Below are 1,066,735 nucleotides of genomic sequence, written 5' to 3' on the forward strand. Positions count from 1 at the left end.
TGCTGTCCTGCCTTCTTCATTTCCTCTCAAAAAACTCATCTTCCTCTCTGCACCCTCATTCCATCTTTTCTCCCCATAATTTAGTACATATGTATATATCTTTTCCTACAAATTTGAGATAAGCCATTCTTTTTTTGTTTTAAATTTATTTTTATTTATTTATTTTTGGCCGCATTGGGCCTTAGTTGCTGTGCACAGGCTTTCTGTAGGTGTGGTGAGCGGGGGCTGCTCTTCATTGCGGTGCACAGGCTTCTCATTGTGGTGGCTTCTCTTGTTGCCAGCACGGGCCCTAGGCGCGTGGGCTTCAATAGTTGTGGCTCATGGGCTCAGTAGTTGCGGCGCCCGGGCTCTAGAGCACAGGCTCAGTAGTTGTGGTGCACTGGCTTAGTTGCTCCGCGGCATGTGGAATCTTCCCGGACCAGGGCTCAAACCCGTGTCCCCTGCATTGGCAGGTGGATTCTTAACCACTGTGCCACAAGGGAAGTCCCAGTACTTATATTTTGGGGGGGAGGAATTCACGGTGTGATGCAAATGACCGGGTTTGGAGTGGTGTGAAGGAGGTAGTGGGATGTCAGATAGGGAGGGAGCATCTGGTCATTGGAGGGAGAGGCTCACCCTCCTGGTTCTAAGCATTGCACAGAGACTGAATTTTCTTCCCCAAGAAATAGGAAATAATATTTTAATCTTCAGTTTACAATGAAGAGCATGGGGGCACAGAAAGAGAAAGACAGGTGTTTAGACTCTTTTGGAGTATTGAAATGATTGTGCATATTCACAAAGACAATAGTTACTGCTATTCACCATCTCTGCAAGTAGGGAAACCATTCTTTGGCTTCCTCATTAATTCATACATTCAGTTAGCGTTAATTACTTACTAGTGCCCAGCACTATTGTTAGGCCATGAAGGGCTTATGAAGAAATGTAAATTCTGTCCATTATAAGGCATTTACAGAAGGCAGTTATGGATAAGATAGCATCATGATCAGGTAATGAATTTTATAATACTATATGTAAGTGGCCAGTTTGGATATCAAATGAAACTGGAAACTGCCACAGGAAACTGGCTGCCTGTGGAACATTCTGTATATCTATGAATTTATTTTTATTTAGGTAAACTCGTTGGAGATATACCTTAGTAGTATGTCAAGAAATATCCTATAAACCTTTGTAGAATATTAGATGCATCTCAATTGGGTTTGTATAAAATAGGCGGAAAAATTTTACCGGTAATACAAGGTGGAGAGACATTGTATAGAGTAAAATATTTCGACATTGTATAGACTAAAATATTTCACATTTTGGTCAGTTGTTTGTGGAGTGATACATTTTAGACTCTGACTTATGGTTTTGGCCTTAGAAAGGAAAAGAGGCATGATACTATGAACGTAATGGGTATAAATAATAATTTTTAAAAATTGCATCACTGATGTGTAAGCAGGAGAGTCTGGGCTGACTGCACTTGTGGCAAAATTAGTAGAAAGATCAATTTAAAAGTTTTATTAGAGTATCACACACTGATAACATTCTATTATTTGTATTACTAACTTAGGAAGGTGAAATGGAAAATTTTCATCTTAAACATTTAGCTCCCCTCTTTAAGTTGGCAAACACTGACTTTTTCCACTGTATTTCTACATAACTGGACTCTTGCTAGCTCCTGGGTGTGTATGTGTATGTGTGTTGATAGTTAGGCATACTATCACTGATGCTGTTAGCTCAACTTATCTGCATTTTTGAGGTAAAACTCTCTATAGACACTTTACAGCAGTAGGAATCTGATCAAGGTTCTTTGCAAGTTTGTAAATGCTGTCAGATCACTCAGACTGACACAAGTAACAGTTCTCCTGAAGGTTTGCAGTTAGGATGTTCCCTCCAGGGTCTACTGTGTTCCACTGCTATAGGTCTGAGATTGTGAATTATCCTATTTCGTATTCTAGCTTTGTGTGAGCAGATACCCTAGAGTTAACGCTTTTTGTGCCCTTTCTGATGCTGATTCCTCCTCTTGAAATGTTCTCCTTTGTTTATCAAAGGAGAACCCACTTTTCTCTACCCACTCTTCGAAGCCCAGCTGAAACAGCCAAGCTACTTACTCCCTGTTCTGTAGTAGGAAATTATTCCTTCGTCCTCTACACTCAGTTGTGCTTGTCTGACATTAATTAGAAGATGCCTTTTACTTTATACCCTTGCAATGGTATTTTTACACACATTCAAAGAGCATGCATGGTTATTTTGTAGGATAGCAATGTTGAAAGGACTTGAGGCTTCTAGACTGGCAAACCTAGATCTGTCTCCTACTCTCCTTAACTGTTTACTGAGTTTCAAGCTTCCTTACTCCTAAATAGGAGACTGCCAGTGGCCATCTCATATGATTGCTTTGATGAGATAATATATGTAAAACACCACCATTTCTTGAGTGTTTGCTATATCCCAGGCCCTGGGCAAATGCTTTATGTAACATCCTCCCATGTACAATGCCTACATGTGTTGATTCCTTTGCCCCCAATCCTGGGACAGAGTAGGTATTCGCTGAATATTTCTCAAATGAATGAGAACTGGACTTGAGCTGGCAGCAGGGCCCTGTCTGCTGAGTCAGCTGCCGTGAGTCAGCCGTGGAGATGCATGCAACTAATGACTCCAGAGAGGAAAGATACAACTGGGTTGCAGTTCCCACCTATCTGGCTGAAAGGCTACCATGGCATTCCTAAGCACAATGGAAAGCTGGTGGAGAAAGGAGAGTGTCATTTCTGAACCGCACTATTTCCTTTTCCACCATCTCATTATTCTCCCCTCCCCAACTCATGCTGACCAGTTCAATCCAGAAGAGGTACAGAGCTCATTCTGAGTCATTCCATGGTTGTATTGAGAACACTGCATTTTAACTATATCCCATGGAATATAAGGACATTGCAGATCTACCTTCCTAGCAAAAAAAAAAAAAAAAAAAGAAAGAAAAAAGTCAACCAAAGCATTGTACCTGTTAAGTGGTAGGTAAATGTCTTCGGAATGTTAGAAGCTTGTGAAAATCCCACCTAAATAAAAAAATGGCATTCCCACCCTTGGGCTCTTATAAGTGAAGAGAATTTTGGGAATCCAGGTTGATGACTCATAATTTTCCCAGTGTTTTATTTCCATGAGCCATTGATTAAAGTAGGGTGTAACACTATATATTTCTCTTCCAGCTATTCCCGTCAAGTGGGAAGTTTTGGAAGCTTCTGTAAGCCCCTAGGATATAATTTCATGCATCGAAACCATTGTATTTGAAATGATATTTAAGGTACGTTGGAAAGGTTTTTTGCAACCTCCATTGAGGCTTGTCTTGTTCCTGGGGAGCAGTATGTACAACAAAAGAATCTGGATGAAGAGAATTTCCCGTGATGCATTGAAGGGTCAGTGTTCCCATCTTGCTCTGCTCCGGAAGGCTGGAGTTAATGAGGAAGAGTTTTTATGTGAACGTCAGGCCTGTTGCCATAACTAGCCACAGTGGAATAGTCATGGCAACTTCCATCACTTGGTTTCTTTGCTTTTGTGATACTGCTGCATGCTTCATTTTATGAGTATCTTCTTTTCTTGTGTGTGGTTGAACCCCCTTCTATTGCCATCTTGGGCTTTTGGATACTTCTGTTTAAAAAGAGAGGAAGAACAGAGGGAGAAACTGGAAAACTGACAGAATTACATATCTTAAGAACTTATTACTTTATTTCCCTCCCTCCACTTCTGCTGACAGATATTCTGGTGATTAATATTCTGATGAGTTTGTGTCTTTGGGAAAGGAAAAAAATGCCTTCCCTGAAGGGAATCTTGAAAAGCGGATCATAATGAGACAGAGGAAGTATTGTGAAAACTGGACTTTTTTGGTGATGGCATACCTTGGATACAGACCAACTCTAGTAATATTATTTCTGAAGTAAGATAAATGAAAATTGTCAACAATCTTTGGTGAGTCATTTGTGTACTTGAGGGCTTTTATCTTGATCACAGCATCTGCTACCTGAATGGTAATTTATAGTTCAGTGAGAGCCCTGGAATAGAATACAAGGACTGGTGAGAATCTAAGTGTCTTGAGATATCCTCATTCATTTCATTCATGAGGGTGAATAATATTCTCACTGTAGAAAGGTCTAACTGGAGAATACTGTGTGCTTTACTTACATTGACTCCCAAGGTGGAAGTCCACGCATCTGTGGCAGTACATGTAGGGAACCATTAACAGTTGGCTTTCTGGGGACAGCCTCTTGAGGTCTCTGACCAAACCAAGCAGAAGGACTGGGGTCACAGCTTAGGTGGGGTATGAAGTTGAGGATGTTGGATTCTTAAGAATGGTCCACTATATAGGTGCAACATATGCAGGGAATGTGCCTCCATTCCTAGCAGCCCGTGTTTAGAATTTTACATCTTGTAACACTTCCATCACCTTCCTCTCTTTTCTGCTTATTCTTTACTTTAAAAAGTTGCCAAAGGCATCTTCACCTATCCATTTTCCAAGTTATGTGCCTTCAATCCTGTATATTAGAAAGACCCTTTTGCCATTTTCCACTTTTTAATTTTTCTCTCCATTTTACTACTGCGTGTTTTTTTATTTAACTTGTTTATGCTTTGACATTAACTCTTGTCGAAATGCTGACGCTTTTGCATGTTAAAAAAAAAAACCCGTTCAATAAATAAGGCCCAAGAAGAAGGTGAAGTGTCTCCCGGCTGTTAGCCGGTTCTGGAGTTCTTTGACTCCCTGGCGCACGGGAAGGACTATGTGCTTGATCGCGTCGAGAGGGAGACACAAGCTCGGCCTTCGAATTGGCCAGCCTGGTGACCAGCGAGCCCGTCCCCCCTTCCCCCTCCCGCGCTCACACTCAGGAAGCAGCTGCCTACAGGCCGGCCCTCGGCGGCCGCACACACATCCACTCTCCTCCCAGGCCGCCTCCCTCCCTCACCCCCTCCCTCCCTCCCTCCCTCCCTCTTCCCCCTTCCCCTCTCCCTGCAGCCGCGTCCACACTGCGCCGCCAGGGCAGCCCAGAGCGTGGCGCGCACGGGCACTAGCGCTGGGGCCGCCACCACTGCCCCTCCCCGCAGCCCCGTTCGCTGCCCGCAGCCGTCTAGGCTCGCACCAGCGTCCTCCCGACGGAACCCGCCGAAAGCAGTTAGCCAGCATCCCGCGCCGGCCCCCAGACGCACCCCCAGGCCCAGGGCGAGGATGAACAGGACGCGCGAGGCACAAAGTCGAAACTCAACTTTTTAAAGATATTATTTGCTCCGTGTGTGTGTGTGTGTGTGTGTGTGTGTGTGTGTGTGTGTATGTATGCGCGCGGGGAGGGGGCGGCAGAATGAGCTGATGCCGAGGGTACAGCCACCCCACTTCTGCCCCCTCCTCCCCCTGCCGCCGCTGCCCTAGCACACGCGCGCGCACACACGGCACTTGGGCCGGGTTTCCGCGCTCTGTCCCCCTGCTTGGATGGGAGTTTTCATTTCCGAAGGAGGCAGAGCCGGGGGAGCGCGCTGAAGGGCTGGAGCCCCAAGTTTCTCCTCGCCAGCGCTGGCCGCCCGCTGTCACTCGCTCAGGCTGGCCGGGGGAAGGGACCCGCACGCCAGGCTTTGTTGTGGAAATCCCGGTTACCTGGTAAGTGGATGCCATAGGAACTTTGCTCGCAGGCGAGAGACGGGAGAAGCCGGGCGCTTGAGAATGTGGGGGAGTTGCAACGCTCAGAGATACAAACTAGGTATTAGAACTGTTTCCACGCTGAACGGGTGGCGTTCGCTCAGGTTTAAGAATACGTGCACTCCAACACCCAGATTCTCTAGAAGGTCTGTTTACTGAGATAGATAACAATTCTCAATTAGGAGTCAAGCCGTGTTCTTGTCAGTTGTCTAAAAGCGTCGACTGAAGAAGACGGAGAGGAAATCAACAAGGTTTTAAAGTTTTTCTAATGAGGAAGACTTTTTTTGTTTTTGGCTTTTCTTCTAAACTACAGGGTCCAGAAGGCTACAAAATCAGGGCAGGTTACGGAACGCAAGGGCATGGTTGTGCACGCCACCCATGAGTCCCCACTGAAGGGAAACTTTGGAGAAGTGGGAATTGATGGGTTGACATGAGGTCTCTCTCGCGCTCACGGGGCTTTAGTTGCCTTTGCCAGTTCCACGTGTTTGTGGAGCTCTAACGAAGGCTGTTTTCCATGTTGTGCCTCACCCAAGCCCATGTCCCTCCCCATTGCTCCGGAGGTCCTCCGGTAGGGGGTACATTAACTCCTCGTGGGGACGGGTCCAGCGACTCGCAGCCGCCAGGTCTTGTAACTATAACTATAAACCCACGCCGCAAAATGCACAGATTCAGACGCGCACACTCCCCACTAGGTTTGTCACCTCACATTTACATTTTTATAGGGCCCGACAAAATGTCAGCACTGTTTGGGAAATGTCTCAGTCTCGGGGACTTTGTCCTGCGCACAACTCCAGTCCCTATAAATGACCCTGTGTGTATTTTGAAGTCGCCCGAGGCCGCTTTCTGGAAAGCGTGAGTGAGCAGCCGGCTTTCTCCTAAACACACACCTTGCCCAGAGCGACACTTCCAAGTTACTCACTGGAGCTGACAAGTCACTTCGGTGATGAGGAAGTCACCCAAATGTCTGGAAAACTTGGCCCTGACGGATTTGTCATCCTATGGATGATTCAATTAGGTACCTGTAGGGAGAAACTTTCTGAAAGGTCATTTCTGGCTTCCCGAGTCGCACCCTCGACTTGGGGGTGTCTAAGAGGCAAGAAGTGAAAGAACAAGGATTAGGGCGATAGCTGGGTGGGGGCTTCGGGCCGGCGGGAGCGTGCGCTCCCGGGAGCGGCGAGCAGGCTGCGACTTCCTCGGGATCCGGGATTGGGCCGGGCAGCGCGCTGCTCCCTGCCTCTTGGACTTCCCAGCCGCGGGCCAGCCGCAGCGCTCATTCGGCCCCGACTTACTCAGGACTGGGTTGCACAACAGGAAGCCTGCACGAGTTTGTTTTGTTTTGCTGCGCTCGGTTGTGGACAAGGCCGAGGGTTAGGGGCAGAGGCGGCCAGGGAGTAACGGGGTCGCAGCAGCGCGTCCCCAGCAGGGCTTTGTCGCCTCTGCCTCCCCGGACCCGCCCCTCACTCCTTGCCAGAGAGCCCAGGGGCATGGGCCTCGGATCTCCGGTGGCCAAGATAGGGGGGTCATGAGCAGATAAGTGCTGCCCTTCTCCTGTCCTGCCCCACACGCTTCTCCTTCGCCCGGCGGGTCCCCGGCACCTCTCCCGATCTCTCCAGCCCTCCTCCTGGCTGGAGAGCCCCCCCACCTCGGTATTCCTCACCCCCTTACTAGGCTTTCCCGGACATCAGCTGGGCCCTCATCCCTGCAGCATCTAAACCCAGGGCAGGGGGTGGGGGTGGAGGGTACTTCCGGAAACGCAGGGACTTGATAGCAGGAATTGCGGCCCCTTCTTGCAGAGAAGAGGGCTTTGCACCCTCTCCCCACCTACTTGTAGGACATAGCGTCGCCCCAGAGTTTGGGCCCGGGGCTCTGGAGTTTGAGAAGAGGAATGTTCTGCAGCTCCCCCCAGTGGACCAGTTCCCTTTAGGTTGTGGAAAGAGGGAATCTCAAGTATGATGGGATCTTGGTTATCACCTACAGATGAGGAAGCTGAGACCCAGAGAGTTTTAGGAGTTTTGCCCAGGGCCTCAGAGCCAGTTGTCACAGTCGCAGGGCAGACAATCAAGTTTCCCAGTTCCCAGTTCAGAGAGCATTCCTTGGCCTGAAGGTGAACTCAAGACAAATGCAGAGTCTCATTCTGTCCCTTCTGAAAGCTTTGATGAGTCATGATTTCTGCCTTGGGAGTTAGCCAGACGTCTGTTTCCCTCTCTGTAGCATTTCTGACTGGACCTCCCTTTTTACATAAATGGGGACACTTTTTTTTTTTGTATAAAATTGATTTGTCTTGGTTTAAATTTTCCCATTCCTTCTTTTCTCCCTCCTTCAAGTTTGCTTACAGTGAAGTGTGAAACAGCTGCAACCAGCAAAAGTTTGTAGAAAAAGGATCTGCCACAATGACTGTTTGAAGCCACTTAGAGACAGGAGAGTGTGATGTTATTTTTGCAATTGGGAACTGTTGAAGTTTAATGATCGCCTTTGAATGCTTTACAGTTTTCATATGTTTTCACTAGTTGTCTATGCAGCCAGATTAGCCCTAACACTACCTTGGAAAGGAAGAGTGGGGATTTCTTTTCCAGTTACTTTCAAACACCTTTCCTTGTTGGTAGTTGAAGTCCTTTCCTTTGTTACCCAGAGGACTCAGTAATCCTGCAGTGTGAATAGTTAAATCTAATTGCTGCTGTAACTCCATCTCTCCTTGGTTCACATTAGGCCAGTTTGAGAGAGCATCTTTTCTCTGGTTCCCGATAACATACAAGTTCCTTAATAGTAAAGAGTCTGTCAGAAATTGAATACTTGGGGGGTCGGTTGGTTTGCTTGGGAGGAACTGATCATGTACCAGCCCTACCTTCATTTATATGGCAGAAAGTGGTCTTTCCATCATTTCAGAAGAGAGCTCAGTGTTCTTAGTCTTTTTTCTCTGAGTGTTCTTTCCTGCTAGTAAATTAATTTGAGGACATTCTTTCCGGTGTTGTCTCTCTCATATTGTAGTTATTGATCTCTGGAGTTGTAATGTTAATTTGTAGTTCTTCCAGAGTATAGAAGGAGTACTTCTTGAAGGAGATAATTCAGGAAATGGCATCCTGTGCACATTCTCTTCCTTGGAGAAGTCATTTTCTGTGTAATTATTTTCTGTAGAGGATATTATAAGGAAGATTGAAATACAAGACTTAACATTTAACTTTTCTTAAAGTTTGGTTGGCTCATAGACTCAATCAGGACTGAAAATAAATTTAAAACATAAATAAACGGCACATAGGAAATCTGTGCAATATAACCATGCTGCCTTACTCTTTCCAGGAGGATAAAACTTACAATAAAGTCTTTGAAATTACATTAACATGTAGCTTGATTAAAAGATGCTCAAATTCCAAGTTTTCCTAGTTTTCCACTTACTTGAGGCAGAGTTGACACAAAGTCCAAAATTTTTATTGAGATAAAATATTTTTATTGAGATAAAATAAAATATTGATAAAGTACATACATCTTAAGCTTGATGAATTTTCACAAACTGAACACAACTGAATAACTAGCATCTGGATTAAGAAATGGAACATTACCAACACCCCAGAAACATCACTCTTACTCTCTTCTCATCACTGTCTTCCCCCAGCCCTTCCAGTCACTGTGTTCTCCTCAAGAGTAATGACTGCCTTAACTTCTACGAGATGTAATAATGTTGCCCGTCTTTTTAATACCTTATGTAAATGGGATAATTCAATATGCACCCTTGGGTCTGGCTTCTTTTGCTGATATAACAACCTTTTAGTAGGTCAAATAATTTGGACTCCCCTTTAAAGTTTAGGGGAACATTTTGGCTTGCAGAAATTGGTTGGTCAGGCGTTACTTAATATGACAGAATTAAGGAAAAACGCTGACAGAAGCAGAAGCCCTATTCTCCATCCTAATGACTGTCTGATTAGGGAGACTGAACATGAGTGAAGCCAGCTTAGGGTGAGCAAGGAGAATGCTGAGGAGCAGCTACCACCGTGACAGCCCAGAATGCATTCGGCAGTCTCTCTGTTAGGGATAGCACACCCCCCCCCCCCACTCCCCCAACACGCAAAGAAGCGCCTGGGTGAAAGTACTGAAATGACTGTATTTGTTTTGTGACTTTTAGTTAGGATTTCTCATTGTTCACGAGTATGCCAAGGTAAAGACAAGAATAATATGCCGGCTCAGAAGAGTGAGATGGAGTTTTTATGCTGCTTTGTTCTAATAAAGAAAGGAATAGACTGGGAGGAATAGACCAGGAAGCACACAACTGTAATTAAACTGGTTCAACAAGGCACAGAGCGTAAGGTTCATGATTTTATGGTCACACCTTACTTAGACTATATTTATTCAGGCAATAAATGATAAATATAGGATATTAATGTATAAATATATAATTATATATTTCATTTATACTATGCTTTTCAGTATAAATAAGCAGTACAGTGTGATAACTATAAATATAATAAATATATGCATAAATGTATATGAAAAGTCAATATGTGTGACACAGGTAGTGTGAAAAATATAAATATAAAGGTATAGTATAAAATAATCTGTGTACCTATAAGGGCTGGGGAGAGTTCAGAGGTAATTTAGACACAGTCCTAAAACTTAATGAAATTAGAATTTAGACAGGAAGATGAAACATAGGCAAATAACTATAAGGCAATGCAGAAAGTTATGAATGTTAAAGGAGGTGTACATAGAGTGAAATAGTCAACATTTATTGGATCCTTCTATGTACCAGACAGTGTGCTAAACAAGTAACGTGCATTATCTCATTTAATATTCTGTAATGCTGTGAACTAGGTACAACAGTGTAATTCTCACCATTTTACAGATCAGAGACAGAGGGATTAAGAGAGGATCAGAGAAGGCCTAAGGTGGGGTGGGCCTGGAGGTTGAATAGAATCTGGATTTGGGGAAACAGAGGGCAAAAGAAGGGAGGAGGGGAAACACCACTCAGGTGGACTCAAAGGCAGTATGTAGGATGAACAGAAACAAGGATCTAATCATTTTCTACTGTGGGAACAAAATCAGGGGATTTATTTGTAAAACTGGAATCATGAAGGCTCTAAGTAGTTGAAAGCAGACTTGAAGTAAAGAAAGCTGGTGGGGGCCATTCTTGTCTGACATGATCTCTTCAGGCCAAGAATGGGAACAACTACACATTCCTTCAGGTGCAGCAAGCCTTGCTGAACTGCAGATGGGCAGATAGGATTATAGTGCAAGATCAGACCCCGTCCCAGGCTCCTTGATAAAAAAGGTCAGGCTTTCTCATTGTCAGTTATTTCAGAAGTTCTGAGCCAGATCTATGAAGTTTCATTTCTAGGCCTGCTGAATACTGTACACACAAAAGTAACCAGATGCCAGGCCTATATATGAATTCTTGTTATTCCTGTGTGTGAAGAAATGGATTAATGTTTTCTCAACCTTTGCAGCATGACCAATAGATTCCACTTCTGTCTGTAACTTGACTGAGTCATTCATGTAGGGTTTTTTTTTTTTTTTTAAATAAATATGTTGTCATGTTGGTTAAGGGCCTAGTCATTGTTGTGGACATTCATACTTCTGCAGTGATGTCAGTGAACATAATTTAACTTGTATAAAACTTCTGTCTACCAACAGCTAAAAATAGTTACATTGGTTACTTTTAAGGAATAACTAACTACACTGAAGGAAAGAAATCACTCAGTTACACAAGTGATAGGGATAATTTAATATATTTGAATATTTGGTTTAATGAGTGCTAAATTCAATTTATTTCTAGAATCTTCCATAGGTAGATGTTTATTATCCTTTTGAACATATAGTGAGTTTTAGCTTTGCAAATAGCTATTCATATGGGCTGAGTAGTTATTTATACATACTAGGTGACAAAGAATGCACTTTCATTTGCCGTATTTTACAACCTGTGTATCTCCTTGTGTGAGGATGGATTTTTTTTTTTTAAAGAAAATTCTCCAGCCAGTTACTTTTCTTTTATATTTCTGAAGAAGGCTTTGTGTCTCAAACCATGGCCATGTGGTGTTTGTTCACTCTTTGCAATTCAGGTAATTAATTCAGTGGTGACATCACTGGGAATGTGTTCGTTTTTCCATTTCAAATTCCTCTTCATAGGATCTGATGGTTAACTCGTATTAAGAACAGATTTCAAAAAAAAGTCAGTTCTCAAAGGCAGTTATGTGTTAATTTATACTTGCCCTCTTTATCACTGTAAAAGTGAAGTTTTATTCCAGGGAAGGTCATGTACCCTTTAGAACAAGGAAGATATAAAATTGTCAGTCATTTTGATCCTGATTCTGGTAGTCAGTTGGTTAATTGATATTTGTAGACCACAGTTGATCAGTTGATGTTAAATAAAAGATAAAGTGAAAGATAACAGTGGTAGGAGTGTAGCTTTGTGTGATTTAAGCCTTATTTTTCATAAAGCTAAAAATGTCAAACATTTAGATCTTTTCTTTATTACGGCTATATTATGGTATTTGTTTTACTTTGGTTGTTTAATTCTGTCTATGTCTACAGATACTCCTGTTAAGTACCTGGGCAGGCAGATAGTCCAAATGCTTCCATAACAGTAGCTTTTATGCTTTTTTGTCTGCAACCCACCAGAAAATATATTTTTCATCTTACCCAGAATACACTATATGCATATAGATATGCAGACATATACACCCACAAATCATTAAAAGGAAACAATTCTTAACCATTAATATATTTGATGCACATTGATAGCTTCTGTTTTATTCTAGTTGGTTCTATTTCATTAAAAAAATGTTTTGCCATTGAATAATTGATTTCAGGGCTCACCAATGGATTGCCGTCAATTTGAAAAACAGTGCTTTAGAAACATTACTTTGTTAAACATAGATCTAGGAACTTATGGCCCATATTCACCTTGGGCCAATGCATGGGCCAAGGCATGGTTACCTTTCTGAACTTACCTATGTTTGTCTCAAAAATCTTTTTGGTTTCAAGTTCGTTCTCATTGTGTGTGATTTCTTGCAGCTGACTAAGGGAATCCCTAACTATCCCCCTCTCTGTTGCCGTTTTTTGGTAGGGCCATATTTTTCTAGAACTTTCTGTACTCATTGATGAGTTCATGACTGAGGCAAAGTTGATGAAACACTTGTAGGTAATTGCTACTAAAAATAGTGACATTTAGTAAGTTAGGGGGATATGAGAGTTGCATAGATGCATTGAAGTGTGGAAAGTAGATTCTAAGAGAGGTTATTGAACTTCTAATAATGCCCTCCAGCAGTATTTTCTTGAAGGTTCTATATTTCTTCCAGATATCCGTAATCACTAGCATCGTGTGGAATGTTCTCAATGCTGCTTCTGATTTTTAAGTTAGGATTAACTAACTACAGAATAAATTCCTGCATTAGATTTGGTCATTTTTTAGCACTGCCTTCCCCTCCCCTTCCTTCTCTCTCCTTCTTTCTGTCCCTCTTCTCCCTTTCTCTTTCCTTCCTTTCCTCAGTGTCCTGTCCATAATGACTACCCACATTTTTAGTATCGTAGCCACTAAATTTGATTAAAAAGGCACTGCCAGATATTTTACTCTATAAATTTAGGGAAGATTATTTTTATTTTTAAGAAAATTTTATATAAAAAAGTTAAAATGTGTATATCTCTAATTCGATAGCAAAGAGTTGTAATCACAGATTAAAACAGAGTCAGGAATTCTATTAGATGGGATCCATAAGTTCATTATATAATCTTTTCTGAGTGGTCTTTGGTAGAATGGTCTTGAATTTCTGAAGGGAACACTGATTTGTCTTCATACTTTTAAGTAAAGTATGGTATAACTCAAAGCTAAACTTCTTTGATTTCATTTTATTGGTGATTATATTGCTTGAGTAATAGCTATAAACATCTTAGTATTCAAAATAAATATGTTAATATTCTCGAATTACATATATTAGACCTTGGGAGTGCCCAAGTGACTATACGGTCTATATGTACTAGTTACAAGGTGTAACCTCCCCAAGTTTCCACTCCACATCCCAAATGTGGAATTATTCCATCCCTGTTTCTGTGTGGCCTCTGTTGTAAAGTCTGTGAGAGTGTCAGTCTCACTGTATAAAGTTATGAAAACACGGAAATGATCAACTAAACTTTGTTGCTGGTTACTTAATATACTTTCAGTTTAGAGAAATGATATTGTATGCATCCAGTGCATTTCCTCTATAGTATCCTCCAGCTTCACAGGCACATGTTTGTACTTTCCTCTTGTTAAAATTGCAGACAAGAATAATTTTGATTTATTGGTGACATCTAATATAGCTGTGTTTATATTGTTGCCAATAAAATGACTTACACGATTGGTGTTTGTTTATACAATCTTTTCTGAGGAGTCAGTCACCTGTGTTAGGACAAGGTACATTCTGCTTATTAAAATGAACTCCTAGGATCTAAGAACATTCAGCTCTATCTGTCCTTGATTGAATTGCAAAACGTGCTTCACACTGCAGCAGTGCACGAGAATACCTTATATTATCTATCAATAGGCTTTTCATTTCTATATTCTTCTGGCTACAAAGCTGTAACTAGAGAAACCCATGGGAATAGCAGGGGCCTATTAGCGATCAAGGCAGTGATGTTGAAAAGGCAATGTTAATGAAATTATACAATCATTAACCCGAAGCGGGAAAAATAAAAAGAATCAATAAAAACTCTATTTTAGATGGTTTAGACGTATATATAAGAAACCAGCCCAGGAGCAGTTTGTTTGCTGACAGGCATTTTGTGTCTCATTATCAGGGTTTCTATGCAGGGTAAGAAATGCTTGTGGCATAAGGAATGGAAAATGTAACAAAGGCTAAATGTAGCCTAAGGAAATGAAATGATGTATGAAAATTAATAATTAACTGGCTCATCAGATGAATTATGACTCTAGATGAGTCTGTTAATAATATTAACTAAGAAAGGGCTTTTGGCTGTAAATAGACATTATAGAACTCGTGTTTTTGGAATTTTCTTGAAGGGATGAGTTAACATTGTTCTGTGTAATCTTTTAATCCACACGGCACAGTGCCTTGAGCTTTGGGTAGAAGGTAGAGTCATGATCTTGTATTTTGATTAAAGTCATAGCTTTTCCAGAAATCTAATGAAATTATCATTAAGTGATTTTGTGCCTTGGTTTTCTTAGGAGTTAAGTAACTTCCTCTCTGACTTGACTTACAGGAATGTGTTTTAAGAGTTTTCAAGTGGCCGAAAGGAAAGATTTATTAACTTATGTTGACTCATATAGCAGGATGAATGAACATTTTCATTGTTAGAACCAAAGGAGTATTAAAAATCTAAATGTATTAATATGTCAGATCCAAAGTACCCTAAATTTATACTTCCGGGGGTTCCACGCTTTTCCTTTTTCTTCTTTTTTTCTGTTGATGCTTAGGTTTAGAGTAGTTGGATGGAGGACAGAGGAGAAAGTAATGGTGGAGAACTTGATTAAGTTTTTAAATAGAAAGATGCTCTTCCAGTGGAATCCTACCAGTCAGGTTTTGATAGTGATTAGTTGTGATTTTACTTTCTGGCAAAGTGTAGGAAAATTTAACCCAATGTTCATTTTTCAAGGTGGGTGTTGTCTTTCAGCACATCTCTGATGTGATGGAGACAGTAGAGATTACTGTTATTTTTGCTTTCATATCCACCCAATCCCTTTGATTTAAGTGCCATAGGTATAAAAATCTACATATTTATCCTTCATCATAGTTAATGAGTATTTTCCATAATCTTCCTTTTCTTAATTATCTGGAAGAACAAAATTTCAAGTGATTATCACCAAATTCTTCATTTTGTGGATGAAAAACTGTCCAGAGATGTTGTAAATGATTTGCCACAATTAGAACAATTAGAATTAGAACACAATTAGTTAGGTGTCCTAACTTCTGGTTGAGTACTCTATTCACTCCGACTCAGTGAGGATGGGTCTTTCTTAAAAGTTAGCTGTTTATTCCTTTTTTGTTACCAAGTGGGCTTAGAATTATGATCATATGACCTGGCCAAAAAGCACGTAAAATATTATATAATATGAATAAACAAATTGATTTTTAAATTCCGGTGTCTAATGCTTAAAAAATTTGTTGGTGTAATTAATGTGAAAACTGGATTATTTGGCATATTTTCTCATACAGTTTATTTTATTTTTGTCTTGAGGCTGGTTTTTCTCAGCTCACACACCATTGACCTATTGGTTTTTCTTTATGGTATTAATCACTTTACTTTCTGGCTATTGCTTTTTTAGTAATAAAATTTAAGTACATTTTTGTTGTTGTTTTTACTTTCACCCTAAAGCTATTTAAAACAGGAGTGTGATTTATAAAAAATAAAAATAAAATAAATATCCGGGCAGGTATGAGTTCTGATAATTAAATTCTCAGTTCTTTAATTATTTTTCCTTCTTACAAACTCACCTTCTTAATGATCTAACCAAATGCTGAGTACTTACTTATATGTTTTTTTTTTTTTTTTTTTTCTGCGGTATGCGGGCCTCTCACTGTTGTGGCCTGTCCCGTTGCAGAGCACAGGCTCCGGACGTGCAGGCTCAGCGGCCATGGCTCACAGGCCCAGCCGCTCCGCGGCATGTGGGATCTTCCCGGACCGGGGCATGAACCCGTGTCCTCTGCATCGGCAGGCAGACTCTCAACCACTGCGCCACCAGGGAAGCCCTTACTTATATGTTTTTACCCAGATTTTTTATGAGAATTCCTGCTTATATATGATCTTGATGCCAAAATCGACTCCTTTATTTTTAAAAAACCTGGAAATGGGCATAGTCTGCAAATCTGCAGAAACTTGTCACTTGGCCCATGGTCTTAGTGACTCATATTTCCAGTCATGTTGGATAATTCCTCATTTTCAACAAATTGCCAATACAACATATTTATTTTGCCTTTTTTTTTTTTTTTGGTTGGTACTGAATAAGTGCTTTCTTTTGCAGGGTTCAAAGTGCCTCAGAAAACACTGTTTTATCAATGAATGGAGAATAGATGGCCAATATCATCTGGCAAAGCACAGAGACATTAAATGACTCTTGCCCACAATCAACCAGTGAATCAACAGACAGCTGGTAGTATACTTGAGTTCTTCTAAATGGATGCAGCAGAAAAGGCATTGGAATTTTTCCATAATTAAAAAAAAAACCTTACAACCAGTCTGGTACCAGGGTTCATTTCTTATTGTTCCATAAACAAACTTAAATGATGCAGTTTTGGATAATCTTCATTAGATTTATTTGTCCCTTCTTGGCAACTGTAGTGGAGGGAAGGACAGGAGTGAGACCTAGGATTTTTTCCGAGGAGGCATGTCAGTATTAAATGTGACAGACTGATAGAATTCTTAATAAAATGGAGACTTGATAAAGGTGAAGAAAACATTCCAGTTTTATATTGTTGGTAATTTTGGAAGTTCCTCAACATATGGGCATACACACTCAGCTTTGCAGAAGGCACAGTGAGTGCTTGGCTTGAAAATTAAATACTACAGGTTTCCCCTGCTATCTGAAAGTAGAGTGTTCCTATGAAATCTTTCATCAGCTGAAATGGCATAAAACGAAGAAGCAATTACCTTAGGACACATGTTGCTAAGGGATGCACAAAATAAAATGAGATAAAGCACAGATGTTCACAGACACAGTTCAATGCTCTGGAGGCTTGAAGTTGAGATGCTGAGCGTAGTTCCCAGCGAAGGAGCACTCTCACTGCTTGGGGTGAGTACTGCCTCTATAATGGCCCCCTGCAGAACAAATGCTAAAGCTGTTTTTGCTTTTCACCTTTTTTCATAAAAGTGAAAATCCTCCTCAAATTTCTTTTGGTTAGAGGTACTTAGGTAAGTTTTGTAAAAGCAAAGTGGCGTAAGGTGAAATTTTGAAACGCAAGGGATACCTGTATTTTTGATTTTCTAAAACAGTAAAAAAAAATTCTTCACAAAAGGTTTGCTGTTCTTGATATCTTGTACTTGATGATTTATGGAACATTCATTTGGGAGTTGAGTTGGAAATATTCGTCTAAGACATTGAGTGGATCATAGAGAAAAAATGGGAATCATCCAGTTGAGGATATCTGGCCATTACTACTTTGCACTCAGTCTGTATTTCTTGTGTTTGTTCAGCTTTGGCTTCTTTCCATGACTATCATGTCTGTATAAAAGAATACAGATTGTGACTATGTCGGTCATTCATTTGGAGTAGTGGCACTTAGTCATGTTATTACACACATTTTGGGGAACTGTGGATCAAGGGAGGAAAAGGCCTTTCCTAATGATTTATAACCAGGAAGTACTGACATTATTATATATGGATGGATGATGATGTCCTGTGGCCACGTCACTACTTTTGGTTCTCCCTCTGCCACTTGAGGAAGGGAGTGGTAAGATGGCAGATGGAAGCTTCATGGAACTACTGTCAGTTTACTGTGTGTGGTGCATGATGAACATACTCACCTTTAGAAGGGTTGTTTTGTCCTTATGCTTTCCATAAAGCATTTCACACAGCCTTTTCCTTTTCTAGGATCTTACTGGAAGATGAGAGTATTGTGATGTTGATTCTATTTCCTTCCCCATAACTCAGGATCAGTATAGAACCAAGACTCTAACGCTGCTGTGAATATTTGGATATATGGATATATGAAGCCTTTGTGAGATTCCCATGCCTATTTTTTTATCCTTTGTAAATCTAGGGACTGTGAAAAAGATTGCTCATAGAGTAAAAATCTGAGATGGTTTAATGTCCTCATAATCTCTTTTAGAGGTTATATCGGCTTTTTAAAAATTTTTCTTGATTTAGTTTTGGCTGCACTGGGTCTTTGTTGCTGTGCAGCTTTCTCTAGTTGCGGTGAGCGGGGGCTACTCTTCGTTGCGGTGTGCGGGCCTCTCATGGCGGTGGCTTCTTCTCTTGTGAAGCACGGGCTCTAGGCGTGCGGGCTCTAGAGCACAGGCTCAGTAGTTGTGGCGCACAGGCTTAGTTGCTCTGCGGCATGTGGGATCTTCCCGGACCAGGACTCAAACCCATGTCCCCTGCATTGGCAGGCAGATTCTTAACCACTGCGCCACCAGGGAAGCCCTGTATTGGCTTTTTGTTTGTTTACTGGAATCTTTGAAGCACTAGTCTCACAGTTCATGAAGGTGATGCTTTTGGGTTTCCCAGGATGCACTGTAGCAAATGTGAGCTAGTACCGACAAATCCACTACGGAGCAAAATAAGTTTCGTTTTGCAAGCTGGCACCAGTAGATTGGTTATAGTTGCCAAGAGCACTGTATTGAGAAGGGTTCATTGGCAAAAAAAACAGTGCAGTGATCCATAATCCATGTCTACAACGAGTGCAGGAGGGGAGAGTGCCTGACAATGAACCATGTATTAGATAACCCTGTTCTACATAAAAGACCGTTTTGCTGAGAGTGCTTCTTTTCTTCCTGATATGAATGCTACACAGGTTGAAAACTCGTTGTAATTTATTTTCGTTTTTACTTTTAAAAATGCCTGCATTTATTTTTTTAAACAGGCTAATAAACCACACCATGGATAACTTATTGGACTTTGCCTGAAAGGAATCATTAGTGTCATTGGATATTTGACCAACCTGGCTACAGGTTTTGTCAGAATGAATGGAAGGTCATGCAGCATGAATCTCCACCGGACATCAGGAACCCCACAGGGGCCCGGGATGGTCAGTGGCCAACATATTCCTCCCATTCGAGCCCACTCGGGGACTCCTGGCCCCTCATCCTGTGGCAGCACACCAAGCCCTGCCATTGGAAGCCTTGCTAACAGCCTCCATCTCAAGATGCCCTCAGGAGGAGGGATGGCTCCTCAGAGCAACATGAATGAGAGCCCCATCCATCTGCCTGCCTTGAGCCCCAGGAGACAAGTGCTCACCAGTGGGAAGCCACGTTTCCAGGTCACCCAGACTGGAGGCATGTCAGGGCCACACACTTTAAAGCCAAAGCAACAGGAGTTTGGAAGCCCCTTTCCTCCAAAATCTGGGAAAGGTAGGATTGTCTTTTTGGGATCTTTTAAAAGTGGACACTATTTTTTTTCTCCTCCTTGTCTCTTCTCTGCCAGCAAATCCAATGGAAAAATACATGATTCAGTGTCAGGGTCAAAGTTGTTAGTCTCATAATGATATGTAGCTTTCTAGGAAAGGATGTGGACGTGTACACGTGTACATACGTGTGAGGGTGAGGGCACCACAGTGGTAAATGTGTCATCTCATGGGACTGTGAAATAGAGTGGAAGATGAGATAGAAAGATTGGAAACAGGGAGGTAGGGTGGGTGGTGGCAGAGGAAGGGCAAGAGCAAGTTTAGTATGATCCTGCCCTCTGGATACACAGAGCTCTGCCTTGGCTTACCAGGGGCTGGATTCTGCAGGCCATGGAGGAGATGGGTGGCTGGAACTGTCATTATGTTAGTTGGATGCTAGAAGAAAGATGGTGTTTGGAAGGAAAAGGATTAAAAAGGGAGAAATTTTAACAGCCAATAAAATGAGGAACTAGTACATAAAATGATAAAAAATTATTCTAAGAGCAAAGCCTATAATTTTTAAAAATTTTATTTATTCATTTTTGGCTGCATTGGGTCTTTGTTGCTGTGCACAGGTTTTCTCTAGTTGCGTTGAGTGGGGGTGCTACTCTTTTTTTTTTTTTTTTTTTTTTTTTGCGCGTTACGCGGGCCTCTCACTGTCGTGGCCTCTCCCGTTGCGGAGCACAGGCTCTGGACGCACAGGCTCAGCGGCCATGGCTCACGGGCCCAGCCACTCTGCGGCATGTGGGATCTTCCCGGACCGGGGCACGAACCCACGTCCCCTGCATCAGCAGGCGGACTCTCAACCACTGCGCCACCAGGGAAGCCCGGGGGGTGCTACTCTTCGTTGTGGTGTGCATGCTTCTCCTTGTGGTGGCTTCTCTTGTTGCAGAGCACGGGCTCTAGGCATGCGGGCCTCAGTAATTGTGGCTCGCGGGCTGTAGAGCGCAGGCTCAGTAGTGGTGGCGCACGGGCTTAGTTGCTCTGTGGCATATGGGATCTTCCTGGACCAGGGACCGAACCCGTGTCCCCTGCATCGGCAGGCAGATTCTTAACCACTGCGCCACCAGGGAAGTCCCTAAACCTATAATTTTTATAATACAGCTAGTGACAAGAGAGTAGGCAGCTAGAAGAGTATAATGAAAAGATGTATTTTTGTGCTTGTTGAGAACTAGAAAAAACTTGTTAATTTGAAATGCAGAGAGAATGCTTTTAATTAAGCAGTGTTTGAATTACCATACATTTTAAATTAAGAATAATTTTTGGAGAATAACAAATTATGTGAGTGACATGCTCTCTCTAGAAACTGTTGTTGACTTAATGAGGTTATATTGCTAATGATATGTGTATTGGGGCTAGAAAAAGAAGGAGTATGTATCCCATGTAAAATATAGCTCTGTTATGTAAAATAGCATGATTATATATTCCTATAGGTATTTTTAGCATTTAGTTTTAAATGTTTATACTAAGTGTTTATACCACCAAATAAAATTACTAGCAGCCTTGTGAGTAGCCATTCACTCAGTTAACTCATAACTTATCCAATTATGATGAATAATGATTTATATCAGGCAAGTAACCCAAAAGTTTTTTGTTTTAGTGTCTGTGTATTTCTGTATATGGAGAAGTTGGTATAAATGGGTAGCTTAAAAAAAAAAAAAAGTAAACATGTGTAACTTTTTCTTTTCTTTTTTTACTTACTTTGGTGTAGGCTTGGTTTTGAGGTGTTTTATTTCTCAGAGCTACTGATATTTAGTGTAAGTGTAGGAAAAATTTTCCCTGGGGGCTGCATCTGAAATAGCTCCGTCATTGTCAGGTTGCTATGTTCATGACGTGGCGAGCTAAGGTTCTTAATGTCAAGTTCATGTGTTTGTATTTTCAGGGACTGAGGCCCAGTAAAATCTTTCAGCTCATGCTTGACTAGTGAACTGTAGCTTGCTTTTATATATACTTGTGTTTGAAATCCTGACTGGCAATAATAATGGTGATAATATTAATAACTTGCAGTTATTATATCATAACTTAGCATGTGTCAGGCACCATGTTAAGTGCTTTCCAGTACATAGTTATTCCTCACGACAGCCCTGAGTTGTATGCTATTGTTGATTAACTGATAAGGGAACTAAGGTCTAGAAAGAATAAGTAACATAAGCCCTGCCAGGCAATAAGGAGTTTGGGAATATTACTTTAATAGTGATTAGAAGTGGTTATAATTATAATTGTAGTTTATAAAAAATGCTTCAGGTACTTAAGGAATAACGAACTATCAGGGTTAATACATCTTGGAACTCATGTGAAAATTAGAACTGCTTCCTGATTCTCTTCTTTTCTGTTTTCTGGCTCCTTGCTCAGCTTAAAAGTTTGCAGTGCCTGTTCTGGATCTGCATGATTGGGGCATGCATGGGCATGGGTAAGGGGTTGAGGACAACTGTATTATTATTCCCCCTTGCCTTGCAGCTTGGATACCACTAGTGGTCTGGATGGTGCCAGGAGTGGCTGAATGTGTCCCTTTCACATCTTGGATAACAATTCCTAAACTAAGCCAGTAACTGTTTGAGAATGGTGATCTGGGACTGTTTGAGCTTCATCCAATCATTTGCTCTACAAATAATTATTGAGCATATGTTATGGGTGAGCCACTGTTTTGGGGATATAATAACCAATAAAACATAGTCCTGGCCCTCAAGGAGTTGAGAACTCAGAAAAAATAAATGGGCAGTTAGAATAAAGCATAGTTAAGGCTTTGGTAGAGATACACTCAGGGTGATATGGCAACATTGGGAGGGGTTCCCAGCCGGTGCTTGAAAAGTGGATCTGGGAGGAGAGTAGGGTATCTAGGCAGGCACCTGAAGAATGAGGAGCTAGCCTTACAATCATGGAAGAGTATGTCCTCTGTGTGTGTGTGAAGGGGCAGGGGCTGTCTGGAACTTACTCTGGGTAGGGAGAAAAGCACGCTCAAAACCTGGAGGGGAGAGATCATGGTGCATTTTCATGGACTTCTATCTGGTTTCACATTGAGGGGAGGTGTGGAGACTTTGGTAAGAGATGAGGCTGGAAAAGAATAAGCAGTAGCCAGATGAAGGGTCATGAGTGCCATACCAAGGAGTTTGGATCCATCTTGAGGACACTAACAAGCGGTGGAAGGATTTTAACCTTGGGAATGATGTGGATCCAAATAATCGTATGTGAATATCTTATTCTGTAACAGCCTTTCATAGCATTTTTAATTAATTATTTATTTTTTTGCGGTACTCGGGCCTCTACCGTTGCTGAGCACAGGCTCCGGACGTGCAGGCTCAGCGGCCATGGCTCACGGGCCTAGGCACTCCGTGGCATGTGGGATCTTCCTGGACCGGGGCACGAACCCGTGTCCCCTGCATCAGCAGGCGGACTCTCAACCGCTACGCCACCAGGGAAGCCCTCATAGCATTTATTGATGATCCTTGTATGAATCAGTTATGCTGCTGATTGCATAATAGTTATTTTCTGATTTTATCATTCCTTCTAGGTTTATTATCTGGTATTCTTCTAGAAGGGAGAGCTTCTTTCCCTTCTCTTTTAGAGTCATTGCAGATTCATGTATTCTTTTAAAAAATTCACTGTGCTATAATTCACTACCATCATTGTTTTTTCTGATGCTCAAACTGTCCCAGATTTGGCCAATGGGAGCCCCTTCCAGTCAGTTCTTATGTCCTTTTGACATGTTCCCATTAAGTACTTCCTTGGTTTGAGACAAAGCAAGATGTTCTAGGCTCATTTGTACTTCCCTGCCCCAGACCTGGAATCAGCTATTTTTCCAAAAAGTTCAGGTTCCTTTTAGTGGGAATTGTTACTTGGGAAACTGGATGAAAGGGTGTTCTTATTGGCTCTGGGGTGTCATTGCTTCTAGGTCCTTTCTGTGGACAGAGTGAGGAGATCCACCAGACCAAGATAATGAGTTCCAGTTAAAATACATCACAGAGTTCTTCCTCACACTTCCTCATTGTGAATTTGTCAGTGAGAGCCCTGGCTCTCAGGAACATGAGTGTATTTGTTTATTTGCTTTGTACTACAACAGAGAAAAAAGTTACTTGTAGCTTTATATTTCTAAGATATAGAAATTCGTTTTAAAAATGATTGCTTACCACATGTCAATTTTTAATGTGCTGAGATAAGAATTTTCATATTTATCTTTGCTGGTGAGTGACTGAGTTTGGAGGACTTTCTGCAGTTGGCAACTTTCTGGCCCTCCTAGAAATGGTGAGTACAGAATCTAAGTTAAATTGTACCACTAATGGCATTTCTCCCTACTTCCTGCTCAACAGTTACAGACTGTAATTAGACTGGGAGAAATGCATTTTTCAAAGCATCTGGGAAATCAGTTTTATGATCCTCACTATAAGCACGTTTGACATAGCTATTTAAATATTTAAGACAATTCCACATTCGCAGTACCCCTAGAACTATATAATTGGGAAGATTTTCATTGTAAAGGTTTTGTATTTTTTCTTCGGGGCCTATGACATTTCTTGTTGGGCTCTGCTGTCCTTGGAGACAAAGGGAGTTAGTTATTCATTAGTGCTTGTGGGTTATTCATTATTGTTGGTCAGAAAAAGCAGAATAATATCAACCAAGGACACTAAACTAATTGCGATTTAAAAACTCTTTTGTGTCACTTAAGGCTGGTGTCTCTTATAAAGACCTGGTCTAAGAAAATGTGTCGTGTGAGCCTGGGAGGTCTAAAAACTAGTGTACTTTAAATAATACATCAAGTTTTATTTTTATTCTTTACTGTTTGTGGTTTACTAATTTAATTGTTTATAACCTGGGGCTTAGGTTAGAGCTTGATTCGTTAGTGGGTCAACTAGCTTCATAGTTTTCCCCCACTGCTACATCAGAAAATTTAAAAATACTGCCACTGATTTAGAAAGTTACTTTCCTATATCATTCCTTTACTTATGTTGATCTCTGGTAAAACAACAGACAATAAAAAAAAATCTGCTAACACCAGTGAGTGAACCATGTTGAGTGTAGTCATGTTAGAAGTGGGGCAAGAATAGCAATTGGGGAATCCCACATTTTTGAAGAGATACAGTTGATATATTAGCTTAAGAAAGTTGGGGCAAAATATGTGGTTACTTTTTCCCCCCCTACTTCTGCTTTTTAATCATTTATATTTCCTTGCACTTCCAGTGTGGCTTCCTGCAGAATTAGAGCAAATAAAGTTAATATTCCATAAAAGGTTCCAAAAATAACCAAACCAGTGAGATACTAAAGGCTTTATTCCAGTTGAGGTAGCCAGAGTTTTCATTTCATCTTGCCGAACAAGACAGGTGAAACACAATGTTCACTATTGTTTACTCTTTGGTCTGCACAGGGTTCACTTTGTGAGATTTATTGATGCTGAGTATAAGTCATATTGGTGATGGATTTCCAAGTATTACTGAATGGCAGGCAGTTATGAAAGTGGTTTGTCAGTCTCATAACATTCCACCTTTAAAAGAATATATTCTGTTAACACCCCTATCTTCTATACACACCTCAAATGCTATGGGGCATGACCTTGAAATGTTACATCTGTTAGTAACCTATAGCATTTTCTAAGGCTGTTAAACAGCAACAACTTTGGATTTGTAAAGTACTTTGTAGTTCATAACCTTTCATAGTGACTGTTTCATATGATTTTATCAAAGGCATAATCCCATGAGCTAAGGCAAGTGTAATTGGCCCCATTTTAGGGATGAAGAGACTGAGGCTCAGTTTTCTAGAGATCTCATTTTTCATGTGCTGCATGGGTTGCCACTGAATAGGACTCCATAATCTGAGAGTTCCTGCTACAGGAATTCAGAGAAATCTTGCCCCCTCTCTTCAGTAGAGTCTAAGGTTGCTGCCATTCCTGAAAAAGTATATCTTTAAAAACTCAGAACCGTTCAGCCATCATTTCTATCCATGAGCAGAGGATATGGGCCCTTGCTCCTGTTTTAGAAAATTGTACTTGACACTTTTCAACAATAGGTCCTTCTGAGCAGGGAGGGCATTGTCTACCTGAGCAAGAATCAGGAAGCCTTTGTGTGATGGCCACCTGAGTGACATCGGTATATGTACAAGCATAAAGTTTTTAAACCCAGGCCGGAGGATATCATAAATGTATGGATAGATTTGCTACTTCTGACACATCAGATTTTAAGGATACAATGGATGGTGACACATATTTAATACCTATTTTCATGGCTGCATTATTTGAATAATGAAAGAAATAGAAGGTGTGTAATTGGCTCTGACATAATAAACTGGTTAAAAAATGAGACTTGTGGTGTAGAATCTTGATACTCAAGGATAGTCTGAGGCCAACAGTGTTAGCATCCTCTGGGAGCTGGTTAGAAATGCACAGTCCCAGGGCCACCCCAGATTTGCTGAGTCAGATCTTGCATTTTAAAAGATCCCAGGTGATTCTTGTGCTCAGGACTGGCTTAAGGGTGACTGCACAGTGCCCTGTCTCAGAAGGGGTGCCCTGTACTTGGGGTATAATGCTCTGGGGTCACTGACTTGACATTATTACTAATTTTATCTCTGAAATTGTGTTTTGTAAGTGAAGTCTGGTGGGACACTGGAGCTTGCGGGGGGAGGGGAGCTTCGAGTCTTAGTTCATACGTAGTTCCACATCTGGCCAGGATGGCCACTGGCTCCCTCGCCCCACCCAGTGTCCACTACTGCCTTCTGCCCTCAGCAGGGACCTGAGCATTGGTGTGGGGAAGTCAGGGTCAGATGTGTGTGCCCCACATGCCCAATCATGGGTGAAGATCTGGGCACCTTTGAAGGCCTGCATTCACTCTGTGAGTATCCCTGTTTGGAAGTAGCCCAGTGTTAAATAGCAAATAAAAAAATACCACGGCAAGTCAAGAGATGGGAGAAGAAAGGAAAATGCTATTTTCCTCCTTTTTGAACAAGGGATCCAGCATTTTCATTTTGGTCCCTGTAAATTATGCTGCTGACCTTGCAAGTGCACACTGAAATTTGAGAAGCATTAGTATAAGAGAAAGAGCATGGACACTAGAGTCAGAAGACCCACATCTGGTTCACACTTTGCTGGTATGTGACATTGGGCAAGCCACTTGATCTTCCTGACTCAGTTTTCTCATCTGTAAAATGGGAGTGATGTCTTGTGCTCCTTTCCCAATGGGCAGGGTCTAGGTAAAGGGCAGACCTGGCGACATGTCTTTGGTAGGAGTGTGTCCAGAACACCTTTCATCTTTGGCTTCGGTTTCATGAGGCTGGTAAACAAACCTGGACATCATGGCCTGAGGGTGGGATGGAGTTGGAGGGCAGGGTTCAGAATGGGAGAAGAAGGTCAAAAATGTGGGTTTCAAATTCTTGGGAGTGGATGGAAAGCAAGAGTCAAGGAACTGAGGAAGACAGGGACTGGGGATTGTGGGTAGGGAGAAGTGAGCATCAGAGAGCTTGTGAGCTGCACTCAGGTTTCCCAAGTGGTTACCCACTTGTGTGGAAATCTCAGGCACGCATGAAATTGTGGAACAGAAAATGCGTTTGCTCTTGAGAGTTAAATTTGATGATACATGTGAGAATGCGTTTTACACTGTAAACTGCCGGACGCATGTAAAGTGTTGTTCTTCCTAATTACAGGGGCAGTATGGCTCTCCATAATCCACAGCACCTGCTGCTGAATGGAATGGCCTCATCTCAATACCCTGTTCATTCATGGATTTGTCCTTTGAAGTAAAGGCCAGCTTAGTCATAACTCCCAAGTCTGGGCAGTTTGAAAAGCTACTTGTTGTGTGGATGTAGAACCCTAAATTCTGTTTTTACGGTTTGCCTCAAAAGCTAGAGAGAAAAAAATTAAAACATAATAAACAAGCCTTGAGATGAAATAACATCTTTTAAGCTTGTCTTCCATCTAAAGATTTTACTGTAGATAGGGTGATCATATAATTTATTATCCAAACCAGGACACTTTCAAAAGTGAAATGGGGCCCTATTAATAATTATGCCCAGGACTACCCAGGATGAGCTGGAATGAAGGCAGGGTTGCCCTACATTAAGGGGAAAGTTTAATTGTGTTTAAACTCGGCATCTTACTCAACTTCTTTAAGGTAAAGTAGTTCAACCTACTTGACAGGATTAGCCCCATGTAAGTTATTTCTTTCAAAATTATTTCTTGGGGCCATTGAGTGATTATTTGTATATTATTAGGTAGAATATATCAGTTTCTGGTTGTTCTACGGTTGGATATAAGTGAGCTAGCAATTATTTAGCACTTTATATTTTGTATAACTGTGCTTAGCTTTACATATTTTAATTTAATCCTTCCCAGCTCTGTGAAGTATCCCCACTGAAAACATGAGGAAAGAGAGGCTTGGAAAAATTAAGTAACTTGACCAAGAACACATGAGTATTTTAGCCCATGCCTCACTGACTTCGGAACCCTAAGTACTTTTATAGGATGCTGTTTTGGTTTTCTGGCACAGGGTTTGCCTCAGCAGGCTAGGTTCTTGGCAGTTGAGTACGATTTCCTGAAAGACATAATTATGTCTACCATAATTTCTACCATATAGTATTGTAGTGTCTGTATATATTTATTTTGAAGAGAACAGTGAGCTGAAGCAGAAAATCACTGTCAAGTAAATTGTTGCAGGTGTTTGTGTCAATTTGTTTTAAAAGTGTTCCTCCTTACTTGATTAAGATAGTGGTTTTGGTGGCAATCAGGTAGGCAATGTGATATAAAAAAGATACAGCTAATTTTTTTAAACCCTTACTCTGGGCTAGCTGCTGCACTGAGCAGAGCTGCTGGGCCATGCAACTAGAGAACAATTCAGAAGCCTAACGTGATGACCCTGGAGCTCAGTTCCTTTTAATCCTTGTAACAACCCTATATGTGACATTAGATCAAGAAAACTAAGGTTTGAAGAGGTGAGTAATTTAGCAGCAGTCATGTGGCTAGAATGTGGCAAAGCTGGGAATTGAATCCAGGTACTGTCTGAACCGAGTGCCTTGGGTCTTAACCATCCTACTGTCTTGTATTGGGGTGAGTCAGGTTATGGGGGCTGAGCTGGAGACCAGGGCCTTCTGTTGCATGTGTACTGATTCACCAAGTACCTTATTCAAGCCTCTTTTGGTTTCAAGTAACTTGAAATCCACTGGGCTAGCTTATGTAAAAGGGGATTTATTATAAGAAACCAAGGGTGTTTCATGGCACCCCAGAAGAGGATGGACCACAAGATCTTTTGAAGGACTATAAGAACAAGATACTTCTCCACACTGCTTCCCTCTAGGCAATGTGATTTTTTATCTCTGCTGCTTCTGTTTGCACATTACTTCATTCTTCTCCCTGCAGATTGATTTTCTGGTGTGTGTGTGTGTGTGTGTGTCTGTATTAGTCAAGGTTCTCCAGAGAAATAGAACCAATAGGATATATTTATTTTTCTGGTTATTTATTTATTATAAGGTATTGGCTCATGCAAGTATGTACACAGAAACGTACCAGAATCTGTAGTCGGCAAGCTGGGTACCCAGGAGGGCTGATGGTTTAGTTCTAGTCCGAGTATGAAGGCCTGAGAATGAGGAGAGCCTGTGGTGTAAGTGCCAGTCCAAAAGCAGGCAGCCTCAAGATTCAAGCAGAGTCAATGTTTCAGTTTGAGTCCGAAGGCTGGAAAAGACTGAGGTCCCAGCTCAAAGCTGTCAGGCAGGAAATGTTCCTCCTTGCTTGTGGGAGGATCCACCTTTTGTTCTATGTACACCTTCAACTGATCGGACTAGGCCCATCCACATTGGGGAGGGCAGTCTCCTTGACTCAGTCTACTATTTCAAATGTTAATCTCATCTAGAAACACTTCACAGACATACCCAGAATAATATTTGACCAAATATCTGTTCACCCCATGGCCCAATTAAATTGACCCATAAAATTAACCATCACAATATCTATGGCCTCAACATGGCTTTCTTCCCAGCCCTAAACAGGTAATGTACTCAGAACTTCTGTGTTATGAGTCAACTGGGTAGTGTCCCTCTATCCCAGTTTTAGGTTCCTTGGAAAGAAAAAAAGAGAGTCTGGTTGGTCCAGCTTGGGTCAGGTCTGGTTCATCCAGTTGGGTAGCGAGAGCCTCATGGAATAAACATGGGTCCCTCCTGCTCAGAAAAGGAGCATGTAGGTTGAGTGATACCTAGGACTTAGTCTCCTAAGTAAGCGTAGTTTGGGGATATGCTTCAAATAACGGTGACGTTTCCAAAGGTATCACAGAAATGGTGTTCTTTAGCTGGCAGGATTCCAAAGTAAGGGAGGAGATTGTGGAATAATGACCACCAGAAAAAGTTAATTCTACGAGAAGTTATTTTTTTAATTTATTTTTCTACTTAAAAGATAAACTACTAAATTGTGATTGTGATTGTGATACTTTGCATTGCTTTTCAGTAGTGACCACTACAGTTTATAAGGTAAACTATTTTTTAAATGGTACCAGATTTTCAGTCCTGGATGTGGGAATTAAGAAAGAGCATATAATAGTTGATCCATTAAGCATTTAGGTTTATGTTGTATGGAGAGTGTAGTGAAGGTGAGGGTTGCCAGGGTTCAGATATGCAGACAAATTATTTCTATTTGAAATCACCTTGAACAGCACAGCAATTTGAAGTAGTTTGGCTGTCAGTTTTGAAAAATTTCAGCATAGCTATTTCTTGTTGCCTTGGGTTATATAATCAGAGAGAATAATATAATTCATGATTTGAATGCTCTCGTAGTTTTAATTCATGATTTGAATGCTCTCGCAGTTTTAATAGGAATCTCTCAGGCATAAAACACATACAATTAATCAGTGAGTCAAATTTTTAAAACTTGGAGTATATGGATTGGGTGTTGAAAGCATATTTTCTTACATATTTGGCCCAGGTAATTTTCCCACATACATAGAAGCAAATTCTGTATAATTGCCTATACATTATTGTGACAGGCAGACTCTAAGATGGCCCTCAGTCTTTCGACATTCATGCCCTTGTGTAATAGCCACCACTTGAGTATAGGCTAGATGTAGGGACTTGCTTCTAACCATGACAAAGGTGATGAAATGTTACTTCCATCATTAGGTTACAAAAGGTTTCACTGTTGTCCTGCTTGCAGACTCTCTTTATTGTCCTCTTGGTTTGTATCTTTGATTAAGAATGCTGTGATTTTGGAAAGGCCCATGTGGGAAGTAACAGAGAGGGGACTCTGGCCAAAAAACAGTGAGGAACTGAGTCCTCAGTCCATCAACTGAAGTCCTCAGTCCTGAAACTGAATTCTGCAAACAACCATGTAAGATTTGAAGTAGAGCCTTCCACAGCTGAGCCTTCAGATGAGACTCTAGCTCTAGCTGACACTTTGATTGCAGGCTTGTGAGAGACCCTGAAGCAAAGGGCCCATCCCAGCCATATTCAGATTCCTGACCCACAGAAACTGAGATAATAATACACATGTATTGTTTTAAGCCACTAATTTGGTGGTAATTTATTATGTATATAGATAACTAATACAGTTGTTGTCTGGACTTCTCTCTCTTTCAGCAGGCACAAGAAATTAGGCAACATCTAGGAGCAGGTGGGTAGGAATTAACCTCTGGGGTTTTTTTTTTAGGTTTTGATTTTACTTTACTTTTTAAGATTATTTTTATTGAATTTTTTTTTTCTTCACTGTTATGTTTGCCTTCAACACTTTTTTTTAAACATCTTTATTGGAGTATAATTGCTTTACAGTGGTGTGTTAGTTTCCACTTTATAACAAAGTGAATCAATTATACATCTACATATGTCCCCATATCTCTTCCCTTTTGCATCTCCCTCCCTCCCAACCTCCCCATCCCACCCCTATAGGTGGTCACAAAACACCGAGGTGATCTCCCTGTGCTATGCGGCTGCTTCACACTAGCTGTCTATTTTACATTTGGTAGTGTATATATGTCCATGCCACTCTCTCACTTTGTCCCAGCTTACCCTTCCCCCTCCCCGTATCCTCAAGTCCATTCACTAGTAGGTCTGCATCTTTATTCCCGTCTTGCCCCTAGGTTCTTCTGACCAATTATTTTTTCTTCTTTTTTCTTAGATTCCATATATATGTGATAGCATAAGGTATTTGTTTTTCTCTTTCTTACTTCACCCTGTATGACAATCTCTAGGTCCATCCACCTCAGTACAAATAACTCAGTTTCGTTCCTTTTTATGGCTGAGTAATATTCCATTGTATATATGTGCCACATTTTCTTTATCCATTCATCTGTTGATGGACACTTAGATTGCTTCCATGTCCTGGCTATTGTAAATAGAGCTGCAATGAACATTTTGGTACATGACTCTTTTTGAATTAAGGTTTTCTCAGGGTATATGCCCAGTACTGGGATTGCTGGGTTGTATGGTAGTTCAATTTTTAGTTTTTTAAGGAACCTCCATACTGTTCTCCATAGTGGCTGCATCAATTTACATTCCCACCAACAGTGCAAGAGGGTTCCCTTTGCTCCACACCCTCTCCAGCATTTTTTTTTGTAGATTTTTTGATGATGGCCATTCTGACCAGTGTGAGATGATATCTCATTGTAGTTTTGATTTGCATTTCTCTAATGATTAATGATGTTGAGCATTCTTTCATGTGTTCATTGGCAGTCTGTATATCTTATTTGGAGAAATGTCTATTTAGGTCTTCTGCCTATTTTTGGATTGGGTTGTTCGTTTTTTTGATATTGAGTTGCATGAGTTGCTTGTATGTTTTGGACATTAATCCTTTGTCAGTTGCTTCATTTGCAAATATTTTCTCCCATTTTGAGGGTTGTCTTTTGGTCTTGTTTATGGTTTCCTTTGCTGTGCAAAAGCTTTTAAGTTTTATTAGGTCCCATTTGTTTATTTTTGTTTTTATTTCCATTTCTCTAGGAGGTGGGTCAAAAAGGATCTTGCTGTGATTTATGTCATACAGTGTTCTGCCTATGTTTTCCTCTAAGAGTTTGATGGTGTCTGGCCTTACATTTAGGTCTTTAATCCATTTTGAATTTATTTTTGTGTATGGTGTTAGGGAGTGTTCTAATTTCATTCTTTTACATGTAGCTGTCCAGTTTTCCCAGCACCACTTATTGAAGAGGCTGTCTTTTCTCAACTGTACATTCCTGCCTCCTTTATCAAAGATAAGGTCACCATATGTGCATGGGTTTATCTCTGGGCTTTCGACACTGTTCCATTGATCTATATTTCTGTTTTTGTGCCAGTACCATACTGCCTTGATTACTGTAGTTTTGTAGTACAGTCTGAAGTCAGGGAGCCTGATTCCTCCAGCTCCATTTTTTGTTCTCAAGATTGCTTTGGCTATTCGGGGTCTTTTGTATTTCCATACAAATTGTGAAATTTTTTGTTCTAGTTCTGTGAAAAATGCCAGTGGTAGTTTGATAGGGATTGCATTGAATCTGTAGATTGCTTTGGGTAGTAGAGTCATTTTAACATTGTTGATTCTTCCAATCCAAGAACGTGGTATATCTCTCCATCTATTTGTATCATCTTTAATTTCTTTCATCAGTGTCATAATTATTTGCATACAAGTCTTTTGTCTCCTTAGGTAGGTGTATTCCTAGATATTTTGTTCTTGTTGCAATGGTAAATGGGAGTGTTTTCTTAATTTCACTTTCAGATTTTTCATCATTAGTGTATAGGAATGCCAGAGATTTCTGTGCATTAATTTTGTATCCTGCTACTTTACCAAATTCATTGATTAGCTCTAGTAGTTTTCTGGTAGCATGTTTAGGATTCTCTACGTATAGTATCATGTCATCTGGAAACAGTGACAGCTTTACTTCTTCTTTTCCAATTTGGATTCCTTTTATTTCCTTTTCTTCTCTGATTGCTGTGGCTAAAACTTCCAAAACTATGTTGAATAAGAGTGGTGACAGTGGGCAACCTTGTCTTGTTCCTGATCTTAGTGGAAATGGTTTCAGTTTTTCACCATTGAGGACGATGTTGCCTGTGTGACTGTCATATATGGCCTTTAGTATGTTGAGGAAATTTCCCTCTATGCCTACTTTCTGGAGGGTTTTTATCATAAATAGATGTTGAATTTTATCGAAAGCTTTCTCTGCATCTGTTGAGATGATCATATGGTTTTTCTCCTTCAATCTGTTAATATGGTGTATCACGTTGATTGATTTGTGTATATTGAAGAATCCTTGCATTCCTGGGATAAACCCCACTTGATCATAGTGTATGATCTTTTTATTGGATTCTGTTTGCTAGTATGTTGGATTCTGTTTGCTAGTATTTTGTTGAGGATTTTTGCATCTATGTTCATCAGTGATATTGGCCTGTAGTTTTCTTACTTTGTGACATGTTTGTCTGGGTTTGGTATCAGAGTGATGGTGGCCTCGTAGAATGAGTTTGGGAGTGTTCCTCCCTCTGCTTTATTTTGGAAGAGTTTGAGAAGGATAGGTGTTAGCTCTTCTCTAAATGTTTTATAGAATTCACCTGTGAAGCCATCTGGTCCTGGACTTTTGTTTGTTGGAAGATTTTTGTTTTTGTTTTTGGTTTTGTTTTTTTTTGCTGTACGCGGGCCTCTCACTGTTGTGGCCTCTCCTTTTGTGGAGCACAGGCTCTGGACGCGCAGGCTTAGCAGCCATGGCTCACAGGCCCAGCCACTACATGGCATGTGGGATCTTCCCGGACCGGAGCACGAACCCATGTCCCCTGCATCGGCAGGCAGACTCTCAACCTCTGCGCCACCAGGGAAGCCCCGTTGGAAGTTTTATTAACAGTTTCAATTTCAGTGCCTGTGATTTGTGTGTTCATATTTTTTATTTCTTCCTGGTTCAGTCTCAGAAGGTTGTGCATTTCTAAGAATTTATCCATTTCTTCCAGGTTGTCCATTTTATTGGCATATAGTTGCTTTATTGGCATTTTATGGCATATAATCTCTCATGATCCTTTGTATTTCTGTAGTGTCAGTTGTTACTTCTCCTTTTTCATTTCTAATTCCATTGATTTGAGTCTTCTCCCTTTTTTTCTTGATCATTCTGGCTAATGGTTTATCAATTTTGTTTATCTTCTCAAAGAACCAGCTTTTAGTTTTATTGATCTTTCCTATCGTTTCCTTCATTTCTTTTTCATTTATTTCTGATCTGATCTTTATGATTCCTTTCCTTCTGCTAACTTTGGGGTTTTTTTTATTCTTCTTTCTCTAATTGCTTTAGGTGTAAGGTTAGGTTGTTTATTTGAGATGTTTCATGTTTCTTAAGGTAGGATTGTATTGTTGTAAACTTACCTCTTAGAACTGCTCTTGCTGCATCCCATAGGTTTTGGGTCGTTGTGTTTTAATTGTCATTTGCTTCTAGGTATTTTTTTGATTTCCTCTTTGATTGCTTCAGTGATCTCTTGGTTATTAAGTAGTGTGTTGTTTAGCCTCCATGTGTTTGTATTTCTTACAAATTTTTAACTGTAATTGATACCTAGTCTCATAGCGCTGTGGTCGGAAAAGATACTTGATACAATTTCAATTTTCTTAAATTTACTAAGGTTTGATTTGTGACCCAAGATATTATCTATCCTGGAGAATGTTCCGTGAGCACTTGAGAAGAATGTGTATTCTGTTGTTTTTGGATGGAATGTCCTATAAATATCTATTAAGTCCATATTGTTTAATGTATCATTTAAAGCTGTGTTTTCTTATTTATTTTCATTTTGGATGATCTGTCCATTGGTGAAAGTGGGGTGTTAAAGTCCCCTACTATGATTGTGTTACTGTTGATTTCCCTTTTAATGGCTGTTAGTATTTGCCTTATGTATTGAGGTGCTCCTATATTGGGTGCTTAAATATTTACAATTGTTATATCTTCTTGGATTGATCCCTTGATCATTATGTAGTGTCCTTCTTTGTCTCTTGTAATAGTCTTTGTTTTAAAGTCTCTTTTGTCTGGTATGAGAATTACTACTCCAGCTTTCTTTTGATATCCATTTGCATGGAATATCTTTTTCCATCCCCTCACTTTCAGTCTGTATGTGTCCCTAGGTCTGAAGTGGGTCTCTTGTAGACAGCATATATACGGGTCTTGTTTTTGTATCCATTCAGCCAGTCTATGTCTTTTGCTTGGAGCATTTAATCCATTTACATTTAAGGTAATTATCAATATGCATGTTATTACCATTTTCTTAATTGTTTTGGGTTTATTATTGTAGGCCTTTTCCTTCTCTTGTGTTTCCTGCCTAGAGAAGTTCCTTTAGCATTTTTTGTAAAGCTGGTTTGGTGATGCTGAATTCTCTTAGCTTTTGCTTGTCTGTAAAGCTTTTAATTTCTCCGTCATATCTTACTGGGTAGAGAATGAGGTCCTTACTGGGTAGAATAATCTTGGTTGTAGGTTTTTCTCCTTCATCTCTTTAAATATGTCCTTCCACTCCCTTCTGGCTTGCAGAGTTTCTGCTGAAAGATCAGCTGTTAACCTTATGGTGATTCCCTTTTGTGTTATTTGTTGTTTTTCCCTTGCTGCTTTTTTTTTTTTTTTTTTTTTTTTTTGTGGTACGCGGGCCTCTCACTGTTGTGGCCTCTCCCGTTGCCGAGCACAGGCTCCGGACGCGCAGGCTCAGCGGCCATGGCTCACGGGCCTGGCTGCTCCGCGGCATGTGGGATCTTCCCGGACCGGGGCACGAACCCGTGTCCCCTGCATTGGCAGGCGGACTCTCAACCACTGCGCCACCAGGGAAGCCCCCCTTGCTGCTTTTAATATTTGTTCTTTGTATTTAATTTTAGATAGTTTGATTAATATGGGTCTTGATGTGTTTCTTCTCAGACTTATCCTGTATGGGACTCTCTGTGCTTCCTGGACTTGATTAACTATTTCCTTTCCCATATTAGGGAAGTTATCAACAATAATCTCTTCAAATATTTTCTCAGTCCCTTTCTTTTTCTCTTCTTCTTCTGGGACTCCTATAATTCGAATATTGGTACATTTAATGGTGTCCCAGTGGTCTCTGAGACTGTCCTCAATTCTTTTCATTGTTTTTTCTTTATTCTGCTCTGCAGTAGTTATTTCCACTATTTTATCTTCCAGGTCACTTATCCGTTCTTCTGCCTCAGTTATTCTGCTATTGATCCCTTCCAGAGAATTTTTAATTTCATTTATTTTGTTGTTCATCACTGTTTGTTTGCTCTTTAGTTCTTCTAGGTCCTTGTTAAACGTTTCTTGTTTTTTCTCCATTCTATTTCCAAGATTTTGGATCATATTTATTATCATTATTCTGAATTCTTTTTCAGGTAGACTGCCTATTTCCTCTTCATTGTTAGGTCTGGTGGGTTATTGCCTTACTCCTTCATCTGCTGTTGTTTCTCTGTCTTCTCATTTTTCTTATCTTACTGTGTTTGGCGTCTCCTTTTCACAGGCTGCAGGTTCGTTGTTCCCGTTGTTTTTGGTGTCTGTCCCCAGTGGCTAAGGTTGGTTCAGTGGGTTGTGTAGGCTTCCTGGTGGAGGGGACTAGTGCCTGTGTTCTGGTGGATGAGGCTGGATCTTGTCTTTGTTGGGCAGGTCCACGTCTGGTCATGTGTTTTGGGGTGTCTGTGACCTTATTGTGATTTTAGGCAGCCTCTCTGCTAATGGATGGGGTTGTGTTCCTGTCTTGCTTGTTGTCTGGTGTAAGGTGTCCTGCACTGTAGCTTGCTGGTCGTTGAGTGGAGCTGGGTCTTGGCATTGAGATGGAGATCTCTGGGAGATTTTCGCCGTTTGATATTACGTGGAGCTGGGAGGTATCTTCTGGACCAGTGTCCTGAACTTGGCTTTCCCACCTCAGTGACACAGCCCTGATGCCTGGCTGGAGCACCGAGAGCCTGTCCTGCACACGGCTCAGAATAAAAGGGAGAAAAAAAAGAGAGAAAGAAAGAAGATAAAATAAAAGTCAAATAAAATAAAAAATAATTATTAAGAAAAAATTTTTTTTAAGTAATCATAAAAAAAAGAAAAAAAACGGACAGACAGAACCCTAGGACAAATGGTAAAAGCAAAGCTATACAGACAAAATCACACACAGAAGCATACACATACACACTCACAAAAAGAGAAACAGGCAAAAAGTATATATATATCATTGCTCCCAAAGTCCACCTCAATTTGGGATGATTCGTTGTGTATTCAGGTATTCCACAGATGCAGGGTCCATGAAGTTGATTGTGGAGATTTAATCCGCTGTTTTGAGGCTGCTGGGAGAGATTTCCCTTTCTCTTCTTTGTTCACACAGCTCCCGGGGTTCAGCTTTGGATTTGGACCCATCTCTGAGTGTAGGTCGCAGGAGGGCGTCTGTTCTTTGCTCAGACAGGACGGGGTTAAAGGAGCAGCTGATTCGGGGGCTCTGGCTCACTCAGGCCACGGGGAGGGAGGGGTACGGATGCGGGCCGAGCCTGCGGCGGCAGAGGCCAGCATGATGTTGCACCAGCCTAAGGCATGCTGTGCGTTCCCCCGGGGATGTTGTCCCTGTATCCCAGGACCCTGGCAGTGGCGGGCTGCACAGGCTCCCGGGAAGGGAGGTGTGGAGAGTGACCTGTGCTCGCACACAGGCTTCTTGGGGGCGGCAGCAGCAGCCTTAGCGTCCCATGCCCGTCTCTAGAGTCCGCGCTGATATAGCCACGGCTCGCGCCCGTAGCTGGAGCTCCTTTACGCGGCGCTCTTAATCCCGTCTCCTCGTGCACCAGGAAACAAAGAGGCAAGAAAAAGTCTCTTGCCTCTTCGGCAGGTCCAGACTTTTTCCCGGACTCCCTCTGGCTAGCTGTGGCGCACTAGCCCCCTTCAGTCTGTGTTCTCGCCGCCAACCCCAGTCCTCTCCCTGGGATCCGACCTACGAAGCCCGAGCTTCAGCTCCCAGACCCGCCCGCCCCAGCGGGTGAGCAGACAAGTCTCTCGGGCTGATGAGTGCTGGTCGGCACCGATCCTCTGCAAGATAATCTCTCGGCTTTGCCCTCCGCACCCCTGTTGCTGCGCTCTCCTGCTTGGCTCCGAAGCTCCCCGCCTCCGCTCCCCGCAGTCTCCGCCCACAGAGGGGCTTCCTAGTGGGTGGCAACCTTTCCTCCTTCACAGCTCCCTTCCACTGGTGCAGGTCCCGTCCCTATTCTTTTGTCTCTGTTTTTTCTTTTTTTTTTTTTTTGCCCTACCCAGGTTCGTGGGAGAGTTCTTGCCTTTTGGGAGGTCTGAGGTCTTCTGCCAGCATTCAGTAGGTGTTCCGTAGGAGTTATTACACATGTAGATGTATTTCTGATGTATTTGTGGGGAGGAAGGTGATCTCTGCATCTTAACTCTTCTGCCATGTTGAAGTTCCTCCCTTATTGAATTACAATGCTGTACAGCAAAGTGACTCAGTTATACATATATACATTCTTTTGCATATTCTTTTCCATTATGGTTTACCACAGGATATTGAATATAGTTCACTGTGCTATACAGTAGGACCTTTTTGTTTATCCATTCTATATATACCAGTTTGCATCTGCTAATCCCAAACTCCCAATCCACCTTTCCCCCACCCCCTCCCCCTTGGCAACCACCAGTCTATTATGTCCCTGATTCTGTTTCTGTTTCATAGACAGGTTCATTTGTGTCACATTTTAGATTCTACATATAATTGATATCATATGGCATTTGTCCTTGTCTTTCTCACTTACTTTACTTATGATAATCTCTGGTTGTATCTATGTTGCTGCAAATGGCATTATTTTATTCTTTTTTATAGCTGATTGGTGGAATTAACCTCTGTTGAGGGCCCATGATATGCCAGACATGGTGACAGGCTCTAAGATTCAGCAGAGCCAAATTGTAAGGCCTTTGTTATTACCTCCATTTTACAAAAGTGGAAATAGACATTCAGAGAAGTGGAATTATTTGCCCAAGTTTACATGACTTATAAGAGGCAGAACCAGTGTTTGAATGCAGGTCTGTCTTACTCCAGTGTCTCTGTTCCTTCCGTGCATCTGGCTAATTCCTTCAAGCTATGACAAACACTGGTGTGGCATTATTACCTAGAAAAAAAGGATTAAACAAAGACAGTTCATATTTAAGCATTCACCAAGTAGCCAAGTACCTTCTGTGGCTTGTTGTCAGGACTCACCCGCACCCCTCTGTCTTTCTTCTCAGTGTCATGTTCCCACCAGCTATTCTTTTGCTTCTCTCTTCCTGCCCTCCATCTCCATCTAAACCTGTGTTTCATAGCTCTACTTTTATTGCCCCCTTTATTATTCTCAAACAAAATTCATGGACAGTATTGTCTACCTACACATTTAATTTTTAAAAATGGATATAATTTCGTAACTGAAATACAAGAAAAATAATTTATAATAAAATAAAATGCATTTAAATATGAAAATGTTCCAGCACAACTATACTAGAAGACATAATGAAGTAGATAAGCTTGCACATAAAAGTGGAATTAGCTAAAATTCTGATGATTTAGAATTGTATTTGTTGTATTGGTGGCTCAGATATCTAGTTGTTTGCTTTCAGTGATAGGATTTCATGAAATGGTAGACAATACTTCATAGTATTTCTGTCAAAACAATAATGCACTTGATTTGCACTATAACTTCATTTTAGATAATTTAGTATAAATAAGAATTATGAAAATAAAATTGACTTCAGTTCTAAACTCAGATGATTATAAACAGGTTTTTACTATGTGAATGTCTGGTGAGACACTTGAAAATCATATGGGATAGTTTTTTATTGTGTGGGACTGTGTGGCATCCCTGCCTTCACCACTGAATGCTGATAATGATAACAGCCCAGAATGCCCCCAGAATTTCCAGATGATACATACCAATACATATAAGTATGAAGAAAATCAATATGAACACAATCAAATATGAAGAGAGAAGGAGAAACTTTAAAAAACAAGCGATTGTATGAATAATAGTTCATTAACAAGAATAAATGAATTTCACAGGCTTTATGTACTTATATGTAACTCATAACATGTAAGTATATAAAGCTTTGAAATGACATATATTATATGAACTGTATAATATACTATTTATATTATATATGCTAATATAACTATATTATTTATGTTACAATTTTTATAGAAAGTTTTTTATTAATAAGTAAAAGTTCCCAGAGACAACTTTTTCCTCCATTGTTTTTTTTTTTTTTTAAATAAATAATATTCTTTTTTCTTTAAAACCCACATTTGTTTATTTTTGGCTGTGTTGGGTCTTTGTTTCTGTGTGAGGGCTTTCTCTAGTTGTGGCAAGCGGGGACCACTCACTATCGCGGCCTCTCTTGTTGCAGAGCACAGGCTCCAGACGTGCAGGCTCAGTAGTTGTGGCTCACGGGTCTAGTTGCTCCGTGGCATGTGGGATCTTCCCAGACCAGGGCTCGAACCCGCGTCCCCTGCATTAGCAGGCAGATTCTCAACCACTGTGCCACCAGGGAAGCCCTCCTCCATTGTTTTATACAGTGGAAATATATCTTCATACATAGATACCTTTATATCCCAGGGAGTATATCTTTAGTTTACATTGACAAGAGGAGACGATAAGCTAAGAGGAGATCTCATATCTCAAGTGGATAAGTTGAAATTAGACATTAAGAAGAGCTCCCTTTGAGGGACACAGGGTGTTTTAACATGTTTCAGGTAAAGGATTGGTGTTGCGTTCTCTGTCGATTATAATGATAAGGGGTGATTTGTGTAGTGTGAGGAAGCTGGGCCTAAATGTCCATCCAATGATGTATCAGCCATGGCCCAGTCAGGAAAAGAGAAACCACTTCAGCTATTTGAACAGAGATAATCTAATATCAGAAATTAACAGGTTAAACAGATATTGAAGGACTGAAAAGGGGAAACAAACAGAACTCTGAGGTAACACATAGATAATAATTGTAGAAAGCAGCTACCATCTTAGGGCTGGAAGATCAAAAGGAAGAAATTCACAGTTACCAGAACCTAGAAATTCAGAGGAAGAGCCCACAGGGCTGGGACCCAGACCTCTGAGGAGGTGCTGCCCAGCTGGTGCTGGTACTTTGGAGAGCTGGGACACACTTCCCTTCCAGTGGCTCTTACAGAATCAAACCAACAAGTATGGACTCCTACACTCTGTGAAGCATCACTACAGACCCTGGAGTACTCTACAAAGATGTCAAATCAATAATGATTCTCAAAACAAAAGTCATGGATTAGATCTAAACACTGGTGGGACATTTCCTCCTTTTATTCTTGTCCTTAAATTACCTAGAATAATTACACTGGTTAGGTCTAGGCATAAGCCACTAAGCCATACTATTGCATTTCTTTCAAACTGTTTGTATCAAGACAAGCTTGCATATTTGACAGTGTTCAGAACAAGCCCAGAGAAATAAAGCAAAGTGAGACCTTAACCTCCTTTTCGTGATTTGTTTACAGTCTTAACAAGATTGGAAAGAATAATGATATCTAATACTTACATAACACTTATGATGTGGTAGATATTATATGTGCTTGATATCTGATTTTTAAAAAGTGTATTATTGGGACATATTTAAGTTGCCCCCAGACCCAGTGAGGTGGGGGCCATCATGCTAGTTGTTGTTATTATTATTCCTCGTATTTTATAGGTGAGGAAACTGAGGTATGGTTGAATAACTTGTCCAAGGTCACACAACTAGTAAGTGCAAAGTTAAGATGTAAACCAGCCAGTTTGACTCTAGAGTACATGATCTTAACTACTAAGCCATATTGGCAATTTATATCTATAAAACCTGTGTTCTTATTTGTCTATGGATGGATAGCAAATCAATTCATTTCTTCAGCAATGATGTAGTTTAGTAGGAATGCTGGCTTGGGGATTGGGAGAATGAGGTTCAAAACCTGGAATGCTGGCTTGGGGATTGGGAGAATGAGGTTCAAAACCTAAGTCTTCCAATAATTTTCTTAGAGATTTTATGAGAGTCATCCTAGCAATTTGGGCTCTTTGTAAAATGAAGAGGTCGAATAAAATTATTTTAGAGATTTTTTTCTACCTATCATTGTTTTATGATTTGTAAAAGTCGTTACTTTTTAGGAATTGGGAGCTAGAGGTGAAGCCTGGCTTGCAGGGTGAGTTAGCTGTCAGTTTCCTAATATGTGTCAGACATAAACTTGGTAGGGGTAGTGTGATTGATAGCTAAGTAGACAGAGATTGTCAAGTACAAATAGAGTAAGGACTCATTTTATTCAGACATTTGGGCAGTATGGGTTGACCGTTGTTTTAATTCCCATTTTTTGCTGAATTTCTATTTTTCTGCAGTAGAAGTCAGTCTTGCCGGGAACTTTCAAAACACTGCTTAGAAGTAATTTCATCTCTGGAGCTTTAGCCAAGAGAGGATGGTCTCTTCTGCTAGCTTCCCTTGCTCCTAAGGGACTGTCTACTTTCCCAGTTTCCCTGGTGGTGCAGTGGTTAAGAATCCGCAGTGGTTAAGCTATCTATCTATTTATAGATAGCTCATCTACAGACTTATCTTTGATCCAAACACTGGAGAGCTAGAGTCCAGAGACTGAAAAATGCCCACAAACTAGAAAAATCTAGCAAAAGTGTTCTCAGATTAGAAGATGGGCGATGAGGGGCTTCCCTGGTAGCGCGGTGGTTGAGAATCTGCGTGCCAATGCAGGGGACACAGGTTCGAGCCCTGGTCTGGGAAGATCCCACATGCTGAGGAGCAACTGGGCCCGTGAGCCACAATTGTTGAGCCTGCGCGTCTGGAGCATGTGCTCTGCAACAAGAGAGGCCGTGATAGTGAGAGGCCCGCGCACTGCGATGAAGAGTGGCCTCCACTTGCCACAGCTAGAGAAAGCCCTTGCACAGAAACGAAGACGCAACACAGCCAAAAATAAATAAATAAATAAATTTAAAAATATCTCCAACTCACGGTGACCTGTGAAAACCCGATGCTAAGTAAATGAAGCCAGACATAGAAGTTCACATGTGATGCATGATTCCATTTATAAAAAAAAAAAAAAGAAGATGGGAGATGAGTTGTGTTGGCTTAATAAACCTTATCCTAAGGTTATGGAGGGAACATGGGTGTGTGTAGAGTGGGTGTATATGTGTGGGGAAAGCTTTTCTCTTATTCTCCAAGCAGTGACATTCCCTTTTACCCTTAAGCATTCTCTTTTTTTTCCATTTCCTTCTCTCCCACCCACATTTTCCAAAGCCTTGATTTTTATGAAAGAGCTGAGTCTTCAAAGCCTTTACATAAATGGGTTGTATTGTAGCATGTAGCACTTATCAGCAGTTCTATAAAATTAATGGGTTTATTTAGAGTCAAAAGTGATTTCAAATTAGGTTCTAAGTGTTGCCAAGTGTCACAGTTGACGTTGTTTTGGTAAATTTAGAACAAAAGAATAATTTTGGCTCATATTTAGTAATAAAATTGAATACAGATACGTAGTTTGTTTTCCAAATAATTCTTTGTAATCTTTGAATTGTGTCAGGATATTTTTTTTACTATTTATAATGTTGCAGTGAAATATATTTTTTTACTATTTATAATGCAGTGAAATAAATGCATCATTATCATAATGGATGATGTCCATCCCATATACACTCAAGAACCACAAGGCTGATAAGGAGGGAGTGTGTGTGTGTGTGTGTGTGTATAAAATATATGCCTATAGTTGTAGATATGCTAGATAGCCTGGGCAGTGAGAATGAGTGGCCTCTTGATAGGGTACACATATGGGCTATTCCTAATTTATATTGCAGTAGAAGAAAGAAGCGAAGTCACTTTACTGCATCTCGAACTTGTGGTACCTGTTCTTAGGTCTTGTGCTCTTCTAGAATTGAGCTAGAGGATCCTAGAGAATTTTCCTGGAGCTCTGTCAAGCTGTAGGAGGGACCCATCTGAGGCACTCCATCCTGCACAGTCAGGAGTTAATGGAAGTTTGAGGCAAGAAGTTGGTTTGGTTCTTTCTGCATAAGCCAGGCAGCTGATTTTCCTGGTGACAGATGAAGAGCCAGGATGAATGTGTTTTACTGAAGTATTTGGCTTTGGTTTACTCCAGGCTGTGAACTTGTCACCTCTAGTTCTTATTTAAATTTATAATCTTTAGAGGAGAGGAATTCATAATGTGGGTAATATGGGTGATGAAGTAGTATGACAAATGTCTTATTTGATGCCTCATCACCATAACATGGCATGTGATCTCTGTATGTGCATGTCTCTGCATTTGCCTATGGTCAGTTTTCTTCAGTTAATTGTATTTGGGTAAATGAGTTCTTGTGATTTAACATAGAAATTAAATTTCAAGCAGTACAAGTGACAGCATTTTTTTTCTTGTGATAGGAGGTAGACTTGAAACATTAGAGGTCATTCTAGCTCAATCCCTCCATTTTACAGGTAATGACATATAGAAGCAGTACATAGCGTAGCATATTGGTTAAGGGTGTAGACCAGGAGTATGATAGACCTGAGATTGAATCTAAACTCTCCCTAGGATCACCTCTGGGACCTTGAGCAAGTGACAACATTTGTACGTACCTCATAGAAACTTAGAAAATTAAGATAATATATGTTCAGAATTTCACATAATTATTGATACATAAGACATGCTAATATGTTAAGTAGCATAGTGTGAAATTAGCACAGTAAACAACAGACTTTAGACCAAATAACCAGGTCTTTTGAGCTGAAAGTCTTTGCCTTGTCATCTTTCACCAGATATAAACTCTGTGAGGACAGAAGATTGTTTTTTCACTAAGAATTTGAGAGCCCATTGTATGCCCATGTGAACAAGAAAAAGTCTCACCTTATATTCTAATGGGAACAGCAATCAACAAGTAAATACCTAAGATATATTTTCATAGGGTGATAAGTACAATAGAGAGAAGCAAAGCAGAATAATGGGGCTCAGAGGGATGGGGATAATATTTTAGAATGGATGTCCAGAGAGAGCTTCTGATTTAAGTGGGGAGTAAGCCATCTGAAGATCTAAGGAAGAGTGTTCCTGGAAGAGATAAAAGCAAGTGTATCGGACTTGATGTGATTCTGGTTTAGCCAGATCATTTAGGTCCTTAGAGACTGAAATAGGGAGTTCAGAGATTTTAAGTGTGATGGGAACTCCTTTGAAGGGCTTTAAGTAGAGAACTGATATTATCTAACTTATAAAGAGGAGGTTCTGGTTACTGTGTTGAGAATAGACTGGGTGGGAGGGAAAGAGTGGAAACAGGAAAACCAGTTAGGTTATTGCAGCAGCCCCAGTGAAATGGATGGAGGGTTCAGATCTGAGATGGGTTTTGATGACAGGACTTGCTGAAGGATTGGATGTGATGATAAGAAAAGGAAGAATCAAGGAAGAACTCTAGGTGTTTTTCCTGAGCATGTAGTGAATGGCAGTACCATTACCCTATGTGGAAAAAAATTGAGTTTGAGGGTAGGAGATCAGGATTTTATTTTGAACATATTATATTTGTGATACCTGTTTAGTCCTTCAAGTGAGGATGTCAGGTACATAGTTGGATATATAAGTCTGGCTCTCTGGAGTGAAGTGGGAGCTAGAGATAGAAATGTGGGAGTTAACAGTATAGAGAAGATATTTGATGTCATGGGACTACAAGGGACTTCCCAGGAGGAGAGTGAGGATGGAGAAAACAGCCAAGAACTGAGCCTTGGGGCAACCAACATTGGAGGCTGAGAAGAGGGAGAAACTGATAAGTTACAATCAGTGGGGTAAGAGGAACACAAAGATAGAAGATGTCCTGGAAACCAAATGAACAAAATGTGTGAAGAAAGGAGTGATTAACTTGGTCACATGTTGCTAAGAGGTTGGGAAAGATGAAACCTGAAAATTCTCTATTGAATTGGAGAAGATGGAGGCCACTGTTGGCCTTGACAAGAGGACAAAGTCCACGTTGTTGTGTCTGGCTTTTTCACTGCTATGTTTCCTGTGAAATACATTGTGTCTGGAACATAATAGAAACTTAAAAACATCCGTAGAATGCTGGATGAATGAATGAATTGACAAGCCAGACTTTCCTCCTTTTTGTAGTCTCAGTGCAGTCTTTGCTTATTTTAGACTTTAGTTGTTTTTTTTTTAACATCTTTATTGGAGTATAATTGCTTTACAATGGTGTGTTAGTTTCTGCTGTATAACAAAGTGAATCAGCTATACGTATACATACATCCCCATAGCTCCTCCCTCTTGCGTCTTCCTCCCACTCTCCCTATCCCACCCCTCTAGAGGCTGCTTCCCACTAGCTATCTATTTTACATTTGGTAGTGTATATTGTCCATGCCACTCTCTCACTTCATCCCAGCTTACCCTTCCCCCTCCCCGGGTCCTCAAGTCCATTCTCTCTGTCTGCGTCTTTATTCCTGTCCTGCCCCTAGGTTCTTCAGAACCATTTTTTTTGTTTTTTAGATTGCATATATATGTGTTAGCATATGGTATTTGTTTTTCTCTTTCTGACTTACTTTACTCTGTATGACAGACTCTATGTCCATCCACCTCACTACAAATAACTCAATTTTGTTTCCTTTTATGGCTGAGTAATATTCCATTGTATATATATATGCCACATCTTCTTTATCCATTCATCAGTTGAAGGACACTTAGGTTGCTTCCATTAGACTTTAGTTTTTAGTTTTATCAGGGACAAAATCATATGATTATAATAAAACATGTACGTGGCTTTCTCTCAGCTAACAGTCTGTAATATTGACTGAACATTTACCTCACATGTTAATTAATGAAGTTTATAAAGCACCATAGTTCTAGACAATGTCCTACATTATACAGTAGAATGAAGTAGTTAAAGAAGTGATCGATCCATTAATACTGCACACCCTGTCCTCCCTGTTTCTGAGTCTGCAGAGTCTCTCTGAGTCACCCTGGGGTTTATCAGTTACCCAAAGGCTGCTGTGGCTTGAATGTAGAACACTTTTAATAGAACAGACCAGAGGTTACTTCAGGCCATTTCAGTCTGGGCCATACAGATCTTTTTCCCTTTCTTTGAGATGTTAACCAGCAAGGATACTCTCAGTTGGTTGCAGTAGGAAAAGCCCAGCCTTGCAGTTTCTCAAACAGTTCTCTGAGGTGCCCTGGGATGACACAGGGAATTCACTGGGAGGCTGTGGGATTAATTTTTTTTTTTTAAGGAAGACAGAAATAAACATCTGTCAGTTACTCTGTGAACTACTGGTTCAAGGTAGTTCATAGTTTCAATATTAGATCACTGCATTACTTTTTAATGATGTCATATCTTTGCAAAGCTGGGCTCCTGGGGTTCAGTGCCCTAAAAAAACAGTACTGTATAAAAATGTGGAGCAGGAAATGGGGTGGGGGGGTTCAAACTCATTTCAGAGTTTGAGAAGCTGTGCAGTGCCAGCAGCATACACATCTTATTAAAAATCGTGGTTATTTAAGAATGAAATAAAAACATTACTTTCATATCAATTTATTTCTAGTTTGTGAATGACTACCAAGTTGTTAGAACATAAGTACTTATTAAGTTGTTTGGAGCTACCTATTTAACAGATGGAACTGCTAGGTATCTCTCTTGGCTCAGGGGAGCCATGAAAAAAATTACCAAGACACCAGGAACTGATAGATTTTGAGAACCTCTGGTTTAGCCTTTTTGGCTTCTAGCAAGAAGAAAAGGAGAGAGGGAACCATTCTGCTGCCATCTCCAGCTTGGCCTGTTTGATTCCCAGCATCTCACCTAAGTCCACGCCGCTTAGCATTCTGTGAGGCATTCCTGTGAATGACTGGGTGAATTTGCAAAATTAACAGGTATTGATGAACATTCTTATATTACAGCTGTGCCAACAACCCTGCTTATGGGTGGCCAGTGTTACCTCTCACCCAGGAAAGAGTGACAGCATTTTCTGTCCCTTTTTCCTCTTTCTCCCCCTTGAGCTCTGTGCCACAGCTCCTAGAACCAGGTTCAGATTTATTGGTTAGAGAGACTTTTCAGACTAGCCTGGGTCTCTCCCCTAACCATTCATTTCTGTTTTATTTTCCTCTCCATGGCAATGTATTTTGAGCACTAGACAACTACCTTACATGTGAACTTTCAGAGCACAGCCCTTTATAACATGGGGATCAGCTGGATTGGTGGAGAGCCGTTTCTGGAGATAATATTAGAGGATACACTTAGTTATGATGTATTATATTTGGCCCTTAAAACCTTAAGAAATTCATATCTGTTCATAGGAGGAGCATGGTGCTTTTTGTGTGTGTGTGTGTGAGATTCAAGAGAAGAAAGTGAAAAAGATCCATTTCACAGGTTCATGAGCAGAGCCATGTGATTTAAAACTTTCTGAAATGGGAATTGCGCTTAGTGAAATTGTGGGTTTATGGTCATTGACAAAGGTGAAAGGCAGAGAAATGAGGGAATGTAATGTGTCTTTGTCCGTTTTGCTCAGGGGTATTCTAAGGGCTCAGAATGCCAGAGATGTATCTTTTACCTTCACTTTTGTGCCTTTTTTTGCTGAGTGGGTTGACCCTCTTGAATTATCTCCTTGGTTACTTGTCATTTTATTCTTGATACCAGCCTTCTCAGTTTTAGTCTTCAGAATTACTCTGAGTAGTGGGAAGGGTGTTTGGTTTTTTCCCACCATAGAGATATTCTTCCCTATCTCTTAATCTCCATCTTTTCATTTCACCATCTCCTCTGTTCTCTTTTCATCTCAATCTACCCCTCCTCCTTCTCTCTTCTTCCCCCTCCCGCCTCTCTTTCATCCCTTCTCCTCCATCCCCGTATCTCCTCTTCATTGCTTCCATCACAGCAGCGTCCTCAAGCCCCATGTCTCACTCTCACATATCCCCAAAGGAAAGAGGTACTCACATTGAATTGTGGGTATCTACCCCAGACCTGAATTGAGCATCAAAGCTTTTTGATATTTTCTGTGTTGAACTTGTGGATGGGACACAGATGATCTCTATAAATGAGTTTTACCCTGGGATGAGTTAACCAGGACTCAGTTCCCTCATCAGTTTTCTAGAATTCCATAAAATTCAGAAAACTTAGCCTGTGTTCGCTGCTTGGGTTTAAGTGTCTCTAATACTAGGACCACATTATCTCCAGAGCAGCACTGCTGTGTAGAAATAATGTGGTAGCCACAAACATGAGCCACAGAAGTAATTTAAAAATGTTTTAGTAGGCACATGAAAAAGTAAAAAATCAAATAGTGAAGGTAATTTTAATAATATATTTTAGTTAACCAGATATATTCAAAACATTATCATCCCAATATGTAATCAGAATAAAAAGAGATTAATGAGATATTTTACATTCTTTTTTTCTTACTAAGTCTTTGAAATCTGGTGTATATTTTATACTTAGAGCACATCTCAATTTGGACGAGCTCCATTTCATTGCTTAAGAACCACATGTACTAGTGGCTACTGTATTGGACATTGAAGCTCCACATAGAAGGACATGGAGAAAAAAAGATTGATTTTAGGCGATTAATGAACTGAAAGTATTTCTTGAGCTTCATGCTTCCAGAATGCTGAGTAAATGGAGCAGGTGCTCGACTAATAAGATGGGCTTGGAAAGCACCTTCAAGTTCAGTATCAGTCTTTTAATGGCCTTAATCAAATAGCTGGTTGGCTGTGGGGTCTGGGGACTTGACCTGAGGGATAGAAGGCTAGGGGTCACTGCCATTTTCTGTACAACCTCCCAGTTCCCCCTCTTCTATATTTCTACCCCCCCATGGAATTTTCCCACTTCTTGTAAATCTAGGACTTAAACAAATAAGGATTAGTCCTTCTGGTGAAAATAACTTAGCAGTTAAGAGCTCAAGTAGGTCCTTTAAGTTCTGATACACATTCTCTTCCTTTTTACACCTTGGTTTGCATGGCAAAGGAGGAGATTTACCTTTTTCCTTGAAATTAATAAATGACTTCTTATCCCAGAAAGGCTCAAAAGTCCGCAAATTTAAGTAATATATTTTCATAGTTTGCATGTCACAGTGACAGGAAGGTGCTGCTTACCTCCACCCCCCATTTTGAACAGAGACAAGTTTGAACAGGCCCTGCCCCTTTCACCTTGGTTAAGCATTATCTTGTGTTCTTTGGGTTACTCTTGCATAACACTATGCCCCCATTTAACTTTGGTCTGAATCTGCCCTAAGGATGAAGGGGTAGTGTTGTGGGGGTGAGGAGTTGGTGAGTTGTCAATAACTAGGTAAATAAAATGGGAATATGGTTAACTTTAACCCCTCCCACCTAAGTCTCCCCACACTTAACTTCCATTTATTTTCTTCCACATGAAATGAGGAGTTTGATTAGATGAGAAACTCCCAGCGTTTCTTCTGAAGAAGGTCTGTTTTCCATTCCTTATGTGCGAAGGGGAAGGTAGAGGGTGCTGCCTGTACTAGTGGGGATTGGGAACTCCTGGTTCTGCAACCAGTTATCTGGCTTTTCTTAGAAATGAGCAAACTGGAGACCCTTGGATCTCATGTAACCTAAGGTCCTTTGGTAGTTTCAGTTTTTAGGTTTCTGACTTTTGTAGAATCCTTGAAGTGTTGCTTACCTATGCTTTTGCAACAAAGAGGTATTGATAGGATCTGAGTGGTGGGGTCTTCATTAATGAAGTACCTGGAATGTTTGGTTGTGGGGAGGTGTTATGCAGGCAAGTAGGGAACAGGTAGGAGATGGAAAACCCATAAGGGCCCATTGGTGTTTACCAGAGTAAATTTGTTTGCTGGATGACATCTGGGGCTTTGTGATAGTAAGCTATGTTTAGAAATAGCATTGGAGAAATACAGAGGTTGAATGATTTCCACATGTTAGGAATGTGGAGCGTTGCTTGGATAAAAGAGAAAAGAATCCAAGCAATGTCATACTAGGGTAGTCCAGTATTTTGTTTTCAAGGGACTTCAAAAATTTAAATATATTTACATTTACTATTGTAGCAATAAAAAAAGAAACCAACACATGAAAACATAAAATCACCCCCATTTCTGCCACAGAAAACCAACTGGTCTAGTTTTCTGTTGTTTCTGAGAGTTCCAAGGGCTGATTTATAAGTGAACATGGCTCCCCTTGGTGACGATATCCTCAGAAGCAAAAGGCCATCTTCCAAATATGCTTCCTTTCTCCCTCCCTTCCTTCCTTCCTCCCTTCCTTTCTTTCTGTTGCGCCGGGTCTTAGTTGCGGCAGGCGGGCTCCTTAGTTGCAGCCGGCAGGCTCCTTAGTTATGGCACGCGAGCTCTTATTTGCAGCGTGCATGTGGGATCTAGTTCCCTGACCAGGGATCGAACCTGCGTCCCCTGCACTGGAAGGTGGATTCTTAACTTCTGCACCACCAGGGAAGTCCCCAAATATGCTCCTCCTTTACCCATTATGAGTCTGCCTTTTTTTTTTTCTTAAAGTAACCTTTTTATTTTGGAACAATTTTAGATTTACAGAAATATTGCAAAAATAATACAGAGATAAAACCCCAAAGACAAGCGCCTGATACTTCCCTGCAGGCCAACTATCTGACTAAGGTTATTTGAGGACTGACAATGAACTTTAAGGTTCATGAACTTTCCCAATTGCATCTTACTGGCCAATATTACCTAAATTACTTTTTATTACATTTGTCAAACCTAAAAACCAATATTGGTATACAGCTATTCACTAAACTCAAGCCTGTATATTCAGATTTCATGAATCATTGTGGATCTTTATTAGTTCATTTAAGTTATTTTTTGAAGTTTGGAATTGTCTGTGATACTACTTTATTTAAATAATGCTTTTTTCTCTCTGAAAACAATATATATACATATTTGTTTTCATTGTAGAAATTAGGAAAATACTGAAAAATACAAAGAATAAAATAAATTGTAACTCCATTCCTGCCCTAATTTTGTGTTGAATGTAAGTATGTATGCATTAGCAAATTAAGTTCATTATGTTTACAGCATAGTTTTGAATTGCATATTTTTCATGTAGTATTACTTTAGGAGAAATTTAATTAAAAATCTTCAAATCAAATGTGTGATTTTAAAAAATCATATTCCATTGTATAATTACTCATTTATTGATGAACAACCCTTAGGCTCATTCTAACTTTGGCTACTATAATTTTTTTTTATCACTTCCCTGATGATGTTCTCAGTGTAAATTTCTAGGAGTGGAATTACTGGATCAGTGGACCTGCCTTGGTGTTTGTTGACAAGCTACCATCCAGAAACATGGTACCAATTTATATTCCCAAAGTATTCTTTGAGATACCTTACTTCACCTTTACCAGCACTGAACGTCATAATTTTTAATCTTTCACAATTTGATAGGTGAAAAGTTGTATATCTTTTTTTTTTTTTTTTGGGGTACACGGGCCTCTCACTGTTGTGGCCTCTCCCGTTGCGGAGCACAGGCTCTGGACGCGCAGGCTCAGCGGCCATGGCTCACGGGCCCAGCCGCTCCGTGGCATGTGGGATCTTCCCGGACCAGGGCACGAACCCGTGTCCTCTGCATCGGCAGGCGGACTCTCAACCACTGCGCCACCAGGGAAGCCCTGTATATCTTTATTTTTTTAATTCTCATTTCTCTGTCACTAAAGTTGTCCTATATTTTCTTAGCTTATATAAATGACCATATTATGCTTAATGTTTTAAACCATCTCTGATTAAATATACATTTACTGAATGGTGTGATATTAATATAAAGGTCTAAAAGGCCTTTTTCTACATAGTTAATGTACCCCCGAACTAGCTCACGGGCCCAGCCGCTCCGCGGCATGTGGGATCTTCCCGGACCGGGGCGCGAACCCGCGTCCCCTGCATCGGCAGGCAGACTCTCAACTACTGTGCCACCAGGGAAGCCCGTTATGTTCTTTTTTATAGGAGTGTCTCCATCTGAGATCACTCATCTGTTCCAGTGATTTTTCTGTATCTTTGGCCAGTACCAATATTATTTTACCATTAGAACCATTTTTATTTAGGGCTTGGGCAAATTCCTTATCTTTTTATTCCAAAAATATTTTAGCTCTTCCAACCCTTCCCGATGAACTTTGGAACATTTTGCCAATTTTCAAAAAGCAGTCTGTACTGTCCAACTTCATTGGAATTGCTTTATAATTGCTAGTTTTCTTCATCAGTAATATGGCATGATTCTCTATTCAGTCTTTTAAAAAATTCTATTTCTCAAAGTGATTTGTAATTTTCCTCAAATTGATCTGATGCATTTCTTGTTAACATTACTTTATGTTTTGTTGTGGTTGATGTTATTGTTATTGTGAATGGAATCTTCATTTACACATATCTTCTAATTATTTTTTATTGGTAGAGTTAATTACATAGGGCTTGATTGAACCTTATTGATTTTTTTTACCCCTTATGCCTAGTGCATTACCTGACATGTAATAAGTGTCAATTAATTTTCAGTTCTTTATTTTGTATTTTCTCACTATACTGTCATATTCTATAAGTAATGATAGCTCTGTTTTAATATTTAAATGTTTTGTTTCATGTCTTATTGAATTGTCTGTATCTTCCCAAGAAATGCTAAATTATAATGGTGGTAGTAAGTATTCTTGTCCATGATTTAATAGGGATGCTTCTGGTGCAGGAATTCTTAACATCCTTAGAGATCTATAGATGGGCTTTGGGAGAGTCTATTAACCACCCACATATATGTGCAAATTTGATTTAATGAGAGAGATTGTGTGTGGGAGAGAGTATTTATATTTATATAGCTATTCTTATATATTTTATATTAAATTTATAATTTTAAATCATATAAACAATATATCTCTTTATTTCTGTACTTCTTTTTACCATGAGATTATTTTCCTTTGAGTTCTTCTTTTCTTTTATTTATTTTAAAACAACTGTCCTTTGAGCTTTTTTTTTTAATAATTTTTTCAGGGCTACTGATTTTTTTTTAATTTTTAATTTTATTTATTTATTTATTTATTTATTTATTTTTGGCTGCATTGGGTCTTCATTGCTGCGTGAGGGCTTTTCTCTAGTTGCGGTGAGTGGGGGCTACTCTTTGTTGTGGTGCACGGTTCTCTCATTGCGGTGGCTTCTCTTGTTGCAGAGCGCAGGCTCTAGGTGCGTGGGCTTCAGTAGTTGTGGCACACAGGCTCAGTAGTTGTGGCACACAGGCTTAGTTGCTCCGCAGCATGTGGGATCTTCCCGGACCAGGGCTCGAACCCGTGTCCCCTGCATTGGCAGGCAGATTCTTAACCACTGTGCCACCAGAGAAGCCCCTCCTTTGAGCTTTAAGGATATGTCCCCTTAAAATAGCTGGTTTTGACTGAAGATACTGTTAGCAGAGGGGAGAACAGCTATTGAGAAAATCCAGCCAATTGTGAGATCTAAGCTTTGTAGGAGGCTGGAGATACTTAAAAATGGCAGTGAGAGGCTATTTTAATAGCCTTTTTTGTACACATTGAACTCATGAAGACCAAGGCAAGGATGACTGACAAGGTGTTTTTAAAATCCAGTGTTTGAAACACTCAGATGTTTGAGCGACAAAACGTATTGAATAGAGACTATAACCCATCACAAATGTATTATCTTACGCTTAAACCAAACTAAATATGAGCTAGTTTATTTAGGGTAAAGCTTTTGCTCCCTTTGGTGTCAGAGTTTGGTTAAAGGATGTGAAAGAGCCTCAGGAAAATGACAGAGACTATCTCATTGGATGGACAGTAGTCATTAAAACAAATTAAATACAATTTACAGTTTCTGTCAGGAGTTAAAAGGAACAGAACTTGAAAAGCCCCTTTAAGAGCTCCAAATAAGTTCTACAATGGGCAAAATGCAGTTTTGTTTTAGGAAATGACAGGAGGAAAAGGATGAAACCAGTACTTTCCTTTAACCGTAACCAATTTCATATCAGGTGGATGCCTTTAGTCTGTAGCAGTTAGTGGGGATCCTGAAATCCAGTGTTAGTTTGGAAAATACATTACTACAGTGATGGCTGTAGCTTTCTCAGCGATTACTCATTACTTAAATTTTAGTGGGAGTCATTAGAAATCCTAAAACAACCAAAAGAGGCACTTAGAAAAAATGCATGTAAATTGTAGTCACACAGAGTCCCCTATGGAGTTGTAGAAATATTTTACCTTAAACAAGATCTTGAGAAGCCCATTTCCTATCTGTGTATCTGGGAACACAATGTGGTCTATTTCTTCCTGTAGGCAGTGACTGACTTCATCATCTACATTGTTCTGTGTGTGCAAAAGCACTCCAAATGCTGATCAGCAAAAGCATTACTAACCATTTAAAATAAAAGAAGTATTTTAAGAGGAATTTATTGCTTCTTAGACTCATAAATGATATGGGCCCTCCTTGAAATAGGGTGTTTCCTTTTCTAGCAGATAGGGGAGGTGGAAACACAGGCAAGGATTACTTTTCCCTGATTATTCTTTATGTAGTTTGCTAAGTCAAACTGGAAGAGGAAAAATAATTGCCAGAGTAAGGAACAGAAGATATGAGAGTGAACAAAACCCATGAGCTTTAACGACTTTGATAGTCAGTTGGAATTCTGCATTCCGACCTACCTTGCTTGGCACAGGGCACTTTGACATACTCTGTGCTGACTTAGAGCTGAAAAGAGAGGTTTCCGTCCTGGAGGCATTTAACAAGAAGGGAAGACTTAATTATAACATAAGGCAGATACTGGGTTATAATAAAAATATATAGTGTTGTGGGTACCTAGAGGAACTGGAGGAACAGAAAAGGTGGAGAGTTTTTGAGCTTTTCAACCCAGAGGTGGATTTCCTTAAGAAGTCCATTACAAGCCAGAGTTAAGAGTGGGGCAAATCCTGGGGCATGGAAGTGTTAAGGAAGAGTCTGCAGTCTGTTGTGATTCATGGTGAGAGAGACAAGACTGTGGAGCTGTATAATATGAAGTCCTTCAATGCAGAGTCCTTCAGTATGTTGGCAGAGGTAAGTTACTGAAGGATGTTGAGGAAAGAAATGACATGATTTGAACTGTGTTTTAAGAAGACAACTTTGGGGGTGTGGAGTCAAGATGGTGGTGTGGGAAGACGTGGAGTTTATGTCTCCCCACAACTAGGGCGCCTGCAGGATGTTGGTGGGGGACCTTGACACCCAAGGTGATGGGAGGAACCCACAAGTGCACTGCCGGGGGTCAGGCCAAAGCTCCTGCAGTGGGAGCTCTGTGTCCGAACCACTGGACTAACAGAGAACCTCAGACCCTAGGGAATATTCATCGGAGTGAGGTTTCCCAGAGGTCCTCATCTCAGCACCAAGACACAGCTCTACCCAACAGCCTACAAACTCCACTGTTGGGAGCCTAAGGCCAAACAATCAGCAAGACAGGAACACAATCCCACTCATCCAAAAAAAAAAAAAGAAAAAATGAGACTGCAAAAAAATATGTCACAGATGAAGGAGCAAGGTAAAAACCTGCAAGACCAAATAAATGAAGAGGGAATAGACAATCTACCTGAAAACGAATTCAGAGTAATGTTAGTAAAGATGATCCAGAATCTTGGAAATGGAATGGAGGCACTGATTGAGAAAATACAGGAAATCTTTAACAAAGATCTAGAAGAACTAAAGAACAAACAAACAGATGAACAACACAATAACTGAAATGAAAAACACACTAGAAGGCATCAGTAACAGAATAACTGAGGCAGAATAACGAATAAGTGAGCTGGAAGACAAAATGGTGGAAATAACTGCTGAGGAGCAGAATAAAGAAAAAAGGATGAAAAGAATTGAAGACAATCTCAGAGGTCTCTGGAACAACACTAAATGCACCAACATTCAAATTATAGGGGTCCCAGAAATAAAAAAGAAAAAGAAAGGGTCTGAGAAAATATTTGAAGAGATTATAGTGGAAAACTTCCCTAACATGGGAAAGGAAATAGTCACCCAAGTCCAGGAAGCACAGAGAGACCCACACAGGATAAACCCTAGGAGAAACACACCTAGCGTTAGACACATATTAATCAAACTAACAAAAATTAAATTCAGAGAAAAAATATTAAAAGCAGAAAGGGAAAAACAAAAAATAACATACAAAGGACACCCCATAAGATTATTAGCTGACTTTTCAGCAGAAACTCTGCAGACCAGAAGGGAGTGGCAGGATATACTTAAAGTGACGAGAGAAAAAAAAAAGTACAACCAAGAATACTCTACCCAGCAAGGATCTCATTCAGATTTGACGAAGAAATCATAAACTTTTCAGACAAGCAAAAGCTAAGAGAATTCAGCACCACCAAACCAGCTTTACAACAAATGCCAGAGAAACTTCCCTAGGTGGGAAACACAAGAGAAGAAAAAGACCCACAAAAACAAACCCAAAATAATTAAGAAAATGGTAATAGGAACATACATATTGATAATTACCTTAAATGTAAATGGAGGGCTTCCTTGGTGGCGCAGTTGTTGAGAGTCCGCCTGCCGATGCAAGGGACACGGGTTTGTGCCCTGGTCCAGGAAGATCCCACATGCCAAGGAGCGGCTGGGCCCGTGAGCCATGGCCACTGGGCCTGTGCGTCTGGAGCCTGTGCTCCACAACGGGAGAGGCTACAACAGTGAGAGGCCCGCGTACCACAAAAAAAAAAAAAATAAATAAATGGATTAAATGCTCCAACCAAAAGACATAGACTGGCTGAATAGATACAAAAACAAGACCCATATATATGCTATCTACAAGAGACCCACTTCAGACCTAGGGACACATACAGAATGAAAGTGAAGGGATGGAAAAAGATATTCCATGCAAATGGAAATCAAAAGACAGCTGAAGTAGCAATACTCATATCAGATAAAATAGTCTTTAAAATAAAGACTGTTAGAAGAGATAAAGAAGGACACTATTACATAACGAGCAAGGGATCAATCCAAGAAAAAGATATAACAATTGTAAATGTTTATGCACCCAACATAGGAGCACCTTAATACATAAGTCAAATGCTAACAACTATGAAAGGAGAAATTGACTGTAACACAATCATAGTAGGGGACTTTAACACCCCACTTACACCAATTGACAGATCATCCAAACAAAATAAATAAGGACACACAGCTTTAAATGACACAATAGACCAGATAGATTTAATTAATATTTATAGAACATTCCACCCAAAAGTGGCAGAATACACTTTCTTCTCAAGTGGGCATGAAACATTCTCCAGGATAGATCACATTTTGGGTCATAACTCAAGCCTCGGTAAATTTAAGAATATTGAAATCATGTCAAACATCTTTTCTGACCACAATACTATGAGACTGGAAATCGATTACAGGAAAAAAACTGTAAAAAACACAAATACATGGAGGCTAAACAGTGCGCTACTAAGTAACTGAGAGATCACTGAAGAAGTAAAAAATTACATAGAAAGAAATGACAGCAAAAACACAACAACCCAAAACCTATGGGACACGTCAAAGGCGGTTCTAAGGGAAGTTTATAGCAATTCAGTCTCACCTCAAGAAACAAGAAAAATCTCAAATAAACAAGCTAACCCTACACTTAAAACAACTAGAGAAAAGAACAAAGAGGACACAACATCAGTAGAAGGAAAGAAATCATAAAGATCAGAGCAGAAATAAATGAAATAGAGACAAAGAAAATAGCAAAGATCAATAAAACTAAAAGCTGGTTCTTTGAGAAGATAAACAAAATTGATAAACCCTTAGCCAGACTCATCAAGAAAAAAAGGGAAAGGATGCAAATCAATAAAATTAGAAATGGAAAAGAAATCACAACTGACACTGCAGAAATATGAAGGATTATAAGAGACTACTACAAACAACTATATGCCAATAAAATGGACAACCACAAAAAAATGGACAAATTCTTGGAAAGGTACACTTTTCCAAGACTGCACCAGGAAGAATTAGAAAATATAAACGGACCTATCAGAAGTAATGTAATTGAAACCATAATTAAAAATCTTCCAACAAACAAAAGTCCAGGACTAGATTGTTTCACAGGCAAATTCTACCAAACATTTAAAGAAGAAGTAACACTGATCCTTCTCAAAGTCTTCAAAAAAATTGCAGAGGGAGAAACACTCCCAAATTCATTCTACGAAGCCACCATCACCCTGATACCAAAATCAGAAAAAGATATCACAAAAAAAGAAAATTATACACCAATATCACTGACGAACATAGATGCAAAAATCCTGAACAAAATACTAGCAGAATCCAACAGCACATTAAAAGGATCATACACCATGATCAAGTGGAGTTTATCCCAGGAATGCAAGAATTTTTCAATATATGCAAATCAGTCAATGTGATACACCACATTAACAAATTAAGGAATAAAATCCATATGATCATCTCAATAGATGCAGAAAAAGCTTTTGACAAAATTCAATTCCGATTTATGATAAAAACTCTCCAGAAAATGGGCATACAGGGAACCTACCTCAACATAATAAAGGCCATATATGACAAACCGACAGCAAACACCATACTCAGTAGTGAAAAACTTAAAGCATTTCCACCTAAGATCAGGAACAAGACAAGGATGTCCACTTTCGCCACTCTTATTCAACATAGTTTTGGAAATCCTAACCATGGCAAGCAGAGAAGAAAAAGAAATAAAAGGAGTACAAATTGGAAAAAAAGAAATAAAACTGTCACTGTTTGCAGATGACATGATACTATACATAGAAAATCCTAAAGATGCCACCAGAAGACTACTAGAACTAATCAATGAATTGGGTAAGGTTGCAAGATACAAAATTGATACACAGAAATCTTTGGCCTTCCTATACACAACAATAAAAAATCAGAAAGAGAAATTAAGGAAACAATCCTATTTACCATTGCAACAAAAAGAATAAAATACCTAGGAATAAACCTACCTAAGGGAGTGAAAGACTTGTATTCAGTAAACTATAAAACACTGATGAAAGAAATCAAAGATGATGTAAACGCATGGATTCCATATTCTTGGATTGGAAGAATCAGTATTGTGAAAACGACTATACGACCCTAAGCAATCTACAGATTCAGTGCAATCCCTATCAAATTACCAATGGCATTCTTCACAGAATTAGAACAAAAAATTTTACAATTCATATGGAAACACAAAAGACTCCGAAGAGCCAAAGCAGTTTTGAGAAAGAAAAACGGAGCTGGAGGAATCAGGCTCCCTGACTTCAGACTATACTCCAAAGCTACAGTAATCAAGATAGTATGGTACTGGCACAAAAACAGAAATATAGATCAATGGAACAGGACAGAAAGCCCAGAGATAAACCCACGCACATATGTCACTTAATTTATGACAAAGGAGGCAAGAACATACAATGGAGGAAAGACAGCCTCTTCAATAAGTGGTGCTGGGAAAACTGGACAGCTACACGTAAAAGTATGAAATTAGAACACTCCCTAACACCATACAGAAAAATATACTCAAAATGGATTAAAGGCCTAAATGTAAGACCAGACACTATAAAACTCTTATAGGAAAAACACTCTTTGACATAAACCACAGCAAGATCTTTTTTCACCCACCTCCTAGAGTAATGAAAATAAAAACAAAAATAAACAAATGGAACTTAATGAAACTTAAAAGCATTTGCACAGCAAAGGGAACCATAAACAAGACAGAAAAGCAACCCTCACAATGGGAGAAAATATTTGCCAATGAAACAACGGACAAAGGATTAATCTCCAAAATATACAAACAGCTCATGGAGCTCAATATCAGAAAAACAAACAATCCAATCCAAAAATGGGCAGAAGACCTAAATAGACATTTCACCAAAGAAGACATACAGATGGCCAAGAGGCACATGAAAAGATGCTCAATATCATTAATTTTCAGAGAAATGCAAATCAAAACTACAATGAGGTATCACCTCATAGCAGTCAGAATGGCCATTATCAAAAAATCTAGAAACAATAAATGCTGGAAAGAGTGTGGTGGAAAAGGAGCCCTCCTGCACTGTTGGTGAGAATGTAAATTGATACACCCACTATGGAGAACAGTATGGAGGTTCCTTAGAAAACTAAAAATTGAACTACCATACGAGCCAGCAATCCCACTACTGGGCATATACCCTGAGAAAACCATAATTCAAAAAGAGCTATGTACCCCAATGTTCATTGCAGCACTATTTACAATAGCCAGGACATGGAAACAACCTAAATGTCCATTGACAGATGAATGGATAAAGAAGATGTGCCACATACATACAATGGAATATTACTCAGCCATAAAAAGAAACAAAATTGAGTTATTTGTAGTGAGGTGGATGGACCTGGAGTCTGTCATACAGAGTGAAGTAAGTCAGAAAGAGGAAAACAAATACCATATGCTAATGCATATATATGGAATCTAAAAAAAAAATTGGTACTGATGAACTTAGAGGCAGGGCAGGAATAAAGATGTAGACATAGAGAATGGACTTGAGGACACATGGGGTAGGGGGAAGCTGGGGTGAAGTCAGAGTAGCATCGACATATATACACTACCAAATGTAAAATCGTTAGGTAGTGGGAAGCAGCAGCATAGCACAGGAGATAAGCTCAGTGCTTTGGATGACCTAGAGGGATAAGGAGGATGGGAGGGAGGCTCAAGAGGGAGGGGATATTGGATGTATATGTGCATGTGGTTGATTCACTCTGTTGTGTGAGAGAGGCTAGTGCAGTATTGTGAAGCAGTTATACTCCAATAAAGATCTAGTAAAAAGAAAAGACAACTTTGGTAGAAAATAACCATACATTTGGGGGAAAGAATAACAACGTGTTTGGGTTGTGTTTAATCGTTGCAGCAATTTCTTAAACAGTGCTTTCTCAGGACCTCCCTGGTGCTCCAGTGGTTAAGACTCCATGCTCCCAATGCAGGGGGCCCAGTTTCGATCTCTGGTTGGGGAGCTAAGATCCTATACACCGCAACTAAGCCCTTGTGCCGCAACTCCTGAGCCTATGTGTGCTGCAACTACTGAGTCTGCGTGCTGTAGAGCCTGTACAGCACAACTAGAGAAGCCTGCACGCCTCAACTGGAGAGAGCCTGTGCACCGCAACGAAGACCCAGTGTAGCCAAAATAAATAAATTAATTAAACAAACAAAACCAAAAAACAGCCCTTTCTCCAGGTCATCAGGGTCTTAGGGAGTTGTTCGTTTATTTTCATCCTTCTTCCTCTGTATATTCATCTCTTTATTCATTCATTTAGGAAAAAAATGCTGAGCATTCATCATTACATCCTTTCATGTATATAGTTCCTTGTACTTTTCAAAGTACCTTTATAATATTGTCTGTCTTGCTTCCTGTAAATACCCTGTGAAGTAAGTAGGGATGATGTTATGGTTCTTATTTTATAGATAGAGCACCTGAAAATTGCTCCAAGTCAAGAGCCAGGAAGTAGTGAATTTGTATCAGAATTTGGGTTTTCTGATTCCTTAAACAAATATGACTTCTTCCTTTTGTACAACACTTAATTCTGCGTGGAATGCTGAGGACTCTGGGCCACGATAATCTTTTCTTTGAGAGAGGGACAATTTTTGTGGGGTCTGAGGTCACATACCGCCCAAGCAGTATAATCCCTCTTAGCCAGCATGATCTGGACTGGTTATTGTTCAGATAATTAAAAAAAATTGTTCATGTGGGAAATCAGAAAGCTGCTATACATTCATACCTTAAACATGTTACAGCAACTTAAAGCATCTAAATACGTATTTATTTACCAGACTTTTGATTTGGGACCAAGGTCCTTTTTTTTCATTAAATGTCTTCTTCTTGGAGTCCACTTCAATCATCTGTCTTGTATATATCTCTTCTATAATTTAAAAGTAGTGATTTATTTAATGTGGAGTGAGAAATTAAAACATTTGTGAAGCAATCTTGAGTATGGAATCATTTTAGATTTTAAAATTTCCCCCTAAGATCTTTTACAAATATCTACCCCACACCTAATTTAGCAATAGGTTTTTTTTTTTAAGTTGTTGACCTTTTTTTTTTTTTTGACTCTTTCCAATGTAGTTTTTATAGGAAAACCACCTGCCTTCTTTTTCTATTCACTTTATGTAATCTTTAACTAAAGTATATAAATATAACAGCATACAACTGTCATAAACATGTCTATCATAAATGGGTTTGGGAACAAACAAAACGACTCTTGGTAAATAACCTACTCAGTTAGTGGGGGCTGAAGTACACTGACATATTTGAAAGTAGCTTCCTAGCCAAGAGCATTCACTGTGCCATGGACAATAGTCAGTATATTTCACAGAGGGTATGGTGGACATTAGCCGTTTCAGTGAGTTGGTTAAAAGAGATTCAACTGCAATGTAATCTACAGCAGCATATAACACTAAAGAAGTTCAGAGTGTGGGTGGGTTGACCAGAAAGATTTGTGGATGGCTTGGAACATTAGTTGGGGCGGGAAAGATGGGTGGGCGTTAGGAAGGGAAGTTCTGGTTGTGTGGGTGCATGGGTTTGTGTGTGTGTACTCAGAGAGAAACAGAGAGATAGGGAGCAAGCACGGAATGGTCAGGTGTTCTCAGAAAAGGAAGGAAGTCCATTTCCTCAGAATACAAAAAAGTGGACAGTCAGACCAGCTATATCTATTCAAAATCCTGTTCTAAATTCTACCTCATGAAGGAAATCTTCTCATAATAGGTGGTTTTGTGAGGATTTCGACTTACTTCCTATTGTAAACAAAATAATTGTGGTTCCCATACAAATTAAAATGCTTTTGTTCTAGTTCTGTGAAAAAATGCCATTGGTAATTTAATAGGGATTGCATTGAATGTGTAGATTTCCTTGGGTAGTATGGTCATTTTAGGTATTTTATTCTTTTTGTTGCAATGGTAAGTGGGGTTGTTTCCTTAATTTCTCTTTCTGATATCTAGTTGTTAGTGTATAGAAATGCAACAGATTTTTGTATGTTAATTTTGTATCCTTCATCTTCGTTGAATTCATTGATGAGCTCTAGTAGTTTTCTGGTGGCATTTTTAGGATTTTCTATGTATAGCATCATGTCATCTGCAAACAGTGACAGTTTTACTTCTTCCTTTCCAATTTGGATTCCTTTTATTTGTTTTTCTTCTCTGATTGCTATGGCTAGGACTTCCAAAACTATGTTGAATAAAAGTGGCTAGAGTGGCATCCTTGTCTTGTTCCTGATCTTAGAGGAAATGCTTTCAGCCTTTCACCATTGAGTATGATGTTAGTTGTGAGTTTGTGAAAAATGGCCTTTATTATGTTGAGGTAAGTTCCCTCTATGCCCACTTCCTGGAGAATTTTTATCATAAATGGATGTTAAATTTTGTCAAAAGCTTTTTCTGCATCTATTGAGATGCTCGTATTGTTTTCATTCTACAAGTTGTTAATGTGGTGTATCACATTGATTTGCAGGTATTGAGAAATGCTTGCATCCCTGGGATAAATACCACTTGAAAGTGGTGTATTGACCCTTTTAATGTATTGTTGGATTCAGTTTGCTAGTATTTTGTTGAGGATTTTTGCATTTATGTTCATCAGTGATATTGGCTTATAATTTTCTTTTTTTGTCTGGTTTTGGTATCAGGGTGATGGTGGCCTCATAGAATGAGTTTGGAAGTGTTCCTTTCTCTGCAAATTTTTGGAATAGTTTCAGAAGGATGGGTGTTAACTCTTCCCTAAATGTTTGGTAGAATTCACCTATGAAACCCTCTGGTCCTGGACTTCTATTTGTTGAGAGTTTTAAAATTACTGTTTCAATTTCAGTACTGGTAATTGGTCTGTTCATATTTCCTATTTCTTCCTGGTTCAGTCTTGGGAGATTGTACCTTTCTAAGAATAAATAATGCCATTTGTAGTAACATGGACGGGCCTAGACATTAACATAGTAAGGGAAGTAAGACAGAGAAAGACAAATATCATATGATATCACTTATATGTGGAATCTAAAAAAATTATACAAGTGAACTTATTTACAAAACAAAAGATTCACAGACATAGAAAATAAATTTATGGTTACTAAAGGGGAAAGGAGGGGAGGGATAAGTTAGGAGTTTGGGATTAACAGATACACACTACTATATATAAAATAGATAAGGAACTAGGACTTACTATATCACACAGGGAACTATATTCAATATCTTGTAATAACCTATAACGGAAAAGAATCTGAAAATGGTATATGTGTGAATAACTCAATCACTTTGCTGTACATCTCAAACTAACACAACATTGTAAATCAACTATACTTCAATTTAAAAAATCATTGTGGTAGCTATTTAGTCTTCCATCTCCATTGTGGACTACACCTGATCCATCCCAGACAGATTAAGGGTTACCCAGTTTTAAGAAAGCTGCCAAAGAAGAATTTATGGTTTCCCTTAGTAATCCATTCTGATGTTCTGGCCCTCTGTAATAACCCTTCACATATTTAAAAATGATTATTAAATCTTTTTTCCAGTGCCTAGGCTGGATTATCCCAAAGTGATAGAACCATCATTTCATATATTCTTTATTCTAAATTTACTGAGTAGAAAGAAAGAGAAATTACAAAGCATAGATTTCCCATTCACAATTTCAAATCAGCCATGAAGGATGTTGGTACTACATGTATATATCTATGTTAGTACTATGTGTGTATGTGTCTGTCTGTATAGTTGTGTTTATATATATATATATATATGCACGTATGAACATACATATGTGTCTAAAACTGTGTGTAAATATAATATATATACACAAATGCATACATATACATACACACACACCATAGCTTTTGGAAACCAAAAGATAAAGGCGCCAAAGGCAGTCTTACAGGTGTAACTTGAAAGTCAGAATGTTGAGCTTCTGTCTGAGATCACCTGACAGGGAAAGTTGATTATTTGATACCCTTTTACCGTGATCATTTCTGGCTGTTCCTTTCTGGCCACTTCCTCCTCCTTTCTGTCTTCTGTACTCTGTCACAGGTTAAATAAGAGTTGACCCTCATATCAGTTTGCTGAGCTCCTCCTGATTATTAAGTGGGTCTGCTACTAAAAATGGATTAAGGTATCATTCTCCTTAAGGTTATTTGTTTCTTAAGGGAGGACTTTTGGAGACAGAAGTCTTTGAAGACATAGGTCTTGAAGACCCAAGGCCTGGAATCTCTAATGTGGGATCAAATGGTTGAAGGGTTAATCCCACTAGTTTGCCAGGCATACACTAAAATTTCATTGATGTACATACAAAGGTGGGCTTTTCTGTATGCATAGCTTATCTAGACCAGTGCTGTACAATAAAATACAATGTAAGCCACACATGAGCCATGTATGTAATTTAAAATTTCTTGTAGCCACAGCAAAAAAAAGTAAAAAGAAACAAGTGAAATTAATTTTGTTAATTAATTTATTTTTTTGTGGCTTAATCAGTCTCTTCTTTTTTTAAAAAATTCCTTTCCATTATGGGTTTATTATAGGATATTGAATATAGTTCCCTGTGCTATACAATAGGACCTGTTGTTTGTTGTTTATCCATTCTATATGTAATAGTTTGCATGTGCTAGTTCAAAACTCCCAATCCATCCCTTCCCCACCCCCTTCCCCCTTGGCGACCACAAGTCTGTTCTCTATGTCTCTGAGTCTGTTTCTGTTTTGTAGATAAGTTCATTTGTGTCATACTTTAGATTCCATATATAAGTGATATCATATGGTATTTGTCTTTCTCTTTCTGACTTACTTCGCTTAGTATGATAATCCGTAGGTCCATCCATGTAGCTGCAAACAACATTATTTCATTCTTTTTTATGGCTGAGTAGTATTCCATTGTGTGTGTGTGTGTGTGTGTGTGTGTGTGTGTGTGTGTGTACCATATCTTCTTTATCCATTCATCTGTCGATGGACATTTAGGTTGTTTCCATGTCAGCTATTGTAAATAGTGCTGCTATGAACATAGGGGCGCATATATCTTTTCGAATTAGAGTTTTGTCTGGACATATGCCCAGGAGTCTGAGTAGTAGAAGAAAGCCAGTTTGCTGCTATGGACCCTTCCTGATCCATCCCAGACCCCCGGAAACAACTTCTAACCTGGTCAGTTTCAGGTACACTGTGTCTTGTATAGTCCCTCACTGTAACACTTGGCTGTTTTTCATCTCTAACTCTCCAGCATCTCCAGGCCTAAAAAACTCCATTTTTAGTTTCTTGAGGAACCTCCATACTGTTCTCCATGGTGGCTATACCAATTTACATTCCCACCAACAGTATAGGAGGGTTCTCCTTTTCTCCACACCCTCTCTAGCATTTGTTATTTGTAGACTTTTTAATGGTGGTCATTCTGATCAGTGTGAGGTGGAATCTCATTGTAGTTTTGATTTGCATTTCTCTAATAATTAGCATTGCTGAGCATCGTTTCATGTGCCTGTTGGCCATCTGTATCTCTTCTTTGGAGAAATGTCTATTTAGGTTTTTGAAACTAATTTTAATAATAGGTTTTATTTAACATACGTATATAATCAATGAAAAATTTCATCAATGAGATATTTTAGTGTTTTTGTATTAAGTCTTCTGAATCTGGTGTGTATTTTGTGTAATGCATCTCTACTTGGATTAGCCACATTTTAAGCACTCAATAGCCACATCTGGCTGGTGGTTACTCATTTGAATAGTGCAGGTCTAGAGACCTGAGAGTGCCACACTGAGGACAGGGAGCCTGTCATTTTTAAGTGTTGGATCCCACTTAGTACAGGGAGCCTGTTGTTAGACAACCTCCATCTGCCAGGGCAGTTCCATGGTATGCATTGGTCATGCCCAGTAAGTAGAGGGAGTCAGAGTGTTTTGTTGAGCATGGGACTTTAGAATAGCACTTTGTGTTTGATTTCACCTCAGAAGGAACAGATTGATTCCTATACAGCTCTGAATAAAGTGAATTGTTCCTCAGAAAGAAAGTTGTTGAGCAACAAGTATAGGATTTCCTGGATAATAGCCAAGCGTGAGCAGGTTTTCTATGGATTAGCTGGCACACATTTTTTCCCACTTCCTGGAGATGCTGGAGAGTTAGAGATGAAAAACAGCCAAGTGTTACAGTGAGGGACTATACAAGACACAGTGTACCTGAAACTGACCAGGTTAGAAGTTGTTTCCGGTGGTCTGGGATGGATCAGGAAGGGTCCATAGCAGCAAACTGGCTTTCTTCTACTACTCAGACTCCTGAGGCACCCTGTGAGTTTCTTTTCATTGCTGAGGGCCTCAAAGCCACAAGATAAATATGGTATAATTTTACTCCAAGACTTAGAGAACAGCAGTGTTATTTTTGTATTAAAACAAATGTGACTATTTTATGAGTGTAATGCAAAATTCCCTTGCACCTTAAAACATAAAACACAAGTCTTGTAAAAACAGCAGGCAGTGAATTACTCTGGGACACACCATCTTTTTCCTTGAGCTTGGAGCTCATTTTCCTTTGCTTGTTGGGAATACTTGTAGAAGTGCTGCCTTTCCTATGTACCCCACCACACTTCTTCCAGTCTTAAGTTTAATGCACCTTCAGGTTGCAGAGCATGCACAAAAAGGCAAGGAAACTCGGGTAAGGTCATAATTATAAAGGGAGATTGTCCAGTGATGGGAGTAAAGTTATTTTGAAATCAATATTTTGAAAAAAAAAAGGATAACAAATTGCCTGTAAAGGTTAATTTCAGTAGAAATTAGTCTAAAAAATATACACATATACCCATACATATTTTCTTCCTCAGAGTAGCCATAGTTCTCTTTTCTTACCCTATGTCATTTATTTTCATTTGAATATTTCTTTTAGTGAAACTCAGTGAATAAGGATATGCTGTTTAGATAGTTGACTTATTCCCTTTAGCATTGTACCACTTATTTTATTTAACTAGTTAATTAATTTTATTGAGATGTAGTTGACACATAATATATTAGTTTGAGGTATGCAACATAATGATTCAATATTTGTATGTATCCAACTTACATTTTAAATCTTTTCTAACATTTTTGGTTTACTCAAATTATAAGACTAATGCATTCTGACTATATGAATAAGATAAAGTTATCTATTAGTTTTGTGATGTAGTGCTATCTTATACTCTTGTTTATGATTGTTGCTGTTTTTTTAAAAATTTATTTTTATTTATTTTTGGCTGTGTCGAGTCTTCATTGCTGTGTGTGGGCTCTCTCTAGTTGTGGTGAGCGGGGGCTACTCTTCGTTGTAGTGCTCAGACTTCTCATTGTGGTGGCTTCTCTTGTTGTGGAGCATGGGCTTTAGGTGCACGGGCTTCAGTAGTTGTGGCGTGTGGGCTCAGTAGTTGTGGCTCGCAGGCTCTAGAGCACAGGCTCAGTAGTTGTAGCACACGGGCTTAGTTGCTCTGCAGTATGTGGGATCTTCCCGGACCAGGGCTCTAACCTGTGTCCCCTGCATTGGCAGACGGATTCCTAACCACTGCGCCACCAGGGAAGTCCCTGATTGTTGCTGTTTTAAAAAAAATTTCTGAAGGGAAAACCTTAGGAACAGAGGGTCGAAGTTAGGCTTTAGGTGATGAAATAATCATGAGAAAGGTAAGATATATGTCCATCACTTACATATTATAATTTTATCTTTCAATTGCAATTGCATTTGTAAAAAGATCAAGTTAAATGGTTGAAGAAATAATTCAGCATGAAAAAACTAAAGTTAAAAAAGTAACTTAGTGTATAACATAATGCAGATGGGTGAGACAAGGTTTATCACCCTTTATTCTGATAAAGGTTGTATGATTCAGAGTGAGGAAATAGACACCATTTGCTAACACTCCTGAAATCTAGTGATTGTGGTAGGTGGTGCTCATTGTCCATGGTTGTCTTTTCTACTAGGCATAGGCTCACAGTACTTTTTAATCAGCTGTTGGCATAGTCAAGTAGAAACTATTTAATGTTTATATTTATTTAATATTCTAGGTGTAATGTAGTCAGAGAAGGGAAATAAGTGATGGAAAACCATAAAAAATTTTAGATCACTTTTTTAGTGAAAAAAAAAGGGGACCTAATGATGATGAGATCCCCTACAGCTCCCAGTGTCCAAGCCTTCTTTTATATTGAATTTAAGGAAAGATAGAGAGCATTAGTGTAGTAGTTCTCAACCTTGTTTTCTCATTAATGACGAAAGTACTAGAGTTGGCAGCCAGCTCTCTAGAAACGGTGCAGAGTCTGCAGCCCACACCTTATGTCTGCTCATGGGAATACAAAAGTATGAGAGGTCATCGTTCCCAGTCACAGAAGAAAAGAAGCTGTGACTGCTGTGGCTAGAGAGAACAGCTCTTTCATAATTTGTTTTAAACTGGTTTCCTCACGGTGAAGAAGTTACAGCAGCAGCAGCAGCTGCAGCTGAGTAGTTACAGTGGTTATGGCACGTCTCTTTGCTGGCCATTTCAAAAGTCTGAACTCCAGGGAAAGCCTGACTTACAGAATGCTTTAGCACATGAGGGCTTCAGGGTTTAATTAAAGAAAGCCAACTCTGGAAGAAAGATATCAGGTAGGCACACAATACAGTGATAGAAGGTGTCTGACCCACAAGGAATGACACACAGGGAGAACACTTGTTCAGAAAATTGTGCATTTTCCTGTTATCAGTAACTGAAAGAACATTGGTAGCACTTGTGTTATGCTGCCCATAAATGGTGATGGTTTCCTTGGTTGCTAAATAGAGGCCTTCTGAGTTCAAGTACCCACAGTGGTTTTAGTTTTAGCACTGCAGGGTGGGGGGATATTTGGCATTTTATTTTTTTAAAATTGTAAACTGGTAGGTCTAGGTATATTTCAGGAAGGAAGTTAGAATGTTGGGGGATGATTAATATCTTCTCTCATGCAGGAAGGCTCTCTCATTCTGGAACAAATAGTATATTCATATTTTATTCCTCTTCATAGCAAAGTAACAATTCCGTCTTCTGTATCACTTCTATTTTGGGCAGAGGTTAGGGATGGAGAGGGATAAATACTGATAAATACTGTCTACTAAGAGATCACATCTCTCCCTTCCCTCCCTTTTGGTCTCCCTTTTGGTCTCCCTTTTAGCTACATTGTTTTACACTGTCTCTTAGGAAGCTCTGTAGAGGAATCAACTTCACATGAAACAGGCTGAGAGGTCCTTTCTCAGGGGGTGGACCTAAAGGCCCTGACATTGTGCTCAGTGGTATGGAAACAAGACATACCAGTGACAACAGGAAATTGGCAACAGGAAATTTGGGAGACATTTTTTGTTCTAGAGCACTCCTAGGTAGAAATTCTGAGAAAGGAGATCTGGATAGTCACTGGTCAAAGGTAAGAATAAAGAGAACGTGTGGTGACTCATCCGGTCCATGTGAAACCTGCCGGGCTAGTGAATTAACTGAGGAAGGGAAAGTTATTTAAAGCCACATCAACTGGGTAAAGCCCTGAAGTAGCAGAGGACTAGAAGAGAGAAAATATGCTTCCAGTGTTTCCAAAAACAGGAAGACAGAAATGAAACTGTCAGTCGTTATGCTCTCAGTATAGAATTAATCTCAAGTGAAACAGTGGAAAAAACATTGCAAAACAAAAGGCATATTTTATGAGAGAGTTAATCAGGTCGTGAGAATCAACAGTTTGATAAACCATGTTAAAAAGTTTGAATTTATGAAATTGGGGGTAAAAAAGGTAATATAAATTGATAATGAAAGTGCTACACCAAAAACCTGGACCTGTGGTTTAAAAAAGTAATGATTCTGGAATGATAAAGATCCCACTTCTAGGTTTTCAGTCATGCCTCAAGGCTCACTGTTGACCCTGAAGTAGAGATTCCTTCTTGCTTTCACTGGAAACTACTATTTTTGCTTTTTTGCATATTTAAAAATATTTGTAGTCATAGTATAGACTTAATTTAATAATATGATTTTTTCTTAGTTAATGTAAAGTTGCTATGAGTGGTTAGTTCATGTTGTCATAATTTTTATGGCTGCATAATATTCTACTTAGAGACGGTGCTTAACCATGTCTTGGTGTTAGATATTTAGGTTATTTCAAAGGGCATTTTCGTTATTACAAATAACCCACTATGAACATCTTTGCTTAGTAAACCCTTTCCTGTTATTTTCGGATTATTTCCTTAAAATTATTTTTAAATAGGATGGGTGAAGGAAATGAGTGTCTTTATGACTATACTTACTGTCAAACTGCTTTCTAAAACATTTCTGTGATTTTCACAGGGTGGAGTTAGGAGTGGATGTGTCCACTTGTGCCTAATGAGATTATACTGCGTGAAGGATTCCCTAGATTTAATGCAGCTGGAAATGATTCTCCCTTGAGGTGATGTTGAGTCATCTCCCAAGGGAATCCTGGTCTCAAAATATTTCTAATGAATTGCTATGGACAAAAGAAAGAAAAGCATCTGCCAATCAGAAGTTTTAGATAGCCTTCAGAGGAGGGATTTTTATTTTGATTATTATTTTTTTGGTTTACATTATCTTATATAAGTGTTTTTGGCCTAGAATCTGGGAGTAAATACAACTTTAATAAATTGAATTTTGTTTTTTATAAGATAGCACCTAAAAATGCCTCATGCATAGTGGAGCTCCGTAATATTTGTGAGTAAATGAAATGCTGTGGGAAACTTGTCATTGAAAGTAACCCTGAAATGAATTTTTTTTTTGATCAACAGAACAGAAATTAGACTATTCTGCTTGAAACTTCAGATATTTTTCCATCTAGGTTTTCTTAAAATGAGGTATGCTTCTACAGTTCACTGCTACAGCCAATATTTGCAAATACGGTAACAAAAAACTGTTTAAACATAAAAACAAATATTCAGTTTGTCACATCCCAACCCATGTGGAAAAGGGAGATACTTTTTTAAAGTGGGAATTCTTAATATTATAAAGTGTTTGGTTGGAGCAGCAACTATTTAAAAACTCACAACTTTAATAAGTGAAGGAGACATACTGATGTAAACCACAAACATGTTTAGTGCATGAGATAGTTCAGACTCCTTCTCACCTTCAGCACAAAAGGTTTTCCTTCTTCTCTGTTTTTTTCTTTTTCCTTTCTTTCTTTCTCTTCTTTCTTTTTTCTTTTTTTCTTTTTTTTTTTTGACAACCACGTCAAGTTTTCCTGGCTGTAGCCAGGGAGCAGCACTCCAACTATTAAGCTGTGTGAGAACAGTGAACTTGGTCAGCAAGGATCATTTGTCTCCAGTTGTCAACAAAGGCTTGTTTTACTGGGAACAATGACTACGCAGGTTTGTGCAGAGTGTTGTGTGCAGAAACGTTAATCAGTAAGCAGCTTGAGCCATACTCAAAATCTCTTTTACATAGTTATTTTGCTTTTTAGGGGTGATTATTGTCTCTGTCAATTGGCACCATCTGAAAAAGAAGTTCATCAGTATGCCGAGATGCTCTCTACCGAGAAAGCTTGACTCAGTCCTCTGTTTCTTTCTTTTGGTTCTCTTTAATCAGTTTTCACCAGTGCGCAGCCCTGTTACTATTGATGTTTAAGTACAGCGAAGTGATTAAATGATAATGATCTTGGTTTCCATCCAAGATGACAGATTTTTCTAGCTTTGGGAATTCTTCAGTGCCCTGATGGAATGCATTTTTTACACACTCACTTGTTCATTCACATGCACACATACACTCACATGCTTCACACTCACAGAGGACCTTGATTCCAAGAAGTACAGAAAGGATGACTGTTGGCTATTAGAAAGGGTGCAGTCTAAAGCCAGTAGGAGTAACTGGGGGTGAATGAATTCTTCTGCTCTGTTTGGCACTTACCAAAAGGACTGAATCACTCCAAGAAACATTCTGAGCTTAATTCCAGCATGGCTGAATCACTGAGATCAAGTTGTTAGAAATTTGAAGCTGATAAAGTTTCACTTTGAATCCGAAGGAGTGGTACGTATGTGAGCCTTCTCTCTGTGTACATATTTCAGGAGATTCTTCCCAACATTTCCCACTCAGTGATTACCTCCCTGCCCATCACATTTTTATTAAGTTCAGTGGGGTGCAGCTTTCCATGACTGACTGAGGCAAGTGAGACTGGTGTCAGGGAGTACATAGAGTGGCATATTTTCAAGTCCTTCCACCTTCAGAGAGTGTTTGTGAGGGGGCAAAGAGTATAGTGTCTAAGAGCTTGGACTGTGGGGTCTAATGCAGATAGACCTATGTTATAATCTTGACACTGCCTCTCTTTTTTTAAAATTAATTAATTTGTGGCTGCACTGGGTCTTTGTTGCTGCACACGGGCTTTCTCTAGTTGCGGCAAGCGGGGGGCTAATCTTGGTTGTGGTGCACAGGCTTCTTATTGCGGTGGCTTCTCTTGTTGCGGAGCACGGGCTTTAGGTGCGCAGACTTCAGTAGTGGTGGTGCGTGGGCTCAGTAGTTGTTGACACTGTCTCTTAATAGCTGTGCGACCTTCAGCAAGTCACTTAACCTCTCAGTATTAAGAATCAACATACAAATAATGGATTAACATAATAATAGTTTAACACTAATTGAGCTTTCACTATATACTGGGTACTATGCTTAAGCATGTTACACATGCTGTCTCATTTAATCCTGTAACAGTGCATCCAGGTACGTCCTGTTATATATGTGAGGAAATTCAGACCCAGAGAGGTTAAAAATGAGCAGTCAACTGCATCTCTTGAGCCATATTCATATTCCACCATACCATCCTGCCTCTCCCTAAATGCCCTGGTGTGATTTCTTGTATACCAGGATTCCTGTTTCTGAAAGATTGAATAGATGAGATAGGGAGAAATGGTTGACCAAGGATCTCCCCAGATTCTAAACTGTGCTTGCTTTTAACTGCTAATGGTTGGGAAGCAGGCGATGGGGGGATAGACCTATAAGAACTAATATTCTAACTAATTGCTTGTCAAAGTTGTTTGCAGCAAGCAGCTTAGGGGTAGTGAGACATGGAAAGGGATACAAAAGGCTGAGGCATCCCATAGACACATGGTCCTGGGAGGGACCATGAAGTAGCAACATCAGTGACAATGCAGGAAAAACCCATGTGAGGGTCCAGTGACTCACTTTAGTCAAAGGTCTTTCACTCCTAAGGCCGAAGGTGTGAGGATTTTTGTAACTAGACCACAGTAGTTTTACCAAGTCTTGGAGTGTGAAATGCTCCTTGGTGCATCCCATAAGCCCTGTAGACTTCATTGTCGTTGAACAGAGTTTCCCCTAGCCAAAGGTGGACGGAGTTGAAGGAAGTTCTGGATTCCTCAAGATTAGCAAACCTGGGATAGTACCTGAGCAGGAGGGGTCAATACTGCTATAAAGTACAAGCCTTTCTGGAAGGACCTGGCTAGTCCCTAGATAAGGGGTTTCTGTGGTAATGGTGGCCAGCTCTAACTCCTGGGTGTTTGAATGGAGAGTGTCACAAGAGTAGCAGTAGTTAACCAAGAGCATCAAGAAATCACCTCGTCTGCCAGTCTTAAGGATTGAAGATAGTGTGGGAATACTCTCTGAAAAAGGGGTCACCAGTATATTTGTATCATTGGTACCAAAATTATGTGATTGGTCATCGGAACTCATCCTCTTTGTTAATATAGATATTACTCTCATGTGGTAGTCTTGGGAGCAGAGTTGTTGGTAATATTCTAGAGTAGAAAAGAAACAGGCCCAAACACAAAAACACTTTGCCTGAATACTGATTCCACTGGAGGTATTAGGATTAACATTCTACTCTTTGGAATGGCCAGTGTTTCCTGGGTAATTTTACCTATCACTTACTTAATATCTTCGATTTTGTTTTTCAGAAGTTTGCTGACCATCTAACTGTAGTTCCTTTAAGAGTTTTGCTTTTTTCTGATGTTTTTCTGTTTTACCTCAGTGTATTAGATGTAGATTTATTTTTACTTATCTTGTTTATGCTTTCAGTATAAGGACTTGTTTCTTTCTCCAATTATGGGAGATCTTTGTAATTCTCTCCATTCTTTTCTTCTGGAGTTGTTATTAGACGTGTAATGGAGCCTCTCAGTCTGCCTTCTGAATCTCTTAATTGAACTTTAATATTTAAGAAAAACCTTTTTTCCCCTTGTCTTCCTTTTGGATGAATAAAATAATACCTCCTTAGTATTATCTTCTAATTCACTGTTCCTTTTTGGACATGTAAAATATAGGTTTTACCTCATCTATTGAATTTTTCTGGTTCAGTTAGTATACTTCCTAAAATTTTAAAGTGTTTCTTTTTTGTGTCTACCTGTTTTTATTTTGCTTTTTTATTTTTATAAATCCATTCTTATTTTTAATGGCTATTGCTTCTTTATTTATCTTACTAACCATCCTAAACCTATGTACTTTAAACTCTTTGTCTGTTCTGTGAAATTAATTTCATTTGGGCTGAATTCATAACTTGATGGTTGATTTGAGTTTCTTAGAATTAGATCCTTTTATATGTTTGGAATTTTAGTTTGTGGTTTCATTTTGAATGTGAGGGATTTTTGCTTTCTTCTGTTGTTTCTTTCTCTCATTCTTCCTTCTTGACTAATGCTTTTGCGGTTTTGCATTTGCCTTTGTCTTTGCCTTTACCTGGCCCAGTCCATAACTGAGTATTATAACAGTGTTTATTATATCCTTGCTCTGTGATGATTTGGGGAACATCACAGATTCATGGAGCAAGCAGGCAATCTGACCCAATTCCTCTCTTAAGTCTTCTTTCCTCTTTCCCTATGCCCATAGCTGCTGGTAAAGCTTAGGAGTCTTAAGCAGTAGGTCCTCTGTTACTTCATCCAGGTTCCTTTCACAAATGTGTGGGTACTTGGACATTTGCAGAGGAGAGAGGGAGCCTCACTTCAGTCTCTGGCTTCAAGCAGTAAGTCAGGCTCCATCTCCACCTAGCACGTGACAGTTTAGGCTCTCATACCCCTCAGAAGTATACTTCTCTGCTGCTGCTGCCTGCTCCTGATTTGGGAGTCCTGCATTTCTTTAATCTCAGCCGTACTTGATTTCTGTTTCTTTTCTAGTTGATGGAGATTTATCTTGCCTTTGAGACTGATGATATCTTATTGATTTTCTCTTTTTTAAATTAAATTTTTAAATGTAAAATATATCTTTGGATCAGAGAAACTGTTTTGGAGTTTGGACTTACAGGGCTGACTTCACCTGAATTGTACCATTTTCACTTTGCCAGCCTGCCTGTTTTAAAAGTCATTTCCCCAGGAATGCCAAGGTACTATTGTATTGCTGTCTGCCTGGCCTTTTTTCCTCTCTTGTCGAATTGCTTCTGAAATTAAGGAACTTACTTTCTACCTGGTGTTATCTTGATTGGGTAATATTGAGAATAAATTTCAAGACTCCATCTTCACTGTAAATGTCAGTATTATCTCGAGTTAAGGAGGATAATATTTAAGAATAAGTAAGCTTACAGAAATTATTCTCCAGACCAAATTTCAGGAGATGTGACATTTGATGTGATGTGTACTCAAGTATAAACTTCCACTTGGCTTTCATGTGTGGTTATGAAATAGCTAAAAAAGCTTCATGAGTTGTTAGGGTTTTCTTTTCCTTTTAAATAAGAAATAATATGGTAGTAAAGACTTTATATCAAAGATTTTAAGAAGGTAAATTTAATAAAACTGCAAATATTTTCTTTATTTTTTTCACATCTCATTAAATTCAAAGAACCAAAAAATATCCATGTTTCAGGGCACTTTTAAACGTACCTTGAGTACTTCAAGTTTAAAGGTAACATTGTACTATAGACAACTTCTAGTCCTTCTTTAAAGTCTGTTGAAGACCTATTGTAACTTTCCTGTCATTCCAGTAGCTTGTGCTCTTATGCTCAGATTCTGAGCTCTGGGAACTGGTCATGGTAACCAACCTAAGTTAGATCTATTGAAATCCTTTCTGTATGTGCAATAATTTAATATCAGCTATTGTTTTCAAAATTGTTATTTATTTTAAATGATCCTTAAAAATCTTTCAAAAAGATAATATGTGTGCATGGTAAAGTTTTCACACAAAGCATATTCAGTAAAAGCAAGTCTCTAATTCTATCCCATTCCTGTAGGCCTCCTCCTAAGAGATGGCGAATGTTGGTGCTCTGTATTTCCTTCTTGAGATCTTCTAGGCACGTATGTGCATATTCCGTTTTTTCATAAATTGTAGCATATCGTACATACCATTCTGAACCTTGTTTTTTATATCTAACAACTTACTTTGGAGCTCATCCTCTAATGGTATATATAAAGCTACCTCATGATTTTTTAAATTAAAACTGTTAATTATTGCTAGAATCTTCTTGTATTCCATAAAGCATTATGTAACAGCTGTTAATATCCATCACAGGTTTATTTTAGAGTAGAGTGGACTCTCTTTATTCGGCTCTCCTGGACAGTAGGTTTTGAACTTAATATGTGAGTAGATAATAGAGCAGAGTTTCACTGTATGGAAGTCAGCTCCTAAGCTAGCCTTTCAGTTCTGTGTTTTCAACAATAGGTGGCACCAGCAATTTCTGTATTTGGGCTGTATGTAGATGGGAAGCACCATCATTTTGATAATTTTTCGTTTCATATCGTTGTGTTCACAGATTATTAATAGCAAAGATGTGTTTACCTCAAAGCCTAGAGGCTTGCAAAACATGCGTACATACATGGGGGATTAAGAAGCACTTTGTAGAAAGGTACCTGGAGTACTATGTTGCTTTCCTTCCCTTGCCCTGGATTTGTAGCAGTCATCTAATGAGACCAGACATTTATTTAATTATGAATATTATTTTATGTATACAAACAGATCTTTGCAGGTGAAACTTTTGAGATTGATTTTTGTGGAAATTTGTTCCTTGGCCACACACATGAGAATTTATCACTGCAGTGAGGAGTCATGCATTCTTAAGCTTAACCTGTCACATCTGTGCTGACAGTTCTTGTCTCTGTCTCAACCCCTCCTGCTACCCCATGATCCTTGTCAGCTGTGCCTAGAATGTCCCCTCAGCATTTAAAACACAGCATTTAAAAAACTAAATGCTTGGCTGCACAACGGCTTGAAGGTGCACCTGCAGGCCGGTTCCCTAGCAGTGCGCGTTTACTTTTGAGGGAGGAGCCACTACCCTGTGGTGCTGGGAGCTTCCTGTCACGTCATGTCAGGAGGAACGTCCTGTGTTCTTAGGTCATTGGGAAACAGACTGAGCCAGCATACTTTTTTCTCAACTGTTACCCATAATGTATTTGGAATCATTTAGCCTGCCATTGTTTCCAGAAATAATTACAGGTCCTTCCTGAGTGGGAAAGAAGTGGCCTGTGCAGCAGGACATCTAGAGCAAAGTCCCAGCTCTGCTGCTGTGTGGCTGTATGACCTCGGGCATGAGTGTCACCTCTCTCTGGGGGAATAACAGCACCTGTGTTAGCTGAAGTCTATCTCTTGGCCACCTCCTCATCCATCACCACGTCCCATCTCCTCTAGTCCATTTGGAGATGAACCCGACAGACTCTGCCCTGGAGTCCTTCAGAGACAAGAGTGGAGACGTGTGTGTGTGTATGTTTCCGTGTGTAATTTTTGTCTGTTTAGTTTCGCTTTTACCATTTGGTTTGGGGTTCTATCTGTTTTTTTTTTTTTTCTTTTTTTCTTCCTTTTCTTCTGAGCTGTGTGGCTGGCAGGGTCTTGGTGCTCTGGCCGGGTATCAGGCCTGAGCCTCCAAGGTGGGAGAGCCGAGACCAGGACATTGGACCACCAGAGACCTCCTGGTCCCACGAGAGCCCTCCCAGAGGTCTCCAATACCAGCTCCACCCAACGGCCTGCAAGCTCCAGTCCTGGACGCCTCATGCCAAACAACTAGCAAGACAGGAACACAACCCCACCCGTTAGCAGAGAAGCTGCCTAAAGACATTACTATGTTCACAGACACCCCAAAACACACCACCGGACATGGCCCTGCCAACCAGAAGAACAAGATCCAGCCCTACCCACTGGAACACAGGCATCAGTCCACTCCACCAGCAAGCCTACACAAGCCACTGAACCAACCTCCCCCACTGGCGCAGACACCAAAAACAATGGGAAATATGAACCTGCAGCCTGCGAAAAGGAGACCCAAGACAGAGCAAGTTAAACAAAATGAGGAGACAGAGAAATATGCAGCAGATGAAGGAGCAAGGTAAAAACCCACTAGACCAAACAGATGAAGAGGAAATAGGCAGTCTGTCTGAAAAAGAATTCAGAATAATGATAATAAAGATGATTCAAAATCTTGGATATAGAATGGAGAAAATATAAGAAACGTTTAACAAGGACCTATAAGAAGTAAAGAGCAAACAAACAATGATGAACAACACAATAAATGAAATTAAAAATTCTCTAGAAGGATTTAGCAGAATAACTGAGGCAGAAGAACGGATAAGTGACCTGGAAGATAAAATAGTGGAAATAACTGCCGCAGAGCAGAATAAAGAAAAAAGAATGAAAAGAATTGAGGACAGTCTCAGAGACCTCTGGGACAACATTAAACACACCAACATTCGAATTATAGAGGTCCCAGAAGAAGAGTAAAAGAAAGGGTCTGAGAAAATCTTTGAAGAGATTATAGTTGAAAACTTCCCTATCATGGGAAAGGAAATAGTCAATCAACTCCAGGGAGCGCAGAGAGTCCCAAACAGGATAAATCCAAGGAGAAACATGCCAAGACACATGTTAATCAAACTATCAAAAATTAAATAAAAAGAAAAAATATTAAAAGCAACAAGGGAAAAGGAACAAATAACATACAAGGACAACTCCATAAGGTTAACAGCTGATCTTTCAGCAGAAACTCTGCAAGCCAGAAAGGAGTAGTAGAAGATATTTAAAGTGATGGAAGGGAAAAACCTACAACCAAGATTACTCTACACAGCAAGGATCTTATTCAGATTCGACAGAAAAATTAAAACCTTTACAGACAAGCAAAAATTAAGAGAATTCAGCACCACCAAACCAGCTCTACAAGAAATGGTAAAGGAACTTCTCTAGGCAGGAAATACAAGAGAAGGAAAAGACCTACAAAAACAAACCCCAAACAATTAAGAAAACGGTAATAGGAACATACATATCAATAATTACTTTAAAGGTAAATGGATTAAATAAATGATCCAACCAAAAGACATAGACTGGCTGAATGGATACAAAAACAAGACCCATATATATGCTGTCTACAAGAGACCCACTTCAGACCTAGGGACACATACAAACTGAAAGTGAGGATATGGAAAAAGATATTCCATGCAAATGGAAATCAGAAGAAACCTGGAGTAGCAATGCTCATACCAGACAAAATAGACTTTAAAATCAACACTATTACAGGAGACAAAGAATGACACTACATGATGATCAAAGGATCAGTGCAAGAAGATATAACAATTGTAAATGATTATGCACCGAACATAGGAGCACCTCAATACATAAGGCAAATGCTAACAGCCATAGAAGGGGAAATTGACAGTAACACAATCATAGTAGGGGGCTTTAATACCCCACTTTCACCAATGGACAGATCATCTAAAATGAAAATAAATAAGAAAACACAAGCTTTAAATGACGCATTAGACCAGATGGACTTAATTGATATTTATAGAACATTCTATCCAAAAACAACAGAATACACTACTTCTCAAGTGCTCATGGAACATTCTCCAGGATAGATCATATCTTGGGTCACAAATCAAGCCTTGGTAAATTTAAGCAAATTGAAATCATATCAAGTATCTTTTCTGACCACAGCGCTGTGAGACTAGATATCAGTTACAGGAAAAAAAATATAAAAAATACAGACACATGGACACTAAACAGTACACTACTAAATAACCAACAGTCACTGAGTAAATCAAAGAGGAAATAAAAAAGACCTAGAAACAAATGACAATGAAAACACGATGACCCAAAACCTATGAGGTGCAGCGAAAGCAGTTCTAAGAGGGAAGTTTATAGCCATACAGTCCTACTTCAAGAAACAAGAAAAATCTCAAATAAACAACCTACCCTTACACCTAAATTAATTAAAGAAAGAAGAGCAAAAAACCCCCCAAAGTTAGCAGAAGGAAAGAAATCATAAAGATCAGATCAGAAATAAATGAAAAAGAAATGAAGGAAATGATAACAAAGATCAATAAAACTAAAAGCAGGTTCTTTGAGAAGGTAAACAAAATTGATACACCATTAGCCAGACTCATCAAGAAAAAAAGGGAGAAGGCTCAAATCAGCAGAATTAGAAATGAAAAAGGAGAAGTAACAACTGACACTGCAGAAATACAAAGGATCATGAGAGAGTACTACAGTCAACTATATGCCAATAAAATGGACAACCTGGAAGAAATGGACAAATGCTTAGAAAAGTACAACCTTCCAAGACTGAACCAAGAAGAAATAGAAGATTTGAACAGACCAATCACAAGCACTGAAATTGAAACTGTGAAAAGAAAATCTTCCAACAGTCAAAAGCCCAGGTACCAGATGGCTTCACAGGTGAATTCTATCAAACATTTAGAGAAGAGCTAACACCTATCTTTCTCAAACTCTTCCAGAATTTAGCAGAGGGAGGAACACTCCCAAGCTCATTCTACGAGGCCACCATCACCCTGATACCAAAACCACACAAAGATGTCACAAAAAAAGAAAACTACAGGCCAATATCACTGATGAACATAGATGGAAAAATCCTCAACAAAATACTAGCAAACAGAATCCAACAGCACATTAAAAGGATCATACAGGGCTTCCTTGGTGGTGCAGTGGTTGAGAGTCTGCCTGCCGATGCAGGGGACATGGGTTCATGCCCTGGTCTGGGAAGATCCCACATGCCGCAGAGCGGCTGAGCCCATGAGCCATGGCCCCTGAGCCTGCACGTCCGGAGCCTGTGCTCCACAATGGGAGAGGCCACAACAGTGAGAGGGCCGCATATCGCAAAAAAAAAGGATCATACACCATGATCAAGTGGGCTTTATCCTAGCAGTGCCAAGAATCTTCAATATATGCAAATCAATCAATGTGATACACCTTATTAACAAATTGAAGGATGAAAACCATATGATAATTTCAGTAGATGCAGAAAAAGCTTTCAACCAAATTCAACACCCTTTATGATAAAAACTCTCCAGAAGGTAGGCAAAGAGGGAACCTACCTCAACGTAATAAAAGCTATATATGATAAACCCACGGCCAACATTGTCCTCAGTGGTGAAAAAGTGAAGCCATTTCCTCTAAAATCAGGAAGATGACAAGGTTGCCCACTGTTACCACTATTCAACATAGTTTTGGAAGTTTTAGTCACACAATCAGAGAAGAAAAAGAAATAAAAGGAATCCAAATCAGCAAAGAAGAAGCAGAACTGTCACTGTTTGCAGGTGACATGATACTATACATAGAGTATCCTAAAGATGCTACCAGAAAACTGCTAGAGGTAATTGATGAATTTGGTAAAGTAGCAGGATACAAAATTAATGCACAGAAATCTCTGGCATTCCTACACAGTAACGACAAAAAATCTGAAAGAGAATTAAGGAAATACTCCCATTTACCATTGCAACAAAAAGAATAAAATATCTAGGAATAAACCAAACTAAGGAGACAAAAGACCTGTATGCAGAAAACTATAAGACACTGATGAAAGAAATTAAAGATGATATAAACACATGGACAGATATACCATGTTCTTGTACTGGAAGAATCAACATTGTGAAACTTACAACACTACTGAAAGCAATCTACAGATTCAGTACAATCCCGATCAAACTACCAATGGCATTTTTCACAGAACTAGAACAAAAAATTTCACAATTTGTATGGAAACACAAAAGACCCCCAATAACCAAAGCAATCTTGAGAAAGAAAAATGGAGCTGGAGGAATCAGGCTCCCTGACTTCAGACTATACTACAATAAATAAAGTAATCAAGACAGTATGGTACTGGCACAAAAACAGAAATATAGATCAATGGAATCGGATAGAAAGCCCAGAGATAAACCCACGCACATATGGTCACCTTACCTTTGATAAAAGAGGCAAGAATATACAATGGAGTAAAGACAGCCTTTTCAATAATTGGTGCTAGGAAAACTGGACAGCTACAGGTAAAAGAATGAAATTAGAACACTTCCTAACACCATGCACAAACATAAACTCAAAATGGATTAAAGACTTAAATGTAAAGCCAGACACTATAAAACTCTTAGAGGAAAACATAGGCAGAACACTCTGTGACATAAATCAGAGCAAGATCCTTTTTGACCCACCTCTTAGAGTAATGGAAATAAAAACAAAAATAAACAAATGAAACTTAAAAGCTTTTGCACAGGAAAGGAAACCATAAAGGAGACACAAAGACAACCCTCCGAATGGGAGAAAATATTTGCAAATGAAGCAACTGACAAAGGATTAATCTCCTAAATGTACAAGCAGCTCATGCGGCTCAATATCAAAAAAACAAACAACCCAATCCAAAAATGGGCAGAAGACCTAAATAGACTTTCCTCCAAAGAAGATATACTGATTGCCAACAAACGCATGAAAGAATGCTCAACATCACTAATCATTAAAGAAATGCAAATCAAAACTACCATGAGGTATCACCTCACACCAGTCAGAATGGCCATCATCAAAAAATCTAGAAACAATAAATGCTGGAGAGGGTGTGGAGAAAAGGGAACCCTTTTGCACTGTTGGTGGGAATGTAAATTGATACAGCCACTCTGGAGAACAGTACAGAGGTTCCTTAAAAAACTAAAAATTGAACTACCATACCACCCAGCAATCCCACTACTGGGTATATACCCTGAGAAAACCATAATTCAAAAAGAGTCATGTACCACAATGTTTCTTGCAGCACTATTTATAATAGCCAGGACATGGAAGCAACCTAAGTGTCCATCAACAGATGAATGGATAAAGAAGATGTGACTCATATATACAATGGAATATTACTCAGCCATAAAAAGAAATGAAATTGAGTTATTTGTAATGAGTTGGATAGACCTAGAGTCTGTCATACAGAGTGAAGTAAGTCAGAAAGAGAAAAACAAATACTGTATGCTAACACATATATATGGAATCTAAGAAAAAAGGAAAAAATGGTTCTGATGAACCTAGGGGCAGTACAGGAATAAAGATGCAGGTGTAGAGAATGGATTTGAGGACATGGGGAGGGGGAAATGTAAGCTGGGACAAAGTGAGAGAGTAGTATTTACATATATACACTACCAAATGTAAAATAGATAGCTAGTGGGAAGCAGCTGCATAGCACAGGGAGAACAGCTCCGTGCTTTGTGACCACCTAGCGGGGGTGGGATAGGGAGGGTGGGAGGGAGGCACAAGAGGAAGGGGATATGGGGATATATGTACACGTATAGCTGCTTCACTTTGTTATACAGCAGAAACTAACACACCATTGTAAAGCAATTATACTCCAATAAAGATGTTAAAAAAAGTAAAATGAAAGCGCACACACACACAGAAACGAAATTCATCATTATTCCCTTTTCTTTCTATTGCCACCTTAGAGTTCTGTCCACCAGTTTCTAATTTGCCCTTTTGTATTTCAAAAGATAGCCTTTATTTCTGTTTCCTGGCAGTCTAAGGCTTTGGTCAGTTTATAATTCTGTAATTCTCCTGCCCCACCCTGCTTATGTCCTTTTAAAGTATAGGGAGAAAAATCCTCCTGACCTGAGGATGGAAAATCAATAGAGGGGTCCTCAACAAGGTCCTCAACTTTTCAAAGTTAAACATGCACTGATTCCAACAAACTGTGTGATTCAATACAGGTGTGAACACACACATTTTGATGTCATCACCTTTTTGCCCACATCCCTTGGGTCCATGGGCAACCTTTGGAAAGGAGCAGATGAAGGGAGATTCTACGACCCTCAACAGTGTTGGCTTTCAGTTGAGTCAGCCTTGCTTCTTTTTTCCTTTCTGAAGGGAGTTCAGAACTCCTTGGTCTTCACCTGCTATCATGCTTTGGTTTCCTCCCATGATGATATTTGTGGGTTTCTGTCTTTATAGAAACTTTTTGATCTTGTAGAAGTCCCAGATAGGTCTGCTGTGTATCTTTAAGTCAAGACCTTGTATTTTCCAGAGTTCCTAAATCTTCCTTTGTGTTCTGTAATTCAGTACTTTACTCTTAGGCTTTTTCAGGTACTTCAGTGACTTATTCAAGTCACTCTGTCAGTAAATAGTCAGTTACACAGAAATACCAGATCACACATTCAGAATGACTGTTCTTTGTGCTCAAAGCTTCTGATTTATCAGCCCCGTATTTTGCCATTTTATTAGGACAAGGGTCTGTACCAAAGAGGCCAATATAGTCCTGGAGTCACTGCCTTTTCTACAGTTTTTGCTTGAAAACCTTCAGTAGCTTCTTCTCAACTTTCCATTCCAGACAGACCATCATTATGTGGACTTAATCTACTTTTTTGTGTGTGTGTAACATAACATGACCCAGAGCCATCTTTGGGAGTCTGCAAGCTCAGACCTGTCTTTCTGGGATCATGAAAGGTCACCTGGCTTAGAGAGGAATACCCAAGAGAGAGAGAAAGAGAAAAACAAGGGTGCTTGGTGAGGTTCCAGCTGCTGCAGAGCTGTCTCCTTCTGCACACTCTGTCAGCAAAGCGAAGGGACGCAACTGCCTATTATCTTTCTGCAGACCTCTCCCAACAGTAGGCTTCTTCCTTGTGTGCTAGGACTTCTGCTTTTTTTTTTTCCAAGGATGCTCCTAATGATTATTCTGACTGGATTTCTCATATATATATATATATATATATATATATATATATATATATATATATATATATATATATATATACACACATATGAATATGTATATATGATTAACTGGGCCCCTCTCAGAGATTCTTATTCTTTTAAAAACCTGGTGGAGTGATAGTCTAGAAATTTACTTCAAACTAATTAATTAATAATACTAGCCACTGCTTATTGAGGTCATGCTATAAGCTAGACATTTTACACCCATTGTCTTTTTAGTCCTCATCAACAACTCTATGCCATAAATACTGTTACCCCTGCCCCATTTTGCAGTGGAGGAAATCAAGGTTCAGGAAAGTTAAGTAACTTGCCTAAGGTAACATAGATAAGGAGTAGCCAGAAGGAGACTTGGCTCTTCGCTTCATACCTTGTTATCTCCATACTTTGAGGCAATGCTATAAAGTTCTACTTCAGTAAGAAGCAGGAAGCCATGCAGTTTTCTTATCCTTGCTTGGCTCTTTCTTACCATTCACTCTCCCTTAGGCATAGACGGGTCGTTATACAGGGTTTGAGCCTAGGCATAGCACCCTTTAACCTTCTCTAGGGAAGAGCCAGTATTTCTCTGTTTCAGTTTTGCAACTTGTCTTTGTTGATAATTTTTTTTTCATTTTTTTCTCCATATATATGTATTCTAATGACTGTGTGTCAAGCACTGAGCATACAGGTGTTCAACAGACATATATGGTCCTATCTTCATAGAGTTTTATAGATTAGTTGAGGAGAATACAGGCTATATGTATATAAAACGTTAATTAGCTAAGTAAGAGACCAGCTTACTGCTGTTCATCCTTACTGTCAAGATATTGGAAAGCAGAATTAACTTGAGCATCCAATGCACAGTCTGCTGAGAGAAGATACATACGAATACATTGTCTCGTGGGCAGGATCTAGTAATTCAAACCAGTAATGTTTGAAGTTGATTAAAGAAAAATAGTCAGATTCCTGAATAATGATTTAAATGTGCTGGAACATTACCCATTACCCACACATTATATAAATATATTTTAAAATTCTGGCCAGTTGTTGAAATGATAATATTTCAAGTAGGTGGCGCTAATAAGTATTCATGCAATCATAGAATGTTGTTAGAAAGTGTTGTTTGACCTTCCTGTTCCTTATTTTATCTGAAGAAATTAAAACTCAGAAAAATTTCCTGTGCAGTGTTCCCTTACTTTCCAAATTCATGACTTGTAGAATGAATAGACTCTGGTTTATTCAGGGTCTCAGGAGTTCAAGTTGTCAACATTTCATCCTCTCACACATTAGCAATGTCAATGACTTGGAAATGAATATGATTTGAACTTCGTGATTTTTTCTCTTAGATGTGGTTGAGCTCACTAGTGAGCTCATCATCAAGAAACAGTTAGTTAGATCTTCTCTTCAGCCTGCCTTGTCTAAATTTCATCTTCTACTACTAAATGGTTTTTACTAGTTCTAGTGACTCAAAAGGCAGTTTTACTCTGTGTGACTACTAGCAGACCACATTAAAGCATTTATGTTCCTTGTTAAGTTGCAGGAATGAGTTTTCTTAATGCCATCACTGAATTCCAATGGAGGAAATAAATTACTCATGCATTTTCTAATGGTTACAAAATTTTCCAGCGTCTTGGCTGTCTAGTTCTCATCATGCTGAGGTTCCATTACCAAAGAGTAATTGACATGATTTTGACTAGCAGTCTGATACTACTTAGAAAACCAACTAAATAAAACATCTGAGTCATGGATCCTAGGAGAAAATTTCAAAGAGTAAACTATATAAGAGACGAAAATTTGTAGTTATGGGGAAAAATACTAGACTTGGGAAAAAAGCGTGTGGTCTTGTCTTATTAACTTTGTCAGTGTGGGCAAGCTGTTTAACCTCTCCAAGCCTGTTTTCCTCATCTGTAAGCATGAAGATAATCATATTAATAACTGCTGCAACTATTTCATATGATTGTTGAGAAAATCAAATGAGATAACAAATGTGAAGGCTCACTAGAAAAATACTATGAAGATCTTTGTAAATGTAAGGGCTGATAAGTATTGTAGTAATGATAATGATACTCAAAGTGACAATTGTGATCTAAATCTTGGCATAGAATTATGTATAAGAGAACATTAAATGGGTGCTTGGATGCTCTTATGTGTTGGTATAGCGACAGTGTTTGAAAAATGCAAGTCACTAAAAGAACGATTTTGCTGTTTAGCATTGATGTCAGTAAATGAAAATAGCTTGAAATATCTCCTTTGTGTCAAAAAAGGTTAAAACTAGTTTTCAAAGATATAAACAATAGAAAAAGATGAAAAAAGGTAAGTGAGGAAATGGGGAGAAGGGAAAGTGGGATGAAACAAAGGGTTAAGTTAGGACCCCCCCCCCCCCAATGCATCTCATAGGGCCCTACACCATTTGTTAGAGGTGAGTCAAAGATTGGGTTCTCAGTTTTCCTGCAGCCAGTGCAAGGAGAGAAACATAATCAACTATGTGAATCATAGTGCCCTTAAGGTTCTGTAGTGAAGGAGGGCTGGCTATTCCTAATAATGAGACACAAGACAAAAGATTTTCCCAGGGAGTCATAAAAGAGGACAGTGTATGATGAACAGCATCCCACAGGACATCTTGATGATAAGTAGTCATACATTTTTTGACGTTATCGGTATGATTGCCAAATGAAAAACTGACAAATTCACTGTTAGCAAGTTTTTTAGTTGCTTGGCTATAATCATGATTGAATGTATGTTAGGACTAGAAATAATCTCTGAGATCACCTTGGTCCCTCCTTATGTCTTGTGGATTAGGGAATTGAGGCCTACAGGAGTTGAGTGAAGGCTCAGGGTTAGGTGGTGGGTTTATATCAGAGCGCAAGGGGCTTCAGTGAAGATAGTTTCCTCTGAGCCCAACCTGTGTGATTGCGGGAACTTTCCTTGTCTCGATATAAATACCATTTGGCACTTTCAACATGTTTCTAATTGTGAGTTTAGCAGTTTACTGTGGTGGGTTTTTCTGGCTGTTCGTTGTAGAGTATAGAAGCCGTTGACTATGATGGCATCTTCGTATCTTGTTTGTTTTGTTTTCATTGTAGAAGTTACTGATAAGCCTGCAAAACTGGATCCGAAATTTATAGAGAACAGGTCTCAAAATGCAAAATTTCCAAAATTTGTAATTATACTGCCTGCATTGCCCCTCCTCATAAACTTAACACTGTCATCAAAGACATAACTAGAAAATGCCCCTCCTCATAAACCTAACAGTATCATCAAAGACATAACTAGAAAATGTAGACATCAATATTTTAAGCCAATTAAAGAAAAAAACCCAAACCGTAATTTTGAAACATAGATGGAGTTTTAAAATATTGGCTAAAAGCCTAAGGGAATTTTAGGTTGGCTTCTGTAGTGAACTTATTTGCTCACATTCATGGAAGGTGGCTTCTAATGTAGGCAGCAATTGTTCAAGAGGTTCCTGTGGTGGTTTAGAGGCCGAGTAAAACAAACTTCTTTTATCAAGGAACCATGAGATCAGCTGTGAGAATAAAGAAGGGGGCCTAGGTTCTAGAGAAAATGAGAGTGGGTCTCCAAAAGGATCAGTCAGTGGGTTTGAGGGATTTTAGGGAAATTTGACTTTTTATGGTCAATTTGTGAGGCAATGTGTGTCTGAGAGAGGCACACTTAATGAACTTTTAACCTAGGAGTAGTGAATCATAGAATGTAAACATTGGAAGCAGTGGTTGTGAGAAGACGTCATGTCTGTCTCATCCACGAGTTTAAATGACTTGACCAAAGTCACAAAGTACAAAGGATTGAGACTTGAATATTTGCAGTCCAACTCTAAGATATGTGGGAATGTGCTGGAGTGGAGGGGAAGAAGAGGCAGTGCAGATGTTAACATCCTTTCCCCATCTGTCTTTTTCTTTACTAATTTGTAAAATTAAAAATCAGGGCCAGATTATCTCAAAGCAATTTCACAAATCTAAAAAGAATTCCTCTTGTGGAGTGTAGGTGTGGGAGATGTAAATACTTTAAAAGTAATCTTTCTCTTTCCTTAAAAAACCCCAGCCTACCTAAAAAGTATTTTTTTCTCTCATTCTGTAAGGAAGAGCAGTTAAAGGAGTTAACCTGAAGGCTACTGAGATGAACAGAGCGGAGCCATAATCTGTTATTCCCCTTCTGCTTGGTATAACCCTGTGAATGAACATGTTGGCTCAAGAAATGGCATGCTGCATCTTTTTCATCTTACTGACAGCAAAATGAGTTTGACACCTTTTATCTCAAACATAAGCACTTTAGGGGCTTCCCTGGTGGCGCAGTGGTTGAGAATCTGCCCGCCAGTGCAGGGGACATGGGTTCGAGCCCTGGTCTGGGAGGATCCCACATGCCGCGGAGCAACTGGGCCCATGAGCCACAATTACTGAGCCTGCGCACCTGCAGCCTGTGCTCCGCAACAAGGGAGGCCGCGATAGTGAGAGGCCCGCACACCGCAATGAAGAGTTGCTCCCGCTTGCTACAACTAGAGAAAGCCCTTGCACAGAAACGAACACCCAACACAGCCATAAATAAATAAATTAATAAAAAAAAAAAACATGAGCACTTTGTTAAGCCAATGTGTTAAGATGCAAAACATATACCACTTTTTTTACTCAAATTGCTTAGCCTGTAAAGTATAACACATTCCCCTGGACTTGGTACTGCCCAGACTTGGTTCAGGTGATGCCTTTATTCTTTCTTTTAAAGTACCACTGTCCTTTGACCCTTACATCCAAAAACTTGCCTACTGAATTAGTGATCTGTGCAAGCACTTGACACGAAATAGTGACATTGTGACTTGAAACATTGGGTGAGCTACAATGCTGTGGGGTTAAGTAAAGTCTTGGCTGGGTCTGTTTATGTTTGTTGTTAGTGATGAGTGTTAAGTGACTCATGGATGAAAAGGTTAAACACAAGGCTGGGCCCATTCTAAGCATCTCATTTCTGCGTGTCCATTTTCTAGGTTTTAAGGTGAGTCAGTGTAAGGCTTTCTGGAAGAATTGAGTCATGCAGAATCCAATGCAGAGAGGTTGTATTTTAGATAAGTGGATAGTGAGAGAAGCTGGGTAGATAGAATAATATTTTGCTTGGGAGTTGCAACAGGAGAAGAGAAAGAGGAAGGTGCACTTTGCTACAGTGTCTAGAGAAGTTGTGCTCCATAATGGTTTATGTTTATACAAAGCTTAGAGCTTTCAAAGCAGTGTCACATACCTGGTCTCACTGACTCTGGGTGGAGAGAAGGGAAGGAGGGAGAGGAGTCTGGAGGTGGCACCAGTGGCATGAATGTTAAAATACAGACATCTCGAGGGTCCTTTGGGTCTGTAGCAAAGCTCCAACTCCATCATCCCAAGAGCCTAAGTAGCTTCTTCCTCCTTCCCTTTCTGATCTGTCCAAGGGCGCTGATCTGGACACCTTCCCAGACCTGTATGGGTCCTCTTTACATTGGGAAATTTGCCCAGGTGGCCTCTGGGGTCCCTTTCAAGAGCTCTTAGAGATGATTCCTAGCGCTGGGACGTCTTGCTTAAAGACAGATGATACTGCCTTTTCAGACTGTCTGATTCCTATCATGAGGTTTGCCTTGGCCTCTTCTTTCTTGCATTGTCAGTACATGCAGTGCTTTTCTCAACTGTTTCTGCCTCTTGGTATTTCCGTATGTTATCTTTGCCCCTTTCTCTCATGGTATAATCACATGTTAGCCAAAGTCAAGTATTAGATTTTCCATTCTGTGTGTTGGTAGTTCTTTCTTTAGACGTTCTTTGATATCAAAAGAAGGTTTTGGAAAAAAATTAGGTCACTTGCCTGAATTAAATCTAGATAATTTTCAAAACCTCTTAGCTCACTAATTGATCTTTATGTTCTCATTCATCTAAGGAAAATGTGAGAAAAAAATTTTTCCAGCTAATTCATGGCCCCTGTATTATACATGTATTTTGTGCATGCTTGAGGGTTCCAAGAAAATGCCAAATAAAAAATTATTTATTTTTTACCTGTATATTTTTGGTTAACTTAAACATTTTTAAACAATGTCAAACTTCGAGAAAAAGTTGTAAGCCTGGTACAAAGATTCCCATATGCCCTTTACCCAGATTCACCAAATTTGAACATTTTACCTCATTTTTGCCTTATTATTCTTTCTCACCTCTTCAAAAATGTCAAGCTCTGACATATATCCATATATCTCTCTATATGTATTTTTTTCTGAATCATTTGAGAGTAAGTTGTAGACATGTTCCAATATCTTGAAATATTTCAGTGTATATTTCCTAGAAGAGAAAAAAAGAAAAAAAAAGAAAAAATCCTTCTTTTATTTTTCCCTTTCCTTTTTGCTCTGGGATCCAACTTAGAGTGTTACACATTGTTTTCGTCATGTCTCTTGGTCTCTTTTAGTTAGGAACAGTTCCTTAGTCTTTTTCAGTCTTTTTTTTTTTTTTTTTTAACTTTGATAAGCTGACATTTTTGAAGAACACCTGCCTCTTACATTGTCCATGTTGCTCACGATGAGGCGTTGTGCTTTGGGTCTGAAGACCTCAGATACAATGCTGTGTTCCTCTTGAGGAATCATATCAGGGCATCAACGTGTTCAGTGCTGGTGATGATAACTTCTGTCTCTTGGTCAAGAGAGTTGTGCCAGGTTTCTCCTCTCTAAATTATAATTAACTTTAACTCTAAAGTTAATTAATATTTTGTTTTCAGGAATTTATAAGTGACTTATAAGTTTGTGATATGGAAATACTTTGAGATTATCTAAATATCCAATTCTTCATCAGACTTTTACCCTCTGCTTTTAGTTACACAGATTATTTTCTAACCTCATCATTACTTCTAAATTTATTAATTTAATTCCACAGTAAAAAATTATTTATTTATACAGTATGTCATGGATTTTAATTTTCTCAGCATGTTTTAAACCATTGCTATCAATATTTATTTTGATGCCCAATATGTCCCAGATTTGTCCAGTGGGAGCCCTTTCAAACTGTCTCCCGAGTCCTTTTGAAATGTCTCTATCATTCCTTGAGCAATTTTTTACTTTCTGCTATGATTAGATGTTCTAGACTTGTCTAATACTTTCTTGCCCCTGCCCTGGAATCAGTCACTTCTCTAAAGAGCCCTGGTTCTTTTTGGTGGAGAGTGGTATTTTTAGAAACCAAGGTTCTGGGTGGTAGATGTGCTTATTGGTACTGAGGTATCATAGCTTCTAGGCCCTCTCAGTAGGAAGAACTGGGAAATATATAGGTATGTACACACATACTATATACACACAAACATCTGTATGTCTTTCTATATCTATCTAACTATAGATATTAAAAAGCTCGAGTTCGTACCAATACCTCTAATTTCTAGTTTAACACCACAAGGCTTATCCTAGTTGTATCCCTTTCCACATTTGTATCTCCTTCTGCAACAGTGAGAACCCTGCTCCTGTTATTCTTGTTTACTTATTTCCTCAATTTCCTGGCCACATGGGCTATCTCCTGAGTCCAGCCTCTTCAACCTAACAGTCATCTGGGACAAGCCCCTATCCCTGCTCTGCCCATTATGGGTCTGCTGCACATGCTGACTGTACCAGCCAAGGCCTCTCCCTTCCCTTAGCTCAGCTGCGTTATTTGTGAGTTTTAAAAAAAATTAGTGTTTTTCATTGAAAGATGCTTAGAATGGTGATTGCCATAACTAAAGTCAAATTTGTAACTGGTATATTTTCATCTTTCTCCCTGTTCACTATGGGTATGAGAGAAGTGACTGATTTCTAAATATTTGAATGATATTTTGAGGGTTTGTGGTTTGATCACATTTATTAAAGGGTGGGTTCAGTGGGTTAGCAGTGCTTCTCAACAAGTTTTGTATCTTGAGGCACGTAGAAAACGGTGATATTTGTTCAGCACACAGAGTTAAATGGATAAGATTTGTAGAGGATGCAGTCAACAGGCCTGGGGGCTGTGGGTATTCAGGTTCCCTCATCTTGTTATACCTGTCACCCAGTAAGGACATACTACTGTTTTAGAAGCTCTGGTTTAGACCTTGGTACTCCTAAGCTGCTCAGATAGTGCAAGGACCTAATTCCAGTGTCTGTAGCCTGTGTGCCTGATGTTCGTCAGTTCTCTGTCAGATTTGTGCCAGTGGTCACAAGGGGACTCTGTAAGAGGGCATGGATATACAGTGACAGCCCGCTGGCATGTTAGGTGCAAAAGCTCAAAGCACTTGTTATTTTAATGGATGGACTCACTAATCACCTCCATTAGTGGAGGATTGCTGTAAAGCAAAACATAGAAGATAAAATTAAAATTTAAAAAAATGTCTATTCCAAATTCATTGATTTATTACTTTAGCAATTACTTATTGAGCTCTACTTATGTGCCAGGCACTGCTTGAGTTAATAAGGATACAATACTGACCAATTTCGGCTCTCATAGGCCTTATATTTTAGAGGAAGAAACAGATAATAAAGAAGCAATTAATAAAGATTATTTCAGATATCTATGAGTGCCATGAAAAAAATAAACCCAGGGGAGTGTTTTAAGGTGATGATGGGGCATGGACTGATTTGGTACATTGTGATTTGTATTTTTAAAAGATCAATTTGACTGATATGTAGGGAATAAATTTTAGGGAGCAAAGTGTGAGTGTGGGAATCTAGGAGAAAGATGATGATGATTTACACTTGCCTCCAGTATGGTAGCCACTAGCCATATGTGGCAGTTTAAATTTAATTCAAACTTAATTAACATATCTGACACATGCTACAATATGGATGAGCCTGGAGGACATTATGCTAACAAACATGCCAGTCACAAAAAGATAAATACTATATGATTCCATTTACATGAGGTACGTAGAGTAGTCAAATTCATAGAGACAGAAAGTAGAATTGTGGTTGCTGGGTGCTGGGAGAGGGGAGTAGTAGTTTAATGGGTATAGTTTCAGTTTTGCAAGATGAAGATTTCTGGAGGATGGTTCTACAACAGTGTGAATGTACTTACCTCTTCTGAACTGTACACTTAAAATGATTAAAATGGTAGATTTTATGTGTATATTTTACTACAGTTTTTTAAAAAACAGTTAAAAGAACTAGCTAAAATCTTCTGCATGAGAACACCAGAGATAAGCAGAAGTTTGTGGAGTAAGAGAAGGATAAGAGGAGAAAGAAGGAAGAGTAGCAAGATGACATGAGGCTAGGGTCAAGAGAGGGGGAGAGAGCCAATCTAACATATCTCAAGAAATAGGGTGTGGAAAGACAATTAAAAACATTAATGTATCCCCTCCCCCACCCAAAATTTATTAACCTAAAGTCATTTTTTTCCAGTTACGCTAGCCACATTTCAGGTGCTCAATAGAAACATGTGGCTGGTGTCTGCCATATTAGACAGTACACATATAGAACATCTCCATCACTGCAGGAAGTTCTATCATACAGCTCTGGTTTAGACCATGGTGGTTGTAATGGAGGCGGGGAGAAAGAAGTAGATGGATTTGGGAAATATAATCAACAGAACTTGCTGATTGATAGGATATTGTAGTAAAATGGAAGCAACAAATAAGGGATGATGTGTGGCTTTTCTGCTTGAGCAACTGGGGTAGATTGATAAGACTGAGTAGGAACGGGCTCGAGCGCACAAATCAAGAGAGTTCTGCTTTAGGCACATTATGCCATCTCTTCTAGAGCAGAATCTAAATAACTCTTAATGGAAGTAGAGGGAGAAGGAAAAGTCCATTTTGATGAGTTTTTCAGTCTCATAACAGATGCTAAATAAGTCCCATATGTTTCTAAGTCCTCATCTTGCTTTAATTTTAGAGAGGCCATTATTGTCTGTTGGTTGTTTTATTAAAATACTATTTCATGCTGCTGCAAAATTTAATTCCACAGAAATCCTTTTGTTTATTTTAATTTTGTTTGAATTGTGATTTGGGATGCCAACTGAAAGTGACCAGAAAATGGGGGGTTTGCTCTTGATTCTTTGCTGAAGAGTTACTTATTAAGAGACCACAGATGGAGGACCCTGACTCAGGCTATGACAGGTAAATTAGATTATACTAGCTTTACCTTTTTGGAGCTTAACACTTTAAAACATATAAGCAAGGCATGTCTTCTAAAGAAGGAACTGTACGGGATGAGGATACTGCAAGTGGCCTGCCTTAGAACCAAATGACATTTCTTAGTCTCTTTAGAGAAGGGTGCTACTTTCAGACACAAGGACAGTCCATGCTGAGCACTGTTATGTGGGTGCGTACCCTTGAAGTTTTTCCCTCTTAGAAATTTCTGCCAATGTTGCCTCCTTTTTGGAAGGAGACACTTGCCTGTCCATGTTTAGGGTAAGAGGCCCTATATTGACAGTTGTCATGGGGGAGAAGGCTAAGTAATTTTTTTTAATATCACAATGCTTTTATGGCTAATGGCTTACAAACAGGTATCAGGTCTGAGCCAAGTGAATGAGTCACATCTATGCTTTGTGTGTTTCCCTGCACAATTTTTCTGAAGCATGAAAGTTCTCTTTGGCTTTTTGGGTTGACCACTTTTGTGCTTATGAACCAGTCACTCTAGTGCCCTGCTTCCCATTTCCAGACCCTCTTTATTCTTCTGTGAGAGTGGTAGAGATCACCTGACAAAAGCAAACTGGGGGACACTTGGGAAACATCACCCTCTCCTTTGTTTGCTTTAGTAGCACATTTTCCAGCGCCATGCCTCCTGGCAGCAGCAGTCCCCTGAGTGTGGCTCTGTTCCCCTTTGAATGTTCATTGTTTAATGTACTGAGGTCTCCATTCTCTTATGCTGTTGTGCGGATCAGATCGATTCCAATTTGCCATTCAAGAGAGGAGGAGTTTTGATTTTTAATACAATGCATCTGACATTCTTTGTCTGCTTCATCTCTTCTTGTTGTGACAGCCCCCTCCCCCACATCCTGCTCATCAGATAGAAAATGGATATTTACAGATCCATAGCTTTAGTAAGAATAAACTTAGCAGGAACATATAAAGAGTTTTGAAACCTAAGTCCTCGACCACATTGGACTGAGGGTATACTAGAAATCATAGAAATACTGAGATAGGACTAAAAACAAAGAACAACCAGGTATGCATCACAGTGAACTTATATGTGACAGCTGAACTTGGCTCTCTCTAGCCTTGCTTCAGAACCCTGGTGGGGCTCTCTAAGTCCAATGCATTTGCCAATTCAACCCACATTTTCTCCTTGCATGGAATTAATTTAGAACTAGGGAAGAAAAACTGCCCTGGCATCTGTCTATTTAAATAGAAGGAAAAGTCAAAAGCTTTTTTTAAAAAAAACAATCTTCTCTGAGCATATGTAATGAATTTATGTGGACATGATTTTCTCAAACATTAGGAAGGCTGCAATGGGACCATCACACCAAACAACATGGAGTGCAGCATCAGAATGAGAAATATATTTGGATTTAGAATTGCGTTAGAACCGTATTTTTGATTTTTTAATTCTCCTGTGTCTATCCCTATATTGCAGAACAGTTTTAAGAAAAGGATTTTGAAAACAGCTAAGTTCATCTTTCTTTTAAAGGCAAATACCAACTAAGTATTGTTATACTGTTGAAGAAAACAAACATTGAGAGCTGGAACATGACTTTGTAGTAACACAGTGTCATGAGGAAACTTTGAAGTAGTAACACAGACCTGTTTTCAGAGTCTAGAGCTTTCAGTAGGGATTGGAAATGGATGCTGATGACGGGAACATTCAGTGCATCAAAACTGAATCATAGAAAGATGATTCCATGGTATACACCCAGGCAATGGCATTATAGTGAAGCTTCAGGGTTTTTGATGCTTGGAAGATGAAAGTAGAGCATTGGAAAATCCAGGAATCTTTTCCTAATAGAGTGGTAATAAGACCAAACATACTTTTTCTTTTCTTTTTTTAATTAATTTTTAAAATTAATTAATTTTGTCTGCGTTGGGTCTTCATTGTTGCGCACAGGCTTTCTCTAGTTGCGGTGCACAGGCTTTCTCTAGCTGCAGCAAGCGGGGGCTACTCTTTGTTGCGGTGTGCAGGCTTCTCATTGCAGTGGCTTCTTTTGTTGCGGAGTGTGGCCTCTAAGTGCGCGGGCTTCAGTAGTTGTGGCAGGCGGGCTCAGTAGTTGTGGCTCGTGGGTTCTAGAGGGCAGGCTCAGTAGTTGTGGCACATGGGCTTAGTTGCTCAGCAGCATGTGGGATCTTCCTGGACCAGGGATTGAACCCATGTCCCCTGCATTGGCAGGCAGATTCCTAACCACTGTGCCACCAGAGAACTCCAAACATACTTTTTCTTCATCATAAATGGTAAGTGATGTGCCTACCTCCACAAAAGTGTGCCACCATAATTAACAAAAGAAGTGAACTCCCTTCCCACCTGAAAGTGAGTGTATATACAATATACGCGCACATATTTATTTATATGTGCACACACACACATGCATGTCTTTCCTGTCGCTTCACTGGCAAACGTATGACCAGTGACTGTGCATGCAGAAGTTTAGCTCAGTTCTAATTGGAGAATTTCAGAGGTGTGGTGGGAGGGTTTACACATAGATTTATTTGCTTGCATATTAATCCTCTCTTCCAACAAGGAGGCTAGAGGTCATCTCAGTGAAGTTTTGCCTCTATCTGCATGAGGCCAAGTTTTTAATGTCTTCTCCGTGTTTGAATATTGACTTACCTATGTACCAGTCAACTAGTGCTATGAGAGCAAGAATCATCATTTTTTTCTAATGACCATTTATACAGGGCTTTTAAAACTGCAGAGTGCTGTCCTGCCCTGTTTCACCTAGTTTTCACAACCAGGAGAGGTGGGCAAATATTTTTGAAGTCCAGATGATCCTGTTGGGGAATCTCCTCTTGGGTAAGTGATTAACATAAGTTACATGCTGTTGACCAGCCTTACAATCTTTTTCCCAGCATACGAAATGAACTTTATATTCTGACATGTTTCCCAGCTACATGATTTGTAATCCCAATGGTGTTACATGCTGCAGTAGCTAAGGGAAATTTCATTTTATGCAAGATGCTGAATTATGAAATAATCTTGGTTTTAGGAAAGGATACAGCATTCTTGGAGATTTTATGACCAGGATAAAGAACATTCAGAAGCTAAATGAAAACCAAAAGAAAGAAAATGGTGTAACATGCTCTGCTCAAGTTTTTTTTTTTTTTTTTTTTTTTTTTTTTTTTTTTTTTTTTTTAATGTGTGGTTTCTCTTGTTCTTCCTGGTGTGGGAGCTCTTGGAGCGCAGGCACTAGTAGGTTCCTGTCCCTCACACTTAGGGAGATGCTCAGTAAATGTGGAGTAAATTAAATTACAAAACAGAAGATACATGCTTCAGGTAGAGATTTTGATTGGCTGCTGGTTCTGACACATGTTGTGACACTGGGTAATTCAGAAGATGTTTCCCCCAGAGTTTGCAGAAATTCTCTGCCTGCTGGGGCTAACCATTTGACACATTAATAGCTCTGAAACAGAATATGGGTCAATTTTGCCACTGCCTTCTTTCCACAAAAATGCATACTTGAAAGCTTTTATGACAAGATGATCAGAGAGCAGAATTTATTTCTGAGCAATTATCTTACTTTCTGTTAAAGTTTGTTCCATTAACTTTCATCATGAGTTTTGTTTGATATGTGCTAGAATGCTAGGGCAGCAGAGGCTCTGGCAAATACTGTTAGTGAGATAAAGTATCATTAAAACCAGCACATACTCTCTCCATTACTCTCTATCCCTTTACTTTGCTTTATTTATTTATTTTTCATAACACCTCTCTCCGAAATTGTTTATTTTTGTTTTGCTTAATGTTTATTTTCTGTCTTCCCATTAAAGTGTAAGCGCCACAAAAGCAGGGTATTTGATCTGTAACGCTGGTATCTAGAACAGTGCTGGGAAATTTCTAGGTGCTTGATAAGTGTTTGTTGAATGAATGAATGCATGTAATTATGGCAGTCTGAGCCTGTCTGTATTACTTATTCATTATATAAATATTTGTATATTTATCAAGTTCCTATTATGTACCCCATGCTTTTATATATGCCAGAGTTTCAGCAGTGAAAAGATACAGTGCCTGTGTTTACAGATTATAATGTGTCGTGCTGTGCTTTCCAATATGATAGCCACATGTGGCTATGTAAATCTAAATGTAAATTAAGAAAATTAAATAAAATTAAACATTCTGTTCCTTAGTCACACTAGCTTACATGTAGCTGATGGCTACTATATGTGCTTACATGTAGCTGATGGCTACCATATTGGACAGCACAGATATGAAATATTGCCATTATCATAGAAAGTTCTATTGGATAACACACATTTAGTGATAAAACAGATCAATATTTGGGCATTTGCATTGCAGAGGGATATAATACATGCTGTGTAGAGAATAAGCACATGTTTCAAAGGGAGCATATAGGAGAGGCTTCTAGCCTAGAATGTGGCTGTCAGGGGTTGTCAGAGATGGCTTTCTGGAGGAATGGCTTCTAAACTGAGAAATCAAGAATGCATAGGGATTAGGCAGGCTAAGGGGAGTGTCTGAATCAAAGGAAACAGCTGGAGGAGAAGGGGCTAGAATATGTACCTCAATATGGTTAGCAGCAGGAGGACCTTGTACGTTATTCTGAAGCCTACCCGTGAGTGGACAGATCGCATGTCCATTCATAAGCCACCTCCCATGCAGGCAGATATTTTTGTCATGGCAGCTTCTGTCTCTTCTCAGGCCCAGCCCAGCATCAATCTATAGCAACCTCCTAAAGGAACTTCCTGCTTCTACTTTTGACTCCTCAACATTTTATCTCCAGCGAGATATTATTCACTTGCTGAAAACATTTTATTGCCTCCCCGTACCACTTAGGATAAAGCTCAAACTCCTTTACGTACCTGTGAGGGTCTTTATGATCTAACCCTTGTTTACCTTCCCCAAATTTATTTTCCTGCTCTTCACTTCTCACACTATGACTGAGTAGCATCACTTCTCCAAATGTTCCATTTCTCTGACCTCTAGGCCTTTGCACCTGCTGTTCCCTCTGCATGGAAAACTATTCCTCTTCCCTGGCTCATCTTTGTTTCCATACTTGCTTTTCAGACCTCACTTGAGAGTTTCTTCAGGATCCCCTGATATCGAAATCAAGGTGAGGTGCCCCACCGTATTCCCTGTCACACCTTTGTGTTCCCCTATTGTAGAATATATCACACTGTCTTATTTTGCCTGCTTTTGTGTCTGTAACTCTCAGCCCTGGGACTGCAGGAATCACATCTGCCTTGTTCCCTTTTTTGCCCCAAGTACCCAGTATAGTGCCTCAGTAAATATTTGCTTATGGAATGAATGAATAGATTTGATGATCCATCCTCCTTTCCAAGGTGTGATCAATAAGAAGTATGGTTCTGAAATGAAGGGGCCCATTAGAAGAAGCTCCTAAAATTCAGCCACTGGGGGGAGAAAAGAGAGAGAAGTCTGTTCGTGAAGAAAGCAGATCAGTGATCCTTATTATTTGTTTTTATGCTTAATTTTTTTATTGGGGTCTCTTTTCTTTTTCAACTCAACACCATGCACAGAATCATGCAGTCCAATGACTTAAGGTAAATTTGTAGAATTGTGCAACTATGACCATAATCCAGCCTTAGAACTTGTTCGTCACCCCAATAAAATTGCTCCTGTATGTTTACAGTTAATCCTTGTTCCTACTCCCAGTCTCAGGCAACCATTAATCTATTCTTTGTCTCTGTGGGTTTGTCTCTTCCGGGCATTTCATGCAAATGGAATCATATAATATGTGGTCTTTTGTGTCTGACTTCTTTTTCTTAGCAAAATGTTTCTAATATTCATCCTGTTGTAGGGAATATCAGTATTTAATTCTTTCTATATTCACTAATACTCCATTGTATGGATATACCACATTTTATTTATCCATTTATCAATTGGTGGATATTTGGGTTGTTTTCAGTTTTTGGCTGTTATGAATAACGTTGCTACGGGCATTCACATATGGATCTTTCTGTGGATGTATGCTTTCATTTCTCCTGGGTAGATATCTGAGAGTGGGATTGCTGGGTAAATTTATGTTTAAGTGTAAAAAATTTTTCTTAAAATTTTAATTATGGTAAAATGCACAGAACACAAAATTTACCATAATAACCATTAAGTGTACAGTTCAGTACTGTTAAATACATCCACATTGTTGTGCAACCAATACCCAGAACTCTTTTCTTCTTGCAAAACTAAAACTCTATACTCATTGAGTAACAACTCCCCATTCTCCCTCCCCCTCAGCCCCCAACAACCACCATTCTACTTTCTGTATCTATGAATTTGACTACTCTAGGTACCCATGTAAGTGGAAACATACAGTATTTGTCTTTTTGTGACTGACTGACTACACCTAGCATAATGTCCTCAAGGTTCACCCATGTTGTACTGTGTGTCAGAATTTCCTTTCTTTTTAAGGTTGAATAGTATTCTGTTGTATGTATATGACTCATTTTGTTTATCCATTCATCCATGGATGGATACTTAGGTTGCTTCCAACTTTTGACTGTTGTGGATGCTGCTATGAACATGGGTGTACAGATGTCTCTTTGAGACCCTGCCTTCAATTGTTTTGTGTAAATACCCAGAAATGGTTTTGCTGGATCATATGGTATTTCTATGTTTAATTTTTTGAGGAACCTCCATACTATTTTCCATAGTGCTGCACCAAGGTTTTAATTTCTCCACATCCTCCCCAAAGGTTGTTATTTTCTGTTAAAAAATCTTTTTTTTTTTATTAGAGCCATCCTAATGGGTGTGATGTTTAACTTTTTAATAAATTGCCAAATTGTTTTCCAAAGTTACTACACCATTTTACATTCCTACCAGCAGTGTATCTGGTGTGACCTTTGTTCTTAAGGGCTAACTTTAACCAAGGCAGCATACCCTTTTATCCCTCCACCTGGTGTTGTGAGCTGACAGTTAAGTGACACAATGTCTCTTTCCTTGAAGAATAAGGGATTGGCAGGATTGTGGCAAAGCTTGGTAGGTCTCTTTCTGCACCGAGTGTGAATGAAACCTCTTCAGGGAAACTCTGTCTTAGGAGTGTGCTGGAAAGCTCACTGCCCAAAGCCATCCCAATGAGAATTCATTTTGTGGGTTTTGTTAGAGTTGGGCCCAGTGGACCTTAAATTTACATAATTACATGGAATCCAGAAGAAATGTACATAAAGAACAGGGCGCAGATTCATACATTTAGCACAATCTGGAATAGCTCTGTAAACAAGTTTTTATTGAGCAGTCACTATGTGGCCGGGATTGAGCTAGATGCTGGTGGGATGTGGGTTTCGTAGATGCCCAGGGAATTTAGTTTTGTTGGGGAGATCAATTTAATCCAAAAGAAGCCACAGCTGAACCCTCTAAGATAGGATTTACTTAAGTGGGGAAATGTGTGGTACAGATTATAAGTATGGTAGCAACTCCAAGTAGAGGACTATCTATGAGTGCTGGAGGTGTTGGAGTTGGCTTCCTGGATGAGGGAAGGTAAGGGTATATGGAGTTTACCTTGAGAGAGGGAAATGGGGGACATTCCAGGTGGGGGCCAACACGACAAAAGGCCCGTAACTGAGATGACTCATGGCTTATTGGTGACACCATGAGGAGACTGCTTGACCAGAGCTGTGGAAAATAGGACTGGGCAATGAAGCTGCATCAAGACCTGGAGCCTGGTGTGGGCCTGTAGGAGCCCCTTCCTCCCCGGACTAGCAGGATAAGTGTTGTATTTCTTTCTGTATTTTGAGGCTTCCATTTTCTAGGGGGCCTTGCTTCTTTTTAAACTGAAGACTGAGGTTTTCTGGATTGTAGAATCCCAAGATAAGAAAAAAAAAATTCCCCAGGGCAGCTTACTAAAGTTTGCTCTTAAAAAAAATATTCCTGCCTAGCAGTCATAAATAGCTTGCTAGATATGAATTTAAGTAGGCCAACTTTGAAATTCTATTCTAATTCAAAGCATGTTGCAAAGCCCTGTTTTCAGATTGGCAATTCAAATGCTTTCCCAGATAATACAGAGGGATGTTAAGATAAACTAAGGCTACCACAAAATAGGAAAGGCAATTGGATGCCAAACTTCACTGATAACAACTGGCATGATAATCTGATGGTTACTTTCTGGTTGGGTTGCTCAAAGATGGAATGATTAACCACACCACAGATCTTTTATATATTACAAAGCTATCATAATAGGTGCTTTCTGATATTTTCTCAAGAAGGTCTTTGGGACTTCTGTTACTGGAATTAGGCTCATTTATTAAGGCTTGAGTTAACTAAGGTACGGATTGTTCTGAAGAAGGCTTCTTTCATTCAGTAAATACTTATGGTGCACCTGCTACGTGCCAGGCATTGTACTAACACTGGAGATACCAAGCTGTACAAAACATCATCCTTACATTCTGTGAATGGTGTACCCTAACTTCACACCAAGCCATAGACTGATATCGACAGAAAAAATTAGGGATGAGGTGATGGGATATCTCATCTCCTTATGCCTATGTAGATTTCTTATTTGCAGTTTTGGTCTAGAGTAGTGGTTCTCAACTGTGGGTGGTTTTGGCAATGCCTGCAGATATTCTGGTTGTCATACTGGGGAGATGTTACTGGATTCCGGTGGATGGGGTCAGGGATGCTGCTAAACATCTGAAATGCACAGGAGAACTCCCCACACAAAGAATTATCCAACCCCAAATGTCAGTAGTACCAAGGTTAAGGAACCCTTGCAGAGGGACTTCCCTGGTGGCGCAGTGGTTGAGAGTCTGCCTGCCAATGCAGGGGACATGGGTTTGCGCCCTGGTCCAGGAGGATCCCACATGCCGCGGAGCAACTAAGCCCATGCGCCACAACTACTGAGCCTGCGCTCTAGAGCCCACGAGCCACAACTGTTGAGCCCGTGTGCCACAACTACTGAAACCTGCATGCCTAGAGCCTGTGCTCTGCAACAAGAGAAGCTACTGCAATGAGAAGCCCACGCACCACAACTAGAGAAAGCCCTCACACAGCAATGAAGACCCAACACAGCCAAAAATAAATAAACAAATAAATAAAAAACCTGGCAGAGAGGTAGGAATTCTACAAAGGCTCTAGCAATGAGTCTTTCTGACAACTGTTATGATGAAGGTTGTAGAGAAAAGTGAAATGGAATAAATGTGACTTATAAGAATCCAAGAGCTGGTGCATTGAGAATAACAGAGACTCGTCACTGATGACGTTTCTATTGGGAAAAGGAAGTCCATCTTGTGAGGGTTGCTCCCAACAAGGGCCCTATTGCAATTTGGACTGGAGGATTCTTTGTGTGGAGGACTGTTCTCTGGACTGTAGGTGTTTAGCATCCCTGACCCACACTCATGTGTGCCAGTGCCACACCCAGGCATTATGACAAACCCAGAGACCTTATGTTCTTCCAAATGTCCTGAGGTGAGGTAGCACAGACCAATGTGGAGAACCTTCAAGGAGTACTGATCTAGGGTCAAGATGTGTGGGTTCTAGGTGAACTTGGTGATTCCCAGTAGAAGTAATTTTACCTCTTTGAGCTGAGTGTCTTCATCTATAAAATGAGAGGATTGGGTTAGATCGGGGACTCCAAGGTGGAGGATGGATATCCATTTTAGTGCAGGAAGAAAATCTATAATTTTGTCTAATTTTCTTGTGTTCTTTTAAAATGGCACTTTTATGTATGTTTTATAATGTACCTGGCATGGACAGTAGCATGGGTACATAAGTTATATAAACATGAATGTGCATTTATGGTGGGCATGCTCAGTGGTGTTCTACTGAAGGGGTGCAGCACCATCAGAGAAGTTGGGCACCGTATTCCTCTTCTGACAGCCTAAGTTTGGGGAAGGAATGTCACAGGAGCTGGAGACTTTCTAGCCATGGATTCATCTCTGCTGAAGGGCATACAAGGTGATGGATATCAGTTTTACCAAGAAGCAACCACCCACAGAGCTTCACTTCCTGGTGTGTGGAGATTGGCATAGGACTTTAGGCAAAAAAACTACATGTTCCCTCATCATATAGAGCCAGAATTTGTAAAAACTGGCAAGCCACTGGGGTATCTTAAATTATTCTCTACATGGGTGTGGAAAATACTATTCCCTGACAGAAAATTTGATTCACACTTTACAAAGAGTATGGATGGGGACACGGTTAAATTGTGTAATCACCACTCACAAAAGGGCCCTGAGTAGAACAGCCTCTTCCAACCCTGCTCACTTCAGCTGGAGCAGAATAGCACACTTGTTTTCAAACACTTATGCTACACCATGTTGAGCAACTTAGTAGATTTTGTATTCTTAAGACCACTCCTTTGGAAGCTGCTCAGAGGCACAGTTCTCACTCAGTCCCCTTTCCATTGACGTCAGGCTGAGCTGCAGGGAGATCAGAAGTTGTCCACAGCCATTGTAGTCTCAAGATCTAAAATAGAAATCTTTGCCGTCCCCCATTCCCAAGCATGTTAATTATCACTTCTCCTTTTGTCATTTATCTTGGGGGAATGTGTACTTGGTAGTCATATAAAGAAGCCATATTTTAGAAATCAGCTAGTTTCTTAGATTACTTATGTGCGGCAGGAATCTGTTTTGACAAATAAAAGTTTCTCCCCAGGGAGTGAACTAAAATGAAAACTGCAGGCCTGCTTAGGCCTGTACTTGGCAGAAAAGGAGGTTAATGTGACATTAGTAGAATAGAAGTAACTTTGCTGTTGGTGAACAGAATGGTTATTGAGTCACACACACTGACCATGCTGTTTTAAGCACCCTGTCATTGCCCCCAGCTTTGCTCCAGGGACGTATAGTATTTCTGTGGCTGTTAAGGTGGAAGTACTTTACTTTACCTAGGTAAAGCAAAGTTAGAATTGTAGAATCACTGTCCTAAAAGTGATCTTAACAAATCATTCCATTTGCTTCCCTGTCTCCTACCCTGCTCAGAGGCAGTATAGTACAATGGTTAAGGGCACGGACCCTGGGCCAGGCTGCTGGCTCTGAATGTCCCCTCTTCCACTCATGAGTTGTATGGCCTTAGGCAACCTATTTATGCCCCCTGTGCTGCTGCTTCCTCATCTGCAATGCAGGCACAATGAGAAAAATGATGCTTATGTCATAGCATTGCTGTGAAGATGAAATGAAATAATATCCATAAAGATCTTACTATGTGTAAAGCACATAGTAGTATGTTAGCTATTATTATTAGCTATTCTTAACTTTAAAAAGGAATAATCATTAATCCCAGATTTGTAACCCATCTCTAGATTACTCAGTAAGCATCATTTTGATGTAAAGGCATAATGGGAAAAATGCACATTTTATTCTGCATATGTTTCTTTTTCATTCTGAGTTTAGGTAAGGCTGGCAGAGGCAATTTCCCCTCCCTATAGTGGAGGAACTTGGGGGGCAGCTACGGTACGGGGCTGCTTTGTGTGAGGAGAGGATTTGGGGTTAGATCATAAAGTTGAACTGGGTTACAGAAAGAGGTTTTTGATTATTCTTCGCAAATCATTAGGAATTGGGAAGAGTGACTTGGAGGTAGGGAATGAATGTGATGACTTTCTAGGTGCCCTCTGGTCTAAGATTCTGTAATTTTCAAAGGGCAAGTTGTCTTCATCGGCTTCTAGCCCCTCTGGCTCCACACAAAAAATGTATTTGGTTTCTGTGGACATGAGTGTCCAAATAAGAATGTTAAAGTTGTTGTTTGTCAGTATCAAGGATTTAGTCCCTCCCTGCTTCCTCCCAGTGCAATATGCCAAGTATCTACTTTAAAATGTGAAAGCTATTTTAATCTCTCAATTGTACCCAGATTTGACAGGTCGAATTTCAATAGACTATTAAAACAGTTCAGCTTTGGTGTAAATTGACCCAATTTACGTTCATATCTATCAAAGATGTTCATTCATGCAGTTACCACAATTCTGCATTTTTCACAGATATATCATTTCATTTATGGATGGTTCAGACTCCTCATTAGACCTGAGGATTTGAGGTGTGAGACCCATGGTTCTTCCAGCCCAGCAACATGCTATGGGAGAGATTATAAAGTATTTTGTTATTTCAGTGAGCTCAAAGGTTAGGGAATATGGAGGTTTCTTTAAATGTCTAAAGTGCATATACTATTTGAGGTTTTCCTAAGCAGTTCATAAAGCTATGCCTGCATTTTCGACTGGTAGGCATTCTGAGTTTTACATTCTCATAGCTTTCCGATGGAAATAGTAATTTTCATATGTAAAAAATAAACCTCTTTCAAGGTTAGCGGATACCAGCTAGTCTTTGTGTACTGAAATCTAGTGAGTGATATCTTTTTTTAATTTGTTTTTTTGCTTGTTTGTTTGGTTGGTTAATAATGCTTTATTTGACAGTATCCAAAAATGCAAATGTACTCCTCTAGGTGGACATCTTACTTCCACTTTCATATGCATAAATTTTTCTCTTTAAATATCCTGCTTAAAAACACCAACTGGTGAATGAGACCTTAAGTCAGTCTTTTTGTAAATTTTTGGAAGACTATCATTATGGCCTCCCCAAACTTTCTTCTTAGAATAAAAACTTTGATTTTTTTTATGCCTTTGGTGAAAGTATAGGAAATAAAATGAATTTGCAAATCCCTTTGAACACTTTTAAGATCTTCTTTCCAGACAGTTCTGTTATAGATTTCCTTAGGTTTAGTGACAAGAAAGCAGATAGACTTTCCCTTCATAATTTTAGAGTGGAAGCATCTTGTACCAGTTATTCACTTTCTCTTCTATACCTTCAACTCTCCTTTGTTCTAAATCCTAACTATCAGTTTTCAAGTTAGATTCCGGTATCTTGCATATTGAAACAAACAAGCAAGCAAGCAAGCAAGCACACAAACAATGAGCATTAAAACAAAGCAAAGCAAAACAAAACCAACCAAACAGAAAACTAAAAAATCCTCTTTTGACCACAGCTGATCCTTCTGTGGGTGCTGCCTAAATTTTTTTCCTTTCATTCAAATTTCTTTAAGGAGAAATCAACCGCATTTAATGTATCTACCAATCAATTGAAACTGCTTTGCTTCAGGTCACTGGTGACCCCTTGTATCAGATGGGATTCTTTGTCTTGCTTTGTTGAACAAACTCCAACTGGCTTAAACATAATGGAGAATTCTTGGCTCATGTAAATTAAAATCCTGAAGTGAGTGGTGGCCTTAGGTGAGGCTTAATCTGGTGCCTGAAATGATTCACCAAGGACCTGGGTCCTCTCCATGTCCTTGCTTTGCCTTCCATGTTTCGTCTTCATTCTTTGGCTCTTCAGTGTCACTTACTTATCTTTCCACATCCCAGCCCTAGCCTTTCCCCTCTTATAGTGACATAAGTTGCAAGCAATTCCAGATATCCTATCCTCACATTAAAAACCTTACAGGAAAAAGACATAGGAAATGTCTTTTTTTCTCAGAAGCCCCAGCAAATAATCTCCTTGCACCCCATTATCTCTGCTTGGATTCCTGCCCATCCCTGAACCAATCAGTCACTCTGGCCAGGGGTTTTGAAATGGGGATTGACCGAAGCCAGTTATGGCTCGTCTTTGGAGCTAAGCATGGCACCAGTAAATCCAGATCACATGACTAAAAGTGGGGAAAGAGTGATTCCCAAGGCAAAATTGGGGTGCTTTTAACAAAATGAGAGAAGAGGGTTTTGGGCAGTGACAACAGGGGGTGCTATCTCTGAAATGTCATAACCTTCCTTCTTGAAACTCGACTCCCTTGGTATCAATTCTCTTCTATCATGATCTGGCTACTTTCTTGGTTCTCTTCACATTTCTTAGGCTTTCTTACTTAAGTTCTCTTTGATGGCTCCTCTTACTCTGCTCATCAGTAAACATTGGTTTCTTCAGGATTCAACCCTTTCTTTTTGCTCCTTTTGCTTTCATATTCTGTATCTTCTCAGCTTCTGCTCCCAGATTAATGCAAGGAGTCTCCTACTCTCAGATATAATGAGTTCCTGAAAATGTGTCAGATGGTTACACATACAAAAGTCAAATATATTCTAGAAGGCATTGGAATGTGTGTTGAAAAAATGGTAATAAAACACCTAATTATACTCCTCCTTTTAAACAGTATCATCAACCAGAAGATATTTCCAAAAATGTGTACCTATATTCTTTAATTTAGTGCTTTTCCTTCATAATGGATCATGCTTTCATCAACTTAGATCCAATGACTATCTGTACACAATAATTTCTGACTTTTCTATCAGTAGTGTCAGACTTCAATTTCCTTTTTACCTCTTTTTTTTGGATTAATTAAACAGTAAGCCCAAAATGTAATAAACCCCAGTAGCCAAAAAATTACACAAACATTGAGTGAAAACATTGTTGCTACTACCAGAACTGAACATCTGGCTGATAAGTATTGTCACCACATGATCGCTCAAAATATTTATTCTTCAGCTGAGGAAACAAAATCCATATTTGGCATATGAAAAGTGATTTACGGATTTTAGATTACAATGTACAGAGGTGAAATGGATGAGAGTTCATTGCAGCTTACATTTCTAGCTCATGTGTAGCCAATTGCCTCCAAGACAACTCCACAGAAATGTTTTCAAGGGCACCTCATCCTTCCAGCATCCCTCCTGCATTCTCTAGCTCAGGTGGAGACACCACCACCCTCCCTAGTTGTTCAAAACAGAAACCTGAGATTATCCCTGACGTGACCTTTCGTTGTTAGTGTATAGGAATGCAAGAGATTTCTGTGCGTTAATTTTGTATTCTGCTACTTTACCAAATTCGTTGATTAGCTCTAGTAGTTTTCTGGTAGCATCTTTAGGATTCTCTATGTATAGTATCTTGTCATCTGCAAACAGTGAAAGTTTTACTTCTTCTTTTCCAATTTGGATTCCTTTTATGTCTTTTTCTTCTCTGATTGCTGTGGCTAGAACTTCCAAAACTGTGCTGAATAATAGTGGTGAGAGTGGGCAACCTTGTCTTGTTCCTGATCTTAGTGGAAATGGTTTCAGTTTTTCACCATTGAGGACAATGTTGGCTGTGGGTTTGTCATATATGGCCTTTATTATGTTGAGGAAGGTTCCCTCTATGCCTACTTTCTGGATAGTTTTTATCATAAATGGGTGTTGAATTTTGTGAAAAGCTTTTTCTGCATCTACTGAGATTATGAGATCGTTTTTATCCTTCAATTTGTTAATATGGTGTATCACATTGATTTGCGTATATTGAAGAATCCTTGCATTCCTGGGATAAACCCCAGTTGATCATGGTGTATGATCCTTTTAATGTGCTGTTGGATTCTGTTTGTTAGTATTTTGTTGTGGATTTTTGCATCTGTGTTCATCAGTGATACCTGACATGACCTTTGATTTCATTCACACACTTTGCTGATTTGATACTATATGTCGTGAAATTGCCCTACCCTCTTTATCCCTATTACCACTTACCCTAATTTAACTCCATGTCATTTTTCAACTGGTCTTCCTTCTTTTACCCACGTTCTATACCAGGGGTCAGCAAACTTCTCTGTAAAGGGCCAGATAGTAAATATTATAGGCTTTTCAGGCCGTATGGTCTCTTCCAACTACTTAACTCATCTTTGCAATAACAGTCATTGATACAATGTAAATGGATGATTGTGGCTGTGTTCCAATAAAACTTTATTTATAGACACGGAAATTTGAATTTCATATAATTTTCATGTGTTACAGGATATTTTTCTTCTTTTGACTTTTTAAAAACCTTAAAAATGTAAAAACTCTTCTTAGCACACAGGTCATACAAAAGTCTTGCAGGCTGCAGTTTGCTGACCCAAGTTTTACAGGGTCACCAGAATGAGATTACCAAAATATAAATCTGAAAATTTCATTTGCACCCTTAAATCCATCATGGTTCTACCACCATGAGATAACAGAATAAGGTCTATCTTCCTTGAAATGGTCTGTTAATTCCTTCATGATCAGAGCTTCAGCCTTATATCTTGCCAGTTCTAGTCGTGGACTGCACAGTTCAGAATGCTGACTCCCTTGCAATTCCCTGCCCACACTGAACTTTTTTTTTTCTTAGGCCTTGACTGCTGTTCTTGGAAGGTCTTCCCTTCTTCCCTTCTCCCTTACTTCCTTCCTTCTTTCCTTCCTTTTTTCTTCACAATGTATTAGAATTGTTGCATTGTTTGCCCCGCTAACAGGTTTCCTGCTGGCAGGACCATTTATTACTCTACTTTGTGTCCCCATTATCTCACTTCTAGCCCAGTGCCCTGCTAAAGTAGGTACTCAGTAAATATTTGTTGAATGCATGCATGCATGAATGAATGGACAAATGAATAAGTGGAATGGAATAGTTAAATGAGGCAAATTTTCTGTTTTGCTAACAACCCTGACCAAAGTGTTGGTGAGTTCATAGGTTGAGACCAGTACAGGCAGTTCTTAACATAGGAATGGGTTGGGTTTCAAAAGCTTGTTTGTAAGTTGGTTGTTCAGAACTTGGAATGCATTTTCCCGTATAAATGATTTTGTAAATTATACCTAACTGTTAGCCCTACTCCACCGAGGATTATTTGATGCATCATGTCACTGAACTGTGGAGCTGAAATTTTAAAAACTTAGAATATAATAAGTGAGATGTCATGGTTTAAATTCTATTAAAATATTATAAGCCCACATTTCATCTCAAGAAATGTTAAAAGGTGGCATTTTGTAATACTATAAATAAAACAAAACTGAATGCCTGTAAAGGCTTAGTGTAGAAAAGATGGTAGGAAAATTCTGCCTCCTACCTTTTTCCCATAGAAAAATTCTATGGGATACAACGTTTTCAAGAACATCAGTTTTTTTACTCTTCTCATTATCACTTCAAAACTTACAGTTTTCTTTGCTATGATAAATGTTAATCATTAGAACTTCTTTTGGGTTCATCAGAAAAGGTTATGTTCAATTTTTGACTCAAATGTAAATGATACATAGACACACTTTAGAGGCCTAAAAAAAAAAAGTCTTCTTAACCATTTACTTCTAACCTCGTTCAGCAAAATTTCATGTTATTTTATCCTTGCTTTTTTTCTTGCTTTAGAATTATTGTTTCTCTTTTGTTCTCTTTTTCTTCTTGTTTTTCTCTCCGGCTTATCAGCATGTTACTTGTGGTGTTTGATTTCCTTGTATCTTGGCTAAGAGGTCAGGTAGGCACTTGTGGGATCAATGATAAGATCATTAGCTTCAAGTCACTTTCATTTATTAATTGAGTTGTTTACTAAATCTTTCCTCTATTTGATATGTATTTATCAAAATGCTTTCTAAATCTAAGGCAGAAGGCCAGCTCTGAATCAGTTAGGGAAAAGGGTTTGGAAGGACAAAGTGGAGTTAGTAGGAATGAAAGGAAGTTTGAAGAGCAAGAGCAAGGCTTGGTATTCAGAAGCCATGATGATCTAAGTCATGATCTAAGTCTAAGTAATAGAATACACTCATTGTAAAAAAATCCTGACATTACAGGAATTCTTAATTTAGACAAGTAAATTTACTCTTAAACTCCCCCATTGCAGATGAGGTATATACATCCAGATATTTCATGTGTATATGAACATATATTATTAAAAACGATTTTTACAAAATTGGGATCATATCTTATTTCATCAAATCTAAAATTCTCAATTAAAGATGTACCATTACTTTGTGTATCACTAAAAAAATAAAACTTTGCCAATTTAAACAATGCCAGATATATATATGTTGATTGCTCTTCCATATCCATTCTCCACCCTTCTCCACACTGTTCTCTGTTCTGGAAGACTGACTGATCTGTATGGGCCATGTCAATGGCCTCCCTTGCCCTCTGGCTTCCAGTTGGGTTTGGCCAATTGGGAACCTCTGCAGGAGATGAGAGGGAATGAGAAGAGTGAGGAAAGAGGATTTATTCCTAAAACTGTTCCAGGGGACCTTGTGCCAAGTGTGCTCCTTGATAGAAGGACACTTTCTTCTCAAGGTGGCACTTTCTTCTCTTATCTACTCCCCTGCCTCAGCCCTACCTTTGCCTTTATATTTAATTCCTTTATTATACCTTCCTCAAATTATCCTAATTTGAGCATGCCATCTGTTTCCTCTTGAGACTTTGATATATAAATGATTGATCCTAATTATTGAGATGTTAAAACGTGAAGCTCTTGGAAGTGATGCTATTCTACATCTCCCCCACTGCCCCCCACATAAAAGTCTATGTTGTTGTGTCAATGCACAGATTTGCATGTGAACATTCATAGAAGCATTATTCATAATAGCTGAAAAGTAGAAGCAACCCAAATGTCTATCAGCTGGAGACTAGATAAGCAATATGTGGTATATCCATAGAATGGAATATTATTAAGCAGTAAAAATGAGTGAATTCTGAAATGTGCTATGATACAGATAAACCTCAAAGACATTATTCTAAGTATAGGAAGTCAGGCACAAATGACCACACATTGTGATTCCAATTGAATTAAATGCTCAAAAAGTCAAGTCAGTAGAGGCAGAAAGTTGATTAGTGGTTGGCTAGGGTTGGGGGTGGGAACAGGGATTAACTGTATACAGGCACCGTGGATATTATTGGGATGATGGCAATGTTCTAATTCTAGATTACGATCATCATTATAAAACTTGGTAAATTTACTAAAATTCATTGAGTTGTACACTTAAAATGAGTACAGTTTTTAGTATGTAAACAATAAAGTTGTTTTGGAAAAAGTACACCTTGGATAACTTTTTATGTCAGTAGTTGTGGCTATAACTGTAACCCATATGTTTAATGCTTTTGTATATAATTCTATTTTTCTGCTGTGCAATATTGATGTACAACTTCAGTCCCTCCCACATTCCCTGCCACACCCCCAAATAATCCATTTTCTTAAAAGCATTGAAAGTGCTGTAGCCCCTATCAGAGATTCTACAGGGGAGTTAGTATCCACAACAGAGAGATCTGCTGTCCCAGGTCTCTCCAGTCTTCTCCTCCAACCAGGGGCTTGCCCATCCCTGGAAATTTTCCCCTGCGTGCAATGCCAACCTGGATTGTTCTTCTCCCCTCTTCTTCCCCGCCCTTCCCTTCCCCTTCTCCCCTCTCCTCCTTTGTCCTCCCCTCTTCTCTCTAGCAAATAAGTTATTGATCATACTTACTGGATAACTGTTCTATCTGTGTCTCTCAGTCCTAGATTCTAGTGGCCCCTCAGTTTCAGATACCCACCAAGGAGACTTATCCACCCAGCAAAAAAAGCAAGTCTCTGTCTTTGGGGTGGAGGTATTCTAATACAGCTGATAAGAAAAATAAGTTTATCTGTATAATATTACATCTGTTATTCTATTCAATTGCTGTGTAGTATTTCATTTTATTAATGAAATAAACTTTTTATCAAGTTTTCTCCTGAACAACATGCTTGTGCTATCTTCAGACAAGAATATAAGGACTCCCTACTGTTGAATTTAGATTAGATTTAGATTAGACAGTGTTTATCCACAAATTTGCTTTTAATCCATGCCCTCCCACATTGCCAAAGATAATCAAGCGTTGGCTGTAATCACTCATACTTTGATTTGGAATACGTGATTAATTATATGTAAATATTATATCCTGTTAATTGGTGTTTTCAATATAAACGGCCTGAGTTAAATTTTTTTCCAGGGCTTTTTTTTTTTTAATAACCAGAAAGTCAATTTTTTTGTGTTCCCCACTGATTTCCTGTGGCAATAAAAATAAAAGGTATTAAATTTTTTAATATGAAGTTAAATTTCACTGAATTTAACTATGTAGTTTAATTAAAGTGCTTACTATGCTAGGCAGCAGAAGTATGTTAGAAGAATTATCTGCAGTTCTCTGCCCTCAAGGACCTGAAGGGCTAATGGAAAGTAGGACATGTAAACAACTAACCTATAAAAGATCCGAAATAATTGTCAGGATCCTGACAAGGTAAGAAGAAATAGAAGGAATTCCTTAATCAGTTGGCATGTAAAGCTAGTCTAATTGAAAGTGATTTAGAAAGTGTTATTATTTAAAACATTTTTTTAAAAGATAACAATAAGAAAAAGTTGGATCTGAAAGAGACCTTAGAAATAAATCTAATTAGTGCTCTTATTGTACAAACAAAGAAACTGCCGTCTAACCTGGTAGAGGGGCTTTATAAAGTCACACAGCTTGGAGTAAAGGAGTCAGGAAGATGAAGATTCATAGAATTTTCTCCAGTACAGTGTGCTAGACCATGTAATGAAGCTAGATTAAGTTAATGAAAATGAGGCTAATTAAGTTAATAAAAAAGACATGGAATCTTTGCTTAGGAAATCTATCAAATCAACAGTGAGTGGCATGGTAACCTCTGGATGTAGAAATGTGGGCTCTTTGCAGAACTCCTGAGCTATATGGTTGGTGTTGCTTTCACAGAACCCTGGACTCTCCTGGTTGAAGTGACCCCCAACACTCACTGAATTTTTCCTTAAAGTTCTATGTTGAATTTAAATTTTTGTGCCTAAGACATCTACCACCTGGTTTCAGCTTCGTATCTCAGAAGTAACATGGAAGTCATGTACTAGTCTTTCACTTGGCAGTGCCTTAACAACCAAAAGATAGTCAGCTGTCTCTCCAAGCCTCTCCAGGCCAAATAGCACCATGGGAAATGCCTTCCAGACAGCACACTGGCCTGACCACTATCTTGTGTCAGCCACACATAACTGTCCCTCACTGGGATTGAGAAAGGGCATTAGAGTGAGAGAGACTGAGTGCCATTTACTAGCTCTTGTGTGGCGCTTGGTGAATTCATCTCTGCTGCTCATTTTCCTTATTTGTAAACTAGGAGTTGTTGGGAGAGTCAGATGAGATGACAGTTATAAAACATTTAGAATGATGCTTTTATATATAGTATGTGTTCAATAAATGGTGGCAATTTATTGAACACCCTTGAGTGATCCTGTTCATCATTACAATTGCTTTTTCAAGACACTAGTGGTGACCAGTCTTTGAGATAGCATCCAGTGATCCAGTTTCCAGCTGGTTATACCCTGTATAGTCCCCTCCCATATTGAATCAGGGCTGGCCTATGTGACGAATAAAATATTGCAGAAGGTATGTGACTTTTGAAGCGAGGTCATAAAAAAAGACCAAGAACCTTCTGTCTTGGTCTTTTGAATCACTCGCTCTGAGGGAAGCCATCATGTTGTAAGGACACTGAAGCAGCACTGTGGAGAACCTCACGTGGAGAACTGTGACCTCGGGACTTCCCTGGTGGCACAGTGGTTAAGAATCCGCCTGCCAATGCAGGGGACACGGGTTCGAGCCCTGGTCCAGGAAGATCCCACGTGCCGCGGAACAACTAAGCCCATGCACCACTACTACTAAGCCTGTGCTCTAGAGCCCGCGAACCACAACTACTGAGCCCGCGTACTGCAATTACTGAAGCCCACGCGCCTAGAGCCCGTGCTTCGCAGCAAGAGAAGCCACTGCAATGAGAAGCCCCGTGCACCGCAACGAAGAGTAGCCCCTGCTCGCCGCAACTAGGGAAAGCCCACATACAGCAGCGAAGATGCAGCCAAAAGTAAATAAATAAATAAAAATAAGTAAACAAAAACTGTGCCCTCTTCCTAACAGCCAGTGCTAGCTTGCCAGCCATGTGAGTGAGTCACCCTAGAAGCAGATACAGGTCAGATGAGTCTTTCAGTAATTGCAGCCCCAGTGACATATGACTGCAGCCTCATGAAAGACCTCAAATCAGAACTGCTTAGCTGAGATACTTCCAAATTTCTGACCCACACAAACTGAAAAATAATGAATGTTTATTGTGGTCTTAAGCTATTAAGTTTTGGAGTAATTTGTTATGCAGGAATAGATAAATGATTCAACGTATTTTCTTGTTTTTTATTTCTTCACTGGGGGAACCATGACTCATGGAAAATTTGCCCACATAAAAGATGAAGAGTGAGGTCTTGTATGTTGTGAACATTCTCCAAGATGATGTTGGTTCTACTCCCAAGCCTTTATGCCTTCTCATCACCTCCCCCAGTTTTAATCCACTTTTCAGTTCATATCTCTGCTTTGTCCTGTCACTGATAATAAAATATTCCTATCAGTAGAGGAGGTTCAAGTTTTCTATACCTGGTGCCCCATAAGTTAAAACTGCAAATGGTCAAAACTGGGGGGAAATCATATGTCTCTAGAGCCCGTCAGGTGAGTTAAATGGTTCTAGGAGGTGTAGACTTTATAAAGTGGTGAGAAATGTGGCTGAACTGAAGAGTACATGCCCCATGTAAAGGGACTCACATTTCAAAAAAATTTTCAACATTCTGTGCTCTTTGTCTACAGAATTCAGCCAGATGGTACCAATTTGATAACTCTGATCAAAATAAACAACCATATTAATAAACCTAAAGGGACAAAAGTTTCATCACTGGAAAATTTTTATTCCCTTTATATCTTCCCATTGGCACATAAAAGCTCACCATATACGTACTTAAAGAATGGATACATATGTATCTTGGAAGAGCTATACTTGCTTTCTCACTTACCTATTGCAACGTAACAAACCACTCTAAAATTTAGTTGCTTAAAACAATACATGTTTATTATGTCTCACAAGTCTGTGGATTGGCAGAGTGATTCTTCTAGTCTGGACTGGCTCAGCTGGGGCTCGATGACCTAGGATTCCTCACTCACTTATATGGGCCCTTAGCTGAGAATATTGGGACAGACTGTCTCTCCATGTGGCCTCTTGATCTCAAGGATGCTAGCCCAGACTTCTTCACACAGTGATCACAGGGTTCCCAGCAGCAATAAACTTCAGTGCTCAAGTACTTGTCAGGTCTCTGCTTGTGCCACATTTGTGAACGCATCATTGGCCAAAGCAAGTCACATAGCCAAGCACAGATTCAAGGAGTACATAGACTTCACCTCTTGGTGGGGGGAATGGCAAAGTTACCTCCATGTGCCTGGAAAACCGTATGGCACTTTTTGTTTCCATAGGTAAGGAAGGCTCTGCTTGGTGGGAAATTTTCCAGATAAAGGAAGGAGAGGTGTATGGTGGTTAGGCAAAAAGGACAAATGTCCACTACAGTTCTTCAGGCACAGCTTGGAAGTAGCAGCCTAGATGTCATGGAGCACAGACATGCTGGAGCACCTAGCTGTCATCCATCAGCGATCAGAGAGATAGGGAGGAGCAGGCAGAGTAATCAAATGGCTGGAGTGGGCCTGAGGATGGTGCCTGCAGGCCTCATGGATCATGGAGGACAAAGGAAAAAAGGGTGTCTGCGTAGAGTAAGTGCTGTCTATGGTTAGCCCCAGTGTCCAAGAGATAGACAGGGCCTGATCAGTACCCACAGATCCACAAGGGAACATTTCTGAATGATGCCTGTGGAGAGGAGCTATGCCTAAAGCCCTTCTCGTTTCAATCAGGCAAAAGTATGCCCAGAATGGGTGAATGCCAAGCATCTGCTCACCTTTCAGGACTGACTCCCACCTGTGCCTGGAGACTTTGCTCAGCTCATCTTTACCTACACGGGGTGAACACCTGCTTCAACATCCAAGGGTACTTGTAATTCTACCTCCAAAATAGAGAGTGGCATTCTGGACAGCCAGGCAGATGGTGGCAGACGCGGAGTAGAAGAGATGCCACCACTCCCCCCCTTCCCCCAGCACGTGTGCTTGGGTAAATCTGAAAAAAAAACAGTTTGAGATTTTGTTCACTAGCTCTTTACCTCCAGGCACCTGCCACCCCTAGGCTTTGCGTGAGAGACAGGAGGAATTTATGGCCTTTTTTTTTTTTAACAGTCTACTAACTTGCCTTAGGGAAAGGAGCGTAGGAAAAAGTTATGTAAGGTGGGGAGGGGACGTGTTCTCTGATGAAGCTGAAAAGAAAGTACCCCTGATGAAAATTGGAAACAGAAAGTTTCCAGAAAAACACAAAAAGATTTCTGATGACAGGCCTGACATTTGATGAGCACCAGCTATGTATGATACTGGGCAGTAAGTCACAAAGAATGTTTTCATTTGGTCCCAAAATAACCCTAAAAATTTATGTGAGAGTTTCCTCATTGTTGACGAGGAAACTGAGGCCAAGAGCAACTGAACATCCTGAGTGTGCCCACTGAGCTAGGAAGAGGCTGAACCTCATGTTGTTTCCTTGTGTCATACTGCTTCCTGTGACTATATGGGGGAGCAGGGTGGAGACAACTGGGTGGGGTGGGGTTATCACTGACCTAGGATTGAAGTAGCTTTGGGAATCATGATGATAGGAGACTCTGCCCCATAACTCTTTGCCCCTAATTCTCCCCAGACTCCATCCTCTCCTAGGTATTCCCCCTGCCCCTGATCCCCATCCTGTTCCCTGTTCCAGGATCTCTGTCTGTGCCCCTCACTGACCCTTTCCACCTCAGGTAATCATTGGTAACTTGGAGCTGGAGAAAACTCTAAATCAGGTATCTGTCAAGTGGCAAAAAGAATGTTGTTGCAGGTCCAAGTAGATGACACAGGCTCATGCAGAAATTCAAGTTTGAATTTCACATCTACTTTCTTATAAAAATTCTATTACACAGGTAGTTCATTCCTTTTGGTAGAAATTTATTTTATTTTTAAAATTATTTATTTATTTTTGGCTGCGTTGGGTCTTCATAGCTGTGTGCGGGCTTTCTCTAGTTGCGGTGAGCAGGGGCTCCTTGTCATTGGGGTGCGCGGGCTTCTCGTTGTAGTGGCTTCTCTTGTTGCGGATCATGGCCTCTAGGTGCACCGAGCTTCAGTAGTTATGACAGCTGGGCTCAGTAGTTGTGGCACGTGGGCTCAGTAGTTGTGGTTTGAGGGCTCTACAGCGCAGGCTCAGTAGTTGTGGCGCAGGGGCTTACTTGCTCTGCGGCATGTGGGATCTTCCCGGACCAGGGCTTGAACCCGTGTCCCCTGCATTCGCAGGCAGATTCTTAACCACTGCTCCACCAGGGAAGTCCCCTAGAAATTAATTTTAAACGAAGGATTTTAAAAGTGCTTATATTTCTTCTCTTTCTATGGGAGGTTGCATCCTGGGTTAAAAACTAGAGAGACAATAACTAGGGTTTTCAAATAATTTATCATCCAAACTGAGCACTTTTGAGAGCGGAAGGGGGCACTGTTAATAATACCCCAGGACTCTCCCATATAAACAGGGATGTATAGCTAAGGGAATTTTAGGATAGAACACCTTTGAAAGTTTGGGACTACCTGCACATATTTTATGATTTGACGATATGTTGTTTTAGGTAGTGTCTTAATAACTTTAAAGAAAATACATGCACGTCTCTGGGGCAGACTTCTAAGCAGTGAAAGGAAGAGTAACTTTTTGGCTTGCTCGTTATTAATAGCCCAGTGCTTTCAAATTGCCGTTAAGTTTCTCTTGTCTGGTTCACACATTTGGATTCTGTCTTTCATACTGAACATTTGCAAACTATCCAAATATAAACATCTTTAATGAAGCAGTAAGATACTGAGGTGAAACAATGTCCAAGGTGTGAATTATTGCACCATCCATAACTCAGATTGAAGTGTGACTTTTTGTGATTACAGAATAGCTGTTTGCCAAGTTGTATACCAAAAAAGCATGGTAATTACAACCCTAAATAATTCATAGTATATTTAAACTTTTTTTTTTTTTTTTTTTTTTTTTTGCGGTACAGGGGCCTCTCACTGCTGTGGCCTCTCTCGTTGCAGAGCACAGGCTCCGGCCACGCAGGCTTAGTGGCCATGGCTCACGGGCCCAGCCGCTCCACGGCATGTGGGATCTTCTCCGACCAGGGCACGAACCCATGTCCCCTGCATCAGCAGGTGGACTCTCAACCACTGCGCCAGCAGGGAAGCCCCTCTTAGTAACTTTTGAGAAGTATTATTTATAATTGATGGGGGTTAGATAAGGATAAAATGTCTTTGGTGAAAGACTTCCTATAAATCAATATACATCAGGCATAATTCTGTACACTAGAAAATGGTGTATCAGACCTTCTGAATTTCTTTAGGAAGTTTAGATTTTTATTTTCCTAATTTTATCATGGTTACACTGTGATTCCCTTGACATAAATTATATGCACGTACAAGTTTGGAATACGTAAGATATATGTAGGACAGACCCTAGGCAAAACCATATAACAGGCAAAATTCGACAACACTCAATAGCTTTTTGTTTGTTTTCAGTAATCTTGACACTGGATGTTCCTAGCTCCAGATTTTTTTATGTATTCCTCTCTGATCCCCAACTCTTCCTTATCCTGTGTCTTTGCCTTAAGATTCTCATCTCTACTCAACCTAAAGACTGTTTTTAAGTGATGATGATTCCTATTATCTCCTATGCCACCATTTTGTTGTTGTTGTTAGGATATCTTTTAGAAAAGTGACTTAGAAGAGTGAGTAGGTACTCAGGCACTGTGGCAAGTCAGTTGTGAGGACTGGAATTTGGGGGGTAGGGGTATATTTCTCAGCACCCCTTAGTGTTCAGTCCACCTAGCTTCTTTCATTATGCAACGAGACCATAATCATTCTCATTCACTTGGAAATAAGAATGTATCTTTAAGAATAAGAAAGTCCCATGGGAAGATGTACTGAAATGTGAGGCTTTTGAGAAAGGATGCAGTAATTGCTAGCTTTGCTCCATAAATCACTATATTTCCCTGAAGATAGAGATAATCAATGTTCTTTGACTCTCAGCTTCAGCTGGAAGAATCGAGGAAGAAATATTTCACATTGATTTGTCTCATCCAGGACCCAAGCTGTGATGGGAATTAGTGAATTCTGAAGAATGGCTGATACATCTGCTGGAAACATTCAGCATTTGGAATACTCCTGTTTTCCTGTCATATAGTTCATTCAGTATTGCTTTTTTCCCTCTGCACCAACTGCATTTTCAGAGAGAGAGAAAAAAACTCTTCAGATTCATCAGGAATACTTTCTATATGAAGGCTTGTTACTATGCCTCTGGGATGCTGGCTTTCTGAACTCACCAAATCTTACTGTGTTTTTTAAAGCTTTCTTTTGCATCCTAGGAATGACTGGTTTCGTAGAAGCTCAAAGAGATCTTAGAAATAAACATGCTCAGTAGTGTTTTATTTTATTCTTCAGAGCCCTAGGGTTCCTCCAAGGTGTTTCAGAAGCTATGAGGGGCCCATGCATAAGAAGGTAAGGTCCCTTGCTTCAGTCTCAGCACCTTCATTTTTTTTTTTTTTTTCGTTACGTGGGCCTCTCACTGTTGTGGCCTCTCCCGTTGCGGAGCACAGGCTCCGGACGGGCAGGCTCAGCGGCCATGGCTCACGGGCCCAGCCGCTCTGCGGCATGTGGGATCCTCCTGGACTGGGACACGAACCCGCGTCCCCTGCATCGGCAGGTGGACCCTCAACCACTCCCCACTGCGCTGGGAAGCCCAGCACCTTCATTTTTATCTGTTTTATACAATGGGCTCTGTGTAAAATTCTCTTGACCATGTCAACCAAACTTTGAAAGAGTTTGGTCTCTTTCAAGTGATTAGTCCCAAGTGTTCCAACTAGTTAATGGCAATGTCTAGGTCTAGAATATGCCTTCTGGTCTGTAGACCTCTTGTTTTGTTATATTGCTGTACCTCATGGAAAGGGAACCAAGGCCATAAACTGCCAACCAGTAGACAGAGTCATGAAAAGACCACTCATAAAGAGGAAATAAGCCTTTTTAGAAAATGCTCAACCTCACTGAATTTGGGAGTATAGATTAAAGCAGTGTTTGTTTTTTTTTGTGATTTTTTGCCCTTATCAAATTGGCGAAGGTGATACTTAGTGGATAAGCAGAACACATTGAGATTGGTGTTATCAATACCTGTTTTGGGTGTATAAATTTGGCGGGAGGCATATTTATGTAGAGAGCTTGAAAAATATTTAAGATACATTCACATTATAAGCTGGTGAACACTGGTGCAGCCCAGCAGATGTTCACAAGCCACATCCTTTCTGACTGGTCCGTGTATGTATTCTGACTGGGGGATAACCATGCTATACAGGGATTAAAGGTGTTGACTGTTGTTCCCCCATATAGCCCAATAACCTTACATTTTTAGAAATTGATGCTAACAAAATAATTTGAATTATAGTAGAAGAAGTGTGCATAGAAATGTTCTTTGCAACATTTTCACTATTTTTTAATAGTGAAAAATGATCTCCTCCCTAATGCACACAGTAAAGGAACAGTTAAGCAAACTCTTAATGTCTGGATGGTGAAATATTAAAACTAAGTTTACAAATAGTTTCTTGAGAAGTGTTAAAATAATTTTAGTATACAGTTAAGTGAATAGAACTTCATATAAAGTATAGACTGGAATAATTATCTCTGGGCAGTGAGATTACGAGTGATTATTCATTTCTTTATTGGCTTTTAAAATATTTTCCCAGTTTTCCGCGGTGTGTATGTGTTCCTTTTATAAAAGGAGAAGGAATTAGTTTTTTCTTTTCCTGATAATTCCACTGAAAGTGCCACCAAAATCTTAGTTTGGGCTATTTTCTGATATAACCCAGGAGTGAGGAGAAGGCGAGAGCCTGCCTTCCACTGTGCTGTTTTGGTTTTGTGAACAGAAGAGATTTTCACGTGTCATTTGTCATTTGGCACACTCATAGTTCTCTGCTGGCAACAGTTGCTCCCTGAGTCTTTTGAGTTAGCATCAGGGAATTCCGGGTTTATGTTTGGGAAAGTATAACAGCAATGTGGGGCTTCAGTTAGGGTTTAGCAACTTAAAGACACTTTCTTCTAGCTCACAAAAATGAGAAGCCCTGCGTTTCAGTTCTGGCTATGTCACTTCCTATCCATGTGACTTGACTGAATGTAGAAAGTCTCCGAGCCTCAGTTTTTTCATTTGTCAAATGAGAGTGATGCTACCTCTTTTATGGTGCTATTAAAACAAGAAAAGACAGGTAATGTGCCTAATGTAGTGCATGGCATTAATGTAAAAGAAACCTTCAATCTGTGTTTATTCCATTGCTTTATTTACTCTGGGCCTCCTTCCTTTATTATGCGAGTTATGTAAGGGGAAAAGTATTGTGCTTTGAAAATTTATTCCTTATCCAATACTGTGGAGACTTGGGTAGATATAATCCTAAGAATCGGAAGGGTAGTCCTAGATGGGTAGATCATTCTGGCAACTCCAACAGAACAACAAATGGCAGTTTCTGTTTTTCAGAACCTGTGGACTGACATGGTTAAGAACTTTTGTTTATGTGAGTGTCTCAGAGGATATATAAAAATTACAGTTCTTTGTCTTCAGTAGCCAGAGGTCTAGCTTTTTATTATTTGTGACTAGAGAAGGTGCCTAGCACAGAATGTGTTCTAAAACTCTGGAGGAGACATTTCTTTTCAGTCTCGTTAGTCCACCTACATCTACCCAGTACCCAGTACCTTAAATCTTTCTATCTGCCTTATTGCCCTTTCAGAAAACTGCAGTCAGATCCTTCATTCTGGGAAAATATATCAGTATTAACAGATTTTGCTGTTCCCTTTTTCTTTTTTTTTTTAAATTTAATTTTATTTTTTTTTTTACACTGCAGGTTCTTATTAGTCATCCATTTTATATAAATCAGTGTATACATGTCAATCCCAATTGCCCAATTCAGCACACCACCATCCCTACCCCACCACGGTTTTCCCCCCTTGGTGTCTATACGTTTGTTTTCTACTTCTGTGTCTCAATTTCTGCCCTGCAAACCGGTTCATCTGTACCATTTTTCTAGGTTCCACATATATGTGTTAATATACGATATTTGTTTTTCTCTTTCTGACTTACTTCACTCTGTATGACAGTCTCTAGATCCATCCACGTCTCTACAAATGACCCAATTTCGTTCCTTTTTATGGCTGAGTAATATTCCATTGTATACATGTGCCACATCTTCTTTATCCATTCGTCTGTCGATGGGCATTTAGGTTGCTTCCATGACCTGGCTATTGTAAATAGTGGTGCAATGAACATTGCGGTGCATGTGTCTTTTTGAATTGTGGTTTTCTCTGGGTATATGCCCAGTAGTGGGATTGCTGGATCATATGGTAATTTTCTTTTTAGTTTTTTAAGGAACCTCCATACTGTTCTCCATAGTGGCTGTATCAATTTACATTCCCACCAACAGTGCAAGAGGGTTCCCTTTTCTCCACACCCTCTCCAGCATTTGTTGTTTGTAGATTTTCTGATGATGCCCATTCTAACTGGTGTGAGGTGTTACCTCATTGTAGTTTTGATTTGCATTTCTCTAATAATTAGTGATGTTGAGCAGCTTTTCATGTGCCTCTTGGTCATCTGTATGTCTTCTTTGGAGAAATGTCTATTTAGGTCTTCTGGCCATTTTTGGATTGGGTTGTTTGTTTTTTCAATATTGAGCTGCATGAGCTGTTTATATATTTTGGAGATTAACCCTGTGTCCATTGATTCGTTTGCAAATATTTTATCCCATTCTGAGGGTTGTCTTTTCGTCTTGTTTATGGTTTCCTTTGCTGTGCAAAAGCTTTGAAGTTTCATTAGGTCCCATTTGTTTATTTTTGTTTTTATTTCCGTTACTCTAGGAGGTGGATCAAAAAAGATCTTGCTGTGATTTATGTAAAAGAGTGTTCTTCCTGTATTTTCCTCTAAGAGGTTTATAGTGTCCAGTCTTACATTTAGGTCTCTAATCCATTTTGGGTTTTTGTTCATGGTGTTAGGGAGTGTCCTAATTTCATTCTTTTACATGTAGCTGTCCAGTTTTCCCAGCGTCATTTATTGAAGAGACTGTCTTTTCTCCATTGTATATCCTTGACTCCTTTGTCATAGATTACTTGACCATAAGTGCGTGGGTTTATCTCTGGGCATTCTATCTTGTTCCATTGGCCTGTGTTTCTGTTTTTGTGTCAGTACCATATTGTCTTGATTACTGTAGCTTTGTAGTATAGCCTGAAGTCAGGGAGTCTGATTCCTCCAGCTCCGTTTTTTTCCCTCAAGACTGCTTTGGCTATTCGGGGTCTGTTGTGTCTCCATACAGATTTTTAAGATTTTTTTGTTCTAGTTCCATAGAAAATGCCATTGGTAATTTGGTAGGGATTGCATTGAATCTGTGGATTGCTTTGGATAGTATAGTCATTTTCAAATATTGATTCTTCCAATCCAAGAACATATCTCTCCATCTGTTGGAGAGATCTTTAAAATTAAAGAGATCATCTTTAATTTCTTTCATCAGTGTCTTATAGTTTTCTGCATACAGGTCTTTTTTCTCCCTAGGTAAGCTTTTTCCTAGGTATTTTATTCTTTTGGTTGCAGTGGTAAATGGGAGTGTTTCCTTAATTTCTCTTTCAGATTTTTCAACATTAGTGTATAGGAATGGAAGAGATTTCTGTGCATTACGTTTGTATCCTGCAACTTTACCCTATTCTTGATTAGCTCTAGTAGTTTTCTGGTGGCATCTTTAGGATTCTCTATGTATAGTATCACGTCATTTGCAAACAGTGACAGTTTTACTTCTTCTTTTCCAGTTTATATTCCTTTTATTTGTTTTCCTTCTCTGATTGTTGTGGCTAGGACTTCCAAAACTATGTTGAATAATAGTGGCTAGAGTGGACATCCTTGTCTTGTTCCTGATCTTAGAGGAAATGCTTTCAGTTTTTTACCATGAGAATGATGTTTACTTTGGGTTTGTCGTATATTGCCTTTATCATGTTGAGGTAGGTTCCCTCTATACCCACTTTCTGGAGAGTTTTTATCATAAATGAGTGTTGAAATTTGTCAGAAGCTTTTTCTGCATCTATTGAGATGATCATATGGTTTTTCTTCTTCAGTTTGTTAGTATGGTGTATCACATTGATTGATTTGTGTATATTGAAGAAACCTTGCATCCCTGGGATAAATCCCACTTGATCATGGTGTATGATCCTCTTCATGTGTTGTTGGATTCTGTTTGCTAGTATTTTGTTGAGGATTTTTGCATCTATATTCATCAGTGATATTGGTCTGTAATTTTCTTTTTTTGTAGTATCTTTGTCTGGTTTTGGTATCAGGGTGATGGTGGCCTCATAGAATGAGTTTGGGCGTGTTCCTTCCTCTGCAATTTTTGGAAGAGTTTGAGAAGGATGGGTGTTAGCTCTTCTCTAAATGCTTGGTAGAACTCACCTGTGAAGCCACCTGGTCCTGGACTGTTGTTTGTTGGAAGATTTTTAATCACAGTTTGAATTTCATTACTTGTGATTGGTCTGTTCATATTTTCTATTTCTTCCTGGTTCAGTCTTGGAAGGTTATACCTTTCTAAGAATTTGTCCATTTCTTCCCGGTTGTCCATTTTGTTGGCATAGAGTTGCTTGTAGTAGTCTCTTAGGATGCTTTGTATTTCTGTGGTGTCTGTTGTAACTTCTCCTTTTTCATTTCTGATTTTATTGATTTGAGTCCTCTCCCTCTATTTCTTGATCATTCTGGAAAATGGTTTATCAATTTTGTTTATCTTCTCAAAGAACCAGCTTTCAGTTTTATTGATCTTTGCTATTGTTTTCTTTGTTTCTATTTCATTCATTTCTGCTCTGATCTTTATGTTTTTTTTTCCTTCTGCTAACTTTGGGTTTTGTTTGTTCTTCTTTCTCTAGTTCCTTTAGGTGTAAGGTTAGATTGTTTATTTGAGATTTTTCTTGTTTCTTGAGGTAGGCTTGTATTGCTGTAAACTTCCCTGTTAGAACTGCTTTTGCTGCACACCATAGGTTTTGGATCGTTGTGTTTTCATTGTCATTTGTCTCTAAGTATTTTTTGATTTCCTCTTTGATTTCTTCAGTGATCTCTTGGTTATTTAGTAACATATTGTTTAGCCTCCATGTGTTTGTGTTTTTTACGTTTTTTTCCTGTAATTCATTTCTGATCTCATAGCATTGTGGTCAGAAAAGATGCTTGATATGATTTCAATTTTCTTCAGTTTACTGAGGCTTGATTTGTGACCCAAGATATGATCTATCCTGGAGAATGTTCCATGTGCATTTGAGAAGAAAGTGTAATCTGCTGTTTTTGGATGGAATGTCCTTTAAATATCAGTTAAATCTATCTGGCCTATTGTGTCATTTAAAGCTTCTGTTTCCTTATTTATTTTCATTTTGGATGATCTGTCCATTGGTATAAGTGAGGTGTTAAAGTCCCCCACTATGATTGTGTTACTGTCGATTTCCTCTTTTATAGCTGTTAGCAGTTGCCTTATGTATTGAGGTGCTCCTATGTTGGTGCATATATATTTATAATTGTTATATCTTCTTCTTGGATTGATCCCTTGATCATTATGTAGTGTCCTTCCTTGTCTCTTGTAACATTCTATATTTTAAAGTCTATTTTATCTGATATGAGTATTGCTACTCCAGCTTTCTTTTGATTTCCATTTGCATGGAATATCTTTTTCCATCTCCTAACTTTCAGTCTGTATGTGTCCCTAGGTCTGATGTGGGCCTCTAGTAGACAGCATATATATGGGTCTTGTTTTTGTATCCGTTCAGCAATCCTGTGTCTTTTGGTTGGAGCATTTGATCCATTCACGTTTAAGGCAATTATCTATATGTATGTTCCTATGACCATTTTCTTAATTGTTTTGGGTTTGTTTTTGTAGGTCCTTTTCTTCCCTTGTGTTTCCCACTTAGAGAAGTTCCTTTAGCATTTGTTGTAGAGCTGGTTTGGTGGTGCTGAATTCTCTTAGCTTTTGCTTGTCTGTAAAGCTTTTGATTTTTCCATGGAATCTGAATGAGATCCTTGCTGGGTAGAGTAAATTTTGGTTGTAGGTTCTTCCCTTTCATCACTTTAAGTATATCATACCACTCCCTTCTGGCTTGTAGAGTTTCTGCTGAGAAATCAGCTGTTAACCTTATGGGAGTTCCCTTTTATGTTATTTGTTGTTTTTTCCCTTGCTGCTTTCAATAATTTTTCTTTGTCTTTAATTTTTGCCAATTTGATTACTATGTGTCTTGGCATGTTTCTCCTGGGGTTTATCCTGTATGGGCCTCTCTGTGCTTCCTGGACTTGGGTGGCTATTTCCTTTCCCATGTTAGGGAAGTTTTCAACTCTAATCTCTTCAAATATGTTCTCGGGTCCTTTCTCTCTCTCTTCTCCTTCTGGGACCCCTGTAATGCGAATGTTGTTGCATTTAATGTTGTCCCAGAGATCTGTTAGGCTGTTTTCATTTATTTTCATTCTTTTTTCTTTATTCTTTTCCACATCAGTGAATTCCACTATTCTGTCTTCCAGGTCACTTATCCATTTTTCTGCCTCAGTTACTGTGCTATTGATTCATTCTAGTGTAGTTTTCATTTCATTTGTTGTATTGTTCATCTCTGTTTGTTTGTTCTTCAGTTCTTCTAGGTCTTTGTTAAATATTTCTTGCATCTTCTCAATCTTTGCCTCCATTCTTTCTCTGAGGTCCTGGATTATCTGCACTATCATTATTCTGAGTTCTCTTTCTGGAAGGTTGCCTATCTCCACTTTGTTTAGTTGTTTTTCTGGGGTTTTATCTTGTTCCTTCATCTGATACATAGCTCTCTGCCTTTTCATCTTGTCTGTCTTTCTGTGAATGTGGTTTTCATTCCACAGGCTGCAGGATTGTAGTTCTTCTTGCTTCTGCTGTCTGCCCTCTGGTGGATGAAGCTGTCTAAGAGGCTTGTGCAAGTTTCCTGATGGGAGGGACTGGTGGTGGGCAGAGCTGACTGTTGCTCTGGTGGGCAGAGCTCAGTAAAACTTTAATCCGTTTGACTGCTGATGGGTGGGGCTTGGTTCCCTCCCTGTTGGTTGTTTGGCCTGAGGCGACCCAACGCTGGAGCCTACCTGGGCTCTTTGGTGAGGCTGCTGGTGGACTCTGGGAGGTCCCATGCCAAGGAGTACTTCCCAGAACTTATGCTGCCAGTGTCCTTGTCCCCACGGTGAGCCACAGCCACACCCCACCTCTGCAGGAGACCCTCCAACACTATCAGGTAGGTCTGGTTCATTCTCCCCTGGGGTCACTGCTCCTTCCCCTGGGTCCCGATGCGCACACGACTTTGTTTGTGCCCTCCAAGAGTGAAGTCTCTGTTTACCCCATCCTGTCGAAGTCCTGCAGTCAAATCCTGCTAACCTTCAAAGTCTGATTCTCTAGGAATTCCTCCTTCCGTTGACAGACCCCCAGGTTGGGAAGCCTGATGTGAGGCTCAGAACCTTCACTCCAGTGGGTGGACTTCTGTGGTATAAGTGTTCTCCAGTCTGTGAGTCACCCACTCAGCAGTTATGGGATTTGATTTTACTGTGATTGCGCTCCTCCTACCATCTCATTTTGGCTTCTCCTTTGTATTTGAATATGGGGTATCTTTTTTGGTGAGTTCCAGTGTCCTCCTGTCAATGAGTGTCCAGCAACTAGTTGTGATTCTGGTGCTCTCGCAAGAGGGAGTGAGAGCACGTCCTTCTACTCTGCCATCTTGGTTCAGGGCCTGCTCTTCCCTTTCTTTGGTGTACTTGCTTTTAATGAGAAGCCTTGGAGCTAAGAGCATGGGTTTCTAAATGGAGGAATTCTAAGGTTCAGTTAGCAAGAGAGAATTTTGGATGTTAAGAGACCATCCAGAAAGGCCTTAAAGTAATTCCTGAAGAAACCTCCTGTTTGGACTATTTGATCTTTAAAAGAAGGAGGGCTGAGTTCAGAAGACCAGTTGTTTAGGGAGGGTCACCACTATTGATGCATTGTTCACTTATTCCTTTTCCTTTGTGTCCTTGGCCTGTTTCTGAGTCATCTCACTACTCCAAATGTCACCAGCCATATTTGCTGTGAAGATGGTTAGATCTAGATTGTTGCAGGTCTGAGGGATCATGTTGGAAGGACCTAAAATTAAACCAAGTCACATGCCAATATATAAGGAAAATGCAAATGAATCATTAAACAATTAAAAACTCTACTGATATTTACTGCTACCTGGAACATAGCCTGGGAACCTGTATGCAAGATAGGTACAAATCTCGAAAATAAAGCAACTGCACTATGGGATTTAAAAGCCAGTAATTCCAAAGGAATAATTAATTTAAAAAGGAGGTTAATTCACAGTTTACAGACTTAGCAGCTGCTTGTTTAGCATATGCAATAAAGAGCAAACCAGTGGTAGATTTATAAAAATGTCAGTTAAATGATTTATGATATATGCATGCTAATTGTTTTTGCATAATCCAGTTCCCTTTCCCCTCTCATGACCCTCACTGAGATATTGTTTTAGAACAGAATGTAGTGCTTATACTCTATGTCTTTTTATGATTTAAATATTCTAAGTTGAAAGAATTTATATATATTTTTTGTAAGCTGTTTGTCTTTCGAATTTCGGAACTTGGTTTTTGTTTATTTTTTTCTTTAAATCGGTGAATTGAAAATTATCTATTTGTGTATATTTTTTTCTTGGCATGTCCAAGTTATCTTTTTTAGCTGAAGTTCACAGGTTATCTAAGTATATGTAATAATAGGAGTCCTGTTTAATTTGCCGATAACAGGAACTTAAATGCATCTTATTGTAATATGAAGAAATTCACGTGTTATTGCTTTATCCTGGCATATATGTATTTACCTTTATTCTGTAGGAGCAAACTATTATTTTAATTGCTTCTTCTTCTAGAGAGAGGTTCCTACTGCAAAAGATTTTTATGGTCTCACCTACTTACGTAGAATTTCCTACAGAGGCCTAAACATACTGAAACATGAGGGTCAAAACTGAGATAAAGATGTGGAAATCTAAGGTTTTGGTGTTTTTTCAATTTATATTTTTCTATATGGAAATGCTTGAGAGAGAGAGAGAGAGAGAGAGAGAGAGAGAGTGTGTGTGTGTGTGTGTGTGTGTGTGTGTGTGTGTGTGTATTTTAACTCAGACTAGGATTCCTGTCTTACTTTGCGAAAGTCTGAAGAACATAAATCGTTTGAAATAAGGATCTTCCAGTTTATTCGAGTAAAAATTTTGGATATAGAATTTTCCAATAACATTTTTTGCTTCAGAAAAATCTCACCACTCAGGGATCACTTCTTGTGTTAAAAATATATTGCTCCTAAATATAGTAATACACTTGCCTGTAATTAGAATATCATGAACATCTGAAAGATAATTTTTTAACATCTTTATTAGAGTATAATTGCTTTAAAAGAGTGTGTTAGTTTCCGCTGTATAACAAAGTGAATCAGCTATACTTATACATATATACCCATATCCCCTCCATCTTGCGTCTCCCTCCCACACTCCCTATCCCACCCCTTTAGGTGGTCACAAAGCACCGAGCTGATATCCCCGTGCAATACAGCTGCTTCCCACTAGCTATCTGTTTTACATTTGGTAGTGTATATATGTCCAGGCCACTCTCTCACTTCGCCCCAGCTTACCCTTCCCCCACCCCGTGTCCACAAGTCCATTCTGTACGTCTGTGTCTTTATACCTGTCCTGCCCCTAGGTTCTTCAGAACCTGTTTTTTTTTTTTTTTTTTAGATTCCATAAGTACGTGTTAGTATGAGGTATTTGTTTTTCTCTTTCTGACTTACTTCACTCTGTATGACAGACTCTAGGTCCATCCACCTCACTACAAATAACTCAATTTCCCTTTTTTATGGCTGAGTAATATTCCATTGTATATATGTGCCACATCTTCTTTATCCATTCATCTGTCGATGGACACTTAGGTTGCTTCCATGTCCTGGCTATTGTAAATAGAGCTGCAATGAACATTGTGGTACATGACTCTTTTTGAATTATGGTTTCCTCAGGGTGTATGCCCAGTAGTGGGATTGCTGGGTCATATTGTAGTTCTATCTTCAGTTTTTTGAGGAACCTCCATACTGTTCTCTACAGTGGCTGTATCAATTTACATTCCCACCAAGAGTGCAAGAGGGTTCCCTTTTCTCCACACCCTCTCCAGCATTTATTGTTTGTAGATTTTTTGATGATGGCCATTCTGACTGGTGTGAGGTGATACCTCATTGTAATTTTGATTCGCATTTCTCTAATGATTAGTGATGTTGAGTATCCTTTCATGTGTTTGTTGGCAATCTGTATATCTTCTTTGGAGAAATGTCTATTTAGGTCTTCTGCCCATTTTTGGACTAGGTTGTTTGTTTTTTTTTGATTTTGAGCTGCATGAGCTGCTTGTATAGTTTAGAGATTAATCCTTTGTCAGTTGCTTTGTTTGCAAATATTATCTTGCATTCTAAAGGTTGCCTTTTCATCTTCCTTATGGTTTCCTTTGCTGTGCAAAAGCTTTGAAGTTTCATTAGGTCCTATTTGTTTATTTGTGTTTTTATTTCCATTTCTCTAGGAGGTGGGTCAAAAAGGATCTTGCTGTGATTTATGTCGTTGAGTGTTCTGCTTATATTTTCCTCTAAGAGTTTTATAGTGTCTGGCCTTACATTTCAATCCATTTTGAGTTTATTTTTGTGTATCGTGTTAGGGAATGTTCTAATTTCATTGTTTTACATGTAGCTGTTCAGTTTTCCCAGCACCACTTATTGAAAAGGCTGTCTTTTCTCCATTGTATATTCTTCCCTCCTTTATCAAAGATAGGGTGACCTTATGTGCATGGGTTTATTTCTGGGCTTTCTATCCTGTTCCATTGATCTATATTTCTGTTTTTGTGCCAGTACCATACTGTCTTGATTACTGTAGCTTTGTAGTAAAGTCTGAAGTCAGGGAGCCTGATTCCTCCAGCTCTGTTTTTCTTTCTCAAGATTGCTTTAGCTATTTACGGTCTTTTGTGTTTCCATATAAACTGTGAAATTTTTTGTTCCAGTTCTGTGAAAAATGCCATTGTAGTTTGATAGGGAGTGCATTGAATCTGCAGATTGCTTTGGGTAGTAGAGTCATTTTCACATTGTTGATTCTTCATTTCCAAGAACGTGGTATATCTCTCCATGTGTGTATCATCTTTAATTTCTTTCATCAGTGTCTTATAGTTTTCTGCATACAGGTCTTTTGTCTGCCTAGGTGGGTTTATTCCTACATATTTTATTAGTTTGTTGCAGTGGTAAATGGGAGTGTTTCCTTAATTTCTCTTTCAGATTTTTCATCATTAGTATATAGGAATGCAAGAGATTTCTGTGCATTAATTTTGTATCCTGCTGCTTTACCAGATTCATCAATTAGCTGTAGTAGATTTTTGGTAGCATCTTTAGGATTCTCTATGTATACTGTCGTGTCATCTGCAAACAGTGACAGCTTTACTTCTTCTTTTCCGATTTGGATTCCTTTTATTTCTCTTTCTTCTCTGAGTCCTGTGGCTAAAACTTCCACAACTATGTTGAATACTAGTGGTGAGAGTGGGCAACCTTGTCTTGTTCCTGATTTTAGAGGAAAAGGTTTCAGTTTTTCACCATTAGAACGATGTTGGCTATGGGTTTGTCATATATTGCCTTTATTATGTTGAGGTAGGTTCCCTCTATGCCTACTTTCTGGAGGGTTTTTGTCATAAATGGGTGTTGAATTTTGCAAAAAGCTTTTTTTACATCTATTGAGATTGTCATATTGTTTTTTTCCTTCAGTCTGTTAATATGGTTTATCATGTTGATTGATTTACATATATTGAAGAATCCTTGCATTCCTGGGATAAACCCCACTTGATCATGGTGTATAAATCCTTTTAATGTGCTGTTGGATTCTGTTTGCTAGTATTTTGTTGAGGATTTTTGCATCTATATTCATCAGTGATATTGGCCTGTAGTTTTCTTTTTTTGTCGCATCTTTGCTTTTGGTATCAGGGTGATGGTGGCCTTGTAGAATGAGTTTGAGAGTGTTCCTCCTTCTGCTGTATTTCGGAAGAGTTTGAGAAGGATAGGTGTTATCTCTTCTCTAAATGTTTGCTAGAATTTGCCTGTGAAGCCATCTGGTCCTGGGCTTTTGTTTGTTGGAAGATTTTTAATCACAGTTTCAATTTCACTGTTTGTGATTGGTCTGTTTCTATTTTCTATTTCTTCCTGGTTCAGTCTCAGAATGTTGTGCTTTTCTAAGAATTTGTCCATTTCTTCCAGGTTGTCCATTTTATTGGCATAGAGTTGCTTGTAGTAATCTCTCATGATCCTTTGTATTTCTGCAGTGTCAGTTGTTACTTCTTCTTTTTCATTTGTAATTCTATTGATTTGAGTCTTCTCCTTTTTTTTCTTGATGAGTCTGGCTAATGGTGTATCAATTTTGTTTATCTTCTCAAAGAATTAGCTTTTAGTTTTATTGATCTTGGCTATCGTTTCCTTCATTTCTTTTTCATTTATTTCTGATCTGATCTTTATGATTTCTTTCATTCTGCTAACTTTGGGGTTTTTTGTTCTTCTTTCTCTAATTGCTTTAGGTGTAAGGTTAGGTTGTTTATTTGAGATCTTTCTCATTTCTTGAGGTAGGATTGTATTGCTATAAACTTCCCTCTTAGACTGTTTTAGCTGGATCCCATAGGTTTTGGGTCGTCATGTTTTCATTGTCATTTGTCTCTAGGTATTTTTTGATTTCCTCTTTGATTTCTTCAGTGATCTCTTGGTTATTTAGTAGTGTATTGTTTAGCCTCCATGTGTTTGTATTTTTTACAGATTTTTTTCCTGTAATTGATACCTAGTCTCATAGCATTGTGGTCAGAAAAGATACTTGATACAATTTCAATTTTCTTAAATTTACCAACGCTTGATTTGTGACCCAAGAGATGATCTATCCTGGAGAATGTTCCATGAGCACTTGAGAAGAAAGTGTAATCTGCTGTTTTTGGATAGAAAGTGTAATCTGCTGTTTTTGGATAGAATGTCCTATAAATATCAATTAAGTCCATGTTGTTTAATGTATCATTTAAAGCTTGTATTTCCTTTTTTTTTTTCATTTTGGATGATCTGTTCATTGGTGAAAGTGGGCTGTTAAAGTCCCCTACTATGATTGTGTTACTGTTGATTTCCCCTTTTGTGGCTGTTAGCATTTGCCTTATGTATTGAGGTGCTCCTATGTTGGGTGCATAAATATTTACAATTGTTATATCTTCTTCTTGGATTGATCCCTTGATCATTATGTAGTGTCCTTCTTTGTCTCTTGTAATACTATTTATTTTAAAGTCTCTTTTGTCTGGTATGAGAATTGCTACTCCAGCTTTCTTTTGATTTCCATTTGCATGGAATATCTTTTTCCATCCCCTCCCTTTCAGTCTGTATGTGTCCCTAGGTCTGAAGTGGTCTCTTGTAGACAGCATATGTATGGGTCTTGTTTTGTATCCATTCAGCCAGTCTGTGTCTTTTGGTTGGAGCATTTAATGCATTTACATTTAAGGTAGTTATCTACATGTATGTTTGTATTACCATTTTCTTAATTGTTTTGGGTTTGTTATTGTAAGTCTTTTCCTCCTCTTGTGTTTCCTGCCTAGAGAAGTTCCTTTAGCATTTGTTGTAGAGCTGCTTTGGTGGTGTTGAATTCTCTTAGTTTTTGCTTGTCTGTAAAGATTTTATTTCTCCGTCGAATATTAATGAGATCCCTGCTGGGAAGAGTAATTTTGGTTGTAGGTTTTTGCCTTTCATCACTTTAAGTATGTCCTGCCACTCCCTTCTGGCTTGCAGAGTTTCTGCTGAAAGATCAGCTCTTAACCTTATGGGGATTCCATTGTATGTTGATTGTTGCTTTTAATATTTTTTCTTTGTGTTTAATTTTTGATAGTTTGATTAATATGTGTCTTTGCGTGTTTCTTCTTGCATTTATCCTGTATGGGACTCTCTGAGCTTTCTGGACTTGACTGACTATTTCCTTTCCCATGATAGGGAAGTTTTCAACTATAATCTCTTTTTTCTTCTTTTTTTCAACTATAATCTCTTGAAATATTTTCTCAGTCCCTTTTTTTTTTCTCTTCTTCTTCTGGGACCCCTATAATTCAAATGCTGGTGCGTTTAATGTTATCCCCAAGGTCTCTGAGATTGTCCTCAATTCTTTTCATTCTTTTTTCTTTATTCTGCTCTGCAGTAGTCATTTCCACTATTTTATCTTCCAGGTCACTTATCTGTTCTTCTGCCTCAGTTATTCTGCTCTTGATTCCTTCTAGAGAATTTTAAATTTTATTTTTTGTGTTGTTCATCATTGTTTGTTTGCTCTTTAGTTCTTCTAGATCTTTGTTAGACATTTCTTGTATTTTCTCCATTCTTTTCCAAGATTTTGGATCATCTTTACTCTCATTACTCTGAATTCTTTTTCAGGTAGGCTGCCTATTTCCTTTTCATTTGTTTGGTGCGTTTTTACCTTGCTCCTTCATCTGCTGTGTATTTGTCTGTCTTCTCATTTTGCTTAACTTACTGTGATTGGGGTCTCCTTTTCACACGCTGCAGGTTCATAGTTTCCATTGTTTTTGGTGTCTGCCCCCAGTGGGTAAGGTTGGTTCCATGGGTTTTGTAGGCCTCCTGTTGGAGGAGACTGGTGCTTGTGTTCTGTTGGATGAGGCTGGATCTTGTCTTTCTGGTGGGCAGTACCACGTCCTGGGGTGTGTTTTGGGGTGTCTCTGAACTTATTATGATTTTAGGCAGCCTCTCTGCTAATGGGTGAGTTTGTGTTCCTGTCTTTCTAGTTTTGTGGCTTAGGGTGTCCCTCACTGAAGCTTGCTGATCGTTGAGTGGAGCTGGGTCTTAGCGTTGTTATGGATATCTCTGGGAGAGCTTTTACCGTTTGACATTACATGGGGCCGAGAGGTCTCTGGTGGGCCAATGTCCTGAACTGGGCTCTCCCACCTCAGAGGCTCAGGCCTGACACCCGGCCAGTGCACCAAGACCCTGTCAGCCACATGGCCGTCCAAATATATCCTCCATACAGATCTCTTCCAACTGCACTCAGAGCTGGCAAACTCTAAGAGTACGCTGTCCCCGGGGCTCACTATACATCAGAAACCCTGGTCTTTTCTCCATCCCTCAAACAAAACATTATTCCTCTTTTGGCTGATTTCTTCAGTGGTATTGGTATGCTACTCCCACCTCCCATCCTTTGCCAGACTGGAAGATAAGGGAAAAATAAGCAGTGAGTTCTTATTGATATGTAGAAAAACTTAGGTAGGAGATTACTAATGGACAGTCAGTTTTCACTGGGAGAAACTACTTGCAGTGTATCTGTTATTTGGTTTGGGCACTGAATAACCTTGGTGGACTAGGCAGTCCTACACCCCTGTCAGTGCCCAGCTTACTCTTAGCTTAATATATACAGCTAAGAGGCTGTATATATTAAGGGTTGGAGCTGAGCCATTACTCCAGAAAAGAAAGCTCACTGATAGTAAGAAAGACAGATGCAAATACAAGACTTTCCAAGTAAATAAGAAAATATATATTCATATGGATTTATTCCAAGCCTGAATGTGATTCATTTTGGGTTCACATATATTTTTTTTTCGCAGATCCTAACATTTGGAGACAGAGCTAAACTTCAGTATTCAGAAACCCTTAAATACAAGGTACTTGATATAAAAGAAGCATTTTATGAAAAATAAATATTTAGCAAATCTGTTAATTTTTGGAATTTAAAAAAAACAACAAAAACTCTTTGGTCATTATTTCCTCAAATACAAGCAAAAGAAAGATTTCTCAACCTTTGATTGTTGACTTCTCTTTAAATGACTTATAAAATTTTATTCTTTAGAAGCCAGCCCTCTCCAGTCATTTAATCTTTCAGCCAATTGACATTTGGGCATTTGTTCTATGTGTGGTACTGTAGTTCCAAATTACACTTGTTGAAAATCTGCAGAGTCTAAACACTGTAGACCCAGTTTTAAGCTTAATCTATGTTAAAAGAAAAAGTTCAAACCATCTTAGTCAGATTCCTTCCATATGACTGCTTTTGTCATAAATTTTTATGTCATGTGATAACTTATCAATACATTAAAGGCCACACTGGATGATGTAAGCAGTTCTTGTCTCAGATAGCTAAAGATAAATTATTTAAAGCAATCAACCAGCAAGAATCTTTCCTTATTCCAAATTTTGAAGTCTGCATCTGATTTTCAAATTAAGTGGATGAGGTTTATTCCATCTGTGTTTCTTTCCTTTTCCTTTTTTTTAACACTAAAAATGGAAGCCTGAAGACAGCTTTTAAGGTGAAGAACAGAATGCAATAGGTTAAATTTTAACCTAATTTCTCTCTAAGCAGCTTCTATGGAATCTTTATTACTAGGCTTGGGCACAACACATTTCATTTTTGAAGGCTTAACTTAAGCTATTCCCGAAACTCTTTTAGTGAATAAAAAGAACTCTTTTATCTCCATACTGTTTTGGTGAATATTGTACATATATATATGTGTGTATATATACATATACATATACATATATATATACATATATATAGTCATGTTCATCCCTACAGAATTGAATTATAATAAATACCCCTTCGATGATGGAAAGTCATAGCATTTCAGGAGTGAATGTCTGGTATGCTAAATATGACTTACAGATGATGCTAATGTAAGTGTGTTCACCATGTACGTGGCGGTGATAAATCTTATTCTTAGATAAAAGCTTCATCACTCTCATATGACTCTGTGTGTGTGATCTGTATGTGCTAAGTATCATGAACACAGTTCTAGGTATGTGATTTCTTAAGTAATTATTAATTGATCAGCTCATTTTTCTACCTTATTGTGTTCCCTGCCTGACTCTGTGTGTGATCCCCAGTTATAAGAGGTTCATGGTTTTTACTTAGTGTTTATAGTGGAAGCCTTTGGAATGTTCCCGCTTATATGAATTTAGGTAGTTACTAGTAAAACACACACCCTGAACATACAGATGTTGGGTAGAACATAGGCACTTTTCTGAAGATTTTGCAGAGTGGGGAAAGGAGTTCCACTGTATGTTTTAGTCCTGAATGAGATTTTCCTGTGTTGTGGTTAGAGCATTGTGTTGACTGTATCCAGTGCTTGATATTTGGGATGTTGTATTGTGTATATACTTGGAGAACAAGACATGCATGCCCCTAGGTGATTATCTGAAAGACTTTAATACACTGTACATGGCATATTGAGTCAGAGGTTTCTTATCAGGCTGGGAGGGTCCTCTAACCCTGGCTCCCATGCCTTGGTTGCATCCTCACATGTGGTGTTGCAAAACTGATCTGTTGACTAGTCCAGTTTCCCTCAACCTAGCCAGACAAACTTACTTGGTCTTCCTGGCAGGAGACTCCCTCAGGCCTGCTGCCACCCCTCTGTTCAAAAGAGTGGCCCTTATAATAATTTCACTGTTGATCATCTTTACTACTTTTAGGATTCCACTTGAAACTCATATCTTCTAGAAAGTTTCTCCAGTTAGGTTTAACTCATCCTGAACACTTATCCTTATTTTATCATTTCAGCCTTTTTGAAGGCTAGAATCACATCCACTACTATTATTATTTTCTCCATGTGTTTCAGGAAAGTTACTATATCAGTGATTCACTGCTTTTTGTAGAATCAGAGCCACTTGGGGATAGCTGGATTTTAAAAAATCCTCTGGTTGTACATGTGAAGTTCTCTTTTGTCGTACGTATGAAGATACTGTTAAATTAGCATTCTGTGGATATTCACCAATTGCTGATTATATACCTAGGACTTATTTTAAGTTTTTATTTTGAAATAATTTAAGACTTAACAGAAAAGTTGCAAGAGCAGTACAAAGAATTTCCTTATATTCTTTACTCAGAATTCTCAAATGTTAACTTTTTACAGTATTTGCTCCATTATTCCCTCTCTGTTTTTTTTTTTCTGAACCATTTAGAGTACGTTGCAGACATGGTGCCCCTTTGCTCCTAAATTCTTTAATGTGTGCTTCCTAAAAAGAAGAAAATTCTTTTAGGTAATTGCAGTACAGTTATCAAAATCAGGAAATTAATATTGATCCATACTATTACCTAATATATAGACCTTAGTAATTTTGCCAATTAACCCAGTGTCCTTTATAGCAAAGGAAAATCCTGGATCACACATAAGTGGCATCCGTGAGACTAGCACCCAGATCTTTCAGCTCATTCTCCCATGTTCCTTTTGTCTCTTCTGAGGCCACCATGGAGTTATCTGAAAGCCTTGGTAAACTGCTTAGGGCTTTCAAAGCTGTTTAGTAACTTCCAGAATCTGGGGCTAGTAATGATGTTATTTTTTAAAGGTCAGTGAATGACAAGAAATCTTGTCATGCTTCCCTTGTGTATGCCAAGCTGTAGAGGTCTCATTTATGAGATTGAAACTCAGAGAACTACCAGTAGGCAATGTTTGACAGCAGCAGAACCTTGACCAACAATTAACTAGGGTTGGAATGTACAGACAGAACCATCAGCTTTCTCCTCCTTCCTCATTGAAGATGGTGGTGATGATCTTTGACCCCATAGGAAAAAATATCAGAATACCGTGAGGTTAAGTTTAAATAGCTCATCACTTATAAATTAAATAATGTATATCTTCCTACGTTGCTACCATGATTTTCATCTTCTAAATAAATTAAAATAAATAAATCTAATTAATCCAAATCTTATAAACCAGTGAGAGAATCTGTATTAAACAGAATGATGTTTCAGTGATTAGGCCTAACTAGGGTCCAAGGCTTATGTCTATTTCCATAGAGTTTCTTGCTTAATTTACCATAAGGCATCCCAACATGGTCTTCAGCATTAAAGAGAACATAGTAAAGCAGCATATGAGCTGGAAAGGAATTTGACACTGTTCAGAGGTTTGAAGGATAATTACAACACCCATAAAACCAGAAAATGATACATAAATCTTTTATAAAGTAAAAACGTTGGCTTATTTCTCAAAATGTTTCTATTACTTAATACTCTGAATATCAGATCCTTTGTTCAGTACATAATGTTCAGAATAAATTGGTAGACATGAACTAAAGATCCTTTAAACAACTCACTTTTTTCACATTTCAATTTTATTCCTCTATTCAGGCATGGTGACATTCATTTAGTGACTTTGTTGTGGGAACATTTCTTTGCATATAATATACAGAATTGTTCAAATGTAGTCTGTTTTGGGTCATTATCCATTTCTTCGAGTTTCTTGGATGGAACAAATAGAGTCCAGTTAACAGCCTCAAGTAAAAAATATCTGAAAGACATGACTTCTCTTATATATATATAATTAGGAAAGAAACCCTTCATTTTCAGATATACTTTAGACAGTCATTTACAACAGAGAGCTGGTCTGAAGCTTTGGCAAGGAAGAGAGGAGAAAGAAAAAGAGAGAGAGGGAGAGAGGAGAAAGAGAACAATTAGTCTGACTTGCTTGCTGTGTTTAACCTTTGCTATCAAGGAGGGAGGGAAAGATTACATTTAACCAGGCCAGTTATGTTATGTCTACAGAATAGGAACAGACTTCAAACTGGAGCCCAAGACCAACGTGCTCTTCCTGTTGTTCTGCGCCTCCTCGCTGCTGGCGCTTGAGAGTGTGTTCTCATCAGCACCCTTAGAGATAATGACCATGCTTGGCCATTGCAGAGGAGTAACCAGACCAAAAGTGGCATCTTGAAAAACAGCACTTTGAAAGCAACCTAGGACTTAAAGAAAAGGATAAAATAGCCATATGCGTGATAAAAATCAGCCACTGCATCTGTTAGAAAATAAGTGTTTTTCTTGGGATTGGAGAAAAGTATACGAAAGGTGGTCCATGCAGTGAAAGGAACACAAATGTACTATGGGCTCAGACAATCCCAACTTCAACTTCAGATTCCAGTGGTGCTACTTTTACTAGCAACATGACCCACCTTGAATACATAATCCCTCTGATCTTCACTTTATGCATCAGGAAAATCTTAACAATTCAGCAAGCATATATTGGGCACCTACTGTGTACCAGCACTTTGTCAAGCACTGAGGTTCATGGATGAATAAGATGCTGCTCCTCTCCTCAGGAAGCTCAGAACCTACGAGACTCACAGAGTCACGAGGTATATGAGAGCATACATGAAATAACTTAGCAGAATGTCTAGCACATAGTTAGGGCTTAACGTATTTTTTTTCCTTTCCAGTTTGTCCTCTCAGCTTTCCATGAAAATGGGGAAATCCAAAGATCTCCCAAGAATTTAGCAATTTTAGTCAATTATTCCCATTACCTCCCACATAAAACCTCTTATTAGCAGATGTCATAATTTGGAATTTGATGCATACCAGTTAGAGGCATATTTCCATGGAATGCATACTTTTGTGGTACTAAACTGAGCCAGCAAACAAGAGCTCCTATTCCAGCTTTGCATCACTGTTTGCTCTTGGGTGATTCACTTCACCTTGGGAGTCATTTGGTTCAGTGTTAAAATGAGTATTGTGAATTAGTTAAGCCTTGTCTTTTATTGATTGATTGATTGCTGCATTGGGTCTTCATTGCTGCGCGTGGGCTTGCTCTAGTTGCGGTGAGTGGGGGCTATTCGCTGTGGTGTGCCTGCTTCTTATTGTGGTGGCTTCTCTTGTTGTGGAGCATGGGCTTCAGTAGTTGTGGCATGTGGGCTCAGTAGTTGTGGCTTGCGGGCCTAGTTGCTCTGTGGCATGTGGGATCTTCCAAGACCAGGGATCAAACCCATATCCCCTGCACTGGCAGGCGGATTCTTAACCATTGCACCACCAGGGAAGTCCTAGGCCTGGTCTTTATCCTTTCAGATCCAACGTTAATAGGTTTACTTCTGATTTTCCACCTGAATCAATGTTACCTGCATTTTTGCCTTTCTTATATCCACCTTCCTCTTCCCCCACCCTCAAAGCCTTGTTGGAGTTGCTATGAACAGGAACGCTGCTTGGTTTCAACCTTTTTTGTTTGTAAATAAAGAAAGCACAGTTTTTAAATTCATTTTTCCTTTTTAAAAATATTTATTCATTGGCTGCATTGGGTCTTAGTTGTGGCACGCAGGGTCTTTTGTTGCAGTGTGCAGGCTCTTTGTTGTGGTGCACGGGCTTCTCTCTAGTTGTGGCATGCAGGCTCCAGTGTACACGGGCTCTCTAGTTGTGACGCCCCGGCTTAGTTGCCCTGCGGCATGTGGGATCTTAGTTCCCCAACCAGGGATCGAACCAGCGTCCCCTGCATTGTACGACAGATTCTCAACCACTGGACCGCCAGGGAAGTCCCTGGTTTCAACCTTGATTCAGTTGATTTTATCATTTCTTTCCTCTCATATCTGGTTTTGGGGCAAATTGAGGAGGAAAAAGAAGAGGAGGTAAGACATGGCTGTCTCCACTTCTTAAACTACAGGTAACTCTTGGGTTCTCTGTTTCATGCTGAGAACACAAGAGGCTAAAGTCCCTCTGATTCCCTAATGTCTTCACCAGTGTTACTGCTTTCACTTGTAGCCATTGAAACCCTTAGGCTAACTTGTAGAATACCAAAAATCATAAATGGTCAGAACTGGAAGAGGTTTTAGTTGGCTGTTTTTTTGTTGTTTTTTGTGGGGGGGGGTTTGTGGTACGCGGGCCTCTCACTGTTGTGGCCTCTCCTGCTGCGGGGCACAGGCTCCGGACGCGCAGACTCAGCGGCCATGGCTCACGGGCCCAGCCGCTCCGCGGCATGTGGGATCCTCCCGGACCGCGGCATGAACCCGTGTCCCCTGCATCGGCAGGCGGACTCTCAACCACTGCGCCACCAGGGAAGCCCTAGTTGACTGTTTTGCATGTATAAAACTGAAGTTCTGGAAGGAGAAGGAACCTTTTCAAGGATGTGCTGTTGGTTAGCACTCAGGTCAGAACTAGACCTCACATCTCTAGTGCAGCTCTCTTTCACTCTGCCATTGCTGTAAGAATAGTTATTTTTATGATTTATTCTCCACGTCACCTCTTAGGCAACGAAACATCACGAAGCTCTTTTTTGGTAAAGATTTTCTTGGGCCCCATCTTCATTCTACTGTGGTCTCTCTTTACCTTATGGGGTTCTCCCCACTGTCTCCTTGGCTGAAGCTTTCCTTTCTACTCTTTGATGTATTCAGAGCAGTTCTAGAAATAGATCTGAGATGCTCCTAGTCACCCATAACCTTCTGTATCTATTCCTATAAACATATTAATCATGGCTAACAGTTTTTGAATGCTTGATATGAACAACACACTGTGTCAAGTACTTTCCATTAGAACAACTTTGTGATGTGCTGTTGTTTTCTCCGTTTTCCAGAGGGGAAATGGAAGTATAGAGAAATTCCATATTTTATTTGGGGTTCCGAGTCTGTAAGCATTAGTTTCGGGATTTGAAGCCAAGTGGTTTCACTCCAGAGTCTGTGTCTTTAAATATTGTGGCTTCCCACCTTGCTTCTTCCTGCTCACCCCATCCCACCCCAAAGATACTTTATCTTCCACTTTTGCAGATTCCTTTTTGCCTACAGCCCTAAACATTGGAGATTCTCAGAGTTCTATTCTTTTTCCTATTCTCCATTCCCTATATATGTGATCCTTGGGCAATCTCACCTGCATTGAAGACTCTAGGCTTATTCATAGCCCCAGGACCTGATTCTGCCCCATTTCCAGGTTCTCCCTTACAAATGCCTATGTAGTTCTATCTGGATTTCTACACAGGCACCTCATACTCAACTTGTTCAAAACTGTGTGGCATCTTAGGTGACTGGAGTGATTGCCCTTCAGGCATCTGCCTGGAGGGGGAGATATTTTGAAAGCCTCCCAGGTTCTGCTGCAGTGAAACTCTAGGTGTAGCTCTATGTCATAATGTGTAGGTCTAGATGTTAGAAAATATTTTTTATAAACATTTACCTATAAACAAATAAATTAGAAAACCTTTTATTTTCCCTATGGAAAAGGATGTAGTTTTATAAAGCATAGGATGATTTTTTTTTTCTTTTTTGCCTTGGATATTCAAGTAGGTGTTTATATAAAAAGGAACTCTGCCGAGATGACGTTGGAAATGGCTTCCTCAACATGTTTGAGGACCCCCCCAGCCTCCATTGTCCTGTATCCATGGAGCCTCAAAGGCAGAGGTGCTCTGGAGCCTCTCACAGTGTGGATGAGACACAGCCCATGAGAGTTTCCACAAGTTCCAGTAACCCAGTGTATCAAACCATAGTGTGATACCTTGAAAGGGAAACCAAGAGCAAAATTCAGAATTAATCTGTCTTCACTCCCCTTCCCTACTTCTAGTCTCCAGCTGCTCTGCTATCTTTGGTTTAAGTGGCACTATTTTTTGCCAAGATTAAGCATCTTTTTATTTCTTTTAAGTCTGGTTTGTGCCTTGCTTGGGAGTGTTCATCTGGATTTTCCTCTCTTCCTCCCTGATCCATAAATTTTTGTTCTTAAATAGCCCTCTCACCTAATACAGTATTATTTGCCTCCCAATATTGTTTATTCCATGCTTATAGGATGTTCTTTGCCATCTAATTTTAGATCCTACGTAATGCCCTTCTTTGGATAAAAGCCATAGTTAAGATGTCACTTCCTATAAATCAGTTTTGGTGAAGATGAAGGCAGCTGTGGACAGGGGAGGAGGGCACAGGAACTCATGAAGTCTGACTCTTTCAAAGTCGACTTAATCCTCCCTCTTATCCCAGCTGTCTTTGTGCTGCTCTTTGGAGGGTGGATGGACCTCTTTAACAAGAAGGAATGAGATTTTGCATTGTTGGACTTTGTCACAACAACAAAAGCCCTGGAAAATTCCAATTAATTAGCAAGCCGTGGGCTAATGAAAGAATAAAACTGAAAGAGAAATGCTCTAAGCTTTCGAGAGGAGTGTGCATGTGAGGACAATGCTGATTTCAAATATTTGGGGCTGTTTGTATAATTTTCCCAAGGTTTACCTTCCTGAAATTGAAAGAGATAAGATGAGAGACAAGAGCAAGGATTTGTCAGAGTCAGGACGTAATAACACTGTTAGCTTTTCAGGACACTAAATGACCGACCATCATTTGAAGAAGTCAGTTAAATGTGGACTCACACAATCAGGGAAATTAAAACCAGAATATAGACCCTTTGTACGTTTGGGTTTAGAGGAAAACATGGCAACTGGCCTGGCATAAAGTAAATTATGAAGTAAGGTTGAAGTTAATTATTATGAAGGACCAGGAAATCACTGTATCATTGTGTCCTTGAATGAGGGAGTGCTTGCAACCAGTGTGGCTGCTAGAAATGTATAGTGATGGAAAACACTGAAGTTATTCATTTGTAGCTTTTTATTGAATGGTAATAATAATGATGATGATGATGATGCAGTAGTAGTAATAAAACTACAACAAAACTGCTACCACAGCTAACATATATTAAGCATTTAATGTGCACTAGGCACTATTCTAAGCATATTTAATCTTCTCAGCAAGCTTACTAGACAGTAGATATTATGTGACTCATGTCTTTATTACCTCCATTTTATACTTAAGAATATTGAGACTAAAATATTAAGTGGCTGACCCACATATATAAGTGACAAGCCAAGATCCGAATCTGTGCAGTCTAATAATTTTAGTGTCCATATTCGAAACCACCACTTCCACCTACCTGTGATATGGTTTTACTACATAGACCTACTAGATAGGCTAGATATTGCCAGGCTGGACGAGGAGGCAGAACCTCTGGGGCTCTATTTCCAGTTTGGTCACTAGTTTTTCCCAGGGACCAAGTCATTCAGTTATCATTTCTATTCTCCAGTGTGTTCATCTATAAAATGAAATTGTTGTAGTAGATGATAGCTGAGGTGTTTTCCACTTCTAAAATTCTGAGGATTAAGAAAATGATGTGTTTTAGATACAGGGTACATGAAATGGTCATTTCTGAAGTGTGTGTGTGTGTATGTGTGTGTATGTGTGTGTACGTGCTCAGACATAAAAAAATGAGATATCAGCTCTGGATTCAGGTAGATCTCTCTACTTGTGTGACTCTCCTGTATGACTTGGGACTGATTGCTTTATCTCTGTGAACTTTAGTTTCTTTTCTTCTGTTGGAGATGATGATACTATGTGTCCAGAGTGCCTAGAATAATGCCCAGGCATTGTTGGTACTTCTCCTGCCTGTCCTCATGTAGATGGTCTGAGGGTTGAGTAGAAGATACCCCACTTAGGGAGCTGGGTCCAGAGAAGTTGGTTCAGCCAAAAGGGTCATTTTCCTGAATAGGTGGCTGGGTAGGTATTTTTACATGATGGATCTGTTGGTAATTGACCTCATAGGTGAGAATAATTCAGACCTGGAATCACCAAGCTGTTGGCAGTTTCACTGTTAGACTTTTTTTTGTGAATTACATCACTTTCCTTTCACTGTTCTTCCTTGGGCAGTTATTTCATCTGCACATATTCTTCAGATAGCAGTGTTCTTCAGACTCCTTGAAAGGATGTTGCTTAGCAGTCATACTGGGTCGAATAGTGTCCCTCTCAAATTCATGCCTGCCTGGAATCTCAGAATGTGACCTCATTTAGAAATTGGGTTTTGTAGTTGTAATCAAGTTAAAAGATGATTTCATACTGGATTAGGGTGGACCCTAATCCAAAAACTGGATCTTTATAAAAAGAGGGAAATTTGGACATGGATACCAAGATGAGAATGCCATGTGAAAACAGAAGACACAGGGAGAACATGGTGTGATGACAAAGGTAGAGACTGGAGTGGTGTGTCTACAAGGCAAGGAATGTCAAGGATTGATTATTGGCAACCACCAGAATCTAGAAAGAAGAGAGATCCTCCAATAGAGCCTTCAGAGAGAGCATGACCCCATCAACACCTTGATTTAGGACTTTTAGTCTCCAGAGCTTTGAGAGAATACATTTCTGTCATTTAAAGCCACTCAGTTTGTGGTACATTTGTTATGGCAGCCCTAGGAAACTATTACAGCAAGTAAGGTACCTGTTACTACTAATAATCAGGGCTGCTTGAGAGGGAGAAAGACACATAGACACTGACTAAGTGGGGAAAGAAAATACAATGCATCCACAAAGGCGTGATTTGGAAGCCATTTATTGTCATCCTGGCTTCTCTGCACAGTGTAAGTAAAAGCTCTTTTTACTCTTATTGTCCAGGGTCAGAACAAGTGTCATGGAAATGACGAAACAAAACACTTGACAAAGATTGGATTTTTAGTAGGCTAACATTTTTTTTAATTTGACTTTCATAAAACCAATATACTATAAACTACAGTGATTACCAATGAGATACTGAAGTGTTGGCCACTCGGTGAATATTAAGAGAAGTGCTGCTACATGGTTTGTCAATTAATTTGAATATTTTTTGAAGTTACCTGCATGCTTCCAGAGGTTGAAAAATGGTTAGTATTTCAGAAACATTTACTTGGCTATAGAATAGATTGGAAAGTGCAGTGTTCCTTAGAATCAGGTTATCAGTTGTAATTTGGGAATCAATCTTGAAATTGTAATAAGAAAAATAAATCTTAGTTACCTAAAAGGCAAGGACTTTGCAGAAAACAACACGATAATAAGACAAAACTGTCAAATAGGCTGGGGCTATGTGGATTCAGTTTGTTTCCAAAACGCTCGTGAATTCTGTCATCAGGCAGTGAGGCCCGTATCACATGTCACTTTACTTTGTTTTTAACATGTGGCTAAAGCTATGCCAGACCTGCTGCTGTGTGGGAGATGTACTTTCTGACAAAATAAGGCATTTTCCTGGCATCAGGCCCCTTCGGAATTTTTACTGGTATGCATAAATCCAGCAAGTTTGCATTTCCCACACATATCCAATGTAGTCACACTTGGCTTTCTGGATTTGTGGTGGTCTCAAAGCCCGTCAGTGCCAACCTGGTCATTTCCTCATCACTATTGGGACTTACTCTGAAGAAATGAAACCAGGTGTTCATTCATCCATTATTCAAAAATTATCTCCCATCTTCCGTGCCTGATGTGAGGAAGAAATGGAGGAGGCAAAATAATCCAATTTTGAAAGAACTGAAAATGTTTTGTAGAGTAGAAATGAAAGTATTTCTAGTAGGCTATCTCCTTTTCCTCTTTCCCCTTATCCGTCCTGATAATAAAGTGCACTGGGAAAGTTCATTTATATTATTTCGTGTTCAAAGTGATGATGATGACAGTGATGACATTAATATTAATTCTTGGTTGTTCATTATCGGCTGAATTTAAGTACTATATAAATAAACAAATCTCAGGACATGAGTCTGAGCTTTTCTAAGCAACTTTTTAAAATAATTAATTAATTAATTTATGGCTGCATTGGGTCTTCGTTGCTGCACGTGGGCTTTCTCTAGTTGCAGTGTGCAGGCTTTTCATTGTGGTGGCTTCTCTTGTTGTGGAGCACGGGCTCTAGGTGCATGGGCTCAGCAGTTGTGGCTCGCGGGCTCTAGAGCACAGGCTCAATAGTTGTGGTGCATGGGCTTAGTTGCTCCACGGCATGTGGGATCTTCCCAGACCAGGACTTCAACCTGTGTCCCCTGCATTGGCAGGCAGATTCTTAACCACTGCACCACCAGGGAAGCCCTAAGCTACTTTTTGAAATCTTATTAGGTTGCCCTTTTAATTCCTGGTTCTCTTCTCCTGAACGTTTTGATATTTCATTCTCAATCACAAGAGCCATCCGCGAAACAATATGGACCTCCAAGCACAAATTCATTATCTCTGATGGAAAAGTAACTAAAAGAACCTTCTCCAGCATTAAGAGTCCATGATATGTTATCTTTGCATAGATAGGATAGAACATGATCATCCATGTTGAAAGAAGGGGCTGAAAGAAGGCAGATTGTACAAAGCAACAGAAAAATCCCCAGTGTTTCACATACAATCTTGGGAAATGCCTCATTTACTTTATTCATTCAACACACATTTGTTGACCATGTGTCATACATGAGACTAAGGACTAGAGCTGCCAACTCAAGTGAGACACAGGCCCTGTTTTCTAGGAGCTATAGTCTAAAGTCAAAAGATTGGCAAGTCATCTCCAAATTTGTCTGATGCCATGCTCCCCTTTGCAAAGTACATTTCATTCAGCCTGGTTTTCTTTTCCTTTCTCCAGCATGCCAAGCTGGATCCGCGTTTAGGTCTTTGTACTTGCAGCTTCCTCTGCCCAGGACTCTGCCCGTGTTGTTGTATGGCTAGTTTCACCATTTGTGTCTCAGCTTATGAGCCGTCTCTTTCACAGGCTTTCCTGCCATTCAGTCCAAAGTAACACCCTCACCCCCTGCCCATGCTTAAGTCCATCTACCTGTTTTCTGTGTTTCATGGCACTTATCCTTGTTTGAAATTATCTTGTTCATTTATTCATTCACTTGTTCTATTGTGTACCTCCTCACCAGTAGAATGTACACTTTATGAAAAAGCAGATCTTACTTGTCTCGTTTACCATTTTGTTGAATGAGTGGATGAATGAATGAATGGATAACTGTAATACACTATAATGCAGTCTGTAATGGAAGCATTAACAAAGTGCTATAGGAAATTAAGGAAAAGAGTGACAACTTCCATGTCTGAGCAGGTTGGGGATGGCTCCACAGAGAAGATATGTGAGCTGGACCAGGAAGGCAGGAGAGAGTGTATCAGAAGGCACTATTTCTCTTAGGTAGATGAAGCCCTTCCTTCCTCATCCTGACCCTCCTCAATTGATGATTCATTGATAGAGTTGACTTAATACCTGATGGGATAAGCCCAGTAATTGTGACCCTTGCCCTCTCTGGATGCATGTATCAGGGAAGTAAAGAACACGTTTCCTGAAAACTTCTCTTTCATGCTATGAGAAGTTGCTAAAAGCTTGTCTGTCCAATAAAGAGAACTTGGGATGTAATGGTTAAAAGGAGCTTATGAAACATAAGTAGGCATTCTTGACAAAATAAAAATAGAAGCTTAAAAGATGCATCATTTTTGGAAAGTTAAAAAAGAATTTTTTCCCCTACTGTAAGAAAATATGTGTGGATGAAGCATGTGTTTTAAACTATAGAATAACATTTGCATATTACTTCAGGGTACTGCAACCATGGCAATTCAGAGTTTTGTCGTTCCTGATAGACTGCTTGCAATATATACATCCATTAACAGGATTATCACTTGAAGAGACAATCGTATTTTTACTGAAAAGGTTTTTTGAGGATAAAATTTATTGATATTTAATGAAGCATGAAGCTTCTAAATGAACCATGAAAGCAATAGCTAAACTAATTAACTGCACACAAAGGCTCCCAGAATACATATGTGATGTGGGCTGTGTGCTTATCAATTGTGCCTGGTTACACTGACATCCTGGATAACATGCTCCTTATATGTGCTTTGTGGAGCAACAGTAAATCCTTCTGTAATGCATGCAATAAAAGAGGAAATAACTGTTTAGGTTTCCTGCAAATGCGGATGGGATATTTAAGTCAAGCATTGCAGGGTTTATAGGTTATAATTTAGCGGAGTTAAGACTAGTAATAACAACATATTATTTCCACACACTTGATTTAAGCCTCTATCTATGCTGTTTCATTGAATGATAAATTGTTCCCTGGTTCTAAAAATACACATCTTCCTCCCTCCCCTTTCCCCTCTAAAGAAAGACCAAGGATGCTAAATAACATGAGGTGAACATTTCATTGTGCAACAGGGATTCTTGTGGGCTTTTTTTCAACTGCATGTGAAAACATACCCTGTTGGAGGGCTCTAATTTTAAAAAGAGAGCAAACCACTCTGGCTTTGGCGGTCATTGCAAGTTGCACCAATTTGGGAGGCAAATGACTTACCCTAACGGAGCTGTTCACATTGACCTTTATCAGTGACCATCTTCCTTTTTAATCCAGTGGCTACCTACTCAGCCATAGACACCTACTCTCTGCCTCATTATCACAGAGTTTAGCTCTCAATGAGTACCTTATAATTTCCTCATGCACCTTTCTGAAAATGATATTCGCATACTAATAAAGGAGTCTGACAAATCATTAAGACCCATAATAATTGTGCATACTAATGCTATAGAGGCAGGCACTCTAAAGGACATTGGAGCATTGAACTTGAGTGTGCATCAGAATCCCCCAGAAGGCCTGTGAAAATGCCAGTAGCTAGGCCCTACTGATTCAGTAGGTATGGGGTGGGGCCTAGAACTTGCATTTCTAACAAGTCCTCAGGAGATGCTGATGCTGTTCGTTCAGGCACGACACTTTGAGAACCATTGCAGTACTACATGCAGACTAGGGTGGAAAAGGCCATTTCAGGGACACCTTTCAGGGAAGTCACAACCAGGGAAGGATATGGTTTGTCTCAAATAGCACCTAGACTCCCATCTAATATTCTTTTCTTTCTTAAAAAGTATTGCCATTTTTTCTCTAAGACATCCTGGGCCCTCTTCGCCAGACAAGGCTTCGAAATTTATTCAAACTTAGGTATAAGTGACCCTTGGCAGTTTAAAAGGCTGTCCTTAACAAGGATATGTACATTTTAATGGGGGTGAAATGAAAAGAATGAAGCTCTGAAGAAGATATTTCATATATCTGCTCTGCAAAGAAAACAAATGGGCTGAATATTGAAAGGGTAAAAATAAAGTTTATAATGCAGTCATACTGAACAATTACATGAGAATCTGTGTCATGGCCGGGTCATGAGCCTGGGAAAATGACTCGGTTGCAGATCAAATGGGCCGTGTAATGGGTCAGTGGTTCCAGGTGTAATTGTCCCTGATGTCACTGACTGCACAATCACGTTTATTCTCCTGCTTTTTACTGGCTTTTCAGTCTTTCAGCAGTAATTTAGTAACATGTGACCTTTTCAGTTTTTCACCCATTAGTACTAGTATTTTTTCTTTAAATAGCTTTTTTTTCTGAGTATAAAAATAATGCATGTTTACTGTAGAAAACAATTTTAAATACTGAAAAAAAGATAAAAGTAAAAGAATAATGTAAAATCACCTACCAGTACCAGTATTCCCCAAACACAGAGGTATCCAGTGTTAATATTTAGGAGATAAATATATGTGAATATCCTGTGATATGAGATAGTGGTAATAAATATCTTAATAAAGTTTTGTGTTTTCTTGTCTTTTCTTTCACTACCTTGTGTTATGAACTTTCCCCCATGTATTTCAGTATTCTTTGAAAGTACAGCAGACATTATTTTCAGTGTGTGAGAAGTATACTATATTTATTTAATTAAGTTTGGTTTCTTTTTTGTTAAAACTATATTATCACAAATATCTTTTCAAATGATGGTAGATTATTGGGTCAAATGAACATTTTTTTAAAATACCCTTGACTGTATTACCAAGTTGCTTCCCAGATGGGTTATGTCACATTTTATACTTTCTACTCGATCTACTAGCAGAAAATTGAGAGTGTCTATTTTATGTCTTGTCTACTGGATTCTTTTTTTTTGTGAACTGTGGAACATAGGAATGTTTGTCTTTATTATTGATTTGTAAGGCCTCTTTACATATTAAGCCCATAACCCTTTGTTATGTAGAATGCTGGTATTTTCCTAGTCTTTTGATTGCTTTTCAATTTTGTTTATGGTACTTTCTGTGCTAAAATATTTTTGCAGTTCTATCTATTTATCTTTGCCTTCTGGATCCTAAAATTTAAAAAGAATCTCAGATATTTTCTTTTAGTTGTTTTTTATTTTTGATAAATATTTATTAATAATATTTAGCTCTTAATTTCCCTGGAATTTATTTTGGTATGTTATGGCTGATTGTATTTTCGAATGATGACTGAAACCATCTCTCCCATTCCATGTGCTTTTCTGTAGTGTGACTTTGCTGGTTCCTTCTTTATTTTTTCCACTCCTTTGAATTTGAGGGAGTCCTGAGATTTCTTTGGCCAGCAATATATGGCAGAAGTAGTGCTGTGCCTGTGGTAGGCGTGGCCCTTAACTGGCCTGAAAGTCAGCCGCTATGCCGTGAGAAACCCAAGCCATATGCAGAGACCATGTTTAGATGTTCCCATTGACAGCCAGGATATGAGGGAACCACCTTAGAAGTCTACGCAGTTTACCCTTCAGGTAACTGCAGCTCTAGTTGACATCTGAGTGCCGTGCATGAGAGACCCTAAGTGAGAAGTGCCTTCCTGACCAGTCAACTCCCAGAACCACAACAGATAATAATAAGTTGTTGTTTTAAAGACTCTTAAGTTTTGGGGTGGTTTGTAGCAATAGATAATTGGAACATATCTAATGTGAATAGGATTTAGCTTTGATTTTTCCCCAAACAGTAAACAGTTGCCCCACTACCATTTAATGAAGGATCTCCTTTTTCCTACTCATTTGTAATGCCACCATATGCTAGTTGTTATTATATATCTGAGTTATCTGAGGTCATGATCTTTTGCTTCTGTTCTGTTTCTTTGTTCAGTTTAACTACTCTTCTATATTTCACAATTTTTACCTTCATAGCTCAATAATATATTTATTTTCTTTTTCAAAGTCTTCTTGACTATTAGTATAGTTTATTCTTCCATATGAACTTTAGAATTCATTGTCAAGGTACTGAGTGAATGAGGAAGGGCCTGTTAGGACTTTGCACTAAGTCAATGGTTCCCCACCTGAGCGTTGTTGTCCCCTGGGGATATTTGGCAATGTCTGGGCAGCATTTAGTTTTGGTTATCAACAACTTGGGGGAGTGCTACTGGCATCTAGTGGGTAGAGGCTAGAGATGCTGCTCAACATCCTACAATGCACAGGGTCCCCCCTCCGACCACCACCAAATAAAAGCCCAAAGAATTATTTGGCACAAACTGTCATTAATGCAGAGGCTGAGAAACCCTACATTAAGTCTATGAAAAAGTTTGGAAGAGTCAACACACTTACTATATTTAGTTTTCTCACCTGAGAATATGTATATATTTTTTCATGTGTTCAGAACAAAAAGTAGTTTTTTTCATATTACATGCTATTCCTAGGTATTTTTAATTAAACTTTTTTCCATTAAATTTTGAAACTCATAATTGATAGCATATAAGGAATCTATTGTTTTTGCCATATTTATGTTGTGTGTTGTCACCTTAATGAATTTTCTTTTCCTGTATAGTGATTTTTAGGGGATTCTGTTGAATTGTATGGGTAGGTAGAATTCCTAAATTTAATTTGGTAAAAAGGAGAGAGAGTAAACTCAGTGTTCACTCAGAAAATGTTTGAGCTGGAAGGGATTTGAGAGATTACTTAATCCCTGGCCTTCCTTTAAGTGATGATAAATCTGAGGCCTAGAGAAGTTAATTTACCTGCCTTGCATCACAGTAGAAGCCTAGAGTAGAAAGAAGCACACACACACACACATATACGCACACAAAAGCCTTTGAATGAGGGCATTGAAATTTCTCATAATTTACATAAAAATATGAAACTTGACACTGTGTTTTAAGCCTTTTGACGTGTTACATAGAGAGGGGAGTGACCTTAGAAATGTTCTCTTCTAGTTCCTTCTCCCTCTACACTCTCTGCAATATCCTGCCAGCCCTTCCGTGTATTCTTTCAGGGACAAGAACTCTGCCTCACCAAGAGTTCCCAAGTCACTTCTGCTTGCTAGAAGGTTCTTCCTTTGATTAAGCTGTATTCTGCCTTCTTGAGGCTCACACAGCCATTATAGTTGAATGGTGCTGGAGGAAGCAGAGCTTTTACCTGCTGCAGAAGTGGCAAGTAATAGATGTTTGAAGGGCAGTGGGAAAAATTGTGTTACTGGTCGGTTGACTAGGTGAGCTACGGGGTTGGGAGGGTTTAAAGTTCTGGTTTCCAACTGTACAAGACCCGTGTCAACTGGTCATCCCATAAATACTTGTTGAATAGAATGTAATTTTATATGATGATTTCGCTTTCTACTTCTTTCTCTTCTTTTTTTTTGAGAAGCCTCGAGATAAAAGTTTGGCCCAAGGCAAACTAAGGGTCTTAACCCCAAATGCCCCTTGTTCTGTCACCTTCCAAAGGCTCTCCTTTTGTTGGGGCCTCAGCCAGGGTTCCCCCCTCTGTGGAGGGTGTGAGCAGGTTTAACTAGGAACAGACAATTCTTTTTTTTATTTGGAACAGGCAATTCTTATGCTTCATTAGCAGGCTTCGTTACCAGGCAAGGTCGCTGTGCCATGGGGACTCCCTCCAAACTCTCATTGACATAATGAAGAACTCTTTCATTATTTTAGACTCCTGAAGGCAGAATTCTTCTTCAGAACAAAGACAAAGGCAGTAAGGCCACAATGCAAAGGAATTCCCTCAGTGCTTAACAGCTAATTGGACAATTTTCTGCAATTATTATTATGCCTGGAAATAATCTCCTTACAGCCTCACTCATTGCTTGTAAACTTTCTTTGAGATGGGAATCTTTTAAATTATGCTGTCAAGTTGATATGCTGAAATTAGATTTTTTCCTTTTCCTTAACAAGGTGCTTGCTGTCCCCAAGCAGCCTGAACATTGGTTCCATGGCAAACTTATATTTGGCAGGTAAATAAGCAGGCACTGGTTGCAGTAAAACCTGTAGTTCAGCAGTGATTCTACTGAAACCTAAGGTTTAAGAAGAGTTGAGCAAACTCAAACTGAACCTCTTTTTTAAACTATTGAAAAAGATGGTTAACCATCTCATTTCTCTTTTCTCCTGAAAATTCATGCATTTTGTCTGAGCCGGAAGAGTGGTAGATTTTGTATTCTCTAGGTTTGCAGATAAAAGGGAGGGAGAGGGCTTCCCTGGTGGCGCAGTGGTTGAGAGTCCGCCTGCCAATGCAGGGCACACGGGTTCCTGTCTTGATCCTCGCAGAGCGGCTGGGCCCGTGAGCCATGGCCGCTGAGCCTGTGCGTCCGGAGCCTGTGCTCCGCAACGGGAGAGGCCACAACAGTGAGAGGCCTGCGTACCGCAAAAAAAAAAAAAAAAAAAAGGAGGTAGAATCTGTCTGGGGGCAATTCCAGATTCAATTGGTGGACTGAAATGGAATTGATTTTTGGGCACAGTTGTAAAGTAGGGTGTCTCTGTGTCCCTTTTCACTCCTTATCCCCTCCTCTGTGCTTACCCCTTTTCTCCTCCAGCGTATCATCTCTTCATGAACATTCCTGTCCCAAACCCGACACTCATTGTGTAGAAGGAGTCTACCATCTGCCATTTTCATTCTATTTTGAAAGCCAAAGACACTTTTTTTAACATCTTTATTGGAGTATAATTGCTCCACAATGGTGTGTTAGTTTCTGCTTTATAACAAAGTGAACCAGCTATACACATACATATATCCCCATATCCCCTCCCTCTTGCGTCTCCCTCCCACCCTCCCTACCCCACCCCCTCTAGGTGGTCACAAAGCACCGACCTGATCTCCCTGTGCTATGCGGCTGCTTCCCACTAGCTATCTGTTTTACGTTTGGTAGTATATATAAGTCCATGTCACTCTCACAGTTCGTCCCAGTTTACCCTTACCCCTCCCCGTGTCCTCAAGTCCATTCCCTACGTCTGTGTCTTTATTCCTGTCCTACTCCTAGGTTCTTCAGAACCACTTTTTTGTGTTTTTTTTTTTTAGATTCCATATATATGTGTTAGCATATGGTATCTGTTTTTCTCTTTCTGACTTACTTCACTCTGTATGACAGACTCTAGGTCCATCCACCTCACTACAAATAACTCAATTTTGTTTCTTTTTATGACTGAGTAATATTCCATTGTATATATGTGCCACATCTTCTTCATCCATTCATCTGTTGATGGACACTTAGGTTGCTTCCATGTCCTGGCTATTGTAAATAGAACTGCAATGAATATTGTGGTACATGACTTTTTTTGAATTACGGTTTTCTCAGGGTGTATGACCAGTAGTGGGATTGCTGGGTCATATGACAGTTCTATTTTTAGTTTTTTAAGGACCCTCCATACTGTTCTCCATAGTGGCTGTATCAATTTACATTCCCACCAACAGTGCAAGAGGGTTTCCTTTTCTCCACACCCTCTTCAGCATTTATTGTTTGTAGATTTTTTGTTGATGGCCACTCTGACTGGTGTGAGGTAATACCTCATTGTGGTTTTGATTTGCATTTCTATAATGATTAGTGATGTTGAGCATTCTTTCATGTGTTTATTGGAGATCTGTGTATCTTCTTTGGAGAAATGCAAAAGACATTTTTTTTTTTTTTTTTTTTTGCGGTACATGGGCCTCTCACTGTTGCGGCCTCTCCCGTTGCGGAGCACAGGCTCTGGACGCGCAGGCTTAGTGGCCATGGCTCACGGGCCCAGCCGCTCCGCGGCATGTGGGATTTTCCCGGACCGGGGCACGAACCTGTGTCCCCTGCATCGGCAGGCGGACTCTCAACCACTGCGCCACCAGGGAAGCCCGCAAAAGACATTTTTGACTGCCTCAGAGGTATTTGCACTATTAAGCAAGTCCAATGAATGTAGTAGAATACAGTAGAAAGTAGGATTGGTTGGGTGCTGATTACCTGGATTTTTATCCTGACTTTGCAATTGAATAGCTGTGTGACCTGGGATAAGTCACTTTACCTCTCTGGACTTGAGTTTTACCATCTGTAAGGAAATTGGAAACATGATCTCTGTTATTCCTTCTCGACATATAAATCTGTGAATTCAAAGCATGGTGGAAGCATGGATCCATCATTTTCTCATGGGGGAAACTCTTGAAATGATTTCATCCTCTATTCTGGTTTGGGGGTAGTCTTTTATATTATGAGAGGTGAAAGGTTTTCAGATGTGATCTGGGTAGGAAGGGGAATTAACGCTTACTGAGTATTTGGTTTGTGCCAGCCAGGTGCTAGATAGTTCATTATATGTTCTCACTAAGCTAAGCTTGGCAGGGAGGTTTAGTCTAAGTGATTTGGTCAAGTTCACACAGCTACAAAGCCACAGACCAAACTTAGCCTCCTGGCCTTATGACTTGACTCCAGCAGGCATAGATCCTTTTCATCTCCATACTGCTGACCCCACCCACCGTACATCCACATTTTTCTTCTCCTTATGTCAATATTTTTATTTCATAGCGAAAACAGAGAGCAGCCACATGCCTGGGGACAGTTGGTGGCTGGTTAGACTCTGCTTTTAGGTCAGTGCAGTTTTGAAAGATGAAATTTTAAGGCAGAATTTTATAAAAGATTCCTTTAAAGGATTCATTTATATTGTTTTTAAGGTTGAGATTTCTGGTAGAAAGGGGCCCTATCGAACTGCATGGGAGGGTTGCCCTTCAAGCACCTCATGTTTATTTTTTGTTGAACCTGACACCCTGTGTAACTGTCTTTGTGCTCCTCTGTGTGTGTGTGTGTGTGTGCGTGTGCGTGCACGCGTGTGTGCACGCAAGTGCCTATCATGTTCTTAATCTCTAATATATATCCTGATGAATTGTGCAAACTTAAGACTATTAATCAACAGAAAAATCAATACCTTCTATAGTAAGATTCATGGAGATGCTTGTTTTCGTATTGTGTTCCTAAATATTGTCATCATTATCAGCATCATTGTCTCCTCAACGTTCCAACAGCTTTTTGATCGTCCCTTTTTTTTTAACAGATATCATTTTGTGTTGTAATTCTCTTGATCTCTGTTTTACCTTCTCTTTCTATGCAATTTAACCCCTGACTGAGTGAATGAAGAAATGAAGTTGATGTTATGTATCAAAAATTCCTGAAAGTGAGAGGGGTTATATAACGGACATTTATCTGCTACCATAAAGGTTAAAATAATGTCATCTATTTATACTTGCATGCATGACACCTTTTATGGCACCTACAGGGAACAAATTAAGGTATTGTTCCTCACTTTTGCTTATATATGGAAACCAAGATGTTGGAGGCTGTGGGTGCTGTTTGTTCTAGCTTTGGGAGAGAAGAATCAGTTTCCAATTGTCCTCTCTTCTCCCCATTTTGTACTATCTGTCTAGTCGTGTGGAGGGTGGTGGTCAAGGATGTATGAGCTCATGGACATCTGTGCATGTTTTTGGAGTGGGGCTACCTGAGTTTGAATCCTCACTCTGATGGAATTACTGTTTTCTGAATCTCAGGTTGTCTCCTCTGTGAAATGGGATGGTAATAATCAGGGTTGTTGTGTGAGCTGACTGGTTAATCCAAGTATAGAGCCAGGCATCCTCCCCTGGTACCAAGTAAATCTTCCACTAATGTCAGCTCTCTTTTTTTTTTTTTTTTGGCTGCGCGTTGCTGCATGCGGGCTTTCTCTAGTTGTGGCTAGAGGGGACTACTCTTCATTGCGGTGTGTGGGCTTCTCATTGTGGTGGCTTCTCTTGTTGTGGAGCATGAGCTCTAGGTGTGCAGGCTTCAGTAGTTGTGTCACATGGGCTCAGTAGTTGTGACTTGCAGGCTCAGTAGTTGTGGCGCACAGGCTTAGTTGCTCCACGGCATGTGGGATCTTCCTGGACCAGGGCTCGAATCCGTGTCCCCTGCATTAGCAGGCGGATTCTTAACCACTGCACCACCAGGGAAGTCCCTCTCATTTTGTTTTTAATGTATAGATGTATTATTAGTAGTAGTAGTAGTAGCAGTGGTAGTAGTAAAGTATAAGTTCTTGGTGAGGAAGTATGATCACCATGTTGATATCTATGTAACCTCTACGTTTCCTTTGTGATATTTATGAATAGCTAAGAAGAGGGAGAGGAGAGGAGTTTGTTATACTCCTGTTTCCAAGGAGGGCTTCACAGAAAAGGTGACAAGTCCCACAGTTTGGAAAGGGCTGTGTCCATGGGGAGGAACTGTGTGTGTAATGAGGTGTAGAGTCAGCCTGTGGGGAGTGAGAGAGGAGGACAGGTTAGGAATGGCAGGGGCAACAGAAAAGAGCCGCCCCCCCCCACCGCCCCAACACTGGGCATCCCAGCAATCTCCCTATTTTGAATAATAAAACACTTTTTTCCTTTTAGCCTTCCTGCCACCTACCTGTGGAAGGTGGCTCAGTGTTAACAATAAAAGGTATGGGCATTACCTGTCCATAGACATTTAGTGAGTGTCTGCCCTGAGCGCAACATCATTGTAGCCTGGTACTCTGGGGGTGAGGGGTTGGGGGTGAAGGTAGATAAGGTAAGTTCTCTATCCTCAGGTTCCTGCCAGTTATAAGGCGGAAAGGTAAGATATAGGTACAGGTAATATATAATGTAGAAGTGATCAGTAACACAAAAGATTCAAAAATAACATTACCTGGGATTTTAGAGGAGGGATAAAAGCACCTTAAACTTGGGATAGGAGACAGGAATCTGGAAGGTTTGTTTCAAGGAGGGGGTAGAATGTTAGCTGGTCTTTAATGGTGGGAGTTGGGAGTTGTGGGTCCTGAGGGGCAGTGGGCAGGGATTCCCAGCTGCCTGGAATGGAGTATGTATGAAGGAACTGGGGCCTCCTGTGAGTACAGCAAGGAAACTGATATAGCCAGATCTCATCTAGGGTCTGCGATAATTAGTAAGAGTTTTCCTGAACCTATTTTTGCTATAAAAAAAGGGGGGAGGGGTTGAGAGCTAAAGCATTCTCAGTATTCAGAGTTAAATGTTAACTCCTTTGTGTAGTTAACGACTAACTTATTCTTTCCTATGCAAAAGAAAAAAAAAAGAGAGGGAGAAAACAATGCATTAACCACCTAATTTTTTTAAAAAATTGCGGTTTACTTGTGTGGATGCTTATTTTCAAGGTAATACATATGTAGCGATTATAAAGATGTGTGCAAACTTGAACAACAGCAGACACACCTTCGTAAGTTCCCTGTGTGGCTTCTGCAGGGTTCTCAGAGAGTTAGCTATTTTCGAACACATTCCTAGTTTAGCCATTAGAAAATTATGGGTTTTATTTGTATAAACTCAGCAGTTAAAATAGCATTTCCAGAAAGGTGGGTGAGCTCATCGCCCTCTGAACCAGGCAGGTTAATGACCTGCCCAGTATTGTTCACGCGGGCCAGTGCTGGCTGACTTCACCAGCAGTTCCACTTGAAGGGAGACATTGTTTCTTAGGCTGCATTTGTTAGATGCTTTCCTCTCTGCACACCAGCCCTTGCTGAACGTGCTAGCAGTCTCTGAATGTACAAGCCCCGCGCATACTTTATGAAAGCAAAGAGCAGGTAGACCTGGAAATGTATGCAAAGTACTCTCTGCACAGCTGTCTGAGGCCCCCAGCCAAGAAAAAGATGTAAACACCTTTATCCCCACACTTTTACACAAACTGCCTATGGAAGCTCCCCAGTGAGAGAGCTTCTTACTTCTACCACTTTTAAATGTCAGTGACCAAACAGCCTGGGAACATGAATAACTTAAGCATGAGGTGCTTTTGCTGGTGGTTCTGACGACTTTTCAAGAAGCATAATGGTAAAGTATGGAATGGAGGTATGCAGGGGAAGGGGATTAGGGATTGTAGAATTTGTATTTGCTGTGAGAAATGAAAATATACCGTGGTGTTGAACTTTAAGAACTTAGGATATTACCTCCATAACGTTCAGTTTGGTGAAGGGATAAATGGCTGGATGAGATGTCGAGTGCTAGGGCAAGGTGGCTAGAAAAGTAAGCGGCAGATGGTGGGTGAAACACCTTTGATTATACCAATAACGGTGAATGGGTTTGACTCTGAAGATGCTATTCTGCATACAATCAATGGAGAAAGAAGAGCAATGTAGTTTTAAAAAGTCAAATTGAATGCTCTTCAGAATGAGTGCCAAATAGAATCCTGGTACATTGGTTCTGGCCTCTTTTAAATGAGTGTTTTTTGCATTATCCTCTCCTTCCACTATGCTTATCTAGAGTACTGTTTAATTTTTATTACTAGGTTAATCCCTGTATTAAAGACATAAGACCTTTCATCTGTAGGTAGGAGAATAGGTGTTTGAGGTGAACTTTCTTCAGGGTTCTGTCCTTACTGCAGAAAAACCTAATTCACTGTTGAGTGGATTGAAACTGCAGATGCTAATTTAGAAATCCGTTTGCCAGATTCAGGTGACTCTGATAAGACTTTTGTTCTTTACAATCTTATGTGTTTGTGCGTGCATTCTTGGGAAGATTGCTGCTGGGTAGTGTTGCATGTCAGAGATGAGGGAAGTTTAGTTATTAACCCCACGTAGAGGGTAAAGGGGGTGCAATAGGCAGACTGTGGAATGAGGAAAGGGCCAGGTTGAAACATTTCCAAAAGGTATTTTTGTTGTTTATACTTGTTAATTATTAATATTAATTATTGATGAAAAGCAGTTTTGAGTTACATGCCACACATTGTTTAGGAATAAATTATCACATTTCTTATCTGGAACTATAGTAGATATTAAACTGTTTCAAATAATCAATATGTATTAATTTAGCAAGATTTTCCCTCTCCTTCAACATTAAAGACAAAAATTCATTAATTTCTGACTCATAAAGAGTTTTTGTGAAAGTGTGCTCTTCCCTCAGCTTTGGGTGGCTTTTAACACTAAATGAGTATGTTAAGAACTTTAACCAAATTAGGTCAATAATTAAAAAGTATCTTTAGAACAAAGTATATATTTTATGAAAGACACATAGATAATACATAAGGCTTTGTAGGTTAAAATTGCCAAATTAGTTGTGAGTATCGTGCTTTGTCTCAAATATCTGAGCGTTTTCAGATATGCACTCTATGATCATCTTAGTTTCTTGGAAATGAGCTTTTTAGGCATTTCCATATTTTGTAGTTTATCATATAGGTTTAAGTGAAGTATATTTTGTTCAAATTCCAGTGGGCAGAGATGTACAGGATTGAAGACAGCTCTGCAAGTCAGAACTGGCTGATGATCATAGTCTGTGTATGTGTGTGTGGGTGGGGGGAATTGGGGGTAGAAGGAGAAGAGGGGAGGAGAGAGAGGAGAGAAAGAGAGGTTGAGATTGAAGGTCTCTCAGACAGAAAAGGAATTGATATTACTTGCAGACCTTGCTCTCACAGTCAGGCTATAAAAGTCAATGTTTAATTCTTAGGTATTACAGGCTTTTTGAATGTTATTAAGATTCATTTTAGCCTCAGTCTTAAGGACTGTGTGTTGGGCTTCCTGTGGCCTTTACTCATTCTGATCATTTGGTTCTACTATGTAATAGCATAGCAGTCACAGCATTGGCAACCCAAAGAGTTGTTTGATTGAGAAAATAGCACGCACAGTTGAACCATCTCTGGGGTTTGCTGGCAGTGTATTTTCCCAGTAAGGAGAAGTTGTAATAGTGGCTTGAAAACCTTACCTAAGGTGGAGTAAGTAGTCTGATCCTGGATCAGTTCATTCTCTCTGTCATCTGAAAAACTTGCCCACTGACCTCATCCATAGCTTGGTGTTTGATCTCTGTGAGAAATTGATTCACCACTTTTCACAGCCCCAATCTAAGATTCTCTGGGGGATCTGGAAAAGTCTGCCTTACCTTTATGAAGGTTATGGCCATTTAAACCTTGCTTTTGATGGGCTCACTTCATTTTGGGAAGAAAAATTTTGCATTTGTGAAAAATGAGAGACACTTGGCTTTTTCAAGGGAGCTGACAGCTATTGGTTTCTCCAGAGAGGATTACTGGTGAAGACAGTTATGAAGAGAACAAGTAACTCTTTTAAATGAACAGCATGTTCTTGCTTAAATATTTCCCAGAACAATTCTAAAGAAATATAATACAGGTAAGTTTTATGTTCTCATTGTGAATTATGTTTACAAGAAATAAAAATAGGATTAGAATCATAGAGGAGGAAAAGCTTTTTTGTACCGGTGTCTTATATTTTACATGTCATGAATTCTAACCATTTATAAAATTATCTGGTTTCTTGCCCCTACTCACGGTTGATGTTTTTCTTCCTCTTTTTCCATCTAGAGAACTTTGAATTATTTTTATTCGTAAGTGAAAAATGTATTACAGCTTTATTTCCTTTTATTAATAATTCCTTCTTGCCCTTAACTACATCTCTGACTTTTTGGCATGTTAAAGTCCAATGAGCTCATGCTTAATCATGTATAAACAACCATCTAATTATATGGTTTTGAATTTTCATTTGACCAACTAAACAAAATTGACACAGAAAAGAGAAACCTGACAACCTCCCTGTCTTTGGATACCTGGCCTTTCTCTCCCTCACTCTCTATTCTTGCATTTAGTAAAATGCGTGTTAAAACTTATCAAAAAATCAGTTTGCATTTGCCAAGTTTCTGAGGTAAAATTGTTCTTTTCAAGGCTACGTGTCAAAAAACAAGTCAGTTAAGCTGAATTATATGTCTTTTTTACATATTTTTTTCGGACTCCATTCTTTCCTCCTCTAGAGGGAGGTGTTACTAGAATTCCTTGTGCTACTGGTGTCAGATGACAGAGCATCCAGTATTCATGAGGCAAGATTTCTCAATCTTCATCCCCTTACTTTCTCTACTGAAGTACAATAACAAGGATGCCAGTTGCCACATCTTCCCACCCTCCCCCGGACCACTATGACTAACACATTTTTGAAAGAAGATAGTGGGAAAGTCTTTCCAAACAAAGGTGCTTACTGTGTTTAAAGAGGAAGGAAGTTGTCCATTCCCTTTTTTCTCATTGGCTTGGTCCTAGAATTAGAACATGGAGCAAAATCTCTTCTGAAATTTGCAATGGTTTTACCATAGCTAGCTTGCTGTGTTTGAAAGCAGAAGACCAAAGAAAAGATAACTCCCTTTATTATTATTTTTTCTGGATTCTTCACAAGATCAGTACCTAGGAGAGTAGGTTTGGTTATCTAGTACCTAATAGCTATAAGAGAGAAGAAAGGAAAGGGATACCTTTGAAATTTGGTGAAAGTGATTTATTTTCTCACTTTCTTCAGCCTTAAGATCTAACTTGATTTCTCAAAGTACTATGACTCTGAAGCATGCATATCTCTAAGTGCTAAAATTTATGTAATTTTATTAAACTTACTATCTAAGTAGGTTTATTTAGAAGCAAATTATAGACTCCATTTTGAAAATTTAGACTTAGAATGATCACACTAAGGTGATTGCCTAAACAATTTTCTTTATTGAAAATATTTTAGCAATACCTTTATAATTTTTCTGCTCATTGTAAGTAGCTAATATTACCCAGTGATTCACAGGTATTTATGTAATATTTTATTTCAAACTGTAGATTTGTATCAAGGTTCATGTTCCTCTCGTTGTGCAAGAAGATCATAGTGAGACTTCTGCCTTTCCTTGTTATTTTTGTTTTGTTACGGGTGTTTAGAACAAAGAGAAGAACAAATTCTGGCAGACTTTATACTTTGGTTCAGCTGGAGCAGTCAAAAGAGGAGGTATCTAACCACCAAATCAAGGCCTTTACTTAATTGACCTTTGGAGAATTGGGGAGGAATTTTATTTCTCTCCTTCCCATTTACATTTAAAGCCATAGGAATTTTTTATGTTGCTTATGATTTGTTATTAATTCTCTTCTAAGAATTTGTAAATTATTTAGGAAATGTTTTTGATTCAGTTAGCATTCAACTTTTTATTCACATTTATTTTCAGCTTTCATATTCAAATTCAGATAAATAATAATACTCCTTAAAAAAAGTATTACTTTAGGGAGAACATAAGCACCACTTTTTTTTTTAATTGAATGAAAGATTCTGTGAAGTCTATAGTGCTTTACAGTTTTCAAAAGTTGTTACATGATTTCATATAATCCCACAGTAACCTTTTTTCCCCTACCCCTATGTTGCTCCTCCCCGCTTCCCAGTTCCCACTGGTAACCACTAGTTTGTTCTCTATGTCTGTGAGTCTGCTTCTTTTTTGTTTTATTCACTAGTTTGTTGCACTTTTAGATTACACATGTAAGTAATATCATATAATATTTGTCTTTCTCTGTCTGACTTACTTCACTTAGCATAATGCCTTCCAAGTCCATCCATGTTGCTGCAAATGGTAAAATTTCATTCTTTTTTATGGCTGAGTAGTATTCCATTGTGTGTGTGTGTGTGTGTGTGTGTGTGTGTGTGTGTGTGTACCATATCTTCTTTATCCATTCACCTGATGATAGACACTTAGCTTGCTTCCATACCTTGGTAGTTGTAAATAGTGCTGCTGTGAACATTGGGGTGCGTGTATCTTTTCGAATTAGTGTTTTTTGTGGGGTTTTTTTGGATATATACCCAGGGAGTGGAATTGCTGGGTCATATGGTAGTTCTATTTTTAGTTTTTTGGGGGAACCTCCGTACTGTTTTCCACAGTGGCTGCACCAATTTACATTCCCACCAACAGTGTAGGAGGGCTCCCTTTTCTCCATATCCTCGCCAACATTTGTTATTTGTGTTCTTTTTGATGATAGTCATTCTGATAGGTGTGAGGTGATAGCTCATTGTGGTCTTGATTTGCATTTCCCTGATGATTAGTGATGTTGAGGGTCTTTTCATGTACCTGTTGGCCATCTACATTTCCTCTTTGGAAACATGTCTATTCAATTCTTCTGCCCAGTTTTTGATCAGGTTGTTTGTTTTTTTGATGTTGGGTTGTATGAGCTGTTTATATATGTTGAATATTAATCCCTTATCAGTCATATCATTTGCAAATATTTTCTCCCATTCAATATATTGTCTTTTCATTTTGGCGATGGTTTCCTTTGCTGTGCAAAAGCTTTTAAGTTTAATTAGGTCCCATTTGTTTATTTTTGCTTTTGTTACCTTTGCTTTAGGAGATGGACCCAAAAAGAATTATAAGCACTACTTTTAATTTAGATCTTTTTCATACTGGCATCAATCTGTATTATGATTGCTTTTTTGTTTTGATGAGAAAGAATTTGGGTTGGAATTGGTGTTCTTTTTTGTTTGACCTAATTTCATTATTATTAATTCAGTTATTGTTGATATAGTGTCTGAATTAGCACCTGTAGGATATAGAGATAAAACAGTCACAATTACTTTAATGCTAACTCATGCCCCAATTATATTTACAGAAGTGCTTAGATTACTCTAGTTCTCTTGTAAGTTCAAAAATGGCATTAAATAAAAGAAACACGGGGAACTTGCACTATGTAGGCCTTAGTCAGATTGTCTGTGTGTTGAGACTTGTGATGTTAAAAATTTTTTAAATATTTTGGTGGTTGGGGTAATGTTATATAATTTTACACAATGACAAGTTTCAAGTTGCTTGAGCCAAAGGGTAGATATTTCAGCTTTCCAGTCTCTCCAGTTTTAATTGAATCTGTAGTGGATGTGACTTACTCTACCAACTCAGGTATAAATGAAAGCGTTCTTTAAATTATTTCCTTTAATTGAAAACAAATCAGACTCCAGTACCCTGAAATTTAATATCAGTCATTGTCGGTTGGAGTACCTAATACCTTGCCAGAGAGACGAGATCCCAGGGTCTTTGTGCAGAGCAGAATATACCAAGAGCTTTTCTGGTTCTTGGTCCAGGTTGATGCTGAGGTGCCTGCTGACCAAGCCCACATGGCCTCTAGAAGTCTGCTCCTTGTGCATTGCTTGGGCACAGAAAGCTTTGCCAAGAGCTGAAGAGCTGGGAGCCCCTAGACCTAGAGCCTGGCCTTTGGACATTTGCCATTGCAGACATTCTCTTCACCCTCACTGCCTTCTCTGAGAGCTGCCTCACTATCTGGGGGACTGTCAAACTGATGTTCTTCTCAGACTTCGGGCAATCTCCCTTCTCCTGGCTTTCTCTTCATAGGTACTCAGAGCACTTGGGTAATCTCAGTGGATTTAGGCCTCCCCACAGGACTAGAAGAAAGGACGAAATCAAGCAGTGTCTACTTTTAGCCCTTTTATAATAACTACCCTGAGACAAAGGAGCACAAAATACAAATAGTAGCTCAACAAATTTTCTTGCATATACCTGGGCTGCTGAATGGACTTTGGAGCCCAGAGTCAAGAATCTAAAGCCTAGAAGCAAAAGATATCTGGTTGATGAGACAGTTGAACAACCTGTGTGACTTCTGGATGCAGGAAGCCAGGCATTTTCTGGTTCTTAGAAATATGGGTGACTTAATTTTTAGTATAAGAGAATGTAATCTCCATAACTGTCATTTCTTTGGGTCGGATGCTTCTGGGCATCTCATCTGAACTTGCAAGCCTGTGTAGAATATGTAACAGAAAAAAATTATGTATGTATCTCTTTGGACAGTTCTGCAGAATTACTGTTTGGTGGAAAACAAGTTAGTCTAGTAGCTTTTAGTGATGGCTGTGTAAGTTGTGACTTTTAGATACTAAGAAGTTATCTCTGTTATGAAGGATCGAATGGGATTTTCCCTTGGAACCAGCTCTTAGGTCCTAAAAAAAAGTTCCATTGGTTTGCATTGACTGCCTTAGACTACTCTCCATTCGTGTCAAGTCATGTGTATGTGCAGGGAGTAAGGAGAGATGCAGCAAACGAATAATATTTCCAGCTGTTCAGGAACTTAGAGATAAGGACGTATCAACAGTTGTGTTCACCAGGGATCTCTGTCTTTCTTTCTTATATATCACAACTCACACTTAAGAGGGAACTTCTCAATTTTATTTGTGTCCTTGAACTATATTTGCCTTAGAAGTCATATTCTTTATTCATTCACCCAACAAGTATTTGTTGAGCACCTCCTCTCTGACAGGGGTCCCAGTCATTGTTGCATACAATGAGAGGTCTTTCCAGTGGGCAGCTTTGCCATTTCTCTTACAGTCTCTGTTTTTAGTTGACCTAGAGGGGAAAAGCAGCTTAGGGAAAACACAATGTTAATTTATGGAGAAGGGTCTGGAATCTAGTACTTCTTACAGTTCCTTCAACAACCCTCTTATTTGTTTTCTTCATAAGATAATTTGGGGTTACTCTGTCCCTTTTATTCACCTCTGCTCAACCTGGTCCAGGCCTTGTCACTGCATCCTGAGCTCAAAGCAACATCTTCCTACCTTGCTCTGCTTTCTTATGTGCTGAAAATAGTGAAATTGTCTTCTTCATAGTCCCTCATCACGTCACACTCATGCTTAAAAGCCTACTATAGTTCTTTTGGAGGGCCTAGCCTTAGAGGGCCTGTGTAATCTAAGAATGCTTTAATAAGAGCATGAATACCTAAGGCTTATAGAGTACTTACTGTGTGCTGGACACTATTCTAAGTGCTTACATATTTTGACCTATTAGTTCTCCAAACAGCCTTATGAAGGTAGGTACAATGATCATCCCCATTTTCTAGGTGAGGAAACAGAGGCACAGAGAGGTTAAGGAACTTGCCCAAGGTCACAGAGCTGGTAAGTGAAGCCATTTTGGCTCTAGCAACTCCATCCTTTACCACTTCCCCATGCTGCCTCCATATGCCTTCATAGTACATTTCCTCACTTCACTTTGGCAAACCCCCTTTTTGTACCGTCCTCTGCCCTCTGGCCATTAAAAGGCTCAGATCAGGTTTCACCTCCTCCACCAAGCCTCCTCCAGTTTAACAGATCTTTTTCTTGTTTGATCTATCTCTTTGCTCAGCATATGGCAACTCAGTTTAAGATTGGGTGTTTCCTCCTGTCAGAATGGCCATCTTCAAAAAGAACACAAATAACAAGTGTTGGCGAGGATATGGAGAAAAGGGAACCCTCCTACACTGCAAATTGGGGCAGCCACTGTGGAAAACAGTATGGAGTTTCCCCAAAAAACTAAAAATAGAACTACCATATGACCCAGCAATTCCACTCCTGGGTATATATCCAAAAAACCCCCAAAAACACTTATTTGAAAAGATATATGCACCCCAGTGTTCACAGCAGCACTATTTACAACTGCCAAGGTATGGAAGCAACCTAAGTGTCTATCATCAGGTGAATGGATAAAGAAGATATGGTACACACAGACACACACACACAATGGAATATTACTCAGCCATAAAAAATTTTGCCATTTGCAGCAATGTGAATGGACTTGGGGGGCATTATGCTAAATGAAATAAGTGAGACAGAGAAAGACAAATATTGTATGATATCACTTATATGTGGAATATAAAAATACAACAAACTAGTGAATAAAACAAAAAAGAAGCAGGCTCACAGATATAGAGAACAAATTAGTGATTACCAGTGGGAAGAAGGAAGGGGGGGCAATATAGGGATAGGGGAAATAAGGTTGTTATGGGATTATATGAAATTATGTGTGTGAAACTTTTGAAAATTGTAAAACACTATAAATTTTAAAGAATCTTTCATTGAATTAAGAAAGAGATTGGGTGTTTCCTGATCTTTTCATGTGTTGATTAAAACTCTTTCCAACTGGTCGGAAGCTCTTTAGGGGAAAACCCAGTGGCCTAGGACTCCATTAGTACAGCACAGCACCAAGCTCACAGGTGGTGCTTAATAAATGTGACCTGTTCATGGGCTTTGGGAAACTCAGGTAGTTTTCTCCCATTAAGTATGCTTCCTTCCTCCTTTTTTTCCTCATCCTTTCTTATATTTGTGCAAGTCCTATTTTTATAGAGTAAGTATAATTTCACCTTGAATTCATATATTTTCACAGATTAATCCCATGTGTAAGCCTTGATGTAAGCCTACTAAATTAGATGGTAAGCAAGAATTGTTTAACCCATCTATGTATCCACACTCCCTAGAGTATATACTATAGCACAGAGCAGGGGCACAATAAAGGAATACCTGATCAGTGAGACAGAATTACTGAACTATGCCAGTACTGGTATTTCAGTTTTTCAGAGTAATGGTTTGCTTGTTTAACAAATATATCCACTCTCTTCTCATGGGATTGTTAGAAAATTTATCCAGGGAAAAGCAGTAAAATGTGCTTACATTTCCTCTTTGGTTTTCTAGGCTAATTGTTGGTGAACTTTATTTAACACTCTTGCTATACTAAGAGTCTCAATGGAGCAAAGCAGCTTTCAGTTAACTTGGCAAATCATTACAAGAGAGAACAGAAGGGTCAGCATAAGCACTCTGTACTAATTAGTTGATAATTGATGTACAATAGCTGACTGATGGGACTTTAGAATATAAACTTTGGGAATGCTGTTTAATATATCTTTACATCTTTATGAGGTGGTTTGGAGCTATGTGTTCTTAATAACATGTTATCAGGAGTGCCCAGTGGTGGGGAGCAAGACTGAGACTTCATGTCCAGGAATCCAGGGCACTGAGTGGTTCAGAAAGGAATATGATATTTTTTAATCTCTTGGAGTATAAATACGATTCCATTTAATGCAGGGATAAAATAAAAATGAGTAATGCTGGTGATTCCATACTTTGTGGCCAACATTCCTGAATACTGACTAAGGTTAGAAGAGTGTTAGTGTGAAAGTTATATTGTTTCTGGGATAAACTTGGTAGGTTTCCTGAGGGCAGAGTGGTGGGAGATTGCCCAATTCGTGGGAATCTTCATTAATCTGGGTTAGGATTTAATCTATTTATTATCTGGGATCAAGTAATTAATTTTAGATTGGAGTTACAAAAGTAGCCTTTATATGACCTCCTCCTCCTTTTTAAACTTGATCTTCTAAATCTTTATCAACCAATTATATAATCCATAAATTACTCTTAACTTGCTTCCCTAACCGTTGCCTTCTTACGCTGTCATTTACTACCCCATGGGCTTCTCCTCATTGTTTGTCTAGCTTCTGGTCATGTACTCCTCCATCCTTTCTCCCCATCTCCACCAGATTAATCTTGGGTGAACTTGGATTCTAGTGGGATGCACCACTATCTATAGCACAGGGTCCCAGGTGCATGTCAGCAGGCCAGTTACACCAGCATCATCTGGCTTAGTTGGTTTGAAGTGAAGCCTATGAATTTGCATTTTTGGAAAGCTTTCCTGGTGACCCTAATGTGCAGCCAGGTTTGGAGCCATTGGTGAATACATAATGTCCAGTTGTTAAATCAGGCCCACCAGGCTGACTAAACAAGTCCTCTAAGTCTGTCTCCTCCCTTTTTTTGGTCAAGCCCCCTCATGCAGGCAACCCTGACTTCTCTTCATTTCCCTAGCACATACCATGCCTCCTCCCTTCTGTTTCCGTGTCTACACCTTACTATTTCCTTCCCATTCGTGTGCTCGTTTTTCCTTCATGTTTTACCTCTTTGTTTTCTAAAGAGTGTTCTTTAGTATGCGAGTCTTGGTTGAGTCATAGGGGGAAAAAGTACCCTAAACAAATATATTTTGCATATTATTTGCTCCTCTGGGAGATTTATTATCAGCATTTGCAATTTTTAAAGGCTCTGAGAAGACCTGTAGTAAAGAGATATGTTTAACTTTGTTATATTAGAGTTTCCCAAAGCTATTTGACTATGGATCTCTCCATGACCCCACCTTATTTGTTATCACTGAACACCTTTGGACTTCCTGAGGACCTTTGGGAAATGCCTTTGTTCTTCTTCAGTGAATTATCTGGTAAACAGTGATTTCCACCTTTTCTGAACTCCTGTCTCTATGATTCAGTCTCATGCTTTATTCTGTACAGTCTAGTATCATTATCTGATTGTTCCTAGATGAGTGCATCTTATCTCTACGGAGCTGTAAGCTCCATGGAGGCAGGATGCTCTGCTCAGTAGTCCTTACCTCTCATAAGTTTTGTGCAGTTTCGAGCATTTGTAACATACACTGAATTTAAATGCTTTGCCCCTGAAGCCAGCTATTTCATTCTGATTCTCATCTTTTGGTGTTCTTAGTCATCTACCCTTGCCTTAACTGTATTTCAGAGTAACACACTACACAGTCACATATATTCATGAAGTTGTCACTACTGTATTTCAGCAGTAAAACATTACAAATTTGACAAAACACTGTATAGCAAGCCTAGTATGTCTAGTATGCAAGAATATCTTATTTCTAGTTCTAAGGAGGAATATGAATGAAAGCTGGGGAGAGTCTAAGAGTAAGATAAGATGGGAGTGAGGAAAGACCTGAAGTCTGGAGTCCATCGATGGGAGGATAAGTCTACTGTGTGTTGAGTGGAAGGCCTTGGGTCAGGAGGTATCAGCATGCCATCCTTGGTCACTCAGGAAAAGAGGTGCTAGAAATATCAGAAAGGTACCAGAAATGAGTTTATAATGTATTTATTAAGTGCCAGGCCCTAAATATATTACACATATGAGATCATTTAATCCTCAGAACAACTCAATGATGTAAGTACTAGTATTAACCCTATTTTAGAGATCAGAACATTGAGGTACAGAAAGCTTGAGTAATTTGCCCAAGCTCACGTGGCCATTCAGTGGTGGAGCTAGGGTACAAATCCATGCTTTTAGCTATTGTGCTGTGCGCTGTTACCTCTCACTTCTTTTCTTTCTCTGATTTTCTACTTTTCCATCAACCTTCAGTGCCTGGGTGTCCATTGATTTACTATTCCATTCTTGAAGTTCCATCTCAGCAAAACCTTTCCTTGAAATGCATGATCCTGGATTCGAAAACAGTTGCTCTAAAGGGTGTTATTGGGATAATTAGTAATATTTGACTATAAATTGTGTATTATGTACTAGTACTAAATCATTGCTAAATGTCTTGAATTTGATGATTGTGTTATGATTATGTATTTAGGGGTGAAGGGCATAAAATCTATGGCTTATTATTAAATAGTTCAACAAATTAATGATAATTAAAACAATAATCTTATATATACAGAGATGGATAGATGAATAGATAGATCAACAGATGGAATTTATCAATTGATAAATTAGATAAAGAGGATTCATGTACTACTTACAACTATTCTGTAGGTTTGAAATGTTTTAAAGTGAAAGATTGGGAAGAAAACCCTGATCCTTAGAGATGGTAAAGCATATAATAATATATACTAACCCTTTCAATCCTCATAACAACCCTGTATTAGGTACTATTAACTGTCCTGATTTTAGGGACAGGATACTGAGGCACAGAGACTTTTAAGGACCTTGCTCAGTGTTGCACAGCCAGTGGGTGGGTGAGACAGAACTCAAATCCTGATATGCGTTATTTCTGTTTCCAAAATACTCTGCATATGTGTTAGGTTGAACTATATAGAAACTGCTGTTATTTGATCATGTTTGACCTGTAAAGAAAGACATTTCATATGACCCAACCTAGGAGCAGGGATCTCTTTTATATAATGGTTGCTTTGGTATTCCTCTTCATGGGCAGACTGTGGGCTCTGTGGGGGGGTGGGACTCTGTCTATCTTGCTCACCATTGTCTCCAAGGACTGCCCAGCTCATGGTTGGCATTTGATTAGTGTCAGTTGATGAACAATACAATAAAAAAAAAGTTGATTACTTCTCCCTACCCCCCTGCCATATATATATATATATATATATATATATATATATATATATATGCTATTTCTGTTCCCCCAATATCTCTGTCATTTTTAGAGGAACCAGTGGATAAACATAAATCATTCTGAAAGTTGCAGCCTCAGCAGGGGTAATTGCAACATAGTCAACTATTTGACTTCAAGAGAACTCTTTCAACTAATGAAGATGTTAATTAAAAACATGCCCCTGCTAAGATGACCTCTCAGTTCAGGAAATGCAAAACGTTTGCGCTCCCCACCAGCATGCAGTGATTTTGGCTAGAATGTACGTAGTACTCAGAATGCCATCCACTCAAATCCTTATTTGAGCAGTAAACACATTTTTAAGAAACACTGTACAGTCTCTAAAAATAAGCAGTATTTCAAAATGAAAACCAGCATACAAGTAGTTGGCACATCTGGTAGTCAGAAAAGTTGTACAGTTTGTTTTCAGGGAATGACAAGCCAAGGAATGTTCAAACTTGGCCAGCTGAAAACTTTTCTTCTATCTGTGATGACACCTGGTTTTAAAAAAGTTGGCTCCAGGCTCAAAGCAGAAAGAAATGGGTAGAGAATTAAATAGTATCATTTACTTGTATCTTGTTTTGTGCAAGGAATTATAAAGAACTGTTTTCTTCTTACTTCAAGAAAGAGAATGTAGCAAAAAAAAAAAAAAAAGTGATGACAGGCATGAACAATAATAACAACAACTACAACAAAAATTGCAGCTAACATCTATCAAGTACCTACTATGCCCTAGGCAACATGTGAAGTCCTTTACATGTGTAATTAATACTAGATGCACAATAACACCTTATAAAGTGGTGTTATTTTTATTCCCATTTTACAGATGAGAACACATAGAGATAAACACAAATGTTTAAGTAATTTGCCCAAGTCACACGACCAACCTGGGTTGGGGGTTCCCAAGCAGGCTGTCTCCAGAGCCCATACTACAATGCACTACACAATTCTGAGCAGTCTGGAGGTGTTCATTCTGTCTGGCATTATGAAAAAAAATTGGAGTTAGATGGTTGCATTAAGCACAGTGGTTCTTGGTCAGACTGTTATTTGCCTCCCTGTGTGAGAGTGATGATGCCATTTTACAGAACATTCTTACAGCTGCTCCACAAACATAACGTGTTCCCAAGAAATTTACTGTATAGCTTCGTGCTAAACGTATGTGATAGTCAGAAGCTGTCACTCCTCTATGGTTAGATGAGGCTCAAGCTGACCAGTGAATTTGGGAGTAGAAGGTGTTATAGTGAAAATGATGGAGACACTGGGGAGGGGAAGATTAATGTTTCTTTATTACAGACGGAGAAAATACTGTGAATGTGAGGATCTAGGGTATAGGGTTACAAGGGCAGCCTTGACCAGTGTAAAATTCTAGTCCAGGGAGATAGATTTATAGTTACTACTCCCGCAGCTTCATCTTCCATTCAGACCTAGTTAGCCACACTGTGGAGAAACATCAAAGGATTGACTTAGTTTGAGTCTGTTTTTGAAAAATGGCACTGTTTTAGACAAGAAGACCAGGAGGGCTTCAGTGGAAATAATGTGTATTTAATATCATGTATAACTATCTTTTATTTTCATTCTTAGCTTCATTGACAGACTTTATTGTGTACTGTATAGGCCCTGGGCTAGGTGCTGAGGAAGCAGCGATATCTCAGACAAGAGCTTTGTCTTTAAAAAGCAATAAAGTATAAACGGATGACAGGCATGTAAACATTTCCGTTCCCTGAAGGTGCTGAGGCAAATGTGTTATGAAAGACTGTGGGGGAACGAAAAGAAGAATTGGTCAGATTTGCCCAGTTGGCAGTGGGGGAGAGGACGTCACAGAGAAGATGACCTTTGAATCAAGATCTTGAAGACAGAGGTGCTCCTAGGTAGACAAGTTAGAGTAAGGCTGTGCCAAGCAGAGAGAAAAGCAGGAACAAGAAAAGGGCTAAAATAATTTTTTCAGCAATCTTATTGGTATTTATTTATGCTAAGGTGTGCATTATTTTCACATCGATTATCTCTGAAATATTAACACCATGTACTAGTTTATTGTTCTTACTGGTATATAAAATAATGGTATGACATAATATATGGCATCTAAGATTTGATGAAATAATGTATTAATATGCTTTGACACCAAGTAGTATTTGTTGGGTGTGCTGTTCCAGCTGCTAATATGTCTTTGTTTTAGAGGTAGATATTAATACCATTTTATGGTGAAGGAAACAGGCATGAAATGAATGAGTTCTTTAGATGAATATGTGACACTGAATTTGACAGAATACCTGCCATCTAATGTTGCTTTTGTAGCAGTGGCTGGTAGGGATAGAATTCAAGTGTCTTATATACTGGGCTAGGGTATGAACCATTACACTGCCTTTATCCAAGGTAAAAAGGGGGTTTGAAAAGCAAATCACATGTAGCTTGTTGGAATTTATAAAGATATTAAGTCTATGATCATTGCACAAAAATGTACCCACTACTCTTAGTGTCAAGATGAAGCCCTGATGGTACAGTGTTATATGAGTTATGAAAACAGAGAGACTATCATCAATAACTGATCTTTCAAGGCACAAGAAGATGCATCAGATAGAAGCTGCAGGGAGAGGGGAAGGTTCCGGTTTGTGTATCTGAAAAAAAAAAATCAGACAGAAATTTCTTTTGGACCTTTCTTGGATCTTGGAAAGTATCCAAGGAGGAAACTAAGCATCCAGCACCTAAACTTAAGGACACAGGTGCCATGAAAATACACTCTTGTAGACTCCGTTTCTGCTCTGTCAGTAAATCCCTGTGTGATTTACTGACGCAAGTCAGTTACCACTTGGATTTTAGTTTCCCAGAGGGCTGGACTAGAGAAGGCTTCCTGCTAGCTAAAGATGCTGTGACTCTCCTAGCACTTTGGAGATGTGGTTTCATTGATGAGAGCATTGGTGATTACTCTAAGGTCTTGTTTATCCTTAGTTGTGGGCTCTTGGAAGAGAATGTTACAAAAGATGAAGAAGTCATTTTTTTGGCTATTAACCTAATTTTTGAGAAGACAAAATAAAAAATTATACTCCTTAGGGCTAAGGAAAGTTACCGTGATGCTTTTCTACTACTTTGATCCCAGATATATCAACGAGCAAGATGGGGAATTTGGTGAGAAAATTTTAGAGCCAATTTGCCAGAAAAACCTGAGATCATATTTATTTTGATTTATTTGAAATGGGAACTGAGACTGGACCAGGTAGTTTGCAAAAACTGTTTGAAAAAGTATATCCATGCAAAAAGAATGTCTAGAATGGTTCAACCACTATTATTATTTTTTATAAATGAGTCATGGCAGTGTTTACCTTTCTCCTCTTTGCTCTTCACGTTTCTGTAATGGCACAGATTCTTGAGGGTTTCTTTTTTTTCCTTTCCCTTCTGGGATATGTACCAAATTTTACTACGTTCGAAGATTGTTACTAATGAAATGAAAAATTTATGTCAAATTTGGTTAACATGCTACTTTTAGAATGAATGTTTTGTTTAGGGTTCTCTCATCTTGATTTTTTAAAAAATTGGGTGTATGTCCAATGAAAATATATTAGGATGAAGAGGAAAAATAAAGATTGGAGAGACACAGCCAGTCTATATCCTTTTAAAGAGGCATTTTGGAAGACCAGACTTGGAATGAAATGAACCAGTTAAACAAGTTTTTTTCAGGAGTGTCAACTTTCCTTGCTGGGTCATTCAAGATATTAGCTATTCTAGAAAAAAACATGGTTTGATACAAGTAATCCCATCTACTTACCACCTTAACCCTTTAGGTAAAGAGATGATAAAATATGATTCTTAATATAACTGGACACTTCTATATAGAAGAAGCCAAATGTAAGCATATTTTGTATGAGTGGTGATTATAGAAGGGTTTCTATTGTAGCATTATGGATTTTTCATCGGAATTAGAGAAAGCTTTTTTCTATCACTAATACTGAAAAAAAAAAAAAAAGGTGATCCAAGGACTGTCTCTAAAGATGAGTCCTGATATAAGTGTGCACATATGTGTATTTACTGATTTCTGATATAAGGGACATGAAAGCTAACCTGATTCGTTTGTTTTTAGGGGCTCTTGGCTTTGGGCCTCAGTGCAAGTCCATTGGAAAAGGCAGCTGCAACAATCTAGTGGTCACCAGCAGTCCCATGATGGTTCAGCGACTGGGACCCATTTCACCACCAGCAAGCCAGGTCTCTACAGCATGCAACCAGATCAGTCCTAGCTTACAGAGGGCAATGAATGCAGCCAACCTGAATATACCTCCTTCAGATACCAGGTCTCAAGTTACTTTTTTTTTCCCCCTTCTTACGGTATAATCACACCCATGACTGTTTTTCCTTTCCTTACTGAATGCATGCCCACACAACACACACACACACACACACACACACACACACACACACACACACACACTCAAGCAGCTCTTTTATTTTGAGCTTTGTAGGGGAATGTGTATAAAAACTGTGTGTGCCATAATATCATCTTAATTGGGAAGAATGGTTTAACACCTGCTGGCTTACAGTGTGAGTGAAATTAAGGCCCACTTTGAGATTTTGGGGCCTCTGTGACTAAATACCAGTGTGTTAATCTGTTGATTCCTGGTGAAGCAGGTCATATCATGGCCTAGAAAGATAAAGATGTTCCATGCACATCCATCTTAGCTGCTCATTTTTCAGTGTATGAGTTGCAGCATCCTAAGGCTGCTTTACAGTTGTTTTGTCTGTCCAGCCATACATTCACCCATCTAACCAAGTATCTTAAATATTTATGGTCCTGCATAATATAATAGTTGAAGTTTAGGGAGATAGTTGAAAAAGTAAAGATAGAAATCATGAACTTCAAGACTTTATGATGCGTCTAGGAAGACATACTTTCGTGTGTGAGTTACATAACATTTCAACACAATGTCTGATTAGGTGCTGGAATAAGTAGGTCCAATAAATGCTATACATCTATCTCCATGGGAGATAATTGAATAGGGAAATTACCTTCTCAAACAAATTTTTATATCTCTTAAGGTTGATATTACAGGGGACATAAAACCAAAATACTGTGCAAAGTATAAGGTCTATTTCTATGTTTGAAATGAATTATTTCATCTTCTGTAAGTAGTCTTCTTGGAGAAATACAATCCAAAGTTTTTTGCCTTAGTTCCAGATCTGTTGTAACTGTGATTTTGCAAAGGAATTGGACCTCTCTTCTGTGGACCTCTGTTCCTCTTCTTGGGGGACTGGAATCTGCTGAGATGCCTTGTAGTTCTGGGTTCTGTTTCTTCCTCTTCTTCCTCCCCTTCCTTTATCTTTTCCTCTTATCCCCCTTTCCCCTTCTTGTGTCTCTGCACTGTCCTCCTAGCTGCTATTCGAGACTCTGAAATCACAGTTCCTGGATCATTTTTTATGCCAATTTTTTCATGAGATGGAAACTTGTTTTTCACCTGAGATTTTTTTTGTGATGGGAAGCTGCTCCTGTCATTTTCCTATTGATGATTATGCCTTGAGGGACTCTTCATACTTGCTGAGTATTGCATGTAAAATTAACTGTACTCGTGGGGTAGATGTCATTGGGAAGCCTTCAGCTTCCTGTCTGTGGCAAGTCCAGCCCATGCCTTGAAGGCAGAGAGTCATAATTAATGGAGAAACTGAAGGTAGGCAGGGCACAGGCTGCTCCAGCCATGCATGTATCTAGTGCAGTCCCTTTCATGGGTCGGGCAGGGAAGGGTCATTATCTCAGTGTTTTCTGGCATATTTGATTCCTTAGCATAAATTTTTATCCTTAAAAGATAACATCTTAGAGATGCACTGATATATATGTTTTGATTATGTATTCTGTGAGTCCTTCTATGGAAATAATTTTGTGCAGGATGAGCAAAGAAACAGGAGTTGGGAACTGGCTTGGTGAAATATCGAATTTACTTTTAGCAATTTGGAAAGGTCACATTTATTTGTGATACTTAAATTGGTTTGTGTGTTCCATAAGAGGAGAGATAGGACAGGAGGCAACAGTTCAACTTGAAGGCATTTTGCTATCTAGAGATGAAGAGAAGATGGAGAGAGAATCAGCTTTGTGTATTGGGGGAATGCCCGGGGGGGAGGGATGGGGGGGTGGGGAGCTGGATGAGGACATAACTGTTCAGTCTGAGTGATGGCCACCCTATAAAAAGCTGTAAAATTTATTGTTTTTTCCTGATTATCTATGTAATTCTTACTCATTGTAGAAAATGTGGAAAATATGGACAAGCACAAGACAGTATATGATAGTCATCCCGAATCCTACCACTCACAGGCAACCATGGGTGGAATTTTGACATATATCCTTCTAGCTGTAGGCAAACATATACATCATAAGCATAGGTTTCCCTTTCCATCAAATTGATCTATAATGATCTACATAGTATTATATTTACTTTTTTTGTTAATATAAACACTTTCCTTTGTAATAATCTTTTGTGGTAAAAATATATTTAGCATCATATAATGACTTCTTCCTGCCCAAGATTCCATTTTATTAAAAAGTATATAAATAAAACTATAATTTTTATCAGTATCTTATTAATGGGCATTTGTTTCCCTTTATTTCATTATTATAAGTAATACTTCATTGGATCAATTCTGTAACTCTTGTTGCCCATCTCTTTTTCATGACATATATGCATATATATGTACACATATATATGTAGTCATTCTTTTAAGCATCATTTTGAGGAATTCCTTGTCATATATACGTTAGTATTTCTTTTGAGCTTGGCATTGAACCAAGCAGTTCAGCTTCGTTATTACACCTCTTACGGCCCCGTGAGAGTTACTGAGCTCTTGCTTCACCAGCTACCCTAACCTATTTCACTGTTGGTTTCTGAGTTTTTCATATTGCTTTTATTTTGTTTGAGTTATCTTTCTTTCACATATAGCTTCGAATTAACCAGTCACCAGAAATAATATGCTTAGGATTAGATGAACATATGGAAATGGAGATTTCTCTAAGTATGGTGATAGAACCACAGCTCTTTGTCACTTTCTTTCCCATAGGCTTGGTGTGGGTAGCAGCAGGGATTATAGGCAAGAGTTCTTTGCAATCTTTCACAGTCATTCAGCATATTGTTTCAGAAGGAGAACAGAAAATGTGTGCTCCAGTTGTAGCTCGTGTGACTTTAAGCCTCGTACACCAGGTCTTTTAATCAAGCAGAGCAGCATGGACCACATGTGGGGTATGTTGTGGGGAAAACAGTGGAGGATGTATGTGATCCAGCTAGGTGACTGCCTATCAAATGCTGCTCTATTTGTACTTCTTTAAGGAGTTTTGGTCCTTTTTCTGGTGTCACTGGGAGGAATTTCACAGAACCTTGGTTTTATTCTCTGTAAAACAGAGGTTATTTAAGCAATCCAATTTACTTACTTCACAGGCTGTATTAAATGAAATAATACAAAGGGAAAATACTTCATAAATTAAAAATGATGGTTATCATTATACTGATTGATTACTCACCTTAATCAATATTTTTTTGGAAAACTTAAACACTCTGGTGGGTACTGGCGGAGATAAAAATGACCCCTTTTTTTGGAGGACTTTGAATTTTATTGAGGAAGATAACACCCACAGATGCTTGAAGTTAGCTATGTTTAAGGCTCAGTACAGACAGTATATAATTTTTCTGGAAAGAGGACTTTTACTGAGAGCTACTATCTTTGGGGCAGGTTTCATGGATTAGAACTTTGAAATATTAAAAGATCTGGGGTAATTGCTTAGAAGGGAGGTAGGCTGCTAGGCAAAGGCCATTTGTTGGAAATTTTGTTCTTATTAGGTGTTTAAGATAGAAGAGAGAGTTCTCCATTCATATAACTGCCTTAGTGAATAGAACATAGAATTTGCTTTCTGAAAAATATATGATAACTGTCTTAGAAAACTGAGATGTCCAAGGAGTTAAGGAATGTGCCTGCATGGGGTTATGCTCAAATTTAAATCGAACGATACTTTAGGTGTATTTTGAGAAAAATAAGAAACATCTCTTGACAGTGGAACAAATGAACATGTCTCACTCACTATAGGCAGCCCTCAAACCAAATAATATAATTTCAAATGCAAAGTATATACAGATGGGTAAAATACTTTCTGCCTGCCATTCACTGCTTAAAAATCTGAAATCCTCCAGTATGACAGTGACCAGGCAAATGCACCATTTGAGAATGTTATATAAACCATCTAAACCTCAGGGTGTAAAGCAAAGTCAGTTGTCTTTGCCTCATATATGACACGACTACTGATTGGACTTGGCTTCAGAAAGCAATTCTGTTATCTCCCTGGGGAAGGGACCAAAAGGCCCTTGACATCCTATCACCAGGAGCCTTCAGCTGAGCTCTGCAGGGAGAGCTACAAGCTGCAGGTATGCTGGGAAAATAATTGGAAGTGTCCATGGGGAATTAAAAAACAGATGGTTCAGAAACCACTCTGGGGCTTGCAGGACTTCAGTCCAAATATAAGGATCTGGACAGAGGAAAAGAAATCTGTGTCAAGGGCAACTGGACGTAAATTCCTGCTGTGTTTGTCATCGGTAAACATTACTTCACTTGATGGAAACACCACATCGACAATGGTGTTATCTACCACCTTACACTGTGCATTTCGGAGCTGAGATGTTTTCTTGCTGATTTCTCATGCTTGTAGGAAAGTGTTTCTGGCTTCCATTTTGTGAAAAGAAGAGGAACAGATGGGATGAGAATGCTTCTATTTTTCCCTCAGTTCTTTTGCAACAGGTTGCTGTTTAACAGCTGGAAGTAGTAAATGGGTTCATTCTGGGAAGATAGACATTCTATACAATATTTTATTTTGAATTTTTTGTCAGAAAAAAGATCTCTGTAGAAAGCCAGTGCAAGTACATATAAAGAAGTCAGGTTTTTTGATACACTACAACTCAGAATACACTATTCTGAGTTGGGAGTACAGTGAATTATGAATTATGTCCAGCCTCTTTGTGACAAATTTTCCATCCAAAGGGCATAGCTTTTCTCTTCAATGATTTTTAAGGCAATGATGTCATAGTAAAGCAAAATGAATTTTAAAGTGGCCAGACTACATTACAAAGCATTCTGTTATTCAGCTAACTGTTGTGACATGTGAGGCATGTTTTGTAAAGGGTAAGAAGGACAGGAGAGGAATTGTTGCAAAAGTGAAGTACTTAAAGCAAATGCTTTGCTCTCAGTCCAAATCTGCTGTGATTCAAGGACAACAGTTCATGGAAGATACAAAACTAGCAGGTGTGATTAAACCCTGCACGGCCCAAATGCATAATTACAAATATGACTTGATTTCAGGCTGTCACTCCCATATATATTACAGCTGTATTTTATATATATTTTATTTCTGGGGCAATTTGATGTTGTGACTGAGTACTTACAGTGTGAATTGCTGTCTTTTATAGAAACATTTAAAATTCCTTAATGTCAGTGAAATAAACTTGTGAAATTATTATTAGGTCCCCTGGATGACTTTGAGGATTTACTTTTTTTTTCTTTTCAAATTAAGCATAGGTTTATGTTTTACCTCACCAAACAGATTTCACTCAAAGGCTGGGACTCTGTTTAGACCTGTGTTCTGCAATGCCTATTTGTAGTGTGCTGCACACAGTAGATGCTTAATAAATACTTGTTTATTTGGTTTGCCATAACAAACTTCAATAATTATTCCTAGGTCTCTAATTTTTTCCCTGTATTAAAAAAAGATATTTAAAAATAAAGCAAGGACGATTTATTATCACTTAAAGTATTAAGATTATTTATAACAGTAGATCTTTTTGTTTTATTATTCCAGTGAGCATTAGCTTGTATTGTTCTTCTTGGTAAAATGTTATTTACCTGGAACTAAAAGCCTTGGGTTTTATCTTAGCCAAAGAATGTGTGTTTAGCCGAGAATGTAATTAGGGGAAATACTTAAGGGATTGTCAATGCAATGTTCTTTTAGCTCTTAGGCAATCCATATCCTGCTAAAATGTTTGTCTTTTTTTTTCTCCCCGCCTTCTGGCTGCTGTTCCAGGTCCCTTATTTCGCGTGAGTCTTTGGCATCCTCAACTTTGAGTCTGACAGAAAGTCAGTCAGCCTTGAGCGTGAAACAAGAGTGGTCTCACGGCTACAGGGCTCTCCCTTCGCTCTCCTCCAACCACAGCTCTCAGAATGGCATTGATCTAGGGGACCTCCTCAGCCTTCCTCCTGGGACAGCCATGCCCAGCAACAGTGTCTCTAACTCATTGCCATCCTACCTGTTCGGGATGGAAAATAGCCACTCTCCTTACCCTAGTTCCCGGCACTCTTCGGCCAGGTCCCACTCGGCCCGCTCCAAGAAGAGAGCACTGTCCTTGTCCCCGTTGTCCGATGGCATTGGGATAGACTTCAATACCATCATCCGCACCTCGCCCACGTCCTTGGTCGCCTACATCAACGGGTCAAGGTCTTCCCCGGCCAACATGTCCCCACAGCCAGAGGTCTATGGGCATTTCCTGGGGGTGCGCGGCAGCTGTATTCCCCAGCCAGGCTCGGTGCCAAGCAGCCAGAAGGGCGTGCGGGTGGCCAGTGGTGGCCTGGCTCTTCCAGCCTACGACGAGGACAGCGTGCTGGAGTATGAGCGCATGCAGCAACTGGAGCACGGCGGCCTGCAGCCCGGCCTGGTCAACAACATGGTGGTGCAGCACGGCCTGCTGGACTCTGACGGCCAGCCGGCGGGCCTGCTAAAGACGGAGCGCCTGGATGACTTCCCGGGCGGCGCTCTGGACTTGCCCCCGGCACCCCCTCTGCCTCCTCTGCCACCTCCGCCCCAAGGCCCCCCGCCCCCCTACCACGCCCACCCGCACCTGCATCACCCAGAGCTCGTCCACCACACCCAACCGCTGGCCCTGCCTCAGGCTGCCCTGGAGGAGGATGGGGAGATGGAAGACGTTGGGGGCAAGCACTGCTGTCGCTGGATTGACTGCAGCGCCTTGTACGACCAGCAGGAGGAACTTGTGCGGCACATCGAGAAGGTTCACATAGATCAGCGCAAAGGGGAAGACTTCACTTGTTTCTGGGCCGGTTGTCCTCGAAGGTACAAGCCATTCAATGCCCGCTATAAACTGTTGATTCACATGAGAGTCCACTCGGGGGAGAAGCCCAACAAGTGTTCGGTGAGTCGCCTAAAGCCCACGGGAGTTCATTGAAGGTGTATGTGGTTTAACAAACGCTGCCACAAGTTAGGCGGCATTTTTTTCTTTTATGGAGTTTGGATGCTAGGGGTCTAGGTATCCATGGTACCTAGGTATCCTCTTCAGCCTGAGAAAGGGGAAGTTTTCTTTAATTATTAGTGGCTGGGGTATATCTCCACTTCTAGATTCTCTTCTGCAGATGTACATGATCGGGGAGGTTCACGCTGCCACACTGTCCAAAGTCTTGGAAAATTGATTCCCACCAGGCACCAGCTTGAAGTTGCTGAAATGTGCAGGGCAGAGGAACACACACTACACCACCAGCAAGCTTTAGCTATTTTCCAAATTAAATATTCAGTGATTTTCCCTTCCCTCCAATAACTGGGTGAGTGTTAGGGTTAGAGGGGTGGTTCTGATATTTAGAAAGGAACTCACACTTAGCAACTTGGCTAGTAAAAGTGTTGCTGCATACACCCACACACCTGCACACTGCACCCTCCAAGGTTGTAAGACTAGTTAATGATTTATAGCCAGCATGAAAACACTCAGGGTTACCACAGGAGCTGAGTCTTACTGGATCTCCCTGACTTTAAGGAGAGGGAGTTTGGTGGAAAATGTATAAGGAGAAAGAACCCAGAGGGGACTGTGTCTTTGGTGTTGAAGGAAGCGGGCATGGTGTCTCTTTCTCCCCACTTCCCCCTTTCACAACATCAATCCTGGAACTATCTCTGTTTCTTGGCAGAATTTACTGTTTTTGAATAATATGACTCTTAGATGGTTGCACAAACATTTCACACCTAACAGAAACCCTCAGGGTTTACAAGCAGGACATCACCCTTGGGATCCCAGGGTGGCTTTGCACAATCTCAGACAGCTCGCTTAACTCTTGGAAAAAGAAGAGCATGTGTTTTATATTAGTTTAGATGGACAGGAATATTTCTTTTACAGTTAACAATCTGAGAATTTTAGGTATTCCCTGGATATTGAATATGCTACAGGTCACTTAATGTGTGTAAAAAATATATATCATTTGGAAAAGGAACTTATTTAGATGGTGGTTCCCCCAGCCAGAGTCCCTCCTTTCTGTAGTATGTCTTGATAATAAAGAATCTGGGCCATGTTTACCATGTTTATGCTTGATTATAGATTGGCCAAGTTGTCAGATTCATGTAAAAGCAAACCAAACAGGTGATAGTTATAAGGCAAGTATTAGAAGCGCTTTTTCACCATCCAGTAGGTATTTTTGAAAGAGTTTTAATAATTTCTGGAGGAATGAAATTGCATTTCTTGTCCTTACATTATGCCCCATGTTATGATTCTTCTTAAGGAAAACTTGAAACTCATACATTGTAAGAATGCCAGGTTATATGACTGAAAAGAATAATTACATTCCAGCCAACAAAACCTTACTCTGTCAGTAAGGTTCTGCATTAAAAATGCCAGAAAGAGACAAGCAATTGAAGGCAATTCCGTTTACTCTGTTTGGAACACACCGGCCTATTGCAGGCAAGGAAGACATTCAGTCTCTGAAGGAAAACAGTCCAGCCTTTTAGTTCTGACTAATCCTGGCTGAAAATAGTTTGCTGGATTTGGCTTTACTGAAATAAACATATAGGCTTGAATTATCCAAAAAAATATTTTTTTTGCATTGCAAAATTAATTTTTGTGCAAAAGGATTTCCCTATTTTCCCACTATCCCCAGATTTTGAAAAGGCGTATAACTTTATAAAGTTGACTTTTGCTAAAGTGCATGATGACTATTAAAAATAGAAATACTTCAGTGAAAGAATAAATACTTCAGTGAAAGAATAAATACTTCAGTGAAAGAATAAGGTGAATGTTTGCAGGCGTCTGCATAGCTTTTCATGGTATTATTCAAGATGGGTATGGGAGGTGATTTTTCTCTTTCCCCTGGTCTGCCTACTCCCCATTTCTAGATGGAATCTTTGCAAAATTTAGATTGCTAGGTTTAATAACATATCAAATCTAGACCCACAAAGCATTAAATCACATGTTATAGTGCAAATGTATTGTACAAAACAGGGTTTCCTAGGGGCTGACTAATGCTGCAGTTCTTGCCTTGGGACTGTATATTTTTAGCAGGAATATAAGACGTACATATCATGAGCATCGTGTCTTGTGAAAACTGTTATGTTGCTGCCTGTCATCTGCTTGATTTGTAGGGTTGTAGCTAACTGGCAGCAAATAATTTTGCCCTGAAAGTTGAGCAGCCTCTCAAGTTGTAGCCCGTGGAGAGAAGACGTTGTGCTTAATGTGGATGCGCATCTGAAAAAGAGGCATTCTTCTGCCTCTTGCAAAACCAGTCTTTACACTCTTGGAATCCAGACACAGAACTCTTAAAACTGAACAGTTTCACCTCTCACTTTTTTAGAAACTGATGGTCGTTGATTCAAAGCTCAAGATCCTTGCCAAGTAAAATGACCACATTCTTCTTTTGGAGACATGAAGTGATCTTTGGGTTTTTGTGGCTGTGTCACATGCTGCAAAGGCTAGGAGCAGTTTAAATTATAAGACCCTGTCCACTTTTGTTTTACGTATGTTTAACTGCTGTTAATTTTCTGTGGACCATAGTTGGAGTTAGTCATCCTTTTCACTCACTTAGCTTATTGACCCAAGAAAGATGTGATGACCCAATTGTGTTTGGTGACCATGACTACAGGCAGCACAATGAGCTTCTGGAAGTCATGTGAAAAGGAGGATGTGTGAAAGGGCTATTCAGTGACAGCCTGCTTACAGTAAGAGGCTACCACTGGTGTCCTCCCTTGATGCCAAATTCCATCTCATGCATGGGAGAACACATTCTCAGAGTCTCTGACTGTAACTCCTCAGCCTTACCCAGAACTCTGGGATTCAGATCTCTCAGGACTTTAGGTGGCAGAACTGGGGGAGGATTGTTAATTTATTATTTGGTTAAACTTACTGGAAGGAGAGAATGGTTTCTTTTCCCTTTCCCACCCAAACAACTCCACCCTTCTGTAGATCTCATTCTTACTACTTCTGTGGAGAGCCAAACCAGCTGCTCTTTTCCCGCTCTTGGCCTTGATTACAGAGATATTCCCAGCCATCGGCAAAGGCCTTGAGAAGTAAAGGCCTCAGCAGGCAGACAGACGGACCTCAGTTAAATCAGAAACTGGAATATGGCAATATTATATTAAAAACACCTGAGTCCATTCACTTCTGTCTACTAATAAAGCGATTTATAGGTGCCAGATCATTCTATTTAGACCTTCCTGAGCTTAGACCAACCTCAACATTGATGAATCTCAGAATTATCAGAACTTTTGAACATTCCCAGGTATAACTTTGCTGAATTCTATTATGTTTTTCTGAGATGATAAGGTTTCAACTTCTCAAGTCAGAGCAAGTAATGGAGCCTTATAATTAGTTTCTTTCCCAACCCCGTGTTTCATGTTCCTAAAAGATGTAAAGAATAACCCCCAAACTATAGATGTACACTAACCATCCCTAACAGTAGCCATAGTAAGTGTTCCACTGAGTGCACACTGAGAATATTTTTACCGTAGTAGGTCTTTTTGCCATTAAGTTGAAGAGTATGCAACACCTCAGTAGCGTTCCCAGGAAGGTGTCCTTTGAATGAGATCAGACACACTTCTCATGAGAAAGCCTATCTGATCAGGGCAGAGTGAGCAGAGGGACAGGGTTCTGTTGCCAGGATTAGAAACACTGATCCTGGCCTTTGTGCACAAAAGAAAGCAGTTGGGCTGGGAGGTTAGGGAGTGTTAATGAGGGAATTAGGGGGAATGTGGGTCGCCACTTAAATTTTGCTTATTTTTCCTGGATGAATTTTATCCAATAGCAAAAAGGAATTTTGTAAAACTTTTACCCACCCACAGATTTTCACAAAAATGTCACTGACCAAAGACAGCTTTGAATCTTGTATGAATTGACTCATTTCTCCACAGACATTTTGCCTGGCAAAATGCAAAGTATTTGCTTTGGCTTGACTATTGGGCCGTTTGCTTTTTAAGTAACATTGGATTATGGAATACAAGAAAATAAATACAGAGCTGGGGCCATGTCCCCATTCCTCTTTTATGGCCTGATTTATGGGTTATGGGCCAGCCTTAGCCATGTAAGACATTTCTTGAGGAAAAGTAAATTCATTGTAAAATACGGAAGAAGGCTTTTTTTTTTCCACACCCTTTATTTTATTATTTTGATAAGACTTGGCATTGATGTGGTGACCACAATTACCTGACTAGAAGGGACCTCAGGAAAATATCTAGGCATAATTATTAATTATCACTCCACAATCTTCATATTGGCAACAATTAATAAATTCTCGGGCTTCCGTGGTGGCGCAGTGGTTGAGAGTCCGCCTGCCGATGCAGGGGACACGGGTTCGTGCCCCAGTCCGGGAAGATCCCACATGCCGTGGAGCGGCTAGGCCTGTGAGCCATGGCCGCTGAGCCTGCGCGTCCGGAGCATGTGCTCCGCAACGGGAGAGGCCACAACAGTGAGAGGCCCGCGTACCACAAAAAAAAAATAAATAAATTCTCATAATGTCAAGTATTGGAGGGTATGGAGAAGGGAATGTTTTAACATTGTTAGTGAGAGTAAACTAGTGTAACCACTTGGAAAAATTTTTGAGAATATCTAGCAAACGTGAAGATGAGCATATCCAACAAAACCATGTCTAAGTGTCTATCCTAGAGCAACTCTTGGTGGCAGGAAGACATGCCTTTGTTTTTTGTTATAAATTTATTTATTTTTGGCTGCGTTGGGTCTTCATTTGCTGCAAGCGGGGGCTACTCTTTGTTGCATCACGCAGGCTTCTCATTGTGGTGGCTTCTCTTGTTGTGGAGCACGGGCTCTAGGTATGCGGGCTTCAGTAGTGGCACCCGGGCTCAGTAGTTGTGACTTGTGGACTCTAGAGCCCAGACTCAGTAGTTGTGGCACATGGGTTTAGCTGCTCCGCAGCATGTGGGATCTTCCCGAACCAGGGCTCAAACCCATGTCCCCGGCATTGGGAGGCGGATTCTTAACCACTGCGCCACCAGGGAAGTCCCCATGCCTCTGTTTTTTAAAAAAAGTATAAATAACCTATCTGTCCATAGGTAAGGTGAGTCAACAAACTGTGGTTTATTCCTAATGAAATAATAAAGGAATTTAAAATTAAGAAGCTATATATAAATCGATATATCTATAGATTGATAGATAACAACATGGATAAATAGATAACAATGTTGAATGAAACAATTACATGCAAAAGGGTATATACAGTGTAATATAATTTATGTATATTTAAACACATGCTAAGCAGTATTATACAGTTGTTGTAGATACATAATTACTTGGTTAAACAATAAAATCATGTAGGCAGGATAACCTTAGGATAGTGGATACTTCTAGAGATGAAAGAAATAGGAAGACACGGGATGTATCTTTTATCCAAAGAGGGAGAGAAATGAAACAAATATGGCAGAATATTAAAATGTTTGGTGGTGGCAATACAGCTGTCATAGGTATCTTATAATATTTTCTGTGCTTTGCTGCCTGTTTGAAATATTTTATAAGTGTATATATATATTTTTATCTAAAAAGAAAAGAAAAGAAAATCAATGAGTATAATACTCTTAACTCCCTTCCACACATACCAGTTTTTCAGAGAGGAGAAAAAAGCCTAGGGAAATTAAGCGATTTTTCTAAGACTAGAAAGTTGTTTGGCCATTGCCTACTTACTCCAAGGAGGTGGTTTTCCACTTTGGCTGACATTGGAATTGCCTGAAAAGATTTATAAAATACCCATACCTGGGTCCTACCCCCAGAGTCTGTGATGTAATTGGTGGGGTGTGTAGCCTTCCAGGTGATTCTAAAGTGCAAAAGGGTGAGAACTAGTGCTCTAAAAGCTTCCACATTCTGACACTAAACTCTAGATAGATGAAAGCCTACCTTGTCATTTTAGTTAAGGCGTAGGGAGGCACTGTTTAGTAGCAAGTACATTTTCATTATCATCGGTGTCCTGACAATGATTAGGATAATTTCGTGTTCCCTTGGAATAAAATTCAAGACAAGGGATAAGAAGATAACAGAGCAGCGCTGGTCGTGGCAGAAGGCTTTCAACTGAGTGTCCATTTCATATGCAGAGTATTCTCTCTCTACAATTAATAGTCAGTTAAAGGTTGGGATGAATCTGTGCTGAGTAATGAATGTCATTGCCACCTCCTTGCCTCTTGAGTTAAAAGTGGAACTGACAAATCTGTCACATTGCTCCCATTTTTAAAGGTAAAATAGAGTCTTTCCCCTAACAACTACAATGCAGCCTTTCTGCTTTTAATATAAAATGATCTTCAAAACATTTTTGCTACTATGGATGTTTCTGAAGAGTTGGTAAATTGCTAAAATATTGAATTTTCCCTTTTATCAAATCTGCCTGATGTGATTAAATAAATAAAATTAACATTAATATCCTCTTTGTCTCTTGAGGCTGAAACACCACCAGTGAAACATCTGGTAAAGATCAGAGAGAGCGTAGCTTCCAAATTGTATCCCACAAGGCATCAGTCTGTCAAGTATTTAATGCAAACTCAGTGATTTAAAAAAGATACAACTAAATCACAAGATTTTTTCCCATTGATTTTACATAAGAAAGAGATGCCACCATATTTATCTGTGTATAGACATATCCAACATAGTGTAGACATATATGTGTCACTATAAATTACAAACCCGTTAGTATAGGTAAAAACAAAACCACAGAAATTCTCATCAGATGGAGCATTGGCCACAGTTTATAAGGCGTCTGTCAAATTGGATTTTACATCCCAAAACACAGTTTAGAAACCTTCCATTTGGTAGTGGTTTAATTTTATTTCCCTTTAGAAGGCATTTAATCCACTTTACCTGAGGAACTGGCCTTTCATGAACTTTGTCTTGAAAATAAATTCATAGCAGATTTGGGCAAACGTTTCATAGCAAATCGTGGTTTATGTTTCTTTGCCCGGCACTTCTAGGATTAATGAAAAACAATAGATAATGAGAGAAACTTTAAGAGGCTGAATACTTGAGACTTTATCCTCATTAAGCAAAATCATTAACTACATGACAGTTAATGTTCCTTTTAGTTCATATTTGTTTTGTGGTTTTTCTCTGATTTCACGCCCTGAAATAATGTTTTTAAAATTACAAAAAACTGTGGTAATCTTTTCCTAAAAGATCTGATTAAGGGGATATATTTTAGATCTCCTGAGGTTTGTTCATATGTAGATTTTATTTTATTTATTTTTTTATCTTTATTGGAATATAATTGCTTTACAATGGTGTGTTAGTTTCTACTGTATAACAAAGTGAATCAGCTATATGTATACATATATCCCCATACCCCCTCCCTCTTGCGTCTCCCTTGCACCCTCCCAAGCTGATCAAAGCACCGAGCTGATCTCGCTGTGCTATGCAGCTGCTTCCCACTAGCTATCTATTTTACATTTGGTAGTGTATATATGTCCATGCCACTCTCTCACTTCGTCCCAGCTTACCCTTCCCCCTCCCCATGTCCTCAAGTCCATTCTCTACGTCTACGTCTACGTCTTTATTTCTGTCCTGCCCCTAGTAGTTTCATCAGAACCTTTTTTTTATAGATTCCATATATACATATATATATATATATATATATGTTAGCATACGGTATTTGTTTTTCTCTTTCTGACTTACTTCACTCTGTATGACCGTCTCTAGGTCCATCCACCTCACTACAAGTAACTCAATTTTGTTTCTTTTTATGGCTAATATTCCATTGTATATATATATACCACATCTTCTTTATCCATTCATCTGTTGATGGACACTTAGGTTGCTTCCATGTCCTGGCTACTGTAAATAGTGCCGTAAGGAACATTGTGGTACATGACTCTTTTTGAATTATGGCTTTTTCAGGGTATATGCCCAGTAGTGGGATTGCTGGGTCATATGGTAGTTCTATCTTTAGTTTTTTAAGGAATCTCCATACTGTTCTCCATAGTGACTGTGTCAATTTCTATTCCCACCAACAGTGCAAGAGGGTTCCCTTTTCTCCACACCCTCTCCAGCATTTATTGTTTGTAGATTTTTTGATGATGGCCATTCTGACTGGTGTGAGGTGATGCCTCATTGTAGTTTTGATTTGCATTTCTCTAATAATTAGTGATGTTGAGCATCCTTCATATGTAGATTTTAAAATGTATTTTTCTTAGTTCATTCTCCATCAGTGTGGAAAATTAGTTTGGTGATTTATTAGAAATGTCTTTTGTGACCTTTGGAATATTTCTTGATTACGTTTGCTCTGAGTGGTCGTGTTGACATCTTTGAGTCCAAATGGAATTCAAGTATGTAGAGTGAAAGACCACATTTATTTTTCCATAAAAGAGGTAGTCTGATTCTCTTTGATCTTTCAGAAGTGTTTTCTTCAAGCTCTGGGTAGAATGATGTGGAAAAGAGATTTTTTTTTTTTCTGGGCAGATTTATTAGTTTCTACTGTAATTACTGAGTCAGGGCCTCTGGACTATCAATAAGACAATGAATGTTGTAACCCTGGGTGGTGGATGTGTGGCTGGCAAACACACAACCTGGGTGGGCAGGCTCGATTTCCCCTTGGCTTGAACTGTGGGCAGCCTCAACCAGAGGGGAGATTGGTTGGTTTAGTGGGTGTCATCGCTCATATGGGAGGTTGGTGTAGATAGGAATTTGATGAGAAAATGGAATGAAACCTGTGTGTTCTTATTTTGCAGCACAGTATTTATTTTTATTTTCTTGGTCCATGGATGCTGGATTTGAGTACAGAGAATAACTAATAATTTTGAATTTTGAAGACTTTAAAAAATAGTTAATTTGAAAAGTAACTGAGAAACTGGAAAATGAGATGACCTAGTTCTGGGCAGGCAGGGGCAATGTGCATGAGTAATTACACCATGCTCCAAACTTAAGGTGAGCGTATAGTTTATTGTTCAAATTGGTACAATTTTGAGAGTGAAAGGGGTTCTCTTTCCCTGGAATATCTGTGCAAAACAGGCTTGTCCTAGAAAAACCAGGATGTATAGTTGTCCTGCCCAAATAGTATATGCAGGGACTTCCCTGGCGGTCCAGCGGTTAAGACACCGTGCTTCCACTGCAGGGACCATGGGTTTGATCCCTGGTCGGGGAACTAAGGTCCCTCATGCTGCGTGGTGTGGCCAAAAAAATAGAAAAAAACAGAAAAAACCAAACAGTATTTGCACTGATGTGTTCAACCAATCAATGCATGCTCATTCATTTATTTGATCACTGAGTACAAGCCATGTGCCATGCCCTGTCCTGGAAGCTGGGGGTGAGTAGGTATGGAAATAAATGGGACATTCTTTTGAAGAGATCACAGTCTTCTAGCAGTGACAGCTGTGAAAATAGTTATTTACACAGTAGTGAAACAAGGGCTGTGATATAGGTCTGTGCAGATTGTTTTAATGGGAAAACAGGGGAAGAAGCTTCCAGCTCTGTAGAGTCTTAGAGGAGGCGACTGCATCTTGAAAGAAGACAGTGATTCTTGCAGAGAAAAGGAAGGAAGCCATTCAAATGGATCACCACAATATGTGATAACACAGGGGTGTGAAAGAGTCCAGGAAAGAAACAGTTCCTAGGTAGTTCGATGGTCCAAGACTAGGTAGGAGTGTGAAGGGAGGCTGGAAATTCACCTTGGGCCAATAACAAAGGACTTTTACTATCAAACAGGGATAATATTTTGAAAATTAGAAAGAATTACACACCTAGTTAATACAAATGCAAATTCAGTTAAAACAAAAAAAGTCTTAGGAGGCAGCATTATGAAGGAAGTAAGCACAGTGCTTTAGTGCATGTGAAATGAAACTCTGATGTCCCCCAAACCATCTCATTGTCTCTTAAAGTTTATAGTTTCATTCTTCATTGAAATGTATCTCTTGACAGCTATAATATGAAACACAAATTTTTCTTATGCCAAATGATAAGAAACACATAAATGGAGTGTTTATCTCCACATAAATGGAGACAAACGTAAAAGTATTTTCTGTGGTGGGCTTTAAAGAAAATTAAAAACCCGAGGAAGACTAGGGACCAAAGGCTATTTGAGCAGTTATGTGGAATGACTAAGAAGTGAACAGAGGCTGCATACATTATCCTGTGTATGAGTAGCCTTCTATTAGTTAAATATTTCCTTTTATAATCCGTAAAGTAGTGAAGTACTGTTAAGCAAAGGTTGGACTGGTACTCGTCATGTTGAGCTTGTCAGCCCTTTCCAGACTTCCTCCCACCCTCTGACTGCTAAGATTTACTGTGGAATTTTTTTCTTCTCAGACTGAATTAATACAGAGCAGAGCTAAATGTTTGAGATGGTTAGAGGAGTGCACATTAAGTAAATTCTCATCAAGATGGCACCCATTCCTGCTGATTCAATCTGGAGCACCTTAGGGCCTCATGCCTCTTTAGACAGGGGAAGGCAGAGTGAAAGCAGAGACTGGCCTTTTGTTACTTGAGCTTCCTGCTCTAGAGCGCTCACCTCACCTGGGGCTTGAACCTCCCAATGTTGGGCCATTTGCCTGTGTGACCAGAGAGCACAGCCTGGAGCCAACATCAGTAGACTTAGGTGTTCAGAGTGCTCCAGATAAGGCATCTGACCAGTCTTGTCCTTAAAATTTACGAGGCAGCATCTCAGGCTTGTATTTATAGAACAATTTCTTTTTTGTGTTTTCCCATGCTTATTTGAAAATGCTTTAAGTTTTAAGCTGGGAAAGCTCATCCTTTGATTAGAAATATTGCTACAAGTAAACTCTTTCTCTTCTGCCACTTCCATCTCCCATTCCCAGTCAGTTTCTAGCGTGAAACCACCAAATGGTGCTTTGTTAGCCAAGAGAATGGATTTGGAGGTGGAAGAGCAGTTGTAATGAAGGGAAAATGGGGGATCCCACCTTAAAAAAATTCTGAAATGGAAATTTGTCTTCCATTACATTTGTGGTGACTCTTATTGTCTCCTTCCCTCAGAATTTCCATGCTGCCTTAGGGCCCATGCTTTTGCTCCTTATTTTTTCCCGCCGTCTATTCAAGGCTTGCTTTTGGGAAAAAAGTTCAGCAAAGATAAAATTCATACATATAAATAAATGGTGAATGACTGAGAAAAGATTCAGTGCACTGGCCTTCCCAGGGGTAGTTGCTATTTTCACTAGGAAGAAAGTGTTAAACCTCTCGCTTAGACAGAAACTAGTTTAGGGAAATGAAAAGGGAAAGAAAATAATGGTCTTACAAATTCTGAGCTACTAGATTGCTTTAATCTTCACCATAGCCCTCAGAGTGAAGTAATTTGTGGAGCTTGAGATTCACATTCTCTTTTTTATAACTACATATTCCAACATCATTATTCATCTTTGAGTCCTACCCATGGCACCTGGCTCAATGATTAGAATAACGTATAGTATCTCTCAAATATATATACATACATCTCTATCTTTTTACTAACCAATCAACTGATCTATCTATATCTGTGTATATGTATATGTGTGTATGTGTATATATATATATATATATATATACACACACACACACATATGTGTGTGTATACATATATTCTTGGAGTCAGGATGGGTACATGGAGGTTATTATTATTCTATTGTTTCTACTTGTGAGAAGATTTGAAATTTTCCATAATAAAATGTTAAAAATAAGCAAATAAAGTTTTTGAGTTAACTTTTAGGAAGCAAAAGGACAGTTCGTTCATTCCCTCCAACACCTCAGAAAATGTTGCCAGCCATTTTTTTCCTTGGGTATCCTGTGTTCTGATCTGAAAGCAAATTAATTTTTTCCATTGCTCTTAAAGGTCTCTGAAATAATTTTGCTTAAAAATGAGATGAGAGATACTCTTAAGCAATAACATGATATTTGAAAAGGCAAACGATAACAAGGAAGCGTTATTGGAGTATGTTAAGATAATCTGACTTCTGTAATAGACAGCCCCAAATCTCAGTGGCTTGGTACAATAAAGGTTTGTTTCTTATTCATGTTGTAATACAGCTTGCTCCTTGTGATTGTACAGTGGCTCAGGAACCTTCAATCTAATAGCTCTGCAATCTGAGTCTAGGGTGAAAGAGCATGTTGAGGATTGTGCAGAAGGTTTGGAAGCTGGATCTGCAAATGACACGCTTCACTTCTTCCTGCATCCCATTGGCCCGAACTTAATCACATGACCCCAGCTAACTGCAAGGGGGGTTGGGAAATGTGGTCTTTATGTGTGCACAAGAGGACATTAAACACAGAATATTGTATCGTCAGCAAGCAACTAGACGTCCCTCTCCTGCTTCACCCCTGACCTATCCTGGTTCTCTGTATCCCCTTGAAAAGAAGAAACATTCAAATCTTGATCTTTGAGTTTTTCTTGAGTGGCCACCCTATATCATCAAAGTGGTTTTGTAAAAGACCATTTCTTTTTTCTTATCAGTGCTGGCTTCTATAACTTGCTTTTCAACTTACTAAATCTTTCCCAGCCCAACCATTTTTTTCTTATTTACTCTCCAAGGATTCCATTGCCTTACAGTCACCACTGTTGGGAAAACTCTTGTTATCTCAAGTGAATTACTCAGTTTTTCCCACCTTGTCCAAATTACATGTTCTTGGTGCATAATTCCCCACTGCTCATCATCTTTCTAAGTCATGAGGATGTGTGATGTCTTCATGTCCCACAGGCACTCACCCTTGAGGGAGATCTGCTCATTATCAAGGGCAAGGTCATAAATGAATCACAGAGAGATACACCATCGTGAACAGAAATGTGGTGTGAAGGGCTATTTTACTAAGACCCTGAAACACAATATTCCCCATCTGTTCATAAAGTAACTTATTTGATACACACAGTGTGGTCATAAGTGCTCTTCTGTTCTCTGAATGCTTGCTTTTGGTCATGAACTGGCACACACAAAAGGAAAAAATGACAGTGTGCCTCTATGGACACTTTTGGTCCGTTTCCATAAATATATTCAAACAAAATGAAATTGCCTGGCTCTATATAATATGTCCTTTAGTGTGTTTAAGCTTGCAAAATTACCCCCAAGGATGACAAATTGTAAACATCATGCAATACCACAGCCGTGGTTCAAGGCCTGTCTCAGTGTTCTGCCGACATTCACCCTTCCTAGAAACGTTTAAAGTGTTTTAGGAAAACGAAGCTAGGCAAACAAGCTTATCAGGAACGACAATAAAAAAATCATTGATTCTAATTAGGAGGCGTCACATATACAGAAACAAAGCTGCTTTTGTGTAGTGGAAAGTCTATCTGTTCTCTGAAACATGTGGAGTGTTTTCAAGTCACTTTAGATAATGAAGCTGACAAAGTTTCAGGGCCCTGACCTTTTGGCCCATCTCAAGCAATGCAGCTGCACTTGTCAAAACTTGTTGAAGGTGTTGGTGGGAGGTGTGCTGGGATACAAGTTGTTATAAAGGTGACAGTGAGACAGATGCTATTTTTTCTGAAAGCCCCAAACTACATGATAAATTGAGGTGCGGAGTATTTAGGTTCTTGAGGCAAGGACTGAGTTTATAGCAGTTACCTCTAGTTGTTCCTGTAGCAAGTACTTCCCCCAGCAGCCCAGTGCATTGACCCACCACTGGTGAGGACTCCAGCGACTCCGGCTGTCGGTCAGCCTGCTCCTGCTCCTTCGTGTGTCCTGGGGAGATCAGCTTTAGATTGTAACCCTGGTTTTGTTCCATGCTCATGGAATGGGGTCTTTATGGTGGAACCAGGCAAAAAGGAGCTGTATAATCTGAGCAAATAATGGAGAAATCACTCTAATTGCTTTACTCCATTGAGGTAGTAAATCAGAATCCACAGCTGTGTCACTGTCACTTCTCTTGAATTCAGAACTTCAGAAAAATGAATTTCACTAGGCCACAGGGTCAGGAACATAGATCATAGTAAATCAATGGACAGTTTAGTTCAATATTAAGAGTACATATTGACCATTTGCAGTGTCAATGATTTATTCTCAAGGAGGAGTTTCAAAGAAGACGTTTCTAGTTGCTTGATTGTACATTTCCTCGGAAGACTGGCTTGCTAATCACCATCAGTGAGTAATAGGGGTTGCTCCACCCTGAAAAATAAAGCCCGTTGTGTTCTGAAGGAATGATACTGCCAAGTGTCTTGACAGGCTCCTGCTGCACTTGTCAAACAGCTGTGCCTGGGTGTGAAATTTTGAAGTTGGATTCTCACTTAGCCAAGATTAGAATAGGTTTAATTGAAGGTGTCTGAAACGGGGGACAATTTAAAATTCTTAAACACAGAATTCACGCATTTCTAAAAAACATTGTACTGATCATTTCTAAATTATTTGGTTTCCGCCTTCATTTTTACTAACATAGATATTATATAAAATTCAAATGATCATAATATAAAAGAAAATTATCTTAATATGGAAAATGTTGTAAAGTTATTTGTATAATTTTTTTTCACTTAAAGATCTTTAAATATTTGGTTTATGTTTACATTTTAATACTGAGTCATTCCTCTATTTGCAGGTGTGCGTGCTCTCTGTGGTCTCTAAAAGTGATCCGCAGGTGTAAGACAAAAAGGTCTCTGATGACTATCTCTATTTCACTCATTCAACTATTGAGCAATTGAGCAACTATTTCATAACAACCACTCTTCTAGGCCCTGGGGATAAGCAGTGAAGAGATCAGACCCCAAACTCCCTGTCCTCTTGGAGCTCTAGAGGGAAGGATAGTAAATAATGCAGATGCTTGGGGGAAGAAGGTTTCAGACAGAGAGAACAGCAAGTGTAAAGGCCTTGAGGCAGTAGTGTTGGCCTGGTTTGTTCTAGAAACATCAAGGAGTCCAGGGTGGCTGGAGTAGAGTGAACAAGGGTGAAAGAGAAGAGGAATTCAGGGAAAAAATGTTTAGGGTCTAGATTGTTTAGGGCTGGTAGTCCGTGAAAGGATAGTTTTGAGTAGAGGGATGATATGATTTATATTATGTTTTTGTATAATTGTTGAATGCTGTATGGAGTGTACATTGAAGAGGAACTAGGAATAGAAGCAGGAAGACCAAGCCTCCATAACTGGGATCATTGCAGTAACCTTCTCTCTGGTCTTCCTGCTCATGTCCAGAGGTAGAAGTTAGGATAATCAATTGAGTTCTGGCTATATAAACATAGCCAGAACTCAGTTGACAGAATTTCTCAATGGATTGGATATGGGATGTGGGAGACAGAAGTGTCAGCTGTGACCCCAGGGTTTGGAGTCTGGGAGGATGGGAGTTACCTTTAACTGACTGTGGGAGGTTTGGGGAGAAAACAGAGAGTTTGGTTTTATTTTTTAAATTTTATTTATTTGACTTATTTATTTTTGGCTGCACTGGGTCTTTGTTGCTGTGCGCGTGCTTTCTCTAGCTGCGGAGAGCAGGGACCACTCCTCGCCGTGGTGCGCAGGCCTCCCTCTGTGGTGTCCTTCCCCGCTGCGGAGCACGGGATCCAGAGCACAGGCTCAGTAGCTGTGGCACATGGGCTCAGCAGTTGTGGCTCACAGGCTCTAGAGTGCAGGCTCAGCAATTGTGGCACATGGGCCCAGTTGCTCTGTGGCATGTGGGATCTTCTTGGACTAGGGCTCGAACCTGTGTCCCCTGCATTGGCAGGTGGACTCCCAACCACTGTGCCACCAGGGAAGCCCAGAGTTTGGTTTTAGGCTTGTTAAGTTTGAGGAGCCTGTGGTATGAGTCCCAGGGTGAGTCTGGAGATCAGGGAAGTCTAGACTGATACTATTTTGGGGTTACCTATGTATAGATAGTATTCAAGGTTATGAGATTGTCTGACCTGATTGAAAGTGAAATAAGTAGAGTCATGAAAAAATTGGTGTCTATACTCCTGAATTTCATGAGGGGTGGGTGAAAGGAGAGATGAGTTGTAGTAGTCAAGTCCTCTTTCCCAACAACTTGTATCTCCTTTGCCGTGCTTTGTTGTGTTGCCCTGACCTTACCTTCCGTATATCTAGGAGAATTTCAAGGTGCCATTGAAGAGAAAAAGATAGGGTTGAAGAGGTTGGTTCAAGTTGGACTGCCATTGACATACCTGTATTTCTGTTTCCAGATCAGAAGATAAGCAGACAGAAAACAAGGAGTACATGATTCAAGAGAATAAATAGGTTTCTACCGTCATAGTCTTATGCTCTTGAAATTGGGGGGTTGTTAATAATAGGATCCATATATCTTAGTTTATACAGAACTTAACAGTGTGTAAGCTCCAAGAAATAGTCTTAAGTCAGTTCTATCATTGAGGTGACATGGAGGTGACAAGGAATCCAGGAACAGATTGGATGACTTCTTGGTCAGTTTGTTGAGGGGATTCAAAAAATAGTGGGTAATTTTTTTCTCCTTTTCCAACAGTGAGATTCTGAGATTCTGTCTTTTAATAAATTAATCTCTCAGTGAATTTGATGGTAGCTTGTGTTCCAGAATTCATGTTCTCAATAGCCTGGCTGATTTCTGCTTAGACAGCCAGCTCCATGAATGTCTCCATAATGTTGATAGGGAGCAATATGAAAGAGCTGTGGGTTTGAGGTTTTCAGGGGTTGTACTTGGGTTCATGTTCTAGATGTGTACATTGTGTGAAAGGCTCAGGGATTCTGTTCTTGGCCATTGAAGCCCAGGGAGTCTGTGGAAGTAATTTTAATTTTAAGATCACACAATTATATTTCTTCCTACTCTAGAAACAGCTTAATGAAATACCTTTTGTGTGCCATGTATTGGGTTTGTTTACTGTAGATTGTGATAGCTAGGGAACAAAACCTTACATTTTAGCTTTTGGAAAATTTTATGATGTTCATGTCTTTGGCAATAAAACTTTGTTGGCTCCAACAAGATGCCTCTTTTGTTTGCCTGAAGTGTTATGTAGGTCTATATTCAGAGAAGGGATAGGGATTTTTTTACATTTATTTTTCCCTTCTGTTTCCTCTCTTCTCCCCCCATTTTCTAGCACCTACTCATTCACTTTATGTTTTCTTTCTACGCAGAGCTATTGAAGGTGAGTACAAAGAGAAAATGGAGGTTTTAACAGTGCTTAAAATCTGTGTGTGTGTGTGTATTTCCATCCAGTGACTGCGAAAGTATATTCAGTGCTTAAAAACAGTGATATTTAATATTTAAGTCTATATTTTATAGAGTTTATATCTGTTGTAGGGACTGTCTTATATTTTCTGGCAGGGTTTACTGTTCTACTAGTTAGGGCAGGGCTTCACAACCTTACGCTATTGATACTTTGGACCAGATAACTCTTTGTTGATGAGGGCCTCTCTTGAGCATTGTAGGATGTTTAGCTGCATTCCTGGCCTCTACACATTAGATGCTAGTAGCGCCCTCTTTATCCCTGGTAGTGACAAAAATATCTCTAGGCATTCTGTATGTCTCCTGGGGGGCAAAGTTGCTGCAGGTTGAGAACCGCTGAGCTAGGGGAGTCTGAATTTATCTGCCTTATTCATGTGGAGACAGGGCAGTTATTTTGAGATTGCAGTCAGTGCCTGAAATGCAAATATTTGGCTTAAAAAATCTTCACTTGGCATATCCAAGTGAGAGCTTATGGGAACCTTTTCTTCTCTGGCCTCACCAAGGACCCTGGCCATGACCTCTGCAACTTCTGATGACCAGTTGATGAAGAAGTAGTCCTTGATGCATTCCGGATTGTAGTAGGGAGGGATGTAAATTGTTCCAAGAACCTACTTGACCCGGAATTGCCTTTTCTTATAGAAATACTGATGTAAATGGAGGGTTGGTTCCCTGTTCCAGAAAAATGGCTGTATCTAGAATGTATCCTCTTCTGTTGGGGAAGTGGGGATTTATCTAGAGCAGAACTACTGTGATATTTTAAGCCAGAATCCCAGTCTTAGGTGAGAATAATCCCTATCAATATTCAACTTCTCAATTTCCGTATTAATAACGAAAGCATAGTACTGAAAATATACAGAAATTTAAAGACCCAAATTTGCAGTTTCACTGTGTTTGTCTTTGCAATGCTCTGCCTTTTGATTCTAGAAGTGAAGCCCATTTCACTCTCCCATTTAGAACAAGTCATTGAGAGGGTGCACTGTTGGTGCCCACGATGGCACTAGATATAAATGACTCATTAACAGGAAAGGGCTCTCTCCATCACTACTTGACTTCAATAAGGAAAGCCAGAGAACCTTTAGATCTACAACTGTATCAAGCCAGCAGTGCTTACAAGATTAAACTTTTTTGAAATCAGCTAATTAGAAGCAATTTTAAAACAAACAGCTTTCTGGAGCTTCATCAGGAAAATCATAGGTATAATTATCAGTAGTTACATGTATTATCCTAGAAGAATAATTTTCAAAATATAAGACACTGATTGTTTACCTAACCTGTTCCACCCAGGGGACTTTTTGAGTCAAGACTGGGTTTGGAAATATTTTACACAGAATGACTAGTGGCAGTAATAATAGACATTGACAAATGAAAGTGGCCTTGTATGGTTTATACAGAATAATAAAAATCACCCTATGCTTATGACAGAAGAAAATTAAGTAGAACAGCTGTATTTGGACATTTACTTTTGGACCCTGAGGGAAAAAAAAAAAGTTTTCACAGTTCGAGACAGACTGTTGGGAAGCTGAACTCTACCCAAGATAATAACATCTTCCATTTGTTAAGTCAGGTTTACAAAGCACTGTCCCATGCATAATCTCATTGGATTCTCACAATAATCCTTAGAGGTAGAAAAGGTAGTTGCAGTTTTCATTTCCATTTTAGAATAAGGGAGCAGCTCATGTGACTTTACTAAAGTTTTACAGCCAGTAAGTACTAGATTGTAAACCAAGACCCAGGTCTGTTGGACTCCTGGACCAGCATTTTTTTCCATTCCACCACAGCCTTCCATAAAGCTATTGTGAGTCATGTTTATTCCATTTCATACTCTGCTTTTTTCTGGGATCCCAATCCTAGTTCCTGCCCCTACTCCACTAGGACAGCTGCATTGCACAACCCGGGACACCATTCATTTTGCACACCCCCTGGTGTATTGCAACTAGAGGATCCCTGGAGAAGCACCGTGTACATAGGCCGCATGAAATTCCATCCATCAGTAGAGTTTCTACCTGTGTTCATTTACAACTGCACAGCAATACCGTGGGTGAGTAAAGTGGCTCTCTATGCCTAGGAACTTTAAAAGAACCATTTTTTGCCCTTCTTTTCTTCCCTCAGTGTTATACCACTTAAAACATCATATAACTCTATGGTACGACTTGTGGAAATGGCTACTTGGGTTCTGCAAAAAAAAGCCACCACTGTTTCTTTTTATTTGGTTAAAGAAACACCCTGGTATCTGACCCAGAATCATTTCATCTCGTTTAAGATGATGTAATTTTGTTCTTTTGAATTTGGTTATTCTGGAAAAGGCACATTTTTACTTGTTACAAAAGTATGTATCTCAGAACAAATGTATAGACACCAAGGGGGGGAAGCGGCGGGGGGCAGGGGTGGTGGTGTGATGAATTGGGAGATTGGGATTGACATGTACGCACTGATATGTATAAAATAGATAACTAATAAGAACCTGCTATATAAAAATAAAATAAAATTATGTCCAGCCACCAAAAAAAAAAAGTATGTATCTCTGAACCATATATTATCAAGGAGTATTAGAAGTAGGTTTTTATTTATTTATTTTTGTCTGCGTTGGGTCTTTGTTGCTGTGTGCGGGCTTTCTCTAGTTGCGGCGAGCGGGGGCTACTCTTCGTTACGGTGCGCGGGCTTCTCATTTTGGTGGCTTCTCTTGTTGCAGAGCACGGGCTCTAGGCGCATGGGCTTCAGTAGTTGTGGCACGTGGGCTCAGTAGTTGTGGCTCACAGGCTGTAGCGCGCAGGCTCAGTAGTTGTGGCGCACGGGCTTAGTTGCTCCGCGGCATGTGGGATCTTCCTGGACCAAGACTCGAACCCCTGTCCCCTGCATTGGCAGGTGGGTTCTTAACCACTTAACCGATTAGTCGGAACTAATCCTAACTCACAGCCCTTAGAAAAAACCAACCCTGCCAACACCCTGATTTTGGCCTTAGCCTCCAGAACTGTGAGACAAAAAAAGTTTTGTTATTTTAAGCCACCCTGTTTGTGGTACTTTGTTACAACAGCCCTAGGAAACGAATACAGACTTTCCTCTGTGCCTGCCTTTGACAAACTGCTGCAGGTGCCACTGCCACTGCTGCTTTTCCTCCTTTTTTTTTTTTTTTTTTTTTGGCTGTGTTAGGTCTTCGCTGCTGCGCGTGGACTTTCTCTAGTTGTAGTGAGCGGGGACTGCTCTTCGTTGCAGTGCACGGGCTTTTCATTGCGGTGGCTTCTCTTGTTGCAGAGCACGGGCTCTAGGCACGAGGGCTTCAGTAGTTGTGGCTTGCGGGCTCTAGAGAGTGTAGGCTTCAGCAGTTGTGGCACATGGGCTTAGTTGCCTTGTGGCATGTGGGATCTTCCAGGACCAGGGATCAAGCCCATGCCCCCTGCATTGGCAGGCAGATTCTTAACCACTGGGCCACCAGGGAAGTCCTGCTTTTCCTTCTTGGTGTCATAACTATAGAAAACCATACAGCAGAATGCTGGACTTCATCTTGAAGGCAGTGGGGAGCCACTGGAATGTTTTCAGAGGAGAAGGAAATGATCAAATCTGTGTTTTAAATGTTCACATTGGCTGCAGTGTGGAGAAATACATTTGAGAAGCATGATGGGAGCAAGACCATAGACCTGTAAGGAGGTTTTTATGCTAGTCGAGTTGAGAGATGAAGAAGGCATAAATTATAGTGAGGACCCACTGAAGTATCATCCATTCCTTAGGTTTCAGTACAGCCTCATCTGCACACATACTCTCTTAGCTTGTGGGCCAGAGCAGGATGGACCAGCTGTCTTGTGGTACATGTTCTAGTCTGCCATGCATCAGGGCTCCAAGCACACTTGTAGTTCATGTTTTCTGAAACCCAACTCATGGGAATTTGGGTATTATCACACCCTGCCCTGGACATAGGTATCCTTACTTTGAGCTCTGCATGCAGGTTTGTTTAATGTGTTTTGGAAGTGTGTGAGAGCTAACTTGGAGAGACAAATGAGTAAGTTTCTAGGAGGAATTAAATCATGAGTCTGTCTATATTTGAATTAAGATCCCTGGAATTTTATGTCTCAACTTTGATCATTTTTTTTTTCACTGTAAATAAAAAGCAAAAAGGTGAAGAAGAATGACACTGTAGCAAGGGATCAGAAGAATTTTTTAACAACTTAGAAATTAAGTTTAGAGCCATCCCGTTACTTTTTTTTTTTTTATACACGGGCCTCTCACTGTTGTGGCCTCTCCCGTTGCGGAGCACAGGCTCCAGACGCACAGGCTCAGCGGCCATGGCTCACGGGCCCAGCCGCTCCGCGGCATGTGGGATCTTCCCGGACCGGGGCACGAACCCGTGTCCCCTGCATCGGTAGGCGGACTCTCAACCACTGCGCCACCAGGGAATCCCCTGATACTTTTAAGGCACATTTGTACTGTATACAGTTGGACGAAGGAAATGTTACAGAGAGAGGCTTTAGTTCACATCCAGTTAATCTCTCAGGATAATTTGTTTACTGGATTCTGCTGCCAAACCTATGAGTTGCTTTCTTCAGGGGTGAGAGTTCGTCGATGAAGTGATTTATTATGTTTCTATTACACAGCATATTGATCATGCTCATGGAAAATGTTAACGGTGTCCCTTCTACATCATTCATCTTCCACTCTCTCCTTCATTATTCCCATCCCCCATCAGTAGTTCTTGTATCACAGAGGGACATCTCATTAGGAATATACCAAGGTTGGTGAATGACATGGCTCTGTGTGTTGCTGCAGGATTTTTAAAAGGCATTCATTACTTAGAATTGCAAGAGGGAATTAGCATTTAAGTAAGAAAGTGTTACAAAGTCTTGAAAGTGGGTCCTTCCATAGCTTCGGTGAGAAATTAAATTCTGAGAGACAGAAATTTGTTTTTATTTTCATATCTCTCAACTGTACCAGCTCTTCCTTCTTTAATCATCCAGTGTCCTGCTGTGTAGAAGAATCTGTGGACCTCTCCGTGTGATACTGAGACCCTGACTTTAAAAAGTTATGAACTAGTTCTGAATACGTAAGCCTGTAAGAATATTACAGTGAACACTCAAATAGACTGATGGAATAGAACAGATTCCAGAAATGACCCACAAATAAATGGAAGCTTAATTTTTCAGAATTCTGTGTTGTTTTGTTTTGCTGCTTTAACTGAATAGTGGGTCTTCCCGCTGCTTTTGGGGGTGATGCAGCCCCAGGACAGTTGGGTTCTTGAGACATCATCTCCCAGTAAACTCCCCATGTTGATCATAGTCAGGATATAATGAGGATATATTACTGACAATGCACAAAGTGCTTCACATTCTACAACAGCACAGCGCACTCCCATGATTATATTTTTAAAAAATATTTTATCCTGACGAAATATTTTGGTCACTGTGTGACGCTGTAAGAGTGACGTCCTGCATTGTAATACCTACTATGATATCTTCAGTTAAAAGCCCCAGAACAGGGAGGAAACTAGTGGAAGTGGTCATAGGAGATGCCGCCTCCCTCCATCTGCCTTCTTACTGAAGGCTGCATGGGTGTACCTCTAAGAGGAAGTGACAAGAGCATCAGGTGAGCCCACTCTTCTGCCCTGAGATGAGCCTTGAAGCCCAGGATTTAGGTGGGCCCCTGATTCTCCCTATTCCTTCTCATTGGGTAGACATCCTATTTGTGCTATAGGTTTTCACTCAGCAGAGACTCACTCAAACCTTTTTACTCTCAAACCTAGAAGAAACTTTTCCTTTTGTCTCAATTTACAGTAGAGGCAGTCTTGGTTCCAAGTGGCTTTGGATGGCAGTAAATCCTAGAAAGGATGCTCCTACCCTAACAGATTAGAGGTGTGCTGCTCTCCGAACCTGTAGGTCCTTCTTGGGAGAAAGATTCCTGCAAGCAGAACCCTCCCCGTGGAGTGAGGAGTGACTTTTTTCTAGTTTACTCCACCCTTTGTTTCCTTTATTCCACTAATTTATAAGGTGTCTTCCCCTGATGCCACCTCTGCCACTCCCCTCCCCTCTCTCTCTCGAGCCTTGTTTTGAAAAAGAGATTACATTTCAAATAGATTACATCTCAAATAACTTCTAAATTCAGAGAGGGAATAGTCTCCACTACAAATAACCTCAGATTAAAGATTCTCCACTATAATTTTTCGTTTAGTCCTTCAGCCACTAGATTTAAGTAAGTTGAGTAACAACTATACTCCCTTATCCTCCAACCCCAATTTTTATAAATTATAACTGATCACCAAATTAAAGAAAGGGCCATTGAGAGCTTAGAGTTCTGGAGTTATTCATAGGATGAATGCATTACTTTTGTTTTGGGTGTGAGTTAACAATACAAATGACCTTTCAGTTGAAACTATTCCTGGACTAGATGTAGGAATGATTCAGTCTATGTCTTTATAATGCAACTGGTAGAAAAAAAAGAACCATACACTCATATTTGCATTATTCTAAATACAGTCAATTAACAACAAATCATCTTGTTATTTTAGTACTATGTAGAAACAAATTTTAAGTCACTTTTGGTGATTCAGAATTTTTTTTTAAATTATCTATTTAATTCTTTGGTGAACAAACTTATCTTTTTTTCTTTTTCATTATTTTCCTTTAAAATATTTTCTCTTTTTTCTTTTGCATTCACATGTATTCCTATTATGACAAAATCTATGATAGAGAAATTTTTTTTCTTTAAGTCTGGATTACTGCATATAGAAAAAATACAGCAAAAAGCAAAGAACCCACATTTGGGGTTAAATTCAACTGGGTTTGAACCCTTGCTCTGCCACTTCCTTGTTCTGGAATCTGGAAAACTACGTAACTCCTCTGAGCTTCAACTTCCTAGCCTGTAGAAGGAAGATGATAATACTTACCTTGTAAGGTTGTTGGCAGGGTTAAGAAATGGAGAACTACAATGGCAAGCAATTAGTAGGAAATCACTTCTTGTTTTTGTTTTGTTTGTTAAATTTTTTTTTATTGAGGTGTAACTGATACATAACATTATATTTGTTTCAGGTGTACAGTATAACAATTCAATATTTGTATACACCTTGAAATGATCACCACAGTAAGTCTAGTTACCATCCATCCATCAGCATACAAAATTAACTTTTAGGATTTATTATCTTGACAACTTTCAAGTATGCTCTACAGTATTACTGACTATAGTCACCATGCTTTATATGGTGTATCCCCATGACTTAGTTACTTTATAACTAGAAGTCTGTACCTCTTGACCCTTTTCACCTGTTTTGAACACTCCCCAACCTCACTCCCTTCTGGCAACCACCATTCTCTTCTCTGTATCTATGATTTTTACTTTGTTTAGTTTGTTTTGTTTTTTTAGACTTCACATATAAGTGAAATCATACGGTATTTGTCTTTTTCTAGCTGACGTACTTAGCTTAGCATAATGCTCTCAGTGTCTATCCATGTTATCACAAATGGCAAGATTTCATTCTTTTATTTATGGTTGAGTAGTCATCTGTTGTATATATATACCACATCTTTATCCATTCATTCATTGATGGACACTTAGGTTGTTTCCATATCTTGGCTATTGTAAATATGCTGCAGTGAACAAGGAGGAACTTATATCTTTTCAAATTATTATTTTTGTTTTCTTCAGATAAATACGCAGAAGTAGAATTGCTGGATTACATGATAGTTCTCTTTTTAAGAGGAGCCTCCATACTGTTGTCTGTAGTAGCTGTACCAATTAACATTCCCACCAACAGTGCATGAAGGCCCCCTTTTCTCCACATCCTCACCAACACTTGTTATTTCTTGTCTTTTTGATAATAGCCAATCTAACAGGTATGAGGTAATATCTCATTGTGGTTTTGATGTGCATTTTCCTGATGATTAATGATGTTGAGCATCTTTTCATGTGCCAATTGGCCATCTGTATGTCTTCTTTGGAAAAATATCTATTCAGCTCCTCTGTTCAGTGTTTCATTGGATTGTTTTTAGTTAGGTTATTTTGTTTTTGTTTTGCTGTTGAGTTGTATGAGTTCTTTATATATTTTGGATATTAACCCTTTATCAGATATGATTTGCCAATATTTTCTCCCATTCATTCATCACCTTTTCATTTTGTTGTTGGTTTCCTTTGCTGTGCAGAAGCTTTTTGGTTTGATGCAATCCCACTTGTTTATTTTTGCATTTGCAGTCAGATCCAAAAATTCCTCACGGAGACCAGTGTCAGGTAGCTTACTGCATATATTTTCTTCTAGGAGTTTTATGGTTTCAGGTCTTACATTCAAGTCTTTAATCCATTTTGAATTAATTTTTGTGTATGGTGTAAGATAGTGGTCTAGTTTCATACTTGTTTGTGTGGCTGTCCAGTTTTCCCAACATCATTTATTGAAGAGACTATCTTTTCCCCATTGTATATTCTTGCCTCCTTTGTCATAAATTAATTGACTGTATACATGTGGGTTTATTTTTGGGTTCTCTATTTGTTCCATTAATCTATATGACTTGATATGATTCAAGTCTTCTTAAATTTATTGAGACTTCTTTTGTACCTAACATGTGATCTGTCCTGTTTTTATGCCAATACCATACTGTTTTGATAACTGTTGTTTTGTAATATAGTTTGAAATCAGGGACCATGTTGCCTCTAGCTTTGTTTTCCTTTCTCAAGGTCACTTTGGCTAATTGGGTTATTTTGTGGTTCTATATAAATTTTAGGATTGTTTGTTATGTTTTTGTGAGAAATGTCATTGGAATTTTAATTGCATTGAATTTGTATATTGCTCTGGGTAATATGGACATTTTAACCATATTAACTCTTCCAATCCATGAGTGTGGAATATCTTTCCACTTCTTTTGTGTGTGTCTTCTTCAGTTTCTTTCATTAGTAACTTATAGTTTTCAGCATACAGTTCTGTCACCTCTTTGGTTAAATTTATTCCTAGGTATTTTATTCTTTTTGATGCAGTTATAAGGGATTGTTTTCTTAATTTCTCTTTCTGATAGTTCATTGTTAGTGTCTAGAAACACAACAGATTTTTATGTGCTAATTTTGTATCTTACCACTTTACTGAATTTGTTTATTAGTTCTGACAGGTTTTTGTGGAGTCTTTAGGGTTTTCTATATATAAAATATGTCATCCACAAATAGTGACAGTTTTACTTCTTCCTTTCCAATTTGGATGCCTTTTATTTCTTTTTCTTGCCTAATTGCTCTGGCAAGGATTTTCAATACTATGTAGAATAAAAGTGGGGAGAAGGGGACATGCTTGTTTTGTTTCTGATCTTAGAGAAAATGCATTAAGCTTTTCACCATTTGAGTATGATGTTAGCTGTGGGCTTGTCAAATATGGCCTTTATTATGTTGAGGTACATTCCTTCTATACCCACTTGGTTGAGAGTTTTTATCGTAAATGGATGTTGAATTCTGTCAAATGCTTTTACTGCATCTATTGAGATGATTTTTACTTGTGATTTTTCCAGTTTTGTTCTTTTTTTTTTCCAGTTTTGTTCTTATAATTGATTCTAATTTCATACCATTGTGTTCAGAAAAGATGCTTGATATGATTCAAGTCTTAAATTTATTGAGACTTCTTTTGTGGCCTAACATGTGATCTATCCTGGAGAATGTTTCTTGTACACTTGAGAAGAATATGTATTCTGCTGCTTTGGGATGGAATGTTCTATATATGTCTATTAAGTTCATCTGATCTAATGTGTCATTTAAGGCTGATGTTTCTTTTTTTGGTTTTCTGTCAGGATAATCTCTCCACTGATGTAAGTAGGGTGTTAAAGTCCCCTACTATTATCGTATTACTGTCAGTTTCTCCCTTTAGGTATGTTAGTATTTCCTTTATGCATTTGGTGCTCTTATGTTGGGTGCATATTTATTTACAAATGTTGTACCTTCTTATTGGATTGACCCCTTTATTGTTATGTAATATCCTTCTTTGTCTTTTATTACAGTCTTTGTTTTGAAGTCTGTTTTGTCTTATATGAGTATAGCTACAGCAACTTTCTTTTCATTTCCATTTGCATGGACTCTCTCCTTCCCTTTACTTTTAGTATATATGTGTCCTTATTTCTGAAATAAGTCTCTTATAAGCAGCATATAGATTAATCTTGCTTTTTTTTAATCCATTCACCCTCTCTATGTCTTTTGATTGGAGAATTTAGTTCATTTACATTTAAAATAATTATTGATAGATCTATACTTATTGCCATTTTTTAATTGTTTTCTGGCTGTTTTTGTAGTTCTTCTCTGTTCCTTTCTTCTCTTGCTCTCTTCCCTTGTGGTTTGATGACTTTCTTTAGTGTTATGTTTAGATGCCTCTCTCAGTTTTTGGGGGAGGGGGTATCTGCTCTAGGTTTTTGCTTTGTGGTTACTGTAAGGTTCGTATGTAACATCTGATGTATATAGCAGTTTATTTTAAGTTGAAAGTAACTTAAATTTGAACTCACTCCAAAACCTTACATTTTTACTTTCCCCTCCACCATATTTTATGTTTTTGATATCACATTTTACATCTTTTAAAGTTTATGTATCCCTTAACTAATTATTATAGTTTTAGTTAATTTTACTGCTTTGTCTTTTAGTCTTCATACTAGCTTTACAAGTCATTAATTTACTACCATTACCTTATAACTACCTTTGCTAGTGAGATTTTTACTTTCATATGCTTTCTTGTTATTAATTAGTGCCATTGCTCAAAGAAGCACCTTTAAACATTTCTTGTAAGGATGTCTTAGTAGTGATGAACTTCTTTAGTTTTTGGTTGTCTGGAAAACTCTTTCTCTCTCCTTCCGTTCTGAATGATAACCTTGCCAGGTAGAGTAATATTGGTTGGAAGTTTTTTCCTTTGCACACTTTGAATATATTATGCCACTACCTTGTTGTCTGCAAAATTTCTGTGGAAAATTTGCTGATAGTTTATGTATGTAACAAGTTGTTTTTCTTTTGCTGCTTTCAAGACTTTTTCTTTATCTTAACTTTTGCCATTTTAATTATAATGCGTCTTGGTGTGAATCTCTTTGGGTTCATCTTATTTGGAGATTATTGGGCTTCCTGGACCTTGCTGCCTGTGTCTTACCTCAAGTTAGGGAAATTTTCAGCCATTATTTATTCAAATATTTTTTCTGCCCATTTCTCTCTTTTCTCCTTCTGGGACCCCTATGGTGTGAATGTTATTCTGCTTGACGTTGTTGCATATGTCCCTTAAGCTGTCTTCTTTTTTTTTTTAATTCTTTTTTTCTATTTACTGCCCTTTTTGGTTGAGTTCCATTGCCCTGTCTTCCAGATTACTGGTCCATTCTTCTGCTTCATCTAGTGTGCTGTTGAATCCCCTAGTATATTTTTCAGTTTAGTTATCATGTTCTTCATCTTTGTGACTTCTTTTTGGTACTTTCTTATATTTTCTATCTCTCTGTTGAAGTTCTCACTGTGTTCATTAATTTTTCTCCTTAGTTCAGTGAGCATATTTATGATCATTACTTTAAATTTTTTATCATTACTTTAAATTTTTTATCTCTGTTTCATTAAGGTCTTTCTCTGAGGTTTTACCTTGTTCTTTTGTTTGGAACATATTTCTCTGTTTTCTCATTTTGCTTGACTCTGTTTCTCTGTATTAGGCAAGATAGCTTCTTCTCTCAGTCTTGAAGGAGTGGCCTTGTGTAGGTGGTGAACCTTATCACTCAGCCTTGCCCTAGCTCTTGGTTGTCTCTTGAACCTTTATGATTGTCTAAGCAGCCTGATTTATTCTTGATATGTCCCTGTTGTTGAGGGTATGCCAAGACCTGTCAGTGTTCCAAGGGGAGGGATCTCATTTAGCACCTAGTTTCAGGCTGATTAGAAGCAGCAGCTTTTAAAGTGTGTAAATAAGTACAGCTCCATGGGACTGAAATCATAAACCCTGCTGATCTCCAGATCACCCCTGGGTGACAGTTGCAAAAATAAAGCTCCAGATGAGTATATAAACTCTTTTCTGGAAGGTGTCAGTGAGCTGGAGTGAGACCAGGGGAATGCTCAAGGATAGCTCCCTGCTTATGTTACCTGGGAGTGCCTCTGTAGCCTCTAGACGTATGGCAGACCTGAAGCTTGTCCCTTGTGCGGATCCAGGACAAGTAAATAGGCCTTTTTAGCAGGAAGACTGGGGATGTGTTTTAGTCTGCTGTCTGTGTGGTACCCTGAGAGTGGTAGCCTGCCAATAACTGTCTTTCTGATTGTTACAATCACATGGAGCCCAGGCATACAAGCCTCCTTGACTACCAGGGCCAGGTGATCTAGAGGTGTCCCCTGTGATGACTGTGCATGCCTGCTGGCTTTAACAAGGCAACTAAAGAGAAAAGGGGGCAGAGCATGCTTTAGTAAAGGAGCCAGAGAATGCCATGACTGCTCATGCTTGCTAGCCACAGCCTGGGAGCAGGGGAGTATGGCAACTGCCTGCCCTTGTTGGCTTCAGCAAGACAGCAGGATGGTGTTGCAACTTCTCGCCCCCACAGGCCTTAGCAAGGCAGCGGGAGGGTGTCATGTCCTCACGCACCCACTGTGCTAGCACGGTAGAGTGAGAGTGCAAAAATGGTATTTGCCAGTGTCTCCATCTCTGGAGAAAGTCCCAGCTGTCCCCCCTGCCCCTCCAGCAGATGCTGGAGTAGCAAATGAATCTCCTTCACATATAGTCCAGGCATTTTGCAAATTGCTGCTTTGGTGCGGGGTCCTGGGGCAAATGAGACTGCCTGTGAGCCCTTTAAAAGGAGAATCTCAGTTCCCTATAGCCCTTTAGGTCCATTGGACATAAGCCCCGTTGGTTTTCTAAGCCAGATGTTTTGAGGGCTCATCTCTCTGGTGTAAGTCCCAAGGGTTGAGGTACCCGATAAGGGGCGCAAACCCTTCATTCCTCTGAGAGAAGCTCCAGGCTTGTGAGATCCCTTCCTGTTGTGAGTCACCACACCAGGAATGGAGTTTTTGGTAAGACCAAATTTCTCCCTGTCTTACCTGACTACCTATGGTCCTTTTATCTTTTGTTGTGGAGGAGCAGTTCAGCTAGTTTTCAGTTCTTTTTCAGAGGGAATTATTCCATATGTAACTGTAGATTTGGTCCATCCAAGGGAAGAGGTGAGTTCAGGATCTTTCTACACTGCCATCTTGGTCTGCCAGGAACTCAGTTTTTAAGTGTTAGTTCCTTCTTCCTTTTGTGTCAGCACATTGAGATTCAGCTTAATTTAGCTGTTGTAGAGATGGATCATTAAAAGTGAAGCAAATTTGTAACTAATTCACATTTGTCATTCACGGATGAGGGAAATCAGAGGAGTGAAGTATCTTATTCAAGAAGGCAAAATTATTGGCAGAGGAGAGATTAGAACCCGCCTGTCCCCCTTTCTCAAACCCAGACCTTTCTCCTTACAATAAAGCTTGTCCGTTGATCCAATAAGCCTTACCCTTGAATGCTATAAAACATAGCATCCACCTAAACAAATCTCCCAATCTAATCACCAAAGGAATATGAGCGAAATATGATCTCTATCTGCTTGGACATCATATTTGTTATAACATAATTTGTTAATTAAGATGAAGTTAAGGACTTCCCTGGTGGCCCAGTGGTTAAGAATCTGCCTGCCAATGCAGGGGACACAGGTTCGAGCCCTGGTCCGGGAAGATCCCACATGCCACGGAGCAACTAAACCCGTGTGCCACAACTACTGAGCCTGCGCTCTAGAGCCCTCGAGCTGCAACTGTTGAGCCCACGTGCCACAACTACTGAAGCCTGCACGCCTAGAGCCTGTGCTCCACAACAAGAGAAGCCACCGCAATGAGAAGCCCGTGCACTGCAACGACGAGTAGCCCCCATTTGCCACAACTAGAGAAAGCCCACATGCAGCAACGAAGACCCAACACAGCCAAAAATAAATAAATAAAAATTGAAAAAGAAAAGACAAAGTTATACTATTAATTAAGATGAAGTTATACTACGAATAACTTTATGTCTGTGGTTATTGTGAACCCCGTTCATTAAAATCTCTCCTGAAATTTAGCAGTACTCAGAATTTGGATGTCTTTTTGGCATAGCATGAGATGGCACCCAGGTATAAGGTTAATATTCGGGGAATGGCTTATTCAAAGTGTGTGTGCATTTAAAATTGGACAAGTCTTGGCAGATTTTATCTCCATAGGCAGTTGTACTGATTTATACTCACTAGCCATATATGAGAGTGCCAGTTTCTCCTACTCCTAACTGCTATAGTATGTCAGCAAACTTTGATATTTGCTAATCTTGTAGATGAAAAATGTTCATCTTTTTAAGAATTCAGTGATCCATTTTGACTGTCTTTCTTGTTCCTCAGTCTCTCTGTCATCCCTGCCATGTTCCTTTCTTGTCTCTTTCTGTTCATCATCTGGTGGCTTCGGTTGAGATTTTAGATTACTTGAAGTCTTTTATGCATGGAAAAGGTGATCTAGAAAGGATCCAAAGTTAAGACATTTGCAGGAAGCTGAATTCAAAGAGGATGAAAAAAGCAACAAATTATTCCCAAGAATTAGTCAATAGCAAAATATTGATTCAACACACGATTGACCTAAAATTCCTTGGTTTTTGGAGTGGGATTTTATGAGATGAGGCCTCAGGGATATTGAAGAATTGATAAGGCCTTCTATTGAACTTGTCCTATTGTGACCAATGAATGTGTCTTTGGTCTCAAATGGCCTAAAATTCAAACGGGTGGGCAGTAACAGGTCCAGTATACCCACTGCAATCTAGGGAAGTTGTAAATGGACAAGTCAACCTCACTTCTGGGTTTGGAGGGAAGCTGAAGATACCTTGGCCTCCTATAAGATTCTTCAAGACCAATATCTAGTCTTCCAGTTATATGTAATCCCTCATGGTACCATAGAAGGCCAAGCTCATAATAAGCATTTGTTCCTTGTTAGTTTAAAACATGCTATAAACTAAATGACTTTGGATTCAGGGCCAAAACCCTGAGTTCCTTTTTGTGTCTTTAGGCTACCCTCCTGTTCTGACTTTGGCTGGAAAGCCTCTGCCAGGCAGCACTGAGTTGACCTCTCTCTGCCCTCCAAGTGCCTTTGTCTTCCCTTCCTGTGCACTTTGCAAGAACTGTCCACGCTTATTGAAAACAGCAGGGTCAAAGTGATTGACTCTTTTCAGTATTTTTCTAGCAGGAACATTCATTCATTGTTTTAACTTTTTATCAGGCAACAAAGCATAGTGATAAAGAGCATGGGCTCTGAAGCCAGACAGCCTGGGTTTAAATCATGACTCTCATGACTCTGCCACCCAACCTGTCACTTACACTGTGCCTCAGTTTTCTCATCTGTAAATGAGGATAATTAAATATACATACATATGTGGGTGTGTGTGTATGTGTGTGTAGCTTAACAAAGTGCCTACCTTATAAGTGATCTTGTATGCTTATTGTTACTAATAATATTATTTTTACTTCAGACACTGTAAGGATAAGTAGAAAAAATGCTTGCTATATACAACTCCTGCAAAACATTTTATACAAATAACTTCACTCACAATAACTCCATGGATGTTATCATCCTCTTTTTATATAAGGAAACTGAGGCACAGGGAGGTTAAATGAATTGTTCAAGGAACCTACCTAAGTCCGAAAATGGCCCAGCTGGGATTTGAAGTCAGACTCTAGAGCCTGCAGTTGTAAACACTGTGCTGCACATGAAACTCCTCTTCACAGAGCGCACAGTCTAGTGACTCTAGCTTGCTGGCAGTAGTAATAACAACAGTCCCAGCAATAGCAGTAGAAGTACTGGTACCAGCCTAGTGGTAAGAGGGTGTATTACCCTCTGCTTCACATACCTTATGAGGGAAGTACTATTAGAATCCCTGCCGATGAGGAAATAGAGGAACACAGCTACCATGGTGGCTACATATATCTGAGTCATAGTTTGAGCCTAAACCTGTCTGATTCTAGTGTCCTGGGCCTTAATACCACCCTGAATGTCTCCAGTTCAGATTCCATGTCCTGGGCCAGGTGGCCTGAGTATGTCAGGCAGGATATCAGTGTGGGTTCAGTGGACTTGAAAGCTTTCTTTTTTCCTTCCACCTTTAGCTCTCTCTTACCTGATCCTTCCTGGGATCCTTCCTTCATTTTTTTCTTGTTTTTTTTGAAGTCCCAAAGAAGGTTAAAATACAAATTCTCTTGTGACACACCAACAGGAGCTGTAATCAAGTCTTTTTTTGGTTTGGTTTGGTTTGGTTTTCATTGAGTGTCAGTTTAAGATCCTCAATGAATTTAAGAGGTTTCCTTAAACTTGAATCAAATATTGATTAAGCCAAGACCACAGTTTTGGATCTGTTGGAGTTTATAGGTAAGAAGCTAGTACTAAGAAATCTAGTGTTCTCTAGAAGATGATGAGGGCACTGGGCCTCTGTAGAAGTGAAGAGGCAGTGCAGATCATCTGTATCACAGCTCTGTCTAATACTATCTCTGGGACAAGTAAGCTGACCTAGATGGGATGAAAATGTGAGATACATACCCTGAAGTCCCTGGGAGCCCAGACAGGACAGCCCTCACTCACACGGAGCAGAAGGGATCCAACAAGGAGCAGAGTTCTTGGACATAACACACCTCTTATGCCAGGAACATGGTACATAGCGGGAGGTACCACTTCCTCTTTTTGATCACATGGAAATGTGGATTTCCCCTCTTCGCTACCTGATTAATGAAGACACCTGAGAATTTAATTTTTTAATGTTTTTAATATTTTTATATTTTGGCAATGTTCCTTCTCAGTAATTCCCCAATAACTTTGAAATAGTAATATATTTTCATCTCCCCTTTATTTTATATATTTAAATTTTAAAGCCATGTATATAAATACACAATTTTGCATTATCTTCAGTATTTTATATGTATATATAAATATATGTATATATTCATACAAACAAACGCATATACTTACATTTGTTTTCTCTTAAAACTTTTGTAAAGGGGAAAAACATATTATCAGCTGCATCCACTATTCAAGATTGGACTTTTCAGGAATTTTTATTTTTCATTTTTGCGATAAATTCATTACACCGAGTTATTTTATAGGTGATCAATGTCTCCTTTATATAATGGAGTGATGTATCCTCATAGAACCTGAGCTTAAATTGCCACACTGCAGTTGTGACAAGCATTAATATTTGGGTTATTAAGAGGCATGAAAAACTAGCCCAGATAGGAATATTTGTGACTAGTCCATAAAAATAAAGCCAACATTTACGTTTTGTTTGAAGAAAGTTGGGAGGGAGAGCCTTTCTACCAGCTTTGTTTTAACATAGACGCATTGATATAGATGTTTCTGTCAAAATTAAGTCACTGGTAACTCCATTTGAAGAGCTATTTCATTTTCTTTCTGAGGAATGACTACAGGCCTTGTGGGGTGAGGCCCTTTTGACTGGCAGGCTGCCGTGTAGGATTTGGCTGTGAAGTACGTGGGCTTTTTTTTGTTTGTTTGTTTCCGTGGGCTTTTTGAAAAGGAGTATTAGTATATCTCTTTTGGCCATGGTTTTAAAACATAGGACTTCATAAATACTGTGAAATGTCATCGTGTTTTTTGCATCATAGTAAAAGGCAGTGCACTTTACAAGGAACATGACACTAGATTGTAAGATCGTTGAGGGGAAGGACAAGGTCTTATTTATCTCTTTGCTCCCTAATATCAGAAACATACCCCACATATAGTTAGTGCTCAATAAATACTTATTGAAGTGAATTCAGTTTAAAATGGTGAGTATCCAGTTTTAAGAAGATAATTGCCATGTGAATTTTTACTTAAAGTATCCTTTCAAATTTGGCTTAAGGGACAGGCATCTTATTGAATAACTTTGGGACACCTTAGGACGGGGAAAATAAGGGAGGATTGTATTTCTCTTCTGTTGACCAACATTCATTTCTCATTTCAGTAGGTATTAATTAAGTGAGAACATTTCTTTTTCTTAACCCGTCTCTCCCCTTTGATTAACTAATTGATATACCAAATATTTATTAGGCATATATTTTATATCAAGGATTGGGCTAGGCTATGGGACTGCAAAGGTAAATAAAATGTAATACTTGCTTGCAAAAGGAGGCAGGTCAATAAATTAAATTAATGGTTGCAAGTTGCCTGGATAAGAAGCATTTATCTACATGGTACTAACCTCTGTTCTATCACATTTTCTTTCCCATCTTCTCTATTCTTTCTCCCTTTGAGAAGTAGAATTCTTGTAGGTTTTGTGGGCGTAGAGGAGAAATCCAGATCTACCATGCTGTGACGAGCAAACATTGTCTGGCCAGTCAGCTGTGTTCCACTGTGGCAAATGCATTAAGAGTTTATTATTTAATGAGATGTGAAGTCTATCTGCAAGTGATCTGAAGTTCATTGGTTGATCACATGGCTGTAACTAACTGTAATACAAAATAGATAATGGTAAATGGGATAATCAGGGATAGATAATCTCTTCATGTGTTTAGGGGCCCGAGAGAACACTTCTGTGTGTGGAGGCAGAGTGGGGAAGGGAGGATTGGTGGAAGAAAAGTGAAGACTTCGTGGAGAAAATGGTCAGGTTTGGGCTGGGTAATAAAATGGGTACCTTAGGGCTATCACGCCACATAGGAATATGGGTACTGCATATTTCCATATTAGGTGCTCAATGAATATTTATCTCACATATATGAATCTTACGTTGTTGCTTTTTTTTTTTTTTTTTTCCGGTACGCAGGCCTCTCACTGTTGTGGCCTCTCCCGTTGCGGAGCACAGGCTCCGGACGCGCAGACTCAGCGGCCATGGCTCACGGGCCCAGCCGCTCCGTGGCATGTGGGATCTTCCCGGACCGGGGCATGAACCCGTGTCCCCTGCATCGGCAGGCGGACTCTCAACCACTGCGCCACCAGGGAAGCCCTGTTGTTGCACTTTTTTTCCTTAAATCTCCTATTGTTTTCTAACTTTTAATGTGGTTGTCAATATAAGTGTATTTTCAGCTCTGTGAGGACAGAGTTCACATTCTGTACTTTTTGTTCTTTATAGCACAGAGCTTTCAAACTGTTTGAAAGGCACTGAAGGATTTAGTTGGAGTATTTTCACCAGAGGAGTTAGGTTTTAGATCTATCTGGAAACTGCTGATTGTTTTCCTATTTTGCTTGTAAGGATGTCATTTTGGAATCCATTTGCCTTTTCTTCTTTTATCTCAAAACTTTTTATCACCTTCACTCAGTAGTGGTTCTGTACAGTTTTGGCTGTGCATACATTCAAGGCTCTCACTTGAAAGTAAAATATGTGTTTTATCCACGACCTAAATAATGGATGAAAAAACAAACAGTTGATACGTTTTTACAGCTATTCTACCTCTGCACTCAGTCTGACCATAATAAACCTAAAATTTATTGCTATCACCTATTAGCAGTATTTTAGATTTTTCTCTTCCTTGCCTCCACTTAACATGAATTATTAGCTGCAAACTAGTATAATTATTGGTTTTTTAAATTTGAAACTTAGATATATTTTCTTGGTCAATCCAAGTTTATGAAACAATTGCAAGTTGACTGTCAAGGGTATGCAAAGCACTATACTAGAAGCTTGTAGATGCTGTGGAGGTGAGGAGGGGAGAGTCCTTGCCTTCTAGGAGCTCATTACCCAGCATGGAGGACATGTCTATAAATCATTCCATTATCAGTTAGACTGTGTAGAATGCCATAACTAAAGAACACCACGACTTTGTAGGAATTGAGGGGGAGAAAAGAATAATCTACACAGAGGTTATCCAAGATCATAGGTTTCTTTGGTTAATGAAGTTCCATGATGCCTAAAATCCCGACTGTGCACAGTGCCAGGTACATACTATAGTGCCTCCTCAGGCCATGTTGAAAGGTAGTACGCATGGGTGGTAAAAAAATCTAAAACTCTATAAAAGGGTATACAGTGGAAAGTAAGTCTGTCTCTTAACATATTCCATCATCTTTCCTCGCTATAGACACCCGCTTTTCACAATTTCCTGTTTCTGATTAATTGTTAAAGATTTATTTCTGGAAGATCCTTTTAAAAATGTCATTGAATTCAATCCAGCATAATAAACATTCTGCAAATGCGCCAGGTGCTGTATTAGGTACTGCCAATACAAGACTGGGATTCTGATTCCCGAGAGTTCACAGTATGATACAATAAAGATATGACTTGAAATATAACATGTTCAATGATTTGATAAAAGTTATGGGATAAGTGTTCTGATAACTCAGAGGAAGAAATGAATGACTCATTGCCCTAGAGTGGGGCTGGTACAGTTTTAAAGAGGTCATGATCTTTCATCTGGGACTTGGAGATGAGCATTTCGCTAGACTGAGGTAGAAAGAACCATATGTTCAAAGAAATAGAAGACAAAATACATGTTGAGTATATCAGTAAGGCTAGAGTGTAGGATGTGTGCAGCGGTAAGCATCTGGAGGTTGAGGCCAAATTGTTGGGGACATTGAATTTCTCATCTAATGAAGTGTGGATGTCATCCTGTATGAGGGTGAAAGGAAGTGGTTGAAGGTGTGTGAGAATGGTAGGGACACAAGGCATATCTGTCTTTTGGAAGGATGATTTTGGTGGTCCTCTGAAGGCTGTAATGGGCAGGGGAGAATGTGTAAGTTTGGGGATCAGTTAGGATTATAACTCTGGCTACTACCTGGACAGGATGACTTGAGATGGTGTCAGTGGAAATGAAGAGAAAAAAGATCTGAGAGATATCACAGAAGGAGAAATGACAGGCTCTGATGATAATAGGAACGTATTGGCCATGTTCCTATCTCAGGATTTGTACTCTTGCTAAGGGACACTCATGGATGAATTAGACATAGTTTTGTCTAACAGTCTAGTGAGAAGCAGAGCATTTTCAGGATTCAGAGCAAGAAATGAGAAGGGAATCCCTAGAAACAATCAACATTTAAATGGCGGGTGAATAAAGTCATCAGTGATAGAAGCAAATTGATTGATTATAAAGCAGAATGAGACAGTCTAGAATAGCAGTGGTGAGAGTTTGAGCAAGGAGAAAGTGTTCCATAGTGTCTGACCACTGATACTGAGAAGTCAGGTAGAGTGAAGACTGTGAGAGAGCTTAGGCAGTTAGGAAGTCAGTGTTGGCTTCTGAGGGAGAATATGACTTATTTGGCAAGGAAAGAAAGGTCAAGGCAGGGGGCCTTGAGGGGAGAGGAGATGAATTATGAACCGCTGGCTATGACGTGGGCATCATGAAAAGACGTAGGACTGGGCATACGATCTCTCCTTGTGCCATCTACTCAGTGAATTTTGCCCAGGGTGGTTGGTAAATATGAAACTAAATGTGGGAACTGGAGGAGACAGAGTTGATTGTCTATGGTGTGAAGGATGGCAGTTGTAAAAGATGGCGACCAAGGCAGGGAGAGGGTGAAGGTTCTGCAGAGCCGCCATGGGGCATCCGTTCTTGGCAGTGAGTCTGGGATGTGTCTGTCCACTGCCTTCACTGGCAAGCTCTTTTGTTGTTTCTGTTGAGTATCTAATTTTACGTATAAACTCAAACGAGATCATTTTCTCTGGGCTTTTTTTTTTTTTTTTTGCCCGGAAAATTTTCGCATTCTTTTGCTTGTAAAACTTGATAGTCGCTTTTCATCACAGATGGGACCAACTCTGTCTGCATTTTTCTGACCTGCATCAATGTGAATGCAGGAGGGTTCTTGGAAAAAAGCAGCGCGGGGCCAGATATTATAGAAGGCCCCTGTGTGTAGCTTGAGATGTACAGATTAATGGCCACAGTCCTGACGTGGTGTTCTGGAAACAGCGTCAATCTACACAAGGGGGAAGCTGAGGAGTTTGTTAGGTCACCAGAGCCTGGAGCTTGAAGCGCAGCTTTAGTGTACGGCATGCTTCTGTTGTTTATAACTTTCTGTAATGTGTGATAACAAAGAGCAGTGTGTGGTAACAAAGAACACTCTGTTACCACAAGTTATTTTAACCACCAGCCTTCGGCTGCTCATCCTTTCTTCCCCTTCTTCCTCACAGCTCTGTTTCTGGCTCCTTGTCTCTGTCACCCACTTCCACCTCCTCCCCAGCTGCTCCTCCTTGTCTCCTTGTGTGAAGTCCTTCCTCATGGCTGTTTCTCCTCCACCACAGCAAACCTGCTGGAGGCTTTTGGCTTCATAACATTAGCGGTTTGCCATGATTTTCCCCTCCCCTTGCACTAATATTTCTCTCAAGGGTTCTTCAAATTTAGAGAACCACAAGATGAAGGATATTATATGGGTCTTTTCAGTTTAACAGAAGTCTGGGAATTGTGTGTGTGTGTGTGTGTGTGTGTGAGAGAGAGAGAGAGAGAGAGAGAAAGAGAGAGAGAGAGATCAGAGGTTTTGAGGGCTTCATAGTCGTTTTCTCTCTTCCCAGAGGACTCCATGTCTTTTTAATGCTACTAAGCTAAAAATATAGAATAAGCTTTATTAAATGGACCTGGAGAAGTCAATGTGTTTTGTTCTTAAAAACCTGGCTTCAGACTCTGAATGGTATCCAAACCCTGGAATAACATGTGCCCCTGTGAAGAGAGGTGGGCAATCAGATGTGACCATGGTATAAATGGTGATGAACCCAGAATGATCAAACAGAGGCAGTTTCTTTCTCTAGAGATAATATCTACGTGTACTGCCTTTTTCTTTTTCTGACATGAAATAGCAAGTGAAATCAGAATTGTTGGTGTAAGCAAATGATACATGACGTAAGCTTTACTGATCATGTTGCATGAATTTAAAGGTAGAGAGTGATTTTTTATATTTTCCTTGTGCTTTTGGTGGTGGATTTTTTTTTTTTTGGCTTAGTTTATTGAACACACCTGAAATGTTTTTCTCGAACCCTTTTACTCTTAAATCTTGTTGTTCATGTTTTCAGTAGTATAAATCATACCTGGAAAGAATATAAAAAGCAATTCAAAGATTTCAATTTAAAAATCCCTGTGTATTGACTTTTTGACCTTTGAAAAGTCAATTAACACCTCCATTTCTTAGTTTCCTCATCTGTGGAATGGGGGAGTTGAACAACATAAACTCTAAAGTCTTGTCCATTTTAAACATACATTAATAATAGGACAAACTCAGGGCTGGATATACTGGATTTCACCTAGTATTTCAATTCCATGTGTCTGTTTGCAGCTGCCTAGAGGGCTATGTAAGGATTAGAGACTGCCAGGCTCAGTTGGAAAGAGGAAGGTATTGATCAGTGATGTCTGCCTTCAATGTAGTATTTAGTAGTGGTGGTATGTGTTTTGAGTTTTTACCATTTTTTCTCTAACCCTACTAAGAGGTACCACAGGGCAATTATGTTTTCATATTACACACACACACACAAATACACATCTCACTTGAACCAAATCATTGATGAGACCACAGGCATGGGTTCTATTCCTTTTTCTGATGATTTAGCTTCAGTTAAGTCAAATTTATGCTCCCTGACTCATGTCTTAAAACCAAGAGGAATAGAGAAAATGGTGTGTAAGTGACTTATTTTAAATATATCACTGCTTCAGACCCAGATGTTCTAAAAACTTGTTCACTTGCAGAGGACAAGGTGCTAAATTATAGCCAGTTACCACCTAATGTAGTATATCATTGAGCCCTAAAATGTTACTTTTTTTTAGTAGCCATGGGCTAGGTGTAGAGAAATATGTATGGGAAATTATGTACACTAAATCTTAAGTCAGTTTCAAAAGTTTAATTTTTATAATTATAATTAGTTATACTTTTATAACTAATATTTTTTATAACTTCTCTAGGAAGTTTGACAAAATTATGCTTTCAAAATATCCGAATGAAGAGTGGAAGAGCTACAAAACAGTATTTTTAGAATGCTAGGTAAAGATGGGTGACGTTCATCAGATTTCAAGGTTCATCTTGACCTGCTGCCTCTCGGGACACTGATCAAAGTTTCGTGAATCCTTCTGATGCGGAGTTATTCATTAGGGTTCTCAGCACATAATTATGGACTGTCAGAAGATTTCAGTTTTGTGTAATAAATGAGTAGCATGCCTGCAGCTTGCTGAGGTGCTAGCTTAATACCTCATAAGATAGGTTGTTTTTCTTATCTCTCAAGACCTGAGAAAACTGGGTTATATCTTGCCCACCCCATCTCAAATGAAGATGAAAAGTTGAAGACTTAGATTTCTTTAAAGGTTTCTTTCTTTTTTTTTTTTCAACATCTTTACTGGAGTATAATTGCTTTACAATGTTGTATTAGTTTCTCCTGTATAAGAAAGTGAATCAGCTATATGTATACATATATCCCCATATCCCCTCCCTCTTGCATCTCCCTCCTACCTTCCCTATCCCACCCCTCTAGGTGGTCACAAAGCACCTAGCTGTTCTCCCTGTGTGATGCAGCTGTTTCCCACTAGCTATCTGTTTTACATTTGGTAGTGTATATATGTCAGTGCTACTCTGTCACTTCATCCCAGCTTACCCTTCCCCCTCCCTGTGTCCTCAAGTCCAGTTTCTATGTCTGCGTCTTTATTCCTGTCCTGCCCCTAGGTTCATCAGAACCTTTTTTTTTTTTTTTTTTAGATTCCATATATATGTGTTAGCATACGGTATTTGTTTTTCTCTTTCTGACTTACTTCACTCTGTATGGCAGACTCTAGGTCCATCCACCTGACTACAAATAACTCAATTTCGTTTCTTTTTATGGCTGAGTAATATTCCATTGTATATATGTGCCACATCTTCTTTATCCATTCATCTGTCGATGGACACTTAGGTTGCTTCTATGTCCTGGCTATTGTAAATAGAGCTGCAGTGAACATTGTGGTACATGACTCTTTTTGAATTATGGTTTTCTCAGAGTGTATGGCCAGTAGTGGGATTGCTGGGTCATATGGTAGTTCTATTTTTAGTTTTTTAAGGAACCTCCATACTGTTCTCCATAGTGGCTGTATCAATTTACAGTGCAAGAGGGTTCCCTTTTCTCCACACCCTCTCCAGCATTTATTGTTTGTAGATTTTTTGATGATGGCCATTCTGACTGGGGTGAGGTGATACCTCATTGTAGTTTTCATTTGCATTTCTCTAATAATTAGTGATGTTGAGCATCCTTTCATGTGTTTGTTGGCAATCTGTGTATCTTCTTTGGAAGAATGTCTGTTTAGATCTTCTGCCCAGTTTTGGATTGGGCTCTTTGTTTTTTGATATTGAGCTGCATGAGCTGCTGTTATATTTTGGAGATTAATCCTTTGTCAGTTGCTTTGTTTGCAAATATTTTCTCCCATTCTGAGGGTTGTCTTTTTGCCTTGTTTATGGCTTCCTTTGCTGTGCAAAAGCTTTTAAGTTTCATTAAGTCCCATTTGTTTATTTTTGTTTTTATTTCCATTTCTCTAGGAGGTGGGTCAGAAAGGATCTTGCTGTGATTTATGTCAAAGAGTGTTCTTCCTATGTTTTCCTCTAACAGTTTGATACTGTCTGACCTTACATTTAGGTCTTTAATCCATTTTGAGTTTATTTTTGTGCATGGTGTTAGGGAGTGTTCTATTTTCATTCTTTTACATGTAGCTGTCCAGTTTTCCCAGCACCACTTATTGAAGAGGCTGTCTTTACTCCATTGTATATTCTTGCCTCCTTTGATCATATGTGATCATATGTGCATGGGTTTGTCTCTGGGCTTTCTATCCTGTTCCATTGATCTATATTTCTGTTTTTGTGCCAGTACCATACTGTCTTGATTACTGTGGCTTTGTACTATAGTCTGAAGCCAGGGAGCCTGATTCCTCCAGCTCCCTTTTTCTTTCTCAAGATTGCTTTGGCTTTTTGGGGTCTTCTGTGTTTCCATATAAATTGTGAATTTTTTTGTTCCAGTTCTGTGAAAAATGCCAGTGGTAGTTTCATAGGGATTGCATTGAATCTGTAGATTGCTTTGGGAAGTATAGTCATTTTCACAATGTTGATTCTTCCAATCTAAGAATGTGGTATATCTCTCCATCTGTTTGTATCATCTTTAATTTCTTTCATCAGTGTATTATAATTTTCTGCATGCAGGTCTTTTGTCTCCTTAGGTAGGTTTATTCCTCGGTATTTTATTCTTTTTCTTGCAGTGGTAAATGGGAGTGTTTCCTTAATTTCACTTTCAGATTTTTCGTTGTTAGTATATAGGAATGCAAGAGATTTCTGTGCATTACTTTCGTATCCTGCTACTTTACCAAATTGATTAGCTCTAGTAGTTTTCTGGTAGCATCTTTAGGATTTTCTATGTATACTACCATGTCATCTGCAAACAGTGACAGCTTTACTTCTTCTTTTCAGATTTGGATTCCTTTTATTTCTTTTTCTTCTCTGAGAGCTGTGGCTAATACTTCCACAACTATGTTGAATACTAGTGGTGAGAGTGGGCAACCTTGTCTTGTTCCTGATTTTAGGGGAAATGGTTTCAGTTTCTCACCAGTGAGAATGATGTTGGCTGTGGGTTTGTCATATATGGCCTTTATTATGTTGAGGTAAATTCCCTCTATGCTTACTTTCTGGAGAGTTTTTATCATAAATGCACTTTGAATTTTATCAAAAGCTTTTTCCGCATCTATTGAGATTATCATATGGTTTTTATCCTTCAGTTTGTTAATATGGTGTATCACATTTATTGATTTGCATATATTGAATAATCCTTGCATTCTTGGGATAAACCCCAGTTGATCATGGTGTATGATCCTTTTAATGTGCTGTTGGTTTCTGCTTGATAGTATTTTGTTGAGGTTTTTGCATCTATATTCATCAGTGATATCAGCCTGTAGTTTTCTTTTTTTGTGACTTCTTTGTCTGGTTTTGCTATCAGGGTGATGGTGGCCTCGTAGAATGAGTTTGGGGGTGTTCCTCCCTCTGCTGTATTTTGGAAGAGTTTGAGAAGGGTAGGTATTATCTCTTCTCTAAATGTTTGATAGAATTTGCCTGTGAAGCCATCTGGTCCTGGACTTTTGTTTGTTCGAAGATTTTTAATCACAGTTTCAATTTCACTGTTTGTGATTGGTCTGTTTATATTTTCTATTTCTTCCTGTTTCAGTCTTGGCAGGTTGTACTTTTCTAAGAATTTGTCCATTTCTTCCTAGTTGTCCATTTTATTGGCATAGAGTTGCTTGTAGTAATCTCTCATGATCCTTTGTATTTCTTCAGGTTTAGTTGTTACTTCTCCTTTTTCATTTCTAATTCTGTTGATTTGAGTCTTCTCCCTTTTTTCCTTGATGAGTCTGGCTAATGGTGTATCAATTTTATTTATCTCCTCAAAGAACCAGCTTTTAGTTCTTTTGACCTTTGCTATCATTTCCTTCATTTCTTTTTCATTTATTTCTGATCTGATCTTCATTTCTTTCTTTCTTTCTGCTAACTTTGGGTTTTTCTTTTTGTTCTTCTTTCTCTAATTGCTTTAGGTGTAAGGTTAGTTTGTTTATTTGAGATTTTTCTTTTTTCTTGATGTAGGATTATATTGCTATAAACTTTCCTCTTAGAACTGCTTTTGCTGCATCCCATAGGTTCTGGGTTGTCATGTTTTCATTGTCATTTTTTTCTAGGTATTTTTTTTTTTCCTCTTCGTTTTCTTCAGTGATCTCTTAGTTATTTAGTAGCGTATTGTTTAGCCTCCATGTGTTTGTATTTTTTACAGGTTTTTTCCTGTAATTGATCTCTAGTCTCATAGTGTTTTGGTCGGAAAAGACACTTGATAGGATTTCAGTTTTCTAAATTTACCAAGGCTTCATTTTTGACCCAATGTATGGTCTATCCGGGAGAATATTCCGTGACCACTTGAGAAGAAAGTGTATTCTGTTGTTTTACGATGGAATGTTCTATTAATATCAGTTAAGTCCATCTTTTCTAATGTGTTGTTTAAAGCTTGTGTGTTCTTATTTATTTTCATCTTGGGTGATCTGTCCATTGGTGAAAGTTGGGTGTTAAAGTCCCCTACTATTATTGTGTTACTGTCAATTTCCCCTTCTGTGGCTGTTAGCTTTTACCTTATGTATTGAGGTGCTCCTTTGTTGGGTGCATAAATATTTACACTTGTTATATCTTCTTCTTGGATTGATCCCTTGGTCATTGTATAGTGTCTTTCTTTGTCTCTTGTAATAGTCTTTATTTTAAAGTCTCTTTTGTCTGGTATGAGAATTGCTACTCCAGCTTTCTTTCAATTTCCATTTGCATGGAATATCTTTTTCTATCCCCTCACTTTCGGTCTGTATGTGTCCCTAAGTCTGAAGTGGGTCTCTTGTAGACAGCATATATATGGGTCTTGTTTTTGTATCCATTCAGCCAATCTTTTGGTTGGAGCACTTAATCCATTTACATTTAAGGTAATTATCGATATGTATGTTCTATTACTATTTTCTTAATTGTTTTGGGTTTGTTTTTGTAGGTCCTTTCCTTCTCTTGTGTTTCCTGCCTAGAGAAGTTCCTTTAGCGTTTATTGTAAAGCTGGTTTGGTAGTGCTGACTTCTCTTAGCTTTTGCTTGTCTGTAAAGGTTTTAATTTCTCCGTCGAATCTGAATGAGGTCCTTGCTGGGTAGAGTAATGTTGGTTGTAGGATTTTCCCTTTCATCACTTTAAATAGGTCCTGCCACTTCCTTCTGGCTTATAGAGTTTCTGCTGAAAGATCTGCTGTTAACCTTACAGGGATTCCCTTGTATATTGATTGTTGCTTTTTCCTTGCTGCTTTTAATATTTTTTCTTTGTATTTAATTTTTGATAGTTTGATTAATATGTGCCTTGGCGTGTTTCACCTTGGATTTTTCCTGTATGGGACTCTCTGCACTTCCTGGACTTGATTCACTATTTTCTTTCCCATGTTAGGGAAGTTTTCAACTATAATATCTTCAAATATTTTCTCAGACCCTTTCTTTTTCTCTTCTTCTTCTGGGACCTCTATAATTCGAATGTTGGTGCGTTTAATGTTATCCCTGAGGTTTCTGAGACTGTCCTCAATTCTTTTCATTCTGTTTTCTTTATTCTGCTCTGTGGTAGTTATTTCCACTGTTTTATCTTCCAGGTCACTTATCCGTTCTTATGCCTCAGTTATTCTGCTATTGATTCCTTCTAGACAATTTTTAATTTCATTTATTTTGTTGTTCATCATTGTTTGTTTGCTCTTTAGTTCTTCTAGATCCTTGTTAAATGCTTATTGTATTTTCTCCATTCTATTTCCAGGATTTTGGATCATCTTTACTATCATTACTCCGAATTCTTTTTCAGGTAGACTGCCTATTTCCTCTTCATTTGTTTGGTCTGGTGGGTTTTTACCTTTCTCCTTCATGTGCTGCGTATTTCTCTGTCTTCTCATTTTGCTTAACTTACTGTGTTTGTGGGTCTCCTTTTCGCAGGCTGCTGGTTTGTAGTTCCCATTGTTTTTGGTGTCTGCCCCCAGTGGGTAAGGTTGGTTCAGTGGCTTGTGTAGGCTTCCTGTTTGAGGGGACTAGTGCTTGTGTTCTGGTGGATGGTGCTGGATCTTGCCTTTCTGGTGGGCAGGGCTGTGTCTGATGGTGTGTTTTGGTGTGTCTGTGAACCTAGTATGATTTTAGGCAGCCTGTCTGCTGATGGGTGGGGTTGTGTTCCTGTCTTGCTAGTTGTGTGGCATGGCGTGTTCAGCACTGGAGCTTGCTGGCTGTTGGGTGGAGCTGGGTCTTAGCGTTGAGATGGAGATCTCTGGGAGAGCTCTCGCCGATTGATACTACGTGGGCCGGGTGGTCTCTGGTGGTCCAATGTCCTGAACTCGGCTCTCCCGCTTCAGAGGCTTAGGACTGACACCAGGCCAGAGCACCAAGACCCTGTCAGCCACATGGTTCAGAAGAAAAGGGAGAAAAAAAGAAAGAAAAAAAAAAAAATTAAATTAAATTAAATTAAATAATTAAAATAAAAAAGAATTATTAAAATAAAAAATCTTTACAGTAATAATAATAATTTTAAAAAGAGAGCAACAAAACCAAGAAACAAATCCACCAGTGATAATAAGTGCTAAATTCTATACTAAGATAAACAGAAAAATCAGAAACTAGTCAGTCGCATACAGCAAACCCCAAGTCTACAGTTGCTCCCAAAGTCCATCGCCTCAGTTTTGGAATGATTCATTGTCAATTCAGGTATTCCACAGATGCAGGGTACATCAATTTGATTATGGAGATTTAATCCATTGCTCCTGAGGCTGCACAGAGAAATTTCCCTGTCTCTTCTTTGTTTGCACAGCTCCGGGGGTTCAGCTTTGATTTTGGCCCCGCCTCTGCATGTAGGTCGCCCTCAGGCATCTGTTCCCACCCAGACAGGACGGGGTTAAAGCAGTGGCTGATTAGGGGGCTCTGACTCACTCAGGCTGCGGGGAGGGTGGGGTATGGTAGTTATAATTGGAATGTGGGGCTAGCCTGGTGATTGCAGAGGCCGGTGTGACGTTGCGACAGCCTGAGGAGCGCCATGTGTTCTTCTGGGGAAGTTGTCCCTGGATCTTGGGACCCTGGCAGTGGTGTGTTGCTCCCGGGGTGGGTGTGGATAGTGACCTGTGCTTGCACATAGGTTTCTTGGTGGCTGCAGCAGCAGTGTTAGCATTTCATGCCCGTCTCTGGTGTCCGAGCTGATAGCCGTGGCCCGCACCCATCTCTGGAGCTCGTTTAGGTGGTGCTCTGAATCCCCTCTCCTTGTGCACCCCGAAAGAATGGTCTGTTGCCTCTTAGACAGGTCCAGACTTTTTCCTGGACTCCCTCCCGGCTAGCTGTGGCTCACTAGCCCCCTTCAGGCTGTGTTCACACAGCCAACCCCAGTCCTCTCCCTGGGATCCGACCTCCGAAGCCTGAGCCTCAGCTCCTAGCCCCCATCTGCCCCGGCGGGTGAGCAGACAAGCCTCTCGGGCTGGTGAGTGCTGGTCGGCACTGATCCTCTGTGGGAATCTCTCTGCTTTTCCCTCTGCCCTCCTGTTGCTGTGCTCTCCTCCGTGGCTCCAAAGCTTCCCCCCTGCCCACCCCCTGTCCCCGCTAGTGAAGGGGCTTCCTAATGTTTGGAAACTTTTCCTCCTCCACAGCTCCCTCCTAGAGGTGCAGGTCCCATCCCTATTCTTTTGTCTCTGTTTTTTTCTTTTTCTCTTTTGCCCTACCCAGGTACGTGAGGATTTTCTTGCCTTTGGGGAAGTCTGAGGTCTTCTGCCAGCATTTAGTAGGTGTTCTGTAGGAGTTGTTCCACATGTAGGTATAGTTTTGATGTGTTTGTGGGGAAGGTGATCTCCACGTCTTACTCTTCCACCATCTTGAAGTTCCCCCCCCAAAAGTTTATTTCTAAAAGGAAGAAACACAGCTTCTCATTTTATCCCCCCTTCCTTTGTTCCATCTTCTTTTGAATTGGAAGCATAACAAATTTTGTTTTTATACTGGAATCTTGATTAGGACGTATACGTTTTTCTCCTATCACGCATAGTTATATACAGTAAGATGTTAGTAAATCAGTGCTGATAATCACTGCCATGCTTCAATTACTGCCTGCATGATACTCTTACTCAGGGATGCAATTATTTCCCTTGGTTTTGACAAAGATTTCAACTGTGATATTCACAGAGCACAAACATATCCTAAGACACTGTAGTGCATTAGAAATCTTTCCAGAGGAGGACTCAAGCTTCTGCCTGGGGCTCCCATTCTGACTCTCTCCTCTGTTTTTGGTTGTTTGTTTATATTTAGATATTAGCTGATTATGCACATGAAGTGGCATTTAAGAAGCATGAATCATTCTATCTAGTGATCATAATTAACAGGGATTTCTAGGAATATTTTTGCCTTCATTTTCAAGTTTGAGAGTATAAAGAAATGGAGGGCAATTCATCGTTAGTCATTTTATTGGTAATGGTGGTGGAGGCACTTGTTTATAATAGCTTCAAGAGGGAAATAGAGGTGGTTAATTTACTATAGAATTTTATTGCACACCTACTATGTTCAGCTCACTGCTGAGAATACAGAGATGCATCAGATACAGAGCCTGCCAGTGAGGGGTTTATAGTCTAGTTGAGGAAGTAGATCAGTCAGGATAGGCTGGCTGCTATACCAGACCCCGAAATACCTGTGGCTTATACACTGAGCTTATTTTATTGATATTTATTTCCAGTCAAAGTATATTTCCAAGTTTGGGGCTTTCCTGGCTTTCATCCAGAGACACTTGCTCTGTCTACCTTTGACTCCATTGTCTGGCAGATCTACAGTATTCTCTCCATTTAACTAGATAAGGAGCAAAGGAAAGGTAGATTATACATGGGAGGTCTGAAAATGGGTAAGTCCCTTCTATTCACGTCCCACTGGCTAGAAATGAGGCACATGGTCAAATGTTGGTGCAAGGGAGGCTGAGAAATGTAGCCCAATTTACTGAACAGCTGACAGCCTCTGCCACCAGAGATAAGAATGTGCAACAGAGGAGAAAGTGTTGGATGTGGTAAGGACAGAGTGGGAAAGCCCGGGAGAGAGGAACTCGATGCTTAAGAATATTTTGAAAAGAAATCAAGTGGGTCATTTTGTACCAGTTGTGTCTGGCAGTCACATTCCCACATAGCATGGTAATCCTCAGTGCCATGTTGGAATTTGAGAGCCTGGCCTGCATTGAATATGAAGCTTGTTGTATAACCCAAGAACAGCTAAGGGATCCATGGTGGCCAGTCAGTTCTGAAGCAGACTCTACTGTCCTGACCAAGAGCCAGCCAGGCAAATCTGGAAAAACGCCCTGTGGGGTGGAAACCCTGCCTATGGAAATACAGTTGCCCTATGGAGCTGCGTGTGTAAACAGACTGTGAAAGACAAACAGAGCCACCTCAAACAGCCTTTGTTCCATAGGCTGTTTCTTCAGAAATGAAAGGAGTATGAAGGTTGTATGATGTAGCATAGGAAGATCCAACAGAAGGACTTGTTGTAGGTATTGCTGCTAACCAGCCTTGTGTCATTTGCCCCTTGCTTTTTCTCAGCCTCGATATTTGCAATATATCCTAACGTCCCTAGATTTCCCCCCATTGGCAACTATGGAATTTCAGGTTTCAGCCAACTATGAGATATGTCTTATTCAGGGCCAGGATTAGAGTTAGAAATCTAAGGCGGTGCCAAAAGCTCATCAATCAAGATCAATAAAATTTTACTGTAAGATTTGAAGTAATCAATATTAATACAGAAAAATCCATAGTGGACAAAACATCAAAATTTTAAATAGAACAAGAACATTATTACTAATTTTTCTTTCTGCCTCAGCTCCTGCATGACTCAGCACTGTACTCTTTGTGATCTTGTCTTTATTTAAAATCTTAATATTTTATTCATAGTGGATTTTTTTGTAATGATATTGGTTACTGAATATATTGCAGCAAAGTATTACTTATCTTGATTACTGAGTTTTTGGAGCCCCGTTAAATTGTGTATCTAAGGCAGATGCCTCCCAGCTAACCTTAGTCTGAGCCCTGGCCTACTTACTTCTGTGTCCCCAGTGTATAGCACAATGCCTGAGATATAGTAGATACTCAGGAAGTGCTTACAAATGCAGGAATGCTGGAAAAAATAATGGATAAACTAACAGATGAGGTGTCTTGAAATTGGAATACAGGATAGTTTTGGAATTATAGTGCACCGTTTCCAGGCGAATCATAAGGCCAGTTTTCACAGATACCCAGTATGCTCAGAGTCCTTAGGTCTTAGTAGCAGGCAGATTCTTGCATGGACATTTTTACAACAGCATTTTTCCAAATGCATCCTTATTTGTAATCTTAAATGATTGTGCATATTTTTCATCTTTTAGGATGAGAGTATTCATAGTGTTCTGTATTTTATCAACAAATATCTGTGGAATACCTAGTTTTTCTTTTTTTCTTCTCTTTCATTATTAGTTGTTTTTTTTTTTTTTTTTTTTTTTGGTAGGGCAATGTTTATGTTTATGAGCAGCTATGAGTCATTGAATTTTCCTTGTGTGTTTGTTGCTTCTAATGATACCAGCAGTCTTTTGAGGTAGTGTCTTTTGTTTGTTTTTATTTTTTTAAATCCTCTTTCAAAGGCGGAAATAGAGGCTGATCTTGGTTTTGAGTGGTAAAGCTAGGGTTTCAATTTAGGTTTGTCCGGCTCCATAGCCCATGCTCTTCCCAGCACTGAGGACATGCCTGGGAATAAAGACACTTCCTTGGTTGTGACTTGAACTGTGTCCCAAAGGCAGAGGAACAGGGTGAGGACTTTGAAACTGCCCTGACCTCTGCTGATTGGAGAAACTTTCCTGGAGAGGCAGATAAGAAAATCCCATCAATGGAACAAGTTGCTCCAGGTCTGCAGAAGTTTCAGGATTGCTTGGTCTCCCTTTTTTGCTTTCTTCACTTTGGTTTGCAGATACTGCAGTTTAGGAAAGCAGCATACCTTTCAGAGCAAGCACAGGGCAAGCATCCAAGGAGTCTTTCTCCCAGTCAGGCTTTGACAGGGATTTTAAGCAAGTCAAACTCTCTGGGCTTCAATCTTTTCTTCTGTGAAGAGGGAATAATTCTAATACCTGCCACTTGCCACCTTTATTGACAATTGTTGAAAGATATAAAGAAAAAAGTATTTGCAAGTTATAAATGTTACCTATACAAAATTTGAATGTTTGGAATTTGTTCCAAAAGCAATATGACCCTATTTTGGGAGATCAAAGAAGGTAAAGACATAAGCTTAAACAAACTGCAGTGGGACATGGGTGCAGGAAAACCACCTTTAATATGAAATATATTGTTTGCATTAAACTGCTTTACATTTGAAGAGTCTGAGTATCACAAAGACTTGGTTCAATTTAACAATTTCCTAAAGAAACAAGACTACATTTTTAGCAAATGGCCTGGAATTTTTTTTTTTTTAAAGAAAGGAAAGCTTAATAGTTTTCTAGGGGGAAATGGAGGGTATTTCAAAGCACAGATTTCTCTTATTCAGGACTTTCAATGCCCTCTCTGAGCTCTAAAGTAGCTAAACACATTTTTAGTAGCTTCACTGAAAGAAAGTACAGCCTGGAGCCAAGAGCTTTCATGCCAAACTTTAAGCTAGAGCAGATTTTTTAAGTCATGTTAGAAACCTCCAAAAGAGGAGGGATTATAATGAAAAATGTTGACCTGTCCTTAACTTAACAGCAGGAATGGCAGCAGTACAATAATAATGATTTCTCTACTGTATTACTCCCAGCCTGGCTGAAAAGGATCTCTTGGTTTCCTTTTGTGGTCAAAAGATGGAGCTATAAATGGGACAGCTAGATGTATATCAGGCACCCTGTGGCAGGAGTCTTATGCACTGCTGGAGCTATTATTGGGGCTACATAGATCTCCAGAGAGTCCTGGGGCCATGCAAGAAGGATTACATGGTTACAGAATCATAAGATTTGGAAGGGAACTCAAGTTGTCTGGATCAGTGGTTGCTAGACTGGGTTCTACTGAACCCAAGAGTTCCACAGAAGGATGGGGCAGGGCAGGGCAGGTGGGAGCAGGCTCTGTAGAAGCTTCTGGTGGAGTGGAACCATGCAAGTAGGGGCAGGATGCTCCATACCTCTATTTTAGCCAAAGCAGATTTGCTTTTTATATGCTTTATATATAGTTTGGCATGAAATTATATTTGCAAAAAGGGTTGCATTGATAAAAATAATTTTAAGACTACTGATCTGGTATAACTTTCTCTTAGTCCAGGAATTTCCTTTACAATAACCTAGAACAGAAGTAATTCCTTCTCAATTTACCTAGCTCTAGTAATGGGGAACTGTATCAGTTAGTCAGGGCCCACTGAAAAGACCACAATCACACCAGTCATTTTAACAGAGAGAATTCAATGTAAAGAATTGTGATTCTTAATAATTCCAAACAATTTTTTTTTTTTTTTTTTTTTTGCGGTACGCGGACCTCTCACTGTTGTGGCCTCTCCCGTTGCGGAGCACAGGCTCCGGACGCGCAGGCTCAGCGGCCATGGCTCACGGGCCCAGCCACTCCACGGCATGTGGGATCTTCCCGGACTGGGGCATGAACCCGTGTCCCCTGCATCGGCAGGCAGACTCTCAACCACTGCACCACCAGGGAAGCCCCTAGTTATTTGTATTTTAAACTTATTTTCCAATTAAAATATATTTCCTTTTGTAATAAACCAAGAAGTAATCCGGTGCACAGATTGGAGTTTAAGACTTTATAGGTATCTTTTGACTAACACATAATGGAATTACAGTTTCCCTTCATCTGAAAAACATAGTTCTATTAAGACAACCTAAGATTGCACTCTTTTTTTTTTCTTTTTTGCAATTATATTACTTTGTTTCTCCATTGTAAGGTTTTAATCATTTAAAATTCAATATTTTTTTAATATGAGGATCATGGTTCTCATGGGATAGTAGGTAGAACCTATTAATCAAGCTTTCCTCACCCTCTACAGATCTAAAATGTATTTTTAATCAACTTTATTGGATTTTAATTTACATTCAGTAAAATGTACTCTTTTTTAAAATTTTTATTTATTATTTATTTTTGGCTGTGTTGGGTTTTCGTTTCTGTGCGAGGGCTTTCTCTAGCTGCGGCAAGTGGGGGCCACTCTTCATCGTGATGCGTGGGCCTCTCACTATTGCGTCCTCTCCCGCTGCGGAGCACAGGCTCCAGACGTGCAGGCTCAGCAGTTGTGGCTCACGGGCCCAGTTGCTCCGCAGCATGTGGGATCTTCCCAGACCAGTGCTCGAACCCGTGTCCCCTGCATTAGCAGGCAGATTCTCAACCACTGTGCCACCAGGGAAACCCTAAAATGTACTCATTTTTAAGTGTAAAGTTCCATGAAATTTGACTAATACATTCACCTGTGAAACCGCCACTCCAGTCAATATGTAGAATATTTCCATCACTCTGCTAAGTACCCTTGTGTCAGTTTGCAGCCAACGCCTCTGTCAACTTTGGATTGAGGTAACCACTTCTTTGCTTTCTGTTACTGTAGATTAGATTTGCCATTTTAATCATTTGACAGAAATGGAATCATCCAGTATGTACAATTTGCTCCTAGCTTCTTTTGTGCAGTATAATGTCCTTGAGATTCATTTATTATCATATATTGAAGTAGTTCATTCCTTTTTATTGCTGAGTAGTATTGCATTTATATAAATATATCATAGTTTGTCTGTCCATACACTTGATGGGCATTTCAGTTGGGGCTATTGTGAATAAAGCTTCTGTGAACATCCTAAAATCTTTTAAAAACCTATATCTAAGACTATGTTAGCTCCTATTTAATATCTTTTATTTGGTTTATTTCCATCATGTCAGCTCATGTCAGCCTTTTAAAAGCTAGTTCTATCATCTAATGTATTCGTCATTCTTCTCATCATGTGCCAACTACTTATTTGATGAATATGGCTTTTACATCTTCATTGTGAAATTGCATCAGTGGAAAGATTGCTGGAGCAGTCAGGAAGCTATAAACCTCCTCCTGTGTGTCTTTGAGAAAGTCTCTTAAACAAAAACTTAAGTGTCTGTGTCTGGAGAATCAAGAAGATTGCTGTAGATGATCCTCTTAGATTGGCTTTAGCTCCAGAATTCTGTGGTTTGGTGAAAATGCCTGATTACCAAATAGAGGCAAAATCACATTTACCAAGATTGTGTTTACTTTGTAGATGACACAGATGACTGAGACCAGGTGACTGAAATGTAACTAGATCCTATGTGTGATTCTATGTTGATGATTTTAACTAATGCTATCTAAGAAAATGTCTTGGTACAGGGATAGGGCCCTAAACATGGCTCTTCATGGTGATGGCATTTCCAAATCATTGGAATATGGAAAACAAATCTCCTATGATGTAATGAGGGATCAAGGTATAAAATATAGACCATAAGAGAATATAATCCAATTGGGTAACCTCCATATCTGACAAAGGAGGAAAGGAGTTTAGAGATTGACAGCTGATAAGAAATGGAGAACTGGGACTGAAATGTGGCCAAATCTCTCAAGGTTATGGGGTTTGGTAACACCAATCATCAAGAAAGAATTATTAGGAGTAGTTGAGTATACTTAGAGGTATATAAGCCACAAAAGGCTTAGAAAATAAGTGTTTAGAAAAGAAAACTAAATTCCTGGAATTTCTGTGACAAATCCTGGGTGATGAGGATGCCCAGTCATGGCTTAGTTGGAGCAGTTTCAACCTGAAACCACAGTATTTGGGGAGACCTATATTGAAATGGCTCTGCTCCTCTGGAGACTCCTGATTCAGGACATTGATTATCCCCAGTCTGGGGCTAGCTCAATGGTAAATTAGCAGAAGACTCTATTCCCTTGGATTGGGGAGGAAGGAGGAACCAGCCAGCTGGAAGGGAGATGGAGAGATAGAAATGCCAGAGAGTGGGGCAAAATGATTGTAGCATGCTCCTTATGCAAATTTGAGTGAATAAAACTGTAAACCTGCCCCGTGGCTCTCGGTTTGAATAATGGTATTCTGCAAGTTACTTCTTCAATGACTATTTTGTGTTCTGCATTTTAAGCAAGGGTTTATGTACTTACACACATCAGACACACACAGTTCAACCACTGAGCACCTCCTGTATGTCAGGTGCTGCTTCATATACCTTGCATGTTTTTGGTTTACTCAAACTTCCCATTAATTCTGTAAAGTAGATGCTCATTATTATTCCCATATCATGAATTAAGAAACTGAGGCAGAGAGAAGTTAATTCCTTTGAGGAGTAAGGATTTGAACCTTGGCAGTCTGACTCCAGGATTTACATTCTGAACCACCATGTTATGCTGCTCTATACCTTGTATGCCCTGGTCAGGATTGGGGAAGAGTGCTGTGTTACCCACTAGAGGCCATCCTGAGTTTCTGCTTTGTGGCTGTGAATTGTATTTCTCAGCCAGCTTTGCTCATGTTGTCATACCCTGAGAGTCTGTCTATCAGCTTTTTCAGCCTGGGAGTAGAGATGCAGTCTCCTCTTATGAGTGAGTCCCAAAGTGTGGTAGTTCATGATTTTTTTTGAATGACCTGGGTGCTCGTTCTTAGGCCTCACCTAAGATCTTCTGAATCTGAAACTTTCAAGGTGAAACCTGACAATTAGAAGGTGTAACACATTCTTGGGTGATTTGGGTGTACACAGAAGTTTGAGAACAGCTGTTTAAGCATCCTGTATTTAGATGATTTTTACATCAATTCTCTTTTGCATGATCACTCTTGTAAATCAGTCCAGATGGAATGTATCTCTATCTCCACTGTACTATAGAAATCTGGTGGTGAGGGCTTCCCTGGTGGCGCAGTGGTTGAAAGTCCGCCTGACGATGCAGGGGACACGGGTTCATGCCCCAGTCCGGGAGGATCCCACATGCTGCGGAGCGGCTAGGCCCGTGAGCCATGGGCGCTGAGCCTGCACGTCTGGAGCCTGTGCTCCGCAATGGGAGAGGCCACAACAGTGAGGCCCGTGTACTGCTAAAAAATAATAATAATAAGAAGAAGAAATCTGGTGGTAGGTTTTAGAGGAATAGGTGTGCAACACAAGTGTAGTGGTTGCAAGGTTATAAAGCTGGTTTCCAATTTGAGATTGGTAGCCATTTGAAAAAGAAAGAAAGATACTTAAGGGGCCGATATTTAAAAAACAAAGCAATAAACCCAAGTGGAAAACGATCATAAATACATGCATCATGCTTTATGGCTAAAGCATATAATTTTATTTGAGTTATTTTACTACTAATTTGGCCTTTCAGTTCTATTTGGGGCTGTATGTGAACTTTACACTGATGAGCAGGGCTTTGTTAGGCTGCCCATGTATATTACAAGGTTCTCTTTTAATTCACTCTACTCTTAGAGAAGAAACAAACTAAACAGTCACAACAGCAGCACAATAATATAACAACAAAAAAGCACAGTCCTTTCTAGAAAGCCAGTTCTCTTGTTATGTGCAGAAATCTCTGTAATAGGCAGGATGTCATTAAAAAAAGGTTCATGCTTGGCTAGACTTTTCAGTAAATTGTAAAGAGGAAGAAATGTCATGTTTTATTTACAGTGAATGTATTTCATACATAGGAACTAAATTTTGATAACTCAATAATGGCTATTTAAAATGTCCCTGGAAGTTTTACAGAAAACTCTTCTCCTCCCCTTCTGAAAATTAACTCAGTAGTGCCCAAAGGTTACTGGTGGATTGGAGACACTCTGACTCCATTGTCATGGAAGAGTGGACCTGCCATGAAAGTACCCACTCACCATGTTGGGAACATTGTACGATTTTCCTTGTGCACTTGTCAACTAAGGGCTTTACAACCTGGCCCTTTTCACAATAGTCCAAACTTTGCAATGGTTGTGAATAACACAGAAGGCCCATCTTTGAAGGATTTGAGTTGTGTGTGAGCACATGTTCTGAAATGGTCAAAACTAAATATTATTATCAAGATGAACTCTTCTCAAGAGAGAAGATGAGTAGCTTGAAAGCACTCTTTGGAGGAAAGAACCACTGAGAGAGGCACAGAACTGGAAATAAAGGATGAGGGGACTATTTCCATGATTAGAGAAAGCATCCCTCCACAGCTTTGCCTGGCCTTCTCTGGCATCTGAGACAATAGGATGACCCAGCAGGTGGGTATATATAGAGCTCCATCCTTTATGTTGTACAGAGCTGTGGGCTTCGTTCTCTGTCCAAAGGGGTGTTATCAAGGCAAGTAAATGCAACATGTTGCTTTTCTTCTTTGGGTGTGTTTCTTGATGTTGTGTTATCTCTTGCTTTGTGATGGATGAATTTTTGTGGCTTTTATGAAACTCTCAGGGTGACTTTTTAAAAGATATATTAAGAAAGTACTTTAAAATTATAAAGCCACCTTAGTAATTCTCCTCCCAAAGAATAAAAATGCCAAATTAGGAATTGTGGACTCCAGGGAGTATGACAAAGGGAAACTGAATTTTATCCTTTTCCCTCTGGTTGGTTCTAGCAGTCCTGGGAGCAGATACTAGTAGTAAGATCTCTTAAACGGTAACAGTGTTGGCAGCTGTCACTTAAGCTTTTTCATAGTTCTTTGTTCCTTAACACGTGCAGATATCCATATACTCCTTTTAAAAGTCAAAATCTGAGATCCAGGAAAGAAAAGGAAACATTGGTGGAGACTTCAAGGTCATGGGTGATTTAGAAATAGCTTATTTCGTACCCTGATTCTAATCCAACCCCAGCACACTCTGTTGGCAAAGCTAGTATCAAGTTTATTTTCGGGATAGTTATAACTGATATTACTTTCAATTTCCATAGAGTCATGTCTGGATTGTTTAAGGAGTTCCTCTGTACTTTGAAAAAAGAAAGAGAAAAACAGCAAGGTTTAGATTAAGGACATCTACTTGTGATTTTATTTTCCTTATTCATATTGGCCCAGTGGTTACATAACAGATTGCTGCTATGAATATTTCCCGTCACATTGTATCTTTGAAATGTACCTATAGGCATTTGAAGCCCATGCCTCCCAATGATGCATTGTCTCCTTATTTAAATTCAAGGAATGTTTTGTGACCATTGCTGATTCCTGAGTGGGAGCTTTTGGTGTATTAGCATGCTTTGCAGTTGAAAGGCCTTATAGATCTCTTTGCATAATATTGGTCAAATCATCATAAACCAATTTTAAAGGAAGAAAAAAGATCCCAGTGGTGAAAGGAAAAAATAATGACAAAGAAACCTGTTTCCTGTGAGTGTACATGTGCATATCTCTGAGTGCTAAAGTACAGATATATAAAGCAGGGGGTTTAACCTTGCCACCATGTTGTGAAGCTCTTTTCTATCTTAGCAGGGCTTTTCTAGCTGGCCCATAAAAGAACTCTAAAAAGTGTTCTCATAAATAATTGGAGGCTCACTGGCACTAGATTAATTAATTACTTAATTATTTGAATATTTGAGTGCTGATTACTTGCTTTGGTATATAAGAATTTGAATATGTGGGGCAGAGAAATAATTTTACCCATTCTCTTTCACCTGGGTGTGTGAGAGAGAATTACATAGAGCTTACACATAAACACACACACACAAACACGAGTTACCGCCGCCTATCACCTTCTTTGGCGTCTTTTTTGATACCAGAGGGTTTAGACAGTCAGTAGTCGTGTCTGGGGATATAGTCTTAGATAGCTGAGAGATCTTATTTAACAAACAAAATTTCCCAGGAAATAGCCCTTATTTGTCAGTTTTCTCATTATTCTTACTTGGTGCAAATCTGAACTTATGCTAAGTCATTATCCATTAAATCGTTATACTCAAGAGAGAGGAACTCAGTACAGAATGGATCTATATGGAACTGTCTTATAAGGAGGGGATTTGAAAATTGAAGAATCTGAAGAACTTTTCTATAAAGCTATCTCAACTATGAAATATCAACTTTAGCAGAGATAGTGAGGGCAGAATTAAGATCCAATATGTAAATTACCTTGAATGTAAATAGATTAAATGCTCCAACCAAAAGACACAGACTGGCTAAAAGGATACAAAAACAAACCCCGTATATATGCTGTCTACAAGAGACCCACTTCAGGCCTAGGGAAACATACAGACTGAAAGTGAGGGGATGGAAAAAGGTATTCCATGCAAATAGAAATCAAAAGAAAGCTGGAGTAGCAATACTCATATCAGATAAAATAGACTTTAAAATAAAGACTGTTACAAGAGATAAGGAAGGACACTACATACTGATCAAGGGATCAATCCAAGAAGAATATATAACAATTATAAATATTTATGCACCCAACATAGGAGCACTTCAGTACATAAGGCAGCTGCTAACAGCCATAAAACAGGAAAACGACAGCAACACAATAATAGTGGGGAACTTTAACACCCCACTTACACCAATGGACAGATCATCCAGACAGAAAATAAATAAGGAAACACAAGCTTTAAGTGACACAATAGACCAGATAGATTAAATTGATATTATAGGACATTCCATGCGAAAGCAGCAGAATACACTTTCTTCTCAATGCACATAGAACATTTTCCAGGATAGATCACGTCTTGGGGCACAAATCAAGCCTTGGAAAATTTAAGAAAATTGAAATCGAATCAAGCATCTTTCCTGACCACAACATTATGAGATTAGAAATCAATTACAGGAAAAAAACTGTAGAAAACACAAACACATGGAGGCTAGACAATATGCTACTAAATAACCAAGAGATCACTGGAGAAATCAAAGAGGAAATCAAAAAATACCTAGAAACAAATGACATTGAAAACATGACAGCCCAAAACCTACAGGACGCAACAAAAGCAATTCTAAGAGGGAAGTTTATATAAATTCAGTCTCACCTCAAGAAACAAGAAAAATTTCAAATAAACAATCTAATCTTACACCTAAAGCAACTATAGAAAGAAGAACAAAAAAACCCCAAAGTTAATAGAAGGAAAGAAATCATAAAGATTAGAGCAGAAATAAATGAAATAGAAGTGAAGAAAACAATAACAAAGGTCAATAAAACAAAAAGTTGGTTCTTTGAGAAGATAAACAAAATTGATAAACCTTTAATCCAACTCATCAAGAAAAAAAGGGAGAGGATTCAAATCAATAAAATTAGAAATGAAAAAGGAGAAATTACAACTGACACTGCAGAAATGCAAAGGATCGTTAGGAGACTATTACAAGCAACTATACACCAATAAAATGGACAACTTGGAAGAAATGGATAAATTCTTAGAAGGGTACAATCTCCCAAGACTGAACCAGGAAGAATTAGAAAATATAAACCGACCAATCACAAGTAATGAAATTGAAAATGTAAGTAAAAATCTTCCAACAAATAAAAGTCCAGGACCAGATGCCTTCACAGGTGAATTCTGTCAAACATTTAGAGAGCTAACACCTATCCTTCTCAAACTCTTCCAAAAAATTGCAGAGGCCACCCATCACACTGATACCAAAACCAGATAAAGATGTCACACACACACAAAAACCTACAGACCAATATAACTGATGAACATAGATGCAAAAATTCTCAACAAAATCTAGCAAACAGAATCCAACAACACATTAAAAGGATCATACACCATGATGAAGTGGGATTTATCCCAGGAATGCAAGGATTCTTCAATATATGCAAATAAATCAATGTGATACACCATATTAACAAATTAAAGAATAAAAACCATATGATCATCTCAATAGATGCAGAAAAAGCTTTTGACAAAATGCAACACCCATTTATGATAAAAACTTTCCAGAAACTGGGTATAGAGGGAACCTACCTCAGCATAATAAAGGCCATATAAAACAAACCCATAGCAAACATCATTCCATCATTCTCAGTGGTGAAAAACTGAAACAATTTCCTCTAAGATGAGAAACAAGGCAAGGATGTCCATTCTCACAACTATTATTCAACATAGTTTTGGAAGTTCTAGCCATGGCAGTCAGAGAGGGAAAAGAAATTAAAGGAATACAAATTGGAAAAGAAGAAGGAAAACTGTCACTGTTTGCAGATGACATGACACTATACATAGATAATCCTAAAGATGCCACCAGAAAACTACTAGAGCTAATCAATAAATTTGGTAAAGTTGCAGGATACAAAATTAATGCACAGAAATCTCTTCATTCCTATACACTAACAATGAAAGATCAGAAACAGAAATTAAGGAAACAATCCCATTTAGTGTCACAACAAAAAGAATAAAATACCTAGGAATAAACCTACTTAAGGAGGCTGAAGACCTGTACTCAGAAAACTATAAAACACTGATGAAAGAAATCAAAGATGACACAAATGGATGGAGAGATATACCATGTTCTTGGATTGGAAGAATCAACATTGTGAAAATGACTATACTACCCAAAGCAATCTACAGATTCAGTGCAATCCCTATTAAACTACCGATGGCATTTTTCACAGAATTAGAAAAACAATTTACAATTTATGTGGAAACACAAAAGACCCTGAATAGCCAAAGCAATCTTGAGAAAGAAAAACGGACCTGGAGGAATATGGCTCCCCGACTTCAGACTATGGTACAAAGCTACAGTAATCAAGACAGTATGGTACTGGTACAAAAAGAGAAATATAGATCAGTGATACAGGATAGAAAGCCCAGAGATAAACCCACACACCTATGGCCACCTAATCTATGACAAAGGAGGTAAGAATATACAATGGAGAAAAGACAACCTCTTCAATAAGTTGTGCTGGGAAAACTGGACAGCTACATGTGAAAAAATGAAATTAGAACACTACCTAACACCATACACAAAAATAAACTCAAAATGGATTAAAGACCTAAATGTAAGATTGGACACTCTAAAACTCTCAGAGGAACATAAGTATACTCTCTGACATAAATCGCAGCAAGATCTTTTTCAATCCACCTCCTGGAGTAAAGAAAATAAAAATAAACAAATGGGACCTAATTAAAAGCTTTTGCACAGTAAGCAAAGGAAACCATAAAGAAAGTGAAAAGACAGCCCTCAGAATAGGAGAAAATATTTGCAAATGAAATAACTGACAAGGGATTAATCTCCAAAATATACAAATAGCTCATGCAGCTCAATATCAAAAAAACAAATAACCCAATCAAAAAATGGGCAGAAGATCTAAATAGACATCTCTCCAAAGAAGACATACAGGTGGTTAAAAAGCACATGAAAAGATGTTCAACATCACTAATTATTAGAGAAATGCAAATCAAAACTACAGTGAGGTATCACCTCACACCAGTCAGAATGGCCATCATCAAAAAACTTACAAACAATAAGTGCTGGAGAGGGTGTGGAGAAAAGAGAACCTACTTGCACTGTTGGTGGGAATGTAAATTGATACAGCCACTGTGGAGAACAGTCTGGAGGTTCCTTCAAAAACTAAAAATAGAGCTACCATATGACCCAGCAATCTCACTACTGGGCATATACCCTGAGAAAACCATAATTCAAAAAGACACCTGTACCCCTGTGTTCACTGCAGCACTATTTACAGTAGCCAGGACACGGAAACAACCTAAATGTCCATCAACAGATGAATGGATAAAGAAGATGTGACACATGTATACAATGGAATATTACTCAGCCATAAAAAGGAATGAAATTGGGTCATATGTAGAGATGTGGATGGACATAGAGTCTGTCATACAGAGTGACATAAGTCAGAAAGAGGAAAACAAATACCATATGCTAACACATATATATGGAATCTAAGAAAAAAAAAAAAAGGTCATGAAGAACCTAGGGGTAAGATGGGAATAAAGACACAGACCTACTAGAGCATGGACTTGAGGACACAGGGAGGGGGAAGGGTAAGCTGGGACGAAGTGAGAGAGTGGCATGGACATATATACACTACCAAACGTAAAACAGATAGCTAGTGGGAAGCAGCCACATAGTACAGGGAGATCAGCTCGGTGCTTTGTGACCACCTAGAGGGGTGGGATAGGGAGGGTGGGAGGGAGGGAGACGCAAGAGGGAAGAAATATGGGAACATATGTATATGTATAACTGATTCACTTTGTTATAAAGCAGAAACTAACACACCATTGTAAAGCAATTATACTCCAATAAAGATGTTAAAAAAGAGAAAAACAAATATTGTATATTAATACATATATGTGGAATTTAGAAAAATGGTACAGATGAACCTATTTGCAGGGCAGGAATAGAGACACAGACGTAGAGAATGGTCCTGTGGACACAGAGGGGGAAGGGGATGGTGGGATGAATTGGGAAATTAGGATTGACATATGTACACTACCATGTGTAAAATAGATAGCTAGTGGGAACCTGCTGTTACCACTAGCACAGGGAGCTCAGCTCAGTGCTCTGTGATGACCTACATGGGTGGGTTGGGGGCTGGGCTGGGAGTGAGGTCCAAGAGGGAGGGGATATATGTATACATATAGCTGATTCACTTCATTGTACAACAGAAACTTAATACAACATTGTAAACTAACTATACTCCAGTAAAAAAAAAAGCCAACACGTAAATTATATATGTATATGATACAATACAATGTGTATTATATCTATGTGTATACATATATATAACGTTTTGAGTCAGAATCACTTGACTGTCTTATTACAGATACATGCAAATGTAAGCTGGACCGAGTAGAATGTGCATGAAATGGCTGCCTATGCACCTTGGTACCATGTTCTGTGGGTCTCTGCCTGGATCCGACAGTGATGACACAGATGGCTGGAGCATATTCAGAGCTTCTCTTCCTGTCACCCATAGGCTTCTCTTCCCAAATGGAAATTTTCAGTTACACTTCAAACTGGAGAAGGCAGAGTGTCCTTGGGGTTGGTTTTCTTTTAAAATCTACTGAGGTATTTTAGAATGATTCCCAAATCTTTCATAAAAGAGCTTTGGCAAAATAGCAAAACAGCTGTAAAACGCTCTTGACTAAATTTAATGGCTTAATTTCCCTGCAAGTATGCACTGTAGAGCAAAAAGCACCTCTCCACACACACTTTCATTTCAAGGTACTTTCTGCTTCAATCTGGAGGTAGGCATGCAGTTGGCAACAAACCTTTTGATGTTCTGGGGAAAAAATAGCCTACTTTTTGGCAGATAGTCTAAAAAGAAACTTCAGGTTTTTCAGATCGTAAGTATCTGTGAGAGCCACTGTGGGCTCTTACAGACCCGGACTGGACCTTTAGTAGGCTTGTAGGCCCATGCGCATTTACATCTATTAATGATTTTTATTTGTAAATATCTTATCTTTAATCCTGCTTTCTCCTGGGGATAGCAACTGGAATATTTATGAGCCTGAGGTTTGGAATGGCTGAGGCGCTATTCCAAGTTTAGCTGCCAGCTGGGCAGCCTCTGCAGTGGTTTTAGGCGCAGAGGCTGAAGAGGACCCAAAGGAGCAACCTCCAAGTCTTGAAATCTGGAAGACAAGGTAGCCAATTAATTTCCCAACCCTAAAGTTTTAGAGCTGGCTCGTATCTTAGGAATCTACTCTGCTCAGTAAGTTCCTATATATTCAACAGGGCATTTTAACTGAGCCTTATCCGAGGCGCTAAAGGCTTTGTAAAACTATGCGTTTGGGCTTCCCTGGTGGAGCAGTGGTTGAGAGTCTGCCTGCCAATGCAGGGGACACGGGTTCGTGCCCCGGTCCGGGGGGATCCCACGTGCCGCGGAGCGGCTGGGCCCGTGAGCCATGGCTACTGAGCCTGCACGTCCGGAGCCTGTGCTCTGCAATGGGAGAGGCCACAAAACGGTGAGAGGCCTGCGTACCATCAAAAAAAAAAAAAAAAAAAAAAAAAAAAAACTATGCGTTTTATAGTATTCTGCTAATCCCATGCATTTATTGGAGCTAATGCTATTGGCTGAATGTGTACAAGTTACTTACTTTTCTGTGCCTTAATTCTCAATGAGTGAGACCAGGGGGTTGGATTATAGATGATTTCTAAAAATCCCTTATTTTTCTGATATTCTTTAATTAATGATTAGACCTGGATTTATTGGTCAGGTCTCCATCGAGAAGTCAAATAGACCTGTTAAGTACACACATACTCACACACACAGAGCAAAACCCCCCCAAAACCTATAGTCAAGAAAGAAAAGACTCCCTTGACAGCACTCTCTTTCAACGTTTCATATTACGACTAGTCTTGTCTCCTTCTGCTGGTCTTATGGAGGCAGATATAGGACCACGTAGACTGACGTACTTTGCAGTTAATGACAGGGGGAATGTCTTCTCTGAAATTTTAGCTTTGAGTCCCAGGGTTTTGTCTAATATTTATTATTTTGTTTCTGATTATACAGATTATACTTCATCATTGTAAACAAATTGGAAAAGTACAGAAAAATATAAAGGAAGAAAAATAGTAAATCCATCACTCAAATACTTAACATGTTTTGGGGTATAATGGTGGCCTTTTTACTTTGCATACATATAATATTTCTTTGTCCTTTTCACCATTTGTGATTTGGAAGTTGTTACTTTTAGGTTAAAATTAATTTTATAATTAAATAGTGTGCAACTTTTTCTCTGGTTGTCAAAATCATGAATGAAATACTCTTTTGATTTTCCATTTGGACAACATAAGAAATATAGCATCTTTCGCCAACTTCCCTGAACTTTAGAATGAGATTATTATAATGATTTAAAATTTTTGGGGTTTTTTTTTTACATTTTGCTTTTAATACTTTTAATTCAAAAAATTTTTAGAATTTGCCTTTTTTATTATCTTATAAAATGTCATTTAATTTTAATTAGAAAATTTAGTTTCTGAACTCATGCTTACTACCAGCCTTTTCCTACTAATACTTCTCCATTTTTGAGCTCTTAATTTTGAGTCCTTTCTCTACCAGTTGGAAGTGGTTTGAGAACTCTTTTCAGGAAGGATATATAGTGTAATGCTTTCTGACTTTATACACCCTGAGAATTTTTTCTGTTATCTTTACCTAAGAATGATGACTACAGGATATTGAACAACTGTATCATAAGCTTTTTCTTTCAAAATTCAGTGGTTATTGCTTCATTTTATTTCTAATTATTGTGAAGGAGAAGTCTGGAATCCATCTATTCTTTGCTAGTGATCTTTTTCCCTTGCTTTGATGCTTAATTTTTTCTTGAAATGAGGCATTATTAATTTTTTTTCTCTCCTAGAATCCAGTCTGCTATACCCTATCTTAATTGTGGTTTTAAATTTGGCAAATCTGTTTTATCTCAATACTGTCCTTGCTCTAGTTTTGTATATAAAGTACCAACTTGAATCTAGTTGAAAAGACAAATTGGAAATTCTCAGAAATATTCTCTTGGTTCTTTAAGCAAAACTATTTCACAGGAATGCTTTTACTTTGATCCTTTGTGGCTGCTTGCTTCTTTTGGCAGCATCTTTTTACAGCACTTTCTAAACAGCATCTTTTCCTGTGTTCTTTGCTCTTACTCTCTCCTTTGTTCACTCCTATAAAGAAGCTTCTTTGTTTGTGCATTGTTAGAGTGTTGAGACAGGGCATCAGGCAGGGTCCAGTCAGGAGACAAACCTTGACAGTGTTTTGAAGAAGAACAATTTAATGTAAAGTATCATTAACCAATCAAAGGTGTTAAGTGCTAAAAAGGATAAGAGGATTCTGAGGAATACTTGAGTGGTAAATGCAGGGAACAGTTGCTTCCTCTAGGGCTGAAGGGGACTAAGCAAGCAAGAAACTAAGAATTTAGAAGCGAGATTCCCCTCTTGTCCAATCAAGGTTGAGAATTAGACCTCATTGGAAAGGGTGTGTTTGCAGCTGTGTGGTGGACAAGTTCACTGGGTGTTAGCTGACCAGAGCTGTTCCACATGAAGCCCCTGCCGGAGTGCCAGCTGACCACAGCTGTTGAACAGGAAGTCACCCACCATGATGCCAGTGGGCTGGGGCTGGTCCACGGGATGATGTGCACTGGGGTACTAGAGAAACTCCCTAGAAAATTAAGTACCACTGGCCCTCATACACACTGCTGCAGGAATGCAATAGAAGCAAGAAGAAAAGCACACCAGAACTAGAAAGAGAAGCCCCTTCTTCCACTATGCCTTGCAGTGGCCTTCCAGTTTCTTCTGTTGACAAAGCCTAATATTTTACCAGCTGGCAAAGAAGAAATGCTTACAGGGTTCAGCTTTAGTTTTACTAGGCAGAGCAAAGAAGGGTGAACTGGAGTTGACAGTCAATAAGCTGCTAACTGACACAGATGGTCTCTCTGAGGCACAGAGAGAGGAAAGAAGGAAGAGTTTTTAGTATTGTTTATATTATCTGGTAAGAAATCAAGCAGCCTGGAGTAGCAGGGAGAGAGCTGAAGCCATAGCATTGGCGATGAGGAGCATCAGCTTTGTGCTGTTGAGCTTCTTTGTCATTCTTTCTTGACCACCAAGAGGAGGCTGGGACCATGCTCTTGTTCTGCAGATGGTACAGGTATCAGCATCAAGGGCAAACTGGGAAACCAGAGGGTTTCCCACCGAGGGGGCCTCCCTGCCTGGATGCTTCTATAAACCCTGTTGGGGTTCAGATAAGTTCCCAACTGCCCCACAATAATGAGTGTTAATGAGTTTCTGCTGGAGCCTCTCCGACTTCTGGGCCAGAGAGTTGTATATAAGGTCAGCCTTCCCTGCAGACAAATACCATTTGCTCTTTTATTAAATAGAAATACCTTGAAATTTCTGGTGTGTGAATGTAACGCTTTCTAAATTCCTTAAAGGATGTAAATTTTCCCAGTTTTTTATATTCTTTGTGTCATTTTAATGAGATTATGGAAGGAGGCAGAGTTATATGTATACTTATACACCTGGAAGTCTTATATTTTTAATGTGCCGCAAATCTGTTTTCCTATACTTGTTTTAACCGTATATTAAAAAGTCCAGTCTTAGTCTGTATTTCTTATGCCCTTTCTAATTGAATTTAGAACTATGTGACATTATTTCAGGGCTAAAAATATATTGCATGCTTTAACATTTAATTTTTATGAGTGTCATCTCTACATACAGTGTAGCCAAATTCTAGCATCTTAAACAGACCTCTTCACCTGGAATATTCTGTGCTTGTCAGTTTAGTTAATTGGCATCACAGTGTTTTATGGGTTGAGAAACATTTGGGTTTTGCTACTTTTTTTGCTGGCTAGTAAGAAATTTATAAGGTTAATACAGAGAGTTCTATTTTAATAAACCTGTTTACTAATTGGTAGAACATGACATTTGTGTTACTTAATACATTAAGGCAGAGAGGTGGGAATTTATATAAAACAAACAAATTTGATATTAAAGTTTGAAAATGACAGAGAACGTCTCACCTGGGCTGTTGTGCAGTATTGGTATGAAAAAAGTAAAATAAAAAGTGAAGGGCTCTATATAGCATGTGGAAAAAAATCCCAAATATTGTAGTACTTAAAAAAAATAAGCCATTCCACTTGTCCTTGACTCATTCTTTGTTCAGTATCCCCTGATGCTCCTCTTTCTATCTGGTTTGTGTTGCTGGTGGCTCTTTACAAGAATGGCTCTGAGTCAGGGAAAACCTGAGAAGGGACCCAGAGGAGACTTTGTCCCAAGGAAGGGTCTGGTTTGCAAACTCCACAGCCTGAAGGAGTTCTGGGAAAAAACAGAAATTCAGACCTACAGAAGAAAAAATAGCCAGTTCTATATTCTTGATGGGACATGGGATTAAATGTATTGTTTTAAAATTAATTAATAATTTTAATTTGAAAATATTTTATTAATAAAAATAAATTATTTTATAATTTCCAGAATCAGACTTTTTTCCTTTTCTAAAAAATTAGGAACAGTGCCAGTTTTAATCTTCAGGTGTCTCTGCTCTACTCTTAGACACATTGATAGTGGAGCGCTACTCATGTCTACTAACAGCACCCTGGGGGATTAGGACCCATCAGCACCAGGACACTGGGACCCAGTTAACATGACCACATGTTCTCTTGCTAATTTTTTTTCATCTAATTCGTCTTAAATTTCAGTTTGTAGCCCATTTCCCTATATGAGAAAATGGAAATGAAATGGGAATTAAGTAGCTTCCTCTCTGACATTGGTTAATTTTATACATCTTCTCTGAGCAGAGGGTCTGAAATTGAGTGTGATAGGAAAGGGATGAACTAAATGGGGATGTGGATCTTGCATAACCAATGTTATAAATCCAGTATTTATATTTTATGGAATAAAAATTAGAAATGCAGAAAATATGACAGTCAAGGAAAACCTTGAACTAATGTATAGATTTTATGTAAGTAATATCTCTGTGCTTTGTTGTGTAAAAGCTTTACGTTTTTGTTAGTCACATCCTTCAATAGCTTCTATTATTTGTGGATTTTTATCTTATTTAAGAAGGTCCTTTTCTCCTAATATGAGAAAAAAATTCTCTGGTATTTACTTCTAATGCTTAAAATTTTTCTACTCACTTTTATCTCTTTATTCCTTGTAGAATTCATTTCTGTGTATGGTACAAGGTACAAATATAGGTTATTTTTTCCCCTCAATAAATGTAAGTTCTCCCGGCATCACTAAGGTCTATCTTTTTCTACTGAGATAATATGCTACCTTTAGCATAAACTATTCTAACTTTTGCCTTACTCTGTTACTTGGTTCTCTCATCTGTTTCAGTGGTCTAGTTGTCAGTTATTGTAGAGACATTTCAGAGTTTCCAAAAATGTCTTATAGCTTTAAAATATGTTTTGACATCCAGATAAGATGTTTCCTCTCATTATTAGACTTTTTCAAAATTTTGTTGACCTTACAGATTTTCCTTTCAATTTTAATGGGCCTCAGAATCAGGAATTTGATAAGTTCCATTAAAAATCTTGTGATTTTGACTGAAATTGCATTCAATTCACAGATAAATATTTAATCTCACTGTTCAGATTCTGATATTTTCCCTGTTTCTTCATGTCTTCCTTTATGTCCTGTAGTAAAGTCTTATGATTTTCTTCACATACATATTTTACTTCTATCAGTAGGTTTACTATTGGACACGCACACTGTCAAATATACACACACACACTCTGAATATCTTCACCTTTCAATTGGTTGGTTGTGTGTAGAAAAGTTATTTTTTTCTCTGATGACCTTGTGTATGACCAACCTATTAAACTCTTATTTGCCTTAATATTTCCTTTCAATTGATTTTCCTAGATCTTCTAGGTATTCCTTTCTAATATTTACATCTCATTTGTTTTCTTGTTTAATTGCCTAATTTAGGACCTTTGATACATAGTTGAGTTCTTAGTGGTGAGATGATAGCAAACCTGCTTGTCTTTCTTCGAATTTTAGTGAAGGTGCTTCTAATACAGTATCATTTTTAGAATTCTTATTTTTTTGTTTTTAAATCATGAATTGGGATTGAATCTTATCAAGAGCTTTTTAAAAAATCTATTGAGACAATCATCTGGTTGGATTTCTGGTTCTGTTAGTGTACTGATTTACATGAATAGATTTCCAGATGTTTATTCATTGTTCATTCCTGGAGTAAACAATTTGTTGTGGTAGGATTTGGTTTTCAATAATATTATTCTTTCCTGCACCAACATGCCAAATATATCACCCCACCTTCCAGGATAATTTGTTACATACCTCTAAAAGTCTCTTCCACACCATATGAGTTATCCATTGTATTATATGTTTTATAAGAGAATTTTACTAAGTGGGGAATAAAAAAGAAGAATAAGTAAGAAGAAAGGATAAGTCTCATACATTTTGCTCCTGGGAATATTGTAAAATGTACAAATCACATCCCTAGACAGACCTAAGATGGTGTTGGCTCAGAAACACGTTTTTCTTTTGTGCTTTGTTTTTTGCAGAAATGGAACTTAATTTATTAATCATCAGTATATTAGTCTGATGAGGGTAAAGATTCAAATGATGTAAATGACTTTAATCTGATGAGGGTAAATCTGATGAGGGTAAATCTGATGAGGGTAAAGGTTCAAGTGATGTAAATGAGTTTATTCCAAGTGCTTAGTCCACATAACAACAGTAAGAATTTGTGTCTCTTGTACACTGAAGTTACTGTATGCATAGCATTCTTGACATACAACATCTAAATTAATCTTCACTGCAATGATGGGGGCAGGCAGAAGAGTTATTATCACCCCGTTTTATAGGTACGAAACTGAGGTTTGGAGAAGATTAGTGACTCAACTGAGGTCACATAACAAAGGAGTGATACGGTTAAGACTAGACCCCCAAGTCTTCTTAATCCTAAATCAGTATTCATTCCATCTCTGTTTCGGACCTTTTGTATGATGAAAACTCTATGTGGCAGAAACTGGCACAGAAGTAAAGGAAGTTGAGAACCCATTCTTTCCCTTCCACCTCTGTCCCACTCCCTCCAGTAATTTCAACATGAGGAAATTAACAAGGAATCTTCAAGGAACATTTCTACAACATCATGAAGATTTTTATTTTGAACTGCCTTTTCTTCCTCTCCTAAATTAAGGAAGTCACTAAGCCACAGGGGCAGTGTATCATTTTAATATGACTGCATTTGTTGAGCTCCTTTGGGTCAAAGAATGCACAGTCCTGTATAGACATTAACTTTCACAACCTGGGTACTTAGTGTGGGTAGGCAAGGACGTAATTCAATCTCCATGTTGTGGGTAGTGAAGTCATGTCAGGGAGAGGTGCTGGGACAGCCCAAAACCTCAGAGCAAATGAAGTGAGAATGGAGAGGACCAACACACCTGCAGCCCCTCTCCACCTCCCATGCCCCCTTTTTACCACCTGACTTAAAGAAGCTCAGCTGTCCCAAAGAGAAGAAGCTGTCTCAGGATACCCTGATCACTGAAAAATCAAAGGAACAGAGTATTAAAATGTGCAGAGTCCTTACGAGTCACATGTGGCAGTCTAGCATAATTCTCCATGGAATATGCAAATATAAGCTTACAGAAAGAGTAGCATGTTGCTTTTTTCCACTATAAACACTTCAGAATATCATGATGTTGGCCTTCATGATGTTTTTGATAATTCAGATACTTTACTGGACTGTCATGCAAACATGAGACTAGAAAAACTTGTTAGCATCTCATTTTTATACTAAACTGTGATAGTATATACTCTGTGTAGTTCAGTCTTTACAAGTGTCCAATTAAACCATTCTGTGCCTAGTTACACAAGGTTCCAAGTCTAGAATAGAAAGCCCTCCCCCGGCCCCCCCCCCCATGTAGCATTGTAATGTTAACGATTGAGCAGCAGCCATCACAAAGCAGGCAAATAGTGGTGTGCAAGTCTATCTGAAAACCAGAGGATTGGGGTAGAAACTGGATCTGGAGCATAGAATGGATAGGCCAGAAAGTAAGGGCTGGAGGGCAGGCTCTGAGTGTAGAAAATCTATAGGTGGGGGTGGAGGGTGGTAGGGCATAAGAATGGTGCCAGTGAGCAGAGCTGAGACCTGCTTCTGGGGCAGAGCCTGGTTGACTTAGGGAGAAGAAAAGAGAATACCACTCCGAGCGCAACTCGTTGGTGAGCTGGCAGGGAGCACCTCCAGGTGAAAGAGACCAAGGATTATATTCAGTTGAGAGGAACCATTACCCAAGGTGGTAAACAGATTGGCTGAGAGGAGAATCCGATACCAGATTCGTGTTTAAAAAGACAATACTTGTTAAATTGGAAAGTTGAAGAGAAGACATAAATGGGAGACTCAGTAAAGGCAGTTAGTCCTGGAGAACTGAAAACAGAATGAAGTGAGGGGTAAAAATTCCATTAAGTGAGAAGTTCAGGGTAGGCTGGAATTCCAGACTGGGAGCTTGGCTGAGACATCTCTGAGTAAAGTGTCCGATACGTGCTGCGAGGCCTGAAAAATCGGCTCAAAGAAGCTGCCTGGGCTGGCCAGGAGCCTTAGGTTCCAGGAGGAAGGCTGCATGTAGAATTCAACATGGCCTTAAAAGTAGGAGTTGAGGACTTCCCTGGTGGCACAGTGGTTAAGAATCCTCCTGCCAGTGCAGGGGACACAGGTTCAAGCCCTTCTCTGGGCTTTCCCACATGCCGCGGAGCAACTAAGCCCGTGTACCACAACTACTGAGCCTGCACTCTAGAGCCTGTGAGCCACAACTACTGAGCCCATGTACCACAACTACTGAAGCCCACACGCCTGTGCTCCGCAACAAGAGAAGCCACTGCAATGAGAAGCCCGCACACTGCAACAAAGAGTAGCCCCCTACCCCGCTCACCGCAACTAGAGATAGCCCACGCAGCAATGAAGACCCACCACAGCCATAAACAAATAAATAAATAAAAGTAGGTGTTGAGTTCTAGTTCAGATGTAGAAAATTACAAGAGACCTTCACATCTACTCTAACAATGAGAATAAGCAATAGAATTACAGATGTTTTTAAACTAGTGATAGAGCCAAGGACACACTTCCTAGGAGAGAAGAAACCCAGGGCTGCTTTCAGTCCTGGAAGAGTGGTAGGAAGAGGAGGAATATGTTATAGGCAGAGTAAGAAGAAACTAGCCCAATTTTAACTAACTAACTTCTCTGTGGGCTTTTACCAAGTGCATAGGGGTGACAGGCAAAAGGCTGAGAGTAGGACAGAAAAGCGGATCGTTTCCTTTTAAGGCACATGTGGGCTTTCCCAAGAGTAAGACAGTGACTTGGTCAAGGCTGACTGAAGACAGGAGAGGAGAGCTGAGAGAAATTCTGTCACAGCACTCTGGAGTGTTCTGTAGTCACCATCCAAAGGTTGAGGGCACCCAAAAGTAGGGCAGAGAGAGCTTTCTAGAGATACAGAAAGCCAGGAGCTGTAATGGAGAATGAAGAGAATTTCTTAATGACCCCGAAATATGCCTGCTGGACTTCAAAGCTGAGAGAGATAACCACCAGTTTTGAAAGTTGATGGTTTACCTGTAAACCATAGGGAGATCTTCTGGAATCTTCTTAGTACTCAGATCTCAAGCCCTACTAAAAAAGAGTCCTGATCCCATCCTCTAAATATTAAAGCCAGTGGTGAATTGAATTTAACTACAGCTGCAGTAAATCCAGACACAGATCAACTATAGATTAAATGACACAGTGCTCCTTTCCCCCCACCAAAGAAGGATGAGGCCTTTTCTGTGGATAAATATTAACTTAGTCTCCATTGTTCTCCTACACAAAATGTCTGCAAAAAATAATTTATAGGCCTATGAAAAAACAAGTGAATGTGACTCTTGCCCAAGAGAGGAAATAGTCATAGACATAAAGATGGTCCAGTTTTGTAATTATTAGGCAGGATTTTAAATGATTATTCTAGGTATCTTCAAGGATCTAGTGGAAAAAATGGATAACATGCAAGAACGGATGTGGAATTTCAGCGGAGAGATGGCAATTTCTTTTTTAAAGTTGGGGCAGGAGAGTCTAGAGAGTCAAAGAGCCCAATAGGGAGAGAAAGGCCCTATTCAATAGGGATGTGATTCTGTACCCAGGGCAGTGACAACTTATCCTCTGCCATGCTCTTGTGCTCCCTATTATACATGTGTGTTCATAGTTGCTAATTGTGGAAAAAGAAAAATAAATTAAAACAAAAAAAAAGCAAAACAAGGAAAAGAAAGCAAAGGCCTACAAGCATTTCTTGGTCTGGAGAAATTAGTGGCACAAGAAGCCAGGCTCATAGCTAAATCCTGGATTCGCTTCCTTTTCCCTAGGAATAAGGTACATTTGTGATTCTGTACAATCCACACAATAAGTGATATTCTTTGTCTTTTTCCTTAGCTTTATTTGGAGAAATCACTCATCCAAAGGGGCAGATGCACCAGAAGAAAATGCCTGAGTTCCAAAGCCCAGAATAGCAATAAATACCTATATATAATTTTAGAACATATTTTTTTACAGTTAATTTTGTTTAACCTGTAAAGTAGATCAAAGTTCATAGCAAGGGGCCTGGGCTTTTTGCATAAGCCCATCATCAAAGCCTGTTTTCTGAGGTTTTTCTCAATGAAGACCACTTTTTCTTACAGCATTAAAAGTACTGTCATGTCTTTGCTGAGAATTGTCAAAGACTCCTTTTGATATCATGGAAAAAGTTGAGTAAACTGTTTTTGTTTTATGCTGCATTTTTCTGTTCCCTAGGAAGTTGGTTGACCTTTCTTTCTTACTTCTTTTTCAATTTTCTTTCATTTGAAGAAGAGTGAACTGGTTCACACAAAATGTGATTTTATGTTGTGCTTATTAATCGAGAACAAATAATGAGTCTGAAACAGACCCCAAGTGCCTGCCTTTTTCAGGAAATGAAAAAGTTCTTCTCTTTATTTATCTGTGATTATCCATTTTAAAATTGTTCTTTGTCACCTGTCTCTGTGCTTTCCTGTTCAGCTTTTTAGAATAAAATTTGTATCTTCATTAGATATTTTTCTTGGGTACAGACCCAACCAGAGAAAATTCAGTTTGAAATCAGTCAGAACCAGCTTCATAATTTGCAGGGCCCAGTGCAAAATGAAAATATGGGACTCCTTGTTCAAAAATCGTTAAGAATTTTAGGCTGTCACCATCCTAGGTGAAAGGCTCCAAGTGTGGAGCCTTTGTAAGGGTGAAGCCCTGTGCAACTACACAGCTTATATGCCCATAGAGCCAGCTCTGGAATTTGGATTATCTCAGCTTCTGGTTCCTTAGGACATCGTTGATCTCTCAAGAAGCTGCTCATCCAGATATTCTAGAGTCATGGTCTTGAATGAGATGAAATTTAGGAGCCTAGTTGTTATGAAGTCTGCATGGCCAGGATGTAAGGCTGTGCAGGTTGTGCACTGAACAATCCTAGGGAGCACCATTCACATTCTTAGTCATCATAGATTTAGATAATTAGTGGCATTTCTTCCTGGCATGTGGCAAAAAAGTGTCTTGGGGAAGAAGATCAGCCTTTTCTAATACACAAAGTTATTATTTGGGCAAGTAGTAGCTGCTTTTGCCAACTCCCTTTCCCCTATTCGTCAACATTTTCTCTTTCCCTGTCTCTTGACCTCACAGTTTGTGTGTGCTTGTCTATGTCTGTCTCTCTTTTCTTCTTTCTCTCCTCTCTCTCCTCTCCTCTGTTTTCTTCTCTTTGGTTTTTTTTTTTTTTTTTTTCCTCCTTTCTCCAGCCTTTACTTTGCTTCCAAAGCCTGGCTCCATAGAAAGTCTCCTGAGAAACTGGCATTCAATCTTAGGTTGAATTTCATTCAGTTTGTCCCATCTTTAAGGGAGTATTCCATTTAAAATCCTCAGTTCTAAATCCTCATTTTAAAGCACACATTCTCTATCTCATATTTATGTATTCTAAACTTTCATGTGTCTCAAGATTATAAGCCCTGAGAGGTAGCTACTCATCTACCTCATCTTAGAACCCCCATTTTCTTTGTATACGGAAGGTGCTCAAGTATAGGAGCTTTATGGTGATGCTGAGAGATATTAAAAAATAGGATCAGGAACCGGGATACACAGAGGAGCCCTTGATTTCATCTTACCTAGAATTTAGAATAATCTGAGGCCAGTCACACTCTGCCTAGTCAAACTCTACATCTGCAGCTACATGTCTCAGAATAGTCCAAGAAAGAGAAGACAGGGACTCTTGCCAAGTCTATTGATGTCAAGGATGACAGCTCCATATGCTAAGAAGAAGGAAGCCCCAGTTGCCCTGTTCATTCTTGGTCCAGGATGAAAAAGTAATGGAAAGGAGAAAGATGAAGCATATCTGGCATCATCTTTTCTTTTTTTCCCCTTACCCACAGACCCAGAAGAGAGGAGAATAGAATTTAAAAAATCAAGGTAGCATCATAATGATTTTTTAAAAGCCCTAGATATCAATGTTAGGGCAAACCTTGTTAAATCCCAGAAAGGTAAATTAGTAGCTCTTGTGGGAAAAGCCATGAGAGCACATTAATTGGACCAGTATCTTCATTTTTAAAAATAGAATCTTCTAAGCACTGAAAGCCCATAGTGGTCAAGTGTGCCAAGGAGCAAGATGTTGAAAACTGCTCGTTTCTCAGGTGATTTGGTCAAGAACACCACCACCACCACCCCCCTCCCACGGCAGCACACACCAAAATTTTTAAAAATTTACTCTGGTTTCAAAATGTTCCAGTTTGGCTATCCATGATGTGCTGCCATTATTATTATTATTATTTTAGCTGAGGAACAGCACAGGTCTATAGAGAAAATAAGTAAATAAGCCAAGGCCCAGGAAAAGTGATACTCATGTCTTCAAACTCTGAATTGCCATGGAGGCAGCTTTGTCACCAGTGTTCCCTGTGATCTGATTCTACCTGAAGCCCTGATCAGGCCTGCATTTACGTCCTTCTCCCATAGAAGGCCATTTCTGTACCTGTAGAACCCACAGGCTCTGACTGTTGAATTTACTCCAGAGCACATCCTCATGTGACTCTAACCAAGGTGTTTAATGTCAATCCTTAAATTCAGGTAGTTCTTCAGAGCTTGGGAAAACACATTTATTTGTTTTGTGCCTTTGAAATCTTGGAAACGTGGAGGTGCTGTGGAGCTGAGGGAACATCTATTGAGTATACTGCAGGCATTGCTCTATTCTGAAATCAAGCAGTGACCACGAAAGGCAAGGTCTCTGCCCTCATGGAGCTGATGTTCTGCTGGCGAGTGTAGATGGGCAGTGTGCCCTGCCACCAGGGAGCTCTGTCTTTGAATAAACAGTTTACTGCACGAAGCCATGGGGTCTTCATCTCCTAAAAGAAAGAGTGAGACCTTTAGAAGGCTTTGTGCTCAACTCAAACATTTTCTTTTTGTTCCTCTTTCTCTCTTATTCAAACAGCAGGAATCTGATTGTTGTGAAAAAGACCCAAGTTGGGTAAAAGCAAATGTGTACACATTGAGGGATCCTGCAAAGTAACTTGACTTTTTGCTTTGACTTTAAAGTGAGTTCTTGGAGGCTTCTATTTGATAAGCAGAACAGAACAAAATAAAATCAAAGCTTGAAGCAAACTTACCTTAAGCGCTAAGCTCTTTTGTCTTAACCTCAGGAACAAAACCAATCAATTGCAGTGACATCTGGTCTATGAAAGAAAGGCCGAGACTTAAATGCACAATTGAAACTAAGCAGTCTACAGTTAGTTGGTCAATGGTGTCACTAATTGGGTGGCCTTTGAGGCCACATTTGTTTCCTTTCTTTGGGCTTTAGAGCCTGTTGCCATCCAGAATTACTTTGTTTTGTTTTGTTTTTGAGAAGAAAGAAAATTAATAGGCACTGAGTCTGGCTCTTCCTCTGTCTTGTAGGAATTCTTTTTAGCTTCAAGCACTCTTCAGAGATTTATTCACTAAAGAAATGCCTACTGTGCCTGGTACTGTTCTAGGCACTGGGGATATAGTGGTGAACAAGACAAAAAGAGTGCTGCTCTCATGGAGCTTACATTCTAGAAGAGAGAGGTAGGCAATTAACAAGCAAATGAATAAATAAATAATTTCAGAGAATCTGAAAGTGCTGTGAAAAGAGTACAATAGGATAATAGCCTGGAAGTACCTGGGGATGGCGAGGAGGGGCTGTTTCAGTTTGAGTGACCAAAAGGTTCTGTGTGAGGAGGTGCCCAGTTAGCTGAATTGGGGCAACATGGAGAGGCCAGCATAATTGCTTGTTCCTGCACTGACTGTTCATGTTATTTAATAATAGTTATAAAATTAAACACAAATGGGGTAGCCCTGGAGAAACATGGTTTGGTGGTTCCTCAATAAGTTAAATGTAGAATTACCATATGACCCAGCAATTCTACTTCTAGGTGTATACCTAAAAGAATTGAAGACAGATGTTCAAACAGGAACTTGTACATGAATATTCATAGCAGCTTTACTCAGAGTAGCCAGAAGGTGTAAAAAAACCAAATGTCCATCAATGGTTGAATGGATAAACAAAATGTGTTATGTCTATACAGTGGACTATTATTCAGCCATAAAAAGGAATGAAGTACTGATAGATGCTACAACATGGATGAACCTTGAAAACACTGTGCTAAGTGAAAGAAGCTAGACAAAAAGGCTACATATTATGTGATTCAACTTATATGACATAGGTAGGTAAATCCACAGAGATAGATAGCAGGTTAGTAGTTGATTAGTTTATGGGAAGCAGGGAATGGGAAGTGACTGCTAATGGCTATGAGGTTTCCTTTCAGGATAATGAAAAGGTTCTGGAACTAGATAGGGGTAATGGTTGTACAACACTGTGAATGTACTTAATACCAATGAATTGCACACTTTAAAGTGGTTAAAATAGTATGTATATTTTACCACAATTAAAACAAATTAAACCCAACTGTGATTTTGACACTAGTCCATACCAAGAGACATTTACATACAGTTGGAAAAAATCCTGAAAAGTAATTGTGGATTGTCGGGCTTAGCCCTTTATTTTAGGGAGGAAGTTTAGTTTTGTATTTATTTAGGCCCATACCATCTGGATTGATCCCTTGATCATTATATAGTGTCCTTCTTTGTCTCTTGTAACGGTTCTTATTTTAAAGCCTATTTTGTCTGATATGAGTATTGCTTTCAGGGACTTATCAAGGTAAAATTGAACACAAATACAATTGTACAAATATGCAGATGCGCACATCTCTCTAATGATGAATCTATTCTTTAATGTCTTAAACCATTTAGAAGTGAATAGGATGTGTTTTATACACAGGCCTCCCCCGATGTACTTTAATGTCTAACTTTTTTATATGTGAGGAACATTCTCACCTGCAAGCTTGCTGACTGTTCCTGAGGTCTTAGTGAAAAGAGAAGGCTCTGCAGTTGAGGAGCGGGTGCAGGGGGAGGTGATACTCATTATTAAGAACACCAGACTTAGAAATAAAACAGGTGGAGGAGGTTTGGACAGGTCTCCCAAGACCAAGTTGAAGACATGGCCATAGATAGAGGTAGCATGGGGGAAGGAGGAAGGGCAGAACAGTGGCCTGGCATTCCCTAACCTGCCTTGTGCATCTAGGATGTTATTTCAATACATGTATATACGTATTATCTATAAAGTTTCATACCTTTCACAAGCCTAGCACCTAAAGTAAACACAAATGGGGAAAAATAAGCACCTTTGATCAAACTTCAGAATATTAGCCATAGCAGTAGTCCCGTATTTCTTCATTGAGTTTGGTGTGTCATCCATCTGACATTTCTTAGAATGAGAAACTGGTGAAAATTCTGTAGTCCCCCCAGATTATTGATGAAACATCTAAAGAGTTTTCAAACCTCTGGTAAGAATGATGGCTATGCTCTTTAAAAAAAAATTATATCTCAAGTAGTATTCATTTAGTGTCTCAAGTTGTTATGACCTTTTTCTTTCTTCAACTGACATAAATAAAATGCTACCGAGGCCTCCTTGTCTTTTCTACCACTTCCTCTGATCTACATAGTTATTGGGAGGTGGAGGTATATTTAGATATATTATTGAAGAGGTGGTTTTGATGTATTGAGGCTCAGGTATAAGGCATTCCACCATACTGTCTTAAGAAAATGTTAGGATTGTCACAATTTCCAACAATCCAGAATGTTCTGTCTACTTGTCAGTGGCAGCCTCTCACCCCCACATACACCTTTCCTTTTTCTTCACTTACTCTTCCTACTACACTCACCATTGGAAATAAGCAGTGCTATGTCTTGCTTAGGCAGTGTTTGAATTCCCTCATAAACACGTGAGAGAAGAGAAGTGCATTCTGTTCTGTTTGTCTGAGGCCCATTGTCTGCTTTCAATTTTGACCCAGTTTCTTTTGGGACTGGGAGTACAGGGAAAATTTAGGCCTTACAGGAGATTATCAATGGATGCTTTCAGGCAGTCCTCTGAGACGTTTGCCTGAGTGGTAATTACTTGTCTAGGATCCTACATTCACCAGAAGGAGTATATTGTTCTCAAACAGGAGGAAAAACAAATCTTTGTAGTTTATTGTGAAACTTTCTACTTCCCCCAACTACAAGGACCCAGAAGGCAGGTTTAGGGTTACACCTGCAGGTGTAAAGGCTTACTATCTTTTTTTTTTTTTAATAAATTTATTTGTTTATTTATTTTTGGCTGCATTGGGTCTTTGTTGCTGTGCATGGACTTTCTCTAGTTGCAGTGAGCAGGGGCTACTCTTCGTTGCGGTGCACGGGCTTCTCATGGCAGTGGCTTCTCTTGTTGCGGAGCATGGGCTCTAGGAATGCAGGCTTCAATAGTTGTGGCACACAGGCTCAGTAGTTGTGGCTCGCAGGCTCTAGGCGCAGGCTCAGTAGTTGTGGCGCACAGGCTTAGTTGCTCTGCGGCATGTGGGATCTTCCCAGACCAGGGCACGAACCTGTGTTCCCTTCATTGGGAGGCGGATTCTTAACCACTGCACCACCAGGGAAGTCCTAGGCTTACTCTCTTTATCCCCTCTTACATGAAGGCTTATCTCTGATGGGGGGGTTAGAGCCTAGCCAGACTAATAAAAGTGATGCCAGTGACTTTTGGGGGAAACCTAGTGTTGGAATATGGAAAAAAGTCACAACTAAAAGATTTGAATCCTGCTAAAAAAATGTATGAGAACAATAAAGACTCCTAACCTAGTATAGCTTCTTCTATATGAGATATATACTCTGTGATCTTAAGACATTCTCAGAGGATTCTTATGCAGAGAGAGAGCTTAATCCTATGTGTCCATATGTGTGTTGGAAGCAGGGAGATGTGTATAAAAGAGGATGAGGGAGAGAATCAGAATATTAATAGGCTCACAGGACACTCTCGCTAGCATCCCTGGGCTGTGGGCTTTGATGATAGTCACCGTCTTTAATAGCTGGTCTGGCATGGCACTGACCAGTTGGAATGGATGCCAACTATATTGCTGACGCAGAGTCCTGGACAGCCCATTTTGTGGCAGGCTTTCATCCTTTAGCTATCATGTTGTGGGGAAGGGATCCTATAAGAGGAATCCAGGTGGCCATGCTAGTGGCAGGGGGAAGTTAGGTATCACGGCAGTGGTTATTTACCAACCAGTATGAGTGCATTTGAATATTTCAACAACCAGTACACAAGCTGCGGGTCTGTGAATCTCTCTGTATCCTAGGCTTGTAAAGCAGTTCTTATCAACATGTAGCCTACTTGGTATCTAGGATGGCTGGTTGTTGTTGTCGTTGTTGTTATTGTTGTTGTTAGGTGTTTGTTTCTTGGCTAGTATGATTATGTGATAATTTGCTCATACATCCTTGGTGTTCATCTGAATTGCTACCTGGTTAAAACCCAGCCTTTTGTCCTCAGCAGTCTCTATGCCTATGACATTCAGTACAATAGAGGCCTGCTGACTACATCAGGAACCCAAAACTATTTTGAGTACTGGCTTGCTGTGAGTACTTGGGTACTCACCTTACTGCTTTGTGGTGACTATTTCAAAGTGATAGGATGCAGTAAAGTCACTGAGTCTCCAGAGATGGTTTTTTAGGAGAACTACATTGCCTATTTTCAGAAAAGGGCTAAAATATTGGAAGTCACAAAGTTGTTGGTAAGATGTTTGTTTAGGGGTCCTAATAGGTGTACACGCTAGGCCTGGTTGCATGATGGGTGGCTGGAAGGACAGTATTTGAGAGGGGTGAACGTATTAAGAAAGTTTGCAGCCGGGACATCTGATTTCCACAGAGAGGACTTCAGTGTTGGAAGAGATGCTGCCACCTTTCAATCCTGGTCTTAAATGGTGCTTTCATATGCTCCATGAAGAGATACTTCTCTCTTCATTAGGTCATTGCCTTCCAAGTGATTTAATGCGATGTAAAAATAAGCACACAGTTGAATACTATAATGTGGTTAAGCAAGCTGTTTCTGACTGTGCAAGCTAACTTTTTTTCTATTTATGAGAGTGGCTTATGTTATATTATGCGTATACTGAGCCATGGTGTGACTATATGATAGCCCTGTGTAACGTCAGCATTTAAGGTGGACTGTTGAAATAGATCCACAGGGAAATAAGTTTTCAGCAGGATCCCTTACAGTGCATGAACCATCTCACAGCTTGATTTGTACCTTTACATCTTCTGCTCAATATGTTTTCTTCTCTTGATCCTCATGAACGTCATTCAGTATTAAAAAATACTGTCAGCTTAAATGTTGCATTATGTTTAACTCTAACATGCCCTGTATGATAGAATCTGCTAGAGAGTCAGAGTAGGGTTCGATGCTCAAATGTTACCACTCACCCCTCTTCTTCAGGGTTTGGCTAAATTCGGTATGAACACACAGAACTGCAGTAAATAGGACAAAGTATGTTTTATTTAGGTTTCTCTGATCATGGGTTAGAGTGCAGCACACAGTGGTGCCCCTTACCTCACTGCCTGAATATTGAGTCTTACCCAGACTTCCCATCGGGAAAAATTGGAAAAATTCTGGAAAAATTGGAATTAGAGAACAAAGACCTTCCTGGGTCTACCAGATAGCAGCTGGTTGTGGAGGGTATAACTAACTCCCTGGTTAACTGGGCCCAGTGGATGTCAGAGTCTCCTTAGTATTAGTCACACTCTCCTTCCCTAGGGAATGGCTAGGAGGACCAGAAGCCTTATACAGAAAATCTCTCTCCTAAGGAGGGCCTTGGAAATCCATTCTTGGATGTGTGAGTTTGGTGATTCTGCTTGCACCCCTTCTATCCCAACAGAGTTTATCTCACAATAGTTCATTGGCCTTGTCTAAACTACTTTGAGTTACTTTTCTGTGTAACCGAGAGAGTATACAGAAAGGTCCAGGCTGTGGCTCTAGAGCCATAATGCCAGCTTAAGTCCTCCATAAGGTCTTCCCTGGCTTAGCTAGGGGGCCCCTCTTCTGTGCTATAATAATGTAGCACACTGAGCCCACTCCGTCTCTTTTCACTCTGACAGCATTATGTTAAAATTCTTTCTCCCCTTAGATTGTGAGCTCCTTGAGGCCAGGGACCATGCATTGGTGATATAAAATTAGCTCTTAGCATAGTGCCCAGATTATAGTAGGTACTCAATAAATATTTGTGAAACTAAAATGAAAGGCAAATGAAGCCATCTGGTAGAGGTATTTAAATGGTATGTCTAAGGGTGTGGATTTAAGCCTTTTTGTAATTGGGAGCAATAGCATATTTTGTGAAAAGACATGATTGGAACTGGAATATAAGACTAAAAAAGTAATATTTTTTTTAAAAGCATAGACTCTTAAGATTAAAAATGACCTTAAAAATTACCCAGTCCAGCTACACATTTTAAGGTAGCTATAACTTAGTGGTTATTGGGCCTTTGAACACCTGCCAAGGCAGCCTATTCTATTTCCAAATGAGCTAAAATATCTTCTATAGCTTCATCCCTAATTTTTCCTTTGGAGATACCTAGACAGTGTATTGCCTCTCTTCTATATGACAGCCCTTCATTTATTTCAAGAAAAATTGTCATGTCCCCCTGCCCACACTTGCTAAGTGAACACACCCAGTTTACCATTCCTCATATGATACAATTTAGGGTTCCTTCATTATCCTAGTAGCTATCCTCTAAATATTTTCCAGTGAATGAACACTGCTCAAAAATTGCATTACTAGAACTGAAGGGGATATTTCACGTATGGTCCAGAGTAGAAAGGATTTATTGCTTCTCTAATCCCAGAAGCCATATGCACATTAAACACAACTTACCTTATTAGCTTTATTGATGACCTGGTCCCATCGCTGAATCCCATTTGGCTTTCTGTTGATGAAAACGTAGTCTTTTCCTATGCTGCTGCTTAAACTGGGTATCTCAGCCTCTACTTATGTAATTGCTTATTTGGACCCAAGTAGAGAACGTTACATCCTGCTAGGTCTCTCACACCTGCCAACCCTCTCTGGCTCCGTACCGTGCCATTTGATATATCTGCTACCTTTCTCAGCACTGTGACCTCTCAGGATTTTATGGGCATCCCCGTATTATTACTATCTTCATTCAGCTTCATATGAAAATGTTCAGCTGGATGGGCCAAGGATAGGGTTCTGTGTCAAGCTGCTGGAAATCTCTCTGTGGTGGGTGTCGACTTTGGGAGTGGTTTATGTTTATAAGGTTTACATCCTCCCTCCCCCACACATAATTTGTAATATCATAAGAGACCTTGTAAAATGCATTGTTGAAGTCCACATTTTGGTATAATCGAAGGGAGATATGGCCAATTGTGGGTAAAATTTTGCTGCCTTCTGGTGATGGCAGTTTCTCTTTCTGGCTTCTCGTGAACAATCCCTTTAATAAACCATTTTGGATTTTTACCAAGGCGACCTGTATACAATTTTTTGAATCTGCCTTCTTCTTCAGATTGAAAACATGAATGACATTTGCCAGTTCCCCAGTTTTTGGCACATCTTCCATTTTCCACAGTTACTCAAGGCTTTCTGACAGGGCTGGAGCATTAGCGATCTCTTTTGTGAGGATTCATAATATCTAGGCTGTGATTCCAAGACTATGTTTAATTTCACCTGAAGCCTGTTGTCTGATTTTTTCCAGTCCTTGACTGTTGAGAACACAACTTTTCTTTTTGTGGAGTTGTTACATTGTATGTACAAAAGAAAAAAAATCATTTTTATAGCAAAAAATGTCCAGAACACTTCACCTTCGTGAGGCTTTCTAGTTACGTTAAATGCACAAGTCCCAGTGTGTGTGTAGGTTTCTTTCATAAGTGGGCTTCTTCAAGTAATAGAGCTTGTTGTAAGGCTGCAGGTGGCAATAATAGCAAAAATGGCTCTTTGGAAATGCAAAGTTGAATGAAGAAATGGCCAGGACCTGGAATTGGAAAATCAACATCAATTCTAGGGATTGTGCTATCTGGACCCTGCAGTAGCAGCAGTAGTTCACTGACTCCCCACCCCAGCACTATGCCAAGGACAGGCTCAACTCCCTTCTGCCCTCCTCCCTCCCACCTCCCCCCACCTGCCTCCCTCCCTTCCTTCCTTCCTTCCTTCCTCCCTCCCTCCCTTCCTTACTTCCTTTCTTCCTCCCTCCCTCCCTCCCTTCCTTTCCTAGAGCTGACCTCAGGCATAGTTTATTTCCTCAGCTCTTTTCTTTGCTTTATCTTTTACTTCTGTGCTATAATTTATTGACTCTTTACCTCAGAATTTACATTTACCCATATTTTTGGCTTGCTCAAAACTTTGCCTCCCCCATGGCATTTTGTGGGCTATTTCTTACCCATTCTCTTGTCCAGGGAGACTTTTAAGATGGTGTTTGGAATAATTTAGGAACAGATCTGCCCAAAGACTTCAAGACATTAAATAATCTGTACTTGTCCTAGTAGAACTGAATATTCCTCAGGTTTTTGCTTTTCTTTTCAAACAGGTATGCGAAAACTTGCTAATTGTCTAACTCTGTGACAATATCGTGAGCAGTAACTTGTCAGTCGTGCCCACAGTCTCTTTCTGAGGGTAACTGCTCACCTTCTGGACCACCGTGTTTTACTCCACTTGACCCTCGCTCAAATATGGCTGACTGTATTATGGGTACGCAACTGACCCAAAGACAGCAGTCCATGGGCTGGCCAGCAAAAAGCTCTTCCCACGCAAGGGTGAAATGGGCCAGTCAGACTCCTTCTATATGGAAAGGAATTCCATTTCTAACTGAAAAATGGGAATAGGAGCAGGCAAACAGGAGCTCAGAAGATGGAAACCCACAGAGAGACTGTGAAAGACAAGAGAAAGACTAGGTGCTGTTTTCCTAAGGGAAAGGGGCAAAGATTATTTAATGTCTCTCCCAGTCTTTGGGCTGATCCATGTAATCATATGCATAAATAAATACTTTATGGCCATTTTATAGAACTTGGCATGAGTGGATGGAGAGCGGGAGGTTGTAGGTAGAGTTAGGAGCCACACACACTCCTACTTCATTCTGTTGTAGGAGCTCCATTCTCCTCTTGAGTAGATCAGATTCTTCTCTCGTCTCCTTTCTGCTGGGCATCCCCAGGCAGTCTCCCAGCTTCTCTGGGATACTGAAGCATACCTGCCAGTTTCCTCTTCTGTGCCAGCCCCTATTGGTGATGTTTGTCTGCTTTGCCTCTTGGCCCTCACCTGTGCTCTTAACAGTGCCCAGCGTGCTGCCTTCCAGTATGGGTGACACCACCTTGCTGCGGTGCTGGCTGGTGCTCCATGTGCTAGGTTCTGCTGCTCCTGCAGCTGCTATACCTGGGAGCCGTGTCAGAGGGTACCAGATCCCGACATGAATTAAAGTGGTGAAGGCTGATTTTACTCAGTAACTATTGTAATAGAGGAAAAGAGACTCCGATATAGAACTGGGCACAATTCTAAATACGAAGACACATGGGACTTCATATACAAGGAGGAGGAGGAGCAGGTCAATGGATGGAAATTACTAAAAGGAGAGACAGACATCAAGGGTGGGGCGTTTCTTGCTTAAATGACTTAGCAGGATTCTTGCTACAACTGGACTAGACAAGCCGAAGACAGGACCCAAGGATGAAGCCTAGTTGAAGGAGGGCTCAGAGGAACCTTTGTAAGGTTTGGTTAAGGAGAGAGTCTTTGCCAGCCCTCAACCCACCACATTTTTATTGGATTTCTGGAACTACAGATGAACTGAAGCTTCATCTTATTTTTGTCTTGAATGAGATTCTCTTCTCCCTTTTGTGTTACTTGGTTACATTCTCCCAAAGAGGTACTGTGTCAGTTCCCAGCTCAAACATGGTGGGAAAACAGGTCTTTGCATTTGTTTCTTCAGGCTTCATTCACAGGCCCATGGCTGCCAGGACTTGCTGGGTGAGAAGTTTTTCCTGGGAGAAGTCTGAGTAATAGACAAAATGCTGTACTCAAAACCGTGTCTTCTCAGCCCTGTAACAGCTGAGGCATTGTTTGGGACTAAACTTGTCTCTACCCTTGAGATCTTCTGTGAGAGCCCCTCTCTAGCCCTTCCTGCAGACTGACCCTAGTGGACTTGTCAGCCTGACAGTCACCTCAGATCAGCCACACCCGAATACCACCTGGGCGTCCAACCAAGGCTAAGCCAGGACTGCTCCCCACCCTCTTTAGTACTTGGAAAAGAAGAAAATACATCGAAACCTAATGCACTTCACCCTGACACCTGCCTCTAAACTAAGAAAACTGCATTTACTTCTTAACACTCTCCAGTTTATACTTTAAAAAAATTCATTCTGACAGAACCACCTCAGGCCTGTTTCCAAAAGAAGTGAAGTTTTACTGAAAATGATTGGAAAGAAAGGCACAAATGAATGTTTAAAAGAATTAAAATGCAGGCGTTAAAGTAGGACCTTGAGTTGGGGCTGTGGGGAGTGGAGAGGGCTGAAGAGAGCCATAGCTGAGTGTATTGTGGCGCTGAAACTAGGGGAGAAAAACCATTTTTGGTTCTCAGTAGAAGAATGGCCATTTCTTTGGATATTTCCAAGATTGCCGCTCTTGAGGTTTGCACTGCCTTTTCACTGCACCTTTTTTCTTTTCAAGAAAAAATGATTTGGCATCCCGCACATAGCTGCATTCTCCTTATAACTATGTGTACTTTCAAGTCTTTACTCAAATTCAGTATAATTTATTTCAGAAAATCATCTTTCAGGAACATGGTATTAATTCAAGAAAGCTCTTGCTGCTTTTATTGTCACTAAGATCATATATTGTTTTTCACAGAATACCGTCATTTGTTTGTATTTCCCCACAGTTTTTATTTTTGGGAGTTTTGTTCTGTTCTAGTGGTACCTGAAGTGATTTTGAGTGTTTGCAGCATGATGTTAATTAACCAAATGTTTCAACCTGGAACTTTAAACACCTGGGCTGACATAAACTGCTTTGAATCAGTGTGGAAATCGTTGGAATGGTGGATGTTGAAGATTTGGGGTAAAACACAGTAGATGGTAAGAGATTTTATGCTCTAGTCATTTTTTAAGGCAGAATAAAAGCAGATGAATAAGTGTCGGGCTCGGTAGCAGAGTTTGTCCTCAGCAGCAGGCATGTCTTATATACTAATGGGTCAACCATCAGCAGCTCCCAGCATCTGTCTGGATGCAGAGAGCATAGGTCTAGTTTATGTTTGGCTGAAATATGACCCTGTTCCCATTTCACTTCTCTATTCTGCCTACCCTTCAGCTTGATAAGTTAAAAAACTTGGATAGTTGCAAATGAAGGGTCAAGGCTAGTCATGGGAATTGCTAGGGCAAAGGATTTGGGTACCTAAATCCTTCCACTTATCCTTTCTTCCCTCTGAGGAATTCTGGCCAACAGAACATATGCAATAAGAACCATATTTGAATGGAAAATGAAGCACCGTTTTATTAATAACTGAGCAGGCACCTGATAAGCTCACATAGACACCTGCACAAGAAAGGGGGCTCTGGTAAGGCTGAAGTGAACCAAAATGGCTGTGCCTGTGGGGCAAACCCACCCTTTCTTCCATCCAGTCTAAGGTACAAGAGCTAAAATGGATTGAGAATAGTTGATTTGTCTATCGCAGGGTTTCTCAGAAGCAGCTCTAATGGCATGTGGGATAGATAGTTCTTTGCTGTGGGAGCCGTCCTGTGCATTGTAGGAGGTTTGGCAGCATCCCTGGCCTCTCTCCTCAGTAGATTTCAGTAGCAAGCTTTCTGCACCCTTGTTGTGGCAACCAAAAAAGTCTCCAGACGCTGCCAGACATCCCCTGGGGGCAAAATTGCCTCTAGTTGAGAACTACTGGCCTATGGGAAGCAGACCCCCAACTGGTCTGGGTTTCCCAGTGATACGTAGGTTATAAAACACAAGCTTAACCATGGACCCATGAGGAGAGGGTCTAGAATAAGATTTTTTAAATTGAGTGCATAGTATGATTGAAGTGCTTTCAAACAGTGGTTTCCAAATGTTACCTATTAGAATCACCTGGGGAGCTTGTAAAAATCCTGATGCCTTGGCCACACTGCAGTGTCAATTAAGTCACAATCTCTGGGGTGGAGCCAGGCCCTCAGGGTTTTTTTAGAACTTCCAATGTGCAGCCAAATTTGAGAACCAGTGCTTTAAAGTACAGTCACTAGCAGGACATGGCCAAATTGCCTGACTTGCAAATATCCTGTGTAATGAACAGCTTCTTGCTGTTATTCATTCTACATAACTGGTGAGTAGTTCTCAAACTTTAGCTTGCATCACAATCAGCTGGAGGGCTAGATGTTGAGAAAGAAATCTTTCTGATTCATTTGGTCTGGGGTGGAGCCTGATGTTTTGCATTTTTGAAAAATTCCGAAGTGGTCTTGATGCTGCTGACCAGGAACCACCTTTGAGAACCACTGCTGATCACCATCACTACAACCCTTTTACCTGAGGAGCGGTGGTCCCACTGTCCCGAGTCAACAGCACCACCCAATGACAGACATGGAACTATCTACCCAACTTCACTAGTCTTCATCTCTCTTCATCTTATAGTTTTCTCCTTTTTCCATCTTTCCTAACTCACAGCCCACATCGTTCCACTGAAGGCACTCCGTGATTGTAGTCAACCTTAATAGTCCTCAGAAGTACTCAGAATTTCTATTCAGAAATTTCACATGCCTTCCATACGCTTAATTCGTTGAATCCGTTTTTCTTCCTTTGCTAGCATTTAAAAAGTTTAGGAAAAGGCCTCTTATTTAGTTTTACTGTTTTCAGATTGCCCTTATCTGGTGATACACTATCAGTGAGAATTTCTTCCATTTTCACTGTAGCATGTTGTAATACTTTGTTATTGAAATAGACTTTGAGGATTAACTTAGAAATCTAACCGTGATTTTAAAATGATGAATTAATTTTGACAAAATATCTTTGGAATTAGGAGACTATATATTCAGTGTAGCAGGTTGTGTTTTTTTTAACCTGTTAGATGCAAGGCTCCATAGTTCAAACATATTATTTAAAACACGATTGTCTTGCTTTAGAAGTATCAAACTCTTTGAAGACCAAGGCCATGACTAACATGTCCCTATTTATGTCTCCCATTAAAATGACTACCCATTCAGAAATAGAGATGGTGTTAATGGGTAGATATTTGGTCAGTTAAGTACCAGGGCTATGCCGGGGGCTTTTCTGCAGGATGACCAGAGGATGTCATTTTATTAAGGAGGAGGTCTCAATTACCAGCTGCTTAGAATCCTTTGAAGCAGGGCTGCCTGACCTTGTCTTGCCTCTTGACCCGCAGATTTTCCCAGACAGTTTGAGATGGACTGGCCCTGTGTTTGGTATTTGCCCATTGGCTTTGCAGAGTCAATTTCTCATAGGCATTTCTACAACCCTAGCAGAAGCCATTTGGATGGATTTCGAAAAGAAAACAAATATGTCTTAGGAAATACAGTAAGAATTAACATTGGACTGGGAAACCAGAACTGGGCTCTCTCTATTCCAGCCTCTGGTACTAACTAGTAGTGTCACCTTGGACAAATCACTTCACTTATCCTGCTTTCATCTTTCCGGTCAGGAAAATCGAGGGAATTAAAGCAGGCAGTCTGTAAGTTCTTCTCTAGTGCTGCTACCCTGTGATGATGTGAAGTTAGATATTCTGTAGGCTGGAGACCTATGGGAGCCTAACTGCTTCCGTGAAGTGTGGGCTTCTTTCCACAGTCAGTAACTCAGGGTAATACATTGTGTGGAGGAGGGAAAGACATGAACAGAGAGTGTTTACAGCTTCTCCTTGTTGCCTTTTAGTGCCTGAATAATACTACATTGAACAGCTAGGAAAAAGAAACTTTGTTTTTCAATCAACCTCTTGAATTTTAGTCCTCACAACCGAATTTAATATATGCAAAAATACCTTACTGAATGACAGTGCTGGAACCTCTCCAAAGGATAGCTAAGTGGCCTATTAAATTCCATGTTAAGCAGGTAGAGTGTGGAAGCACCCTAGGTGTGAAAAGGGTCCTTTAAAATGTTCCTTCTTAACTTCTCATCCCTTCTTAACTCCCCAGAAGTTAAGAAGGGATGAGAGTAAGGTCTGGTGCCCAAGCTTGTTACATTGGTTTTCTTTTTTCCCTGAGTTTGTAAGAGATGAATGGTTCCCAGTATTGTGGCAGGCTCTCCAGCTATGCTCTGGCTCACAGTGAAAGAAGACGTGGGGTTATCAGGCAGTTCGTCAATTGTGTAAATTAGTCTGCCTTGGAGATTAGTGGAGGAGAAAAGCAGGTGATCAGAGTTATGAGGGAGTCCGGTGTGTCCTCTTCCTGATTTTTCCCACAGATAAGAACACTTGTATGCATAGTATTTAATATATATAAAGGCTGGGTCCCATGCCTTTAAGAAATCAGGATTAAGGAAGCTGTACAAATGTAAACTTTGAAGAAAAAGAATGAACAAAAGAGTACTGGAAAGTTGAATACATATGGCCAAACTATGTCACAAGCCAAAGGGCCAGTCATCTTTATAACATGCTAGCACAGTGGCTTACAGAATGGATTCTCATGCATACTCCTAGGACAAAAACACTAAAGGGACATACCCAGGAAATTCCTTTTCCTTAAATCAGGTTGAAGCAGCATATTGAGACCTGGGGAATCGTATTAGATTTCACCTTTAATCTCCCAGACGTCAGTCTCTTTACAAGTGGTCATTCTCAGAAAGGTACAAGTCGGGAGTGCTGTGGCATTGAGTTCCAAAATGGCCTTTATCATCTTGATGACAATTTTTCCAATTTAGTTAACAGTTTATTCAGTTGTAAAACTGTAGTGACTCACGTAGAGGTTTCCCTCTGTGTCAACAGCGAGGATTTTCAGAGCTTGGTAATGAGTTGGACAACTTTTCTGCCTCACTTCAAAAGAAGTAGTCAATCATGGGATAATATTTGTAGAATGTCAGAACTGGAATATGGCCAGATGCTAATCATCCTCAAATAAAACCCTTGATTAATTACAAAATGAATTATCCAAAAGTGACAAAACTTACTTGGGCCTTATTGAAGTTTTACCAGGTTACCTGCTCCATGCCAGGTGAACAGGAAGTGGGAAAAGATGTTCTTCTCCTTCATTAATGTTCAACTTAAAACAAACATACAAACAAAAACAAAAAAGCTACAGAGCTCACAAAAGATGGATGAGAGACCCTGTAAAATTTCATCCAATGAAGTGATTTTTTTTGTACTTCCTGCATTTCATATCTTCCCTGAATGTGGGCAGCTGAAAGGTGTTTATAAAATATTTCTCAACACCAAAGTGAAATTTCTCCACAGCAGTCATAATAATAGTTCATTAAATAAATGGTATAAAAAACTGCTTGAACATTTCACAAGCATAAATGAATCACAGCAAGTCTTGGAGAGATACTACAAATTAATTAAGTGACCACAAGGACAGGATGAAAATCTGAAATTTGAAATTCAGATTTTGTAGGAGAATTGTAGGAGAATTGCAGCTATGAATCCCTTGTCAAGGTTGTCATCTGATTTTCTGCCCCGAGAGGTTTATTGTTTATTGTTTATCTCCTGTTGCTTGGGTCATAGGTTAAGTTACGCCTGGGCATGTGAAAGTTCTGACAGGATCCATTGTTATTGTGTGGGGGGGGGGCAGGGGTGCACCCTGCAGCACACAGCATAGTACCTGGCTTATGGGATAGTCACAATCCATGTATTTATGAAACATGTATAACATTACTTCTTTAGATAAAAAATTTACTCATTTATTCCTCATGATAACCCTATCAGATAGTCGCTCTTATAAATGGGAAAACTGAGCCTTGGAGAGGTTAGTAACATGCCTAAGGCCATAAAACTAGGAAATGACAGAACTGGAATTTAAATCCTGGGCCATATGGTTTTAGAGTCTGTGACCTGTGCTCCTATGCTGTGTTGCTTCTCTCAATAAATCTTCGTTGAAATAAAAATAAGTCTTGTCTATGAAGAGTTTATAAAGCAAATTCACATATCATTTCATTTGATTGTCAAAGTACCCAGTAAGGAAGGCATAGCTATTCCCATTTTTAGGATGGAGAAAACTGAGGCTTGGACAGGTGGATGATTTTTCGAAACTCACCTGGCTAGTAAGTTATGGGGGCAAAAGGTTGGAACTTGGATGGCCCATGGCTTGAGCTCTGGCTTTCTTTCGGCCTTAGCTGCAGTGGAGTAGTAACTGTTATGAACCAGAGTCCACTGCACTCTGCCTGTTTTATTTCTAGCCCCCTCCACTGGTTTTCACTTCTCCTTGAGGTCAGTAGTTACACTCAAATGAAATGAGTGGGGAGGGACTTTTGCATCAAAGCAGGTTTCTCCAAATACCAGCTTTTCTGCACTTTCTCTTGGTATGTCACCAATCTCTAGTATAGTTTTCTCCAACTCCTGCCCCATGCACAACTAGCAATCACTTATGGTGGGAATGGATTTGGGAAGTCAAAGTTAAGTAAACAATTCTTAAGTAGTGCTCTGTTTACCGGATACCTGGTTCATATCTGGACCTCAGTGCTTAAGGCTATAGCTTCAGAGTACTATAGCCCCCACCCGCATTTTTTACTGTGTCACCCTTTGAGTCTCAGGGAGCAAACTGCTTTCTTGTTTCAGTCCTGTATCCTTCCCTTTAGACTATGGACAGAAACTGTAACAAATTTTGGCTGAGTTCTCCACTTTTTTCCCCCATAGGAATCTTACTTTCAATGCAAATTGTCAATCATTTCTCAAAAACCTAATCTTTATTTATACGTCTATTTATTTATATGCCATCTTGTTCCATAGGAGTTGAGGTAAATTAAAGGAAACATAAAATAATAAAATACAAGGAGAAAGTAGAAAATAAAGATTGGAGAAGATAGAAATTAGAATAGGGCAGGAGTTGAGGATAAAGAGAGATTTGACTTCTAGCTTTTTAGCCAGAAAAAAACAAATAAGAACAAAAACAAAATGTGAAATGCAGTGAATTTCAGAATTCTTGTTGATGAAGAGGAGGATAAAACCCTTTAACTCTAAAGGAAAATTCTCACTTGAGGCTGCTTTCAGATGGTAATTCCCTATGAAAAGCATTGTAGGTACTGTGGTTATAAAGATGATCTTGAATCTTTCAGTCTAACAGGTGAGTCAGGCAAATTGAAACCTATGGAATAAAATAAATGCAGCTCAAGGGCAAGTCAGTGGGAGCGCCTAGGAAAGGAAGATCCATTTTGACAGGAGATTCCTGGTTGAGCTTTGAAGGAAGGATTTGATTTTGATTGAAGAGAATGAAAAGATGGGCATTCCAGCCCTAGGGAATGGAATGAGCCAAGATCAAGGTTATGGGCTTGTGTTTGGGGTGGAACAGAGAGACAGTCATTTGGGTCAAGTATAAGAAGACCGGTGTGGAAGGCAAGACAAGAAGAGAGCTTAGTATGAACCTGTGGCTTTTAGGAAGCTGGATGATTTCTGCGGAAGGGCTGTGTCCTGACCTTGCTTGGGGACGCTCATTCTGGCATCAAGGTGAAGATTGTGTCACAAAAGTGAGGGGCTGAATGAAGGGAGATCAGTTAGAGCACTGCTGCAGTAACAGAGAAGTGACCAGGTCCCAACTAGGCCAGTGGCAATGGAAATGAAAAGTAGAAAATGGAGAATCTATGGGAGCTAAAATTTAAAAGATTTGGCCAAATGTGGAGGTTAACTGGGAGACAGATAGGAAGGGCAACAGGAGAAAGTTAGGAGGTAGGTTTGGGGTATGCTGAGATAATCCAGCATGCAGAGATCTGACTGAATCTTCTGGAGTCTCTTCTACTTTCGTTACAGTATGATACACTGGTCAAGAACTTTGAGTTTGGTTGACTAAACCTGGTTTTGAATCATGTCTCACTAGCTATGTAATCTTCCATAAACAATCCAAGCCTTCATTTTGCCATTCGTAAAATGGGAATAAAATCTGCCATAAAATGGTGTGGTAAAGATTGAGGGAGAATGTGCACATTTGGAAAACACTTAGCACACCATGCAGCTGTAGTAAGCAGTCTTATTGAGATCATTTCTACTCCTGGTACTTTCAGGCTGGTCTTGGGCCTTCTCTTTGTACTTCTGCTTTGTTGTCTCATCTGCCATTCTATTGCAAACATACATTTCTCAAAACATATTCAGAGCCTCAGTGTCCTGGCTCACCTAGCAGTAATAGTACACACAGCAGCATGGTGAAGTCAAGCACAGTCTTGCTGCTGCTAGAGTATCTGAAGTGATGAAGACCCTCAACATTTGTGTTTTGGCCCTACCCACCACTAGGTGAAGAGGAGAGACATTCTAGGATACCAAGTGACATTCAGGTTCTGAAGGCAAGACTTTGCACTCTGTGATGTGAGGGTCTGCACTGCTAAAATCTTCAACCAAGAAGTGCTCTGGGTGAAGTTAAAGTGCCCCTAAGGACAGAGAAGCAGACACTATTGAAAACGGGAGTGCCAGGATTTCAGTGTCACTTGGTTTCCCAGACTACTTCTTGAAGACATGTAAATGTGACAGCCTGCAAAAGCAGCAGAAAAAGTGACAAGTGGTAGAAATTGTGATGTGGTCTTCTGTGAGTCCCTGAGGGCAGCTAACACTAGGAGAGTGTCTCTCATGGGTCAGTGATTTGTTATAACATTCCTAATTATCAGGCGTTGTCAGCTGAGCTTCTTATTGGGAAATTCTCTTTCTAATTAACATATCCCTGCTCTGAACATGCTCACAGGTCTCTGCTAATTCAAGGAACGGTGGAAGAATGTACTAGGAGCTCAGCTTTAATTGAAAATGTAATAATTAGATTGTGGAATCCTACTTTTAATTGATAGAGCCAGATGTTCCTTGGTGTCTAACTTATTTTCTGATGATACTATACCCTGACAGAACTAATAAAGTTTCTGGGAATCTGTTACAATTTTTAAAAAGTCTGTGACTCAGTCTCAGTCCAGAAGTGTAGATAGGACCCATATCATTCCACTTGTCTTGGATCCTTTGCTTGAGTTGTTGGAGAACTAAACAAGTCCCTGTGTTGTCATGCACGTGAATGGAATGTTATTTCATCTGAAATAGCCTACCTTCACTTTCAAAGTTGGTTAAGTAGTATATTAAAGGACTGACAACTGCCAGACACAACATCACCCTTCAATTTGGACAAAAGGGGCCCTGTGCCAATCCCATACTTGAACTTCAATGTGCATATGAATCACCTAGAGATTTTGATTGAGTGGGTCCAATCAAAATCCCAGTGGGGCCTTGGAACACCACCTGGGGCCTAGGCTCCCAGGTGGTGTTCACTCTCGTGTTGGTGGAGCACACTTTTGAGGAACATAGCTCTGAAGGACCCCACTCTGGCCCTTCTCCATCTTCTCCCTTCCCTGTGGGATAAGGAATCCACAGATCCAAGGAGATGTGCCTACCCACAGCCTGTGCCCCCTCCTTCTAGACCTTGCTTTAGGTACTTAGAGTGCTAGAATTCCCTGCCCAAATGGCCTAGCACCTTTTTCTAGAGTCTTCTCTGACCTCCTTCTCAGGTTCATTCACCTGAAGTGGGTGAACGCCAGGTCTGAGGGGTTGCTAAGGGGCAGCTGTTGTGGATGTGTGTTCAGCGCCCCTTGTGGTATAAGATAGAACTGAGGTGGAAAGAAGGGGAAAAAGTCAGGGTATGCGTGGCTCTCCTGGCACAGCTCTATTCTAGTGCAGAACCCTGAGAAGTTGAAGAAGTCTATGTTCAACCTGGATTCCAGCCTCAGGTTCTTTGAGGAACTTAAAAGGAGAATGCCATTATCAGTAGAGACTGGGGGCGTCTTGTGGACAGGAGTTGCCTATCTTGAATTGGATGGGGCGAGCAGATACTTCATGGCCTATGATATATGGGCCTCCATTTGTACTCTTGCTCCTGTCCTACAAATGTTGGGGTAGGTCTAACTGGAAGATGCCTTATGACCCCAACAGAGAGAGATCTTCACCCCTTCATCATTTGACATTTTGCATACATTTATTTTCCTTGATACACATTAGAAATATGCATATTTGTTATGTGCTCTATGGTATACAGTCCTACACCTTTGTTTTATGGGCCATTCTGCCATCCTTAAATATATTTATCAGCAGACAAATTCTTTTAAAAGTAAGATTTTTTTTAAAGTTATAAAAGTTAATACAAAATTTTTAAAAATTATTCTCTGAGGAAGAAAATAAGATGATATGCTTTTACATTTTATGATTTTGGTAGATTTCAGTAAAAGTTGGTTCTTTATGGTTAGACTAGTGAGGACCGAAGTTCCCAGCTACAGATACAGATTATAGGAGCGATGCTGAGTGAAAGGAGTGAAGGGCCTTCTGCTGAACCCAGCACCTTGTGTTCTGCTTTAAGTTTTCATCTGCACTTTTGAAACCTCCTTCTGTATGCAGTGAACATCTGTGTTAAAGGACCCTCAGGCCCAGCACAGCAGGCACTCTTAGCGGGGCTCAAGGCTAGGATCTAGCACTTCGGATGGGGATCTCCCTAGGTATCCCTTGCTGCTCAATGCTCCTGTGCTGCCTCTGTCTGAGCTTCTGAACACCGCACCCTTCCTGCCAAGGTTGAGAGGGCCTCCTGGGTTCTTTGGGTTTTGCTGAACTTAACCTTCTATCTATCTAGATTCGGTATCTGCCAGGCTTTTTAGGCTAGTTGAGTCTAGGCTTCTTGTCTCCTATATATTGGCATGAAAAATGAGAGTTTAAAGAGAATGATTTCAAACCTTTATTGGGTCACTGAAGAGAAAGAGACTGGAACCACTGGAGCAATTTCTAATTGATTTCTCAGTTGAATTGCTTATTTGTTTTCTTTTCACCTTTATACCTCTGGGGGTAGTTCTTTCTTTGGCACCTATGAGCAGTTTCTTTTTCCTTTTTTGCCCCCTCTTTTTTTTCCTTTTTTCTTTCTTTAATCTTTTTTTTTTTGACATTTAAAAATATTGAAGTGAGAGCTAACACCTATCCTTCTCAAACCCTTCCAAAATATAGCAGAGGGAGGAACACTCCCAAACTCATTCTACGAGGCCACCATCATCCTGATACCAAAACCAGACAAAGATGTCACAAAGAAAGAAAACTACAGGTCAATATCACTGATGAACATAGATGCAAATATCCTCAACAGGGCTTCCCTGCTGGCGCAGTGGTTGAGAGTCCGCCTGCCAATGCAGGGTACACGGGTTTGTGCCCCGGTCCGGGAAGATCCCACATGCCACGGAGCGGCTGGGCCCGTGAGCCGTGGCCGCTGAGCCTGCGCGTCCGGAGCCTGTGCTCCGCAACGGGAGGGGCCGCAACAGTGAGAGGCCTGCGTACCGCAAAAAAAAAAAAAAAAAAAAATCCTCAACAAAATACTCTCAAACAGAATCCAACTGCATATTAAAAGGATCATACACCATGATCAAGTGGAGTTTATTCCAGGAATGCAAGGATTCTTCAATATATACAAATCAATCAATGTGGTACACCATATTAACAAACTGAAGGAGAAAAACCATATGATCATCTCAATAGATGCAGAAAAAGCTTTCGACAAAATTCAACACCCATTTATGATAAAAACCCTGCAGAAAGTAGGCATAGAGGGAAATTTCCTCAACATAATAAAGGCCATATATGACAAACCCACAGCCAACATCATCCTCAATGGTGAAAAACTGAAACCATTTCCACTAAGATCAGGAACAAGAAAAGGTTGCCCACTCTCACCACTCTTATTCAAAATAGTTTTGGAAGTTTTAGCCACCCCAATCAGAGGAGAAAAAGGAATAAAAGGAATCCAAATTGGAAAAGAAGAAGTAAAGCTGTCACTGTTTGCAGATGACATAATACTATACATAGAGAATCGTAAAGATGCCACCAGAAAACTACTAGAGCTAATCAGTGAATTTGGTAAAGTAGCAGGATACAAAATTAATGCACAGAAATCTCTGGCATTCCTATACACTAATGATGAAAAATCTCATTTTTTCCATTTACCATTCCATTTACCATTGCAAGAAAAAGAATAAAATATCTAGGAATAAACCTACCTAAGGAGACAAAAGACCTGTATGCAGAAAATTATAAGACACTGATGAAAGAAATTAAAGATGTTACAAATAGATGGAGAGATATACCATGTTCTTGGATTGGAAGAATCAACATTGTGAAAATGACTATACTACCCAAAGCAATCTACGGATTCAATGCAATCCCTATCAAACTACCACTGGCATTTTCCACAGAACTAGAACAAAAAATTTCACAATTTGTATGGAAACACAAAAGACCCCGAATAGCCGAAGCAATCTTGAGAACGAAAAATGGAGCTGGAGGAATCAGGCTCCCTAACTTCAGACTATTCTACAAAGCTACAGTAATCAAGACAGTATGGTACTGGCACAAAAACAGAAATATAGATAAATGGAACAGGATGAAAGCCCAGAGATAAACCCACGCACATATGGTCACCTTATCTTTGATAAAGGAGGCAAGAATATACCGTGGAGAAAAGACAGCCGCTAAGTGGTGCTGGGAAAACTGGACAGGTACATGTAAAAAGTATGAAATTGGAACACTCCCTAACACCATACACAAAAATAAGCCCAAAATGGATTAAAGACCTAAATGTAAGGCCAGACAGTAACAAACTCTGAGAGGAAAACATAGACAGAACACTCTGTGACATAAATCACAGCAAGATCCTTTTTGACCCACCTCCTGGAGAAATGGAAATAAAAACGAAAATAAACAAATGGGACCTAATGAAACTTAAAAGCTTTTGCACAGCAAAGGAAACCATAAACAAGACCAAAAGACAACCCTCAAAATGGGAGAAAATATTTGCAAATGAAGCAACTGACAAAGGATTAATCTCCAAAATTTACAAGCAGCTCATGCAGCTCAATAACAAAAAACCAAACAACCCAACCCAAAAATTGTCAGAAGACCTAAATAGACATTTCTCCAAAGAAGATATACAGATTGCCAACAAACACATGAAAGAATGCTCAACATCATTAACCATTAGAGAAATGGAAATCAAAACTACAATGAGATATCATCTCACACCGATCAGAATGGCCATCATCAAAAAATCTACAAACAATAAATGCTGGAGAGGGTGTGGAGAAAAGGGAACCCTCTTGCACTGTTGGTAGGAATGTAAATTGATGCAGCCACTATGGAGAACAGTATGGAGGTTCCTCAAAAAACTACAGATAGAACTACCATACGCCCCAGCAATCCCACTACTGGGCATATACCCTGAGAAAACCATAATTCAAAGAGTCATGTACCAAAATGTTCATTGCAGCTCTATTTACAATAGCCAGGACATGGAAGCAACCTAAGTGTCTATCAACAGATGAATGGATAAAGAAGATGTGGCACATATATACAATGGAATATTACTCAGCCATAAAAAGAAACTAAACTGAGTTATTTGTAGTGAGGTGGATGGACCTAGAGTCTGTCATACACAGTGAATTAGGTCAGAAAGTGAAAAACAAATACCGTATGCTAACACACATATAAGGAATCTAAGAAAAAAAAAAAAAAAGGCATGAAGAACCTAGGGGTAAGACAGGAATAAAGACACAGACCTACTAGAGAATGGATTTGAGGATATGGGGAGGGGGAAGGGTAAGCTGTGATAAAGCGAGAGAGTGGCATGAACATATATACACTACCAAACATAAAATAGATAGCTAGTGGGAGCAGCCACATAGCACAGGGAGATCAGCTCAGTGCTTTGTGACCACCTAGAGGGGTGGGATAGGGATGGTGGGAGGGAGAGAGATGAAGAGGGAAGAGATATGGGGACATATGTATATGTATAACTGATTCACTTTGTAATAAAGCAGAAACTAACACAACATTGTAAAGCAATTATAGTCCAATAAAGATGTTTAAAAAATATTGAAGTGAAATTCACATAACATATAATTAACCATTCAGTGTGCAGTACGTTAACCTATTCTGGACATTTAATATAAGTGGAATCATGTAGTATGTGATCTTTGGCCTCTTTCACTAACCTTTTTGAGGTTCACCCACATTTAGCATGTGTCACTACTTCATTTCTTTTTATGGCTGAATAATAGTCCACTGTATGTATGTACTACATTTTGTTTATCCATTGATGGACTTTTGGGTTGTTTCCACCTTTTGGCTGTTGAGTAGTGAGTAGTGCTGCTATGAATGTATCTGTAGAAGTATTTGTTTGAATACCTGTTTTCACTTCTTTTGAGTGTATACCTAGGAGAGGAACTGCTGGGTCATATAGTAATTCTATGTATAACTTTCTTGAGGAACTGTCTTCCACAGGGGCTGCACCATTTTACGTTCCTATCAGTAATGCATGAGTGTTCCAGTTTCTCCGTACCATTCCCAGCACTTATTTTCCATTTTTATTATAACCATCCTGGTGGGTGTTTGAAGTGGTATCTCATTGTGGTTTTGACCTGCATTTCCTTAATGACGAATTATGTTGAACACCTTTATGAGCAGTTTCTTGATGTCGGTACATGATGTTATGATGTCAGTGAGTAAGATACAGTTCGTAGTGGAATATTTGAACGAAACAGACAGCTCAGCATTTCTTGCCTCATCCTAGCTTTCTGTATGGGCTGTTAACCTCTTGGTGAGTGCGAGTTACGTGAATTCTTACTGCCATGCCATCAAGAATGGTAGGGAGCCACCCATGTTGGTCCAGTGGGAAAAAAAGACCTGTTGGTCATTTCTAATTTCTATTCCTGAGGAGCAAATAGTATTAGAGTTGGCTAGATGAGAATTTTTAAAATTCATTTTCTGAGGATCCTAAGGGTTTCTGTGATCGTTTTTAAAGTACTGAGGAGGATATCAGTGCCGTTTAAGTTTTAGATGTATTTTTGGGAAATTACTGGTTTGTATTTTAAGTGTGAGTGATGGCAGTTACTTTCAGAGTTAAATAATTTTTCTTCTTACTACAAAATACACTTCTTCTTGATGTCCTCACAATCTAGTACCACACTAGAAAGCAGATATGATGAGTTTCATTCAGATACGAATGTGTAAATTTTCCCCTTTTTGTTCTAAAGTGTTTGGATAAAGAGTAAGAAGAAAAGAGAGCCCAACACAGTCCTAGCAACATATTGACATTGCTGTCAATGTATTTATTTTTATAACTTACTGTCCCTTTGGCTTAGCTGATTAGCTGCAGTATCCTGCATTCCCATTTGCCTTTTGCATGTGTCAACATTATTAAAAAGTTACTTGATTCAAAAGCAGGCAGATGTAATGTGTGGTGTTGGGATTCAGGAAACAGGTTATTGTTGCAGGAGAAATGGCTGGAATTGGGCCACGAGGGGGCTCCTGGAGGACTGGTTATAATCTTTTCTGATCTAGGTTACATGGGTGTGTCACTTTGTGTAAATTTAGGGAGTTGTTCCCTTATGATTTATGCTCTTTTCTGTATGTATGTTATACGTCAGTAAACGTTTTATTAAAAAACAAAAAGAGGGAAAGAGCCCTGCTTCTTCCTCAATGTGCTGTATGTTCTGGATTGTAATATAAAGACTGCATGATTTGAGAAAATGGGGAAATCTTTGGTCCTGATAAAGGGAGAAAAAAGGAAGGAAATTTATTTTGGGGAGTCATGCATTATATTACATAATGCATTATCTCATTTGGTCTTCACAGCAATCCTGTGGCATTGTATGTTATACCCATCTTGCAGATGGAGAAACTGAGACTTAGAAAATTTAAGAAATTTAGGGAGGCTCATATAGCTTTCTGTAATGGAGTCAGGAATTGGCCCTAGAGCTGATGTTGCAAAGTTCTCTACAGTACATGGTGTCTTTGTAATCTAGTCAGTGTTCAATTACTATCTCCTCCTTTGTAATCTAGTCAGTGTTCAATTACTATCTCCTTAATAGGTGAGGGAGTTAATTAGAAGGAAAGTGCCACGCTGCTCCACTAGTGTGGATCTGGTTTGTGCTGGTTTGGTCTGGTACAGTTTGCAGATGGGTCCTTAGAAATGGAATTGACAGGACCCCCACCCACTAGGTTCCCCTTTCTCTCAACTCTGAGCTGGTCTTCAGTTGGACAGAGCTGAGCAATATTGAGAGATACTGACAGATTGACGGCCTGTTAGCTGGAGTGTACCTGTCCTATGAGGGTTCCACCAGGGCTCTTCTCATTTAGAGCTGGGTGTCTGAATGCCTCGACCTTCTGGAAACTGGCAGGAATAATGGACTGGTTGGGACGCTGAATTGAACAGGATCCTAGTGAGCTGTCAAATGTGATTACTGAAATGGTTTCAGCATGAGCTTATCAGACTGTTTAGGAACAGAGAATAAGCACAGTACATGTTATTTATGGCATTCACACTTTTGCAGCTAGAAACAAAATATAGCATGTCCCAGGCTCAGATTTAAATTAGAATATTCTGGCGTGCACAGATTAACTGAACAATAGATTTGAAGGATAAGAAAGAGACTCAAATTTAGAGGAGAGAGGGAGAGACAAGCAAGAGCCAGAGTGAGAAAGAGAGATTGAGGAAATGTGTCTAATTTTACAGTGCAATTTGAAAATGTTTCAGTCCTCAAATGAACTGGTTGTCCTTTACCAACTGTGGGAATGGGAAAGGCATTCTAGTATATCCAATTGTGAACTATTTTAGTAAAACTCCTGCTGTGAACTACTGCTGAGTTACATTGTTTTCTTGTGGCTTACAGACCTGTTTAGGTAGATCTTTCAGTATCTTCTGTAGTTGTTTTAGTGACTTCGAAAGGACTAAGGTTTGTTCAATTAAATAGATGTGTCCTGTTAGCCAGGTTACTAAAACTGTATTCTGGTGGATTGTTAACTACCGTATCAGTGAAACTGATTAGAGTGTAGCAGGTGAGTGTGTGTTTGTGTCCTGAAGATTGGTTGACTTGTATTTATTGTTGAGAGAAAGATGGGGCAGGTTTGAGATTTGAAGTAGCCTCACTGCTGACCCCCGCCCCCTACCCTGCAGGCATCTGGCTGGTGTGACCCACCAACATATGTCCTCAAAGCCTGGGAACCCAAGGCATTTGGAGTCAGGTAGACCCAGCTTTGAATCCAGCCCCACCTTTTACCAGCTGTGTGATTTTTCTCTTTCTCTGATTCCCTCTTCTCATTTGCAAAATAGTGATAAAACCTAAGTTGAAGAGAGAGTGTGAGAATGAAATTAGATAATATTTACAATGCCTGATCAATAAATGTTAATTTTTTCACTCATCTCCTTTCACCCCTGGTAATTTGAATGGATGAAATAATACTGGTAAAAGTTTAGCACATATTTTAAAAATAGTCTAATAAGTATGCTTAAAGAAAATGGATGTTAAAATATCTTCTCGTTGGGAGGCTCTTAGGTTTGGAAGTTCATTACAAAATGATTAATATTTTACTGCGTTATTTTATGTAAACTGCATTGTATATACTGATGATTTTTTTATTTGCATGTTTGTCTTTGTGTATACATATATTTTATAGATACAAAATATATAATATACATTATAATTATATATTTTATATATGTAAATAATATGTGTGTGTCCTTTTTTGGGCCACCTCAAGTGTTTTTTAGAAAATGGAAGACAATAAAGAAATTTAAAATACATAGATTTTTATACTTTTGATGAGCTTTCACACTTAAATGCATATTAATAAAACTGACTGCAGTCATTGTTGCTTTAGGATTACAGAAAAGCATTTATTCACATACATAATGATAAAAGTAATTGTGTATTTGCTAGGAAAAATTAATGGACCTCTGTTTATGGGGCTTAATAATTGAGACTGTTTGACAGCGAATCTACCGGCTTATTGTTTCTCAATAAATACTAAATGGGTAAACCCTCTCTTTGCAACTAAAATAGTGATGTCCTAGCTATCCAGGGATGTTGTGGGCCTGCTTGGTGAAGTACTTGTGCATTTATAACCTTGATGTTGGAAGAAAGCCTTTTTGGCTGTGTTAGGCAGTTGGGCTACTGTGGTTATATACCAGAGACTGGGTAGATTATAAACAATATAAATTTATTTCTCATAGTTCTGGAGGCTGGGAAATCCAAGATCAAGATTCAGTGTCTGGTGAGGGCCCGATTCCTTGTTCATTGACGGCCGTCTTCTTACTGTGTCCTCACATTGTGGAAAGGGCACAGGAATTCTCTGGGGTCTCTTTTTAAAGGGCACTAATCCCATCCATGAAGGCTCCACTCTCATGACCTAATAAGATCCCAAGGGCCCCACCTCCAAATACTATGATAATTGGGGATTAGGTTTCAACATATGAATTTTGAGACGAACACAAACATTCAGTCTATAGCATAGGCTAACCATATTCTTGGTTTTTACTATCTGCAGTTGATAATGTTCTTGGGAACTGTGATTTGACCCAAAACATAAACAAGGGTATATTATATTAAAATTTATTCCTCTCTACCATGACTTTTGTTTTTAAAAATTATTTGCAACATTTTATCCTAATTGTAATACAGGATAACACAAGTCTTTTTCTCTATTGATTATTTCAAAAAAAGAAAACTGTTTCATTTACAAAACTCCCCATGGGCAAGAATCATGAATTATGTATTCACAGTATATTTCCTACCCCTGAATTCTTAGAAATTTTTATTTCCTTTTGAGCTGATAATAAGGCCTCCATGGGCTATTGAATCTTCTTTAAATTTTTAATTATATGAGACTCATGATTAATTTTATCTTTTTATCTAAAAACGTGGACCAAAGCATTGTATAGATGGTCTAATATGTGGAGACTTCATTTGTTCAGCCATTCATTCACTTATTCATTCATTTCTTCTTTCAGCAAACATTTGTTGAGTATATTCTGTTACTCATTGCTGTGTTTAAGTGCTAGGAATCCAGTGCTGAACAGGACAGGCATGGCTGCTGCCCTGTGGAGCTTACCAAACTGTAGGGGATGTGAACACCAGTCAGAAAATCACTGGACTAAATTTATCCTCTCTGTGATAAGCAGAAGGAAGCAATCTAATCAGGAAAGTTGAGGAAGGCCGTCTGAAAAAGTGACAGTTGACCTGAGATACGAAGGAAGAATAAACGTTAAGTAGTTTCTTGCCTATGAATTCAAAGTCCTGGCCTCCATTTTGCCCTTTTGAATCTGTACAGTCGCTGCAGCAATTATAAGGAGCACACCTCCTCCCCTGCACTCCTGTGTAGTATGAGTCAGGCTGTCTATACCATACACTCTGAGTTCCCCCACAACTAATCTTTGTGCGAAATATGAGAAGTGAGGAGACAGAGTTTTCTGGGCCAACGTTTAGTTCTACCCTAATTAAATGTAAGCAGTGGCCACATGGAGCAGCCCCATCTGTGCCTGCTACCTTTGCTGCTCCAAAACAAATGGGGCTGATTCAGGAATAAGTGTGTTCCTACAGGGATGAAAATAAATAAATAAATAAAGAGGAAAAGAAAGAAAGAAGAAAAGAAAATTAATTAATCCACTCCTCATAGTCACTATCATGACCTTCATTTTTTGTTTGTTTGGTTTTTTGTTTGTTTGTTTGTTTTTGCGGTACGCGGGCCTCTCACCGTTGTGGTCTCTCCCGTTGCGGAGCACAGGCTCCAGACGCGCAGGCTCAGCGGCCATGGCTCACGGGCCCAGCCGCTCTGTGGCATGTGGGATCTTCCCGGACCGGGGCATGAACCCGTGTCCCCTGCATCAGCAGGTGGACTCTCAACCACTGTGCCACCAGGGAAGCCCATGACCTTCATTTTGATTCTTGATGTGATGACAACCATATCTGCAGCTTATACAACCATGATACTAATTAGAATGGAAACATAGCACTTTTGATAAACTTTCTCTTTGAGAAGGTTTATTTAATTTCTCTTTACAATCTCAGTCTGAACAGCTACAGACAGGCTGGGGGGCTGCATGGATTTGACTGGATGAAAGCAAGTGACCTCTTTTTGGCTCTCGCCATCATCACTTTGGGAAAAATTAACCTTCACTGAGTAAGACGTACTATAAAACTGTGCTTCTTAAACCATGTGTAGAGGAGGATCAGTTTTTTCTTTTTGCATTTTAAGCCACTGTAAATGGAACGTGGCCCTCCTGTTCATGGCTGGATTTACCAGCTGTGTTTGACAACACTGGACCTGGTCTGTACCCTGCTCTATGAGCTTCTCAACACTCTTAATTTCTGTACTTATCTCACTGAGTGTCAGTAACAAATAGTTTGTGACCCAGCACTGGGTCACAAGCATAGTAATCCTAATGCTTCTGTATCAATGAGAGAGCAATGAGGTGGGAGCACATCCAGAGCTGAGAAAACTTTCTAGTTGCTGACCTCTTGTGGGCTAAACTCTATTTCATCTTCTTTGCCCTAATCCCTTGCCTTGTAGAAAACCTAAAGTTCAAGCTCAGGATTGCCATGGCTTTCAGAAGCAACACTACCTGTATGGCCCACACGACGTACCATGTTCCTCAGCACAAAGAGGGTTTTGGAGAAGTTCTGAGACTTAGAGTCCTGAGTTTTTGTCAGTCCTTACAGGCATACCTCATTTTATTGTGCTTTGCTTGATTGTACTGTGTATTGATACTATAATTTTCACAAACTGAAAGCTTGTGGCAACCCTCCACTGTCAGATGATGGCTAACATTTTTTAGCAAAAAAGTACTTTTCAGACTAAGGTATGTCGTGTTCTTTTAGACATAATGATATTGCACAGTTAGTAGACTACAGTATAGTGTAAACATAACTGTTATATGCACGAGAAACCAAAATATTCTTGTGACTTGCTTTATTGTGATATTTTGCTTTATTGCAGTTGGTCTGGAACTGAGCCCACAATATCTCTGAGGTGTGCCTGTATGTGTTTAGGAACAAATGCAAACATTTCCTTGGTGACACTTTTTTAGGGTCGGTTGGACAAGCTAGCAGGCTCACTCTAATCTGCTTCCAGGATGTCTTTGAAAAGCAATGAAAAATATCAGAATGGAGTTACATTTAGATACAATTCTCTGAAGAGTTGCAATGCCTAATGCTGTGCTCTGAACTGCACAGAATTTAAGCTAAAAATGAGAACTTACTGTTGACTATCAGGAGTTTAGAATCTAAAGTAAACAGTGTAGATAGCTCAAACTATAAATTGTGTCAGATAAGGGCCGGGCAGTTTCACAAAATTTTGAGTATGTTTTGAAAAAAGATTTGATAACTGGAGTTTAGTATGCACATTGTTTCCTTTAGAAACCCTTATAGTTTATTTTCAAATTTATTGAGGTATAATTTATGTATATAATAAATTATATCCTTTTAAAGAGAGAACGCAAGTTGTTTCACACCTGTATATGCCCATGAAATCATTGCTCTAAACAAGATACAGAGAGCATTTTCATCACCCCCAAAAGTTTCCTTATTCTGCTTTGCAATCTGTTCTTCTCTCAGTCTGCGATCCTAGGCAACCGCTGATCTGGGTTTTGTCACCATAGATTAGTTTACATTTTCTAGAATTTCAGATGAATGGTGTCTTACAGTATGTACTCTTTAGTGTCTGGCTTCTTTCTCTATACGTGTCTTGAGATTCATCCATGTTGTGCGTCTCAGTAGTTCATTCCTTTACAATGCTGAGTAGTATTTCATTTTATGGATACAACATATTTTGTTTATCCACTTTCCTGTTGAACTGTTACCAGTTATTGACTATTGTGAATAAAATAGCCATGAATATTTTTGTACAAGTCTTAATGTGGACATATGTTTGCATTTCTCTTGGGCACATACCTAGGAGTTAAATGTCTGGGTCATATGGTAGGTATACGTTTAACTTTTTAAGAAATCAGGACAGAGCATTTTTGGGTAAATTTAGCCACCAAGCAATGCATACACATTTGCATTTTAGAGAGTTTAATTTTTATACATGAATGGATAGAATCAGGTTGGGGGGGTAAGGATTTTCTGTAAAAATGCATGCTGAAATATGCTCTTATAAAATAGACTTTCAGAACAGGGAAAACTGAGATATGAATAGAGTGAATTCTAGTCATATAGTTATCAAACCAAGCACAGGACCTGGGGCTTGAATTCCTCCATTTCCTAGTTATGTGACACAGACCAGTTGCTCAACCTCTCTAAGGCCTCCATTTGCGTATCTGTGAAATGGGGATGATAGTAGTGGAGTGACAGTTCAGAATGTTGCTGTAAGAATTAAACGCAGAAGTCCAATGGTCTTACTAGCACAATGTCTAGGCATAGCAAGTCTTCAGATACTAAGTTGTTGACATCTCTGTTGTATTTAAGAAAGTATCTGAACAAAACCATCTGAGAAGTGCATAAGCTGCATTGGAGACAAAAAAAAAAAAAAACTGAACTGCAATTCAGCATGTTTTGCTTGTGATTATATGTATCTGATTTCTGCTCTTTGACTAAGCAGTGCACCAGAATTACTACTTTAGGAGCTTCAAATTGTAGAAACACGTTGCTCCAGATAAACAGAAAAGACCTGAGTTGCTTTGTGAATTATCCAAGTGATGCCCAGCTGGTCACATCTTGAGTTCAGGAAAAAGTACAGACAGCTTGGCAAGTGCTTCAGCAGCTTGCTTCTGACAGAAAACCAGAAGCTTCTTAGAGCTTGCTCAGGGAAAAATCTCTAGGCCCTCGGGTGTATTTTGTTAGGAACCTGGAAAGAACCTCTTTATGTTAAACGCAATGTTACATTATATTAATTAAAAATGAGATTCTAACTGTGTTAAATTGTTGAACAGGAAATTTGACTGGGATACAACTGAAGCTTGTATTTGTAAACCACAAATAAATAATGGGTAGCCATCCAAGGCGGAAGTTACCTCATGTCAGGCAGATCTGAAGCTACATATTGCCATAGCTGTCGTATTCTGTGAAGTTGTGCTGTGTAGAGGATGAAATCTTGTCTCTATCTGCTGGTGACATTAACTCATTAAACTAAGCATTAGTCAGATAAATTTGGCCAGGAGGGGTTTTGCAAAGAACAGAGATAAATTTCTTATTCAGTTGCATCAAAACCACCAAAAAAATGTTATAAATTATTTAAAAATGAATATGAATTACTAAGTTAGGTTTATTCTTTGAATTATCATTTTTTATTTCATTGCAAAAAGTTCAGAGTTAGATATATGAATTATAGTGCCTAACTTGGGCAGAAGTTAGAATTAGTAAGTCTAAAGATTTCCATGCAGTTACTCAATATATTTTCATATGTAAAAGTAAGATATATATATATTTTTTAATATCTTAACATACCTCTGGATCAGGAAGAGTATTTGCCTTCATCAGAAATGAGAGAGCAAAAAATAATTTGAGCCTTTGGAATATATAAAAAAAATTTTTTAAACCTCTTTATTGCCATATAATTGCTTTAAAATGGTGTGTTAGTTTGTGCTTTATAACAAAGTGAATCAGCTATACATATACATATATCCCCATATCTCTTCCCTCTTGCGTCACCCCCCTCCCACCCTCCCGATCCCACCCCTCTAGGTGGTCACAAAGCACCAAGCTGATCTTTCTGTGCTATGTGGCTGCTTCCCACTAGCTATCTATTTTACATTTAGTAGTGTATATATGTCCATGCCACTCTCTCACTTTGTCACAGCTTACCCTTCCCCCTCCCCATATCCTCAAGTCCATTCTCTACGTCTGCGTCTTTTTTCCCATCTTGCCCCTAGGTTCTTCATGCCCTTTTCTTTTTTTTTTGGATTCCATATATATGTGTTAGCATACAGTATTTGTTTTTCTCTTTCTGACTTACTTCACTCTGTATGACAGACTCTAGGTCCATCCAGCTCACTACAAATAAGTCAATTTCATTTCTTTTTATGGCTGAGTAATATTCCATTGTATATACGTGCCACATCTTCTTTATCCATTCATCTGTTGATGGACACTTAGGTTGCTTCCATGTCCTGGCTATTGTAAATAGAGCTGCAATGAACATTGGGGTACGTGACTCTTTTTGAATTATGGTTTTCTCAGGGTATATACCCAGTAGTGGGATTGCTGGCTCGTATGGCAGCTCTATTTGTAGTTTTTTAAGGAACCTCCATACTGTTCTCCATAGTGGCTGTATCAATTTACATTCCCACCAACAGTGCAAGAGGGTTCCCTTTTCTTCACACCCTCTCCAGCATTTGTTGTTTGTAGATTTTTTGATGATGGCCATTCCGACCAGTGTGAGATGATATCTCATTGCAGTTTTGATTTGCATTTCTCTAATGATTAATGATGTTGAGCATTCTTTCATGTGTTTCTTGGCAATCTGTATATCTTCTTTGGAGAAATGTCTATTTAGGTCTTCTGCCCATTTGTGGATTGGGTTGTTTACTTTTTTTGATATTGAGCTGCATGAGCTGCTTGTAAATTTTGAAGATTGATCCTTTGTCAGTTGCTTCATTTGCAAATATTTTCTCCCATCCTGAGGGTTGTCTTTTGGTCTTGTTTATGGTTTCCTTTGCTGTGCAGAAGATTTTAAGTTTCCTTAGGTCCCATTTGTTTATTTTTGTTTTTATTTCCATTTCTCTAGGAGGTGGGTCAAAAGGATCTTGCTGTGATTTATGTCATAGACTGTTCTGCCTATGTTTTCCGTTCAGAATTTGTTACTGTCTGGCCTTACATTTAGGTCTTTAATCCATTTTGAGTTTATTTTTGTGTATAGTGTTAGGGAGTGTTCTAATTTCATTCTATTGCATGTAACTGTCCAGTTTTCCCAGCACCACTTATCGAAGAGGCTGTCTTTTCTCCATTGTATATTCTTGCCTCCTTTATCAAAGATAAGGTGACCATAGGTACGTGGGTTTCTCTCTGGGCTTTCTGTCCTGTTCCATTGATCTATATTTCAGTTTCTGTGCCAGTACCATACTGTTTTCATTACTCTAGCCTTGTAGTAGTATAGTCTGAAGTCAGGGAGCCTGATTCCTCCAACTCCATTTTTCTTTCTCAAGATTGCTTTCGCTCTTCAGGGTCTTTTGTGTTTCCACAAAAATTGTGAATTTTTTTGTTCTAGTTCCGTGAAAAATGCCAGTGGTAGTTTGATAGGGATTGCATTGAATCTGTAGATTGCTTTGGGTAGTAGAGTCATTTTCACAATATTGATTCTTCCAATCCAAGAACATGGTATATCTCTCCATCTATTTGTATCATCTTTAATTTCTTTCATCAGTGTCTTATAATTTTCTGCATACAGGTCTTTTGTCTCCTTAGGTAGCTTTATTCCTAGATATTTTATTCTTTTTGTTGCAATGGTAAATGGGAGTGTTTTCTTGATTTCACTTTCAGATTTTTCATCCTTAGTGTATAGGAATGCCAGAGATTTCTGTGCATTAATTTTGTATCCTGCTACTTTACCAAATTCACTGGTTAGCTCTAGTAGTTTTCTGGTGGCATCTTTAGGATTCTTGATGTATACTATCATGTCATCTGCAAACAGTAACAGCTTTACTTCTTCTTTTCCGATATGGATTCCTTTTATTTCTTTTTCTTCTCTGATTGGTGTGGCTAAAACTTCCAAAACTATGTTGAATAACAGTGGTGAGAGTGGGCAATCTTGTCTTGTTCCCGATCTTAGTGGAAATGGTATCAGTTTTTCACCATTGAGGACGATGTTGGCTGTGGGTTTGTCATATATGGCCTTTATTATGTTGAGGTAACTTCCCTCTATGCCTACTTTCTGCAGGATTTTTATCATAAATGGGTGTTGAAATTTGTCAAAAGCTTTCTCTGCATCTATTGAGATGATCATGGTTTTTCTCCTTCAGTTTGTTAATATGGTGTATCACATTGATTGATTTGTGTATATTGAAGAATCCTTGCATTCCTGGGATAAACCCCACTTGATCATGGTGTATGATCCTTTTCATGTGCTATTGGATTCTTTTTCCTAGTACTTTGTTGAGGATTTTTGCATCTATGTTTATCAGTGATATTGTCCTGTAGTTTTCTTCTTTGTGACATCTCTGTCTGGTTTTCATATCAGGGTGATGTTGGCCTAGTAGAATGAGTTTGGGAGTGTTCCCCCCTCTGCTATATTATGGAAGAGTTTGAGAAGGATAGGTCTTAGCTCTTCTCTAAACGTTTGATAGAATTCACCTGTGAAGCCATCTGGTCCTGGGCTTTTGTTTGTTGGAAGATTTTTAATCACAGTTTCAATTTCAGTGCTTGTGATTGGTCTGTTCATAGTTTCTATTTCTTCCTGGTTCAGTCTCGGAAGGTTGTGCGTTTTTAAGCATTTGTCCATTTCTTCCAGGTCCATTTTATCGGCATAGAGTTGCTTGTGGTAATCTCTCATGATTCTTTGTATTTCTGCAGTGTCAGTTGTTACTTCTCCTTTTTAATTTCTAATATGTATTGATTTGAGTCTTCTCCCTTGTTTTCTTGATGAGTCTGGCTAATGGTTTATGAATTTTGTTTATCTTCTCAGAGAACTAGCTTTTAGTTTTATTGATCTTTGCTATCGTTTCCTTCATTTCTTTTTATTTCTGATCTGATCTTTATGATTTCTTTCCTTCTGCTAACTTTGGGGTTTTTTTGTTCTTTCTCTAATTGCTTTAGGTGTAAGGTTAAGTTGTTTATTTGATGTTTCTTGCTTCTTAAGGTAGGATTGTATTGCTATAAACTTCCTCTTAGAAGGATTTTGCTGCATCCCAGAGGTTTTGGATTGTCATGTTTTCATTGTCATTTGTTTGTACGTTTTTGTTTTGTTTTTTTTTTTGCGGTACGTGGGCCTCTCACTGTTGTGGCCTCTCCTGTTGTGGAGCACAGGGACACGCAGGCTCAGCCGCCATGGCTCACGGGCCCAGCCGCTCCGCGGCATGTGGAATCTTCCTGGACCGGGGCACGAACCCGTGTCCCCTGCATCGGCAGGCGGACTCTCAACCACTGCGCCACCAGGGAAGCCCTTGCAGGTATTTTTTGATTTCCTCTTTGATTTCTTCAGTGATCTCTTGGTTATTAAGTAGTGTATTGTTTAGCCTCCATGTGTTTGTATTTTTTACAGATTTTTTTCCTGTAATTGATATCTAGTCTCATAGCATTGTGGTCAGAAAAGATACTTGATACGATTTCAATTTTCTTAAATTTACCAAGGCTTGATTTGTGACCCAAGATATGATCTATCCTGGAGAATGTTCCTTGAGCACTTGTGAGGAATGTGTATTCTGTTTTATTTGGATGGAATGTCCTATAAATATCAATTAAGTCTATCTTGTTTAATGTATCATTTAAAGCTTGTGTTTCCTTATTTATTTTCATTTTGGATGATCTGTCCATTGGTGAAAGTGGGGTGTTAAAGTCCCCTACTATGATTGTGTTACGTCAACTTCCCCTTTTATGGCTGTTAGTATTTGCCTTATGTATTGAGGTGCTCCTATGCTGGGTGCATAAATATTTACAATTGCTATATCTTCTTCTTGGGTTGATCGCTTGATCATTATGTAGTGTCCTTCTTTATCTCTTGTAATAGTCTTTGTTTTAAAGTCTCGTTTGTCTGATATGAGAATTGCTACTCCAGCTTTCTTTTGATTTCCATTTGCATGGAATATCTTTTTCCATCTGCTCACTTTCAGTCTGTATGTGTCCCTAGGTCTGAAGTGGGTGTTTTGTAGACAGCATATATACGGGTCTTTTTCTTGTATTCATTCAGCCAGTCTTTGTCTTTTGGTTGGAGCATTTAATCCATTTACATTTAAGGTAATTATCGATATGTACGTTCCTATTACCATTTTATTAATTGTTTTGGTTTTGTTATTGTAGGTCTTTTCCTTCTCTTGTGTTTCCTGCCTAGAGAAGTTCCTTTAGCATTTGTTGTAAAGCTGGTTTGGTGTTGCCTGAATTCTCTTAGCTTTTGCTTGTCTGTAAAGGTTTTAATTTCTCTGTCAAATCTGAGTGAGATCCTTGCTGGGTAGAGTAATCTGGGTTGTAGGTTTTTCCCTTTCATCACTTTAAATATGTCCTGCCAGTCCCTTCTGGCTTGCAGAGTTTCTGCTGAAAGATCAGCTGTTAACCTTATGGGTATTCCCTTGTATGTTATTTGTTGTTTTTCCCTTGCTGCTTTTAATATTTTTTCTTTGTATTTAATTTTTGATAGTTTGATTAATATGTGCCGTGGCGTGTTTCTCCTTGGATTTATCCTGTATGGGACTCTCTGTGATTCCTGGACTTGATTAACTATTTCCTTTCCCATATTAGGGAAGTCTTCAAGTATAATCTCTTCAAATATTTTCTCAATCCCTTTCTTTTCCTCTTCTTCTTCTGGGACCCCTAAAATTCGAATGTTGGTGCGTTTAATGTTGTCCCAGAGGTCTCTGAGAGTGTCCTCAATTCTTTTCATTCTTTTTACTTTATTCTGCTCTGCAGTAGTTATTTCCACTATTTTATCTTGCAGGTCACTTATCCGTTGTTCTGCCTCAGTTATTCTGCTATTGATCCCTTCTAGACAATTTTTAATTTCATTTAGTGTGTTATTCATCATTGTTTGTTTGCTCTTTTTAGAAAAAATATTTATTTATTTCTGGCTGCATTGGGTCTTCATTGCTGTGCACAGGTTGTCTCTAGTTGTGGTGAGAGGGGGCTACTCTTTGTTGTGGTGTGCGGGCTTCTCACTGCAGTGGCTTCTCTTGTTGCAGAGCACGGGCTCTAGGCGCTTGGGCTTCAGTAGTTGTGGCACACAGGCTGAGTAGTTGTGGCTCGCAGGCTGTAGATCACAGGCTCTGTAGGTGTGGCTCACGGGCTTAGTTGCTCCGTGGCATGTGGGATCTTCCCGGACCAGGGCTCGAACCCATCTCCCTTGCACTTGCAGGTGGATTCTTAAGCACTGCGCCACCAGGGAAGCCCCTGTTTGTTTGCTCTTTAGTTCTTCTAGGTCCTTGTTAAACGTTTCTTGTATTTTCTCCCTTCTATTTCTAAGTTTTTGGATCATCTTTACTATCATTATTCTGAATTCTTTTTCAGGTAGACTGCCTATTTCCTCTTCATTTGTTAGGTCTGGTGGGTTTTTACCTTGCTCCTTCATCTGCCATGTGTTTCTCTGTCTTCTCATTTTGCTTAACTTACTGTGTTTGGGATCTCCTTTTCGCAGGCTGCAGGTTCGTAGTTCCCGTTGTTTTTGGTGTCTGCCCCCAGTGGCTAAGGTTGGTTCAGTGGGTTGTGTAGGTTTCCTGGTGGAGGGGACTAGTGCCTGTGTTCTGGTGGATGAGGCTGCATCTTGTCTTTCTGTTGGGCAGGTCCATGTCTGGTGGTGTGTTTTGGGGTGTCTGTGGCCTTTTTATGATTTTAGGCAGCCTCTCTGCTAATGGATGGGGTTGTGTTCCTGTCTTGCTAGTTGTTTGGCGGAGGGTGTCAAGTACTGTAGCTTGCTGGTTGTTGAGTGGAGCTGGTTCTTGGCGTTGAGATGGATATCTCTGGGAGATTTTCGCCATTTGATATTACATGGAGCTGGGAGGTCTCTGTGGACCAATGTCCTGAACTTGGCTCTTCCACCTCAGAGGCACAGCACTGATGCCTGGCTAGAGTACCAAGAGCCTGTCATCCACACGGCTCAGAATAAAAGGGAGAAAAAAAGAAAGAAAAAGATAAAATTAAATAAAGTTGTTAAAATAAAAAATAATTATTGAAAAAAATGTTTAAAGTAATAAAAAAAAGAAAAGGAAAGAAGAGAGCAACTAAACCAAAAAACAAATTCACCAATGATAACAAGCGCTAAAAACTATACTAAAAAAAGAAAGAAGAAAAAAGACGGAAAGACAGAGCCCTAGGACAAATGGTAAAAGCAAAGCTATATAGACAAAATCACACACAGAAGCATACACATGTACACTCACAAAAAGAGAAAAAGGGGAAAATATGTATATATCGTTGCTCCCTAAGTCCACCTCCTCAATTTGGGATGATTTATTGTCTATTCAGGTATTCCACAGATGCAGGGTACATGAAGTTGTGGAGATGTAATCCGCTGCTCCTGAGGCTGCTGGGAGAGATTTCACTTTCTCTTCTTTGTTCGCACAGCTCCTGGGGTTCAGCTTTGGATTTGGACCCGCCTCTTAATGTAGGCCGCCTGAGGCCATCTGTTCTTCGCTCAGACAGGACAGGGTTAAAGGAGTAGCTGATTAGGGGGCTCTGGCTCACTCAGGCCGGGGGAGGGAGGGATACGGATGTGGGGCGAGCCTGCAGCGGCAGAGGCCAGTGTGACGTTGCACCAGCCTGAGGCGCGCCGTGCGTTCTCCCGGGGAAGTTGTCCCTGGATCCCGGGACCCTGGCAGTGGCGGGCTGCACAGGCTCCCCGGAAGGGGGTTGTGGATAGTGACCTGTGCTCGCCCACAGGCTTCTTGGTGGCGGCAGCAGCAGCTTTAGCATCTCATGCCCGTCTCCGGGGTCCGTGCTGATAGCCTCGGCTCGCGCCCATCTCTGGAGCTCATTTAGGCTGCGCTCTTTATCCTCTCTCCTCGCTCACCGCGAGACAAAGAGGCCCAAAAAAGTCTCTTGCCTCTTCGGCAGGGCCAGCCTTTTTCCCGGACTCCCTCCCGGCTAGCTGTGGTGCACTAACCCCTTCAGTCTGTGTTCACGCAGCCAACCCCAGTCCTCTCCCTGGGATCTGACCTCTGAAGCCCGAGCCTCAGCGCCCAGCCCCGCCCGCCCCGGCGGGTGAGCAGACAAGCCTCTCGGGCTGGTGAGTGCTGGTCGGCACCGATCCTCTGTGCGGGAATCTCTCCGCTTTGCCCTCCTCACCCCTGTTGCTGCGCTCTCCTGCTTGGCTCTGAAGCTTCCCCCTTCCGCCCCCCGCAGTCTCCGCCTGTGAAGGGGCTTCCTAGTGTGCGGGAACCTTTCCTCCGTCACAGCTCCCTCCCACTGGTGCAGGTCCCGTCCCTATTCTTTTGTCTCTGTTTTTTATTTTTATTTTTTTTTTTGCCCTACCCAGGTTCGTGGGGGAGTTTCTTGCCTTTTGGGATGTCTAAGGTCTTCTGCCAGTGTTCAGTAGGTGTTCTGTAGGAGTTATTCCACATGTAGATGTATTTCTGATGTATCTGTGGGGAAGAAGGTGATCTCTGCATCTTACTCTTCCTCCATCTTGAAGCCCCCTCTCAGGTTTATTCTTTGATAGTCTACGTTATCCAGTTTGAACCAACCCCCCAACTTGATTTTTATTCTTACCATAGATAATACAGGATATATAGTCTAGTATAGCAAATTATGGTATATACACACACACACACACACACACACACACACACATATACACACACTATATATAATATAGTAAAATTGTTAGGTAGCAGTCTCAGCAACCTGCAAGTCCTTTCAGGGACTTATCCAAGAATTGCAGATGCTCAGTTCCTGTTACTCTTGAAAAAACTTTGCATCAGACCTGTGTCTTTTTTAATCCCTATGACCCACTGCTTTCTCTAGTGCACAGAAATCTCTGAGCTGCTGTATTTTTGGCACTGTGAGCAGGTGGAAGTTGATTTGTGGTGAGTGTTACTGTGGCTGTGATCAGGAGATGCGTGACCAGTATCATTTGCTTATATCAGGGTGACAGCAAGGAAGATTTTGAAATGAATCCACCATGTGTGCTGCTGCTAATTATTTACTTTGTTCAATGCAGCTTGGCACTAATTCTCACAATATCAGACATTTATAATCTGGTGCTATGTAAATGACTGGGGAGAAGTCTGAAAAGTGTCTCATAGCTGGAAGCTCAGGCTTATTGGAAAAGTTATTAAATCTCATGGTTAAAACCAAGGTGAAAAGCCTGGTATCAGAATCCATGTTACTAAATAAGTGTTTGGTGTGTGACTCTCTTCCTAAAGATCTTAGACTGCACATGAAGCCAACCTGATTGGTTTAAAGGGTGAAAAGTCCCAAAGACTTTTTTAAAAAATTATGTTTCTCTAATACTAAGAAAAGGATTTGGTGAAATTTCCCTTAAATTGACCAGATGTTTTGGTATGATATAAATGTAAGCAGACAATGGCATGCTTGGTTTGAGAGGGGCCTTGACAACTCAAGTCCTTGCGAGGAAGAACTGCAGTATACTCACGTACAAGCCTCTTTTATGCCAGTTCTAAAAGCAAATAAATGGACTTTCCCATCTGTTACCCACCTCTTCTCACCCCATGCTGGCCACAAGGGCCCCTGTTCCTCCTGCACACAAGACTCTCTCCTGACTTAGCATCCTTGCACTGGCTGCTCCCTCTATGTGGAAATGCCCTCTGCCCTCATCTACTAACTCTCACCTCCTTCAAGCCTTTGCTCAAATGTCACCTTCTCCATGAGGTATACCTTAGCACCTGATTTAAAATGGAAACCCACACTTTCCCTGCTCTAACTTTCCTTTTTTACTATAGTGTTTACCAACTTCCAGCATGCTGTAGAATTTACTTACTTACTGTGCTTCCTGCTTTTTATTGGCCTTTTCTCCCCATACCTCTCCCTGAGGGCAGAGTTCTTTGCTGTGTTGTTCACAGATGGGTCTAAGTGGCACATAATAGGCACTCAATAAATATTTGCTAAGTGAATAAATTTATGGTATGAGCACTGGGGAAAAAAATATCTTGGGTGGTAAGGTTGCCAGACCCTGAGCTGTCTGATGTAATCCCAGAGATGTGCAGGCAGAGTCTGTTCCTATCTTTGAATTTCTTTGCTAGATGCATGATGTCAGGCAAATGACTTGACCTCCTGGGCCACCATTACTTTCTGATAATCCCTGGGGATTCTTGTGAGGGGCAAAGAAGTCACAAGTATGAAAGCACTGTTTAAACATCCTGTATAAACTTTGATCCTGTGTTACGGAGTTTTAATGTTCCAAAGAATCAAGATTATTTCTGTTTTCACCAAATTCTTAACTATCATGTTTTATGTTGCATTGAATGAATCAAACTAGCATTTATTGACTGCCTGCTAGTTGACACTGTGCTGGGTACCTTCCACAAGTCACCTCATTGCTCCTCACCACCACTGCGTGAAGTACCTGCTCTTACCTCATCTGCAATAGGAATTAAAGGCCCAGAGGGGTACACACAGTAAGTAGGATGTCTTGAATTTGAACATCAGCCTGTGTCATTCACAGATTCTTCATGTTTGTTCCTCTAAGCAAGAATACATGATTCTTCTTTTCTAGTTAGGAAAAATTGGTCTCATTAGCTTACTGCCGTTTATATTCTGTCCCCCTATCATAGTGATTCCTGAGGGGCATGTATCAATATCACTGGGGACACTCTTTTTCCAAGTGTGTACACCTGCCTCCCTGGGGATTGGGCCTCATTGCCACAGCTATTACTGAGGGGACTATGGGTTTAGGTCGAAGATAGTTTGAGAGCTATTGCACTTTTGATTTGAAAGCTACTCTCTTAAGTCACCCTCCTTAGCTTCTCCCTTCTCTGAGCCCCCTAATCCCAGTCAAGTTCCCAATTATAGCTAAGAATCTGTGAAGGCCCTGATATTTTAGCCTGTTTTACAGGCTTAATTTAATTCAAAGATGATAAACTGTGACTTAGAAAGAACATCCCAAGTGTTCCTTTAATTCATGAAAAAACAACCAGCAAAAGAGGTGATTCATCTTATTTCCTTCCTCAGTGACTTCTCTTTCAACTGTGGGTTCTGGGAACAGGTCTGTGTATCCTCCCCAGGGCTTCCTGAGCCAGGTCTTCTGTTACTGGCGAGGGTGGATGAAGAAGTACAGCCAAGAACTTACCTCTAAACCTCAACCTAATTGTCCTATTTTTATATTCAACATCCCTCCTATTAAGACAGGACAAAGGTCACAAACAAGTAGCCAAGTTTATTTCAGTTTCATCCCTCCCTCTTCCCTCCCTTCCTTCCTTTCTGCCTTCCTGTCAGGATACACTTGAAATTTTTGATTACTTTATAGGAAGAGTTCTGCTTCTCTATCAGTCCAAGCATGCAAAAATCATGTGTTTATGAGGTTACCCACAGCCCTGACATGTAGCCATGTTTTCATATTAGAAGTAGGTTCCCTGGGAGTGAGGCTGGGCCCAGGGGACAAGGCCTGCCACATTGGTTGGTCGGGGAGCAGCCATGTTAAAAAAAGATGGTGTTTTCAGTCAGTTCGGTCAGTACATCACACAGTCCTACTGCTAATGTTCCAACTGCATATTGAACTGATTGACCTTTGCATTCACACAATTTCTGCTGAATATTTTTCATCAGTCTTAGCACCCATCCTTAAATATTGTTGCTAGCATGTATTTTGAGGAGGGTATGTATTTTCCTCCTGCAACTTCTCAGCCTTTTCCACTGACTCACTTTGTCACCAGGCTATTCATTCACAGAGTTCTGTCTTTGCTTGTGGTACTTCCCCTATTGGGAATCCACACACACTTCAGATCTTTGCATCTCAACCCTAGCCACCTTTCACAGCCTCTGTCTGATCATCTCTACTCTGGGAAGATTTCTGGGACCGCCTGAAAGCAGAGGAGGTTTCTACCTTCTCCAAACAGTTGTCCTCACTCTCTGTCCCTCATGTGATATTCGTATACTCCCCGTGTTACTTGTTTGTGTGTGTGCATGCATGTGCCCACAGATAGATTGCTGACTTCTTGAAGGTAAAGACAGCATATCTTCTGTTTATTTCATGGCATCCAGCACCCAAATTGCATCATCTGTTGTGTGAAGAAGTACATACCACCTGCTACTCCCTGCTGCAGAGTGAAGATTAGTCAAGGAATAAACAACTTCTTGAGCTGGTTATAGTTACTAACCTAGAACTAAACCAGCATCTCTTTTTATTTTTCCAAGCAAACGGCTGCCACTATTCAGAGACAAGCATAAGGCTAGCTTGTCTAGCCAGCTGGTCTTGGCAAATATCTAAGTGGTGGTGTGTTGGGAAGAAGACTGAAACAATTTAGTGGTTTCTGAAAGGTAAAAGGTTTTCAGAGGGGAAAAGGGGCCAAGCTGCCTTTTTCAGAAGCACTCAGGACCAGATGATAGGCACATGATGGCCGATTGAATGGTTGTTCCTCGATGTTGGAAGCATTTTGCAATGTGATTGTTCAGCTCATGGATCGGGTATCAGAAGATCTCTCGGGCTGCATTGCCCAAGAGTGAGACCTCAGCAGCTCCTTGTGCGGTTTAAGTGTTTGTGTTCCCTTTAGTTATCATCTGATCATATGCCAGCTTGTAATGAGATTGTAGTGGCTTTGCACAACAATGGAGTCCTCAAAAGGCTGAGAAAACATGACAGAAACGGTGAGTGGCAGAATCCTTAGATCTCTCATTTAATGCTGGGTGATTGAGTGCATCCATGTGGAGGAGTTCTTTCAAGTCAGCATCAGAGCAGAGCAATTTCAGAAAAACATCAGAGCCTTCCCCAAATGAGAAGGCATGGATGGGCAAAGGCACTTTTTTGCAAACAAGTTCAGAAATCTCAAGGCAGAGGAGTTGTATTGTTTTTCAGCATTAGGGAACCTTACTGTCATTTCACGTGAAATCTTCTAAAATGCCCCTTTGGTGTTTCTGGCCTGATGTATTATGGTGAGTTCATTCAGCCCCTTTGTTCTGTTTAGGAAGATATACTTCTTCATATTTATTTAGTGTAAAGTGGAAATGAGAAAATAAAGGAATCACAAAACTTAAGTTCCCAGAAAGAAAATGAGATAGTTTGACCAGGAGCTCTTTTTCAGTAACAATGGGAATTTCACTAGTTTCTGATACATCCTGACTTCATGGTTGACTCCATGTAAAATAGCTTCAGATGTGTGAAGCTTTTTATCGGATGACAGTGCTGCATGGCCACTGACTTTTTGGGTGACTAGTGGTTGGGGTTAGATAGTCATTCACTGCACTCAGTTTACTTTGTTTTTGTTTTGTTTTGTTTTGTTTTAATATTTATTTATTTATTTGGCTGCACCGGGTCTTAGTTGAGGCATGCGGGGTCTTTAGTTGCAGCATGCAGGCTCTTTTAGTTGTGGCAGTTCAGTGCATATAGCAAATGAGAGTTCCCTTTGTCTTTTTTAGGCTGTAAGTATTTTGTGGTTAACGTCTCATTAACATAGCTTGATAAGACAATGACGTTATCTTGCTTTTGTATGAGCTTCCAGGAAAAGCAGTGTGGTGGAAAGAAGATTGATGAAAAGGTCAGAATCTTTATCTGGAATTTTCTCTTCTAGTTCTTACTCCCTCAAAAACCCCATGTCTGCACACGTCACCCTTCCATGATGTGGTGAACTAACTTTAATTTATCCTTTGGATTTCCTCTCAAATATCACTTCCAGGGAGCCTTTGCCTGATTTCCAGGTTAGGTCAGAATCCCTATCATGTGCTCTCATCATCAGACACTGTGTTTCTCTTCTGTAGCTTTTGTCCCACTTGTAATAATTTAATAATTCTTTAAATAGTTGTTTATTATCAATCAAATCTATTAGAATGAAAGTTCCATGAAGGAGAGGTCTATCATTGTGTTTTCTAATGCATAGTGACCTCTTCTAAGTATAAAAGCAGTCCATGAGTATTTATTGAAGGAGTGAATGAACAGTGAGTGAATTGTCCCAGCTCTGCCATGATTCAGCCCTGTGATACTGGGTCAGTTATCCAAATCTTTCTTGGTCTCAGTGTGTACATCTGCCCTTCAAAGGCACTGGACTACATGATTTCTGTATTAGCTACCTGTGGCTGCCATAATGAAGGAACATAAACTGGGTGGCTTAAAAGGACAAAAATTTATTCTTTCACCATTCTGGAGGCTAGAAGTCTGAAATCAAGTCATTAGAAGGACCGTGCTCCCTCTGATGGTTCTAGGGGAAAGTCCTTCCTTGCCTCTTCCTAACTTCTAGGGATTGCTGGCAGTCTTTGGTGTTCCTTGGCTTGTAGCTACATCACCCTGATTTCTGCCTTCATTTTCACATGGCCTTCTTCCCTCTGTGTGTCTGTGTTGCTCTTCTTCTTATTAAGACACCAGTCATATTGTATTTAAGGCCTACCCTACTTCCAGTATTACCTCATCTTAACTAATTAAATCTGCAGAGACCCCATTTCCAAAATGAGGTCACATTCTGAGGCTCCGGGTAGACATGAACTTTGGGGAGACACTGTTCAATCCAGTACAACTTCTAAAGCCCCTTCCCAGTTTTTTGATTCTGTGACTTAGCTTTCTGTGATTCCATTCTCCCATCTTCACAGCTCCACTCTCCTCATGCTGGTTTTAGAAATGTTTCAGGCTCATTTGAGACAAAAGCCAGGAGTTGGTGTTGCCACCAGCAGGGCATGTATCAGAGCTTACTGTCTGGTAGGAAGTGTTTAGTCCCAATGGAGATCTTCTTCTTCTTCTTCTTTTTAAAATTTTATTTATTTATTTATTTGGTTGCACCAGGTCTTAGTTGTGGCAGATGGGCTCCTTCATTGCAGCTCACCTGCTCCTTAGTTGTGACATGTGTGCTTCTTAGGTGCAGCATGTTTGCTCCTTAGTTGCGGCAGGTGGCCTCCTTAGTTGCGGCTTGCTGGTTCCTTAGTTGCAGCTTGCTGGCTCCTTAGTTGTGGCTCGCCAGCTCCTTGGTTGTGGCATGCGAACTCTTAGTTGCAACATGCATGTGGGATCTAGTTCCATGACCAGGGATCGAACCCGGGCCCCCTGCATTGGGAGCGCAGAGTTTTAACCATTGTGCCACCAGGGAAGTCCCCAAATGGAGATCTTCTTGATTCTTGGGCCCCATGTCAATTCCTTCTTCAAGTTTGTCTGCATTTCATTGCCCTTGGCTCTCTCAGAATTGTAGTATGCCCATATGGTACTTTTGCATGAAAGAGTAAAAGATGCCCCCTATGTTTGGCATTTCAGCTCCCATCACCCCTTCGCTGGGCATACTTGTGCTGCCCAGTTGTGTGCTGAGGCCTTGGCCTCTCCATTTTTTGACAAATGCCTACCTGGACTTGTGTTCCTCTGCCTTGCCTTGCCTTGCCACTTCACACTTGAGTCATCCAGGTTTGCGTCTATCTATCTGGCCTGCCTGTGACTATACTAATCCTTGGAGTCTTTTTTGTCCTCACACAAGACATTTGCCACCAAGAGATCAAGCACTGACTAGAAAAGTGAAGGTAAAGGTGGCCTAATACTTAAACCCACAAAATAATAAGCTAGTAATAGTAGGTCTCGAGCCTGCCTATGTTCTCCGTTGGGTAGAGAAGCCAAATGAACATTTATTGAGGACCTGCTATATGTCAGGCCTTACATACCTGTTATAAATGTCTAAATTTGTATACAGAGTAGGCATCTTATCCCTATTTAATGTATTTAAATGCAGCAATCATATAGAAACAATGAATTTCTAAGGACAGAAAATTTATTATATAATGAGAAAGTGTGCTTTGACTCTTAACATAATTGTTACTGCTTCCTTTGATATTGGGAATAAATGTCACAACAATCATCAGAAGAGAAAATACATAAGGAAGAAATGGAGTTTGCTATGGAAGTGATTTTTAAACTTGTAGGGTATCTTAAAGTCTGTACTAGCTCATCCTCTGAGAAGTGTGTGCTCTGGTGTTTGGAAAATTGGGGACACGGGATATCATGGGCCACCAGAGATTATAAATCAGTTCACAGGCATCACCACACTGTGATCCCAGCTGCCACAGAGAGCTAAAGGTTCCCAAAGATAGTCACAGTTTTGCTCTATTCCTGTACAAGAAACCAGGGAGAGGTGAAGTTCCAACATGTGAAAAGGATTAGAAGAAAACAAAGTTCAAGAGAAATGGTGGCTGGGGCCCACCAGGTGCCCCCATTTCCTGACAGATCATAAAGGGACATGATAGTTTCCACAAAAATGTAAGGAAGAATGTTTTTACATAGTAGTTAAAGAAACAGGAATCTCGATGTCCTCAAGAAATTGTATAAATATATAAATAATAGCATCAAGAAGGGTTTTTTTGTTCAGTTCCTTTGGAGAATTATTGGAGGAGAGTTGGGAATGATCATCAACCTTTTTTTTCTTTTTGCTCATGACACAGGTGACAGAATAAATACAATAATTATCAAAAAGGATCTAGTTTGCCTAGATTTCTAGGCCCTGCTTTTGATCTCCATAATGTGCATTGACTGCTTTTATCTACACTCTTCTAATAATTATTAGTAACTCACTGATTCATTTATTTACGTGTATTTTTCAATGCTCCTATCTGCCAGACATTGCAGCGATTGCTGTGGAAAGATTGGAGTTGTAGAAAACATTGTTCATACTTAAGGGGTTTACAGCCTAATATTAGAGTACGTATGAACAGGTAATGGGACAGTGGTTTAGCCCCTATACTTACGAAATTGCTTTGAAATGACACAAACAGTGTTAGAAGGGTTTTTGTTGTACTTTAAAACTTTTTCTTTGTTCTCCCCATGATGTTTGCTTTACAGGCAGGCTTTCTTCAAATGGAAGCAAAAAAAATCTCAGTGCCTCTAGTACTTCCCTCTCTACTGTCACCTTTCCGACTTCTGCCAAAATTAATCATTTTTAATGAGAATTCTCAACCATAAAAATCTGACTGTGGAAATCAGTGCTGGAAAGAAAGACCAGTCTCTTGGTGGGTACGTCAAAACAATTTTTTAAAAATGTTAAAAGATTTGCCCAGTTTCCTGTGAATAGCTAGAGTTTTATGAAAGTCATAGCAAATGAAGTGAAGTATGGGGACAAGATATCTGTCCCACCCAAACCAAACTCACCAGATGAAAGCATTACCAAAATCAATTAGAAAAATAATGATCATACAGCAGCTCCCTCCTAATTGGTGAGGGCAACTGGACCAGAAACAGCAGGCTGGGAGCAGTTCAGTGCGTTATTCACCAGGTAGATGGGATGCCAGGTCTTTGGCCCCCTCCCCTGCTTGGGAAGCTTTATATTCTAGACCCTTTGTGAGTGGGCTACCTATCATATCTGTGAATCAGGGAGAGCACTTTGTGGTGCATAGCCCAGCGTCTGCTCTCTGAGGCCTTGCTCATAGCACCAAAGACACTTATAGACCACCCAATGCCATGTGCCTCTCACCAAGATGTGTCACCTTATTTTCTGTGTCTTCTGGGCCTTGCTTCTGTTTTCATCTGCCATTTGACTATGAAAATCTTGAGAACAGAGACCCTGATTCTTACGGAGCCCTTTCTTTCCCCAGGGCCGGGCACAGTGCACCTTACAAACCTGCTTCTCTAGAGCGATCAATCAACAGTTGTTTGCTACCTTCTCTGGCTCTGGGAGTACTTCCTCCAGACTTCCAGTTTAGCACTTTGTATGCATGGAACTGGTGTGTATTTTAGGATTCTTCTCTTAGTGCAGGGATTTGCAAACAAGGTGTTTCAGAGGCTTAGGATTCTGCAGGTGTGGGGAAGAAGTATGAGCAAGTGGTAAGCCACATGGGCACCCCCTTCACCCAACACCTATCTATCTTGAGAAGCTCCACTTTTACCTGTTTTGTACTTTGGGATTTTCTTTGCAAATAAAGGTTCTATATAGATACACGCATAAATACACAATCCATCCATCCATCCATCCATCCATACATGCATATCAGTGCATCACTATTCCCAGGAACACTTCTGATAGTAGGATTTTAGGAACTTGATCAAGTTAATGGGTTCATAGTTAGAGTCTGGTCTGGAAAACAGGACCCACCCACTCTAGGTACTTTAAGAAGGAGGGGATTTCGTACAGGAAATTATGCCTTATAGAACCATTGGACAGGCAAGTGGAGAAAGGCTCAGGGAAAACTGCATCTGGCTTTCCAAAAATTAAGAGGGTCCAGAAATCAAAAGAAAGAGTCACAGATGACCTCAGTCCTTTAGCGCACCACAGCAGGGACTTTGCAGGAGAAAGTCTGGAATCTGAGGCAAATTTCAAGTCTGTTCTTGTACGTGCCTCCATTTGCTATTCCTAGAGGGGAAAATGGCTTCTCCTTCTCTTCTGTTTCCAAATTTGCACAAGATGGCTCTCACTGGTAGGCTCTAAAGGTGGAGCCCTGCTGGTAGGGATTCTGGAAGAATGGAATATTTCCTGAGCTCCTCTGGAGGAGAGGAATGCTTACGATAGGCCAGACACCATTCTGAGTGTTTTCCACATATGAAATAAGTTAATATTGGAGCCACCTGATAAATGGGAGCCATCCTCCCATTTTACAGCTGAGGACACTGAAGCACAAAGATCAAGTGACATAGCTAAAGTTATCCATCTTGTAAGTGGCAGAGTTGGGGTTAAGAGCCCAGGCAGTCTGGGGCCTGAGTCTGTGCTCTTGACCTTGACACCAGTGGTTCTCAATTGGGAGCTGTGCTAGGGGACAGGGGACATGTCTGGAGATATTTTTGATTGCCACAACTGGAGAGAGGGGGTTGCTACTGGAGTTCAGTCAGGAGAAACCAGGGATGCTGCTGAACATCCTGCAATGCACAGGACAGCTTTACAGTGAAGAATGATCCATCCCAAAATGTCAATGGTGTGAGGTTGAGAACCCCTTCTATACACCATGCTGAGTGTGAGCAGAGGGGCTTCTCCCGTTCTTTGGTGTGTGCCACTTGAGAGCCTCTTTTGTGTCCTATGCCCTGGGTTGAGGTGGCCAGGCCCTTCCCCTTTCCCCAGCTCTACAAAGGACTGCTTCTCTCTTTGCAGTGAATCCAGGTGGACCTGGCTGAGGTCAGAGGATGGGAGGCCCTCCTGTTCCAGAGACTGCCAGGTCCCTTAGTGTTTGGCCCACACCTTTGGCGGTGCCTAGAGCGTTTTTCAGATACAACATTTTGTCTCTTCCTTCTCCTCCTTGCTCCTCTTGCTCCAGGATTGTCATTCTTCTGCCAAATACAGCACAGACCCACGGGGAGCCTTAGAGTAATCTTAGATTACTCTAAGGCTCCAGTCATGGCCCCAACAACCCAGGAAGCATGAGTGTGCTTCTACCCCTTCCCACAAATGGCCAGCATGAAGCCAGTCCCACTTCTGCTCTCTGCTGGGAAGTTTGTGGAGGGCTATGGGATCCAGGGCTTGGGCCATGGGCTGCACTTGCTGGCCCTCAAGAACACTACCCATCTTCTTGAGCGGCAGCTGGTGCCTGTCACACGTGTCCTGGTGGCATCTCTGTTGGAAGTGAGGAGTGATCCATGCCAGCTGGCTTGTCAGCTGTCAAAATAAACAGTGAGCATGAGCTACCTTGTGTCTGCAGCGCAGCTGAGGGGCTGTCTTTGCACACGGGCTGTGCGAGGGAGGTGGGCAGCCTCCTCACGCTCCATATGAGCAATTTCCATTCTGTTGTTTTCTCTCACACATGGTGTTCTGGAACGGCTCTGGAAGGAGAGAGAGGGAGAGAGACTGACTCAGTGTTTTAACTTAGATTCTGTGAGATTCATCTATGGATGCATCCATTTTCTTGTGAGTAACAGGAACGCCTCTTCTGTATCACAGAGTATCAACCCATGAAGAACTCTAATGCTGTGGTGGAAAGGGCACTGGGCTGTGAGTTATGACTCAACGGGGTCAAGTTCATGACCATGGTTTTCTCACCTCACTTCTCCTCATCACAATTTCCTCATCTGTAAAATGTAGATATTGGAACAATATCACCTTTAAACTTTCCTCCAACTTTAAACATCAGTGGCTTTAGAGTTCATTTCACAGCATTTAGACTAGGGTCAGAAGCTTCCAGATCTCCAGCCCGTAGCCTTTTTGACTATGTCACAGAATTCACATAAGCAACATGTGGAGCCAGTCCTCTGAATCGCTCTAGATGAAGAGATGAACGTGGAGTGCTCTGAGAGTCACCCCCGGCCACATACATCAGTCCTTACCCCCTGTGTTGAAAGATGTCAAGTTAAGGATAAAATAAGATAGTCTAACCCACGTAGAATTCTGCAGGCCCTGCCTGTTTTATCCAGGGAGGTACTGTGGGGGGCTAGGTTTGAAATACACTGGGAGCATTTTGGACAACTTCTGTCTGCCTCTTCACCTGGGAATAGAATGAGAGCAGGGAAAGGCACTGGCCGCTATAGCTGGGATCAGTGCTCATGTTGGAAGCTGATGACAACTTCTGAGCCCACATGAAAGGCTGGACTTGTCCTGGCTGAGCAGTTCAGAGCCACTAAACAAATGTAATATGAGGGCCTACTGTGAGCCAAGCGCCGTGTTCTGGGTCAGGCCTTTGGAAGTGATCCTGAGGAATCTCAGAGCATACCCTTCTGAGCCATGTAAAAATAAGGCCAAGCCTTCTCTCAGCCACTCCCAGGCCCTTTATAGTCAGCAGACTTTGCAGAGACTGGGAGGGTTTGTTGGATAGAGAGAATTTAAGAAACTGTGGAATTAAGGGCGTTCTTCGGGCAAGTGAGAGCTTAGGTGCAGAGGGATCAGGCACATGCAGCCCTGGTGTACACACAGAAGCATGCTGATGAAAGACTGGCCTTTGGTTCCAGAGCCTTGGCTGTCTCACAGAGGCCTGGGGCGATACCCCTAGGGACATTGGGTACATCGCGACATTTGGAGGTAGGCAATAGCCTTAGGAATGTCTGTGATTGCCACCGAAGTCTTTATCTCTCCAAAGTGAGAATATACATCGGTACTTCTTGATTTGTAGCTTATGGATATACTTAAAAAAAAATTATATATGTGTGTGGTCTTTCTTTTATATCTTTCTTATGTGTGTATGTCTGCCCACGTGTGCAGGTAAGAATTTGTGTATATCATCAGCTTTTCATAGTTTCTGAAATTCTACCACTAGATATTCATTTCCTTTAGTTTCTTTAGATTTTTTTCTTAAATTGTCAATAAATCCCCACTGAAATTCCAACTATCCCTGGGACTGTTAGCATCATATTTCTTTTATAATTGGCATTTTAGTAGGGATTGATCTACCTCTTAATTTTGGCAGGGGACTGAGAAGATGGCATCCGGGGAGAGGGGTGCAGCCGGCAGTGAGATGAGGGAGGTGTCCTTGAACCAGGAAGAGGAAGAGGGACATGGAGAGTGTTGGACTTTATTTTTCACATTAGCCTAAGTGGTGGGAAGTAGGGGTCATACCACCTAAAGCTCAGAGCTTGGCTATTTTCCTGTCCAATAAGCCTAAATCCTGGGTGTCCCCTGTCTTTTGGGGGCCCCTGAAGCAGGACAACACCCACCAGGCTCAAGCAGGGCTGAACGGAGCGCTGTGAGACCCTGTGGAGTGTTTGGATTAGCAGCTGGCTTCCTGTGCTCTTCTCCCAGTAGTCTGTCCCTCTAGGAAGATGAGGCAGATTCTTGGTCTCAAGGCTTGTGCCCCATAAACAAGAACCTCCAAGTGACTTCCCAGAATGCTGCGGGTTACCAATGTATTATCATTTCATTTTGGCCCACAAAGAAGTACATTAATGACATTGGGCCTTGGCTGTTAGCATTTGCCTCTTTCCGGGGCAGCTTGGATCCAGGACTTTCTGATCTGTCACCTCACAGTGTTTCTCTGGGTCAAAGAGCACCATTAAGAGTTTTTTATAGACCTTCTATCTATTCCTACGTTTTCCCTTAGCCTTCACTATTACTGAAATATAGTGTCCTACCCCAAAATGTTGGGCTTTAGAAGTGCGAGCACGGGTTTTAGAACCAGCCAACTTGGTTTTTAAATCTAAGCTCTGTCACGTTCCTGCTAAATAACCTCGAGCAAGTCTTTTAAGCTCTCCAGGCCTCAGTATTTTCATCTACAGTGTGGAGATGATGACTCTTAGTTCATAGGATTGGTCTGAGTACTTAAGGTATGTATAGTGCCAGGCATTTGTTAGTCAGGAACATGCCTTGGTTCCCCTTCCTTTCTCTGCTCCTCACCCACAATCCATCCTAGGTCTTCAAACCTTCCTCGTCTCACATATGCTGAAGGTATGACTTGAATTCAGTGATGACACATATTTTTTATAACCTAGCCTGCAACTAAGTTATATTCTCATCTACTGGTTTGCCCCTTTGTTCTATTTTCAAAATTTCCATACGGATGGTTAAATGTGGTTTAGAAACACTCCCGTTTTCTTGAATCACATGAGTAACTGTAGTTAAAACCAGTGCTCAGAAGAATCCATTAAGGGAGCGTTCATGCTATTTACCTGTCAGGCAAGGAGTGTGAAAGAGAGAATTTACAGCAAAGAGCCTAGCACTGTAGATCCAGGCAGGAAAACCTGCATTCTGCCCAATTATTTTGGCGGCTTTTGTGGAAAGTCTGTTGAAAGCAGGGATGAGAAGAAGGTAGTTCAAGTGTTTTCTTCCCATGATAGCTGCGACTTGAAGAAGTGAAGCAGCAGGAAGGAAGGACCTATGTGGGTCTGTAAAGATGTTATGTCCGTGTGCAGATACACATGACTTTAACCTTTGTATTGTCTCACATTTCCGCTCATCCTGAAGCACTGACCATAGCAGTACTAATTCAATAAATGGCTAAGAGACAACTGAGGGGGAAAAAACTCCACAGAGCCCCAGATAGAATTCTTTGCCTGACGCATGTGTATTCTTTCTCTCCTGGACAAGCAGCTGATACGATAGATTTCAGTACCTTCAGTGGTAATATCATTTTCTCTTATATGGATTCCATCATGCATTCAACCATCCTATTCTTGGCAGATGTTTTGGTTATTTTCAGATTATTTTGCTAATACAGTATTTGACTGAACATCATAATAATAGCAGCTAACATTTGTACAGTACTTTATACTTGTTGGCCTAAGCCCTTTACATGTATAGTTGATTTAATCCTTTCAACAAGTCTATGAGGTAGGTACTATCCTTTTTTTTTTTTTTTTTTTTTTGGCTGCATTGGGTCTTCATTGCTGCGCACGGGCTTTCTCTAGTTGCGGTGAGCGGGGGTTACTCTTTGTTGCGATGTGTGGGCTTCTCAATGCAGTGGCTTCTATTGTTGCAGAGCACTGGCTCTAGGCGCACAGACTTCAGTAGTTGCAGCACACAGGCTCAGTAGTTGTGGCTCACGGGCTCAGTAGTTGTGGCACGCGGGCTTTAGAGCGCAGGCTCAGTAGTTACGGCGCACAGGCTTAGTTGCTCTGCGGCATCTTCCCGGACCAGGGATCAAACCCGGGTCCCGTGCATTGGCAGGCGGACTCTTAACCACTGCGCCACCAGAGAAATCCCAGTAGGTACTCTTCATGTCCTAACTTTATAGATAAAAAAACTGAGGAATAGAGATCCAAGAGGCCTAATGTCACATTAGAAAATGGTAGAAGCAGAAAGAAGCATCATTTGAATTCATGAGGTTTAGCTCCTAAGGCCATACTCTTATTCACTACATTACTTTGTCTCCTATTATTAGCCTTTGTGTGTGTATGTGTGTATTTGTGGATGTATGCTATATACATCCTTACTTTTATGGCAGGACATACTTTTATTGTAGAGCAGTAAATTAAATTCTTAGCAGTGAGATTGTTATATAAAGGGTATGTACATTTGAAATTTTGATACGAATTGCCGAATTGCCTCCTCCACTCCCACCCCCCAAAATAGAATGCACCAATTTACTCTCTTACAACAGTTATTTCAAGATATATTTTCCACTGTTAGGTGCCACAGAGAATACTGAATGGAGAAATGACACCAAAACATGTGAAGGTAGACGCTGAAGTTTGAATATGTCTAATGACAGTTTAGAATAGACCAGAGAATTCACCACTGAGGGCATTGTAATTCAAGGGGTTAGACCACTGCCTGTAAATTGAGGAACTGCCAATTTTAATCCTACTTTGACTTTGCTTTGGGAGGGTTACTTCATTTCTTCATTCAGTCACATTTTAAATTTATGTCATCATAGATAAATAATACATGGTAGAGCCAGGACTCAAATCTAAGTATGTTTAAAATCCATATTCTAAGTCTAGTAGAATGGGATTACTAATTGGTATCTCACAGGGTTGTTGGAAGGATTAAATGAGTTAACGTGTAAGGACCACACAGTATCTGTTCAATAACTGTTAGTCTCCATCTCTTTCAGTGTTCTGTGAAACCATATAACTAATCCCAGTGCTCCCCTTTCCAGTATTCCCGCAAACCAGTAGACCCGCACAATGAACAGCAGCCGCTAGATGTGCCAAAGATGTGCTCAGTGATATTGAACTTCCCTGAACTGTACTTGTCCTGTGACCAACCTTCTCAGTCTTCCAACTATTCCAAGTAGTGTTCATACAACAGTATCTGGCTGGATCCTCATTTAATCCTTCATGTTTTGAATGACTTTGGAGAACGAGTTCACAGCTAGTACCAATCATGTCTCCAAAGACATTTTTGGTATTTGTGGAGGGATTTGAGTAATTTGTGTATTCAAGTCCTCCCACTGCCTCATCATTTCCATCTATTCTTTTATTTTCTTTACATGAAACAGTCCTGATATGTTGACCTATCAAATGTCAAGGAGTCTTTTTCTTGTTTACCACCCTTGCTCTGGTCTTCAATCAATCAATCAGTCAGTTAAAAGGTTTTTTTTATCCATTCCCTCATTCCACTCAAATAACTTGTAATTTCCCTTTTACAACTCATAACATATATTTACTTGTTAATGTCTGTCTCTTACTTAACCAGAAACTCAGCTTCACAAGGATAAGAATGATAATTTCTCTCTGTCTCCATTTCTAGCTCTGTGCCTGCCATTGAGTAGGTCATCCACATAGGTTGTTGACTTCAGCCTCTGAATGTGTCGGTGCACTGGGGCACCACAGTAATAGTCATTATAAATGGAATGTTCTAATGAAAAAGCCCATTTTAGATCTCTGACTTTGCCGTAAAAGATTTACCAAGGAACTTTAACAAATCTCAAATTTTGTAAGACAATTAATGGTATGAGCACCAAGGTGAAAATTTTAGAAAGTTGGTATAGTTTCATTCCCAGAATAATCTTCTGTCTTCTTTGGCACTGATTTCCTCTAGACAGTTCACTATAATTTTTATTATTACTCTGGGAATTTTATGTGTAGTCTCCAGCACACTGGTGTACTATATTTGGAACTGGCAAATTAAGCCACCTTTAGTAATATTTTGAGTTAATTTGGTTTTGGGTTTGCAGAATGGTGATGGAGAGACTTAGAGACACTCAGTACATTGATGTTAGAAGGAGTGATTGGGAGCTTGGAAGTCTCAGTTTGACTGTCATTGCAAGTTCTTCAATGTGTATTTATAACATGTAATTCTGCAAGGTTGAGCCAATGAAGGTGGATACATCTATTCTTCAGCATTTCTTTTTCAATTTGTAGTTTCATAGTAATGACTGAAGTTTCATTTTGCATTCCTTCCTTCCTTTCCTTCTTCCCTCCCTCTTCTGTCTCCCTTCCCTATCTCCCTCTTCTTTCCTTCTTCCCTTTCCTTTTCTCCCTCCCCCTCTCCCTCCCTCCCTTTCTCCCTCTCTCCCTTTCTTCCTTCCTTCCTTCCTTCCTTCCTCCCTCCCTTCTACCTTCCTCCCTTCCTTTCTTCCTCTCTTTCCTTTTCTCCCTCCCTCCCTTCCTTTCTCCCTTTCCTTTTCTCCCTTCCCCTCTCCCTCCTTCCCCTACCCCCCTTCCTCCCTTCCTTTCTTTTCTTTCTTTCCTTTCTATATATACCAGTGCACAAAACTATGTGCTAGAGAGGTTTCTGTTATACTTTCCAAAGCCTCAGTGATCTGGCTGCTTATGGTATTGCTGTACCATGGGGGCTACCAGAGAAAAGTAATACATTAGGAGTGCTTTCAAGCTGCAAGTAACACCAACCATACTACAGTGGCTTTAAAAAAAAGGAGCTATTATTCTCATAAAACCAGAAGTTTCCAGACATAGGCAACTATTGACTTCGGCTCCATGACTCAGCAATATCAGAGCCCATGTCTTTGTGGTTCTCTTTGCCTTTTGCTCACGACAGCAAGACAGCCACCGCAGCTCTAACCATCACACTCATATTCAAGGTAGGAAGAAAGGGAAATGGTCACACTGGTCCCACCTTTCCTTTTCATCAAAAAAGCAAAAGTTTTCCTCAAATTTTCTCTTTCTCCCAGCAGACATCCATATATGCATCACTTTTCAGAACTGGGTTATACTGTCATCCCTCTTTGCAAGAAAGGCTGGGAAGGAGTGTTTGACTTTCTAGCCAGTGCAGTATGAGGCAGCAAGGGAGAGTGAATTGGAAGTAGTTTCAGGGTAATTAATCAACAGTGTCTGCTACAGGCAACAAACAAGTATCTGGTTAATACAAATCATACCAGAGCACAAGGGGATAACCAGTAAGACATGATGATAGTTTCAGAAATGAGAGAATTGGGTATTATGTGGGGCCCAGGAAAATGTTAGGGCAAGAGAATGTATGCAGGGATACAGTCTAATTAGTGAGTGGATTCCTTTTCTATTGCTGTTGTAACATTTACTACAAATTTAGTGGCAAATCAAACAATACAAATTTATTATCTTACATTTCTGGAGGTCAGAAGCCCAAAATGAGTCTTCGTGGGCTTATTGGGTGAAAGTCAGCAGGGCTGGTTCCTCCTGGAGTCTCTGAAGGAAGAATCTGTTTCCGTACCTTTTTCAACTTGCAGAGGCCACTTGCATTCCTTGGCTTATGACACCTTCTTATCTTGATTCCATTGTCACATCTACTACTAATAACTCAGATCCTCCTGCCTTTCTCTTATAAGGACCCTGTGATTACATTAGGCCACTCAGAGAATCCAAGATAATCTCTCCATCTCAAGACCCTTAATTTAATCAATCTGCCAAATCCCTTTACCATGTAATGTAACATATCACAGATTCTGGGGATAGGACATGGACATTGCTGGAGGCGTCATTATTCTGTCTACCACAGTGAGACTAGCGAGAACCACCCCGGAGGGTCAGAATAAGATGTCTGTTGAGAATGATAATACATTTGTCCACCAAAGAATAGAGGCCAAGGAAGGGAGAAGGAAGCATTCAGATAGCATAGCCACATCATACAGATTATCCTTACTTGCTTTTCTGTGTTTGGTTTGTTGAAAGCTAGTATCTGAGAGATGCGTCATTTTCAGTATTCTTTGGCATATACTATTCATAAGTGACAGATCTGAAGACTGACTGGGTGCCTAAAGCTGCTTAGGAATTTTAAAACATTAAAGAAATGCTTGATTTGGACTCTTTCTTGGGAATTTTTTTCCTTTTAAAGAAAACGAACAGCAAGTTAACATGTTTACAAACAGAGGTTTACTTGGGAGAGACCAAAAAGGAATACTTTCACTGATATTTTCCAGTTCCACACACAACTTGTATTTTTGCTTGTTGGTATTGTGTTGTATAGTGAGTCTAACTTTTAATTGGTTGGTTCTGGAAATTCCATCGGAATAATTAATAATTAATAATCTCCTTTAAGATACACTTTTCGTATTTTTTTCCTTAGATAAACTTTAGTTTTTGACAGATATATACAATTTACAGCCTTAAAAAGTCATGGATTTGTAAAACCACTGAAAGCATGATTCATTGCCAAAAGGTTTGTTTGTTTATTTAAATAGGAAAAGAATAGTTCTGTTTGTCCCTTAGTTTGTTCATTCACTGAGTGATTCATTCATTGATTCATCAGACATAATTGAATAATCTGCAATATACCAGGCACTGCAATCAGCATAAAGAATATCGACATGAGTATAACTAAATTGCAAATTCTTTGAGGGTAGAAAATACGGCCTATTCCTGATAAATTCAATGTCTAGCACAGTCATAAAATTAACACGCAGGAAATGTTGGTTGAACTGAATTGAAAACATAGTCCCTGCCTACAAAGATCTCACAGGCAAGCAAGGAGGGACATATAAGCAGATAAATTGAAATATACCTTGTGAAAGCACAGAAGAAAATACGCATCAGAATTTTTCAGGGAAGACTCTACTAAGGATCTGGCATTTGCCTAGTTTGAAAACAGGAATTGGCTAAATTGAGACAGGAAGAGTGAATGTCAGGAGAGGGAGCTGCAGGTGCATAGCTTAGGTGTGTGCTTGGGGATCTGATAATTCAGGTGTCACTAGAATACAGGTAAGTCATGGGGGGGTGATTAGGGGGAAGATGGAGGGAGGCGAAGCTGCAAAGTTAGTTGGAGGCCTGATGGGGAAGAGCCTATAGTTTTTCTTGGTAGGAAGTTGGATTTTATCCCCTAGGCAACAGGAAGCCACTAGAAGCTTTTAGGTAAAGGACTAAGAAAATCATCTTTTCTTTCCTTCTGTTAGACTTTTTGAAATTGTGAAATGAATCTTACCTACCAAAGAGGGAATATAACATATATGTCTATTTTAAATGAAAACAGTAATAAAATAACACTGATGATTCTAATAAGAGGTGGATGATTTTCCTCTTAGAATCTCTCTGTCTCCTTTACCGATCATATCCCCTTTCTCCCCATCAGGGGAAATTACCATTTTAATATTGTATTAATAATTTTCTTGCTTTTACTTAAAGTTTTACCACATGTGTAAATATCCCTAAAAATATATTGTTTGGTCTTGCCTGCTTTTATATAACGTGTATAATAGAATCATACTGAATGCATTTCTTCTGAGATTTTCTTACTTGCTCCACGTTGCTTTTGATTATCCATGTTGATTTGTGGACCTATGGATCATTGATTTTCACAGCTATCTAATAGTTATTAAATGATTATACCAAATTTAATTATCCATTTACCATCATGGATATTTAAGTTATTTCAAGTTTTTATTATTATGAATAGTACCGTTTAAATTATTCTTGTACTTGTTTACTGGAGGCATGTATACGAGAGTTTCTCTCGGAGAGAAATCATGGGGTCATCGTGTATGTGCATGTTCACTTTTTCCACAATGAATCTACCAATTTATACTCCCACCAGTATATGAGTTCTTTCCTCAGATCCTTACTTGGTATCGTCAGACTTTTTAATCTTTGCCCCTTTTTTTGTATATAAAATATTCTCTCACTAGAATTTTAATTTGCATTTTCTACATACTAGTGAGATTGAGCCTCTTTTCATATGTTCATTGGTTGTTTGTATTTCTTCTGTGAAATACAAATTTTTCTGCCTATTTTAAATAAGGTTGTTTGGTTTTTACTTACTGATTTGTAGGAGTCTTCCATTTATTCTAGATACTATCCTTTGGTGGTTATCATCTAGTTTGTGACTTGGATTTTTATTACCTTTAAGATCTTTTGATGAGCATTCTTGATTTTAAGTCAAACATTAATTTTTTCATTATGGTTTATGTTTTTTTTTTGTTTTGTTTTTTTTGTTTTTTTTTGTTTTGTGGTACGTGGGCCTCTCACTGTTGTGGCCTCTTCCGTTGCGGAGCACAGGCTCTGGACGCGCAGGCTCAGTGGCCATGGCTCACGGGCCTAGCTGCTCTGCGGCATGTGGGATCTTCCCGGACCGGGACACGAACCCGTGTCCCCTGCATCGGCAGGCAGACTCTCAACCACTGTGCCACCAGGGAAGCCCGGTTTATGTTTTTTATGTTTTATCTAAGACACCTTTCCTACCTTATGATCTTCAAAGTATTATCCTATATTTTTTGCCTAAATATGTTAACCTTTTGTGTTTCACTTTTAAGTTCTTGATTTATTTGAGAGTTTTTTTAATGGTGAAATCTACTTTCAGTTTTTGCCTCTGGATGATCAGTTGTTCTGGAAGCATTTTTAAATAATCCATACTTACAGATCTGCAATGCCAGCTCTGTCATATATCAGGTTTCTATATATGTATGGGTCTGTGTATGGGATCTCTATTCTTTTCCATTGGTGTATTTTTCTGTCTCCATGATTAAATATTAAATTACATAATGACTAAGTCTTGTTTCTTGATAGAGCAAGTCCCCAAACCTAGTTCTTCTTTAAGCCTTTCTTAGCCTCTCTTTCTTGGCTGTTTGCTCTTCTGTATACAGTTTAGAATAAATTCATCAAGGTCCTTGAAAAATCCTATTGAGATTTTTAAAAAAATCTTTACTGAATATGTAGCTAAATTATTGGATCATTGACATATTTACAATAGTAAGTCTTTCGATCCATGAATATGTCATGTCTCTCAATTTATTTATATCTTCTTTAAAGTCTTTCAGTAAAGTTTAATACTTTGTTTACCTAAAAATCTCACACAATCCTTGTTTTTTTCCCCCACCATATATTATATATTTTTGTTGTTGATTTTGTAAATGATAACTTTAAAAATTTACAGTTTAAATTATTGATTGCTGGTGTTTAGAAATGCAGCCTTGCTCTTAAAAATACACTCTGTTGGAGAGTCTAGGAAAAAAAGCATTCTCATTCATTGCTAGTGAGAATGCAGAATGGTTACAACCTCCATTTTGGGGAATTTCATGGTATCTAACAAATCTGCATACCTGTTTACCCTTTGACCTAACAATCCCACTTCTAAAAATTTACCTTGATGAAACACCTCTATAAATATGAAGTAACATAAAGATAGTTATTTGTTGTAGTTTTCTTTGTAATGGCAAAATATTGGAAACCCAAATGTTCAATTACAAAGACTGGTTGAATAACCATGGCATATCCATACAACTGAGTAAGTACTATGAGCTGTAAAGTATCATGAGTAATATTTCTATAAACTGTTATGGTGTGATAGCCAGAATAATTGTTAAGTGAAAAAGCAAGGTACAAAAGAGTATGTATTGTATGCCACCTTTTGTTTAAGAAAGAAAGGGAGGGCTTCCCTGGTGGCGCAGTGGTTGAGAGTCCGCCTGCCGATGCAGGGGACACGGGTTCGTGCCCCGGTCCGGGAGGATCCCACATGCCGCGGAGCGACTAGGCCTGTGAGCCATGGCCGCTGAGCCTGCATGTCCGGAGCCTGTGCTCTGCAACGGGAGAGGCCACAACAGTGAGAGGCCCGTGTACTGCAAAAAAAAAAAAAAAAAAAGAAAGGGAAATAAATCTATATATGTGTGTATGTATGTAGGTATGGGTGTGTATTGCTTAATTTTGCAAAAAGAAATACAGGAATTATAAACCAAAAGGTAATTAAAATGATTGATAAGATGGGGTGAGTGGTAATTGGGTTGAAGGTGATAGGGGTTGGAGTATACCTATTTATATAGTTTTGACTTTTGAAATATATAATATTTTACCTAATAAAGGTAAAATTAAAATCATAAAGGATGAAAACATATCAAATCTTAAAATTGAATGGAAACAAAAAGAAAAGAATCCTAACTGTATATCAAATAGATAACATAACCACAGAACAAATAATGAATTCACAGTATTTTTAAACATAGTACTCAGGATATATATTTTCATGGGATGTATTCTAAGGAAAAAAAGAACTGCAAAGAAATCTTAAACTCTACTTAGTAGGTTTATTGTTAGTATAGTGTTTGTATTATAATTATGAAAAAATATTGTAGGATAAAATAGGTAAGTAAATATACTAATATAATTATAAACCACAATGTTTTACTGTAAGAGAAAAGAGATATATATACATATATAATAAAATAAGATTAAAAAGCTTCTGTGATATTAAATTTGAATTGGTTCTATCAGATGAATTTATTCTTTAAATCATATATTTCCTAGCTCTGTACATTAAAAGGACCTGGGAAATGACACACAATTAGCAATAAGCACACTCAGCACACAGATCTTGGTTTCTAAGTATCATTACTGACTAAAAGGAAACAGGACTTCTTATAGAAATAGCTAATTCCAGATCTGGAGCAGGGAAGGACCAAGGTGAGCCTGGATTATCTTTTCGGGCCAGAAGGCAAGGAAGCCCTCAAAGAGTAATCAGGATCATGTCAAAAGAACACAGGAGCTGGCCTCAACAAGTTTCCACAGGCATTTGGGTCAATTAAAGCATCAAAAAGAACAATGGCAAGAATTAATTATTACATAGTGATGAAAAGGAAATAAATGAAACTTCATTAAACCTTTTAATTTGAATAATTTGTAGATTCTTTAGGGATTTTTATGTATAAGACTATATAGTCTACATATAATGATTTTTGTGTCTTCTAATGCTGGCACATTTTATTTCTTTTTCTTATTACAGTATATAAACTAGAACCTTCAGTTTGATATTGAATAGAAATGCTGATAGTGCATGACCTTTTCTTATTCTTATTCCCTTAAGGCCATGCTTTTAACTATTTCATAATTGAGTATAACATTTTCTGTATGTTTTTAACAGGTTAGCTGCTTCCCTTATATGCTTAGTTTGCTAAGAGTTTTTATTCTGAATGGTTGCTGCACTTTATTAAGCCTTTTTTATTTTCTTCTATAGTGGTAGTTATATTGTTTTCTCCTTAATCTCTCAGTGACATGTTCAATGAACCTTACATTCCTAGAAAAAATGTTCAACTTGGTCATGATGTGTTATATTTTTTATGTATCTAATGAGTTAGTGTACCAATATTTTAAGATTTTGACATTTAAGTTAATGATGAGGATCACCTAAAGTTTTCATTTCTTGTTCTAGTCTTATCTCATTTCTGTACTCTTGGTAGATTTTATGTGAGTGTGAACTTTTCTGTTTCTTGAACGTTAGTAGAACTCAAGTGTTAAGCCATTTAGACCAAGTGGGAAGGTTTTAAATTTCTGACTTAATTATTTTAATGGCTGTATTGTCATTCAGGATTTCTGTTTTTTCTTAAGTCTGTCTTGGTAGTTTGTATTATTCTAGACACTTGTCCTTTTCATCTCAGTTTACAAATTTATTGACATAAAATATTATCACTTTTTTAATCTCTGCTGCATCTGTAATTCTGTCCTCTTTTCATTCCTATTATTAATTTGTGTCATCTTCTCCCCACCTTTTATTAGTCTTGCCAGATTATCAATTTTATTATCCTTCTAAATGAAGCAATTTTGGACTTCATTCATCCCCTATTTTTTTTTCTGTTTTATTAATTTCTTTTCCTATCTTTATTATTTTTTCCTTCTGCTTTGATTTTATTTGCATTTTTAAATAACTCTTAATAATTTGTTATTTGTTAACACAAGCATGGCAGGTTAAATATCCCTGGAAGAACTGCTTTAGCTATATCCTACAAATTTTGACATTATAACATGCATATTTAACTTAACAAAAAGTAAAGTCAATCAGTATTTTTACCTTTTTCCCAAATGGCACTCTATCCATTCCCCACCATAATTGTGTGGGGAGGATGCTCCAGAATTTATGAATAATTATTTATTAATCCCTAAAATTAAATCTTAGTGTTCTTATTTTAATGACCAATATTTGTATTAACCCACGTCTTTTCTACCTTCTTTGGTCTACTTTCTTTGGTTCTTTTTCTTGTTATTAGAACTTTCTTCTGAGATAACTTTACTCTTTCTTAAAGGACATCCTTTAGAAGTGTTCGGGCCTCTCACTGCTGTGGCCTCTCCCGTTGCGGAGCACAGGCTCCAGACGCGCAGGCTCAGCGGCCATGGCTCACGGGCCCAGCCGCTCCGCGGCATGTGGGATCCTCCCGTACCGGGCCACGAACCCACATCCCCTGCATCAGTAGGCAGACTCTCAACCACTGCGCCACCAGGGAAGCCCTAGTGTTTTTTGTGAGAATCTCAGTTTTTGTATTTCTGAAAACATTTTTATTTCATCCTTGTTTTTGAAAGCTATTTATACCTTGTGTGCAATTTTAGATAGTCAATTATTTCATTTCTCATAGCAATTTGAAGATATATATCATTCTCTGTCCTTTGGCTTCCGTTGTTGCTTTTGAGTCTAACTGTCATTCCTACTATAATCTATCTTTTCTGTTGGACTGCTTTTAAAGTCTCCCCCTTACCTTGGTGTTTTGCTACAATGTGCCTAGGGATGAATTTGGTTTTATTTGTTCTACTTAGAATTCACTGCGATTCCTAAAACATTATGTTTTTTTTCAATTCAGGAAAGTTCTTATTCATTTTGTTTTCAAAATATTGCCTTCCCTCCCTCACTGTGCTGTCACTTCCGGGAACTCTGATTAGAAGGCTACTGTATGTTTTCTGTTTACCTTCTATGTCTTTTATATTGTCTTTCATAATTTTTTACCCCTTTGTCTCTTTGCTGTGTTCTACCTAATTTATATAGATCCATTTTCCAGGTGGCTAAGTCTTTCTTCAGCCACATCTTCTTTGCTGCTTAACTCATAAATTAAATTTTTGTTTTTAGTTATTACGTCTTTCATTTTTAGAAGTAGTTTTTATTTTTCAGAACTGCCTGATCAGTTTTTGAAATTCCTTGTTTCTTTGGCATACATTAATTTTTCTTTTTTACTTCTTAAAACATTTAAATCTTACTTACGGACCTGATATTTCCATGCTTGTATAGTTGATAATCTTTTCAGGTCTTCTGCAGTGTGTAGTTTCTGCTGACAGTCACTCAGTGGTAAATTTGTACTGTGAGCTCATCCTTTAGAATTTTATCTTCGGGAATTCTTTGTGGCCTAGGTTGAAAGTACAAAAGACTCTATCAACTCTGTATCACTTTCAACTAAAATATCAGCTTTGAGGTGTTTTAGTCCATACAAGTACATGAATTCAAAATCCCAATTCAGGTTTTGTGGTTAGGAATTCTTATCAACTCAAAATCAATATATTTAATACTCATTAGTTATGGAAATAGTTATTTACCCCTTGTGGTGTTTTGAATTATGTTTGTGAGTCAGAGTGTATTTTCACAGCCTAACCTTAAGGAAGACATATACTTGCCAAATCTTGAGTGAGAAAAATGAATCCCAAATCGAGGTACAGGTATCTAAATTGCAGTCTCTCCTGCCAGCATTACTTATTTGACAAACATTTTTTAACATAAAGAGGGCACCTGAGCACATGCCAGGCCATGGACTGTGCTGTGAAATGGCAACTGAAACAGCTTTTTATTTCTCAATGGGAGGGTAAAAAGAGATGATACCATAATGATAAGCATTTTGATGTATCAGTTTCATAAATCCAGCCGGTGCATCTCTAGAACAGTATTTCTCAAAGTGTGGTCCAGAACATGGAACTTGTCAGAAAGCAGATTCTCAGGTCCGACCCAAGACCTTCTCAATCAGAAACTCTAGAAATGGGACCCAGAAATTTGTGTTTTAACAAGCCTTCCAGATGATTCTGATGCATACTAGAGTTTGAAAACTACTGTTCCTAAGAAGGCTGAGTTGAAACAGAAAGGAAGTGATTCAGAAGACAATCCATTTTCCATTGGATTTTCCCACTGTCAAAATACTTTTAAAATGTGACAAAGCAAATTATTTATAACAGACAAAAAAATTGGAAGCAAACTAATTGTCTAGCAGTGCAGTATTAGTAGAATGAATTATGGTATAAACATTTGATGAAATTATGCAGTCATCAAAATTACTTAAGAGTATTTAATAATGAGGAAAATGCTTATAATAGAATGTTTAAACACATGTTCACATGCATACGCAAACATACATGCTTATAATGGCATATGTAGACATTCATCAGGATCCCAGAGAATCCCTTACTTGTCTTTGGAAATACATGAAAATGATGTTGGTACTCCATCGATAGTAAGATTTTGTGATATTTTTACATATACCTGTAATATACATATATATTACTACTTTATGTATTTCTAAATTGTCTATGACAGACAAATATTATTTTTATAAATATTAGCAACAAGGAAATAAAGTATTTTTTAAGCTATAGTCAAATTGCATTGCATTGCAGACTTCAGAAGATTAAAGATTACACCTGCCTCACTGCTCTTCTGTGGAACAGTTAGGGGAAGAACCAGTACAAAGAGATCCTGATTTGACAGATGGTATGAGGCCATGGCAGAGTGGGGTGCATTGTCAATGGGTTTTACTCTGGGGATATTGTCAGGCCAGTTCATGACATTGTTGACCGGCCATAAAAGTTTGGAAGCTGAAAGTTTGAGAGCTGGAGTGAGAACACAGGAAACACAAAAACCTTTTTCCCCACGATCCTGTAGCTCAGAAAATCCCCAACATCTGGCTCACGTGTGAAGCCAGGAAAGATACGATTTACACTGGCAGCCAGCCTTACTTTGAGCCTTAGTTAGTTGGCTTCGTGTCACACAGGGAAAACACTGGATTTGCTGAGGATTTTATTCCCATGTGGAAAATCTTCATACACATCAAACTAAACTAAGACAGTTTTGTCTAGCACCTTCTAGGGGACGAAAGTGACCTTATGGGAATTGGTCAAAGTAGAGATTATCGGATATCACACTGTCTGGTCTTTGTTTTACACTGACCAAATTAAATCTGGAATAATGTTCAGAGAGTAGGAATACCTTCACAAACACAGCGAATCCATTTTAGCCTCTTTTTTTACTTTTATTATGGAAATTCACAAAAATTGTCAAAGGTTTAAAGGACAGTTGTAATGAATATGCCTATCACCTTGCTTTAAAACCATTTACTCCTTAATAATGGAAAAAATATATTGAGCTTCTGGGTTAATCTTATCAACCTTATCCCATAAATGAGCATCTCTTCTTTTACTTTGAGAGGGGTTTAATTTAGAACCTCTATACATTCATCATTTACCTGTGGGGAAAGGGGGCATGCAGTTTCTTTGAAAACTTTTCAGCAGAAACTTTAACAAGGAAAAGCATTTCTTTGTTGCCCCCTTTCTCAAAGAAGCAAGTAACAATAAAATACACAAACTAATTTTCACTAATCCCTTTTCTTTGGTTTTTATGTTTTACACTTTGAATAGCTAAAAACAAAAATCACTTTTTCTCCCCAAAATTACTGCTGGAAAATGTGGGGGTTTTTTATGCTAAGGATTAGTCTAGGCACCATGTAAGATTAAAGTGAATGCCACTGTTTTTGTCCTCTGAATGTCCACATTCTAACATCATTAGTTGTGGTTGTGACATGAACAGACAAAGCTGCCCTAAAGCAACATTTTCAAGGGGGACCTCTGTTTTCTCATTGACTTTGTACTAAAAAATCTGACTTCAGTTCCTCTAAAAGTAATTGGCCTTAAGTTACAATAAAACTTCAATTAAAAATTCAACCCACATGAAGTCATGATGAACTATGTAGTAATAAAATATTGCTAACTCCCAAGGTAAGCTACAGTTAAAATACAAAAATACAATTAAAACAAAAGTGAAAGTATCAATAATTTTATTTATCACCATGTGAAGTATGGCAAATGAAGGCATCGTTAATGGAGTGAACAGACTCCAGGATGTGTATAATTTTCCTAAGTGTTCTCAGCATATTAAACCTTCAAGCAAAGTCATAACTTCAATGATTATATCCAGAGTTTTTTAACTATGTGATTCACTTTGTTTTACTTTTGCTATCCCTTGCACATACTAATCTTCCTGCAGATTTGAGCCCAGTGACATCTGCTGAAACTCTTTGACATTTTCATTAAAGAGGCTTTGGGGGGAAGGTAAAAGTAAAAATCAAAATGGACATTTGATGTAATGATAGCTACTGATGTACCAATTTGTACACAGATTTTCAAGGCATCTCAATAAAATACTTTCCAGTTTTAAAAACTGACACAACTTGCTATTGCAAAATGTGTGACGTGCAATTTCTTCTCAATACCCTTTTTATCCAAGTCATTGCAGGAGCCGAGTGCTTCTGCTGTTATGCTAGGAGCTATTTCGGCTTAAGAACTAGTTGGAATAAAGATATAAGGCTCTTGTCAATTTCCATAGCCCTGATTTTCTACATCAGAAACATCATTTCGGTTCCCTGTTAAACAAAACTGTTTCATTTTGACATTTCATACTTCAAAGAACTCCATTGTTGTTTGGACCTGTTTTTAAAATTTGGGGGTTATGTGTACTGACAGGGATGAATCTTTTCTTATTTGGAAGGGATGGGGGTAAGCTGAGTTCTGTCATTTAACTTGTATAAAATTTAACATATTTTTAAAAATATTAAAATAAACATGGAACACAACATTGTAAATCAACTATACTTCAATAAAAAAATAAAATAAGCATGGATATGGTTGGATATTTGACAACTAATTTTGACTTTAAGCCTGGACAGCTTCAGGTTATATCCTTCAGTCTTCTCTATGGCAGAAGGCATGGGCTTAGGCAATGGTTACAGTGCCAGGAAATTCCTGTTTGACCTACGGAGCCAGAATATTGTGAACTCCTAGTTGGCAGGAATTTCTTTTTTAGTCTCACTGTGTTGGGTGTGTATTTGTTTTTCATTCAGCAATCAACCCTACTGAGTGCCTACCATGAGTCAGAGGCTGTGCCAGGTGCCGATCAGTCTTTGGTGAATAAAACAGATGTGTCATTGCCCTCTGGAATTTAAAACTTATTGTTATCAGTAATTGTTAATTGACTGATAGGGTGTTTACAACATCTGTCTTCCTCCTGACTGATTCTTATACTGTGTGAATGTAATATTCCCTCCTCCTTTCTCTTATAAAGCAGTGGCTTTTCAGTGATGATTAACTGAATGATGAAAAACTATGCACAAAGGCAGGTTGCCCAAGGCCCTTTCCATGCTGTACACCTGGCCTTGGTTGCCACATGCCGTGTTTGAAAATTAACTTCACGGTAGAAATATTACCTGGTTTCATCATTCAAATTGTGGTGGTATTCAGGTTTTTAAAATTGAAATGTTTATTGAGGTAATTACAGATTCACATGCATTTGTAAGAAATAATACAGAAATGTACATGTGTGTGTTTGCACGTGTGTGTTTGTATATAATTGTATTGCCTGTTTTTGTATTCACCACCACGGTCAAGATACTGAACATTTCCATCACCCCAGGGATCTCTCTTGTTTCCTCTTCATAACCATACACTCTTGCTGCCCATCTCCCTATCCCTGACCTTTCTAGCATTAATCTGTCTTCTATTGCTAGAATTTTTTTCAGCTCAAAAAAGTTACATAAATGGAACTATACAGCATGTCACCCCTTTGGGTTGGCTTTTTTTTACTCAGTATAATTCACTGGAAATTCATTTAATTTGTTGTGTGTATCAATATTTTATTCCTTTTTATTTCTGAGTAATATTGTATGGTATGTGTATTCTACACTTTGTTTAACTGTTTACCTGGTGAAGGACAATTAGGCTGATTCCATCTTGGGGCTATTACAAACAAAACTGCTATGAACATGTGTATACAGGTTCATGTATGGTTGTAAGTTTTCATTTCTCTGGATAAATACCCAATTGTACAGTTTCTGGGTCATATGATAATTTTATGTTCAGTTGTTTTTTTTTTTTTTCGGTACGCGGGCCTCTCACTGCTGTGGCCTCTCCCGTTGCGGAGCACAGGCTCCGGACGCACAGGCTCAGTGGCCATGGCTCACGGGCCTTGCCGCTCCGCGGCATGTGGGATCTTCCCGGACCGGGGCACGAACCTGTGTCCCCTGCATCTGCAGGCGGACTCTCAACCACTGCGCCACCAGGGAAGCCCTATGTTCAGTTTTATAAGAAACCTCTAAACTGTTTTCCACTGTGGCTGTACCATTTTACATTCCTACCAGTAATATATGAGTGATCCAGTTTCTCCATATCTGCACCAGCATTTGCTGTTACCACTATTTTTTATTTTAAGCCTTTCTTACAGGCAAGTAGTGCTATCTCGTGGTTTTGATTTGCACTTTCCCGATGGCTAATGAAGTTGAAGTCTTTTCATGTGCTTCTTTGCCATCTTCTGTGAAATCTCTGTACATGTCTTTTCCCATTTTCTAATTGGATTGTTTGTTATGTCGAATTTTGAGAAGTTTTTAAAATATATAATCTATATATTAGTCTTTTGTTGAATATGCATTTGCAAACATTTTCTTTCAGCATAGCTTGTCTTTTCATTCTTTTTCCATGGGCTTTTTCTAAAAGTTGTATGGCTTTATGTTTTACACTTAGGCTTATGATCCATTTTGAGTTAATTTTTGTAAAAGGTACTCGGTTTAGGTCAAAATTCATTTTTTTGTCTGTGTGTATCCATTTGTCTATGGCGTTCCAGCACCATTTGTTGAAAAGGCTATCCTTCCTCCATTGAATTGCTTTTGCACCTTTGTCAAATATCAGTTGAACATATTCGTGTGGTCCAATTTCTGGGTTCTCCATTGTATACCATTGATCTATGTGTCTAGCCTTTCATCAGTATCACACTGTCTTGATTATTGCAGCTATACAGTAAGGCTTAATGTAAAATAGGGTGATTCTTCCCCCTTTATTCTTCTTTGTTAAGAATGTTTTAGCTTTTCTAGGACCTGTGCCTTTCCTGTAAATTTTGAGTGAGGTATGGAAACCTCACTTCCATTTAAGTCCTTTTACTTTCCCCACTTTTAAATATCATTGTCTTGAGTATCAGATAGTGTTATAATTTTAATTTCAATCATCAAATGTGATTTGTAAAACTCATGAATAAATGATAATCTACTGTATGTAGCAATATTTCCACTTTTTCATTGTATCTTCTTCCTTCTTAATGCCCCAGAATTCTTTCTTTTTTCATTTCCTTTCTGTTTGAAGAACTTTCTTCAGCCAGTCATTAAGGGTAGGTCTGCTAGTATCAAATTCTTCATTTTTCTTCATCTGAGAATATTTTTATTTTCCCTTTATTCCTGAAGGATAGTTTCTTTGAATATAGAATTCTCAGCTGACAGTTCTTTCATTTCACACTTGAAACCACTTTGTTCTGTCCTCCATGGTTACAGATGAAAACTCCACTGTCATTTAAATTGATGTTCATGTGTAAGCAGTGTATCCTTTCTCTCTTCTGCTTTCATTATTCTTTTCTTTATCTTTAGTTTACAAAATTTTAATTATGATTGTGTCTTAGTGTGGATCTTTCGGGGTCCATTCCCTTTGCCATCACTATGTTTCTTGGATATGTGGGTTTGTGTCTTTTTCTACATTTGGGAAGTTTTCAGCCATTATTTCTTCATACACTCTTTCAGCCCCGTTCTCCTTCTCTCCCTCAAACATTGATGATACAAGTGCTGGATATTCTGTTACTGTCCCACACTTCCCTGAGGCTCTCTTAGTTATTTTTTCAGTATGTTTTTTCTCTTTTTGTTGAGATTGGGTGATTTCTCTTGTTCTGTCCTCAAGTTCACTGATTCTGTCCTCTGTAGTCTCTACTACTGAGTCTATCCAGTTAGTTTTTACATTTAAGTTATTTTGTTTTTCATACAGTATTTTCTATAATTTCCACTTGATTCTTTTTTATAGCTTCTATTTATTTCCTGATATTTTCCATTTTTTCACTTGCAAGAAAATTTATAGTTGATTAAAGCATATTAATAACAACTGCTTTAAAATCCTTTTCAGATGATTCCAATGTCTGATCCACCGGATTTATTTTGGTACTGGCATTAGTTGTTTATCTTTTTTTCATTCAAGTTGCGATTTTCTTGGTCTTGGTTGATAGGTGATTTTTTCATTATATCGGGGACATTTTGTCTATTGTATTTGGAAACACTGGACTCTATTTCAATCTTTTATTTAACAGACAGTCACCCTGTTTAGGTTTAGCATGTGGATCTTTTCCTACTTTTTAGTGGGCTGTGGTTCCAATAGCAGTGTAATCTTTAGAGCCCTTGTGGTGCTATTTTGGTTGGCTCAGATTGCCTGGTGCCACTGGGGCTCCCACTGGGCCCTGTCGGTGCTGCCTGAGGGGGCAGAGAAGGTTTTACCACCAGATGCCTTTCATTGAGGGAAGGGTGTGGTGGATTTTTCCTGTCAGTGTTTCCAGATAGGGGAGGAGAGTATCAGGCTCATGGGGACAAAGAGCATTCCCGGATAGGGTCACTTGCTGTACCTGGATCCCTTTTACTGGTTCCAGTTGTCTACCAGAGTATCCAATATAAGGTGTATAAAAAGTCTCTTTATTAAAGATTTTTTTTTCTTTCTTTTTTGTCCCTGTATTGTAAGTGCTGGTATCACAGTTCTTTATGCATTTCTGGGCCTCATTCCATCCTCCCTTATTAGGGCAAAAGTTCCTTTGAAATTAGTGGTGTGCTGGGTTAATTAAGTGGCATTAGGCCTACAGGACCTTACCCAGGTTGATGTGTAATAACCTGCTAACTCAGCCCCCTGGTTGCTTTGGTTTTGTGTGTATTATTGGATCTAGTCCTGTTTGTTCACCCCCAACTGTCCATATTCTCTGTCCCTACCCTCCCCAAGGCCTTAGTGCAGCCTGAGTGAGGTACATGGCTTGTCCACTTGAATGACCTCACGTGAGCAAGTAACCCACCAGTTTGAACCTCCTTCCTGGTCTATGCAAGAGGCATTACCTTGTTGACCAGTTATCACATTTTATTGAACATTGGGCCTGATCTCAAGACTTACTTAATATTTCATTGGAAGACCAATCTTGTGCCTCAAAATACAGCTAGCTGTGAGGAATAGCTTATGTTACTTGGTAACTCAGTGATACATATGGTACTGGGGACGAAAGATCAAACTGTGGATTAATGGTGAGGTAGGCCTAATTTCACAGTTTCCAGTAAATCTGCTTGAGAGATCAGAATGGGGGCAGGCAATGAGGGTGGAATTCTGTGAATAGTTTATTATCACACAAGGAAGCTTCAGTCCATATTTAAAGTTTGATTCATGTAATTATCAAAGCCCCAGAGCAAATTATCTGCAGCAGCATCCAGAGCCTCCATCCATTTCCAGTCTTCATTGACTCCTCAACTGCTGAGCAACTGCATTTAGCTCTGCTCTGCTCTGTGTGGAATTAGCAAAGGACAGAGGGTCCCTTGTCACAGGACCCAGTGGCTCCAAAGTATTGAGAATTTGTTTGGTAGTTTTCATTTCTATAAATTATTCTATAATTTAACTAAAAAAGACTTCCTTTTCCTTCAGGGAAGTTATTCTTTTTTTTTAAACATTTTTATTGGAGTATAATTGCTTTCCAATGGTGTGTTAGTTTCTGCTTTACAACAAAGTGAATCAGTTATACATATACATATGTTCTCATATCTCTTCCCTCTTGCGTCTTCCTCCCTCCCACCCCTCTAGGTGGTCACAAAGCACCGAGCTGAACTCCCTGTGCTATGCGGCTGCTTCCCACTAGCTATCTATTTTACGTTTGGTAGTGTACATATGTCCATGCCACTCTCTCACTTTGTCACAGCTTACCCTTCCCCCTCCCCATATCCTCAAGTCCATTCTTTAGCAGGTCTGTGTCTTTATTCCTGTCTTACCCCTAGGTTCTTCATGACATTTTTTTTTCTTATATTCTATATATATGTGTTAGCATACGGTATTTGTCTTTCTCTTTCTGACTTACTTCACTCTGTATGACAGACTCTAGGTCCATCCACCTCACTACAAATAACTCAATTTTTTTCTTTTTATGGCTGAGTAATATTTCATTGTATATATGTGCCACATCTTCTTTATCCATTCATCCGATGATGGACACTTAGGTTGCTTCCATGTCCTGGCTATTGTAAGTAGAGCTGCAATGAACATTTTGGTACATGACTCTTTTTGAATTATGGTTTTCTCAGGGTATATGCTCAGTAGTGGGATTGCTGGGTCATATGGTAGCTCTATTTGTGGTTTTTTAAGGAACCACCATACTGTTCTCCATAGTGGCTGTACCAATTCACATTCCCACCAGCAGTGCAAGAGTGTTCCTTTTTCTCCACACTTTCTCCAGCATTTATTGTTTGTAGATTTTTTGATGATGGCCATTCTGACCAGTGTGAGATGATATCTCATTGTAGTTTTGATTTGCATTTCTCTAATGATTAATGATGTTGAGCATTCTTTCATGTGTTTGTTGGCAATCTGTATATCTTCTTTGGAGAAATGTCTATTAGGTCTTCTGACAATTTTGGGGTTGAGTTGTTTGGTTTTTTGTTATTGAGCTGCATGAGCTGCTTGTAAATTTTGGAGATTAATCCTTTGTCAGTTGCTTCATTTGCAAATATTTTCTCCCATTCTGAGGGTTGTCTTTTGGTCTTGTTTATGGTTTCCTTTGCTGTGCAAAAGCTTTGAAGTTTCATTAGGTCCCATTTGTTTATTTTTGTTTTTATTTCCATTTCTCCAGGAGGTGGGTCAAAAAGGATCTTGCTGTGATTTATGTCATAGAGTGTTCTGCCTATGCTTTCCTCTCAGAGTTTGTTACTGTCTGGCCTTACATTTAGGTCTTTAATCCATTTTGAGTTTATTTTTGTGTATGGTGTTAGGGAGTATTCTAATCTCATACTTTTACATGTAGCTGTCCAGTTTTCCCAGCACCACTTATTGAAGAGGTGTTCTTTCTCCACAGTACATTCCTCCCTCCTTTATCAAAGATAAGGTGACCATATGTGCATGGGTTTATCTCTGGGCTTTCTATCCTGTTCCATAGATCTATATTTCTGTTTTTGTGCCAGTACCATACTGTCTTGATTACTGTAGCTTTGTAGTATAGTCTGAGGTCAGGGAGCCTGATTCCTCCAGCTCCATTTTTTGATCTCAGTATTGCTTTTGCTATTCGGGGTCTTTTGTGTTTCCATACAAATTGTGAAATTTTTTGTTCTAGTTCTGTGAAAAATGCCAGTGGTAGTTTGATAGGGATTGCATTGAATCTGTAGATTGCTTTGGGTAGTAGAGTCATTTTCATAATGTTGATTCTTCCAATCCAAGAACATGTTATATCTCTCCATCTATTTGTATCATCTTTAATTTCTTTCATCAGTGTATTATAATTTTCTGCATATAGGTCTTTTGTCTCCTTAGGTAGGTACAGGCCAATATCACTGATGAGCATAGATGCAAAAATCCTCAACAAAACACTAGCAAACAGAATCCAACAGCACATTAAAAGGATCATACACCATGATCAAGTGGGATTTATTCCAGGAATGCAAGGATTCTTCAATATACTCAAATCAATCAACTTGATACACCATATTAACAAATTGAAGGAGAAAAACCATATGATCATCTCAATAGATGCAGAGAAAGCTTTTGACAAAATTCAACACCCACTTATGATAACAACCCTACAGAAAATAGGCATAGAGGGAACTTTCCTCAACATAATAAAGGCCATATATGACAAACCCACAGCCAACATCATCCTCAATGGTGAAAAACTGAAACCATTTCCACTAAGATCAGGAACAAGACAAGGTTGCCCACTCTCACCACTATTATTCAACATAGTTTTGGAAATTTTAGCCACAGCAATCAGAGAAGAAAAGGAAATAAAAAGAATCCAAATCGGAAAAGAAGAAGTAAAGCTGTCACTGTTTGCAGATGACATGATACTCTACATAGAGAATCCGAAAGATGCTACCAGAAAACTACTAGAGCTAATCAATGAATTTGGTAAAGTAGCAGGATATAAAATTAATGCACAGAAATCTCTGGCATTCCTATACACTAATGATGAAAAATCTGAAAGTGAAATTAAGAAAACACTCCCATTTACCGTTGCAACAAAAAGGGAAGTTATTCTTGACAGTTTCTCACTTAATTTTTTTTAATTAACAAGACTGATTTATTTCTCTTCTTTTCTCTACAAATGAGTTTATAATTGATGTGGATAGAACAAAGTGTGAAGCTTATAGTTTAATAACATTATAAAGTTTTAGTTTAAATTGGAAATGGCAAAAACTAGAAGGAAACATTAAAAAATAATTTTTATGGAACTAGATTGTTGCATCACGCAATTGTTTTGGGTTTGTACATAATACCCCTAACTAACACATAGGACCTCTGCTTCTGTTGAGTGTTATATATCAATAAACCCTTTCTTTTCCAGACTAATTTGGGATTTCTTACAGGAAAAGCAAATCTTGCTTTCTTTGCTAAAATGTTTATTACTTGAAAAATCTCTTGCTATTACTGATTGACATACTTTATTTAAAAAATAGTGAACCTGGTAGTAGCTGATGTATATCCACACAATTTGTGTTAGAAGATGATATTCTAGAGAAGAACATACGTCTACCTTCTGGCCTCAAACATCCTGTACCAGAAATCAGTGCCTTGCAATTAATGATCCCTAAAATTGTGGAATTTTCTTTCTGACACAAGAATTATATTTAATTTTGACTAAAATGGTGAAGAATAATTTTCTGAGTGAATTAAGCTCTGTGTGTAGGGAGTGTACCAAGTACAAGAGACTGTTGTTTACTGTCTAAGAGAGCCTTAGTTGTGGCCTTTCACCTTTATTTTGACTCTGATTTCTTTTGATTTAGCAAAGTTTGGATCCTGTATCATTCCTGATGATATTTAAGAGCCAGTGACCCTAAAGTGACCTAGATCTTGATTGTCCTACCTTCTTTCTGGCTAGCTCCCTGAAGGCTTCTATAAATGACAGGAAAAATAAAGGAAGTTAGGATGTAAGCCAGTTTCCTTTCTGCTTCTGAGTAAAGTCTTGGTAAAGAAAAGAGTTTGAAACTATCCTTTGGTTAAATATGTCAGTGGATATAGATTATTTTTGCCAGGCTTAGCCCTTCTGACTGAGGAAAAACTGAAAGAACCTTATATATTTATTAGTTTGTGCTTACTTAGACATTAAATTTATGGAGCATCTTCTCTTGAATTCATAAAGGGCCCCACTATATCAACAAGAAAAAAAACCAAGAAACTTCTCCTTTGTTTTCCGTCATGGGCCACTTGTTAAAGAGGAATGCAGTCAGACATATAAACATTGTAGTATGTAGCAGAACATTTGATCTTTACAGGTCGGAATGACTAGAGCGGTAACAAGCTGTGCAGAGCCTGGCAGAGTAACCATGACTTTACTAGGGTAGGGGACCTGGGGGAGAGATGGAGTCTCCATGCCAAGATCACCCTGGATAGGAGTCATATTTAATAGGAAGGAGGGAGAAAGAGACAAAAAGAGGCAGTGTAGTCAGTTGATTCCTTTCTTAATTTATACAGCTGTGTAGGAAAAAAAAGTGAAGTAAAGGTACCCCATGCTGGTAGAGGAAGGGCAAATCATGGGAAAGAGTACATTTTGGAATGTTATGTTCTTTTCTGTTCTCTGCTTTAACAAGTAAATACAATAGCACTACATGGAAACAACAAAGGAATTGAAATGTGCCATTCTGAAAGGCATAATAAAATCAGACAGGCCAATCCAGGACTTTTTTTTAAGTGTAAGCAATTACTTTGCAGGTAAAATAAGATTAAAGCTGTTCCATAATTCCCTCCCTCCCTCTATGGCAGAAATGCAGAGCTCAGAGCCTACCAGAACTCTCTAGAAGCTTTTGAGAGATCTCTCAAGGTTTTGAATGTCCTTCTGTGAAAGAATTTGCCAGCAAGTAGCTGGGCCTCTACCTGGGAAGGATACCATCTTTTGGACCTGGCTGGTTAGGTAATACCATAGAAGACATCTCATGACAAGGATTAGGTTATGTGATGCCTCCCACAGGCCCAGAAAACCAGATCACAGTCCACATCACAGCCCCTAATCAGTGTTCTTGGGGTTGACCTAAGTTTGTTGTAAACCATGAATAGCAAGGTTCTCTTACAGAGTCTCATGTTAGAAAACCTTCAAGAAGTGCACATATGCTAGCAAAAGCCATGAATATGCTAGCTTCCATCCATCTGCCCATCTATCCAACCATCCATCTAATGAGTTTTGAATTCCTTATTTGTTCAGACTGTTGGGGAAGATCTTCATACCAACTTTATTAAAGTCATCAAGGAGCCGCAGACAGCCTTGGATTTTACTGTTAGGTCACCTCTGTTGCAGTGCTCTGTTAATGACCAAAGAAGGAGTTCTAACCCTCCCCCACAGAAAGTACCCCACCAAATTAACTATCAATGAGACACATTTTCAAAAGAGCATGTAAGGTTAGTTTCTACATATTTTTTGATTTCTAAAATGGTAAATATCCTGATAAACTGATGAAGTGATAAGTGGTATGACTCCAAACCAGCCCTAAAATGGACAAACAGCTCTTCATGTATCTTGGGAAGCAGAACTGCACCCAGGCAAACAGGACAAAAATCTCCCTGGTTTCACTGCTTTGTCTCAGCCACTTGTAGGTGAGCCTGGGCAAAAGAGCAGGTCTTCGGAGTTTGACTTGTTAATTCCTTGCCTCTTCTCTTCTTTGCATTTTATCTCTGGGATCGGATCCTTTGCCTGCTGCTCTTTCCCCTCTCTAGTTAACCAGTGCCGTTTGTTTTATTAGCCCCTTTCCAAAGGACTCTGCTACCAGCCCTTTGGCCTTCTTGACTGACAGACATTTACTATGCATAGTTTCCATATGTTGCCTCCTCCTACTTGCATTTTAATCTTTTCTTTCAAGTGTGGATGAAAGTCAAGGCCCCTGGGACACTGGGAGGGGCTTCTTTCCAGAAATAATTCCACAGTGGGCCTACTTTCCCTGTTGAGGATCCTGAAAGTTTCCTGTGACTTCCTACTCTGTATGTTCAACTTGTATCCCCTATACCTCCACTGCAACTAGGCCACTTCTCACCCTCCCCTCACCCCACTTCTCACCCTCCCCTCACCCCATGCACACTGTAAGTGCCTGCCCAGCCCTGCCTTTGCCCAAGGGTCTCCTTCCCAATGGTGGTGAACTTTCTCCTTTATTCCCTGGCCTAACAGATTGTTCAAGACGTCCTTAGTCCTAACTCCTTCATGATCCTTCCCATCTCCTGTCAGCTCCCAGTTCATGCCTCCAAAGAGCCTCTGTATTGATGAGAAAGAGGAACCAACATGTTAATTTGACCCCATCTCCCTAATCTCTCTGGAGGCCCTGGAGAGAAGTAAGGATAATTGTTTTTAAGTAGTAATGAAGAGAGAAATTCTTGGACCCCACTTGAAATTCAAGAGATTTAGGATTAGAATTGAATTGTACCTCACTCATCAGAATCAATTTTGATCCCTTTGAAGCATGAAAATTTCTCATGTAAAATAGCCTTAAGCCAGGCAACTTTTAACAAGATATTCCTGGACCAGTAATTTTCATATCTCTTATATCCTTGCTTCCTTGAGATATTCCTTCTTTCTGCATTATTTAAGCACTTTTTATGTGTGGCCATATCTACTGACTATACTTTGTCAGGTTCACTTTTCCTACTAAGTTGTAAATTCTGTGGGAATAATGACCCTGCCTCTTTATTGTACATTGTCCCTAACACTACTCACTGGTCTTCCTGTGAAGGCAGAAATATTTAGAGAGTAGTGTCTCTTAGTGTCACTAACTCTGCTGATTTTATGTTCAAAATGCCAGCAAGGTAAGTGTTCAAACTGCATTTTTCAATTTTGGAACCAGCAGTAGGTGCCTGGAGCTAATTATATTCCATCCATGGGACAGGATAGAGAGGAGATGAGGACAGAGAAGTGGAAGGAGTTTGGGGTAAGGAAAGCCGATGGTATTTTGCAGAATTTTTCATCCCATAGATAGTTAGTGAATGTCTCCTATGTGTCAGGACCTCTGCTAGTAACTAGGAGTAGTACAACTGTAACGAACATACACAAGGTCTCTGCTTTCATGGAGCTTGCCCTGAGCCCCCTGAGACAGACTAATAATACAGAATTATTTACTTCAAACGGGTTAAGAGTCACAAAAGAAAAGTAAAAGTGTGCTTTCAGAGTACTAAAAGGGTGGGGGGCTTCTACTCAGGAGCTTCGCTGAGAGATTCATCAAGATTCAGCTGGCCTGAAACTAATCTGAAATGCTTTTTCTCGGTGTCAGTGAGAAACACCATTGTCACGTCAGGAAGAATTTTCCAGCCCCAGGAACCAATGGCATATTTATAGCCTCTTTTACGTCAACTTGTCAAGCAGCATCTTTAACACAGCCTGCTCCCTAGAAACATCTCACACTCGGTTGCAGGCTGTGGCAGCACCGAAGCCAAACATTCTGTGCTCTCCGTTTCAGTAGAGCAGAGGATGCCGGGAGTTAGTCTACCCACAGCACACTGTTAGCACAAGCATCTCGAGTGAGCCAAAAGACAATAGCAGCTCTGATTCCCTGGAGTCTGGAGGTACTTCTCTGGCCAACTGGTCTCATATGTAAGCCTCTAACCTTGGAACTGGTTGTTGGTAACTGATTGAGAGGCTTAATTCTGTTTGTGTTTTTTAAATGGTGATGATAACATGCCGTTTTTTAGACTCTTAATACACCTCCAAGTGTAGATTGTTAGAATTTTTGCTGAATAATACATATCAGGTCTAACTAGCAGGAGTGCAGTGATGCTTGTTATTGGGACACTGCATGTTACAGAAATGTGTGCATAAAAAAGAGATAGAATAAAAAAAAAGAGAGATAGAATATATTATGCTGGAGAAGAATGATGTTATTCACAAATGAAAGCTCAAACAGAATATTAAAATGAAGACTATGAAGAAAAGATAAACAAAAGGTGAATCTTCGTTATGTAGCTAACTGGACCTTAGGAGTTCACCCATCAAGTTTCCATCATTGCCTGACTTGAATTAGCTCCCAACAGCAATCAAGGTGATATGATTTTGTGCACAATTCCACATAGGAAAGCTCAGGGTAAGAAATTATATCATGCTCATTATGAAAAATCATAATAGTCTGTAGCACATCCATAAGCTTGATGCCAGTTTTCTCTGTGCAGAGAGGGAACTGTATTCAGGTAGCAGTGCTTTAGCCATCTCAGATCTTTTGTTCAGAGGAACAGGTCTTTCTCTGGGCTTTCCTTGATGAGTTTCTGAAACCTGGATCAAGCATAATTGCTTTTAAATGGACTATAGCACTCCAAATCGTAACCCATGTGAGATCTGGAATCAGGAAGGAATGGCTGGCTCAGTGAGTTAGGAAGGGCTTTGCTGAGGAGGTGACATTTGAGCTGCATCTTTGAGGAAATGCAGGTTATGCCCAGAGCACAGAGGATGACAAGAGGAGTTTTCTCTCCAGAGGGAGCAGTATGTGGTAAAGCACAGAGGTACGATATCTGTAGGAAGCAGCTGATAGGGGTGCCTAAAGATAAGGTCGTGGCAGGGAAGGGTGAGTGAGGGGATGTGCCAGCTTCATCTGCTTGCCTCCAGACTTTCTCTTGAAAGAAATGAAGATAAATGCAGCCTTTTAAAGTAGTCAAAGGGTGGAATCACATTTATTTTTCAGAGAATTCTGATGACAAGCAAGAAACCAAAGACAGTAAGAGATATGATGAAGCCGAAATAGCAGATGCTGAAGACCCAAGGCCTTATGTGGCAGTGGGTAATGCAGGTGGGGACAAAGTGAAGAGGAGCTTAGGAGACGTCTGGGTCAGAACCTTTACCAGCAGAGAAAACAAATACTCTGGGGAGATAGAGCATGTCCATTGCAGTAGGCCAAATACGAAGGATGGTTGGAGGAGCTGTAATCAGCTGTGACTTCCAACCCCTTTTAGTCCTTGGGACTTGGAATCTGGAGATTTTTCCCTTCAGCTGCAGACTAACAGTGAGAGAATTTACTTAAGGTTTAATATGCAGTTGGCCCTCTGCCAAGCATCCTACTGGTGCTGTATAATTATATCCTTATTGCAGACCAACCATATAATGTAAGTATTACTATTACCTCCATTATGTGGATGAGGAAATTGAGGCCTAAGAAGCTAAGTAGTTTTACTGGGGCTTCAATCTTGGGTTCAGACCCTAGAGCACATCCTCTTTACCCCATACCCACTGCACAATAGAAAGATTTCTCGGTTTCCTCATAGGTATATAAAAAAGAGAAAGTTCCAAACAGAACCTCCTGACTCCTGGTTGCATCTCTCCATTCTCCATTATTTTTTTTACGTTATTAATGAGAACACTTCTTTTACTGGTTTTTCTAGTTTTACTGAAACTAGAAAATGTGAAAACCCCTGACTCCACCTTCTCTGTCTCCCTCTTGTCCATCACCAATTAGTCCCCACCCCTGAACTGTGTCTACTCCTAAATACAGTTGAGGTGTTACTCCACTGTGAACCAGCCCTGCCTCTCAAACCCTCTCTTCCTTATAAGTGCTTTGCAGTCTGTGAATTCCTGTTTCTCTTACATTCTCCACTGGGTTATAAACTTCTTACAAGTAGGGACTATGTCATATGCATTTTTGCATGCCTTTATGGGGTCTAACATTCTCTGTGTCTTACCAACAGTAGAAGTGTAAAATTATTTACTAATTGACTTAGTCAAGAGAGCCTTTAGGGCTTCCCTGGTGGCGCAGTGGTTGAGAGTCCGCCTGCCGATGCAGGGGACACGGATTCGTGCCCCGGTCCGGGAAGATCCCACATGCCGCGGAGTGGCTGGGCGCTTGAGCCATGGCCGCTGAGCCTGTGCGTCCGGAGCCTGAGCTCCGCAACGGGAGAGGCCACAACAGTGAAAGGCCCGCGTACTGCAAAAAAAAAAAAAAAAAAAAAGAAAAAAGAGAGCCTTTAACTATATGATGAAACTTTAATTGTGCTTTACTATTCGTTTATTTTTTGTGTTAACCCAAATTGGGAGTGTAGTTGGGGGTGTGTGTGCTGCCCCTCTTACTAGAGAACAGCAGTTGGGATCAATGAGTTGGACAGAGTTGAGGATTGGTTTCCAGACCTTCTCGAAAGGGCAGATTTCTGTAGGAAGGCCTTGGAAAAAACATTTGGACTTTATCCGTGACTCAAGGCTTAGGCAGTTTCAAGGTCCAGTGTGGAGTATGAAGTGCTACAAAGCCAGCAACTCCCTCCCCCATAGATCAGAGTAAAGAGAACCAACTTCAGGGGACATATGCTAGATTACCAGACATTCCTCAGAAGAGGATGTGTTCTTTTTTCCCTCTTATATTCTTCATTCACTTTACATTTTAAAATTACATGTGGTATAGTCTGGGTTTTTAATTAAGAAGGGAAGTGAATTTCATATTAAATTACTTTAAAAATTTGCAGATGTTATTTTCATGATGAAATAACCCAATTTTATTTACAAGTGAAGTTTTAATTTTATCAACTTTCCTCTCCTGTATCAAATGATCATTTTAAATCTGTCATCACATGATCTCCATTTTTGCCTTCCCTGTCACTTTTGAAAACATCTATGTTAGTGATCATTGGCGGGGTCCAGCCTTCTGCTCAATCATCAGAATTGTGGTCAGAGTACGGGCCTACAGTGAAGATTTTTCATTCTGTGAAAACTCATTAATTAGGATTCTGTTGCTTTAGATTTGTGGTAATTTAGGCCTGGCAAGTATTACTGACATTGAGTAAAATGTTTGGCCTTTTATGTATAAAATTGTCCTTTTTCCACTAATTTTCAAAATTATAGAGCTCAAGGAACCATAAAAGCTTGTCACAGATGCCTTACTTGACAGATGAGGAAACCAAGTTACAGAGGGTGGAAGAATATTTGAAGGTAGAAAAGCCCTGATCCTCTATCTTCAGATCCCCAAGATACCATGTAAAAAAGAGATACCTTTTGGGGTTTCCCTGGTGGCGCAGTGGTTGAGAGTCCGCCTGCCAATGCAGGGGACACGGGTTCGTGCCCCGGTGCGGGAAGAACCCACATGCTGCCGAGCGGCTTGGCCCGTGAGCCATGGCTGCTGAGCCTGCGCGTCCGGAGCCTGTGCTCCGCAACGAGAGAGGCCACAACAGTGAGAGGCCCGCGTACCGCAAAAAAAAAAGAAAAAAAGATACCTTTTTAAAAATTCCAAAGTAGCTCTCACTTTGAACCCTGTACTGATGCAAGCAAGGCTTTCTTATCCACTATCTTCTGACCCCACCCCTTCTCATATTATTCTAACAGTGAAGTTATCTTTATATCCTATATGCCAGTAGGACTTTAATTAATCTAGAAATAATTTTGGAGCCATCACTGTACTAGAAATGCATCTCCTCCACACTGCTTTCCTTCAAAGACAACCCTAAAGTGGCCACTTCTGGTAGAAAGAAAAAGAAGAGAAAGCCATGTGGTCCCCTTTCCTTCACAGCTGATGGTGCAGCCTGGAGCCAGAGCTGGCTTCCTCCTTCTGCCAGCAAGCCCTTAGTTGAGCCACCAACCCCTTAAGTCTGGCCCCCAAGTTGACTTTGGATCTTGCAAGTTCTTGAAGTTCATGGGCAAGCTCAAGGGATTGGCTGTGAAAAGCTGCCGCCCTGGAGGCTACTTCCATTGTAAGCCTTGTCCCAGAATTTTGGAAGAGCACTAGTTAAGGTCAAAAGACATCTCACATCTTTCTCCAGAAGCTCTAAAACAATAGTGTGCATCCTTTGGAGATATGGATGGCTTTGGGACTAATGAAGACTATGGATACGCCTCCCACCCCATCCCCAAATATAGAGATGCATGTGCACAGACACACAATCACACAGCTTTGCATGCTATTTCAAGGGATCTCTGAATTCCATCTACAGAGTGTATAAATCAGTCTCCCTAACCTAGAGAGTTCAAATTTATGAGTATTATGTAAATTTGTATAGCACTGTATGGTTAACGGCACCTTTGAAATACATTATAGCATTTTATCCCAAATACCCTCATGTGGTAGGTATATTTCTTCCATTTAATAGATGTAAAATAATAGAAAATAATAGCAATAATGACATTATTAGTATTATTTATTGCTAATATTTATTGTTTGCTGTGTGCCAGCTACTATTCTAAGCACTTTACGTGTATTGACTCCCCTTTATAATGTCCTTTGTAAGTAGGAACTATTATTAGCCCTAGTTCAAAGGTCGTCAAACTAAAGCAGAATAGTAGGGTGCTCACAGGATGGATAGGGCTTCAGGACCATGCATGGGGTTGAGTGGAATCTAAAACATCTTTCAGGCAATTCGCTGGTGGTCCAGTGGTTAGGACTCTGCGCTTCCACTGCAGGGGGCATGGGTTTGATCCCTGGTTGGGGAACTAAGATCCCACAAACCGTGCGGTGCTGCCGAAAAAATAAAAAAGTAAAACATCTTTCAGAGTTTGTGAATCAGTCTTAATTTTGTTCAGTACACTTTCCCTATGATGAACAATCTCCAACCAATTAAATCGCTTACTCAAATGCAGTGCCCAGGAGAGACTATACAATATTGACCCAACTTTTAATAGATAGCATGCCCGACCCCTGGCTCAACCGGTCCCTGTGGTTTCTCTAGAGGGTGGCCAGCTCCTGGATTTATCCTTGTACTCATACTATACTTCATGATGAAGAACTAATTCTCCCAAAAGAAGTTGGGGTGAATTAAGAAGGGAGAATGAATATTGGGCAGCTAAAAATGATAAATGAATTGATGATCTGTTATTATCCCTTCCAACCATGGGATTTTGTTACTTTGTGATTCTGTGCCATCCCTCGGTTGAGCGATTGAATGAATTAATGGTGATCGAGTCCGTGCCAAATGTCCAGTGCCAGCAGCTGGAACTGAGGCTGAGTCCACACCCTGGGCCTGGAGAGCCCACCACATGAAAGGATACAGGAAGCCAAGCCTGTTTTCCTTTAAAAAAAAAAAAAGGTAGTTGAACTAACCACCATATTAATATAAGCTATTTTCATGGGAAAAGAATTTTATGTGTGGGGCAATGGGCCATAGTAAAAACTTTATTTTATTTTTAATTAAATGCTGGGTTTTCAGATGCCCTTGGGCCATACTAATATGTGAAGAGTAAATTCATAATTTGTTGGGTTTTTACAAGGATTTATTGTGTAAAAGCAGCTCTTTGCTCCACTGTAGTTTTTCTGAGTCTCCCATCACCTTTGCCATAACCAACACACGTGGGGTTGAGCTTTTACTCAGCACACCTCACAACATCTATTCATGTATTTCAGTCCAGATCTGATATTTTCACAGGGAAGGTCATAAATATAGACTGCTCCCCACACATGAACACTCCCACATACTTTTCCCCCCTTTTAGGGCTTCACACCCTGAGTAGGCACCTCAGCGAGGTAGTCCGATTGCTATAGTTGGGGTGTCATTGATCTTATGGAGCTAGAAATAGCATGACAGGGTAGGAAGAATACAGACTCCAAAGCCGATATATCTGGCATCCAATCAAAAACTCTGTTCAGTTTTTTTAAATTCTCTTTTTTCTCTATGTTTCATTTTGGATATTTTCTATTGCTCTGTCTTTAGCCTCTCTAGTCTTTGCGTCTACAATGTCAAGTCTGCTGTTAATCCCTTCCAGTGTAATTTTCTTTTGAGACATTGCAGTTTTCATCTCTAGAAGTTTGCTTCTTTAGGTATCTTCCACGTCTCTTCTTAACTCTTTTAATATAAAGAATACAGTTATAACAACTCTTTTTTAAAATTTATTTTATTTTTATTTACTTTTGGCTGCGTTGGGTCTTTGTTGCTGCGCGTGGGCTTTCTCTAGCTGCGGCGAGCAGGGGCTACTCTTCGTTGAGGTGTGTGGGCTTCTCACTGCAGTGGCTTCTCTTGTGGAGCACAGGCTCTAGGAGCATGGGCTTCAGTAATTGCGGCCCATGGGCTCAGTAGTTGTGGCGCACGGCCTTAGTTGCTCTGCAGCATGTGGGATCTTCCCAGACCAGGACTCGAACCCATGTCCCCTGCATTGGCAGGCGGATCCTTAAACACTGTGCTACCAGGGAAGCCCTATAACAACTATTTTAATGGTTTTGCCTGATAACTCTAACATCTGTGTCATTTATCAATACAGCAAAACCAGATTGATTTTTTTCCGCATTGTGGGTCACATTTTCCTGATTCTTTGCATTCCTGGTAGTTTTTGATCAGATGCCAGACAATGTGAGTTTATTTTGTTGGGTGCCTGATATTTTTGCATTCCTGTAAATATTCTCGAACTCTGCTCTGGGGTATGGTTAAGTCGCTTGAAAATAGTTTGATCCTTTCCAGTCTTGTTTAGCTAGGCAGCCTGGGAGCAGTGCTCGATCTAAGGCTAATTATTCTCCACTACTGAAGATGACTATCTTGAGTCCTCTACTTAACATCCTGTGAACTCTGAGTTTTCCAGTCTGACTGGTAGGCATAACAGGGACCCTATATGAGTTCCCAGCACTGTTTCCTCTAATCCTTTGGTGTTATCTTTGCACTCAGGTAATTTATTCACATGAATGTGCTTATGTATCTGTTCTTGGCTGAATACTTGAGAGGACCCTGTGCAAATCTCTTTCTGGGCTGTTCTCTTCTCTGTACATTTTTTTATTCTGTCCTGTAAACTCTAGCTGCCTTATATCTACTTGCTCTATTTCCTCAATTTAGGGAGTCTACTGCTTTCTGCCTGGGCCCTTCTTCCCTGTGCTGCCACCCAGAAATTTTCTTAAGGCAGTAAGCTGGGGCAATAGTAGACCTCACCTCATTTGTTCTTTATCTTGGGGATCCCTGTCTTTATTGCCTGGTGTCCAGTGTCTTGAAAAGTGTTGTTTTTTATATTTTATCTGGGATGTGTGTGTCTGTGTGTGTGTGTGTGTGTGTGTGTGTGTGTGTGTGTGTGTATTTCAAATCAGAGAGTAAACCTGTCCCTTTTACTCCATCTTGACTATAAATTAATGAAAAGTATGGCATATATAAAGAGGGTACCACTCAAGGATTTTTCTCCTTGCATACTGGTTACTGATTTCACTCAAAAATAAAATTCCCATAGTAAATTATTTTCATGTAGATTAGTGCTCCTTCCATCCTCCCTCCCTCCCTCCCTCCTTTCCTTCCTTCTTTCCTCCCTCCCTCCCTCCCTCCCTTCCTTCCTTCCTTCCTTCCTTCCTTCCTTTCTATCTTTTTTAATGCAATAGTGGCTAGCATGTTTAGGGTTGCTCAGTTACTCACTTTTCACAAATACTCATTGAGCATCTACTAGATACCGTATGTGCTGCAAGGCACCAGCAATATAAAGAGTGATGTGATGGTTCTTGCTTCAGAGTGGCTATAACGTGGTCATTGATTGAAAATTTCTCCAAAAGCACTCGTGAGTCAATTTCTTGCATATAGCCTATGAGTTGCCTTTTTTAATGAGAAAAACAAAGGCTTTTAAAAAGGAAGAAAGAGAACATTTGACTAGCAAGTCTTATGAACAATGTATGGAAAATAGTAGGTACTCAATAAATACATATTATTTGAATGAATAAAAATTATCTGTGAATTTAATAATCATATTGATGATTTTAGGACCATATTTAGCTCAGTATGGCTTGAAGGGATTTGAAGATACTTTTCCATCTCACTTGCAAAGCAGTTTAATTGAAATTATGTATTACACCATTGATTTTCTTTGGTCATTGTGGTTGGCACTGGGCCATGAGTGAGACATGGTTCCTGTCCTCCGAGCTTATGGTCTAGAATTGTGTGAAGTACTGGTTGTGTCAGAATACCTAGGAGCATACTTATCCCAGAATCATTGAGTCAGGGAGGGCTTCTAGGAGGAGGTGATGGCTAAGCTGCAGCCTGAACAAATTTGGTGAAGAGGAAACTTTTGAATGAATCCAGTTCTTCCAAGGCCTAAACTACAGCTTTGGAAGCTAGACTCAGACTTTCATATCCACTGTCTACTTCTGTCCTCACTAATAGGTTTCATATAAAATTGGGTGAGCCATCATGGTAAAATCACCTTCCAAGCATGTACAGTGGAATATCCTGCCAGTACCTGCTTGAAATGAAAAGACCTAAAGTTCTGTCGCGTTTAATACAGAATCCATTAAAAAGTATCCCAGCAGAGGGCTGAGCACAGAGGGCTAAGGTCTTAACAAATGCTTGTTTAATTGAATTGAGGACATAAACTCTGAGAGGTGGCCAGGAGAGAAGTTGGGGAATCTGCTGCCCCCCTCCTCTCAGTTCTGGGCTGCTGCCCGAGTTCATCTTTCTTCAGTTGGTACGGCTCTGCAACAAAGGAGTGCTTCAGTTCAGCAGAGCAGCATAGAGCTTGCTCGCATGCTGAGCAGGAGGGCTGTCGAGAGAGACTGTGTAGTAAATAAAGAGCGCTCATTGAAATGCCAAGTGTCACTACTTTGGCATTTAATTATCTGACTTGCTGGCAGCTGGAAGTAGGGAAGCAAGAGGAAAAAAAGAAGAAAGGCAGCGAGGAGCAGAAGGCAGAACTGGACAGTGATCTGATGTGGACAGTCAGCCAGGAGCACCACTTTCTAAGCACATCCTTAAAAAACACTCACTTTGTATCGACTGTTAGAATTACCTACATTTTTGAGAAGAAATTTCAGTTAAATTGCCTTATGATTTTTAAGAAATCACCGCTTGGAACATACAGAGGCACAATCAAGGAACTCTTAAAGTGAAGATCATTTTAGGTTATGTTCAGCGTGGGCTGTCAAAGGTGTCTAAACACACAGCAAGGTCGTGTGGGAAAGACATTCAAGCAGAGCAGTGCCGGTGCTGTGGGCGTTCTGTCCAATGTGAACAAACACCACTTGGCAGCCTGCTGGTCTTGCTTACTTCTCCGGTGAGTAGAGAGCTGTGGGCTCTAGAGGCAGCAGAGAAAGGTTTTAATCCCGGCTTTGCCACTTACAGTGTGAATTTGGGCCTGTGTGTGTGTTATCAGTTCTTTCAACGCTTAAAGCTTAAAACACTTAAAGCTTCCTATTGGAAGCTTTCGTTGTTTGGGTGCTGGCCTAAAAGTCACTTTTTGTAGTGCCTAGCACTGAGCTGATTATACTTGGGGATGTGTTTGAAAATTCTTTTTTTTTTTTTAAAGCAGCAGATCCCTTTTATTAAGCACAATATTATATAAGGCATTTGTGTCTCAAACCAACAGAAGGAGCTAGCTGCTCAAAGGAGGAAGAGTGACCTCTCCCAACTCTAGACATCTTCAGGTCTTCATTCACATGTCACCTTTTCAGGAGACCTCCTCATACCCCACTTCTGCCTAAGTACCAAGCCCTCCCCAGCCCACCCCCAACTGCTGGCATTACTTTCCCCTTACTCAAGTCCTATTTTTCTTCGTAGGAGTTACCGTATTTGCCATACAGTACATTGATCTATTAGCTGTTGGTTTGCTCCTCCCCCGCTGGAATATATATCACATGTTGTGTTCTGTGCTATATCTCTAGCAAAGAGGTATCCCTAGTACCTGGAACAAAGTAGGCACTCAATCATTATCTTTTCAGTGAATGGTGCATAAATAGTGACCAATGTTAACACATACGGTTCCTGCTCTGATAGTCTCGTGTTGGGGAAAAACAGGTAGTCGGGCAACCATTGAACTGTGTGGTTAAGTGTTGTGCTGGGTGAAGTGTGAAGTGCTGTGGGGAAACAAGGAAAGGCCTCTGACCCAGACATGGGAGGTCTAGGAAGCCTTCCTGGAGGAGGAAACCTGATCACATAAGAAACTGAGGCTCATAGATGGTAAGTCCTAAGATCAGGTAGACTGAAAAGTGGAGGAGCTGGTGCAAAGTAATGAAATAGCACTGGTACAAAGGTGTTGGTCTCCATTCTGAACATGTGATATTTAGAATCTGCAGAAGTTTTAGGACTTTAGTTGTGCCAATGGGGAGTCATAAAACCACGCCTATGTCATTGAAGATTGATCAGAACAGGATGCCTTGCAGGGATTGGGTCCAGGGAAAGTTCATATTATTCTGGAGAGTGAGAAACAGCATTGCTGAGGAGGTAGAGGTGAAACTGTGGATCTGTATGACTCTATGAAAGTGATAGTAGCAAGTTTGGGGTTTTGTCAGGATCTGATCCAGGAGAAGTTGCCTTTAAAACAAACATTCCGGGCTTCCCTGGTGGCGCAGTGGTTGAGAATCTGCCTGCCAGTGCAGGGGACACGGGTTCGAGCCCTGGTCTGGGAAGATCCCACATGCCGTGGAGCAACTGGGCCCGTGAGCCACAACTACTGAGCCTGCGCATCTGGAGCCTGTGCTCCGCAACAAGAGAGGCCGCGACAGTGAGAGGCCCACGCACCGCGATGAAGAGTGGCCCCCACTTGCCACAACTAGAGAAAGCCCTCGCACAGAAGCAAAGACCCAACACAGCCAAAAATAAATAAATAAGTTAAAAAAAATAAAAATAAAACAAACGTTCCATGTCTAGGCATTAAAACAGTGGCTATCCTATAATGCAAAACAAAATTTTTTAATGAAGATACTTTGACCTAGGAGTTCCAATTCTAAGAATTTATCCTAAGGTAATTCTAACATCATAATCCAATTATATGTGTGTGTGTATAGTACATGTTCATGTATGGAGGGTACATGTTTATGTACTCTATATTATTGTTAATAGTGTATATGCATATACACATATCATTGCAAAATAATTGGGGACTATCTAAATGTCCAACAAGAGGGAGCTGATTAAATAATATGGGTAATTCATAATGGAATATTATGCAGTTGTTAAAAGTGACAATTTTGAGATATATTTATTTACATGGAAAGATAACTAAGTTGTTAAGCAAAACGCCTTATAGTATATAAAGTATATATACATTATATATATATAGTGTGATTTCATATTCTAAAGAAAAGTGTGTGTTTATGTGTATATATATATATATATATATATATATAAAGCATTTATATATTTCCATGGGATAAACTACTGAAGGGCATATATCACTATATTAACCATGTTTATGTATATTAACAGTGTTTGTTTATGCAATCAATACATTTTTATTCATGTAATGAGAATCACTGGAAAGAAGTACAGTGATAATTATATACACACCACCCCTTTAAGAAATGGCTAGACATTTGGCAACAGTTTTTCTCCCAGCGGTCATCACCTCTGCCTTCTCTTGGGCTGAGAAGTATTCCCAACTGCATGTGAACTTCTCTGGAGGGCTTCTACCTTTCTCCCAGATCCTCCCCTCCTGTGAGCTTTTCACAAGAAAGGTCCATTTTTCAGTACACAACCAAGACTGCCATTTGTCTCTCAGGTTTAGACCAGCGGAGAGTGCACCCAGTGGCATCAACTGGCCTTTTGCTGTCATTAAATATTACTGTTTTACACTCACAAATAAAAGTTAGCAGCATTTCATTGCTTCATAGTGTGAAATTAGACCTCCTAACCAGCTGGATGCAACAGCCTGGCGTAGAAATGGTGATGACTGCTAGTGTTCGTGGTTCAATTCAATTAGGAATATTTTTTTCTCCCCTTTGGTGAAAGGGGTAGTCAAGATGAATGCCTCACAAACTTCTGAAATATGTACTTGTATAAAAGAACTATTAAAGTAGAGTAACATCTCTATGATCTTTGAACTAAGCCGTCATTCTGCCATTATTGATGTAGCTGCTTTAAGCCGTCTAATTAAAATCGGAGTGACAGATTTGTTATTGAAAATCTCAAACCCAGCTCACATCCCGTACAGCACATCTGAGCAGGGTATATATCTGCTGTTTTGATGGACTCTTAAAATTGCTAAGCTGTGCCGGGTGCCAAAAGGAATTCAATAAATCTTTTCTTTTCTTACTGAGCAGCTCTCGTTAGTCTTTTTAATAATAGCACTAGTGGATATCAACTTTAGTTCTCCAAAATAAATTAAGTGTGTCCATTAGGGTTGTAATTATAGCATCGGATATGAGTTTATTCTGCTACAAAGAGATGGCCAGGCTGATAGAGCCAAGAGCTCTCCTCTCAGCCCTCTGCATTTCAAACATTGTTTTGTGCATAAAATGTGGATCTAATATCTGAGTTGGGGAGGGGTGGCCTCTGAAGGTCTTTTCGTCATCTGAACTGACAATATTTCTCCCTCCTTGGAGTTCTGAGCATACGGTATCAAGTGGTGTGAATTTTGCAGATACTAAATGAAAGCTGGTCACCAACGAGCAGCCCGCAGTTCAGAGCCTGCTAAACAAACTGCATAAACCTTGGAGTAGGAGAACATGACAGAAGGCTGCGTTATCTGAAAATTTAGCTAATTTTCTTTTTAAAACCATCTGTCATGGTTATTCAGATTTGAGGGCTAAATGGAACGGAAGGCATTGCTGGGGGATTAAACAAGTTCTCTGAAAATATTTTCATACCCTTCCCTCTTGTCAGAAGGTTTTTTTTTTCACCAAAGATGTCATTCGAGTGTTTGGGTTTGTTTTTTTTTTTTTTAAGTTTCTGTCTTCCATGCCATGGGAAAACTTTGTCACCCTGTTGGTACTAAAGAATGGAGTGGGATGCAAGTAGATGAGTGTGTAGTGTATAAGGTTTATCCTGGACTTCTGGATCTCACAGCCTTATAATGTCATTCTCAGTCCTGATTGAGATGTCTGGATATTCTAAATTAATCCATAAGAGATTTCTGCAGAGGTTGGCAGAGGGTAACATTTAAGCAGAGCCCTTTTCCTCCCCATGCCCAGAAAAGAGGAAGGAATTACTGAGCAGAAAAAAAATGAGCAAGGGGGCCGGAGAGTGCATTTTCATAGCAAGAATCTACCAACACTCTCTTGTCATCGTTATTTTTTCCACTTCTTCCTCCAACTTGGAAGAAAAGTTCCTGTTATTTCTTAATTCATGAACAGTAACACAGATATTAGAAGCTCTGTTTTCTTGGGCAAGTGTGGAAATAGGAAGTTTGAAAAGATATTTACATCTTTTAAATATGTATGGAAGGTAACCTCCCTCCTTTCCCATCTTCTGACTTCATTATTAAAAGAAAAAAATTCACGTGGTGATGTGAAGACAACTGAGTGTCATTTCCCTTTAAATAGTACAAAACATATAGGGGCAGGATTGCATTTGTCACAAATTGTCAAAATATATTTTTTTAAGAAACCAAAATCTTATAGGGATGGCTCCAAATGTGCCTGATTTCCCTGAGCAGTGAGCAGCTTGACCTTTACATTAGCAGATATATTTATAAATACACATATGGCCCGCTAGGACCTGATTGGCTACTGATCTGATGAGCCAGCAACAGAATTATGGTGTATCACCTGAGTGGAGTTTAGTTTGCTTTTAGTTTTTCTTTTTTTAAGTTACTGATTTACCTTAGAGGTTTTCACTTGCAGTCACCTAATTTAATCTGCGTTCATTGACAGGTGTAATTTGTTAATGCAGTCTGTGAAAGCGGAGAGGTTTTGAATGTTTTGATGTGTTTTGTGGGATCTTTACATGATAGCTTTTTTCCTCATGAATCCGTGACACTTGTCAAGATGGACCACAACCAAGGGCATAAAAGAGAGCTGGACTCGCAAGGTTTGTGTTACAAAAATGAAAGAAAATGTTCTGTATTTAAAATATAAGATTATAATACTTAATGCCCTTTTAAAAACTATACCACAAGCCCAGGAGATTCTACTCTTTTTCCACCTGAGCTGGGAATCACTGATTTAGGAGGCTTCTCCCAGCTGCTGCTTCTTCCTCATCCTCCATATGCATTAGCATGCTTTCTAAGCCAATGCCTTTTCTTTTCTTTTCCTTTTTCTTTTTCGCATTCACATTTCTGGCTGCCTTTTAATTCCTGAATAATCACCTTTCTCTAGCTGATGACATTAAAGGACATTTTCCCTACATTAAAACAATGAAATTGCCTGAGTGAACTGAGTACTTTTGCAGCTAAGTTCATTTCTTTTTCAGCTTCACAGGCACAGTGAAACGTGTAAATAGGGAACCTTAATTTTCCCTCAACTGCAATCTATAGTCTTTAACACTTTTGAGGTGGAAAAAACATACGAATGCTCTTCTTTTAAACTTGTAATAGTTTCATTGTAAATTCCCCACATACTCTTTGTCCTCTGTAATAGAGAGCAGTTGCTTTTTCTGAAGGCGCAAATGGAACTGATTGACTTTTAGAGAATAGTAGAGGCCACATGGCTCTTTAGGGAAGTTTTCCGCCCTCACTAGGTGCCTTAAAAGCATTAAAATCACTAAGAAACAAAAATTTCAAATGGAGCAGAGGATCCTTTATGGAAGTAACTACTTCTTTATATTTGTAGACAAGGTAATCCAGAAGCTCTGTTGAATAGAAATATAACCCCACTGTCAGCTCTGTATCAGAGAGAGGTTTTGGATCTAGAAATTACTTAGTAAAGAAGAGAAAGGATAAAATTAAATCATGGTTCCTTCATATGATCGATTTTCTTGAGTGCAGTAGAAACCATTCATTAATTTATTCAAACCCAGTTCTTGACCTGCCACTGTATGTAATTCATAAAGTTTCATGTAGGAAAAGAAGAAAAAGGTGTGAATCCAGAACTTTTCACTCTGTTTTCATGTATGGTAGAAAAGGTCTTGAAGAGCTTTACACATCTCACTTGCAAAATAAAGTAGAAATGAGTGAGAATTTGTACCATATGTCCACCTATTTTTTGCACTTACAGGAATCACAAGTGATCTGAGTTCATAAAATGCTGATTTTTTCTAAGAATTTTCCTTTCTCTTAGGATATCTCACCTAGGTCTGCGAGGCTTCAGATGGATTACAATAAAAAATTTGGTTAGCTTTCAACAGCAAAAGTTCAGTAAACATGTGAAAAATTTACAGAAATAAAATATTGGAAACATTTATATTTTCCCCTTCTTAATTACATAGTTTGAAACGATGTGTATTTTTCAAGCTGTTCTTCCATGACTCTCATTTTATTTTTAACTATTATTTGGAGGTTGCCGTTTTGATAGTCCTAGTTTTATGTTATCAGAGATATTTATTCTCAGATCTAATTTGCTTCGTATTAAAAATTTTCACAACAGTTTTGTGTGAAAATTATTTCCATAGTGAAGTATAATAGTAAAAGGAATAGGCTAGGATTAGCATGGTCAGTAAGAACAGGTAAATTATTTGTGTAGTAAAGAACTTGGCCTTGCCCAATGAGGAGTTTCCTCTGCCTTCAGCTTCTGGGAGGTAACCTTTGTCATACCTGATAGGAGTGTCTTTTTTTAGAGTGGGAGTTGCCCACAACAGATTTAGGGTGAGCTGGCCACACCAGGAAGACAATCATGTAAGTTAGGGTGAGAGCTTTGGGGTCTCCTGATATCAGTCAACCTGGAAGCTGAGATCAGCCATGAGAGCATTCAGTCAATCAAGCATGCCTATGTAATGGAACCCTAATAAAAACTCTGGGAGGGCTTCCCTGGTGGCGCAGTGGTTGGAAGTCCGCCTGCCGATGCAGGGGACACGGGTTCGTGCCCCGGTCCGGGAAGATCCCACATGCCGTGGGGCGGCTGGGCCCGTGAGCCATGGCCGCTGAGCCTGCGCATCCGGAGCCTGTGCTCCGCAACGGGAGAGGCCACAACAGTGAGAGGCCCGCATACCACAAAAAAAAAAAAAAAAAGAAAAAACAGAAATAAAGAGACTTAAAAGATATAACAACAAAATGAAAGGTTCAGACCTTATTTAGATACTAATTCAAACAACTCCTGTTAAAAATGTAATTTTGACACAATTGAGAACATTTAATTTTTTTAATTTAGTTTTAAAAATTTGGACAGTGCTTTAGAAAAACCCAGGACAAATCTGATAATAGTATTGTGGTTATGTAACAAAATATTTATATATTTTTAAAATATACATTGAATTATGTAGTATTTAAATAGCATGATATATGAGATTTACTTTAAAATATATCAGAAATAAAAGGAAAAGGATTAGGTAAAGGATGCATCAAAAATCTTAATAATGGTTGAATGGTAATGAAGGGAATTGGAGGTCATCACGCTATTCTTTCTACTATTGTATATGTTTAAAGTGTTTTATAATAAATTGTTTTCAAGTATTCTTTTTTTAAATGAAAGAAACCAGAAATAAGGTGGACTTTTGCTGGCCCTAAGTACTGAAGAAGCTCATGCTTACTTGGGGAGCCCCCTGTCTAGGACATCATTATCTGTAATGCAGGGTTCTTGCAGCCTGAAGAAGCTAACATGCCCTCCACAACTGAACAGCTGTACTCCCCACCCTCTGTCCCGTTCACAGGATCCAGAGGTGTGACCAGTAACCAGAGTGTAGAATGAGGAAAGTTTAAACTAGACAGAGAAATAAAAGAATTGGGTTGGTTTGTCAGATGCACAGATTTTATCCTAAAACAGAGAAGAATGATCTCAAAGCCCTCAAAAACTGGGGACTTTCATACTTCCCAAATCAGGCACTATTCTTCAAAACAGAATTTTTTTTTTGTAAATAATGTACAAGTTCAGCGTTCCATAGAACAACATACCTCTCTATGGCATCCTAAGCTAGATATGAAAACTAGTGCAGATATGAAATGCAACCTGCTACAGTGTGTTCCATGAAAGTTAAGGGTCCTAACACACCTTTTTGAACAAAAGCCTCTATCTACTTGTATCACAGATGGCAGGACAATGCCTGCTTCTCAAGTAGTTTCTTGTTGGCAAACAGGTGCCACTCAAAACAGCGGCACCGTCAGTACTGCAGTACTGCCTCCAGGGGCGACTGCTGACCTGAAGGAGAAGGTGAGATGTGTCACCTGGTCTTGTTCCAACTCTGGAAATAGACTGGCGTTCTCAAATGTAGTAGGATCTAATTGTTGGAGCCAAATCATCAGTTAAATATACAGCAGTCCTTTTCAAGGAACTGTTATCACAGGCTCAAGTGTAAATACACTAAATGGAGTAGTTGCAGTGCGCCCATCAGATAACCGTATGCCCATCAGCTACTGTGTGTTCCGCAGATTAATTTATTGTGTTTAGACCCAGCTTTGCATCCTGGCAGTCATGGTGCCAACAGAGCCTGAGCATGTCAGTTGTGTCTGCCTCTTAACTGTGCTATAGATCTCTTTTCATTTCCCTTTCTCTCTTCTCACAAACCTGTTATTTAGTTTCCCCAAATAGCATATTCAGAATTTTCTCATTTCTGAAGAATACCATTTTTAGGTGCAAATGATGACTGCATAGAAATTGAGTAATGAATCCTTTTGTTATGCTGGGTCAATTTTGTCATGACCCAGTCTTACTTTGTGTCAGTGACACCATTAAAATACAAAATAGAATTCATCCTCAAGCCCCTTCTGATGTTAAGTGACATCAGACAGAAAGTGTTTGTTGTCTTCGTGTGGACAGGAAGGGTCTGAAATGAGCCCCCCAAATGTCCTCACTTTAAAGAGGAGTAACATGGCTACCTTGCCATGGCTCCATTCATCATTGACGGTGGAAACCACAAGGCTCCTTCTCCCCCTCCCCCTTCCCACCTCCCTCCCTCCCTCCCTCCCTCCCTCCCTCCCTTTCTTCCTTCCTTCCTTTTTTATTTTACCCCAGGAGACCAAGGTCATACAGCAGGACAAATATAGCCAACTTTGAACCTCTGAGTCTGCTTTGAATTTAAGGAATACTCATCTTCTCATCTTTCTCTCTTTAATTGCCAGCTTCACATTAGGGTGGTTACTTGACAAAAGTTCTCAGAAGTTTAGAAAAGGTTGAGCTGTGTTGACTGGAGTGAGGGTTTTGTCTGTATGTCAGTGATCAAAGCAATCTCAGCTTCTGCTGCCACAAGTAATCTTGTATCACCATATTCTAGGAGAGGGCTTCTCAACCTCAGTACTACTGACATTTTGGGCTGGATAATTCTTTGTTGGGGGACTGTTCTGTGCATTGAAGAATGTTTGACAGCATCCCTGGCCTCTACCCATTAGACACTAGTAATGTCTCCCCCTGCCCTCCCCCTACACACACTCAGTTGTGACAATTTAAAAGTATCTCCAGATATTGACAGATGTTCCCTGGGAGGCAGAATTGCCCATGGTTGAGAATTGCTGCCCAAGGATGTAGCCCTGGTGATCTGTTTCAAATTTTTTGAGAAGATGGCTATGGCACACTTTCAGGTTGATAACATGATAACTTCTCCTTCTTCAAATAATGCATTTGTTTTTCCAAGGTGACTAGGGAAGAGAAAAATTTGCATTTTGAACTCCATGTCCCATAAATTACCAGAATTTTCAGTTAGAGGAGAATCAAAACTATCTTCTCCTAAATATAAGAGCTGTAAGATCAAATTATTTTTGCATTTTTTTTCACCATTAAGGTATCTTCTTCATGACAATTTTAGTCCCAAATCTTTACCAGCATTAGTGAAACAACAAGGGTCTTGTTTACTCTCCACTTTAGGAAACCTCTGAGCTTAAGCAGAAGGATGTGTGCTAGATATTTGGTGATTATATGTGTGTACCAGCTGTGAAAACCACCTTTAATAATTGTTTTCAAATTACCTTATGTGCCAGCTTTTTGCACTTAAGCAGATACGAAAGCTAAAACGAAATTACTGGCTTCCTGGTTGAGAGTGAGGGTGTGTGAATGCAGTACATGTTATTAATTTGGAATACAGAATGACTGTACAATTCTAAATGAAATATTTTATCGTAGGTAGCATTTATCCCCCAAGTTGCAAGACATATCCTGAAACAGGAAATAACAGAATCAACTTAAAGTCCCTCATCTAGCTTTCTTCCCTAAAAGTATACTCTGAAAATGCTTCTTTTTGAATTTTACTTAATTTCTGGACAGAGGTGCTGGATTGCCTAACTTTCCAGTCATCAGGAATGGTTGCTCTGAAAGCAACCATTTGGGCTTCTAACAAGGGGAGCATGGAACTTAAAAATTAAGGATGCAGGTTATTTTGGTTAATTCATACACAGCAAGCTGAGTCCTTCACGGTCGTTCTGTTTGGTTGTGAAAAAGAAATCTCCAGAAGAATCAAAAAGCTATCCTGGGCTTTCAGAAGCTTTTTTTAAAAAAAACATTTATTTATTTATTTTTGGCTACGTTGGGTCTCCGTTGCTGCGCTCGGGCTTTCTCTAGTTGCGGCGAGTGGGGACTACTCTTCATGGCGGTGCGCGGGCTTTTCATTGAGGTGGCTTCTCTTGTTGAGGAGCATGGGCTCTAGGCATGCGGGCTTCAGTAGTTGTGGCACGCGAGCTCAGTAGTTGTGGCTCGTGGACTCTAGAGTGCAGGCTTAGTAGTTGTGGCGCATGGCCTTAGTTGCTGCTCCGCGGGCATGTGGGATCTTCCCGGACCAGGGCTCGAACCCTTGTCCCCTGCATTGGCAGGCGGATTCTTAACCACTGCAGCACCAGGGAAGCCCCAGAAGCTTTAACACAGAAATATCTGCTTTCATGGAATTGATCCTGATCACCTTATATCAATTCTGATCAAGTCACCAAAAAGCTATGCATCTGGTATGTGCAAGAACAAAAGATCTACTTTGAGTGGAAACATTGGACATTAATAAATCGTTTCCCAGGACCTACTCTTCTTTGGAGATACTTCTTGTCATGTATAGGGAATCTGTAGGGTCTGCTTACTTTCTTTTTAACGTCTTTATTGAACTTGTTACAGTATTGCTTCTGTTTTATGCTTTGGTTTTTTGTCTGCAAGCCATGTGGGATCTTATCTCCCTGACCAGGGATCACCCCCTACATTGGAAGGCAAAGTCTTAACCACTGGACCACCAGGGAAGTCCCTCTGCTTACTTTTGAACTTCTGCATTTCTTACCTGAATGTGGATTCTAGGCAACCTTTTATTCAAAGAAAGAATGATAGATTAAAACAGATTGATATTCCAACCTTCTGAGTCTTCACTTTGTGCTGACAAATTAATTGTCTGTTTTACCTTCTTTGAACAGCGAGGTTCTATTTGGTTTGTCGGGTCACGTGCATTTCATTACACTACATCTTGGTGACAAAGGAAGCTTAGGGGTAAAAATGAACCCAGAGATGAGTCAAGCATTTGGCTTGAGCTCTGTGGCTCAAAAATGGACAAGTCGTTGGTTCTGATGGTGAGTCCTCTGACACATGGAAAAGACCTGTGGCAAGTCGTGTTGATGGAGCCTCACACATTTTCCAAGGGATGTTTTGTCTCTAGACTGTGGAGTCATATTTGAATTTGCTCATTCACTCATATTTAAATTTTACCCAGACAGCCCAGTCTAAACCCCAATGGATGGGATAACTGCCTAAATATACCAAATGTATTTAGTAATTCAGACTTTCCCCTCTGGAATTAAAGATTGAATTTCTTTTAAGAATAATGATGAAATGTTCTATTTTTTGATCTACGTGGCAGTTACATAGGTATGTTCAATGTGCAATAATTAATTGAGCTGTATGCATATCATTTGTATGGCTTCCTAGATACAGTACTTAAATGAAAAGATTTATTTTAAAGAGTCATGCTGAAATTGACAAGACTAACAAAAGTTTATAAAAGGGGAAAAAACTTACCCGTGGAAAAAATAAAGTCACAGCACCTTAGTGAGCTTCCAGCTATCATTTGTATAGTTTAATCAAACATCTTTGCAAATGTACCTCTATTAAGCATTTTTATAGGAGGCTTATCACAGAAATATGTATTTTTCATATGTGCGTACAGTCATGATTTCATTTTGTAATGCTGAAAATGCTATCTCCTTTAAAAGAAATCTTTGTTGCTTTACTGATAAGATTTCTGTATTATTTAATTAGACTACAATGGGTATTAAGACCAGTACCATTGGACTATATATCATTTCATCAGCACCCTAATTAGTCTAAGCATTTACTGTATCTCCACTGCTCCATTCAGTTGGAATAACTTTGAGAGCCAGTAAAGGTGAGGTTTCATCCTGAATATCATGCCACTTCTGCTGCATGATAAAATCATATTGTCGAGGGCTTCATCCCCTTCAACCAGCACTGTGAATTTGAAATCCAGTTTTGAAACCTCTTCAGTTATAACCCAGACGTCTCCACAATCCATATATTTTAGCCCACACATTTGGTAAAACCATATGAATTTAGAATTATGGTGAGGAGGGAGAAAGGAGAAGGAGAAGCTAACCTGAGTTAGTGGAAAATGTAATTATCGTTTTTAAAGATATTATTTATGGGATTTTTCTTTGCAAAGAGCAAAGTGAAATTTGCTTACAACGATGTACGAAGTATTTTCCTCACCTCCTGCTCCCAGTCACCCTCCTCCTTAAAATAATGTGTTAACAATTTGATGTCTGTCTGTACATTCTTGATGATTATAGAAACATACAAACATATGCACACATATGATTTTTTCTTTTGTATTACAGAATGGGATCATACTATATATATTTCTCAGCACATCGTATATCATGGACATTTCTCCAAGTCAGTCCATGTAGCCCTAATACATTCTTCTTAATAGCCACGTCACAGCCTATAGCATTGATGTATTGTAACTGAGGATTCAGGCAATGTCCTGTTTTTCTGCCCCTGTAACAAATGAAGCAATAAATACACTGGTATATTTATTCTTATATATTAATATTGGGTAGAGAACTTTTAAAGAAAAGTGGATTTAAAAAACTATTTTCGGGCTTCCCTGGTGGCGCAGTGGTTGAGAGTCCGCCTGCCGATGCAGGGGACACAGGTTCGTGCCCCGGTCCGGGAGGATCCCGCATGCAGCGGAGCGGCTAGGCCCGTGAGCCATGGCCGCTGAGCCCGCGCGTCCGGAGCCCGTGCTCCGCAACGGGAGAGGCCAGAACAGTGAGTGGCCCGCGTACCGCAAAAACAAAAAAACAAACCAAAAAAACAGACTATTTTCAGGTGCATGTAGTAACTGAAAATGAGTTAGCTAGGCACAGGCAGACAGAGATTCTTAGTGGCAGTTTTTACTAAATGCCCAAGAAGAATCGCACGCACTGTATCAATCGTGTACATGATTGAGGGGTCCTCAAAATGTCAATTTTTGGCAGAAAATAGATTGCCTGGGGTTGGGATGGGAACAAAGGTTCACTGTAAATGGGCAGAGCTGATTGATATTCTCATCATTGGGATGCTGAGAATGCTCTAAAACTGGACTATGGTGAGAGTTGCACACCTCAGTAAATTTACCAAAGAGTAATTTAATTGTACTTTGAAATTGAGTGAATTTTGGTATGCAAATTATACCTCAATAAAGTTGTTTAAAGAGGTAAATTTTTAAAGCAGTTCATGGGACATCTTTTTTTTATATCATCAATTAGCATTATCTGAGAAAAAAGGTTTCCTTCAGTGAAGGCAATTTCAGCCCACCAACACCTGTTTGATTTATTACAGTCTCAGAATTCTTGGACTTTGCTCAATAAATATTTTCTGCATTTAACTAACTAAACTTTTTTTGCTCCTGCTGACCGCAGTAGTCATTTTCCAGGGTGACATTTAAGAAAGCCATGATCTTATTATTTAGACACTGATGAGTTTTATCAGTCCCATTCAGTCATTCACTCAGCAGTTACATACTGAGCACCAGTGTATGCCAGGCACTGTTCTAGTAATTTGGAATGTATCTATGTCTAAGAAAGTTGAAGACACCTGCCCTCTTGGAGCCTATACTGTAACTTAAAGTCAGAGAAAGGAGAGAAGACCATTATTTCATATTGTAAAGCAGGGCTTCCCAAATGAATTACCAGGGTTTCTTGTTAAAATGCAGCTTTTGGTTCAATAGGGATGCTGTCTGGACTTCTGGATTTCTACTAAGCAGTCAAGTGATGGTAATGCTGCTGGTCTGAAGACCACACTTTGAGGAGCAAGGTTTTAACATACAATGACATGTATGTACACAACAGTCATGCTTTTACGAGGTTGTACTGTATTTCACACCCTGTGTTCCCCTCGATTCCCTCCATTTGCTGGAACCCAAATAAACAACACAGGTGGGAATGTTGGTGGCCTTGATAATCACCTGGTACCTCTTCAGCATTCTTTGCTGGATGAGAGATGTGCTCCCTGCTCCAAAGAGTAGGAACATAGCTGGTCTTGGAAGTAGCATCTTCTGGCTACCCCTTCCGCTGCACTGGCCTTCCTCTCCGCATGCTTGGTCTGGAGGTTAGGAAGCTTGAATTTTTCTGCAGATCTTCTATAACTCTTCTATAGACCCTTGATGATTAAAACATAGTAAGCTACTGAAAGTTACAAACCAGTGAATTCTAGTGATTGAATTAGGAAAGAGGTATGGTGAAGGGAAACTAATATCAATATTTTTGAGTAACTACTCTGTACATTTAAGCATTCTGTGATGCATAAACCTTAGGAAGTCTTTATTATTATTTTCATTTTCAAACATGAAAACTGTGGCCCTCAGAGTATTCTGCTGATTTTTTTTTTTTTTTTTTTTTTTTTTTTTGCTCAAGATCACACAATGGATAGTTAGCAGAACTAAGATTAGAATAGAATTATTTGTATCTGACTTTGAAGAAGCAACGATACCCTTAACCTTGTACCCTGCTGGAAAGTTCTTAGTTAAGGAAAATTTCTTGTCTCTTAAGATCTCCCTCAATTTTAAAACTTTTGAAGTCAAAGCACCACAATTTCCTTGAAAGATACCACTTCATAAGTCAGAAAGAGAAAAACAAATACCGTATGCTAACACATATATATGGAATCTAAAAAAAAAAAAAAAATGGTTCTGAGGAACCTAGGGGCAGGACAGGAATAAACACGCAGATGTAGAGAATGGACTTGAGGACCCGGGGAGGGGAAGGGTAAGCTGGGACGAAGTGAGAGAGTGGCATGGACATATATATACTACCAAATGTAAAATAGGTAGCTAGTGGGAAGTAGCTGCATAGCACAGCGAGATCAGCTCGGTGCTTTGTGACCACCTAGAGGGGATGGGATAGGGAGGGTGGGAGGGAGACGCAAGAGGGAGGGGGTATGGGGATATATGTGTACGTATAGCTGATTCACTTTGTTATACAGCAGAAACTAACATTGTAAAGCAATTATACTCCAATAAAGATGTTAAAAAAACACAAAAATACTTCACCCTCATGCCTCACTACTACTCAGAAACTCTGAAAATACAAGGGCCTTGACATTGTCTATTATAAATCATTGCACCTGATAGCCTTTTGTGGAGACAGAATAAGAAAAGGTTCTGTTTCTGTATCTTTTTCTTTTTGAGTATTCCAGCATGACAGGCAAGATATGTTCTAGACACAGGCAACTTTAGAGATACAGAAACATCATTTGTTGGAGAATAATTGATCCTTGTTATATGCCTGATAATATTTTTGGCTAGTCATCTTCAGAACATCAGATTTAATTAAACATAGTCACTAGTTAAAGTACAGAATGTGTGATTGAATTCCTGGGAAATTAGAAAAAGAAAATTTCAGAAAATAAGTAGAATTCTCTTCATATGTTTCCTCCCCTCCACTTTTTTGGTAATTTCTTGACCTTCTGTCAAAGAGAATGTAATTAATGCAAGTGTGTTTTGTATGCCCAGTAATAGATTTTTTTCACTGAAACATAACCTTTATATGATGCTTCTGTTATTACTGGCTGTCAGGTGAAAATTAAATGAGCTTGCTCTGAGCTTCAGATTTATCTTTCAGTCTACAAAAGTCTGTGTGAGAGTTTGAGGAGTTACATAGCTTTTACTGATGATTTGGTAAATTAGTCCCATCAATCTGTGATAAACATAATACATCCTCTTCTTGAAGCTAATGGCTGGGGCCAGCAGTGATACTTTGCAGTCCAGCACTCTATCTGTGCCTTCTGCTTGGAAAATACCTCCAGCTGCCAGGAACTTCTACCAGTTAGTGCGCTGATGCCGTTGTTTACTTAAAACGTGCGTGGTAGCCAGAAGCAGTTCACGCACCCTTTCAGATTGGAAAAGGCACCCGACTTACCAGTGTTTGGTTCATTGCAGCCTTACGGCAATCAGATTCAAAAATGAAACTGAAAACTGACCTAAGGGATACAGAAGGCCAGTCCATACACTGTCTCCAAAGGGCTTGTCCTTTTATACTTTCTGCACTTCGAACATCGTCCTTGATTGTCTCCCTAAGGGATAGTCCCCACCATCGAAAGCCCCCCAGCAATATTATCAGTCTGGGTTGGCAAGGATACCACCCTATGCTTTACCTGCATTTCTAAAGCTGAGCCACAAAGCAGAAATTGACTTCTAAATGGCCCTTCTGCTTTGTGTGCGTGAAACCTAGGATGGAGGAGGAAGCCCCCTTATCCATCAGTCAGTGTTCCTCATGTGTGATGTCTGTTTCAAAGGATAGTCCCAGTGAGCTCAGAGCTGACTTGAACTCTGGCTGAGTCACCAGGGACCTGGAGATGGGATCCCACTTGGCCAAGCACCAAAAACATCTCTGGTTTCCTGTGGCAACTCGGATTTCACAGGGGTGTGGAGTCTGACCTCACATCTTATGAGAACAAGCAGCACATCTCCAGCAGGGCCAGAAATACTGCAGGAGCAGTCCTCGGCTCGCTATTCCAGCACTCTCACTGCCAGTTTTGTTCAGAGCACCAGAAGTGCAGGGGATGTGTGAACATGTCAAATTAATGAAAAACAAAGTTAAACATTTCAGAACCTGCAAAACGGTTCAATTCCAGAAATGAGCAAAGGTTTGGGAAGAGCCTTATTTTTTTGGCGAGGTTTATTCATCCTCCATAGACATAAAAATAAGTCTTTCAAAGAACACGAATATTTGAGGCATTTGGCAACATACAGACTCTGGCAACCTCTCCTTATTTATACCATGTAATTATACTTGCCTTTATATGTCTGTCCTTTTCATTATTGAGCCTAACATGGTCTTTTGTGAAATTCCAATTATTGATTAGCACTGGCAACTCAAATGTGGCTTTTTATACGTCAATAAGTCTCTCTTTTCCCCCTTCTTAAATCACAGCAGATCTTGTTGGACATTTGGGGAGAAAACAACTTAAAATTCACATCCAGATCTTGGCTGCCAATTCAGGACTTTGTTACTATGAGATTTGCCAAGCGTTTAGCTTACTCCTCACAGAAACTGCAGAGTTTGGGGGTGGGGGATCCCTGTCGCCAGAGTAAAAATGGAGTGACATCATTAGAACTCAGCTAAATCTGCAGCTCCGGTGAAATTCTGGCCTCCACATCTCCCCCCAACCCCTTTTTTGTTTCTTCCCTCTCCACTGCCCCTCAACCCATTATACACTCAGTTCTCAAACTAAAAGCAAACAAAAAACAGCTCAAAGGCATGACATCAGAGACCAACTATGAGCCTATCAGATTTGTTTGAATAAATATAAATAAACAACCAAAGACTTGGCCTTTTTTCAAGAGATTTAATCCTTTTGCCAGTTGTATACTTACAGTGTTAGTTTTCATTAGGAAACTGGTGCCCCTTTTAAAAGGAAAAAATTAATATTTATGGGGAAGAAACGAATGAGGCATGAGCAGGAGCGTCAGGTATTTCCAGCTTCCCTTTAGTATTTACCCAGGTTACCATTGTGTCTAATCTATAGTGCAACCAAGAAAATATAGTAGCAGCCAGTTGTTCTAAACTCAGTTATATTTAGGGTAGAATCTCTTTAGAAGAAAAGAACCAAAGTTCTTTGATAATGCTATTTTCATATTACACATTTATGTCAAGGTACATTGATATCATAATTTATTGGAGAGGGTTACGTTAGTCCATGTATTAAATGGTACCCTTGAGCCTGAAAGTGTTAATGCAACTTTTCATGCTGCCTGCTTTGCAGTCACTACAGATCCCCTCATTCTTTTAAAATTAATAGACTTGTTCTTACCTTTGTCTGATTGTGCAGAGATTTGCATGTAGACCTGCTAAACTTGCCAACTGTAGCAAATGGTTAGTAACTATTCTCAATATGAGTGAGCACACAAGGTACTCTTTCAGAACTGAATGCTATTTCCTCACAGCAAGTTTCCTTCTTCCTATTGAATGTTGGCAACCTTGATTTTGGAATATTTTTGCATTTACAATCAAGAAACTTTCAAAGAATGTTTTTCTGTCTTATTAGGAACCCATGATTTATGGCATGTTTAATTCCACCTGACTTCCATTGGGTGGTTGCATGGAGAGAACATGGAATGTGTTCAGATTTTGTCAAAGCCCAAGAATAGCATATTTTTGTCATATATCAGATTCAAGCCTGTATTCCAAGCATTTATATTCATTTTACTTGTGTGTGTGTGTGTGTGTGTGTGTGTGTGTGTGTGTATATATATATATAAAACACCAAAGCAATTAGTATGTGGGTTTTGAGACTTATGTCACTTATAGGATACTGTTTCCACATCTTCTGGGGTCAGAAGGCCAGTACGAACCATACAGCAAGAGCACAGTGGGTTCTGATGAACCATTTACTTTCTTGTAATGCAAGAGCCTATTTAGGGTGATCCTGTGCTGCTGTCAGAGCAATGAGGGTCAGCAGTTGTGGTGACAGATTAGTTTTGACAAGCTTAATGACCCCAAAGAAGAAAAGTCTGTGGCTCTGATAGCAACTGGGGAATAATTGGTGAGCTCAGCCAAATAGGGAATGTGTTAAAATTCCCCAATTCTCTATGGCAGGCCAATTACACCATTCAGCACAGGGGTGGAAGGTTGCCATCCACTTCTTTAGCCTTACAAAAGCATCAGCAGGCTATATTTCAATCAATTGAATTTGGTTTGGCAGGACATCAGGACACTGAAAGAAACAACTGGATCTTTCAAACTATGTTCATACAAAAAACTTGGGCAAAGAGCAAAACGAGAATTTTTGTAAGGCACCAGTGGATAATGCTAATCTCACTGTTGGCAGATTCTGCTGGTGCACTACAAGCTGTCTCTTATCTGCCCAGGGTGGGGAGGCCCTGGAAACATAGGTTCCTTAGAGTGCATGATAAGTAAATGATTGTCAATTATCAGTCCAGCCAAATGCTATCTTTTCATTAACCTATTCAACAAAAAATTTATTGTGAACCTACTATGTGTCAGGGTGCTTCTGGGATCAGGGAATGAGATTTTGTTCATCTCATTCCAAGAAAAGACCCCTGCCTGCCTGGAGACTATATTCTAACGGATAGATACAGTTATAAACAAGTAAGAAATAAATCCGATGCTTGCCACCATGGTGGCAAATGATATGGTGTATTAGTTCGCTAGGAGTGTCCTAACAAGGTGCCACAAACTGTGCCTTTAAATAACAGAAATTTGTCGTCTCACAGTTTTGAAGGCTGTAGGTCTGAAATCGAGGCACAGCAGGGTTGATTCGTTCTGAGAGCCATGAGGGAAAGATCTGTTCCAGGCCCTCACCTTGACTTGTAGATTGTTGTCTTCTCCCTCTATTTTTGTATCATCTTCCTCTGTGCAAGTCTCTTGTGTCCAAATTTCTCCTTTCTGTAAGGACACCAGTCATATTGGATTAGGGCCACACACCCCCCGCCATGACCTCATGTTAATTTCATTCCCTCTGTAAAGACCCTGTCTCTAGAAAAGACAGCCCTCAGAATGGGAGAAAATATTTACAAATGAATCAATGGACAAAGGATTAATCTCCAAAATATATAAACAGCTCATGCAGCTCAATGTTCAAAAAACAAACAACCCAATCAAAAAATGGGCAGAAGACCTAAATAGACATTTCTCCAAAGAAGACATACAGATGGCCAAGAAGCACATGAAAAGCTGCTCAACATCACTAATTATTAGAGAAATGTAAATCAAAACTACAGTGAGGTATCACCTCACATCAGTTAGAATGGGCATCATCAGAAAATCTACAAACCACAAATGCTGGAGAGGGTGTGGAGAAAAGGGAACCCTCTTGCACTGTTGGTGGGAATGTAAATTGATACAGCCATTATGGAGAACAGTATGGAGGTTCCTTAAAAAACTAAAAATAGAACTACCATACGACCCACCAGTCCCACTACTGGGCATGTACCCTGAGAAAACCATAATTCAAAAAGAGTCATGGACCACAGTGTTCACTGCAGCACTATTTACAATAGCCAGGTCATGGAAGCAACCTAAATGCCCATCAACAGACGAATGGATAAAGAAGTTGTGGTACATATATACAATGGAATATTACTCAGCCATAAAAAGGAACGAAATTGGGTCATTTGTAGAGATGTGGATGGATCTAGAGACTGTCATACAGAGTGAAGTAAGTCAGAAAGAGAAAAACAAATATCATATATTAACACATATATGTGGAACCTAGAAAAATGGTACAGATGAACCGGTTTTCAGGGCAGAAATAGAGACACAGATGTAGAGAACAAACGTATGGACACCAAGAGGGGAAAGTGGCAGTGGGGGGGGTGATGGTGGGATGAATTAGGAGATTGGGATTGACATATATACACTAATATGTATAAAATGGATAACTAATAAGAACCTGCTGTATAAAAATCTAAATAAGATAAAATTCAAAAAAAAACCCAACAAAAACCAGACCCTGTCTCCAAGTAAGGTCACATTTTGAGGTATTCGGGGTCAGGACTCCAACATACAAATTTTGAGGGGGACACAATTCAACCCATAACAGCAGTTAAGCCACCTACAAGAAAGTGATCACAGAGTGCATCCTGGAGGGAGTGATAATGGAGTTGAGGCCTGAGAAGAAGAAACCAGTCCTTGGAACAGGTGGAGGCAGAGTGTTGGGGGCAGAAGAAACTGCATATATAAACGACCCAGAGGTGGTATGTGTCTTAGGAAGAGTAGCTAGAGTGCTTGTAAAGATGAGGGAGGGCTTTCGGTCAGAGGTGTGGCAGGGACAAGATCACATGGGCCTTATTGGCCAACTGCAAAGAAGAATTTGGATCTTACTGAGAGTATGGTGGGAAGCCAGTAGAGCATTTTAGTCAGAGGAGCTAGATGTTCTGCTTTTCATTTTAAAGCCTAGATTATAGAGTGCCTACTGAAAACAAAGCAATGCGTCCAGTGCAGAGTGGGCTCAAGGCTTTTCTACAGTCTTTACCACAGCCTACCTTGCCCTCTTACCCTGTATCTAATCACCAGGACTTCTTGCTGCTCTCTCTCGGCCTGCTCCCACATTATGTTATCTGTTTTCCCACCTCTAGGCCTTTTTCAGTGATATTTCTTCTACCTGGATTTCCCTAAGTGCTCAGTCTGCACATTGAACTCCTATTCCTACTTTGACACCCATCTCAAAAGTTACTTCCTGTATGGTATCAGCTCAGGTTCACACAATCCATCTCTGTCTTTGCACATGTCTTTTATTGTATCACATTGTATTGCATCTGTTTGTTTACATGCCCACTTAACCAATTACTGGTGAGCTCTGTGAGGGCAAGTACCCCAACCCCATTCATCTTCATGTGCTGAGAGCCTACCTCAGCAACCAGCCCAGAGTCGGAGCCCAACACCCCACTTATTAAATGAGTGTCTAAATGACTTATAAGTCAGGGCTGTGTGCTTAAGAAGAGAAACCATTAAGAACTCTTGGACTAGTGGAGTATAGTGGGGAGAATGAGGGGCTTTATAGGCACACCAGCATCAGTCTGAATTCAACCGCAACTTGGGTTACTTCTGGGCATTGGTGCTTAACTTCTTAGAGCCTCCATTCTCTTAATAGTAAAATGAGCCTAATGATTCCTGACCTTTTTTAAAAAAACTAGGATTTAACTTAGGAAACTTTTGTGACTGCACCTGGTCCATGGCCTGGCACAAACTAGATGCTCAATAAAATGGTGCTTTCTTTCTCTTCGCCTCATCTTCAGAAAGCCTTATTGTTATTACACGCAAGGAAAAGCACATAAAGATTCATTGAAACTATGAATTGGGCAATTGTTCACTTACGGGCTTGGTAGTTATATATATGGCGGATATTTACCTCAAAAATATGTTTTTCAGCAAACTGAGAGAGTGGAAGGCAGTGTTGCAACACTCTGGTGGAAAATCGGGGGTTTGGAGGGGTGGAGGAGTCACAGCTTTTCATTACTAATCAGCTTTTTATGAAGAACTTTAAGAGTGTAACATTTGCTACCACAGAATACCAGCATTGAAGGCCTGATTCATTAACTGTGATAATCCCTTTGTTTGGGGCTTTATTTCCTATTCCCAAGAGGCTGCCTGATTTGCAACATGGACATTTCAGGCAGAACATTTTGCACAGTCTTGCAACATTGATGATGTGAGTCTTTGTGTGGACCTGAACAGAAGATGCAAATGCTTAATTTTTGAGACAAAAGGAAAAACATTAAGCAGCTCTTTCCTTTGTGAATCCAAGCCAGACTGGGAATGAGAATTCAAGAAACCTCACCATGAAGTCTGTCGGTGCTAAGATTTCTTTGTCTGTTTTCCAGAGTCGTGGTATATGTATGTGCCTAATAGCAAGGTTTTAAATATGGCTTCTATTTAAAATCACTGTTCTCTTGTGCTGCCTCTGGGGTGAGGATCTCATTTTCAGTGTCAGTACTGACCTGGGGGTATAGCCTTAGGGCGGCTCGATAAGTCTCTTGGTTGACATGTCTGCAGTATGCAAATTCCATCCGGAGGTTCCTCTGGAACTCCCTGTAGTTTCGGTCTTTGTTCCTCGTGCACTCACAGCCTCAGTGCCTTCTCCTCACTGCCACCTCAATTGCAACGTTTACAGTCTTCTCTTAAATGTGCTGATAATAAAGGTGAAAGAAAAGACGTTAACTGGCTAGGCAGCTACACTGGAGAAGTGTTATTCAATCCAAATATATTGATTACTGCATAAACAAGAACAGGTTTGATGTGTAGGCAGTGTAAAATACTCTCAGGCAAGGACTCCAAACCCACTGCTTGATGATGATTTTATCCTGCTTTTCCATTTGGGACCCCTAGGCCACACCTTCAAAGAAAGAACAGATATGTAGATACGGAGCCACTTTGAGATTTTTCTTCCCATTCCACGGCACTGTGGGAGGCAGGTGGCTGGGAGGTCTGGTAAAGATTTTTCAGGTTTTAGTTCTAACTGCTTACACCGCGTCGCGAGTCCCCGGGGCAAGTTCTCAAGGACGGAGTTCTTAGACGCAGTGCCAGGGAAGATGCGGGGGCTTAATCAGTTTGTGACTACAGGAGTAGATTATTCTTCTCGTTTGATGTGCCTGTGTGTTGAGGCAGAAATCTCTCCTTTTGGGGGAGCTCTCATCGTTTCAGTGAAGCTGCAGAAGAAAAAGCCTGATAAAGGCTAAACATCCAAAGTTGTTAAAGCATGGTCAGCGCTCTCATGTATGAGGCTCTTTCTGTAATATAATTACTGTTTGGGGATATTCAAAGTTGACTCAAGGAAGAAGCCGCTTTGGTAATGAAAGGAGAAAAAAATTTAACCGGTCCATGGGATCAAAAGAAAAAAAACCTGCATGTAATGTCTTTTGGTGCACCCTAAAGCTAGAGGTGAGATCCCATGTGTCGGGTTACTTAAGCATGGACTGAGAATCAGAATGATGTCTCCAAGCCCTTTGGCTTTCTGGGTAAGGTCTTTATTTGACTGGCCAGAAATATTCCGCTTGAGGATTGGGTCTCCACAGAATTAAACAAAGGACATCAAAGCCTGTTCCATGGTGATCTGAAGGCTTCTGTCCGGGATGTTTCTGTTGATTTGGATACCAACTGTAGTCTCAAACCCAGGGCACTTCGTTGTAACATTTTACTAGTCAGCCTGGATTTTTGGCAGGCTTTAGTTTATTTTTCTCTAAGCTTAAGACATAAGGAATTGAAATTTGAGAGCACTGCTGTGCCTTGGAACTTAAAATTTAAAAAGCTTTTGGAAGTGATTTTCTTTCTTTCAACTACTGCATTGAAGAATAGAATTTAACTTTTATAAATGACCATTGGGTAACATAACCACAACGGTTTTTGTTTTTGTTTTCATGGACAGTGTAAGCAGGTGGTTTGACCAGAGTTGAAGAAGTCATTTCTTTTTTCTTCTTTTTTTGCCACATCCAGAAGATGTAGATTGTAGTAGGGAGTATTTATGGGGGGAACAGGCTATGGTATGGTTGTAGCCAATGGCTGGTTCATTTATACTACCTCATTCGGGTTCCTCCTCTTTCCCATAGCTGCCATTAAAGGGAAACCTCTCTTTACTGATTATATTGACACCTTTCTTTTCCTAGATTTTGCTTTTTATGCTCTATCTCTTAGGCAACCAAACTCAATGTGGGGATTTTTTAAGAACTCAGTATATTATTCAATCACCAGGTAAACAGTCTATCCTTAAATACAATTTATCAGTTATTTTTCCCTATGGCTTTTAAGTCCCTAAATGCTGGGAGAGAAAACCTGACATTTTGGTACTTTTTATGCTTAACTCTTTACAACTTTGTTTGGTAATGATCTGTTCTGAGACCCTGGAAGCATCTTGTTTTCTTTAATACAGTGCCAGCCATAACCACTGCTCATGACCCCTCTTTCATTCGTATGATGCACTTAAGTTTTCAAAATATTGTGTATATATTATCTCTTTGAGCTTCACAACAGCATCTTGAAGCAGGCCATTCTCTGTGGCAGAAATTCCTTCTCGGGCACCATGATATCTCTGTCCTTATGTCTTCCATGGAATTCAAGTGCAGGGGGTTTTTGTTGAAAACCCTTGGTTGAACTGTCTTTCTTTCCCTCCCTGCCTCCCTCCCTCCCTCCTTCCCACACAAAATGACCGTCAACTTTTAATTTAAACTCCTGAAAGAGACAGGCAGAACACCACATGTCTTCGTGGGTGTAGTGATTGGAGATGAAAGAGCTGACTTTCACGCACTATCTTCCCTCGCTGCTATTCTGAGAGGCCATGTTTTGAGACATGTCTCCGATTTACAGCTCTGTTTCCTCCGTCATCTTCCTTTGATACAACTGCTAGCTTCAGCCATTCGTGCTCTCTTTCTCCAGCCTGTCCCCTTGTCCCCTCCACATCGTGAATTCTCTTGCTTTTGCAGAACTTCTGCTCACCAGGTGGGTCCTTTTGAGCTTTCACATCTCTCTTTTATTTATTTTTACCCACAGTCTTATTCCATGTACACCATTGTCTGAATTGTCATGAATTTTGGATTTAATTCCAGATAGTCAAAAGCATGTTTTCAGCTGAACAAACCAAATGAAGTAAAAAGCCTCGTTCCCCTTTTACTTTATTCTCATTACCCATCCCAGCGGGGAGGATGAGTAAAGAATGCATCCTCTAGATCCTGAAAGAATTTCTAATATTCATTCTTTCTCTATAAGATACAGAGCTTAATCCTTTCTTTAGACATTTTCTTTTTTTCTAAATAAACAGGGCCTAATTGGAAAAAGCTGAGAGAGTTAAGCAGAAAAGAATAGAAAACATTTACTGAGTTTGGAAGTGCATATTGAATACTGCAGGAAATTTGCATATGGATTACTTGGTGAAAAAATAGAAACATTCTCAGCCCATTAGTTACTGTGATGGACTCCCACTGACTAAAATCCAAGTACTTTTGCCTTGTTTTCTCCAACTGTTCTTTTCTGTAATCATTTCTCTTTAACCGCAGGGCAGCTATTCTGTTACTGCACTTTGTACTAGGGAGAGGACAAAATAAGGAACATAGCTGTGCCTAGAAAATGAGCAGGCGATCTCTGATTTAATCCCCAAACTTTGCACCGTTATTTCTGCGCTTTGGCGGGAGGGTTGCTTCTTTATTAGAGGGGGCTTCTAAGTCATATTTTCATCTCTATAGTTGTAAGTGACTATCCTCGGTTCCAAACCTTAGGTTCCTCCTTGGTGCCTCAGTTTCTCCAGATGCAAAATGGAAGGTAATATTTAGCAGCACTAATGGAAACAGGAGGAAAAGAATCAGTGAATATTTATAAAAGTAAATTGAGTCCCTGGGATATAAGATCCCACAGAAATTCAAAGCATAATTAAAGTAGGGAGAACAGATTAGTGTTAAATATATGTGTGAAGCACATTTCACATTTCCTTCCAACAAAGAGTGAATTTAATTTACTCTAAGAGGAGAAAAAAAAGGAAAAAAGTGGCATTGTGAATTAGGATTCTAAATTCGGTTTTTGATATGTTGATTGGTGTACTACAGACCTAAAGCCACATGTTGACTTTTTCAGCAAATGCATGCTATGTGCGTGTGTGTGTGTGTGTGTGTGTGTGTGTGTGTGTGTGTCTTGGAGGTGGAGGAGGGATATACATAAGTAAATCTAATTACCATTGGCAGTACTCCTCTAGGAGAGCTGCATCAAGTACTAGCAAAAGAATTGTTATCAAAGAGATATTTAAAACTCTTTACCTTTAATCCATAGAAAAATCATTAAACATAGATCAGCTCTTTGTATTGTGGTATGAGGCAAGACCACGTGAACAAAGAGATGTTCAGGTATTGCCTACAGAAAACATCTACATTATTGTGTCATTGTTTGAGGAAACAACCCAAACTCTGTCACTTTACAAAAGAATCATTGAAAATTAATAGATGTGGAAGTTGGTATAAAAGATCAAAATATCAGGGGCTTCTCTGGTGGCGCAGTGGTTGAGAGTCCGCCTGCCGATGCAGGGGACACGGGCTCGTGCCTCTCTCTGGGAAGAGCCCACATGCCGCGGAGCGGCTGGGCCCGTGAGCCATGGCCGCTGAGCCTGCGCGTCCGGAGCCTGTGCTCCGCAACGGGAGAGGCCACAGCAGTGAGAGGCCCGCGTACCGCAAAAAAAAAAAAAAAAAGAAAGATCAAAATATCAATATCTGTCAGCCTGTTCCAGGCTTTCCACAATGGCTTGGAAACTGCTGGAAAAAAGTTTTATGCAATATTGATCACAGAAATGGAAAGAAATGCTAATAGATAAAGAGGACCCTCTGTGTTTTATAAACACTGAAGTGCTGCATATGCACTAATTTGTCAAAAGAACTAAAAAAAGACAAATATTCTCAAGAGATCTTTATCATAAAAGTATGTCCTATAGAAAATCCAAGTTCACTTTATTTCCTGGCCAAGTTCTCTTGACACAAGTAAACCTTTTGTTGGGATAATGAGGACATGGCTAAATTTTCTGGTGAGATAGAGTTCACCAGAGAATATGTGTACAGACCCCAGGTCCCAGAGGAAATCAAGAAGTGGTGATCCTTCATCCTCCCAAGACGACATCTGTGAATACCTACACCAGGAACCACCTAGGTAATAATCACAATGTGATTTCTTTTTTAATGCAGAATAAATAAGATTCATGTTGGGGGAAAGCTGTGTCTGAGTTGTCAATTTGACCTGTAGGAACTTACTACACAAAATGTGGCCTGAGGACCATCAGCATCTCTTGGGAGTTTTTTTTTTAGAAATGTAGACTCTCAGACCCCATTCCAGACCTGCTGAATCAGAGTCAGCCTTATACTGAATTATTCAGGAGATTTGTGAGCACGTTAAAGTCTGAGAAGCACTGTCCTAGGATACCACTTGGTAGCTGATTGCTTCGGGTCTTATGCATTGTCTCCATACAATAATTAATAAACTTTTGGTAATTGATTTTTGGTCATTGAATAAATGACGATCGAGAGTAGCTTTGACATTTGGATGATCTGACCTAATACTACCCATCAATCCCAGATTTTTCCGTTTCATTTAGTGAGCACCTGACAAGTTCCAAGCACTGTGCTAGGCTCTGGAAACAGGGATACGGACAAGAAAGAGCTCAGGAGATAACCATTAAGCAGACCATTACTGAAATTTTTATTTAATGGCAGATGAGTAAAGAATTATGAAGGAGAAATTCAGTGTGCAAAGAAAATACAAATTGGGTGAGCCTGGTTGCGTCCAGAAGATCAGAGAGTGCTATGGGATCCTGGAGTGGTGCCACCCTTTGGAGGCTTCGGGTTCAAGTGGGCCTCTAGTGGGTGGATCCCAGATAGGCAGAAGAGCAGTGAGGTAGATTACCATTCCCCAGTAGTAAGGTGGCTAAGAAGGTAGGAAGCTGTTGCCTTTGAGCTAACTTTTTTTCCCCTTGAATAAACATTTTTATTGGCCATACGATTTTTTTTTTTTTTTGAGGTGCCGAAAGCTTACATGGTTTGCTCAAATTAGAAATATAATAAACACCACAAGTCCAGAGAGCATGCAAACAAGAGCTCTAAATAGGGCAGCAGTTCCAGCTCAGGCTTGTTGATTGTTCTCCAGATTATCTTGGTCTAGTTAGACCTGTGGCTAGGCAGCTTCCCCCTTTGCCTCTCACCTTCAATGGGTTTGTCTTAAAGAGATCAGCAGTGTCCCCATCTATCTTTACTGTGGCTTCAGCTGACCTCTTATCATCCGGAAGGACCAGTGTTGTTTTTGTCGTGCTTCTCTCTCCTCTCCTTCCTTCTTTTTTTCTTGTTGAGGTTGCTTTTCCATCTCAGTCATTTCAAGTTTGAATTTGATTTGCATATCTAAACTGCTAATTGTACCAATTACTTACAGTGCTTCTGAATTCCAAAAAAGAAGTCTGAAGCTGACCACTTTCATTAAAGTCAGTGTCAGTTTGCCCTGAAATTTGGAGCTATGGAGACAAGTCCTTTTTTTTTTCCTTAAAAATATATTTTTAAAAGGCCAGCTGCCAACGACTGTATTTTTCAGGTCCCAATCGCTCATGTTTCTGGTGGTGTTTTTCTGTAGTCCAGCATACATTCTTTAACTAAATACTACTCTTGAAAGATCAAAAGGAGTACTCCCTGCTTTCATTTTGTTCTTGGCTGTAGCTCATGGATGTCTATTTTTTTTTTTCTTAATTTACAAAAAGCTTTCTTTCAGAAGAAAAAGAAGTGGCTCTGTGGATCATAAAGCGATCATTAGCATTTACTAATACAGTCTGCTCTTAAGTTGCTTTCCACCACATCTTTTCAGTATTATTTACTGAGCAGCTGAAATAATTGGGCTTTGAATTTTTAGATTACTATAAAGCAAGACCTATTGTCACTTATTGCTGGGTATAATTGCACCATATATATTTAGTGAAGCTATTTATTCATCTCCCTGGTGGATAACTTTGTCAAAATGAGTTGAGATATTTCTGTGTGTGCAGTTGGAATCTAGAAAACATTTGCATTTCATGTAGCACTTCGAAATTATAGAGAGTTTCACAAATATTTTTTTCTCCAGACATGAGGGTCTGTTCTTAAGTTCCACTCATCTTCTATTATTCCCCCTTGTTCGTTAGAAGAGGCACTGTTCCTGTGAGTCCATAGTTATTCTGAGTGGATTTTAAGCCCTAACAACATGGTTTTAAAAAGAGAAAGGAAGGAAGGGAGGGAGGAAGAGAAAGCATTTTAATATAAATAGCTTGTATTTTAATATATAATAATGCATTTGTTCATTATTCAACAAATCTACATTAGGAGCTTTCTGTGCACACTAGTGCATCATGAAAAGGACCATCCTGGTCCCCTTCCTAAAGGAGCTCACGGTCCGTGAGGATGTTATAAGGGCATATACATGGGAGACTCAGCCTAAGCTTGGGGACAGAGACTGCTTTCCTAGAAAAGGTATATTTAAGCTAAGCTCGAAAAGATGAGTCATATTTAACCGGGGAAATAGGAGGAAAACATTTTTCCAGGCCAAGGAAGTAGCATGTGCAAATGCCTTGAAGTAAGAAAGGGCATGACGGCTCAAGGAACTGAAAGACCTACGTGGCTGAAGCCGAAGGAGCGAAGGGGAGGAGGGTGAGGTGAGGATGAGGCTGAAGAGTAGGCAGGAGCCAGATAAAAGCAAGTCCTTGGAAGCCATGGTTAGGCTTTGGTCTTTATCCCAAAACCAATGAGAAACCTTTAAAGAATTTGACATGGGACTGACATGATCAGATTTGTAGTTTTCAACCGATTACTCTGGCAGCAGTGTGGAGACTGCATGGTGGATGAGGGCACGAGTGGGAGGGGGAGACCTATTAGGAGATTACTGAGGTAGACCACGTGGGAGAAATTGGTGGCTTAGTCTAGGGGAGGTCAGATGTTGATGGAGAGAAGTAGACATGTTTGAGAGATACTTCTGAGGACCTAGATATTAGAGATGGGTGTGTGAAAGAGGGCTGTCAAGGGTTACTTCCACGTGCTGGGCTGTACTGTTGGGTAAATAGAGAGCAAGGAGTGAAGCTGTGTTTTGGGGGAAAGGTCATTGTTAAATGTTGGAATATTTACTTTGAGGTACCTTGGACCATCAGTATACAGAGATATTGAATAGGCAGTGCGACCTGGAGCTCAGAGGAGAGGTCTAGGCCAAGTTTAACAGTTGATAACCCTGTGATTTCTGATGTGATACAGTTAGGATCCATATATCCAACAAAGTAAAGTGAACTGTTTTTCTCTTTCTGGATGAATTTTGCTTCAAATTAGAAGTGCTACGACAAATATTTAGGCAAATATTCAATCATTAACCATTTTTCAAAAAAAAACATTTATTGACCACCTAATACATATTAAGCACCTATTAGATTATGGGAACTGCTAAAACATCTTTCTTTTCTCCATAAGTAAAGTTACTTTGAAGAAAGGCTTAGCCACATAGGCATCTAAGAAGGACTAAGTTTTGTCACCACTGGTAAATTAGTAGTAAATTCAGGAGCCCCTTCATTTGATGAAATGAGTTAAGGGTTCATGCTGTATTTTATTGTTTGGCTGAGTGTGCAGCCCTGAAGTTCTTTCAGAATGCTCAGGTTGACTATTTCACATTAGGTCTGATGTTGTAGTTGTTTCCAGCAGCATAAGCGTCTGAGTGATTTACAGATGCATACCACTTTTTTTTTTTTAATTTGAGAATTACAGTTATTAAAACAAAAGATTATCCCAAGAACATAAGGCTCACAATACTTTTTAGTCATTATCAATGACTTCCCTTTATGCTCAGACTTTGGTGAGAATGATTGGTATAATTTAGGATAGTTGATGGTATTTTCTGTAGTGAATTTAAACTACTAATATTTTTCACTTCGTAAAGGGGCAAAAGAAAAAGCGTGTTTGGATTCCTTCCAAAGCATATTTTTTCCTTTATCTCTTTAACCTCTTGAGAAATAACATTACCTTGGCGTTGTATAGAGGAAATGGTTAAATAATTGAGCCAGAAGGCCATGATTCTGGTTATCCACCTGACACTAGCTCTATGTCTGTGGCAAATCACCTGACTTCTCTAGGCCTCGATTTTCTTCACTTGTAAAATGGGGATAATAATACTAGATAATTTGAATACACGAAAAATGATGGTAATAATGGTTAACTTTTATTGGGAATTTACTCTGTGCTAAGTATTTTCACGTCAGGATTGTTGGCTCTGTAAGATGGCTAAGGACATAAAGCAAGAAACATATCTTAGAAACAATATCTTTTACTCATTTTTTTACTTCTTTGGAGAATAAGAAACAATTGTAATTTAAATTCATCAAATTAAAATATCTGAGATGATCCACATACACCACAAACTTGACAATTTTAGGTAATATTTTATGTAGCCCTATTATTCTTGTGATAAATGAAGTCATGTTCAGGGCCAGGGAGGGGAGGGTTGAAGTTGCATTAAGTAGAATAGTCAAGGGGATTGAGATTAGAATTCTTAGCCAAGGTATTTGCTTAAGAATTGTGGGGATCAGACTCAGTGCATGCATACAGTGATTGAATACTCTGTGGGTCTCAATACCTAAAAGGTCATACTTGGAAGGGGTTAATGAATTTGATGATAGTTTCTTGCCCATGGGTGAACCATGGGCATATATATAGGAAGGTGATTTTCTCAACAAAACAAAAAGGAGAAGGGCTCAGAGATGGGATAGGTAGTCTAAAATCAGAACCAGGAAGAAGAGCAAGTAGAAGGATTGGGAGATTTTCTGAGCACCTGCTACTTGCCAGTCAGGCATGTGATGGGAAAGCCATGCAGAAAAGCTCAGCTGTGAAAGAAAGAATATTGGAGATGATGCACTTTGGAAGCAAGTGAGTGAGTGGCCTTGACAAATCTTGTGGGTTGTCACAAAGGATTGTCAGTTCTCGGACTGTGAAGCTGCATCCCTCTGAGCTCACACCTTTGTAATGGCTGCCAGGGCTAATGCAAGGTTTTAGTTCCATTATTTTCATATCTGCTTCTTTTTTAAGCAGCCAGACACAGATGACTTTTAGCAAGTACAGAACTTATATTTAAGCAATGCATAATGAAAATCGACGGCTTTTTGTTGAGAAAAGCATGGTGTCAGGAAAATATCCCTGCCACACTCTTTCCTCCTGTCACAGTGGTGGAAATTTTACATTTGAAAGTGAAAAGGCTTAAGATATAATTTTTTAATCCCATCTTTCCTGCCCACTTGCATCTCTTCCAAAGCTTGTCAGGGCCAGATCTGGAAAAGTAAGAGCCATTAAAAATTTGGCATCTTGCACTCTGTTTTTTGGAGTAAATTCAGTGTGGGCCAATTTATGGTAAATTATTCTCTTCGTGTGTGAATTTCCTTTTCTCTCTTGGCAAATTCATGCTTGCCTCTATACCCCTGCACACAGATCTTAAATATACACATTTATTACAGAATCTGTGTGGGATATGTGTGCAAGTGTTAGTGTGTGCCCATGGCTGTACCCACAAGTACATATGCACATATTTGCACCTGTGTGCCTGTATGATAGCAAATTGACTTAAACAGTTTGTCTTGGAAGTTTGTGTTGCTGTATGTATGTTAGCATACATTCTGTTGCAACCCACAAACAGTTTCTCAGTCAAGAGATGACAGAATTCAGCAATCATTTTGGGAAACACCATAGTAAATAAATATATTGCTTAGCTCTGTTAAACCAAGCATGCCAATTCTTAATAAAACTGAAGGCAAGCAGTGGCATTTCTCCTCTTTGCAGTCAAAGACAATTATAGGGGAGCCAGTCCACTGCCAACAGGAAAGGCAGAGCCAAGGCCTTGCGACAGCCCCTTGCACTCTGAATACAGAAAGCTCTGGGTTTAGGCATGGCTATAACCTGGGATTATATGGGGCTGTAATGGCTGCCTCCCATTCAGAGAGGCTGGCTATAGGATGGTGAGCAGAGGCATGGCATGGGAAATTGATTGACCTGCTCTTTGGAGATATTTGACTCAGGCAGTTCAGGGCAAGGTCCCAAAGATCTTTTTTCTTTGCACGAGGCTCTTTCCTGGCATATTTGAGAGCATATTAGCTCAGCTTAGGGCAATTTACAACAGTTTCTTTTCCTTTATGAATGAAGAAGGCACACATTTATGTGCCTTGAATTACTGGTAATAACATGTTCCCAGTGGGTCTGTGTATGTTTAGCTCAAGTTGGTGTGGTAGGAAGACCACTCACTCCCTTCACCAGTATTGCTACAGATTTCTCAGAACATCAGTGAAGAAGTTAATGCATTGCATCTACAAAAAAATACAGCCATATGTTGTTATTAGTATTGTTTCCCCATGTGATTAGATATTAAAATAATTATATGTTTTACAGTAATTCTATAGAATATTAAAATAGAGCAAAACCCATAAAGCATTTTACAGCTTTTGCAATGTTGACCATTTGATGTCGTCAAGAATGGTAACTGGCCCTACCTAATTAAAAGGCCTTAATGAGCTTACTACACAAGGAAGTCTAGGAAATCAGTATGCTTTTTATACAAAGAGTTCATTCTCTCCATTTCATTTAGCATTTATTTAGCAAATAATCTGTGGTCACTTTGAGCATGTGCCAAGCACTGTACCTAGTGCTGGCCATAAAAAGATGAATAAGACTCAGTCCCTTATCCTCATAAAGCTCACAGCCTACTGGGGGAGACAAACAATCCAATTAGTGTATCTCCAGGCATTACCAAGGCAGTGGGCAAGGCTTGGTGTGTGTGTGTAGGGAGTGGTCCATTGTGCCTTGGTGAAAGCATAAAGGAAGGCATCACAGAGGAGGTGACACCAAGCTAAAGGTTCAGTAGGATGTCACCAGGCACAGGGAGTAGCACAAGCGGAGGCAGAGGCAAAGCAGAGCATGCTGCTTAATTAGGGAACCACAGCTGGACTGGCCTGGAGTCCAGTGGGAAGGGTGGGAGGAGAGAGGGGAGGGGACAGGCCTGACCGCATACATGCCAAGACCTTCTTTGACCCGTAGCCTCTCTCTCTCCTTCTCTGTTTCTGTTTTTCTACTTCTCCTTTGCTTTTGCTTACTTAGTTCTCTTTTACTTCATCTATCCCTGTCTTCTGAAATTTGAGAGACCTTTAAGAGAAACTAGAGTTTTAGAGAATGTTTCTGCCATTTTTCTAAAATGCAAAAAATAATGCCTAAAGTCCAAAAGATGATTCCTCCAATATCTCTGTTTTCCTCACCTTTAGTACATAGAAAACAGTTTGAGGGTGTTGGAGTAGGCTGGGTCAGATTCAGAGTTTGTTCTGAGTATATGTCTATCTCCTGGAATGTACTGTGAATGCAGAAAAGGTGGGATGGAGCCTGGTGGTTCTTTTGTATCATCCACACAGCCTATAAAGTGCTGAATGTACAAGAAACTCAGTATTCCCTGGTCCGTTGGTATATAGACTGATACTTAAAAAATTGGAAAAACTGTTTTCTTTAATATAGAGTAGCAAAATACATGACAGTTGCTTTTGTATGTAGACTTTATATATACTTAATAGAAGTACTGTGATTTTGTAGATCCATGTATATGGAATTGTATATGACTATGTGGTGGTCAGAAACACAGATACACAGAAAATTAAATAGTTTGATTTCTTTTAGGTATATTTATTCAGGGCCAACGACATAGCCTTAAATATATTTGCTCTACTGGCATGTAATCAAAGTGCATTTATTGAGGTCTGATTGTGAACCTCTGAAGGATTCATGCTCTAGTGGATATATATTTGCAGACTGCATGAAATCAATGCTAATAAACAACAACAACAACAAAATTCAGGCAACTTATTGTTATGTTTAAACAACCCCCAAACAACCAGTTTTCCATTATTTACCCACTCACGGAATAATTATTTGCTTGACATTGTAGTTTTCTGGCATTGTATTGACACAACATGAATAATAGATGATACTTTATATTTGTTGAATAACCGGAGACAGCCATATGATATGTTTTAAATATCAGTGTTGCACTGTGGAGTATTCTTTTTCCAGTTGTGAATATAATGCCCATGATGAGGTTCCATTTATCCCCAGCTCCTTTCAATTTTTATAAACCAGACACTTGATAATTTCCATAAAAATTTAATATGGTTCAAATGTTGGCACAAAAATAACATATTTCTCTCTACATTGTCATGTAGCTTCTCCAAAACATTTTTTCCATTTTCAGTTTTCATGTTACACCCTTATTTATTTTGCCACCTCATGTAGAGCGTCCTTTTAAAGATCAGCTGCTGCCCATGACCCAAAATGTTAAAAAACAACAAATTGCCTTAAACCAATAAGAAACACATACACACTGCCCATTTAGGTAACCTTTGTTTTATACAGATTTCTTAATCAAAAACAAGAAGCACAACAAGCCAGGAAGTTGCATTTATGAGCTAGTTAATAGATTCATTTTGTACACTAGAATGAGAAGGAGAAACATAGTAACTGGGATCTCTTTATTACAGTTTAGGAAAACATTACAGAAAGGTTTTTATATTAATTCTACAAAATTTTAATAGTTCCAGAAAATCCGGATAAATGAGTATAGTAGGCCATTTCAGAACGCCAGGCGAGTGGCATGCACTGAAGCGGTTGACTCATTGAGGCCAAAGTGTCAGTCTCTTCCCCACTCTGGCTGCCCCAGCCAAGCCAAGGGACCGGGAAACTTTGAAGGCTGTCCTAGGAAATGCAAGTGCAGATCTATTTAGGTATTTGGAATCTTTGCAAAATCACTTGGGAGTGCACTGATTTCCTTGAAGTAAAGAGAAATATCAAATTAACCAGGGTTACCCTACCACAATTTTAAATAATTTTCCAGTGAGGCTTCTCTTGGTAGAACTCTGAAATATTTTAAAATCAGATATTACCTTTAACAACCAAAAGGAAACATAGAAACCCGTTTTCTGTGGGTACCTTCTTCCGTTATGGATGAGAAGGTGATTAGACTGTGAAAACATGAGTAAAATCACAAAGTGAGAACCTGCAGAGACATCTTCTCCGTCCTTGTTACAGAATTAATAGTCTGAATGAAGCATGGAGAGGAAGGAACTCCATATTATTCAGTTTAATAAATTCATGAACTAGATACTTTTTGTTTGTTTGTTTGCTGTACGCGGGCCTCTCACTGTGTGGCCTCTCTCGTTGCGTAGCACAGGCTCCGGACGCACAGGCTCAGCGGCCATGGCTCACGGTCCCAGCTGCTCCGCGGCATGTGGGATCTTCCCGGACCGGGACACGAACCCATGTCCCCTGCATCGGCAGGCGGACTCTCAACCATTGCACCACCAGGGGAGCCCTAGATACTTTTTAAAAGCCTCAAAACATTTGAATTATTTTCTTTTTCTCCCTTTATGTAACACTTATACAAACTGATGTATAGATATATGTAAGATTTGCTGGAGCATCCAGTCCTAATAAGAATGCACTGGAAACAGAAACCACAGGGTGGCACGAGGCAAGCCGTATGTCCAAATGCGAATGAGACTGAAGGAGAAACAAGATCAGATTGTCCCAATGTGCTTCTGCAGTCTTTCTGTTTTGATTTCTTGTTCTTTTTTTCCCCTGACTTTTCTTCTTCTTTTCTTCCCCCAGACAACACTTTCTGTTCTCTTCCTAACCTAAGTTTAACAATTAGACTTTACTCTTGTACTTTTCAGGAGAAAGCGGCAATAGTTTTGTTCATCAAAAGTAAGCCCTTTACTTTTTTATTCTTGCTCTAGTTCTTTTTTTATTTTATCTCTTTTTTTTTCTTTAAATTCCATCAAACTGTACATTTTCAACCTGAGGGTGGTTTCATGATCCCTAGAACCTTACTTCTCAAACTGGAATCTTTGAACATTCAACATTTAGAAGTATGACCTAGGAGATGGTTAGAAATGCAGAATCTCAGGCCCTACTCCACACCTACTGAATCACAATCTGTATTTTAATAAGATGCCCAAGTGACTTATGAGCACATAAAGATGGGAAGCACTGTCCTGGAAGGAAACTTATAAATCTCAGCTGAACACATGAGTCAGATTTCTCACCTCTTCTCAGATGTGTGGAGTGGCTCTGGGCCCTCAGCCGTGCCTTTGGCCCCCTCTTTCTGAGTCACAGAAGAAGCCATCTTTCATTTATACCTTTTGCAGGTATGGCCATGATTCAAGTGGACTTGAGCTCTTGGGCTTACTGTGGAAGTCATCTTGACTATATCCACAGTGTTATAAATATTTGCTGACCTTTCCACCAAAGCCTTTCATCTCTGTTGTCTTTGGGCTGTACCTGGAAGTTGTAAACTAGCATATAATTCATCAGTCAGTCCCCAGCGCTGCACAGCATGACGCAGTATCAGCTGTCACTAATGGGATTAATTGGTCTTGACTGATGAAATTGTAAAACTTATTCTTCCAAGGGTCGTAAACACTGAGCCTTAATTGAAATCAAATGTATATTTTTAAAAAGCGTGTCCAGCATCATAGACTCCTTTCTGTTTTGGTTTTGTTGACACTAGTGATGGTATAGAAACCTGATTGGGAAAGGTTTGCTGTTATTACTGCTTTGAGTACGAACTTGTGCTTCTCAACACTCTAAATTGCTGATTAGGGGAGGGAGTAATATTCTACTTGATTACTGGTTACACATATGGAATAAATCCTATTTTAATGGTGTCTAATGAGTCTTTCCTTTTCAAAACCTTACACAAAAGCCTCTAATAGAAAGGGAAAGTAATATTTCAAAGGTCATCTTAATGCCACTTAATGTCAACAATCTGTAATCAAGCCTATATATATATAGAGAGAGAGAGATGGTGATTACAGACCAGTTGTGATCCTTTAAATATGAAATAATCTCCTAAATTAACAAAGTGGTGCAAGCTAAGGGTCTCTGGATTTGAGGTAACTTACACTTTTTAATTAAGGTTTGTTACTTGAAAACAGCCTCAGAGTTAAAGAGATTTTTCTCAGAGTGAGGCTTCATACAATGCAGTATTTTCAAAACCCCATGAGATTTAAAATTCTGTTGCTTACAGTTTCATGCATTGTTCTTACATGTGTCTGTAAAGCCACTGAAATGTGCGATTGGAAAATGATGACTCCCTGTCAGTGGTTCTTCTCAACGGTGAAATGTAGTAGGCGCTAGAAACATGGGATGTTTTGTTGGTCAGGAGGCCACTGAGGGAACTGTTAGGCATACCTGTTTCAGAACTAGACATCTGCTTGGCAACAGATTAAATAATCAGGAGTTTAAAGAATCTCTAGTATGACATTGGCATTCTGGAATTTTGTCTCATTTGCAGTGCAAATGGAGATAACCCTGCTTTATCCTGGGATGGAGATGTTTCCTTTCAGTCCAGGGCTGCTGCAAGCCCATATGACTCTTGTCCCAATTAGAAATGAATGAATTCTGCAAGACACTTTACTTCTGTCAGGAGATTTTCTTAAGAACATCAACAGTGATTACAAAATGAATGGCATTCCAAACTCACACCATAGCATCCGAATCTCCTGGAGGGCCCCTTAACACTCAGATGTCTGGGCCCGCACCCCCAGGTTTCTGTTCTGTAAGTCTGGGGTTGGGCCAGAGAATTTGTGTTTCTGACAAGTTCCCAAGGGTATGCCGATGCTGCTGGTCCGCACACCGTGTCTTTGAGAATCACTGCTCAAGGTTCACCATTGTGTGACCTGTCCAGCCATATGCATTGATCTTGCTTCCATCTTCCCATGAGTAAAATTTGAGTTCATCTCGTTCCTCTCATTGCTTAACACATAGTGCCATGCTCATAGGGCTTACTCAGTATTGGTCAGGGGAAAAAAAACGAATGCTATTTAGATAAAATTACTAATGGGTACCAGACCCATTTCCCACCACCACTCCCTCCCGTATTACCATTCTGCATTTGTCTCTCTTTTTGTTCCACTTTTCCTCCTTCTGCTACCCCCTTGAATTCTGAGAGTTTGTTTATTTGTTGTTTTTCTCTCGTCTTCCTATATATGGCTTGTGTTTGAACCACGGGCAACTTCAGGCCTGATGACCCAGCTGTGTGTCACTGGGCCTTAGGTTCCTGGCTCTACAGGCAGTCCAGGAAGGGGATGACCAGGGATTAAGATTTTGGTCAATTTTTGTGTAGTGGTTGGTTCGTGGCAATGACACAAGCAGTCAGGTGACAATTTGGACCTTAGATCTCAGGATAGACTTTGCACTTCAGGAATCTTGATGAGAAAGTATGTGGTCAAATTCAAGGAAACTCTCCTTCTATGATTCTGGCTTACCTTTATGTTTAGATGTTCCTTTACAAGGTGAGACTCATTTTGAAAGATTTTGAAAACATGAAGAAATATAAGTAGAAAACAAAGCATCCATTTACTCAAACACCCAAAACATCCAGTTTAGCTGTATTTTGTAACACTCTTGTGTAGTTCTACCTAAATGTTAGTTTATTTTTAATGCATTGGCATTTATTGAACTTATAAATCTTGGGGTAAAATTGCCTGAGGGAGAGGAAATTCTTCTGTTGAATTACAGGTTTATTCCCATAATGAATGATAATGATTCATTATGAAATCATTTGCTTTCAAGTTTCATCCAGACACCTTTAGAGAAATGAACAGCACCTAATTTCTCTTCTTGCAGAATTGTTAGTGTGGCACGCACGTTCTATCAGGTGTGATTCTCTGCATACTCCTGTGATGGGTTGGGTGTTAGGCGCACCCCCATGGAGCCATTTGTCAGTTCTTCCATGCTGGATTTTATTGGTTTGGCGTTCATGGTTTCTTCCCAGTGAATTTGTTCAACAAGAGTGAGTGGTTGATGTTTATTATGAGCCCCTGAATGCATGGGGTTGCCTTGTTCTTGCCTTTATTCATACAACTCAGTTTGGTCAAATCCCTTCACTCTTAATCTTTTCTCCTGAAAATTGTATAATGCTAGTACAAGTACTACAAATACTTTTGTCTTCTGGCCTTTCTTGTTACAGAGGAAACATCTGAGATCATTTGGATTTTCATGATTTTACTGATAATCTTTTTGTTGTCATTTTCAGTCTGGGTGCTCATATTTTCCTCCATCTTTGCTATTTTTATTTTTATTTATTTATTTTTTGTGGTATGCGGGCCTCTCACTGTTGCGGCCTCTCCCGTAGCGGAGCACAGGCTCCGGACGCGCAGGCTCAGCGGCCATGGCTCACGGGCCCAGCTGCTCTGCGGCATGTGGGATCTTCCCGGACCGGGGCACGAACCCGTGTCCCCTGCATTGGCAGGCGGACTCTCAACCACTGTGCCACCAGGGAAGCCCATCTTTGCTATTTTTAAAAAATGGTCAGGATGTTCTGAGCTATAGTTTACATTTCACTGATTTGCTTGGAATGTAGCAAGCTCTTTGGTCTTTGATCATTACTTCTGTTAACAATAACACTAGCAATTAACTGAGTTCAACTGGACATTTACATGGACATTTAACTGGAGAGACCTTAGAAATGCTAATCTACATTCAGTTTACATCTGATGAAGTGGGCAGTTGGAATTAGTTCTAGGACATGTTTGGGATCCCCTCTAATCACTCTGTGGTAGATCCAGGGGTTTTATCTGTCTGGTGCTCACAGAAACCTCATTAATATATTCTAAAGTGGTTCTCCACTCCCATGTTGGTGCTGAGACAATGCAGCCTTCTCTCTGACCAAGAGCTAGGGTGACTATAGAAGGGAATGGGTGTTGGGGCCTACTCAGGTCTGGGTATGCACCCCTGGAGCTGGCCCCAGAATGGTGCCCACCCTACAAAACAGCCTTGCTAGGAACTAGGCTACAGGCTTGATGCGTCCAAAACCACGAGCTCATTTTAGACCTAAGTGTGGTCTACCAGGTGATTCTAAGACAAATGAACTGAGCTCCAGAAGTTTGCACTGAGTTATCATTCAGAGTGAACCTTAAAAACAGAGGTTTGGTTGGCAGAGGCCTCTTAGCCATGAATTGGGGGTTATCTTTGAGCCCCTTTATTCTCAAATTTGAGACCCATTTGAAAACCTGAAGAAATAAACCACTTATATGCCTTTCACTCTTCGTCAGCAATCATCTTCTGTTCGGGCTAAATTTATTTTTATGTGAAATAGAAATCAGGAAAACACCAAAATTATTTTAAGCAAAATATCAAAATTGAAATAAACCAACATATGTCTGTGAAACATGTATAACTCTCAATCAAAAATAAGTGCAACTTTCATAAATTTCTTAAAATACTCCAGCATGCAAAATCTGGACAACTTAAATAGATGGAGTTGTGACATGTTCGATTATTCTTCCTCCTTAGTTCATCCTTTACTTAAAGGTGAAAATTCAAATAACCAAAACCTGGCCAGCTCTGGGTCATCCCTTCATGGACAATGTACTCATCTGTTATAATAAGTAAGAGAACCAAGGAATTTTATAGCATTTCTTGTAGTAAGCTTAAGTTATACCTGCTAATTTTTAATGAAAACCATCTTCAATTTACCCTTCTTTACTTCTGTTCTCCCCACCAGCCCCACATTCCTCTCTAAGGAGTGAGGTTTCTTAGTTGCAGTAAACATATTATGTTTTGTTCTGATAGTTTGGGGTTTTTCTTCTTTGGGCCATGCTCCGCAGTATGTGGGATCTTGGTTCCCCGACCAGGGATCAAACCTGCACCCGCTGCATTGGAAGCACAGAGGCTTAACCACTGGACCACCAGGGAAGTCCCTGATAGTTTTTTAATTGCAGTTTTCCTTGCATTGGGAACTCTAATGGCATTAAAATTGTCAAAAGGACATAATATTCTGGGGCTTAGCATCAAAGAGGAAGTTAAAGGATAAAGGCCCATCTCACATTTATGCTTCATGTATAGGCTTTCTCTAATGCATTTTCTATTAGATAGTCGCTTCAAGGATTGAAATCACTTTGACCCTCTAATAGTAGCTGATATTTTGCCCACAGAAGACAGTAAGTAAATATTACCATCAATAAATATTATTGACAAACCAATGAAGCATTTCTTGAGATCTTCAACTTTTTATTTTAAGCTCTTCTCTTTAAGAACCAGGTAACAAAATTTCTTGAAAAAATAGAAATAAATAAAACTATAACTTTATTTGGAATATGATTTAGCAGTAAATGAATTCTCTTCCAGTTCCTTTTTAAAAGCATGTTAAAAACTTTATCTCATTAGGCTTGGCATCACCCTGTATATTAACAGGGTCACTCTTGGGAGTTGAAAACCACTTAAGATAGAGTTAAGAAAGTTTATGATCTTAATGATTCAGCAGACACATGTCCTTTTCATCTCTCACTCTTGGATATTCTATTTACTTTTTTTCTCATACATCACTCTTTTTTTGTTAGTTTATTAGTTGTAAAAAGTTTCTTCCTTCCTGATTCTTTCAATTTGGACCAATTTGGAAATGGAAAAGTGTGTTAATTTTTTAACAAACCTTTAAGGCACGCATTAGTGTATTTTTATTAACTGAGCCAGATGGCTCACAGCAAATTTTCTCTGACATAAGTAATCACAGAAATCAGTTTGGGACCCAAATCTGGTATGGAAAGTGGCATGTATATTCAGTGGAAAAATCCAGTTCACATAAACATACGGATCTTTTTAGAAGTAATATTGTTACTGTTTGGATTTCATTTTATTTTTTTGTTTTAGGCTAAGTACAAACTAAGGACATTTATTTTTCCTGTCCCCCAACCCCAAACATTCAAGGTCCTTCTCAACAACCAAAAATTGTTTTCTTTTTTGCAGTTTGAAGGTTGCAAGAAGGCCTTCTCAAGGCTCGAAAATCTCAAGATTCATTTGCGGAGCCACACAGGCGAGAAGCCGTATTTGTGCCAGCATCCGGGCTGTCAGAAGGCGTTCAGTAACTCCAGTGACCGCGCCAAGCACCAGAGGACACATCTGGACACTGTAAGAACGGCAGGAGCTTTCCAGCTTCCAGCCCCAAGCCCCGGTGTGCAGAAGTGCCCGTTTGACAGTGGGACGGTGAAGGTGTTTGCTTTATGACCTGCAGGTTATAGGGAGAGTGCCAAGGGCAGCAGTGAAACCTGGTAAAGAGCCAGAAGGGGCCCTGTTTGGTTCTTTCTTTTCCATTTTTCTGTAGTCACAAGTTATCCTAAATATTACAGCTGCCTGGGACAAAGGGGGTTCCTTGGTTACCTCTGTATACAAAGCAAAGGCACTTTAGAGGCTGTCATATAGTAGATTTTAGTACAGAGAATGACTCCTAGAGATTGGACATTGAAGTAAGTGTTCAGATATCAAGATATACTAAGATAGATAAGATACGCTATTGTTAGAAATAGGAAGCACTTTTTTTCTTACCCTGGTTCTTTTCTTCTTGACATAAGAACTTTGAGACTGGCATGATTTTTGAAAGTGAATCCAGCCTTTTGCTTTAGAAACCACCTGGTATTTTCACCTTCAAGTGATCTAAAAAGAATCAGCAAATCTCTCCCAAGGGTTCAGTTTCATCACGCTTCCTATGTGTTAACAGCCACATATCCATTGACATAAACCTTAACTCTCTTAGTGCTGAAACATTTTGTTCATTTGCTAATGCCCTTTCCTTGACTCTGTCTTTTATTTTCTAAATTACGTTGATTGTCTTCCTTTGCATTTCTCAGGTTTTGATGCCATTTTCTTTACATGAGGCCAGGTAGATTATATGTAATTTTAGTTCACTTAACAAAGCCATCAGGATAAATGTATTATACACATCACAGATCTCTTATCTCATGTTCTTGCAAGTAATGTATTCATGACAGTACTTTTTCAGTGTTAACATTCTGATGTCTATTATTAAACTACACCAGAATTTGAATTTTTAAAAGATACTGTTATTTCTACACACCTTCTCATACATATTTAAGATTCTTCTGATGTTATAGCTGACATATTTATTAAATTTTATATTAGTCTCTATTAGTCATATTAATAGAAGTCATTTTAGCTATATGTCACATAACCTTTCTAAACAGAATTACCTCCTGATATATATATAAATGGGATGGTTTGCCTAGTAAATATCTGACATATAGTTAGTGTAATATGGGTGTAAGATGGACCTTTCTGCTATAGCTGAATTGAATTCAGTGATTTTAGGACCAAAAGAATGGAATATTAAGTGAATAAATTTGGTGAATAGCAGTATTTTTTAAAGGTAGAAGAAGGAAAAAAAAGAATGAATTATGTTAAAATGCCCGATTTTACATGTCTAAAATGGTCTTGGTAGAATCTAATAAATTTTCCAATTTGTCATTAAACTTTATCATGGAAGAATGAACATTCATGAGACAAGATTGTCTTGAGAAATTGCTTCTTCTCTAGCTAGTTATCTATAGTTTGAAAGAACTATTGTAAGGCTAAGTGTTATGGCTCTACAATACCCTTTGCTTGGAGCTAATTTTAGCTAATCAAACTAAGAGCATTTTCTAAAATCATTTTGAATTAAAAAATATATATCCCTTTTAAAAACTTTTGAGGAAAGCTACCTAAGATAATAATTTCATGATTAAGTTCAATGCAGTAGCTTTTAAAACTTAGCTGTTTTTATTTTTTTTAATTATTTCTCTATTAAATCTTTTAAAACTGTCATTTTTCCTTTGAAGTCCAAACTACCTTCTGTTTAAATTTTTATTGCATTTAACAAATTGGTAAGTTCTTTTAAAATCTTTTACAATTTTAAGAAATTAAACGTTTATTTAAAGAAGGAAACGGTAGTTGCTTGTAGAATTTATTATTTAAATTTAGGTCCCCATTCCCTTTCATTAAGTACTCCTTACACTAATGCTGTCAGAATTTTGGATAAAGTATTTCTTCAATTAAATGGATTCTTTACTTATAGGAAAATGATTTCCCCATAAAAATTACTGAGTTCATAATTCTAACCCTGAAAAGTGTTATTAATTCATTTCTCTATTAGCATCTTAATGTCTCAACAGGGGAAATAGTTTTATAGTACAAATGGAAAATAATGAAGAATATAGTTTGATGAAGTGTAACATGCCATTTAAAGCTCAGGTAATCTGAGTTAAAATGACCAGCATATCAGTACCACTTAGACCATCCCTTGATGTTGCTCTTTTGGCATACTGATCCCAGGTGGCGATAGCAGAGGAGAGAGTGACATCTCAAAATCAAATACAAAATGACATTACCCATTTCTTATCTTTCTAACCCAAGTAATGGTGACTATTGTGATAATTATGGCATCGATTTATATAACACGTTAATATTCCCAAATATTTTTACATGCAACATCTCTAATGCTCAAAACATGAGCTTATGTGGTCACAGCATGACTGCCAATAAAGATGTTGGCTAATTGCCCCCATAACACCAGGGAAGGACAGGGAAGACTAGGGCAAGAAAGCTGTGTGAACCCAGAAAAGGTTCCCAGGTTAAAGGAAACCTTTGTTTACCCAATGGAAACTTCTTGGCAAGTGACTTCAGCCCATAATTGGCTCATCATTTTGCAGAAACTGTGACATATTGAGAGGCTGGTTCGTCCATTGTTTACTGTTAGATCCCTGATATGTAACACAGTGTCCAGCGTGTTATGGGAGCAAAAGAGTTGCTGGGTGATTTACTCATTCAATCAATCAGTCAGTCGATGAACAAACACATCAGATAATCAAACTTAGAATTCAAATTGGGAGTATCAAACTAAATTATTTATTCATGACTTTACCTTGTTCTTGGAATCAAAAATGGTAACAGTAGCAACAAAAAAAGTGAATCACATATATGGCTTCCTGCAAGGCAAATAATATAATCCACATACATGTTGGCCTACAAAATGACAAGCAAGTGCATGAAAACAGGAACAAAATATAAACAGTAGGGGAAAAAAACTGAGTTTTCGGGAGGGTTAGGTCAACAGAACAGCAGGTTTCTAAAGAAAGAATTCTATTGTAGAGACAGGGTTTTAATTCTCTTCCTTACATTCCACCTCATGCAGGCATAGCTTTAATATGTCACCTGATGAGATACTAAGTAGATGAGTGACTGTTAATACATCTTATAAACACAGTTAATCTTGTGATTTTTTTCAGTTCTTAGGATAAGCAGATTTTTATTTATTCTACAATTTAAAAGCCGTATTCCCAAACCTTTGGTTTGAATTTCGTTGTTACAATAGGAATAGTTGCTAAAATTTGAATCAATGTGTAGTGCTCTCATTCATTAATTCATCATTCCTAATTAGCATCCACCAATCACCAGGGACATGAAAATAAAAACGATTCTAGACTCTGCCTTAGGCTCCACACCTTACATCTCTCAGGCGTATGGGGGAATTGGAGTAGCCAAAACTTATGTTCTCGCCATGCTCAGCCTAACCCAGGCTTAACACCAGGACTCCTCTACTACTAATAATATTAACGTTTCTCTGGCTGATTTTTCATGTGTCTGTTGTTTGAAACCTACTGTCTTTTACTCACTTTCCACTAATTTTCCCTTTTAATTTTCTCCTTCTCTCTTTCTGAATCAGGTTTCTTCTGAAACATTCCCAGTCTTTTCTGGACTTTTCTACAGCTTCTTTATACCTGAACTCTTAAAGAGTATGTGTTTCCTAATTTCTGACAGTACCAAAGATTGTTTTCAGGGGAACATAACTGTAAGTATGACTGAAGATACTAATAATTTCCATATTGAAAAATGCCACAGGAGGTTTCGCGGTAAGAGTGCATTCTGTAGCAGTCTCTTAAAAGATAAGCCATCTCTTTGTTTCTTGTAAGTTTACTCTTCTCTTCACCTTGCTGCAAACTTTCTGGGCTTTCTAATTAAAATGAATGAGTATTACATAGCATTTCACATCAGTCAGTTGGTAACAGTTCATGCTCTGAAGTCAGTCATCTTTGAGTAAACCTTCCCCAGTTACCTTTATGATTTAACCACAGCTGTTTTTTTTTTTTCTTTCTTATTTAGAAACCTTATGCTTGTCAAATTCCAGGATGCACCAAACGCTACACAGACCCAAGCTCCTTAAGAAAGCATGTGAAGGCACATTCTTCCAAAGATCAGCAAGCAAGGAAAAAGGTAATTTTAAAAGAGAATTTATCCAGCCAGGACAAGCACATTTAAATTCCTCTTGCAGTACTGGGAGCTTCTGCAGGGCATTGGTAATTCTCATACTTCTCAAGGTATAACATGTTTTAGGCTCTGAGTAGAGAAGTCGTCCATGAAGTAGTAGCAAGGCTGTGATTTTCATAACTGATGTAACCAGATATGAATTTCTGGGGAGGGTTTGTATAATAGGAATTGGAGGAAATTAGTGAAAGTCACCTAAACTGGAAAGTAACAAAATTCAGTCCAAATAGCTAAAGAAAATTGAATTGGGAAAAACAGCACAACAAAAACCCTTTCTGGAGATAAGTGCTTTTTCATAAAATATCAATTGGCTAAAATAATTACGTCTGATGAAGCAGGTAAGGTAAGTATAGAGCATTCTTCCCTTTAAGCTTAGAAAAAACCACATTCCTTAATAAGTATTACGTAAGAAAGTCTGAGAAAGGAATTGAACCTAAAATTACTTTGACATCAATGAGGGCTTAGTGCATCTCTCAGAGTTCATAGAAATTATAGTATCTCTCAGATTTGGAAGAAATGTTAAAGATCAGCCTGCCAAGCCACCTGACTTATTCTCCTGACCTCATAAAATCTCCAGCAAGTGGTTGACCATGCTGTGCTTTAACACCTCGAGAAATGAGGAGCTTACTGCCTTTCAAGGATTTTCTAATAACTGAGTTTGTAAATTTTGGGACCAAAAAGTATCTTCTGATCATGGCAGAAAATAAGTTGACCTGACCTTGGCTTTTTGAGTGTTTCATTTGTGTTCAGATGGGTACCTGGTTCATCTAAGGGCCCTTCATAACAAATTTAAGGGAAGTTTAAGACTCTGCTTATTTCAAGTGATTGAACCCCATGGTGTGAATAAACCCTATGGCCGTGGTTTTCAGATCACCATGGCTTCTAGTTAACTAGAATCTTTTATTCTTTTATGATTTATAGGGATTTAACTCTTTTGTGTTGGGAAATGCTCTGTAATCTTTTTGTTACTTGAGATTTTTTCTTCCTTGAGAGGTGTTAGCACAATGCCGGTTGAGGGCTCATATATGGAAACAATTTGACCCCTTTGCTGTGAGTTAGAAAAATGGCCAGTCAGAAGGATTTGATAGATATTCTTAACGGCATACATACCCACTCTTGTAAGTCAATTGTTAAAATTATTTTTTTCTCTATAAATATAGTTAAGTGTCTTTAATTGGAATCCCAATAAACTGATAACAGATGATCATTATCAAGAGATGATAATAGATGATCCTTCAACATGGATTGGATATGTTCCTGTATTTTAAAACAGCAAAGAAACTGCTAAGTGAATTAATAATATACATAAAGTTGTAAGGAGGATGCTTAATATTCTTAAAATAACACACCATTGTTGCATACTGTTAATTGTATAGGAGGACCATTGTCTAATGTTTTTTGTCATTATCCATGTATATCTTATAAACTTGAAGTAATAAGTTGTGCTTGTTAAAAAATAAACCTTGCTGAGAGTTTCTTCCCCCTAAATCTGACCATTCTCCACCTCCAAGTTGTCCCAAATGTATGAGGTTTTACTGTAAAAGCCAATCTATCGTAAGATTAAAGAGCACCTTCACAGAGAATAACAACCGTCATGGGCATGACAGAATGTAAGTCTCACATGTAGACAAGTAAGCAATAATATGATATTCAGCTTAAGAGGGTAACCTAGGTTGACAGTAGGTATGAAAACATAATGGGATATTTTTAGGAATTACTAATGGTTTCTATTGTTCAAACATGGTGTGTTTCAATCTCTTTATAAAGGAAGAATAGTTTTGATTATGTGAAAGATTCTTGAAGCACTAATTTAAAAAGAAAATCAGATCTTAAGACTACAGAATACAAATTTATAAACAATTTGCAGACAGCCTTCAACAGGCAATCCAGATAACAAGGATATGCTTTCAAGGAGCAGTATTATAATCTAATGTCAGATATTACAATATTCTCTTAATTTTGTCTTATGTAAAATGAGGTATTATCTCTCCAGTGATTTAGCTTTTGATGTTCACTCTTTTTCCTGCGAGTGGTTGAATTGGATTTGGCTGACGTTCTGACGTTCATTGCTTAGTCCTTAGTGACAAGTTACTGTGTTTACTTTCCAAATTTTAACCTGTCCTTTTAATCTGAAAATTTTAAAAATCCTGTGTGGATCTGTAATGGACTAATTTGTGGAAATTAAAATGATGAAAGTTGCTCCATCCAGTAAAAAGGGGAAATGTCACTCCCAGGAGAAGCAGTGCTAATAAACCTCAAATCAATCAATCCACATTTTCAAGCCTTGAGCTGGTATTCCGGTGTGTAGTATTTACATGGTACAATGTTGTTACTAGACCTCAGAGAGGTTCTAAGTGCTATTCACATCAGGGCTTGGTATTTGAAATATTTCCTGGCAGCAATAATAAAAAAAAGTAAGAAACAATAACCCTTTTAAGGCAGAATTAAGATTATTTACGACTTTAATTAAAAATTGAAAACTGGCATCATTTCAAAAAGCCTTTACAAAAATGTGAATTCATCAAAAATAACCATAAAAATTCCAAGGTGATAAAGGCACTGTGGAGTAATGGTCCCAGCCCTAGGGAATTGTTTTGTTGAAAAGAATAAAACCCTTTTCTGTCACACCCTGTTAGTCATGGACTTGTTTAATATACCCTGCCTGCCTGCCTGCCTCTAATCCTCTTTTTAACCTCCCCCTAGACACTAAATGACATTATTTGGGTCTTAACATGGCCAGCTTTATGAAGTCCTACAGTGAAATCATGGCCAGTGACAAGGCATCCTCACCCATAAGACAAATGTTTATTAGGATGGGTAGAGATCTCATAAGTGATGCCCTGGTCATGGGCATGTGGCCCTTTTCCCACACCTGTTGGATCCTACTGAAAACCAAGAACCTGAAATCTCAGCTTAATATTATTCAAGCTATGAAAAGAAAGAAGAAGGGAAAAAAAAAAAACCCTCTGCAAAAGAATTGGGATAATTTGGCTCATTGCATGCAGAGAGTAACTTTTCTCTTTGTCTAATGTGTGCACACCCACACATCCCATCAGGTGACATACAGACTTCTTCCATCGAATGTGCTTTGCAGATCTTGAGTCCATTAAATAGTGGGCTACACAGATAAATGAGCAGCAAAATACTCAAGTCACCAGCTATGGTCTCCAGAGTAGAATTCAGAATAGAATTCAGCTTGCAGAGCAAAAGACAGAATCCATCCTTCAATTCTGTCTGATAATGAGTGTTGAAATAAGAGAAAACTAAGGCAATAAGCCACTTGAATTTTTCCTCAAGCCTGTGCGCTTTATCAGAATTTTTCATTTTCACCTTGGAAGTGCCACAAACAAGGAGGTTTCCTTCAACTCTGGCCTGCTACCAACGTGGACTTTTTAAAAGTGAATACAAAGAATGCTGGGCCGGAAGTTAGAGATGACATGAATCTTTCGTCCATTCACACTTCCACAGAGATTCCAGACTTTGGGTGTGATTCCTTAAATGTTTGTTAAACATTCACCTTTGACCCACCGTGGTTGATAGCTTTCACTTTTGTGACCTCTATGTGGGCTGTTTTAAACCAAGCAAGTATAATGTGAATGCAACACGTATGTATATTTCCTACTTAGGGAACAGCTTTATATAGCTTTCTGGCTAAAATAGAGCTGCTTATTTAATGCAACTCTCTTCATGTAGAACTGATGATCCTCTGGAATCTGTTCAGAGCCACCACCACCCCATATGTACTCAAAACTATAAACAATTTCATTAAATACAACATAGGCTCACCTTGCTTTGTGCAGTTGTTGGAATCTTAAAAAAGCTATGTGAAAAAATACATTTTCCCCTGAATGAAAGCATGTATAAAAGAGCTAGTGAGGCTCACTTTTCTATCAGTTGTTTTCTGTCATCATCTACGTGGCATACGGCATATACAAATGGGGTACACAATCAGAGGCCTTCCCAGATTTTGACAGTCCTCTTTCTATCCTCCCTGCCTCCCTTCCTCCCTTCCTTCCTGCCTTCCTTCCTTCATTCCTTTTTTTTCCTGCTCAGGAATAAATTAAAAATCATTCCAACTCTCAATGGAATGTCAGTCATAGGCACATATTACAAATATATTATTTCAAGATGAACTGGTAGCTCCCCTTCTTCCTCTCACATTTAGGAAGTCATATTGGAATTTGAGTAATAGTGATGCTATTACAGGGATGACATTTAAAGGGCACTAGTGTGTGTGTTTTTTTTAAGTGGGTCACATTAAGTTTTCTGCTTTAACAATTGTTGCTGACAAATTACATACTTTACACCTCAGAATGATGGTGAGACATACTACCTGCCTGAATGTCTTGATGTCTCAGTTGAGGGTAATGGATTTCAAGAAAGGTACTAGGTATGCTTTTGTAAAACAAACAATTTTGGTTCAAAATAATGATGCTAACTAATAATTAAATTTAAATTTAAAAAAGTCAAGTTAACCCCAGATTGATTATACTGATTTGGAGTTGAAACCAATTGCCTGGAGGCTTCTATTTTAAGTAGATACAGTATGAAACCAGCTATGATTTTGAGAACATTTTGATGCTACATGGTGATTGGAGCTTTTAAAAAGGAATTGAGAATTCACATTTGGGTGTGGGAAAGTGGAGGGGTAGGGGTAGTTGTCCATAAGAGTAAACAGTTAGTGAGAAAAAACATCTGTTCATTTCTGGAGGTAATGGAAAAACTGTTTTCAGCCTTGTGAATACAGAAAAAATAAATATTCGCATCTCTGAGCCTAGCCCAGTGTCTTTTTTAGCCCGTAAAGCAGTGTTTCTCAAAGCATGTTCTTTAGAACCTTATCAGATCCTTATCTTTAGGATCTTATCAGATAATTCTTTTTTTCTTTTTTTTTATTTGGCTGTGCTGGGTCTTAGTTGCGGCACTCGGGATCTTCATTGCCGTGTGCAGGATCTTTTAGTCGAGGCATGCGGAATCTAGTTCCCTGGCCAGGGATCGAACCCAAGCCCCCTGCATTGGGAATGCAGAGTCTTAGCCACTGGACCACCAGGGAAGTCCCTCAGATAATTGTTTTAGAAAGTTTTTTGTTATATAAATTTGGGAAATGCTGAGTTGAAAAATATTCAATGGTTTCCTTCTTGCAAGAGTTCTCAGAGCCTTGAATGTGCCAATATTCCAGAGAGAAAATAACATTAAGCATTGTTCAAAATCACTTGGCCAACAAAACAATCTTCTTTTTCCTCTAGAGCATCTCATCAAACTACTCTTCTGTAAATTACTTGAGAAATACAATCTCAAGTAATTTCATTTATTCCATTCAACAAATATTTATTAAGCACCTACTGTGTGTCAGGCATTGGATAAGACCCATGGATGCAAGTGTGCATAAGACAGACATATTCTCTGTTCTCATAGAGCCACATTTTCTTGATGAAGTCCAGCAACAATAAAAAGATTGACAGAAAATAAGTAACATAAATGTAGGCAAGGAAGCAGTGAGGGAGTTGATATGGAGATTAAAGAGGGGGGGCCTGTTGAGGTGAGATGGTCAGGAACACATTCAAGTGACCACTTTAGAAATGAGAAAACTGTATTAGCTGCAAAAAGTTTTAAAGCACTCCTTAAGTTAAAATACTGTACCTTTCTGTTTGAGCTTCTTTTAAATAATTCTGGTGCTAACTAATAGCACAGCAGTAGATGTCAGGATCATCTTAGTTTGTTGTAATCAAACTTTTTGGCAGCCTTTCCTCAATTGCAGTGTCATTAGAGGGACTGGATGCTAGACATTGAAAAGCATAGCTTATTATCTCCCACCTAAGAAAATGACTCAGATGGTCAGCATTTGTGGTTCGCTGAGCAATCAGCACAGGTAGCGCAAGTGAGGCCCTGCATCAGCTCTGGGGATTTAAAAACAAGTGAGATCTGAATTTGCCCTCCTACAGATTACATTCCAATGAAGGACACATGGAGATACGTGCTGTCTGTATGGTAGGAGAAATGCTGTGATTAAAGTCACACAGAGCGTGCTTGTGGAACATGGTATCTGGGAGTTCCTTTGTGACTGACAGAGATTCTTAAGGAGTGAAGTCTTAGATTCTATTATTTGAAAGAAATGGGGAGATCTTTGGAGTTCTACATTGTTCTTGATTATATTACAGTTCTTTGTCATATGTGGCAAAGTAGTTTTTGTTCTATCCCCCTTGAAAATTCTTAATTGGAACAAAAATAGGAGTGTTTGGCCCTGCTCTGGCCAACGATGTAAGGAATGAGGACCGTATGACAGGTGCTTTAGTGAGCTATTTTATAGAAATGGTTTCTAGAAAATTGTTTTTTTGATTGATTGACAGAAACCTAAGCTTCTCCTTCCTTTTCTCTTATTAGATTTTGTGGATTCTTGATAAAAATGATTTTGGAATAGAAACATTTTTCCCAGACTTTCTGCTGCCTAAACATAATGTCCTAAAATTTCATGACACAGCTCATCGTGGCCCTCCTCGGGTTTTTGCTCTGTCTCCACTTCTGAAGTACTGGTTCCCCGTGGAATTACTGCTTCCTCTGCTAGTTCTCTCTTGTCTTTCCTTTTCATATTCAACTGAGTTTTGTCTTTGATATCCATGGGTAATATGTTTCTATTTGTTTGTGTCTTGGCTCTCTGAGCTCTAAAGATTTATTTTCAGGTGACTTCACACAAGGGCTTGGATAAGCCTAATGTGAAAACTTTTCGTGGTGGTTGCTGGACGGGTGGCTGTGTCTCAGAGTACTGTTTGGATTGGACGTCAGGAGGTATGGGCTCCTTTTATGCAGTGCTATGAATTGCTTTGTGACTTAGCTTAATTTACAGTCCCCTAGTTTTTCCATTTCCCCATCTTCATAGCTATCTTGAAAGGCAAACACGGGGCCTCAAAGGTGAAAGGGTAATCATTTCAGTGTTGTTACACATACCTACAATCCAGGGCAGTCTATTGTGAATGACAACAGAACAACAGTGTCCTTGGAAATATTTTTTCTTTGTGAGAACTGAATATTCTTGTAGGTGAAGTCCTCTTTTAGTGATGACTATAGATATAGTCTTTCTAGGTCATATGGTTGTTTGGATGATGGAACAAAAAATCCAAATGAGGGAAAGGAAGCTGAGACCCAAGCCAGAGGAGATTAAAATCAAACTTGAACCTATGATATTTGGTTCTATTCATAGGTTATAATCTGGGATCCATGGACCATAAGGGAATACATGGAGGAGTGGGTTTTAGGAAGTTAATGAAATCCCAGAAATTATGTAAAATGTATTTTTCTAGGGAGAAGCTCCATAGATTTCACTGATTCTCTGAAATTAAGACTTTCTAATGACCAAAGGGAAAAAAAGAAAAAAAACTCCCACAAAGGGACACAAGGAAACACTCTGGGAGGTGTGTTACATGTCTACTACCTTGATTGCAGTGATGGTATCATGAGTGTTTGCATATGTCCAAACTCATCAAGTTGTCCATATTATTATATGTGCAGTTCTTTGTATATCAATTATACCTCAATAAAGCTGTTAAAAAAAGACCCTCTGAGCCAAAAGAAATGCAGGATGGCCTAGTGACTGTTTCACCTGGCTTTAATTATAACGTCCCCCAAAACTTTGCCCAACTAAGAACAATCTATGCTCTTATGTTCTGGGGGATCGACTCCTACTTACCCGGCATTTACTGTGTGTCTGATATTTTGATAAATGCTTGTGAATACAAAAATGGTAAGATAGGCTCCTTTCCCTTGAGACAACCAGAGATGTTAAAGCAGGACTTCGACAAGTGGTGGGATGATTGTATAGATAGTGAATTGAAGTATGGAGGGGAGGGTACAATAAATTAATGGAGGAGTCTGAAGCAATTGCACCACTTAGGATGGTATGCACTTTTACAAGATTTAATGAAGGCCTGGACAAGGATAGTGGCAGTTGAGATGAAAATGAGTGGACAGGGGCTTCCCTGGTGGCGCAGTGGTTGAGAGTCCGCCTGCCAATACAGGGGACACGGGTTCGTGCCCTGGTCCGGGAGGATCCCACATGCCGCAGAGCGGCTGGGCCCGTGAGCCATGGCCGCTGAGCCTGCGCGTCCGGAGCCTGTGCTTTGCAACGGGAGAGGCCACAACAGTGAGAGGCCCGCGTACCATTAAAAAAAAAAAAAAAAAGAGTGGACAGCATGTGGTGATGGATTGGATGCCAGGGATGAGGGGTAGAGTCAAGATGTCTCCAGAGTTCTTACTTCTAGGATTGGATGAGCAGTCCACAGGTGAAATTTCTTCTTTCTCAGGGAAATCTCAGTTCTGCTCTTAAGGCCTTTCAGCTGATTGTATTAAAAATTGACTGTATTGACCCACCTCCTAGAGAAATGGAAATAAAAACAAAAATAAACAAGTGGGAACTAATGAAACTTAAAATCTTCTGCACAGCAAAGGGAACCATAAACAAGACAAAAAGACAACACTCAGAATGGGAGAAAATATTTGCAAATGAAGCAGCTGACAAAGGATTAATCTCCAAAATTTACAAGCAGCTCATGCAGCTCAATATCAAAAAAACAAACAACCCAATCCAAAACTGGGCAGAAGACCTAGATAGACATTTCTCCAAAGAAGATACACAGATTGCCAACAAACACATGAAAGATGCTCAACATCACTAATCATTAGAGAAATGTGAATCAAAACTACAAAGAGGTATCACCTCACACCAGTCAGAATGGTCATCATCAAAAAATCTACAAACAATAAATGCTGGAGAGGGTGTGGAGAAAAGGGAACCCTCTTGCACTGTTGGTGGGAATGTAAATTGATACAGCCACTATGGAGAACAGTATGTAGGTTCCTTAAAAAACTAAAAATAGAATTACCACACGACCCAGCAATCCTATAACTGGGCATAAACCCAGAGAAAACTATAATTAAAAAAGAGCCATGTACCACAATGTTCACTACAGCACTATTTACAATAGCCAGGTCATGGAAGCAACCTAAATGCCCATCGACAGACAAATGGATGAAGAAGATGTTTTACATATATACAATGGAATATTACTCTGCCATAACAAGAAACGAAATTGAGTTATTTGTAGTGAGGTGGATGGACCTAGAGTCTGTCATACGGAGTGAGGTAAGTCAGAAAGAGAAAAACAAATACCGTATGCTAACACACATATATGGAATCTTAAAAAAAAAAAAAAGGTTATGAAGGGCCTAGGGGCATGACAGGAATAAAGACGCAGATGTAGAGAATGGACTTGAGGACACGGGGAGAGGAAACGGGGAGAGGAAAGGGTAAGCTGGGACGAAGTGAGAGAGTGGCGTGGACATATATATGCTACCAAATGTAAAATAGATAGCTTGTGAGAAGCAGCCACATGGCACAGGGAGATCAATCAGCTCGGTGCTTTGTGACCACCTAGAGGGGTGGGATAGGGAAGGTGGGAGGGAGATGTAAGAGGGAGGAGATATGGGGATATATGTATATGTATAGCTGATTCACTTTGTTATAAAGCAGAAACTAACACACCATTGTAAAGCAATTATACTCCAATAAAGATGTTTAAAAAAATTGACTGTAAATGTTAATCACATCTAAAAAAAATACCTTCATAACGATACCTAGATTAGTGTTTTATTGCATAACTAGGGCCTAGAGGCTAGCCAAGCAGACACATAAAACTGACCATCACACCCAGAAACTAAAATTCATTATGTTAAAATTTAACTGAGGCTACTTTATTTGAAGGTGACACTAGCCATACAAAAATGGGGCATGGTAAACTTCAAAATGTAGTTTATATTAGTGCAAATTGATTATTCACTAGGAAAACTTAAGGAAATTATTTATTGGATATACTGGTTCTACTCCCTTTTCTTATACCAGTGATGGTTCAAAGCAAATTTGTTCATGCCAATTAATTTATAGATACTATGCTAAGAGAGTACACGAGGATTATGCTTTAAGCAAATAAGCAGATACTTTTTTAAACATGTATTTTGTGTTATATATCAGAGAATTTACAGAATCATAGAAATTTATCATAATACGTTAACTTTTAATTCAGTCATTTTTGTCATAAGTTTGTGTCATATAATATTTGTTAATACAGTATGTTTGTATTATATTAAATGAAATAATGACAGTAAAATGCTTAGCATGGTGCCTGATACGTCATACATGGCCAATAAAGGTTAGCTGTTACCACTAGAATTACATCATGTAGTCCATTAAGGGTTTCTAAGAGAGAAGACAAGAGTTGTTGAAATTTTAGTGAGTTGGTTTTCCCCACTCCAGACTTCTCCATTAATTTATTTTACCTCAAGGAGATTTTAGCTGCTTAAAAACAATTAATGGAAACTGAGATTATGACATAATTGTGAATTGTTTATATATCCATTTTGTTTTTTCTTCATACTAGAAACACATTTGTGTTCATGTTTGTCTGTTTTAAAATCTCAACCAGACAAACTTACTGGAGAGAATCCATGTCTTTGGGTTGAAAATCCCTGCCATTTGTCAGTTTTCCTATAGGTATTGTTATGTGAATGGCAGATGGATGGATATAGATTTCATGCAGAAGAGCTTTACTTTTATACCCGTTTTAGACCTTGATTGTTTCCTGACTTTTCCTCTTCTAAATTGCTCTCATTTGTGAAATCTGGACAGTAACAGCAGTGCCGTAGGTATGTGGTAGCTACTAAGTGAGGAAACACACGTGCAGTGCTTGTTGCAAGCCTGCACAAGACGGAGCTGAATCCTTGGAGGAGGTATAGCTGTGGCCACGGTGGTGGGAGTTAGAAGGTGTTACGATAAAGAGCAAAGTGCCTTGTCGTCCCCTATTTCTGCTGGGGAAACTGGCTTTTATTAGCGGTGTACAGAGCAAAGGTCAGATAATGGCAAGAATTTTCTGAGGGGAGAAGAGATTTTTCCTGCCTCAGCTGTTTTATTTGGATTCTTGCTTGAGAAGTTAGAGGAACTTGACGAATAGACCTTTGAGCCTTCTGCAAGGCACCTCTTGAGTTGTTCAGCAAGTGGAATCCAGTCTCTGTGACTCAGTTGTTTTAATAGTGATGGTGATAACCTTATTTTGCCCACATTTAATGCTTTAACATTTCAGAGCCATTTTGTATACATTATCTTATTTGATTCTTTTGGCCTTTAGAGTCAGGATGAATTTTTTATTACTACTTCTACTCTTTTTAGTTTGTTTCTGAGAAATGAGAAAGTTTAGAAGTGGAAAGGGAAGCAAGTATGATGCCAAAGGTGTTATGCTGTTTTCCTACAAGGCCCACAGAATGTGCTCCAGAATTAGCTAATACTGCCTAACGCAAAGCCGTCCGTTAAGTCTTGACGTACTGTTTGCAATCTTGGCATTCCACAGAACATTTTGGCAAAAGATTATTCTCCCTCCCAGCAATCCAGACCCCTCTTTATAAACTCTAGCAAAGTGTCATGTGACATCTTAAATGCTCACTGTTTCCACTGTTTGTTGAGTCCAGACTAACTCTTAAGTAACTGTTAAAGGACTACAGATAGTCGCTGCCTCAATAGGGCTGTCCTTTTCACTGGAATAGAAAGATGTTTTTCTTCTTTTGGCGATGGGTGTTTGCTGTGCTGCCAGTATAGGGGCCAGCTGTGGGCACAGCTGTAGTCCATTAGAATTATAAGCATCCTTAAATGGACCCTCATCTTCCCTGGAACCCAGCATGGGGAATCACATTCAGAAAGTTCCAAAAGATATTCATGATGACTCTTCATGAAATCTTAAGCTTTCTGACTTTTAAGACATTTTTTTTTTATTTAGCAAGTCTAATATGTCCAAACATTCTTTATATTATTAAGTCAAAAATCTACCTTCCCGGAACACCCACACAGGAGCTCTAGTTCTGTCTTCCAAGTATGCTTCCTTGTTTCCATCAATGACCTTACTGATGTATGCAGAAATTCTGCATTAATATTCCTGTTACCAGCAATTTTTACTTACTACCCAGCTTCCGGATTTTTTTTAGCATACAGATGGCATGCCTTTCTATTCTCTCCCTTGCATTTGTGCCATAGGATACAGTTCCAGGTAGGGTCACAGGAGACCATCAGTGGTCTGATTACCTTATTGGCTGTTGAGGCAGCACTGAACTGAAAAGGCAGGGAACTGATGTCAAAGGGGCTTATATATCATACTAAGATGTTTAAAGATAGATCGTGGTCAGACTTCTGATTTAGAAAGATAATTATGGTGGTAATGTGGGGCATGAGTTAGGGATCTCGGGTGAAAGGAGACAAGACAATTAGTTTGGCATATTTTTGTTAATCGATGTTGTTTAGATACAGTGGCTCATCTAATTATGACTATATCCAGCAGGGCTATCATCAATTCCAGGTTTCTCAGTCTTCTCCAAAATGCTATCGTGAGAGACTTTACTAAATAAGTTGTTGTAATCTAGGCTCATTATATGTGTGCCTTTCAGCTAATGGTATCTAAAAAGGAAATGACATTTCTCTGGTTGTTCTCAATAACCCCATCCTAGCTCCCATTGACTTACTTTCTCTTGAACTGCTCACCAACCTATATTATTTCTATAATCTTTCCAAGCATGAAGTTTAAGCATTCTGGTTATCAGTTGCATTTCTAGACTTTATCTTTTTTTGCCTTGTTGAAATTTGAGGTATGGATTTCTGTTTTTCCATTTTTCTGGGCCTTATCTCTTTGTACTTTCTCAAAACCTATTTTTATAATCATGTTTACCAGTGTTTTTGGTAGCAGAGTTAGTGTAACATTAGAATCTTGAATTCCCTGACTAGTTAGTGGGCTCTCTTACTGTCTTCTCTCCTATGCTAGGCCTTGCTGTCCTCTCTCACCCTACTTCCAGCAATCGTTTTTCTAATGATTCTCATTTGGGACTCTCAGCTATGGGATATATAGAAGCCAGGTAGTAGCAGAATTGTGATGTAGTTGATCAAAGTGGCTTAACACTGCTGCGTATCTTTCCATATATTTTTCTATCATATATAAACATGGGGCCCCTCTGTTCTGATTCTTTTTACTCCGTAGCATATAGTAAAATTCACTGCCATGAGGAGCCTTTATCACTCAATATTGGCAAGAACATCACTGATCTCTGAAAAAGGAGACTCAAAAGGGAAAACAGTTAAAAAAGTGACAGAACACAACAGACAAGAAGCTCTGTTTCACAACAATGCTTTGGGCTAGCCTAGCATATAAGCACCAGCTATATAGGAATTTGATAATATTTACCCACTGTGGACTTTGAATAGAAATTGTATTTTGAGATGATAGTATTACAAAGGACATCTTTGATATTTCCTCATATGTACATAAGCAAACACAGAAATCAGATTTCATTTCTTTGTACTCAAATTAGCAATCAAGGATGATCCATTCCCCTGCTCCTTTAAAAGAATCTTGTTCTTTCATATGGAAAAATGTCAAGAACAAGTTCCCCAATTTTCAAGTCATAAAGATTCAGACATGTTAGGGTGCCCTCAATCTTGGCATAAGTGAACAGAGGAACCCAATGTTCATGATGTTTTCCCCACCTCCCATCTCTACCCCACTTATGAGCCCCCTCCCACCCCAGAATATTTAGCTTGAAGTTGATTAAAGCCTTCAACACAGCAAAACACTCACAAACTCAGTACCACTAAATCTCTTCAACCATTGGTGATGGCAAAAAGGGGTGAATTGGCATTTAAAATACCCAGTAATAACACAATGGGTGCAATTACCCATTTTTATTCTCTTCCCTTATGAAGTAAAGTGTTTAAAGGAAATGGGAAGAAGAACAATAAGAGCCATTAAATACCTATGTAGCACAGTTTACTGGGCATTTTCATGCCTGTTTAGCTCTTTAATCTTCACAACAGTTATACAAGGTCAGTGTTGCAATTATTGTAATCCCATTTTAGAGATGAAAGACCTAAGCTTCTGAGAAGCTAGCTGTCTTTACAAAGCACACTCAGTAAGTAGGAGAACCGTACTCCAGCTGAATTTTTCTGACTCCACATCCAGTGCTCCTTTGACTCTACCATTCTTACTATGGGCTGTCTGATTTTCCAACACGGGAAATTTTGTAATTTGTCCGCAAGTTCTTGGCATGATGATCATTCCCAGAAGCTCTGTAGTAGCCTTCTGTTAGAAGATGGTAGCAGGGCCCCTGACTGAGGCTCTGCCCCTAGAGGCCCCCATGCTTTGGAGTACCTTCCTCAAGTTTTTCTAAACCCTTTTTTGGTGACTGGGCCAGCAGTACCATCCAGGTGGGGAACCCTGAGCCCAGACTAGCACCCACAGAGGTGCCAGCCCTAATTTCTCTCCGTCAGGGCATTCTCTCACCCTCTACCCCATATGTGGGGTCAACTAGGTGCCCTAATGAGCTTTTCGACATGCCTTTGAGATCATCCTGAGGACCTGTAGGCCAGACCTAATTCCAAGAGGGCAGCCTTGGGAGCAGATCACTTGTGCTGGCCAATGTGGTATTTCTTTTGCTGAATCACTTGAGATTGGCCCTCTAGTGTGATGCTGACATACTGATTTGGGGTGACTCAAATTGATTATTTTGACAGAAGCCCTACAAAATCTTTGCCTAGTGCTCTGTACATCCTGCGGATAGTCTTGTAAATGGCAGGAACTATAAAGCATCTGAGATTTTACCCTAGGTACAAGCTAGTAAATTAGCCTGCCACAGTTTCATGGATGCTGGCAGAAGACATGAGCCTCCTGGGTCAGAGACAAAGGTGAGGTTATTACTCACAGCAGTGGCGGTAGCCAGAGTATCATCTTTTTCTTTTTCTTTTTTTTAAATAAGTTTATTTATTATTTATTTTTGGCTGCGTTGGGTCTTCGTTGCTTCACGTGCGGGCTTTCTCTAGTTGTGGCGAGCGGGGGCTACTCTTCATTGCGGAACGCAGCCTTCTCACTGCAGTAGCTTCTTTTGTTGTGGAGTGCGGGCTCTAGAGTACAGGCTCAGTAGTTGTGGCTCTCAGGCTTAGTTGCTCTGCGTCATATGGGATCTTCCCGGACCAGGGATCAAACCCGTGTCCCCTGCATTGGCAGGTGGATTCCCAACCACTGTGCCACCAGGGAAGTCCCTCATCTTTTTGTTGTGCAAGTTTCTTAAGTCTCAGTTCCCACAAGGTGACACAAAGTGGGCCAGGTGACACTTGCACACTCAGTGGATTGTGTTAAAAGAGGGAAGTTCTGAGCTTAGGGAACCCAAATCTTTTATATAGATTCACCCTGCTACCCAAAAGTAGAGCATTCCTGTGAAACCTTTCTTCAGCAGAAATGGCATAAAGCAAAGAAGCAATTACCTTAGGACACATCTTGCTAACAGATGCACAAAATGAATGGAGATAAAGCACAGATGCTCACAGATGCAGTTCAATGCTATGGAGCCTTGATGCTGAGATGCCAAGTGTAGTGTAGTTCCTGGGGAAGGAGGTTGGTGGTGCCACTCTCACTGCTCTGGGTGTGCACTGCCTCCGTAACACCTGACTACAAAACAAATGCTGAACCCTATTTTCTCTTTTTGCCTTTTTTCATAAAAGCAAAAATCCTAAAATTTCTTTTGGTTAGAGAAAACAGGTACTATGTAGGTCTTCTGTAAAAGCAAAGTGGCATAAAGCAAACTTTAGAAAAGCGAGGGATACTTGTAATGGGTGAAAGTATGCCTGCCCTTTGCTAAGGAGGAAGATACTAACCTAGTCAGTTTTCCAAAGCCCTTTGGTATAGAAACATGCTTAAAAAAGATAGTCTAATAAGGGAGTCAGTGCCTCTGTTCCCAAGACGTAGAGAAACTTGAGAGACCCATGGAGAATTGCCTCTCAACAGTAGGTTCTTATTGCTCCCTCTTGATAGCAAATGTGCAGGAACAGCCAAACAGTAACCCCAGCCTGCCCTGGGATGGCCCTAAATCTTTAGGATTGTCCCAAAATAAATGATTCCCAAAAGAAAAGACTGAAGCCAGGAAAGAAGGAACATGGATGTTTGAAAGAAATAATTGTATGCCTTGTGGGTCTGTATATAACTTGCCATTTCCATACACGTTTGTTTCAGATACTACAGCCCTGCCCATGGGTAGCTCCAATTATCTCATGGTTTGATTTGTTCACCTGTACCTAGAATTATCTATACCACTAGCTTGTTACAGTGCTTAGAATTGCCCCCATTACAATCATTCTCTCCAGTTACTGTCTACAGACTGTCTCCAGAAGATCTTGTATAATTTTGTTCTGTTATATGGCACAGGCAATGCAACAGTCCCTTCACTCCCAGAATGTATCAATATGGCTTCAATTACAAATTTTCAAGTAGCAGGTCTGTCTTCCATGGATATTGTGAGAGGAAGGTGGTTTTAACGGGAGTATGAGATCAGAAGAAGTGAGAAATGATGGGTATACTTGGATCTGGGGGAGGTGTTTTCAGTAGGGTCTCCAGGGGATAAAGGAATAGTTTGCACCCACCGGAGGATAAGGCAGAGGAAAACCAAGCATTGGGGAGCATTGGAAAAAAATGGCTGGGGTGATGTTTTAGAAGTCACTCCACAATTTACCCTGGAGCCTATCCTCCTATTGGACTTTAAGAATAGATCTGAAAATGGGTTTTTTGCTATTCCATCTCCTTAGTTTTCCTTGGCTTTTAAAAAGAATGTAGGCAGTACATTCTAAAATGAATGTCAGGGGAGTGTTTTTAAAGGAATAACTCAAATGCAGTTGTGTTTGCTCACTTGTCTATCAATGTCACCCTTCCGTTTTGACGCCCAGCTCAGCATCAGCTGTGTGCGCTGTACGTGCAGACATCTTCAGCCCTGACAGCACCTGCTGTTCGTGGCTCTCACCTCTTTGGCCACACCCCTATGCAGATGCTGCCCTCAATGACTTGGATACCAAGCAGTGATATTTACATTGATATGGTTAAGTTAACTTTGTGGTGGTAAAAGCCTCAGTTTTTCATTTCCTGGCTGGTATTTGCAATGTGGAATTGCAACACTGCATTTACGTGTGTTTTTGCCTTTAAAATGTTCTGTGGTGTTGCAACATTTGAGAAATTCCCAGGGACCCTTAATCTTCCTACAAACACTGGTTTGTAAGCTAAGAGCCAACTCACTATCTCAAAGTAATCTCCTTGTGCCCCTGCTACATAATTCTGATTATCATTTGTGTATCTTTAGACTGTCCCTGTGCTGTCTTTTAGTTTATTTCACTCTTGAGGATACCAATAAAAGAATGAAGAAAAAAGATTTTTTTTTTAATTCTAGTTTCTTCTTTCAAGAGCAATTGAACTTAAAGCTACTTTCCCTATTGTTTTCCATGAAGTTGCATTTAAATATTTTATTAATGCAAAGACGTGTAGTCAGGACTAAGGACAAGTGAACAGTAGCCATGGCAACCAGGAAGCCATTCAGGAGGTGAAAAAAATGCAGTAAAGAGTAAGTGTTTTAATCCTTAACTTTAATCCCTTTACTTCCTGTTCTCAAAATGAAATATAAATCAGGCACCATGGAGCGCTGCAATTTTTCTCTGAAAAGGATGTTGGCAAAAGAGGATTAGTAATGGACAGACGTATTTAAAGAATTTAATCACACAATTTGTTGTAAAACTTTTGAGACCACGAGTGACCAGTTCTTTTGAGGGCCGTCAATGAGAACCAACAAAACATACTTTGAAACTGATTAGAGAGTTGGCGCAGGGGGACACCTCTGCTTGCTGTTATTGTTACATCATTTCAGCCTGTGGTAATGACATGAGAAACCAAGGAATTTGCTTGGTTCCCCTAGTGGGGTGGTAGAAGACTGGGGGTGGGGGGTGTCTTGTTGGTAGAATAGAGATATTCTTTTGATCTTCAAAATACCAGGGAAAAATTAAGTCTCCTGTATTTCACATACTACCTTTCCTTGATGTCTGATTACTATGGGAGTTTTACAAAGATGTGTGCTTTCCATTGTCAACAGACTCTTTGGATTTCTGCTAAAAACCACAGGCTTTACTCTCTGTGGACAATAAAACAGAATCCTCGGAAGGATAAATTATTACTTCTTAGTGTCTCTATTTTTTGTTTCTAAGATTTTCTTTTACATAGAGCACTGCTGACTTGTTAATTTCTGTTTTAAAATAAAATATCTGTTATCTTTTCCTTTAAAGTCAGACCTAAAATATGCCCCCTACACTGGCTTGAAACGTTGGTTGTTTGACTCTACAGCACATCTCTTTTCCCTTGTTCTGCTTTGGAGGATTATTGGGGATGAAAGGGGACATGTCTTTTGATGGCACTTTCCCTTTCTTACATACATATATATTTATTTCTACGGGACTAAAAGTTACCAGTACACAGGACTCTTTGCAGAGATCTGAAGTAGCCACAACTTCTCCTAGCTCCCTGCATTGTCAGAATGTGAAATCACTTCCAATAATAACATCCTCCCAAGGGGGTGCTAATAGTGACGACAGATAAGTCAACATGAGGCCTAGAGCATTTGAGAGTGGACACAGCAGAACACTTGAGTTTGGAGTTCCTTATAGACCTTGAAAACAAAAGCATACATGCTAAGTCCTGCAGGCGGCAGGACATCTGGGGAAGAAAAATAGCATCATGTTCTCCAGCTTAGAGAACAACGTGGAACATTGACAACTCCTGTTTCTGCTTCGTCATCATGACCTACTGTCATTTCTCCCCATACTGTCAGAACCAGCAAGGCTTGCATAGTCTAGGACAGAGCTTCTGAAATGTAATGCGTGCACTATGAGTGGCTACTGGCAGCCATCATTATCCTTCCTTACTTTCCTTGGATTTTTGGCTTTCTAGTCTGCAGTTCTGGGGTGCAGTTAAGTTTTCGGAGAGGGGATTGGAGTTCATTGCAGTGGGTGGATGACAAGAAGAAAGACAAAGTAATGTCAGTGTCCAAAGGAGGAATAGTAGTTTCTAAACATGAAAAAGACTTTGGCAGAAGCTGCAGAGACTACAGGAAGTCTCAGGAATAGTCCAGTTCCTGTCTCAGGCTTTACTGTAAAGAACTTCTCTGAACCAGGCCTCCTTTCCCATGACCAAAGAGAAGAGCTTCATTTCACCAAAGCATTAAAAGTTTATGTGATTCATGCATCACTCTTAGATATACAGTCCTCAGTCGACAGAGGGGAAGTTACCTACAGTAAAATGCTTCTGTGCCTTGATGAAAATAACACCAGGGGCAAGCTCTTATGTTGGTTGGCATTACCTCAGGGGGAAAAGGACCCTGGAACAGCATTAAAGCCTGAACGTGGAGCAGTGACCAGGGAGACCAGGGACATGGCTGGCCACTTAATCAACCAGGGTCCAAAAGATGGAGGGTCTTGTTTTGGCGATGTACATTGTCAAAGAGGGTGCTAGAGTGTGTCATTTCATGTCCACTTGGCTCGAAATTTCTGTTCTGCTTGTCAAATATATGCTAGACAGTGAATCTTTAAAAGCAAGGTAGAAAGTTGGATTTGTTCCCAGCCCTTCCAGGTGAATAAGAGATAGGAAGTACAAATGTAATGAATGAGCATTTCTGGAAAAATTGCTCATTTGCACGTTCCAATAGACAACATGTAAATGTGAATACTTTTATCTAGTGAAATTTGGCATGAACGGGGACTGAGCATTATAAGGAAATAAACTTCCTAAGTATCTTTAAAAAACAAAAAAACTGGGGCTTCCCTGGTGGCGCAGTGGTTGAGAGTCCGCCTGCCGATGCAGGGGACACGGGTTCGTGCCCCGGTCCGGGAAGATCCCACATGCCGCAGAGCGGCTGGGCCCGTGAGCCATGGCCGCTGAGCCTGCGCGTCCGGAGCCTGTGCTCCGCAATGGGAGAGGCCACAACAGTGAGAGGCCCGCGTACCGCAAAAAAAAAAAAAACAAAAAAAAAAAAACCAAAAAAAAAAAACAAAAAAACTTCTGTTAAGATTTCACTTGTCTAGAGGCAAGACGGGAATAAAGACACAGACCTACTAGAGAGTGGACTTGAGGATACGGGGAGGGGGAAGGGTAAGCTGGGACAAAGTGAGAGAGTGGCATGGACATATGTACACTACCAAACGTAAAATAGATAGCTAGTGGGAAGCAGCTGCATAGCACAGGGAGATCAGCTCGGTGCTTTGTGACCACCTAGAAGGGTGGGATAGGGAGGGTGGGAGGGAGGGAGACGCAAGAGGGAAGAGATATGGGGACATATGTATATGTATAACTGATTCACTTTGTTATAAAGCAGAAACTAACACACCATTGTAAAGCAATTATACTCCAATAAAGATGTTTAAAAAAAAAGATTTCACTTGTCTAGTTCCTGTTTTATTCTCAGTTGATAATTTCAGCATGCTTAAACTGCCTCACTCTTTTTTTTCCTTTTGTATTGCAATGAAGACATGATTTTATCTCCCTTTAGGAGCTGCCCTAAAGGATAAGCATGGATTAATGAATCCTTAGCAGCTATTGATTCATTTGTTATTCATTCCTTTATTTGTTCACACATTTCCCCAAATACTTATATAGAGTACCTTTCATGTGAAAAGCAGCACTGTTTTAGCTTGTATGATTAAACAGACGTGGTTTCTGTTTACAAGGACACTTTTTATCTTCTGTGACACACACACACACACACACACACACACACACACACACATATAATGTATAAGTAAGTATTATAGAATGTAGAAAACCACAGTACTATCAGAGTGATACAGAGAAATTGCTATTGGAATGTCTAAAAAGGAAGAAATTACTTCCTTTTTAGATGGAAAAGGAATGGAAAGATGTGGGACAACTTTGAGGAAGAGATGACATTGAATTGGATCTTGAAGAATATGCAGAATGTGTTACAGATATGCAGAGCCTGGAATAAGGGGGACTCCAGATGAGGGAAGCTGGTGGCCAGAAGTACAGCTTAAGACATGAATGAGAATGAACAAGGGTTACAGAGGAGAGCATGTTGGCTCTGTGTGACATGAGGCATGGGACATGAAAGCACACAGCTAGGGGAGAGCCCACCTGTTAAAGCTGGTGAGTTTGGGGGTAGGTAGTGCTTGGTAGAGAGTCACTAAAGGGCTTTGGAGCGGGGGTGGGGGTAATGCTGTCAGCAGTGTACTTGGGGAAAATTAAACAGAAAGCAAGTGCTCTCCTTTGAAGTTACAGCCTTCAACTTTTAGAAGTAGGCATTTGAAAATTGTCCAAACACTGATATACGTGAAAATCAGCCTTAAATCTTTTCGTGAAAATCAGCCTTAAATCTTTTTCAGACAATCTGTTTTAATTAAATGAAAGGAAGGAAAAAATAACTTCTGCAGTTAGTCTCTCCCCACTCCTCCTAAACTATAGCATCGGCAGGGGTTGTAGTCAGAAATCAATTCAAAGGGACACAATAAGGAGCTGGGGGAAGTAATTACTAGATAGCTGGCTGCTTTAATTAAACCTTGAGAATACTTGAATAGAAAGAAAAATGCTACACTTGACTGGATGGGATGGAATGTGTGTCGTCACATTAGGGCAATGAGCTGGTGTCAGGAGGAATTTATGAAGCTATAATAGAAGAAACCCTTCTTCTTGAGTCTTTACAACCTCATAACCAGGCCTCAAAGGGTGAAGGAGGATGTTTTCCATGCCATGTGAAATTCCATGTTAATATTTCTGTATTTGGCTAAAAAAAGAATCCATCCTTCAGTTTAATGTTCTGCCTTTTAGGTGTTCCTCCAAATGAAGTTTGAATCTACCTTTAACTATGTTCATTTATATATCATTTTCCAGTCAGAAAACAAAATGTAGGATTCTTGGTGTCAATTTTAGAATAATATTGACTTAGGAGGAAAATGGTATTTTTACAAATGTAAACAATGCAGAAAATCCAACCTGCATGCCTTTATGATTTCAACATACTTTTGAACCTCAATTCTCCAGCTCTGTCCAGGAGAGCTAGATAGTGGTACAGACTTTGGTAAATAGGGCATCTAGGTAAGTATTAACATCCCCCAAAGTGTTCTGAAAATGTTTTGTTGTTGGTTTTGATTTCTAATATATTTTGGGAAAAGTCCAATTAAAAAATTAAGTAAAAGCGAGCTACATTCTTCTGAGATAGAATAATTTCAGAGTGATATTCATCTGTGAAAACTGTGCTAATGTCTTGAATAAGGCACTGTTTGGCCCCAGACTCTATTTATGAGGCTAAGCAAGACCACAGGGGGTTCTAACAAGTATCACTCTTAACAATTATAATAGCTTCTCTTCTTGAGCAAAAAAAAAAAAAAAAAAAAAAAAAATTAACTATGTACTACACTAGCCACTTTCTGTAGGTCATCTCATGTAATCCTGTAATAACCCCACAGTGTTGGTGTTATCACCACCATTCTACAGAGGATGGTACTGAAGCCTTTCAAGGTTAAATATCTTGCCAAAGGCCACGTGTTAGTAGGTAGCAGAGCTGAAATTTGAACTTGCATCTACTAGACCCCAAAGTCTCCGTTCTTTTTCCTTTGTCTTATTGCCATATTATGGTATGATAAAAAGAAAGAGAAAAATAACTAAAGATGGATGGGAGAAAAAAGAAAATAAAGGTGCATGTTATACAGTGTTATAATGTTTCCACACTGGATATTAATGGGAAAAATGTAAGAATAGAAATGGTAGTTGCATGAGTTGAACGTTGACTATATACCATTATTGGTGAAATAATTTATTATCTCATGTTATCTGTTATCCCCAACAACCACCTTATAAACTACCCACATTGTACAGAGGAAGCTGAGCTAAAGAGATGTTAAACTACTTGTTAACAGTTGTCTAACATTTCATAAGTAAGGGTACAAAAGCTCAAATCCAGGTATTTTGGGTCCAGAGCCCACACTCTTATTTTTCATGACCCATATGCTAAACTATTATTTGAGTGGCTGTTAATATCAATAGAGCATGGGCTGCTTTTCAGAGATAATTCACTCTTGTTTAGAGATTTAACATCATCATTTAATACCATCTTTGATGCCAGAGGATATTTTCATCAAGTTTGTAAATGGCCCCAAAGTGGGGAATGTGGTAGCCAGCTGAGTGACAGAGTCGAATGAAAGGCAGCCAAGAGCTTCTGTACCACCAAACGACAATGGAGATGTAAAAAGTTAGCTTCTGAATATAAAGAGCCATCAGAAATAAAGAGCATCACATTTGAAAAGAGATCTAGAAATTTTACTTAATGGCACGTTTTATTTTAGCCACACTATAAACTCCATGAGGGCAGGGAACCAGGTTATCTTGGGCATAACTTTATCTTCTAGGCCTAGCATAGTTTGGGGAACACAATAAGGGATTCAATAAATGGAATGAATGAATGAATGAATAATGTAACATGGACTTTAAAAAGCTATTGATTCTTTTAGGTTGAATTGATAGAGGTAGAACATCTGGAACAAGGGATGTGTTTGTTCTGTTACACTCTCTCTTGGTCACACAGCTAGTTCACTATATTAGCATTGGTATATCATTTGCACATTTACACATCCAGTGAGGTCCAGTGTTGAGAGTTATTGGTGTGGTGAATGGAATAATATGCTACATGAGAAAGCAGGGACTGACATTTTAGGTAAGTGACTTCTGTGTACCAAACATGGTTTCAAGCACTTTCTCAACCTTATCTAATTTATTTATTAAAGCAACCAAGATAGCTCAGTGGTATCATCTTTATTTTACAAAAGGGGGACTAAACTCGGGCAAGTCAATATATCTGCTCTGGATCACCCAGTAGTTGAACCAGTTTGTCAAACTAAGAGGCCCAGTCTCCTTCTACCGGAGATTACTCTCGTCTATATTAAAAACTAAAGATATTCAGCCTGGAGAAAAAACTGCAAAGGGAGGGCTGACAAAGAAAGTAAACTACTGCCCCTTTTAGGGCTGAAATTCTGTGATACTGTGGCATTTTGAGGCTTCTCAAATATTAAAAGAAATATAAAGTAGACCACAAGCAAAGTTATTCTGTGTGGTCTGGGGGAAGAGGGGAGAAATAAACTCCAGTGAGTAGAAATTATGGGAGGCAGATTACAGATCAACTTGAGGCAAACCTTTCTAATGATTAGACCTATTTAACAGTGGAGTGCAATGAGTTGTGAGGAAGTGAGTTCCCTGTCATCAAAGGGATTTAAACAAAGGCTGAGCTGCCACCATGATATGCGGTAATGTTAGGCAGTTCAGTACCCTACATTTAAATTTAAATTAATTAAAATTAGATTAAAATAAAATAAAGTTTGGTTCCTCAGTTGCACTAGCTACATTTCAAGTGTTTATTAATCACATGTGACTAGTGTCTACCAATTAGTACAGTACAGAACTTTTCTATCATCTGAGAGAGTTCTGTTGGACAGCACTGCTGTCGCACTGGTGCATAGCATTACTGGACTCTGGTTCCTTTTTAGTCTGAAATTCTCTTTCTGTGAACAGTTCCCCATCAATCACTATTTTTTACTAAATAACCAGTAGTTTTGTTGTATCTATATAGGAGTTGATTTTTCTTGTCTCTTATTGAGATATACCCTGGTATGTGTATTTATTCAAATATTTTGGCATGTTCATTAAGTAGCTATAGATAAAATGTTTGGCCTTCGGAGTCAGTGCTAACCAAATAAGTACTTCCTATTATAGAAATTCAGGGTGTCCAATTGGACAGTACCTCTTGTTCCTGAAGAGTTTTCTTCCAATACCATTTTTCTAAGTCTTCACTCTCATTTCTTTCCTTCTTTGCAAATTGGTCATTCCCAAAGGAAATGAATTTGACAGCAGATTGTTGGAGATTAATTACCTATGATATGCCAAAGCCACTTCATAAATGTCAGTGCTGAGGAATCCCTAGAGAGAGAATTTTTAGATTCAACTGGAAATTAATTGTAATTAATATAATAGGTTAATTCATTGTAATTATTTTTAAGCCTTTTGGCAGTGAGTTAATTCCCCAAGATCCACATTGCTCAAAGTGTCATAGAGAATGCTTGATGAGAATGTTCTGGTACTAAACCTTAACCCTCTTGAAAAAAATGCTATTTGTCTTTCCTTCTGGCTGAGTTTCTTCAGAAACATATTTTGGTGGCATTTGATTTCTGGAGAACAAAGGAATCCCTGCAAGGTGATGTATAAACATCACAGCCCAGATAGAGGATGCTCATTGGAGAAAGGGAAAACAAAGACCTTTGATTGTGCCTCGTTTTCTTTGGAAATATGTCTTGCTTCAGACTAACAGAATGCCTTTGCTCTTGGAATAAAATGTAATGGAACTGAAAATTGAAGAATCTGGGCCTTTTTCCCTTTCCTAATTATTTCCACTTGACTCACTTAATCTTGGACGATTATTCAATCATATCTGAAATGGGAAAATGATGGGAGTAGAATTTCTGTCTCTTGTTTCAAGAGCTTATAAACATTAACAGAATAGTCTTGAACAAAAAACAAATACAAATCACAATTGACGGTGCCTCATTTTTAGATATTAGAAAAAAATCCCTGCATTGTTAGGGAAGCAGCTCAAGTTTCCAAATGCGGGAACCTTGTCAAGACTTGATGCGTGATTTCACTATTAACGTTGAAAAACTATCATTTAGAGCAAATATTTCATAATGGCAGATTGTACGGAAGCTAAGGAGCCAATTTGTTTACTTGCACCTGGATAGGCCAAGAAATTAAGCCCTAAAATGGGTCATTAATGCTCAGGATCATTAACACTCAAAGATTCGCAGGTTGGTTTCTGAGACTCAGAGATGTCTCATTTCTTTCTAGTATGTTTATGAGCCTTACTGCAGGTTTATGAATAGAAGGACACATGCAATCCTGATAGTTGCTGAGAGCTAGATCAGGACTCAATATGCAATAAAATTCCTGACAATTGGGACTGTCTAAAATTAAAGCTAACTGCCAAGATAGGGAAGTAAGTTGCCTGTTACGATAGGGAAACAAGCAGAGTCTGAGAGCCACCTACTGGGGTTGCTGTAGGGCAACAGTGCATAAGACAGAGATTTGGCCCCAGTGATATCTGAGGCTGTTTTGAATGCTAATTATTCTTGTAAATTAGGGTTTTATTTTTAATTTAGACTCCACAATTATGCTTTTAGTATTATCCATAATGGCCCAGAATACCCCACTTTCATTAAACATCTAGTTACTATACTGCTGGTGTGTGGGCAGAGCAGGAACTGAAGAAAAGGGAACAATGTATGTCTGAGCATCTTATGAGTACTGCTGATTGGCTCTCTGCATTCCTGAGGCAAATAAAAAGAATTTGGGGGCGTTTGCTAAATTGGGTGCTCCCAGAAGCAGGCTGTGAGCCAAGGATTCAGGTGCCTGTGAGTTGTTAAAGAATGGCTCCCAGGAGAATACAGGAGAGGAATGAGGGAAGGGGCTAAAGCTAAATGGGGTGTGTGTCGGGGGGTGATCCTACAGGGAGCTCTGGAGCGTAATTTACACTTCAGAGTTTGTCCCACTTTGGCGCTAAGCAGAACTGGTTAGCCATGCATATGTCTGTTGGTGGGGGTGTCTGCGAGCTGCTGGCTGTAATGAACGCAGAAGCTGGGGGATGGGCACACAAAGCGAGGAGAGGGGGCAGTACAGAGCTAATCAAAGGGATCAGAGGGGATCTGGCAGAGCAGCAGCAGCCTCTGCACTATAGCTACTATTGTCTGTATCTTTTAAAATTCTCCGTCAGGAGAGGTAATTAAGACACGACCGCGTTGTATTTTTAGACACATCCACAGGCCACTAGAGATTGTAAAGTCCTTTAGATAAAGAATTGTGTCTCATTCTTACAAATCCAGTTAGCACTGTATGATTTACCCGGATGCTGGTCCCACCCTGCCAGGTGCTGCAGGGTTTTGAAAGTTTAAAAGGCAGTCAGCCAACCAGGTCCTCATGGACTTTATAATAGTGCAGACTAAACTCATAACAAGAAACAAAGCCTTGAACATACGTCCAGTTGCAGGATTGTTGAAAGCAGACTCTTCAGCTCTCCCTGTACCATTGGGGGCCCCGTGTGGGCTGACCTGGTCAGAGGGGCTTCATTCAGGAGGGAGCCATAAACTGGGTCTTGGAGGAATTATACTGAGAGGAGGGAAGCCATTCCAGGCAAGAGGAATGAACAACATAATAAATGGGGTATTTGCAGACAGCAAGATATTGCTCATGAAAGGAGCAGAGGCTTTTGTCGAGGCCTAGGGGAAATATCTATCCTTAGTATGTGGTGGAGTCACGTCACAGAAGCTCTTCTTGTCTTCGCCTTTTGGGACTGGTGTACTCAGAGAGGAGAGGATATTTGTTTCTTGGGTATGCCATAATAAACTCTATTTTAGGAGAGTCTGCCTGAAATCCCAGTATGGATTGATGAGGAAAGAGGGCCTGGAGGGAGAAGTAATGCCTAGCAGTCACTATTAGCAGTCCAGCCCCATTTTTTTTTTTTTTTTTTTTGATGTGGACCATTTTTAAAGTCTTTATTGAATTTGTTACAATATTGCTTCTGTTTTTTGTTTTGGTTTTTTGGCCCCGAGGCAGGTGGGATCTTAGCTCCCCGACCAGGGATTGAACCAGCACCCGCTGCATTGGAAGGCAAAGTCTTTTTTTTATTTTATTTTTGGCTGCGTTGGGTCTATTTTTTGGTTGCAGTGCGCAGGCTTCTCATTGCAGTGGCTTCTCTTGTGCAGCACGGGCTCTAGGCACGCGGGCTTCAGTAGTTGTGGCACACAGGCTCAGTAGTTGTGACTTGCGGGCTCTAGAGCGCAGGCTCAGTAGTTGTGGCGCACGGGCTCTGCGGCATGTGGGATCTTCCTGGACCAGGGCTCGAACCCATGTCCCCTGCATTGGCAGGCAGATTCTTAACCACTGCGCCACCAAGGAAGCCCCTGAGGGCGAAGTCTTAAACATTGGACCGCCAGGGAAGTCCCTCCAGCCCCATATTGCTCTCTGAACCTTGCCCTCTGAATTCCAGCTGCCTGCAGATTCTTTCCACCAGGATGTCCCAGAATAATCTCAGAGTTAACATGTCTCAAACCAATCTGCTGATTTACCTCCAACCTACTTCTCTGTTCTCCTTTGCTGTTCCTCAGGCCAAAACTTGGAGCCGTCCTTGACTCTCCTTCTCTCATATTTCACACCTCATTCAGCTCCACCCTCAAAACAAAGTCACCAGGGACTTCCCTGGTGGCACAGTGGTTAAGAATCCGCCTGCCAATGCAGGGAACACGGGTTCGATCCCTGGTCAGAAGATCCCACATGCCGCGGAGCAGCTAAGCCCGTGAGCCACAACTACTGAGCCTGTGCTCTAGAGCCCACAGGCCACAACTGCTGAGCCCACATGCTGCAAGTACTGAAGCCTGCACACCTAGAGCCCATGCTCCGCAACAGGAGAAGCCACTGCAATGAGAAACTCGTGCACCGCAGCGAACAGTAGCCCCCACTCACCGCAACTAGAGAAAGCCCGTGCGCAGCAATGAAGACCCAACGCAGCCAAAACCAAAAAACAAAGTCACCGCCTCTGACTCTAGGCCTTCGGCATCTCCCATCTGGATTGTTGAGATAGCCCCTAACTGGGCTCTCTTGCCCTCCTACTGTCTGTTTTCCACACAATAATCAGAGTCATCTCTTCACATTGTAAGACAAACCAGTTGCTTTCCTGCTCACAGCCTCCCATTAGTTGCTGTCACAATGAAATCAGTCCGCCCTTGATATCCTCATGTTCCGCATCTCTGAATTCAACCAACCACGGGTCAAAAATACGGGGAGGGCTTCCCTGGTGGCACAGTGGTTGAGAGTCCGCCTGCCGATGCAGGGGACATGGGTTCGTGCCCCGGTCCGGGAAGATCCCACATGCCGCCGAGGGGCTGGGCCCGTGAGCCATGGCCGCTGAGCCTGCGCGTCCGGAGCCTGTGCTTCGCAACGGGATAGGCCACAACAGTGAGTGACCCGCATACCGCAAAAATTAAAAAATAATACGGGGAAAAAATTCCAGAAAGTTCCAGAAAGCAAAACTTGAATATGCTTTATGTGCCTGCAACTCTTTACATAGCATTTTCATTTTATTGGGTATTACAAGTAATGTAGAGATGATTTAAAGTATATGGGAGGATGTACATAGGTTATATGCAAATATTGCACCATTTTATATAAGGAACTTGAGCATACGTGGATTTTGGTAGGTATCCACAGGGGTCCTGGAGCCAGTGCCCCTGGATACTGAGGGATTACTATGCTAAATCTCCCGGTGTTGAAGGCTGGACACAACCTGACTCTGGCTATTTCTCCAGCCCCATGAGCCTCATCTTTCCCATTGCTCCCTTGCTCCCTCCTCTCCAGGTGGTTGTTTTTAGAACCCATCAGGCTGTTCCCTCTTTAGATTTCTTTCCTTTCTGTTCCATCCACATAAAATGCTCTTTCTACCATCTTGCCTCTCTCACTTCATTCAGGTCACGGTCCATAATGTCCTCTCCTCCCAGAGGCCTTCCTTGACCCCTCGTCTAAAAGCATGGAGATACGAGTGTCATCCCCACGAAGTCTGGCTGAGCTCCACAGAAACAGGAGTGAGGGCCAAAGAGAACATCAGGGAAGGGATGAGAAGGGGAAGAGGACCCAAGGGAGGAGCACAGAGTCAGAGACTCAGGAGAGAGAGAAGTAAGATGTCCTCTTTCGGAGAGGGGTACTGAGGTCAGGATGCCCCTGGATTAAGATCGTCTCCTTTCAGGGGCCCTGAGGCCACTCTGCATGTGCTTAGGATGCAGATCTTAAGGAATGTTGGGTGCCATGCTTTATTTTTCCCAACTGCAGATATTCATATTACTGGCCCAGGACGGAACCAGGTGACAAGCCTCTGGGGAAGGGGAAATGAAAACCAAACAGTGGTGCTTTTTGTTTCTCTGTCTCTACTCCAACAAAGACCCCTTTCCCTCAAGGGCATGGTGTCAGAATCTACAGAGTGATAATGAGATATTCCAGGAACTTTTCTGGAGAACCTAGGGGCCCTTTGCTCTTTCCCCAACTAGACCAATCTGAACGACAGTCTCCTGGCTAAAATACTTAAAAGTCCTAAGAGGAAGAAGGAAGTGTATGAATGTATGTGATGTGGTACAGAAAAGGAGGAAGTTGGGGCTGGGTTATTTCTTGAGGTGGTATAGTGTAACTTTGAAGAGCCTGGTTTGGGATTCTGACACCCAAATCCAAGTCTGACCTTTACCGGATGTGTCATTCCAGCTTTCTCATCTCTAAAATGGTAATCACAATAGCGTGTGCCTCTTAGGGTTGCTATGAGGCACACAGTGTCAAGTACACTACACGGATTCCATATATGTTTATTGAAATGGAATGCAATCTTTAAAACTGTGTCATGGTGACTCTGTACATCCAGCCATTTCCTGTGGAATTTATGTGCATGATCCTCTTTTCCTTGCTGATTGGAAATAATCATCATATGGTTGTGTCTTTCAAAGTGCATTCTAATAGGATCTGTATCAGTCATGCTTCTCCAGACAAGCAGAACCAGTAGGAGATATCTATATGTATGTATCTATATCTATATGCATATCTATAGATACAGATAGAGAGAGAGAGAGATTGATAGATTTCAAGGAATTGGCTTACGCAGTTGTGGGAACTGGCAAGTCAGAAATCTGTAGGGCAGGCGCACAGGCTGGAAACTCGGGCAGGAGCTCATGCTCCAGTCCAAAGGAAGAATTTCTTCTTTTTCAGGTAAACCTTAGGTTTTTGCTACCACAGATTGGATGAGGCCTACCCAGGTTATAGAAAATAATCTCCTTAAAGTCAACTGGCTGTAGATGTTAACCCTATCTACAGAATTCCTTCCCAGCAACACCTAATGTTCGATTGAATAATTGGGTACTATAGTACAGCCTCGTTGACACAAAACTAACCATCAGTGTATCCATACCCTACAACTTATATGGACTCTCAAAGAAAGGGAGACACAGTGCCTATGAGGCTATAGATAATAGGGGATGAAATGAGCCTCCCAGGAAGTAGATGGTGAAGACCCTATAAGGATTTCCTGCTGTACTAAGACTAAAAGCCAAAGTGCTAACTGAGTGCTGCAGGGTCCTGTGATCTGGCTCTGCCCCCACCTCACCTCTCAGAACTTATCTCCTACTTCTCTCTCTAGGTCACACCCCACTCCAGCCTCGCTGGCCTCTTAATTCTAGAACTCTCTTCCCCTTGATATGTACTTAGCTAATTTCCTCAGTTTCTTCAAGTCTTTGCTTGAGTCTCTTCTCAACAAGATCACAGTTCTCCCCAACCTAACAATCCCACCTACCCTTCTCCTTTTTTCTTTTTTCCATAGCACTTACCACCTTCTATACAACTTACTTATTTAGTTCATTTATTTACTGTTTACTCCCTCCTCTAGAATATAGGCTTCTCAGTAGGGATCTTTGTGTGTTTTGATTACGAATGTATTTCAAGCCCCTAGAACAGTGTCTGGCATATGGTTGAGGCCCAAGAAATACTAATTCAGTAAATGAAAGAGAAAGATAAAGAAGGGCGGTGCTACTCAAGAACTGATAGGGTGTGGTTAGGGCAGCTGAGTTGAACGACTCCAGGGGTGCCATTCACATAGATTGCAATATGAATAAACATCCCTGGTGTTGTGCAACACAACAGCTCCTTAAAATAGATGAACTGATGAGTGGGGCAGGGGGAGTGGTTGTTCAAATTCCATTTCTTTCTATAAAGAGCAGTAAAGGCTCCATAAAGGGCAAGTCCTTGTTGTCCTCTAAGGGCAGGTGTTAAAATGGATTGACATTTTTTAACCTTTTTTATCCCTGTGAAAGGATAAAAATCCAAATTGTTCTTAAGAAATGAACTTCATGTAACCATTTATTATTATGAGGTCTGAAGGGAGACATAATGAGAAATGGTTACATGAGGTTCATGTCATAAGGACAATTTGGCTTTTGTAATTCCTTATTTCTACAATTCATTTCCTCTTCTCATAACCAGAAAAATCTCAGCTCTTGTATAATCAGGATTCTTAGAGAATCTTCTCATCAGGATTCTTAGTGGTTCCAAAGTGTGGTTCCCAGATAACAACATTATCATGACCTGGGAACTTTCCAGAAATGAACTGCAGACCCAATGGATCATTAGCTCTGCATTGGAGCCTGCAGGTGATTCTGATGCATGTCCAGGTTTGAGAACCACAATTAGAGACCATCCCCGTTGAAGAACTTTCCTCTTTCTTTTTTATATTCCTAGGAGCTAAGAAGATGTTGTTTTATATAAATAATTGGGTTTCTTACTCCAAATATAAAACCATAGTATATTGAAAGATATCCCTCCCAGGAGATTCTGCTGTGTGCCTCCTGCTTCACCCATTTGACAATTCCTGGACTAGAGAATGTTTAAAAGCCTTAAATGATCTGGAGGGCCTTTTCCTGGTCTAATAGTCTGGGAGGGAGAGAGGGATACTAAATTTGCATATCATTACTGCATTTCTAAGCATATGGCCCTCCTTCGGAAATTTTGCATAAGGTGCTTGAGGACCTTCTGCAAAAAAAAAAGTCCTCAAGGCTTACTTAATTTAAGAAGCACTTTCTAGAACCATGTCTAGTCCCAGAGAAAACCAAATTAACTCTCACCACAAAGCTGTATGGAATCACACTCTTGGAACACATGAATACTTGTCACAGCTAAGGAAGAATTGCCTGCCTTTGGATCCAGGAGTAACCATGGCTGTGAAATGCCTTAGAAAGACCTCATCAGTACTCATATCTGTAAAACCCTAGAATAGTTGGTAATAGAAAGCAGAGAGATGTTCATGTCTACTCTTAGTAGAACATGTGGGCCCCAGATCACATTTTAACGATGAAAGATAAATTAAAAGTGATCACCAGAACTCATTCTAAGCCTTGATTTTTTTCCAGTTTTTCTTACGTGGCATGTGTTAGGTTAGTACCAAAATAACAAACATACCTTCCAAAGCCCCTGAGAGGGTTAGGCATTAACTCAGATAGTCTTGGTCAGACATTCCAATATGGCTAAGCTGAGGAAATTATGTCTTGTTCACGACATGTGTTAAACGCTTCTTCCCTATACTTAGGGTCACTGTGCCCTTTTCATATTCTTGGACTAAGACCTGGACATGTGTTTGTCTCTTCATGAAGCTTTTTCAGTTCCAAGAAATACTGCTCTCTAAATAGTAACTTACTGTTGTTTTGTACCTGTGTGTATGTTTTTCTTTCTGATCAGAGTCATTGTCGGTCGTGTGCTCGTAGTGTTTAACAACCAGCTTTCCAGATGAAAAAGCCCCAGTTTGTAGCATTTGTCAATTTCCATAAATGTGTAAATGCTATCACCATGACCAATTTCAAGCTATCAATATGACATCACTGCAAGTAAAGTTTGGAAAAAGTACACACAATTGGTATTCTTGGATTGGTGCAAGCCAGCTCCAACATGTCATTGGAATGTAGAAAATTTGGAAAGCAGAGGAAAGGATAAAAAGAAAACAGAGGAAATCAATTCATGATATTGCTGCTAAGAACAAAAATCACTTTTAATATTGGATTACATTTCCTTACAGTATTTTGTCTTTGTTTTAATGTAATTGTTATCATTTTGTATACATAATTTTGTGTTTTGCTTTTATATTCATGAACATCATTTTAATGGTTGTATAATATTCCATCAAATTAATGTAACAATAACGCTATATATCAAACTAGAGCACTGGGTATAAATCTTCCTTCACCTTTCTGGCTATTTCCTTAAGGCGAATTCTAAGAACAAATGATTTCAATTATGGGTCTTGAAAAAAATATTCCCAAGTACCATTTGGAGAGTTTGAAACAGTATACACTCCACCCAACAGTGTTTAAGAATGCTTCTCTCACTCTACCTTCACTACAACTACTTCTTTTTTAAAGCGTTGGATAATTTGATAAGTTCTTCTTTTTTTAATATGTAGAATATTTATTTATTTATTTTAACATTTTTATTGGAGTATAACTGCTTTACAATGGTGTGTTAGTTTCTGCTGTATAACAAAGTGAATCCGCTATACGTATACATATATACCCATATTCCCTCCCTCTTGCGTCTCCCTCCCACACTCCCTATCCCACCCCTCTAGGTGGTCACAAAGCACTGAGCTGATCTCCCTGTGCATTGCAGCTGCTTCCCACTAGTGAGGTGGATGGACCTAGACTCTGTCATACAAAGCGAAGTGAGTCAGAAAGAGAAAAGTAAATACCGTATGCTAACACATATATATGGAATCTAAAAAAAAAAAAGGTTCTGAAGACCTAGGGGCAGGACAGGAATAAAGATGCAGACGGAGAGAGTGGCATGGACATATATACATTACCAAATGTAAAATAGATAAGTTTTTAAAAAAGGTTTAGCATTGCATTTCTTTACAATTGTGCCGAACATTATGTTTATTTTCATTTCTATTTCTCCTTTTTAAAAATTTTTGTTCATGTCAAGGGCTGCATAGTGAGTCAGTCCCCTCCTAGGAGATTCTGCTGTGTGCCTCCCTCCTCACTCATTTGATAATTCCTGGACTAGGGAATGTTTAGGATCTTTAAATGATCTGGAAGGCCCTTTTCTGGTCTACTCATCTGGGAGGAAGACAGAGAGGGACACTAAATTTGCTCCCTCTCTCCCCCACTTACATCTCGGCTTTTTTCTGTTTCTCTACTCCAAGCCCCAGACTCCCTCCACTTCTGCCTTACTATCCCTCAGATAATCCAGGCACACCACAGAGCAACAGGTTCTTCCCCCATATGTCTGCAGGACTCACTCCCTCACTTCTATCAAGGCTTTTTACCAGTGCCATCTCCAACAGACTTTCTCTGATCCCCCTGTGTCAGGTTGCCATCCCTCATCCCTACTCACTGTCTCCCTTCTCTGAGTCACTCTTCTCTATAGCATTTATCACCATCTGCTATGCATTTATTTTACTGTTCATCATCTGCTTCCCCTCTAGGGTATAAGTTCCATAAGACAGTATCTCTAGAGTCTAGAGGAGCATCTAATGCTCAATAAATAATTGTTGAATGAGACTCAAGCTCTGTATCTAAAGGGTTGGTTTTATCTTGATGAAGACAAAATCAATTTATATGTTCTCTTTAAACACTGAAGATAACTATTTGCAATATCTGTAAGAAATATATTTCTACATTTTTTGAAGATATTATGTTTTTAGACAAACAGAAGTTTGGTATTTTTATGTAACTAAATCTTCCATTGTGATTTTTTTCAATTCAAATTACACTTATAAAATTCTTTTTCATAAAGAAATTAGATAACTTTGCACCCGTACTTTATTCTGCCATTTTTATGGCTCTTTAATATACAAAGAATTAATTTTGTTATTGTGATAAAATGAAGTCTAATTTTTTAATGTGACCTACTGTTGAGATAGTTTGTTGCTTGTAATGACTTTGCTTTTTCTTGTTACCATGTTCCATATTTTAAAATTTAACTTGTGTATTTTCCTCTCATGTAAAATCTACAGGTATCAAATCTCAATGGACATTCTTAATTATCTCTAAGATATTTTCATGATAGTATCTCTGTATTTTAAAAGCACTTTACGGAGGGGGAGGTGGTGGTGGGATGAACTGTGAGATTGGGATTGACATATATACACTAATATGTATAAAATAGGTAACTAACAAGAACCTGCTGTATAACAAAATAAAATTTAAAAAACTAAAAGAAAAAGCGCACTTTACAATACAGACTAAATGCACGTGAGTTTGTTTTTGTTATCACTACAAGTTCTGATAGGATACAGAGCAAATGAAAGAAAATATAATAGGAAGTTGGGTTCCCAGAAGTGGAAATATCAAGGACTGAAGTAAAATCTGCCTCTAGCCACATTTTTCCTGAAACACCTGCCAGGTGTTATTAGAATTAGAAAGCTGACCCTTTTATTGACTCTGTAAGTCCCATGCCTAACCTGTAGTTGTTGCTTGATAAATATTTGTGGACTGAATTGCCTGAGCCTTACAGCATGATAGCCTTTCCAGAAAAGTATTCCAAGGAATCGCCTTCCTTTTCCATCTGTCTTCTGTTTTCTCGTTCTCTTAGCTGCGGTCCAGTGCAGAGCTCCATCCTGACCTGCTCACAGATTGCCTCACCGTGCAGCCCCTGCAGCCCGCCACTTCCCCACGAGATGCTGCCGATAGGGCGGTGGGATGCTCCCCAGGGCCCGGGCCTGACCTCTATCCAGGTAATGTCAGCAAAGGCAGACCCAGCCACATCAACTACCCTTCTCTAGGCCCTTCACTTTGGTTAATGGAAATGCACACATAAAAATGCTTCTAAGATCATCTGTATTTCACTTTATCAGTAGACTGCAAATTATCCCCCTCCTGTCCTCCGCATTTGATTCCTGAGCTGGGTTTGGCAGCAGACTGTTTTTTCTCATAAAGAAACAAAGTAAAATATGCATTAACTCTTTAGGTTCTGGACGTCTGCCAAAAGTTCAGTGTACCCAACCCTCCCAGGTATCTTAAATTTATTAATTTGATTTAGACTCAAAGGAAATGTTTTCCCTTATGGAACAGTCATTGTTGTCTTTGCATTGTAAAAGGAAGCCCCAGGTCTCTAAGAAAAAATTTCACATCAGTAAATCAACTTGTAAGAATGTCCATTAATGTTTGTCAACCACTGGGGGAGTAGGGTTGGGGTGGCACTCCCAGAATAGCTTCCTTCTGCCTAGGTTTGAATAATAGATGACTCTACATCTAGAAAAATGTTATGTATGCAGTGAAAAATGAGAAAGGATTAATATGCAATAAGGATGTTATTTTTTTCATTTACTTTCTTAGCCTGGATTTGTGTGCATTTTCTACTCTCTATAATGGTGATATACTTGCGCAAACATGATTGGTTAGTCATCCTCATATATGGAAAGCTCTTACTGTCATGCTATGAACATGAAAGCAAAAGTCTCACCAGCTCCACATTCCAGACAATGGGAATTTTCTGTTTTCTGTGAATTACAAATTCTTCTCCCACTCCATCTGGTTCCAGAGCCAGGTTTTGGCAGCAGATTGCTTTTTCTTTTTAAAACTCCTAATAAGCCGTAAAGAATGAAGAATTTACTGATGCATAACAGTGGAATAGGAGAAAGACAAGCTTGTATAACTTTTTAAACTTCACAGTTCTCAGCTGATCCAAATGCAGGGGAAAAGGCATTAAGCAAATATTTCAAGGGGGTCAGAGTCATCAAGACATCCTTAGTGTTGTCCCAGTGTTGGTAGCCCTTTATCAATTGCTTTGGGTACTTATTCTTGGAGAAAACAAAGCCTCAGCTTTTTGAGACCATAGGAGATTAGATTAAAACTTATTTGAAAGGCTGACCAAATCTGACAGAGACTTTGGGTGCAGGTACACATAACACATGAAATATGCCAAAGTACAATGTTACCAGCACCCAAATATTTTATATTAGATATATACATGAAAAAGTGTGACTAGCTTTTGTTTGTACATATGTCTGTTTGATTTGCCAAACATTTGATATGTGAACATTTATTCTAGCACATTAAATTAGCAATCAGTTTAAAACAGCCTTTAGGGCATTTCCCTACTTATTTAGTCCATAAATCCATGATCTTACTATTATAAATAGCTGGAACCCAGCAATTAGAGAGTAAGAGCTAACCAGAATTGATTGAAAAATGATCCAACATCCAATATAAAAAAATATGGTGATGGGCTGGTCTTGTTGCATTTAAACTTCTTGGAAATGGATTTGGGAAGCCATGGTATCTTTGTCTATGAGAAGCATTAGTACCTTTGCTGTATGTGGCATACAGTATATGGCTCACTTTCAAAACTTAGGAGTCACATTCGTCTTGATATGTGCTTTTGGGTGTCTGGTAGTATTGTTTAAGTTTTTTTAAGAGGTTTAGTTTGAAACGGCTTTGTCATTCCAGACAGAATTCCTCTTTTTGTTCATGATGCTTTTCTGCATTTGATCTTCAAAACAAGCTGTTAGCTTTGAGCCTCTAACTGTAGCAGGCGAGCTGCCAGAGCAGACGAGGAGCCTAGGTTACCACGGCGTCAACAGAGCATCTTCACATTGACTCGAATTTTTTGTGGCTCTGGGAATATTGGAAACAGGCAGGTGGCCATCTTGCTTAACTTTGTTCCTAGAATTTTACTTCTCTAGTTAGCTTTTAAGTATGAAAGTTTATCTGGCCTGCTTCTTTCTTTATTCCTGCTTCCTTCAGGCTCTATTTTACTTTCTTTGCTCTTGACTTTTTTTTTTTTTTTTAGTTGATTATGTTCTCTGTTTTGCTGAGTAGGCAACAAACAGAGCAGAACAAGGCAGTGAAACTAAAACAAAAATTTTCAGCCTTCCTTTTATAGTTCTAGAAATGCAGTTACCAGCAGTGCATGTTCACACCAGTTTCAGACCTGTGCTAAAGATTGATGGAAAGAAACTAAACAGCAAAAAATACCGAAAGAAAAGGAAGCTGTTCATCAATTAGTTAAATGTAAAATCTGAAGTGTTAAGGTAATTTGATGAAGATTAAGAGTTGGCTAAATGGCAAAAAGAATTTGGAGTCGTTCCCTTAAAATTCTATTATACAAAATCAAGAAAATATTTGTTTAAAGATTGTCAAGAACTTATACCTATAAGTGCTAGTAAATTGATTTATCATAAAAATATTTTGATGGAAACTTGTTGAGTGTATATGGGTGCAAAGGATCAAAAATAGTTTAGCATGAATATCATGATTTTTTTAGAAGCCACAAGGACTGGGGACTTGTGGTTTGAAGAAGTCATTGTTTCGAAATGGAAATTTTTAGTGGCTAGGAGACAGTGATTTGTAAGATTCCAAGGTAGGAATAGTTTGCAGAGCATTAAGGTGAACGGGGAAGATGGCAGTTCTGACACATACGAGTCTTGCAAGTCTCCTAACATATTGGCTTCCCTTATTGAAGCAAACTTTTCAGTTGATAAGACAGAGTTTGACTGGAAAGGATTGCACGAAAAGACTTTTATTTCTTTGGAAGAAAATAGTGCCCCAGGTTAAAGCAGCCAAATATTACTTGAGGTCACACTGAGGAAGATTTTAAATTGAGGTGTTTACTTACCTACTATTCTGAAAAACCCAGGGCTCCCCACCACCGCTCCTGGGTTAACCTGAGAGTAATTTTGTGATCTAACAGGGAGGCCAGGGCAGTGATGAGTAATTCTCAAGGTTGGCTCACTTATATCTTCTGTGCTTTTGTTCAGAAGTTCTGTAACCCAGATAGATAATGCCCCAGGCCAGCCTGTAAATTTAGGTGATTTATCTGGTAATCTGAGGGAGGAGTATTTCATAGCCAGTAGATCAAGGTGTGAATGCCACACTCAAGCCTAAATGCCTGTGTAGATCTTCTCATCAGCGCCCTCGATGAGCTAATAAAGTGGATAAGCCTATAATTAGTGAGTCTGCAATATCATGGGCAGCCTGGACCAGTGCCTGGTCTTGGCAGAGAGTCCATTCAGTAACAAAGCATGCTCTGGGGAAGAATTTCTGTCCCATGAGTGATCAAAAAAATTACATCTCCCTCCAAACTGAAACTGTACTACAGACTCAATAAAACATGGCCTTTGCAAATGCCCTTAGCCATGAAGACATCATAGAGGCCAGTGTGGTTGAGATATTTGAGTCCCACAGAAACCACCCATGAGGTGAAGAGCTAATGCAACTGGAACAAGGAAATCTGCAAGAATGGGGGGGATTTTATTGTTACCACTTCTATCAGGTTATAAAATAATGATGTTTTAGAGCTTATAAGTCCTATTGAATTATCCCAATTTTGAATGTAACTAGATTTTTCAGGAGAAAAAAATGTGTTATGTTCAGATATCATAGGGCATTGTAGAAAAAAATCAAAGACTTGTTTAGGACAGGAATTTTTGAAGCCGTGTAATAGTCGGTCCTCCGTATCTTCAGATGCAGAACTCAAGGATACAGAGGGACTTCAGCATCCAAGGATTTTGGTATTTGCACGGGGGTCCTGGAACCAATCCCCCAAGGATACTGAGGGATGACTGTATTGTCATTCCCTTCCCTTCACCTCGTTACTGGAAAATGAAAGCTTCTCTCTTACAATATCATCACTTATTTTTTTGCAATATCATCACTTTTTTAATATATAGCACTGTATTAAATCCATACAATATTTAGCATACTTCAAGAAATAGTTAATGTTTCATTTTAATGTAATAGCTAATGTTTCATTTTAATGCATGGTATATGTTTTAATGCATTTTCTACATTCTTGAGTTGAGTATATTTGCTATCTTGGGACAGCTTGCAGAGTTTCAGGGGCTAGAAATAGTTTCATATAAATGTGCCTCATATAGTCTACTCTCAAAAAGTGGTTGTTAATTCAGGGACTTTATTAGAAGGTTCTAAATTGGCACACAAATTTCCCAATAGGTTAAACTTTATAGGAGAATTGTGAAGATCGAATAACATGATCTATGTAAAAGTCCTTAAGAGGGCATAGTGCACTGTAAAAAATGCAATAGTTATTAATTGCATTATTTTCAAAAGCACTGCTTTGTTTAGAATTCACAAGAGGTGAAAAAGGGACAGAACAATTTGGAACTGGTGTTGGACCAACACTAATGGGCCAACACCAAGAAGGAGGCAGATACTGGGGTTACAGAAAGGATTTAAAGGAAACATTTGGCAATAAAGTCATTGTCAAGTCTCTTTGATGTTGCCTTGAACTGCTGTCAAAATCTTGCATTGTTTTTGTAACGTCTCTTGTGTCTGTGGTTTGTCCACAGATTGCATTGGATCCCTGAGGGTAGGAGCAAGCCTCATCCTTCTCTGTTGTAGGCACTGATAGCTTTAACCTATAGATTTAGCCCTCCCTGCCCCTGAGCCCATCCTTTAGTATGCATTATGTCACCTGAAAGACTTACGAGAATAGGCTGCTGGGCCCCACCCCCAGAATTTCTGATTCAGTAGGTCTGAGTGAGTCACAGAATTTGAACTTTTTGCCAGGTATTTCTAACAAGTTCTCAGGTGACACTGGGTGTTGCTGGTCCAGGGACCACACTTTGTAAACCATTGCTCCGGGATCATAAAGTGTGGGAATGTGACTTTTAGCAAAACATGATCCGAACTTTGACTGGTGAAGTTAAAATAAGAATTGCCCCTAATTAACTAGATGGGGGGAATCCTTTCCCAATGAACACATATAGCAGATCACCACGATGTACACTTTAAATATCTTACAATTTTATATGTCGGTTATACCTCAGTGAAGCTGAAACAAAAAAAGAAGTATTTAAAGATGAAGCAAATTTATCACGTGAAAACAGCATGGTGGAACTCTGTCCACAAAAGGGAATTTTATGATATTGCTGATATGCTATATATTTATAATGATAAATGGAATAATGCTGCTCTGGTACTTACAATTAAATAATTACAAAGATAATAAAACAGAATCAAAGAGTGGGAAGCAAAATGCCCTGCAGTGTATATTTCTGTTTCTTATTATAGTGACCCTATAGATTGATATTAAGCGTGTCCACCCACACCAGAGTTATAATGGCACTGCTCATATCTTGGTTAAGAATAAGATCTTATAACCACCCAACTATAACCAAGTAAGTGTTCAGCATCTATAGTTAAAGGAAATTAAATTCTGATTCCCAGCCAGCACAGGGCACATTTGTATGTATGCAGCTAATGTTAGTGACTTTCTATGTTTACAGGCCGCCTAATTTGGTGCTTCAGTTTTCCATATCTACTTTTTCCCTTGTATTCATGTTAGTTTTTCACACAAGATTAAGCTGAATTATTCAGTTATATAGTATGTACAAGTTTTTGCTGTAAAAATATTTTTGTGGTGAGCAAACACAATTCCACACCTTATGGAGGAGGAGAGGAAGGTAGTGAAGCCGGATGATTATAGCTGTGTTCTCCCTGGGCAAAGTCTTCCTTGTCTTTATACAATATTTCTCCTTTCTCTCAATTTATGTTATTTTGTTGACGCTCAGATGGGGTGTGGGAAGGAAAGGTTGGATCTACTTTGAAGTGTACCCCAAGCAGGTCTTAGGAAGCAGACAGATGGCAAGATAGAATTCAGGATAGAATTTGTGGACCGAGGAGCTAGTAGCTTTTGTGATTAGGAAGTTATGGGCCAAACTTCTGGGTCCAAAGTTCTGACTTTCTGTTCCAAGGAAAGAGGGATAGAGGGAGTTATGTCTCTTTCATGTGGAGAATAAACAAAAAAGAAACTGGACATTTTCAAGGTGTTTGTAGCCACAGTGAAAGTTCATTTTTTACATTTGTATGAGCACTGAAAATGAATGTTAGGAATAGCATAAAACTCTAAAGTGAAGGACATTACTGCATTAGCTTCAATATTACTTGTCATGTTTTGCTGTTAACAGTAATAAGGGAGCATACTGCAGGCATCGTATAAAGAGGATTTTGCGGAATTGACCCATTCCAGGCCACCAACAGCACTGACTCCAAAGACTGACTTTTATAGTGTCTTCCTCAATATCGTCAGAGGATTATCTGCTCCTTTCAGGTGCCCTGGCCATGTCTTGAACCATTAACTCTTCTCTAACAGTAGGCATTGATCCATCAGAAGTTACAGCTGCCTCCTTGGGGTCTTAATTTTCCTACCTAAGTTTCAAGGCTGCTCTAGCCTCACTTTCATGACATTGTTTCTAGTTGCTACCTGAGTTTAGCTTCTTGGACTCCAATCCTGTTCTCTCTTAGTGAACTTAGCTGCTCACATCTGGCTTCTGCTCTGACTCTCATCATCACTGATTGCAGAGCTGAGTCCTACCCTAAAGATCTGTTAACACCTAGCCACATCCTAAAAAGCCGGGGATTTATAATCTTCATGGAACCTTTCTCTGGGGATTTAATAAAAGGTCTATTCCCACGTTATAGGAGAGACTGCAGAAAGTAAACTACCCAGTTGACCCTTGAACAATGTGGGTTCAAACTGTGTTGCTGCATTTATACATGGACATTTTAAAATAGTAAATACTGCCATACTACACAGTGTGTGGTTGGTTGAATTCTTGGATGTGGAGGAACTGCGGAGACGACTGCGGATACTGAGGGCCAACTATAAGTTATACATGAATTAACACCTGCATTGTTCAAGGGTCAACTGTATTCATTATTGAAAAGAAAAGGGGATAAATTCTCATTAGCGTGCATAAGGGTTTGCTCCTCAGACAGGTTCACAGGGATGCTTATCACGTTTTCTTAGAAATGGACACACTTCATGAAAATGAATTGCATCAGCTGCCCCAGAAGATTTTGCAATTGGTAAATAATGATCTAGGTTCCATAATTCTGAAGTACTAAGACAGTTGGGGATCATATCTACAGAAGAGTAAGGATAGGCAATATTTAACATCTCTTTTCTTAAGTCACATTACTGGCCACATTTTGTACAAGCCCCCTGATCACTGTGTAGCCAATCTATGCTCAAATAGAACATTTATAAGTGGAAATGTTACTTCTTCCTCTAAGTCAAATTTATTTCCCTCTTACTGAGATAAGTTACTGATCTGACATACATTAAATGACATACAGAGTGCTCAGAACAGTGCCTAGTACACAGTAAGTGTTCAGCATCTATAGTTAATATTATTACTTTTATCCAAATACTAGAAAAATATATATTATGACTCTGCAAAGCAGATAGGAAACAGGTGCCAAAAATTACCCACCACTCCCATTGTTTAAGGAATGGGGAAAATATGGAAGCCTAAACAAATTGTAAATTTAATAAGCATCATTTAGTAGAATAAAAGAAAACTAAAATACAGTCCTTTATATTTTATATTTCAGTAATTTTCCCAGTAGTTCACATAGCATTTTTTAAATTCTACTGTAGGTCTCTAGAGAAAAACAAACTGGAATCAGAAGCCCACTGATTCACTTGGGTGGCAATGCACCCAGAATCACAAAGTCCAAATTCTGTTTTGATGGGTACCAGTGTTTGTGTATTCAAATATAACACCGTTTTTTGTTTGTTTTTGTTATTAATAGGCCAGTGTGCTATGACAGAAAGAACGTGGGGCTAAATCTGAGCCCCAATCCTGCCTCTCCACTCACTGAATGTTTAGTTTGGGGAGATTACCTTTCCTCTTTGTAAAATGGTGGTAAGGTTACTGATTCCATTCTCACTAATTGTGAGAATTAGGTGAGTTCACATATGAGAGTTCAGTACACTCCCTGCCTCTGTTAGATGCTCAATTGATGCTCCTTTTTTTTTTTTCCTTCCTCTTTGCTTAAAAGCTTAGAGAATTACTTAGAAACCAAGTCCATGTCTCTGACAGGGACTAGAACCTCTTCTATCCATTCCTTTTAGTACTGGGTGCTACTACTTGGAGTTTAGAAATAGCTGTCCTGAGATAAATTATTCCTTCTGAGAAGAATTCAAGTCAAGATGAGGACTCAGAACTCCCATATTCTAAGACCCAACTTCAGATCTGTACATTAGACATTTTTTCGGTTGCCATAAAGATTAGAAGTATACTTAGGCTGGTCATTACAGAGTGAAAAGGTACCTGGTTGATAAATGAACTTAATCAACATTGAATCTGTGAGGGTGAGGTAGGTGGAGGAAAAAAGAAATAGGATTGATGACTTTGACCAACACAGTTTTACACAATCATTGTGTTGACCTTGCTGAGGTATAACCTTGGTCCCTCCTAATGTCATTTTGTAAATAGACTCTTCCAGGACATGTCATTTTTCTCAAAATACACTACAAAGTGTCTAGAAAACTATTCTTGACTACTTGCTTACTTCAAATTGCTTTTCCATATTTCAAAACAGTTCTCTAGTCTTTTCATGAGGGTTCTTAGTAGTTAACATGCAACAGCTAATGTATAACACCATGGGTCAAATCTGGCTTGCCTGCCTCCTGTTTTTGCATGGCCTGAGAGTTAAGGAGGGTTTTAAGATTTTTAAATGTAAAATGTAGAAAAGATTTTTAGCCTTTAAGTGAGAACAGTTGCTCAAAGAATTGAGGACATTGCCTCTTGCCTGCAAAGCCTAAAATATTTACTGTCTGGCCCCTTATGGAAAAGGTTTGCCAACCACTGCTTTATATTTACATCTGGGACATTCATCAGTTACTGAGAGAGATCAAGGAAGCTTATGGCTTCCATGTATTTTTTAAAAATATTTATTTATTTACATATTATTTTGGCTGTGCCAGGTCTTAGTTGTGGCATGCCTGCGGGATCTAGTTCCCCAACCAGGGATCCAACCCAGGCCCCCTGCACTGGGAGCGCAGAGTGTTACCCACTAGATCACCAGGGAAGTCCCCGGCTTCCATGTATTTAATCATATTTTGTTTTAAAAATCTTCTAGTACATAACGTTTTGTTGATCCCTGTAATATTTTAGATGTAGCAAATATTTTAGTTTTCTAGTCCATGGGTTTGCAGAGATTTTTATAAGGCCCAGTGCTTAAAACAGATCATAGCAGAGCTGTTTTAGTTGAAGGGATCCAGACTACTTGTACTGCCTATTGCCTAGCATTCCTAGTCCTCCCTTGGGCATTCAGTGGAACCCTGAATGTATTGGCTTTCAAACGGAATTATCAGCAGTAAAGTCCTCACGTTGCAAGCAAACACCTTCAGATGCAGCCTGGGCCATGGTGGGAAGGTGTAAGCCCTCAGTGTTGTGGCTTCCCCTTAGGAAGAAGCTTCCAGAAGATAGGCAAGATGTTGTTCTGGTTCTGATGAGCCCAAGGGTGACAGAGCAATGAGAGGAAGCAGTCATAGTTTAATTCTACCCAGGTCTATTTTTCCTAAAAAGAGAAAAGTCTCAAACCCTTGAATATCCAGGATTATGTTGTCCAAAATCCAGGTCTGTTGTAGATATATGTTAATGTCCAGGAGAAAAGCAAAAAGTTGAAATATTGGGCTTCCCTGGTGGCGCAGTGGTTGAGAGTCCGCCTGCCGATGCAGGGGACATGGGTTCGTGCCCCGGTCTGGGAAGATCCCACATGCTGCGGAGCGGCTGGGTCCGTGAGCCATGGCCGCTGAGCCTGGGCGTCCGGAGTCTGTGCTCCGCAACGGGAGAGGCCACAACAGTGAGAGGCCCGCGTAATGCAAAAAAAAAAAAAAAAAAAGCAGTTGAAATATTGAACTTTAGGAACCCATGTGGTCACTTTCCAACAGGAAAGATGCTTACTTCCTCAAAAGTAACTTTCTACCAGCAACAAAGATGCTTGAAGTTCATATAACTGAAGACTGAACTGTCCATTCCACAGGTAGAGAAAAGCCTTTAAATTCCTTGAGAAAGGTTGTATGTGGGCATAAATTCAGGAAAATATGTAAATGACTTATCAGAGTCTATCTTGAAAGTAAACTAGGAAGAAATACTGAGTATCTGAAGGCAAAAATGGGAAGAGTGTCCACTTCATGGGCAAAGTGTGAAAAAAGAAGGAAGGGTTTCTCTGGAGTCACAAGCAAACCAAATTCTTCATCTATGGAGGTTTTCCCAGGGTTAGTGGTAATTGCAGGCTTCGGTTCCCCGCTAGAGCACAGTTCCCCAAAAGGGCTATTGTAACTCCATTGTACAGAGCTAGGAAAGGGAGAGGTGTGCTGGGAGAGTTCAGAGTTGGTAAATCAGCTCTTGAGTTGGCTGAAAGAATATTGCATTAAAAATTGGATTGGCTATCGGTGCTAAAAATCTGTTTCCAGAAAGCCTTCTCTGTGAAATGTTTTCAGAAGTCACATGAAATTAGAGTGGGTGGAGTTGTCTCAGCAGTATCTGAAAGGGAGGAAACATCTTTTGTGGTTAACATGCTACAGGTAGGAGATAGCTAAGGGATGAATAATGAGGAGTTGGAGAACCCAGTATGTTTTTTTACTAAAATTTTTGGTTTTTTGACTGAGTCGGACTTTATTTCCAGAAAAAGAGATGAGGAACTTTCCTGTAAGAACTTCCAGGAATGGTTGTCCATTCCTGCTCCATCTTTCTTCTTTCTTTCTGCTCTCCTACTCTGCTCAGAATGGGATAACATAACACACAGATGCAATACTGGATTTTTTTCAGAGTAGTCTGAGTTGTTTGCTGGTTCAAATTATTTTAATGACTTTCTCTATAACTAACTCTCTGCGAGCGAATAAGTGTGTAGGTTGGGAAGTGAAGGAAAGAAAGCTAAGGTATGAGATTTGAGGTTAGATATGTCATGCATTGTCTGGAAAGACTCAAGAGGGCTACGTGAAATGCTGGTCCCAGAGAATTTGAGACAGCTGCCAGGTGATGCCATTCTACTTGTAACTAACTGTGTTTGTTCTGAAATGCAGATGTTTTAGAAGCTTTTCCTAACATGAAGTTAATTACACCTGGTGTTTCAGAATGTTTGATGGTAACCTTTGGCATTTACATGCATGATGTCAGCCATTATCTTCTAGTTGTGTTGCCATGTATTCCAGACAGGCATGTAAGCATGTATCCTCTTCCAAACACTAATAACTTCTTTCCTGGCTATAAATCCAGCTGCATGATGTGGAAATGTAATTGAGCAGCCTACATAGATGTTTGGAGCTCATGTGGGAATATCTATTTGTAAGAGAACCTGAATATTCATGTAACTGTCCAGACATCAATAAACTTTCATTTTACCGTGTTTATTTCTGTTCCCCAGTGAACAGCAGCACTCTTAAGCTCAGAGTTAATAGGCACGTTCTTCAGAGATGTACCCTCTCTTACCTTAATAGGACATCTCCCTAACACATTTGTTTATCGGTTGCCAGGTAGCTCTCCCATCAGGTGACATGAGTATGTTTTCTTTGTCTTAGTGCACAGGTGACAGTTACCATTGTTTGCCATCAATTAGCTTGGGGTAGCATGTCAAGGATGTACAGGTAGTGTCACTTTACTCTGACAGCCACCCGATCCGGTTGAGGAGGGATTGTTTCATTATCCTCTTATCAGGGCTGCTGGATAATGATACTCTACACTGCAAAGTGGGAGAAAAAAAAGACAGGCAGAAAGAATAGATTTTTAGGGATTGGCAATGTTAAAATTATTCATGCCTCAAGGAGAAGGGAAAGATTAGAGAGCTGACAGGGCAAACCCTTAAGAAGCTTCTTTTTCCTAATACAGATGGAATACGGAATGATACCCTTCCTGATGGAGAAAGAGAAGAGGGGGGAAGTGCCCAGACATTAGGAGGAAAGAAAAAGAGGAACTAGCCCCTTCTGCTCATAGCGAGCAGGCAAGGATTAGCTGCCATCTCTCTCCCATTCTCCAATTAACCTCAAATTCAGCCTTCCAAGTGCCCATACCGGGACCTTTTCCTTGCTAGAAAACTCTCTGGTTTGTGGATTTAGGTCATGAGAGCATTTTCCACTGAACAACAGTGCAACTGAATGGTTTCATGGTGAAATACAAAGTACTGCAGAAGGTATTGGGACACAAGTTTTCATTATTGAGGACCAAAACTCCAGTCACCAACCCCCACCCCCCGCCCCGTGTTGGTCATTTTCTTCAGAATGACTGAAGGGAAGTCTTTTTTGAATTCTGAAAATTAACCACGGCTGGATCTTTATGCTGTTGGAGAAACAAACAAAAGAAGTGCTGAAAATGTAAAAATACTTCAAGATAAACTAAGCTTCAAGGGGGACAATTGTGTTGACATTTTAGTAACAGCCCATTTTCGCTCCTTAACGAAGTGCAGTCATGCTTGAAAATGACTTATCTTTTAAACTGAAACGCATTATGGGTTGTAACTCAAAGGTGTGTATTACTCATGTAAAATAAAGTACAGCATTTTAACCCTATGAGGATTCTTTCACAGGCCGTGAACACTTTATACCAACTTGCATTAGAAAAGTTGAACAAAAAAATGCTTATTATTAGAGAGTACGATGTATATGCTCTTTTGCATTTTAAAATGACTCTAGTTCACAGTTTATATGCATCTTTAGGTAAGAAGCCATTCTTTATTGGAGATTTACCATTTTGGAGCAACATGCCTTTGTCTTCTCCATCCTGTTAATTATAGGAATAATTACAATAATGTAAATAGGCAAGGAATAGCAACAATGGTTTGTCGAGCCCTTAACCATGGTCCAGACATACTTAACACTATGCTAAGTGTTTCCTATATATTATATAATCCTCCTCGCCATCCTGTGAGGTATTATCCTTATTTAAGATGAAGAAACTGAGCTTAGGTTAAGTGACTTGCCCAAGACACATTGCTAGTAATTGGTAAAGCTCATTTTCAAACCCAGGTCCATCTGACTCCCAGTGCGTACTCTTTGTTCCTTTAATAACCACCCTGACACTATCGCTCCTGAGTGCCCAATTTCTGGTAGGCCAAAGTAGCTAAAATTTTCATTGCAGTTCAGTCATTTCCTGAATCCTTCCTAGGTTCAAATTTCTCCTGGAGGGACCCTTGAGGAGGAAAGACAGAGACAAGATTGAGCTCACCATTTGAATGGGGCCTCTAATTCTTTTTTAATATCTCTGTGAAAGCCGACTTAGCCTGATTTCATTGATTAGTTTACCCCTCTGTGCCCAGACCCTGGAAATAATACCCAAGAGATGAGTAGTGAGCCCATACCTCTTCCCATGTACCAGCCACCAAGCATTAAATGTCATTCCTCTGTGTCCCAACTCTGGCACTGATTATAAGTGAATTCACAATCTGTGGATAATATTGGTTCCCCTTGTCCTATGAGAGCAGGCCCTCTATGAAGTGCAACACCATGGCTTTTCAAGTAATCATAAATGACTCTGAAAGCGTATTTACTGTAACTGCTAGGTGGCAACAGATCTGCCCAGTACTTCTCTTCTTCATGCATTATTGACAGAGGCAGTGGCCTTTCAGCCCACGACATCAACATCGTGCTCGCTTGTGGTAACAGGTGCATATATCTGATTGCTCATGACGAACCCCTCCCTGCCTTCCTTCTTTCCCACCAGTGGATCGACATGCTCCTGACAAGCATCTGAAATCTTTATTTCAGAAAAAGCCCATCTCCTACCAGCTGTTTGTTTTCCAAACCAAATAATTCAGTTAATTTCTTGCTTGAGTTAATTTTCAGAGCTGGAAAATTTCAGCCACGTTGAGGTCACTTTAGTACTTTTAGGGTGGATAGAAGCAAAAACCGGAATCTACTTTTTGGATCCTAACCAGCATTTTGGTGGTTAAAACTACCCGTGTGCTTTGTGTGTGGTGGGGGAGGAGTGCCTAGTGACTCCAAGCGGCCTTTACAAGTGGAGTATGCAAGCGTTCTGATACGGTATCAACACTCTTATGCCTTTGTTTTTGCATCCATCTTGCATTTGAGAGGCAATATAGTGTGATGGTTAGAGGCACATGATCTGAAATCAGGTCTCCCAAGTTTGAATTCCAGGTCCACTACTTACCAGCCACAAGACCTACATACGCCAGGTAACCTAATCAAGAACCTGATTAGGCCTCAATTTCCTCAATAGTAAACTGGAGAAAGGTTTGCAAAGTACTAAATAAATGTCATCTATTGAATCTGGGGCATGGGGCAGGCAAGAAGATGAAATACAGCAGAGATATGGTCCAGCACCTACTGCTCAAAGTGCAGTCCCCAGACCAGCAACCCCAGCATTGCCTGGGACTTTGGGAATTTGATAGAAGTTCAGAATCTCAGCACTTGCTGCCTCCAGGACCTAGTGAATCAGAATCAATATTTTACCCTGGTGAATTGTTTGCAAATTAAAGCTGGATAAGCAGGATTCTAGCTGCCCGTACAGTTTTGAACAGAAATATGCCCTCCAGTTGACTGTTTTTAATATACCTCAGCCTGACAAGGGAGGTCTTCTTCCCTGCCCTCTAAAACGATGAAAACATAGTCATGAAACAATGCCTATGGTAGCTTTCCCTGTCTCTGGGGATGGGCCTGAGACAAGTAGACTTCATTTCAGGAAGTTTCCTTGCCTGAAAAACTCCTTGCCTTTCTCTAGTCACACAGTGAATACATGACAGCTGAAGTGTCCCCAAGGGTGCCCTGTCCACACCCATTAGATATATAGATTAATTGTTTTTATTTGGATAGAGAGAGTGCTGCCTGTTAACGCAAACTAACCTGAGCCAGTTAAAGGCTCGAGACTAGAATGCCCTGGTCCCAGTAGCTGGTGAGATGGCATCTGGGGACCACACAGATCAACAGATGCTGCTTTGTCAAAATTAAAAAGCCCAACTGAGTCACCTCCACCTACCTCTATAAGGAGATGGGATGAGGGACTGTAGTGAGCTAAGCCCCAGAGAGAAAGAAAGACTAAAGCAGCAGGGAGGCCAGCTCCTGGTCCTCTGCTGGAAGTAGGGCTCACAAATTCATCTCAAGACCAAGCTTTTATTTCCTTGGGGAGTCCACCATCTCTTAATCACAAAAGCAATAAGAATTTCCAATATGTTGCTCCGCCGTGCCTAATCAGTTCTTCCAGCTGCCAGTCATCAGTGCAGTCTAGAGGCTCACCTAAAAGCCCTCTTCCAGCCTTGAGATCAGCAGTGACCCCTGAGGTGACATAGACGATGAAGGCCGCCCCGTAGGTAGCCTGTGTGTGCTGCCTGATTTGATCATGACAGCTTTGTTAATATTGCCCCAGATGCTGCGGGTTCAGTTCTCCTCCTTATGCTTTGATTGATAGGCCCCATTGTATGCCCCATTAGTGGAGTTTGGAAAATCATTTGGAAGGAAATTTTTCCTTTTGTGAATGACCTTACACTTGCACTCTGACATGGAGATTTTCTTCCTGAGGTTAAAAAAATCACTTGGCAAAGCCTGAGCATCTGTAAGTATTTGTAAGTATTTGTTGTGGTGGGCGGGTCTGTGTGAAGGTCTCAGGTATTTGACTTCAAACATTAAGAGACTAGCGCCTGCCTGGTACAGAGTAAGGGCTGGAAAATTGTGTTTGAATGAATGAATATTCTTAGACTATAGTAAGATAGAATCCTGGATGTATGACTTTGATAGCTGGAAATTCCTAGAAGTCAGTGTAAGTAAGAGGCATTTCCTGTGCCATAGTGGCAATTTCTAAGAAATGTGGATCTTTGGTAGAGGTCAAAGGCAATCCTGCTGAAGCCACTGATACCTGACTCCAGAGTTTTGTCCATTTTATACGAAGGATATGTGAGATGGGAGTTGGATGAATGTTGGAAAACCATGCTCTATTGTTACTTCCTCTGAATCTCTGGTCATTATATTGGTCCCAGGCAACATCCACAAACATTGCCCTGGACTCTGCATGCAAAGTGCTCTGTGTAGACACTAAATTATAAGCCTCTTCTAGGTTATCTAACCAGAAGAGAATTTGTCTTACGTTTCTCATCCCATTTGTTAGAATATAGAGGCAAGTCCCAGGCTTCATTTTGCTGACAGGTAATTTCTTACACCCTACGTAAGAAACTGTTTCATACACATTTTTTATATACTTTAAATTGAACCCTAAAGCCTCCCTTTCTTCCTCTTGTGGGGTCTGCAGTCAAAGGGTCTCTGCCTGTTCCAGTGTCATTCACTGGCTGTAGCAGTGGAAGGAAGGGCTGTAGATGTGTGTTTGACTGTTGGTCAGTCAACACGTGACCTCACCACAGCTGGAGGGCATGTTTCTGAGCCTCCGGCCCTAAACCACACACCTCTTATGTCCCACCTCACATCCTCTTCACCACGTGTTCCTGCCAGCGGCCATTGCTATGGCAACCAGGCATAACTTGGCAGCATCCCCTCAACTGCACTGGCTTTCTGTCCCCAGGCTTCTCTGATGCCCTGGCCTTGGACATCTCTGAGAACCTTTAGCCACTGTGGTGCATGTGCCTACTTGGAAGTGTGAGAGAAGTAACACCCTTTACCAGCGGGGAACAGGAGTTGGTGGATAAATGTTCCTTTCTGTCCTTGTCCTACTCACGGAGCCCAAGACGGACTCCAGTGGCATTTAGATTGTGTTCGTCTTTGTTTACTCAACAAACATGAATGACGTGTTGACAAACATGAACGACGTGTTGGAGACAGTAGGCACCAAGGGTGTCTGGTTCACTAGTCCATCCCAGAACCTGGCTCAGTGTCTGCCAGACGGTAGGTACTCCGTAAATATTTGTGGAATAATTGGCTGCTGAGAGAGGAATGAGAAGAACGCAAGTAACTCTGCACACACAGCAAAAATATTAAAATAAGTACAGAAAGGTAGAGGACATTACAGGCAAAAGCATAATAGCGTAAATTGCCATGACATATTTGAGGTGTGGTCAGTTGTCTGATTTGGCCAGAGTTTAGGGCACATTTTGGGATTTGGGGGGCACAAATAAGACAGCGTGTTAAAGCGTTGAACACCGTTTGATGTTCTATACTAGTAAGTCTCAGTATTTTGGTATAAGGATTTATAGAGGTCTGTTCCCCTCATTCACCTGCACCTCCGCAAGGACAGGGGCACACATATTGTAGAGTGGCTAGCATGTAGTAGGCACCAAATAAATATTGAATTTAAAAATTAATGGTTGAAGGATAGATGGATGGATGCATGATGATGGATGGTTGGTCCTGGCTAGTAAGCGGGCTGAAGGAGAGGACCTTAACCAGGCCTAACTTTCAGTGTGTGGCAGGCTGCACACAATACCAAATTTCCCAGCCTATTTCTTTGCAACTAATGCAAAAACCCGGCTAATATAGCTAATGTAGGCCTTCGGGAAGCAGCACATTTTCTACTGAAGCATAGAGCAGAGCATGGAGTGTGTACACCAAGTTTCTCTGTTGCTCATGGGTTGTAAACAGCAAGGCAGCACTTCTTTGTGAAAAACACACACACACATATATACAAAAATACCTCCAGCGGATACTAAGTGATGGGTGCATTCAGCAACTGCAACAACATAAATAGGAGCGCTCACGTTTCTACATTAAGGCAGAAAAAAGTTAGCTGTGTTTCCACAGTGTGTCTGTGACCTTCTTATTATTCCATTAGTTTTTGGAATAGTATATAAAACACCAAGCTTCATGCTGACAAACACCGTATTGAAACTGTTGCTGCAGTCAATCCAAACAGCCTTCTCCCGTGGGTAAAATTATTATTTGGAATACAAGCAGAGTGTGGTTGCTTGAGCAAGCTGAGCATAAATGAGGTAGTGATCCATAAGGTGACTCTAGCGAGTCTGCAAATGTGCAACTTTTCTGGAGGCTGACACACAGCAGAAGCTCTGCATTGCCCTTTTGAGCTGGTAAGCATTTCCTAGTCTCACCACCTCTTCAGGACTTGGAAGACTGTGGAGGATGCAGGCGTCTAAGGACAAAAGTTAACCTGACACAATGCTGACTTACCAAAAACAAAACCTTCAAATGAGATCACACTCCTTTCAGTAGCTTTTTGAGCGCGAAGATGATAATTCTGCTTCTTCACAAGTTCCTTTAAGTACTTGAACTCTTGTTCCATTGGATTAAGCTTTCAGGGGCTGGGTCATTTGGGGGTATTAACTCTATCCTGGAGAGGTTGGAGAAAAGTGGTGCTGGTCTAAAAATACAGCTCCCTGAACTTTTAAACCTTCAAATCTCTTTGATTATGTGGCTTCTTTTTCTTAATCCTGAGCCTGGTTTTTTAAATTTTTTAAAAATCCATTTATTCTTTGATATCAGTAGAGTAAGTTCAAAAAGAGCAAAGATGGGTATAAAGCTTGGCATAGCTTTGTACAGAGAAGGAAGTTAAAGAGAGTCAGCATAATGGTGCTGGTATGATTGCAGCATAATGAGACGTCTGCTGAGTAGATCCAGGCACTGAGAGAGCTTCTCTGATAGTGATAGACTCCGAAAGTGACAAGCCCCAGTTTCTTCTGTGACATGGTACCAATTAGCCGATCTAAATGGGCACATATTTAAGTTTGAGGTCACGTATAGTTCTCAAAGGCTAGGCTGCCCCCAACAACGAGGCTGTAACTCACACTCTGTGTCATAATAGACAACAGCGGGAGAAGATCCGAGAGCAGTTTTTGAGGCCCCTTTTCCATATTTTGTGGTGTTGGGAGAGGAGTCATGTTTGCTGAAGACTAAGTACATTTATCCATCACACCGTTGGGAAATGCCCAGGGTCGGTTAGACTCTGAAGTTAAAAGAATGTAGGATGCTGCATTGGTACTAGGATCAGGGGAAGCTCTGTTCTCATTACATTGATTTAGCAGTGACACGGAGACTGGGCATGACCCACAGCGCCTCACTGCAGCACGGAGAAGAGGAAGAAGGCCTGTGTTGTATCCTTCTGGGTCAGCAGACCGCATATGCTGTTACCTGACTGTCCTCCCCTGTGACTGAAAAGTGCTAATACAGAGACCTTCGCCCAGGTGCAGACATTACAAGATTGGCTAATTATACAGTGTCCAGACAGGGAACTTGCCGGGCAAGGCAGCTCTTATGAGACGAACCGTGAATGTCAGCCTGGAGCAAGCTGAACATGGACTCCTCAGACAGCAGTAAAGGCACATTATCCGGGGAACCTGTTCCACCATAAACACAAAAGCTGTGTATATCCAATAAGGGGAGAACTGTTCCCTTAAAACCACCAAAGAGAAAAACAAACAAGCCCCTAAAATGTGCTTGCTGTCAGCCTTCAGTATTTAAAGAGTGCGTGCTTCCTTTGGGGCGCAGTCTGATGCTTGTTCTCCCTTGATTTCAGCTTCAGTTTTCTCCAGCAATCATTCAGGCCGAAGCGGGACAGCTGCTGGGGCCATGCCAACCTCACATCCTGTCAGTCACCCTTCTCCGGGACATAATGTACAGGGGAGCTCCCGCAACCCCTCCTCCCAGTTACCTGCACCCACAGCTGCGGACGCGGGAGCTGAGAGGTAAGGCCATCCGTCTCTCTCTTCTAATAGGTGGCACCGCCAAACCTCCCTCCACCAAGAAGAGCTTTGACAGTTGCTGAAGTTTATTAATAATCCATTGGTGGGTTGAATGACCCAAAGGTGACATTTTAAAGGTACATGCACAAAACACGTGAACCGAATATCTCATTATCTGTTTTATTTTCCATGGGAAAAAAAATAAAGATACTGGCAATAGCCCACTGAAGTGTCTGATGCTGGGGAAATGCATCAGAATGTTCCTGTCATTCCTCAGTTTGTTTCAGGGACTCAATTTTAAGGTAATGTCCCTACAGGTTGACATGCTTTCCAGATGTAAGATGGTACCTTCAGCACATAGATCAGTGGTGTTGTCTTAAGAATATAGCATAAAAGGGCACAGGATTTTATGCGCACTACCAGAAAGGGGCTGTTCACTGAATACTTTATGTTGATACTACCCTCATAAAGAGTTTCTGGGAGAAAATTTTTCAATCTTGACACTTCGGTCCCTGTCTTTGGACTGCCCAGCCCTCCAGTGGTGTGGACAGCATGCTACTTCTTTCATTCTCCTCTCCACTTGTCATCTGGCTTGAATTGACCTAGACATCCACGGGAAAAAGTTCTTGTGGGCACCCCTATGCAATCCTGGAATAGTAGGCATTTGGTAGACAAAATAATGGGTTGAATAGGCAACAGGAGTAAAAGTCTTGAATCTTTGATTTCACCAGCAGTCTGTGGTTTTGTTGGTGTTGGCCTGGTCTAGGAGTTTTTTAATGTGTTTTTAAGTCCACTAAGCCATATTTTTAAATTGTATGCCTACCCTTTATTAATACATCTGTTCATTTAATAAGCATCTGTTGAATACTTGCTATGTGTCGTACATTTTGCTGAAGATGAAAAGATGATGAAAACCTGGTCCTGCCATTATAGGATTTGGTAGTGAAGACAGACATGCAAACAACATATAGTAATGCTGGTTGGATAAATGATGTAACAGAGGTGCCACAGAAGCTCCATCTCTGCCTTGGGGAGGGGGAGAAAAGAAAGACAAGAGTGATCTAGGCATTACAGGAAGATTAAGGCTCTTCCAGGTGGATAAATTGGGAAGAGCATCCAAGGTAGCCAGAGGAACATATGTAAGACATGAGAGGGGGAAGGACACATGGAGGGAGCAAGGTGCCAGTAACTCAGGTGGCATCATCAGGTAGACATGGCGGATGAAGTCAGGTGAGAATGGGTTGGCTCATGGGGAACAACCACGCTGAAGATTTTACCCCTGATCCTACTGGAAGTGAAGAACCATTATAGACCCTTTATTAGGAGAGAAACACATCAGATTGTCATTTTAGAGAAGCAACTCAGGTGACAAGATGGTAAAGTAATTGAGGTTTGAAGCAGGGATGAAAGGTAGGGAAAATACGAAGGAGGTTATTATAGAAGTCCTTGTGAACAATATGAGGACCTGAGCTAAGGCAAAGCAGTAAGGATGGAGAATTTATTCAAGGGCTATTAGTTAGGAGGCAGAATCACTAATTATAAATATATGGTGGGGTAAACAGGAGGGACCAAAATTCATTCCTGAGTTACACCCCGAGACATCAAGATGGAAAATGGTGCCGTTAACAAAGGAAAAGAGGGTTTTGAGTAGAGGTGAGGGTGGGAAGGAAGGAATGATAATAAAGGGACTTTAGGGTTTGGACTTTCAGGTGGCTGTAAAACATCCAGGTGGATGTGTCTGGTCGGCAATTGAAACATGGATCAGAATATGTTAGACTTAATCCTAACACTTCTATGTACATGGTTATGTGTAAACAACTTATTAGCCTTCTCTCACAGGATCTGTCAGCAAAGCAGTGCAAATGATAATCATCTATTAAGTTCACAGACTTGCCAGTTGTTGGATGTATTTCTGTAAGTTCAGATGAGCTTATTCATTTTAGGATTTTATTTAGTTCCCAGTTGAGTTTTAAATGATATTATCCGTGGGCTTTTCATCATCCCATTTCATTCTGCCTGGCCAAGCATCATACCCTACAAGGTGGTGAAGCTAAGAAACCATCCACAGGGACTTCCTCCTCTTTGTCTCATCTTATTGGTAGTTATAAAGACTCTTTACAAGAATATAAGAAAAAAGTAATCTGTGTGTCTTCTTTTTTGTACACAGCCTTTAAAAGAATCAATGTAGAAAAAGATTTTAACCATTATTAGAGTCAAAAACAACAACCCAAACACCTGATTAAATCCCAGCTCTCACAGTTGCTAATTGTTGGAATGTATTCCGTGGATGCTCCTGCTGCTTGGGTTGTTTCTGGTTTTGTTTTTAACATTTCATTTTGTTTTATTTTATAATTTTTTCTTCAATTTCGTCTTTTGAATGTTGGTAACATATTAAAAAATTTCAAGAATGGCACAGTGAACACCCATATACCCTGCACCCATGTTCACCCATTGTTAACATTTTGCCACCTTCTCTCTCTCTTTCTGTCTTTTTCTCTTTCTGACTTGAGAGATCCTTTATTTGTCTGTTTGCTTGCTTCCCTGTTGTTTCTGAACCAATCTGAGAGAATATCTTGGGGCTTCCCTGGTGGCGCAGTGGTTGAGAGTCCGCCTGCCGATGCAGGGGACACGGGTTCGTGCCCTGGTCTGGGAAGATCCCACATGCCGCGGAGCGGCTGGGCCCGTGAGCCATGGCCGCTGAGCCTGCGTGTCCGGGGCTTGTGCTCCGCGGCGGGAGAGGCCACAACAGTGAGAGGCCCGCGTACCGCCAAAAAAAAAAAAATCATCCTCTTCTTCATTATTATTATTATTGCTTTTTTCATGACATTGACAGTTTCTAAAGAACTGAGGAGATTTATTTTGCAGAATGTTCCACAGTTTGGACTTGTCTGATATTTTTTCCTCCTTAATAAACTTGTTCGTTTTGGGCAGGAATAACACATAGGTGATGGGTGTTCCTTAGCTCTTTTGAGCCTTAGTTTACACTCATGGGGAATTAGGATTAGATGAACCAAAGCAGGTAAAGCACCTAGCTTGTTACATGGCATGAGGACAGACAACCTTGGCATGGCTGAGAGATTCAGGTTTGTAAGCCAGAGGATGTTGTCAGATGATTGCAGTCGCTGGTAATATAATCATGGAAGGGAAAATGGAGAGGCAGAGGAAGGTGGTGTACTTTGCATGGCTGGGTGAATGAAGTGGATATTTTCACTTTTGTGTCTTTGCCTTTTTGCTCTGCTCTCCCCACAGGATGTGAGCCCCGTTCCTATGCCAGCCCAACTGGCAGGAGCAAGGGCGTGGAGGTTTATCTCTTCCAATCAGGTTTGGAGATGAGGATGACTGGAGAAACAGCCCTGAATTATTCACTGTGTTTGCACTAATGTCCAGCATAAAAACACTAAGAGGAAATGTGCTTACCTTCCGCTTTGGGTTTATATATCTTTGCCTCTGTTTGCCTGGGAAATTCCCCAGTAAAAACCCCAGCAGTTTTCCTAACGGAAATAAGTTTATCCACTTTGCGATTTTTAGTGGGAAACTGGCATTTTTTCTCCTGCTTTGCGGGCATTGATTCATCATTTATTTAGCTTTAACTTGTTAATAAAATGGGCTGAGTCACTGTCATAAGTCAGGAAAGGTCCACTACATCTATCCAGTTAACATCTGTTTCTTTGATCCTTACCACCGTAAAATAAAGTAAACGCAAGTTATCTCAATTTGACGAGATTCCATTTTTATTTTGAAATATTATCTGAATGACACATCGTTTCAGTGATTTAAGCTGAACCACACCACATCACCTAATGTTGATTTAAAATTATTATGGGAAGTGGTGTTTTACTATGTCATATTGAACGAGCCAGTGGTACTTTATGACAGTGGGAACTCGGCGTCTTCGGAAGTGTTAATTTATTGGGTTTCAAAATATGTCTTTTAGACGAGAGAAAACAAACATTGATGGAAGTCCTTTTTTGAGATGGAGAAATCTTGCAATCCCAAGAATAAGTCAGCTGGATTTGTGTCACTCATCTTGTTCAAGAGCATGTTGGCTGCCTCTCCCCTTCTAAAGAGTGCCACAAATATGGTGTGCTCTGTAGTATAAGTGACAGAGTTTAGGGGACTTGTGGATTTACCAGAGTGGAGCGACATGTAAAGGGCTTCCTACGAGCCCCACCTCTGAGCCAGAGAAGACTGAAAACAAGGAAAGGATGTGCTCTCCCCGTGGAGAATGCATTCTAGTACAGGAATCAACAGCAGAGAATGTTAGGGACAATTTTTTTGGAGAAAGTTATCTAAACACCTAAACAGCTAAATAAGGAATGTCAGTTTCTTGAATCTGTATGAAGTATTGGGAAGCCTTACTGTTTTCCGTTCATATCAGATGTGATACTGCTAGAATTCTAGGGACTTTGATATATGTGCAGTCTTTCTATGCCTTTGGGTAACCAGGGCTGGTCTTCACAGATAGCATTTTCTTATTCACCATTGGGAACATATTGTAGCTTTCCTGGATGCCAAGGGGTTAAAAATAGCAATTGTTTTCTATGTCATGTCTTTGCAATTATGTAAAGTTCTTTAGCTCTAGTCAAACCAACTTGCTCACTGACTTAGCTTGGTTGTTTTCTGCATCTTAATTCAGGATCTTTCTCTACCTAAAGAGACAATAAGGATATTCCCTCATTGTCTTATTCTTGACTAAATGTTATCAGCCTGGGGCTCGGCTTAGTTTTCAGCCCAGAAAGCCTCCTTGCCTCGTGCAGCTCCCCAGTTAAATCTGTCTCATTTATTTTCCATTTCCCAGATGTCCACTTGCTAACTGGATTATTAGTTCTTTGAGGGCAGGAACCTAAAATTTCCTTGTAACCTCCAGGGTTCCTGTGATGCTAAGGCAGGTTTGACAAGGGAAAAGGACCAGTGAGGGGAATGCCTAGGAAACGGGGGGTCATTGCCAACTCCCACTGCCCAGGTGGGAGATTCCTAGAAAGGATTACTCCCCTTGATTCATTGGTCTGAAGGATGGTGACCTCAAAGCTCCAGCATCTTATATAACCTGCATACTTCTATACAATACGTAGTTGCTCTAATACCTATGTTCACACACACACACACACACACACACACACACACACTGCTAGGAGTCTCTTGCCATCACCCATTGCTGGGGTTCCCTTTGCTTTCCTGTGGTCTTTAATACTAGATGCTCAATACTAACTATTCCCACATATTTGCATCTGTAGTATCTGAACAGCTCAAAACTAGGCCTGCTGCTTTGCTGTCCTTCCCACCCTAGGACTTTCTTAGTAAACAGGGACACTGATATCTTCACCCGCTCAGCTTTTCCATAGACAGACACACATACACATTCTCTCTCTCTCTCCACATAATCTTTTCTCTCTCTTTTTAATCTTCTAGTATGTGTGCAATAATGGCTAAAATCATAAGCATCATACAAAATATTAAAGTTTATCAAAATCAGTCCTAACATTGAGGTTCATTCATTTATTGAGTCATTCAGTCAGCTGGTATTTGGGCACCAGGCAATATACTGGACACTGAGGACATAGTGGTCAATGAGGCTGACAGGAGCCTGGCCCTCTCAAAGCACCTAGTCCAGCAAGAGCTAACCTGGTCAATAGGTGATCATAATTTTGGATGCTATGAAGGGGCACTACAGGAGGCTGTGGAGGCATACAGAAGGAGTACCTAACCCAAAATTGGGGAGGGAGGAATAGAAGAAAAAATATCTCCCTGAAATCTGAAGGTCTATAGAACCCGGCCAGGCAACGTCATATATACAAAAGCTAAGAGGAGAGAGAACAAGCGAGGACGGAGCTTCATAAATAAATGTAGGAGGAGGCTCATGAGCTGCATTAAGGAGCTTGGGCTTTATCTAGAGAACAGGCTTTTGTGTATTTGGCTAAGACAGGTACCCTGGTGACTCTGGCATACATTTCAAAGGCCTCCATATCCTGTTATCCACCCAGCAAGAGTTCAGAACATATTCTGTGCCCAACAGAAGAAGAAATGATGAAGAATGTATGAATGATTTGTCTGGTCCTCAAGCAGACAAAGGCTGTCCTTTCCATATCCTAGACTGATAAGGCAACACAATGGGTTTTGTGTTATTTTCCTTTTTAACACAATTTGTAAAGACAGTTTTGTCCCTTGCAATTCCAAGCTTGTAGTTTATATAGTCATGACCTATTTAAGAAGATTTTGAAGAGTCAGTGTCAAAAAAAAATTACCTCCATGTTAGAGACAAAGTGCCAAACATCTGAAAGTTAGAGCTCTAATATCAATAACTTGGCCTCTCTGTTCTTATTATAAAAGAGAAGACTTGAGTATTATTACGAAGTGTCCACGTTGCTGTGTGTCATAATTTAGTTGCAATTTACCCAGTGAGCACTGCTCTCAGAGGCTCCTTGATGTGTGTTACAGACCCTTTCCCACGTGCATAGATAGCTGACTTATAAGGCAACAAACACTGGCAAAACAAACAAACAAACAAAGCCTGTCAATCTTTATCACTGAAATAATTGAGAAAAGCCATAGTCAGAAAATAAATATAAGCCTCAAATATCCATTGTTATCAGCCTGAGTATTGGCATCTACATCATCCTCTGTTAGAGTCTATTGATAGGATGCTCACCTAATGTCGTGTGGTCAAGAGCATCATTCTTTCTCTTTGGGCTTCAGCACTTTATATTCAGAAAACAGTTATCCACATTTAACATCCCATTAAGGTGTCAGTTTCTTTCCAGAAAAGAGACTTCCACAGATGTTCAAGATTAAGAGAGGTGGGGTCCAAAATCTACCCCTCCCCCCCACACGTCTACTTGAGAATTGCTGAATGTAACGAATGTTGCTCCTGATGTTGATGCTGTGAGCACAAAGAGGCAGAAACTTCCAATATCCTAGACTTGAAAATGGAGATACAGCATCGTATCTTAGACGGAAAAGCTTGAGGTCCTTTTTCTGTTCTGTTTTCTTTAAATCTGTGGAAAATTCCTGGTACTTCTTGATGTTTATTCCAGGGCAGAATAGCCCACCAGTCTTAAAACGTCTTAAATATTGATCCATGACCACAGCCATGCTTCATCCTCTCTGGAAAATATCAGTGGGGTTATTGGCCTTTGGAATGACCTTTCTTCTCACAGAGATCTTCACCTTACTAATAGCTTCTTATAAATACGCCACCCTGACTCAATCGTAATAGTTACACGTACAGGGAAATTGGTGATATTTCTTACTTTCTTCTCACCTACCTAATGACTGTGAATGGCTCCTCTGGAAGAAAAATAAAACAGGAACAACAACAAGGCATTGCTGAACTAGCTGCCATAGCCCACCCTGATCTATCTCTCATTTAAATTTCTGGGTGGATAACAGGATATGGAGGCCTTTGAAATGTATGCCAGGGTCACCAGGGCACCTGTCTTAGCCAAATACACAAAAGCCTGTTCTCTACATAAAGCCCAGGCTCCTTAATGCAGTGTGGTCTGCGAAACTTTTATGAGCCTAATTACCAGAGTCCAATATATTTCTTGATAATGGAGGAAAATAATGAGCTAGGTCTCCATGGCTGTCTTCAGCTTACTATTAAAAACCTAAAAAGCCTAGGAGTCAACTTTGATTCCTCCCTTTGCCCAAGCACTTTCATATAGAATTAACCTGTAAGTCCTATTAGCTCTGCCTTCAAATACATTTTAAGCCTAATCAGCTCCACTCCTCCACACCCAGCTCACCAGTATCCCCTTCTCTCTCAAGTACAACAGCCCCCTAACTGGTTTCCCAACATCCAGTCTTGCTTACCCACAACCTTCTACTTTCACCCTACCAGCACGCCTGGACTTTGCTCCACACCACAACAGGAGCTGCCCTTTAACATGTAAATTGAATCATTGAGGACTTTCTGCTCACATCTGTGTTCCCACCATACTTAGAATAAAGTCCAAACTCATTTTTATAGTGTGAAAGGCAGCAGTAACCCTGAGCAGCTGATTGATGCACTTCCATCTCCACATTCTCCTTTGTGTCACTTCCTGGCGAAGCAGGAGATGCTGATGTGTGCATACACGTGTCACTCCAGCAAACAAATGGCTTGACTTGTGGTTCAAGTATTCGTTCACATCAGTTTGTTTTCCATGGATTTTAAATTTTGAAATGTACTATATCATCATTTTAGATTAATTATAAACGCACATTACAAACCATCTATTAGAAGGTCTGTAAAAGGAATTATAATTTTTAAGTGCCAGTGAAGTTGTTTCACCTCTGAATGCCAAATCAGCCATCTTTATTTCGTTCCCACATTCCAAACAAATCCACTTCATGAGAAACCCAAGATGATGTTTTTTTAGTCCCCTTGGATTTTCAATCAGGAAAGTGAGTCATGACAGTAACAAGGAATGCTTGAGGTAAAATAGAATTCCTTTTCTTGAAACCTCTACTTTAGTGCATTAGCGTGAAGCAACATGGAGTTCACTCAGCCATTATAGTATTCAAATGTGGCAATGTGTTCTTTTCATATGCTTCCTCTGAGACAGCAAGTCATATGGAGCCAGAATTCCCAAAGTGAAAGCCCACGAGCCATTCTAGCCCGAGTCAAGATACCCGCATATTACAAAGTGCCTCATCTCTGATGTAGAAAAGGCTGTTCCAAGGAAAGCCTCTGCTTAATGTTTTAACAGTGTGATCTGGAAATCACCTTCATCTTTTCCCCTCTCAGGTGGGGATAGTTGGAGAAATTGGCTCCTAAGAAACTACATCTTTTTTCAAGGGAAGGACTGTTTGTTCATTAGTGGTGAGGAGTCTATTGAAGTGAGCAGAAACCAAGAGACAAAGTTCTTTGGATTAGTCTTCTTGCCTCCTTTTCTGAGAAATAATCTTTAGTTGCTTTTCTGTTTAGTTGCAAGGAGAAAAACTTTTCTCTGTTTTAATCATCTTCCTCAGAGTAATGGTTGGAATCATTCTCCTGAAGAAGGTGTTCTCCCCTCAGAACCAGAAACTGGTTTCTGGACAAATATAATATTCAACTGGCCATTTGCACCAATTCGACAAAGGTACCATCCACCTGGACACGAGAATTGGCACTGGGCTTCCCTGGTGGCACAGTGGTTGAGAGTCCGCCTGCCGATGCAGGCGACACGGGTTCGTGCCCCGGTCCGGGAAGATCCCACATGCCGCGGAGCAGGTGGGCCTGTGAGCCATGGCCGCTGAGCCTGCACGTCCGGAGCCTGTGCTCCGCGACGGGAGAGGCCACAACAGTGAGAGGCCCGCATACCGCAAAAAAAAAAAAAAAAGAATTGGCACTAATTTGGGAGCCATGTCTATGGAACCAGTGGTCTCTTCAACAGAGTATTTCTTCAACAGCAACAGCCAACATTTATTAATTATCTTTGCATAGTACTGGATGCGGTGCTGAAGATACAAAATGGTAGCAAACATCTGAGGATTTGATGCTCTTTCCATCTGTAAGAGCCAAGAGCCCTTCTCTAATTGTGAATTTTTAAATATATGCTGTTTCTTTTCATTCATTTCTATAGCCAATTGTTGAGTCTCGTCTTCAAGAGAAGGTATAGAAAATTCATTTGTGGTTATTACAATAGTAACCTGACATCCTTCAGATGAAGAAAAAAAAGCACATATAAACAGCACATGTTACTACTGAACAAACCACCACCCAGCTAGTTTCTTTTCAAATTTATGGATTATATTGACTTCTGAGGTCTCATCTGGCAGTGGCTTTCAAAGGCACCTGGCTGTACTTGGCAGGAGTACTGCATTGGAAGTTAGTTCTAAAAGTTCTTCTGATGTCGTCAAGAGACTCGTGTTTTCAGTTTGTGACCATGAGAAAGGTATGCAAGAAGCTGTTTTTTAATCTACCTATACCTCTCTTTCTCACCTTTGGAGAAAAATAACACTTTTTTTTCTCATTTCTCATCTAGCATTCTCATCACACTTTCTTCCGAATGTTTTTCTTTCACCTAATGCGTTCTGTTTCAAAGCAGACTGAACTCTATGCCTAACACTATGCTGAACAAGAGAAAGTCTTCCCTTTGCCACAGGACTATGAGTTAATCCCCTTGCTTTGACCTACTCAGAGCTGCCCAAGGGATGATATCATTACAGAATTTTTTTTCACCGCAGAATTTTTTGACATGAAATGTCTAAGACCACTCTGGATAAATTTTCTTCTGGTTGGCACTTTTTTTGTAAAGAGGATTTGGCAGAATCAGACTTTTCTTTCCTTTCTCCCCATCACATCAGATTCTGAAATAGACAACCAACCAAGTCACAGCCAATTCTGCAGTCAAGATATTCCAAAAAACCTGGCTCTTGGTTAAATGTGTCCTGCATAATTCATTTTTGTAACATATCCTGGATGTCCTCTCCTCCTCCCTCTGCATTTCCACAGGGGAATAATAGTGTGATACCGTGGGCCGTATGTCACTGTATACAAGAAAAAATATACTTCTCTGCCTTGGACATTGATTACTTTGTTTTCTTGACTTACAACTTACTCCCTAAACCCAAGTGGAGAAACGTTCCTCCAGAACACTCTACCCTTTCTATTTCCCACAAGCACTCACTCATTATAATATATATGTGTCTTTTTTAAACAGCCTTGGTGATCATTTCACCTATAGCCAACTTCACAGCCCTCATTTTGTCATGCTCTGTGGAGGCTCAGGCAGTCATTTTTGAGTCTTAGTCTCGTCCAATGTGATAAATTATTTGTAGTTAATATTGACCCAGACTCTTGTAAGGAGAAAGAAACACTAAGCCCTTCCTGGGGATGGCTTCAGCTCTTCGACTAGTTTGGAACAGAGTCCGCAGATGGACATACAGCTCTTGGCCTGCTTTGGTCCTGCCCAGATGGACAGTGTTGCAATTACCCACACTTCCCCAAGGCTGTTTCTTCATTTCTGAAAGCTGGTCTTGATTGTCTCAGAAGCAGAATTCAATTTGCAGTTCCCCCAGTAACGTGCTGTGATTCATTCGGGGACAAATCTGGATTGAACTGAGTCCAAGTGTCTCTTTTGTGAGACAGAAGGGAAGTATAAGTAGATACTATAGTCACCCAGATGATTCAGCCAGGAATTCATGAAGTGATTCATAAATCGTTATAAAGACCACTAAAGACTACTAAAATGGAGCACTGTCTGGCTATACAAAGTGGGGTATTATCATTGGGGGGTTTTTTTAGATGTTAAATCAGATGTGTAATCCTTAAAACTGTGCTTTTCTTTTTAGGTTTTGAAAAGGATTCCTTTTTTCCCCCTCTGCAGTCAGCCAACTGCTAAAGCCATTTTTCATTGATTAGTTTTCACAGATGAATTTTAAAACCACTACAGATGATACCCCACAATTCTTTGGGGGAATGAAGAATACCTCCCCAAATCTGCCATAGACCAGTTTCTATTCATTATTTCTACTCCCTGGCAGCAAATCAATAATATTTTTCATGTGAATGCAATGAAACTAGCTGTTCCGTTGCATTCTTCCTTCTTTGGGAGGTCTATAACCCCCATGGAAGAAAGAAGGCGGGGCGGGGGGTAACTATCCAAAGCACATACCAACCAACATCTAATCTAGCTGATCATGAAAACACCTGTTTTCAAAGTGTCAACCCCCAAAGCAGTGCTAAAACATACAGTCCCACATGGCTTGCACTGCTTGTGTATACAGTACGAATGAAGAAAAGTGAGACATATTTATGACATGTGCTTGATTTGCAACACAGCCTATTAGTAAATTTTGTTTGAAGAAATACAATTGTTAGTTGACATAGAAATACTTTGGATTTATACACAAGGGAAAGAGTGTAACTGAAAGGCGTTATCCAGCTGGAAAGACTAAAGGTATAAGCCTGGCTTGGGCACAAAGAGCCCCAGTTTAGAAATGAGCAAATTCACCAAAGCAAACTGGGAAATCACATTGTCAGATTTTTGTTGTTGTTGTTGTTTTTTGCGGTACGCGGGCCTCTCACTGTTGTGGCCTCTCCTGTTGTGGAGCACAGGCTCCGGACACGCAGGCTTAGTGGCCATGGCTCATGGGCCCAGCCGCTCCGCGGCATGTGGGATCTTCCCGGACCGGGGCACGAACCCGTGTCCCCTGCATCAGCAGGCGGACTCTCAACCACTGTGCCACCAGGGAAGCCCACATTGTCAGATTCTTAAAGGCAGTAGGTTGCTGGTACCCCCATCCCCATCATCTGGTGATGAGGAGAAAAACCTCAGATGCCCACAAGAGTCCTCTTCCATCCTCCCTCAAGCCATCTCTCTGCCTTGCTTTGCATCTTCACTAGAGAGTGTCTTACCTTCTTGGGATAAAGTGGTATCTGGAGAACTAGCTGTGTGACTTTGGCAAATCATTTCATGTCTCTGGGCTAGATACAGTGGTGCTCCACTGCCCTTCAGCTCAAATATTCTGTGATTGTATGGATTTGTGAGCTCAGGATAATTCGTTGGGAAAGCCAGTACCAAAAAAATGAGACTCTTACAGAAGACCACAACTAACTGCTCCTGGAACTAGGAAATTATCCAGATGAGTAGAAGCCTCACCTTCTTTGAGCCTCTTTCCATAGTCAAGAGAGAAAAGAGTGCTAAGAGTTTTATAATTTTTTGAGCTTCATAGATATTCTAACACAGTGCTATTAGACAGCTCTCAAGCATTGGATATATTTTAAATCAGGGATACCATAAATGTACATTCTGTTTAGAGCAGTCATTCCATAAACATGTGTCAATCATCTGAAAGGTGTCAGACATTCTCTGTTTAAAGTACTTGGATATCTGTGTGTTCCTAATTTAAAATTGTTCATAGTCCACCCCGTCCCTCACCTGCATCCTTTATTTTTCTCTGTAGTACTCATTTCCTCTAGCTCAATACATAGTTTGTGGGTTTAAAATTGTTCATTGCCTGCTTCCTCTCACACAAACAACGGAGATCTGTGTCATGTGTTACTCTCTCCGTAGTGCACTCGGAGCACTTGGTTGGTGTTCAGTAAATACCTCCTGAATGAATAAATGAATATATTATCTCAGATTTTATGATCCCCAGTATGAGTCGAGGTTAACTGTATTTTGCACTTGAAACTGAGGCTGGGAGAAATCAGGGTATTTATTCAAAATTACCCAGCTGGTAAGGGATGGAGCCACACTCCAAGGCCGGAGGGTCTGACTTCTACTCCATCTGTCTTCTACGACAGCCGTCTGCTTCTCCTGCCATTTGCAATTTCTCTGCACATGAACCTCACCAGTTGTATGTGTTTCAATTGGGACCTATTGTTCTATGAAACAATCTAAGATTGAGTACTGCATCAGCAGGAGAGCTCTTTGCTTCTGGCCCACATCACTGCAAGGTTGGGAAGCTCAATGTGAACAGAGGGTGGGAGCAGGCCACAAAAGAGAAGGAGCATAGCCAAGTAAATACCCCCAAATAATCAGACATTTCCCAAGGTGTGTATAGATAAATATTTGCAGAAATCTTTCCAAGGTGTTTTTTAAATTTATTTATTTATTTTTATTTATGTATTTATTTTTGCGGTACGCGGGCCTCTCACTGCTGTGGTCTCTTCCGTTGCGGAGCACAGGCTCCGGACGCGCAGGCTCAGCGGCCATGGCTCACGGGCCCAGCCGCTCCGCGGCATGCGGGATCTTTCCGTACCGGGGCACGAACCCGTGTCCCCTGCATCGGCAGGCGGACTCTCAACCACTGCGCCACCAGGGAAGCCCGGTTTTTTATTTTTTCCGCAGATCTTTGGTGAGCACTTTAAAACCTGTTTCCTTCTCTCTGTCTCTTTTTTTTTTGCAAACCATTAAACCATGGCTTATGCTAAGGTTATATAAACTCCTCCACTAAATGAGTGGAAATGGTTGACTCAATTCTCTGGTTTGCTTTTGTGTGATCTGCTTCTGGTAAGCAGTGATGTTTTTTAAAAATTCTGTTGTGTGCATTTTTACATAACAATCTTCTGTTGTTTCAAAGAAGTATGAAAGGCCAAAGAAGAGACTGGTAAGCTATATCAAATGAAATCTGTGAAATGTCAACTGCAGATCAGCAGCTGGGAAACAGAGTTGGACCCAGAAAGACTTCAGACAGTCTGTCTTCTGGCTCTTGGACACTGCTGTCACTCAGAATGAATGAGAGTGATGTCGTCTTGTCCTGACATAGTGGGGGAATGAGATATTCCTTAGGAGAAAAATTATAAATCACTGCAGTTTATACTCAGCATCAAAATTATTTGTTTATTTATTTTAGTATCAAAATATCTAATTCATCTTCTTTGGAGTTAAAGAAAAATTTCCTGTTTGGGGCAGAAAATTCAGACCATATTAATTTGGCTGTGTGTGTGCGTGTTAAAAAGACTAGGTTGGAAAATAGGTGAGGACACTAAGAAAATGGGATTTCGAGGCCCCCTCTACTCTACCTTCAGTAACAATAACATTTTATGTTTTACTTAGCAAGTTTCTGTTTAAGCATGCATGTTTTTTGTTTGTTTGCTTGCTTCTGGAGTAAATGGCCTCAAACTATTCAAGTTTCTTGAGTCTCTTTGGCTGTTTAAATAACATTCCTGGCATCTCTCTTGCTGTGATTTAGTGACTGCTTTTGGTTGCTCCCAGGGCCTTGCCTTGAACAGTAGGGCTCTCTCCTTCTCTTCTCCTCTCCTGCCCTCTCATCCCTGATTCTAATTTGCTATTTCTATTTCTATGAGCTAGTTAACAAGTAAGCAAGTTTATAAAAATTAAATTTAAGTTAATAGATTGTGAGAGATTTTTCAATAAAATACAATGTAGTGTTTTTAGGCAGTAACAAAATTGATTCTATGTACTGTACTTGAAAGTCAGTCATTTATGCACTCGTTTCTTACACTGGGCTTTTTAGTGCTAAATTCTTATTTATTTCCTTGTTCCTAGAAATTGTCTGGATCACAATCAAGATCACATCCTGTTACTTTCCATCTTTTCTTTATATATGTAAAAGTTAGAGTTTTTGTACCAATTCTTTCCTTTCCAAAGCAAAGACTACTTTAAGTGTACATTTATTTCATTTAGAATAGTATATATTTAAATTTTTATTAATACTTTATATGGAGTGACATACTGTATTTTGAAATTATATTAACTTATACCATATAATCTTATTTATTTGAATAACATGGTGAAAAATCCAGACTGAATTAGCAAAAAGCAAAATGTAGAGTCGGTTGAAGGCTCAGTAAGTATTATTTTATCCCCCCCAGGTCTCTGAGATAGATGATGCTAAAATCTTGATGCGTATGTACTTCCACATTTTTTTTCTTTGCTCAACATTGCTATTACATTAAGTAATATGTGGTAACCAAGAGACAATGGCCAGGGTGTGAAACTTGTGTGAATAAATAGATAAGAATGATTTGTAATTAGCATATAATTATATACTCTCTAGGTAGATAGATACATAGATATATAATTTATATATAGATATATCATCTAAATATAGATATAGAGGTCTGTTGTATGAAATTAACATTCCAGATGACACCTAAAATGCTCAGATGAGTTCTGTTTAGTTGGTTGAATACACCCCTTTTTTATAGCTAGTAATCATAATTCACCCTATAGTCACATCATCCCGAATTATAAAAATGTAAGGTTTTATATTGCTCACAATCTTTGCCTCCTTCCCCTTCCCCATACACATTTTCTACTCTTTGTTAATCAAACCTTCATTTGTGAGTCAGACTTACTGTGCTGTGGGGGAGGGATTTGTGAAACAAAATTATTCTCCTCCATCAAGCTGGTGATACTAAGGTCCTACTTCTAAATACTGCTAATAATACTTCTAAATACTTGCTCCATCTACACATCTCTGCTCCATCAATCCTTAAGAGAAAGGACAGGTGGCAGAGGTACCAGAAGAGAAGACTGAAAAAACACCAAGAGCATGTTATATCTTTTATTCCCAAACACAGAAATATAATTAAGAAGGCAAAGGATCTTGCTGCTTTGCCCCCAAAACACAAAATTGAGATGCCAAAGATGGCTATTTAGCAATGACATAGGTTTCCTTCCAATTCAAATCCACCCCTTTCCCTCCCTCCCTGGACATCTTCCGTTCACAGAATTCTGGTGTTGGTTGGTGATGTGGACTCCTTCTAGCCCCAAAGTCTGTGATCTCACAATTCCTCCTGCCTCTCACACAAGCCTAGAGCAGCCTGTGAGGCACATTGAGGACATGTTCCCCAAGAAAATAGCCTCTATACGGGGAATCCCGGCATACAAGTTTTAATAGATATTCTCAGGACAGTGCCAGCGTTCATTTGCTCTGTTTTATTCAAGGCCATTCAGCACATCTTTTCAAGCTAATTCCAGTTAAGATGATGTGCTTGGAAAATATATATTTACCAGGCACAGGACACTCAGTTACTATTCTCTTCCAGCTGAGTGAAGATCTAAGTTCTTGATTAAGCAGGCATCCTAGCCCAGCTAGTTTCTTTAAGCCTCCTCTGACTTGTCTTCTCCGTAACTTAACCAGTCCAAATCCTCCCTTCTTGGCTCCTACATCATCTTACATAGTCTTATCAGACCTCAGCAAGGGGAATGCAAAAACAAATGGGATTTCATCCCATGGTTTCTTACTGCAGCAATACAAATGTAGAAGCTCTGCCTTGTTAAATACTATGGTTCAAAATGTTGAAAATTGCTTGATAAACTTGACTGGTTCGTCCTCCCTTTGATCACCTATGGCCCTACACAAAAAGCCCAGAAAAATGAAGTGACCTGTTTCTATGAAGTAAGTGGTGTACACAGATGGCGACATCTACATGTTGGCATAAAACAAAGCCTGTCTTTCTATACAGTGTAAGAAACAGCCTATTGAAGGTTTTCAATCACCTGAGCCTTTGCGGGGAGACTAAACGCTTCATTGCTAATATAGTTTTCCTGCACATCATTGTGATGCTTGTTTTCACTGCACTGACAGAGTCCCTGCTCCTTTCTCCACCACACTTGCACCAGCCCCCTACTGAACTGGCAGATTGAATGTCGTTTTGATAGTCTATGGTCATTGCTCAACTTTAAAACTGTTCGCACGAGTACACTTCAAGGGAACCTCAATGTTAGAAAGTATAAACTGTCCTTTTAAACCTAGTGAGTCAGATCCTGCCATTTTTCTGTACAATTAGAAGATCAATGGATAGTTATCCATTTTATATCTCGGGTTAGTTGATGATGTCACCTTATTTAAACACCTGTATGTCCCACCTCAGAAACTACCATAATCTCATTATGATTGGCCCGTGTGACTGCAAAAGATGTCCCAAATCGTGTGTGAGGTTCCTGTTACACCCTGGGCAATGTTCTTTGCCAAGCACAGAACCCACACAGATCTTTTGGGTTCTGGATTTCAAACCACACTTGACCTTTGAGGTTTAAGTTAATTTATTCTTGGCAAAAGAAAATGTATAGTTTAAAGAGAATAGGACTAGAGAGGCTTATAGTAAAGTCTTATAACACTTCCTGGACCTCAGATATGTCTTACAGAACAAAATGTTTATGAGGCAAGTGTAAATGAATCAGAAACACACAGATTAAATTTCCCTTAAAATGCAAACGGGTCTAAAAATTAGCAGAAAAGGGGTCTGGCAAAGATGTGCTTTGAATTTCACCAAACCCAGAGTACTTGAAATGCATTTTAAGAAGCTTGACAAACTCAGACTGTGACTAGATTTTCCCTTTGTTGATCTCTTTTATTCCTTCAGTATCTCAATTGAGAAGTCAGTGGTTAAAAATGGGAGAGAAAAGTCTTAAGTTTTTTTTAAAGGGCTTTTTGTCACACTCGTATATAGCCAGAATAGGGAATTAGAATTTGGCTTTGAAGAGTTTGTCTTTTTTTTTTTTTTTTTTTTTTTTTGCGGTACACGGTACGCGGTACGCGGGCCTCTCACTGTTGTGGCCCCTCCCGTTGCAGAGCACAGGCTCCGGACGCGCAGGCTCAGCGGCCATGGCTCACGGGCCCAGCCGCTCCGCGGCATGTGGGATCTTCCCAGAACGGGGCACGACCCCCGTGTCCCCTGCATCGGCAGGCGGACTCTCAACCACTGCGCCACCAGGGAAGCCCGAAGAGTTTCTCTTTGCTCCTGCTATTTTACATCTCTTATGTTTCCTTTTATAATTGTTTCCTCAGGTTTGCACCTTCTGCCCCATCTCCTCACCACATCAGCCCCCGGAGAGTGCCTGCTCCTCCTTCAATAATGCAGAGAACACAGCCTCCCCATACCCAGCAGCCCTCAGCATCACACCTGAAGTCTTATCAGCCAGAAACAAGCTCTTCTTTTCAACCAAATGGAATCCATGTCCATGGTAAGCAAGTAGCTGACAGTCCCTTGAGTTTTGAAAAGTGATGTTGTGCTGTTGCTTTTAATCAAGTGTCTTAGTTACCTGTTGTGGATTTCAGATGTCCTGCTATACACCACCAGGCTTTGGCTTTAATAACGTTCCTCTAAAATTTCATACTTAATCAGCATGAAATCTTGCAGTATCTTCCTGGCTTTGACCCTAAGATGGTATGACTTAGGACACCCCCAAGTGGTCAGCCCAAGGTGATGATCCATTCATTGATCCAGCACTTTTAACACCTCATGGTTAGGCCCTAACAATAGCATCTTGTTTCCTAAACAGTAAACAATGTAAAAGGGAAACAACAGGAGTCCTTTGCCCCACGCATGCCTCTCCTCTCACAGGTCTTTGCCTCCATTCCCATATGCCCAGATCCTCTCCATCCTTCAAGGCCCAGATGAAATGGCCCTTCTCTCTGAAGCCTTTCCTGATCTCCTTGCTGGATGTAATCTCTCCTTGCTTTAAACACTTGATTGCATATCACCTGTATTTCTGATATTATTGATACTTATGCTCTCTCTCCCTTGTAATTTACTTCTCTGTGAGTAAAACTTGTCTTCACTGGTAATGTGTAAACTTCTTTCTAAAGTCAGAATTTTCTGACCCACTGTTCTTTCTTTTAGAGAATTTAGCACAGTTCTTCACGTGTTGTAAAGACACATAGATACTGGATGAGTTCATGGAAGAAGAGGAGGGAAGGAAGGCAAGAGAAATCATGATGGTTTTCAAAATGTGTTTAACCCAGAACATGCATGGAGAACTAAGTGTAGCTTAATTTCTTTTCTTTACTTAAACCAATTTTGCTGACTCAGGCAGATATCTTAGTGGACATCCATAGAAAGCTGAGTTGTCAAATCATATAGACTCAAAGTATACACAGGCTTTTACTTCCTAGGGACAGACACACCTTCTGTATAAGCAGAAGGGATACCATACACTTAAACTGAGAGTTTCAGCACCTGAGAAACATGACTCTTCTCCATCTGTCTCATGTTGATTCCTGAGTTTGCTCTTTATGAGTTATTACTTGAAATTAATGGGTGGTATGGTATCCCCAAACAAATCTAAATCAGTATTCAAACTGTGTGGATAAGTGTGAATAACTTCCCAAGATGGCAGAATCAAGCAGTACTATGGAGCTAGGTTTGGATAAGAACATCAAAGCAGGGGTCTAGACAGCCAACAAGGAGACAAAATGCAGAGAGTGGCAGGTTGTTGGAAGGGAAGAATCTTGGAAAGCCCAGGGCCACTGGCTCTGGCTCAAAGTTCCATCCATTGCTTCTCCCCTCTCCCTGATACTAGTCACACAAACCCCCCGTTCCCCAACAAAACTTGGGCCTTTGGTAATTTTTACCTTCTTCTGTCAGTAAATTTCTTCTCAAGCTTTATTATGTGTTTACTCAACCAAGAAACATTCCTTGAGTGCCTACTATGCGTAAAGCAATGAATGTGTGAGGAAGACAAACAGAGCACTCTGTCTTCTGAGGGCGGCCTCCCAACCCTGACAAGGAGTTCTTCTAATGTGGGGGAGATTCAGGTGCTCTGAAGCCACCCTTACCTACAGGCAGGAGGCAAACAACATGAGTTCGGGGTTTGTGGAATACAGAATAGGTCACTGATTCTAAGACACACAATTTTTACCTTCATATTTTAACACTGCTAAAATCTGAACATATCCCAGTCAGTGGCATCATGTAACTGGCAGTGATTTTTCTTTCTGGTGCTATATAGGACAATGGAGCATTTCACAGTCAATGGTGTCATAATTCCAGTGAAATGCAGTATAACACACTTTGATTACAATTGTGAAAAACACATTTTAAAATTTCAAAAATTAACCTACTTGCATGAAAAAATATTGGAAGGAAATTCTCCAAAATGTTGACAGTTTTTTTTTAATCATGGTGGTAGGATAATGGGTGGTTCCTTTTCTTCTTTTTTCTGCTTTCTAAAGAAATTCTAAAAGAGATTTTGGAATTAGACCAATTTGAATGCAAATACCAATCTACTCAACTGTGTGACTCTGGACAAATTATTGAGCCTCAGTTCACTTTCATTAAATGAGGGGAGTCTTACCTACCTTCTCTCATCAGTTGTTAGGAGAATTCCACAAGCAGAGCACCTGGTACTGTGCAGGAGCTTAACTAATTAATGTTCTTCCTTCTACTCCCTTTTCTTTATTAGACTCTTTGAGAATAGGAATAATATTTGTAGTCTTAGGACAAGCATAATACTTGGTGCAAAGTAGGCATTTAGTAAGTATTTACTGAATAAGTGATTGACACTTTCTCATTCACCAAATGAATAATGAAACAAGATGGTACAGATAATGGGATTTACCTTATCATTTTGCCCTGCCTCTTGGCAAAAGCCTCTTCTGCCATATTTCTCATTTTTAGCTGAACAATGAATTTTCTCAAGTTTAGCTGAAACTTGAAATTGTGGTTTTATTTTTTAATTTCACTTTAATTGTCAAAAATTCCCATGGCCAGTGAGAAACTGCTAATAGTGTTACCGATCCTCCCTAGTTACTCCCCAACAAATGTCCTTCTGCCCAGTGTTGTTGGAGCCAATAGAACGAGACTGAGTTCGTTTCAGAAGCAAAGGAAAGCTTTATGCTTTGATCAAAGAATGGAGAGGCTCCAGCTCCTGCTCTAGAGCCCAGGCTCTCCCAGAAAGGCTGGAGGCTGGGCTGCTTTATAGGGTTCTCTCCTGCCGAGGGGTGGGAGGAGTTCCTGCGGGTCCCATGCAGCATTTCTGCAAATAGCATGCCATCTTCATCTTCAATTGCAGTGTCGTGCTCAGTGCTTCTGCACAATGCATAACAAGCTGAAGTGTCCGGCGCAGCGGTTCTGCACTGGGAACTCAAATCCGACATATTAAGTGCAAGGCCCACTATAGGCAAGTGAAAGTAAACACAAAAGAAGAGGTTATCTTATCACCTAGGTTGTGTCTTATTTTTCCCGGGGACCCCAGTGGACTTTGCCAGTGACAGTAGCAGCTCTAAAATAGATACATACAGCAAGCCTTTCTGGAAGAGATCAAGATACAGTTATGCAAATTGGAAATCATGACTTTCTCCCAGGAGGAGGGGCAAGTGGCTGCAGTGAAGAGCTTGCAAAGAGAGTGTTCATGCATTAGCCACTGGGCAACTGCTAGAATTTAGGGAGTAGGGATCCAGATGCAGACTTAGCCTCAAGCATTTTTTCTGAAAATGTTTTTGTGATACTTTCTGGGCATGAGCATTTCTCTTCAACTACTCCTTAGGATAAGGGCCCAAATTGATCTAATATTTTTCAAGCGGGCGATACAGTGCTGGGAGTGAGGGGAGCAGAGACCCTCTAAATGAGTTGCTGTTATTGGCCGTGCCTTTCAGCTTTGGTTGCACTAGTTTGCTCGATGGTGTTATATAGCATCTTGGTGACAAGGAACTTCACCCCCATTAAAAGTAGATTTTTAAAGCCCCAAGCAGTGTCGGGATTGCTAACATGATAGCTACAGTGAATATTTGTTCTTTCTTTCAAGAAGTTCATGGCTTTAATGAGTGTTGTCACCCCCATCCTCTCTGTGCTCCCTACTGCAGGTAGAGGTCAGAGAAAAATGTCATCACTGTATTTTTAGAGATGGGAACTAAGACATAGAAGAATATTAAATGTCTAGGCATTGCTGCCTTGGCAAAGTACACAGGCGTCTTTAACGAGAAGCCCACATCTCCAAGCCACATTCTTAATCTACCATTTTTAAGTCAAAGGCACATCAAAATAAATATGTGTTTATATCTATCCATGGAATATACGCTTGTATGTAGATGCTGTTGCATTACATAGAGCCATGAAAGGTTAGTACTCAGAGTGGCTTTAGTCTTATAGATGAAGAAGGAAATGAGGTCCATCGAGTTTTGCTCATGGTGTACTAATTGATAAGAGCTTAGATGTTGTGTGCTCTATGTATATATTTATTACGAGGTATTTTGTAAAAGGCACACTTTGAAAAGATTAATAGCACTGCTTTTTCAAGTTCCCTTAACCTAGTGGATGACCCAGGACCAGAGCTCAGTTTTGTTGATTCTGCATCCACTTCATCCATTCATACTGCCTTCATTAGTAAGGGTGGATAAGGTGTCATTTCTTTTAATGTTTGAATACTGGTAGCATTGACAGGTCTCTGGGTGGCATCTCCAAGGCAACTTCCTAGTACATTTTAGTCTTTTATTTAAGATGTAAACAGAAGGACAACTCTTTCCAATTATGTAAGCTTGTTCTTCAGTCTTTTCTTTCTCTTTAGGACCATTCTCTTGCCCGGGCAAGCTTCAGAATTTTGCCTGGATTAGTTGCCTGAGAGTTGATATTTGTACATTTTGTTATGGTACTAATGGATAATTTCTTTTTAAATGCTCTATTCACTCCAAGCTGTTAGAATGCTGTGGGAATTCCTAGAACAGTATTTTCACAACCTTCCTGCTTCTGGACCCATCAAGGAGAGGCCAAGTTCAATTCAGCAAGTGTTTATTGGTCACCCACTTTTGTCAGGCAAACATGAATGTCATTTAATCAATGCAATGTGATACATGCAATAACAGAATGTACCAGAGGCTCCCAGTTTATTCAGAAGAAGTTGTCAGAGAAGGGGTCCTAGAGGTGAATAGAGTTTCTTCTCGAATAGAGTTTTGTTTTTGTTTTGTTTTATACTGGAATATAGCCGATTAATAATGTTGTGATAGTTTCAGGTGCACAGCAAAGCGACCCAGCCATACATACACATGTATCCACTCTCCCCCAAGCTCCCCTCCCACCCAGGCTGCCACATAACATTGAGCAGAGCTCCCTGTGCCATACAGTAGGTCCTTGGTGGTTATCCGTTTTAAATATAGCAGTGTGTACGTGTCAGTCCCGAACTCCCAGTCTATCCCTCCTCCCCACCCTTCCCCCCTGGTAACCTTAAGTTTGTTCTCTAAGTCTGGGAGTCTGTTTCTGGTTTGTACATAAGTTCATGTGTATCATTTCTTTTTAGATTCCACATATACGTGATATCATACGATATTTCTCTTTCTCTGTCTGACTTACTTCACTCAGTATGACGATCTCTAGTTCCATCCATGTTGCTGCAAATCGCATTTTTTCATTCTTTTTAATGGCTGAGTAATAGTCCATTGCATGTCCAGTGGTTAGGACTCCACACTTTCACTGAATAGAGTTTTGATGGTAAATAGATCACTGGGTAAGCCAAGTGGCGAGAGGCATTCCAGGCAGGGGGAAGCAAAGCACACAGGCAAGAACACAAATGACAGCATGGTGTGTGCTTAGAGAGACGAGCGAAAGACAGTTGGTGTCCGGCTGGGATATACAGCTACAGTCGTGGAGTAGAGGGAGAGAAGGCTGAGGAACCTGCAAGACCGGCTCATAACGGGATCTGTGGCCACACTGAGTGTAATGCTGCCAAGTGAAGAGGCCAGCGTGGTATTTAGGAAAGTCAGCCAGGGCACTGTGTAGAGAATGGAATGGGTGAGGTAGGAACATTACATCCTAAGTCTTGGGATTATACTGGACTGCCTGCATAGAACACCCAAACAGCAGTGACTTAAATAAACAGTCCAGTTCACTCAGATAGAAGTGGTAGATAGGGGAATGATGTCAAAGTAATGTGGAGCTCTGGTTGTTCACACACAATCTTTCCTAGGCAAGAGGAGCTGAGATGGCGAGAGAAGGAGAAAATGAAGAAGCCCTCAGCCTATCTTCTGCATAAGCAGAATCCCTTTCTGCTCTCTTTCTATAAAATTTGAAATGAGCATGATCCCAGGGGCTGCGTCCCCAGAAAGGTGCACACCTGGCCTGCCCAGCCCTCAGCTGATGGCAGATCACAGTTCTTCCTAAGTGCTGGTTCTATCACCTGCTATCTCAGTTCCTGCAAGCCATCATTTCCAGTCAACATTTTTGTCCATTTTTAATAACCACCAAAGAGCCTCCAGCCACATTGAACTGGCTGCCCAAATCCTCTCTTGATTATTTTGTTACTCCTGCAATGAGTAGGTTTCGTAGATTTTGAGTGGTCTGTCCCAATCCTGGTTTTCCCAAAGAGCCTGTTATTTGTCATACACATTTGTACAGAGCAAAGGGCTTCTCAGGATTTGTTTATCATGTTATAGCAGCATGCCCAGTGTACTCTTCTCATGTGACAAGACATCTAAAAGTAGACAGTGCATGGAGGAGAAGCAGCCCCACGGGGCCAATGGTGCACCAGTCTCCTCCTGCTTTCTGCTTTGCCGTCTTTAACCGTGGCTTCCATCCTCCTGGTCACAGTATGGATGCTGATGTTCTCCATTCATTTCTTGTTTCAGTTTCAGGCAAAAGTGAGGGAGAAGAGTGAAGGACAGGTGTACCCCAAACTTAGTCCCGTGGCCACCCTCACATGCAAGGGAGTCTGGGAAGACAGGTATTTTAGTTCATTGCCATGCTCGACAAAACTGAGTTTCTGTTAATAATGTTTATTGGATAGACAGACTACAGGGTGTGCCAAAGATTCTCTGGAACCGTCTTCTAATCTGTAAAATGGAACTATCTCACGGATTCATTCACATTGATCGCCTCTGGGAAATCAGTGGTAGAGCCTAGAGACCTCTTTCTGAGGGTTCTGCCCCCATTTTCTGCCCCTCTTCCCTATTCTCTGAGGTTTCTATACTTTCCACTGCTTGCTCCCATTTTCACCCCTCTGGAGTTGCCAGTTGCCAACACAAAGATTTCCATCATCCAAGATCCAGTCATTAGATTTCATTAGAAAATCACCATGAAGCTGTCTCCCCGGCCTGAGCTGTTTGATATCAAGGCAGCAGTGGGGGAAAAGCAGAGCCTTCTCTGCTTGTCCTGGCTCCTGTGGTTCATAAGCTGTCTTTCTCATGATTTAAAGTGTGCCTGCAGGCCCTGAAGAAGCAGGCCAGTGAGCTCCCAGACAATAGTAGCATTTTCCCACCTCAGTGCGGACAACAAAAGGTTTCCAGACACCAACGGGCCTCCAAGAACAAAACGCGTTGTAAATGGCTTGTCCTACCAAACAACCAAACCATCTTTCAAATTGAAGAAACCTCAGAGCACTGATAAATTAAATGAAATGGAGTGGCAGGTACAAGCTTAACTTCTTCCTCTATGTTGGCTGTTTATTTAACAGTGATTGTGCAATGGTACTTTCCAGAAGAGCCCTATGGGTTACAGCCATGACTGATCTCATTTCTGGGAGTTTATAGTGTTAAATGTTTAAGCTTATTTTTTTAAAAGGCAAATTGTAGAGACAATAAACATACTTCCCTCCCACAGGAAATTTAGTCACATCTGCATATGTGAGGTTGTGAAATAATAAAGCAGTAAGTCTAGAAATTGTATTGCTTAGAACTTAAGCATGTGTCACAACTTTGCCTTGAAATCTCAGGAAGACAAATAAGATTGATAAATCAACAGTGTAATAGTCTTCACTGAGGAAGTTGTGACATATTCACAAGGGGAATGAGCCAATGAGTGTACTTCACGTTATTCTGATGTTATCAGCGGATATTATCATCAGCGGTCATAATCAGGAATAATTTTTGGTGTCAGCCTTGATGTTATTAATGCTTATATAGTACTGGGGATTGATGATTAGATCCAGGGAAATTCTTAATTACTCTTATATACTTAATTACTACAAAAGTATCCCCAGAGCAATTTTACATTGCTAGTACTTGATAAATTCTGACAGTGTGCTAATTCTATAAAACAAAAGTTAAATTTAAGTGTGTATATGAGTGCAGTCAGAATTTCAATGTGTTGGGTTTTATGACAGGTGTGTAAGATGGTCATCTTAATCAGAAGAGCTGTTTGATTAATTATGGAAAATTGAACTGTGAATAATATACATATGTGATTAAGCATCTGCACACACACTCACAGATTAAACCCATATATCAGTAAGGATGTTAGAGGACTAGATCTAAATCAAGTAATCATCACTAAATTCTAAGTTTCCTTAGGACAGGAATCGTATCTCCTCACAATGTTTGGTACATGGTAATGCTTAATAAAAGTTTATTGAAGAAATATGAATTAATAAAAAGGGGAGGAGGAAGAGAGGGATTTTGCCCATGGTTTCTTAAACTGGTTGGTGGAGCCAGCCGTTGGCAAAATGGAGACTTGGAATCAGGTTTTCAGGGCCCGTCCTTTCTCTGGGCACTTCCTCTTATTTTCCTGTTCGTCTCTATAGATATCCAGTGCTTACCAACTGCCTGGGACCTCTCCCTAGAGGAAATAGGATGATTTAATGATTCACTTATACATTAAGGTAAATTTAATGCAATACTCCTTCTCATGAGTATTTGCACATCTGGTACTGAGTGTCAAGTAGTGAAATTCTGAGCAGTGGCAGCCCTGTGGAAGAGGTATTTTGAGGCATTCCCAGGGCTCGTAGGTGCAAGTCCCTTGTTTTTGAAAGCACTTTTCAGTTTTCAAAGCATTCCCAGCCACTAGCTTACATACCCCCAAATTGGTCACCGTATCTCAGAAGAGGAGATTTCCAGAAGAGGAGGTTGTGACTTGCCCAAGGTGATAGAGGAAGAGAAACAGTGAGCTGTAGAAAAAGCTGTAGAAAAGTCTGCAGAAAAAGACTTTGGAGTCAGGCAGATCTGAATTGGAATCTTATGAGCAAGTCATGCAATGTCCTGAATCTAAGTTTCCCGACTATTTTATTTTTGTTGAAATACAGTTGGTGTACAATATTATGTACACTATTTTCAGGTGTACTGAAATTTGACATTTACATGCATTATGAAATAATCACCACAAGTTTAGTAACCATCTGTCCCCATACAAAGTGATGACAATATTATTGACCATATTCTTTATGCTGTATATTACATCCCTGGGGCTTTTTATATAACTGGAGATTTGTACCTCTTAGTCTGCATCACCTGTTTCACTGACCACCCTCCCCTCTGCAAAGCACCCATTCTCTATATCTGTGAGTCTGTTTTCATTTTGTTTTGATTCTTTGTTTTGTTTTTTTAAATTCTGAGTATAATAGGGGGATAGTGATACTTCTCTTTCAGAGTTGGTGTAAGAATGAGAGAAAATGCCTGGTCTGCAGGATATGCTCAGTTAATTAGAGCTATTATTATTGTTGTCATTTTTCTACTGTGTACCAGATACTGGGTGTGCTGGATATTTCCACTTGTATTGTTTAATCCTCACAATAACATTAATAAAAATATTAATATACTCTAGCCTCCCAGGTGATACTGAGAGTTTAAGCACCTTGCCCCAAGTCACATACCTGGTGAATATCAGAGCTGGTTTTATAAACACAGTCTGACCCCAAAGCTCGCACTCATTCTCCTTCATGATGATGCCTGTAGCTACAGTACTGTAAGAGTTTTTAGTTAGCTTGGGAATTATTTTTGTGTGAAGGTTAAATGTGAAACCATTAAAGATGAGGTTCCTTACAGGGCTAAAATTCTGCTGGCAATACAGGTACTATGATTCATGAGACAAAGTGATTTCCCACCAACCACTTGTCTTGTGTATTTTGCATACTGATTGCTGAAAATGTTTGCCTTTTTTTTCCCCTGTGTCAGGCAGTATGGTGCATGTTTACAGTGCCTTTCTTATTAGTTCTCATAACAACCCTATAAAGAAGGCATTGTTTATTCCCATTTTACAGCTGAGGAGTCTGAATCGCTAAAACATTAAGTAACTTGCCCATGATTTCTTAATCTTGAAATGGTAGAGCTGGAAACTACACCCAGGACCATCTGACAACAGTCTATGCTCTTCACCACTGGATTAAGAGCTGTCACGGTCCCTGTAGGGAAGGGATAGCTCACCCTCTGATTGCCCCCAGTGCTGTTACCCCACAGGTGTGTATGTGTATTGGTGTGTTTGTGTGTCTCTGTGTGTGTGTGCCCACGTGCATGCACGCACCCACGCTCTCATGTGACATGTTTGCTCAAGCACACGCCTGCTGGGAGAAACTGTTTGGAAGCCTGATTACTAAATCATCAAACCAGGATTACTGGATTCTTAGCACATTCCTTAAATGCAGTTTTTAAATTCTTATTGACTTTTTAAATTAGAAAAAAATCTTTACCTGTTCATTTTTTTAAAGGTACTTAGGGTACTTAACCTTATAAAGAGTTTAAGTTGCTTCCCAGCCTATGTTCACCTTAATTCCACTGCTCAAAGGTAACGATTATTAAGATTGGTGAGTATTCCTTTTAGACTTTTAAAAATGCTTCTGAAAATGAAATATATTCATGTATATGTACATAACATGTGCCCTGTTATAAAGTGGCCTCACATTCTGCATTTTATTTTATGACTTACTTTTTTTTTAAATTAATTAACTTATTTATTTTTGGCTGCATTGGGTCTTCGTTGCTACGCGCAGGCTTTCTCTAGTTGTGGCGAGCGGGGGCTACTCTTTGTTGCAGTGCGCGTGCTTCTCATTGTGGTGGCTTCTCTCATTGCGGAGCACGGGCTCTAGGTGCGTGGGCTTCAGTAGTTGTGGCACCCAGGCTTAGTAGTTGTGGCTCACGGGCTTTGTTGCTCCATGGCATGTGGAATCTTCCTGGACCAGGGATCAAACCCATGTCCCCAGCGTTGGCAGGCGGATTCTTAATCACTGTGCCACCAGGGAAGTCCCACTTTTTTTTAACTTAACAAAATATATTCTTTTGCTTTCTAGGTCAATGTATGTAAATCAATTCCTTTTTAATTGTATAGTTTAATACTTATGGGAACTTTTCATTTTTTAATCATTCCACTGTTGAAAGACATTTATGTTTTTTCCTTTTTGCTTTTATTAACAATGCTATATTAAATCTCCTTATGTATATTGTGTGTTTACACAAGTACTCTCACACACATATATATCTCTTTGCATTCTTTCTTTAGGAAATATTTCTGAAAGAGAAATTGCTGGATGGATGGGTATGCACATTTTAAAGCTGGATAGATAATGCCATATATTCCTTCACAAAGTCTGTACCAATTTAGACTCTCACCAACAGTGCGTTAGAGTGCTCATTTCCCCACCCTAGATATTGTCAGTCATTTATTATTATTTTTGTTTGTTTTTTAAGTGTTTTGAATTTTTAAAAATTTTTATTTATTTTTATACAGAAGGTTCTTATTACTTATCCGTTTTATACATATTAGTGTATACATGTCAATCCCAGTCTCCCAGTTCATCCCACCACCACCACCACCACCAGCCCCCGTCAGTCATTTTAATACTTGCCAGTTTGTACAGCAAAGTTGTTTTGATTTTTCCTTTGGTTAGTAATGTGACTGAGCATCTTTTAATATTTTTATTGAGCTCTAAAGGTAGTTCAGTTATAATAGGAATTAAGTAACAGGAGCTACTATTTGGGTATCTATATTATTTATTAAGTAGTTCACTTGCTCTTTCACCTGCCAGTCAGGTTGTGTCATTGGCAGCATGACAGTTTGTTTTCTTAATTGGAACTCAAAAATTTATTGAAGAGGAGGAAAAGATCCAGAAAATTTCTGTTTCATTGACTACTGTGACTTCTCTGTCAGTTAACTTAAAAACTATAGAGGGGCTTCCTGGGTGGCGCAGTGGTTGAGAATCTGCCTGCCGATGCAGGGGACACGGGTTCGTGCCCCGGTCCGGGAAGATCCCACGTGCCGCGGAGTGGCTGGGCCCGTGAGCCATGGCCGCTGAGCCTGCACGGCCGCTGAGCCTGTGCGTCCGGAGCCTGTGCTCCGCAATGGGAGAGGCCACAACAGTGAGAGGCCCACGTACCACAGAAAAAAAAAAAAAAAAAAAAAAACTATAGAAAAGCGTTTAATGAACATTATTACAGATTTAGTGCTTTTTCATTCTTTGGGGGAAGCAATGACATTTTTTCCAGAAGCAAATGTTTTGTCTTATATCTGAAACTTATGAAGTTTAGCCTCTAATGAATAGAGATCTTAAAATCAAGTTAAATATTTTCTTATAAGTCTATTTTAGGGGCTGCACATTTGAACTCTTCAGGTCTGAACATACTAATGGCAATCCGTGTCTTGTAATTCTTGTATTTTTAGTTGCAGTTTTCCTTGTAAATATGATAAGCAATTCATCATTTAGAAGAAAAAATATGAATAGCTGTGGTTGGAGTTTCCTTAAAGGGAAAACACACACACACATCAGAAACATCTTGTTACTGGTAGCAAGGCCACTGTGTTAATAAAACAGAACAACAACAATAAAACACTAGAATTGGCTTGATCTGGGCCCATTCAGGTCATCTGGGCTCAGACCATGTTGCAAAACAGTCCTAGTTCCCTTAGAATTTCTAGTTGATTTACTTACAATTGTGAGTGCTCTTTCTCATTACAGAAATTTTTGCTTTCTAACCAGACTGCTCTGGCTAAACTCTCTATTTCGTTCTTCTGTAAGGGCTTTGAGAACTAGACCTTAAAGATGCAAGTCTGTTGAAGTAAAAACATTCAGGCATTTTTCTAGATCATTTAAGTGTAACGGCCAGCCGCTCCTCTCCTACATTCCTCCGCAAACCCAATCTCATATCCCACATCCCTTTACTTCAAATTCTTAAATTCTGTCATCAGAATGGCCGAATGATTCAGGGGATCTGAATTAGCCAAATATTTACCCCAAGGTTGTTTGTGTCTGTGGATCTGGGCTGATGTAGGGTTTTTATCAATACCATTGAGGTCAGTGATAGAACATACATTTATATTGCAATATATGTTTTATAAATTACTCTTAGGTACAAGATCATTATTATTGCCTGGTAGCTATAAAGAAACTGCTCGATAAAATATTTGTTGGATGAATACCTGGATCCTCATTATGACTTTATGAAGAGAGTAGGAAATATATTTCTGCTCCTATTTAGAGATGAAACTCAGATTAGAAACTCAGAAACTCCTTGACCTTGGGATGGTTTCCTAAAAGAGTGCAAAGTGTTCTGTGGATGAGTTGAGCCACTTAATTCTCCTGCCCACTCTTGTTCCTCTTCAGGTTCAGTGGCCTCCTGGCATCCAGCAGAAAATGGTGGCTTGGAGCAGCAAAACTCTCCAGGTCATCTTGACAGGGGCAGTTGTATTTCCATTGTCTTTGTTTCTTCCTCCATTAAAAGAAAATTTCAGTGTTAGAAAGGGAAGTCACTTTATTTTTCTGAAACTCCTGATAGGCTATTATGTACAAAGTTCATAGATCAAAATCTTTGAGCTCAGTTGTGGTTCCTCTTACCATCAGTATCTTCACCAAAGGCTCTATGTGTAAGTATCACTCACTCATCCATTTATTCATTCTCAAATATTCAGCTCCTATTATGTGCCAGGTCCTGTTTGGGGTGCTAAAGCTACATCAATAGAGAAAATAGAAGTCCCTGCCTGTCGTGAGCTTATATGTAAGGAATGGTTCTTGGCAAGCAAAACCTTTGAACTCAACCGTGAGACAGTATTCTTCATGGTCCATATGTAGGCAAGGAATCATGTCATCTATTTAATCCCTGTAGTACATGGCACATTTGAGATGCCTAATACATACTTTAAAATCGAGAGTTTGGTGGGCAGTGGGATGAGAGTAAGCAGAAAAGGAAAGACCCTGTAGACTAGACATACTCATCAGAGTGTGACCCCCAGGTGGTAGTGGGAAGAAGGCTGTCTAACTGGAGGGGCGGAGCAGAGGATGGCAGATCATAAATTGAGTTATCCACGTTAGGAGTCAGTGTCCCCAAGGTTTGACAAGATGAAAAGGCAAGTTTCCTAGTAGCCAGATGGAAAGGAGTGACAGGAATTTGGGGATCCAATGACATACATCAGGTTTGACAAATGCAGAGTCCGCTTTGCTTTCTTAAACCCACCTATATAGATTTCTTTTACTTCAAGCCCAGATTTCATCTCACTATAATATTCTAGACAGCAGATTTGGGGGAAGCTTCACAGTATGTAACAGGGACTTAGCTGTGAGGCAGAGGTTCAGCAGGAGAAACAGTCAAGCCATTGGTGCAAGTGTGAGCTGGTGCCCACTCTAAGAGAGATTAGAATGCTGGAAAGTTGTATAGGCATAGACTTGGATTCAGGGAAACAAGAAATCACCTAGTTAGTGGAGCGGATATAACATGGGAGTTTGGTTACAGCTAGACAGCAGAAGTCTAGGCCACAAGATCAGTGTGGGACCAACAGTAAGCCCAGAACTTCTGAGTCACTCAACTGAGGTCCCGTGATTGCACCTTGCCCAAGAAGAGAATGGTACTGGGGTGGGGAGGGAGATCATCCTGATCTATGTCTGTAATCTAAAGTCACTTTGGGACAGTCATCATTGCTTTATCCCCAAGAGCCCCCAGAGTCCAGCAGAAAGGGCTGGGGGTGAGCCCAGGGGGAAGAGATGCCCATACGAAGAGCTCTCCTCCTCCATTTCAAATGAACTCAGAGCTGTTCTGTTTTTTCCTATTGGTATTCCATTTGGAAAACTTGCCAAAGATTGAAAATCATGTAAAGATGTTCTTAGGGCTTCTAAACCTTTAGGGTAAGAAACACCTTGTTAACATGAACACTCCCAGGCCCTTCACCCAGAAATTTTTTTTTTTTTTTTTTTTTTTTTTTTTTTTTTTTTTGCTGTATGCGGACCTCTTACTGTTGTGGCCTCTCCCATTGCAGAACACAGGCTCTGGACGCGCAGGCTCAGCGGCCATGGCTCACGGGCCTAGCCGCTCCGCGGCATGTGGGATCTTCCCAGACCGGGTTACGAACCCGTGTACCCTGCATCGGCAGGCGGACTCTCAACCACTGCGCCACCAGGGAAGCCCCACCCAGAAATTTGATTCACTGTGTCTGCCGTAGAGCCCAGGTGGAGCTGATGCTGTGGCCCCCACTTTAACAACCACAGGCCTAGACCCTAAGTGTAGGACTTAGTGCCACCTCACCGTGCTTCCCCAATCAGAGATAATCCAAAGGAAGCAATTGGCCAGTGACTGAGGGAATACTTTCCAGCTTCCTTCTCCCTTTACCTTCCGGGGAAGTTCTGTAAGTGCAGCACAACCTAAAAGCTGTAGAGAACCAGGATGGCTCTCAGAGGAGGCTGCAGCATTTCATGTTAATGTCCCTTTTCGTCTCTATCTGGAATCCTCTTCTCTGCCAGACCTTTCTTACAGCAAAGCTTGCTTGGAAGGACAAGGACAGATAGAATTAAATCTTCATTCTCTGCCGTGCTTTCCTTGTTCTGTTTTTGGCTCAAGTACTCCTGAGTCAAAGGGTTGCTTGTGAACTTTATGCAACAGAGCTTGACACAACCGAGGGTAAATTTACCTTTGTACTCAGAGAATGTAGGATGATAAGTAACACCAGGCTTATAATGAGACAGTAGGGGCTGGAATTTTCAGTGTGTTTTACTGTATGCAAAATATTTTCACACTTATTATTTCATTTGATCCTTGTAGCCACCTAAGAGGGTTATACACACCAGCAACAGAGTAACCCCCTCTCATAGAGAAATTCCCACCTCATTCCTTTCAACCTTGACCCATGGCCAAAGTGTTTACTTCACACACCCATCAGACTAAGAATGTCCAACTCCTCCACCCTTCATTCTGGGCTTTATATGTATCCAGGATTTTTGAGTCATAGGCGGGTGATGGAGTACAGGAGGCAAATCATGGGCAACTGGGCACTGAGTCTCTTTCCGTTTGCTCCCTGTGCTTCTCCCCCTCCCTATCATGAGGATCATGCTGCCACAGTAGTATTATTTTCCCCCTTTTATCAATAGGGACTCATAGGCTCAGAGAGGCTATGGTTTCCTCAAGGCCACACAGCCAGTAAATGGCAAAGCTGGCTTTAATATCCATCTTAAGAATCTTTGGGTCTTCTGGTTTTGAGCATCTCTGTTTTATATAATTGCCATACGCGCATTGTCATTATGAGGATGCGCTGAACCATTGTACTGTAACTGTACATACCCACACACGGCAATTACTGAGACACATCGCAATTAGTTTACTTCGGCAGCTTATCATTCTGAGAATTTGGAAGCCGTAGGCCACCACGCATTAGTGTTTTGGTTGGGTTGAAGATATTTTAGTGAAAATCGATTACATCTTTTAACCAAAAGGGTTTTATACATGCCTTCCTTCTCACTCTGCTTTCTCCCACTTCCTTTTTGCCCTTTTCAGCAAAATGCTCTGCCCACTCTCATCCCCTTATTTGAAACTTTGCAGACATCAGTAGCAGACCATCTTCCTCTTCCCCTACCCCAGGTATACAACTTGGACAGCGAGTGTGGCTCACAGTAATAAATGCCGTTAGCAGCTTGCTTCAGACCAGGTGAGGTTCTGCGAGGTGCACGAGCAGAGGAGAGCACCCAGAGTGTGCAGAATGCATCCCTCTGTGGCCTGTAGGCTAGTGGTAGACGCTGTAGATGAAAATGGCCCCACTTCTTGGAACCAGGTGGACTTGTCTAACTTGAAGCCCACATGCTGCAACCCATCTGACCAGGGACTAGGGGACCAGGAGGTTGCTCCACTGGTCAGCTTTCCAACCACTGTAACCTGGTTCCTTCAAAAGGAATGTGCCAAATGGAATGTTCAGGGTTATTATTTCCATTATTTTCCTTTTTCTTAGTACAGTAGTTACTTAAATGTCAGTCTTAAATAGCTCGAGTGCTTTGCAAGCTGGTTTAGTTCTCAGCCCGAAGAAAAATCTGTCTTGCTAACACAGTCTGTGAGCTGTTCCTGTAGCTTCCCCATTTATAGACTCCATATTAAAATGAAGAGCCGGTTTCTCCATCACTTCCAGGGAGGAAGCTTAGTAGAGTTCTGACTACATGAAGACCTGGCTGAGGTTGTTGGCCAAGACCAGGAGCTAAGGGGAAAAATGACAACCAAACTGTGGAGGCTTCACTTCCAAGATCAGCATCATTTTATACCTAAGGGTGGTGGGTTATGAGAGATAAATTGCTTAAGAATTGCATGTGCATTATACAGAATCTACAAATACAGCTAAGCTTATTTCATGGTAGTAATAATTGCTACTATTTACTGAGGGCCTACTACATGCTGGGGAATGCACTAGATGCTTTTATAAATGCTCTCATGTATAATGTTTTCCACAACCCTATAAAATAGATATTATTTTAAAAGAAAATGAGGCTCAAGAAGGAAAATAATTTATGCAAAGACACACAGTTGGTTAATGGGTTATCCAGGCTTTGAACCCAGATCCAGGTAGTTCATGCAATGGATAGAAATAAAATAGTGACTAAATCAGAAAATTGGCCAAGAGAAATTTCTGAAATGTCTCTGTTTCTACTCTTCAGGGTTTTTCGAAATTTTCAGTGTTTAGGTAATTTCATCAATTTTGTTAATTAATTCAATGCTTTTCTGCCTAATGAAAATGTATGTACTTCATGAAATGTTGATCCAGTCTGAGTAACTTTGCCTATAATCTGGCAGTGAGAGACCTCAACAAAAATGGCAAGATTTTGTTTGAAATGATTTGTCTGTGAGCTTAAGCCCTAATAGTCTCTATGAACTGTTACCAAACAGACCAGAGTTTGAGTCCTAGTTCTGAAACTTGGTAACTATAAGGATTTAGGTAAGTTATTTGAACTTTTTTGTTTCCTTGTCTGTAAACTGGGGACAATATTACTTAACTCAAAAGTTGATGTAACTTAAAAAGAATGAAATATTGCCATTTGCAGCAACATGGATGAACCGAGAGAATATACTTAGTAAAGTAAATCAGACAGACATATTTTATGATATCACTTATATGTGGAATCTAAAAAATAATACAAATGAATCTATATACAAAACAAAAATCGACTCACAGACATAGAAAACATACTTATGGTTACCAAAGGGAAAGGTGGGGGGCAGGTAAATTAGGAATATGGGATTAACAGATACAAACTGCTATACATAAAATAAACAACAAGGATTTCCTGTATAGCACAGGGAACTATATTCAATATCTTGTAATAACCTATAATGGAAAATAATCTGAAATATATATATATATATCTGAATCATTTTGCTGTATACCTAAAATTAACACAATATCATAAATCAACTATATTTCAGTTTTTTAAAAAGTTGTAAAAATGAAGATTTTCTATTTAAAACACCTAAGATAATGCCTATCTCAGAGCAAATAAATATTAGTTCCTCTCCTTCCTTCTGAAAGAATTCTCTGAGGGGTTGGTGTAACACTAATCAAAATGTCTATAAAAATGCCAAAGCAAAGGAACTGCAAATGAGAAAACTCTGGACTTAGTAGAAAAGTATATGATGACTGTTTTAGCTCTGCTCCCCATTTGTTTTAAGATAAAGGCTAGATCCATGAATAATTGCAAATAGCTGGATGTTTTTAAATATTAAAATGAGTGTATGAATTTTCCGCTTTTCTCTTATTTGCACAATAACATATAACCAATAGTATTGGTTTAAAGGCATGTGATTCAACTTCCATCTCTTTGTCTATAAAATGAGAACATTTGTTTGAATCACCTACTTATAAGACAGGTATATCAAAGGCTGCCTAAGAAGGAGTTTTTTTAAGTTTTTTAAAAAGGTACCATGTGAGTAATAAGTGTATGATTCCCTGCCTTTCTCTGAGTAAAGTTGGAGGTCATTAAATCATGCTGAGAAGATGTGATGCCAGAGATCATATTCTTAGAGCCTTTAAGAGCTTTACCAGAGACTTACCTATTTTTTTCTCTTTTCTGCTCATTGGCTTGTATCATGGATTGCAGAAGGTATTTAAAGGGGGGAGTGCAAGGGTCCCCAGAGAGTACAAGGGAACGCACAAAGAGCCATAAGAGTGTTGGAGAAGAAGAAATAAGGGTAGCGAAAGGGAGTAGGCCATGCATCTTCTTTCTGAGTCCCTGTCCCTGGAACTCTCTGATTTGAGCCCTCTCGTTCATCACTTAGGCTTATCCATGCCCCTGCACATGCAGCAATCATGACTGAGGCCCAAAACTCTACAATTCCTAAAGTAACCCACAAAATTATAGTCTCTGTGGAAAAATGGTTAAGAGTTGTAAAGCTCATAAACATACATCCCTGCTTCCACTTGGCTAGCAAACAGCTGTACCACCAAAAAGCTGAGCACTGCCAGCTCTGCCTCTGTCACTGACATCTGCTTATTCTCCTACCCAGGCACGAATTGATCAGTACCACTGACAAAAAAAAAAAAAAAACCCACTCTGCCAGGGCTGGTCCTCAGCAGAGCTACGGGATGACCTCCTAATTATATCTACCCTCACCAGACAGGGCCAAACAACAGGGACCATAATCACTACTCTTTTTTAAAAGTTTTGGGAGTGCCCAAACTTCCTTCTTATTTGAGCTTTTTCCTCTTCCTATCTTGAATGCAGTCTAGAGAAAAGAGTTGCATCTCTGTATATTCCTTAAAGAAAATTTCCTTTTTATTGTCACATATAATATTAAATTGTATTACTTGATTTCTCATTTGTATGTTTATCTTTCTTTCTCACTGAAACATAAACTCCAAGAAGGCATGGAGTATGTTTTATGCACCACTGTGTCTCCAGCACTTGAGTAAGTGCTTAGCATATAGTTGTCGACTAAATGAAGGCATAAAAGTTGAAATGTTTGTGTTATTAGAAGAATAGGGAAGAAAAGTGAAAAGAAACATTTGTAGAGTGCTGTGTGCAGGCACATGCTCAGCCCTTCACATGGGTCATCTCTTAATCCTCTTTAATCTTTGCAGTTACCTTATGAAGTAGGTACTGTGAACCCCCATTTTATAAAAATACAATAACAAAGGTAAGCACATGCTTAGCCAGTGTTTCTTCTGAAAGGTCAAGGGGACAGATGACTCCTGAGATTCGGGCAGTATCTGAAAACAACAGTGTTTGGCCTGGATGCCTAAAATGATACTCTCCGATCACATGGGAATTGAAGAGCTTTCTTGTCTGAAGATATTGAGGGGTCTTGGGAAGCAATTGCTCTCAGCATTGTTTCCAAGGAGCTTCACAAAGGGTCCTGCCCAGCCTGATCAGGCCACACTCTGGTTGAGGAATTAGTTCTGGGGGCCCTTCCTGATGCCTGTGATGAGCTTCACAGGTGGGCTGTCTGCATCTATAAGTTGGCATCATGGTCTGGGCAGAACCTACCGCAGGAAAGGGTCAGTCTTGATTCTGAATGTTGTCCGTCCAACTCTTTTCCTGGTGCCCAGAGTTTGGTGGTGGTTCTCAGCCTCACCATAAAGGAGAACAAGAATTTTGTTTTGCAAAGCCATCTGCTATGTATATAAACAAACCCATTAGGGGCACAGCTCCTGACATAGCACCTTGACAAAGTTTAGACTGATGGTATTCATCTCCACCCATACGTGTAAGGTAGAGCCTCTGTATTGAACTTTATTTCATCATCAAGTCGTAGGGAAATTGGAGACCCACCTATGCTGTTGCCACTCCCATACACACAGGGAGCTAGGCCCAGAGTCTGCAGGAAAGAAAGTGGGTGATGTGTTTCCTTTTCCTTCTCTTACTTCCAGAAAGGAAAGTGGTTCCTGCAGGAGAACTGAATTGCCCTGGAAGTTTAGCTTAAAACAATGCGCATCAGCCCTCATGAGGGTTGTGAGTTGGGTGACCATTATTTATTTATTGAAGTATTTATACTCTGGTTCCTTCTCCCAAGACTAGAGTGTAAATTTGTAAGGAAAAGATAAATGTAATAAAGAGTCTAATATACTTCTTATCTTGAACGCCAGGAGTCTAAGAATCATTATCTGGCTTTTATTGAAACTCTTGGTGGGTCATGTTTGTTCCCTAGGAATTTAATCAGAAACATTACTGAAAGTCTGTTAAACCTGAGAATGCAGATATCCCTAGAGTTGTGCTGTCCAGTACAGTAGCCACAAGCCACATGTGGCCATTTAAATTTGAATTAATTAAAACTAAATATAATGTAGAAGTTGGTTCCTCAGTCGACTAGCCACATCTCAAGTGCTCAGTAGCCACATGCAGCTACTGTATTGGACAGTGAGATAGAGGCCATTTCCATCAACACACAAAGTTCTCTTGGACAGCGCTGCCCTAGAGAATACCCTTCCATTACTGTATTTAGTCATGCGCTTCCTTTCTCCTCTAACTTTTTCCACTCCCCTTCCACGTTGGGAAGGAAATCCACACTCAGCTTCATGGGGCTACTTCATCATCATTAAGCAGCAAGAGTAACCATGAACTCCTGATCTAACGGATCATCACAGAGCTGTCAGTGACCCCACATGACAAAGTAAAGAGGAGAGGTTTTTGAGAATGAATTTTAGGGCTTCCCTTGTGGTGCAGTGGTTAAGAATCTGCCTGCCAATGCAGGGGACGCGGGTTCAAGCCCTGATTCTAGGAAGATCCCACAGGCTGCAGAGCAACTAAGCCCGTGTGCCACAACTACTGAGCCCGCGCTCTAGAACCCTTGAGCCACAACTACTGAGCCCACGTGCCACAACTAGCGAAGCCGCATGCCTAATGCCCGTGCTCCGCAACAAGAGAAGCCACCGCAATGAGAAGCCCGCGCACCACAACGAACAGTAGCCCCCACTCGCCTCAACCAGAGAAAAGCCCGTGCACAGCAGCGAAGACCCAATGCAACCAAAAAAATAATACCAATAAAATAAATAAATTTATTGGGAAAAAAAGAATGATTTTTAATACTATGTGAGCTCATAGGTAATATTAGGGGAGAAAACAGGATACAAAACAATATGTATAACATTCCAGTTTTGTGTGTATATATCTGGCTATGTCTGAATTGTAGGAATAAAGATAATTTTTCTTTTCTTTGCATATACTATTCTACATTTTCTAGTTGGTACAATTAATTCAAAATATTTTAATAATTAGAAAAACAAGTTTGTTTTTAGAAGGGAAAAATACTTCCCAAAATTGACAAGAGGAGGAATGATTCTCCTTGACCTTCAGGAGCTACAACTTGAGTAAAGTCAGTTTATCTGCAAGTTCCTCTTCTCCTCCATTCTTGGAGGTAAAATAACTTCTAAAATGGGGGAGGGGTGATTTTCTAACTAAATGTGATGACTAATATTTATTGCCAACATAAACTTATGTGTGCATTCTTCTGCTACTATAAGTGTATGTGTTCTTGTTCCAACTGCATTATCAATCCTCAAGGACAAGGTGTTATCTTCTAGTTCTTTGGTCTCTCCAAAAGCACCTTGACCAGTACTCAGTAACTGTCATTGACTGACTGACTGACAGATTGGCTGACCTTGCCATCACTCTTATGTTTTATGCCCACGAAATGTGTTAACATCTTGCTGCGTTTTGCTTTGGGTCCTTGACGTAGTGTTCCTTCCAAACTTACTACATGAAATTCAGCAGCTGGAATACAGGAGCCATTCATCAGAAAATGAGTTAGGCTTTCTCTGGTTTTTTGTGTGTGGCAAGATCCTAATGGAATCTTTTAAAATTATGTTAGTTTTATGGAAATAGCAGTGGGAAGAGGCTATGTTAAAGCTCTTTGATTTGAGTGACCACAGTCATCCACACCAGTGTATTTGGCATCTCTAGTAACTGGCTTCTTGAAGGGAGGGATTTAATAAAGAGGATTTTCTTTCCCTGAGTTGGCTGTGAGCGTGGTAAAACATGCTTGTGGGGCCATTCTGGTTTTGACTGTTTCTCGTGCCAGCCAAGAAAGCCACAGGCAGGAACTACAGTTCACTCGGCCCTCTCACTCAGACCCAGATGGACAGGGGAAACTGGGAGATGGAGCTCAGGATGTTGGGTTTACTATTTAACTTCACTGGATGTATTTCATTGCATTATGAACCTTTTGTACTCTTACACTTTACAGCACTCAAATGTAGATTGAAGCCATGTGAAATTCCTGCCATGTCTTCAAAGCAGGGAGAAGACAGGAAAGAGAGAATGAATTGGTTTTCACAAAAGGCCAGTGGAAGTCTCTATCACTGTCCCTGACATACCTGAATGATCAATGTCCCTATGTGGGGAGTTGTGGGAGTCTGTCTTCCTGGAAGGTTAATATTACACTGAGGAATGCTATCAGGGTATATATGAGTGACAAATATGAACAGAGCCAGCATAGGGATATAAATAGCAAATATTGTCTATTTTGTTCCGTGCGGCGACATTACATTCTAATAAACCAACTGTGATGGTTCCTGGTAATGTTTTCCTCCTGATGGCGATGCCGTGATTACATGTGCCTGGCCACTGGGTACCCAAAGTCAAGATCAGTCCAAGAAACCTCCCAAATGAAACTGCACATCCCAGGTCTTTCAGCCCACTCAAGTTTGTTGCTGTTGTGAGCCTACATGGGGACGAGTGAAGAAATCAGAATGTGTGTCAATTAGTGAAGGATCTAGGAACCAATATGGGAAAGAGGTATATAGCCCAGGTCCCAAGGGCCAAGAATGTTCCAGAGGATTCCACCTGGGAACTGGAAGTGAGCTACATGCCCACTGCCTTGTCCATTCTTACATTTGGTTATTGTTGAAGGACTTACTTGTTGCCCTTTTGAAAATTTTATTTCTCTTAATAAACATTTTACTTTTGAGAGCTACATTATTGTGATGTAATTTTACTTTTTTATTTTTCTTATTTAGCAAACATATATAAATTGTGTTATTAAAATATATTATATAAATACTAATTATATTCTCCAATTATATTGTATAATATGTAAATATTAACTCAATTTAATCTTCATAATAACTCACTAAGGTATAGGTACTACTTTTTATTTTTATTTTTTAATTTTTGGGTGCATTGGGTCTTTGTTGCTGTGCGCGGGCTTCTCATTGTGGTGGCCTCTCTTGCTGTGGAGCATAGGCTCTAGGCTAGCAGGCTTCATAGTTGTGGCTCACGGGGCTCTAGAGTGCAGGCTCAATAGCTGTAGCGCACAGGCTTAGTTGCTCCGCGGCATGTGGGATCTTCCCGGACCAGGGCTTGAACCCGTGTCCCCTGCATTGGCAGGCGGATTCTCAACTACTGCGCCACCAGGGAAGCCCCTAGGTACTACTTTTAATCCCGTTTTACAAATTAGAAAGCTGAAATACTGCAAGGCTACATAATTCACCAAGACTACACAGTTGGTAAGCAGTTGAGCTAGGATTTGAACCCAGGAAGTCTGGCTCCAAAGTACTTGTCCTTCACTGATACTAAAATTCAGAAAAACATAAAGCCAAAAAAACCCCAAAGACAACTATAAATATGTTGCCTTGCAATCTGTCCTATACATAGTCTTCCACATAACTGAACCCAGTCTCCCTATTCAGTTTTGTATCTTGCTTTATTTTCCAACTGAACCTTATAATCGTCTTTCCACGATGTTAACTCCTTGTAAATACTGTTTTCATGGCTACCTAACATTCCCATTAGGTAAATGTACCACTGTTCAACCGTTCTCTTATGGGTGGCCATTCTTCCTCCTCTGTTGGTTTTCTGTTATGACAGCTAGCACTGTGATGACTACCTCATGCAGAATTTCTTCTGTTTTTCAGAATACACTTTTAGGATACATTCTTGGAAGAAAAATTCCCCTGTCCAGAAGTATGAACACTTTTAGGTTCTAGATGCAGGTTGTCAAGTGATTTACAGAGGCTTATACTCCTTTGCAATGTCTGCACACTCTGCACAGGTGCCTTTGTCACCAGTCTCAGTCCAGCACCAAGAATGACTTTCAGAAATCTTTGCTTATGTGATAGGTAGAATATGGTATTTTATCATTGTCTTGATTTTTATTGCTTTAACGGCTAGAGAATTGCCAGTTGTCCATATTGGTTGATAAATTATATGCGTATCTGAGTGATCTGTTTGGGTCCTTTGCCCGTCTGCCTACTGAGTCCATGCAGAAGACTTAGGGCGTCAAAAAGAGAAGAGCCAGTAGTTTTCCATTCTTTGTTCTCCTGCCTTGACATGGAATTTCCTTATGTTTTTTCCTAGTCTATACTGCTAACATGAATTTAATCTTCCTCCCAAACCTTATATGGATTTTTCTCTTGATTCTACATAAAGTATACTACTGTTTACTTACAAAGAATGTTATTTTGTTTTCTACTGTGAGTGTACCCTGTTCATATATCTGTATCCATCCTCTGTCTTGTATCATAAGCTCCTAGAGGGCTGGTCTGTGGTTTTGTGAGCAGTTCAGCACACATTCTTTGGTGATATTCCTAGCGACCATAGAACAAGCCTCCTGGCCAAGGGTAGTCTGCCTTGAGAGTACTAATCAGAAATGAGAAGGGTGTGATCATAATAGGTTGGATGTGTTACTGTGCCTCAGTTGTACTTAAAGAGAGCTAAAAAGAACCCAACCCAAATAGCACCTTCCCTACCTCTTGATAGGTGACTCCATAAGAAGAAGCAGTTCTAGAGGAGGAAAGCACACAGGACTAGGGCTCCAAAGTCCATGAATTAGTTCTGTATTCGCCATCGTGTAATGTTTGTGGAAGGAACACTGGGGGCACTTCCTCTACTAATCCCTTGTTTTTTTCACCAGAAACAGAGTCATGATATCAATAACTGACATTCATAAAGCACTTTCAAATGTTATGTATGGATTTCCTTATCCAATGACTTGCTTAATTTTCATAATCACCCAGTGAAATAGACAGTGACTTTCACATGTTAGAGTTGAGGAAACAGGTACCATGAAATAAGGTATTGAATGAAGATTTCATTATATTTTTAAAACCACATACTCCAGAAAGTAATCTTTTACTTAAATTTATTATGAGACAAGGAGGAAGAGGGAAATGGTAAGGTATCATGGAAGGTGTGGAGAATCATAGAAAAGGGCCACATAGGACCCCAAGGGAAAAACTCCATTGAGTAAGAAAAAAATTGAAAAGATAAATGAAACAAGATTAGCAAAATGTTGATTATTTTCAAATATTAAGAAATCTTTCCACATATTTCTTCATTATATTGTTTATTCACTTCCAGTTTTTCTATTTACTGCAAAGATCAGCAATAATAATAGTTAAGTAAATGGCTGCATATCTGACTATGAGATACTATGTACCTATTCAAAATAATGAGGAAGAAAAAATATAAATGTATGAATGTATCTGTTGGAAGTACAGATGGATAGATCTATGTTGCATTTTTTAAGGTGAGCATTGTTAAGAGCTTTATTCAGGTTTTTACGAAATGTGGAAAACAGACTATAAAATAAAAGAAGTTAAGGAAGATGCACTTAAAAACGGGTGAGAGGGCGTGGGGTAGGAATGTCCCCTGAAGGACGGGCCTTCAGTGTCCAGGACTCTTTGGAGAGTCTAGGGAAGGTGTGAAGCCCTTCAGCTTCAGGTACTAGAGCAAGAAATAAAAAGCCCCTGGAGGTAGAAGAGCTTCTGCTCAGGTAGTACGTTATGAATGCTTGGTCAGAAGGTTTTGTAGGTGGGCTTAAGGGTTAAAGGCATTTTGTCATATGAAGCCAGGCTGAGTGAGGGTCTAGCCAGGTTGAAATGATCTTCTGAACTTGTGCCCTGCAGTAGCTCAATGCCATGCTTTCATTTCAGGATTTTATGGGCAGCTGCAGACATTCTGCCCCCCACATTACCCTGACTCTCAGAGAACCATGCCGCCTAGCAGCTCCTGCAGTGTGGTGCCTTCCTTCGAGGACTGCCTGGTCCCCACGTCTATGCGCCAGACTGGCTTTGACGTTTTCCACAGAGCCTTCTCAGCTCACTCGGGCATTACAGGTGTGTTGGTGTCTGTGACTTAGACACTCGGGCAGACAAGCAGGTGAGATCAGGTAGGTTTCCCGTGACTAGCCTGGACTAGACTTGACCCAGCACATGACCACATCACATCCTGTTCGGTCTGCCCGTGAAATGTCTCTCTTCTTATCTTCCTCTCCAGCCCTTCTCCAGCCCCACTTCCACCACCCTCGTTCAGGTGCCATCATGTCTCTCCCAGACTTAGGCAACAGCCTTCCGACAAGTTCCTTGAGTCAGCTCCTTATCTTTACCATTCTGCCCTCCGAGCTACCATAACCATTGCCTTCCAAAAATGAAGGATAAAATAAGGTACTTTCCTGTTCAGCTACCTTCAGTAGTTTGTAGTTTCCCAGAGAATAAAGTCGACTGTCCTCAGCAAGGCATTCGAAGCCCCCAGGAGTTGAGCCTGATGGAACTCTCCGGACCTGTGCTCACGTCTCATGTGCCCTCCTCACATGTCTCCCTACATGCTCTGTACCTGAGCTTTGCCAGCACACTTGACCCCACGTGTCCCCTCTCTGTCTTCGCTCCCTCTTTCCCCCTCCTGGAATGTTCTTTCTTTATCTCTCTGTCTGTGAGAATCCCATCCTTTTTTATGGCTCAACCGTAATATCACCTCCTTTTTGAGGCCGCCCTCACTCTTCCCTACAGAACTTCACTTTCATTGCTACTCAGCCCATCTCTTGTGCCAAGTCCTATTTTAGCCACCTGCCTGCCCATCAGCCTCTTCCCCCACCTAAGGAGCCCGAGGACGGGGAGACCCGCTGAAGGGCCTGGCCCGGCACCGTTTCCTCCTCAGCCCCAGCCAGCATTTGCTCCCTGCGTGCCCGGCGTCTGCGACAAGGTAGCAGTTGACTTGTGCGCTCTTTCTCTTCCAGTGTGTGATCTACCTTCGGGTTCCTCAAGCCTTTTTGGGGAGTCTCTTCGCAGTGGACCTGAAGACACCACGTTCTTGCAGATCAGCGCTGTGGATCGCTGTCCTAGCCAGCTCTCCTCTGTCTATACTGAAGGCTAAAAGCTCCCCTGGCCTCCACTACCACTGGCATCCAGAGTCTTTTTGTTCCTTGCCACCTTTTCTTCTTATACTTTCACAGACTGTAAGAAAAAGGATGTCAAGCGAATCAGCGGAACCTGCCGAGTCCCAGGTGTGTCTTTGGAGGGCAGGGCTGAATGGTCAGAGCTGGGCTTTGTAGGTGTGTTTGCAGCTGCTCCTTTTTCTCCCTGGGTTTGCCGGTGACCAGCAGGACTCTTTTCAAAGGGAATTCAGAGTCTCACTCTACCGGATACCTGTTACTCCCTGGCTGCCAACCTTCAAAGGACACCAGTGAGATGATGTGCACGTGAAAGTGTAATTTGGGGATTTGCTGAAACTCCAAACAAGGAAGGGTGACCCAAATTGCCAGAAGCACAGTGAACTATCCCACCCAAGAGCCAGGCACAGCAAGGGGAACCCACTTCCAAAGCACAGCGTGGGCTCAGCTCTTGGAGGACCCCAGGTTTCCCAGCGCCAGCCTGCCATCCAGTGAGCTGGCTGCCTCTCTCCTCTTAGATATTCCCACGCTAACCATTTGCTTTCAGTGTTTCTCCAAAAGCAAAATGAGAAAGTTCTGTCAAGCACAGGCCCTTGAGAAGCACTACAGCTTGTTTTATATTCATGCAACCTATCTTAGTTCTTTGATTTTAAAGACTTGTTACTTACGTCTACTTTTTAAAGGAAAACAATGTTTAGAGGTCTGTTCTTTGGATGGAAATAATTATTTTAATGCCCCGAGCTATGTACGTCTTGCCTCCGCTGTGGCTCTGCTTGCCCGCACCCTGCAGCACCTGTGAGCGCCCGGAATGTTAGTGTTGCATTAGCAAAGGCTACCTGAGGGACATGGGGTAGGCCACCCTCTTCCCACTGCTGCCACAGAGACCCTCGTGGGTTGACTCTTCAGCGGCTCCACCTCGAAAACATTTTTCAAAGGAAAAGGTCACTTGACGGGCTCACCCATGGCCTCCGCTCTGGTGCTCTGCCCAGGGACCTGCTAGAAGCTGTGAGAGCAGGGACACACGGACGTGTGCTCCTGGGTTCTCAGAAAACCAAACTAGAGATGCCTGATGTCTGGCTACTTTGCACAGCCTCTGCTCCCTCCGTTAGGATCTCCCCTCACCTGTCTGTTGCTCCCTTGCCTTCCTTCTCTCCCTCTTTTTGCATCGCTCTCACCCTCTTCTTGACTGTGGTTCAGACATGCCCACCACCCGCCATTGCCTGCTCACCACCTCTGAGCAAGGTCTGGCCAAAGGCAGGTAGAGGGGACAGTTCTGGAAAGGTGGCCAGAAGGAGGCAACCTTTCTGTCTGAAACTCTGTTTTGAGGGCCTGGAATTTACCCAGAGCTCTCGGCCATTTGATCTCAAACCTGAATAGGATGCCGTTTTCTGTGATGCCTTTACGAAGTTATTAAAAAGATCCAGAGTCCTGTGACATAGGCTATAAAAATTGCCAAAACCCAAAAACACCTGGTAGATTCTGATATTCCAGTACTCTCGCCTCTCACGATTTCTTTTCTCTCTCTTTAAAAATGTTCTCTGAGGGAAAATGCTATTTGTCAAACTGGGATAATTATAATCTTCAACAAGACAATTAAACAGCTTGGTGTCAGACTTGGGATCCGGTGACAGTTTTTATCCTGACAGACATGTCCTTCCCGTCTGGCCGCACGGTTGGTAGTGTTCTGCCTGATTCCGGACTTCATTCTGACACGAAGTAGAATCAGCCGAATAAAGAACAAAGTGCAGGGTCCGTTCTGACAGTGCACTCAGTCAGTCTAGTTTCTCTGGCCAGTGGGCTCTGATCTGAGGAGAGCCATCATGCAGACATCCGTGTCTGCAAAAGAGACAAGTCATTCACTTTACAAAAATCTGCTCTGCTTTACAAAAGAATTCACGTCAGGCTTTCTTTCCACATGAGTTCTCAGACGGCACACAAAGTCCCACCCCTCTGGCAGGCTTTTTGGGTTGTGTCACTTGGCCTAAACAGGGACCATGTCCTTTGTCACACCCTGCGGAGAAGGGAAAGCTCTGGTATCTTAGAGAGACAATCTATTCATTCTAAATCCTGGAGCCTCTACAGGGAACTCAAAACACATTTCATTTGTGTGATGAGGAGGGAAAAAAAGGGAAAGGCAAGGTTGTTACTGCAGCTGATGTTGTCTGCCTGCCTGTGGCTTTTGCTATAATTTCAGGTGAAAACAGGTTAGGAGGACAAAGCCAGAAGCTGAACCTCAGAAACTTTGGCTGGAGGAGATCCTCGTGCACATCTGTAGTCTCCCCGTTGGCCTCGCTGAGGCCCCAGGGAACCAGAGGGTGCCAGACAGCAGCGCACCTGCGGGGCCTCCTTCCCCAGCAGGAATTGGGAGAGGGAACAGGCCCAGTGCAGCCTGCAAGGCTGGGTGCCCCTCACTCCCCTTCCATGTTTCCTCTCAGCTGCAGGTTTGAGCTTAGGGCCCCAGGACAGGACACCTCCAGGTTCCTTGGAGACAACACACGCTGCCCTGAGATTCCAGAATCTCGCCTGACCTTAAAATTTGTTCCTTGCTTGCTTTCACACTGCACAAGATTTATATATGCTTTCATCATTATGTTTGTAGCAGTAAAAGTAGAAACTTCAAAAACTCATTTCCTTGCATTTCCTGGTCTTTTTAACTCTTGATATGTAACCATTTTCGTAAACATCTGAAGAGAGATTGTCATTCCCCTTTTTTAAAAGACTGGTGCTTGTGAAAATACAGCGCAAAGCCAATTATCCTATTACATTAAAAAAAAAAAATCAGTATGCCTAGAGACATTTCATTTGCCGCATTGTCTTAATTCCCTAAAGGGACTGCATCAAAATGTAAGCTGTAATTTAGCCTCTGATCAGCTGCTAAATATTATTTAAATATTTACTAGTCCTGTGGGGTATCTCCCATTACCCATGTCTACCCCAAATTATTTAGGTGATTCCAAAATGAACAAAAGGTCTTCAGTCAATCACAGCAAAGTCTCCACTGATAAAACAGAGCTTTGGTGTTGTTCTGTTTTAAAATTAGCAGCTGTCAAGGACATTAGCATACTAGAACAGAGGTAAGTGTTGAACCCCCTATCCAAGAACCTTGCTTCCCAGTTGCCTTGAAGTATCGGGAATAGTGATTGTAAATGTCCAATTTAATTATTTGGTATTTTATTTGACTGTTTTGACCATGTCATTTTATAGCAGCATTTTTAATGGCACTTTTTGTTGGTGGTGTGGAATTTCTGTGGTTACATTTTTTTTTTTTTTTTTTTTTGCCATGAGTAAAGAAAAAAAAAACACTCATTGGAGAGATGGCGAGTGTAGGATAGAAGAGATTTATTTTGTACAGACAGCAGAGCATCCTGTGTAATGTTGCTGACATAAAGCACTTTGGGGGGAAAAAGTGGAAATCTGTTTCCCATAAATCACACAGACTCTTGTACATAGTTATATACACTCACGTAGAGAAGTGAACTGCATATATCATACTGGATATGGGGCTGATTTTACTCTAGGGGCACATCTGGTGCTTATTGTCATAAATCTTTTAAAGAATTAGGTACACTTTTTTCTATTAATATGTATAGTTTTGTGATTTGTCACAGTTATGTTTCATATAATCATAAGTTATTTTGTCTTGTTTCATGAAGTCCTTTTTTTATGTCGAAAGTAAAATGAAGGGATTGTGCACTTGGTACATAATAAAACTGGAAATAGAGGATGCGCCCACCTGCCTGAAATCCTCCTTTAGCATTTCGTTTTAAAACATGATGGCAGCAACCATTTTTTGTTTGTTTGTTTTATTATTTTGTTTAGTTTTACCATCCGCCTCAGTCATATTGGATTGGTAATTATAATTAAAAGCAGATGGGGGTGGGGGAGGGAGTGTCCAAGGCCAGTTTTAAAATGACGCATCGCTTTGGGCCAGAGCTGCAGCCTGGATTTAATTATAGATATGAGGACGAAATGGCAGTAAAAATGAATGTGTCCCTGAATCCTTTACATGTTGGGAGTGTCCATAAATAAAACATGAAGTTTTATTTCATCAGATTTAATTAAAGCTTTTATACATGTTTTATTGGTTATTCTATTAATCTGCTTCAAAAACTGGATAAATGTGTGCTAGGGTTTGGGGTTTATTTGTGCCTTTTCGATGTAGTGCTACATCATGCTTCAGAAATGCCTCTAGTGCATGGTCCTCCAGGTGATGGGGTTTCGGCATGCTGGCCATTGGAGTGGGCCCTTTCTGCCCAGTTTTCCTAAAACCCTGCCAAGAAAGACACAAGCATCAGCTTCCTGTGAACTAATACCGTGACCTTTAAGTCCTCTGATTTCCCAAAGGAGAAAGGGGCAGTTATCATTTCCCTGATTCCTTGTCCTGTCTGATCGGCTCCTTTCCTCAGCTCCCATCCTTAGGGGACAGGGAAGGGGAAAGGGTTGTCAGGACATTCACACATCTGACTGCCCCGTGAGCCAAGCACAGCACTCTAAATAAAAGACATCATATTATCTCAAGGATTATTCTTAGAAAATTGACAGTTTTCTCACTGAATTTTTAAGACTCGAGAATTATGTTCACGGAAGATACAAAGCAGAAGGGATGATGGCTCCCATGCACCTCATCTGGCTCTTCAAGGTGCTGGGGGAACATGCAGCAAACTCATGTGGTTCAGGCTTTGGAGGTGAAAATAGTGCTGACTGACAAGACACAAAGTGTCTCTACTCCCTAGAGGGACGCAGCTGGTGGGAGGGTGATTTGGTCCAACCTCTCTGGAGGACGGTGTGGCATTAACTGGTAGAGTTGAAGATACACATACCCTGCTACCCAACAATTCCATTCCTCTCTTGGGAGTCAATGGTGGCTCAGTTATAAGATGTCCAATGCTATTTATAATGGCCAAAACTGGAAATGACCCAACTGTCCACCAACAGTAAAAAGAATAAGTGAACTGTGCTAAAGTAATGAAATGCAATGCAGTGCAGCAAAGACAGTCACAGACCTGCAGCCACATGCAGTAATTCAGAGCTGAGTCTCATGAACTGTGTTGAAAGAAAATACAAGACAGAAAAGAAAATATACAGTGTTATTCTATTTATACACAGTTCAAAAACAAACAAAATTCAAATATGGAGTTTAGGGGGCAGAAGTATAAACAACAGCAAGGAATATACTACCACAAAGGTCCAGGTACTGATGAACTCTGGTCAGGAAGAAAGGGCAACCCAGAGTACTCCCGGGGTGCTGACCAACAGTGTTTTATGTCCTGACCCATGTATTAGGTTAAACAGGTGTTTGTTTTGTAATTTAACTGCGCATACATATTTTTTTAGTTTTTAGTTCAAATGCATGGGAAGGTCAACTCTTATATCCTCTACCCCCAGGGTCTGCAAACTTTTTCTGCAAAGGGCCAGATAGGACGTATTTTAGGCTTTTAGGGCTATATGATCTCTGTCTCAACTACACAACTTTGTTATAGCTCAGAAGCAGCCATAGACAATATACAAACAAATGGGTATGGCTGTGTTACAATAAAACTTTACTTATGGACGCAAATTTGAATTTCCTATCGTTTTCAGATGTCATGAAATATTTCTCTTCTTTTGATTTTTGTCAACTATTTAAAAATGTAAAAAACATTCTTATTTCACAGGCCATACAAAAAGAAACAAAAAAGGCAGCAGGCAGGATTTGCCATGGGCCATAGTGTTCTGTCTCTAGTCAACTGAGGGAACATTCCCCTGCCCTTCCCATAAATATCTGCCCAAAGAAAACCACAGTGAGGAGCCCCTCTGCCTATTCTTCGGCTATGCTGGGTCTTATTCCTGGAGGAAATTCATGAGTTCTATTGATTAAGCTTTTGTTTGTTTAGATTCTGGGTTCTGCTCCCTGGGATACAGATGAATGCTCAGAGCCTGGAGTGCCACTTGACTTTATCTCTGGATTTGAAGTTTTTAATAAAAAGAACTGGGCATACAGAAATCTGTGAGAATTGGAAAATGAGCACCCATTCTTTCCAAGCTAACCAAATATTTGCTGGCTCTTGGCAGCCATAGCCAGCCGTTTCCTCTGAAACGCTGAGAGGTTATAAGTAATGGGAGACTTCATTTTTCTCAGGCCATAGCTCTTATGAGAAGCTGGAGCTGCCTCTCAAAACCTGCAGCGTTCTCAGGGAGAGGAGAGTCAGTGTTTTATGTCCAAAGATTCCACTGAGATGTCTGGAGCAGAGTCAGGGGGCACTGACAGCGCTAACAGTCTGTGCCCTCTCCTCAGAGCAGGAGAAGGGGCTTAACACCCCAGCACCTTCTCTGGCCTCTGGTTTTCCGCAATGCCTAGCTCCCCAATTCCCAAACTTAAGGGTTTGTCAGCCCTGACAGTGCTGCCTGTCAGCCGCTCATGCTCATGATAGAGAATGAGACTCAATTCACATGGTCGTGAGTGTATACTCTCTCTGTATCTCTAGCTTGTGATAACATCGATAGTTTTAAAAGTATGGTTGTTCACGAGTCCTGCGGCGTTTTTTAAGTACTAGCATGGACTAAATCCTCTTCAGCGGGTCTCCCTGGTGGTTTTGTGTGCTTGGCTTTGTGTGTTGTGTATGGTTTGGATACTAAAGCTGCAGGGAACACAGTGTCTTGGGTGAAATAATCTGAACTTTATAAAGAGAAGTTTAACCAAGAGAAAGCTTAGAGAACATCCAGTCCAACTTCATCTTTTACAGAGGAGGAAATTGAGGTTGTTTCATTCATTTGTTCATTCATTCATTCTTTTAACATTTTTTGTGTAAAATACACAGACGTAGAAGTGGCTGTCATGCTCACATAGCTGACAACAGAAGATTCCAAGCATCATCTGCCCAAGAACATTGCCCGGGTGCTTATTCAAAATTCACACTCTAGAGCTTCTGTATGCAAACCCCAGAGTTACTGAGTTGGAATTTTTAGGGGTAAGATGGTTGCATCTGCATTCTTCAATAAACTCTCCAGGTGGCTGTCTATGGAAACTAACTTTGACCGCCCCCCCGACCTTGATTTAGTGGAGGAGGCTGACCATTTAACAAGGCAACGTAGTTTAATAAGAGCTAACAAAGAGGGCCTTCCAATACCTGCCTGGGGAGACAGGAGAGTGGGGTCAGTTCCCTGGGGGATGGGATGACTGCCTGAGTTAGTCCTAAAGGTCAAGTTAGTCTTCAAGAAGCAAAGAAGCAGGAGAAGGGTGTACCAGGCAGAAAATGGCACGTTTGCAGAGCTGCCAGGAAGGACAGTAACTCGCAGGCGTCACCCAACAAGCTAGTTGGAGAGTTGGGGATTGTCCCGTCTCTGGGCAGTGAGTGATTTTTCTTCTCTGGCCCTGAGCCCCAGCCCTTCCTGTGTCAGCCCCACTGAGCTCAGGGTACTGTTTCCCAAACCAGCAGGGGATGGTATGTTACCAGTTACTCTGCAAAAAAAGGGTTCCACTTTCAAATTAGTTTGGGGAATGGTGGGTCAAAGTTGGGTTTTTTTTTCACGGGGTTGGGGGGGGGGTTGTCTTTTTGTTTTTTCTTTTCTGCGGGACCTCTCAGAGACTTTACTATGCTAAAGTCCATTGTGACTCTCCAAGAAAGAGAGGATGAAGTCTATTGACCATGGAACCCTTTTTTTCCAAAAAGTACCTTGTTAGCACTGTAGAAAACAATTTGGCAGGTTCTCAGAAAATTAAATATACAATTACCATACGATCCAGCAATTCCATCCTTATATACATACTCAAAAGAATTGAAAACTGGGACTGAAAACAGATACATGTACACTAATGCTCCTAGCAGCATTATTCACAGTAGCCAAAATGTAGAAACAATCTAAATGTCCATCAGCTGATGAATGGATAAGCAAAGTGTGGTCTATCCAACACTGAATGTACGGCCAGCCTTCTGTGTCCACAGGTTTGGAGCCAGCCAACTGTACTCTGCCATTTTATGTAATAGACTTGAGCCTCCACAGACTTTGGTATCCATGGAACCAATCCCCCGAGGATACTGAGGGACAACTGTACTTAATGTCGCTAAACTGTGCACTCAAAAATGGTTAAAATGGTAAATTTTTATGTTAGGTATATTTATGTTAGGTATATTTTACCACAATTTTAAAAAAAGTATAATGTAAACAGAGTGCGTAATAGGGTGCCTGACACCCAGAAGACAATTTTTAAAATAAGTGCCTTGTTAGGTAAGTGTTCCTTAGGACACAGTTTGGGAACGTGACTCCAGAGACAGGTGTCAACTGCAAACTGGCACTTGCCATCTACCTCTACAAGGATTACATCATGTGCTGCTGCAGCTGCTGACCTTCAACACCCCCTGAAAGGAGTTCAGGGTGGAGAGTGGAAATGAGGCACTCTGTGCTCTGGGGAAAACTGGCAGAACAGGTCTTCAGAGAGTTAGATATTCTCAGGAGCTGATTTTATGAGCCCAATTCTTGTATCTCCCCAAATCTACAAAAGCACTAAAATCCTTCATGGTGACGACTGCTCCTCGTGACTAGCAGAAACCTTCATGAGACTAGCAGAAACCTTCTGCAAAAATATGTGCTTGAAGACACAGAGAATGGACTTGAGGGTACGGGGAGGGGGAAGGGTAAGCTGGGATGAAGTGAGAGAGTGGCATGGACGTATATACACTACCAAATGTAAAATAGCTAGTGGGAAGCAGCCGCATAGCACAGGGAGATCAGCTCGGTGCTTTGTGACCTCCTAGAGGGGTGGGATAGGGAGGGTGGGAGGGAGATGCAAGAGGGAGGACATATGGGGATTATGTATATGTGTAGCTGATTCACTTTGTTATACAGCAGAAACTAACACACCATTGTAAAGCAATTATACCCCAATAAAGATGTTAAAAAAAAAAGAAAAAAAAAAGAAGTGCTTGATTGCATGTACTCCCCTTTCACCCAAAATCACATATATACTGACCATCCCCCCTACCTCTTTGGAGCAGTTTCTCAGAGCTGAGATGCTGTCTCCCGGGCTATAGTCCTCATTTTGCCCCAAATAAAACTTAACTCACAACTCTCATGTTATACATTTTTTTAAGTCGACACAGGTGAGTAGAGCCCTCGGGGTGGGTGTTGGCCCCCGACAGGTGGAAGTGGGTGCTGTGAATGGTACCAGCTGGCAGAGAAAGCGGAAGAGGACGAGAAGCAGAAGAAGACGTGGCCAGCTGGTTTGGAGCAACTGCAGAAGGTGGCTCTGAGCGCAGGGTACCGTGCCCGACATAAATTCTCAGGTAACTGAGGAAGGGAGAGAAAGGCAGACAGAAGGAAGGGGGTGGATGTCAGTGTAGCAGAAGGAAGAGGTGGTGAACTGGAGGGGAAAACGGGAGGCACTGGCATAGACCCCGCTGATCCCAATGTGTGCAAATGCAGAGATTTGGGTTTTGTTCATTCACCTAACCATTGTTTACTGAGCTCCATACCCCTCACTGTGTGCCTCTTACTGTTTTAGGTGCTGTGATAATGCAAGAAAGAAAACACAGCATCATCCCTGTCCTTAAGTCATTGTATTCCAGTGGACTGGAGATTCAAATGGTTTGCTCTGGTTGTCTGTGAAGTATGAGGCTCTGGAAGGTCGTTGACGGTTGGGTTCTCCAGGAAGCAGATGCTGAGGCAGAGTTGGCAGTGGAAACGATTCTGAAGAAGTTTTGAAGAGTGACCCCAGTGAAAGGAAAGGGGCTGAAGCTGGATTGGGCATGAGGCACCATCAGACTGTGATGCTAACTGGACAGACGTTCTGCCAGAGACTGCTCTTACCCACTACAAGAGTGCCATGCTAGGTGAATAGCTAGGTCATTGTACCACCCCCTTGCTGAAGTCCATCCTGAGAAGGGTGTGTCTTGGCTATCACTGTCTTGGTCATTCATTGGCTGAGGTCCTTCCAGAGAGCCAGAAAGCTGAGAGGACACTGAAGAAGTTAATCGTGCCATCTAACCCCACACAATGTAGCGGAGGGTCTGAACAGCATAGCTCTGTTCCTGCCACAGAGGGTGTTAGGAAAAAGCATAGGTCCCCCATCATTTTGTTTCCCAGTTTGTAATAAATAGCGTATTGGGGACATACATTCACACACACTATTGAAAATGGTTTTCTGACTCAGCCCTTCCCCGGTAGCTCTAAAACACACACACACACACACACACACACACACAGTCACTGGGATTTCAGCATCTCAAGACTATTTTCTCTCAAGGCTAGCACACTCCTTCCTGGGAAAGAGTGGTGAGAAATTTTGAGGGAGATAAGGAAGTAGATGACCTATTGCTTTTTCTCTCATCCAGGAGGCATCAAGGACTGTCATAGGTTTGGTGTCAGGCAGACCTTGTTCTCTGTCACTTACAGCCTTTGCAGCAGCAGAAATAATTCCTCAGCTGCACTTCCCTGAGTCCATTTCTTATTCTTCCAGCAGGAGTAATCACGTTCATCTCACAGGCAGTGAGATCACGCAGATATCTGGCATAGTCCCAGTTACATGTAACGTACTTGCTAAAGAGTGACCACCATTTTTTAAAAATTACTGATCCTGCACCCAGAGTAGAATGATAATTTGTGAGGAGACCACAGAAAGGATTATAGTTCTGAGATGAGTGCATGGAAGCAGTAAGGAAATGAGCTAGTCTGGAGAGCAAGCAAATCATAAAATCACCCAGATGACATTGCCCACAGAAGTCTCTCTGTATCTAGAGCTCACAGCAACCTGTAGTACAAACAGACACCTCTTTGGCGTCTTCCTGGGACCATCAGGATAGATAGTACTGCCTTTGGAAGCAAACAAGAGGATCTTCTGTGCTGGGTCCTGTGCATCAAAGGCTCCCCTCTGACCATCCTCCAGCCATGCCCTGCCCCACAAAGTGAGGAGCTCATGTGACCAAAGGTATGTCTCCAGCCCAAACCCACTTTCCTTCCACTTCTAGACCCAGCCCAGGTACCTGTAAACTCCGAATTCCCAGTCCAAATGGTCCCACGCTGCTTCCAGGGCCGGCACAGTCTTCTCCCTCAAGCCCATCCTCCCAAGAGTGGATCAGGTCTTCAGTGTGTTCATCCCTGGGCCTGCGAGGTAGCCAGAGAGTGGCTGTTAGAGGGACTGTGGGTGAAACTAGACATGGAGACTGGGCTGTCCATAACTGAGCATAAAGCCTCCTCATGGCTGAAAACAGAACCAGCATTTTGGAGAGAAGAGGGGTGGGTTACAGGCTGGAGGCCGGACTGGCTTTCCTGGTACCACCAGGTTCTGGCCAAGAAATCCAAGGAGTCTCTGATCATTCTAAATCAAACCTGGCCTTCCAGGTCGTTATGAAAGTATATTTGTTAACAATTGTTTTAGCTTTCTTTGGAATTCTAAAATATTTAGATCTCTGAGTTTGTGGGCTTCCATTTGCAATCTTACCCTGGGGCCCTGTAAATGTTAGAGGTGGGCCTGGGGGAATGCTTAGAGCCTGGAGTCAGTAGGCCCCCAAAGTACCAGGAGAGAAGGTGTGCAGTGGAGTTTCGAAAGCCCGTGAAAACTCTTTAAGGAATGTCAGAGCATCAGGACTCAACAAATACCTAGACAGTTGCCAGACAGCAAATGGTGTACAGTGCAAACATTTGTTGTAGTCTGACGCTTTTAAAAACAAAATAATGTGTTGTTATTTCTAATCCAAGAGCTTCCTGACTTGGCTGTGCTCTTCAGTCCACAGTGAACATCTCTAGACCATGTCCCCGTGTGGTCCATGGAACATCTGTACAGCTCAGTCCTTGTTGCTCATGACCCATTACACTGAAGAGTTGCTTCACAGGGTGCCCCTCACCCCTGTCTCCACATCTGCATGGCACATTAAGCTAACAGTCTCTCTGGGGTACTGGGGGGCACATCTGTGTAGCCCACCCACACAGCTGGGTCTTCCATCGTCAACTCCAAACCATCCCCTCCCTTCTCCCTAGCTTGTACCCTGTGCTCACTCCTGCGTAGTCTTTCAAAAGGCCAGATTCATGTCCACAGAAGGGTTTATGTCTGAGGCCTAGGGTTCATGATGGAACAGGTGCATTTGTGCTCCAGCCCCCCATGGATGCCTGAGTAATCCAGAGCTCCATCACGGAACACTATCCGGTCCAGGTGCCTTTGCTACTGCACAGGAACCAAGATGCAGCACCAGCAGCTTGTCCAAGGCCAGTAAGTGAGATGACCAGACCAGAAAGCCTGGGCTCTTCTGTTTATACTGTGGTCACTTTTCCTCTGCTCCCAGGCTTTCTAGAATCTTTGCCCTTATCAAAATCTGACTGGGCTGTGCTGAGCTATTAATGGTCAGGCTTGCTCACTGCTCGTAGTAGAGGCAAAGCTGCTCTGGGAACTCATGGTCTCTTGTTCCATTCTTCTCTTTGCAATAGATCTCAGGCTGCCTGGCTGGGCTCTGACCATCAGACCTGAGATCAGTGCTTCTCCAGCCATGCCAGTTGCACCGTGATAGAGGCAGCATGGAGAGAGGTGAAGAGTACTGGTCTGGGCTCCTGAGACCGGGCTCCCTCTGGGTGATGATGGCCAAGTCACTTCTGACCAGAGCTTGAGCTCTAGCGTGAGATGGCCTCAGAATCCACTCCATCTTCACCACTTAAGCAAATTACTTGACTGCTCTGAACCTCAGATTCTTCATCTACACAATGAGGATGATAACCTGAGCCATGGGCTTCTTAGGGATTCATGTGCCCGTCACATGCTGGGCCCTTAGTAAATCTTGGTTTCCCTTCCCCAACTGTAAACTTCAAGGAGAGGAAGCAGATGATCTGTACAGCTCTGACATGCTTTCATGCTGTCACTTGGCTTCCTATTCCAGGATTTTTTCCCAGGATCCATGATTGATTTCCTTCTGGGGTCGTTTCACACCTCAGCCCTGCGGTGTTCACTGGAAAATTTGCTATGAAATTGTGTTGTCCATCACCTTCCCAGGCCATGAAGGGCTCTGCAGCCAGAGTCATCCACCTGGCGGTTGGCTCTATTAATGATTCACCCAGAAGATGGATCCAGGAAGCGACCTATCACAAGGTCGCCTTCTGTGCTGCCTGAGAGAAGTTCCAGGAGAGCTCTGAAGTCAATGGGACATGCCATCCTGAGGCATGGGAACCACAGGGATCACGCAGGCAGGGGAGCCTCTACTCAGAGGCTGCAGCCCACAGAACAATACCAAGACTTCATTTCCTGGCCTGCCTTCCTCTGGGCTGCAATCTCAGGACAGGTGCAGAGAGCAGAGTACTGGGGGCTAAAGCCAAGCTGTCAGGTAAAAGAACAGCTCTGCACAGCCGGGTGGAACTTATATACTCTTTGTTTATAAGTAACAAAAGCCACGCTGAGTTGCTTAAGCAGTGAAGGGAAAGTTATTGAAAAGACATGGTAGAAAATAAGGAGATACCAGGAATGGAACTGAAATGCTAACCCAGCTCTCTCTCCCTCTCTCATCTTTCATCTCTACTCATTTTGGCCTGGCTGTTCTATTCTTCTGTCTCTGCAGACCTGCCTCATCTGCTTCTCTGATCCACACAACCGGCAAATGATGCCCATGCATCCTACATCTCAAGGTTTATGCTTTACCAGCATAAAGAAAGAGAGTCAATCAGTCAACCTTTCTCCACACATGGATAAATATAGATGTAGATGTAGATATAGACATATAGATGCGGATATGTATCCTATCAATCTGGATTTCAAATCCACAAAGAAGGCCTTCTGAGGTATCCATCCTGACTCAGGTACCCACCTCTGGTCTGATCAATTACTCCCGGAGTTTGGTAGTTTAGTTAACTGGACCGCACCGCCCCCCCACCCTCCAATGAGTGAGGGGACAATAAAGGGAGATCTCTGTGTTCCTGGCATAGGCTCTAAAAGTTATCCATGGCAGCCTAGCACTCTGAAAGCCAAAATCATGAATCTAATATCAAGAGGAGCCCAGTCGTTCCAGGATTACCGTATACTAGTAATAAGTGGGTAGCGACCCTTAGACAGCAGGATGCTTCTCCAAACCTGCCCCAGTTGACTACTGTCTGGCAGACCTGCTTCTTCCAATAGTTCCTCAGTATTTAATTCTCCCCTTCAGAGATAAGTAACGCTGCTTTAAGAGGAAAGAGTAGGGAGAGAGATTTTGAGAACAAGAAGAAATGAAATTTGTTGAGCAAATTTACTGGGCTGTTCACAGTCTGTATACATTACTTCTTCGATCTAAATACAGCTGAGAACTGAGGTATCTTTGGGCTGAAGCAAGAAATGCGGGCTGCTGGCATGCCTGTCCTGGTTACTGCTGGTCTCCCTCAGTGGGGTTAGGAGTGGTTTGGCAATTGTCTTCCACTGATAAGGTAACATTTAAAAGAAAACAACAACAACAGAAACAAACAATAAAGGTGTGAGGGCTCATAGGCTTCCCTTCTCACTACAATTTGTGTGCAGGAATTCAAGTTTTCTTTATTCCACCAAGACAAATCAGGTACCCCTTTGACAAGTATCCCCTTCCTGCCCACTGACTTTATAAATGCTACTTAAAAGTTGATAACAGTTGTGTGTACGTGTGTGTGTGTGTGTGTGTGTGTGTGTGTGTGTGTTGGGGAGAGTCGGGGAGAAGTTTTAATGGGGAAAACATTTTTTATTGATTCTCAAAATGTGTGTGGTAAACATATGTGATAGGGGAGGATATGCAAGTAAGTACAATCTGGGGCACCTCTCTTAACTAAGATGCTTTATACACGTGAATGCACACACTGCAAGGGATTTCGTCAGGCATTTCCTGTGTACTTGAGGCCTGAGGCCCAGAGTTGAGAACCCCATGGGGATGTTGTGAAGTTTGAATGAGGTAACATAGTGATGGTCAAACTTTCTTTAAAATTTTTTTTGGAGTATAGTTGCTTTACAATGTTGTGTTAGTTTCTGCTGTACAGCAAAGTGAATCAGCTACACATATACATATATCCCCTCTTTTTTGGTTTTCCTTCCAATTTAGGTCATCACAGAGCATTGAGGAGAGTTTCCTGCGCTATACAGTAGGTTCTCACTAGTTATCTGTTTTATACATAGCAGTGTATATGTGTCAATGCCAATCTCCCAATTCATCCCACACCCCCCTTCCCCTCTTGGGTTATGTCCAAACTTTAATGTGCATTTAAATTAGTTGAGGATCTTGATAAAACACACATTCTGATTCAGTAGATTTGAGGAATGGCCTGAGATGCTGCATTTCTAATAAGCACCCACATGATGCTGGTGATGCTAATTGGGGACCACACATCGAGAACCACATGCAGAGACAAAGACCGGCACCTAAATCAGGAGTGGACGCTACCATATGGCCACATCCACACAGTCTATTCCCTTGCACACCCTGGCTGAGGTCATCACTTGCTACTTAGTAAGGAAAAAGTAAAATCTTAAATGCACCTGCTTTGTATTTCTTGCCACCTGCCTATTCCAGTTTTTCACACATTTATCTAGATGTTCAAAATTTTCTGAAATTTTAGTTAAAACTCCTTCAGCAATAGATTGCAAACCTCTACGTTTTTGCTTGAACATAACAGACTGTTTAGCAATTTGTTACAGATATGGATGTGCACATGTACAGAGATAGACATTTCTCCCTCAGAAAGGAAGATAAGTTCTACTTAAAGGGAAATTAGCCAATTTCTGACATATTGGGGGGATTATTTCTTCACATTTTCCAATATTCATGATACTTAATATCCTCCCATGCGATCTGGTTGATCCATCTCTGTGTTGTTTTCTTCCTGTTTTGCACAAAAAGTTGCCCGGTACCCACCAGGAATTATGAGACCAAAGCAAAGAGATAAGAAAGCTACAGTGGACCCATTCGAATGTTCACCCCCTCTCTGAAGTTTCCCCCCAACACAGTTGCCCTCCCCTCCCCTCGCTACCATTTCTGAAGAATAAATCCTTCTGTGTTGCCACAGGCTTTGGGGCATGCCCCGTATGAGGACCCATCGAAGCTTATTATAGTTATTTACTGATGTCTGCCCTATTCCACTATTTTGTAAGCCCCCCAGAGAGCTTATGACTTATGTATGCATCATTGTATTTTCTGAGCATAGCAGAGTGTTTGACACAGAAAAGGTCCTTAATAAACTTTGTTGAATTGAATTAAACTGAATTGCAGGTGAATGAAAAAATTACTTCCATGTTCTTTGGAGAAAGTGGAAATTATGGCTTCTGGAGTAAGAATGGGACACGGACAGATTTAGAATGCAGAGCTGTGAGAGATCACCCATGCAAAGGACTACAGATAGTTCAGTCTGGCTGGTGTGTACAATGTGAGTAGGTATCAGGAGAGAAAGGTAAGCAGGAAACAGATCCTCAGGGGCCATGGACCCCTATTAAATAGTTCAGAATATATTCTATGAGATCTGGAGAAATATTAAACTGTGTTAAGCCTGTAACATGATCTTTTTGGCTTGTAAACAGAACACTGGCAGCAAAATAAAGGATAGATTGGAGCAGACTGAGACTAGAGGCAGGGATTTAATGATCCAGACCCTGGTTCTTGGAGGTTGGAAGAATGATGTTCAATGGACCCAGGGTAGGGGTGCAAATGTGGCTGCATCTCTGGTAGCATCCTAGGGCTGCCCAAAGATGTTCAATAATTTTTCAGAATTTTGAGAACCCACTGTGTTACATTTGAAAAACAACAACAAAAAAGGGTCTCTCCTCCAGAGATATAAGAAATGTCTATTGCATTAAAAGCCCCATAAACTTATTTAAGATTCTGGGGCTGGCCATTCTGGCAGAATGAATTTCCCATCAGCCTACTTGATTTCACTTCCTGCCTTTCATGAAATATATGTATAGAGAAAGCATGATATTCCCCAGCGGGTTCTGCATTCATGTGCATCTGCTGTCCAATTTACAGCTTGCGAAGGAGGTGTTAATTAGCTGGCAGGAGCACCTGAACAGGGAGTACTGGGTTGGCTGAGGGGGTGGGAAGGTCTCTGGCATTTCCTTATTCACAGAGGCAGGAAAAAAAAGAAAGGAAACTCACATTGCTGTCCAAAATGGCAACCTCCAAGCCAAGGCAAGTAGCAGAATTATAGCAGGTACCTCTCTCTCTAAAAAGAGTCTATTTCTGGATTTGTGTGATTAATATCAAATGTTAATATGAATTTACTTTAAGTTTTACCTTCATATACGACTCTCTGAATTTTAAAGATCTCTCCCAGAAACATGGGTGAGTTTTTAGCTATTGAGTAGGATAAAATTAACATTGAAGAAGGGATAGAATGAATTCCCACAGGAGAAAAAGCAGAGAACCCATCTTCCAAGAGAAAGGGCAGTGATCCAGAGTCAGGAGAGTCTAGGAGGTGGAGGGTAGAGAAGCGAAGTCTCAAATCCAGGTGGGGCCGAAAGGACTTTTCATTCGGGGTCAATTTAAAAAGTTGGCTGGGTTGAAGTAGGTGGTTCAAGGCAACCATTTGTTGGGAGGAGAATAAGGCTAAATAATGATCAACTCGAAATTTCTTCAATTTGTATGTCAACAGAACTCGCCAAATCTCTTAACTCAAAATAAACAAGCAGTCGATGAAACAAAAGGAAGACAGAGTAGTAACAGGATGTCGTCTGATAAAACATTTTCACTGTAGAGATGGCACAGCTGAGATTCAGAGAAGTAGAGTAACTTTCCCAAGGATATTGATGATGGAATCATAACTTGAACCTTGGGTTCCTGACTTTCCGCCCGCCTCTCTTTCCAATATACTCCACTGTTGTTTTAAACGTACTTGGGGCAGTACGCCTAATCTGATCCGGCACCGCAACTCTTAACAGCACTGAGATATTTCTACAATATTATTGCAGAATAGCAGGAGGGCCAGACAAAAAAGACATGACCAGAAAGAAGACATGGACACAGAAGGTATGAAACACCTAGTTATTTTGCCTCTAATGACCATCAAGAGGAAATCAATTTTTTTTTTTTTTTTTTGTGATACGCGGGCCTCTCACTGCTGTGGCCTCTCCCGTTGCGGAGCACAGGCTCGGGACGCGCAGGCTCAGCGGCCATGGCTCACAGGCCCAGCCGCTCCGCGGCATGCGGGATCCTCCCAGACCGGGGCACGAACCCGTGTCCCCTGCATCGGCAGGCGGACTCTCAACCACTGCGCCACCAGGGAAGCCCGAGGAAATCAATTTTTAAAAGTTGGGCAAATATAAACTTGCAGTTAGTTAATAAATATTGCATGTGCCAGTGTGGCAGAAGACATTGTATAAAAAATTCAGAGGTGCTCACATTACACATATAAAGAATACATGGAGACCACTTACTTTCTGCTTTGAAAAATATCACTGGAACTTCATAAGGTACAACTTGTTGTAAAGCAAAGCAAAAAGGAGAAAGCGGCATAAGTTGAGCTTTTGGCACACTCAGCAAGTACTCTTTAGGCTGCCGAGGTACAAGGCACCTGCACAAAGGGAAGAGAGACCCTTTATATCCGACCGCAGGATGGCTGCACCGGGTTCCCAGTGAAGCTGAGGTGTCCAAACTGAGGAAGACAGAGTCAAGGGAATTCAATGAGGAACACAAATGAGGGCAGGGCCTCTCTGGAAGATCACAGGGCTCCAAGCCCCGCTGCTTCCTTCAGCAAATCCTAATTAGCCCAGGAGAAGACAAAACACAATGTGTTTTCAGGACACGCCCCGGAGAGAGAGAAATTCTTGAGGTATGTAATTCGGCGCAATTAGCGAGGGCTGGAGGGGAGCGGATAGAATGTGGAACAGGCTTGATTGGGTAATAATTTCCCTGGGGAATTGTGGGAGGTGAGCCAGTGGGGCTTTTCTGAACTGACTTGCCGTGGACTCTGTGCTCTAAAGCTTGAGGACAGAGATGGGAAAATCAAAGGAGATTTTCCTACTCAAATGTACCAAATATTTCCTCTGAGAATTGCTTTAATCCCCCAGTTTCTAGGCCAGTATGACACGTAGTAGATTTTCAGTAATGTTCACTAATGAGAAACTAAAGTAAAATGAAATGGTGAAGGAAATTCATGCATATCCTGTCTGTCCTCACCCCCTATGGAAGTTTTGAGGGTGTTGGCAGAGAAGTAGAACAGGCTACTTTTAGTTATAATTCACTTGTCTTGTACTAGCCCCCTGTAAAACCCAGCAAAGGGTTACAGGGGAAAATTTCCACTGCTTGGAGATTCATTAGGCGTAATAAAACATAATGGGCCGCCTGTAGCCTATGTGGACAAGATCCAAGATCCATTGCTTCCTAGCTAGGTGACCTTATGAAAGCTATTTGATCTTCTGAGTCTTGGTTTGCTCATCTGCAAAATGGACCTGACTTATCCAGGGTTGTTGTCAGGATTAATAAGATCATGGCCCCTACTGGCTCTAGTGAACAGCCCAAGACAGCAAGCCAATAAATCCATTTACACAAATGTGTGTTTTGGAATCAGCTTATCTTGGAGAGCTCACCAGGAAACTTCATTGCTCAAAATTAGACGTTCTAAACCTGGGAGATGTATTAGGATTTTTTATAGCCAAGGTGGGTGTTTGGCAATGCCTGCTTTTAAAGATTGTCAAGTTAAAATTATATGGTGAGGCTCTGTGGTGTCAAATTTTGAGGCCATTCATCCGTTTATTGGAGGATTCCTGGTTTACTTTTTTCCATGCTTTATTTCCTGATTGTGGTAAAATATACATAACGAAATTTACCATTTTAACCATAGTTAAGTGTGCAGACCTGTGGCATTCAGTGTATTCACCTTGTTGTATTCACCATCACCACCATCCATCTCCAGCACTTTTTCACATTCCCAAACTGATACTCTATACCCATTAAACGCTAACTCTCTGTTCTCCTCTTCCTCAGCCCCTGGCAACCGCCATTCTACTTTCTGTCTATGAATTTGACTACTCAAGGCATCTCATATAAAAGGAATTATATAACGCTTGTCCTTTGGTGACTGGTTTATTTCACTTAATATAATGTCTTCAAGGTTCATCCATGTTGTGGTATATCTCAAATTTCCTTCCTTTTTAAAGGCTGAATAGTATTCCATTGTATGTATATACCACATTTTGTTTATCCATTCATCTATGGATGGACACTTGTGTTGCTTCTACCTTTTGGCTACAGTGAATAGTGCCGATGTGAACATGTGTATACACCTAATTTATTTTTTAAGAAGATTTGACCTTCTGCATAGGTACTGCCTTGATCTACCTCTGATAATAGCTGGGTTGGTTGTCCCTTCAAGCACGTTGCCTCCTCAGATTTTTAACATCTCACAAAAAAATGTCAGCCCTCACCGCAGTTCTGTTAGCTGTTGAAACATATAAGTTTATAATTAACCTCCAAACACTGAATAGCTGCATTCCAGGTACTTGTCAGAAAGTATAATCTGAAATTTAATGTGGCTCAGTATCCTTCCAAAGATCAGTTGAAAGACATACCTTATGAAATGAGAACTGCCTGAAGCTTTACTCTTTCAAATCTATCCCTAAATTAAGCCAGACCCCATCCCAATAACTGGGATGTGTTTCTTTATCGTACACAGAAGTGATCTCACTGAATTATGCTTTGGTGAAAGGGCTAGATTTAGCTTCAGTTTTTCTCCTCTGCAGTTTTATGAACCTGTATTGTATTTAGTGCATAGATAACGTGCAGGATGTTGTTTACTTTTTCATACTGTTTCCTCTTTAGGCGGATCCATGGGAGAAATTATTCTTTGGTGTCAGCATGAACCATGGCTTCCTGGAGCTACTGGTTTATGTTTTTTTCCTGTGGGCACAGAACTGTGTAACAAATTGTGTTCCTATTATCACTTTGGCTACTAGGAAGCTTAGATTCAAATGTGCTCCCACCTAAACAAAAGGCATGAAATGCGTAACATGAATTTTGTGTATTGAAGTCACCTCTTGCTGTGTCCTATTCTTAAATAATTTTCTCTTTGCCATGATTTTCTCCCTTATTGCCATTGTGTGTTTGTGTAAATCACCAACAGGGAGAGACAGACAGAGAGAGACAGAGAAAGAGACAGAGTGGGACAAAGAGAGAGGGAGGAAGGGACAGCAAGGAAAAGAGAGGCTATGTTTTAAAATAAGAATGTATCATTCAAAATTCTTGGCTGCAAACAAAGAAACCAATTCCAATTAGCTTCACCATAAATTAATTAGTTAATTTAAAAGGGAATTCACAGAAAGACTAGCAGCTGAGCTCACAAAATCATTGGAAAGGTGGAGAATGGGGCTGAAAAAATAGGCAGCATCCCAGAACCCTTGGGCAGTGGGCACTGCAGGGCGCTCTGTACTGGAAGAGGAGGGTAAGACGTGAAGTAAGAGAAAGTTTTCTCTTTATAACCCCAAACCCCATATGGCAACAACCTCAAACATGTACATCTGACAAGTCCATCTCTTCCTGGCTACCTCTTTAGTACGTGGTCCTACTTCTTCTGACCCTAACATAGCACTCACTTGTCTGAACTTGGCTTCCAACTCTGTTAAACGAAAGCCCTGTAGTGACTAGAACCATACTGCTCAGACTGCAGTCCACTGACTACCTGTTGCTCTCTGAGCGTATCCACACTTCCCCACACCCCAAAAAAACACACACATTGATGTCAAGTGGCTCATAAAACAGTCTTCAACTCTACAAAAGGCTGTCCTTTAGAAGAGTTCAGGTAAATACAAATTCCTCCATCCTACTATACATCAAAATCTTCACCTCCTCATTCAGTGCACTGGAAATTCCACTCTGCCAGAAATGTCTAAAAAGTTTCAGATGTACCCAGGGTCCAGCATTAGCATATCTAAAGCTCTTGACCCTCCCCCCCCCCTTTTTTTTTTCTCCACAATCCCAGAGAAAGTATATTATCACAATGAGGCATTCTATGTGGAACCAGAACGAGGGCTGTGTCAGCCCTGTTCACAAGAGGAAGTTTCCTGACCAGACAGCTGGAAGATTCATCCCCTTTTGTACACAAATACCCAATATTCTCTTCATGTGGTGGGGATGTCTGCATTAAATCTGCACAATTCTACTGCCATGTTCACCAAGTAAACTTCGAATTAAAACTCGAAATATGGTTAAAACTTTTTTTTAAACTTTTTTTCCCACGTAGCGTTTCATATGAGGGAAGGATACAATGACATGAATATCTGGGTGGCCTCCTTGCCTTGCTGTAGGTAAACACATTGGCAGAGGGGCAAGAAACCCTTTTGTGAGTTTGTGAGCCTAGTCTGTGTGGGATAATCCCCCTGGGTCCCTTTAACTGTGATCACCCTGAGGTGGTCACTTTTCTAGATCTATGAAGCTGAGCGTCGCACCATGATGCCCAAGGCCCATTCATCCACTTACTCCTGCCCTGTGAGGCCCTGTAGACACAGCTGACAGGATTCTTGAATAATAACAATGCTTACCATTTCTCGGGCACTTTAATATAACAGGCACTATCCTTCTACATACCCTTTTGTAAAAAAGAAAATTAACTAATTTAATCCTCACAGCATCCCTATGAGGTTGGTACTGTAATTATCATCATTTTACAGATGAGAAAACTGAGACACAGAGAAGTTAGAAACTTGCCCTAGTGGTAGAGTCAGGGTTCAATCCCAGGCAGTCAGGCTCCTTGAGTTTACACTCTAGAATGTTATGCTATAGTGTCCCCAGGGATTGATGACATTTACATCTTTACAACTGTTATATTTTGGACAGATTACAGGTAGCACATCTGGAAATTGTTCATCTGAAGTCATTGGATAGAAGCTCTGTCTAGTGGCTTAGAATTGCTTTGATATTGGAAAGCAAAGCAAAACAAAATGGGACGGAAAAAACCCCAAGTGTGATATATGCCAGGTTGTTCTGTAAACTGCCCCAAAGTCATGTCTTTAGCATGGGAACTGACGAAGGAGACTTAGCCAAAAATTCACATGGGTGTTGAAGGATCTTTCCAGGGGAAACTGTCCTCCTTCATTGCCTGAAGTGATCTTTCTAGATTTCTGCCTCTGTAAGCACAGCTCCTTAATGCGGGTGATTTGTGACATCTGCACTCACAGTCATCACAAGTACGGTGGGGAGTTTGGAGAGTGAGCTGCTAACGTCAAGCCTCAAACAAAGGGAAAGATGACAATATGGTGGACCCTTTAGCCAGGGTGTCCTTCCTGTCGAGTAGGTGTCTGATCAGGCCACCCAAGATGGCTGTTCTCCTGCTCTCTGGACATCCCCTGCTCGATCAGTCCCTGCCTGACCTATACCCTACTCACCTAACTGACCTTCCCGCTTAATCATAGAGCCTAATCAAAATGCCCATGTGCTTGCCTCCAGCCCCAGCTAATTATTGTTCTAATTAGAACTTCTCCACTATGCTGGCTGATCAAAGGGGCGGTGAGGGACGTGCCCCTCTGCTAGTTTCCCTGGTAACCAACAAGACAGCCTGAAGTCAATTCCTCCTGTAACTGGTAACCTCCCCTCCCCGAGTCGTGAAGGCTGCCGCCATGTTCTGCCCGCTGCCGTCTGCCGTCTGCTCTCTGTGGGATGTCGCTCCAGGACCTCGCTTCAGACATGTAAGCTCCCCCATCCATTAGACCACTGATGTCTCTGTCACCGACTCTGGGCTCTTTCTTCCATCTCGAGGCTGGGCAAGTACAGGGCTTACAGGCCTGTGGGGTGCAGCCCAACAGTAGGAGTCAGGCATTCTGACTTGCTAAGGAGCAATGTTGCTTCCTTTGACTTTCTCTAGACACATCAACAGGACTTACAGCACAAACTGGAGCTGGTTCATAGTAGCCATTCTTTCTTTGCTCTTTTATAGCAAAAGCCTGAGCATTTCAGGGTTAGAGCATGAGGGATTCCCACCACCACAACTCCACAGCTAAAGCCCAGGCCATACACCAATCAGGGGGAAGCCTGGGTTGGGATGTTCCCATCAATACTGAAGCCATTTCTTCTGAGGAGGACTTGCCAAAAGCCAAACATTTGATTAGAGATTCTCCTCTAGAGTCGTCCAGGGTCAACTCTTTGCCTACGCTGCCTGAGAAACCACCAATCCAAATCTAGTCTTCCCCACTAAGCTTTACTGCCTCTCTTTCAGTGTTTGTACATTTAACTGTACCATCTGTGGTCATGGAATATAGGATTCCTATAGCTAGAAACAATTTTCATCAACAATAAATTGTGGTAGGAATATTTACCATTAAAAAGAAAAATTCCGGGCTTCCCTGGTGGCGCAGTGGTTGAGAGTCCGCCTGCCGATGCAGGGGACATGGGTTCGTGCCCCGGCCCGGGGAAGATCCCACATGCTGCGGAGCGGCTGGGCCCGTGAGCCATGGCCGCTGGGCCTGCGCGTCCGGAGCCTGTGCTCTGAAACGGGAGAGGCCACAACAGTGAGAGGCCCGCATACCGCAAAAAAAAAAAAAAAAAAAAAAGAAAAATTCCACATCATAACTTGCAGCTTCCTGCCTGAGCAGCTGTGCCTGAGAATAAAACCTGGCCCTGCCCCCAGCCTGGTCCCAGTCCCTGCCTTCCAGCCTCCTCTCGCCCAGTCTCCAGTGGGGGTCCAGCCTCTGTAACACATGGCACTGGTCCTGATCCCTCTGCCTGATCTCCTAATCTGGGACCAACCACTGACTCTTCTGCTGCTTGGAACGCTCTCATTATTCCATGACTTCAGCTGCAGGTAGACCCTCTGGCCCCAGTGGCTGAGGACCCAGCCTCTCATGGAATGCTGAGCTCCCTGCCTTTTCCCTCTCCCACTGACCGTACTCTTTGAGTGACTCATTGATTTTCGTTTCAGTATCTCTGTCCTAGAGGCAAAAAAGCCCTTAAGTAACATGGACAATCTCCCCATCTCCACCCTTCCATCCTCTAAACAGCTGAGACCCTTGCCTTTATGGCTGGTTTAGCAACTAATCAGTTGGCTCAATTAAAAATGCATTTGTCACATGTTCTGTTGCTTACAAAATAATACATAGTTACTGTAAAAAATTTTAAATTTGCAATAAATATATAATAGAAAAAGTGAAGGTTCTCATTCACATCCCCTTGAGACAACGACTGTTAACAGTTTGGTAGACATGGGGATATATGTGTGTGTGTGTGTGTGTGTGTGTGTGTGTGTGTCTGTGTCTGTGTGTATGTATTTTAGTGTCTTAGAACTGTATTGGAGTTCTATACATATTGTTTTGAAACTTTTTTTCTACTTAATATATCCTGAATGTCTCTTCTTATCAGCACATAAAATCTACCTCATTTTTTAAAACGTTACATAGTGTTCCATTGTATAAATGTAGCACAATTTATTCACAAATACTTAATGATGGACATCTGGTTTATTTTCAATTAATTTGTCCTGACAATGCACAAAGAACATGCTTGGACACTAATCTTTGCTTGCTTGTATATTTCTGTAGAGCTTAGATTTGGGACGTGGCAAGGCAACTCTGAGCCTCAGTTGCTCTTTCGGTAAAATGAGGATAACTGCAGGAGGCTGTGAGAATTAGATGAGATCGTTAACACTGAGGTGGACATGTGTAATTCACTCTAGCTCCTTTGTATCTAAAGCTCTATCTGAGTCAGGAATTCTCCAATTATTGAGTCTTGGTTGAGGATACTTTCTTCCATTAGAAATACCCAAAATGCCACATACTCACCTTCCCAGAGACCTTAGCAGCCAGGTGAAATCATCTGACCTAGTCTCCACCAATCAGATGATTCACAGTACACTGACTTGGGAGTCAGTGACACAACAGCCAAGGTTGGGTAGCACACTTTCTCTCTTTCATGGCCATGGTAGTTGATGATGAAAACAAGGTCAAGTTCTCATCAGAGAAACAGCAACAGTGCAAACTGTTTTTTCCCCTGCCTCAGTGTTTCTCATTGGCTGTCCATCAGAATATATTGGGGAGCTTTAAAAAATACTGATGCCTAGATCCCAGCCCCAAAGATTCTGATGTAATGGATCTGGAGGAAATCTTGGACACTGTGATTTTTTAAACAGCTTTATTGACATCTAATTTATATAGCATAAAATTTACCCATTATAATTATAAATTCAATTATTTAAAAATATATATTTATAGCATTGTGCAGCCATTACCATAACGTAGTTTTAGAACATTTCCATCATCCCCCAAATTTCCCTCCTACCAGTTTGCAGTCAACGCTTGCTGCTTTTCTGGCCTCAGACAACCACTAATCTACTTTCTATCTCCATCCATTTGTCTTTTGTGGGCATCCATGTAAACAGGATTAGACCATGTGCAGTCTTTTGCCTCTGGCTTCTTTAACTTCTGATAATATTGTTGAGGTTCATCTGTGTTGTAGCATGTTCCTTTTTATCGATGAACAGTATCCCACTCTATAAACACTCCACATTTCGTTTATTCAGCAGTTGATGGACATTTGGGTTGTTTCCAGTTTGGGGCTATTATGAATAATGTTAGTGTGAACACTTGTGTGTATGCCTTTGTGTAGAAATATGTTTACATTTCTCCTAGGTATGTTTCTAGGAGCCGGACTGCTGACTTATATGGTAAGTTTATGTTTAACTTTTTAAGGAACTGCCAGACTCTATTCCAATGTGCACCATTTTACAGTTCTACCAGCGATGATTAGGGGTTTCATTTTGCTAACACTTAGTATTGTCAGTGTTTTTAATTGTTAATTTGTATTTCCATAATGACGAATGATATTGAATATCTTTTCAAGTGCTTATTAGCCATGTGTATATTTTCTTTGGTGAAATGTCTATTCAAAGTTTTTGCCCATTGTTTTCATCAGATTGTTGTCTTATTAGTAGCTTGTAAGTGTTCTTTATATATTCTAGAAACAAGAATTCTATCAGAATGTGATTTATGAATATTTTCTCCCAGTCGTTGACTTACCTTTTTATTTTCTTATTGGTGTTGTTTGAAACGCAAATGCTTTTAATTCTGATGATGTACAAGATATCAGTTTTTCATTTTACAGATTGTGCTTTTGTGTCATATCTAAGAACTCTTTGGTCAACCCAAGGTTATGTAGGCTTTCTCCTATGTTGTGTCTAGAAGTCTTACGGTTTTAGCTCTTGCATTTAGGTCTATGATCCATTTTGAGTTGTTTTTTATCTATGTTGTGAGGTTTTGCATATTTTGATATTAATTGTTCAAGTACCATTTGTTACAGAGACTATCCATTCTTCATTGAATTGTCTTGGCATATTTGTTGAATGGGCACTGGAATTTTAAGTGCCCATGGTGCAAAGTTGAGATCCAAGCTGCCTGAAGGGGCTAGCATCTAGCATTGCTAGGTCTCCTCTGTCTTTCCACATTAGAGAAAGATCTTGATATGTTCTAGAATCTAGAACACTCTCCTAGCCTGATGAGAATCTTTGTGATTTTTCCTTGGATTTTTTGCAAATGCTGTCACCATCTACCTGAACAGATTATACAGAAGTGATCTTCAGTAACTACAACCTACACTTATAAAGCTGTTCTATTATATCCTGCATGAGTCACAACTAGGTCTGCTTTTCCCATTAGACTGTGAGCTGTTCAAAGGCAAGGACTGTGTTTTAATAATGAAAACAATATTAACAGCTACCATTTTGAGCATTTGTTCCAGTGCTGTGCTCAGTACCTTATAGATTTATCTCATATAATCATCATTTTCCAAGACTTCTGAGAGGTGTTTCACAGAAGTTAAGTAACTTATCCAAGGTCACACAACCAATAAATGGCAGAGCCAGGATTCATACCATGGAGAATCTGTGTATAAAACCACAAAAAATAATCAAGCAAATATTTCTAGATAGCCCAGTCCTTCTCAGGAAATGGCTCCAAGTTCTCCAACCCGTTGCAGACCAATAACATTATTGTAGCATGAAAAATGTATATGTAATCAACAGGGATGAGAAGCTGAGGCTGGCAGAGACTTTGGGCTTGGGTGGGTTAGGACTTTCCATATAGAGGTGCCACTAATAGGTTTTGTTTTTCTCTTCTGTTCTGATGACAATTTGGAATTTTTACCCCACTGCGAGAGTGATGGTTCGTTTCACGTTTTACATGGCTGGTTTATTGTGCTCTTGATAATTTTTCCCCTACTCCTGACAATTGTGAGCATTGATCTTTTCTCTGGAGTGACAGGATATTACACTGAGACTTTGGGGAGGTTCGTGTTGCCTCTCACCAGCCATCCACAAACGCATGATGCTTGGTCTGTATTCCTCTATCACTACTCTCAGAGCCTCTTCATGGTGAAAGATGATGCCTGTGCTATCCCTGACACTCCTACTCAGAGCACATTTGCACAGGTGAGGCTGATGAGCTGGTCAAGCCGTGGGCGGGCCATAGCTGTGGGTGGATCTGGCCTTCTAGACTGTGCCTATCAAAAACCAGGGCAGGGCTCAGCCCACCTCTTGACTTGGCTACTCGGGGTTTCACGTGGAAGAATGGAAGAAGCACTACTCGGCTCATCAAGAAGTCTGTGTCTCACCCTAAGCCTGCCACTCTCTAGCTGTGTTACTTTGATCAGACCACTTACTCTCTCTATAAGCTTTAGTTTCTGTGTGTGAAATTGGGACTAGCTCTGTATTTCCCAGTTGTTGACCTATGTATTGCAAACCTGTAATACTCTCCAGTTAAATTGGGCTTAGTAGTCAATTCATTTGGGGAGTCTTCTTTGGGAATTCGTCTGTCCTCCTGGAAATCTCCTACACCTCCTTCAAAGCCCTCCCCTAAACTTGGATTCCTTATGAAGCTCACCCTGGTCATCCTCCCCAATGGAATTCATCCCTTTCTCTCTCCTTCTCCTACACTACTTTCCAAATTCTTCTACTGTAGTCCTCATTCCATAGTGCCCAGTTTATTTTCACATGTCTATCCATCAACTACCTGAACTCTGAAGGCAAAGATCTTGCCCCCACTCATCTTTGTGATACCCAAGACCTAACACAGATATGACACTTACGTAGTAGGTACAACATAAATGTTGACATGTATAACTAATAACTGTTATAATTGGCGATCTTGGGATGTGTTTACACTTAGCTGTGCACCTGTAACCATTTGTGTTGGTCATCCACACACCTTCCTTCCTTCTCTTCCTTGGGAAACAGCTTCTCCCCAACTCCAGTTCTATAATCCTGGTGGGGCTGCCTGTCACAGGACTTGGCCCCTCGCTCACAGGAATAGCCATGATGTGACCCAGCCTGACCTACTCTTTCACTTTGGCAGGTGTGTGACCTACACTGGGCCCATTGTGGTTCTTCTCTGAGATTTATTTCATTGTTGTTCGTGGGTCCTTTACCAGATTTTGTTTTTAGGTTAATTAATACTTTTAAACCACCTCTGCATGGAGCCGCACATTGACGACGGTTAACCAAATTAATGTGCCAGCATGGGAGCACCAAAATTCAAGAAGAGGGCTGTAACAGTGATGTTTACACATCCACAACGTTATGTGCACAGATAAGTGTGACTCTGACTCTTTTGTGTGACTAATCTTGTAAGGACCTTTTCCATCACATTCTACTTGATCCCTCTGTGGTGTCTGATGCCTCCTCCTTGAAACTCTATCCTGCTCTGGTTTCTGTGACATAGCTCTCCCAGGTCACCCCTCTCTCATCTCCTTTGTGGACTGCTTTTTCTCTGGGCTGTGTCCTCAAGTGGAGAGGGAGAGAGTGTGTCTTGTATTTCGGTTTACAGAAGCAGGAGGACATGAATTAGAAGCTGTTGGTGGCCGTCTTCCATCATCTGTGAAAATCTGTTTCCAGCAGGAGAGAATGAAGCCAGGCAGAACTGTGTGGAGTGGAGATGAGAGAGAGGATGGGGGAGAAGGTGTCCGAGTGGCCCCTGACAGTAGCAAATCCTTTAAGTCCAGCAGTTTCTCTCCCTCTGATTCTGTTAACCTCCAGGGTCTTTTTAACATACCCCCTTAATACTTAAGTGAGTTTGAGTTCCCATTACTTAACAGCCCAACTTTACTAAAACACAACCACAACCCATCCTTTAGATTATATCATTCTAGGAACATGATTACTGTACTGGCTTAGCAAAATGAAATAAAGACAAAGTCTAGGTCTCAAACAGGAAGGCAAGATTCCAGGGCCAGAAATGGTTTCTCCAGACCACAACTCAGGAAACTTGCACATTTTGTAATAATTTTTTCTTCCTGAGTAGACTTTTAAAAATCAGTCTACCCCCTTCCTCCAGCATAGCCCTCTGAGAAACCTGCAGTCCTTCAGAAGGATTCCTATGTTTGGATGCTGACTCGGCCAAAAAAATTTTTTTTCTCCCCCAACTAATTGAATTCTGCAGGCCCCACCGGTGACTGACAGTGTTCCCAACTGGGAGCACAGTGACTGAAGGCAGCAAGTTGCCTGCTGTTATTTTCTGCTTTCTTCTAGTTTAATTGCTTTTGTACCTGTGCCTATTACATGAAGAACTAAATGAAAACTCTACAGGACTGAAAATAGCACTTCAGATGGGATTATGTCCCCTCCGAGTCTCCTCTTTGACTCTGTAGCTAGACAGGTGTTTTTCAGCAGAGGGAAAGATTTTTTTTTTTTTAAGTTATTGTGAATCTGGAGGAAATGATGGCTACAATTTCACCTAGCCTATGCTACCCCTCTGGCATATTCTCCCATTAAAATGACAGGTTTCCACCATGAAGCCCACCAATAAAACACTTCACATTTGATGATGGCAAAGGAGGTAAAAGTTGTGTGAAAATTCCCAAGGGAAAAGTTGTCATTTCCTTAGTTGGATGGGGTTGGGTTTGCATAATGGGAAACTTTGATTATAAACATGGTGGCTGTGCTATTTTTACATTGGCCCAACTTTCCTCCCTGTTCAAGCAGTAATAGCAATTGTGGTTACTATACTGTGGATCGGTCCACTCCTTCCCATTCTTCTTCTCTGTTTGGGAACATGGGGAGGGGGTGACCCCCATAGCTGTTTCATAAGCAGTTGTAACATAGGAGGCTTCCTAAAAAGTTGGTCAGTGGGAGGAACTGTTCTCATTCATCTTGCCACCAGGATCTGAGAGTCCATCTGAGAATGCAGCAGATGGAGAACAGGCAGAGGACAGAGGTACAGAGAAAAACTCACTTGGGCTTCTGGATCAAGCCATGCCTGCATTCAGTCCATCTTTGGGCTTTTCATTTATATGAGCCAATAAATGCCCTCTTTTTTTTTTGGTCATTTGCAACGGAAAGAATTCAAACCAATACTGATGATTCAGTGTTTGGATTCTTCCCCTATGAAAAAAGATCTTCCAGAGAACCATGAGAAACATGAACAGCCACCTTCATTCACCTCCATGCCCAACCCTCAATTCCCAGCTTGTCCTCGTGCTGCTCTTTGGTCTCATACCTGTGCTAACTTTGTTAACAGCACCTGGGTTCAATTCTGAAACAACCGTTTGGTTTTTCTTCAAGGAGCCATCCAAGTACAAAGCATGGCAGAAGTTCTCAAGGTGTATGATACCAGAGGCAGCAGCAAGTGCAGCCCCCGCCTGGGAACTTGTCAGAAAGGCACACTTTCAAGCCCCGCCCCAGATCTCTTGAGTCAGAACTTGTAGGGGTGGGGCCCAGAGACCTGTATGTTAACCATCGCTCCAGGAGACTTGAAAACAAGCTGCAGCTTGAGAACTCCTGGCATAGAGGGTGTCCACAGTCGTTGTAGACTGTAGAGCAGACATGACCAGCATTTCTAATGAGAGCATTTGAAAAAGCCATAGTAAGACCAGGATGGGGACTTATCAGGAATGTTTCATGACACAGAGGGTGAACATTTCAAGTGGTACAATAAGCAAATATGACAAGTGGGGAGACCGAAACAGGGTTAGGACTTAAAGAACGCCTGTACTTTTCTGCACAGCAGTGCAAGCAAGCTGGGATCCTGAGAGAGGGGGTGGAGATTTGGATGTTTCTTTTGTGGGTGAAATCCACAAATTGTGGATTGTAGTTGCTTGAATTGTAGTTGCTTCATAATACTTTTCTCGGGCGCTCACATTTTGATACCATCTTGGATGGTTTCAGTCTAGTAATGTGGAAAGTTTGGGGGAGGTCATCATTTGCCGTCTGTGTAAAATAAATTTTGTTTCTATCGTAACAGCAGCTTATCCAGCAGCATCCTACCTTCTAGGGCTGCCTGGAACCTGGAAGAAGCCAGGAGTGCCTCGTTTTCTCCTTTGATCGCTCAGAGTGCTTGGCGGCCTTGTTCTCTTAATGGCTCACCGCACCTGGGAGGGGCAGTTTATTTCTGACCAAAGCCCAAGTGTTTTAGCAAAACACTCTCCACCGCCAGCACACCTCTGAGCCTGAACATTTAGAGTGAACATAAAGTCGAGGAAAGAAACCCACCCCCTCGGCCGGGGCGAGGAGTGACCTCGATTTCTCTGTGTGTGTGCCCTACCTGCCTCCCCCCAATCCAGCCTTCTTTCTAGAGAGGCCACTGTGATAAGTGGCATTCTCTCCACCCTCGGGGACAGTCCTTGGTATTAACGAGTGGAAGCACAGTATTCACCTGGAGCCTAGAGAAACAGGTAACCTGGCCCCAGCTCCAAAGCCCAATGGCAGGTGGTGACGGCAGGACGGGTCCTGGGCAGCAACTCTAGGAGCAGCCTGGAATTGCCTTTTCTGAGGCTCTTTCCTGAAAATTCAGCCTTGCCTCTCAGGTTCAGAAAACTTACGGGAAGTAAAGGGTTTGTGGGGCACTCCGAAAGCAGCACTTTTTGGCGATGCCTCTTTCTGGAGGATGTCTGTGTTTCGTCCCGTCAGGTGCGCTCTGGCCCATCTATCTCTCAGTCTCTCCCTCTGTTGCCAGATGATTAGTTGGTTTTCAATAATGCTGCCTTTGTTCAATGCCTGCTGAATGAGGTAAGGCTCTAGGATGAAGGCCAGCACCGCCACACACACACACACACACACACACACACACACACACACGTGCGCAGCGTGTCTTCTCAGCCATGAGGTTCATTATTTATTATTTTTTTTAAAAACTACAGCAACAAGATTGAGTGAGAAAAGCTTGCTTTACTCTTTGCTGCAGCATCTGCCACGCTGCCCCATGTCAGCATGACTAGCGTCATTCCTGCCGCCTACCCGCGCTGCTATCCATCAAGGCTCCTGGTGGGCTTTCCTCCCCGCTCAGGTGTGACAGCAGGAGCCCAGGACTTGCCATTGGGCAGACCTGAGTACAAACGCTGGCTCTACCGCTTCTTTGGCAATTGATATGAGAAAGAAACATAAATCAGGTCAAGGGGGATAGATTCACCATGTAATGGGAGATCAGTTTGCAGAATTCAACAGGGTACTCAGCACCACCCTCAGGAGCAAAGACCTGAAGGTGAGAGACTTAGATGAGGGGGGCTACTTGGAGGAAGAGTGTTCCAGGCACATGGCACAGCTGGAGCAAAGGTCCTGAGGCAGGAGTGTGCCTGGTGAATTTGAGGAAGAGAAAGGAAGCTGGAGTGGTAGAGTGAAGTGAGCAATGGGGGAGAAGTGAGAGGGGAGGTCAGGAGGTAACGGCAGGCTGGGATTAGCTTGGCCATGAGAGACAAATGTCAGGACACCGGCTTTACTTTAGTGACATGGGAGCCACTGCAGGATTTCAAGCAGAGGTGTTAGGTGATCTGACCTGGGCTCTAAAATGACTCACCCAGGCTGCAGTACGGAGAGCCGCCTGTAGGGGCAGAATCGGGTAGAGAGATGGTGGGCTGGGCCAGGCTGGCAGCCGTGAAGGAAGAGAAGTGGTTGAATTCTGGATGCGTTTGGAGGTAGAGGACTAACCTGCGAGCTGGATGGACTGGACATGGGGTGTGAAAGAGAGAGAGGGGGGATGTCTCCAAAGCTTTTGTCCTGAGCAACTGGGAGAATGCTACTGTTTTGCGAGAATTAAATGGGACGCACATCCCACGGAGACGTAGTCGGCACCCACTAAGGGTTCCCTTCCTCTGCAACAGCCTCTGGGTCACTCTGCTCCTTCCTCCTCACATGGCCTTCCAATGGGCCAATGGCAGCATCTTTAAGCCTCAGTCTCCTAATCTGTAACGTGGGGTCAGTAGAGCCAGGACTGTGCGGAGGATTATATACGAGGAAGCATTTTGCAAGGCCTGGGCACAGAGTGAATGCTCAGCAAATGTTGGCTTTTACTAAACAGAGAGAAAAATGTAGCCAGTTGTTGGGCACTTCAGCAGGAGTGATTTTGGGTGGTCTTCCCACTTCCTGTTCCTGCAGCTTCACTGGGGGCCTAATGAAGCTTCTTGAACACTGGCCTAATCATGACACCCAGCCGCTCACGTGCAGTGGCTCCCAGCAGCACCCACGAGCAAGGCCGGGCTTTTAAGCAGCAGCTACAGGCCCATCACACTCCACTCTCGTCTCCTCAGTAGCTATTCCCCAACAACTTACGCTCAGTTCACCAGCCCCTATGCTCATCTTCCCAACCTCTGCACGCATATTCAGGCCACAGATGTGCTGGTCCCACTGGGCTCTGGAAGGCCCCCTCCCTTCTCGCCCCTCTAGGTGATGTCCTACTCTTCCTGTAGGACACAGACCAAATGCTGCCACCCGGAAAGCTATCTTCAACTCCCCCAGTGTTATTTTTCCTACTCTGTGCTACCATGGTAGAGTGTACACATGTATCTTGTTGGACTGCTCCCACATCACAAAGTGTGGATGGTACTAAACTATATACTAGGACACCGACCTATCAGATTAGACACCAGCCATAAGCAGCCGGTGCAGGACAGCTGGATACAGCCTTCCTGTACAGTGTCACGCCTTGACTTGCCCACCTCCTCTCTTGGTTCTAAGGTCCCACAGGCTAGAGACCACCACTTATCTATACCTGTTCCCCAAAGGACTGTCTGACATCTACCAGCCTCTCTCTAGATATTTTCTAAACAGTCACAGGGAAAAGGGATGCAAAGGTCCTGGCTTCCTTTGAAATCACCGCAGCAGTAATTTCTCACCCCCGGTGCTGCCTGATCAAAGAAGCCCCTCCCCTCTTGCCTTCTGGCTGCGGGAAGGCCCGTCCCCTTCCTCTTGCCTGACGCTCTGCGTCAATCAAAGACAATCCGATTGGAGCCGAACGTGTCTCCCCACAAGTAAGTTTTCACAAGTGGTGAAGCCAAAACCTACAACATCCTCCTCTGCCATCCGTTCCAGAGCGTACACTTGGCCTTGAGTGCCCAGCGGGGCACACGTGTCAGGGAGATTGAGGTGGTTTGAATTTACTGCTTCCAGCTCAGCTCAGCGTTGGCAACTTCCGCTGCCCATTTTTCCTCACTTGTATACTCACCTTTTCTAGCCTGAACTTACAAGTGGGTTTTGGAAATGTATTCCCTCCCCACGAGTAAAAACAATCTCCAAACAGGCCAAAGTAAATTGGCTGGATATTTGAATAAATGATTATTTTTCCTAAGTGGCCTCGCACACATAGCCAACACCCATGATTTTAGCCCAGAAATAAAAAGAGGGAAAGTGAGAAAAATTAGATTAAAGAGCGTTGGATCATCTCCATAGACTTCCTCAAAATTCAGGCTGGAAGAGGCCGTGGAGATCAGCTACCTCAAGGTTTCTCAAACTGTGTTCTGAGGAGCCCCAGGAGTTTCAAGCAGCCCCATCAGGAGGATAGAAGGTGGAGGGGAGCAAGTGGGGCTCCAGCCCCCCCAAGCACCTCTCCAGCCAGCTTTGCTAAGGACCTGTGTGTTTTGTACAATGATTTGTTTAAATTGAGAGTCTTGTAGTTAAAAATGCTTACAGATTCCTGTTCCAAGCCTAATCCACACATTTTACAAACGAGGAAAGCAAGGATGAAAGAGGTGAAATACTTTGCCGGGGCTGTCACAGTGAATCAGTGATGGAGTCAGAGCTCAATTTCAAGTCTCTTAATACAGGTACTTAGCCCTCAGTACCCAGCTGCCTCGTGGAATTGTTGGAATTGCTGGAATTGTTGTCACCTACCCCGTATTCTTTTTTCCCTTTTTCCTTCTTCGGTCCAGGGACTCTGCTTCCCCTGCTACAGGTGGCTGAGGAGTAGGGTACTCCCAGAGCCTTTGGTACCCAAGGACAGAGTGATTGGCCAGGAGTGGGTATGAAATCCAAGCAGAGCCAGCCAGAGTCCTTTCTTAAGAGATAGTAATGACACACAGAGAGAGTACAATGTCTGTCCTTCTGAGACTGAGAGCACTAAAATCCCATGTAACTTAGAGCTGTTGGAAGCCCTGTTGCAATCATGGGGAAGAGTCCATCTGAGAATGAAACGAAGGCAAAGGAAAGCAAATCAGAGTGATGGAGAGAGATGCAGCAGTCCTGAATCCATTGTTTGAACCCTTGGACCCAGCCGTAACTAAACCTTGTGCAACCTCTGGTCTTCTCAGTCAGGTGAACCAATAATGTGTTGTTGGTTTTTTTTTGCTTAAATTAACTTGATTTGGTTTCTATCTTTTATTGCAATGAAGTGTCATAACACGTGTCCTAACGTAACTTTTATTTATAGAACATTTTATAGAACACCAAGCTTTTTTCATTACCCCGAGTCAGAGTTGGATGGAGCTATAACCCCCTCCTCACAGAATTTCATCGCCTCCCTTCTGGCCAGGAGGACACATGAAAGCCAGGATGTTGCAACATGCCAGAGAGACTTATTTGCTTGACAGATGCTCTTTGAGAGCCCTCTAAGTGCAATTCCAATTTCCCTCACTCTTGGCGTGAAGTCACAGTCTAGCTGGCCAGAAGGTAGATGACTTGAGATTGTGTTAGATGTCTTCAAAATAAAGGGAAGAATACGCGTGTATCAGTCAGTGTCTGATCAGGAAAACAGGAACTACTGCAAGAGTTGATGACAGTGGATTATTCAGGGAATTGGTTACACAGGAGAAGCCACATGAAATGGCCTTCTTTCCAGAGGGTTGAAGTAGAGATGGTGTTTCAGCTGGGCCAGAGAAGTACAAGGTCCTTCTCCAAGCTTGAGGCATCTTCAAGCTTTGCTACTTTTGTTTGGGAAAATTGTGTTCTCGTTATTTCTGTCACTTTCACACTGAGAGGATGCTAGCTACTGTTACGTCAGCCAGGCCTTGGAGACAAACAGTGGGTGTGAGACGCAAGCCACATGTCCAGAAGCGACTGGTTTAGGCTTTTGTTCCTTGCCTGTTGTAGTCATTGTTCTGGTGGCTTCCATTCAGCTAGCTGAAGGGACAAATGTTTGTCTGTAGGCCCACCTATTTCAGGAACTGCACGGTTCTCAGCCTGCCAATGCGTCATTAAGAGAAAGGCCGTCCACGGGAACCAACCCTATTGACAAATTCCAAGGAAGAAGACAACTTCCTGAAACTCTTTGCTCAACTTCTCTGCCTTGTTTTATTTCTCTGTGGAATGTGCCAAGCCAAGAAAGACAGCAGGTCATGCAGCAAAGTTATTCATTTATTGGTCTTTTACTTGGTCCAGCCCCAATTTGTTACAGTTTGCTTCCTAACAGCATCAGTCTGGCAAGGAAATACTGCCTAATTTTTGTTGATACTGGGAGGGTCTGCAGTTCAAGTGGAAAATTAGGATTTAATGAGAAATGAGTCTTAGGGAGGAATTGATACATATTCTTGTGTTTTACGTGTTAGAAAGGGTTGTGTGACTTCTAACTGCTTAATTATGGTGCTGTTCACTCACCAAACATTTGCTGAGTAATCTGTTAGTGGGTCTTCTTAGTTTTTCCTCAGAAAACAAAACCGATGAGGGCAGAACCATGACAGGCCTTCTGTAAGTATGAGAGGTTCACTTTACTATTTGCTGTTTTCAAGAGACCACTAAAGTCTGAGCAATTTTTTAATGACCAAATTTTAGATGTAGGAGATGTTTTACTAATTCAAGTTGATGTTACAGAGTGGAAAGAGTGCAGATTCTGAAGACAGAATTGAATTTGATTCCTGACTTTACCGTGTGTCAGCTTTTTGGATATAGGTGAATCATATCCTTTCTGAATCTCAATTTTCTCATCCAAAAAAAAGGGTTTCACAATACCCACCATGTAAGGGAAGAATTCAGGATAAAGAAACCTCTAACATATTAACACTCTGTTGGCACATAAGTGCTCACATAATTGTGCAAATCATTATATTTATGCAGCCTCTTCATACATGTCTCTTTGCCAAACTGAAGTGAGGTCACATTACTTATCTCTGCCCCAGTCTCATAACTTTCTCCCTTCACTCCCTAATTAGGCTAACAAGGTACTAATATTGTGTCCTCTCTGATAAGGCCCCCTGCTCTGGACATTTTGGGATCTCTCTGCCATCGTGCTGTTCTCACTTTGTGTAAACGCACAGAGTAAGCTCTCAGCAAACACTTGTTGAATGAATGAACACGTGCTCTACCTGATCTGATAAGTGAAATCATAGGGCTACGTGCAAATTGGTCACCAATCCTAAGTACCTTGTGCATATTTTAGGATGGAACTTCTGAAGCAATTGTAAATAATCAAGAGGAGGTTCTCATATTAGCATGCGGGGTCAATGCATAAGGTGAATCTTTTGGGGGGAAGTTCCTTGGAGTAGTCCTCAGATCATACCCTGGAATTATACTCTGACATCCTCTGTAAGGCATTGCTCTTTGCATTTTTTACGGGAAGTATTGGATTGGGTGGTTGGATGATATTTAGATAATTACTTGGACTGGCTTATAAGCTTTTAGAAATATCGCATAAAGATTGTTTCTAACGCCTGAGTATCTCACCTCTGACTTAGACCTACAGTATGACACACACTTCTACAAATTATTTGAAAAGCGATGGTGATCGGTGTGCTCAGGATGAAATAATGGCAGGACCCCAGACCGAAGCCTGGACTGTAGCCTGTGTCCACATAACGCTGTAGCCTGTGTCCACATAATGCTGGTGCTCATGTGACTGAATCTCTTAATTTGGCCTCATCAACACCAGGCTCTAACCAAGAGAGCTATTAACCACAGACGACTGTGCACAAATAATCAGAGCTCCCATACCTATCCCAAACATTCCTTCTGGAAGAAAATAAACTATTGAATATTTGGTATTTCTGATGATGTTGAATTTAGGAAATATTCTTTTTTTGCATACAATTGATAACTGATATGTTACTTTCATAGGTATTTTACTCCCCACAGAAATAAATGAGGTGTTTTGCTGGTGGTTCTTTGCTTGCACTCCCCCATGTGATCTCTGCCTTTCTCCACCCTGCTCTATGCTTGGAGGAGGATGGGGCTGGCTCTCCAGACCGTGTCATTCAGGCACCCTCACCAATAACTGCAGGTTGAGAAAAGGAGTCAAGGGGAAGTGCTAGCAAGAGATTGGAGGGCAGACCCTGCTACCCTGCTGCACTGTGCTTTGTTCTGGCAGTGACTGCATCTCTAAGTCTACACCTTCTTTCAGGGAACCTCTCTTTATAGCTCCAGTTCACATCAGGCTCCAGGAACACTGTTTCTTCACCTGTCCCTTTAGGACTAAGTGGTAATGGCTTCTCACTATTGCTAGTCTCTAAATGCCCAATACCCCCCTATTGGTTTCTTTAATCCTTCCATACCTGTACAGAGACTCCAGTAATTAATTTTCTTCAAAATCCAAGCGGAGTGCACTTTCTGTTTCTTGCTGGGAATCCTGAGTTCTACAGGTAATTGTGATGTAAAAGTATCATTCTCAGAATGGCTTACAGAATAACACCCAACTTATAATGTAGAGGAGCCAGGAAATGGCCTCAAGACTTGAAACTCTGTGCCCTCATCAAGTCACCTCATGGAGAATAGAAAATGTCTTGGAATAACAATGCCCTCTTGCGTCCTTAGCCATTTCTTAGACATCTGAAAGTATCTCAACTTCACAGCATTGTACCAAGAGGAGTTATGTTTATAAAAATTCATTCATTCAGCATTCAACACATTCTACTTTGGGGAAGAATTTGGAAATTCAAGACAAGAAAGACACGATTCCTATCTTTGAGGAAATTTTCCATTCTAGGAAATGAAGATGGACCTAAATAAATGAATCCTGGAATTGAGTCTTGAGGGATGAATAGGTGTGTTCACCAAATAGACAGGGGTCAGAGACAGAATTCCATGCAGAGAGAGCAATTTAACAATGGTTGAAAGAGGAGAGAAATAATCCAATTGTTCAAGGAAATTCAAATTGTCTATTGTGCCTAAAGTACAAAAGGAAGGAAAATAGAAAGGGGACAACACAAGAGATTTGGTTAATAAGAGTTAAGAAGGGACCGGGCTTCCCTGGTGGCACAGTGGTTGAGAGTCCGCCTGCCGATGCAGGGGACACGGGTTCGTGCCCCAGTCCGGGAAGATCCCATATGCTGCATAGCGGCTGGGCCCGTGCGCCATGGCCGCTGAGCCTGCGCGTCCAGAGCCCGTGCTACGCAACGGGAGAGGCCACAACAGTGAGAGGCCCATGTACCGCCAAAAAAAAAAAAAAAAAAGAGTTAAGAAGGGACCAGTGCATAGAGGGCTCTGTGTTCCATGCTTAGGAATTTAGACTTCATATTTAGGGTAGTGTACCCATTGAGGGCTTTTAAATTGGGGAGTGGCATGATTAGATTAGTAGCATTTTGTAGTAATCTGATGTCATCAGGAAACATAGGTTAGATGGGGCCATAACTAGAGACTTGGAGATCACCAAGCTCTTACAAGAATATTGCATTTATCTAGACGTGGGAAGGCTGGAGGAAGCTGGTCACTGAGTGGGTGGAAAAAAGTGAACAAATCCAAGAGACAGCAAATGTACTAGTCAGGGTCTAATTAGGAGACAGAACCACACAATAATTTGAATGGGAAAAGTTTCAGTTCCAACGAGGAATTGGCTGGTAAGAAGTAAGGAGAACTCTAAAGAATATAGGAAAAGCAGGTGTGTGAAAATAGTCACACACCCTAGGGCTGAGATGGAATACCCAAGGATGAGAAAAACAGCTGATCTAATCAACAAATCAAAATGGTAATTTAAAAAATTAACGAACTAGACAAACCACAAGCTAACTTGATCAAGAAAAAGAAAGTAAGCACAAACATACAAATTAAAATGACGAGGGAGATAGTAACAATTGAAGCAGAAGAAATTAAAAACAGTATAAGAAACAACTTTCAGGATCTCTGTGCAAGTAAATTTGAAAACCTAGATGAAATGGATAACTTCTTAAGGAAATTCAAATTACCAAATTTGATGCCATCAGAATTTAAAAGTTTAAGGAGACTAATTTCTACAGAAGAAATAGTGTTAATAAGGAACTAGCCCACACTAAAAATGCTACCATACCCAACTGGCTTCACAAATTATTTCCACCAAATCTTCAAAGACCAGATTTTTCCAATGTTTTAAAAATTATTCTAGAATATTAGGAAAAAACAATTCCTAATTCCTTTTATGAAGCAAGTATAAAATTATGCATAAACTAAAGACTATACAAAGAAAGACAATTATAGACCAATATCGCTTGTGAATACAAATGCAAAAATTCTGATCCAAAAATTCCCAATCCTGCTGGGATTGAAGAAAATTTACTGAATAGAGTCTTTATAGAGGAATGGAAAAGTTAAGGGAACCAACAAACAATATTAGCAAACATAATCCAACATCACATTAAATGTTATAGTATAATACGGCCAAGTAGGATATACTCAAGGAATGCACTATTTCTGCAGATGCTGAGAAAACCTTTGACTAAATTCATTACCCATTCATGATAAAAACACTTAAGGAAATAGGAATTGAGGGATACCTTCTCAACATGATAAAATATGTATGCCTTAGTCCTAAAGCTAGTATTCTACTTAATGGGGAAACACTAGAGGTATTTTCATTAAGACCAGGAACAAGGCAAGAATTGAACATTAGGCAGTTAGACAAGAGATAGTAATTAGAGGTATACTAATGGGAAAGAAAAGGTAAAACTACTTCTATTTGAAGATGATATGACAGTACTCTGAAAAACCCAGAGAATCAATGATAAAACCAATTCGAAGAGTGGGAATTCAGTGAAGTGGCAAGATATAAAATTAACAAACAACATCGATAGCCTTCACATATAAAAGAACAGAGGACATAATGGCAAAGAACACCCCATTTACAATAACAGCCAAGAAGATGAAATGCATAGCAATATATTTAACCAGAAATGAGCAAAACCTATCTTTTTAATTCTGATGGCATCAAATTTGGTGATGCCTATATGAGGACAGTTTTGAAACACTCCTGAAAGACACGAAAGCAGACCTGAACAATTGGAAATCCATTCCTTGTTCTGGGCTAGGAGGAAAACATTAAAAAGCTGTCAGTTCCCCTGAAGTTAATTTATAAATTGAATGCATCTCCAATAAAAATACCAAGAAGTTATTTTATAGACAAGTTGATACTAAAGTTCATATGGAGAAACAAACATGCAACAGTCACTAGGGAATATTGAAAAAGAACACCTAGAAGGGAGGACTAGCACTAACAGACATTAAAGCATATGTAAAGCTCCCATAATTAACACAGGGTGCTATGACACATGAGTAGGCAAATACTATAGATCAATGGGATAGAATGGAAAGCTCAGAATTTGACTCAAATACTATTTCTGAAAATTTCCTGTAAGCCTAAAGATGGTTCAAAATACAAAACTAAAGCCATATAAACACAAATAGTCAGTAAGGGAATGCAAATCAAAACCACAATGAGGGGGACCTTCAAGATGGTGGAGGAGTAAGACGTGGAGATCACCTTCCACCCCCCCAAATACATCGGAAATACATCTACATGTGGAACAACTCCTACAGAACACCTACTGAACGCGGGCAGAAGACCTCAGACTTCCCAAAAGCTTTGCTTTTACCATTTGTCCTAGGGTTCTGTCTGCCGTTTTGTTTTGGTATTTTTGGTATAGCTTTTAGCGCTTGCTATCATTGGTGGATTTGTTTTTTTCGTCTGGTTGCTCTCTTCTTTTTTTTTAAATTACTTTTTAATATTTTTTATTTTAATAACTTTATTTTATTTATTTATGTTTTCTTTCTTTCCTTCTTTTGTTCCCCCTCCCTTTTCTTCTGAGCCATGTGGCTGACAGGGTCTTGGTACTGCGACCGGGTGTGGGGCCTGAGCCTCTGAGGTGGGAGAGCCAAGTTCAGGACATTGGTCCACCAGAGACCTCCCAGCTCCACATAATATCAAATGGCAAAAATCTCCCAGAGCTCTCCGTCTCAATGCTAAGACCCAGCTCCACTCAACAACCAGCAAGCCACAGTGCTGGACACCCTATGCCAAACAACTAGCAAGACAAGAACATAACCCCACCCATTAGAAGAGAGACTGCCTAAAATCATAATAAGGTCAAAGACACCCCAAAACACACCACCGGATGCGGTCCTGCCCACCAGAAAAACAAGATCCAGCCTCATCCACCAGAACACAGGCACCAGTCTCCTCCACCAGGAAGCCTACACAACACACTGAACCAACCTCACCCACTGGGGGCAGACACCAAAAACAATGGGAACTACGAACATGCAGTCTGTGAAAAGGAGACCCCAAACACAGTAAGTTAAGCAAAATGAGAAAACAGAGAAATACACAGCAGATGAAGGAGCAAGGTAAAAAAAAACCCACCAGACCAAACAAATGAAGAGGAAATAGGCAGTCTACCTGAAAAAGAACTCAGAGTGTAATAGTAAAGATGATCCAAAATCTTCGAAATAGAATGGAGAAAATACAAGAAACGTTTAACAAGGACCTATAAGAACTAAAGAGCAAACAAACAATGATGAACAACAAAACAAATGAAACTAAAAATTCTCTAGAAAGAATCAATAGCAGAATAACTGAGGCAGAACAACAGATAAGTGACCTGGAAGATAAAATGGTGGAAATAACGACCGCAGAGCAGAATAAAGAAGAAATAATGAAAAGAATTGAGGACAGTCTCAGAGACCTCTGAGACAACATTAAATGCACCAACATTCGAATTATAGGGGTCCCAGAAGAAGAAGAGAAAAAAACAGGGACTGAGAAAATATTTGAAGAGATTATAGTTGAAAACTTCCCTAGTATGGGAAAGGAAATAGTCAATCAAGTCCAGGAATCACAGAGAGTCCCATACGGATAAATCCAAGGAGAAACATGTCAAGACACATATTAATCAAACTATCAAAAATTAAATACAAAGAAAATATATTAAAAGCAGAAAGGAAAAGGAAACAAATAACATACAAGGGAATCCCCATAAGGTTAAAAGCTGATCTTTCAGCAGACACTCTGCAAGCCAGAAGGGAGTGGCAGGACATATTGAAAGTGATGAGAGGGAAAAACCTACAACCAAGATTACTCTACCCGGCAAGGATCTCATTCAGATTCAACGGAGAAATTAAAACCTTTACAGACAAGCAAAAGCTAAGAGAATTCAGCACCACCAAACCAGCTCTACAACAAATGCTAAAGGAACTTCTCTAAGTGGGAAACACAAAAGAAAAGGACCTACAAAAACAAACCCAAAACAATTAAGAAAATGGTAATAGGAACATATATATCGATAATTAAACAGGAAAGGATTAAATGTTCCAACCAAAAGACACAGGCTCATGAATGGATACAAAAACAAGACCCATATATATGCTGTCTACCAGAGACCCACTTCAGACCTAGGGACGCATACAGACTGAAAGGGAGGGGATGGAAAAAGATGTTCCATGCAAATGGAAATCAGAAGAAAGCTGGAGTAGCAATTCTCATATCAGATAAAATAGACTTTAAAATAAAGACTATTACAAGAGACAAAGAAGGACACTACATAATGATCAAGGGATCAATCCAAGAAGAAGATATAACAATTGTAAATATTTATGCACCCAACATAGGAGCACCTCAATACATAAGGCAAATGCTAACCTCCATAAAAGGGGAAGTCGACAGTAACACAATCATAGTAGGGGACTTTAACACCCCACTGTCAGCAATGGACAGATCGTCCAAAATGAAAATTAATAAGGAAACACAAGCTTTTAATGATACATTAAACAAGATGGACTTAATTGATATTTATAAGACATTCCATCTAAAAACAACAGAATACACTTTCTTCTCAACTCATGGAACATTCTCCGGGATAGATCATATCTTGGGACACAAATCACGCCTTGGTAAATTTAAGAAAATTGAAATTGTGTCAAATATCTTTTCCTAACCAAAACGCTATAAGACTAGATATCAATTACAGGGAAAAAATCTTTAAAAAAAAATACAAACACATGGAGGCTAAACAATATGTTACTAAATAACCAAGAGATCGCTGAAGAAATCAAAGAGGAAATCAAAAAATACCTAGAAACAAATGACAATGAAAACATGACGACCCAAAACCTATGAGATGCAGCAAAAGCAGTTCTAAGAGGGAAGTTCTAAGAGGAAGCAATACAATCCTACCTCAAGAAACAAGAAAAATCTCAAATAAGCAAACTACCCCTATACTGAAAGCAATTAGAAAAAAGAAGAACAAAAAACCCCAAGGTTAGCAGAAGGAAAGAAATCATAAAAATCAGATCAGAAATAAATGAAAAAGAAATGAAGGAAACGATAGCAAAGATCAATAAAACTAAAAGCTGGTTCTTTGAGAAGATAAACAAAATTGATTAACCATTAGCCAGACTCATCAAGAAAAAAATGGAGAAGACTCAAATCAACAGAATTAGAAATGAAAAAGGAGAAGTAACAACTGGCACTGCAGAAATACAAAGGATCATGAGAGATTACTACAAGCAACTCTATGCCAATAAAATGGACAACCTGGAAGAAATGGACAAATTCTTAGAAAAGCACAACCTTCCGAGACTGAACCAGGAAGAAATCAAAAATATAAACAGGCCAATCACAAACACTGAAATTAAGACTGTGATTAAAAATATTCCAACAAACAAAAGCCCAGGACAAGATGGCTTCACAGGTGAATTCTATCAGACATTTATTTTATTTTATTTTATTTGTTTTATTTATTTATTTTTGTTCTTCCAGTTGAGTCAACTGCAGGCTTATTTTAAAATTTATTTTTCTGTACAGCAGGTTCTTATTAGTTATCCATTTTAACATATTAGTATATGTATGTCAATCCCAATCACCCAATTCATCACACCACCACCACCACCACCCCCGGCGCTTTCCACCCTTGATGTCCATACGTTTGTTCTCTACATCTGTGTCTCTATTTCTGCCCTGCAAACCGGTTCATCTGTACCTTTTTTCTAGGTTCCACATATATGCTTTAATATACGATATTTGTTTTTCTCTTTCTGACTTACTTCACTCTGTATGACAGTCTCTAGATCCATCCACGTCTCTACAAATGACCCAATTTCGTTCCTTTTTATGGCTGAGTAATATTCCATTGTATATATGTACCACATGTTCTTTATCCATTCGTCTGTTGATGGGCATTTAGGTTGCTTCCATGACGTGGCTATTGTAAATAGTACTGCAGTGAACATTGGGGTGCATGTGTCTTTTTGAATTATGGTTTTCTCTGGGTATATGCCCAGTAGTGGGATTGCTGGGTCATATGGTAATTCTATATTTAGTTTTTTAAGGAACCACCATACTGTTCTCCATAGTGGCTGTATCAATTTACAGTCCCACCAACAGTGCAAGAGGGTTCCCTTTTCTCCACACCCTCTCCATCATTTGTGGGTTTTAGATTTTCTGATGATGCCCATTCTAACTGTTGTGAGGTGATACCTCATTGTAGTTTTGATTTGCATTTCTCTAATAATTAGTGATGTTGAGCAGCTTTTCGTGTGCTTCTTGGCCATCTGTATGTCTTCTTTGGAGAAATGTCTATATAGGTCTTCTGCCCATTTTTGGATTGGGTTGTTTGTTTTTTTAATATTGAGCTGCATGAGCTGTTTGTATATTTTGGAGATTAATCCTTTGTCCATTGATTTGTTTGCAAATATTTTCTCCCATTCTGAGGGTTGTCTTTTCATCTTGTTTGTAGTTTCCTTTGCAAAAGCTTTTAAGTTTCATTGGGTCCCATTTGTTTATTTTTGTTTTCATTTCCATTACTCTAGGAGGTGGATCAAAAAAGATCTTGCTGTGATTTATGCCAAAGAGTGTTCTTCCTATGTTTTCCTCTAAGAGTTTTATAGCATCTGGTCTTACATTTAGGTCTCTAATCCATTTTGAGTTTATTTTTGTGTATGGTGCTAGGGAGTGTTCTAATTTCATTCTTTTACATGTAGCTGTCCAGTTGTCCCAGCACCACTTATTGAAGAGACTGTCTTTTCTCAATTTCATATCCTTGCCTCCTTTGTCATAGATTAGTTGACCATAGGTGTGTGGATTTATCTCTGGGCTTTCTATCCTGTTCCATTGATCTATATTTCTGTTTTTGTGCTAGTACCATATTGTCTTGATTACTGTAGCTTTGTAGTATAGTCTGAAGTCAGGGAGTCTGGTTCCTCCAGCTCTGTTTTTTTCCCCTCAAGACTGCTTTGGCTATGCAGGGTCTCTTGTGTCTCCATACAAATTTTAAGATTTTTTTGTTCTAGTTCTGTAAAAAATGCCTTTGGTAATTTGATAGGGATTGCATTGAATCTGTAGATTGCTTTGGGTAGTAGAGTCATTTTCACAATGTTGATTTTTCCAATCCAAGAACATGGTATATCTCTCCAACTGTTGGTATCATCTTTAATTTCTTCCATCAGTGTCTTATAGTTTTCCTCATACAGGTCTTTTGTCTCCCTAGGTAGGTTTATTCCTAGGTATTTTATCCTTTTGTTGTACTCGTAAATGGGAGTGTTTCCTAATTTCTCTTTCAGAATTTTCATCAGTAGTGTATAGGAATGCAAGAGATTTCTGTGCATTAATTTTGTATCCTGCTACTTTATCAAATTCATTGATTAACTGTAGTAGTTTTCTGGTGGCATGTTTAGGATTCTCTATCTATAGTATCATGTCATCTGCAAACAGTGACAGTTTTACTTCTTTTTTTCCAATTTGGATTTCTTTTACTTCTTTTTCTTCTCTGATTGTCGTGGCTAGGACTTGCAAAACTCTGTTGAATAATAGTGGTGAGAGTGGATATCCTTGTCTTGTTCCTGATCTTAGAGGAAGGGCTTTCAGTTTTTCACCATTGAGAATGATGTTAGTGGTGGGTCTGTTATATATGGCCTTTATTATGTTGAGGTAAGTTCCCTCTATGCCTACTTTCTGGAGGGGTTTTATCATAAATCGGTATTGAATTTTGTCATAAGCTTTTTCTGCATCTATTAAGATGATCATATGGTTTTTTTTCTTCAGTTTGTTAATATGGTGTATCACATTGATTTGCATATATTGAAGAATACTTGCATCCCTGGGATAAATCCCACTTGATCATGGTGTATGATCCTTTTCATGTGTTTTTGGATTCTGTTTGCTAGTATTTTGTTGAGGATTTTTGCATCTATATTCATCAGTGATATTGGTCTGTAATTTTCTTTTTTTGTGGTATCTTTGTCTGGTTTTGGTATCAGGGTGATGGTGGCCTCATAGAATGAGTTTGGGAGCATTCCTTCCTCTGCAATTTTTTTGAAGAGTTTGAGAAGGATGGGTGTTAGCTCTTCTCTAAATGTTTGATAGAATTCACCTGTGAGGCCATCTGGTCCTCGACTTCTGTTTGTTGGAAGATTTTTAATCACAGTGTCAATTACATTACTTGAGATTGGTCTGTTCATATTTTGGATTTCTTCCTGGTTCAGTCTTGGAAGGTTATACCTTTCTAAGAATTTGTCCATTTCTTCCAGGTTGTCCATTTTATTGGTATAGAGTTCCTTGTAGTAGCCTCTTGGGATGCTTTGTATTTCTGAGGTGTCTCTTGTAACTTCTCCTGTTTCATTTCTAATGTTATTGATCTGAGTCCTCTCCCTCTTTTTCTTGATGAGTCTGGCTAATGGTTTATCAATTTTGTTTATCTTCTCAAAGAACCAGCTTTTAGTTTTATTGATCTTTGCTATTGTTCTCTTTGTTTCTATTTCATTTATTTCTGCTCTGATCTTTATGATTTCTCTCCTTCTGCGAACTTTGGGTTTTATTTGTTCTTCTTTCTCTAGTTCCTGTAGGTGCAAGGTTAGATTGTTTATTTCAGATTTTTCTTGTTTCTTGAGGTAGGCTTGTATTGCTATAAACTTTCTTCTTAGAACTGCTTTTGTTGCATCCCATAGGTTTTGGATCGTCATGTTTTCATTGTCATTTGTCTCTAGATATTTTTTGATTTTTTTGATTTCTTCAGTGATCTCTTGGTTATTTAGTAACATATTGTTTAGCCTCCATGTGTTTGTGTTTTTACGTTTTTTCCCCTGTAATTGATTTCTAATCTCAAAGCATGTGGTCAGAAAAGATGCTTGATATGGTTTCAATTTTCTTAAATTTAGTGAGGCTTGATTTGTGACCCAAGGTGTGATCTATCCTGGAGAATGTTCTGTGTGCACTTGAGGAGAAAGTGTAATCTGTTGTTTTTGGATGGAATGTCCTATAAATATCAATTAAATCTATCTGGTATACTGTGTCATTTAAAGCTTGTGTTTCCTCCTTAATTTTCTGTTTGGATGATTTTGCCATTGGTGTAAGTGAGGTGTTAAAGTCCCCCACTATTATTGTGTTACTGTCGATTTCCTCTTTAATAGCTGTTTGCAGTTGCCTTATGTATTGAGGTGCTCCTATGTTGGTGCATATATATTTATAATTGTTATATATTCTTCTTGGATTGATCCCTTGATCATTATGTAGTGTCATTCCTTGTCTCTTATAACATTCTTTATTTTAAAGTCTATTTTATCTGATATGAGTATTGCTACTCCAGCTTTCTTTTGATTTCCATTTGCATGGAATATTTTTTTCCATCCCCTCCCTTTCAGTCTGTATGTGTCCCTAGGTCTGGAGTGGGTCTCTTGTAGACAGCATATATATGGGTCTTGTTTTTGTATCCATTCATGAGCCTGTGTCTTTTGGTTGGAGCATTTAATCCATTCACATTTAAGGTAATTATCGATATGTATGTTCCTATTGCCATTTTCTTAATTGTTTTGGGTTTGTTTTTGTAGGTCCTTTTCTTTTGTGTTTCCCACTTAGAGAAGTTCCTTTAGCATTTGTTGTAGAGCTGGTTTGGTGGTGCTGAATTCTCTTAGCTTTTGCTTGTCTGTGAAGCTTTTGATTTCTCCATCAAATCTGAATGAGATCCTTGCCGGGTAGAGTAATCTTGGTTGTAGGTTCTTCCCTTTCATCACTTTAAATATGTCCTGCCACTCGCTTCTGGCTTGTAGAGTTTCTGCTGAGAAATCAGCTCTTAACCTTATAGGAGTTTCCTTGTATGTTATTTGTCATTTTTCCCTTGCTGTTTTAAATAATTTTTCTTTGTCTATAATTTTTGCCAGTTTGATTAATATGTGTCTTGGCGTGTTTCTCCTTGGCTTTATCCTGTATGGGGCTCTTTGCTTCCTGGACTTGGGTGGCTATTTCCTTTCCCATATTAGGGAAGTTTTCGACTCTAATCTCTTCAGGTATTTTCTTGGGTCCTTTCTCTCTCTCTTCTCCTTCTGGGACCCCTATAATGCAAATGTTGTTGTGTTTAATGTTGTCCCAGAGGTCTCTTAAGCTGTCTTCATTTCTTTTCATTCTTTTTTCTTTATTCTGTTCCATGGCAGTGCATTCCACCATTCTGTCTTCCAGGTCACTTATCCGTTCTTGTGCCTCAGTTATTCTGCTATTGATTCCTTCTAGTGTATTTTTCATTTCAGTTATTGTATTGTTCATCTCTGTTTGTTTGTTCTTTAATTGTTCTAGATCTTTGTTAAATATTTCTTGCATCTTCTCAATATTTGCCTCCATTCTTTTTCCGAGGTCCTGGATCATCTTCACTATCATTCTGAATTCTTTTTCTGGCAGGTTGCCTATCTCCACTTTATTTAGTTGTTTTTCTGGCATTTTATCTTGTTCCTTCATCTGGTACATAGCCCTCTGCCTTTTCATCTTGTCTCCCGTTCTGTGATATGGTTTTTGTTCCACAGGCTGCAGTATTGTAGTTCTTCTTGCTTTTGCTGTCTGCCCTCTGGTGGATGAGGGCTATCTAAGAGGCTTGGGCAAGTTTCCTGATGGGGGGGACTGGTGGTGGGTAGAGCTGGCTGTTGCTCTGGTGGGCAGAGCTTAGTAAAACTTTAGTCCACTTGTCTGCTGTTGGGTGGGGCTGGGTACACTCCCTGTTGGTTGTTTGGCCTGAGGCAACCCAACACTGGAGCCTACCTGGGCCCTTTGATGGCCCTACCTGGGCCCTTTGAGCCTACCTGGGCCCTTGAATGGCAGACTCTGGGTGGGCTTACTCCAAGGAGTACTTCCCAGAACTTCTGCTACCAGTGTTCTTGTCCTCATGGTGAGACACTGCCATCACCCGCCTCTGCAGGAGAGTCTCCAACGCTAGCAGGTAGGTCTGGTTCAGTCTCCTCTGGGGTCACTGCTCCTTCCCCTGGGTCCCGATGCGCACACGACTTTGTGTGTGCCCTCCAAGAGTGGAGTCTCTGTTTACCCCGTCCTGTCGAAGTCCTGCAGTCAAATCCTGCTAGCCTTCAAAGTCTGATTCTCTAGGAATTCCTCCTCCCGTTGCCAGACCCCCAGGTTGGGAAGCCTGACGTGGGGCTCAGAAACTTGACTCCAGTGGGTGGACTTTTGTGGTATAAGTGTTCTTCAGTTTGTGAGTCACCCACCCAGCAGTTATGGGATTTGATTTTATTGTGATTGTGCCCCTCCTACTGTATAACTGTGGCTTCTCCTTTGTCTTTGGATGTGGGGTATCTTTTTTGGTGAGTTCCAGTGTCTTCTTGTTGATGATTGTTCAGCATTTAGTTGTGATTCTGGTGTTCTCGCAAGAGGGAGTGAGAGCATGTCCTTCTACTCTGCCATCTTCTGCTACTTTTTCTCTATCAAACATTTAGAGAAGAGCTAACACCTATCCTTCTCAAACTCTTCCAAAATATAGCAGAGGGAGGAACACTCCCAAACTCTTTCTACGAGGCCACCATCACCCTGATACCAAAACCAGACAAAGATGTCACAAAGAAATTAATCTACAGGCCAATATCATTGATGAACATAGATGCAAAAATCCTCAATAAAATACTAGCAAACAGAATCCAACAGCACATTAAAAGCATCATACACCATGATCAAGTGAGGTTTATCCCAAGAATGCAAGGATTCTTCAATATATGCAAATCAATCAATGTGATACACCATATTAACAAATTGAAGAATAAAAACCATATGATGATCATCTCAATAGATGCAGAAAAAGCTTTCAACAATATTCAACACTGGTTTATGATAAAAACCCTCCAAAAAGTAGGCATAGAGGGAACTTACCTCAACATAATAAAGGCAGTATGTGGCAAACCCAGCTAACATTGTTCTCAATGGTAAAAAAATGAAAGCATTTCCACTAAAATCAGGAACAAGACAAGGTTGCCCACTCTCACCCCTATTATTCAACATAGTGTTGGAAGTTTTAGCCACAGCAATCAAAGAAGAAAAAGAAATAAAAGGAATCCAATTCGGAAAAGAAGAATTAAAACTGTCACTGTTTGCAGATGACATGACACTATACAAAGAGAATCCTAAAGATGCTACCAGAAAACTACTAGTGCTAATCAATGAATTTGATAAAGTAGCAGGATACAAAATTAATGCACAGAAATCTCTGGCATTCCTATACACTAATGATGAAAAATCTGAAAGAGAAATTAAGGAAACACTCCCATTTACCATTGCAACAAGAAGAGTAAAATACCTAGGAATAAACCTACCTAAGGAGACAAAAGACCTGTATGAGGAAAACTATAAGACACTGATGAAAGAAATTAAAGATGATACAAACAGATGGAGAGAAATACCATGTTCTTGGATAGGAAGAATCAACATTGTGAAAATGAATATACTAGCCAAAGCAATCTGCAGATTCAATGTAATCCCTATCAAATTACCAATGGCATTTTTCACAGAACTAGAACAAAAACTTTTACAATTTGTATGGAAACACAAAAGACCCCAAATAGCCAAAACCATCTTGAGAAAGAAAAATGGAGCTGGATGAATGAGACTCCCTGACTTCAGACTATAGTACAAAACTACAGTAATCAAAAGAGTATGGTACTGGCACAAAAACAGAAATACAGATCAGTGGAATAGGATAGAAAGCCCAGAGATAAACCCACACACATATGGTGTCCTTATTTTTGATAAAGGAGGCAAGAATATACAATGGAGAAAAGACAGCCTCTTCAATAAGTGATGCTGGGAAAACTGGACAGCTACCTTTAAATGAATAAAATTAGAACACTCTCTAACACCATACTCAAAAATAAACTCAAAATGGATTAGAGACCTAAATGTAAGACCAGACACTATAAAACTCTTAGAGGAAAACCTAGGTAAAACACTGTGTGACATAAATCACAGCAAGATCCTTTTTGACCCACCTCCTAGAGAAATGAAAATAAAGACAGAAATAAATGGGACCTAATGAAACTTAAAAGCTTTTGCACAGCAAAGGAAACAAGACAAAAAGACAACTCTCAGAATGGGAGAAAATATTTGCAAACAAAGCAACTGACAAGGGACTAATCTCCAAAATATAGAAGCAGCTCATGCAGCTCAAGACCCAAAAAACAAACAACCTAGTCCAAAAATGGGCAGAAGACCTAAATAGACATTTCTCCAAAGAAGATATACAGATTGCCAACAAACACATGGAAGAATGCTCAACATCACTAATCATTATAGAAATGCAAATTAAAACCACAATGATGTATCACCTCACACCAGTCAGAATGGCCATCATCAAAAAATCTACAAACAGTAAATGCTGGGGACGGTGTGGAGAAAAGGGAACCCTCTTGCACTGTTGGTGGGAATGTAAATTGATACAGCCACTACTGAGAACAGTATGCAGGCTCATTAAAAAGCTAAAAACAGAAGTACTAATACCACCCAGAAATCCCACTATTGGGCATATGCCCTGAGAAAACCATAATTCAAAGAGAGTCATGTACCACAATGTTCATTGCAGCTCTATTTACAATAGCCAGGACATGGAAGCAACCTAAGTGTCCATTGACAGATGAGTGGATAAAGAAGATCTGGCACATATATACAATGGAATATTACCTAGCCATAAAAAGAAACGAAATTGAGTTTCTTGTAGTAAGGTGGAAAACAGTTTGTCAGGTCCTCAAAAAGTTAAACAGTGAAACAGAAATTTCACTCCTAGGTATGTATCTAAGAGGATTGAAAACAATAGTCACACAAAAACTTGAACATGAATATTCATAGCAGCATTATGCATAACAGGCAAAAAGTGGACACAACCCAAATGTCTATCAACTGAATAAACAAAAATGTAGATAAATAAAATATGGTCTACCCATAAAATGAAATATTGTTCAGCCAAAAAAAGGAATGAAGTACTGATACATGTTACAGCAAGGATGAAACTTGAAAACAATGCTAAATGAAAGAAGCCAGACACAGTCAAGGCAACATATTGCGTGAATGGGCATATCTACAGAGACAGAAAGTAGGCAATGGTTGTTAGGGAATGAGAGGCAACTGGAATTTCTAACATTTACAGGGCTTCTTTTTGGGGTGACGGAACTGTTATGGAATTATATAGCGCTAATGTTGCACAGCATTGTGACTATACTAAAAACCCATAGAGTTGTATACCTTTAAAATGGTGAATTTTATGTTACATCAATTTTGTCTCAATTTTTTAAAATGGAAAAGACCACCATACAATCAAGAAACATTGTGCCAGCTAGCACAGGAAAAATATTTAAAAGGGAAAGGTCCATTTACACAGAGCAGACAAGGAGGCTGATTTGGAGACAAGAGGTGATCAATGGCACGGTCCGTCCCTTTGACTACGCAACTTCCACAAGTATCCTTCAAGCATCTGAACCCCCATGCACTTTGAAAACAAAGTTTTATATAATTATGAATGATTTCACAGGATCTACTTATATTCTTCTTTTTTCCTGCCTTTTCTGTTTGAAAACAACTCCATTTGAATTCCAAAATGTTTTGGATCCCACAGGGTGACTTTACATCTCTGCCACCATGTTAGAGGAAGGGAATGAAGATTATATGTGTCTCTATCTTTCGTGAAGTTAGAATCAAACAGAAGGATGAAACTACCTGGGATAAGTAGTATGGGTGAGATAGCCGGAGAAATCCCTGAACTTTTTCTATACTCACCTCTGGGCCCTGAGCAAAAAGGGAAAGTAAGACTAAGAGGTTGCTTATTTATCTCCTTTTTCCCTCTTTTGTTTCTCACCTCTACAGACTAAGCCTTCTTCTGCAAGGCCAGACTATGAAGGAGTGATAGGGAACCCAGAGGTGGCTTTAGATGGAAATTTCTAGAATGGAATGTGATATATATTATTTCCCTACACACTGACTGGCTTGAAGATAACTACTTTAGAAACACTGGTCCTTTAAATCTTCCTCTGCACGTCCAATGTTGCCATTTCCCTGAGAGGGCCAGCTGTACACAGGCCTGAGTGAATTCGCTCTGTAAGTAATACTTCATTGTCCAAGAGCCCAGTGAGGTCCACTGTCTAGCTCCACGTGAAGCTCCTTAAAAGGTCTGTATTCATCTTAGGGTCTATCAAGTAGTACGTGTTCTCAGAGGAGAGTGTCCCTTTTTCCTGCGGTGAGGTAACAAAACAGATGGCTCCGGCATGCTGTGCTCTCACCTAAACTGTCAGTGAGCCAGCCATCCTGTCTCAGTTCCACAAACAAACATCCCAGTCCTTGCAAAATGTGGAAACAGCAGAGGATCTTGATTCAGCATTGGCTTCAGCAGTGAAAAAATGAAAGCATTTCGCCATTTCTCATAATAACAGTTACCTAGGAGGTAAATTTAAGAGATTTAGTTTCCAATGAACTCTTTCATGGTTAAGGGAATACAGTCTACTTGAATATCCTGAAGTAAAAATTTCACCTGTAGTTTTGTGTGGGCAAGAATTGGGTGAGTAGAAGAGTGTGAAATTGTACACCTTCAACTGTTTTAACCAGGACCTCCAATTAACTGGAAGTTCCCTCTTTCTTTTTTTAGAACCGGGGGAGTGGGGGAGGGTGATGCTTTAAGAACTCACATCCAGGATCTTAAAACAATTTCCAAGACTTTTCTTAGAATCAATCTGCCTTCTAGACCTCTAATTCTGTAGAAATAGAGCTGATGGTCAAAAGATAATCATGAGTAACTAGAAAATCCCCAATTATCAAAAGAATCAACTGTGGTCATTCTACTACTGTACTGAATAAGACAAGAAAGAGGAGTGATGAATTTATAAACACTTTCAAGTGAGTTTTTTCAAAAATTTAAATGAGAAAAATTTTGGTTATTATTTAATTAATTACACAATTCACTTGATTTGGGTCCTGAACTTTCTGGGTAATTGAGACTTTATGAGGATTTATATATAAAGTTGTGGATATACATGTTCTCTTTAAGAATTCCTAAACAAGAGAGGGACTTCCCTGGTGGTCCAGTGGGTAAGACTCTGTGCTCCCAATGCAGGGGCCCAGGTTCGATCCCTGGTTGAGGGACTGGATGCCGCATGCATGCTGCAACTAAGGGTTTGCATGCTGCAGCTAGAAGATCCTGTGTACTACAACTAAGACCCAGAACAGCCAAAATAAATAAATAAGTAAATAAAAATAAATCTTAAAAAAAAAATTCCTAGAACAGTATGGAGGTTCCTTAAAAAACTAAAAATAGAACTACCATATGACCCAGCAATCCCACTACTGGGCATATACCCTGAGAAAACCATAATTCAAAAAGAGTCATGTACCACAATGTTCATTGCAGCTCTATTTACAATAGCCAGGACATGGAAGCAACCTAAGTGTCCATCGACAGATGAATGGATAAAGAAGATGTGGCACATATATACAATGGAATGTTAGCCATAAAAAGAAACAAAATTGAGTTATTTGTAGCGAGGTGGAGGGACCTAGAGTCTGTCATACAGAGTGAAGTAAGTCAAAGAGAAAAACAAATACCGTATGCTAACACATATATATGGAATCTAAAAAAAAAAAAAAAAAATGGTCATGAAGAACCTAGGGGCAAGACGGGAATAAAGACACAGACCTACTAGAGAATGGACTTGAGGATACGGGGAGGGGGAAGGGTAAGCTGGGACAAAGTGAGAGAGTGGCATGGACATATATACAGTACTAAATGTAAAACCGATAGCTAGTGGGAAGCAGCCGCATATCACAGGGAGATCATCTCGGTGCTTTGTGACCGCCTAGGTGAGGTGGGACAGGGAGGGTGGGAGGGAGGGAGACTCAAGAGGGAAGAGATATGGGGACATATGTATATGTACAACTGATTCACTTTGTTATAAAGCAGAAACTAACACACCATTGTAAAGCAATTATATTCCAATAAAGATGTTTTAAAAAATTCCTAGAAATGTTAATTTGACTGTAAAGTGCTTATCTTAAAAATGTGGCAAGTGGGCTTCCCCGGTGGTGCAGTGGTTAAGAATCTGCCTGCCAATGCAGGGGACACGGGTTCGAGCCCTGGTCTGGGAAGATCCCACATGCCGCGGAACAACTAAGCCCGTTAGCCACAACTACTGAGCCTGCGCATCTGGAGCCTGTGCTCCACAACGGGGGAGGCCGTGACAGTGAGAGGCCTGCGCACCGCGGTGAAGAGTGGCCCTCACTCGCCGCAACTGGAGAAAGCCCTCGCACAGAAGCGAAGACCCAACACAGCCAAAAATAAATAAATAAATTTTTAAAAAATGTGGCAAGTAATTGAGTTACTTTTTTTTTTTTTCCCCCAGTGAAAACATTCAAAGACAGTGTTCTGTTTCAATCTGCAAGGATTATTTGTCTCTTGCTTTGTTTAGGAGAATCTTACCCTGGTATCCCTCAATAAGGGACTATTTGACTTTCACTGGCCAAAATCCGTTGATTAGGAGCCCCGTCTGGGAGTTAATGGGCAAGTGTGGTGGCATGAGGCAAGTGCAAGACGCAATATCCACCTCCCACCACCAAGCCAGGGGTCCAGCGTTGTCTCGCCAGTTTAGCGATTCATCACGCTCCTTCACCTACTCTTTGTCCGCATTTGACGGAGCCCCGCCGAACGGAAAGCAGCTAAGGTAGCACAGAGAAGCAAATTTGACAGAGCCCTTTAATTAGAAGCAAATGGTTAAGCTCGTTTGGTATTCTTCGTACCATAATGACATTATTTATCAGGAATTCTTTTGGTGGGAATGTGGCTGCCTTTTACACTTCCCAGCAACATTTCTCATCTATTATCACGAAAGAATCTTGAGTTCTTGTAAATCCCTTAGCAAAGCCTTCTTATAAAAGAACTTAAAAAGGAATAAATCCTCGGAGATATCACAGGATTCTTGCTGTGTGCCTCCCACAGACTTGCATGAGAATTGCTCGGCTTGAACCATGTACGTGGCTTTGAAGATCCAATCCGTGCGCCTGTAATTCAGGCAGGGAAAAAAAAAAGTCATAAATATTTGTAACGGAGCTCACGTCTGCATACGTTTGTGATACTTTTGGTACGGTAAAGGAGGGGAGAGTAAAACTCCGATGTTTCTTTGCAGCCCCCCTTTTAGGGGGAATTTCAGTCTACCTCTTAGGGGCAAGGAATTATAATTTCACGTTGGCGAACATGGATAGGGCGACACTGGAGGACGGGTGGAGATGGAAATGAGGAGAGAAATCAAATAATTTTTTGGCGCCTACTTCTTATTGTTAAGAAGTCATTTATATATTTGCTCACATAAACGTCTGAAATGTTGCCTCTCCCCCTCCCCCAACAAGGGTGTGTATGAACACCTGCCGCGCACTGCTCTCCCCAGCTGCCGCCGGTGATTTCAGCTTCCCAAGGTATATGGCCCTGCAGCTGCCAGATGAGCGACTTTCATGATTGCAGAGTTCCTATTTTTAATCAGACGTGCAGGAAATTGCGGGCATCTCTGTTTTATTTACTTGGTTTTTAAATGTTTCCTGCATGAGTTTCTTTTCTCAGCAGCGAAAATAAATGGTAGGAGGTGGTATCTGTGCCCTTCAAAAACTTTCTGTCGGTTGGGGGGCTCCTCTTTGCATTGTCTGTATGCGGGCCTCGAATAACCAAAGTCCTGAGTCTTCTGCCACTATTTTCTACATGTAAAATGGTTTTCCTTCATTTCAGATGTCCCATAAATAGCCTAATAAGTGGAATTAGACTGAGGGATGTTGCGTAGCAGCAAAGAGCTTTCTGGTGCAGCTCTGGTGTGGTCAGGATAGAGCAAGGTCACTTCCTCTTCATTCCACCATGCTGAGTAATTCTCATAATACCAAGTCACCAAAGGAAGGGGCAGGGCCAAGATTTTAATTATATTTGATCAAATCTATGAGGGTGCTAAGAAAGAAAAGAAACCTGCCAATTAACCCTGACAAACCATCAACTGAATGACTGATGTCAGAGATGTTCAATGTGATGGAAGAGTATGCACCTTGGAATTGATGAAAAGTGGTCATTAGTCCACGATTTTTTCCCTGCACTTTGTGTGCCCACCCCTTTGGATGCTAATGGCCAAAACGTGAGACATGGCCCTGGTGTCAGAGAACTTATGGTCCCTTTGGGAGAGATAAGATTATGACCACATAAATATCATGGATAGGGCTCAATGCCATGAAGCAGGGAGTTGGGAGAAAATCTCATGGGAGTGGTTTAGAGGAACCAGAAAAGCTGAATCTTAAGGATCGTCCCATGGGTAGACGAGAGCATTCTAGGGAAAGACAAAAGCTTTGACGTCTGTGCAAATGATAGGCAATGATGTAGGTGGTCAGACTCTGGAACCAAACTGCCTGGATTCAAATCCCAGCTATGCCAGTGATTGGCTGTATGACTTTAGGCAAGTTGTTCAACCTCTTCTTGCTTCGGGTCGCCTACTTGTTAAAGGGAATTAAATTTGTTATTGTGGTTAGCATGTTACTTAACACACAATAGGCGATCAGTGAGAATTAACTCAGAAAAACAATAATAATGGCATGTAAAGGACTGAGTGGGCTGAAACAGGAAGGGAAAAGTAGGGAACCTGGAGGGGGGTAGTTGTGGGGTATTAGAGAGGGTGAAGTTACACTGGTCCCTTTGCTATTCCTTAAACACAGCAAAGTACCAGGGCCTTTGCACAAGCTAGTTCCCTGGCCTACAATACTCTTCCCCTAGCTAGCTGTCTGACTTTCTCCTTTAGATTTCTTTTTGGTCATGTAATCTGATCAGAGAGGTCTTCCCTGACTCTCCTACATAACATGGTACCACCATCCCTGCTCAGTCACTTTCTATCTCCCTTACTTTATTTTTTAAAAATAGTTCTTACTACTCCCTGTTATTTTATATGCTGATTTATTGGGTTAAGAGTGTGTGTGTGTGTGTGTGTGTGTGTGTGTGTGTGTGTGAGAGAGAGAGAGAGAGAGAGAGAGAGAGTGTGTGAGAGATCATTCTCTGGCAGCCAGAATGGAAGTTAGAAGAGAATAAGGCTCAGATAGATAAGAATAATGGGAAAGAAGAACAAGTCCTCAAGACTGAAAGACTTGGAAACATCTTCAATGAAGGGGCTCAGAATGTGCCACCCCGAAATATACCACTTCAGCTTAAGGATTATTTTGAGCTAAAGGCAATTAAGAAGCAGCAAATGTAGAAAGAGCTTTCTGCCCTACTCCTATCTGCTGAAAAGCAGGATATTAATTTCCCTTTGTGAAGATGGTCCCCATCCCCTCTCCCGCTCCAGGAGGGCAGCCTTTGTTACTGGAGACAGAAAGTCTGCCCTGAGATGGGTCTGCACAAACAAACCTTACTGAAACAACCCTTATTCTTCATCAGTTTTCCCCACATACTTACCTTCCCCAAATTTCCTGCCTTGAGAAACTCGAATCCCTCTCCCTTTGTTTTGTCACTGCTCCAAAATTCATCATCCTTTGTTAAAATGGTATATAAGCTCCCATGACTGTTTTTGGGGTGTTTTCACTTCTTTTCTGTGAGGCTCCCCTATGTGCATATGAAATAAACCTCTTCTACTGTTAATCTGTCTTTCATCAATTCAATTTACATGCCCTAGCAGCTAAACCTAAAGGGTAGAGAAAAAGATTTTTTTCTCTCCCCTACAGCAAAAATAATACCATCAATGAATTCTACTTCCAAGGATATAGAGTCTACATTTAAATAATAACAACAACAATAAAAATTAAAAATAAAAACAACAACAAAATTGTGGAGCCCTTTGAAGGCAGGGACTAGGTCAGATTTTTTTGTAACCTCCATACCTCCTCATGTCCTGTTCTGTAGTAAATGAAGAGGAAGCATCTCCATGATAGAGGTGCCTCCTTGGGAGAACAATACATTCTCCTGGCGCATCAACTGAAACCCGTGACTCAGAGGGCTTGGGATCGCTCACTGTAGTAGGCTGAATAATCATCCCACAAGGTTCCTAATCCCTGGGACCTGTGAATGTTACCTTGTATGGCCAAAGAGGCTTTGCAGATGTGAGCAAATTAAGAATGTTAAAATGAGTAGATTATTCTGGATTATCTGGAGTAGGCCCTGAATATAATCACAAGTGTCTTTATAAGAGGGAGGCAGAGGGAGATTTAACTACAGAAGAAGAAGCCAGTATCAGGATGGAAGCAAGATGCCTTCAGTGCTGGTTTTGAAGACGGAGGAAGAGGCCAGGTGCTAAGAAATGAAAAAAATGTAGCTCTAGAGAACAGAAGGAAGCAAAGAAGTGGATTTTCCCCTAGAGCCTCAGGAGGGTGTGTGGCCCTTGATTTCAGCCCAGGGAAATAGATATCAGAGTTCTGGTGTCCAGAACCATAGAGTTGGTGGTAATTTGTTACAGTGGCCATAGGAGACTCCTACACTCACTGCTGTCTTTGTGATGTTTCATAGACACCGAGCAATTTGTTCAGGGCACTCGCGGTTCAGGACAACAAATCTAGCAGAGTCTTAGGAGTTTTCTCATTTTGTTTAGGTTCAGGACAGAATTTTTTTTTAACACTTTATTCCATCAAAATGTTAGGTCACTGGCTATAAGTCATGGTTCTCATAGTCTTTCAGCTTGTCCTTCTTGAACAGGACAGGAGGCACTATGCACCAACAAATAAGAATTCTCTGAGCACCTACTATATGCCTGTATTTTGAGGCATAAATAAGCTTTAGACCACTTGGTCTAACCTTGATCATACTGATAAGGGAATTGAGATGTGGAAGAACTCATATGAAAAGTATATAAAGAAAGCTTTGAAAACCAAAATAACCTACATATTAAGAGGTATTTTTATTGCCTAATACTGTGTTGGACCCATGTACAGGATCAATAAATATAGTATTTAAGTGACATAGTCCTTGTTGTTAATAAGCTTACAATCTAGGGAAAAATATTTATACAGGAAAAACAAATAGATTTTCCTGATTAATAAAATGTACTATAAAACTCTGGTAATTAAAACAATGTGATATGGTGTAGGAATAGACAGATATCTGGAATGTCATAAAACTCTAAGAATAAAATAAGAATTTAATTTATAAATTTCAAATAGTGGAGAAAGAATAGATTATTAAATAAATAATGATTATAAAAATCAGCTAACACTCTGGGGAAAAAGGCTTCATTCCTTACCATACATCTTACACCAAAAGGAAGCTGGGATATAAATGGAAAAACACATGATATAATAAATTAATAGGAGAAAGCATAGATTAATATTAATTTTATTTTAAAGTGCAAAGACATTGTAAAAACATTGCACAAACAGAAATGGCATGAATTTTAAATTTTATAATCTGGTGACAAAAAATTTTTAATTTCAATTTTTATGTCCCAAAACAGAATATACAAATTCCAAAGATAAAGAATCTGAGAAATAATTAGGGAGTGTGAAAATATTTATCTACAAGAGGTTCATTGCAATATATACAATGTGTGTGTATAAAAATCTAGAAGGAAAACACTAATATATTAACAGTAATTATATTTTGTTAGTAGGGTTACAGTAGAGTCTGTCTAGCTGTCTATCTAATCTCTCTATTGAGATACATATATAGATGATAGATAGATAGATAGATATTTAATTTATTTGTTTCTTTAATAATTTAACTCCTGGTAAACTGCTACCCCACTATCATTTAATTTCCAGAGTAAGAAACACATGTATTAACATGGATCTGATTATAGGGTTTAGTATCAAAATAGAGTGGAATGAACTCTGAAGGAAAGCAGAAACACTTTAAAATTCTATACTCTTTCCTCAATTTATTACTAGGGATTTCATTGTTATTTTAAAGGCAGAATGCTTTGAATGACTATATGTCTGCATATAGATATATAGATTATCCTTTAATTCCTTCCGTTAGTTTACAATATAAATCTCAAACTTTAGTATGTTTAATGTAAGTAAACTCTACTTGGAGTGATTTAAAATCCTCTAAATCACTTACTTTTATTTAAAGAATTTTTAATGTTGGATTTTAACTTTGGAAACAAACCCTGTATAAATGCAGTTGCACTGCATAGATGAATTTTATTTTTCTTTTTATTTAACCTATTTTAATATGGAAACCTACATATTTTCTTTTTTTTCCCTTTGTTTACAACATTAGAAGATTCTAATCCATTTTAAATTAGTGGAGGGAACAGCATTCCCTGTAGGCTGATTTACAAATATTCCTCAGAGGAGTATGAAGATTAAGCCCTAAGGACAAAGAATTGGCTTTTCTGTTGCTAGTGATTCTGTTTCAAGATTTAGTGATAGTGAAATAGACAGTTTCTTTGCTCTGTGAGGTGAGAATTGGGGACTGGAGGATTGGGGTAAGAAGGAGAAGGCAAGAAAGTCACATGACAGATTACCGTAATCTGGGAGTTGATCCTGGGAAGGTAGCCAAAAAAATAAAAAGATAGAAGGGGGCTAGTGGCCTTGGAGAAGGGCCACTTAGAAGGACGATATTCAAAGGGCTTGTGTTCACTAGCCCTTTGAAAATCATGTTTGGGCTCAGGCCCAAAGAATGAGACTCTCCTATCACCAGAATGCGGGCCTGTGACAGTAAATTCTCCAGTAGGTGCAGGTGAGAAGTTGGTCCCATTTGGGCCTCACCAGTTGCCTGATCACCAGGGGCTGTGCCCATCTGTGTCTTGAGACTAGGCTTGGTCTTTGTCATGCTACTCGGTATGGCCATCCCCCTCCTTACAACGTCACATATTTTTCAGCCCAGAAATTGTGTCTGGGGGTGGGGGGTAGGAGAGAGTTGGATCCCCGTACTGATGGTGATGAGAGCACTGAATTGAGTAGTTGGAAACATCTGGGCTGGGATATGATTAGCAACACCCCTCACATAAGCATTTTCTAACTTGCCTGAAAATTAAATTTGAAACACCTTAAGTAATGGAATAAAATCACAGAGCAAAATGTCTATAGCTAAAAAAATTCTGCTTCCAAAAACAATATAAGCCCGATTAAAAGGCAAACAGTATACTGGGGGGGATATTTGGAACAACTGTATCTCTCTTCCCCCCCGCAAGTGGCAATTGTTTCTGCTATGGTCAAGACTGACCACATGTGGACAGTCAAGCGTGGGAGGTTATTTTATTTAGGTTAATTGCTGGAGTGATTGAGGATTAACCTGTGTTTTCTCAGCATGTGAATCCAGGGGCTTTGAAAATCAGGAGTTGCTGGCAGAACTTTGCCCTTTCCAGTAGAAGACAGACCAGGATATTTTGGACAGGGTAAATTTGAAACAGAAAAGAGTAAATATTATGGAAGAGACGTATATCACAGTATTACATGGTTGTCTGGGTAGTAGGTTTATAAGCGATTTTTCATTCTCACATGTGCTTTTAAATGTTAACCCTGTAAGACATATCTCACCGGAAGTTTCAAAATATGCCTAAATAAAAATTGAAGTCCCAAATGTGAACACATTAACCCTCAGTGCTGAAATGCATCTATATTTTTCTCATAGTAATACTTGTCATCCTTTAAAGATTGTTACACTATTCTGTGCTTAAACTATACCTATTTGTTCAAAGAGGGATGTTATTTTTTGGAAAATTGTTGTATCTGCTGTGATACAATCTGGAAAACATAAGCCTCATAAACTCCCAGCCTTTTACATTCTCCCTCAGCGCGTTCCTTCTAAATAGGGTACTGACCTTGCTTTGGTGTTAATGCTTTCAGATTGGCAAATTTTCAGATTGGCAAATTCCAGATTGGCAAATTTACCCAAGAGAGGAGAACAAACTGAGTGAAGAGGAAATGAAAAAAAAGTGAAACAATCAAAAAATACTAAAAAAAAAATTGCAAAAAAAATCTTGATCTTGTTTGAAGGGTGTTGAATCGATGTCATCATTTTCCTTTTAATAGAAACATGTGGGAGGAGAAGCTTCCAGCCTCCCAATACCTAGATGACCACAGACTGTGCCTGCACCGAAGTTGTGACTAGGGATTCGATTTCTTTCTGTTTTGTTTCCAGGAAGTGCATTTGTACCAGATAACTCCAGCATAACAAAGGTTACCCTAAAAGCTGGTCAATAATTTATATGAAAGAATTTATGGAATTTTGTTGTTCCCTGATTTTCTTGTGGAAAGGGAGAGCAAAACAAGCAAAAGCCCTAAAAGCTTTTTGAAATGAATGTTACAGCAGGTTCCAACTTTCAAAACAACCACGACCATAATCGTGTGTGTTAGAGGGCAACGTGCTCCCGTGGTTTGGTCTGTGGCAGAGTTGCCAAAACTCACCGGCCTGTTGCTTCATTGTTCTCTGCTCAAGAAGAACAGAAACAATGAAATGGGTTTGGTTTTTTTTTAAATTTTCCTTGCTGGTTTTCACAGTTCTTTTCCAGTCAGTGTGTTTGTCCAGTTTGGCCACAACCTGGCCTTGTTTCTAGAAATGGGCTTAGTTCTCTCAAGGGTTTACCATAAAATATAATGCAGCACGTCTTTGGCTAAGCCTCCCTGGGTTGCTGTTGTGAATCAAGTCTCGTGTGTTTTATGCAGAGCTTTTGGATTTTCAGAGTAATTTTAGGTCTCCCCTCTCACTAAGATGAGATAATGAGGATATGAACTATTATCGCCCACTTAACAGGAGAAAAAAAAAAAAACAACACTGAAGTTTCAAGAATTTCTACAGGGTATTTATTATTAGTTTGGGGACCTTCTGGCATTCAAATCCCCCTTCCTGTTAATACCCGAATATGCCTTCTGGAGGACCCCACATGATAGCCCAGATCCTCCCTGTTCCTGCCCTGGCACAGTTTCAGGCACATGGCATAGACTAAACCAATAGGATGCTCTCTCCTGGGATTTTGCATCTTGAATGTGACCCAAAGACAGGGGGACAAGAGATAGCTAATGTCCCCAATTCCTTTCCTCCCATTCTCTGCCTCTCTCTCTCTGTCTCTCTGTCTCTGGGCATTTTTTTGTTTGTTTGTTTTTGTTTCTGTTTTTTTTTTTTTAATTTATCCTTTTAAAAAATCATTATTTATAGTGAAATCTAGTTGAAGAGCAGAGAAGTGCTATATTTAAAGTTTAATTTTATTTGAAAGTGAACACATGTATAACGACCATCCAAGTCAAGAAATAGTCCTTTGCCAACACCCAGAAGTTCCTGTTAAATACTCCTTCCTGACTGCATTTCTCTCCTTCCCCAGGGTAACCGTTAGCCTGACTTCTGTAGGTAATTACTCTCTTGCTAGTTTTTAATTTTATCACCCAAAGATGAACCTATAAACAGTATAGTTTAGTTTTGCCAGTTTTTGAATTTTATGTGAGTGAAATCAAACACGTATTCATTTGTAACTGGCTTCTTTCACTCAGCATTTTGTCTTTGTGGTTGGGTGAAACCACAGTTCATTTATTTTCATTGCTATGTAGTATTCCATTGTATGAGTATAACACAATATATTCATCCATTCTACTGCTGAAGGCTACCTGGGACATTTGGACTGTTAAAAACAATGATGGTATAAACAGTCTTGTACATTTTATCCTGGTGCATGTGGACACAGATTTATTTAGCTATCTGAGGCTGAGAGTGGTATAGATGGATCATAAGTTTTATTAATCTTCAACCTTACTTCATGATACCAAACAACTTTCCAAAGTGGTTGTTCCAATTTATACTACCACCAGTAGCAAATGAGTGTTCCCATCACTGAACATCCTCACCAACACTTGGACTCGTCAGACTCTTAAATATGGGATTATCAAATGATTTGCACAATTTTAACTGTTTGATTTGCATTGGTTAAAAGTGAGCCAGAATATTTTCCTCAAAGTCTCATGAGTGGTGGGGTAGTGTAGTGGTGACAGTGCTGACCTTGGATTTAGTGTGTTTGAGTTCAAGTCTCAGCTCTACAGTTTAGCTGTATGACTGTGGGAAAGTTACTTAACCTTTCTGTGCTTCATTTTTCACATTTATCGTAAGTTGGATAGTAATAATGCCCAAACTCATAAGGTCATTGTGATGATTAAATGACTTAATAAACAGAGCATTTAGAACAGTATGTGGCACATAACGAGTGTGTATAATAACATACTCGTTATTATAAAATATTATTATATGTTATAATAACATATTGTTATGTTATAACATATTATATGTTATAATAACATATTATTATATGTTATAATAACATATTATTATATGTTATAATAACATATTATTATGTGTTATACTAACATATTATGTGTTATACTAACATATGTTATAACATATGTGTTATACTAACATATTATTATATGTTATAATAACATTATTGTGTGTTATAATAACATATGTGTTATAATAACATATTATATGTTGTAATAACATATTATTATGTGTTATAATAAGTGTTTGTCATTGTTATTATTCTGGTAAAAGCAAAAGCATGTCTGGGATCAGGTGTTGCTAAAGATTAGAATACTTATGTGTTGGAAGAAAATAGGATTATTTATTTATTTATTCATTGATTTAACAATTCAACAAACATTTGAAGGACTATGGGGTCTGAAAGGATAAGAGACATGAGAGATAACTCACAATTTAAGGGGAAAGGCGGGTACACAAACAAGCAACACCAAGCACAACATCGTAAGTGCCATAGTGGTGGATATACACTGAGGAGGAAACTATTAATTAAGCCTGAGAATGGGGAGTTGGAGCAAAGAAGGCTTCACCTTAATAGTAGCAGTTGAGATGTGCTTCACAGTTTGAACAAACAGAAATATGGAGAAAGGACATTCCAAATAGACGTAAAAAAGCCTGGGGAGAAAAATGACAGAAGCATGAGAGTTTAGTGCCTATTTGGAGGACTTAAGCTGGTAGGAGACACTTAAAATATTTTGAAAGAAAATTAAAAAGTGATAGAAAATTAGATTAAGGTTGGATTGTATAAGGATTTTAGGAAATGCCAAAAAGGTTAGAATTTATACTTTGCTTGGTCGGGATTCACGATAAGTCTTAACCAGAGAAATGACTAGAACTTTATGGTAGAGTGATAATAAGCTGTATTACAGGGATCAGCTTGAAAGGGGGAGGGGAAAAGTAGGTATACGACTATATTTGGGTCCTTTTCAGAGGAGTGGGACCAAGTGCACTTCCTCTGCAGTAGCTCCACTTTCTGACAAGGCTCACCATCATGGTCATAAGACCACTGTAGCAGTGTAGATCTTACAGCCTCTTTTCTTCAAATCCGTGAGAACAGAAAGAACAGAAAGAGTTTCTCTTTCCCCCAACAACTACTGGTTGACTGGGAAAGCAAATAGATGGTGGGTGGCAAAAATGGAGAGTTGTCCATGTCCAGATCATGTAGGAGATAGTTGAGCAGATCGGACAAGAAGTTGCTAGAAAAATTAAATGGAAAGAAGGGATGAATAGGAAATCTGATCATATCTGACAATGGATGGGATATGTGGGAACAGTGAGGGGAGAAGGCTAATATGATTCCAAAGGTGGGGGCCTGAACATTTGGGAGGAGGGTGATGTCATTTACTGAGATAAGAAACACAGGCGGAGGAACAGGTTTGGGGGCCAGATGAGTTTTTTTTTGGACCTGCTGAGCTTGCGTCCTGGCAATCTATCTCTGTGGAAAGGTTGACCAGGCAGATGGAAGAGCAGGTCTGTAGGAGGCACAATACCCTGCACACAGCTTCCCCATAAATGTTTATTAAATACAAAATAAACAAAGATGAAACCAGTTTCCATGTTAGCATTCCCACAGTGATATTTACTGGTTGGGTCCTTGCCGAAGTGAGGCTTGAATATATCCATCTTAAAAATAATTGCTTACCACTTCTGTGCCCTCCCATATGTTTCTCCTTCCAGTTACTAGTACAATCTTTTTTTAATAATTAAGATTTTGAAAAAAAACCCACCATTCAAACACACTGTAGTCCTTGCCCTAGTATTATTAATTACTGGAGTGGTAAGGCTTATTAAAAGCATTTTTAACTGTGTGCAGTAACACAGATTGACAAGGGCCCTGAACTCGGCTTTGAAGTGAACACGTTTTTTCTTCCTCATTGTACAATGGATACTGCAGCCTTTGATCTCATGCTGCCTTAGTCAGCTCAGGCTGCTATAACAAAATGCTACAGACCAGATGGCCTATAAAGAAGAGGACTCTATTTCTCACAGTTCTGGAGGCTGGAATTTCGAGATCTGGGTGCCAGCATGGTTGGGTTGTGGTGAGAGCCTTCTTCTGAGTTACAGACTGCTGTCTTCTCATTGTATCCTCACACAGCAGAAAGAGAGAGCTAGCTGTCCAACCTCTTTTCCTAAGGGCACTAATTCCATTCATGGGGGCTCCACCGTCATGACCTAATTACCTCGCACAAGTCCCACCTCCAGACACCATCACATTGGTATTAGGGTTTCAACATACAAATTTTGGGGGAACATTCAGTCCATAACATTCCCTTTATAGCACATACTTCAAAAATGTTGTCAGAATATGTTAGATAATAGGTTTCCATATTTGGTTCCAGAAATACGCTTAATGTAGATATGGTTGTCCAAATCTAAGAAGGTAGCCACATTCCTTTCTCCTGCCCTCAAGTTACACTGTCAGGGTAGGGTTTAAAAGTATCTCCAACAAAAACATCTCTCATTTAAATTTGGAAGTCGTGGGGGCAGACGAATTCCATTCTCAGACTGTGTTCCACAAATTCATGTTCTTTTGCCCCCTTCACTCCCATCCCTGTAATACGTAGCTGTTTATCTCTTTCCCTGAAATATCGCACCCCTCAGAAGGCTTGCTGAGCTTACTTATCCTGGGCTCCCTCACCCTAGCTGAGTGCTCGGCACATAGCAGTTCCTCAAACAAAGCACATGCAGAATACACTGGATCAAACGATGGTTTGTCTGGTCAGGTCTACTATGAATCACCTCCCTGAATGCTTATCTTGCTCCTGTTTAACCTTGTGTAGTGGGTTAGTGGCTTTGCTCAGGCCAATTAGAAGTTGGGATGATTTATGGGATAGGAGAAAACAATGTCATATATTTTTCTATAGTAATAGGACCAAAGTCTGGCTATGGTTTGCTTTTTCTCAATTGGAAGCTGTTTAAACACTTCTGCTAGAGTTTCCTTTTAAGTCTTTCAAGAAAGAGTTTCTCTTCACCCCCGACCCTACTCATCCCAGCCAGGTGCCAGAACACCACAACAAGGGAATCGCTGACTCACCCTCACAAAAGTGAGGCTGTATAATAGGATACATTCTTTGCTAACTAATTTCTTCTTCTCAGCACATGTTGACTCATTAGAAATGGTGAGAAGAAATTTAGCAAAAGTCACTGACTTTTATTGCTTCCTTTGCAAAAAAATTTTTTCTTTTCTTTATGACAAATTAATTGCATAGTCAGTACCATGTAATTCAACACCCATTTCAAGAGTACCTACTAGGGAAAAGGCACTGGGAACTGCTTCCTTTGGAAGTCATAAAAATTAAGAAACTAACTAGGGGAAAAATGGTCTTAGCATGTTTTTATGGCTGCAAATAAAGTACCTTGGTGAGGTTGATGGGGAATCTTTGAAGAGAAATAGGGGACAGACCTCAGTGTAGAGGAAAACTTGAAAAGGAACACTGAGCTGGGGGATGTCTTTGAATACATGTATGCAATAAGGCTGTTTACTCCTAAAAGGTCTCTTTCAGATTGCGGCAGAAGGGAGGCATTCTTCCTTGTCTCGAAGGCAAAAGTTCTGGTTCTTTGAGCGTTTTTCTTATATTTTTATAAATGGCTGTTTGTTGTGTTTTGCTTCTAAGATAGGACATGTGCTCCTGAGCGGGGCTATAGAAAGTTCTCCCTGAGGGTCCACTCATGCCTGTGAGTCCAGCTCAAATTCTACTTCTTCGGTGAATCCCTCTCAGAGTCCCCTAGTAGTCTCTCTCTCACTTCCAGGTGTTCTGTGGTGTTTCTATCTCTGATGCCCACTGCCCTATAATAGAGCATCCCAAAATAGATGGTTTAAAGCAAAAACAATTTCATTGCTTGATAGTCTGTGGGTGAGGAATTTTAGCAGGGCTCAGCAGGGATGGCTCATCTCTGCTCTGTGTGGTATTAGTGGATCCACTGGGGCTGGGGGATCCCAGAAGGCTTCATCCCGTGTGTGACATCTCAGCTGGAGCAGCTGGGATACATGGAGGATGGTCAAGCCTTCATTCCAGAAGGGTATGAACAAACAGTTTGAAGAAACAGAAATATGGAGAAAGGAACTTCTTCAGGGTAGCTCAGGGCTCCAGCAGAATGAAAATGGAATCTCTCCGGCTCTTAAGGTCTAGGTTCTAAATTGACATAGTAGCACTTCTGTTGCATTCTAAAGGCCAAAACAGACCACAAGGGCAGCCTAGATTCAAGGAGAGGGGAGATGGACTTCACCTCTTGATGGAAAGAGTGTCGTGCCCAGATAGAGAAGAAGAAATTGATGGTGGCCATCTTTACAGACAGTCCTTTGTAACTGTGTTGAAATTTATGGTCCCAATATTCTCTTATTATTTGTCTGCCTACCCTATAATTCTGTGAGCTTCTCAAAAGGCAAAGCCAAGCTCATATCCATTGCTGTTTCTTCCCAAAGTTGGGACTCAGGGACCATTTGGATAAATGAATCGATTTGTATAGGCTAGGGACACAGAGTAGAGAAATATCTTGGAAAGATTGTCAGGTTTGGAATCAGATAACATGGTTTTGATTCCCAAATGTTGCACGTATCTGTGAACTTTAGATGTACCCCTTATTTTTAATTTCGATTTCCTCAAGTATAAATTGAGGTGATAATTCACAGTCCATAGAGTGATTAAGAGTGAACAAGTTATTGTCTGTGGAGTTACCTAGCACATGGGCTAAGGTTGGGAAATGAGTCTCATTCTTGACTTTCGGTTTATGTCTTCTTTTCTCTCCTCAAATGTTCAGATACATTTTGACATACTTAATGACACATTTGAAGGAAAAAGTTTTCTCATTGAGTGGTTAGAAGTAGAACAATATGTTAAACACAGCCCAAGATATAACCGCATTAGAATGCAGTAATTGGCACTTAGTGGAGTTGCTGACAAAAGACACTCCTGCGTTCTCATGAAGCCCCCGGGCACACAGGCACATGTGGATATCAAATTAAGGGTCCAGTTGTGCCAGCAGCCAGGTTCCTTAATATTACCTCTCACACCCAGAGCTGACTTTTCTTTCAGAAAACTGTCTATGATCTGTCCATAGATTACCCTAGCAAACCATAACTAACGGACACACACTAGAGGACAAAAGAAGCCAGTAGGGAGATGTTTAATGTAGCAGCCTTGACATCATAAAGAGCAGAGAGCCATCTCTCCCTGGCTAATTCGAATTCAGTCAGTCTCTTGTGCAAAACCAAGGACAAATAGCAATGATTCACATTTCTTTCGTGTAGTAGTCCTCAACCTTCTCAGTCCCAGCTCTCCCTTTATAAAGCACATGTTCTCTGCTGCCCTTTTACTATTCTGAAATCAAATTCATAGATAAAATAGCTTATCTACAAGCATAAAAAATCTCAGTAGATGCCCTAACTGTAGCATGAAGGACAATGATGAAAAAGTAATGTATAATCAGATAATATGTGTTTCAATATGTAAATACTGAGGAACACCACACTTAAGAGAATCAAGAAGTAGTTAATTAAATGCTTGCACAAACTTAAAATTCACAAATTTGAAATTAAGATAATATTCAACTGAAGTCTTCCTGTTTAAACTTTTTTTCACATTTGAAAAATAAAGGTTATGTAAGTATTGGGGTGGCCAAAAAGTTTGTTCGGTATTTTTCTGTATCATCTTCCGGAAAAACCCGAATTTTGGCCAACCCAATACATATATATGTGTATGTATATAAATGCATATATGTGTGTATACACGTATATTTATATATATGTATGTATATATAAATTGCTGTAAATACTACAGTTACAAATGTAAACTGAAACACATGTATTGTATTTGTGACTCAATGCTGCTTTTGCTGGAAAAGTTGTAAACAAAACTAAATTCTGTATTTCCTCAATTTACATGGCAATTTTCATCTGGAAAATTCAGTGCACATTCCAACCATGAAAAACTACTTGGTGTTTATATATTAATCCAAGTAAGGATCTACACTCAGATTATTATAAACACATTTTTCACTTACACAAATGTCTGACTTCTCAAATTGAAGTCTGTGACTTTAGAAAATTGACTGAAAGCAGAACAATTTTTCCTTGTACAGGACTGTCTGCACATTGCAGGATATATGGCATCTCTGATCCTCGCCAAATCCAATGCTCCCTAAATCACAGGCATCCAAAATCATTGTGATAAAACAAAGCCCCTACAACTGTTGAATTCCACCAATTTTGTACAGTAAGTTTCCAAAATGGCCCTTTCCAATGATATGATCTCATTGGATCATCACAGTGACAGAGACTATTATTTTCATTTTTTACCAGTAAAGAAACAGGCTCATGGAGGTTAACTAACTCACACGGATCGTAATTAGTGGTGTTGACCCATATCTTCTTGTATTTGGTTTAGAATCTTCCCCCATGCTCAGATTTTATTAAAAAAAAAAAAGACTTGTTTTCATCATGTGGTAGCCTTTTCAGACTTATTAGGGGGTGCTGAGTCAACATTGCAGCAGTTAGGATTTGCTGACTCATGGTAGAGATATAGCTTCCTTACTCAGCTATGACTTCTGGCTTTTCCTCATTTATCTCTCATGTAGTCCATTCATTTTTGCTTACCTGCTAAAGCGGGTTGTGGCGGCTCTGACTTCATAGGGGTAGTTTAAGGGGAGAAAATGACTTGATGACTGCAGGATGCTTTGAGCCCATTAAATGAATTACGTGAGTTGATACAGACTAAGTGCTTGGAACAGTGTCTCACACTCAGAAAGCCCATAAAGTCAGCTTAATAAATGTTAGCTAAACATTTTGGGGAAAACGGGTTTATGATAATGGTAGTGGAGGTGATAGGGACTGGCATTCTTGCATTTTGGTTCAACATCTTTGTTTTGATTGCCTACTTATAAGGCTTTATACGAGGGTATTCCTTGAACAGAACACAATCCTTGCCCTGAAGGACCTTATTAGTCCTGCTGGGGAGAGGAGTCGGGTTGAAGAAGAATGAACAACACAAATAAAATATGTACATAGTTTCTTTACAATAGCCAAGATATGGAAACAACTGGCCATTGATGGATTAATGGATAAAGAATATGTGGCATACACACACATAAACACACACACACACACACACACACACACACACAATGGAATACTACTCAGCCATAAAAAAGATGAAATCTTGACATTTGCAACAACATGAATGGACCTTGAGGGTATTACGCTAAGTGAAATACGTCAGATGGAGAAAGACAAATATTGTATGATTTCACTCATATGTGGAATATTAAATAAATAAACAAAACAAACAAACACATAGATATAGAGAACAGAGTAACAGAAGTTACCAGAAAGGGAGGGGGTGGGGGAGGGCAAAATGGGTAAAGGGAGTCAAGTGCACAGTGACGGACGAAAACAACTTTTGGTGGTGAGCACACTGTAGTGTATACAGAAGTCGACTTACAGTGTTCTACACATGAAACTTATATAATGTTATAAATCAAAATTACCTCAATTAAAAGGACGATGTAGAAAGATAAATGCCTTGAGAGGCAGAAACTATAAGTCATTAGGACTTCCAACTTCTGGTAATAGCAGGGAACAAAACGAGAAATCGCATTCATCTGGAAATCAAGAAAGTTGAGGTGACACTGAACGATGATAATCTGATTGTGAAATTGGAGGAGAGGCCCAGAAAGATTCAGAATCTTAAGAGGAAATTGCTGTACCACCAAAATCACCAGGTAGCATTGGGAAGCACGTTCACAGAGCTAAAATCAGCTAGAGCAGCCTCCCCAAACCTGCTAAACATGAAAATCACCTGGGGAGCATTTAGAAACCGATTCCTAAGGTCTAGCCCAGCCTTACTGAATCAGAACCTCCAAGGGTGGATTGAGAAACTTGTATTCTTTTGTAAACTTCTCAAAGAAATTCTGATGATCAGCCTGGTGTGGACAAGTTCAGAGGTTCTCAGACTGGTCCTCAGCACCTGTGACTGTGTAAGAAATCCAGGTTCTCAGATCCCCTGAGCCAGAAACCACTGGGCTGGAGCCTAGCAATCTGTATTTTCACAAGCCCTGCAGGTGATTCTGAAGTACATTCAAGTAAAGCCCAGAGTAGAAAAATGCACTCAACTGTCAATTTCTTCTTTTTTTTTTAATAGAGTGAAGATGATAGAGACCTTTCTGAGTTTTTCTTGGAGACAAGGCATTTCAAGGTATGCTCTGACACAATCAGACTTTTCTTGTCTTTCTTTTTTCTTATTGAGGTATAATTGACATATAACATTGTCCAAGGTGTCAATTTCTTGAGTGTAAAGGGTTAAATGAATGGGAGGGTGGCAAAAAAAATGGAGATATTGGCTCCACCTGCTTTTTGGTGTGCATTTGTTTTTTTTCTTTTTTTTGTTGCAAGAATTTTAGTAGTGAAGAATTGAGAAAAAACAAATGAGGTAGAATTCTTCCTCTTCACTTAAATTATAATAGTGACGACCACAGGCATCAACAATGCTAGCCTCTTCTAATATTTTTCTCAAAGTCTCATAACAACCTGAGAGGTAGGTTGATATTATCTCTATTCTACCTATGAGGAAACACTCTCAGAGATTTTAAATAATTTGCTCAAGGTCACATAGTTAATAAGTAGCTGAGCTGAGATTTGAACTTAAGGGTCTTTCACACTATGACAGGCTGCCTCTGCTCTGATCTTTCTCCAGTTGGGGCAGTTAGAACTGTCAGAGAATTGAGAGACAATGAATGCCAATCTTCTAACTTTACTGCTGACATCTGAGGTCCAGAAGTGTACATTAAATCACCGCAAATCACCAAGCAGGTTGGTGGCAGAGTTGGAGTGAGAAGCCAGAAAGAGCCAGTCCAGGGCTCTTTCGAACATGCCACCTTGAGGTTCCTTCTCAAACTGCTGGGACACTTGTTACATAATGTTTCAATTTATGTAGGAATGTGACTAATCCACATTTTTTGCTATTTGATCAGATGTAGAATATAAATGAGGAAAGCACTTAATTGAAAATCTCAAGAAATGGGAGAGCTGGGGAGGGCTACAGTACAGAGCAACAATGAAATGCAGGCTGTGTGAATTTTTTCAGGCGTTATGGATATGAACTAGTTTAGTTTACTACATCTGCTGAGATCAATTCCGTATTACAGCTAAACAAGCACAGGGCTGTGTGGCATTCATGTCTGATTGAATTGAGGATTTGGTAATTACTAACCTTCCTGACTGATCGCTTCATCTATGAATCAAGCAAAAATTAAATGTTTGTTGCATTGCAACCTGTCTCCAAACAACTGTCTGTTTTATTCAGCAAAGCAGTGATCAAAGCAATCTTCTCATCATTTCAGATTTTCTCTCTTCTGAAAAGTCAATATTTAAAATTCATTTTTGCTATAGGAAAGATAGCAAAGATAGCAATGAGTAGAATTTCCTTTCTGAAGAAACACCTGTCACTTGAAGAAGCACAAAGACTGTAGAGGGAAAATACGTACCTTAATCATAATTTTGTGTCCTTTTAATTATAATTATCTTAGAGCTCTGGTATAAAAATATAGAACATTTAGCTAAAATAGATAAAACAGATCTCAAAATGATGCCACTAAAGGACTCTAATACGTTATTATGCCTAGCTGATTCTAAATGTCAGACTATAATCACCAAAACTTAAAAAATGATCTGTACGTTGCTGCTTTTGACCTGAAATTCTAAAAGGTTAAGAAATTAGGATAATCAGATTATTGAAACAAATTTACAGATTCCAAGTTGAAGTTCTTACGTGGCTAAGAATTTTCTGCAGTGTGAGTCAATCACGTTCATGACTGTAGCTGACACTCTTGTCGTCTATACAATATCTATTGCCATATACCACCTCCTTGCTCTGCTTTCCTCCCCCAGCAAGAACCTCATTTTTACTCAGGTATGCTACCTCCTTGGCATGGCCATGTGGCAGGGGGTGAGTCTTGTTTGGTTTCAGCCAATCATGTTGGTCCCACTCAACTTGCCAATAATTGGCCGAAGGTGGTGTTGGGTGACAGAATTCTGGCCTTTGAACCATGAGGGCAAGCTTCTTGGGAGGACTTCTGGGAAAGGTGTCTCCACTCTTTGAAAAAGACAAAGGAAGAAATGGCTCATTTTCAGCCATGAGGGGAGTCAGCTTGAGAAGAACGACAAACGTAAGGGAAACAGAGAAGTAAAACCTGGCCCTAATCCTGCTGCACCCAGAGATACTCTGTACTTCCAGCTCAGTGAGGAAAGTAATTTCTTTATTGTCTAAAACAGTAGCTCTCAAACTTTTGCCTTCATCAGTATCCCCTGAGGGGGCTTGTTAAAGCATGGATTTCTGGGCCCACCCCCAGAGTTTCTGACTCAGTATACCCTGGGTAGAACTGGAAAATTTGCATTTCTAACAAGTTCCCAGATGATTCTGATGTTACTGGTCCGGGGATCCCACTTTGATAGTCACTGGTCTGAAAGTCAATTGCCAAGGGTTTCAGTTACTTGCTGCTGAAAGCCTCTTAATTTATATTCATAGGTGCTGAGAAACACATAAAGATGTAAAGGCCTCTAGCCTTCCAGGAAGTTTCAAGCATGATTTATGTTAAGCTAACCAGAAAGAAACTTTCTATCCTTCTTTTTCTTTCCATTTACAATGACACTCCTTAAAAACAAGTTGATCAAAACCTTGAAGCATAACATGTTTCTAAAGAAAAAGCATGGGCGTTGGAGGCAGGCAGTCCTGGATTTAAATTAGAGCTCTACAATGCTGTCTGTACTTGTAAATTATTTAGATTCTCCATTTTCCGATTTATAAATGGAAATTAAGACTTTATTCTATAGCCTTGTTGTGAGGATTATATGAAATAACATGCAGAATTCTTCCAGCATAGTACCTGCTCTATGGTAGATTAATTTTCCCTCTCTCTTTGTGTTTATACACAACATAATTTCTATTTGTTTTCCTAACTTCATAACTGAAGTACAACATACGGGGCGAAAAATAGAAAGTCCTCATTATCCAAAACTTTGTTATCTAAAATCCTGTATTTATAAGATTGTCAATGGAAACAAGAGTCTTCATAATACAAAAATATTTACCAATGACCTGTCCACTTATAATATTAATACACATTCAGAAATCCTCCCTGCTAAACAGTACTGTCTATTTCTACCAATCCATCCTAATATTTGTGGATGAGTCCCTACTAGATTGTAAATTGTGACCATCTGGTAATAAAAATCGATTGCAAATTGAGGTTGCATATCTTGCAAGTGGTACAAGATTTCATGACGCTAATTAACGTGATGTTGAAAAACTCATCATACCACTCTCAAAAGTTCCTGGCATATGAGGATCTAGCAGAGGTAGACCAGTGAAAAATTTGAAGTAAAACATCTGGAATTTTGATACTAGGATAGACTCTTTAAGAATGATGAATATCAAAGGCCTAAGAGAGGCTCTTGGTAAAAGTGATGTATATTTTCACATAGAGATTCTCTCCAAGATCATATAGCAGAAGACAAATGGAAACAAAGAAGTATTAGATCATATTATTTTCTCATCAAAATGATGTCAGATTAAATGATCACCATTTCACTCATTCTTGGAAAAAACTAAGGAATATAACCTAAATCATGTTAAATAATAAATAAAATAAATTAATTTTCAGAATTTTAGTATCAGTTTTCAAGGTAAAATTGCACCTGAAACTTTTCCGTCACTACTTACTGTAAAAATATAGCTTCTGCTTTAGGTGGATTTACTTTAAAATATTGAGGAGACAGAAATCCAGACAGTAATACTATGTTGTTTTTTTACAATGCCTGAACCTTTTTTAGGAGAAACTGCCAGCCACATCTCGGTATCTGTTCTTTTCTTCTCCCACAATAACAGAAGCCTGAGTGTTAGCTGGGCCAGTGCTGTCCAGATAGATCATTTTGTTTGCTAGCCTTCTTTGAATCTATACGTGGCTGATGAGGTGGGGTGAAAATGTTCTGTGAGGGTTCAAGTAAAGCTGCTTAAACGGGAGGAGGTGTGCCTCTCTTTCTTTCCCATTTCCTGCTGTCTGGGATGTGGGCAGGGCCTCCAGCAGACATCTTGGACCATGAGGTGAAAACCACACACTCAGATGGCGGGAAAGAAAACTAGGCATCCGGGTTCTTGCCATGACCATGGAACTCCCATACCAGTCTCAAAATGCCTACTCTTGAGTTTCTTTACATGATAGACAAATAAATAATTATCCCATTAAAGCTACTGTTATTTGGCATTTTCTGGAATATATAGCATAATTATGTCTCATATACCGTCTAAGATTTGCTGAAAATCTGTTGTTATTCTTCAAGTGTATTTTTGCTCATTGCTTTAGATGATGAGGATGTGGGAAATGGGTCAGCAATGTCGGGGGCGGGGGGGACAGGGAGGATAAAAGGCTCAAGTTTGATATTAAATAGAATTACAAAAAGCAAGGCAATCATATTTAGTTGTTTCACATCTGATTTAGCTCTGAGTGTAAATGCACTCAGTAGGCTGCTATTGTAGATTATTCACATCTAATGTTATATCGAGTCTACAATATTTGAGCAGGAAGGGACTTTTCAATCATCTAATGCTACATCCGTCCATTTCAAGAGTCCTCTCTACCACATCCCTGTAATATGGCCAATCCAGCCTCTGCAAAAAGACTTTGGTAAGAAAGTATTAAAGGTATATGGCAGGGCTTCCCTGGTGGCGCAGTGGTTGAGAGTCCGCCTGCCGATGCAGGGGACATGGGTTTGTGCCCCGGTCCGGGAAGATCCCACATGCCGTGGAGCGGCTGGGCCCGTGAGCCATGGCCGCTGAGCCTGAGCGTCCGGAGCCTGTGCTCCGCAACGGGAGAGGCCACAACAGTGAGAGGCCCGTGTACCACAATAAAAGATATATGGCAGCCCCTTCAGTTGATGGGAAGGGCTTCCTTGTGTTAGTTTTGAACCTGGCTCTTCAAAACTTGCACCTACAAGCTTATGGTTCTACAGAGCTGAACTTCCTCCTAATAGCCCTTTGGGTTATGATAGAAAGCTAACGTGCTGCCTTAACATCTTCTCAGTTTTCGGCTAAACACCCCCAGTTCTTTCAATTATTCTTCTTTTGAGGTCGTTCCCAGTCCTCTCACCCTCCTGATTACTCACTGATGCATTCTAAATTGTCAGCAGTCGTCTCTGCAAAAACCCATTTCATCATGCTGTGCCTTACAGGAAACAGAGGGTCATCATCAGCTATAATTATACTTTTTATAGCTGATGGTTACCATGAGTGCCCTCTGAAGCCTTCTCCTCACAAAACAGAAGCTAACTGTTTTTTTTGCATCTTTCTTTAAAGCCCCTTAAAAACATTTAATCTCTATCAAATAGGAGGCATGGAAACAGTCTCCAAAACAAAAACAAACCAGCAAGTAAACAAAAACTTGGCTAGTGAGAGGGCAGACTTTTGAAATATATTCCAGAGTGTTTAAATCCTCCAAACTAAAATGAGATAAGACATATGAGTTTTTAAAAAAGATCACATTCCCCATAGTGTTGGTAACCTGTTGGCCTCAGTAAAATACATGTTGACTGACAGTTTTCTGGGTGTGGGAAGACTGGGGCAAAAACTGATGCATCTGAGGATAAGCAAATCACCCATTGTCAGAGGAAATAATGGAGAAACAAATAAGAAATGTTGGACCAAGCCAACACACACACACACACACACACACACACACACACACACACACACACACACACACACACACACACACACACACACACACACACACACACACACGGTAGTAAAGCCTTGCAACTTGCAGTATTTCCCAATTGTCTAAAAAAAAGAAGCTATGGGCAGCTCCAGGCTCTCTTATCTTTTTCACAGGTATCTGCCTCCTCTTGGTCCTGGGATTAAATCTTCTCTTGATCACTATCTTACCCTTTAGCCATTCATTCCCCATTGACAGTATAAATGTCACTTTGAAATAACTGTCCCTGCTATTTAGTTTGAGAATGTTTGAAAAAGGTAGTATTTTTGCAGGAGTTGATGTTGGGTTATATGATTTCGTGTAAAACAGCATGGGGTCGGCAGACAAGTCCTGCTTCTTAACGGCTTTCTAGCTCATCATTTAAGAAAGAGTTTGTGTGAAGAGAAAATAAAAACAACTCATCTTGCCTTGGCCTCCTCCACTCCCCCTCCCCCCCACTTTTTTTTTTTTTTTTTTTGGATCACAAATCCTTGTTTTGTCGAGTTTAATAGGTCATGAGTAGTGGTTCATTAACGTAAAAGCCAGGCACTATGCTGCTGTACATTTTGCAGAAATGTTTGTTCTAGACCGGTGTGGAGTGGTGATTTCCAAAGGCTTCTGGACTCTCAGTGGGCTATGCCTAACCAGGTTTCCCCATCTTGAATCAACTCTCCCAACCTCTCTTAATAACAAGCCTTAGCAAGCCATCTTCTTCTGTTGACACAACTGTGATCCCCATGTGTCGCATAATATTTTTATTTCACCACTGACGAGCGCAAAAGAGGATGACCAGCAGTCTTGGGGTCAGGAGTCTTGCTTTGCTACCTTGTGGCCTCGGTGCTCAGAGCTAGATTTATCAACTGTGCCATTGGTCAGAATTGATCCCCTCTTTCTTTCCATCCTCTGGACTGCCTTTTTCAACAGTACCCATGGTTATATATTTTGGATTGTAAATCTTGCCCACATTTTATTTGGAAAGAGTGCCGTAGAATAAAGTGAATAGGTCCACTTTTGTCACCAACTGACTCGAAGCGGTACTTTCCTTTTCTGAGACTCAGTTTGCAAACATGTGAGATAAGAGGATTGAATTGGATTTTGAGGCCACGTCCAGCTCTTACATTCTATGACCAGTGACTTCTGCATTTTAAAATAGAGCATAGAAGGAATATAGATCAGATACCTTGAATAACAAGGCTGTTTTTCTGCCTATTTGTGGGCAGGAGGAAGGGTATGTGAAGCCACTGTCGATTTTTAAATAGGAGCTATGCAGCCCTGGAAAGAATTCTGCAACCTGAATTTACTCCTCATTGTGGCTGAAGCATGGCTCACTTTCGAGCTTTCAAAGGATGCAATCTGGTTTATTCAGAGGATACAGGTAAGAAAGAATACATCTGGCTCCAAAGCCTCATGCTAAAGACATTTAAGGTTGCCACAGAAAAACTGAGATAAATACCCTGAGCTGCTCAAAAGGAGGTCTTCAGTCCAGGCACCATCAGGAACACCACGACCTGTGGGATCCTTCTCCTTCATGCCAGGGCCAAATCTTCATCAAAAACTTCCATTATTTACTTGTTCAATGAGGCTGAAAAAGTCTCACAGAATAACGTTAACTTGTTCTTCTGTTGACCTCCTCTGGCCCTCTAGGAACCCAGCTACGGAGTATGATCTGATGAAAGGGTGTCATGACCCACTTGCTTTCCAAGTGTGCAATTCAGTTCATGGATCCAGAAAACAGTAGTTTGCTAAGCCTTCCATTTTCCAACTTTAAAATATGGAAGCAAAGTTTATTAAAACAAAAAAATTAAATATCATGTTTCTTCTTCTTTTTTTTTTTTTTTGCGGTACGCGGGCCTCTCCCTGTTGTGGCCCCTCCCGTTGCGGAGCACAGGCTCCGGACGTGCAGGCTCAGCGGCCATGGCTCACGGGCCCAGCCCCTCCGTGGCATGTGGGATCTTCCCGGACGGGGGCACGAACCCGTGTCCCCTGCATCGGCAGGCGGACTCTCAACCACTGCGCCACCAGGGAAGCCCTCTCTTTCTTCTTTTTAATAGATTGTTTTAGTTAGAAAAGGCATTTTCATTATACATCTAACTGACTTTCTCGCTGCAATGCATTGGTGGAGGTCTATGAAGAATAACAGCTCAGTGCTAAATAGTGGGGGTGGGCCTGTCATGGTGTGGGGAGGAACTGCAGGCCACATTTCCTGATGCACAAGTGGAAAGAATTCAGTAGCTCTTGAGTATACAGTGTACATATGAGTCAACAAGTAGACAAAGAAAATCCAGACCTTTGATGACCCCTGGTGAATAAACTAAGCACTGCATTGAAATGCAGCTAGAGCCGCAGACTTCCCTTGCAGGCTAGCCCCTGGATTGCTCCTCTCTCAAGCAAGGCAAAGGGTTTTTTTCCTCCTAAGTGCCTTTTTCGTTCGCGTTACAGACTTGAGGCATCCATAGCCCTCTAAACAAACCTGATTTTGGTGATCTCTGTTGGTAGATTAAGAAACGTGTGTGCCTACACGTTTTTATATCTGTGCTAGGATCCCGTTAGACACAAACAGTGTTATTTAGGAATTCAGGGATTCATAAATCAAGGTCTGTAACTTTCTTTCAGATTGGGTAATTACTTAATATTGTTTTATAGAAGAGTTATGAAGGACAAATAAGCCTTCTTATGTAACCCAAATTTAAAGTCAGAGTTGACAGGTAATCACTTGTCTGTATAAACCCTGAGTAGCAGCTAAAATGCTCTTCTATGCAACAAAAGTCTGCCTTTTCATAAACCCCTGTATGTGGCCAGCATGTGGTACATGTGACCCAGAAGGCAGGCTTTGTTTTGTCAGCTTGCAGGAGAGGAAAGAAACTTGTTAGTGTAAAAGATGACGTGGGGGGGATGGAGGCATTTTGGGGGTGCACCCAGGCATCCGATTATAAACGTGGTAATGCCAAGTACCTATTTGTAATCACCCAGAAGGGAATGTACCTGACAGAGTTATCATAGGGTCGAATTCTAAACAGTTTATAGTATTCTGCCAGTTAGCCTATCAGTAGTTTGTGTACCATAATCACTGGCTTTTATGTCTTTGTTGCCTGAACCAGAGATATTTTTTATATCTCTAAGGTTGATGTATGTGGGGTGTTGAATTTATTCTCTCTCCCCTCACCCTTTATTATCACCACAAAACTAAGAATTATGCCTTTATTTCTAAAAAAAAAAAATCACTAAAAATTTTTCATGAGAAACATTATATATTCCAAAGGTTTGCTTCGGCTTTGTGGGAAGCCATTTGGTCTCTGCACTGGGATTACAGGAGCTCATGTAGACACGCGCAATCACATAAGCGAAGGCGGGGATCTTCAGCACAGCCATACGAGGTAGTCCTCACCTGCTGGATCAGGAGGCTGGCATTCTGAGACTTTAATCAACTTGCCAAGCAGACATCTAAAATTTCAAAGGTGGGAAGAATCTTAGATGTCTAATTCAGTTCTTCCACCGCCTGCTCCTCCCGAATGAGCAAACTGAAACCTAGAATTGGTTGATAATTCCAATGTCGCAAAGCCAAGCACAGAGGTCTGTTCCCTCCCGGTCCAGCTGTCCATCCTTTGCCTCACTTTGCCCTCCTTGGGTCATGTTGAATGTACTGTGTCTTTGTAGAGGGGACCACATCACCGTTGGGAATTTCGGGTAAATTGTTGACTAAAATGTGGGAGGCAGGAGAAGGGATATACTGAAACATTGGTAATTTGAGAAACAACTCAATTTGAAGATACATTTATTTTATCATTTTTAAAGTTTCTTTTTCAAATTAGAGAAAGTGTGCTTTGATCTTAACCCCCAAATCCATCTATGTTTATTATTTCATTATATGTTTTAATGAAGAGTTACATTATATACAGAACATTATAATTTGAAAGGTTTGTCATGATATCCTTATTGATGTGGTTGGGCATGTATGTTCTACTCTGTGGCTGAAGGACAAACAAATTGCTAATGATTTATATACTACTATACATCTCAACTGCTAAAAGTAATTTCTGAGAATTTTCATCTAAATATGATGTATTCTGAAATCTTGATGATTGCTCATCCCTCATGTTTATATGAAGTACATATTTTGATTGAACAAATGCAGCATTAAAAAGCCTCTCCCTGCATGATGCCAGCAGGCCACTGAGGTGGAAAAGTAGCTTTGCATGAAGTGTTGGAAGACACGTCCAAGATGTCTTCAAATTCAAGGTCATGGGCTCTAAGCTACCAAATACAGTGTGAGACTATCCACTCCCGACGCAAGGAATCCTTCCTTTCAAAAGAAAATCGGTTGGACATGATAAGAGGCTCTTAGTAACCTGTTCCGGGTCTTAATAATCCTGAAGGCTCAAGTATCTCACAGAATCCCTTGTAGATATCAAGGCTATTTCCTAGTTGTCAATCCCTAGAATTAAGACACGTTTCTTATTGGAGGTAGCAGAGCTTAATGGGAAAAGCAGTAGAAATCTGAAGACTTGACTTTGCATCCAGACTTTCCTCTCTCTAGCTGTGTAACCTTGGGCAGATTATTTAGCCCAATGAGCCCAACATCGGGGCTAGGGAGATTGGTTTTGTCATAATATGTGGCTACAACCTGAAGTTCTTCTAGGTCTGCTTATGGGGTAGTGATTAAGGGGGCCACAGCTCGGGAGAGTGAGCTACACCTAATTGTGAAGCCCACTATAATGTTGAAGCAGGAGCATCTCCACAGGAGTGTCGAAGCATCCCCTGGGACAGGGCAGGACCAGATTTCAATGGCCACACTGGCTGAAGACTGACACCTATAGACCGAAGGACTTTCCAACCTCTCCTTTGTCTAAATAAGTCTTCCAGGTGCTTGGACATTTTATGTCTGGGGATGTTGGCAGGGGAAGGGGAGTGGGTGTGCATCAAATGATTGATCCTAGATTTTCTTAAAAGGGCAGGTCTGGGGCTCAAACAGTTGAATTGGAAAAATAATGCTGACCTGAGCAGTTGAGCTTGAGGCTTAGATTTCTTGCATATTATACTGCTGAGGAAAATTAATAATTTTACTGATAATTCAACCATCTTAAAAAACAAACTCTTCCCACATTAAGACAAACAAGCAGCCAAACAACAATACATTACACATAGAAAGGTGACATGAGTTACACTGTTCTCAGTACTAGAGTCATCCTTAGAGGACTGCATCGGAATCTCCTGGGTTGAGAGGAGGCTGCCTTTTCCTATTTCAAGCTTGTCACACGCCCCTTTCTCTTCTTAGAATGACTGCTTAATTTCATGACAGCTTTTGCCGGTGGGTGTGAATTGTGCATGTGAACACTGTGGAGTCTGAGAAGAGGCTGCAAAGTTCGGGTTTAACCACAAATGCAAGTAGATAAAAGGAGCTGATTCATCATGTGGTGTAAGATTCTAGAACCGCACATATGGGAGCAAGCATTGTTCAGGTCTCCAGCAAATGTTTATCCAATGTTACCTTAAATTTCCTACAATGATGTTCACTTGGCATGGTATCTAAGGCCTTCCATAACCTGAGTGACATCTACCTGCCTGCAGGATCTCCTGCCACTGGCCCTTTGAGTTCAGGTAATTCAGAATTATTGACCTTTACTTAAACCCGTCATGCTGTTTCATGCCTGTCCTCCTTGACAGGCTACTGTTTTTTTCTGGATTGTCTTTTTCCTGTAGTGAACTCCTACTCAATTCTTAAAGACCTGGTTCAAGTGCCCTTTGCCACCTGCCTTTGCCCTGCGAAGTCATGATTAATCGCCATTTTTCGTGCATATGCTACATTGCAGTCTAATTATTCATAAACAGGTTTTTATAACCATCTAGACTATAAACTCCAATGGGCAATCACAGTGTTATTTGTTGTTCACTGCCAGTTCCTAGAACATAATAGGTTTTTAAGCAATATTTTTGAGTGAATGAACACATGCATACATGAATTCTCAGCACTGTATCAAAGGGGTGGTAGGTGGAGCTACAAAAATGAAGAGATGCCTTTTATCCTCAAGGAGACTATAATCACGGGGAGGAAACAGACATGTTAATCTTACCTTCACTGTAAGACAGGTTTCTAAGGAATATGCTAGAGATACAAAGTGCTATAGGAGTATATATGCCTAGCAGTAAAACTTTTGTTGAAAGAATAATGAAGGAAATAAATATTTATTGAATGAATAACAAAGGGAAGAACAATGATGAGAGAGTTATTTTAAGAGATAGAAAAAGTTTGGTGGAGGAGATACCATTTAAACTGGAGTTTAAAAGGTGATGGTAAAAATTGGAAAGGCTGAGTGGTCCCACCGGTAAAAGTAGAGCCATGAACACATGAAGTGTTAGGGAAATGATCAGCAATCCTGTTTGGTTGGAACATAGTGAATATGGGAAGGGATGGTAGGAGATTTGTCTGGAGACATATATTGGCAGCACTAGGAAAGCCTTGGATTTTATTGGGGAAGTCATGGAGAGCTGTTGAAGGTTTTTAGAGCAGGGGAATGAAGTGATATATTAATACATGCCTTATAGGATTAAATGAGATAATACATGGAAAGTGTTTGGAACAGTGATCTGTAAACAGTAAATACTCAATGAATGTTCGTTATCCTAGTTAGATATTTTCTGGAAGAAGAAATAAGGTAAGAAACGGAAGTCAAGGAAAAAAGTAAGCTATAGCAATTGTCTAGATAAGAGATAATAAAGTCCTAAACTTAGAAAGAGACTGTAGGCATGAAAAGGGATTATATTCAAATGACATTTTAAAAGTAGATTGGAAATAACTTCATCGCCAGTTGGTGAGCCAAGAGGAATCAGAAGCTTCTAGCCTTGCTGTCTAGGAGAAGAGTGATGTTATATAAATTATGAGACCAGAGGATGGGGGGATTCTGGGAGGCAGGTAATGGGTGTGTGTTGGAAATGTTGAGTTTGATGGACACTGGGACTCAAAGATGTCCACACACCTGTCAGATATGTGGGTCTGAGGTGGACAAGAGATGTGAATTTGTGAATTACCAGCAGAGAGGTGATGGGTGACACCATGCAAATGATTTAAATGACCCCCCCCCTCAAATGTGGAGAAAGAAAAGTAATGAGGACAGAAAATTTGTGATGGCTGATTTTTATTGGGGGTGGACTTTATGCCTAATACTTGAGAATTTCAGAATATCTTCCTTCCTCACCAGTCATACTATTTTGAGTGCCAAGGGCTGCTGAGTATGGGAAAAGCAGAACACAACATGGCAACATAAATATGTACAAGCTGAGCCAACATATTCAACAATAACCGTCTTATCACAAAGAAGTGCAGGTGCTTTAAAGGGGTAAAATAAGTATGCTAGGATCCCACCATAGTGCTTCTTCATGTACTACTAACCTGATCATTGACATACTTTAAACTAGTATGTTTCTTCATTAGGAGCAAGCTTGATCATGACACTGAAAGGAAAACTCCGTGTTGCTGGATTTCAAAAACTGAAATCTAAGTGCTTCAGAATGATCACATTCCTCACTTTGTGGTACACCATCATTGTTGATCCATGTAAGTTTCTCTTTTATTTTATTTTTCTATTCTTCATTCCATATCCTCCATTTCCAATCCTTTTATTACCACAAAAGTTACCTATACTCATATATATCGAACATACTGTTGGGTAAAAAAACGTAACTGGAATGAGATGTATGGAATAGTATCATGTATGTTCATTTAAAATATATTCATAGAAAAAATTCTATGTATTATTTATGGATAAGTTTATATGCATGTGGGGTGGGGGACTAAAAATATAAAAACCCTTTGTTACCTAGGAAGCTTCTGGGGGTTTTACTTTCCAGAGCAGAAATCTTAAGGTTGTCACTTGCTGTCAAAATTGTTGTTTTTTGTTGTCAAAATTCAGCATGAATCAGAAGCTCTTGAGGGCTTGTGCAGACACAGATCACTGGGACCCACACCAGAGTTTCTGATTGTCTTGGGTAGGGCCTGAAAATTTGCATTTCTAACCAGCCCCCAGGTGGTATTAACGCTGCTGATCTGGGCCCGGACAGTTACTCTCCAGTGGTAACCACTCGTTTGTTCTCTGTATCTGTACGTCTGTTTCTTTTTTGTTGTATTCACTAGTATGTTTTATCTTTTAGGTTCCACAGATAAGTGATATCATACAGTATTTTTCTTTCTCTGACTTATTTCACTAAGCGTAATACCCTCCAAGGCCATCCATGTTGTTGCAAAGGGCAAAATTTCATTCTTTTTCCTGGCTAATATTCCATTGTATGTATATACCACATCCTTTTTGTCCATTTGTCTCTTGAAGGACACTTACATTGCTAAATACTATTTCCTACTAAAAGGAATCAGAGCTTTTGAAAGAAAAAGTGATTTCTGGTCTGTGGCAGTAATTGTACAAGGTGAACCTGAAAGCTAAGAAGTTTTTAAAGATTAATGTAGTAATGTCAAAAGGGGCCAGATGTAAGGAGCTTGCACAGACCAAAGGTAGAATAATTTGAATATCAAAAAGAATAATGATCAATGGTCAAATAGGGAAATTTATGGATATCAGGAATTATAGTTTTCAATATGATAATGGTCTTGGATTATGTAGGGAATTTCTTTAATTTTTAGAAATGGATGCTAAAATCCTTATGGGTGATCTGTCATGATGTCTGTAATTTATTTTTAGTAGCTCAGCAAAAATTATCTAGATAGATAAAACAAATATGGCCAATTTTTGAAAACTATGACTACGGATAGCTAGTACATGTGTTCATTTTTCTGATTTTCTGCATACTTGAGATTTTTCATAATGCAAAAACTTCTGAACTTAAAACACTTTAAATTTATATATGTAACGTATATTTTTTAATTTATATGTGCGTGTGCATGGATTACCTTTCACGATTTGTAGATGTTTAAAAATTGTTAGTTCCCTGCTTTAGACTCAAAAAAGAAGAAAAAAACAAACCTTATCCTTGGCTTGGCTTTCATTCTTTTTTTAGAATGAAGTGAAGTTTAAACACACACACAAATAAACAAACAAGCAAACAAACTTCTCACCCCACCCCACCCCTCCAACCCCATTCCTCTAATTGATTTCCTTGGCTTCCCTTTGTTGTATCAACAGAGACTTCAGCTTTTAATTCACATTGGATAGTGCCAAAGACATTTTGCTCTTACTCAAATCATAAGGTCAAAGAGAAAGTGGGAGAGAGAGCATGCAATGAGAAGCCAGATGGAGTGGAGAAGAGTTATGAGACAGATGGGCCTCTCGGAACAAGCAATGTAGCCATGATAATAAAACTGTAAAAACAAGTCAAGGAGAATGGTTAAAATGCTAAGAGCCTGACTGCCTGGTTTGCTAGAAATTCAACCAGAGGTGACCTCTACTCACCCTAACCTGCCTAAAATCAGAGTTCAGGTTTTTTTCCTCCTAATGGAAGGTCACCTTGGCCTATTTACATATAGGCAGGCCAAGTTCATTCAAATATTCATGTCTAGATCGAGGAATGTATAATCATAACTCATTCAACAGATATTTATCAAGCTTCTACTATGTGCCAGGCTCTTTTCTAGCAGCTTGGGATATATCCGAGAACAAAACACATCAAAATCCCTGCCCTTATGGAAAGGCAATAAACAGCAAATCAATAAATTAAACGGGGTGTGGGTTGCAATTTAAATTGGAACGGTCAGGATGGGCCTCATGAGGTCGGGCATTTGAGCAAAGACTTGAAGAAGGGGAAGGAGTTAGCTGTGCTAATGGCTGTGGGAAGAATTTCACAAGCTAAAGGAATGGCAAGTGCAAAGACCCCGTGGCAGCAACGTACCTCACAAGTCCCAGGAATGGGGCAGAGGCCAGGGGGGCTAAGAAGAATGAGACTGGGGGAAAATGGCAGGACAAGAGGTCAGAGGTAACAACGGCCGGGTCACGAAGGGCTTTGAATACACTGAAGAATTTGGATTTTTTCTCAAAGTGAAACGGGAGCGGAGGAAAAGCTTTGAGTAGAGAAGTGACACAATCTGGCTTATGTTTTTTAAAGGATGGCTCTGGAAGCTATGTTGCAAATAGACTGCAGGAGGGCAAAGGTGGACCCAGGGAGACTAGTTAAGGAGCTGCTTCAGTAATCAGGTGAATGGTGATGCTTGCTTGGCTCAAGGTGAAAGCAATGAAGTGGAACAGCAAATGTAATTGGGTCATGTTCTCACAGTGTGGAGGAGCAAAAAAAATGTATTTAGTTCCCCACTTCTCCATATCAAATAACAAGATGTTTACTTTTTCGTCTGGAGCTAAACTTTATCCAACATTTAAACTCTAGGAGTGAATTATCTGGTGTATCTTTCTGCAGAGTTTATGGAACAAGATAATGGGAAGTATGTTTAGGGCTGATGGGGGCAGGAGTGGAGGGAGCACACATAACAAGGACCCAAGAGTCCACAAGAAATTCCAGGGCCCCACTATCCTGGATGTCAATACAAACTTTGTTTAAGACCTTTTAGGCAGACTGCCCTTGCTGGTGTGCCAGAAAAAATTGTTATTGCTGTATTTATGAGATCCAGGCCCACTCTCAGGAGGTATTTTCTGGGGCTTTTTAGTGATAGTTACTTTTTAAAATGCTAGACATCCTTCCTGTTGTTAAAGGCAAAAATATGAAGTGAAATTGTAATCCTGAAGTCGCTTTTAAGGGATAGCATCAGAGGCTTGACACGATTCAGGAATAGAGTTTATAGAATCAAGAGGACAGAGTGAATCATGTCCGAGCTGTGTGGCCGTCCCCCTTCCGCATAATCTCTGCCATGTCCTGGAACTGTAAGGTAAACAGTCAGAAATCAGGGTTGCAGGTGAAGTTTTTTGTTTGATAGTTTTATTGAGGGATACCTGACCTACAATAAACTGCATATAAAGTTTACGTATGAAAAGCTTTGACATATGTATACACCAGAACCAAGACAACGAACATAGCTACCGTCCCCCAAATATTCCTACTGCTCCTGTGTAATCCCTTCTTTCCCGTTATTCCTTGATCCAATTTCTATCAATATAGATTAATTTGTATTTTCTAGGTGTCCAGAGATCTTTTTTCTGTGCAGCTCTCTCCCCTCTGGTACTCTATTCAGAAAACTCTAGCCACCAAGTTCTCCCTGGGTTCCAGCCGTATCTCCTCAACCGAAAGAGGGAAGCTCGTGAGCTCCACTTGGGTTCTGACTCCCTGTACGGTGGACTGGAAATTCTCTCAAGGCAGTCAGTCAGCTGGAGCAATCATAGATCTCACCTCATTTGTTTCTCTTCTCTCAAGGATTACTGTCTTTCATTGTCTGATTCTGCTGTCTTGAAAGCTTTTGTTTTATATATTTTGTCTTTTTGTTTGTTTGCTTGGACATTTCAGGTGGGAAATAACTATCCGTGTTATTCCATTTTGGCCAGAAGTCACTGGTAAAGTTTGGAAGTGGAAGGATTCTGTGTTGCTGGCTGAAAAGAGATTCAAGAGTTATAGATTCTGTCCTGTTGGTAGCAGAGCTGAAATTTTGTTTAGGCATTAGAGAGCTTTTCTTGTATATTTTTGCCCTTGGCCTGGAACTTGGCTGCAATACCAGTGGCCAGGGTTATCTTACTTGATATTACAAGTGGGAATTAAAGCAGTTAAACTCAACTGATATAAGTCATCTCTTTTAAAATGCAAATTCCCTTAGGAGTTAATGTCTAATAACCCTGCTCCTAACAACTTAATAGGTACCAATCATCGGAAGTGTACTGCTGCCTGCCAGGTACTTTGCTGAACATTTTACATCCATTAATTCATTTAGTCCTCCCATTGATCCACTTAGGTACCTTTGAGCTTAAACAGACTGGCAGAAGCTGAGAAACTTGCCCCGGTCCAAGAGCTCTTGAGAGGATTAGAATCTAGATTTAGATGACACCAACCTCTTGCTCTTCAAAGTATGGTCCACGGAGTAGCAGTACGAGCAGAGTCTCCGGTTCTACTCCAGACCTACCGAATCCAAACCTGACTGATAACAAAAGTTCCCCAAGTGATTTGTGTGGACAAGTTTGAGCCTGCTCTGATCCATGCTCAACTTGCTCTCCCATCAAGTGGTGGAGAGAAGAACTTAAAGGAAGTTGAAACTTAAGGCAGGCGGGATAATCTGAGGGCTTGGACCACTGTCATGGCTCAGGCAAGGCTGGGTGCCATGGTGTTGCAGGAGAAGGGGCCGCGAGAGGATGGTCACATCCCAGGTCTCCAGCAAGTCCCTGGGAGGGGCCGCCAAGTGAGGGTCCTTGGCTTCACGTAGGAAGGAATTCAAGAGCGGGCAGAAGTAGGGTGAAAGTGGGTTTATTCAGAGAGATACACACTCCATAGATATAGAGTGTGGTCTGTCTCAGAAGGTGAGATCAGCTCTGTGGTATGGCGTTGGTAGTTTTTAATGGATCGGGTAATTTTATACACTAATGAGTGGGAGGAATATTCTATTAGGGGGAGGGGGCAGAGATTTTCAGGAATTGGGCCATGGCTCACTTTTTGGCCTTTTATGGTCATCCTCAGAACTGTCATGGCACGAAGGGGGGTGACTCTTGGTATTATAATCGGTATTATAATGAAGGTATAATAAGCTAATGACCGGGCCATCATTGACACCATCTTGGTTTTAGCTGGTTCCAGCCTGTTTTAGTTGTATCCTGTTTTTCTCAGGCTGGGTCCCCCTCCTCATTCTTTTAATGGTTGTGCCCTGTCCCCTTCCATCCAGTCTCACTCGTGTGGGCACCGGGCAATCAGAGATGGAAAAGCATCTAACACACTGCGTATTTACCGTGTGTCAGAAATTGTTCTAAAGGACTTTACAATATTCAGTCACTTAATCCTCACAACACCTTTAGTAGATTTGTCCTCATTTTGTAGATGAGGAAATGAGTTCAGAGAGCTTAGGTAACTCGCCCAACCAATCTATTAATGGTAGGGTTGTAATGTGACCTCAGGCAGCGTGGCTCTGGAGTCTCAGCTGTACATCACTCCATCACGCTGAGAAAGCCTCATGAACCGGGCAGAAGGTGGAGGAGGAAGACACGGCACAGGGGAGAGGAGGAGAGGTACAAGAGACCAGACCCTGCTGCTCTGCAGGGGGCAAAGCTGTGCATAGTCATGGAAACACACAGCATGCTGGCGTCTTTAAAATATCTAGAAAACTCGGTTTCTTTTGCATATCTGAAACTCCACGTATTATATTTATAGGCGAGCCTAACTAAATAGTGCTGAAGATTTCTTGTCTCTCAAAAGAAATGAAGGAATAGAGAGTAATCGTTTGGGTTATATAATCTGCTGATTCTGTAGTGAGCAGAGAGAACACAACACACTCAGAGGCTAGATCTGTGTAGTGGAGAGCAAAGACAGATAAAAATATGAGAGCTGCTGGCCTTCATTAAAAGGATAAAGGATTGCTGATTGGTATTTCCTTTTAGGCTTTATAGAAGCTTTAACTTTAGAAGGACGTTGCCCCTTGCTGACCCTGGTGAGGCTTTTTGCTTTGTGTGGAGTGGCTTAATTGTGCTCATGCTTAGTTGTTAGGTTTACTGAGATATATTTAGATATAATCTCTACTCCTGGAAGAAAAAAAAAGCAAATGCACAGGTCAGCTGGCTTTGGGGCACAACTGAAGGCCTATGTCTTCTATTGTGCGTGCCTCAGTTAATTAGCTTTCTAATTATGATTTATTCTAAGTTGTTATTTTAAATCCGTGCCCAGAGAGTGTGTTGAGGTGATAGGGAGTTGGTTCTGTGCCTCTAGCTCTGAGAGTTACACAGTTCACAAAACCCTTGTATTTGTGCTTTCCTTTCCCACACTAGCCCTGATTCTTGTCGAGATTCCAAGTCATCCACAGAACTTGCCCAGCAACCAGAAAGTGTGACCATCCAGTTCCGTTCTCAGAAATCACCCATCTCCCTTTGCTTTCCACCTCGTTTTATTCTGCTCTGTTTACACCTAGCCTTTTACTTGGTTTTTGCTCCCTCCTTTTTTTTTTTTTTTTTAAGATGAACTTTCACCTTTTGGACTTGCAGTTTATTATACTTTCATCCAAGGACCCTTGGGGTCCTATAGCAGTTCAGCCCTGACTCAGACTTCTGACTCCCCCTGATATGCCATGAATTAGATACCTCGCTCATCCAATTTCAGTCCCTTCTAAGCCAAACCTTGGAATTAACCTGCTGGATAAGTGCCTTGGCTGGGTGTATTTGGTATTCATAGATGAGGAACAGATACACCCACCGCTTGACCCTGCCAAGTCTGGGCAAAATCGCAGTGAGAACAGGTTTGACTTTAGACACTATCATCCTCCTTTGGGTTTATTCTCTCTGTTCCCTCTCTCTTCTCCCTGTACCTAGAAATGTTGATGCTCTTGTGCACCTTTGTTCCCTTCAGAGCAGCTCTGATCTAAATCCCATTCTCACAGTAACTTACCATTTTACTGGATGACAGGTATCTGGTCTATTACACCTGAGCATGGATTTCTTTGAAAGATATTAGTTGACTGTGCTTCCCCCAGTTCAAAATCATTTATTTGTCTTCGTAAGCCATCTGAACGAGATTTTCTAACTCACATACTGAAAGTGCCTTAGGGTCTTCCTAGAACGTGGTGGGATGTAAGTAAAACCAAACCAAACCAAAACAAAACAGTAACAGCAGTAAGACCTCAACGTCAGTCTGACATTGTGGCACATGCTGTGACCGTCTGCTGGTTGTCCTCCAGATCCTTCTTTCCTGGAAACAAAGCCACTAAGCTGGAGACTACATTTCTCAGTGCCCTTTGCAGTTACGTGAGGTCATTTGGAACAACAGTATATTTGAGGATATGATGTTTTCAAGTACTGTGTCACATGCAAAGTAAAATGAGCCTCTGGCTCTGGACTTTGTCTCTATTTGCCACATCCTATGGCCAGAATTTGGATAAGACAGCAACCTAGTTTGACTACCCAGATGGAGACACCACCCAGGGAGATGGCAGAGCCCCCAAGAAGGAAAGAACCTGGGTACCTGAATGATTTCGTAGAGCAGAACTGCCCCGCCAGCCTATACTGCTGGGCTGTTACATGGAAATACTTTTCTGTCTCATTTAAGCCATTGCCTTTTGGTTTCTTTTTGTTACAGCAGCTTCATATTTACAATAACTAATACACAGACCTATGGGGGGAAAATGTCTGAATCATTCCTGTGAGGAGCTAGGTTTGGAGACCTGGGTTCTAGATATTGGGCATTGGAAAAGTTCTAAATCTCCATCTTCCCTTGGAAGATAAATCAATTTACGGATGGGGCCCTTTCCATCTTTAAGTTAATTTACGGATGGGGCCCTTTCCATCTTTAAGTTAATTTACGGATGGAGCCCTTTCCATCTTTAAAACTGTGGTTTGCAGAGTTTTAATGTTCATCAGAATCACCTAGAGGGTTTTCAAAACACAGATTTTTGGGCAACATTCCCTGTGTTTCCAGTTCAGAAGGTCTGGGGAGGGACCCAGAATTTTCATTTCTAACAAGATCCCAAGTGATGCTGATGCTGCTGGTCTGGGGACCACTCTGAGACCCCCTGAGTATTCGCCAGTCTTTCCTCTAACAACATCTTGAGACACATTGACCCAGCACTGGTTTGATGAGTGCACTGTTGGGGCATTGTTGAGGCCCTACCCCAAAACTCATGGCTTACCTCTGAGTTTTCCTGTGGCTCTCGTGGGCAGTTGCTGTTACATAGGGACAACTTCCTACCCAAGTCCACAAGCCTCTCAGTTTCTCTGCCCAAGGGCTTGCTCCAGCACCAGGGCGTCTTGCTCAGCCTGCCTGTAGAGCCACCCAGAAGTGCTGGGGATCTGTGGCTCTCAGTGGAAATCTTTGACCAACAAGGGATGCTGTTGGTGGATGAATACCTAAGCTTCCCCATCCCTGAGTGGGACAGGTCTGTGACAGGTTCTTTGTGATCAGAGGATCACAAAGGAGGAACCTTTAAAAGCACGAGCTCTGGAGCCACACTGCCTGATTCAAACCCCAAATTTGCTGCCCACTAGCTGAGATGTTGGGCAGATTATTGTGTCTATATGCCCTAGTTTCCTTACTTATTAAACGTAATAATAGGTCCCACTATATAAGGTTTAGGGGATGATTAAATGAGTTAACACATAAAAAGTTCTTAGAACTGTGTATACACAGAGTAAACTCAACAAATGTTAGCTTTTTATCACATTTCTGAGGCTAGGACTCCAGAAGAATAGGAGAGGAGGCTCCAATCCACTCCAACCCTGATGTACCTTCTTTTCATGTCAGGAGCAGAACAGCCATCTCTCTGCCACTCTTGCTAGAGCAGACAGCTGGCAGAGAGCTATGTGTTCTCTAATTGTTTAGTGCGTTATGAGAAGTGAAATGACTCTCTCTTGTCCTTCTGTTAGCCTGTTTTCCTTGTTGATTTTGGTAAATTACCAGTTGCAAATTTTTTTTAAAAAAGAGAGGCATGCAGTAAAGGACAGTCTTTATATTTCAAAATCATTAGTGATGGAAGCTTTCTAATACAGTTTCTGCTGGTCACAATCCACAGCATGTGATAAAGAAAAGTAAAGTTACTATTTTCTTTTAAAAATACTTGTAATACAAACAATACATCATCTCTGGAAAAAAAATTGGGGAAAATGATATAAGGATCAGCCATAATAATTCAACTTCCTCCTAAGAATTTGTATATTGCCTTATATGGCTTTCTCCCTATGTGTGTGTGTGTGTGTGTGAATGATGTTAGATAGATAGATAAAAATGAGACTGCACAATACATGTTGCTTTATAATATTTTTCACTGAATATAGCATGAGCAGCATTCTGTGTCTTGAAATATTTTTCCACAACATTATTTGATTTTCTCTTTTATTCTCAGAAGATGACTTATCTTGAAATCAAAAGGGTACCTTGCTATCTAAATAATGTCTCTGAAAAGAGACAAATAAGAGATAAAGAAAGAAATCTATAGATAAGTATCCACACAAAGCTGAAAGGGATTAGCTGAAAACGGCCGATGGGGAAATGTTTCTCACATAATTTTTTGAGTGCAACTGGGCTCACTTTCCTCTAAAACTGCTAAAAATTAGCTTTCTAAGATTTTTTTTATTCCTTCTCTTGACCCCTATCCTCCTGTGGGAACACTTTCCAAAGATGGGTTAAGATAGACGTTTTATCAGCATTAGCAAGGAGAGTTGTCAGTTGATTCGATAGAATATGACTGAATTGTAAACTATGAAACACTTCTGATTTCAACTGTGGGGAGGCAAAAAGGAGAGAATGAGCCAGTAGTTTGTTCTCTAATTTAATGTCTATGAATGTGAGCTAATTACACAGAGTACTTTCCTTTGTGGAACTCGAGAGAGGAGGGGCTAGTTTTGCCTCTTTCAGGTACATGATGTAGCGGACACAAAAAATTTACAGACTCTTCGGGTGTGATACTCCACCCTCGGATGATGGGGACACACTGTCCCACCTCCCTCCCAAGAGGGGGAAGCTGTCTATATTCTTCTTTCATGTACTGTGGAAAATCAAAAGGCAACAGACCACCAGCCTCAAGCAGCATAACCCAAAATTGCTTTCTAACATTTATAATTAGTTCCTAAGTCAAAAAAATGTACCAAATGTACTAACATATTATACAAAGGTTTTAATGGAAAAGAATTAGGGATAAAAATAGATTAAAGGATTTTAAGTCTATCTTTGAGTAGTGGCTACCACTAAACTAATTCAAAAATGATTTAACCAGAAGTAGTTCTTTGAAGAACTTGGAAAGAATGAGAGACCCTATTCATGTAAAATCCTTTTAATATCATTCCAGTTGGCAAGTAAGCAAGAATGCCTTGAGAGGCATACCAGGAGAGGTCGAGGTGATTTGGGGGGAATGATGGCCCCCTCCCTGTCCAAGGAAACAGTCTGGTTGTGGAATTTAAAGGGAAATGAAGGCAAGGCAGAAGGACTTGGGATCATGTGGTGGGGGAAGGGATAATATTGAGACCTTTGAAGCAGAGCATGTAACTTGCATGTGGAGACAATTGGAGATGTCACTAGTATCTTTAAAAAATATGACACACACACACACACAAAAATATGACACAATCCAAGTGGTAGGAAAGATGGGAAATCCTGTTTCAACATACTTTAATTGTATAGGACGTAGAAGTAGAACGTAAGGGGAGAGATTGAAAGAACTTGACATGCTTGTTGATAAATGGAAAATGAGTCTGTGGGCAGAGGAGAAAGGAAAAAAGTAATTTAGTTAGATATGAAAATAAGATGTAACACTTGGTAAGGATCCAAATATGTGAAGTGGGCAGCAGCAGGGTAGAAGACAGTGTTAAGCTTCTTTTATTTGGGCCTGAAAGAATACATATATTGTTAGAACTGAGAGGAGAAAAGCCTTTAGATTATACTAAGCTAGATAATGGGAGATTAAGAAAAGATGCCAGACTCTCAGTAAGCTGGGGAACTCAAGTGAAAGCCATTGTGATGGTAGAATTTGAACTCACCACTAAAGTGATAGACAAAAGAATATATCTTTTTATCCTGGGAAAAGCAGAGAAATAGAGAAAAGCAAACATTAATGCAAACATCTTTGCATTATTTTCATTTTTTCACAAAAAAAGTAGAGCAGAGTCAACTAGCCTCCTTAATTTGTTAACGGTAGATCAGTGCCAAAGCTCGAACACTGGGAGTATAGGAATCCTGGGAGTATAGGAAATCAGGTTGTGAATTGGGTCAGTTCACACATCTTTTCCAAATAATTGTCGGATAAAAAGAGGGTGACTCGGAAATGGACTTTAGTAAAAGCAAATATCTTTGCATTTTACAAGTGTTTGAATTTCTTACTTCTCAAATTTTGCCTCAAAGAGGTAAGTTTGCCAAACCCTTTTATGTACTAACATCTCAAAGCAAAGTTAGCCCTAACAAGGCAAACAAAAGCTTTGCTTAGGCAAAATAGCATGAACAGCTTTGAAAACAGACACATAAACAGAACCTAAATTATTAGCTTGGGCAGATTTTTTTCTTTTCTGTTATTTGATTTGCATATAAACAACAGTGTACCACTCATCCAATTCTGTCTTCTGCCCATAAAGGCAATTTTCTTTTGCTATTTGCTTACTTTTTTTCTGGAGGAAGTGAACTATTATTGGTTCTTGGCAAGATGTAAATGGAGGCTATAGTTAAAACTCTACATCACCTTATGATTGACTCACACCTGTACTGGAGGATTTTGAAGCTGGTGATCAACAGGTCCAGGTTTTCGCTCTCTTGGCAGTAAGAGCTGCACTAGGGAACTGGACAGAGCCACCTTTTAAAAATTATTATTTGCCTCACTCTTATGTGGAAGGATATGACCATAAGGTCATTTCACCATATTACCTTCACTAAGATCACAACTAATTTTCTGAGAAGGACCCTTAGATTGATGGCATTGGTTATTTACTTTGACAAACTACTAAAAAACTCTGGTTAAATCCACTTAACTACTCAATTGAAATATATGACAATTTAATTAAATTCAAAATGAAGACAATTGACAAAATCATTAAAAGATGAATTGTAAAAATCGAACTGAATTGACAGCTGGTTTGGCTGAATTATCCAAAATGGGTCATAGGGGGTCATATGTCATAGCCACAGAGAAGAGCTCGTGATGACTTCAGAGAGTATCCCACTTGGCTGAGCTGAGACTGGCATTTCTCTGCTTTATCAAGGGAGTCTTCCAGGCAGGGAGAAATGTAAGAGGGCAAGACTGAGCTGGGATTTGAATGTAAGGAGGAAAATGACTGAGTGGGTATGGAAGGGGGTGGTAGTTCTAGGTATCCAAAACAATAAGAAAGGAGCAGGCCTAGGAATCACATTAAGAAATGAGGCAGTTACTGTTTACAGTAGCTAAGACATGGAAACAACCTAAAGTCCGTCGACAGATGAATGGGTAAAGAAGATGTGGTGTGTGTGTGTGTGTGTGTGTGTGTGTGTGTGTGTGTGTGTGTGTGTGTGTGTGTATGTGTATATATATACATATATATATATGCAATGCATTATTAGCCATTAGAGAGAAGGAGATAATGCCATTTGCAGCTAAATGGATGGACCTAGAGATTATCATACAAAGCGAAGTAAGTCAAAGAAAGACAAATACCACATACATACTTATATGTGGAGTCTAAAATATGACACAGATAAACTTATCTATGAAACAAAAACAGACTCACAGACATAGAGAGCACACTTATGGTTGCCAAGTGGGCGGGGGGGGCATGGGAGGGATGGATTGAGAGATTGGGATTAGCAGATACAAACTATTATATATAGAATGGATAAACAACAAGGTCCTACTGTACAGCACAGGGAACTATATTCAATATCCTGTAATAAACAGAATGGAAAAGAATTTTTAAAAAAAGAAATGAGGCAGTTGTTTTTTCTGCCACGAATGCCCACCTTCTTCCCTTCTCTGTCCAGCAGATCCCCATTACTTGCTTAATATTCAGCTAACACATTACCTTTGCGGAACATTCTTCCCAATCTTTTAGTTACATGTTCCAGTTCTGTGCTCTCATAGCACCTTGACCTACCTCTACCAGGTCATGTTCATTTATGACCACTGTCTTTCTCCTCTGCCTATCCTACTTAAATTGTTTTTTTTTTTAAAAATTTATTTATTTATTTTTGGCTGTGTTGGGTCTTTGTTGCTGTGTGTGGGCTTTCTCTAGTTGTGGTGAGCGGGGGCTACTCTTCGTTGCAGTGTGCGGGCTTCTCATTGTCGTGGCTTCTCTTGTTGCGGAGCACGGGCTCTAGGCGTGCGGGCTTCAGTAGCTGTGGCACGTGGGCTCAGTAGTTGTGGCTTGCGGGCTCTAGAGCTCAGTCTCCGTAGTCGTGGAGCACAAGCTTAGTTGCTCCGCAGCATGTGGGATCTTCCCCGGCCAGGGCACGAACCTGTGTCCCTTGCATTGGCAGGCAGATTCTTAACCACTGCGCCACCAGAGAAGGCCAAATTGTTTGTTTTTATAATGATACATTCTACAAGCTCATACTGTGAGTCTCTAGGCTCTAAGCATGGTACTAGGTGCAGGGGTAACAGACAAATAAACCCACATTCATGAAGGTTACAGTTCTAGTGGGAGAGTCAGAAAATAAACGAGCAAACCAAATATAAAATAATTACAAACTGAAACGACTGACTTTAGGTAAGGAAGTCAGGTAAAGTCTTCCTGAAAACATGACAATTAAGCTGAGACCTGGAACTTAAGAAAGAGGGTATGTATGGGTGCATATGTGGGTGGGTGGGCTGGAGGGTTCCAGGAGGCAGGAAGAGTAAACATAAAGGGGAAGACTGAATGTTGTTTCAGTCATTCACTCTATAAGTATTTGGCAATGGAAGTAAAGGCTGATTCCTAGGATTCTGACTTTAGGAAATGTGTGGGGAATCAGGGCACTCTCCATGTGGGGAAGACTGGTGTGGTGGGTGCTGCGTGCCTCCCAGACCCCCTGCTGAACTTGGCCCTTATTCCCCCAGCTGCAGGGGACGTTCGCTGCTAAGGGCTACGACCATACCACTCTCTGGGACTTGCCCTTACCCAAGTAACACCCCTCCTCAGGCACAGACCATGGACAATGCCTGGTCGAGGCAGGGGTACAGAGCCTAGCCCCCTCATCTCAGGTTGGGACATCTCTGCAGGGCCCTCCCAGCTCTGGAGTTCCCCAGAATTAGGGGAAGCCTGTCACAGTGCCAGCACGGTTCAACATTTCCCCCTGCCCATTCCTATTTCTGTGATAATTACCCTTCCACGTGATGGTCTAGAGAACACTCCCTGATAAACCTCCTACAGGGAGAATCTTCATCTCCGAGTCTGTTTCTCTGGAAACCCAACCTAAGCAACTACAGAGGATCAGGTTTGGGGTCGGATATCAAGAGTTCCATTTTAGAAATATCCATTTGAGATGGCTGTGGGACATCCAAGTTGGTATTTCATATAATTCAGTATACAATTCAGAACTGAGGACAGGTCTGGCTGGAGCTATAACTCTTGTATTAGTCGGCATATGAGGTATTCAAAACCTTGAAAATATATGAGAATAATCAAAGTTGCGGTATTCAACATGGTAGCCACTAGTCACGTGTGGCTATTAAGCGCTTGAAATGTGGTTAGTGTGGCTAAGAAACTGAACCTTTAATTTTAAGTAATTTAAACATAAAAACTGACATATTTCAATTACTGGTAGACTTGTAAAAATGTTGGAAAAAACTTGGGTATGTGAATCTGCTTTTTCCGCTGTGAATTTTATGAAATCTAAATACAAACCAAGTATTTCCAATGAAAATTTAGCGTGTAAATCAAGAAGCGCAAAGTGTTAAAAAACACACAGGAATTTGAAGATTTAGTACAAAAAATGTAAAATATTGCATTAATAATTTTTATATTGGTTAAATGTTGAACTGATAATATTTTGGACATATTGGGTTCCACTAAGTAAAACTGTTAGAATTAATATCACCTTTTCCCTTTTAGTTTTTTTAACATAGCTACTAGAAAATCTAAAACCACCTATATGGTTTGCATTATATTTTTATTGGATAGCCCTGCACTGGAAAGGGTATGTACACAGGGATGAGAAAATGGCCTGGGCTAAGCCTGGGTAAAGGATAAAATGACAGCAACAGAGGCGAAAAAGTGGCTGGTCTGGGAGAAGGAAAATAAGAAGGGTGTAGTGTTCAGGAATAATGTGAAGGGTGTTTCCAGGAGGGAGTACTCCTCTGTGTGGACTGCTCCTGAGGACAGGAAAGTATCTGGTGGGCTAGATGGGAGGAAGCTCTGCCATGTATCTGAATCCCTGGTACTTGGCATATGAAGAAACACTCAGTAAATGAGTACTTAATGAATTCTTGAATGAATTGACGAGGTGAGATGAAATGCACTGACCTACAATTTCCAATTCAGAAAGAGAATAGGAAGGATGAAAAGCCAAGCTTTACTTCATCCATCTTTTCCACATTAGACAGTTCTTTAAATGGTTCAATTGAAAAAGTTGTATACAAGGGGGAAAAACTGTAAGTGTGTGAGGTGATGGGTGTTAACTAAACTTATTGCGGTAATCATTTCACTACATATATAAAACTATATAAATATATACTTTATATATATATAAAATTATGTTGTACACCTTAAACTAATACAATGTTATATGTCAATTATATCTCAATAAAACTGGAAAAAATTGTGTAAGCCCTCTTCTGGGAAACATGTGGATGAATCGATGAGGATGCTTTGAGCAAAAATTATCCCCTGAAATTGGGGGATAATGTCTCTATTGTAGAATGTTTGTGAAGAGTAAATTAAATAATTTAATGTTTATAAAGTACCTACAGTGATGCCTATAACAGCAAATGCTCAACAAATGTAGCGTCTATCATCTTCACTGTTAATATTATTGTGGTGTCAGGTTCAAGTTTGGTTTCCAGATAAAGGAGTTAATCTTACTCTGTATGCTTGCCCCAAGGTCAGCCACTTCACAATGCTTATTAGTGAGCACAATAATAGGGGGACAGAGAAAAAGAATAGGCCAGAGATGGCAAATAAATGGTTCACTTGGCCCATCCTCACTCTCCCACGCCCATGACAGACATAAGTAATCAATCATGATACTCTTTCCCACTGAGCATGAACACAGCCTCAGAACCTTTCCCAGCACACTTTTTTAGGCAGCTCCCAGCTCAGTGATTCAGAGCGAGCATCTGTGATGAAACCTACTTGGTAAAATAGAGTTAGTTCAACTATAATAACACTCAGGGGAAAAGTAAGCTGAAATATATTACTTTTGAAAAAGATAGAACAATAGGTTTCGAAGAAAAAAATGAGTTGATTAATGCAATGAGCAAAGTTTGTTCTGACAGTAGATACGAAGACTATCAAAATGTCCTTTTCTCAAGGTATTATTTTGCCATCAGAAAGGAAAATGTTGAGGGTAGTTTAGGGAAAAAGACAATTTAGCAAACCATATGCTGAACACAGTGTTTTCAGTAACAGCCACTGAATAATCAGGGAGACATCATGTTCTACCTCTAAGTCCTTCACCTTGCTCTTCTAAGTGGAAACACAAGTGCCTGAGGATATTTGAAGCGTGACAAATATTGGAGCGAGTGCTGATGTAAAGCCCTGTAAAGAATTTCCATGGCTGATCACATAACAGATGGCTCCTTACAAGAATCGTTTTAATATTAAACAGACTATTCGGGCCTATGAAAAATTCCGCCATAAATCTGTAATTGAAAATATTAAAAAAACATCCATTCAAAATGACTGTAAATTTTTACAAAAGACTGTAAATTTTTACAAGGAACTTAGGCATTTCAGAGCTTATGTCAAAAGTCAGGATGTCCTTTATATTATTTTTTAAGAGGGGATTTAAGATCAAATGGAAGGCCTATCGACTTTCAAAAATCGTCTTAGATGGAAAGGAGAAAAGTGTGTGGGGAGGTGGGTGTGTGTGCTTTACTTTGATCCTCTCATTTGCTCATTCTCACTGAACACCTTCCTCGTCCCACACTGACCCAGAGGCACCCTTGCTTCTCCTTGTCCATCAGAATCTTGTGGATCCCCAGGTCTTCTTGCCCAGCCACTTTTTTATGCCGCCCTTTCTAGGAGTCTGGAACCTCTCTGACACTCTTGCTCTCCCACCACTCCTGTTACTGCAGCAGAGGCTCTGAGGGTGAAACTTTGTGAAGGCTCAGCAGCTTCCTGAAGTCCTCAAGTTGTTGCTGCTGAGACCTGAGCTCAGTGGTTAGACATGACTTAATCCAGCCCTATTTGTTATTGTTGTTTCTCATTGCTGCCCAGTACACCTCCCACCAATTCTTAGCCTGGAGTGAACTCTCACCCCACCCTTTGCCCATCTGCTTTCTTCATGGAGAAAAGGGAGAAGGGACCTGCCCGACACCCCACTCCGGGAGAGTGACCGTCACCTGACACCTAGTCCAACAGCCCCTTTAAGCCTTTACGATGCTTCTTGCTTCGGGACACCAGGTAGCTGCATTCACCTTTGTAGATTCTAGCCTCTCTTAGATCAGAACCCCTGTAGTTTAGGAGATAATTTTAGGAGGCATATGGAAAACATTTTTATCAAGTTTAACTATTTGTATATTTATTTCAATATAATTTTTAGAGAAAAAATTAGCTCATCAAAATCAGCCATTTAAAGCTGATTTTGAAGACCCAAGGCAAGGTGAAGGGAGGAGACAAGGAAGGACGATACCAACCTGGGGCTGTATGGAATCAAAGGATGCTTGATGATCCAAATAAAGGGAGATTAAGGCAATTATCTGGACTCCACACACGCGTGTAAATCAACAGGTGTAAGACTCTCTCTCTCTCAATCTCTTTCTCTCAATCTGTCTCTGTCTCTGTCTCTCTCTTTTTCTCAGGCCATAGACTCTGTCTTCTTCCTTATCCAGACATTACAAGACATAACTTTGCCAAATTCCAGGCTGTTGAGCCAGGCACTATAACCCCTTAGTGCTTCTCCTGCACCGCAGTATCCATAACATCATTTAAGGGTTTATGAGTCAAATGGCTTTTTCTTTCCTGCAATACTCCAGTCCTTTCAGAGCCATGGCAACTACAAGAATGTATCGGTGTTTTATTGTTGTTGGCTTTCTTTTGTTTATTTTGACTTATTTACTTTACATTTAATGAAAGCAGGAAGCATCAATGCAGGTTGGGGGTAGTCAGCCCCAGGTGTCTTTGCTCCCCAAATAGGAAGTCTTTTGTTCCCATCCCTTAGCATCTTAGGAGATGCTCAGATCAACATGCCCTTCTTGACCCAGATAGCCTCTGGACTATAATGTTTTTGAACCGTAAATGGTTTCCTCCTGGAGAAAGTGAATAGTTCCATAGTCTGGAAGAGGGGAGGCGAGTTAGGTTTAAGTTCTCACACAATAAGCCTCTAAATTTTTTCTTACCTAGTGCTTACTATATGGCAAGACTTGCTCCAAGCACTTCCTAAATATTAGCTCAGTTACTTTAATCTCCTTAATAACTCCATGGCTAGGTATATTTTTCCATCCCCATTTTGTAGATTGGGAAGCTGAGGCACAGAGAAAATAAGTGATGTACCCGTGAACCTGCAACTAGTGAGTGGAAATTTGAAACACTGTCCTAGACTAACACCTGTTATTTTCTTTTAGAAAGCCCTCATACGCAGATCTATCTGAACTCTAAGAAATGATGAAGTATAAGTGAATAAAAATCAATATCTTTCTACCACACAGTTCTTCAAGAAGAACTGCACAGTGCAGTCCTCAACAGCACACACGCAGGCCTGGCTTCATGGGTGAGCAACCTGGGCCAGCTCACAGGGTCTTGCTTGGAAGGACCCCACACTTAGTTTTATGCTCTGCTGCAGCTATCTTGAAATTCTTAGTAATTTTCAAACAAGGAATCCTGCATTTTCATTTTGCACCAGATCCTGCAAATTATGTAGCCAGTCTTACACATATGCACACACTCACACAGACACACACACACTCTCAATATATGTATGCGTTAGGACTAGAAGGGGTCCTTACCCTATTCATGACTTAAGGGCAAAATTGTGTTTGTGTACTGGTGTATCCCAGGTAATTCACCAGATAATTCAGTGAGTGGTTGGAGGTATGGGGCACAATCGAACATCTTTGCCAGTGAGCAACCAGCCCTGCATTGGGGCAAATCTGTTCATTTTACACCCCGGACAGCATCAGCAGCATACCTTGCAAAATATTCTTCTTGTGAGAGGCTGAGAGCAAAAATATGCTGTGGTGAGGTCACAGAATTTAGCTCTCACCACCACTGAGGATAGGCTAGTTCCTTAATTTTGTCTATAGTTACCTGTGATCCTCCTGAAGATCAATATAAATTAACTGGTTAGTAGGCACGTAAATCAAATCATCTGATCTAGATTAAATTTAGTCCAACCCAATCATTTAAATGGTTCCTTGCTGTAAAATTTAGTCTCTCTAGGAAAAAAATGTTCATGTTTCCAAAGAGCCTGCTCTTTCTTCCGCTCCTTTCTCTGAAATGACATCCATGTGTTTAGGGGTGAGGAAGCTGGTGTGTCTTGGGGGTTGTGAAGTTGGGTAGGGAAGAGACGTGTTGTTCCTTGGGTGTGCACTGGCTAGGATCCACTGGGTCTCTGGGACGATGTTCTTTGCCCACCTATGTATTCCTTGCCCTGCTGTCTTCAGAGGCTGCGTTCTGTGGCTGATTTGACTTAGGGTCCATTCTTTTGACTCAAGTGATGCTCCCGTGGTGTTCTGTGCCTCTTCCTCCTTGCTCAGTTCCTGCAGTGCCAATTCCCACTGAGCCGCTAGCTGTGTCTTCTGTCTTGTCCTCTAACTTGGCAGTTCACCCCCAGCATCTCACCCAGCCGTGACAGACCCCATAGAATGCCCACCAGCTTCAACTCAATACCTGCACCCCATAAGAATTAAGGGCAGCTTGGAAATGCTAAACCACAGGCGCTCCTCTCTAACCCTGTTTGCTGTGTTTCTGTGGCTGTCGCCCAGCTTTAGCTTCAGGTTTGTCATCACTGATTCAATGCACTTCCTTGTGCCCGGCAGCCTGAACCCAGAGAGGACAAAAGCAGGACATTCGTATCTGGTCACAGCACTCCCACTGCCTGTCTCCTTTCCTTCCCTCTCCCTACTATTTTCCAGGGACCAGATGGGTGGGTTTTCCTATGAATTCTGTGTCATGTCTTTTCTCTTTCTGACTACGGATCGGATTAAGGACAGGCTTGGCTTTGATATGCTATGTGCAGTAGGCAGGAATTTGGAAAAAATCCTTTCTCAAGAAAATAACCTGGCTCCCAGGGCATTCTCTTGTTGCACAGTCCGATTTCTAACGTCAAGAGCTGAATATTCCCTTCTCCTTCTTGCATACCTTCTGCTTTAATTCCTAATCTCTTCTCAGGCAGATGGATACCCGGGGCAGATTAGGTAAAGACACTTAGAAAGGCAAAAGAGAAAGCCACATTAATGTGTAAAATTATTTCTCACGTGAAAACTGCATTCTTCATGACTCTGCTTTAGGAGTACACAAGAACTGTGGTATCTTGTTAGAGTGTGCGTCTTCCTCCCTGACAAAAGGAGTGTTGGTGTTGGTTTCCTATACCTCCACTTTCTTCCTCTTATTGGTCTTGTATAAACTTCTGGCAGGATTAGAATATAACACACTCTATAGGCCATTGACTGTACCTACAGTAAAGTCATAAAAATTGATACCAATTGAATTGCTTAGGAATTGCATTTAGTTAGGACAGAAGTCTAGAAATAATGGTCTGAAACAAATTAAAGGTTTTATTTTTCCTACTTAAGGATGGTATACTCCTAGCCTCCCTGGCAGTTAGACAGAACTGTAAGAATAATTCTGACCAATAGGCTGTATGGGGAAATTAAGGCATAGAACTCAGTCAGATCACCTGAAGAGTCTGTGTGTTCCCGATGGTACAGCAGCAAGTTGGTGGAGGCACTGCACCTGGGTCCCTGAGTGGTACATGGGTCAGAGCTGCCCCAGCAACTGGCAATGGACATGAAATGAGAAAGTAACTTTTGTGTGTTGAAGCTCTAAATATTTGGCAATTAAATTGTTATTGCAGCATAATTGAGCCTAACCTCACTGATACAAATGGGAAGGGCAAAAGACAAAAGGCACATGTCAGCTTCCTCCTGCCCATTTTTAAGGAGATTTTAACTCTCATTCAACATCATTCACTTACATCTTATTAGCCAGGACAGTTATAGGGCCATACCTATCTACATGGAAGGTTACTAAATATCATTTCTTAATCTGACAAATGCTTCATCTAATAAGATTTTGGTAGTAAGGAAAAATAGAAGAATAGCTGCTGGCTAGATAACTAGCATTGTTTGCCATCCCTTTGGTTACCTATCATTCGGATACACTCTTATTTCCAGTGGTATGGAAATAAGCCTTGTATCAGCTCACAAAAGCCAGTTGTTGAAATTTCAGGCATTTTGTGAATTCATGGTTAGACACAGTCATTATCAAAAATGAAATTACATAAACTTGAAATTATATAAACTTTAGTATAACTATGTAAAGTACACTAAAAGCAAAGGCAATATTTAAAATTCATCACTTCCTAATTGTTTTACTACATTTTGCTCTTATCCTTGGTCTTGGAGTTTGCACCTGTCATACCTATATGGTGGAGGTACTTTAAAATGGAATGATACAGCACATCTGTTCCCAACTCTGCCCTCAGTGACATCAAGTTGTTATCTTAAAATCAGCCACAGTAGGAGTATTTATGCCATGGAAATCAGCAAATGCTATAAATTAGGGCTTGATTTATTGTTTTTTTGATTGTCTAGACTTAAGAATGATAAAGAAAATGTTACTAATGCAACTTAAACTTAAAACTATGTTGTGATAATAGCCCTTGCTTTGTGAATAACACAAAAAAGTGAGGAAACATTCTTGTAGTCTTTGAGATTTCCAGTATTTGAAAGTTGCTCACATTATTGATGAACGAGTGGAATTCTGACATGCCTCTTTATCGTTTCACTTTCATTTTACTTGTTAACATGAACAAACATATCAACCAACATTCATGTCAGAACTCTACTCATTTGTCAACTGCTTTGTTTGTCAAAAAAGTCTGTAAGAATCAATTGGCTACAAGGATTTTATAATAAAGAGTATGATCTTATTGTTTGTAAATTATATACTACACATCCTTTATATCAATAAAATTTATATAAATGTATGTAGGTATATAAATATATGTAACCCTACCCCAGCCAGTGATAAATATCAATGACACCAGTTTTTTCCCAGAAAAAACATCCTGAGAGAGAGAACCTCAGTCTATTGCATTTCTTGCATCCAGTTCAAAATGCAAGCTCTTTGGGTGATAGTCTTTCCATCAGATACAGACAGGAAGTTGTTGGTGTGTTTGGTTTGTTACAGGTCTATAAATCAAAGGACAAATGTTGTGCCCTTAATATACAATAGTGGAGAAGGAACAAGATAACCGCCATAAGGTCCCATTCGAAAAAGAGATGATGGGAAATACAGAACCATCAGTTATCCATAGCAATTAAGCAATTCTACTTGGCAGGAGTAGCAGGGACTCCCTGTCTTGCCATGGGATGAGTTCCTTGCTCGGTCGATCTCACTGAACCTGGTTACTTTCTCTGAGAGGAGCTCCCTGTTCCCCTGATCCCTGTTCCCCTCATCTTCTGGTTCTTCCCTCTGATGTGGCTTGATAAAAATGCCCTTCCTGTGGTTACAAAGCCCTCAAAGCCAACTTCCTATTGTTCTAGTTTGAGACAAGGGACTGTATTAGGAATTTATTAGCCATAGGCTCTTTCAGGCCAGTCTTGGAGACAGGGAAGTAGTTTGGAAATACAATTCCCTATAAACTTAGTACAGTTTTGCTCCATTTGCTTCTGGTAATTTAAGAAATAATAGCTAAGGGTATTGTTCAGATGTAGATTTTAAGCCTGAGGAATCGCCTCCTTTAACTACAGGTCTCTCTGTTCTTCTCATCTGCTTTGTCCTAGACTCAATAGCTGCCGCCTTGAGACAGAGTCAACAGGCTCTGGCAGGAAGGCAACATCCTCAAGCCCATCACTGCCAGAAGGTGGTGCTCTTTTGTTCAATGAAGCACCAGTATTTAGGCTACTGTTTGCCCATCACTATTTATAATTGCTTCAAGTTTGAAGAACAGAAGCCATTGGTTTCAAGACTCCCTTCACCATGACGTGTAGACCACAGGCAGGGAAAGATTCCACTGGGAAAATGGTGTTTCCTCCCCTCTCTGTTTGCAGTCTGAGTAGCTGTAGTCTGATGTCATCTCTTCAGTAGGATTTTGCTGACAGTGCTAGAAGTAGCACATGCCAATATATAAAATATTTGCTACCATTTCTCCTAATTGTACAGCCTCAGTTAGCCCAGGCCTGCATTCCAAGTCAAGCAGACAATAATTTCATCAAATTTTCTGCCATTTCATAACAAAGATCTACAGCTTTCCGTCTTAAAATATCTAAGATCTTTTTGCCCAAAGCCCCATTTTCTTCTGCCAAGTCAATTCCACATTTTAGGTTTGCTTAAAGCATCTCATTTTTAGGTACCAATTTCTGTTATCAGTTAGAAATTATATTCAACTCTGAATCATAGAAAATTGAAAGATGGTAGCATAAACATATTAATGATTTTGTTTTTTTCCATGAAGTGAGAAGCCTAGATGCAGTTAACACAAGGCTGGTATGAGAGCTCCCCCACTGTGGCAGGTGGCTGCTTCAGCATTTTATCCTTCGTCAAGAAGGGGAGAGGCAGAGGACAAAGGGTCCATGCAGGATTGATCTAGTTCCTTTTGAAAGAGTTTTACTAAAAGCCCCTTTTCCCAAATAATAGTCATAATAATAATAACAACAATAGTAATTTCTGGTAAAAATGGATCAAGAATCACCAGAAATGAAAATCTGACAGAGCCACACTCAGATATATTAAGTTCAAAATTTTCTACAACTATAATTATCTTTTTACTATAACTGGAATAATTTCCAGAGAAACTCTCTGGTTCAGTTGTCAAGGGCAACAGTAATGTCAAATTTTGGACATGGGTAACTGCGACAGAACTTTTGTAAGAAGAATTATAAAAAACCAAAATTATCTATTGACGATTGGATAAGAGACCTGCCTCAACTTTACAGTCCTATTGCAATCTCTGCATTTTATAAATTCAAAAGAACTTCCCAGCTGGGATGCAGTAATTTCATTTTCTCTAAAATACCAGTGTAATCATGTAAAAAGGAAAAAGGCCCCAGGAGAAGTTCTCTACCTATTAGAGTAACATATATAAAACGCTTCTCAAAAAGGGCTGTTAATCATGTCATTGGAAAGGGCCCTATGAAGTCATTTATGCCATCTTGGACTCATAAATGAGTATCCTAACCTTAAAAATATATTCAAAGAAGATTGAAACTCTTCTTTTGTTGGCTTAATAATTATGGGCACTTGCCTTGCAGCAATGTTCAAAATCATTGATGATTCTAGTTCTTTCAACAGGTATTTATTGAGCATCTACTGTGCTTATAACACTGTAGGAGAAGCAAATATGGTCTTTGGTAGCAAGCAGATTATAATCTACTTAAGAGATAAAAAATGGAGATGAAATAAATTTTCCATGGTGGGAAATGACTTAAAAAGGATTCCTGAAGGAGGGAGACTCTGTTGGGCTTTGATAGTCATAATTTGGAGAGCAAATCCCAGGACAGAGGACATTGCCATATACCCAATTTTTATCACATTCTCCTCATTCTTCATTCCTGACACTTCTGTCAACCCTGCCTCCACTCTATCCCCTTTGTTGCCTTGTTCAAGCTTCCATCATCTTCTACCTAAATTATTATAATAGACTTTAACTTTCCTCCCATTTCTCCAATATTACCCACCAAAGTCTTCAGCAATCCATTCTCAGCACTGTGAGAGAATGATCTTTAAAATATAGATCTAATGGCTTTATAATGAGATTAGGGTGAGGTGAGTGAAGCACTTGTGTGCAAAATTTAAGGGCCTGCTAGAAAACTCAATAGTCAAGATAATAATGTTTTTAATAGAAAAATTTAAAGTAAAAATTAATGCAAAAAATCCATGATGAACAAAATATCAAAATTTTAAATAAAAACAGAATCTGACAGTGCCATGCTAAACCACATTAGAGTCTGAGACAAAAGTAAACACGTGTGCCCCTGGATATGAGTTTTTATGTAATTTTTAAATGGTTGTTTTCTAGAACATTAAGACAGCTTAAAAATTGAAAAGTCAAAGAGTAGGCATATTAAAACTTAAAATATTATTTTATGTTTGAATAGTTTGCTTATACCATAAACATAATTTATTATAATTTTACTGTCTCGACTTTGATGAATACAAACTCATTAATTCAATATTGTCAGAATCCATCTCTTGCCCTGATGGCTTTGCTCACATTACTACTTCTGCCTGGAATGCCCTTGCCCAAATGTACACCAGGTAAATGGTTATACATTTTCCAGTAATAAGCTTTTCCTGAGTCACCCACTCCTACCCACTCTCCTCAGGCAGAATTGACCACTCTTCCTTTGTGCTTTTCACCATAGCCTATACTTAACCTCTATCAAAGCACCTGTAGCATTTCAGGTATATGTATTTTATTATTTGTCTTCCACTAGAATAGGGATACACTAAGGGCAAGGATTACTCTTACTCATCATTGTATTCTCAGTGACTATTACATGTCTGGGACTCTGTAAGTACTAATAATATTTCTTGAATGACTGAATTCATTAACAAACAGGGTGAAAATGTGTTTAGCATATTCAAAGAAAAGTAAGGAGAAAAGCTTTATTGGGAAGTTAGAAGTTAAAGGCAAACATTTATGTTTAAATAGCAAGAATATATAGAACATTACTACAAAACATCCAAGTCATTCAATTAAATTAATTACTTAATTGTTTAATTGAATTTTACTTAGTCATTTGGTTGACTAACATTTTAGCAAGCCTAATCTTTTGGTCCTCTGTTGAAGGAGGGGAGAACTTCAGGCAGGGAGACAAAAGTCTTTTGTAATAGTTTGTGTCTGATGTGATAGAGACCTAAAAAAGGTGGTAGAAGAAGAATCTGGATGGAAAAATTATAAAGAAGTATTTCATTGCATTTGATAACTAGAAAGTGGAACGCCATGTGAAGAATTTGCATCCCAGTACAATTTTTTTCTGAAATTTGACATAGCTAAAGCTTCAAACACTGTTCAGGGCCAAGGTCCTTGTCTACATCCATTTTACCCAGTAAGCACTAAGGTGCCATGCCCAGGGTCCCTGAGTTTGTCAGGGGCCTATTAAACATGTTTGAGATATTACCCCCCAGAAAATCATTGACTCCCCAATAAGAAAAGAAAATTACAATATTAAAATCAGCAAATGTTTAATTAAACCTCTACAAAAATGTTTCAAGCATAAAAAATATTTTCTTGGCTCCACAATATGCAAGGAAGTTAGCAGCAGTGAAATGACCAAGGGTTTAATTAAATGTCTCTAAATTGTGGCATTTAGGTCAACTAGTTGAGGGCAACTCAGCTTAGCTCTTCTATGTATATTACATTTAAGTGCATTTTAATATCTGTAATAAAATGTAGATGGCCTCCAAAAGTAAGTTTTCATAGAGCCTGTGAATGATTTAAACAGCCTCATCTGCATGCTCAGTTATGGTTCACATCATGCTGACCATTATCTCTGCAACTCACAGGTGAATTCTGAATGGTGGGTCAGTGTCCATAGGACATGGCTACAGTTGCACTGGTTTTATAAACATCCAAGCCTGAACTGTAAACGAGAACTTGACATGAGATGCTATATTCCTTAGTTAATCTTTTTTTTTTTTTTAACATCTTTATTGGGGTATAATTGCTTTACAATGGTGTGTTAGTTTCTGCTTTATAACAAAGTGAATCAGTCATACATAAACATATGTTCCCATATGTCTTCCCTGTTGCGTCTCCCTCCCTCCCACCCTCCCCATCCCACCCCTAATCTTTTGTTTTTTAGTTAATGTTGTGTTCATTAAAAATAGGACGTTTAAAGAACAAGTTTCAGTTAAAACAAATGCTTGATGGCATATAGTCACGTAGTAAATGTTTCTCATTAATTGGCGTTATCAGATGATGAGCTGATCTTATCTACAAATGCTTGTAAATTGTACTCTTTGCTTTTACCCAGCTGAGCCTGGGGAAGCTGGCTTTGGAAGCAATGGATAAGAAGTACAGATAACTTCATCATTGAATAACAGAACGGTCTATAGGATCAATAACTAAGAACATCAGACAGTTCTTTAAACTGTCTTGTAGTGCAGCGTCCATAAATTGTGACAGTTGTGCCATTTTAAAAGGCCTGTTTTGAGGGACTCTAACCATGTAGTGAACTAACGTACAGAGCACTGATCTTGTCCGAGTCTAGTTGATTTCTCACTATGGCAGTGGCGTGCGTAGGTAGTAGATTAGCAGCGTGAGCAGCGGCATCTCATTGGTGAAGGTCTGGGTCCTACCCGCAGTACCTTAACAGGTATGATTGTTACACTGGAGAACGCCAATGGTGACCTGCATTATAATTCTATTGCCGTGGGCCAGTGTCTGCAGTGACTAAAGGCACACCTGGAAATGACTACTCAGACCCATTTTCCTGATGAGTAAATTATCTTTCAGCAACTGTAGCTGGTTGCTAGAGAAATGTCGGTTTAATTCATAAGAGGGTGAGAATGGTCTTTATTATTATCCCTGCCCTTGAGCAGATTCAAGGCGGTTCAGCTTTGGAAAGAACGTAATTTGGAATCTGAACCGCTTACTTCTGGTTTTCTCTGCTGAGTCAATTGAACTGAGTTATTCCCAGACATTAAATCACTAGAAATACTCCTTTGCATGGTTATTTTGTGCTGCCCCTCAAAAGCTTACAGTTCCCTGAAATTCCTACTAATGGTTATCTGACAGAGACGACACATGTCCACAAAACCCTGAATTCTGCTACACACTTGCGCTTTTTTCTCTCCCTCTTACAGCTCAGTCCGAGCACAGTGATTTCCCCAGGGTCACACTGTTCTTGGGTGCTAAAGTTCCCACTAGATGTTACATTTTGTGTTTCGGATCAAAGGATTTTTTTCCACCTGGGTCTCAATATACCCTTGGCTATTTCTTCTATTTCTTAATTCAAGTTCTGAAAAGGCCAAATAGAGCTGTTAATGTTCACATTCAACAAAAACATCTGTTATAGGCAGTTGCCGACTGACTAGCAATATTCATCTTCTCTGCCAGATCTAAATTGGACCTGGGAGAATTTTCACATTTGCTGGTAAACTATTAATGGCTCCATACTGGAGCATTTTCCTGAGAGAAGAAATAGCTCACGTATCTCTTCTTAACGCCTAAGAAGAAAATTGCCCCCAAATGGTAAACTGTGACTTCTTGTGGGAGAGACAGAGGATTTCACAAAAAGTGAAATCTCTCTTGCTTTAGCTAAGAAGCTAACTCCTTTTCCCACAGCCCAGTCTAGCAACTGTATCCACATAGTCCACATTTCCTCATTTCAATGGGTGAACAGAATTAATTGACATCGAATGTCACTCCACTTGCGCACTTGTGCACAGAATCCCACTCTTGTGCTCTGCCTCTGCTGCTATTCCTTTCCCCTTGCATTATTGAATTTCCCCTCTCCCCTAGATCCTTCACATTAGCATACATAGATGCTCTAATAGCTCCGTTAAATAATCAACCCTTTCCTTGATCCCATATCCCCTCTAGCCATGTCCCATTTTTCTACTAGCTTCTTTATTGTGAATTTTTTCAAAAGATTTGCCTATGCTTCCTGTTTTCATTTCTTCACCTTTTATCTCTCCTCGGCCCCACACCAATCAGGGTGCCATCACTACAACTCCAATGAAACCAGTCTTATGGAGGTCACCAGCGGGTAGGGGGACCCTATATATGTTCCTGTTTGCCCAGGACAGTCCCAGGTTACACCTACTGTCTTGGTAGAATTATTAATAACTTCCATTTCACTTTTTTTTTTTTTTTTTTTTTTTGCGGTACGCGGGCCTCACTGTTGTGGCCTCTCCCATTGCGGAGCACGGGCTCCGGACGCGCAGGCTCAGTGGCCATGGCTCACGGGCCCAGCCACTCCGCGGCATGTGGGATCTATCCAGACCGGGGCACGAACCCGTGTCCCCTGCAGCGGCAGGCAGACTCTCAACCGCTGCGCCACCAGGGAAGCCCCCTTTTCACTTTTTAAAAAAAAAATCATGGCTTGAACTATAAATTACATGGACTATAGATCATCCTACCAATGACCTCCATCTTGCAAATTTTACTGGTCACTTCTCTGTACTGTTTTTCTCAACTTCCCAGCAATGCTTCTCATTGACTCTTAAATGTTGGCACATGCCAGGCTTTTAAATCACCTCTCCCTTCCCTCCCCTTCCCTCCCCTTCCCTCCCCTTCCCTCCCCTTCCCTCCCCTTCCCTCCCCTTCCCTCCCCTTCCCTTCCCTTCCCTTCCCTTCCCTTCCCTTCTTCTCTTCCCATACTCTCTCCATAAGTCGTCTCATCCAGTCCCATGGCTTTAAATATTATCTACATTCTGGCTCACAGATTTATACCTCCATCTCTGGCATCTTCCCTGAATTCTAAACTCACCTTTACTGCATAGTTGGTAGTTCCATTTGCATGCCTAAAAGGCATCTCAAATTTAACATGTCCAAAACAGAGCTTTTAATTCTCTTCCATTCTTTACCTATCCTTCCCTGGGTGTTCCCACTTTCAGGAAATCACATCACCATTATCTCAGCTGCTGGAATAAAAAAGTATGCTTCATCCTCTTACTATTCTCTTTTCTTCGCAACCCATATTCATTCTTCAACAAATTTTATTAACTATTTCCAAACCTGTCATCAGCCTGACTACTCTCTGTCTCTCCTACCATCCTTGTAATCCCAGTCACCCTCTGTCATCACCAGGACCCGCCAATGGTCTTCCTGCTTCTATTCTTGCTCTTCCACAGAACAGGCAGAGTTATACTTTCCAACAGTATATCAGGTTATGTTACTATTCAGATCAAACCCTCCATAGGCTTTCTACAGAGCAATGAAAATAAAACCTAGACTTCTGTTCATTTCCTTTTGTAGAAGGTCTTGGCTTCCTCCATCTCTTTGAGCTCATTTTTTAGCATTCTCTCCCTTGCTTTCTCTGCTCTGTCTACCACAAAGGCCTTTATGCCATAGCTCAAACATGCCAAGCTTCCTCCTGCCTCAGGACCTTTGACCTTGCTGTTCCCTCCCCCTGGGAGACTCTTCCTCTGTGCCTCCTAATAGCTTTGCTCCCTCGCTGCATTCAGGTCTGACCTCCCCTAACTAAGGTAGCAGCCCCATCACTCTCCATCCCTTTACACTGCTTCATTTTTCTTTCTAACACTTACCACTACTCAAAATTGCACTGCCTTTGTGTATGTTTATTTTCTATCCCCTCCATCATAAGTTTAGAAAATAGAACAAGGATCTTGTCTGTCTTGCTTATCTCTAAATCCATAGTGTCTAGTTTAGTATCACCCTATAGTAGATGTTCAGTAAATATTTGCTGAAGGAATGAATGAATGACAGTTTTTGACTGAGTGAACTGGGAATTCTCCACACTCCTCATCTCACCAAATATCTGTTCCCCCTGTACTTGTTAAATATTGGTTCTATTATCTGCATTTTTAAAGATCTGTCTAGTTGAGGGATATTCCCAAGGCCTGTAAACTCCCAAGTTAATCAATCTAATTTAGCCTCCAAAGAGCGGCACATCAGAGTGCCTGACATTCTTGTGTGACTCTGAGGCATGCAGACATATCTATGTTGAACTAGGAAGACAGCGGTGGACTTCCCAGGTGTGAACAGTCCTGGACTCTCTTTCTGGCTAGTTTCTTGCTCAATGTGCACATATATTTGAATTTGATTTCACATCTGACTCCAGACCTACCTTTGGCTGAGAGTTCGGGTGAGTTAGCGGAAAATACATCCATAACTCCCCCAACTCCCAAGAGAAACGAAAAGATACTGAAATTGTCAGAAGAATGATAGACTAGTCAAAAGTATATAGAAAACTGGTTATTTATGTAAAATGTGAAAAAAATAGAAATTATATCTTTTACCAGTAGATGTATCTGTCATAAACACAACTGAGCAATCAGTGTCTATTTCTCTTTTTTGATTTTTGTCATGTGAATCTGTCTCCCTCAAGGCTAGATGCTCAGTCCTCCTAGTTAACTTTAATTCCCCAGAGTGCCTTGGTCTCTTAGTGGTTTATATCAGCGTGCTCTCGTCTGAAAGCCCAAGGCCCAGCAGTGGCCCTTTAGCTGGTGTTTCAGTTGGGACAAATGAAGCCCTTTGTTGATTGGGTAGAGTAATCTGTGCACATGCAGAGTTTTAAAGTGCTTTATAATATGGTAAATATTGCAAGCCAAGAGCCAACTAAATTGCAGTATAAATAAGGTTTGTGATGACAAAAGATTTTAGTGTAAAGACATCAGTTCAACTGAGGAAGTCATAGATATCAGGCTCACCATGACCTGAATGAAATATCCTTTAAGACCGCCACCTCTTTCCCTGATTCTATACTCCCTGAGGGAACTTCTGACTATTAGTTTGGCCTCACAGTTATACTGAAACCGGAAAGGAAGTGTCACCATGGGTTCTCCCTCAAAGTAAGTTATTTGATCTTAGCCTTTCAAATGTTAATACCTTTTAATTCAGTAATTTTTTTTAATTTCCTATGGAAAGAATCAGCAGTACAGTCAGAAACTTAGTATAAGAATATTTATGGCAGCATTAGTTACAATGATGAAAATTTTGGAGTAACAAATGTTATATATTTAAGAGTGGTCTGTCAAGATACTTGAAGATAAATTCTTATGTATGCCATCATTAAAAAACATATTTTAGTGTCTACAAAATGATATAGGAAAATGCTCGCACATGAAAAAAACTGGATATAAAACTCTGCTTAGTATGATCCATTGTGTGTGTATGTGTGATGTAAAATATTGTAAAGAAAGATACCAAAATGTTAATGGTTGTATCAAATGATAATTAGAAGGATGGGTTTTATTCTCCTTTATATTCTTTTTCTTCTACCTTATTTATTTTTTGTAATTTCTCAAGTTTGCATGAGTATGTAATACTTTTTAAATCAGAAAACTATACATAAATTTACATCTATTTTTGTGATATTTCAGTCAAACACAACTTTTTCTGAAATATATCATGTTCTTTCTACACATTTTCCCCGTCAGAAGAGTTGGTTTACAGAGGTCACTAGCTCTAAATTATTTATATACATCACTAAGGATGGAGTCCCTAAGAATATGCAATTTTTAAATGTGACTTAAATAAAGATATAAATGCCACAGTGCAGGAAACTAAGAATTTTCATCTTTAAGTATGATCACAGCAATGAAATGATACAGTTGAAATTCTTCCTCAAATTCCAAATGCCCAGGTGCTTGTTACTCATCAGGTTCTTGAATTAATTACCGAAAAAAGTGAGTAACACAAATTGTGACATGTCTCTTCTCCTACCCCCCATCTCTGAAAATATCCAGAATTTGCTTTAAAAACTATGCAAAACTGGCAAACCCCCATACAGATAAAAGATCAAGGGAGGGAATGAAAGATGAAGCAGCAGATGAGATAATAGACAAGATAATTACAGAGCTTTAAAGCCTCCGATTTATTTTTAAGCTGTAACAGCTCTATTTAGAAAAGCCCATAGCTAACTTTATGTGAATCTTGAATGAATTGTTCTGAAACATGTGAATAGTAATGAAATGAAGGAAAGGAAAGTTTGCTTTGCTTTCTGTGTAACGCCTATTCTGGCTGACCCATAGCTAAGGTGGCCCAGCAGGCTCTGTCCTTCACACACAGAGTTAATGCCACTGACCTCCCCGTCAGTAGATAAAGGACTGGGTTTTGTAGGACAAACTAGTTCTCTTTTTCTCTCTCTCTCTCTGGTTTTCCACCATGACCCACACAATGAAACTGCTGTCTTTTCAGAAGAATTAGGAAGCTTCTTTCTATCCCTCACTCACTGATCCCCAAGAGAGGACAAACCACTTATCTCAGTTGTGAGGTAGAGAACAGACTGATGGTTTTATTTTTGAGCTCAGCTGTTCTCGGATAGGACTTGCTCTTTCCTTTGGAATCTCCCACTGGCCCCATGTAACATTCCATCCTTTGCTGTGCTCAGTCCTACAGCTGGGAGTCCTACGGTTTCCATTTGTACTACCTAGATTGGATGGGCAACCCACGGTCTAGACGCAAGATGTTCCAAACATTAAAAGATGATCTTTTGGTCTCTATCTGGCTCTGTTGTCTAATTTTTTAGATGGTTCCAACTTCAGAGAGGGAATAGGGTTTGCCTGCTACTTCAGAGAACCCCAAAAAGCTGCGTTTCCTTGAGTGGTCTTAAATTAGTACTGACCTGTCCACATGATTTCAGGATGGATCTCTCATGTAAGCAACAATATAAAGCTCAATATTGCCAATGTTGTCAATCATGTGAAAGGTTGAGATTTAGGCTACAGCATGTATTTTAACTGGCACATCCTAACTGACAAACTTAACAGGTATGAGTAGTATTGCCATATGATCCAACAATCCCACACGTGGGCATATATCCAGACAAAACTCTAATTCAAAAAGATACATGTGGGCTTCCCTGGTGGCGCAGTGGTTGAGAGTCCGCCTGCCGATGCAGGGGACACGTGTTCGTGCCCCGGTCCGGGAAGATCCCACATGCCGCGGAGCGGCTGGGCCCGTGAGCCATGGCCGCTGAGCCTGCGCGTCCAGAGCCTGTGCTCCGCAATGGGAGAGGCCACAACAGTGAGAGGCCCGTGTACTACAAAAAAAAATAAAAATAAAAATAAAAAGATACATGCACCCTAATGTTCATAGCAGTACTATTTACAATAGCCAAGATATGGAAGCAACCTAAGTGTCCATCAACAGATGAATGGATGAATAAGATGTGGTACATATATACAATGGAATACTACTCAGTCATAAAAAAAGAATGGACTAATGCCATGTGCAGCAACATGGATGGACCTACAGATTATCATACTAAGTGATGTAAGTCAGTACAAGAAAGACAAATACTATGATATCACTTATATGTGGAATCTAAAATATGACACAAATGAACTTATTTATGAAACAGAAACAGACTCACAAACAGAAAACAAACTTATGGTTACCAAAGGGGAAAGGGAGTGGGGAAGGGATAAAGTAGGAGTTTGGGATTAGCAGATACAAACTTCTATTAATATATATAAACTAGACAAACAACAAGGTCCTACTTAGCATAGCACAGGGAACTGTATTCAATATCCTGTAATAAACCATAATGGAAAAGGAAAAGAAATGAACAGGTATGATTTATGTGAAAGTGGGGTTCTAGAAAACAAAATCTCAGCATTCTTGGGAAGAATAGATGGATTATTAATGACTTGAGGATTAGAGGAAACACTGCGGCTTCTTGGACAAGAAAACGAATTAGAGATTTATTTTGCAACATCACTTATAAGGAATTTTAACCTGGTTCAATTCAGGATCCAAATCTATGCATGGCAATATTATGCTCCAAATATTATGCTCAAAATGTAATACATCTTTTTCCAGCAGAAGACTAATTTAGAGCCACAGTTCTTGACTCTATGAAGATGTTATTTCCTTAGGTGTAGGTAACACAACCTACCTTTAAAACTGAACAGTATGTTATATCAGTCCTGGTCCTCCAAGAATCAGACGCCAAGACAGGAGTAAACAGGCAAGGGTTTTCTTAGGGGAACTGCCTGTGTGAGAGAAAATGGGGAGGGAGCTGAAAAACGAGTCTGCAGACCTGATGCAAGTCTGATGCTAAGTGAAGGAGAGAAAAAGGAAAGACGGAATAGAAGCATCCCAAGACGCAAGGCTGTCAGGGAGTCCTGGAGCTGTCAGAAGATTTCTGGGTCTCCCAGGAATGGGCCTGCCTGAGCATCCCTGCCCACTCAGCCATTGGCTGAGAACAGCGTGACAAGAGTGACACCAATCACAGTGTGGTGATGGATTTCACAGCATCCCAGCTGGGGCCTTGGTCAATTCGCTCCCCCTTGTTGGGGGTCTGCGAGACCTATTACCATTGCCACCAGACCTGGGATTTGGCAACCAAGAGGAACAAAACCAGATGGTTTTCAAAGCCGTATTCCCACTGTAATTTGCTGGGCTGATCCCACCAGCAGAATGTTGTTTTCACTTACCTAGGGAAGAACTGATTTAAAAATACATTGTTTCTGGTATGTCATGGACATAACCGAGAAACATTCAGAGGAAAACAATTTGCTAAAGAACAAGACAAACTCAAGGGTATTTAGATTTTGGCAAGAATCATTCATTTGTGCCCCCTAAGGTAGGGTACCGCATACAGCATCCCATACTGTTCTTTTATCAAGGCACGTGTTTACTCTGAATACTAGGTCCCAGTTACCTACTAAATATCAGAATTCCCAACGTGTGGTGTGCATGTTCATGCATGTGTGCATGTGTGCACGTGTGCGTGAGACGAGTGGTGCTGAGGAGCTGGGGAGAGAAGCAGAGAGAGATCTGAGCTCCCTAGAGCTCAAACACATGTCAGTAATCAGTCAATAACTAGCTGGCACATGTGGAGCTAAATTTAAACATATGTTTTTGATTTAAAAAACCTTGTTCTGACTGCCAAAGGAAGAGAGGATCTTAAATTTTTCTTTTAACCATCCTGAATTTATAATCGGGTGGTCTTATGAAGCAAAACATAATAAAATGCGTTTATCGGAAACACATTTATGCTTGTACCAGAGGAACAGGGTCATAATAATTTATCTAAAAGTTTTATGGTGGATTATCCTAGGCATTTGTTTTCCAAAGCTTTTGCATATTTCGCATAGGCCTGTGTAATGTAATTTTTACAAGGGGTTCCTCAGATAAATCACGTTTGCTATTCCCAAGATCTTTTCTCATGGGTACACAAGGATGGGGTGATGTTTCATTGTTGTAAGGTGAGAATCTGAAAAGGCTTGTAGGATACAATCTCATCGGGTCTCTTGAAATTACCATGCAATGGGACGGGGTATAAACTTTCTCCAAAACAGGTATGCTGGCTATGTAGTCCTCTCCACATAGAGTGGCTTCCTGGATCCCCAACATCATCTGAGAGCAGGATAGCTGGCTTTCAGAACTCTTCACCCTCATTAAAGAGCTGTCTCTGAGCTGTACTCCAGCGTTATGTTCAACAGATAGATGTTGACTTCAGCTGATGCAAGTTTTTAAAAAATGGCTATGTGAAACTTGCTGTTTCTTATTGCAGGAGTGTTGGTGAGGTGATTGTCCATTACATTATAATATCCCCTTCTCTTGGGGAATTTCTTACTTGTGTCAGTTCTTTGAAAGGCTGTGTTCCTCCAGTGCACCTGATAAATGTTTCCTTCACAGGCGCTTAGCGTCTTGACTCTGATCTTGCTTTCCTCGTTGCTTTGCCACCAGGAAGCTGAGAGGCAAATTCACAATTGGTCTTTAATCATTATACAGAACTCACATAGTGCACCTGGCAGTGTCCTAAATTTACTTCAGTTTACTCTTCTACCTTTACATTTTTTATTGAGGTGTAATTGACATAGCATTATATTACTTTCAGGTGTACAACATAATGGTTTGAAATTACCTTTACTTTCTTATTATTTGCTTGTACAGTATTGATTTTTTTTTTTTTTTTTTTTTTTGCACTCCACAACAATTGGGTTTCGGGAAAAGACGTGGTATAAGTTAAAAAAAAAAAGTAAACTTTATGGAATTCTACAGTGAACCTAATACCAACTCCAAGTCATTCCAGATCCCCAAGAATCTTTATGCTCATTTTCTGACGATCTCTAGGGCTGCAAATGGTATGGTCTCTCATTCCCAGAAGAAGAGAGTTAATCACAACACACAGCATCTGTCAGAGAACATAGCTCTGGTTTACTGATATGAGAATGTTAGCTGGTCCTGACAGTAGATGTACTGATGCATTCCATGAGTACATGCTGGTGTGTGTGTGCATGCGTGTGTGTGTGTGTGTGTGTGTGTGTGTGGCAGAAGCAGAGAAGGTTTGATATTCACCAGGGGATAAACAAAGAACATGGCAACATTGTCACCTGGTTGCTTCTCCTGCCTCTCCCTCCCTCATTTATTGGTCTTCCAGAGCTAAGTCACATTGACAAGTTCAATCCTCTCTAAAAAGCACATCTCTGGCCCTCACATTGCTGGTCACTCGGGTTCCTGAACTCTTCCTTTTGTATGGCACACACTTTTAGTACTGAATTCTAATCCTCTTCATTTCTCTTCCCGGCTTGGCTTTTTTTTTTTCTTTTTTTTGCGGTACGCGGGCCTCTCACTGTTCTGGCCTCTCCCGTTGCGGAGCACCGGCTCCGGACGCGCAGGCTCAGCGGCCATGGCTCACGGGCCCAGCCGCTCCGCGGCATGTGGGGTCTTCCCGGACCGGGGCACGAACCCGTGTCCCCTGTATCGGCAGGCGGACTCTCAACCACTGCGCCACCAGGGAAGCCCCCCGGCTTGGCTTTTCTTCCTCAGTTTCCTTCTGTTCTTCACAGCCTTCACCACTGAGCAAAGTAACATCTGATGCTCTTGTTACACAGCTTTTTTTTTGGAGAGGCCATTACAAATTTACAGAGATAAAAATAACAATGTGAATGATGTATTGTGCAAATCTCTTTAAAAGCCTACAAAAACAGCAGAAAGAAATCAATTAGAATTACCATGGCAACTACCAACAATTTTATATGCAAGAATGAAATAAAATAAAATAAGAAAAGTCACAAAATAAAGCATAAACTGATTGAAATACCATGAAGTGTTTATGAAGTAAACACTATAGAGTGAATACTCATGAAAGTAGGTTTCATTAAGGTAAATGAAATGTGGTTTAACTCTTCATTACAAATGAGCAAGGTATACATAGTGAAATAAACTATTATTGATGAACTCTTAATGATGTAATTTTTCAGTTAAAAGTATTTTTGGAAAACAATTTTAGACAGATTGGGAAAGTAAATTAAAATGTATAAAATGAAACTTTAAATAATAGTTTTTCTAAGGGAAGATTTCTTTACATCTAAGAATATTTAAAACCCATATATTAAATTTGATAGAGGTAAATTCAAGAAGTGGGGCTTGATGTATAGCAGAAGTAACTGACAAGTCAGAAAAGAACACAAGACTTTAGGACATGTGTGATCTGAGTTTCTGTCTTATCCCCTGGAGTCAGAATAGCAACTCCCATTTCCTAGATCAGGGGTTTTTGACCCTGCCTGCAAATAAAAATCACCTGGGTCACTCAGATCTAAATATCCCAACATCACTATGTCTGGATTCCATCCCAAACCTATTAGAACATGTGAGGGTGTGACCTGAGCATTAGTATTTTTGAAGGTTTCCTTCCACACGGTTCTATGTACAGCCAGTAGTGAGACCTGGGGTTGAGTCCTTTCCTCAGCTTGCTTGCACTCCTTACCCACCTACCATATGATCAGGACATTCAGCATCTCCCTGTTGGAGTTCCAGGGGGATGGCAGAATGAGGCCCCTCCCAAAAGATGTCTGCCTCCTAATCTCTGGAACCTGTGAATATGTTAGGTTACATGGCCAGGAGGAATTTAGGTTGCAAATAGAATTAAGGTTGCTCATCAGCTGACCTTAAAATAAGAGAATTATCCAAGTGATCCCAATATAATCACAAGGGTCCTTACAAGGGGAAGAGGGAGGCAGAAGAAAGAGAGCCAGAGAGAAGGGGTCGGCCTGACGTGCTTGAGCAAGAGGGTTACCAGCCAAGGAGCGTGGGCTGCCTCTAGACGCTGGAAAACGTGAGGAAACGGATTCTCCCCCTGGAGCATCCAGAGAGATGCAGCTCTGACACCTTGCTTCTACCCCAGTGGAGACTCATTTCAGACCGCACGTCTACAGAACAGTACGATAATCAAGCTTTGTTGTTTTAAGCCACTGCAGTTTGTAGTGATTGGTTATAGCAGCAATAGAAAACCAATATCTCCTGTCTCCATAAATAAGCCCCCCCCCCAAAAAAAAATTCTGGACCTTGTATAGTCCAAAACAGTCAGTACAACTTCTACACCTGAGATGTTTCTGGCTCTTCAGCCATGTTACTATGGTGAATTTGCCCTTTGCAGTCCCACAGAAGATTCTGGTTCACTCTGAGATGCTGGCTTACTGTCCAGATTCCCAACCAGGCTTCTGTGGTCCTTTAAGAGATACAGCTCCTTCCACTTTGGTTCTTCAGCTGCTTCACTGAGGCTCAGCTTTTTCACTCATCTCATTTCCTTTCAGGAATCTACACCCTCAAGGTTTAGATAACTTTCCCTTTCCTGACATGAAAACATAAGCTTCCTGATTAAACCTCCTCTTGGGGACAAAAGAGTACTCAACTTCTATTCTTCCATCATTGCTGGGTGCACAGGTTTTCATTTTACTCTTTCCCCTCAAAACAGGATGATCTGCCCTGCCCCAACCTATTGAAGTAAAGCTAGCTTCCAGATGATTCCAGGACGTCCTCACCTCCCTTCTCCAGAGTTTGTTTTCTGGGTGTTCCTTTTCCATAGAACAGTAAAAAACACAGGTTAATTCATCTCCAGCAGGACATCCTGTTATATGGCATCTCCCACTGTCACCTGAGTATAACGTAAACTCAAAATGTGATGCAGCTAAGGCTGAACATTATTTTTGGGGGGTGGGGGGGTTCGTAGGATCTTTTGGATACTAAAACAATTTATATAACTGATGGCTTTGAATGAGTTAGAAAGTTGGCATAAGGAGTATCAAAATTTAAGAAAGACATCACCGTTGACATTATTCAGAAAATCACACTGGTGTTCTCACTTCAATGTAATGGCCTCACGTGTATGATGGTACTCCCACCTTTTGTTTAGTCACTGGACTGGAGTCCATCTCTATTGCTGCAACCATCCAAATCCTGTAAGGGAAAAACTTGATATTAATGGTTAATGGTGATATGAAAAATTATATCTCAGAGTCCACTCCTCCTGCCAATTTGTTTCTTTCTGAAGAGAAAGCATCAGGTGTAATTGTAGTTCTGCCCTAACACAGGGATGATTGCATGTTCAAGTTTAATGATGCTATTTTATAGCTGCTCTTACCTTGGAATAAAACATAATTGGTACAGAGTCCTTGAAAGGCCATGAGTGAAAATACCAGGGTGGATGTGTCAATATACTGTGAGTGGAGCAGTGGGAAAGAAAAATGGGAAAGAGGGAGTGAGTGAAATTATAACAGAGACTGGTGGAGTGTGAACTGGCAAAGCATGAAATTTGTGTTTATTATTCCTTTCTTTGCAAGTTGCAGAGTTAGAAATTTTCTTATGGGTAGAAACAGTCCTGGGTGGTAGTATGTAAATTACATTTCGATAGAGCTGTTAATTTAAAGAAGGCACTGGGTACCTGCTTCTGCTTTAGATCCAGTGTCTCCTGTAGGCTAAGAGGTGCCCTGGAATCTCAATCCAATTTCAGGAGAAAGAGGCAGCTTAACTGGAGTAGAGGAGTGGGTACAATCTCTTCTTTATTCTTGTCGCTTCAGGCAAGTGACATGCACTGTTGGTTAATTTAATCCACTCTCTCTCCTAGAACAGGCAAAGCTTATTTAACTTCATGCAAAGTGTTTACCAATGCAAGAATCAGCTTTAAATGTGATTATTTTAAAGTCCCTAATGGGCTCTGCTGAGAACTAAAGGTTACAAAAGAAAGCACTTTTTATTTTAATATTCTCTTCAATATTGAGGTGGTTACTATAAAAGCAAATGTTGTAATGCAGAGATAAATTAGAATCCTGGGTTTGGAAGCCAACAGAAAACATGGAATCCTTGTGGGAAAAAATTACGTAAGTAGGTTGTAAGCTCCAGAGTGCTCTAAACGAATAAATGGTGTGCTGGGAGAATGAATGCATGAATACATGTTGGAAAGTTCAACATATGTTCTGTATAATACTTGGTAAATATGAGAGTCTAACAACAACAACAACAAAAACAATTCAAAGGGAAGTGATACAAGCATGCTTTACTAGAGTTAGCAGATTAAAAGCATAAGATCTAATTGTGTGTGTGTGTGGTTTTAACTTTACGTTGACATAAAGGAAATACATTGCAGTAATTTTGGTGTTAGCCAGACCTGGGTTTGTGCGTTAGTTCTACTATGAACCCGCTTTTTGAGCTTTTTGACCTTAGGGAAGTTACTTTACTTCTCTAAATCCTGGTTTCCTTATGAGTACAAAGAAATGCATAAAAAATCCCTTGAGCGGTTATTGAGAAGAAATAATGTATAGTAAGTTGCTCATTAAATGTTAGTCCCCTCCCTTCATTTAAATAATCCTGTGATGCCTAATAAAAACTGAAAACTAGTCTTTGGGGAAAATAAGAAAGAACTAGAGGATAAGAAAGGAAGTTGAATGGACAGGAAATATAGAAGATGGTAAGAGTTCCCTTATCGCATTTGCTTGTGTGGCAGGTAGTTTAACCAAGCCAGTCATAAACTGATTTTTCTCTGTATTCTTCCATCTTAGCTAATATTTATATTTGGAGACACAGATCCCCAAAAATGGGAATAGCACCAAATTAAATGCATTTAAAACCAACATGAGGAGACTTTTCACTCAAAAAAGCAAAATAAATTAAACCCTGAAGCAAAGGTTTTTGAAAAGGGAAACATAAAGTCCGTATGATGGTCTCCAACAGCATTTTAAAAGATTAGAGTAGAAAGGAACATTTCCGAGTGTATGAAATATAGTAAGTTTTATTCCATGAAATTCTTATTTCAGACAGACACATACATGCAATGCATATGTGTGTATCAGGTCACAGTGTAAAATGTATTTCTTGCTGTGGGTTGAGGTTAAAAAAAAGAAAAACGTTTAAAAGTCACTGGTCTAAAAGGAAAGAAATACCTATGTTCCTTTTCAATAAATTAGATTCTCTTTTGGCCTTGTGCATTCAGACAGCGTCATTGCTTCTGGGAAGGTAGACTTCATTCTCAATATCCTTGTCCTTGAGTCATGTCCAAACTATTCATGTATTATTTCAGTTCATGATGTACTTTATCAATACTTCCATACATTTCATCAGGAGAGAGATGTAAGAAACGTTGTCAAGTTGAAGTAAGGAAAAGAATGTGAAAGCAAATTGATATTTTCATTTTCTTCCAATTCCTGAAAGGGAGTATGAAAAAATATTAAGTGATGAGGAATACAAAATAGACTCTTCCTACTTTTTTCTAAAGAATGTTTTCCTACGTCATCTAAAAGCCATAGAGCAATGAAAATATTTAAGTGAATGAATAGATAACCATGAAGGAACTGGCACTGAAAAAGATTAGTGTTGGTAGAAAAAAGCAGAACCCTGGCAACAGGGAGCTAACACTTAATGAACTCCTGTGCTGGGACCAACATTCCATCAGGTGCTTCAACAGCATTACCTCATTTAATTCTTAAACAGGGTCCCAGGGTGCATAGTCCCATTTTACAGCTGAGAAAAATGAGGCTCTAATTGGTTGAGTCACTAGCCCAATACAGTCACAATTCTAACGCAGAGCCTCCTGCTTAACTCCAAGGTTGAGCTACATCTGTTCCCATCTTTTTCTTGGGCCACCTGTCCTTTCAGTTCTGCTTCTTGCTTTTGTGCCTCTGCCCCTTAGAAACCCATTTCTTCACTCTTGTTAGTGCTTCATGCTTTCTCCTCATCAAAACCTATTTTCTGGAGTAAGTTATTTACACCAAAATGCTGGTGATCGTGCTGGTTTTCCTCATGTTGTAACAGGGATCAAAACTTAAAGAAATTCCTCCAAGGTGAAATTTCAAAAACCATGGAAAAGGTCTGAGACATTTTAGGAATGGGGGATGGGGGCAGAGGAAAGGGAGAGAAATAGTTTATGATGTTTCTATATCTTTCCAATAAGACACTCTTTAATGTTGCCTATCTTTAATAGCTAGTTATTTCCAGATGAGGGAAAGCTGCCCAACCTGTAATCCACCTCAGGATCAACCTGACTCTTCCATGTGCTTTGCATTCCAGGTCTGTTAAATCCCGTTTGCTTTGCTTACATGCTGTTTAAAACTAAAACAAATTACAGTTAAGTAGGCCACCAAAGAGGTTTTTAAACTATCACCTGGGCAGAGACCTCATTTTCTTCTGCTTTCGACCCCACACCGTACCCAAAACAACAAACGACTGACACAAAATATGCAGAATCGACGGAAAGAAGTAACAGCAGTGCGAGTTTCCTTGTTGTAGAGTTGACATCCAGTGCTCACATTCTCAGGCCCCAATACATTAAGAAGCCCAGTTCTAGCCACAGATAAAAATGCTGGGGCTCTCCTCCATCTCCCCTGGGCTCCCTTTGGTCTAGTGGCCCTGATGTGGCACAGCGGGGAAGCATACTCAGGCAGTAGCCAAGTGGCGGTAACGTAAAGACGCGTGGCATGGGGCACATTATTGCTGCTACAGGGCTGGCAAGGGTTCCAGTACAGACTGACCAAATTCCCCGACAACGACTCCATCACTCTCAGCACACGCTCTGGGTGCAGGGGCAAAACCTTTCCGCTAATGCAACATCATGAAGATATTCTCCTAGGTTACCACCTATAAGTGTTATTGTCTTGCGTTTTGCACATAGGTCTATAATCCCTCTAGTATGGATTTAGTTATGTTGAGCTGTAGGGCTATAATCTCATTCTTTTTTTCCATTTGGAGATCTAATTGCCCTAACTCCAATTTTCAAAAAGACTCTCCTTTCCCTTCTGCCCTGCAATGCTTCCTTTGTCATAATAGCAGTGTCCAAATATGGGTATGTCTGTTTCTTTGCCTCTTCATCCTGCCCTAGGTCCATATGTCTATCCTTATGCTGATACCACGCTCATTTGGTATCAGATAGAGCAAGTCTTCCCATCTTGTTCTTCATCTTCAAGATGAAGAATCTTGGCTATATTTCTTCAAAATCTTGGCTATTTTTAACCTTTTGTATTTCAAATTAAAATTAGAATCAGTTTATCCAATTCCTTTAACAATTTCTTGGGGTTTTGATTGAGATTACATTGAATCTATATGTCAATGTTGGAAGAATTACAGTTTTTATGGGATTCAGTCTCCAGTCTATGTTCATAGGATACCTATTAGGTCTTCCTAAATGGCTTTTATTTTTTTTTTTTCATAAATAGAAATGACTTTATTTAAAAATATTTGTGGAGGGCTTCCCTGGTGGTGCAGTGGTTGGGAGTCCGCCTGCCGATGCAGGGGACGCGGGTTCGTGCCCCGGATCGGGAGGATCCCGCATGCCGCGGAGTGGCTGGGCCCGTGAGCCATGGCCGCTGAGCCTGCGCGTCTGGAGCCTGTGCTCCGCAGCGGGAGAGGCCACGGCGGTGAGAGGCCCGCGTACCAAAAAAAAAAAAAAAAAAAAAAAAATTTGTGGAAAATTCGGTAAAGGGTATATGGGATCTCTCTGTACTATCTCTCAAAACTGCATGTGAATCTACAGTTTTCTCAAAACAAAAAGTTTTTAAAAATGTGTTATTCAATTGGTAATATCTTTTTTGCCATCTGTAGGTTCCTCAATACATCAACATACACTGAAATATTTAAATTGTACGTAATGAAAGAGAATGAAAGAGGTCCTGATCTAGTGTTTATGTTGGCATTTTTAGGGTAATTGACTCAATGTCAACTCCGTATTAATTTTTTTTTAGCAGTCCTGTTGCTTTATTTTTTTTCTTTTATTTATTTTTTTACATGACAGGTTCTTATTAGTCATCCATTTTATACACATCAGTGTATACATGTCAATCCCAATTGCCCAATTCATCACACTACGACCCCCCCACCCACACCCCCTGCCGCTTTCCCCCCTTGGTGTCTATACGTTTGTTCTCTACAGCAGTGTCTCAATTTCTGCCCTGCAAACCGGTTCATCTGTACCATTTTTCTAGATTTCACATGTATGCGTTAATATGCGGTATTTGTTTTTCTCTTTCTGACTTCACTCTGTATGACAGTCTCTAGATCCATCCATGCCTCTACAAATGACCCAATTCCGTTCCTTTTTATGGCTGAGTAATATTCCATTGTATATATGTACCACAACTTCTTTATCCATTCCTCGGTCGATGGGTATTTAGGTTGCTTCCATGACCTGGCTGTTGTAAATAGTGCTGCAGTGAACATTGGGGTGCATGTGTCTTTTTGAATTGTGGTTTTCTCTGGGTATATGCCCAGTAGTGGGATTGCTGGGTCATATGGTATTTCTATTTTTAGTTTTTTAAGGAACCTACATACTGTTCTCCATACTGGCTGTATTAATTTACATTCCCACCAACAGTGCAAGAGGGTTCCCTTTTCTCCACACCCTCTCCAGCATCGGTTGTTTGTAGATTTTCTGATGATTCCCATTCTGACTAGTGTGAGGTGATACCTCATTGTAGTTTTGATTTGCATTTCTCTAATAATTAGTGATGTTGAGCAGCTTTTCATGTGCCTCTTGGCCATCTGTATGTCTTCTTTGGAGAAAAGTCTATTTAGGTCTTCTGCCCATTTTTTGATTGGGTTGTTTGTTTTTTTAATATTGAGCTGCATGAACTGTTTATATATTGTGGAGATTAATCCTTTGTCCATTGATTTGTTTGCAAATACTTTCTCCCATTCTGAAGGTTGTCTTTTTATCTTGTTTATGATTTCCTTTGCTGTGCAAAAGCTTCTATGTTTCATTAGGTCCCATTTGTTTATTTTTGTTTTCATTTCCATTACTCTAGGAGGTGGATCAAAAAAGATCTTGCTGTGATTTATTTCAAAGAGTGCTCTTCCTATGTTTTCCTCTAAGAGCTTTATAATGTCTGATCTTACATTTAGGTCTCTAATCTATTTTGAGTTTATTTTTGTGTATGGTGTTAGGGGGTGTTCTAATTTCATTCTTTTACATGTAGGTGTCCAGTTTTCCCAGCACCACTTATTGAAGAGACTGTCTTTTCTCCATTATATATCCTTACCTCCTTTGTCATAAATTAGTTGACCATAGGTGCGTGGGTTTATCTCTGGGCTTTCTATCTTGTTCCATTGATCTGTATTTCTGTTTTTGTGCCACTAACCATATTGTCTTGATTACTGTAGCTTTGTAGTATAGTCTGAAGTCAGGGCGTCTGATTCCTCCAGCTTCGTTTCCTCCCCCAAGACTGTTTTAGCTATTCGCGGTCTTTTGTGTCTCCATACAAATTTTAAGATATTTTTGTTCTAGTTCTGTAAAAAATGCCTTTGGTAATTTGATAGGGATTACACTGAATCTGTAGATTGCTTTGGGTAGTATAGTCATTTTCACAATATTGATTCTTCCAATCCAAGAACATGGTATATCTCTCCATCTGTTGGTATCATCTTTAATTTCTTTCATCCGTGTCTTATAGTTTTCCTCATACAGGTCTTTTGTCTCCCTAGGTAGGCTTATTCCTAGGTATTTTATTCTTTTTGTTGCAGTGGTAAATGGGAATGTTTCCTTAATTTCTCTTTCAGATTTTTCATCATTAGTGTATAGGAATGCAAGAGATTTCTGTGCATTAATTTTGTTTTTTGTTTTTTTTTTTTTGGCGGTACGCGGACCTCTCACTGTTGTGGCCTCTCCTGTTGTGGAGCACAGGCTCTGGACATGCAGGCTCAGTGGCCATGGCTCACGGGCCCAGCCATTCCGCGGCATGTGGGATTTTCCCGGACCAGGGCACAAACCCGCGTCCCCTGCATCGGCAGGCAGACTCTCAACCACTGCGCCACCAGAGAAGTCCCAGGTTGTCTATTTTATTGGCATAGAGTTGCTTGTAGTAGTCTCCTAGGATGCTTTGTATTTCTGTGGTGTCTGTTGTAACTTCTCCTTTTTCACTTCTAATTTTATTGATATGAGTTCTCTCTCTTTTTCTTGACAAGTCTGGCTAATGGTTTATCAATTTTGTTTATCTTCTCAAAGAACCAGCTTTTAGTTTTATTGATCTTTGCTATTGTTCTCTTTGTTTCTATTTCATTTATTTCTGCTCTGATCTTTATGATATCTCTCCGTCTGTGAACTTTGGGTTTTGTTTGTTCTTCTATCTCTAGTTCCTTTAGGTGTAAAGTTAGATTGTTTATTTGAGATTTTTCTTGTTTCTTGAGGTAGGCTTGTATAGCTATAAACTTCCCACTTAGAACTGCTTTTGCTGCATCCCATAGGTTTTGGATCGTCGTGTTTTCATTGTCCTTTGTCTCTAGGTATTTTTTTATTTCCTCTTTGATTTCTTCAGTGATTTCTTGGTTATTTAGTAACATATTGTTTAGCCTCCATGTGTTTGTGTTTTTTATGCTTTTTCCCTGTAATTCGTTTCTAATCTCATAGTGTTGTGGTCAGAAAAGATGCTTGATATGATTTCAATTTTCTTAAATTTACTGAGGCTTGATTTGTGACCCAAGATGTGATCTATCCTGGAGAATGTTCTGTGCACACTTGAGAAGAAAGTTTAATCTGCTGTTTTGGGATGGAATGTCCTATAAATATCAATTAAATCTGTCTGGTCTATTGTGTCATTTAAAGCTTGTGTTTCCTTCTTAATTTTCTGTTTGGATGATCTGTCCATTGGTGTAAGTGAGGTGTTAAAGTCCCCCGCTATTATTGTGTTACTGTTGATTTCCTCTTTTATAGCTGTTAGCAGTTGCCTTATGTATTGAGGTGCTCCTATGTTGGGTGCATATATATTTATAATTGTTATATCTTCTTCTTGGATTGATCCCTTGATCATGATGTAGTGTCCTTCCTTGTCTCTTGTAACATTCTTTATTTTAAAGTCTATTTTATCTGATGAGTATTGCTACTCCAGCTTTCTCTGGATTTCCATTTGCATGGAATATCTTTTTCCATCCCCTCCCTTTCAGTCTGTATGTGTCCCTAGGTCTGGAGTGGGTCTCTTGTAGACAGCATATATATGGATTTTGTTTTTGTATCCATTCAGCAAGCTTGTGTCTTTTGGTTGGAGCATTTAATCCATTCATGTTTAAGGTAATTATCGATATGTATGTTCCTATTACCATTTTCTTAATTGTTTTGGGTTTAGTTTTGTAGGTTCTTTTCTTCTCTTGTGTTTCCCACTTAGAGAAGTTCCTTTAGCATTTGTTGTAGAACTGGTTTGGTGGTGCTGAATTCTCTTAGCTTTTGCTTGTCTGTGAAGCTTTTGATTTCTCCATCAAATCTGAATTTCTCCATCAATCTGTCCTTGCCGGGTAGAGTAATCTTGGTTGTAGGTTCTTCCCTTTCATCACTTTAAGTATATCATGCCACTCCCTTCTGACTTGTAGAGTTTCTGCTGAGACATCAGCTGTTAACCTTATGGGAGTTCCCTTGTATGTTATTTGTCATTTTACCCTTGCTGCTTTCAATAATTTTTCTTTGTCTTTAATTTTTGCCAATTTGATTACTATGTGTCTCAGTGTGTTTCTCCTTGGGTTTATCCTGTATTGGACTCCCTGCGCTTCCTGGATTTGGGTGGCTATTTCCTTTCCCATGTTAGGGAAGTTTTCGACTATAATCTCTTCAAATATTTTCTCGGGTCCTTTCTCTCTCTCTTCTCCTTCTGGGACCCCTATAATGCGCGTGTTGTTGTGTTTAATGTTGTCCCAGAGGTCTCTTAGGCTGTCTTCATTTCTTTTCATTCTTTTTTCTTTATTCTGTTCTGCAGCAGTGAATTCCACCATTCTGTCTTCCAGGTCACTTATCTGTTCTTCTGCCTCAGTTATTCTGCTATTGATTCCTTCTAGTATATTCTTCATTTCGGTTATTGTATTGTTCATCTCTGTTTGTTTGTTCTTTTATTCTTCTAAATTTTTGTTAAACATTTCTTGCATCTTCTTGACCTTTGCCTCTGTTCTTTACCCAAGGTCCTGGATCATCTTCACTATCATTATTCTGAATTCTTTTTCTGGAAGGTTGCCTATCTCTACTTCATTTAGTTGTTTTTCTGGGGTTTTGTCTTGTTCTTTCATCTGGTACATAGCCCTCTGCCTTTTCATCTTGTCTATCTTTCTGTGAATGTGGTTTTTGTTCCACAGGCTGCAGGATTGTAGTTCTTCTTGCTTCTGCTGTCTGCCCTCTGGTGGATGAGGCTATCTAAGAGGCTTGTGCAAGTTTCCTAATGGGAGGGACTGGTGGTGGGTAGAGCTGGTTTTTGCTGTGGTGGGCAGAGCTCAGTAAAACTGTAATCTGCCTGTCTGCTGATGGGTGGGGCTGGGTTCCCTCCCTTTTGTTTGTTTGGCCTGAGGTCACCCAACACTGGAGCCTACGGGGACTCTTTGGTGGGGCTAATGGCGGAGTCTAGGAGAGCTCACACCAAGGAGTATTTCCCAGAACTTCTGCTGCCAGTGTCCTTGTCCTCACAGTGAGACACAGCCACACCCTCCCTCTGTAGGAGACCCTCCAACACTAGCAGGTAGGTCTGGTTCAGTCTCCTGTGTGGTCACTGCTCCTTCCCCTGGGTCCCGATGTGCACACTATTTTGTGTGTGCTCTCCAAGAGTGGAGTCTCTGTTTCCCCCAGTCCTGTCAAAGTCCTGCAATCAAATCTCGCTAGCCTTCAAAGTCTGATTCTCTAGGAATTCCTCCTGCCATTGCCGGACCCCCAGGTTGGGAAGCCTGACGTGGGGCTCAGAACCTTCACTCCAGTGGGTGGACTTCTGTGGTATAAGTGTTCTCCAGTTTGTGAGTTACCCACCCAGCAGTTATGGGATTTGATTTTATTGTGATTGCGCCCATCCTACCGTCTCATTGTGGCTTCTCCTTTGTCTTTGGATGTGGGGTATCTTTTTTGGTAAGTTCCAGTATCTTCCTGTTGATGATTGTTCAGCAGTTAGTTGTGATTCTGGTGTTCTCACAAGAGGGAGTCCTAAATGGCTTTTAATACGTTTTTATAGTTCTGTCCGTAAAGGCATTAGACATTTTATTTGTATGTATTCCTGTGTACATAGTATTTTGATGTAATTTCAAATTGAACCTTTAAAATATTTCATTCTCTGTTATTGATGACATATAGAAAATGTTGATTTTTGTGTACTGAATTTTAGCCTGCAAACTTAAATACTCAAATATGAATTTGAATAATTTATGTTCTTTTTAAATTTCTGCATATACAATCATATATTCTGTAAATAATGTTTTTCTCCTACTTTTCCAATCCTTTATTTCATTTTCTTGCCTTGCTACACCAGTGGGTAATGTTAAAAGGCATAATGTTAAATAAACAGTATCTTTTTTCTGTTACTTTGTCCTGATGTTACAGGGAAAACTTTCAACATTTTACTTTAACAGAAAGACTTCTAACTTTTTACGTTAAGAATTTTGTTATAAGGGTTTCTTCCCTACCACACACTGAAAATATCTTTTATCAACACAGGAATGTTCACTTTTTTCCTTCTTTTATATGTTTTACTTATGAGTGGATGTTGAATTTGATGACATTGTTCCTCATATTTCTGGGAAAATATAACTTGGTCATATGCTTGCTTATATTTTATTTAGGATTTTTGCATCTATATCATGAGTGAGAGTGGCTGATAACATTCCCTTATTGCACTTGTCAGATTTTGGTATCAAGGTTATACTAGTCTTGTAAAGTGATTTTGAGACTTCAGCCTATTTTTTATTCTTTGGCATAGTTTTTAAAGCCTGTAATAATTTCTTCCTTAATTGTTTGGTAGAACTCACTGTTGAAACCATGTCGGTGACCCTAGAGGTTTATTTACAGGAAGGGTTTTCATCCTTCTGTCAGTTTTATACAACTATTCATAGTCCTTATTTCTTGAATGGTAAGTTTAATTTGCTTAGGAGTTTCTCCATTTTATCTAAAATTTTTAATATGTCAATATAAGTGACTCATAGAATTCTCTTTTCATTTTTTTAATGTCTATAGAATCTGTAGTGGTACCCTCTTTTCATTCCTGATGTTGGTAAATGTGCTTTTTCTCTTATTTTCTAAATTAGTCCTACCAGGGCCTTATCTCTTTCAACATCTTGTTCAAAGAACCAACTTTTGAATTGTTGATGCTCTCTACTGTATGTTTGTCTTCTTTTTTTAATTAACTTCTGGTCTAATCAGTATTATTTCTTTCCTTTCTATTTCTCTGAGTTTAATTCAATTTAATCATTTCTTTACAAGATACAATGCTTAGATCACTGACTTTTTAGCCCTTTTTCCTTTCTAACATATTCATTTAAGGCTATAAATTTCCTTTTAAGTAGTACATTAGCTGCTTTCCATAAGTTTTGATTTATTGAATTTTCCTCAGAGTTTAGTACAAATTATTTTTAATCTCCATTGTGATTTCTTCTTTTATCTGTTAATTATGTAAAAATGTATTTCTTTTTTTTGTTAAGGTATAATTGACATATAACATTATATTAGTTTTAGTTGTACAACATAATAATTTGATATTTGTATACACTGCAAAATGACCACCAAAATAAGTCTAGTTATCATCTGTTACTGCACATAGCTACAAAATTTGTCTTTTTTTATCCTTGTGATGAGGACTTAAAAAAAATTTTATTTTTTTAATACAGCAGTTTCTTATTAGTTATGTATTTTATACATATCAGTGTATATATGTCAATTCCAATCTCCCAATTCATCCCCCCCCCACTTCCTCCCTGTGATGTCCATATGTTTGTTCTCTACATCTGTGTCTCTATTTCTGCCTTGCAAACTGGTTCATCTATACCATTTTTCTAGATTCCACATATATGCGTTAATATACAATATTTGTTTTTCTCTTTCTAACTTACTTCACTCTGTATGGCAGTCTCTAGGTCCATCCACACCTCTACAAATGACCCAATTTCATTCCTTTTTATGGCAGAGTAATATTCCATTGTATATATGTAAAACATCTTCTTCATCCATTTGTCTGTCGATGGGCATTTAGGTTGCTTCCATGACCTGGCTATTGTAAATAGTGCTGTAGTGAACATTGTGGTACATGGCTCTTTTTTAATTATAGTTTTCTCTGGGTTTATGCCCAGTTATAGGATTGCTGGGTCGTGTGGTAATTCTATTTTTAGTTTTTTAAGGAACCTACATACTGTTCTCCATAGTGGCTGTATCAATTTACATTCCCACCAACAGTGCAAGAGGGTTCCCTTTTCTCCACACCCTCTCCAGCATTTGTTGTTTGTAGATTTTCTGATGATGGCCATTCTGACTGGTGTGAGGTGATACCTCATTGTAGTTTTGATTTGCATTTCTCTAATGATTAGTGATGCTGAGCATCTTTTCATGTGCCTCTTGGCCATCTGTATGTCTTCTTTGGAGAAATGTCTATTTAGATCTTCTGGCCATTTGGGTTGTTTTATTTTTTAATATTGAGCTGCATGAACTGTTTATATATTTTGGAGATTAATCCTTTGTCCATTGATTCGTTTGCAAATATTTTCTCCCATTCTGAGGGTTGTCTTTTCGTCTTGTTTATAGTTTCCTTTGCAGTGCAAAAGCTTTTAAGTTTCATTAGGTCCCATTTGTTTATTTTTGTTTTTATTTCCATTACTTTAGGATGTGGGTCAAAAAAGACCTTGCTGTGATTTATGTCAGAGTGTTCTTTCCCCTGTTTTATAGTGTCCGGTCTTACATTTAGGCCTTTAATCCATTTTGAGTTTATTTTTGTGTATGGTGTTAGGGAGTGTCAATCAGAGAAGAAAAAGAAATAAAAGGAATACAAACTGGAAAAGAAGAAGTAACACTGTGACTGTTTGCAGATGACATGATACTATACATAGAAAATCCTAAAGATGCCACCAGAAAACTCCTAGAGTTAATCAATGAATTTGGTAAAGTTGCAGGATACAGAATTAATGCACAGAAATCTCTTGCATTCCTATACACTAAAAACGAAAGATCAGAAAGAAAAATTAAGGAAACAGTCCCATTCACCATTGCATCAAAGATGATAAAATACCTGGGAATAAACCTACCTAAGGGTGTAAAAGACCTGTACTCAGAAAACTATATGACACTGATGAAAGAAATCAAAATGACACAAACAGATGGAGAGACATACCATGTTCTTGGATTGGAAGAATCAATATTGTGAAAATGACTATACTACCCAAAGCAATCTACAAATTCAATGCAATCCCTATCAAGTTACCAAAGGTATTTTTTTTACAGAACCAGAACAAAAAATCTTAAAATTTGTATGGAGACACAAAAGACCTCAAATAGCCAAAGCAGTCTTGAGGGAAAAAAACAGAGCTGGAGGAATCAGACTCCCTGACTTCAGACTATACTACAAAGCTACAGTAATCAAGTCAACATGGTAGTGGCACAAAAACAGAAATATGCATAAATGGAACAGGATAGAAAGCCCAGAGATAAACCCACGCACATATGGTCAACTAATCTATGACAAAGGAGGCAAGGATATACAATGGAGAAAAGGCAGTCTCTTCAATAAGTGGTGATGGGAAAACTCAACAGCTAAAAATGTATTTCTTAATTTCCATAATTAGCAGAATTTTCTACTTATTTTTTTAATATCTACAATAATTTCATTGTATTGGAAAATACCTTCTATTGAGAATTTTATGGCTGTGCATACTTGAAAAGAATATGTATTTTGCAGCTTGTCTTTTAGGTCACTTTGTTAATCATGTTGTTTAAGTCTTGTATATTCCTTCCTTTTTGTTCTTTCAGTTACTGAGAAAAATGTACTAAAAATTTCTCACTATAATTGTGGATTTGTCTATTTTTCATTTTAATTATGTCAATGCTTGCTTCATATATTTTTAGCCCATGTTATCAGGCACATTCAGATTTTAAATTTTATTTCCTCATGGACAATAGGACATTTTTTCCTTCTGTAGAAAGGCCCTTTTGCTATAGAATCTATGCTAATGCTTTTCACCTTAACGTCTACTCTGCTATAGTATAACTATAGTTGATTTCTTTAAGTTAGTGTTTAATTGACTTCTCTTTTTTTCTTTTACTCTCAAATTTCTCATATCCTTATATTTTAAACATGTCTCTTTAAGCAGTATCTAATTGAGTTTTATTTTAAAATCCATTCTGCAGCTGCTTCCCGGGGAGACGCAAGAGGGAGGAGATATGGGGTTATATGTATATGTATAGCTGATGCACTTTGTTATAAAGCAGAAACTAACACAGCATTGTAAAACAATTATACTCCAGTAAACATGTTAAAAAAAAATCCATTCTGCACATCTACTCATTCAAACTGAATATTTGGTCCTCTTATTTGCAATATAATTACTGATATTTGAGTTAAATCTGTGGTCTTATTTTGTGCTACTTATTCCAAGTATTCTATTTGGATTACCGTTTTTAACATTCCAGTTTTTTTCTCTACTAGCTTCCAAGTTGTAATCTTTTATTTTTTTGAGGGGGTTTAACTACAAATAACTTTTCTTACCGTATCAAACTTTAATGTTAATTGAAAATATTCTGTTGCTTTCTGAATTCCTTTGTTACGGTAGACACGTTAGTTTTCAGTCTAACTGTTCTTCTTTTGAAAGTAATTTTTCTTTTTCTCAGACTGTTTTTAAGATTTTCTCTTCTTCTGTGGTTGTCTGCAGTTTCACAACAATGTCTAAGTGTGGATTTATCTTAATATATTCTGTTTAGGGTTCACTGAGTTTTTTGGAATTTTGTATTGATGTCTTTCTTGCTTTTGAAAAATTCGGAGCTATTTCTTCTTCAAATTTTACCTCTGTTCCATTCTCTCACTCTACCCTTTTTCAGCCACAATGTCTCACTGATATCCCATATACCCCTTACCTTTTCTTTTATAGTTTCCTTCCTTTTGTCCCTTTGTGCTACATTCTGGATATTTTCATTTCCCCCTTCTTCCATTTTATAGATTTTTAATATAGCTACATTTAATTTGCCCTTAAACCTATCTTCATTGTAAGTATTACGTTTTTCAAAGTTTGGGTTTCTTTTTTTTTTTTTTTTTTGCGGTACATGGGTCTCTCGCTGTTGTGGCCTCTCCTGTTGCGGAGCACAGGCTCTGGACGCGCAGGCTCAGTGGCCATGGCTCACAGGCCTAGCTGCTCCGCGGCATGTGGGATCTTCCCAGACCGGGGCAAGAACCCACGTCCCCTGCATCGGCAGGCGGACTCTCAACCACTGTGCCACCAGGGAAGCCCCAAAGTTTGGGTTTCTTAATGTGCTACCTTAAATTTTAGAGTTTCCAGTTTACTTCTGATATTTTTAAACTTAGACTTTATATCATAATTGTAACAAGCATGGTTATTTTATGAACCATGTCTGATAATTCTGAGAACTCAAGTTGTGGGTCTTCTTTCTGTTGTCTGTCTTTCTTCTGTTACTCACCCATTGCATCCTATTGTCTTATAAGCCTGGTTATTTTTCATTGCATGTTGGGTGGTATATTTTACAAATTATTTGGGGGAAATTTTGAGGCCTGGTATGGTGATGTCTTCCTCCTGAGAAGATAGTCGTTTGCTTCTGCAAATAGCAGTGGGTATCATTCCAGGAATATCTTGACATAAGAGTTTGAGTTTACTTGTACCATTAAATGATGCAAAGCTAATTGCAAATCCATGAAAGGGCTGGTTTACTTAGAGTTACTCTTCATATTGAGGGTCTGGCCCTTCAGATTTTCAACTCAAAGGGGGCTTGATTTATCGAACCCCTCTTCCTGGCAGGCTTCAGTCTTCAACTTCTGTTTGTTCATTGCTGGGGGCATCACCAAAAGGGTGGCTCAGCTTTGCAGGTGCCTCCCCAGACCTGGCAAAAGCCCTCAGGCAAAAACGCATTTTTGAGGGCCAGGTTTATCCATCTGGTTTCTTATTGTCTTCTATATCTTGACCGAAAATTTCCTCACTATCTTCCAAGTCTTTGATGCTTTCAAGAAGATGCTTTTTGTTCTTCATCCCACTTCTTTAGTTGTCCTCAGTAAGAGGGAAAAAAAAGCCTAGTTAGATGTTCAAGGAAATCAACAAGGTATTAGATAGAGATATGTACTACTTTGATAGACTATTTAAAGTCTATACCTGTTTATCTCTAAATGATATCTTAATCATCAAGGTAGCTAAAAGGCAACAGAGTTGGATTCCTTTAGTGGTTTCTTTAGGGGAGTGATGTTGAGGATAAGAAAAGGTAGGGAAGGTGACTGTTATCGTCATAATTCACCCCTCTGTTCTAGTTGAACTTTTAATCATGCGTACATATGGCAGAGGCCACTCAGTGTCCCCAGTATCTATTCTCCCTTTTATTTTAGTAATAGAGGGACCGTGTTGTGCAGCCTCTTGGAAAGGTGTGTCCAGCTAGGTAGGGCTCAGTTTTGGCCAATGGATGTATTACTGACATGTGAAACTTCCTTAAGGTCACTTCCTTAAAGATAAAATCACTCATTCTTTTTCCTTCTTCTGGAATTTAAACATCAAGATGAAGTGGCCTCAACTACACAGTTGAGGGCAATACCCTACGAGGTAGTAGAACAAAAAGGCAGACAGAACCCAGGGCCATGGAAGACCTGTGGTTTGTGTGCCCTTGACCACACACGTTCCTCTGTTACAGCACAGAAAATATATTTCTATAATATATAGGTCACTGTACTTGGGTCTCTTTGTTACAGCAGTTTAGCTATACAATAACTAAAATAATATGGAATATTTGGGTTAAAATTTTAAGATATTTTATAAGACTAATAATGGATCCAGGAAATGTGAGTTTGATCTCTGAGGGATGGTGATTTTCGGGAAGAAGGTTTATATGACAGAATTATTCATGGGAATCTGGGAGTGTATAAACTTATACACATTAATCATAAAATTAAGGAATAGCCTGTGGAACCATAGAGAAGAAAATCAACAGAGTTAAAGGTTACCAAGCTACACTCAGTAGCAGCAAATGTGCAAATTTGATGTGAAACTTTTGGCTAATGACAAAACTTCTCTCAGTTAATTGACATCAATCATATGAACGATGAGAGTCTGGATATCTGTGATCTTCTTAATTTGTATATAGTTTACACAGATCATAATATGTACACAGGTAATTGATAGGGTACAGTCAAATAATAACAGATGATGCTATTGAGCAGTTACTATGTGCCAAATACCATGCTGTGTACTTCATGTCCATTATCCCACTTAACCACATCCTAGGGTGTTGCTCTCATCTGCGTGGTTGAAGCTATTTCATCTTGATGTCTAAATTCCAGAAGAAGAAAAAACGAAAAGTCCAGGATAAGTCCTCCCAACACTACGATGTAGGTACCATTGTTGTCCCCATTTAAAAAGGCTCAGAAAGGTTGGTGATTTACCCGTGGTCACACATCCAGTATGTGACATAACTGGCATTCAGACTTAAGATGTTTGATGCCCAAGTCCTTAGAGTCAACAATTATGCAAGATGGTAGCAGTCAAACAGTTTGGGGGATTCTTAAAAAGCTAAAAAATGCTATGTGTGGAAGAAGACACTGAGGAAGGGTATTAAAGAGAAGAGAAAGGGCAGGGTGCCAGGTCCTGGGAGCAGACTCCCTGGGGTTGGTGGTAGCAAGTGTACCTAAGCCAGAGCATGAGAGTTTCCACCCAATACGTGTTCTGAACCCATTTTAGCAGAGACCCACCAAACATAATTGAGGATGGAGGAGCAGTGTTCAGAATTTTACATTTAGGACAGCCAGAATTTCCCCTGGAAATGGTGGTGCTTAAAGTCAAAAAGCCAGCTGAGAGTAGCAGCAGCAATAGCTACAGTGGCAGAAAGTGAGTGATGTGATAGTTAAGACCTCAGGGAAAATGAGATAGAAATGGGCTAGGGACTTTGTTATAAAGCAGAAACTAACACACCATTGTAAAGCAATTATACTCCAATAAAGATGTAAAAGAAAAGAAATGGGCTAGGGGCTGGATGGAAGACTCTTTAGAAAACAGTGAGATGAGAGAGTCTGAGGAGGACAGAAACAGGTTGGCAGCATTCTGCTATCCTCAGAGAAACAGAAATAATGATAGCTACGAAAACAGCAGCTGGCAGAGGGGCTGGAAAGGCAACTCAGGGAGAACGAAGAAGACTTGGCAGGAACTTGGCATTTTACCTACCTGGGGAAAGCTTTGTGTGTCATTTTTTTTTTCTTGTGAGGCTTAAGGAAATCATCAGTGTCTCTGGAGACCCTTTTACTTGAGTGTCTATCTCTTGGACTGTCACTTTACTTAGAATGCAGTATATGGAACAAAGGCAGAAGCGAAGTACTCATGGGGTGATGCTTCGTTATACATGTGACTTGGGCAGATATTTAATTTTTTACTTTATGCATTTAAATACTACATCCTATGCAGGGTTGTGATTTACATTAAGCTATTTGGAGAGGGTCTGAAAGAATGGGGTCCATGGCCAGTCTCCACCTCTGAGCTGTTCTGTGATTGGAAGCAGTTTCCTTATCTCTGAGACAAAGGAGTTGGGCTAGAAGATGACTTCTAAGACCCCTTGGTTCTCTGATTTTGTTTTATGCCCTACTAAGGAAGATTCTGCAAAAGACTGCTTTGAACCCTTAGGTTAAATTATGGATCACATTTTCCTTCAACACCTCTCTGTAGAAACACGTGGACCCAAATACCCCACCCATACACTGTGATGTAGGCCAACGGTTCATTTGCTAACAATTTTAGTGTTTCCCAACCTTTCACATATCATAGCAGACATAGAAAATGATACTTGTATAGCCACTACAAAAGCTGAGGGTCACATTATCTCAGTGTTCCCGTAACCCATTCCTGCCCTACCATTTGGAATTTACCTCACCCGTTAGAAAGATTTGCACTTTTGGCTGTACGTTAGAAACACCAGGGAAGTGTTTTTTTCTTAAAAAAAAAATACCAAGACTTCACCCCAGAGGAGGAGACTCCAAATAGCTGGAGGTGGGTCCCTGGCATCAGACCTTTTACCAGGTTCTCAGAATATTCTAATTGCAATAGTTTGAGAACCCCATCATAAACACAGGGACTATGTCTTATAAACAAAAGTATACGGCTTAATATATAATAAGCACCCAGTAAAGATGTGCTGAATTGGTTAATTAATACATGCCCTAGATAGCATAGCCAGAGACAGTCCTAGACAAGCTTAAAAAAAATGGTTTAATTTTATTGGTTCCTTCCTCCCAGGAGGACCATCTCCATAGTCATTCTTAAGTTCTCCCTTTGCTTTCTCTCCTTCCCTTATCCTAGATTTATGCCATGTCCCAGCTCTCAAATAGCTGTTGCTAAATCCACCACAAGATGTTAACCACTAAGAAATATCTTCACTTCCCAGATCCCATTAAAATCCCCCAAAGATATGGAGGCACTATTGTACATTGGAAACATCAGGGCCTCAGAGTCAGAGAGCTGGTTTTGAATCATCCCTGTGTCACTCATGTATAAGATAATACCTCCCTCTGAACACTGTAGCGATGATTAGAAATTAGTAAGAGTCTGCACATAGATAATTTGTTTATATATAAATAAATTGTATGATAATATCATACAGTAGTGTGTGTATATATGTCTTTGCATGTATATATACACACACTCTATTGGTATTATTATTATTAAGCTTGCAAGAGTAAAAATCTCTTTGGATTACATTTAAACCTAGTCAGATGACATAGCTGAAGGAGAAAGCTTTAGGTGAACTCCAAGACATTTCTAAACTTCCTCACCAGTAAGCAAATTTCTCATGCTTCCTTCCCTCATGGTCTCAGCATCCCATGTTTTTTTTTCTATATTCCTTCCAAACAGTGTTTCAATGTTTGGAAATCTACTGCCCAGATAGGCCTAGGAGACACAAAGATAGGTCGCTGAGTCAGGGGCTTTTTTCTCCACTTCTGTATAAGGTTTGGTCTTGACCCCAGAGTCAGAAACATAGTGAGGGGCGTGAAGCACCTGGGAGAGATCGCTGGCCTCTGCCTTCCCTTGTTCCTGAGCATCCTTAAGTTCAATAATCAGAAGTCTGAGGCTAATATGAACATATCCCAGGGTGGCAATTGCTAGGTTATGGATATAACACTTCATTAATTTTTTTGCCGAACAAATGTATTCAGGGGCACCTGCCTCCACTCCTGCCCTTCATCAGCCATTTTCTAGGTAATAAAAATTGGAGATGTCATTATTTTAAAGTTGCTGGTCACGACCATACGTGTGTACGCTGGCTTCTCTCACCTCAAACTTTTCCTCCGCCATCAACACTGACCAGAAGTTATAAAGTTTAGAATTTGTAGTAAACTAAACTTCATAAAATGTTTTAAAGAAAAATATATTTACAGACATCTATGTATACATATTCTCATATATCCCCAAATATCAGTTTGAGTCCTTTGTAGGAATATTACTTTGTTAAGGGTTACCATTTATCGACAATTCCACTTTCTGGTATATTTTTATTGTATAGAAAAAATTTCAAAACTCATTTCACTATGTTCCATTCTTTGGCATGTGTGGAGGTGATGTTTTAGAGGAGTTATGCAACGTCCAAGGCTGGACAGGGCAGTTCTCACAGAACATTGTCGGTTTGCCTACGTGATAAATCCAGTAGCTCTGCTCATAGAGCCATGCCAAAATTACAGTTTTCAGAAACTTCTGCAAAAGGATTTAAACAGTTTTGTGCCTTGCCACCAAAATGTGTGTTCATTTTTCTACACCTCCACACCTGGCAGTGTTTCAGCCCAACATTTGCTACAGTATTTTGAGTTCATCTTGTTTATTTTCTGCTTTATTTTTTTCTCCTGATGTACATTTCATGTGCAAAGCCGAAGTTACCATTTCCAATATATACTGCTACTGTTTAGCCCTGCTCCTAAACCATACTATTCTTAAATAAAGTACACTTCAAAGTAACATAGACTTCATACTTTAGAATTTTTACTTACAACCTGAGCTTTTGTACCTCATATCAAGAATGGCATTTGTTATACAGCACAGAAATTGCAGAGGTATACTAAAAGTGTATATTTGATATGAAATATTGTTTCTTGGAAAATGATGTTTCAGAATATTGATTAGATATCAGTAGTACAATAGGACAGGGAATGAATGCTCCTTGGTGTGTTGTTAAAGGGATGCAGCGTAGGAGGGTATAAGATATATAAGAGGTCCAGAATTTGAAATGAGATGATCTATATTAGTGGTTCTCTCAAAGTGGGGTCCCTGGGCCAGGAGCATCAGCATTACCCAGAAACTTATTAAAAATGCAGTCTTGGGGAATTTCCTGGCAGTCCAGTGGTTAGGACCCTGTGCTTCCACTGCAGGGGGCCCAGGTTTGATCCCTGACCAGGGAACTAAGATCTCCCGAGCCACATGGTGTGGCCGGGGAAAAAAAAAAAATGCAGTCTTGGCCCCTTCCCCAAACTCCCTGAAGCAGAGATTCTGGGGGTAGGATCCAGCAATCTGTTATAACAAATCTCTCCCCATGTCACACACATCCTCCGCGGTGGTGACGCACAACGAAGTGTGAGCATCAGTGGTTTATATTCAAACCTCAGCTCAGCTGCGACCTTGGTTTATGGCCTTGGAAAGAAACCTTACTGAACACGGGTTCCCCACTCTGCTTTCTCTGTTTTCATTTTCTGTGTTCTGACTAGAGACAGAAAGGCGGGACTTCTGGTGACACTGATGTCCAACTGGACAATGGTATGCCAGTCTCTACTTTTTTTTTTTTTTTTTTTTTTTTTTGCGGTACGCGGACCTCTCACTGTTGTGGCCCCTCCCGTTGCGGAGCACAGGCTCCGGACGCGCAGGCTCAGTGGCCATGGCTCACGGGCCCAGCCGCTCCGCGGCACGTGGGATCCTCCCGGACCGGGGCACGAACCCGTGTCCCCTGCATCGGCAGGCGGACTCTCAACCACTGCGCCACCAGGGAAGCCCTCTACTTTTTACAGATGCCCCATATTCACAAGTGATACTTTTGGCTCTCCTGAGGTTTGAGGTTCATAGCGCTGATTCTCTGAACTGGCCTTCCCAGTAAACTTGTGAAGAGAGGGGTTGGCCCCCAAAACTGGGGTCCTCTGACCTCAGAATGTAAAACACTTCAGGATCTTTTGTGCTGAGCTATGGGCCTTCACTATAATTCCAAAACCACAGGAAAAACTTCCACTTGCCATTCTGTTATGTTGGTAAATGTGTATAATTATACACTGTATTTCCTCTACTTCACAGAATTATTGTGAGGGCCAAATGAGAAAATGATCATGAAAGTACTTTGAAAACTGTATAGTCCTACACAAATGCTGGTTTTTGTTGTTATCTAATAACTCTTGAGAAATTTTTCTGTTCCTCTTTCTCCATCCTTTGCAATTCTAGTCTCAGTAGAGGAAATTAGGCCTCTTCACTTCCCCATAAGTATTTGATTGTCAGCCTCATCACTCTCACTTCTGTTGTATGGAGCTATGGTAGTCAGGTCTGTCTTGGTTACAAATAACAAAAACCTATCTCAAAGTGATGTAATCCAGAAATGGGATTCATGGGGAGACAACGCGTGTAGCCCACAGAAACAAAGAAAAGGCTGTAGGAACCAGAGCCTCAGGGACCCTGCTGAGGCTTTCCTTCTCCTGCTGTGGCCCTCGTCTCCGTCAGTCTTGACTTCGCTTGGGGGATTGCGTTGTTTTTTTCCATTTCTGCCAGGTTGTGACCATGTGGCACAGAACACGGCCACAGTCAGCCTCAGCCTAGCAACTCCTGAGAGAGCAGATAGCATCTTCTTCCCACTGTCCATATGTTAATCCCAGGGAAGAACTCTGATTGGACCAGGAGGATGGGGCCAGGTCTGTGTCATATGACCATCCCTGAAAAAGGGGTAGATGGCAGCTCTTGGGGTTCATAGTGTGTTTCCAGAGGAAGGGTCATGAGAAAGACTGTTAAAAAGACAAACACCAGCTGACTAAGATTTCCACAGGAACCTGGCTATTTGGTGTAGGGACTGAGGGGATCCTTCAGTGTGGATACCTTTTCCACTTCCAGTGGCTCATACGAGTACAGAAAAGGATTTACAATATTCACACATAAGAATATACAAAGATGTCTTTTTAAGCACAAGACCCAAGCCATAAATCTAGGGTTCCTTTTTTTGGTTGAATCCTGCAAGGAATTAGCTTATCTAGATTTTGTTCATTAACAAATGATAAGAAATGAAACCCATCACTGAGATTGTAAAGAGCCAGGAGATGTGTCTGCCCTCAAGGATCTCACCCTCTAGGGCGCTAAGCAACCAAGCATATTTGTAGTGCATTCCATGCTTTCTCATGGCAGTGTTCACCCAAGGAAAGACAAATGAACCGCTTATGGTTTTATATGGGTTTTATACAGCTGCAAAGCTTCTCTCTGAAATGCAGATAACAAACAGTCAAATCATGTCTATGCTCTTGAAAATACAACGTTTTCACTAGGATTTGACCTTTATTCCTTAGATCAAAAACACCTAGCATTTCCCCCAAACTATCTATAATAAGAGACTACAGCTGCTTAAAACAACACACACGTGGACCATCACTGTAGTGTAAATTTATGGCTTCAAGGTGCAGAATTTGAAAAGTCAAGTACTCCCTAAGAGCCGTGGTGACAACAGCTTACGAATTTATATGTTGTTACAGATTAAAGTAATTACTTAGACTAGCTCAGGGAAGCCCAACATAATCCCCACTCTTAAAACAAGCTATAGGCTGCAGTTTCATCTTGAAAGCCCTGGTTAGATTGGTACATCTTATCAATAGTTTTGAAAACTATATTTCCACAGAGAAATTATAAAAGAAATAACTGGCATTCAATTTCTTGATGCTTTGCATTCTTTCAGAGTCGGCAAACATAAAAAAGTCAGCAGGTGGAGCTCCTATTCCCTTGGCAGGCCTGATAGAAGTGCTTCTCTTGAAAGAACTTTCAATTACAGACGGTCTCTCTGGCAGCCAGTTCTAGGCTCCCTACAGACAGTATCAGAATAATACATGAAAATGTGAGACTGTGAAACATTCCAGAGTGCTGTCATAGGTCAGGAAAGAGACGAGAGACAGAAGAGCCAGAAATCTTTTATTTTATTATTTTTTTGGCTATTTCCCCCATTTTAAATTTCTTTTCAATTAACAAAGAGGGGGCCGTCCTTCATGAGTGAGACCCGACAGGATATACTAATTCATTTGTTTTCTGGGACACTTTGCAGTTCTCTCTCCTGCCTGTGTTCTGTCACCCTTTCACGATGTGGCACTTCCCTACCACTGAGCTCAACACTCCATCAGACAAGGGGAATCATATGCCGACAGGAGAATGAAAAAAATATGGAAGCACAAGATGCCTTGGACTCCCCTTCTAAACCTTTTATTGTTGTTATTCTGTTTGACAAGTAAATTCACAAAAAATTTAAGGATCTTTGCTGCCAGCCACTAAGTCTGATAACTTCTCTAAATTTTTCATCAGGGTGCGTGATTGCCATTTTGCAGCAGGCGATTACAATAAAAATTCCCTTTTAATTCACTACATTTGATATGCACATAATTCCTTTAGTGTGAAACCTACTTAGTGTCTTGTTCAATTTGCCATCTCTAAAGGAGAAGGGAGAAACTGGGTGATCAGATACATTTCATATAAGGACCTGGCACGTGGTATCATGTGACAGCAGATGGCATGTGAAAGCCTTTGTGGGAAATATGGCCCCTGTTAAATAGGCTGTGAACGTGCAATGTTGTGCGTGTCTCCTCAGAGTGTCATTCAGTCACCCCGGCATCTGCAGGAGAGGAAACAGCATCCCGTTCACTTTCAGAATGAAAGCTAATGTGAACGACCTCAGGAAAGTCATGGAGCTGCAGGTACATGCTGCCCATTGCCCATGCGGTCAAATGCAGAGACCAGAGCTAATAGTATCCACTCTGCAGGGGTGCTGGGCTCGGACCAGCGGCCGACTTTGGAATTTATCAGATTGTGCAGTAAGAAACCACAAACGGCTAAAATCTTGGAGGCAGAAAGTGAAGAAGCGAAAAGAACACAAGGTTCCCAGTTTGGTATTAAAATTCCTTTTTGGTCTATCCCACCTGTGTTGTGGAGGGAACGGTGCTATGGCCATCCAACGGTGTCCCCTCTTCTGAGATCTTCCAACCTTTGCACACTCTGAGAATTTCATGGCTCTTCTCTTGATTCGCACCGAGGAGGAGCTATATTTTGCTCTGCAATACACATCCAAGGCAGCATGCTAATGAGAATTATTATTAAGCGATGTAGAGTTGGCACCAGTCTCTTGCAATCTGCTCCACGGCAGAAGCAGGAAGGGCAGAGGCAGAGAGTCAGAAAAGCAGCTTTACTGAACACTCTTCTGGACCTGATTAGTTTTGGTCACTTTCAACACCAGGCAAAGCCAAGTAGAATTGTAAGCTTTCACAGGCATGCCACACTGTTTCCTCACTGTAATGTATCTGGCCTGTCAAAAAGTCTTCCAGATTTTACTGTTGCTTTAAAAACGTTCTTCTCTTTAAGAACTACAAAATCAAGAGTTTCTGTAAATTCAATGACCAGGGTACCAGAAAGACCAATTTGCCGTTCATTGCGAGATTTTTTTCATTTTGGTACCCTATTCAAACAGGCTCATCTCACTCTCAGAACCTTTGAATTATGTCCCAGAACCTTCTGTGGCATAACTTTTGGACTAAGCTGTGACATCTTGGTCAGATGGGAGAATTTGGACCACTAATCAATGTCAAACAGAGGGGCCTGAAATTAGAGCTATTATGAATGATCCTTCAAGCAGTTAGACCAAAGCCCCTTTGTGAAGTTGAAGTATGATGAAAGCAACTTGGAGACAAGCCACAAGACCAAAATAGAAGGTCATTTTCACGTTTATATTGATTTATTATTAAAGACACTTTATCAGACAGGCTTTTACCGGAACGTACTAATGTGAGGTGATTTTACGACTGAGAGGCAGCAGGCTCATACCTCTGTCTCCCCTGAGTATTAGACCCATAGGCCCACATAGCTCATGGTCATTTGGATGTACCTTAGGCACTCAGACACGCTAAGTTCCAAACTGTACTCACCATCTCCACAGCTGTCACAAAGATGGTTTCTTTTTTCATCATTATTTTTATTTTATGTTGGGGCATAGTTGATTAACAACGTTGTGTTAGTTTCAGGTGTACAGCAAAAGGATTCAATTATACATATACATATATCTATACTTTTTCAAAATTTTTTCCCTTTTAGATTATTACAGAATATTGAGTAGTGTTCCCTGTGCTATACAGTAGGTCCTTGTTGGTTATCTATTTTAAATACAGCAGTGCGTACACGTCAATCCCAAACTCCCAGTCTATCCATCCCGTTCCCCACTGCCCGGGTAACTATAAATTCATTCTCTAAGTCTGTGAGTCTGTTTCTGCTTTGTACATAAGTTCATTTGTATCATTTTTTTAATATTCCACATATAAGCGATATCATATGATATTGTCTTTCTCTGTGTGACTTACTTCACTTAGTATGATAATCTCCAGCTCCATCCATGTTGCTGCAAATGGCATTACTTCATTCTTTTTAATGGCTGAGTAATATTCCATTGTATATATGTACCACATCTTCTATATCCATTCATCTGTCAGTAAACATTTAGGTTGCTCCCACGTCCACGTCTTGGCTTTTGTAAACAGCACTGCAATGACCACTGGGTGCATGTATCCTTTCGAACCATGTCTTTCTCTGGATATATGCCCAGGAGTGGGATTGCTGGATCATATGGTAGCTCTGTTTTTAGTTTCTTAAGGAACCTCCATACTGTTCTCCGTAGTAGCCGTATCAATTTATATTCCCACCAACAATGTAGGAGGGTTCCCTTTTCTCCACACCATCTCTGGTGTTTATTGTTTGTCAATTTTTTGATAATGGCCATTCTGACCAGTGTAAGGTAATATCTCATTGCAGTTTTGATTTGCATTTCTCTAACAGTTAGCAGTGTTGAACATATTTTCATGTGTCTCTTGACCATCTTTTGAAGTCAGCCTTGGCTTCTCAGTTTTCCTCAACTTCCAGTAATCACCAAGTGCTTCTCCATGCTTCCTCCTCTCCATCCCCACTGCAATTGCCTTTGCTTAGGGTTTTTCCTCATTTCTGCTCTAGACCGTAGTAATGACCTCTTGTTTCACACAACTAACCATCCTCCACACTGTCATCAAAGTGATCTTCCAAGACCACAGTCCTGACCATGTTACTTCCTTCCTTGAAGCTCGCTAGTGGCACACTATTACCCCATCTCTTAGTGTGACATCAAGCTTCTCTGTGATCTGGCACTAACCAGATCACAATAAACCAGAAATCAGTCTTCTGGAAAGCTCCCTAATTTTGTTGCAGATGAGCCTGCATCGGCAGGCGGACTCTCAACCACTGCGCCACCAGGGAAGCCCTAATATCCCACCTTTAAGAGGCCAATTTTTCTTTGCAAGCCCAGGTAATCCTCTTTCAGTGTCCGGCGAGATTTCATATTAAACATCAAGAAAATGCACATGACAATTTGATTCACATTAATAATATTAATAACAATAATAATTGTTATCAATACTGAAAATGTTATATACATGAAACATTTCATTTAATACAATCATCCTCTGAGCTGGTTATCATTATTTCCATTTTACACATGAAGAAACAGGGTTAAAGAGATTAATTGATAAAAACAAATTCATTCAACTCTTAGAATTTGATTCTAATTTTGGTTAAATACTCTCAGTATTCTTCATTAAATTAACTCATTTTTACTTAAGAATTATTGTAAAAGAAAGCTTTATATTACTAATAGAAATTCAGAGCTGTTTGACATAAATGCAAGGTAAGAATAAAAATAAATACAAAACTATTCTAATTTAAAACTGTCAAAGGTACCACCTAAAACCACCTCATGTATATAAGATATGTGTAGCACACTTTAGGAAACACCGAATCATAAGATAAAATCAAGACTATTTTGTAGTATATTCTATCGGAAGTGAAATATTGTATAAGTATTACGTTAGGATACATATTTATTAGCTGAACTAGTAATACACTGAGTAAAGAAATTTCTGTTTCACTGATCTAGTGGTCAAATGAGAGAATGAAGTAGCATCCACTTCCTTCTCACTTGTGGCTTTGCCAACCCAGGACTTCCTCAGGTGGGTCATCGAGGCGTCTCACACTTCTTTTCTTGGGCTGTGGAGGCCTTTGAGAGTGTTGTGTGGGAAAGAATCAGGAATCAAGCAGAAATATGAAGGAGTAGCTAACAGGGAGGAAACTCCAAAAACAAGGGCCTGGAGTTGGCAGTAATTTACGGCAGGTTCAGGAAGAAAGATGATATTCTGGACTTCATAATCATACCTTTAAAGATTGGGTCCGGTGCTGGGCTCTGCGGCAGTAAAGCTATAGGCAAACCTAGTCCAATCTGCTACGTTTTGTGGAAGTTTTTCTCATGGTAATTACCCTAGGCACCCGCTGAGTGCTCTCATTCCTGAGCCCCACCCCAGATTTTCTGAATCAGAATCTTTGTCAATAAACCAGAAGTCAGTCTTCTGGAAAGCTCCCTAGGAAAAAAAAAAAAAACAACTATCTGTGCACATTATTTGTCTATCATTTTCAGATACAATTCACTTTAAAGATAAGTGATATTAGAAAATACTCTGGTTTCTAAAACATACAACATAGTGTGATTATTTTTAAAAACATTTTTATTGAATTTGAATTATATTCTTTTCTCTCTGCTCCTGAGTTAGTAACCAAAACGAATAGACATTAGAGAAATTAGGAAACTTTATACATTTAAACAATCACTGTTTATAAACCAAGTGAACAGCATCCATTAATTACCTACTATGCTATGTGTTGATATTAAGCACTGCACTGGATGGATTTACTAATAGGGGAACCCTTTGCAGAAAGGTGAGGTTATGGGTGACTTGAAATATGGCACAGTGATGGTTTCCCATAACTTCCATTCTCCTAATTTTTCTCGGTAACAAAACCCTATATTTTTAGCTAAGAACATGGTATTACATTTTCCAGCCTCTTTTGCACCTAGTGCAGCTGTGTGTCTAAATTCAGTCTAGTAGGATGTAAGTAAGTGGAAGTGTTATGTTCAATTTCTAGAACTTTCTTAAAGAAAGGGAGCATTCCCGTCTTCCTTTTGAGTATTCCTGCTATTCTGCAGACAAGCTTGATGTCTACTGACATCTTGAATCTCAAGGTAGCCTTGGGATGGAGGCTGTGCGTAGAAGAGGAACAAAATAGAAGGGACCAGGGTGGCTCTCACTTTCTCTCCAATTTGTAAGTCTTACTTTCAGACATAAATTGGAGAGAAAAGCACTTTGAACTTGCTGTTGCCACTATTGGGGGGAGCTTTCTGTCACGTGCAGTTGAATAAAAGCTTAACTAATAGAGATAGCATTTCTTGAACTTGGAGGCAAGATGCTAGAAGCATGAATTTTGTTGCAGATGAGCCTTGATTGTTTCTAGTAAAATCTAGAGCTAAATATGTAGGCCACTATATGCTGGTGGGGGACAATTACTCACAAGTGTTAAGGATGGTGGGCTGGAAGAAACGATATTTGTGTAATAGAGGTGCTAAATATCGTTACAACAGCAGACATTACAGTATGTAAATGTATTAAATTAACACATTGTATACCTTAAACTTATACAATGTTATATGTCAAATATGTTCAGTTAAATAAAGAGGATGGTGGGCTGGGCTTCCCCTTTTGTCTTTTTCGAAGGTTGTACTTTGCTTACTTATAGAAGCCATCAAGGAATTTAATCTATTGTCTCTTAAGCCAAGGGGATCTCCCTACAGTTCAGTTAACGAGAGACAGCTTAATTTATAATGCCTAAGAGTAGGGGTTGGGGTGCAGTGCTTTCCCCACCATCAGAAATATCCGATGGCAAGAAGCTGGATGCCCGGGATGGGTGATGTGAGCCATGCTGGAAAGCAAGATCTTGCTAGACAAACATGTTCTGTTAAGATATACAACATTTTTTTTTACTGAAAATTCAAGTAGATCTCAAGAAGGAGAGCCACAGGGCTGACTACATAATTTGTGGAGTTCAGTGTAAAACAGAAATGTGGATTTCCTGCTTATTCAAAAAGCAGGAAAAGAGTGTTATTAAAGGTATTACAACTTAAGGCTTTTTCTTTTCTTCTGAAAGTCTTCCAAATTGTCATCGTGGATTTTTTTGTTATTTAATGTTGTTCTAACTAAAGATAAATTTTCAATTTTAATAATTAGCATGGATTTTACTATTCTTTATATTGTACAGTACCAGTGTTAAATGCAAATATAAGAGCACTGAACTTGTGTGCAGAATCACTGAAATTACATAATTCGTGTTTCATAGCTCATAGTTGCATATGTATAGAACAGGAATCACCGCACAAAACTACTGTTTTTCATTTTCATCTCTGTGCACATTCTTCCAACACTTTCTAAGTTATTGATGAGTAAAGAGGACTGACATCATTTTTAGCATAAGTGGTTAGCTACTTCAGGAAAGTAACGTGAGTAGGAAAGGATCTAATACTGGGTAGTTCATCTTTCTTTAAACATCATTGCTTTCTTTCATGTATTTGAAGCAAGTTCTAGTTCAAATGAAAGCCTGACCTTTTGTGCTTGTCAGAGCCATTACTTACTTAGACACAAATGTAACAAGTTTACCTTGAGCTTGCTTTAAATCTCAGTGAATACCCACTCACTGTGGTTGGGAGGAATTCTGTTTTCACGGGGCATCCTAAACACTAGATGCGAGTGGGGCGGCGAAAAAATGGCGGCATGAATGCGTATTGCCACACTGGACGTCTCCTCTGCATATGCTCCGTTGTCACTTATCAAACACAAAGAAAAAAGTAAGATGGCACAGGTAGCGCGTCCGTGAAGCTAACCTTACAGGGCAATAAAGAAGACTAGAGATCATAGGAATTCCCTCTGACTTAATCATTCTTTGACACAGCCTACAGGAAAGCTCTTCCGGATTTTAGCCTCATGAGGAAAATGCTCCCCTTGTATGCTCTCTCCTTCCCTATCTTATAAATAACCCACACCTTTCTCTCTTTCTTCAAACCTCCATGTAGAACCCTCTTCAGGGCCTCTTGTGATCCTACCTGTCCTCCTGGGAAATTCTGAGAGAAATGTATTCTACTTTTTGCCAGGATTTTTGGAATCTATATGTTCATTCAAGCTAAAGTGTGGGAGTGTTGGGAGGTGGACAAACCCACCCTATAAACGAGGATGAAGATGACCGTGGATGCTCCAATTTCAGGACAGTTTCCCCATCGTGGAGAGCCGCAAATACTTTTCCTACCACATCACTAAGAAAGGTTAGCACATCAACAAGGCAAGCATCAAGACCGTACTGACTGCAGCCATAACGAGGAAACACGCTTCTATTTAGTGACTTTGGACTCACCCCCTTCTGAATAATAGACCCTTCTATTATTTTGTTAAAAAGCATTAAGCGCTTCTTGACCCTGGCTTGCTTTACTAGAAAAAAACCATGCTGGCTGAAAATGGCTCTCTTCAGTGAAAAGGCAGAGCCAATGTTTGGTCCTTCCTTCTCGGACTTCCAGGCCTTTTTCCACCTCTGGCCACTTGATTGTGGATGGCAAGCACATTTCCCTTCTGGGCAATCTAATTAGTCAACTCATTAGACTGGGCATCTAATAAGTCAACCAATTCATGCTGCCATCATCCGATAATAGCTTAATGAATTCCACTTCAAGAATTTGCATCTTAATAGGGGACTTTTTTAAGTAAAAAAAAGGAGGACCTGGATCGGGAAGAAGAGGAAAGTTGGTTTTAATACCCAGAATTTTTTATGTATCCGAGAGTGCAAAGGCAATGGATTACTCTGCTAGTTCTTAAGTTTGTGTTATTTGGGAAACAGTTAACCTTATGAAAATGGAAAGAAGATTGAACTGAGGGTGGAACAATCCACGATAATAGTGGAGGCTTTGCTAAACTCCTTTGACAAACCCTTCACTAATTCACAATTGTGTTGCGCTTGAAACAAAAAAGCTTCCCAACTATTTTGGTTCAGTTGAATAAGAGAAAGCAGCTTGGCTTCAATAAATATCCTAGCATCATACTAATAAATGATGTAGTGGCAGTGAGGTTGGGAAGGCAGAAAATTATAGAATAAACCGTAGACCACTTCCTTCAGATTGTTTTAAATGGTAAAGATAAATTCCACAAGTAGAATTAAAGCGGTTAGATTGAGAGGTTAGAAAAACTCTGACATTGTTTCAATCTAACCCTTAAATAACATCCTTTAATGAATCTTTGCTACCTACAGGGAAGAATATCTCTTATGGCCTCTGGTTCCTTCACACCTTGCCAGCCTTCCCTTTTCCCACTCCCTGCTTTGCAGGTTTTTTCCCCAGTAACATGGATTGCTTATCATTTTCCCCACACAAGGCCGTGTCTTCACTTCATGCCTTTGATCACACTTCTCTTTCTGAATATCTTCATCTTCTCTCCAACCTGCCTTTGCCTGGCTAATGCTTACTCATCCTTCAATATTCAGCTCAAATATCATCATCTCCAAGAAAACTTTCCCTTGATCCATCTCCAGACTTAAGGCGACTTAAGTATCCCTTCTAAGTAAAATTCCTTTGTGCTAGATGTCAGTTGTGTTACTTTATTATGAACTCCTTGAAAGCCCATACCAAGTTTTTTTTGTTTTTTTTTTTAATTCCCAACACCATGATAGGCAGTCAGTAACTATGCCTTGATTTAATGAATGAATGATTCACAGAGTCTAATGACCTGAGGAGAAAACTGTGATTTGGAGGGGAAAATGGCTTTTCTCACAACTACCTTGACACCTGTATCCAGCTCTCCTGACTTCAGATCATTAAACTATTCTCCACAAACAACTAGAAGTTCCTAGAAACAGGAAAATAGTTGTTAATTAGGTTTAAAAAGAAAAAGCCAAAGAAAAGGCACCGAGATGGAAATCATTAAGGCATATAGGTGTGTTTTCACTTTAAGAAAATTAAGAAGTGGCTTGCTGAATTTAGATGCCACTCCACCTCTTCAAGGATAAAATGCTGAATTTATCACACTTGGTGCTCAGATTTATACTTGGTAAATTTATTTCTAAGATTAAAGATATAAACAAGCTCATTAAAGAGTGTCAAAAACTTGTCAACATCAAATAGCTGTTACATAACAACATTTTGAAATCTAGGTTATTATGTACAGATTGCATCTCCATTTTTAAAAATCCCATGTTCTGAAAATTAAGGGCAAATTACCACTTAGGTTTTTCCAGACTCCAAATATTTTGAAAGTGTTGAGAGCTATTTGGGAATTCTGAAACCTGGCTACAGATAGGATATATAGTAATATTGTTACTCCCATTCAAAATTATTGTTGTCATTTCAGCAAAGGGGAAAACTAGATGGGAAAAAGTTTGGATTCTTTTCCTTCATAATTGCTTAAAAGCCAAGTTTTGTATGAAAAATATTTTCTGAAAATAAAATAATTCCCTGCTTCATCCAGCCTCCAAATATTTTAAGTTACTCCTGTTGATTACCCACCCAACACTGATTCCCCTCCTACCAAGAACACCCCAATTTTCACTCATTTATCCACAGCTCCCTTACCCAAAGCTATGTGTTTCAGGAGTAATTCCACTTCCTTCTTAATGATTGGCTCAGAATGAGGGCTAAAGAGGTTGTGTATAGGTAAAGCTGGGACTACCATTTGATGAAGGCAATAAACAGATGAGGGCAGAGGCAAAAGAACCATCCCTGGGACAGAAAGCTAGCCCTGCCGGATTGATACAGTCCTGAAGTCTGCCATACTTCTGGACTTCCAGTTATGTACGTCAATACATTTCATTATTGTTTAAATAACTTGAGTTTCTGTAACTTGCAGTGGAAAGAATCCTGATTAATATACAGCAAAATTAGCAATTTCATTTAGATTAGTAAAATATCTAATGTAAAACTCTAAGAAAATGTTTTACTTTGAAGTAATTCAGCTTCTCTGTATTTTTCTGTTCTTGAGCTAATTATTTGGCATTTGGAGGAGCATCCATTATTTTAAAACTTAATATTCTCTGTCAGTGTACCTCTCACACAGAAAACCATCTATTTCTGCATTTTAATGGATACTCTGAAAAATTCTGAGGTTTTTCTTCCCTCCTTCATCTTGAGTATCATGATTCCACTAACGGATTGTGAGTATATTAACCCCACACAGAGCAAATTGTGTGGCCCTTAGGAGTTCCTCAGAGCGTTCAATCATCCAGGAGACTCATTAACTTTTGTGTATTTTCATAGAATGTCAGTGTACGTGCAAGACTCCTAAATTTTACCCTAAAGTCTTGGGGTTACTATATGCAAGTGGGTGCTTTCCTGGTTCTGTTTGTCCTAAACATTCAAACGATCCAGTGTTGGTGAGTTAATGAAAGAATTCACAGTATAAGAAAAATAGAAATACAGTGTTATAATTATTGTCAGGTGAAGACAAATGGCAATATTTCATTCTTTTTTATGGCTTGAGTAGTATTCCATTTTATATTATACCATATTTTCTTTATTCATTCATCTGTTGGTGGACACTAAGGTTGCTTCCACATCTTTCTATTGTAAATAAGTTGCTCTGAAGGTTGGGGTGCATGTATCTTTTCAAATTAATGTTTTCATTTTCTTCAGATATATACACAGGAGTAGAATTCCTGGATCATATGGTAGTTCTATTTTTAAGTTTTTGAGGAACCTCCATACTGATTTCCATGGTGGCTGTACCAACTCACATTCCTACCAACAGTGTACTAGGGTTCCTTTTTCTCCACATCCTTGCCAATATTTTCATTTGTTGTTTTTTGATGATAGCCATTCTGGCAGCTGTGAGGTGACAGCTCATTGTGGCTTAGATTTTCATTTGTCTGATGATTAGTGATGTTGAGCAAATTATCATGTACCTGTTGGCCATCTGTATGTCTTCTTTGGGAAAATGCCTATTTAGGTCTTCTGCCCATTTTTTAACTGGGTTGTTTGTTTTTTTGATATTGAGTTGTATGAGTTCTTTATATATTTTGGATATTAACCCTTCATCAGACATATCATTTGCAAATATCTTCTCCCATTCAGTAGGTTGCCATCTCATTTTGTTGATGGTTTCCTTTGCTGTGCAAAAGCATTTAAGTTTGATTAGGTCCCATTTGTTTATTTTTGCTTTTGTTTCCCTTGCCTGAGGAGACACATCCAAGAAGATACTGCTAAGAACTATGTCAAAGTGTGTACTCCCTATGTTTTCTTCTAGTTTTATGGTTTCAGATCTTACATTTAAATTTTCAATCCATTTTGAGTTTATTTTTATGTATGTTATGAGGAAATGTTCTAATTTCATTCTTTTAAATGTAGCTGTCCAGTTTTCTCAACACCAATAATTGAAGAGGCTGTCTTTTCCTCATTGTATATTCCTGCCTCCTGTGTCATAGATTAGTTGACCATATGTGCATGGATTTATTTCTGGGCTCTCTGTTCTGTTCCGTTGATCTATGTGTCTGTTTTTGTGCCAGTGCCATACTGTTTTGATTATTGTAGGTTTGTAGTATAGTCTGAAGTCACTGAGTGTGATCCCTCCAGCTTTGTTCTTTTTTCTCAAGATTGCTTTGACTATTTTGTGGTTCCACACAAATCTTAGGATTATTTGTTACAGTTCTGTGAAAAATGTCATGGGTATTTTGATAGGATTGCATTAAATCTGTAGATTGCTTTAAGTAGTATTGGCATTTAAAAATATTAACTCACCAATCCATGAACACAGGATATCTTTTCATTTATTTATATTGTGTTCAATTTTCTTAAGCAATTTTTACAGCTTTCACAGAATAGGTCTTGTACCTCATTGGTTACATTTATTCCTACCTTGTACCCATATGATTACATCTGAGGCATATTGCCAAATAATGGGTATCATATTTCAAAAAGGATAATAGCTAATAAGAGTTAACCCAGGGGAGGATAAGTATGGCAGGAGTCTAGAAATCATCTCACATGGATTGAGCAAATCATTTAGCCAGGTTGATCAATTTTTTAAATGATGTTTTGTTATTATAGAGAGAATACACAGTTGATTCACTGTAGAAAAATAGAGAATACAAAGACAAAGAAAAGAATCTCACATCCCACCATCCAGTGATTGACACTATTAACATCTTAGTATGTATCTTTGAAATATATATGTATCTCTTATGTCTTTTAAAATCTAGAGCAGTCCCTTTTTTTATGACCATTGAAGACTGAAGGCCAATCGACCTTCAGAATGTTCCACCTTTTTGGATTTGTCTGGTTACATCCTCTTTTACTCTAACCCCTGTGTGAGTGATTTTAAAGGCTTGGTGGATTCAAGTAAAACACTATGGATAGAATATCATAGGTGATATTGTATAATTCGTGCTTGTTGTGTCACATCAGAAGACATGGAACTTCTAGTTCATCTACAATTCATTTGCTAAAATTGAGCTGCACTGGAGTGATGGCAGTCTGAACTCTCTATTGTATAATTTGATTTAACTTCTTGTGAGTAGAACATATTCTGTGTGATATTAGTTTGGCACCAAATTAATGTCCAGGTTCCCATCAACCATTTACCTAACGATTTTAACCTTGATAAACCTTGTCTGAATTGATAAATTAGCTAAAGTTTGTAAAATGAAGTTTTACTAATTCTGTTATTCCTCCTACATTTACTAACTGGCATTTATAGTAGAGTGCTCCCTTATCAACTGGTCTGGGCCTCAATTACCAGTTGATGAAATTGCCGGGATGATGTTTATGGAATCCTAGAAGTATTCCAAGGAACATATAAAGTTATTGGAAACGTTTATAATGCCTGAAAAGAAAAAGAGTATATAACTGTCTTTATATATTCAAATCTGGCCCTCTGGAAAAGGAATTAGATCTATTATGCATTGTTCCAGAGGGAAGTTTAAAAAAGGCAAATATTAACTCAACACAGAGAATAACTTTTTGTAGGTTTTCCTCACAAAGAAGTAAGGAAATATGTGTCTCTGAAAATATTCAGAGGCTGAACCTATCATGGTTGTTAGTTCTCAAGTGCATCTCCTCAGTTGAAATATTAGAATTATAAGATTCTCAGCAGAATAGAAAATCCAATAGAAATAGTGCCTAATTTTGTACCAACATTCTAGTAAACCAATAAAATTCTAATAAAGCTCAGTAATAAGACTAAATCTCGAGTTACAAACTGAGTGTCCTTATTTTTGCATTCTTCATACTGGCAGTGATAGATATGGCTGCTGGGGGAAATGGATGAGATGGGGAAGTGAATACGGGTATGACCCTCTGTGAGGGAAATGAAGGTTTCAGGACCACTCAGTGAATTGTGGACCTTAGCTTCTTCCCTCCACTCAGGAACAGTTTACATCCCCCAGTTAGGTGGATTGAATCCTGGAATAGCACATTTAACAAAATATTAGAAGAATTCTAATAAAGACTGGATATTACTGCCTTATCTCTTACTGTTCTTCATTGCTTCCCATTTCCTTCCTTTCTAACCCTGTACCTATCCCAATTCCTTTAGGTTGCAGAAAATAAATCAGTCCTAAACTAGAAACTGAAACAATCTCAGATGTGGTAGGAAGGTAAACTACATGTTATACGCAGTATATTATAGCAAATAGAATGTCCTGAAGATCATACAGTCATACTCTGCACCCACAGCCATTAACTTTATTGGTAACAACGCACAGCTCTAGACCAGAACACGTGTTCTAAGTTCAAATATTGATAATATTCATAATAATGACAGCTGGACCTAGTCCAAGGTGACTTTCACTTTGTAAATTACCAAACCAGCAAAATTATATGAAATAAAGTGCAAAATTATCTGCGATAAAGAATGCAAATGAGGGCTTCCCTGGTGGCGCAGTGGTTGAGAGTTTGCCTGCCAATGCAGGGGACACGGGTTCGTGCCCCGGTCCGGGAAGATCCCGCATGCCGCAGAGCGGCTGGGCCTGTGAGCCATGGCCGCTGAGCCTGCGCGTCCAGAACCTGTGCTCCGCAACGGGAGAGGCCACATCAGTGAGAGGCCCGCGTACCGCAAAAAAAAAAAAAAAAAATGCAAATGAATAGTCATGCCTTTCTAGTATAGTACCTCCTGCTATTTTTCATGAGGGTGTACATGAAGTTTGGTGATTAGTATGGCCCAAAATAAATATAAAATCTGCCAAGCTGGTGGCCACAGAGCCACTGGTTGTGGTCTTTTGTGCTACTCAGGCTGGGTAGAAAGCACATTGTTTTCATATAAGAAATCTGCTGTGCCAGAATGTATACTTCCATGTTGCTGTTCTTACTACGTCATTGAGCCTACTTAAGCGTTCAGTACAATGTGTCTGGCATGGCCTACCACATTTGCCAAAGAGAGGAAAGAGAGCTCTAGTTAGAAGAAAACATAACTCAGTGGACCAAGAAAAAGACTATCTCTGATTACTTGTGAGTTGATTAAAACGTAAGATGCATGGGTACATGATATATATCCTTTTTCTTTTGTACTTTCTGCTCTCTTTTCTCCATAGGCTAAACAGAGCTAGACAAGACCTGTCTCCCTGGTTATCCTTTCCCCTCTGGTGCTCTTCTAGACAGTTATGTAATTAGTGAACCAATGACCCTCTCGTTTCCTTTAGATATGCATTAGGGTAGCTGTGGATTGTCATTTGATTCCCATTTTCCTACTGATCTTTATTGTTAGAGATTCATGATGAATGATTTGGGGATGACTAGCAAGAAATAATTTAAGCATTCTAGAATCATAGCAATAATGCCATAAAACTAGCATATGTATGTTTGATTCTCATGTGTTTTTGATTCTCTCTCATTGTCCAATATTTCCATTTGCAATACTTGTATGCCCTTTTAGCATATACTTTCTTAATTTGTTTGTGTTACTCCATAATGAATCTGTGTTTATTTGTGTAATATATTGATACCCAACCTTTTCCACCAAAAGCCATGATTCTTCCTACCAGAAAGTTGGGCCAAACTTCATGGGTAAAGGCCACAGTCCTCCACAAGAATACTCTCCCTTTAGACACCAGCCATGAGTTTGGGAGTGCTCAAGCCAACCTCACTTACAGCCAGCAGGCGACAAAGTCAGGGCTTCCCACTATCCCCTTAGTTTTGATAATTCTCTAGAACAACTCACAGAACTCAGGAAAGCACCATATTTATGATTACAGTTTTACTAAAGCAAAGGAATACAAATCAAAGTCAGCCAAAGGGACAGAGGCATAGGTCAAGGTCTGAAAAGGTTCCAAACGTGAAGCTTCCGTCAGCTTCAGGGACACATCGCCCTCCATTTGTGATAACACACGTAGTACTGCCAAACAGGAACGCTCATCTGAGCCTTTGGTGACCAGAGTTTTTATTGGGGATTGATCACTTACTGCCCATGTGACTGACCTTTATGTTCCAGCCACCCCTGGAGGTTCTGGCTAATACCTTTAGTCTTCGGTTCCTCCAGAAATTTGAACTGATATGGCAAGTCTTAAAACCCCTATCATAAATCACATTGCTAGACTGTTCAGTGGCGAAAACCCTCAGGCAAACAAAGACACTCCTATCAAGTAAGATATTCCAGGGGCCTAGAGATCTCCCAGTAGCTGAGGGCAAAGGCCAGAACTCTCTTCGGGTAAAGTTGATTCTTTACTACACACACATTCCAATCCTATTATAGAATATGCATTTACAATTTTGGGTCAACATTTAACTAAACAATTCTATCCCTTAATCCTGATAGGAGTTTTTTCATTACCCAATACTTATATTAGTGATTCTAAAGTTTAATCAGTGCATGAATTGAAGTATATCTTCCATTTTTACATGACAAAAATATTCATTTATATGATTAAGAAATAAATAAAGGAGAATTCTAGGCTGATTGTGTTGGCAGTGAACTTCCCTAACTCATAAAACATATGAGCAAATAGGATAACAAAAGCAAAAACCCGAGCACAACATCTACGACAAAACTAAGTGATAAAGTATTCCCATGAACCTAAAATATGAACAAGTGGTGGCAGATAACTCACAGCTATAAGATCCATCAGCATCTGTGAAAGAGAAAACTAGGGAAGGCATCAGGCTGTCCCTGAGAATAGGAGACCCTCAAACTCACAAACAGGTACTCACTAGAAGGGGACATTTTGAGAACAGAATCTGAAACAGAATTCAATGCACTGGAGTGGGTAAAGGAGTCACTGTAAGCTCTGAAATGTTAGACTCGTATGGCCCCAAGACCTCTTAAAACCGAAAGACCTAAGCCCTTTATTAGGACAAACTCACACTTAGGAGAAACTTCTTGGAATAGAAATCAAATTGAGCAAGACAGGAACAGTGGGGAAGGGGAAAGAGAAGTTCCAGATAATGGTGGAAGGAGGAAGAGAGGCAACAGACTTTAATAAGTAAAAGGTTACATATTTTATTAATTCCAGAAAAAAATCGAAAAGAGCATCCTAAAGACACCACTAGAAAAATTATCCTGATCTACCTCTACATTCTGAAAGTCAAAGAAACAATTTTCACTTAAAAAACAAGCAATAGAAAGGAATCACAGTTGAATCCAATACAATTTTAAGAAAATAAGGAGAAGAATAACAGCTTCTGAGATGGCTGAAATATGAAGTGCGGAGAAGAGGAGAGAGCTGCAAAGAGAAGGAACTTGGGCTTCCCTGGCAGCGCAGTGGTTAAGAATCCGCCTGCCAATGCAGGAGACAGGGATTCGAGTCCTGGTTGGGGAAGATCCCACATGCTGCGGAGCAACTAAGCCTTGCACCACAACTACTAAGCCTGTGCTCTAGAGCCCGCGAGCCACAACTACTGAAGCCCATGCACAACTACTGAAGCCCACGCGCCTAGAGCCTGTGTTTCACAACAAGAGAAGCCACTGCAATGAGAAGCCTGCGTGCTGCAACTAGAGAAAGCCCGTGTGCAGCAACAAAGACCCAGCGCAGCCAAAAATAAATAGATTAAAAATAGATAAATTTATTAAAAAAAAAAAAGAGAAGGAACTTCACAAACCTGAATTTGATCCCCTTGAATCTTTGGCCAAAGGGGAAGCTGTGCAAGCATAGGTTAAGACTCTGTAAGGCCAAGAAAAACTATGAGTTGAAGGGAGATTCCAGAGCTTGCTCAGGGCTGGGAGATTTGGGGTTCTGCCTCATTAGATTGGGGAGACCTCAGTGAACCCCTAGGCATTCAATTGACACTCAAGAAAGGCCAAATCTAATAAGTAGACCATTCTAGCCCTTGACTAGACCTTCTATACCAAAGCTTATAAACAATCCTCTAAATTACCAAGCTGACCCACAAGTAGATTAATTACCTGCCATAACAAAGTTCAACCCTCTTTATAAAAGAGAGCAAAATTGTCCAGAATCCAATAAAAAATTACCAGACATGTAAAGAAGAAGGAAAATGTGGCCTTCAACCAAGAAGAAAATCAATCAATAATAAAGAGACCCAGAAATGACAGATTGTATATTATCCGACTGAGTTGTTAAGACAGATATCTCCAAGGATACAAAGCAAAACATAAGCATAATGAAAGGAACTAATAAGAAATCTTAACAGAGAAATGGAAATTATTTTTTAAATGGAGATTTTGGAACTGAAAAATAAAATATCTGAAATTTAAAAACTCACTGCATGGGTTTAAAAGCAGTTAGATACCAAAGAAGAAAATATCTTGGAACTTGAAGACAGATTAACAGAAATGATCAAATCTGAATAACAGTCAGAAACGCAGTTGGTGGAAAATGAATAGAGCCTCAGAGACTTGTAGATCATTAGCAAATAGTCTAATATGTAAGTGATTAGAGTTCAGATTTAGATTCATACTTTAACAGTCAACTGCTTTCCTTCAAAGATGCCAAAGCAATTCAGTGAGGGAAAGAATAGTCTTTTCAACTAATAGTGTTAAAATAATTGGATATCTGTATGGGAAAAAAATGAACCTGGACTCACACTATACAAAAAAAGATCAAAATGGATAATAAACCTAAATGTAAATTCTAAAACTTTAAAACTCCTAGAAGAAAACAGAAGAAAAAACTTAACCTTCGGATAGCCAAAGATTTTTTTGACAGGACAAAAAAGGTGTTAACTATAAAGTAAAATAAAAATGGATAAGTTGGACTTCATCAAAATAAGGCTCTTCTGTTCAATAAAAAAACACCATTAAGAAATTAAATAGCAAGACACAACTTCTGACAGAGGACCTGTGTTCAGAAGATGTAAAGAATTTCTCAAACTAAAGAATAAAAAGACAACCCACGTTTTTATGAACAAAACTTTAAAAAAACTTTTTCGTGAGCAAAAAGACTTTAGCAGGCACACTTCTGAATATAGTACATGTAAATGTCCAATAAAGAGATGAAAATGCTTGATATCATTACTCATCAGAGATGCAAATGGAATCACAATGAGGTGCCACTACATATTCACTAGAATAGCTAAAATTAAATAAACCGACTGTCCCAAATGTTGGTAGGGATGTGAAATACTCATATTTTGGTGGTACAAATATAAAATAGTACATCTAAAAAATACTTCTGGCAGTTTCTCATAAAGTTAAATACATAGCTATACTAAAAAACAAGTCCACTTTTTAAAATTTACTTAAGAATAATGAAAACATATGGACACAAAAAGTCCTACCAGAATGTCCATAACAGCCTTTTTCATAATAATCAAATATCTGTCAATACAAGAAGGGATAAACAAATAATGATACGTGTACTCAATGGAATACAACTCAGCAATAAAGAGGAATGAACCACTTTTATATGCAACAATATGGATGAACTTCAAAAAATATGCTGAGTGAAATAAGCCAGACACAAATGAATACATACTTTATAATATGATTTATATGAAGTTCTTGAACATACAAAACTAATTTGTGATGAAAGAATTCAGAATGCCAGACTGCATCTAGTGGGGTGTGTGGGAGGGTGAAAGTTGACTGGGGAGTTACAAGAGGGAACATTTGGGGGTGATAGAAATATTCTATATCTTGATAGGTATGTGGGTTACATGTATATATACATTTCTCAAAACTTATGCTTAAAATGTATGCATTTCAGTCTATGAAAATTATAGTGCAGTTAAAAAGGGAAAATTAAATACATAAAAATTAGTGAATCCAATCCAGCAAAATATAAAAGGGATAACCATGACCAAATGGGGTTATTATTCCACATATGCAAGATTGGTTTACCATTCTAATTTATCAGTGATTTTCTCCATAATAGAGAAAGGAGTAAAAGTATATGAGCATCTAGATCAGGGAGAGACAAACTTTTCTTAAAGAGCCAGATTGCTAATATTTTAAGCTTGAAAGACATATGGATCTCTGTTGCAACTACTCAACTCTCTGGAGTGCAAAATAAGTTATAGTAACACAAATGAATGGGCATAGCTGTGTTTCAGTAAAACTTTATTTATAAAAAGAGGCAACCAGCCCACGGACCATAGTCCTATGACCTCTGATCTAGATAGATATGTTTAGTGATACATGATTTAAATCTTAGCAAACTGGAAATAAAAGGAAATTTCCTAATGTGATTTTTTTAAACTACAAAAACCTGTAACTAATATGATATTTATGAAATATTGAAAACTTTTCCTGTGAAGTTGGGTACAAGACAAAGATGCCTGCTACCACCACTTCTATAAAACATTATAGTGGAGATCCTAGCCAGGAAAATTAGAAGGGAAAAAAGAGAATGGAAAGAGGATGGAAAGAACGAAATCTATTGTAATTTGCAGATAATATGATTGTGTACCTAAAGAAGCTAGAAGCGTCTAAATGATCAGTAAATTTAACAAGATTGCTGACTCAAGGTCAATATACAAATTTCAGTTGTGTTTCTGTACACCATCCACATAAAGAGAGAATACAAAAATTTTAAAAGTATATGATTTACAATAGTATCAAAAACAACAATACCTAGAAATAAATCTAATCAAGAAGTACAAAACATTGACACTAAAAAATGCAAGATATTTTTAAAGTAAATAAGACCTAAGTAAATGGTGACATATAAGATGTTCATGGGTCAGAAGACTCAATCCTGTAAAGTGGTTCATCTCCAAATTAATCTATATACTCAATCCAATAAAAATGCCAGCAGGTTATTATTACTTTTTTTCCCAAACAGTTAAAAAGCTAATTTAAAGTTAATATGGAAATGCTGTAAGCCAGAAGAGCTAAGACAATCTTTAAAAAGGAGAAAGCCTACACTACAGATGCCAATACCTATTATAAAGCTATAGTGACTAAAACTTGGTATTTGAATAAGAACAAACCTACAGAAAAGAGGTGAGTTCAGAAAGATCCATATAGTCAGCTGATTTATGACAAATATGATACTTCAGTGCAATGGAGAAAGGAATTTTTTTCAATAAGTTGTGCTGGATCAGTTTATTTCTGGTTAGATTGCAGTTTTAAATGTGAAACGTTAAACAGTTCAGAATTAAACATAAAAGAGCATTTTTATGACAGTGAGATAGGCAAAGATTTCTTAAACAGCACATAGAAAACACTAGCCAAAATTTTAAAAAGTAATGCTACTATTTTAAAATTTAAAACTTCTGTTCACCAAAAGATACCATTACGGGGTTGAAAAGGCAACCCAAATAGTAGGAGGAGATTTGGCCGAAAAGGGACTCATGTTCAAAACATTTAAAGAATTTCTACAAGTCAATAAGGAAAACTGACAAAGGACTTGACAAGACACTTCACAGAAGAAGATATCCAAATGGCCAACACAAATATGAAAAGATGTTCAACTTCATTAGTCTACAGAGAAATTCAAATTTAAAAAGCAATGAGATACCACTACAGTCCCACCAGAATGGCTAAAATGAAACACAGAAAAAAACAAGTTTTGTCAAAAAATGTGGAATAACTGGTACTCCCACACACTGCTGGTGGGGATATATATTGATATTAAGACAATCAACTTTGGAAAACTTTGCAAGTATATACTATAGCTGAAAATATACATACTCTATGAACCAGCAATTCCACTCCTGGGTATATCCCCAACAAAAATGCAAGCATGTGATCAACAAAACCATGTTTTAGTATGTTTGTAGCCACGCTATTTGAAATAGCTAAAAAGCAGATCTGACTGAAATGTTCATCAACAAACAGTAGGATGACTAAATAAACTGTGGTATATTTACATAATCCAATACTAAACTGTAACGAGAAAGAACAACTTAAAACAGACAACCATAGGAATGAATATAAGAAATGTAATACTGAGCAAAGTCAGAACAAAAAAAGTACATATTGTGTGAATCCATTTACATAACGTACAAAAAAATGGAAATGAATCTATGCTGTTAGAAGAGTGTTTACTCTTGGAGGGGTATTAGCCAGAAAGAAGCATGAGTGAGGGGCTCTAATGAGAGGCTCTAGGGGCTGCTAATGTTCTGTTTCTTGCTGTGTGTACTGGTTCTGTGGGTGTGTTCACTTTGTGGAAATTGAGAGAGCAATGCATTTTGATACTTGCACTTTTCTATATGTGTTATACTTCAAAGAAAAATATTTAAATGGAAAAATAAATAATCCTAGAGAAGAGAGAGTAGGTGAGGATTTAATGCAACAAGATTTAGCCATAAATTGTTGTGTTAAGTTTGGATGATGGGTACATGGGGGCTAATTCAATTATTCCTGTTATTGTTACACATGTTTGAAATTTTCTGAAATAGAAGATAAAAATGAGTTGGAGAAAAGGAGGAAAAGATATATATATATATATTATTTATAAATACAGAGATGTATAAATATGAGATTAGTGACTCATGGGAGGAGGAAAGAGATAAGGCATAGAACCACTGTTTTTGTTATAAACATTTTAGGACTATTTGATTTCATAAACTATGTACATGTGTTACTGTGATAAATTAAAATAGAATTAAAATGTCAAACAATAACAAATAGTTGGAAGGAAAGAAGATGAAGTCCTATTATTTTAATCTAAAATGACAATAAAATAATGTTTTGGATTTATATTACTTGAGGGAATTAGAATGAAAGAACAGAATTAGAGTTGAGGCCTGAGATGATATGATTTTGTATAAAATTTAAAATTTACATACTGAAAAAAGGAAAGAAAAACCAGTAATGAGCAGTAACTTCCTGCCAAAGAATACATTAGAAATAGGAATTTTGAAACAGAGAGAAATTACATACACCTTAATATTGTACAAATATATTTTAACAATGTAGTAAGTCAATTCTAATCTTTTAAGCTTATTTGACTATGTAATGCCATGGTCAAATAAGCTTGAAAAACATTCCACTGAATCCTATTCCAAGGAGAACCCTTAAGGGAAATCTGAGCTAAAGACAGTGTTAATAAGCAAAGCAGGAACTTTGCATTTTATGAAACTTATGTAAGGTAGCAGTCTCCTAGAACCGAACTGATAATTCCAATCTCTCCTCTCAGCCAGGTAGGATTCTTGGGCCCTATGGCAAACTCAGTGGTTTGGCTAGTCAACACGTATGCACTGGCCTGCTTCTGCTTTAAGGTTAGAAAAAGCAAATACTTTCTGTCCTAGGATTGTTGCAGCTTGTAACGGTCATGTGACTCAGTTTTCACCAGTGACACAACAGCAAAAGTCAACAGGGAAAGTTTTTGCATTCCTGATAAAAGGGACAGATATTTTAGATTTCTTTTTTCTATCTTGATGGTATAAAAGCTCTCCCTCCACATACTTCCCACCTTTGCCTTTAACTGGGCGAAGCACGACTTGCTCCCTTTGTGTGATTATGCCTTTGTTGCATTTTCAGTTGGGCTTCAGGAAGGGGTGAAGATAAATGTGTATGTTCAACCTGACATGTTTAACTGGAGTCCTGTATATTGTCTATATATATAAACATTTTAACTAAGCAAACTAAAACATGCTTGAGAATGACTGACACCAAATTCAGGGTCATGGTTATCATGTGGGGAGAGAGAAGGGGAAATGGGATTAGTAAAATGTTTAAGGGAGCTTCAAAATCAACTATAGCTATGTTTTGTAATTTAAAAATGAAAGAAAGTAAAGCAAAATAGTAAATTTGATGGGTCCTGGAGTTGGGTACATGCGTGTTTCTTATGTATACTAAAATATTAAAAAATTAAAACACTACACTCAGAGATACTGTTTATAATTTTATAAATGCTAAATAGGTAATGAAAATAAGGGTCCTAAAACCCCATCCATTTAGGACAAGAAGGTGAGATGTTAGGAAGGGGATAAAGCAGAATATGGAAGAAGAATCCGAAACAGACCAAAGTGCAGATGTGACCTAGCTAAGGGCTGGAAGGTGATATGATACCAATATCCACCATGTAATACATGCACACACATATACACACATACACATACCACATGCATGTATACACATATATGCATAAATATGTTTGTGACTAGATTAGGGGTAGAGTATATATTACTCTCATTAAATACTGTAGTTTCAATCCTTTTAAAACAAATTCTTTTCTTGTTTTTATAAAAGTCTGATATTCTATAATTTCTCCAGGTTTTTTTAAGTATAGATACTTAGGTAAACCTTACATCAACGTTCCTGAACTCAGAGAGGTCCAGAACAGGTAAGCAGGCTTGTTTAAAAAAAAACAACAGGTAAACAGGCTTGTTTAAAAAAAAAAAAATCAACCTCTTATTGAGGTTGATTTCTTTCTGTGTGATGTTGTTACAGAAGCACTAGATAGTGTGTGTCAGTGATCTATATTTAAAGCCAATATTTAAATCTACACACTTTTAAATATTTGATTAAATTTAGTGTAACACTACACATTAACGATAAAAGTGCAAATCACTTTTTCATTTGGAAGCTTCCTCAAGAAGCTGTTATACTCAGTTATAGCTAAAACTAAATTCGTGCAATATATGTATAGTACTATATCTAGAATAGCCGCTCTTCTGTGACCTGTAAGATCTGATAGCACAATTGGTTCAGCCGCAGAAATACTTGTCTAGGAAATTGAATCACCTCAATTATCCAGTTTGGGGATTCATAGTGAAATACTGAATAGGTTTTTAATCTAAATATGTTGACTATTTTTTTCTTGTAAATATGTCTCTAAATTGTATAATTTGTCTAGATAGTGAACATGCTTTAGTAGGAGGAGCATGATATATGGAATCAGAACTAATTTCCAGCCCTAGCTATGTCATTCACCAGATGTGTGATTTGGGTAAGTTATTGAACCTCTTTGAGCCTCCATCTCTTCATCTGTAAAATGGGGACATGTGATTACACCTTATATAATTAGTTTAAGTAATCTATGTAGAATGTAATCAGTACATGTTAGCTCCTTTCCTGCTTTCATAAAATCCATCTCAAAGGTCATTTTCATTGATTAAGATGCTGAGAATCCATGAAGCATTAGCATCCAAAGCTGTAAGGAGCATCACATCTTTTATTTTAGTTGTTTTAAGCAATCGATTTATTTTTTCAAATTGCTCAGACAAAACCAATGTATTAATTATACCAGAGCTCTAAATCTACTTGCAAGGCCTCCAGGCAAAATCAGCTGATGAACCATTTTGTTTATGCCTTCCCACTGATAATGAGCCTGATAAAATCAGAAGGGAAGCAAATATTAAAGAATGAAAGGTTCATTTTAGGGATGGATGGAAAGAGGGGGTTTATACAATGTTATCACAGACATTTTACATTTGCCCCAAATCAAAATGACCCTGTGTATATATTTTTGTTTTAATTACTTTTGCATTTTGTTAGGTAAGTTGTGTGGTTCTAAACCTGTACCTACGCGAAACATTGACAAAAACCCAAACTCATTACTACTGAATTAGATTGTTAGGGCCTTTAGGGGAAGATATAGTTGAATGACGTACTATCCTGTACCGCAAGCTACCAGGCGGGGGCAAAAAGATGTTAAATACTTGTAAGAGGGGGGAAAAAGAGTGAAGATACAGCTATGTCATCATTTGCCTTTGATTCTTCTGTTTGATAAAAATACAATAAATCGTTTTCTCTTGACTGAATGAATATAGTGATGACCTAGGAGATTTTTATGGCCTTCTCAGAGAATCAAAATCAGTTTTTCTCCACCGGTTGAGGGGGGTGCACTTCCCTTGGGAACTGGATCAGCGTCTTCACTGTGGCCTTTCCATGTTGCAAAACCTGTGGCCATCATTATTCCTGTGCTCCTGTCTCCTCTGAGAATCGCCGAATCAGGGAAAACATAAGTGCTGCAGGGAATTATGCAGCAGAAGAAAAGTTGAGTTCACTGAGAATCATTTCAGCTGAGTGTGATATGGGGCAAATCAATAGGTGACTTAACTATCCCGGCAGCAATCTATAGGAACAAATTTTTTTTCCTGAAAATACTGTTTTATAAACCAAACAATAAAAACATGTACTACCCCGAGTCAGGCTCTTCCCAGAAAATATGACCTCTGCTTTCTAGCCTCAGTAAAAAGCTCGACTGGAAATAGTGATATTCAGAATAGGTAACATAGAATGGTGAATCCCCAGAACCAATCTGCTGGGCTGACTGAATGAGAGCCACCTGGGGAGCTTGTTAAAAATACATATTCCAGACTCTGGCCTGTAGATTTTGATTCTGTAGATCTATGAGAGGGCCCAGGAGCAAACATTTTTTATAACTTTCCAGCTAGACTAAACAACTTACGGTGCATCTATACAGTAATATGCAACGCATATGCAAAAAAGAATGAGGAACTTCTTTGTGTGAGGATATAGGCTCATCTTCAAGATGTTTTATCAAGTGAAACATGCAAAGAGTGTGGATCATTTGTTACCAGTGCTGTTAAAAAGGATGAACATACATATTTGCCTATATATGTGTGAAATATCTCTGGAAGTTTATACAGAAAGCCAATAATGCTGGTTTTGCCTCTGCAGAGAACTGGGTGGTTGACAGATAGGAATGAGAGAGAGATTTTACCACAGCATAACCTTTTGTACCTTTTGAAATTTGAGCCAAGTCAAAATATTATGTATTCAGAAATAAATGAAATATATTACTTCTGTAATACTCATGGCAATATATGGCTTACAAATAACTCCTCCAGGTAACTCTGATGTTCAGCTAGGATTTTAACTACTGGCCAAGAATTATATAATATGTGACACATAAATGTAATAATGTGTAAATATATAGTATGTAACCTACCCATGTCTCTAAGAGATTAAGGATTTCGCCTATGCAGATAGAGCACCAGAAAGCTAGATACAGGGTAGCTGCATTAATATGAATGATACATTTCTGGAAACCTCACTTATTTCTAATAATTCAAGACCTGACAAGGGGTGGTGGGTCTTTTGCCAGTTAATTTGCCACCTCCTAATTAAAATAACAAAAACATTAGTTTATAATGTATTCAGTCACTTGGAAGGGATATAGATTATTTCAAGATATATACATACAGACATTATTAATGTTTTATACCACATCAAATTAGTGAACTTCATAATCACATTAAATGCAGCCGCATCTCTCTTGAACTACATTTGATTAACCTCCTCAAACAAAACTTCACAGAAAAAACATTTTGATGTGATTCATTGGGTTTTTATTGAGAGTTGATCAAGTAACACCCACTTGAAGAACACTTCTGCTTTTTCTCTGAAACTGTTAGAAGACATTGTGACCGTTGGGCTCCTTGATGCCACTTGTGTAAATCATAACTTCCCCATTTAAATTTTTGTACCAGAAAAGGTTTTTAAGAACTGTAGACTTCATTTTATCAGATAGGAGTTGCTGCCAAGAACCTGGGGGTTGAATTTGATGTTCTACCATAGTATATGGCAAATTTCCTAACAAATTTTGGAATGATCTAGCCTTGGGAGAGGAGAAAGGAAAAGCAAGTATCACCTGTTTATAAAATTTGTGCAGCATAATTTTTTAAAAAGCAAGCAAAACAATCTTCTACTGATTAACAACTTTTACAATTCCTGATTTTAATTAAAATTTGGCTTCCTGTGCAAGGCAAAACAACTGAATGGACAGTAACGAGCCTCCTTTCTTTGAGGGGATCTTAGGGATAGACAAGACACTGAGAATGTCCCCACTTTTAATGGAGTGATGCTTGAGTGCGTTGACTAATGAATGCACACCTTAAATGGCTAAACAGCAATAGTGAGGGGATACACTAGGAGCTGAGTGTCAGTCTTGAAAACAACTAATATGTTTGACTCATTCTTCCCATATGTAGGATGCCTTGGGTACTGACAAAATTCTTTTGACTTTTCGAAGTCTTTCTCTTGGTAGGGACCCTGCACAGACCCATCTAAGAGAAATGACTAATCTGCATCTGGCAGAATATTTCAGATGATAAGGGAAACCTGCTTGGACTAGGGTGGAAAAAGAATGTGGTTTATAATAACTGCTGACTGTAAGGTGGTGCAGCTACTTTGAAAAACAGTCTGGCAGTTCCTCAAAAGGTTAAACATAGAGTAACAATATCACTCACCAATCCCACTCCTAGATGTTAGTTTCCTATTTGTCCACCTCACAGGGTAACTTCAGTTAAGCCAGTGGATGAATTAGGGAAAAGAGGTAAATTGTTTTTCATTCTTAAATCAAGGTCATCTGGAATAAACAATAATTATATTGGACTCTGTGTTTATTGTCTCTACTTCCTTCTGCTTTATACATACTTCTCTACGTTTGTAGTATATTGTACACTCAACTTTATTACTAAATATTTTACCTGATTGAAAATAACTATCTAGTGTTGATTATTAAAAATATATAAAAACGCTACAAGCCTAGTACCCAAAGACAGCCACTGTTAATGTTTCGCTGCTTTCTGCTGCTTCTCAGGATATATTTACATACATTTGTATATATTTATGAAAGTGGGATCAAACATTTCGCAATTGCCCTAATCTAATTTTCTCAATATCATGAAATATTCTACAATGTCATTCTCATGACTAACAAATATTATCTCACATGGGCATGCATGCCATATGCTTTTTGAACTAGCTGTCCCTGAGAAATAGATCCTAAGAAAGATTTGTATTGTGTGCAATAATTGTATTGGTGAGTGGCCTTGGAACCAACCCTTATATGGGCGAGTAAAGGAAGTAGGGTTGGGTTGAGGGAAGAGTAGAACGACAGTGAAGTTGCAGAAAAAACCTGGGCGGCTCTGGAGCTGGGATGGCCCTTCAGAGTTGTTCCTCCTTGAGGCAGAAGGGCTGAGTCTTCAAATACTCTTATCATCCAGTAATTGAGTGGGAACTGTGCCCCAGGAGTAGGTGTGACTTTGGGCAAAACTGCTCTTTTCAGCTGAGGGTAATTGACAGATAGAAATTCAGCTGAGAGCCATAAGTTGTCAATGCTACCAGCAACTGATTCCTCAGTCCTGAAGGGGGAATCTGGGTGACTTAAAATTGTATTTGCTAAAGTCTATCTCCTGTGACACTTGAATTCACTTTTATCTTTTATTAAGTGCTCATTGTATCCTTCCTCTACTATTTAATCTAGATTCCACTCACTCTTGGCTAACATCTCTGCTGATCTAGGTGGCTTACATGGTAGGGTGACCCAGATCCTCAACCCTCATGGGTCTGAGCCCAGTCATCATGACTTTCTCATTCCATGGCTATTGTACTTGCCCAATCTTTGTCGCAATTGGGCAGTGTAGTACATCAAGAGATTTCCCAGTGGACTGGTGGGTACCAAACATGGTCCTCCTGGCCCTTATTGTGAAGGAACTGTCTACCTCCACCTGATGCCAGGTGGTGGCACCTTTCTTTGTGTACTACTTTCTTTGCTTTCTTCTTGTCATGAGAACCCCAAAGTGACAGTAGTAGTTTGAACTTAATATTTAATGGGAGTCTTGTTATGTCTTTTGATGGAACATTTCCCAATCTGGGGGATAGAACATTTAGACCCACATTGTCTAGAGTTGTAGAGATGAGAAGCACAAATTCTACAGGTTGGTCACTTGGAGGGATAGTTAGCAGGGATACTACTTCATTCTCTTAGGTCCCAGACCCATACATTCTACCTATTGGGAACATAGCATCATATAATAGACATTGTTTTAGGGTGTAACTAGGTACAAGAGCATAAGCCTCCCATTCTTTTTTTTTTTTTAAAGAATTATTTTGACTACGGAGATAATTTTTTTTAATTTATTTTTATTTATTTATTTTTGGCTGTGTTGGGTCTTCGTCTCTGTGCGTGGGCTTTCTCTAGTTGCAGCGAGCGGGGGCCACTCTTCATCGTGGCACGCGGGCCCCTCACCGTCGCGGCCTGTCCCGTTGCGGACCACAGGCTCCAGATGCGCAGTCTCAGTAGTTGTGGCTCACGGGCCCAGTCGCCCCGCGGCATGTGGGATCCTCCCGGACCGGGGCTCGATCCCGTGTCCCCTACATTGGCAGGCGGACTCTCAATCACTGCGCCACCAGGGAAGCCCGCCCCCCATTCTTGTAGAGTCTCATATCCAAGCTGGTGCCTCCATTATATTTTCAAAAGGCTATTCTGTCACTCCTTTTATCACTGGCAACTTCTGGATGGTGCAGTATGTGATCACATCAGTGGATCTCAAGGTCGTATGTTCACTGCCCTATCTCTTTGTTGTCAAGTGGTCCCTTAGACCAATGCAATGTTGTACAAGGTCCTATGTCAGTGGATCAGACGCTCTGTAAGCCTTTGAATAGGGGTGGTGTCTGAGGTCCTGTGGTTGGCAAAGGCAAACCTATACCTGGAATATGTGTTGATTCCAGCCAAGATGAATTGCTTCCCCCTGCAGAGTGGAAGGAGTTCAGAGTGGTCAGTTTGTCACTAAGTATCTTGTTGATATCCTTGAGGATTATGCTATATGAGGACTTAGCATTGATCTCTGTTGCTGGGATGTTTGGCAATGGCAGTAGCTAGATTAGCCTTGGTGAGTGGAAGTCATGCTGTTGAGTCCATGCATAACCTCCATCCTTGCCACTGTGGCTTCTCTGTTTACGTGACCATTATATCAGCACTGAGATGGCTGATGACAGAGGCTAGCTGACAGCAATTTTCCATACCATTCTGTAATTTTGGTTGTTTAGTGCCTCTTCTATGAAGGATGATGAAGGGAAGGATACAGTAGAGAACATTAACCTGTGATACATTCCCTGTGTGCCTGTGTGCCTCATTCCCACAGGCCCCCACATACAGCTTCCCCAAACACCCTTGTCACCAGTCTTTTAATTTTTCTTTTTCCAGGTTTCTGAACAACAAGCTCAATCATTTTCCTCTGCTCATACTTGACTTTGATCCACCATTCTTTCCATGCAAGGTGGATGACCAGATGCAATGCCTGAAGTTCTGCCCATTGGAAGGATTTTCCTTCACAGCTTTCTTTTGGAGACACCATTGAGTGAGGCTGTAGTGCAACAGCAGTCCATTTTCAGCTTGCACTTCATATCAGGATGACCTGTCTCTGAACCATCTGTTGGGCTTTTTCCTTCTCCATGAGCTCATTATCAGGGCCCCCTCATGTGGCCGTGGGTTCATGCCGAGGGAGAGGTGCAATGCAGCTTACTTGTGCCTTCCATCTCACTTATGCTTGGTGCTGGTTTGCCACTTTCATCTTATGATAGTTTGCTGCTGCAGCCACCCCAAGGGAAGGGCTCGGCTGACAGCCATCAGCTGCCAGTCCTCCAGCAGCTGGAGGATTAAATGCCCCAGCTCCTTCCCAAAGAAGGAACTTCAGTTCTCTGATGCTGAGAATTTCGTGTTCCTTGTTTTTTGGTTGCTTTTTATTTTGCTATTTTAAACAATACAACCTTGAAAGTTCTTTTTGTAAGTGGATAGTTTTATAAAATTAGAAAGCTATAAACCAAAAATGGAGAAGTAATAAGATGATGAGAAATGAAACTAGGAGACTTGGGTTCTAGTCCTAGCTTTGCTATTATCTTTGAATTTTATATTTGACTAATCATTTCACTTCTCAGAGCCTTGACTGCCTTATCTACATTATGAGACAGTTGAATGAGACCAATTTTTTCCAATCTAGAGTCTACTGAGAAAGTAATAAAAATTCAAGAGTTATTTCCAGTATTTTATAAAGTCTAATGAAAATAATTTATCTATCCTTGACAAGGTTGCAGAGGGATCAGGTTGTGGACACTGCACTGACAATTTAGGCAAGCAAGAGGGCAATCAGATAAATACTGTAGAATAAAAAAAAAATCCTAGAACATCATTGCATGATAGATATTTCCAAGGTCATCTGGTCCAACTCACAAACAGATGCACAAATCCCTCATTTTAATTGTAAACTTTTCTTTGAGCTTTTCCAATATCATAAGTGGGCCTTTTCCATTTCAGGGGCCTCTAAGGATTACAACATCTGGAGGTACTTTCTCCTGTCAGTAGTTGCTCTCTTTCTTTCCTCATTTCATGTTCACACATCAGTTTATTCTAACTGAGCTTTGGGATCCACCATTCCACTGGGACTGACAAATCCAATGGCCTCTGATTTGTTCTTATCTTAATTCATTTCTCAGCAGCATTCAACACATTTGACCACTCCCTCCTCCTTGAAATGATTTCTTCTCTTGGCCTCCTGGTTAGTATTTCTCTTGCTTTTCCTCCTAACTCACTGATTGATACTTCTCAGTCTTGTATTCTGGCTTCTCCTCCTCCTCTACCCAATCTCTAAATGTTAGAGTACCCATTTGCTCTGTAACTTGGCCCTATTCTTTCAAGTAGTATCACTAATTTTCATGGCTTCAGGTAGTCTAAGCTTTCAAATCAATATCTTCCATTTGTCACCTCTCCTCCGAAACTTAGATTCAAATATCCAGCTTCATACGTCTCTGCTCTTCTTGAATGGCTAATAGGCACCTAAAGCTTAATTTGTCTATAAAAAGAACTTTTTATTTCTTTACCCAAATCCATTTCTTCCCCAAGATTGCAAATATCAGAAAATGGCACTTCTACTAATTTTCTCAGGCCAGAAACTTAGAAGAGCTCCATAATTTAGTGCTCTGTCTCTCTCTCTCTCTCTCTCTCTCTCTCTCTCCCCCCAATCTAACCACAAGTTCTCTCACCTCTAACTCCCAAAGTTTCCCCAAAAATGACTATTTTTCTGTCCATTACTACTACTTCCCTCTAAGTCATTTCCATTTCTTGTCTGGACTATTGCCATAACATTCCAGTTGGTCTCCTTGTGTGCACTCTTGCTTTCTATAACCTAAACACCATGTAACAGCAAGAGCAATTTATTTAAAACATAATCAGCTCATGTCAGATCATGTCACTCCTCTGTTTAAAACCCACCAAATGCCTGGCTTCTGATCTTAGTCAAAGTCTCAATTTTCTTACCTTGTCCTACCATGTCATAAATGACCTGGATTCTGCATCTCTGAACTTCCCATAAATATTAGCTATCCTGACCAAGGTCAGCCAAGCTGGCCTTCCCTCTGCCCTTGGGATCTTTGTACTAGCTGCTCCCTCTCCTTGGAATGATTTTCTTTCTTGCTCCTCACAGTTCTGAATGCTTATTGTCATTTGTGTCTCATGTGAGATGTCAGCTCCTTAGGGAAGCCTCCCTGGACACCCAATACAAAGTAGACATCTAGTCTTGCCCTATCTTTATGTCCTATTTGATTCTCTTCTAATACTTATCACTCTCTGGAATTTTTCTTGTTTATTTGTTGTGTTTCCTCACTAGAAGGTAAGCTCTATGAGTGCGCTGACATTGTGTACCTTTGTTCCTGTTCTTTTCTGAGGGCTTGGAAAAGAGCTTGGGACATAGCAGATGTTTAAGAAAAAATTGCAAAAGGAACGAAGGAATCAGGAGCCTCTGGGACCCAGAGTTTCTAGCCTGACAAAATATCCAGGATACAATTGAAACCCATTATTATTCAAATTGGTGTCCTTGTTTCAACATAAAACCTTATTAAAAGTCCAAGTATAGACAATTAACTGCTGTCCAGCTCTTTCCTTTGTCAAATAAAAGGCTTCTATTTCTAAAATTTGTCATTTGGGGGAAGGTCTAAGGCAGAGTGCACAGGGGACATAAAATGTCAATTGCCAAGAGATATAATAAAATTTATTTTATGATAGAAGCATTTTCATTTGTATATACATGTTTTCCTTATTTCAGGTAATCCACAGGTACTATAATTCATTCCAATGAGCCACCTCTGCTTATAGTAAAGTGAGAGGTAACTTTCATAGAAATTTTAATAGGATATTCTCAACAGGTTTTATTGTCCTGCCTCTTTACACAAAGCTCAAGAAGTTTGCCCAGGCCTGAGAAATTACTTATCTTCTTGACAATCCAATTTTTTTTTTTTTTAATTGCGGTACGCGGGCCTCTCACTGTTGTGGCCTCTCCCGTTGCGGAGCACAGGCTCCGGACGCGCAGGCTCAGCGGCCATGGCTCACGGGCCCAGCCGCTCCGCGGCATGTGGGATCTTCCCGGACCGGAGCACGAACCCGTGTCCCCTGCAACGGCAGGCGGACTCTCAACCACTGCGCCACCAGGGAAGCCCTGACAATCCAATTTTTAAAAATCAAATAGTAATCAGTTTGTGTTTGATTTTGCTGAGGTATGGGACCTCACTAGATAGTTGAAGATATCCTAACTTTAGTAATTAGAATCCATTTTTCTTCAGCCAGATTTATTCCATGATAAGCACAAGGAAACTCAAATTCTCAAACCTGACCATTGCCATTCTTTCCGTCCCCATCACTCTCTTTCCTAACTGAACCATCATCAAAAGTCTAATCATTAGTTTATGTTATCCAACAAGAAGAAAATTTCTATTGTGCTTTATTAGTAACTAGAATGTATCAAGTACTTGACATGTACCAGTGAACATTGTCTGTGTTTCATTCATTTAATCCTAATGATGTGCGTATAATGTGACCATTATACAGATGGGAAAACTATTGCACAGAGCAGTTAAGTAACCTGAGTAAGTTTTTCTTTTTAAATTTTTATTGGAGTATAGTTGATTTACAATGTTGTGTTAGTTTCAGGTGTACAGCAAAGTGAGTCAGTTATACATATACACATATCCACTCTTTTTTAGATTCTTTTCCCATATAGGCCATTACAGAGTATTGAGTAGAGTTCCCCATGCTATACAGTAGGTCCTTATTAGTTATCTATTTTATATGTAGTAGTGTGTGTATGTCAATCCCAATCTCCCAACTAATCCCTCCCCCCCCCACTTCCCCTCTGGTAACCATAAGTTTGTTTTCTACATCTGTGACTCTATTTCTGTTTTGTAATTAAGTTCATTTGCACTTCTTTTCTTTTAGATTCCACATATAAGCAATATCGTATGATATTTGTCTTTCTCTGTCTTACTTACTTTACTCAGTATGACGATCTCTGGGTCCATCCATGTTGCTGCAAATGGCATGATTTCATTCTTTTTAATGACTGAGTAATATTCCACTGTATATATATACTACATCTTCTTTATCCACTCCTCTGTTGATGGACATTTAGGTTGCTTCCATGTCAACAACTAGTAAGTTGTGGAACTGGGCTATATATATCCAGGCAGTCTACCTCTAGAACCTGTGCTTTCAGCCACTGCACTACTCTGTAAAGTGATAAAGATCTGATTTTTCCATTTGCTCTTACAACCTATTATTACTCCAATCACTTTTACAGTTTGATAAATAGTGACTAATACCTTCTCCAGGAAAAAATCCCGATTTCTTCAAGAGTGTCTCACATTACATGATTTCAAATCTATTCATCACCCAGGTCACCTCTGGAAATACAGGGGTATTTCTATTCATCTTCTTAAAATGTCAGAACTAGGTATTCATCCGTGTGTGGGTTTAGGTATATATATATATATATATATATATATATATATAGAGAGAGAGAGAGAGAGAGAGAGAGAGAGAGAGAGAGAGATGATTAGTTCCTTGGAGAGAGAGATAATTAGCTCCTTCTTACTATATATACAATTTTATGAACATAGTATCACATCACCTTAGCTTTTTTGCTAGCCACATCATACTCTTTACTCATATTTCTATCAAATGTATTTTTCACAAGATTCAAAGCTCCTTAGAGCTGCTATACATACTTCTCCAAACACCTACCAGGAACTAAATAAAAAGAAGCTTCAGCACAGCTGCCATAGTCTGAAAATGAGCTTCCCTTAACATCGAGGGACACATGCATATTCAAGCCTAAAATCATTTAAAATAGTTCACATGTGAAAAGATTTTTTTAAAAAACTAAAAATTTAATTTTTTAAATATTAAAGTAATAAATCAAGAAACTTTTGCTACAAAAGCCACCTGAAGGCCTGCTTATAACACAGGTAAAGAAAATAATCAAAGCCCTCAGTAATTGAAGGCCTTCCACTATTACACTACACATGTAAGAGAGGAGAGGAAAATAAAGAGTGTATATATAAGAAAAAATGAGCATAAAATAGTTTGACTTTTCTGAAATCTTGCCCCCTCTCCTGCTTCAAATTCTCACAATTACTAAGCTTGCTGTTTGCTTGTTATCTAATATTTTCCCCTGTGTTACTCTCTGGACTTAACTCTTAGCGTTGTTTTTCTACCTGTTAGGGGGGACTTTCCATAAAGAGTCAGTTCAGTGATTGAATCTTAAGCTTCCTTACTTGAACTTTTTGCTTTGGTGAGATCCCTTTTCCTGGGGCTGTGATACCATGGCTCTGGCCCATGAGGAGAAGCTATTCATGAACTGTTGTTAGCTCTTCTGTTTTTCTCCATGTATTATTGGGTAGATTTTTAAAAACCTAAGTGAGAGATTTATATTTAGTCCTAATATACTGCCTCTTGTTTTATTGAACCTGTGCTAAGATCTTTGGGGGGTCCAATTCTGTCATCAGATACTAGCCAATCAGAGTTCAGGTCATCCACATATTTTGATATGATGCCATTTATTTATTTAGCCAAGTTCATAAAAATGTCAACCAACAATAGGTCAAGGGTGGGATTCTGGAATAAGATCACTGGAGATTTCTATCGTAATATACAATGACACATTAATCAGTGCTCTTTGAAAATGATCATTCTATCATTTATGGATCACCCCAAGTGCACCATCAGCTAGTTCATCCTTTTCTATCTTGTCGCCATTAACATAATCCAGGTGTACCATTTCAATAGCATTCTTGAGATATACTCATCCTGTACTCTTTAGCGGCATTATAGCACTGCCTATAACATGACTACCTATGCTTAAATTCTTGTTCCCTAGTTTTAGCTTTGTGACCTTGAGCTATTTACTGCTCTAAACCTCTGTTACTTCATCTATAAAATGAGGGGAAATACTTAAGATCAGATTTTAAAATGTATGTAAAGCATTTAAGTGAGAGCCTAGTATCAAATAAGCACTGAAGAAATATTAGCTCTTCTTAACAGTGGTAGTCAACCTACCCAAAAAGAAAGTGAAGATAGTCTGATACAGCTTAATCTTAATGAGCCCATGCTGGGTCTTAGTGAATACCATTTCCCTTTATGTAAGAATTTACATGCTCTCATTTTATGCTGTTTTAAAACCCATCCATTTTAATAATCCATTCTATAATTTTGCACGGGGATTAATGTCAGGTTCACCGATCCATAATTGCAGAATTTACTATTTTCCCTTATGGGAAATAGGGACTGCATTTGCTTCTCCAGTCCTGTGACACCTCTCCCCTTCTCCACTATTCCTCAGAGGTAACGGTTGCTGGTTTGGAAGTTTCATCTCCTAGTTCTCAGCAGCCCTGCAGTAAAGTTCATCTCAGCTGGGGCACTTGATGTTCTCAATATTCCCACCTATCTTTGACATCATTTCCCCCTTAAACTAGTTTGTTCTACCCTCTCCAGTCTGAAGATCATTGTCTTTGATGCAGAAGACAGGCAGAACAGGAACGCAGTGGTCCTGCTTCCTTTTTGTCGTCTGTTATCACCATCTGTCTCAAGCAGAGGGCCTACCCCTTCCTGTTTGTTCCTCTTGCTCAATAGTATAACTTTAAAAATTCTCCTCTTTTTGCCTCATTATTTTATACAAAGTTTATCGCCCTGAGAGTTTATGCCTTAATTCATTTTTAAAGACCCTTACACATAGTTTAAATTCACTGCCGGTGATCCAAAAAGCTCTTTATGCTTTTTGTTTGTCTTTTCAAAATATAAGCTCTGACATTTCCAGTCTAAAATGACATTTGAAGTAGTTTCTCCCTAAAATATCTTTTAAGACTCCAATTAAAAGCAAACATTCATACACAATATGCGACTCTGGAGAAGTTTAAGGTCCTACTGTTTTTAAATGACCTGCCACCCATATCTCAGTTTTAAGTGAATTCAGAAAGTCAATTGTTAAGAAAACGTGAGGTGAATAGGTGATGTGGAATACAGTTATAGTTATGTAGATGGTAGTAATTGGACAGACTCAGGACATATTGAAAGTAATACCCACAGGACTACCGATGGATTGGATATAGGTTATAAGAGAAAGAAGAATCAAGAATTACAAAACCTATGGGGTTTTCCTGTTTGTTTGTTTGGGCAATTAGGTAGATGATAAATCTGTTTAGTGAAAGGTGGAAGAATTTGCAGCAGCAAATTGGGAAGGAGTATTAATAATTCTGTTTGTCCATGTTTAAGTTTTCTATTAGAGATCCAAATTGAAATGTCAAATAGAATATTGGAGTTCTAAAAAGAGAAATAGGCTGGAGATATAAATTTGAGTTGTCTACTAAAGATGGAATTTAAAGCCCTGGGACTAGCTGAAATTACCCAGATGAGATCATTGAGGTGAGAATAGAGCCAAAGAGAAAGCCCTGGGTCACCAAAACATTTAGAGGTCTGGGGGAAGAGGGAAAGGAGTTTGAGATGAAGCAAAAAGATGAAAGAAAGGCCACGGAAGCATAATATCCAGGAAACCAAGTGAGGAGTGTGTCAAGAAGGAGCGAATGGTGTCAAATGTTAAAAGCTCAAGCAAGATGATCTCAGAGAAGTGAACATTAGCTTTACAGCAAGATGAGGTCATTGGTCCATGTTTTTAAAAGAGAAGTCAGAGAAATACCCAATTAGGATGATCTGAAGAGAAAATGGGAGTTGAAGAAGTAGAGAGAGACAATAAGTATAGATAATGCTCTATTTTTATGAAGGAGAACAGAGAAATGAATAGTAGCTGGAACAGGATGTGGAAAGGAAAGGTTTTTATTTGCTTGCTTTTTTTGTTTGTTTTGATCTTCACGCATGCTTCAGTTTGGATAGGAAGAATCCAGTAGAGAGGGAGAAATTATTAATGTAGTAGAGATACAAAAAATGGAAGTAAAAAAATTTCTTTTTAAAAATAAAGGTAAGGGCTTCCCTGGTGGCGCAGTGGTTTAGAGTCCGCCTGCCCATGCAGGGGACACGGGTTCGTGCCCCGGTGTGGGAAGATCCCACATACCACGGAGCGGCTGGGCCCGTGAGCCATGACCGCTGAGCCTGCGCGTCCAGAGCCTGTGCTCCGCAATGGGAGAGGCCACAACAGTGAGAGGCCTGCGTACCGCAAACAAACAAACAAACAAAAAAATAAATAAATAAAGGTAAGTGAAGAGGTTGAGCTAAGGTAGGAGCAGTGTCTTTTCTATAATAACTAGAAGGGAGGCCAATATGTGTGTACAGATACAAGTAGGTTGATGGCTATCTGATTGAAAGGTGAGATAGTTCTTACTTGAGTGGAACTATTTTTGTATAAAATGTGGAGACAAGTTACTAGCTCACATCAAGAGGGGAAGAGGATATAAGAGGATTGAAATCATCTGCTGTGATAATGGAAAAGTGAGTGAATTGGAGTATGTTTGTCAGTGTCAAATGACCATTCGTGGTGTAAGGTCATAGATTTGAAATGACTCTGGTCAGTACTGCTGTGATTTTCTCCATGAATATTGAGATACTGTGAACAAATGTAGATAGAGCTGTTTGCATAACAAAAGTTAGGACTTTTTTCTGGTTATGTACAAAAGTAACAGAGATAAGCAAATAATTAATGACTGTTATAAGGGAATAATTATAAAGCTGGACAATGGAATCTAAGCCTGGTAACAAGAGAAGTAAAGGAATTGAGTGTGCTCAGTATTGTCTTTCTTTTGCTTGCTTTGAGTTTACTTTGCTCTTTTGTGGCAATTTCTTAAAATAGAAGCTTATATTATTGGTTTGAGACCTTCCTTCTTTTCTAATGTAAGCATTTAGTGCACTATAAATTTCCCTCTCGGCACTGCTTTAGCTGCATCCCACATATTTTATATGGTGTGTTTTCATTTTCATTTACTTCTATGCATTTTTAAGTTTCCTATGATCCATTAGATCCACTGTTTACAAGTGTTTGTTCAAATTCCAAGTGTTTGGAGATCTTCCTTGTCTTTCTGTTACTGATTTCTAGTTTGATTTCATTATGGTCAGAGAACACACTTTCTATGATTTCAATTATTTTAAATTGATTAAGGTTTGTTTTATGCTCAAGATATTATGGATTTGGTAAATGTTCCATGGGTGCTTGAAAAATGTCTCTTCTGTTCTTGTTGGGTGAAGTGTTCTACATACATTAATTTTCTGTTGGTTAACTGTGTTGTTCAGATCAGTTCTAGGCACTTACATGATCTTTGCCACAAGCATTTTTGCTACCGATATTTTCACTGCATAACTAATTGGCCATAAGGCAATTCTACAATAAAAGATAAAATGATGAAAAATAAAAGAGGGGAATTAAAAAGGACAAAATGACACATGAGAAACAATTAACAAAATTAAAAAGACTTCATTGCAAAATATGAAATATTTGAATACATTTAAGATATATAGGTTCATGGTAATACTGCACAAAGAACTGATTTTATTTTATGGATTGTACCTAAGCATTGACTTCCAAGTCTGTCATTCATAGTATTATATACATTTTTTTGGTTTGTTGATTCTTTCAATCATTTGGAATCACACTTTTTCTTTTTCCTGAAAATGTCTTCCTTCATTAAGAGACGTATCCGTTTTCAAATGCTAAGATGTATATTTGTACCTGAGATTTGTATTGCATTGTGAAAGCCTGTACACTGTTGTTTGTTCTTGGCATATTGTCATGTGTCTGTTGAAAGATGTTTCTTAGTTCCACAGGAAATGTGGGTTCAACTCTGCACCTCTGAGGCCCTTGACCTCTTTCTCCTCCACTGTAGTGATTTTCAAAATGAAACCAACTCTTGGGGCAAATCATCATCCTCTGTCAGCTCAATAAAGCCATTGATAACATAGCTAGGGCTTCCCTGGTGGCACAGTGGTTGAGAATCCGCCTACTAATGCAAGGGACACGGGTTCGAACCCTGGTCCGGGAAGATCCCACATGCCATGGAACAACTAAGCCCATGCACCACAACTACTGAACCTGCGCTCTAGAGCCCCCAAGCCACAACTACTGAGCCTACATGCTGTGACTACTGAAGCCCATGAGCCTAGGGCCTGTGCTGTGCAACAAGAGAAGCCACTGCAATGAGAAGCCCGCACACTGCAATTAAGAGTAGCCCCCTCTCAATACAACTAGAGAAAGCTTGCGTGCAGCAATGAAGACCCAAAAGCAGCCAAAAATAAATAAATAATAAAATTAAAAAAAAAAAAAAGAATGTGCCTGCCAATGCAGGGGACATGGATTCGAGCCCCGGTCCAGGAAGATGCCATATGCAGCGGAGCAACTAAGCTCGTGCACCACAACTACTGAGCCCACGTGCCACAACTACTGAAGCCCGCATGCCTAGAGCCTGTGCTCTGCAACAAGAGAAGCCACTGCAATGAGAAGCCCGCACACCGCAACGAAGAGCAGCCCCCACTGAATGCAACTAGAGAAAGCCCACGCACAGCAATGAAGACCCAATGCAGCCAAAAATAAATAAATAAAATAAATAAATTTACTAAAAAAAAAACCCCAAAACATAGCTAACTGAAACCAAACTGTCAAACCAAAAATGTCAACCAGTTATTTTATCTTTCATGGCAAAATGCCTTACAGCCAATTAGTTATGTGACTAAAATGTCTGTGGGAAAAATGCTTGCAGCAAAAATGTTTACTGCAAAGAAGTTTACAGTGAAAATACAGGACATGGTTCAGATTTTCTATGTCTGCTGATTTTCTGTCTATTAGTTCTATTGCTTGCTAAGAGGGGGCATTAAAGACCAAACAGTAATTGTAAATTCGTCTATTTCTTTTTTCAGCTGTATTGATTTCTGCTTCATGTATTTTTGAGGTTCTGCTGTGTGGTGCATACACATTAGGATTATGTCTACCTGGTGGATTGATTCTCTTATCATTATGTAATGTGCCTCTTTGCCTCTGGTAACACTGCTTGCTCTGAAGTCTACTTTATCTAATATTAATAGAGCCACTCCTGCTTTTTTTAAATTAACATTTTCATGGTATACTTTTCTATGCTTTTACTCTCAGCCTAACTCACTTAAAACTCAAAAATCATGTTGTTGCATTTTAAGTGAGTTTTTATAAACAGCATATAGTTGGGTTGTGTTTTTTGATGTACTTTTAATTGGTATGTTTAGACTCTTGCACTTAAGGTAACTATTGATACATTAGAACTTAAATCTGCCTTTTATTATTTGTTTCCTTTCGTTCTTGTTCCTCTGCTTCTCTTTTCTTGCCTTCCTGCATGTTATTTAAACATTTTTTTAACATTCCATCGTGATATATTTATAGTTTTTTTAGTGTGTCTCTTTGTATAGTTTCTATAGTAGTTGCTCTGGGTATTATAAAATACATATATGACTTATAGCAGTTTACTTGTGTTAACATTTTATTAGTTTCAGTGAAATGTGAAATCCTTTCTTCCATTTATTTCCCTTTATCTTCCCCACTGCTAGCATTGTCTTGAATATAAGATAGCATTATAATATTTGTCTCAATCATCAAATATAATTTATAAAACTGATGAGAAGTATAGTCTTTTGCATGTACCCATATTTCTGTTCTTGCCATTTTTCCCTGATGCTCACAATTGATTCTTTTACAATCTTCTTTCTGCTAAAAGAAAATTCCTTTGCACTTTTGAAGGGTAGATGTGCTAGCAACAAATTCTTTTAGTTTTCCTTCATCTGGTTGTGTTTTTATTGCTTCTTCATTCCTGAATTATAGTTTTCCCAGATATAAAATTTGATATTGACAGCTATTTTCTTTATACCCTTGAAAAATGTTGTGGCATATCCTTCTGGCCACCATGGTTTCAGAGAAGAAATCCACTGTCATCCAAAGTAGTGTTCCCTGTAGCTAATGTGTTGGTTCTCTCTGGCTGCTTTCAAGACTTTTTTTCAATATTTTTAGTTTTTGAAAGTTTAAGTATATGTCTTGGCATGGATTTATTTTTTTTTGAGTTTATATTATTTGGAATTTGCACAGTTTCTTTATTCTGTAGTTTTAGGGCTTTTTTATTCTTTTTTTTCTTAACCAAGTTTGAAAAGTTCTCAGTCATTATTTCTTCAATTGCTCTTTCAGCCCCCTCTCTTTCTTCTCTCTCTCTCTAGGAATCCAATAATACAAATGCTGGATTTTTTGTTAGTGCCCAAATTTCTTTGATTCTCTGTTCAGTTTTTTTTTTCAGTCTATATTTTCTCTTTTGTTCAGAATGGGGAAATTCTATTGATCTGTCCTCAAGCTCACTGATTCTATCTCTGTCACCTCTACTCTACAGTTGTGCCGTCAAGCAATTTTTTATTTCTGACATTGTATTTTCAGTCCTATATTTTCATGTCATTCTTATTTATTACTTCTACTTCTCTTTTGTGATTTTCTATCATTTCATTTGTTTCAACAGAATTTGTAATTGCTTACTAAAGCATTTTTAATATAGCTGCTTTAAAAGTCTTGTTGGGTGATTCCAATATTTGATTCATCTGGGTTATGTCAGTTTATTGTACTTTTTTGTTCAAGTTGTGGTTTTCCTGATTCTTGTTATGTAACAGGTGACCTTAAAAAACGATATCCTGGACATTTTGGCTATTTTCTTAGGAGAGTCTGGGTCCTATTAAATCTTTTATTTGATGACAGTTCTAGTGACAATTTAGTTTTGAGGGCTCTTGTGGTACTGTTTCCATCTGCTTGGTTTATCTCATGCCAGAGGGAATCCCAAAGGTCCATGATAGTGCTGCGTGAAGGGGCAGAAGTTTCCCCAGGCTAGGCTGCCTGGTGTCTCTAAATACAGGGAGGGGGCTTCCCTGGTGGCTCAGTGGTTGAGAGCCTGCCTGCCGATGCAGGGGACACGGGTTCGTGCCCCAGTCCGGGAAGATCCCACATACCTCGGAGCGGCTAGGCCCGTGAGCCACGGCCACTGAGCCTACGCGTCCGGAGCCTGTGCTCCGCAACGGGAGAGGCCACAACAGTGAGAGGCCTGCATACCGCAAATTAAATAAATAAATAAATAGAAAGATAGATAGATAGATAGATAGATAGAGGGAATCTGATTCACAGAGCAAAATCTTCCCAGACCAGGCAGCCAGTTTTGCAGGATTCCCCTCCCTGGTGCTACCCAGCCACATGTTTTTTAGGTAAATGGCATAAACCTCAAACAAGGAGATGTCTGTACTCAAGGGTTTAGCTTGTGTTATTCAAGCCAGGAACCTGGAAATCATTTATGATTCTTCTCTCTGTCAACCAGAAGTGAATATACTCAGAATTAATGAAATTTAAGTTTCAGTGCTCCTCACTTGCAAGAGCCCTGTCAAAGACCCTGGAACCCAAATGTGTTCACATGATCACATATTTTTGTAAAATTTGCAAAAGTAGCATGTTTTAACTGTAATTAATTAAAACTCTGCCTTTTTTTTCCTGACCTCCCTTTTATCACTTTCCCCTCATGTCATCACCACAGACACTTTTGAGATCTGGCTATGAGAATGCTGTGCTAGGGATGCATTTAGTTTGGATTTGGTGAGATAAGCTTATGTTGTCCAAAGACGCTTCTGTATATAGTTAACACTAGATATTCTTGCATGAAGTGGCTTTAGGAAAGCTCCTAACCACTCACTTCGCTGACTTAACTGGCTTCGTGACACAAGGTTCAGGGCCTATGGTTGTCTTACAATAAGAGTATCACCTATCTCACCCAGAAGTATTGTGTAGAGAGGAGAAATATTTGAAATTTGGGGATCCAGAAAGTAGCCTGTAGAAAATTCTTCCGATCATTGGACTTGTAATATTTAATATTTATTTAGCTAACTATTAGAACATTTATTTAGCTGAATATTGGAATATTTGAGACATAATGGTACCTAGTCAAAATACAAGTTCTCTCTTGCCACAAATCCTCTATAATGCACAACATATATGATTATAAAATAGTCCATACTTTTTAGATGAAAATTGAATGAAATTGAATTATCAGAATTTTTCATACAGACCACAAGCTTAAAGCTATACTACAAATGGTAAGTACATTTATGTGTGATATCACGTGTTTTATATATCCCAATTCTCCATAATAAAAAACAAAAGTTGATCAACCATGCTAGAACAAAGAATGAATTATCTTTTCTTTATTTACAATATTATCTTACAAAACCATTGAATATAAAAGGCAATATCAAAGAGTTCACTGCCAAAGTGTCTCAAGCAGTTGATTGATTAAAAATAGTATGTCATGATTATTTTTTCTCGGATTTGGTAATGTTTATAGTTTTTGGCAGCTTTTTAAAATTTGCCATTTGTTGTGGCTTCTTTTCTCATTCTAAAGGAATACTCATTTTGTATCTAATTTGGAGTGAGTAGTTTTGTATTTTTTTTCTTAAAATGATCTCACAAGATTTGGATCAAGTTCTACTTTCTTCCCACTTTCAAATCCACATCCATTCTATCTGGAAATCCAGGATTGCCACCTTAAGATATATATCAATTCTGTCTACTTCTCCCCATCTCCAAGGCCACCACTGTTGTAACTTCTCTCACCTCTCATCTGGACAACAGCAGTAGCTTCTCTTTCTTAGGCAGAAATGTGTTAATTTAGTGTAACCAAATCAACTGCTTTTTCTGTATGTTTTTAAGACTTTACTGTCTTGCTTTCTCCATTCTGAGGTTTAAAAAAAGTCTCTTAATTTTTCTTTTGTATTTTTGTTTTGTAATTTTTTTACATTTATATTTAGCCATTGTAGGGTACTTTTATACTCTTCTAGGTAACTAACCAGGAATGCTAACATCATTTAAGAGAAAATTCTTTTCTCCTAAATCAAAATACCAACGTTAGCATTTATTATGTTCATTTTAAATTTTAGTTTATACTGGTTATCTGTGTGTCCTATTAGTATGCTAGTAGATAGTGCTTTGATTACAGTCGATTTAGAGTACTTTTAATATCTGATTGAGTAGGTCTACCCTTGATATCATTTTTTTAATGAAAAGTTATTGCACATTCTTTTTTTTGAATTTTATTTTATTTTTTTATACAGCCGTTTCTTATTAGTTATCCATTTTATACACATCAGTGTATACATGTCAATACCAATCTCCCAATTCATCCCACCACCACCACCTGCCCACCACTTTCCCCCCTTGGTGTCCATACCTTTGTTCTCTACATCTGTGTCTCTATTTCTGCCCTGCAAACCGGTTTACCTGCACATTCTTTTTCCATATGAATTTTAAACTTATTTTGACCAATTAGAAAAAATTATATTGAGATTCTGATTGGAACTTCAATAAATTTATGTATTAATATAGGAAGTACTCTCTCTTTAATTTCAGATCTTGTGTTATGTCCTTCAATAAAATGTTACCATTTTCTTCATTTAGATCCAATTCTTGTGTTCTTAGATTTATTTTTGGTAATTTATCTTTTTTACTGTTCTTATGAATGGGATGTTTCCCATTTTGATTTCTTTTTTTAAAAAGATTTATTTATTATTTATCTTATTTACTTTTGGCTGCGTTGGGTCTTAGTTGACACACGCGGGATCTTCATGGAGGCATGCAGGATCTTCTGATGCGGCGCTCGGGCTTCTCTCTAGTCGTGCGTGCAGGTTTTCTCTTCTCTAGTTGTGGTGCGCGGGTTCCAGAGTGCATGGGCTCTGTATTTTGCAGCACGCTGGCTCTAGTTGAGGAGCATGAGCTCAGTAGTGGTGGCGCATGGGCTTAGTTGCCCAGCGTCATGTAGGATCTTAGTTCCCTGATCAGGGATCGAATCCCTGTCCCCTGCACTGTAAGGCAGATTCTTTACCCCTGGACCACCAGGGAAGTCCCCCATTTAAATTTCTAATTGCGTAATATTAGTAGAAAGAAAAGGTATTAATTTTTTATCTGGCCACCCACATTACCAAATTCTCTTATTAATGCTCAGAGATATTTAGCAGAATATCTTGTATTTTCTAAGTATATAATCATACCAAATGGAAATAAAGACAGCATTATCTTTTCATTCCCATCTTTTAAACTGCTTGTTTTCTACCCTTCTCAATCTCCAAAATGTGTTGAAGAATAATGGTAATAGCAGAAATCTCTGTCATGTTACTGATTTTAATTTATAAATGGCTGTTGTATATAATTTAGTTGTTGGGTTGAGGGAGAGAATTTTTTTAAAAAAATCTTGTTTAGGTAGTGCTATAGACTGAATTATGTCACCCTGTAATTCATATGTTACACACATATAACTCCTTATGTAACTGTATTGCAGATAGCACCTTTAAGGAGATGATTAAGGTTAAATGAGATCATAAGGGTGGAGCCCTGTCTGGTAGAACTGGTGCCCTTATAACCAAAGGAAGAAAAGGACACCAAAGCTGGCTCTCTCTCTCTCTGCCACGTGAGGACACAGTGAGAACTTAGCCATCTGCAATCTAGGAAGAGAGAACCCAGAACCCAACCCAGAACCCAGTTGGGTTACCAGAACCCAACTATACTGGTACCCTGATCTCAGACTTCCATCCTCCAGAACTGTGAGAAAATAAATTTCTGTTGTTTAAAGCTACTCAATCTATGATGTTTTCTTCTGTCAGCTCAATATGACTTAAGACAGGTAGCTTCCCCTTTTCTCTCCTAACTGAGAACTTATTGGCGTAAATGCAACCATGTAAAGCCATAAATTATGATAAACATAGTCATGACATTGTCCTCTAGCCCAGCAGTTCTCAACTGCAATGAATTTTTCTCTCAGGGGACATTTAACAATGTCTAGAGACATTTCTGGTTGTCACAACTGGGGGTGAGTACTGTGTGCTGCTGGTATCAAGCAGGTAAAAGCCAGGGGTGCGGCCAAATATCCTACAATGATGGACCGCTCCCCACAACAGACTTATCTGGTCTATAATGTCAGTAGTGACAAGGTTGAGAAACTCTGCCTAGCCAAGCCCCTAAAAACTCCTGTAACCTAGAGGGAGGGAAAAGGCAGAGGATGTCTCAGAACTACTTGTAAAATGCCCCACTGCCTGAGCCAAAGAGGTGGCTGGGCTCCGGGGAGTGAAGGGCTGACCCTCAGAGCTCTGGTAGTTGATAGAGCAGGACCGCTCGCTCTGCTGGCCCTGGAAGTAGAGGTCAGTAGTAGATTTTGGTATCAGGCCACATGCCAGTGATGCTGAAGGCCACCATGCTCGTTGTCCCTGGCAGGTGTCCCTCAGATAGAACACAGGCTGGGTGGGTAGAGAAACTGGTTCTTTTGTAGCAGCGGGTGAACTTGCCCATACCAACTACTACTCTGGCTGCCAAGACCCGCTACAGACCTTTCTCTTATTCCTATTTTACATAGAGTTTTTCTTAGGAATGGCTAATGAACTTTATCAAATGCCTCTATGGCGTTCATTGACAGAATCACATAGTTTTTCTCCTGTAATATTTGGTGTGTTCGATTATCTTGATAGACACCTTCATTTCAAAAAGTAAAACTTACAAACTTTTTTTTTGTTACTTTCATTGTTTTTTTTTATTAAGGCTACTCTAACTTTATTCAAAATGTCTTTATGTTTTTCTACAGTCTAGAATTGGTGGACTAAACAATATATATATATTCATTAGTGTTAGAAAGAATTAATTCCTAAAACCATCTGTGCCTGGTGTCTCTTTTAAATGATCAATTTTTAACCTTTGTGATTTGTTCTATAGCCAGTTTTGAAACGGTTTTGGTCTTGTGCCAGTTTTGGTCATTTCTATTTTTTAATGGTTTCTTGATCGGTCTTGCTTCTTCTGGTTTATATTCTCGTAGTCAGGGTAACCTTTTTAAAACCAAAGTTAAATCATGTCACTGCTCTGCTTAAAACTCTACTCAATAAATGATGGAAAACAAAATTTGAACTCTTTACTTTGCTTTCAAGGCCCCTAATGATTGGTCTTATCCATTACAACCCTTTCTTGCGGTACTCTTTCCTTTACCATTTCATTTCAGACATACTGATGAACTGCCTATTTCTCAAACGTAGGGATCTCTTTTCCTTTTTATGGGCTTTTCCCTTTGCCTGGAAAGTTCTCCATCCCCTCCATATTTCACACCAATTGCTCCCTTCCAAATTCAGTTTTTAAAAATGCCACCTCAGAGGCATTTCCTGACCACCCCATCCAAATAGATTTCCCCCACCCCAAGACCCACCCTGTTACCCAAAGTAGGCAGAGTTTTTCTCTTTTCTGGCAGTCACAAAGACTCAAAGTCAACAGCCACTCAACAGCCACATTTTCCTCCAAGGGAAAACTCAGATACTGGGTTGGTCACTAAGAGAATTATCTTCCCACTTCTCCACCTTACTTTGAAAAAATCTCATGGTTTCAGAGCCCAAAGGTTATAACAGAATCCCAAATTAATTTGTTAAAGATAATTTCTGCCACTGAGAACTTCTCAATTCCTTTTGATTCTCTGTAGACGAACATTTGTATGCAATCACATATAAATGGCAGGAATTTTGTTTTGTTTTGTTTTGTCTTTGTTGGGTCTTTGTTGCTGCACGTGGACTTCCTCTAGTTGCGGGGAGCAGGGACTATTCTTCTTTGTGGTGTGTGTGCTTCTCATTGCAGTGGCTTCTCTTGTTGTGGAGCATGGGCTCTAGGTGCTCGGGCTTCAGTAGTTGTGGCATGTGGGCTCAGTAGTTTTGGCTCATGGGCTCTAGAGCACAGGCTTGGTAGTTGTGGCACATGGGCTTAGTTGCTCCACGGCATGTGGGATCCTCCTGGACCAGGTATTGAACCCGTGTTGCCTATATTGGCCGGTGGATTCTTAACCACTGCGCCACCAGGGAAGTCCCATGCCAGGAATATTTTAGAATTGTAGCCATGTAGAAATTAATATGTGTACAAGAACACTAATGTTCAGAAAAAGGGGAAGGGAGAAATTATATTTTTGATCAAGGTATCAACTACTTTAAAAAAAAATAGTGTCTCCAAATGGCTTGCTGAGAAATACTATTTGGCAAGATATTTCTCAATCTGGCTTATGTTGCCTGTTGTAATTTTACTAAACCCAGCGTTTTAACGTTTTTGAACATATTCCCAAAGATCTTTAATGATTGATGAGTCTTTAAAACAAAGTCAATAAAGTAAATATGTAGCAAAAACAGGCCACTAAAGGAATGCTAAAAATTGGATGAAGAAAATTCACAGTACGAACAATGAAGAAATAAACCATGTGTCATTACTATGTAAATAGGTGTGACAATTCCTTTGAAAAAGATTTCACTGACCAGTTTTAACATGAAAGTATTACCAAATGCAGCGAATGTATCTCTTTTCCCAACATATAAACTTTTTGAAAATAGAACCCACCCTGGATAGCAAATTTTCCAAGATAAACACTTGTATTTATTTTTCCAAAAGTAGGTGAATACAAGATAGGCCAGTTTAGGAGTCATATTTATGAACGTGCGTTATTGGTGTGGATAGGATCTGCTAGCATGTACCAACTGAATATTAATGTTTTCCTGTTTTGTGGGTATAAGTGGTCCAGACTTTGAATCTAGATTCCTTTCATTGTCACCTCAGATTGGGCAATATTTTTGCTTTTAAAATGATGAAATTCATTTCTCAGTGAACTTCAAAAGAGAGAGAGCCACCCTACAGCAGATGCTTTCCTGCTAACTCAGAATCATTCATGGGAGTTGTCAATTTGTTCTTCCAAAAATATCGAGCAAGATGAGAAGAAAGCAAATGTTTTTGCTATCAAGACATAGACATTTGGTCAGAGCAATAAAATAGCCTCCAATGCCAATAAATAATGAAGAAAATGTGGGATGAGTAACTTCCAAAAGTTATGGAAATAATTTGACTGTGTCTTGCTACACGATAAAAACTGACACGATTCCTAACTACCCACAGATGGAAGCACTCCTCTCACCACGTGTTCAAGGAGAGTCATCATTACAGGCCTTATAATCATGGTGTAGCCAGGAATTTTGCCTGTTTTGAAACAATTATGTATGTATATAAAATGTGTATACATGTGTGGTTAATTTTCTAATGGTGGTGATTAGTTTTCTTTGAGCCAATACAAATTCTCTTACAGCAACTGTTACGCATTTAAAAGATGACTGCATAGGGCCTCAGGTGGAATCTATGAATATAATCGTTTCTAATCTGTTCGTAGTTCACTGGCCTATACGTAAAGGGATAAAACCCTACATTTTACACTCAATTAACAGTGTATATCAAATAGGCATTCACAATCTGCTTCTGCCACACAAATTAACCCTTATTTTCTTTGCTGAAAATGGAAATTAGTAGAGTTATGGAAGATATGGATAACCCCACAGAAAGCAGATTTCCTTTTTCTTTACATGCAACTTAATCAGTTTGAAAAGTATTATGATAAACTAGTTTAAATAGGATTGGAGAAGCTAGGAAAAAAAGAGGAAAAATAATATTTATGTAGGCTGATGTAGTATGGGGAAAAGGGATGGACTTCAGTCTGGTAGACCTGGGTTTGGATCATGGTTCCTGCATTATGTGTGACACTGAGCAGGTTTCTTAATTAATGTAACTTCCGTGCTTTGTAAAATTAGGATAATAAAACCTCATGGGGATATGATGAGAGTTAAAAGAAATAATGAATACAGAATGGTGCAGTGTGGGATACATAGTAGACACTCACTAAATGAGAGAGATTGTTATTTATTGAGTGCCTTCTACCTGCCAGGTCCTTTTTATGTGTTGTCTTAATTTTTGTTTTAATTCTTGAATTTTGTTTTATTTTTATACAGCAGGTTCTTATTAGTTATCTATTTTATACATATTAGTGTATATCCCAATCTCCCAATTAGTGTATATCCCAATCTCCCAATTCATCCCACCACCACCACCCCACCCCATATGTTGTCTTATTTAAACCTTAAATTTGACTCCCCAGCTTTGCTGTAAATTGGAATCACTTGGATTAAAAATTATCGATGCCTAGTTCTCATTCCCAAACGTTCTGAGGTGTGACTTGCAGTTTGGGATACTAAAAACTCAGTAGGTGATTCTAATATGCAGAAAAGTTTAGAAACCACTGCCTTACAACAATGCAATGAGTTAAGTATTAGCATATCCATTTTAGAGTAAAGAAATTAGAATTGGGGGATCGATTTACTCAAGATCACATGGTTAATGACTGACCATGTGGATATGGGGAAAATGGTCTTCCTGTATTACTTTATAATAATACTGGCTCACCAAAATAAAAAAAAAGAGTTACAAAATAATATGTAGAGTTCAATGCTAATTTCTTCTTACTGATGTGTAAAAAGGCTATAAATATGTTTATCAAATACATTTGTCAAACATTTTGGGCAGGTAGGGTTGAAGATTAAGGTTTTTTTTGGCATGGTGATGGTTTTTCCAAATGTTCAACAAAGGATATATATTACTATTTTAGTAAGAGAAAAAAGCATATTGATATTTCTTTAAGAATCATAAAACTGGAGAAATAGCAGACTTATAAGTTCAAGAATGAACATCTTTAATTTGAGAGGCCTGGAGAACATGCAGATGACAATATCCCAAAGGTGGAAGGATGCATGATTCTGAAGCCTGGCCTAGAGGTATGACTGGATATATAATCTCTTCTTGGAAATATCTGTTAGAGATCTGAAATTACTGTCAACCTTCCATCAATTGTAAGGCAATAAGGAGTTATAAGATTTTTTTAGTAGTCTGACATCAGGATTTGTATCCTTTTCTTTCAATTTCCTCTGCCATCATCTTAGCTTAGCCCTGAATCATTCATGACTTGAAAATCTATAGCTCTTTAATCGGTCTCTTTTATTCCAGTCTCTCTGTATTTCAATATTTTCTGTATACCTATGCAACAGTACCTATAAAGCTCTAGTAAGCCTTCTTCTTAAAGACACAATGACTTCCCATCGTCGACTGAATGAAAATTGAATTTCTGAGACAAGCATTCAAGACCTTCCATAACATGACCCCTTGCTGTTTTTTTTTTTCACCCTACTCTCCTATCAAACATGATTATTTGCTCAGATACATCATTTATTTGTCCACTCAGGCCCTTTACTTGTGCCTCTCTCTCTGTTCCAAATGCCCCTCTGTATCTGCACCTTTTAAAATTCTGCCCATTCTTTGAAGCTAATGGTCCTCCATAAAAGCCTCCTCTATTATTCTCATTGAAAGTGATCACAACTCCATGCAAATTTCACACTCACCTGTGTCACTTACATGGCATTTATCCCCCACCTGGAATGTGGTTTACTATTTACAAATCACTTCACAATATATGCTCATTTAATTCTCATAAACAATACTTGAATAAGTAGACACTAGATCACCATCCATTTCTATAATTTTTTTCATCTTGCAAAACTGAAACTCTGCACCTGTTAAACAATAACACTCCATTCTCCCCTCCCCCAGCCACTGACCACCACCGTTTCCACTTTCTGTCTCTACGAATTTGACTACTCTAGCTACTTCATATAAGTGGAATCATACAGTATTTGTCCTTTTGTGACCAGCTTATTACACTTAGCATAATGTCTTCAAAGTTAATCCATGTTGTAGCATGTGTCAGAGTTTCCTTCTTTTTTAAGGCTGAATAATATTCCATTGCATGTGTACACCACATTTTGTTTATCCATTCACCTGTCAGTGGTTACTGGGGTTGCTTCCAGCTTTTGGATATTGCCAATAATGCTATTGTGAATGCAAGTGTACAAATATCTGCATGAGTCTTTGTTTCAATTCTTTTGGGTATATACCCAGAGGAGGAATTACTAGATCATATGGTAATTCTGTTTTTAAGTTTTTGAGGAACCATCATACTGTTCTCCACATTGGCTGCACCATTTTACGTTCCCACCAGCAGTGCACAAAGTTTCCAATTTCTCCACATCCCCACCAACACTTATTTTCTGTTTTTGTTTTTTGACAGTAGTCATCCTAATGGGTATGAAGTGAATCTTTTGCATTTTGAGGATTAAAAACAGGAGTTACAAAATCAAACTTCCACAGGGGTCAAAGGAGGTTACTCTAAACAACTGGCCCATTAAGACAGTGTATGGTACCAGACACTCAGCCTCAGGGTCCAAGAAATATTAGGAAGTGGCTGATTCAATGACCATTTGAAGAGCCTATGGCTTCTCTAATAGGACAGTTGCTACTCATCTCCAGTGGATTAGGGCTTTGGCAGATGTTCGTGTATTACATGAAATCTACTGTTTTTTTTTTAAAGCACTTTGTAATGGATTTGAATTTTGAATCCTCGACAAGACAGTATTCTTTAGGCAACTGTATTTGAGTGAAAGGGTGCCAATATAGGATCTTGGGTGTGAATAGAAGCCTTCCCACTTTTTGGGTGACAGTCACACTGGTAGGAAAGAGAGCAGAAATTCTGGGTCCATGATGGTGTGAGTGCTGCAACTCAGTGCCTAGGAGATGGCTGATATGACGACTGAGAGCCAACGGCTAAGAGCTCCAATACCTTGGGCTCTTGGCTTAGCAAGGTATAGAGGCGTCATGCTGGGGATTTCCCTTTTCCCAAGACCTTCAAGAACATGCCTTCACCCTGCTTCTGGGTTTTAGACACAACTACTGACCAAGGCTGCTATTACCATTATGCTGCAAATGCCCTTCTGCACAAGTCAGCACTAGAAGATGGTGCTGAGAGAGACTAAAATTTTCTCACAATACAGAGAAACACATGCGACCACTGGAAAAACATTAGAGGAGAGGTTGGGTAATGTATGTGTATATGGGGACCATGAGAGTGTTCTCCAGTATTTGCCCTTGGGGAACGACTGTCTCCTATTTGTTACTTGGAAAACTGTGTGGAGCAGGGCCTGGTGAATCTTCTCTGTAAAGGGCCAGATGGTAAATATCTTAGTCTCTGTAGGCCACTTACAGACTCTGTCACATTGTCCTTTTTCGTTTTTGTTTTGTTTTGCTTTTTATAATCCCTTAAAAATATAAACAACCTTTCTTAGCTTGCAGGCCACATAAAACAGTCCATGACCCGAATTTGACCCATGGGCTGTAGTTTGCCAACCAGGATGTTAAAGGATCATCCGTTACATTGTGAGATCCTTTCCTTTCCAGTACATTATTAGGAGCCATTCAGGGAAGAAATGATTCCTTGCATCCACCACAGTTTCTAACACGGTGACTTGTAAATATTTGGGCTCAGCAAATATTGATAAGTAAATTAATTCATGCTTAAGAAGGGAGTTTTCAAGTATTTTCAGCGAAGTGGTGCTATCATGAATCATTTCTAGGATCTAACCTTATTAGGGTTTAGAGGCAAAAGGGATCAGGGACTATTTTCTTTTTCTCTATATAAGAGGGTAGAGTGGTTCTGTAGAGAATTGGTGAGAGGCGATGATAATGGCACCCGTATTTCGTGGAAAGAACAAAAATGATAAACATTAAAACCCTGTGATAACAACACAGATTTGAGATTTTTTTTTAATGTCCCAAATTCATGGGAGACACAACCATTGGGCAAAGCTTTTACAAAAGTAAATACAGTATGTTTCCAATGAGCACATTATTATATATACTCCTTTTGTGAAATGTCTATTTTAAAGGGGAGTTTTATGGTGTTCTTATGTTTCCAATATAAAATGTAGAACTCCAATAAGGGTTTGAGGGCAGAATTTTATCTCTCGGTCAGTAAAATTATTTCTACTTAATAAATATCCTTTATCGGGCTTATACTTATAGTGCCCTGCACCACTCCCTGGCACTATGTCATGGAGATAAATTAACATTCTCAGGTCTCTAGGATACCAGTGTTTATACTGTCCTCGGCAGGGTGTACTATGTGTTGGCAGAGTAGACAGGCCTGAGTGTGATATGAGGGGCCTCAAAAGAGTGTCTAACCTCAAAATATTTCATTATTAGCACTCAAGAGTGATATTCAGACTGTAAAAGAAATTATTCCTTGGGCTACCCTGGTGGCGCAGTGGTTGAGAGTCCACCTGCTGATGCAGGGGACACGGGTTCGTGCCCTGGTCCGGGAAGATCCCACATGCCGCGGAGTGGCTGGGCCCGTGAGCCATGGCTGCTGAGCCTGCACGTCTGGAGCCTGTTGCTCCGCAATGGGAGAGGCCACAGCAGTGAGAGGCCCACGTACCGAAAAAGAAAAAACAACAACAAAAAAGAAATTATTCCTTTGGGTTAAAGCACAAAGTCTAGCAGAGTATCCTGTTAAAATGGAACACTTTGGAAGAAATAATGACACATTAATTAACCCATGATCAATTAATTAAGAACCCAAGGAGGATCTATTTTTCAGGCCACTAACCCCCCACTGGTCAGCAGAGGGGAAAGCCCTCCGAACTCAAGATTTGATGATAAAAGAGTTATGATGACTCAGCATCTACAGGGGAAGGAGCCTGGGTAGGGATGAAATAAGGACACTAGAAAGTGAAGGGAGATGGGAAGTGAATTGTACAAAGTGTAAAGTTTAGTTTTAATTTGTATTATTGTTTTTATTGAAGTATAGTTGATTTACAATCCTAGTTCCAGGTGTACACCATAGTGATTCAATATTTTTGTGTGTGAGGAAGCACAGAAGAGAAAAATGTGCTGAGAGAAACAAGGGCGTACAAAGTATACATGTACTTCCTTCACAAAGTTAACCAGACTCAACTCTGGTGCCATAAAGTGCTATGAAGCTATTATTTATTCTCCTCAGGTACATAATTCACTACAGAGACTAGAAATTTCAGAAATGGAAACAAGCTACTTTCTTAATAGAGCCTTAAGAGCTATAAGTACCTGTTATAAATATTGCACTGTTCCAGGTGTTATTAGAGATGAGGGGGGAAAGAAACTAACATGTTCTAAGCATATACTGTGTGCTCACCCATTAGTTAGTTACCTCATATGATCCTTACAACCACTCTGTGAAAGAAGCAGTAATTCCCTCATGACAGATGAAAAATTTAGGATCAAACAGCCCATGTGACTTGTACAAAGCGTTAAATTTATTATTTTTATTATTATTATTTTTATTATAGTATAATTGACTTACAGTGTTAGTTTCACATGTACAACATAGTGATTCAATATTTTTATAGCTTAGTATTCCATTTAAATTTATTATAAAACAATCTGCATTATGTTTAATTCTAAAAGTAATAGATAATTGTATATTATGATGTAGTAAATATTGAATAGATTGTGAAAATACTTCCCACATGGTAGAAAAGGATGCAAACCACAATCTGTAATTAATTGTCTGTGCACTTTTGTATATTATTGAGCTGTAAGACCAATAATCCAAATATGCAGGTTGTCTGGGGACCAAACCAAAATATATGAATGAAAGTAGAAGAAAGGTACGTGGTATGTTTTTCTCAGAATACATCTTTGATTAGAATAAGAAAAAAAATATTACAAAAGAATGACTATATTTCCCTGTGCTGTATAATATATCCTTGTTGCTTATCTGTTATATATAGTAGTTGTACCTCTTAACCCTCTTCACCTGTGTTGCTACTCCACCCACCCTTCTCCTCACTGGTACCCACGAGTTTATTCTCTGAATCTGTGAGTCTGTTTCTGTTTTGTTATATATATTCATTTGTTTATTTTTGGATTCCACACATAAGTGATAACATACAGTATATGTCTTTTCCTGTCTGACTTATTTCACTAAGCATAATACTCTCTAGGTCCATCCACAGTGTGGCCAATGACAGAATTTCATTATTTTTTATGGCTGTATAATATTCCATAATATAAAGTGTAAAGTTCAGAGCTTAACAATAGTTGTTTAGTGTCAAGTACCATTCTGAAGATTTCTATGTATCTCTTATTTCAATGTCAAAGCAGCCCATGAAGTAAACATTAGTAGTTTTTTGTTCGTTTGTTTTTTGGTTTGGGTTTTTTTTTTAAATAAGTAAGTAATCTGATGCTCAGCCAGGTTAATTAATTTGCTCAAGATAAGTGAGGATGTTGGGATTCAAACACACACACACAGTTAAAGTTCTGAGCCCTGAAACTGGTGGACTTCATTATCTTTAGGATGAGCAGTTCTCATCTTCTGTCCTTTGAGCAGCACTTTATATCCTACTATACCACACTGCATTCTATGCAAAATATGTTATAAGATGTAACCTATATAGCCTATATAGCATGAAACCTATAACCTATATAGTATGAAAATGTAACAAACTCCCTCCCTTAGGTTGCCACCCTCTTCTTTTCTTTCTCTTCCCCTCCTTTTTTTCCTAAGGATCTAAACTTCCTTATGGGTATGGGCCCTCATTTCCAATTAGGGGTGAGTAGGGAGATGAAAGGGAGAATACCTAATCATGTTGACTCAAATTTGCTTAGACCCACCCATTTCATGTGAGTAGTCATTTAAATCAAAGTTCAAATCCCTGTCAGGCCTGTTTCCTTTCTCTTTTTCTATTTCCAAACACGAAGTGTGTGTTCAAGAGGGAAACAAATGCATCCTTCTGGTGGTGAGAAGGTGCTTCAGGAGTCCAGGTGGGTATTTTGCCTGTCTTGTCTTCTAGGTGTCCATGATGACATTTGTCCCAGTTGACAGTGAGGTACCAGATTGGCACCTCCTACTGAAGTCTGTGAGTTGTCCTTCTGTGTCTCTGGATTCACTTGTCTTCATCCAGTCTGGTTCCTGTCAATAGTGGTGTCCAGCAAGTGGTTCTATCATGGGGCACATTTGATGGCCATTAGACACCTGCTGGGCACATACCACCACAGCCTCCTGGCATCAGGGATCTTTAGAGGTTCTGCCTTTGTATTCCCTTTTGCCTGATGATGACTTTCTCTAAAGCTGCTGTATGAGGTCCCCTTTCCCTGATAGAAATTTTTGGGTAAGGGTAGATGGGAGTGATAGGCACCAGTGAGCTGGTCCTTGGATATACTACTTATGTGGCCTTCTTAAGACAACTGGACAGTCAGAAATCCCTACCAAGCCAGCTCTAGTTCCAGTGCAAACTTGGGGGTAATCTCCAGATTTACTATGTTATCTGTCATTTCTACCTGGCAGGGAGAGGAGGGAAAGGACCACATGTCTGATACTGTATCTCTCCAAAAAGGCATGAAACGTATTTACCCATATGAGTTGAAAACTTAAGTCTATACAAAATCCTGCACACAAATTTTTATAGCATCTTTATTAAAAATTGCCAAAACTTGGAAGCAACCAAGATGTCCTTCAATAGGTGAATGGATACACAAACTGTGGTACATCCATACAATAAAATATTATTCAGTGACAAAAAGGGGTTATCAAACCATGGAAAGACATGAGGAATCTTAAATGCATATTGTTAAGTAAAAGATGCCAATCTGAAAAGGCTGCATACCGTAAGATTCCAACTTTATGACATTCTGAAAAAGGCAAGAATATGGAAACAGTAAAGAGATCACTGGTCACCAGACATTCAAGGGGAGATAGGGAAGAAAGTGGAACATGGGATCTTTAGGGCAGTGAAAGTATTCTGTATGATACGGTAATGTTAGATCCAAGTCATTAAACATTTGTCAAAACCTATAGAAAGTACAGCACAAAGAGTGAACCCTAATGTAAACTATGGACGTTTGTTAATAATGTGTGTCGGGCTTCCCTGGTGGCGCAGTGGTTGAGAGTCCACCTGCCGATGCAGGGGACACGGGTTCGTGCCCCGATCCGGGAAGATCCCACATGCCGTGGAGCAGCTGGGCCCATGAGCCATGGCCGCTGAGCCTGCGTGTCCAGAGCCTGTGCTCTGCAACAGGAGAGGCCACAACAGTGAGAGGCCCGCGTACAGAAAAAAAAAAAAAAAAAAAAAAATCATAGAATTTTAAAACTGGAAATTATCAATTATCTTATCCCACACATATTTCAGATGTGGGGACTTTGATGCCAAGAGAAGTAATATCCCAAAGTCACACAAACTGATGGTAGAGGAAAACCAACTCTTTTGACTTCTACTGCTTTCTGATGTATGGCATGCATGTTTTAGAAACACACAGCAGAGGAGTGGGGTGGTGTGTGTTGGGATACTTAGTAATAATAATATTGTAATAATTATAGTTATACCTTATTGGGTGCTCATTATGTGCCTTAAGACAACCCTGTGTATGCTATGTTAGAAATTGTCATCATCTTTATTATTTTTGTTATTGAAAGAAAATCAATAAGGAAACCAAGACTGAAAAATATTAATTACATTGTCAAAAGTCTGACAATTAGTTTATGGAAAATCTGGATTCTAAGTTAGCCCCATCTGACACCAAATCCTGGGTTCCTGTGCACTTTCTTTTAACTTAAAACAATTCTTGTTTTATTATTATAAAAGTAATTCATTCTTATGGTTAAAAAAAATCCGAGTTGTTTCAGTTAGGAATGCATTTGTCCACAATAGCTGGAAAGCCCCTCCAACTGTATAGAGAGATAGAAGTTTATGTGACTCACAGGACAAGACTAGGCAATAGGGAGGTAGGTAGAATAGGGCCATTCATGGTAGCTCAGTGGTAACGTCAGGGGACAAGGCTTCTTCTATTTTCCCACTCCATCATCCTTAACACATAGGTCTTTGTCTTCAGGATTATTACGTCAAGGTGGCAAACAGCCACTGTATCTCCAGGTATTGCATCAATATTCCTGGCAGAGAGAGGAAGGAAGAGGCTCCTTATGAAGAAAAAAAAAAAGTCTTTCCAAGAAACCCCTAACTTCTGTCTCATTGTCCAAAATTGTGTCACAAGGCTACCGTAACAGCAAAGGAATCCGGGAGAAGTATTTTTAGCAAAACATGGTACCACCCTGAACAAAATTGGAATTGTGCTACCAAGAGCGAAGGGGGAATGAATTTTGGGTAGGCAACTACCATTGTCTTCCACAAACATGATAAAAGGTTAGCAGGTAAAACATAAGTTCATTCTACTACTTCTTGCTATCATCTTCCTCCCATGTAATTACTGCAGTTGATTTTTCAGTCAAATTTAGAGGACAGAGTGGACATGGATGGAAGGAAAGAATGGAAAAACTTCAAAGATGCAAAAAGGGACATGTGCAAAAAAAAAATAGAGTTGAGTCTGAGCAAGTAAATTGAGGAGCACAAGGTGTGAATTGACAATGGGACTTAAAGGTTAGGCAGAAATTTTGGCTGCTATTCAAAAAGACTAAGAAAGTTGCTTTCGATTCTGAACAGGAAAGTGAAATATTTCTATAATAAGAAAATACATATTTGTTGTCATACTGAGATTCTTAATCTCTTTCCAAGTTGAGTCAATACAGTTATCAACACTTTGCTGCTTACCACCTCCAGAGCAACATGCCAGGGAATAGGAATAGATCACTGGAGCATGATTCACCATTAATTAACAGTATTCTTTTTAGTGATTTATAAAAGACAAAGGAACAATTACTGTTCAGCTAGAAAACTGTGTAGATATGAGTGACTCTTATTTTCTCGGTTGGTTCTGCTACTAGTATATTTTAAAAAGCCATATGGATATGATTTAAGCTTTAAAACGATCAGCTAATTCCATTCAGGTGCATTGTAAAATTCATTAGAAAATACTTCCTTTCCCATCACTCAAATGCCTCAGAGAATAACAATTTTATATTTTTCACTTGTTTGAATTGTAAATGTCAGCAGCACTAAAAAGGAATTTTTTTTTCAGATAACATGACAAAGAGCTTACTTTTCTGCAATATTTTGAGACAGTGCCTAGTGCTATTGGGAGCTTTCAGGACCAAAAGTCCCAAAATTCTTCAGAAAGTCTGGAAATTGTTCTAATTCTTAAGCAATTTGAGCTTTTTAAGGAATCTCTTGTTCTGATATTTAAGGGAGTAACTTCTCTGTGATCCTACCTGTGCATGTTTTTTTTTTCCTTCTGTAACAATGCGGTTTTGATGTACTGCATTTTGGGGCCATTCTAACATATGAATCTTTTAAATTTTATATTGATAAATTTTGGTAGCAGTTGATAATATTGATAGCATATTGATCAAATTAATATAAATATCAATTTATATACCACCGACTTGTAGTGCATGACAAATTTGACCAAAGTCTACACAGCATTTTAACTTTGAATTATGTACGTAAAGTTGTAAATATTGTTTCAGTGGAAATATAATCTGCTTAAGAAAACACATTTTTTTTGTCACTGTAAAATTACTAACAGCCATTTATATTTTAAAACATGCATAAAGGTCAACCTGGTAAGATCTTAGTAAAAAATATACAATCTTCCTTAATTAAAAATAAAAGCTAAAAGAAACAAACAACCTCAAAATAAAAATACATAAAGTAAAGATTAGAGTTTCCAGGGTTGGGACACAGTGGAAAGTCTCCTTTGAACAAAGAACTGGACTACGTAGTCCTGCTTCTCTTCTCTTCTCTTGTCTTTCCATTGATGCCTATTACTAGGCATGTTAGTAATTAACTGACGCTGCCACCACCAGAAATCTAGTCTCAGACATGAGCTGTTCCTCCCTAAACAGTCTGAGTCTGAGCCAAAGTTGACCTGTGATTCTTCCCTTGAAATCAGGAAGCAGAGCCAGGACTGAGACATTCAAAAAAACTTTTTTTTTTTTTAAAGATTGAAGGATAACCAAGTGAAAACTAGGTGATCTGACTCAGAAAATACAGCTTGTCCTGTAGGTTTGCAGGCCCATCCCAATTCTGTGGAAACCTAATCTGGTCGGGGAAAGCTAGTTGCTGTGTCAGATAAACTCTAACATCTCAGGAGTTTGGTACAATGGATGAGTATTTCTTGCTCTCCTGAGACTCTTTTCCCTTTGTACCTCAGCCATCTTGCACATATCTTCCAAGGTCTCAGTGTTTGGCTACGTCATGACAGACGAAGAGTTTCGGAGACTTGTCCTTATGTGTGGAGGCTGGGGGGCATTTATGGGCCATGGAATACTTGCTGTGATGGAAGGCACTGGAGACAGAGGCAGGGGATCCAAGGCTGCCCTCTACTCCTGCAGGTAACTGAAACCCATGGTTGTACGTGGGACCTACGCCACCCCACCTCGGGCTACTTCACTCCATATTCTCATCAACCCCTAACACCTAGAAAGCTGTCCTAGTGAAATCTGTGGTCTGCACTGAACTGCTTCTGATGTCTTTCTCTCCCTTCTAATAGAAGTGCTGTAATTAGCTCACAAAAGGTTAAGCCATTTCTTTAATTTGCCTTTGCATTGTGAAGTTGTTTGGGTGTGTATTCATATTTTGTCAGTCTAGACTGTTCTTCCTGTTCAGAAAAATTTTTTGAGTGATGTTGGGCAGTATTCAATCTGGAAGCAAGAGATAAATTTTCCCTGTGTTCCTTCCAACCAAGAGTAAAATCACTTTGCTGCCCCTAGGGGTGTGGGTGGAAGAATACAGGGCCTGGAGGAGTTTACAAGCTGCTCTCCTTGTGTGTAGATCTGCTTCTCACTTCATTCCTCTGGGTCTAGAGGTAACCTGTTTAATGGCTAATTTTCTCGAGCCCAGTTGGAATTGGGGAACACGCCTCCTTCCCAATAGTGTATTTTTAAGTTTTTCTTCCCTCCATTTTTCCTTCCTTTGGAAGCTTGAGGGGTACTTATTGGTAGGCTGAAAGAAATCCCTAAAACTTAGAGTTTGAAACAATTGGTTGAAAAGCTCTTTAATCATGTCACAGTTATTCTGAATCTAATACAGTCACTGAGGAATAAAGTCCAAGGGGCCAACCAGTCTCTTAGATTCCACTAAAACCCCAAAACACGAAAGTTAGAAAAATGATAAGACAATCGTTTATGAAATTCCAACTTGGATGCAAAATAAGAATGAGTTGGGAAAAACATTTTACTTAAATATACTGTATATAATGGGAGTAATTGTCTTGGAGATGGTAGCATGATAATGATTACCAGAAGCAAACAGATAATTAACTGAATAAAGTATAAAGACAAAGAAAAATAATATAATAAAAATAATATTTTATCCATATCCTTACTGTCTAGGTAAGAGAATATTCCAATTTTACTAGACTGATGCCAGATTTTACTAAAAAAATATCCTGAAAGAACAGAAGAATAACACAACAGGCCATGTTTAATTGACATGAATTTCCTTGGTTCAATACCCAGTGTCCTTAATTATTGCTCCCTAGCAACTTGGTGGACAGTAGTAATTAATTAATTAAACAAACATTTATTGAAATTCTACTTTTGTAGCAGATATTTGACACTTGATTTTTAGGAGCTTCTTAACTACTGGGAGAAACCACTAAATAAAAGATTATGTTAGAGAAGGATGGGGCTATGATGATGTAAACACAGTTGCACATGGAGACGCATAGCAAATCAGCTTGGGGAATTGGTAAAGGCCAATGGTGGTTGACAGGCTCAAACTCTAGCGTCAGACTGTCTAGATTTAATTCCCCTCTCCATATTTAATTGTTGTAGGACCTTGAGCAAATTGATTCATTCCTCTGAACGTCAGTTTCTTAATCTGTACAATGTGGAATAGAGGCACCTTTCCTAATGAGATTTAAATGAGATTATGTACTAAAGCATCTGGAATAGTGCCTATGGATTGTAAATGCTCAATTTATGTTGGCTAGTAGTGTTTGCAGAAGAGATGATGCTTGAAATGAGTTTACGGGATGAGTAGGAGTTAGAGAATAAGGGAGTGGAAGACAGCATTTCAGAGGGAGGCAATGACATGGGATAGACACAGAGACATGAAATAGCATAACATTTTTGGGTAACAGCAAGTGGTGTATGTCTATTCTACTTTAATTTACCTTCATTAAACCCAGCGTGTCCCCACAGTTGGCATGTAAATAACATTAAAAGCTTGTTACAAACGTTTGTATTTCACCTCAAGAATTCCTTCAGATGTACCTACCTACCCACACTCTTCACTCCTCATTAGCCTAGTTTCTGAATTCAGTTTGGCTCCCTTCTCTGGTTTCTGCTCTTAATCTAACTCACAGATTTGGAATTGTTTACTGCAGACCTAACTGTACACTTCAGAGGACACAACTCCCGGGGCTTGCTTACTGGCTCTATGAACCATAACAGCGGAAATATGCCTCACCATCCTCTGGGAAACTCCCCAGCCTCTGATGCTGCATCACCAGACAGGGAGGTTGACTGGACAATTTTCTAGAGAGATAGGCCAGTGCCAAATTATAATGAGCTTTATGTGTTCAGGAATCTGAACATTTTCCTAAAACTATGAAGAACCACTAGAGAAGTTTAAATAGAGGAAAGACATGATCAGATTTCTATTTTAAGAAGATTACTCTAGTAGCAGTTTCTAGATCAGACATAAGAAAAACCATTAGGAACGTCTGCACAAGTAAGCCCAGTGCAGTGGGACCTGTTGTAAAGCAGCAGTGGTGGGACCAAAGGAAAAGCAGTGAGTGTGAAACAGAATAGCGAACATCCTGGACTTGGTGACTGTGGTGGGAGGTAAGTGACAGAGAGGAGTCTGGGATGACTACCAGATTTCTAGCTCAGGCAACTGGAAGGCTGGTGAGGCCATTCATCAAGAAAAGGGATCCTGCATAAAAAAACAAAGTTTGGGATAAAAATCGTGAGGTCAGATTTTGGATATTTTGTGTTGAAGGTGTTTGTGGGACTCTAAACAGAGATGTCCATCAGCAGAGAAGTCTGGGCTTCTTGAATATTCATGTTTCTGAGTGCACATACAGAAAGAGACCAGCTTTACGAAGATGATTCTTGTTTTCAGACTAGGTATATATCTTTCCTTATAAATGAGTAGTCCTTCTGTTCTAGAAATCAGTGTCTGGCATTTGAATCCTAGAGGGCCTGATTGTCATTGATTAACTTTTTGAACCACTCCAGAAAGTTCAGCAATCATATACTTTATCTTTTGCTATATTAATAGGCATATCTTTTTTTTTTTTTTTTTTTGTGGTACGCGGGCCTCTCACCATTGTGGCCTCTCCCGTTGCAGAGCACAGGCTCTGGATGCGCAGGCTCAGCGGCCATGGCTCACGGGCCCAGCCACTCCGCGGCATGTGGGATCTTCCCGGACCGGGGCACGAACCCGTGTCGCCTGCATCGGCAGGTGGACTCTCAACCACTGTGCCACCAGGGAAGCCCGATAGGCATATCTTTTAAAGCATTTTTAAAAGTCATTATCATTAATTCAGGCTGGCTTACTCATGTACTTGGAAAAAAAGATTTGTATTCTGTCAAATGTTTACAGCTAACAGTACCCTGGAGGGGTAGCATAGTGACATGCTCATTGGGTATGAGAACTACTCTTCCTTACTAGGTTCCTAAATTCCTATTATCCAATAACCAGAGGGAAAAAAGTATTCAGAGACTAAGATGAATGGAAAAGTACAGAAAATACTAATATGAAACTCTACTCAGCAATAGTTATTGAAAATGATAATTACATAAATAAAAGTGAAGGTTTTAATTGATGCTGGAAAGGATTTTGTACAGGACCCTCTTTTTCCAAGCCCTCCGTTCATATATCCTCTTCTTTGCCTTCTCTCTTACGCGACTGTTTCCTTCCACCTAATTCACATATTCATTGAAAGTGCAACTTTCAGGTCTTGGCTTTGTGAAGGGGTTTCAGATGATAAGTTTTTACCCCACAAGGTCCAAGGCTTTGTCTTCAGTTTCCAAGAGACCATTAAAATTGAAATTCTAGTTTACCAAGGAATGGTAGATTTTTTTCCTCTTCAGCACTGCTTTACTGTTTTTGATTTGGGCTTTCATTCCTTTCTAGATCTTTGTGAGTTCCCCTGACTTTCTTGCCAGCTCAGCAATGCATTTAATAAGCTGTTTTAAAATACTTGGCCCAGAATTTTTTGGTGTTTATTCAGCTTACCTAACCCACCATATAATCAGAAATGGAAATAATTTTTATAAAGCTAGGCAGTGTAAAAGTATACTGTAACTTGAAAATGGGAATCAGAGGGAGAAAACGGGATGAAGGAAGGGAAAGTAGAATAATTTTTTCATCTTTCATTGTAGAGTGTCAGTAGACACTATTTAAATATGAGCCATAGCTCCACATAAATGTGGTTATTACCAGAGGAACTAAAACCAAACATTGTTAACTTATCTCTGAGACCTGGTGGGGAGGGGGATGTTAGGAAAGAAAGTCTTTTACTTTTGGAAAAGACAGAAGTAAAGTTGTCTTTATTGACCGCCGACATGATTGTCTACATAGAAAGTCTGATGGAATCAGTAAAGAAGCTACTAGAACTAAGAAGTAACTTTAACAAGGTATCAGGATATAAGATCAATGTAAAAAATCAATTACATTTCTCTACACTAGCAACGAACAAAAGTAATTTTAAAACAATATATTTACAATAGCGTCAAAATTATGATATACTCAGGGATACATCTGGCAAAAGCTGTGAAAGACCTATATGACTCAAAACTTAAAAAGCATTACTGAGAGAAATTAAAGAAGACTTAAATAAAAGGAGAGATATATCTTGGTCATGGATCAGAAGACTCTATACTATTAAGATGTCAATCCTCACCAGACTGATCTATAGATTCAAGACAATACCAATCCAAATCCCCACAAGCCTTTTTGTAGAAATTGACAAGATGATACTAAAGTTCATATGGAAAGGCAAAGGACCTAGAATATCCAAAACAACTTTGAAAAAGAAGAGCAGAAAGGGAGGGTTAATACTACCTGATTTATTTATAAATTAAAAAATTTATTATAAAGTTACAGTAAATAGATAATGTGGTATGGGGTAGAGATAGACAGACATACCAGTGGAACAGATTAGAGAATCCCCAAATAGACCCACACATGTAGGAACGACTGATTTTTGACAAAGGTAGAAGGGCAATATGGTGGAGAAGGATAGTCTTTTTAACAAATGGTGCTGGAAGAATTGGATATTTGTATAGGTAGTTGTGGACCTCAGTCCTTATCTCACATCCTACACAAAATTTAGTTCAAAATTGTTCATAGACCTAAATTTAAGAGCTAAAATAATAAAATTTTGTTAAGAAATAGAGGAGAAAAATCAAATGACCTTGGGTTAGGCAAAGACTTCTTAGATAAAACAAAAAAGGCACAAACCATAAAATATTAAGCTAGATTTCATCGAGATTAAAATGTTTTGCTCTTTGAAAGGTACCTTTAAGGAAATGAAAAGGAAGCCATGCACTGCAAGAGATACTTGTAAAATATGTATCAGACAAAGGACTTGTATCCAAACTATGTTAAGAACTCATAACTCAATGAGAAGACAAACAACTCAAAATATGAGGAGATATTGCACAAAAGAAGGTATCGGAATGGGCAGCAAGCCCACGAAAACATGCTCAACATCGCTAGTCATTAGGGAAATACAAATTAAAACTACAATGAGATAATACTACATGTCCATTAGAATAACTAAAAGTAAAAGGATATTTTTATCCTTGCCACAAAGGTTGACGAGGATGTGGGGCAACTAGAACTCTCATACATTTCTGATGGGAATGCAAAATGAAAAAGTCACTTAGGAAAACAGTCCACCAGTTTCTTTCAAAGTCAAACATACACTTACCACATGACAGAAATTACATAGTAGGTATCTACTGAAGTAAAATGAAATCGTCTGTCTGCAAGAGCACTTATATACAAATGGTCATAGCGGCATTATTTATAATAACAAAAAAAGTTGGAAACAAATTGTAGTATATCCATTCAAAGGAAAACTACTCAGCAATAAAAATAAATGAATTAACTGATATACACATTAATATGGATGAATCTTAAAAATATCCTGCCAAGTAAAAGAAGCCAGAATCACCCCCCCCCCCCAGCTTTTTTAACATTGTATTTTCCATTTATATGACATTCTAGTAAAGGGAAAAATATAGTTAGGGCAGATCAGAGTTTTCCTGGAGTCAGGGGTGGGGGTGGACTGAGGGGAGAGAGGATTGACTATGAAGAGCCACAAGGGAATTTTTTGTTGACAGAAGAATTATGTTGATAGAAGGGTTCAGTGGCTTGATTGTGGTGATGATCAAATGACTGCATACGTTGCTTAAACTTTTCTAATTGTACGCTTAATATGGGTGAATTTTCCTCTATGTGAGTTATACCTCAATAAAGCTGTTCTTAAAAAGAAACATACTTCCCCAGTGGTCCAGTGGTTAAGAAACCGTCTTGCAATGCAGGGACGCCAGTTTGATCCCTGGTTGGGGAACTAAGATCCCACATGCCGTCGGGCAACTAAGCCCTTGCTCCGCAACTACTGAGCCCGCGAGCCACAACAAGAGAGCCCCCGTGCTGCAGGTACTGAGTCTGCACGCTCTGGAGCCTGTGCACCACAACTAGAGAGAAGCCCACGCACTGCAACGAAAGATCCCGCGTGCCACAACTAAGACCCAATGCAGCCAAAAATAAATAAATAAATAAATAAAATTTAAAAGGAATATACATATATTTCTACCCCAAGATGGCATAATACGGATTATAAATATACTTTTCAAATGTCTTTGTTGGCTGGAAAAATTGGTTACAAGGAGTAGAAATTAAAAACCACAGTAGGTATAGGGGTAGATTCATTTCAAAATCCCATCCCAATAAAGCTTTTCTTGAGGATCAGTACTATTAATAGCCTGAAAGCAAATTGTGTGAGAGACATTAGAGGTCCTTTGCCTTCTGTGTTCTGCCTTCAGAACTTCTTACTGCAAGTGGATAAATGGATTCCTTATTTATGCATTATTTCTTTGCAGAATTATTGTGCATTAACATCCTCTAAGTAGATCCAATGGCCTTTCTGAAGCCTTTTATGTAGCCAGATGGAAAGGGAATAGAACAATATCCACTGGTCCAGTTTTTCCTCTTTCCAAACATTTAAAAAAAATAATCAAGATGCCCTTAAAATCCTTTTTTCTTCAGTTTCTCAGAGAGGGGTTAACAAAGCCCGGTAACACTCTTAAAGCTCTCCTGCTGCTAAAGGGAGTACAACAGAGACTGTCGCCATAAGGATTGACTCCTGACTGAGAGCTGACTCTTTCTCAAGAGAAATCTGACAATTAAGTGCAGAAGTTGCCCCTGGACTGCACCAAAGATTAACCCAGCTGGCGTTCTGAGAAGGACTCTGGCAGAATATGGCCAAGAGGAAGCCCCTTTGTGACATACATCTAAAATACCTTCTTGCCCTATGGGGCTGATCACAGCCAGATAACTAGGAAGCAAATGCATTTTAGATTTATAGAACTTCACAAGAGGCTCTGAAAGTAACATTTTTAAAAATTAAGTTTAGAAAGAGACACATTGTGAGTAACCAAAACTGTAGCAATTTTTAGGCTAAAATAAACAATGAAAATAAGATTATAGCCATGTAGAAAATTTCACCAATGTTTTTCATTTCATTTGCTTTCCCTCCCTTGATAGACTGCGTAACACTGTTGCAAATTCAAGTGAGATTTTCTTCTTTAGGCTGTAGCTTTCAAAAACAACCCTATTCCCCATACAGGGGATGATTTGGCTCGACATAGTGATTAAGAGGGCACACTCTGGAGTCACGTTCTCTTAGTCTGGTTTAAATCCTAAACTCTACATGGTGGGTTGTTTAGGGAAAAGTATTTAATCTCTCTGTGTCTGTTTCCCTACGGAAGATAATAATAGCACCTACATATAGAATTGCTACAGGATTAGGTAAAAAAAACTGGGAAGAATACCTAGCACGTAGAAAATGCTTGTATTAATTAGGACTTGTTTCAGCTGTAAGACAAAACACGATGGTTGTTTCTTTTCTCATGTAAACATAGAGGGTGCTGGGCAGGAGAGTAACCTCACAATCACTAGGGGAGTTAGTCTCCTATTCTGCTGCCCCATGTGTTTGTCTTGGTCTCAGTTTGTGGCATCCTTGTTCTAAGCAGCAGGAGGGAGAAGGGGATGAAAGGATAAAGGGGCAAAGGACCCAAGTAAGGTGCCACTTAAGGAAGATCTCTTAGACGTGACCCTATGAACATTCCTGTATATAAACCCAGTGACCAAAGCTTAGTCACAATTCTCCATCTAGCTTCAAGTGAGACCCGAAAAGGAAGTCTGCAAAGGTCATTTTGCGGAAAAGGTCCGGCAAAAACAGGAGTAATTCTGTTATCATAGAGGAAAATAACCACTAATCTCTGTCAGAGTGCTCCATAAATATTAGTTATTATTGTTACCTGGTTACCAAAAGATCTCCCAGTTCGGTCTCCAGACCAGGTAGTTCTTCCTAACTCATGTGATTTCTTTTGTACATGCCTTTCCACTTTAATCCGCCACTGAGATTTGCACATTTGTAAAACTGTGCTCGTTTAAAAAATCTCTTCTCCCCTTTCTAATGTTCTGCTCAGGGTAACTGTAATACTATCCTTGTCTTAAATTCATACTATATAGACGGTCCCTGATGTGAGATGGTTTGACTTTATGATGATGCAAAAGTGATGCCCGTTCAAAAGAAACCATATTTTGAATTCTTATCTTTTCCCCAGGCTAGTGATAAGCAGTACTGCTATAGTCTCTTGTAGTGCTGAGCAGCAAATGCAGCTCCCAGTCAGCCACGGGATCACCAGGGTAAACAGCTAATACACTTATGACCATCCTATACGCATACAACCATTCTCTTTTTTCACTTTTAGTGCAGTATTCAAAAAATTACATGAGATATTCAACACTTCATTATAAAATAGGCTTTGTGTTAGATGATTTTGCCAAAATGTAGGCTATGTGTCCTGAGCATGTTTAGGTTAGGCTAGACTGAGCTACGATGTTCAGTCTACTAACTGCATTTTCGATTTACAACAGGTTTATTGGGGTGTAACCCCATCGTTAAGTTGAGGAAAATTTGTAGTCATAATCTTGAGATATTATTTCCTAACTTATTCTGTGTTTTTCTGTCTCAACTAGTCTGTTATGGACTAAATTGTGTCCCCGCTGCCAAATTCATATGTTGAAGTTCTAACTCCCAGTACCTCAGGATGTGACTGTTTTGGGACATAGGCTCTTTAAAGAGGTAATTTAGCTAAAACTAGTTCATTAGGGTTGGCCCTAATCCAATATGACTGGTGTCCTTTTAAAAAGACAAGATTAAGACATAAACACACACATTTGAAAGACCTTGTGAAGACACAGGGAGATGACCATCTGCAAGCCAAACAGAGAAGCCTCAGAAAAAACCAACTCTACCAACACCTTGATCTTGAACTTCTAGCCTCGAATTCAAGAAAACAAATTTTTGTAGTTTAAGCCACCCAATCTGAGGGGCATTGTTATGGCAGCCCAAGCAAAGTAATACACAGTCTGTCATCTTATTTGGCATCATCAAAGTCCCAACAAGAAACAGATGACAGACTACAAAGAAAGCAGTTTGAGGTGATTTAAAGTACGAAAGGCCAGGACTTCCCTGGTGGTCCAGTGGCTAAGACTGTGCTTCCAATGCAAGAGGTGCGGGTTCAAACCCTGGTCGGGGAACTAAGATCCCACATGCCACGCAGTGCCACCAAGAAAACATTTTAAAAAAAGAAAGTACAAAAGGCCCATTTACTATGATGTGGGTGTTGCGAATCAAAAAGGATGGTTCCTTAACCTAAGGAAGAGTGGAGCTACTACGACCTGGAAACCCTAGGATGAGAGGGGAAAGAGCCTTTATCAGAATCTTTAGTGAAGGGATGCAGGTGCATCTTGAAGCACCTTTGCAGGGAGGGAAAAGGGTAATAAGATCCCTGACCCCATTCTCCTCCCTTCCTGCCTCCAATCTCCTGCCAGTGCTGCCCATTGATGGAAACCAACTAGCTACCAGAAAGCATGGGAATGCAATCATGTGGTCCAGGAAGGTCAGCCATCTAGAAAGGAGAGTGAAGAAGAGTAGAGAGTGACTGAGTCTGGAGAAACACATAGAAGATATCTAGCACAGGGAAGAACTTGTCTTCTTCTCTTCCTTGTCCGCCCCCACCCCCCGCCACCGCCCAAAGTGCCCATAGTAACTACTGTAATATATATAGCAGGTCCTAAATAAATATCTGGGAATTGGGTATGTTTCATCCCCAGTAATTTTCTTTTTTACCTTTCTGCATTTATGCTTTTAATTATTTTATCAAGTTATTTGTTATCAATGCAATTTTAGATTTTCCAGATTTAATATTAAACTTATTGAGGTATAGTTGATTTACAAAATTAGACATGCTCAGTAATTTTCAACTATTGTCAATATTTCCTTTCTACTAGTTTCTAGAATACATCATCTCACTATTTCTAGTTAAAGCCTTAATCCAAATCTTGGCTATATTTTACTTCAAAGACTACTACTTTCCTCATGGTTTTTTGTTGGTTCATTCTGTGCAAATAAAAGGAGAAGCAAAGCAAAGCACCCCACAAAACAATACCTAGTTGTACAACAACATCTCAGTTGATTATACTTTCTGGTTACATTTTCTCCTTCTTTCATCTTTATACTGCTTCATTATAGTTGACACCAGATTGATTGTTTGTGGACATTTAAGTAAGGTTCCTGTCAGCTTCCTTTCCAAAAGTGTTACAGTTTTCAGCCTACCTTACCTGTTTCTGACAGGTAAGCATTATACCTTTTGAAGTTTACAATAAACTTTTAGGATATTTCTTTTCCAGAGATGATTCCCAAATATATTGGGTTGGCCAAAAAGTTCGTCCAGGTTTTTCCATAACGTCTTATGAAAACCTGAATGAACTTTTTGGCCAACCAATAGTAATATGGATTTTTCAAGAGATACTAATAATTAGTAATGATTTGATTGGACAACTAAGTTAAAAAATATTCTTATAAGAATTATTCTAACTTATATTGGCTACTTCCTTAGTTTACTCTCAGTAGTGAGAATGCCTACTCAAATAAAGCTCCATTTTAGATTCATTTATTTACACATCATTCAGTTCTGCCATCTCTGTAGCTGATTCCTTAGAAACGGATATATTTTCTGGCTTTTGTATTAGAAACATAGTGCTTTGTATTACAGTGTTGGGTCACTGAATCAGTGCTGACTTGAAAGAAAATGACAAGGTTATTTTATGTAATTTTACTTTTTATCTTTTTGATTTGATTTGAGCAAGAATTTAATCTTAAAAAATATTCACTTTAAAAAATAGGCATGTTTAACCCTATGAAAAATTCCTTGTCAGAGACTTTTACATATCTTTTTAAATTATTCACATTAACGTTTCTTGTCTTTCATTAATCTTCAACACAAATTAGTATTCTTTCTTTAAGGGTTATTTCTTCTGGGTGAAGAATGATATCACATTTAATAAGAACTCTATAATTAATGTACCACAAATTTGAAGCTACAAATAGGGTATCCCTGTAATGTAAATCCAATTGTCTTTATTTTTTTATAATATGTAATTTTATAATGAGGTAAAGATTGTAGTGCCAAATTAGGGTACTGAGTTCAAGCGCACTTAAGTCATCATCTTAGAAAATAATTTTTCTATTTCTTGATTATGTTAGTGTTTTCTGATCTTTGTGAACTAGTACCCATGGTTCACTGTGATTTTATCTCAGTGTATTTCTATGTTTTTCTGGTTAATTAAAACTCCCACCCCCATAGGAAGAAGGAAAAACAAACGAAGTCAAATTGTGTTAAATTCTGTTTTCCTACTATATTTTAGGACCTTTTATTCATTGAGCACTATGTTCAGGACTTTCCTCAAGGTCCTCTGAAAATGTTAGGGATCTGAAAAAAAAAGTTGACTTGAAATTATGAAGAGAAAGCTGCAAATCAAAGTGAACAAATACTTAATCAGATGTCTAAAAAATTTAACAATGTGCTATTTATAAACTCAATACTTAGTTATGTATATTTTGTGTGATATATGGGTACATTTTAAGACGTTTGATATGATGTGGAACTGGAGAACTTCAAAACCAAGCTGTAATCAGTGCTTTCACATTAGGCCAGATCTACGGAAGTCTTAAAAGTGACCTTAATTTCTTTTATGGAAGAAAGTACTAAGTAAAATTTCAAACAGTGTTTGGAAGCAAGTGTGGTAAATGTTTCGCTATACAATGTGTACAAAATACAATGTGTATTTTTTGTAGTCCTTGGCCCTCAAAATAAAAATGTTAGTAAGCAAAACAAAACAAAAATTTTGGAAAAATATTCCATGCACATAAATTCCCTCTTTTCAAAACAAACAAACAGAAAGCCATCAAAGGAGACAAATTCATGTAATTTGATTCAGTGATCTTTATTTTTTGTGTTTTAGTGGCTTAGTAAAATAAAATATAAGGGTGAAAAAATGTGGTCATATGCTTTAACAGCTGACATAAGTATTCAAAAACAATTTAAATGTAGGCTGTATAATATACTGTGATGCTGGGGGTGGGGAGGGTGAGATGTATGACATATTCCAGTGAGAAGGTACTTTTAGTACACTTAGCATAGGAATAATGGCCCTACCGGAACTTGGGAGATTTTTTTCCCCCATACTGTATATTACATTAAAGGGAGGAAAAAAAAAAGAAAAAAGTAAAGGGAGAGAGAGAGCCAACTTAAGAATTTCTTTGGCAGTTAAAGACTTTGGATCAATAAAAGCATTTCTGATAAATAATTTTTGATAATAATTGATAAAAATGAAATACTTTTCCTTTAGTAATATATAAATATTATATATAATAGTAATATATTACTAATACTGACATTAATTGCAGCTAAGTTATAAAAATTAATCTCTAACTCAGTTCATGTTCTGTATCTTGTAAAAAATCTACTTGGGGTTCACAAAATTCTTAATAAACGCTAGTAGAAATATCATTAACTTTACAGTATTTACTCCACCGAAATTATTTCCTAATTTCACAAAGGTATTCCATGAACATATATGTTTAGCATTTTGAATCAATTCACCTGGTGTGGCCATTTCTGAAAATCCATGAAAATTAGAATTTAGAATTGAGATCATTCAAGTCTTTTAATCCATTTACAAACATTTCCTTCCACCTCCAAAAGCCCCGAGTCTTTACTGGTACCTAGAGAGTTTAGATGATTTTCTCAACTTGGTCATAGAGTTAGTACCAAAATCTCTGAAGTACTCCTAATGTTACCTCAGAAGGTTATATGATCTCCACTATGTTTAAGCTACTGCAATTTCAATAGGGAAACAGAAAAAAATTCTCTTTAATCATCTAGACTTGACTTTAAGCCTTCAAAAGCAATTCCTTTGGTTTCTAATTGTATTAAAGATTATAAAGTGGCAGAACTCATTTCTGTGAGCAGCAAACCAACATTATCTACCGTTCAGTCACACATATTACATTTTTGAAAATTTGCCAAGGATAATTTTACTACCTATTATTTGTCCTTTTCTCTGTAGTGTTGAATAAAAATATTAAGGAAAAAGTGGTTAATTAGGTATGTAATACAGCAATAAATACTTCTATTAGTGTTTTCTGGGGCTTGGGGACAAGTATTATTGACATATAACGCATAGATATAATGTGCATTGTATTACGATTTTGACAACCGTAATACACTTTACTACCTAAAACAAGATCTAGAACAGCACTTTCTAGTAGAACTTCTGCAATAATAGAAATGGTCTAAATCTGCACTGTCCCATTTGGTGGCCACTAGCTGCATGTGGCTACGGAGCACTTAATGTAACTACTGTGACTACAGACCTGAATTATAAATTTCATTTAATTTTAATTAATTTACAATTAGATTTTAATTTTTAGCTAGTGGCTACCAAGTTGGACAGTGCAGAACATTTCCATCACCCTAGATAGTTCCTTCAAGCACCTTTCCATTAAATCCCACCTCATTGCCCCAGGCATCATAGGGAAACACTAAATACAGTTTAGTTTTTTCTGTTTTGGACTTTACATAAATGGATTCATACAGTATATACTCTTTGTACCTGGCTTCTTTTGCTGAACATAATGTTTTTGAGATGCATCCATGTGTATCATTAGTCAGTTCCTTTTAATTGTCTAATAGTATTCCATTGCATGAATGTATCACAATTTGTGCTTCCATCTTCCTACTGATAGCTATTTGGGTTGTTCCCAATTATTTGATTTTAATGCTGCAAATACTGTATTGAGATTCTGCATTAATTGAAGTGAAAAAGCTGCATGTGTATATCAAAAGATATTTTGATCTTAAGAAAAGATAGTCTACTTATGATTCTATTATCATCTTTCATTGCTGGGGTAAAAATTTAATTCCAGGTTATATATAAGGATAGACATCTCTCAGGACTGCTGAGTAAACAGTTGGTTTGTATTACTTAAAGAAAACACAATTAGAAAGATAAATCTACCAGAAAAAAAAATAACGCAATATTTTCAAAACCAAAATGTACTTTGGGTGGGAATGGGTAGAGTTAGGAGTGCTCCAGAGAATAGTGGCAAATTATGTAGTTTTGAATTACCTTGGCCTCTATCACCTTCTATTATTATTGATTATTATCATATAGCCACAGAACTACAGATCTATTGATAGTAAAGGCAGCTAGTAATCCAGTAGTCTAATCTCCCAGTGCTATACATATCATATTCAATAAATATTGGCTGAACTGAAACAATTCATTTCCATAGGAGAACTAAGACTCTAGGTGTCTCTCAATTGAAGAAAATCAGATATTATAATCAAGTGAAAAAATTTTAAACAGGAGTGATTTCTGCTTTATAAAAGCAGCTTACCACAAATTCAGTGGTAAGCTGCCGCAGACCAATTCATTATATTTTAAAAAATAAATTTATTTATTTATTTATTTAGGCTGCATTGGGTCTTCCTTGCTGTGCACAGGTTTTCTCTAGTTGAGGCGAGCGGGGGTTACTCTTCGTTGCGGTGTGCAGGCTTCTCATTGCGGTGGCTTCTCTTGTTGCGGAGCACGGGCTCTAGGTGCGTGGGCTTCAGCAGTTGTGGCTCACAGGCTCTAGAGCGCAGGTTCAGTAGTTGTGGTGCACAGGCTTAGTTGCTCCGTGGCATGTAGGATCTTCCCGGACCAGGGCTTGAACCCGTGTCCCTTGCACTGGCAGGCGGATTCTTAACCACTGCGCCACCAGGGATGTCCCAATTCATTAATTTTTAAAACTCTCATACATACAATTTTTTGGAAGTAAACCTATCACGTAACAGTATTTTATCTTTCTGTATTCAGCTTTTCCTTTTATAAGCATTGTTAAAGTAATGTATTAGTTCTTGATTATGCTGTAGATATCAATAGGAGGAAATAACCTAATAGATAATATTGAAGAGGAAATTTACCCTTGAGAATGTACTAAAGTAATTTATAAAGTATATAATCCACACATAATCAGGGCTTCCTATTTTTCAAGTGGTTCAGATACAAATGTGTTAATCGATGTCTCTGCCATTCATTCCAAGCTGAGAGCAAAAACAATCCAAGTTCAAAGGACATAGCATTTTAAATTCACAGATATTGACTGTGAGCATTTTACAGACAGGAACTATGTCTGGCCCATTTTAGATACTGGACAAATAATAACTGCATTGGCAGTTTATTGAATTTGTCAAGCAATGTAAGATATTTTTTGGTTAGGCACTTTTTGAGTCCAGTGTGTTATCACTGTAACAGGTGATAAAATGTTAAACACACTGCTGGGTCTTTTCTGTGACTTAACAAATAATTTATTTCTGAAATATATGTACAACACATGTGAAGATGCAACTGTAAATGACCACAACGGAGATCCTATAAAAAATGACTATAGGCAAAGGGATTTCTGGGACCTTTCCTAACTAGTTATAACACAAAACATGCATATATAATCGTGTTTCCAAATCTACAGCTTGAATTGGTAGCTTGGTTATTTGATTCGGTGTGAAGGTAACATTGAAAAATTCATATTATAGTAACCTCACTATGATTAGAATACTATCAATTATCCTAAAACAGGGAGAAATATTCTAAATCCTAACTTTTAAAGAACTCATTTAAAATAATTATTTATAACTAACTCAGAAAAAGGCCAAATGAGGACGTAGGTAAAAAAAAAATGTCTCTAAGCAGCTTCAAACCGATGTTACAGTGTCCCCGCACAAAGGTCACACACTTTTTCTAAAGGAGAGTTCCTCAAAGGACTCTTGAGATACAGCTTTTCATTGTGTGGTTTTCTGGCCTGCAGATTATAAGCAGTAAATTAAAAGGGTGGGGAGGATAATAGAACTATGCTCACTAACAGCAGTAAGAAGCAACAGCTGACAGTGAGGGAAGGGATGGGCAAACTATAACAGACAATAGAACTAAAAAAGCAAAGCTATTCAGAGCTGTGTAGTGTGAGCAAACAGCCCCGCACACCATTACAGGAATAGAGGACTTTATCTGTAAATGTAATTAAGTGACTATTCATAATGACTACCAGTTTTTATACAGCTGGAATGCATACTTTATTTCCCATGTGTATGTGGAAACTATTATTCTAAATCTGAAGAGTTTTAACTGCTGTTGGTCACCACACTGTCATCTGTCTCGGTCTGGAAGGGCCTACTACCATGGTGCGCCATGAAACCTTTACGTTTTAGCACTGTGCTCCACACTGTTCACTATTACATTGTAACACATTATTATAAGAACCTCTATAACTCATTATGAGATTACCAAAGGCCACATTGCTTTCTTGAATCTATTGTTTAACTAGCTGGTTCCTAAAATACCCCTCTAATACTCCATGATACAGAGCCGTAAAATAAAATGACTGACGTTTAAGACTCTGTGCCTTCTCCAAAATGAGAGTATTATGTATCTAATAGTGGTGTCGTGAGGATTAAATGAGATAATGTACGTAAAACACTAAGCACAATGTCTGGGGCAGTAAAAGACCTCAGGAACGGTGGCTATTCTTATTTCAGCAAGCCCCAAACACCTATTTTGCAGGTGCAAAAATTAAGCCTCAAGAGGAGAACTGATTTCCTAATGCTCTAATATCCAAGTTATTGTCCCAGATAAGCAGCTTAGCTGCGTGTGTTGGTTTGGGATATTGACAGGGCCTGGGGGCATGTTCCTGCAGGACTCCAGTCTGCAGAGAACTGGACGAGTATGTTTGAACCGTGAGGCATTAGAGGCTATTCGATACCAACGGGTGTTCGAGATAGCCAGTTGCGTGCTAACAACATCCATCACCAATGTTAACCCATTCGTCTATCTCAATACACCCGGAAGCAGCAAGACCCTCAGATACAGCAGGTTGTTAGGTAACCGGGGACCAGGACGAGGCAAGTAACAGTACACGGGGGTGAGCTCACATCCTGGTTTCGTCAACTTTAAATAGGGACGAGCACTTCACGCGAGGGCTGAGGATGACAGGAACTAGGAACTAACTGGGTGCTATGTCAGACAGGTGTAAGTTACCCCACCTCCCAACGCCTTTCCCGGAGGGGGGCCGCCATGCGTTTTCGAGTCCCCGGAGAGGGCGATTTCTTGCTCCTTAGTGGCGCTTACTCCCCGCCCTGTAGATAGGGAGTCAGGACTTCGCCTCTTCGCTCCGGAGTGAGGGCCGAACAAGCTCGGACCTTCCCGGTGCGCGCCACGCCGCGGCGGGACCGCGGGAGGCCTGCGCGCTGCCCATACGCGCCCCGCGCTCGCCTGCTCTAAGATGGCGGCGGAGGCAGCACGCTCACACCCCGCCGCCCGCCCGCCTCCGAATCGCGGCCTCAGGAGGCGGGAGCGGGCCGGGACGCGGAAAGCAGGAGCGCAAAGGCGGCGCGGACCGTCCATTCCAGCACGTTCCCCGCCGCCATGAAGCGTCTCGACATGCTAGAAGCCTGCAGACGACTACGACCGGGAACACCGCCGGCGCCTCAGAAACGGGGCGGGTGGGGGGGCGCGGGCAAGGGGAAAAGGAAAAAAGAAAAAAAGAGAGCGGCGGCACATCCGGGACCCTCCGCCCGCCCCGCCCCGGAAATGACGTTTATGCCGGGGGCGGAGCCACGCTTCAAAGTGGATTCTTCCTCTGCTGTAGCTCGTCGTTTAGACAAGGTGTCTGGAATCGCCCTCGACACCCCCTCTCATGGGTTAGCTGTTACCTTCTCCCGGCTCTGAGGCTTTTGGGCACTGAGCTGGTTGCTGCGACTGGCAGCTCTCGTTTCACAGAAAGTATACCTCGCACCACGGCCCTCAATTCCTCCGCCAGCCTCGCCAGGGCGTGTAGTACCGTACCTCCGAGGGGACCCTGGGGTGACCTCAGCCCCCGCCAAACTTAGCGCGTCCCTTCGGAACCCTTCCTCGGAACCCCGGCCTCGCGCCCAGCCCAACCCGGTTCGGGGGCTGTCAGTCAGGGTACTGAGCCCGCCCCTTCCGGCCGCTAGCCGGGCCCGCCTCCTCCCCTCTTCCCTCCCCCACCCCTCCCCGTGTGAGTGTCTCCCTCTCCCTCTCGCTCCCTCTCTCTCTCCCTCTCTCTCTCTTTTGTGAGTTATAGCAACCGTTGCCTTGTGAATCAAGCGCCATAGTCACCGTAGTCCTGGCGACTGTTACCCATCAACAACAACTACTCCTCTCCTCCTCCTCCTCCTCTTCCTCCTCCTCCTCCCCACCACCACCATCTCCATCACCCACCAACAACACCACAATAATCCACAGCCAAGGTGAATATTCTTCGGTCTCTACATGTGTGTGGGAGCGTGTGGATGCGTGTGAACGCGTGTGAACGCGTGTGTCCGTGCGTGTGTGTGTGTCCGTGTGTGCGAGCCGAGTGTGGCTGTGCGGGGGTCTCACTCCTGACACCGGGGCTGCAGCTGTGGCGCCGCTGCCGAGGGGTTCCGTCCCCCGGGCTTGTTTACAATGGACCGTGCGCGCTGCGGCTGGGTCGGGGGTGTGGGCGCCGCGCCGCCCGCCCGCCCGCCGGCCCCGGCCCTCCGCGGCCGCGCTTCAGGGATGGAGCGGGAGCTCGGGGGGCTGCGAGCCGAGCGGGAGAGGGAGCCACAGTTTTGCGTTGCGGACGGTGGAGCTCTCCCTTAGGTCTGGGTCTGAGGAGGAGGGTCAGGTGAAGAGATAAGGTTTTTTTTTTTTTCTTTCTTTCTTTCTTTCAATTTTCTTCTTTTTCAAAGCTGCTTGGTTCCTGTTTCTTTCAAAACCGAAATAGACAAGTGTGTGCAAGGGGGGACCCACGAGGTGGTGTTTTGTTGTTGTTGTTCACTTGTGGGGCCTTGTTATGGGTTTTGTTATTTTTATCCTCGTACATCGGTGAACTTTTCCCACTGCCTCTTGCCTTCATTTTTGCCCCTCTTTGCCTTGTGCTTAATGAGCTGCTCTTCTTTTACCATCATCAGCTGCATGGTTTTCTTTTTTCTCTTTTAAAACTGTGTTTTCTTTGTGCTGCAAACAATCTTAATATCCATTCGGCACTCTTCCCTCCCCCTCTTTCTTCTCCCCCCACACCCCTTGCACACACACTGAAACCAGGGGCCTCTTTGCTGGGTTCTTTGCTGCATTGGCAAAGAGATCTTTTTTTAAAAAGTCTCTCTCCTCTCTCTTTTTCGGTGTGTGTGCGTGTGTGTGTGTGTGTGTGTGTGTGTGTGATTTAAACCGGATGCAGGGCATCTGTGATACTTGGGTTAGTAGTTATTGACAGTGCTTTATCCTTCATGTGGAGATGGGAGGGGTACGAGTGAGGTTCCATTTCACTTTGATGAACCTCCTTCCCCACAGTGGAGTGTTAACAATTTTCATTGTGGTTATGAGACTGTGTGACAGACAGGGAAAGGACGTAAGGAAGCTTTGTGAGAACTCAGTTTACAGTGTTATTTGTGACAGTTATGGTACTTTAAAGAGTTTTTTTTTTAAATCTTCTCTTCGTTTTCCTTTGAGAGTTGAAATTGAAGTCAAGTTGTTCATAAAGAATGTATGAAGATTCTCAACTTGAAACGTGTGTATATTTCACTTTCTTTGTGGTTGTTAAGATCTAGGCATATGTGTTCTTAACATAGTCTTTTAAATTTATTTTTTGGTTTTCTTTGGACAGTGACTTAAACCTGCTGAAGAGAGAGAACTCTTTCCTTTTTAGGTCCTTGCTTCAAAACTGTATTTTTCTCTATAGATTTGAATACTTATCAGTCCTCAAGTTATAGGCTCTTAGGGGTAACCCAGTTTTACAGATCCTGTAAATTTGTTCATTTTTCAGTGTAATGTTTAATTAATTATCAGTAAAGAGTTTTGATAATGAATGTGTGCTAAAACAAATATAGTGTACTGTAATATTCGCACAAATTGAAGTTTCCAATTTGGAATTTTTAAATGCTTATTTAAATAGTCTTCTTTCTAACAGCAAACATATATTGATTTACCTGACAGAGCAGCCTGTGAATAATATGACAGTATTAATTATTCTTCAGAATGTCACTGAGCAGGTTGGGTAATTGTAAAGCTATTAAGGCTAATATTTTGTAAAATAAGAGGTTTAAAAAAAATCTTTTCTTTTTTAAAGTCCATTTCCTTGTGATTGCTATTTTAAATGAGGGTGATGTTTGTTCTGAAAGAAGTCTTTCTCAGAGCACTCAAATTTCTTTATATTTGCCCTCCCGCCTCCCCAACCTGGGTTTCTTGCAAATCTCTGATACTAACCTGTATTTTTTTTTCTGTTCAGATGAGTGTCAAATGCCTGAACACTTTTGGATGGTGAAGTTCCTGGGTCCTATAAACTCTCTGAAGTTAATAGGAGTTTTGCTGTCTTGAGACAGTTTCAGACCTTATGCCATTTACATAATGCATTTTCAGTCGAGTAGATTATATGCTATAATTTTATGGTTTAATATTTTTACTTGCAGTGTCCAAGAATTTTTTTCAGGCATTTCACTCATTACGACTATCTCAGGTTTTCTATAATTCAGATTTTCATTCACAAGGTGATTTGAGAGCAGAACTTAAATTGAATTCTATTACCTATTCATTTTTAAAAGCACTTATGTGATATAAAAGTTGCTGCTAGACATGCTTTGGACTCAAGTGTGTCAACATTATTCATACGGATTAAGTAAATAATAGCCAGAAATACTAACAAATGATAAGTTAAAAAATTTAACACATTGATAAATGTTTAGTAACATTTTTTTTCTGAGATATTTTTCCTAGGAGGGACTATATTATGTATTTGTATTCTCTTGTGTTTGTTTTTAGACTAAAAAACGAACTCGGAAAAGTGTCCAAACTTTAAAACTAAAATTATGAAATAGGAGTTACTTGTAACTTCTTTTGAATAGCTGAATATCTGTGATTCACTGTATGTCATAATGCCTATCTCAGTCTTTTTATATTATTGTGCCTATGAATTGCATTAAATGGTATATAGGCAGATTTATGTAGTACATTTAAATGTATAACAGTAAACTAAAATGCATTTCTAAAATGTGCCATTCCACAATGTTTTCATTATATGGGGTAGTTATGCCTAATTTAAAAAATAGTATATTACTCCTCCAGTATTCAAATAGTCTCGTACTCTACTTAGGTACTCAAATAAAAGGTTTATAGTTTACAAGTACTGAAATAAAAAATTTATAGTTTATAAATTTAATATACTTTGATGCTAAACAAAACAATTTTTAAATCAGAAACAAATTTAATAGTAAAAAAATTACCAATTAAAAATGAATTGTAAAATCAAGATAGATTTAATCTATTATTTAAAGGATGATATGTGTTACTTTTTGGTAACATGTTTCATTTTTCTTGAGAAAGTTGATGTTTTATGTGCTTTCCTCTAAACTGTCAACTGAAAAAATCAGTAGGTGGAGTATGATCTTTGTGTCTCAGATATTATAGTATGTGTGTGTGTGTGTGTGTTTAAAAGAGAAGATATAGCATCAGATATGTAGGAAGAGTTAGAAAAATTTTTTTTCTGAACAGTGTAGTAGGAATGTTACTTTGTTTTATTTTGTATTTCTAGTGAGCCTGTGTTACAAGAAATGAGAATACCGAACAAGGAGGCTTTCAAATTACAAAAGAGTCTTGGAAGACATAAACCTTTAAATTATGAAAAGTCTGCTTTTTTTTTTTGCCTGCTTTGTTTTTAATGCTGAGCATTAGGCTAAAAATCCTCTACTTCTAGTTACTTTAAAATATAAGCACTTAGTTTCCCTAATGGAATCCTTTGCTTTTAACTCTTTGGTATGGCTTCCCAGTGGCTGTTGCAAAACAGATTTTAAATTCCTCTCTGTTCACAGGTGCATAGTGTTCCCATATTTTGGAAATCCAAGATTAAGCGGATTTAACTAAATCTTGCTTTGTTAGGGACAGATGGCTGCTTTAAACAGGTGTCACTTTCATTTCTAGTGCATTGTGTTGGGACTTCCACCGGTCCACAAAAGGGCTGTCTAAAGCAGGTGGCATCCTTTGCTTTTGTCCTTAGTAAAATATACTTTTGGAGTTAATTATTTTCGTAGGAAGAGTTTTCTTTTTAAAGTAAAGGTTTTGAACTATTCAAATTGATTCCTAATTTAATTAGCGTAACTTTTATTTTTGAATATCATTCTTGTTTTGAGCTGTGTAAGTTGCAGATCCTTTCAGAAAACGCTTCAAATTCTTTAAAGGAATGATAAATTCCCTTTGAATCCAGCAAAGTACTCAGGAGCACTTTACACAATTAGTCAATTTATCTGAAGCAAAAAGCCAAGGCAGATTTGAATAAAGTGAAATTTGGTTAACATGACAAGTTAACTTTTGCCATCCCATACTTGAATTTTTTGGGGGGCAGCATTATTTTAATTTAAATGATAAATGTTGAGAACCAGTGTTGTTTTTGTTGGTTATTTTAAATATTTTCAAATGAAAACATTTTCCTTATCTACTTCAATTGTTATTATAAAGTTTTTAGTGCTGTTTTTAAGTGAAAATTGTTTTCAAGCATTAGTGTTTAAAAATACGTACTGGAGTAAATAAAATAGTAACAAACTATTGATTTCTAAGGTTCATTTTTACTCGGATTCTATCCTTTTTTGGTGGAAATTTTATACATCTTACAACAGATGCACCAGAGGGTGCTGTGCTGTTTGCAACAAGAGATTATTATCACTAAGAATGTGAACTGATTAGAACTTTTATTTAAAGAAAAAAAATTTAATTACTTATGCATTCAAGCATATAATAGCCTTATTTTTATGGAGTTTCAATTTAATCTACTGTCTTAATTGGCAGCTTTTCATCAAAGCCTATCTTTCTGTGTACTAATATATATTAGCACAGCATAAAACAATATCAAGATTGATATCTTTGGCATAATCTGAATGTCAGCATTCGTCCTGTAGGCATATACATTTATCATCTTCTTATGCAGGTATTTTAATCTGTATCTAAAAAATTTAGTTTAACTTGAAAATCATACTGTTTTGGCAATATGGCTTTGTACTCCATAAATTTGGCATTGTTGCACATATCAGTATATTGTATATCCTTACAGCATTTATATATGGCATAATTAGTGGTATGCTTTTTATGGTATAATTTAAAACTCTCAAAAGTATAAATGGTAATAATAGTTACCAGGCTAATTAAGTCAACAACAATAATAACAGAAATTGGAGAATTTGGTCCCCACTTCATGCTGTTAGAATAGTCTGGTTTGAATATTTAACTTGGCTTTATTAACTGAAAAGTTTTAGATTCTCCATTTTCCTCTGTGCCTTATACTTCTAAACTGGAAGTGATCTTATATTGCTTTCTGTATCTGAATATTTGTTCATGGAGATTTTTTTTTTTTTTAGGAGAACTGTTGAATTCACTGTTTTGGGTTCTTCTTGCATCATTGACTTTACTTCCTCAGCAGTACATGTATACTCTAAAAGACAAATACTGAAGCAGTGGTAGTCAGTATCTGCCTCAAGTAAGCTTAGAAAGATATAGTTATATCAAATAAACTTTTTTTCCCTCTAGATAACGGATTTATGTATACTGTTGTCCCACATTTAAGTACAATCAGCAAAATATGATATTTTTTAAAAGTACCTTTATAAGACATGCCACAAAGAATTCAAAACATCAATAGAGAATAATAATATTTTTAAGTATTAGTCTTGCTAAAATAGGTTAGGCATTTTTCCTTAAACATGTGATCCTACCAATTCATTAACATAAACTAATTTATGCCACTAAGAATTTAAAGTATATGACGTTGTTTCAAAACCTTTATATTTGATATTTTATATATCACATCAAACTACAAGATGTACTTAATGAAAATGAATGAGTTAAAAAATTGGAATGTATTTAGAGTATCAAATAGGTATGTGTTTTGTTTTTTAAATAGATTGAGGATAAGTATATTGGTTAAAAACACAGGCTTTGGACTCAGATTTCAGATAATCTTATTAGCTGTGGAACCTTGGACAGGTTGTTTAGCTTCATTTAGCCTCAGTTTTCTCATCTGAAAAATAGATCAGCCTTAATCTGCTTTATGGAGTTTTGTGAAGAGTAAAGGAGCTAGTTCATGTAATGTGCTTTGCTCAGTATTTGACATGGAACACATGCTCAATACATGTTGGTTCTTAGGGAATACTGAGAAGATACCCAGTCTAATTTTTTTGCTATCTAAGAATCCTTTTAATACACTTCTGACCATCTACTTCCCAGTGGGTCCTAAGTTTTGAAAGATTTTGCCTATTGATCTGCACTCATTAAATAATTATTACCTCTTCCACCCTTTTAAAAATAAAAGACACGAAGCTGTCAACTGTAGGTTTGGATTATCATTTGATAACCAGTCTTGTTATTACACTGAATTAATAGGGTGCTAGCCCAAAGTTATGTTTTAGTTTTACTTTGCAGCCTTATTGTAACGGATTCTTTTTATGTTTGGATAACTCTCCTGGTCTAGGGATCTCAGACTGAGAATTAATGATGTAACATTTCATAAACTCTTAACACTTCCCGTGGTCCATTTCATTGTCCAATTGATATTTTCCTTTTCACATCTATTATACATGAATTCATTTGAAAACATTTTGAGCCCTATTTATAAACATTTTACAAAATGCAGTCATTAATATATAATAATGATAATAGTTGTATAAAGATGAGTTCATCGAGGAATTATTCCAATTTATATGCACTGCTTAGAATCGTTATTTTACTAACAGTAGAAAAATGTGAGGTCACCATTTGTTTACCTGTAGCAATAAGTAATTTTAGAAGAATTTGCCAACCCCAATCTTGAGGTATAAAGTAACCTCAAGAATGTTATTCAGTAAAACATATAATATGAAATAGTAGTAGAAAAATAACGCCTTTGGTTCCCTTTGTTAGGGCATTAAAGATGTTGAAAGAATCATTTTAGTTGACTGCTATATCTAAAGTTACTATTCAGTAATTTGCTATATTTCTATTTGTCTAAGCATTTTGACTAAGAATGAAATGTTTTTCTCATTTTACAGTGATCTCAATAGCCCGATCTTTCTCAAAGTGGAAATGTGGTTTATACATTACAATTGAAAATTTATCTGATACCGTGTGTCATCTTTTTTGCTGAAGCATTGTGTATTGTACAGGCTTTTTGCCTGTCTCCCTCATCTTACCTGCTCCCATCCTCCTACTCCTGTTAAATGTTCAATTAATTATATGATTCCTTTTACATTATTTTTATAGATAATTAGTCCCAACATAAAAAGTATGTAGACTCTCAGCTCAGCCGTCTCCTCTGCTTCCTTTCTCTAGTGAATCTGACACACATTTTAAAGGGAACTTTTGGAAAAAGGCTAGGAAATGTGACTTATTAGGTGGTAAGGTTATATATCATTCTTACCATTTTTAATCATCCATTATCTTCTTACAATTTCTATCCATCTGACTGTCCTCATGAACAAATACATATCCTTGTTCCACTAATGATGTAACCTGAGCATAATTATGCTCCACGAGTTTCCCTTCCTAGTCCCGGCTATGTATTGGCCTCTGGCTGAGCACTTTAGGTTAAATCTCTTGTCTAGTCCCAAAATACTGTGTTTGCACAGTCACATATGCCTGCCCATTGCTGACTTTTAACTCCTGGATTCTTCTTTCTCATTACTTTTATTAGAAGCTGTAATACCCAGTCAGTATTGCTTGCCTTTACTTTACAGTGCCTGGTCAAGATTACGAGAGGTCTTCCTGTTTAGGCAAAAATGGGCAAGGGATAATAGGAGCTGAGCCCAGGAAAGCTAAGAGTGAGGCAGCTGGCCTGAAAATGAAAGTACATTAGTTGGTGAGAGGAGACCTAAATTGAGAGGTGATGTGGAAGGAGAAAAGAGAGGGTGACTAGGCTAAGAAATAAAGGTCTTCAAAAGTGCCAGCCAAAGGAGAGTAAAGAGGAGAAAAAGAGCTTCTGTTCTGGTATTCAGTCTGCCACTAAGTGAAAAACCTTAAGCTAGTCACTTAAACCTCCTAGGTCTCAGTTTCTCCATTTGTAAAATGAAGCAGTAGTGCTATGTGATCGCTAAAGCCCTTTCCAGCACTAATAGTCTATGATTCCATGGTGAGATTGGTGTGGAAAAAGGGAAACATGCCAATAACATGGAGCCTGGAATTGGTGTTTCCTTTACTGATGGCATTTTGCTTGCCTATTGTTTCTTCTGATAAGAACAACAAAGAAAGAAAACCCAGCATAAAAAAACATGGGTCTAGCATAATGGCCATACCTATGTCACAGTCAGAAGCTTCCACCATTTCAGTGGCCCCTGTAGGGAGCTATGGCCAAGTGCCCTGATGTTCTCACCCACAGAGGAATTAGCTGAGTCTCACAGCTTGAGCTCCTGCTGCGCCAGCTCCTCTATGTCTGTGTGCCAGACAAGTGTCTGACAGTTGGGGCTCCTGCCTGTTGCTCCCCAATGAGGTATTTAAAACAGGACATAATTTCCCAAGTATGTGGATAGGCAAATTAACAGAGAAAGCGGGGTGGGGTGGTGAGGAGCCCAAGCCTTCTCTCTCTCTCTCTCTCTCTCTCTCTGATTAGAAGCAAGAAAAATTAATTTAATTTCTGTTGATCTCATTTTTTAACATTTCTTCCCCAGTTATTAAAGCCTTGACTTTTTTCTTCCCTTCGTGCTATTCAGCTAGTTTTGAAAAGAGCTAAAATCCTGTCAAGGAGTTGGGCAAATTCTGAGGGCTTTTGGACTACTTTGGGGCCCTGCTGTGGGGAGCATTGCCATCTTCCACACTAGTATTCTTTTGTAGTTTTCCATTGGCAATAATTGCTGCTTTTCATTTCTCTGAATATTGTTTATACTTGGTTAGCATTTTTAAAATTTAGGTTTGGTGGCAGAAAAATTGTGTCTTTTCGTCCAGAGGTATGCATTTTCATGACTTAAAAAATTTTTATTGGAGTATAGTTGATTCACAATGATGTGTTACTTTCAGGTATACTGTAGAGTGAATCAGTTATACATATATCCACTCTTTTTAGATTCTTTTCCCATATAGGTCATTACAGAATATTGAGTAGAGTTCCCTGTGCTATACAGTAGGTCGTTATTAGTTATCTGTTTTATATATAGTAGTGTGTATATGTCAATCCCAGTCTCCCAATTTACCCCCCCCCCTTTTCCCCACTGGTAACCATAAGTTTGTTTTCTACATTGGTGGCTCTATTTCTATTTTGTAAATGAGTTCATTTGTACCATTGTTTTTAGATTCCACATATAAGCAATATCTTGTGGTATTTGTCTTTCTCTGTCTGACTTACTTTGCTCCGTACTTTAATGTTAATTTGAGAAGTGCACTTACAAGATTTTAGAGGATTGCATGCTGTGAAAGGAAGTATTTTTGCATTAGTTCAAGATAAGTCTTATATTCTGCTCTATCTCACCTCACCTCTTTTACCAGTTTAATAAGGAGTGTATGAAAGATTAATAGATTGTAATCGTTGCTTTTAAAATTATTTTTGAATGCTATTTTTATTGATAGAATCGTATTCAAGTTTCTGAACTACAGATCTGAATGATTGATGGCTTTATACATTTCAGTATAAAACTATCATCCTTAAAAATGCATCTGGCCCTCTTCAGTCTCAATCAGCATAGTTTATCTTAATGTGCAAAACCATTTCAGAAACCCTTTGCTAGTCACTTAAATTTCTTTCTTCCATGCTTTACTTTTGGGGGTGGTGAGGGAGGGTTGCTGGAGAGGGGCAGGAAGAGGGAGATACATTTAGAAATCATATCCTGTTTCCATTGTTGAATACTCGTGCATTGCATACTCTATCCAGTTTGTTTTCCTGGACTGTGACGTTTTGGTGGAAATAGAGGTTGGGGTGGGGATTGCAGGGCATGGGGAGGGGAGAAACAGAAATGACTCAGGTGATCCAGTATGTCTTCCAGATCTATTTCCTTTCCTGTTGTAGTATTATGCAGAGTACACACACTTTTGTGAGGATAGGCATTTTATTACTTCGTATTTGTCTGTGATTCCTTTTCTCCTAAAGATTGACTGTATCTGTATATGTCTATCCCTTAGTATATTGGTGTGCAATAATATCTTTCTCTTTTAAAGAGCGTATACTGTGATTTAGTCATGCACAGATTTAGAAAGGTAGAAGACAGTGGTGAGAAAATCTAGTTTGTGTGCTAGATAACAGAAATGATGCTTTAAATCCACCTCTCTACATTTTGCTTTGGGTGGATTGTTTTCTGGATATATTTTTTGCAATAGAACTTAGGTTTTTCCCCTATTCCTATTGAGGCTGACATTTTAAAGAACCAAAGAGTGTAACCTGTCACATCAGGCTTTCACTGATTGACATCTGGTTATATCTGATGACAATCTTGGAGATGAGTTTTAATGAAGTGTCAGCATAAGGGTCATTAAAAAAAACACATGAAAAGATATATTAGTGATCTGAAAATCACTTTTACCATCTTAAATATACAATATGCATGTTTTGATGTACCACGATGAGAGCCCAACATGAAATATTGATATACAGGCACCAGATAAAGTTAGATTCTTTGTTTCGATCATGTAACATAATCACACTGCATGCTTCTAAAGGACATTTCAAAACATGTTTTGTTTAAAACGTCACTTTATATTTTTAGAGTGTACTTATATTAAGAAAAATGGATTTTATCTTATATATAGTGTTTTGTGTATATGTGTGTGTTTGTGCATAGACCTTTAGAAAGTCATTTTAATTGGTACTTCAGAACTTCTGTCAAAACTGCTTTTGCTCACTGGTTTCCGCATTCTACATATCTAGGAACTACTCCAGTGCTATTTGGTTGAGGCAAAGAAAATTAGGGGAAATGTTTGACTTAAGTTCTTTGAATGACCTTCCTGTGATTTGGGGAACGATTTTTAATGGTGTCTCACATTATACGGAGATATTTAGAGGCTACCTTTAGTTAACAAAGGCCATGAACGCTGAAATTGAATTAAGTTATTAAAGGCAAAAATTGTAATTCTGATTGTAGTAGGTTAAGATATTGTGCTGCTGGATCAACATTTGATCTATGCTTTTATTTTTAGAAGTCTGCCGAGTTTTGAAATTTAAAACCTTTTAAATAATGTTGAATGAGTGGAGCTGTATAATAGATGTGGATTTATATTTCACCAGAGGTTTGAGAGCCATATGGTTTGGAAGTAAGTGGGTTTTATCTTTGAAATTGGGGGGTGATGTATTTTAATATTTTGATTGGGTTAGATTTACTTGAGTATTTACTGGTCTTTTTAGAAATGCCAGTGCCCATGGAATGGAGATGAAGATCAAAGTCATTTGTGGGAGGAGGTCATTATAGTGATCCTGATACGTTACTCACCTGCAGTCATGCTGTCCTTGATAAACTTTAAAATAAAGGCATCTTTCTTGGATAATATAAACCTCTCTATGATATTGCATTTTTGTTAATTTACACAGCTGTCTGGAATTTCCTAAATCCTGTAGCACAGTCCTGTGTAATGCATTGTCCGTGAGCTTTGGAAGCTCCAGCTTACCCTTTGGTTTACAAACCTTAGAAAGAATGCTAATAGATGACACCGCATGCCTAGAACAACACCTTAATCTGAAGGAATGGGGTAAGATGAGGGTAAATTGGGGCAGGAACATATAGTTGGAAAAATTAGAGTACGAATAATGGTTAGTACAGTATAGAGAAAAAGAAGGGTGATGTTAGGGTCTACATAAGAAATTCAGTTTGCCACGTTAAGTATACTTAATAATATTACCACTACAGTTAATAACATTATTTCTAATATTTTATTCAAAAGCATTCTAGCAGAGACATAAGAAATAATTGGATATGTTAGTCTATAATCTTGTAGTTTAACATCATTGTTCTTTAGCTTTACTTTTGAATGAGGAATTAAAGGATTTATATCAATGTGTATTTAGTGCCAGTACTATTTTGGGTAACTTAGGAATCCTGAAATGGCTCAGCTTTCTATTGGGTTTTAAGGACTATTTTGAAAGAAAAGAGAGAAATTAGGTATTTGATACGAAATTATATATTCTCAGCTATGTGGACGTATTTTTTAAGATTTCAGATTTTAGAAGGCAGAAATGATGGAGATGATATTTAGGAATCAAGGGTGAAAACAAAGGATAGGAGGAGACATTGAAAATGCAGTTAGATGAAATTAGAAAATTTTGAAGTAAAGATTAAAAATAAGGTGAGATGGATAAATCAAAGTATGAATGGTGAGATAATTTGTTGGGTGAATAATCATTTACTTTTTTGCCTTACTTGATTTTAACGAATAGGGGAAGCTGAAAAACAGATTATACTTAAGTTTCTTATGGACACTACATTACTTTTTTTGTCTGAAATATTTACAGTAAAGCTCTGGGACTTTTGACTATTATTGTATGTGATTTCACTATTAATGTTGTATATAGAAAAGAATTAAACTGAGATGTATCAGAGTTTTCTTGTAATTATTTTATTGTTACAAAGTTATATATTACTATAGAAAGTTAATATATTCAATTAGAATATCTGATTAGCTTATCTGATATCTAAAGCAGTTTACATATGGGAAGCCAATATATAGTGAAAATCTGTGTACCATAAATGTTTATAATCTTAAAACTTTCTTTTTTAAAAACTTTTAAAACTAACAGTGAAGAATATAGAATAGTATAGTGAACCCTCATGTGTCCATCACACAGACCTAAGGATTATTACGTTCTGTTGTTCTTAAACCTATATAATTTGAAATAATTTGTTTATTGAAATAAACTTGAATCCTATTTTGTTCTACATTGTTTTGAAAAAATTTAAGTCTTATGTTAAGAACAGACTCAATGTAGCCTTGAAACAGTGCTTACGTTATATTTAAAACAAAGTATTTAAGAGTGGTTGATCTTCATGTTGTTTCTTCTCAGCACAGCATTTGTAAATCAGGAAGTTTGTTCTCATTTGTTGGTCAAGTCTTTTGTTTAGTAATTCCAGGGTCTTCTACTTGAAATCTGACCTATCATTAAAAAAGGGATCAAGCACAAGTGCTGCAGCCCTTGTTTGCAGGATGCAGGAAAACAACTGTCTTGATATTTACCTCCCAGAGGTGAAAGGGATTAATATTTTGTACGTCATTCTTTTAATTTGTTTGTGGGTAGATTATATTGCTCTACTTATTCTGTATTGGAGTAACTCCCCAACAGCAAACAACTTAATGTTCTAATTTGGAAGAACACCATGTGAAGGAAAGCTTTATCAAATAATTGACTTGTATTTTAGAACCTGACCCTGTTTGCATGGCAGCTAAGCTTTTGAGTCTGAAGCTGGAGCTGGAGCCTCAAGCCACCTATAGTGAGTGTCTTCTTTCCTTAGGGGCCCAACTTCAGGCTTTATCCCTGTTTCTACTTAAATATTCTACGGCCATATTCTTCTGCCCCTTTACTGTGTCTGATCTGCACAGCTGACCAAAAGGGGTAGCCAGGATGCTGGAGTAGAGATTAAAGAGGTAAAAAGGTCTGTTGCTAGAGTTAAACATGCTTCCAAATGGCGCAAATATATAGATTCCAGTAGAGACATCATTAGGATGTTTTATTTTAGAAACAGAATTTTTAAGTTGGAACAGACTTTGGAGGTTATCTCGTTTAACTCCCCCAACCCCCATTTATGTGAAAGAAAACGGAGGTTAAGTGACTTGGACATACAGTATTTATCAGAGCTGGCGCTGTTGAGCCCTAGGCTCCTCACTCCTCGACCAGTGTTCTTATGGTATATATCATAGCTGGTGAAAACCTTTCCTTAAAGGCAGACAGCGCAAACGTGCTGCCGTAAGTATTCACTCTACTTGCTTATTTTATCTAGAGTTTGAGCTCCGTATTTTTCCTAGAAAAAGTAAAATTTTATAATTCTGTATTCAATATTTGAATAAATATCTTAATTTTTATCATCTTCCAACTATAATTTTTGTATATAGGTCATTATTTAATTGCTTTATTTTAAAATGATATAGAAATGCAATTAAATTTTATTTTCCAAAGTTTTAAATGGCTGTACATTAAGGGGAAGTACCATACTTGCTTGTTTTTTTTTTTAAGAAAGAAAATAGTAGATTTGTAATCCCTATCGTTCGTATTTCCCCTTGCTGTGTGTTAGTGATAATATGTCATAATTTGATGAGGGTAAGGACGATTCTAATCCTTCTAAAGATTGTAAAAATTCATTGAATTTTTAATTATAAAAATTGAAATATTTGTTCCTGTAGGTCACTCTCTTGAGGAGCAAAAGTAAAATTACTGGCAGCTGTTATTGGTCATACAAGCTGAGACTTGCCTGGCTGGGATTTAAAGGTGCTGCAGCACTCTTAAGTAAGAGAACCAACGAATGAGAATGTGAAGGGACTGCCCTTTATTCCATAGCAACCAGAAGCAATACCAGCAGTCATGCTATTATATGACTTCTTATTTTCTTCATCTGAGTTTTTGGAAGGATATATTGTTTACTGATTACTAGTATGAGACTGTGGCAGGAATAAGTAATTACCAAGATTTTGTCTTATTTTTCTGTGTGTGTGTGTGTTAGAATTGGAAGTAAACCTATGAGGTCAGGCTTGAACTTAGTTTTGGTGTCCTGTTTTGTGATAAAGATGACCTTTATCATTTGAGCACTAACCCTGTTGATTATTTGAAATAATCCACCTCAGAGAGACCAAGAAAATGACAAATAACTGAACTTTCTAGCAGTAATCTGATGCTCTTACCAGCTTCATTTGTAGTACCAAAGGATACATTTATATAAAACAAGAGTAGGTTTCCTATAGGGGAAAACCATTTGTCTTTCGCTCTTAACAAGGTAAATCCCCATGGACAAACCTTTCTTGTAAAACTGTTCTCCTTGGATTTCTCCTCACCTTCAATAAAAAAGGAACTATGATAAACAAAGGCATGATGAAATATTAGTTAGCTCTTGCATTTTTGCCTAGAAGTTACTCATTCTTAATCTTAACTTTTGTTTGTTTGTTTGTGTTTTATTTATTTGCCTGCGATGGGTCTTAGCTGTGGCATGCGGGATCTTTCGTTGCGGCGCACGGGCTTCTCTCTAGTTGTGGTGCACGGGCTCCAGAGCATGCGGGCTCAGTAGTTGTGGCACGCTCGGGCTTAGCTGCCCCAGGGCATGTGGGATCTTCGTTCCCTGACCAAGGATCGAACTGGCATCCCCCGCATTGGAAGATGGATTCTTAACCACTGTACCACCAGGGAAGTCCCAATCTTAATGGTTTTATTTTTTTTAATTTAATGAGAGTTAAGAGAGAATCAGAATGCAGTGCATTAAATCAATTTTGCTTTCTGTTAACTAAAGAAAAGGGGTTTTGTTTTTGGGCGTGGGTGGGGAGGAATCTGAATCACTTACTTTTAGACTTAACTATATTCCTGATTTGCCAACACACCTACTGGCCCATAAAGTGGAACAGAAAATACAAATAATTGAGATGAAAAGAAAATGCTAAATACTTGGAAGTCTAAACTGAGGTTTGAATATAGAGGTTGAGTTACCAGTTACTAAATACTAGACTGCTGTATTTGTTGGATATAAAGAGGAAGAATCTAAAACATGGTGTGTGGTCTTAATATCTTATGAATTTATAATCTGGATAAATTTTTACTAGAACCATTTCTTAATATGGATTAATAGAATCCTCTAAAAAGGAGGTACTTTGGATGTTTTCAAATAGCCCAGAGTTTTATGTTTTGGGGGTCACAATCTTGCAGGATTCCTTATTGCGTATTCATCAGAATTATTTAAGAAATATTTATTGAGTGACCATAGCCTTTGTTGTTAGGAAGCTTATAGTCTAGGGTACATTTTCAAATTTATATTTCACCATTCTGCTCTGTAACTTCTCTTTTCTGGCCAGCCTGGCTTTTGATATTGTGTAATTGATTAAAAGCATGAACTTCAGAATGAACAACCCTGGGTTTGAATTCCAGTTCTGCTACTGATTAGTAGTTTAACCTTAGGCAGATAACTTAAAATACTGTTTCAAAAAATTAAATTAGATAACATAGGCAAATAGCACTGTGTCTGACATCCAAGTGCTTAGTCAGTGGCAGTTGCTGTTACTTCTCTATAGTCACCTGAATTATGCCTTGTCCTTTCTCTTCTCTATTACTTGGGTCTCATCGTTTATTCTATTTAAAATGTGTTCCCCACCCTGCTTAAATTCATCTCTCCTAAACTTAGAGTGGTCCCTAACTTGATGGGTTTACTTTTAATGAATTTGTTATTAACACAGCTATTGATAGCTAATTGTGATTTAGATTTATGGCTGTAAATGTTTGATCTTTCCAAATTGTTTGTAAGCTTCCAAAGGGCAAATGACTACACAATAGGTTTTTGAACTCAACACAAAACCCAGTGGCCTTTCCTAGTAGAAGCAGTCAATGAATAATTATTGATTAAGCCTCAGATTGTTTATCTCTAATCAAATTATAGAAAACACATTTAACCATTTTATAACTTTGTCTAGACCTGATTTTATAATGACCATTTGAGCAATGCAGTTCTGTTATTCCAAATGAATTTTTTAACTTTCTGTTTTTTAAAATGGATTTAATGGAATGAATTAAATGATTTCATGAGTTTTTGATATTTCTTCAAATTAACATCATCTAGCAGGGAGTAGATTTGGGCTGACCTAATCAGGGACTGTTTTCCTCTTACCTTTCAAAAGACATATTGTTACCTAACTCTGTTTCTGTATATGCATTTTATACATACACACACACACGTGTGTGTGTGTGTGTGTGTGTGTGTGTGTATGAAATTTCAGACTTGCCTGGAATTTCCTTAGTGTCTGACAAGACTAATTTCTTAGTTTCAGAACTTGGAGAGTCCCTTTTAGGATTCAGTACCTTCTTCCTATTTTCTGGTTGTGGCAGAGTGTGGAAATTCCTAATGCTACTTAATATGGGAGAGACATGGGGGGCATTATGAGAACTTTTTTGGGAGGGGGGCTACTTCAGATACCCCCAAACTCTTTAGTTTTTCCTTTTGTTGCCTACCTTCACTGTTCCTACTGGAATGTCCACAAAGTGCAGAATTAGGGCATGAGTTCCAAGGTTATACCAAGGCACTTAGTGGTATCAGAGTGGAATTGTTACAGCAGTCAAATCTGTGGTTGCACTTGCGCTAGTCCACCAAGGATTGCACTGTGGAAAGGTAGCATTTGCTTTGATGTCTACTACAGACTTTACCCTGAAGAATGTTTTTTTTTTTTAATATGGAGCTGTCATCCATAAATCCATAATCTCTTATTTATTTATTAAAAAAGTTTTTTTAACATCTTTATTGGAGTATAATTGCTTTACAATGGTGTGTTAGTTTTTGCTGTATAACAAAGTGAATCAGCTATGCATATACATACATCCCCATATCTCCTCCCTCTTTTTTTTTTTAACATCTTTATTGGAGTATAATTGCTTTACAATCGTGTGTTACTTTCTGCTTTACAACAAAGTGAATCAGTTATACGTATACATACATCCCCATATCTCCTCCCTCTTGTATCTGCCTCCCACCCTCCCTATCCCACTCCTCTAGGTGGACACAAAGCACTGAGCTGATCTCCTGTGCTATGCAGCTGCTTCCCATTAGCTATCTATTTTACATTTGGTAGTGGATATACGTCCATGCCACTTTCTCACTTCGTCCCAACTTACCCTTCCCCCTCCCCATGTCCTAAGTCCATTCTCTATGTCTTTGTCTTTATTCCTGTCCTGCCCCTAGGTTCTTCAGAACCTTTTTATTTTTTTTCTAGATTCCATATATATGTGTTAACATGCAGTATTTGTTTTTCTCTTTCTGACTTCACTCTGTATAACAGATTCTAGGTCCATCCACCTCACTACCAGTAACTCAATTTTGTTTCTTTTTATGGCTGAGTAGTATTCCATTGTATATATGTGCCACATCTCCTTTACCCACTCATCTGTTGATGGACACTTAGGTTGCTTCCATGTCCTGGCTATTGTAAATTGAGCTGCAGTGAACGTTGTGGTACATGACTCCTTTTGAATTATGGTTTTCTCAGGGTGTATGCCCAGTAGTGGGATTGCTGGGTCGTATGGTAGTTCTATTTTTAGTTTTTTGAGGAACCTCCATACTGTTCTCCATAGGGGCTGTATCAGTTTACATTCCCACCAACAGTGCAAGAAGGTTCCCTTTTCTCCATACCCTCTTCAGCGTTTATTGTTTGTAGATTTTTTGATGATGGCCATTCTGACCGGTGTGAGGTGGTACCTCACTGTAGTTTTGATTTGCATTTCTCTAATAATTAGTGAAGTTGAGCATCCTTTCACGTGTTTGTTGGCAATCTGTATATCTTCTTTGGAGAAATGTCTATTTAGGTCTTCTGCCCATTTTTGGATTGGGTTGTTTGTTTTTTTGATATTGAGCTGTGTGAACTGCTTATATATTTTGGAGGTTAATCCTTTGTCAGTTGCTTCGTTTGCAAATATTTTCTCCCATTCTGAGGGTTGTCTTTTCGTCTTGCTTATGGTTTCCTTTGCTGTGCAAAAGTTTTAAGTTTCATTAGGCCCCATTTGTTTATTTTTGTTTTTATTTCCATTTCTCTAGGAGGTGGGTCAAAAAGGATCTTGCTGTGATTTATGTCATAGAGTGTTCTGCCTATGTTTTCCTCTAAGAGTTTGATAATGTCTGGCCTTACATTTAGGTCTTTAATCCATTTTATTTTTGTGTATGGTGTTAGGAAGTGTTCTAATTTCATTCTTTTACATATAGCTGTCCAGTTTTCCTAGCACCACTTATTGAAGAGGCTGTCTTTTCTCCACTGTATATTCCTGCCTCCTTTATCAAACGTAAGGTGACCATATGTGCGTGGGTTTTTCTCTGGGCTTTCTATCCTGTTCCATTGATATATATTTCTGTTTTTGTGCCAGTACCTTACTGTCTTGATTACTGTAGCTTCGTATTATAGTTTGAAGTCAGGGAGCTTGATTCCTCCAGCTCTGTTTTTCCTTCTCAAGATTGCATAAGCTCTTTTTAAAATCAATGTATTTTCATTCTGTACCATCTCTTTTGATGAAGTTTGGTGAATTTACTACCAGTTATGAAGTCATCTTGACCTCTCTTCAGACTTAGGGGATTCCCTTCAATTTCTAGAATCAGTTTAGGTGTACAAGTTCGTTATTACTTTTTGTAATAATCTTCAATTATTTATTGAGCCAATATTGGCACCTACAATACGGGCCAAGCAGTGGAATGCTGTGGAGGATACAACAGTGAACAAAATTAATCAGGTCTCTGCTCTAGAGGAGTATACATTGAAGCAATTGGAGATGAGGGAGAGAGAAAGTAAATGAGTATTATAATAGATGGTTATAAATGCTGTGGAGAAAAATAAAGAAAGAAGGGGTATAGAGAGTGTAGGTGATGAGGGTGGAGGAAATTGTAATTTTAAATAGGATAATTAGGAAGAACTTAAAGAGAAGGTGACATTTGAACAAAGTCTGACAGAGGTAAGTTTTGTATATTTCTTCAAATGTGGGTTTATGTATTTATCTTGACGCCTTGATTGGTGCTAGCCTTCCTTCTGTACTAAAGAGTCCTAATTGTTTACATCTGTCCTTATTTTTCTTTCTGCCTTTCTCTTTGCTGCCTTTTATCATTTTTCTATGCCTTTGAAAATAGAGCCTTTTCGTTTATATATTCTTTTTAAATGTATTGACTAAAACTATGGTTTTCTATAAGGAAATAGGCAGATTAAGAATCTCTTTCGAAAACTTTTAGCTTAGTTTTGTGTTTTTGTTTTTTTGAGAGGAGAGCGGATATTCATTTCTTCAAGTTCACCCTATCTGCTTACAATTGAAGGTTCTTCTGAAACACCTGTAACTATCACTAAAATATATCCTAAAAAATTGGAAAGAATTGATGCATGAAGTGTTAAAAGTAAAAAAAGTCATAATTAATAGACAAATAGAAATTACACTAGCCAAACTGCTGGTTTGTTGGTTATGCTCTCAGTTTGCTTATATGGCTGATTTAAACTGGAGAAAGAATCTTTGCATTTGGTGGTTTCTGTGATCAAAATGCCCTTCAGTGTCTTAGATGTGAAACTAGAATGTCATTGTTTATATAGCATAGATATCTATCATTATCTAGTCATCTTTAATCGTAACTTATCATGGATTTATGAATTGAATTTTTTGTAAAATTTTGTATATGCAAAAAGACAAGTGAGAGATTATTTAGATAAATAAAAGTTACTAATGGAGGCAGTGGAGGTCTTGAATTCTGTTATTTTGACAAATAGATTGTCATGCTGATATTTTTAGAATGAGATTTTCAGTGTACTAATGTCAAAATTGTATTTTCCATTTCACTTCAGTGTCAGATATTCAACACTATGTGCCTGTCATCCATTATGCAATGTACAGTTTGACAGTATTTGAGGGTATTGTACTGTATTGGAATACTAAAAAAATGGTACAAAATATGTAATATATATAATATGGGTATGTTTTTAACATGTTTAAGGAAATAGAAATTTCTGTGGAATCTTTAACTACATTTCTGTGTTTGAATTTATGTAACTATATATATAATATTTATTTCTAATCGTGTTCTTCCTTGAAGGCTGGTTAAGTGATTATACTTGAAAATTTGCCCCGGCATTTGTGTCTGAAGTGAGTCAGATGTTTCCACATTTTAGCAACCTGTAGTCCGGAGTTTTGTTTTGTTTTGTTTTCTTTTGTTTTTGCTGTACGCGGGCCTCTCACTGTTGTGGCCTCTCCCATTGCGGAGTACAGGCTCCGGACGCGCAGGCTCAGTGGCCATGGCTCACGGGCCCAGCCGCTCCGCGGGATGTGGGATCCTCCCAGACCGGGGCACGAACCTGCGTCCCCTGCGTCGGCAGGTGGACTCTCAACCACTGCGCCACCAGGGAAGCCCTGTAGTCCAGAGTTTATTGAACTTGAGTACCTGCTATTTTTGCCATTGAAAGTATAAATTAAAAAATTAAAGAAGCCGAATTTAGTATCACCACTTTTTTGTACCATCACTGTGTTTATGAAAAAATATGTGAGCTATATAAAAGACTTCGGAGAGCAAGTCTGCCCTCATATTTTACCCCCTAGCTTTTTCATTAAGGAAAAATTTAAAGATATACAAAAATAGAACTGTATGATGAAATAATGAAATGAATTCCTGTGTATCCATCTCTCTGCTTTAATGGTTAGCTTGTGGTTAATCTTATTTCAGCCAAACCCCTTCACTCCCCAAACACTCCATTATTGTTCCCCTCACTCTTTACCTATGGAAAGAGATCCAACACAGCTGAGTTGGGCTTGTGCTCAGACTGCCAGTCCTTTATCCTGCTTGGCGGTGTTGTGTCATCTTCCCACCTCCCGGGAATAGAGGGATGGATGAAGAAAAAAATCATGCAAAGAATAAAGGTTAGTTTCCAGACAAGTATCATTTAAACTTTTGAATTGTGAACTTTCATATTTCTGGTTTCAGATTTTGAGTTGGAATTAAATATTATCTTCCAAATTTAGCATGGACTCTACAAAGATAGTTTGTTAGTGCTTTGTGAGAAAGTAACATTTATCTCTTTATAAAGATGGTTTCTTTTATTGTTTTCTAAAGATTTTCTGTGTATTTGCTTTCACAAAAAAATTGTGAAATATACGTCTTTGAGGTTTTTGGCATTTATAATATGATGCGACTGAAATTGTCCCTCAGATTTATAGAATGTACTTCAAGATGCTTTTTTCATTATCCTCAGTTATGCATTTCAAAATTCAGTCGATCCAGTTACTTTTTTTCCATTTATTCAATACCTTTTTCAAGTTTTTAAATGGTAAAAGTGAGTAGTAGTTAAAAAGTAAAAGTTTTTTAGAGGCTTTAAAACAAGTTTTTAACTGATAGCACCCTTCCAATCAGGTGTTTTATCACATTCCTGTTACAGATTTTAATATTAAAAAAACTTTTCCTTTGTACACCAACATCCTTTTGACCTTGGCTAAACAAATTATAGAAAAATTTTGAAAAAACATATTTTGGGAAGTATTCTGTCAGTAGGAAGGAGCTGGTAGAAGCAGGAAGAGCCATATATTTAGAGCTCTCATAATGATTTTTTTTCTCTTTATAATTAGTAAGATATGACTACTAAAAAGAATTCTAACCTGTGAGACATTGGCTACCAACCCTAGATGTGATTTATTAAAGAGCCTATAATTCTTGATACGTGCTTATGAAATTTTTAAAAATTCAGAATCAGTTTTATTCAGCAACTTTTGTTGAGGATCTTTGATTTTGGTGGGGGGTGGTATGTGGAAATGAATGAAGTGTGACAGGGTGTTGCAAATCCAAGCAAACTGGAATGTGCAAAAGAGAGGCCAAATTCCATAGATAAATACATGATTCTCTGTACCTACATGCTCCTGGTTTCTTATCATGAAGCCACATTTTATAATTACTGCAGCTTTGTAACTTTAAAGACACAAGACCCCAGTAAACAACAACACTTCTACTAAAATATCTATCCTCATTTAAAAAAAAAAATTTATTCTTTATTTTGCCCCATTGACTTTTAGTTAATAGTGCCTGACAGGATCCTAAATATTAATGTAGCCAGTTTAGAACTTTGATTCTTTCAGAGCAGATTCTTTTGGCATTATGTAATACATACTAGTAATTGACCAACTATTAAATAACTGCTTTAAAATTAACACATTTGCCTGACACAGGCCCTGTGAATGGTATTCTCATAAGTAGAAGCTGACTTTAATGACTTTATTGACTACCCTGTGTATATATATGTAGTGTGTGTGTTTTAATGTTTTGTTCTTGTTTGCAAAAATCAATTTTCATTACTTAAAAAAGGTTTTCATATATTAGGTCCTGCAGTTTTAGAATTAAGTTAAATTTTTCTTATCCTAAATGAGAATTGGAAAGTTTTCAAAGTACTTTATTGGAAAATTGTTGAATCTTAAAGTTACTAATCACTTGGGTTTTTACATCACAATTGTTACTGATAATCACTGCATCTTTAAAGAACATTTTCTTTTCTGAGTTGTTGCATGGATTCTTAAGAAGTAAGGATGGATCAAGGAAAATACAATTATTGAATATAAAATTTTCATATTTGTGTTTCTTCCTTTTTTTCTCATCTGTAAAATGAATCCTCATGTTTCTTTCTGCAGATTTTCTTTCAAATCTTCTCCTTCTGTATTCTTGTCTCTCTTTATTATCCTTTCTGTCCACTTTCCCCTTTTGCTCTGTTCTGCTCTGCTTGGCTTTACTTACAGGCTGTTTCAGTTCTAAACCTTCTTAGCCAACCCATTCTCTTCCTGCCTCAACCTCAGTTCTTTGCTCAGATGCTGCCTTTGCACCTCTCAGCGTGCTTCAGCTCTCCTATTATTGAATTCTTTGTCTTTCTTTTTGGGATAGTTGTTCCACATTCCTCTGTTTATTGTTTCTTGGTACTTTTAGAGAAATAGCTAATTTCCTTTATTCTGCTTCCTATGGTATGTAATGCGGAGAAGAAGTAAAAACAACAATTGAAGGACAGATGCTCATGGCTCTTTAAAAAAGAATAAGGTAGTGCAGTTGACAGATTATTTAAAAAAGTGCTCCCAGTTCAGAGTAGTTAGATAGATAGAGGGGCTAAACGTTGCTGTGAATGTAAAGATGTTGTTTGGCTTTTAAAAAACTTTATTTTTAACTTTCAGAAGATATGGGCAATATTAGTATAGCCAAAATATCCTTGGAAAGTTCTGGATAAGATGGTTATTGTAAAATCATATATTATTTTTATTTACCTGTATAGTCTTTGGTATTTTATGGTAGGCCAACATCTATTTTTGTCTTTAAATACTTTATGAAAAAGGCCTATCATACATAGCTAAATAAAAGTCGATACAATGTCTTCTTTTAAAGAAGGTGGAAGTCCTCTTTTCTGCCCACTTTTCAAATTCAGTTTCACATAATTTGTTTAGCAGTATTTTATTGATAGACCACTATTTTTCTCTTTTGTTCTCATTTGCATTCGAGTAGTACTAATTGTAATGAATGTATGTGAGTAACTTGTTGAGTGTTAATCTTTAAAGTTATAGAATATGCATCTGATAGGATAGAATAGATTTTAGAATTAACATAAAATTATTACTGACCAAAAGGGATGAAAAAAAATCACCTGGTTTTATAATAAAATGAAATTTAGAATTTCTACAGTTTCTCAGTGATTTTTGTGTGTGTGTAGTGGTGGGCGGGTGCTTTTAGTTTTGCTAACTTCATGACTTCTGGGTTCCTAGGTTTAATTTATTTTTCTACTATTGGAGTTTAGATAAGTACCACAGTCTTTTTTTAAATCAAATTAAAAAAAAGTGCTTTTTAAAAGTGCAAATTTAATAGTGCTTTTTTTTCTTTCTTGAAACTTTCTAGTTCATTTATATCCATTATAACCTATTAGGAGACTATGTGGAAATAAAATCTTGGGGATGGTAGGTGGTGTAATTGAAATGTAGGTCATAATCTGTTCTTTGTTTGTTTTACCAAATTAGTTAGGGATTCTGAGGATACATTTTGAATATTTGTGTATGTTTAGCATTTTGTCCCTTTGTTAGAAATCTCTCAGTGTGACTTGTTTTTAATAGGATGTGTCTTGAATTGTAGTCCAATCACTCTTGAAAAGTATTAAGCCCTTTAAACACACTGGTCAGACCCATAGAGGGAAGCCTACAGGTTTATTAGCACTCCTTAGCCTGAAAGCACAGCATACCCTTCTAGGTTGCACAGCAACAGACTCCTAGCAACCATAATAGATTGAATTTCTAAGAGTGACCAGGCCGGATGTAATAATAAAGCAGGAGGTACAAACAGTTGTCATGGTTTTCTTTTAACAGTAAGCTAGTTTGATTTGGGGAAGCTTAGCCTTTCAAAAATGGGCAAACTTCTTATAAAACTACTACTGTTTGTACCTAGGACTTCTGGTATTAAAATAGCAATAATAGTACCAAATTTAAAAAGCTACCGATTAAAAAAACAGTATGCTCAAAATAAAACAAAACAAAAAAGTAAAAGGATTGTCATGTAAAGGAGTTTTCAGGGAAGTATGTTTTAAAAATACTTCTTTTAAATCATAAAACTGAACTGTAGCAAAATAGTCGTAATGAATGTTTTTTAAAAATAAAAATCATAATATTTGTGCTTTCTCTCTGGGGATCCTCTATTTTAATTTTGCAGCAACTCTGTAGTTTTACCTATGCAGTTTAAGTGGATGTGCGTATAAAACTGATGCTTATAATAAACTTAAAAATGTATCTAAGAAAACACACTATTTGAACTATATATAAACAGTGTTTTTTGAAATTATGAACTAATAACCGGTGGAGCAGAGAATTTATTGAAGAAGAAAGAATAAAGTAGTAAACTGTACAATCCTACACAGTGACAGTGAAAGTGTTTGTGATATTCCTAAAGGTGTAGTATTGTGTTATAACTTTGTTAACATTTCTTCTGTGTATCTTTTAGTATGTGTTTGCTTACATAGCCATGAAAAAGAGATTAATTCAGATAACATTCACAACCTGAAACAGGATGCCTCCATCAAAAGAAACAGATCCTCATATAGCTGCTGGAGTTGGAGTGGAGCTATAGCCTTTGACAGCAATAAGCTGTAAATATACACACATGCTAATACCCTTGATTTGTTCATCTTTTGTGTCAGCATTTGGAAAAGATTGTTAAAGTGGCAGTTGTAGTACATACTGGCAATTACAGTAAAGAGCAGAAATTAGGTATTTGTGACCTATTATATTTCATTAAAAGACTTCCTTATTAAAATGGCACTGCTTACCCTGATTACTTGACAGCTGCCCTAAAAGATTAGAAAATACACAGTTGTAGCTAAAGGTAAAATCAACTGCTTAAGCACATGACATAGAACAAGTAAATGGTACAGTATAAACTATTTCTTAACAATAACTTTTCTCTGGGTAGAAATGTTTATCAGTGGTTAAGTGCCGTGCATTTTTTGCATTTCTATAATAATAGCTTACCCACAGGGGCATTTTCCCATTGAGATATTTTGTTTAATACACCCACCTAATATTATACTAGCTTCCTATTAGAGGAGGTTATTATGAGGTGTCATAGATCCAGGGATCAGCATGGCATCACCAGAGAAAATTTTTCTGCTAACTGATGAATTAGCATCCTAATTCAATGTAAATACTACCTTTACCAAGCAGAACTAGAATGTTTGGAAATTTTATCGCTAGATTATCAGTATCTGAAATATTAGTAACCCACTAGAGCCACAGTGAGTTTAATACTTGAATTTAGGCATCACTTGTACAACATTGAATTGTCTCCTTTTCTAGAGAATAATTCATTATGTGGTCCTTTTTACTGTCAATGATATTTCTGAAGTTACTATCTCTATTTTAACATGGTGACTGTATAGCACTTTATAGAACAGTCCTGCCTAAATTCTGAATTGTCGTTGAGCAGTTAGGTAGCCTGCCCTGCCCCACATTCTAATAGTTAACGACCAGCCTATGAGTGTGAAATCACAGCTCACTCTTGAAGACACAAAAAACAGGTTCAGTATGAAGCAAATCTGTGGGATGATCACCTCTCTCAGCTTATCTTGAATATAGATTTTTGTCAGGATTGTCCCAGTATTAGTAGAAGTCTGTTGTAGTACTTGAATGGAACTGTAAAATTTCCACAAAGACCCAAATTATGTTATGTGAGACACTCACATGAATTCCACATACACAAATATCCATGACTACTTATGTCTTTAGCTAAAAAAAAAATCTGTTGCATGTTGCATGAGCTTTTTCAACTTGCAAAATTGTTAGGGAAAGATGTGAGTCCTAGTCTTTTGAAAAGTAAAATAGACCTGAGTTCACATCCTGGCTTTATCATTTGCTAGCTAATTATCCTTAAATTCTTTAACTGTTTTGAGCTCAGATTTTTAATGTAAATATGGGGATATTATATACTCAGTTGTGTTATAAAATGAAAATATGGTGAAAGATAAAACAAGATATACCTATAGAGAATGTAGCATGAAAGTCTAGAATTAGCATTCATACTGGTAGCTAGTATTGTCATCTTTCTGGCTAACTCCTTGTGGTAGAATGTGATGAGGGTTTTGCTGGAGAGGGTGGCAGCTGAAAATAGTAACATGGAACTAGATATAATCAGAAACAAAATGGTTTTCAAAAAGGGATATTATGTACTATATATTTTATTAGTCATTTTCAGTATTAGAAGGAATTCTTTAGAGTAAACTTCTAAAGTAATCCCTCTTGTTCACAGATTCAAATATTTGGGCAGGATCTTTAAAGATTACAGAGCAATAATTGATAAGAGAAATATACACGAAAACAGATGAAATACTAATTACCCTGACAAAGGGCAGAATGTAAAGAAGGCAAATTTATTTATTTTAGTAAATATGTATGGTGATCCTTATATTATTTAAACATTTGACCTCTCTCCAAATTTTTCTTCCATGTAAAAAACTGTAAGAGCAGAAGTGAGTAAACTGCCCAGCCTTGTGTTAGCACCTAACACTGTTGATAAAAGAAAACTGAAAATGAGTATCAGTAGCTTCTGCTGAAAAGTAAAGCAACAGTGGAGTCCCATAAAAATCTGATTACCTTTGGTACTTTTTGGCCTGCCCTTGAAAAAATGTTCAATACACTCACCCTTGACTTACAAAAATATAGTTTAAATTTTAATATATACTGTTGTTGCTAAAGGGATCACAAAGGCATTTAATTTAATGAGAAGATAATATTTGCAAAAGAATAGACATGGTTTGAAATATAATAGTTTGAAGTAGCTAGTGGGATTAAACTGGTTTAGGCAATAGCTATCCTATTTCAGTTCTTTGAAGAAGGTAATTCCAGCCTAAGCTTAAGTAAAGGAGGAGGTACAGAACATACTTAACTTTGCCTTGATATTTTTAAAAGGGAAAAGAATACCAGGCTACAGTGATACTTAGAGCCAAGGGAAAATAGCGCTTACTGTTAAGAATATAGTTTGTCAGATAAAACCACGGGCTATTACCTGTAGTTCTGTAAATTTTAAATTAACAAATTTTTTCTTGAGTATGACTTATATGCTTATATTGTTAAACTGTTTAACAATATCAATTTGAAGAAGTATTGCTAAAAACATTAAATTGGGAAATCTAAAATTTAAGAGTTAACCAAAATATAATTCTCTTTTCACAGAAGCTATTTTTTTAAAATCAATGAATATGTAACTCTGATTTATCATCTTGTACATATGCTACCATTGTCCACTTGTGAAAATGTAGAAGATAATTTTACCTTTTATGCTTAATTGAAGATTATGTCCAGCTCAGTGAAGATTCATACATGAGCTTCATAAATATTCTCTGCATAAAATTTTTTCTCTTGCAAATGAAGTTTTTACTTTATAGTTATCATTTTTTCCTTGATATTCTTAGCACTTTGAGTTGTTGAATTGGGAAATATAATATGTATGCATATATGTATGTAAATACACACACAAAATAGCATAAACTTTCTTTTCAGTGCAGTCTAAAGTTAGAATTCTTTATATTGAGATAATTGCTAGGTGAGAAAAACTAATTAAACTACCAAACTAGTCCAGACTCTCACTATTGGTAGGGTCTTTTCGCACTAGGGCCTTCTGTGCATAATGTATACTGTATATGAATGCTGCTCGAAGTGTGAGTGGAGGTCCCCAGGGGTCACCAGGAAGTCCTGGTGAAGTTTCAACTGTAAAACCGTGCCACTCTTCTCATAAAATTGTTTTTTTTGGAAAATTTAGATATATTTCATAAAATTATGACTATTATAAGATGCAGTGGTTTTATTTCTGTCATTTTCAACTTAGTAAATATTTATTATATTATTTGTTCACGTATAATCGACAACTAACATATTAGTTTTAGGTGTACAATATAATGATTTGATATTTGTATACACTGCAAAATTATCAGGACAGTAAGTCTGGTTACCATCCGTCCCATACAAAGTTACAAAAATTTTTTTTCTTTTTTCTCCTTGTGATGAGAACTTTTAAGATTTACTCTCTTGGCAACCTTCAAATATGCACTACTGCAATGGTGACTATAGTCACCATTTGTACATTACATTCCCATGACTTATATATTCTTTAATTGCAAGTTTATACGTCTTGGCCACTTCACCCATTTGTCCACCTCCAATCCCCCTCCCCTTTGGCAACCAACCATCCTGTTTTTTGTATGAGTTTTGCTTGTTCATTTGTTTTGTTTTTTAAATTCCACATATGAGGTCATACAGTATGTCTCTTTCTCTGTCAGACTTATTTCACTTAGCATAATACCCTCAAGGTCCATCCATGTTCTTGCAAATGGCAAGATTTCATTCTTTTTATGGGCAAGTAGTATTCCACTGTTTATACATACAACATTTTCTTTATCCATTTATCCACTGATGGACACTTAGGTTGTTTCTGAATCTTGGCTATTGTAAATAACGCTGCAATAAAAATAGGGTGTGTATATCTTTTCAAATTAGTGTTTTTGTTTTTCTCAGATTAAATACTCAGAAGTAGAATTGTTGCATCATATGGTAGTTCTATTTTTAATTTTTTGAGGAACCTCCATACTGTTTTTTATAGTGGCTGCACCCATTTACATTCCCACTAAGAGTACATAAGAGTCCACTTTCGTCCACATCCTTGCCAACAGTTGTTATCTCTTGTCTCTTCGGTAATAGCCATTCTAACAGGTGTGAGGTGATATCTCACTGTGGGTTTGATTTGCATTTCCCTGATGATTAGCAATGTTGAGCATCTTTTCATGTGCCTCTTGGCCATCTGTATGTCTTCTCTGGAAAAATGTATATTCAACCTCTGCCCATTTTAACATTGGATTGATTGTTTTCTGTTTTGTTTTGTTTTTTTTAAGCTGTTGAGTTGTATGAGTGGTTTATATATTTTGGACATTAACCCCTTATTGGATATATGATTTACAGATATTTTCTCCCATTCTGTAGGTTGCCTTTTCGTTTTGTTGATGGTTTCCTTTGCTGTGCAGAATCCTTCTTGTTTATGTAGTCCCTCTTGCTTATTTGTGCTTTTGTTGCCTTTGCTTTTGGCGTCAGATCCAAAAAATCATCACCAAGACTGATGTCAAGGAACATATTGTCCATGTTTTCTTCTAAAAGTTTTATGGTTTCAGGTCTACATTTAAGTTTTTAATCCATTTTGAGTTACTATTTATGTATGGTGTAAGATAGTAGTCTAGTTTTTGTTCTTTTGCATGTGGCTGTCCAGATTTCCCAACACAGTTTATTAAAGAGACTGTCCTTTCCCCACTGTATATTCTTGCATCCTTTGTTGTAAATTAATTATACGTGGGTGGGTTTGTTTCTGGGCTCTCTATTCTGTTCCATTAAACGATATGTTTGTTTTTATGACAATACCATACTGTTTGGATTACTGTGGCTTTGTAATATCGTTTGAAATCAGGGAGCATGATGCCTCCAGCTTTGGTCTTCTTTCTGTAGATTGCTTTGGCTATTCAGGGTCTTTTGTGGTTTCATACAAATTTTCAGATTGTTGTGTTTCTGCTAGAAATGCCTTTGGTATTTTGATAGGGATTGCATTGAATCTGTACATTGCTTTAGGTAATATGGACATTTTAACAATATTATTATTAATAATAAGCATGAAATATCCTTCCATTTATTTGTACTTCATTCAACTTCTTTCATCACTATCTTATATTGATAGTTATCAGTGTACAGGCCTTTCAGTTCCTTTCTTGAATTTATTCCTAGGTATTTTATTCTTCTTAATACAATTGTAAAGTTTTTGTTTTCTTAATTTTCTTTCAGATAGCTCATTGTTAACGTATGGAAATGCAGCACATTTTTGTATGTTGATTTTGTACCCTGCCACTTTACTGAATTCTTTAAAAAATTATAACAATGTTTTGGTGGAGTCTTTAGACCATATATATATCATGCTGTCCTCAAATAATGACAGTTTTACTTCTTCCTTTTCAACTTGGATGACTTTTATTTATTTTTTTCTTGCCTTAATTGCTCTGGCTAGGACTTCTAATACTATGTTGAATGAAAGTGGTGAGAGTGGGCATCCTTGTCTTGTTCACTAGAGGAAAAGCTTTCAGCTTTTCCCCCCTGAGTGTGATTTTAGCTGCAGGCTTGTTATATATGGCTTTTATTATGTTGAGATACACTTCTTGTGTACAACCTTGTTGAGACTTTTTTATCATAAATGGATGTTAAATATTTTCAAAAGCTTTCTTCTGCATCTATGGGATGTTCATATATTTTTATCCTTCATTTTGTTAACGTGGTGTATCACATTGACTGATTTTCAGAAGTTGAACCATCCTTGCATCCCTGGAATCCCACTTGATAGTGGTGTATGATCTTTTTAATGCATTGTTGAATTCGTTTTGGTAAATTTTGTTGAGGATTTTTGCATCTATATTCATCAGGAATATTGGCTTATAATTTTCTTTTTTTGTTGTGTCCTTGTTTGGTTTTGGTATCAGGGTAACATTGGCCTCGTGAATTGAGTTTGGAAGGGTTTTTCTTAAGTTTTTTTAAAAGAGTTTGAGGAAGATAGTTATTGAATCTTCTTTAAATGATTGATAGAATTCAGCACAGAAGCCATCTAGTCCTGGACTTTTGTTTGTTGGGGGATTTTTTATTACTGATTCAATCTTCTTACTAGAAATTGGTCTATTCAGATTTTTTATTTCTTCCTGATTCAGTCTTGGAAGATTCTATGTTTCAAGGAATTTATCCATTTCTTCTAGGTTGTCCAGTTTATTGACGTATAATTGTTCTTAGTAGTCTCTTATGATTTTTTGTATTTCTGTTTATCAGTTGTATCATTTCCTTTTTATTTCTGACTCTATTTATTTAAGCTGTCTCTTTTTAAAAAAAATATTTATTTATTTATTTGGTTGCGTTGGGTCTTAGTTGCAGCAGGCAGGCTCCTCAGTTGTGAGCCCTCTTTATCTTTCTTGGTAAAGAGAATTCAGCTAACGGTTTGTCAATTTTGGTTATTTTTTCAAAGAACCAGTTTTCAGTTTCATCATTCCCTTTTACTGGCTTTTTAGCTTCTATTTTGTTTATTTTTGCTCTGATCACTGTTATTTCCTTCTTTCAACTCACTCTGGACTTTGTTTGTTCTTCTTTTTCTAGTTCTTTTAGGTATAAAGTTAGCTTGTTTGAAATTTTTCTTTTTTCTTGAGCTAGACTTGTATCACCATACATCCCTCTTAGAACTGCTTTTGCTGCATCCCATATATTTTGGTAAGTTGTGTTTCAATTCTTTTTGTCTCAAGGTATTTTTTTTTTAGATTTTTTTAAATAGATCTTTATTGGAGTATAATTGCTTCACAATACTGTGTTAGTTTCTGTTGTACACCAAAGTGAATCAGCCATATGCATACATATGTCCCCATATCCCCTCCCTCTTGAGCCTCTCTTCCACCCTCCCTATCCCACCCCTCTAGGTCATTGTAAAGCATTGTAAAGCACCAAGCTGATCTCCCTTGCTATGCTGCTGCTTCCCACTAGCTAACTATTTTACATTCGGTAGTGTATATATGTCGATGCTACTCTCACTTCGCCCGAGCTTCCCCCTCCCACCCAGTGTCCTCAAGTCCATTCTCTATGTCTACATCTTTATTCCTGCCCTGCAACTAGGTTCATCAGTACCATTTTTTTTTCAGATTCCATATATATGCATTAGCATATGGTATTTGTTTTTCTCTTTCTGACATGCTTCACTCTGTATGACAGACTCTAGGTCCATCCACCTCACTATAAATAACTCAATTTCATTTCTTATTATGGCTGAGTAGTATTCCATTGTATATATGTGCCACATCTTCTTTATTCATTCATCTGTTGATGGACATTTAGGTTGGTTTCATGTCCTGGCTATTGTAAATAGTGTTTCAGTGAACATTGTGATACATGTCTCATTTTGAATTATGGTTTTCTCAGGTATATGCCCAGTAGTGGGATTACTGGGTCATATGGTAGTTCTATTTGTAGTTTTTTAAGGAACCTCCATACTGTTCTCCATAGGGGCTGTATCAATTTACATTCCTACCAACAGTGCAGGAGGGTTCCCTTTTCCCCACACCCTTTCCAGTGTTTATTGTTTCTAGATTTTTTGATAATGGCCATTCTGACTGGTGTGAGGTGATACCTCATTGTAGTTTTGATTTGCATTTCTCTAATTATTAGTGATGTTGAGCATCTTTTCATGTGCCTCTTGGCCATCTGTATGTCTTCCTTGGCGAAATGTCTATTTAGGTCTTCTGCCCATTTTTTAATTGGATTGTTTTAAAAATAAACAAATGGGACTTAATTAAAGTTAAAAGCTTTTGCACAACAAAGGAAACCGTGAACAAAACAAAAAGACAACCTTGAGAGTGGGAGAAAATATTTGCAAAAGATTAATCTCCAAAATATACAAATGTCTCAAGGTATTTTTTGATTTCTTTTTTGATTTCTTCATTGACCCATTGGTTGTTTAGTATCATGGTGTTTAATCTTCACATATTTATGATTTTTTCAGTTTTCTTCCTGTAATGTTCATTGATTTTCTGTGTGGATGAAGTATTCATTTATGTAAGTGGGTTATGAGGGTTCTGCACTATTATTGTATTTCCATCACTTTCACCCTTTAGGTCTGTTAATAATTCGTGTTGTATTTTGGTGCTCTTATGTTGGGCGCATATATATTTACAAATATTATGTCTTCTCTTTGGATTGACCCCTTTATTATTATCCAGTGCCCTTTTATTGTAGTAGCTGTTTTAAAATCTATTTTTTTCTGGTGTAAGTATAGCTTTCCCAGCTTTCTTTGGTTTCCATTTGCATGGAATATCTTTTTCCATCCCTTCACTTTCTTAGTGTGTGTGTCCTTATATCTGAAGTGAGTCTCTTGTAGGCAGCAGATAGATGGGTCTTGTTTATGTATCCATTCAGCCACTCTACATCTTTTGACTGGAGCGTTTAGTTTATTTACATTTTAAGTAGTTATTCATAGGTATGTACTTACTGCCTTCCTGTTAATTATTTTATAGCTGTTTTGTAGTTCTTCTCTGTTCCTTTCTTTTTCTCTTGCTTTCTTCTCTCTTGAGGTTTGATGACTTTCTTTAGTGTTTTGTTTAGATTCCTTTCTCATTATTTTTTGGTATCTACCATAGGCTTTTGCTTTGTGGCTAGTATGTGGCTCACAAATAACAGCCTATGTAAATAACATTCTATTTTAACTTCATAACAACTTTAAGTTTGGATGCATTTTAAAATTACATTTTTTACCCTCTCCCCCACATTTTATGTTTTTGATGGCACATTTTACATCTTTTTATTTTGTGTTCGTCTTACCATATTATTATAGTTATATTTATTTTTACTTTTGTTTGTCTTTTAATCTTCATATTAGCTTTATAAGTGATTAATCCACTATCTTTATAATAGATTTACCTTTACCAGTGAGATTTATACTTTCATATATTATTGTTGTAGTTATTGTTACTAATTAATGCCCTTTTTTGCAGTCTAACATTCCTTGGAAGGCTGGTTTAGTGGTGATAAACTCCTTTAGCTTTCACTTGGCTGGAAAACATTTCTTCTTCAATTCTGAATGGTAATCTTGCCACACAGAGTATTCTTGGTTGGAAGTTTTTTCCTTTCAGCACTTTAAATATATTGTGCTACTCCTGGTCTGCAGAGTTTCTGCTGAAAATGTGCCGATAGTCTTATGCGGGTTCCTTTCTACATAAAAAGTTGTTTTTCTCTTGCTGCTTTTAAGATTTCCTCTTTAACTTTTGACATTTTAATTGTAATGTGTCTTGGTGTGGATCTTTTTGGGTTCAACTTTTTTGGAACTCTAGGCTTCTTGGACCTGGATTTCTGATTCCTTCCCCAGGTTAAGGAAGTTTTCAACCTTTTTTTTTTTTTTTTTTTTTTTTTTTTGCGGTACACGGGGCTCTCACTGTTGTGGCCTCTCCCATTGTGGAGCACAGGCTCCGGACGTGCAGGCTCAGCGGCCATGGCTCAAGGGACCAGCCGCTCCGCGGCATGTGGGATCTTCCCTGACCGGGGCACGAACCCGTGTCCCCTGCATTGGCAGGCGGACTCTCAACCACTGCGCCACCAGGGAAGCCCTCAACCTTTTTTTTTTTAAATATAAATTTTCTGCCTCTTTCTCTCTTCTCCTTCTGGGATCCCTATAATGCAAATGGTAGTCTGTTTGATGGTGTCCCATTGGTCCCGTAAGCTATTTTCACTTTTTGAAATTCTTTTTCCTTTTTGTTGTTCTGTGTGAGTTCCACTGACCTTTCTTCTAGATCACTCATTCTTTCTTTGCTTCACCTAGTCTGTTTGAACCCCTCTAGTATATTTTTCAGTTCAGTTACCCTATTCTTCAGCTCTTTGACTTCTGTTAGGTATTTTCTTATATTTTCCATTTCTTTGTTGAAGTTCTTAATGTGTTTGTCCATTCTCCCAAGTTCAGTGGACATCTTTATGACCATTATCTTTTACTCTTTATCAAGCAAATTACTTATCTCCATTTCATTAAGGTTTTTTTTTTGAGGTTTTATGTTGTTCTTTCCTTTCGAACATGTTCCTCTGTGTCCTCATTATGCTCGACTCTGTGTTTGTTTCTGTATATTAGGTGAAACGGCTACCTTCCCAGTCTTGAAGGAGTGGCGTTGTGTTAGGAGAGGAACCATGTCTTTCAACCTCACCCTAGGTCTTGGTTGTCTGTTGAACCTTTGTGATTGTCCAAGCAGCCTGATTTATTCCTGATAGTTCCCAGTTGTTGACGGTGTACCCATTATCTATCAGTGTTCCAAAGGGAAGTATCTCAGTCAGTACCTTGCTTCAGGCTGACGGGAAGCCAGACCCTCAGACAGCTTTTAAAGTCCTGTGGGACTGCAATCATAAACCCTGCTGGAGACCTGGACTTGTCTTTTGGGCAAAAGTTGCAAGAATTGGGGCTTCAGTCATGTGTATAAGCTGTTTTCTGTGAGGTAGTAGAGAGCTGTAGCACAGCCAAGGGACAGTACAAATATGGTGTTTCCCAGCCTGTGTTCCCTGAGAGCAGTTTTGTAGTCTCTAGCTCTGTGTAGCAAGCCTCAATTCTGCCTCTCAAGATAAAATTATAGGACAAGTAAATTGTCCTTTTTCACAGAAAGATCTGGGGTATGTTTCAGTCTGCTACCTGTTGGTGCCTTGGGGATGGTAGCCTGCCACAACTGTCTTTCCTATTGTTACAGTCCTGTGGGACCCAAGAATGCAAGCCCCTTGGCCACCAGAGCCAGATACATGATCAAGGAGTGTCCCCCGTGTATACTGCCCATGGCTGCCAGCTTTAATGAGGCAGCAGGAGAGCTCAGGGCTGGGGTGTGCCCACCAGCTTTTGCAGGGCCGCAGGAGAGCACAGGGTCAGGGCATACCTGCTAGCATTATAACGGTAGAGGGAGAGCAGAAAACTAACCAGCTCCTCCGCCCCCCCTAGAGAGTTCCAACAGGCTCTGTCCCTCTGGTGGTTGCTCTAAGACGAGCAAATGAATCTTCTTCACATGTAGTCTAGGCATTTTCATACTGCTGCTTTTGTGCCGGTGTCCAGGGTGAGGGAATCTGCACTCAAGCCCTTTAAGAGAAGTATCTCAGCTCCCTGCAGCCCTATGGGTCTCCTGGATGTGAGCCTCATTGTTTTCAAAGCCAGATGTTTTGGAGGCTTGTCTCTTTGTTGCAGGTCCTAAGGGTTGGGGTGCCTGATACAGGGCATGAACCCCTCGCTCTTCAGGGAGAAGCTCTGAATTTGTGAGATCCCTCCCAGTTGCAGGTTGCCACACTGTGATGAGGTTTTTGGTGAGACTGCCTCTGCTGTCTATCTTGACGTGGCCTTTTTACTGTTTGCCCTTTTACTGTTTGCTGTGCAGAAGTTGTTTGGCTAATTTTTAGGTCTTTTTCATAGGGAATTGTTCCGTATGTAGCTGTAGCATTGGTTTATCCACGGGAGGAGGTGAGTTTAGGATCTTTCTATGCCACCATCTTGGACTTTCTCCTTCCATTTTGTTTCCTAATATGGTTAAATGGATAGATATAAGTAGTGACCTACTGAAGCCTGTTCTTACCAGCTCGAGAGAGCCAGTGTTGTTAATCTCTTCTTAAATCTTTATTCAGATATCACATTGCTAGCTTGAAACTAGCCACATTGGGAGTATTTACATCATGGAAATGAGTTGAAACTACAAATTTGGCATTTTTGATGGTAAAGGAGGGAAAGCTGGCTGTTGAATATATGCCATTGCACAACTAGATATAACACACATAAACAAAAGTTCTTTGGTGTTCTCAAAAAATTTAAGATCAAAATGGGCTCAGGGACCAAAAAGTCTGCTAATCATAAATGAACTGCTGGTAGTTACTTTACTGTACAAGTTCAACAGCAAAGTCTGTGCTAATATATGATGAAGGCGGATTATCAGCCAGGTGCTTTGTCTTTAGAGCCACTTTACCAGTTTCCCCTATGGTGTCTTCCAACAAGAGGAACTCCATAAAGTGACATGAAGTCATAAGGTATGTCATATCCTTTGTGGTTGACACCCTAAGTTCATAGCTTACTTACTTGTTGAGCGATCAGAGACTCTCAGTATTATGCGAATATAGAAAATTGGGGATGAGAAAAGATTCTGGGCTTGAGTAGTTAGAGAAGTCTTTAGGGAGGAGGTAAAGCATGAGATGGATCTTAAAAGTTTTCAGGGAGGTGTATTGGCTGAGGGATGTGGAAAAGGGGTTAAGCTTGTGGGAGGTAGAGGCAAGGTATGATTTTGCTGTGAAGAATTTGAAGAGTTGTTTTAGGAAATAATGAAGCAGATGGGGTTGAAAGAAAAATCAGGCTAAGAATTTGGAACTTAACTGGATAGAGCATAACCAGTAGTGGATATTTTAAAAACTGGATCAAATGTTAAGGTGAAAGAGGTCTTTTACAGAGATTAATCTGGCAGATCTGTGTAGATCAGCAGGGAGTGGTCTGAAGCCAGGTAAACCTGTTTTAATCATCAGAAAGGAAGGATAGGGTGAAGAACCTGGGCTACTAATTCAGAAAGACTTTGGTTAAGATCCTTCTTCTGCCACTCTGTTATTTTCAGCTCATGGATAAGATGAAGATAACTAGCTAGTTGGGTTGTAAGTAACACAAAGGCATGAAAGAGTTTAGTAAAGGTTAGGTGCCTGGTACTATGCTAGGACCTTCAGTGGGAGGTATTATCAGTGCTACTTTTGCTACTACTACTTCTACTGCCACTACTTTTATAATAATATTTGATGTGCTATAATGAAGATTGAAACTGGTGAACCATAAGTAGAAATAGGATGTAGAAACCAGGCCCATCCTTAACACTAATGGGTGCAAGAGTATAAATGAAAGTTCACTCATTATATTTCTGAATATTTAAATGCTACAAATCAGTTAACTGTTAAATAAAATGTGCTCTACCTCCTAATTTGACTGATATAGCTTTGTAATGAGGTGGATGATCATTTAGAATTTACAGATTTTTTTAGGAGTTCTGTTCTAGAATATAGTGGCCAAAGGAGAATTGGCCTTCTGTCACCTTGTTCTTCTCCTGTAGTCTACCTCCTTTTGCCCATATCCTAGGTTCTTTGCCATAGCATGTCCCCATGCCTATTTCCCAGGCAACCTTGCCTCACCCCTTGCAAGCTATCTCTTGACTGCCCCTTGGGCCTAGAGGTGGGTTTGCCTGCATCCCTGTCTGCCCTGGGGACGATACTTCAGGGCTCTGTATGTAAATTTGGGATCCTGGGAATCTGCTGTGGTAGAGTGCTGAGGAGTCAGAGAGCATGCCCTGAACTCTGCAGACTTCTCACTTCAAGAAGAAGTACCTGGCCAGGGGGCCAAAGTGGGGGCCAAAGTGGGTTCTCTAAAGTGTAAGGCCCAGGGCAGTGACTCTTTTTGCCTGGGTCTCAGGATGGTGCTGGAAGGGATCACCTGACATGGGTGACAGATCAGCAGGATTTGTTTACTATTAGTTGTGGAGTATGAGAAAATGAGCGTGCAAAAAATGAATACCAGGAGAATTATAAAGCCACTGAGAGAGTTAGCATAGTATGTGGGAGCAGATGAGGTGGGACCTGAATACAAAAACTGTGTTTTGCTTGGCATTGAATACCTAATCAACTTCTAGCATATTGCCAAGCACATAGTATTGAGTCAATAAATGTTGAAGGGCAAGATGAAGATACTTGGATTATTTGTGCCAGAGATGAGAAGAAAGTCATTGTAGAATATAGAAAGAAACAAGAAAATAAGTTCTTGTGGGGCCAGTGCAGAGTTTTGAGGGAGGGTGCATCTTGCTGTGATTGGCATGGTAGTGAGTGAGCTACTTGTGTGTGTGGACTGTGTATATTTAATATTTGTATGTGTGGCGCCTAGCATAGTTGCAATTCTTTTTTAAATAAGTGATTGAATAATATTATATGAGAACAGCCTTTAAGAAATTAATTGGATCTTAAAGTTAAAATGATTAATGGCAAAGACAATTTGTATTATTAGTGATCTGATATGGAGTCTGAGAAACTTGTAATAATTCAAGACATGAAGAGATCCTGAGCAATTGTGTTAGTTTCAGAATGAGGTGGCGAAAGATGTCTTCAAAGAGGAGATTTTACTTGTAACCTGTTTGGAGAGGAGTAGAGGACACACATAACTGTAGATTAGCTTGAATTTTCTTACTTGATAGTCACTCAAATTAAGTACAGGTGAGGGTGGTTGGAGAAAAGAATCCAAGCTAAAGGACTTGGTAGAATTATCTTAGAAACATCTGATTATGGGTATGTATAACTCATAGTCATTTTGCTCAAAGTTGTTATGAAGTATTTAGTCACTTAATTTATAATAAATATGTACAGTAATATCTCATGTCAGAAAATATATGTCATAATGATAATAAGGTAACAGGAAAATCTGATAATAGGGTTAAAACTGCCGAGTTCTTTCTGAGAACTCTGGTGTGTTAATTAGTGTAGATTATTGCATTTTTGCTGTATCTGACTTGTAATCGCCTAAATACACAGCAAACACCTGTGATTACTTTAGTGATCCTTGTCTTGTCATGTTCAAGTCACCCCGAAAATGTGTATTTAGACTGTTCCCTGTTCATATATACTCAGCTGTGCCTGTTTGCTTTGTTATTTTTCTGAGTTTAATGGACCGACATAAAAATTTATGGCAACTGTCACTTAATGTCACCTTTACCTTTAAAGAAAAAAAGAAAACAAACAAAACTAAATCACGCCAGGCAGCTATGATGCTGTTTACAGTTGACTAAATTATCAGAATACTTTGGACTAAATTTATCTCTGACATCATGGGCCAAATTTAGGGCAAAAACGGTATGAACATATATAAACAATATACTTACTTACATTTTTATATGTAAGTGTTACCCTAAATTTAATTTATTAGCCAGTAAAAATCATTAGTTTTAAAATAACATTGCCCATTTGTCTTTCAAGCAAAGATTTCTTTTTAAAATTTCCATAAAACTGAATAATCATGTATATCTTATTAATTTCTCTGGTTTGTGACCTGTTTGTATGTTGTTTCTGCTTGTTTATTTTTAAGAAATAAATCTTATTTAATTATTTTTAAGGAATGAGCAAAGTTATGTCAGCTGCTAATCCATTCTCACTTTTGCCTCTCTATATCAGGCTGTTCTCAAAACTGGCTGGTCTCTCATCTTCACAATTTAAAAGCATAGGTTTTTTCAGAGAATTCTTCTCTTCATTATTTTCCCTCACTTAAATTTTTCCTGATTATTAGATTAATATGTTTACTTGAATTCTGATTCTTTGAAAAGTAAAAGTTCTCCTTTTCTTTAAAATCAATATAACATTTTTTTTTTGGCTAAATAGGAAACTTTAAAAAATATAGTTATACAAAGAAATACTTTAAAAATAATTCATTTGTATGGTAATTAGTATTTATCCACAAATTCAATAATTTAAAATAATCATATATCTTCTAGATATCAAAGAATTCATTTTTAATGTTAACCTAATTCTTCTTGCTTTTAACATTTTAGGCCACTTGGTCATTCTGGCATTTTATGGTAGAGAATACATTGAGTTTGGCTCATGGAAAGAATATGAGGTAATTGATCCATGTTCTCTATAAATTATGAATGTACACAAAACATAGAGTATTTTAATATGTCAAATATGGCGTCTCATGTCTGAATTTTTTCAGTAACTTTTTAAAATGTGAGATTTTGAGATAGGTTTTTCCTTTCTTGATGGTTGACAATAGCTAATATGGTAAGGAACTTTTCTTTTACTACTTGTATATGTTTAAGACAAAGTATTGGAGCTGTTCCTCACATTATACGGTTACAGTTAATATTTTTAAATGCTTCAGATAGCTTATTAGCTCTCTGTGGGGCTAAGAAAACCTCAAGAGAATGCGTCCTTCCTATCCACCTCCCCAGCCCACCCGAAGTAGGATTAAAGGCATGCTGCATTGAAAAGTACTAGCAGCTAGTGCAGGAAATAGTGTGAAAGGGCATTGAGGCTCCTATAATGTGAAATTTCTAGGCACTTCTCAGGGTGGTCTAATGAAAACAAATATGAGCCTCATATGTTAGTCTTTTGCTGTCCCTTTGGTACTCTTGTGTCACCCTGCATGATGCCTGACTTTGGCATTCTAAAATGGCACTCAGCTAAGTGCATATGCCACATTCATATCCATAGTTGTTTCATGGATTACCAAGCATCAATCCTGTATCAGAATTAGTTCAAATTAAAGATAGTAAAATATAGCAGCTATCCTTATGAAATTCAGCCAATGACACAGGAGTGTGAGAATCAGTGGGTACTAACTATTGAGTAGAGTAATTGGCTAACATACTGCTGATGTCATAATTCCCCTACTCAATAATGGGTTGGTTATGTAAGAAGGTGCAGCAGTTTGGTGTGTGAACTTCTGCTTCCATTACAGCAGTACTTTAAAGAGGCTTTCCGTTGGCATTCAGAAAGGTGAAAAGTGCAGAGGTGGTAGTGGGAGGGGCATCAGAGGGATAGGCATAGAGTCTGAGTAAGCTGTTCATCATTATTGGTTTTTGAGATTATGCTTGTACCCGAATTGAATTACTTTCTTACCTTCCCACACAGTTGGAATGCAATTGAAATGCAGCCCATTCAAGGTGGTAAAACATTGCTCTTTTAACATTTCTTCAGTCTGCAGCTTCTGTGGGACGATAACCATACAGTTTGCTGGTTAAGAGACTTAACCAAGACTCAAGAGAAATAAACTGGAGCTATTTCCTCCATTTCAAACCTGTGGTTTTATAAAAGTCCACCAAAGTGTGCAAAAAAAATTCCCCTAACCACTTTTCAAAATTTTTTATAGATATAAGGTTGCAGGAAAGATAAAGTAAATAGTTTGATGTGTAAGACCTTTGTAACATGATTTATAACAAAAACTATGCATTTATGTATAGGCGTTATAATTAAAGAGCTATAATCTTTATCACTGATAGTATATTTAAAGAGACTCAGTGCCAACTCTTTCAAATAGTTTTCCTAAGAAGTTTTGCAGCTTTATCATATTTATTAAATCATTTGAGTTGTCTGTATCTAACAAATGAATGATATTCTTTTTCCTTATCATTCATTTTTCATGATTGAGGGTATCTGGTATGGGCATCGATAACATACCTAATAATTGTGAAAGCTCATGTGGGCCTAGAGAAAAGAGTGTCCATAGTGTACTTCGATTAAAAATGCTTGCAAATAATGTTTATTAAAAATAGGTTAGTGGGGCTTCCCTGGTGGCACAGTGGTTGAGAGTCCGCCTGCCGATGCAGGGGACATGGGTTCGTGCCCGGGTCCGGGGGGATCCCACATGCCACGGAGCGGCTGGGCCCGTGAGCCATGGCCGCTGAGCCTGTGCGTCCGGAGCCTGTGCTCCGCAACGGGAGAGGCCACAACAGTGAGAGGCCTTCGTACCGCAAAAAAAAAAATAGGTTAGTGGAAATTTAAAATAAAAAACCAGTGGGTATTTTGGTGGAGTCCTTCTTTTGGGTAAGTTGTAGGAGATGAACTTAACTTGAATTATCCTGAAAAGCCATAGAAAACAAATCTATATGTGCTGCCCTTCCCACTTTTTCCTTTTAATCTGACTTTTGGGCTTTCATTTTGATAGCCTTAAACTCCTTTGTTATATGTGAAATAAGTAAGTTGTCTTGGGAAGGGGAGGGGTAGGGAGGGAAAAGTGTTTTTACTTATTGCATGGCATATGGGCCGTTAATTATAATATACTTTATATTTACATTGTAGATCACACTTTATAAGGTTCTTTTGTATGTACAGCACCTTATCTAACTTTCTTCCTGACCAGTTATATGGGACCATATAATGGATGGGAAAGCCGAGTGCAAGAGAGGTTAAGAAACACCTTTGAGGGCTTCCCTGGTGGCGCAGTGGTTGAGAGTCCGCCTGCCAATGCAGGGGACACGGGTTCGTGCCCCGGTCTGGGAGGATCCCACATGCCGCGGAGCGACTGGGCCTGTGAGCCATGGCCACTGAGCCTGTGCGTCCGGGGACTGTGCGTCTGGAGCCTGTGCTCCGCAACGGGAGAGGCCACAGCAGTGAGAGACCCGCGTACCACAAAAAAAAAAAAAAAGAAACACCTTTGAAAACTGTTGCACAGCAAGTAGTTGGAAGATCTAGCATGTGCACCCAGGTCTTGTGACTCTTAATCCAGTGTTCCTGTCCACTATATTAGTAATTTTCAAATTGTATTTTCCAGTCAAAGAAGTTCTTCAGGAGCCACCTTGGGTAATGTTGGTGGCTGCAGAGCATGTCCATTTTTGTCTCTTTTTCTTTTGAGGCTCTGAGTAGTATTTCATCAGAAGTAAGCTTTTAGAGCCATTGCTCTGTACTATTTTTCTTTGTGCAAGGACTAAAGAGAAGCAAACTATATCCCTCTAAGTGACAATCAAGGCTGTATACCTCTTGTCCTACTGGCATTGTGGATCTAGAAATAAGAATTAGACTGTTGGCATTTTCCTTACTTCTGCTCCTTGTCAACTAAGTACTTACTGAATATGTACTGAACACAGTATGCAGGATACACAAGTTACTAGCTTTTTAGCAGGGCCAATGACAATTGGTTTTAAAATAGTAATATAGTTTTTTTAAAAATTAAAATAGAAACTTCATATTAAACATATCTTGGTCATAAAGTGACATTAATAAGCATCACCATTTCTATATAATTTAAAATATTGCTTGTACTTAATAATCCCAAGGCCGGTAGTTAAGCATATTTGTTCTTAGAAGTAATTTTCATAAGCTATTATCTATGTATAGAGTCTTGAAAATGCTAGATTATAGTAGCATTTATGAGTATTGCTAATAGTGTCACAGAATGGTTCCTTCATCATATTATAGAATTCTAGAGTCTTTGGTAATAATGGATTCCAAAATATGTTTTCACCTTACCCAAGTATGCATTTAAGCCTTAATGTATTGTAACAATCTATGAAATTACATATGTGCAAATAGAAAATAAATTCCATCAGTGGTCAACAAAAACATCATGAAATTTAATAATGGTTAAGAGTTTATCACACAAATTCAAGATAAGAGTAATTGTTATGGAAGCAACCTAAGTGTCCATTGACAGATGAATGGATAAAGAAGATGTGGCACATATATACAATGGAATATTGCTCAGCCATAAAAAGAAACGAAACTGAGTTATTTGTAGTGAAGTGGATGGACCTAGCGTCTGTCGTATGGAGTGAAGTAAGTCAGAAAGAGAAACACAAATACCATATGCTAACACACATATATGGAATCTAAAAAAAAGGGTTCTGAAGAACCTAGGGACAGGACAGGAATAAAGACACAGACGTAGAGAATGGACTTGAGGACCTGGGGAGGGGGAAGTGTAACCTGGGACGAAGTGAGAGAGTGTCATGGACATATCTACACTACCAAATGTAAAATAGATAGCTAGTGGGAAGCAGCCACATAGCACAGGGAGATCAGCTTGGTGCTTTGTGACCACCTAGAGGGGTGGGATAGGGAGGGTAGGAGGGAGACGCAAGAGGGAGAGGATATGGGGATATATGTATATGTATAGCTGATTCACTTTGTTATAAAGCAGAAGCTAACACACCATTATAAAGCAATTTTACTCCAATAAAGATGCTAAAAAAAAAAGAATAATTGTTAGACTCAAATCATAGCATTGTACACATTTAATGTGTCAACAGTTTTGTACTTTTTATTTAAAACTTTTTTTATTGAGATATAGTTGATGTACAATATTATATAAGTAACAGGTGTACAACATTATGATTCACAATTTTTAAAGGTTATACTCCATTTATAGTTATTATAAAATATTGGCTGTATGCCCTATGTTGCACAATATATCCTTGTAGCTTATTTATTTTATACATAATAGTTTGTACCTTTTAACACCCTTACCCCATTTTGTCCCTCCCCTTCCCTCTCCCCACTGGTAACCATTAGTTTGTTCTCTGTATCTGTGAGTCTGTTTCCTTTTTGTTATATTCACTAGTTGTATATTTTAGATTCCACATAGAGTGACATCATACAGTATTTGTCTTTCTCTGTCTGACTGACATCACTTAGCATAATGCCCTCCAAGTCCACTGCTGTTGCAAATGGCAAAACTTCATTCTTTTTTCTGGAGTACTACTTTTCTTAAACTTAGCCATTGAGCTCTTAGTTTAGAGTACTAAACTAAACACTCTAAACTAGTAATGTTTGTTTTCTCCACAGTTCATTCTGAACATGGAACAATTAGAGAGGCACTGAAAAGGGCAGTAAAAATGGATATATTGGCAGGAGTGAGGAAGGATTCAAGAAGCATGGGGGGAATCTGTTTTCAAATTTACTTGTATTTCTCTTTATTTTTTATTACAGAATTTCAGCTAAAAATCAATAAAGCAACAAAATGACAGGTATGTTAGAGCCTTAAGTTATCTCCTTGAAAGACAGACCTAAGTAGAATGAGCTTGAATTATAGGAAGGACAATTTTAATTTGTCATAAAGAAGATATTCCCTAAAAGTGAGTGGCAATAGAGGGATATTTGGGATGTCATACTCTATAAAGATCTTTAAGACTGGAATAGTTATCTATTCAACTAAATATATGTTTTATCCTTGAAGTCTCTACCAAGCTGAAGGTTCTTTTAGCTGAAGCTGCTAATTGCTGGAAATTAGCTAATTAATTAGCTAATTAATTAGCTAATTAAGCTGCTAATTGCTTGGAAATGTATGCAATATGTATATAATTCTCTTATAACTAAATATGATATATGTAGTTTATGGAGATCCTTATATTATTTTTCAGAGATAAATTAAGATAAAAATTGCAAGTACATTGCAAATTTGGGATTATAGAAAGAACTAAAGTACCCTTAATCTGAGAGATAATATATATTCCATATTATTATGTGTGATTTAAAAATACTTGATAAAAAATGCAGAGGAAGGCAGCCATTAGTCAAAAATGTGAGAATGAAGCTATGTCCTTTGGCAAGGTGGTTTAGTGCAAACAGCTAATGCATTTATGAGTTAGTCAAACCTGAGGTCAAATCATGGTTCACCCACTTATTAATTCAATATTCTTATGTAATATGAGGATAATAACTGTTGCCTTGCAGCCTTGTGAAAACTAAATAAGGGATATATGTGAAGTACATAATGCAGTGCTTGGTACATAGTAGTGCTTAATAAATGATACAGGCATACCTTGGAGATATTGCAGGTTCAGTTCCAGACCATTACAATAAAGTGAACCTTGCAGTAAACTGAGTCATACGAATTTTTTGGTTTTTCAGTGCATATAGAAGTTATATTTACAGTATTCTGTAGTCTATTAAGTATGCAATAGCATTATGTCTAAAAAAAAAATGCATACCTTAATTTTAAAAAATACTTCATTGCTAAAAAATGCTAACCTTCAGTGAGTCATAATCTTTTTGCTGGTAGAACATAGAGGGTCTTGCCTCTATGTTGATTGCTGCTACTGGTCAGGATGTTGGTTACTAAAGGTTGCAGTGGCTGTGGCCATTTTTTTTTTTTTTTTTTTTTTGTGGTACGCGGGCCTCTCACTGTTGCGGCCTTTCCCGTTGCGGAGCACAGGCTCCGGACGCGCAGGCTCAGCGGCCGTGGCTCATGGGCCCAGCCGCTCCGCGGCATGTGGGATCTTCCCGGACCAGGTCACGAACCCGTGTCCCCTGCATCGGCAGGCGGACTCTCAACCACTGCGCCACCAGGGAAGCCCTGGCCATTTCTTAAAATAAGACAACAATGAAGTTTACCATCATTGATTGACTCTTCCTTAAACAAAGGATTTCTCTGTAGCATACAAGGCTGTTTGATAGCATTTTACCCATAGTAGAACTTCTTCCAAAATTGGAGTCATTCCTTTCAAAACCTGCCATTATTTTATCAACTAAGTTTACGTACTGGTCTAAATCCTTAGTTGTCATTTCAACTATTTTCATAGTGTCTTCACCAGGAGTAGATTCCATCTCAAGAAACTACATTCTTTGCTTATGCATAAGAAGCAACTCCTCATCTGTGCAACTTTTATCATGAGATTGCAGCAATTCAGCCACATCTTCAGGCGTCACTTCTAGTTCTCTTGCTATTTCTGCCACATCTACATTTAATTCCTCTACTGAAATCTTGAACCCCTCAAAGTCATCCATGAGGGTTGGGATCAACTTCTTCTAAATTCCTGTCAGTGTTGATATTTTGACCTCTTCCCATGAATCATGAATGTTCTTAATGGCATCTAGGATTGTTAGTCCTTTCCAGAAGGTTTTCAGTTGACTTGGACCACATCCATCAGAGGAATCACTATCTATGACAGCTATAGCCTTATGAAATACATTTCTTAAATAATAAAACTTGAACGTTGAAATTACTCTTTTGATTCATGGGCTGCACAATGGATGTTGTGTTAGGAGGCATGGAAACAACCTTAATCTTGTTGTATATCTCCATGAGAGGTCTTGGGTGAGCAGGTGCATTATCAATGAGCAGTCATATTTTGAAAAGTATCTTTTTTCTGAGCAGTAGGCCACCACAGTTGGCTTAAAATATTCAGTAAACCATGTTGTAAACAGATATGCTGTCATCCAGGCTTTGTTCCATTTATAGAGCACAGGCAGAGGAGATTTAGCAGAATTCTTAAGGGCTAGGATTTTCAGAATGGTAAATGAGCATTGGCTTCAACAAAGTCACCAGCTGCATTAGCCCCTAACAAGAGAGTCAGCCTGTCCTTTGAAGCTTTGAAGACAGGCATTGACTTCTCTTCTCTACCTATGAAAGTCCTAGATGGCATCATCTTTCATCATAAGGCTGTTTTGTCTACATTGAAAATTTTTTGTTTAGTGTAGCCACCCTCTTGAATTATCTTAGCTAGATCTTCTGGATAACCTAATGCAGCTTCCGCATCAGCACTTGCTGCTTTATTCACCTTGTGCTTTTATGTTACTGAGATGGCTTCTTTCCTTAGGCTTCAGGAGCCAACCTCTGCTAGCTTCAAACTTCTCTTCTGCTGCTTCTTCACCTCTCAACTTTCATAGAATTGTAGAGAGTTAGAGCCTTATTCTGGATTAGGCTTTGGCTTAAAGGAATCTTATAGCTGGTTGATTTTCTCTCCAGACCACTAAAACTTTTTCCATATTAGCATGAAGGCTGTTTCACTTTTCATTTGTGTGTTCCCTTTTAATTTGTGTGTTCACTTTTAATTTCCTTCAGGAACTTTTCCTTTGTATTTACCACTTGGCTACTTGTTTGGTACAAGAGGCCTAGTTTTCGGCCTGTCTTGGCTTTTGACATTCCTTCCGCACTAAGCTTAATCATTTCTAGCTTTTGATTTATTTATTTTTTTAATGACTTTTGTTTTTTTTTTTGATGAGGACCATTTTTTTAAAGTCTATTGAATTTGTTACAATATTGCTTCTGTTTTATGTTTTGGTTTTTTGGCCTCGAGGCATGTGGGATCTTGGCTCCCCAACCAGGGATCGAACCCACACCCCTTACATTGGATGGTTAAGTCTCAACCACTGGTCCGCCAGGGAAGTCCTGCTAGCTTTTGATTTAAAGTGAGAGATGTGTGACTCTTCCTTTCACATGAATACTTAGAGGCCATTGTAGGGTTATTAATTGGCCTAATTTCAGTATTGTTGTGTCTCAAGAAATAGGGAGGCCCGAGGAGAGGGAGAGAAAGAGATGGCGGATCGGCTGGCTGGTGGAGCAGCCAGAACACACACAAAATTTGTCAGTTAAGTTCACCATCTTGTTTGGGTGTGGTTCATGGTGCCCCAAACAATTACAACAGTAACATCAAAGATCAGTGATTGCAGATCACCATAACAATATAATAATAAAAAAGTTTGAAATATTGTAAGAATTACCAAAATGTGACACAGAGACACAAAATGAGCACGTACTGTTGGAAAAATAGCGCCAATAGCCTTGCTTGACGCAGGGTTGCCTCAAACCTTCAATTAGTAAAAAGCGCAGTATCTCCACGTGCAGTAAAGCAAAGCACAATAAAACAAGGTATGCCTGTAGTTCCCTTCATTCCTCCATAAGTCTTAATGTTTGTTTAGGAGTTTGGATCAGGAAAACCAATAGAACAGGGAGGGGATGAAGGGGAAAATTGAACTTCAGTCATTTGGGATATAAGATTCAACATACTTCTTGCATTTACTATTTAATTTCTCAAATTTCACTTTGTCCTGCAGTGGTCAACAAGAATTTAATTGCTTTATTATATTAAGGAGACACCAGTTTTGGTCCTACCTTGAGCAAAAACTTCAATATCAGACTCACTCTTAGGAAGAAAGCCATATGGAGTTGTAAGTAGGAAACCACAGGTGAAGCAGAAAATATTAAATGTCTTCAGATTTTAACTTCTGGAAAACTCACTTTTATTGAAAGGAAGTAACTGTTTACTTAAAAGTTCAGTGTGACAGATGCATTAGTTTCTTGGAATTTATGGTCAGTGAACTCTCATTTTGTTTTAATTAGCATAATTATCTTAGGTTCTCTTCTGACTGCTATTCACCCCTATCCTTCCTGCTCCACCCCCTACTCCCCAGCTATCCTACATTATCGTCACTTCTGAATTTCTAAAGGCTCTTCAAATAGCCAGTTTCCCTAAGTTTGTGGTAAAACTAATTTAACTGCAAAACCTGAACAAAATGACGTGAGGTACTTAAGGGTCTTTCTTTACCCCACTCTTTGAACATTCATTCATTTAGCTACAGAAGTGTTAATGTGAATGGTTATGGGTTGCTGCCCCAGATCCATCTGCAGTGTTGTGTATGGTATTGCTTTCTAAAATTAAAAAAATTCTGAGTCATGTGACATATCTGAGCCAGTGGCTTCCAGTAGGGGGTTGTGAATCTGTTTCATTTTTCCATTTTATAGATGAGAAGACTATGCTAGAAGAAAGTAAATTACCAAGGTTTGAATGATATATTAAGATGTTAAGTAAATTATTCAGATAATGCATAGTAAAGCCAAATTTAAACCCAGCAGTCTTATACCAGAGCCCATACTCTTTTTTTTTTTTTTTTTTGCGATATGCAGGCCGCACAGGCTCAGCGGCCATGGCTCACGGGCCCAGCCGCTCCGCGGCATGTGGGATCTTCCCAGACCGGGGCACGAACCCGTGTCCCCTGCATCGGCAGGCGGACTCTCAACCACTGTGCCAACGGGGAAGCCCCAGAGCCCATACTCTTAAACTATAAGGACAAGTGGGCAGCTTGGCCACCCAGTTGCCAAGGCAAGATTGAGCTTAGTTGGCACCAGTATTCATGTCTTGAGTTGACATAATTACTAATCTTTACTAATATAAGGAGGCATATACCTAAATATCTGTAATGGAAGATAATCTCCTTATAATTTGGATGTGGGTATGGACTATTAAGCTTTTCTACATATTTGGGTATACATATGTCTGATCATAGATTTCCCCTAGGTATATTGGAGCCCAGCCACAAAGGCTTGCCTCAGGTTGAGGTAGAAAACTGTCTAGTTTCTCCATTGTCCGTCCTCATTATTTTATATTATCTATATCTCACTAAGTGCTAGAAATTGTTGTTTTGACCTTTTTCAACAAATTATTAATGCCTCTATGTTGTAGGCTAGAAATACAATGTTGAACAAGAAAATCATGGTCCCTTTTTCAGCAGGGGACAGTTGTCATTGTGGATGGGACAGTTCTTGGTGGGTTATCCTATGTTGTAGCATGTTTTAGCGACTATGGGCCAAAATGGCATTAGAACCACTTCCTCTCCCCAATCACTGTGACAACAGAATGACCCCAAAGGTTTCCAAAGTCATCAGGTAAGGGATGGTGGGATGGTGTAGTGGTCTATCTTGATGTTATTCATACTCAGCCTTGAGGATAGTAGCTGCCCACTTGTCCATGCACTTTGTCCACACACTATCCAAGTTGAATAATTGACTTTAAGCATTTCTTTTTCTAGAATACAGGCTTCCTGCAAGTAAATAGAGCTGAGAGAGCTACAAAGCAAATAACTAAACTGGTTACACTCCGGGTACAATGGCTAAACTGAAAAGCAAGATTAGTTGTGGATAATGTTACCAATGGCTAATTGAGAATTCTCCTTATACTGTAAATAACGAGCATAAGTTAATAAACTCCCAAGTTAACATACCAAGATGATGCTATATTTTTTTAAGCTATAGAATCTAAGTCTCTAGGACTTTATATATGCAAATTATTTCTTAAAGACATACAGCACATTTATGCGAATTATATTTTACAGCACAAACATTTCTGCTTTGCTTTTATATTTTTAAGAGAAATTTTTAACAAAATTACAAATTTAAATAATTTGTAAATAGAAACAACTATGAAGGATTTATGACTTGAATTTGTCATTTGAAAGAGGAATAAAAATAAATTTTCATTCAGTATCCATATTAACTGCCTTTTAATCAGTATTTTATATTAAAAGTAATAACATTTGGAAGTTTACAGAGCCTCAGGCTTATGACAGTTGCTGTTTAAATTACAATAATTTTATTGTATTATGATTACAAAATTTATTTATATGCTATAAAACATTCAGAAAATCCAGAAAGGTACAAAGAAGGGAGTAAAAAGAAATTATCATTCATTATAATAAGACCATTATAACTCATGATTCAGTAGATGGATTCAAGATTAGATCTTTTAAAAAATGAAGGTACTTTTCTGATTGGAAACCATTTTGCAGATGAGGAAGGTGATGAATTGCTCATGTTAATTAGATATGTTTGCTGTAATTCCAGTTTCAGCTGCATATAAAAAAAGAATTGTGAGAGAGATTTATTTTTCTTTAATTTAGATGAGAAATACTTATCAAGCACCTAGTATACATTAAACATTCAAAATGGATTTTCCACTTATTAGCTGTGTGACTGTTGGCAAGTTACTCTAAGTAGTCAATTTCTTGACTCAGTTTATTTATTTGTAAAAGAGGGATAATAACTACTTTGTTGAGTTATTGTAAGGGTTAGTTATAGTTTAGTTGAAGTATTTAGCAGCACCTGACATATAATTAGACAACAATGAATCATTAGTATTATTGTTTTTATTCTTTATAGTAACAATACATAATTTTAGCCCATTACTATATAAAATATCATTGCTGTGGTAGTAATTTAGCATATGAGGTAATTAACTGTGATTATTGTAATTTTATTAATAGAGAGAATGGAGCCTAGCTAGACTGACTATACTTAGGATCTTGTCAGGTAAATATTACTTCCTTATATTTGTATAGCAGTTTCGTTTTCAGAGCTCTTTCTCATTTCTTGTTTTATTTGCTCTGTACAGTCTTCCAGTAAGAAAAGCAGGGCCTGTATAATTTTCCATTTTGCAATTGAGGAGCTGAGGCTTGTAGAGAATGACAGACTTGTCCAAGGTCATATGGCTTATAAGTGGTTAATCAGGTTCATTTCCTTCCACCTATAATTAAGATTCTCACTGAACCTAGATTGACCTTCAGTATGGGAAAGAACAGAGAATAGAATCTGACTATAATTGATGAGTCTTCATTTAACTTTAGCCATTTTATAGTTTCTTGTGTTTGCTCCCATTCCAGTCATCTGAACATTGGCTTTAATGTTTTAGTAGTCTATTATGTTGATGGTGGTTACAATTAACCACATCTCTGGATATTCACACGCTTGTGAAGTCTCTTTCCTTTCAATCTGGACTGGGCCTGTAGCTTATTTTAACAAACAGAATGCAGCAGAATTAGAGCTGTCTGAAGTCTGGGCATAAGCCTTAAGAAAGCCAGGTAGCTTTTGCTTTTATGTTTCTGGGAGACCTGAACCATTATGTCAGAAATCTGGCTACCTTCCTAGAGAGACCATGTGGAAATGAGGCCACAAGGAGAGAGGGAGAGGGAGAGAGGGAGAGAGAGAGGGAGAGGCGGGGAGAGAGAGAGAGGCTCTGAGGTTACATGGAGACAGAAGCCCAGTCACCCTAATCCTAGTATTCTAGCTGAGCCCAGTTCCTACCTGCTAGCTGAAAGCAATTGTGTGAGTGACCATCAGCAAGATGAGCAGAAGAACTAGCTGAGCCCAGCCCAGGTTGCAGAATTATGAGCAAAAAAAAAGTTTTTGTTTTTGTTTTTCTGAGCAATAAGTTTTGTGGTGGTTTGTTACACAGTAATAGAAAAGCCAGAGAAGCATGGCAGTTTACTTGAAAATAAAAGTCTTGCTAAAGGGTGTTACCCTTTCTTGGCCTATTTTGACAGTTTTGGTCTTTTTCTGGTTTGCTAATGTCAGGCAGTGTTGAAGAGAGAGAATAGTAATGAATAATTTTTCCTTTCCAGAAGCTCATCTTACTGAACCTTTAAGTACACAGGTTTGGCCGATACTTGGGTAAACCTGAGGTAAACCCAGTCTCTCTGTGCTGAGTCTCTTCAGAGAAATCTCAGGAGATTGGGCTGCTTCCTATTTTCAGGTCTCTGATTCTTCTTCTCTGTTGAATTTCCTACTCCCAGTCTTTTGTGACTCTCTTTATCCCTGTCAGAGTTGAAATGGATTTGGCCTAGGTTAGCCAGCTAAGAAAAGATGGCATAGTCTTCCTTCCTCTCTTGAACTTGTTTCTGTTGTCCACAAAGACTTGGGAAGGCTTTTGGGACTGAGAGTAAAACTAAGACATGGACTCACCTCAGTTTCTGATCACTTACATATTACTTAACAGGAAAGATATGCTGCAGTGAAACATTACTCATGCAGTTTATCTTTTCCCTCTCATAGATCAGTTTCTTCCTATTTAACTATAAATACTGCATATTTTATTTTCCCGTATAATTAAAGTTATAAAATTATAAAAATAAAAAAAATTGCAAAATGTTTTATAAGTTTCTGCCAGAGATGAGAACCAGTGATCTAAACGCTTATTAAGAATAATTTTTCAAAAACAATTTTGTTGTTGTTTATGCTTTGTTTTAAAAAAATACATGAAGATAGATTTAAAATATTACAAAGCTTGATTGGCTTCCAAATTGTTGGAGTGAGGGCCTCAGTGTACTCCCTCTCCAACACAACAAAAATGCAAAACAACTAAAATCAACCATTTCGGAGTTCTGGCAATTGATCAAAGCCAGAGAATGAACTGAAACTTGTCTATCCAAGAGAAGACTACTGAACCTTGAGATGACAGTGGCATCTAACTTGTGCCCACTCCCATTCTCCCTCCTTCCCCAGCTTGTGGTATAGTAGAAACTGGCAGCATTGCAGACAGTGGAGAGATCTGACCACTTTTGGAGATCCGTGAAAAGCACCATCCCTAGATCACAGTTAATATTTTGTCCGAACTTGTATCTCCCTGGGAAAACTCAGTTCTCAGAGAGTGATTGGCTATTGATTTGACTTAGAGCTCAGCTCAGTTGGGGGGAAGAAAATGCCTACCCCCTGGGCTTTACTGAAACAATAGCAACTGTTGGCAACATCTCCACTGTTTAAGGCTGTGATTTCACGTGCGGCAAACAAGAGCCTGGCCAGGAATGTAGAAGGAAATCCTGGAGGATTAGCCAACCATAGGGAACTTTGAAAAGCTCCAACATATTTCTAGATATCTAAAAGATTGCAGATGTGCAAGTCTGTGCATATGCCCAGGAAAGACCTGGGAAAGGAGAGGATCCACCTCTGGCTGACCTTGAGGCTCTGTGCAAGAAGGAAGTGAAAGCTAGGGCTGTCTTACAAGCTAACTGAAGTTTGAAGGTGTGGCTTCTCACGAAGTTTCCTTTAGCTTTGGCAAAGGGTGGAAGATATACAGGCAAGACATTTAAGGAAATCTTCTGACCAATCACTGGTTGACCACTATATTATACTGATGCAGGAAGCCAGGCTTAAAAACGAAAAGAAGAATACTCAGTGGCCACATAATACAGGGACTACAGAATTAGTTCATGGAAGTGCTAAACAAATAAGCAGCACCAAGAAAAAGAAGAGAACTAGCGAGAAAAAAATCTTAGTGGGGCAGTGTAGAAGATTCTGCCACCAGAATTGTTAAAATACATTATCTAGATAGCTTGATAACTATCTAGTTAAATAGATAGTTTCAGATACCTATTTAGATATCCAAATAGATATCTAAAACTATCCAAAATGTCTAGTTTTCAACACAAAAATTATGAGAAATAGAAAAGTATGCTACATACATGGGAAAAAAGTGAAAAACTAGCTAACAGAAAAGTGTCCCTGTGGGCCTAGATTTGGACTTAATAGGCAAAGACTTTAAGTCAGCTATTGTAAATATGTTTAAAGAACTAAATGAAACCATGTCTAAAGAATTAAAGGAAAGTGTGAAATATCTTACCAAAGAGAATAGCAATAAGCATAGAAATTATTTTAAAAGAACCATATAGAAATTTTGGAGTTTAAAAGTATGATAACTAGAGTGAAAATTTTACCAGAGGGGCTCAATAACTGATATGAGTTGGTAGAAGAAAATATTAGTCAACTTGAATGTAACTTAATAGAGATTATCCAGTGTGAGGAGTAGAAAGAAAATGAAAATTAACAGAGCTTCAAGAGACCTATGGGACACCTCAAGTGCACCAACACACACATAATGGGAAAATGGGAGTCCCAGAAGAAGAGCAAAAAAAAAAAAAAAACCACAAAAAGCAGAAAGGATGTTAAAAGAAATGACAGAAAACCTCCCAAACTTGCTAAAAAAATACTAATTTACGCATTAAAGAAACTTAGTGTACTCCAAGTAGAATAAACCCATCATAGTCAAATCATAGTCGAATTTAGACATCATAGTTAAATTTACGAAAATGAAAGACAAAGAAATCTTGAAAATATGAAGAGAAAAATAAGATCAATAGCTGACTTCTTATCAGAAACCACGGATGCTGGAAGACATTTTCAAAGTTGAAGGAAAAAAGCTGTCAACCAGGAATTCTGTATCTAGCTAAAATCTCCTTCAAAGGTGAAGGAGAAATTAAGACACTTAGAAATAAACAAAAACTGAGAGAGTCTGTTACTAGCAAATGTGCCCTATAAGAAGTATTAAAGGGAGTCCTTCAAGTTGAAACAAAAAGACACTAGTCAGTAAACTTAAATCCACATGAGATAAAGAGCAATGGTAAAGGTAACTACATAGGTATTATGAAAGACATACATATAAAAATACATATAGATGCATTTTTCTTTGTAACTTATGTTTTAAAAGACAACTGCATAAAGCAATAATAATAAAACTGTTGATGGGTTTATAACACATAGAGATGTAGTTTGACAATAAAAAGGAAGGCAAGGGAACAGAGGCATATTGGAGGAAAGTTTTAAGTTATTATTGAAATTAGGTTAGTATATATCCAGACTAGAATGTTTTAAATTAAAATGCTAATTGTAATTTCCAGAGCAACCACTAAGAAAATAAGTCAAAAAATTATAGTGAAAGGGACAACAAGGGAATGAAAAAGATACACTAGAAAGTATCTGTTTAACACAAAAGAAGGCAGGAGATGAGAAAAAAAAGATATTACAGAGCTCAAATATACCCTTAAAGAGTAGAAGTTATAATGTGTAATTTCCATGTAAAATAATATGTTTTTGTAACCTTTAAGGAATGTTACCAGTAGAGAATATTGGTCAATGGATCCTCTTTGGGGCTTAATTTTTTGATACTATTGGATACTTATCGATAGATTTTAAAAATATGGTATTTTTACCATAGTGAAAAATGCACCAAAGTGAGATCAATGTGAAAAGATTCCATTAACCCTGAGTTCTTAAAATGTAGCTTTGTTTCCCGGGAAATGAAACAGTAATGTATGGAAATGAGAGATTCTCTTTACTTTGTTTGTGAAAGTTTGGGTATGGAAAATTTAGTTCTTCCCCTTCCTCTAAATTTGGAAAAGAAACGATGAGAAAAATGCTTTGGAGAAGAGAGGAGATCATGGGAAAAAGGCTTCTGGAGATAAATGCACGTAGGAAAGGGTTGTCAAAAAGAAAAATGTTCTGGACAGAATATTTTAGAAGTCTTGAGAGGTATTTCTGCCTGCATTTTCCATATATTGTTGATTCTGTTCTCCATGGGTACCCAGCCCAAATGTATATGTGATCTCATAACAAGGATTGTTCATTGTTCAAGCAGCCACGCTTATAATGTCTTACATATGCCTTCAGAAAATAAAACCCATGTTTAGCTTTATAGTGTGAAGAAAGTTTAATTGTATCAAACAATACCTGTAATCTCCTTATTATAGGAAAAGTGATTAAATTGAATTTTCTTATTACTGATTTAAACTATCATTTAAAAATGCAATTCTCAATCTGTTTTCAGTCCCAGCACAGTTGAAGAATGTAGCACAGTTGTATCAGTAATGATGGCTCACTCAACTGGGAGCATCTCTCTGGGTGAGAATAAGTAATATTTTAAAAGTCCTCCAAGTAATTCTGTTATGGTGTACCTCCTTTCCATTATAAGTAACAAATTTAAATCATAGATTCCTAGAATTTGATAGAAATTAGTGTTATTAAGAGGTTATGATGATTAAAATTGAATCTAGTAAGATTATTTTGTTTCTTAAGCAAGTTACAGTGAACCTTTTTAGTACTTTTTCTATAAGCTTACCAAAGTTTTCAAGACATTTTTATTCCTATGTTTTTTTCTCTAACCAGATTAACCATTTTTTAACTGTACAGTACAACACGTTAACTATTTGCCCATTGTTGTGCAACAGAACCCTAGAACTTTTTCAGCTTGCAAAACTGAAACTTTATACCTGTGAAGAATAATTCTCCTTTCTCCCCTCCCCTCAGCCTCTGGTAACCACCATTCCACTTTCTAGGACTTTTACTATTTTAGATATCTTGTAAACGTAGAATCATGCAGTGTTTGTGTTTTTGTGACTGTCTTATTTCGCTTAGCATAATGTTGTCAAGGTTTATCCATGTTGTAGAATATGACAGGACTGCCTTGTTTTTTAAGGCTGAATAATGTTCCATTGTACAGGCATACCTCATTTTATTGTGCTTTGCTTTATTGTGCTTCTCAGATATTGCTTTTTTTTTTTTTTTTAACAAATTTGAAGGTTTGTGGCAACCCTGCATTAAACAAGTCTGTCGGTGCCATTTTTCCAACAGTATTTGCTCACTTCCTGTCTTTGCATCACATTTTGGTAATTCTCTCAATATTTCAAGCTTTTTCATTATTATTGTATTTGTTATGGTGACTTGATTTTCCTATTGCAAAAGGTTATGACTTGCTGAAGGCTCAGACGATGGTTAGCATTTTTTAGCAATGAAGTTTTTTAATTGAGGTTTATGCATTTTTTTAGACATAATACTGTTGCACAGTTAATAGACTGTAGTATACTGTAAATGTAACTTTTATATGCATTGGAAAACCAAACATTCATGTGACTCACTTTGTTGCAGTATTTGATTTATTGAGGTGGTCTGGAACCAAACCCTCAATACCTCCCAGGTATACTATTTATCCATTTATTTATTTATTTAAAATTCATTTTATTGAAGTATAGTTTTTTTCAGTTCTCTTTTATTGAAGTATAGTTGATTTATAATGTGTTAATTTCTGCTGTACAGCAAAGCGATTCAGCTATACATATATATTCTTTTTCATATTCCTTTCTATTTTGGTTTATTACAAGATATTGAATATAGTTCTCAGTAGGACCTTATTGTTTATTCATTCTATATATAATAGTTTGCGTCTGCTAATCCCAAACTCCCAATCCATGCTATCCATTTATTTATTGATGGGCATTTAAGTTGCTTCCACTTCTTGACTATTTTGAATAATGCTGTATTGAACATGGGTGTACAAATATCTCTTCAAGATCCTGTTTTCAATTCTTTTGGATATATACCCAGAAGTGGGATTGCTGGATCATTTGGTAGTTCTATTTTTAATTTTTTGAGCAACCTCCATACTACTTTTCGTAACAACTGCACCATTTTACATTTCCACCAGCAGTGGACAAAGGTTCCCATTTCCCTGCCTCCTCACTGACACTTGTTATTTTATGTTTTTTGTTTTGTTTTGTTTTGTTTTATAGTGGCCACCCTAACCACTCCTAGGTTATGTTAGGTCTTTATTTACTCCTAAATCACTTTCTAAAGAACAGAATAGCTACTTTAGGAGATTTCCTATAATTATTACAAATCTTCACACTGCTCCCTGATCTCAAATACTAGAATACTACTTGGGGCTAGTGTTTTAAACATATTAGATTGAATGTGTAAAACTGGACATTTGAATTACTTCATACTTTACCAGATATGATCCTCTTTGCTTTTGGAATTCATATGATACTATGTTAGACATCACCACGTTATAAGGCGACGATAAAATGCTTTTGTCACTACCTGTAGTTTCTAAAATGGTAAGTGTGCTTTAATGGCATCATCATAGTGGTGATTGCTGTCACTGGGTGGCTTGTCTGCTCTTGTTTCCAAGCAGTCCATAAATGCCGTATCTTTGGATGCTTTTCTTCAGCGTATACCTAATGTGCTTCTTTGACGCTCTCTGAACATGGTTTTCTCCATTTCACTTACCCTGTTGTATCTGCGTGTGAATCTTTCTGTCATCCATTCTCCACAGATTTCTTGCCTAAGTGGGGTTGTGTTGCCAAAAACTTTGCTTCAGTGATGGTAGAGCAGCTCTCTTCCAGTGCCCTATATTTGATGAGCTAGCCATTTAATAGTAAGTACAGCTTATGGATGATGCTTACGATCATATTCAAAAGAGAAGATACAATGCTCATGATCCATCTAGTCCTCACAGCTGAATAAATTGGGGCATTTTCTATTTTGTGGACATGTAGATTGATTGGGAGCTCAGCGTTGTTTCTAACTTGTCTGTGACTCTTCCAAAGATCATACTGCAATGTTATAAGTTTGGGGAAAAAAAAGCCACTTTGAATTTGGGGGCAGATCTGTATTCAAGTCTTGACTCTGCAGCTTGGTTGACTACCTTAAGATATGTTTCTTATCCTCTCCGACTCAGAAATCTCATATGTAAATTGCAGACAGTGATACGCAAACTTTTATTTTAAATGCTTCATTGATATAGTAAGCTTGTGTTTTTAGGAAGTTTTTTTTTTTTTTTTTTTTTTTTTGCCCCGTTGTGGAGCACAGGCTCCAGACGCGCAGGCTCAGCGGCCATGGCTCACGGGCCCAGCCGCTCCGCGGCATGTGGGATCTTCCTGGACCGGGGCACGAACCCGTGTCCCCTGCATTGGCAGGCGGACTCTCAACCACTGCGCCACCAGGGAAGCCCCAGGAAGTTTTTTAACCAATTCTACCACGTTAGAATTTTCCTCTTAAAAATAGTGAAGGTGAAAGGATTTTTAGACTGGTAATACTTTTATAACCAGTATCTGACAGGAGATCTCTTCTGATGAGTTTGGTTCTCATAGTTTGTCCATTAATTGAAAAAAGTCAGTTAACACAGATCATAAAAGATGATGCATACATCCCACTAACATTTTAATTCAAAGCCTATAAATAGACTGTCTTTTGATTAGGGCCAAGGCCTTTCCTTATAGTATGGGTTTGCTGACTGGAACAATAAGTCTTTCTTAAATCTATATTTATAACAAATCATTTCCAGTTTACATTTTGTTTCTCTAGATTAAAACTATAGAGAGTTGAAAAGCAATGGTTCTCAAAGTGTGGTTCCCAGACCAGCATCATCAGTATCACATACGAGTTTCTTAGCATGCAAATTCTTTGGTTTTGCCCCCAACCTACTGAATCACGCTAGGAAGATGGAGATCTGCAATCTGTTTTCTCAAGGCCTCCATGCTAAAGTTTGAGAGCCACTATTCTATATTTTATGATTTCCACCAGTTTTTATATTTCTCTTACCCATGCCTATGTCAACAGCACTGTTCTGTAGTGATTTGCCTTTATCAAGTCTTTCAAAGCTTTTTTTTTGACTTAGTTTTTAAAGATACATTAGCTTTTGTTTTTGCTTTCATTGTTTATCTAATATGTAATTAAATTTGTTAATTACAATAACAATAAAACTCCCCTAATCAGCAAATACTACTGATTTGGGGAGAAGATATACTCAGCATTAGGGAGCAGAAGTGAGGGGCATACCAGAGAGTAGTCCGCATGCCGTGAGTTTTCAGCACACCACGGGCATCTGTCCGTGTGGTTGCAGAGGAAGTGGAGAGTGTGGGTTCAATTAGCAAGTTGGGTAAATGAAGCTGGTCAAGAGAGCTTCTCATATTTATTTTTCTGTGTAAGCTTACAAATTTCTCTGATCCTTCCCTTTATAGCCCTTAATTCAGTACTTCTATGTTAGACTTCTGTCTGTTGATCTGTAAGTAGTCTTCTTGCTTAGAACCTGGAGTTTGAAATGTGTTTTTGATAACTCATAAATCTCTTCGGTTGATGTGGAGGAAGCAGAGAACCCACCCAGCAGCTCACATGGAAGATGTGTACCTATTTTCATTGACACCGAGCAGGAAACTGCAAAACAGCTAATACTTGAAGTAGAAAACAGATAGAAATGTTGTTTCCTAGCCTGAGACAGTAACTTTTGCTCCAGTTTTTAGTGCTTACTTTGATTTGGGAGAAAGCAGTCATGTGTGGGGATAGTTCAATTCAATACATCACGATGGCCATTCCTGCCGAAGTGCAGGTGAAATATTTGCCCACCATTGAGATACAAAAGGGGTTATGTAAGTCAGTCTGGAATCTGGCCTGCTGAACTGAAAACAGTGCTGTTTGGCAACATTCTGGATGGCGTTTTGATTGAGCTGCTTTTCTAACTGTACATTTTAATTATTTTTATATTTTTAGCCACATTGCTGATTTCACAAAGAGAAAGGGGGTAAATAGCCTGTCCGTATCACCTCTGGATCGTATTGTTGCTGCAACAGTTGGGTCATAGTACTTCTATGAAACACGATTAGAAAACTACCTAATACAAAGAAAATAACTGTCGTATAGCAATATCAGGATACTGTGACAGTGGTCCAGTAAAGCAGCAGTACTAGTCCCACTGAAGTTCAGATGCAGATTTGATATTTGCTTAGTATTCATTCTTGAGTGACACAGTGACCCAGTCATTCCACTAACAAAACAATAGCTGCTATAAATCTGATTAAAAAAAGAAGTGACTGTTGCTTAAGATAGACTGAAGTTTTGTTAAAGATAGGCTCTAAATCCATATATTTTATGTGCGTAGCATAAATTGTGAGTCTCTATTTAAATTCCACTTTGTTGTCTGGAGAAGGGTTTAATAAAAGCAATGAAACTTTAGTTTCATGCCAAACTAAAGTAAAAGGAGAACAAAAATTAACAGATAATAATTATCGAATAAGTTTTGAATGGTAACTGTAGACTAATGACGTATAACTGTTACATAATTTTATTGTTACAAATATTCCTCTAGAATGTTATTATCTAAGTTTTATAGATGGGTAAAATGGATTAAGAAAACTGGTGCCTTGCCCAAGGCCATGAGCTAGGATTTGAACTGTGGCAAAGCCCAAGCTTTTAAATACTACTTTACACCTTAATATCCGGTGCTTTAATATTCCTGGCCTGCTTTCAAAAACTTCTCTCTTCCTGTCAATTCCAGAGATAACATTCAATAACTTGACAACAGTGACCTTTCTAAACAAATATAGAGTGTTACAGAACCAGGTGGCCCAAGATTATATTTTATTTTTCTGGCTCAAAATAAATTCCCTGCTCTTGGAATGATAAAGTCCAAAAAAGACCCTTCTGTGTCCCAGGACTTCATCAGGCCACATGGCCAGCTAGTGCCCTTTTTCATGAGCCAGTCACGAATACAGAGCCTTATGTCTTTATACTGTAATTTAGATTAGGGCCTAATGAAAGGGCAAGAAGCTGCTTTACTAAATGAGATCATTCTGGCTTTCAGAAATGGCAGTGCATTTGGTTAGAAAGATTCTGAGGAATTAATGACAGAAAGGCAGTACTACTGTCTGGCCTATTAAGTGGATGTAAGCAAGGAGAAGGCTGATTCATAATTTAAACTCTCAAATTAGGCATCTTTTTTTCCATTGAGATTCAAGTAGGATTTTTTTCAAGTAGGATCAAGAAACCTTGTTCTTGATCAATCAAAATCTGGGTGGAAATCTTTTTGACAGTCGTAGACAAATATCTTTGGAAAATAAATTCTGTATTGGAAACATAAGTTATGTCATATGGAAGCATAAACGTGATGCTTTTATGAGCTCACTTACATTTAGTAGATTTCAGATTTAGAGAGACCAAGTTACACAGGGTAAGCATAGAAATGTTTCAAAGATATATTAAAGCCAACTTGTAATTGACAGTAAAAATTACAGTGACAGACACTGGACGTGGAGTCAGGAGGCCTGTGTTTGAGACTTTGCCATTACTCTGAAGGATCCTAAAGCAAGTGGTTTAAATTCTCTGTGAGTCTCAGTTTTCTCATTTGTAAAATGAGGCCAGAATAATATTACCTGCCTGCCTTGTTTCATTACAGGGTTGTTCCGAGGACCAAGTGAGGGGGCACGTAACAAAGTTATGGCGATGTATAAAGTTACGGTGGCATCTAGTACATAATGGGAAGTGTCCTCAGTTGTGAGTAGGGCAGGCCTGCATTTGGAATTGCTCTATTAGTAGTTTGGTAATTTGTGCCAAGTCACTACAATCTTTTTTTTTTTTTTTTTTTTGGGTACGCAGGCCTCTCACTGTTGTGGCCTCTCCCGTTGCGGAGCACAGGCTCCGGATGCGCAGGCTCAGCGGCCATGGCTCACGGGCCTAGCCGCTCCACGGCATGTGGGATCTTTCTGGACCGGGGCACGAACCCGTGTCCCCTGCATCGGCAGGCGGACTCTCAACCACTGTGCCACCAGGGAAGCCCCGTCACCACAATCTTGAACCTTATTTCTCTCACCTGTGTACAATAATAATCCGTCTCACAGAGTTGTGAGAGTTACATTAGTTGTAGATGCTATTTTTATGTTTTTATAAAATAGTGATCAACTGGGAATTATTATCTTGAACAGATTTCAGAAAGTTAGAAAAGAAATAGCCACAGGCTTCTTATCTGTTCCCAAATATCTTAGCAATATAAATAATACAAAGAATATTAGAATGATTGCCTCCTAATCATATTTTTGTCATTTCTGCTGTGTATGTGCATTTGGATAACACTGTCACCAGCATCATCAATTGTAAAGGATGGCAACCATCACTCAATCTTGATAGATACAGATTTCTAAAAATGTAAAGCCAGAGAAGAATTCTGCTTGGAGGTAGTATTATGTTACGAAAAGAACCTGGGCTTTGTTGTCCAAAGTTAGGATGAAATCTTGATCCTGTCAATTACTAGTTTGGGGACAGTGGAAAATTTACTTAATGTTTGGCGTAGCGTAGCTCCTTAACTATATTATTTCTTTACCTATCGCACAGGCCATGTCTGTGTCTATACCTTAGCCATTTCCCCATGTGATTCTTGGATCTGAGATGAGTTTGCTTTTTATGCTGTTATCGCTTCTTGACCTTTTTCTTCCTTGTCTCCTACAAATACAATAGTGATTCCTTCAGATGGAAGGGAGGAATTGTAGCAAATCAGAATCTTGGAACTGTGGGTTAGGTGTAGTTAGAAAAGACTTCTCCTTAAGGCTGGTTTAGGAACTTAAACATGAAGCTATTATTTTTAAAACTATAATTCTGTTAGGCCATTTGTCAAATTTTTTCTTACGTGATTGAGTTTCAATTTATCTTTGTTGGTTTTGCTTATGTTAGGGGTACATGTGTTTAAAAAATTCATTAGACAGCTAAATGGGCAGTGTTTTAATATGGAATTTTAAAATACTATTAAGTGTATTCCTGTGAGAAGAGCTCTTCAAAAGAAATAGCAAGAAAATAATGTTTTATCACTGAAAACTCAGTAAGAGCAAATGTAGAGAATGTTTATGTTCATAATTAAGAATAATGACCTTTGAAAACTTTTAAGAACACACTGTTAAGAGATTCCATAGTTTATATATTGATGATAATAAGCTTGGGTTTTTTTTCACTTATTAAGAGTGTTCTTTTCATTCTTATTTGATATCCAGGAAATATACAAGTTGATCCTTAAATTTAGAAAAAGAAAATTCAAAACCAATTAGCTGTTCAGTTCTAGATTCTAATGGACTAGATTGAAAAATGGAAGATTGGTAGATAAAGACAATATTATACAACATAGAAGCTGGTGATTCAGTGTGAATTTTCTGTCATTTATCAGCATTTTAACTTTGGAACGTGTTTTTCTTTCTTTCCTTTTGTTAATTAAATAAATGGCTAAAATGTCTCCTTTGATCATCTTAATGAAATTTCATTGCAACCACTAGTCTGGGGTTTCAGTTGAATTTTTTTAATATGAATTTATATAGAGAGGCTTTATATCTGTCTAAATTTTGGCTACGCTAGTTAGAGGATGGATATTACAAAAAATTGGCAGTCAGTTTTTTTAAGTATTAAAATGAATTGGTTAAGAAAAGGGATACAAATGTTTAGTGTTACATTTTTCAGCTTGTTTTTACATTGTCCTTCAGAATGTTTAATATTTTGTAATGAGATTTCTTCTTGCAAAAAGAAAACAATTGGGCAAAAATATGAGAAATGTTTTCAGTTTTTCAAGGCTAATGTTGACTTAAATAGGTCTAGGTCTTCATGGTTGACAGCTGCAGATAATTAGCTTTTCTTTCTTAACAAAGAAAGCAAATGGAGCTGCGAGACATTCATTGCCTTTTCTGTCATCATCATAATAATGTATGTATTTAACTTCTGCAGTTCCTTAAATTGATTTAGTGCTAAGCTGCCTACATTACATACAATAGGAGTGACAAGTGAAAGCTGCAGCACATATTTGCGTGGCAAAAGGGAGCAGTGATTGACAGCAAAGTTCCTCTCTACAAGAATTAGCAGTGTTTTGGAGCTCAGAAAGGACCAGATACACAAATTCTTAAAACTGTAGAGCAGATTCACGAAGTGAATTTTAAGAAGTGATTGCCACTTGGTGCATTTGAGTGTCTGTGTGCTTGGCTCTGGGTGAGGGGCACAGACGGACAGAATCTCACCTGACTGCCAAATGTGAGGAAGTTCTTTTTAAGCATATTAGTATTTGTAATTTAAGATTGATACTTCCAAATTATAGATCAAATTGTGACTCTGTATTCAGTAACTGAAAATTTCCTTCAACTCTAACTGATTCACCTTATTTGAAGAAGTCAAATAATACATCTATTCAAATGAGGATTTTAAGACTGTAAATCAAGCTGTTCTTCAGTGAAAATATCCATTTTCACATGTTTCTAAAACTTGAGGGATCATTTTTGGAAAGGTAATTGTGTAACGCTTTGTGGTTTCTTTTGACCAGAGAGTGGCTAAGTGTGATCATCTTTCAAAAGTACTCAAAATATCCTGCAGTTCCTTTGTTTGTTCGACAGCAGCCCAGAAGCTGCGGTTGAAAAGACAGTTGGTGATTGCTGTTGAATAATGGTCTGTGAGGAGCCCAGAATGCTGGGCTTCATACAATACCATGGAAATGCTTTTTGTTTTGGTGACAACACCTTGTATGCCTGTGAGGTGGAGGGGAGCCCTACATGTCTTTGTACATTGGCAGCCTCTACTGGCCATTGCAAAGTGTAGCATTGACCTCTGTTCTTTCCACTTCGGGTTGCATATGGTTTTATTTGGGCTCAGCTCTCACTTTTTTGTTAATCTTTTTTAAAAACTAGTTTATCTGTTGGATCTCGAGTTATAGTTATTTTAAGAGCTACTAGTCCAATATTGTTGTCTGTAAACTAATATAAAGAATGGAAATTTTTAGAATTTTGGGAGAAGTTATGAATATAGCCCTGCCCTGCGAAATAACTTCCATCTAAGAAGTAAGATAGATTTTAAAATACTTTCTCGGTTGCACGCCTTTGATTAGGGATTTACTTGTTACTGGCAAATAACTCTGATCCCCTGAAAGAAAGCCTTGACTCAATGATAGATTTAATTAAACACATGTTCATTTCTTCTTTAATTTTAGGTGTACCAACTATTTTAGAGGTTTACAGAAAGTGGGTGTACACTCTTACTGGGCTTTATGATTGTAGGTACCTCTGGGGATTGGTGGAGGGTCTAGACTGTTAAGTGTAGACAATTACAAATGTCTGTAAATAAAGTATCCAATTGCAGTAAACCCTGGGTTATTCTGGTTTTAGCAGTAAAGACTTATATTTTGTTTGACCCAATAGCTTTGTGTTTGGGGAATAATTTGACCACACTAGGTGATTTCCTCAACAAAACAGATCTGTTTATTGATATTTCAGTTTTATGAGTGGCTCTACTGGTCTCCTAATTAATTTTTTTGAAAGACATTATTTATATGCTCTTTTTAAAAATTTTTTATAAATTTATTTTATTTATTTTTGGCTTTCTTGGGTCTTCGTTGTTGCACACAGGCATTTGCTAATTGTGGCGAGCAGGGCCTACTCTTCGTTGCGGTGCGCAGGCTTCTCATTGTGGTGGCTTCTCTTGTTGCGCAGCACGGGCTCTAGGCATGTGGGCTTCAGTAGTTGCAGCACACGGGCTCAATAGTTGTGGCTCGCGGGCTCTAGAGCACAGGCTCAGTAGTAGTGGTGCACGGGCTTAGTTGTTCCGCGGCATGTGGGATCTTCCTGGACCAGGGCTCGAACCCGTGTCCCCTGCATTGGCAGGCGGATTCTCAACCACTGCGCCGCCAAGGAAGCCCTCTCCTAGTTATTTTTGAGTCTCTTGGCATTTTCAAATAAGACACCTCGTTGAACCTTTTTATATAGTCTCATAGATACTGACTTTCATTCCTATTGCTCCCACTTATTCCTGGATTATTATAGTAGAGTACTAGTTGATCTCCTTGCTTCCATGTTCTTTGCCTTCTAATTCAACTGATACAACATGGGCATATGTATTTGATTAAAGTACTGCTTTTATCACATCATGCTTTAAAAAAATGATTTAGTGTTTTCCTTAGAAAAAGAGCTTAATAGTATAGAGAACAGAGCAAGAAAGAAGCACTGGGCTAGGAGTAGTAAGATCTAGGGTTTTTTTTTTTTTTTTTCCTCCTCGTCTCTTGCTGTACTACTTAAGCATAAAAATATACCTTCCTAAGCCTCTGTTTCCCCATTCTATAAAATCATTTGTTGTGAAGATTGGTTGAGATAATGTATGTGAAATTGCCATGAGCTCTGTACAACTCTATTACTTTCATTGCTACAGAGTAAAAAGACCAAATTCCTAAGACTGGAATTTCTTTCCAAACAGCTCCATTTCTGTACTGTGCCTGACATATAACAGGTACTCAATAAATGTTACTTGGGTAAATGAATCCTATCTTTCCAACCTTATCTTCTACTTCTCTCTAATCTTCCAATTCGGGTAGGTAGTCTCTACTTTCTCCATCGAAAATATTGTTCACATAGTCACATCTGTGTCAGCCTCATGTTCACTCATCTTTTTCAAACCCATTTTTCAGGAATGATCAAGTCCCTCATACCTCATTCTAGTCCATGTTTGCTTTCTTTTCTACCCTAGCAGTCTTCCTGTCTTTATCACTCATCACTCTATTTTGGCATATATATTATCTTGTATTATTACTAAAAGTGTCCTGTGTGTATGCCTTCTCTTCCCAGGTGTACTATAAGCTGCTGCAATACAGGAATGTTAGCTTTGATTTTCTAGTTACTCTTTCAGGATATTTTAATGTGACTTTTAATATATTCAGATTGATATATTGATAAGTATTGGTTTATATTGTATTTGCCAGGAGATAAAGCTTAGGACTGGCAGGATTGGCAGGTTGTTAGAAGTGAGACACTAAGATGCTGGCAGACCACTGATACTCTGATTTATAGAGTAAAGACTTCAGATTGTGAGGGCTTTGGGAAGGTTCCCCTATGGGGCACATAATGACCTACATGTTATTAGTTAGAGTCTTCTATTTTAATAAAGTGTCCTTTAAAATATAGATGTCTTGGGGCTTTCCTGGTGGTGCAGTGGTTGAGAATCCACCTGCCAATGCAGGGGACACGGGTTTGATCCCTGGTCCGGGAAGATCCCACATGCCGCGGAGCAACTAAGCCTGTGCACCACAACTACTGAGCCTGTGCTCTAGAGCCTATGAGCCACAACTACTGAGCCTGAGTGCCGCAACTACTGAAGCCCACGCACCTAGAGCCCATACTCTGCAACAAAAGAAGCCACCAGAACTACAGAAAGCCGCATACAGCAACGAAGACCCAATGCAGCCAAAAATAAATAAATAAATTTATTTAAAAAAATATATAGATGTCTTAATTAGTAAGCAGGTCCTTGTGTACTTATATAGTTACTTTGCAGATATAAATGAAGTGAAAAAAGGCATAGAAATCATAGGGATGATAGAGTGACTGACTTTTCCACTGGTAACCTTTTGGGTTTTTTATTAGCATTTGCATTTTTACTTATTCAAATCAAACAAATTGCATTTATTTCTTGGATAGGTAAGTTACCAGACATTCTCACCAATGTATGTCTTCAGCATATATTTGATTGCTTTTATTTTAATTGGTTTTATTGAGGCATAATTTACATATAATATAATTTAGCAATTTTTAGTGTACAATTTGATGAGTTTTGACAAATGTATATGGTGATGTACCACTATCACATCAATATGTAGAACATTTACATCACCTCAGAAAGCTTGTTCATGACCTTTTATAGTCAATCCTTTACCTTGTCCTCAGGCTCCTGGCAACCATACCTCTGCTCAATGTCATTATTGTCTTGTCTTTTCTAGAATGGAATCATACAGTATGTAGTTTTTGTACCTGTTTTTTTTTTTTTTTTAGAGTGTACTTGTATCATGTAGTTTGTTCCTTTTTTTTTTTGCGGTACGCGGGCCTCTCACTGTTGTGGCCTCTCCCGTTGCGGAGCACAGGCTCCGGACGCGCAGGCTCAGCGGCCATGGCTCACGGGCCTAGCCGCTCCGCGGCATGTGGGATCTTCCCGGACCGGGGCGCGAACCCGTGTCCCCTGCATCGGCAGGCGGACTCTCAACCACTGCGCCACCAGGGAAGCCCTAGTTTGTTTCTTTTCATTGCTGAGATGTAGTTCATTGTATGGCTATGCCACAATTTGTTTATTCTCTATACTAGTTGATGGGTATTTGGAGTGTTTCTAGTTTTTGGCTATCATGAATAAAGCTATTATGTACGTTTGGTATAAGTGTTTGTATAAGCATATGTTTTTGTTTTACTTGGGTAAATGAGTAGGAGAAAGATTGCTGAGTCATATGATAAGGAAATACTTTAACGTTGTAAGTAACTGCCAAACTATTTTCTAAATGTACCATTTTGCATCTCCATTGGTAATGCATGAGTTCCAGTTGCTCTGGATCCTTGCTAACACATAATATTGATGGTGTTTTTAATTTTAGCTCTAGTTCCAGTGAGTATGTAGTAGTAATTTATTGTAGTTTTAATTTGTATTGCACTAGAATGACTAATGATGTTGAGCATCTTTGCATATGCTTATTGGTCATTTGCATATCCTCTTTTGTAAAGTGTCCAGACCGTTTACCTACTTCTAAAAAATCATGTTTTTTGTCTCCTTATTGAGTTCTTTTTAGATATTTACATATTTTGGATACAAACCCTTTATCAAAAATATGTTTCGCAAATTTTCCCCCTCACATTGATGTGCTTGCATATTCATTTTCTTAAGGGTGTCTTTTCAAAGAACAAAGGTCTTATTTTGATGAAGTTAATTTATCATTTTTTTCCTTTGGGCTTTTTGTGGAGTATTAAAATTTTTGTCTAACCTAATGTCATTTAATTTGTCTGTTTTCTTCTAGGAGTTTATAATCTTCTCTTTAGGTTGTCAATACATTTTGAGTTAATTTTTAAATATGGTGTAAAGTAAGTTTCATATCTTACCATATGAGTAATCCAATTTTTTCAGCACCATTTGTTGAAAAGACTATAATTTTTTCATTGAATTACCTTGGCATCTTTATTGAAAATCAGTTGATGATATTTGTGTGGGTGTATTTGAATTCCAATTTTTAAATTATCTTTATGTCAGTACCTTATGTTCTTGTTTACTGCAGCTTCATAGTCTTAAAGTTGGGTAGTATATGATTCCTCTCATTTTGTCTTGTGTTTCAAAATTGTTCTGGTTATTTTAGGTCCTTTGAATTTGCATATAAATTTTAGAATTAGCTTGTCAAATTCCACCAAAAAATTCCTGGGATTTTGATTGGAATTGTAGTAACTCTGTAGATTGATTTCAGGAAAATTAATATCTTAACCATATTGGGTATTATGATCCATGGACATGACATATCTCTATTTAGGTCTTCTTTAATTTCTCTTACCAGTGATTTTTAGTTTTCAATGTATAATTCTTGCATATCTTTTTTTCTTAAGTTTGTCTCTAGGTGTATCATATATTTGATACTTTTATACTAGCATTGCTAGTACTGAAGTATAATATGGCTGGTATTGAAATATATTTGACTTTTTATGTATTGACCATATTGCCTTATAATGTTACTAAATGTACTTGTTATTCCTAATCGCCTTTTAAAAAAAATCTTTAGGATTTTCTGCATAAGCAATCATGTTGTTGGCAAATACAGTTTTACTCCTACCTTTCCAATTTGTCTGCCTTTTATTAACACATTATTGACTGGGGGATTTTTGCAGAAACTAATGCCTGTGGCCAGAGATTTGTTATGTAAGTGAATATTGAAATGTCTCCGGTCAATAATGTTCAGGTAACAAAAGACGTATTGAGATGTCTCTGGTCAATAAATTGTTAATCTTTCTTGGCTTATTACATTGATTAGAACCTACAATGTTGAATGGAAATGGCAAGGGAAAATATCCTCGTCCTCTTCCTGATCTTAGAAAGAGAATGTTTTGTCTTTGACCATTAAATATGCTGTTAGCTATAGGTTCTTTTTAGATGCCCTTTATCACCTTGAGGAAGTTCCCTTCTATTCCCAGTTTGCAGAGAGATTTTACATATGAGTGAAGGTTAAATTGAGGTGATTTTATGCTTTTTTTCTTTTAGCCTCTTAATCTGGTAAACTACACTGATTGATACTGTAATATGAGGCAACATTTGAATTCTGGGATAAGTCCCATTTTATCATGATTTATTACACTTTTTATATGTTACTGGTTTGATTTGTTAGGATTTTGTTACATTCTTCTGTTTTCTTGAACTTTGGTAGTGGTTAAATTTTCTTGTAATATTTTGGTCATCTTTTTAAAAAACTGGAGTAATGCTGGCCTCATAAAATAAGTTGGTGAAGTTCCCCCCTTTTATTTTTGGAAATAGTAATAAACACCAATTGATTTATGAATTGGGTGATACAAAAGGTCACTTATGTTACTCTAACAACCTATTTCTTGTCACTGAAATAAGAAATATTTTAATATATGCTATAGGGCATGTTCTTCCTTTCAGATATTCTCCAAATGGTTATTTGTACCTAAAACCAAAATAAAACACAAAATAAAATAGCTTATGCGGGTATGTTAATGCAGGTATTTGTAAAGTTTGATATGCAAAATAAAAATGTAATAAATTTGGATGTGAATTTAATTTCAATAACCATATGATAGTATATTTCATAGAGATGTTAATACTTGCATTTTTTGTTGTTGTTTCATTGAAAACATTTTGTAAAGTCTTTTGTACATTCTCATTAAGTCACACTTTATATATACTTCAACTTCTTAAGACTTGTCAGTGATAATTGTTGCATTGCAGTGAATTTGTGAAAAAACTTTGATCTAGCATTATATTGTTCTAACTGTACTTCTTCCTAGCAAGAACCTATTCCTTGAAAGGGCAGTAGTTCTATTTTGTCTTTTTAGATGAGAAGACTGGTAGATGTATTCCAATTGCTTAGTCATCGATTTGACTTGACCTTGTTGGATGGATGGCTTTTTACATGTTGGTGTTAAAATCATTCTACCTTCATCTAAAGCACATTCTATGAACTTTAGAATGAGGATGACAAATGCAGTTTTACTGACTAACACAGTATCTTTTAAAATTGTTTTGGAGGATTGGGAAGTTGGATTAAATGAATAAAAATGATGAACCATATTGTTTAATAAAGAAACAGGGCTTCCCTGGTGGCGCAGTGGTTGAGAGTCCGCCTGCCGATGCAGGGGACGCGGGTTCGTGCCCCGGTCCGGGAAGATCCCACATGCCGCGGAGCAGCTAGGCCCGTGAGCCATGGCCGCTGAGCCTGAGCGTCCGGAGCCTGTGCTCTGCAACGGGAGAGGCCACAACAGTGAGAGGCCCACGTACCGCAAAAAAAATAAAAATAAAAAAAAAATAAATAAAGAAACACAAAACTCAATTTATGTTTTCATGTGATGAAAACAGTTTGTTGCTCTCTTATGTACTTTCAAGAGTATTAAAAATTTAACATTGCTACAAGGCTTAAAAACATTTGCTACTTATATTTGCTATCTAGCTTAGACTGTAAATCCCCTGAGGAGAAACCCTATGCTCTGTAAATCATCTAGCATATTCTTGCCTTTATAAATATCATATAACGTTTATTAGAATGATGAGATTTGAAAACTACCTGAAAAGTTTAAATTATATGAACAGAATTTCCTAAGGTGCTTAAATAGATCCTTTTCCATTTTTTCTCTTACAACCATCATGAACTTGAAATTTTTCTCCTGTGTAAATTTGCTAAATGCTTACTTTGCAGTAAATACCACCCATATAATGATATAAGAATCAATAGCTATAACTAAATTATTAAGCATATTGTTGATACTTCGCATGATTATATTTTATGAAGTATTCACCCCGTGAGTTGCATTTACACTTATTTACTGTATAGAATGAGATAAAAAGCCACGTTACAAATTACTCTGTTAAAGGCAGCTGTGGTATTACTACTATACCATATATTTTAAGTATTAGTGAAAGAAAGAAAATAAGAAAGAAATAGTAAATCTCAAGGATGTTATAACTCACTGGGAAAAGTTGTATTTTGTAGATTATAATAACCTGTCATTTTACAAGAAAAATATTTTTCTGTGGGAACATTAAATATGTCAAAGTAAGAATATAAAGAAGCATTGATAGGCGTGTGTAGTTCTCTGTTGTACATACAGTAAAATATGTTGCTATTAGGAAATTGATTGGTTAAGTGGTCATCTAAGTATCATTCTTTCTCACTGTAGAAACAGAGCTATGTGTACTTGGAATGGCAAGAAAATAGCAGTGTTTTGGAGCTTTTTTGATAGTGGACATGTGTAGCTTAAAACTAACTACTATCATGTCTTAATGTAATTAGTGATATTGCTTTAAGGGCTTTTTTAGCCCCTAATATTCCTCTCAAGCCTGGAAGGGTGAGAGGTAGTGTACTAGCTCTGAGATTCTGTGAAATCTCACCTCAGTTTAGGTGTACAAATAATGAGATGACTAAGTGATATGAATAAACAAGTTTATAAATTTCAAGTTTAATGTTAAGAAAAGTAAAACTGAACATTAAATGTTACATTGTTGTTTTTTAAATGTTGATTTATCTTATGAGTGTGTAAGATAGAGGAAAGCTTGGCAAGTATCAGGACAATAATAGTTTTATTGAACAAGGACTTTTTCCTAACCGTAATGTTAAAATTATTATGTGACATTGTTAATATTAGGTTATTTCATTTCATGCATGGGTAGATTGAGGTGCAAGAGTTTATTTAGCATAAATTGTTGAGGTACTCACTTAATGTGTCTCATTATAAAAAAAATTGACATTTTCGTATAATAGAATTTAATTTTAGGGTCCAGAGAGATTTAGTATCTTTTCTAAGTACCTGATATGTAACTTTTAGATTTTCTCAGTCCTTGCCTTCCACTGTTCAGTTTTTCACAGACCCTTTGACAAAGCTAATGACTATGCATCCATATCTAAAGTTGGGTTTAGTAAGCCAGGAAACTGAGAGAAGGCAAAAGGAAGATCCTAGACCAAGGTCCTTTGATATATATAACCATCTTTTGAAATTGAGAACTTGTTATAATAGTTTTCCCTCATCATGTCACTACCTAGTTATTTGAAATCGTTTTTCTTGTTTATAAAAGGAACACATTTTGGGGGCTTCCCTGGTGGCGCAGTGGTTGAGAGTCCACCTGCCGATGCAGGGGACATGGGTTTGTGCCCTGGTCCGGGAAGATCCCACATGCCACGGAGCGGCTGGGCCCGTGAGCCATGGCCGCTGAGCCTGCGCGTCCAGAGCCTGTGCTCCACAACGGGAGAGGCCACAGCAGTGAGAGGCCTGTGTACCGCAAAAAAAAAAAGAAAAAAAAAAAGGAACACATTTTCTAAAGAAGAAAGGAACTAGTGCCCATATCTCATTACCCATAGATGATATATTTACCTTCCTTAGGTAATAATATTTAAAAGTAAAATTGTATTAGAGTCAGTATTGAAGATGCCCTCCTTTAAATTCCACCTTTTATTGAAGTATACCTTATTCTGAATAGAATGGGTGAGAAGATAGTAGGATGAGATGCTGGATAATTAAGCAGGGGCTGAAATGATACTTGTTGAGAAGGTTCATAGGGGAAGGAATCCCTGTCAAATTACTGAAGCACAGACCAAATGGAAAAACAAACATTTGACTGTCATGAACATGTCTGTGGAAATGTAAGGTTATATATAGAGTATTGTTAACCATGTTATATATTATTTATATATATCATTTATAACTTTTAAAATATATTTTGATTCTGGTTGCTTTTTAGTTAGCTTTCTGCCTTCAAATGAAAAACAATGTCTTCACGATAGAGGAACGCCCAATAAGGCTGCCAATTTTGTTTTTAAGTTCTTTATTCTCAAAATTTAATCAGTAGGATCTTGTCCTGGAACTTCCCAGGTGTGTTTTCCACTTTTCACAGATGTGATTAGAGTAGAAATCATTCCTGTTTATCTGAATGAGAACCCTTTCGTAAAATTCCTTTGATTCTAAGATAACTAGATGAAATGTGTTACATAAATCATGTCACAGCAAACAGTTTTCACCTGGCACTAGAGCTTGATGGAATTTTAAAATGTTGGCTCGTTGCCTGTAGGGTTCAGTTATAGTTCTATAGAAAGTCTGTTTGTACAGATGAAGCAGTTCTTGGTAATGCAAGATTCATCTCTCAAGTGGTAGGGCCTGTATGAGTTTATTACAGAGATCCCTACTCTGAGCTGCCAAGACATATTCAGCAAAGCTTTGTTTTAATTTCTCATTGCTCTCCCTTTGGCACACTTATAAGAAAATGGAACAGACCTTCAGCTTGGTGAAACCCTTAGTATTTATGTAGTTCATTATCTACACAGTGCAGGAATGTTTTCAGTAAAATTTCCAGAAGATAGTCAAAAAATTTGGGCTTTAAGATACTGCTTTTATTTGCAGCTATGGACTCCCTGTCAAACCTAGTGTTCAGTTTCATCTTTTACCAAGAGTTCTACATTCCTCTTTACTTATTGGCAGTTTAGTCTGATACCTAGCCTTTTCTAACAGAATGATAAAGATCTACTCAGTATGTGCAGAAAAAGGGTGATGAACCCATGCTCTTTGACTCCAGAATAAACTATAGCTACAGGGCTGTATACTTCACACTGGGCCAAACTTTCTTCCTAAAAACCCTATTAGATTTTGCCATTCCCAGACTTTAAAACTTCTGTCACTTGTTAAGTTTTTTCATGTCTTTGGATGTCAAACAGATGCATACACACTTTAAAAAAAGTCTTTTGTTTCCATTTCCCACCTTCATTACATTCTCTCTCCATAGGTAACTATTGTCATATTTTTTTCTGAATCCTTTTATTTGTATAAACATGTAGCTTTATTTTGTGTGCATACAATACTCAATGTGCATGTATTTTAATTTTGCATTGCAGGTATTATGCTCTAGACATTATTTAGTTTGCCCTCAGCACTATTTTAAAGATCTGTACATCTTGATTTCTTTTTTTTTTTTTTTTTTTTTTGTGGTACGCGGCCTCTCACCCTTGTGGCCTCTCCCGTTGCGGAGCACTGGCTCCAGACACGCAGGCTCAGCGGCCAAGCCGCTCCGCGGCATGTGGGATCTTCCCGGACCGGGGCACGAACCCGTGTCCCCCGCATCGGCAGGCGGACTCTAAACCACTGCGCCACCAGGGAAGCCCCATCTTGATTTCTTTTAATCGCTGCCATAGTATTCTTGCTTCTTTTTATTTATCCTATGTGTTGGACACCTAAATCACAAGGCCTTTTTATAACTGACTTTATATTTTCAGACTATTTCTTGCACTCTATGCAACTTAAATCCCAGCTACTTGAAGTTAATCACTCTTGTATGAAAACAAGGTATTTTTTATATTACCCTACCTTCACACATACTTCTAGTCTTTAACGGACTACTTCCTCGCCTCAAGACTCAACTCAGATATCATTTCCTTGATGAAGACTGTAACAGCTATTTCGTACTTGAGCTAGTTGCTCTGTACTCTGCTTACACAGCACTTACTTTTATCTTGGTATATAGAAGCCTATTTTTCTTCCCCAAAGTCTGTTTTTTCCCTCTGGATTCCTTAAAGGCAGGGATAAGCTCTTAGGTCTCTTTGTATCCTTTGCTCTAGTTTGGTGACTTGCCTATATTTGGCAAGCAATAAAACATTAACTGAATGCATGAAATGTCTGTGGTGAAATACTGGCAACATAAGCACAGGTGATCCTCCTACATAAGAAAGGGTTGGAACACAAATAGAAAAGTAATTTAAAAGAAGAGCATACAGGAGGCTGAATCCTAAAATGTTTTGAGGTCTGTAAAGATGCTAAGGAACACAACATATTCTGTTCAGATCGTGAAGGAAAACAAGAAAAAGGATAAACTATTGCTTGGGTCAGATGGTGTGTAATAATACTAGATGTTACAGTTAAGGCAGAGCTGTGGTACTCCTGGGTTGGTTTCAACTTCTCTATCAAAAGAAAATGATATTCAGGTTCAGTAAAGGAGACTAATGATGGTAGCAAGGGAATTAAAGTTTAAGGAAGGTGAGACAGTGATAAGAAAGCACTCAATACTCTCAACTAGTTAACGTTCTGAGATTAAATGACTTGCACAAATGAATGGTTTGGTGTTCTTTGAGCAATTTATGGTCAGTACCAGAGGTGCCAAAAGACTTCAGATCCTGCAGATACTGCTTTTATTTTAAAAAAAGGGGGGTAAAAATAGGATTTTGAAACTGTGAGATTAGTGGGTTTCATGTCTATCTTTGGGACAGTTCTTTAATTGATCATTAGACAAATGGTTTGTGAAGACTTAACTAGAAAAGAAGCAGTCCTCTGGAGACTACATGGGTTCACTTGGAATATGTCTTATTAAACTAGTGTAATTCTTTTTCCTGTGTAGGTGGAGTAAGTTGATTTTGGCAAGGCTTTGGACAAAGTGTCTCATGATATGTTTATGAAATAGGTGGTCAAATTAGGTACTGTTTAATGACGACAGGTAGATTCATAGATGTTTGAAAAAATTTGATGAATGGATTGATATCAGCTTGGAGAGAGGTATTTCTAGTGACATGACCTGGCTCTTTCTTTCACTCTGTTCTATTAATCATTTTTATCACTGACTTGGATGAAACAGGCCCATCACATTTGCATATCACATAAAGCTGGAGCGAAAGCTAATAGTTTGGATGAGGGAATCAGGATTGAAAAAAAGCTTAGCCATCTGAAATGATTGGCTAAAACGAAAATGGTCTATAATAGTGATTAATGTAAAATTCTGCATATAGGTTTGTCAAATTATCACACTAGTAAGAATCAAATAGACATGCTTTAAGAGCAATTCTTATGAAGAAGACCTGGGAATTTGTGATATAACTATCACTGTCTCAGGTGTAGATTGTTTTAATAGAAGCGCAGTGTTTGGAACAGAAAAGGTGCAGAGTCTCTGGACTGGTGAGAAAATGCCATTGTGTTCCTTCATAGCTTCTGGGTTTTAAGAAGTGTCTCGGAACTTTGTCATAAAAGGAATATTTTAAAGAATCAGAGTGCTTTCCTTAGTAAACCCTAACTTTTGTGCGTATATGTATAGAGTGAGGGGTCATCAGAATAATAGCTGTTTTCAAATATTTAAAGACTAAAAGAAATATTTGTTCAGCTTTTAAAAGAAAGTACCTACTATAGGGCTGGAAATTGTGCTGGGGCATTGGGGATATAATAGTGACTAAAAACAGAAAAAATGACTTCATCTTTACCCTTTGTGGCACTGACAGTCTGGTGGAAAAGTCAGACATTAAGCAAATAATTATATGAGTAAATGTAATTGGAGCTATGATAACTGCAGTGAAGTAGAGGTACATGGCACCCCGGGAGTGTACAGTATGGGCATTTAATTTGGTTAGTAAGGGAAGCCTTGCTTGAGGAAGTGATGCTTGAGGTAACAGAGAGTATACATTAAGTAGGTGAAAAGGGGAGGAGAGAGGGACCCAAAATGAGTGAGCATGGTGATTATGAAGGATGGAAAGTCTGTCCGATTGACGGAGAATACATTCCAAACCTGAAAATGAAGAAGCAGTCAAGCCCCTCAGACCTTGAAGACCTTACCAAGAAGTTTATTCTGTATCTGGAAACACTGAAAAGCATTTGCTGGTCTTACCTCAAAGACTATCTGATTTAAATTTGGGAAGATGTCTATGGCTACAGACTGGCATGAGACCAGAGGGGCCGTGGTAAACCATCTGAGGAAGGATTTCAGGGAGGTGGACAGGGGGCGTTGTGCTTCAAGAAATGGGGCCAGTCAGTAAAAGTGGAATTCACCTGTGGATATCAGCTGGGAGAGAGTGGAGAGAGCACTGTATTTAGGGTCAGAGGTCTTGGGTATGAATCCCACTTTTGCCGCTTACTAGCTTGGTGGCCTTGTGCAAATCACACTGTCTATCCCTGATTGAATGAACTGCACAACATTTGCTTGCAGGTTTTGTAAGGATTCTATGATTTGACATACATGTGAATGACTTACAAACTGTGAAGTGTTACATAAAATGGAAGATTTGAGAAAGAAAAAATCAGTCAACAATGGCCATTATTGGACTGGGTGGTAGAGTAATGGAGTGGAATTTCTTAAGTAGTTCCTAGCCTAACCATTTGGAATAGATGGTTCTTTAAGATTTCTATCATTATGTTTTCAGATTTTCATTCCTCTTCCCTTTGTTTTGGAGAACTCACTGATAGGTACAGTCTAAAAATTTATAGTGACTTTCTAGTTAACACATTATTGACCGGAGATGTATTATTGCCACAGGCGTTAGTTTCTGCAAAAATCCTCCGGTCAATAATGTGTTAACAGTCAAGTTGCTAGAGGTGGTTTCAAGTCTGAGATACATGAGCTGTTTTTCTTATGTGTGATCTCAAAAACAAGAAGGAGTTTTAAGGAATCTTGTAGCAAAACTCTAAAAAAAAATTAGGAAGTATAAAAAATTCCTCAAATATATCTTTTGGTAAGGTAGTACTTTTCTATCTTAAGTTACGTTCAAGTACATAGAGATACATCTACTCTAGAGTGTTGCCCGTGTACATGTATGTAGATGTGTGAATCCACACAAATACACAGAAGGTCCTGTGAATGGAAATATACCTATAGTTTTTGAAATGCTTTAATTTAAAACCCATGGTAAAATAGAAATCAGTGTAAAATATGTTGTTTAGCTACTTTTTTGAGACAGATAGGAAAGGAATGGTATTTCTAATTACTCATGGGAAGGAAGATGCATTGGTAACATTATTTATTCGCATATTTATACACTCAAAATTCACTCAACAAATATTCATTGAGCACATAAGATGTTTACATGCATTGCTCTAACATGTATTTTTATTAAAGTTATTTATATATGTTACCACTAGTCTCAAAAATCTGTTTCTAGGTAATATACAACATGCCCCTTTGCAAGTAAACTAAAGCAAAAAGCCAGAATGCAAATATAACCTAAAATTTAAAACTTATGCAATTCTTTGGCAGAATTCCAAAGACGACTTCCAACTGTAGCATTCTGCACATTTAATCAAGTTTTATGTTATTGTCCTTGATTATTTTTTTTTTTTTTATGGTTCAAAAGAATTATTCAATTCTAAGCATGTTACCTATAGTGTGTGACTCCTGCATGTTTCTTATGATTGGAGACATTTCTGTGCAGAGAAGGAAATACTGTTCATTCTCGTTATTTAATGCTTTTTCTTTAGGGAACTGGAAATAGTAATTGCTGAAAGCCAATTGCATTTTAGGGGTGTTAAAACTTGGAAGTTGCTTCTGGATCCATAGCTGAGTAGAAGACACGTCTGAGTGAGAAATCAAATCTTCCCACAGACTTCCGTTTATACTGATAATGGCTGTAATAGATGGACGAGGCACCCTGCTAAGGACTTTACATGTATTTTTGTTTAATCTTTCCAACAACCCTGTGAAGTGTGGGTATTGTTATTCCAGTTTTACAGATGAGGACACTGGGGTTTAGTGAGGTTAAATAACTAGTACATAGGCAGGTCTAGGTTCTATCTCAAGTCACTTTTGATTCCAAGACTGCTATGCCAGTTGAAACAGCTGATTTGGTACAAAAATAAGTTGATTGAAATCATTTTAGACTAATCTCCTGGAGCCATGCTTCTTGATTTTTGCTATGGTACTGTATTAAAAGGAGATAACAGACAGCAGATACAAAGGTAGAAACAAGAAACTTACAGTAATCCCTGAGTAGTAATGGATTTCTTGTTGTTGCTTTTGTAATAAGTTTTTAAAATATCTAGTGCTTATGCATAGTAAAAATTAATTCAGGTAGCCCAAGAGTATATACAGTTAAATCATGTCTCCCACTCCAGCATCCACATAGAGGCAACTGCTATATCTAATTTCTGGTTTTTCTTCCAGAGATAGAATTAACATGGATTGATTTTTGTTTTTTTTTTAAAGAATGACATTTGAGCATCCAGTCTAAAGAAACAAACTGGAAGCACCCAGGTCTGGGGCCTGGTTAACATATGAGTGGGCCAAACCAGAGATGGATGCAGATGAGACTCAGCGTTGAGAATGCAGACAGGCCATCGCATTAACCCCCTCCCCCTCGGGGTAACAGAAAGCTCACCAAGCAGGCTTGCTCCGTTTTAAAGATGAGAAAATTGGTTATTTCTGTCAAGTGGATAGTTACGTATAGAGCCAAAATCAAATGCAGGACTATGACCCTCATCTTTGCATTCTGCTGCAGTGCAAGTGACCTCTGGATTTTAGAGTGTTGTGAAGAATTGTACAATTGAAGTGGTCTAAAATTGACTAGAATTTCTACAGGTAAGCCAGATAGCAAACTTCAGACAGACAAAGGCTGTAGAAGATCTTTCTTTTTTTAACTTTTAAGATACATTCTTAATTTTACAGTAGATTCAGGTTTACAGCAAGCTTGTGAAGGTAGCACAGAGAGTTCCCTTATATCTTACATACAGTTTCCTCTCTTATTAACAGATTTCACCATTCTAAAGTTACTCTTTATCCCCTTTCCATACTATACTCTTTGAAAGGAGGTTACTACGTGGAGCCCACACTTAAGAAGTCAGGAGTTATGTTGCACCTCTTTGAGGGTAGAGTAGCTTCATAAATTATTTAGAATACTTCTGCACAAGAGATTTGTTTCTCCTCCCTCAGTCTGTTTATTTATTTAGCCAATCATTTATTTATGTTAAGTATGGACTCATAGATACTTATTTTATACTTTGGGTTAAAATCCAATACTGTTTTATTTTATTGCTCAAATTGTTCCAGTTTTGGCCATTGGGAACTTTTAAATTGTTCTATGTTAACTCCTGTGTTTTTTTGACTTACCCTCATCATTGTGCGTGTGTGTGTGTGTGTGTGTGTGTGTGTGTGTGTTTTTTTTTTTTTTTCTTTTTTGAGCCCTTCCTTTCTGGCATCTCAGGATGCATGAGACTTACCTTTACGTTTCCTGCTTCACTCCTAGAATCAGTCATTTTTTTCCGGAGAGCCCTGGTTCCTTTTTTTTTTCTTTCTTTTTTTTTTTTTCCGGTACGCGGGCCTCTCACTGTTGTGGCCTCTCCCGTTGCGGAGCACAGGCTCCGGAAACGCAGGCTCAGCGGCCATGGCTCACGGGCCCAGCTGCTCCGCGGCATGTGGGGTCTTCCCGGACCAGGGCACGAACCCGCGTCCCCCACATCGTCAGGCGGACTCACAACCACTGCGCCACCAGGGAAGCCCAGCCCTGGTTCCTTTTACTTCAAAATGATTTTAGAAACCATGATCTGGATGACAGATAGCAGCTCTTTTAAAACCAAATCTCGAGTAGAAAAGAAAATTTTAGCCATTGTTCCATGAAGCACTAAATTAGGTCATTGCAGTAATTTGTTTGTTAATATTGTTAGAATATAAAATTTGCCTGAGTGAATTGAATAGAATGATCCTAAGAGTTTTTAAGGTAAAATTCTAAGAAAGACAATTATTATATTACTCTTTTCTGTTACTTAGGAAAAAAAAACCTGTCCTTGATGGCACTTTATTTGATATATTTTTTTTGTCCTTGACCGGAACCTGAGGCAAAACTTCAAAACATGGTAATTTGAAACAGGTTGGGATTCACACGGGGATTTGGGAAGACTTTATACTCCATTAGGAAAATTACCAAGCATAGAGTCTATGAAAGACATATAATTCATATTTATCTAAAGAATAATGTGTCACTAAGCATTTTAAATCTGTGTATCCATCAGGGAGAGAATATTAAGGAAAAGAAAAAAAAAAGAAAAAAATGACCATTGAGCATAGTTATAGTATCTAGACAGTGTGTCCTTACTGATTTAAGTTATTACAGAGGAATATTCCCTATTAGAGATCTGGTCTTTCTAACTCTAGCATTGAGGTTTTTCTTAATCTGAGATATTTGTAGATAGATCAGACAACTCTTTAGGTGGGGACAGTTTAAAGGGATTTGTGTGTGTGTATATTTGCAATCTTAGTAGTACTGATGAACATTTCTTAAAAGCTTATTTCTGAATTTTATTGTTTGACCTGCCTTACTAGGCAAGTATTCTCTTTTGCTCTTCAGCATCTACCATTTTAGTAAGCAAGTTGAATTTTTACAGCTCATCAAACAACCAGGTCAGAAGAATCACAGGATCTGATAGGTGAAATGCATATAGTGTATGTTGATTGTAAAAAAAAAAAAAATTATTTTCCTAGAATTAACCAAATGTTTTTTCCTGGGCTATAGTCATCACTATTTATCCTAATCTATTATATTTTAATTTGCTGTCTCTTAGTTTAACTGTGAGGAGTAGTCTTTTGAGTCAATGAAAATAGAAAAGCGTCGAATTAAACTGATGGTGTGCAATTGCAATTAGTAAGAAGCATAGCACTAATGAGGAAAAGAACCAGGCAGGTCAAAACTGTAGCAAAGGTAAATGAAGCACTCTCTAATGAATAAGCAAACGTGACTCAGTGCACAGAAAAACTGAGTGAGGCAGAGATGCCCAGGGAGCCCTAGAATGAAAATAGCTGGCAAACCTCAAAAGGGATAGAGCTGAGTGTAGAGATGGGGAAATAAAAAAGGGTCTGAGTAAGGGTTACTGGTGAGTCCTGAGGCTGGCAAAGATTGCCAGGGAGAATGTGAGAAACTGAGTATCTTCTTGGTGGTTCTGACAGAAATGCTAAAGATTATGCTTGAAGGGCCCAGAAACACTGATCTGGGACTTGCTGGAGGGAAACTTAAATGTATTAAGTGTGCAGAGTGTGCCAGGTGTATTATGTCATTTAATCCTTACATCAACTCTTTTATTTATTATGTCATTTTATTCTTACATCAACTCTTTAAGGGAGTGTATTGTTAATTACAGTATTACAGATGAAAGAAATGAGGCACAGAGGGGGTTGAGAATATGCTACAAACCACACAGCAACTAATCAGGTAAACTATGATCAGCGTTTACAATTTTGAATTTTTAATTTCAAAGCAGTTTGGGAGATCAAGATAGAGAAAATCAATTCAGTGTAGCATACACGCCGACACTTAGGATCAGGGCAACCATCAATACATTTTTGGAGTTTATGGGTTGTATTGATTAAGAGAAAGGAGTTTAAAATGGCGGTTCTTAGGTTTAGGTAGTTTAGAGCAGTTGAAAAATGAAGGTTGGGGTAGGCTGCTGTACTGAAAGGGCCTCAGAATGGACTGAGGACTGGAGATAGCTAAAGGAGCAAGTGCACTTGGGGATCAACTAAAAGGTGGAGATGGGGTTATTTTTGGTCCTTCTAATTATCATTTCACATTCATTTTGATCTTGTCAGGAGTCTTATAGACTAAAGAGAGTGATTGTGGCTCTCCTTTTGGGTGGAAGAGATACATTTTAGGGGTTATTCTTAGAGTCTGGCAAACTGGTTGTTAGTATAATAGTCCATTTGTGAATGGGAAAGGAGAAAAATGAAAAACCACTGTGAGTTGTAAGGATGTAATATGTTTTAAATGGTGTGTTTATGTTTACAGAGTAAATCTCAAGAGCAAATTAATTACATGTCTGTAGTTCTTAAGTAGGCTGAGTGGGGAAAAAGGATGATTTAATCTTTATTGCTGGCCAAATTTCTAGGCTGGCCATTTTTTCCTTTTAATAAAAATCCTTGTGGTTCCTTGTCTTCCCATTAGCTCATAGTTGAGAGCTCTGGTAAGTTGTCTGTGAGACGGAGTGTATTAGGCTTGCCTGATTAAAATTGTTCATGAGAGATCAAGCAGACAAGGGACTTTTAGCATAATTAAAAAAGCACTGCTAGCCTTTAAAGATGAGATTTCAGAGATTTCTGAACTTATATCCACCTGTAGGGAAGTGTGTTTGTGTAACTAGATTCCAGTTCTCTCATGAACCCTTCTTACTTAATTCACACATGGTGTTCTTTCCTTTTATGGAATATCATATTCTCATGTAGGAGACAAGAAATATTGAAAGGAGCCAGAACTTGAATGAACTGAAACATTTCCCTTGAAAGATCACATGTGATAAGTTAAGCAATCAGTTACCTCCTTATGTTAACCTGTTTATTTATAAAAGGAAACTCAGGAACAAAGTTGAAGATAGCAAAGGGAAAAATCAAAACAAATTACATATCTTGTGTTTGCCGCCTAATCTGAGAAAATTTACACCAGCTTTTGGAAAATATTCTCCTTTTGTTTAATGGACAGCTTAGCCCAAAGTTTTGTTTTTGTCTTTTCATTTTATAGTCCAAATTTTTCAGTGCTGGGATCTGAACTCATTCAGTTATTATCCCCATTTTACTATCATGTTTCAGAAAAAAAAGATGATTACAGTTAATGTGGTTTAAAATGGCTTCTTTTGTCCTTTTAAAGCAAAGCTGACTGCTATATACTGTTTGAGTACTTTATAGAGCACCACAGTTTTCTTCCTATGTGTTTTTTAAAATACATTTTAATTTTTCAGAAAGGAACCCTTTCTAGCATAAATCAAAATGTTATTGCTATAATGAGGCAGCATTTTAGAAGAAAATTACCAAGGTGTGAATTTTTTTTTACCTACCTGTATAAGGCGTTTATTTCATAGACTAAGGATTTCTGCACATGTGAATATTTCTTTAGGAAAAGCATTTTCCTCAGCCGATAACTAATGCTTTGTTTTCACCTGGAAGATTGCTTTCGAACATTTCTCTTGTAATTAAAATAATTTTTCCATTAGCTGAGAGTGGTTCTCAAAGCTTCTTGACTTTTTTTTAGTTCCATCTTATTTTGCATTTTTAAAAAGAATTAGGTCTAGCCTGATTATAACATAAAACACCAGTGTCCAACAGGAAACTAAGCTATTTCCATGTCAGCTCTGTACAAGTGAATAAGATGAAAAAAGAAGCCCCCCCAAAATGTACCTTAAATTATCCCCCTTATATATTAAGACTGATTTTAGGAACTTAATCAAAGATACATTGGCCAGGCATCAAAATATTTTAATTTTCAATCATGAAGAATGGAAGCAAGGAACCTGAAATTTTAAATGGTGGGAGGTTTTTTGATGTCGTATTATCTGCAGGAGAACTCTAAACAAGGTTGTATCTTGAAATGGTAAAATCTGTGAATAGTTTTGTTTCTGGGAGGAGGTCACAAAAAGTTTATTTCTCTGGCTTTCTCCTTGACAAGTAATCAGAGTAGTTCACAGATCCCCTGGTTTCCAACCATTTTATATAGTCTTGAGAATTAATTTTTGCATCAAATTATATATACCCTTAGTTTTGATTGAATAAACTGTTTTAATAGGGCTGCACGATCAAATAGGCTAGGTAATAATAGTTGCTTCAATTAAGGCATAATTTAGGATGAACTCATGTAGAATTAACAAGGTGTAGTGTGTCTGTTATAATTGTGTCAACTAGTATATCTCTGTCATAGGCAGTACAATTTCTTTTGTATATCAATAAAAAGGGAAAACCCTTATGTTTTCCTTATTCTTGTTTAATTCAAGTTTAGTTTAATTCTTGTTACTGGTTACTATAGCCATTTAATTCCTTATTCATCCACCTGTCCATCATCCATTCATTTAGTCAATAAACATTTATTGAACCTTTCCCGTATGTCAGGAATTGGGCTTGGGTACTGGTGATTTAGAGATGAATAACTGTTTTTGAGATTTTTTTTTTTGCAAGAAACAAAATCGCAAATAATTATTAGTATGAATAGAGTGATGTACATGTAAAAGAAGGTACTCTAATTGTTGCTGGAATGTCAATGAAGATTTCAATAGAGGAGACAATATTTAAAGTGAGTCTGGAAGGATAAAAGTTTCTTCACCAGGCTGAAAATAAGAGGAAGGGCATTCAGGGAAGTGAAAACAGAAAGTACAGATGTATTGCATTTCATAAGACTTGCCAGTATTTTAGTATATCTGGAATATACAGGAGAAATAAATGGAAGTGGTGTTGGAAAAGTGGACAGGAAGGTCTCTCATTCACCATGTTGATGAGTTTAGACTTGTAAGGAGAGGAGTTACAAGGCACTGAGGGAAATGAAGCTGGATGAATAACATGAGAAAATTTGTATTTTTGAAAAATAAATTGGGCAGGATTATAGGAAATATTTGGATAGGGAGGAAAGAGATTACACAGTGACCATCAGATGGTCCCTATTTCTTCAGTGAACTAGGAGGCAATCTTATATCATTGGGCTTTGGAGCCAGACTTGACTTCAGATCCTCAATGTGAAGGTCCCCTTAACTTCCCTCAGCCTATGATTTTTCATTTGTAAAATGGGGATAATAGCTATCTTGCAGTATTGTAAAGTTCATGTGTTCAAAATGCTTTGCTCAAATTTCTAGGCTTGTAATATATATTCAATAAATGGCAGCAATTATTATTAGTTATTGACTTATAAGTACTTAGAATTACATGGTAAACATTATAAGTGCTCCTTTCCCTCAAGAAATTTATAAAAATTTAGTATGTGCAAAAACAGATGAACAAGATAAATACATATTTTACAAACTATGTTTATTTTTGAAGCCTTCTTTATTGCTTTCCCTGTGTGGATGACCCAGTTGACGATTGACAAGTGTGTTCATTGACCTTGCTCATATATTCCCGAATACTGTAAACCATTCAAAATATTTGGTGTCAGTGGCTTTATGGTCTGATGAATATGATTAAATAAATTTCTCCCCAAGTGGAAACTATTCTGTTTTTATAACTAGTACCTTTAAAGATGAAGAAATACTGTCTCCTAACTCAAGTGGGAATTTCTTCTAGGACCTCACTTAACAGGTGATTGTTTGAGTTTCTGCTTAAACTCCTTTGCAAGGGTGCTTTACCCTACAGAGAAATCCATGTTTGGACAGCTCGAATTGGAATTGTAGAATATTCTTCTCGTGTATCTGACGCAGCTTCTTTTTCATTTCTACTGCGTGGGTACTAGTTCTCTCTTGAAGCCACATAGACCAAGTTTAATCAATCTTTCACTTGCTGTGCCATCAGCTGTTTGTCAAAAGCCATCATCCCTTTTTTCAAGCTTCTCATTTCCAGGCTTAGTGTATTTTCAGGTTTTCCAGGTTTTGTGGTTGTTGATTTTTTTAAAAAAACAGGTTTGTTGAAGTATATGTGACATAAAATAAACTGCACATATGTAAAGTATACAACTTTGATATATGCACATATCTGTGAAACCATAACTGCAATCAAAGTAATGGCTATGCAGTCACCCCAATAGTTTCCTTGTGTCTCTTTATATTCTCTTTGTTCCACCACTCCCTGTCCCATCAAGCCCGGTCCCACCCTCCCAACCCCTGCAATTACTCCTCTGTTTCTGTCAATATAAATTAGTTTACATTTCCTGAAGTTTATATAAATGAAATCATACAGTATGCATTCTTTTTTTTTGTCTGGCTTCTTTCAGTCAGCATACTTATTTTGAGATTTATCCATATTGTTGCAGGTAACAATATTTTATTTCCTTTTATTGATGAGTATTGTCCCATTATAAGGATATACCACAGTTAGTTTATCCATTCACCTGTTGATGGACAATTGGATTATGTCCAGTTATTGAGTATTATGATTAAAGTAATTATGACCATTGATGTTATAAGACCTTGTATGGACATAGGCTTTCTTTTTGGGGGAGGAGGGTAAATACCTAGGAGTAGAATAGTTGGGTTATATGACGGTAATATGTTTAAATGGGTAATATGTTTAAATGGGTAATATGACGGGTAATATGTTTAAATATTTAAGAAACTTCCAAACTTTTCAAACTGATGGTACGTTTTTACATCCCCACCAGCATAGTAAGAGAGTTCTAGTTCCTCTGCATCCTTACCAATGCTTGGTAAACCAAGCTCATTCTAAAGTGTGTGTAGTGGTTTTTCCTTGTGGTATTAATTTGCATCATCCTAAGGTTAATGATTTTGAACATGTGCTCATTTATTATCTTTATATCTTCTCTGGTGTCTGTTCAGATCTTTTGTCCATTTTAAATCAGGTTATTATTGAATTTTAAGAGTTCTTTATACATTATTGATACAAGTCTTGTACTGGATATATGATTTGCAGATATTTTCTCCTAGTCAGCTTGTCTTTTCATTCCCAAACAGTGTCTTTCAAATAGCAGAAGGTTTAATTTTGGTAAAATCTAATTTATCAATTTTACCTTTTCTGGATTATACTGTTGGCATCTTTTCTAAAAAATCTTTACCTAACTCAAAGTCTAAAATATTTTATTACATATTTTGTTATAGAAGTTTTATGGTTTTACTTTTTACACTTATGTCTATAATCCATTTTTATAATAAAATTTTTACTTTGGAATAGTTTTAGACTTGCAGAAAAGTTGCAAAGGTAGTATATAGAGTTCCTGTATACCACTCATCCACTTTGTCTTATTATTAACATCTTATATACCCATGGTAAATTTGTCGAAACTAGGCAGTCAATATAGGTACATTACTATTAACTACACTTAAGACTTTATTTAGATTTCACCAGTTTTGGGGGTTTTTTTTTGCGGTACGCGGGCCTCTCACTGTTGCGGCCTCTCCCATTGCGGAGCACAGGCTCTGGAAACGCAGGCTCAGCGGCCATGGCTCACGGGCCCAGCCGCTCCGTGGCATGTGGGATTTTCCCGGACCGGGGCACGAACCCGTGTCCCCTCCATCGGCAGGCGGACTCTCAACCACTGCGCCACCAGGGAAGCCCTCACCAGTTTATTTTAACTGTTTTCTGTTCCAGAATTCAGTCCAGAATTTCTTATTGTGTTTAGGGCTCATGCCCCCTTAGTCTTCTCTGATCCTTGACAGTTTCTTAGTCTTTCCTTATTTTTAATGACCATGACCATCTTGAGCAGTACAGGTCAGATATTTTGTAGAATGTCCCTCAATTTGGGGTTGTCTGATGTTTCTCTTCATTAGATTGGGATGATTTTTGGGAGAAGTGGGCGTGGGTGGACACATGCTATCAACATGCTTTATCACCGGTGCTGCTTAACCATGATCACCCAGCCAAAGTGATATTTGCCAGGTTTCTCCACTGTAAAGTTAATCTTTTTGTTTTTTCTTACCCTTTCCATGCTAAAGCATGGAAGCAAGTCACTTCCACTTTTTTGGAAGCAAGTCACTAAGTATAGCCCATGCTCCAGGGAGGTGGGGGGAGGAATTATGCTTTACTTCCTGGAGATGAGTATCTACATAAATTATTTGGAATCCTTTTGTAAGATCAGTACTATAAATGGTATTTATTATTTGTCTCTTCTTCTCCACTTATTTATTTCTTCAATAATTTATTATACCAGTATGGATTCATGTATATTAGTTTTATACTTTAAGTTATAATCAAGTACTATGTTTTTATTTTGCCACTCAACTTATTCTAGTTCTGGCCATTCCAGCTCCTGTAGGTTGACTCCTGTGTCCCTTGGACTTACTCTTTTCCTTTTTTTTTTCTCTTCTCAGCACTTTGTTTCCTGACACTACAAGATGCCTAAGGTCATCGTATATTTTCAGTGCTCCAGCCTTAGAATCAGCCATTTCTCAAAGGAGCCCTAGATACTTTTCTGGGGGTATGTTATTTAGGAACCAAGATGTGGGCACTGGATATGCTGGTTTCTGCTACTGGGGTGTCACTATGTCTAGGTTCTCTCAGCAAGCAGAGCCAGGAAATATATGTATGTATGTTAACTGATGGATATACACATCTATAATTACTTCTGCATCTATCCATTTTTATCTATATTAAGCTAAATGTGAATCATACTGATGTTGCTCTTTTCCATTACCACATAATGTTTTTCCATAATGTCTCTCTCCAGCAGTGAGAAACATGGTTCTCACCATCCATTTAGTACTTATTTGTTCAACCCCAGTATACATGTAAAGCAGTTTCAGAGTTGTTAACCTGTACCCTGCAATCCATTTTGAGTTAGTTTTTGTATATGTTGTGAGATGGATGAGGGTTCACTTTTTAAAAATATGAATATCCAACTGTTCCAGCAATATTTGTTTAAAAGGCTGTCCTTTCTCCACTGAAAAGCCTTTGCATCTTTGTTGAAAACTGGTTGTCCATTTAGGTATGGGTCAGTTTTGGAACTGTATTCTATTTGTTGGTGTGTTTGTCTATTTTTACTCCAATAACTTATTGTCTTGATTATTGTAGATTCATAGTAAAGTTTGAAATCAGGTAATTTTGTTAGCCCTCTTTTCTTCTTTTTCAAAGTTGTTTGTCTATTCTATGTCATTTGCTTTTTTTTATGAATTTTAGAATCACTTTGTCAATTTCTACCAAAAAAAAGCCTATTGGGATTTGGATTTGAATTGTATAGAATCTTTAGAACAATTTGGGAAGAACTTAACAATATTGAGTCATATAATCCGTGACTAAATAATACCTCTCCATTTATTTATGTCTTTAACTTCTTTCAGAAATGTTTTGTAGTTGTCAGTGTACAGGTCTTACACATCTTTTGTCAGATTTATTCCTAAGTGTTTCATATGTATTGATGCTATTGTAAATGGTATTGCTTTTTAATTGTAACTTCCAATGTTTGTTTATTAGTAAATAGACATATGATTGATTTTTTAAATATTGTCACTTAACTTATTCCAGCTCTGGCCTTTGGGAGCTCTTCTAGGTTGGGTCTTGTGTCCCTTGGACTTACTTCCATCTTTTTTGTGTGTCTTTTTTTCCTTTTCTCAGCACTTTCTTGTTTTTTCACACTACAAGATGCCTAAGGCTCATCTTATATTTTCCGTGCCCAAGCCTTAGAATTAGCAATTTCTCAAAGGAGCCCTGGTGTCTTGAAACTGTTTAAAACTTAATAGTTCTTGTAGCTATTTTATAGATTCTGTCTGAGTTTCTACATAGAAGATCATGTTGTTTGTGAATAAAGAAAGTTTTACATCTTCCTTTCTCAATACCTTTCATTTCTTTTTCTTGCCCAGTTGCACTGGCTAGAACCTCCAGCATAACAAAGAACAGAAGTGATAGGAGCAACCATTTCTATCTTGTTCCTGATCATAGAGGAGAAGCAGTCAGTCTTTCACCATTAAGTACGATGTTAACTATAGGTTTGTCATAGATGCACTTTATCAGGCTAAATAATTGTTCTTTTGTTGTCTCCTCTGCAGAGGGTTTTATCAGAAATGGATATTGGATTTTGTCAAATACGTTTTTGGTACCTTTTTTTTTTCTATTTTTTATTTATTTATTTTAAAAATACCTTTATTGGAGTATAATTGCTTTAAATGTTGTGTTAGTTTCTGCTGTACAACAAAGTGAATCAGCTATATGTATACATATATCCCCATATCCCCTGCCTCTTGAGCCTTGCTATCCCACCCTTCTAGGTTGTCACAAAGCATTGAGCTGATCTCCCTGTGCTATGCAGCAGCTTCTCACTAGCCGTCCATTTTACATTTGGCAGTGTATATATGTCAGTGCTACTCTCTCAGTTCGTCCCAGCTTCCCCTTACCCCCCGTGTCCTCAAGTCCATTCGCTACGTCTGCGTCTTTATTCCTGCCTTGCCAGTAGGTTCATCACTACCATTTTTTTCAGATTCCGTATGTATGCGTTAGCATCCCGTATGTGTTTTTCTCTTTCTGACTTCACTTTGTATAACAGACTCTAGGTCCATCTACCTCACTACAAATGACTCAATTTCATTTCCTTTTATGGCTGAGTAATATTCCATTGTATATATGTGCCACATCTTCTCTATCCATTCATCTGTTGATGGACACTTAGGTTGCTTCCATGTCCTGGCTATTGTAAATAATGCTGCAGTGAACATTGTGGTACATGACTCTTTTTGAATTATGATTTTCTCAGGGTATATGCCCAGTAGTGGGATTGCTGGGTCATATGGTAGTTCAATTTTTTAAAGAACCTCCATACTGTGCTCCGTAGTGGCTGTATCAATGTACATTCCCACCAACATTGCAAGAGGGTTCCCTTTTCTCCACACCATCTCCAGCATTTATTGTTTCTAGATTTTTTATCATGGCCATTCTGAGTGGTGTGAGGTGATGCTTCATTGCAGTTTTGATTTGCAGTTCTCTAATGATTAGTGACATTGAGTATCTTTTCATATGTTTGTTGGCAATTTGTATGTCTACTTTGGAGGAATGTCTATTTAGGTCTTCCGACCATTTTTGGATTCGGTTTATTTTTTTGATATTGCACTGCATGAGCTGCTTGTGTATTTTGGAGATTAATCCTTTGTCAGTTGCTTCGTTTGCAAATATTTTCTCCCATTCTGAGGGTTGTCCTTTCATCTTGTTTATGGTTTCCTTTGCTGTGCGAAAGATTTTTTTTTTCTTTTTTGCTGTACACGGGTCTCACTGTTGTGGCCTCTCCCATTGCAGAGCACAGGCTCCGGACGCGCAGGCTCAGCAGCCATGGCTCACGGGCCTCACTGCTGCACGGCATGTGGGATCTTCCTGGACCGGGGCACGAACCTGTGTCCCCTGAATCGGCAGGCGGACTATCAACCACTGTGCCACCAGGGAAGCCCTGTGCAAAAGATTTTAAGTTTCATTAGGTCCCATTTGTTTATTTTTGTTTTTATTTCCATTGCTGTAGGATAATCTCAATAGATGCAGAAAAAGCTTTTGACAAAATTCAGCACCCATTTATGATAAAAACTTTCCAGAAAGTGGGCATAGAGGGAACCTACCTCAGCATAGTAAAAGCCATATTGACAAACCCACAGCCAACATCATTCTCAAAGGTGAAAAACTGAAAGCATTTCCTCTAAGGTCAGGAAAAAGACAAGGGTGCCCACTCTCACCACTGTTATTCAGCATAGTTTGGGGAGTTTCAGCCATGGCAATCAGAGAAGAAAAAGAAATAAAAAGAATCCAAATTGGAAAAGAAGAAGTAAAACTGTCACTGTTTGCAGATGACATGATACTCTACGTAGGTAATCCTAAAGATGCCATTAGAAAACTACTAGAGCTAATCAATGAATTTGGTAATGTAGCAGGATACAAAATTAATGCACAGAAATCTCTTGCATTCCTATACACTAACAACAAAAAATCAGAAAGATAGATCAAGGAAACACTCGCATTTACCATTGCAACAAAAAGAATAAAATACCTAGGAATAAACCTACCTAAGGAGAGAAAAGACCTGTATGCAGAAAACTATGAGACACTGATGAAAGAAATTAAAGACGATACAAACAGATGGAGAAATATACCACATTCTTGGATTGGAAGAATCAACATTGTGAAAATGACTATACTACCCAAAGCAATCTACAGATTCAATGCAATCCCTATCAAACTACCACTGGCATTTTTCACAGAACTAGAACAAAAAATTTTACAGTATGTATGGAAACACAAAAGACCCCGAATGGCCAAAGCAATCTTGAGAAAGAAAAGCAGAGCTGGAGGAATCAGGCTCCCTGACTTCAGACTCTACTACAAAGCTACAGTAATCAAGGCAGTTTGGTACTGGTACAAAAACAGAAATATAGATCAATGGAACAGGATAGAAAGCCCAGAGATAAACCCACGCACATATGGTCACCTTATCTTTGGTAACGGAGGCAAGAATATACAGTGGAGAAAAGCAGCCTCTTCAATAAGTGGTGCTGGGAAAACTGGACAGCTACATGTAAAAGAATGAAATCAGAACACTTCCTAACACCATACACAAAAATAAGCTCAAAATGGATCAAAGACCTAAATGTAAGGCCAAACACTATAAAACTCTCAGAGGAAAACATAGGCAGAACACTCTATGACGTAAATCACAGCAAGATCCTTTTTGGTACCTATTTAGGTGATCCTAAGGTATTCTTTTTTTAGTTTCTTGACATGGTGAATTACATTTAATTCACCATCCCTGAAACCCTGAACTACCTTTGAAACCAATGATTGACTCCACTTGGTCTTGATATATTATCTTTTATGGATATTGTTAGATTTAGCTTTTTAGAATTTTTATTTATATTTATGGGGAATATTGGTCTCTAGTTTCCTTTAAAAAATATCTACGTCGGGGCTTCCCTGGTGGTGTAGTGGTTGGGAGTCCGCCTGCCGATGCAGGGGACGCTGCTTCGTGCCCCAGTCTGGGAGGATCCCACATGCCGCGGAGTGGCTGGGCCCGTGAGCCATGGCCACTGAGCTTGCGCGTCCGGAGCCTGTGCTCCGCAACGGGAGAGGCCAAGACAGTGAGAGGCCCGCGTACCGGAAAAAAAAAAAAAAAAAAATCTATGTCTGGTTTTGGTATCAGAGTAATGCTGGTCTCAGAGTATAGATTGGAAAGTATTCTTTCCTCTGTAATTTTTGGGAAAACTGTTAGGATTATTCTTCAGTGAAGCCATCTGGGCCTGCAATTTTTCTTGTGGGAATGTTTTTAACTATAAATTCAATTTCTGTAGTAGGTAGAGGTGTACTCACATTATCTATTTCTTCTTGAATGAGCTTTGGTAATTTGTGTCTTTCAAGGAATTGATTATTTTTTCTAAGTTGTCAAGGTTATTGGTATAAAGTTGTTATATTCCCATATGATCTGTCGATTAGTGATGTCACTTCTGTCATTCCTGACATCTTTAATTTCTGATCAGACATGTCTGTCTAGACATCTATCAATTTGTTGACCGTTTTAAAGAGTAAGCTTTCTGTTTCATTTACTTTTCCTGTTTTACTATTTTCTACCTCACTGAATTCTGCTATGATCTTTATTATTTACTCTCTTCTGCTTACTTTGGGTTTTAGATGCCCTACTTTTTCCTGGTCTTAGGGTAGAAGCTGAAGTCATTGAGTTGAGACCTTTCCTTTTTTCTAATATAGATGTTGTGTACTACAGATCTCCCTCTAAAAACTGCTTTAGCAGCATCCCATAAAGTTTAATGTGGTGTGTTTTCATTTTTATTCAGTTGGAAATACTTTCTAACTCCACTTTTTGTTTCTTCTTTGACTCTTTGGTTATTTAGAAATGTCTTATTTAATTCTAAAATACTTGGGAGCTTTCCAGAGATCTTTCTGTTATTGTTTTCTAATTTAGTTCATTTGTGAGCAGAGAATATACTTTGTATGACTTGAATTCTTTTAAATTTGAGACTTGTATTATGGCCAGAATATTCTATATCTTGGTTTCTATCAGTTTTTGTTTCATGTATTTTAAAGCTCTTTATTAGGTGCATAAGCATTTAGGATTATTATGTTCTCTTGATGAATCGACCAGTTTATTATTATGAAATTATCCTCTGTATTCCTGGTAATAGTTCTTTTCTGAAGTCAACTTTTTCTGATATTGGTATAGCCACTCCAGTTTTCTTTTGACTAGTGTTAGTATGGTGTGTCTTTTTCTATCCTTTTGCTTTTACCCTGTTTGTGTCTATATTTAAGGTACATTTTTCAAAGACAACATATTGTTGGGTCTTGCTTTTTTAGGAGTGTGATAATATGTGTCTTTTAACTGGAGTGTTTAGATCATTTATATTTACTGTGGTTGTTGATATGGTTCATTGTAAGTGTGTCATCTTACTGTTTGTTCTCTGCCCCATCTGTTCTTTGTTCCCTGTTTCTCTTTTTCTACCTTCTTTTGTTTATTTGTATACTGTTTCTCCGATGGTTTCTAGACCCTTTAAGCATCCTGGTTGTCATTGTGTGTTACCTTCAATTTTTTAAAAGATAAATGTAGATTAATTATGTCAAGGTCTCAAAGCCTGAATGTTTAATGTTTTCTAAATGTTTTTGACTAGGAATTTAAGGGTTTTTTCTTAATCCTAAAAAAAAATTGCTTACTAATTTTACATTTGCCATAATACTTAGATGTTAATGTACATCAATGTTTTAGTTGATGTTGAATGACCTTTTTTAGGATCAACTATTGGCTTCTGTGTTCTTTCCATTCCTTGATGCAAGACTTTTTATAAGGAGGTGACATACTTGGAGGCCGAGGGTGCTTACTTGTGAGGACCAGATGAAGTGGATCTTAGAGAAGCCAGCTTGTATTCCTAGGTTTATCAGTGTTCATCTGTCTTGATTCAGGATGTTTTCTTCCATTTTATTTAGAAAGAGGAGAAAAAGAAGAGAGAGAAATTATTAGTTATTTTCTATATCAGTCTACTCCTTCTCTCCCAAATAAAAGGACTAATGGAATGTACTTTTCAAAAAAAATGAGAAACATATTCCTATTTAATTTCAAAGAAGCACATCCAATATGTCATCCAGCATAGAGAACGCATTTCATGTCTTGTAATTTCAGTAGAGAAGAGAATGGCATGATGAAGAGAGAAAGGAGAGATGTGCTTAGGTTTAAGTAGTGATATGGTTATTTTATCAGGTTGGGAAGTAGGCAGATCAGCACCTGTCTGTCTTGGATCCTAGGAAGTGACAAATTACGAGCTCTATATGTAGGTTCCCAAGAGGCCTGTGTTTGAAATAGGCCATTCACTCTGGCCTGGAACTGAGAAAAAAGAATTTCTGCAAATTCCTCCTTTCCTGAAGTTGCCTTATCCCTAGAGGTTTTCCTTGAAGTAGCTTTGTCACTAGAGGATTTTTGTTGAAGTAGCTCTAGTTTCTAGAAGATATATAAATCAGGGTATATTTGTTCATTTTGTATTTTAAGTCTAGCTCTTAAAATTTCAAAGAAGCAGAATGTGGTACATCCCTATTAAATGCAGGTGCTTTCTGCCCTGTTTACTTCAGACAGTTGAGTGTCTATAGTGGTTAGAACTGATGATTTGTAAGCCAATGAATGGATGCCAAAAACTAAATGTCTTTCGAGTACAGTGGAGCCTATAGTCTAGTCTCCATGAATATTAGGGCAGTGTGCCAACTACAGCTGGCTTAATTCTGCAAGCAGGAGCCCTTTGCAGAAGGACTCGTGGTAATTAACCAATTCAAAGTGCAATATTTTCCTTTCATTAATTTGGCAGAAAACAACTAAATATCTACAGCAAGAATGTTTTTGACATTTTCATTTGCTGCTTGGAAAGTAATGGATACTTTGAATTGTGCTGTAAAAGAAAACTGCTAGGATTTTGTCATTTTCATTTTAACTTCTAAATGTGGATTACTCAATTAGGAACATTTTTTTTTTAATTAAGTAGGAATAGTTGGCTGCAGGGGTGACCAGAATTGACTCATATTTTGAGGTGATTGGTTTGTTGGAGATTCCTAGGGAGTTTATTGGCTTGGACCCATTACTTTTTACATCTCCTTTCTTATATGTCTGAGTAATAGAATTCCCCTTGGGTGTAATAATTTCCTATCCTTTCCCTCTTCTAAAGTTTATTTCTTTTTTTTTCTTCCTCATGTTTATTTCTATTTCAAATATGACTTAGAATTTCTCTCTGTTCTGTTTCTTTTGGATTAAAGAAATATTTGTTATCTCAATCAGCTTATTCCAATAATTGTTCATTTTTTACTTTAAAAAAATGTAGTTAGGACCAGCCACCTGGAATGAAGTATTTTGAATAATTTTGGAACTAAGGGTCCAGTGATAGCGTATTTTTCCCTTGAGGAATTATTGAAATATTTACTTGTTTCAGGATATGTTAATCTTCTTAATATTAATCTGTTATCTTTTGAGAGCATTTATCTTTTTACTAAAAATAAAATCTGTTTAATAATGTTACTCATACCTTTGATTACTGGGGTCTGGTTATTGAAAACTTTATTTTAGTTATTTATTATTTTTATTTATTTGGTTTATTCGTCAATTTAACATTTTCTCCTTGTGCAATTTTGACACATATTAGATATTGGCATAACTCTTGAAATCCCAAAGAATAGCCTGGCCTCACAAGGAACTGGACCTCCTCATCAGTAAAGCCATTAGGAACCTAGCTACTAGTAATATTCTCCTCACCTTTTTTTTTTTTGTTTTGTTTTTTTTTGGGTTTTTTTTTTTTTTTTTGCGGTTTGCGGGCCTCTCACTGCTGTGGCCTCTCCCCTTGCAGAGCACAGGCTCTGGACACGCAGGCTCAGCGGCCATGGCTCACAGGCCCAGCCGCTCCATGGCATATGGGATCTTCCCAGACCGGGGCACGAACCTGTGTCCCCTGCATCGGCAGGCGGACTCTCAACCACTGCGCCACCAGGGAAGCCCTCTCCTCACCTTTTATGTTTGCTTTTATCTACATGTCTTATCGTTCTTCACAGTCTATAAATTTACTTTCACATGACCAAATATATTGTCACTTTTATGTTTTATTACCACAGTGTTCAATATACAATGAAAATTATTAGACATGCAAAAAACAAACAAATAAATAACCCAGGAAAATTTTATTCCCTAGTGAAGAAAAAAATAAATAAAACAGACCTTGAGATGGCCTAGATATTGGATTTAGTTGACAAAGACTTAAGTATGCACACCCATATCAGGACTTAAAAAAAACAAAAAACAGTTACTGTGGTCTTAATGAGTGAATAGATAGGATATCTTGGCAAAGAAATGAAAACTATAAAAAGGAGCTAAATGGAAATTCTAGAACTGGAAAGAACAGTAACTATAATTAAAATTTTATTGGTTGAGCTTAACAGCATATTGGAGATAGTAGAAAAATCAGTGAACTTGAAGCATATCAATAAAATTTATTCAATATGAAGAACCTAGAAAGAAAAGATTGAAGAAAGATGAACAGAGACTCAGGGACTTAAGGGACAACATCTAATGATTTAGCATATGTGTAATTGGAGTCACAAAAGAAGAGCATGAGAATGGGGCATAAAAATTATTTCAGAAATAATGGTTGAAAATTTTCTGTATTTAAAAAAACATCAATTTACACATCTAGGAAGCTAGGCACATTATAGTTAAACTGCTGAAATATCCAGTGGTTAATATGGTGGTGATAAGGAGACTGTCAAGTGGCTTTAAGTATTCCACCATCATTTTGGAAGGAGCAGTTAACTTTATCTCACATAGGGAAGGATGTGGTGCAGGAAGGTAAAGCTGTTTTATACGCTTAAAAATATGGAATCATAAGGTCTTTCTACATGCCCAGATCCATTTTAAAATACAGGACTTTGCTTTTCATATTATAAAAATAATGCATGCTCATTAGAGGAAATATATGATAATATAGAAATAGAATATAATCTGCCTGTGATCAAATGGCTTTTGGCCCTTTTATTCTACCATGTTTCCTTTTCTTTCTTTTCTTTGTTTTTGCCAAGCAGTAGGAAACCATTTTTAAAAATACAGAAGTTTCTTATTTAAGACATATTCCTTTTTAAAACAATCCTAAAGTCTGATCTCTAAAGTTTTAACCTTAAATTAAGTTGGGACTGATATTCTTTCTGTGAGAAAAGCTTAGGTTGAATTCAATCCTCTCTCCTCTCTTTCTCTCTCTCAATTTCTCTCTCTGCCCCACTGTCTCTCTCTCTCTTTTAGAGATTAACTGATTGTGGATGAGAAATTATTCACAAAATTGTAGACCATGAAAATCTGCCATAATTTCTGTATTAGGAAGCCTGAATACATTTTTTTTCAATTAATAAGACAGTCAACTATGTGACTGAACTTTATCTTTTCTCCTCCCACATCTTGGGGAAGATATTGTCCACTAAAAACTGTCTATAGACACCTATGAATATTTTTTTTTCTCAATCAAGTGATATGTGGACAAAATGAAATTGATTTTTTACCTGAATATCACCAAAGACAGCTTCCTGTTTCTTGTTTATTTAGATATTTTTTATCAGAGGAACATAGATCGGAATCTGCAGTGGTTCTCAAAATTCCAAAGTGGTAAGTGAGACCATTTAAGTCTTTTCTTACCAGTATTTAATTATTATTTTTTTCTGTATAGTTCTTAACAAATATTTTAAATGATGAGTCACATTAATACTGGGGTCCTTTGCTTTTAACAGCAGCTTTCTTTTTAGCAATTTTACCATCTGGTAGCTTTGTACTCTCGTTATTAAAAGTTCTATATCTGTATCCTCAGGGCTATGATTTATTTGGAACCTGAAACAGGGTTCGAGAGGAATAGTGAGAAGCTTTGTGGAGCAGAGGCTACCTTCATGTTGTCCACATTTCCCTCATCCGTTTGGAGCTGAATTCCAGAAGTTGATGGCTCTTTGACCCAACTTCTAGTTGATTGTGGCAGATTGAGAATAGAGATGGCACCATCTTGTTTTCACCCCACCAATTCAAGAAATGTAGCCCAGACCCTTTAAGTCTGAGGCTCATGTGGAGGAGGAAGTTAAAATGAATCTAAAAACATTTACAAGTTTTAAAATACGTACTAATACGAAATATCCACATAGGACAAATAAAAGCTGCTCAACAAATGGGGACTTAGATTATGTTTGTATTTAACACCAGAATTACTTTAGTAATGAATTTGGCTGTAAATTGAAAAACCAGTTTTAAAGTCTTATAGATACCTTGTGCATTCTAGTCTTTTCCTTTGCATGAAGTTCCTGCCTTCTCAGTTTTTGTTGCAAGTAATAAAAACGATATTTTTTTTTAAAAAAATGACTCAATGAATATTGGCCACAAATGAAATACATTAGCTGATGTAACTCAAAAATCCAAAGATAGGGCTACTTTGGGAATGATCCGGTGGCTCCATGACTTCCTTTCTTTATTCTGGCTTCCTGGTGTTGGCTTCATTCTGATATTGCTGTCTTGGTTCTGATTTGGCTCCTAAGGCTTATTGCTCCCATATTTACCTCCACTCGAAAAAAGAGTATTTGTCTCAGTATTTCTAACAAAAGTCCTGATATTTATTCTGATTCAGCCTGTGTAGGTCATATTTCACCTCAGAACCAATCACGGTGGCCACGATAGTTGAAAGTTGTAATTGTTGAATTGTGCTGGACTGTGTGTTCCATCCCTGAAGTAAAGGGTTGAATTAACTTCTTTGGAACCCTTGGATCCCCAAATTAAAGTTCTGTCTTCTGGGAAAAGAAAAGAGGAGAGTAAATGTGAAGGGAGGTGATTAATGTTCACCACATATGCCATCATACTTTACATCTGCCTCACAGTTAAGATGTATTTTAAACTAACCTTTCTCATTTCCAACATTAGGGAGCTTTTTTTCCCCCTGAAAAGCAGGAAAAACACAATTTTCCTGGTCAATTATTTTCCATTTATAGGACAGCTTGTTATCTTTTTCTGTGTCAACAGTTTTTGGATCATTAGGTAATTCTTGAAATTTCATCAGAAAGTGAATCATTCTAAAGTGTATTTTATTTTCCCATACTGTGGAATTTTACCATTACGTGGCTTATACCAACCAGGAAATCTGCATTGAGTATGTTAGTGATGAACAACAATATATTTTAAAAAGCAAAGCACAATTTAAAAAATGTATTAAATACCAAAATATGAAAGGCATGGTACTAGTAGCAAGTATAAAGTTCAGTAATTTGAAATCATAAAATTCAGTTCAAGTTTTATAAAAGGGGTAAAATATATTCTAAAAGAAGACTCTTAGAGGGCATCTAATATGTCACACTAATTCCCTTTCCAGTAAGCCTGACAGGAAGAGTTTAGCAATGAGAATTCAATAACTACTTTCTTAGAAGCTTCACATTCCATTGTATCTGGAATATAGTGAATATTCAACAAATGTGATTTGATTTTTAATTTGAGCTCCCATTAAAGTAATTATTATCTTCTGTATATTGAGGGCAAAATCCCTGTGTTTATAACTTTCACCCAGTAGGTGTCTGTTTCTTCCCCTTAGAGAGTAGTGCTTCATACATATGAGGGCAACTATAGGTCCCTATTTCATCTTGTCACCAGACAAAACATTCATTCATGTCTTATGTATGATAACATTGCCAACACACTCACCATTCAACTTACCTTCCTCTTAAATTTTTTTCATTTTTAGTTTGCTTTAAGATGTTCACAGAAGTAGACACCATACCCTTGATATGATCTGAACAGTACAGTTCATATAGTGGGGATATTTATTTCCTTGTTCTAAATATGTTACTTCCAAAATGTTTTTAAATCGCCTTAGTTGAAGTACATGTATTATAAAATGCACAATATATACATTAAAATATACTCTTTAAAAGTGCTCAATTGAGTTTTTAAAATTTTATATCCATGTAATCACCACCACCACAATTGATATAGAACATTTCTATACCCCTCAAAACTTCCTGTGCCCACATCTGACTCTCAGCTCCAGGCAATCACTGATCTGCTTTCTAGAATTCCACATAAGAAATGGAATCGTACAACGTGCACTCGTTTGTGTCTGGCTTATTTTGCTCAGCATAATGTTGCGATTCATCCATCTTGTCGTATGAATAGTTCTTTTCTTTTATTGCTGATTAATATTCCATTTAATGACTATCATGACAGGTCCATTCACCTATTGATGGGCATTTGATTGTTTTCAGTTTTTGACTATAACGAACAAAGTTGCTATGAACATTTGTGTACAAGTCTTTGTTCAGACAAATGTTTTCATTTTTCTTGGATAAATACCTGTGAGTGGAATTGCTGGGTCATATGGTTAGTGTATGTTTAACTTTAGAAGAAACTTCCAAAGTACTTCGTTAAGTGATTGTACGTACCGTTTTACATTCCCATTGTCAGTGTAATAATAGCTCCAGTTCATACACATCCACTCATTGTTTTAAAGGTGAGTAGAATTCTTAGCATATGTTTGGATAGTTTTAAATTGATGTTAGGAAAGCAGTCTGTAGGCATCCAGAGTCTCCATTTAGTCTGACTAGTCTGTAGTATAGTCCTAAAATTAGGAAGTAACTTGTTTTCATCTTTTATCCTCTTAGGATTGCCAGTTTTCTCTCAGATCTTTAGCTCTCTGACAAAAAGTACTATTTTTGTAGAGCTTCTTTTTCTGTATGTTTGTTTTTTTAAATATAGCTCCATTGTGACAGTCCAGTCAGGCATTATACTGAAATCATATTTCTGAAATACTTTTCTCCTTTTGAAGTTATTCATGTTTATAAAACCCCTTGCTTCTCAATGTGTCTTATATGTAGCAGATCTTTACACATAGCAGGTGCTCAGTCAATGTCTCCTTGTTTCTTGAATACTATGTTTTCACTCCATAATATGTATTATTTGCCTCCTAAGCGAGTAGCTAAATTGGGCAGAACTGTAAATAAATCTGACTTTTTATTGAACCTTCTTAACTAGAATAATGAGTGATTCAAATAGTTGAATTTGATCTGTAAATCAATTCGAAGATCTTTTATTCCCCATAGCATCCAAGGGTAGAGAAGAGGTGCTTCTGATAAAGCAGTGGTCAATGGGTTTCTCCTTTGCTGTCTAACAATTCCAAATTCATTTATATTGTAGACTCTAAATCCTGTAAGCTGGGACAGATCCACTCTATGCCAGGGCAGAAGAATCATAGTGTTTTTGCCTTTGACTTTAGGTCATTCCTTTTTTAAAATACAAATACACACGCGTGCACCACCATCACCATTAACAACACAGAAAACCCAAATTTGCTTCAGGATCAGTTTGGTAATGTAGGGAAACGTTTATAAGGCTGAAACAAGACCAGCTTTCCTCTCACATGAGAGGTACATATGTGAGGATGGTTTAGCTAAAGATCTTTCACCTGGAGTAAATTCCGTGAATTGACTTTTGTTCTCCAACTTCCCGTTTTGCTGGTCCTTTCTATAGCCACTTCTGCCCTTTCTTAGGCACCTTTTCTATTCTAAAGAACAAATCAGGTCTCTTTTTCCAAATGCCTCATGCCCTCCCATTGTTTTTCTTTTCTTTCCTGAAAATTCACTTATAACAAAACATAGTATTTTTGGCTTTTGGAGTGAATAGTTCCCATCGACAGGGCTGTAGACCCTGTTAATGGACTCAAGTTACCTGTTGGAGTTAACATTGTGATAGGCTTTCATGTCCATTGTGTTGGGGAGAGTAGAGCAGAGAGGCAGAGAAAGAGAAACTGTGTAGAAGGAAATGTTTAAAGGAGACAGCATCATTCTACCAGGGTTACTTTCTATATTTCATTTATGTCATATCGCATCCCTACAACTACCATAAACAAGTCCCATGCCTTGATTTCCTCCCCTGTGAAATAGGGATGATATCCTTTTTTCCTATGTCATTGGGTTAGTGGGATGCTCAGATGATTTCATATAGGTGAAGGACTTGGAATGCTAAGAGTTTTTAATCACCTGCTATTCTGTACAATAATAAGTACTGGATAGTATTTGTTTTAAAAACGCACACTCCTCCTGTCATATGCTTTCATAAAATAGACTAGAAAAATGTTAACAGTGGTTATCTCTGTGGAGTTGGATGTCTGTAGAGTTAAATATTCATTTTATTTTAAGTTTTAGATGAAAGGCAGATATTCAGCTCTTTAGCAACTCCATTTAATCACTAGAGGTTTCTTTTCCATTGTTTTTGCTGGCATTTTCCACTTACTTCGTTTTGACATGCTCCTCAAGACCTTGTAAGCTTTGAGTTCAGAAAGATTGTAAACACTTAATATGATGATCTAGGTAGTTCTTTAGAGGTTCATTAGTATATTATTTTGCTGCTTATTGTGGCCTAGTTTATTATTCTCAGTGTTTTTTTTCTAGGTCAGTCACTGAGTGAGGCCAGCCTGCAGGGAACAGGAGATACCGTATTGGTCCACTAGATACTATATTCATTATTTATTGCCTGCCTGCTTTTTATGGCATGTTGTAGAAATATTTACGTCTGAGATTTCCACAAATTTCATTATTCCTTAGGTCAGTTTCTGTTATAGCCAGAGAACGTAATAGAAGGGAATCCATAGTTACTGGTTGCAGGTTTGTCCTAGGGATATCTTTGGTTGTGCAGATCAGGATCTAAGGGATTTAAATGGACAAAATGGTTTCTGTCCATTGGGTCCTCTAAATGAAAGAACCAGGAATGAAGGGAGGTAAGGAGCAAAGGAAGGAATGGAACTGATGATTAAAAGTAGGTAGGGAAAAATAGTGGTTTATAAGAATAATTGCTCACTTTGTCCAGTATGGAACCTGCTTCCTTCAATTTGCCCCTTTTCCTTTATCTGTGTGGGATACAGCAATGTATAGCTGGAAGATGGAAATATGCAGTTAGTTTTTGGAAATAATAGAAGTTAAGTTCCTGCTCACTTAATAGTTAAAGTGACCTTAGGGAAGTCTCAATTGAACTTCTTCAATTTCTTCACCTGCAAAATATAGTTATTAATAAAAATATCTATACTATATCTTCATATGACTATTGTGAGGATCAAATAAAATAATGTATATAAAAATACTTTGTAAGTGGTAAAGCTTAGGTAATTTTTTTTTAACATCTTTATTGGAGTATAATTGCTTTACAATGGTGTGTTAGTTTCTGCTTTATAACAAGGTGAATCAGTTATACATATACATATGTTCCCATATCTCTTCCCTCTTGCGTCTCTCTCCCTCCCACCCTCCCTATCCCACCCCTCTAGGTGGTCACAAACCACCTAGCTGATCTCCTTGTGCTATGCGGCTGCTTCCCACTAGCTATCTATTTTACGTTTGGTAGCGTATATATGTCCATGCCACTCTCTCACTTTGTCCCAGCTTACCCTTCCCCCTCCCCATATCCTCAAGTTCATGCTCTAGTAGGTTTGTATCTTTATTCCTGTCTTACCCCTAGGTTCTTCATGACCTTTTTTTTTTTTTCTTATGTTAGCATACAGTATTTGTTTTTCTCTTTCTGACTTACTTCACTCTGTATAACAGACTCTAGGTCCATCCACCTCACTACAAATAACTCAATTTCGTTTCTTTTTATGGCTGAGTAATATTCCATTGTATATATGTGCCACATCTTCTTCATTCATCTGTTGATGGACACGTAGGTTGCTTCCATGTCCTGGCTATTGTAAATAGAGCTGCAATGAACATTTTGGTACATGACTCTTTTTGAATTATGGTTTTCTCAGGGTATATGCCCAGTAGTGGGATTGCTGGGTCATATGGTAGTTCTATTTGTAGTTTTTTAAGGAACCTCCATACTGTTCTCCATAGCGGCTATATCAATTTACATTCCCGCCAACAGTGCAAGAGTGTTCCCTTTTCTCCACACCCTCTCCAGCATTTATTGTTTCTAGATTTTTTGATGATGGCCATTCTGACTGGTGTGAGATGATATCTCACTGTAGTTTTGATTTACATTCCTCTAATGATTAGAGCTAATCAATGAATTTGGTAAAGTAGCAGGATACAAAATTAATGCACAGAAATCTCTGGCATTTTTATACACTAATGATGAAAAATCTGAAAGTGAAATTAAGAAAACACTCCCATTTACCATTGCAACAAAAAGAATAAAGTATCTAGGAATAAACCTACCTAAGGAGACAAAAGACCTGTATGCAGAAAATTATAAGACACTGATGAAAGAAATTAAAGATGATACAAATAGATGGAGAGATATCCAATGTTCTTGAATTGGAAGAATCAACATTGTGAAAATGACTATACTACCCAAAGCAATCTACAGATTCAATGCAATCCCTATCAAACTACCACTGGCATTTTTCACAGAACTAGAACAAAAAATTTCACAATTTGTATGGAAACACAAAAGACCCCGAATAACCAAAGCAATCTTGAGAACAAAAAATGGAGCTGGAGGAATCAGGCTCCCTGACTTCAGACTATACTACAAAGCTACAGTAATCAAGACAGCATGGTACTGGCACAAAAATAAATATAGATCAATGGAACAGGATAGAAGAGCCAGAGATAAACCCATGCACATATGGTCACCTTATCGTTGATAAAGGAGGCAAGAATATACAGTGGAGAAAAGACAGCCTCTTCAATAAGTGGTGCTGGGAAAGCTGGACAGGTACATGTTAAAGTATGAAATTAGAACACTCCCTAACGCCATACACAAAAATAAACTCAAAATGGATTAAAAACCTAAATGTAAGGCCAGACACTATCAAACTCTTAGAGGAAAACATAGGCCGAACACTCTATGACATAAATCAGAGCAAGATCCTTTTTGCCCCACCTCCTAGAGAAATGGAAATAAAAACAAAAATAAACAAATGGCACCTATGAAACTTCAAAGCTTTTGCACAGCAAAGGAAACCATAAACAAGACCAGAAGACAACCCTCAGAATGGGAGAAAATATTTGCAAATGAAGCAACTGACAAAGGATTAATCTCCAAAATTTATAAGCAGCTCATGCAGCTCAATAACAAAAAAACAAACAACCCAATCCAAAAGTGGGCAGAAGACCTAAATAGACATTTCTCCAAAGAAGACATACAGATTGCCAACAAACACATGAAAGAATGGTCAACATCATTAATCATTAGAGAAATGCAAATCAAAACTACAATGAGATATCATCTCACACCGGTTAGGTAAGTATTTGATGATGATAATAATTGATGACCTCGAACAGCCTTCAAAGCCATCTTAGACTTCTTTCTTTGCTCTGGGCTTCTGTCTTTAGGTTTCTGTTATCTTCTTGGTAGGCATTACGCTCAGTGAACCACAGAATGTTCCATTAATACTAGTACATGAGTGTTTTCCTGGCCTCGATCCTTCTCCCAGTGATGAAAGCTACTGGTTGATAATAGTTACAAAAAGTTTGAGGAAGGCAGCGCACATGCCGAGAGTTTTAATCTACATCTGGGTGGCTGAAGGATGGATAGAGGCTGAGAGGCAGCTTGAAGGACAAGCAGCACCGTAGGCATCCACATGCTTTCTGCATCATCCAGCTAGTCTCACTCACTGCTTTTCTGTGCCATCGTGAGAAGCTTCCTCATAATTTTGAGTGTGAAGAAAAAGTGCCTGTGTGGTATGAGGAGAGGAGAAAGGTGTTTTACAAATGCTAAGGTTATGGGTGAAATTTTAGTTTTGTTATTAAAGGTATAGAAAGCCTTCTCACCTACTTCTCAAAACAGTAGAATAGAATAAGTCAGACTTTATTTGGTATCTTATTACCATATTGATTCAGGCACATGCTCATTCAGCCCAGCTGAGGAGGCTTTGGTGTCATCGTCAGAAAGACGAAGCACCTATTATAAATAGTAGTTGTTATTAAAACATGAAAATTTGGAGCTACTTAGTAAAAATATACCTGTTTTACCTGATTCTGTAGAACACATAAGAGACACATGAAATTAATTAAGAAAAAAAAACTTGTCCTTTTGATATTTGGAAGAAATTATAAAGTATAATTATATCAATTTGGTATTCTTTACAATTTGATAGTACAGCATCTATTTTTGTGCTTTTAGTAATATATGCAGCGTTGAAAGCATTGAAGTTGCATAAAATAAAAAATGTGAAATGTGTTCCACATTTATTTTGTTTTCACCAAATGGAATTTGTTCAAATAAATACACTGCTGAATGCTGCCTTTTATCCATTTTAAAACAAACTTAGAAATGAATGTTTTGTCATTTTAAAAATATAATATTTAAATCCATAAATTCTAGTTGAATGGAGCCCATTAGAAGGAATAGATGAAGGCAACAGGATAGCCCTTTTGTGTAACTTTAGTATCATCTCATATGTTGATAGTATTACATTTGTTGGTTGGTCCAAAAACACTCCATGTAATAATTTTTCATTGGATCATTGTCTCTTGCCTTGAAAAGAAATTGCCCCAGCTTTGTTTTGACATTGGCTTTCAATTAACTTCTGAGCTTTTTTTTTTAACACTTATGAATTGGAAGCAACCCATTTTTCTGTGCTGATATCCTATTTCAATTGATGTCACCTAATTAAAAATAAAGTCATTGTCTTGACTAATAAGCCTCAAGTAATTATAAGTCAGTACTATATAATAATAGTTGTCATTTATTGAGCTCTTACTATGCATCAGGCACTATTTGAAGCCCACAAAAGCTGTTAGCTTATTGAATCCTTATCACTTTGGGAGGTAGGAACTTATTCTCATTTTACGGTTTATTCCTGTTTTACAGTTGAAAAAACTGAGGCATGGGTGGTTAAATAACTGGCTTGATATCATGGTTACTAGTTGTGGTAAAGCCAGAGTATGAATTCAGGCAATGTGGACTGAGAATTTAGTACCCTTAATTATTATACTGTGTGTGCAAGTATAGAAAATTTACATATAAAGCACAAAATACATTAATCAGACATAGGCACAGAAATGTGCACATCTGTTTTATGAAAACTTTATCTGCTTTTATTAGATGAAAATAGGCATTTAAAGTATTCAGACATTTGTGTAATGTAGCTACTAGCAGAGACTGCTCATTTTAAAGTATTTACTATTATAAACCCTATTAAACAAATTGTATGCTCTTCCTGGAACCATTTCCTCTATAAATTTTGTGAATTTACACATTTTAGAAAGATTTCTAAAATCCTTCCAGTTTCAATATTTTATGAGTTCATGATCCTCGTTCTTTTATTCTTAATTCCTGGTTTTGCTTACTTGAAAATCTGACGACTGATTGATTTAACTCTTTTTTCCTTCACATTTATTGAGGGCGTAAGTCATCTCATAAATGTTGTATTTTCATTTTCATTCAGTTCAAAATACTTCTAATTTGCCTTTTTATTTCTTCTTGGACCCATGGGTTATTTAGAAATATATTACTTAGTTTCAAAGTATTTGGTATTTTTCCTAATATTTTTGTTATTGATTCTAATTCTGTTGTGATCAGGCAACTTACTTTCTAAGATTTGAATCCTTTGAAATGTACAGAGACTTGTTTTGTGATCAGAATATAGTCCGTCTTGTTAATTGTTCTGTATGTACTTGAGAAGGATGTATATTCTGCTATTGGGTGGAGTATTCTATAAATGTCAGTTAGGTCAAGTTGCTTGATGGTGTTGTTCAAGTTTTCTATATCCTTACTGATTTTCTGTCTACTTGTTATATCAAGAATTGAAGGATGGGTTTTAAAATTTCCATCTATGATAGTAGTGCATTTTACTATTTTTTGTTTTTCAGTTCGGTCAGGTTTGGTTTGTGTGTTTTGATGTTCTGATAATAGGTGCATAAACATTTAGCATTGTATCAATAAGTTCTCTTGATGAATTGATTCCTTTATCATTATGAAATGTCCCATTTATTCCTGGTAATATTTCCTGCTTTGAAATCTACTTTGTCTGGTGTTGATATAGCATTGTATATCTTTTTCAGTCCTTACTTTTAACCTATCTGTGACATTATATTTAAAATGGATTTCTTATAAACAACATTTAGCTTGGTCTTTGTTCGTTAAATGATTTGACAATCTCTACCTTTCCATTGGTGTGTTTAAAGTACATTTTATGTGATTATTGATAGGTTAGGTTTGAATCTACTATGTTGCTATTGGTTTTCTATTTGTCCTAGCTAATCTTTGGTTTCTTTTTCTTCTTTTCTTGCTTTGTTTTGGATTACTCGAGTAATTTTATGATTCCATCTTATCTTCTTTATTGGCTATTGCCATACCTCTTTGTTTTATACTTTCAGTAGTTACTGTATGGTTTACAGTATGCTTCCTTAACTTGTCATACTGTACCATCATGTAATATTATACCACCTCCTGTACAGTATAAGAAAAGCCAGTGGTTCTCAGCAGCAGCTGGGGCAATGGGTTGGAGGACCATACTAGAATCATGTTTGGTGCATATGTGAGGACTTTGAAAAGTGCCTCACTTCAGATGCCCTCCTACTGGCTTGTTGCTCCTCCCATAAGAACATTAATAACACCCTTCCTTTTTGTGGATGAACAAAATGAGGCTCAGTTTAAAGTGACTGCAGTAAATGGCAAAAATAGGCCCAACATAGCATAATGTAAGGAATAGTGGTCTTGAAGTCAGCTAGACCTAGATTTGAATTCTAGCACTATTGCTTGCTAGATATATGACCCTGGATGAGTTATTTAACCACTCTAATTTTTATGCCCTAAAATATAGATAATAATCACCTCATAGCGTTGTTGTCCTATGTGCTCATATAATATTTGTTTTCTATCTTGATTGTCAAAATTAAATGGAGTAGCATTTATAAAGTACCTAGTTAATTAAATTGCTTGGCACACTGTAGGACTTCAAATATACTTGCCATGTAAGGATCATGGAAGTTATTGCCTGACTCCGAAGTAAGTGCTTTTAGTTTACTTTCACAGTCAAGTATCTCTTCAAACTTTATTCTGTCCTTTAGACCTGGAAACATTTGTTATGTGTGTCAGGGAAGATAAAGTTAATGTAGATGAGGTTACCATGAATGGGTGTGATAATTAAACGAAATAGGTTCAGAGTTCAGGGGAGATCTAAGTTGTGAATAAAGCTTCAGGAAGGCTAGAGGCTAGGGCAATCAGAGACATTAGCCTCTAAATCCTAGCAGTGGACAGAGAGAGGTGTGGTATGAGAGAGAATATCATCTTGCGTCTCATTGTACAGCATTTGCAAAGAGGCAGTTCCCTATTAGAATTTAGGTCGATGAGAAGAAGAAGGACAGTAGATTTGAAAGTCATCATAATATACAAGTGAATATTAAGGCTGCAATATTATTCAGGGGACAGTGTGTGCATAGTGGAACACAGAAGGACAAGAACGTATCTTCAGGGAATAGTCTTTGTTAGAGAATAAAATAGGAGGCAGCCAGGAAAGTTAAGGCTTCCCTAATCTTGCCATTTTTCCAGTATCTAAAGGCAGTGACCTACATTCTACAAGTGAATTTTGAATTTATGGTGTACATAGGTTGTGAGCATAATTTATTAGTTTATTACTGTACCTATTAAAATGATATATGTGCTTTTTTGGTAAAACCCCAAATATTTCTGGGGGACTTTCAAACTGGCATGTGTAATGAACACTAAAGAAGGCCATGATGTTTTTAAATTTTTCACTGACTTTGCAGGACCATGATTTTATTCTTAAGAGTGCCATTCCCATAACAGTGAAAATTTCAAATGTGAAACCCAAATTTTGTTTCTATTAACTTGGAATATGAAAAACAAGCAAAAAATTTCAAGCAGACTGGAGTATGGCAAGAACATAGATTTTATAGTCAGATGGAGTTCCATGTGGGTCCTGGTGTCTTTTATTGGTGGTAAAACTTTGAAAAAGTATTTCCGGACCTCAGTGTCCATTTTTATAAAGTAGAGAACAACATACATTTTTACAAGGTTGTAATGAGAATTAAAGTATTAAATTTAGTGGTAGGCACTCAATAATAAATGGTGGCTTTTTTAAAAAAAATTGAATATAACTGAGGAGCTGAGGTTGGAAGAGAGCAATTCTGATTTATTGGTAGAATCTTTTGGGTACAAAACACCAGACTTAACTTTCTTCATGTTATCTAGGTGGAGGGTAAAATTTTTTTTCTGTTTCTTGATTTATTACTTAGTATTCATCCTCCCACACTGAGATACCATGCAACAAAGCTTAAAAGGTTTTTCGCTTGCAGCCTTACTCACAGTTGCCAGAAGAACTGCTGTATTACAGAACTTAGCTTATGTTTGTTCCAACTATCTTGACTCTAAAGGTGTTAAAAAGCAGTGAGCTAGTAGGTTAAATTCCACATTCAGGAAGCACTGGTTTCTTGTCTTCAAAGCAAGGAGAAAAGGAAGCAGGGACGAATTCTTCAAAAAATAGTGTCCAGTCTAAAAAAAAAAAAATAGTGTCCAGTCTCTGCAGTAGATAATTTTTTCTATTGAGGTGGGTTTTTTTCCCCCTCCAGTTAAACCTATACATAAAAAAAGCATAATCTAAATGATGAACATGGGCCATTTAAAAATAAAATAGAAGGAAAAGAGTTCACTTCTGAGCAAATCAAAGAAATCATAAACTATAATAAAATATCCCTAAAATATTAAATTTAACTCATGTATAAAAATAACTTGATTATATAGTCTTGGGAAGGAACATAAATCACTTAAATTATGAATTGTTAATTATTGTTGAGTGTTATTCATAATATTTAACAAAATAATTTTGGGGTACATTGAGTACACTTAAAAAGTTCTACTTGCTGTGTGTTATGTTATGCTTTAACAAATATTTTAATAATGTTCTAAGAATAGGTAGATGTTGGGCAAGTTCTCTTTAGGAGAACAGGTTGTAACTGAAAAAAAATTAGATGTTGCTATAAAGTGACAAAGTTTGTAGAAACTTATGTATTCTATGTATTTCCCAAGGAAAGAGCTTTTTGGATTTTTTGTTTTTTCTTGTTAAATGGAGATAAATTTTCATGTATATAAAGCCTGTGCTTTAAGAACCGACTTCAGATGTGCCATTCTTAGACTCATCAATATACAACACATTGGAATCTTATTTTTTGATTGCTCTGTTATCTTTGTTGATTTTTATCAACTCATATTAAACAATAAATAGATTTTTAGCATTGGTGGTAGCTTTATTAATATTCAATTTGGAAGAAAAATGAATTTAACACTAGAATTGCCAGCAACAATAAGTTAAAAAGTAAGAAATTTGTAGTTTTTTCCTGGAAGTTCAAATATAGTCATACATTTCCCTCTCTTTGTAAAAATAACTTTGTAATGGGGTTGGCATGAGTAAACAATGGACAGCCTCCTGTGTTTTGGAACCAGGTGATAGCTTTTGTTGCAGTCATGTTGCATCTCTGGAAGCCACCTCAGGGACTTGGGTTTCAGTGACATACATGGGTTTGGAGCAACAGCTGTTGAACTTCAGAAATGTCAGCTTCACCCTTTGCACCTTTCTTTTATGACTTTTTACTCAATATTTTTACCCTAAGAAAATGGTATTTTTGTTTAGAGTCTTCTCAGGAAGAAAAAAAGCAAAATGAATTAATAAATATTTCCTTATTCAGTTGTTGGAAGCCTTTGCTTCTACTGCTAATTACTATTTATATACTTAAAAATAAAGTGGAGTTACCTTGAAGTCACCTTAAGAGCTAAATTCTATAATTCATAATATCCCTGGTCAAGTGGTATGGTAGAGCTTCATTGTGGAGGTTGAAACAGAGAGACTATGGCCTAGACTATGACTCAAGGTCTTACCTTGAAGGGCCTGTCTGACCTTAGAGTTCTCTGAGCCTACATTGCTCTAAACATAACCACTTAAAGAGGTACAATGTGACTAGTGTTGACTGTTACGGTCTTATTATAAAGTGGTTCTACTGTAGTCTGGAAAGTACAAGCCAGGAATATTCAGCACTGGTGATCTAATTTCACTGTAAGCTTTGTTTTGAGATACCAAATACTTTGGACATGTGGCTTATCTGTAAGTACTGAAAAATAGTTTAGCTGTTATTTTTGATGTCTATAATGATTGAAATGATGTGACTGTAAGATCAAGCCTCTGGAAAATGTCAAAATTAGTTGTTAAGATGTACAAGGACAATTTCAAAAAAAAAAAGATTGACGTAATTAAGCTACATTGCTGACTCAGCTTTAGAGCAATTGGGAGGCGTTAGTTATTGTGTGGCTACTATTTAACTATGGGCCTAACTAGGTCCTTATACTTGGGAAAGTAGAGCAGAATGGGTAAAAGGGAAAGAGGCAAGGGAGAAAAGACAAGGAGAAAGGGACATGGGGAGAGAGAGGGAAAGGAAAAGAAAGGGTGAGGAAGAATGATTGTTTCATTAGCCTACATTAAAAAAAATTCTACTGTTGTCTTAATGAAAAACAATATATCATTCAGTGTTGAGTAAACCTTGTAAGGAAAGAGAATGGAGTTTTCATTGTAAATAACCTTTCAGTTGCACTGAGAAAAAAACCATCCTTGTAAATCTGGTTTGTATGAAAAATGACTCCGCAGAACCATGAGAAGTAATCAGCCCATATTTGTATATGGTTTTGAATATAATATGTACGTATTAGCTTACTATTTTGGTACAACAAGAAAATCATTTATATTACCTTCATAAGAAAGGTGACATAAAAAAATGCAGTTTTTGAGCAGGTTATATTGGGAGGTGTTTGCTTTCACCCAGCTTTAATGTCCTTCGATATTGCAGAAGTACTACTGTGTAAATTAGTTGTGGACAATTTATGAGGTCATAAAAACCAACAGGATGTATCAAAATGTACTTTACTCAGTATGTGAGTAAAGAATTCAAGCAATATGGTTGGTTTTGGAGTTACATTTGTACAAAACAATTTTAAAATTTTTTTAAAAGAAAGCATGAACATAATATGTAAAGAAGTAATTGCAAAACATTTTAACATGAATAAATAGTACAAGTTGTGGAAAGCTTGTAAACGTGCCATCCAAAACTGATTACCCTTATGAGCATTTCTTGCTGTTTGACAGTGGAAAGTGCACCTTGTAAAAGCTGTTACACAAGCCATTACATTTAAAAGGTTTCCGTCTCACACCCCAAAATTACAGTTATTTGCTGCAAGTGAAAGTTCAGAATTTGTTCCTTGTTTATTTTGATGGCAATTACCGTGGTGTTGAATTTTGTTTCTCCCCCTTCTTCCTGGAAAACTAGAAATTAGCCTTTATTGGTTTCCTTATTTCAGTGTAAACGCAGTTAGTCAGTTTATGTATTGTAGGTTACATACAGAGATATTGTAATAATAAAATTCAGAGCCTAAAACACTCAGATACTCCATGTAATAATACAATAGTGAGCCTAGGTCACCAAGATGCTCCATGTATCTGAGAAAAAAACAATTTTGCAAGATGATTCAGAGTCTCTACAGAATATAAAATCCAGTGAACCATTTTAGTTGGTATCTCTATACACACACAAAGTTTGCCTTACTTGAAATCTTGTTAAATATCCTGAAAGAGTACCTTAATCATTTATGTGAGAAAGAAACTTGAAAATGTCTGAGACCCTCTTATTTTGGGGTTTCATTCTCCATGTCACAAGTATTTCTTTCACTGTGTAATAAGCAGTTTGAGCTTTTGGCAGGCCTTCCTACTTCTTTTTGAGTGCCTTCCTTCTTTCTTCTCTTATACACCATAGTCTGTTACAAAGAGCTATTAACTGGGAATTGGGAATTCTGAGTTCTAATGCCAACTCTGATACTAATGGATCCATTTGATTTATTGGTCTCAGATTCTCTGTGAAATGGGGACCTGAACTAGATCTCCTGGATACTTTTTAAGTTTTAAATGCTGTGATTTGAGAAGTAGGGCATTTATCTGAAAACCTGTTACACCCCCTTCCCCAATTATTTTTACTGAGTGATCATTTACTGAATGGATATTTCTCCTAAAAGCAGTTTGCTGAAACATAAATTCACTGAGTGGCAATTTTGTTAAATTTACCAAGTACTCTGGTTTATTAGTTGCCTAAAACTAGTTTTCCAAGTTATCAACTGCCTAAAATATGTTTCTATTAACTACATATAACATTTATCACAAATCACACTGCATTAGTCACAAAATCTTTTGAAATTTTTGGTGGGAAGTATTAATTAGTTTTAATTTGGTTTTAATTTTTCCACAGCAATTTCACCACAGACATTTTGCAACAGAAATATTATCAGTATAGCCCAGCTGAGTGCCAAATTTGTCATTGATATTTTATATACGGAATTCTTTACAGTTGCTTAAAAGTGAAGCTATATATTTATTCAGTTGTAGTGGTTAACAAATGTGTGAATTAAGAGAAGTATAGAATGCATTTAATGGGTGAAAAATGTGTTAAAAGAAATAAACCGTCCCTGTTCTCATTTATAAACTCCATGACATTCAAGACATGCACAGCCCTTTAATTTAAAATAAATGCTCATTCTCAAACGTCATTGGCCCAGAAAATGGTGAAATTCCAGAATATAGTTATGGGTAGGCTATAGTGTGCTGGCTCATAGCAAAATTTCAGATAAATTTAAACTTTGAATTCATCAATGTAAGTGTCAAAGAAATCTTCAAAGGCCCTGTAAAACTTTTATTCAATACAAATTATGTCCACAGGATAAATGGTTAAAAGAAACAAATTTTGAATGAATTGGTCAATTTGTCAAATTGGCCATTAGGCAAAATGATCCTTAGCAAGTTGATTTTTGGAAAAGTAAACTTAGTGTTATCATACCCCCATCACCATCTCTACCAGGGGTGGGGGACAGTGAAACTGTAATGGAAGAGCACTACTGCCTTTAGAATTAGAGTGTTTTTTCCTCAACCATGCCCTATAGCCAAAGTTGGAACTGTTTGGAAGGTCTTCTGCCTCTGTGTGTATATGCATGTGTGTAATGTACTTACTATGTGTCCAGCATAACTTTTGATGCTAAATATCCATAGTGTGTGTGTGTGTGTGTGTGTGTGTGTGTGTGTGTGTAGCACGCACACGCGTGCGCCATGGCCACCACAACACAGGCTTTCTGAGACATTGAAGAAGTACAATAAGATGTCTGGGTGAGAACTGAGAAATTTTTATTTTTCTCTGCTCTTATGATGACCATAGCAAAATATGTCCCATAGGAATATTTGACTGAAGTAACAAAACAAATAATCAATGTATATGATGAATCACTTGGCGTATGCCAAGGAAAGGTGGTCCTGTGCTCAAGCAGGAATAGAGATGTTAGCTGGACTAGAGGACTATTCTAGAACATTGGTATGGGGGCTTAGTATTTCTGAACACTGCCTTTGGTCTGTAACCTTCCTTAAAACTCTGTTTGCTTTCCATTTACTACCCTTGATTGCAGTGCCATTAGGTAGTAGCGTTAAATATATTTTTCTTGGACTTGCTGAAGGTCATTTGTGAATGTAAAGATCAGGGAACAACAACTCCTGGCACTTGTGCCAAAGACCTTTTGGTTTTACCAAAAATCAGTTTTTTTGTGAATTAACTAGTTGAGACAGTCCCTTCTTTTGGCATCTAAGAAGCTGCAGCCAGTCATTCTTACTAATTTAGAAGTGGAATTGATGGTGGGCACCTGGGAGCTCAACTCTTAAGATTTTAGAAGAAAAGATATTGTACTTTTTTTGAACATTTTCTGAGCCCTGATTCAAATTCCAACAAGCCTATTTGTGTTAATGCTTCAGCAGAAGTGATATAGAACCCACGACTCAGCATTTTTATTAGTGTTTGCTGAGATCTACAAAATAGAATAGACAGCCATCTTGTCAGGTACTCAGTATTGCTGGAAATGAAATTAATGGTTTTTGGAGGATAACATATGGAACATTAGTAACTGGGTTAACAAATTACAGCATGTCCAATTTCTATATTGTAGAAGATTAAAAATATGGAAAAGACTGCTATTTAGACAGGACTACATAGTAGTTGGTCTGTAGAACATTTAAATTATCATATTACAAGCCTAATACAGCATATTGCTAGGTTAAAAAAAGAAAGAAAGAAAAAACAGTTTTTGCTACCGGAACCTAATAGATGGTATGGTATATTCAAGTCCTCACTCTGCCCATTTCTAGCTATGTGATCTTGGCGCTCATAGAGTTATTTAAGCTTTGGGCCTAAGTTTTATCATCCATAAAAGTGGGATAATAATAGTACCTACCTCACAGGATTTCTGGTTAGATTAAATAAAGCATGTAAAATCCTTATATAAATGTGTTAACTAATTTTAACTAGAGGATTCTTGAAATACCCTTTTTTTGTGAAAAGTTTCAATGACTGTTAAGAGAACATAGAAGAATGTCAGTTGAATGTTGCCAAGCTCAAATAAATTTCAAGTTGTTAATTAATGATGAAGTTAGAACAATTACTATTAGGCTAATTACTTATTCTTAGCATTTCAGCTATGAAAATTAAAGATCTCTGAGTGCTTCTGTCTCATAAAAACAAAGGAAGCATACCAGGCTGCTTTTTCTAAGATGACATGATTAGAGCATTGGATCTGAATCCACAGTTCAGTGAATCAGGTGTACTTATTAAAATAGTAATTGATGTGTCAGGAGGTTCAGAGCAATAGCTGAAGACTTAATTTGCTTATTTGAGTTTATTTAATCCTTATCTTGTTTCTTTATAAAAAAATTATACACAAAATCTGTTAAGGCTTACAAATATTAGAATATGGGGATTGTTATAAAATTTTGCCATAATGGGAATTGAAAGTGAAGTCACATTAGAAAATTAAGAGAAAACATTCTTAATGAATTAATTGATTGGAACTGCCTCTAGTAGAAAACTATTTTTACACAATTTTTAAGTGTTAAATGCATCTGATATAGCATACTTTAATAGTAATGTTTCAGCAGGGTCTTAAACTCATCCTCTTTGTAGATTCATCTGTTCATTCAACAAATTGAAGATCCTCTGTGTGTTAGGCACTGTTGCATATTTGTAGGTGAAAAAGATAAGCATGGTCCATGTGCTCAGGGTGTTTATAATCTAGTTGGAGAGACAGTTACACTACAATATGATAATTGCTGCTGGCTGAGTAAAAATAAGATGCTGTAGGAACACTCAGACAAACACCAGACCCAGACTTATTTAGAAGCAGGGCGGGGCAGGGAGAGGGAAGAGTGGTGGTGGTTTGGGAGACTATCTGGGGGAAGTGGAATTTATCCTGAGATCTGAAAGATGAAGAGGAGAAGAGGTGGGAAGGAAAAATTGTTTGAGTCAGCGGGAACTTCTTGTTTCTCATCCATTAAAGTGGGATTGGGGAACTTCCCCTTCCAGGATTGGGGAACTGAGAGTAGTTCCATATGGCTGGATTGTATATAGTACTCTTTGGAAAATGGTAGGCAGGAGCTATATTCTAAAGAGCCTTAAAAGCCCTGTTGAGGGCTTTGCAGTTTATCCTGAGGACACTGGGAACCTGTTGTAGGGAGTGGCCTCAACTCTACGGAGCCAGAGAGATGAAGATATGTGAATAGATTTTTAGAGAGATTAGGAAGCAGAAGCATTGGCCTCAGTGATTGACTAGATTTGGGAATTGAGAGGAGAAAGTTTGGTGATAAAAGAAATGATAGGACAGTTACTTTTAATGTATTTTAAGGGATAACGGAAGAGTTCTCCCCTCTCTTTTAGCCCCCTTGGAAGACCATCAAAGGTTAGGAGGGGGAGGAAGTGTGGAAATAAAACTTATTATGTGAAATTTCACACTTACATAAAACATTACATAATGAGAATAGCTTTTAATAATAAAGAACTTATAGGTGATTTTAAGCATATTAATAATCCTAGCTAAGGGGTATTTACCATAGATTTATGAGATAGCCTAAGATAACCCACTTGAGAAGGAACTATTGTTTTTGGAGCCAAGAAAACGCTTTAGAGTGAGTTGGAAGGACAGCCATGTTCAGAGTGTATCACCAATTCCATAAAAGAAGCTCCGAAGGAAGTGTTTTTGGTTCAGTGTAATTGACTTATTTCAACTTTTACTGATTTTTAGAGAGAAATAAATTTTCTGTTAAGTTTGAGAATGCACAGAGTTAGCTAGAATCTTCAATCTGTTTTAATTTTCATCTTTTAGCCAAACTTTTTTTCCAAGTGTCTACATATGCATTTTATAATGAAAGTCAGTGTAAAAATTTCACTTGATTAATAGCATTATGTTTTAGAGCAATTATTTCCAGAATTTATGTATGTGTGAATATATAGATTTTTTTTTCAAGTCCACCCACTCCCATGTTCACTACATTTGCCAAAAAAATGTAAGTAATGAGAATTCAGTTCTTTAAGATACTGTACGTTCAAAGTGGGGTATATTATTTCCATTATTAGCAATGTTATTATACAGTATTGTTTTCCCCTTTTAGATGTGTTGATCTCTTTGAGCCTGTCATTGGAATAGTTAGGAACTGCAAAAGGCTCTATTCTTTACTCTTATAAAAAGGAAAAGAAATAAGGTAGAAAAAAACAGAAAAATTTTTTACGTGGGGAAGAGAATCCAAGAAGAAAGTTGTTATTGGAGCCTTTTTTGGTGTGAAGGAAATTAAGAACTCGTGTTTTACTTCATTCCCTGTAAAATCCAAAGAAAACCCTGCTTGGAAACATTACCTGCTTGTTTTCGTTTGTGGCTCTTTAAGTAATGCTGCCTTTTAAGCCAATCTTTGCCCTCTCTTTGCAAAAAATAGTATGGATACTTCCATGTGTGTGGCTAAGACCCCACTAGTAAGTGTAGAGGAAAAAAGATAAAACTTGTGTGTAAAGTTTAGGGTATGTAGAAAGAATAAACAGATGTTACTAGGGCTCGTTTAAAAAGGGGGTACCTGTTTCCTTGGTGGGACTAAACACTTAGATTCACCACCTATATCCTCTTCCAGTTTGAGATCTATGGAAGAGGCGCCACTGCTCTTATGAGTTTGAATACAAGGGAGCAGAAATGAAATTCATGTCTTTATTCTAGATTGGACAATAGGTTCTGGCGAGTGTCATAAGGAAAGGATCATATTTGACATTTGGGAATGTGTATTACTGTAGATTTCCTTCTTTCAGCAGAAAATGACACAGATCATGGAACTAGCAATGAGTGGCTCTGTAGATATAATCCCCAGATAAATTTTTTAAATAGACTATTCCATTAGAAACATTGAAAATGTTGTGTTTTAGAGCCCTTTGAGAGTTTTGAGCCACTCAGTGGGAAGGGAGACAGAGCTCTTACCCAGCTACTGAACAGATCAAATACTATATAGGTATTTTGGGGATTAAAAGGGCTGTTTTACAGAATCTAAGACTGACTTTTTTGGATGGCTCCGGGGTGAGATGGGTCTCTGGAGCTCATGTTGTTTTTGACCAGCAAGCCCAAGGTTAGCTTGAGGCCACCCAAAGTTATGATCATTGTTTTGGGAAGGCCCATATTTCAGGAGTTCTTAGGAGTTACACTGATGTTACTGTATACCCTTAAGAATTTTACCAAATCATGCAATTTTATATCTGTGAATAAAATTACACTGTAGGCTGCATATTATTTGGCAACCTGCTTTTTATGCTTACAATATTATGAACATCTTTCCATGCTGACCTTTATAGATCTGTATAGTATTCCGCTATAGGGATATAGAATTTATTAGGGATAATTATAGGGATATAGTTTATTAGCTCCCCAATTACAGACATTTCAGTTGCTTATTATTGGCTGTCATAAGTAATGCTTGAGTGAACATCTTTGTGTTTGTGTATAATATTATGTATAGGTACTAACCTAAATGGACCCTCATTTGACTGTTTATTTTTAAGACAAATTTAAATTCTTTTTTTTTTTTTTTTTTACACTTGCGTTTATTGCTTAAGGGCTTATACACATTATTTTAGTTAATTATCTCAGATACCTTAAAAAATATTTTTTTTTTTATTTAGAAGGAATAAGGGAAGAATAGATAATAGGTAGGCAACTAGCATTCTCTGTGACAGAAAATGTTTCAGTACTTTATTTGCAAGACAATTTTGTGCAAACTGACATTTTTTTTTTTAAACATCTTTATTGGAGTATAATTGCTTTACAATGGTATGTTAGTTTCAGCTTCACAACAAAATGAATCAGTTATATATACACATATGTTCCCATATCTCTTCCCGCTTGCGTCTCCCTCCCTCCCACCCTCCCTATCCCACCCCTCCAGGCGGTCACAACGCACCGAGCTGATCTCCCTGTGCTATGCGGCTGCTTCCCACTAGCTATCTACCTTACGTTTAGTAGTGTATATATGTCCATGCCTCTTTATCGCTTTGTCACCGTTTACCCTTCCCCCTCCCCATAGCCTCAAGTCCATTCTCTAGTAAGTCTGTGTCTTTATTCCTGTTTCACCCCTAGGTTTTTCATGACATTTTTTTTTTCTTAAATTCCATATATATGCGTTAGCATACGGTATTTGTCTCTCTCTTTCTGACTTACTTCACTCTGTATGACAGACTCTAGGTCTATCCACCTCATTACAAATAGCTCAATTTCATCTCTTTTTATGGCTGAGTAATATTCCATTGTACATATGTGCCACATCTTCTTTATCCATTCATCTGATGATGGACACTTAGGTTGTTTCCATCTCTGGGCTATTGTAAATAGAGCTGCAATGAACATTTTGGTACATGACTCTTTTTGAATTATGGTTTTCTCAGGGTATATGCCCAGTAGTGGGATTGCTGGGTCATATGGTAGTTCTATTTGTAGCTTTTTAAGGAACCTCCATACTGTTCTCCACAGTGGCTGTATCAATTTACATTCCCACCAACAGTGTAAGAGGGTTCCCTTTTCTCCACACCCTCTCCAGCATTTGTTATTTCTAGATTTTTTGATGATGGCCATTCTGACTGGTGTGAGTTGATATCTCATTGTCGTTTTGATTTGCATTTCTCTAATGATTAGTGATGTTGAGCATTCTTTCATGTGTTTGTTGGCACTCTGTATATCTTCTTTGGAGAAATGTCTATTTAGGTCTTCTGCCCATTTTTGGATTGGGTTGTTTGTTTTTTTGTTATTAAGCTGCATGAGCTGCTTGTAAATTTTGGAGATTAATCCTTTGTCAGTTGCTTCATTTGCAAATATTTTCTCCCATTCTGAGGGTTGTCTTTTTGTCTTCTTTATGGTTTCCTTTGCTGTGCAAAAGCTTTTAAGTTTCATTAGGTCCCATTTGTTTACTTTTGTTTTTATTTCCATTTCTCTAGGAGGTGGGTCAAAAAGGACCTTGCTGTGATTTATGTCATAGAGTGTTCTGCCTATGTTTTCCTCTAAGAGTTTGATAGTGTCTGGCCTTACATTTAGGTCTTTAATCCATTTTGAGCTTATTTTTGTGTATGGTGTTAGGGAGTGATCTAATCTCATACTTTTACATGTAGCTGTCCAGTTTTCCCAGCACCACTTATTGAAGAGGCTGTCCTTTCTCCACTGTACATTTCTGCCTCCTTTGTCAAAGATAAGGTGACCATATGTGCGTGGGTTTATCTCTGGGCTTTCTATCCTGTTCCATTGATCTATATTTCTGTTTTTGTGCCAGTACCATACTGTCTTGATTACTGTAGCTTTGTAGTATAGTCTGAAGTCAGGAAGCCTGATTCCTCCAGCTCCATTTTTCATTCTCAAGATTGCTTTGGCTATTCGGGGTCTTTTGTGTTTCCATACAAATTGTGAAATTTTTTGTTCTAGTTCTGTGAAAAATGCCAGTGGTAGTTTCATAGGGATTGCATTGAATCTGTAGATTGCTTTGGGTAGTAGAGTCATTTTCACAATGTTGATTCTTCCAATCCAAGAACATGGTATATCTCTCCATCTATTTGTATCATCTTTAATTTCTTTCATCAGTGTCTTATAATTTTCTGCATACAGGTCTTTTGTCTCCTTAGGTAGGTTTATTCCTAGGTATTTTATTCTTTTTGTTGCAATAGTAAATGGGAGTGTTTTCTTGATTTCACTTTCAGATTTTTCATCATTAGTATATAGGAATGCCAGAGATTTCTGTGCATTAATTTTGTATCCTGCCACTTTACCAAATTCATTGATTAGCTCTAGTAGTTTTCTGGTAGCATCTTTAGGGTTCTCTATGTATAGGATCATGTCATCTGCAAACAGTGACAGCTTTACTTCTTCTTTTCCGATTTGGATTCCTTTTATTTCCTTTTCTTCTCTGATTGCTGTGGCTAAAACTTCCAAAACTATGTTGAATAAGAGTGGTGAGAGTGGGCAACCTTGTCTTGTTCCTGATCTTAGTGGAAATGCTTTCAGTTTTTCACCATTGAGGACGATGTTGGCTGTGGGCTTGTCATATATGGCCTTTATTATGTTGAGGAAAGTTCCCTCTATGCCTACTTTCTGCAGGGTTTTTATCATAAATGGGTGTTGAATTTTGTCAAAAGCTTTCTCTGCATCTATTGAGATGATCATATGGTTTTTCTCCTTCAATTTGTTAATATGGTGTATCATGTTGATTGATTTGCGTATATTGAAGAATCCTTGCATTCCTGGAATAAACCCCACTTGATCATGGTGTATGATCCGTTTAATGTGCTGTTGGATTCTGTTTGCTAGTATTTTGTTGAGGATCTTTGCATCTATGTTCATCAGTGATATTGGCCTGTAGTTTTCTTTCTTTGTGACATCCTTGTCTGGTTTTGGTATCAGGGTGATGGTGGCCTCGTAGAATGAGTTGGGGAGTGTTCCTCCCTCTGCTATATTTTGGAAGAGTCTGAGAAGGATAGGTGATAGCTCTTCTCTAAATGTTTGATAGAATTCGCCTGTGAAGCCATCTGGTCCTGGGCTTTTGCTTGTTGGAAGATTTTTAATCACAGTTTCAATTTCAGTGCTTGTGATTGGTCTGTTCATATTTTCTATTTCTTCCTGATTCAGTCTTGGCAGGTTGTGCCTTTCTAAGAATTTGTCCATTTCTTCTAGGTTGTCCATTTTATTGGCATAGAGTTGCTTGTAGTAATCTCTCATGATCTTTTGTATTTCTGCAGTGTCAGTTGTTACTTCTCCTTTTTCATTTCTAATTCTATTGATTTGAGTCTTCTCCCTTTTTTTCTTGATGAGTCTAGCTAATGGTTTATCAATTTTGTTTATCCTTTCAAAGAACCAGCTTTTAGTTTTATTGATCTTTGCTATCGTTTCCTTCATTTCTTTTTCATTTATTTCTGATCTGATTTTTATGATTTCTTTCCTCCTGCTAACTTTGGGGTTTTTTTGTTCTTCTTTCTCTAATTGCTTGAGGTGCAAGGTTAGGTTGTTTATTCGAGATGTTTCCTGCTTCTTAAGGTGGGCTTGTATTGCTATAAACTTCCCCCTTAGAACTGCTTTTGCTGCATCCCACAGGTTTTGGGTCGTTGTGTCACCATTGTCATTTGTTTCTAGGTATTTTTTGATTTCCTCTTTGATTTCTTCAGTGATCACTTCATTATTAAGTAGTGTATTGTTTAGCCTCCATGTGTTTGTATTTTTTACAGATCTTTTCCTGTAATTGATATCTAGTCTCATGGCGTTGTGGTCAGAAAAGATACTTGATACAATTTCAATTTTTTTAAATTTACCGAGGCTTGATTTGTGAACTAAGATATGATCTATCCTGGAGAATGTTCCATGGGCAGTTGAGAAAAATGTGTATTCTGTTGTTTTTGGATGGAGTGTCCTATAAATATCAATTAAGTCCATCTTGTTTAATGTATCATTTAAAGCTTGTGTTTCCTTATTTATTTTCATTTTGGATGATCTGTCCATGGGTGAAAGTGGGGTGTTTAAGTCCCCTACTATGAATGTGTTACTGTCGATTTCCCCTTTTATGGCTGTTAGTATTTGCCTTATGTATTGAGGTGCTCCTATGTTGGGTGCATAAATATTTACAATTGTTATATCTTCTTCTTGGATCGATCCCTTGATCATTATGTAGTGTCCTTCTTTGTCTCTTTTAATAGTCCTTATTTTAAAGTCTATTTTGTCTGATATGAGAATTGCTACTCCAGCTTTCTTTTGGTTTCCATTTGCATGGAATATCTTTTTCCATCCCCTTACTTTCAGTCTGTATGTGTCTCTAGGTCTGAAGTGGGTCTCTTGTAGACAGCATATATAAGGGTCTTGTTTTTGTATCCATTCAGCTAATCTGTGTCTTTTGGTGGGAGCATTTAGTCCATTTACATTTAAGGTAATTATCGATATGTATGTTCCTATTCCCATTTTCTAAATTGTTTTGGGTTCGTTATTATAGGTCTTTTCCTTCTCTTGTGTTTCTTGCCTAGAGAAGATCCTTTAGCATTTGTTGTAAAGCTGGTTTGGTGGTGCTGAACTCTCTCAGCTTTTGCTTGTCTGTAAAGGTTTTAATTTCTCCATCAAATCTGAATGAGATCCTTGCTGGGTGGAGTAATCTTGGTTGTAGGTTTTTCTCCTTCATCACTTTATATATGTCCTGCCAGTCCCTTCTGGCTTGCAGAGTTTCTGCTGAAAGATCAGCTGTTAACCTTATGGGGATTCCCTTGTGTGTTATTTGTTGTTTTTCCCTTGCTGCTTTAAATACGTTTTCTTTGTAGTTAATTTTTGACAGTTTGATTAATATGTGTCTTGGTGTGTTTCTCCTTGGAGTTATTCTGTATGGGATTCTCTGATGCCAGGATGGCATCAGCAATAGACTGGACAAGCACCTGGTGGTCTTTTCCCCAGAATTACTTCTGTGCCTGATAACAGCTTCTCTTGATGACTAGAAACAACACATAACAAAATTCTTACATCATTTCAGCAGTGTGGCTTCAGTAATATGTTAATAGATTGTTTTATTTTTTAATTAATTCATTAAGATAAAAACTGTTAAAGTAATTTGATTTGTCTTCTCCAAAGAAACAGTTTTTCATTATCTATTCTGAGTCAAAGGAAGAATTAGTTAAGAAAAAACCTTTGTGTGAAAAGTGAAAAAAGTTACCCAGGCAACCTGTATATGTTACTAGTGTGCTGATTAATCATCGCCAACATTAATCTCTGTCATCAGTTATCACAGGAAGATGACTGCCGAACAGTCTACACTATTATCATTCCATCATTTTTCTACAGATCAATTTAGTATAAAAGATTAATTGTACATAGTCGGGAGGATTACAACATCAGACCTAAATAAAGAAGCAGAGCTTTTATAATATAGAAAATCATGAATTTTCCTTTTACATCTCTTCAGTTACCTGATATATTGATTTGATAAAGCCCTGTGTTTTACAATGAATAAACTTTTCACAGAGGTATATTTTAAGTAAAAAAGGCTGACTGTAGTTTATAGCTTAACCAGTTTCTTTCATTTGTACTCAGTGAAGTGGAAAAAAAGCAAAGTCATAGAGTTTTACATTTGTAGGTAAATTAATCAGCTCAATATATTTTTGTCAATTTCAAAAAAAACTTATCACATTATTTTTAAACATATATATATAAATTCTAATATGCCCCATTTTACATTATATTGTTGACTTTGAAAGATGCTTAATATTCTTAATTTTTTTCTAAAGAATTAGAATAATCTTAATATTTTCATCATCTACTCCAGAATAGTCAGAAATGTATACATTTCATCCTGATTTTATGTTCAGGAAAGTACATATCAGCTATTTTTTCCCAAAAACCATGACTTATTTTAGTTGTCTAATTTTAATAAATAGAGGTTTCAATTGCTGTGAGTATTATATATGCTAGTATTTATTTTCTAACATTTATTCAAGAATGCTGATGCTTAATCAGAGTATTAGTAATAAAATCTTATGCTGTAAAACTTCTATTATGATTTGGGATCTTTCTCTGTGAAAGCACACTGATGTTAAACTCCTTGTGTATTTTAAAAGTAGTAATTTTAGATTATGACAATTTTTTTCTGTAAATAGCGTTCCTCTGCTCTTACGTTGAACCAGGTTTCTAAGTAAATAATTTATTCTTTAATGTCACATTTTAGGTGTGATTTATTTTCACTATACAAATAAGTGACTATCATAATAATACTGGTTAATTTGGTTCAAATAGGAATTGGAATTACCATCTTTTGTTTTTCTGTACTAAGGAAAAAGGAAGGAAGTTCTCTGTTGTACTTGAAAATTAAATTACAGGTTTTTATTTTCTATACTGGATTAAAACCTGTTACATTCCTCAGTGTAAAAAAACAATATCATCAGTCAGTGGAGTGGAACCAAACTTTGCAGGCTCTGCTTTTTTTTAGAAAGCAAATTATTTCAGGAAGAAAAACACCAATAAAAATCAGATGATACTACCTATGTTTAAGCGAGCCCAGTTACATAGTTCTGTTTGATAAGTAATTGATTAGGTCAGACTATTTAAGCATTTAATCTGGTATGTACAGTGTGTGATGAAAGGAATCCAGCTGTGAATTTGAGTGTATTAAATAATCTTCAGGAAGTTTCACAAAGAACATTTGAATGCCTTGAAACTTGCAATAATGCATGTTTGTTCCAAACACATTTGCTTTGCCTAGGTTTTGCCCATCAGGTTGAAGAAACGGTAATCTTTTTGCATTCAGCAGCTGGGTTTTTGCAATATTCTTTTCCTTCTTCTAGGGGTTAATTAGCCTTCTTTCAAAACGTGGCCTATTTAGCTGTAGATTCGCATGATTCAGCCAGCCAGAGCTGGCTATACAAAGCAGAACCGTTAACAGGCGGGTGTGTCCAACTGCTTAATTAGCCAGAATAAAAAGGTCCTTTGTCAAACAAGCATCTGTTGCTCTTGACATACCTGACAGCCACATTAGGCAAGGATGACTAGACTGAAATCGTGCATGTCTCTCCTGCAAGAATATACAACTCATTTACATATAGGTTGCATCATGGACAAACTGCAGGGGTTTATTTAGCTTATCAAAATGGATTAATGTGACTGCATTTGTGGCTGATAAACAAATATCACTTGAAAGGAGGCTGTGAAGGAACTAAACTAACCAGATTACTCCCAAACATAAACAAAGCACCAGAAACCACTGCTAGATGAATGGGAACACCCCACATGTACACACAAACCTTTATACTGGATCTAAAACAAAACCTACAAATGAAGCATGCTAAGACACTGCCCTCATGTGATGATCCCTGCTTTGAAGAAATTTTGGAAAGCTACCAGAATACTCTAAATGTGTCAGTGGGTTTAAATGATCTGTTTAGGAAAATTTGGCAGGAAGGTTACACTCCTCAACATGCTTTAATATTCAAATTGATCTGCTATTAATCAGGTCTTTGGAATTAATCAGTTAAAATGCCTCTGGAAAAAATACTTACTAGTTGGGTTTTATTATGGCCTCAGTAGAAAGAGAGAGAATACTTGCTAATTTCAATGTCAGAGAGAGAAGAGATGTCTGTCTCACTGTTGTTATTCGAAGTGTAGATCAAATAGGATAGATTGAGAATCCCAAAGATTTGCTGTTCAGGCCAACAATCTCTAGCTTTCCATTTGGAAGCCTTTCATCATGATTTTGCAAAGTAATATACATAGTGGTAACATCATGGGCTTTAGAGTCAGGCAAACCTGGATTTGAATTTAGGCTCTTACTCTTACCATCTGTGTGGCTTTTAGCAAGTTATTTAATCCGTTTGTGCTTCAGTTTCCTCATTCGTTAAGTGGAAATAACAACATTTCCATTATGGTTTTTTTTGAGGATTAAATGAAAAGATATATTTCAAGCACTTAGCATATTGTGTGGCACCTGGAAAAGACTTGTTAAATGAGAGACCTAATTATGGTTGTTACTTTTTTTTTGGTTATGACTTTTTAGCCAGTCTCTGGCAGGCATGTGATTGAGATCCTCTCAAGGCCTGAGGCCTAGGCAAAGAGAGCCTTTAATTCAAACCTCAGGAAGACAATGAAATCAGAGGAGAAGGAAGTTGTGTCTATTAAGGAAAGATGGAGACCAAACTGAGAGGCTACGTTCTTATCCCATTTGGCATGACCCTGTAATCCAGGGGCCAAGGAGATTGGATGATGAGCAGTAACTTGGAACTAAACAAGTTGTTCTGTGACAATTGTTGGTTGTTCTGGATTAGGCTTTCTGTGCTGGTTTTAATGTGGTATGTACATAGAGCCAGAGGTTGGATGGAAAATTCTCTGTGACTCTCTAAGTTATATAAGCCATCATTTTCTATCCATCTGCTTTTCCCCACTCTATTCTGTAAAGGTTGCTCCTATTAAATAGTTGGGATCTTTTTCCTCCTTTCTGATTCTAAAAGTTCACCAGTTTGCTTTTCTTTACTCCCTTCACGTCTGTCTATTCAGTATCTCTGATGAAACTCAAAGACTTTCGTCTGGTAGTTTAGTGCATGCGCTTTAGTGTTATGTCCAAACCCTCTTTTCCCACTTTCCTGTTTCCCATAGTTTGACCTTGGTTAAGCGACTTAACATCTCTGGGCCTCAGTTGACAATCTGTAAAATGAGGAAGATCTTAGTTCCGATCATCTAGTTACACGTTTCTATTAGTAAAGTAGTCAAAGCTTAGGTATTGCTCTTATGCCTCAAATGCCTATAAAGGCCAAGCCAGTGAATATGTATTGTCATCTAAATAATTTGTGTATAAAACACATAATATGGGCTCACCTTTTCTAGATTTTCAGATTTTTCACAAGAATCTGGAAATTTGGTTTTTAACACAAAATCTTCGATTTTTAAAGGTTGACGATTAAGAATTTTAATTTGTAGTTACTCTGTGCCAAAGCCTATCGATCGAGTCTAATATGGTCCATAGGAAGCCAGTTTCCAAATCTATGCCTTTTATCTTCAGATAAGCCCTCTCGGGTGATTTATTGAGGAATTGCTTTAAAAGTACATTTAATTTTTTAGACATTCATTATGTGTATTCTTATGTGTATTTGGTCTAAAACAGTGGATGTCATATTATGGGTCATATACCAAAAAAGGTGTGTAGGCTGGTCTGCAGTACAGACCCCTGGACACACGAGAGAGCCTCGATAAAGTTCTCAGCCAACCCTGGGATAAACAGGAGGGTGTTTTAGTTTGAGTGACTTAACTGTAAGAATCTCATCCACCCCTTGACTGAACAGCTTAAACAAGAACCCATAATTGGCAACTCTGTGTTCCTCATTTGTGTACTAAACTGACAAAGGCCTGTCTTGGAGTTGGGAAGAGAAGCTAAGAAAAACTCACTGAAGATGATATCTAAAATCTGGTTTGGTCCTCATTCCCTGCAGAAAGGCATCACCTCATTCTCACTAATAGCCCTCTGCTGTAGCACAAATGGCATCAATTGTCTATAAGCATAACATGTAATGAATCGAAGGACACTGGCATTTGCTTTCTTTTGGGGGAGGGTAGTTTTTTCCCTCTACAATGGAATAAAGAAGAAGAGGCACAGATAGGGTTCCTATTGTGTGTATCCCCTCTCCCAATTTCGAGAACTGTTAGTCCTCCAGTAATCTTAATTAGGCAAGAATTTTATATAGTGAATACTGTCATTTTCAAACATTTTCAGGCATATCCGTGGTCTTAATACTAGTACAAAGGGCTGTGTGTGTTTGTGTGTGTGTGTGTGTGTGTGTATCTTTGGAGATCAGTGCTACATTTTTTATTAATTAGCCACCATCTTGAGAGATTTCACATAAAAATCTTCTTTTGGAAAATTGGAAAAACTGGCAGCTATAGTTTAGCCTTCCCATAAATTAACAATTTCCTTGAACTAAACATTAGCTGGCCCAAATAAGTGGGGTGATAGCCACAGTCTCCATCACTTTCCTTGTTTTTTAAGCCCCTAGCTACCTTCAGTCTTTCTGCCTGAGGTTCCTCATCTGTAAATGTAGATTATAATCATACAGACCGCATTGGGTTGTTACATGGAGTGATTTATTTATGAATTAACACGTAAAGCATTTAGAAGAGGACATAGCATGTGTTAAATACTCTATCCATGTTAGCTTTACTGCTGTATATTTTGTATGCTCTAAGTTTTATTGTGCTGCTTTAGGGGTTTGACTAACAAAGGAATAAGAATAGTCAATCACGTAAAGTGATACCAATGTCAAGGTCTAGAAAGTAAAGAAAGCATAGATTGAAAAGGCCTAGTCCTTTCTCTAGTCCTGTCACCTTGAGTGAGTCTCTTAACCTCTCTGGGCTTTAGTTTTCTCATTTATGAAATAAGTGTAGATTAGATATCTTCAGAGGTCTGTTTCTAAAATTGAATGAGATGATAGAAAAGGTTTGGGGAAAAAATTGGAAGAGGTCATGCTGTGACAAAAGATGTTGAGAGGGGTTAATTTTCTGCTTGAAAGACCTGAATACTCTTTCAGAATTTTCTTAGGGAAAATTAATGTTCACCATACTGTTCACAGATTTAAACCATGATACAGTAGTTTTCTTAGGCTACCAATTAAATATTGTTTCCCCCCCCCAAGGATCCCTGCTCAGTAGCAAAGAAATTAACATTTATTATATTGACAGCATAAGTAACAAAAGGGAATATCAAGGTCTAAGAAACCATACTTGTTAGAGTGCACACTGTAAAATTTAATCGTGTGTTAGTAGGACAGGCACATGAGAACTGAAAAATGTACCATGTTGAACTGTGAATGAGAGAAGGTAAAATTTCATGTCTTTGTTTACAAATCTCACTTATACAATAGTGATCCTTCTTACCTTTCAAAATATTAAACATTATTGCTGTTTGGCTGTCTTTGGGTAGAGTATAATTAAACTTTAATTTTAGTACCATATCATCTCACAGCCAAGAAAATTAGTGAGCTTGATCCTTTGGCTAAATTTAGGGTATATCAGCTGGTTTTTGGATATACATTAATTTTTAAAAATCAGTGAATAGTAAGTTTGAAAGTTGGAAAGGACCTTAGAAACAATTTATTCTAAATTGTACACCTCCAGTGACGTCCTGTAGTTTATAAAAGTGTCTAGAAAGTACAGTTTATGACGTATTTGCATCCAGTTAGGATTGTGTTCTGAGAATTGTGTCTTGACATAATTTATAATATGACTAGTTTATATTGTGCTTGAGACAATTTATAACAGATGAGGCCTAAGGAAGGTAGATTTCAATGAAGTTCAACCTTTATAGCCTCAAAATAAGAGGTACTAATGGAGATTTTTAAAATGTAGATTAGTAATTTTCTGTATTTATTTTAAAAGTGGGCAACATGACTCTAAACATGCGTGGAATATCATGAGTATGTTGGGTGGAGTAAGAGGTATTCTGGGAGTGGAAAGTTCGTCTCAGTATAGGATATTAAGAACAAATGTAATGCAGCTAGTCATATAAGGAGAGCATTTTAAACTTTCTTTCTATTTTAATAAATTTCAGAGACCATCATGCAGACATCAGAGACCGGGTCGGACACAGGTTCGACAGTGACTTTACAGACATCTGTGGCTAGTCAAGCAGCAGTGCCTACACAGGTGGTACAGCAAGTACCAGTACAACAACAGGTAAGGAACTGCTGTTTCCAGAGAAGATGCTGTGCCTTTCCTTGTGCTGCCTCTCCAACATAGCTGTGTCTAAAAAATGATTCGGATAATACTTTCTGGCACAATGGATGCCCAAATAGGCCTCGTTCGATTCTTAGATTAAGTCAGCAAATGTTTCTTGAGCATTTCCTGGGTGTGCCACGTTCTTTCTGTGCTAGGCTGTAGGGATAAAAAGATAAATACTCAAACTATAACCCTTATTCCAAAAGAGCCTCTTAAGTCCTAAAGAGAGCATTTGTTTCTAACTTGGCCACCCTAACTGGGTTTTCTTCTCCTCTTCTCCCCTCCTTATTCTTTATCACATCTTCCTATTTCTTTCGTATTGAAATGTCGGCAATCATATTTTTATATAATTGGCTCACAGTAGTACTTAATAAAGGAGAGGATGTGTGTACCTTACAGGCAGGGATTTTGCCTTTGTGACATTTTGGAAAGTGCTTGGGCGTTATGGTGACTGATAAATAGTGTTTAATGAAAATTAAATTATCTTAAAGGTCTGAAAATCTGACTCATCCCATTTAAAAAATAGAGAATGAATTCATCATCACATGTTTACTACAGGGCTTATTCATACTTGGGACGCTTAGCTTGTTTTGGAAAGATACTGACAAAATAGTGCAATTTTGTGCCAGTTAATAGTCCTCCTTTGGATTGTGAACACATTGGCCTGTCATTTCTTCTAAGGAGTGGTGAGAAAGTATGTGAGAATAATCATGTCATAAAGCATTATCTTGAGACTTGAGATTTACCTGTAATTTGTCAGTATCAGAGAAAATGTTGCTTTTACAGTTTAGCAAATGTTGCTTTTACAATTATAAATAAGTCATTAGGGAGAGGGAATAACTTTTCCTAAATTATAGACAGAGGGACTCAAGGTTATATTCTTAGGAGATAGAAGTGGGATGGGCAGGGAGAGTGCTAGAATCATGGAGAAGGGTCTTTGACTCTCAGAGTAAATAAAGACATCTGAAAGAATTATTTCTTTTATAATTAAATCTTAGCATACTCTTCTTTCTGTTCTCTACAACACACTGGTATTACTGATCACCAATTTCATTACCAATTTCAAGACTGAACATTATTCAGAAAAGGGTAGTTTATGGCATATCATCCAGAGAGCAAGTAGAGAACTATTGGGACAGTGTTATATATAATTTTAAAAAGATAACTTAACAATAGAACAATATAAGCACATATTGAACAGTTACGCTCACTCTGGTTTGGTTTTTGTCTCATTTGTGGAAGAAGAATGGCCTTGAGAGTGCCTGTCTCTAACAGGAGTGCAGTGGAGATCCTGTTCCTGTCTCCACAAAGAGCCCCCTTGAGACCTTAAAATGTCTGTGTTAAGTGCATCTGGCCCTCTCTCATGGACTCTGTGTCTTTTCTTACTCCCTCCTTCCTTTCCTTTCCCTTTCTTCCTTTTTGCCTTTCTTCCTTCTTTTCTTTTTAAAAAACATTTTCTTTTTATTGAATTTATATGTCATTAGATGTCTACTACAGGTCTTATATAGTGTATATAGTAGTGTAAAGAGTCAAATAGTTCAGCAAGTTTGTTATTTAAAAAAAAAAGTAGTTCTCATCCTCTCTGTACTCCTTCTCAGAGGCAACTAATTTTGCCTCTGTTTACCTATTATTTTGATATTTACCTCTGTGTCTTCACAAACGGTGTGTATTTTCTTTTTTTTAAAAAATTTTTATTGGAGTATAGTTGATTTACAATGTTGTGTTAGTTTCAGGTGTACAGCACAGTGAATCAGTTATGCATATATACACTCTTTTTTTTTTTTTTAGATTCTTTTCCCATATAGGCCATTACAGAGTATTGAGTAGAGTTCCCTGTGCTATACAGCAGGTTCTTATTAGTCATATATTTTATATATAGTAGTATTTTCTTGATTTTTTTAGTTTTAAGCATTTTCTTACCACACTCCTCTTTCTAGCCCTTAATATGTGCATGCATGTGCATGCACGCACGCACACACACACACTTTTTCCATGCCATATACTTCTGATATACTAGGTTGAACTATATGCATTTTTTTCCCTTTGCCATCATTCTGGGATTTCCCTCTTTTATGTTGGCTTTCCTGTTTCTCGGATCAGTGTCTTAAACTCTTTCTTGATTTGCTCAAGCACAACTTGCAGTAACTTCCTAAGAACTGGTAGATTTTGAGCTCTTGTGTGTCTGAGAGGGAATTTATTCTACTACCTTCACAGTTGTTTGGTAGTTGGATGGGTACAGAGTTTGGGGTTGGGTATCATTTTCTTCAGAATTTTGAAGGAATTGCTCCATTGTTTTCCAGTTTGCAGAATTGCTATGGAAAAGTCAAACACTGTTCTGATTTCTGATCCTTTGTATGTGATCTATGTGATTATTTTTTCCTCTCATGTTCTAAATCCCAGTTTCTTGAAATTTCATGTTCATCAAGGAAGGCCAGTCACCTCATTGCACAGAGTTGGTAGAGGAGATCTGATTGCTTCTTAAATAGAATCACTTTTTATATTAAATATATATAAAACCAAAAAAACTAAGTTCCTATTAGAAGTGGAAAATCAAGTATCACCAGCCATAGACAGAAAATTACACATACACATACACACACTGTGTTCATGTCCTTATAAAAAATAATCTCATGTACACACGTAACACACTTTGGAAAACTTTGTGGTATGCCACATGGTTTGTTTCCCAACAGGACGTTCAAGGCAGTCGACGACTTGGTCCCCTTTCACCAAGCAAAGAAGTTGAGAATTTTCATTTTCTTTTTGTCAACTAAGTGTTTTATTTCACAGAGTGGATTAGTGTGATATATGCCTGGGTAAATGCCTGTTATGTTGTCCTTCCAGACTTATCTTATTTGGAAGGATTTTTTCTCTTCTGTCATTTTCTTCCTTCCTAGCTTCCTTCCTCCATTCCTCCCTTCCTTCCTTCCTCCCCTCCCTTTTCCTCTCCTCTTCTCCCCCTCCTCCCCTCCCTTCCCCTCTCCTTTCCTCTCCTCTAGAACGGTGACATATTTGAAGATTTCTAACAGTGTCCCTGTGGATATAGATTGTCTATAACTGATAAGATAGGTGCTATAGTAACTTCTTATTGCTCTAACATACCTATAATCTTTGTATTGTTAATATGCTGATGTCATCTTGAGTTTTCAAACTTCGGTAGGATGCCTTTAAAATCTTGCAGCTCTTGTCACTGACCCATGATAGATACTGAAATCATGGCATTGACATCAAAGATAGTTACTTCTATTGATTCAACTTTTCATTGTGTCCTTGCTCTGACCATTTTGATGTAAAAAGAAAGCCTATAGGGCTTCCCTGGTGGTGCAGTGGTTGAGAGTCCGCCTGCCGATGCAGGGGACACGGGTTCGTGCCCCGGTCTGGGAAGATCCCACATGCCGCGGAGCGGCTGGGCCCGTGAGCCATGGCCGCTGAGCCTGCGCGTCCGGAGCCTGTGCTCTGCAATGGGAGAGGCCACAACAGTGAGAGGCCCGCGTACTGCAAAAAAAAAAAACAAGCCTATAGCTAAATTTTTAAATTTTGAGACATATAATATTGTATGTATTGGCCTGTTGAGAAACCAGAAAATTTTAAGATCGTAATATATATTTTTATTTCTTCAAAGCCCTAAGGGTTCTGATTTCCCTATTTCACTATGTAATAAGTACCAAAAAAAATATTGTTTCTAAAATTATTTCTGTGGTTTTTCATTTATTCTGTATGATCTCAAGAATCAATTTGTCACCTTTCCTTGAACAATCTGATTCAAGAATGGAGAATTCTGAGCAAAGATTGCAAGATCTTATTATATAATTCTTTATCAAATTTCCTATCTTTTGCAATTTTTCATTATTTCACAAAACACCATAGAGTCTCAGCTTACAAATACAGAAATAGTTGCCCAATTCAGTAAAATCTATAAAAACATTCAAGTTCAGTATCTTGATTAGAAACTAAAAAATTATTATTATTTATTCTTATCATATTTGTAAAAAGACTTTTTGCACTGATGGGTCTCTATCGAATATGCCTAGAACTGTGCTGTTCTCCCTTCCCCTCCCCCTTCCTTGAGTGATTTGTTAGAGTTTCTTGTAGATAATTCTTCAAGTTGGTCATTTTATGCCTAAATCTGAGAGGTCTTCTAACCCTGCTTGCCTAGAACTGAATTAAAAACCCAGGATAGGGGAAAAGGAAAATGTATTCCTACTATTCCATTCTCCTCCATAGCCAGCTAGTTTAGATTCTTTTCAAGGTAGAACCTAGTCAAAAGTCAGAACTTTTATTCCTGTTTTAATCTTGGGATCCAGGTATTTCACAAATGCTGCTGACATCGAGGATAATTCCTAAATCATCCTAAATCTTGAATCAGGGCTCTAAGAATATTTTCTCCCATTCAAGCTTCCCAAGTTTTAACTGGTCTCCCAACTATATTTCTTCCTGTCTCTACTGTCTCTGTCTTTCCTTTTCCTTAGAAAGGGACATACATCTTTTCTCTCACAGTGGGCAAGTGTGTTGTCTCTGTATTGCTCCTTCTAAATGTAACATCCCAGGTACAACTGAGCCCTGGGGTTGAGGGGCTTCTATTTGAGGTCAAAGACATACATATTTTTTTTTTCAAAGATGCTGTCAACTTTGTTCAGATTCTTTTTTTATCAAAGAATGTGGGTCTTGACCTTTTTCTGCCCAGGGACTATTTGTTTCTTGTGGGTCTTTGGTATGTAACTGTGACACTGAAACTTCTTTTTATGTGATAAAAGCTCACTTCAAGATTACATTCAGATAAGGACATATATATTCTTACAAATACATATTTTTAAAAATACGTGTAGAAATAAATCACCTATTTAGGCACCGACTCTTTGTTTGTAATTTGAGTTATCAAAATGAATGTAATAGCTATGTGGCTATATTGTTTCTTTCTGGTTAGTATCAATGTATCACATATTTAGCATTTCTACATAAATTATGGTACATCCTGGAGAGTAAGTGTATTATCCCTGTGGTCAAAAAGATAAATGACATTTTGTGTGAGAAACAGATCCAACCGGAACTGTCAATTAGGTTTTAGGCGAAGGGCAATCTTCAAGAAGGGTAAGTTTTAAATGAATCTTCTCCAATAGATCTATTTATTATGGATACCTTTAAAATGATGCCTCAACCTTTAGGAGATGGATTTTAGGAATTGAAATTAGATATGAATGCTCCTGACTTCCCCACATTAGGCCATAGCTTAAACAGTAGGTTATTTTTGTCCTCACTTCTGTTTGCCATATTCCTGTGTGTAGTAAATAATCATCACAACCAGAAGGAAGCTGTGATAATTAGCAATATACCCATGAGAAAGTTCTTCTGGTGGAAGCAATAAATAGTGATTAAGGGGAAGAAATGATTGCCTATGGAATGTTAAATCCATAACAGAATGTTCTATTGGATCAAAACTTGATCAGTAGTATTTTAAATGGGACCCTGTGCTAGCTTGGAGAGCTAAGCCTGAGGTAGTGCACTCCATCGCTCTTGTCTTTATCTTTCCTCTGCTCAGTGTCCAGAGGTTTGCTTCTTGTGCATCCTAGCTTCGATGGACATGAATGGAATTCTTTTCATTTCAGACCATTATCTGATATAATCAACAGAAACAGAGACATTTTTCTCTGGTTTGCTCTTATTCGGGACGAGATTCTCACTGGCTTAGTTCCCTAAGGGAACGGTGTTTTCATAATTAAGACTGTGGCAGACATCCTAAAAGATGGGGTTATATTTTTAAATGAATTCCAGTTGAATGTCTTTTGTGAAAATAATTTTTTTAAAAGACAATAATTTTAGTTCTTGAAGAACATATTTATTTTTGGAATCAGAACTGCTAATTTTTAGTATCCAATATAAAAAAGTAAGGTGTTTTGAAGGAACATGCTGATTTACAATCGAAATAAATTTTACTGTGCCAATCCAATATGAAGGCTCTTTAGTTGACCATCTGTATATTTTTAAAAATAAGAACTACTGTTTAAATAGTTGGGTAGTAATAGTCTTTGATTCTCTTTTAAGTGATTTTTAAAATATTTTCTCAACTAGAGTTAAAAAATTATGATCAGTTCTGGATACTATATTTTAAGAGGAATATGCCAGGCACTGTGTTAAATACTGCGGTTTCAAAGGTAATTCTGTTTGGTACCCGACTGTAGAAAACCAACTTTTGATGGAGATAGACTTGTTATAGAATTAGATACAAAGTTCCTTAGGTGTAAAGATGGAAATTGTTCTTGGAATGAGGGTCAGTGATGTCTTCACCAAGAATGTGACCTTTGAGCTGTGTGCTGAAGGAAAAGTTGGAGTTCACAAGGAAAGCAAACTGGAAAAGGGCATTTCTTGTAGAGAGAAGCATGGAAGAGCTCAAGTGAAATCAAGGAATTGTACAAGGAGGTGAGGGGCTAGGAATTGAGGGCTGTGGAACAATGCTGCATAAAACCTTGTGGGAGGTTGAGTCTGATGACCTATTTATGGTGTCTTTACATGTATCCCCTCCCTAGTATTTTCCCTCTTCAGTTGACATATTTCTTTACGTATTCCCTCACTGCTGATTTTCTTGAAAGAGACATCTGCAGTTATCTAAGCACTTCTTAATCCTATGAAATTGGGGTGCCACCATACAACTATGGATACTGTGCATTTTGGACAGAGTCAAATCCAGTAATTTTCTCTAGGGTGTTTCTGGATTTTCCTTTGACATTTGATACTGTTGACTATCACATATTTCTTTTTTTGCATGGATTTTGGTTTTCCCCTTTTATTTCTTTGAGGGCTATTTCATCAAGTAAATCAGGTTTCGTAGAGCTTAAGAGAGTGAGATTCATACTTAGAAGAGATGGATTTAAATCCTGGCCTTAGCTCTTTCTAGTTATATGACTTTGGACAAATAAAATTAAGTTTCTGGAGACTCAATATCCTAATGTATAAATTAAGAATAATAATGTCTAGCTTATACTTAAAGTATTAAATAACATTTATTAAATAATTTAGAACAGTACCTGAAGTATAATAAACCTTTAATAAATTTTCTATTTTTACTATTATTATTTTCATTGTTGTTATCATTATCAGTAGTACTGGTAATGTTATCTGACTCGTTTAATGGAAAATTGGAGTGGGGGGATTTGACCTCCTTTTCTATAAGAGTTGGTCTTTGGCTCTCTCTCTTTGCCCTCACTGTCAAGTAACTTATCCTCTGCAGCTATTTTAGTCTTAAAACCAGCTGCTTCCATTTTCTTTACTAAGCAAGAACCTCTGGTCCTTCCTTGTACTGCTCTGGATTGTGAATTATGGAATCTCAGGCTCTAGGTCAGAATGGACACCAGCTTGGCCTGAGGCAGGATCAGTAATGGTGTCCTTCACCCTGGATGGCCTGTCACCCAATGCAGTCACCATAGTGATTAGAGAAATGCCAGGTTTTTCAATAGAATTCAGGAACACCTCCAGTATTTTATTCAGTTCATAAAATATAATAATTTTGAACCAAGTTTGTTGCTGTGGTATGATATAAGACTTTAAAAGATTAAGGTGAGAACAATATATTAATATTCTAGCTAGCTTGACTAGAATTTGGTTTTCTAGTTAGAAGAGGCTTACACCATTCATTTAATGCAACTATTCCAAAGGACCTCCCAAAGTTGAATTGCAGAAAATTTTCTTTTTCAACAAATCACTTAGTTATAGACTTATTTTAGTCGATTCCATAATTTTGTTCTTAGAGATATATAATGTTTCCTACGAATATCGAATTTGCTTATCAAATTATCAATTTCAACATCAGTACTTTTTGTTTGTTTGGAAAGTTCAATTTGTCCTATAAAATTTTTCATACGAGTAGAAAGTAGAAAACTTTACAATAACTGGCACTTCTGTTTACATATAATTTGAACAAATTGAAACACAATTTAAACAGAGCACGTGCCCTCTTTGCAAAGTAAATCAGAGGAATTCTTTACGTGTGCTAAAAATACATTGTCAGTATAATAGATCTCAATATATAGCTGAGCCTCTTCGACATCAGTATCTGAAAGAAAAGAAACGTTAAGGTCCAAATAAAAATTGTTATTTGTAGTCTCAGCTGGTCAAGGAGGTCTTTCTAGAGGAAGTGATGTTTAAGCTAAGATTTAAAGAATAGAGATGACCAGTGAGGGAATAAAAACAAGTGTTTTCTGAGGGAAGTGTGTTTGTGAAGAGCTGGCGTGAACGTGGTAGGTTTGTGGAACTGAATCAGGGTTGAAATGGGTGGAGGAGAGAGTGGGAGAGCTGAGCGGTGAGAGGTGAGGTGGAGCACTAGGTATCTACTGGTTGAGTAGTATAAGCTATTTAGGTTTTCAATAATAACTCCCATTTTGAAGTCATCCACCATTCTGCTTTGTCAGAAACCCATTTGCAATAATGTATCATAATGATAGTGTGCCATCTATTGAGCACCTATTGTGTGCTGTTCCCTGTGCTTGATGCTTGGCTCATTATTTCTAAAGCTTGTAACAACTCCGCAAGGTAGGTGGTATTATTACAGGTGAGGAAACTGAGGCTCAAAGAATTTAAAATAATTTGCTTTGGATTACAGTTATTTGCCCTTGACAGCCTGTGCTTACATTTGAGAAGTATACTCTGAGATAGTAATTACAAAATGTATGTGTGTGGGATTGATGTTATATTTCTTTCGAGAGTGGGATATATTTGTATTGTCATTTAACAAATAATTATTTTTGAAAGTCTTCTTTCATGGGAACTGTAAATGCTGAGCAAGTAGGTACTCAGTTTGTATTGAAGGAATATACTAAATAGTACAATAGCTTGAGCTCTTCAGACTGAATCCTTGTGTGTGGAGGGGAAAGGACTTGGGTCTTGTCTACATCTCCTGCCCCTAACAGCAGCTCCTGAGATGCCTTTGTGGAACCTCTAGGGATATATGGTACACAAGTTGAGCATCATCTCCTCTCCTGGACTCTTTTATAGCCAGATGAATTGTCCATTAAAGTTCTTCAAGCTCGATGCCTGTATTAAACCAGCATACCATAAGGTTAATTCCATGGAGCACTTAACATACCTTTTCTATCCACGAAAAATGATCGTTCTCCCCTTTCTTTTATCCAGGGCTGATTTTAGAAATAGACACACATTGAATGGCTCTTTATTTTCTTTAAAAACTTGTATTGATATCAGTCAAAGCCATTTCTGCTGAGACACTGATGTTTCATTTTTCTTACAGCCCTTACAAACTGATAGACTTCCTACTGAGGAAATCGCAGCCACCCTCTTTGTCCTGGCTGCCTAGTAGCTCAGTGCTAAATCCTAAACCTGACGTTTAACTAATATACCATCCTTCAGCCATGATATTTTTAGCTGAGAGTCAAACCCAAGATATCTGACTTCAGAACCTGAGCTCCTAAGCCCCACACTACAGAAGTAAAGCAGTCAGATGAGTTATAACAAGATAAATGGTATAAGCCCACTGACATAGCAGTACTAAACATGGGCAGTCTCATGGTGAAGAACATGATACACTTTATGTCAAGAAGGATTTTTAATACTATGAATCAATCACAGAACATTTTTGAAGATCCCACAAGCAAAGCTAGTGAAACAGGTGCATCCGGAGTATAAAGGGCTGCTTGAGCAAGATAACTAGCAAATAAAAAAATTATAAACCTTGGGAATTCCCTGGTGGTGCAGTGGTTAAGAATCCACCTGCTAATGCAGGGGACACAGGTTCGATCCCTGGTCCAGGAAGACCCCACACGCCGCCGAGCAACTAAGCCCGTGCGCCACAACTACTGAGCCTGTGCTCTAGAGCCCGGGAGCCACAACTACTGAGCCCATGTGCTGCAACTACTGCAATATGCCTACTGCAATACTACATGCAACTACTGCATGCCTAGAGCCCATGCTCCACAACAAGAGAAGCCACTGCAATGAGAAGCCTGCGCACCGCAACAAAGAGTAGCCCCTGCTTGCCGCAACTAGAGAAAGCCCGCGTGCAGCAAAGAAGACCCAACACAGCCAAAACCAAATAAATAAATAAATAAATTTATTTAAAAAAATTATAAACCTTGAACTTCTTAAAGCCCTCCCTAAACTCAGACCCTAAGTATGAACATCAGTAAATATAGTACCTTAAAAAAAAAAAGAGGGGAAACATGATAAAATCAATGTAGTAAAATGTTGTTATTTAGATAATCTGGAGAAAGGATAACTTGGGAATATTTTGTATGACTCCTGCAACTTTTCTAGCAGTGTGGAGTTATACAAAAAAATTTTGGGGCTTCCCTGGTGGCGCCGTGGTTGAGAGTCCGCCTGCAGATGCAGGGGACACGGGTTCGTGCCCCGGTCCGGGAAGATCCCACATGCCGCGGAGCGGCTGGGCCCGTGAGCCATGGCCACTGAGCCTGAGCGTCCAGAGCCTGTGCTCCGCAATGGGAGAGGCCACAACAGTGAGAGGCCCGCGTACCGGAAAAAAAAAAAAAAAAAAATTTTTTTTTTGAAATGAATAACTTTACCAATCTGGGGTAAGTTTGGTAAGTGATAATTTGAGCTACTAATCATAATATTGTGTTCAATAGACATGGGCACTTAACTATTTTATCTTTAAATAAAAAAACCTGAAAGTTTTCCTTATACATATGCTAAGCAACAAGAGTTCTTCTAAAAAGTATCCCAAATTTAAACTACTCTTGTCTCATCTCGGTGGATCAGTGTTTTAAAAGAGGAAAATCAGTTCTGAGTTTTTTGCCCAGTTCTCTCTATATTCCCCATCAACTCCCCAGTCTTGATGATTACCACCAAGAAAATAAATAAATAAATAAGCAAGCCTGAATAACACATAAAACGATCAATGAGAAACAAAATTGGTGATACTTTTTTTTTTTTTTTTTTTTTGTGGTACGCGGGCCTCTCACTGTTGTGGCCTCTCCCGTTGTGGAGCACAGGCTCCGGTTGCGCAGGCTCAGCGGCCATGGCTCATGGGCCCAGCCGCTCCGCGGCATGTGGGATCTTCCCAAACTGGGGCACGAACCCGTGTCCCCTGCATCAGCAGGCGGACTCTCAACCACTGCGCCACCAGGGAAGCCCGGTGATACTTTTAAGACTCTTTTAAAAACAGATGTGTATAATGAATTGGTGGTACAATTGAGCGTTGCTTTAAAAATCTGGTTGCTAGAAAATGCAAACAAAATTATTCTCAAGAAAGAAGACAAAAGTATTAGGAAGTAGTAATTAGGTACTAAACCCCAAAAAAAGATAATTAGCCAGTTTGCGGCTTTGATTTTTGTTTTATTTAGTAGCAGTATAGATATGGATAGTATGAAGGCCCAGACAGCCATTCCCATTCCAGCCTGTGAGGAAAACCAGATTCATCAAATCAATTGATTAGCAGCCTTTAAAAAAGTTAAACTCACCCAAATATATATTACAATTGATATATTAATTATTGAATAGGGGAAGAGGTAGAATATAGATTTTTTATTAAATAAAAAGGTATAATTTTTCATCTTCTTATAATTGTAATATTTAAAGATTATCTTTTATATCTGTAAGGTATAATTTTATTTTTTTGCGGTACGCGGGCCTCTCACCGCTGTGGCTTCTCCCGCTGCGGAGCACAGGCTCCGGACGCGCAGGCTCAGCGGCCATGGCTCACGGGCCCAGCCCCTCCGCGGCATGTGGGATTCTCCCGGACCGGGGCAGGAACCCGTGTCCCCTGCATCTGCAGGCGGACTCTCAACCACGGCGCCACCAGGGAAGCCCTGTAAGGTATAATTTTAATGGGTGATTAAAAGGTGGCCTCAAAACTGAAAATAATAATATGCAGAGCTTTTTATTTTTGGTTTACAAGTTGGTCAAGCTGTTTCTCACAAATCTATACAGCTAACCAAAGCCATGATTTTGTTTTTATCTGCCTACCTTTACTAGTTGGTGTTTCTGGGTTATTAAGTACTGATAACTTTGGATTCTATTAAATTTGTGCTTCCTTATTATTAGCAATCTCAGCTTTTTAAAAATAGTAGGATTAAAGAAGAGAAACCAAATAAGAAAAATTATACATTAGAAAAGAGAGCACTTGAAATGTAAGAAGAAAGGTGATTCTTAAATAAAAGTGCTTATTAGTAAAACAGGGATTAGAGAGGGAGGCACTGTCCCATTTGTAAATCTCAGAGTAACTTTGTAACTCATCACTAGCGGAAGTAAACTATAATACAGACTAACTTGAGGTTTTGTGGGGTTTTTGTAAATGGAACTATAAATGGAATAACTGAGCAAAATTATTTCTGAAGTTTGGAAGAGTGATAGTAAGCAAATTAATTTTACTTTGAATAAACCTAAACTTTAGTTCCCTGTGGTAACTTTTTTCTGAGATTCTTATGAGACTGAGCAGACCATTGATTATAGTCCTGTTTATGACCCTTGGTAACATAATTATTCTATGCAAAGCCTTTTTTACCAATAACTTTTCTTTTTTGTTATTGTGCTGATTTTCAAGGCTTTGCTTTGACATTGAGGTTCACTAAGGTGTTTGTTGCCTGTGGTTCATTGATCTGGTAGATAGTTATACAGTTAAAACTCATGATTGCTCTTAATTTTTTCCAGGGATTTCATAAATTGATTTCAGAGAAATTGTTTCTTTAGCTTATTTTAATTAGATACTAAAAATAACAAAGCAAAAGAGCATCAGGGAACTCTGTCTAGGAAAAAAAATATGACCTAGAGAAGCTAGTGTAATAAGCAAAACCCATACTCTTTTGTCAGTATAAAAATAGATTCCTGACCCTGTTAACTGATCTCAGTAGACAATTTATTTCACAGGTGGAAAATGTTTTTGATGTTTGGGCGTAAATTATATTCATATCTATGTTTTGGTTCGTAATACTTTAGCATTGAAGGAATGCAGTTTTTGTTCTTTTGCTTCCTATGAAGCAGTAATATTGCCCAAAATATTAGCGTTATGGACTAAAGGAACAGTGACTTGAATTTGATCTCAGGAGGTGTGAGTGAGTCGGAGTTCTAGGTCTGCCAAAATAAGCTACGTGGTATTGAGCTCATTTTAACCTCCCTGTCCTTTAGTCTCCATAACTGTATTACAGGAGCTCACTGGGCATTGATTGAACATCTGTTATGTGCTACTGACATATGAAGAACTTTAAGGTTAGGTCAAAGAGACGGACAGGTGAACAGAAAATGACACAGAGAATGGTGATGCCTGAAGTATAATATAGAGAGCTATGCTATAGGAGCAAAAAACACATAATATAATTCAGAGGTGAGTCAGTTGATGGAAGTGGGCAATTGTGGGAAACTTCCTGAAGAAAAACTACCTTGGGCTTCCCTGGTGGCGCAGTGGTTGAGAGTCCGCCTGTGGATGCCGGGGACACGGGTTTGTGCCCCTGTCCGGGAGGATCCCACATGCCGCGGAGCGGCTGGGCCCGTGAGCCATGGCCGCTGAGCCTGCGCATCCAGAGCCTGTGCTCCGCAATGGGAGAGGCCACAACAGTGAGAGGCCCACGTACTGTAAAAAAAAAAAAAAGAAAAGAAAAACTACCTTGAAGAAGTACCACCCAGCCTTAGTTTCCTTATCTTTGAAATAGATAATTCACCCAGAATTGTTCTTAGGACCAAATGAGAAAATCTTTGTAATGGGCTTTGTGAACTACAAAGCATTTTGCAGATACGAGGGCAAATTACTGATACATATACCAGACATTGCTAGGAACTGGAGGTAGGAAAATGATTGTAAAGAGCAGTGTTTCTCAAAGTGTGATATATGGATGTTTTCTTAGGAATCCACTCTATGTGTGTATGTGTTTATTTAGATAATCTTTATAATGAAGCTATGAACATATTTTAGATTATCTTAATTAATGCATTAGAACTGAGACTGCCATTCAACTTCAGTGTGTGTTTAAAATAGCTTTGGTTCCAGGAGGTGGAACTACTATAATTTTGGAGGCTAATGAGGAGGAATAGAGCCAGCCTTAATATGAACTTGATCAAGGCTAAATGATACCACAGATAGATTGGATGCAAGAGAAGCTCCGTATAATAGTTGCCCCCACAGCTATCATTGTTTGCACCTTGGTTTATGTTTGCATGTTTTAATAATATTTTATTGAACCCTGAAGGTCAGTAGTCATCATCCTGGGGGAAGCATGATTGATTCCCCAAACCACTGTGAAATTAAGTCTTTATGTTATGCACCCTCCTAGACCTGTGTACCTTTCCCTCACAGACCATTTCATTGCTGTGGTTTTAGCTGATTTATGTGATCAGTGTCTTTCCTCAAAACTATATCATAAGTTGATGATCCAGACAGCATGACTTCTTTTTTTTTTTGTTGGGGGTAGGAGTTTATTAATTAATTAATTTATTTTTGCTGTGCTGGGTCTTCGTTTCTGTGCGAGGGCTTTTCTAGTTGTGGCAGGCGGGGACCACTTCATCGCAGTGCACAGGCCTCTCACTATCACGGCCTCTCATTATCGTGGCCTCTCTTGTTGCGGAGCACAGGCTCCAGACGCGCAGGCTCCGTTGTTGTGGCTCATGGGCCTAGTTGCTCCGTGGCATGTGGGATCCTCCCAGACCAGAGCTCGAACCCGTGTCCCCTGCATTAGCAGGCAGATTCTCAACCACTGCGCCACCAGGGAAGCCCACCATGTCTTCTTTTGTTCACATTATAGTACAACCTAACAGGTGTACATAATAGATGCTCAATGAATGTTGAATTAATGAGTGAACTAGGTAATACTGAAGTGCCTTCTAAATTAATAGTGATTGAAAATAGTTAATAACAGGTTTAGTGTTAAACATGCACATGCACATACTCCATATTTTTAAACCCTATAATTTTTGAACAGTACAAATGATCACTCTCAGATGTCTCCAAAGCAGAACTTCTACAGCCTATATTTGTGCAAGATTTATTAGAGAAAGAAAAAGATATGTTAGAATATCTATTTATATTTTTTATTAAAAATGAGAAATATAGCAAAGATATAATTACTTATATATCACATGTATAAATGAGGCATACTGAAGGAAGAGGGGTTAATGGTAGCCCCCTCACTTTTGAAAAATGTTTTATTTATTTTTATTTAAATTTCCTTGAAGTATAGTTCATGTGCAATATTATGCTATTTTCAGGTGTACAACATAGTGACTTGACATTTAAATACATTACAAAATGATCACCATAATAAATCTAGTAGCCATCTGTCACCATACAAAGTTATTATCATATTATACACTATACTCACTAAGCTGTATGTTACATCCCCAATGCCTTATTTATTTTGTAACTGGAAGTTTGCCCCTCTTAATCTCCTTCACCTATTTCACCCATCTACCCACCCCCCTTTTGCAACCACCATTTTTTCTCTGTATCTATGAGTCTGTTTCTGTTTTGTTTGCTTTGTGTTTTATATTGATTTTATTCATTCATTCATTCATTCATTTATATATTAAGGCCGTGCAGTGCACATGTGAGATCTTAGTTCCCTGATCAGGGACCAGGGATCGAACCCATGCCCCATGTAGTGGAAGCACAAAGTTCCACTTAGCATAATACCCTATAGATAGATCCATGTTGTTGCAAATGTCAAGATTTCATTCGTTTTATGGCTAATATACCATTTTATAAATATAGATAGATAGATATACACATATATACATATATACACATCACATCTTCTTTATCCACTCATTTATCAATGGACACTTAGGTTGCTTCCATATCTTGGCTACTGTAAATAATGCTGCAGTTAGCATAGGAGTTTTTGTTTTCTTCATATAAATGCCCAGAAGTAGAATTGCTAGATCATATGGTAGTTCTATCTTTGATTTTTTGAGGAACCTCCATACTATTTCCCATTGTGGCTGCACCAGTTTACATTCCCACCAACAGTGCACCACCATTCCTTTTCTCTACAGCCTCACCAACGTTTGTTATTTGTTGTCTTTTTGATGATAGCCATTCTAACAGGCGTGAGGTGATATCTCATTGTGGTTTTGATTTGAATTTCCCTGGAGATTAGTGATGTTGAGCCTCCTTTCATGTTATTGGCCATCTGTATGCTTTCTTTAGAAAAATGTCTATTCAGATCCTCTGCTAATTTTTTTTATTGGATTTTTTTTATATTGAGCTACAGCTCAATACATGAGTTCTTTTTATATTTTGGATATTAACTTTTTATGGGATATATCATTTGAAAATATCTTCTCCCATTTAGTAGGTTGCCTTTTCATTTTGTTGATGGTTTCCTTCACGTGCAAAACCTTTTTTGTTTGATATAGTCCCATTTGTTTAATTTTGCTTTTGTTGCTCTTGCCTGAAGAGGCAGATCCAAAAAAATGTTACAAAGACTGATGTCAGAGAGTTTACTGCCTGTATTTTCTTCTAGGAGTTTTATGGTTTCAGGTCTTACATTTAAATCTTTAATCCATTTTGAGTTTATTATTGTATATGGTGTGGGAAAATAGTCCAGTTTGATTCTTCTGCATGGTGCTGTCCAGTTTTTCCCAACACCATTTATTGAACAGGCTGTTCTTTCCCTATTGTGTATTCTTGGTTGCTCTTGTCAAGGATTAGGTGACCATATAAGCATGGATTTATTTCTGGGCTCTGTTCCATTGATCTATGTGTCTGTTTTTGTGCCAGTACCATACTATTTTGATTACTATAGATTTATAGTATAGATTTGAATCAGGGAGCATGATACCTCCAGCTTTGTTTTCTTTCTCAAGATTGCTTTGGCTATTCGGGGTCTTTTGTGGTTCCATACAAAATTTAAGAATATTTGTTCCATTTCTATGAAAAATGCCATTGGTATTTTGATAGGGATTGCATTGAATCTTTGGATGGTATGGACATTTTAACAGTGTTAATTCTTCCATTTCGTTAGATGATATATCCTTCCATTTCTTTGTGTCTTCTTTAGTTTCTCTCATCAGTGTCTTATAGATTCCAGAGTATAGGTCTTTCACCATCTTGGTTAAGTTTAGTTTTAGAAATTTTATTCTTTTTGATGCAACTGTAAGTGGGGTTGTTTTCTTACTTTTTCTGATAGATTATTGTTGATATATAGACATGCAACAGATTTCTGTATATTAATTTTATATCCTGCAACTTTACTGAATACATCTATTAGTTCCAATAGTTTATTGGTGGAGTCTTTTGGGTTTTCTAGTTAAGTTTCTATATATAGTATCCATGACAGGAGGCAAGCCCAGGATCTTCCTACTCTACCACCTTGTCCCCCTCTCACCGCCCCCTCACTTATTTTTTGCATTTTCTGCTTCCGGTAAGGTGGATTAATAGATTATGTAGTCTAGATTTAATTAAACTAACTTCATGATATGGAAAAGCAGCTTAAAATTTTTGTAACATATAGCCTACGGATTGAAGATAGCACTAATATTGCAAGGAGAATCAAGATGACAGAATGAGCACTCCTCTAATTCTTTCACAGTCACATAGAAAATGTCTGTTTAGACAGTCACTGTCTAAATGATAAGAAGTTAGCTTCACAAGTTCTGCATACTGAGAATATTTTTGACATACAGATTTATGTCCATTATCTTCAGTGGTGAACCTCTCACCTAAGTACATTTTATGACATAAGATTAAATAATGAAGTTGCATCAATTAACAGGACATTTCATTATTTGATCTTTAGCTCTTTATAATTCCTACTTTTCTATATGTTTTGTAGAGTATATACTTCTAAACATGTATGTAATTTGTAAGTAATTTTTTTAAGAGAGGAAAATGATTTAAAAAGTTTGCAAGCTACTGAACTAATATGCTGCTTAATTACCATGCTATCACTTTCTATGAAGAAGGTGCTATTTACATACAATAAAATCCATTTAAGTGTACCGTTTAATGAGTTTTGGCAAATGTGTATACTTGTATAAACACCATCACAATCAAAATATTGAACATTTTCATCACCCCAAATAATTTCTTCATGCCTCTTTGCTCTCAGTTCTTCCCCTCCCCTGTTTCCAGCTCCAGGAAAATACTGACTTGCTATCATTTAGTTTGTTTTGTCTTTTCTAGAGTTTCAAATAAATAAAATCATGCAACATATAGTCTTTTGTGTTGGGCTTCTTTTACTCAACATAGTGATTTGGAGGTTCATCCATGATTTTATGTCTCTCAGTGGTTCATTCCTTTTCATTTGTGAATAACATTCCATTTTAACGATATATCAGAGTTTATTTATCCACTCACCTATTGCTGAACATTTGGCTTGTTTTCAGTTTTGAACATTCATATGTTAAGTCTTTGTGTGAACATATGTTTTTATTTTTCTTACGTAAATACCTAGGGGTGGACTTGCTGGGTCATATGGTATGTGCTTGTTTAACCTTGTAGCAACTGCCATACTACTTTCCAAAGTGGTTATATCATTTTATATTCCTACCAGCACTGTATGAGAGTTCTATTTGCTTGACATCCTTACCGAACTTGGATTTATAAGTGGCTTTAATTTTAACCATGCTAGTGATTTATGTAGTGGTATCTCATTGTAGTTTTAGTTTGCATTTCTCTGATAACTAATGATGTTAAGCATCTTTTGTGCTTATTGGCCAGCAATATATATCTTAATAATTTAGTAACACTGATAGTTTAATTTTCTTCCATTTATACTTTTACTTAAATCAGTAATTTGTGTCTAATTAAATAGATTTTTAAAGTACACTTATATGAGTTCAAGTAATATTTTTAAATTTTATGTTAAAACCAAGGAGAATAAAAGAGAAAATTTTTAAATGATAAATTAACTTAGGTCAGGTTTATGTTTTCAGTAAGAAATAAATAAACTTATACAATAAAAAGACAGGAGGGGCTTCCCTGGTGGCACAGTGGTTGAGAGTCTGCCTGCTGATGCAGGGGACACGGGTTCGTGCCCTGGTCCAGGAAGATCCCACGTGCCGCGGAGCGGCTGGGCCCATGAGCCATGGCCGCTGAGCCTGCGCGTTCGGAGCCTGTGCTTGGCAACGGGAGAGGCCACAACAGTGAGAGGCCCGTGTACCGCAAAAAAAAAAAAAGAAAAGAAAAAAGACAGGAGATCTTTAATTTAATTTAATTTATTTATTTTTTAACATCTTTATTGGAGTATAATTGCTTTACAATGTTGTGTTAGTTTCTGCTGTGTAACAAAGTGAATCAGCTGTACGTATACATATATCCCCATATCCCCTCCCTCTTGCATCTCCCTCCCACCCTCCCTATCCCAACCCTCTAGGTGGGAGATCAGGGAGCTGATCTCCCTGTGCTATGCAGCTGCTTCCCACTAGCTATCTGTTTTACGTTTGGCAGTGTATATATGTCAATGCCACTCTCTCACTTTGTCCCAGCTTACCCTTCCCCCTCCCCGTGTCCTCAAGTCCATTCTCTATATCTGTGTCTTTATTCCTGTCCCGCCCCTAGGTTCTTCAGAACCATTTTTTTTTTTAAGATTCCATATATATGTGTTAGCGTAAGGTATTTGTTTTTCTCTTTCTGACTTACTTCACTCTGTATGACAGACTCTAGGTCCTTCCACCGCACTACAAATAACTTAATTCTGTTTCTTTTTATGGCTGAGTAATATTCCATTGTATATATGTGCCACATCCTCTTTATCCACTTATCTGTCAATGGACACTTAGGTTGCTTCCATGTCCTGGCTATTGTAAATAGTTCTGCAGTGAACAGTGTGGTACATGTCTCTTTTTGAATTATGGTTTTCTCAGGGTATATGCCCAGCAGTGGGATTGCTGGGTCATATGGTAGTTCTATTTGTAGTTTTTTAAGGAACCTCCATACTGTTCTCCATAGTGGCTGTATCAATTTACATTCCCACCCACAGTGCAAGAGGGTTCCCTTTTCTCCACACCCTCTCCAGCATTTATTGTTTGTAGATTTTTTGATGATGGCCATTCTGACTGGTGTGAGGTGATACCTCATTGTAGTTTTGATTTGCATTTCTCTAATGATTGGTGATGTTGAGCATTCTTTCACGTGTTTGTTGGCAATCTGTATATCTTCTTTGGAGAAATGTCTGTTTAGGTCTTCTGCCTATTTTTGGATTGGGTTATTTGGTTTTTTTTTGATATTGAGCTGTGCGAACTGCTTATATATTTTGGAGATTAATCCTTTGTCAGTTGCTTCGTTTGCAAATATTTTCTCCCATTCTGAGGGTTGTCTTTTTGTCTTGTTTATGGTTTCCTTTGCTGTGCAAAAGCTTTTAAGTTTCATTAGGTCCCATTTGTTTATTTTTGTTTTTGTTTCCATTTCTCAAAAATATGGGACGCTTCACGAATTTGTGTGTCATCCTTGTGCAGGGGCCATGCTAATCTCCGTATCATTCCAATTTTTAGTATATGTGCTGCCAAAGCGAGCACTTATTTAATTTTAGATATCATCTTGTCAGCTTGTATTAAGAAACATTAAGAAACATGAGAACTTATGAGTAAATGGTGTGCTAATTCTAATGAGTACGGTGTGGTTGCAGTGTGCTATGGACACAGCTAGACCAGATCAGTAGGCTACTGCGTGGTGAGGTCTTACTCACTGGGACTCAGAATCAAGGTAGAATGGCAGTCATGTGCAGTTCATCCTGACACAGGATTGAGCACGAGAGTGTAGTAACTTTACGCTGTGCGAGCCCCGGAGAAACTGCCTTTCAATCTGACTGGGATTTAATGGCATTCAAAGTGGAGGTGACAGTTTTGAAGAAAGATTAATAGTAACCTTAAATTTGCAGAACTTTCTATTTGGCCATAAGATTTCTTAACATTTAGGTAATATTTTAGTGACTTTCTGTAGAGAGCATGAATAAGTATTAGTCACTGAAGCTCATTGCCTGGATCATAGAGATTAATGGTTATAATACACATACTGCAAATATTGTGGATAATATATATGGGATAAATAACTTTTTTGTTTTAATTTTGTTCATGAACCTTGTATCATGACCATGGTAAATTACATAATTGTTGTTAATGCTAATTCAAATGCTGTGGAGCTGAAAGAGATCTTAAATGTCATATAGTCCCATGGTAACCTGTATTTTTTAAAAATTTAATTCATGATAAAATAAATGTAACGTAAAATTTACCATCATAACCATTTTAAGGGTGCAGTTCAATCATGTTAAGTAGATTCACATTGTTGTGCAACCAGCCTCAAGAACTCTTTTCATCTTGCAAAACTGAAACTCTATACCCATTAAACAGCAACTCCTCATTTCCCCTGGTAACCTCTATTCTACTTTCTGTCTCTATGAATTTGACGACTCTAGGCACCTTATGTAAGTGGAATCATATACTATTTGCCTTTTTGTGGTTGGCTTATTTCACTTAGTCACTTAGCATAATGTCCTCAAGGTTCATCTATGATGTAGCATGTGTCAGAATTCCTTCCTTTTTAAGGCTAATATTCCATTGTATGTATACACATTTTGTGGATCCATTCATCTGTTGAGACACTTGAGTTGCTTTCAGCTTTTGCCTGTTGTGAATAGTGCTGCTGTGAACATGAGGATACAAGTGTTTCTCTTCAGACCCTGCTTTCAGTTCCTTTTGGGTATATACCCAGGAATGAAATTGCTGGATCATATCGTATATTCTATTTTTAACTTTTTTGAGGAACTGCCTTACTCTTTTCCACACCGGCTGCACCATTTTACATTCCCACTAACAGTACACAAAGGTTCCAGTTTCTCCACATCCTCATCAACACTTGTTATCTTCTTTTTCTTTTCAATAGTAGCCATTCTAATAAGTGGAAGGTGGTTCCTGTATTTTTAAAAGTCCATTTCCTTTCTGTTTCTTTCTCTCCTCCTAGTCTTTCTCCTCCCCCTCCCTCTGCTTCTTTCCTCTTCACCTACTCCTCCCTCTCTTTCTCTCTCCTGTCTCCTCCTGATCTTCCCAGAACTGCTTTGAAGGAATGGGATTAAGAAACCTACAGCTTCACCTTTGCTCACTCCTTTTGTAACTCTCAAGTGGCGAGGAGAACAGAAAAGAGAAAACATGGACCTATTTGACTTTTTTATTTTAAGGTTGAGGAAACTGAGGTCCAGAAAAATGAATTGACTTGGCCACAGCCACACAAAAAGTTAAGACTAGAATTCCTAACTCTCTGTTTAATAGTTTCTGAAACTATGTAGAGGTCAAAGAAATCTTGGGAGATCTCTATTAATTTTTTTCTGAGTTAAGACTGTGAATTAGCTTTCTCAGGTTTATCTATTCTGTAGTGTAATATTTTCTAAAGTGTGGAATGTATATTCCATTGGGATGTGAAGTGATTTTAAATGGTCCAAGATGATAAGATGGACTTCAGGTGGTTATGGGAAAGAGATTTAAGAAAACATTGAATCACAGAGTGAGGAAATTATTCCTTCTTCCATTCTCTGTCACTCGAAGTAATAAACATGGTCAGTTTGGTGCAACATATCTGTAATACCTCACAAATATTTGTTAATCTTCCCCTACTCCCATGTACACACTTAAAAAAAAAAGCACGATTCAGACTCAGAGATAATAGGCAGCAACAGCTGGCTAGTATTAAATAACTGTTTTGATATCATTTATTTTTAGTGTATTGTAATAATGAAAGTTGGAAGGTATTAGTTTTCTAGTTCTTGTGTTATAAAAGTTTTTCAAGAAATTTTATAATTGGGGAATTTAAAGAAACTGTTAAGTATATGAAAAGACAGGTGGTACAATGAAATGGCATGTGTGTTGTCTTAGTGTAGGTAGTTAAAAAGCAAACTTGGATATGAAGGTTTCAGTGCAAGTAGTTTATTTGGGGGATGATCCCAGGAAATGCCAATAGGTTATTGGGAAAGTGAGACAGGGAAGGGATTTTATCTAACAGAGATTATATTACTATACAAGTTACAACTGTAGCTAATTAGAGATGGATCACATAGGGGCAGTCTGGGAGCCAGTGTTATGCCACATCTCAGAGTTATTTCACCTGAGGGCAAAGGAAGCCTAGGGTATTTATATAGACTCCTGTCAGTCATTGGCCACTCACAGGTGGGGGTTAATTTCCTGACATTTCTGGCTGAAATGCAGGTGGGCAAAGAGGGTGCTAAGGGTCTGATAAATCTCTCAGATGCCGTAGTGTAAAGCTAGACCAGTGTGTGTTGAAGTGGTAAGGGTGAGTGTGTATGGCCATGGGGTACACAACATTTGCTACCTAATGCTACATATGTGTTAGAGGAATGACTACCTTTGGTAATTTCTATTGTGGCCAAACATTTTCAGAGAAAATGGATTTTATAGCCATCTTTGTAATTAAGCTCTGAAGTCTTGAAACTGAAAAGGAAACTTTTCTTGGTATTAAACATAGCCCTTCTTAAAGTTGCTACTTAACATTTACCTTCTTAGATCCTTTTCTCAATGGGCAGAGTACTGAAGGTCTATGTGTATAGTATTTATCTAGTTGAATAAAGACTGTTATTAATTCCACCCCAGTAGTCTGTTCCCTACTAACCCACATTATTTTAGGCTTTCTTTGTTAAGTCATTTCCCAGTCATTTAGTAATTTATATTACTTGTTCCTGGACTTTCTCCAGCTTCTCTTCATCTTACTTAAGTTGATGAGGCTATTTTCCATAACTGCTTTTTCAAGATAATACATTTATCGGAGTCTTATATAATTTACATTTCTGGCCACATGTAAAACTTCATAGTTTATTAATAATTCATCATCATTTGAATGGTAATTTAAATTTGAGTTATACAGATTACTGAAATTATCCCCAAAGCCATAGCATATCTATATCAATTATTTGATAGTTATTATAATGTATTTTGGAGCCATGTAAGTAGAAGCACTGATTTAATCCTCAGTACTTTGTGCTAATATAAAGTTAAAATTAAACAATAGGAATTAACTGTGCTGCAAAAGAAATTGAATTGATTACATTATTTTGTAAGTATCTAAATTCATTTGCTTTATCTTCTTAACTCCATTGGCAGAAGAAAAAAAGTACTGTACTGCTGGCATTACAAATAGAAACGTCTGAAAAATGAAAACCATGGTAGATTGTAAGTAGGCAACTCTGATGTTTAGAGAACTCACCCTTGATAGCAACTAACAGTGTCCCACTTCAGTGATATATATACAATAGCAAATAAATTGAATGACTTTACTTCTGATCAGTTTTTCCCTTAAGCAGAGTGAAATAATTCAGTAGTTATTTTGCTTCATTTAAAAATGGATTGGGCTTTCCTGGTGGCGCAGTGGTTGAGAGTCTGCCTGCCGATGCAGGTGACACGGGTTCATCCCCCGGTCCGGGAAGAAGGTCCCACATGCCGCGGAGCGGCTGGGCCTGTGAGCCATGGCCGCTGAGCCTGCGTGTCCGGAGCCTGTACTCCGCAAAAGGGAGAGGCCACAACAGTGAGAGGCCCGCGTACCGCAAAAAAATAAAAATAAAAATAAAAAAAATAAAATAAAAAAGGATTTATTTTATGTTAATACACAGTAATTTGAAGAATCTTTGTTTAATTATGTTCTTGATCATCAGTCCCACAGATGTTTTATGATACTGTTGTGGCCACATTTTATGAAAACTTAATAAATTACTGCTTCATTTTTATGGGGGAAACACCTACTCCTCCCCCTAAATTACACACACACACACACACACACACACACACACACACACACACACACAGAGGCATCTATTCTCAGTTTGGAATTAATTACATTCTGTAATTGTATTTTCATTATAGTCAAGAAGTATTTTACATACATTTATTTTTTTGCCATTTAGTTTTTGGTGAGCTGCGGTTTATTTACAGTGAAATACACGGATCTTAGGTGACACTATTCAGTGTGCTGTGAGAAGTGATTTTATCCCTATACCCATACTTTGTTCAGGATATGGGATATTTTTGTCATGCCAGAAACTTTTCTGTGCCTCTTCCCAGCCCATCTCTGCCCTCCTCTCCCCTCATTTTAATCCAATTGTGTCTTAGGCATTTCTCATTTACAGATTATATATTATTAAGTTTTGTTTCATTTTTAAAAAGCCATGTACCTCACAGAAGAATCTGAAGTTAAAGAGTTAACAATTTATTGAATACTGTTTTGAACTACTGATTAGGTAAGGACTGAATATTGATGTTATGATTCTATAAAGCTCCAAGATAGATCACATGCTAGTCCCCAAAATAAGCCTCAGTAAATTTAAGAAAATTGAAATTATATCAAGCATCTTTTCTGACCACAATGCTGTGGGACTAGAAATCAACTACAAGAGAAAAACTGCAAAAAACACAAACAGGTGGAGGCTAAACAGTTTGTTTAGCCTGAACAACCAATGGATCACTGAAAAAATCAAAGGGGAAATTAAAAAATACCTGGAAACAATGAAAATGAAAACACAATGATCCAAAACCTATGGGATGCACCAAAGCAGTACTAAGAGCAGTACTATCGTTTATAGCGATACAAGCTTACCTCAAGAAACAAGAAAAATCTCAAGTAAATAACCTAACCTTACACCTAAAGAAGCTAGAAAAATAAGAACAAACAAAACCAAAAGTTAGTAGAAAGGAAAGAAATCATGATCAGAGCAAAATTAAATGAAACAGAGACTAAAAATCAATAGGAAAGATCAATGAAACTAAGACCTGGTTCTTTAAAAAGTTACACAAAATTGATGAACCTTTAGCTAGACTTATTAAGAAAAAAAGAGAATTATTTAACATAGTTTTGGAAGTTTTAGCCACAGCAGTCAGAAAAGAAAAAGAAATAAAAGGAATCCAAATTGGAAAAGAAGAAGTAAAGCTGTCACTGTTTGCAAATGACATGATACTATACATAGAGAATCCTAAAGATGCTACCAGAAAACTACTAGAGCTAAACCATGAATTTGGTAAAGTAGCAGGATACAAAATTAATGCACAGAAATCTCTTGCATAACTATATACTAATGATGAAAAATCTGAAAGAGAAATTAAGGAAACACTCCCATTTACCATTGCAACAAAAAGAGTAAAATACCTAGGTATAAACCTACCTAAGGAGACAAAAGACCTGTATGCAGAAAACTATAAGACACTGATGAAAGAAATAAAAGATGATACAAACAGATGGAGAGATATACCATGTTCTTGGATTGGAGAATCAACATTGTGAAAATGACTATACTACCCAAAGCAATCTACAGATTCAATGCAATCCCTATCAAACTACCAAAGGCATTTTTCACAGAACTAGAACAAAAAATTTCACAATTTGTATGGAAACATAAAAGACCCCGAATAGCCAAAGCAATCTTGAGAAAGAAAAACGGAGCTGGAGGAATCAGACTATACTACAAGGCTACAGCAACCAAGACAGTATGGTACTGGCACAAAAACAGAAATATAGATCAATGGAACAGAATAGAAATCCCAGAGATAAACCCACGTACATATGGTCACCTTATCTTTGCTAAAGGAGGCAAGAGTGTACAGTGGAGAAAAGACAGCCTCTTCAGTAAGTGATACTGGGAAAACTGGACAGCTACATGTTAAAGAATGAAATTAGAACACTCCCTAATACCATACACAAAAATAAACTCAAAATGGATTAAAGACCTAAATGTAAGGCCAGACACTATCAAACTCTTAGAGGAAAACGTAGGCGGAACACTTTATGACATAAATCACAGCAAGATCCTTTTTGACCCACCTCCTAGAGAAATGGAAATAAAAACAAAAATAAACAAATGGGACCTAATGAAACGTAAAAGGTTTTGCACGGCAAAGGAAACCATAAACAAGACCAAAAGACAACCCTCAGAATGGGAAAAAATATTTGCAAATGTAGCAACTGACAAAGGATTAATCTCCAAAATATACAAGCAGCTCATGTAGCTCAATATCAAAAAAAACAAACAACCCAATCCAAAAATGGGCAGAAGACCTAAATAGACATTTCTCCAAAGAAGATATACAGATTGACAACAAACACATGAAAGAATGCTCAACATCACTCATCATTAGAGAAATGCAAATCAAAACTACAATGAGGTATCACCTCACACCAATCAGAATGGCCAACATCAAAAAATCTACATAAAATAAATGCTGGAGAGCGTGGGGAGAAAAGGAATCCCTCTTGCACTGTTGGTGGGAATGTAAATTGATACAGCCGCTATGGAGAATAGTATGGAGGTTCCTCAAAAAACTAAAAATAGAACTACCATACAACCCAGCAATCCCACTGCTGGGCATATACCCTGAGAAAACCATAATTCAGAAAGAGTCATGTACCACAATGTTCATTGCAGAACTATTTACAATAGCCAGGACATGGAAGCAACCTAAGTGTCCATTGACAGATGAATGGATAAAGAAGATCTGGCACATATATACAATGGAATATTCCTCAGCCGTAAAAAAAAATGAAATTGAGTTATTTTTAGTGAGGTGGATGGATCTAGAGTCTGTCATACAAAGTGAAGTAAGTCAGAAAGAGAAAAACAAATACCATATGCTAACACATATATATGGAAACTTTAAAAAAAAAATGGTTTGAAGAACCTGGGGCAGGACAGGAATAAAGACACAGATGTAGAGGACTTGAGGACACGGGCAGGAGGAAGGGTGAGCTGGGCTGAAGTGAGAGAGTGGAATGGACATATATACACTACCAGTGTAAAATAGATAGCTTGTGGGAAGCAGCTGCATAGCACAGGGAGATCATCTGGGTGCTTTGTGACCACCCGGAGGGGTGGGATAGGGAGAGTGGGAGGGAGATGCAAGAGGAGGTATGGGGATATATGAATATGTATACCTGATTCACTTTGTTATAAAAAATTCACTTTGTTATAAAGAAACTAACACACCATTGTAAATCAATTATACTCCAATAAAAATTTAAAAAAAAAAGAAAAAAGAGCCCAAGTCAATAAAATCGGAAGTGAAAAAGGACAAGTTACACCTGATACCACATAAATACGAAGGATCATAAGAGACTACCACTAACAATATATGCCTATAAATTGGGCAACCTAGAAGAAATGGACAGATTTCTAGAAACATACAACCTTCCAAGACTGAACCAGGAAGAAAGAGAAAATATGAACAGACCAATTACCAGTAATGGAAAAATATGTGTAGTGTAATTTTTAAGAGTAATTTTTAATATTTGTACTTTTTGACTTTATATATATTTTACTATTTGGATTAATATGGAATTGAGCCCTATATATAGTTTACATGTACTCATTTGATAACTTTCTGGAGATCATTTAAAATGTTTTTGACTATTTCAAGTGCCCAAACTAGCCATGTTTAAAAATAAAACAAAATTATTTTTAATTAAAAAAAAATTTGTCTATAAACCTAATTGGTCATTGATTCAGCCCCAAATTAGTCATCAACCATTTTTTTGACCCATATCTTTAGTCATTTATCTTTGGCTTCAAAACATTTTTACTTTTGCTAATATAAAAGTATTCTTCACCTAAATAGTTATCTAATGTAATATGTTGTCAGTGCTTACAAGGCCCCATCTTTTTACTTCTTTGGAAGCAGCCTTTCATGGTAGAATGTTTTTTCCTACCATTCCAATGAATTTTATTCTTTAAAATAGCATATGGGTGGAGCTATTAAATGAGTAAGTCATGAAGTAAAGAAAAATAAAATGCATTTATTTAGGAATAATATGAGCACTGAACTTTCTTACTCCCTTCGCTATCACCTTCTTCTTTTTGCTGTTTTTCTCCCCTAATGTGCCATTTGCCTGTGTGGTTTTTTGGGTTTTTTTCCTTGTTCATTGGCAACTCAGAGCTATTTGTTGAATTTCAGTTTGTGCTCGCCTCCTTTCCTTCATCAAATCCTTATTGAGGGTTTACTATGTTCCAGGCATTGTGATAGAGGATAAAGAAGAAACAGGTATTGTTCCTGCCTTCATGGGGCTTACATACAAAACACAGTTCTCTCTCTCTTCTCTACATCAGAACTAGCCTTGTTTTTGCAGGGAAGTTACTTGCACTAAGATGTAAATGGATGGCAAAATATGAAATTTAAATTATCAACTACAGTGCTTAGGAATGGGCAAAGCATTAGCTCAAAGGGATCATTCTCCCTTTGCATGAGGTTCCATGCAAATCATCAGGTTCCATGATTTGCATGAGGTTCCATGCAAATCATCAGGCAAATGGTAAGTAGAGTTTAGATGTGCTTTCCCAACAACTGTTAAATTGACTGCAATATGTGCTACCAACATGCAGGGACAACTTGGTGGTTAGATCAATAATACCTTTTGTTTACTGAGTGAAAAACCATGGAGACATCAAAGAAAATCAATTAAGGAAATAAGATCCCTGTCCATCGTCCTGATAAGACCATCTGTTAAAATTTCAAGAAGGATAATGGTTCCTTAGTCTATCACTACACTTCTGTTATTTGTATTTCATAGAAATTGGCATTTTGAGGAGAGCAGTATTAGAGAAGTCAATAATTTTAAAAATCATTTTTGACAAAGAAACAACTTTAAAATTTATTTTAGATAATGCATGAGTTTTCTTTTTAATTAACTCTCATAACATTGTTTTAATAGTTCTAACAAGTAGCTAACCATTATTCCATGTTATAGTATTTTCTTTAAATTCTTTCTACTCTATTTTTACTTCCCTCTAATTTGTTTTCAGATTCTAAAACTTAATATGTTTCTCTCAATTCCATCAAAATTAAAATTGTGATCTTTCATATTCACTAAACTTTTTTCTTTTTTTATTTATTCCTTTGTTTTAAAAATTTTACCCAAGAACTATATGCAACACATTTTGTTAAAGAGGATTGAAATAGTATAGAAGCATGCAGACAGAATAAGTGAAGCTTATTTTATTGTCAGTCTTGTCATTGAGTACCATTATAATTTTCTTTCAACATGTCTTCTGAAAAATTATATAATTCAGCCATATACCAGTTCAAAATTCTCTAAGCATAGCACAGGGAGATCAGCTCAGTGCTCTGTGATGACCTACAAGGGTCGGATAGAGAAGGTGGGAGGGAGACTCAAGAGAGAGGGGATATGTGGACATGTGTATGCATGTGACTGATTCACTTTGGTGTACAACAGAAACTAACACAGTATTGTGAAGCAATTATACTCCAGTAAATACCTATTAAAAAAATTCTCTAAGCTGATTTCAGAGTATGCATAATTCAGTATTTCTGAAGAGTATGAAGAGTTTTAGAAATTTAACATACTATGTAATAAAGTGCATTTTCACTTAAAGGCAAAGGTAAATAGTGCAGTAATTTATACCAGTGGATTGTCAGTGTTGATTAATTACTATTTTACTAAAATATTGTATTCGCCTTTAAACATTGTAGTCACTATAGATAATTACTGAAAGAAACTTGGTTATTGTATATATCCTGGCCTCTTGTGAAATAGATTTTGGATTCTAGGGTTTGATAACAGTATTCTCCTAATTTTCATTAGGTGATTTACCCAATGACTTTTGAGGTTCTTTTTTGTCCTTTGATATTTTTGTTTTTGATTTACTGTGTACCTTAAATATTCAAACTTTTACAGGAAGAATTAGCCTTTTATTTCCCCAAAGTCTTAAAATTTAGCAGGAAATTAAAGATTTTGGTTGGCACGTATGTCTTAATTAGGGACTATTAATGCGAATACAGGTGAGGAAGGGGGAAGTGGTTCTGAGTGTATTTTCTTTTCCCTCGGAATCCTGAAAACCCATGGAGGGGGAAAGTGGTAATAACAATTGCTTTGGAGTCTATCTGGATTAGTTTCCTATTGCTGTGTAACAAATTAAAACAAATTTGGTGGCTTAAAACAACACCCATTTATTATCTCATAATTTCTATAAATCATAAGTCTGAGGGGACTCAACTGGGTTCTCTGTTCTAGGTCTGAGATGACTGAAATTAAGGTGTCTGTCACACTGGGCTTTTATGTAGTGGTCCTAGGGAAGAATTCACTTTCAAGCTCTTTCAGGTTGTTGGGGAGAATTCATTTCCTTCCTTTCAGTTATAGAGGACTGAGGTCTCTGTTTTCTTGCTGGCTGTCAGCTGGGGTGTGCTCTCTGCTCCTAGAGGCTGCCCACATCACTTCTCACGTGGCCTCTCCTTCTGCAAACGTGCATGTTGAAGCGTTCTCTGCTTTAACTCTCTGACCTCCTCTTCTGCCACCAGCCAGAGAAGCACTCTAATTTGAAAGGCTTATGAGGCTGGGTCAGTCCCAATTTTAAGCTAATCGTGCCATGTAGCACAATCACGGAAGAGATTTCTCATCACTTTCGTAGGTTACAGGGATGCAGGTTTGGAATCTGAGAGATTTTTAGAATTCTGCCTACGATATCACTTCAAAAAATAGCATCAGTCTTCATAATAGGTCACTCATAACCAGTGAGCTGGGGGAAGCATATAACTCACATATGAAAGGCCATTAAGGAGGCCTAAACGTTAAAATGAGATTTTTGCTGCAAAGGATATATGGTGAGATTACTATGTTTGGGCAGTCTGGATGGGCAGACTCAGTCTTATACAGAATTCATTTCTCTCCCAAACAAATGCATAATTTCAATATAATCCAATCAAAACATCAAACAGGGTTTTCTTAAAGTTGAAAAGCTAATTCTAAAGTTCATGGAAGAGATTATAGAAAAGAAGAGCTGTGAAGGACTTGTTCTACCAATCTTATAAAATACTACAAAGCTATAGTAATAAAAACTGAGTGGTAACAGACCAGGAGTAAATAAACAGATCCATGTATAAATGAGAACTTAGTTCATGATAAATATACCCTTTCAAATTAAAAAAAAGATAATGCAGTAAATGGTGTTTATCTTAATACCCCAAATAGATTGTAGAACTAATCAGTTTTAAAACTGCAAAACCAATAGAAACAAAATCAGGAGACTATTTTTTCATAATCTTAAAAAGGGGAAGATCGTCTTACGTAGAATATAAAACATCACAAGGCTTATAGGAAAGGCGTTGATATATTTGGCCAAGTAATAGTTAATAAACACCATAGAAAGAGTTAAAGGAAAAATATATATTAAATAAATTGGAGTAAAAATTTCATCATGTTTAACAAGATCCTGTAAATCATTAAGGGAAGACAAGCAATGCAATAGATAAATGGACATAAGATATGAATAGACTATTCACACAACATGGGAAACCAATGGCCAGTAAACATATGGAGAGGATCAACTCTATAGAATGTTTGATTAAAAACTAGATCTATTCCTTCTTTATAGCACTTTTTTTATAATAGAAAAAAAGTAGCCTGAATATTCATAAATAGTGGAATGGTTAAGTAAGTTTTATCTATACTATAGCATACTATGAAACCAATAAAAATAGTTGTACATGCATGTACACACAGACACAAATACATACACACTTGAAAAGAGCTCCAAGATGTATTGTTAAGAACAGTAAGTAGCAGGAAAACACGTTATCTGTCACCTGGTTCATATATGTACTATTGAACAAAAAGGTATTTTATCAGATACATAAAATGTTCAGCTGTGTATTTTCCCTTATATTTAGGTTGGGCCCTGTGGCATATTCTGGATAGTAGTTGGTGAGTGTATTATTTGTGAGTCAAGGCATTTAGGAGCTATGATGCCACGTCTACAATCTTTAGCTCCTCTAAGGCTGCATCAGGATGACACAACTACAAAGTGGTAGAGCCTTGTTAATCAGAGTCTCTAAAGTGACCGTGTGGATCAGGACCTCCTGTGTACCCTCCGTTAGATGAGTAACTTAGGAGTTAAAGCACTGAGATTTGGGGGCTGTTTGTTGTTGCAGTTGGTGCTAACTCTTCTGCTCCTGGCTAGCACAGAGACAAAAATGCACATGAAGGTGAATTTATTGGTAAGACGTTGGAGGACTGCGTGCTGTCCTATGGTTGGTTAATCAGGTTGGTTAGTCATTATGTCCAGGAACAGGAATAGCCGGAAGTGAGTGTGAGCATAAAGCAGGAGGCAATCACATTTTACTCTGATTTTCTTTTTGTTTGAATCATATGCAACTGTATTTATGTATAAATTTTATTATGAAAATATTAGGATAAGTAAAATAAAATATTGCTAAAAAGTAGGTGATATGCCAAGTTTGCTTCAAAATTAACTTGACCCTTGCTATGGTAGTATTACGGCTACTACTCATTTTGTTTAGGAGTTTAGGTAACTAATAAGTTGATACAATGAAGTAACTAATTGTTTCAATTCATGTATGAAATAAGTTTGCTAAAGTGGAAAGTCTTTTGGTGAGACTCTCATTATTAAAGAGTATGATTTATAGCGTATGATATGTAGTATAGTATTTTTAATTTTCAGTCCTTTGCAGACTGCTTAATGATTTTGCTTTTTCCGAAGTCCACTATATAGTTATTTTTTACTTAGCCAGTTTTCTGTAAAATTACTTAAATGAATTCATTTAATAAGGAGTACCTTATATTTCTACCAGAAATGAAAAACTAGTATCCCTTGACATAAATGGAAGATAAACATAAAATTAAATACAGTAAAAATGAAATAATATTATGTGATTTGGCTAACTGCTTTTGCTTGACAACACCCAACACTGGGGCCTACTTTCCTTTAAAAAGTGAGATTGTTAGCTTCAGAGGTGGTAAAGATTGAGACCTTCTCCTGGACCTATCAGAATGCTTTAAAAATAATTGAAAATGGAACAAATTCTTAGGATATGGTTCATAGTTATTTACTCTCTTGCCTGTGTATCACCAATGTCATTAATCCCACACTTGGGGAAACACTGGTATTATAGGAAGAATTCTAGGATTGGATTCAGAATACCTAGCATCATTGCTACCTGTCACTTACCATGTCTTTGGGTTGTCACTATGTCTTTGTACTTATGTCACTGTTTATAAAATGGGGGCAAAAATGCCTACCATCTTTAATTCATCTCAGAATTTTTGTGAGGAACAAATGAAATAATATTGTATATCACTATTAATAATAGTTTTAGTAGTAGTTTTAACAATAGTATATAACTAAGGAATTCTGTTATTTTAAGTTACAGTGCTTTGACTACCAACACATAAGTTTAATAATTCATTCTCTTAGTTCCGTGTACTCCACCCCAAGGGAGTCAGCATCTCTCTTGCAAATATGCTTCATTACCATAGACACTGGGAGCACGTATGAATCTGCATCTATGCCTTCTCACCAGGGAAGACATTTAAAGTGCATACTCTGATGGTCAGTCTAGAGTTGCAAAATGTATTTTATGCATAGCTAGATCTTCTGATGTGCTGCTTACATTTATTGATATTTTAAGTTTCTATAGTTTGATTTATTACTAGAGAGACTAGAGAAGCCTCCTATTCTAAAGACTTGTCCTAATACCGCAGCAAGATTGGAATACTGAGCTCATTTGCTCTTTCTGGTAACCGGAGTGTTGTTTAGTAAATTTCTTCCCCCAGAAATTATTACTTAGTTTAGTAGAATCTTAGTATTGGTCTGTCCTGCTGGACCCCAAGGGGAATAATGTTTAAGACAGTGTTATAATCATGACAAAAAATGTCCCTCACTTGTAGGAAGTAGTTGTAACTTTGTTCTTTTTGACTCACGAAAATGGCTTTATATATATTTTATGTAATATCTATCAAATTTGTCATTGAGAAATCCTTATAAACTAAATCTATTCTGAGTCACATCCCTGCTACCAAAAACACTTCCCCTCTTGCCTTTGGAAACTTGCTTCACCTTTTCCAGTTAGCTCCTGCTCTTTGATGTTAATCAGGTATTTTTTGGGAGAGAGATGGTAGGCAGGTAGGGATGATTTATTGAACTCATTCACTCCCAATTGATTCCCTCATTTTCATATGGTCAGAAGTGCAAGAAAATGAGCCAGGACCTTAATCACTACATTATTAGCCTTCATATGACTCTACTTGAAGTCCAAGTGTAGCAGTAATGTTTACACTTTCATAATAACTTCTAGTTGCCTATAGCAATCACATAGTTTTAGTAAATAATTCCTATACATTTCATGCTTACCTCTGGCCCTGTTGAAGAAGCAGAGTTTGTGATGTTTGTTGGATTTGAATGTGCTAGAAGCATCATTTATTTACATAAAGTCTACTATGAGAAAAGTATATCCAAAAATCTGAGTGTTTCTGAAAAAAAATAATGGGAGAGCTACATAGTTTATAAGTGAGAGAGTTAACTAACACAGGGACAGTGAGTGAATTTACAATGTAAATGAACAAATTCCTCTTTTACATAAAATGAACTCTGTCATTTCAATGAACAATATCCTGTTTTTCAACAGTTCACATTCATCACATTCTTTGAAGTGGAGGGCTACCAGTCTTAGAAGATTAAACAGGAATTTTGTAGTTATCACTGCATATCCCAGGAAGAACTTTGTAAATTAACATTAAAGATCTAGGGAAACGTCTTGTTCTTTCTCAGCAAACACAAGGAGAGACTTTAAGTAACATTTTTTTCTAACCTGTCCTGTCACTTAACCATGCTCTTTGTTCCCTGTGATCTTGTGATCATAATGTATAAACATCCGGTACCTGCAAATAACTTTCAGCGTCCAAAATATTTGTAGGATTCTTTGTTGGCAAGATTTATTAAAAAGTATTGTAATGTATAATTTACTTTACTTTTAACCAAGACTACAAAAATGGCTTTAGGTGTTGTTTGTTTTTTTTTTTTAAATACTTTCTTGCTTTAATCATCCAGAATATACTAGGAATAGGCTTGCTTTTTTTTTTTTTTTTAACATCTTTATTGGGGTATAATTGCTTTACAGTGGTGTGTTAGTTTCTGCTTTATAACAAAGTGAATCAGTTATACGTATACATATGTTCCCATATCTCTTGCGTCTCCCTCCCTCCCACCCTCCCTATCCCACCCCTCTAGGTGGTCACAAAGCACCGAGCTGATCTCCCTGTGCTATGCGGCTGCTTCCCACTAGCTATCTACCTTACGTTTGGTAGTGTATATATGTCCATGCCTCTCTCTCGCTTTGGGCTTTAGGTTTTTGATTTCTGTTCCCATAACCGTGCCTGTAAAGGAAATTAGTTTTCCCCTTATGCTCTTTTCTTTTGTTGCATCTTTTCTTCTAGCAACGCGTACTCACACTGTACTCATTGAACTTTTTGACTTATCTTTCCTCAATCCCTTCAATTCCCTACAGTTTTACTGGTCCAGAAATATTGAATTAGTTCCGTTCCTTCTCTTTTCTCACAAGGTGGCTTTTCTAATTAACTCTCTGCTGCTACCCTGGATGCCTTACTTCCCCCCTGCCCTTTTATTAATAGCTGTTCCAGTGTAGATCCTTTTCCTTCTGCTTCACTTTTGGTCAGTCCCATAGCAGCCTCTAACATAGCTGTTCTAATATCCCATGTTTTTAATCTGCTAAGAGCTCTTTCATATCTCTTGTGAATCTATTAAAGTCATCTTAATGCAGTTTTTGACAGTTCTCAGTACTAAGGTTTGAAATGTTTTGTGCCAGTCACGTGTGTAAGGAATGCTTTTATACAAGAAAGGCAATGAAGATCTTGACATAATAAAGACACTTTTACAAAGAGATTAGTATTGTTCTTAGCTGACTAATAAGCTTAACAATTATAAATGATTTCATTTACTATTGAAAAGGATTTCTGTTTTGAAGTGTGATTCATTTTATTTTTCTTGAAGCACATCCAAAACAACATATTGTATAAATTTGTCCTGAAAATCTACTAACTGATTCTGTTGAACTAGCACATTTTCCTGTGGTACTCAGTTTGTTTTGGTATTCACTCCTTTTTATAAATAATAAGAATTATAAAAATTCACAAAAATAAGCAAATGCATTTGTAATACTACATTTGAATAGTAATAAGAGGTGCTTCCATTTAAATATGTATTAGTAAGATAGTGTTAAGTTGCTTAATTCATCTAGTGTATGAATGTAAATACATTGTTGCATATATTTATACTGGGGGATATTTTTTTTCCTTCAGATGCCAGAGAATGGATAAATTTCTTGTACAGAATGTTGTTATGGTTTGACTTCATTACCGCCAACATTCTGATATGTACTAGGTAGCCTTTTAGAAATTAGCCCAAGGTCATTTTTATTAAATGAACAGTTAATTGTAGAAATTGTTGATTATTTCTGTTAATTCCACCTTTGTCCATCTCTTTTCAGTTCATATTTTCACCACTTTGTTGTTTATTAAAATTCAAGTGGTGAAAAATATTTGTTCATTCTCTTAGGAAACACTTCTGAGAATTTATCCTGGGAAAGACAATGAAATTAAGAGAAAATTAATTTCCTATAGAGTTTATTTAATCATCTCCTTCCTTTCCCCTGAGGACTTGGATAGGGTAAGCAGTAAAATGTGACAGTTTATAGATTTCACAAAGATGGATGGAAAATACAGTTATTGGGAATAGTAATGACATGCCTACAGGATGCTAGTTTCCCCATATCTTTCAGCATTGCTAACCTGAGCAGTTCCTGCACTGCAGCATGGCAAATCAAATAAAAAATAAACTTTTCATAGATAACTATTTAGTAAATATTTGAATAGAACTTAATATTTAACATAAGGACAGTATAGAATAATATTTGAACAAATTTGAACCACAGTTAATTATTTTAGGAAAGAGAAAATAGCATGCAACTTCCTTTTAAATTTTTACCTTTGGTCTTTAATGATACATTAAAGGCCATTAAAAGTAATCACATCAGTTCAGTTTGGAATAATAAGCATTCCTTCGTTTTTGTTTTTGGTTTTGCTTCTTAATGAATACACATCCACATTTAGAAGATACTATAAACTTCACAAATATTCACTGGGCATTTCCTTTGCTAGGTGCAGGGCATTATTTAATATTGAGCAATAAATATAGTGTGTTTACACTATGTTGGGTCTTTGAGAATATATCACAATATAAAAAATGTTCGACGTGTGCACTTCCATCCTGTGACTGGATTTGTAAGTCTCAATAAAGTTACTCTGTATACATAGCTCTCTTCCTGGATCCGAATAATTTTAATTTGAGGTAGAAAGGAGCATTTCTGTGGCTCTCCAATGCACGTTTACTAATAATAGAGCCCTACTGTCCCCTCCCCCCCACAAAGGAAAGAAAATCAAATAACCCTCAACTAAAATCTAAATAAAAGACTGAAGGACCTTAACTTTTAATTGTTGAAATGATACATGTGTACATAAGGTAGTTATTTTTCCTTTCTCCTTTCTTTTTTACCCCTCTTTTACTTCCTTCGCTATCATTATACCCTTGAAAGAATACTTTCTCAAATTACAGGCAATTCCATCTCTCATCACTGAATTCTTTCAAAGGCCCCTTTGGCCCAGTTTCTAATGATTATTCGACAAACCATACTTACTGGATAATAATGAAAATAGTGTTACCTCCAAAATATGCTATAATTCAGTATTTTTAGTGTTTTTCTAGTTTCTATTTAAGTAAATAGGTCTTCTGTTTACTTCATCAGTTCCTTAACTTGGTAGATAATGCAAAGAATTTTGCCCTATTTTTATGCTGTACTGTAAAGTCTCAGTGTAATCAAGAGACGTATTTATATATTGATGTCCTAGATGAGTTAGCCAGCATCTATCCAGAATTCTTTTCCAAGATTCTTGACACTTTCTGAGTTTCATTTCTACTTTAATTACAGAATCTCATGATTTGAAGGAACCCTTGATGAACATTTATTGTGCATATTTATGGCTGAAGCCAAGTGGGATATAAAGATGAAAATTACACAGATGTAGAAGACAAGATTCATATTTTGAAGTATTTAAGAATGTCTCTCATTATTCAAGATGTATTATAATTATCATATATGCCTATGCCATGCTTTGTATTTATGTTTAATAGTTTTGGATTCTCACAAAAATTCTTTATGATAGAGTGGATACAATTTTTATTTTACACACAAAGAAATTATTACTTAAAGAAGTGAATTGACTATCCCAATATATAAACAGCAAGTGTCAGCATAAAGACTTAAAATCAGTTCTCCTGTTTCCAAATCAACTGAATATGCCACCACACCATATTGGCCCCCATGAAGGAAACCAATTAAGGACATTTGATTCTTTCCGTTTTTGCTTCATGTTATTTTGAAACTGTTCTTAGATGCAAAGACATATAAGATATATTATTTATTCTTGACAATTTTCTTGATGAAATTTCCCTCTTTATCTTTGGTAATATCGGTTGTCTTGAAGTCTACTTTGACTGATACTGATATAACCAGTCTTTCTTGTGATTGGTGTTTGCAAAAGCCTGTCTTTTTATATCCTTTTATTTTTAACCTGTCTTTGTATATTTAAAATGTGTTCTGGTGGAGAGTATATAGTTAGGGTTTACATTTTTACCCATTATGACAGTCAAGATTTAAACTGAGTATAATTATAGATATGGTTGCATTTAATTCTAGCTTCTTGTTATTTTCTGTTTGTTCCATTTGTTCTTCTTTTATTTCCTCTATTTCTGCCTTCTATTGGATATACTGAGTGTTTTCTAGTATTGCATTTTATCTCCTCTATTGACTATCCTATTTTTTAATATGGTGTTTATATCTTTAATTGATCACAGCCTGTGTTCAAGTAACACTACACTACTTAACATATAAGAATTTACAAAAGTGTGTTTTCATTTCCCTCTCCTCTCTTTTGTGCTATTTTTGTCATACATACATTTCATTTCTACATATGTGGTAAGTAAACCCTGGTATACACATATTGCTATTTTTGCTTTACATAGGCAGTTATCTTTTATAGAAATTAAAAGATGAGAAAACAAACAAAAAACCCTTTACCTACGAAGTTACCATTTCTAGTGCTCCTCATTTCTTTGTATAGGTCCAGTTTTCCATCTGGTATTATTTTTCTTCAGTCCAAAGGGCTTCCTTTGTGGCTACCTTCACTGGACATCTGCTAGAGCAGGATGAATTCTCTCAGTTTTTGTCTGAGAAAGGATTTCCTCTTCATTTTTGAAGATATTTCACTGGTTGTAGGATTCTTGATTGAAATTTTCCTCTCACTGCTTTAAATACGTTGTTTGATTGTCTTAGGCTTGCATTATTTTTGACTGGGAAGTTTTCAATCATTCTGATACCTGTTGCGTTGTACATAATGCGTCTGTTTTCTGTCTTGCTTAAAAATTTTTCTCCTTAATACGGGTTTTTAGCACTCTAATTATGATGCACTTTGGCTTGGTTTTCTTTTTCTATACATTGGCATATGTTAAGCTTCTTACAATGTTTATAGTTTTAATAAAATTTGGATGTTTCTACCACTTTTTCTTCAAATATATTTTCTGTTCTTCTTCTTCTTCTGGGACTATAGTTATACTGTTTTAGACTACTTGATATTGTTCCATAGTTCATTGGTTCTCTATTCTTCATTATTTCCTTTTTTTTCTCTGTTCTTGAGATAGTTCTTACTGCTAGGTTTTCAACTTGACTTGTCTTTTCTTCTGCATTATGTAATCTGCTCTCAATTCCATTCAGCAAATTTTTCATTTCAGATACTGTATTTTTCAACTCTACAAATTTGACTTGGTTCGTTATAGCTTCTTTTTTTCTCATCATGTTTGTGTTTTCCTTTAAATCTTAAGTCTATTTAGAACAGCTGTTTTAATGTCTCTGTCTGCCATTTCATATCTTCCATTTCTAGATTTGTTTCTATTGATTGATTTTCTTCCTGGTTATATATCACATTTTTCTGCTTCTTCATGTGTCTAATAATTTTTTTTGAATGCTGGACATTATGGTTCTTATGGTTTTATATGTCTGGATTTTGATGTCTTCCTTTAAAAGTGTTAAATGTAGTTCTGTATAGGCAGTTACTTGTGGATATTATCAAGGCTTTTCTTTCAGATTTGTTAGGATGGACCTAAAGTAGTCTTTATTCTAGACCTAATTTAGCCCTTCTGCTAAGGCTCGCTCTGCCCTTCTGGTGTTTCTACAGAATGCCCTAGGTGTTCAATAAGGTCATGTCACTGTGGATGGTCAGAATTTGAGCACCTCTGCCCCCCTACACACGTGCAGCTTGTATTCAACATCAGACTCAAGGGGATCTCTGTGAACATTTCTGGATCTATTTCTCTGCTTAAGTTCCTTTCTGATACTGCCGCCAAACTTCAGGTGACTCAGCTTTCCCAAATTCAGTATCTGTCTCCTCACCTCAGTGAGATCATGATGCTCTGCTTCGTTTCTCCATTCTTGCTCTGCACTCTGATTACATCCAGGTCAAAAGCTAAGATCATTATAGGGTTCACATTACTTTTTTTCCTTCTTTTAAGGAACACAATCTTACGATACATTTTGTTGAATGACTGAAAACATTGTTTTACATATTTTGTCTACTTATCTACTTGTTTAGTTGCGGGGGAGGGCATTTCCAGTAGTATTTACTCCATCATGGCCAGAAGTGGAAATCCTTCCATATATCGAGTTATATATTTGGTATAATAGATACAAGATATGAATTCATAAAGGATATTAGTCACATCATCTCTTCCATCTCATTTTTTTTAAATAAATTTATTTATTTATTTGTTTTTATTTTTGGCTCTGTTGGGTCTTCATTGCTGTGGGAGGGCTTTCTCTAGCCACAGAGATTGGGGGCTACTCTTCGTTGTGGTGCGCGGGCTTCTCATTGTGGTGGCTTCTCTTGTTGCGGAGCACGGGCTCTAGGCACGCGGGCTCAGTAGTTGTGGCTGGTGGGCTCTAGAGCACAGGCTCAGTAGTCGTGGCATATGGGCTTAGTTGCTCCGCGGCGTGTGGGATCTTCCCAGACCAGGTATTGAACCCATGTCCCCTGCATTGGCAGGTGGATTCTTAACCACTGCACCACCAGGGAAGCCCTCTTCCATCTCATTTAATGTCGCTCAGCAAAGTAACCATTTTTAGAAGTTTGGTGTGCCTCCTTCTATTTTCCTTTATATATTTAAGTACATTTGTATGCACATGTGCCCATGTATGCAGATATATACATAAATCAAATTACACTGTAGGTATTTTTCAGCAACATACTTTTTCACTTAGAATATGTTTTAGAGATCTTGCTATTAAAGTATGTATCAGTCTTACTTAATCTTTTAACATCAACCATGTATTCTACAGAATGGTTTCCTATATTTATTTAATTACTCTGCTTTTCACAGTCATTAAGGCTTTTCCTTCTAACTTCTTGCTCTTATAAACTGTATTTTTAAAAATAATATTGTACAGCAACTCTTCAGATGGTGAATGCTTCTGTAGAAGAAATCACAAAGATGTCAAATAGTTTGCCTGTTGCTTTCCTGAACAGTTTTTGCATATTTATATTACTCCTAAATAATAAGACCCAGGGGTTTTTAAAGAAATAGTTGATTTCAGATCTAGGACAGGAAATACAAGAGGTAGGTCTCGTCCATCTTATCATAACAGAAAGCATGGGAGTTAGAGAAAGATTACTGTAGTCATGTCAAAAGACACAGGATACAGTTTGAAGGGACTATCACTGGTCAAAGATGGGACAATTTTAGGGGAAAAAAGACTGCTGTGTTTAAAAAAATCAAATACAGTATGTTCAAAAGTTAAAAATCATAAGGATACAAGCAAAATCAAACTAAAAGCAACACTGGTCACCTTGGGGAGGGAGCTAGGGGGAAAAATCATTATTCTGAGTACTGATAAATAATGAATCATGCATTTATCCTGTTCTTCCTGTACAAACCTTATTTCAGAGTAAGCAAATACGAGTAAGAGGAATTCCTTTATAGAATTCTACTAATAAATGAAGAGGACATAACAGAATCAGATTACCATAAGATTGCAGCCTTTTATTAATTGAAATAATCCCTCTAAAAAATGATCATCAATGACTAATGATATCCTCAGGTAAAACATGGATAGGAAACATTATAATCAGTGTATCCAACTGACAACACCTGAACCCCCAGATCAAATAATATTGCAGAATGAGAGACAACCAGCTGTTCTATGGCAACCTATATGATGCAATAAGAAGTACACAGCTTTTTAAAAATTGAATCTATTCAAGGCCCTTGATGTAACTACTCATTTATAGGAAATACGAAGATAGAGGAATTTATTAAATGACATCTCAGGGATGCTATCAGCCAAATTTAGCATTCTAGAAATTCTACTAGATAAATGATCCAGTTTTTTCAATAACTAATAGTCAAGATATAAAAAGGATGGGAAACTGTTAGAGATTAAAAGAGAAAGATAGGAAATATCAACTGGATGTAACATGTAGACCTTGTTTGGATCTGATTTGAACAAGCCAACTCTAAGAAGACATTGGAATAATTAGAGAAATTTGAACAATCACTGGGGTTTATATGATATTAAGGAATTGTTAATGTTTTATTTCTGATGTTAGTATTGTGTTCATGTTAAAAGTAGCTCTTTTCTCTTAGGAAAAAAGTGAAATATTACCAGTGAAATGATGCAAGTTCTGTACTTACTTTTAAGTAATCCTGTGAGGGACTAAAGGGGAAGGTCTAGTGACATTTATTTATCTTGGATGATGATTACATGGGGTTTATTATAGTATTTTTTCTATGTATAAGTGTTTGAACTTTTCCATTGTGAATTTCATAATTTAAAAATACATGTAGCATTCACAAGCCAGGTGAAGAGAATTTCATAAATCATCAAAATAAGTGCGGAGCTTTCAGAATTTCACCCTAAACACTTTAAGTGTGTATGTACATGTATACCTGCAAGAATGTTACAGAATTTATTTGCATAAATGCTACAGTTGATTTGGACTCAAAATGCACTTACCTTGAAATTAGCATGAACCTAACAGTTTTCATCATAAAACATTCTCATGTTTATCAACACCCTAGAGAAATCTTTGAGGTAAATCTAATGCTGTATATTCATTCTATTGTATCTGCCCCTCACCAAAGTCCTAATATTTGCTTTCCAGGTGCAGCAGGTACAGACTGTGCAGCAGGTACAGCATGTCTATCCAGCTCAGGTGCAGTACGTGGAAGGAAGCGACACTGTCTATACCAATGGAGCAATGTAAGTTTATGTACGGGAGTTGTATTCATTCTCCCGCTACCTCGGTTAGAGAAAAGTAAGGTACTTTCTGACACCTTCTACTTGTCCCAAATTGATGTTTGAGCTTAAGCCGATGTATGTTTGCTAAGAACAATATTCACCAATAAGGTGAATTTTTGTGTACGTGTTTTCTGTAAACTAATATAAAATTACTATATTAGGAGGGTTTTTTGCATTTATTAAATAGGTACTTACTTTACGTAAAAGTGCCTGGTACTCAATAAATCTTATTTTCCTGTCTGAACTTCTCGTCCCCCTAAAACTCCCAACCCATCTCCTTTGCATCAACAGTAATGTCAATTTGTACATTTATTTCATTTGAGTTTTTCAGACACTTTGGGTTAAGATTCAGGATGTTATTATAAATAAAGGGACTAATAACTATTATAAGTCACCAGGTTTGTTTTCATTTACCACAGATTTTTGTTTGCAATCTGTTGGATCTCTAAGTTTTAAATGAATTCAAATTCTCTCATTGACTCTTCTGTGTGCCCTAGGTTGATAACCTCTGCTTTCTTTATTCTTACTGCACCTACTCCTTGGGTGATTTCATAGATTCCCATGACACCAACCTGTAACTCTATGAGGGCAGGGATTTTTGTCCGTTTTTTGTTGATGTTATTTTTGTTCCACTGCAATAAATCTAACACCAGAAGAGTGTATGGTATGTAGAAAATGCATTTATTGTTACCTATTATTATAACTAAACAACTTAAAATCCTGGTTTAACTATCTATTAGTTTTATAATCATGGTCAAAGTACTTAACTATTCTGAGCTTTTTTTACTCTTTCCTGGGAAGTGGGAGGGTAATTGCCTTACTCTTTCTGGATTGTTCTGAGGATTTAAGGCTATGTATGTAAAGCAACTAGCACAGGGCCTGGTATACAGTAGATGATACAAAACTGAAAACTCTTCATTGATCTTGACTGTCTCTCTTTTCTCATTGCTTTTGGTCACTGAATCTGCCTAAATCACCACTGCCTTTAAATCTCCATTACCTATAAAATAAAGCGAAACTCTCCACCTTGGCATTCTCCCCCTTCCTACCTCTCTAGCTTCATCTTCCACCTGTTCTAGGAACAACCAACTTTGTGCTTGTTTCCCCAAGTACTCTCCTTTCACACCTCTGTATTTTTGGACGTGTGGTTTGTTTTCTCTGCTGGAATATCATTCTCTGCCTTTTCTCTTTCCTTCCAAAACCACTACCCCCAGTATAGCGATATCTTTATAGACTAACACATCACCCCCTCCCTTGAGACGTGGACCCTGGCTCTCCTCTGCAGTTAACTTATTTGTCCCCTGTACGATAAAGACAGCACTATACCCAGACTTCCACTTCCGCATGGTGCTATGAACGCTTATTGATATTTATCACACTAAGAAGAACTCTCCCTGAATGGGAACTGTTGTCATTTTGTTATTGTATTTACATCTATTTAGGTGATTGACACATAATAAAGGGTCAATACATTTCTGTTACTCTAGTGAATCTATAATACTTTACATATTTTAGACACACTGAATATTTTTTTACCTCTTTGTTGTGTAAGGCCAGGGCATCCTGGAGCCTGCTTTGGGAATCTCTACCATAAATCCAAACTCCTGTTGGCATTTATCCCGAAAAAAAATAGGGATGCCTGCCACTTGGTCCTTTATGCTATCAGGGAAAATAAATGGGTTTCTAGACACTGCTAGAGGTCACTGAATTGTATTGTCGTTTCATCCTTGCCTGTGGTAGATCTGTCACAACTACCTCAGAGTAAGGTCATTATATACTCTAACTTTGTTCAGGAAGGTACCATTTCCTACCTAGTGTGTTCTCCTAGTTCAAAGATATCCTAGGTAAAGCCTTACCAGACCCCACTGGAGGGCTAATTTATCATTCTGCCATTCCATAACATTTTATCTTACATTTATTACAGCATTCTGTCAGCTAAGAAACCAAGAAAATCTGACAAAAAGAGGTTTAAACAAATTAGGACTTTGATTTTTGTCAGGTAGTAAGAAATCCAGAGGTAGCATATTGTGCAAATAACTGACACCATGTGGTGCAGATATAAAATAAACCTTAGTGGAGAAAATCTTACAAGCTGGCATAAATCACATCCCTCTAGTTAGACTGGATTGTACCATGGAAATTGCTCCAGTAGAAGATCTCTGGCCTCACAGAGTGCTACATATTTCTAGGGATCAGGGCAGTAGACATTAACTGGTTATATAGTAGAAAAAAAATGGCTTTCTTATCTAGGGAGGAGTGGGTTGCCTCTGAAGCTCAGTTCCATCAGCCTGTTCTTCCATTAGGATTAACTTAGACCAGCTGAGCCAGCTTAGTGCTAAGCTACCCAAAGATGACAGGAAATGAGCCTGTAGAAACATCTACAATTGTACTTCCTCTTAGTCTGTGGCTGACATTAGTTTAGCAGCTCAAGGATATCAGGGCCAAGATTTGCTGGTACAGTAGTAAATTTGCTTTGGTTACAGCCATCACATCTGTATTCCAGACAGCAAGAAGAGGGAAGGTGGAAGAAGAGGATATGTCATATATGTTATATACGTACATATATATATATGTACACACACACACACACACGCACACACACGCTTTCCCAGAAACTCCCAGGTCCATTTTGCTTATATCTCATTGGCCATAACTGTGTAACAAAGTAGTAGTTAGGGGACTTCTGTGGTGGCACAGTGGTTAAGAATCCGCCTGCCAATGCAGGGGACACAGGTTTGAGCCCTGGTCCAGGAAGATCCCACATGTCGCAGAGTAACTAAGCCTGTGCGCCACAACTACTGAGCCCACGTGTGCTGCAACTACTGAAGCCCGAGCACCTAGAGCCCATGCTCCACAACAAGAAAAGCCACAGCAATAAGAAGCCCGCGCACCACAACGAAGAGTAGCCCCCGCTCACCGCAGCTAGAGAAAGCCTGCGCGCAGCAACAAAGACCCAATGCAGCCAAAAATAATTAATTAAAAAAAAAAAGTAGTAGCTAGCTGCAGAAGAATCTAGGAATGCAGGTTTGTAGCTTTCATGTCTATATGGTAGATGGCAGCAAGAGAAAAGGATAGTTGGCATGGGTGTTGAGAGAGTTAACTCCGTAGTATCTATCACGGTCATTTATCATTGACCCAAGGTAGAAGAGAGTGATTACTAATGTGAGACTTTGTGAAAGACACACAGCCTGCTTCACTTTCTTCATTTATGAAATATGGAGATAGCTTATCAAAGGTATTTTGTGTAGCTTCTGAGAAATTGTAAACACTCAATAAACATTAGTTATCACCGTACAATTATGTGCTCTAGGTTTTTTAAAAAATATTTTCCTCTCCTATTTATGGTTCTGACTTCTGCATATTGCCTTGTGCCTTTTAAAACTACCCGACCGCTGACATTAGGGTCTTCCATATCATAGGTAAATGTGAGATTGGTGAGTTCATTCATTCACAAAACCTTAGAAAATCAGCATCTCTAAAGTTGGCTCTTTAAAATTATAGGCCCCATTTAAGTGCAGAAATAATTCAAAGTAAACATCTCATGCCAACATGAATTTTCTATGGCCCGTGAAGTCAGTTGGTTAGATCATGACTAATGAGGTCTAGGTCATGAGTTCATTTGCCACAAAGTCCAATTAGTTTTGATCCAGTCTGTGTGGGCCCAGACTGCATCCTCAACTCCAGCTAATTATGTCACAAATGTGCGCCGTTGGTCAAGATAGAGAAGATGCGTCTTTAAAAACCTTTCATTACAATTTCAATTTCAGTACAACTTTTGACTAAAGATTCTGTAGCACCATTTTCATATTTACTAAAGAAACATTGTGTTGCCATGAATTACACTCAAAATTTTAGTAGCTAGAGGACTATGAACATCTTTCTTCAAATATAACCAAAAAAAATTTTCAGCTTAAGCTATTCCAATCTTTCTGTAATTTTGTAGTGCTGACATTTAACTATGTACAATTTTTGTCTCTAAAGTTCATTTTAAAGTCTTTATACTCCCTCTTTTTATTTGATACACTTCCATGTGTGTTAGGAGAGAGTATTTCATATTCTTCTGCTCCACCATATTAAATTAATAGCCAACTAGTGTTTGGTCCCTGACTTGGATCATAGTGAGAGTCCCACTTCTTTGTGATAATAAATGCTTTTTGCTAATGAAACTCGCAGAAGATAGGGATGCCGATCTTTATCATGAACTTTCAAGCACCCAGTACGTGGCCCTGCAGCCTGTGCATGGTTAGTAAGTACTGGTTCACTGTTGCTCCTGTCACCAGTAGCCCCATGCCAAGTAGCCATAATGCAAGGGGTCTCACTCAAGAGGTGATGATAGCCCTCACAGATATGTGTCATCACTTATGAAAATGTGTAATCATTATAATTTGACAATACTGAAGTATTTACTGGTTCTCTCTATGACTATGGACGTTACTGGTAGCATAACAGGATTTAACAGTGTGAGTCAGTGAGTGAGGATGTATTTCAAGAGAACAACTGAGACTGCTTTATAGTGGTGTGTTGGAGTAGAATAGCTTTTTACTCAAGGGAGAAGGTAACCTAACTCTTGTTTCTGCTTATCATTGCTTCTGTAGGAGCCCACATTTGTGTATATCCTTGCAATAGTTTTCCCAAGAATATTTTTTACTGGGCTGGATCATAGTCTTGTCCATTGTTATGGATTCTTACAATTTATGATATCTAATAATTTAGTAGATTGTAATTAAAACAGCTGGAAAACAGTGCATACCACGTAGAGAGAGTCCAATTCAATTGAAATTTCTTGATGTAGCCGAGAAATCAATTTTTTTAAATAATGATTTTTTTTCTTTCCCCCACTCCTTTTTTGACTCATACTTCCCCACTTATTCCTTTATCATATTAGTCAAAGTGGAAATAAAGACATCATACTATATCTTGTCCAAATTAAGAAATCTTTTTTGAAAAAACTTTTTTAATTTTAAAGGATTTTCTTATATCAAGTGGTCTTTGAAGCTTATCCGCTGTTTAGAGATGATTAGTGTTTTAGAATGTCAGGGTGTTCATTGTAATGGGTATCTATTGCAATAAGACTTGACTGGTAGAAAGCATTCTCATAATCTTCCTGTTTAAATTACAGATTTCTCATCAAACCCAATAGAGAATTTACCAAACTGTGTTTCATAAAATGTCCCATTAAAAGGTTCTGTGATTTCACAAGCAGGAAAACACTGCATGAACTTCTTTTGCGGACTCTAAATTTCTGTTAGTTTTTTTTAAAGGCTCTGAGAAATCCTCTAGGAAAGAAATGTCATGTTTTAAAAACTGACCACAGAACTCTTATCTGAATAATATTTAATAACATCGCATGGTATGTGATGGACATGATACATGATTAATATACTGACATTGACTAGATCTATTCAAAATCCATTGGACTCACCTTTATTTGAAAATCATATAAGTAGTGCGTTTTCTGAAGCCATCCAATTATCCTTTCCATGTGCTTTTTAAATAATTAATAAAAAACCTTAATAGGGATACTCTTCAAGTTTCTCTTTTGTCTTTCAGTGAAATAGTAAGTTTTAGGATTTTGCAGGTAAAATTATGCTTTATTATTATCATTTAAATGTTCTCTACTTAGAAGAAATGGTTGTATGGTATTTCTGTAACTGAGATGAAGAGGCTACTTTCTTTATGCTTCTACTGATATATACGTTCAAATCGGTGTAGGATCTGGTTAATGAATCCACTTGCCGCTTGGATTTCAGTAAGTATATGGCTGATTACTTAGAAAGCTCTTGGAGAGAGAACTACCATTTTGTGTAAAAAAGAGCACTGAGGTCCTCTACATTTAGAGAAGAGCCTGTTTCATTCATCTCCAAAAATGGAAGGATATTTTTTTTAGGTTTATTTTTTGTTGTTATTCAGTTTTATTTTATTATATTTATTTTTTTAAATTTTTATTGGAGTATAGTTGATTTACAATGTTATGTTATTTTCAGGTGTACAGCAAAGTGAATCAGTTATAAATATACATATATCCACTCTTTTTTAGATTCTTTTTCCATATAGACCATTACAGAGTATTGAGTAGAGTTCCCTGTGCTATATATAGTAGGTCCTTATTCGTTACCTATTTTATATATAGTAGTGTGTATATGTCAATCCCAGTCTTCCAATTTATCCCTCCCCTCCTTACTCCCTGGTAACCATAAGTTTGTTTTCTACATCTGTAACTCTATTTCTGTTTTGTAGATAATTTTATTTGTACCCTTTTTTTGATTCCACATATAAGTAATATCATATGACATTTGTCTTTCTCTGCCTGACTTAGACTGACTTCACTCAGTATGACAATCTCTAGGTGTATCCACATTGCTGCAGATGGCATTATTTCGTTCTTTTTTATGACTAACATTCCATTGCATATGTGTATTGCATCTTCTTTATCCATTCTTCTGTCGATGGACATTTAGATTGCTTCCATGTCCTGGCTATTGTAAATAGTGCTGCAATGAACATCTTTTCAAATTATGGTTTTCTCTGGATATATGCCAAGGAGTGGGATTGCTGGATCATTTGGTAGCTCTAGTTTTAGTTTCTTAAGGAACCTCAGTACCATTCTCCACAGTGGCTGTACCAGTTTACATTGCCACCAGCAGTGTAGGAGGGTTCTCTTTTCTCTACACCCTCTCCAGCATTTATTGTTTGTAGATTTTTTTGATGATGGCCATTCTGACCCGTCTGAGGTGATACCTCATTGTAGTTTTGATTTGTATTTCCCTAGTAATTAATGATGTTGAGCATCTTTTCATGTGCTTTTTAGCCATCTGTATGTCTTCTTTGGAGAAATGTCTATTTAGATCTTTTGCCCATTTTTTCTTTTTTTGCGGTATGCGGACCTCTCACTGTTGTGGCCTCTCCCGTTGCAGAGCACAGGCTCTGGACGCGCAGGCTCAGCGGCCATGGCTCACGGGCCCAGCCGCTCCGCGGCATGTGGGCACGAACCCATGTCCCTTGCATCGGCAGGCAGACTCTCAACCACTGCGCGACCAGGGAAGCCCGCCCAGTTTTTGATTGGGTTGTTTGTTTTTTTGATATTGAGTTTCATGAGCTGTTTGTATATTTTGGAGATTAGTCCCTTGTTGGTTGCTTCGTTTGCAAATATTTTCTTCCATTCTGAGGGTTGTCTTTTGTTTTGTTTATGGTTTCCTTTGCTGTGCAAAAGCTTTTAAGTTTAATTAGGTCCCATTTGTTTATTTTGGATAGAAAGTTCAGAGATAAACCCACACACCCATGGTCACCTAATCTATAGCAAAGGAGGCAAGAATATACAATGGAGAAAAGAGAGTCTCTTCAACAAGTGGTGCTGGGAAAACTGGACAGCTACATGTAAAAGAATGAAATTAGATCACTCCCTGACACCGTGCACAAAAATAAACTCAAAATGAATTAAAGACCTAAATGTAAACCTGGATACTGTAAAACTCTTAGAGGAAAACATAGGCAGAACACTCTGACATAAATCACAGCAAGATGTTTTTCAATCTGCCTCCTAGAGTAATGGAAGGCTTTCAAATATGGCTTCTCAGAATATCAGAGTTGTGAAGGTCATGGAGATCATTTATTCTAATCTTTCCACTTTACAGGTGGGTAAACTGAGGCCCAGAGAGGTGCAATAATTTGTACCTCTAGTTAGCTAGTATTTAGAGTTCATATTTTTTGACCTTCAACACATGTTCCTTTCCAGTGATCTGTAGGTAGAGGTCTTTTGATCATGAGTTATTTGGAGGTTTGGGGGGAAGAGTTGGCCAATCACAAAAAAAATTTTTAGTAAATTTTATACATTATGCTATTGTATTATTGTATATCTTATTGTAGATAATAAACTCGTGGGGTTTTTTATGACTGATGACTCTTTAAGACTAGGAGTGTTGTTCGTATGAATCATTGTATGTTTTTTTTAATCCCATCTTATACTTTTATAGTTAAATTTATTTTGTGAATATAGGATGTTCTTTGGATATTCATAAAATATATAGAAAAGTCCATATTTACTAATTTTTCAACATCGAATATTATAGTTAAACAGCTTCCAGAAGAAAACGCTATTATTTGACTGCCCTGGCTGTATTCCTTTTTAATATTTCTCATTCGTAGAATTAATTGATGCACATTAAGGGCAATTGCTCTGTGATATTTTCATATCCAGTAGCATAGTGTCCAGAATAATTTTGTATGATAACACTTGGAAAAGTTTAGACCTTTAAATTTTCTCTTCCTCTCCTCCTCCCTCCTTTTTTTTTTTTTAAAGGTAAAAATAAAGGAAATCCACATGTGCCTTTTTAGGTTTAGAACCAACCTGTATTATTTTCTTAAATGAACACTAGAGACCCAAGTTCAAGTATCATTTCTCCTACTGACTACAGTATAACATCAGGCAAATAACACATTTGCACATAGATTTCCTAATTTGTGAAATGGGGATTAATAGTTAAAAGCATTGATTACTAACCAGGTCAGGTTCAGGATGGGGAGGGTTTAATGAGAGCAGGAAATGGGGTTATTTGTATTGTCTGAAAAAACATATTCACTTTTAGTATAGTTACTCTTATAAAACTAACTGCAAAAGAAGTTAAACTTATAAAAATCTCTGCTTGAACAAATATTTGGAAGCTAGAGTGAGAACTCTTTGTTTGGGAGTATGCATTGGAAAAGGTTGGGAAACACTGTATTGTGCTTCACAAGAGACTACAGTCTTGTAGATCCCCCAGCTATACAGAGTAGTTCCCCCAGCTATATGGAGTTGAAGGCTGGTTCACAAGGGTTGAGCTTTGTAATGGCCAGAAGGTTTTGGAAGGGACAAATCCAACAAATCTTAGTCTGGCCCTCAGAAGGAGTCAGACGAATAGACTCGCCTCCAGGGAATGCTCTGAGGTCCCAAACTGCCCGAGTCCAGCAGTGTGCCTAACTTTGGGTATGGGGCATACCACCTGTTTGCCTGGACTTAGCACCTGGGTTGGCCTCAACAACATACACACATGCTTTAGCTGCGTTTATCCATTTTTGAAAGTCCCACTTGATAACATATCCATCTCTAACAAGTACCTGGTTTCTCTGTTCCTTTGTAGTGAATCCTCTTAGGATTAACCTCATATTCTTCACTCTCTTCCAAGCTGGCTTTTTTCTCCACATTACAATGAAATTGCTGTTATCAAAGTCATTGAAGACCTCCATTTGTTAAATCTAATAGACATTCTTCTAGATTAACTTTTGTAAATCTCTAGCAATCAACTAGTCAGCCACTCTATCCTTGATTCTTTGTCTTCTTTGACTTTATATTCTTCTGTTTTCTTCCTCTGTTATTGGATCCTCCTCAGTCTTATTATTGGCCGAACAGTTTTTTTGTGCCCTAAGTTTCCTTATTGTTTCTAACAGAGACATTCCTTCCACAACACTTACGACTATCTGTCATTCTCCACTATCTACTTTTAACTTATCTAATATCTGTCTTTTCCCCACTAGAATGTAACTGTCATGTGGGCCCAGTACCTTGTTTGTTTGCTCCCCATTCTCTCTCTCATACCTACAACAGTCGTATATGATAGGTGCTCAATCTGTATGTGTTGAATGAATTGAATAAACAATAGCATTTGATGACAGGTGAGACACAGGAGCAGATTACTTGGTAGTTTTAAATATACAAGGAGAAATGAATGGAACTGAATTGAGATGCTGCTAACATAGTATTAACATACCTTTTTTTTCAGCTTTTTTATTCTAGTACAATTTTTTTGAGCTTATGTGTATATATATGGTTGCTCAGTTCTTCTTTTCTTTTTTTTTCAAGTATACAATACAGTATTATTAACTATAGTCACTAAGCTGTACATTAGATCCCCAGAACTTATTCATCTTGTAACCCAAAGTTTTTGCCCTTTGACCAATATCTCCCCATTTCTCCCACCTCCCAGCCCCTGCGCCATTCTGCTCTCTGTTTCAATTAATTTGATTTTTTAAAAATTGGAGTATAGTTGCTTTACAATGTTGTGTTAGTTTCTGCTGTGCAACGAAGTGAATCAGCTGTATGTATACATATATCCCCTCCCTCTTGGACCTCCCTCCCACCCCCCCACCCCCATTCCACCCCTCTAGGTCACCACAGAGCACCAAGCTGAGCTCCCTGCACTATACAGCAGGTTCCCACTAGCTATCTGTTTTACACATGGTAGTGTATTTATGTCAACCCCAATTTCTCAATTCATCCCACCCCCCACGACCCTCCGCCCCCGTGTCCACATGTTCATTCTCTACATCTGCGTCTCTGTTCCTGCCCTGCAAATAGGTTCATCTGTACCATTTTTCTAGATTCCACATATATGCGTTAATAAACGATATTTGTTTTTCTCTTTCTGACTTGCTTCACCAATGAGTTTGATTTTTAATATTCCACATATAAGTGATATCATACAATACTTGTCTTTCTCTGTCTGACTTACTTCACTTAGCATAATGCCCTCAAGGTTCATCCATGTTGTTGCAAATGGCTGAATAAGAAGTAAGTGTTGGAGAGAATGTGGAGAAAAAGAAACTCTTGTGCACGATTGGTGGGAATGTAAGTTAGTACAGGCATTATGAAAAACAGTATGGAAGTGCTTCAAAAAATTAAAAATAGAACTACCATATGATCCAGCCTAGTTTTTCTTATTTGTAAATTTAGACCAGTAACTCTGGATCAAAATCTTTTATGATGTCATTCCTGCCAAAGTTGATTTAAGTCTATATCTACTTCCCTGACTTCTGTTGTCAGGGCAGATGACCTCTATATGTACTTATTATGTGCACCTTTTTGGTATGCTTCAAAAACCATTATAGCAGTGAACAGAAATTTTGGTAATGCTTTCATGGATAACTGCCACAGAATATAAAACTTCTTTTATAACTGTGGACTTTGACTTTTTAAAAAACTCAAATAAACTAAAAGCACTAATAGTTGTGAAATAGCACTTTTTTTCCTTACTCCTGTGAAAGTTGGTCTTCACATTTTTATTATCCTCTAGTACAGTGGTTCTCTAAGTGTGTTCCTCAGATCAGCAGCATGTACCTCATCTGAGAAACGCCAACCTTGTTAGAAATGCCAGTTTTGGTTCCCTAGCCCTGTTCTACTGAATCAGGAATTCGGGGAATGGAGCCTAGCAATCTGTGTTTTAACAAACCCTTCAGGTGTTCTGATGTGCACTAAAGTGTGAGAACCACTACTTTACAATATACAAATGAAGAATTGAAATACACAGTAAAGTGTAAATGTCCAAATATCTTTATGTAATGATAATTTAAAGTTATGATTTCAGTACTCTGTACATTATCAACATATATAATATTAAAAATACTACATATGAATGAAAAAGCTCAATTAGTTATTGCAAGGATTATTATTGCATTTTAATAATTCATTCTTGCATTTCCTCTGTAGCTGTTGTGGCAACAACTCGATAAATGCTTTTATTTTTTACCTATTTTAGCAGTTGAAATTAGCAGAAATAAGTATGTCTTCTGAATTTAAATCAAGTGTTTCATTAGTGATTCTAGTATTTTATTACTTTATATTTAATTTATTGTTTTTGATTCTTAGGTAATAGCCTCTTATGTTACGTCACTTGAATTCCTTTCTGAATTACTGTTTTCCCCTTTGGTGTCTTGCACAAAATGGACATGTCGCCACTCCGATGTACCTTCTGCCTTCAGTCTGACTTAGAGCATTCAAGAAATGATCTATGTCAAAACTCAAAAAAGTAGTGCATGTTAGACAACCAGATATTACATACCACAAGACTGCAATTTGTTGAAGATTCCAAATAATCTAGCTACTTCTCTGCAGGGCTTTGGTGACTCCCATAAAAACTTCACAATGAAAAACTCTTAAGAGTTCTTGGTTTCAAGCAGCAGAAACCAAGTCTGGCTTATTTAAGCAAAACAGTGAATTTATTGAAAGATATTTGTGACTCAGAATTTCTAGGAAGTCTGAAGAATCAAGCTGAAAAAAGACAGGTACAAGCATTGTTAGACAGCAGCCAGACCAAAGGCAAAAACACACCCCAGAAGTTGTCCAATAAGGACACCACACGACCACAATCATCTCAAATGCTGTTGGCCATTGCTGCCGCTATCTCTAACAACAGTTCTCCCAGTTCCCAAATTCTCCTAGCTCCCAAACTTTTTGAAAATATTTAAAACTGATTCATTGTGGCTGCCTTTAATTACTTATATCCTCAGTCTAGTCCAATCAGACATATATTTGCTAGCACTACATGGAAACACCTTACAATAAGATTACCTCCTCTCATTATATCTAATGAACATGTTTCAGAATCATCTTACATGGCTTATCTGTAGCATTGTGCCCTGTTTGCTACTCCCTTTCCTCATGGTTTCCTGTTACCTCTCTGACCTCAGGCCTTCCTTTAGGTTGTTTCTCTGTCTGGAACATTCCCTTACCTCCCTGTACCTTAGCTTCCTTAAACTCCTATCCCAGCTTAAAATAACATCCAAACTTCTTGCCATAGTCCATAATGATGTCTTTAAGCTTTTTAAACAACCATCCACATTGAAAAAATTAGATGTACATTTTTATACTCAGATAAATATACACATGCACACACACACCATATATGCATATGACAGAAACAAAGTTTCTCAAGATAATTCTTATCCTTACTAGGTGTGATACGTTCTGATGTTGTCTGGTCTACTATAGTCTCTTTCTTTTTTTAATGCTAGTATGTGTGACCCATTAAATTGTGGATCATGACCCACAGTTTAAAAAATTTGTTTACACTACTTACATGTTTAGTTTTTATCTACTTTTTAAACCTCATTGTTTCTAATGTCCTTCTCATTCATTTTAACCAACCATTCTAGACTTCTAGTTCCTTCCTAAATACCAGGATCTTTCCTGTGTCATGGCTTTTGCACATGCCACACTATATCTTCCTGATATATTTTTCTTCCTGTTTTCCATAGGACTGACTTCTTTTTATCCTTCAGTTTCAACCTAAATATCTCTTCTTCAGAGGTAACGTTCCTTGACTAGTTGATCTAATATGCACACTTTAATATTCTATTTTTCTCTTTCATAGGTTTAAGAAAATGTCTAATGATCTTATTTCCTTTCTTATTTTTGACCACCTGCCCCTTATGTTATGCAGCCCTTATGACTGTAGAGGTCATGTTCCTTTTTTCCAGGTGCCAGAATACATGCTCAGTAAATATTTGTTAAAAGAATGTGTACAGAATAGCCTGAAAGCAATAAAACATTGTACCAATGTAAGATATTATAATGATCAACATTACTATATTCTATCTTCATAATAAATTTTATGGTGTGAAATTTGCAAGGTATTTTATTTTCTTAATTTGCCATTTTCATACCATTGCTTGATTTTGCAGTTGACTAGCTTATTGGTGAGAGGATATTCAAGACCTAGGTAAAATACAAAACACATAATTTAGAGATATTATACATCTCGACTTGTGGATAAGACACCTGAAGATAAAGAAAACAGAAAAATTGGTTGTAACTAAAATAAATTGACATACATAATAATCCTAGCGAATAAGCAAGCAGGGAATATTCAGGGTCATGCTTAGTCAAGGTATATGCTAAGGCATGATAGGATGCAGACAGCACTAATTTACTGAATTCAATGGATCAGAGTCCTGACATTTACATAGAACCTGATAATAGAGTCAGCTATGAAGAAGCGTCTGTCAGCAAGTATGCACATATCTATGTGTTTACATTCATTACTGGATACATATGCAGAACAATGGAAAGATTTCTCTTCTGCTATAGAATAATGTGACACATTATTTTCATAACGGTCTGAGGCAATCAGTAAAGAACAAACAAAAAGAACACAGCAGCATCTTTCAACTGTGCACAGAATTGCTTGGGAATTTAGCTGTTTCAGTAGTGTACAGTGTGGAAATAGTTAGCTGCTTTCAATCTGATATGCCAAAAATTGAGTACTTTTCTCAAATGTATGTCTTGGAAATTTCTGGGGAAATAGTGTGCAAGCAATATCTCATATGTATTCATTCTAGCAGTATGAAAGACAAGTTGATCCTAGGTATCAGAATTAAAGAGTTATTATTTCTAGTACCTAGAAAGAAAGAAGGGTTTGTTTTTGTTGGTGGTGCCTTTTTTTTAAAAACAAAATCTCTCCAGTATTTACTCAGGAGCTTAGAACATTTAGAACTGAAAAGATGTTTAGGAATTATCTGTGCCTGACTCTGACTCTGGCTCCAGACAGGCCTCCAACAAATGCGTTAATACTTATCTTCTTACCCTTGAAGAACAATGACTAAGGATATTATGGTCTGCCTCTGTTACCCAATCCAGTGTTTAAAAGTCTCCTCTCTTCCCCACTGCAAGTGTGTAAGTGTCAGAGACAAATTCAGCAACAATTTGTGACACTTCATTTCCTAATATAATTGTGTCTTTTTTCCCCTAGAAATTACCAGTCTTTACCCCAGTGTGTGTTTATTCAAGCCTTCTCCTCCGTCCCGTGGGTTATGATTGAGTAATGAGCATAATTTATGGATTAGGCATACTCTTTAGTGACTTTCACTCTTATCCTGTTCTTTGCTCATTTTTTAGCTAATGAATCATCTCCAGCTAGGGGGAAGTATGAAAATCAAAGCTCTTTGCTGCCATATTTTTATGCTGACTTGAGGGCTATAGATACAGATTTTATATATCTGTGATACATTTGTTTACATTACTGTTGTTCACTGAGGACTAATTATATAAAGGAGTCATACCCCAAAGATGGAGTGATTTAAACCCCGTGGAATGTTTCTCTTAGAGTTGCAACTTCCATGATCATAGAACTTCTGAAATCTAAGTGTGCAATGGTAAGTATCCTCCAAAATAGTCTCGCCTTTTCCATCTCCATTTCTTTACCATTGCAAGTACATCTTCTGCAGCTTCCATTCTGAGTAAGAGAGGAGAGTAGTGGGGTGTTAGTAAACAGTTAACTAAGGTGTAAGGAACTCCCAAATAGCAACAGAAAGTCCATATGTTCCCTATACCAGCTTTTGGGACTGTTCCTCAGTAGTCATTCACACATACCATTGACATACGTAAAAAGTTAAGTTCTTTTTATGTGACAGAATGGTTGGGAGCATGGGCTAAGTGCAGATTCCAAATCTATTTTTTACCAGCTGTGTGATTTGGATAAAGCTATTTAACCTATCCAAACTTCAAGTATTCACCTTGTCTGTGGAAATAGAAATTATAACAGTACCCATCTCAGAAAGTTGTAATGAAGATTAAATGAGTTAATTCCTGAAAAGTACATAAAATGGTGCCTGTTATGTAGTAAATGATCAGTAACTATTAGCTATTAATAGCCATTATTACATGATTTATTTATAAAATCAACTTACTACTGTGGAGCATGCTTAAGCATTTTGTTTGGTCTATGGAAAGGAAAGCTGACACCATTTCCTGCACCTGTCAAAGTATTTATTGCCCTGTATCTATGTGTACACCTTACTTGGTTATACTTAAATACTAACATCAGATTGTGTTATTTTAAAAACAGCTAAATAGGATCATTATCATATTTAGCAGACATAAATTAAAATGACCTCACTTTTCTTTTCATCTAAATTTGAAATCAACATGGCTGTTTTATTTTACTAAATAAATATATAATGAAAGAAATACATAAATGAGGTATCCAGCTGGGAAATACAACAATAATGAGAAGAACTGTGTATTTTAAATGGCATTTTTCTATCTATAAAAAAATGTTCTCTATGGAGTTGCTTCTGTCACCACCCCAAACTAAAATTTGTACATCGATCTGTGGTGGCTCTTCCTGGAAAGCAGTAACTTTATCCAGTGTGGAATAGTTTTGGAGCACTCTAATTATTTTACTAAAATTTACGTTAGCAATTACATTACAAATTAATTTGTAATGGGTTAAAATGACCTGTTTTAAATAATACAGAACAATCTTGGAATAGTTTAGCACAATTTCTCAATTGTGCTAACCAATTTGTTTGGTTTAACAAAACAAAAGAAGGATTTATGTTTTAGAAATTTACAGAAGTCACCATTATGTCAAATGTACTTTCAAACAGAATCATACTCTATTTGTTGGTTAGTGTGCCCACTGTGTAGCTGCAACTGTGTTAAGTGTTGAGGGTACATACGGGAATAAAACATAATTTCATGGGAGTATGAATACATGAGGAAAGTAACAGTATATGGAGAGCTGTATTTCAGGTATGCACAGGTGTTAGGAAAGTACAGAGAACAAAACATAACAGGCCTGTGAGGAGTGGCCACAGAGGGCAAAGGGTCCGGAAAAGTAATTCTGAGATAAGGTGATGCTTGAACTGAGAGTTTAAGGGTGATTTAGACAAAAGAAGAGAGCTGAAGAAAAATGTAAATGCCTTCTAGACAGAGGAAAGCATGAGATATAGCAGGGAGGCAAGAGAAGATGGCACGTTACAGGGACCAGCAAAAAGGTCAGTGTGGTGTAAGCGAAGAAAGCACTTGAAGACATGACTGGTATCAAGTCCAGAGATCATGCAGGCATCGGCTCTGATGGTTCTTATAAGGCAGGTCAAGGGTTGTGAATTACTTCCAAAGGCAAGAGAGAATCATGGAAAGGTTTTTATGAAAAGCTTTATTTTCATATTTGCATTTTAGAAAAATTCTCCTGGCAGCAAAGTGAAGATAGATTGGAAGAGAGCCCGAATAGAGGAAGGAAAACTAATTAGAAGGCAGTTATAATGGAGAACATTATGAGTTAAGGCAAGTGAGTACAAGAATGGAAAGGAGAATTGGAGAATTATTTAGAAGGTAAAATTAGTAGGATTTAGTGACTGATGTCAATCTGAGCATGGAAAGTCAGCAATAATTTCCAAAGCTGAGGGTTGTGGTGCTGCCCTCTGCTGAGAGGGGGAATATAGGAAAAAGAGCAAGAGAGAAAGAATTCCCTTTTAGGCATATGTTCAATTTTACATTTGAGACTTCCCATATATCATGGGGTTCCCTAACAGAGATAACCAGGTGGCTGTTAAAGAAACCTAGATTTAAAACTCTTAAAGTATAACTAGAAAATGGAGCTATCAACTTATGAGCATGTATATGGTCAGGTAGTATATGATAAAGGTATATGGTCCGAATAAATGTGAGAAAAAAATAAGAGCTGAAAATGGAGACCTCAGAAATTACCAGTATTTAATGTGCCAGAAAAATGGAGCCTCCAAAAGCTCTCGAAACGTAGTGGTTAAAAAAAGTAAAAGGTAAAAAAATATGTCATAGAAACTAATGAACAAGAGAGGTTAAAACAGAAAGACCTTGCACATAGAAAATGTCTGCAAATATCTACACCGAATTGTCAGTACTGCCTAGCTCTGGAGTGTGGTGTTGAAGAGAATGACCAAAAAACTGGGAATTTTAATTTGATATTTAAGTTTTTAAATAAAGTATTTTATACCTCTTTACTATTTTTGCAACTTCTTGTGAGCTTATACTACTTGCAAGTAAAAATAAAAGTTATGTTAAAATGTAAGTTATAGTCAATTGAATATTAAAAATAAATCAGTCGAACAAGCTGCTTAATCAGAACAGAACCAGGAGGGAAAGGGCAACATGGCGTGGTCAACAATATTATACTGCAGATAGGTCAAGAAAGATGAGGACTGACAGCAGCCTTTTAGCTTGGTATTTAGATGTGCTCACAAGTGACCTTATTAAAAGCACTTTCAGTGAAAGGCTAAGGGCAGAAGCTGGACTGCAGTTGTTGGGAAGCGGAAAGTGAGGACATGAGGTGGCATAGTCATCACATCAAGGAGAACCTTGAATGTAAAGAAAAAGAAAAAGAAAGAGTTAGGGATCTAGGGCCCATGGTAAGTGAAATCTTTGCTCGAGGTCCTTATGGTGGCGAGAAAAAGATCCATGCTAGCTACCTGAGGTTTACTGCAAGTCACCCAGGAGTGTGAAGTAGCGTGAGGAGCTGACTTGCAGCCCCCAGTCATTCTGGATCCCAGCTTTCCTAAAACTGGGATTTGCAGGAAGTTTTGTAAGAAATTTAAGAAGTCACGCAGCAGGACTTCTTGGAGGGAAGAGACCTGAGCTTATTTATATGCTGGAGGTAGGCACCAGTATACAAGCAAAAGCTCTAAAGTACAGAAAAGTGTTAAGGTACTTATAAAGAAATGTACCTGGGCTTCCCTGGTGGCGCAGTGGTTGAGAGTCCGCCTGCTGATGCAGGGGACATGGGTTCGTGCCCCGGTCCGGGAAGATCCCATGTGCCGCGGAATGGCTGGGCCCGTGAGCCGTGACCGCTGAGCCTGCGCGTCCGGAGCCTGTGCTCCGCAACAGGAGAGGCCACAACAGTGAGAGGCCCTCATACCGCAAAAAAAAAAAAAAAGAAAAGTACCTTTAGTTTGGAAAGTAAACCCAACTATTTCTGGGAATGAAGTTTCATATAAAATACAAAAACTCACCATGTTCCAAAGGCTAAGCTGATATATTTTAAACATATATTCACACTAGAAAAAAATGAATAAGATGATATAAATAAATTTCTTTCTTTTTTCTTCTTCTTCTAAAGCCGAACAACAACTTATCCTTACACAGAAACGCAGATGTACAGCCAAAACACTGGAGGGAATTACTTTGATACTCAAGGGAGTTCTGCACAGGTGACTACCGTGGTCTCATCCCACAGTATGGTGGGCACTGGTGGGATTCAGATGGGCGTCACGGGAGGACAACTCATCAGCAGCTCTGGAGGAACCTATCTGATTGGCAATTCAATGGAGAATTCTGGTCACTCAGTGACACATACCACTCGGGCTTCCCCAGCGACAGTAAGTATTTGAGTTTTTATTTGTTTAATTTAGGTTCTTGATAGCCTCTATCGTACATTTTTCTCTTTAGAGAGAAAAAATCCAAAACACTGGGCTGGAGCAACAATGTGCTGTGCAGTTTTAGTGTGTAATTTTTTCTAATATATGTTAAAATCCGTACTTAAATAGTAAAATTAAAAATGTTTACCCATATGCCATATGTAAAGTCATTTTGCATTCTACCAGAGGGACACTTTTGGGAAGCACTGATCTAGGTGATTCCAATGAAAAGCATTTATATTGGCTCTGATCATAGGTATGAGCAAATAATATCTTAGGAACACAACCACATATTTGAGTTTTCAAATTTTTAATATTTAATAAATATATTTATTTTGACACAAGATATCTTAATGTGCTAAAATGCTGTAATAGAAATAGTAATAAGAACCTATGCAGAATTTGATATCCTCAAACTCTGTAACCTGGCCTTTACATTTTTACCTCAACTAAGCATAGGCAGAATAATCATTTAGAACCACCTACCTAAAGTAGAAATGGAATTGATTTTCTAGATGTTTCATATAAAAGGGGCCTGGGGCTTTGAATTAAGTGCATGTACCCCTTTTCCATAATCCTACCATATAGTTTGTTCTTATAATGAAATAGAAACAAATTGAGTAGAAAATAATTATATGAGAGGCTTTACATTTTTCATTTTGTGAATTTTCTTCATGATATAATAGGTACTTGGTAAGTATTTTGTATATACTTTTTTCTGTTTGTAATGATTGCATGTGTTCATACTTTCATCATTTAGTATCTTTTCCCTAATCCATTTTTTCAAGCCCTTATTTTTAATTCACTATTTTCTGGTAACATCAGAAGAGATAACTAACCGTTCTAACTGGAGAGTTCTTTTTTTGTCATTTTTTCTTTGTATTTTTGAAGCATTTCTAATGCCCATTTCTCTCTTGCTTTTGATAACACTAAATACACCATTTCTAAACCTTTTAGTCACAGCAGTATATTTATGTAGATTAGAAACTAAATCATAGCTTCTCTGGACCTCAGTTCCCCTGTCAATAAAATAAGGGGTTAGTTAGACTAAATGATTTCCTAATATCCTCTCAGCTTTAAAATCATAATATTTACCAACAAATGGTAAAATGTTCTAGATGTAAAATAACTGTATCTTTACCATAAAAGGAAAAGGGGTATATTAGGTACCAGTACTGTATAATGCTCCTGATACAGGCCATCCAGAAAGTGATTTTCAGTGGAAAGGGAAGTACTTGCCACTTACCAAGGCCTTAGGAGAACTGGAAAAAATGGGGAGGAAGAGTCCTTTCCCACTTTCGTTTCATATACCCTCTCTCATGCTGGCTTACCAGCGCTCCATCCCCACCCCTCTCCTGCTTCACCTTCCCCAGGCACTGATACTTGCCTTCACACTGAATTTTAGCTATCTGTTAAACATCCTCATGAACTAGATATGGGTTTACTAAATTTACTAGTGCTATCATTGAGTTAACTAAATTGATTATTCCAGGTCATGTATATATAGGTATAAACATTAGCAGGATGAATTTTATAGCTTGATTTTTTTGTTTGTTTTTCTGTATAGAGTGTGAAAAATGACATGACTCCTTAAGTTATCCATTACACAAATTTGGTGCAATTTTTATTATATTAATTGGTAAATTAACACAAAATAACTGACTTATAACAGCTGAGAATAGTGGGAAAACTATTTTTAAAAAATCAATTCCTAAGTGTCAGTTGCACATATTAATTCACCCTTTTAAAAAGGCATTAATATTTAAGGTTCTGTTAAGGATGGTTTTTTGTTTTCATTTTTACAAGAAAATTTCCTTTTTAGCAAAAGGAGTTTAAAAGTTAAATAAAGAGAGAACTTTTGCATGGAAAAATCATAAGGTGTTCTCATCAAAGCACATGATAGTGACGTATGATAGATACATATTATCTAAATATACATCTGCTAGTAATTATTACCTTACATTTATTACCACAGTTTATATTTGATTTAGATCCCCCCTCAATCGTGCTGAAGATCTTCATCTGCTTCATTCACGGTGAGGTGGTGATTCTGTACAGTTTCACATCTGTTCCTATAGTAAAGTTAACAAAGTTTAAGTGCTATGACACCTATTTAAGATTTCCTCCCATCCTCCTCTTGCCAAATGCTAGAAAATTTGTGCCATGTATTATAGTTGTTTAGACTCCTGAAACTCTAGATTTTTTGGTAGGTGCCATGTCATTAAAGGAGATTTGCTTATTTTCATGTATCTTTTTCATTCACTGTAGAACCATAGAAAGAATGTCTATGAGCACAGTCTCTAGGAACCTGTTAGTCGAGATGCAAGCCATTTCTTTCCAAACGTTGAGCCAGACTGTGCCATATAAATTCAGTTTTTCTGACTGTTCTTCTGTGTTCAACCTATCACCCATAGCATGCCTGATGCAGCTAACTGGGTAGGAGTAGCCTCTACTATTGCCAGAATTCCTGACAGTAGTAGTCAATTGGGCTGTGCCTTAAGAGCCTGTAATAAGTGGAATGTATAGTCAGTTAATTCAGTTGATGTGAAACTAGTTAAATTTGAGGGCTCGGGAACAGCACAAACCTAATACCTTTACGCGGTTTCTGGTTACCAAGGTTTCCTGCTCTGGTTCCCAGAATAATTGCCTTTGCTGTCTCTTACATTTGACCTCTGTCTATATAGAAATACTTTCACTTAAATTTATTAGGAATAATTTTCTGCCACAAAGAGGTTTACTCCAATGTGCAAACCAACTTCTCAGGATAAATCAGTAAAAAGAGATGATTTGAAATTGAAGCCACTACTAAGAAAAATAAATGATCAGCACTTGAAATATTTTGTTACCTAGTCTAATAGTCAATATAAAACCACCTTTCTTATAATAGAAGGATCTTTATTTACATTAATGGAGAATTTTTATTTGAGCATATGATTTACTTTAGTTTTATAACCTGAAGTGAAAAAATATTTTACATAAACATGTTTTAGTATTTCATTTTTGCTATGCATTGTAAAATGTTTCAGTTTTCAAGGTACATAGAAATTTCAGAAGTTTTCAAAAGATTTTTATGGTAACATATTACATTTTATTTGATGAATATATTATGGTACAAGCTACCAATATTCAGATTTGGTCAAAATACTTTTTCTCCTTTTACTGTGCTCTTTTATTTGGTCAATGGAGTCCATGTATAAATTATTAAATATGTATGTATGTATATATTTTTTTATTTATTTAAATATAAGTATAAACTTATACACATTTAAAAGGCGTTTCCTGCTGATAGTATTAAATAAGAATTTTCAAAAAGATTATGTAACATTTTTTATTGGAAAATCACTGGGTATGACTTCAGCTAAGTTACTATTTGAGTAAATAAACATTTTACATTTCATTAAATTAATGCTAGGGATCTATTTATTGTTAACATTTCAGGAGAACATGGACATTAAGGTAGAAGAGTTGACTACAGTCATATCTGAACTCATTATGCCTTGATCGTCCTTCTAAATACATCTCCATAGTGTTCCTTATGTGTCTTTATTCATTTTGAACTCTAATTTATTTTTCATCATTATTTTTCATATAACCATATTTTTTTTAGAATTTTAGAATTTTGGAACCGGAACACATTTTGCATTTGAGAATCAAAAATTTATGATTGTAGTTAGTGATATTTTTGTATTTATCACAACATAGTTTATCTATACCAGACTATATAATAATAAGCAATTTGCTATAAGAAATTTAATTTATTCATTCCTCCATAAAATAACATTTGAATTCTTATAATGAGATGGTTATTTATGGAGTTGTTTTTCTTCTTGATAAGAAAACTAACTAAATTAGATTACATTAATCATTTTTGAGACTGTGATATGAAAGCTAATTTTCTACTTTTCTGTATATACATTTAGTAATTATATATGTTAAATGGCTCTTGCTAAAATTAGATCCCACCAAAGGGCACAAGGAAAATGTGTTGAAGCTAATATTGTTCATATCTCTACCTTTTTTGATTAATGAAAAATACTGTAATTTTTTCAATTGTTTGGAGGAAAATTTCAATGTCCATCTACTGCTATATAAGTAAAAGTTTGGCCTATCTTATATAATTTATAGAAAGTTAAGAATTCATTCAATAATTGTAGATGCTTTTATTTCTTTTATCCTTGGGTTTGCATGTAAAGTTTTTATGAATTTATTTATGTGAATTAGTTATACATTCTTAAGTAGCACAGTTCAAAAGATAAAAGAAAGTACATAATGCAGTGTCCCTCTCATTTCTGTTCCTCAGTTCTTCTCCTTAGAGGCAATCAAAGTTATCAAGTTCTTTGAGTATCACTCTGGAGATATTCTCTGAATGTACAAGCAGAATGTCTCTCTTTCCCTCGCATTAGCATTTTTAAATTTTTTTACGAATAGTAACAAAAATACTGAATCTTGCTTTTTTTTCCACCTAACGGTGTGTGTCAGAGATTTTTTTTATATCAATACTTGAAGGGCTTCTTTATATTTATGGGGAAATGACTATATTAGAAGGAGCTGAACTGCCCATTCTTCTTACCAAAGGGTAAAAAATGTTAAAATAATGTTGGATTACTTGTTATGGCTATATAGAGATAGAAAAGCAACATAGTCACATAAGACAAAAATTTCTCTTTAATTGTCATATATAAAGATATGCTTGGAAGAATTTTTTTGTTAGAAATGTGATGTTATGCATAAATCACAGTTATTTTATATATTACATATTACAGAAATAATAAATTTCTATTTTAAATAATTTTCTTAGCTTTACAGTTAGCCTGAATGATTTAAAAATGAAAGTCAAGCAAAACTATTTTCTCCACTTATTCTGGCAGAAGTATGTATGTCCATTATGATCTTAGTATTTTCTGTTTTCCTGTGTCCCATTTTCCCTAGGCCAACCTGAGCTCTCAGATAAAACTCCTCAGAGAGAGTACCACGAATCTTCTGCTTTCTGCACTAAATCCTAAATTGACTGAAGGTTCTGGGACCTTATTTTCAAAGCACTTAATAAAATGGGACTTTGAATGACTTGTAGTCTCCATTGCTTCATCTATATTCCATTCAGCTGTCAGTCAGTTTCACACTGCTCCAGCCTTGAAGCTGATAAGATCTAGAGGCAGTAATTTTATGGCTAAGGCTGTAAGACATTCTACTCCTAGAAATCTTGATAAACTAGAAGGTTAAGACAAACAGAATGACAGGGGCCTTCAGCTCCTCCTGAGCATAGCTGATGGATTCCCTTCTAAAGCAAAATACAATGAGTTATTTTAATTTTTAGCTATTTCATACTGAAACAGCATTTCAGAACCACAGGTGTGTTACAACATGCCAGAAATGGCTAGATTCTATTCCATCTAAAATCTAGATTAGGAAGGTTTAATGATGTTTGTAAATTCTACTTATAAATATGGAAGTAAACTATGTTCCAGGTGACCTGTTGTATAACTTTAACTTGATCCTTATATTTATAAATCAAATTGCAAGTTAATTTACTAGTTTGAAACTACTGTAGATTTTGAAGGAAAAAAATCACTAATGTTTCATTTATGGAAGCTAGGTGATCCAGATAAAATATGAAATGTATTGGTGGCAAATTAAAATATACTGTCATCTGTGAGTTACATGTGAGTCAGTATTAGACCCACAAAATTTAATACTGCCTGTTCCACTGGCCCATGTCTTTTATTTTAATGAGGGAAAATTCTAAACGATGCCTATGACCAATTATCAATTCTCAAATGAAAGGGAGTTTCTCCATGTTCCCATGTTTATGAGTACATCCTCCAAAAGCATGTGATTTGGTTACCACTTTCTCAGTATGCATAGCTACAGTTGTATTTGTTGGCTATGGAATTGTTTTCTCTTAAAGTCTAGGTTTTTAAAAATTATAACTGTTGGTGCCCCAAAATTTCATGGGCTAGGGATTTTGTAATCTATCTGTAGAAAGTTAAAATAATTTAACTCATTTATTTTAAATTTACCCCCTATAAGTTTTAGTAACTTTTCCCATCTGCCTTGTGAGAAAGGAAGATGTGATTTTTAATTGTCCTTTCAAAATTATAGGAAAGATGCACTGGACAAGAAAAGGAAATATAAAATTAGGAAGGAGGTAAAGAGGTCAGAATTCGCAGATGATATGATTGTGTACCTGATAAAAATCATAGAGAATCAAATGAAAAACTAGAACCAATAATAAGAGAATTTAGTAAAGTGACTTAGTACAAAATTAATATACAAAGAAATCAATAGCTTTTCTAAATACAATTGACAGTAGCTAGAATATAATGTAAGCAAAGATCTCATTTATAATAAACTCAGAATATGCCAGGCAGTAAACTAACAATATATGTGCAAGATCCAGCTGCTGAATAAAACTTTTTAAGTTCCTAAGGGACAAAAAAAGAAGCTTGAATAATTGAAAGAGAAGTTTCAGTATCAAACATTTTGAATCTCCCTAAATTAACTTAAAAATTTTGATATGATCCTAATCAAGATACCAATAGATTTTTTCTTTTGTAAGAAATACTGTTTACATAAATAAACATGCAAGAATAGTGAAGAAAGTTGTATAAAAAGAAAAATAATGATGCGTGGTGTGGGACATAAACAGCCCTACCAGTTGTTCAAACATATATAAAATTAATAATTAAAACAGAATTGTCTAGGCACATGAATAGACCAGTATAGGCCAGTAATAGACTATAGGCCAAATGCATATAAGAATACAACATATGACAAATGTGGCATTGCCTGTCAATAGAGAAATGATATTATTGATAAATAATGCTTGGGACAGCTGGATAACTATTTTTAAAAGAAAATTAGATTGGTTCCATACATTGCTCCTTATATAAAAATTAATTTCACTTGGATGGAAAATTTTTTTTATTATTATTCTGTTATAGTGGGGAAACATGATGTAAAATTCAGATCCTACAAAAAAATACGCTGATGTGATCAACTACATAAAAGTAAAAACATTCCATATGACAGAAACCACAGCAACAAAAGGCAACAGTGAAACAACAACCTCGCATAAAGTTTTGAAATGTTATATTCAAAGCATGAATTCGTTTAATATATAGACCACTCATAGAAATCCTTCAGAAAAAAAAGAGACCAAAATGAGGAAGGCATTTGAAGAAGCAGTTCACTGAAAAGGAAATGAAAAATAAACTACAAAGATACCATTTTTCATCTCTCACACAGGCAAAGTTAAAAAGTTAGTAAACCTTGGCAAAGGTGTGAAGAAACAGGCAGTTTCATTGTTGATAGTACTAAATTGGTACAGGATTGGAGAGCAATAAGGAAATTTTTATTAAGATTGAAAATCCAAAAAAAAAAAAAGATTGAAAATACACATAGCCGCTGACTCAGAGAGTACTTCTAGGAATTTAATCCACTGATGATACTCTTACATATGTGAAATGCTGCATAAACAACTGTATTCATTGTAGAGTTATTTGTATTAGAAAAAGATTGGAAGAATCCTAATTGTCTATCAGCAGAGAAATAGTTAAATACATTTTAGTGCATTTGTTCATTCAGTGGAATTTTGTACGGCCATTAAAAAGAGTGAGGCACTGTGTGTATGTGTTTGCATGTGTGTAGATAGATAGATAGATGTGGAAAGATCTCCAGATATATTGTTAAATGAAAAAGCAAGGAGTAATGTATGTGTGTGTGTGTGTGTGTGTGTGTGTGTGTGTGTATGTGCGCGCATGCGCACGCATGCGTGCACATGGCGCACGTGTGCATTTAAATAGAAATATACATTTCTATATGCTTATGTAAGTACAAAGATATCTCTAGAAGAAGGAATGAAGGAAAAAAAGGTGGGAGGCATGTGAATATATTTTCTATTCAAAAAAAGTGATTTATTATTTTAAAAAATCTTAGTCAAGCTCTTAATGATTATAAAGTGTATCTATTTGGTCATGCTATCCAAATGCATGTAACTGAAACAACCCTTTCTTTATGTGCCCAGTATAAAGATTGTCTATGAGGTATCATGATTCAAGTTAAACCTTGATCCTAGGTTTCAGAAAAAATTCTTCTTTATTAGACTGTTGAAAGTTTAGAGAATGAAAATGCGCATTAAATTTAGTAAAGATTTCTAGAGCCATTCTTATTCAATATTTTGGGGTGAAGGTGAATGTTTGGTATATTCATGTACTTAGAGTCACTCACTCTCTCAAACATTTATTGAGCAATCACTATTGACCAGCCACTGTGCTTCTATGAATATAAAGGTTTACAATATGAGTAATGGAGCTAATTTCATCACTGAAAGGTACCTAATCCTCCAAGGCAAAAATAGAAATACACAAATAGCCCCCAGACTTCTTTGAAGTGGTTAGTTTCATTTTCTTTCTCATCACATTATTTTTTAAATCACAAATGTTAATATGTTGTAAATTGATTAATTTTAGATTCACGAAAATTGTGCTTATCTTCTGATTATGTTACTAACATAAACTGCAAAATTGTCTAAATGCTGGGTAGGGTTGGATAGCAAGAGAATGAAAAAGAATGAAAATAGCAAAAATCCATATAATAAACTTTAAAACCACCCTTTAAACAGAGTTAGCAAGGGCCATTTTAGGAATGCCTGTTACCTCCCTACTTATTCTCCCTGAAGTATTAATTGCAGTCTAACCCTGGCAAAGAAAATAAATTTGATTATGTTTTAGTGCAGTGTTCTCAAACTTGAGTGTACATTATGTGTGGAGCATTGATTAAATGCACGGCTGGACCCCACCCCCAAGGCTTTTGATTCAGTGTGGAGAAGGACCCAAGATGTGCATTTCTTATAAGCACCTGGTGACTCTGGTAATGCTGATCCAGAATTACACTGTGAGAAAACCTCTGTTTTAGTGATTATATGAACTAAATACAAAGTGAAAATGTTCTTGGTACTCAGAATAATCTGCAAAAGGCAGATTTGAAATCTTAAATTTGAAACTTTCAACTTGGCCTTAAATCCTATCACTTAATCCTAACCCAGCAGATTCCTGAAGGGTAATTGTAGCCCTGAGTGCTTATACAGTTGATATCTCAAAATTAGTTTTATTGTCACACATCAGTAATGCCAGTTTCACAAAGTCCTGGTGAGGGTGGAGGGAGGTAGGCTTTACAGAATAATCAGTGGAAGCCCGATACAACAGTCTTGGTTTCAGTTCACCTAGTTCACCAAATGTTCTCAGAACACATTCAGTTCATGCAGGTATCTTCTTTATATGTTTTTTCTTATCAGTATTTCAAAATAGCTTTAGGTGGTATGAAATTGCCAAAACTTCAGTCTGAAAGCATAATGATTAAAATTTTTTTCTCTAGATGTCATAAAATTATCAGTGAGTAAAAAATATTTCATGTAGTTAAGCGTTTGCAAGACCTAAGCCTTCTTTGCTCTAAATGCTTAGTGTATAAGATTAAGATTTTGTCTTAGGTTTTATTCAAGAGGAGATGAAAAGCAAAGCTGGCTAGGTGTGTTTTCTGGGCTTTTTTAAGAGTTAAAAGAACAACCCGTCCTGAATATCTGAGTTAAGCTTCTTTTTAATATTGCTGTGGAGTAATAGATTCATATGTTGATTTCTATATCACTTGAATATACAACTTACAGAGCGGTATCATATTCACAGCTTTATCCTCAGTGAGCTGCTTCTATCTGCATTGCAGGGACACGTGGGCCCAAGAGACACCTGTAGATCCTTAGAAGGGATCCAGTTACTAGAAGGGAACTGATTTAACTGCTTCGTGCAGGGCATTCAAAGTTTGAGGGCCACAATCTACAATGAGAAATACCTTTACTTTGTGGCCCAGTACTCATACACATACATATATGCATACATTCATGAGTATACATCTATATATACACACATGACTATTATATACATATATACATTCATAGACAGAGGACTAAAACCAAAGTTCCAGGAAACAATACTTACCTGTACTGTGTGCCAGGACATTTGAGTATTTTCTACTCTATTTGATTTCTTTAATTTTTAAAAAATGCTGGTCAGGATAATTGATTTCATAACCTACTAATGGGTTACACCTTACTTTCTGAAAAGCGCTGCTTTGGACAAATTGAAGAAGAGATCAAACCATTAGCAATACAGATATGAGCCACCAGAATGCAGTGTCCATTCTTTTTTTTTTTGGTTTTTAGTTGTTGTTGTTTTGCATTGCTAACAAGTGCCCAGATAATTCTAACAAGTGTCTAGGACCACTCTTGGAGAAAAACCTGGGTTGTGATTATATAGACTGCATGTAAAGTGAAAGGGTTTGTTTCCTTTGTGTTTCTGGTTGAAGTACTTGCTATAGAAGTCCCCTGCCACCCAACACACACACACCAGGAGGTGGTCATTTCTAACAGGTATAAGGGCGCTGGTCACATGCTCGTGTCAGCAGTCACAGATACTTTTTCTGAACAAGCCACCAAGTAGAAATTGTTTCTGTCTTACTTGATCTCAAATGCAAACAAAATATCAAGTCTTACAGTTCAGGAGAAAAATTACCCCAAAGGAAATTTCCAGTCTTAAGTGTATTCTCTTCATTGGGTTTCTCTAAAGAATTTACTATTCTTTCACAAGGAAACAAAAATGCTGTTTCTCTAAGAAAGTGTTAACTGGTGAGGTTAATAGAACAACCTGTATTAACAAGAAAATTCAATCATATAACTGTTTTTATGATGAGTAAAATTTAACTATCCATTCAAAAGTTTTTGTTGCTTTTTAAGTTGATCACTTTGAAATCATTTTCAAGTAATGCTTATTAATCATATGTAAACCCTTTCCTATTGGAAAGTAAATCTTGTTAACAGTAAATCATGTAGCAAATTTTAATTTTACAAGCCACCCCTCAGAAGATAGTTTCATTAAAAACAGTGATATTTCCTCTTGATTTATATTCTTGTTATATTTGTATAAAATGGAAATACTGTTGACCTCAGAGTGATAAACCTTGGATTCCAATCTCATGGTTAACACCTATGTAATCTCAAGAAAGTCCCCCAATCCCAGAGAGCCTCAATTTTCTGATCTGTGAAAAGGAGATAATATTGCTTGCCTTTGCTGTTTCACAAAGTTGTGAAGATCAAATGAGAATTAATGTAAAAAAGCTTTATAAATCATAAAGCATTATAGTATTACTTCTATTTTTAAATCACTTTCTTAAACAGTTCTAGAAAGGAAATAATTTCTACCATGAGACCAATTTTAATTATAGTGGTAGTTGAATATATCAATCTTGACCTTCAGTCTTTAAAAAAGATTAAAAAGCCATTTCAGAGTCAAGAGAATATGCCTTGACCTATAAAGACAATGAATAAGATGATATAATTGTTCTTTTTCCTTCTGTCTTATTGGCATGTAATTGAATGACTGGCTGATGTTTACATTAAGACAAAGTCCTAATTGTCCACATATATCATATTCTATTTGGGCCATTGAATAGATGTGCATAATGTGTATATAAATCACATGTACAGGGAATCCTCTTTTTTGCCCCATGCAACTCATGCAAAAGTTTCAGCACCTCTCACTTTGAGATCAGTCTTCCTCTTCCTTTTTACTGAGCGTGATTGGCATTCCCCAACATTGATGTATCCTGACGTTGGAAATAAGGTTAGCTCTAAAATAATTGTTTCCAAAGTTACTTAAAAATAAATAACTCTTTCTGTTAAAAGTAAATAATGGTGATGATAAAATTAATATCAACAATTTATGAAAGGCTCCGAACCTCTCCACATTTCCCTGCATTTGAAACTGAGGTTTACCTTTTTGACATCATCAACTGCCCCTAAATGAACCCTGGGCTCCAGCCAGTCTTGATTGCTTGTACCTGAAGTATCTGTGAGTGGCATCAATTTTACTGAAGATGTTGTAGAGGAAAGAGCTGAGGTTTAGCATCACACTTTCCAGAGCACAGTCCCTCAAAGCCTCTCTGCACCACCTGTCCCCCCCAGTCTGTCCATTCATTTTACCAATGAGCATTCACCGCCAGTGTGCCCAGATCCCCGTCTCCTCAAATCTCTCACCCCTTCAGCAGAGCACTTAAACCTGATACTAACTCTGCTAAACAAGGGGCCATCCTGTGATAAGGATTCTCCTTCCTTAAAAGGCAATGGGGAGCTATAAATACCAATAATAAATAACGATGGGGAATTATAAATAATGGGGAAATGCTTTTTTTTTTCTTTTTACATTGTTCTCTTTAAAAGTATTTGCTGCCTTAAGGAAACAATAAACAAGATGAAAAGACAACCCTCAGAATGGGAGAAAATATTTGCAAACGAAGCAACTGACAAAGGCTTAATGTCCAAAATATACAAGCAGCTCATGCAGCTCAATATCAACAAACAACCCAATCCAAAAATGGGTGGAAGACCTAAATAGACATTTCTCCAAAGAAGACATACAGTTTGCCAACAAACACATGAAAGAATGCTCAACATCACTAATCATTAGAGAAATGCAAATCAAAACCACAATGAGGTATCACCTCACACTGCTAGAATGGCCATCATCAAAAAATCTACAAACAATAAATGCTGAAGAGGGTGTGCAGAAAAGGGAACCCTCTTGCACTGTTGGTGGGAATGTAAATTGATACAGTCATTATGGAGAACAGTATGGAGGTTCCTCAAAAAATTAAAAGTAGAACTACCATACGACCCAGCAATCCCCCTACTGGGCATATACCCTGAGGAAACCATAATTCCAAAAGAGTCATGTACCACAATGTTCACTGCAGCACCATTTACAGTAGCCAGGACATGGAAGCAACCTAAGTGTCCATAGACAGATGAATGGATAAAGAAGATGTGGGACATGGATGCAATGGAATATTCCTCAGCCATAAAAAGAAACGAAATTGAGTTATTTGTAGTGAGGTGGATGGACCTAGAGTCTGTCATACAAAGTGAAGTAAGTCAGGAGAAAAACAAATACCGTATGTTAACACATATATATGGAATCTAAGAAAAAAAAAATGGTTCTGATGAACCTAGGGGCAGGACAGGAATAAAGACACAGATGTAGAGAATGGACTGGAGGACATGGAGGGGAGGGGGAAGGGGAAGCTGGGACAAAGTGAGAGAATAGCACTGACATATATACACTACCCGATGTAAAACAGATAGCTAGTGGGAAGCAGCCGCATAGCACAGGGAGATCAGCTTGGTGCTTTGCGACCAGCTAGAGGGGTGGGATAGGGAGGATGGGAGGGAGGCTCAAGAGGGAGGGGATATGGGGATATATGTATATGTACAGCTGATTCACTTTGATATGCAGCAGAAACTAACACTGCATTAACTAACTAACTAACATTGCAAAGCAATTATACTCCAATAAAGATGTTTAAATAAATAAATAAATAAATAATGGAAAAAGTATTTGCTGCCTTAGTAAAAGTACAATATTGATCTCTTCTTTGAGCTTGGGAAAGGAGAATATAAACAGAATATTTACTGGACATCCAGACATCATTTGACCCCTCTTCTCTGTTCTCTCAACCTCTTTCCCTAAGGGCTTAGGTGTGACTTTTCTCTGTTGTCCTTTTCAGGACACTGATTCTTGGGTGGATATCTTACAAGCCTCAAGTGACCTTGGGTGCTTAGAGACTCTCCACTGGTCCCTGGATTCCAACAAGGCAGCATTAGCATTTGAGTGACTGGAAAAGAGTTTGCAGCCTGTGTTTTAGGCCACATGTTTATCATAGTGTGTATCTATCCCGCATCAGGTAATAGGTGCCCTGTCCCCTTCAGGTCCTTCTTAGAGGGATTGCTGTATCTTTTTTTTTTTTTTGCGGTACGCGGGCCTCTCACCGTTGTGGCCTCTCCCGTTGCGGAGCACAGGCTCCCGACGCGAAGGCTCAGCGGCCATGGCTCACGGGCCCAGCCGCTCCGCAGCACGTGGGATCCTCCCGGACTGGGGCATGAACCAGTGTCCCCTGCATTGGCAGGCGGACTCTCAACCACTGCACCACCAGGGAAGCCCGGTTTGCTGTATCTTTGTAGGAGCTCCACTGAGCTTTATTTTTTTTCCTCCTAGATGTGAAATACAGCTTCTCCCTGTTCCTACTGATTTCTGTCCCTAATTCCTGAGAAATCATGGAAGAGTTTCTTCACTGGTGCAGTCTGCAACAGACATGCATACTTTCTATATTCCAAACAAATAGGGGTTTCTTCTGCCTTACAGAGCCCAGGTATTTTTTTCCTTGAATCTACCACACAAGAACTAAGGTCTTCCTGTTGCCATGTGGTCATATCTGTATCACATTTGTGACCATGCCACTCTATTTCAGAAGAAAAAATAGTTGTCATAGTCTTTAATGAGCACTCCATTCTTAGTATGGAGGGAAACCACTTGTGCCCAAATGAGGGAAACCACTTACAGTGTTCCCTGGGATTCTGTCTTTTGAGAATTCAGTGTTTGGTTGGGGGAGCTGAGTCACACCTGTATTTACTTTAATTCTGCAGTTCCTAACTGGTGACACAAGGTCAGACATCGTTTTCTCATGGCAACTAGTATTACCTTCCTCTCTTTCTTCGCCCAAATTAAGCTTCACTCACAGCAAAACTCATGGGTGTCCCTGCACTCTCTGATGAAAGTCTGTTTTCCTGAATAGTCTTCACTGTGAACTACTCTCAGCAAGTGCTCAAACCTGGTCTGATTTTTCGAATTATGCTCTGTAGTGCCTTGTCATGGGACACACTGCAAAGAGGTCTTTCATCTTTCTGCTAATGTGCGGTCAGAAAGAAACCTGGCCTATGCATGTAGGAAGCTCTCCACGTTACCTGAGCTCTGACTCTTCAGACTTTGTCAGGCATTCTGTTGGGGTAGCATCTGAGGCTGGTGGTCTCACACTTATAATTCCTATGGCTGGAAGACTTTTCATTGATCTCTATCGCTTTTCTGCCCCAGAAGCCTGCCAGTCCTCTAATATTTCAGTGGTGTGTCTAAACACAGTGCAGAATCCTCTTCTCCAGTTTCTGAAAGTGTTTCTGCAGTAGCACTGGACCAAGGGTTTCTGTCTTTGACTGATAACCACCCTCAGAGTAGATTCCCATTCTCATGGGAATCCTGTTTTAGCTGGCGAACGTGGAGGGTTTTAATTCATCCCTAGTATATTGCTAACGATCTTTTTTTAGTCTTCCAGAAAAGACTGATTTTTCTGAGAATTCATGTGCTCATGGTGGCTGGAATGGTTATCAGTTTCTTACCTGCTCTTTCACATAGGGAGTTGTAAGTCTCACCCACTCCAGTAATGACACTTAATGCTCTATAAGCCTTTCCATGCTGAACATCTCATCTCAAATGGAACATCCCACCATTTGATCTCAGAGGAGTTGCCATAGCTTCTTATCTGATTATGAATCAATAGTTCAGGATCATCATGAACCAGTCTAAACTGCCAAGCACCATGTATCCTAGCATTAGATAATCGTGAAGAAGAAATGTGCACTATTGACGATTCAGTCCTAGGGTGATTATTCAGTAAGAGATACAACTGGGCACTGTACCTTAGTTCAGACAATTGATTTTTCAAACAGAAAGCTAAGGTATACTCATAGTCTAAAGCTTAATTAGTTTAGGGAAGAAATGGAAAATGTTTATTTACCATACTTATTTTTTAATTGTCAAAAATAACCACAAATCCTTTAGTCATAAAGAAATAAAAATTGCTGTTAACAAACAAAGCCAGATGTGGATTTCTCCCTCATTATTGCTCAGCTATTATATTTTTGATAATTTTTACCTTTCACTTAAACCTATAAAATCACAAGATACAGATCATTTTATTTTTAAGTAGACCGAAATCTAACCTCAAATTTTCCACACTCAAACTTCAAAGAAAATGTAGGCATTTTAGCAAATTTGAATTTTGAGCAAATTCTTCCTAGAAGTGATTTACAGTCACATGAGGATAAGACTTTCCAGCTGTCATTTTATGTATGTTTTTTTGGTTGGTTTTTTTTTTTTGGTTGTTTTTGTTTGTTTGTTTGTTTAGTTTTTTTTCATGTGGGCCATTTTTAAAGTCTTTATTGAATTTGTTACAATATTTCTTCTGTTGTCTTTTATGTTTTGGTTTTTTGGCCGTGAGGCATGTGGGATCTTAGCTCCCGGACCAGGTATCGAACCCACATCCCCTGTGTTGGAAGGCGAAATCTTAACCACTGGACCGCCAGGGAAGTCCCGATATATGTTTTCTCTCTGAAAACAAGAGCACTTATTGATGCCTTTTTAAGAGATGTAATACTGAGGTCCTTTATAGTTTTAGTTTAACATTTTGGTAAAATGTTTACTCATTACATTTACATTACTCTTTCCATAATTTTTTTTTTGGTTTGTACAATATCATTTTCTTCAGTTTATTTTCAAGTATAATGATGAACTACATTAACCCTCCATCTGGTAAAGAGTGTTGCAGAAGCCAATTAACTTAATTTTGTGATTAAAAAAAAGTTAATCATATAATAAATTGTATTATATCATCTTATGAATTATTATATACTTTAAGAGTATTTTTTCTATAATTTCTACCTAACATTCTTTTCTGTATTACATTTTATTAACTCTAGGGAAGAAGAACAAGTAACTTGGGGAAATAACATAAAATTAAAGCTACTAATTCCTAAGAAAATTAAATTTAATGTTGACATAATTGAGACTGAACATTCTGTGTATAAAGTATTCCACCATAAAGCAGTTGTAAACTTGGTGGAAAAAAAAAAGACTTTGCTTTGCTATGGATTTTGCCATCCATCTTTTTTTTTTTTTTTTGGTAGGGGGAGGCAGTATGTTGAAATTTCAAGGCATCATTAATTTTCATAGCCAATGTAAAGTATGTTATCTGTATTTGAAAGCATGAAATATTTTTTATAACTGCTTATAGGGATGTTGATTTGATCAGATAGCAAAAATAAAAATAATGATTTCTTTCCTATATAGTGTGATTTTTAATTTAACTGTAGTTAATATTGTTAATAGAATCCAGTAATCAAATACAGGGTGTTTGGAACCTGATCTTACAGTAAGTGCTATCGTGCTAGGAGCTGAGAGATAGTGATCTTTAAATATGAGGTTATCGAGAGTGCATCTCATTTATTATTGGCACCTGCTACTTAATTAAGGTGTTATGATTGCTCATGGTGTGCTGAGATTACACGGAAGAAAACTGTTTCTCTGATTGTCCCTTTTTTTGTTGGCTCTGAATTATCTTCTCTTCTACATTCCATTTCTGCTATCATTTCTAATAGCTCTGCCTCACCACCACATCCTAAACTATGATGTAGGGACCATGATTACATCTAAATGTGTTCATACTAATGACCCTCCACTTCCAAATTTTAATACAGGGTTTAGAGAAGAATGGATAGATTTAGAAGCTTTTGAACATTGATGAAGGTGTTTTTGCACATTTGCATTAAAATACTAATGCATATTAATAAAACACAAATCTGCAGTAGTTTTCTTTTGTGACAGAACGGAACAAATATTAAATACTCTTTGGGTGGGAGACTGTTTAGAAAGAGAGCGGTTACTGTCTCACATGTTGAACTACGAAAGTCAAGAATATTTTAACTAGCACAATCCTCTGGGGTTCCTGCTTCTCAGGTCTCCCTTCTTATATAATTATGGAATATTCAAAAAGGTTTACTTTTGTGATTGAGCTTATTATTAGTGTGCCTATTTTTATGTTATTCTCTGGGATTGGGGGGAGGAAGGAGGAAATACACATTTAGTGAGAGCTATTCATTAGCCACCATTGAAGAAGAAATTGAACTTTAAAGAATCTATCAAAAATTCTCTGGTGAGCCTTTTATTACTATCTTGTCTTGAGCCCTTTTTTTAATGACATCTATTATCAGATTGAAATGGCGATTGAGACGCTGCAAAAGTCTGACGGTCTGTCCACTCACAGAAGCTCTCTTCTCAACAGCCATGTAAGTTGCCTCTTCTTCATGTAAACTAATCTCTTGCTTGTTCTGCATGTGTTGCTTGCTTCTAAATGCTTGTTTTATTTATTTACTTATTTATTTTGCTTCTTAACCTTCCTTTCTCAGCCCCTTATGATCTCTGTATCACTTAATGGCAATTTTGCACAGTGGAATATCTAAAAATAGAGCCCCCAATATACTACTTCACTAGGTTTTTTTACTGTTTTGATACAGATATATTTCCAAGTTAATAACAAGCTACCAAATATTGGTAAAAAGTAACTGATGATTTAAATTTTTCTAGTGTGATATTTATTTACTGTGAAACAAATGTTTATAATCTGCATCTTCGAGTCTGAGACAGAGAAATGGTCGTGTCTGTTTGTATGACCAGTAATATTCTTTAAGTGGAAAAAAGATTGTTAATGCCAAACCCAATGATAAACTGTTCGAAATGATTTATTTACCAGTAAGACTATATAAAATGAGCAGGAAACAGCTACCTAGATGAGCTCAGGTCCTAAGACCTAAAGAAAAATGAATCCGGGCCAAAAGAAGAAGCGGGATTCTAGATAAGCCATAAACTGCCAATAATTCAGATAAAACAGGATTATTGTTACTATTTTTTAAAGCTTTTAACTGTTATCAGATGCAGCATCACTACAACACCGGTGAGTGTAAGAAGAATGATGACAATTTGTGAAACTATAAACATTTTCATCAAATGTACAAATTTTGGGGACTCAATGAAAATGATGATTAAAAATTATTTTGTTATGATTTCTGAATATATGGGAAAAAGTAAATAGACCTATGATTTAAATCTGTCTAGACAGTTCTGCTGAATTAATGTCAGTAACAATATAGTAAGAATTAGAGTTTTTCCTCCCAGCTGACAGTGTATTCTTAAATTTGGAGATAAAATTATTATTTTTAATTCTTCCCCATATTTTGTGACTGAAAAGTCCAAAATTGGATCACCCAAGTGAAATAAAATATCATTATTTTTTTCAATAAACCTGAAACATTTAGCTCATAGAAAATGTTTCACTGTGCTTTTTAAATATTTGAATTTTCAAACATTTAAATTTTATATTCCAACATAACACAAAATACTTCCTTATGTTCTTACACATTTATTTTTAGATGAAGTGGTTTGTTTCTTTTTCAAAGGGAAGTATATCATGACAAATAAAAACAAGTTAACCTACTTGGAGAATGACTACAATTTTGATGAAAATTATAGATTCTAAATTATAAAACAATATATACCTTGGCCCTTCTTTTGAAAGTTTAAGGAATATGATTTTTCCCCTTTCTGAAAGTTTGTATGCAGTACATCACTCTTTTACATGTTTCATAGGTATATTCCTGCTGTGCTAGCGTGAGTCTGTGGTTGTGTGTAGAGACTGATTTACTCTCAACTTTTAGGATGTATGTTTTGGGGAGGGGGCGAGGACCATCTGGTGTTTTGTTTTGAAAATGGCAAGGGAAAATGTTGTTCATTTTTAGTTGAAAATGTGCAGGGATATAAGAAAAAGAATCCTGAAATTTCCAGTTACCTTTTTTGAACTTTCAGACTTCTATGAAGTTGTGCTTTGATATTCAATTCACATCTCATTGTCATTTGAGATATATACTTCAGTAAAATATGTGATGTGTTTAATTTTAACTTGAATTACCCATCTTAATTAGTATTTTTATGAACAATAATGTGGATATAAGAACATTTTTGTATATTTTTATTTGTTGGTTTTTTGAAACTTTTCAAATATGTTTTTTTTCATTGTTATTCTCTTGTAAAATTCATGAAGTAATATTTAATGTTAATGAATGTGTGAATTAAGCTGCATAAACAACAGATACATGTTTGTTACTCTATGGCTTTGTACTTTTTATTACATAGCATGGCAACTCTTCCATACTGTTTATAACTCCCAGAGGCATTTCAGTATATACAGAGTGGGCATAAATGTTGCTAATGTAGTGATAATCTGTCTCTAAATATCTTGATTCACTTTTATTACACCTCTGAGGTACAGTTAAGTTTATTTAAAAGCAACACATTTATAGTCAAGTCTCTGGAAATACAAAGGATTCTAAAGATGTTTATAAACAGTGGAGAAGGGATCAGTGTTTTCTGCTGACCGGTCAGGCTTTGTTTCCACCTGAACCCATTAGAAGATCATGCTGTCTTTCTGTCCTTGGAAAATTAGTGATGCTCCTAATTTTTGTTAGATTTATCCAAGCAACTGGCATAAGCTACTACATGCATTCCAGTTGATAATCACCTGCTAAGGGTATTTTAAATTCTGTTAAAACCTAATTGATGATTTTCAGTTGTGTAGAAAAATTTTAGTGGCGAGGGTTTTTTTTAATTTAAATATGGCTAACAACTTAAATGTTAATAAGCTCTAAGTTATCTTTATCCCTTCCTATATAGCACATAATATAGAATCATTTGAGGTTTGTGGGATTCTTTGAAGTGGACATAAATTCAACCTTATGATAATAGTTCCCTGACATCAGTTTCTACAAAGGATCAATTTCATTAGGCAAAATTTAGGAGAAATTATCAATAATTTGTGTCCCATACTTACTAGTTTCTGAAGAGGGATCTTAGTCATGATTTTTGAGCTGAAAGTCTGTTGTCATTCTATTTTGCAATATGGAATAGATGGATTTTCTATTTTCTCTTTATATATTCGATTATTCACAATAATTTGGAAAATTCTTATTAGGATAAAATCAAATAAATAATCCCCTGTTGGTATAATCCAACTGGATTTCTTTGTTTTTCACCTCTCTTTCTACACATTAGAAGATTTAGTGAGGTATTAAATTTTATATCCCTTTTTCAACATATTCTTAAGAGTATTTTGTACTACTGGTCTATTTTTATCATCATGCTCTTATCATCCAGGTCAAAAATGCATGTATAACTTGCCTATTTCATACCCAACATAGTGCCTCATCTGTGACTGAGTAGTTACACTGAGTGCCATGTTCCCTTCTATTAACATTATTAACATAATGGCACTTATTCCAGTAGTAGCATTATATAGGCAGACAATAAATATTTATTGACAAGTGAAAATTCCAAGACAGTAAAGATTTTATATGTTTTATCCACTGATGCACCCCTGGTGCCTAGAACAGTGCCAGGTACATAGTAGGTGCTCACTAAATATTTGCTAAGTGAATAAATGTAAGAGACAAGTAATAGAAGGGAACAGACCTTATTTTGCCTTCAGTATTCTAAGTACCTTTGCCAATCATGTGTGCATTTATTTGGGGACTCACACGTGTATTCTTTGTTACCAAGTATGCTTCAATTAGGTGTATGTGTGAGCATTGTTGATAAGACAATGGTCTCCCTGCACACCATTTGAGTGAAAGAATGTATGGCCGAGCTATCATTTCCCCGTGTACAACCTTTAGTTTTTTTTATTTAAATATTTTTATTTCTAAATTTTTTGGCATGTGAAGATGTTATGGGTAAATGATGTGTAGTCTGCCTAAATCAAATTAGAATATCTTAATTTTCTTCATTGCAGACTTAAGTTTATTTTATACTTCTTCTCAGTTGTAAATAATATAAATTGGCATTTAATGGTTATATTGTATCAAATTTGGGATATTTTAGATTATAAATTTAAATGCAGAAACATTCTTAAATTAATTGTTCCCAAATTTCACGTAATGTTTTTCAGCTTGTGCATTTTTAAAATTCCATTTAAAGTATATAAAAAGCTTTAGGCATTTATTTTATATACCTTTTACTATCTAGTAAATAATGATTTTTGCTGGTTTTAGCTACTGAAATATATTCAGCTCAAAGCAAAACCTTGTTTTATGCTTACTTTCTCTTGACTTGGCTGTGCTGTAAATATAAGTTATGATGGAAATAAGACCTGTCAAAATGCACATCATCCGTGAACTGAACTTAAAATGAATCCTAATGGATAATAATCCATCTGGGGGAAAATGCCAATGTTACATTTAGATGTTAATTGGGGAATGCAATAATGTATATTTTTTTAATTTGTCAATCAGTATTTCCCTTTGGGACAAATAGGAACTGTTCATCTTCCTTAATCTACCCTGATTAATATAGATTAAATGCAAAGGTTGAAAGATGCAATTATCTTGGTTTCTACCCTTACGTGAATTTACATTAGTTCATTAGTAGAATAAACAGGTTTTAAATATAAAGGTTAAAAGTTCCTATGGTATTTCATGGGCTTTTAAAATCATAAATATAAACAAATATTTTATAAGACATCTTATAAAAGAGTAAAAGAAATAGCAATAGTTATTTCTAAATTACTAAATGTTAAGGGTATTGAATTAGTGTCCAAATACATTTTATAAAAGAGGAAATCCAAGGAAACAATATATCTTCTAATAGGCATGAACTTCCCTGGGGCAGCACGTGGAGTGTATACCTTCAGGTTACACTTAACTGCCAAGTTTCTCTTATAATAAAAATTAATCCTTTCTTATACTATGTTTTAGACTCAAAGATCTGACAGAATTTTATCACCGTGTCAAAACTCGAAGGTTAAATACTGGCATGTAGAATGCAGATTAATCCCCAGCTAAATCTCAAAATCTTATCTGGTAGCTCCTAAACCAATTTCCACTTACACAGTCAATTTGTGGGAGCACTACTCCTGGGTGTGCAGTTGTTGGCAGGCTTCCTAGTTGGAGCAGTCATGGCTGCAGCAGAGCCACCTCCATCCTTCAGGGCTTTTACCTCCGCTTGACCTCCTGCCCTTCCCAAGTGATCTCCAGGCTTCTGGGAAGGAATAAGAGTTCCTCCTCCTGCAAGCAAAGGGCAGGGAACAAAGTGTAGCTTTGCTACTGTAAAAGTGATAGTCACTAGAATACCTGCATACCCACTCTTGTGGAATTTTTCAAACCAACTAATGATTTTATATATATATATATATATATATATAATATACATATGTATGTAAATATGTATACACGTGTGTACACACACAGACACACAAATACATATTACAGATAAACTCAGATTTTTAAAAACTGGATTAGAAATGAAGAAAAACCTTTAACAATGTAAAATTATGTAAGAAGAACAATCAGTTTGCAAAAGAGCCAGTCCAGATTCTGTGACTTGCTTAGCCACTTCAGAGGACCATGTGGCCAATCCAATAAAAGCTTCGTTTTCTCCAGGTTATTCACTAGGGGCTTGAGTAATATTATTCAGGCTTATGAGTATTTTATTTTTATTATTTTTATTTATTTTATTTTATTATTATTATTTTTTTGCGGTACGCGGGCCTCTCACTGTTGTGGCCTCTCCCGCTGCGGAGCAGAGGCTCCGAACGCGTAGGCTCGGCGGCCATGGCTCACGGGCCCAGCCGCTCCGCGGCATGTGGGATCTTCCTGGACCGGGGCACGAACCCGTGTCCCCTGTATTGGCAGGAGGACGGACTCTCAACCATTGCGCCACCAGGGAAGCCCTGGATCATGAGATATTAATAAACTCTCATTTTTAGATATTTGTGTTTACTTTTAAGTAATTAAATATTGCAAGGTAAACAGTTAAGGCAGTTTACAGAAATTTTTAAGTTGTATCTGATTAATTAAACAAATTATTTTCATTTGATTTATATCTTATTAAAAGTATTCTACATCAGATCTATTTTATTATTTCTATACTTTTGGTTATAAAGTTCACATTATGAAATTGATTATTTTTCCATTTCTGAAAAAAAAAGCCCTTTAACGTTTCATATATAGATATATGTTCTGTTCATTAGCAAAGGAAGAAATATTTGATTTTTTATTGATTTTTATTTTTTGTTAAGAAATATACCATTTTGGCTTTGACAATATGCCTTATTATTTGAGGATACATAGACATACATACAAACATATCTGTGACATTTTTAACTTACTGGCATTGTTCAATGCTTGTAGATGTGGGCACTTCATTAGTTCAGTTGCAAAATATTACTGTTTTTCAAAAAATACTTATAGTTTTATATGCTTGCCCATTTTATGGTGTTTTTAAAAAATATTCCTTGATCTCAAGGGATTAAATTCCTCATAGAATATTCCTTTCTATATTCTGTATTTCAATATTCTTTATTTCTATATTCTTTATATATTTAGAATGCCAATGGAAGGCTCTATCTAGTATATGTACACAAAACAAGAGCCATCATTTGTGTGCAGTATGGTTCACTAGAGCTGCCCTAACACCATTCAAATGAGGAAACAATGCTTTCAGATCCCAGTCATCTTACTGAGGCACGTGGATGAAATATGTGAGGCAGGTTTGCTTTGCCACATTTTATGTGTTGTCTCTGTCAGTTGTTTCATAATCAACAAAGTCTTAAAATTTCAAAAGGAACACTAGAGACATACTGACCCACTGTTGTAGGCAGAATACTAGTCTGAGCCTTTATAACTGGATTTTCCCATCAGTTTACCACCTCTGTTTACACTAAATGAATATGTATATGTGAACTTATTCTATGTGTCATGTAGAGTACTCAGAAATCATGTGTGAATGCCTCTGGAAAACTTGTTTACTGACAGTAAGGTTACAGATGATTCATATGAAAAGAATTTTTTTTGACCTGTAAATTTTTTGGTCATTATAAAAATGAATGTTTATTTTGTGTAATCTTTTAAAAATTTCATAGGGGAGCGTTGTATATGTTCAGAGGCAATAGGTATATTTAAATGTATTCATATGTGTATGTGGTTCATAGAGAACCTAAAGGCTTCCTGACCAGAACGTTAATTTTATTTTTATTTTTAAAACTACTCTGCTCTGTCTTATAGGCTTGGTGGCCATGTTTTCTAAGCCAACATCAAGTATAGGTTAATGACATGTTTGATTACATAAATATCATGTAGGAATATTTGAAATTAAAATTGTTCTGGAAAATTCAGCTGTCACGGTTAAAGAAAATAATTCTGACAATATTTTTAATGGATTTTCTTATTAAGAGTCTGAAAGTGTAGGTTCTAAGCTTGATCACAAATCTTAAAACATGTAAGCAAAATGGAGAAATGCTTTAGTTTGAGTGTTCTTATTATCATTTTTAGTATGTGACTGTAAATTCCTGGAGGACAGGAGTGAGGTCACATTCATTTTTACATCCATAGGAGCCTAGCACATTGCCTGACTGATAGTTGATGCTCAGTAAAGGAATTCTTTTCCTTCCATAACTTACATTTAACTTGAATTGCATGTAGAATATCACCTTTTTATCACACCTTCTATATATGGCATGGAAATTTGGTTGAGACAAGTAATGTGACATATATGCTGCTTTTGTAGAAATAATAACTGGTATGCAAATAATCAGGAAAGTGTGTTGGAAACCAGATCAAGCACTGAGATGGTGTATGTATGGCCTTAAGAAAGTCATTTAAACCTATTTCAGTTCTCCTTTTATAAATAAATAATGAACAGATTGATAATTTGATTTTTCTAATGTTGAAACTCAGTACTATATACATAAATTAGATTTTTCTAAAAATTTCCTGCACATTATGTACTTTACAGATTATTTTTTAAAAATTCAGACGGGACAACATAAAACTTTAAAATGTGAACTATAGATTGAGAAAACATTGCTTTACCAACTACCATTGTAGTATGTCTTCCAAAATTATGAAAAAACATAGCTTTGAGGTAGAAAAACTCAAATGATTGTAGTAAATTATTCCTTTTCATTACACATATTTTTTTAAACCAGTCTCTAGGGAGTTTTTTCTTTCTGGGGAAAAAGAGACTGAAATTTTTCCTTACTGCTTGTAGAATTTGTCCCAGTGGATAATACCATTATTGTATTATCTTGTATAAGTAAATTGGATAAATAAATTAGAATTCTATAAAAATGAATAGAACCTTAGTGTAAATAATTATACAAGGCAGCCTGCTGTTCATGTGTTGTAACAAACCAACACTAACGACATATTATGTGCCATGCTGCCAGGCTTGGTAACATGTTTTTTTTCTGTACAATTATAAATTATATTTATAACCAGTTAATGGTATTATTTGAGTTCCTTGAAAAGGTATTTGTCTCCAAAATAGCAATCAATACAAGGAAAATTAGTATGTCTTTATATGTCCTTGAATGTTTGAAGGAATGGACATGGTCTGTGGTCAATAAATGACGGTCAGCTATTTACACTTCTGAGAGTTTTCAAAGTCAGATTACACAGTCCTCTGAATTACAACAGTTTACCTATTACATGGCTTGAGGAAGATCTTCTGAGTGTTTCTGTGTATTACAGTTGCAGTGTCTTAGAGACATTTTGGTGAATGATTTGGTTTCTCTGTGTTTACCCTGTCTTGTTTATACTAGCTCCAGTGGCTGTTGGACAATTACGAGACAGCAGAAGGAGTGAGCCTTCCCAGAAGCACTCTTTACAACCACTACCTACGACACTGTCAGGAACACAAACTGGACCCAGTCAATGCTGCTTCTTTTGGAAAACTTATAAGGTCAATTTTTATGGGGCTACGAACCAGGAGATTGGGAACCAGGTTAGTACTAAAAATAATATCATAAACTAATCTCTCTTTTTTAAACTATAGCTTTAAACAATATAGTTCAGTATATTGTTTGGGCAAAAGTACTTGATTACAGATAACATATAAAGAAAAACTAAAGAAAGCTCAGTTTATAAAATCCCCCAGGAAAAGGAAAGGTCATTATTCACTGAAAACTGCCATTCTAGTATGATGCATTGTCCTACTAAACATCAACAGAGTAAACAAAGCTTTGAGAAAAACTGATTCTCAAATCACATAGAAATGAGCAGACCAAGCTATTAATGGAAGATTTATATATGATACTTTAAAAATTAGTATATATCACTATCTTCTCTTTTGAAGAATAACTGTACTAAAGATGATGAGTAAAGTGACAAAGTTAAGTGGAAAACTGTGTATCTCTTGACTTGCAAAATTACATTGAAATGTCTTTATAAAAAACTCCTCTATTTGAATAGAGTAAAAATTAAAGCTGAGTTTTTCATTTCATTTCTGGAGACCAATTAAAAATAATTTAGTGAACTTGCAGATTTGAGGTGTTTGAAGCTCTCAGTTAATGACCTGGTCCTTTTTAACTTCTTATTGGCCTTTTTAAAACTCTTGATTGTGAAGCCATGCATCTATGGAAGTAAAAATATAGTATAGTTCCATTGCAGAGAAACTAGTAATGTGAAGAAGACTTACTTTCTCTGTTTCCTTCCTTTGTAAATAGATATGAGTGTTTTTACTAATCAAAATATGCTGAAAATAATACTTAGAACTATAGAGCTTCATTTTTGCCTTGCTATAATTTTTACAAGTTATCATAACAAATATTTTGAATAGCTGAGCAGAATGATATGGATGTTTTTGATTTCCTAAATCTTATAAAATCCATATTTAGAAGTATAAAAATAAAGATCCTATACTGTATATGACAGATGATATACCTTTAATGAGTTATAAGTCACAGCCTCATAGTATTCTAGTAAAGCTTTTTAAATATTCTTAATAAAATAAACAGCCTCAGTAATTGACTTCACTATAAATTTATACAAAAAAAAAGGAGTGTGGCCATTTTATGATATTTACAAGGTCTATATGTAGTCAAAGTGTGAATATTAAGTGATTGTACAGCTTTCAGATTGCTGGAGGTTCGGTTCTCTCATAAATGTATTTTCTTCTATCTGTACTTGAAAGGATAGTATATTTTAAACTGAAGAATATGATTGTTTATTTGGAGTAAAGGAACTAGCTCCCAGTTCCTTGAAAAAACCTTGTTTCGCTAGTATTTTTTTCCCTAGAACCAGGAAAATCATTATTTGGGGACCTAACCTACTATATCCTAGCTGATGGCTCAGTAGTTATGCATACTGTGCCAATATTTTGAATCTCTGGACTTTATTCAGCATTGTAATAGCTGTATTGTTGTGCCCGTTTTGTTACTGAAAGGGATTTCAATGGATCCTATTTTGAGGCTCCATTCAAACCTTGAAACACATCTTTAAAATAGAAACGGACAAAACTGGGGTTGTTTGGGTTTGTGAATGAGTAGAATCCATACTCTATACTCTATAAGTACATATTGCAATATTGCAGCTTTTTCTTTCTGATGTTCTTTACTTCCCCCTCTCACTATGTAGCAATTGTGTATCCTGTTCCTTTTAAAATTGTATGTAGTCTTGTAATTAGAGATGGAAAACAAAGCCTAGAAGAATAAGGAGAAAAGAAATCCTAGGGAGAAAGTTTGAACAAATACTGTGTTATGAAGCTAGCAGAACTCTAATGTAGAAAAACTGACAATGATAGGGGTGAAGTGCCAGAGGTTCTTTCTACCATGGAAACTGTGTTAGCATTCATTCTACTCCTCACCCAGGGAACAGAAAGAAAAGCAGTATAAATCATGAGGAAACCAACTGAGATTTTTTTTTTTAAGTAAACCATAAACTGTTATTTATCCATCGATAAGATTATCTGGTGAATTCATTAAAACCAGAACCAAACTTCTGCTCAAGTTTCTGGAGCTAAGTAAAAGATAAGTAATATCACCATGTTTCTAAACAAAGGTAAATCAAAAGGTAGCTTTTGTTACATCCCATCTCCAAATTAAGTTTAAACAAAGAAGACCATGGAACATACTGATTTCCCCCAACCATCTTCAGTGGAATAGAAAGAACCGCCTCTCCTCCAACCCATCCAAGATTCCAATTTATAGGAAACTGGAGAGAAACTAGGTACTTCGTGTATTTTGGGGTCTCACAAGAGAGATGTGATTTTACTTTGTATCTTTGTCATTGGCTACTCCCTCCTGTTCTCCAGTTTGTATGGGAACAGTTTCTGGTATTTTTTGTTTTTGTTTTTTGCTGTATTCTACAGTGGATCTTGGAGGCAAGATCTAATGTCTGCAAGTGGAAGGCATTAAGTTTTCATACTGGTTTATTTTGCTGAAACTATGTAGGTATTCAAATGCCCTATGTTTTTTAAACTAGCAATATTATTTATATAATAGATTTTAATGTCTTTTCAAATATATAGGATTCATCTAACGTGTGTTCTTCAATCTTGGAAGTAAAATTCTGTTTTATTTTTATATAAAATATTGAATCCACACTCCACTTGCATTTCTTCTTGTAAATGAAAGAAAAAGTTGGAAAGAACACGGATGTCTTGCTATATATAGACTTGAGAAAAACTACTATTTTCTCTTTGCAAAAATTTACATGTTTAAAATGTTATTTTTGCAAGAATTTGCAAATTTCATTCAGAGTAAAACTTTGTCATTTCTAATAACAAATATGGTCTTTCTCATGAACATGAGGAAGTTGTGACATTTTTTATCTAGGTGGAAATTTGCCATTTTCACCGAGAAATTTCCCCATGTCTGTTGTGACACATCTTATTCAGCTTGAAAAACTGATATGAATCCACAAAAACAGAGACTAATAAAATATGCTTTGAAATCAGTAGATTAAATGCCTGCTTCTTTTTTAGGTTTCAAAATATTAAATAATAGACTTCACAACATCTTGTATCAGTGAAGTTATCTTAATCATCCCTGCAGTAATAGAATTAGAAAAATACAGGACTTCTCCAAGACAGTAGAATTAAGATTTTTTTCTCTTTGTTCTGCATAACCATTTGATAATAAATTCCTAGTTAGTGTGCAACCCTTTATCCTGTTAATGAATATCCTGTTAATCTAATCTTCTAAATTATAGTTAAAATATAAAGTTGAAAATAAAATGTAACTTAAATCGAGCAAATGGATTCTGACTAATATTTAAGCAAAAGTTTATAAGGAAAAATTTTTCTTAGGGCCTTGAATTGATTGATTCAGAATCTTAATTTGATTCTTCAAATGTAGCCACCATAAAAATATACAGGTGTCCAGAACAGGTAAATCATAAATATATAACATCAATATTTTGCCTTTATCTAATTTTTCCAAATATGAAATTAAATGGACATCCTGTATGATTAATATTGACTTGACTGACTTTTTGTGTCTCTGTTTATTGTTCTTTTATGAAGAGGAAACTCCAAGTACCATTACTATGGGATTCGTGTCAAGCCAGATTCCCCTCTTAATCGTCTGCAAGAAGACATGCAGTATATGGCTATGAGACAACAACCCATGCAACAGAAACAAAGGTAGACTCTGGAATTATCATTGACATGTCAAAGCTATGTATTTCTTTAGATGTTCTATCTCCTTATTTCTGAACAAGCAGAACAAATACCTAAGTGTGCAAGAATGTCGCTATTGCTGGTATACTTTCACTACAGACAGTTCTCAAATATGATTTAGAATTTCATTCTATTTTCCAAATCTTTCACAATTACTTGTCAGACAGCGTGTTTGTCGCCTTTAAGTAAATGTGACATCCCAAACTATTCAGATAAGGAAACTAAACACAAACTGTAAGGAGCATCTGGAGAAACTTGTCAGTATTCATGAGCTTCTTACTTGTTAATCTGCATATCCTGCAGGTCATTCTTTTTGACAGTATAAATTCTTGCAGAATGTTTGGGACATCTTACATTTTCTTTGACTCCAGCTTTTCTAGATGTATAATTGTAGATACTAGAGCTATAAGAGATCTTAAGCATTCATGAATGGATGGATGGATGGATGAATGGATGGATGAATAGAATCATAGATCTTAGAATTGAAAAATACATCAGTCTAGTCTGGCCCCTCAGCCTTGTGGCAGTCAAAGCATGAAGACCCCTGTTTTTTCAGATAAATCCCAGAGAGGTTAAATGATTTGTACAAGCCCATAATGCTGCTACATAGCCACGGGCCTTCTGTCTCCTGTGACTTATATCACAGTTTGGAGTAAAGTGAAAAATCTTTCCCTCTTTACCAGTATAGCTCAACCATGACAGTAGCTACAGTTTTTCTTTTCAATTGAACATGCAAAATTAGGTAGGAGAAAGGAGGACTGCACCTGGTGCAGTTGGCCTAATCCATTGATCAGTCTCCCTAAGCCATTGATCTGGGATGGTGAGTCACCATGGTGAGATCTCCTGCACATCATACTAGCTTAATCAGAAGCCTTAGTTCCAAGTAGCTGCTGGAGAAAAAAGTATATCACACAGTAGTCCTTTATCTATTTAGTCAGCAAGCACCAATTGAGTCTCTACCATGTGCTAGGCCTGTGTGCAGAGATAAGACACGGTCCTTACCTTTGAGGAGTTAAGAAATTAGATGAGAAGGCACATGGGAATTTTTTTTTTAAGTAATACAACCTAAGAAATGCTAAAACAAAGCTTTGGTCAAGGAACTATTGGAGTACTTTGCTGAACTATTTCAGCAAAGTCTGGGAGAGGGAGGATTGGGAAGTTTCACAAAGAAAGTGCTATTTGAGTAGGGAATTAGAGGGATCAGAAAAAGAGAGGAACATTCAGGCAGAGGGAATGTAAACGAAATCACCACCGAGAGGGTCCATGTCGTCTTTGGTGAATGCACTCTGATCTGGTGAGGTTGATATTGCAGGAGAAGAATTGAGAAGAAGATTGGGTACTTTAATGGGAGATGAGATTTTAAAAGTAGTTTGGATCAGAGATGAAGGGATTTGGTTGTATATGAAGCTAATGAGTTTGTTCTTTGTGCTTAGATACTGTGCAAGTCTTCAAAGACTTGCTTCCAAGCAAAACAATGACACTTTCACATTTTTTCTAGAGAGATTACTTTTTGATTTGGGGCAAGACATATTTAGTGGGAAGAGACTGGAAATAAAGACACTTGTTAAGTGGCTTTAACACAGTCATAATTTCTAGTGAGAGTATTCAAGACTGAAGAGTCAGTTCAAGATTGGCTATTATATAAATTATTATGTTTTCTCAAACTTATTTTTTAAATTGCTGATTCCTGTTTTTTGAGGTATAGTCAGTGAAATATACTAAGAAGGGATCTGGGGAAAAAAGCCATAAAACAGTCCCTTGTATAGTTGGAGACAGAGTTTGTGTGAATTGGAATAAACTGTTGTTGTCCTGAGACCATTATTGTTTCCACCTGTTAGTGGCAATACCCTAGCTTTTACTTTCTGGTGTGGTCTCTGCGCTCATGCATAGCAGTACTACACATTGGAGATGTTGGTGCAATAAAGAAAAAAAAGATTAATTCAAAAATAATATATACTCAAACTTAAATATGAACAATACCTTGGTAAATTGCACTCAAGACAGCTGAAACTTACTTCGTCCAGTGATTTCACTGCAAAGAATCCTAGCAAGTTTTCATGGAAATGGAAACCTTCAAGAGACATTCTTTATACAAAGCCTGGGTTAGGTAAGCAAGACCAAGGAATTACAAAGGTCTCCTTATGAAACAGATTTCAGGGCGATAAAGATTGATGAGCCATGAAAACCCTGCAATATAAGTATAGTAATTATTGCTTTTAGAATTAGACATAATATGGTTGTATTTAAAAAGTGATATAAAATTCTCGGTAATATTCATAAATTGTACCGACTTTAGTTTCTTATAGTGTTAGCTTTCTTATGAAATAAGAATGTTAGAGAACCAAAGTACTGAAACTTCCTTTAATTTGTTGTTGTTGTTTTTTAATGGTACAATTTTGGATTATGGACAGTTGCTCTTGGAATGGTGTCTTGGATAACTGCTTGAATTGTTAGTGTTATCAACTTCACCAACCCCTCACTGGGATTAGGACAGAGGGAGGTTTCTGTTGTCTCTTTGAAGGATTATATCACTGGCAACATTGATAGGCCTTAAGTGAAGCCCGTTACCGCATTTAGAGGAAACACTTGGACAGGAGAGGAAAAGTGTCTCTTCCTGAGTCTGGATTCAAGGGTTAAGAGTATTTGTTGAAAACGATGAAAAAGGGACTCATTGTACTGTTTGTTTTATGGCTTATAAAATAAGGTGATTCCAAAACTCAAATGATTCTACTGAATATATTAAATTTCACATAAGAAGAGCCTGCCATTCTCCTGTTAAAGTACAAGTGACATTTGAAAGGTTTAAAATATTTTATACTAGTATTTAATATTTTGGAATATTCAAATTGTTTAAATGCCTCAAGGTTTTTTGTATACATCTATATGTGCACATCTTCCATAGTATAAATGTACATGCTTCACCTGTTCCTGTAGTAAGAAAATTCAATTATATGCAGTGATTATTTTATCAAATAAAAATTTGTACATTTTTTCTGATAAGTTTGGAATCATTGTAGTTGTAGCATTAATGATGGTTATTGTTTTGCATAGCTTTATAATTTTTAGAGCTCCTTTACATACGATGTCTCATTTGAAGCTTTGATAGGGTAGTAGAGGAAATTTCCCCTTATCTACAAATCAGATTCCCAGCAACACCACCATATGGGAACATAACCATGAGTCTGGAAATAAATGGAAACAGCTTCTGACTGTAAAACAGATGTCACAGAGCCCTTAGTTTAGCTTAATTGAAAAGATGAAGCCATCCTCAAGTCATTTACCTAAAATAAAGGAGCAGATTAGAGCCCACTTGATTCATAGGCAATCATGAGATATAACAGCTGGCAGGAGGAAATATAAGTAGACTAGGGTCTTCGATTCACTTTTGGGTTACTCAGCTCAGCAGTCTGTATACATTCAGTGGAAGGACACATAGACCTAGGCATTCCAGTAGGCCCTTTAAGTATCACTATAGTGGCTAAAATCTAGTCTAACACAGTGTAATAACTATTTGGCATGTTGATGACATTATAGGTAATCAAGAAGAGGTTAACTACCCTGGTTAAGGAAACAGGAGAATGTGTAATAGTTGGTTTCTTTTAATACCTTCTGTTGAAAATATTTCATGTGAAAATAACTTCTGCACTTAAATGAGGTAGTCTTCAGTTTTCAAGGAAATTCACTTATGGACTAATTTGCTTACCCTAATTTAAACAATAAATAAATTAGGTTATTATAGAGCAAAAAGGAGATGAGTAATTTTCAGCTTTACAAACTAAGTAAAAATGTTTGCAGCAGTTTATTTCTAATATTTAAAAGAAGCACTCAGAGAGTGTTGGCACATGTATGTCAGCTAGTCTTCCAAATCCTAGTAGCAAAAGTGGTGGAATAGAGCCAAGTGTGCTTGACAATGTGCTTGGCTGTGTTTGATCCCAGTAGCCATTCTCAAAGTATTAAACTGCATATATCATTCCTTCAACAAATACATAACAATCAATGGTTGCATATAGAATATGTCCATCACAACTAAAAGAGAATTCACAGAATCATAGAAGTTAGAGCTGGAAGGGGGAGGTCACCTAGCGCACCTCATCCTCTTGATGAGAAAACCGAAGTCCATAAAGGATAGATAATGTATCCACGATAATATAGAAACCAGGACAAGAAACCAGTCCTCTTGTCTTTGTTCTTATAAGAATTCCGTCCTTCAAGAGGTAATATAACCCAAAGAGAAACGTGCACATGTAATAAAATTTAAGGGGAAAATCACACTTGAGTATGTCCTAAATAAGTGAGGAAATGTGCCACTTTCTGCCTCTGTGAATGGTCTTTTCATAGGAATTGGATTCTGTGAAAGAAGAAACCTTTGTGGCACTGAGGAGAGGAAAATAGAGGCCATTGGAAAGATGGGACAGCAAGGCTAGTTGGCTGTAGACAGATGTGAAAGCATGCGTGTTCCTAAGGAGTGAGGACAAGAACCTTTGTCATTTGAAGACCTTTCTTAATATAGTTTCATAGATTAGTGGAATGAACCTTATATTTAAAGGTGGGAAATAGGGATTTGAATACAGGCTGCTTTGGCACTTCAGTGTGTGTGACTGAACTTCACTGAACCTCAGTTTCTTCATCTGCAAAATGGAAATAATAATAGACTACCTCAAAGATTTTTTTGAGGTTCAAGTGGAAATAAAGGACTTTATAACCGGAAATATCCAAGTGATAGGATAAAATAATAATTATTATCATTATTATACTATATGCACTAGAGAAAATATTTCTTTAGAAAATATTTCTTTAAGAATAAGGCTGTTTTGGAGAAGAATGAAGCCTGGCAATTGGGCAAGTTTGGCTTCCATTTCTTTGTCCCTCCAGGCCTGTGGTTTCCAACTGTGATTGATGTTAATAGTTTACAATTCCTCTCCTGGCCATAAATTCCCTGGGGTCATTACAGAGATAAGCGTCTAGGGCTGGTAAATTGCTCTGAGGCAGCTGAGGGTGGCAGGAGGGTAGGAGTCTTTAGCGGTAGGATGATCATGTATCTGCATTTGGCTTTTAGGAGACAAACAAGGAATCTTGGCACTGAGGTATTTAATGTTCACTACCACTGCAGCAAGTCCTTGCTGTAAATATATTTTCCATTGAAGATGGGAGAATCATAAATAATCACATTCAGTAATTATTAAGTATAGTCATTCATGTAAAGTTTGTTACTACTAACAGTCCCCACTTATCCTTCTGATGAATATTTATTGAACTTGTAAATTGTTCATCAATAAGCACTTTATGTGCAAGATCTCATTTGGCAATTATATCATTATCTACTGATACGGAAACTGAGGCTCATTTAATTTTACTGTATGCAAGAAGCTAATTTATTTTTTCCTAGATAGAGCTTCAGATGCCCTTTTTCCGTTTTTGTTGCTGTCTTGACATCAGGTGGAGTCAGGTTGTCATTCTCCAAATAAAGGAAGAGTGAGAACATTCCTGTAGGATCAGTTTAACAGAAAGGACCAGCTGTAGACGAAAGACGTATCCTAAAGGTGTCATACATATTTGTAGCAAGAATATATCAGTTCTATACAGTTAACCCTAAATTACCTACGCTAGGAGAACTCAATGAAGAAATTCATGAGATAAGGGAATCTTATTTGCCTCTTTCAACACCTAGGAGAGCAGTAAGCACATTGTCATTTGTGAAATGAATGAATGATCCATAGACTTTTATTTCAGCCAGCAGCTTCAGCCTCTTCCCTTTCCTACCTCTCCCACATTTCCTACTAAAACTGATGCAATTGATACAAATACCCCCATTTGAATTTAATTTTTCCTCCTATCCTTTCCCAATCATAGATGTAGAGCTAATGACAAGACAAATACTATGAGAGCCACCAACAAGGATTGAAGAGATGTAATAACTATCATTAACCAGCAGAGTTGATGTTAGAAGTTGTTTAGATATAGAAGTATTCAGTGTGACATCAAGGAGTTCATTACTATTCTGAAAAGATGGCACTCAACATTATTTTCTTCTGATCTGTTCATGTTTATATCATTTAGTTCATTTCAGACCTCAAATCATCTAAAACTTTTCTGGGACAATTTTTCCAAAGAGAATCTCAAGATTCCAATAGAAAATTTTAACCTTTTGTCCCGATTATCATGCAAATCAAATGATTGTGTACCTTCTAGACTTATAAACATAATAATGACTCTAAATGCCTATACAGCTCAGATTTTGCATCTTTCATGTGCATTTTTCACCTGATTCAAAGGTAGTTTTACAAATGTTTCATTTAGTCTGTTGAAAATCCTTCCACCTGCTACTGTTAGTTGAATGTGATGGTAACTATATACCATTCTTTGCCTTCCATTGGACTCCTTCAGTGTCTTTATGTGTGAGATTATTGACAGAATTAGATATTATTTTACAGTAGAGTTACAGCTGTCCAAGTTCTAAATAACAGCTATGACTAACCCCATGGGGGAAGATTCCTAATAATTTTCCAAGTTTCTGTGTTAGTGACAGGTTTCATGCATACGCTCAGCTATTAAAGTATTAGAGTTTCTTTGATTTCTTAATCATTAACAACTTTAGCTTTGATTGCCCAGGGAGTTGCAAGCTGTTAAAATTATCATTTGCCTGTTAACTAATTTTGAAACCAAGAGCTGTTTCTTCATTTGATGTAGTACAGGTCTTTCTCAGAGCACATACAGCTCAAGAGCACTAAGAATCTACTATAAGAAAACCTATTCTAAAACAATGAATTTGTAAAATAAATGGGAGTAAAAGCAGAGAATTCTTAAATACTAAAGAGTTCAGTTTTTTAAAAGATTCAACAAAGAATTTTTTTCAGTAGAAAACATATCTTTTTTTTACAATTTAGTATTTAAATAGTGATTAATTTCTGTTAAAAAAGAGAGAGATAGGAAATCTGAAAGCTGTGTTTCAATGTTAAAAAGTCACTTGAAATTCAATCAGAGCTAAGATAATGTTGGATTATCATGTAAGTCAATGGAATATTAAAAAACATCCTGGAAAAATTCCATTTATACACAGCCTTTTCAAAGTCATGCCCCTACAATACTTTACCCATAGTAAATACTCAATAAATATTTGTTAAATAGATTTGCTATATGTTAAGATCAATTGATGGTGTGATAAAATGAAGTGGTACCTTGAGCATTCATTCATACATTCATTCATTCATCCACCATCCATTCAGAGATAGTTATTTACATTCCAAATGTAGTTTATTGAAAAATTGAAAAATGACTTATTTTATAAAAAATGACTTTTCTCTAATGTTATAATTGTATTTCTACAATTGGGCTGAAGGAATTTATTATTGGTCCAAGAAGCTCCTGTGGTCTAGTTCTGTGCAGGCTACTTAAGAAGTACATGAGAAGCTAGTTAAAATAATAAATTCCTAATCCCCATTCTCAAAGATTTTGTTCCGTAGATCTAGGGTGAGCCAAGCATTTGAATTTTTTTTTGAAATCTACCCAGATACTGATATACAATTAGGTTTCAAAACCTAACATAATATCATCTAGAACTGTTTCTTCCAGAAGAGTCAGTTACCACAATTATTTGCTTAGCTTATTTATAGTGTGCCTGAGGTAATGGCAGGGATAGGATGTTTTCCTTAGACAGGACATCAGGAAAAGGAACATCTAGCTTTCCTCAGTTCAGTATTTCTAATTTCTGGTGATTCCTTTTAAGTATCAATACAGTGCCAGGCAATACACTGTGGATATGCCACTACCTAAAGCAGGAAAAGCAAAAGTCAGCACTACCTGGAAGCTCTCTTATACTTATAGGCCAACACTAATACTGTTCTTTATATGAGCCCTATCCCTGCCCTTTCTGATGTCATTCTTTATGTCACAAAGCCCTCCCAAACTTGTCTTCACACCTTTCTCTAAAGAGATAGAATGGAAGGTTCTGGCTTGTAGAGGTCCTATTCTTGCTAACCCAGGCAAGCAAGAATGGATACACATAGTGCATCTTCGCCCAATCCATTCAATTTTTCACTTTGTGACCCTTACTCTGAGCTTAGAATTAGACCTCTCATTTTACAATTCTGACTGTATTTTCTTTTTTCTTCACCTCTCCTAAGATTTGTTCTTAAGTACTGACCTGTACAGTTTCTCCAGAATTAATCAACTTATTTCCTTTTCTTCTACAAGCTAATCTTGATGTATTTTCCATCTCCTGTATAATAGAATGTACCTCTAATCAGTCCTTCCCACTCAATATCATTATTATTAAGCATAATCATACATTAATTGTAATGTATTGTGGCTTTGAGTGCTTATTAAAAAAATCTCTTTCTCGTTTGGAACTGCTGCTGTCTACATCTTTCTAAGGAAGCGGATAATTTTGCTTGCAGACTACAGGCTTGCTAAGCACTATGTGCAAGTAGACAGTGACATAGCATCTGTCAGATGTCTATATGTCAGTCTAAGATGAATATATGTCATATCCTTTTACGGTCCTTGATATTTGTGCCTATTAAACATCTGTAGTATATTAGATGCTATGCAGGATAAAGCATAGCTGGGCAAAGTCTAATAATTACTGTCTCATCCTATACTGAAAGTTAATATAATTGAAGACTATAGGAAATATTTCCATTTTTCTCTTCTCCAGAGTAAATATTTCAAATCCCTTTAACCACTTTTGTTTATTAACTCCATGAACCCCAAACTCCATTAACGTAAATGAAGAAACATGGTTAAACAATTTTAGCCTCTTTTATTAGCGATATAAAACTTCACAGCTGAAAAAAGGAGGCTAAAACCAAATGAAACCTGGAATGGATCAATGAGGACAAAAGCGTCCCTAAATACATTCCCTAAAGGTAAAATCATTCAGGTCTTCTAGAACAGACTGGCTAGCAACTGCTGCCCCACACAAGTACCCCAAGTTCTTGCCTCACAAAGATTTTTTTTTTTTTTTGCCTCTCTAAGATGATTCTTTAAGGAGGAAAAGAAAATCAGGAAAACATTCAATTTTTTAGAAGTGGCACTTCTAGCACGTCACAATACTAACCCTTGTGTTCTCTCTTGGTGTGGCCCCAATTGAAGAGTTCTTCCAGATTTTTTTTTCCATTAATGAAAAGAATAGGTTTGAGTTCTTTTGTATCATTAGAAAATAATGACCACCATTTTGGTGGTACAGGGTCATCACTAAAATGATAACAAGAATGAGTGTGTTGTACCCTTTTTTCACCCTGTTCATCTTCCAACTTTATTTTTGCTTTTCCTATAGTTCTTTGTGAGATGCTATCACATAAGAAATACATGTAAATGTCATTATGAGTGACTTTGCAGTTTTTCGTGGAAATTTCATTTATCTAAGTCATAATTAATAACATTCAAGATTGAATCATTTCCTAAGGCAACCTCAGCGTTAGTTTGTGCAGTGTTTCACCAGGTCCGTTCATTTTCTATCTGTTGTCAGAGTGCAGGCATCTTTGAGTGTATCTTGTTCATGTAGTGGGGACATTGTTACTTACAGTAACTTCATATTAATGATACAGTTAACTTATGGTATCAGTGTACGAGTCAAGTATCTGGATGGTGAGAATATTAGGTGGTTCTGTTTATAAATATAATTAGAAATGGGAAAAAATGGAAGGACAAACAACATAACGTGCATGATGATATCTCTAGGTAATAAGCTCATTGTAGATTTTAACTTTTTCTTGCGTTTATCTGTTTTTTTTAATTTCTAAAATGAAGAAAAATATGAAATCTTAGAGAAAGGAGAAATTATAGTTGCTGCTTATTTCTTACTTTGTATTTGCTTATCCTAGGAGACTTACCTATGCATTTTTTGTATGCGGTATTTCTCTCCCAAGCAGTCTTTCCCTTCTTGCCCGTGCTGCTGAAGCATATTTTCTCTATTTTAGCAGTATGCAACGTTCATGAGTTTGTATAACGAGGACCTAAATATAAATACATAATTGTAGCTGACTTTGATTCTTTTAATTTTTTAAATTTGATAACCTAGGTTTGTAGATGGATTTTTGCATGCATTTTGCTGCAAGCTGATGCTTATGGTCTTTGTATTTGCAGATGTGGACAGGAGTCAAAGGAGATGAATGTGTTGATATGCATGGGAGGCTTTAGGTGATATGAAAAACAGTATGGTAGAGTTTGTAGGTTGAATCATATTTTGGAGATATAAATTAAATGAAAGCCATTCATTAACATTTCTCAGGCCCAATGTCCTAGATCTTAATTCAGATTAACATCCCAATGTATTTAACATGTTTCTCCCTTGATCCATTGGCCATTAAAAGTTATGTTCAAACTGTGTATTAAAACTATAATCATGGACATCTTTGCTACTGCTGTCCAAAGAAATACCTCATAACACTTTCATTCTTAGCTAAATTTCTGAATTTTCGAAAATGGGTCCCCTTCCTAAGCCCCTCCCCTTCTTTTTCCTTTTTACAATTTAAAAAATTTCTTCATCCTAACTTTATGAGACTGTCAAGGAAGAAACTCTTACAACTATCATAAGACATTAAAGAAGACAGAACAAAATTGAATGCCTTGGGAGTTTTGTGTAGTACAAAAAAGCAAGGAATAATTTGGTTTATTTGTTTTTTCCCATCTAATATTTTTAGGTACAAGCCTATGCAGAAAGTGGATGGGGTTGCAGATGGTTTCACAGGAAGTGGTCAACAGACAGGCACATCTGTTGAGCAAACTGTAATTGCCCAAAGTCAACATCATCAACAGTTTTTAGGTATGTTAAGGTGTAATGCATATTAGTTGCTATCAGGATTTTGAAAACAAGAGAACAACAGTAGTGTTTTCTCCAAGTACAATGTCTATTACAGATGTTAATTACATAGATTTTTTTTGTGTGCTGAAACTATGCACATTATATGATAGTTCTAGTTCATTTCTACTTTTTCATAGAAAAAGAGCTTATTTTTTAAAATCTCAAGCTATGTAGAACTTCTAAATGCATCTGAATTAAAGGCTTATTTCTATGAAATTGTTTTCCAGAATTTGTATTAATTGGGCATTTATGATCAAAATTGTGTGGTAGTTTCAGTAGTAACTTGAAGAGCCAAAAAGAATTCTTATTTCCTGTGTATAAAGTTGCATATGCATATAGTCTTAGATTAGAAAAAATTATTATAAACTTTTAAAAAGTAATTTATTCTTTTAAATTGATCACAGTATTTGCTACTTCTGTAATTTTATAGATGGTATGCATGTTTCTTGTTATTTAAAGAGTTAAGGAAGTGGAACTTGAACATTTTGCATATTCCTGTCGTAGCTAAAGGTGCAAAAATGGCACTTTAATTGACAGCTCTTCTAGAGATGAACATGCATAGTTTCGGTACAACAGATCAAGATAAGTAGAAGCTCTCAGAGAGTGCGTGTGTGTATGTGTCTGTGTGTGTGTATATGTGTCTATGTGCACTTTCTGACAAAGACAACTGAAATGTACTCTGGGGTCAGAATGGCTACTGAAGTTGAAAGCATTATGGCAGCATTCCCAAACTAGTGTCCTCAAGTATATTCTTGTAGACCCTTGAGCTCTCAGCAAGAATCTTTATGTTTTTTATTTTGTGTCCTTATTTCAATTATAATCTTAAAAAAAATAAAAGCATATTCTGGATTACCTGGAAGACTAGAACGAATACCGTTCTGCAATTTTAGTTTCCACATTTGTATTTGAATTTATCATAAGGTTGGCACCAAAGTGTATTGCATTAATTGTCCAGAGCCAATGAGAAAAGAACAGAGAGAGACTTACTGTGTAAATTACGCCTTCATACCAAGGGAAGGCTAAATGATGTCCCAATGCTCTGTGTAGAGGAAAGTTGCACAGCTCATTTGAATATAGAAGCATAATGGGAGAACCAGCCATCATGAAGTACGTGTTGGTATAGGGTTATCAAACTCAAAAGATCCTGCGCTGCAGCAGTCAATACCATATTCATGTTGCAAGAGGTAATTTAGTTACAGGACAACAGCATCATCTGTCATATCAAATTAATGTTGTTAAGTTTAATGTTATTTTTTTAGGTTTCTTTGTACTTATTTTGTAGGTCTTTTGGTTTATGATTATATGAGAGGTATAAGCATAATAAGTTTAAAGCTGGATTTATTTTTATATACCTAAGTAATATAATGATAAAAATAACTAAAATTGATACTGGCCAGCTCAAGGTATTTTTCTTATCAGAGGGGTCCTATATTGAGAGACACTGAGATATGTTATTTCCAATATAATCATAGTGAAAATTTAGTTTCTCCAGAATTTTAGAAGTATCCTCTCTATTCTTTGGTGCTGCTGCTGCTGCTAAGTTTTGTTTATAAAATACTAATATGAAAAGTCCTTGCTTTTGGACCACTGACCTTTAAATTTTTTTCCTTTTTAATCTTCTTAAATTTGCCCTCATTAAGCTGTAATTGGCACCATCCACAATAACTTTTTTTCTGTTGTGTTGTCATGGTAACAGATGCATCTCGAGCACTTCCAGAGTTTGGAGAAGTTGAAATCTCTTCTCTGCCAGATGGTACTACCTTTGAGGATATCAAGTCACTGCAGAGTCTTTATCGAGAGCACTGTGAGGTAAGTCTTTTCAAACACAGTCGGACACGTGCTAAGTTTTGCCAGGCAACTTGCTAAAGCAAAATAATCAAACATATTCCTAGAGGACAGATAAAGTTACTTCATATTTCTTTGAGCACTAATAAGTTATCTTTTCTTCATGTCTCGGGGAGAATAAATTTTACTTTCCATCTTCTTAGCCTATTCTAATACGAATCCTTTGATGAAGCAATTCCACTTCTAGGTACTCCTTCTAGAAAAATGCTTACATGTAGGGGAAGAGATAAGTGTACAGGGAACTTGTTGCATTATGGTTTTTAATGAAAAAGATTGCTTATAACTTCAATATCTAACAGGGAACTGAATAAATAAAATATGGTATGATCTATAGAGTAGAATGCTATGCAGCCATTAAAAAGAACAGGCAACTCTAAATGTGCTTTTTGGAACAAGCTTCAGGATTTGTTTTTAAGGGAAAAAGCAAGATGTAAAACAGCAAGTATAATATATTATCATTTGAGTGAAAAAGAACATGTTATATACATCTCTCCAGAAGAAAGAATAAAATATTAATGCTGGTTGCCTTTGGGAACAAAACTTAGTGACTGGGAGTCAGGGGAAAGAGACTTAATTTTTCAATATACTCTTTTTACCTTTTGAATTTTACATGATAGCTGTGTATTTCTATCCAAACTATTTTCTAGAAATGTTTTATAAAGCACTTTAGGTGTTCCTTCCAGGGATCATTGAGGCTCTAGTTTTGTTTGTTTTGCTTTCATGGTTAATTAAGTTTTCTCTTGGTGTTTTCCATCCCTACTCCTACTCCCTTTCTGAGTATCCTATATCAAAATTGGCTACGTTGTCTCCAGGAGGTGAACTCTCTCCATGCCCGCTCGTACCTGCAGCTCACCTGGTAGAAAGAAGATAACAGATTGCAATAAGAGTCTTCTAAAGTACCCCTCCTTTTGAAAGAGGAACTGTTTAGAACTTAAGTAGCTTTATTCCAGGGCTATTTATGATCTACTTAGAAGTAAAAGATAATCCTTGGGCAGTCCTCCTGACTGCTGACAATGCAGTATGCAGTGAGAAGTCTCAGCTCATAACATTCACAGATTTTTTTTCCCACTCCAGAAATAAGAACTGCTTGAGTGAATCTGAGTACTTGTCAGGGGTGCTAGATTATTAACAACCAAGGGCAAGTTCTCTCTTTATTAACAAACTGTGTGCCAGAAGTGTTTTTCAACATGTCCTGCCAGTTTGTTGTTCCCAACATTTCTTGTTATGATGAAAAACACTTACTGTTTCTCTTTGACTGCTTTTCCCAATATTAGAGAATTTCTGGATGATCCTTACCTATCTAGAAAAAAATTTCTCTTTCTTTCTGCATGAATATCATGTATATTCAGTGAAGATTTACATCAAGATTCTCTAATCAGTTTCTCATTTCTCTGTGTTCAGGTGAACCTTGCTTCAAGCAACCCCGCCTACACAGATATAATTTGGATTGTTTTCAGTTGCTCATATTTATTCAAAATATAACTTGGAGCATGATTATTTACATTACTAAAGAATATACATTAAAATTAATCTAAATGAAAAATTCCCCCAATTAGATGAAAATATTCTTTGGATTACAAAATTTTCATTAATTGTCAGGAATACTCTATATGAAGAGATATGAACATATATAGTAATTAATCTGCATGGGAAATGGCAGTTCATAGAATGATCCTCATTTATTTCGGAGTTACCAGTGTTCGTGCCATCTCTCATGGGGCATAAAGACATATATGAAAAGGAAGAATTCTAATTATTTTTTCCTGTCACACTTCCAAACTTTTCAAGGACAGGTGCCTGAGTCTCGGATCCAGTCCTGTAAATGGTTGTTTGCCCTAAGCCAGTGAAATACAGATTATTTTAAACTATATTTGGCATACATTTTAGTTTGAACATATTTAAAAGTGGGTGGACAAATGATAAAATGTTTTATTCATTTGTAAAACTGACTAAATGTGGCTGATATGAATGTCCTTTTCAGAAGAATTATTTGAGATTATTTCATTTGAAGAGATACTTAATTTAAGGTGCACTGAATTTGTGACTTGCCTTATTTTATTTCATATTTCCTATAATTTATGTTTTTAAGAAAGATTAATATACCCATTTTGGCTGTTATTTGGAATTTGCACAGTTGGCTTATCAAAGATATTTTGGAAGTATCACTAGTTATGTAAGGAACAAATATAATTTTCTACACAAGATGCTCTGACAGTCATTTTTTTCTTTTAATATATGCATAGTGTCCTTACAGCAATCTCATAGCTAGAAATATGTAAGGTATTATATCAGATATTACTAATTGCTTCATTAATAGACATCTCTCAGAATGTGCCTAAACTACATTTGGGAAAGCAGCTATAATAATTTGCCTCCTGAGAAGGTTTTGGGTTTTGCCTGGGAGCAAGGACATCTGGATGCCTTTCCTTCCAGGGCTTGCTTTTGTGTTTTTATTGTTGCTGATATTAAAGGGTGAGGCGAGTGTTAATTAATTAGTCCCCTTCCCTCCATTTTCATTTTCCAACTACTTGCAACATTTCCTACTAGTTCCCAGAACATGCCCCCAAACAGATTTTGCTTAATACTTGAATTGGTCTCAGAGTGTTTTTGTATAGAACATCAATTATTCTCTGTATCATGCACAGGCCCAGATCTACACGGGTAGCACAGACTCCAGAATTACAAAGTTACAGTTTCCTCTTTCTGCCTTAAATGTTCAGATTGATTCTCTCGATTGCCCCTTGCTGTCTCTTAGCTTCTATGAATTTTGCAGGTCTTGAAGGGACTGTTTTACGTGTTTTTATTCTCAGTGCTGATGACATCAAACACATTATACTGAGGACTTGTCTTTTATACTGAAAATAATCACAGAATCACGTGATCTTTGTACAAACAAGTTTTGGTTTTATGACTGCTTTTTATCTGAAGGCGAATTTGCAGACTAATTGCAATGGCAGGGTGAAATTAAATATCATCAAAAGTTAATGAAAGTGGCAAATTTTAGCATCATCAAAAAAATAAAAATGTCCTTGATGCAGCTGGAGATCTAAGAGATAAAATTAAGGAGGAGGAGGTGAGGGCTCCACCCCCGAGGTTAGAAAAGGGGATAGTCTTATAGCTTCCCTCTAAAGGGTGTATGCTGAGAGAGGATTGAATGTAAGCCATTCTGTGACCACAGAGAGGTGCTTGCTGTGCTTTTCTTCTGCCAAGACAGGCACTACCCTCTGGAGGTCAGCCTGACTCTGTAGTTTCTGCCCTCAGCCTCTGCTTGGCTAGGAACACTCCAGAACCCATGGTCAGCAACCCTAACCAGAGCTGATTGAGCCCTAACTCCATCTGCCATACACAAGCACCTCCATACCCTTCTCTTCTGCTTTTTTTTTTTATGGCTAGTGGACACAGCTAGTCCAGTAAAGACTGATGTGAATTGAATGTATGTTCTGTGTCCCTGTGGATCTGAGAATAGTAAGGGAACCGGGGAAGTAGTGGGTTAAGGAATGAAAGAAAAGTTAGGGAAGCAAGCATGAAAATGGAGAGAAAAGAGAGGAAAAAGTAAGGGTGGGACGTGAGGTCATTCTGGGAGGAATACAAGTTACCCTGCTTAATCATTTAAGAGTTATTTCCCCCGGTTTTTTCCTAGCTAATCTCTTTTGTTTTCCCATTTCCATTGGCAAAATTTAGTCCAGTTTTACCATATTAATTTACAAACCCAAAAGTATCTTTACATTTAAGTCTTGTTACAGTATGTACTCCTCACACATCCCCATAAGAAATTTTGTAAGGTAATATCAATAACCATTTTGTTTTTTAGGCAATATTGGACGTTGTTGTGAATCTTCAATTTAGCCTGATAGAAAAATTGTGGCAAACATTCTGGCGCTATTCTCCCTCTACTCCAGCTGACGGCACTACCATTACTGAATCAAGGTCAGAATCAATATGCTTTTCCAATTCATTTTCATGGCTGAGTAGATGTCACAGCTAACAAATTAGAGATATGTATACCAGTTGTGAACCTTACCTGATAACATTAATTGAATAGATTGAAATAAACCACAAACTACTCTTTTGAGGTTTCAGCGTGTGTATTATAGCTCCCATTTATATTGACTTGGGGGACTGCAGTAGAACTATTTCATCCTCATGGAATTAGTATCATATCTGCCTTTCATACCGTCAGAAAGTATTAACGTGCATAGGCAGCTCTGGGGGAGTGTTATATATATCCAGCCGTGTGGCACCAGGGCAATGGTGGTATAGTTCTAACCTCAGTAATATTTGATAAACTAAAACTATTTTTAAAGTCCATTTTCTTTTTTATCCTCATTTGCCATCTATTCATTTGCTACATTTATTCACACCAGCAATCTGAGTGAAATAGAAAGTCGACTTCCGAAAGCAAAGCTGATAACTCTGTGCAAACATGAGTCTATCCTGAAATGGATGTGTAACTGTGACCATGGGATGTACCAGGCTTTGGTGGAGATTCTCATCCCCGACGTCCTTAGACCTATTCCTAGTAAGTTAAATGCAGACAAGTACGGATGCTTTTGTTCTCATACATTCCACCCAGGAAGTTTTGGGTAGTGACGTTGCAAACTAGAGTGATTCTAATCTCATTAAATTTGCCAAATAGAAAACATGCAACACAGAGTATTGCATGAAAGCAGCCTAGAGCAAAACTGTAGTAAAAAGGGAAAAATTCTCTGTTTTTCAATCTTTCATTTTCTTTTTGACAAAAAAGACAACCTATAGATGTGACAGCCCCAATGACTAATTGCAAGAACACTCCCAGGCCAGTCAACCATGTGAAAATCATTCTACCCAAGGAAAAGGTTTCCTTCATAAAGCCCCGAATTTTTGAAATCTGTAATTGCTAGACCAGCCTCTTTCATGTTTGCTTTTGATTTGAAATGAATTTATCTTGGTTTCTACTGAAGTTGAATTTCTTTATAAAAGCATTTACTTTGTCACCGACATCACGTTAAGAACTACAAATGCAGTTTCCATTAACAGTAATGGTTAGCTGGCATTTTGAGAGAAAAATCAATGCACCTGCACTAGCAGTGTATTCCTGCCATGAAGCAAATAGGAATTCCATAGATAAATTAGATTACTTTTTTAAGTGATAGTGTTTTTTAAACTACCCTGTTGCAAACAAAGCTATTTTTTGCAAGTGTCAATATAAAAGCCATCATGGATACTTGTGTTAGAGACAGTTGAAATGATTTTAGGTCTACATCTTTATGAGCACCTACTAGTAACCTTAACTTTTAAAGATATGGAACAGAATTGCTACTCTACAATGACATTAATAAGGTAAAAGCGATCTTTTAGCTTGTAAAATTAGCAGCCATGTACTCGAAGTACACTCTTCACAGTTAATTTGTGTTAAATTATTCCAGAAAATATTTAAATAGGGATTTAGCAAGAAATGGTGAAGATACTAACATTTGTATGTTTATACTTTCTTTTTTAAAATATGATAACAGTGGAAGATATGAGTTATTTCTTATGTTCCCTACCACCTTAAAATATATGCTTAGACATACATTTACATATAATATCAATGAACACACACATACATAAATTTATATAGAAATTAGTTTTTTAAAAATCCAGCTGCCATGGTCTCACATTTTTATAAATTACTAATATTTTCTACCCTATCTGCACCAAGTTTCCTGACTAAAGATTGATTAAAAGTGATGTTGTCATGGAAAATTTCAACGTGTAAATTCTCTACTGATTTATGTTCCAGAATCTGATTTTCCTGTTTTTGTCTTGCTTCCTGTGCTCTGAGTGATAATCTCTAGAGATGTTTAAGAGAAGTTGCATAGGGTAGCTCATTAGCCTATGACATCTTGCCACCAACATAAATTTCTCTCATGAGATATAAGAAAAGGTGTCAGTGAACACTTTCTTTTTTGAGGCCAGTCAACAACATCAGTGTTCATTAAACAATTCTAAAATCTGTTGCTTCTATGTTAGCATCACAAGACTTTAACTTGTAAACTCAGCAGTTCCCTAAGTTAAATCACGTATCAAGTGTAGTTGGCTTTAAACCCCAGAATTTTTAAGCACACAATACACATGACCTTTGTTTTTGGCAAATTTTGATTTGAAAACCGTTTTATTTTGTCAAGTAGTTTGTCTCTGCATTCAGACAACTCAAATTCAGGAATTATGAGTATAGTTTTACAGTTTCTCTGAAGTTACAAGATGCATTAAGGTGCCACCCTACCAAGTAAATTTGGAATTTTAATTCCTGTTCTATAACAAGACTTAACAAAAATAAAGCTTAAAATACAGTGTAGATCACTATCTTCTGATTGTGCATTTTAATATTAATCATAAGCAGGTTGAGACAAGTTAGCTTTAGAGTAGTTTTAAATTTCTAACCATCCATTCATGAGAAAAAGTTGTCAATCTGCACAATTTGATCTGACATGAATCCCTATAGAGAGAACAAACTTAATTTTATTTTTGAAAATTTAATTTTCCTGGCTACTAGTACTTCACTCTACCATTTACTGTCCAGATGGGATTCCTTTTTTTAGCCAAAAAAGTCTGCATATCACACTAATTTAAAGTCAGCTTGAAGCTACTATACTCTAAAATACATTTATCTGAAAATGGGGAAAAAAAAGTGAAGTGTAAAAAATTGTGTAAGAACTCAACTGGTAACACTCAAATGTACAATTTATGATTATAATTAAAGGTGACCCAAAATGTCATTTAGTACAAAAAAGGAAAAACTTACAATCATTTGAGATACAAAGCATATCTTTTTATTTTACAATCTCCCTAGCATTATATGTGTCTAAATAAAACAAGACCCATATTAAATTTTTTTAGTAACTTTTCTCAGTTCTTGTTTTTTTCAGATTAAATAATTATTATATATTAATTATAGAAAACTACGTAATACAGATAGCCAAACTGAATCTTATACAGAATTTTACTGAGTTTCAAAGAGGGTCTTTAATTTTTTTTTCCACTGTTTTTCATTTCCATTCATGCCTGCCCTCCATGGTTCCAGTACATAATACAACAGAAAAATATTTTTCTTTCTTTTTTCTTTTTGGCTGAAGTGAGAAGCTTTGGAAATTTCAAAAAATTAGTTCTCAAGAAATTTCCAGCTCAGTGTTTCCAATAGATGATTCTCGTGGTTAAAAGTCTGCACTTCTTGAGTGTTTTTCCTAATCAAAATGTAGCCATCTCAGTTTCTCTTCTGTCATTTGACCACTTAAAGAAATAATTTTTAAAAATTTGTTGTTTTTATTATGGAATAGTAAAATTTATATCTTTTGCATTTAATTTGAGTAAGTTAATTATTTCTAACCCTGCTTTAACAAAAGTAGTAAAGAAGCATGTCAGACTCATTTGAGCACAGAAAGAAAAACCAAGGAATTTAATCCCATCGTTAACATTAATACTCTTGGGAGCCTTGGACAAAAATGTAACCTCTCTGTCTCTTATTGTGGACTACCAATTGTAAGACTTACCCACATTATAGGGAACCCACAGGGATTTATTTTCTGTTGTGGGTGCTTCAAACACTTACTTATTAAATGTCTAAAACTGCTCCCTACACCGTGGAGCCTTGGGCACAGGTGAAGTAAAATGCTACTGACTGAATTACTTGTTGAACAAGAGAAGAATTCTGTTTCCTATTATACAGCCATCTCAATAAGCAGATCCGTTTTTATAAAATAGTCATAATCACCCCTGTTAACGGAAAATGCTTCTAATCATTTTATGACCACCATAAACACTACTCTCATGGGACCTATCCCTATTCAGGTTTTAACAGAGATGTAAAGAGTATGGAATGGACTGTTTTAGGAATATCTTAAGAATATTGGCCTCTGTGACAGCAATTTTATTATCACAGTGATCTTTTATCGCTACCTGCCAGTGAAATGGAGAATAGTTATCCAGAAGTATCAAGGCAGGCAATTTTAATTTTATCTTACTTTTCAACACGAGTGAGAGATATCTACTCTAATTGACATGTTCTAATGTAAAGAGATGCATAGAGAAAAAGAGAAAGCTTTGCATTATTTTCTTTTTAACTAAAGAAATGAAAATAGGTTAAGAGCTTGAAAAAAGTCAAGATAAAGAATTTCTAAAGAAAATACTTAGCCTTTGAGCACAAAGCTGTTTTTGAAAAGAGTGTTTTGTCTAAGATAAAAAAATTCCATAAGTATATTCACAACTGGTATATGTTGCTATAAGCAAAAATGTTTGAATGTTTTCATTTCCCAACAAAGTATCATAAGTATCTGGGAACAAAATAGCTTTAAAAGACAAGCCCATGATATAATATTTGGATTCTTTCAAAGTTAGGAATAATGTTAAATAAAGTCTTGTCAATGAGGATAATATAAGCTCTGTGCTATTTCACATGTTGTGCTTGCATGTTTTCCCTTATTCTAGCATAAAGATTAATGTTCTTTGGTATCTTTTTCGTTCTGCTTTTATTCTTTAACATTTAGGTGCCTTGACCCAAGCCATTCGAAATTTTGCAAAAAGCCTTGAAGGTTGGCTTTCCAATGCCATGAACAATATTCCACAGAGAATGATACAAACCAAGGTACACTTTTATGTCCTTGCTTTTTCTTTTGTGTTTAGGAAATCGTTATGAACTATGAATTTTAAATCTGTCCTATCAAATGATATTATGTAGAATATTAATATTGTAATAAATTAAATCTTTTTAAATTGATTTTTGTATTTGTATTTTATAACCATGTGGTAAAGAACTTGCACAAGATATGTTGTTTGATGATGCTCTTTTCAGAGAGACTAGAGAAACATTTTAGATGTGGTGTATTTATCAGCCCTTTTCTAAAGTGTATATTTAAGATTGCTTAATTTCAGTTATTGAAAAGAACAGCCTAGAATGTTCAAATAGTTTCCATTTGAGTTTTAGAATTTTTAGGTCCCCTACTATACTCACTGTATTCCGAAATGTTCATGTAAATTAATAACCATTTGCTTTTCAGGATGTTTTGGTTTTTTTTTTTTTTTTTTTTTTTGCGGTACGCGGGCCTCTCACTGTTGTGGCCTCTCCCGTTGCGGAGCACAGGCTCCGGACGCGCAGGCTCAGCGGCCATGGCTCACGGGCCCAGCCGCTCGGCGGCATGTGGGATCTTCCCGGACCGGGGCACGAACCCGTGTCCCCTGCATCGGCAGGCGGACTCTCAACCACTGTGCCACCAGGGAAGCCCCTGTTTTGGTTTTTTAACACTGGAGAATGCTTTTGTGAATCAAGAAATCATTTTTTTAAAATAAATTTATTTTATTTATTTAATTTTGGCTGCGTTGGGTCTTCGTTGCGGTGTGCAGGCTTTCTCTAGTTGCCGCGAGCAGGGGCTACTCTTCGTTGCGGTTCGCGGGCTTTTCATTGCCGTGGCTTCTCTTGTTGCGGAGCACGGGCTCTAGGTGCGTGGGCTTCAGTAGTTGTGGCTCGCGGGCTCTAGAGCACGGGCTCCGTAGTTGTGGTTGGCGGACTCTAGAACATGGGCTCAGTAATTGTGGTGCATGGGCTTAGTTGCTCCACGGCATGTGGGATCTTCCTGCACCAGGGCTCTAACCCGTGTCCCCTGCACTGGCAGGCGGATTCTTAACCACTGTGCCACCAGGGAAGCCCAAGTAATCATTTCTTAAAGAGAACAGTTATCTCATAGTTGATGAGTATATTTCAGGAATGTGGATTATTTAGCTAGAGATATGAATTCTCCTCTCCACTTTGTCCCCTACTAACCATGTTACTTTAGATTAATCTGTGAACATACATGACAGATTGGACTGATTCTGTCTAAACTTTGATAACAAAAATCACATTTGTGGCCTTTTGTCAGGGTCTGTATCTACTGTCAGATGCCAGCAATATGCCTTGGCTTTCAGTTTGAGAGTGTAATTGAAGCTCTTGTAGCTGACAAGTCTGTGATAGCACAAGTCTGCTTCAGCTTAAGGTTTGCAATAACACATTCTATCTCTAAAATGTATAGGACACATTGCATGAATATGCCCACCTTAGATTGTTGCTTTAGAGCTGTGCTGTCAATACAGTAGGGCTAACCACATGTGGCTATTTAAATTGTAAATTTAATTAAATTGCATTGAAATTTACTTCCTCAGTCACACTAGCTATATTTCAAGTGCACCTTAACCCATGTGGCTAGTAGTTACCATACTGGGTAACACATAAGTAGGGCGTTTCCATCATTGCAGAAAGCTCTCCATGGTAGTGGTATTCTAGAGTGCCACGTTCAGGTGGGCAAATAAAGGAGGTGCCATTTGATTATGATGGTCAGAGGAATGTTTTCCAACTTGCAAAGTCAGTCATAGTTATAACAATACTTTCAAACAGCTAAAAAGTACCTCCTGCCCCAGTGTCATCAAAGTGGATCTGTAGCAATCCATCTGCAATATGGGCCATCTCACTGACCTCTAGAGTTGATTTGGGTGGTTTACCTTGGAGGAAGGTGCCTTCTGCTATTCCTCTCTCACGGACATGCAGCCTTTTTTCAGCTGAGCATTTAATCAACAAAGATGATCTAGTGTGACAGTGGAAACAGCATAATGAGGTTGTGACTGAAAGTTATTATCAAAATGCCTGGATTCATATCCCACCACTCTACTGTAGTTTCTGTGTAACCTTGAGCAAGATCGTTAACCTCCCTAAGTCACAACATGTGTCTAATAGAATGTTTATGAGAATTGAGCAAGGTAATGTATGTTAGGCATTTAACACAGTGCCTGGCACGTGATATGTCCTTGATTAGTATAAACCACAGAGATGGGAAAATGTGAAATACTCTCTTTGGGGGTATGTGAACGTCCCCCAAGTTCCACATGGTCCTGAAGCATCTCACTATCAAGATAGAACATCCTTTGGCCTGTGGAACACCTTCTACTGCTCAGCCAACTGACCGTTCAATCAATTGCTTGTTATATACCCATAGTGATTTAATGTCATTCCTGTAAATATGTTAAAGTCCTCATTAGATCTGCTACACAAGTAACAAATTTTCATGAGATCATGAGATTTAGATATTTTCCTAGACTTTTTCTTTGTCGTTAGCTTTGCTATCTTTCAATCTAACCCAGTTTGTTCAGGGTTTCAGCAGGAAAAAAATGGTATATCCAAAGGGGAGAATAATTGAATAGAGTTTAAGGGTCTGTTTCTAAACATGTGAAAAGAGTTAAGAAAACCAGGGAGGAATGGTACAGCACCCCAGGACTAGCAAAATAGTGGGAAGTCTGCCCATCCCTAGGTCTGAAGGGGAAAGAAGTGATTATGGCATCAGATCTTCTCCTTCCTCCAGAACTGTGGCCTTACGAAGGAGAGGGCAGAGGTTGTGAGGGAATTAGTAGTTTGACTACTTTCTTCCATCCTTCAGTCTCCTACCAGTGCCTTTCATTGGCCAAACCCAACTGGAAGCCGAAGGGCAAGAGAGGCAGTTAATGTAATCTATTCAGTTTAGCCTTCCTGGGCACAGAGCAGAATGGAGAAGGCCGGAAAGTACATTTTGAAGGACAAATGGAGATTTTTCTGCATAGCCCTTTTACAGAAATTCAAATTCTGAAGAGTTGCTTGTATCCGATAAGTTTATTAGCTATGTATTTGCTAATAAAGTCTTTGAGTGTTCTTATTTCACCTCAGAATTACCCACTCCTATTTCACCTCTATAAAATAAAGGTAAAAAGAGTGAATCTTAATGACAGTGCTCTGAAAAGCATGTTTTTTAATCCAGTTTAAAAAGTGGGACTGTATAGTGTGGTTTTCCAAGTAAAAGGAAAAAAAATTTTATTTACTTAGTTTGTAGTTGACTGTCGTACAGAGAATAAGAAATGAAAATCAACATTTTTCCTACTTGTCTCGACTAAATCATTTCTTGCTGTGGATTAGTAGCTACTTGCAAGACTGGTTTAATTAATGGTGCACTCAGATGTCGAAAAATGTGGGAGTTTGTTTTAGCCTTGACCTCAGCCTACTCAAAAGGAAAGTAATACTTGGTTTAGAGGTTTAAATGCTATAATTTACAAGTAAGCTCTCTCACCAAATGAATTTGAAATAAGTATCAGAGGGAAGCATTTAAAATTTGGCAAGGGAATAAAGATTTGAAGATTGCAGTGGTTTCTTTTACTGGAGGGGAAAAAAAAATCCCAACTTAATTGGATTTCTTTACAGGTTGCAGCTGTAAGTGCCTTTGCCCAGACTCTGCGAAGATACACGTCGCTCAATCACCTGGCCCAGGCAGCTCGTGCAGTGCTTCAGAACACTTCTCAGATCAACCAGATGCTCAATGACCTCAACCGTGTCGACTTTGCCAATGTCCAGGTACTCTGTTTTCTTTCAAAACGTGTCTTTTAATGAAAGGTATCCAATTTTTTTCTTCTTAATTGGGATCATCATATTTCTTTTCAAAGTTACATCAATTCACAGGCACATCTAGATTCACAATATCCTGAAAGAGGAGAGTTTTACTCAGCTATGGCTTTACTCCTCTGTTTTGCGGTTAAAGTCTGCTAATATTTATAGTGCTAGACAGCAACATATGTCATCAGGGTTTGCTGAATGATTAATAGAGTAATGATGACCACAGTCAGTGAAGTTTGGTAGGCAGGAGATGAAACGCTTTCATCTACTAGCTGTGGGGTCTTGGGCAAGTTCCTTAACTCTTCTGGGCTTTACTTTCTCCATTTTATAACACATATCTTAGATTACTGTTTACATATTTAGTAATATGTAAAGCCCATAGCACCATGACACGCACACGAGAAATTTGTTTTCAAAAGTGCCCCACCTTGGTTCGTGCCCCGGTCCAGGAGGATCCCACTTGCCGCGGAGCGGCTGGGCCCGTGAGCCGTGGCCGCTGGGCCTGTGCGTCCGGAGCCTGTGCTCCGCAGCGGGAGAGGCCACAACAGTGAGAGGCCCGCGTACCGAAAAAAAAAAAAAAAAAAAAAAGACAAATAATAACAAGTGTTGGTGAGGGTGTGCAGAAATTGGAACCCTTATACACTAGTGATTGGAATGCAAAATGCTGCAGCCACTTTGGAAAACAGTATGGCAGTTCCTCAAAAGGTTAAACCTAGAGTTACCATATGATTTGGCAGTTTCACTGCTAGGTACATACCAAGAAAAATGAAAACATGTCCACCTAAAAACTTGTTCATGCGTGTTCCAGCAGCATTATTCATATTAGCCACATAAAAGTGGAAACAACTCAAATGTCCATTAACTGATGACTATGTGAACAAAATGTGATATTCCACACAATGGAATATTATCGGGCAATAAAAAGATGAAGTTCTGATACATGCCACAACAGAGATGAACATTATGCTAAGCGAAAGAAACCAGATACAAAGGACCGTACATTGCATGATTCCATTTATATGAAATGTGCAGAACAAATACATGTATAGAGACAAAAAGTAAATTAGTAGTTGCCTAGGTCCTGTAGACTGGTGGGATTGGGAGGTGATAGATAAGGAGTAGTATGGGGTTTCTTCTTGGAGAAATGAATACATTCTAAAATTGATTGTGATGATAGAGGCACTACTCTGTGAATATACTGAAAGAAGCCATTGAATTACATACTTTAAATGAATGAATTGTTCGCTCTGTGAATTATATCTCAATAAAACTGTTTTAAAAAACAATATCGTTGCTTAAAGATAAACTGATTATTACTCCATTTCCTACAAAGTTTAATCTACAATTCTGGACTAGTTTTATCATTTAAAATATATCAAAAAGTAATATTTAGGTTTGATTTATTTTAGGGTGTCGTTAATTAGTTAAGTTCATTCTGACTTTCATGAATTGGGTTTAAACTTCTAATGTGTATAGTTTTTCTTAGATCTACATAAATATTTTTATATATACAAGCACACATACGCACACACGTGCAAATATGTAAGCTCCACAAGAACAAACTGTCTCACGTTTACAAATCCATTAACTTTACATATTTCAGTGGAATTTACATTAACTGATTTTAGTGGGAATATTAAGAGTTCATATATTTTTGCCTTAAAATGTAGACTGTTATGTTTTTTTCAAATCTTCATTCAGAAAAGATATGTTTAAAAGTACTTTAAGAAGAGTAGAAATGGTAAGGCAACTTCTAGTTTCAAAAAGTAATTTAAGTTTAATAACCGAAAATATATTTAAGAATTATTCCTAATAATATCTGAGAAAGATTTAAAATTTTCTGTTTTAACATTATTTTCATTCGTATAGTTGTGTGTCTGAACCCTATGAAGTATGTATAGAAATGAGTTCTTCCTGGTTATAAACGCCAGCCTTGGCAGCATTATTGCATATAAATGGTCAGTTATACATCTATACTACTACTCATCCCCCACTCACTGACTTTGAGATTACCTTTTTTTCCCTTCCTTTATTCTCAGCTACCAAGTTTTTCTGGGTCCACATGACAGTTATTAGTGCTGAAACCTGTGTGCTTAAGTATCTGTCCTCTCAGACCTCCTTCCTTTCGTTAGAGGACCACGAGCGCAGTGGTGTGCCCTCCATTTCCCCCTACATTTTACCTCTCACAACTCTGTTCATTCTCATATGTAATCTCTTTCTCAGGTTAGCATATTTTATCTTGAACTCCTTTCTTTCCTCTTCTGTTCCACATTTTACCTGGTTTTCAGTCTCCTGCCTCCCATTCCACCTTCATCACCCTCTCCTGTTCATTTGGAAGTCCCTGCCCCTATGAGATTAACCTCGTTAAGACTGACACCCTAAGACATATAGGGTGATGCTCTTGTAATAAGGGAACTTTAATTTAAAACAGTGAAATCACATGTAAGTGTCAATATTTTAATGCTCTAAGAGCTTAAGTTTCTTTCAGGATATCCATAAATCTCTTTCATTACTTCATTCTTCCCTAATTAAATCTTTAACTCATGCATTCAGGATAATTTTCCTATTGCCGTATAATTGGTTTTCTGTTTTAATTAACTGATAGCATTACAATAGTATTGCTTTAGAATTGTTTTGTATAAATGGATAGTTTTCCAAATACAGTATGGGCTAAATATACTTGGGTTGGTTGACCTGATAACCTAACTTTTGCATATACTTGGGTTTCTGTATTTAAAAGACATTCTGATTTTGAAGCTACTGCCTCCTTATCATCTTGGAGATAATTTATTTCCAACTTAATAATATCTTTAATTTTCGTCCTTACCTTTTTCCACTATAGAACTGAAATATCCAAATTCCTTCACAGGAATATACTTCACAGGAGTAATTACAGTGTACTCTATTGTTAGTATATTTTCAATCTTAAGAGTAGTAAAATGAAATATAATATAAAGTAGTTTGAAAAGTCAGAATAATGTCCTATGGCTTTATTTCTCTAAGTTTAGTTTTAGATTATCATTATCTCTTGGCAAGAACTAACTTCCTAGGAAGCAGTGAGTTTGAATTTATGTTAAGAAATGAAATTAAATTCTTCCAAGGAGGGCTTCCCTGGTGGCGCAGTGGTTGAGAGTCCGCCTGCCTATGCAGGGGACACTGGTTTGTGCCCCGGTCCGGGAGGATCCCGCGTGCCGCGGAGCGGCTGGGCCCGTGAGCCGTGGCTGCTGAGCCTGCGCGTCCGGAGCCTGTGCTCCGCAACAGGAGAGGCCACAGCAGTGAGAGGCCCGCGTAACGCAAAAAAAAAAAAAAAAAATTCTTCCAAGGATACCAGTAAGTTCCTCCTGCCTCTTACCAATGCACAAAAAAATCTTCCACAGTGGGTATAGAGTTTCAGTTTTGCAAGATGAAAAAGAGACCTATTGCACAGTAATGAGCATATAGTAAACACTCCTATAATGTACACTTCAAAATGGTTAAGATGATAAGTTTTGTTATGTGTTTTTTACCACAATAAAAAAAATGCTTAGCCATTAATGAAAAAACGAAAACAACCTCCCCTATCCTTTCTTGAGACATAAATTCTTCCCTGGGTGCTCTTCTGAACTCCTAAATTGATATAAAAGTTCTGGGAGTCATTTAACAGTGTATTTTGAAAAACCTATTACATAGAAAAAAGTACAAAAGTAAGCAAAGATGTAGTTACTAGATTGCTAATTCCAGCATTTTTCCTAATAGTAAGAAATTGGAATGACCATAAATGTGTAACTGTATGGAATTGGTTTTGTAAATAATGGAATATTTATGCATTGAAGCAAATTCCGTCACTGAACAATAAATATAGCTCCTCATTTGCCTATACAGAAAGTCATTTATCATATATATTGAAGTGAAACTAAGCAAAATATCAAGTAAAATGTATAATATGAGCCTCTTTTAAAATAACATGTACATAAGCATACATGCATATGTATATACTACATGTGAACAGTTTGAAAGTTATTAGCATGTTGTAGTTATCTCTTAATGTTGGCATTTTAGATATTCTTAATATTTTGTTCCTTTTTGTTTATTTGTATTTTCAATTTTTAATAATCATTGTGGTGTACTTAAAATACTTAAAAGTGATATTTAGGAGGTAAAATCGGAAAGACTATTACTAATTAGATAAGAGAAAGAAGGATAATAGATGGTATCATCAGCTGGGAATGTAGAAGAAACCCTAGGTTTCCCTGAAGAAATAAAATGAATTGAGTTTGGGCATTTTATATTTGAAGTACCTCCCAGTTGAAATGTCTCTTAAATAAGGTAAAGTCTGTAGGGCCAGGAGAGGTGCTGGAACCAGAGGGTGGAGATTAGGGGTTTATTTAGTTGAAATGGTTGATTTGAATAAATGTGTCCTCTGAGAACAGATAGATTGAAAGTTATAGACACTTTTCAGAAAAATACATACATATTCACAATGTTTTAGACATAGAATCAGGACCTTCACAGACACCCCTCCACAGAAATCTATTGTGAAAATATTACCTGGACACAGTGAACCCAGTTTAAAAATTCTTGTCACATTTCATTTCTCTAATGTTATGCTTGGGGAAAATGAGGCCCACGCAGATTAAATGAATTGCTTGAAGTCAGTTTAGCTGATTCAGGCCCTATGTTATCATCCATGTCCTTACTCAAATATTATATTACCAAATAATTGTATTCTGACCTTAAGAGTATAGTATTTTTTTAATGTTAAAATACAACATAGCACTAGAAACATTGTAAAACTTATGGCAGCCATTGAAAATTAACTTTAGAAGTTCCTGTTTTCATTGCTGTTACCAAACATGAAACTTTCCTGTCAGAACCAGAAGGAAAACTATAGTGATCAAATTTCTTGGCAGGTAGCCTTCCTACATTTTCTCAAAAGTATTTTTGTTGTTGTTGTTGTTGTTGTTTTCGGGTCTGTGAATTAATTTGCATTCATAGCCTTGCCTCTGTAGCCCTTGAGACTTCAGTTTCTTATCCATAAAACTCATATAGCATATACTTCTACCTTGTATCATTCAGTGTTTGTTTTTGTTTTAATCCTGAGGGACCACTTTTGGCCAATTGAATCTATTTATCCATCTGACTTACGCTAAATCTTTTCAAATGAATTGGCTTTAAAGTTTTATCTGATTGGGAGAAAAAAGAGAGGGAGTAAAAACTAAAGAAAGACGCCTCATACTGTAGGTTCAGGCTCCTGTTTTTCTTAAGTAATCATATATTTTAGTCTTTCACACAGACTAGTTAATGTAGAAAAACCAAGTCATACTTTTATGTCACATCACTTTTTCATGCACAAAGGCGATGCTAGTTTCCTTAATAACTGACAAGTAGTCCTTCATTTTCTTAATTCATTTAATTGTTTTACGCTTTCAATATAATTTGCCATTTATGCCTATGGTTTGTGTGCTGACACTCAATGAAAAGGTGCTGAGTTGAACTTTTTCTTTGCTTTCTGTGTACTGTCCCAGGAGCAGGCTTCCTGGGTATGTCAGTGTGATGACAACATGGTTCAGAGACTAGAAACAGACTTCAAGATGACTCTTCAGCAGCAGAGCACCCTGGAGCAGTGGGCTGCATGGCTTGACAATGTGATGATGCAAGCACTGAAACCCTATGAAGGAAGACCCAGTTTTCCTAAAGCTGCCAGGCAGTTTCTGCTAAAATGGTCTTTCTACAGGTATCGTCTCAATTTTTCCTATTCTGCAATTATGTATGTACATGCTTCTCAGAAAAAAAGCAAAGAAAGGAAGACTTTAGTTTGCAGAAACTCCGTGTTGTGATTATCTTCAACCCAACTCATGACTACAGCATCATGGAATTGTACCAGGAAGCTTATGGAAATAAAATTCCTGCTAGGAAAAGAAAGGCTCTTATTCAAAGCCCTAGAAGTTCTCAGATGGGAACATCTGAGATCCCAGTCTAGATAAGATGTTTAGCAACAGTCAAAAAAGGACTACAGTCCTCCTTCTCGCAAACGTGTATTATTTAGTCTTCTTTCTTGAGCCCTTACCACCACTCTTCTTCTCTAGTTCAGGGATTCTCAAACTGTGGTTCGCTAGACCAGTAGCATCACTATTGCTTGGAAACACATTAGAAATGCATATTTTCAGACCCCTCCCCAAAATGTACCTGAATCAGAAACTGCAGAGGGGAGGCCCAGCAATCTGTGCTTTTTAAAGTATCGTCCACGCAGTTCAGATGCATACTCAGAACCACCTAGTTAATTTCTTAATTTGATCAATTACAATTGTTTTCAAACCTAGCTGCACCTCAGAATTAGTGGAAAGAAGAGCAAAACAAAACTCCTAGGTATCTCCCAAAAACTACTGAATCAGAATCGTGGTTGTTAGAAAGTAGTGATTAGGAGTAGGGATAATCAGAAATTTTTTTTTTCAAAACGCTTACTCCTGGTGATTCTAATGCATAGCCAGTTTAATATCGAATAATCTAGTAATACAAAATGAATCACTTTTTGACTAAAAGGATATATATATATATATATATATATGTAAATGTATGTTTTTCTAGACATAGAAGAACCCCAGCAGAGAAAGATTACTTGATATATAATATCAACTGTTGGGGTGAACCATTGACCACAGGTCTACACCAGGGGTTAAAAAACAGAACCTGTGTGAGTTGGCATATATACTATATATATGACATAGGATGGAATTGACAGAGTTCCATTTCTTAAGCTAAGTTACGTAAGTCGTATTTTTGACCCCGGAATTTATTCTTGTGATGGGAGTTCATTTCTTTGCTTCTTTAGATAATGGTGGCCTCACTGGCTCGGGCCGAAAAGCCATGTCTACTTTGAGGTTTAGGCAGTCCCTAATTTAGTTCCTGTGCAACCATGCACACATCAAAGTAGTGACTACAGGACATACCACTGACTGTGGCTGTGAGTACCCTATGGTCATCATCTGGACCTCAGTGGTGAGTCCAAAGCAGTTGTGAGGAGAGAAGGTATAGAAAGAAGTAGCAGAGTTTAGAGACTAGTAGAAATTCTGAACCCAGTAAGCCCAAATTACAGGATTTCCATCTTGTTTTGACCACCTTGATAAAGATGGAACCAGAGATCTTTTAATTATGATGGTAGTTGCTTGGTTTTTATTGTGACTTATTTCTTTCTCAACTGATTTGGTCCAATTCTTATTTCTTAAACTGAAGTAGAGGTGTAGATTCGCTGTATATGTTTAATTAGGAGTTAAATTATCCTTACATCCTGAAAACCGTTTTCTAGTGTCTAGCCCAGGGTTAAATGCAGTGAAAGAAAGTCTACCAGTTTTGTGTTGTTGTTTTGTTTTTGTTTTGGGGACGGAATAATTCCACAGTTCTGTCTCTCATATATTTAGTGCTTTTAGTCCGTATGATTTGAAAAGCACCTTATTATGGTGCTGTCTAACTCTGTGACCCACTGATATGCTTCATTAAAGCCAGTCCTAGCTTTAGATCTGGGTGTCAGTGAGCAATGTGTTGATGATATGAGTTTTCCTTTGATATATGGGGAAGATTTGGAAAACATTATCACAGTATTCTCAAAGTAGATGTAGAAATAGTAGTATTAATAGTAGAATTCAAAATTTTAATTTGGAAACATTTCTTAAGATTTCAGATATTTTCCCATTTGCTTGCAAGTTGATTTCATCCATTTTTTTTTCCTCAGAAAATCATATAGATGGTATATGTGCTTCATGAATGATGAAACAGAAGTTATACTAGCTGTTGTTCCAAAACCTATATGACCAAAAGCAGAGTGCATCCTCTATATCAGAAAAAATCAAGGATTTTTTTTTTCTTCTTACTGCTTTCTTATGTCATTACATCAGACTTGCCCTTACTCCTTCCTGAGGACTTTTTTTTCTATGTTTAGTTGATATCATTTTAGAAATACACTCCTGGAGCCTTTGTCTCCACAGAGATTTGTTGCAGGTATCTTGACAGAAAATTACTTACTTGTATTTCTTGTTATCTGCAGATATACAAACCCAGTAGATCATCACTTGCCTGCCCTCTGTCCTCCCTCAGTTGGGGATAGTTGGCTTGTTATTGTTAGGCACTATTATGGTTATTATTTTCATTTCAAGAAGTCTTGAAGGCGTATACTTCAGGGCCACAGAAGGAAAGGCATATTCAGACAGATGCATACCTCCTGCTGGTAGGCGAGGTCAATAACTTAGAAACATAAGAGCCTCTAAAATCTGACCTTTTTTTACCAAGGCATAAGAACATATTGAGTAATGAAAACTGCATTCACAAACAGAAGCAGAATTACAGAGTATTTTTTTTAATGTTTTTGGCTTTTTTAATAAGATTTGGCAAAAAAAAAAAAGAATTTGGCAGTCACATATGTCAACCCTTCATTTTCTGAAGTTGATTAATCTCATAATTTCTAAAATTCTGTGTATATATTTATATGCATACAAATAAAGAAATGGACTGGCAGAGAATCATGATAGCAGCAGTTGACATGTTGCTGCAGACACCCTCTGCTCCAAACGGGGGTCTCTCCTTGCCTAACCTGGCTTTAAATGACTACTGCTGGCTCCCTGAGAGGTGGAAAAAATATCACCACCTTTCTTGGGCAGAAATGTAGAAGTTAAGTGGGCCATTTCTCAGCTTGTGTGTTTTGTGGATAACGGAACACAGAATTCCTCAGGGTCACCCTGAGGGTCAACCAAGTATCCCATTTTTAAAAATGAAATTTATAGCTTCGATACAGTGACTTGAAAGGGGGCACAGAGAACCTAGTTTGCCTACAATTGAACAATATATAAATCTTCCAAAAAGTAATACTCTCAGAATCAGCTATAAGCACTGTTTGAGAAGAGTTCACGGTACGGGGGAGGGGGTGGTCACAGGTGCGACGTTCTCATCTTTCTTCTTTGGAAGGGTGTGATGTATCCCCAAATACATAAAGAGGTGGATTGAGTATCATGTGTTTGGGGATATGTTTCATTTTCCACACCATGAGTTATAAAGATAAATACACAAAGGTATTTCTCATCCATTATAAAATAATTAACATTTATAACTCTGATTTTAAAAGGAGTTGAATTCATGGTAACTTAGCAACATGAAATTCAGTGGAGTCAATTTTGCAGCATATCTTACAGAAGTCTGAATCAGACAATAGGTTTCCAATTAAACTGTTAATTGTGTCATTTGATACTTGGCTTGTAGGGCAGAAGCCCAACACAGAGAGCATGAAGCAGACATAGCATTAATAATATAATTCAACTGATTCTTTTCTAAACATATGACAATAATTTCTTAACATGCTTATCAGTATTTTTAAAAATAACTAGGTATTATAACTGAAGGTCAGCACCCCTTTTTTTTTTAATTTTCCAACAGAATTTCCTATTACATGTGTACTTTATGCTGAAATACGGTGATTGCCCAGTTGTCAAATAGAATCCAAAAGCCTTAGCATGGCCTATAAGACCCTACATGGTCCAGCTGCTAGTGACCTCCAGGTCCCACCGTGTATTCTCTTTGCTCACGTCCTCCAGCCACACTAGCCTCTGGGCTGTCCTTGGAATAAAACAAACATAGTTCTGCCTCAGTCTCTGTATTTGCTCTCCTTTCTGCCAGGAAAGCTCACATGTTCACACGGCTCACTCCTTCCCTTCAGTCTCGGTTCTGCTCAAGATATCACCTCCTCAAAAAGAGTTTTCCTGACACCCTAACTTAAAGTGCCGGCACCCATCACTCGCCAATCTCTTAACGTGACTTATTGTTTTTCATAGGGTTTAATCACTACCTAACTTTATATTTTATACCTACTCTGTTTTTATCAACTGTCTGTCCTACTAGAATGTGAGCTCTGTTGAAGCCAAATTTTTGTCTGACTTGCTCTAGAACAAGACCCTGGCACAGAGTAGGAACACAATAAATAGCTATTGAATGAATTAATATGAATTCTCTTGGAATAAAAGAATTGACTTTGCATTTTGTTTAATAATATCAGAAAGCTACTCAGTATGTATATTCTTCTTAGTCATTTACATTATTTTAAGGGAAATATAAAGCCCTAAAAGTTGAATTTTGAAATATATATATAATTCATTCTATATCTGTGATATTTATCCCTGCAAAGATTTATTGACATTCAACCGGCCCACGATTCTTCTGTGTTACAATGAATATCTTCTTTTTAAAATAAACAATTTTTGGATTATGAAATTAGTATATACTCACTTTAGAAAATCTGGGAAATACAAATACTATAAAAAGAATAAACTTAAATCATCCATAATTTTACTACCCAGAAATAACTACTGGTAAAATGTTTTCTTTCAGTGTTATATAAAATTGAGATCCAATTGTTTATCAGAGTTTATTATCTGTATTTTTCCCTTAACATTTTTCATTTAACATTATACCTTAAGCATATCTTAAGAAACATAATTTTTAATGTCCTCACAATATTTCATTTTGTGTATGTCTCATACATAATTTAAACATCCTGTTTGTCTCTTATTCTTGAGTATTTAGGTGGTTTTTGGTCTTGTGATACAATTATAAAAAATACTGTAACGATTATCTTTGTATAAAGTTGCACATTTATCTTCAGATAAATTGAAATAAATTTGTACTTTTTAAGGTGACTAATACTATTTTAGTGAAGTGTGCTATCTCGATGCTTATAATAAAGTATTAAACATTCCCATTTATTTAGGGATAGGATTTTTTTAAGAATTATATTGATAGTTTCTATGTTAAATGGGCTCATATTATACTTTTTAGTTCTTGCACTTAACATTATATCATTGACATCTTTCCAAGTTACTGCCTATATGTGTACTCTCCCTCATTTCTTTAAACTTTTATATAAATTTACATATATGAATGAACCATTTTTTTTTGCTTAGTATCCTACAAATGGATATTTAGTGTTGCCCCCTATTTTCTCACCAGTATAAATATTGCTGCAATTAAAACTATCTTTGCTTATTTGTGTAAATTTCTAGAATTAGAACTGCTAGGTGATCACACCAGTCAGAATGGCCATCATCAAAAAATCTACAAACAGTAAATGCTGGAGAGGGTGTGGAGAAAAGGGAAGCCTCATACACTGTTGGTGGGAATGTAAATTGATACAGCCACTATGGCAAACAGTATGGAGGTTCCTTAAAGAAACTGAAAATAGAACTACCATATGACCCAGCAATCCCACTACTGGGCATATACCCAGAGAAAACCATAATTCAAAAAGACACATGCACCCCAATGTTCATAGTAGCACTATTTACAATAGTCAGGACATGGAAGCAACCTAAGTGTCCATCGACAGAGGAATGGATAAAGAAGATGTGGTATATATATATATATACACATATATATACACAATGGAATATTACTCAGCCATAAAAAGGAATGAAATTGGATCATTTGTAGAGACGTGAATGGACCTAGAGAGTGTCCTAGAGATTGTTCATACAGAGTGAAGTGAGAAAGAGAAAAGCAAATATTGTATAATAACGCATATATGTGGAATCTAGAAAAATGATATAGATGATCTTAGTTGCAAAGCAGAAATAGAGAAACAGACGTAGAGAACAAATGTATGGATACCAAGAGGGAATGGGGTGGGGTGGGAGGAATTGGGAGACTGGGATTGACACATATACATTATTGATGCTATGTATAAAATGGATAACTGATGGGAACATGCTGTATAGCACAGGGAACTCACCTAGTGCACTGTGATAACCTAAATGGGAGGGAAGTCTAAAAGGGAGGGGATATCTGTACGTGTATGTCCCATTCGTTTTGTTGTTCAGTGGAGGCTAACACAGCTTTGTAAAGCAACGCTGCTCAGCCATAAAAAGGAACGAAATTGAATTATTTGTAATGAGGTGGATGGACCTAGAGGCTGTCATACAGAGTGAAGTAAGTCAGAAAGAGAAAAACAACATATGCTAACACATATATATGGAATCTAAAAAAAAAAAAAAAGGTTCTGATGGACCTAGGGGCAGGACAGGAATAAAGACTCAGATGTAGAGAATGGACTTGAGGAGATGGGCAGGGGGGAAGGGTAAACTGGAACAAAGTGAGAGGGTAGCATTGACATGTATACACTACCAAAGGTAAAATGGTAAAATAGCTACTGGGAAGCACAGGGAGATCAGCTCTGTGCTTTGTGACCACCTAGAGGGGTGGGATAGGGAGGGTGGGAGGGAGACGCAAGAGGGAGGGGATATGGGGATATATGTATACATATAGCTGATTCACTTTGTTATAAAGCAGAAACTAATACACCATTGTAAAGCAATTAAACTCCAATCAAGATGTTAAAAAAAAAAAAAACAACATTGTCAGAGAGAGAGCCTGCTTGTATTTTGTAAAAACAACAACTAGAAAACACTACTAGGTGAAAGCATTTGTGCATTTTTAGTTTCGACATGTGTTGCCAAATTTCCCTTCATAAATGTTTTGTGAATTTATGCTTGTAGAAACAGCAAATGAGAGTTCTTTCCCCATACCCTCTCCAACACTGATCTTTTAATGTCTTATAGTATAATAGATGATATATGGTATCTTACCTTTAATATACATTTCTTTTAATTTTGAATAAGATTAGTCACATTTTTGTATACTTGTTAGCCATTAGTCTTCTCCAGGCTGTATTTTAAATAGCTGCTGTCTTTCTTCAGCAAGAGATGTGTACTTAGGAGTGAATATTCCACCCCATATTATTTAATTTTTCAAAATTATTTACTTCACATGATCAAATTTGGATATATGTAAAAATGTTAGGCAACTTTTTATTGTTATTTTTATGTTGTTTTTGCTTTTGCTTTTTAAAGTAGAGGATTCTCTGCCTGTTAAAATTTGTTCCATAGGAAAATAAAGTTTAATTTCAATGGCTATTAAATTTATAATAATTATTTTTATGAATAGGTGATGTGTTACTGAGTTTTGGGAAAAGCATGCATCGAATTATAACAGAATTTTGTCATTATATCTTTGACATATAAGTGAAAGTGTTAATTTATTTTTAGTGATTCTCTTATAGAGTTCCAAACTTAAGGTATTCATTAAAGTATTTGACTCTAAGGAATCATTCACCAGTACTACTTTTTATGATAATGAGTATATTATTAACTCCAACATATGGAATAGTATAGTAATAGGTAGTTTTGCTTAAGGTTTCACATACATTATCTCATTTGACTCTCAGGCTAATCTTGAACCTTTAAATGTTAAATGACATACTCACAATCAAGATCACATGGTGGTTAACATGGATCTAACTCCAAACCCATGCTTTTTTTCTGTTTAGTAAATAGATCCACAGAATGAGAGACATCTGCCATCATCATATAGTAACACCTGTTCTTGCTGTCGTAGCCAAATGAGAGTCAGAAGCTCAGCTCCTCCTGTTTTGTGTATTAGGATCATAATCACTTATATTTGAGTCTTGTTCTATTCATTCATAAGTCTATTTCACAACCTTTAACACATTTTGTCCTTGAAATCGTCACGCAAATTAGGTAAGACCAAAAGTACTGCTTTCACTTTCACCCAAAAGGAAAAACACTCTCATGGAAATGATTTTTTTTTTGAGATTGATAGTGAATTAATGAAGAGCCAGGATCAGAATCCAGGGCTTTAGAGTTTTAGATGTACAAGGATGATCTGTCACTTGCCAAGTTGAATGTGTAGAATTTGATATATTACTAGCCTCTATATAAATAAGGTTGAAAATGAAACAGAAATGTAGTCTTCTGTTTTTCCATCTGTCTGGCATTTTACAATTCTTCATTGCAAAATAAGGCCTAGGAATATCAGCCCATACATTTGTGAGATTCTATCTCCTCCTCCTATCAGAGAATATAATGCCTGTTTTAGTTTGCATAGGACAGAAATCTCTAGAAAAGGACACTAAATGAAAGTGAGGAGAAACACACACATACACACACACACACACACACACACACACACACATCCTACCCTGACTCTAAGATAGAAATATTAAAGAGATTTGAAGTGCATGGACAAGCTTAATAATTGACATGTCTTCAATGAGGCCAAAATTTTATTTTGATTCACTTCCATTTTGAGTATAATAGAGTGTATTGTTAGTATTTTATTAATAATATGGTTCAGATTTTGGTATTTTATAAATTAAACATTCATATTTTTCAAAGTTATGCATTTCTTAATTGATTTTATTATGCTATTTCTAATGGAAAGATCACCTTAATTTAATTTAATGGAAATCAGTAAGGACCTAGAGTCACTTAATAAATTTACCTTCCAACAGAACTTGCAGGGATCCCTGTACATAACTGCCTACATTCTACATTGCCACATTTGGGAGCATTGCTTAGTGTATATATATATATATATATATATATATATATATATATATATATATATATATATATATGTATATATATATATATATACACACACATATATATATATATATATATATATATATACACACATACTTTTTTAAAGATAAATTTATTTATTTTTGGCTGTGTTGGGTCTTCGTTGCTGTACTTGGGCTTTCTCTAGTTGTGGTGAGCGGGGGCTACTCTTCGTTGCAGTGTGCGGACTCCTCACTGCGGTGGCTTCTCATTGCGGAGCATGGGCTCTAGGCACACGGTCTTCAGTAGTTGTGGCTCACAGGCTCTAGAGCGCAGGCTCAGTAGTTGTGGCTCATGGGCTTAGTTGCTCCGAGGCATGTGGGATCTTCCTGGACCAAGGACAGAACCCATGTCCCCTGCATTGGCAGGCGGATGCCTTACCACTGCCCCACCAGGGAAGTCCCTGCTTAGTATATTTTGTAAACTTGGTCAAATACATGTTTTTCTCACAGCGTACCCCAGAGGTTGTTATCATTGAGAGATACTGACACAGTGTTTACGCGTCATCAATAAGACCTTCACTTTGAGTTGCTTTTTCTTATGGTGATGATTTGTCAGCCTTCCAAAAATATTTTTTATTCAATTCTGACCCCTTTGTGAATTTAATAGAATCAAAAGACTTGCCTATGACAGTAAAATGGTTTTTCCCAGTTAATAGTTGTCTAGCTCTAATAAGGATCTAGTCAAGTTTCAGTGAAGATGACCTATTTACCACTCTGTTTGAAAGAGTTGAGCCAACTGCTTTCAGTAGTGAAATTATTCCATGGCAGGTTGTGTGCTATACCAATCTTTTAGACCTCTAACTTCTTTTAAGAGGAAAATTAGATTGAACTCTAATCCTGCTCACTAACAATGGCTGCATATGTGTCTTTTCTCTTGGAACAGCTCAATGGTTATTCGGGACTTAACCCTACGCAGTGCTGCTAGCTTTGGCTCCTTCCACCTGATCCGTCTGCTCTACGACGAGTATATGTTCTACTTAGTAGAACATCGTGTTGCTCAGGCAACAGGAGAGACACCCATAGCGGTCATGGGTGAGGTAAGAGAGGCTAAAAGAGCTATGACCCACAGGGCTTTCTAAAAAGATCTGAATTTTATTTTAATCTAAATGTATTAATCGTTGAAGCAATGGTTCCTAACCAATGAGTTTTGGACCCCAGAGGGCCTGTGTGGTTATTTCAGGGGGTCCTTAAATCCCTCTGTTCATACATATTTTCTTAGTCAAAGGTTCTAAAACTGTCGATTATATCATGTGAAAGTACATGGAATATTTAAATATGCTATAAAGGTGTCTATGTAAAAGAAAATCTTGAGAATCACTGAACTTTAAAAAATCCTTAATACTACTCAGCCATAAAAGAGAATGAAATAATGCTATTTGCAGCAACAGGGATGCACCTAGAAATTACCATACCAAGTGAAGTTAAGTCAGAGAAAGACAGATATTATATGATATCACTTATATGTGGAATCTAAAAAAAATAGTACAAATGAATTTATTTACAAAACAGAAACAGACTCACAGACATAGAAAACAAACTTATGGTTACCAAAGGGAAAGCAGGGGTGGGATAAATTGGGGGGTATGGGATTAACAGATGCACACTACCATATATAAAATAGATAAGCAACAAGGTTTTACTGTATATAGCACAGAGAACTTGATCCAGTATCTTGTAATAAGCTGTATGGAAAAGAAATGAAAAAAAGTTTATAGATATATACATATATAAATATATGTATAACCGAATCACTTTGTTGTATGCCTGAAACTAACACAATATTGTAAATTAGCTATACTTCAATTAAAAAAAAAAATCCTTATTGACTGGAAAATAAGAAAGATTGATGCTTCTGATAAGGCTAAGGGCTAGGAACTCAGAGGAAAAAGTTAAATATGTGTTTTGTAGACTCTTTTTCCAAGTGCCCAAGAACAAAATGAAGGATAATAACAATGATGATGAAACTGATAGCTAACATTTTGGGGGCACTTACTATGTGCCAAACACAGTCCTAAGTCCCTTATGTATAATAAAGCATTTAACACATACAACAACTCTTTGAGATAGGTGCTACATTATCCTGTTTACAGATGAGAATCTGAGGTTCAGGAAGAAAGCTAAGACACAGAGAGATTAAAGGGTTACATAGCTAGCAGACAGTGGAGACCTGTTTTGAATATTCAGTCTGATTTTCATACCCATGCTCCTAATCACTAAAGGTGTAGGAAAAAAATTCTCTTCCTCTTAATTTCTGGATAGTGTCAAAATGTATTTTCAACATGTCGTAAAGCTATAATGCTAAAGTTAATATACACAAGGGCTGGTTAATATAATGAGGGATAGAGGCACATGCACAAACAATTCAGCCCTGGCTCACTTTGTTGTATTGAACTGGGTTTTGATTGAATCCAGATTTTGCTGGATTATGCCAGGTTAGGCAATGTTACATATCACTGCCCAAAGCAGTCAAGAAGACATGTTCACTTTTAAGCTATGTGTGTGTGCTTATTTAAATTAAAAAAGTAAAAATAAATATTAGATGCTTTTCCTAGTTTAATAAATATGATGATAAAGGTATAAATTTAAAAATATATTAAAATACCTCAAGGACCTTTATAAGTATTCTAATATAAATAAAATACATGTGATTTTTATTCAGAAAGTTGGTTAAAATATTCTTCTTTCCCTCTTTAAAATCCCTTGCTGTATGCTGATCTATATGTGTTTGTATGTTTCTTAATGATGATTGTGCCTAAGTGATGCCAATTATGTGTATGTGAGATTAAGCAAGATTCATTTTAGCTTTTAAATTACAGGCAGGACCTCATCATTGACCAAAACAATCTGGACTTTTCTTAGATTTGAGTTCCCCTCAGTGCCTCTTTCCTTAGTTCTCTTATAGATGCCTGGTTGCAAAATGCCCAGTTGGCAAGTAGATTAAATACGATAAAATTTTTTAACTCAGGGCTCAAAACTTCTGAAATAGACATGCCTTTTGGTATATTTAACACATTTGGCAACTACCTCATATGCTCCAGGACTTCTTTAACAGGATAACCAGGATAATGATAAACAGCGATTCTCATTAACACCATGTGGCTAATCCTGATGCGTGATCTCTGTTTCCCCTGCATCTCTAGGGAACAAAGCCTGTGGCCATGAGCCAGTGACACAGTGTGAAGACTTAGTGACCTCCTCATATGCTAATACAAGCAGTACTGGCTCACCAGTATTAAAATGGCCTTATATAGTCTATACTGCCAACTAATCATTCTAATGATCTAATTGACATTCTTTTTTACTATATGTAAACAATGTAAATGAATAAGACAGATTGCCACATGATTCAAAGATATAATATAAATAAAGTCTAGATCAGAAAGTAAGGTATAAATACCTTCTCTAAGATCAAAGATCTAAGCATACCTCTTGATTTCTTTGCTTACTGTCTCCTTACCCAATTTATAGGAAAATCCTTTGAGCTGTCTATGCTCATCCGTTATTCAGCCAAGGCCAAGTAAAGCTAATTTTACAGGCTTGATCTCCCCTTAAAACATTGATGCCTTGTAGACCTGTTGGCCATGGTCATATTATCATGTCTAAAATTTCTTGATTCTTGGGAAAAGGAGAAGGAAATTCAAGGGAAAGGAAGGCATGCATGTCTCACGTGTTATCCTAAGCCTACCCTAGAAATGACATTGGAGGTAAAAAAGGCTTTCATGTGTCAAGCCTCAGCTGCATTCTTAGCTCCGTAAATGACCTCCCTTTCCAAACCTCAAGTCCAGAAGTGCCTGTGTATATAATGGGAGCAACACCGCAGGCCAAAATCCATTGAAATCCATAAAAATCACCATTACCCTCAATTGCAGCAAGTGGTTTTCATTCATCAGTAACAACCACCACAAAAACAGTAATAATTGTCACTATTTATTGAGAATTTATTATACCCTTAATGAAATTAAGCTCTTGATCTATCTACTAATGGTCCTTTCTCAGTAAATGGTACCCTCCCTGTCGATCATGTTGGATATGTGAGCATCATCTTTATGTATCTTTCTGTCTTGACCTGCATATCCAACCAGTTACTAAGTCTACCCTTTCCCAAACTCCCCATAGTGCAGTCAGTATCATCTTATGAAAATGCAAACCTGATTGTGTTATCCACACCTAAAACCCTTTAGTGGCTTCTTCTTCTTCTACTTAAGGAAGAAAAGTCTTCCCTTGGTATAAGATCTGGCCCTGTCTCTCTGATCAACCTCACCCTCCCTCTTCCAGGTCCTTCTGCTGCAATCACAGTAGTCTTTTCTCTATTCTTATTCACCAAGCTTTTCTCATCATTGGACCACTGTGTAAACTGTGCTTTTACCTGGAACCCTCTGCCTGACTCTCGTTGCCCATTCTAACTCCTTCATGTCTTAAATATCGAGGAGGCCCAATTTCCCCCAGACTATGTTAGATGCTCCTTTTCTCTCTGATTTGTACTTTTACTTTCATTCTAGAACCTACGTAATATTAATTGCGTGATTCTTTGTATGATTTGTGTTATCGAAGATTTAATGCCTGGAAATAATGGAGAACTTTAAGTCAGAAGGACTAAACTCTACTTATAGTTCTGTCATTTATGGTAGTATAATCTTGGGCAAATTGTGTTCACTTTTGTTGATTCTCAAACTTATCTCTAAAATTAATTTATTCATTTATCTAACAAATACTTCTTATGCATCTACTCCAGACCAAACATTATAATGTTTAGGTTGTAGTGATGAACAAAATGGATTTTGATGCTGCATTCAAGGAACTTATATTTTAGTAGGGGATACATATTTGTTAAATGTTCATATAACTACATAGCTATAAATTCTGATAAGTGCTGTAAAGGAAAATTAAAGGGATATAGGAATACTTAAAGAATAATATTCACTTGTGAGTGAATATTATTTTTAATCTATTTTACAGATGATGAAATGAGACACAGAGCCAGTCACAGTCACACAGAGTCACACAGCTACTAGGTTGTAAAATCAGTTTCTGAAACCAAGCAGCCTGGCACGAAAGCCGTTGCTGTTAATCTACCATGCTTATTACCTGCTGCAGGATGGGGTGAGATTGGAATAAGAATAGTTCAGAAATCAGTAAAGGGACAGCTGAAAAATAGTCACAAACTTTATTGGACATTTGTTTTACCTTTGTAGGTGCTGTATTTGGGAGAGGTGTCAGGCAGCTAAATAGATCCAGAAGCAAAAGGAAAGGTTTCCCTTTCAAAGTAACTTAAGGATAATTAATACATCTTTTCACTAATGTGAATTCAATAAATGAGTTTTAAAATTAACATTATTTACATTATTTGAGCAGGCAAGAGAGACCAATACATCATGTTTTACATATAAACACAGTATACAAACATACAAGTTTTATTTTTACATTCCCTGTAGCACTGACATTTCAGTTGTTGAAATGAAGGCTACCATGTAATGGAACCCCGAAATGAAACAGCATCACCACCATGAGTTTTCTTCTAAACGTCAGCCTGCTACTACATTAATACTGAGCAGTAAGTTATTTAAAGCATTTACATTTCCAAAGTTTCATTATTATTTTTATTTTTTGCCTAGATGATAAAAAGGAAACTATTTACTGCTAAGATTTATGCAATTTTTTGAATTTTTATTTAAATATTATAAATATTCCAATAGAGTTTCTGGCAGTGGTGAAATTTTAAGAGTAGGAATAAAGTAAAATAAACAAGTTGCATCTCTTTGCACACCTGTTAAATTTTTTTAAAAATCATAAGGTTTTCTGTACAGCTCTGACAAGGAAAATTGAGCAGAAAATATCCTTTTATTTGGATTTTATGACTAGTTGAAGGATATTTAGAAGTTAATGGCATACATGCTTTATTTCTTTAAAATATACATAGTCTTAATGTATTCACTGAATCTACAAATTTTTATTGCTTCATAAAATGATTTTCTGTGACATTTTTATATTTAATGTATTAAATATATTTAAATTGCCTTTATCATAATTTAATTTTACTTAATATTATATCTTTGTAATCAACTTTTTGAAATAAAAATAGGAACCAAAAGCTGCTTTAATTGCTCAGCTGTGAATATCAATATTAAAAATATAATATTTTAGTAATATTTTTAGGGAAAAAAAATTGAGGAACTCTTAAGGGTTTACCATTAAAAGAAAAATGTCTTGGCTTCAGTAAAATTGATATACTCAAAGTGAAAGGGGAAAAAACTCTTTAAAGTTTAAAAACTGGAGAAGAGCCATAATAATTCACAGGCAAGCTTTTAGGATAAAAGTTGAGTGAAAAAGTTCCATTTGATGGAAGTACAACCATTGTAAATATGCATGGATGCTTAAGATAAAATCAAATTAATGAAAAATAGATTTCAGTGAGCATTATTCTAGTGCAACTAGGGAATACACTGAAAATGTACCTGTTGAATAATAGACTTGTTATAGAATATTTTAAAAGGGATGAATCATATCACAGTTGAAATCATTTGCAGGAAAAAAAAAACATCTGGGAACAGTAGTAACTTAAAAAGTGTAATGAATACTTGTCAAAAGTTATATTAGTTATTATTTATAATAAAGCTTACTGTTTATTAATATTTTTCTAATTGAAGACTGGTCTTCTGACAACTACTCTGCTAAATGTCTTACATTTTTATGTAATATTCACCACAACCTTACAAGGGATATGTTAGTGTTCCCATTTCACCCATAAGGAAAACAGAGGTTGAAAGTTGCCCAATATCAGAACTAGTGGTAGCGCTAACTGTAGGAAGTGGGGCTGTCTCACTCCAAGTAGCCAAATCGGTTCAATCCACATTTTAATTTTTCACCATATAAATTGTTTATAGACAGTTTTGGAATAGGGACTAATTTATTTCTGTCTGAACTTTACAACTCCCCCAAATGCCTGCACACTCGCAATCATGCACAACCAGATGCCTGGTATGAAAGCTTTCATTATTTTGTTCCAAGGCTTCTTTCCTCTGCATTGCAGGATGCATCTTGATAGTCCTACCACCCTTCCCCTTTCCACTTTTTGTTAGTAGATGTTCAGAATATGCAAACTAAATGGAATATTAGTCTAAGCAAATTGCAGTTGGAAAGCTAAATCTGCCAGAAGACAACAACAACAACAAATTACACCCTTCAGCTCCTCTGTACCCACCCACAGACCTAAATCAAAGTTATGGTTTTAGAATTTGCAGTTTGCTTTTAGCTGTAAATCTGCTCCTCTGCATTAGCACAATTCTAACAACTTGAAAATAAATGATAAAAGTGACTCCCTGGAAAGCCTTTCTCCTCCACCTTCATCCTCCAAGTTCCTAAGAATTATCTCTGTAGATGCTCTCCTGTATTTTTTTCTCCTCTTTCCTGGTTTGTCATTCTGTTCCTTACTCTCCTTGCATGTGAGCAAAGCACCTATTGACTCAGCAGCCCAGGGCTGCAACCCTATCCCTCTGGGATCCCTGCTCATTAGCTTCCTCCACTTGGTTTCCTTCCCTGCTTGCTCTGGGCTCTAACCTCTCCTCACATCCTCTTCAGGGAATGGAGTTTTGCTCACAGCTCTGGTCTAAACACAATCCCACAATAGGTGCCCCAAAAATACTCATTCAAGGAAGGAAGTACAAAAGAATGATGGAAAGACAGACAATCAACTAACAGAACTTCTCATTTCATTTCATGATGGACATACTGGATTTCTATATCAGGAAAATAATGCTCCTAGACCAAGAAGAGCTCCCTTTCCCCAGAGTACTCCTTCAGTATTTCAGAGAACCTCCGTTATGAAGTTGGGTTTTCATAAGTGCTTACAACTAGAGATTAGTTTTCCTGAAGTGTTTGGAAGTAGGAAAAGAGAAGAAAATAGAAATCCAGGATTTCTTGACATTGTTCAAGAACTAAAATGATCACTGTAGACGTTAGGAAGGGAAACTCGGCACACTGTCCTCTTCAGCAAAGTCCACCACTGGGCTCTTTGCTTAGCAACAGGTTAGCCTGGTAGCCCAGCCTCAGAGTCAACTAGGTGTGAAACGTTACCTGGCCTAGATTAAGCATGACAGCTCCCCCTGCTGGCCTCCTTGCCATGCTCTACCATCCTGTGCCCAGCCCAAGTGGCTCTGGCCTTCCATTGTCTTTCTGGTATTTTTGCTCAGACACAGGTGAAGTTGATGGTTGCTGGTCCTCCTGGTAAAGAAATAGTCCTTGTTTGGGATGGGTAATTTCCTCAATTCACGGGAATTGTTTTCTGCTTTTCACCATCACTATACTAAAATATACTTTCATAAGTATGAGAGATTTCCAGCAAGTATATGGGCCAGTTGTGATGATCCTTCCATCACTTCAAATCTGATTCATGCTAGTGGTAAAGGTCTGCTTGGTACAAAGAGAACATGTTTCCACACTTTCACCACCCTTGTCTCTCCAGTTAATAATTTCCAAAAAAAGGAAAGTGGTATAATCAAAATAGATACTCCTCTGACATAATAAATTGATATCATGCTTTCCTGATAGACAGTGAAGGTGGCCTCAGTGGGAGCTTGTCTTTAGTTAAGAGCACCAAGGTTCTTTCTTTTCAGCCCACAGTTTTATTTACATAAAGGATATGCTGCCAGGCCCAACCCTAGCATTTGGGTAAATAGATCTTGGTAATAACTTGGAAGGCTGGGTTTAAATTTAAAATTCTTAGGCTCCTCCTAGTTCCATGCCAGAAAATGGTGACATAGACATAGTTGACCCATGGCCCACCCTGTGGCCCCTAGACCACTTCTCTTGTGTATCATTCCCTATCCTGTATTGTGAAGAGCCTGTGCTCATGCTTGTGGGCACCTCAGTCCAGTGTTCAGGTTTTGTCTGCCCTTTGCAAATAGCTGCACCTCCGCACTGGCTCTCCCTTCTTTCTTCTGATGGGTGGACTTAGGGAGAGACCTGCACAGGCCTGAAAGGGGACTTGGGGCTTTAGGCAGGGAATTATGGGATCTCAGGTAACAGAAGTATGGTCTGGGGGTAGGAGTGAAACACAGGGTCCAGGAGGGCATATCCACGTGGCCCAGTGGACTCCTTGTCTGTGGGGAGGGCCATGGCCACAGGAAAGGCAGAGCAGGGCTCTCCGTGGTGTGGGGCTCAGGACAGAGGCCCCTCCTAGTTTGGCCTAATGGTAGCATTAAATGTTAATGGTTTTGAAATTACTTTTCTCCTCAAAAGCAACTAAGGCCTGTATTCCTACTTCTTCACTACCTGCGTGCTCACTTATGAGTGCTTCTTAGAGGTTTTTCTTCTTGAAGTATAATTGATTTACAATATTATATTAGTTTCAGGTATCCAGCCTAGCGATTCAGTATTTTTACAGATGATACTCCATTTAAAGTTATCACAAAATAATGGCTATATTTCCCTGTGCTCTGAATATATCCTTGTTGCTTATCTGTTTTATACATAGTCGTTTATATCACTTCTTAGAAATTTTGAAACAATATAAAGGTAGATAAATTACTGTGTTCCCAGGGCGCAGAGGGCAACAAAAAAGCCTGAACAGTCAGAATCATGATGAAAATATGCTACCCGGGTAGAGAGTAGCCAACAGCGCAAGTTGCCAGGATAGCTGGCTAGCCTGAAGGGGTAGAACCAACAGCAAATATAGGGCAGAATTTGCCTTGCTGTGAGGCAAACGGGCAGAAATCTTAGCCATCTTAGCAGGCTTCAGTAAGACTATTTGGAAATACATAGAAAAGTCCACTTCCAGAAAAAAAAAAAAAAAAAAAACAAGGAACACAAGATTTTACCAACTGGAACACTAACATGACTTCCGAATTTTTTAAAATCTGAAATCACTTTAAAGTCAGCAATTATTTTTCCTCAGTTGTGAAATCCTGTACCAGTGCTAAATGCAATGCTTTGACTAATTTGGTTCTCATTTGGAAGACATTAAAGAAAATAATAATGTTGTGAAATCCCTTATGATTGAAATTTCAAGACATTTCTCTCCACCGTCAAAAACATTCAAAATAGTTGCCACTACCTAATGCTTTTGTGATCGATTCTACTAACTTCGGTTAATAGAACTGAAATCATAGGAGATTGTGCAGCTATCTAAGGTTTGTAAAGTTCAGAACATTACAAAGTTCAAGCTAAGTACAGAATGTTGAAAGATTAGAATTGGGTCAAGAACTTCCAAATCTGCATGGGAACAATCTTCCTGCTTTTATAGGAACTGCTTTAAAGGCTCTTACTCCTTTATTGACTTCTTAGAAGAACAGAGCAAGAAGCAGTTGGTTAGGTCAAGGTTTACATGTTGACATTCATCTGAGCTTGTCAGCTATTTCTGGTTGCGTGATCATCCTCATTACGCTAAAGGTACAAAACATACACACACACACCATCCTTGTTTAGGACAGCCCTTCTCATGGTATTTGCTTGAGTCATAAATGGCTTGGTCAGTACATCAAGTGACTTCAACTTCAGCCCTAGACTGAGTTTATAGTGTCAACAACCTTAGGTCAAAGCCTAAGGAACACTTCCATTCTGAAGCAGCAGTACTCCTTGTAGCCCCACTCAGCTAGAGACATTTCATTTTGAAATCTCCATCTTACGGTTTTAGGGTTAAATGGAATTCTAGGACTTTAGTATTTGAAAATTGAGTCTTGAAGACATTAAACCCTGTCTATTTCATATATGTGGAAACCTGAGGATCAAAGAGTATTATGTCTGGGGTCACAGGACTGATAGTTGCAGAGTTGGGATTCAAACCCAGGTCAGGCTGGCCCCACACCCCAAGTTGTTCAACACCCAAATTTAAATTTCATATTTCCCATTTAATACCTTTGCAACCTGGGCAAGTTATATATACGTATATCTCAAGAAAACTTGAGTTTTCTCATCAACAAAATAAACATAAGAACCATTCCTTCACAGGGATGTTGTGAGGACTAAAGTAGGAAGGAAGATAGGTATAGGTTATTAGGTATAGGTAGATAGATGGGGTGGATAGGCAGGCAAGCAGACAGGCACATACAAGGTACCGGATTTTTGTTAGTTCCATTTCCTTTCCCTTTCCTTTCCGTAAGTATATAAATGTCTGAAGTTATGTGTATTAGTCAAGAGGGACTATATTTGATTGCCTTCTACTCTGAATTAGAGTTTTTAATATTGATTTTACACTGACAATCCAAGTAATACTGTGTTGAATTAGACCATCATTTCTTGACAATACAAACATAAGCTTAGAAGTTGAAATTAATAAAACAGATAACATAAAGGCATGTGAAGTCTTTAATAATACTATATTACAAGGGGAAAATAGCCTGTAGACTGTTTTTGAATGGTGAGTCAAATGATTCATGGAATTACAAAGCATCCACCCACATTATTTGGGATGTAGCCAAAGTGGTAATCAGAGGCAAACTAATTCAATGCTTTATAAAACACCGCCAACATAATAGAATGGGGAAAGGAGTCAATTAGAAAAGAAAATGGCAACATTAGGGAGGAAGCATAAACATAATTGGGTCTAACTAGACATAGCTAGACTTGGATAAAATCTTGTCAGTAGGATTGATTGAAAGGTCTTATACGTACTTATGAAGCGGGAAGAAAGTATTATATATAAAATTATATATATATATGTAAAATTTATGCAAGTTAAAAGGTAAATGTCCCAAAGAGACATCTAATGTCAGCTAATCCCCCGCTAGCACCTTGGCATCTGGCTGCAGCGTCTATACAGCATGGATCCTCATGGAACCATGGAGTAGTGTTAACACAAGAGGGCTTTTCCAAGGTTGTTGGAGCTGCTTGTTGTGCAGTTTGGTGGCACAGGTTGCTCTCATGAAACTGTCCAAAGGACCAGTATGTATGTAACTGGTCCTTAGTGTGTAACTTTATCATCAGAGTTTCTCCTTAGGCCTCCGTTTGGATGTGGAGCTTAGGGCTGTTCTGGCCCCGCTACTCAGTAGCTTTTGATTCCCTCAGTTTTGACTTCCACTTCTTTGTCAGGAATGACTTCCTTATGTGTCATCACTAACAACTTTCAGCTCTGTGATCTTGGTAAACTTCTTGGATGTATGTGTGCTTCCAATAAGTCTAAACCTTGAAATGCATGCTATGAAAAACTTTCAGAGATAGGAAGTTTTATACATAAAATTCAAAGTCTGTAAATGAAAATAAAGAACAAATGCCCTTAGTGAGAAATATATTATAAAAAATGAATTTGTGCCTATATACAATACCATCCCACCTCACCCCTAATGAAGAGCACAAAACAGACAAAATTGAGGGGAAAATTACTGTGTTACAAGCGCCTTGATCTGGAGGATGTATTTCCTCCAATAGTAGAAAAAAATTTACTGTCAAATGATTTTATTCAGGCAAATATGACAGTTTTTTTTGAGGTAGCTTAGATGTGTGTAGTAGGAGGTATAATGACCCCCAAAGGTGTCTACATCCTAACCCTGGGAACATGTGGATATGTTAGTTTACAGATGGACTTAAGGTTCCTAATTAATTGACCTTAAAATAAGGAGATTAACCTTGATTATCTGGATTGGCCCACTGTGATCACAAGGGTCTTTAAAAGTGGAAGAGAGAAGCAGAAGAGTCAGTGTCAGAGTGATGTAGTGGAAGAAAGACTTGACCGGACATTGCTGGCTCTGAAGATAGACGGGGGTCACACCCAGGACTGTGGGCAGTCTCTAAAAGCTGGAAAAGGAAAAAAGAAATTCTCCCTAAAAATTTTCAGAGAGGAATACAACCCCGCCAACACCTTAATTTTAGCTCAGCGAGACCCATTTTGGAATTCTGACTTCCAGAATTAAAAAATAGTAAGTTTGTATTATTTATAGCCACCACATTTGTGGTAATTTGTTTCAGCAGCAATAGGAAACTATTACAGTATAAAAGCTAAATTGCTCTGAATGAAGTCAGTTATTACTTGTGGATTATGAACTCTTCCTCCAGTATATTATTTTTTTCTTACTTCCTCCCCTCCTCTACATACATCTCACTGACATGTCTCCATGGATGACTCCACCCCAAAAACCATCCTCATCTAGAACTATTCCTTATTTGCTTTTACCAATGGAGAACTTATGCTATTGGACTATCTCTTCACATCTTCATCCAAATTGGAAAAAAAACTCCCCACTAGGGAGGCTTGCCCCATCTAAATCACTAATACATGTAATCTTTTTCCCAGTCTCTTTTCCATGCAATCTTTCCTCGTATCCTAGACTTCATCCCTCTTCACCCACTAATTGACACAAACACCAACCTTTATCTGTCTCTGTCTGTACATACAAGCCTCCATAGAAAAGAGAGGAAGATTAGTCTTCCAACTGATTTCCATCTTTAAAACTTGACCCATGTTTCTTTCCTTGTGACCATCATTTTTTGATGAAGCTAGTTCTTAAAGCCTCTGGTTCTATATCCTCCCTGTGGCCAAAGTCTTCACACCTTCCTTAAAGACAAAATCTTCCATTCCCTTCACTGTCTGTGAACTGGACCAAATCTTCTAGGGTTTACAAGTTCTTTTAGCCAAAGGCCAGCTCATCATCCATTTTTTATAAAGTTTTATTAGAACACATTCATGCCCACTCATATAACTATCATCTATGGCTATTTTTGCCCTGTAGTAGCAGAGCTGAGTAATTGCAACAGGACCGTAACGCCTAAAATATTTACTGTCTGACCCCTTACTAACCCCTGTTCTAGACCATACACTTCCATATTTTGGTGCCAGCATGTAAATCAGTTATACATTGTGTGTGTCTGTGTGTGTGTGTGGTGGGGGGGGGAGATTGTATCTGCCTGCCTGTAAATCTATAAATCTGGGCATACCAGCAGAGAGATTTTGTGGTAAGATGTGGTTTCTGTGGAGGATGTTTACCTGGCTGCCCAGATGGTGTGGTTATGATTACTCACTAACCTTCCTCCCCAGGATGAGGTAAACTCTTCCAGCAGGGAAAGCATCCCCACGGGTGAGGTCTTCATCCCAGTCCTTGAACTCCTTCCTTCTATCCCCAGTCTCTGTTTTGTGGGCCCCCGTGGATCCTCACCAGTTTGCTGTCTGAGCCCCCTGGCTTCCTCTGCATTGTTTCACTTTCCAGCTATTACAATACAATTCTTGCCTCCCTTATTGTGGAAGGTTCACTGCTGCTGTATCTAACCTGCAATGGTCTCTGCAGTATACCTGTGGGCTGCATCCTCCCATGCTGAGCCTGATTTCTCTCATGGTGCCTGTGCTTAGGCCTCACAGTCCTATGATGAACTGCTTCTCAGCTGCTTGGCCACAAGTCAGGGTCATACTCAGGGTTGCTCTCAAGGATGCTGCCAGTAGTCACATAGGCTGTGCTGACCAGTCTCCCATTTATACTTCCTGGCCATTACTACTCGTCATGAATTTATGGTCTAACAGACTCCCACTGCCTGCCTTGACCACACATTTTTTAGTCTGCTGCTGTCCAGGAGCATGCTCATTATTATGACCGGTTGTCAGGGCCTGGAGAAATGGTTTCTAGGCAAGGAGGTCTTTCTTCCTAAAAACAACAGCTATGCTTTCTCTATGTTCCATTCTGTTTCTACTTCAGAACGTTCCCTATTTATCTATCTGGCTGACAGAACTTTAACTCCTATGTACATCAAAGGCCATATGCTTTCTACCCCAGAGCACACTTTAAATCCCTTAATTTATATTCTTTCTTCCATGTAGGAAACATACATACTTTCTCTCTCTCTCTCCCTCTCCCTCCCACTCCCTTACTCCCTCCCTTCCTAAACTGATGGTCAGAATATCTGGTCTCAAATCTAACACCACCATATTTCCTTACAATGTTAGACAAATTAACATGTTTTCAATAGCTGCAAGATTAAATCTAAGCTCCTTACCTAGCCAGATTCATAAGTTTTTTGTGAGGTGCTGATGAACAGTGACAGGGAAGGAGATGCTTAAGTAGGGCTGTGAGGAAAAGCCTCTCTGAAGAAGTGATATTGAGAAAGTGATACTTGAGGTCATCATATTTGAGAGGAAGCCAACTATATGCTGAACCATGAAAGTACTTTATAAGCTGTAAGACGTCACCTCAGTGAATAGTAGTCCCCTCCAGTCCCCTGTGCAGCAGGGGAAATTAGAAAGCAGTAAGAGTTTTTCAGTTTCTGAAGCTATAACTTTTCAGTAATCTCTGGACTTCCTTGCCAACCTGTATTTTTTTTATTTATTTATTTATTTATTTTTTGCGCTACGCGGTCCTCTCACTGCTGTGGCCTTTCCTGTTACGGAGCACAGGCTCCGGACGCGCAGGCTCAGCGGCCATGGCTCACAGGCCCAGCCGCTCCGCGGCATGTGGGATCTTCCCGGACCAGGGCACGAACCCTCGTCCCCTGCAACGGCAGGCGGACCCTCAACCATTGAGCCACCAGGGAAGCCCCAACCTCCATTTTTTTAATCCAAATCATGTCTCTCCTTCTCCTCTTCTGTTGCTAGTGTGTGCTGGCCTCATTTACGTCCCTGTCGTCTCTCTCCTGTCTGTGATGCCGCCGTCCTTATGCCCACTCTCAGTCTTCCCTGCCTCCCTTCCCTTCCTTCCTCCCTTCCTGCTACTTTGACTTGCTGCTCCCTCCAAACTCCCTTTCTAATAACCCTGTGGTTTTAAAACCTTCCTGAAGGTTTCCTAGGCTGCCTTGGTTTTTGGCTAAACTACCTGTCCTTTTTAATATAAACAACTTCTGATACTCACCTTCAGAAAGAGGGAATATTTCCAAATTAATCTGACTGGAACTTGGCTGGCAGAGTGCCTAGCACATAATAAGCTCTCAATAAATATTTTTTGAATGCTGAATGAACGAACTGATTGTCCTGATCTTACCTACTCTATCTGTAGGATTAGGGTGTTTTTTTTCCTTAATCACATGTATATTCTTTTTTTTTTTCTTGGCTGCGTTGGGTCTTCGTTGCTGCGCGCGGGCTTTCTCTAGTTGCGGCGAGCGGGGGCTACTCTTTGTTGCGGTACGAGGGCTTCTCATTGCGGTGGCTTCTCTTGTTACGGAGCACGGGCTCCAGGTGCGTGGGCTTCAGGAGTTGTGGCTCACGGACTTCAGAGTGCAGGCTCAGTAGTTGTGGCTCACGGGCTTAGTTGCTCCGCGACATGTGGGATCTTCCCGGACCAGGGCTTGAACCCATGTCCCCTGTATTGGCAGGTGGGTTCTTAACCACTGCGCCACCAGGGAAGTCCTCAAATGTATATTCTTTCCTCACACATAAAATGCATATTAAAACCTTCACCTTCCACTATACAGGTATATCAAAACCTCTTATTCACAATATTTTTATTTTAAATCTACTGTATGTTGTACATATGGAACTTTGTCATTAATCCCAGAGACAACTACAGGCATTGGCAGTATCTTGAGGATTTTTTTTTTCTTTTTTTCCACAGTGTCCCTCACAGTGCATGGTCACAAGCCCTCAGCATTGAGTATGCAAATGTTTACTTACTAATGCTAATAATGATTACAGAGATTTCGATTGTTTTTGGTTTTTATTTTCATCATCCTGAGTAATCAGATTTATTCATTCAGATTAAGCAGAAATTTTCAAAGGAAAATCTTTCTATTACGTTGTCATATTTTCAGTTAAGTAGCAACTAAAAGCAGTGTTTCTTTCGAAGAAAAATTTCCATATGTGTTCAAAGTTTGGTTTTAGCCCCTTTGCATGATATTATTGATCACTGATGGCAGTAATAATTTAGTCTCAAACAACTTTTCAAGATTTATCAAAAACAAATGGTGCATTCACTTTTTATAGATATGGAAGGTATGTTTAGGCTCATCACTGCCAACTCATTTCCAGTATTGGGTCTTAAGTGTTGTTAAGTACTCATTTAAAAGAAATAAAAATCTTACTCTATGTGTCAACTAGAAATAACATATAAATGACCCTTCAGCTTTGGGCATTCTCTGTTTATAGTTCTAAAAATTTAAATAATACCAAAAATAGGTAAAGAATCCTGTTGTGTTTTTTGGTGCTTTTATTATATTCTTTAATTCAAGAAATCCTGTACAATTTAAACTGTGGTTTTTATTTAGACTAACATAAGGTTCTGAGCCATGTGAACAGGAACAACTTCAAAACAACAGTTCAGTATTTATGATTTTATGTTTGCTGCCCATGGGACGTAACTATAACGCAATGGGGCAGTCCTTCAAACAAATATACTAAGAGTTGTGCAACCAGGAGGCCCTTGTCCCCTTCAAGGCAGTCACCTCGGGAGGCTACACATTGGTTCAGTAATACTGCCATGGCTTAAAGTGATGTGGAATGCCTCTTTTTAAACTGCCTCTGAACTGCTAAGAAATAATAAAGAGTAAAATGACACATTATTTTAAATATCCTGAATTGTGGCAGAGATGCATTTAAATTTGGTAAGTAATCAGAAATCATCTCAGGACCAAGTACAATGAATAAAATGTGGCGTGTTTGGAGTCACAGTTTGATGTAAAACAACAAGATGGGCTTTCTTGAATGATACATAAACTAACTCTTGAAATTGGTTGTCAAAGAGGAATTCCAGAATCTTGAACCTTGGAATAAATGTATAAGCTCCCAAGGTAGCTACTATGAAGAACAACTCATGTTTAGATAAAAAAAGAAATTATGTGTGTGTATGTTTGCAAAATAAGATCAGTTTTATTACTTTATAGACATATGTTGTAGATGAAAAAAATACTCCTATCATGGAACTCTTTATAAGCAAACTTCCGAATGTAAGTAGAATTTCTCTCTCACCCTTTCTAAGCTTTTTGAGAAACCCGAATTTCTAATAATGACTTATTCTGAATCTTCAGCTTTAAAAAAAAAAGTAATGTTTACCATTTAAAAAGCAGGTGCTATGAGGTTTCACTTCACCTTTTTCCAATTAGCTTCGTTACCTCTGCTCTTCAATTTTTTATTTATGTTCACCCTGAGACTCTTAAAATATATTTTTTCACTGTAAAAATATCAAGCTTTTGAACTAAGGTAGCAAGTAAAGTCTAAGCTGAAGGTTATTAATTGTTCCATATTGTTTTAATACCTTTTTTGTTGCACTAATAACAATCAGATGCATTTCTTTTTTAATTTGGGACCCTGTTATCTTAGTAAATAAGAAGATCAATTACAAGAAGAGAAGTCTCAAAGATTTTGTAAACATAAATACTCTCAGTGTTGGGGCTCCTATTATGTTTTTCATTTCTACAAATAAAAACTCAAAAAAACAGAGTTCAACCAAGTGGCTGGACCATGTTTCTATAGTGTAGACTCCGGGTGGACTCACGTACAGTTAATGGGGGTGGAGCTGATGCATCCTGCTTCGTCAGAGCTTTTCCAAATTTATTCTACCACATCCATCTTCATCCAGGTCAGCCAGGCCCCTATTGCTTCACTGCTGAGTTCAAATAATAAAAAGTAAAATGGAGCATGGAAGACAGAAAATTGTTATCCTTTTGCAAAAAGGCTAAGACAGCTAAATTGTGACACAGTTTAAACTGTTCAATTTTGACAGGTTTGATTGGAAAATTAGGTGACCTGTGTAGTTAGAGATCAAAATGGTCGCTAGTTTACAGTTTTAAAAAGTCGTAGTGTGGTATTTTTACTGCAGTCTCTGAGAATATTATTTTATTCTGCTTGGTAGTAACTGTTGCACAAATGACTATTGTTTTGCAGTTTGGTGATTTAAATGCTGTGTCTCCTGGAAATCTGGATAAAGGTAAGAATTGAAAATAATGTACATTTTTAGGGACTTTTTTTGAGTAAGAAATTCTCATAGAGGAAAACGTGTATGTGTATAGCACTTTTATTTTGTGGAAATGGCATACAATCCTTGATGAATATGATAGTTAAGTCTTTTGGAATCTTTTTTATTTCTCCATTTCTATGCTTTCTTTATGTTACATATATTAAGTGCAAGAATTGAATTTAAATACAGTTTAAACTCTTCTTGATTTTTTTTGCCTGCAATTAAGTACAAGTAACCAGAAATTATTTCTGGCTTTCGCCAGAGTTCTGAAAAAAGTGATAAAATTGGGTCAAATATTTTTATTTAAGGCCCACCCGGCAAGAAAAAGATTCCTCAGCGTACTCAAGTCACCAATTCACACTTTTCAGTGGAAAAAGAACTCAGAGATAACAATGAAGTTTACTATAAAAGCAAGATCAGTATTGGGGTAGATGAAAAGGATAACATGTATACTTTTAAATTTTCATATCAGCATTGCCACTCTAATGTGACAACACAATATATAATTCTGAAGAAACTCACGACCTATAAAACCACAGAGTAAAAGGTACAGGGCTCGAAGGAAAATGAGGTTGGAATAGAGTGCACACAAAGAGAAACAATTCTGAAAAAAATACCAGCTCAGTTGTTGTTTTTCTTTTTTTAATGTAAAATTTCTAATAAATAAGCACTGCAGAAAATATATACCTTTCTTCAAAAAACAAAAACAAAAAAAGTGAAGATTTCTTGAGGTTTCAAGGAATTGAGTTTTGGAGTCAGGGAGAAAGTGTCCATAGACTGGGGAGAACTACACCATTATCCCTTCCAGGACAGAGCCAGAGCCAGTGGGGAAACTGAGGCATGAGGAAGCACGTGGGGAATCCACACACGAGGTGCCACACTGTTCTCTGCAGCGTCCTGTACTAGGGTACTCCGTGTTCAGCTTCCGTGCCTCCTTGGTGATGGAAGACATTCACATGCCGGGGAAAGTCCTGTGTGAATCAACATCACTCCCACTTTAAACTCCTATCACTATTTATCAACTGTGTACGCGTTAATTCCTGTTTTAGCAACATGCATAATAGCAAAACAGGAAAAGTAGAGAATGATAGCCCCAAAACATCATTGTTGCAAATATATACTCTATAGGATTAACCAAAGAAACATCAGAGAGGCAAATCAATGATGAGGCCAGTTTGTAAATTCAGAGCAGGAAAAGTGGCTGTTGAAATGCAGGCCCAACATATAAGGCAACCCCGATGATGCACTGACACCAAAGCCTCATAATTCAAATTTGGGGATTTCATCCCAGGGTGTCCGGAGGTGTAGTAGGAATGTTGCTCCTGGGCCAAACACTGAATGGCAGCCAGTCTTCCTTGTCAAGCGTTGAACCAAAGTCTTTGGTAAACTCCAGCAGCACCTAGTTTTAGTTTTTGTGTACCAAATTCCCATAACTTCAAGTAGGTTCCCAGGAAATGTCTTTTGAGTCTCTATAGGAGCATAAAATGTCTGTGGGAACTAGAGAAAGGGCTTGCTTTTGTGATTGCTTTGTAGCCTATCCAGAGGAACCCTGTCACTCACAAGTGGACCTGAAGCAGCGTGGCCTGGAGCACTGGAGTTTGTTCTGTCCATCTCCCCATTGCCTTTTCCGTCCACAGCAGGGTAGATGAAAGGACATCCCATTCTCTCTCCACTTGCCTGCCTGCTTGAAATGATTTTTTTTTTTCTTTTACTGCTGCCTCTTTTATTACTTTGACACTATTTCTCAGTCACAGAAAAGTTGGTAGAGAGGGAGCCAAGGAGCAGTGTGACTTGCCCTCACCTTCCTCGGGTGGCTCTGCTGGTCCCATTCACCTCTAGACTGGATGCTTCTTGAGAATTAACCAAACTAGCATATTCAGAACCTAAGGTTTGAATGTGAAATCTTTAAGAAATTTTGGGGGGCTTTTTCCACAAAATGAGAGTTTGATTTTTTTCTGGATAATAAAAGTAACATTAGTTATGTATAAAGATTTCAAATAATGCAGAGAATTAGAAATTACAGAAAGTAAAAACTTCATAGTCAAAAGCCAGAGAGACTACCACCATTAAGAATTTAGTGTGAGGATCCTTCCAGACCTTTTGTTTGTTCATATGAAAACAAATGCAAAAAAAAAATGCAAAAGTGTCATACAAGCATATTTTGATTATATCCTCTTAATGAAGCAAATGTCTACCAAACGTAGCCCTTTCCGGCAGCTCACCAGCCCTTCGAATGTGCTTGTTCGGACAAACTGTAATGCTATCCTCAAGTCCTTTACCAGAGGCGAACGGTAACCGGATAAAGCAGGTGGCCAAAACAGCTTACCTCGTCCCAGAGAACTTCTTCTGTTTATCATTCAATGCATCACAGACACCATTTCTAGTCAGTGTATCTAATCTCAATCTTTTTAATCACACAACCTTCCCAGAAGACGTTGCTCCCGGCAACTGCACAACTGTACAACCTGCACCTTATATGGAGGCCCTATTATTCCTCACCACTTTTCTCTGGAACCATCTTTGCACCAATTGATAATAAGAGAAGCAACGTCAGGGAGCCCATTTACGCCGAGAACTGTATTAGCAGAACTGCTGCAGGTGTGCCCCAAATGGTAAAACTAGACTCAACACCTCTTAGACAGAGTCCAGCTGACATTGCAGTAACTTGTTACACACTCTTTGCATGTGACATGCCATAGAATATAATGGAGATCTGATTCTGTTAATACAAAAGTCACCATAATAAGTCAGAAATATAAGAATAAGTGTAGATATCTTTTATTTATAGATGAGGTTTTGGTGTAATTATGTGTGGAGGCTTTTTCGGTAAACAATAAAACATGTCGAGGATGAAGTAAAAAGACTTCTTTTTTTTTTTTGCCTGTGCCACGTGGCTTGTGGGATCTTAGTTCCCTGACCAGGGATCGAAACCAGGCCCAGAAGTGAAAGCACAGAGTCCTAACCACTGGACCACCAGGGAATTCCCAGTGAAAAGATTTTTGAGGCAGAAATATATCCCTAGCTGTTTAAAAATTAGCGCTTATGAAGAGGTATTCTCTCCACTCCTCTGAGGAGAATCTTACACAGTAGTAAAGCTGTGTGAGAGCATTTTCTCTCTATGCTGTGCTTTTGAATTTTAACAGTGCATGCTGGAAAAAATTAAATAGTATTCCATTATAATGATGTTTTAGTTAATATAAAATGTATTAAAATTTGGAAGTAACAGTGACTATTTATACACCTGATTTCCAGAAATGAATACTAGCTGTTAACAGAGAGTATCAGTGTTGCTAGGAATGGAAATTCACTGTGCATTTTTAATCTGATACTACTGCCTCAGTCTTCATTTTGTAATAAAAGTTAAAGGTCTGATTAATATTGTGATCTACAACATTCATGTGCACAGAAGGTCTGTAAGCAGCCCCTGCTTATGCATGCTATAGTTATTTCGTGATTCAACATAGGTCTCACCTACATTAACATCAGCACAGATAAAATTTATATCAGATGTAGAATTTCAGAGGAAAAACAAATTTTTTTCTTTCTTTCTTCCTTTTGTTTTTTTCATAGTTAGCATTTTTCAGCGCAATACATTCCCCAAAGCCAGCGTAGTGTACACAAGTGACTACTTTATAATGACACAAATTATGCCACTAGTTAATGTAAAAACTTTAGGGAACTCCAAAGGTCTTCTTAAAAGACCTATTAAAGATATCAATCACAAACCCAAGAATAAATTACCTTCGCTGTGTTTAAAAGAATAGAGCACTGACACAGGTAAAATCTGTTGAAAGGACAACCCACAAGCTTTGTCCCCCAAGAAGCGCTAAGGAGTTGCTTTCTCAATGTACTATATTAAAGTGTTCCTAAAGCATTTGTTGGTTGCTCTTTCCCAGTTTGTCTTCTGGTAATAGTCTTGGTATTATTTGTTTGTGCAGATGAAGGCAGTGAAGTGGAGAGTGAAATGGATGAGGAATTAGATGACTCTTCAGAACCTCAAGCCAAAAGAGAGAAAACCGAGCTGAACCAGGCATTTCCGGTAGGCTGTATGCAGCCTGTCCTCGAGAGTGGCGTGCAGCCAAGCCTCCTGAATCCAATTCACAGCGAGCACATCGTCACGAGTACTCAGACTATCAGACAGTGCAGCGCTACAGGAAATACCTACACTGCAGTCTAAAGAATATTAAAACGTATTTTTCCAGCTAACATTAACCCTGTTGATATTGGGCTTAAGTTGAAATTTTAATAAGCCTGAAGGTCAACGGTTGTCAAATTCTCTGTGCTGAACATTACCTTTTTGGAGTTGTGAAATGGAATGGGTGTATGTATTTTGCCAGGTCTTTTTTTTTTTTTTTTTAATGTAAACAAATTATTTGCTTCTTAATGATGAGTTTTTTTCCCCTTAGTTTTGGGTGTCAAGAAGGATTTTTACAACACTTAATGTCAATGTTTTTGTTTTCTTATAATTAAAAAATAATTTACATTTTTTGTAGCTTAAAATATTTTATTGTTGATTGTTAGTCTTGGTGTATGATTTCATGTGTAAGTTTTTAATTAGATGCACTTCTGTGAAATATCAAAAGAAATGATTTTCTTTGATTTACACTGGAGGCATGCCCACTGGGCAGCAGATGCATCAAATTTGCTTTTGAAAGGTGCTTTTCATTGGACAGAACCACAAGACACTATTTTCATAACATTTTGGAGTATGGAGAGAGAATACAGAGCATTTTTATTATAGTGCTAGAGGGTTGGGAAGGTCATCTATTTTTCTCTGAAGAAAAGTTGAGCTGTGCATTTATCAGTTCAGAGTAAATGACAGAATTGCAAGAGATTATGCTAATATGTACATAATTTGTGTACATAATTATTAAACCATGTTAATGCAAGCTTCCGTTAAACATTGAATTTTAACTGTTATTTGCATACCAATTCCTCTGTTTAAAGACTACTGATTCTGTATTTGGGACCACTGCACAGATGCATTCTGCTGTTGAGTGGGGCTGTTATAGTTAGATACTGAAGCTGAAAAAAATGACTTGACTTTTTTTTTTTTAAGTGTACATGCTACTTATGCTGAGCTGGACATACAGGAAACCATTCCATTTGAATGACTTTCTTTTATTCCAGGTCTTTTTCCTAATAGTAGTTCAATATGCTGCTATTATAAAAGAAAATTTATGGAATGCAAGGAATGTAGCAACCTGCATATCGTTATTTCCTTCAAAAATATTTCCTGGTTTCTAAAGTATGTGGATTTAAATTTTAAACAGAACCTGAAGGCAGTGTAACTGGCACACCGCACTGTTGCTTATCCCCAATTCTGTAGGATTTGGATAGGTGGCTGGATGGACCAGTGCCGTTGAAGAATGTACATCAGGGATCATCGTACCTCGGCTATTACATGGTGCCTTAAAACAGAACTGAAGCTAAGGTTTAGTAAGGCTTATTTTGTTCATGTGAATTCCTCTTCAATCCATTTGACAAGGTGTGCCTGTCATTTTCAGATTCCCGAAGTAAGGACAGGTAACATGTTCTTCAAAGGAAATTTAGGGCAAACAAAGCAAAATGAAAAGACAAAAATCACTTCCCCTCTTTGAGTGACCGTGAATTTATTTTTGTTCCTAGAGCTGAATATTACTTGATTACAAATCACATTGCTTAAGGATTAAGGATCAGATTGCTATTGTGAAATAGCAGGCTAGTTTTAATTACCAACTTTGTTACAGAAAATCATATATATTTTAGACCATTCTTATCTAGTTATAACTTAAGAAAATTAACACAATAAGCAGGTACTTATTGAAGTGCATCTTTTCAGTCTAAATGTTTCTCTGTGTGTCTCAGTGTCTGTGTGCCCACATGCACGCGCGAGTGTCCGTGGGCAGGAGTCAGCTACCAAGTCAGAAGGTGAGATCCCAGAGAGGATAACACCCATCCCTACTTTAATTTACGTGAAAAGCAAGGTTCTTTTAAGCTCTCAAATTATTAACCAACAACAACAAAAACAGGCACATCCATTTATTTAAATAGTTCTAAAAAAGCTAATTAGCAAAAATAAATAATACACAAATACATAGAGCCAAAAAAAGGGAAAGCACAAAATGATTTACAGATTATTAATGAGGCCTATATTACACTCAAGACGTTTATCTTTCCAGTTTTATTAGGGTGGGGAGGGCGGGGGCGGGGGGGTGGAAAGGAGAGGGTGAGCCAGTCTGTACAGTTGAAAATACCAAATGGCTTATTGGGTAACATGCAGTACATTTCAACTGTTGTTACTTGATTGCCTTAGACTACTCAAATAACTAAGATCAACAAAGCTTCTTAAGTAAACTTTAAATCATTCATATATAATTTTTAAAATCGATTCAAATTTTGTATCATACAACTCACTCACATGTTTGAAAGTCTTCACTAGCATCCTAGCATCACCTTCATTTAAATGTCATTTAAATGATCATTCCCCTTTTTCCTCCCCTAAAGGCAATGAATTTGCACTATCACACACACAAACGCAAACAAACACCTTAAAGCTGCAAAGACTGTGTATCTACTTCATCGTGCATTAGGAAAGGTTTACAGGTAAAATTAAAATCTAAAAAGGAAAAAAAATGCTTCATTTTGATGCTCCTTTCTGAATTTTTTCACTTCCCCATTCACAACCCCCAGAACTTTATTATATCTGTGTTGGACCAAATGTATTTACTGGTTTCATCTTGTTTATTGAATGATTTTAAATGTATTTATTATCATTGTTTAATTTAATGTTGGATATATTTGTCTCATTAGAGGAATCTGATAATGGCAAATTTAGATTGATGAAAGTTAGGGATTGGGCACCCTACAGGATTCAACATTTCTTCCAATTGTTCATGGTTTGTTCTAAATTAGGACAGATTAGAGGAATTAAATATTGTTAACTTGTCTCACTAAAAATATTCTAATGTCTTTCACGAGCACAGTTAGGAACATTAATTCTTTGTGACTAGGGTAGGTAGTTCTGATCAATAGACAAAATAACATCTATGATCTCTGCTATTTCCAGTTATCTGTAATCCACAGTAAGACACACACACACATATATATACAAGATCTCACACACACACATCTTAAGCAATTTCAAATTTAAATTGTGAAGTATATTAGAAAATAAAAACATCATAATTTATACAATTGAGCAAATTGGAGCAAACATGTATTGAACATTTTATTTTCATTTTTTCTGTTCACTGAAACTGACTTTTCTAAATAATATTATGACACTAACATTCTCAGAGTAGATTTATTGACAAGTGGCAAGTACACATTTTAAGGACTTCTTAATATTTCTTGACACTGTAATTAAACACTAGTCATGGAAAATATCTATGTAGACCTAGTGCTATGCTTTCTGTGAGGAAAAATGTGAGGAAGGCATGTTGGCTACTTTTAAGTTTCAAGAAAGATATTTCTGTGTAATAGGATTGAGTATCATGGGTATAGTTTGATCTTCACATACACTTTGAGAATCATACCCAAAAGATTGGCATTCACAAAGCCAGTGAACAATGGGGCGAAATGGATGAACCATGTCCTTGGAACACAGGGCCCAACTTTAAATTTTTTCTTTGGATATCAAGTGGCTGGTCACTTTTTCAGGATTCTCATCCAAACTACGCTTGGACTGACTGTATAAGTCTTACTGCCTTTACAGAAATCTGCTTTCCTTTTTGTGCTTTTTCTTGTACTGTATAGCACGGTTCATGCACCTCTCTTTAGATGGTGTACTTGAAAAACAAAAGTAAATTTTAGAAAATGATTTTTAACACTGCATACCTAAAATTAGTAGTGTGCAACATTGACTGCCTTTGATTTGTAGTAGACGAGTGAAAAGGAACACGTTCTTGTAGAATGCAGTTAAAGTCATTCAGGACTGAATACGGTTTCATTACCGTAATCATGAACCTTTTTACATGAACGCACTCTCTAGAAGTGCTAAACGTGATGCATTTTCAAATTTGAAAAATTCTTCAGATGATATATTCGAAACATCTAAAATAATGCTGTGCTTGAAATATTAGTGTAAAAGAAAAAAATGTGGGTCACTGTGATGTTGGTCCTCCCTGTGTGGACACAAGTAGAAAGTAAAAAACTGGCAAGTCACCTTTGTGTGCAATTTGAGGCAGTGGTTATATACAACAAATTGACCTTTGTTATAACCTCCCCTCCCCCAAATTCTTGGTGAGAAAATAGCAATCATCAAAAAATTGAAGTTAGAACTTGTGATTTGTATGAATCACACCAGAACATGGGGGAGAGGGGTTGACATGCAGTGCTATTGAAAATTAGGCTTGTCACTAGATCAGATCAACCTCCATGTGTATGGTTAGAACAAATCAATTAATGGAATCCTAGTATTTCTGCAACTTTGGTGATTTTTTTAAAACTGGAATAGAAGCATTAATTCAGTGCTTAGTTCTAGTATTAGAAAACCCCTTTGATGTAATGCCTTGTATTAACCCTTTGAGCATTGTAAGATATACAATGGGGGACAAAAGCCTTTCAGATCATTTATTTAGACTTAGACCGGTAAAATATACTCTATATCCAAATGTCTAATTATGCTGTTTTTTAAAGGGGGGGGTAGGAAGAGAAAGTGTTTCCACGCTGAACACTTGCATTTTATATACAACTCTTAATTTTCTTCAAGAGGGCTTGATATATTTATTCCCAAATATTCACTGCCATCTAAGTAAGTGTACTGTTTACAGAAAAAAAATCAACTTTTCTAGCATCACATCATGACTCTAGAAAAGGAGGACAAATACATGGGCCTGTAGACCTATGTTGTAACTGATCTCTGCACATTGAAAGTACCTAGATTGCCTTTAAAAGGTATGATAAAGAAAGGGTTACATTTCTTTCTTTTTTTTTTTTTTCTCCCCAAACAGAACAAAAGATCTCGTTTATTTAGCTTTAGAAAGTACAATTGTAAGTGAAGCCTTAGGAAGAAACAAGTTCAAGTGGATAAAGAAAAACTGAACTATGGGGCAGGTAAGCTATTTGGAGTTAGATCTCTCATAAAATATTGTTTGGGAATTTCATATAGGGCATAATTTTATCTATGCTCCAAAACTTTAATACTTTGTCAAAAAATTATATATAGATAGAATGGAGAGCAAAGCACTTGATTTTAAGCTCATCTGTCAGGAGATGCTATGACTACTGCTTCTGATATCTGTAAATGCCAGTCTGCTTACACAATTGCTGACTTTGCTCAAGGGCCTCTCTGCGTGCACTGGGCCCCCTTTGTCCCCTGTGAGAGGGAACATGAGAGCAGTGTCGTCTGCAGATGTGCTTGCGCTGCCCTAGCCGGGCGCTCATAAAGAGTGTAACCTATTCCGATGTCTGGTGAAAGGACATCCATAGCATAGTGCAAGTTTGCCGTAAACATTGCTTTTTTAGGCAGTTTAGGAAGTCAAACCATGCAAATTACTCATGTGTTAACATGCAATACTCAAAGGGTTTTAATTTAACTCTCTTCTTTTGAATTCTTCATGATGATTTACTGTAAATGCTTCTCAGTTTGCATGCCTTGATCATTGCTGCTAGTGATTTTATGTGCCAGTAGACCTGAGTTTAGTTTACCAATTTTACTTAAATAGTAAAAGCCACTTACAAAGTGACTGCCTAGGATTTTTGTTTCCTTTGGTTTGAAGTAATTGGTAATATGTCCTATTTTCAAAAATGTATTTTGTCTCTTATTTGGTTCTGGTATTTGATCCTTCCCTCCCCCCACCCCACCACCACCTCTTTCCTTTGTTTTTTTAAATAAATTATGATGTTGGGATTGGAAGCCCTGAGTAATGAAATCTTTGGTAAGAATTGTTTAGCTCAATAATGAGGACAACAAATCTTTATTAGAGGAATTATGATTCTGGGGAGGAAAGAAAAAGTGAAAACTCCCATTGACAGTTGATTACCAAGTAAATTTTTCCTTCAATGAATTAATACTTTTGAACAAATAATTGCCTTGTTTTAACCTGCTAAACACGATTTTAAATGACCAATAAAGGAGGTATTGAATTTTATTCGTTTAAAAAGCATCTTTTGTACCAAAGCAAATTTTTTTCTATACTCATCTCCATCATCAATTGGGACCTATGGTGGTGACCAGTGCATTGGTTACAGAAACTATAAGTGAGTGCCTTGAGAAAACTTGGAAATTTGTGCCTGGGGTGTTAAACTTTTAATTAGGTTAATTGTAGTGCTTACCAATCAGTAATTCTACTATCACTCAGGGCTTTCGTACCTTCTAGGTAAAACTTCTTTCATTGTGTTTTTTTAAAATACTGTATTTTTTTTTAAGTGCCATCATTTAAATTTCACTTAGTAAGTGGCAGATTACATTATTCAGTCCCACAAGCACAGAAACATAGTAACACTAGGAGATATTTGAACATTTATTTTACAATCGACTGAATATATTATGTAAATGAGGTAAGCAACTTTTGTAGAGATTGTATGTGTGAGATAATGTAATGTTCTTTTCCAGTTTTTGGACTACAGTTGAATAAACTTTTTAATTATTTAAAAACATCTTTACCGAATAACATGTGATGGTTTTTTGTATAATGTATTTGGTTTTGTAAATACGTATTTCCTGATGTGATTTTTGTGAGAAATGCTAAATCTTTTAGTATATCATGTCCTCTCAAAATTGGCAGGAGCTAAATAATAGTTTGTGGGCGATTTGTATTGTGTACTGTACAATAACTGGGGAACTTTTATAATTATAAAAATATATATTAACTTTTAGTGTGTTGTTTAAACAAATGACTGGAACATACTAAAGATATTAGTAGGATTTTTCTGAATATTTCAGACTTGAACTCAGGCTAGCTTTCTTGTGTTTTTCAAAACAAAATGGTGTCTTGTCTTTTAAAATCAATAAATTTGTTTCCTTGTTACAAATACATTCGAAATGGCTTGATTCCCACCCACCCCACCCCACCCCGCAAATCATTGCCAGGATGCTTATATTACACTGTCTCATCTAGAGGGTAGTCTCTGTGTCATTCACTAGCCTAGAAACAAAATTAAGTTGTTTTCCTTTTTTGTGTCAAATGAAATTGGCAATATTTATACATGAACAGCACAAAAAGAGAAAACAAAATTATAAGCCCAGCAGGGTACAAATCTTACCCTCCAAGAAAATTAGTGATTGAGTGCTGTTTAATTTCAAAAGCTGTCAACATTCCCATTGTAAATTCCAGATTTTTGGATGTTCATAATGTGTTTGTTTTGTGTCACTTCACATTGATATTTGGCACCCAAGTTCCTTGCTTAGATTGAAATAGCTTATTAAATTCATTTTAATATACATAAGAAGATATCCTGCCCCAATTTTTTTTCTTCTTTGAATTATATATGTACATACTGGAAAATTCATCCATTTTAGTGTACATTTCTGTGAGTTTTGACAAATACACACATTCACGTAAACAGCACCACAATCAAGTTGGAAACATTTTTTACCTTGTAGACCTTTTTTTTTTTTAATCGTAATATACATAGGGTCTCCTCCTAGAATATGGAAGAGCCAGTTCATTTGGGTTTCTTTAAAGGATAGAAATGAAAGGCAGAAAATATTATTTGGGAATCTCCAGCATGGTGCTTTCATATCATAATACAAAGTTACTTCTAAAACAAACATCGACATGTTAGCCCACAAAAACACCAAAATCATTCTAATTTATATGGACATTTAATTCAGTAACATAGAAATGTACCAAATAATGTTATTTAATAAATAAATGAAAGGAAGAGACAAAATTATAGCCAGTATAAGATACAATGTAGAGACAAAATTATAGCCAGTATAAGATGCAATACTATGCTAGAAAGAAAATGAATCTGGCCAATTTAGGCATTTTTATGTTGCAGCCATCACACATGGGAGATATTTAAGACTTTGTACAAAGAAATAGAGTTCACAGTTTCTAACCTTATTTTTCTACTTGGTTTCCCTTGGAAATCTGAGGTCTTTCAAATATATCCTATAATTAGTACCTTTACTTATTGATTACAATATTCTTTCCCCCATAGGTTCTTGATATTATTTCCTTTTCTTTTGGAATCTGGATATTTCAAGACTTGAACTCAACCCGAGAAATGTCACTGGTTTTCATTAGCTGATTCAAGTCAGTCCACCAGATTTTTTCTTCAGCGTGGTCTAAAAGTAATGCATGTTGAAATTTGTCATTTGGCTGACACGCAGACTTTTTGTGTGTGGAACACCATAATAAGTAGAGTGGCTGCCATTTTGCTGAGGATAATGTACTTTGAAACTGGGGGAAGGGAGCAGGAGAGCACTTGGTCTGATTCTGGTCTGCTTCTCTCGGAAGCAACAACTGGACCAGGAGGCAGGGTCTGCTTACCCTTACAGGGGCTGGGTGGCAAGCAGAGGATTTAGGCTGAGGGACCTTAGACATAGTAGCTTCCTGGTTTTGCATCAGCTTATTGATAGCTCTGAGATTGGGAAGTATCCCATGCATTACTGGCAACATGGGAATTTGTGTCTGAGTTGTCTGTGCAAAAATATATTAGTAATTAAAGTAAATATAAGTGCACTATATAACGCAAAAAGTAAAAGATTGTCAGAAGGAATTTTAAAAGGTGACACCTCTCTGTGTGTCTGGATAAAAACACTCAAGAAGAGCTGAAAGCAAAAAGATAGGGAAAGAAAGAAAAACTAATTATGAAATACATAGTGATAAATCTGATGAAAGGTGTGTAAGACCTGTACACTGAAAAACTATAAAACATTTCTAAGGAAATCAAAGACTTAAATAAATGGAGAGATCTACTGTGTTCATAAGGCAAAAGACTCAATATTGTTAAGATATTTTTTCTCCCCAATTTGGTCTATAGAGTCAACACAGTCTTCATCAGAACCCCATCAAGCTTTTAATAGAAAATGGCAAACTGACTTTACAATTCATATGGAAATACAATGGATCTAGGATAGCTAAAAAACTTTGAAAAAGAAGAACTAAGTTGGAGAACTACCAGTACCTGAATTCAAGGCTCTTATAAACTACAGTAATCAAGACAGTGTGGTATTGGCATCAAGACACATCAACGGAATCTATCAAATGGATCAATGGAACAGAATAAAGAGTGCAGAAATGGACCCACACATTTACAGACCACTGATTTTTGACAAATGAGCAAAGGCAATTCAGCAGAAAGTGTATGATCTTTCAAAAAATAGTGCTAGAGTGATTAAATGTCTATATGTTAAAAAAAATGAACTTTGATCCTTACCTTACACCATATATAAAAATTAAACATCATAAACCCATATATAAAACCTAAAACTATAAAACGTTTAAAAAAAAATAGGAAAAACCTTTGAGATCTTGGATCAGACAGAGTTTTCTTAGATGTGACTCCAAGCATGATCTATTAAAAAACAAATTGCTAATTTGGACTTTATCAAAAATTTTCTGCTCCTCAATAGACACTGCTAGGAGAAGGAAAGGACAAGTCATGTATTGGGAGGTGATTTTCCTTGGGTCTTTCATTTTTTTTTTGCATGTGTTTTGAGCAAATGCATTAACCACTTCTGTTCTGGACTATTTTTTTCAAAGCTATATGTAACAAAAACCCTTGGAAGATAGAGATAAAGGCTCCCACTGGGGCAAAGGGCATGCTTGTTTCCTGACCAGGGCAAAGGTTGGGTAGCTTTGCCATCAGGCCTCTTTAAGTGATCGGGGATTTAAACTTGGGGTTTCTCAGCTGTGACACAAATCCACCCTGTGTGCAGTACCTACCTGGGCCTTTCCATGTCCCTCAAGGGTCTTGGAGCGTTTGGGGGAGCAAATGAAACAGATGTGAATATGTAGTTCCAAAGTCCTTTTTCTCTAACCCAGGAGCTTCGTGTGTCCTGCCAGTGTCTTTAACACCCTGGTAGGATCACTTGTTAGTTTGCCAGCAGGCTAAAATAAGTTTCTGACACCACCAGCTGGGAGAAAACGTTTACAAAACATATATCTGATAAAGGACTTGTAACCAAAAGCTATAAAGAACTCTCAGAACCCAAGGTGCTGAAAGTGTATGTGTATAGCACTAACCACTTTTAACACTAAATAAATATTTGGATGAATATTTCCTTAATGTCCATTTCCCTTTATAATTCCAAACTTCATGATTTCAGGGACCTCTTGGTCTTTAACTAGATGCCTGCCCCTCAGGTTGCAGTTATGATGGATGATGAGCTAATGGGCCACTTTCACAGAGAGACTGAGCTCCTGGATCTATTGCCTCTTCCTGTGTCCTGTGGGTGGTGAGTGTGTAAGAACTCTGTTGGTTACAGTCCTGTGGGCCACTAGAGCCAGGCCATGAAGAGGTGTTCCCTGGTGGCAACCTCAGAAACCAGGGCACCAGACAAGAGTATAAGCTCCTTTCTGGGCGGTGCTGGTGAGCTGGAGGGAGGCATAGGGAGAGCGCAAAGCCCGGGACCGCTAGCCTCCATTCTCTGAGGCTGGAAGGATGCGCCCCAGGCCAGAGCTCCTGGACCAGCAAACGGGCTCTTTCTCAAAAAGACTGGGAGTATGTGTCAGTGAGCTGTCTGTGCAGTGTCCTGGGGGTGGTAGCCCGCCACGACTGTCTCTCCATTGTTCCAGTCCTGTGGGGACCAGGAACACAAGACCCCCCCGGCCTGCAGAGCCGCGTGACCGAGCAGAGTTCCCTGGACGGCGGCCCCCCGAACCGGAGGCACCAGACACCTGTGAACGCTTCCTTCCAGACGATACTGGCTCTGGAGTGCAGCAAAGGGAGAGGAAGAGGGCACCTGCCAAGAGGAAAATAGAAAGACCTATAGTTTACAACAACAAAAAAAGATGGCGCCGGTGGCTGGAGCCAGGCTGGGGCGAGGGGATGGCGCCAAGCTGTCTCAACGGAAGGATGCCGGTGGCTCGCAGGTGAGCGAGCTAAACTACACGCCGCGTTTAATAGAAGCAAACGAGCTTCCTCCTTCACTTCATGTCTGCGTGGAGCCTGGGGCGGTGAGTCCGGGCGTTCCAGCCCTTTAAGAGCCCTTCTCAGTTTTGCTAGAGCCTTTTGGGTCTCCAGGACTGGAGCCCTGTTCGTTTTCAAATGTTCTAGATGTTTGGGGGGGCTCGTCTGTAAGGTGAAGGTCTTAAAAGTGGAGATGCCCAATGTGGGGTAGGAAGGCTTGGCTCTTCAGGGAGAAATTGGGGGAGGGGTGGGGTGTGGGGGGGTGAAGTTTGTGGTGAGGTTGTGTCCCAGCCTCTCCTACCCGCTTTGATGTGTTTTTGTTTCTTGTTTACCCAACGTATAGGAGTTGCTCAGCCAGCCTTTAGGGGTTTTTCAGAGGAAATTTGTTCCGTCTGTAGCTGTGGATTCCGGGTGTCCATGGGAGGAAGTGAGTTCAGGATCTTATAAGTCACCATCTCTAGTTGAAACCTCAGGAACCTCTCAGTCTTGATCACTACATAATTCCCAGGGTGTCGCATGGTACTTAGCATATTATTTAATCAACAAATACTTGTATGAATTAAGATATTCTCACGATTATACCTAATGATCATACGATTTAAGGTTGATGGTTTCTACCATTACAAATAATTCTTAATGATGCCTCGAGCATTTTTCTGTGCATTCATCCTATTTTTCCCATACACACACATTCTCTATACACATTTCTGGAAGCCAATACATGGCAAAACTTTTTTGGAAATGTTGCTGAACTCTGTAAAAGCCTAAACCAATTTGTAATTCCTTCAAAAGCTCTGAATCAAATCACTAGAAGCTAGTTAGTTGAAAAAAATTTTTGTAAAATCATCTTATGTTTGATCTAGGACTGTGTGCCATTTTACAGGCAGAGATATCAACACTTCAAAGATTCCTAAATAATTTGGCAAATTGATTACTCAGCAAAATGATATTTGATTATTTGGAACCCTTCCGTCAGCAGTTGCCATATTAATTGTGGATGCACTTTGGGCAAATAAATATTTTATACCCCAAGTGATCATCCTAAACTTGGAATATGAATTGCAAATACAACACTAAGCACTTATGTTAACATGTCATTACACCACTGTCATTTTAATTGTAGCCTGTTAAACATACCTACATATTCTCAGAACACGTCATTACGTGTATAAAGTAGAGGAACTGTTCTTTAAATTATGAAAGAAGAAACTTTTTAAAAATCTTTCTGATCTAAGAAGTGACTCATAATCTTACCAAACTGAAAACAACCCATTTCCTTCAAATGTAAAATAAAGAAATTACAAGCTATTTATATAAGGAATACCATACATTAGTGAATAAAACAAAGTACAATTAACTTGATAAATCTCACAAACATTACATGGAAAAAGAAGCCAAACATGAAGGAATACATGTTACATTATTCCATTTATAAAGTTCAAAACCAGGAAGACGCATACCGAAGTTTATTGCTTAGCTTTGGAGAGGAGAAAATGAACCAAACTTAGACACTGGGTTGTGGTGAAGGAAAGTGCAGCCTTTATCGCAGGGCGCCAAACAAGGAGTCCAGGGCAGCTAGTGCTCAAAACACCCCAACTCACCGATGGGTTTCAGGAAAGCATTTTTAAAGGCAAGGTGAGGGAGGGGAGTCTCAGGTTATATGATCAGCTCATGCACAGTTCTGTGATTGGCTAATGGTGAGGTAACAGGGCAGTGTCACAGGGGTTAACATTATCAATCCTTAGGTGCCAGTAGGTCTGGGGGCTACATGCTCATGGTCATCAAGTAGTTAATTTCTTCCATTTGGTGGTAGTTTTCACATCTGTAAAACAACTCAGGAAAAGTGCATCAGGTACTATTATCTAGGTATTTCAGAGAGGAGATAAAACAGAGGATATGGGGGAAGGGTCTGTCCCAGGAAGGGCCCATAGGATCCTGTTCGGTTACAAAAACATTTACAATTAGGAAAGAGCTCAAGGTTTTCTGGTGCTAACAACATTCTATTTCTTGATCTGTGTAGTTGTTATCTGTATATATGCTGTAAGATAATTTATCGAGCTGTTTTTTTAAAAACATCAAAACTAGTCTGAGTTCAGTCTCACCTAATGGCTTAAAATCCCAAATCCACCCAACAGTTTTCTTGAGCCCAGGAAACATTTAACTTATGCACTTATATTGAAAGGTATCCCCAATACTGTGTTTCAGCTTTTTACGTTGAACACATTATTTAATGATGTCTTAAACCAGAAGTAGCTATGAAATGTTCATGCTTCAGTAATCACAATTGAGTACTGCCTACCTGATTTCTTATATCTTATTACAAAAGGATAAATTTGTTGATTTGAGTTAACAAATAAATGCTAAGAATATTCTTTTTAAAAAAAATCTGAGTGCCTGATAAGAGTAAAGATACACTCTGTAACAGGAAAATTTGGAAAGTCTCCCAAATTTACAAGCTGTCCAGATCCTGCAGAAATGCGTTTCTCAGTGGTCTAGAGTTCCCAGTGTTTTTCCACTTTGCCCAAATGGCTATTCAGATGATTAACGTCTGTGTAAGGTTCTGTGCATCAGAGAAGTAGCCCTGTGATCTTTAGAAGATAGAGGGCTCGCTGTGGCACTCGGCAGTAGACCAAGACCACAGAATGTGTCTAGGGGAAACCCTAAGAAACAGCAGATATGGGCAGGAAATCACACTGTTTGTACTGCAGAAATAGTATGGTTTACTTGCTTGATAGGTGTGCTGTCACTACCATATGCCCAACTTCAGTCAATTAAACCTAGGATGCCATATGGCCATCCCGAATGATTTGCAAAATCCAGAATGCCACACAGCTTAGGACTAGGGAAACAGCAAGACTCATGCTCTTGCATAGAAATGCTTTTGCTAAGCAGTGTCATAGGAATGAAGAGAGCCAGAGACGAGGACTCCGGGGCTTGTCTACCCCACTCCTCTAGCTGTCCCTGTCCGTGCTGGCTGTCAACTATTGAGCCAATAGGGATGTCCACACTCACTGTCTGCCCTCCTCATTAGTCCTACCACTCTACCTCCAGCTTTTACTGAACTCAATTTTCTGGCACTAGAATGTTTCTGTATCTTATTAGAGGCCCAATTTCTTTTTTTTTTAAATTTTATTGAAGTATAGTTTATTGACAATGTGTTAATTTCTTCTGTACAGCAAAGTGACTCAGTTATTTTTATATATATTATATATATTCTTTTTCATATTCTTTTCCATTATGGTTTGTCACAGGATATTGAATATAGTTCCCTGTGCTATACAGTAGGACCTTGTTGTTTATCCATCCTGTATATAATAGTTAGCATCTGCTAATCTCAAACTCCCGTTCCTTTCCTCCCCTACCCCTGCACCCACTTGGCAACCGTAAGTCTGTTCTCTATGTCTGCGAGTCTGTTTTCGTTTTATAGATATGTTGACTTGTATCATATTTTAGATTCCACATATAAGTGATATCATATGGTATTTGTCTTTCTCTTTCTGATCTACTTAGCTTCGTATAATCATTTCTAGGTTCATCCATGTTGCTGCAAATGGCATTATTTCATTCTTTTTGTTGGCTGAGTAATATTCCATTGTGTGTGTGTGCGCACGCACGTGTGTGTATGTGTGTGTGTGTATACATATGTATACACACACACACATGCACACACACCACATCTTTATCCATTCATCTGTTGATGGACATTTAGGTTGTTTCCATGTCTTGGTTATTGTAAATAGTGCTGCTATAAACATAGGGGTGCATGTACCTTTTTGAATTAGAGTTTTGTCTGGGTATATGCCCAGGAGTGGGATTGCTGGATCATATGGCAACTCTATTTTTAGCTTTTTGAGGAACCTCCATACTGTTCTCCATAGTGGCTGCACCAATTTACATTCCAACCAATAGTGTGACAGGATTCTCTTTTCTCCACACCCTCTCCAGCATTTGTTATTTGTAGACTTTTTAATGATGGCCATTCTGACCAGTGTGAGGTGGTACCTCATTGTAGTTTTGATTTCCATTTCTCTAGTAAATAGTGATGTTGAGCATCTTTTCATGTGCCTATTGGCCATCTGTATGTCTTCTTTGGAGAAATGTCTATTTAGGTCTGCTGCCCATTTGTTTGATTGGGTTGCTTGTTTTTTTGTTGTTGTTGTTGAGTTTATGAGCTGTTTATATATTTGGGAAATTAAGCACTTGTCGGTTGCATCTTCTGCAAATATTTTCTCCCGTTCTGTAGGTTGTCTTTTCATTCTGTTTATGGTTTCCTTTGCTGTGCAAAAGCTTGTAAGTTTGATTAGGTCCAATTTGTTTATTTTTGTTTTTATTTCTATTGCCTTGGGAGACCGACCTAAGGAGACATTGGTATGATTTATGTCAGAGAATGTTTTGCCTCTGATCTCTTCTAGGAGTTTTATGGTGTCATATCTTATATTTAAGTTTTTAAGAGAGGTCCAGTTTCTTAACAGTAACCTGTAGGTGCATCAGTTCGAACATCGAGTTTTACAAGGTGGCTTCTGGGAGAGAACATATCTGCTGCCATGTTCTGCTGGGAGAATTCTGAAGCATCACCATCAACCACTTGCTTTTCCTTGGGTAGCAGAGTTCATCTGAATCTTGTCCAAAAAGGATTTTCATTAGGAGTTAGGAGAAATGGACCCTTTTTCATAAAATAATAAAGTAAAATTGCACAGAAGTATACAAAGTAAAAAAAAAGTTCCTCCTCCCAATCCAGTTCTACTTTACAAAGATAACAGCTAATAAATGTTCTGCTAACCAGCAGAAGGGGAACTGGAAATAGAGATTTAAAAAATACTTTTGTAACAGAGTGAGTTTATGGGTTGTGAAATTTACACCCACTACACTAAAATTCTTGGGCTCCTATAAATGGCACACCCCCTCTCTAAAATTCAGCACATTTCAAAGTTGCCACTTTCTTTACATTTGGATCTCAGACTTATTAGGAATTCTGAATGTATTAACTTATTTTGTCTGCATCACCAGTACAAATACATGCTGGGGGCACAGGTCCTCCAGTCTTCTTGCTCAGGACTGAAGGACCAGCAGAAGGTGCTGGTGGGGCAGTGGCCTGATGGGGACTTCTCTCTCTGCTCACTGAGGGTAGCTGCTTAGTCATGGGTTTGCAAGAAGTCTGTTCTTTACATTTGACTTCATAATTTTTTCTTTCACCCTAAGAATGAATTTGAATATAAAGGTTCAAGGAGACCAAGATCTATTTAAAACGCTACAACACATTCCACCAAGCAAAGATAAAAATGGGAAATGTGTGTAACACATGACTCACGATTCCTCAGACTCAGTGTTACACACTGGACTGATTCACGTAACAAAATCTGAGAAATTAGAGTATGAACCTGGTACACCTATAAGGGCAGTGAGAGTAATGTGTCTAGAGGGGAAATTTATTCCAGAAGGGAGATGACAGGTCCTTAACTCAAGATGCTGAAGCCCAGAGCACTGGGGTAAGGCTCATGCTTGTTAGCTGAATTGATTTGTTCCACCTCCAACACTCCTTCAGATTTGGGATATTTCTTCTCGAGAGGAGCCAAAATTATGAAAGTTAGGTGTTCTTCATAACTGTCCATGGATGTTTATCAGAATGTAATGCAATTGGGGCTGGACAGACACAGCACTGGTTGGCCATGCTGCAGGGGTGAACGGTGTTTTGCAGAGATGCCTTCTGACTGCTTGCTTCTTGGTGGTTAACATAGAGGACAAATATTAACTCAGTTATCCCAACAACTCTACTTTGGGGTAGTCTCTATTGTCAAACCCCATTTTATGAAGATACTAAATATTTTTCAGGTGCTATTTTAAACAACTGTTATGGGTAAGTGCTGACCGCCTGTTGTCACATAATGGCACAAATCTCAGAATGTCCACATTCTATACATAGCTCTCCAAAGGTCAATCCTTGGGCACCATATGCTTCTTTGAAATAGTCAGCACTGGATTATCTGTGCCAAGGAAGAGGAGAGTTGTTGTGGGGAAGCACACATTCCTGATGGATCCTGCTGGGAGGTTCATTAGGACCACTAATAACATAGGTGTAGAGGAGAAGCTAAGGGTATGAGTTTTCTAGTCAGTTGGCCTGTCTTCCATCCCCAGCCATGCCATTTGCTAACTATGTGGCCATGAAAATCACTTTTCTAAAGTTCAGCTTCATCATCTGTAAAATTAAGATAAGAATAGGATTCACAGCACAGAGGTAGTGTGAAGATTAAAAGAGATAATACCTAGCCAGTGAGCTGTGTGGGAAGCCCAAGGGCATGCTTGTGGGAGGGTCTGCAACCCCTACCCACCATCCTCTGGGCAGTTCAGGGGGAAGGGCTTGGTCAGTCCTTGCTATAATTATGCCAGAGGAAAATGACATTTTTCTGGGATTCCAGTCTTTCCTTTTTGACTGCTGATAAAGCTAATAATTAACTCTTTTGGAGTCCTTTTAGGTTCAGTAACGAGGACTCATTTACTGTCTTCTTTCTCATCCAGGTATTTTTCAGACATGCTTTCTTCGATTAATGCTTCTCTACCTTTCGCTCTATCTTGTTTTCTTAATTGTTCCTTGAACGTTTGGAGAACTTCGTCAGTTCAAGCCACTTGGACCTAGAATTTCCTTTTTGGGAATATTTTAAATGACTGGTTCAGTTTCTTTAATGGTTACGTTACAACTCAAGTTTTAAATTCCTTCCTAGGTCAGTTTTGATAAGTTACATTTTTTTTAGAAAATTTTCCATTTTCTCTAGGTCTTTCTGTCTAATGACAAAAAGATGGTCCGGGACATTTTGTCATGTGTCTGTAATCACTCTGAACATTGTCTGATTTACCTTATCATTTCCTGTTTAACCCATGGATAACTTGGAAGTCTGTGTCTTACTTTCCAAACATATGAAGATTTTCTAGTTATCTTGTGATTGATTTGTCACTTAATTACGTTGCTGTCAGAGAAGAAATTCTGTATGATTTCAGTCTTTTGAGATTTGTATAGGTTTACTTTATGACCTAGTATACAGTTGGTTTCCTTAAATATTGTGTGTGCCATAAAAGAATGTGTATTGTTCGGTACTATGTGCAGATTGTATGTACATCCATGTGCTCTAGCTTGTAATTATGTTGCTCATATTTTCAGTGTTCATACTGGTATGTTTGTCTTCCTGTTCTATAATTTACTCAGAGGGGTGAGTTTTAATCTCTTAATCTGATTGTGGATTTGTCTACTTCTCCTTGTAATTCTGTGTTTGCTTGATTGTTTAGTTTTTGGCAATGGTGTTACTAGTACAGCAACTTAAAATTATTTTATCTTCCTGAAGGATTGAGCCTTTTACCACTAGGAAGTGACTACATATCTTCCTTGTACTGGTTTTTGCCTGGAAGTCTATCTTGTCTGATACTAACATAGAATACCAGTATTCTTTTGACTTATGCTTTCTCATAATTTTACTTTCAACTTTTATATATTTTAATGTTTTAGATGTATTTCTTGTAAACGGATTAAAGTTAAATTGTGTTCAGACCAATCATGGATGCTAGTTGGAGCATTTAGTCTATTTATGTTGATACAATTGCTGACATAATTAGGTTTCATCTACCATCTTATTTTGACCTTTATTTGTCCTGCCTGTCCTGTGTTTTCTTTCTCTGTTTGTCCCTTCTATTGGACCGAATACTTTCTATCATTCCATTTCCCCTTCTGCTGGGTAAGAAGCTGTGTACTCTTTTTCTATTCTTTTATTGATTTACTCGAAAGAAAATAATATATATTATAGTACATAATATTATAATTAACTACATATATCAACAAGATCTAAAAGTATCAATACTTTTACCTTCCTCCTGGATAATACATGGGCCTTAGAACAATTTAACTCCATTTATTACCTTTTCAATTATGTGTTATAATTGATTCATTAGAGCTGTGTATTTTAATTCTATTTGTAAGAAAAACACAATTCATAATTATTATATAGCTCAAAGTTTATCTCTATATTTACTTTCTTTGTTCTTCACGAAGTTATGTTTTGTATTTCTCAGTGATCTCCAAATCATTCTCAGTCTGTAAAACACAGTCAACTTCAGTGAAAACCTTGGTTCAGCACAGTTCTAAAACTATTTATTATCAAATACCTAGGTCAAGGGTAAAGAACCATCAAGCTGCTGATTCCTGGATTGTTTGAGCATGACAGGTAGTTTCCTTAGTTGTAAAATAAACATCATAACAAATACCTAATTTACAGGGTTAGTGCGGTGTAATAAATAGGACAGCGTATGCCGATGTGCTTTGTGAAGCGGCAGACACACGTAAAGTCACTGCCCTCAGTCTGCCATTGACAGGTCATGTGACACTGGAAAGACCTGGTTTTCCTGTCTTCCTTACCTCTAGGGAGGACTTCGGACTATTGGACTTTTACGACCCCCTCTGTCTGAAGGGTCTGTGCCTCTGTGACTTCTGATTCATTGTATGCAGTGTTTCTTCACATATAAACATTTGGAGTGAGAGTGGTGTCTTTGGCTAGAACTTCTTTCAAAATATATCCCCATGTTATCAGAACCTTTTTTCACCTCTTTATTAAAATATAGCATTGCCCCCACTTTCTCCTCTAAGTGTTTGGCCCTTCACCTTTTCATAGGCGTCACTCCTGCCACATGGGGATGACTAGCCCACGGCTGAGTGAGCAACACTGATTTAGAAAGCCAGGTGGGAACCCTCTCAGGAGCTGTCACTGCTGAGACTGGGATGCAAGGCCACAGGCCAACTGCACAGGTGCTGAATTGAATGCGAACCAAAGTCTGTGACTTGGGCAGCTCCCCCGCTGAGATTCTAGGTGTCTGCAGCCAACAGTGCGCGCTCTCAATTAGGGAAGAGCCTGTGGGGCTGAGTGTTGGGCAGAACTGAGGCAGAACTAAGGCTGGAACTCCCCCAATTACTAAGGCCAACTTGGAAAATAGTCCTTCACAAAATCACCTCTGCAGGTGCTCATAACCAGCTGACAGGGTAGAGGAAGCAAACCCAAAGGGAGGGATGTGATCAAGTAGTTTGCTTAATTGTTTGCATAACCATCCATTCATTTACATATCCATCCATTCACTCATGTACTCAATAAGCATTAAATATAAAGAGACTTCCAAGAGTGTTCTTTAAATCCATGGAATCCACAAGTTTGTCTTATCTAAGAACATACACTTTTTCCTCCTGTGTCCTGAATATTTAGCATATGGGTAAATTAAACAAGATTGAACATTTTCATTAGCATAATTCACCATAATTTAGCTACCAGTAAATGATGAAGGATGGAACCGAGATGTATAGATTCGTATCTAACGTGGAAACAGAAAACATGATATTAGAGATATGAGTCCCCCATAAAAAGGAGATACATTAAATTATAGGGAAACTTTGGAACAATTTCACAGAACTTTTATTTGCCTCTGTTACATACAACAAACTGCTTTCGTTTGGTGAATTACAAATGAATACGTTGTGAGCTATAGAAACTGTTTAGCTGGATTTGTTAACATGAAATGGCCTAACTGCCAAACGTGTGCTTATTTTTAAGTTATTACCGTTTGCTTTTCTGACCTTAAGTTACTAAGAGACAAATCCATTCTCAAAGGTACATTATGTCCATCTTTATCTTTAAAATTTCTTGTTAAGTTTATTTTCAAATATACATACATGTACATGCATATATGTGTATATATTATATACATAAATATATTGAAAATGTGTAGAGGATATTTTTCCCATCATATTTTTTTTAATAGCTCTTTATCGGAGTATAATTGCTTCACAAAACTGTGTTAGTTTCTGTTGTACGCCAAAGTGAATCAGCCATATGCATACATATGTCCCCACATCCCCTCCCTCTTGAGCCTCCCTCCCACCCTCCCTATCCCACCCCTCTAGGTGGTCACAAAGCACCGAGCCGATCTCCCTGTGCTATGTGGCTGCTTCCCACCAGCTATCTATTTTGCATTCGGTAGTGTGTATATGGCCATGCTACTCTCAACTTCGCCCCAGCTTCGTTCTCCCACCCTGTGTCCTCAAGTCCATTCTCTATGTCTACCTCTTTATTCCTGCCCTGCCACTAGGTTCATCAGTACCACTTCCTTTTTTTTTAGATTCCATATATATGCATTAGCATCCAATATTTGTTTTTCTCTTTCTGACTTACTTCACTCTGTATGACAGACTCTAAGTCCATCCACCTCACTACAAATAAATCATTTTCGTTTCTTTTTATGGCTGAGTAATATTCCATTGTATATATGTGCCACATCTTCTTTATCCATTCATCTGTCGATGGACATTTAGGTTGGTTCCATGTCCTATCTTTATCTTGAAATATAAATCCTGCCTATATTTTATGGAGATGTCTCCCTCAAATGTGTTCAGAAGCTTTTTCTCTCTCTCAATCTTAATGGCTCAAAAGGAGTCCTTAAAGAAAATTCTTAGTGTTTCTCTTTTCACTCCTGCAGTTCCTCTGTACTTTGTGAATAGTGCCACTGAATAATATGCTGCGGTAGCTCTGATAACCCCCTCTCAAGGTTAATACTATCTTTGCCCAGTATTTTGGTTCTGGCTTGTTTCTATACACACACATTTGACATTATGATTGTTGTTTTGTACAGCCAGTGTTTCTTGTAGATTCACCCACATGTCTGCCATTTCTCATGTTTCAGACCTTCCACCTGGGATCTAGCTGAAGAAAATCTTTTTGAATTTCCTTCAGTGGATAAATTTAATGCTTTAAAACACTTTAAAATAATTTATACAAAGTAATATGTGTTCACTGTGGAAATTTGAAAAATTTTTTTGAAATAAATTTGTGAAGAATTGACAAGTCAAAGGGATTTGGGTTCTGGGTAGTAAATGGTGAAGAAGTAACTAGGACAATAAGAGTTAGTTTAACAAGGTTTGTTTGTACAGATTTCTTGGTCCCGAATCCCCTGTCTTTGGTGATATGAATGTCTTTCCTCCTCCTGGTATGGGGTACTTTTCACATAGGCATTTTATGACCTATTTCAGGGAAGAAGGGTGATCAGGGAGAGGTCAGAGTGATCTTCCTGCTTCTCCTGTTTTGTTTTGTTTTTTTAATTCCTTTGGCTTAAGATATTATCATCCCAAGGTGCCATATTTTGGGTAGTGTGTCCTGAACCCCATCACCTGTTCTGTTTTCACGTCAGGACGTGTAGATCATTATTGTACACTGTCACAGTGTTGTTGAACCCAAGTTCATGTGCCCAGTGCCCAGTGAGGCCAAACAAACGGAAACATTGGAGTTTGGAGCAGAGAAGGGTTTATTTCAGGGCCAAGCAGGGAGGTCAGGGGGCGGGTGCCCAGTAGACCAAACACTTTCAGGGAAGTGCTTTTGAAGGTTACACTTGGCGGGAGGGCTACAGGGTGTGTGGCTTTCTTCTCATCGGTTGGTGGTGAGGTAACAGGGTGGTGTTTCAGCAGTCTCAGTCATCAGCCTGGTTCCGACCAGTCTGGGGTCTGTGTGCTTGTGCTCAGCCTGAAGTTACCATCCTCAACCTGGATGGGAACCTTAGTTCCTGTAGAAGAACTCAAAGAGATGTATCAGATTGTTATGTACATCCCGTGAGGGGGAGCCCTTCCTTATCACTACACTATTCTTCCCTGACCTCTTTTCCTTTGTTTCTGCATCCCATCACTTTCCTTATGCCTGTTTGAATCTCCTCCTTGGAACTCAGAGAAGGTCTGGGAGGCCAAAGCCTGTTTCCTACAAACAGGAAACGGGGCACAGGGAAAGGCTTTTGTACTGGGGAGGGCCTCGCAGGGTCGTGCTCGGTTTCAGCGGGGAGCCTGTTTGTGGCCAGAGGCAAGTGAACAAGGGGCTCAGGCCACCCCGGGTCTTGACACAGCATACATAGTACCCAGTGTGCTGCCGTGTGCGCGTGTCGCCGTGGAACTCTGGCCCAGAGAGCCGAAGTCACGTTCCCAAGACAGCAAACAAGGGGTGCTGTCTGTCTGTCGTTAGTTCAGAACCTGAGCTCTTAACCACGGTGCCCTAATGCCCTAAAACCCATCGTGGCGCCCAGCAGAGTCCCAGGTGCCTGGAGGTCTGTGTAGAATAGATTCATCCCATCTGCTTCAGAGCTGTACGCAGACTGCTGTTTTGACCCGAGTATGATAGGAGGGGGCAACATACACCTACTCTGGACCGGATGCTTGTGTCCTTTCCAAAATTATAAGTTGAAGCCCAAACCCCCGATGTGGCTGTATTTGGAAATGGGTCTCTAAAGGAAGTAATAAGATTTAATGACGCCATCAGGGTGGAGCTCTAATCCAATAGGATTCAGGTCTTTATGAGAAGAGACACTGGGACACCCTAGGCACTCTCTCCATGTGTGTGCTCCAAAGAAAAGCCTGTGGAGTGGTTGAAATTTAGATAAAAATACAGGGATCCGCCTACTTAATTGATGCAGCCCCACCCAAGAGGAAAACCCTACAGCTGTGTGAATATTTGGTTCTGAAGCACCTTCACCGTCGGACAGTGAGCCTCACATCATCTTCCTACTGCTCCGCCCACGGTTCGCATCCCCTCCCTGCGCCCCAGCCGCTCCTCAGCCAGTGCTGACTTGAGCACCCCTAGAAATTGCAGTCATTCTGACGGGACTTTGTTCCCGCTCCACGTTATTTTGCATTCATGAGTTCTCTTCTCACTGTAGTAGTAAAATCTGTGGAGTTCTCTGGAGACCACACCCGGCTGGCTGGGTTTAGTTGTGAGCCTCTCAGTTGCTTGGCGAGAGGCAGGAAAGATTTGAGAGAAGACTGGGGAAAGTACTTCAGGGGCCCTGGAGGCGCTGATGCCGGGGGCGGTTGAAAGACGTCCTCGCAGATGTGTCAACTCTGCGCTGACTAAACCGGGAAGGCGGAGGAAACAGGCTCTCGTCTACGGAGAAGGCAAACAGCCGAAGCATTCCACAGGGCGAGTGGGGACATCCCCGCGGGTGTGGACCGGGAGCAGGGCTGGGAAGGAGTGCGAGCAGGTGCTCTCTGGGCAGCACAGTTCTGCCTCAGGATGGTCCCTAAGAATGGTGCTCACCCCAAGTGTGCCAAACCTCGAGGACACAGTCAGTCAAGCAAATGGGGTTAAATAAGAAGAGGGGGATTTGGGCTGATGGTGTGATAAGTTTTTAAAGACCATTTTATGGAGTGACGTCGGGGGTGCTCTTACCCAAAGCCGACTGGAGCATCAACCTGAAAAATCACATATGAGAGGAGTTTGGCGGGGCAGTGTGGAAAGAGAATGGAATTTCGAGTCCAAGATGACTGGGTTTTGAACGCCGACTTTCTAATGAAAGGTTTTCCTCTACTCTTCCCATCCAGAGTCTCCCAGTTTCTCTCTCTTGAGATAAATACTTTTATCAGTTTCTTTCTTTTAATCCTTCCAGAGAGTTCTACATATAGATAAGAACTTGTTCTACACCTTGCTTTTTTCACTCACCACCACATCATGGAAATTGTTTCATATCAGTACATCTAGTTTCCTTCCTTATAAAAACAGTTATATTGTTTTCCATAGTGCAGATGTGCCAAATTCATTTAATCACCTAATTTATGTAAGTTGTTTGCAATCTCTTTAGGCAGCGAACATCCTTGTCTATTTCTGTGATTATAAAGTGCAGTTGCATCAAAGGACATTTGGGTAAAAACGATAAGACCAAATATATTCCACACATTTCGGAAAAGATGCGTTCTCCTGTAGCCATGATAACAAGGAGCCTCCAGAACCCCTCATAAACCAACGGATCAGCAACCTGGACACACTTGTACAAAGCAACCAGTCAACGTCCACCCACCTCCTGAAAGCCCGTCAACCAGAGATTCACGCCAATAAACACACCTCAGGTTACAACCAACAGTCTCACCCAAGTAACCAGGCTTCTACAAATGATGTCAACCTACTCACACCTCTGAAAAGCTGCAACCCCTGAACTCCATGCTTACAAAACCAAACCAAACCACGAAAGCTAAGCAGTCTGCTCTATGCAGAGACAAGGTGCCTGAGCATAACTCCCCTTTACTGTAATCATCAATAATTTCAGCTTTATCTTTTTTTTTTTTGGTACGTGGGCCTCTATTGTTGTGGCCTCTCCCGTTGTGGAGCACAGGCTCCAGACGCGCAGGCTCAGCAGCCATGGCTCACGGGCCCAGCCGCTCCGCGGCATGTGGGATCTTCCCGGACCGGGGCACGAACCCATGTCCCCTGCATTGGCAGGCGGACTCTCAACCACTGCGCCACCAGGGAAGCCCCAGCTTTATCTTTTAATTTGGGGTATTGAGTGAGTGTCTCATTATCCTTTGTTGCTAGAAATACTATAAAAATTATATTTTGCACATGTATGTCTACACATTTATATATTTCTCACGTTGTAACTCTATAGAGGATGCTGTACTTTGAGGCAGGTTGAAGGGATTTCGGAGTACGTTTATAATTTAGATTTTCATCATAAAAATCTGTCCTCCTCATAAGCTTTGACTCCAGTCCATCTATAGTCCATTTTAAGAAGTGGAATTGCTGAGTACTAAGAGATAGGTGTTTTGAAATTAGATATACTGTCCTCCAAAGAGATTTACCAATTTACATAGCCCTCATCAATGAACAGGGTGCTTATTTCTCTGTCTCTTAATCAATAGAATTTTAAAGATATATTGTGATTCTAGAAAGTGAAAAAAAGGTTTTAAAATTTTTATTTCATATTTTCCACACTGAACTTGAACATCTGATCTTAGATATATATAAAGAATTTGTATTTTGTGTGTGTGTGAATTGGTGGTTTACACTATGTGGACTAAATGATTGTGAAAATTATACTCAAGGCTGATGATTTCTCTCAATTGTAGTAATATGCCTAAAGAAACTAGGAAAGTAGTGGTAATTAAGTTTTGTTTATAGTTTACCAATAAATGTCCTATTTGATCAATTCATTTCTAATTTTCAGAAAAACAATTCATTATTTGAAAAAAAAACCAAACAGAATATTTTCAGATACAAAGGAGAAGAAAAATCTTTGAGTGTACCAGGGTTGAGGTAGTTCTCTGCCCCCACTTGTGTTAAGCCTACACAAGTTAAAGTGGTTTTCTATTTTTAAAGAGCAGAGATTGCAGGTGTTCCAGAGTACAGCCCTCTTAGCGGGTCTCTGGGGAAGATAATTGGCAGGTACCACTGAAGGTCGATGCAAAGTGCCGAGCGTTGCCCACTCTGAAAGACCCAAGGAAGTGTGAGCTCAGTAAACCTGTGGGAGGCTTGGCTCATAAGTGACCATTTGAGGCTGTTTCTACCCATGGCTGGCAGCTGTGTTCTTTCCTTATTGGGGAAGTTATTTAAAGTAATATTAATAAATTCTTTGTGTGGTTCTTAGTATTACTAAGCACTTCTGCATGTATTATTCCTATTGCCATACCTTCCACTATAGAACTATTCTTGTTTTGGAAATGGAAACAAATTTTAAATTAGCCCAAATAAATGAGAATTAAGAGGATAATTCTGGCCATTACTCTGTGAGGTTAGTTTTGTTATTATCCATCTCTTATAAGAGGAGATACTTGTGGCACAGAGAGGTTAAGAAGGGGAGACCAGCTTGTGTGGGTGAGATGGAAGCACACTTCTGACTAGAAACCCCTGTCTCTTTGCGCCATAATAAACTGAAAACCAAATACAGGAGTATCTGAAAATACTATCTCTTCAGCATGTACTGGGAATCCTTTTCTTAAGAATGACGTGATTTCCAAAGTGTAAAAATGAGTGGCAGTAACAGAGTAGACAATGCAAAACTATAGAAGATTTGAATTCATTTTGAAAGCTTTTCAAACTAAGGCACAAGCACTGCAGGTTTAGTTCTGACTGCAAAGCTTAGGAAATCTGTCTAAAATGGCCTACTTTGCACTTACGTATATATAAAAATTGTTTTAAGATTTATCTTTATTGTCTGCAATTAGTTTGTATATGTTGTCTCCTTGGGCAACTTCTGCCTCAGGAACTGAGCTGTTTATTTCTCCTTCTTCCAAGAAAACACCCTTAACAGTGCGCCTCCACTAAGAGCTCAGTGATATAGTGTCTTTGTCCTATTATGCAATTCCTATTTTTAACTTGTACAGTAAAACTGTCATACTAATAATGTCCTCATACCAAAAATTAATTTTGGTCCTTGAAAGGTAAAAATTTATGTGCCTGTGTGTGTCAGTGTTCTTGGCAATCTAATTGAGCAGGTTTTTTTCCCCAGACCATCATTATAAATTTGACAAATTTGGCAAACCTATAGGAACTACTGAGCTGAAAATGTGCATTGTGTTTGTAAATTCTAAGAGTCTTCGCTTATCCCTGACTTAAATTTTCCATTAAGAAGGAGAGCTCAGAAAGAACAGGCAATACATTTGAAGAAATCAGAAACAAAGCAGATCCTTAAACGAAAAAGGAGGACCCAAGAGATGAGTAGCTCAGCCTTTTTATTTTTTCTAGGAGGTAATGACCCAACTCTTAAACACCACAGTTGTCAGTCTTGGATTTGCTGTTGCAGCTAGAAACCTCAGAGGTCCCCTGTGAGAGCTGTGCTGGCTTTGCAGCCAATTCTAGTGTCATAGTTAGATCCTTAATTATTAAGAATGCCTTCCTTCTCTAAATTTCTTATTTTGATTGCACCTACTATTTTGTGTGTATCCATTTTTAAACTGACACTTATTGAGTTTTTACCACAGGCCAAATATTGTCTTTTCTGATTGCCTGCTAAGAACCAGGAACTGGGTTAAGTGTTGTGGATTCAACAGTGAGCAAAACAGGTACTCGTGGGGTTTACGATAGTGTGTGTGGGAAAGAGAGAGAGATATTAAATCGTCATTCCCCGCGCCCCATGTGTAGTTATAATCTGTGATGAGCACTCTGTGGGAAAGGAATGAGGTGCCCTGAGAGAATGAGGAACTCAGGGGTGTACTCCCTGGGCAGTGTTTTGCTTTCATATGCATGATTCTTTTAATGTTCACATCAAGTCTTTGATACTGGAGTTACCATCCTCACTTTGCAGATGAGGAAGGCGAAACATGGAAGAGGTTAAAGTGCTCTTTGTGCTGTACCTGCGATGCTCACGTAACAGTTAAATACGAGTGAAAGGGAAGTACTGATTGGTTGGTATACAAGCATGGAGGTGGAGCTCTTTAAAATAATCCTATTCTTCATTTGCCCCTTCCGGAAATTTTGTGTCAGTGTATCCCCTGAAAAGATAAACAAGCTCTTATTACAACTTTGAAATGATGTGGAAATAGTTCAGAATGTTTGTGGCAAAACCAGCTTCCGGCAAATACTGCACACGTGTAATCAAATGATACAGATATCCTTCATTATCTCTATGCACTTCTTCAGCTTCCTGGATTAGCTGCTGCACATTTCAACACACTGCCTGACTTTGGATGCAACTCCTCCCAAGGTCAGAACAGAGTTACTTTAAGTTTGGTCCACTGGTGGCAGACCAGCCGCATTGCCATCCCCTGAGATCTTGTTAGAAATAGAATTATTTCTCGGGCACCACACTAGGCCTGTTAAATTTGAATTGCTGGGGGCTGGGCCCAGCAATCTGCATTTTAACCATCTCTCCAGGTGATTCTTAAGCATAATAAAGTTTGACCAGCATTGCCCTTCAGAATGTGGAGTGCTAATACTAGCCTAAAGGTAAATCTGCAACCATATGATACAGATGAGAATTCATGTAGACCAATGAATAAATATCAGCTATTCTACATATTCAAAATATTAGAACTGGAAGGAAGCATTAAGATGAACTGGTGAAGCAACATTTTTGTAATGTATGGAGAAACTGAAAAGGGTATGCGTGTGGTAGTAAATTATAGACGGATGCATTTTTTGTTAACATCCGTTTTATTCTTCCTACTGTGTTCTCTCATAAGTCAGATAATCAAGTGTATTCTGGGTCAGTAAGCTTACTATGTCTGTTTTAGAATTCCTGCTTAGAGATCAAGAAAGGAACCTCATGAGAAATCATGCATAGATTTCATACAAACACATCACCTCTCTGGGAAGAACTCCAGGTGGACGATCCTCGAAGTAATTTCTTTGTAACTGCCTATTGCAGGGGGTCTGACCCTGGATTTAAGCGTGGATTGGCAGATTAATAATAATCACATTAGTTTTTCAAAATGCTCTTCCAACCGTCTTCTCAATTTTCCAGCTTGTTTTCTCCAATTTTCATGTTTGCTTTCACCTCCATGCAAATGGATCTGGAAATATAGCTGCTGTTTATTTATTTGGTAGTTTACAAAACATGCCAATGTGCCTCTGGGCATGAGTACAATATAAATCACAAGCCATAAATAAATGACAGAACAACAAAAACAAAAATAAATAAAAGCTGAAACTCGCACGCCTATGTAACTAGTAAGTCTTTCTTATCAGGGGAAAACGGAGTCAATCCTATATACATACATCTCTCCTACCTGTGGGTATTCACACTGTTTTTTTCTTTCAAAAAAAAAAAAGCTGACAGTGCCAAGATTAGCTGGCTAATAAAAAAAATGTAAGAAGTAACTCTTCTAAAATAATTCCAATGGTTGTAGTCAGGTGAGGGAATATGATTTATTTAAGCTTTTGTCTTTTTACTTTTCCATATTTTCTTGCATGAGTAATAATGATAGCTGCTGTATATATTCAGTGCTTGCTATACAGTGTCATTTAATTTTCACAATAAGCTTATAGGGTCATTGTGTGTTTACTGTAAACACTTCCATAAATTCAAAGCATCTGAGGAATTTGCCTGAGTTACTCAGGTAAGGACTGGGTCTGAGGTTGGACCCCAAATCTGCCTCCCCCCAAGCCTCTTGGTTTACTCCTCAGCATGGCTTGCTCCTCCCTTGCACTCCCAGCAATGTGGGGGTCCCTTTCATTTCCTGCTAGTAATGATCTGCAATCCTGGAAACAGTCTTCTAGATAAATGCTCTTTCCTTCCCGGGGGGCCAGTACATTTCTTTCTCTCGTATGCTGTGTTCCAACCCACCACCAGACTCAGCTGCAGAGGCAGAGCTGACAAACTGCAGCCCCGAGATGGGGCACTGAAAGGCACTTACAACCTGAGATGAGAAAAACCGCACGTGAAGTGTGACTTTTCCTTGTGAGCTGAGGGAAACCCCTCCCGTGAAGTTCCCAGGTCCAGCTGCTTCCCTCATCTCAGGTCCGCCTCTGTCTGCAAGACCTGATCACTTTCTGCTTCTAACCGTGGCCATTCCCATACACCTTTCTCAGGAAACCTGTGATGTGGGTTGGGTTTATCTCAGGGTTAACTCCCGCCTCCTTTTATGAGTACCTTGTCCCGTATCTGAGTTACTCAAGCTAGAATCATGTCCCCAGGACAGCAGCAGAACTGTGTGAGGTGGACTTGGGAGTGGCATCAGAATTCCTTCATGATGTGTAGAAAATTGTTTTTGGCTGAGGCACAGAATTTTTTTTTTTTTTTTTTTGGTGGAACAACATGCTAAGTAGTGTGGCCGCCATATTGCTGAGGATAATATACTGTGAAGTCAGGGGAAGGGAGAAGGCACTGTGGTCTCGCTGCTCAGGGTATGAGGAAAAGGGCTCGTCAGGGGTTGAAGAGCCTGGTCTAGACCTCGAGCTATTTGAATTGCAGTTCATTTGCAGATTGGGCTGCACCCTGGGGAAGGCAGGAGATAGACAGAGGTGGACCTCCTTTCTCTCTCTCAGCTCGGCACTGGTCTGATGACGTCCCTTTGGGTGCCGAAGCTGAGCTGAGCTAGCAGCCACAGGCCCCTGCAAATGAGGTTGGCCAGATGTCCTTTTCCATGTGTTATCTGGAGAAAGAAAAGGATAGAAAGAATCTCTCAAAGCTTTGGACACAGATCATATGCATAAACAAAGTCAATGCTTTTGATGCTATACTGACAACAGTCAATCAGGAGCTGGAAACAGTCTCTCAAGGAAGTCAGGGCTGCTCCCTCACTTCTGAGCGAACTCGTTCTTTCTAGGAAGAATCTGGAGCATGGCTTTAGCCTCCCCAGTTTGATCCTCAGACCTCCATCCTATCTCTGCAAATGGCTGGCAAAACACAGCTTCCCCCTGGCACACGCTGACGTTGGCAGACCGGAGACAGGAACTTAGCAGTTACGTTCCAGCTGCTCCCAATCAACATTCCATTGCAGGCTGGCTCTCCTCTGTCTTAACTTTCCTGAACTGATTTTTTTTTAAAAAGTCTGGCCCTGAAAAGTGCTGATGACAGAAAGGAAGAGATGGAAGAGAGTGATGGCCGTTAGAAAACAGAAGTTCGGGATAGAAAGTCAACTTCAGTGGTGGATCAAATAGATGATGAGTGAATCTACATTATACTCAACACAAAAGAAAAATGATTCATGGAACTCTCTGCTAGTGCTTGCACCAGGGCCAAACCTCCTCGAGTGTAAATAAAACAATTGGAAGGTGAAACACCTGTGGAGGGGAAGTGTAAGGGATTCTTAACCATCTGCGTGAGGGTGGGAGGAGGAGAGGAAAGAAAGTGGGAACCGTTTAAATAACATGCTCACAAGTCTGGGGACTCATAAAGGTCTTGAGCGCTATCCATTTGGAATACTAAGAAATTAGTCTACTAGCTTCTAACTTTGAGAAGTGGTAGTAAGGACATTCATGGACTTTTGTGTCTGAACTGTTGTAGAAGACTTATGCCACTTCTAAGCTGTGACTTTGGGCAAGTTGGTTAATCTTTGTGCCTAGTTTCCTCATTCGTCAAAACAAGGGTCGTAATAGTCTCATTACCCTCTCACAGGGTGGTGGGGAGGATTAATGAATGAATGTATGTAACATGCTTGGAACAGTCCCAGGCATGTGGTAAGCACTCTGTGTTACATGTCATGATTATAACTTGCTTTAGCATCCCAGAGACCTCCTCCCTTTGGTTATCTGCTCATCCGTCATTCAGGTGATGCAAATTTGGTAAGGCTTCCAGTCTCCCTAGTCCAAGTTCCAAGTTGGGTAGATCTATTACAGCAAATCAGCCATTTTCAAATGGCTCAACCTGATTTGGAGTTAGAGGAGAAGTGCTACCTTTGCTGGAAGGTTGTAAATCAGTGACAGCATCTAGCATGTGACTAAGACCTCTCTGTAAGATGGAGACAAGACCATCTGGTCAACCTTAATGGAGTCCCTAAATTTAGTCATGACCAAAGTTTAGATTTCCCAGCTTTGTGGTGAATCATAATATTTTGACTTTTTTCTCCACTTGGCCTAAGTTGGGTTTTTGCCCCCTGCACTACTGTGGGGGAAAGACTGCCATTACGTTTTATGTTTTCTTGTTTGCTTTAAGTAACAGAACTCCAGGTTTCTTGAGAGTATGGTGGAAATTCTACTAAGGCCATTATATTGTCCTTGTAAAGATGCTTTATGAGTCATTTTCATCCATCATTCACATCTTAGTATAAATCCAAGTTAATAGCTGACAGCATATGAAGGCTGAACAAGCTTGTCAAAAAAGAGGATAAAGAGGTTCATGAACTACTTTGGAGGGTTTTGGGTGGCACAAAAGTACTTAGTGCCATCACTAAGTACTTCTTCTGA

General features: G+C 38.7%; 2 protein-coding genes and 1 non-coding gene across 9 annotated transcripts; 2 read left to right on the top strand and 1 right to left on the bottom strand.

Moving 5' to 3' along the window:
* Positions 1 to 5,326: 5,326 nt before the first annotated feature.
* Positions 5,327 to 512,550, top strand: GLIS3 (GLIS family zinc finger 3). 6 transcript variants are annotated; one of them, XM_033858124.2, is made up of 12 exons: positions 5,477 to 5,608; positions 16,587 to 17,354; positions 19,144 to 19,630; positions 181,965 to 182,172; positions 187,917 to 189,036; positions 402,230 to 402,391; positions 406,412 to 406,522; positions 442,645 to 442,786; positions 462,221 to 462,389; positions 480,555 to 480,730; positions 507,271 to 507,453; positions 508,350 to 512,550. In XM_033858124.2, the coding sequence occupies exons 3-12, from the start codon at positions 19,243 to 19,245 to the stop codon at positions 508,484 to 508,486; spliced, it is 2,796 nt and encodes a 931-aa protein (XP_033714015.1). In that variant the 5' UTR covers positions 5,477 to 5,608; positions 16,587 to 17,354; positions 19,144 to 19,242; the 3' UTR covers positions 508,487 to 512,550. The 6 variants fall into 6 exon arrangements, with proteins under 6 accessions (XP_033714017.1, XP_019789712.2, XP_033714016.1 ...); XM_073806158.1 differs by having other exon boundaries at positions 16,587 to 16,715; XM_019934153.3 differs by lacking the exon at positions 16,587 to 17,354 and having other exon boundaries at positions 5,472 to 5,608.
* Positions 512,551 to 741,781: 229,231 nt separating this feature from the next.
* RFX3 (regulatory factor X3) lies at positions 741,782 to 1,034,610 on the top strand. 2 transcript variants are annotated; one of them, XM_073806160.1, is made up of 26 exons: positions 752,233 to 752,256; positions 755,563 to 755,634; positions 783,479 to 783,546; positions 788,355 to 788,392; positions 792,201 to 792,314; positions 800,291 to 800,364; positions 801,388 to 801,436; positions 834,468 to 834,574; positions 844,673 to 844,732; positions 878,484 to 878,608; positions 922,605 to 922,702; positions 941,362 to 941,620; positions 959,574 to 959,648; positions 968,006 to 968,187; positions 971,707 to 971,826; positions 982,503 to 982,624; positions 984,360 to 984,472; positions 988,320 to 988,435; positions 988,873 to 989,027; positions 993,010 to 993,107; positions 996,714 to 996,863; positions 1,002,407 to 1,002,615; positions 1,012,217 to 1,012,370; positions 1,029,052 to 1,029,114; positions 1,030,052 to 1,030,094; positions 1,034,063 to 1,034,610. In XM_073806160.1, exons 5-26 carry the CDS (start codon positions 792,307 to 792,309, stop codon positions 1,034,299 to 1,034,301), a joined length of 2,619 nt encoding a protein of 872 aa, XP_073662261.1. In that variant the 5' UTR covers positions 752,233 to 752,256; positions 755,563 to 755,634; positions 783,479 to 783,546; positions 788,355 to 788,392; positions 792,201 to 792,306; the 3' UTR covers positions 1,034,302 to 1,034,610. The 2 variants fall into 2 exon arrangements, with proteins under 2 accessions (XP_073662262.1, XP_073662261.1); XM_073806161.1 differs by lacking the exons at positions 752,233 to 752,256; positions 755,563 to 755,634; positions 783,479 to 783,546; ... (4 more) ...; positions 834,468 to 834,574; positions 844,673 to 844,732 and adding an exon at positions 741,782 to 742,518.
* Positions 898,949 to 899,053, bottom strand: LOC117312888 (U6 spliceosomal RNA). The gene has a single exon (XR_004527292.1). It is a non-coding gene; the product is annotated as a U6 spliceosomal RNA (small nuclear RNA).
* Positions 1,034,611 to 1,066,735: the final 32,125 nt, after the last annotated feature.

This window comes from Tursiops truncatus, chromosome 6 (genome assembly GCF_011762595.2).
Source record: "Tursiops truncatus isolate mTurTru1 chromosome 6, mTurTru1.mat.Y, whole genome shotgun sequence".
Lineage (NCBI taxonomy): Eukaryota > Metazoa > Chordata > Mammalia > Artiodactyla > Delphinidae > Tursiops > Tursiops truncatus.

Bases quoted from the DNA above. Each gene is read 5' to 3' on its own strand.
- RFX3 (XM_073806160.1), top strand. The intron at 968,188-971,706 runs GTTAGTACTAAA...TCTTTTATGAAG, and splicing joins ACCAGGAGATTGGGAACCAG to AGGAAACTCCAAGTACCATT. The intron at 984,473-988,319 runs GTAAGTCTTTTC...TTTGTTTTTTAG, and splicing joins TTTATCGAGAGCACTGTGAG to GCAATATTGGACGTTGTTGT.
- GLIS3 (XM_019934153.3), top strand. From the start codon at position 19,243: ATGAATGGAAGGTCATGCAGCATGAATCTCCACCGGACATCAGGAACC. The intron at 189,037-402,229 runs GTGAGTCGCCTA...TCTTTTTTGCAG, and splicing joins AGAAGCCCAACAAGTGTTCG to TTTGAAGGTTGCAAGAAGGC. The intron at 406,523-442,644 runs GTAATTTTAAAA...TCGTTCTCTTAG, and splicing joins ATCAGCAAGCAAGGAAAAAG to CTGCGGTCCAGTGCAGAGCT.